At 45.3% G+C, this 1,106,615-nt stretch overlaps 2 protein-coding genes and 1 long non-coding RNA gene across 5 annotated transcripts; 2 read left to right on the top strand and 1 right to left on the bottom strand.

The window, feature by feature from the left end:
- Positions 1-196,121: 196,121 nt before the first annotated feature.
- On the bottom strand, positions 196,122-281,661 carry LOC138246042 (uncharacterized). Its single transcript, XR_011194212.1, has 2 exons — positions 281,235-281,661; positions 196,122-200,073 (listed from the first exon to the last, which is right to left on the bottom strand). It is a non-coding gene; the product is annotated as an uncharacterized lncRNA (long non-coding RNA).
- A 143,315-nt stretch (positions 281,662-424,976) lies between these two features.
- RNF157 (ring finger protein 157) lies at positions 424,977-919,882 on the top strand. Of its 3 annotated transcripts, XM_069200215.1 has the most exons (20): positions 424,977-425,391; positions 501,283-501,401; positions 516,326-516,414; positions 528,541-528,687; positions 551,193-551,310; positions 559,948-560,014; positions 571,482-571,525; positions 584,996-585,043; positions 585,787-585,858; positions 618,259-618,418; positions 623,778-623,890; positions 648,903-649,126; positions 656,979-657,084; positions 662,680-662,791; positions 719,144-719,334; positions 730,199-730,258; positions 789,633-789,681; positions 835,205-835,315; positions 846,604-846,644; positions 913,959-919,882. In XM_069200215.1, exons 1-19 carry the CDS (start codon positions 425,304-425,306, stop codon positions 846,642-846,644), a joined length of 1,959 nt encoding a protein of 652 aa, XP_069056316.1. In that variant the 5' UTR covers positions 424,977-425,303; the 3' UTR covers positions 913,959-919,882. The 3 variants fall into 3 exon arrangements, with proteins under 3 accessions (XP_069056316.1, XP_069056315.1, XP_069056317.1); XM_069200214.1 differs by lacking the exon at positions 846,604-846,644; XM_069200216.1 differs by lacking the exons at positions 835,205-835,315; positions 846,604-846,644 and having other exon boundaries at positions 913,959-914,221.
- Positions 919,883-1,088,857: 168,975 nt separating this feature from the next.
- Positions 1,088,858-1,104,637, top strand: FOXJ1 (forkhead box J1). Its single transcript, XM_069200213.1, has 3 exons — positions 1,088,858-1,089,332; positions 1,096,290-1,096,884; positions 1,101,817-1,104,637. The coding sequence occupies exons 2-3, from the start codon at positions 1,096,345-1,096,347 to the stop codon at positions 1,102,633-1,102,635; spliced, it is 1,359 nt and encodes a 452-aa protein (XP_069056314.1). The 5' UTR covers positions 1,088,858-1,089,332; positions 1,096,290-1,096,344; the 3' UTR covers positions 1,102,636-1,104,637.
- Positions 1,104,638-1,106,615: the final 1,978 nt, after the last annotated feature.

Raw genomic sequence — 1,106,615 nt, 5'->3', positions numbered from 1 at the left:
AACAAGTGTCTCATACACTTTTCAATATACTCCGGAGTCTTAGATCTCGCATGGCCCGTATACCAACAACCAAGTGGACAATTGTTGAGCACAAAGTGCCACACACATGTGAAGTTCGACGACTTCCCTACTCTCACACTTCGAAGTACGCAAACTCCCTAACCCCTCACAAACATCACAATTCAGCTGCAATTTGCATAAGCTGTGCAAGCACAAAACCTTTTCCGTTCACACTGTCACTAGAACACAGAGAACATCCTCAAACAATCATTGGCAGGCTCCAAGCTTCTGGGAAAGTCATTCTAAGTATTTAGGGATACATATTCTGTCCACTTTGTATCATCAAATCTGAAAATCCAAACTTTCTGCAAATTATTTTTTCTTTACAGGGCTAACCATGTACTGGGTCTTATGATGGGCTCTTAAGGAGACTAACCATCATACTGTACTACCATCACTGTTCGTCGTCAGAACTTATTTGGCTATTTATCATTAGTTATAAGGGGACGCGTTAGAGGTTTGATGGACCTTTTGACTGCGCTTAGAGTAGTTCCCACCATAAGACTCAGTATCAACAACAATCAATAACAATACCAATCAATAACATCAATAATCTTGGGAGTTAATAATTTCCACACACCATGACCCACTTGGTCATGAATAACCAGACCTTTATGTAAAAGTTAGAATATTTATTTCCCTATATTAACAATGCTAATATCATGTAACTTAGGGCCTCATTCTGACTTTGGCGGGCGGCGGAGGCCGCCTGCCAAAGTACCGCCGTCAGAATACCGCTGCGCGGTCAAAAGACCGCCGCGGTAATTCTGAGTTTCCCGCTGGGCTGGCGGGCGACCGCCAGAAGGACGCCCGCCAGCCCAGCGGGAAACCCCCTTCCACGAGGATGCCGGCTCCGAATGGAGCCGGCGGAGTGGAAAGGGTGCGACGGGTGCAGTTGCACCCGTCACGATTTTCAGTGTCTGCTATGCAGACACTGAAAATCTTGGTGGGGCCCTGTTAGGGGGCCCCACGACACCCGTTACCGCCAACCAGGTTCTGGCGGTCAAAACCGCCAGAACCAGGCTGGCGGTAAGGGGGTCGGAATCCCCATGGCGGCGCTGCCTGCAGCGCCGCCATGGAGGATTCCTCAGGCCAGGGGAAAACTGACGGGAAACCGCCGGTTTCCCTTTTCTGACCGCGGCTTTACCGCCGCGGTCAGAATAGGCCTGGATGCACCGCCAGCCTGTTGGCGGTGCATCCGCGGTCCCCGGCCCTGGCGGTCCATGACCGCCAGGGTCGTAATGACCCACTTAGTCTCAAAATGAAATGGTAAGCATACAGAAACAACACTGGTTGACCGAATCTTCTAAAGAATCTCAATTTAATCAAAGCTTGGATCACTACAGATTCTAAAGTTACAGTACAAATCAATAGCAAGAATAACTGTGCAATAGAAATGGCATACATTTAGAATTCAGCAAAGAAAAGACTACAACTGCTGTTAATATTTAGCAGGCATCAATCAGTGAGTATTCTAACTAACCTTCTGATTAGAATGGCATGTTTGGGCTTCTTGCAAAACAATTTAGTCAACACAAATTTGGAAAACATCTGACTATGGTTGTATCAAAATTAGTGGTTGGTACCTAAGGACAAAAGCAAATAGACATGGCACTCAATAACATCGTCTTATACTTTGCCTCAGTATCGTTCAGCAAGCTGCGACTGTCTTCGTCAACTGGACATCTGTTCGGTCTGCAAAGCATCGGAATTCAGCATTAAAGTTCAAGGTACGAAATGTTTCTTCTTGCAGTTCGGAAAGAATAATGACTATGGGCCAGATGTAGGAAAGTCCCAAATTGCGACTTGCAATTTGCGAGTCCCTGCGACTCGCAAATTGCAAGTCGCAATTTGGGATGCAGAAAGGTGTCTCAGACACCTTCTGCAAGTCGCTATGGGGTCGCAAAGACCCACCTCATTAATATTAATGAGGTGGGTCGCAATTTGCGACCCCATAGCGACTCAGGGCACTCACGGGGATGGAGGCCTGCTGGGAACAGCAGACCTCCATGTCCGTGACTGCTTTTAAATAAAGCATTTTTTTTTTTTCAAAGTGCAACCCGTTTTCCTTAAAGGAAAACGAGCTGCACTTTGAAAAATAAACCGAAACCTTTTGTTTCGGTATTTTTCAGGGCAGGTAGTGGTCCATTGGACCACTGCCTGCTCTGAAAAATTATTTTTAGGTCCAGTCACAAAGGGGAAGGGGTCCCATGGGGACCCCTTCCCGTTTGCGACTGGGTTACCATCCACTTCAAGTGGATGGTAACTGCGAGTCCATTTGCGACCGCTTTCGCGGTCGCAAATGGAATTGCATACCATTGCGACTCGCAAATGGGAAGGGAACACCCCTTCCTATTTGCGACTCGGAAATGCATTTTGCGAGTCGGTGCCGACTCGCAAAATGCATTTCTACATAGCAAAGACGCATTTGCGACTCGCAAACGGCGATTTTCGCCGTTTGCGAGCCGCAAAGTCTTTGCTACATCTGGCCCTATATCCTCTCAGGATGGTTAGGAAAGAATGGGGCGAATGGCCTCTCTCCTGTGCAGACTGGCTAAGTTAGATTCCCTAAAACTACTTCCACCATTGCTATTGGTCAATAAAATCGTACGTTTATGTTTAGTCCAATGAAAGTAGAACCCCAAATCTAAGAATTTACTAAACAGTTATTCACATGTCGATGATTGGCTCCTCTTCTGTTCTCGTCATTGGGCTCGTCAGGTAACAAATTTGTATCAGCCTATATTCCAGTCAGTGCATTCATTGTTAGCTCCTGGCAACATTGCCTTTACACACACTAGGTTATACAAAGTATCCTTAGCAAGTACAACATATTCTAGTAAGCAGTTCTCATGGGAAAGAATTTTAGCTACTAATATTCGGTCAATGCAATGGAAAATTCCAATTTGATTCTCTAAGCAGCCATTTTATGATTCATCTAAGCAATGCAACTTGGCATGAGACATGGCAACTAGGCTCAAGACCTCACTAAATTATTATTTTCTAAAAACTACGATTGGCACATTATGTAATATACCTTTGGACTCCGTTACTTTGAGCAGTCCTCTAAATAGAAAATCTTCTACTATGACGCACAATTAGAATTGAGCCTACTGGGTTTTGGTTTGCTTTAGTAATTTTATAAGCATCGAAGTTGCGTGTCATGTGTCCTTGGGCATATACCTCTTCTCCTTTTTGCAGAATCATGGCAAGTTGCCTTTGTGATCTCAATTAGGAGATACCATGACTCCAGACTAGGTGGTATGCCTTTCTTTTTTCGATTTTAATATTTTTTGGAACTTCCCTTCTTTTACCATAGAAGTGCAGTTCAGATCTCGGTCTTATTATATATATGTGTTGAATTTTTCTCTTTGTCACAATTATACATATTCTAAGATAATTATGGCCCTCATTCTAACTCTGGCGGGCGGCGGTTGCCGCCCGCCAGGCGGGAAGCGCCATTAGGCCGCCACGCGGCCAAAATACCACTTCCCGCATTCTAACATTCCCGCTGGGCCGTCGGGCGCTAAGCAAGTTAGCGCCCGCCGGCCCAGCAGGAATGAGGGCCGCAACACAGGAGCCGGCTCCGAATGGAGCCGGCGGTGTTGCGGCGGTGCGACGGGTGCAGTTGCACCCGTCACGCTTTTCACTGTCTGCTAAGCAGACAGTGAAAAGCCGCCCTGGGCCCTGTTAGGGGATCCCTGCACTGCCCATGCCAGTGGCATGGGCATGGGCATGGGCAGTGCAGGGGCCCCCAGGGGCCCCAGGACACCTGTTCCCGCCAGCCTCTTCCTGGCGGTGAAAACCGCCAGAAACAGGCTGGCGGGAAGGGGGTCAGAATCCCCAAGGCAACGCTGCTTGCAGCGCTGCCCTGGCGGATTCGCCCAGTGTAGGAGGCTGGACTGGCTTGTAGTGAGTACCAAGGGGTACTTACACCTTGCACCAGACACAGTTATCCCTTATTAGTGTATAGGGTGTCTAGCAGCTTAGGCTGATAAATAATGGTAGCTTAGCAGAGCAGCTTAGGCTGAACTAGGAGACGAGTGAAGCTCCTACAGTACCACTAGTGTCATATGCACAATATCATAAGAAAACACAATACACAGATATACTAAAAATAAAGGTACTTTATTTTTATGACAATATGCCAAAAGTATCTCAGTGAGTACCCTCAGTATGAGGATAGCAAATATACACAAGATATATGTACACAATACCAAAATATGCAGTAATAGTCTTAGAAAACAATGCAAACAATGTACAGTTACAATAGGATGCAATGGGGACACATAGGGATAGGGGCAACACAAACCATATACTCCAAAAGTGGAATGCGAACCACGAATGGACCCCAAACCTATGTGACCTTGTAGAGGGTCGCTGGGACTGTAAGAAAACAGTTAGGGTTAGAAAAATAGCCCACCACAAGACCCTGAAAAGTGAGTGCAAAGTGCACTAAAGTTCCCCAAAGGACATAGAAGTCGTGATAGGGGAATTCTGCAGGAAAGACACAAATCAGCAATGCAACAACGATGGATTTCCAAATGAGGTTACCTGTGGAACAAGGGGACCAAGTCCAAAAGTCACAAGCAAGTCGGAGATGGGCAGATGCCCAGGAAATGCCAGCTGTGGGTGCAAAGAAGCTGCTACTGGACAGTAGAAGCTGAAGATTCTGCAGGAACGACAAGGGCTAGGAACTTCCCCTTTGGAAGACGGATCCCTCACGCCGTGGAGAGTCGTGCAGAAGTGTTTTCCTGAAGAAAGACCGCCAACAAGCCGTGCTAGCTGCAAATCGTGCGGTTAGGGTTTTTGGATGCTGCTGTGGCCCAGGAAGGACCAGGATGTCGCCAATTGCGTCTGGGGACAGAGGGGGTGTCAAGCAAGACAAGGAGCCCTCTCAGAAGCAGGCAGCACCCGCAGAAGTGCCAGAACAGGCACTACGAATTGGAGTGAAACGGTGCTCACTCGAAGTCGCACAAAGGAGTCCCACGTCGCCGGAGGACAACTTAGGAGGTCGTGCAATGCAGGTTAGAGTGCCGTGGACCCAGGCTGGACTGTGCACAAAGGATTTCCGCCGGAAGTGCACGGAGGCCGGAGTAGCTGCAAAAGTCGCGGTTCCCAGCAATGCAAGGACTTACCTCCACCAAACTTGGACTGAAGAGTCACTGGACTGTGGGAGTCACTTGAACAGAGTTGCTGGATTCAAGGGACCTCGCTCGTCGTGCTGAGAGGAGACCCAGGGTACCGGTGATGCAGTTCTTTGGTGTCTGCGGTTGCAGGGGGACGATTCCGTCGACCCACGGGAGATTTCTTCGGAGCTTCTAGTGCAGAGAGGAGGCAGACTACCCCCACAGCATGCACCACCAGGAAAGCAGTCGAGAAGGCGGCTGGATCAGCGTTACAGAGTTGCAGTAGTCGTCTTTGCTACTTTGTTGCAGTTTTGCAGGCTTACAGCGTGGTCAGCAGTCGATTCCTTGGCAGAAGGTGAAGAGAGAGATGCAGAGGAACTCGGATGAGCTCTTGCATTCGTTATCTCAGGAAATCCCCAAAGCAGAGACCCTAAATAGCCAGAAAAGAGGGTTTGGCTACTTAGGAGAGAAGATAGGCTAGCAACACCTGAAGGAGCCTATCAGAAGGAGTCTCTGACGTCACCTGCTGGCCCTGGCCACTCAGAGCAGTCCAGTGTGCCAGCAGCACCTCTGTTTCCAAGATGGCAGAGGTCTGGAGCACACTGGAGGAGCTCTGGGCACCTCCCAGGGGAGGTGCAGGTCAGGGGAGTGGTCACTCCCCTTTCCTTTGTCCAGTTTCGTGCCAGAGCAGGGCTGAGGGGTCCCTGAACCGGTGTAGACTGGCTTATGCAGAAATGGGCACCATGTGTGCCCATGAAAGCATTTCCAGAGGCTGGGGGAGGCTACTCCTCCCCTTCCTTCACACCATTTTCCAAAGGGAGAGGGTGTAACACCCTCTCTCATAGGAAGTCCTTTGTTCTGCCATCCTGGGCCAAGCCTGGCTTGACCCCAGGAGGGCAGAAACCTGTCTGAGGGGTTGGCAGCAGCAGCAGCTGCAGTGAAACCCCGGGAAAGGCAGTTTGGCAGTACCAGGGTCTGTGCTACAGACCACTGGGATCATGGGATTGTGCCAACTATGCCAGGATGGCATAGAGGGGGCAATTCCATGATCATAGACATGTTACATGGCCATATTCGGAGTTACCATTGTGAAGCTACATATAGGTAGTGACCTATATGTAGTGCACGCGTGTAATGGTGTCCCCGCACTCACAAAGCCCTGGTAATTGGCCCTGAACAATGTGGGGGCACCTTGGCTAGTGCCAGGGTGCCCTCACACTAAGTAACTTTGCACCTAACCTTTACCAGGTAAAGGTTAGACATATAGGTGACTTATAAGTTACTTAAGTGCAGTGTAAAATGGCTGTGAAATAACGTGGACGTTATTTCACTCAGGCTGCAGTGGCAGGCCTGTGTAAGAATTGTCAGAGCTCCCTATGGGTGGCAAAATAAATGCTGCAGCCCATAGGGATCTCCTGGAACCCCAATACCCTGGGTACCTCAGTACCATATACTAGGGAATTATAAGGGTGTTCCAGTAAGCCAATATAAATTGGTAAAATTGGTCACTAGCCTGTTAGTGACAATTTGAAAGAAATGAGAGAGCATAACCACTGAGGTTCTGATTAGCAGAGCCTCAGTGAGACAGTTAGTCATAACACAGGTAACACATTCAGGCACACTTATGAGCACTGGGGCCCTGGCTGGCAGGGTCCCAGTGACACATACAACTAAAACAACATATATACAATGAAAAATGGGGGTAACATGCCAGGCAAGATGGTACTTTCCTACACAACCCCCCCCCAAACGAAGGACAATAAGACTAGCCATGACCTGATGAGTCTTCATTGTCTAAGTGGAAATATCTGGAGAGTCCATCTGCATTGGAGTGGCTACTCCCAGGTCTATGTTCCACTGTATAGTCCATTCCCTGTAGGGATATGGACCACCTCAACAATTTAGGATTTTCACCTTTCATTTGTTTTAGCCAAAGTAGAGGTTTGTGGTCTGTCTGAACAATGAAGTGAGTGCCAAACAGGTATGGCCTCAACTTCTTCAGTGCCCAGACCACAGCAAAGGCCTCCCTCTCTATGGCAGACCAACGCTTTTCTCTAGGGGTCAACCTCCTACTAATAAAAGCAACAGGTTGATCCTGGCCCTCAGAATTAAGTTGTGATAGGACTGCCCCTAATCCTAATTCAGATGCATCAGTTTGGACATATAGGGGGTCATTCTGACCCTGGCGGCCGGTGGCCGCCAGGGCCACCGACCACGGGAGCACCGCCAACAGGCTGGCGGTGCTCCCACGAGCATTCTGACCGCGGCGGTTCAGCCGCGGTCAGAAGCGGCAAGTCGGCGGGCTCCCGCCGACTTACCGCTGCTCGGGGGAATCCTTCATGGCGGCGGAGCGCGCTCCGCCGCCATGAGGATTCTGACAGCCCCTACCGCCATCCTGTTCATGGCGGGAAACCCACCATGAACAGGATGGCGGTAGGGGGTGCCGCGGGGCCCCTGGGGGCCCCTGCCGTGCCCATGCCAATGGCATGGGCACGGCAGGGGCCCCCGTAAGAGGGCCCCGCAAAGTATTTCAGTGTCTGCCTTGCAGACACTGAAATACGCGACGGGTGCAACTGCACCCGTCGCACCCCTGCAACTACGCCGGCTCAATTCTGAGCCGGCGTCCTCGTTGCAGGGGCATTTCCTCTGGGCCGGCGGGCGCTCTTTCGGAGAGCGCCCGCCGGCCCAGAGGAAATGTTTAAATGGCCGCCGCGGTCTTTTGACCGCGGTGCGGTCATTTCACGGCGGTACCTTGGCGGACGGCCTCCGCCGTCCGCCAAGGTTAAAATCACCCCCATAATTTTTTAGAGTAACAAGGGCTTTTCAGGACAGGTGCAGAGCACATGGCCTGCTTCAGCTCCTCAAAAGCTTTCTGACAGTTTGCTGTCCATAATACCTTTTTAGGCATTTTCTTGGATGTGAGGTCATTAAGAGGGGCTGCAATGGAGCCATAGTTCTTAATGAACCTCCTGTAATACCCAGTGAGGCCTAGGAAGGCTCTCACCTGAGTCTGAGTAGTAGGGGGAACCCAATCTATAATAGTTTGGATTTTCCCCTGAAGTGGTGCAATCTGTTCCCCACCAACAAGGTGTCCCAGATAAACCACCTTCCCCTGCCCTATCTGGCACTTTGAAGCCTTGATAGTGAGGCCTGCCTTTTGCAGGGCCTCCAAAACTTTCCATAGGTGGACCAGGTGATCATCCCAACTGGAGCTAAAGACAGCTATATCGTCCAGATATGCTGCACTAAAAGCTTCCAGCCCTTGCAGGACTGTATTCACCAACCTCTGAAAACTGGCAGGTGCATTTTTCAATCCAAAAGGCATTACTGTGAATTGGTAATGGCCTCCAATGGTTGAAAATGCAGTTTTTGCTTTTGCATCTTCTGATAATTTGATCTGCCAATACCCTGCAGTCAAGTCAAAAGTGCTTAGATACTTGGCAGATGCCAGTGTATCTATGAGCTCATCTGCCCTGGGTATAGGGTGAGCATCAGTTTTGGTTACCTGGTTGAGACCTCTGTAGTCTACACAAAACCGCATTTCCTTCTTTCCATCCTTGGAATGAGGTTTTGGGTCAAGTACCACAGGAGAAGCCCATGGACTTTCAGAGTGCTCAACCACTCCCAGTTCTAACATTTTCTGCACCTCTTGCTTTATGCAGTCTCTGACATGGTCAGGCTGCCTATAGATTTTACTTTTGACAGGCAAGCTGTCTCCAGTATCTATAGTGTGCTCACACCAAGAAGTGGTACCTGGCACAGTAGAGAAGAGTTCAGAAAACTGACCCAGGAGATTTATGCAATGGTCTTTCTGCTCAGCAGTAAGACAATCAGCCAAAACTACACCTTCCACTAGAGCATCTTGTTCTGTGGAAGATAAAAGATCAGGGAGAGGGTCACTCTCTTCTTCCTGTCCCTCATCAGTTGCCATGAGCAGGGTGAGATCAGCCCTGTCATAGTAGGGTTTCAGGCGATTGACATGGAGCACCCTAAGGGGACTCCTGGCAGTGCCTACGTCAACTAAGTAGGTGACTTCACCCTTTTTCTCAACAATTGTGTGGGGTCCACTCCATTTATCTTGGAGTGCTCTTGGGGCCACAGGCTCCAAGACCCACACTTTCTGCCCTGGTTGGTACTGAACCAAAACAGCCTTCTGGTCATGCCATTGCTTCTGGAGCTCTTGGCTGGCCTGAAGGTTTTTACTGGCCTTTTTCATGTACTCAGCCATCCTTGATCTGAGGCCAAGTACATAATCCACAATATCTTGCTTTGGAGCTTTTAAAGGTTGTTCCCAACCCTCCTTGACAAGTGTTAGTGGACCCCTAACAGGGTGTCCAAAGAGGAGTTCAAAGGGGCTGAAGCCCACTCCTTTCTGGGGTACCTCCCTGTAGGCAAAAAGGAGGCATGGTAAAAGGATATCCCATCTCCTGCGGAGTTTTTCAGGGAGTCCCATAATCATGCCTTTGAGAGTTTTGTTAAATCTCTCCACCAGTCCATTTGTTTGTGGATGATAGGGTGTAGTGAACTTGTAAGTCACACCACACTCCTTCCACATGGCCTTTAAGTAAGCAGACATGAAATTACTTCCCCTGTCTGATACCACCTCTTTTGGGAAGCCCACCCTGGAAAATATTCCGAGGAGGGCCTTTGCCACTGCAGGTGCTGTAGAGGTCCTTAGAGAAATAGCTTCAGGATATCTTGTGGCATGGTCCACTACCACCAAGATAAACCTATTGCCTGAAGCAGTAGGAGGGTCAAGAGGGCCAACTATGTCAACCCCTACCCTTTCAAAGGGAACCCCAACCACAGGCAGTGGAATAAGGGGTGCCTTTGGAGTGCCACCTGTCTTGCCACTGGCTTGACAGGTTTCACAGGACTTACAAAATTATTTTGTGTCCTCTGACATTCTAGGCCAATGAAACAAGGGAACAAGTCTGTCCCAAGTTTTCATTTGTCCTAAATGTCCAGTTAGGGGAATGTCGTGGGCTAGAGTTAGGAGGAACTTTCTGTACTCCTGAGGAATCACTAACCTCCTGGCAGTTCCAGGTTTAGGATCCCTTGCTTCAGTGTACAAGAGGTTGTCCTCCCAGTAAACTCTGTGAGAGTCACTGACATCCCCATTAGCTTGTTTGACAGCTTGCTGTCTTAGACCCTCTAGTGTGGGACAGGTTTGCTGTGCCACACTCAGCTCCTCCCTGACAGGCCCCCCTTCACCCAAAAGCTCAGCAGTGTCTGCTTCCAGCTCCTCTGGTGTAGGTTCTGCACAGGGTGGAAATTCTTCTTCCTCAGAAGTAGAATCCACTGTAGAGGGAGGGATAGTAGGTAGTGCTTTACTTCTACTAGCCCTAGCTTTAGGGAGCACTTGGTCCATTGTTATAGGATCCAAGTCACCCTGTCCTTTTTGCTTTTTGGCCTGAGCCCTGGTTAAAGCAAAAATATGCCCTGGGATGCCCAGCATTGCTGCATGGGCCTCCAACTCCACATCTGACCAAGCTGATGTCTCCAAATCATTTCCTAGTAGACAGTCTACAGGTAAATCTGAGGCTACCACAACTTTCTTTGGACCAGTAACCCCCCCCATTTGAGATTTACAACAGCCATGGGGTGGCTAAGTGTGTTGTTGTGAGCATCGGTTACTTGGTACTGGTGACCAAGTAGGTGTTGTTCAGGGTGGACCAGTTTCTCTATTACCATTGTAACACTGGCACCAGTGTCCCTGTAGGCCTGAACCTCAACACCATTTATTAGGGGTAGCTGCTTGTACTTATCCATGTTAAGGGGACAAGCAACTAAGGTGGCTAAATCAATAGCCCCCTCAGAGACTAACACAGCCTCTGTGGTCTCCCTAACAAGACCAACCCCAACTAAGTTACCAAAAGTGAGCCCAGCTACTCCCTTGGATTGGCTATTAGTAGGTTTGCTCCCACCACCACTGCTATTAGTAGGGACACTAGGTGTAGCAGTAGGGGTTGTAGTGGTAGGAGGCTTGGTGCTTTTCTTTGGACAACTGGGATCTGTTGTCCAATGGCCTTTTATTTTACATAAATAGCACCATGGTTTCTTTTCTTTGTTTTGATTAGAAGAGGATTTGGGCCCACCACCCCCACCAGAGTGTTTTTGTGGGCCTGATGAAGACTCATTTTTAGATTTGTCCCCACCCTTGTCAGAAGACTTACCATCATTCTTCTTGTTGCCATCTTTGTCACCCCCTGTATGAACTTTTCTGTTCACCCTTGTTCTGACCCATTTGTCTGCCTTCTTTCCCAATTCTTGGGGAGAGGTCAGATCAGAGTCCACCAAGTACTGGTGCAACAAATCAGACACACAATTATTAAGAATATGCTCTCTCAGGATCAAGTTATACAGGCTGTCATAATCAGTAACTTTACTGCCATGTAACCACCCCTCCAAGGCCTTCACTGAATGGTCAATGAAATCAACCCAGTCTTGTGAAGACTCATTTTTGGTCTCTCTGAACTTTATCCCGTATTGTTCAGTGGTTAAGCCATAACCATCCAGGAGTGCATTCTTAAGAACTGTAAAATTATTGGCATCACTTTCTTTCACAGTAAGGAGCCTATCCCTACCCTTTCCACTAAATGATAGCCATAGGATAGCAGCCCACTGCCTTTGAGGGACATCCTGTACAACACAGGCCCTCTCAAGTGCAGCAAACCACTTGTTAATGTCATCCCCCTCCTTATAAGGGGGAACTATCTTGTGCAGATTCCTAGAATCATGCTCTTTTGCAGGATGACTATTGGGAATACTGCTGCTGCCACCATGGGTTTCTAAACCCAACTTCTGTCTTTCCTTCTCTAGTTCTAAGGACTGTCTATCCAAATCCAGCTGTTGCTTCTTAAGCTTCAGTCTGGTTTGTTCCACTCTCAATTTATTGAGCTCCCTTTCTAACAATCTGTGGTGGGTGGGAGGGACATGTCTAGAAACAGAAGTATGATGAGAATTGACAGAAGGAGACCTATCCCTTACAGAAGGCACCCTAACAGCTTGGTTAACAGAAACATCACTTCTACTGTGGTGAGAAGGAATACTCTTGCTAGGATGTGAGACAACACTATCTGTATGGTGTGACTTTACATCAGTACCAACTATGCTAGGCTGTCTAGTAATGGGCAGGCTAGGAAGTTTCTTTCCTGAATCTTTTCCTAGGGGAGTCCCTGGATCAGATTGGGAACCATTAGCTACTTTTTCAACAGATGGGGCCCTTCTGGCCTTATCTTGTTCTTTAAGCATGTTAAGCAATAATTCCAAAGAAGGATTCTTCCCTACACTCAAACCTCTCTCTATGCAGAGACTCCTTGCTCCTTTCCAGCTAAGGTGATCATATGCAAGTTTGGACAGATCAACGGTTTGGCCTGTGCCAGACATTTTAGAAAGAGTTTAAGTGACAGAAAAAGAGAAAAACAACAAAAAAAAGTTTTTCAGAACTTTTAGAAAGACAGAAAAAAACTTTTAAAACTTTTTAAGAACTTTTAGAAAGTTTAGAGGTACTTTTCAGCACTTTAGAAAAGAGGTGAGAAAAGAAATGCAAAACATTTTGGTTAGGTGTACATACACTGAACTTGTTTTGTATATTTTTCTCTTATGAAAAGTACAATGACAAAAGTGGTAAGTAGTCTCAAAGCACTTATCCCACCGCTGCACAACCAATGTAGGAGGCTGGACTGGCTTGTAGTGAGTACCAAGGGGTACTTACACCTTGCACCAGACCCAGTTATCCCTTATTAGTGTATAGGGTGTCTAGCAGCTTAGGCTGATAGATAATGGTAGCTTAGCAGAGCAGCTTAGGCTGAACTAGGAGACGAGTGAAGCTCCTACAGTACCACTAGTGTCATATGCACAATATCATAAGAAAACACAATACACAGATATACTAAAAATAAAGGTACTTTATTTTTATGACAATATGCCAAAAGTATCTCAGTGAGTACCCTCAGTATGAGGATAGCAAATATACACAAGATATATGTACACAATACCAAAATATGCAGTAATAGTCTTAGAAAACAGCGCAAACAATGTACAGTTACAATAGGATGCAATGGGGACACATAGGCATAGGGGCAACACAAACCATATACTCCAAAAGTGGAATGCGAACCACGAATGGACCCCAAACCTATGTGACCTTGTAGAGGGTCGCTGGGACTGTAAGAAAACAGTTAGGGTTAGAAAAATAGCCCACCCCAAGACCCTGAAAAGTGAGTGCAAAGTGCACTAAAGTTCCCCAAAGGACATAGAAGTCGTGATAGGGGAATTCTGCAGGAAAGACACAAATCAGCAATGCAACAACGATGGATTTCCAAACGAGGGTACCTGTGGAACAAGGGGACCAAGTCCAAAAGTCACAAGCAAGTCGGAGATGGGCAGATGCCCAGGAAATGCCAGCTGTGGGTGCAAAGAAGCTGCTACTGGACAGTAGAGGCTGAAGATTCTGCAGGAACGAAAAGGGCTAGGAATTTCCCCTTTGAAGGATGGATCCCTCACGCCGTGGAGAGTTTGCAGAAGTGTTTTCCTGAAGAAAGACCGCCAACAAGCCTTGCTAGCTGCAAATCGTGCGGTTAGGGTTTTTGGATGCTGCTGTGGCCCAGGAGGGACCAGGATGTCGCCAATTGCGTCTGGGGACAGAGGGGGCGTCGAGCAAGATGAAGAGCCCTCTCAGAAGCAGGCAGCACCTGCAGAAGTGCCGGAACAGGCACTACGAAGTGGAGTGAAACGGTGCTCACCCGAAGTCGCACAAAGGAGTCCCACGTCGCCGGAGGACAACTTAGGAGGTCGTGCAATGCAGGTTAGAGTGCCGTGGACCCAGGCTGGACTGTGCACAAAGGATTTCCGCCGGAAGTGCACGGAGGCCGGAGTAGCTGCAAAAGTCGCGGTTCCCAGCAATGCAGTCTGGCGTGGGGAGGCAAGGACTTACCTCCACCAAACTTGGACTGAAGAGTCACTGGACTGTGGGAGTCACTTGGACAGAGTTGCTGGATTCAAGGGACCTCGCTCGTCGTGCTGAGAGGAGACCCAGGGTACCGGTGATGCAGTTCTTTGGTGCCTGCGGTTGCAGGGGGACGATTCCGTCGACCCACGGGAGATTTCTTCGGAGCTTCTAGTGCAGAGAGGAGGCAGACTACCCCCACAGCATGCACCACCAGGAAAGCAGTCGAGAAGGCGGCTGGATCAGCGTTACAGAGTTGCAGTAGTCGTCTTTGCTACTTTGTTGCAGTTTTGCAGGCTTCAGCGCGGTCAGCAGTCGATTCCTTGGCAGAAGGTGAAGAGAGAGATGAAGAGGAACTCGGATGAGCTCTTGCATTCGTTATCTCAGGAAATCCCCAAAGCAGAGACCCTAAATAGCCAGAAAAGAGGGTTTGGCTACTTAGGAGAGAAGATAGGCTAGCAACACCTGAAGGAGCCTATCAGAAGGAGTCTCTGACGTCACCTGCTGGCCCTGGCCACTCAGAGCAGTCCAGTGTGCCAGCAGCACCTCTGTTTCCAAGATGGCAGAGGTCTGGAGCACACTGGAGGAGCTCTGGGCACCTCCCAGGGGAGGTGCAGGTCAGGGGAGTGGTCACTCCCTTTTCCTTTGTCCAGTTTCGTGCCAGAGCAGGGCTGAGGGGTCCCTGAACCAGTGTAGACTTGCTTATGCAGAAATGGGCACCATGTGTGCCCATGAAAGCATTTCCAGAGGCTGGGGGAGGCTACTCCTCCCCTGCCTTCACACCATTTTCCAAAGGGAGAGGGTGTAACACCCTCTCTCAGAGGAAGTCCTTTGTTCTGCCATCCTGGGCCAAGCCTGGCTGGACCCCAGGAGGGCAGAAACCTGTCTGAGGGGTTGGCAGCAGCAGCAGCTGCAGTGAAACCCCGGGAAAGGCAGTTTGGCAGTACCAGGGTCTGTGCTACAGACCACTGGGATCATGGGTCAGGGCCAGGATGGCATAGAGGGGGCAATTCCATGATCATAGACATGTTACATGGCCATATTCGGAGTTACCATTGTGAAGCTACATATAGGTAGTGACCTATATGTAGTGCACGCGTGTAATGGTGTCCCCGCACTCACAAAGTCCGGGGAATTGGCCCTGAACAATGTGGGGGCACCTTGGCTAGTGCCAGGGTGCCCTCACACTAAGTAACTTTGCACCTAACCTTTACCAGGTAAAGGTTAGACATATAGGTGACTTATAAGTTACTTAAGTGCAGTGTAAAATGGCTGTGAAATAATGTGGACATTATTTCACTCAGGCTGCAGTGGCAGGCCCGTGTAAGAATTGTCAGAGCTCCCTATGGGTGGCAAAAGAAATGCTGCAGCCCATAGGGATCTCCTGGAACCCCAGTACCCTGGGTACCTCAGTACCATATACTAGGGAATTATAAGGGTGTTCCAGTAAGCCAATATAAATTGGTAAAATTGGTCACTAGCCTGTTAGTGACAATTTGAAAGAAATGAGAGAGCATAACCACTGAGGTTCTGATTAGCAGAGCCTCAGTGAGACAGTTAGTCATAACACAGGTAACACATTCAGGCACACTTATGAGCACTGGGGCCCTGGCTGGCAGGGTCCCAGTGACACATACAACTAAAACAACATATATACAGTGAAAAATGGGGGTAACATGCCAGGCAAGATGGTACTTTCCTACACCCAGCCGGGGGTAAACCGGCGGGAAACCGCCGGCCCCGGTTTTCTGACCGCAGCTTTACCGCCGCGGTCAGAATGGGCTAGGAAGCACCGCCAGCCTGTTGGCGGTGCTTCCGTCATCCGTGGCCTTTGACCGCCAGGGTGGGAATGACCCCCTATGTGTACTATTAACAGACTGTCACAGTGTTGTTTTGATTCCAGGTCTGGGAGATATACAGGAGTTCAGTGTATTATTGAGTGAGTAGATCCTCACTATTTTGATTCCTGTGCAATAACATTATTTGGTTTGTTGTTTGATGGAGAAGATTGTCTACAGTCCTGAAGAAGTGGCAAGAGATCTCTTTAGACAAATGTAGGCACGAAACATGTTGACTTATTGAGTGGTGTCAGAGACAATATTCTTAACCACATTTTTGTAAGAGTTAAGGGCCATTATTTCCCTTGAACTCTCTTGATGTTTTTAATCTTGACCAACATCCTCTGCCACTAATTAAAAGAAGTTCTTGAGGAGGGTTGAGTCAATTTTAGTTTGCTATTTTGTTTTCTCTCCATTGCTTTGTTTGTTTTACACAGATGTTTGGCCCAGTGACCCCATTGAGGGTCCCTTCAGACATTTCAGTGCCAGTCTGCCATGGAGCAAGCCTGATGATGATACCTGAGGGCCTTTGCTTCTGATGTTATTCTCTTTCAGACTGTTTTAGAGTTTTTTGGAACAGTGTACCTTTTTGAGTAACACTCACTAAATTAAGGCCTATTATTAATAAAGCAAATACATAATACATAACCATTAATATGACATTGTCACGATTCACCCTGGGCTTACCGTCGAGGTTGGAGAGAGGTGGTGAGCGGCCCCGGTTCCTGCAAGTCCTGCTCTGGCCGAGGTAGGGGCGACCCCTTCCGGTAGCCACGGTGCTGTTTGACAATAGTAAGCCACTACAGTCCGTGCCCTCCAGAAGGACTCCCAGAGGAAAAACCCCAAAAGGGTAAAAAACCTCCAACAGGAACTCCCTGAAACAGAAGGAGGACACAAGGACGTTTGGACTTAAGATTCTGGAATTCAGGAATTCTGGAGACGGAAGACAGATCAATAACAACTGGCGCCACAAGAGGAAACCAGCCGGAGTGTGACTACCACCGCAGGAGTGTTGCAACGCAATGAGAAGAAAGATAGATTCCCCTTAAATACCCCTACACAGGAAGTGGAAAACAGGAAGTAGTAAAACCACCATCTTGGTTTGGGGAAAAGGTCATAACTAGAATAGAAAACATGCTCCTAGGAAAAGAGAAACAATGCATGCAGGGAAGAGAGGAAGTGAACAGCATGCTGGGAAGGGAAAAGCATGCATAAAAATTAGTCATGTGCAGGCATACAGCTTTTGGCTGTGTGAAAAGGTAAGTGGCGGCAAGGAGGGGGTCCTGGGAATCCCAGGTGTGTTTATCTATTCGTACGCGCTGAGCGTGGCAAGGCTCGAGACCCGATTCGGGGTCTCCTATCCTGACGCGCCTGCCCTGGAACTTGCGGCCGGAGAAACGGGCTGCGGCGTGTGCCGCGACCCTGAAACCGAGCCGCGGCTTCCCCCGCTGCCTGCCCGCGGGCTGCCACGTTCCCAGTAAATTGCGCCACAGCGGCCTGTGCACGCGGCCGCGGCGCAACAGTAGGTCCACCCCGAGGCCCCAGGCTTGTGAGGAAAAAGCCGGAAAAAACGACGGACCAAAAGAGGGTCATGAACCGAAAGGGCATCTTCCCAGGAACAGTCACTCATAGGGTAGCATTTCCAACGAATATGATATTGGATGCGCCCATGGAAAAACCGAGAGTCACAGATTTCCTGGACCTCGTATTCGGGCACATTATCAATCAACAGAGGGGGAGGACAGGAGAATTGTCTGTGAAAAGGATCAGGAAGGTAAGGTTTGAGTTGTGAGACATGGAACACAGGATGTATTTTCCAAGTCTGGGGCAGACGAAGACGCACAGACACAGGATTGATTTTCTGGAGAATCAGGAATGGACCATAATAACGAGGTTTAAATTTGTTCTGGGTAAGTCGGAGAGGCAAAAATCTAGAGGAAAGCCAGACCTTATCGTGGACCTGATACTGTGGGGCCTCACAACGCTTTTTATCAGCCATCCTTTTCATGCATGTCTTAGTGGCTACAAGATTAGAATGGATCACAGGTTGGACACCCCATAGTTGCCGAACATATGAGGAAATGGCAGGAAGATTGGAAGTATCTTTCAGAGGAGTAGGAAAAGCCTCAGGGTTGAAACCATAAGAACCATAGAAAGGGGAGACTTTCAAGGCACTGTGTACTGAGTTGTTGTAGGAGAATTCTGCAAGTGGTAAATTGGTAGACCAATTACTCTGCGTAGAATTGCAGAAGCTGCGTAAATATTGCTCGAGGCCTTGATTTAGTCGTTCCGTCTGTCCATTAGTTTGAGAATGGAACCCTGATGATAAGGCCACCCCAATTCCTAAGGTTTTACAGAATTGTTTCCAGAACCGGGAGATAGATTGCGGACCCCGATCTGAGATAATGACCTGAGGTAGTCCATGAAGCCGTAAGATCTCCTGAGTAAAGATTTGGCTTAGTTCCTTAGCCGTTGGTAGTTTTCTTAACGCCGTAAAATGTGCCATCTTAGTGAAGGAATCAACGGTCAGCATTATCACTCGATTTCCAACTGAAGAGGGTAAAGAGCACATAAAATCAGTGGAGATAGTGTGCCATGGACCTGGGGGAACTGATAATGGACGAAGTAATCCTACTGGTTTAGTATGGGGTGTTTTGGCTTGTGCACATATGGGACAGGACGACATATAGTCCTCAGTATCAGCCTTGAGAGTGGGCCACCAGAAGGAGCGAAGCAGAAGCTCTTCGGTAGCTTTCATTCCGCGATGACCTGCAATGGGGGAATCGTGGCACATACTTAGGGATTCTGTCTGAACTAACTTAGTGGGTAAGAACAGGGCTATGTTATAGTAATAGTATCCCTGATCTATATGAAGTTGCGGGCGCAACTTGTTCATCTCTGTTGTTTCCAGATGGGAATATTAGGACTTGACCTGGTCTAGGAATGTCTGTACTAAACCAATGATCTTGTTACTTTCAAATAGGTTCTGTACAAGAGAATCGCTACACTCAGGGTAACGCCGAGACAAAGCATCGGCCAAGATATTCTGAGAACCAGGGATGTATGTAATGTAAAAATCATATTGACTAAAAAAGAAAGCCCATCGAGCCTGCCGGCTATTCTGACACTGAAAGTTTATCAAGCATTGTAAGTTTCTGTGATCTGTCCGGGCTTCAAAGGGTTCTTTCGAGCCCATCAGGAAGTGTCTCCATTCCGTGCATGCTGTCTTCAAGGCGAGTAACTCTCGTTCTAACACAGAATAATTCTGCTCTGAATCGGATAATATGTGTGAAAGGTAGAATACAGGATGCTCTAACTCATCATCATCTTGTTTCTGTAGTAAGGCAGCCCCTATGGCTCTTTCTGAGGCGTCTGCGACAACGATGATCTGTTTGTTGGTGTCTGGGTGCCGTAAAATGGGAGCTTGAATGAAGGCTTTCTTAAATTCTTGAAAAGCCAACTCTGCGTCTTGTGTCCAACAAAAACGCTTCCTTAGATTGTCTTTCTTAAGGGTTTGAGTAATATAACTGGTTCTCTGGGCAAAGTCCGCTATAAATTGTCGATAGAAATTGGCCAATCCCAAAAAACACTGAGTTTCTTTGATGGAAGAGGGGGACGGCCAATCCAGTATAGCTTGAACCTTATCTGAATCCATGGCAACACCTGTTTGGTTAATGCAATATCCCAGGTATTTTACCTCTGTTCGATCAAAGTCGCATTTTTCTGGTTTGCAGAATAAATGATGTTGTCTGAGTCTATCTAGGACTTGGAGGACATGTTTAGTGTGTTGTTCTGGGTGGACAGAAAATATTAAAATGTCGTCTAGATAAACAACCACTGTTTGATGTAGAAGATCGGAAAAAATAGAGTCCATGAATCTTTGAAAAATGGAGGGGGCATTGGTGAGTCCAAACGGCATTACTCGGTATTCATAGTGACCGAAAGGTGTTCGGAAGGCGGTCTTCCACTCATCATCTTCGTTTATCCTTAAAAGATGGTATGCTCCTCTAAGATCCAACTTGGTGAATCTCTTTGCCCCTCTGACAGCTTCTAAGATGTCCTTAATAAGAGGTAGCGGGTATCGATCCTTCGTAGTGATCTTGTTTAATCCTCTAAAATCAATACAGGGATGCAAATCTTTCGTCTTCTTTGGTGCAAAGAAGAGAGGAGCCCCTGCAGGTGAAGAGGAGGGAGCAATCAATCCACTCTGTATGTTCTCCTCTAGGTATTCCTTGAGGATCTGCTTCTCAGGTTCTGTTAGAGAGTACATTCGCCCAAAAGGAACCACGGCATCTGGTTCCAAAGGAATGGTGCAATCGTATTCTAAATGGGGTGGCAGTTCAGGTCTTTCTGGTTTCTGGAATACATCGGCATATTCTTGATAATGTCTGGGTACTCCCTGTAGGACGTTAATAGAACATCCCACCTGAGGGGGTTCCATTAAGAGACTCTTTGGGGACCAATAGTCTCCTGCTAAGTAGCAGTGGTGTTGGCAGAAGTGAGAGGATAAAGAAATGGTTCTTGTTTCCCAGTTAATGTAAGGGTTATGTCGAGTTAGCCATGGAATTCCCAGGATCATAACGTGATGTGGTGAAGAAATCAAATCAAAAGAAAGGTTTTCTTGATGTTTCCCGAATTTGAGACATAGGGTAGGGGTGGTATACTGTACTGGTCCTGAGGCCAAGAGTGATCCATCCACCGTGTGGACTTGTTCTGGTACTTCCTTAGGTATTTGCAAAATCTGTCTTTCCCTGGCCCAGGCTTTGTCTAGGTAGATACCACTGGCTCCACAGTCCAGCAAGGCGGTGCCCTTTCTTCCCGGCCATCTGTTAAGTGGAGGATAACGGGTAAAAGGAAAAGAGCAGTTCCTTCCTCCCTTGAGGAACAAATGGAAGGTATTTCGTAATATCCCGTCCTCACCCTTCTCACTGAGAACGGGAATTGGCGTTTCCCAAAGGCTTGGCTGGACGGACGGGACATGTGCGAATTAGATGACCAGTAGCACCACAATACAGACAAAGTCCTTTCCTTCGTCTGTTTTCCCGCTCACTAGATGATAACGGCCCTCGAGCCATATCGATTTGCATAGGCTCTTCATCGGTAGCACCCTTAGTTTCAGAACGAACCTCCTCAGAACGATGAGGAAGGGTGCGGGACGTCACTGAGTGTGATGGTAAGCGACTCTTCTTTCTCTCCATCCTTCGCTCATTTAACCGATATTCTATCGTCAGGGTCTGATCCATTAACCCCTTAAGATTCTCTACTCTGGCAGAGTGCACCAGTTCGTCCTTAATGTCCTCTCTGAGACCCCTGCATAACAGGGTCACCAAAGTACGCTCCACCCAGGAAGTCTCTGCTGCCAATTGTCTGAAATGAGTGATGTATTGTAATACGTCTTGTTTCCTTGTTGAATATCGCAGAGAGCTTCTTCTGCTGAAGACTCAAGTCCAGGGCGCTCAAACATCTGCTTAAAGGCAGTGACAAAGCTGGAATAATTAGACAAGCTAGGGTCGTTGCTTGTCACTAAAGGAGTTGCCCATGCTAAAGCTGGCCCAAATAGGGCACTAATCAAATACCCCACCTTGGTCTTGTCTTGCATAAACTGTGAGGGGCGGAATGCGAAATAGACCGTCAAGGCATCCAGGAACTCTCTTAATTTGTCAGGATCCCCGGAGAAGCGAGGCGTAGTGGCTGAGACCGTAGGAACATCGGTGGTTCTAGAGGCGAAGGCTTGTCGGTAGACAGTGTTTTCGGTACGTAGCTGTTGGAGTTCTTGGGCCTGTTGTTGTATAGTCAAAAGCAGGGTTTGGCTTGTTGGTTCGGTACTCATCACAGGACTCTCCATGGTTCCGGACAGCAACTGGAGTTTTGGGCATTGTAATCTGTCACGATTCACCCTGGGCTTACCGTTGAGGTTGGAGGGAGGTGGTGAGCGGTCCCGGTTCCTGCAAGTCCTGCTCTGGCCGAGGTAGGGGCGACACCTTCCGGTAGCCACGGTGATGTTTGACAATAGTAAGCCACTACAGTCCGTGCCCTCCAGAAGGAGTCCCAGAGGAAAAACCTCAAAAGGGTAAAAAATCTCCAACAGGAACTCCCTGAAACAGAAGGAGGACACAAGGACGCTAGGACTTAAGATTCTGGAATTCAGGAATTCTGGAGACGGAAGACAGATCAAGAACAACTGGCGCCACAAGAGGAAACCAGCCGGAGCGTGACTACCACCGCAGGAGTGTTGCAACGCAATGAGAAGAAAGATAGATTCCCCTTATATACCCCTAGACAGGAAGTGGAAAAAAGGAAGTAGTAAAGCCACCATCTTGGTTTGGGGAAAAGGTCATAACTAGAATAGAAAACATGCTCCTAAGAAAAGAGAAACAATGCATGCAGGGAAGAGAGGAAGTGAACAGCATGCTGGGTAGGGAAAAGCATGCATAAAAATGAGTCATGTGCAGGCATACGGCTTTTGGCCATGTGAAAAGGTAAGTGGTGGCAAGGAGGGGGTCCCGGGAATCCCAGGTGTGTTTATCTATTCGTACGCGCTGAGCGTGGCAAGGATCGAGACCCGATTCGGGGTCTCCTATCCTGCCGCGCCTGCCCTGGAACTTGCGGCCGGAGAAACGGGCCGCAGCGTGTGCTGCGACCCTGAAACCGAGCCTCGGCTTCCTCCGCTGCCTGCCCGTGGGCTGCCACGTTCCCAGTAAATTGCGCTGCAGCGGCCCGTGCACGCGGCGCAACATACATACTACTACATTAATCCAAACATGATCTCAACATTTTACGTTAATGAGCTGTTAGTAAGTACACTTCGTGATTATTGGTGGTCACTCAAGTAGGCACATTTTCAAACTTGTGTATTATTTTCTATATTAACTCATTTTCTATGCAGATTTACCATTCAGTATATATGAATATTCATTAGTAAAATTTCAGCATTAACAGCACCACTGCCCTGGGGATTACGACTCCCTTCTCCACCAGTGGTTTCATGGCAGTAGTAAAGCCATGAAACAGCTGGCAGAGATGGGGTGGAGGGGGCCCGGGCAGGGGGGTGGGGGGGGGAGGCTGCACTGCCAATGCACTTGGCAGGGGCAGTGCAGGGGTCCCCTTGGCCAGCCACATCGCAAAGCTCACTGTCTGCTTTGCAGACAGTGAGCTTTGCAACGGGCGCTGATGCACCCTACGCACTACAGCATTGCCACTGGCTCTATTATGAGCCAGTGACAATGCTGTAGGCCGTTTCCCGCTGGGCCAGCGGGCAGAAACTGAGTTTCCGCCGGCTGACCCAGAAGGAAACTCGTAATTGTCCCAGCAGGGAGGCAGCCGCATTGGCTTTATGCCAATAAGGTTAAAATGTTTCCCTTTTAGATAAAACATTTCCAGAACAATTTGAATTCTCAAAGTCATGTTCATCTATTTCCATATTTGGGATGAAAGAATCATTTACTTTTGTCAGATTAGACATGCTCCAAACTTCTGAATCTAAGACTGCCACATTTCTTTTTATGGAGACTATCACAAAAGGTCATCTAAATTTTGAACATCCTTTCTTCACTATGAAAAATATTTTGATAGTGCTCCACTAATTTAGACATGTCATAAAAGTCCTGACATCATATAACGTCACTTTTGTTCTCTTTGTTGTCTTCTTTTTATTCAACTTTTCTTTGAAACAAATTCATAAAAACATCAGCCAACGTGTTTCGTCCTCAACATAGGACTTCTTCAGGGCTGCAATGCAATAAGAATAATATCCTCAATACAATACCGTGTATATTAAATAGTGAAACAAGAGCTCTTTTTCTAAAAATGCAAACATTTTAAAAGAAAAACATCCTTAACTGTGCAGAAAAAATTGAATATAATCTCTAATAACAGTACAAGGCAAGAGAACAAGAAGGCAAGGGGCATTTACATTCAATGTTAAACACCAAAATAAACATATACACAGAATAAATTATGGCAAGGGAAACAGTAATTATAACTTCCCCTCACATCTAATTATAAATATATACATAAATATATATAAGGACAACAAAAGTATAAAAAACAGACAAAAATTATATATACACTAACCATAACAAAAACATACAATATATATACATACATATAACATCAAGCATATACAATACATTAAAAACGGATTCCATGCCAACCAATTAAAAAGTTAGTTAACAAATTATCAATAATTAAGTATAGCATAGACGCCAATATTTATTCCCATAAAAGTTTTTACCCTACATGATGATACTAATTTTATAATATTAGGTAACCCAAACATAATGTTACCCTAACCAAAAATATGAAAACGTCCTACCTTGAATATGTATAGTTTTCATGCTTGTCATAAAAAATGAATGTCAGGGTGAATATAGATGGTACGGTATGAACTAAGTATGGGCCAACCTGCCAAAAGGGTAATTGAAAAGAAAACAAAAACTAGTAACAAGACCGAGTGCTCCAAACTTATATAAAAGTAACTGAAGCAACACATAATAATCAAGCATACAATAATCACCTCATCAAACAATTAGGAGTAACAAATCACTTTGCCCATATTCATTAATGATAGTAATCCCACTGTAAGTACTGTGTTCTACCTGCTTACCTCTGCAGGTTATATTGTATCCATTAAGAAACACAACCGTAGCGTTCCACATCGGCAAGATAAAAACAAGATGCCAATCAGACCTATCAACATTTCGAAAAAACAAAAAACCACATAGTAACACAACTAACCACTCAAAAACTAATATTGAATGGTATATCGCAAAAAATTCTTAATGATGTAAACACCATCACCGCACACCACTAGTGTATGTGGTTTATATATTGTAAGCGCTAAGGGCAATAAGAGGACAATTACTGGTCCTTTCTCCCATGTACATCGCTAGTGTATGCGGTTTTTATATTGTAAGCGCTAAGGGCAATAAAAGGACAATCACCGGTCCTTTCTCCCATGTATCTATATCTAAGTCGCACCCCCAAAATTTGTGTAGTAACCACTTACCTCCGCACCTCTACGTCTGCAGGGATGCACGACCGAGTGTGACATGCTGTTACGGCAAATGAAACCGAGCCAACCTCAATAGCCCGGTTATAAACAGATCCTGGCTCACCGATAGGCCCAACGTGTAAGCATGTTACTATAGTAACCAGAATGCTTACGAACACGCAAGCAACAGCACAGCAAATGTGGCGCCCATTTTGTAATGTCAAAAAACAAACGCCCGGCTGATGTAAATTGAATACAGGGGTAGCGCTTGCCATTACAACATGAAGAAAATGTGACACTGACTATTATTATGTATCAATCAACCCGTCAATGTAAGGGCTAAAAACGAGTAAAAACCACAAACATTATAATCAAAAAAGAAGAAATTAAAAAAAACAGGACTAATAAACCTATGCTCAAAATCATAAACGAATATGACATAGGATATTTTATTTAGGAAAGAATATATCTACTGTACCCAAAAAAATATATATACATTTAGTACACAAAAAAATGAAGTATTCCAACAACCGAATATATGTTTTGAAACCTCAAATACCTTTAAAGACTAAAAATACAAAAACAATCTTATACAAACAGAGGAAACAGTGTATGCAAATATCCGCCATATCAAAATGGAATCACCAGAGGCCAGATCACCATAGTTCCAAACGCCGGCCAATTATTTCACCATCGGCTACAGAAAGTAGTGAAATTCATCATCAGTATTGTGACCCATATCCACAGCCCCAAGGTGGCAAATCCATGCCGCCTCTTTGCGCCGTAGGGACAATTCTCTATCGCCACCTCTCAAGTTGGATGGTACCAAGTCCACCTCATGAAACCAGACCTTACAATCATCAGAGTGTAATTCCATCATATGGAGTGCCAATAGATATCTAATACCCTTGTTTTTTATAGCCCGGATATGCTCCTGTATCTGAAGTTTCAGGGGACCTGATTGTGCTGCCCACATAGATTTTGCCACAACTGCAACCAATAATATAGACAGAATACTTTGTTTTGCAATTAATAAAATATCTAATATCATATCTCTTACCAGTATTATAACAAAAGATTTTTAACTTGTCAACACCAAAACTGCAGACATTACATTTATGACATACAAAAAATCCCTTTGGACCTGTTGTTAGCCAAGTCGTCATTTTACTCGTGGTGATATAACTAGGACACAGATGATCTCTAAGCATACATCCTCTCCGGTAAGTAATCCTAGGCTTCCTGGTCAAAACCTTGCCCATACTAGAGACTTCCATCAACAGGTGCTAGTGCCTATGAAGAATCTTATAAATCTCATTATTCGATGTAGAGTATTGGGTGATGAATGACAAATGCCTACGTTTGTGATTCCTTTTATTCTTATTCATTTCAAGTGTAGTACTTCGCTTTACTGTGCTAATGCGTTTTTCTGCCTTCCTCAGTATGTTGTCATTGTACCCCCGAACTCTAAACCTCTGTTTAGCTTGAGTAACCTGAGCAGAAAAAGTGTCATCAGTGCTGCAACTGCATCTTATGCGAACCATTTTGCCAAACAGAATATTGTTAATAACTGATTTGGGATGAGCACTACTAGAATGGAGAACACTGTTACATGCTGTGGGCTTTCTAAACAAAGTGCAATGTATCTTGACATTTTCAATATAAAATTGAATATCAAGAAAGTCTATTCGTTCCTTACTTTATTGTAGGTTCAACTGCACATTATATGGATTGTCATTAAGAAAACAGTGATACACCAATAGTTGTTCCTCAGTTCCCTTCCACAAGATAATAATATTATCACTATATCTTCCCCAAAACACCACTGAATCAGTCCATTGCGATGCATGTCTGCCCCATGCATGCTCTCTCTCGTATCAGCCCATGAAAAGGTAGGCATGGGAAGGAGCAAACCTGGAACCCATCGCGGTCCCCTGTATCTGATGGTACCATAGACCATTGTGAAGGAAGACATTTTTAGACAAGATAATATCAGTCATATCAACTAGCATGTTGTTATGTTGCCAGTGATCAGCCGTTCTAGTATGTAGGAAAGATTAAATCACTCTAATCCCAAATTCTTTACGTATACATGTATACAGGCTTGTAACATACATGGTAACAAACATCAAATCCTCCAACCAGTATAGATCATCAAATTTGTTAAGTATATCTTTACTATCCTGTATGAAAGCAGGCAGGTTGCGTACAAAGGGTTGTAGAAAAACATCCACATATTCTGACATCCTCTCAGTGGGTGAAGCATTCCAAGATATAATTGGCCTCCCAGGTGGAAATTTGCCCCCTTTATGTATCTTAGGCAAAATATATATACAGGGAAAGCGTGGGTTAGAAATCTTCAGATAATTATATTCACCCACAGTAATCAAACCACTTTCACGCCACTCAACTAGACGCATATTGATATACTGCCCAGGTGATTTCTTAGGGTTCTCAACAACATGTTCATAACAAACCAGATAAGACAGTTGACAACTAATTTCCTGCATGTAATTCTGTTTATCAGTTACAACCACATTTCCACCCTTGTCGGCTTCCTTGATCACTATGGTGTGATCAGATTTCAAAGGTTGTAAAGCAGCTCTCTTTGTTCTCGTTAAGTTATCGTTTCTAAATTTCAAGAAAGTCAATCTTTCCATATTCTTATATAGGTCACTTGAAACCCTTGTCCGAAACAAATCAATATTGTGGTGTGTACCATGCAGTACAAATTTAGAAGCAGATCTTAGCCCACTATTCACATCAATATTCTCCTCAAAGCACAAATCTTGTCTTAAAACATTAATATCGGCATAGCACTCATCAGATAATGACATAATCAATTGTAAATCATAAAGATCAGAAACCAAATGCAAAAAATCAGGAGTCAGATCTATTGGTGGCCACCAAGGGGTGCATGTAGTGTCAAAATAATACTTTAATTTGAGTTGCCGTGTACATTTGAACAAATCAACAAATACATTAATAGGGTCATTCATTTGTGTAGGGCAAAAGCCCAAACCTTTACTTAGAACTGCACATTTATCTTCATTGAGTATATGACTATACAGATTGACAATAACCAGTTTCTCATCTTGCGTTACGTGATCAACAACTGCCGATATCCTAGACATCGTAGGGTTACCTAGTTCATATGCTATTGGTTCTTCTTGGAACGTGTTTGGATCCCCTGAGGGTCTGGATCTTTGCTTTTGCCTCCATCTTTTGCACCCCCTTCCAGTCTTCCTTTTCGTTCCAATTTGTTCCCCAACCTCAATATTTCCATTTCCACTAAAAAAAGAGGAAGGATTCTGAACAGGCGTAATCGATATAGGACCTTAATTTGATGCTATACTTGCCAGTGAGGCTATGGAGCTCGAACTGGCTGACTCCATATCCATGTTTTCAATACTAGTTATTTTATTCATACATGGGGTGAGCAAGCTGTCATATTTACGTGCAAATGTATAAATCCTTCCTTCTCTATAATCCATATCGTCTCATTTGATTTTACGTAATTTCTTATAAAAATACATCTTCAAAGATTGTTGCTTCACCTTCATGGTAATAGGTGATAGGGGTAGGTGCATTGCTCACTGAGACCCGGTGCCAAACATTACATCAGTTTTGTCCTTTCTTCACTATACCTGGTCTTCTTACCATCACTTTGTCACCGATTTTAAATTTAACATCATGTATACAATTTTTTACATCAAACCTTGTTTTGTATTTGTTGTGGTGAATCATTCTACATGTATTCATTCTTTCTTCAGAAATATTGTTGTCTACTTTCGTACTCCTATTTAATCAAACTGGATTAAGTTTGAAGTGGTTTCTTCCCTGCATGTTACATTATTTGGAGTTATCCCATGTGCCCATCAAGTCTCTTTAAAATACTTCTTACTCAAGAGTACACATTGTGCACAACTCTTCACTATTTTATTCATACTTTCATCCAAACCATTAGCTTGTGGTGAATAAAGAGCTGGTTTCAAATGTGTTATGGAGAAACTCTCCCATTTCTGAAAACACAAATTGTATCCCATCATCAGTGACTATACTGTTAAGTACTTCTTACCTGGAAAATTCCTCTTTCAGAAATACAGTCACTCTCCTGGTATTTATGGAAGCCAAACATTTTGTGACTACCCATTTTGAAGCAAAGTCTACTAGTAATGAAACAAACCGTTCAACATGAGTCGTAAGATCAAAAGGGCCAGCAATGTCCAAACCTAATTTAGCCCATGGCTCCTTTGGGACTTCAATGAGGGACAATAGTACCTCATCAATTTACTTAGTCTTGTCATTATTTGCACGGTGCCAATGATCTTTTACTACCTCTTCCACTTCATGATCTATTGCCCTTGGTGAGCCTAATCGATCAGTTTACTTCTCAAAGATATCGGGGTACTATCCTTTTTCCTCTCAAAATCCTTCCTTCAATAATGCTAAGTTCATGCTTGATACTGAAAAATCTGTCTAATGTTAATGATGCCTCTTTTTTGCCTGGCCATTCTTTCGCAATTATTTCTTTTAGAACTAGAACTCCAATTCGTTATTATCCAATGCTGTTTCACACACCAAACTTACTGTTTTCTCTGCACAATTGTCAGTATTTTCTCTTCACAAGTAATTGGTAATCTTGATAGGCAATCTGTCATGCAATGTTTTGATCCTGGTATATAATCAACAGTGAAATTGTAGTTAGACAAATCTTCAGTCCAGCATTTAATCCTAGGAGACAAATTCTCCATAGTCCTAAATAAAAAGATGCAAGTAAGTGGCCTGATCTGATCGAACTGAGAAAGGTAGTCCCCACAAAAAAAACCTTAAAGTGGTGTACTGCCCAATGCACCGCCACCACCTCTTGCTCAATAGCTGAATAACTTTCTTCAACTATTTACAAAGAGTGGCAGGCAAAAGCCACTACGTTTAGGTCGCCATTACCCACTTGAGCTAAAACAGCACCTAACCCTTTGAGGCTGGCATTGTTGAAAGAATTGTTTTTCGTTAACATCAAAGTTCCCTAATGTTGGTAACTTTCCAATGCTGTATATGATGTTCTTGAAAGTGTGGGCACACTCTTCTGACCAGTTAAACCCTAAAGTGTGTTCCCTTATTTAGTAACATCCTTAATGGTTGGGAAATACTGGCAAAATTGTGAATGAGTTTTGAACAGTTTTGAACAGAATTCTGCTAACCCTAGAAATGAGCTCACTTAGGGGGTCATTATGACCCCGGCGGTCCCGGACTGTCCTGCCAGCGGTGGCGGTATTACCGCCAGCAAGCTGGTGGTGTCCATCAGGCATAATATGACCATGGTGCATTCGCCACGGTCATACCGCCAGTACCGCCAGCCTACTGTCAGGAGGCCGCCAGGCGGTTGTAATCCACCAAGGCAGCCCCTGGGGATTATGAGTCCCCATCCGCCAGCCTGTCCATGACAGTAAACACCGCCATGGAAAGGCTGGCGGTAAGGGGGACTCGGGTGCCCCTGGGGGCCCCTGCATTGCCCATGCATCTGGCATGGGCTGTGCAGGGGCCCCCAGGCACAGCCCCATCACGCATTTCACTGCCCGAATTACAATCAGTGAAATGCGCAACAGGTGCTGCTGCACCCGCTGCACATCAACATTGCCGCTGGCTCTATGACGAGCCGGCTTCAATGTTGATGTGACTTTTCCGCTGGGCCAGTGGGCGGAAACGCTGTTTCCGTCCGCTGGCCTAGCAGAAAAGTCATAATAGGGCGCCACGCATACCTCCAGCACTGGCGGTATCGTGGCACCCGTGGCTTCGGCGGTCTTTAAAAAAGACCGCCGAAGTCGAAATGACCTTCTTGGTCTTTATTCTCAGATTCAGGGGCCTCTACAATGCTATTTGCTAAATCAATCTTTAGACTTATCCCTTTACCTGAGATGGTGTGTCCCAAATAAGTAACTGATGTCACCCTAAATTTACATTTCTTTTTCTTTATGACCAAATCAGACTTCTGTAACTTTTCTAAAACCTTCCATAAAATGTCATCATATTCCTGTTCTTTCCCATTCACTTAAATGTCATCCTGAAAGAATAATACTTTGTCCAGTCCATTTAACACTTTCTTCATAACCCTTTGAAAACATGCAGCAGCTGAAGCTAGTCCAAAAGGCATTCAAAAGTATCTGAATGCTCTTAAGGGGATCACAAACAATGTCAAAGATCTAAAGTTAGGATGGAGCATAACTTGGTGGTAAGCAGAGGACAGGTCCATCACACTAAATATTTTTGCATCCTTTTTTAATGCTACTGTTTCAGAAATATTCGGCAATGGCTGTCTGTCCACCCATATGTGTTTATTTAACTCTCTCAAATCAAAACACATTTGAATCTCTTTGCAACCATCCTTGGGCACCAATACTATAGGGAACAACCATCCTGAACTTTCAATCTTCTCAAAAAGACCTCTATCTTTAAGTTTTTTAATTTCTAACTCCAACTGAGCAATCATCATGTGAGGAACTTTCCTTAGTTTGGAAACACAAGGTACTGCCCCATTATTCACAACAATCCTATGTAAAAAAAAATGTAATAATCCTAATTTATCTCCAAATGCTTTAGGAAACGCAGAACCTTTGTCTTCTGGCTGTTCATCATTAATCATTAATAACACTTTTTGTTTGGAATTGAGATTTAATGTTATACCCATGTCTCTTTGATGCCTCCACCCTAAAAGGTTATCACCTCTTTTTGCAACATAAACGTTCCCCACAGTCTCACGAACAGCAAATTGATTCCTCATTACAGAATACCCCAAAACATCTATCTTCACACCTCCATACCCCACTGGTTGTATGCCTGGAGCTAATAAAGTGATCTCACTCTCTGCAAATATAGATTGCCAGTTCTTATCACCAATCATGGTATAAGGTAAACCAGAATCAGCAAGTACAGGTAAACCTTTTCCACCAACCATGATCTCACCTTCTGGCATTTCTGTAGGTTCACTATCAACTAATCCATTGTTACTCTCACTCAATACAAACTTCTCTTCATCTTCCACTTGATTAGCATTCAACATAAACTTCTTGTCTTCTTCTACTTTATGTACACCTTGTTACCTGGCATCTCTACAAACACAAGCACAATGCCCCTTTTTACCACATTGTTTGCAAAACGCAAATCTCGCAAAACATCCAGGGCTATTAGAAAGATGCCCTTCACTTCCACACCTGAAACACTTCATACTTCCAGCCTTTCCATACACAGAATTCTTGTTTTGCAAGGATGATTTTTTTTCTTAATTCCTAGTTCCATCCTTACTCTTGGTTCCCAAATTCCTATTACCATCTTTATCTGCATTCCTATTCAAACTTTTAATATCATTCACCGTTCCATCCAGACTTGAACTGTCTTTACCTTTATCATCACCTATTTCACGTACCCACCTCTTTGTGTTTTCCATCCCTTCAACTATTGCCACAGCATCTCTTAAATTGGGATTTTTCACAAGTAATTTTTCTTGCACTTTGACGTTATTTGTGCAACTCATAATTTAATCCCTAACTAAGGAATCAGTGAGATGTTCAAATTCACATGTGCGAGCCAAACCTTTTAGCACTGCTACATATAACTAATTTTCTCTTGTTTTCCTTGCATTCTTGTAAAGAATTTGGCCCTCATTATGACATTGGCGGTAAGTCCCGCTTACCATCATGCTGACTGCTGCCAACATACCGCCGGCGCAGTGGATTATCTCTACCCATATTATGACACACACATACCAATTAGTCACTATACAGCCACACACACAAGTCAGCCAGCCCAAAGGTCACTGATAAACTGGCGGTACCAAAACTGACACCGTTATGCCAACAGAACTACGCCCACAGCATTATGACCCACGAATCACTGTGGCGGACATTCAACCACGGTGAACCATTGGCGGTACATACCACGGCGCTCAAAATACACATACTCAAACAAAACAACCCTACATTGGAGAATTCAAACTATACACACCTGACACACAAACACACACCACACCAATACACCCACACCACTATAAAATACACACACACTACCCACAACGCTTTACGACTAAAGCAATTGCCAACTGAGAAAGAGAGACAACAAGAGCACCCACAGAACCAGAGCCACATAACACCATCACCCATACACCATCCACGCACCTTACAGCACACACCCCAACACATCACCCCACACACCCTCACACACACCACTCACACTACACCCATGGCACCACAAAGAAACCCCAAGTTCTCAGAGGAGGAGCTAAGGGTCATGGTGGAGGAAATCATCTGGGTAGAGCCACAGCTATTTGGATCACAGGTGCAGCAGACATCCATTGCTAGGAAGATGGAGCTATCGCGGAGAACTGTGGACAGGGTCAACGGCGTGGGACAGCACCCAAGAACAAGGGATGACATCAGGAAGAGGTGGAACGACCTACAGGGGAAGGTGCGTTCCCTGGTAGCAAGACACCAGATAGCAGTACATATAGCCAGTACATAGGACTGGCGGTGGACCCCACCTCCTCCTCCACAACTAACAGGGAGGAGCAAGTCTTGGCAATTATGTATCCGGAGGGCCTGGCAGAAGTAGCAGGAGGACTGGACTCTGGTAAGTGAACCCTTTTTTACTTTCAACCCCCCTACCTGCATGCCATCACATACCCCCACACCTACCCTCACCCCATCACTCCACCACCTCACATACACCCCACCATCACAACCCACCCATCCCAATACCAAGCCCAGGACGTAACACCAATGCACGGACTCCCATCACAGACCTGCATGGACACACATCACTAAAGCATGCACACTAGAGACAATCACTTAGCCCACAAAATGACTACTCACACAAGTCAAAGCTGACAGGGCAATCACAACCATAGAGGGCAACACGCCCATGCACAAGATGTCACAGGCAGAAACAATTACACTGCATTTACATCCCCACTGGTCCCCCACCCAACGTCACTGGAGAGGAGGTGCCAGCAACATCCAGTCCTCTCACAGAAGAGGCCCACAGTGATGACAGCAGCTCTGGACGCCTAGATCTGGATGACCAATCTGACCCATCAGAGATCTCCAGACAGTTGGTTACCCAGGCACAGTCCCATACCACCACAGAGCCTCCCCCTCAAGAAACACCACCACAGCACCCACCCAGCAGGCCCATACCTCTGTCCCCAGGACATGTTAATCAGCAGTGCGTCCACCACTACAGGGACCCTGGGACACCCCACAAACACAGGACAATCAGGGACCTGGGATCAGTTGCAGCGGGCACACGGTTCAGGGGACAGAGGCACAGGACAACAGGGAAGCTGGGAGGACTACTGTGTGACAGGGGGAGGACAGGCCCAGGGAACGGACTCTCCAAGAGGCACTCACCAACATCCTGGGAGCATACAACCATTCCCAGGAGACGATGAACCAGATACTGGACAAGGTGCAGGAGACCCAACGGCTGCAGGAGGGACAGTACCTGGGGATCAGGGAGGACCTGAAGGACATTAACACCACCTTGGTCGCGATTGCAGGGGTGTTGGCAGACATGGCCAACACCATGAGAGAGGCAGTGGCACACCACTGGGCCCCTGACACTAGCCACACCAATGTCGCTAGTGGACAGGAGGCCCCGCCACAGGAACAACAGGCCACCAGCATCCCTCCCCCTGCAGAAAGAGAACCACCCCACAAACGGTCCCTGCTATCTAGGCAGAAGCCAGAGAACATTGCCAAGACCCCTGCCAGGAAATAGGACTCCCCTGATTGTCACCCTTGTGTCGCACTCTGTCACCCTGTCCACCTTGAACTGCCATTGCTCCACTTCCTATGCCCCCTTGGGCAATGCACCTGTGATTCAAATAGACTGGACTCTATCCTGGACTTTCCTCCACCATCACCCCAGCCCATTTCACATACCCCTCTACTTATTGGCACTTAAATAAACACCATTTCAAAAAAGTATGGAGTCTGTCAAATGATTGAACTATGTATTAGTTTAACAAGCTTTAAACACCGCAAAACAACTGTGAGGAATGTATACATAGGAATGACCTGTAGTAGGCTGCAGTCAACACACCAGGTGCCAGAGTGGGGCACAGATATCTGAAAATAGAGATGCCAAAGGGTACAGTAAGTGCCCATAGAATTGGGAGATTCTGCCTGCCATGTACAATGTCCAACACAAAACTGTCAATGTAAAGTGTAATTACAGTGTCTTACATGTGTGTCACTGGAAGTACTGTTGTATTATGCTGTTCTGTTGTCCTCATCCTCATCCTCTGCCTCCTCATCTTCACTGTCCACAGGGTCCACTTCTGCCACACGCCCATCTCCAGCCTCATCCTCCTGCAGAAAAGGCACCTGGCGTCTCAAGGCAAGGTTCTGCAACATGCGGGATGCCACGATGATCTGGCAGACCTTCTTGGGTGAGTAGTACAGGGATCCACCGGTTAGATGGAGGCAACAAAACCTGGCCTTCAGGAGGCCAAAGGTCCTCTCGATAATCCTTTTTTGTCCGCTCATGTGCCTAATTGTAACATTCCTCTGCCCTTGTCCTGGCATTCCTCACTGGGGTCAGTAGCCATGAGAGGTTGGGGTAACCAGAGTCACCTGCAAATATCGAGGGACACCTGTTAGACACACACTAACCCTTATGGCCAACACCATACCATACACCAACATCCACTGGGTGGGAACCAGGGCTCACCTATTAGCCACACCCGGTGCCTCTGGAGTTGAGCCATCACATTTGGGATGCTGCTATTCCGCAGGATAAAGGCATCATGCACAGATCCAGGATACTTTGCAACGACATGGAAGATGTACTGGTCCGCAAGACTCACTATCTGCACATTCTTGGAGTGAAAGCTCTTTCGATTTCTAAACACCTGTTCATTTCTCCGTGGGGGGGGGACAAATGCAATATGTGTACCATCAATAGCCCCAATAATGTTGGGGATATGTCCCATTGTATAGAAGTCACCTTTCACTGTTGCCAAATCCTCCACCTGGGGGAAAACAATGTAGCTGTGCATGTGTTTAATCAGGGCAGACAACACTCTGGTCAGCAATATTGAGAACATTGGCTGTGATATTCCTGCTGCCAAGCCCACTATCACTTGGAAGGAGCCAGTTGGCAAGAAATGGAGCACAGATAGGACTTGCACAAGAGGGGGGATCCCAGCGGGGTGACGGATAGCAGATATCAGGTCAGGCTCTAGTTGGGCACACAGCTCTGTGATTGTGGCCGTGCCCAGTCTATAGGTGAGGATAATGTGCCTGTCCTCCATTGTTGCCAAGTACACCAGGGTACGGAACACGGGGGATGTCTCCATCTCCTATTCATCCGCAGCGGTTGTAATCCAGGGAACAAAACGGTGTGCAGCTGGTCAGTATTCCACATTTCCAAACACTACACTGCATTGCATGTTGTGACTAACACAATATTGTTGGATAGGCCCAAATGGTGCATATGTGTACTGTGACGGAGTTAGGTGCCATGGCCTGCCCCCCCCCTGAAATGGAGTCCACCTGTCCTGTGTGGATGGACATGTGGAAATGAGGTAATTCCGCTGTCATTGTGCGCCGTCACGGGAGGTGGTCGTGTACCGCCGTGCAACTCCTCATTGGTTGTCATTGGGCCCTATGGGTTTGAATGGCCAATGGTGATGTACGCCGGCAGTGACGGTACGCACCGCTGCAGACGTGACTGCCATTTTCTATCTGTTCACTCACTTGCTACCTGACCTTCAACAGGAGAGGACCTACACTGCAAGTGCTGCTGTGACCTGTGCCTGGAACCGACCATGGCTCGTGTCACTGGGGAAAGGGCCCCTGCCTTCACTGCTGCAGAGTTGGAGAGACTGGTGGATGGGGTCCTACCCCAGTACCAAATGCTATATTGGCCTCCAGACAAACAGGTGAGTACACTGTGAGCATAATGCATGGGGCATGAAAGCATGGAGTGCTGTGTGTGAGGGCCTCGTGTGGGGGGGGTTAGTGGAAGGGTCCTGGGCAGCGTGCTGCATGTATGGTGGGCAATGTCTGTGCGTAAGGGGATGTGAGGGCTATAGTGGGCCATGAGTGTAACAGGCCGGACGGTGTGACTGATACCTTTTTCTATGTGTATTTTTCTGCAGGTCAGCACCCATCAGAAAAAGGGTATATAGGGTGCCATCACCAAGGACATGCGGACCCTGGGGGTCGATGGCAGGCGGAGCACCCACTGTCGCAAACAGTGGGAGGACCTGAGACCTGAGGAAGATGGCGGAGGCCCAGCTGGGGATGGCCTCCCAACGAGGAAGGGGTGCCCATTGAACACTGACCCCCCCGATGGCCCGCATACTGGCGGTGGCCTATCAGGAGCTGGATGGGTGCTTGAGGGCATCACAGCAGCCACAAGGGGGTGAGTACAGTTTCCCAATATACTACTTGCGCGTGGTGGGGTGGTCTCCGTGTGGGGGATGTGGGCCTGTGGGTGCCCCTAGGCCAGGCCGGACATTGCAGGGTATGTCCAGTGTTGGGCAGGGTCTGATGTATACCACCTCATACCAAGCTAGTAGGCATCCACTACTGGGCAGGGGTCTGTAGGTCTCAGGTATTCTGCTATTAGTGTTAGGTACTCCTGTCCATGGCCTGGTGACTAGTATTGTGACTGGTAGTGCATTGCCTAGTGCTTAGGGCTGTTCTCTGTGTGTGTGTTGTGTTTGCCAACGGTGGTGTTGGAGCAGCCATTGACCAAGTGTATCCTTTGTCTCTTCCCCCCTTTCGTTTTGTCAATCTGTTCTTATGTGCATTAGCATCATCTGGCGGAGGAGCAGAGGCACCGGTGACGGAGGGAGCTGCATCCCACAGGCCCCATGAGGCCGAATCCACTGACGGTGAGGGCACCAGTGGGACGGAGGGCAAGAGGAGCACCACGGCGGAGACAGGAGGGGACAGTTCGGACAGTGATATCTCCTCCAATGGAAGCTCCCTGGTGGTGGCAGATACCTCTGTGGACAACCGTAACTACAGGTACAGCCGCCACCCCGTACCAGCACTGCCCTCCTAGCAGCCCCTCAGCGTGTTTCCCGTGCCCGCTCACCCAGGAGGGTGGGCATCTCCTTTGCCCCAGGTACCTCAGGCCCTGCCCCAGTTAGCACTGCTGCTCTGAGTGAGGAGGCTATTGACCTCTTGCGATCCATCTCTGTTGGGCAGTCAACCATAGTGAATGCCATCTAGGGACTTGCAGCCCTTTCGCAGCAAACAAATGCATTCCTGGAGGGCATTCACTCTGGAATGGCGGCCCAACAGAGATCAATCCAGGCTCTGGCCTCTCTGATGGCAGCCATTGTCCCTGTTTCCACCCTCCGCCCTCCAACTTTTTCTGCCCAGTCCCATTCCCCTCAACCCCAACCTATCCCAAGCACACAGGCAGACCAGCATGCACACAAGACAACACACAGGAGTGGCTCAGGCAAACACAAGCACCACACATCATCCCACAGGCACTCACACAAACACCATCCAGATGCAGACATACCAACATCCACTGCCTCCACTGTGTCCCCCTCCTCCTCGTCCTCCACCTACCCCCAGTAGTGTATCCACTCACACCTGCATGCACTACATACTCATCCACTACCTCCATCACGCCTATCAGTACACGCCCCTTACTGGCAGTCACCATCCCCACATCCATGCACACGTCCCCTGTGTCCTCTCCCACTGTGTCTGTGCCCCCTCCTCCCAAAGTACACAAACGCAAGCGTTCAGACACCCAACAGCAATCTACCTCACAACAGCATCCAGTCCATGCACCTGCACCCAAACACAGCAGACAGACACCTCCTACAACCACTTCCTATTCCTCTACTCCCAAACCATCACCCTCTTCCCACCCCAATGTCCCTAAGAAGCTTTTCCTCTCCACGGTTGACCTCTTCCCTATATCTCCACCCCCCCGTCCTTCACATCGGGCCAGAGTGGTCAGAACCCAGACTAGCACCTCAGCCACCCAGTCCACGGCCACAGTAGTGTCGACGTCTACTGCAGGTGGGAGAGGCTCCAGGGAATCAGGCAGCAGCACTGAAAGTGTGCCTGCACCAGGTTCGTCAAGGAAGGGCAAGGAGGCACCCCCAGCTGCGAAAGGGAAGGGCAAGGAGGCACCACCAGTTGACAAAGGAAAGAGCAAGGAGGCACCACCAGCTGCCCAAGGGAGTGGCAAGGAGGCACTACCAGCTGCGAAAGGGAAGGGCAAGGAGGCACCACCAGCTGCGAAAGGGAAGGGCAAGGGGCTTGCGCCAGCAGGCAGGAAGGACAGGAGACCTGGTGCTGGGACTCCTTCGGAGCCCCCCTCACCAACCATGGCGGTTCAGCCATCCGAGGCTGCAGGGGAAGGGCTGGAGCCTCCCCTCACCACTGCCAGCACCGCCACCACTGCCAGCAGCAGCGGCCCCTGTGGGGAGCCATCCGAGGCTGCAGGGGATGGTCTGGAGCCTCCCCCCACCACTGCCAGCACCGCCACCAGCACCACTGCTAGCAGCCCCAGTGGGCAGCCGTCCGAGGCTGCAGGGGATGGGCTGGAGCCTCCCCCACCACTGCCAGCCCCATACCAGCCCTGCCACTGCCACCACTGAGCAGCCGTCACCACCGGCGGGCAGTGTGTGCCTCCATGGGCTGTAGTGCGTTCCGGACCCTGCAAATCCTGTAGGTGTGACACCCAGGCGAGAGACTGTGACCTTGCACTCCCCAAGATCTGCATCACAGGGCACAAGGCCTCCCTCCAGAACCAGTGAAAGAAGCCATCCACTCACGCCATCCTTGCCAGGATGAAGCACACTGGCACAAATACCCCTCCAGAACCAGTGGAAGAAGCCATCCACTCACCCCATCCTCCACAGGATGACACACACTGGGCACAATGCCCCCTCCAGAACCAGTGGAAGAAGCCATCCACTCACCCCATCCTTGCCACGGTGAAGCACACTGGGCACAAGGCCCCCTCCAGAACCAGTGGAAGAAGCCATCCACTCAACCCATCCTCCACAGGATGAAGCACACTGGGCACAATGCCCCCTCCAGAACCAGTGGAAGAAGTCATCCACTCACCCCATCCTTGCCAGGATGAAGCACATTGGACACAAGGCCCCCTCCAGAACCAGTGGAAGAAGCCTTCCACTCACCCCATCCTCCACAGGATGAAGCACACTGGGCACTATGCCCCCTCCAGAACCAGTGGAAGAAGCCATCCACTCACACCATCCTTCCCAGGATGAAACACACTGGGCACAAGGCCCCCTCCAGAACCAGTGGAGAAGCCACCCACTAGAGAGACTGTGGCCTTGCACTCCCCAGGACCAAGCAGTGGAAACCACCCACTAGAGAGACTGTTGCCTTGCACTCCCCAGGACCAAGCAGTGGGCAAACCACTCACTAGAAAGACTGTGGCTTTGCACTCCCCCAGACATTGCACAGGGCATGTAGCCCCCTCCAGGACCAGTGGCGTTGTACCATCTTCCAGCTGAGGTGCCCCCCATTCCCCATCCCCCTGAGGTGCCTATGTATTTTCGACCTGATGCCCCTGCAGTGTTCTCTCCGTGTTGTTGCAGGAGTGAGGTGGGGCCTTGGCCTATGTGTTGTGGCCCTGCGGCCCACAGACATTGAGGACTGGGCAATGTCCCTCCATTTGTAAATATGTATATACTTTTTGATTTTGAAGAACGTATTTATACTATTTTATCTTATTACACTCACTGTCTCCAAATAATTTTGTCCTTGCATTATTCCTGAGGGTACGGGGTAAATTTGTTATGTTGCTGCATCTGGTTGTGTGTGTGTATGGTGGTGGGGGTGTTGCATGTTGCGTGTGTGTGTGTCACTCTCTTTTTCCTCCCCCTCCCATATGTGCTAGGCGGCAGTACTCACCGTGGTCGTCTTCGCCGCGTTGATGTTCGTAATGCAGGAAAAGGTAGACAAGCATGGGAAAGATGTGCAACTCGGGCTCCATGGTGTCGTGGTTGTTCCCTGAGTCTCCAGAGGTGAGTCCTTTGACTTCTGTGTTCTGTTTCCACCGTGCTTTCGATGTCATTGGTACCGCCCTGGAAAAGGTGGTGGATAGGACTGTCTTAATACAGTGGGTGGTATATTGTCTTCCGCTTGGCTGTTGGCAGTTACCGCCATGGTGCTTGTTGCTACTGCCCTGGCGGTTGGTGTGTTAAAGTGACTGTCTATCTCAGCAGTTTCCTCCGTGGTCATAATTCCATTTTTGTTACCGCCGGCCTGTTGGTGGTATTACTGCTGCTTTATCACTGACTGCCAGGCTTGTAATGAAGGCCTTTGTGTCTGTCCAACACCTCATTAACTCTTGACCCAAAATGTTTTTTTAGTTTCATTACCGACATATCATACATATTGCTAGGTTCACCTTCACCATTCCTGATCTCAAACTCATCAAGACTTTCATATACATTCTTGCCTTCAATCCCCAAATTATGTAATAAAATGGCTTATTTGCAAATAGCTGATAACTTTTTGCCCCCAATAGCAAGTAAATATGAATCAAATATCCGTTTCCATCTCTTCCATTGCAATACAGGATCACCCTTATCAGAAAGGAATTGAGGCAGGTCTGACCTTTTGGCCCTTGACATAGTATGAGCTTTGTATGTCACTACCAATTACTGTAGTTATAGTACTAAATATCAAATGTATAGTACTTTAACAGGTTAAATACTAAGGTTTATTAATTATGATTAGGGCTCCCTGTTTTCCATTTTTACTGATTTTTACAGATAAATACAGTCAGAAAACATTGTGTTTCCTGACTGTATTTATTTTTAGAAGCAGAAAATTACAGAATATTTGGCTTCTTTCGAGTGATTCTCCGAGCTGCGATTAATGACTTTTAGACCACTAGCTGTACATAGTGGCAGTATAGGGAGTTAAACGGGAATGAGATTTGCTTAAATTACTGCATATCTCAACATGCATTTCTGCTATTATGCTATTGGTTTCATGCGGTTTTATTATTTTATTTTTTTGGCAGTGCACGTTTGTTGCTGGGACACTGCTGGAGGGCAGGTGCCCTTTAAATCTTACTCGCGCTCCCGCCGTCGCGGGAAGCACGTTTGTTGCCGGGACACTGCTGGAGGGCAGGAGCCCTTTAAATCTTACTCGCGCTCCTGCCGTCGCGGGAAGCACGTTTGTTGCCGGGACACTGCTGGAGGGCAGGAGCCCTTTAAATCTTACTCACGCTCCCGCCGTCGCGGGAAGCACGTTTGTTGCCGGGACGAAGCCCGGGCCAAGGGCGGGCCCGTCCTTGCCCGTCATTGCCGGGAAGAGGCTGGGCAGGGCCACCCCCCTGAAATTTTTCCAAAAAACCTTCTGGACATCGGGACTAGGCACCTTACAAATGTTTGGTTGCCTGAAGGTACTGTGTTGGTGCTTTGCCTGTTCCCCCTTGTTTTAAATATTTTAGTATTGAAGTAATCGTTTTTATATACTTAAATATAGCCCCTTGAGTAATCCGGCCATTAAATTAATTAAATAAATTACATTACATTTTACAAGCATGGGTAAAAGGAAACACTCAAAACTAAACAACCCAATTTTAAAAGACAGTTCATCTATATTAAAATATATCTCTGGGGCGATGGGAATGATAGATAAGCAAATCGCTACTGTTGAAGGGAAAATGTCATCATCTAAAGAGTGCTCCCATGGATCACTAGGGACCGCATCATCGCAACACAATTCCCCATCTAGTGAACAGGGGGATGGACTTTCAACAGTAAGGCTTACAAATGGTTGTGTCAAAGACTCTTCGAATCTAATTTACTCCATGGATGAAATATCCCCTGTCGCCAAGCGACCAAGAAAACCAAAGGTAACTCCGGTGGACAAGACCGCAAAAACAATGCCAGTGATAGACCTAAGAACTACCCCAACTAAAAAATATTCAAGAAAATCAACGCGGAAGAAACCCCTAACCTCAGCTGGAAACACTGTTCGGTCTCTCCTTATAAATCTTCACGAGACAGTGAACCAGTTGAAATCCTCTGTCGGAGCCACCTTGGACTCTATGTCGGAGTGCCTAAAGGGGGTGGAGTCTAGGCTTGAGGCAGGTTTTGTAATAATAAAATCCTTACAACAGGAACGCATGCATACTCAAAGCAAGGACCCCAGAAGTATATTGCGCTCCCCAGAACGCGAGAACACCAGACACCCTATTCCACACAATAGGCCAAACAGTTCACACCAAATTATTAATCCTCAGACCGAACTTCATACTCAATCAATACCTCCCTCGCTATATCACTCTATCCAACCCTCCTTTCTATCTACTACGCCACATAATCCTTCTCCAGATAACAAAATTCTAAACCCCACACTTCGCAAGACAGCAAGTAGTGCTACGCATAGGGCAGCAACTACCTATCACCACTCAAATCCAGGGAGAAACACAACTAGTAGGAACAAACCCCCGAAACATATCTTCCTCCCTAGCGACTTCCTACATCTCCCCCCGGAGGTCACACCATATGTTGTGGTCTTGGCAAATGTCCCACCGATAGACGATCAACAACATGAAACATGGTCGGCCTTGAGAAACAAGGCCCTCAATTGGATTGGGACCCGAATGGGCCCTGGCTCAGTGAGGACCCTTTTTGACGACATAAAAATGGTCAGAAGAATTAAATGGATAGGGAACAGCATGAAAGTACTAACTGGAGATTGTGTGGTCCTTTCTTTTGGTTCACCAAACCTAGTGAATAGAATTATTCATGACTTAGGAGCCAGACAAGTTACCCTACAAGGAATCTCGCTACTACCCCTGGGTTATTTCTATCAAAGACCTATGGGGAATATCTCCATCCACCCACAGCGAGCTGTAGCATCCTCACTCAGCCCAGACTTATCTATAACATGCAATAGATTTTACCCCCTTTCAACGTTGGAAAATATAGATTGACTGGATATGAAACAGTTAGCTATCCCTGAAAGAGTAGCCAAAACAACTTATATACCAGGGACGGAGCCACATAAGGAAGCCATATCACACACTATGGTTCCTGTAAGAAATGAGAGTTTACCTTATCTAAGCCAGGACGATGATCCCAAACGTATACTAAACTCAACCAACAGCATTACCCCCCTTTCCCCCCCAAAGGACCAGCACTGTAACCCTAAGCAGTACCCTAATCAGAAACCGGAACTAGCTTTACTATTCTGGAATATTGCAGGCTTAGCCAATAAGCTAGACAATGAGATTTGGGCCAATTTTTTAGTAGATTACTCATGTGTTTGTCTACAAGAGACATGGCTCCTAACACCCGCCCATATAAATGGCTATAAAACATTTCATACTCCTGCCGAGCAGTCAAGGCATGGTAGACCCAAAGGGGGACTGTGCACATATATTTTTAACAAAGTACCCCTACAGAATTTAGAGATGCAATTTACGAGTCCATATTATCAATTGATTGAGAGTAACCTGGACCACAAGACCCACTTAGTCATTATCAATTTTTATAATAATGCTGTTCCAGGAGAATTCTCCAATATCTTAGTGGGATTGGAAAATGACTTAAAAAAAATATTTGGAAAAAACAATCGAGAGATCCTATTGATATGGGGGGGTGACTTTAACGTCCATCCGTGTGAAGAAATTTCAGATAAGATATGTGGTTGGGACTCGGAAGGCATAGGTACAAGCCTCCACTTCTCTCATAACGCTCAAGGAGAGGAAATGAACTTACTGGCTCAAACGTATAACCTCTCCTTTATAAATGAATTAGTTTTGACCGATCCACAGTTTAAACCAACATATAATGGAAGGGGCGCAAATACTGTGATCGATTATGTCCTAATGTCTACTCACTTCGCTCACTATCTTACAAACTACTCATTGCATGACATCGCAATTAGTGATCACTATCCTCAGAGTATGAATCTCTTATTATCTCCCCACTTAGTAGCTAGGGAAGATAGTATTATACTGGCAGATGATATTGAATTGGCACCGCGCAATGGATATACTATGAAGTGGGCCCAGACAGACCCCAAGTCTTTATTGAAACAGGTAATACGCCAATGTAAACATGCTTTCGCAGACTGTCTAAGAGAGAACCCACATCCAGGGCAATGTCTAAGTGCGTTTACGATTACACAAACCATAAAAGAAGCCCTCACTATTAAAAGCAGTAAGGTAGAGAAAAAAAGGATGTGCAGATGGTTTGACCATAACTGCACCCAAGCACATAAGAGACTGAAAAAGGCCCTAAACGCCCCAAAAATGTGCCGGAGTGATATATGCAAACGCAGACAGGAATATAAGACAGCAATAAAGAAAAGGAAATTGACTATAAAAACAAACTTGTGGGAAACCCTCCATATAGCAAGTCGTAAGAAAGATAACATACTCTTCTGGCAGACAATAAATTCCCCCATGCTAGGGGACAGAGACATTCCTAGGATGGAAACTGCTATCTCCGAAGAAGACTGGGTAGCACATTTCTCCAATATATATTCCCTGACGAGTGACACACTAGACCATACCCACGACCACGATGCACAGGAAAGTCCGCGCCTAATCATAACCCCCCAATTTAGTCTTCAGGAGGTAGAGGAAGCTATAATAGAAAGCAAATCAGGGAAAGCGCCAGGCCCTGATGGCGTTCCGATTGATTTATTCAAGGCCAATATGGAGCTGTGGGGGCCTGTACTGACGCAGACATTGAGGGCTATCTGTACATGCGGACCCCTACCCTCTTGGAGAGACTCTAACATAATCCCAATATATAAAAAGGGTGACCGCCTCAATCCAGCCTGTTACAGGCCAATCTCCCTGCTGGACACAACAGCTAAAATAGCAGGGAGAATAATTCTGAACAGGCTACAAACATGGGCAGAGGAAAATAATGTTCTAACCCCGGTCCAGTATGGATTCTGAAAAGGAATCGGAACAGTGGAACAAAGTCTAAATCTAAGTTTTATTATTGCAAAGTATACTAAGATCAGAGCAGGCAACCTGTACCTGGCCTTTATTGACTTATCATCAGCCTTCGACTGTGTAATCCATGATAAATGATGGGATATTTTGAACAGCATGGGGGTGGAACCGGCCATAACTCAATTTATTCGCGAAATGTACACAGGGAGCAGAGCAAGAGTGAGGTACGGCCTAAAAGGGGAATGCACTCGCCCCTTTGGTCTATACAGAGGAGTGCGCCAAGGCTGCGTTCTTGCTCCGTTCCTGTTCTCAATGTACATAAACAACCTAGACAAAGAACTGGCCACTAAATGTAAGGATCTAACCCAAAGAGATAATCGACCTGTCCCGTCATTACTTTATGCAGACGACGCAGTACTAATGGCCAGGACCCCAATAGCTCTCCAGAAACTCTTAACAACCTGCATTACATACATGACACAGCTGGGTCTTACTGTCAACCGCTCCAAAACTTTTATCATGAACTGCGGTGGGAAGCGCAGCAAGTCTTATAACATCACTATTGCAGATAGCAAGGTCGAAACCGCGCAATTTTTTTCATACCTGGGCATAACACTTGATAAGCTGGGTTCCTGGGCCAACTGCAGGAAGATGAAGAGACTGCACTTGATCAAAACAACAATGGCACTACGACTCTTCTCCAAAAGGCTTGGGGGGATTACACCACCTAACATGGTTAAGATCTACAAAGCCAAGTGTATTCCAGCTGTTACGTACGGGGCAGGAATTTGGGGTCATACAAACTGTGATCTAGTTCAGACTCTTGAGAATGATTTCCTACGACATCTGTTGAGGGTACCAAAAGGCACTTCATCGTACGTCACGCACTCAGAACTTGGGGTTCCTTTTATTGCAGACCTGATAAAGATACAGCCATTGCTATTATGGCATAAAGTCTGGACCTCGGAGTACACCAGTTTTAATAAGGCCATTCTTACCGACTGTACGAAGTCACTATACACATCAAGAGTACCATGGTTAAAATACATCATGACCTTTTTTGAAAAATTGGGCAACAAAGACTACTACTCAAATCCAGCCTCGTTGCAGAAGATATCTAGGAAGGACCTGAGTAAACTGGCATTAAAACACCTAGAAGACATACGCTGGGGTGTGGAATAAAAAAAAATGCAGTCATTCATAACCAAATAATTTTGACGGCGGAGGGCATGCAGCCTTACTTGGCAAATATGGTACTCCCTCGCCACCGTTATGTCCTTACTAGACTTAGGCTAGATACGTTTCATCGCCTAGTTTCATTTCCAACTATGAATGATTGGTCCATCTTGTTAAAACCATGCCCCTGTGATGCAAAAACACCGCAATCCACAATTCACGTGGTTTTATTTTGTAATTTTTACTCCTACCAGAGGAAACGCCTAGTTATTCCACTTTTAAGGAAAATTATTCTCCCCCAATGTCGCACAGCCTACGCTTGTCTCCAGTCATATCTTCCTTAGAGACGTGTGGAATTTTAGCAAATTTTTTATGTTCAGTATTAAAGATAAGAAAATCCATGGGGGAGGTGTTCAAAATATAATCTACTGTGCTAGGTTTCTTTTATTGTTGAGTTTTTTTTACTAAATTTTTATCGTTTTATCTATTTGACTTTTATTCCTTATTGAAACACATGTATCATAACCAGAGATCTTTTTTATGACTGTTATGTCTTTTATGACTTGGTGAAAGTCGAATAAAGATTTTGTACTACTACTACTACTACTATTTTATTTTTTTGGCAGTGTAATGTGCTAAAACATGACTGGTATCAAATTATGTGTGCACGTTTATCTGTTAAAGAAATGCGGATATATACAAGTTATAACCTCATCTGGTCACAAAACACAAAATAAATATTGATAAATACCAATAGGATGGCCAAAAAATAAATATGGATGTCTTATCCAGGTGACTGGTTGACACCTGTTCGGTATAAGTCAATAAGGACGCTCAATGAAGGACCACACGCCAATTATGAATACAATTTAGCTTTACTAGAGTTTCAGGTGAATATATGTATTTAGCACATCAACAATAGTAGAATAAGAATAGCAGTGAAAAGCATCTATTTATATATGAGTACACTACAAAGAGCATCTATGCATATATATAAGCAAACAGTTCATTGACAGATATAAGCTTTGATTAACTGTATACCAAAATGCATCACACTACGATGTTCAGGAAGCAAAATATAAACGAGCTGAATACTTCAGATAAGCTTTGATTTACTACACAACAAAATGCATGTTTCAATTACTGCAGCAGGCTCACACTACGATGTTCATGAAGCAAAATATAAACAAGCTGAATACTTCAGATTAGCTTTGATTAACTGCATACCAAAATGCATGTTTCAATTACTGCAGCAAGCTCACACTACGATGTTCAGAAAGCAAAATATAAAAGAGCTGAATACTTCAGTTTATAAACACAGTGCAAACATAATAATCAATCATAATAATAGAGCAGAGAAACAAAGGCCTTTCATCCCTGTGTGGAACTTAACGTAGTCCATGAAATGCTGGGAAGCCCTCTACCGCCTGCTTGGACTTCTCTCCCCCTCAAGCGTCACGGTCTCTGAACAGCAAAACAGGGAGGCAGCGCTGGGCCATGGCAGCTTTCACAACCCCATCTGCGAGCTTCAAATCCCTCACCCGCACTTCAGTGCTTAAATAACTTGAAGCTTGGATTCTATCTCTTTCTGGCATTTTCTAGCTATGTTATCAGCACTTGGCTGCTCTGCCCTTCCCCAGCCTTTGTTTTCATTCCATCTTCTCCCTGTACTCTCGTTCTCAAAGTTGAGACGGAGTCTTCTACACAAACAAGCTTGAAAATAATATCATGAACTTTTCCACGTTGTTCGGGGGTTTCAGCAGGCATCACGCTCATCTACACTGCTCAAGCTAATTAACCCTTCGCGTCACAATGTCTTCCGCACCTTTCCCTATACTGATCACTCCACCCCTTAGCTGAGTGCGATGCATGCAAAACAGATATTATTTACTTTGACATTCCGCTAGCTAGGTTGCTACTAATACTGGTCAGCGTTATTCTAAGCGCCTGCATCTTAGTGTAAAGCTGTTTTGTGCATACATATAGTCTACATAGTATAGTCATTAGCATAACACAAACAATCAATAACCAAATTAGTTGTTGTAACACTATATTAAGGGGGTCATTCTGACTTTGGCGGGCGGCGGAGGCTGCCCGCCAAAGTCCCGCCGGCAGAATACCGCTGCGCGGTCAAAAGACCGCCGCGGTTATTCTGAGTTTCCCGCTGGGCTGGCGGGCGACCACCAGAAGGCCGCCCGCCAGCCCAGCGGGAAACCCCCTTCCATGAGGATGCCGGCTCCGAATGGAGCCGGCGGAGTGGAAGGGGTGCGACGGGTGCAGTTGCACCCGTCGCGATTTTCAGTGTCTGCATGGCAGACACTGAAAATCTTTGTGGGGCCCTGTTACGGGGGCCCCTGCAGTGCCCATGCCATTGGCATGGGCACTGCAGGGGCCCCCAGGGGCCCCACAACACCCCATACCGCCATTCTCTTCCTGGCGGCCAAAACCGCCAGGAACAGGATAGCGGTATGGGGCTCGGAATCCCCATGGCGGCGCAGCAAGCTGCGCCGCCATGGAGGATTCCCCAGGGCAGCGGGAAACCGGCGGTACACCGCCGGTTTTCCGTTTCTGACCGCGGCTGTACCGCCGCGGTCAGAATGCCCATGGGAGCACCGCCAGCCTGTTGGCGGTGCTCCCGCGGTCGTTACCGCCAGGGTCAGAATGACCCCCTTAGTGTCTTCATAGCTCCTAGTGCCCAGCCTAAGAAGATGTCATACCAGTGATGCTCAGTTATTTGCTGGATGCATGAAGCAATGTGCATAAGCTGTTTAGCGTTTATGGTCATCAGTATGGCCGTATCCTTGGTGTATTTAGCTGCCATATCAAATTTAGCAAAGGTACCTTGTGCGTAGTGCCTGATTGCCTCTAATCTGGGTAGCTTAACAACAAGCGAGATGTTCCACTCTAACTGCGCACGCATTTGCATCTGTAATGTGGTTATGGTGAACTTGGTCGGTACAAGATGTGAGTGCTTATGTCAATAATGCTCGTAATATTGCACATACACATTACTTGCTCTCCGGTGGTTTGTATAAATCCGTTAATAAGTAAGAGTAAGGGATGATTAGTGACATAACATATGCTCTCTGTCCCTATCTGATATAAGTCTGTGCCATTTAATAGGATAAGGCAACCATTCACAGTCTCCCGTTATTGTGTGAAGACATGGATCTAGCACCTGTCCAGTGTGGGTACATACCCCCCCTTAGACCAATCTGCACATCTAGTGGAATCTACAGTGTGATTTGTTTAATCAATCCATTTTTTGTCAGTGTGAGATATCCACCATTCTTTTACTTATCACTACGGGAAGCAATATAAAGGGGCACCATATGTCAGGAGGAAGATCACTTCTTGCTATATCAAAAAGAGCATAACACATTTCTTCCTCACAGTGAAACTGTATGGGCTTTACCCATATTTCTTCAGGCAAATGCAATTGTTGTCTCCAATATTCACCCTGAAGCTGTCCCCATTCTGCTTTAAAGTCTGCATACTGTTTATTAACAATGCTTTGCCACAGTATGCACTGGATGCCCTTAGTCACTGTTTGTGTGTTTTAAAAGCTTTTTTCCGAATTGTTCATAAGTGAAATTATGCCATTGCCAATCGCGATACAACCCACGCAGGACTTACCATACTTCTTGTGAGTGTGTGGGCCCCCATTGAGAAATTACTTTTATGGCCTCTCCTGTACTATATCTTGTAGAAGATAGCTGTTAGAAAAGGGGTTTCTGGTTGGCTAGGGTATGCACCTCAGCCAGGCAGAACTTACCCACTCTAGTCAGGGCAAGGGAGTTACATGTCCAAGATAACCCCTGCTCACCCCCTTGGTAGCTTGGCACGAGCAGTCAGGCTTAACCCGGAGGCAATGTGTAAAGCGTTTGCACAACACACACACACATGTGACGCAATATCCCCACCACAAAGGAAACACAACACCAGATTATATGAAAATATACTGTATTGTACACAACGCAATTGTCAGACCAAACATCACATATCAGTACTATCCTGCTACCTTAGCAGTTGTTCGAACGTTACACATTAGTTACTCTGCAAATTTGCAGTAGTCACACATAACACACAGGTTACTCAGTATTCTGCAACATAAGCAGTAGTCAGGAAACACGTTATCACATTAGAACACTTCTCATAAGAATATCATAAAACGCCCATAGTAGGAACATTAGAAAAAATATGGCAAGTTAGGGAAACATATTAGCAAGTCATGCCCATAAAAGTAACATGTGCATATGCCTATGAAACACCATCAAAAACAGGTAGGCAACATATAAATCAGACGAAGTCTCTAGTAAGAACTTATGTTCTATATATTGTTCCTTTAACAGTACCTGGCTTGATGAAGGCACCTCCAGTGCCTAGAAGATGACCAATGGGGCCCCGGGCGCTCCTATGCGCAAAATGGGGGCCTCTGACATCCTTTTGAGGAGAAGAGGGCGGCATGCACCTCCTCTAGACCATTGACGGGCCCCTCCGGGGACCGTGATTACTGGGGGCCATCCAGGAAGCGCTTTTCAAAGCGCTAAGGCCTTACTTATAGCCCGGGTTGCTGCGGTGATTCCAGCATGAAACAGGTGGCTCAAAGTGCCTGAGGGCACAGAAGAGCGCTCTCTCAGCGCACACTCCTTGTGCAGGGAAAAGTTACAGGGGTCAGGGGCCACGGCACACTGCCCCTGGGAACAATGAAGCAGGAAGGAGCACAAGGCTGGTGGGTCCAGCTACAGGCCAGCACAAGGGGTGCAGATGATGGCAGTTCCTCCTAGTGACCAGGCAGGTCACAGGGTAGCACAGCAGCAGCAGTCCAAGGCGGTTTCCTGGTGAGTCCATTCAGCAGCGTGTTGTGTCCAGGTTCAATTTCCAAGAGTGTTCAAATTGTGGGGAAAATTCCCCTGTACTTATAGTCAGTTCTTACAGTGTTTTACAATGGTAGGGAGAGGAGGTTCCAGCCAGTTACAACTGGTTCTGGGAGTGCCCCCTCTCTCCTTTCAGCACAGGCTCCAAACATCAGTGGGGGGTTAACAACCCTATTGTGTGAGGCCAGGGCACAGTCTTTACAAATGCAGGTGTGCCACGCCTCTCCCTTCTCTCAGCCCAGGAAGACTATTCAGTATGCAGATGCACCTCTGTGACACCTCCACCCTCCCTGTGTACAGGCTGTCTGAAAAGTATGCACAAAGCCCCAACTGTCACTCTGCCCAGACGTGGATTGGAGTCAAGCTGCAAAACACCAGAGTCATAAGCACAGATAAATGCGCACTTTCTAGAAGTGGCATTTCTGTGATAGTAATAAAAAATACACCCAAACCAGTAAGCAGCATTTATTATCACCATCACAACCATACCAAACACGCCTACGCTACCCCTCATAAATCAGACAATACCCCTTACACATAAGGCAGGGCATTTCTAATGCAATCCTATGAGAAGGCAGCACTCACAGCAGTGAGACACCAAGTTAGGCTGTTTGTCACTACCAGGACAGGCCATTCAATATGGCACATGTCCTGCCTTTCTACATACATGGCACCCTGCCCATAAGGCTAGCTAGGGCATACCTTAGGGGTGACTTACATGTAGTAAAAGGGGAGTCCTGGGCCTGGCAAGTAAGTTTAGATGCCAGGTCCCTGTGGCAGAAACTGCGCACACAGGCCCTGCGCTAGCAGGCCTGAGACAGGTTTGAAAGTCTACTTCAGTGGGTGGCGCAAGCAGCGCTGCAGGCCCACTAGTAGTATTTAATTTACAGGCCCTGGGTATAGAGATACCACTGTATAAGGGACTTATAGGTAAATTAAATATGCCAATTAGGTATAAGCCAATCATACCAACTTTAGATGGGAGAGCACCTGCACTTTAGCACTGGTCAGCAGTGATAAAGTGCTCAGAGTCCTAGAGCCAACAGCGAGAGGTCAGAAAAACCAGGAGGAAGGAGGCAAAAAGACTGGGGATGACCCTACATAAGGCAAAAAGTCCAACAATAGCTTATTCCTAATGGCTTCAACATCAAAAAAATTCAGGGCCCTTACCCCGATTCCGGTGGCCCCAGCTATCAAGGACCCTAGATCTCTTCTAATGTGTAATTTTGGCAATGGCCATAACTGTGGTGTCCATGGTGCACATAATGGATCATACTTTGAGACATTCCCCTTGGCAATATTTATCTGTAATACAATACAGTTAATTATGCTTGCGTGCAGAGCTTGCTTACATCCTGGTAAAGTATTCTGTTTGTCAGAGCAATCATAAGGTTTACACAGGTATGCCTGTGCTGCTGTAAAAGGTACAATGGTATCACAATAGTCACATATTATGTTTAGCGTATAATTTAAAGCCTGTACTGTTGCTGGCGTCCCCTGCAACTCGTTCAGTCCGTTGGCATGTCGGATTTGCTGTCCAGTTGCCTCCAGGTACCTTCACGTTGCAAAGTGAAACATTTCTCTGATCATCAGTTACGTTAGCGGCTTGAGATGCACAAGTGACATGAAGGTCCGTAACGACATTCTCTGCTACATTTGGTCTGACCGCAAACAGGAACCACGTCATCGATGCAGATGTCATTGTTTATGACCGTGGGGTAAGTCTCACTGCAGGCACAAATACAGGTACATTAAAGTTCTTTAAAAGTACAATATACGTACTCCCCACCCCTTGACTCAATATCTCTCCTGCCTCTGGCTTTTTCCCTGGATAGTTTACCCATACTTTTCTTCCTGTGCTTCCAAATCCTCCCTCACCTCTCTGGGTATTATCGGGGGCAGATCTTTCTTCAATGTGTGGGGTGTACGCTTGTTCACAAATCAATTGTGCAAGTCTTTCATGTGCTGATAACTTTTTTAACTGTTCTTTCACCAATCCGTTATATCTCTTAATCATGCCTGCAGCTTGTGGATAATAACTAAGGTGCAAAATCCACCAAATACCCTGTTCCTGCGCCCAGCCCTGCACTGTTTTCCCTGAAAAGTGTGTGCCCCTATCTGTTTGAATCTCATCAGGTGTCCCATAATGTTTTATCAGGTAGTTTAGCCCTCGCAAAGTGGACTTTTGATCTGCAGACTTACAGGGCATGCCCAACATAAGGCCAGAGTAGGTGTCCACCATGGTCAATACGTAGCTTTTTCCTCCTTCTTTTGGTAGCGGCCCGATATAGTCCAATTGCCACACCGTAGCAGCTGCAGTTCCTCTCCTGATATGGCCGCTAGGCTTCTTTTGCAGCGGCATTTGTCTAATCTGGTTGCATGTGGGGTACTCCTTTACTGCTTGTTGCACTTGTTCTTTAGTAACTGGAATTTGTCGTTGCTGTGCCCATGCATTAGTGCTATTCTCTCCTAGATGTCCGGATGTTGCATGGGCCCTGTTTGCTAAAGCAGCTTCAGCTTCCTCCTTGATGACCACCGTTCGTGTTTTGGCCATTTGATCTGCGGTGTTGTTGAATAGAGATGCAAGTGAGGTATCCGATGGGCAATGGGCATCCACATGTCCCGCATAGATTTGACATTTTTGCCCTTTCTCCCACATCTCTTCCCATAGCTGCTCGCCTCCCGAAATGGGGGTGCCTTTAATTTTCCATCCATCCTTGCGCCAAGTCGGGGCCCAGCTTACTAGTCCTTGGTAAGTGGCCCAAATGTCAGTGTACACAAATGTTTTCTCTCCGATGGGGGCTTGTTCGATCACTGCTGCTACCCCCTGCAGTTCTGCAAGCTGGCTTGATCCATTATCCCCTCTTCGAAGCAACATCATTTCTGTGGCAAGCTGGAATGCGACTGTTTGCCATTGTCTTTTTCCTTGATAGTACCAGGCGGTACCATCTGTGAACCATGCATTTTGCTGTTCTTCTTCAGTGAGTCGTTCAAAAGGCGGGACTGTCTTAAATGGTGAGGAGTCCATTTCAGAGGGCTCTGGCGCAGGGGCCATTGCCTGCAAGTCCACTGCCCCTAGCGTATCTTCTTGTAACTTCGACACTACTGCTGGTCCCGGTTTTGCTCTCTGCTGCAGATACCATTTCCACTTCACGATGGTAAACTCCTGCACTCTGCCTATTTTAGTGCCAACCCCTCCTTCTCTTGTCCAGCCTAGTAAGGGGACCCTCTTTTTTCCCTGCCTCTGCCATAGGCTCCACATCACTACATCATCTACATCATCCTGTACTATCATTTCCACCTCAAACGGGTCTCCTTCTGTGATGGGACCTAGCGTAAAAGGATTCTGTAATGCATCTTTTGCTCCAGTGTCCCAGAATCTCACCAACCATTTAAACAAAGGCTCTTTAGGCATCTGCCTAAACATACAGGTTATCTCCAACAACTCACTCTGCGTATAATCTCTACCCAAACGAGAATTCTGTATTTGCCCACCATTCACTCCCTTTGATTTGTTTTGCACGAGTGGGCGAACCTCCATTACACTTCTTCTTCCACCTTCAACTTTACCTACACTTCCTTCTCCATTTTCAACTCCACCTAGTTCTGTTACACATACTTCCACCTCATCCTCCCAATTCCAGTCATCATTATCTGAGACTGTTTCATCCCAAATATATGGATCCCAATTTTCTTTGGGTACCAATGCCCTCACTTGCACAGTTGAGGGTATTTTAGGCTTCTGCCTACTCTTCTGTTTGCGTACCAGTGCCCTCACTTGCACAGCTGAGGGCATTTTAGGCTCCAGCCTACTCTTCTGTTTGCGTACCAGTGCCCTCACTTGCACAGTTGAGGGCATTTTAGGCTTCTGCCTACTCTGTTTTGCTACTCGTACTGCTAATGCGGTGCACCTTGCCTCCATTTGATCACCCCGAGTCAATGCACTTTTTATGGTCTCTTTCATAAGTAACTGCCTTTCCTGCAAGGCTGCAACCTCATCCCGCAGTTTTGTCTTCCTGTATACCATACGGAGCGCAGACAGGAAAAGCCATCCCACTTGCCCTGCCGCTTTCAGCTCCAGCTTTGCCCCTCTTAGTTTCACACTCTCGACCGCATCTTCCACTAAGAGAGGAGTCACTTTCTCATCTAGTGCTTCCCATAAAACCGGCGCTGCCCACCGGTTCAGGAGTCCTGCCACCCCAAGGAACGGGTCAGTTGCTAACCACCCGGGAATGGATCTGGCTTCTGCCCCATGCTGCATTCCGCTCTCTGCCCCATTTTCTTACGTCCCCAAAGAGGCATTATTGACTTATACCCCACTTCTGGTACCAAAATGTCTTATCCAGGTGACTGGTTGACACCTGTTCGGTATAAGTCAATAAGGACGCTCAATGAAGGACCACACGCCAATTATGAATACAATTTAGCTTTACTAGAATTTCAGGTGAATATATGTATTTAGCACATTAACAATAGTAGAATAATAATAGTAATGAAAAGCATCTATTTATATATGAGTACACTACAAAGAGCATCTATGCATGTATATATGCAAAGAGTTCATTGACAGATATAAGCTTTGATTAACTGTATAACAAAATGCATCACACTACGATGTTCAGGAAGCAAAATATAAACAAGTTGAATACTTCAGATAAGCTTTGATTTACTACACACCAAAATGCATGTTTCAATTACTGCAGCAGGCTCACACTACGCTGTTCAGAAAGCAAAATATAAATGAGCTGAATACTTCAGATTAGCTTTGATTAACTGCATACCAAAATGCATGTTTCAATTACTGCAGCAAGCTCACACTACGATGTTCAGAAAGCAAAATATAAACGAGCTGAATACTTCAGTTTATAAACACATTGCAAGCATAATAATCAATCATAATAATAGAGCAGAGAACCAAAGGCCTTTCATCCCTGTGTGGAACTTAACTTAGTCCATGAAATGCTGGGAAGCCCTCTACCGCCTGCTTGGACCTCTCTCCCCCTCAAGCGTCACGGTCTCTGAACAGCAAAACAGGGAGGCAGCGCTGGGCCATGGCAGCTTTCACAACCCCATCTGCGAGCTTCAAATCCCTCACCCGCACTTCAGTGCTTAAATAACTCGAAGCTTGGATTCTATCTCTTTCTGGCATTTTCTAGCTATGTTATCAGCACTTGGCTGCTCTGCCCTTCCCCAGCCTTTGTTTTCATTCCATCTTCTCCCTGTACTCTCGTTCTCAAGGTTGAGACGGAGTCTTCTACACAAACAAGCTTGAAAATAATATCATGAACTTTTCCATGTTGTTCGGGGGTTTCAGCAGGCATCATGCTCATCTACACTGCTCAAGCTAATTAACCCTTCGCGTCACAATGTCTTCTGCACCTTTCGCTATACTGATCAATGGATAAATACAGACGAAAATGTAACAAAAAAAAATACCATAAAACTGTGAGCCCTAATTATGATGCGGCATGTACATCACCAATTTTAGCATATAGTAGAGTATAGAAGACAGTAACATGTAACTCTAATATAAATAAAGATGTGTCACATCTACTCACAACTTCCCAAGATGTGTTCGTCACCGAACACTAGACATTTAGGTGGTCATTATGACATTGGCGGTGACTGTTAAAGTGCTGGTAATACAGCCAACAGGCTGGTGGTAATTACCGCCAAATTATGACCATGGCGGTGATAACTCCCATAGACAGCCAATGTACCACACCAACCGCCAGGGTGTTAACACCACTGACCACAGCAGTAGCTATCAACAGCCAGGCGGAAGACAAAGTTCTGCCCACCATATTAAGACGTTACATACCACCACGATTAACGGGGTGGTACCAGTGCCATCAAAAGCCTGGTGGAAACAGAACACAGAAGACGAAAGGCTCACCATCAGATACACAGAGAAGATCAACGCCGCCATGGAACCGGAACTTCAAGTCTTCCCATTGCTCTTCTACGCTTTGCTCCACCTGGAACACCAACGCCGACGAAGACGATGACGGTGAATATAGCCGCCTAGCACACAAGGGAGGGAGGGAGAAAAATGAGAGTGACACACACACCCCATTCACACACACACCATACACACAACCAGCTGCAGAGGAAAAACTGTGTCACAGGACACATGTCATAATAATGCAAGGAAAACAGTTAGGCAGTACTGATAATGTAATTGTATGCCAAAAGCCACCATATTGTCCATATGACAAAAAATACTTGATTCACTGTTCCAAAAGGGCCAATGGCTAGTCCAAAGTACAAAAGGCTTACATGGCCACAGGGCACAGTCCAAGGCAAACTCGTTCCCTGATGTATTCTGCACTACACTGTGCAGGGGCATCATGTTGTGAATGGCCAGGCACCTCGGGGAAAGGGGTTGGGGGGCACCTGAGCTGAAGTGGGGGACTTGCCTACTAGTTCTGGAGGGGGCTCCATGCCCATTACAATTAGCTGGGCAGTGCAAGGTCACAGTCTCTGAGTTGGGGGACTTGCCGACTGGTTCTGGAGGGGGCTCCATGCCCATTACAGTTAGCTGGGGAGTGCAAGATCACAGTCTCTGAGTTGGGGGACTTGCTCACTGGTTCTGGAGGAGGCTCCATGCCCATTACAATTAGCTGGGGAGTGCAAGGTCACAGTCTCTGAGATGGGGGACTTGCCCACTGGTTCTGGAGGAGGCTCCATGCCTATTACAATTAGCTGGGGAGTGCAAGGTCACAGTCTCTGAGTTGGGGGACTTGCCCTCTGATTCTGGAGGGGGCTTAGTGGAGGGTGGCCTACATGCCCTCTGCTAGTGGTGAGGGCTGCTGTGTCCCAGCTGGAGGTGAGGACTGCTGTGTCCCAGCTGGAGGTGAGGGCTGCTTTGTCCCAACTGGAGGTGAGGGCTACTGTTTTCCACCTGGAGGTGAGGGCTGCTGTGTCCCAGCTGGAGGTGAGGGCTGCTGTTTGCTGTTTTCCAGCTGGAGGTGAGGGCTGCTGTGTCCCAGCTGGAGGTGAGGGCTGCTGTGTCCCAGATGGAGGTGAGGGCTGCTGTTTTCCAGCTGGAGGTGAGCGCTGCTGTGTCCCAGCTGGAGGTGAGGGCTACTGTGTCCCAGCTGGAGGTGAGGGCTGCTGTGTCCTGTAGTGAAAATAAGTATGTTTGACCACTGACTTTGTGTTTCATATTAGTTGTTCAATGTTCACCAGTTTCAGATGACATTTTGTATTCAGTTTAGCTGCCTATTGGCTTTATCGTGGTGTTAGACATTGCAGTTGAGTCATTGCAGATGAACTCTGTTTTTCCACATGGTAAACTAAGCTTGTGTTTTTCGTATTTTCTCTTACCGAACGCAATAGCATGATAAGGAAGCGCATATTTTGTGTTTTTCTTTAGTGCAGGGAAGAACTTGGCCTTGAGAGAAAGAGCCTTGAAATCTTGGCCAACTTCAACGTTGTTTCTTCCAACTCTGATCTACAGTAGCCAGCATTTTTTAAATAATTCACATCTAAGAGGGAAGGGCCTTTCAGAAGGCTTTTTCCCATGAATATTTAATCTATAAAAGGTGTCCCTGGGCAGCAACGAGGGGAATTTTCTGAGACTTCAGTCAAGATTGGACGTCAAAAGCCTGACATCTCGTGAGGGTGGAAAACTCTTTCTTGCAGTTAAACAGGGGTCATCAACTTGCTGGCATGAGAAAGATGAAGAGTAGTGACAGGCCCTACGGTGATGAATTTTGACTTTATTCTTTGCTTTGCAGTTATGATATAATATAATCAAATATATTTGCTGTGTACATTGCAGTTGAGGATCACTTTGATATATTTTCCTTTCATTGCTGTGACTGTTTTTAAACGTGTACCTCCAACCTGCTAATCTCCTCTCTCAGGAACCTCGTGGTGAAGTAATAATAAATGTCTTCTTCAAACTAAGGAGTGCATTTCAGAGATTGTTGTCAGCTCGGTCATGAGTGAAAGCAAAACATTTTGGCGTAGTCGGCAGGATGAGAGGGAATTGGAGATTGGAAGTGCACAATTTAAAAGTGTAATTTTTTTTTTTTGTTTAGAGAATTAAAGGAAGCACCGCAAACGATGTTTGAAAATGCATGTGAAGTTAAACTGCCTTATGGTGCTGTGACAAACATGTTTTCTTGTTTATCAGGACTTTCTAAGTTTTGGGATGAGTGCTTGGATCAAACTAAAGTGTTTTCATATTTAGAAACGCTACTTTTTGAAAGGATTGATGTCCCTTTTGTTCTTGACAGGAGGGTTTGGATACTTTTGTCTGCTTACAGAAAAATACATGAGAGATGTAAACAGTTAGAACATGAAAATAAGAATTTACATGAGCAAGTTAGCCAGAACAAATTATTGCAAGATAAAACTGAAATCTACCAAGCTGTTACAGAAGAATCTGGCTTTTCACATTCCAGTAATGAGGAGGTTAAAAAAGGTGGGGGCCAGTGTGAGCCTCATGAGCAGAGCAAAGTTCTCTGTGCACAGAGCAGCCCACAGTTTTTTGCAGGAGTTGAAGTGCAGTCTTTCAAGATTGCACTGAGAAAGAAGTTGAGGATGTTACCGGTATATTCAGACCACTTTTGCAGAGTACGATGTGTATAATTAATTCAGACAAGACAGAGGTACTGTTGCAAAATGTGCAGTTTTTGGAATTCAGTGGAAACCAGAACATAGAGAGATGTTGTTACAGGTAAAACAAAAGATTTTGGAGTTTACTACTATTTGCACTAAGCAAGAGACACCGAGTTTCATAAGATTGTTTGATGATTAGAAACAGTATAGCTCTCATCTGAGTAAAATCTTAACGCTTTGGTACAAAGTAACTAGGAAAAAACATGAGTTTGAATGGAGTGAGGGGCAGCTGTGTGCTTTTGATTTGGCAAATGAGATAATTCAACAGACTTCAGATTTGTGCGCAGTGCAAGAGGGAAACATTGAGTTACATGTAAATGTACAGGGACAATATGCAAACTTGAGTATGTGGCAGAAACAGGGGAGGACAAGGGCACACCTGGGGCTTTCGACTAGAAAACTATCTGACTTTGTGGAGCGCTATACTACTTTTGAAAAACAGCTTTTGACTTGTTATTGGGCTCTAGTGAATACTGAGCAAATCACATTAAGTTATAATGTAATGCTGAAACCTGAACTATCAATCATGCAGTGGGTGAAAAGTTCACCTAAATCTTACTGTATAGGACATGCACACAAAACTAGTATCATACACTGGATCTGGTACATCCAAACAGGGCTTGAGTAGGCCGACGGGCACTACAGCCCTACATGAACAGGTGTCACAAGCCCCTGTACAGGATGAGGAGAGGATGTAGGGGGTACCACAGGTAAAAGAGTCACCAGTGAAATTGAGTGCACCATTTGAATTCTTGTCCCCTGAGGATAGGAAGCGTGTTTGTTTGACTAATGATTCATTGAAATACGTAGGTACTAAAAGACATTGGAAAGTAGTGTTATACAATCCTGTTACTGAAAAGTCTTTGTCTATCACAGGAGAAGGAAAAAAGTAGCCAATATGCAGAATTGTACACTGTGTGTCAGACTCTAAAGCAAAAGCTGCCTGAGACGGGTCACTTTTAAACTGATTCTTGGTTCACTGCCAATGGATTAGCCGTTTGACTTTCCACATGGCTTGCACATAACTGGTTCATTCATTCAAAGGAGGTGAGAAGCAAAGAGTTGTGGCAGGAAATTTGGGAAATGTTAAAATAGAGTAAAGTCATAGATGCTCATTGCCCCATTGACTCATTAGAACGCTGGTTCAATTCCCTTGCAGATGTTAAAGACAAAAGTGTAGAGGCAGAAGTGTCAACCCAGAATTCTGACTTGGTGGGGATGACTAAGTGGCCACACCAGAAATGTGGACACCTGGGAGAGAAAGCCACTTATAGGTGGGCAGAGATTAGAGGGATGCACATTCCCCTAGATTTGATAAAAACTGTGATTTTGCAATGTCCTATTTGTCAGCACATACAACAGAGATCTGTCCCACAAACAGTCAAAGATCAATTGGGGAGAGGAAAGTTACCAGGACAGATATGGCAAATTGATTACATTGGACCACTACCGATTAGTAGCGGGTGTCAATACGCCTGCACCGTAGTGGACACTTATTCTAAATACTTGATTGCTGTCCCTTGCAAACGTGCTACTCAGCACAATACTATCAGAACTCTAGACAGACTGAAACCCCTAGACATAGCGTTGTGTGAAACAAGTGTTGGAGTACAGATTCCCCCAGAGCATTTAGGATTGATTACTTCCAGATCTGTGTTGGCCCTTAAAGGTATTCAGGTTTTAGGGGAAGTGATTGCTGCAGATTACCAAGGAGAAATCAAATTTATTCTGATAACTACTAGAGAATCTGATTCATTCATACAGATTGGAGACAGAATTGTCCAACTTGTCATAAGTGCAGTGAATGGAGGTTCAGTAAGGAAGGAGTCTGCCCCAGCACTTCTGACAGTGCTACGAAAGGGAAGCTGTGGTGCAGCAGATAAAAACCTCAGTGCTAAAGTGTGGGTTTTAATCCCCAAATGGCCCTCCAGAACCTGTAGAAATTATAGCAAAGTACCCCAATAATGCCCTGCTGATTGTAAAACAAGGAAAGGAAAAAGGGGAGTACATTTCAGATGACAAATGTTATTTGCAAGAATAGTCATACTTGTTTATTTTGCAGATCCTACTACGACTCACCACTGACCATGAGTGTGCTGTGTGGCCTCCCTTCGGGGGCGTTTGCGTGTGGGGTTGGGGGAGGGACCGCACCCCCAACCTGAACCTGATTAATAACCTTTGTGCAACCCTCCTGCTGCTTTTAAAGTACAAAACCCATTGATCCATTTTGCGCAACTTGCTTCTCCGGTTCAAGTTTTGCATGGGATCAAAACAGAGTACCATGGATGTTCTGTCAACTTGTTTGATTACAGTCTTCTACTGGAACTAACTCATGGCTTATTATCTGATGACTGCTGCCAGTCTCATTAAGCAAAATTGCCAGTTAGCTGGCTGTTTTTAGTGTGAAAACCTGACTTTCACTTACATTCCAGCAAACCTTTCAGGTGGACCGGCTATCTTTTCATGATTAGAACTCATGATGTTTCCATCTAATTCTACATCAACTTTCTATATTAGAGACACTATTCAATCAGTTATTATCCCAATTAGAGTATATATATAAGCTTCAGTCTTTTCAATGTAGGTGTGTCTGATTTGAAAGTTTATACGATACATTAATCCACTTCCATTGCTTTACAGTGATTGCTTTTATCATTACATTATGTTGCTGTTTACAATGCAAACCTGATTTTCTTATAATGTTTTTGTTTTTTCTTTGAAATAAGAGAAAAGTAAACAAAAGGCATTGGTCAGAGTGTGGAGATGTAGTGAAAATAAGTATGTTTGACCATTGACTTTGTGTTTCATATTAGTTGTTCAATGTTCACCAGTTGCAGATTACATTTTGTATTCAGTTTAGCTGCCTATTGGCTTTATCGTGGCGTTTGACACTGCAGTTGAGACATTGCAGATGAACTGTGTTTTTCCACATGGTAAACTAAGCTTGTGTTTTTCGTATTTTCTCTTACCACACACAATAGCATGATAAGGAAGTGCATATTTTGTGTTTTTCTTTAGTGCAGGGAAGAACTTGGCCTTGGGAGAGAGCCTTGAAATCTTGGCCTACTTTCAACATTCTTTCTTCCAACTCTGACCTACAGTAGCCAGCATTTTTTGAATAATTCACATCTGAGAGGGAAGGGACTTTCAGAAGGCTTTTTCCCATGATTATTTAATCTATAAAAGGTGTCCCTGGGCAGCAGCGAGGGGAATTTTCAGAGACTTCAGTCAGGATTGGACTTCAAATGCCTGACATCCCGTGAGGGTGGAAAACTCTTTCTTGCAGTTGAACAGGGGTCTTCAAATTGCTGGCATGAGGAAGATGAAGAGCAGTGACAGGCCTTACGGTGATGAAGTTTGACTTTATTCTTTGCTTTGCAGTTATGATATAATATAATCAAATATATTTGCTGTGTACATTGCAGTTGAGGATCACTTTGATATATTTTCCTTTCATTGCTGTGACTATTTTTAAACGTGTACCTCCAACCTGCCAATCTCCTCTCTCAGGAACCTTGTGGTGAAGTAATAATAAATGTCTTCTTTAAACTAAGAAGTGCATTCCAGAGATTTTTGTCAGCTCGGTCATGTGTGAAAGCAAAACATGTCCCAGCTGGAGGTGAGGGCTCCTTGGCCACTGCTGTTGGAGGAGGCCTCTTGCCTCTCTTAGGTGGTGGAGTGGGAACCTTCCCTTTCCTGGGAGGTGTAGTGGGATCCTTCCCTCTCTTGGGTGGTGGAGTGGGATCCTTCTCCCTCTTGGGTGGTGGAGTGGGATCCTTCCCTCTCTTAGGTGGTGGAGTGGGATCCTTCCCTCTCTTGGGTGGTGGAGTGGGATCCTTCCACCTCTTGGGTAGTGGCGTGGGATCCTTTCCTTTCCTGCCTCCACGAATAGGAGGTGCCTCCGCTGTCCCTGTGGGCTGTTTGGCTGAGGTGCTGGGCTGGGTCATTGGGACCCTGCTCTTACAGGCAGGACAGGGGGAGGGGGAGGAAGAGGTCAAGTTGGGCAAGGAAAAGCTTCGTAGGGACAGTGAGCAGGAGGAGGGAGGAGGGATGGGAGTGGAGGTTGAAGGAGTGGTTGTTGGAGGTGTATGACTGCTGACTTTAGGTGCAGGTGCATGGGCAGTGTGTTAATGTGAGGTGGATGGCTGTTGGGGTCTGAGTGCGTGCCTTTTTTGCCTCTTAGGGGGGGCAGACAGGGTGGGAGAGGACACAGGGGACGCGTGGATGGATGTTGTGGAGGTGTCTGCACGTGAGGTGTGTGTGCTGCTTGATGTGGTGATGGTGGTAGTGGCTGTTGATGCAGTGCATGCAGATGTTAGTACGGATGTGACAGTGTGGGAGAAGGAGGAGGAGGGGGAGTCAGAGGATGTTGTTGTGTGAGTACTTGTGGCCTGGAGTGTGCTACCTGTGTTTGTCTGTGCCACTCTTGTGTGATGTTTTGTGTGCATGCTTGTCTGTATGTGTGCATGGGATAGGTTGGGGTTGAGGAGATTGGGACTGGGAAGTGGTAGCTGGAGAGGAGACGGTAGGAACAGGGACAGTGGCTGCCATCAGAGAAGGCCAGAGCCTGTAACAATCTCTGTTGGGCTGCCAATACACCGTGAATGCCCTCCAGGAATGCATTGCATTGCTGCATCTGGGATGCCAGCCCCTGGATGGCATTCACAATGGTTGACTACCCTAAAGAGATGGACCTCGGGAGGCCAATAGCCTCCTCACTCAGGGCAGCAGGGCTGACTGGGGCAGGGTCTGAGGTACCTGGGGTGAAGGAGATGCCCACCCTCCTGGTTGAGCGGCCATGGTCAACTCTATGATGGGCTCCTGGAAGGGCGTTGCTGGTACGGTGGTGGTGGCTGTACCTGTAGCTGGGGTGGTTCCAGAGGTGTCCGCCACCACCAGGAAGCTTCCATCGGAGGAAGTATCTGAGTCAGTGTTGTCACCTCCTGTCTCTGCCGTGGTGCTCCCCTCGCCCTCCGTCCCACTGGTCCCCTCGGCGTCGGTGGACTCTGCCTCCTGGGTCCTGTGGCATGCAGCTCCCTCTGTCGCTGGTGCCCCTGCTCCTCTGCCAGATGCTAATGCACACATGGACAGGATGACAGAAGAAAATAGGGGGTGGGGAAGAGAGAAAGGGAGCTCTAGGTCAATTACAGCACCAACACCACAGATGGCATACACATTACCGTCACACACAGGGATCAGGATTGAGCACCATGCATCACACTGGCACTACATTTGCTAGGTACCACACCAACATGAGAGCAAAACACCGCCAACTGCACCCCTCCTGGTAGTCACTAAGTCCTGTCTGACGTAGAATGCAACCTAGCTAGGTTACCAGATTAACAATACAACCATTACCCATGAGCTGGATCATGCTGCGTTCTCTGAGCTGGCATTAAGGGGCATCCACTAACTGACACCCACCACCAGGTTCCCATGCCACCTACCAATCATAGTTGTAACGCACACTGTACTCACCCCCTTGCGGCTGCTGTGATGCCCTCAAGCGCCCATCCAGCTCTGGGTAGGCTACTGCCAGCATGCTGGCCATCAGGGGGGTCAGGTTCCGATGGGCACCCCACCCTCGTTGGGAGGCCATCCCCAGCTGGGCCTCCGAGGTCTTACGGTCCCAGCATCCCAGGTCCTCCCACCTCTTCCTACAGTAGGTGCTCTGCCTGCTGCAGACCTCCAGGGTCTGCACATCCTTGGTGATGGCATGCCACAATCTCTTCTTCTGATGGGCGCTGACCTGCAGAGGAAACACAGACAGGAGGACACCATTAACCAGACAATCTAGTCTGTTACACATATGACCCACAAATCTCCTTACATTCCCATTGGCATACATATCACCCAGCGCCCACCATGTACACCACCACCAGACATACAACCCCCCCAAATGACACGATGCTTGCACACACATCTCCATGCAACCTTGTCAGATGCCTCGTGCCCAAGGTGTACTCACCTGTTGGTCTGGAGGCCCATACAGCAGCCCATACTGGGGTAGGACCCCATCCACCAAGTGCTCCAACTCCTCCGAAGTGAAGGCAGGGGCCCTTTCCCCGGTCACATGGGCCATGGCAAGATCCAGACACAGGTAACAGCAGCACAGGCAGTGTGGGTGTTGTCCTGTGGAAAGTCAAGAAACAAGTGAGATTCTAGGCAGGAAATGGCGGTCACGTATGCAGGGGTGTACACCGTTACTGCCGCCAGTGATCCCCATTGGCCACTGTACTCCATAGAGCCCGATGTTATCGAGTGAGGAATAGCATGGCGGTGCAAGTCCACCTTCCTCTATGACGTGCAACGCCGGCGGAGTTAGCTCACTTCCACTTGTCTCTACATATAGGACAGGGGGTCGCCATTTTTATGGTGGACAGTATTCAGATAATCGAGAACTGTGTCATATCTATAATTTGCACATACATTGCCATTACCAATGTCCCATCATGTTACTGCTCTATGTACACTGAGATGGTGGTTCCATTGTTCAAATTGTGACAGCCTACTCACTCTTGGGTCCCTAACATACCTACCACTGCGAAGAAATTGGAGGAGGAGGCAAGACCCCATGTACAGACCCTTTGTGGACTTGGCTGCACTGGAAGACAGGCACATAGGGGGTCATTCCGCCAAAAGGCCGCCCGCCGGCCCAGCGGGAAAGACCCAGCAACGATGAAGCCGGCTCCGAATGGAGCCGGCGGAGTTGCTGGTGTGCGGCGGGTGCAGTGGCACCCGTCGCGATTTTCAGTGTCTGCAAAGCAGACACTGAAAATCATTATGGGGCCCTGTTATGGGGCCCCATGACACCCGTTCCCGCCATCCTGTTCCTGGCGGTAGAAACCACCAGGAACGGGATGGCGGGAAGGGGGTCGGAATCCCCATGGTGGCGCTGCGGATTCCCTGGGCCAGGGGAAAAACCGGCGGGAAACCGCTGGTTCCCCTTTTCTGACCGTGGCTTTACCGCCGCGGTCAGAATGGCCCAGGAAGCACCGCCAGCCTGTTGGCGGTGCTTCCGCGGTCGTTGGCCGTGGCGGTCGGTGACCCCCAGGGTCAGAATGACCCCCATAATACTGACCTATAGACTGGACAGTGCCACAATCACAGAGCTGTGTGCTCAATTGGAGCCTGATCTGATATCAGCAATCCGTCATCCCATTGGGATCCCCCCTCTTGTGCAGGTTCTATCAGTGCTCCATTTTCTGGCAACTGGCTCTTTCCAAGTGACAGTGGGCTTGGTAGCAGGAATGCCACAGCCAGTTTTCTCAGTCGTGTTGGCAAGAGTTTTGTTTGCCCTGGTGAAACACATGTGCAGCTATATTGCTTTCCCCCAGGTGGAAGATTTGGCCACAGTGAAGGCTGGATTATATGCAATGGGACATATACCCAAATATTATTGGTGCGATTGACTGTACACATGATGCGTTTGTTCCCCCCCCACGCCAGAATGAACAAGGGTTAAGGAATCGGAAGAGTTTCCATTCACTCAGCGTGCAAATAGTGTGCCTGGCTGACCAGTACATATCCCACGTCACTGCCAAGTATCCTGGGTCGGTGCATGACACCGTCGTCCTGAGGAATAGCAGCATCCCAAATGTGATGGCACAACTACAGAGGCACAGGTGTGACTAATTGGTGAGCCTGACTCCCCACCCAATGTATGTCAGTGTATGCCTTCTGGTGTTGACCCTATACAATTGTGTAGGGCTAATGTTTGTCCCTCAATACTTGCAGGTGACTCTGGCTACCCAAACCTATTGTGGCTCCTGACCCCTGTGAGGAATGCCAGGACAGGGGCTGAGAATTGTCATAATGATGCACATGGGTGAACCAGGAGAATTATTGAAAGAGCCTTCGGCCTCCTGAAGACCAGGTTCAGATGCCTCCATCTGACAGGTGGATCCCTGTGCTACTCACCAGAGAAGGTCTGCCAGATAGTATTGGCATGCTGCATGTTGCACGACCTGGCCCTCAGACGACATGTGCCTTATCTGCAGGAGAAGGAGACTGGAATTGCCCATGTGGCAGCAATGGACCGTGAGGACAGTGAGGATGAGATGGCAGAGGATGAAGATGTGGACAACAGAATATCAGTTATAAGGTAGTACGTCCAATGACACATAGGTGAGACAGTGGAATGGACCAGTCCTCTGATTAATTATGTTTTCTGTGTGGCTGTAGCAGGATGGCATTCACTTCCTTTGCACATCTACTTACTGTCCCCTATGGCTTCTCATTTTGCAGGTGTTGGTGGTATGACTCCAGTGTACTGATGTGATGACTACAGACAGATGCAGGTTATAAAATGTATGCTCTCACAGTGTTCAGATCATTTGCACATGATGTGACTGTTTCCATATATGCACATTTTCATAACATTAAACACTTTTACTTAAGTTGTGTTCAAGGGTGTTTATTGTAGTGCAAATTATTGACAGAAAAGTGCAATGGAATGGGGTGATGGTTGAGGAAAGTCCAAGGTATTGTTCCAGTCTGTTTGTAGCACAGGTCCAGTGTCCAAGGGGCCATTGGAAGGGAAGCAAAGGCAGTTCAAAGTGGACAAGTTGACAAGGTGGGACACAAGGGGGTGCATTCAGGAGGGTCTCATTTCCTAGCGGTGGTTTTGGTCTTGGCAGGTGTCGCTGGCTTCTTTCTGGGTCGCAGGGAACTTGTGCGGGGTGGTTCACCTTCTGCAGGAAGAGGGGTGCTGGTGGGCTGTGGGTCCTGTGGCAGGGCCTCCTGCCGACTAGCTGCAGCGGAAGTGGTGGGCTGGGCAGTGGACTGGCTAGTGTAAGGGGCCCGCTGGTGTGCTGTCCATTCCCTCATGATGTTAGCCATATCTGCCAGCACCCCTGCTATGGAGACCATGGTGGTGTTGAAGGCCTGCAAATCCTCCCTGATCTCCTAATGGTGTACCTCCTGCAGCCACTTGTTCTCCTGTGTGTTGGGAAGGATCTGGCTCATCTTGTCCTGGGATTGATGGTAAGCCCCCAGTATATTAGTGAGTGCCTCCTGGAGAGTCGGTTCCCTCGGCCTGTCTTTCCCCTCACGCACAGCGGTCCTCCCAGTGTCCCTGTTCCCCTGTGCCTCTGTCCCCTGAACGGTGTGCCCACTGTCTCTGATTGTCTTGAGTGTGAGGTGTGGACTGGGGTGCCTGTACAGGTGGGCACACTGGTGATTGATGTGTCTTGGGGACAGAGATATGGGAACGTTGGGTGGGTGCTGTGGTGTTGGATACTGATTGGGGAGGGTCTGTGGTGAACTGTGAGTGGGCTGGGGTCCCTGATGGGCCAGGTAGTTCATCCAGATCCTGAGTCCAGAGTTACTGTCATCACTGGGGACATCTTCTGTTGGGGGACTGGTTAGTCGTGGGACCTCCACACTGCTGAGATTGGCTGGGGCACCTGTGGTGATGTAAGTGATAGATTATACTTCATGCCTGTGACATATTGTACATCCCTCGCTTCCCCTCTATTGTTGCTGTTGCCCTGTCACCTTGTGGGATTGTTAGTTCTCCGTGCTGTGTATGCTTTGGTGATGGGTGTCCATGCAGGGCTGGGAGGGCTGTCCATGTATTGGTATAGCATGCAGGGCTTGGCATTGGGGTTAGTCAGATGTTTAGGTGCAATGTGTGGGATGGAGTGCAGTGATGGGCATGAGGGTGAGGGGGTGAGGGGGTGTGATGGCATGCAGGTATGGGGATGATAAGTAGTAAATGTTGACTCACTAGTGTCCAGTCCTCCGGCAACTCCAGTAAGTCCTTCTGGATGCAGTGTTGCCAAGACTTGCTCCTCCCATGATGTGAGCTGTGAGGGAGGAGGTGGGGGTCCACTGCCAGTCCTCTGGATGGCGAGCTGGTGCCTTGCTGCCACGGAACGTACCTTCTCCCGTAGGTTGTTCCATCTCTTCCTCATGTCATCCCTTGTTCGTGGATGCTGTCCCATGGCGTTCACCCTGTCCACGATTCTCTGCCTTAGCTCCATCTTCCTGGCAATGGATATTTGCTGTACCTGTGCTCCAAACAGCTGTTTCTCTATCCTGACTATTTCCTCGACCATGAGCCGCAACTCCTCATCTGTGAAACGGGGGTGCCTTAGTGAGGACTTGGATGTTGTGTGGTGTGTGTTGTGCAGAGGGTGTTAAGTGGTGTGGTGGGGTGTGGGATGTGGGATGCGTGACTGATGGATGGGTGTTTGTGGTGTGTGTGTGTGTAGTTGTCTCAGTGGTCTTCGTGTTAGTCTTGTGGCGCTTTTTGGTATTCGTAAAGGGTGGGGTGTAATGTGGGTGGGCGTTTTATATTGCTGTATGTGTGTGGGTGTGGTGTGTGTATGAGTGTCAGGTGTGTGTTTCTGGTGTTGGCCAGTGTTGTGTTGTTTTGTATTTGGGTGGCCATTGTGAGCGTGCCGGTGTGTACCGCCAATGGTTACCAACACTGAATGTCCACCGTAATGATGTGTGGGTCATAATGTGGTGGGCGTTGTTTTGTTGGTGTAACGGTATGGGTGTTTGTACCACCACTTTAGCACTGACCTTTGGGCTGGCTGATTTGTGTATGTGGCAGTATTCTGTCCGTTTGGTGTGTGTGTCATAATATGACGAATGGATATTCGCCACCGTGGCGGTATGTTGGCGGCTGTCACCACGACGGTATGCAGCATTTACCGCCAATGTCATAATGAGGGCCTTAGGTACAATAGTATCAGGAGCAAGGTGTGTGCATCACTGAAATCACGTGACATAGCACACTACAAGTGTTGGAATGCTCGTGTACCATAACAATTATTGGTGTGCACATCACTGTTGTACCATGAGTGCTTCACTGTACTAGTTTGCTCTATACTCACAATGTCATACACGTGTGTCTACATGTATCGCAGTGTCAATCTATTTCCACCTCCCCTCCCCTGTGTGATAGCTGCAGTACTCACCACAGCCGTCGTCGCCGCCGCCTCCTGTGATATTCATCGTGTATGAGGAGGTAGACCAGCTTAGGGAGGACCTGCAGCTCGGGCTTCATGGCATCCTGGTTCTTCGTTGATTGTCGGAAGGTGAGTGGTTTCCCTTCCAAGTCCTGTTTCTGCCGTGCTTTTGATGGCGTTGGTACTGCCCCGGAAAAGCTGGTGGATTGGCGGGTTGTGATGTGGTGGGCGGTACATTGTCTTCTGCATGTCTGTAGGTGGTGACCGCCGCAGTGTTTGTTGCTACCGCCATGGCGGTCGGTGTGTTAAAGTGGCTGTCTGTGTTGGCGGTTTCCTCCGTGGTCGGGATCCCATTTTTGTTACCGCTGGCCTGTTGGCGGTATTACCGCCGCTTTAACACCCACCTCCAGGGTTGTAATGAGGGCCTAAGTTTTCTTCTCTTCCTTCATGACTGTGATAATTTATATGCCCTGCCTCCCAACCCCATCAAGAAGGATGCAAAGAGAGCCACCATCTGTTCAGTAATATGAAAGAAATCAGTTCAAGTGGTGCCACTGTTACCGCAGAGGAGACACATTTATTCAATAATTTCTTGGCTCCGAAGATAACAGGAGACTACAAACTAGTGATAGCATTACAGAATTTCAACAGCTGAATACAGAAAATTCCAAACAAGACAGAGATTCTTCAGAGGATTGATAACTTCATTCCAGAACGACTGGTAACATTAGGTCTTAATAATGCATAGCTTCACACTCCTATAGCCTTGTGCTATTGGAAATTCCTGAGGTGCTGCATTTTCGGGAAATGCTTTCAGTTCCAGGTTCTGCTCGTTGGCACCAGTATTTACATAGAAGCTGCTTTCCCTTCTACATCTTCAGCGGTTAACAGACTGAACCAGTAGGAGCGAAGACAGAGCTGCGGAAGGCTTAGGGCTCAATTTTCTGTTTGTTGGACAGGGTACACGATCACAAATGTGACAGAGAAACCTCTCCGCCAAACCCTCTGTCCTGCCCGCCTCATTTGGAGATAGGCGGAAAGTTAAGTTTACTGTTGCTGGATCCTCTGTTGACACTGCTGTCTATTGGCCCTCTGTACTCCACACCTGTTTAAGGTGAACAGTGTAATTTGTTTTCTTTCCTATCCATCACCTGCCAGAACAAAACTGTCCGTGAAGGAGAAAAAACTTCTAAGGTGTGGGGTCCTTAGTTTTTGTTTTTTTTCTCGAAAAAAAGCCCCTTTGGGAGTTTGTTTGTGAAAAACAAAAAAATGGAACAAGAGTGATGATTAGCCATCTAAACCGATTAGATGGTTTACTCCATCACAACAGCGGCAGTATATCCCATTCGCCGAAATCTAAATCCCTTAGGACATAAAGGGATTTAGATTTCATCAGACGGGATATCCATCACTGTTGTGACAGAGTAACTTCTCCGCCAAATTCTAAATCAATGTTTCTCTCTCCTAATGTAATGTAGTATATTTGCATTTTAAAATACATTGGGCCAGTGGACCTGGCAGGATGTGGAATGTCTGTTTCTAGTGTTTAGCATTATATGTGAAAATTGGTGTATTCTAAGACACACTAGGCTAGTTGCATTGGCCATAGCCTATTAGGACTTTAAAAATGGTTACAAAATTTCTGATTGTCATTTCCCCAAAGAAGTTTTTGAAAAGTGGTGGCAAATGGTACAGTTTAGGCAAACATTGGTTAGCAGGTGTTACGTTCGTATTGTATTTACCAGCGTATAACACCTTTACAGCATTTGAAGGATGGGATGTTAGTAAAGCAGAAAACTCTTTGTCAGTGGGTACATATGCCCTAAGTGCATGGACTACAACAAACAGAACGTGGAATATGTGCTCCATAGTACAACATGGTAATTTTGAGTTCCAGCTTCCATCAAATAGTCCAGTTTCCAGTTTGAAATGTTACCCATATTTAAAAGACTTTGGTTGTAGAAAAAAGCCTAAACCAGAGAAAACAAGCACAAAGCGCCAACATGCATGTTGCTTCTCCAGCACAGAACCTAGGCCCAAATTTACAACAGGCCCATTAACACTCGTAAAATCAGAATATTTAACAGTGATATGCTTTATGAAAATAAATTGCAGCAGTGCATGAAGAATAATTTGGTTCCCTGTTGAAACTCTAGTGAAATGTTTACCTATATTTTCACACATGGCATTGTGAGACTTTTTCTATAGAATTATCTTGAGGGATCGTATATCCTTACTTTGTGGGTAAATGCTCAGAAGTAGCCTAAAAAGGCATTGCAGATGTAGAGATAGGACAAATCAGAAACAGCCATTTTTTTTTTATAAACTAGAAAAATGAATCTGAGGACTAGAGTGAGTTGTAGTGATACCAGGGTCTACTGTGTTGCAACAGGAGAGACATGACATGCAATCCTAATACCAAAATCATGTGATTACCAGCAATAGAGTTCTGAGCAGAAATCATGTACGCCATAACAGTAAATACATGCATCTGGTATTATGCATTTCAAACACTTACCTCCTGCTAATCTCACCCTTTCCCTGCAACCACTGTAAACCCTAGTTAAAGATTTGACTTCCCTAACCCTCATAGTAGCCTACATTCCGGAAACTAGGTTACAACCCCTCCCGACCCAGCTGAGTGTGCGTATTAGAGAAGAGACACACCATGTGCAGATGGGAACAGTCTTCTGCCTCTGAGTGGCTCGCTCTAGTCTACCTTAGTATATCTTGAACAGCTCATCAAGTTGTCTAACTCTCTGCCGGGCCCTGATTCCTGACACTGCCACAAAGCCAATCTAGCACTTTCATTTTCTCGTGTTTGTTAGACCTGACAGCCTTAGGGTGGTCTTCCCCTCATGTTTTGCCTATCTCCCCCACTTTTCTGAGCTTGTTTTTGCTGGCTTTAAGACTTTGTGCACCTTACCACTACTAACCAGTGCTAAAGTGCTTGCACTCTCTCCCCTGCACATGGTAATATTGATTCTTCCCTGATTGGCGTATTTAATTTACTTGAAGCCCCTAGTAAAGTGGTACTATATGTGCCCTAGGCCTGTAAATTAAATACTACTTGTGGGTCTGCAGCACGGACTTTCCACCCACTTAGGTTCCCTTTAACTCTGTGTTTCAGGCCTGCAATTGCAGAGTCTGTAAGTTAAGTTTACCCTGCCATGTCGATCTGGCCATTTAACCCTTTTGGCAGGCCCAAACCTTCTCTTTTTATACATATAGACATAGTCAAGTTTATTTGTATAGTTAATAAAAATCATTGCAAAAAGTTTCCGGTACTCATCAATCATGTAAAACAAAAAAACGTAGAAACATTTTCATAGGCAATAAAATAGATAGATTAAAAGTTCCCACAATTAAGCATATTATGAGTGGAAATAAAAATGCCCTCTAGCCCTGACAGCTCCTTTGGTGCTTTCCCCTGGGTTTTGCGAGGCCCTGTCGCGTGGGCTCTCATTATCCTAAATGAGACTACTGGATTTCTAGGCAGCAGGATCGTTAACGGTGTGGGGGACTGAGTCTGACCCACGTGTAAGGAACTCTGTCACCCTAAATCCGGTTGTTGCTCCGGCTAACTAGCAGTGCCTCATTTCTCCCACGGGGAAGAAATGATTGGGCAGCCGAGCGCATGACATCTTTGGAACTTCTCAGGGAAGTCGTGGTCACTCAGATCCAAACCAACTCTCTCATTCACAATATGGTCTCATATACAAATGACAAAGACAGTATAAGTTATATAGAATGTTTTAATAAAACGACTGTATTTTAGATATTAAGGCGTGAGCCGCAATAACCAGAACAATACAACATAGTAGGATTGATATAGTAACCAGGAGAGTAAAACATAAGAATAACGCTATCATAATTCCTAACCGTTTCTACTCTCCCTCTGCTTGTTCTATTTAGAGCACAGCATGTTAAGCTTCTAGCTTGCCTTTCTGTATCACTAGGGAGACGGACACACTCATACCTGAGCAAAGGCCTGTGATCTGGTTCAGCATTTGCAACGAGGCAGTCAGCGTCTAGTAGTGGTTCCCTGGTCGGAATCTCCCTCTCTCTTGTATTGTGACAAGGAAGTGATTTTATAACTAACATGTCATCGTGATCACAAAATGTTCCTACGCAGGAATGGCAAGTCTAGACTCCTACCACGTCTATCGGCAATGTACCAGACTGTATCCTTGACTAAAGCACAGAGTGAATATGTTATGAAGAACTCCAGTGCTGAAGTAGGCAAAACAGTGTGATATGAATAAAAAACAACACCGTAGAACTGGCTAGTCTGTAAAATAACAGTACGAAGCCTAATAGAAAGCATTTAGAGTAAAGTGCACAGAGGCTCTAAGCTGTTAGCAGATGAATAAAATATATTTAGGGCAAAGTGCACAGAGGCCTAAAGCCTGAAGCTAATGCGCAAAATATACGTAAAACTGACCACACTACACCCTCCCCTTGTCGGTAGCAAGTGGTTCTAATAACATAAAAAGCATAGGGGGTTATTCTAACTTTGGAGGAGGTGTTAATCCGTCCCAAAAGTGACGGAAAAGTGACGGATTTACCACCAGCCGTATTACGAGTCCATTATATCCTATGGAACTCGTAATACGGCTGGTGGTATATCCGTCACTTTACCGTCACTTTTGGGACGGATTAACACTCCTCCAAAGTTAGAATAACCCCCATAATCTAAATGTAAACACAAAATTTCGACAAGATGAGAAGACAATAAAGTCATAAATTTAGGAAACATGTGACGATAGAGCGAATTGCAAAATAGTGTCAATTTAGTCGGGAAAGAGAGAAAAAAAAAATAATCCAATTGTCAGACAGAAGCAATAGAACGTAGAAGCTCCTCCACTTCGAGATATGTCAATATCGGAAGATCCACGCCACAAAGTACCATGGAGCAGGTGTGTTCCAAAGCCCCAAAACCATTTAGGGCGGCACCCCGTGTAGTGCCAAGAAAAGAGACAAAACCATCTTCCTCCAGGAAGGGAATCTCATAATCCGCTTCACGAAGCAAACGCAACCGTAGTGCACAAGTCTGGGAATGAGCCCTAATCGGGAACATCAACAGATCAAGATCAACCACTGGAGAGCATTGCAGTGAGAGACAGAAAGCCAGTGCATGTTCAAACAAGCACCAAAGACATCGAAACACGGGTTGCACACAATCCAAAACCGGCCTGAATGACAAAGACCAGTCACACTCCAAATGAGCCAGGAGTGTAGCTCCAAAACGCTGCATCATGCGGTCACGACACAGCTGCGCTGACGGGAGCAGCAGTATAGGATCTCGTCGCAGCGGGACAGCCATTGCGAAAAAATAGTAACAACAGCAAAACTCCAGCCAATAAAGCCAAAGTAATTGGGAAACCCCCAAAAATGCTTCCGAAAATAGAGTGTATAGCCGAGGGTATCAAACCGAATATGGAAGAGAAGGTGTGAACGAAACCAACACCAACGGCTTTGAAAAAATGAGCAACACCAGCAGTGCTGGATGCATTAAATATACGTCCCACAAGTTCACCGAAGTGACTCGGAAAGTTAGTATTCAAAAGGGACTGTATCTCCGCCGCCGACCTTGCCACTTGAAGTGCGTAGGTCTCGCTAGCAGATGTAAGGGCCACATGCTTTTGAAACAATAAAGCTTTCAGCCGACTCAACTTGTCGAAATCAACCTTGGAAGTTGCAATATGAGGCCAGATGTCCGCTACCTCCCTAAATTCAGTAGGGGGAAACAACACATTCCCGCAGCACGTAACGGCCTTGTTGACGACAACGACGTAAACTATTCCGGCACGCCTGCCACAGCAGCGTTCGCTGTTAAGAACAATGTAACTGCCGTTAGAAAGCACCTGGAAAGTGTTTTTAATTACTGGGACTGGAACTCCCTTCAGATAACAAGCTAAGTTAGCAATCGAAGCGTTACACGCTCCGTGCAAGGACAGCTGTTTACAAACCATGGAATGGCTAACAGAAGCTTCGCATTCGCTACCGCTAAGAAAAACCTCCCGTAAACCATTAACACATCTGTACTGAAAAGGAAGCTCCCACACTTCGTGTATGTAACTGTCACCCAATAGTTCATATCTACCCACCGGAATGTGCATCAAACAAGAAGTAAATTGCAGAGTGGAGATAGGCAAATTAATAACCCCATGAATCAACCACTCAGCTGACGGAATCTCAGCCATCGTAAAAGGCAGTTTCTCCAATTTTTCAATATTTAACATAACATACGTCGCTTCCTTCTTAGCCATCAATTGTTGTTGACGAGTTAAATTAAAGGAGATAAAGATCTCTCTGGCACGAATGTGCTGCCATGGAACGCGACCCGCCTTCAAGGTCTGAAGAGTCCAACCCAGCTGCATGATAGATCGTGTCTGACTCTGCCCATGATATAAAGAAGACATGTCTGATTTTATAATGTCAATAGCAGAAGAGACAATGCTGTCAATCGTGTAAACACGGTCAGAAAGGGTATGCATGCCATTATCAACAACAGACAAAGTCTGCAGCAGATTTTCTTGATCAATCTGTCTTAACCGGGCTGCAGCCTCCTGCTGGGAAAGTTTCCAAAACTCATTATACACTTCGTATAAGAACCTTTTTCTCCGGGGCACCTTGGGACCTGATAAGAAATCTTGTAAATCAGTACCATTAGACAGTAACTGGAGGTGTGACTTAACTGCACCCAGCGTGGAGTACTTCAACCATTGTTGACAAAGTTTCCCCACACTGTATGTAGTTATTATATCAGCATGTTCTGGTGAAATATAACGAGGGTCTGCCCTACCAGTCCTGAACCCCCCAGAAGAGGTAACAAAACGTTGATGACACTGATTAGTGTCTACAGGCCACAATAACCACCCGCCCGGATATAACGATGAAGCGTTAAGCGTACCATTCTGGACCCAATGCGTAAATTCACTAAAAGTAGCATTCACATAGTGCTGCCAGTTATTTAATTTAGAAGGGACAGGTATACTAGGCAAAGTCAAGTCTCTAATCGACGCCAAGCCCAAACAACTAGTCTGTTGTACTGTGTCATTGAGGAAAATCATTTGCACAGGGATAATGCATGCTCAAAATAATGTATCTCTGCCCTGCATCTGCCAATTTTTCGTACCCCAAACACTTTTCAAGTCAACAGTCTTCAACCAGTATTCATATCCTTCGACCAAAAGTTTAGATACAAACGAATTAGAATATAGTAATTTAGTATCGGTCAACAAAATTTGCTTATTAGAATACGGTGTCACTTTAAAATAGTAAGACTTAGAATTTCGCTGATCATGCCCAGAAAAATATGCAAATTTATCATTATACGTTTTCGAACTCCCTTGTGGAGGAGTCGAGCAATGTTCCCATTGTACATAATTAAAGATGGACTTAGGGCTACTCGCTTTGTGAATAAAGTGGTGTCCATAATGGGTGTAGCAAAACATATCACCATGATTATCTCTAAATTGGTAAGCATCTTCATCGTCATAGACAGTATAATATTGCAAATCTTTTAGCATAGAATCTACTGTCTTCACATCCCAATCATCAGAAACAATGCCTGGAATAACAATATCATTCATTGATAACTTAAGGACATATGGTATTTGAATCAATTCAGTGGGACCATATATATCAAACATTACTTTATCCCACACAATCCCATCCGGAATTGGTATTGCAGAAATGTTCACATTGGATAAGTCTCTTCGAACCATATGAGACGAAAAATGTGGTCTCAACTCAGTCTCCACGTGCTCAATGTCTGATCGATCAGGAAGAAAATGACCATGTATTACTAGAAAAAAAGTAACCACAAATCCCAACCATAAAAAAAGAGTCATTACAGCCATAAAAAGCCACAAATAGTTCTAAGGAACAACAAAATATGTACGTTTAAGCCAACTGAGCAGCTTACGTGGACCTCGGATTGAAGACAGTGAAGACGAAGAGCTGGATACAGCCGCATCCGCGTCGTTGAAGCAGCCAGAGGCAGTTCTAGCAAAAGGTGCAACAGTGAACAAGGAAGCTGATGGAGGTTCTCTCCTAGGTACACTATAAATCACATGTTCAGAAACATCAGTAGAACGTACAGCAACTTGAGCAAAAGAATCGATATCAATCGTTGACTGTAGAACAATCGCAAGATCATCTTCCACCCTCCCCAAGCTCGGAGAGGAAACAGGGTCGGTGCAAATCACCTGCAGCGGGACTTCTTCCCCAGTAGTGAGAGGGATGCCGGAACTACTGGGTGTCCCTCTTGGTCTGCTGTGCAGAATCGGCCACATGTTGTAACTTGACATTATCAATGGAAACAAAACGATTTCCTTTGGCCCCTTGCAGCGGCGGCAAAATCACAGTTCTCGAGCCGCTCACCCCCAACACCGGGACAGGTGCTCGATAAGAAGGACCAAATTCTTTCTTTACTGTGACCTTTTCACGCACTAGATCCCCAATCCTGGGTATCTAACCAGCAGGTGTTACTGGCTCATCCTTAATTCCAGAGGAGGCAGCACTCGCAAAAGAGTTATCTTCACGAAATTGTTGTAAATCCTGCAAAACAGCGACACGATCATTTATGTCAAAGGGCGTATCTGCCGCCTCCACACCAGGACCATCTAGATCAGGAACATACATTCGTGTTCCGAACAGGTACTCATATGAAGTACGACCCCCCAGTGACCTTCTAGGCAAGTTATTAAGTGCTCTCTGTACTCCATACAGGTGGGCTAGCCAACTACGACCCGTACCTATAACCCTGGCTGTTAAGGATTGCTTTAAATCACGATTTAAACGCTCCACGACAGAATTTCCCTCGGGATGAAATGGAGACGAGAATTGGAGTTGGACCCCCAACGAAGCCATGGTGTCCCTGAATGCCTTAGAGGCAAAAGCAGGGCCCTGGTCCGAATGAAAAGCCGCAACTGCAAATGTATCGACAAAGATACGCAAATCTTTAATAACAGTCCGAGCGTCAGCCGAGCGCTGTGGCCAGACCCACACAAATCTGGAGCACAAATCTACAGCAACCAATATGTATTTGTATGCACTATCCGGTGTCAGCGGACCACAATGGTCCAAGTACACACACTGTAATGGTCTGTTTGAAATCAGAAGAGGCGTCTGCTGCGGGCGTCTAGCCGACGATGCTTTAATTTGCTGACAGACGTCACAACAAAGGACATACTGCTTTGTCTCCTTATAGAGACCAGGCCACCAATAACGGGCCTGTAAAAGTGAAATCGTGGCAGCCACACCAGCATGCGCAGATGCCACCCCTTCATGTGCTGCAGAAATTAATCGAGGTCTCTCAATCTTATTCGGTAACTCACGTACACCAATGCCTGGAATATTAACAACAGCATTTAGTGCATCACTCAAGCAGTAACTATATTTAGAAGGGAATCCTTTAGGAAATGGCGTGCCATCAGCCGTAGCTTTTATGGCAGCCGAAATCTCTATGTCTGGTTTTGAACTCGAACGAGTCACTGCGGCTACAGTGGCGATAGCCACTGCCGACCTTGCAGCCTCATCAGCCAAAGTATTCCCAGCAACGTGTATTCCAACGCGCTGGTGTCCAAGTGTATGTACAACATGGACTTTAGGAAGCGTTTCTTTCAGACCCGCAACCTTACCCCACAACAATTTATGTTTAATGGTGTTGCCTTTAGAATCTCTGAACCCATTCATTGTCCAATAGATATTCATTGAAGGATTGCACACAGTAGTAGGAGTCACAGACCAGCAAGGTCAATATCGCCGGCTCCGCATGCTCCAACGCTAACAAAAGAGCTTTGAGCTCAGCCAGCTGCGCCGTGCAATCTCCCAAGGTTTTAGTATAAGTATGTCGGGGGCAGAAGACTTCCCCCTCCATAGTCCCGCTCACCACCGCACATGCAGCAGAATACTGCTGTTTAGTCCCAACCGCCGGTTGCGCAGAGCCATCGGTATACATGACCACTTCATATTGGTCAATAGGCAATGTGCCAGCAGGAACTGGGTACTCTATTTCATATTGAAGAAATTCTTGAGTCTGCAGCTTAGGGTCAAATATGTAATCCACATCAGTGGCCGTCAAAGACGTAGCCCATTGTATCCACCCCGGGTGTAAAGCTTTCGAATTAGGAACACTCGCTTTTGTAACAGCCTCTAAGGCCAGAATTGGGGAAACGACAATAATGCGTTGGCCCTGGGCTAGCGGTCTTTCTTTGATCACAGCCATCTGTACTGCAGTGAGAATTTTCTCAGTCTGTGCAAAACGTTGTTCTGCAGCAGAATACAAGTGGGACTTGTATGCTATCGGGACTGTCTCCCCTTCATTAAAGGTGACATACGTAAATCCAACAGCCCCAGGAATCACCCTGATGACCAAATGAGTTTTATTGTCCCGTGTGTGTAAATGTTTAACCGCTAAGAGATCATTCTGCAACTCTTGCAGTATGTGTGTATGTTCAATCGTCCAAAATCTACTTGAAAAATTCGGGCGAATCAGTTCATATAAAGGTTTTATACATGTAGCATAATCAGGAATGTAAGTTCCGCCAAAATTCAGAAACCCCAATAATGACTGGAGCTTCCGAACCGTATTAGGAGGCTGCAATAAAGCACATTTCTCCAAAAAATGTGGCGCCAAGCTCTTGCCCTCACTCGATAACTCATATCCCAGGAAAATAACACTGAGGAAGGCAATCTTGGATTTCTTAAAATTAAACTTATAGCCAATATCAGCAAAACCCACAACAATGCGCGATACGCGTCTGAGATGTTGGAGAATCTCATCGTCCGTCAAATAAATGTCATCAACATATGATAACGCCTCAGGGTCCAACTCGTGTAGAAGTTCAGTCACACGAGCCGAAAACACTCCTGGGCTATTCTTAGACCCCTGAGGTAAACGACAAAACTTTTTCTGAGAGCCAAATGCACTGAAACTGGTATAGTCCTGACTTTCGGATGCTATATTCTGGCAGAAAAATCCATTCGAGATATCCAAGGTTGTTTTGTATTTTTTACGCACTATATTATTCATAAGCGCAGCGCTATGTGAATTCTGTATGGCATATGTGCGTGTATGACTATTCAAATGTCTATAATCCACCACTATCCTATAGGAATGGTCCGGTTTAGCAACCGGAAATAAGGGATTATTCATCGGCGAGACACAAGGCTCAATCACACCTTGGTACTCCAATTGTGTAAGAATTTTCCTAACCGATGCCCTTGCTTCAAATTTAATAGGATATTGCGGCTGTGGCTGAGGTTCGCTTTTAATTGGAATGACATGATAAGGTGATTGTTTATCCCACCCCACATTATTCCTATATAGGGCGGGGGCTTGTGCTAGAGCCCATGATTTACAATAGGACTCCGCTAGTTCTCTCGGAACAAGCGGTGAAAAGGAAGACATAATAACCTCCTCCCCAACCGGACAGTCGCGAACAAAGTCAGGTGGCCAATCTTGTTCAGCCAACAGGACATCATATGATTTCACCACATGGTCCCAAAAGATGGCGTGTACAATGCGGTCAATGTCCCCTTCTAACCGTAGAGTCACAAGATATACTTGATCAGGATCAGAGACTCGCATATCCGCCGTCTCGACTTGTATGAAGTCATCAGTTGCTTTCGCCTCCAGATGCTCTAGAAGACTCCGGCGAACTATTGTGACCTCTGCCGCGCTGTCTAACAGTGCTAACGCCCATGTCTTGTTCGTCAAGAGAACTCTCTTCTTGAGCGGCATGTCTAACTGAGACTGCTGCCACTTTCTTCTTTTTAAATTGCTGTTTTTGTTGCGGCGGTTTCTCTTCTTGTTTAATAGAAACCTCCGCTGAGCGTTTCGAATCCTGTCTCGGTTTCACGTACTCCGTCCTCCGCTCTGACCGCCCACCTCTCTCACTTCTTTTCTCCGAGGAGTCCTGAAAGGAACGAGATTGGCGCGTATCAGTATATTGATATCTATCAGGCGTCTTCAAAGTATCCCTATTCCTGAGATTATACTTATTTTGTGGGTTGCGGAGACTGCCCACCATCTTTCTTAGGTGTTTGCTGTTTCTTGTCCCAGCGCTTTTTCCCACCCTCAGGTTGCTGTTGCTTAGAATTATCCTTATTATTTTTACCCTGCAATTGTGGTTTCTGCTGTCGAGCCCCTAGGCTATCACGACCAATACTAGAATATGTTTCAGCTATTATTCTCGGAAGTTCCCGCTCCTGATTAATCTGCGGAACGTCCCGAAGACGCATTCGCACTGCTAGTGCGACAGCCTCCCCCTTGAGATTACTCAAAATAATAGAAGAAACCGCATCAAAATTACCCATCAATTGCATGCCCAAATCTAAGGCAGGGGCAGCCCCATATTCATCCTGAATTTGTTTAAGCACCTCCGGCAAATTAGCCAAAGTCTGTGTACCGTGTGCTGTAGTATAGAGTGCGCCAAACACCGTGCCCCAAGTATTACAAAGATCCACCGTAGGAACCATCCCATATGGCAAACACATCGTCAAAATTCTATGCTTATCCTGAGGTCCCGTATGGGGAAATACTGCTTCCAGCGTATTAATTTTTTGCGCCAGCCAAAACGGAGTCTCCTCACGTTTAGCCGGTACTTTGCCCATCACTGAGTCTACAGTGGCCGGATTGATCCCCGGTACCACCGCATGCGGGTGTGCTGGAGCAGCACGCGCTGCATTCGTATTTAATGTCTGCATCACAAACTGAACTAATCATCTGTATGTTGTAGTTAATTCCATATATAATCGACGTACCTCAGCCACTGCCACATTTGCCACTCCAGGATATGGTGTATATGTAGCCAATAAAGGCCAGGTCGGACCATCATTACTTAACGGACCTAACCTTACTGGTGTTACTGAGTGTGGGAGGGCGCCATCAAGCCAATTATGGTGTTCTTGATAAGATAAAGGTATTTCTAAGTATGCATAAGCCCTGTATTGTCCAGGGACATTTGCAACAGTATATTCGTGAAAAGTATTTGTACCCCCATCAGCTGCTGGAAATACGACCCAAGAATAAAAAAGTTCAGTTCTGTAGGCTGCATGGGCGTCCACCACAAAAGTGACCGGACCCCCCTGGACCGTCAGTCCATGTGCTATCAGATGACCCATGAGCGGAAATCGCATATTAAGCGGTATATTTACTGCAACTGGATTCGCCATTAGTATAACAAAAATAGCTCTAGGACAGAGAAGGCACACCAATATCGGGGTTTTTCCTTTCAAAGTTCAAGCTTGAACAACCAACCACTAAGTAATAGGATGTACCCAACCTGTGGTGGCGGAAACCCTCAGCCCCACGGACGTCTCCGCATACGGAACCGAGGAGTCAAAATATATACGAGACCGAGAGAGTCAGTCGGACCCAAACATTAGAGCCAGACCAAACGTTGGCGGCGCCATGTCACGTGGGCTCTCATTATCCTAAATGAGACTACTGGATTTCTAGGCAGCAGGATCGTTAACGGTGTGGGGGACTGAGTCTGACCCACGTGTAAGGAACTCTGTCACCCTAAATCCGGTTGTTGCTCCGGCTAACTAGCAGTGCCTCATTTCTCCCACGGGGAAGAAATGATTGGGCAGCCGAGCGCATGACATCTTTGGAACTTCTCAGGGAAGTCGTGGTCACTCAGATCCAAACCAACTCTCTCATTCACAATATGGTCTCATATACAAATGACAAAGACAGTATAAGTTTTATAGAATGTTTTAATAAAACAACTGTATTTTAGATATTAAGGCGTGAGCCGCAATAACCAGAACAATACAACATAGTAGGATTGATATAGTAACCAGGAGAGTAAAACATAAGAATAACGCTATCATAATTCCTAACCGTTTCTACTCTCCCTCTGCTTGTTCTATTTAGAGCACAGCATGTTAAGCTTCTAGCTTGCCTTTCTGTATCACTAGGGAGACGGACACACTCATACCTGAGCAAAGGCCTGTGATCTGGTTCAGCATCTGCAACAAGGCAGTCAGCGTCTAGTAGTGGTTCCCTGGTCGGAATCTCCCTCTCTCTTGTATTGTGACAAGGAAGAGATTTTATAACTAACATGTCATCGTGATCACAAAATGTTCCTACGCAGGAATGGCAAGTCTAGACTCCTACCACGTCTATCGGCAATGTACCAGACTGTATCCTTGACTAAAGCACAGAGTGAATATGTTATGAAGAACTCCAGTGCTGAAGTAGGCAAAACAGTGTGATATGAATAAAAAACAACACCGTAGAACTGGCTATTCTGTAAAATAACAGTACGAAGCCTAATAGAAAGCATTTAGAGTAAAGTGCACAGAGGCTCTAAGCTGTTAGCAAATGAATAAAATATATTTAGGGCAAAGTGCACAGAGGCCTAAAGCCTGAAGCTAATGCGCAAAATATATGTAAAACTGACCACACTACAGCCCCTTTTACCCCTATAGATAGTTTAAAAGTTCCCACAATTCAGATTCAGTATAGTGGAAATAAAAATGCCCTCTAACTATTACTGTTCCTTTGGCGCATTCCCTATGGTTTTGTGGAGCTCCTTTTACCGTTAAAAAACCCTTGTTTTGTAATGTTAAGTGCAAAAGTTAGTAAAATGGGAATCCCTTGAAATGGGTAGAAATGTGCCCTTGACTATTGCAAAGGAGTGTTATTAAAGATAGCCTGTCCGAGCTCCTTCAGTGACCTCAGTTTTTTTCATTAAAAGCCGAATTGCACATTAAAAGTTTCCAGCCTCCTGACTCAAGTATATTTGTGCGAAAGGAGTGATGTTAAGGATTTTTAGCCTTCATCCTTCAATGGTCCAGTTTTTTCAAAGTCAGTTTTAGAAATGTTACCCCCTTACAAGAAGCGGAATTGAGCTGCCCCTTAACAATTTGATTACTGCTTGCCTGCAGGAGTGGATTTGCAGATTTAAAAAAGTTGATTTCAGCAGCTTTTTCCCTTTCTACCAGGCATAGACAGAAGATGTGAACTAATGACTTTTGTTGATAACCGCATGAGCAGCAACTTTGATTTTGCAGCTTTTTTCCCAAGCTGGAATGAGAGGTTTAGTGCCTATGAACCTGAATCAATGTAACATGAACTGCAGCTTCAATATCTAGAAAAAGTGCGTTAAAAGATACTCCTGAGGTCTTGAATTTTTGTATGACTTGATCACTACAATGGCATGATTTCTTCTAGTGAAGACATTGTTGTCTATTGCGAGAGACAGTAATCGAGTTGAGGAGTTAGTTACTTGATTGAAGGCAGATTTTCTCAAACTAGTGGCCCAGAGATCTTGAATACCTAATTCCACGAGGGCTTGGCTTAAGTAATCACCCCATGAGCCTTTTTGGTTACTGCGCTGTTGTTCCTGCAGCATAAATTGTTGATGGAAGCATAAATTGTTGATGGAAGCACTCCAAACCACGTGCACACCAGCACAGTTTAACAAAAGCGCTCTTACTTTGAAGTGATTGATTTTTTTAAGATGAACTTTAATCATACCTGGGTGGGTGATGCCCTTTTTTTAAATGGTAAACACAGTTTTGTACACTTTCATTTGGATCTTAAGACTAGCTGCTTCCCGACCGAGCATGATTTCAGTGCAATAGGCCACCATTGGAATTAGCTGTGCTCAAATTATGGGAAGAAAATGGCTAAATGATGGGCAGCTCAATTTCTTTTTCAATATTTTGTACCCCCTGGTTAGCGATTGTGCCTGTGCCTGCATAGCATCTAAATTAAGGTAATTTGCTGCTCAAGGTTGATGCCTAAATATTTATAAGTGGTAGCAACTGCAACCTTCTTGCCTTCTAAAAATCAGGTGAATGCTTTAAGTTTGGTATCAACAAGTCGGACCACTTTAGTTTTCTTTAAGTTTAACTCTTACCCTTGAGCGTCTATGTAGTTTTTTAAGGGCACTCATGCAATGTTGCAGTCCTTTTGGTGTTTGCCTCAAGAGTGCAATGCCATCTGCATACTGCAGGTAACCTAACTTCTCTGATGCTGAAACTGAAGGGTGTCTAGTCTCTTGAGGGAGGGCTCCTACAAGACCTGCTAGGTGTATGTTAAATAGGCTTAGGGTGAGTACGCATACCTGTTTACCTTTCCAGGTGTCTGGAGTGACATTGGAGCAGTAAAACGGTTGAACAGAGAAGCTAGGTAATGGGCCCAATAAGTCATGTCACATTTGAAGGGGACATTAGGCAGTTGGTTTGGGCCCGCAGCCCCTTTGGCGTTTAGTTTTTTCAGTATTTTGTACCAGTTGTTCACTGTCCACAGTTGAGACTGCGTTGTTCTGGAAGTCTTTAGTAGAAATTCTGAGTTATTCTAGCTTCACCAGGGCGCCAAGAGATGCAGAGACTAGAAAGGTATTTTAGAACTCTCAGATTTCAACTTTGAGTTGTTGACCTTCCCTTTCTCCATCAATGACTGGCTTTACGTACATTGCACAAAAGTAAGCTTCCCAGGAGACTGCCTTTATTCCAGCATTACGGTGTATGGTCTTCCCAGAAGGCAACCCGTTTACCACTTGTCAGATTTTTTTACTGTTTGACTGCTTACTGAACCATAAAAGCTTGTTACACTTTCCTCATGGTAACTTCATTTTGCTTTCCAGCATTCTTTATGACAATGCAGTCTCAAAATTCTTAGTTTCGCTTTGCAAAGCCTGATGTTGTACCAGTTTTGCTGTCCTGAGCTCCCTTTCTTAGTTGTTCCGTCTAATCTCTTCAATGGTTGGATTCTGAATGGAAAATGTTTGAGAAGAGTCAGGATTGGGGTCGCCCATGTTTTTTTGTTTTCTCCTGCAGGTGTTTTAGATTAGTCCTGGTTTTCAGATGCTCTTTTTAACTCCTCTAAAGTTCCTGCACAACAATAGATCTCTTCCATCAGCTTCTCTATCCCGGGGGTGCTCTAATTCAATCTTTTTAGATTATGTGTACCTGTGGCGGAGATTACACCATTTGCTGCACACAGGGGTGTAAATGTGTAAGCTGTTTGCATGGTTTGAGGGAAGTGGTAACTTTCCAAGAGGGGTGACATTTGAATTTGGGGCACCAAGGGCAAGGCTGCTTGCTACACATACCGTTGTGTGGTCTATTGTTGAACTTCTTTTACCACACAGTTAGGTGATGGATGCTGGAGTGTTCTCAACTGTGTTGCCATTCAAGAGCCTTAAGCCTAGTTTTAAACAGCTGCTTTTGTAGCCTGATGCCACTAAGGTGGTTTCCCCTTTTATTGCTGCAGTAACTAGGATCTAAATCGAAGCCCCTACAGATAATAAAGATCGCTTCCTTGTGTAATTTCTGTAATGTTTTTGTTAGTTTAAGCAGAATTGTGATGTGTTCCCCTTTCTTCGCTTTGCTAGAATGAATGTATACATTTAAAACCAGCAGGGGCATTTGAACGGGGCAATCCTTTTTGAGTGCTAGTTTGATGACCTAAATCCAGTTCATCCCTGTATCTGTTGAATATATGGCCCAATTAAATTTGGTAAAACAAAACGTTGATAGGCCTCCCCTGGGATGCCCAAAGTTTGTAGACTTTTCAGCGGGTACATGATGCTCTACATACTCTACTATTGGCGTATATTCTTGGCTGTAAGTTTCCTGTGTTAAAATAATGTTGAATTTCTGAAGAAATGGCATAGCGTCCCCATCTTGTAACGTGTTCTCAAGGCCATGTGTATTCCACAAGCATATTTTAAGGTAATCCGTGTCCACCACCATGCTAATGCTGTTACTGTCAGGACCGGATCATTTCCTGGCCCTTCGGGGAACATGGCCAGTCCTAGTATGTGAGTCCCATAATGTCAGGATATACCTGTCATGATATGCCTGGAGAACCTTGTTTCGATTTAGAACTATGCTGAGATTTTCAAAGTGTGTCGAATCCACACCTGCCCCCATCGCGCCCCTTAAGACCGAGCTCCCTCCAGTAGATCGTGATGGATTGCAAGTTCTGTCTGGGAAGTAGCCGTCCTGGGTAACAGGGGGGGGTTTGATTGTTTGTAGTTTAATCCCATGAATAGAACATTTCCTGAGTGCTAGTAATTGCTGCCTATATCAGGAGAGATCCAAGATGTTGTAATTGCCTCTCTGTCACTTCTGTATAGGTGCAGTTTAAATTCTATTGGCAGGAGGTTGGGGAAGGTAATATTTGCTAGCTCCCTTATTTTCTTTAACAACTTTAAGATACCGCCCCTGCTTAAAGTATAAAACGCCCCTAAAGATGTATAATTAGGCCTCAGCAGAAGCTTAGCCACTTTCTGCGACTTGGTGGTTTTTGTTCGGGCATGCACCCATACTTGCTGGCTCACATCCTGGCCTTTGTGTAGCCCATGATCTCAGGCCAGCGGTGACGTCACATCTTGTTGTAAGTGGATGCTTCTCCTCCCCTTCCCTCTGGAGATTTCATTTCCCTCGTGCCAAGTTAGCTGCTCCTTACTATAAAAAATTCTGAGAAATAAGGGCTCCACTGTGTTATCCGTGGGTTTGAATGTTAGCCTGATTTCTTTTTCATCCTGGTAAGTTATTGATTTGATCAGACTGCCTGTCGGCCTTTGTGTTGTGACTTGCCCATTTGTGGGCGTGCCTCTATTTTTTACTGCCCTGTGCTATAGGCTTCTGGGGCTTGGAGCTATTGCTGGCACAGGTATGTTGGCTCCCAGAAGTTCAGTTGCTTTTATCTTTTTCATTTTTTGCTTCCACAGCATCGGGGTCAACTGAGATCCTCTGTTGAGCAAATAACGTCAAAATACTGTTTTGAATAGTCGCTTTGCTGTTCTTGCAGGCTTTTCTCCTCTGCCTTTTCTTTTCACTTTTCTTTTCCCTTTTTGATAGGGCTGATGAATTTCTTCCCTTTACCCGTTGTAATTTCTACGGCTGCTGATTCCCGGAACCTCATGTACCAGAGACTTCCTACCTAAAAGGGCATTGGTAGATTGCTCGCCCAGGGACTAATGGGGCGGTTGACACTGAAAAGATCCCTGTTACTTGCGGGTGTTAGTGTGTACTGTGGCTTTTGCGTGATCTTCTAGAACCTGCATCCTTTCAAGTGGTCTTACAGATTAGGACCTTACTTCCAACAGAATTTCATTGATGATAGATGGGAGGACCTGCAGTTTGTCCTCTGAATTTTCACACTGACATGAGACTTGCTGAATATAGTTGTAATTTTGAGCTCTCTGTATCAGCTCATTAAGAGCTTGCAGTTTCTTGTCGATGCCCACTATATGTACAGCCAGAATGTTAAGGAGGTTTACCTGAAGTTCCTGCTTGTCTGCTTGAAGTCGAATTGCTTAAAACATTGCATCCATTGTAGACAGGAGAGCCTCCCATGTGCCAGCTGAGTTTTTGGTATTGACTGTTTCAGGTACCACTTTGACTGATGTTTTTTGAGTTTGTAACAGAACTCACCCTTCCAGATGACATCAGGCCTGAGGCAAAGTCCACCATTTGCCAAGGTCTCTTGATTGGACTTAAGGGAGGCTTGGCTTCAAAGAGGAAGTTATCCTTTGCCGGTGAGCTACTACTACACACTGCAAACAGGCTCAAATTAAAGATTGTTATATCCAGTTGTTGTCCTGTCCCATGTGAAGGAGCTAGAAGAGGAACAGGAGGATTTGTAATTTGCATTACAATAGCTCCACACATGATCAGTGCAGTTTTTGTAAGTTTGACCAAAGGTTGGTCCTTTATTTCTGGATCATTGGGACGGCCCGTTGAGATGTCTGCGGCGGACCTAGAACTGAAACTAGGCATCTCCCAGTTGCTAATGGCAGGGAGGTTCTGGGATGAAAATTACACAGTTGAGCTGATTTTGTGGACTTCCACCTGTGTTGTATGAAGCTTTGCCATTGCTTGGCTTAGTGGATTTATGCCTGCGTCAAGCACCTCTTGTGTGGCTTCTATCTCTGTAGGGGTGTTATCTCCCTCTACTGCTGTTGCTGGATTGACTGGCACTAGATGTGGGCTAGATGTTGCGATATTCACCGTCCCTGGATTCCATGGATTTTTTTGAGTAAGAAGATCTGTTATTCTGTACCCCTCTTTTCTTGAAGCAGTTGTGATTTTGCCCTTTTTTGGAACCTGTTACTACCTGTAACCTATAACTTCTGGGTACATATTACTGAGGCCGGATCGGGCACTCTTGTCCTTGTTATCTTTGTTGACTGTTTCTTCCCCAAGCTCGGGTACCCCCTTGTTCTTCCTGACCACATTGATATTATCCTGCTGATCGCTCGCCCTTCCTGGCAAAATACCAGGCTTGAGGTCCTTTCTTTGCAGCTGGTGGGGTCACTGCACCACAGAGGGAGTTTGTTTGTCCTGGACCCCCCTTCTTCCTAAGAGCCTCCAATAGGCCCTTTAACAGCCTTGTACTGAGCTGCCAACTCCCGGAGGCGCGAGCATCCCAGTGACTCCCACCCTGCCTTCCTTTGCGCCAAGATGTCCTTCTCTTGCAGTATAAGGGTGATGTTATGTTCCTATTTGATGTACTGCTGTGCAGTTCTGCTGCTGTGTAGATAGGCATCTAGCAATTCTTCACTTGCTGCGGAAGAGCAGCAACAGTACCTTGTTTACGATTATACCAGTTCTTATTCAGGGAGAGACAAGGTAGCCTGCCTTTGAAGTGGTGGAGATTACTAAAGGTTGTTTGTGCAAGGCGACTCGGGGAGAGTATGTGACTGCCGGGCCTGCAGAACTTTGCACGGGCACCAGCTGCACCAACCTAACACTGGCCACTTCTGTGCAACGCAGAAAGTCTGCAACCTATTAATCACGCCCACCGTGCGACTCACTGTGACTCAAAGCCTGCGATTTCCAGCAGTCTCCCGGTGGCTTCCCTTTCTCCCCTTTTCCTCAACCACTGCAGCTTTGTGAAGGTCCTAGCAATTTCCCTTTTCCCTTCTTCTAAACCACTGCAGCCTCATGATGCTGTGAGGGAACGCTGGGCTTGGCGGGATTCCAGCGGACTCGGTGTTGAGCATGGCTGGCATGGCGGTGAGACAGTACCTGGGCGTTGCTCCATGTCACTCCAGTACCCATAGCACTCTCCAGCATCCCCAACGGGTGCCTCAAAGCGCACCAACGACCACTTGTTTGCTTACTTCTCTCGCTCTTCTCCTCTCCCGGTGGCATGTCTTCGCCACATAGCCTTCTTGTGTCCCCAGGAACTCTCTTCTGCTGAAGAGTTGTGATCTATAAGTCACCCTTAAGGTAGGCGCTAGACAACCCAGAGGGCAGGGTGCAATGTATTTCAATGGCAGGGCTTGTACTTTTACGTTTTACTTGTCCTGGTAGTGAAAAACTCCCAAAGTAATTTTTCACTATAGCTAGGCCAATCCCTCCGATAGGATAACCTTGTGATTACCTTATTACATCATATGAGTGTAATTCACAATCTGGCAGAAATACGTTTTTCTAGTTTGGTGTCTCTGGAATCACAATTTAAAATCCCAAGTGGGATTAAATTGTAATTCTGAAAATGCCCCTTTTAGAAAGTTGGCATTTTCTTAATTGAGCCATTTAGTGCCTACTGCCTTTCTCTGATCACTTGTCTGGGATGGGTGACAGCTGGGCTTCGCATATTTCCCCTAGACAACCACACACAATGGGAGCTTAGGTGTGACTTAATGGTCCACCCTGAGAGGATGGGAGGGAGGAGCTGGCCACAGCCTCACACTTACAACTGAAAAGGCTGTGTCCTGTCCACGCACAAAGAGCTGTATGACCCCCTGTAGTGAGTCTGCAGCCAGGGCAGGACCTCTGTTCACTTCAAAGGCCTGCATTTGAAGTCTCCTCCACTTCAAAGGTAAAACTGGGTATAATTACTGGACCTCTGGCACCACCAACTAAGTACACTTCTGGACCTGTGATTACTCTGCCAAGTAGAAAGACTGCTGTGCTGCTGAAAGACTGCCACTCTCCCGGACTGCTGCTTTGCTGGACTCTGGACTTGCTGTGCTGTCTCTTGCCTGCTGTTGCCCTGTCTGGGTGAGATGGACTGGACCTAGATCAGTTGAACCCAGAGTGACTCCAGGGACCAGCTGACTGGTCTCCTGATCTGTAGTCTCATTGACATAAAAGACTTCCAACCAATCTGCGTCTACATCTGGACTCTGCCATCTGTGATTCTGCCCTGCCAAGTGGTATCACCCCAGTTCTGGACCCTTGGAAGTGGGCCTAAAGTGCTTTGCTCCAACAGAAACAATGTATCCTCTGTTGTATTAGAAAAATCTACGCATTGTAGTTGTTGTGTGGACAGAACCAGGCATTGCCTTTGGAACCAGCATTGCATTGTTTTCTTTGGTGCAAGATCTCAGCCGCCGACGGCGACAATCTTGATGACAATGACAAACTCCTCATTGCCTCTCAGAACAGACGCATCACCACCCCTTTGCGGGGAACTTCAACCCATCACCTTGACAGCTTGAGGAAAATCGATGCAACTCTTCAACAGTGTGGTTCCAAACCAATGCAGCACTCAAGCACCAAGATTCTTAGTTATTTGGTTCATCAGGCCCAACGGGATCCCTGTAGCCAGCCCGTGCTCCATCATGGTCAGCCTGGACCTTTTACTTTGTTCAGGTCCAGTGCGGCCAGATAACCCTGGTTGGTGCTTCTTGCTTCTAAGCGCTATTTTACAGTTTTGTTCTATATAAATCCATATCTTCATTTCTACGTATTGGTTTTTTGTCATTATGGTCTTGTTTTATATATTAGAGATTTTACTTTATTTTTCTAACCTGGTGTGGATTTTTTTTGTGTAGTGTTTTCACTCTTTTACTGTTTGAAGTGTTGCAAAAATACTTTACACAGTGCCTCTAGGTTAAGCCTGACTGCTCTGTGCCAAGCTACCAGAGGGTGAGAAAAGTTAATTAGGGGTTGCCTGACACTTTCCCTGACTAGGATCGTGGCTACTGCTTGACTAAGGTTAACACCACAGTCAACCAACAACCCTGTTTCTAACAGGGTTGTACTGTCCTCTCCTGCTCTCTGCAATCTCCTTTTATTCTTCTCTTCCCTTTTGGTCAGGCACTTAAATGTGGTATTCATAAAACATCTTTGCTCTCTCTTGCGTAAAAACGAATGTATTGGGAATGACCACTCCAACCACACCTTTTCTTCCTGATTACCTCTATGTAGTTTTCTCGTTCCAAGTGTATCTCCGTATTTCTCATTTTATACTCCCATTTTCCCAGCCCTCAAGCTTTCTCTCTCTCTGACTTTCTCTGGGGCTCACTAGGTTTCTTTCTGGAAGTGGTGAGGGGACAATGATGGTTAGGGGAAGAGATGAGGAGAGATGGCTTAAAGGAAATTAAGGTCTGAGGGGAGAACAAGAGGAAGTGCTATTGGGTGGAGGATATGGGGAAAGGCCTGACAAAGTTGGATTGGGGGAAGGGCTGGATGGAGACTGATGCGAGAGAGGTTTTGCTGAGGGAATATGTAGGATTATGTGCTTGTAGGATGGGCAGAGGTTTCTTCCCTCCACATCATACACCTACATAGCTCTTCCTCGCCCCTTAAACATCTTCCTTTAGTCTGATTTCTATGGGTATAGATGCAGATATGAAAGAAGCCTGTTATTTGTTACCTTCTGCAGAGGTACATAGTTATCCATTGGTAAACTTGGAGAGATAACTGGAAAATAATTCTAATATGAATGATGATGAGAGAAAATGATGTGGAGGTGTTACCTCTTACTGTATACTTTTGTGCCTTGTGTGAGTGATGGCCTCGGAGTGTGTCTACTGTGTCAGTTTATTTGGGGCAAGGTATATGTTGTGTGAGTGACTGTATGTGCTTTGAAAAAGTGTGGAAGACATTAGAATTTACAAATTTGAGTTAAGGTTTACTGTCTAAGAAAATTACTCATAAGGTAACAATATTGTGCCTTTAAAACAAATTAGGCTAGTGTCACTGATCTAATAATCATAACATTGGATCTTAAAGAACACAAAGAAGGAATTAGAGAATCTTGTTCAAGCAAACTGATGTCTCATACAATGTGCTTAATTTTACATTGCACTGGTCCTACATCACTGGTAAAGGCATGATAGGCATGCAATATAGACATTGTAGATCCAGATATAAGTATAATTTGAAACTCCTCCGGGCAAAGAGTGAGTCTCTTTCTCTTCAGATGGACAGACTATGGACCTCATTATGAACTCGGCGGGAAAACCCACTGAGTTTGGCACTGGCGGTCAACAAAAAATCACCAGCGCGCAGACCCCCCCACTGGGCACATAAAGAACATTCAGCCAGCCCAGCTAAATGCAGGGCCTGAACATTGACGCTGGCTCCAAATGGGTGGCAGGTGCAGCAGCACCTGTCGTGCATTTCACTGATTGTAAATCGGGCAGTGAAATGCGCACCGGGGCTGTGCATGACGGCCCCTACACTGCCCTGCCATGCCAAGTGCATGGGCAGTGCAGGGGCCCCTAGGAGGGCCCTGAGACACCTATTCCGCCAGCCTTTCCCTGGCAGGGTGAACCGCCAGGGAAAGGCTGGTGGAACCTGACATATTATCCTGTGGGCAGTGCTGCTTTCAGCGCTGCCCTGTCCTTTATGTAACTCTGCCACCTCCAGGCTGCCTGGTGGCGGAAGCCTGGCAGTGGCGGAGTTACAAAAGTGGCGGTTCTGTCACGTTTATTATATTGCGGTCTGGACCGTCATGTTCATAATGACGGCCTATATGCCTGATATAGAGTTTGTTGACTATGAAACTCCATCACATAGATAACAGATATCCCTTATGGTGCATTAGATTTTTTTTCTGCATGCCTTCTATTATTTCTTTTTTCACTCTCCGCCTTTCTTCATATCCCATCATTCCCTCATTATGTTTTCGCCTTTCCCTGCCTCATTCTGTCTCCTTTCTATGTATTGTTAATTCTTTCCTCACCCTCTTCCGTTTATGCCATCCTCTTTTTTCTTTCTCCTTCATTCCCTGTCTCCCAACCTCTTTTCTGTCAATGTCCTCACTTGACCAATATAGTGTTTTGTTGTGTCCTAAAATCCATTTAGTTATAGATTTGACACATTTGCCATATAATCCATCATCTGCTACATAATCTGCAGATTTTCCCCGAAAAATAGTTCTAGCTCAAATGGTTTAAAAGTTTTTAAAAACCCAGTGACACATGCTGTTGCGCAGTAGACGGCACTTTGCAAAGGTTGACTGATCACTTTTCTGTTGCCTTTTGCAAAATGTTGGTGTTAAACAGGTGCTAATGAGGTTCAAACAGTGCACAGGCAGTGTTTACAAGTGTACAAATTACAAAATAATGAAGTAATACTGTCTCAGAATGTGCTGCATTAAGCTGCATAATTTGCCTTCCTTTTCTGTATAATTCACTCTACCCTTCCACATAATTTGGCCGTCTCTTGCTGCTTAATTCCAGTGACCCTGGATACAATATAAAAGGCCCAACACTTGATCACTTGTCAGCAGAGGTCCTTCATCCCGGATTATTGCGCAAGATACTGCCAGTGATGATCTTAACCGCCAGAGATGGTGCTGTATCGCACTTTCTAATGAAAACTAATATCCAGCTCAAATCTGGGATAAGAGGAGCTGATGCAACGTGTGTTTACCTTTCACAGGAACACAACCTCACCAACTTTGGACAACTTCATCACTTAGCTGTAAACCGGTATGCAGTGCGCTGATTCTCCCTTGAGAAAATATAGATGCAAGTTATACTACTCCATGTTCTCTTAGTTTAGTGCATAAAAGTAGGTTTCAGAGTGTTAGGTTTTTAAACATTTTAACTATGGTAGAGATGTTCATTTTATTCTCATTGTTTACATCACTTACATGTGCTGTTATTATATTTTGTTTGGTTATTTTAAATGTGCTAAACAACAGGTTGAGATTGTTGAAATAAAGCTGTTTTTAGTAAAGTTTCTTTTTCTTACTTCAGTTTGTGTGTGTGATATTTATGACAATAAAATAAGTTTGTTTCCAGTCACTACGGCGTCACTACGGCGTCCCCTGATCCCTGTCAGTTACCCAAAAGCCTTGATGCCACTTTATTTATGTATTGGGTGGGGGTTCTGCGGGGCTACAAAAACCTGTCTTTCACATTCAAGCATTGGTGCATTGAACTAAGTTCACTCATGTTATTTATAGAGCTGAGCCAACAACTCAGTTTATGCAACACTGGCGACCAACACTAGGCCTGAATGTTTTGGAAACCATTGAGTAGTTGCTTTTTGATATACACAAACACATGAACCATTATTACGCCATTTGAGACATCCGTAGTAATCATGGTTTACTTCCTACACAGAATAAGGGAGCACCTATTGCCATAGGTTTCTCAAGCCTGACCCATTCTCTGGGTTTTTTAATTCTTTGAATCCACCCAAATTGAATCCGTTCATTTACATGGCACCCTCTATTGTGATAGAAATCAATTACTGGGGAGCAGTTACTCAGCATCTCAAGCATCAAGGTGTCCCCGATATTGGTCCGCAGTTAGTTTTGTAATACCATTCACGCGGCATATGCGTATGCCTTTGAGACATTTTACCCATGGGTGCATTTTGAGGCTGTTGATGCTGCCTCTAGGAAGTTTCTGGTTTGTTAGGTACTACCACTGCCTGCACGCTATAGGGCATACCAAGATCTGGAAATCCCCTCAATGTACCATGCACACCAAAACTAGGTTGCTGGTCAGTTACCATACAAGCACAGGAATGTCCGTATGGGATCCCAGAGCTATGAAGGAGCTATGTGCCCAGTGCTTGGTGGTTACACACTCATTCCACATCGTGACACATTAGTATTCATTGATGTTGTAGGAATCTTAAATTATACAGTCACCTTATACAGGAGATTTGTACAGTTTGTACTACATATCAAAAACTGTAGTCCTGCTCTTGGTTAATGGGGAACTTTCCTACAATTCTTCGATCATCCGAAGTACCAGTAAGGGAGAAGCTTCAGTTCTGGCCATATGCCAGAGACTGGAAGCAGTTCTAGTTTCAGATTGTGAACAGGAATTATCCAAACTATTTGGGGAAGTTTACACATCTGTGGTTTGTGACACTTTAGGTGCGCGAGCTGTTTACGACATTTAAAATATAAAAGTGACATTGAGGGTTCTGTTGAAGAGAAATCTGCAATGGAAGGTAGGAAGAAACACAAGGAGAAAGAACAAAGACAAAGATAAACTGGATTTCCTGCATCTCAGGAATCCGAAAGGGGTGGTTATAATTTGCGGGACTGCAATAAAAAACGGAATGGTATCCATGTTCTGATATCTGCTCTGCATGGTCTTTTCTGGACATTGATGGTAAACAAGTAGATCGAGGGAGTAGATCCAAGTACGGAAGAAAAGCATAGCAGAAAAGGTGAAACAAGATGGTAGGGTGAAGTCAGCCTGAAGAGGAGGAGAAAGTATTGGACTCCAGCTAAAAACAAGAACATAGCAGGTCTTTGTAAGAACCATGCTAATACATTTACTGATTCTTCTGCAGAACAAGACTTGGGCAAGAGCTCTTCAGGACAGCACAGCAGAAGTCACAATAGGTTTCTGGTGGCAAGTCCACCTGATGGAGGTTTATGCAGGTTGCGACTTCAGATTAGCATTTAAATCCTCTTGATAGAGGATACCATGCATTATTAAAGCAGTCTTCTGGCTGCATATATCAGAGATTATCACATCATACTAGCTGAAGATGACAGACCTCCAGTTTTTATTAGGAAACTGCTCCAGGGAGAGGAAGTAATAAGAGTAGCTTTTTCTTCCATAGTACCTGAATTCATCAGGGAAGTTTACACCAGTGAATAGGCTATAAGACAAGCTCCGGCTTTATACAGAAACCAAATCCAAATGGTGTGGGATAAACACTCATTTCTACAAGTTATTCCCTTAGAGAGTGAACCTCCAGCAAAGCTCAGTACCCTTGAATGTCAGAAGCAAAGCGTGGCTTAAAAGCAGTATAAGATTAATTGCAATATCAGGGCATAAAAGCACCAAGACCTACACAAACGAACACGCTATTTTTTGCATCTAAAAACCTGAGGGATCCTGTAGGATAGTTTTAGACTATAGGAATTTAAGATTAAATACACAAACATGCACAGTGAAAAAATGTGATTAACACAGGTTTAATGATGAACCTGGTGCAGAAAAATACAAAAAAACTCCAGACATGTTCAGTGTTTTTTTCAGTCAGAACATTGTTCCTGAAAGTGATTATCTAACTGCTTTTAGTTTCGACAGGGTGCAGTTCTCATTCCAGTGCTTATCTGTGGGCTCTTTCCTCAGCAAGCATCATGGAGATCTTACAACCAGACTCTGAGGTATTGTCATACATTGATGATGGCTATCTTACTGATGACAACTTGGAGGTACACCTGACTAGGGTGGACATAGTTGTAACACTATTATCATCACATGATTACACGAGGGAAAACCTACTAAAAATGAACAGCTATGGGGAAAGATAGCCGTCTTACAAGATTAGCTTCTATTAGTCCAATAGAAGCCCACTTTGGGCCATCAGTGCGATGGATTTCACGCCAGATGGAACTGTGTGGGTGACTTAGCTGCCAAAGCTGAAATTCAGACTGTCAGAGTAGCAGCCCTATCCAGATGCCAGATGAAGATCAACACACATATTTTAACATCCATCCATACAACCAAACAAGGTATTATTATAATTAATTTAATTTGATAATGTGCACAAATCACCCCAACTGTGGTATCTTTGCGTGCAGTCAACCAGAAGAAGGTGAACACAGGAACTAAAACAGTGCAGTTTTTAATAATTACCCAAATTCACTGTAGTCAGGGCAGGTTCGAACCGAAAAAGGCAAATTATTCCAAATGGTGGGAGCAAAATAGGAGAAGGCTCTACCACCACATCTAGGTTGACGAATGCGTGGGACCGACAGTAACTCTTTATCACTAGAACGCAGACTCCTAATGGGCTGGTAGTTCTTGATCTTCTGACAAAGGTACTTCGGGCCTTTCTCCTGCAGCACTTTATAGATTAGACAGCAGATTTTAAATACTATTCTTTTCTTTACCACTAGCCAGTGTAGAGATCTTAAAAGAGGAATGGAGGCTGTTCTAGGGGGGCCAATTATAAATTAGCCAAGCAGCTGTATTTTGCACCACCTGTAATTTAGACAGTAGTGACTCATTGGTGAATGCCAATAATGTATTCCCATGATCGAGCCGGATCACCACAAGAGCCTGTACCAAGGTCTTTCTGGCTGTCAAAGAGAGAAACGGCTGAGCTTTCTTCAGTAAACGCAACATGTGAAAGCAAGTGCCTGTTGTGGATAGAACTTGTTCTTTCATAGTGAGGTCCTGATCTATCCTAACTTCAAGGTTTTTTTACAACCTTGCTTGGAGTGGTGGCCATGCCTAAAACCGACGGCCACTAATCTGACACCCACAGCACAATCTCTGTTTTCCCTGGTTCATTTGAAGGAAGTTATCCGACATCCAGCCTGCAATGGCTTTCATTCCTGCCAAAAATTGGTCCTTCGGGTAGAAAACCTGCTACAGGCATTCATCCTAAAGATTCCTAAACCTTTAATTCAGACAACACTCCTGTAGTTACTCTATCAGGAGTGGGAGACAGAGTAATTCCTAATAAACTGTTCTGATTAGACTTAATCAGGGAAGCACATGAGGGATTGGCCTCTGCTCATGCTAGGGTCAGTGCAACAGTGGCATTACTATGGCAACACTACTGGTGGCCTTGTTTATATAACCAGAACAGGGTCTATGTTAGAAAATTTGACATTTGTCAACATATCAAGTCTTCTACTGTTGGGGGACTCTTACCAACTCCTCTCACAGTCTCCAACATTCTATTGAGGGTGATTTATTTGGACCATATCAGCCCAATAATCTTGTTAATTCTTATACATATATATTGGTAGCCTTTGATTTATATTCTCAATTCTATGGGAATGGTCACAGAGAAATGGATGCTATGTCTGGGAGCTTGTCTGCAATTCAGCAACCCCTAAAGAGCTGAGTGCATCCAGTTAATTGAACGTGTTAACAGCATGATTACACAAGCCTTGACTGCTAGAGTACTGTGTTTAGGTCTTAGTTGGTACCATAATCTCTGTGGCATCCATAGACTATTTAATACCATACCTAGATGACTGTTTGGTGGGGTGCACTCCATATGAGGTTTTCTTCAGTTTCTCTATATGTGCCCGGACTAGATAATCTTGGAAAGGTGGCAGATGAAGAAATGTCTGACCTATAAACATGTTCAAATGTCTTACAGCGCATCCAAAAGATCAGAGACAATTTTTCTAATGTGAACCATTCTGAAGCTGCCACCAGCAAAGAGAATGTTGTAACCATTGCTGACAGGTGGATGCCGAAAGTAAAGGGTCTAGTTTGTGAAAAGATCCATGACAAGCAAGCTTTTGAACCATCCTATAGACCATCAATTACGGTCCTTGGGGTAAAAGGTAAACAAACTGTCATACTGCCTCCTTTGGTTCAAGGAGAGTTGGAGAGGTTCCCATCAACCACATGAAAAACCATCAAGTGGCCGATTCTGTCCACCAGATGATTGCAGATACCAAGTAGGATTCAGAGTGGAATGTCCCAGCCTTTCTCAACTCTGAATGAAGTACCCCTTAATGAGAGCAGTAACATCACAGTTGTTGACATCAGTGGCTTTAGTTCCCAGCCGGGGATATTTGAGGACACTGTTTCTCCAATGTTACACAAAGCAATAAACTTCAAAGACAAATCTGATGCTGCCATCACTATAGTTGCAAATGTTTTATGCAACTTCGTGATTTAATATGAAGTGCCAACTGAGTCCACATCAGTTGAAACAATGCATTTTTAAGGAATAACTATTTGTGAGAATAAACTTTGCACAGTGGAATACGTTCCAAAGTCACTCAGTATCATAGACTTCTTCTTGGTTATCATTAATTTTGTGACAGATACTTGATTCCACCCTGGTCCTATGTTTAGACAACTCAGACTGTTTCTTTCCATCATATGGCTGTCAATGATAATTACAGTTCTACTACTACTAGCTAGACATTATTACCCTCATTATGACATCGGCGGTCTTTTCCCAAGACCGCCAATGCCATGGGCGCCAGAAGGCCACTAGTGCTGGCGGTCTTCCGCCCGCCATAATATGGACACTGCTGGATTTCCACCACAATTAGGGTGGAAATCTGGCAGTAGCCATGCTGGCGGGTGAGGCGCCTGAGCGGGGCTACCACCTGCACCGCCCCGCCAGAAGGACACTGCCAGCGGTATTATGGACATTCCTATGGCCTGGCGGTGTCCTGCTGGCAGGGCGCTGCTGGCGGTAGCACTGCCCCTTCCCGTTCCCTGCAGGACCACCTCCTCGCCGGGCAAGGTAAGTCAGGTGTCCATCAGGGGAGAGGAGTGGAGGCTGGGGGGTGTTGTTTCTGAGTGTGTGGTGTCTACGTGTGTGTATGAATGTGTGTGTGCGTCTGTGAGTGTTGGGGTGTATGTGTGGTTGTATGAGTGCATGTCTGCATGTCAGTGTGTATGCGTGTGAGCATGTGTGAGTGAATGTGTGTATGTATGAGTGTGAGTGAATGCGTATATGGAAGATGTGGTGCATGGGTGCATGCGTTGTGCGTGTGGGTGTGTGTGTGCATGATTGCAGGGAGGGGGCAGACGGTGGGGGCGCTGTGATTCTAGGGCGGTTGGATGGTTGGGGTAGTGCTCTCATTCTACGGGGTTGGGGGTTGGAGGAGCGCTGTGATTCTAGGGGGGTGGGAGGGGTTAGGTGATTGCTCCGGGTGGTGGGGGAGCCTTGGCAGTAGGCCGGCTCATTATACCGCTGGCGGCCAGGTCGGAGATGCACATCTCTGGCCCGGCGAGTCATACAGCCATGGCAGTATGAGTGGTGATGTGGCAGGTTGGCTGCAGCCGCACTCATAGTGTGGCAGTATACACCACCAGCTTGTTGGCGATAATACCATCACATTAACTCTGGCGGTCAAAAGACCGCCAGGGTTAAAATGAGGTCCTATGTCCCTGAAAGAACAACTGCACAACCTGTGCTTGGTGAACTCGAGCTGCTTCTTTCATCCAACAGAGCTTGAAGAGATCTCTATGCTGCACACATTACAACTTATCCTGTGCTTGAGGGTGAAGCTTAGGAAAAGGTTCCTTATCAAATTATGGGAGCTACTGAGACAGTGCACTTTCTTACGTTTTGAAAGTTTCAATGGACATTGTGATCATTTCTGGTACTATTTCAGATGACTGGGATAAGGAGACTGTAAAACAAATGATGTCTGATTTACAGGCATGTGCCACTTTAAACAATGAAGGTCCTTATTTGAATTTCACCAATTACAAAGAAATGTATTATAATCATTTTGCACACTATTACATACATAAAACTAACTATCCTTTCCTATTGTGAAACTCCACCTCCTAATAGTCACCTACATTTCTTGAACAATGTTTCGTACTCCCAGAGTGATAGCAGGTCACATCTCAGCTTTCTATTTTTCACAAAGTTCACAAAAACTTCAGAAAATCTAATTACAACTAACACGCTGATTTATTCAAATGAATTCAGTCAGAATTTGGCTATTGAAGGATATTAGTAAATGTTGATGAGAAAAGCATTTGGGGAACAAAGGTTTGGCAAATTCAAAGCAAGGAGCCCTTGTTTCCAGCACGCATTATACCAAATGAAATATTTTTTCTGATCAAAACCATCCAGCAGACCACTTGGCTGGAATTTAGTACTATGAAAATCTTAAACAACCTTCTATACCAAAAGTTAATTTGACTCTGTTTGATAATTGGCAATAACAAATAAACATTTATCATTCTTATGTAAATGAAATGATCCAAAATGTAACCTATAATTCCACTCAGTTCCCAGTTTAAGATTTAGCCTTATGGCCCTATAATGTGTCATTTTATTTCCAACACACCTGGTTCTAAAGTTAATTTCCCTGATCCACAATACAGCACACATACACCTGTAATAGTCACTACATACAGTGTGGGCAAACGGTGCCAACAATGGTTAGCACATTCCTGTCATCTGGTTGTTAAAGAGCATTTATCTTCAACCAAAGAAAACATGAATTTTTCTGTCTTCCTTCTGGGAACACCCCTCCATTCAAAATAAATAATTCCTAGTAATTTATGACACTTGTAATGAATGGAATAAATACTCAGATACAAAACTGCAGAAAGAATTGGGCAGATAGATCAAGAAAACCTGCAAGGAATTGTTAAAGTTCAACAGTAGCGTGCATACTTTGTCTAAGAAAGCGTACTCATTAAAAACTATTCTGTCTTCTGCCTTGGATCTCCTCAAAAGAGCTATTATACCTTGGTAACTTCTCAATGAAACAGCCATTTTTGAGCTTTATTATATGACCTTAACTCAGAAAACAATGGCTAAAAAAGAATCCACATATACTTTGCTGAATATCGAGCAAATAGAAGAACTACCATTTTCGGTTAGTGACCATCCACCAATTATGTGGCTAATACACTACATTATTTCTTTACCAATCACAGCTTTTCATTTTCATGACTGCCCAAAATATAAATCTTTAGGCTGGAAAGAAACAATGTACAATTCACATCTGTTCCATTTGTGGAAGTTTCCTTTTTCTTACATGTGCTTGAATGAAGATGACCCTGTATTTATTAGCACTTCCAGCTACAGACATCCCATAGGTCCCTCCCTTCTGTGTGACACCATTTCCTTGCATGGAATGTGTAGTGCTTTGATGCCAAGATTAGGTTGTGATTTATTAATTACTCCTGCTAAATTAATCCCCACGAACCATGAACTACTGTACAATGGTTGCTATTTGATGCTAACCAATATTACTTGTTGCAGTTTGAAACCAGGCGAATTATACTTGATTGTGGTTTCTATAATAATACATTGTTAGGAAAGAACATTGTACCCACCGCCTCAACATGTAATCAAAAATGTCCCCTGGCCTATTATTGATAGGAAAGGCATGTGTTTTGATCAAAATAGCAAATTGGTCCCTGGGCTATTACAAAAGAAGTCCCTTTGGGTTCTGCGGCATAAACGTACAACTTGCAGACAGCTGCTTCAGAGAGTCACAGGCTACAGACATCACACCCTATTCACTTTTGCTGGTATCATGCATATACTGTTTAGTTTGTCAACAATAACCGGTATTGTGCATCTGTTTAAAAACACTGGATCTGATCCAGTGACTCGATTTAAAGAAGTGTTGGGACTGATACAGTAATTTTTTCATTTTTTATTCTACAGTCTTTACGGAGGATTTCCGACCATTCTTCTGCTAATCGACTGTGGTATTGTTATCTTCCTCCTTATCCGATGACAAAATCAATAACATGGAGCACATGAATCTAGCTGAACAAAGATGCAGAGAAACCCCAGCACACTGTTTGAGACATGGTTGGCTTTCAGAGTTTAGTGAGAATTGTCAGCTATCTCTCCACAAAACAGACACTAAGCAAGTGAAACGTGTATTCTACTGCAAAATCTGTCCAGCTTAACTCATCTTGGATCTATAACTAGAGCAACCCCCATTGGCCATTCTAGCTGTAGAAATGTTTCTGCAGCCATTGCAATCACACCAGAGACAATGTTGAGCGATGCATCTGTCCCTACTGCAACATTCCAACTATGATGGGTCAAATACACCAACATCACTCTTCAGTGAGTTGCCCAATGACTGGCATGACTCACTGTTATCGTTCACGCCTACAACTTAAGTACTCTCACCATCACAGAGCACTTTGGATTTGCAACTGCTTGCTGGTCCATCTAATATGCACGCTAACGTCAACAAGCCCACATTAACTGGTTTTCTCAGCGACCACACGTATGCTTGATATAAACCTGATACTATTGATATGTCCTCAGGCAAGGACTGAAAAGCAACTTGTGATTCAATCAGGAATATATACAGGTTTCTAACCTACCGCAGAGACTGTGTCATGAAGCTGATTTTTTTTTTTTAATAGACTATTTTTATTTTGGCTTTTTTTCCTTTTTAGAACCACATAATTTTTAATTGGCATATTCAGTATCATGTATGATCTGTTTAATTGCCAACACTCATCCTTCTTAACCAACATAATGATTTTTGATAAGGCCTTATATTGTGTCTTTCGTATATTTTAATGTTTAATGTTTTATTGCTTGAAACATGCAAGACTTAAGAAACAATTCTGTGCACAGCTTATTGCATTTCTTCTTCCTAGCTTATTCATTCATGCTTTTATGGAGTTACACTTGTTTATACTCATTTTATGCTTTTTATGTATCTCACAGATATTATAAGATTAGTTTAAATATAGAATTTTATATCTCAGTGTTCTGAGAGCACGAATTTCCCTATCAATCAGATAAATCCCTATATATCTCTCCACCTATATGATATCACAACTCAGACTACAAGCCGGGGATGACATAAAGACTAAAGGGTCAGACTCCATTTTGAGTAGTCTGAGAGTCAATTTTTCTCTGATTTTTGTGGACTCATCAACATGTCTGCTTTGACACAGGTGTTGTCTGTCTTTATGTTTCTGAGAACCTGTGAGAGTGTCAAGTCACTCAGACAATATTATTGATAAGACACCTGACCCGACATCAGTCCAGAACAAGTACATTGTTATCTCTATTTCAAGGTCAGATAAGAGCAATAGCCAAAACAGTGTAGTCTGAATTGTATATGTATTTTATTTGTTTATAGGAATGTGTCTTAGTCTAGCATCTTGATGCAAATTGGCTGTGCCAGACATTCCTCAGAGATGTTGGGAAATTCCATTGTAGACAAGATGCAGCATAAAAGGCCCAACGCTTGACTACTTGTCAGAAGAGGTCCATTGCCCCAGGTTATCACAAACGATACTGCCAGAGATAATCCTGACTTCCAGATATGCTGCTGTGTGGCACTTTCTACTGAAAGCTAATATTGGCTTTGCCAGTGCTTGTTATGTTTTTTACTCTGTTCCTGTTGTAACTTTGGAATCCACTGAAAGCTTTTTTATTGGTTGCACAAATATATTGTGAATCTTGCTTTATGGAACACTTCCTAAAGGAGATTTCCACAGTCAGCTCATTGACACACAAAGGGGCTGACTATGAGTTCAACAAATGGTTTGCACTGTCCAACGAACTTCCGACATGGATGTTGCTGCCACAGTGGCCACTTTCCCTGCCGGCCCCATTAAGAGCTTCCCACTAGGTAAGCGGGCGGAAACCTGGGTTTCCTCCCACTGGCCTAGCGGGAAACAGCCTACAGCATTGTCTCCGGCTTGTAATCGAGCCGGCGGCAGTGCTGTGAGTGCAGGGCACACCAGTACCCTCACAATGTTCACTGTCTGCATAGCAGATAGTGAAAATTGCGATGGTGCTAGCCAGGAGGGCCCCTGCACTGCCCATGCCAAGTGCCCCTGGGGCACTCTGCACCAGTTGCCAGCATTTTTATGGCGGTGCTACCGCCATGAAACCTCTGGTGGAGAAGGGTGTCATAATCCCCAGGGAAGTGCTGCCCTGGCAGATTAGGACCACAGCAACCACATGACCCCTGGGATCTCCGATCTTGGCAGAACTGGCAGTTCCCTGGTGGCCCAACCGCCAGGGTTGTAATTTGGCAGTCGGACTGCCGCATTGGCGGTGGTCCAACTGCCATCCTCGAGTCTGGGGGTCAAGTGACCACCAGACTCATAATGAGGGCCTAAATCCAAGAAGGATGAAAGGCTGTGATTCCCCACTGGAATTCATACTTGTACCCTGTAGAGCAAACACAGATTGTAGCAAAAGCCACAATAGTGGAACATATACCCACTTTAGGGCATGGCAACATTTTCATGACACAGACAAAGGTCCTCATTCTGACCTCGGCAGTCTTTTCGAAAGACCGCCGAGGTCCCACCGGACTGAAGACTGCCAGTGTTGGCGGTCTTCCGGCAACCATATTATGACTGGTGGTGACCCTCTGCCATTATCTGGTCGGAGAGCCGCCAGCCGCCATACTCGCGGTCGGCGGTGCAGTTGAGGTTGCTCCGCCGTCACCACCACATCATCAGAACACCGCCCACCGAATTACGTGGCAGTATTCGGCGAGGCAGTGTTCTAGTGACAGCGTGCTGGCGGCGGAGCCGCCCCCATGGAACCCGTTCCCTCCTGGAGGACCACCGAATCGGGTAAGGTGATCGTCTGACAGGGGACGGGGCTGGGGGGGTGTTGTGTGGTGTGTGCATGGTTGGTGGTGTGAGTGTTTATAGGGGGTGTGTGGGTGCATGTATGTTTGTGGGGGGTGATGTGTGTAGTGGGGATGTAACGTGTATTTATGTGTACATGTGTGCTTGTAAGTGCGCGTGTATGTGTGTGAGAGGTGTGTGCGCGCGTGAGTGGGGTATGTTTGGGGGGCTATGGGGGTCAGGGCGGGGGTGGGGAGGGGATCCTACTACCTTTGGAGGTGGTAGGGGGGTTGTGGGTGTTGGGGGTGGACTCCTGGGAGGGGGGCAGTGGGAGACCCCTTTCAGTGCCAGGGAACGAATTCCCTGGCACTGATAGTGCCTACCACCATGGATTTCGTGGCGGTTCAAAATCCACGAAATCCATGGCGGTATGCGGAGTCATGTTCCCGCAGGCGGACTAGTGACGGCCGCCGGGCTGGAGACCATTGTCCCCAGCCTGGCGGTCGTTACCGCCGTGGCGGATGGTTGGTACATTGGCGGTTTGGCATGTGCCAAACCGCCAATGTCATAATGGGGCAGTAATTACCGCTAGCCTGTTTGCGGTCCTACCGCCAACATTACACCGTCTGCCAGGGTTGTAATGAGAGCCAAAATCTTCTGAAATTCACACATTGTGTTAAGAAAAGTTTGCAAAATGTCTTGCCATTTAATAAGTACAAAAGACTTCTTTTGGTATCACTTGTTTCTTGTGTATGAGGCATGCCCTCACATCTAATTACCATGTAAGATACCAAACTAGTGTATACCATCATTATGCGTATGTGGAAAAGAAATTGCCGTTTTGGCCACCACAACCCACATGTACCATGCATATTATCTGTAGCAAATAAAACCGTATGCCCAACAGTAACATTTCTTTTGTATAGTTCAAGTGGTGACACATGTTATAAATGCTCTCACACCATTCCAGAAAAAAACATACAGACTTCTACCAACATTTATTTTCTAATTTCACATGCAATTGCCTTTTTCTTCGGAATGCATACCCCTTCTCATACTACATACTTGATATCACCATTGCTTGCTTTACCATAATTTCATATTATTTATTGCCTGTTCTGCTTTTTGAGATTATTAGGAATCTGTGATATTTGTGTAATTTAGATTTGCATAATTATGTAAATTTCTGTGAAAGTTACACTAACAGGAAGATTACAAACACTGAATTTATTGCTGCATTTTAGCAGGAGTTGTGACTTCATTTCCAGTTTGGATATAACAATGCATTTTGTGCCAAACATTTTGTACAAAAACCACAAGCACCTCTTGCATAATTACACAACATGGTGTAATAGTGGCATTATTGGAATTATGCATTTCAAGCATAACTTTAAATTAAGTGAGATTACCTCTGTGTAAAAGAAATTTTACCCAAGCCTAGTTGCATGATACATCTACTGTTTAGTCAGCAATTGGGATTCCTGCTGCCTTAAATCTACCCCCAGGGCACCATATGTAGCCCAGGTGAGTGTTTATTAATGTGTAAGTGAAACTATGAGAAGCAATGAACAAAAAAATAAAAAGAGGCCAGTAATGCTATCAATGACTCTCTGGCAGGATGAGACTGACCAGAGATCCGTTTTCCCTAACCCAGCTAGCCCCTCTTAGAGGTCCTTCCAGCCCAATGGGTGTTGCGTACCTGCAGCCCTTCGGTCTCAGTGGACAGCAAAAGGAGCTTTTTGTGAGCTGTGTGGCAGTTTGGGACAGTTAGAGATTTTGGCTTTCAGAATCATATACGTTCTGTTTCTGGGATTTTACTTTGGTTTCCTTTTCAACTTCTCAATACTGTTGATATAAACTCTTTGACTTTGAAAGTTGTATTTTTGGATGTGATCACTTTGGCTAGATGGATTGTTGCACTATCGGTCTATTTTGTAAACTTCCCTATTTAAGAATTTTTGATGATGGTATTATTTTGAAGCCGGATCTTGATTTTATTCCCACTGTGCTCGGCACTGTGCTCGTTAAGATTAATGTTGATTTTAGTGACTTAACAGAAATATTCTATTACAAATTGAACCCAGACTGCACACCAATTATATTGATTGAATCTCTGGAACTGGAACTGTAAGTTATCTTTCTGTTTCCAACTAGCCTTCCCTAATTCATCAAAAAATGTTGCCACCATTGAAACTATTTTTATATTTTTATATTTTTAGAGGTATCCATTGTCCTGTCCTAATGATGCCACTGGAAATAAGCTATAAGGAATGTAAAGAGATGTAGTCAACACCTAGTAGAGAGACGAAGTTTAATCTTTTTAAGAGTGAGACTACGTAGTGTGATTACAGTTGCATACCCTGTCTTGTTACGCTAATCCACGTCAATCGATTTGTATATACTCAAGCCCACATACCTTTTTACTGTTTCTCATCATGTGATCACTGGGGGCGCTGGGTATTTGATTCACCATGCCTCTCTGTGTTTTTTCCTAGGTGTTAATAAAGTATTTTGCATTCGTGATAGTTGCTACACTGCTGCACTGATTTCTTAAAATAATTACATTACTTACATATATATTGCTATATTTGAAAAATGTGTGCATAGCGAATCATTGTTTTTCTTATTTGAAGACAACTAGGTTCTTATATGGTGTATTGGATAGCCCGTGTTTTGATTACTATTTATTCCCAAAGTAACATCTGTGGCTTGCAGGGATCAGAATGTTTTGCTACTGGTCTATGTTCCCTTCTACTTCAAGAACATGTTGCATTTATTTTATGTGAAAAGTCCGTTTTGACATTTCTTGAACGTTCTAGGCCCTTTAGGAACTCTGACTATCTTATGTGTAACCTTTGGTGGTTAAGAACAAGGTTGGGAGGCTTCTAACATTTCTATCCCCAGATGGATTCGATTCACAATTATTGTAGCCTTTTCTTTATCTGACAGAACCATGCATTAAGTAGTCCATGGAAGATGTATCAGAAGGGCTAGCTGCATCTTGAGCTGTAGTTCAAGGCATTTTATCAGGGACTTGTAGAGTAACCACAGTGGCTTCCCACAAACGTTTTTTGAACCGTTATAGAATTAAGGATTTAGAACTGGAACGTTGTTCTTTTGGACAGAATATCTCAACTTCTATTTTGTCCTGCATTGTTATACAGCTCCTACTAGTTTAGTAGGACTGTGTATTAGGTCAACAAAACAGTGACTGAGGGCCTAATTGAGATTTCTGTGGAAGGGTTACTCCATCGCAACAGTGACGGATATCCAGTCCCACGAAATCGAAATACCATAGCAAACCATGGTATTTAGATTTTGGTAGAGGGGATATGCGTTACCATTGCGACAGAGTAACCCCTCTGCCAAGATCTAAATGATGCCTTAGTTTTCCTATATTGTCAGTAAATGTGTGTCCGGCTAGCTCATAGTACCACTTCTAAACTCCTGAACTTCTAGAGTTGTAGATGCTGTTGGTATCCTCGAAAATGACCACTCTGATGGCCAAGGAATTAGTGGAAACAGATCTAACCCTTTTGTTTGTCACTTTAGCATGCCTAAGGTTTTTCCAAGAGAAGACAAAATAGTACATTTTCAAATGTTTATTGAAAAGGTCTCTTCTTGTAAATAAAGCAAATAAAACATGAACTGTGATTATTAGAAAGACGAGACACATCATTGTTATAAGCATTATTAGAATGGTGTAAACACAAATAATTCAACCATATTGTGTTGTACCTAAAGTTGCCCCTCCTAGCACTAAGAGTCCTATACTAGTGAAAGCATTCTGCCATACCTTAGTTGGAATGATCTAAAACCATACCTTGGTGAAGTGTCTCAGGAAGTCGGCCTCAGTGCATCACAAATGCACCTCGTCTATGTGCAAGTCTGTACACGTCTACCTGCGCATTCATCTTCCTTCTTAGGCTGGATGTTGCAGCCTGTGGGACTGCATTTCATTCACAGCTCTCTGAAGCATGTATGATAACTCCAGCGTGCAGAGCCTCTCGTCGAGTTCAGCACGGGTACGGTTTACATAATAAAACCGGCCTTATCTAAGTCTGCTTGAGATTCGAAATAACAACTCTGGAGGGAAAGAGTTGTCTCCTGCGAACACATTATAAAGCAAAGACATTGTGTTATGACATTTGCCCCTGAAACTTATTGTGTAGAGTACAGAACAACAGCGTCTGAAATAAATGCGTGTATGGCATTCTCTCATTTTATTAATACCGTGTTCAAACCATCTGAAAAAGATGTCAAGTGAGAAAACTAAATTGGAGAATAAATGCAATCCACATATAGAATGTTTGAATTGTTTACATATTGTTTTGTTTGTTCACTAATAAATTTGGCTTGGCATTATTTGTGAGTCTCTGTATTATGTTGTAGTCTTTCAGAATAGAAAACCAGCATAGTTTTGGGAGTTCTCAAAAGTAATGCCTCTGATGAGGATGAAAGACAAAGGGGGTCATTCCAACCCTGGCGGTCGGTGTTAAAGCGGCGGCTAACCTGCCAACAGGCTGGCGGTTTAAAAAATGGAATTCTGACCCTGGCGGAAACCGCCAACAGAGACCGCCACATTAACACTCCGACCGCCACGGCGGGACAAACAAACAGCGCGGCGGTCACCGCCAACAGACAGGAGGGAGTCAATGTACCGCCCACCCTATCACAACCCACCAATCCGCCACCTTTTCCGGGGCGGTAGCCCCGCCGATAAAAACACGGCGGAAACAGACATTTCAAACAGAAAACGCTCACCTCCATACACCCCACGAGGAATCTGGACAGCATGGAACCTGAACTACACATCCTACCAGCTATTGTATTCCTGCTCCTCTACCAGGAGCACGAACGCCGGTGCAGAAGACTACGGTGAGTACTGCACCTAGGACACAGGGGAGGGGGGAGGAGAAAATATTACGGGCACACATACGCTACACACCCACCACCACCCTCACCCACTACAACACACACATCAATGCATAGCAATACATCACTGTTACAACCCCCAAACCCCCCGGAAGAATGCAAAGACAAAATGAAATGATCATAAACAGTCGAATATATTGTATTATTGGCATATAAAAATATCACACATTTAAAACTAATATATACATAAATATTAAAAGTCCGATACTCTTAGCAGTCATTGTCCGTGGACCACTGGGCCCAAATCACATGGGCAAGGCCCACACAGGATACCTGACACCAAAGGAGAGAACACTGCAGGGGCATCAGATAGAAAAACTACAGGCACCTCAGAGGGAAGGGAAGGGGGGGCACCTCAGCCACATGAGTACACGATCCCAGATCCACGAGGGGCCTCCATGGCCACTGTCCCATCCTGGGGAGTGCAAAGCCACAGTCTCTCAAGTCCATACAGTGGGTGGTTTGCCCACTGTACCATCCTGGGGAGTGCAAACCACAGTCTCTCAAGTCCATACAGTGGGTGGTTTGCACACTGTACCATCCTGGGGAGTGCAAAGCCACAGTCTCTCAAGTCCATACAGTGGGTGGTTTGCCCACTGTACCATCCTGGGGAGTGCAAAGCCACAGTCTCTCAAGTCCATACAGTGGGTGGCTTGCCCACTGTACCATCCTGGGGAGTGCAAAGCCACAGTCTCTCAAGTCTCTACAGTGGGTGGTTTGCCCACTGTTACATCCTTGTGAGTGCAAAGCCACAGTCTCTCAAGTGGATGACAGTGTCCACTGGTTCTGGAGGGGGACTGGTGCCCAGAGTGCTTCGTGCAGCCCTGCCCGACACAGATGCGGCACTGCCCCTTCCGCCAATGGGCCAGCAGTGCTTGAGATGAAGGGCCCAGTTCATCGGTGCTTGAGATGGCGGTGCCCAGCGGAGCGGTGCTTGAGATGAAGGGCCCAGTTCAGCGGTGCTTGAGACGGCGGTGCCCTGTTCAGCGGTGCTTGAGATGAAGGGCCCTGTTCAGCGGTGCTTGAGATGAAGGGCCCAGTTCAGCGGTGCTTGAGACGGCGGTGCCCAGCGGAGCGGTGCTTGAGATGAAGGGCCCAGCGCAGCGGTGCTTGAGATGAAGGCCCAGTTCAGCGGTGCTTGAGACGGCGGTGCCCAGCGGAGCGGTGCTTGAGATGAAGGGCCCAGTGCAGCGGTGCTTGAGATGAAGGGCCCAGTTCAGCGGTGCTTGAGACGGCGTTGCCCAGCGGAGCGGTGCTTGAGATGAAGGGCCCAGTGCAGCGGTGCTTGAGATGAAGGGCCCAGTTCAGCGGTGCTTGAGACGGATGTGCCCAGCGGAGCGGTGCTTGAGATGAAGGGCCCAGTGCAGCGGTGCTTGAGATGAAGGGCCCTGTTCAGCGGTGCATGAGATGGCGGTGCCCAGCGGAGCGGTGCTTGAGATGAAGGGCCCAGTGCAGCGGTGCTTGAGATGAAGGGCCCAGTTCAGCAGTGCTTGAGACGGCGGTGCCCAGCGGAGCGATGCTTGAGATGAAGGGCCCTGTTCAGCGGTGCTTGAGACGGCGGGGCCCAGTTCAGCGGTGCTTGAGATGAAGGGCCCAGTGCAGCGGTGCTTGAGATGAAGGGCCCTGTTCAGCGGTGCATGAGACGGCGGTGCCCAGCGGAGCGGTGCTTGAGATGAAGGGCCCAGTTCAGCGGTGCTTGAGACGGCGGTGCCCTGTTCAGCGGTGCTTGAGATGAAGGGCCCAGTTCAGCGGTGCTTGAGACGGCGGTGCCCAGCGGAGCGGTGCTTGAGATGAAGGGCCCAGTGCAGCAGTGCTTGAGATGAAGGGCCCAGTTCAGCGGTGCTTGAGACGGCGGTGCCCAGCGGAGCGGTGCTTGAGATGAAGGGCCGTGTTCAGCGGTGCTTGAGACGGCGGGCCCAGTTCAGCGGTGCTTGAGATGAAGGGCCCAGTGCAGCGGTGCTTGAGATGAAGGGCCCTGTTCAGCGGTGCATGAGACGGCGGTGCATGAGACGGCGGTGCCCAGCGGAGCGGTGCTTGAGATGAAGGGCCCAGTTCAGCGGTGCTTTAGACGGCGGTGCCCTGTTCAGCGGTGCATGAGACGGCGGTGCCCAGCGGAGCGGTGCTTGAGATGAAGGGCCCAGTTCAGCGGTGCTTGAGACGGCAGTGCCCTGTTTAGCGGTGCTTGAGATGAAGGGCCCAGTTCAGCGGTGCTTGAGACGGCGGTGCCCAGCGGAACGGTGCTTGAGATGAAGGGCCCAGTGCAGCGGTGCTTGAGATGAAGGGCCCAGTTCAGCGGTGCTTGAGACGGCGGTGCCCAGCGGAGCGGTGCTTGAGATGAAGGGCCCTGTTCAGCGGTGCTTGAGACGGCGGGGCCCAGTTCAGCGGTGCTTGAGATGAAGGGCCCAGTGCAGCGGTGCTTGAGATGAAGGGCCCTGTTCAGCGGTGCATGAGACGGCGGTGCCCATCGGAGCGGTGCTTGAGATGAAGGGCCCAGTTCAGCGGTGCTTGAGACAGCGGTGCCCTGTTCAGCGGTGCATGAGACGGCGGTGCCCAGCGGAGCGGTGCTTGAGATGAAGGGCCCAGTTCAGCGGTGCTTGAGACGGCGGTGCCCAGCGGAGCGGTGCTTGAGATGAAGGGCCCTGTTCAGCGGTGCTTGAGATGAAGGGCCCAGTTCAGCGGTGCTTGAGACGGCGGTGCCCAGCGGAGCGGTGCTTGAGATGAAGGGCCCAGTGCAGCGGTGCTTGAGATGAAGGCCCAGTTCAGCGGTGCTTGAGACGGCGGTGCCCAGCGGAGCGGTGCTTGAGATGAAGTGCCCAGTGCAGCGGTGCTTGAGATGAAGGGCCCAGTTCAGCGGTGCTTGAGACGGCGGTGCCCAGTGGAGCGGTGCTTGAGATGAAGGGCCCAGTGCAGCGGTGCTTGAGATGAAGGGCCCAGTGCAGCGGTGCTTGAGATGAAGGGCCCTGTTCAGCGGTGCATGAGATGGCGGTGCCCGGCGGTGCCCAGCGGAGCGGTGCTTGAGATGAAGGGCCCAGTTCAGCGGTGCTTAAGACGGCGGTGCCCAGCGGAGCGGTGCTTGAGATGAAGGGCCCAGTGCAGCGGTGCTTGAGATGAAGGGCCCAGTTCAGCGGTGCTTGAGATGAAGGGCCCAGTGGAGCGGTGCTTGAGATGAAGGGCCCAGTTCAGCGGTGCTTGAGACGGCGGTGCCCTGTTCAGCGGTGCATGAGACGGCGGTGCCCAGCGGAGCGGTGCTTGAGATGAAGGGCCCAGTTCAGCGGTGCTTGAGACGGCGGTGCCCAGCGAAGCGGTGCTTGAGATGAAGGGCCCTGTTCAGCGGTGCTTGAGATGAAGGGCCCAGTTCAGCGGTGCTTGAGACGGCAGTGCCCAGCGGAGCGGTGCTTGAGATGAAGGGCCCTGTTCAGCGGTGCTTGCCTTGGCGGTCCTTGCCCTGTTCAGCGGTGCTTGCCTTGGCAGTCCTTGCCATGTTCAGCGGTGCTTGCCCTGTTCAGCGGTGCTTGCCCTGTTCAGCGGTGCTTGCCTTGGCGGTGCTTGCCCTGTTCAGCGGTGCTTGCCCTGTTCAACGGTGCTTGCCTTGGCGGTCCTTGCCATGTTCAGCGGTGCTTGCCTTGGTGGTCCTTGCCCTGTTCAGCGGTGCTTGCCTTGGCGGTCCTTGCCCTGTTCAGCGGTGCTTGAGACGGTGGTGCCCTGTTCAGCGGTGCTTGAGATGAAGGGTCCTGTTCAGCGGTGCTTGCCCTGTTCAGCGGTGCTTGCCTTGGCGGTCCTTGCCCTGTTCAGCGGTCCTTGCCCTGTTCAGCGGTGCTTGCCCTTTTCAGTGGTGCTTGCCTTGGCGGTCCTTGCCATGTTCAGCGGTGCTTGAGTTGGCGCTCCTTCATTGCCCAGCTGGGCTGTGGCTGGCGCTCCTTCATTGCCCAGCTGGGCTGTGGCAGGCGGGGCCCTCCTGGGCAGCTGGGCTGAGGCTGGCGGGGCCCTCCTGGGCTGCCGTACCGGGCCTCTGGGTGTCCTCCTGCACACCTGGGATGGGGCTGGTGGAGCCCTCCTGGGCAGCTGGCCTGCTGCCGGACTTGTCGGGCGTGCTGCCCTTCCCACCCTTCCCTGGTCGTCTGTGGCCCTTTCCCACCTTTGGCGGTGTGCCAGGTGGCACCCCACTTCCAGCCGGAGCCAGGGTAGGGATTTTGGTCCCTGGTGTCCTTGGCCTCTCGCGCTGGGCACTCGTAATCTTTGGGTGTTTTTCCGGGGGTGGGCTGGCCGTGCCTTGGCTCCTAGCAGAACTAGTTGCCCTTGAGGGTGGGGGACTCCACAGTCCTTGGACAACAGTCTTGATAGGTCCTGGTTTGGTGGTGGCTGAGGTGCTGATTGCAGTCTTATTCGATGGACAGAGTTGTTGGAAAGAGGTCAAGTTTGGAAAGGAAAATTAATTTGGAAAGAGAGGGACGGCTAGGTGTAGTGGGTATGGGAGTGGAGGAAGAGGATGTGGTTGTAGGAGTGTGAAGTCTGGTGTCTTTGGGTGCAGGTGCTTGGGATGGAGGCTGTCGTGAGGTGGATGGCTGTTGGGTGGGTGGCTGCCTGCGTTTGTGTGGTTTGGAAGAGGGGGTGACAGACACACTGGGAGAGGACACAGGGGACGTGTAAAAGGTAGTGGGGGTGGTGACTGCACGTGTGCGGAGTGTTCTGGTGGGTGTGCTGGTGATGGACGTAGTGGCTGAAGATGTTGTGCATGCAAGTGTGAGTGGAGACGTCACAGGGAGGGAGGAGGGAGACGAGGAGGAGGGGGACACAGTGGAGGCAGTGGGTGTTGGTGTGTCTGCATGTGGATGTTGCTTGTGTGAATGCTTGTGTGATGTGTGGTGCTTATGTCTGGATGAGCTTCCCTTGGGTGTTGAGGTGTGTGCAGGCTGGTCTGTAGGTGTGTCTGGGATAGGCAGAGGTACAGGGGATTGGGTCTGGGTGGAGGAAGTTGGAGGGGGGAGGCTAGAGACAGGGACAATTGCTGCCGTCAGTGCTGAGGCCAGAGAGTTGAACGATCGCTGATGGGCAGCCTGACCCGAATGAATGCCCTCCAGGTATGCATTACTCCGGTGCACCTCCCTTTCTACACCCTGGATGGCATTCAAAAGGCTAGACTGCCCAACAATGATGGTCCTCAGGAGGTCAATGTCCTCCTCCCTGAGGGCAGCAGGGGTGACAGGGGCAGGGCCTGAGATGCCTGGGGCGAAGGAGATGCCCCCCTTCCTGGGTGAGCGGGCACCGGGCAAACGCTGAGGGGCTGCTGGGAGGGCGGTGCTGGTGCGCTGGGTGGCGGCTGTACCTGTTGTTGCGGGGGGCACGGATGTTGCCGCCACCACAAGGGAGCTCCCTTCAGAGGACGAGTCGCTGCCACTGACATCAGCACGAGTCCCCGCTGTGGAGCTCCCCTCGCCCTCTGTCCCACTGGTGTACTCAGAGTCCGTTGCATGACCCTCCAGGGCCATGTGGGATGCAGCTCCCTCGTGCTCCGATGCCACTTCTCCTCCGCCTGATGATGCTAATGCACACATGAACAGGAAGACCACAAAAAAGGGGGGGGAGAAAGAAAGACATGTTGAGTGCATGGATTACCGCTACCGTTGGTGGAGAGGACAGACACAGAAGCCCCCTGCACTACGCTGCGCACTTGGGGCCCACTACTCAATCAGTGGGACATGGCATACAAGCCTATGGACGACAACTGCACACATAGATGACACAGGGCCATGAATAGCTGTACTTGGCACCCTACAGAGGTGGGGGGCGGGGGCACAGGGCCATGCCTTACGGAGGGGCCTAGCCTACAGAAATCACCCTGGCCTAGAGATACCCACAGCCCACCTCCCCCACCCAGACACCTCCACTGCGCGCAAAGTCACCAGAATGAGAGTGTACTCACCCCCTTGTGTCTGCTGTGATGTCCTCACGCGCCCATCCAAATCGGGGTAGGCCACCGCCAGGATCCGGGACATCAGGGGGGTCAATTGACGACTGGCACCCCTCCTACGTTGGGAGGCCATCCCCAGCAGAGCCTCCGCCGTCTTCCTGCTCCCGCGTCGGATGTCCTCCCACCTCTTCCGGCAGTGGGTGCCCCGTCTGTTGTGGACCCCCAGGGTCCGGACGTCCTTGGCGATGGCACGCCAAATAGCGATTTTCTGGTGGGCGCTGACCTATGTGACATGTACAGGGGGAGAAAAAAAAATCATCACCTTCCGCATGCTTGATGTGAGTGGCCCCCCATCCCCACCCTTGCCATGTGGCCAATGCTCTCATCTGTCGTCTGATGCATGCCTCAATCGCTCCCCTCCCCACCATCTTTCATCCACCCGACTCAACCCAGGCATTGCCCACAAAGCATGGTCCCAGTGTACTTACCTGTTGGTCTGGAGGACCGTAGAGTAGCGCATACTGGGGGAGGACACCATCCACGAGTTTCTCCTATTCTTCAGAAGTGAAGGCAGGGGCCCTTTCCCCAGTCGCAGCAGCCATTGTCTCTTCCAGACCGAGGTCACAGCAGCACTTGCAGTGTAGGTCCTCTCCTGTGGAAGATCAGGTATCGAGTGATTAAGTAGATAGAAAATGGCGGTCACGCCCGCGGCAGTGCGTACCGCGGCGGTGCGTACCGCGACCGCCGGCGCACATCGTCATTGGCTCGTGAAACCCATAGGGTTCTATGTTAACCAATGCGGCTTTGCGCCGCGGTCTTCGACCGCCTACCGCCACGGTGTGCCACGCCAGCGCATTGACCACACATCCCATTGTCACACTTCACAGGTCAGGCAGCCGCCATTTCAAGGGCCCACATGGCTTAATTTCTACTGCGTCACACATACCTAGGCCTTTCCTCAACACTCATACAAACCATTCAATGCATAGTGAATCGTGTTGTGTGCAAGCTGTGGGAACGTACCTGTGGGTTGATTGACTCTGTGCTCGCTGTTGTCCTTCCTAGGCCCCGTCCGCTGGGCAATGCGAGGAGATGGAGGAATCTTCCCGTGTACAGACCGCTGGTGGACCTGTCGACAATGGAGGAAAGACATGTCATACTGACATACAGGCTTGACCGAGCCACTATTCATGAACTGTGTGCCCAGCTGGAGGCAGACCTGATGTCACCCATCCGCCAACCCACAGGGATCCCCCCTCTAGTGCAGGTGCTGTCAGTACTCCATTTCTTAGCAAGTTGGTCATTTCAAACAACAGTGGCCATATCATCAGGGATGTCTCAACCTATGTTTTCCAAGGTGTTGTCCAGAGTGTTGTCTGCCCTGCTGAAACACATGAGGAGCTACATCATTTTCCCTGAAGTGGGGGATTTGCCTACAGTGAAGGGTGATTTCTATGCCCTTGGACATATCCCCAACATCATAGGTGCCATTGATGGGACACATGTGGCTTTGGTACCCCCCAGCAGGAGTGAACAGGTGTACAGGAACAGGAAAAGTTATCATTCGATGAATGTACAGATGGTCTGTTTGGCAGACCAGTACATCTCCCATGTTAATGCCAAGTTCCCTGGCTCAGTGCATGACGCCTACATCCTGCGGAATAGCAGAATCCCGTATGTGATGGGTCAACTCCAGAGGCACCGGGTGTGGCTATTAGGGGACTCTGGTTACCCCAACCTGTCCTGGCTACTGACCCCAGTGAGGAATCCCAGGACCAGTGCAGAGGAACGCTACAATGAGGCCCATGGGCGGACTAGGAGGGTGATCGAGCGAACCTTTGGCCTCCTGAAGGCCAGGTTCAGGTGCCTCCATATGACAGGTGGATCCCTAATGTACTCACCAAAGAAGGTGTGCCAGATCATCGTGGCCTGCTGTATGCTTCACAACCTGGCTTTGCGCCGCCAGGTGCCTTTTCTGCAGGAGGATGGTCCAGATGGTGGTGTTGTAGCAGCTGTGGAGCCTGTGGAGAGTGAAGAAGAGGAAGCCGGAGAGGACGACATAGACAACAGGAACACAGTAATAGAGCAATATTTTCAGTGACACACAGGTAAGAGTACACACCGGCATATTACATTTACTTAAAGACTCCTACCTCTCTACTGTCTGACTTTTTCCCCCAGTGTATGGTAACTGTGTTGTGACTTTCCCTTCCGTTTTCAGAGCTGTGGGCCCCACTGCGTGACATCTGCTTTGTTTCCCCATGGACTACAGCTGTGTGACAGCGGTTTGTTGGCATCACAATGTAAATAACAATTTTGGCACTGTCATGTCTAATACATTTGTTAAAATCACAGACAGACTCCAGATTGTTTATGTGCAATAAGTGTGTTTATTCAAGTGCTCTAATTTGGATGGGTGGTTGCAAATCGGTGAGGGGTGATGGTGGAGGATTGTCCATGGCAGAGTCCAGACTATCAGGTTCACAGGTGCATTGTCCAAATGCCTGTGGGAAGTGGAGCAGGGGCAGTTTAAGGTTGGACAGGGTGACAATGTGGGACAGTGGGATGACAATCAGGGGGGTATCCTTTGCTGGCGGGGGTATTGACATGTTACTCTGTCTTCTTCCTGGATCTCAGGGCCCGCTTGCGGGGTGGTTCTCCTTCTGCAGGGGGTGGGGTTCTGGTGGCCTGTTGGTCTTCTGTCGGGGCCTCCTGTCCACTAGCGCCGATGGAGGTGGTAGCCAGTTCTTGGTCCATGCTAGTGTCAGGGGCCCTTTGAGGTGCCACAGTGGTCCGCAATGTGGTGATTAACTCATTCAGGGCCACTACGATGGTACCCAGGGCGGAACTGATGTTTCTTAGTTCCTCCCTGAACCCCATATACTGTTGCTCCTGCTGGATTTCCTGAAACCTGGCCAGGACCATCGCCATCGTCTCCTGGGAGCGGTGGTATTCTCCCATGATGGAGGAGAGGGCCTCGTGGAGAGTGGGTTCCCTTGGCCTGTCCCCCCCCTGTCGCACAGCAGCCCTCCTAGTTCCCCTGTTTCCTTGGGCCTCCGTCCCCTGAACCGTGTGCCCACTACCACTGCCCCCAGGTCCCTGTTGTTGTTGGGGTGGTGGGTTAACCTGGGTTCCCTGTAGTGGTGGACACACCGCTGATTGACGTGTCCTGGGGACAGAGGTATGGGCCCGCTGGGTGGGTGCTGTGCTGGTGTTCCCAGAGGGGGGAAGGTCTGCTGTGGCCTGTGCCTGTCTGAGGGGAACCGACTGTCCCGAGGTCCCTGATGGACCGGGCTGGTCATCTAGATCCAGGGAGACAGAGCTGCTGTCATCACTGTGGGCCTCTTCTGGGGGTGGAGGGGACATTTGTGGACCCTCCTGCGCGGTGACCTGGCGTTCGGGTCCTGCAGGGGTATAAAAGTATGGTTATTGCTTCTGTGTGTGCCAATGGCTTGCAATGGGTGGGTGCCCGTGTACCCCAGTACTGGCATTCCTTTGTGGGGGCTGTTGTGACGGTGTTTTGGGAGGGGGGTGATGGGTATGTGCATTGGGCATGCTTTGGTGATGGGTGTCCATGCTTTGGGGCCGCATGCAGGGCTAAGTTTTGGGATGGGTGGGTTGTGATGGTGAGACATTTGCAAGGGGTAGTTGTGATGGGGGTGAGGGTGGGGGTATGAGTTGGCATGCAGGTGGGGTGGGGGGGATGAAGTAGTGAAGATGAGACTTACCAGAGTCCATTCCTCCACCGACTCCTGCGAGGCCCTCAGGATGCAGGATGTTCAAGACTTGCTCCTCCCATGTTGTAAATTCTGGGGGAGGAGGTGGGGGTCCGCCGCCAGTCCGCTGTACCGCGATGTTGTGCCTTGATACCATGGAACGCACCTTCCCCCGTAGGTCGTTCCACCGCTTCCTGATGTCGTCCCGATTTCTTGGGTGCTGTCCCACAGCGTTGACCCTGTCGACTATTCTGCTCCATCTTCCTGGCAATGGTGGTGTGCTGCACCTGTGTCCCGAACAGCTGGGGCTCTACTCGTACGATTTCCTCCACCATGACCCTGAGTTCAGCATCTGAGAACCTGGGGTGTCTTTGAGGTGCCATGGGGTGGTGTGGATGATGTGTGGGGTGGAGTGTGTAGTGATAGGTGGGGTGCTATTTAGTGGTGTGTTGTGTGAGGTGCGTGGAAGTTCTGTGGGTATTGGTATTGTGTGCCTGTGGATGCTTGGTAGTTGACTGTGGTGTCTCTCTCTCGCCTTCTCTCTGAATTTCTGGTCGTAGGGGTTTGTGGGTGATGTGGGTGTGTGTTTTATATTGTATTGGGTGTGTGGGAGTGGTGTGTGTATGTGTATCAGGTGTGTGTATTTCGAATTGTCCAATGGGGTAGTGTTTTGTACGAGTATGTGTATTTCGACCGCGGCGGTGTGTACCGCCAATAGAATACCGCGGTTGAAAGACCGCCGCGTGGATTCGTGGGTCGTAATGGCATGGGCGTATTTTTGTTAGCGTGACGGTGGAGGTTTGGTCATCGCCAGTTTATCGCTGACCTTTGGTGTGGCGGACTTTTGTGGATGTCGGTATTTTGGCGGTTTGCCTGTTGTGGGTCAGAATGACCGTGGCGGTTTACCGCAACCGCGGCGGTGTTATGGCGGTCTTCTGTCTGGCGGTAAGCGCCTTTTACCGCCGAGGTTGGAATGACCGCCATAGTGTCAATGGCCTGGTTACTTATTGCAAATCTTCATTGCCCTTAGTTACTTCTATAGCAGTCAGTCTTCCTGTTTTTTTTAAAGAGATGAGTCCACACAAAAGTAATGACTTTGACGATGAAGAGTAAGACTAAGGATAATGAAAATTATCAGTAAATTGCAGGACCATTATCCCTCCTGTGGCATGGCATCTGTAGTCAATGACTCTTAGGCGCAAGCATGCGTAAGTCTTCATTTCATTAGATCTTCCAACATTTTGCAGTGCTCGCGATGCACGTTTCCATCATGGTTCCCTACCCATGCACTGCACTGTGCATTAAGGGGATTGTGGTTCCTCATGCTCTGGATGTGGAACATGATTGCTATCGCTAGTTGCTACTTCTCTTTATGGAGTGATGGCCAGTATGTAAGTAGTGTGCTATGGCAGACTCCTGGATCGTCTGAATGAATTTGCAGCTGCCACACTTCAGCAGTATACTGCAGCAGGTGATTTAATGGTTTGAGGTGGATGATTTTTCTGGCTTATTGAGCAGCTTTTATTTTCTTTAAGTTTCCCCATTGTTTGACTAGCAGTGGTTTTCTTACTCTGCGAGCCAGAAATGTTACAGGTTTTGAGAGGTACAGTTTGCCATGTGCTAGCCCCTAAGATTACCTCACCTACTGAGCGTAATTTGTCCAGTATTGTTGGTGTCAGATGCCAGCCTAATTCTGGTTCATCATAATGCGAGGATTGAACTGATCTATGCGGCTTCTGTTGATGATGTAGAAGGTCTCATGGAATTGGAAAGTTTCATTCTAAGTCTCATGGTTGATGCAGACCTCATGAAAGCAGGAACCATGTCTAAATTGTGCTATTTAGGACATGTGTTCCGTCATACACTATGCCTTCTGTTTGGAATTTCCGGATGCTGAGCCTTTTTGGATTCCAGTTTCCTGGTTCTTTCAATAAGTTTTTCAAATGAATGGAAAACTGTTTTCAGAAAAAGTTTGTGGTTTGGTGGATTATTGCATTCAACTCTTTTTTATGATAACTTCCCATGTAACTTTAATTAGTACAGATGTTTCTGGAATAAGATATTGATTGACAAATTACCTTGTTGCCTGAGTCTCCTTAAATTTAAACCTGAATACAAAAAGTGAGCCTTTGCTTGATTTGTGGTACTTTTTATCCTATGTTAGAAGTTTTCCATGTTTAGGTTCCTAAACCATCTTTTAAAAAAGAAATTCAGACTGATTTAAGCATTGTGTGTTGCACTTTACTTGTGTGTTACACTTTACTAACTTGTGTTTTCTGCAAGTCCTATCACTTTCTGTGGTTGTCCTTTGACTGTGCCCATACTGTTCTACATCATACAGTAGGGGTATTTTGTGCTCTGATTATGAAATCTCGGGTGATATTTGTGAAGTTTTTTGTTTAACATTGATACAGGCTTATCTTTTTCTTTCTTTGTTTTTCTTTGAGGTGAGCTATCTTTACCTATCTAAGAGAGAGGATTTTCAAACAATATCCCTAATAAGATGTTCTTCATTTGAAGATGGGAAGTTAATGTAAAACAGTAGTGAAGACCAGTGCATAATATTTTCTATTATCATCCAAAAATATCATATAACTGAATCATTATTTTTACAGCACAAATAAACAGCAACACATAGGAGGTTTTCGGGTCAAGATCCATCTTGCTGGTAAATCTAGAGTGTTTACATACTTGTTGATCAACAGCCTGAGACGTTCTTGCATCCTCTGCAATTCCACATGTTTTTCCTTCACAGCGGTTGCAGTCAATGCTTTTTTAAAGTTTGATGCACAGCTCCGTCAACACGACGGAGCTGTCCCTCAAACTTATGTTTTTTTAATAAAAAAAAAAAAATCCCAATGCGCCAATTTCTTTTTGAAAATAAAACGAAATGCCCCCTCGCCACGGGAGTAATGTCCCATGGCAAGGTGCATTTTTAGGTTTTTACTCCCACTTATTGACAGGGTTGACAGGGTTTGCCTGGTGTTACAGATAGTAAAAATGGCTACATATCCACCCATCTAAATTAGTTGGGTGGACATGTAGCCAATTCTCAACGCCCCTTATTCCGTCGGGACATCAGAGATGTTTGGCCACAGCAGAGACAGAGTAGCTTCCACCGTGACCAAACTATGGTCCACCCCTATTTAAATTGAGCGAGCAGGCCATCATCTTAGCAGTAAGGATACTCTGCTGCTGTTGCAATATATAATATATAATATATAATGTATACGTACCACCAAGATATAAATCAGGCTTTACACTTGGTCTATTTGAATATTTCGTAATGCCTTTTGGACTCTGTAATTCTCCTGCAGCTTTTTAGTTTTTTTTGATCAGCTAAATTTTGGATGTATGCGTTGTTGTATATATTGATGACATCTTGATAGGCTCTAATTCCGTTGAAGGACACATTAACCAAGTTAGAGTTATTTTCCATGTACTAATCATTTATATACACAAACCAGAGAAATGTGTATTCCAGGAAAAAGTTGTAGAGTTCTTAAGGTTTATCATTTCCCCTGATGGAGTAACTATGACCCCTACAAGGGTATCACCGTTCATGAGTGGAAAACTCAAACATCTGATCTGTAAAGGAAATACAAAGTGCTTTAGCTTTTATGAATTCCTATAGACATTTTGTTGACTAATTGTCAACTGTAGTCTCTCCAATCCCAGCATTGTTACCTAAGAGTGTCCGTTTTGAATGGTCAAAAGAGACTGAAACTGCTTTTATATTATCAAAGCAACGTTTTACTGCAGTTTTCAATCACTCAGACACTAGTAATCTTTTTATTGTGCAAATAGATGATCATAGGTGGCAATTGGAGGAGTGTTGTCTCAGCATGACCCAGAAACCAGGCACTTAGACAAAGTGGCCTTTTGTCTTATAAATGTCTACCTCCTGAGAGTAAATACTGCGTTGCTAATAAAGAATTACCTGTCATAAAAGTTGCCATTGAAGATTGGAGACATTGACCCTCATTACAACCCTGGTGGTCGGTGTTAAAGCGGCGGTAATACCGCCAACAGGCCGGCGTTAAAAAAAATGGGATCACGACCACGGTGGAAACTGCCATCATAGACAGGCACTTTAACACTCTGACCGCCACGGCGGTAGCAACCAGCACCGCGGCCGTCACCGCCAACAGACTGGCGGAAGACAATGTACCGCCCACCCCATTACAATCCGCAAATCCGCCAGCTTTTCCGGGGCGGTACCAACGCCATCAAAAGCACGGCGGAAACAGTGTTTGGAAGGGAAACCACTCACCTCTCGACACTCAACGAAGAACCAGGACGCCATGGAGCCCGAGCTACAGGTCCTCCCCATGATGGTGTACCTCCTCATACACCAGGAATATCAAATGCGGCAACGACCACGGTGAGTACTGCACCTAGCACACAGGGGAGGGGGGAGGAAAAAGAGAGTGACACCAACACACAACACCCTCACCCTCACCCACAACACCATACACACAAACACATGCAGCAACATTACATATACACCCCGTAGCCCTCTGGAAGAACGCAAGTACAAAAGGAATTGAGTTATACAGTGATATTTTAGAAATAGGCAGATGTACTTAACAATTCAAAAAACAGTATTTACAAAAATATACAATATGTGCATAAGGTCGTACATTGTCCTTTGCAAATGGCCGTGGGCCACTGGGCCAAAAATCATGGGCCAAGCCCACACTTGACTCCTGCCTCAATCCCCGAGAGAACACTGCAGGGGCATCAGGTCGAAAACACACAGGCACCTCAGGGGACGGGGAGTGGGGGGGACCTCAGCCGGAAGATGGAATAACGCCACTGCTCCTCGACGGGGCGCCATGCCCACTGCGTGGTCCTGGGGAGTGCAAAGCCACAGTCTCTCAAGTGGGTGGTTTGCCCACTGCTTGGTCCTGGGGAGTGTAAAGCCACAGTCTCTCAAGTGGGTGGTTTGCCCACTGCTTAGTCCTGGGGAGTGTAAAGCCACAGTCTCTCAAGTGGGTGGTTTGCCCACTGCTTGGTCCTGGGAAGTGCAAGGCCACAGTCTCTCAAGTGGATGCCTTTCTCCACAGGTTCTGGAGGGGGCTTGGTGCCCAGTGTGCTTCATCCTGCCAAGGATTGGGTGAGTGGATGCCTTTCTCCACAGGTTCTGGAGGGGGCTTGGTGCCCAGTGTGCTTCATCCTGCCAAGGATTGGGTGAGTGGATGCCTTTCTCCATTGGTTCTGGAGGGGGCATTGTGCCCAGTGTGCTTCATCCTGCCAAGGATTGGGTGAGTGGATGCCTTTCTCCACTGGTTCTGGAGGGGGCTTGGTGCCCAGTCTGCTTCATCCTGCCAAGGGTTGGGTGAGTGGATGCCTTTCTCCACTCGTTCTGGAGGGGGCATTGTTCCCAGTCTGCTTCATCCTGCCAAGGATTGGGTGAGTGGATGCCTTTCTCCACTGGTTCTGGAGGGGGCATTGGTGCCCAGTGTGCTTCATCCTGCCAAGGATTGGGTGAGTGGATGCCTTTCTCCACTGGTCCTGGAGGGGGCTTGGTGCGCAGTGATGCAGCACATGGGGTGGGGCAGTTCACATTCCCTCACCTGGGTGTCTGAGGCATGAGATCTGCAGGGGACAGGTAGCAGGAACGTCCATGGAAGCAGGGCCAGACTCCATCCTGCGGCGACCAAGACTGCAAACTGGTGGTTGTTGCTGTGCTTGTGGGGGTGCTGCCAGTGGTGGTGGGAGGCCCCATCCCGTCTCCTGCAGCCCCGGACGGACGCACACTAGGGCTGCTGCTGCTGTTAGTGATCCTATTGTCAGCAGTGCAGGTGGCGGTACTTGCGGAGGTGCTTGCGGCAGGGATGCTGGCGGTGCTTGCCGTAGTGCAGGTGCCGGTGCTGCCACTGGTGGAGGGAGGCACCAGCCCTTTTCCTGCAGCCTCGGACGGCTGGCCACTGGGGATGCTGCTGCTGACAGTAGTGATGGCAGCGGTGGTGCAGGTGGCGGTGCTTGCGGCGGGGATGCTGGCTGTGCTGCCCGTAGTGCAGGTGGCGGGGCTGTCGGTTCTAATGGTGGCCACCAGGACCCCACCTGCAGGCTCTGACACCTGAGGTGCCTTGCCTTGGCTTTTCTGCCCCTTCTTCACCTTGGTAGCTGCTGTTGGGACCTTGGCACGGGCAGCTGCAGTTTTGGAGGAGGCCTTGCTGGGTGGGTCGTGCTCCATGTCCTTGGTGCATGCTGTCCCTTTCTTCACCTTGGCAGGTGGCGGAATGGTTTGGTCATTTGCAGGGGTCGGTGGCACACTGGCTGGCCTGACGGGTGCCCCCTTGAAGCCCCTGGGAGTTGCAGGTACCACAGCGGACGCCGACTTGGTCGCTGAGGTGCTGGCCTATGTTCTGGACTCCCTTGCCCGAGGGGAAGGACGGGGGAGAGGTAGGGAACAGGTCAATGTTTGCCAGGAAAAGCTTTTTAGACACACTGGGGCGGGGAGATGGAGAGGGTTTGGGAGTGGAGGAAGAGGGAATGGTTGAAGGAGATGTCTTTCTGCTGAGTTTGGGTGATGGTGCATGGGCTGGATGCTGTTGTGAGGTGGATGGCTGTTGGGTGAGTGGGTGCTTGTGTTTGTGTACTTTAGGAGGAGGGAGTTACAGACACACTGGGAGAGGACACAGGGGACGTGTGCATGGTTGTGAGGGGTGTGTTGTGATGGGCGTGCTGGTGATGGAGGTAGTGGATGAGGATGTAGTACATGCATGTGTGAGTGGAGAAGATACTGGGAGGGAGATGGAAGAAGAGGAGGAGGGGGACACAGTGGAGGCAGTGGATGTTGGTGTGTCTGCATGGGTATGGTGCTTGTGTGAGTGACTGTGAGATGAAGTGTGGTGCTTGTGTTTGCCTGAACCACCTTTGTGTGCTGATTTGGGTGAATGCTGGTCTGAAGGTGTGCCTGGGATAGGCTGGGGTTGAGGTGATTGGGTCTGGGTAGAGGATGTTGGAGGGGGTGGCTAGACACAGGGACAAGGGCTGCCATCAGTGCTGAGGCCAGAGCCTGAAATGCTCTCTGTTGGGCCGCCACACCAGAGTGAATGCCTTCCAGGTATGCAATTGTTTGTTGCAAATGAACTGCTACACCCTGGATGGCATTCAGTATGGTTGACTGCCCAATAGAGAGGGATCTCAGGAGGTCAATAGCCTCCTCACTGAGGGCAGCAGGGCTGACTGGGACAGGGCCTGAGGCGCCTGGGTCGAAGGAGATGCCCACCCTCCTGGGTGAGCAGGCACAGGAAACCCGCTGAGGAGCTGCTGGGAGGGCTGTGCTGGTATGGGGGATGGGGGCTGTACCTGTTGTTGGGGTGGGCACAGAGGTGTCCGCCACCGCCAAGGAGCTTCCATCGGAGGAGGAGTTGCTGTCTGTGGTCTCCCCTCCTGTCCCTGTCGTGGTGCTCCCCTCGCCCTCTGTCCCACTGGTGCCCTCACCCTCGGTGGATTTGGCCTCATGGGCCATGTGGGATGCAGCTTCCTCCGTCGCCGGTGCCTCTGCTCCTCCGCCAGATGATGCTAATGCACACAAGGACAGGGTGACAAAACAAAAAGGGGGGGAGACAGAGGATACACTTGTTCAATGTCATCAATAACACTACCGTTGGCGTACACAACACACAGGGAGCAGCCCTATGCACTAGGCCATGCCCAGCCATTTACTAAGACAGTCACCAGCCCCTGGGGTTCAATGCCTAACGCCATTAGCTGCACACCTGAACCCACAGGACCCTGCCCAGGAGTAGATGGCTGCCAACACTACTGGGGTAGGAGTGATACTGAGCCTGCCCAACAAGGGACCTACCCTGTCATGTTCGCCCTGGCCTAGGGGCACCCACAGCCCACATCTCCCACCCAGGTACCTTCTAACGCACGCAAAGCCAGGTTTCAGATTCTGTACTCACCCCCTTGTGGCTGCTGTCATGCCTTCAAGTGCCCATCCAACTCTGGATAGGCCACCGCCAGGATGTGGAATATCAGGGGAGGTCATGATGCGACGGGCACCCCTTCCTCGTTGGGAGGCCAGTCCCAGCTGGGCCCCCGCCGTCTTCTTTGCCCAGCGGCGCAGGTCCTCCCACCTCTTGCAGCAGTGGGTGCTCCGCCTGTCAAAGACCCCCAGGGTCCGCACCTCCTTGGCAATGGCATGCCAAATACCCTTTTTCTGGTGGGCACTGACCTGCAGGGAAAAGACAGCAGAAAAGGGAATTATTCACCCATCTGGACCATCATACTAATTTCCCAAAAGATCCCACACATCCCCTGACGCACATACATTGACCACCTTACATGCTGCACTGTGGCCAGGACCCCACTGCCCCCCCTACATGTGGCTTACACACACAGCAGCCCATACATTCATGGCCCACGCATCATGCTCACAGTGTACTCACCTGTTTGTCTGGAGGACCGTAGAGTAACGTGTACTGGGGTAGGACCCCATCCACAAGTTTCTCCAACTCCTCTGCAGTGAAGGCAGGGTCCCTTTCCCCAGACACATGAGCCATTGTCGCTTCCAGACACAGGTCAAAGCAGCACTTGCAGGGTAGGTCCTCTCCTGTTGAAGGTCAGGTAGCAAGTGAGTGATTAGATAGAGAATGGTGGTGACGTACGTGGCGGTGCGTACCGTCACCACCGGCGTACATCGCCATTGCCTCCTGGAACCCATAGGGCCCAATGATAACCAATGCGAATTTGCACGGCAGCCATCGACCGCCTACCGCGACAGCACACAACGCCAGCGCAATTACCTCATTTCCACTTGTCCCTCCTCACAGGTCATGCAGCTGCCATTTCTGGGGGGCACAGGGCATGGCACCTAACTGCGTCATAGCAGACATTGGCACATCAACGGACTCTCAAGTTCACATACTGTTTCTGTAAAGTCAACAATTCATTATTAGTGCAATATAAGTGTGAATATGACCCTCTGCTCACCGTTCTCTTCCATAGGCTTCAACTGCTGAGGCAGATTATGAGATGGCGGCATCTTCCGGTGTACAGACCCCTGGTGGACCTAGCGACAATGGAGGACAGACACATTATCATTGCCTACAGACTTGATTGTGCCACAATCCAAGAACTGTGTGCCCAATTGGAGCCAGACCTGATGTCTGCAATCCGCCAACCTACAGGTATTCCCCCTCTAGTGCAGGTCCTGTCAGTGCTCCATTTCCTGGCAAGTGGTTCCTTCCAAACAACAGTGGCCATGGCATCAAGGATGTCTCAGCCAATGTTCTCTAACGTGTTGACCAGAGTGTTGTCTGACCTGCTGAAACACATGCACAGCTACAGCGTGTTCCCCCAGGTGGAGGATTTGGCCACAGTGAAAGCTGACTTTTATGCCCTGGGACATATCCCCAACATCATTGGTGCAATTGATGGTACACATGTGGCATTGAGCCCCCCACCGGAGAAATGAACAAGTTTACAGAAATAGAAAAAGCTATCACTCAATGAATGTGCAGATGGTGTGTTTGGCGGACCAGTACATCTCCCATGTGAATGCCAAATTTCTTGGCTAAGTGCATGACACCTATATCTTGAGGAATAGCAGCATCCCATATGTGATGGGCCAACTCCAGAGGCACCGGGTGTGGCTAATAGGTGAGCCAAAGGTCCCCACACAGTATGAGTAGGCGTCTGGGTATGGGGTTGTCCCTGAGGGTTAGTGTGTGTCTAACAGTTGTCCATCGATATTTGCAGGGGACTCTGGTTACCCTAACCTCTCGTGGCTACTGACCCCAGTGAGGAATGCCAGGACAAGGGCAGAGGAACATTACAATGAGGCACATGGGCGTACAAGGAGGATTATAGATTGAACCTTCGGCCTCCTGAAGGCCAGGTTCCGGTGTCTCCATCTGACAGGTGGATCCCTGTACTACTCACCCAAGAAGGTGTGCCAGATCATCGTTGCATGTTGCACAACCTGGCCTTGAGATGCAGGAGGATGAGCCTGGAGATGGTCTTGTGGCAGCAGTGGAGCCTGTGGACAGTGAGGAAGAGGAGGCAGAGGAAGACGATGTTGACAACAGAACCACTATTATTCAACAGTACTTCCAGTGATACACAGGTAAGACACTGTAACTTCACTTAACATTTCAGTTATCTGTTGGACATAGTACAAGGCAGCCTGATTCCCTATGTCTATGGCCACTGACTGTACCCTTTGGCATCTCCATTTTCAGATCTCTGTGCCCCACTCTGGCTCCTGTTATGCGTACTGCTGCCCACCTGAGGTCATCCTAAAGTATATTTCACTGTACTTTTGATTTGTAATGCTTTGATAATGTTGTTCTAATACATATTTGAATCATTTGACAGACTCCAGATTGGTATTTGTTCCAAGGGTGTTTATTTATGTGCTCATAAGTAGAGGGGGTTGTGCAAGGAACTGGGCTGGTGGTGGAAGGAACTTCAGGGTAGAGTCCAGTCTCTTGGTATCACAGGTTCATTGTCCAATGGGGCATAGGAAGGGGAGCAATGGCAGTTCAAGGTGGACAGGGTGACAGTGTGGGACACAAGGGTGACAATCAGGAGAGTCTTATTTCCTGGTGAGGGTCTTGGCAATGTTCTCTGTCTTCTGCCTGGATCACAGGGAATGTTTGCGGAGTGGTTCTCCTTCTGCATGGGGTGGGGTGCTGGTGGACCGTTGTTCCTGTGGTGGGGCCTCCTGTCCACTTGCGCCGGCAGAGGTGGAAGGCTGTTCCTCAGTTTGGCTAGTTTCAGGCTCCCGTTGTTGTACCACTGCCTCCCTTATGGTCTTGCCCATGTCTGCCATCACCCCTGTATATTTTTGTTAGGTCCTCCCTGATCCCCAAGTACTGTCCCTCCTGCAGCCGCTGGGTCTCCTGCAGCTTGGCCAGTATCTGGCCCATCGTCTCCTGGGAATGGTGGTATGCTCCCAGGATGTTGAAGAGTGCCTTGTGGAGAGTGGGTTCCTGGGCCTGTCCTCCCCCTTTCGCACAGCAGTCCTCCCAGCTTCCCTGTTGTCCTGTGCCTCTGTCACCTGAACCGTGTGCCCACTGCCACTGCCCCCAGGTCCCTGGTCGTCCTGGGTTTGTGGGGTTGCCTGGGATCCCTGTAGTGGTGGACACACTGCTGATTGACGTGTCCTGGGGACAGTGGCATGGGCCCTCTGGGTGGGTGCTGTGGTGGTGTTTCCTGAGGGGGGAGGCTCTGTGGTGGGTTGGGACTGTGCCTGGGTACCCAACTGTCCAGAGGTCCCTGATGGGCCAGGTTGGTCATCCAGATCCAGGCGTGCAGAGCTGCTGTCATCACTGTGGGCCTTTTCTGTGGGGGGACTGGATATAGCTGGCATCTCCTCCCCGGTGACGTTGACTATGGGTCCTGTGGGGATGCAAATGCAGTGTTATTGTATCTGTCTGGGCCATATTGTGCATGGGTGTGTTTCCCTCTATGATTGTGATTTCCCTGTCAGCTTGGCCTTGTGTGAGTGGTGATTTACTGGGCATGCTGTGGTGATGGGTGTCCATGCAGGTCTGTGATGGGGGTCCATGCATTGGTGTTGCATGCAGTGCTTGGTATTTGGATGGGTGGGTTGTGATGGTGGGGTATATGTGAGGTGATGGAGTGATGGGAGTGAGGGTAAGGGTGGGGGTATGTGATGGCATGCAGGCAGGGTGGGGGATATAATACTAAAGATATGACTTACCAGAGTCCAGTCCTCCTGCTACTCCTGCGAGGCCCTCAGGATGCATTATCGGCAAGACTTGCTCCTCCCATGTTGTTAGTTGTGGGGGAGGAGGTGAGGGTCCACCGCCAGTCCTCTGAACGGCGTCCTGGTGTCTTGCAACCACGGAACGCACCTTCACCTCCCCGTAGGTCGTTCCACCTCTTCCTGACGGCATCCCTTGTTCTGGGGTGCTGTCCCACGGCATTGACCCTGCCCATTATTCTCCACCATAGATCCATCTTCCTAGCTATGGATGTCTGCTGCACCTGTGATCCGAAAAGCTGTGGCTCTACCCGGATGATTTCCTCCACCATGACCCTTAGCTCCTCCTCTGAGAACCTGGGGTGTCTTTGGGGTGCCATGGATGTGGTGTGCGTGAAATGTGTGAGGATGTGTGGGGTGATGTGTTGTGGTGTATTCTGTGATGTGCGTGGATGGTGTATGGGTGATGGTGTTCTGTGCCTCTGATTGAGTGGGTGCTCCTGCCTTGTCTCTCTCTGTGGGGTATTGTTTTGTTCGCTGTAAGGGGTTTTGGGTAATGTGGGTATATGTTTTATAGTGGTGTGAGTGTGTGGGTGTGGTGTGTGTATATGTGTCAGGTGTGTGTAGTTTGAATTGTCCAATATGGTGGTGTTTTGTAAATGTGTGTGTATTTTAAGCACAGTGATTTGTGGGTCGTGATACTGTGGGCGTATTCCTGTTGGTGTAACGGTGTGGGTTTTGCTATCGCCAGTTTATCACTGACTTTTGGTGTGGCGGACTTGCGTGGGTGTCTGAATTGTGGAGGATTTCTCAGTGTTGGTAATATTACCCATAGCGGAATACTCCCACGGTCACGGTGTGTTGGCAGCCGTCAGCCGAAAGCAATAACTGCCAGGGTTGTAATGAGGGCCATTATCTTCTAGGAGCCCATTACACTTAAACAGTCCTCACTGATCATAATCTTCAATTTCTGATAAGCACTAGTTTTTTTTAGCATGACAATTACTTTGGACGCAATGTTTTAGTTAGTATGATGATGGCAATACACACGAGAGAGACGAGAGAGACGAGAGACGAGAGGAGCTCAGGCGTACGGCGCTGGTGCCGGGTGGCTCGCGCCGCGGTTGGCTCACCACGAGTGCAAGTGTGAGCGCGAGGTGCGCGGCGTCCGGCGTCCAGCGCACACGGTCTGGGGGCACTCCCCGTGTTAACAGGAGAAAACAGCCGCGGGAAGCCGGGAAGCTGAGAAGCCGAGTGAGCACGGTCCGGGGTGCAGAAGCTGCTGGCAGGGGGAGCAGCTTCCGTGAGCAGGCGAGTGTGACCAGGGCTGCTGCCTGTTTTTCACCAGCGCCGTCACGGTGCGGACTACGGCGTGGTCACTAAGTAAGCCAGTAAGCGAGTAAGCCAGAAGGCAGAAGCCAGAAGGCAGTAAGCCAGAAGGAGCACCAGAGGAGTACCGGAGTCCCAGAGCACGAGAGGAGCACTAGAGGGGTACCAGAGGAGCTTGGAGCTTGGAGTTGCTCCCCTGCCCTGCCCTGCCCTGCCCTGCCATCACATGGACTAGGTGAAGCCAAGGAGATTATTAAACTAGTCAGAGGGAGCCAGAAGGAAGGCCGTCCCCCTGTGGACCTCCTGTGACCTCCAACAGCCCCCTCCTGGAAAAAGACGCTGAGTAGGAGAGCAGTCCGGGTGAGACCAGGACTGACCAGGAGAGACCGGGTAAGCAGACTTCGTGGGAAGGGGGGGGGTCCCAGTCCACCATCCCGGCCATTGAACCCCTCTCCCTCTCCCTCTCCTGCTCCTGCCCTCGGCTCCGGCATCGGTACTCAACCGCGCCACGTCGTCTCACCCAGCCTTACCCAGCCACGGCCACGGCCACAGCCACAGCAACAGCTCTAGCCATAGCCCTAGTTGGCCTTGGGCCTTGGATTGGGATTTGGACTGGGACTTGCCGTTGTTGATTGGTGGTCTCTTCTAAAGACCAAGCAAGGAAGGAAGGAACCCAGTAAGGAACCAAGGAGCCAAGGGGAGGGGTGCGGTGAGTGGTGGGTGGTGAACGGTGAGTAGTGAGCAGTGAACGGTAACCGGAGGATGGTTGGGACAAGAGGAAAAACAAAGAAGGCTAGGGAGGCCAATAAGGCGTTCACTCACCTAGCGGATTCCCAAAGACCAGAGCAGGAGCAGGAGCTCAAAAGTCTACAAAGTCTAGGGTTAGACCAGAACCAGGATCAGGATCAGGACCAGGACCAGGACCTGGACCAGGACCCCAGAACCATCCAGCAATCCCAGGGGGGATTCGCAAACCTAGGTGAGGACACAGCAGACACAGCAGAGGGTGTCCAATTCGGGTCTCCCGCCAACAAAAGCGATTCCGAGCCAGGAGAAGAGTCAGGCGGGACATTAGAAGTGGTGACACTGCCTTGCTTGCCAGCCCATACTGACTCTGACGATACAGGGGGTGCCCTACCGAATGCAGGAGAAACTGTAGGCGGAACTGTGGGGGGCCTTCTACGTCCTCTGTGCAGGGGACATAAGTATACACCGACACACCCGGGCCCGGGTGGATCTACGAGAGTAAGGAAAACTAGACCAAAAACAAACACTATCACTAACTATTACAACCAAGTGAACTCGAACTCAGAACAGCCGCAAACGCAAAGTCCCAGAGCCAGTGGCCTCCGATCACAGCCACCGGGGGAAGTGGGTGGCTACAACATGGGGGGGGGGTGAACTGGAGCTACCAGCGACCAGGCTCCAGGATACTCGCCCACTTCAGCAGCAACAGCAACCGGCTGGTTTATCGCAATTATTCTGCCCAATGAGTAATCCTCTTGGGGATGGTGAAGTGGAGTTAAATAACCCCCCAAAGTGGAGCAACTTTTCGGGAGAGCAAAGAAAAAGCAACGATTCACCTTATCCTGACCCCCAAACGGGACTATTGAACTCCGGGAATTTTTCACTAACATCCTCTCCACAATGTGCCCAAGCAGAATTCACAGCACTCCAAAATGTAATGGGTCCAGAAACAGACTGCTCACCATCTAAACAGACCCATAAAACCCCAGCGCCACAGCTTCACTGCGGAAGACAAATTGTTAAAACTAATTCAATGCTGGGCAGACTCAACAGTAGTTCTTTCAGTCTGGAGCTGTCCTCACTCGACAACTCCGTTATTGGCAACACAGACCCTCAACTAAACAGCATAACATCAGAAGATCTAAACTTCCTGGAAGGTAGTATAATCATAGGCCACAGAGGAAAGGAAGGTAAAAATCCAGAAGGTCAGATAACCAACGAACAAAGTGGCATTGGAGACGACCTCTCACTAGACCAACCAATTCTTAGTATCATGAAAGTTATATGTGCAACACTGGGCTCAATCGCAACAACGATCATGGCCCAGTCTCAAAAATTTGATGATCAACTTGAACTGACCAAACAACTTACATCCTCAATACAGTCTATAGATTACAGGATGGCCCTAGTAGAGGGCGTAATTAGGGAAAACCTGTTGCACCAAGCAGTGGCCGATAAAATGGACAAGTTGGATGGACAAGTTTGTGGACCACTGCTGGAAAAACTATTGGAAGTCCCAAAAGTAATCAAGGACATAATCGAAGACTGCAAACATAACCTTAAAAGCACACAGGGGTGCATTCACGAGTTAGGAAAAACAGAATCTAGTTTAATTGAAGGGCCAGCAGACAAAGAAAATATAGAAAGTCACTTCGGCCCAGGACGAGAGAACTACCCAGATGTAAAAAATCAGACACCTAAGAGGGAGAGAACAAATGGAAGTCCTGAATTTGGAAGCAAAGTCCCAAATACAGTAGAAAAAAGGCCACCGGGTAAAAGGCCTCAACTAACAGGCAGATGGAAAAACACATGGAAGAAAGCTAGAGGAAAAAAAAAAGCACCAGCAGGAAAAGCCTTAAATATGTTACAACAGATAGGCCTAATAGGAGAAATCAGGAACACAGGTGACGAGAGCGCCCAACATCAGTATAAAGATAAAAGCATTAAGTCGGAGATCTTTGAGAAACCTACTGATAAAGTGTTTAACTTTATAAATAAAAATCCCGGATTATTGTGCGACAAAAGTTGCACTCACCATTCCCATATAAACCGCATACCCACTGGCCCCAGGGGACACCAAGCATCTGGGCATGACTTAGACAAAGAAAGGTGGTCCGGAAAAGACCCTGGAACAAATCATGGGATAAACGAGGTAAATGATCCTCCAGCCAACGAACAACCCAAATGGAGCCCAGGAACATCCAAACCCAGCATTTGTATCGATAAGCACCTCCCAGCTACAAAAACTGAACATTTAGTTCAGGTACACTACTCAAACATAGTAGAAGACCACTACGGAAAATACCAGCAGCCTCCGAACCCCATTAGTGAGGGGGCAGAACAAGATAATAGCAAAGGCGAAAATAGAAGGGCAGAGACCCCAGAGTATATACGAAACGGACAAAGTATAAGAACAACCATGCGCGTGGACAACACAACAGCCCCAGTTCCCGCACCCCGGACAAAGGCAAAATATTGTTCTCAGGGCAGCCCTGGAAATTATAATCTCAGCAACCAGCCTGGGTGGACCACTGATTCGCCTGCACCATCGCGCCCAGCACTGGACCTGGAAACCAATGAAATCAAAGGAAAAAGGGACAATTGGCCTCCAAAAAGGCAACCCTACGAAGAACAAAGGAACAAAGAAGTGCAACAGGGGAGGGAAAAAGGCCAGGTAAATCGAATATCTACTAGTCGGGCAGTTACCACCCTAGACAGACAAAATGAGAACACCCAACTCCAAGGTAGACTGTCGCAGGAAGGTGGCGGGCACACTGTGATCCGGTCTGAAACAACTAAAAACCCCGAAGCCACGATCTTGTTTATGCCTGAGTACTCCTCAAGAGGAAGTCACGACATCCTGAATAGGTCTAACATCTTATGTCTTGTTAACTCCCTGCCAGCCTTACAGAATGTAACAACTAAAGATCTCCTTTCAGTAAGATTCATACCAAAAAAAGAATTGGAGAACGGGGAATTAACAGAAACAGTCTGGGCCTCACCTTGGATAGCAGAACAGATCTTAAAATGTTCAAACACGATGAAGACCTGGGGAATATCCATTGCTACTCCGCAAAAAGAACTATATCCAACAATACTTCTTGAAAAAGCTACAGACCGAAACATGATGCGTAGGCAAGAGGCAAAAGGCAATTTCGGCTCGATACTTCAGGGAGCAATCAGCTCCAAACAACAACTCCCTGAACGAATAAACTTGAGTAACATGAGGTTCTGCCTGGTAGCTAATTCCCCTAGAAATAGTAGGGGTAATTCCCCACAGTTACAGAATTGCAAAGAGCAATCATTTAAAAGCTCGTAGCAAAAAATGGATAACTCGAACATAAAAAATAAAACCAGTCCCATATTAAAAATTCTAAGCTGGAACATAGCAGGTTTAAAAAACAAAACGGAAGATAAAGACTGGGTTGAATTCATTAAAAAACAAGACATCAGCTGCTTCCAAGAAACTTGGTCTACACATGCTATTGACCTAGATGGGTTCGCCACCTTCCACTCACCTTCCACTCACCTGCAATTAAGCAAAAAAAAGGAAGACCCTCGGGAGGTCTGAGTATTTGGATTAGAACTTCATTACTGAGGAACTCCGTAGTAACTCACACCGTACAAAGCAAGGGAATCCAGACGCTCGCAGTCAAATACGAGGAATGGTCACTTGAAATAGTAAATGTGTACTTCCCACCTATCAGCCGGGCTCAAGTTACGCCAGGGGTGCGGCTCCTTAAAGAACATATCCTAAACAAAAGAACTATGGATCGGAGGAACCCAGTACCAGGTCACATGAACAATCGCTCTCTCCAACCTTGTAAAACCTTTTTATTGATATGTGGTGACTTCAACACTAAACCTCATTCTATCCTCTGGGACGAACAAGTAGCAGAGGAAGATTATGCTTTGAATATCCCAACGCCTCTTATCCAACGTTGTAATGACTCCAAGAAAGGAGAATTAATCTTTGAAGCATTAATAGAAGGAGGACTTCGCACATTAAATGGGAGAACAAAGTCAGATAAAACCTTTAAATCTACCTTTCGAACTGGAAAAAGGCAAAGCATAATTGACTATATGGCAATAAACATCGAAGCCTGGCATTACGTCATCGATATGGAAATAAGGGACAGAATCGAGAGTGATCACGACCCACTGCTAATGGAGATAGTCCATCCGGACACGAGCCCAGGGAAGGCGGAGTCTCCATTCAACGGAAATAGCCTAACAATAACTATGAGACCAAACAGGAAAAACATATTAAGGTCAAATGAGGATGAACCTTATATGAGTGTTCCCAGCCAAACCTGGTTGTCATCACTTAGCACGTTCTTAAACCCATCAGATAATGACGCTATACCCCTCCTGCATAACTTTAATAATTTGCTACTGCAAACAAAAAAGGAAAAGATCAAGCATCCTCAAATCAATCCTAAAATGATGGAGGGCTGGTTCGATGAAGAGTGTTTAAAGCTAAAAAAGACCTTATCACAAGCACTGAAGAACCGGCACTTGAATGATTCCAACGAGCAACATTTTCATGGATGTAGGCAACAGTACAAAAAATTATTAAGATACAAAAGGAAGATATTTCCACATAAACTTTGGAAAACTTTACTGCACGCAATAACGGCAGGGAACTCCAAAAAGTTTTGGGAGATAGTCAGGTGGGGATGCGAAGGCCCCCCGAAAAACCTAGAACTGAATATTAACCCTCAACTTTGGGTAAAGCACTTTACTGCCTTGTATCAGGAAGTGGCCAAGACAGAACCAGGGATGACCATTAACTCAAACATCCTCACTCAAGGGCTGGGAGGCAGAAATCAAAGATCAAGCAAAGTATTTCCTCTTCAAAAGACCTACGCAGCATCTTCAAATTGTCTTTTTAGATTGGTAAACGGAACCCAGAATGTACTAGTCTCTAACGAATTTTCCAGCACAAATTCCACGCAAGTAGCCCACGTCATTCCACGTGCAATGAAGTTAATACCGGAATTTAGTGAAAAAGAGATTAAACAAGTTATCCTCCTTCAAAAGCCGCATAAGGCTGCAGGCCCAGATGGCATCCCTTCAGATGCTTACCGTAACCAGCTAACGTTATGGTTACCTGCTCTAGCCCGTCTATTCAACAGTGTTTGGCATTACGAGGTAATCCCTCCTTCTTGGAAGGAATCAATAATCGTTCCAATTCACAAAAAAGGGCCTCGGGACATGGTGAGCAATTATAGACCTATCTCACTGCTTGATAGTGTTGGAAAGATTTTTGCCAAATTGATTCAGTCGCGTCTAGACCAATGGCTAGAGGACGGAGATTTAATATCAACACACCAAGCTGGTTTTAGGAGAGGCCAAAGTACAACAGACCAACTTTTTAAGCTAAACATGATCTGTGCTAAATACGCCACCCTTAAAAACAGTCCATTATACCTGGTCTTTGTGGATCTCCAAACAGCCTTCGACAGCGTAAATCGCCAAACATTATGGCAGCTATTGTCGGACATGGGCATACAGGGAAAAATCTTAAGGCTGCTAATTCTATTGCATACAGGAAACACTGCCAGGGTCAGATATCCTACGAGAAATGATTATACGGCCAAAATTCCAATTGAGCGAGGTGTAAAACAAGGCTGCGTTTTGGCCCCAACCTTATTCAATTGTTATATAAATAAAGTAAGTCAAGTTTTGAAGGAATTAAATCTGGACGTGCCAAAACTAGCCAATGAAAGTATACCTATCTTGCTCTTTGCTGATGATGCCGTATTACTGGCAAGAACAGAGATAGCAATGCATGGTCTACTTAGGGGCTTCGAATCTTTCTGTACCTCAAGGAGCATGGTAATCAATGAGGGGAAAACAAAGTTTATGATTCTCAACCAAAAACAGACGTTGCAATCGACTTTTAGGGTAAATAATAAGCCTTTGGCCCGAGTGGCCTCCTATGATTACCTGGGCTGCAGATTAGATGAAAAACAGACATGGAAACCACAAATCTACAAAAGCAGAATTTCCTTGGCCCAACAAGCCGGAGCAGTACTCAGATTTGCAAAGGCTACAGGCAATCACTCCGTGAGCTCCGCGCTGCTTGCATACAAAACAAAAGCAAGAGCCGCAGCACTTTACAGCGCAGAGATCTGGGGATTCAGAAAGATTCCATCAATACAAGTAACCGAGAACAAATTCTTACGCCAATTACTTTGTCTAGGTAATGCTACACCAATGAACGCAATAAGAATTGATCTACAGATGAGAAAGGTTGAGGACTACATCGCTCTGGCTCCAGTAAGATACTGGATCCGTATTTGGACAAAAGAGGCTCTCAAACCATTCAGAGACGTACTTAAGGATATCATGAAGCTGCAAAACCATCGGAAACTGCCCTGGTTCAAACATATTTCAACTATCCTGGCTGCTATTGGCCAGGATGGCTTTTGGCTCCATCCTGAAAAAATCGGAAGGCCTAGTCTTGCTGTCATAAAAAAGGCATATTGGGAGCGAAAGACAGATTATGTGCGAGTCATTTAGCCCTTTATTCAAGCGGTATATTTTGTTTAACCAAGAGCTTAAACCAGCAATATTCATAGACAGTATTTATCCGGAGGAAAAAAGGGCTCTCTACTTTAAATTCCGTATGGGCACACTACCAGTGACAGCGGTGGTCAACAGATGGCAATCCGCTCCTCCGGGTAGTTTAGAATGTTGTCCATGTCTTCATGGTGGTCCGGAAACACTTTCCCATTTCCTTTTACTATGTCTCTTTACGCTCAGACTCCGTAAATTGTACCTTCGTCCACTTTTCAGAACTTTCGGAGTTAGGAAGTGCAAGGAGGCGGAAGCGCTATGTATGCGTTCAGATGAGAAATACATTGTGACAAAGGTCTCAACTTATATCTTGGAAGCATGGAAATTACGTCTATCAATGCACCTACAGTTGGCACAGGCACAATAGCCTATGTTATCCCGTACCTATTTAGCTTGGGAAATCGGTGCAGGGCAATGTAAACTGGGTTAGGCCTCGGTCTTTTATTAAATGGCTGGAAGGCAATGCAAGGCGCCAAATGACTCGTCCCATAATAAGACATTCTAAATATTAGATTCATAATGTTTTTCTAGAATAAGTTAAGTTTTTATGTAAATTATGGTCAAATCAGGTTTTACGATAATGCATGGTAAATTGGATACATTTTGGCACATGTTAAATCAAAAATTCAAGCATAGTTCCTTTTATTGAGATGTTTTTATCTTAATGTGATTTTTATTGAGTTCGAGGGATTGATATCTATTGTGTGATTATTGTTAAGGCCGGATAGGCTAATAACAATTAAATAAATAAAAAAAAATGGTTAGTATGATATTGTGATTCAGTGTAAACCAGTCCGTAGAAACAACAAAACTGCTGCTCTCTCCAGTTATGGGATACACAGCTGTTCATGTCACACCAAGTCCTGCTTATATCAAATGGTGGCAACTAATAAATATGTGGTAGGTACAAGGGAATTTGCATGCCCCTTCTAAAGTGCTTCTCACATTGGCTGTCTAGTGGTCTCATTTATCAAGTTTGCTTGGACAGCCAGGTTAAAACCAAACACTTCAATTATTGAAACTGTATTTTTGCTTGACTTCAATGTCCAAGGTGTCAACAAAAATGTATCTAATTGTTCTAGAAATCAAGATTCTCCTCAGTGTTGGCATCCTTTTTATGCAGATTGGTAACTCTCCTGTCCAGCGCTTTGAGGCTCTACCTTCACTCTCTGGCCAAGGCAGCAAGTATCTTTATTGCTTCTAATCCTTTTCTCCTCACACTAAATCCTGCCTTTGCTCAAGAAACGACCGACCACCCACTAAAACGCTTCATCTTAGCAAGAAAAATCACTTACTGCTACAAAATACCCACGACCCACCAAAACTTTCTCCCAGATTCAGGAAAGATATTCACCGATACAAGACAGGTTTCCACAGACATAAAAGAAGGGCTACCTCATTGCAATTCCCGGAAGCCTCATCCCATTACACTTGAGATCGATCTAAAAAAATTAACATTTTTAGCTGACACAGAAGAAGGGTTACCTCACTACAATAGATAACTCATTGTCCTTCATGGCTGAACAATACGAGAAAGAAAGGGACATCCCAAGCTTCTAGAACTGAAAGGGGCCTACTGCCCACCTCTGTATCTATGGCCCTCTGAACCCCATAGATTGTCCCCTCTGGGACAACATCATGTAAAATCTTGGTCATCTACTTCCCAACTCATCAAAGACCCTCGCTCCCATCGTAGTTTCCCCAAACGAGCTGAGACTGCCCCTAACACACTCCCCACTCTTATGTCTTGCCAAACACACATCAGGACAGCCACATGTATGCTTTCCAGTGCCCAATCAAAGATGCATTTTCCAAGTACAAACCTCGTACAAAGTCATGTGACAAAATGTAGCTGTAGCACATACAAAATTTCCTACCCATACAGCCTTTCAAAGCATGCTGCTAAGAACCTCAAGCATAGGATTATGAAAGAATTACTCAAAACACTCTTTGCTGACCAATACTTTAACAGTCAAAGTGGAAGACTCAAAAGAGTCCTTCTTTGTAATACAAGTCACACTGACACCTGACTTTTCACCTTCCACAAAATACTGAGAGAATCAAAATCCAAGTGCCTCCCATATGGGAAAAGGCTAACTAATAATTCACATCATAACCTCCAAGACAATGTTAGCGTTTAAATATATTTAATTGGAAATATGCTCCAACCCTCAGTCCTTACTCTTACTCAGTTTAACAGGCGCTTCAGCACTCTCCACCAAGCTCCAATTATGTCTCTTTCTACATCTCTCCACCTCAGCTCCATTCCATCTGCATCACTCCCTACAAAATACTTCAAACATCTTGTCTTCCCTCACTGTCCCATTTAAACAGACACTCCCCTGCACATCTCATCTCTTCTCCTCCACAATGAATCTCATCTAAATTCCAATATTCACAACAATCATCATCCGCTCTCACCTTTCATGGTAACATTCAACCTTCCAATGAAATACACAACATGACCCCAACAATACCCCCTCCACCTCTGCCTCCATACCAATTCAGTAACCAAACAAACTTGTATTCTCGTGGATCCCTGCACAACCACCATCTCCTGCGTATATCTTGCTCTTTTACTCTCCCACATGTTTCGGCTTCAACTACCCAAGCTCACCCATCCTGCTTACGCCACCCTTCTTCCACTAACCTTGCCCTCCCAACTTATCAGTGTTCATAAGGAAGCAATTCCCATTCCCTGAAGCCCCTGATAATCATCCTACCTGGATTGCACTTCCTCCAATACACACGCTCACTCCATGATCTCAAACACGCATTCTCCCCTCACCCTCCATCAAAGGAACTCACTCTGTATTGAGAAAAAGCCCACTTCTCTCCATACTGAACTCAAACCCCTTTCTAATCGCTCTCTCTCAAGCGCAGTATCTCCTCCTTTGAGCACAAAGCACTAATTCTCCCTCAACCATAAAACACACTATCAAATGGTGCTATCTTGTCACCCTTACAACCCTCACACTCGCTATATTCCTCGCAACAACAAATATCATTGTCCCAAAATATCCACTTGTACGCTTTCAGACAAAGCTAGTGAAAATCTACTCATCTCCTACAACACAGACCTCTAGCCCTCTTAAACACACATCAAATCTAAGCCTTTGCAATGAACAGGCCCTATTTCAACCAGTCATGCAGTAAATGTGAACCTTAAAAACCTCAACTCAATTACGATCCAAACATCTGTGACCTCCAAAATGGAATATTACCACCTTAAGTATCTACTCCACAACTGCAAATCTGCATCCAAACATAGGACATGGTTTAGAACTTGGCGGATGGGATACTCCATCACAAACGCGCCAGATATCCTGTCTGCCATATTATGATCCCCATAGGATATAATCGGATTGTAATACGGCGGATGGGATATTCGTCACATTTGAGATGGAGTATTCCACTCCGCCAAATTCTAACTCAGGTCCACAATCTAAAAGTAATTAGTTCAGAAAATCTAGACCTCCTCTTCCTCATGTAAACCTGGCTCTCAGACTTCTCAAACACCGACCTGGACCTCATCATTCCTACCAGATGTCCAATGACATTTGCAGACCAAAAAGGAAGACCGGGAAGGAATGACAGTCATCCATAATTCAATCTAAGACCCTAATTACAACACTACCTTCAACCTTCGAATGCCTTTCTGTTGAAATCAGGATAAGTGAATGTAATTTAATGACAAAACACACCATCTACCATCCACCTGGAGAAAAGTAATCATTTGCAGAAGAAATAATCAAGTTCTTTCCAATAAACCCCTCTACCTCTTCATCCCACATTTCTCTAGGAGATGTCAACCTCCATTGGGAAGATTCCCTTGATCAAATGGGTGTGCAACGGACACCTTCATCACCAATAACAACCTGGAACATATTTGACTTGATTAATACAAAAAACTGATTTGTCTAAACAAACTCCACCATCCTCATTGATTGGTCAGACCATCACCTGGTTCTCTCTAAACTCATTTGCACCAATATGATGATAAGGTATCAGTCAAAGTACACAAAAGGATGGATCAGATACTAAACTGACGTGGACCCAAACACCTTATCAAACACCTTAGCAAAATATACTTGAAACTCAGGATGATCCAGCTCAATCAATCCTGATACTTTGCTATCCAACCTGAACTCGATCCTACTTGAACCAGCTGACGAGATGGCACCCCTGAAACATAAAATAATAAGGGCAAAAAAGCCACAAGGCAAGCTAGTTTCCAAGGGGTCACTTCAAAGAAAGGAAAGCCTTCAGGCTGCTCGATTGTGCATGGTGCAAAAATGCATGGAGAATGTGAAAGCACCATGCAATAAACCCAAATAATATAAAAATCGCATTGTGAAATCAAAAGCCAATTTTATCACCTCTGAAAATTGAACCCTCCAAAAATCGTCCAAAAAAACTTTGACCTTGTCAAAAACCTTACTCCCACAGACAGTCTTGAAAGTCCCTAACTTCAAATATTCATGTGAAAAGTTATCAAAGTTGTACAATTCGAAAATTAAATAAATCAAGCTCTCACTAGATGCTCCTGCTTCCCAATTATGGTAACACAATTGACTAGGGTATCCCTAGTGAAATCAAATCAAATCAAATCATTAACATTTATAAAGCGCGCTACTCACCCGTGCGGGTCTCAAGGCGCTAGGGGAAAAAGGGGGGGTTATCGCTGTTCGAACAGCCAGGTCTTTAGGAGTCTCCGGAAAGCGGAGTGATCCTGGGTGGTCCTGAGGCTGGTGGGGAGGGAGTTCCAGGTCTTGGCCGCCAGGAAGGAGAAAGATCTCCCACCCGCCGTGGAGCGGCGGATGCGAGGGACAGCAGCGACTGCGAGGCCAGAGGAGCGGAGGAGGCGGGTGGGGACGTAGAAGCTGAGGCGTCTGTTGAGGTATTCCGGTCCCTTGTCGTAGAGGGCTTTGTGTGCGTGGGTGAGAAGTCGGAAGGTGATCCTTTTGCTGACAGGGAGCCAATGCAGGTGTCTCAGGTGTGCGGAGATTTGGCTGCTGCGGGGTATGTCGAGGATGAGGCGGGCGGAGGCGTTTTGAATGCGTTGCAGGTGATTTTGGAGTTTGGCTGTGGTCCCGGCGTAGAGGGTGTTGCCGTAGTCCAGGCGGCTCGTGACGAGGGCGTGGGTCACGGTTTTTCTGGTGTCGGCGGGGATCCAGCGGAAGATCTTGCGGAGCATGCGGAGGGTGAGGAAGCAGGCGGAGGACACGGCGTTGACTTGCTTGGTCATGGTGAGAAGAGGGTCCAAGATGAAGCCGAGGTTGCGGGCGTGGTCTGTGGGGGTCGGTGCGGTGCCGAGGGCCGTGGGCCACCAGGAGTCGTCCCAGGCGGACGGGGTGTTGCCGAGGATGAGGACTTCCGTTTTTTCAGAGTTCAGCTTTAGGCGGCTGAGCCTCATCCAATCTGCGACGTCCTTCATACCCTCTTGTAGGTTGGTCTTGGCGCTGGCGGGGTCCTTGGTGAGGGAGAGTATAAGTTGGGTGTCGTCGGCGTAGGAGGTGATGATGATGTCGTGCTTGCGTACGATGTTGGCGAGGGGGCTCATGTAGACATTGAAGAGTGTCGGGCTGAGTGATGAGCCTTGGGGTACACCGCAGATGATCTCGGTGGGTTCTGAGCGAAACGGAGGGAGGTAAACTCTTTGGGAACGGTTTGAGAGGAAGGAGGCGATCCAGTCCAGGGCCTGGCCTTGGATCCCGGTGGAGCGGAGGCGGGTGATTAGGGTGCGGTGACAGACGGTGTCAAAGGCAGCCGAGAGGTCGAGCAGAATGAGGGCGACTGTTTCACCGTTGTCCATCAGGGTTCTGATGTCGTCAGTGACTGAGATGAGGGCGGTTTCAGTGCTGTGGTTGGTTCGGAATCCGGTTTGTGAGGGGTCGAGCAGGTTGTTGTCTTCCAGGAAGGTGGTCAGCTGTTTGTTGACGGTCTTCTCTATTACTTTGGCTGGGAAAGGCAGAAGAGAGATGGGGCGGAAGTTTTTTAGGTCGCTCGGGTCAGCCGTAGGTTTCTTTAGTAGGGCGTTGACTTCGGCGTGTTTCCAGCATTCGGGGAAGGTAGCAGAAGAAAAAGAAGAGTTGATGACGGTCTGGAGGTGCGGGGCGATGATGTTGTCGGCTTTGTTAAAGATGAAGTGCGGGCAGGGGTCCGAAGGGGCGCCGGAGTGGATAGAGTTCATGATGGATTTGGTTTCTTCCGTGTTGATGTGGGACCAGTTGTTGAGGGTGATGGCCGTGGATGCCGGTTCGGTGGTGTATGGTTGGGTCTGGTGTCCGAAGCTGTCGTGGAGGTCGCTAATCTTGCGATGGAAGAAAGTGGCGAGGGATTCACACAGATCCTGTGAGGGCGTGACGGCGTTGGCGTTGGCGCTGGGGTTGGAGAACTCCTTGACGATGCTGAAGAGTTCTCTGCTGTTGTGTCTGTTTTTGTCCAGTCTGTCGGTGAAAAAGTTCCTTTTGGCAGCGCGGATCAGGTGGTGGTGTTCGCGGGCAGCGTTCTTGAGGGCGGTCATGTTGTCAGCGGTGCGGTCCTTGCGCCAGGCTTTCTCAAGGGCGCGACAAGTTTTCTTTGATTCTTTGAGGGTGTCAGAGAACCAGAGAGGTTTTTTGGTGTTGGTCTGTCGATGCGTGCGTTTGAGGGGAGCAAGGATGTCTGCGCAGTTGGAGATCCAGTTTGTGAGGTTGAGGGCTGCGTCGTTTGGGTCGGTGGTGAGGGTGGGTTGGTTGGCAGCGAGTGCGGAGAAGAGTTGCTCTTCGGGGATCTTGTTCCACTGTCGACGAGGGATGGGTTGGGTGCGGAGGTGGCGGGTCTCGCGTCGGAATGTGAAGTGGACGCAGCTGTGGTCGGTCCAGTGTAGGGCGGAGGCGTGGCTGAAGAAGACGTATTTGCTGGCGGAGAAGATGGGCTGATATTCAGGCAAGTAACCCACTTTGATATTCTATCAGCAATTTCCAATCTCACCTCTCCAATCATTTTTTCAGACCCTGCCTCAGTCTAACAAAATCTTCACTAAGTACACTCCCCTTCTCACAAGAATGATGAACTACTCTCTCTTACAAGAAGCCATTCCTGCCACATAGTGGGTCAAATTACCCATTAATAAAAATACAAAACACAAAATAGCACTGACAAAGAAGGCTGGAGCAATTTATGGACAATCTACAGTCTTGAAAAGCTGTGTCGATAATCAGTTGAAAGCATTCATCACTGAAAACAGTCTGCTCAACACCAATGTGAATTCAGATCTGGCTGTAGCAGAAAAGTAGCTACAACTAATATGCAATGCTCCAGCCATCTTAGACAAGCAAATCCTGCGTACTGGTTGTCAGCAGCATTTGATACCATCAACCACATCTCTCTGCTGATGATCCCCAATAAACAAATTTATCTTGACTGCCCACTTCTTTCATGGTTTGAATCTTACTCCTCAAACCAATCCCAAATGGTACAGCCTTAAAAATCTCAGCCCACCACCCACTGGAACAATGAGTCCCCTACGGTTCCATCCTCTCAACCAACCTTTTCAATTTATACATGGAATCCCTGACCACTCTCCTGAGTAACTCAGATGATTCATTCCACATCTCCCTGACAACATCCAACTTCACATGAAAGTCTCCTCAGCAGACAACATAACTACATTGGGAAGGGTGATGAAGGAGTTACATTCTTGGATAATTCACCATTAACTCAGATTTAACCCTTAGAAGAGGAAACTCCTTCTGATCTCACCACAGAAATACTTCCATTCAATCCCAGTTAAAGACATCAAACATCAAACTGCAAACCTATCACAGTGAACACAGCTAATTTCCTTTGCTTCACCATGGACAAGAATCTAAATCTTCACACCCACATCAATGCCACAGCAAAGAGAGCATTCCTCCAATTCTGACTCTTTCAGAAAATCAAACCTTCATTCCACCCATTGATATCAAAACTGTAGCACATTGCCTCGTACTCACAAAACTTGATTACAGAAATGCACTACAGACCAATATTCATAAAACCAACCCAGGCTCTCTGAGAGCAACCCATCTGATCTCAGATACTAAGAAACATAATCACAGTTCTCCTGTACTGTTCTCCTTCAAATGGATACCAATCGAAGCTACACATCAATTCAAACTATCCTGCACCACCCACAAGGTGTACACAATGGAATTCAAAACAACCTTACCACAAGCTAATCATCTCTGGAGGGGCAGAAATCTCAGAAGAAAAATCTCTCTTCATCTTAAAACTCATCTCTTTAAAAGTACCTGCATTCTGAACCAATTATTAATGAGGAGTGTACCACGATCTGGAACTCCATCTCTCCTTCCATAAGAACCATTCCATCACATGTTGACTTAAAAAAAGAACGTAAGCACTTTCTATTTGTTCAGTACTCCCATTCTTTATGCGCCTGGACCCAGCTGCACTATATTGTCCACTCCTACAGACAATGAAACAGAAACCTTGGTGGACTCATGAAACCCTACTGGAGAAATGATTCTGGTAGACTTTTACCTTGCTCTTACTCTAACCTCACCCTTTCTCCCCGCTTTATCTCATCACTTCTCTTTGATTGAATGTACACTCACCTACATCTTTCGCCTATGTTTACGTTGTCTGTGTGTAACACCCTACCCTTCTTCTATTTACATATTGGCATCCCTCCCCTTTCTATTCCCCCTCATTTGATCACTTGTTATTATATACTAGTACTATGTAACTTTTACTCTTTTTCAATGCTTTCTGTGATATTTGCGTGGGTCTGGTTCACACTACACAGAACTTCAAATAAATAAACAAATATGTGTTCTGCTGGTCTATTGCAGTGGTGCCTCCAAGTCAATGGCATACTCAATCTTTAAAATGTATTTTAAAATTACCAATAGCCAAAGAAAGTCATGATACCATATCTGTGGTTGTAGATCATTTGCTAAAATGGGGCAATTTTACCAAATTCAGGACTCACCATCTGCAGCATTTCATTGCTTGCAATCTCTGGTTTGCCTTCATGGTATATCCTTAGTTATTACCTTGTATCAGGGTTCTCAATTCATATCGCATATTAGGTGGACTCTTTTCAGTCCTTTGGGCATTGATGTCTACCTACCTGTGACCTATCTTCTAGTCATCCTCTGAAAGAGAGTCTAGCCGACAAGATTGCGTCTAACATAAGAATGACTAGCACCTTTTAACATTGTTTAGGTTTACTGACTGTTTTCAATACTCTTTTTAACAATATCATCAATATTAGAATAAGTATGTCTATTTGTTTTATCTTACCAGCTTACCATTTTTATTCCATATTTGCCTAGGTCTTTTCCCCACTGTTTTATGATGACAGTTGCCACTGCTTGTGTGATGTGAGTTATTTCACAGAGGCTTAACTAAGGTCTGATTCAATGGGTAGTCTTGAATACTTTCTGCATGAGTTATCTCTTTCTGTTATTATATAATTTGAAAGAGCTCAACTAATTAACAGTTTCTGGAGGTTCAGACTCTAATCCATCTCAGCTACCCTTGAGCTGGAGCTACAACCTACTCCTGTGACCTGTGCATGCTGTCTGAACCCTAAAGTACCCAATGGAAGTAGAAACTCTTTGATTAAAGCACAATTCTCATCAATCATAGTGTTAAAATTGTCAGGTATTGTAATGTTCCTATCTGACTGACATTCAATTAAAATAGGTTTAGGAAGATGGTAAACTAGACTAGCGTACTCAAACAAGAATAGTGTACTCAGACCTATAAGAGCATTGTACAGCAATGTGCTACTCCTAGTGAAAGGGGTAAGGTTATTTCACTGCAATTAGAACTATTCTAGAACATAATAGCTACCACCTTTCTTACCCAGAACAATTACAACGTCATGCCTTCTGTGTAAGGGCAGAATGGAGGTAAGGGCTGTAGGGTACTTCTCAGAGCAAAATACATCTCAGTATGTAATAGTATATAGAGTGCCTTGCAAAATTACAGACAGATCACAAATAGCTGGTGCGCAAATTACAATCATTATTTGCTAACTGTTTGTTACTACATCTGGCCCTTAGACATTTGGTTAAGCAGTTGTATATGAGGTGGTGCACATGAAGTATGTGTAGAAGAAGATACTAACTTTATTGCAGAAATAGGTTACATGTTATCAAGTAGAATACCCAACCTAGAGCAACATTCTCCAGCTGGCAACATAGTCATACAGTGACAGGCAGTGGATACATAAGAATTGTCTTAGCATCCCGTTTCCTTCCTTTCAAGTACGCCCCAAGTGTGATGTATGGACCCAGTAGACCCGTCAAGCAGGATTTGACACTACAGTGTGAAAATGGATTCTCCTAGCCCCCACACATCTGCTGAGCTCAAATCAGGTCAATCACAGCAACCTTTTGTGTAGCCCTGTAGCATTTCACACCTACTCTAAAGCTAATCACTGGTAGGAGAAGCTGATGGGAAAATACAAATTACCCTCCAGAAACCTCAAATAGGGGAAAGGTAAAGTTCTAAAAATTACAGTTTTCTTAGTATTTATTAAAAATCTGACTTCACTTGTCAGAACTCCTCCATCTTGCCACTAGATTGCATTCACAAGGGTCTTTTATGAACCTGCCTTTATATCAGTATAGGCCAATAAAAACATCAAGACTCACCAGTTATTCTCACTTCACATTTTAGTCTAGATTTCTGTTCCACTTCCCTGATGCGTTATGCTACTTGGAGTTCCCTCTTTCTTCAGACCCTTCCTAGACCACGTCCTAGTGGTGGTTTTCTGTTCACTTGATTTGTTCCTCCATTATACATTTTTTCTGACTGTTTTATATTTGCTTTTTGGACCCTTCTCTATATGTGTTCCAATCCATACTCTGTTCAAGGTTTTCCTATCCCCTGTCTTGTGTCTCCTCGTTCCTCTGGTCTTTCCTTCTCCAGGCCCCACTTCAGCCTCCCCTTCATTGGTGTCTCCCCCTGGGCCTGGTTCAGTCCTTGCACCTGGCTTTCTCCCTGCACCTGTGCTCCTCCTCTGAGCATCCAGCTATTTCAGCCCTTTGAGCACAGAGTGCAGGGGCTTGCAACTGACTACTGTTGTTTAAGTCTGTTTCACTTATTCCCTGTCCCCATTTTCCTGGTTTGGCTATTTTGTGTTACTTGTTTATGTCCCTAGTTCTCCTTCATCTCTGTTCCTGTATTAGCCATTGATCATAGTCTCCTGTCTTCATGCTTCTTGATCTGCCCTGTTACAAGGAAATTGCTTGCATTGTGTTCTGTGCTCCTGATTGTCTGCATACTTCTGTTAATGTAGCAGAGATTTTAGTACTGTCACTCATGCCACAGTGACCTTCTATACGTGACAGTTTATGCATTATGTTTAGCAAAGTACTAATAGTTTGAATGTAAAGTGGTGCACTGAAAGCCATATTAACATGCATTCACTGTAGGTTAGTAGAAAAAAGGCATGTGCTATAGCATATAAAGTTCATGTATAATAAATAAATTCATCATTATGTTATAATTCATGGTGTTAATTTTTAGTGTGCACCAAAATGATAATTGTTTTTAGAAGAGAAATGTTTTAAATATTATGCGTAAAAGTAAAAGTTTATAGTATTGCACCATATTCATAGAAATGTATTAATAAAGTTATGTCATTTCATTTTAAATCTACTGTAACATGAACACTGAAAAAGTGTATTAATGTTGAATTCAGAATTTGAATGTTAAATGTGTATTAATTGCATAAATTAATATGTTGTTCTAATTCACTTGCTTAGCTTAAGTGAGGCCTGCAAGGCCCTGTTTCCTGACTGTGCAGAAAATGTTTGGTAATTCTTGCTAACATGAACCTGTGAACTTTTCTTTCAAATTTAGGGCCATTTAGAGTTTGGCGGATGTGGTTACTCCATCACAAATGTGACTGATATCCAGTCCGCCGTATTACAATGCAATTATATCCTATAAACAGGAGTGTTTTTGGGGTGGTAAAACCCCTAATAAATGCATTTGCTAATAAATAGTTGGGTAAAGGTGCATTCAGTAGGGTATTGTGAGCTGTCTGTCGGATTTCACCAGAAATGTTTATGTACACAAAGATTTAAAAAAAACACACTCCTCATCTCTCTGCTTTGAAAGTCCTAAAACATGTTGGCTATTTTACAAAATATTGGGGGTCATTCCGACCCTGGCGGTCAAAGACCGCCAGGGCCGCGGATGACGGAAGCACCGCCAACAGGCTGGCGGTGCTTCCTTGCCCATTCTGACCGCGGCGGTAAAGCCGTGGTCAGAAAACCGGGGCCGGCGGTTTCCCGCCGGTTTACCCCCGGCTGGGCTAATCCTCCATGGAAGCGCTGCAAGCAGCGCCGCCATGGGGATTCTGACCCCCTTCCCGCCAGCCTGTTTCTGGCGGTTTTCACCGCCAGGAAGAGGCTGGCGGGAACGGGTGTCCTGGGGCCCCTGGGGGCCCATGCACTGCCCATGCCACTGGCATGGGCAGTGCAGGGGCCCCCTAACAGGGCTCCAGCATGCTTTTCACTGTCTGCCTAGCAGACAGTGAAAAGCGCGACTGGTGCAACTGCACCCGTCGCACGCCTGCAACACCGCCGGCTCCATTCGGAGCCGGCTTCAGTGTTGCAGGCCTCTTTCCCGCTGGGCCGGCAGGCGCTACCTTGGCTAGCGCCCGCCGGCCCAGCGGGAAAGTTGTAATTGCACCAGCGGTCTTTTGACCGCAGTGCGGCCAAATGGCGGTTCCCGCAACCGCCGCCCGCCGGGGTCAGAATGACCCCCATTGTGTTTTCTCTCACCTAGGACACTTACCAATCCGCATTCCTCTCCTTTTCCACTGACACATGCATACTTACACATACACACAAATTCACACTTACATACACTCTCACATAACCACACTCGCACCCGCAAGCATGCACAGAACATACATTTAAAAACATTTTTACTAACTTTAGCTGCCATGGAAGGGCATGTTAAAGCTAATTATACTCCATTTTTACTACACTAATAGTGAGTAATAACTTATTATTTATTATTAGTGTAATGAAAATTGACAGAAAACAAACAGAGTGGAGCTCCAACTGATGTCCATAAGGTCAAGCTGTCACTGTGTTCCTGACGCTGAATTTGCCACCTGTGAGGTCAAGGGTTGCAAAGGCAGTGCCAGGGGTAGCAAAGGGTAAGCCAGGTGTTGTAGTTGCAACTCCTAAATGACGTGCATGCTCTTGGGCACCCTGCTTGTCATCAAATATGTTGTAACATTATAAGCGAAAGTGATTGCTGGAAAATCTGAAGCTCACCCCCCCAAACCAATCTTACTTATCAAGCTATGCCTCGGGTAACAGATGCTCTATTGGTTTACGCATAGAGTTTGGGAACCCAACCATGAGCACAGTACATTCAGGAACTGTGGAGCTGACAAAGTATACATTTGTTTCAGCTTGCATTGATGAGTTAAGCTGGAAGCCGTTTCACATGGAGAACATGGGAACTTTCACTGATGTTGCAGTCTGTGTTGTATGACTGCATGCTGTTAGACAATTTTCATCTTCTGCATTATGTGGAGTGATGGATGGACTATCAACTATCAACTTTGGTATACTGATCCCCAATTGGACTTTGGTTAGAGTTTCCCCCACTCTTCTCTGCTTGCTGAACCCCTTAGAGACTGAGAGGTAAAGTCCTCTCTACCCTTGCCTCTTTGAAATACCTTTCTGAGACTTAGAGATTTTTCCCTGACCCATAGAAGAAGACTCTTGACCGAGCTTCTGAAATGCTGACGCCTTCCCTTTTTACTTACTTTTTAACCACTTTAGTTAGTAACCTGTTCCCCCAGATATCTAATTTCCAAATTATTTTTGACCTTTTGTGTTTCGTGCCCGCATGTGTTTAGCCCAGGACGTAACTTGGATTTGCTAATTTGTAGGGTTATCCCTTGCCCTGGGTTCTACATCATAAGATTTAACAGCTAAATGGTTAACAGAATCAGGCAACATTTGTTTCCGCCTTTTCAAATAGTCTTATTGCTCCTGTGTGTAACACTTACAGAGTGTTTAGTTTTCTTGATGTTCATTTGTTTGACCTTCTTTAGGAGGTTTGGACAACCTACAGTGATTCTGTACCTTTACAGTCTTGTCTTGAGAATCATTTATGTCATTCTAAGTCTAAATATGTAACAAATACCCTTGGACTTTTTCAGACCCGAGTTTTCTTTGTGTGGTCACATTGGTCATACTGTTATATTTGAACTGATTTGTTGCGTAGTTTGCTGACTTTTTCTCCAACATCCTTATGCTGGGCCAAAAGATTCAATGACTCCGTTTAAGGCACAGTCCTGCAAAGGAATATGCTACAGCACTGTCTTGCCATGTTTGAGTGCAGTAGTTTCCCAGCTTTGTTTTCAGTATTTCCAGTCCTGTTCCTGACCCTGATTCAAGTCCTGCTTTTCCTTGTATCTGTTCTTGTGTTTCTTTTTCTGTTCCGTGTTGTTCTGTCCAGTGGTTATATTGTCATTCTGATAGTCTTAGCTTCCAAGGGTGCCAGTTAGATTCCAAGGCTTATGCCTTTGGCACAAAGGACCACCCTGCACTCATTCTCCACAGGAGCTGTTTGGTGTCTCCCAGAACTCTGTGAGATTAACCTCCTCCTTGCTTTTTTATTAAATCTTTTCACCTCATAGGGAGATCATTTCTGAGGTGTAGACACAGTATCATTTATGATACATTGTCCATTTCTTCCCTGCTTTACCTTCCTGTTGTTAGTACTTGTGTTTTCCCTGCAGGCTTCTAGTTCCTTAATCACTGCCTGTTCCAACATGCTTCAGTCCTCAGCTTCTGTCCTACTTCCCTTCCAGCCTTCAGGGACTCTCTTGTTTATATTACACTTCAGTTATCCAGACTTGTTCCAGCCTCACCAAGCTAGTGCCCTGATGGATGACCCTGTTAGTCCCCTGACATCACTATTGAATTGGATTTTTAATTACCATTAAAAACATGTGTTTAATTATTTTTCTAATTAGTCCTATTCCTGAGATACACTATTAGGATTTAATCTGTTTTCTACATAGGAAAACTAGGCCTGCCACACTGAAAAATAGCTTTAGAGTGCTAGTCACTGTAAGGACATCTTAACATTACATTTCTACATGTCCTACTTTTCAATACCATGCACCCTGCCTTGTGGACTGCAAGGCCTAAATAGGAGTGACATATTCATATTTAAAAAAAAAGGTTTAATCTGTCAAAAGGGGAATAACTTTGAGTTAATACACTGATGCAGTCAGGCTACACTGAAGCCATGTTTTCACTACCAATATGGTGGATGGCACAATAGGTGCTGCAGTCCACTAGTGGCATTTACCTTCCAGGCCCTGGGTACACCTTATACCATTTACTAGGGACTTGTAGGTAAGGTAAGTATATCAATTAGGAGTTTGCCAATTGGACCATGTTTAAAGGAAGAGCACAGGTATTTTACTACTAGGTAGCAGTTCAAAAGCGAGCAAATATATGTCGAGCAAAAGACTAAGACAACAAAAAATCTATGGAGACCACGCAGAAAGGGCAGATTTCCTACAGCTGTCTTATAGAAAGAGGTTGAAAACCCTTGAAAAACCCTTCATTTCTTTTCTTATTTTCACTCTGGTGTTCTCAGATTTTTGCTATTTCTGTCTCTTCTAGATGGACCTTCTGGTCCATCAGCTGTACAGGCTTGCATTCATAAAACTGCTGATAGAATAATAAAACAACTCCAACGTAACTGTGTACTCCGTCACTAAAGCACCCATTAGGGTACAATTTAGGTTGCTTGGCTCACATTTTGGTCATTGATAGGCATCCTTTTCTTGTCCCTCTTGCAATATTTCAGTTCAATCTTACCAAACAGTATTTCACCTTTTCCAGTAACTATGTTTTTAACTTATCTCTTGCCATACGAACCCTTAAATCTGAGATTATGTCTGCTAGTTAGTTTGAGTTTTAAAAGTCCTGCTGATAGTCTTTCTGACATTGCCTCCAATATTTTCCACAGATAAGTTGCAGCTGCTATGCGGTGGACCCTCATGAGTGTGTAGCATGCATCCAACACTGTTTCGTTCTCACTGTCCCCTGACTTTTTTATGAACAGATGTTGTGTGATGTGACTCAAGAGATTCTTATGGATTATCTTAAGGTGACGGGGTAATGTACTTTGTCACCCTGACTTTACCTCTACCCATCAAATCATTTAATGACTACCAAGCGGGCAGTCACCTAACGGCGGTTCCTGTCAATGCTTTTTGCAGTTTTGTGCAGAGCTCTGTTAACATGATGGAGCCTTGCACCAAACTGTTTTCTTTTTTCTTTTCAAAACGAAAATCCTCAAAGTTTCTGTAGATGTCTGAGATTTTGTGGTGAAAGTAGTCTGATAGCTTGTTGCATAGGGCTTAAGAGGGGTGGACCGCGTTCACTGTGGCTGAGGGGCAGGAGAATCCTCTGACGATGTTTAAAGAGTTCTCTGGAATGGTTGGAGCTGGCTTCGATATGGGTGGAGAGTACTTCTTTCTTGGTTTCCCTGAGCCGCTGGTGATATATCTTTACAGCGGACTTGAAGGAGTCAAGTTTGGTGGGGGTCTTGTGAGTGCACCAGTGTCTCTCTAGTCTCCTGCAGTGTTGTTTGAGGGTCGGGAGTTCCAGGGTGAACCATGTGGCTTGCTTTGTGGTTTTGTTTGTGGTGGTGCTTTTTAGAGGGACAATGGTGTCGGATGTTAGCTAATTGGAGAGATTCTGCATGCTGATTTCGAGAGTGTCTGCGGAGCTGTGTCTGGTGTTCCTGAGGGCTGTGATCCATGGTGTTTCTGTGACTTTTCCCAAGTTACGGCGGGGGAGAATGGGAGGCCCCATTGAGACGTTGTGTGGTAGGTCAGTGGTGAAGTGTACGATGTTGTGGTCGGTCCATGTTACTTCAGGGGTGGATGGGAGAATTAGGCTCTGTCACTGGTGGAGAAGATAGGGTCCAGAGTGTGTCCTGGGCTTTGTGTGGGGGTGGTGACACACTGAGTGAGGCCGATGAGAGCAGTGAAATTGGTGTCGTTCGGGTCCTCTAGGTGGAAGTTCAGGTCCCCTAGGAAGATGTAGTGGTTGAAGTTGATTGCCAAGGGGGCAATGAAGTCCGGTATGGTGTTGCAGAAATGGGGACAGGGGCCAGGAGGTCTGTAGGCAAGGGTTTATTTTATTTGGAAGAAGTCCAGCTGCGGAGTCCAGGGGGATGCAGGAGAACCTTGGAGTCACCCACGAGCTGTCTCATGTCTGGTCGACAGATTGCAGGAGGGTCAGTGGCCCTCAGAACCACCAACAAGTCTTGGCAAATGCAAATAGTTATTGCAAGGAAGATTGTGGATTTTTGAGAACCAGCAAGGTCCTAGTGACTCAACCATTGAAACAGAGTCAGGGCAGGCCTTCAGCAGGAAGGGAAAACAGCCAGAGTCAGATTAGCCCCCATGAGTGACCCACTGGCAGCAGGCACAGGAAGATAAAAAGAGGCCTCAGCAGCACCAGAAAACAAAAGTCCCACGTCGCAAGAGCTGCAGAGTGGAAGCTGATCTTGGAGTTGCAGAGTGCTGAAGGCTGGGGCTTCTTGGAGCTCGAAGATCTGTTGGAGGAAGAGCTAACAAGCCTTGGCAAGAGCAACAGTCAGGGGCACAACGGTTCTGTTCCAGTGGCTCCAGCATCTCCCACGTTGGTCAGAAGACAAGTTGGACCTGGAGAGGACCACAGAACCACCACCTGTGAGCAGAGCCTTTTTATTGTCCATGGGACAGCAGGATCCACCAGCCAGTCTCTGTCATCTTGAGGTGCCTGCAGATGCAGGGGAGTGACTCCTTCACTCCAAGGGAGATTCCTTCTTGCTTCTTGGATGCAGGCATAGTCCTTGTGACCCTGGAGGATGCACAGACACAGATGTTGCAGAACTCTTGCAGTAGCTGGAAAAACCAATGTTGCAGTGGGAGCCCTCCCAACTGGATACAGTTTTGTTTTGGTTCCAAAGCAGACCAGCAGTGGTTCCAGAGACCAAGAGCAGAAGATGTCTTGCAGAGAGTTACTTGAAGAGTCTTGCTCAACAAATGTGAGGACCCACCCTCGGGATAGCCCTTAAGTAACCCCAAAGGTGGGTTGATCACTCTCTTTACGGATGTCATCTATCTGACCTAACCAGTCAGATGCTCCCAGAGGCCTCTGCCTACCTTGTTTCCTAGATGGCAGAATCACCTGGCCACCTGGCAGAGCTCAGTGCACCCCCCTAGGGGAGGAGCTGGACAGGGGGGTGGTCACTCCCCTGTCTGTTGTGTAGTTTTACACCAGAGCGGGAAATGGGGGTTCCTGAACTGGTGAAAACCAGATTATGCAAAGAGGGCACCAAATGTGCCAATCAAAGCAGTCTGGTGGCGCTCTCCACCCCAGCCCAGAGACACCTAATTCAATGTGACCACCTCTCCCTTGCAGGAAATCCTTTGTTCTGCCTTCCCCTGCACAGGCAGATCTGGGGATCCTCTTAGGAACCCCCAGAGTGTATGGGATAATGCAGCCAGCACCAGAAGCAATATAGTTGCATGATTCCAACATGTTTGATACCAAACATGCCTAGGTTTGGAGAAGCCATTATGTAGTTGGACCACTCGTGATAGCCAGTGTCCACTACATACCTTAAGGGTGCCTCCCACACTTACAAAGCCCAGGGAATGGAGTCTGGGGTTTGTAGGGGTACCCTCACACTTAGGGGGCTGCACCCTGCCCTTGGGCTGAAGGGCCTAGCAGAGGGGTGACTTACAGGGTTCAAGTTCAGTGACCGCGATATAAGGCCAGCCTTATATCTGAAGTGAAAGATGCATGCACAATTTCACGCAAGCATGCAGACACAGTTTGCATGGGCTTCCATGGGTGGCATAGTAAATGTACCAATGCCCTGGGTACTTAAGTACCATATACTAGAGACTTACATGGGTGCACAAGTATGCCAATTGTGGGTGGAAACGTTTACCAGCAACAAAATTTAGAGAAGAGACCACAGCCACTGGGGTCCAGATTAGCAGGATCACAGTATTTTACAGTTTAAACACACTGACACCAGGCAAAAATTGGGGGTAACTATGTTAGAAAGATGTTACTTTCCTACAGAGTGTCTGCAGTTTCTGGTGCAGACTGTACTTACTGCCTGTCCATGCCATATCTCACGATAGCTAATCATGCCCTGTTGCCTACATTTTTAAGTAAAGTCTCCAGTAGCTGTTCTGTTACTAAAAATAGATAACAGCGACTGAATTTTAGTTTCTTGTTCTTCAGTACTATGATTACTTTGTAAATTTGGCAGTGAAATACGACTCATTTTTATTCACATTTATTTGAAATAGTTTGCAGCATTTAGGTTGGGTGTCAAAAGCATTATCTTTTACATTTATATTTTTGTTTACATTTCTCATTCATTACCTTATTTCACTACTACTTGCCTTTTCCCCATTACCACATGTAGTATCAGCTGCTTAGTATATGTTGGGTTGCTCCCCATTGTGTTCTCTTCTGTCAAAACATGTGCTGTTGTTGACTGAATGGGTTCAATTTGTTAGCATGTGGTGTGACGTTATTGAGTTCTCTGCTCTAGTTCATTGTGCCACATTTGTTGTTTTTCTTTGTGGGAGTTCAATTCTTGTTTGTTGTGCTGCATCTTGCTGTTGTCTGTAAGGATTTGATTCTCTAGCATGTACAGTGGGGCTACTGTGTTCCTTGCTCTAGTTCGTTCTGAGACATCTTGCTATTGTTGTCTATTTGGGCTCAGTTCTCTTTCTATGTGGAACTGGGTACTTGTGATCTCGTCTCAAATTAAGAGTGCCACATCTTGCTGTTGTGCTTTTCAGTGGTTAAATTTTTTGTAATTTTTTTTCTCTTCTCTTGTTCCCTGTGCTGGAGCATTTTAACCTTTGCAGGAATCAATGCTCATTAAGGTCAGATCTTTGGACCCTGCGTAGGATGTGGTAGAACCATACAGCAAAATTTCAATACAAACCAATCAATTACACCTCCCAATTGCTGGAAAACCACTACCTATTTCTTTCCATAAAGCTACTGCTGTTAACTCTTTAAGGTCCTGTTTCAAGTCAGACATGTTTCCAATGTATCCTTTTATCTCCTTACTATTGTCAGGTATGTAAGTGCAACACTGTTAAGCATGCAGCATCCTGAAAACTTTGCCTCTTTTGCAAGAAGAATGTCTAACGCAAGGCAATTTTGTAAAACCATTGATCTTATGGCAGTCATTTCTGTGCCCATTAATAATATATCCATAGAGAACTTATCTACTAATGTAGCCAACTTCATAAACTTGAAATGAATGAATTCTTTCAGTACTGGGGCAAGAATGCAGGTCATCAAATGCAGGCATAAACTGTGTCAAATGTCAATCTAGGCTCAAAAAACCTCCCACTGTGACATTGTTTCTCAACTTTTTGCTTATTGCTCAAATATTTAATGATTGAGACAACTGAAAACACTATGGGGGTCATTACAACATTGGCGGTAAAAGGCGCTTACCGCCGTGCAGAAGACCGCCAATACACCGCCGCGGCCGCGGAATTCCGCTACAGCTATTATGACCCACATCTCGGAATCCGCCAAAATTCAGACACCCACACAACACCGCCCCACCAAAGGTCAGTGATAAACTGGCGATAACAAAACCTCCACCTCCACGCCAACAGAAACACGCCCATGCTATTACGACCCACGAATCCACGCAGCGGTCTTTCAACCGCGGTATTCCATTGGCGGTACACACCGCCGCTCTCAAAATACACACACATCTCCAAAACACCGCCACATTGGACAATTCCAAATACACACACCTGACACACATACAAACACCACTCCCACACACCCAACACAATATAAAACACACACCCACATCACCCACAAACCCCTACGACCACAATTTCGAGACGAAGGCCAGAGAGACTGCACAGCCAAGACAACACCACCATACAGAGGCACACAACACCATCACCCAACCCACATCCACGCACAAAACACCACACACCACTGCACATCACCACACACATCAACACTCACACCGGCCCATACATCACACACACAACCCCATGTCACGCCAAAGACACCCCCGCTTCTCCGAGGAGGAGCTCCGGGTCATGGTGGAGGAAATCATCCGGGTAGAGCCACAGCTATTTGGCTCACAGGTACAGCACACATCAATAGCCAGGAAGATGGAGCTATGGCGCAGAATCGTGGACAGGGTCAACGCAGTGGGACAGCACCCAAGAAATAGGGAGGACATCAGGAAGAGGTGGAACGACCTACGGGGGAAGGTGCGTTCAACGGTCTCCATGCACAACATTGCGGTTCAGCGGACTGGCGGCGGACCCCCACCTCCTCCCCCACAACTAACAACATCGGAGGAGCAAGTCTTGACCATCATGCATCCTGAGGGCCTCAGAGGAGTCGGTGGAGGATGGGACACTGGTAAGTCAAATCTTAACTATCATATCCCCCACCCTACCTGCATGCTATCACACACCCCCACCCTCACACCCTCCCCTATCACCCCTAATTCTCACTAATGTACTCAAAACACAAACCACACATCCCAACACCAAGCCCTGCATGACACAACTAAGCATGGTCACCCCTCAGCAAAGCATGCTCACTGCACACACCCATACAACCCCCTAAACCACCATCACACAAGCTCCCACACAGGAATGCTTGCAATGGGGTACACGCTCACCCACCCATTGCACACCATTAAACACACACAAGCAATAATCATGCTCTTATGCCCCTGCAGGAACCCGAAGGACCGTCACCACACCAGAGGGTCCAGACAACACCACTCCACCCCCAGAAGAGGCCCACAGTGACGATAGCAGCTCTGCCCGACTGGATCCTGATGACCAGCCCGGACCATTGTGGGCCTCGGGACAGTCGGTTCCCCTTGCACAGGCACAGCCCAACACCGAACTTCCACCTTCTGGTAACACCAACACAGCACCCACCCAGCGGGCCCAAACCTCCCTACCCAGGACAGGTCAATCAGCGGTGTGTCCACCACTACAGGGCACCCAGGGTAACCCACCACCCCAACACCAACAGGGACCTGGGGGCAGTGGTAGTGGGCACACGGTCCAGGGGACGGAGGCACAGGAACACAGGGGAACTGGGAGGGCTTCTGTGCAACAGGGGGCGGACAGGCCAAGGGAACCCACTCTCCACGAGGCCCTATCCTCCATCATGGGAGCATACCACCACTCCCAGGAGACGATGGCGACGGTCCTGGACAAGTTGCAGGAGACCCTGCGCCTGCAGGAGGAACAGTATTTGGGGTTCAGGGAGGAGCTCAGGACCATCAGCTCCGCCCTGGGCACCATCGTAGGGGTGCTGAAGGACATACAGCAGACCTTGAGGGACACCGTGGCACTCCAAGGGGTCCCTGACACTAGCCAGGACGATGAACTGCCCACCACCTCCGCCGGCGCTAGTGGACAGGATGCCCCGCCACAGGACCACCACACCAGCACCCCACCCCCTGCCGACAGTCAACCACCACGCAAGCGGTCCCTGAGATCCAGGAACAGGACAGAGCAAGATGGCAAGACCCCCGCCAGGAAATGAGACCACCCTGTTTGTCCTCCCACTGTCCCACCTTGTTACCCTGTCCATACTTAAACTGCCCCAGCTCCACTTCCTATGCCCAGATGGGCAGTGCACCTGTGAGACTAATAGACTGGACTCTGCCATGGACATTCCTCCACCATCACCCCTCACCATTTTACCACCCCCTCCAATATTGAGCACTTCAATAAACACCCTTGAAACACAAAACAATCTGGAGTCAGTCTGTGATTTAGTAAATATGTATTATCAATGACAATGTGATAATGCGTTTCCTATTGTACAGCTAACATACCTTTGTCACACATCACAAGTCCTTGAAGGATGCAAGCAGATGACACGTTGGTAACCACACCTGTGAAACAGTAATCGAAAGGTACAACTCAGTTACCAAATAGTGGTTGAAACCGACAGACAGGATAGAGGTAGACCTGTGAAAGTTAATGTAATGTTAAATATGAAAATGTTCTCACCTGTGTGTCACTGGAAATATTGCTGTATGACTGACTCCCTGTTGTTGTTGTCTTCTTCCTCAGCTTCCTCCTCATCACTGTCCACAGGCTCCACAGCTGCTACAACACCGTTATCTGGATCATCCTCCTGCAGAAAAGGCACCTGGTGTTGCAAAGCCAAATTATGAAGCATGGAGCAGGCGATGATGATCTCGCACACCTTCTTCGGTGAGTAGAATAGGGATCCACCTGTCATATGGAGGCACCTGAACCTGGCCTTCAGGAGGCCGAAGGTGCGTTCGATCACCCTCCTAGTCCGCCCATGGGCCTCATTGTACCGTTCCTCTGCCCTGGTCCTGGGATTCCTCACTGGGGTCAATAGCCAGGAAAGGTTGGGTAACCAGAGTCCCCCAATAGCCATACACGGTGCCTCTGGAGTTGACCCATCATATCAGGGATGCTGCTATTCCGCAGGATGTAGGCGCCATGCACAGAGCCAGGGAACATAGCATTTACCTGCGAAATGTACTGGTCTGCCAAACAGACCATATGAACATTCATCGAATGATAACTCTTCCTGTTCCTGTACACCTGTTCACTCCTGTGGGGGAGGGACCAGAGCTACATGGGTCCCATCAATGGCACCTATGACGTTGGGGATATTTCCAAGGGCATAGAAGTCACCTTTAACTGTAGGCAAATCTGCCACCTCAGGGAAAATGATGTATCTCCTTACGTGTTTCAGCAGGGCAGACAACACTCTGGACAGCACATTGGAAAACATAGGCTGGGACATCCCTGATGCCATGGCCACTGTTGTCTGAAAAGACCCACTTGCAAGGAAATGGAGCACTGACAGCACCTGCACGTCAGGGGGGATTCCAGTCGGATGGCGGATTGGTGACATCAGGTCTGGCTCCAACTGGGTACATAGTTCCTGGATTGTGGCACGGTCAAACCGGTAGGTGACAATGACATGTCGCTCTTCCATTGTCAACAGGTCCACCAGCGGTCGGTACACCGGAGGATTCTGCCATCTTCTCAAATGTCTCAGCTGACGGTGCCTACGAAGGACAACAGCGACGAATCAGTCATTATTCCTCCAGGTATGTACCCACAGTTACACACAAGACTACACCACTCACAAATCCCTTCATGTATGTGTGTTGAGTGTAGGCCTAGCTATATGTGACGCAGAGGTAAATCAAGCCATGTGGGCCCCTGAAATGGCGGCTGCCTGACCTCTAAACTGGGACAATGGGATTGTGGGGTAACTGCGCTGGCGTTGCACACCGTTGCGGTAGGCAGTCGTAGACTGCGGCGCAATGCTGCATTGGTTAACATTGGACCCTATGGGTCCCAGGAGCCAATGAACAGGTGCGCCGGCGGTGATGATGCGCACCACCGCGGACGTCACCGCCGCGGACGTCACCGCCATTTTCTATCTGTTCAATCACTAGATACCTGACCTTCGACAGGAGAGGACCTACACTGCAAGTGCTGCTGTGACCTCGGTCTGGAAGCGACGATGGCTGCTGCGTCTGGTGAAAGGGCACCTGCCTTCACTGCACAGGAGTTGGAGAAACTGGTAGACGGGGTCCTCCCCAGTACACGCTACTCTACGGTCCTCCAGACCAACAGGTTAGTACACAGGGAGCACGTTGTATGGGCTAGGCCTGGGTGAAGAGGGCTGGGTGGATGAGGGAAGGGGGCAGAGTTCATAGAACATTTATGCATGGGAATGAATGGGCCACATGGCCAGAGTAGGGAGGGGGCCACTCACATCGACGGTGCAGTTGGTAATGACTGTTCCTCTTTCCTTGTGCATGTCATGTAGGTCAGCGCCAATCAGAAGAGGGACATTTGGCGTGCCATCGCCAAGGAGGTCCGGACCCTGGGGGCCCACCAGAGACGGGGCACCCATTGCCGGAAAAGATGGGAGGACATTCGCCGCTGCAGCAAGAAGACGGCGGAGGCTCAGCTGGGGATGGCCTCCCAACGTGGGAGGGGTGCCCGTCGCACCATGACCCCCCTGATGTTCCGGATCCTGGCGGTGGCCTACCCGGAGTTGGATGGGCACTTGAGGGCATCACAGCAGACACAAGGGGGTGAGTACAACCTCATTCTGCGGACTTTGCGCGCAGTGGAGGGGTCTGGGTGGGGGAGGAGGCCTGTGGGTGTACCTAGGCTAGGGCGATTTCCTTGGTTAGGCCCCTCCGTAATGCAGGCCATGTGGCACTCTACCCCACCTCAGCAGAGTGCCAAGTACAGGTATAGTTGCCCCTGTGGCATCCATGTGTGCAGATGTCCACCATAGCCAGGTAGGCCATATCCCAGAGATTGCATGTGCAGAGGGCAGGAGCATGGCGTAATGCAGGGGGCTGCTGTGTCTGTCTTGTCCGCCAACGGTAGCGGTATGCCATGCACTTAAACTCTCTTTCTTCTGTCTCCCCCCCTTTTTCTGCTCTCCCTGTCCTTTTATACATCAGCATCATCAGGCGGAGGTACAGTGGCACCGGTGCACGAGGGAGCTGCATCCCACATGGCCATGGAGGGACACACCACAGACTCAGAATGCACCAGTGGGACGGAGGGCGAGGGGAGCTTCACGTCGGCTACCGGATCACCAAGCAGCGACACGGACTCGTTCGCTGATGAGGGCTCCCTTGTGGTGGCGGCACCATCTGTGCGCCCCACTTCTACAGGTACAGCCGCCACCTCCCCTGGCCTCAGCACTGATGGCAGCCATTGTCCCTGTGTCCAGCCTCCCCCCTCCAACCTCCTCCACCCAGACCCAATCTCCTGTACCCCAGCCCATCCCAAGCACACCTACAGACCAGCATGCACACAAGTCAACACACACAAGTAGCTCAAGCAAACATAAGCACCCCACAACCCACAGGCACTCACGCAAGCCTCACCCACGTACAGACACAGCAACATCCACTGCCTCCACTGTGTCCCCCTCCTCCTCTTCTCCCTCCTCCCTCCCAGTCTCGTCTACACACACACCTGCATGCACCACATCTACAGGCACCATGAATCGCACAAGGAGACCCAGCACCACGAGCCGCTCACCTGCACTCACCACCTCCACTCCCATTTACACGTCCCCTGTGTCCTCTCCCAGTGTGTCTGTGACGCCCCCTCCCAAAGTACACAAACGCGGGCACCCACACACCCAACATCCATCCACCTCACGACAGCCTCCAGTACCTGCACCCAAAACACCTAAAGTGACACCTCCTACAACCACCTCCTCTTCCTCCACTCCCAGACCCCCTCCAACTACCCATCCCAGTGTACGTCAGAAACTGTCCCTCTGTAAAGTTGACCTTTTTGCTCCCACCCCCCCCCTCCAATTCATCACTCCCGTCGTAGCGCCTCAGCCAAAAAGCCTCCAATACCAGTGGTGCCTGTTCAAGGTTTGTGGAGTGCACCGGCCACCAGGGCAGGCAGTGTGACCCGGAGGCAAAGCACTGGCAGCCCACCCCCTGTAAAGGCTCTAAAATTAGAGATTGAACGACGGGACCGTGTGAAGACTCCTGGTGGGAAAACAACTCACATGGGTTCCAAGGGGATTGGAGAGTCAGCTGTGATTCCACCAAAGGTGGGGAAGGGCCAGAGGAAGTCTGCCCAGCCTGTTGTGAGTGTCACGGCGGAGAAGGCCGACATCATTCCCGGCGGTCGAGACACAACCGCCAGCACCGTCGTCACTGGTCAGGAGGCCACCACCGGAGTCACAGCCCAGGAGGGCCCAAGTATCGTCACTGGTCAGGAGACCACCGCCGGAGTCACAGCCCAGGAGGGCCCAAGTATCGTCACTGGTCAGGAGACCACCGCCGGAGTCACAGCCCAGGAGGGCCCAAGTATTGTCACTGGTCAGGAGACCACCGCCGGAGTCACAGCCCAGGAGGGCCCAAGTATCGTAGAGCCCAAGTATCGTCACTGGTCAGGAGACCACCGCCGGAGTCAGTGCCCAGGAGGGCCCCGGCTGCCACAGCCCAGGTGGGCTATGATGGAACGTCATGCCACACACCAATGCCCAGTGTAGGGAACGTCATGCCACACACCAATGCCCAGTGTAGGGAACGTCATGCCACACACCAATGTCCGTACCAGAACCGCCATGGCAAAGCACCGCTGAACAGGGTAAAGACCGCCATGGTGAAGACCGCTGAACAGGGCAAAGACCGCCATGGTGAAGACCGCTGAACAGGGCAAACACCGCAATGGTGTAGACCGCTGAACAGGGCAAAGACCGCCATGGCAAAGCACCGCTGAACAGGGCAAAGACCGTCATGGCAAAGCACCGCGGAACAGGGCAAAGACCGCCATGGTGAAGACCGCTGAATAGGGCAAACACCGCCATGGTGAAGACCGCTGAACAGGGCAAACACCGCAATGGTGTAGACCGCTGAACAGGGCAAAGACCGCCATGGCAAAGCACTGCTGAACAGGGCAAAGACCACCATGGCAAAGCACCGCTGAACAGGGCAAAGACCGCCATGGTGAAGACCGCTGAACAGGGCAAAGACCGCAATGGTGTAGACCGCTGAACAGGCCAAAGACCGCCATGGCAAAGCACCGCTGAACAGGGCAAAGACCGCCATGGTGAAGACCGCTGAACAAGGCAAACACCGCCATGGCAAAGCACCGCTGAACAGGCAAAAGACCGCCATGGTGAAGACCGCTGAACAGGGCAAAGACCGCCATGGCAAAGCACCGCTGAACAGGCCAAAGACCGCCATGGTGAAGACCGCTGAACAGGGCAAAGACCGCCATGGTGAAGACCGCTGAACAGGGCAAACACCGCCATGGCAAAGCACCGCTGAACAGGCCAAAGACCGCCATGGTGAAGACCGCTGAACAGAGCAAAGACCGCCATGGCAAAGCACCGCTGAACAGGCCAAAGACCGCCATGGTGAAGACCGCTGAACAGAGCAAAGACCGCCATGGCAAAGCACCGCTGAACAGGCCAAAGACCGCCATGGTGAAGACCGCTGAACAGGGCAAAGACCGCCATGGTGAAGACCGCTGAACAGGGCAAAGACCGCCATGGCAAAGCACCGCTGAACAGGGCAAAGACCGCCATGGCAAAGCACCGCTGAACAGGCCAAAGACCGCAATGGTGAAGACCGCTGAACAGGGCAAAGACCGCCATGGTGAAGACCGCTGAACAGGGCAAACACCGCCATGGCAAAGCACCGCTGAACAGGCCAAAGACCGCCATGGTGAAGACCGCTGAACAGGGCAAAGACCGCCATGGCAAAGCACCGCTGAACAGGCCAAAGACCGCCATGGTGAAGACCGCTGAACAGGGCAAAGACCGCCATGGTGAAGACCGCTGAACAGGGCAAAGACCGCCATGGCAAAGCACCGCTGAACAGGACAAAGACTGCCATGGCAAAGCACCGCTGAACAGGCCAAAGACCGCCATGGTGAAGACCGCTGAACAGGGCAAAGACCGCCATGGCAAAGCACCGCTGAACAGGCCAAAGACCGCCATGGTGAAGACCGCTGAACAGGCCAAAGACCGCCATGGCAAAGCACCGCTGAACAGGCCAAAGACCGCCATGGTGAAGACCGCTGAACAGGGCAAAGACCGCAATGGTGTAGACCGCTGAACAGGGCATGCACCGGGTAGGAATGAATAGACCGCCACATCAGGCATCCTTATCCCATGTGCAGCTGGGACAGTGACAGGACAGGAACTTTCACGGGGAGACTCATCCAGTCTAGGCACCAGTCCCCCCCAGAACCAGTGCAGAATGTTATCGACTTATGAGACTGTGGCTTTGCACTCCCCAGGATGGCACAGTGGGCAACCCACCCACTGTAGAGACTTGTGAGACTGTGGCTTTGCACTCCCCAGGATGGCACAGTGGGCAACCCACCCACTGTAGAGACTTGTGAGACTGTGGCTTTGCACTCCCCAGGATACATCAATGGGCATGGAGCCCCGTCGTGGGTCTGGCTTTGCAGTAATCTGGCTGAGGTGCCCCCCCTTCCCTTCCCCCTGAGGTGCCTGTAGTATTTCTATCTGATGCCCCGGCAGTGTTCTCTCCGATTGCGGTCAGGTATTTTTTGTGGGCCTCGCCCATGCATTTCTGGACTGTTGGTGCACGGACATTGTTATGTACATATCTGCACTACTTCTCGTAATGTATATATTTCTGACTGAATTTCGTATATATCTGTATATTTTTGTAAGACATGTATATTGCTACATTACAATGTTTGAACGGATTTCGCTTTGTCTTTTCATTCTTCCGGGGGGATTGTGGGTTGTTACTGTGATTTTTATGGATGCATTGGTGTGTATGTTGTATTATGCGAGGTTGGGGGTGGGGCTGTTTGGTGGGTGTCCCCCTAACTTTTGCCTCCCCATGTCATAGGTGCAGTACTCACTGTTGTCTTCGGCGCCTACGTAGATGATGGTCGTAGAGGAGCAGAAAGACAAGGGCAGGGAGTATTTGGAGTTCCGGGTCCATGGAATCCTCGTTCCTCGTGGGATGTGTTCAGGTGAGCGTTTTCCCATTGCAGCAACTGTTTCCGCCGTGTTTTTATCCATGGTGAATCCGCCCCGGAAAAGGTGGCGGATTGGCGGGTTGTGATATTATGGGCGGAACATTGTCTTCCGCCTGTCTGTTGGCGGTGACCGCCGCGCTGCTTGTCTGTACCGCCGTGGCGGGCGGTGTGTTAAAGTGGCTGTCTTTGTTGGCGGTTTCCGCCAGGGTCATAATTCCATTTCTTTTTCCGCCGCACTGTTTGCGGTATTACCGCAGCTTTAACACCGTCCGCCAGGGTTGTAATGACCCCCTATGTCATAATTAGAGTCAAAGTATTGATAATACTCCTGCTTATATAAAAGTGTTAGTATCAGGCTACAGGAAATTCTATAGGTTAGGGGAAACTATGCTATGTGATTCCCTCACTTACTGATGAATGCAACTGCTTGCATATCTAGCAGTCTCTAGCTTCTGTGGTATCTACATAATCATATAACAACTTATAATACACATTTGTGGATAAATCCCCTCTAGAACCATTAGTGTGTATATAGTTCTCTTCGTTGTAAAATGGATTTTGATCTGCAATGGGATTTGCTAAATTGAGGGAACTTGTGGATGTAACTTTCTCTGAATCATTTGCTATTGGCAGACTCAAACCAACCAATAAGCAATAATAATATCATCATAACTGTTACTACCACTAAATCTATACATGTGTATTTGAATTTGCTACTTCTTTTTGAGTCCACGAGTTCTCTAATTTCAGACCAAAGTTTGAATTTAAAAATCAAAAATGCAAAGTGGCTGCAATGAGTCACTGTTTCTTTCAATCCTATTTTTGTGAGCAAAACAAAAAAACAAAAATAGTCTCTTTAAAAGTGCAAGTTATTCACAAAAATGTTCCTCAATCTTATAGAAAATTCATCAAGAGTTTTTTATCTACTTGCAAATGTTAAAAAAGCTTCTACTAAAAGTTGAAATGTTTCTAATAAAGGCACAGCTCGTAATCACTAATAATCACTAATAATCACTTCCAAATCGTAATATCTTTGTTCATCAAGCAGCAGTGAGATTTCAAAGTTCTGCTCCATCTCAATTTCAAACTCAAGAATATCGAACTGGATTCAAATTGTTAAAGCAAAAGGTTGCAAACTCATTCTCACAGTCTTTTGCAGCAAAATATGTACGTTCAGGTGCTGAGTATTTTTGGCTTGGTACTGTCTTCCTCTTTGATCTTCTGTTTACTCGACCATCAGCATCACTGTCACTTTGGCTTGACTCTTCAGTCTCTTCAGCAATAGTCTGAGGCACTTGTGCAGCTGGCACTGAGTGCTCTTTAGGCCAATTATCCAATGGTACAGCTCTTTTACCTACAGCAACTGGTCCTTCATCAGCATCCAAACTCACAAGTCAACTGATTCTGCCTCTACTCTTCTGTAACATCCACTGTTGTTGACTCGCTCAGAACCCCCTCAGACTGTACTTGTGCTGTAGCAGCCACTTGTCCACCAACAGCTTGACTAACCTGATCCCCCTCACTCACTGTAAGCCCCACCCTTCAGGAACAGGTGTTGTACCCTCTAGGGGACCTTGAACTTTGGAAGTGTGGTTCCCATGTACCCAGTTGGGGAGACCAGCACACTTCACAGCTGTAGTGGTTACCAAAACCACTTCTTGAGCACCTCTCCAATGTGATTCAAAGCATGTTCTCCTTATGTGCTTTTTCACCATGACCCAGTCGCCTAGACATAGGTCATGGCAAAACTCCTGCTGAGAGTGTGCTGTAGCTTCTCCACCCTGATGAGACAAAGAACAAACCATGTCAGCCAGTCCTTTGCAATCATCCAGCAACAAGTCATCTGTAATGATCACAAACGCATTTGCAGGCACTGCAGGCAATCTCATGGCTCTCCCAATGATAATCTCATGAAGGGATAGCCCAGTTTTTCTGTTGGGTGTACTGCACATGCTCATTAAGACAAGATGCAATGCGTCTGGCCATTTCAAAGTGGTGGATGCACATACTTTCACCATTCTAGACTTCAGGATCCCATTAATCTGCTTGACAAGTTCAGAAACCTCAGGTCTGTAGCTGCAATGTAATCTGTGCTCACTTGTAATGCTGCACACAATAATTTCAGAACCTCATTGTTGAAAAGAGTTCCCAGGTCTGACTCTAGAGATGTCAGGAATCCAAACCATGGAATCAATTCCCTAAGTAACAGCTTAGCTACCATGAGACAATCATTTCTCCTGGTCGGGTAGGCTTCAACCCAAGTGTGAGAATATGCATACTATGACTAAGACATAGCTCAATCCGTTACACATAGGACGCTTTATGAAATCCAGCTGCATCCTGTTGAATTGTCCTCTTGATTTACCTATGTGACTTAGTGGGACAATGTGGGACATTCATCTCATAGCATGTAACACACCTGTGGCAAACGGCTTCTGCAATCACTATGAATCTGGGATAAATCATTTATGACTAAAAGTTCTGATTATTGCAGCCCTACCTATATGTGCCTGTCCATGGTAGTATCTAGCCATGGGTGACAACAAGCTATTTGGCAACACTGCCATTTTATCACCCAAATCTCATCCTCATTTCTCTTGGCACATCTTGTTCTGACCCAACTGTGCTGCTCTTCTTCTGTCACATCTTCCTGCAATCTCTTAACTTCCTCCCACGTATCAACAGCAGTTAACAGGAAATTACATATTGACTTGTCTCATTAATTGTCTCATTATTCCATTCTCAATTAAAGGAGGTACAACTGAGGGCACATTATCTTGCCACTTCTTCAGCATTGGTATTTCCTAAGGTCATATAGTCAGTAAATTTCTTGTGTGCTGCATACTTGATGACAGCAATTTTTGCAGGCAGTTATAATTAATTAAACAGATTGTAAAAGGTATCACGTTGCGGATAGGGGATCCAGAGGAGGTCATTAACCCTCTCTAGGGCCACAACTGTCCAAAATCGTGAACAACACCAAAGCCATACTGACTCTCAGTGAAAATTGTCACTTTGAGCTTTTCAGAAACACAGCATGCTCTGGTAAGAGCATCCAATTCGGCTTCGTAGGCAAAAAAAACTCCTCGAGCCCAGGAGACTTCAATAATTCCTGAGAATGTGCAAACTGCGTAACAAGTTCTTAGGGTACCATGACTTAGGCCATCATTATGACATTGGCAGTAAGTGCTGCTTACCGCCATGCTGACTGCCGCTAACATACCGCGGCGATATACCGCTACGCGTATTATGACTGTAGAGGACGTGGGATATCTGACTGGATTGGAGACGTTAATAACTTTATCGGAGTCACTGTATAGTTCTGAATTGGCCTTTTTTTATTGGTAATTTTTAAAGATATTTCAGTATTGATTATTCACAGAAGTTACTCTCTTCTTCTAATGGAGTTTTTCCGCTCCTGCTTCTCTAAGTGTCTCTATATTTCTCTTTCTTCTCTTCTCTTCTCTTCCCTTTCGTTTCTCCTCCTCTTGTCTTTTCTCTTATTCTTTCTTCTCTCGTCTAACATATTTCTTTTCTTCTTTTCTCTCTTAGGGTTCGCTCTCCAAGTATAGGTCCCCGTTGTGGAATCAGGACGGAAGAGTAGGACCAGTCAACCAAAGGAAAATAAAGAAAATAAAGAAACCAAAGAAAACGGTAAGTATTTGTGTTCTTCTTTTGTTTTATAAGAGGGTTAGAGAGGACAGGTGCGGGCGTGGTGGGAAACAACAAAAAAACAAAACTCGGCGAGTGCTCCCAGTCTTTAACCTCTAAGGCGTCGTGCTCATTTCATATACAACAGAAAGTATTGGCTTTCTATAGTTTTATGGTCCCATTGTCTTCACAGGACCCAACGAAAACAGTGAAAAACGAAGTGCACGTTAGTAAAAAAAAAAAAGAAAAAAAAGAAAACGTCAATAAAGGAGACATAAATGTGGACCGTCTACTCGTCCCGTCTCCCGCTGTTTCTCCCGCAGCACCCGCCTTCCCTCCTCTTTACCAGTAATACCCCGCAGGGTTTGTTAGGCAGGCACGTACCTGCGAAAGCCACGTCCCTCCGGGGACGTGGCAGGAGTTGTAGCCCGTAGTCCTCGTCGTCGGTGGAGCGTCCTCCCGTTGAGATATCTCCGGTCCCTCGTCTTCTCCGCTGCTTTCCCCTGTCGTCGTGGTCTGCTGTCTGTCCTGGGGTTCTTCTCCCGGGTCTCCATATGTGGTCTGCTCCTCTTCCTCTAGTTGTCTGCCCTCATCTTCGATCTGCGGTTCTCTGCTCTGTCCATTTTTCCTTTCTGATTTATCCCGGATGTCCGGGTTAGAAGTGAGCGTTTCTGACCCCCAGGTGTCGGCGGTGCCCCCGGACTATCGGACTGAAGGTCTTGGGGCACTGTCATGGAACAGGGTTCCCGCGACCCTGTTACAATGGCCCACACAGAGAAATCCGCCACTATACAGACACAGGCACAAGTCCGCCAGCCCAAAGGTCAGTGATAAACTGGCGGTACCAACAGAAATATGGCCACAGCATTATGACCCACAAATCACCGTGGCGGACGTTCAACAATTGTTGGTACATACCGCTGCGCTTAAAATACACACACACTAACAAAACCACACCACATTGGACAATATAAATAACACACACCTGACACACGTACACACACCACATCCACACACCCACACCACTATAAAAAAAACACACACACATTACCCACAACCCCTTACAACTCAAGAAAATTGACAACTGAGGGAGAGACACGCCAGGAGCACCCACAGAATCAGAGCCACAGAAAACCATCACCCATACACCATACATGCACCTCACAGCACACACCCCAACACACCACCCCACACATCTCACACACATCACTCATACTGCACCCATGGCACCACAAGACACCCCAGGTTCTCAGAGGAGGAGCTAGGGGTCATGGTAGGGGAAATCATCCGGGTAGAGCCACAGCTATTCGGATAACAGGTGCAGCAGACATCCATTGCTAGGAAGATGGAGCTATGGCAGAGAGTCGCGGACAGGGTCAACGCCGTGGGACAGCACCCCAGAACAAGGGAAGACATCAGGAAGAGGTGGAACGACCTACGGGGGAAGGTGCGTTCTGTAGCTGCAAGACACCAGATAGCTGTACAGAGGACTGGCGGTGGACCCCCACCTCCTCCCCCACAACTAACAACAAGGGAGGAGCAAGTCTTGGCAATACTGCATCCTGAGGGCCTGGCAGGAGTAGCAGGAGGACTGAACTCTGGTAAGTCAATTCTTTACTACTTTCACCCCCCTACCTGCATGCCATCACAAGCTCCCACCCCTACCCTTACCCCCATCGCTCCACCACCTCACATATACGCCACCATCACAACCCACCCATCCCAATACCAAGCCCTGCATGTAACACCAATGCATGGACCCCCATCACAGACTTGCATGCACCCCCATCACCACAGCATGCACACTAGTGACAATCACTTAGCAAAGCAAATCACAACTCACACAAGCCAAAGCTGCCTTGGTAATAACAACCATAGAGGGGAGCATACCCATGCACAAGATGTCACACGCAGAAGCAATAACACTGCATTTACATCCCCACAGGACCCCCACACAACCTCACCGGAGAGGAGGTGCCAGCAACATCCAGTCTCCCCCCAGAAGAGGCCCACAGTGATGACAGCAGCTCTGCACACCTGGCTCAGGATGACCAACCTGGCCCATCAGGGACCTCTGGACAGTCGGTGACCCAGCCACAGTCCCAAACCATCACAGAACCTTCCCCTTCAGGAAACACCACCACAGCACCCACCCAGCGGGCCCATACCTCTGTCCCCAGGACACATCAGTCAGCAGTGTGTCCACCACTACAGGGACCCCAGGCAACCCCACAAACAACGGACGATCAGGGAACAGAGGCACAGGACAACAGGGAAGCTGGGAGGACTGCTGTGTGACAGGGGGAGGACAGACCAAGGGAACCAACTCTCCACAAGGCACTCACCAACATCCTGGGAGCATACCACCATTCACAGGAGACCATGGGCCAGATACTCGCCAAGTTGCAGGAGACCCTGCGGCTGCAGAAGGGACAGTACCTGGGGATCAGGGAGGACCTGAGGGACAGTCACACCACCCTGGTCACCATTGCAGGGGTGCTGGCAGACATGGCCAACACCATGAGGGAGGCAGTGGCACACCAACGGGCCTCTGACACTAGCCACACCGATGAACAGCACTCCACCTCTGCTGACGCTAGTGGGAAGAAGGCCCCGTCACAGGAAAAACAGGCCACCAGCACCCCTCCCACTGCAGAAGGAGAACCACCATGCAAAAGGTCTCTGCGATCCAGGCAGAAGCCAGAGAACATTGCCAAGACTCCTGCCAGGAAATAAGACTCCCCTGAATGTCACCTTTGTCTCCCACTATGTCACCCTGTCCAACTTGAACTGCCATTGCCCCACTCCCTATGCCCCCTTGGACAATGCATCTGTGATACCAATAGACTGGACTCTATGATGGACATTCCTCCATCATCAACCCAGCCCCTTGCAATACCCCCTACCATTATTATCACAGAAATAAACACCCTTGGAACTAATACAAGTATGGAGTCTATAAAATTGATTGAAAAATGTATTTGTTTAACAAGCTGTAAACATTGCAATTCAAATGTACAGTTATATATAGATAGGTATGACCTGTAGAGGGCAGCAGTAAACACAACAGGAGTCAGAGTGGGGCACAGATATCTGAAAATAGAGATGCCAAAAGGTACAGTAAGTGGCCATAGATTTTGGAAAATCAGGCTGCCATGTACAATGTCCAACACAAAACTGCAATGGAAGGTGAAGTTAGTGTCTTACCTGTGTGTCACTGGAAGTACTGTTCAATTATAGTAGTTCTGTTGTCCACATTCTCTTCCTCTGCCTCCTCTTCGTCACTGTCCACAGGCTGCACCGCTGCCACACCACCATCTCCAGCCTCATCCTCCTGCAGAAAAGGCACCTGGCGTCTCATGGTCAGGTTGTGCAACATGCAACATGCAACGATAATCTGGCAGACCTTCTTGGGTGAGTAGCACAGGGATCCACCTGTTAGATGGAGGCAACAAAACCTGGCCTTCAGGAGGCCAAAGGTCCTCTCTATAATTCTTCTTGTTCGCCCATGTGCCTCATTGTAACGTTCCTCTGCCCTTGTCCTGGGATTCCTCACAGGGGTCAGGAGACATGAGAGGTTGGGGTAACCAGAGTCACCTGCAAATATCGAGGTACAACTGTTAACCACACACTAACCCTTATGGCCCACACTATACCCATATACCAACATATACTTGGTGGGAACCAGGGCTCAGCTATTAGCCACAACCTGTGCCTCTGGAGTTGAGCCATCACATTTGGGATGCTGCTATTTCTCAGGATAAAGGCATTGTGCACAGACCCATGATATTTAGCATTGACGTGGGAGCAGTATTGGTCTGCCAGGCACACCATCTGCACATTCATGGAGTGAAAGCTCTTTCGATTTCTGAACACCTGTTCATTTTGCCAGGGGGGGAACAAATGCAATATGTGTTACATCAATTGCCCCAATAATGTTGGGGGTATGTCCCAGTGCAAAGAAATCAGCTTTCACTGTGGGCAAATCCTCCACCTGGGGGAAAACAATGTAGCTGCACATTTGTTTAATCAGGGCAGACAACACTCTGGTCAGTACGTTTGAGAACACTGGCTGAGACATTCCTGCTGCCAAGCCCACTGTCACTTGGAAGGAGCCAGTTGCCAGGAAATGGAGCACTGATAGCACTTGTACAAGAGGGGGATCCCAGTGGGGTAATGGACAGCAAAGATCAGATCAGGCTCCAATTGGGCACACAGCTCTGTGATTGAGGCCCTGCCCAGTCTGTAGGTGAGGAGAATGTGCCTGTCCTCCATTGTTGCCAAGTCTACCAGGGGTCTGTACACAGGGGATGTCTCCATCTCCTATTCATCCATAGCCTTTGCAATCTAGGGGACAAAATGTTGAGCAACTGGTCATTATCTCCTAATTCCAACCACTACAGTTCAATGCATGTTGATATTGTAACGTTATTTTGTTGGAGATGTCCAAATGGTGCATTTGTGTACTGTGACGCGGTCAGGATCCATGGTCTGCCCCCCCTGAAATGGCATCCGCCTGTCCTGTATGGAGGGACAGGTGGATATGAGGTAATTCAGCTGACGTTGTGCGCCATTGCGGGGGTGGTTGAAAACCGCTGTGCAACTCCTCATTGGTTAACATTGGGCCCTATGGGGTACAGTGGCCAATGGTGATGTACGCCGGCGGTGATGGAATGCACCACCGCAAACATCACCGCCATTTTCTATCTGTTCACTCACTTGCTACCTGACCTTCAACAGGAGAGGACCTACACTGCATGTGCTGATGTGACCTGTGTCTGGAACTGACCATGGCTCGTGTGACTGGGGAAAGGGCCCCTGTCTTCACCTCAGCAGAGTTGGAGAGACAGGTGGATAGGTTCCTACCCCAGTATTGAATGCTGTATGGGCCTCCAGACCAACAGGTGAGTACACCGTGAGTACAATGCATGGTGCGTGAATTCATAGAGTGCTGTGTGTGAAGGCCTCATGTAGGGGGTGGGTGGTGGATGGGCCCTGGGCAGCGTGCAGCATGTATGGTGGGCCATGTCTGTGCTATTGGGATGGGAAGGGGCATGGGGGCCATGAGTGTAACAGGCAGGACAGTCAGACTAATACCTTTCCCTGTATCCATTTCCCTGCAGATCAGCGCCCACCAAAAGAAGGGTATATGGTGTGCCTTCGCCAAGGACGAGCGGACCCTGGGGGTCTACGGCAGACGGAGCACCAACTGTCAGAAACAGTGGGAGGACCTGAGATGCTGGACACAGAAGACCGCGGAGGTCCAGCTGGGGATGGCCTCCCAATGAGAAAGGGGTGCCCATCGAACCCTGATCCCCCTGATGGCCCGCATACTGGCGGTGGCCTATCCGGAGCTGGATGGGCACTTGGGGGCATCACAGCAGCCACAAGGGAGTGAGTACAATGCCCCAATATACAACTTTCGCACGGTGGGGTGGGATCCGGGTGGGGGGTGTGGGCCCTGTGGGTGTCCCTAGGCCAGGCCTAGTATAGCAGGGTTGGTCCCATGTTCTGGTGTGAAAGTACTCCAACCAGGCTAGTAGGCATCCACTACTAGGCAGGGGTCTGTAGGTCTCAGGTATGCTCCAATTGGCGTTAGGTGTCCCTGTCCATGGCCTGGTGACTAGCATTGTGACTGGTAGTGCCTTTCCTAGTGCGTAGGGCTGTTCCCTGTGTGTGAGTGTGTCGTGTAAACCAACAGCGGTGTTGTAAGCGCCATTGACCAAGTGTATCCTTTGTGTCTCCCCCCCTTTTTGTTTTGTCATCCTGTCCTTATGTGCATTAGCATCATCTGGCGGAGGAGCAGAGGTACCAGCGATGGAGGGAGCTGCATCCCACAGGACCCAGGATGCCGAATCCACCGATGGTGAGGGCACCAGTGGGATGGAGGGCGAGGCGAGCACCACGGTGGAGAAAGGAGGGGACAGTTTGGACACGGATTCCTCCTCCGATGAAGCTCCCTGGTGGTGGCAGACACCTCTGTGCCCACCCCATCTACAGGTCCAGCCGCCACCCCGTACCAGCACCGCCCTCCCAGCAGCCCCTCCGCAAGTTTCCCATGCCCGCTCACTAAGGAGGGTGGGCATCTCCTTCACCCCTGGCACCTCAGGCCCTGCCCCAGTTAGCCCTGCTGCCCTGAGTGAGGAGGCTATTGACCTCCTGCGATCCATCTCTTTTGGGCAGTCAACCATTGTGAATGCCATCCAGGGGCTGGCAGCCCAAATGCAACAGACAAATGCATTCCTGGAGGGCATTCACACTGGCATGGCAGCCCAACATTGATCAATCCAAGCTCTGGCCTCCTCTCTGATGACAGCCACTGTCCCTGTTTCTAGCATCCCCCCTCTAACTTCCTCTACCCAATCCCATTTCCCTCAACACCAACCTATACCAAGCACACAGGCAGATGAGCATGCACCCAGGACAACACACAAGAGTGGATATGGCAAAGACAAGCATCACACTTGATCCCACAGGCACTCACCCAAACACCATCCAGAATCAGACATACCAACATCCACTGCCCCAACTGTGGTGCCCTCCTCCTCCTCGTCCACCTCCCTCCCAGTTGTGTCTCCACTCACACCTGCATGCACTACCCTCATCACCAGCACACCTAACAGCACACGCCCCTCACTGGCAGTCACCCCCCCCCCACTTCAATGAACATGTCCACTGTGTCTGTGCCCCCTCCTCCCAAAGTACACAAAAGCAAGCACTCAGACACCCAACAGCCATCCACCTCACAACAGCATCCAGCCCACGCACCTGCACCCAAACACCGAAGACAGACACCCTCTACCACCACTCCATCTTCCTCCACTCCCAAACCATCTCCCTCTACCCACCCCAATGTCCCTAAGAAGCTTTTCTTCTCCACCATTGACCTCTTCCCTACCCCTCCCCCACCCCATCCCTCATGTCAGACCGGGGCAGTCAAAACCCAGGCAAGCACCTCAGCCATCCACTCCAGGTGGGAGAGGATCCCAGGGACCAGGCAGCCACACTGAAAGGGTGCCTACACCAAGTGTTGTAAGGAAGGGCAAGGAGGCACCCCCAGCTGCTAAAAGGAAGGTCAAGGAGGCACCCCCAGCTTCTAAACGGAAGGGCAAGGAGGCACCCCCCATCTGCTAAACGGAAGGGCAAGGAGAAATCCCCGGCTGCTGAAAGGAAGGGCAAGGGGCCTGCACCAGCAGGCAGAAAGAACAAGAGGCCTGGTACTGGGACTCAGTCGGAGCCCCCACCACCAACCATGGTGGTTCAGCTGTCTGAGGCTGCAGGGGAAGGGCTGGAGCCTCCCCCCACCACTGCCAGCACCACCACCAGCACTGCCACCAGCAGCAGCAGCCCCAGTGGGCAGCTGTCCGAGGCTGCAGGGGAAGGGCTGGAGCCTCCCCCCACCACTGCCAGCACCTCCACCAGCACCACCACCTGCACCGCCACCAGCACCACTGCCAGCAGCAGCAGCCTCAGTGGGCAGTCGCCCGAAGCTGCTGTGGAAGGGCTGGAGCCTCCCCCTGCCACTGCCAGCTCCACCAGCAGCACCACCACTACCACCACTGAGCAGCCGTCACCGCCAGCAGACAGTGTGTAGTCCTGCCTCCATGGGCTGTTGTGCGGCCTGGCCCCAGCAAATCCTGTGGGTCTGACACCCAGGTGTGAGACTGCGACCTTGCACAATATCTGCATCACAGGGCACAATGCCTCCTCCAGAACCAGTGGAGAAGCCATCCACTCACTCCATCCTCCACAGGAAGAAGCTCACTGGGAACCATGCCCCCTCCAGAGCCATTGGAAGAAGCCATCCACTCACCCCATCCTCCACAGGAAGTAGCTCACTGGGAACAATGCCCACACCAGAACCAGTGGAAGAATCCATCCACTCACCCCATCCTCCACAGGATGAAACTCACTGGGCACAATGCACCCTCCAGAGCCAATGGAAGAAGTCACCTACTTGAGAGACTGTGGCCTTGTACTCCCCAGGACCAAGCAGTGGGCAAATCACCCACTTGAGAGACTGTGGCCTTGCACTCCCCAGGGCCAGGCAGTGGGCAAATCACCCACTTGAGAAACTGTGGCCTTGCACTCCCCAGGACCAAGCACAGGGCATGTTGGCCCCTCCAGGACCAGTGGAGTTGTACCATCTTCCTGCTGAGGTGCCCCCCCATTCCCTGTCCCGCTGAGGTGCCTGTCTATTTTCGACCTGATGCCCCTGCAGTGTTCTCTCCGTGTTGTTGCAGGATTAAGGTGGGGCCTTGGACTATGTGATGTAGCCCTGTGGCCCACGGACATTGAGGACGGGGCAGTGTCCCTACATTTGTAAATATGTATATACTTGTTGATTTGGATGCACATATTTATAGTATTTTATCTTATTGCACTCACTTTAATCAATTCCTTTTGTCCTTGCATTATTCCTGAGGGGTATGGGGTGTATATGTAATGTTACTGCATCTGGTTATGTGTATTGTGTTGGGGATGTTGCGTGAGTGTGTCACTCTCTTTTTCCTCCCCCCATCCCGTGCGTGCTAGGTGGCAGTACTCACCATAGTCATCTTCGCCGGCGTTGGTGTTCGTAATGGAGCAGAAGGTAGAAGAACATGGGGAACACATGCAACTCGGGCTCCATGGCGGCGTGGTTCTTCCCTGAGTCTCCACAGGTGAGTCCTTTGACTTCTCAAATCTGTTTCCGCCAGGCTTTTGATGTTGTTGCTACCGCCCCAGAAAAGGTGGCGGATTGGTGTCTCATAATTCAGTGGGCAGAACATTGTATTCCACCCGGCTGTAGGCGGTTACCACCGTGGTGCCTGTTGATTTCGCCCTGGCGGTCGGTGTGTTAAAGTGTCTGTCTGAGCGGTTTCCGCCGTAGTCATAATTTATTATTTATTGCCGCAAGCCTGTTGGCGGTATTACTGCCGCTTTATCACCAACCACCGGTGTCTTAATGAGGGCCTAAATGTTCCATCAAGGTCTGAAAAATACAATTTATGGAGGAGTGAACCCACACAGTTCTAAACATTTTAATTGTTAAAAGAAAATGATACTGTATATAAATGCCAAATTGATAGGTGCATCTGCAATCTTCTCTGAATGTCCATCTTCGGTGCCTCGCTCAACTGGCCTGGTAACGTAAGCAGGCGTGTTATGGAGCTTTCGCCTTTGGTGCAGGGGAAGAGAAGGCCTGTGGATTGTAAAACAGTAACAAAAATGTAGAGTCAAGGAGAAGAACATATGGTAAGCATCATGAGGAGTGAACCAAGAAGCAGAGCATAGGCTGCTGCAAACATTTATGATGACTCATGTGTGATTAACTGAGAAGTGAGAGCAATTTTACAATCAATCCCAAATAACTAGCTGCATGTATCTGGATGATCAATCTCCCAACTGTCATAACATTTAGACAAGTGCGTCCATCATGTGATGGTGTGACATCATATGTCTGAATCCAGTTACAGCCCGACCACAACCCCCAACCACATAACAGTGGAGTCTGACATTTGAGCAGCACACTACTCAGAATTCCAGAAATCAACGCACATCTATGCAGTTCACAGGGCTGAGTAGGCCTCTCAAAGTCATCATCATGCAGGTTTCCCTTTGAAGCAGAAAACTTCCTTCTCCTGGCTGTTGAGGTGAGTGAGTCCTGACTTCAAGTAACAAATCAGTCCGATTCCCTACCCACATGAGATTGAAAGAGAGAGAGACCTGTAGTGCACTGCTATTAATGAACAAGAAGAGTAAAAGAATGTGAGCATTTTGTATAGATTTGTATTTGTTAACTAAACTACCTGGTCTGGTTTCTGGAGAGCCAGAAAGAAAGTACAGCAAGCAGTGGGCCATGCAAGTAAATCCAGCTAAGTGTCAAATGGCTAATCACCTTCTGGCAAAATCATCCATCAGCCCCCAAACGTTGCAAATTATCAAAATCAAGTTTGCAAATGAGTTGAACAAGTTTATTGTCTGCCATCACATGAATCATCATCACTCGCTCTCACTCAATAATATATCACTCTTTGGTGCAATAGTCAGTTATCTGTTCCAATCCAAGCACAGTGGTACACAATTGTATTGTATCGCCTCTTTTTCCATGGAAGCACAACATTGGCAGTCTTGCAAATTAATGATCTTTACTGGGGCAGCCTTGCTCTGGAATAAAAAAAAGAAGGATAGGTGTGGGACAGAGACAGGCATTGCCTCCAATGTCCTAGAAGGGAATGGGGATATTTCTTCACTGTACACTGGTCCACCTCCAATTCGGCCATACATGTGAATAAATGGTGGGGCTGCATAATTCAGATACAAAATATATAGGCCCTCATTATGACTTTGGCGGTCTCTGAGTGAGACTGCCAAAGCCACATGCGCTAGAAGACTGCCAGTGCTGGCGGTCTTCCGCCCGCCATATAATGGGTACTGCCAGATTTCCGCCACAGTGTAGGCAGATATCAGGCAGTAGCCATGCTGGCTGGTGGTGGCGCTCTGTTGTTGCTACCTCCTGCACCGCCCGCCAATAGGATGCCGCCAGCCATATTAAGACCATTAATACGGCCTGGCGGTGTCCTGCTGGTGGGGCGCTGCTGGCGGTGGCAGCTCCCCTTCCCGTTCCCTTCCTGACGACCTCTTCGCCGGACAAGGTAAGTCAGGCGTCCGACAAGGGAGGTGGGTGGGGGGTATTGTGTGTGAGTGTGTGGTGTCTGCGTGTGTGTATGAATGTGTGTGTGTGTGTGAATGCGACTGTTAGTGTTGTGGTGTATGTATGGTTGTATGCGTGTGAGTGAATGTGTGTGTGAATGTTGAAGTGAGTGCGTGTCTGCATGTCAGTGTGTATGTGTGTGAGTATGCATGTTTGGATGTTTGTGTGTATGCGTGCCTGAATGCATGTGAGTATGTGTGAGTGAATGCGTGTATGGAGGAGTATGAGTGGATGTGTGTCTGGAAGTGTAGGTGAATGGGTTTTATGCGCGGTGCGTGGGGGTGGCTGTGTGCATGTATGCGGGGAGGGGCGTCATGTAAGTGGGGGGTGCTATGTGAGTAGGGGGTGGGGCGTGTTATGTGAGTAGAGGGGGTGGGGGTGCTGTGATTGTAGGGTGGGGTCAGGTGCTTGCTGTGGGGAGCCGCCTACCGTGACAGTGTAGGAATTCCCTGTCACCTGTAGCCCTACTGCCATGATTTTCGTGGCAGTGCTACTGGTGCAGAAACCATGGAGGTAGGCCGGCTCTTAATATCGCCGGTGGTCCTCTGTGGACCGCCGGGTCGGAGATCAACATCTCCAGCCCGGGGGTTCATAACGCCATGGCTGTATGGGTGGAGATGTGGCAGGTTGGCAGCGGCCAACCTGCTACACTCATAATGTGGCAGTCTTCACCGCCAGCCTGTTTGCAGTGATATTGCCACATTAACCCTGGCGATCAGAAGATCGCCTAGGTCATAATGACCACCATAATGTTCCCCTAGCTACATCCATTTTTTATGTTTTTAGCTAAGCAGTTCAACGCGATAATCTGAAAGTTCCATGGTGCCCTACTCAATCAGGGAAGTAGTTTGTCCTCAAACTCAAGGGGTTAACCCAGAAGTTGCTCAGCTAATGCACTTGAGTCTGACCAAGCACCCTCCTCCTCCTGTGGTGTTTCAGTGACATTGTAAAACTGTTAGGAAGCACTCATCGTGTGTTGTCTTTGTCCCTTTGTACAAAGCGCTCCATCAAAAAGTGTAGGAAAATATAGGATATTGTACTGTTCTTATAGTTAGGACTTGTCCCTTCTAGTACACCACCTGGAGTATAGAGAATACTTCTTTGTTATTGTTTTGGTGTGAGTGTTTGTGATGCTGATTATACAAAAAACATGCTGGTTCTTTCTCAGTGCACAAACCATGCTAAAATTCTTCCCCACAAACAAAGTCTTCAAACGTGATACTGGTGACTCATCATCCTTGGCACATGTGTTTCCACCTTCTTGGCTCCCGTGTCTAACAACGTAGTGCAACGTGAGTAAAAAGCTATTTAAGCCAAATCAATCATCATTTCCTTGCTTGGCATCGAGAGTTCTGGCTCTTGTGTCAGAGTGTTCCTGTGACGATCCTTGAAGTCTTCTTGTGAGTAAGCAGATTTCCTGGAAGAAAGGATTTTGGTTCATATCGTCTTTCAATCCGAAAAGGCAAAGTCCAGCATCTTTACTAGTAAGATTCTTATCTTGCCCCCTGTGCCCTGGGTGCTTCAAGGTCAGTGCTATCAGGTTTCTTTTACACACAAAAAGAGAGAAATGAATGCGACTTTCTCAAAGAAAGACTGTTTATAAAGGTGAAGATTTATTTCAAAGAAACTGCTGTCTTTTATTTTTTGAACTTTGGAACATTATGGTAAAAGTTAATCAGGACACGTTTTTGGATTGACTATGCAATGAATGCGACTTTCTCAGAGATAGACTGTTTATAAAGGTGAACATTTGTTTCAAAGAAACTGCTGTCTTTTATTTTTTGAACTTTGAAAAAAATCAGTTTGTTGGTAACTTATAAAGGATCCTGGACTTCTGTTGAAAGAATGGAGAGAAATGGAAAGACAATATTGCTTACGTCAATGAAAAGAAGTGAACATTAATGCAACTTTAATGTTACCTGTCAGCACTTATTGCCAGCATTGACTACAGCATTGACTATGGTGTGTGAATGTGTGTTGATTTATGTTACATTGTTTTCCACACACTAAAGGGCTATACTTATTTTTGTTCATTGTCTCTCACATAGGCATTGTGATATACTATAAAAGAGGCGCGTTCTTTTGGATTGGATGTCATAGGCGCTTCTGATACCAGTTTATCTCTTCCCTCTCCCATCTTCCCTATCCCTTCCCCCCCCCCGGGAGTTATTCCCTCAGTAGCTGTTATTCTTGGCTTTGAGAGAATAATTCATAGGGGTGTGGTTTACCTCTTCGCTCCCGCAGATACCTGGATTTCAGGTGAGTGGTCCTGGAATGGTCATTATGAAGTGATGGTTCATTTTAATCATGGTCAATTTCTCCACTTGAGGACAGAGAATGGTCCTACTAACTGTGACAACTGTGTCAGCTGCACTGGACACACATTCAGCAGGCACACTTGCTACTGGACAAACCAGATACCTTAAGGCCGGCCTGCTGAGCTCCGGCCATTGGTGCATCTTCCCATACCAATGGACCAGTGGGTTTTGGGGCATGTAGACATCTTGTGGGTCATTCAGATAGTCTGAAACCATCCCCTGAATGGTAATTGGTGCTGCCACTTGGTCGACCTCTTTTGCCTTCACCTCTGCACTTGACTTAAGCTCTGCCACTTGAAACCAAGCCATTGCAGAGGTTTGGTCTGATTCTTAGTTGCTTATGTTGTTGCTGGTTCTGTTGCTGGTGTTTGCTGCTGTGAGACAACAGCACTGCCCTCCCTGGAGGTTGAAGGCTGCACACCAGATATTCTGCCTGAGACTCTAACTTCCAGCCATTCCTGTTCCAGGTCTCCAGCTTGCCCAACAATCAACACCTTGTATAGTGAAACATCCCCTTCTGAAAAAGGAATTAAAGTGGCCATGATTTTTTGTACCGTGAATCAAGTATTGTGGTACAGATGTATTTTTTGGCTGACATGATCTTTCTTTGCAGCCTTGGATTAACAGCCAAGCATAGGAATAGGCTCTCAACCAACTGATGCACTTCTCCGTTGCCATCCACACTGGCAAACCTATGCAAAACCTTTCGTAACTGGTCCTGTAGCAGATGCAACAACAGGATACATTGGCTCATTGTGTTGTCCTCTCTTGACTTCCTTTGTGAAAACCTCAAAAGAAAGTAGCATTTGTGTCAGGCATTTGACTATGGTCTATTTGTTCATCTCCATGGTCATACTTTTCCCAGTTGCAACCCCTCCTCTTTGAAGGACATAGTCAGTGATTGGTCTATATTGCTCAAACAGATGTCGCAACATGTAATAGGTAGAGTTCCAACGTGTTGACACCTCCTCTATGAGGACTTTAACTGATGCTGTATTAGCATGCTAAATGATCCTCAGCTGCTTCTGGGTTTTAAAAGAATGACTGAAATGAGGACAGATTATTTTGCAAGTGGCCAGTATGTCTTCTTCTTCAATGAGAAAGTCCTGCACAATCAGGTTGATGCAATGCACTAAACACAGGACCCTGAAATATCCACCATCTACCATGGCCTTGACTATGGCCCTCATTACGATCATGGCGGTTTGGCCCGCCATATTACGGACAAGGTGAGGGCAGCCAGCGGCAGCCGTCACCCACCGCCAGGCTCCCGTCATCAGGCAGCCTGGCTGCGAGTTGAAACACCATCCGCCAGGGTAGCCACGCTACCCTGTGGATAATGTTTCATTTCCTGCCAGCCTTTTCCTGGTGGGATATCCCGACAGGGAAAGGCTGGCGGAGGGGGTGCCCTGGTGCACCCCTGGGGGCCCCTGCACTGCCCATGCACTTTGCATGGGCAGTGCAGGGGCCCCGGTGCAGAGCCCCATCGCGCAGGTCACTGCCCGATCTGTGCGATGGGTGCAACTGCACCTGCCGCACAGAGGCATTGACAGGGGCTCCATGTGGAGCCGCCGTCAATATCCCGACCGAGCCTTTCTGTGAGCCGGTGGGCGGAAACAATGTTTCCGCCTGCCGGCCCACAGAAAAGTTCATTATCTGGCCGGCGGGGTTCCGGGGTCGCTGGCGGTCAGTGTTTTGACCGCCAGCATGAACACTGCGGTTGTTTCCGCCGTGTTCATAATGACCACCTATATCACTGCCACTGTCAGTGGCAACAAATCCAATTTGTAGACCTCTGGGTCACATCTATTCGAACACCTTGCTGTTAAAGGCTTCCAAGACCTGCAGATAGCTGTTACCTAACTCCCACAAAAGAAATCCATTATGCAGTGATACACATGTAATCAGTTGCTTGACAACTGGGCCACATGTCTGTCGTCAGGTGAATGATGTGAACAGCACTCTGCTGCAAAGCTTGTCCAACCAAATATGGCACATTGTAGAGTTCGGAACGGACTGGTCACACGTGGTGCGGTCTGGCAAAATATAGACACAGAGACCCAATGCTGTTTAGTGGTAGTGCGTTACTGCCTGTACGGAGCACGCCCACGTTATTTATTACTGGTGCGGAAAACTGTGCAGGGCTGAACCAAAACCCCGCAACCAGGTGAGGGAAACCATGAGACCACCTCTGCCCTGATGCTTGAGGTGGTACACTACATCCCTCCCCAAAATGAAATGAATAACAAAACAAATAAAATATTATCGTTAGAAACATGCACTGACAACCTATACACTGCAGTTGAAAACTTGAGAATGACTTGCCATAGACTTTGACTGAGGTGCAGGACTGCCCTCACACGAGGAAGTTCTTTAAGCACATGGAAGGCTTGGGATTGTCTTGTAGGTAGTACCTTGTGTGCTCTTGAGCCCCAGGGTGGCGAAGACAGTTGCAGAGTCATCACTGCTTTGGCTGTCTGAGCCGGATATAGATGGTACATCCTGGTCAGGGCTCTCAGGGCCTTCCATTTGGGTGGGCCTTGGTGTAGAGTGAGGTGTGTCATCATCAAGTAAGGTTAGGCCACTGGGCCCAAGAAATCCTTGGATGTCTTCTCGAGCTAAGCCACGTGCTCTTCTGAAATATTAAATGTTTCTCATGAACTCTTTACCTCTTCGTTGGGCTGTAGTCCTCATGCCCATTCACCTGGTGACGGCCCACTGCTGACTCTCGAAGGGCAGCCAGAACTTGCTATAGGAGTACTGGTCCTTTATGGATACCAGGTCACTGGGATGGATAGATGATGACTGGGCGTTCCGGCTGACGCTGGCACTATTGTTTGTCCTTTCCCTTCGCTGTTTCACTTGTTCTTCAATCAACAAGAAAGGCGCCCACCTTGGATGATGAGGGATAGTGCCAGCCACTGCCCACCCCAAGCTGGCAAGTCCTGCAGCTAGCCAAGTGGTGGAGTTGGGGGTCTGCCGGTATTCTCAAAGGAACCCATATATAGCTCTTTCCATAGGTTTGCATGAGCAATGCAGATGTCTTTGTTGAGTGTTCGCATAAAATGTTCAATCTCTCTGTTAGCCTGGGGCCATATTGGTGTTATTTTCCAGTGATGCATGCCCCAGGACTGGAGGTATTCAACAAACTCTTGGCCTTTGGAAGGGTGGGCCATTGTCGGTTCTCAATTCCTTTATCGCTCCATGTGTTGCAATCATCTCCTCCAGCTTGGCAAGGACATCAGTGGCAGCTTGAGACCCCACTAGCAAGACCTCTGGGTATTTAGTGTAGTCATCTATTAGGACAAGGGTATACGGTCCATCTGGTAGGTGGCCAAAATCAAAACTGGCGCACTCCCAGGGTTGCTGGGGTCCTGGTTCAGTGAGCACTGGAGCTGGTGCTTCAGGTACTTGACACTTGCAACCACTGGCACACCTTCACTGCGGATTCTACCATGGCATCCATTTGCAGGAACTGAACCTTTTTTCTGAGTCTATTCTTGGTCTTCACAATGCCCTTGTGGCCATGATGGACTAATTTCACTGCTTGGTCTGTCAAACTTCAGGGAATCACCAATCGTGGTCCTTTCAGCAGGCAGCCTGGGGAGTCCATCAATAGTTCATGTCAGACATTTCATAGGGCTTCCACAGTCTTTTGGGCTTTGGGAGTCCTCTGCAACCAATGTTTTTTTAGGGTATGCCAGCGGCCTGACTGAACTGCAGCAATAGCCAATTGTAAGCATTCATCCTTCTGTGTGGCTGAGACAGTGACATCGAGTGACAGCGGGAGTTGCCTGGAGCGCTCCGCCACATAAAAAACATATTCCCCTGTTTCCTCAGCTTTGTCTGCCTCCTTCTGAGTTGCGGTCCTGGGGTGAAGGGAGAGACAGTCGGCTGGACTTGTTGCACCCGGCCTGTATTCTACTTTGCAGTCATATTCTTGTAACTGAAGCATCCACTTTTTGATCCATGGTGGCAATTTATGCTGATCCTTGGAACAGGGGCACTAGGGGTTTGTTGTCAGCAATGACCACAAACGGGTGTCCATAGACATATAGGTGGAAGTGTCTACAGGTCCTGTGTATAGCGATGGCTTATTTTTCTATCTGAGAGTATCTCTGCTCTGTTGCTGTGAGGGATCGGCTGGCATAAGCCACTGGGGTTCATTCACCATAATGTTGCTGTTGGGTTAGGACAGCACCAAGCCCTGTCGGGCTGGGCTCAACCACAATGGTGCTTGGCTTTAGAGGGTCGAGTTGGACAGGGTTGCATTCGTGGACAGTGCTTGTTTTGTTCTTTTGGAATGCCTCATCTTGAACTGTTCTCCATATCCATGGAGTGGTAGCTTTGGTAAGTTGGCGGAGCAGCTGGGTAAGGTTGGAGAGGTCAAGTATGAACTACACACAAATGTTTACCATTCTAAGGAAGATTTACACTTCAGAGATGTTGGTGAGCAGGGAGGCTTCCTGTGCGTCATGCACATTCCTGGGGTCTGCTGCTACTCCTTAAGTGGAAAACGTGTAGCTGATAGACTGCTTCATGAACTCACACTTTTCTCTGTGGAGGGTCAACCCAGAATCTTGGATAATTTCAAGGACTCTTCTTAGGTTCTCATGGTGTACTCTCACTGTTTTGGCAAAGATCAGAATGTCGTTGCTGATGTTGATGACACCCTGTAGGCCAAAGAACATTTCTCAAATTATATTTTGGAACACCATGCCGCATTGGATATTCTGAAGTTGAGGTGGCGATACCTTCTTAGGCCTACATGGGTGGAGAATGTTGTGATATATCTTGAGCCAGGGTGGGGAGGCAGCTGGTGAGAGCCTGAGGGGAGGTCAACTTTAGAGAACCATTTGGCACTTTTAAGTTCTCCTAGGATGTCATAAATCATGGGGGTTAGATGGCGTTCTCTCTTGATTGCTGCATTTGGGAGTCTGGTGTCCACACAAATACGCACTTTGTCTAGCTGTCTCTGTTTCTTTGCCACCACGATCAGAGATACTCATGGTGTGGTGCAGACTACCTTTTCGAAGTTGCGAGCTTTCTCTAATTCTGCTAGATCTTCCTCTACCTTAGGCCTAAGGTGGAATGCAATCTGTCTGTGTTGCAATGCTACTGGCTGGATCATTCGATCGATGTGCACCTCTTTGCTTTCAGACACCTGATGCCTTGGAAGATTCCTTCAAAGTCTGCTAGAATGTTTGCTAGCTCTTTCATTTGCACTCCAAATGCAAAGGATATGAGATTCAGGGACTTGGCTGTGTGAACACTGACTTGCATGCCAAGGTTGGCGCCTGCTACGTATATGGTAGTGTTCATGCTTGTCCCTTCGTGGGACACCGGATACTTAAAGCACTCCAGTATGGGTAGTGGCTGCGACTGACTGTAGGCAAACACTTTTACTCTGGCTTTTTCCAGGCGCGGCAGTTGGGCCAATGCATGGTAGGTTTCTATTCCCCCCAACAGACAGTAACAAATCTGCACCTGTGATACAAGTGGTGTCCTTATATTAAGGTCTTAAAAAAGAATAACGCACAGTTGTTGCCCACCCTGGGCTCTTGTGCACTTTTGGTATATAAATGAGCATATGTATCGGAATAATAGCTGCTTATTTGCAAAGCATATGTATCTGAATAATAGTGGTTTATTTGTATATCAGGGATGTGGTTTATTTGTACATCAGAGTTATGTCTGCACTGATTTCTAATATCATCAAACTCTGTTTCTCGGGGTTTAGGTATGTTAATTACTACTCTGTCCGGAAACCTACTGATGTCTTGTCAAATATGAGAAATTAGACTCATGACTCAGCCATGTGTTCTTCTCACATGGCTTTCTGACAGCTCTCGCTGTTAAGCTAAACAGATGATCGAGCTGCGTGCTGAACATACGTGGAGCTCTCCAGCTGAGAGCCGCATGTTTTTGGAATGAGACGGCATTGGATGTACTCAAACCGTGCCCCAGCAAAATCTCAGTGCTTTGCCTCAAGACTTCTGGCGATGCGTTCCCTAATAACGACTCAAGCGATTTCCTGTCTACATTTCAAGAGGGCTCGGGGACCCATTTACAATTAAGAAAAAGAAACAAAGAAGCAAAAAAAAACACCTACTAAGCGACAATCTGTTTCCCGGCTCGCATTCCAAATAAAGCACCTGTACCTGCAACAAAAGAAAGACGGAAAATCAAGACAAAAGGTACAAATTTATGTTTATTCTGAAAAAACAAACGACTAACAAAAATACTGTTAAAGACTTTGCTAGAAATAACCTCTAAGAGACTTAGCTAAACTGCAGAACTATTTTGTTTTCCTTTTGGCTGCGGGAGTTATTTAAAAGGCTATTGTTGACAAGAACCTATATTTGCCTGAAATAATTTTCTCCTAATAATTTAGTTCAAAGGTGATGTGAAGCAAAATCACAGTATTCAGGTACTCAAGAAATGATCCTACTTGGCAGGTACATAACTCTTTAAACAATGCTCTATGTATTAGAGTATCTATGTTTTTGGTGATACGTGTATTCTGTTTCCATTAGATCATTGGGCTGATCAATATAAAACCATCCTCCACTCATCTACCAGATAACAACAGTCGCCAAACCCAGCATGGGCCTCATGGCATCTCTTTACAGTACATGATCCTCAAGTTGCCTTGCACATATTTAAAGCACCAGGGCTGAAGGCTGGGTTTGGGAGACTTTTTTTAATCAAAGAGAAATAAGAGGTAAATGAAGGGACTTAAGGCACTTATAGTCTCACTATTGGTCAACAACTTCAAGTAGACTATGACAAGCTAAGGGTCCTCCTCTCTCCTCTTGATTGAAGTACTAAGGTGTGCACTTATGTAAACAAAGCTATAGGTGAGGTCAGAAGGTGAAAGTTGGTTTCACATCGTCTCTGTCAGGCCTTCGCACCTCTTTTAAGGTAAGAGTTGCAATCAAGTAACTTGTCAGATAGATGCACATGTATCAGTGGTTGCAAGAACTGGATGTGGTCCCTTGTGGATTTGACACCGGAGGAACGGGCGACGTGTGGCTTAGGGAGGCCTGACAGTGAAGACGGTGTGTATGAAAATTCTGCGATGTCATCATCCATGTCTCTAGGTTCGTCTACTTCCACAGTCAGCACATGGACAATCACTTTTGACGGCTTTCTTTTAGATGATCTGCAGACCTTGGTGAAATGATTATACTTGTTGCACACAGTGCACTTCTTGCCTCTAGTGGGCATTCATTGGATCTGTGGGGTAGCTCTTCGCAATATCAACTGTATCTGCAGGACCGTCTGGACTCTGCGGGCCGTCTTGTTTCAGCTTAGGAGTGTTGGTGGTTTTGCGTGGTTGTATGCTATTGATGGGTTCTGACTTAATCAGCTCATGGAGGGCAGCTTCCATGTGAGATGCCCTCACTCTAGACAGTTCCTTGGACGTCCCCAGGGTGAGGATGGTTGTAGCGATTTCCCTGATTCTTGTAGTACTGTCTACCAAACTTTAGTTGATGAGCACCCCTGAATGATTTGTTCTCTGATCTCCTCCTGTTCATTACTGAAACCACATGTGCTTGTGAGTTCCTTAAGGCGGTTGTAAAATACGTCTAATGACTCTTCTGATTCCTGCTGAGCTTGTCTTAACACAAACTGTTGACAGTCCTTGTTCACCATGGGTTCAAAATGTGCATTCAGGGTGGTGTATGTTTTTGGGGTTGCTTCTACTAGAGTCTTGTAGATTTTGTGTATGTCCTTGCCACCCAGATGGAGCAGGAGTGCTTACCGCCTCTCTGCTGCAATATCAGCACTTTCAAAATAGAATTGGAGGCATTCTACCCAGTCCTTTCACATTGGAGCTTGTGAGGAGGGGACCCTTTCAACTATGAATGTTTGAATGACTGGGGCTGTGGCCATAATGTCCCTTTATGCGCAGCAGCTGATGATAGGCTTTCACCCTTTACTTGTGTAGGTGAGGTATTTCCGTTATCTTATAGCATGAGCACTGTCACGTGCAGTCGCCTGACCAAGGGGTGCTGGGCACTATGCGTGATAGGGTTGTTATGTGATGTTCAGGCATCTTGAAGGGGATTTTGTGGTCTCTACTGAGTGTCAATGTTTTGGTGGTCCTGCCTATCCCTTTTAATACTTGTCTCATTGACAGGCCTTGTGAAGTGCTGGGCTGTTTAGGCTGCTGGCTGCATAAGTTATGCCCCTTTTTTCGGGCAAGAGCCAGTTGCATGTGTGTGCTGGCCTGCAGGATGTCTGGGAGCCTATGTCCAGGGCCAAAGTTCCGTGGTGCTCTGGTCTGTGGCCAGCTATTCTGCAATGTGGCACTAGAGCCTGGTAAGCAAGGGCCCCTCATGTACTGCCAGGAGGGGGAGGGAAATGTACCCACATCCCTTGTGCTATCCCTCTGGTATGCACAGGTTCAGTGATTCTTCTGACCTCCTCTGCCCCTGTCCTGGATGCAAAAATGGCCATGCTGCGCACCGCCAGGTGGGTATGGGTAGGTGGGGCCGGCAGTACGCTGTCCGGGTCACTGACTGTCAGATCGTAGACTTAGGGATGCCAATAGAGGAGGCTGTGCACCAGCATTCTGCTAATGGGGTTTGTACAGAGTGGGAACAACAATCAGCCTTGTGGCCAGTGTAGAGTTATGAGCGTACCGGTCAGACATGTTGCGGGCCGGTAAAAAGAAGACACAGAGACCCAGTGAGTTTTGGTGATAGCGTGTAACTATTTGTACGCTGCACACCCATGTTATTTATTCCTGACCCAGGAGGCGGTACACTACACACATCGTGATGGAGTGCTGGAGTAGCAACTCTGACAAAATAGGTCTGGCTGGGAAGCGTCCATTTCAGACGATGACTGCCACATATTCTAAAAATCCCACTACTTCCACAAAAGAGAAAGGGAGAAAGTCCACTGCTAACACTTTAGCCAGATTCCAGTTGATGCTTTCTGTAAAGCTCTCACCCTCTTCTTCCACATCATCCCCCACATGATCAGAGCTAATTCCCCTCTCTCATCAAAACCACCACCTGCAGTAATTTTTTTAAGGTGCTCCTCCCACCAGATTGTGTGTTGTTTGGCCTCCAGTATCAGTGTGAACCAAGCTTACCTCAATGAACATGTGCGTGGCAAATGAAGCATATTGCAATGTTGTCCTCCTGCTTGCTCTTAGTAAAGAAGTCCCAAACTGGGGAGGAGAACTTTTTTGTGTGACCCTGGTACCATTGCCAATACCAAAAGAACTGAAGGTAGGTGGGTGTGTTGACAATTGGACCTCTGCAGTGCGTTCTTCAACTGAGGTAGTGGTAGAGAAGGTCTCAGCGGGGGTCTTCCAAATAGGGAAGCTGGCGGTGTGGAGGTGCTGGAACTAGTGCCACATCCCTCTGAGAAGATTGAATAGAAGGGGGAAAAGTTGATATTCTCTGAGCCAGCTTCTATGACAATGAGTGGCTTGTCCTCCTCCTCCCCTTCCGTAATTCTAAGGCTTTTCAGAACCTTCCTTTTTCCTTGTCTCTCCTAGTGGGTCTGGGACTCAGCCAGCATCCAATTCATGTCCAGATCATCAGACAAGATGTTGGAATACCCTTTTTTTCTTGCTGGAGATCAGGAAGCTAATGGTTCAAGAAGAGGTACATCTTACTCAGCAGGAAGCTCAACCACCTGTTCTACTCCTACTTTAGAAAGAACTATTGCTGGCTCCAGCTGGTATTGTAGTCCACATTGCTCAGTTTCCCTGTGATGATTGGGTAGTAGTTTGTAGCTGAGACAGCTTCAATTCAGACTTACTGCTTCTCACCATGATTGCAGTGATTGCTTCACTGAGAGACATGGCCTTGGGCTTAGGCTGGGTTGGTGCCATCATTGCAGGAGTGTTGCTCCCAGTTTGCTGCCCGGAAGATGGTGCGGCAGGCCCACCACGTTTCCTGAAAAAAGTGGATGGTGGCATGCAAGTGGTGGAAATCTGCTTCTTCTTCTTCTCCTCCTCATTGGCCACTTTCTTTGCAGGAGCACCTTTCTTTGGGGTCATCTTCAAGCTCTGTCAGTTGGCACTTAGCTGCACAAGCAGAAGCAGAGGTGTCACGTGCTCTGGACATGTCACTTTGTGCCGGTCTTCTGTCTGTCAGTAGTGTGGATGATATCTCTTGTGCACCTAAAAACACACAGACAAGAAACACATGGGATTTTTGCAGTTTGAATTATTTATAATACAGACACTATCATTTTGTGAGGTTATCCCAAATAATTAACAAAAATAGTGTATCGACTATCGATTCCAATTCACACTATAACATATTTCAATCAGGAAAACAACATACAGATGTAACTGTTTACTTTATGTGTATCTAGAGGGGGGTGCAGGGAAAATTTAATAATCCTTAAAAAATAAATGCTGTTGTGTGTCTATGGCAGGCAGGGGTGAGGGGAAAATGGAATAATCCTTAAAAAATTAATGCTGGCGTGCACCTATTGCGGTCAGGGGGTGCAAGAGAAAATTGAATATTCCTTAAAAATTAATGTTGGTGTGTGCTTTTGGCAGGCAGAGGTGACAAGAAAATTGAATAATACTTAAAAAATGAATTCTGGTAAGTGCCTATGGCAGGCAGAGGGTGCAGGGGAAAATGGAATAATCCTTAAAAAATTAATGTTGGTGTGCGCCAATGGCAAGCAGGGGTGCAGAGGAAAATGACATAATTCTTAAAAAATGAATGCTACTTTGTGCCTATGGCAGGTGAAGGGTGCAGGGGAATATGACATAATTCTTAAAAAATGAATGCTGGTGTGTATCCATGCCAGGTGGGGGGCAGGGGAAAATGACATAATCCTCGCAAAATGAATGCTGATTTGTATTTGTGGCCTAAGTGAGGACCTATGGCAGGCGGGGTGGAGGGAAAATGAAAAAAAAAGTGTCTGTTGATGTATCACTAGGGACTATGAGAAATCCATTGGGATTCAAGGAGGTACAGGGAAAAATGGAAAAATGCTTATAAACAGTGTTCATATACTGCAATGCCCCTCAAGCACATTCACCTGATATCAGGGAAAAAATACAAATATGAAAAAAAAATGGCTTAACCCTCTTCTATCAATATCCCTAGAAAATGGCTTTGAAAACTGGAAAAAAGGATTACTATAAACTAGATAGCTGGCTGAAAATGACTGCCGCCCACAAGGTCAAACAACAACAAGCAAGGAGGTGTGGACAACAAAGAACACATGAAGGCTATGGCAAAAGCACACTGACTGGCTACACCAAATGGTCGCCCACCACGTGGTCATACAAACAACAAGAGCAAGCAAGGAGGCATGCAGAACAAAGAACACATGCAGGCTTATGGCAAAAGCACACTGACTGGATACACAAAATGCCTGCCGGCCACATCGTCAAACAACAAGAGGAGCAAGCAACAGACCTGCCAAACTTGGAAACTTTCCACAGTGGGATCCTTTAGCTGATTCACAGGAGTGGTCGTTGCGCACAGGAATGCGTCATGAGAGTTAAAAGACGAAACATGACATGTTTATTTTGAGAATTACCAGTTAGTTTATTAATTGCTGCATGAGCATTAACTGTGCTTTAAATCATAACATTATTGTAAACATTTAAGTACTTTATAAACATTAACTGCTCTGCTGGATATTTGTTACAGACAGGGATTAGAAACACTTAAAAACAAGCCAGTTTTTTAAAGGAAAGATGCAGTAGCTTGGAACTTGTAGGAACATGCCTAAAGACTCTAGCTTTTAACTAAGGAGTCCAAAAAATAAACAGAATATCTCTGCTTGTCTTTATAAACAAATACAGCAGAAGAAAGAGAAGCAAACACTGTAATCTCCTGCTCTGGAAGGACTTCCCGCAGCTAAGCAACAACAAGTTCCTGTCACACCTTCATCTCCTTCATCTTGCCAGAGAGAGGTGTGAAGAGGTATGATTGGGACACATATCTGAGAGTATGCCAGGAAAATAGACTTTCTCAGCTTTAGTTCTCTCATTGTTTATACCAATGAATAACAAGCATTTGTTATGCAGTGGGTCTCGCATTTGCTCGAGTTAGAGCTATTAGCGTTGTAAACTCCTAACCGGGCTTTTCTTGCCACATAAACTGATAATGAAAAGTAAAACAGTTTCACATATGCAAGCCACCGATCGCCATGAGGGGGAAGGAGACACAGAAAAGGAAACAGAAGTTCACTCGCAGTGAAACGTAACGACAAAAGTGCAATTGTCCATGTAGCCAGCAAAAGTAGAATTATCCATGTAACTTGTAAAAGTAGCGTTATCCATGTAACAGTGTCGATGTCATGCAAAGCACTCGACTACTGCCCAGCGAGGTCACGCTGCGTAGAAAATAAAAAGAAATATTGCAGAAGTCATTCAGAAAACACAGAGCCTCGTATGATTTCAGTAGTTTACCGGTGCTGTAGAGGAGGGCTAAGCACTGGAAAAGGTATGACGTATGCATGCCTTTCGCTAATGAAATTGAGCAAATTTTAAAAGGCAAGCCCACAAACCAACCAAACTGATGAGCGTGGTTAAAATGCCACACAGAGATTGCAACAGGGGCCGGAGCGCTTGCGCGTGCGCTCAACCCTAAAATTGAAAGTCAATAAAAGAAGCACCATCCTAGGAACATAAAAATTGGTTAAGCAGGGAAGCAATGATTGATCCCAGGTTTTCGATTTTCATTACAATTCAGCCACCAACTGGGCATGTTTTTCTAACCTGGAAGACGAGATTATAGCGCAGGTGACAGGCAGAATTCATCTTCTTTTTGACGGTCTTACGAGCGCTTTCTAAAAGAGAGAGGCTGGTCTGTGTTGTCATCTTACAGCATTACTTAGGTCACAGTATGCTATAAAATGACTTACTGTGTTTTAGTTAACCTGAGGCCTGCACGACAACCATACATCAGTGCTTGGTGTCACTGAGGGATGCTGGGTAGAAGCACTGGAGCTGCTTGCTTCTGGTCTCTCAACAGACTGACTAGCGTTGTGCAGTATGATGAGGCGGGTGTAAAGTGGCGACAGTGATATGAGCACTTTATTAAAGAGAGAGACTGAACATTCCATTGCCATCTCGCAGCATAACACTGCACCCGTGAAGACAACTTTGCGCATGCTCTTCATGGTTGGCCTGACTAAAATTAAAATTAGCAGAGGCGCTTCTTAATCAAGTGTCAGTCTGAACTCTCGACCTGCACATTATAAAACATGTTCAGGTCAGTGGCTCATCGGCCATCCTGCTAGCTTTTACAGGAGTGCCACAACCAGGGTACGAATACATTCCTCATTTTACTGTGATCCGCTGTCTCCTCACTTTTAAGGTGATGAAATGGTGAACTATAAAGGAGCTCAGCTCACACGCATTCCCGGCATATTCCACGCTCCACAATACCTCAAGGAAAAACAGCATTATCTGCTCTTGTACCTTCCTTTTGACACACTAAGAAGCATTATTAGTGCTACTAAGGAGCTTGTTGGTAAGCAAACGATGGGTGGGGATTGTGAGACATGTCAAGATAATATGAGGGTATCTCAAAGAAAATATATGTGGCAATCTAGAGTTCATTTGACGTTCCATTAATTCACACACTAGTATGCTACGAAACCACGACTTACTGTCTTTTAATTAATATGAGGCCTGGTGCTGCCCGACACGCATAAATTAACGGTGTCATTGGCTTCCACTAGGCAGAAGCACTGGAGCTGCTTGCTTTTGTCAACTTGCTGACTAGTGCTGCACAGTGAGTATTTTGGGGCAGGCGAAAAGTGGGGACACTGATCTACCTTGGTCCGACTTGGGACACATGACAATTCAACAGCAAGGAGGGATGGGCTAATAATCAATTTGAGAAGCAATCATTGGTAGCGCTATTCATGATTGATTAGATCTGTTTACGCTAATTCAGGGGCACAGGCAGTTTCAGGTACGTGCCTCATGATAAGGCAGGTGGCACTGAATTTTAAAAAGTTTATGCACACAGCCACAACCAAATCCAGCCCAATCCATCACCCGCCAGTGGTGCTTTTCCCCGCACAAATACGAAAACCTTTGCCCCTTTAACACGGGAAATCATCCAATCTGGCAACACTAAACCCAGGCATGGATTTATTGTGCGATACTGGCTGTTCACGGGGAGAACGTGTGAAGTGAGCAATATTGTGGAAGACACAGTACCACTGTGCGAGTTGGCAGGTATGAAGCAAAGACTCCTGGACTACAAAGAATACATGAAGGCCTATGGCAGAACTAAGCATACTGACTGGCTGCACAAAATGATCACAGGTCACATGCTCAAACAACAACAAGTAAGGAGGTATGGACAACAAAGAACAATGCAGGCCTTTTGACAAAAGCCCACTGACTGGCTGCAAAACATGGCTAAAGGCCACACGATAAAACAATAACAAGCAAGGGGGCATGAGCAACAAAGAACACATGCAGGCCTATGGACACTGACTACACAAAATGGCCACCAACAACATGGCATGGAGAACAAAGACAAAATGTTGACCTATGGCAAAAACACAAACACACACACACAGATGAATGGTGAATAATTAAGAAAACACTACCATTAGTTCAGCATTGCTAAAAAAGAAAATTAAGTCAGGTATGACCATTTTTACAACACAAACATCCCCCCAAAATAATATTTTTGCAGCCAAAACGTGAAATTCCAAAAAAACATATTTTTCACATAATCCAATGCCATCCCTGGCCTCAATCAGAGATGTTTTAATACAACATATACCACAGAAACAGTTGTTTCATATACCCAGTGACTAGTACTGGCTGAATGGCCCATGGACCACCTAGGCCACATGGTAGAATAAGTGAATAGTGCAAATTTCACAAACATGGATAAAATGTACTTAACTTTGCAACTTTTTTCCCATATAAAGGATAAAAAATTGAATGCAAAAAAATACTGGGCCCCTAATGCAAACCCAGGCCACCCACCACAACCACAATCAAATTAAAATTGAATAAAAGTACAAATAAAAACACTGGTGCATGCCTTCTATCAAACAACACTCTTATTCAAACTTTTCTTTATTTACTTGTTGTGATGTCCCAAAAACAAAGTCCTTAAAATTCAATAGTAGATATGCAGCAGGAATTGCAGACAAACAGAATGATCCTTTCACCTTGAAATCAAAATAAAAAGTGAATAGGAGATGGGCAAAGCACTGGGAGGAGCCTGCTGGGCAGGAAGAGGGAGTTAGGGTCTCTGGAACACTTCCTTCCTGTTGAAAAAAAACAAAACAAAAACATGATTTTTGCATTAAAAAAACAACCTGAACTGTCTGTTCGAGTAGAATATCAACTCAAGAAAGTATTTATGAGTTGGTTTCTCTGCTTCTCGATTAGAAAATCTACCCGAGAAGCAGCTGCTCGACTGCTCGTGATCACAAGCATCACAAAATGGCAGTGGAAGACTCTGTGGCAGCCGGAAATCAGGTTAGCAGGTGGCAAATCTCATTGGTATTCATGAGTGAAATTTTACCAAGCCTCGCATGTGTGAAAGGGAATATAATTCCACCACGCACCTTATGGCATAATTTGGCAGGAACTCTTCATTATACACATAATGCAGATTTACTGAAATTCCACCAACTCCGAGAATGGCATTATATCTCCGCCCAGGCCTACAAAAAATTCTTATACTGTGAGATACTAAAAAGAACCTACAGTACCCATCAAGCGCAGATGCAGGCAGGAGCGGCCCCTTACATTATAAAACTGTGGGGCCAAATTTGTGACCTATTTACAAGCACTGTGAGAAGAGGCATAGCTCTCAATTGTGGTCCATAATCAATAGCATTTATAATGGGCCACAATTGAGAGCTCTGGCATGAGTTTATCACACTGCCTGCAACTGCAAGTGGGTATGTAAGCAATTTAATGAAAAAAACTAAAAAGCCAACTTACCCACTCCCTCGTCCTCATGATTGGTCCTGCTGCAGTTGGAGGCAGCAAGAACTCTTGGAGCCACGCCTCTAACTAATCCTGATGCTGCTCTCATGCTGCTGGTAAATGTTAGGCAGCATGAGAGAAGCACCAGGATTGGCTAGAGAAGGCTGCCTCGATGTTCCATCAGGCACTGGGGGCCTGTGCCTGATCTCCACCCAGCTGTCTAAGACAGCTGGGTAGAGAGGTTTAGAATGTACATGTCAGGCTGCCCGTCGTAAGACAGCCTTCCAAAGTGACATGTGCATTTTAAAATGGAGCAGCTACTACCACTGCTCCCTGCTGCCAGTCAGAACCTATGACCCTGCACAGTGCTGCCATTAGGCTGAGCTGAAAAATGAAATGGTAATGACATCTCTTTGTTCCTGTTTTTTCATACTTGCTGCGCTGTCAGCAGGTGGGTGATGCTCCTCTGCCCTAAGGGAGGAACCGCCTCTGGGTGCACTACTACTAATGTTAGTTACACAGGTCTGCTATTAGTTCTGTACAGAACCCCAGCAATCTTGTCTTTCCTCTTTCTTAATGCATCAAAATAGTTCATCAATGTAGAAATGGTAAAAGCTATTTATTATTTATTACAATTTTATATTATTGAGAAACCCGGGATTATGTATAATGTTATTTTTAAATTTGTACATCAGTTTTACTTTGGGTGTAGTGTTGTATGAAACAAATGCAGGAAAATACCAAGAGAAAAACCACAATCCATACCAGATCCATGAACTTTCAAGATGACTGCGGAACAGTTGATTGATTGAGAAACTGTAAGGTAAAGCAAGCAAGTGGTATATTTCAAAAGGGATTATGCACATCTAATATAGCACCCATCATATACAGAGGCAGATAATACACTTTCTTTAATAAAATGAAGATTTCCCTGCATAATATTTGGAAAGTCTGCTTTTTCCACATGGAAAAATAGGATCCTAAGATGGAAACATCGATCATCGTCTGGGACATTACCTACTGTCTTTATTTCACAAATTTTGCCTAAAATACAGGAGAATGAGGTACGAAAAACACATTTGATAAAAAGATAAAAAGGGAGGCACCAACTTTTACTGAATGTGTTTGTATTTTGTGAACCAACCTATGTACTAATAAGTCAGTGTACAAAATACAGAGTAGCAGTGGTTAACAATTTGACCAAACTCATTATTATGCATTAGGTAGGTTGCAAATCGCAACCCACTAAAGTTGTCCACAATCACAATGATGGTGGCCTGCTGGGATCAGCAAACAACCATGTCTGTGTTTGCTTTTAAGTAAAGCAACCTTTACTATTGAAACCAGTTTTTCCAAAAGGAAAATGGTATATGTTTGAAAAAATGAAAAGTTAAACAAACCTTTTTTAGGACTAGTACTCCTAAAATACGTTTTAGTCAACATTCACAAAGGGAAAAGGTTCAATGGGGACCCCTTCCTGTTTGGAAATGGCTTACCACTACCTTTAAGTTGGTGGTAAAATAACAATGTGTTGTGACCATATTTTGGTTGCAAAACATTAAAACATACCATAAGGAATAAGTATTTGGAATGGATGCTCTAATTCCTTATTGTTAGCGATTTGTAAAGTCTTTTCGCATTGTTAATTGGGTTTAGTACATTTCGAAAAGTGTTCTAGCAATCATAAACCCTTACTGAATCTGAGGGTTTGCAACCATTGAAAGACTTTATACATGAGGCCCAAGGAGTTGACCATGAGATGTTCTGAAAATTGTTCTACATTCATATTCTTTTAAACATCATGCCACCCAAAGCTTTGGGTGATCTGGAAAAGCAGGATATTCCACTGCCAATATAACATCTTTAGTTATTCTCAAAATTGAGAAGAAAACACCTAAATAAGTAAACCACCTGGCTGAAAGATCCAACATTTTAATGTCAGAAACTCTTTTGAATGAAATCAAACTAAATAACATACTTAACATAATATATTTAACTTTGCTGACAAAGCTTTTAACATTTGAGAAATATTGTCTGACAAAAAAACCTGTTCAAAACAGTATTCACATCCCATAATGAAGTATATTTAGAAGCAGGAGGAATTCTCATCCTTATTCCATGAATTAATTTGCAAATCAGAGGATGTTTCTCCACAGGTTTCCCTGAAATGTTCTGTGATGTATCCAAATTGCTGATCTATTTATGTTTACAGTTCTGTAAGACCTCCCTGAAGCTGCTAGATGCTCTAACTAATTTGCTATTGACGCAATATTTGCCAAAATAAGATCTGAACTTGAGTCCATGCACCGGCGTACCCAGGAGGCCAATGCTGAATTGTTGACACTGGAAGTGCCTTGCGCCAGTGTTGGTTGATGAAAGCAAGCATGTCTGTTGAAAATCCTGGGCCAGACCACACTGACCAGACATCTTCCAAGCAATGTATTGGAGCTTGCCTGAGATTACTGACCCTGAGGGTTCTGGAGAAGTCGTGGCAAGGTAGAAATAACTGGAACATCAATTGACACTTGAAGGAGATCCAGAAACCACATAGGGGGTAGCCAATAAGGAGATATTATGTCCAGAGAAGTTAGTTCCCTCCTGACCTTGGCAAGACAGCGCAAAGTCATTAGAAGAGGAGGGAAAGCATAAAGTAGACCCAGTGTCCACGGATGAAGGAAGGCATCTGATGACAGAGCCATTGACTGTGACCTACAACTGTAAAATTGGGGCAGTTGTGCATTCAGTCTGGCTGCGAGAAGATCTGTGGCGAAGGATCCTCAAAGATTCTGAAGATACAGGAAAACTGCAACATGTAATTTCAAATCACTGAAGTTTCTTAGATGATGAGAACACCAGTCTGCTTCTGAGTTTAGAGAGCTGGGAGGGTATTCTGCTTTTACTAATATGTGATGCTGAAGATATTATCCCCATAATTGTTTTGCAAGATTCACTAGAGTCTTTGATCAAGTACACCTTAAGTAGTTGATTTACCTTTCCACTGTGAAGATGTCCATTCTGAGTGGAACAGAACAACAAGCATGATTTCTCGTGTAACATTGGATCGCAAAGGGACCTGCAAGAAGCTCTTAGTAATTTATGTGCATGGACGACATTCTTTGACCATGTTCTGCCAGTCAAGAACAGGTCGTATTGAGCATCCCATCCAGACATATTTGTATTGGTTTCTAATAGTAGAAAGGTGCTAGTGCTGAATAATGACCTGCTGTTCCAAGCCAGGTTTTACACCCATGATATTGCTTCCTTCTTGGTTTCCTGATCCAGTGGTCCAGAGTAGCCCAGCCCTTTTTCTAAGTGTCAAGTTTTTACTCTCTGAAGGGTTCGATAATGAAGTGGACCTATAAACACAGCTTGTGTTGATGATACCAGCAGTAGTGGCTGGTAATCCCTAAATGTGGTAGGGCGTAATACTTGCCATGGTTTCACCTCATTGTTTTCAAAATTTGTCTTGGGTGCCCTCACACACAAATGTACCCATACACTCACACCCACTGTTTCTCGCTCATAAACGCACTTGCATACACTTACACTTTCACAATCACTGACCCCAGCTCACAACTACATGTGCTTAGGGGCTCCAATATGAACTCCTGAAGTACAAGTGTTCTTTGACCAGGCCTTTGACCCTGATGCAACTGCAGCTGCTCCACTATTTATAAAAGAAGCTTTAACACTGAAGTGAAAGCTGTTGAAATGAAGTAGTACTAAACTTTAACTATGCAACTTGCAATACCCATGTTTTTCACTAGGTTGCACTGATGGATTAAATGCAGATTCTCACCTCATAGTGAAACACACTTTATACCTTTCAGCTGCAGAGTGATTTAACAAATTTGTGCTGTGTATGTAAAATTCTTTTCATTTTTTTACATTTCAAATAATCTTTATTGATTTTTAGATGTATATGTATAATACAAACGTAGGGACAGTTCGTGAACACAAATAAATAAGAGACAGAGTGTGCTTGGCATTAATAATGGCATAACATTGGTATAGTTGATCTTAATAAGCACAGTAGTGGGTACAGAAGATACAATGGGAGGGGTTCAGCTTGTCTTTAACATTCGCATTAGTATTAACACATATTCCAAGCGGCAAACAAACTGAATAATTGGTACCCTAAGACAGTTCTGTAAGCTAGTGGTTAAATTAACATTAAAAAAAACATTTGCAGGTTGTTTTATATGCAGAGTGGAACAAACATTCTACACTCGAAGTAGCCAGCAAAATCATTACAGTACGCAGGTGGATCTAACATCAAACAATGAATTCAACTGAGTTTGGATATTGGAGGTTGTAAATGTGGGGAAATCAAGGTTGCACTCATTTTGGGACATATAAGTCAGGCGTCGGTGAGAGGTAAATGGGTCTATGGTGGTTCAAAGAGGAGTTTCGTAGCATCAAGTGAGTCCCACATGGGCCTAAGACATGGGCGACAGGGAGAGCATTGTAAGGAGATTTTTCCACCCCTTTCAGAAATGTGAGCCATTCGTGCCACGTGTGGAATTAAACTGTGCTGAAGTTCTTCCAGTTAGTGAGACTCAGTCTACAGGCCAGGGGCAGAATTAGAGCTATATCTGCCTCGATCTTTATTTGAGAGTCTAGCTGTCCAAGAAGTATATTTGAGAATTTGTGAATGAGAGTAATACCTAATATGTTTTTGATAAATATAAAGATGTTATCCAGTAATTCTGGAAGATAGGGCAGTAAAAGGGCATGTGTGCTAAGACACTTATATGATCACCACAGTTCCAGCAATTGGGATCAGGGTAAGTTTGTGGAGTATTTCTGGCTTCCTGTAGCTTCTATGTATGATCATGTATTTGGTTTGAAACAGTATCAGTGATATCTTATTTGAAAAAGTGGATCTATAGATATGTTTCCAGTCATATATTATATTATATTGCTTTTAGAAGATTCTGCCTCCAATCTCCGCTCGTTATGAATTTGAGCTGTGTGTGATTTAGGCAGGAGTAAATTATATACTGTGGATCCTACATGTCCCACTTTGTATAGGCTTTTAATAAAAGCCAGGAGTGAGGGGTTATTCTTTAGTGTTGGGTGTTTTGATATCTAGACACTTAACCTTAAACATTTATAAAACCTGAAACCAGATTGTAAAGTAGGGAAAGGCAGTGGAAGATTACCATCAAAAATATATTTGATCAAATGTATTTCTTTTTTTGACCATTCAGGGCACAGTACAGGCTGACAATCAATTTAATTTTGGGATTGAGCCATAGAATGACAAATTAGGATTACGAATCTTTATTTTTGAGAGGTAGTCCACTCTAAGAATAGCTTTCTTGGTGTTATCCCTATTATATTTGGAGTGTAGGATATGGAGATTATGCATTTTTAGGTATGCACTAATAGGTTTGTTGTTTAGAATCGATTTTTCTATTTTTACCCAGACCGGCATATAGTCTGCCTCTTCAAGAAACCAGTTAGTACCTTGTTTAAATAAATATGCTGTTTGGTAGTTCCTAAAGTTAGGGAGACCTATACCACTATTTTCCTTACAGAGTCTATGTTTTTTTAGTGAAAATCTAAGTTTCTAGCCTTGCCATCAGAATTTATTAAAGATATTATTGATTTTTGAAAGGAAGTCCTGTGAAAGAGACAGAGGGAGCATACTAATTAGGTAGCTGACTAGGGGAGTAATTATCATTTTTAGTGACGCTGCCCTCCCCACATGACAGAAACTTTGGTGACTACCCATCTAAGAAGTTATTAATCTTTTTAAGTGACAAGTCTTCATTATACTTTAAAGTAGTAATGAGGTCACTGAAAAATTCTACCACTAAGTATTTAATCCAACCTGGTTGCCAAGCAAGGCCTGAGTCACCAGGGATATCCTTATTTCCTATATTACTGAAAGGTCTAACCTCAGATTTGTCCCTATTAAGTGTATAGCCTGAGACTTCAGCAAATTCTTGACTCAATGTTATCAACGTGGAAATAGAGTAGGGGGCATCTTTGGTAGTAATTAAGATATCATCTGGATATGCAGCTATTATTATGGTATGGTCACTGAACGATACCCTTGATATTTCCTTTTTCTCCCCTAAGTAGTGTAAGAAGGGCTCGAAAGCTAAGAGAAAGAAAGAGGAATAGAGGGGCAGCCTGGTCTCTGTCCTTGTTTCAAGAAGAATGTTTTAGATATGAAGCCCACCGCTCTAACCCTAGTGGTCGGATTGTGCTCGAGTGACATAATCATTCAAATGAGGCACTCACTCAGATTAAATATCTCCTGGACCAAATTTAAACAGTGCCAATCAACTTTGTTGAACGCTTTTCTTCATCGAGTTTGATTGAAACCGTTGGGGACATTTAGGGCCTCATTACGACCCTGGCGGTCATAGACCGCCAGGGTGGAGGCCGGATGTAGCACCGCCAACAGGCTGGCGGTGCTACATCAGGTATTCACAGCCGCGGTCGCCCAGCCGGGTCCGGCGGTTTCCCGCCGGATTTCCCCCGGCTGGGGGAATCCTCCATGGCGGCGCTGCATGCAGGGCCGCCATGGGGATTCCGACCCCCTTCCCGCCAGCCTGTCTGGCGGGAACGGGTGTTGTGGGGCCCCTGGGGGCCCCTGCACTGCCCATGCCACTGGCATGGGCAGTGCAGGGGCCCCCTAACAGGGCCCCATAATGATTTTCAGTGTCTGCTTTCGGAGCCGGCTTCCTCTTTGCAGGGGCTTTCCCGCCGGCCCAGCGGGAAAGTTGTAATGGTCCCCGCGGTCATTTGACCGCGGGGCAGTGTTTGGGCGGTTTCCGCCCGGTGGGCGGCGCCCGCCGCCCGCCGGGGTCGGAATGACCCCCTTAAAGTTTTTTTTTTTTTAGTACGTGACAGAGTATATGTGTGTTATCACTAGATAGCATATTCTTCAGAACTCCAACCTGTGAGGGGTGAATGAGTTTAGAAATGTATTTTGGAGTGTAGCTAAAAATATCATGACATACATTTTGTAATCCTGACTAATTAACAAGATTGGTCTGTCATTTTTTGGAAGCAGGGTGTCTTTCCCCTCCTTGGGGATCCCAGTAATGATAGCCTCCGCAAGAGTGCCTGTGACTTGCCCTGAGTTGGCAAAGTGGGTAAAGAGGGTTACCAAAGGCGGGATAGTTCTTGATGAGAAAGATTTTTAAAATTGTACAGTATACCTGCTCTTGTGCTTATGATTTTATTGTACACGTATTTTTTCTTGACAATCTCATTTAGTATGAGATTATCTTTAGTGGAAATGTCTCATTTTCTAAGTCAATGATTTTTTTCTCTAATTCTAAGAGCTTACTATTTGCATCTTTGTTCCTACTAGATTTAATTTTGATAATCACCCCCTTACTGTGGCTTTCAAGGCTTCTCTTCTAGTGGGATCAGAGGATTGGCTTTCTTTGTTATCTTTAAGGAAGGTCTGAATTGCGTCTTCAATGATTTGTACATTATTTTGGTGTTTAAGTAATTCATCTTGGATCACCATTGTGTTTGCTTTGAGTCTGGAGAGGGGTCAGTGATTGACATAGTTATGCAGGAATGGTCTCATATCAATCTTGGCTCAATTGTTGTTTGGTCAACCTTTCTAATGGAGTAGCCCGAGATTAACAAATAGTTATATGATTTGTGTGGAAATGAATAAGAAGTATTATCCCTTTCATCTGGATTTTGTGTTCTCTAAGCATCAATAAAATTTAATCTAGAGCATAGGTTCTTAAGAGCTTTATGGCTTTTGGTAGGGCGGAATGCGACTTGTGAGTTTCTGTCTAGTGTAGGGTCCAATTGCAAGTCTCCTGTGAAGGTAATTGGAGAGGAGTCTGGGATTATTTTGAGCTGGGCAGACAACTTATTCAAGAAGGATAGGTCATCCGCTGTCGGTGCTTAGAGATTGACCACACAGAACTCACTATTGCTTTTAGAGAGTTTTGATATGATCCATCTCCCTTGCTTGTTAGAAAGATTAGACACCATATTTATATTTGATTTCCTAGTGATCAAGGTCAGGACACTCATTTTTCCTAACTGCGGCAGAACATGCTACATCAGAGAATTGGTTATTTCTGAAGAAGTGATGTGCATGGAGTCGATTTTGGTTTCCTGAAGGAGGATGATATCCCCACAAAGTTTATATAAGTAGTCAATGATTTTCCTTTTTTTAACTGGGTGTTTAATCCCTTTTGCATTAAAAGATATTGGCCCTCATTCTGACCCTGGCGGTCCTAAACCGGCAGGGCCACGGGCAATGGAAGCACCGCCAACAGGCTGGCGGTGCTTCAGTGCCCATTCTGACCGCGGCGGTAAAGCCACGGTCAGAAAAGGGGATCCAGCGGTTTCCCGCCGGATTTCCCCTGGGCCAGAGAATGGGGATTCCGACCCCCTTCCCGCCATCCTGTTCCTGGCGGTAAAACCCGCCAGGAACAGGATGGCGGGAATGGGTGTCGTGGGGCCCCTGGGGGCCCCTGCACTGCCCATGCCACTGGCGGGGCCCCCTAACAGGGCCCCACAAAGATTTTCACTGTCTGCTATGCAGACAGTGAAAATCGCGACGGGTGCTACTGCACCCGTCGCACCCCTGCAACTCCGCCGGCTCCATTCAGAGCCGGCTTCCTCGTTGCAGGGGCTTTCCCGCTGGGCCGGCGGGCGATCTTCTGGCGATCGCCCGCCGGCCCAGCGGGAAAGTCAAAATGACCCCCGCGGTCTATTGACCGCGGTGCGGTCTTTCGGTGGTTTCCGCCCGCTGGGCGGCGCCCGCCGCCCGCCGGGCTCAGAATGAGCCCCATTATCTCAATATTCTGTATAGGGTTCATCATGGGAAGGTATTTTAGGATAGTGTGGTTCCTTTACAGGAACTAATGGTTTTGCTCAAAATGTTGAGAATGAATATCTGAAAACCATTTAACATTAAAGACCTTGTGTGTCATGTATAGTATGATAACACAATTTAGAATGGAAGCAGAACAGTAATAGATGACAGTCCAGAATTTTGCCTATGGTTTGAGATTGCGCTCTGATCAGAGTGTATCTAGCCAGTGATGAAATGAATGACTCGCATAAGTCCGTACCATTTGTTGCTAGTGTTGACAAAAAATGAACATAAACAAAAAAGTAATAGGCAGTAAAACATTACCCAAAAAAGTAGCATTGTCAAACAATCCCTCCCTGTTGAGACAACCTCTCCATATCCCCCACCTTCCCTAAATTATACAACAGGAATAGTGAGAGGAGAAAACGCTCCTACATGAAAACAGTAAGTCAGTAACAAAACAGTAACTAATACCTACAATTCTTTAGAACGATCAATGATTACCTGCTTTATGCAAAGGGGAAATTTATGGTGTTTGGCATTGTAATTTTCACAAAACCGTCCTGACCCAAATATCCGCTTACAACCATGTTAGTTTTATGCCCTGCTTTCCCCTACAAAACACATTTTCAAGGGGGCCCACAGTTTCTCATCCTTTTTTGTATAGGTTCGATTTAGATCCATCTTACAAACATAAATTACTGCATTCAACCATTCAGTCTTTGATGGGACCTCCTGAGATACCCATTGTTTACAAATTTCCCTTCTACCCAGTAACACCAGGTAGAACAACAGGTATATATACTATAGCCATGGGTGATACCCACATTAGATGACCACCCAAAAAAGATCAATTCCGGGCTTGCATCGACCTGCGAGTAGAAGACCTCATTTATCACCTTACTGACCTCTTCCCAAAATTCCTGAATGTTGGGACAAAGCACGAACATATGGAGATCATCCACCTTCAATAAACCACATTTTCTGAAACACATGTTCTCTGCTTCCCTTAGTTTTGCCAATTTCTTTGGAGACCAGTAAATCCTGTGAAGGGAGAAAAGGTAATTTCTTCTTAGGTGCGCAGGTTTTACCACACGATACAAAAGGCGCCAGGATACTTGCCATAAATGGTTAACATCTGCATCTGGCATATCCTCCCACAGGTTAGCAGGGAGGTCAAGATCTTGATCCGAGGTATCCAAGAGTAGTTCATACCAGACCACCACTTCCTTCTTTTGATAAGGCCCTTTAACCAGCATCTCCAACTTATTTATGTCAGTATCTTCCTCTCCCCAGGACTGGGCCCAACTTTGCAATTGATAGTATTTAAATTTAGATAACTTCCCCAGTGTTTTTACCAGGAATTCATCCCATGAATAACATTTCCCATTCGGAATATCTGACCCCATTCTGTAATACCTGCTTCTCGCAGGGCTACTGCTAAACCATCTTTAAGGCACTCCGGAGTGCCAGGAGAATCGCACACAGGGGCATGGTTGCTATAATATGCCAAATTTGTTTCCTTCTTTATCTGGGCCCACCATTGGGCAGCCACCTGTAAAACTTTCAGTCTCACCCTTTTAAAAAACTTCGGGTCACCAAATGTATACATGAATTTTGATCCTCCCCCTTCCATCTCTTTCAGCATAGTTTCCCTTAACTGATCTCTCCCCGACCCATTCATATCAGATCGTAAAGCTCTCATGTTTTTTAGTTGAATGGCCCAAACGTATAGCTGGAAATCCAGAAACGCTATACCCCCTTTGTCATATTTCCTTCTCAACTGCCTTCTTGCAATTCTTGCTCCTTTAGTTGCCTAGATAAATGAGTCTACTTTCCCTTCTAATTTTTGTAGCCAGGACTTCTTAAAATGCAAAGGCAGAAAATTACATAAAAAAGTTAATTCTGGAAAAAAAACATTTTATCAGGTTGGCTCTTCCATACAGTGATAGTGATAGGTGGGTCCAGCTTAATAGCAATCTATTTGTCTCTTTCATGACACTGCCAAAATGTATTTCATCAGTTTCTTCCAAAGTGCTACAGATCATAATGCACAAATACTTTAATTCATTTTTAATCAAACTATGCCCTTCCTCTATATTCCACACCATGATCTTTGTTTTGAACATATTTACCTCATACTCCAACACATGCCCACAGGCTGTTATCATGAAATCTAAGCTTTTTAGAGTGGAGGATAAATCACTTGTTTAAACCATGAAGTCGTCCACGGACAATGATATATTCTTTTCCCAGCCATCATAGAAAATGGGTTTGATTGTCTGTCCTTTTCTAATCTTTTTCACCAAGGGCTCAATGTATAGATTAAACAGTGCAGGGGAGAGTGGACAGCCCTGTCTGGTCCTTCTAGTGAGCTTGAGTTCTGCTGTTAGGTTCCCATTTAACAATATTGTGGCCAAAGGTGTCTTATAAATCTCCTTGAGAACACTGCAGAAGTTCTCACCCAAATTGTAGTGTTCCACAAGGGTATTTAAATACTCCCAGTTCACCATATCAGAGGCCTTAGTGGCATCTAATGTACTTATAGCAAGAGGGACCTTATTTGCTACCGCCAAGACTACAGACCCAATTAACTCATGAGATAAATCATAATTTTATCTCCCCTTTAAGAACCCCTTCTGATCTTGCGCTATCAGTTTCCAAGCAACATTACCCAGCCTTTTTGCCAAAATATTTGAAAAAAGCTTATAATCATTATTTAGCAGTGAAATTGGCCTGTATGACCATAGGATCTTTTCCCAGTTTTAAAATCAGTGTAATCACCGCCTCTTTCCAGGATTTCGGAAGAGGGGAACCTTCTCTAAGAATTCCATCAAAGAGCAGGGTCAATACCGGATATATTACTTCTTTCAGGCTCTGATAAAGTTCATTTGACAGCCTGTCGGGGCCTGCCGCCTTCTCCTTCTTACCCTTACTAATCACCTGCTGTACCTCCTCAGATGTTATTACCTCATCTAACTCCTCTGTCTTAACCTCTGTGAGTTTTGGTATCTGCAACTCATCTAGCCACTCGATCACTTGTGCCTTTGTTGTTGTCGAGTCTTCTGAATATAGTGTCATATAAAAATCTACAAAGGCCTGTTGTAACTCCCTTGTTTCCTCCAATCTTCTACCAGTAGTATTACATTTTATCTCTCTCACCTCATTTCTTGTTAGGTCTGCCTTAATCTTCCAAGCCAAAAGCTTTCCTGCAGTCTCACTATATTCAAAATGCACTATTTTTTACTTGCCTCCCATCTGGCTTTAACCCTCGCCTCTATGACGGCAGCTAGACTAGCCTTTCGTTCCAAAATCTCCCTTAACAGAGTCTCCTTCCCTCCTTCCTGGCCCTGCTCTTCTAAAAGCCTTTTTTCTAAAAAAGTAATCACCTGCTCCAACTCCACAACTATCTTCCTACGTTCCCTACTTTTCTGGGCGGAAAGCCTGATCAATATACCCCTTATAAAGGCCTTAAAAGAGTCCCAGACAATGTGTAACGCTGTGGAATTAATGTTAGTCTCAAACAACTCAGTGTACCTTGCTCTAAGAAATTCTGTCACTTCCTGGTCTTTCAAAAGTGAGTGATCCAAAGTCCACCTCCTCGCCCTGTTGGCTGAGTTACACTTCATCTTCAAAATCACTGCGGCATGATCAGACAAATGGTTCCCCACATGTCGAACATTTTGTATATCTACCTTGAGGGACCTATCTATCAGGAAGTAATCTATTCTTGATTGATATTTGTATTTTTTGTTGTGAAATGTATATCCCTGCTCCACACTACTCTTCTCTCACCAAATGTTGGGCAAAGATAGTTGTTTCATTAGGGATCTGCTAAAAGCCTGCAATTTAGGGCAACCTTGTGATCTATTTTTACTTGATTTATCCAAGAGATTATCCAATACCACATTAAAATCCCCAGACATTATTATTGGATAAGGAGTATCTAACAAGTCACAACACAAATTTTGTAGGGGCTCAATACCGTCTGTATTTAGAACATAGTATCCCACCATTGTATATGTCATATCAAAAACCTAGACCTTTGCTATGATCCATTTTCCCTTTCTGTCAGCCTTGCAATCCACTATAGAGGCATCTGACTGATTCTTGATGAGGGTAAGCACCCCTTTTGAATGACCATTATGATCAGTGCATACCATCTGCATGACCCATCTCTGAAATCTAAAAATATCGACACATTCCTTTCTTGTGAGGTGTGATTCTTGTAAAACAACTATCTGGGCAGGGACATCCCTTAAGTATTAAAAAATGTTTTCCCTCCTAGACCTTGCTCAAAGTCCATTTTCATTCCAAGAAAAAATTTGGACTTATTTCCTATGGTCCATCATTCTCTTTTTTAACATCAGATCAGAGTTTGGCCATTGCATCTTCCTGGAGATCCCAATATATTATAGGACACATTGTTTTCCATTTTTCCACTAATGCTCCCCACCCTGCGCTCCCCACACCACCCGTGCCTTCCCTCCTCCCTGGAGAACCCTTCCCAATTCTTGTTTGTCTATCATAGCCGTTTGGGGAGCTATCTGGAATGTCTGGGTGCTATATTGAGAAAAAAAGACAGAAAAGTAGAGGGCTGAGACAGTGCTAACAAAACAAGAGTGACTGCCAATAAGTCAACAGAAAGTTGCGGGAAAAAAGCACTCTAACGTAGTGTCACACATGAATTGATCTGAAGATCTCAAGTAGCTTATCCGCCTCTTCACAGTCCTTCAGATTGTACATTTTATTGTTCATCATAACCTTTAAAGTTGCCGGGAATTTCAGCTGGGTTTAGCCCCCCCAACTTCTTGAATTCATCCAGCCGATTTCCTAATTCCCACTGCCTGTTTGAGGTGGCGAGCAAAATATCTGACTTTATTTCAAAAGAGCAGTCCTTCCCATTCAAGGAACCCAGCTTCAGAGCTTTGTTCAGGATTTTCTCTTTATTAGAGTATGTAAGAAAATTCACTAAGATCCTACAGGGATTACTCTCATTAGCCACCCTCCAAAACAGATCCTGATGTACTCTTTGAATATCTTTAACCAGTGTCTCCTCTTGGCCTTCCCAGGCACCACTGTATACAAGTAGCTCCACTACTAGTGCCTTTATATACTCCCCCTCCTTTCCTTCCAGAACATTCATCAACCTTAAATTGTTTCTCCTTGCATTATTTTCCAAGAAATTGAGCTTGTCCAGGCTCTCTTTGCATTTTGCCTTTAATCTATCTACCTCTTGCTTGTCCCTGTATGTGGCTTCCTTTAATTCCTCTACTGAAACCTCCAGGGCTCGGGTTCTTTGAGACAGCACACACAACTTTTCTGCTAGCCCTTTGCACACTTCCTGTATGTCTTTTTGATTTGCCTGGGAGGTGGCGAAACCATTTTTAACTTCATTTGCTACGGACTTCAATAGCTGCTCCAACGAGCTAGCCTGCGGATCTTGCAGACTACTGCTTTCCTTATTAAAAGTATCCTGTGGAGGTTCCTGGTCTAGTTTTCTGCTTTTATCTTCACCTAGATTCTACTGGGTACTACCAGCCTTGCAAGCTGGCTGCGCCTGGAACTCCGCCCTACCTACCATTATCAGATTTTCACCAGTTCGATGGGTTCCTGGCCCCCCCCACCTCTGCAAGACACTGAAATCGGTTTGGGTCCAGCGTTATTTCAGCCTTCTCTGTTTCGAGCTTGCTGCCTGTGTCTCTTTTTATTCCATTCATATTCTTCCATACGGGCACAGACCTGGTCAAGTCCCTTCTCAGATAAGGATGAGGGTATTATAATGTTCTCTGATAGTTTCCTCTGAACTTTAAAAAAGGACCTAAGGGAGGTGGTAACCCTCAATTGTTTCCTATTGGGTATCGGGGCTGCCTTTTTGTTCTCCGCACTGATGGCTGATCATATGATCCTTCATAATTTGGGGAGACCTTCACCTTCCTGGTACTAGATCTTTTTCCTCGTAGTTCTCCCTGGTCGCTATTATCACCACTCAGAAGGGATTGCTTCCAACACTTAACAAGGGGCCCCCCAGTTGAGGATTCAGTCTTGTGTATTGATCTATCTGTCAATCAAGAATTTCACGAGGGTGAGGTGGTCATTGAAGATGGGCATGGTGTCTTGGATTGTCACACAGTATTTGGCAGGGCCTGCAATAGAGAATTGACAGTTCATTGCTTTCAACCTGGGTCGCATGGCCAGGAAGACCTTCGTAGTTTCAACTGTGGACTTACAGTAATCGTGTGACATAAAAAATTGCCGCCTTTCCATTGTATGTGTTTATGTTTATTCATAATTAAATTATTTTTTCCACAAGTTGATAACGAAGTGGTTTGCATACAATTGGGCGTGGATGAGTTTGGTTAGGAGGGATTCCGTATAGGCACTGTGTGCGCTCTCTGAAATTCAAGTTCTTTTTCAAATATTATGTCTGTGTTTTGTGAGAGTCACTTCTCCAGGGATAGAATACAAGATCCAGTTGGGTCTTCCTCTCCTTCTTGTATACCAAACATATGGAGGTTTCCCCTTCTGTTTCTGTCTTCTAGAGCTGCTAGCTCTCTAGATAGAGGTTGAGAGCTGAAATAGCTTTGCATGATTTAGATTCAGAGTCTTCCAGGTTACTGATTCAACTTTCAGTTTCCGCAGTTATTAAGTTGATTTGTTTGATATCTGAGCAGATAGCACAAATCTCATTCTGCAATGCATCAGTGTTGTCTTTTGTAGATTTCGCCAGATCATAGATGTCTGCCAATTTTTAAAGAATCAACTCCATTGTGGAGTTAATGTCATTTTTATTTTTGACTGGTGAGTGAGGGTTTGGTGGGTCCGCTTTGACTTTTTACACACTAGTTTTAGACTCCTTTTTCTGCCATATTGCTTGAGGGCAGTATATAGCTGGGTCAGAGTGGTGTTAGAACTTGATGTTTGGTTCAGAAGTGATGTAGTATTGTTTTTCCTTACAGTTAGTTATTGTGTCTCAGAATTTGCCTCTGTATCTCAGAGTTAATTAGTGGTAAGATTATAGATGAGGCTTACTTGAGAGTAAACAGTGAAGTGGGGTGGACCTCCCTAAAGTATTGTATCATACTATGCTTGCAGCTTAAGTGTTCTTTGAGTACTTATTGGTATTGGGGTCTTAATCACTCTCTTTAGAAGTCTAAACCAGGGTGGTAGGGCTTTAGGCTGACATCAGGTAAGAACTAGTTAGGTCTGATAAAAAGTGTAATTTGCAGAGGAGTTTCCAGAGACATGGATTTGAGGCTGGTAGGTATTCGTGATGGTCAAACGGCTTCAATCATTACATTTTTGGAGATGCTATATCTGAGATAGGTTCTGGTTTCTGTGGTATGGCCATTTTACTGCCTGTAGGGGGATGTAAAATTCTGATGCCTGCTCAGACAAACTTTTGGACATCTTTAGTACTGTTGCAATGATCCGTGTTATCAACAATGTATTGTATAGGTTCCCACTATAACAGTAATACATGTATGGCTCAGAGTTGGCAAGCACTCATTGTGGGGAAAGTATTGTCGTGAAGGTGTCACAAATCAAGCCTTGTCTTGTGATGGCATAGCCTTTCTGCTTTTATAGGATCTCCCTTTGCATGATCTTTATTGTCAATCTGATGTTAGGCATAGGCAGTCTGCAGCGCTGGACTGAGAAAGCAAAGATTAGATGTGGCAAGAGCCCAAATTACTATTGTAGGGATTAAGGTCACTGTCTACCGCCACAGAAACCGAGCTCCTTCATGAATGAGCCAAGTCCGGTGAAGCGCTCATGCATAAAGATTCCGGCTGTGAGTCCTTAGCAATAAAGGGACCGTAGCATAGAGTACGTGAATTGCGCTCATGTTTAGAGATTTGTAGTGCAGTTTGGAAATGCTGTTGAGTGCTATTAATAGAGAGTTTTAGGCTACTGATTTGCAAGAAACCTTATTGTGCTTGCATATTTTCACGACTTGGGGTGTGCAGTGAGAGATGGGTGTGGCCGCCATTTTAGTTGCAATTCTGTGGGCCCTTAGCTTGTTTGGAAGCCAGCTGCCAAACATTTATTATAGTTTACCACACTGGTGAAAATCATTTGAGCACATTGCATGAATATGTTGTAACCAAATATTGAGTGGAGGGGCCACGGATGTGAGCTTGTTCCTCCAGCTCGAGTGGTGTCTATGGAGCTGCCATTTTGATGGCCGTACGCAGCCCTTAACCTTCTGTTGCAAAGTTCTGATATGTATGTTTATAACAAACAGCTGTAGTGCTATGTGGATGAGAACTTGTTACTTAGATTTGTAGTCTAGTGTCTCCGACAGCAGTTTAACAAGTGCTCATACTGATGGACTTTTGCTAACTGCTGATATCTGTGTGGTTTCATTGTGGCTTGTATCCGAGGCCAGCATCGGGACCTTGAATGGGGATTAATGCAAAAAATGGAAACACTTCAGAATGCACTGCCTCAATACATCCCCATTTCGGCCTCTTCCGATCCCAAATTTAAGCACGTAGGCCAAGATTTACACTTCAATTTGTTTCTGTGGAGCGGAGCTGAGGGCTTTGGGACACATTCAGTGACACAGTCTGTTTAGTGTAAAAGGCCATTAATTTAAGATAGGATTGGAGCTTGTACATAACTTTGAACTTTTCTAACAAAATCCAACTTTAGGAACCCTACCCCTTTTAACTTCTCCTTGATCCTTTTCACTCATTCCTTCACTTTTCACTTCCATTCACCCACACATCCCCCTTTTCCTTTTATGCCCTACATGCTTTGGGAATCCCCCACAATCTAATCCTTCACCTGCTTCTTTTTCCCCCTGGAAGGGTGGCCAGGCCCGCATCTGACTCTCCACCCTCCCCCATCTACTGCCTCACAAATTTGGTCACAACCTGCCCTAATTGGCATTCAATGCCCACACACACACACTCTCCTCCAATAACCTAAATCCCACATCACACCCTTACCAATCCTTCTTCCTTCTGCAGGGTGGGTGGGTGGCCAACTTCTGCACCGCACGATGAGCTAGTGTGGAAGAGGCTGGTCCCTCCCCCTCAGCCCTATAAACCCCCTCCTTTTGTCCCACTCCCACTTACCTATGTCCAATCCTGTCCGCCTCCCGTCACTTCCTCTCCCGAATGGTCCCGCGGAGAGACTAGACCGTGTCTGCTCTCCGCAGGACCCTCCATACGTCGCCATCTTTCTCTTAGTGCAAGCTAAGCCCCCTTTTGCCTTCATTTTACTACAAAGCGGAGGCACTGGTTGTGGTCGGTCTCTTTGTTATGGGAAATCTGGAGGCCAGACATGGACCCAGAAATCGCAGAATAAAGTGAAAACATTCCATCAGGCCATTTCACTCTCAAGACCGCACCTAGGGCCTAATTGTATTTTCTGCTATTCCCAATGGGGAGGTAAAACCCACAGAGTGCGGGTCAGGACGGTCTAACCTGGAACATGGGGAATATAAGCATGGCTATTTGGTGCAGTATTTGGGATTTACCTGGTAATTCACCATTTCTCAGAGGATTCTCGGGGATCATTTTATGATCCGGAGGGATTTGGCCTAGTCTCTGGACTTACCGATGCCATGGTATCAGTAACTCCAAGAAGGGAGAAATACCATGCATAATTTCAGCCCACTCATAAGAGGATGCTATGTCCTCAGGTACATTAGGCTAGTTAGAAATGATCCGCTCTGATGTTATCTGTGTTGGTTCCAATGAGACGAAGGGAGCCTCTTCTATGCACTCTAGTTAGGCGTCCTACTTAAGAGTAATAATAAATAGCTTCAAATAAGAAGTATTATACCACTTCCAGGAGCCACTGTGTCTTATTTTGAATTTCTTTCTAATTTTCAGAGTCAGCTGTTCAGTACGATGCTAAAAAGTGTACAGAGTTTCTCTGAGTACACTGATTGTCTTAATGCTTTTGGAAACAAACCTTCATGTTTAGGTCAGTAGAATATGCAATCCACTGTAGAACTGTGTTCAAAGAATTCTTCATGCAATACCCATGAGTCACATAGGTAGGTGCTTCATAACTATATGTACTGAGCATTTGTATTCTGCAGAGTCTGCCACTAGCACGGTCTTTTTAGCACTGTCATATTTCCGGTTAAGCATCTACACCATTCCAAAGTTTACATCGCAAAATGGAGTCTGAAACTTCTGTGATGACATGTTTAGGGCATTCTGGTGCATGAATAGGTCTGTGTGTTGTGAGCACATAATCTATGGTCTTATAAAGAAGTGTGACATCACTGAGTTGAGGGTGCAGTATAATGTTGAAGAAGATGTGGCCTGAGGGCTTTGCCTATTTCTTACACAACTCTTAGGTCAGTAATATGCCCTATGCTCAGTGGTTGGAGCCTGGTATTGCAAATTGCAGCACCGAACTGTTTAAGCTGAGCTTTCACTTTACTGTTTTGCTAAGTATTGGGGGATCCCCTCTATAGCCAACTACATTGTGCAGCCGAGATGTGCTCGACGTAGAAGTGTCTATAGGTTCTGCTGCATGTGCATGTGAGGCATGTCACCTTGGCAGATACTATGGGGAGTGATGGGACTACTGGCTACAAGATATATTTGTGCTGCATTTGCTATATGCGGAGTGCTCTGGCTTACATTTTCTGTAGGGTGCTGGTCTTTCATGTGGAACAACGCAAACAATGTTAACCTTTGTCAAGCCGATGCTTCAAGTGACACATCTCATTAGTGCTGCAAAAGACGATGATCATTGAAAGAAAACCTGTTAATACACTACCAGCATACATGCCCATGTGATATATTGTCCGTGGGAACAGAGTACACATTACATTATTTGGATGGGGTCCTTCCATTTATATGAATACAAACAGTTAATAGGTTACCAGTCGTTTCACAGGATGAAAGAACAGAGGCACGCGGACTGTTTTTGGGACTAAGACGTCTAACATTTGTACAGCTCATGTCTTAGGGTGGTCTGGAAGCCGTGGCATTCTGAGTCATAAGTGTATTTACGCTTTACAGTGAAGCAGGTGTGCAAACCTAGTACCTCTCGGGAAAGTCGCGCAGGTTGGTGGAGTCGAAGGGGCTATAGCTGAGATACAACAGGGCACGGGCCCAAAAATGTGGCAGAGAAGACTTACTCCTTGTATAGCATAGTACATGTGATCTTCGTAGATGGAGTTCTGGTCTAGTGCCCCTATGCCATTGATGGAGGAGCTCTCCACTGCCAGCTTGCAATGGGATTTCTAAATGTGTAGGTATGGCCTAGAGTAGACACCAATTAAACTGTCTCGCCACCCTCGTGTAATAAACAAATTCATAAAGAAAAACAATATATGTATAGGTGCTTTCGGTCAGCCCTCTTTATCCATTAGTCTGTTTAGCTGCCATTCACAATTTGCTTCCGCCTTCCTCAGGATACAGAATGGGGCAATGGGCCAGCGCACTACAGCCATTGGATCTCTTGTACTGAGAGTGGTGGTATTTTACCTGATACAGATCCGCCTAAAATGATGTGCACCTTAGTGCTGGGCCAATATCCTACTTTAGAAATGATTTTCCAATCAATTCTTTCATTTTTAAACTTTTTTAGAAATATTTGTGTAGTTCATTTATGTTTCAGATGACAGTAATTCAGAACCAATAGTACCTTTTCATTGCACCTAAAAGAATCATATTTTCCTGTGATGTGTATTATAAGTAAAAAGTATTTGTAGGCATGTGCACCTGCCTCCTTAGAGTCACCCACACTATTCTACTAGAATTAGAAATATAGCTGATGCTTAACTTTGTTAAACTAATTTTTTTGCTGCAAGCGTATGGCCACCGTGTTAGGTTGAAGCATGTTCCTTTTTCTCTTTTTCTTTTTAGGGCATATGCTTGGAGTAAAAAATAAACAGTACAAAAACTATGGCACCAGTTTGCCAAGGCAGACTTACTGGCTTTGCAAGCACTTGGTTCTGCAAGTGATTTAAAGCCCCTTACGACGTATCCACAAAAACCCTACATTTGGCATAAGCACTTGCCAGAAAAATGTATGTTTGGAAATCACATCACATAAATACCTGCTTGGAAAACCTTACTGTAGTTCGATAGGTGTGAATGAGGTGTAAATAAGTACTGCTAATCGATGAACTATGATTGAGAGTAGGGGACAGTATCATATTGCATTTAGAACATTCAAATTATATTTTCAGCAAAGCTGGAAAGGATTCCTACATAATACAAACAGGCATGCACACACACATGCACACATCTAGCACAGTGGTCAGCGCGACCGCCTCAGGAGTTGGAGGTCTGGGTCCGAGCCTCGGTTTGGTGCAATGTCCTGTGATGCTGGGCAAATCACTTAATCTCATTTTCATCTATCTATCTAGTGTATGTTTGTGTGTATTCATCACCAGTGTATGTGTATATATAAACACACATATATATATATGTATTCACTTAAAATAACAAAGGTTACAGGGACGTTATAGTTAGGTTCTGAATTTACTTGCACAAAACCAGAGAAATTCAGCAGTTAGAGTTATTTCAAGCACTTATAACTTGCGGCCTAAGGTAACTATAACTCGCTCCCTGGCCATGCACTGCTAATGACCCCAGATAATACAGCACTCATGACAACTTGCATAACGTCAATAAAAATATCAATGAAACATTAGCAGAAGAATTATTGAAGAAAACAATGTGCATGGCGGGGGAGTGATTCATAGTTAACTTAGGCTGCGTGGTGGCTGGCCGCAGGGCCTGTCCACAGGCCAAGTCAAGCAGCCAACCCCCTATGACCACCCAACCTTGTGCCGCGCATAGCCGGTGATCATGCGCAATGGGGATGACCACAGGGCCTGGCCTGGGGCCAGGCCCTGCGGCCAACCCCTCCTAACCACGCAACTGTGAGAGAGAAAGTATGAGAGAGAGAGCGATTTAGGCTTTGATGAATGATATAAGTAGAATGAGATATTTTAGGGGAAATTAAAAAGAAAAATGTATTTGTCATTTAAAATGAGAGAGATCACCCTTTAGCATGAACCTTTAACTTTTGAAGTTTAAAATAAATGAAAGAATGGAAAAGACCACAGACACACCTGGAGTAAAACCCTCAACTTTCAGTGTAAGAGTCTGTGACCTTAACCATTACACCACAGGTGACTCCTAACACTGGTGTTTCCAGACATACCTATGACATTCAACCCACGCCTGTGATCGGAAAGAAATGTGAATCTTCCAACACTAGGAAGGTTTAACAGTCAAATCACTAGTGAATAAACAGACACACTCTCAAGCATTACTAGGATTTGAACCTTCAGCCTACTGAGTGACAGCATAAAACCTTGACCATTAGGCCAGAAGTGACTCTGTTCCGCTCTGCATACAAATGTAACTATAACATTTGTCCCAAACATCTTGGTAGTCTGACTTTGTGAAGTCACTGAATGGAGAGACCATTGCAATGATAATCTCTCTTTCTCTCTTCCATCCTGTTATGAGATGGAAGAGAGAGAGAAAGTGACAGGACTGCAGGGGAGCCTGAAAGCCCCTGCAGTCCTAGCTGGCACCCCACGTCCTGCGGGAGCTGGCATTGCTCCCACAAGCATAGCAGCTCCCTGCTTGTGGGAGCAATGTTTTCATCTGCTTCCCTGTACGCATATTTACAGAAAGTGCAGTTTTCATCTGTTTCCCTACATGCAAACTCAGGTTCTAAGGTAACAATAACTCGCGCCCTCGACATGCACTGCTAATTACCCCAGATATTACAGCGCTCATGACAACTTCTTTAACATTGTCAAAAATATAAATGAAGCATTAGCAGTCAAATTAATAAAGAAAAAGCTGTGCATGGGGGGGCGCAAGTTACAGTTACCTTGGGGCACGAGTTATAGTTACTTGAAATAACTCTAACTATAACTGCTGAATTTCTAAGGTGTTATACGAGCAAATTCAGAACCTAACTATATCGTCCCTCTTACTTTTGTTTTTTCCTGTAAATAAATATATATATATATATATACACACACACATACACAAGCTCTGTCAAGTCACCAGAGAGACTTGTGCTCCAGAGTATGCTATACACAATGTGGATCTCCATTACTTAGTGGCAAGACACTTCAGGGACACCCACAAACGTAATTGCAATCTGTAAAGAATGTTTTAGATTTACCAGGTTTGAAAACTGGAAAGAGGTGGCAATCCGTGAACTGAGCCTTAGGGAGCTGGAAAGCTCCTATATGATATTATTATTTAGTGGAGGACTGATGTACCAGATATGCATAACATCTCTTTGCTTGTCTCTTAGCACATTTGATGTATGTTGTTTCTAACAAATTCTTTTTTCACACAGGTCATGACAGCAAGCACACAAGTCCACCAGTACAGCTTTGAATGATTAATTAGTTATTTTTTGTGGTGTTCAGATTGTATTACTTAAAAATATTTTTTGACTAAATGTGTACAGTGTAGATCAAGTGACATTGTTGAGGCCCACAGATGACGTGCTGTTAAATTGCTTGTAGTCAGTCATTTAAAGTTTTCACATACCTCACAAGTAGACCTGTTTTGCTCGCAAGGGGCATCCTGCACTAAGAAATTTGCCCACTTAGTTCTTCTTCATGGAGTTTTGATGCAACACACATGGAGAAACTCCACCGGTAACATCAAGTGTTGAACACTAATAATGGGCATTCGACCTGTAATGATTTCTCTCAGCAACAGAGAACATCACGCTGTTTATATCACATGGTGGTTTCATGAGGCTGATGGCGGCAGTGCCTTGTGGTGTTATATGTGTACAAGCACACACATTTAAAATTGACTCACACACATTAAGCCTAGGGTTAATGCTTGCTCGGTTAGTGTGATCATTTCCATATATATTGTTTTATCATTAATCAGTATGTTCTAACATTGCATTTTAATTATTAACATGCTTATAACTATGCATGTTTTTACAGTGTTACAATAAAACAACTATTTAGGATTGCAGAACTGATTTTGCTAAATTTAATGCAACCGGCAAGATAATAATATAACAATTATAGTCAAGCATATCAATGTTGCAGTGATAAAGTTGATGCTTGATATATTCCAGTATGGCGTCCAGGAAACAAGAGAGAGCCTCTGTCAGGCTGGCTGTCATTTATGTTTATCACTACTTGCCTTTAACCCCTTCGCTGCCAGGCCTTTTTTTGGCTATTTGGGGCAGTTCGCGCTTAGGCCCTCCTAACTGTTTGTCCGCATAAGCTACCCACGCTAAATTTGCATCTTTTTTTTCCAACATCCTAGGGATTCTAGAGGTACCCAGCGTTTGTGTGTTCCCCTGGAGGAGACCAAGAAATTAGCCAAAATACAGCCAAAATGTCATTCTTTTTTAAAAAATGGGAAAAAAGGGCTGCAGAAGAAGGCTTGTGATTTTTTCCCCTGAAATGGCGGTTCTAAAATGAACATCTTCCCAGCTTTCAGGAACAGGCAGACTTGAATCAGCAAACCGCATTTTTCAACACAATTTTGGCATTTTACTGGGAACTACCCCATTTTAAATATTTTTTGTACTTTTACCCTCCTTCCAGTTAGTGACAGAAATCGGTGTGAAACCAATGATGTGTCCCGGAAAGCTAAACATTTCTGAAAAGTAGATAAAATTCAGATTTCACCAAGGGGTCATTTGTGTAGATCCTACAAGGTTTTCCTACAGAAAATAACAGCTGAAATAAAAATATATTGAAATTGAGGTGATAAAAAGCCATTTTTCTCCACGTTTTACTCTGTAACTTTTCCTTGCCATGTCAGATTTTCAAAAGTAATATACTGTTACGTCTACTGGACTCTTCTGGTTACAGGGATATATTGGGCTTGTATGTTCATCAAGAACCCTAGGTACTCAGAGCCAATAAAGAGCTGCACCTTGCAATGGGTTTTCATTGTATACCTGGTATACAGCAAATGATTTGATGAAATATAAAGAGTGAAAAATAGGTATCAATGAAACCTTTGTATTTCCAAAATGGGCACAAGATAAGGTGCTGAGAAGCAGTGGTTATTTGCACATCTCTGAATTCCGGGGTGCCCATACTAGCATGTGAATTACAGGGCATTTCTCAAATAGATGTCTTTTTTACCCACTGTCTCACATTTGGAAGGAAAAAATGTAGAGAAACACAAGGGGCAATAACACTTGTTCTGCTACTCTGTATTCCCCCAAGTCTCACGATAAAAATAGTACCTCACTTGCGTGGGTAGGCCTAATTCCCACGACAGGAAACGCAACATGGACACATCACATTTTTACATTGAATACTGACGTGTTTTTGGAAAGTGCCTACCTGTGGATTTTGATCTCTAGCTCAGCCGGCACCTAGGGAAATCTACCAAACTTGTGCATTTTTGAAAACTAGACACCTAGGGGAATCCAAGATGTGGTGACTTGTGGGGCTCTCACCAGGTTCTGTTACCCAGAATTCTTTGCAAACCTCACAATTTGGCAACAAATACACTTCTTCCTCACATTTCGTTAATGGAAAGTTCTGGAATCTAAGAGGAGCCACAAATTTACTTCCACCCAGTATTCCCCCACATCTCCTGATAAAAATAGTACCTCACTTTTGTGGGTAGGCCCAGTGCCCGCAACAGGAACTGCCCGAAAACAACGTGGACACATCACATTTTCCTAAAGAAAACGGACCTGTTTTTTGCAAAGTGCCAAGATGTGGATTTTGGCCTCTAGCTCAGCCGGCACCTAGGAAAACCTACCAAACCTGTGCATTTTTTAAAACTACACACCTAGGGGAATCCAAGATGGGGTGACATGTGGTGCTCTCACCAGATTCTGTTACCCAGAATCTTTTGCAAACCTCAACATTTGGCAAAAAAACACTTTTTCCACACATTTCGGTGACATTAAGTTCTGGAATCTGAGAGGAGCCACAAATGTCCTTCCACCCAGCGTTCTCCCAAGTCTCCTGATAAAAATGGTACCTCACTTGTGTGGGTAGGCCTAGTGCCCGCAAAATGAAATGCCCCAAAGCACTACGTGGACCCATCAAAATTATCAAAATCAAAACTACCTGTTTTTTTGGGGAGGGGCTGTGTTTTTGGTCTTGGGCTCAGCAGCCATATAGGGAAACCTGCCAAACCTAAACCTTTCTAAAAACTAGAAACCTGAGGGAGTCCAGGGAGGTGTGACTTTCGTGGATCCCCCAGTGCTTTCTTACCCAGCATCCTCAGCAAACCTCAAATTTAGCTAAAAAATAACAAATTTCTCACATTTCTGAGTGGGATCACCGCACTGGCGCAAATTTCCTACCACCCAACGTTCCCCTCAGTCTCCCGGTAAAATTTATACCTCACTTTTGTAGGCGGGCCAAGTGCCTGTGACAGGGAAGAGCCAAAAACATGTCGAAAATGAGGGGGAACCAAAGCGCGTCCAAAAGGGCAGTTTGAAAAAAAAGGTTTTTAGGCTGACAAGTGGGCAGAATTTTTATCGGTATAGATGCGACAATGCTGGGTGGTAGGGATTTTGTGGATTCCTGCAGATTCCGTATGGTTCCATCATAAAAATGTGGGGGAAATGTGTGACTTCCGGCAAAGTTGGAGGTCTGTAGGGCATTGTGGGGAAGAAAATGGTGAGAGGTGCATGTGAAGCACATCACCCTGGACTCACCCAGATGTTTAGTTTTCAGATGTATCTAGGTCTCGTAGATTTTTCTACATGGCAGCGTCCCAAAGTCCAAAAAGTGCAGCCCTCACCATTAAATTTGGGGCGATTTTGAGAGTTAGACAAGCTCTCATGGCCCAAATGTAAAACCAAAACCCAAAATAATCAAATGTCCTCTTGCTTGCTGTGGGGTAAGATGCTTTAGTGTGCCGGGGAGAGCTGAAAGACTCTTACCCCTTCAGTTGGGGTGGGAGCATAACCATGCTAGTTGGTAGCCACCACCCCACTATTTTTTTCTTTTAATTCCCTGGCATCTAGTAGGTTTTCTGCTCCCCCATCCCCTCGGGGAGTGAATCGGGGGTAAGTGCCCCATCTGCCCACAGGTGGGCAGAACAACTTTGCCCCCATTTATTTGGGGTGGGGGTATGACCATAACCCCACCCTCTTTTTTAAAACAATTCTTCCCTGGTCTTTGCTGGGCTTTCTGCCCCCCATGGGGGAAGATCGGCCATCCACAAATAGGCCGATCTGGCTCCAAGGGGGGCAGAAAAGGCCAACAGTAATGTGCCCCCATGGGGAGTTACCCTTGCCGAAGGGGCTGCCCCCCAAACAACACACACCAATTCCTGGTGCCTGAGTGGTTTCTGCCCCGCCTGGGGGCAGATCGGTCTAATAGAAATAGGCTGATCTGCCCTACGGGGGGCAGAAATGACCTACAATAACCCTTGCCTAAGGGGGTTGCTACCCATCTGTAAAAAAAATATAAAAAAAATAATGTGCCTAGTGCCTAAAATAAATTTGCCCCAAGGAGAGAGCAACCCTTGTTTAAGGGTTCGCTCCCCTTGCGTGAAATTGGCACAAAATCCCAGGTGCCTAGTGGTTTCTGCTCCCCGTTGGGGCTGATTGGCCTAAGAAAAATAGGCGTTTTGCCCCCAAGGGGGGCAGAAATGGCCTAAATACAATTTGCCCCCAGGGGAGCGACCCTTCCCTAAGGTGTCGCTCCCCATGTCTAAAAAAATTGAAAAAAAAACATTATCCCTCGTGTCTAGTGGCTTCTGTCCCCACTGGGGGCAGATCGGCCTAATAATTAAATGCCCCCCAGGGGAGCGACCCTTGACCAAGGGGTCGCTCCCTTTCATTATAAACATTAAAAAAAATCCCTGGTGTCTAGTGGGCATCAGAAATGCTGAGAGCGATATCAAAGTAAAGGAAAGTCCTTTCCTTTGATTCCTCTCCCGCCCCCACCTCCCGGTCAGAAGAGAAATGCTCAGCATTTCTCTTCCGGATCACGCTGGGTGGGAGGTGACCTCTGATGAGGTCAGCATGCGATTTGCACGCTGACGTCATCAGACGTCACTGGGGGTGTGGGGGGGTGGGTCGGGGTGAAAGGGGTAGCGATTCCCCTTCCATCCCTGCCCTGGGGAGGTGGGTGGGAGGCTCATGGGGGGGAGCGCTAGCACTCCCCCCTTGAGCTGGGTGCAGGACAAGCTGGTCTCATCCTCGGCACACGGTGACCATGGCCGAGGACGAGGCCAGCTCGTACAGGGCACCCAGGGGGTTAAATGTTAAGTTGTTGCTGAACCACTACCCATGTGCAAGGACGTATGGCCAAAATGTGCATATATATATACAGGGAGTGCAGAATTATTAGGCAAGTTGTATTTTTGAGGATTAATTTTATTATTGAACAACAACCATGTTCTCAATGAACCCAAAAAACTCATTAATATCAAAGCTGAATATTTTTGGAAGTAGTTTTTAGTTTGTTTTTAGTTTTAGCTATGTTAGGGGGATATCTGTGTGTGCAGGTGACTATTACTGTGCATAATTATTAGGCAACTTAACAAAAAAATATATATACCCATTTCAATTATTTATTATTACCAGTGAAACCAATATAACATCTCAACATTCACAAATATACATTTCTGACATTCAAAAACAAAACAAAAACAAATCAGTGACCAATATAGCCACCTTTCTTTGCAAGGACACTCAAAAGCCTGCCATCCATGGATTCTGTCAGTGTTTTGATCTGTTCACCATCAACATTGCGTGCAGCAGCAACCACAGCCTCCCAGACACTGTTCAGAGAGGTGTACTGTTTTCCCTCCTTGCAAATCTCACATTTGATGATGGACCACAGGTTCTCAATGGGGTTCAGATCAGGTGAACAAGGAGGCCATGTCATTAGATTTCCTTCTTTTATACCCTTTCTTGCCAGCCACGCTGTGGAGTACTTGGACGCGTGTGATGGAGCATTGTCCTGCATGAGAATCATGTTTTTCTTGAAGGATGCAGACTTCTTCCTGTACCACTGCTTGAAGAAGGTGTCTTCCAGGAACTGGCAGTAGGACTGGGAGTTGAGCTTGACTCCATCCTCAACCCGAAAAGGCCCCACAAGCTCATCTTTGATGATACCAGCCCAAACCAGTACTCCACCTCCACCTTGCTGGCGTCTGAGTCGGACTGGAGCTCTCTGCCCTTTACCAATCCAGCCACGGGCCCATCCATCTGGCCCATCAAGACTCACTCTCATTTCATCAGTCCATAAAACCTTAGAAAAATCAGTCTTGAGATATTTCTTGGCCCAGTCTTGACGTTTCAGCTTGTGTGTCTTGTTCAGTGGTGGTCGTCTTTCAGCCTTTCTTACCTTGGCCATGTCTCTGAGTATTGCACACCTTGTGCTTTTGGGCACTCCAGTGATGTTGCAGCTCTGAAATATGGCCAAACTGGTGGCAAGTGGCATCGTGGCAGCTGCACGCTTGACTTTTCTCAGTTCATGGGCAGTTATTTTGCGCCTTGGTTTTTCCACACGCTTCTTGCGACCCTGTTGACTATTTTGAATGAAACGCTTGATTGTTCGATGATCACGCTTCAGAAGCTTTGCAATTTTAAGAGTGCTGCATCCCTCTGCAAGATATCTCACTATTTTTGACTTTTCTGAGCCTGTCAAGTCCTTCTTTTGACCCATTTTGCCAAAGGAAAGGAAGTTGCCTAATAATTATGCACACCTGATATAGGGTGTTGATGTCATTAGACCACACCCCTTCTCATTACAGAGATGCACATCACCTAATATGCTTAATTGGTAGTAGGCTTTCGAGCCTATACAGCTTGGAGTAAGACAACATGCATAAAGAGGATGATGTGGTCAAAATACTCATTTGCCTAATAATTCTGCACTCCCTATATATATATATATATATATATATATATAACTTTATGGTAAAAAGCATATAAATTCACAGAAAAAAAACAAAAGTTATAGGGACTTTATAGCTAGGTTAACATTTTTCCCACACAAAACTATATAACTTCAGCGGTCATATTTATAGGTATAGTTATGCTAAGAAACTATAACTCATGGTCTAAAGTTACTTAACGGCACAAGTAATAGTTTCTTCACATCAGTAATACCAATAGTCAAAATCATGGCAATACTCCATTTTGCGGACACAGGATCCTTCCAATACATTGTGGCAGAATCTGGTGCCATGTCACAACCAACTTTCAGTGCTGTGCTACAAGACGTTCTTTCTTCAATGATGAGACACATCAACAGTTTTATCCAGTTTCCACATAATTAGGATCTTGCCAATGTGAAGGGAAATTTTTATGCTTTGTGTTGCATACCACACGTGGTTGAAGCAATTGATGGCACACATATTGCCTTAAGGCCAACACATGACAGAGAACAGATCTACGGCATTCAGAAGAACTTCCATTCAATCAATGTGCAAGTTGTCTGTCTACCTGATTTGTATATCTCAAGCATGTGTGCCCATTTCCCAGGATCAACACATGATTCCTTTGTACTACGGCACAGCAGCATACCCCTGCAAATGTCACAACTTAGACCTGAGAGGGCTTATCTTGTAGGTGAGTACAATCTGTCTTTATAATTATCTCCTTAATTTCTAGTTTAAGAATCTACAATGGAATTATATATTTTTGCTCAATATATTTTTTACTTCATATAGGAGTCTCAGCTTATCCTAACCACCCATGGTTTTAGCACTGCTGAGGAATCTAACAACACCAGGGACAATTCACTTCAGTGAGACCCATGGAAGAACACAGAGGCCAGTGGAGTGGGCTTTTGGGCTCCGAAAGGCCAGATTTCACTTTCTGGATAAGACTGGTGGAACCCTCCTCTACTCACCCGATAAGGTGTGTAAAATAACCATGGCATGCTGCATGTTGCACAACAAAGCCCTTAGATGGAACATTCTGTACATTGCAGAGAATGGAGACCATGATGAACCACCGGGTGAGGATGTTGAAATGCCAAATGAAGATGATAGTGGTGAAGAGGAAGAAACCGATGTACGTCAAGATGTTATTGACAACTTCATCACATGAGTGTAAGTATATCTTTTCATAATGTTACACTCAATGTCAAAACAACTTGTAATATTATGAGCATATCAGTCTGTGCTGGACATTTTTTAGGAATGGGTAGTTAAGGAAATTGCATGGCAAAGATGTTTCTTGATCAACGTTTTCACACATTGACTACTTTGTTAATTCACATTATCTTTGATTGTTCAAAGTAAATGTGTCCTCATACTTTATCATTTGTAATGTGTCTATTTTGTCCTGTAAAATCATTATTTCTTTCTTGTTATTCTATTTTAGGGTCCTTCACTATGTCATCTTCATTTGGACATTTTGAGGTTGTGACATTTGCAGTTTTATGCTGCTGTTGCAAAGTACAAAGGGAACATGGGTTGATCCTGTGAAAAACACACACACTTAACATTAACATATTTTGTACAAAGACAACTTGCGCAGTGATTTAATAGATGTTTTTGAGGGTGCATTAGACTTGTTTTCTGTTTATGTTGCCACCAAGGCAATGTGTGCTGCTTAACATGCTCTAACCACATGCATACTCATCTCCCTTCACATTTACAAAATCCTCATTTTGTGTTGTATATGAAGCTGTTGATGTGTCTCATCATTGTAGAAATAACTTTTTGTAGCACACCACTTAAAGTTGGTTATGACATTCCAACAGATACTGCCACAGTGTATTAGAATTATTCTGTGACCAAAAAATGTAGCACTGCCATAGTTTGGCAATTGGTATTATTGATGTGGGATTCCTAATGTGAGGCAGGATGTCTGGCTGCAGCTGATGACATGAATCAATCAGTTTGCCTCTCGAATCAGATCTTTATAATTATTTCCCGTTCTTCACTGGCACCAAAGTCTGCAACTGTAAAAATAAAAATGGCACAGACTTTTTGGGTTATGCATAGGTTGCAATTTTTTTAAACAATTTGACAAACAATTGTTTCTTACAAATGTATGAAATTAATACATTAAGATTTGTGGTGTTTGTTATATATTTTACTTTTTTGGAAATGGGAGAAACATTACCTAAATGTAACATTTATTGGCAATAAATCTTTATGATTGTTTGCAATTCTAAAATAATGATAAAAGGAAGAAATAAAAAAGTGAATACTCCAAGAAATATAAAACCTGTTTTTGTCTTTGTGGTTTTATAATTTATTTTACAAACGCAAATAAACTAAAACAGGATGAAAAACAATGAAAACAAAAACAAAAAAAAAGTCAAACATGGTGAATTAAACTATTATTGTAGAGGCAACGTTTTTTTAAATCCAATGTACAAAATACAACCGGCATCAAAGTGAATGGTAGTCATACACTGGAGGAAACTAGGTTCTGAGGCTCTTAGTGGTGGTGGAGTTCTTGCCCTCCTCTCCTGATGGTTTGGATGAAAGCCCCCTCCTGGATGGGGGGAGGGAGGAGGAATCCACAGTTGCAGGGACTGAGGTAGTTGCAGGTGTTTCTGCTTGTGGCAGGGCCTCCCATTCTGTGGCTGAGGCAGGTGTAGTGGGGCCAGATGTTGTATGGCCACATAAAGGGCTAGATGTTGCTGGGGAAGCCCTGCACATATGTTGGTAAATGTCAAACAGCACCCCAGTCAGGAAGCTCAAATTAGAGTTGATTCTGCATTTCTGCATTGTGCTCCCTCTGCAAAAGCTCCATGTTGCTGAGCTCTATAAGTACCTGGCCCATCATAACTTGATGTAGGGATCCAAAGACTTGGTCAATGGTGGCAGGGGTGACAGTGAACCCAATGGCCTCACTTTCCTGGACCACAGCTTCCATCCCATGAACCCTAAAACCACTACCCTGTGCCCTTGAGCCAGTGTACCCCATCCCACTAGGTCATGGCTGAACTGGAGGTGGTGGTGGGGTGGTGGCTCAAAAGTAGCCAGGACTGGAGGGGCACAAGATTGGTGTGATGTTCCTTTGGGCACAGGAAGTGGAGGTATCCATTGGCGGAGGTGTTGTAACAGCTGGGGTGGGAGGTGTAGGTGTGGGCCGAGTGAGACTCACTGGAACTGTCTTCCCAGAAAGACCAAATGAACCAGCCAGCTCATCATCATCCGGACTTGCAGGAGTGGAGTCCTTACTGAAAGCTTGATCCTGGTCAGGAAAGGAGGTAGCCTCGGTGGCAGATGGTTGGCCACGTACTCTGAGTGTAAGACCTAATATGATTTACAAGAAAACAAATCGTAAAAGTCTGGATGATGTATCAAATGTGTTTTGAGCTACAAATGAAGCAACCCACAATAAAAAAAGAATTAATAGAATGATTAGATCTTTCAGTGCTTTTTGGTAATTAACCAAACATTATAAATTATACAATTTCTTAAAAGAAAATGATACTTAGGAAGTCTACTGTGGTTGGCCGGGTTAAAGGACGATGCGAAGCTCTGGATTGGATTACGAATGTGCTTTATTGAAGAATATAGTGGAGTGATGAATAGGTTTTTCTCTGTGTTTCTTGTATTGTTTCCTGGATAGCTTCTGTTGTGTTTCCCTGGTTCTTCACCTCTTCTATGTTCTTTTCTTCTCTTTCAGGGCTCCCAGGAAGCGCATGCGTGGAAAAGAACAAGAGAAGAACCGGTAAGTGGTTTTTTCCTTGTCTGTCTCTTTTCTTCTCTACCTCTTCTTTTCCTTTCTTCCTCTGTCTTTCGTATGACTTTCTCTCTTTCTCTCTTCCTGTTCGCTGTTCCGTTTGTTACTGTGTGCTCTGTTTCTCTCTCTCTCTCTCTCTCTCTTTCTTTACTAGAATTCTGTGTCTCTTTTCTTCCGCTACTATCTTCTGCTATACTGGCTTTCCCTTCAGTCGCGTAACCTTTACTGTCCTCTTACTGCCCTCTCTATCTTTCAGGTATTCATTCCTCGTATGGCTCCTTCTCTTTCCTCTGCTGCTCTTTTGGTAGTTTGTTGCTGAGGCCCTTCCTCTCGGTGCTGTACTTCTATAGGACCTTGTAATGTAGCGGCTTTATACTTTGTTGCCTTCTTTTATTGGGGTTATGCCCTTAAAGTGCCCGTATTGATTCTCTTTTATGTTATACCTGCTACCCACTCCCCCTTGCTTATTAGTCCTTCCACTCCCGTCCTCCCTCCACCCTGGTTCCCCTCATTTGGGTATGGACACGCACCTGACCATGCCACGCTTCTCCAGAAGCGTGGCGGGGTTTCTTGCTCCGCGTCCTGGGGCCACCGCGGACTTCGTTCCTCCGTCGGCCTCCTCCTCGTCTTCTCTACGGAAAAATGTCTGCACTCCAACGACGCCTCTCTCCTCTTCCTCCTCGTCGCGTGCCTCCCGTCTGTGGGACGCCGGCTTTTCTTCTGCTCAAGGATCTGTGTTACCGCTTCCTGGATGCAGGGTCACGGCCAGCCGGGGCTTCCGATTGGTTCCTGCCCCAGGATGTTCCCGAGCACCTGGGGCAGTGTCAGCACAAGTTGGTTTTGTGTGCGGGCTGTCTCCGATCGGCCCGTCACATGTACATAAAATATACCCCACATTCAACCCAACTCAGTAAAGAGGAGGAATGAGAAATAAACCAGTCCAAGGACTAGCAGCCTAAAATTCAGACTAATATACAAATTAGTAGTATTAGTGCCATTGAAATAAATTCTTTAAGTCAACATACTTTGATTTGTGAAACCAATTACAACGCTTCAATGAAATAACAAGAAAGAGACAACATACACAATTAAATAAAATTATCCCATTTTATTATGTGCATAAAAGGGGGTTCAAGAAATGGCACTTGTGAAATATCTTCAAAGAAAAAAAAGGAATTACAAGCACCATACATTCATGATATAACAGATGGGGGTTTAAACCTGTTATCTTAACTACAACAAAATACATTCAAACAAACAAACAAGCAAATACAAGAAATTATCAATAAGGAACAGCACACATATTGACCACACATATTGCCCAGTAGTAAAAGGAGAAAGGTTTATATGTTTTACAATGATCAAAACACATTATCAACAGTTAACTTCAGAGCAAAAACTACATTTATGTTTAGGGAGCAATTCATAAGTCTAACTTACTGGTCTCCACTCCTGTCAAGCCTTCAGAATGTAGGATCTGCAAGACCTTCTTTTCCCAAGGAAATAGTTGTAATGTGGGGCTGGGAGGACCACCATCAGTCCTCTGGGCCTCCAGGTGATGATTGAAGGGGAGGGAACACACTCTTCCCTGCAGGTCATTCCACCTCTTCCTAATTTCCTCCTGTGTGTGCAGGTTGTTGGCTACAGCATTCACTCTGTCAACTATTCTGGACCACATTTACCTTTTCTGAGATATGGTGGTATTTTGTACTTCTGCTCCAAAAAATTGTGGCTCTACTCTAGTCATTTCAACCACCAGTGTGAACAATTCTCCCTCTGCAAAATGGGGATTTCTCCTCCCTGCTATTAAGAGTAAATACATTTAAATGTAATAGAGGACCCACAAGTTAAGAAAAAAATTTAAACACCTGAAAAATTAACAGAGGGAGAAAAAAGAAAATGGCCTGACTTCTGTGTAGCAAATTCAGCAGCAAAATGGTGTTGTGCAGTGGAATGGCAAAGGAACATGGTCTAAAATGGAGTGTTATATAGTGTGGTATGCAGGTGTAATCAGTTAGCCAAAAGACATCAGGCGTGTGCTGCTAGCATCCATCCAATAGCCACACACGTGGTATAGTGTTGAGCAGGTTCTGCGACAGACTCCCACCATCGGAATCTACCACTAGAACAACGCCAGCACAACTGTGAAATCTAAATCTGCTCAGTTTAATCCCACTATCTTGATGGTGACGGGGTAATGTTAGCCAGTATAGAAGTCTGCCGCATTGGCAGCGGGAAACCAATTACACAACAGACTACGCAGACGTAGGTTCAGCCACCAGACATCTAGGTACGGCAGTCCAAACTCCGTCAGCCTGACGGAGTACTTAAAACCCCCGCCATGGAGGGATGATTGAACTACTGTCATGTTCGAAATCAGGCCTTAAATCAGAAGGTAAAATCTCTGACCGAGCCGGATTGGTATATCTGGACCATGCTCCATCGCAATCAGCCTCAAATTGCACCAATGTCTTGGTTGACCATGACTCCTAAAATAGCTTACACCTTGCCCTAAGTTATGTCTGTCTGGTCTGAGCCATAGCTATCAGGGGGTTGACCCAGGTTAATTTAGTAATTTTAAGGAGTTACCCTGGCAAGGATTGTGATTATTCATTGGGATGTGTAGTCACCCCACCAATTAATAATCCAGTTACTTAAAGTGGCATAAAATAATATTCTCCCCTAGTAGTCCAAGACCCTGTAATCCTAGCGGGCAAGAGTCTGCACCCTGCACCACTGTGCCCTGGACTCACTCTCTCATCCAATGTAACTATAACATTACATAATATCATCTTCCCTGACATCCCTAAGCCCTATAATCTTTATCACAAATGAGCAGGGGCCCAAGCCCTGCATCCATTTTCCCCATAAACACACTACAATGCACTACTCTGCCTCACACTCATTGTCTCTTACAACATAATATCCTTCTCTCCTAGCAGCCCCAGATCCTGAACGTTTAGTGACAATCATACAAGGCGCTGCATCCTTCCTCCCCAAAGACATGCTAAAATGCACTGCACCACCCTGCCTTGAACTCACACTCTCCTCAAACCCAATATCATTTTCCCCTAGCAGTCCATGACCCTGAAATCCTAGCACCAAACAGGCAGGAACTGGGGCCCAGCATATCTCCATTTACCTCTAATGAATCAAGTGCAAGCCTCAGGTCTGGCTGGGCCCAGGGCCACCCTAAGCTTGAAGAATGCCAAGGTGGGGTTTTCAGCATACTAATGAACAGTCCTCCTTGAACTGTTGTGAGGTCTCTTTTAGTATCTGAGTTGGGGACCCTTGTTTTAGCGTCTTAGTCACATTTTATACACATTTTTATTCATGATTAGCGTGACTGCTTTTAGCGATGGCTTTTAACCATTTTATCAGCTGCTTCATTCTAGGATGGCAAGGACCACGCTGTTCATTTAATCAGCCTTTGCACTACATATAATCTGTAGTCTTTGTCCAAGGCTGTTACTTGCAGATGTGATATGCTAACTTGTGTTGCCAGTCCAAGAGCCAGCTTCTATCTCTGAGACACAGTATTACATCAGAAAGGTGGTCCCAATGTGTCATGGGTTATTATATAAACTACACATTGACCCAAGAGGGTAGAGGGCATTTCCGTCATGACCATCCTGGGACGTGTACTGAATGACAGGCAGTTCTGCTGGTGCTGAACTTCCAGCTTAACAAGAAGATTGCCATCTACACTACAGGTAGATTCCTAATATTCTATCCAGGTATGGGGTGGGGTCTGATCCCTTAAATCAGGCCATGAAGAGAGTAACAACCACTATGCTCTCAAACATAGACATAGGGTTAGATAAGAATTTCTAGAACATCTACAACCAGACACAACATGGTGGGGTTGTCCATCTTCTTAACCCTGATCATATTATGTGTTACTTTGCTTTGTTTCATCTGCCTAATTATCACAGCACATACTTTTTCTACCAGATTGTGATTGTTTCAATAAATGTATTGAAAACCTATTTCACATCTTGTGTCTCGCATTGGCATGCATGAGTAAGTGAGCAAAAGGAATACGATCTGTTTCCACAGCTTCCCTGGGGAGTTAGAGTGCTATGTTCAGGTTGCCCTAATCACCTTTTACCCTGACAGGTTTGGAACTTCGGGTGAGGCACTGTGAGCTAGCCAGGTGTTAGGCCGACAGCTACTAATGATGTGGGGTGCACTCAGTCTCCCACACTCAGCAGTGCTGCAGTCCTAAAGACGCAGTCTATATTAATGTATCAAGGTCAGGTCCTTATTTAACAGATCTCCTGAGTAGTTCTCTCTTTTATGACTAAGGTGTCCTATTCACCTTTTATACAGAGGCGCCTGTGGAGTTAGGGAAAATCCTCCTCAGCTGTATAGGTAGCACCTGTATTTCTCTGCAGGATGTTCAAGCTTGAACTCTTAAAAGGATACCCCACTTGGTGTTTCTATTTTTGAATTCTAATCTTTTAATGGTAAAGCCAGTAGTTATTCCAGTAAATTGTAGATAACATTTACTCGCAAATGGGATTCCTAATAGGGGTGGTGATGTTTTGTTTGTGATTGAGGCACACAAAGCATACAGAACAGAAACATGTTAACTATGGGTCAGTTTTCCTGCAGTTGATGCTAATACAAATACATTTTATACATACACAGTAGTGTATGTTCCACAACAATACAGAGCATATAATTACTTAGAAATGGCATTAACATATCAGGAACATCAAGATTGGTTCCAAGGCACCCTCCCACACGATGCTGAAAACGGTCAACTGGGTGATTTCAGTAATGGCTGGGCCTCATGGCCAGTCCTAGCTGCCTACACCCTATATCCTAATGTACACAATTTATAGGCAGTGGATTTGCACCCATTATACAATAATTTAGTAAGATTATATAGACACTTAATACAGTTCGTTATGCAAACATTGAATACTGCTTTAGCAAGGGCTGTACCTGCTGTCCAACAACAATTGGCTACACCGGGGATAAACCTAGTGACTATTAATGCAATTATGGGTAAAGTTCCCACCAAACTTGAAGAAATTCCATTTTAGATTGCTCAAAAAAGTAATCTGCTGGAAGCAGTAACCCCAGGTTAAACATATAATTCTCAAGTATGCTTACCGTTTGGGATGGTACCCTCAATAGACAATTGTGGAACTTGAGGCACAGTTTTTGCTGCAATCTATACAATAACACATGGTAAACCATCTCTTTCGGTTCTCCCAGAGGTGTTCAAAAAATTCAAAATGAACATGGAGCTGCCCTTGCCCTGGACTTGGGGATGCAATTAATGGGCAACTTTGCCCTAGTATCTTCAATTATTTTAGGAAATATTAAAGGATTAATCAGTACTGTTGGCGGCCAGTGGCTCGTACAAGTTCCGCCAATAGATTAGGAACTCAAGCTACCAAAAATGTATACTAATATAGGTCGGGATAATTTGGGGGCCAGACCAAATAAGCCACAGTTTAAAAGTAGTTCCAAAAAGGATAACACCAAGAAAGTGCAAGACTCTTCTAAAAAACGCTGGGATAAACAAATATTAAATAACGATAAACTTAAGTCACATGGAGAATCTCCGCATTCGGAGACCTCTGAGAACCAGTATAATTTATGTTACTGTGATAATTTGAAACAACCTGACAGATATCAGTATACTAATACATGCCCTTGTTGTTCCTTTCAGGACTCATCCAACAAATGGACCGAGAGAGTTAGGCGGTCAGAGCGCAGAGAAGAAGAGTATGTAAAACCATACAAGGACTCACAACACTCGTCTGACTTAATAATTAAAAAGAAAGAGAAACTTCCACACCAAAAACTCCAATTCAAAAAGAAGGTGGTTGCGGGAATTTCAGAGAAATATGCCTCACATATTGAGAACATTACTGAAGATCAGGACTTGGACAGTGACTCTGCTAGAGAGCATGGCAGAGGTCAAGATAGTTCTCCAGAATCTTCATGAGTTTCTGGATGTGAGAGCAACTAACAACTACATAGAAGTTGAAACCCCAGACAGGCGAGTCCCCCCTCCAGACCACATCTATAAATTAAACATTCAAATTGAGGGGGACATTATGCGGACAATTAGTTATTTTCTGGGAAAGATTAATGCTCAGCTACGACATTCTCTTGGCTTAAAGAGACTGGCCACCAGAGTTTGTTAGAACACTGCCACAAGAAGAAGATGTAATTATGCCATCTTTTTGGTCCTAGCTTCAGAGCAAGTAAAACAAGTCTATTCTGCAGATTGGGCACTTGCGCAACCATATGGGCTGGGATAGGAATTCTCCTTATCTCCTATATGGTCCAGTTTATGAGTACAACCACAGTACCCTATAAAACATGAAGCAAAAGCCCCTGTGAGAGTCCTTTCAACTTGAGTACCAGAGAACAATTAAACCCTGTGTATCTCCAGTGAACATTCCCTTATTTCCCTTGCTAAAATGGATTATTCCTATAGAATAGTCTTAAATTACAGACATGCAAACAGTCACACACACACATTTCTGATTTAAAATTCATACAGTACAGCACTAATAAACAACATTGCCTGTAAAAAATACAGAACCACCTTGGACATTTCCAAGGTTTTTTTCTGCCAAAACATAGCACCTAAAAGCAGGGATCTAACCACTTTTCAATGCTATGCTTGCTATGCATGTTATGCTTTGAACACCAATTTTGTCAACTCTTCCAAGGGTATAAGGACAGTCCGGGACATCAATATTGCATGATATTGATCCTGAGGCATTTTCCTATGTAGATGACATTTATCTGACGGACAATGTCTTAAATACACATCTGGCCAGATTGCATTGCTTTGGGATTTGCCGAACATGGCTACAAATTTAACCTTAAGAAAACAAAATTGCATTCCTCAGTCTCCTGTTTTTGGGATATAAGCTTTCAAATGAGGGGACGGGTCTGACACTACACTTCCTTGAGAAGTGTGCACAACTACAACCACAAAATACCATAAAAAACAGCAATCTTTGTTAGGATTCTTTATCATAGTTACCAGATTATGCACAACACATAAAACCACTTCATGATATAATATGTCTAGATTTCTCAACTAAACTTTGGGCACTATAATATACACAAATACTGAGATCATGAAAACAGACATGCTGGAAGCAAAACACCTATATACACGTGAAAATATAACAAATTTGGTCATCAAGATTATTCTGGGTGTTATTGGCTTTAACTGTGTCACATTCAACGAAAGTGACGCAATCCTGAATGCATATAAATCACACCTATATTCCAATGCAGAAATGCGTTTTGCATCCACTGAAAAAATACTGACTACAGTTCAGATGGCTGCTATTAAGGAGAGACCATTGGCCCAGGGAAAACACATTACTGTTGTTAACCCAGTCCCAGCCCTAGAAGTGGTCACAAAAGCTAGCGTTCTGAATACAAAAGCACTTCATCCAAGATGGATATAATGAGCCACCTCCTTAACTGCCACTGATGTTGATTATGTCAAAATTACAAACTCAAGAATGTCTCTCATACCAACTTGAGTACCCCATGCCCACTAAAGCCATGCCTCTAGATCAGTACAAATACATCATTTGCACTGATGGTTCACTTCAACCTGCTGAAGGGACCAAACATAAATACTCCCTGGCGTTTGCAGCTGTTTGTGGAGTAATGAGGGATGGAGAATTCTGAATTCCCCACACTGATTGTGGTTGATTAGTATTATTGTGCCCAGTCTTGCAATGAAAACGTATACTACTGATGCCTTATCAGATTCAGAGATGCCAAAAGAAACACCATCAAGCATAAAATGCATTGGAGAAGGCAACAGAGTTCAATGACAGACTGCCACGGGCTCATGTAATACATACATTAGGCCATCAATGTATTGAGATACACGTTGTAGGGAATTCATTTGGGTGATGGAGCGGCAAAATCTGCAGCTGTTATGGCAACTGTGGCTGCGATCACTCGTTTTTACATAAGGGTGGATGATGAAATCCTGGCTGCCCTGAATGATTCAGCTGACAGCATGCCTTTACCAAAAGCATACCCAACAAAATATTTCTACCACTTGAGTGCCCAAAACATCAAAGAATTCCACAGAGGAGTGATCCCGAACCAATATCGTAGGCTGGAATTAATCAGAGCGGCTCATGAGGATGTTGTTTCTGCCCAGGCTGATGTGGCAGCTACCATTTCACTATTACAAAAACTCTACCGGTGGCACCTTCTATACAAACAGACCAAACAGTTTCTCCTTAGTTGTGACATCTGCCAACAGATCAAAGGTTTCACCATCAAACTCGCACCACAGACTCCCCTTTTAGTGCCCAACAAGCCTATGTAATGTGTGTACCTGGAAAGTGTGGTCCTTTACATTCTGACGGTCCATACAAATACATTCTACTAGCAGTAGGCTCTTGCTCCAGATTCCTTTGGGTGTTGCTGATGCTACACTGTTATTAAAGATTTGCAAGCCTTTATTGGGACATATGCAGTTGCTGCATTCCATTTGGGCCAGGGCCCTGCTTTTGGCTCTAAGGCTTGCAGGGACACCATGGGAACATTGGGTGTAGCAGTGCATTATTCTTCCCTCTATTATCCTGAGGGAAATTCAATAGTGGAAAGGAGAAACGGGGACTTAAAGCAATTCTTAACAGCTAGGGTATTAGGTTCAGGTCGTAGTTGGAGCCATCAACTATATGGGGTTCAGAGAGCATTAAATAATCTGCCTAGAAGATCTTTGGGAGGCCGTACCCCAAATGAAGTTGTGTATGGCATTCCAATGTTCGTACCAGATCTTGATGTTCCTGGCGCAGTGGTGGCAAAAATCTCTTTTAACATAAATGAATGTGTCACTGATTTACAGAAATTACAGCATTTCCAAGATGAATGTTCTACTACACACGCCGCCACTTTGGGAATGAGGGATTCACCAACATCTACAGGCCAGGTTCCCAAAGTTGGGGATCTGGCTCGTGAAAGGATTGTTGTGAAAAAGGAGTTTGGCCCATCATACGGAGTTCTTTGAATACAAGGTACCAGGACTGTGATTCTACGGTTGCTTGCTGGTTGGAAAGACAAATGTTCTGTCTCCATTGATCAAGTGAAGTTGCATCATGTGGCCGATCCTACACAGTAGACCTCGATGATTCCTGGGTAGTTCCCTTTCCCTTCTCACTACCATGCAGGATATACCTCTTCAAGCATTAAACAACTCTGAAACTGTTTTCCCTATATTGGGAGGGTGGATAATGAACTCTTGTTGATTCCAGTTACTGCCACATGCACAAGATATGTCTCAGACATAAATTTGCAATTCTCTAGACCATCACAAACAAACGGAGCTGTTACGATGAACCACAATTAGCGGTGTCCACCAGTGATACCTCTTCCCTCGCAGAAGTCAGAACACATAGGGAAATGAAGGAGAGTATGACATTAACTCCAGTTCTAACTCTGAACTTCTCCATATGCAACTTGTAGACCTTCTGATAAATGAATGAAGGTAGGGCACCCAGCTGGGCTTGACTGTAGACATTGTGAAGGAATACAAACAGTGATGGATAGAATGTTTAAATTAATCTCAGCCACTGGTAATTACTCTGGGTCACATTCCAGACAGTCATTCTTTTGTCCACTATGCCACCTCAGATTAGACCCAGTGGTATACAATCAGTTTTGGCCCCGCTCCTGCAGGAACAGTCCAGCCTGGACTGCAAAGCCAAGTGTTCTCCAAATTGGAACACATGTAACCCCAAGATAGGCTTCTGCCCAATTGGGCCTCTTCGGTTCGGTGCAGCTTGGTTCCAGTGGCAGGTAAGTATGGGGCCCGCATCTGGACACATCTCTCATACATAGGACATTGCACTGAGGAATACAAAAAAAGATGGTGTTGTGGGTTCATTTTACATTCTGCTTGGGCACGTGTTTTTTTGGTTAGCTCAGGCCTGCGGCCTGTGCCCTTTTACCTACATATATGCTCTGACTTCATTTATTCAGTTTAATTCATTTTTAGTTAGCCTGCTTTCAGCAGGATGTTTTTATTTTCTAATCAGCTGCAATTCTGTGATTCTCCAAAATCATTGTTATTAATATTCTATGCACAACATTTCACCATGTACCCCTCTCCAAGGTTGGCAAAAACAGTACATGATAACCCAGCTAACAGTTGTTGCCACAAGACTATGTAAACAGTCCGACACCTAGGCACATGCCCACATCACGAAAAATATGTTTCTTATAAAAACACTGTATAGGCCAAGGGACAACAGCGAGGTAATTCTAGCCAGGATTCTGTCCAGGCTGCATGCAATTTCATTGCTGACCTAGGCCCTGTCTCTACACACGACCCCAGAGATGGCAGGCTGTATCTTTCGGGTAGTAGGGGTGAGTGCTCCTCTTGTGGACTAAGTACGGACAGATTGGGCTATCACCATGATGCTCTCACGTAGGAGTTAGGGGTTAGGTAGAATTCCTCTGTGTATGTTATTCCAATATGTTGGGATGGCAAATGATAACTCTCAGTTCTTCTGAGAGCTCTACGGATTGCAGGCTCCACGTACCAGTTCCCGGGGATACGCCTCCCAGACAGGAAGTGCCGAGCCGCTGCCCGGAGCGCGCCGCGCACACACCCCCTCCCAGCCAGCAGCAGGGGAGAACGCTAGCACCCAGCCGGCCGACGAGCAGTACGAGCAGTACACGCCGCCGCCGCAGAGAGCCACAGCTTGTGCCCTTACTGCCAGACCCCCCAGGCTCCGGCTCCGACCCGAGGGCACAAGCGGCTCCTGAGACCCCGGGGGGAAGGACGGAAGCGGACACGAGGTGCGGACTCGAGGTGAGCCCACGGGAAGAGGCGAGGCCGGAGCTGCAGACTGTGGACTCGAGCCCCGCGCAGTGTCAGAACCCTGTGATCCTGGGCACACCAATGACCCTTCCTCCTGTGACTCTGGGCACACCGCTGATCCCCCCCCCCTCCTCCTGTGACCCTGGGCGCACCACTGAAGGGTGAGGAGGCAGTGCGCTGACACAGTGGCAGAGATCGGGCAAAGTAAGTGGTGGGCCGCGCTACGGAGTGTGTTGTCCGACGACTCCATGAGGGATTCTGGTAGTGCGACGCCGGGACTCTGAATACCTTCAAAGGCGGTTATAGCGGTTATAGCGGCTTTACTTCTGTATGGTGACTTTCCATGACTTAAGGCCTGTGGAGCCTTTCAGGCCTTCCTAAGTGCAGGCTTCACCACTGATGTTTCCTCTGTGGTGACTGTTGTTGAGAGGAGGCACAGGAGGAGCGATTACCACGTCTGCCAAAGGCGCAATCTGGTTGAAACTTCAGCCTATCAGCTTGTCGTTCTTACTCATTTGGAACTGTCTCCATCCTCACTTTTGGTTATCTAAAACCCCAAGTCTCCTTTTACATCTCTCCTTTCTGTGAGCAACGGAACTGGAAACGTCTTGGTTGGTCACTTACGTCACGGGGCCAAAGTCAGAGACTACAGTGAATTTACCTACGCCTGCATCTTGCTGCATATCTGTGTGCCCCTGTGGTCCTCGGGGCTGCTGTCCCTTCCTTCTGCTGGCCTCCACGCCTCCCCCCCGCCGTCGCCTGACATCGCGACCGCTGTGTGGGGGGAGCGTCTGATGGGACAGGACGGGGCTACATTACCCAGGTCCCCTTGCACCCCTTGCACCCCTTGCATCCCGGAAGCGGAACCAACGCATTTTGTGCGCCCGAAGGCGCTATTAAACTGATCCTGCCCCTGGCTAAGCCCGGGCAAAGGGCCGTTGTGTGGCCGTTAGGGGGCCGGAAGGGGTCGGGTTGGGCCAATTCGCTAAGCTGTTAATTGCTTCTATTTTAATCTGATAACGCTTTTATCACAGAAATGTTAGTACATACCCAGACGCGGGAACAAAAACAGAGTATAGAACATTTAGAACCGAAACTTATAGTACCTTCGAGCCCCAGAAATTCATGGACAGTTAAATTGGTAAACAGCGTTAAATTCCCTTATTCTACTTTGAATGAGGTAATCAGTTTGGGCGTACCTGATAAGTGCCTCACAGTGACTATGGAGGTTAATGACGTTAGTAAAGACTATAATCAAGACAAAGAGCTAAATCCTTTAGTTGAACTAGAGGATGTTACAGAAAAAGACAACTTACCTATAGTATTAGATTCACCCTGTGTAATAGGGAAAACAAATATTAGACTGATATCTTGGAATATAGCTGGCTTAGCCAGGAACCTTGAGGATGTGGTATGGTGTTCCTATATTGAGAATTACGATATCATATTCCTACAGGAAACTTGGATGGTAGAAACCCCTCATAGGTTGGGGTATAAAACATACTGTTCGTATGCTATTCCATCAACTAGAGGTAGAGCCTCATGGGGGCTGGTTATCTGGGTTAAAGTGACTCTAGAAATAGATGTCACCCAGTTATCCATCCCCTCTCCGGACCTACTAGGCCTTAAAATTGATACAAGAGGGAAAGACACCATACATTTAATAAATATATATAATAGACCGTCCCCATCTAACAAGGAATCAGAGGTGGTAGAACTCTTGGATTCCTTTCTAGATTCATTAGGAGACAATGTAAAGGTGTTAGTTGGTGGGGATTTTAACTGCAAATATGAGCCTGTCTTGGGGTTGGAAAAATTACTTGATGAACAAGATGCTGCTAATGATATCTTGCCCTTAGAATCTACAAGTTCAGTTAAAAGCACAAAAGCCGCTTTACAGATTTTACAATTGAATGTGGTACATGATCTAAGGGCTTGTAATGGTCGATTTCGATCAGACAGACCAGCAGCTCCAACCTATTTTAAGGGAAATTCCAGGTCTCATATAGATTTTGTAATGGCTACCCGGAATATATGGGACCAAATAACCGATTTCAAGATAGATCACAGGACGGAGAGTGATCATTTCCCCCTCCAACTATGGCTAGACTCTCAATCATTTATTATTAGATCCGAAGAAGAGACCCTATTAAATACCACGGTCGCGGAGTTAGAGGTAACCAATAACAGGCGTGCTCTAAGATGGCCATATATCTTGGGAACAGAAAAGACGCTGATAAATATTTACAATGTATTTACTGAAACGGTAGGAGACTTACAGTCAGCATTAGTGGGAACACAAGGTGTTCTTGATTTACATCTTAAACTGGTAGATGCACTAACTCCACTATTGAGTATAATTTATAAAAAAGATGGTAAAAGGATAAGGAACCATCTTGAGACAGCGAACCCATGGTATAATAAAGATTGCCGAATAGCAAAATCAAGACTGATCAAGGCAGTAAAATCCGGGAACTGTTTGGATATAAAAAGCGGTAGACTAGCCTACAAAAACACTATGGCCCAAGCTAAAAAAGCATGGGATGAACGTTTTTGGGAGGATCTCTTGAATGCAGCTAAGTTACGGGATCAGAGCATGTTCTGGAATTTAATCGCTAAGGGAAATAAGCAGGGTAGATCATCAAAGGATATTTTCCTAGATGAAAAAACTTGGTGTGATCACTTCACTAAGCTCTATGCTAACAAAAAGGAGAGTTTGCCCTTCGGGGACTACGAGACAAACTTAGAAATGAGTATTGCTCCATTAACTTTTAGTTTAGAAGAAACTAATAAGGCTTTATTAGCTGTGAAAATGGGCAAAGCCCCAGGCCCTGATAAAATTCCCGGCGATCTACTAAAATATGATGTGGATGTGTGGGGGCCTTATATAAATTACCTGAGTAATTCCATTGTGGCAGGCACACCGATCCCCGATTCATGGAAAGGGGCAGAAATCATAACAATTTTTAAAAAAGGTGATCGCTATGATCCAAGTAATTACCGCCCAATAAGTTTAATAGACATTTTTCAAAAGATATATGCCAGACACATTTTAAATAGGCTTTTAGATTGGATTGAAGAGACTAAAATATTAACCAAATATCAGGCTGGTTTTAGAATAAAAATCAGTACGGTTGACCAGGTGTTTAGGTTTATGTGCATCTGTTGGAAGTATATAAACATAAGGAAGGGTAGTCTCTATGTGGCATTTGTGGATCTAAGGGCCGCCTTTGATCTTGTTCCGCGCAATTTGTTGTGGATTACATTAAGGAACATGGCGGTCCCTGGGGAACTACTTAAAGAACTTATCAAGCTTCACACAGGGAACCATGCAAAAATTAGGCGGGGAAAAGAAGGTGAAACCTCAAGGGCCATACCTGTAGACCGTGGTGTGCGCCAAGGTTGCGTGTTAGCACCTACACTCTTCTCATTATATGTTAATGATATTCCAAGCTATTTAAGGAATTGTGTACATGACTCCCCGAAGCTAGGTGGTGAGCCGGTTACGGCATTATTATTTGCCGATGATACCATCCTTATTTCCCAAACTCCGAGAGGTTTGCAAAATTTGGTGGATTCTTTCCAGAAGTATTGTGTGGGGAAGGGGCTAGAAATAAATCCTTCCAAAACTAAGTATATGTTCATAAACCCCAAGAAATCCCTCAGGATTAATCTGTCCCTGGAAAATCAAAAACTGGAACAGGTAGGGAGTTTTAATTATTTGGGGTTAATGCTGGATAGTAACCTGTCCTGGAAAGGACAGATGGATAAAAGCATCTTATCCCTTAAACAAAACTCAATGCCTATCTTAAAAGTACACGGAGCTAGTTATTCTAAAGCAATCTCACCGGCACTTGAAGTATATAAAGCGAAGGCCCAATCGGCCGCCCTTTATGGTGCTGAACTCTGGGGCTACTATTGTAACAATAAATTTGGAAAAACGGAAAACCACTTTGTACGAAGGCTACTTAAAATACCGACAAGAACTCCTCTAGTCCCTGTTTTCCTTGATATTAACCTTAAAAGAGCAGACTATCAAGCATTATTAAGAACACTGCTGTATTGGGTCAGGTTATGGGTAACCCCGGAGTTGAGTGATTACAAGAGTGGATTGACTGAATTAACTCAGATAGATGGTCATATGAATACCCCGTGGTTAAAATATGTATCTAAGTGGTATGAGAGATTAGGTTTATCACACCTATGGGAAGCTCCTCAGAACATGACAACATGTACCAGGAAATATGTAAAGGACACCTTTTGGTCTTATGTCAACGGAGAGCTATTGCATAGTTCATCGATTTGTATTCTGACTCTGAATTTTTTGAACATGAAAGATACACCTAAATTCGAACAATTTTTGGATGAGATCGGTCCCCCACTGGCAAAAACACTATATCTACAGTTTAGGTATGGGGTCTTACAGATTAATGCTTACACATGCAATTGGGGAGGGTAAAGGGTTGTGAATTGTGCACTCTCTGTACTTTAGGGGCTAAAGAAGATGTTGTTCATCTACTCTTCTTTTGCCCAGTATACAAGAAATCAAGGGATCGTTGGATCAAACCCGTTTGTAAATATGTGGGGGTTAGATCCTACAAAGAAGCAGAGCGCATATTTCAGTCTAATACTTCACAATTAGTGGTGTTTGGCACGAGTAGATTTTTATTTAATGTGTACCTTATCAGAAAACGACTCGGTCACAAGCTGTAATATTTTGTTAGGTGGCCCGCTCTTTCCCTTCCTTGTAAAGGTATATGATGCACTGTTTCTTCGATCCAAGTTAATTAATTTTTCAGTTCTGGCTTTTAATTAATTTATAAACTGTTATTTATATTTTTATATGCGGTACTGCTTAATCATGGAGACACCCATATATCTCTTGCCAATTGTATGTATTGTATCTTATACTTAATTGTGAAATGTATATATGTATGTGGTATTTATCTCTTGTCTTGACTTTTATGTCAATATTTGCCGAAATAAAGTTTAACGAACGAACGAATATGTTGGGACTGCTTATTTTTTTCTAGCTGGTCACCACAGTTCTAATTCTGTTCTGTCTCATTGCCCTAATAATTGCAGCCCATATATTTTATTGTAGATGGCAATCTTTTAAACAAATGTATTAAAAACCATCCTGCAGCTCTTTCTTTGGCCTATCTGTGTGTATGAGACCTTTTGCTAATGAGAGAAAGGAGTTAGACTTGTCAACCACGACTTCCCTTGAGAAGCCACAGAGTGCCACAAATCACCTTTTCTTTCAGGTTTGGGTTAGGTGCTGCTAGCTAGCTGAAAGGGTTGAGCCGACCACTGCCAAGATGGTGTGGAATTGGCTCAGTCACCCAAAAACTGTAGTGCTGCCGCCCCTAATCCAGCAGTCTCGTTATGATAACATGAGTCATACAACAATGGATAGAATGCTTGAATTACTCTCGGTCATTGGTAATTACTCAGGCAGCATCCCAGGCCATTGTTCTTTTGCCCACCATGCCACTTCAACTCAATTCAGTTCAGTTCAAGCCACTTATAGAGTGCACATCTGCCTGTAAAAGAGTCCCATTTAGAAAAGTGTCAAATAGTAAGGTTTTGAGGCTGTGTCTGAAGACTGATTCACAGGGACTGTTACACGGGCCGAATGGCAAAGCATTCCACAGTTTGAGGTCTGGTAAGTAAAGCATCTCCTGCCTCTTCTAGCTTTCTGGATGCAAGAAACTTAGAGCAGTTTGAGGTTGTTAGAGATCAGAGACCTGGACTGGAAATAAGGCTTGAATCTTCTCTGCAAGTAAAGAGGACCTTTATGAGTAAAGGCCCTGAGGGCAAAGGTGAGTGCCTTGAATTGGATCCTATTGATGACAAGGAGCCAGTGAAGCTGTCGAAGGTGATGAGACACTGGCGAACCTGAGGGGATCTTCAAAACAAAGCATGCAGCAGAGTCCTGGATAATTTGGAGCCAATGAGTTAGAAATACCAGCAAACCCAAATATAAGCTGTTGGCCTAATCAAGGCATGGACAATCGTTTTTCGAGAGTCCTCGGGTATAAGGTAGAGCATTCTTCTGAGAGACCCGAGGGTAGTAAAACAATTTGCAGATAAGGACTTGATTTGGGGCTCAAAAGAAAGGTTTGAATCAAATATTACTGCTAGGTTTTTAGCCAACAATGTGGGGGGCGGGAGGGTGTACCCAGTTCACGTGGCCACTATAAACTGGCCTTCATTGGGGACTTGGTGCCAAAGAAGAGGATCTCAGTTTTTTCTGAGTTCAATTTGAGACAGCTTCCCTCCATCACTTGCACCACTGCCTTCAAGCAAAGTTGAAGGAACTCAAAGTTACAGGCACATTTTCATAGAAGGCCAGGAGAAGCTCAGTGTTATCTGCATAGGAGACCACTCTCACCCCCCCCAGGCCTCAACAAGTTTTGCCAATGGGTCAAGATAGATATTAAAAAGGGTGGGGCTAAGCACCAGACCCTGAGGCATTCCACAATCGGATAGCTTGGATGAAGAGGTAAAAGGTGGAAGGAAGACAGCTTGAGAATGATCACTCAGAAAAGACTTGATTTAGAGCAAAGCCTGGCCTCTGATTCCAATCTTCTTGAGTTGATCTAGTAGGATGGCATGGAGAACCATATCGAAAGCCGAGGACAAGTCCAGGAGGATGACTCTTACAGGAGAGCTTTGGTAGAGATTTTCCTTAATGAATTCCAATACCTCGAGAAGGGAGATTCCGTGCTATAACCCACACGAAATCCAGATTGGGAATCATGCAGGAGGAGGTTGAACTCTAGGTAATGTGACAGCTGCTTGTTGCCCCTTTTTTCCAGACATTTAGCAACTGTGGAAAGAAGAGAAATAGGTCTAAAGTTGCTAAGGACCTTTGGATCAGCCAAGGGATTTTTTTAGTAGAGGAGAAATAACACTTGTTCCAACTTTCAGGAACCAAACCCAATTCAAGACAATTATTATCAGCTTGTTAAGGACAGGGTTAACCACTGCAGCCGCCAGATTTAGAATAGCAGGTGGGCACGGATCCAGAGGGGAGCCAGGTTCACACTTTGCTAGTTCTGACACTGAGGCTTCTTGGAAAATAGGGTCAAACCTAATAAGAAGAGGGCCTGACTGAGAAAGGACTGAGACTCCTAAACTAATTCAGACCTGCAGAGTAAATTGCTCATAGAGGTTTTGAATTTTCTTATAAAAAGAAATCGGAAAGGTCTTGACATAATTCTAACGAGGGGGAGAGGACATTTTCTTTAGCAGCGGGGGAGAGAAAACCATTAACAATTGTAAAATGTTTGCGAGGTTTGTTTGGCTGCCTTGGAAATGGATGAAACAATAAAAGATTTCTGAGCTTTCCAGATGGTGGTAAGATAGCATTTCAGTGTGACTAAGTAATTACTTTCACCTCTTTATCATAAGCCGACCTCCATCTCCACTCAATCTTTTACAGCAATAGTTTTCCATGATAAGGGCATCTGAAAGCCATGGTGCAGACGGTTTGGATCTGTTAGAAGTATGGGTTTTTATAGAAGCAATATTGTCCAAGGCAGAGACTATCCTATTATTGAAGCTGGCCACATCAAGATCTAATGCTCCACTGCAATTATAGGGAGAGGACTGAAGTGACTTCACAAGTAATGACACAGAAATTGTGTGAAAGGGACTAGATGGTTTCCTGACCGACACTAGCACCCAACATGGGGAAGGGTAAACAACTCAGAACGAAACCAAAAGAAGATTGGACCAGGAGAACTTCAATGCAGGCTTCACCAAGTCTGTAGTAGGGTTTGAAAAAATGAGATCAAGAGTGTGGCCTGCTTTGGGAGTGGGATCCTTAACAAGGTGTTCTAAATGAAAACCTTCAAGAAAGGGCAGGAATTGCTGCGCTAATCTGTTATTTTGATCATCAACTTGCAGATTAAAATCGCCAAGTATCACAAAGTTTGCATGCAAACAGGGCAATTGGTCAAGTACATCCAAGAATAGTTGTAGGAGTTGGCTTGGGCACCAGGGGGGCGATAAATGAGTGCTCCAGATAGCGCAAAGGAAGGGGCTAAAATCACAGTGAAGGATAAACTTTCAATGCTATTAATATCCACCAGTTTTTAAATGGAGCGGGAGTAAGAGGAGTGGTGAATGATTTCAATCCCTCCACTGTTTTTCAGAAACCAATCAATGTGTTCAATTGAGAAGCCCGGAGGGATCGCCTGGGCTATGTCAGCCAGGGACCAGTCCTTCAGCTAGGTTTCTGGTAGAAAAATCAGGTCTTAACAGTTCTCAGTGAGAAGGTTAAAAATATGCAAGGTATGTCTGGGAAGAGAACAGCAAGTAATGAAACAAGCAGAAAAAGAACTGTAAAATGGTATCAACTGAATCATTGCAAGGGATTAAGTTGACATCATTACCAATGGACAGACTGGATGTGCAATAATCATCTGGGGAAAAGCCACAAGCCGGGCATAGATTCCACCCTCCACCATCCACCAATGCAGGCTCAATGACATGGTTACAGGAAACGCTATTAAAATTCAGCAGCTCAGGCCTAGTATAAGATTTAAAACTGGCATTATGGCAAGGCACACCAGGCTGGCGCTGGCTGTGGTCTGAACAATGGATGGGTACAGACAGGCTTGCCTTACCCACATCTGGCGTATTGAGGTGTTTTTATGCCATCTCAGAGCGAAGTCAAAACACTGAAGCATGACTCAACCAAAATGGCGACTCACAGTGGGCTTGCAGGAGAAAAAACAGAAGTGGGAGCAGCACTTAAAAACATTTAAAAATAGGTGAAAACCAGTCCACACCCAATTACTGAAAGCAGCAATTTCCTACAGTACCCTCTGGTAAAGCAAGTACAATTTCTGCTCCACATGGTAAAGTGCAAGCACAGAATTCAAGTTAAATAAACAATCCTAAAAACAATCTTAAAAATGATCCTTAAAACAAGCAGAATTTCAGATCTGACCGCTCACTTCAGATTAGCTTGGCAGTTTGGGTTGGACTGTTCCTGCAGGACCATTGCTGATTTGTATATGGCTGGGTCTAATCTGAGGTGGCATAGTGGGACAAAAAATAATGGACTGGGATGCGGCCTGAACAATTCCCAGTGCCTGAAATTACTTATTTTCTGATGATAATGTGTTTTTGCTCAATCAGACACTCTATCTTTGGCATACGTTATTCTTTTTCCAGGATAGCATCCCAGTTTGCGCTCTGTTGTGGCTTTGCTTATGGAGTGTTACCTCAAAGGTCTAAAAGAGGACATTGTGGGGGTCATTCTGACCCTGGCGGCCGGTGACCGCCAGGGTCACCGACCACGGGAGCACCGCCAACAGGCTGGCGGTGCTCCCGAGGGCATTCTGACCGCGGCGGTTCAGCCGCGGCCAGAAAGGGTAAACCGGCGGTCTCCTGCCGGTTTACCACTGCCCTTGTGAATCCTCCATGGCTGCGGAGCGCGCTCCGCAGCCATGGGGATTCTGACACCCCCTACCGCCATCCTGTTCCTGGCGGGTCTCCCGCCAGGAACAGGATGGCGGTAGGGGGTGCCGCGGGGCCCCCGTAAGAGGGCCCCGCAAAGTATTTCAGTGTCTGCTAAGCAGACACTGAAATACGCGACGGGTGCAACTGCACCCGTCGCACCCCTGCAACTACGCCGGCTCAATTCTGAGCCGGCGTCCTCGTTGCAGGGGCATTTCCTCTGGGCCGGCGGGCGCTCTTTTGGAGAGCGCCCGCCGGCCCAGAGGAAATGTCTGAATGGCCGCTGCGGTCTTTTGACCGCGGTGCGGTCATTCAGCGGCGGTACCAGTCAAAATGACCCCCTGTGTCTAGATCCTGGATGCACTAATCGATAAGGCCTCTTGCCTTTGTGTTATTTTTTGCACTTATTTGCCTCTAGTCTAAGGATGTCCTTGCTGTGGGTTTACTGAGAGCTACCACAAATGGTGATCTTGTCTACTACATTTATTTGGTAGTGGACATGATGTCTTTGCCATCAAGACCAGCACCCCGCAGCTGTCTTTGGAGATAGTGTAAGCCAGCAAAGAGATCCAATGGACTTCCACCAGGGGAACATCCTTTTTTACGACTTTTTTTTTCCGAAAGTCGTGGTTAACGAAAGCGCAACAACGCTTTTTTTAACCACGACTCCGGTTTTTTGTGCCTTAACTACGTATGTTCTGAACAACGAACATGCATGGTTAAGGTACAAAGAAGTGAGTTGGCGAAGGTAAGTGGTGGGTTTAGGTTTTGGGGAGGGGTTGGGGGGTCAGGGGGTTTTAGGTTTTGGGGTGGGGTTGGGGGGGTGGGGCGTTTTTGGTTTTGGGGAGTGGGTGGGGGGTCAGGGGGTTTTAGGTTTTAGGGTGGGGTTGGGGGGGTGGGGCGTTTTTGGTTTTGGGGAGTGGGTGGGGGGTCAGGGGGTTTTAGGGTGGGGTTGGGGGGTGGGGCGTTTTTGGTTTTGGGGAGTGGGTGGGGGGTCAGGGGGTTTTAGGTTTTGGGGTGGGGTTGGGGGGGTGGGGTGTTTTTGGTTTTGGGGAGTGGGTGGGGGTCAGGGGGTTTTAGGTTTTGGGGTGGGACGTTTTTGGTTTTGGGGAGTGGGTGGGGGGTCAGAGGGTTTTAGGTTTTGGGGTGGGGTTGGGGGGGTTGGGTGAGGGATGTAGGGTGAATGGTGCCTATTGCTAATGATTTTATCAGGAATGCCTTTACAACGAAATATCGTTGTTAAGGCATTCGTGGTAAAATCATTAGTAGTAGCAACGAGGTGAGTGTTCCGACCTCATTGTTAAGGCAGTAGTTGTTTTTGAAGTCGTTGTTTCGTCGTACAGTCCTTCCACCAGTATGTGGGTGATGTGCTCATATTTCTTCAGGACCTGGATGACTTGTGCTGCAGTTTGTAGGATGCCCAGTGTAGAGGTCATGAAGTTGGGTGTTACAACTATCCAGATGCAAGAGTATGAGGGCTGAAACAGAAGTTCTGAAGATGCGTACTGGAAGGAATAGTTTCATATTCTTTAGTAGAGAGAGCTGGCATCAGGCAGTCTTTATTTTCTTGGCAATGTGTTTCTTGATGGGGGTGAGGTTTCTACCAAGCATGAATTCATTTGAATTAGCATTGAGTGGAAGCTAGGGTTGAATTGTTCAGATTCATGTAATTCACCAAGGATTGGACTCTATTTGTAACTTGTAGTTCTTTTTAAATAACAGATACTCAGGCCCTGATTCTAAGCTTGGCGGGCGGCGGGAGCCGCCCGCCAAGCGGGAACCGCCAGAAGACCGTACCGCGGTCAAAAGACAGCGGCGGTCATTCTGGGTTTCCCACTGGGCTGGCGGGCGACCGCCAAAAGGCCGCCCGCCAGCCCAGCGGGAAACACCCTTCCCACGAGGAAGCCGGCTCAGAATGGAGCCGGCGGAGTGGGAAGGTGCGACGGGTGCAGTTGCACCCGTCGCGAATTTCAGTGTCTGCAAAGCAGACACTGAAATTCTTTGTGGGGCCCTCTTACAGGGGCCCCTGCAGTGCCAATGCCATTGGCATGGGCACTGCAGGGGCCCCCAGGGGCCCCATGACACCCCATACCGCCATTCTGTTCCTGGCGGGTGAACCGCCAGGAACTGGATGGCGGTATGGGGTGCCAGAATCCCCATGGCGGCGCAGCAAGCTGCGCCGCCATGGAGGATTCCCATGGGCAGCGGAAAGTCGGCGGTACACCGCCGGCTTTCCGCTTCTGGCCGCGGCTGTACCGCCGCGGTCAGAATGCCCGGCGGAGCACCGCCAGCCTGTTGGCGGTGCTACCGCCGACCCCGGCCCTGGCGGTATTTACCGCCAGGGTCAGAATGACCCCCTCAGTCTTGAATGGGTTGAGCTTCACAAAGGTGCTGCACATCGAGGTCTGGGTGGTCATGTTAATATGTGGTTAGGAGGCCTCCTTGCTGCAGCATGATCTGTAGGCAGAGCAGTAGTTATTCAGGAGATGGTTGATGGTGATTTGACCACAGAGTTGAGAATATACTTTTTTGATGATCTTGCTTATGAAGGGTAGGTATCTTGAGAGCTTCTGGGATGCTGTTTTTTGTGTGGAGGATACCTTGTCAATGTTTAGTATCGGTGAGAGATCTTCTCCAGAGTCTGTTTTGATGAAGGACAAAGGTAAGACATCATTTTCAGATTAGATGAATTTGAGGGAGTTGAATATGTGGGCATGATTTGTGAGAGGGCTTCGAGGCATGACCATTAGAGAATGCTATGAGAAGGATGAGTCTAGAGTGACAACAAGGCTTAGTGTTATTGATGCCTTCTCAGATACTCTTTATTTGTTTCACTGAAAAAAAGGTTGATGATAATTACAGTTGTCTGTGGGTTAGGTAGAGGGTTGAGACAGTGCTTGATTGTCTTCAAGTGTCTGCTTATATTGGGTGCTTCATTCATGTTCCATTATGATTAGCAGGATGACTATGGAATCCAGAAGGAAGAAGCTGAAATGCAGAAGGTTGGTTCCCTTAGGTTCTGATGGTTGTGGTTACTATCTGACAAAGAATAACAGGTGTTGGGACCTTTGCTCCCATACACTTCCACTAAATACCTTTCTTGCCTTAGTAGTTATCTGTGTATGTTTTTAAGTTTGGGGTAACACTATATATAAGGGTGAAGCCCCCTTCCTGTTTCTAGGCACAGAAGCTTTTAGTATATGATTAGAATGGATACCTGAAAATAATTTTCAAACATCAGTGTAGGGAAGTGGGGTAATATGCAGTGAGGCTGGTTAGGCTTCACTGTGTAATACCTTCATGTTACCCACAATAGGTCTTTTGGATTTACACTAATAAATCCCTAGCTCAGTCCTGGTAGTTTGGCACAGAGCAGTCAGGCTTTACTAGAGGAACATGAGTTACGCCTTTCAGAGTACTAACATGGATAATAAGTAATTGACATGACTCAAAAGAAATCTGTTACAAATGTATAAAAATAATGTAGATTTCTATATAACTTTAACACCAAAAAAAGACAATTGAATGAGTATAACCAGAGTTTGTAGCACATCAATACATAATTCTTAGGATTCTGTAGATGATTTTCATTTTTCAACACATTTCACCCCGGAGTGGCCCATTTGCCTGGGGCTTTCCCAAGGCTTAAGTATGGCTAGTAAGTATAGTCATAATTTGATCTTGTGCTCTATTAGAAAGGTAGTTAGTCTGACTCGGCATTGTGAAACGTAGAATGGTGTACAGGGTTTGTTGTCTTTGCTAGCAGTCTGTCTGCTTGAAATATTCATGTTCTGCCTGATTTTAAGAACATTGTAATCTGGCTGTAAGAAAGGGCCCTTTTTGTATGGTCACCCTCACACTTTCTTCTCTCAGGCTGATGGTATGATTCTGAAAGTGTACTGGAGCCTGCTAACCAGGCCCCAGTGCCAGTGCTCTTTCCCCAAAATATGGAACATGTAAACTGGTAACCCCAAGTGGCAAGGACTTTAACCCCTTATAAATCCCTGGTAAATGGTACCAGTAGTACCCACGGCATTGGACTTAAAGGGATCACCAGGGTCTCAAGCACTGATTGTACCATCCTGAGCAACCCAAGTAAACAGATAGCAGCAGTCCTGCCATTGCAGGCTGCAGGAGTAGGGCAAACTGCCCAAACCTGACTTTGCCCTCACTAAGAGTGGTAGGGTCACAGCAGTATTATTAAAATATTTCATTCAACCCTAAGGAAGGCCTTCTGTGCCCAGGAACCAGAGTACATTATATTAAATGTACGGACATATAAGTGCAAGCTTATATGTATGTATAGTAGCCTCTTTCGACTAAGGTCTACTATAAGTGTTCAGAGAGCCATGGGATAACATGGGCTGGCACCATGCCATTCCAAGTTTGCCAGCTCCATTATGGTCTTACTGAAAGGTGTTATGTCTGGTACCAAACAACTTGTCTCATCAAACCCGACTTGTTCCCCAAGTTAGATTTAATGTGGCATGCACCCAGGTGGGCCCAGGTGTGTAACTCTACTCTGTCTCCTGGGTAGGCGATTCCCCAAAATTGCAGACCAAATTTGCTCCGAGAAGTGCCTACATAGTGACTCGTGATCTAGGGTACTACCTGAACCATGTTGAGACTACAGCATGGTAACTGCTTAACATTAGTGCTGCACAGACATGACGGGCAGAATGCCACGCTCCAAGTCAACCAAAGATGTTCGGTAACGTTCCTTTTGAACAAGTCCCCTCCTACAGAATCGAAGGAGGTGTTGACCCCCTTTTTGCCTGGGACTTCTTCCACTGCACTTGCCACCCCTAACTCACAGGAATACATAGAACATTTCCTACAGGTGATTCGCTCTGCATTTTGTGTGCTCAAAGCAGACTTCAAATCCTGCCTTAAAGATGTTTGACGTGAGGTGACAGATACAGGGGAATGGGTGGACGATTTGGAATGAACAGTGGATGCCCAGGACCAGGAGATGTGGTGGGGTAGTGTTCAGGTGCTAGAAAAGCAACAGATAGAATTGCAAAGCAAACAAAAGGACACGGAAAATAGAAGTTGCCGGAATTATATTTGCATTTGTGGCATTCCTAAAGATGCAGAGGGGGGTGGCATCATGGCTTTTACCCCCTATCTCCTGCACACAATTCGAGGAGACCAGGAAGTGGCCCTTTCAGTCCTTGACAGGGCCCATCGTGTGGCTTTGGCCCCTGGATGTTCCAGCTCCATTCCAGACATTTTAACACGTGTCCACTTTTTCACTGAGAAGGAAGCTATCTTACGCACCTCACGTACCAAGGCCACCCTTGTGTTCCACAGCCAAACTATCCCAAGACCTCTCCCCATCATGCTTTGTTGTTACTGCAACTTTAAGCTGATCACTGACAAGCTGAGGGAGATGAACATTTGAAATCACCCCTTTGCCCTGCTCCTTATTTGGCAAGGCAAGTGGAAAACCCTGCGCTCCCTAGCTGAGGCAAAACAGCTGCTGGGGCTCGCTGCTGATGTTCAAGACAGAGAGGCATCTCCAACCTGTGAAACCTATAGAAAAGGCCTGCATCCTGTGTAGACCATGGTGCACCCTCAATACCCTGACAAGCAATAGGACACACAGTCCCAAGAAGCAAAACGTGATATCATCCAACATCTCCAGAATATGAAGAAGGACCTCTCACCGGCTTCGCGAAGGGCCAGCTCCCCTTAAGGCAGATGCTTCCGGACACTAACTGCTAGCCTGCATATTGAACTAGGGGCGCATTGGTGGTTTGCTGCCTCACCTGCTGATGGTGGGGGTTGGCGGGGGTCTTGAGGTGGTCCCCATTGCCTCTCGCTTGCTGACTGTGAAATCCCCCTGATGATCAGAACCCACCCCCCCGGTTCACATTCCAAGACGATGACTCCTCAAGCAGGTTATGGACATGTTTCTGCCCTCTCCCACGTGAAGTGAACACCTCCGTTGGGCCCAAATGGCCCACTGTTTTAGGCTTGTATGGTTCATTTTTTACTCGTGTGTTGGCTTCTTTTAAGACCTGCGAATCACACCTGTTGCATCTTGAACAGTGCTTGTTGTTGCTTTACATACAGGGGGCTCTCACCCCACCCACCTCCTACACTGCCTTGTGGGGCCAAGCACACTGTCCCGTGGCCCAGGAAGTGTTGGTGGGCACATCATCGTGTCCTTTGTGGTCCCTCTGCTCTATGCCCACACGTGTCACTTCTCTCCTCTAAGGCTACTTATCATCACATTTACAGAGGGCTCTGACGAAAGGTACTATCCTGCTGTCCCTTAATGTTCATGACCTTAACTCCCCCAATTAGCGTAAACAACTGTGGAATTACATAATGTGACATGGCCCAACTATGTTTTTTCTACAGGAGACACATCTTCTAGGAGCTGACACACACCAAATTACACACCTGAAACAGCCTGTATGGTGCTGGACATAAACATCCACTAAAACTTCAGGGGTGGGCATTTTCCCCAGTAGTCTTTACAGCAGGACACTGGAATGCAAGTGATGGCATCCCGTTAGTTCCTCGGGTGGTTGCAAGTCTGGGCAACAAGTGGCTTTCCTTGATGACAGTCTTTAAGAAAGAAAAGCTTGCCATCAAAAAATTGTAGCACCAAATGGGTTGGCCCATGGTGCTGTTTTTGGCTCATCAGGCGGGTGGGCAGCTTAAGTTAATCATCCTTGCCTGCCCTTGGATTGCCCGTAAGTTAACCCACCACGCTGACATATTTCATTTCCGAAATGAACCTGCAGAAATCTGTTTTCCACCAAACCTTGCGTTGTCTAAATTATTTAATTCCTTGTGGACTAAGCAGTCATTTCACAATTTTTGCTGGGGGGGAGGGAGCCAATATCGACACTATGTGGCTGCCCACGGCACATGAAGTGTGCGCTCCTGAGAGGGCGGCCCTCTTAGTGCCGCTTTTGGTACACTCACCTTCTTTCCACTCATTGTGTCCCTCTGGGGAGCCCCCACGTCTGGCGCTCTCTTCCCACACTATTTCTGGGCTCTAGTTGGGGAGGAGGCCAGGTACTTATACATGCCCCTTCCAGGTGCTGCCCTCTCTGTCACCTCCCATCCCGTACCGAGTGTGTCAACAGTTGGGCTTTTGTTTCAGTTGTTGAGCATTTTAATTGTTTATTTGTGTTGCAGGCAGAGTTACAGGGTGATCCTGAGGCAGTTTGTTAAATAAGAGTACCAGCTCAGGGAGCACAGTAGGGATGCTCTATGCCAAACCCCGGAATTCTTTATGGCAGGACACTGAGATGCAAACGATGGCGTCCTGTTAGTCTCTCGGGTGGTTGCAAGCCTGCGCAACCGGGGGCTTGCCTTGTTGACACCATGCCCTCCAAATGCATGAGTTCTACTCCTGGACTGGTGGTACATGGTATTTAAGGGAGAAAAACTCGTCATCAAAAAAATGTAGCACCAAATGGGTTGGCCCATGGTGCTGTTTTGGTTCATCAGGCAGGTGGATAGCTTAGGTTATTCATCGCTGCCTGCCCATGGATCCCCTGTAAATTAACCCAACACGTTGGCATATTTCAGTTCTGAAATAAACCTGCAGCAGTCTGTTTTCCACCAAACCTTGCATTGTCTGAATTATTTCATTCCTGGTGGGCTATCCTGACATTTCACAATGTTTGCTGGGAGGAGGGTTGCCAATATCGGCACTAAGGTGGGCATTGAGAAGAGGAAGAGGTTTGCAGAGTTATCAGATCGTGGAGGTGCTGGTGAAATGGAGGTGCTGGTGAGAGATCATGGGGAGGTAGAGCTTAACATCCCATGGCATGGGATAGAGCAGTACCATTCCAAGGTGTATGAGCGAGCAGATGAAGCCATGCTAGAGCCCTGCTAGAGGGCATCTAAAGAGGTAAAGTGTCATCACGGAAGTCCTCGATAAGCTCATCAAAGCTAAGCAAAAGAGAATATTTCCTTAGGCCATGGGCCTCCTCATGGTGAAGGAGAGTGCCTTTGGCCTCTGCCCAAGAAAGAATGCATTGGCACCACACAACCACTGACATCACACAAAAGTGCCTGTAAGTTAGGGTGCCCAGGTGTCCTAGATTTGCCGAGACAGTCCTGGATTTTCACCAGCTGTCCCAGACGATTTCAGTAAATTTGGCTCATGTCCTGGATTTTAGAGAGGGTCGACTGGAAACAGTGAAAGGCACGTTATTTAGATGTTCTAAAGCTGTGCTAGTTAGCAGCTGTTATAAATAATATAATTTAATAAACAGGTATGATGCTGGTTTTAATAATTACATTTTAATTATTTTCTTAGCGCCTCCTCTGTCTTCCTATGTTGATGAGAGCTGTCATTCCGCGCAGTTCAATTGATGTAAAATTGTAGTCCTTTTTGTGCAAAATGTCCCGGTTTTTTGTTCTCATACAGAAAGGTCCACCTTGTGACGCAGAAAGTTCTTCAATAACACGTGTACACAATCAAAATAACCCAATTATGTGGGTGCAAGGTGTGGCCCACTGGGCAGAAGTATAGAAGCAGTGCAGTCAGTGTGTGCAATGTCTGTGCAGTAGGAATATTGTCTAAGGTAATGCCCATGAACCACTGGCATAGCCGTTGGAGCTGTGAGGCAAGATAATAGTACTCGAAGTTGGGATCCACAGGCTGCCATCGTCAAGCGGGTGTCGGAGCTTTACCAGTGCTAACTTGTGCCTGCCCCTGCTCCATATCAGTTCACCAAGTAATGTGTCCAAGAAGTGTAAGAATGTAGCTGGTAAGTTAGCAAAGTAGTAAAGCAGGTGGGTATTGGTATTATGAGAGGAGGGGTATTGGTGCACATCCCTCTGAAGGATGGCACGGAACCCTCTGGGCTCCCTCTGTGGAAAAGAAGGAGGTGAGCACTGCCGGTGTTATGAAGGATCTGATCTGTGTTTTGAGGTGTGTTACTGCATCGGCACCCTCTAATCCCTCAGCCAGTCCCACTATCTTATGGTTACTCCCGATGGCTTGGCCCTCGGCGTCCTCAGGCTTGCCTTCAGGATTTGTACGTAATCTGGGAGTACTAGCTGGTGTTTCTGAGAGTCCTCTGCTTTAGGGAGAATTTCATGTAGGGAGTGTTCTGTCTGCGACATCTGGCAGATAGTTTCCTCTGATCTTTGCCAAAGAGATCCACTTCAATCGAGATCGCATCTATATTAGATTCCAGGCGTGTCCACAATTTCTCAGTTGCGTTATGTATAGAGTCTAGTTTGTCCGGTGTCCTTGGAGGAGGAGGGGAAACAAAGGCATTTATGGAAGAGGAATGAAACCCTGGAGGTTACAGACCTTGTAATGATTGAGCGAGGGTGATCACACACACCTTGCCCATGTTGAATCAGATGTGGAAGACAGGTGGTTCTCAGGTTGTAGAGGAAAGGAGACTTTCCGGTATAGGCGCAATTGTGTTTTCCAGCCACCAAGGCTGAGGGCAACCTGTGGAGTCGACACCACAGCACGAGCAGTCCAGTCATGTCCGGCTGGGTGAGATTTCTAGTAAGGTGAGGAGAGGAGGGAGTAGGGCCACTCACGGTGCTACGGGGTGGGACCATGAATCGGGCAAGCAAGGCAGGCGGGGTGCACCCACGCTAGCCAAGTGCCCAATCAAAGCTGGCAATGTGGTACAGGCCTTGAGTCCCTGGAATCCACAGTGGTCTGCTGTCTTCAACGATGAGTGGGCCCATGCACCCCCCTTCCTGTGGGCGATCAGTGGTATGACATATCCTTGCCTCTCGTTACCATTGTCTGCTGATGGAGAAAGTGTAAAAAGCGCTATCCGCAAGGCACACCAATAAGGGAGCACGCTGTGTCAGCACCAGACTCCTAGCCCACAACTGTCACCAGGGGAGGAAAGACCAAAGCAATCTCTGAAACAGGACCTCCACCCCTCTCCCACTCCTCCCCCCCACGCCCACTGGGCATCCAGCTGACTAAGGGCCAACCATAGATACCGTAGGCAAGGTAGTTTGGAGGGCAGTACTTACTGGGAAGGTGAATCCTGCTCATGTGCTCCAATCAGGTTTGTAGCAGGCAAAGAAGGTCTCACTCCCAGACAGGTGCAAGGCCGACAGGCAGGAGCAGTGGGGAGTCTGATTTAGTACCCAATAAGGTCACAAGTCCAGGAGTCGCAGCGTATTCTCTATGCCTCATTGGTCCTTCAGGTTGCAGGCTGGCATGTCCCTGGTCCCGGAAAGGAGGTCTGTCAAAGGGGTGGCGTGGTAGAGCATCTTAATGACATAGATGCCACTATTGTCTTAGTGAACACAAGTTCCAGACATAGTTGCTGGAAATTTTGTTTTTGAAAGCTTGCAGTGACTATGCTCCTTATTGTTAGCCTTGGTCCACCACCTTGCTTCACTGACTACTAGAAAATTGTAGTTCCTTTTTAGCAGCATGAGCAAGGTGATGCAAGTGGAATGGAGTTATAGAGGCCAGTATGGAAACTTCATGCCTGTATTTATCATTGTAAGAGCCAATTATTCAGTCATAAGAGCAGTCGGCAATACGACTTTGTCATAATATGTTAGAGTGTAAGTAAAGGTTTTGAGACCTTTCTCCTGGTCAGCAGCCAGTGGTTACAGAGCGGTACCTTTTGGTGGTTATTATAATTTTCCCCTGCGGTCTCCTGTTTTAGATACTATTCCACTCCAATTAAATAACCACATAAATCCCTTTATACATTTGACTCTTCTAATGTGGCACGATAAAGCAGTCACGGCTTGCTCCAGGAGGTGGTACTACATTTGGAACTCAGATACAGAAATCACATTCAATAAACCCAATGTCCAGTTAGAGCTATATTTTTCGAAACGAGTATTCTTTTTTCTCCTATAAGAAACTGAGAGCAATTAAAATGACGACTAACGAAACAATTTCTAGAAAGTTCTGGTGCCAAGCTATAACCCCAAACAGTGTTAGATACTTTCACAGTACGTCACAATGATAGAAATAAAAGGGACTCTGTGGACAATGTTATTTTATGGTTTGGAGGTTGTATGCTCTCTTCAGTCTGTGGAGTTCTTTAGATCAGAGTTATTTTAAACATACATGGGCATTCATGTCCCGCATTCATGGAAAGAAGAAACCAGCTATTGGGAGCCAGCAGGCAAAAAAAAAAAAAAAAAAAAAACAGAACTAAAAGGTAACACACCACGTGCAGTCAAGAGGTAAAAATACCTGTCCTGCAGGCATGATCTGGCACTCCCAGTACTATCTGTCCTCTACATTGATGATAACCATAATCAGTAAAAGATGTGTGCGCATGTGTACTCCAGAACAGAAAGCTTCATTCTTGATATCAATTCCCATTGCAGACCCCCTGTGCACATGTATGATTGTTGTGTGCACTGAGGCTAAAAATCAAAAATATCAGGTGTGTCACTACCTATGGAACTCAGGTCAGAGGTGCAAGCACTTTAGAGCCAGACAGTTTTAATTTCCTCCCCAACAATACTTACAGTACTGCCAGAAGGGGCAGGCCAACCAAAATGGCCGACTAGACACTCCTTTCAGCACTATCGCTGGCGTCTTTATCATCCTACCGCATCCTGAATATCTATGTCGAATTCAGCCTGGGGGACACTTGCACTACCGCATTAAGGGCCATATGTACGAACACATTTTCCCATAGACACAGAATCGGTAAAAACCTTTGATATATCTGGCCCTAAGCACCTGAAGTAATTCTGCGAGGACATCGGGCGATCCTGGGATATGCTCGGTATCCACTGCTATGGGGCAGCCTTCCTGTTCTAACCTGCTGCCCTCTTGTGCCTCGGGGACCAAGCTGTCAAGTGATCAGGTGTGGAATCCTCCTGGGGACCCTGTGCCACTGCATTTGGCACCTGTGGCGGATCTGCGGGGCCCCCGGGTAGCCCCAGGTGCATGATGGGGGAGGCCACTCTGCAGTTGTCTGCTGCCATATTGTGTACCGGGCTCCGGTGGACATGGTGAGGTGCTGGAACCCGCGGATGGCAGGAGACATTTTCTGACCTAGGGGTGGATGACTGGGGGTTGTCGCCTGACCTGCCTGAGAGGCACCTGTAGGTGGGGGGAGGGCATCTACGGTGTGCCCCTCTGGTGCTGAGGACTCTGCCTTGACTCAGCCAGGGACCTGGGGTGCCTGAAAGGAGGAGTGCAGGGACCATCTGGGACCCACCGGGGCCTGCAGTGGACGGAGGTGGATATCTCTAGGGGCTCTGATTGCTGGTGTTGTCCCCCCTGGGGGGAGATTGCGGCCCGCTCGTAATGCTGCCTGTTTATGTGGCCGTGATGGGGCCTGGGGGGGCTGCATACCTGTGAGGAGTAGCGGGGCTGGGAGAGCGGTGCTACCCCCTTGCCAGTGGCCGCCTCTGCAAAAAATGCCCCAGAACTCTGGATAGTCTGATGGTGGAACCTGCTCTGGGGGTCCCGGCATAAACACGTTTGACTGTCCACCCTGCGGAGACCATGGAAGCAAGAAGGGCTATAGGCTCCCCACCTGGAACTTTATTGGATGGAGGCCTGGCTTCAGCACACGGTTCACTGCTTTGATCCAGAGGATAACTAGGAGAAAAGGTTACTGTAGGGCACATACAAGGGACACTCACTGCCAGTGCCCCTGATGATGGGACGGTGGGTTCCCCCTGCATCCCCCACACCTTGTGCGTTTGGTGGTGGGGATCTGGGAAGACGTGGTCAGACAAGCCATCCTGCATGCTCTGTGTGCCCCAGAAATGGTTCTCCGGCTAACTCAACCCTTCTTGAAAATTGCAGACTCCATGCCGATACAACCAACAGTGGATAGGCGAAGGATGAGAAACCATGAGGGACCTTTACACAGAGCAACACTTCATTACCAGGGAAGAGACAATTACACTGTTTTCATTGGGGAGTGAGCAGTACCTCCAGTAAATTAAGATCTCAAGCACAGCGCACAAAATATGACCTTCCTTCCTTGACCAACCAAATAGATCACACACTTTAACAGACATGTTGACAATGGCAGGAGGATGTAGGCTGGTCTCCCATTTGTATCATGCACTACGTGCTGATGTCCCATATGCAGGGTTAGCAGTGGAGGCTAGGTGGTAGGCATCTGTGGGGAACCGCTCCAGGCCGGGGACTGGGCAAAAATCGATGAGGAGGTACAGAAAGTGAGTCCAAATGCTAGTTTCAAGCTCCTACAATATAATTTTATACACCAAACATATCTTTTCCCACAAATACTGGATACAATCTATCCCCACCAGTCGGCTGCCTGTCCCTGATGTGAAGCACAAGCAGTAGATTTCCTCCATATGGTGTGGGCCTGCCCCTTGTTATCCTCCTACTGGACAGTAGTGCTCCAGGGTATTATTAGGGCCTTATTATGAAGAGTGAAACTGGAAATTCGACCGATCTTACTGGGTTTGCTACCATCGGCTGCTAGGAAACATCTGAGTTGGAATGGGCAGGTGCAGAGGAGATATGAATGTGCCATGTTTGCAGCAATAAGTGACTGGAGGGTGATCTGCGTGCCTGGTCGGCCATTATCTCGGGCCTACAGGACACACAAGATCTTCCTACTCTGGGACAGGAGGATGAATGAATAAATGAACACATGAGGGGGATGTCTGAAACAAAAATACTGAATTGTGGGACACGTGGGCTGGTTGAGTTTCAGTTGTATGTGGTGACCATTGAATCCCTAAGACAGATTCCGTAACTACGACCAACACACCAACAAACCAGGGGTAGGGAAGTGGGGGAGAGAAGTTCTTTGTCGATATGTTATATGATGGTCCGGTTAATAGTATCAAGATAGCCATAGTTGGTACCTCCTGACATCGGAGTGAATGTACACTGACATGAGCTGCTGTATCTTTGTAGTGCACCATCTGAAAGGTGTTTCGACGTAACCCTAGATTACCTCTGGTTGCGTAGTTCTTTTGATTATTGTGAAGTCTGGTCATACTTCTAGTATTGGTACATGTATGCAACATTGTCATTCTCCCGTCATTGTAAAGTTATGGCTATATGATGATAGAAACTTAATAATAATAATAATAATAATAAAGGTACTGCCTGAAAAATAGGCAGAATCCTCATTGAATCCAACCATTTTTTTAATCAAAAGATGGAATCAAAGCAACTGGTAGGTCCAGAATTACTCCACCTGTACACAGTTAGGCTCTGAAAACCTCTGAGTGACAGGAGTCAATACACATTGACCCTCTGACAGGAAGATGCAAACATTTTTAGACACCTTGCTTGGCAGATTTAAAACTTCAAGTATTTGAGAATCAGGTAAAATCTGAGAACGAGTAAAGGTTGACCTTGCACATCCTTTTGCCACGAATTTCAAGTTACAACCTTTTCTAATAGAATGTCCGATTTTAAGAAAGATTGAGTGACCTTATTTTCTGCCACTGTCTGGAAGGCAATATTAACAAAAACCCAGTGCTAGAGAAGCTCTGGTTACAACAGATGCTCCACTGTTTTTGGGAGATCCCTGTGCAGTATCAACAAATCTATGTCAGGGATTTGGTAAGAGTGCGGTTTACTATATTTTGGTGTAATTTCCTCCACCAGATAAACATTATGTAACACAAAGGCTGCATTGCCTACCTGGGCCCTGAAGCACCTCTTCCTTACTGTAACCATCAGACCGAGGTTGCACCAGATCTGTGTACAGTGAGGCCTCACTTGAGCCTGCAAAAAAGGTGCATGGGTGGCCGCTCAACCTGAAAACGTTTCATATAGACTGATAAAGTCAGGGCAATCTTAATGGCATTCATTGAGGCACTGATATCTACAACATTGTTGTTAAATAATTGTACTCCCTAACAATGTCAAGTGGATCATATTTGGGTTTGAAGCCAGTGGTACACCTGAAAGTGCTACTACCACCATCAGCTTCATAGGGTTGGCTTTGGCTCTAAACTGATGGAAAACTAGTGCTTCTAAAAATAGAGGGTGGCCAGAAGTTCAGACCCCCTCCATGCCATGCGGTGTTCTGTTGCTATACCCTTGGTCAGATGTCCTAGCAGTCTGTGGCTGATTCTTTGTAGACCTCACACTAGATGGTAATACTGTGCTCAGATGCTGAGTTGGGTTGTCGAGGACAGGCCACACCCATTTGCTCACTATATCCTCCATTACGTTAGGGTGATGTATCCATGAAGTGGAGGTCTGTATTCATTCGTGAGCGACCTTTTTGGTGCCCTGCTTCAGGGTATTGCACGGCGAGCCCATCATTGGTCTTGCTCTATTTCTTGAAGGCTCATGGTGAATCTGTCCAGAGCTCTGTGGAATTTTCTAACCCACTTCACATGCACACATTGCCATTTTTTATGTATTGTAATGAATCAGATTAAATGACAGATGTCTCTACCATGCAACAGATTAGCAACCCCCTTCACACCATAAGTTCTTCGTTTTTTTTATTTTCCCTACATATGTTTTTGTATGTTCCAAATGACCCCTTCTCGTCTCCCCATCAGACAGAATATCAAACTGATGGTAGCACTTTCAACTGGACCAGGCGATAATATAATTAGGTCCAGGATTAATAAATGCTCTGAAGACTAGTAGTAGGATGTTAAAGAAGATCCTTTTGCAGATGGGTAACCAATGCAGTTTCTTCTCTGCCTCAGCAGCCCTGAGAAACTGCAAATCCTCTTTAAGATCCGACTACTAGCTAATAAATCTGGACCCAAATATATTACCTTCCGTTCCTTCTACTACAAGACACAAAGAAAGTTAAAATCCTCTGACACCAACCTTCCAAGTCCCCTTACAGACTCAAATCCCAGGGCGGGGGGGAATCCTTCATGGTGCTAGGGTCGAAATCCTGGAACCTGCTCTCTATTTCTCTCAGGTTCATTGACACAGAAGTAAAATCCAAGAAGTGGCTAAAAACCTGTCTCTCTCTTGTCCTGATGCACTATGTCTCTGTTGGACTTTTTTCCTTTGCAGGGTCATCTCCAGTCTTTTTGCCTCCTGCCTCCTATTTTATTCTGACCTGTTGTTGTTGGCTTTAGGACTCTTGGCACTTTACCACTGCTAACCAGTGCTAAAGCGCATATGCTCTCTGTGTAATTTGTATTGTTGATTGGTTTATCCATGATTGGCATATTTGATTTACTAATAAGTCCTTAGTAAAGTGCACCAGAGGTGCCTAGGGCCTGTAAAACAAATGCTACTAGTGGGCCTGCAGCACTGGTTGTGCCATCCACATAAGTAGCCCTGTAAACATGGCTCAGACCTGCCACTGCAGTGTCTGTTTGTGCAGGTTTAAACTGCCAATTCGAACTAGAAAGTGTACCCACTTGCCAGGCCTAAACCTGCCCTTTTCTTACACGTAAGACACCCCTAAGGTAGGCCCTGGGTAGCCCCATTGACAGGGTGCAGTGTATGTTTAAGGTAGGACATACACTAATGTGTTTTATATGTCATGACAGTGAAACACTGCCAAATTTGTTTTTCACTGTTGCAAGGGCTACCTTTAAATATGATTAAAGTGTGGATTCCCTTTGGGAGAAGATAAACATGTGGAGTTTGGGGTCTCTGAACTCACAATTTAAAAATACATCTTTTAGTAAAGTTGGATTTGAGATTGTGTGTTTGAAAATGCCACTTTTAGAAAGTAGGCATTTTCTTGCTTAAACCATTTTGTGACTCTGCCTGTTTGTGGATTCCCTGTCTGGGTTAGTTTGACAGTTGGGCTGTTTGCATCTCTCTCTAGACAGTGAGACAAAGGGAGCTGGGGTGTAGCCTGCGTATCCTGATGAGCCATCTGTGCAAGGAGGGAGGGAACGAGTGGTTACTTACATCTGAAAGAGTTGTGCCTGCCCTCACACAATGCAGTCTCCAACCCCATGGTGTGTGTCTGGGGCCTGGCCTGGGCAAGGCAGGATCTTACAAACAAAAACAAGAGAAACTTTCCTTTGAAGTAGGCCTACTTCAAAGGCCAAAATGGGTATAAGAAGAGCACCCAAACCTCTGAAAATTAGATGACTTCTGGAAATCAAGAGGAACCTCTGCCAAGGAGAAGAGCTGAAGACCTGAGGAGAATTGCTGCCCTGCCTGTGACTGTGCTTTGTGGAGCTATCCTGCAGTTGCTGCTTCTGCATGTGAAAGGGGACAAAGACTGGGCTTTGTTGTGCATTCTTGCTTGTGGAGAAATCTCCAAGGGTTTGACCTGAGCTTGCCTCCTGTTGTTGTAGTCTCAGGGCCATCAAAGACTTCCCCTGCCAGCACCTGGACTCTCTGCCGAGACTCCTGCCCTGCCAAGTGGTGCCCTATCCAGTTCCTGGACCCTTGAAAGGTGAAGCTGGCAGACAAAGACTGAAAATCCACGCACAGACCGCTGTGCTGGGAAATTTTCGACCACCTTCCAAGACGTGGCTGAGAAACGACACGCCACCAGTTCCGCGGCTGAAATCTACACTCCACCTGCATCACGGCTGGAAGATCGACGCAACGCAGCTGGAGAAACGACGCGCAACACCCGCTGACAGAGGCTGTTAACGTCGCAACCCCACATAGCGCGGTTTTCTGATACCATGCGACCGGATTTTTTATGCAAACGTCGCTGGGCGCGGAAAACCAACACAAAGCCTGCCCGGACCCGAGGTGCCTGTGCAGATTAACGCATCTCTATCTTGTGGAGATGAAAAATGGCGCACGCGAACTGACCGGAGGAGGAACGATGCACGGTCTCGCTTGTGCGTGAGAAATCGACACATCACTGGCCTTTTCAGATGCACACTCGCCCATGCGGTGTTATTTTGACGCTACCCAGGTACTTTTGCATGCTTACAGTGTTAGCACTGTTTTCTAAAGGATTTAAGACTCTTTTTGCTTTTTAATTCAGAACTTGACTTGTGTATGGTGGATTTTTGTTGTTTTGGTCTTGTTTAGTTTAGATAAATATTACCTATTTTTCTAAACATGTGTTGTCATTTTGTAGTGTTTTCACTGAGTTACTGTATGTGTTGGTACAAATACTTTACACCTAGACTCTGAAGTTAAGCCTGCTCGTGCCAAGCTACCAAGGGGGCTAGCGGGTGTTTGCTAAGGGTGATTCTCCTTTCCCCTTACTAGAGTGAGGTTCCTTGCTTGGACAGGGGGTAACCTGACTGCCAACGAAAGACCCCATTTCTAACAGTCTCTCTCTCTCTCGTCTAACTCATTTATCATCTTCTAGCCAATACTCATACATTCTCACACAGGGAACCATGTTACTGCCCAGCACAGCACCAGGATGCTCTATTGCAAGTGACAGTGCACTATCCACCCTCAATATTCATTCATTCATACAACTGCTGACCCTTCCTTATAGGGGTGGTCTCCAAGCTTATTTAAAAAATCAGCAGAACTGTCTGGTCCTGGAGCTGATCTTTTTCTGGAGTGTCACAATGTTCATGACCCCTTCAATCAGACTGTGGTTAAACAAAGTAACTAGGGCCGTCCCTGTCTCTTTAGGTTGGTATCTTTGGATCTGTGATAATATTCTGAAAACTCATTTAAGAGTCGTTTTTGGTACTTCTCTCGAATCAATATAATTGGTCAGGAGTCCTCAGTGACTGTCTTTAAAGGTACCATCCAGTAGAAAGAAAAGAACAGTTTTCCTTACCCAATCTTGCATCACTAACAATGATCGACAGTAAACATTCATTTTCTGATGCTTGATGATGATGGCTTGAGTTGAGACATATTATGACATCATTCATTGAATAGCCCCTTTAAATTCCTATATGCAGCGCCTGATGGGTTTCCAAATATTTTGATGTTTGCTGTCCAAGGAGCCTTCTAGAGATACCCTACTTTGGTTTTTAACAGACCTAGTGGTCAAACCTGGGTGCCCTGGTCCTTCTCTGTAGCGGCGTCTGACAAACCAGGCATGCTCCCATCTTAGAGGGATGGGTGCAGCCATGTAGTGCTCGGCCCAATTGCTCTAAAATTCTTCAGATCAAGGCTGCTTCTTCTGATGAGAACCCACAGGTACCATGCAGAGCCCACAATAACGTAGTCACAATGGTGCCTGCTCCCCCCACATATTAGCTACATTTAGAACAGAAGGGACTTCAGTGAGGATCTATTACATCAGTGAGGGAATCTGCATGGCTAAGTTGAGAGATTGTTTGTTTTTTGTTTTTTTGGCTCCTGAAGTTTTATTTATGTTCTAACTCCTTCTAATTCTGTTTTAATCCATGAATGGTTTATTTTTCTTGAGGTACTATATTAGTCTTTCTTCAGAGGTTTTTTTCCTCTTTTTCTTCTCTCCAGGTCCTTTTTTATTTATTTTAATTTTTTATTTGTATTTATTTATTCATACAAATTTGCATAAACTAACAACAACAGCCCCAAGAGCTCCAGATATATCACAAGGAGTCCATAAGTGTGTACACCAAAAAAGCCGGGATAACAAAGGCAAAGTCCAAGGAAACAAGGTACCCAGCAGGGTTGAAGTCCTAAATTCAAATACCATCCCATAAGCACCCCCCCAGGGGAAATCTAAATACAGAAGTACTTGGGGTATAATCCAATAACAATCACAACATCAGAAGGATGGAGGCGGCCGAACAGACCCACACAGCAGGAATGTCCAACAAACATCATTCCCCACATGTGCGGGAGCAATACCCAATCCAAACAGTCATACACGTGACCTCGCACCCACCGCAAAGACTCTCTCAGTTTAACCAGTGGATTCCAAAAAGGAGCGGAAAGGCGCCCAGATGTCTCTAGGGCGAGAACGCACCGGGGCCATCTCCCAAAAGATGGACAGCTGCTCCTGACAGAACACGGCATCCCGCAGCCAATCATCCTTCTGCGGAGCCCTGCCCCGCCCCAGCAGACCGCCACTCTTCTCTTCGCCAACAAGAGCAACATACCCACGAGACATCTCCACTCCAACGGCGCCCCGTCCAGCAGGCCCAGCAACGCCACCACAGGAGAGAAAGGCAGATCCAAGCCAGTCATGCCGGTTATCGCATGCATCACTTCACCCCAACATACGCGCACCTAACCACAAGTCTACGCCAAATGCAGAAAAACAGCGTCCGGGGCAAGGCAGAGTTCGCAGCGCGCATCATCGCGCAACCCCATAGCCCGTAGACTGAGGGGGGTATATTACAAGCGATGTAAAAATTTTAAGTGTATGAGCTGCAGTCTATAGTTGGGCGACAGCGCTCTCATGTGTGCGCAGTAGCTTCTCCACATAGCATCAGTAATCTCCTCCCCAGCATCCCTCTCCCATTTGACCCTCGCAGCCTCCACCACCGCCTGCCGCTGCTCCTGCATGCATCTATACAATTTGGTAATAAGCTGACGCGGGGACTGCGCGTGCCAAAGCAGCTCAAGCGCCTGACAAGTTTGAGGCATAGTCGGAAGACCAGCAAATCGCGCCCGAAGCATCGCGTATAGCCGCAGCAAATACAACCTATGCAAAACATTATCAACCCCATCACTTAGCGCCTCCTCTGGCGACCGCAGATGCTCATTCACAAACCAGTCCCCCAGCAAAGACAGCACGGAAGCAGAAAGAAAGTCCCGCAATCGCACATCACTGGACATTCTTTCATCTGCAACATCCAACACGCTAAGTTGAGAGATTGTTCCACAACCTAACAACCAGTGGAAGAAATCAGAGTACGCCGATGGAGGTGAGTGCAATAATGTTGGTGTAGTGCGAGGCTCAGCTTGATCTATGTTTAAAGGTTAGACGGACATTTACATTTTCGTCCTGCTACCACCAGAAGTCAGTACTGTTCTCATCGGGCGCCATACACGTGCTGCCTTAGACACAGACCTGCTGCAAGATGGACACCCACATTCTTAGCCTGCTGAAGGACTGGCCAGCGCTTCCTCACTACGCCCAGCTGCAGAATTTCTCTGTAGCCATTAGAGAGGAAATCACAATAGAAACTACGGCAGTAGGTCACACGGAAGCACTTGCTCAATCACTTGCTTCTTTGAGACAGATTGAAGGCAATATTAGGGGCGATCATTATGCATTTTGACTCTCAAACGATGCTAAAATGCCATGTGGTGTAGCTCAAAGTGCTGAGCGCTTGGATTAGGGATTTGAGGTGTTGGAATCAAGACTCCTGTGTTAAGTGATGAAGCCAAGGTTGTGAGTGGGCTGCCCAGCCCCACCCCAAGGCGTTTAACAACTGATTAACTCGAATTGGGCCTTCTGCTCCTGGCCCTCGGTGAGCCTCGCACTCCACTCCTTGGACCTTGGCAGGAGCGGCGATAATGCCATGTTGCAACATCCTCGTATCGCGAATAGTAACAGATCCCCATTGTTGGAGTCAAGTTCCCTTATCGTATGATTCACGAGCGTTGATATTCCATCTAATGCACCCCCTCCTGGCACTGAGACAACACACCATACACTAATAAAATATTGACAATGTCTGTAACACACAACCAAAAGCTGAATCATCTTTCGCCACGTGAACAGGAAACTTTTATTATTTCCCAAGTTACGGGTAATCGTGTTTGACACTGGGGCTTGCTTGGACCGTTAGAAATCATGCTGTTCTGTTCAGCACATACATTAACCCCCCAAGCTATCTTGTCAGATGTGTTATGTGGGATCTGCAGGCCACGGGACGCACTTCGCTTGACAGGACTTTCCTCACATACAAAGTTGTCCATATTTTGTGCTGGTTAAGAAAACTCACCTTGTTGTGCCTTTGAATAAATACATAGATCAGATACGATGTAGCTACTGGAGCCATTTCCACACAGTTCAGGTTCTAACGTGTCAAGGGTACGAGTCAGCGTCAGCCACGGGTGCACAGTCGGGCAGTGGCCCGAGGAGTGGTTTCCTCTGCTCCATCCCAGCAGCCATTCATTATGCTCCACCCTGCATCCGGCATCGGACCGGCCCTGCGCCAGCCCTTGACACAAGCTTGACGTTAACTGTCTCGAGCCGGCAGCGCTGTCGGATGTACCAGCCTGTGCCTGGCATGTGACGGAGTCTGCTCGGGAAGTCTCTCCACACACTTGGCTTGTCACATGCCCAACTCAGCACCAGCATTGTGGCCTTTCAACACCACGTGCCTATCAGCGGCACTTGCCCTGCCTGTGGGGTATTCAGGCTTGACAGTTGACTGGTTCCTCCTTTGACTAGCCACGCTTCCTGCAGGCACTTAAGTTTTGGGCCCTCCCCATTTCCGTTAAGAATGTCAGCCCACTTGTGCCTAGGCAAAGCATCCAGCAGTTTCAGTTCAGGCAATAACTTTGCACATACTTTCCCCATGTCTAATATAGGGTGGATGGGTGGTCAACGATTGTAAACGCCCCCTCCCCCCCCCCCCCCCCCCCCCCTAAGTTCTCTCGTCTCTGAACTATATAAACATCTGATTAACCCCGCCCCGCCCACCAAAACAATCTATCTGTTCAGTTTTCGTGAAGAATCCCAGGGGAAGACTCGGCTGCGTCCTTCACTTTCCCTGGGACCCTTCATTGTGAAACAATCATACACCAATCCAGAAAATAAGTGTAAAAGGCCATTTATTAGGACAGGATTCCCACAACTTAAAATCTAATAAACATTATCGTTTATATCATCAAAACTGCATTTTAATGCAACTTTCCTTTTTTAACCCCCACATTCTCCTTTTACCCTGAAGTTCCACTCCTGCACACCCTCTCACTCTCTCACTTAACACTATCCACTCGATAACCACTTACCATTCTCAATTTCGTTCTCATTTCCTGTACCTAAGCATACTCCAGTGAAGCCTCCTTCATCTGTTCCAACCATCCCACACACGTTCATCGTTCACCTGTGCTCCCGTCCACCTTCCCTGAGGGTTGGATACGCCTGCATGTGACTCTTCACCCCCAAACTACAGCCATCCAGTAAAACCTCAGAGGGCTTTTTACTTCCCCACCCTCTTATACTGCAACACTGCAACATCCCCATTACCTGACACTGCACCAAACCCTCTCATGCCAAAATTCATCCAGCTAATCCTCTAACTCCAAAATGTAATAAGAATTTCCCAAATTTGTAAGATGAAAACCATTTGAACAACCTCATTTCTTCTTCTTTAATGCCTGCATGTGCCAACACCTTAATACCTGTTGCCATGCAAAAAACCTTCATTGCCCTGTTGAGCTTCCGCCTGGCCTTGTCTATGGCCGTGTGTTTCGTTGCCCCTCACCACCTCTGAGGAGGCACAAACTCTGTCCACACTAAGCAAATAACCGGCAAGTCTTATTTCAGCAGCAGCAGCAAATACCATTGCGTTTGTAGCGGTAATGTCAGACCAGACAAGCGAACCAGATAATTTACCCCCAAGTGTATCCACATCAGATCCGGGCATCCCCACTTTGGAAACAGTGTGGCCAAAAAAGGGAACAAGTTGCCTCATCTCATTCCACAGTACCTCCCATCCCTCCCTCGCCCTCCTTTCAAGCAATGAGGCTCCCTGCCTCCCCCTAGACCCCTCGTTTCCCCTTAAACCCCACCCCACCCCCACCACCTCTTGTTCTTTTTTGTCTAGCCCCGCTAGACTTACCTTTCTCCTTCCTCCACGGCAGGGCCTGGGGGGCATTGGCTTAACTCTCGACGAGCGCGGAGCTCCTCGTGGAGAGTTCCCGGCGGTCGCGTCTTCTGGGGGCAGGCGGTGCTGCCTTGGAGACGCATCCTTGGAGTCGGCTGACGGAGTCAGTCGGCTCTATAGTGGCTGGGGCTTTGCGTCCGGTTCTTCGGCCCGCGTTGATGGGCTGATGTGCCGGTTGTGTTTTTTGGAGCAATTTTGACGGTAGGACGGGCGTTCTGCCCGCGTTTTTAGTAGTTTGGTGCTAATTGTTGCCGCATTTTCATTTGCTGATATTTTTATAGAGGGGGGGCTTTCTCCATTATTTAATGGGTGCTGGGACCTCTGGCCTGCACTTCTGGTTGAGTGATGTTGAAGGTTCCTTCAAAGCGACGCAGGATTGTTTCCTCTTCCTCTTCTTCAGGGGAGGATGTTGAGGTTCCCCTCTCCACTCCTGGGGGTCACCAGGGGTCGGTGGGGGCTCCTGCACCTCTCATGTCCAGGGAAGAGGTTCAGGACATGATTGAGGCGGTTGTGTCTCGTGCTCTGCAGGCTGGAGCATCCAGGCCTGGATGTTCTTCGGCTGCCCGGCCTTCTGGGGCTGCGGAGGGGTCCTCTTCGTCAGATGATGACGCTCCTTCTACTTCTTCTGGTGGGAAATATGTCTCCAGAGAAGAGATGTGGGATGTTCTGACGCATGTTCGGGACAATTTAGGTTTTCCTGTTTTTCAACCTTCGGGGGCTGATTCGCACTTGTTCCCTCAATATCAAACGCCTTCGAGGTTTGCCATGCCTTTTCAGGGCCCTGTTAAGGATATGGTGCTCCGGTAGTGCAAGGATGTGGACAAGTCTCAGGTTCCGCGGTTCCTTCAGAAACTGTACTTGCTGGAAGGGTAAGATGTGTTGCCTCCCTCGGTTAAACTGGACTCCATTTTGGCGACTCTGATTGGCAAAACGGCGGTCAATCCAGAGGATTGTGTTCCTGCTGATGCCACTGACCGTAAGGTGGATTCTGGCCTTAAAAGGGCATTTGCGGCGGAGAATTTGGCCATCAGAGCGGGTATTTTTTCTGCTTATTCTGCACAATCTTTGGTGCAGGATTTTGACAAGCTGGCAGTGGCGGTTCAGGAGGGTTCGGAGTGTTTGGAACTGGTGCTGTTATGGAACAACAGGCCAGGTTGCTGGCGGACATGTCTTCTGATGTTGTCCGTACTTCGGCTATGGCATCGGGAGCATTGATTGGGGCTCGTAGGTCCCTCTGGTTAAGGATGTGGAAGGCGGATCCTGGGGAGAAATCTGCTCTCCTGAGACTGCCTTTTGAGGGGCGCAATTTATTTGGAGATCAGTTGCCGTCCATGCTTTCGAAGGCTTTTAAGGAGAGGAAACACGCCTTGCCTTACAAAGGTGGTTCTTCTTCTGGCAGGGGTTGGCGGAAGCATTCAAGGTCTTCTCCCAAACTTGATTCAAAATCTTTTTCTTTCAGGAAACGTCGCTTTCAGCCCCGTTTTTCTCCTAAGAAGTCTGCTCCTTCGGGCGGGGTGGATTCAAGAAGGGGTCCTGACAATCATTGTGGGCCTGGCAAAGGGTCGGTTGGGGGACGGCTGAGGCACTTTCTTTCCGTTGGGCAGGAGAGTGTCAGCGATCACTGGGTGCTGGACATTGTGAACATTGGCTACGCCATAGATTTCGAAGTGGTACCTCCGGATACCGGGGTGCGTCCTACTCCCCTGCCTGCGGACGGGGCCCAGAGGCAGGCGTTGTTGGAAGGGGTCCGGGACTTACTTCTCAAAGGGGCCATCTCCCATGTTCCTGTGGGGGAGAGAGGTCTGGGCACTTATTCCATCTTGTTCCTGGTTCCAAAGGTGTCAGGAGGCTTTCGTCCTGTCCTCAATCTAAAGGGGGTGAATTCCTGGATCAAGACTGTACATTTCCGTATGCTTTCCATTCAGGTGATTTTTCCTCTGGTCAGTCCAGGGGATTTCCTGGGGTCTCTGGATCTGCAGGATGCTTACCTGCATGTTCCAGTGGCTCTGTCTTCTCGGAGGTTCCTACGCTTTGCGGTGGGACAGGACCATTTTCAGTTTTGTGTTCTGCCATTTGGCCTCAAGTCCTCTCCACAAATTTTCACCAAGGTGCTGGCCCCTCTGGTGGCTCTTCTACATTCTGAAGGGGTGTTTGTACATCCTTATTTGGATGATATTCTAATCCAAGCGCCCTCTCAGGTGATGTTACAGAGGCATGTGGCCCGGGTTCTGTTGGTCCTGCAAAACCACGTTTTTTTGGTCAACTGGGGGAAGTCAGATTTGGTTCCTTCCCAGGTTCTGGTTTTTCTCGGGCCCGATTTCTGACTCTTCAAGGCTTGGTGACTGTGTCAGAGAAGCGGTTAGTGGGCCTCCAGTCACAGGTGTGGTCGATCTTGTCGCAGCCAGCTCCCAGAGCCCTTCAGTGGTTGCGTCTGCAGGGTCATTTGGCGTCAGTGATTTTTCTAGTACCATGGGCACGGTTCCATCTTCTTTGCTTGGTGAACTGGTTTCTAGTTCATTGGTCTATGGGGTCGAGTTCTCTTCGGGCACGGATTCCTGTGACGGGGTTTGTATGCAGGGAGTTGGGTTGGTGGCTGGTGCTGGCTCATCTTCGTGTAGGGGTGTCTTTATCTCCTCCTCTCCCGGTGGTATTGACGACTGATGCCAGCCTCTCCGGTTGGGGGGCTTGGATGGGGTCGGTTCAGGTCCAGGGGTTTTGGTCGCCTCTGGAAGCCAGACGTTCCTCGAATTGGCGGGAGTTGAAGGCGGTGCTTCTAGCTCTGATTCATTTTCAGGACTCCCTGAAAGGTTTAGCTGTTCTTATTCGAACAGACAACTTGGTGACCAAAGGTTACGTGAACCGGCAAGGGGGGGGCAGGTCGCGGGCACTGTTCCGCATTGCAAGGCAAATATTTGTTTGGGCACAAACGTTTGTTATTGCCCTGCAAGCCACCTAAATTCAGGGGGTGGTCAATGTTCGGGCGGATCTTCTGAGCTGGGTCATTCCTTCGTCTCAGTTTTTCTCCCTCCGGTTGTCTCTGTTTCGTCACCTGGTTCACCTGTGGGGTCTTCCGGTGGTGGATGTGTTCGCCTCTCCAGAGAATGCGAAAGTCAGTCGCTTTTGCTCCCGGTTTCGTTGTCCTCAGACTTGGGCGGTGGACGGGATGTTGTGTCCTTGGCCTCAGGATCTTTTGTACGCATTCCCGCCCTTCCAGTTGCTCCGTGCGTTTCTGGTGAGGGTATGTCTTCTGAAGGCCAGGGTTCTCTTGATCGCGCCCCATTGGCCGAGGTCAAATTGGTTTCTGTTGCTTCGGTTGATGGCTTCGGATCACGTGTGGACTCTTCCTCTCTGTCCCTCGCCTCTGGAGTTTCCTTGCCTCCCGATGGGGTCGTTGAGGCGGTTGCACTTGACAGCCTGGAAGTTGAATGAAGGGGTTTGACAGGTTAAGGGGTTCCGGTAGCTTTGAGTTCTACTTTACTGGCTTTGCTGCAGCATTCCACTTTGATGTCTTATGGTCGGCAGTGGAAGGTTTTTTCTTCTTGGTGTTTCCGGCATAGGTTAGATCCTACGTCTGCTTCTCTATTTGAGGTGATGCAGTTTTTACAGGATGGAGCCCGGTTGGGTTTGTCTGTGGCTTCCCTGAGGGTGCAGTGGGCGGCGATTCAGGCTTTTAGGGGTCCATGGCATAATCTGTCTGATGAGTGTCATTTGATGCCTCGGTTTTTTCAGGGTCTTCTTAACTTGTTTCTTCGTCCGGGCGGTCCTTTCCTTCCTGGGATCTTTCTTTGCTGTTGGATGCTTTGACTGTTTCTCCCTTTGAACCTCTAGGTTCCTGTGACTTGCGTCATCTTTCTTTGAAAACTTTTTTTCTGGTGGCCATTACTTCGGCCCGCCATTTGAGGGAGTTGGGGGCCTTGGCCTGCTCTTTCCCTTTTTGTAAGGTTTTCCCGGATCGGGTGGTGCTTATACCGGTACCTTCATTTGTTCCCAAAGTGAATTCGTCTTTCCATGCTCACCAGGAGGTTATCCTTCCTTCTTTTTGTCCCGAACCTTCCTTGGATGAGGAGGTTCGGTTGCATTCGTTAGATGTGCGGCAGGCTTTGTTGGAGTATCTACGGGTGGTTGCTTCTTTCCGGAAAGGTGATTCTCTGTTTGTGAATTTCGGTCCGGCTCGAAAAGGGGAGAAGCCGTCCACTGCTTCCTTGAGTCGGTGGGTTTGCTCTCTGATTTTGATGGCTTATTCTTTGAAAGGGGTGGTTCCGCCCCAAGGGATTCAGGGCCGTTCTACCAGAGGTATGGCTGCTACGCTAGCGGAGCTTCAGGGTGCTTCTGTGGTGGAAATTTGCAGGGCCGCTGCTTGGGCCTCACCTTCGACCTTTGTTCGTCATTACAGACTGGCGGACTTGGGCAGTTTGGAGTCGGTATTGGGTCACCGTGTCTTGTCCTCTATGATGTAATAGGAGGGTGGTTATTCGGTGTCCTTTGTTGGTTGTGATTAAACTTGTTGCAACTCAGTGTCCGTCTCCTGTTTTCTCTTGCTATGTCTTATTGGTTGAAAGGAAGGCGAGGGAGGGACGGGAGGTAATGCGTCCATTACTTACGTTAATGGCATTACTCCTAGTCCTACTCCCTCGCCTTCCTTTCCGTTCCCTCCCGCCCTCCCGGTACGGACCGCCTGAGTTGCTGCTTGGGCTTGTTTTTGTACAGGAGGTGGTGAGGGTGGGGGGGTTTAAGGGGAAGGGAGGGGTCTAGGGGGAGGCAGGGAGCCTCATTGGTTGAAAGGAAGGCGAGGGGAGTAATGCCATTAACGTAAGTAATGGACGCATTTTCCCCACCAGAGCATTTCATGCCTGCTGCTTGTCAATCCGAGATTCTGTCTGCACAACTGCCCTTCTGCATATTTGGCAAGCCATTGAACGCACGTATGACCCTCCATCCAGGTCACTGCCTCCTGACTACCAGGACCGGCCACACACCCTAGGAAGAACGGAAAAAATGTGCATTCTCAGTAAAAATTTGCATTACCCACCAGTCCTCAGTGACCCAGCCCCATTCATTTTCTCACATACCTTTAGCAACACCTGGACCTCCACCTGCCAATCCTGCAAATTTGCCCCCAATCCCGACCCAGTTGCTGAGCCACAGTTGCTGCCCAGATCCTGAAAGAACGAGTCCCAAAAACACTGGGATCCTGCCCCAAATTCTTGACCGTCATGCACAACACTGCCAACAACTGTACCGCTGTAACCCTTCTCCCTTCCTCATAACAAAAAAATTCAGTTTGCCTGTGCATTGGTCATTCTAAAAACTTGCACCATTCATTCACTGGACAAGCCTCCTCACGCCATCCTTCATGCAACCATATCCATTTGCCTTTGCCAGTTTGATCCATCTTGGATTTCCTCAACAAAATCCCCACTTGCCTCTTTGCCACCATTATGTCCTCATGAATCATCCCTGCTTCGCGCTTTGACCCCAACATCTTCGACACTCAAAAGGCCCCAGAAAACATCCAAATCATGCACAAACTGAACAAAGAAACCTGGAAACTATCTGAATAGCATTTGGACAGTTGGGATAAAACTTCCAAAAGCAAATCAAACATGATGGCATTCCACAATACAGACTTCTGTGCACCTTTCACCCGACCCCAACCCTTCAAAACCCTCCCCAAAATGTCATCCCTCGCTGGATCAAACCCCCAGTATAACCTGCCATAAAAAGACAAACCTGCCAGCTTGCCTGTACTAGTTGCAGCTGACAAACCTTTATCAATTAGAACCATAACGAAAGGTAAAACCCTACCCTCCCTGTCACATTGTTCCTTACTCAATGGCCTGACCATACTCCCTTCAAATGCTTCAAATTCACTCCAGGCCAGGTGATAAATTCTCCTGGTAGACTCAGCTAAAGCTAGCTCCACCAGTTTAATGGTTCTGAAGCCCCACACTCCCAGATCTTTGCTCGAAAGGACGTCTTGACATTCTCTGCTCCTGTTGCCAGTCTGTGAAAATGATGCCACTGCGAACAAGACAATGTGTCGGCTATAGAGTTGTTCGTTGCTGGGACGTGCTTAGCCTTAAACACAATGTTAATCTGCAAACATAAGAGCATAAAGCGTTGTAGCAAACGTAGGACCCTCAGGTCTCTGGCTTTTTGCCTGTTCACCAGCTCAACAACAGTCATGTTGTCCACATGAAACAGTACTGTTCTGTTAGCCATCTTCTCCCCCCAAACCACCAGTGCCACCAACGGGGTACAAATTCTAAAAAGGCAATGCTCTTCCCTTGTTGCACCCACTGTTCTAGCCAGCTTTCTGCACACCACCTCCCATCCCAGAAATGTCCAAAAGCCTGGGCCCCAGACGTGTCAGAAAAGATCTGCACCTGCCATACTGTGTCTTCCTCCTGAAACTGCATTGACACTCCATTGAATTCATCCAAGAAAGACTTCCACACAACCAGATCTGCCTTCACTGATATTGAGATTTTTACCTGATGATGTGGCCGCACCGCATCGGACATAGCAATGCCTAGCCTCCTGCAAAAAGCCCTACCACCCCTCACCACTCTTCATGCAAAATTCAAGAAGTCCAATAGTTGTTGCACTCTCCTCAATTCCAGCCGTCTTTCCCCAATCACCTCCTCCAGAAAACTCTGCATCTCACTCACTTTGCTGCTGGGCAATCTTGCCATAATGCTGACTGTGTCAAGCTCAATCCCCAGATAAGTCAAAACCGTGCTGGGGCCCTTAGTTTTTTTCTGGTGCCAGAGGGACAACCCAATATGGCTGCCATCTGTTCAAAATGCTGAAGCGCCCTGTAACAAGCCGCCATACCCTGCTTTGGAATAAACAAGAAATTGTCTAGGTGGTGTGACACCAGTCAGTGCCCATTCCAGCAGGTGTCCCAAAATAATTGCATCCCCAGCAAAGAAAATCTTTTGGATGAGCAAACGAAAGACTGATTTAATGTCATACTTTGCCAATTCAACCCCAACTCCTCCTCTCCTGACCAATCTGATCACACCATCCACAGAAGCATACACTACCCTTGTGTCTTCAGCTGCAATAAAGTCATTCACAGAAGTCCCCTCCGGTCATGACAAATGGTGAATTAAACGAAAGACCCCTTACACTTTCCTGGGGACCACACCAAGTGGGGAAATCATCAGGTCTGCCAGAGGCCAATCAAAGAAGTGGCCCGCAATCCTGACTTCCAGAATTTCTTAATCAGTCTTGGCTGCCACTACCTCCGGAGCAGCTTTGGCTGACCGCAAATTGTCAGCCCATCTCCTACACCTGATACCTTGATAGCCCACCTGAAAATCTTCTTGAAAATCCCATTCCAATTTCAAAGCCTTCTCCCTGTCCATAGCCCAGGAGCCCCTTTATGTCCCCTCCCCTTGAATGTCTTCCATTACTCTGAGGGGCTGGCCAGTGTTGAAACACTGTGCGACTGGATGTTTGTTGCCACATTTGGAATAATCATGTTTTAACTTACATGGACATCTGCAGCAGAAACCCTTGTTGAAGTTCCAGCAAGCCCAAGTTGTTACCAGATGCTTTGGTTCCATTACCCGCCCCTCGATGAGTGAGATGAGGGAGAAAAGGCTGATAAGTGAACTGGAAGCCGCTCACTGTATGAGTTGAGGCCGATGAATGAATGGACGATATCCACTGCATCCACACCTCTGAGTCTACGTCCCCCATGCTCCGTCTGGATTCAGACTCACCCTGACCCTGAACTCCTAATCATAACTGAGCCAGGCAAACCCCCCAAAATGCATTTGGGCTTTTTTAATAATGTCCATGTATTTAAACAGAGCAATGGCTCTGATGAGTATATTTTTCGCAATATATACTTGCATAGATCAAAAACGCTGCACTCCAGGTCTCCATTGGGTAATAGGAACCCTAGGACGCCTCACTATCTCCCATTCCTTTGGCTTGAATGTTCCTATTTAGCAGTTTGAACACATCTACATACTCATGTTTCCATATCTGAGACTTTGTCTTATCCATGACATGTGAACCCAGAGGCATTGCTAAGCCCATTTAAGGTAGCTGTTTCCTGTGTCCCCCACTGTCTTAGCTGCCCTCGGTCTTGTCTTCCTTACTTGTACCTGTGTCCTCAGTCTTTGCTGCCCTCAGTCTCATCTTCCTTACCTGTACTTCTGTCCGTCTGGACCCCCGACTTTCCCGTACATTTTCCCACCTGGTGACTCTTTCTGAAGTTTACCTTCTTCCACCAAGACCTTATCTGGTCCCACCTCTTCAATCACCTCATCTCTCACTTCCACAGACTTGCACCCTTTAACTCATCCTCTTTGGCCTGTGCTTCCCACACCGACAACCATTTCTTCTTACATGATAAAACTCAACCCTCCTCTTGTTTGTCCTTTTTAATCCTCGATCGCGACTCCCTCTTTCGCCCTGTGTGTTTCCATCACTCACTCTTGGCTTTTGCAAAACACCAACTGAGAACTTGGTTGCTTCACTTCTCCTGGCTGCCACCAAAGGCACTCCCACCTCACATTCTTCATGTTATTCACCCTGCTATTCATCACTGGCCTCGTCATAGTCCAACTCCAATCCTTCAACACCTGCATGCATCTCATGCCTGACCTGATCAGACTTCACACCCACCAGCCCAGCCTTCCCCTTCTCACAACCAACTGACCGCTCCGCACCATAAAACACTTTGGCTGTTCTATCCCCACAAAGGGGCAATTCATGTCTGGTATGTACAGGACATTCCTACAATGTAGGGAGAGCTACCGGGGACCCCCCTATTGCTGCAACGTGTAGGGGCCGTTATACACCCCGTTGGCTTATCCACTGTGTGCCAGCTGCAGCAGCTAGGTGACTTGGAACGAAGTCTGTCTAGTCGTCGTTCCAACCAGGCGTGTCCGCAGCACTACCAGACCCATGAGCCACACCAGCTCCCATCTTCTCTGAGGCCCGGGACCCATTTCTGGCACCCACATCCTCCGGATCCTTTTAGGGGGGGCAACTCCGCCTCTCTCCTTTTTGCACCTATGCTACCCCTGTCTCTTGCTGGCTGCTGGGGGTGCCCTCCCCCCAATGCCCTGTCCTCATAATAGGGATGCAATTGCTGTTCTGCTTCTGCAGTGGCTCTTCTCTGTTCTCATATTCTCTCCTCAATATCTATGTGCTGCCATTTATTGAATGGCACCCCGTCCGGGCCTTCAGGACTAACCAAGAAATCCTGCATTATGGTTTGCTCGCCCCCTCTGCCAGCTTGTCTTCGTCCAACTGCACCCTCACCCTCTGCTCCTCTGGCCTCCTCACATGATGAACTTCAAACCCCTTGGCCCTATCCCACCTCCTTGCCCTCCCTTCTGCTTATATTTCCCCTTTTTGGCAACATGCATCCGCCTACCAGGTATCCCTTTGCTCATTTGGCCCCTGGAGCCCCTTTGACAGTTAAATCGAGGGACCTTTCCATTCAAAAGGGCCCCCCTTGCATGCCTCAGTAGACTGGCTTCTGTGCACTGCAGCGTGCGACTCTAAGGGCCCCACCCCTTGCCCAAGCCAGAAAAGGACCGGCCTAACACGGCCTTTGAACCCGTAGAAGGGAGGCTCTACTGCCTCCTGGATACTGGTAATAATTTGGCCACCCCAGGCGACATGCCTCTGCCCCCCCTTCTTACTGGTGACTCTCAGCAGTGACGGTGAGCAGGCCGCAATTGCCTCTGCGACTCCCCAAGACGTTGCGCAGGTTGGGTGACACATGCCCACCCACGCCTTCTCTAGTACGCCGGGCCAAAGGAGGTCCGTCCGACTTGTTGCACCAAAGGTGTGCAACATGTTACTCACAGCCTTTGCCTGCACCTCCTTCGTCATTCCTGCCACGGGAATTTACTGGTGACCCAAGTTGCTGTCGGGCCACAACACTGGTGATGAGGACTTCTGCCCATGTGCCCGGTCTTAACTGTGGCCCTGTGTGATGACCTCACCAGCCAGAGCGACAGGTTTGCGCGCAAGCAGCGACGCCTGCTGCCGCACGGTGTGCCATGTCCTTTCAGGATCCCCCTAGGTACGCCCAGGGCTTACCTCCCCTCCAGCTTGCCTTCCACCAGTGCCAATGGTTGACGCAGCCGGTATGCTGCTCGCTGCTGAGAAATGCCTGCCTGCCTCCCCAGTGGCCCATGGTCAAAGGTGAAGCCCCACCCTCCACAACCATTCGGAGGGGCACACATGAGAACGATGCACGCAGGCTGGGCCCAGTGCCCTCAAGGACTCTTCAGTCCTTTTGCATTGAATAATTGTCAGCCATATCACAGCGGAGTCTGGTGCAACTGTTAGGAGACTTTTACAACCAGGTACTTCTAACTGTACGTGAGTGTCCAGGCAGTGCCTCAAATGCATAGGACCATTATTTCTGCCGTGCCCAGTGCCTATCCCAATCAGTACACCTACCTGCTGAGCACCATTACGCAGTACATTTTTGGGAGCTCGCCATGGCAAAGGTCGCCTGAGCAACATTTTGGCACAGTTTTACTTGCGGCCACACACATACCTGCTACAGAAAAAGGTGGGTGAAGGATGACCCTGGTGACTTGGTGCTAATGGCCTCCATAAGAGTTAAGGAGAGGGGGAGGTGCATGTAAAAGTGCCCTCAGAACACTGCGGCAGCAGTGGCAACATCCCCAGTTTTGACGATTCATTGTGCCAGTTTGTCAAGTACACCTCTCATGCCCCACTCAACATGGTGCACGACGAAGCAGAGGCGGTACCTCCTATATATTTTCCACAGCAGTATGCGATAGTAAGCATTACCACCGTTCAGCGAAGTAGTGGACCCCGCAATGCCCCCTCCCCGCTAAAAGATATGGATACGAAGGCTGGAAAATTACTTCATTGCCAATCGTGAACAGGACGGAGCCGTGAAGATGATGAAATGTAGAAGCTTTTCAGGGACCTTCCTAAAATGAATGCAGCGGAAGACTATGACGCAGCCATGAGAGCACTAAACGCTTACTTTGACCCACAATTGTACCCGGACTTTACGCGGTTCAAACTCTGCCAAGGACGCCAATGAGAAGGAGAATCACTAGGCCAATTCTATCCATGGCTCAGAGAACTAGCCAGTACGTGCACAGAGGATGACCAAACCAGGGAAATAAGAACACAGATTATTCAGGGGTGTCGCAACAAAATGCTCTGAGGCTTCATTTTGAGGCAGCCGAACATTAGCCCGGATGACATCCTTGTAATGGCAAGGTCGCATGACCTCTTGGCAGCCAGAGCTACGAAATGGATGTCGCCATAACACAAGCCCCGGAGAAAGGCCCTACCTTAAAGATGGAACGCTTCAACGCAGTTCAAATACAGATTGCAAAAGGAAGACCCAAGACACATGCACCATTGAGACAAGGGCCACTGCAAGTATTGTGGGTGAGAGGAACGCACCCCAAAGGACTGCCCCACACAACATCAAGTGTGCTGTAACTGTGGGAAGATGAACCACTTTGCGACAGTATGCTGAGGAGGCACTGGAGTAAGAGCGGTGAGAGGAAGACGTACACCCACAAGAGCAGTCAAACTACTGTCATTAGAAGACACAGAGTCACCAGAGGTAAACCTGCATATGCTAAGGTGGAAGCATACCCCCCAAGGACTCATCACCTGATGAGGAAGAGGTCTTCCTCATCTCCTTTACAGATGACCTGATGCGACACAGAAGACCATACCAACCTGTGTAATTGAGATTGCGGGGTCCCAGGTGAAAGCACTCATAGACACCAGTGCTTCAGTCAACATGATGGGCATACAACAGTACCAGCGCCTCCAACCATGCCCTACTCTAGCGCCATCCAGCACGAAAATCTTTACATATGGGAGCCACATGCCTCTGCCACTGAAAAGATGCATTACTATGAACGTCAAGTCGGATGACATGGAAATCCAAACCACATTTCAAATTGTGGATAAGGAAGCAGTTACACTTTATTGGCAGCCATTCAGCTGAGGACTTGGGGCTAGTGTTGTTCGCCAAAAGTGTGAGGGCATTTCAGATAGATAAACTGCTAAGCCAATTCCCTGAGCTGTTCACTGGCTAAGAATGCCTGAAGTCCCCACCCACGAAGCTGCACATCAGTCAGTCAGTAAAACCCACTGCCCTCCTAGACCTGTGCATCCCTTTTCACCTCTGATTACTAGTGGAACAGGAACTGGACAAGCTGGAGAGCCAAGGAGTGATAGAAAAAGAGTCTGGGCCAACACTTTGGGTGTCCCACCTTGGTGATTGCAAAGAAGCCAAAACAGCCGGGAAAGATACGGCTGTGCATTGACATACATCTTCCCAACCAGGCAATAAAGCAAGAATGATGCAATAATGCCCACCATAGACGACATATTTGCCGCTCTCAACGGTTCCAGATGGTTCTATATGCTGGACCTGAACACTGAATACCATAAGCTTTGCCTGTTGAGAGTAGATATATAACTACATTCTCAACACACCTAGGACTGCGACGATACAGGTGACTGAGTTTCGGCATCTCCTCTGCAGCGGAGGTGTTCTAGGATGACATTCGGGAAACTCTCTCAGGGCTCCAAGGTGTTATGAATGTGAGGGAAGACAATCTCATTCATTCAACTACGGCCGAGGAAACATCACCGGCATCTGTGAGCCACACTCAAATGCCTGTTTGAGCATGGCCTCACTCTTCACAAAGAGAAATGTTCTTTTTTCCAGACGCCCATTGAGTTTTTCTGCTATGTCTTCAGCCAGGAGGGTGTGCAGGTTGACCCACAAAAATACCAGTCGATCAAGCAAGCTCCAGCACTGAGGACTGTGACTGAGGTGCACAGTTTCCTGGGAATGGAAACCTATTGTGGTCAATTCATACCAAATCTAGCCACAATTGCAGAGCACCTCAGGTCCCTTACCAAGGCAGACCCCCCACTGGTTGTGGGGTCAAAGGGAAGAGGAGGCATTCCAAGCCCTCAAAGGAGCACTACTAAGCAAACAACAATGGCATATTTTGATCCTAAGAAGAAGACAGAACTCATAGTAGACGCCATCCCGGTAGGCCTTGAAACCATCCTTACCCAGGAAGTCAAACCCGGCAGATGGGCACCGCTGGCATTCGCAAGCAATGCCCTCAATATGACTGAGAAGCGTTATGCGCAAATTGAGAGAGAAGCCCTCACAATCAAGAGGGCATTCGGACATTTCCACCTCTGCTGAAGGTCATTTAGGGTGGTCACCGACCACCAATTGCTTGTCTCCCTGTTCAAGGGCACTAAATCACACCCACCACCACAAATAGAACGATGGGACACTCAACTGCGACATTACCGCATGGAGGTAACATACCGCCCTTGTGCCAAGAACCCAGCGGATTTCTTGTCCCGTCACCCACCACAACCAGTGGAGAATGGCACGACCATTGATGAAACAGTGGAAGCATATGTGCTAGTCCACAGCCCCTGCCCAAGGACACTTGACCTGAAAGAAATTTCAGATGCCATTGCGGACGATGTAGTGCTAACCAAGGTGAAAAATGTCCTTGCTGGAGAGTCCTGGCAAGACTTCCTCAAGGATGCCAATGACTGGCAGGCACAGAAAAGCTAGTTAAGCTCTGGAGAGTCCGAAATGAGCTCAGTGAAACCCAAGATGGTCTCATTCTAAGAGGGCACCGATTAGTATTCGCAGCGAGCCTCCAACAACGGGTGACCACGCTAGCCCAGAGGCCACCAGGGTACAGCAAAGATGAAGGTGTGCATGCATGACAAAGTGTGGTTTCCCTACCTAGAAACCATTGTTGACTAATTCATGAACCAAAGCCCTGCATGCTAACTGACAAGTGCACCAGAAGCTCCAGGACCCATAGGGACCTTGCACAACACCCTGGTCTAAAGTCAGCCTGGATTTTGAGAGTTTTTTCAGACGGGAGGACCACAATGGTTTTGGTGGATTTCCGATTGTCAAAGTAATTGACTCCACTACTTTTGCCTAAGTGAATCCTCTCTTGGAAAAGGTATTTGCGAGGTTCAGACTCCCCGAGGAAATTAAGACTGACAATGGGCCACCATTTCAATTAATGGTGTTTAAAGAACTGCTAGTATGGCTAAGTGTACTGCACTGACGCATCACTCCTCAGTGTCCGCAGCCCAATGGTGAAGTCTAGCGCTTCATGTGCACATAGAACAAGGCCCTCTGAATTGCTACACTTGAGGTGGCTGACCTCAAACTCAGCCTCCAATGGTGTGGTCGCTCATGGTTAATCAAGAGACATGTGACACCATACCAACTTACCCATGGTGGTTGCGGCCACCCTACAACCCTGAAGAGACTCAAATGAAAAGATTGGAAAACAAAGCACAAGCGAGTGAGTGGTGGCATGGGGCAACGCAGCACCTAAACCCCAGAGATCGTGTAATCATCAGAGACAGGAGGCCTGGATGGAAATTCAGGACACCTTTTGAAACTGGAGTATGGATGGTCCTCACTGTGGCTGACACCATGGTCACCACAAAAAAAGGGGTTGAGCGAGTAACCTGGAACATCTCATGGTTCCTAAAGGTAATGTTCCCTGAGTCCCCAGAAGACACCACATAACTTGAGGACACAACCTGGGACCCACCATGTCATGAGCCAGGATTGAACAAACCAACATCTCATGATCCAACAACTGAGCGGGACATCCCAGTACTGAGACAGAAAACTCTCAGGAAGCCCAGGAAGACACCCACTGATCTTGCCACCAGTGGTATGGTCTGGCCAAACCCGCAGCTAAGCCAGAGGTTCGAGATTTTGTGTGTAACACTACTGGATGAACATTTAACACAAAGTTGGGGAGGGATGTAATGAGCCACCCGGCTCTTTCCGATGTGACCCTTTGTCGTTCCTTTACCCCCAGCTGCACACTTAGTAGATCCTCTGGCCATGCGTGGCCAGAGGATATAAATAAATGGCTGAAGACTGCATGTGGTATTCCACCCAAGCTAAAAAAACGTGTGTGTGTCTCTTTATGGCTGTGGGTGCAAGCAGCCTAGAGGTGGGGAAATTTACCAGTGGCCCAAGTTGCTGTTGGGCCACGACAGTATCAGGGATAACTTTTCGATTTTGTCCAGGGTTGCCTGTGTTCTGGTTCAGGGAGGACTTGGATTGGCAGTTCGGGCTGGACTGTTCCAATTGGAGCATAGGCAGGACTGCTTTTCGTATTGCTGGCTACAAACTGAGATGACATGGTTTGCAAAATAGTGATGAACGGGGATGCGGCTTGATATAATTACCAGTGGATGAGATTAGTTCAAGCATTCCCTCCATCACTTTTTGTATACTTTTTTATACTTTAGTTTGCCCCATCTTCCGAAGCTAAGGGTCCTAAACTGACAGGGTTTCAGCTATCCCCAGTGGTCTTCCTGGGCCTTGACTCTTCTAAAGATCAGCAGGCTGGCTATCACTGGAGTCTATGCTGGAATTTGAAACAATTTACTCTGGGAACCCATAAATTGAGGAGGTCAAAGTGTGATAGAGGATTGGGGGTTGAGTCAGGACGGGCAGAGCTTGAAAAACGTATGCATATATTTAAAAATCTGCTCAAAGAAATTCGCAACAAGGACATATGTGACAGTAAATCTGGTCTAGCTTATTTAACTGGTCACAAAGAGGCTGCATTGTAATATCGTAGAGGATTAAAACACCTGCTACCGAGATCTTTGTGTGTCCAGCAATTTTGAAGGGATTATAAAGTCTACAAGTATGGATGATATGTGATTCCTACACTTGATAACCCTAATTTCTTATGTAGCATTTTCTCTACACTTATTTTCACACTTGTATGATTTATTCTGCCTCTACGTGTGATGTAAAGCACTCTGACACCCTACGCTGGGATGAGTAGTTCTATAAAATATTTAAATAAAAGTAAATGAGTAGGTGCCTTTTCAATCGCTATTTATGTAATTACTCATAAAATCAGATAAATGGTTAGTGATACCAGCAACAGAATGATTATATATTTTGTACTGAATTAATGTTGTGTTACATATTATTACAGCCCTGATGAAGTCTGAGGGGAGATATCCCTGATGAAACACATGTTGGCTGGATTGAGGAATATCTTAATGTTATTTGGTGGAGATTTATTGTGGAATCAATATGACTTGGATTGGATGAGCAACTAATGAATATTCACTGGATTCTATATGAACTCACAGGATTAGAGTGGATGCCAATTGGGCATATATATGGACTTATAAACAAGGAGAATAAATATGAAATCAAGTGATGTAATATTGATTTGTGTTGTGCAATTTTACTAAGTGTTAGTGACTGGTTGGATGTGTGCCTGGTAAACATTAGGCCCAGAAATAGCTGCCGCAACAAGGACCCCCCCATATTTTTCAGCACTGACTGGGGTACAGGCAGGGCCCTGTTAAAATATGAATTTATCTGAGAGTTGGTGTCCATCTTTCTTTCAAAGCCACCCGCTATAAATATGCCTGGACTCTGGATCAGAGAAAAGGCCTCCTTCCTAAGTCTTCCTGAACCTTCTGTAGTGTTCCCTGAACTGTGTGCCTTACCTGCCAACCCACGAGTGGGCAATAAATGCACATGCGCAATATTGTACTTCGGGACTCCACGGCATATCACAACCACGTGTTGGGTGAACTACACCCACTTCTCTTCCTCCAGCAGCTTGCTATTGCGAAAGCCTCGATTTCCTTTTGTTGGTGTTGCTTAAGCTAAACGGGCACCGGAAGCACTGTGCGAGGGAGGGGTGGTAACACCCACCGACCTCCTACTTTCAAGGGTGAATAGAACAAGAGATGTGTATGATGGGACCGGCAAGCTAGACCAACCGGTCCCTCAACTGCCTCGCCTTGTATATTCCAACAGTGCTTAATTCGAGCCAGTGGTTGTAGGTGGGACGGAACAGCACTCATTTTGGAGACCTGCACTTATTCTGCATACTTTGATGCAGAGCAAAGCGAGAGAAAACACAAAAATGGTAAAGAAGGAGAAAAAGACGAAAAACATTGATTAAATAGAAAACAGGGGGGAAAAAGAACGTGCAAGCGTGAGATAAAGAGGCAGAGAGTGTCTTTTGGTGGATTGAAAAGACGTGAGGTGAATTCAAGACTACGCAGCCTTGTTTTTCTGTACCCCAAAGTGGGCTTCTAAGCAAAACTTTGGGCCCCAGCAATTATTCTTTTGCAAATTAATGTCTAAAGTATTGTATTGAAACTGTATTTATATAGCACTTGGGGTCACATGTGCAAAGTTCTTTTCTTGTCGCAAACGGCCCGATTCTGCAAATCGGCCCATTAGTGATAAGAAATTTTGCAATGCACAAATCCAATTTTGTGATTCGGTAATCTCTTTACGGAATAGCAAAAACGGTTTGTGATTCCCAATTAGGAAGAGGCATTCATTCCCTTCCTAATTGTGAGTCGCAGTGCGATGTATGATTGTTTTGTGACCGTGAATGTGGTCACAAAACAATCAAAGTTAGCACCAATTTCAAATTGGTGCTAGACCATTTGCAAACATGAAGGGGTCCCTAATGTGAATGCATGTGAAAATATTTTTTCAGAGTAGGCAGTGGTCCCACGGACCACTCCCCGCTCTGAAGAAAACTTTTAATTTTTGTTATTGAAATGCATTTAGTTTTTCTTTAAGGAAAACGGGTTGCATTACAAAAAAAAGGAAATACTGCTTTACTTAAAAGCAGCCACAGACATGGTGGTCTGCTGTGCCCAGCAGGCCTCCATCCCTGTGAGTGTGGCCATTCCCAATGTGGTCGCAAATTGCGACCTACCTCATCAATATTAATGAGGTGGTTCATTTGCGAACCCAATGAGAATCACAAACAGTGTGAGTTACACTGTTGTGCATTTGGTATTGCGACTCATAATTTGCAAATTGCAAAGATTCGCAAATTGCGAGTCACAATACCAAAGGGTCGTTCATCTGGCCTTTGCTTCCCCTGACATATAGCCTGAAACACAATGCATTCAACACAATGCAAGACAATATATTCACAATTAAGAATCAATACATCTGCATTTAATATCTATTAGATCCTTAATATTCTAAATATTGTGACACCAAAATAGATCTTAAATTATTAATTACAATTTATTAACCCTTTCGCGTGCTAAGGGGGTCATTCTGACCGTGGCGGTCGGCGGTGAAGCGGCGGTAAGACCGCCAACAGGCTGGCGGTCTTTTTTCATGTATTCTGACCATGGCGGTTACCGCCATGGCCAGCCGCCACTTCACCGTTCCGACTGCCACGGCGGTAACGACCGCCGGGCTGGAGACCTGGGTCTCCAGCCCGGCGGTCGTCACATACCGCCGGCGGTATTCCAACCCGCCTGACCCCGGCTTACCGCCATTGATTTCATGCGGTTTGGGACCGCCATGAAATCCATGGCGGTAAGCACTATCAATGCCAGGGAATTCCTTCCCTGGCACTGATAGGGGTCTCCCCCACCCCCAATCCCCATCCCGACTCCCTCCCCTACCCCCCCACCACCCCTGCCACCCCCAAAAGGTTGCAGGACCCCCGTCCCCCACCCCGATCCCCAACATATACACACACATACACACATACACGCACGCATTCATGCACATACACACACCCCCCCGCATTCATGCACGCATTCATGCACATACACACACCCCCGCATTCATGCACGCATTCATGCACATACACACACCCCCCTGCATTCATGCACACATTCATGCACATACACCCCCCCCGCATTCATGCACGCATTCACACGCCCCCTCAACATACACACACGCACACCCTCATGCATGCACACAACTCACAACACCCCCCCACCCCCCTTCCCTAGCGGACGATCACCTTACCTGTTCCTGGTGATCCTCCGGGAGGGAACGGGCAGCTCCGCCGACACCGCCACGCCAACAGAACACCGCCACAGCGAATCACAGGTCGTGATTCGCTGGGCGGTGTTCTGTTGGCGTGGTGGTGGAGGTGGAGCTACCTCCACTTCCCCGCCTGCCGCCAGTATGGCTGTTGGCGGCTCTTCGTCCGGAAACGGGCGGAGCGCTGCCAACAGTCAGAATGGCCCGTGCGGAAGACCGCCAGCACTGGCGGTCTTCCGTACGGCGGTCCCTCTGCGGTCTATTGAAAAGACCGCCGATGTCGGAATGACCCCCTAAGTCTGTTTTGTGGCTATTTGGGGTAGTTCGCACTGAGGGCCACATAACTTTTTGTCCACATAAACTATCAATACCAAATGTGCACCCTTTTTTCCAACATCCTGGGGATTGTAAAGGTACCCAGGGGATTTGTGGATTTCCCTTGAGGGGACTGAGAAATTAGCCAAAATACAGCTTAAAATGTGTGGTTTTTGGGATTAATGGGAAAAAGTGCTGCAGAAGAAAGCATCAGATTTTTACCCTGCAAATGGCACCAATGAAGGGTTTGTGGTGCTGAAACCACTATCTTCCCAGCTTTCTGAAAACCAAATTTTTCAACACAGTATTGGCATTTTACTGGGACATTCCCATCTTTCCTATTTTTTGTGCTTTCAACCTCCTTCCAGCTAGTGACAGAGATGGGAGTGAGACCAATGGTAAATCCTGGAAAGCTATATACTTCTGAGAAGTAGACAAAATACTGAATATAGAAAGAGGTTATTTGTGTAGACTATTCAAGGATTTCCTAAAGAAGGTGACAGTTGAAATGAAAACATATTGAAATTGAGTTGAAACAAATAGCCATTTCGGTTTACGTTTCCATCTGTAACTTCTTCAAACTATGGCACATTTTCAAAAGCAATATACCAGTACATCCAGTGGACCCTTCTGGTTGCAGGTTTGTAGGTTCTCTAAGAACCCAAGCTACCCAGAGCCAATAACTGAGCTGCACTTTGCAATGGGTTTTCATTGTGTACCCAGTATACAGAAATTCATTTGGTAAAATATAAAAAGCGAAAAATAAGTATAAAAAAAACCTATGTATTTTCAAAATGGGCACAAGACAAGATATGGAGTTTAGAAGTAATAGTTATTTGCACATCTCTGAATTTGTGGGTAGTGATACTAGCATGCGAATTAGAGTGCATTTCCCAAAATGACTTCTTTCTTACACAATGTCTTACATTTGAAAGGTGCAAATTCAGAGAAAGATAATTGGTAATAACACTTGATCTGTTATTCTGTGTTCTCCAGTCTCCTGACACAAATGGTAACTCACTTGTGTGAGTAGGCCTAGTGCACGTGACAGGAAACGCCCCAAAATGCAACATGGACACCACATTTTCCCACTGAAAACTGACTCATTTTTTGCAAAGTGCCCAGCTGTGAATTTTAGGCTCTAGCTCAACCAGCACCTAGGGAATCCTAGCAAAGCTGTATATTTTTGAAAACTAAACACCTAGGGAAATCCAGGATGGGATGACATGTGGGGCTCTCACCAGGCTCGCCCACCCAGAATCCGTTGCAAACCTCAATATATGTCTAAAACAACACATTTTCCTCACATTTCGGTGATGCAAAGTTCTGGAATCTGAGGGGAACCACAAACCTCCTTCCGCCTAGCATTCCCCCCAAGTCTCCAGGTAAAAATGGTACTTCACTTGTGTGGGTAGGCCTAGTGGCCATGACAGGAAATGCCCCAAAACACAAAGAGGAAACATTTTTCCACTGAAAACAAACTCGTTTTTGTAAAGTGACTAACTGTGGATTTTGGGGTCTAGCTCAGCTGGCACCTAGATAAACCTTACAAACCTGTAAATTGTTTACAACTAGACACCTAGGGGAATCCAGGAGTGACTTGTGGGGCTCTCACAAGAAGAGGTTCTGTTACCCATAATCCTTTCGAAACCTCAAACTTTGTCTAAAAAAACACATTTTCCTCAAATTTTGGTGATGCAAAGCTCTGGAATCTGAGTAAAGCCACAAACTTCCTTCCACCCAGCATTTCTCCAAGCCTCCCAACAAAATTGGTACATCACTTGTGTGGGTAGGCGTAGTGCCCGCAACAAGAAATGCCCCAAAATGCAACATGTGTGCAGCACATTTTTCCACTGAAAACTGACCCTCTTTTTGTGATGTGGGTAGCTCTAGATTTTTGACCCTAGCTCAGCCAGCACCTAAGGAAACCTAGCCAACCTGTACCTTTTTTTAAACTAGACACTTGGGGGAAATACAGGATGGTGTGACTTGCATGGATCCCACTAGGTTTTTTTACCCACAATGCCCTTCAAACCTCAAATTTCCTGAAATCACACACTTTCCTTATATTTCTGTGATGGAAACTTCAGGAATCTGCAGGAATCTATGAAATTCCTACCACCCACCATTGCCCCAACTGTGCCAATAAAAATGCTGCCCCACTTGTGTGGCTGGGCCTAGTACTGTGACAGGAACTGCAGTTTTTATGGGCAGAGGTGGGGCAGTGCTGGTTGGTAGGAATTTTGTGGATTCCTGCAGATTCCAAAGGTTTCCATCACAGAAATGTAGGGAAAATGTGTGACTTCAGGCAAAGTTGGAGGTTTGCAGGGCATTGTGGGTAAGAAAATAGTGTGTGGTGCTTGTGAAGCACACTACCCTGCACTCCCCAGATGTCTAGTTTTCAGAAGTGTCTGGGACTGGTAGGTTTTTCCATGTGGCAGCCTTCCCAAGCCCAAAAAGTGCGGCCATTGCCCATTGCAAGTGGGACGGTATATGGAGTTAGCCAACCTCTCCTGGCCCATATATGAAACCAACACCCAAACAAGTCAAATGTCCTTTTGCTTGGCATTGGGATGAGATGCTTTAGTACGCAGGGGGAGCAGAAAGACTGCTGCCCCCTTCAGTTGGGGCAGGGGCATAATCATCCCTATGGTGGTGGGCAGCCCCCACCTCTCTTTTATTTATTTTTTCTAAAAATTATTCCCTGGTGTCTAGTGGGCTTTCTGTCCTCCAGGGGGCAGCTTGGGGATAATTGTCCCATCTGCCCCCAGGGGTGTGAGGGGGTAACAGAAAGACTGTGCCTATTTTTGGGGGGTGGGGACATTACCAGGCTAAATCTGGGCAGCCCCCACCCCTAGACCTTTCTTTAAGAAAATCCCTGGTGCCTAGTAGGCTTTCTGCTCCTGAGGGGGGCAGAAAGACTGTGCCCATTTGTGGGGGGTGGGAGCACTACCAGGCCCAATCAGGGCGCCCCACCCCAAGACAAAAAAAATTCCTGGTGCCTAGAAGTCTTTCTGCCCCCAGAAGGGCAGAAAGACTTAGCACCCATTTATTTTCGGTAGGGGCATTGCAGCCCCACCCCTCTTTCATATATAAAAAAACCCTGGTGTCTAGTGGGCTTTCTGGCCTCCCTTGGGGGAGCAGATCGGGGCTAATTAAGCCCATCTGCTACCCATGGGGGACAAAAAGAGTGTGCCCAATTATATTGGGGTGGGCGCGTAGGCATGCCCATTTTGGGCAGCCCTCACCCCATACATTATGAATAAAGTTTGTCCCTGCACCTAGTGCGCTTTGTGCTCCACCCCCCCACCCCCGGGGGCCAGATGAGGGGCTTAGGCCCCTTTCTGCCCTCCGGGGGGAAAGAAAGACTGAATTGTGCCAAACAATTAATGGGGGAGCAAATGCCCACTTTCCTGGAGTCTAGTGGGTGGATCCCTGCTTGGGAATCGCCCTCCTGCAGCGATGCCAATGCAGGGATCTACTGGGGGTACTATTAGAAAGGGGAGATTCTCCCCTTTCAATGATACCTCTCCCACCTGCCTCAGTGCTCGGGGGGCTGAGATAGCCCCCTGAGCATTGAGGCAGGGAAAGTGAAACGAGAGCGCCACACGTGCTGATCGCCATTTCACTGAAAACAAACAAACAGCATCGGGAGATGGGGAAGCTCTTCTTAACTCCTGAGGCTGTTTCTTTGCAAAAGAAATTCCTCTGGTGCGGGCACCAGATGGTATTTCAAGTGCCATGTGTGCGGACGGCTGGGAGCCGGCCAATGCACATGAGCATTGTGGCATCGAACGGATCCTGGCCGTCCGGCGCACAGAACAGGTTAATATGAGGAGTGGAACCTATAGCCTCGTATTACTTTGAAGAGACGGAGCAATCGAGTGACTCACACAGGGATGAGGGGATTGTTTGTCTCTATGCTATGAAATACTCATCCCTGTAAAGGAATTCGACTATCTAATTTTTCCTGACATGTATCACTCTTGGCTCTAAACCTGAGCCTCAGCCTAGGATGAACTAGATATTTGCTGTCCTCTAGATGCCTGTTGGTGTCACAGGTAACAGCTAGTACTACCACAGTTGACCAACAAACTCTTGTGGTGCCACTGGTTGGCCCCCACCACCACCACTAGCTTGGCACTGTACACCTGTGACGACCCAACCTTAACTGCGAAGTTCACCAAAGACCCCCCATAGCCCAACCCTCTTAAAGGCACACATAATTCCTCTAGCCAGCATCCTCCATTGTCACAACATCAACCTCCTGTACTACACCAATGACACGCAACTCATTCTCTCCCTCACAGACAACATACCCGTTACCCGGATCAAATTCAATGTCTGCATAACTGAAACCGCCCACTGGATGAAGACCAGCAGTCTCAAGTTGAACACTGACAAGACCAAAATTGTTATCTTTGGGAAGAGTACATCACGATGGGACTCCACGTGGTGGCCAACAAAGCTAGGACCAACACCCACCTTTACCACCCACGCAAAGAACTTCGGATTCATCATTGATAGCAAACTCAACATGATCGCCTAAGTCAACACCGTCATCACCTCAATCTGCACACTCTGAAGATGCTGAAGATTTTCAAATGGCTCTCTATCAGCACCCAGAAAACAGTCATTGGCACCCAGGTCACAATCAAGCTGGATTACGGGAACACTCCCTATGCCAGGGTCAACAAAAACTCACAAAAAGGCTGCAGACTTTTTAGAACTCGGCCGCCATAATCACTGTCAGTCTCCCACACCGAACTCACATTACATTGCATTTGAAGGAGCTCCACTGGCTCATACACAAATGAGCACAATTCAAACACCTCACCCACACTTTCAAGGCTCTACATAACACTGGCACAGCAGACCTCAACAATTGCATCTGCTTACACAAACCTTCCAGACACCTCTGCTCATCCTGACTCCTTATTGCATACATCCCACGCATAAGGAAAACCATATTCAACGGTAGACCCTTCTCCTACATCGGGCGCAAAGTGTGTAAGAACCTGCAACTACACATACGAACCTCCTCCTCAATTCTTGAATATCGTAAGAAGCTGAAGACTTGCCTTTTCGAGTAGTCCCACTAGGCCCTAGATTTGGCTAGGCTCATACCTGCTCAGCACCTGGATGTGCTCCCAGGTGGCAGTATGCTTCACAAATCCACATAACATAATATACCATAACATAACAAATGTTAGAACTACCGCCACCTCCTAAGGCCATTTTCCAGTTTAACAGAGTTGGAACCTTTCGCAGTTTGCGGGTAGTACAAAATATATACCCTAGCCAGCATGATCAATGCCCCCAACAGACAAGTGCAGTGCTTTGGAGGGAATATGTGACAGAACAACTAGGTCCTAAACAACTATAAAGAATTAGAACAAAAACACATAGGAAGAAAATCATAGGATTTGGGCGCTCACAGTGAGTCCATGTAATAATATTAGTATTCCAAAATGTGGTACGGTGCTCCTGGCAAGAGGATCTTCCTTAATCCTCCAATGTTTCAAGGGAAACTAACAATGAAAAGGCCAGCTGTCAGGGCACTCGTGATCAGAAGATTGAAAGTTAATACGGTTTAGAAACTTCAGTATGGACATGGTAATAACAACATAGAAAGTTCATAAATCATTTATTTCTTAGAACACAAGGTTTGCCATAAATAGAACAATCCTCATTGAATTAGATATTCATGTAGCATCCATAGTCTTAATGTTCATGTAGCAACCATAGCCAACACGTGTTTCGTCCTATGAGAGAATCATCTCACAGACTTCGTCAGGGCTGCAAAACATATATATGAGAACAATGACTATAACAATAGTATATATTCAAAAATTGTTCAGAGCAGAACACTAGATCAACATCCCGTGATAATTGTGAGAGCCAAAGCCATGCCAAAAGTGAATTAAAAAGTGCCAAACAATCCAATGACAATTGATCTGTTTAAAATAAATTATGTTACACAGAGAGGGTTGTCACACTTAAGAGATGACCATAATATTTGACCAGTACGACATAAAGCTATAAACTAATGTGATAATTCCATGTGTAAGGGATAGTATGAAATGAATATGAACGCCTCCATATTCGAGCCAAAGATCACCGAAAAACCCAAATAGAAAAAGAGTGTCCGAAAACCAGCTAGTAAGGTGTAAACAGAAGAGAGAAAGTGCAATAGAATAAGAATAAAAATTAACATCACACCCAAATGTTCATGAGAGACCTGCACCTAATACTAAATCACATAATGATTAAAAAGCCTACCTTGATTCAAATTAAATCTTATGTAGGAAATCAGTCCTATGAAAACTATGTAAAGTCTGTGGAAAAAGTCAAAACCATTACATTAAGTAATCCAAGTCTATTTAAAAAGTCCAAAATACGCATCTGTATCCAAATACCAGCAAAAAATATAGTCATCGGGTCTGGACTGACCTTTAATCAGTACATAGTATCCCATAGTATGTCATCTAATGAAGAAATCCTAATGCGTTCCCAAACCACGAGGTACGGGGAAAAGAATAATCGGCGACTGAGTATATGGCTTGTAAAAACCTAAAGCGAAGATTATATGAACCAATAAGAACCTAATATTAGCCTAGAGTACACCCAAGATGCACATAGTAACAGATAAGCCCTTACCTATCTTCAAATAACTATCAATATCTAGAAGAGACACTCCGTGGTGCGGTACTCCCACGTCGCGCTTAGTAACTGGGAGACAAAATCGTAGGCGGTTCGTATGGGGCGGATGCGTAATGAAGTATCCTCCCGTCAAAGGTGAGGAAATAGAAAACGGACCAACATCAATTAACGAGCGCCATCTTGGTATTCTACGAGTAATTGTTAGCGACGAGAAAAACTGCAAAACGGTACGTCCAAGTAACATCAAGGCTCCTTCAAAATACACATATCCAATGCTATGATAGTATAATAACAAATCAGGGAAGCCAGTATAACTAGAGAGACCCCAATGTGTACTAGAGGAAAAAAGTATCAAGAACTAAGTCTAAAATAGAAAGGTTATGTAGCTCAATGATGGAATAAAGAGAGAAAGAAAGTATAGTGCACCAATACGGCGTTCCATATTCACATCATGTGTAAAACCTCACAAATGGCAGGAATACAGTATATGGCATACAAGAGGGTAGATAAATGGTATATAGATTAATGATAATTCCTATATTACAATGCGGCGTTCCACATTCACATCATGTGTAATCCTCACAAATGGTAGGAAAACAATATATGGCATACAAGAGGGTAGATATATGGTATATAGATTAATGATAATTCCTTATTACAATTGTTACTAATGGTCTAGTACAGTGCATATGAATAATACATGAGGAGAAGAATAAGCATTGGTGTAGTCTGTCACAAAGTAGATCAGTAAAGTTATGCATCCTTCAAGAGAACAACTCCAATCCCATGTTCTCAAACAATCTGCTGTATATAAGTCCCAATATAGCATACAATTCAATTAGCCTAAGGCTAAAGAACAATTCATTATTACCCAGCTTAATACATTCATAACAAAAGTAAGAAAACCCTGTGACATAGCTAGTTGTCAATTACCATGTTAGGTAAGCATAAGTTGCATTAATCACCCAAATAGTATTCCATTTCGAAATTGCTGTTAAGACCATCTTCTACCGCTCTAAGTTTCAGGATCCAGTAGCATTCTCTTTTTCGGAGGGCCAACTCTCTCTCTCTCTCTTGTAATAAGGAATTATCATTAATCTATATACCATATATCTACCCTCTTGTATGCCATATATTGTTTTCCTACCATTTGTGAGGTTTACACATGATGTGAATGTGGAACGCCGCATTGTAATATAGGAATTATCATTAATCTATATACCATTTATCTACCCTCTTGTATGCCATATACTGTATTCCTGCCATTTGTGAGGTTTTACACATGATGTGAATATGGAACGCCGTATTGGTGCACTATACTTTCTTTCTCTCTTTATTCCATCATTGAGCTACATAACCTTTCTATTTTAGACTTAGTTCTTGATACTTTTTTCCTCTAGTACACATTGGGGTCTCTCTAGTTATACTGGCTTCCCTGATTTGTTATTATACTATCATAGCATTGGATATGTGTATTTTGAAGGAGCCTTGATGTTACTTGGACGTACCGTTTTGCAGTTTTTCTCGTCCCTAACAATTACTCGTAGAATACCAAGATGGCGCTCGTTAATTGATGTTGGTCCGTTTTCTATTTCCTCACCTTTGACGGGAGGATACTTCATTACGCATCCGCCCCATACGAACCACCTACGATTTTGTCTCCCAGTTACTAAGCGCGACGTGGGAGTACCGCACCACGGAGTGTCTCTTCTAGATATTGATAGTTATTTGAAGATAGGTAAGGGCTTATCTGTTACTATGTGCATCTTGGGTGTACTCTAGGCTAATATTAGGTTCTTATTGGTTCATATCTTCTTCGCTTTAGGTTTTTACAAGCCATATACTCAGTCGCCGATTATTCTTTTCCCCGTACCTCGTGGTTTGGGAACGCATTAGGATTTCTTCATTAGATGACATACTATGGGATACTATGTACTGATTAAAGGTCAGTCCAGACCCGATGACTATATTTTTTGCTGGTATTTGGATACAGATGCGTATTTTGGACTTTTTAAATAGACTTGGATTACTTAATGTAATGGTTTTGACTTTTTCCACAGACTTTACATAGTTTTCATAGGACTGATTTCCTACATAAGATTTAATTTGAATCAAGGTAGGCTTTTTAATCATTATGTGATTTAGTATTAGGTGCAGGTCTCTCAAGAACATTTGGGTGTGATGTTAATTTTTATTCTTATTCTATTGCACTTTCTCTCTTCTGTTTACACCTTACTAGCTGGTTTTCGGACACTCTTTTTCTATTTGGGTTTTTCGGTGATCTTTGGCTCGAATATGGAGGCGTTCATATTCATTTCATACTATCCCTTACACATGGAATTATCACATTAGTTTATAGCTTTATGTCGTACTGGTCAAATATTATGGTCATCTCTTAAGTGTGACAACCCTCTCTGTGTAACATAATTTATTTTAAACAGATCAATTGTCATTGGATTGTTTGGCACTTTTTAATTCACTTTTGGCATGGCTTTGGCTCTCACAATTATCACGGGATGTTGATCTAGTGTTCTGCTCTGAACAATTTTTGAATATATACTATTGTTATAGTCATTGTTCTCATATATATGTTTTGCAGCCCTGACGAAGTCTGTGAGATGATTCTCTCATAGGACGAAACACGTGTTGGCTATGGTTGCTACATGAACATTAAGACTATGGATGCTACATGAATATCTAATTCAAGGAGGATTGTTCTATTTATGGCAAACCTTGTGTTCTAAGAAATAAATGATTTATGAACTTTCTATGTTGTTATTACCATGTCCATACTGAAGTTTCTAAACCGTATTAACTTTCAATCTTCTGATCACGAGTGCCCTGACAGCTGGCCTAAACAACTATAGCCTAAACCACTACTGCTAAACAACTAAAAAGTCTCTACAACTAAGTACTGAACAACTACTGTCTAAATAACAATTGTGCCTGAATAACAATTGCCTGAACAACTAATATATATATATATTCTAAACAACTAATAAACCATAAAAACCAAAAAGAAAACCTTACCTTAAAATTAGTGGTTCAGGCAATTGTTATTCAGGCACAATTGTTGTTTAGACAGTAGTTGTTCAGTACTTAGTTGTAGAGACTTTTTAGTTGTTTAGCAGTAGTGGTTCAGGCAAGTAGTGGTTTAGACCTAGTTGATCAGGATGTTTCCCCTTTGGAGGTCATGAGTTAGAATGATGGCAAGGCAGACTGAGGCTTCCGTCCTCCTGAGAACAGTAAATTAAATATTGTAAATTAACTATTGATAACATGTTACCTACATTGCTTAGAAATTGCAAAACAATTCAGGCAGTAATTATTATGCTATTAGCCACCCTTTCTTAGAAATGGCAAAAAGAATTAAGGTAGTAGTTGTTACGCTATTAGTCACCCTTTCTGGGGTACCTAGATACAACTTTAGACAAAATACCTGTGTGTTTGGCCGCTTATCATTTATGTGTTTTTGCAGCTCATGAAAACTGAGAGGTTATCAATGCCCCTGTGCCATGACTGCATAGTATGAGCTGCTATTGCTCCTGATCCTGCTAGCTCATCAAAAGTAAAAGCGCCACATATACATAAGGCAGGGGGTAATTCTCTTAAGGCTAAAGCCCTGAAGTAGTTTATTACTAGGCCCTAACGGTACACAAGCTGCTTTGCTTGAGACCAGTGCCCAGCTTCATGATTAAACAGTGGCTTCAAGCCTCATAACTGATGCAAGCAGCATTCTGGTCTTGGAAACCTTACCCAGGGTCACCAGACATGAAAACCTAAATACAAGCACATCAATTATCCAAAATGCCACAAGTAACTAGACTGGCATCACGTGCCTTTCAATGCCCATGACATCAGAATTTTGACCTCTTGTTCCACCCTTGGCCTGCAATAGTTCCCTACGTGGAGCTGAGAGGCTAGGATAATTATGTAAAGACCACACTTAGCACTTCAGAAGTGTGATGTTGATGTCACTACTTTGATGTCCCTGAGACCACTCGTAGCAAGGGCAGTGCTGCAGATTCCGAAAGTCAAATCAGTGATAGCGACTTTTACCATTAGATACCCATTGTTGATTTGCATGCACAAGGGTGCCAGAATGTGCTCCTGCTCAAGGGGCAACGTCTCAGCAGCCCCATTTCAGTTACCAGATGAGTTCTTGTAGAGTATAAAGTATCTCTTCTTACAGTGGAATCTCCATGTCAATCTTTCTTCAACCATAGCTGAAAGTACTGGCTCTGCCCTGACTCTGAAAGAATGCTCTACAGCATATGTGCTAAACCCACCCACTACCAGGACCTTCAGTTGCTCACAGTATTTTAGTAAATGGTGAGTAAATGGTAACAGGAGTACTGCCCTTCAGAGCTTCCTTTAGAGAAGACTAAGAAACCTCTTGTGCTACCCAACAGGCATCATGCGCTGCAAATGATAGCCCTAGCAGCACCCATCCTTCCTGGCTGCACAGATCCATTTCTGACCTAGTGATCTTAATACCCATTCTCTTTTAATTTGTCAACCACCTCTTGGGCTGGATGACCCAACTGGCAACCACATTGTTTCTGGCCACAACCATCTCAGTGAGCCTCAGGACTCATATAAAAAGCCAGGACGCATGCAAATGAACATTACTTTTGCTCCCAGAAGGATATGCACACATTTGCTAGAACACTGACCATACTGGTCTATGTTTCTTTCCCTCTTCCCAGGTGCTACCCTATTTTGTCATCTCCAGCTAATCATACTCACCCTAGAAAGAAGCTCTGCTGGGACTTCACATTTTTTCTTTCCTTTGGCAATGTCCATCATATCATTGCACATTATTTCCCTTTCCCCTCATTAGAAGCGCAGTTTCCTCAGACACCCAATCATGTTAAAAGTGTGGTATTTTGCACAAGCAGGAAAATGGCATGTTGTCTTCTGTGTCTGTAAGTGGAGCCAACCTCCTGACAATGGCCATCTTCAAATAAGAGCTCCAACATCTTTATTCTTGTACCCTTAGCGACCTTTAAGATTAACTTGGGAAGCCTCAGTATGTGCTGATGGTTGGCCTGATGCTCGGTCAGCAGTGCCACTATAGACCAGCAGCCTTCCTGTCCAGTTCATGGTTCCACACTCTTACCGCTATCACAATGGGGAAGAGCTGTAGGGTGTTACTGATGATGATTAATGTGCTGTCTTTACGCCAGTCACATTGCACATAATGTGTTTCATAGTACCAGCACAAAACTAAAGCTGCCTACTGTGTGTGTATATCATTCAAGGTCGCAGCTGCTCTTTGCCTCCCATTTCGGCATACATATCTCTTTGAAATTGCTCAGAAATTTGGCCCCATACATGTAGGTCCTGTTTGGTACCTTTGCCAGCCTTGTGAAATGACAAGCTTGCTTTAAACCAGCTGTGGCTTGTGCCAGGTGCTCAATGAACGGAGTGCCCAGTAGAAGTACATTATTGGCTAAAATTAAGTTGAACCATGAGTAAGTATGTTTCAAGTTGATATTTTTAGCTGGTGTGCCATAGTTCATTAGATCTTTGAAAGTCCAAACCTTCAGACGGGGTTCAGTCAGTATCCTAAAATGCAAATTATCTTCCCCCTTAAAGGACTGCTATGCTCCTGTCCACGTAATAGCACAACATCTTGCGGACGTTGAAGCAGCATCTGGCCTCCAAGTCAAGTGGTTAGTCTTCAGTTTTCTCACTGTCCACTAATGTCCTGAATACGCACTTTGGCCTGGGAGGAGGCCCCTTACATTCGGAGGGTAAGACTTATTGCTACTTGGGTATAAGGGGCTATCACTCTGATATGAACCCACTGGATGGCAACCTGTCTTAGGCAGTGATGTCTCTTCCCTCCCAGATAGTGTTTTAAAAGTCCATCCCTCACATAGGTCACATTGCTTTATCAAAGATGGTGGTACTCCCCCACCGATATTATTATTTCTCAAATCAACCACTCACCCTGCCTTCCTCTTTCTTTTGTAATTGAACAGGCTCCTAGGTGAGCTTTTTTGGTGAGTGGGGAGGAGGGTTGTGTTGGTAAAATTATGCCTCCCCACCCAAGAGGGAGGCCCAAATGCCCCCCACTTAGAAATATATTACCTCGCTTCCCAGCTCCAATGGCTCAGCAGATGGCTGTCAGGACTCTCTTTGGAGGAGATAGCCACCCTGTTTTAGCCATTGCATGTTGAAAAATTTGAACACTATACTACTGTCGTGCTCCAGATGCTCCCACTCTCACCCCATCTATTTAAAGTGGCATTGCAATGTTACACATGAGCCCTGTACCTCACCAAGAGACACCCCTCCTATGCTTCAGTGCTTCCCTTGTTAGCCCTGACAACCCCCTCTGCTCCCATTAGCTCTTCATCACTCATGCACTAGCACAAATCTAATATACTGACAGTGGGCAGTCTCTTCAAAGAGGACTGCCTGCTCCCTTTTGCAGAAATAATTGATAAATACAATCTTCTTTGGGATCAGTACCTCCTATATAGTACTCTCCAGCACACTATGGGGGTTATTACAACTTTGGAGGAGGTGTTAATCAGTCCCAAAAGTGACGGTAAAGTGACGGATATACCACCAGCCGTATTACGAGTCCATTATATCCTATGGAACTCGTAATACGGCTGGTGGTATTTCCGTCACATTTGGGACGGATTAACACCTCCTCCAAAGTTGTAATAACCCCCTATGTGCCAAAACCTGTCCATCACACACTCCCACTAGAGCTCCATCCTTTCATCCAACTCCTGTATTCAATGGGCCTTGGTCGCAGGCACATCTCATGGTTTTATAGGTCTCTATTCCTGCTGACGTCTCCTACGTTGTCTCAAATGAGGGACACTTGGGAAGGTAGAGTCTTCCATGATAATGAATGGTCCTTAGTGCTTGAGATTTTTCATTTGATATCCTGAAATGCTAAATTTAAGTTAAAACAATACTTCGTTCTACACAGGGCCTACCCTTCCCCTGCTGACCTTCACAAATGTTTCCCACAAGCAGCATCCTCCTGTCTTCGACATTCAGCCCCAGTAGCCTATATCATGCACATGCTTTGGGGTTGCCCCCTCATTTGGCCCTTCGAGACATACATTGCAAACTTACTCTCACCCATCAAAAGCAAACCTTTCTTCTTAAACTGGTCCTCAATTGTATTGGGAATGCACAAAAGGTCCAAGAGGAACCACGCAGCATCCAGGCTGAATAACCTAGCACTCCTCACGTGATTTCACCGCACTGGAAATCAAAACTTTCCCCCTCTACACCATCCTGGTTCCAGACCCTTATTAAATGGGCCAATGCTGGGAGCTCTGCATTACGGAGAGAGGCAACTAAAGATCTTCGCAACCACTCACAGTGACCTCAGACACTGACCACCCTAAAGCAAAGATAGTTGTTCTGCCACGAAACAACATAATTCTCCCTTCTTATAGGTTGTCCTCATTTCTCAGACCAGAGGTTCGCACTCTTTCTCTGGGAAACCCTCTTACAAGGATATGTAGAGCATGGATATTTCCCATTCTCTCCACTTACCTATTTCTACGGCCCTGCCTCCCTCCGCCTTCAATAGTTTTGTATTCCTCCTTGAGCTCTGGCAGTCCTTCTCCCCTCCCACTACCCTCCTACTTCCATTCCTCAATTCCATCACTTCCCTTCCGCCCCAGTTCCTGTTTTTTGAAGCACACAGTTAGTTAATTAACCAATTAAAAAGTTAAAGCGAATTCATCCACTCCAACATAAACTGAACAATCGAGTTCACCTTGTATGTAGCGGTTCTCTCTGAGCAGACCTATAGATCATCATTGGTCTCTCTTTCAACTCAATTCTGCTCATAAATGTTGTTGTTCGTAAGCACCGTATTCTCAGCTTTAGAGTTCCAAAACTAATAAAAACCAATATTAATATTGATAAAATGCAAAAACAATAAAGTTAGATTTTTAAATTTTATTTTTCCATAGCTCCTCTAGGTGAAGCACGTGGTGGTTCAGTCCATGGCTACAGCAGTCACCCTATGTCTCCACGAGTGTATGCGTTCCACTGGCTTCTCAGGAGATGCCCATATGATCCTTATGAACATGAGTTATTAATTAAACAACCACAAACTCCATGGTGAGGCATGGTCGAAGAGTGAATCTTGTACTCTTTTGTTTCAATAATGGGCAGCAAAATATTTTAGTCTGTAACTGATTCCATTGTAAGGGACAACACAGAGAGACACAATTCACTTCTGGGGAGTGGTAGGGTACTCAAACCCTCTCTGTTAAAAAGGGGCATAAGCCCTCTAGGCAGAACTCAGCATAAATAAACCTACCTAATAAGGCTAAAAGAAAAAAAACACCACACTCCACATCCCTCTCTCAAGGGTTGCCCTGAGCAAAATTATTGATTACGTTTAAGGGTGTCTGGTGTCTTCCTTCACCTTCAATGTGATCATCATGGCATCCCACACTGTTACTCCTCTTCCCTTTCCACCCACTCATTGTATGCTGTGTAAGGTATCACCCTAATCCTCTGCCCATTTTAGCAGCTCATAGGACCATATTCAGTTGAGGGCCTTGGAAGGTCAGCAAATCTATCTTCTAGGTTTGCATTCTTTGCTCTCCTTTGTGTCCCCAGATGGTTGCCTCTAGTGAGTAGGGTTAAACCCTGCCATTCACTTCCCTCACCAGGTCATTTACCGTGCCCCAGAAGCCGTTAATCACTGGAAAGTGCCAATGAAGGGACCCGGGGGAACAAGGTTTTAGCCGTTTTCCCCCTGGTTGGCTTCACACATTGGAACAGGCCATGAACGAGAGAGCAGGTTAGCGGTTGAAGGGGGCGAGGCTTAGGGCAAGGTTCTATAGTTAGGTGATTAGAGCGGGACGACGCTCTCAGGGCCGGTGCCAGGAAGGGGTCATATTGTCGTGTGAAGTTTTTAGTTCAGTCAGGGAGGCAGGCATTTTTTGTAAGTTATTAGTCACTGTTTTTTTCTGAATAGTTCTGGATATCAATGGTAATCTACGGGAAGCAATAAAAATGGTATGTGAGGCAGCCAGGGAAGATTTATTGAAACCGGGTGTACCAGGTGAGGCGTGGGTGGGTTTGGAAAGGCCCAAGAGGAAGGCGGCAGGTGGCGTAACAGCAGCAGTAGTTGCCTGTTTACCAGAGGGGAATAAATTTAAAGCAAAATTGTCAAGTAAAATAAAATGCAAAAGTTAACTGTAAAAGAGCGAGGGCTCGGGAGACTTCATGTTCAACATGTGAAGGTGGCAGGCTGTTCTCCTGAGGAGAATTTAGCTTGCGAGGGAGAGCGGGCGAAACAGCAACTGCGAAGCGTCTCCCTCACAATAAAGAGGCAGGCCCTAGGGGGAGTGGCTTGGCGTAAGGGAAGATCTCACAAGACGGAGCCGGGTTTGTCAGCAGGTAGATTTTCTGTCATGGAGGAGGGTGTGTCCCAAAGCAATTTTGAGGTATTTTCATCAAGGAAGTCGGTGGCTTCTCCAGACAATCACGTCGAATCAACTGACTCTGTTGTTGTTAGTGGAGCCTGCGTGAAGCGTCATCTTACTCACTGTGTAGTGATATGGAGACCTATGTGAAAAGAGGTTGTTTTGGGGCACAAGAGCATTATAATTTGTCTAACGAATTTGAGATAGCTTCTCAGGAGCAACATAAAGCATTGGTAATTCCTAATAACTCAGCAAACAATTTTATTAATGAGGAGCAGTTTTCTCAAAATGCCATGGAAAATATAAACCCCGGCGCAGTTCTTTACAGAAAGCAGCATTTTCTACAGTGCAGAATTATTTGAATAAAATTGATGACAATTTAAGTATTGAAATCAATCAAACAAAAAATACAGACTGTAAGGGGCATCACATAAAATATTCAGAATGCACTTTTTCTCCTAGGCCTCAGGTGGGGGTCTATTAAGCTTAACAAAAATGGGCATTGCTTAGCGAGGGAATGTGGCACTTTCTCAGTTGAGCAAACAGAGAATTTAGATAAGCAGTTGTTCTCACAAAAAGGTCAGGTCGAAAATACGAATAAAACAGGCCATTGCGTGTGGGTGGATGACATAAACGTAGAGGTAGAGAAGTTTAAGGATTATAGGGTAGACAGTGGTTTTCAGGTCAAAGCGGCCTGATTAAGAAGAACACATCAAGGAAACAGACCTCATCAGGGCAGATACAAACAGAGCAGGAAGCGGCTCGTACACATTGGTCCGAAGAAAAAGGAAGATCACTGGTGGGTTTTCCTTCACCAAGGGAGCAAGAAAAGTGGTTGTCAGCTGCGCAATGGAGATTGTATGATGGTGGTGTTGGGGATTCTGAAAGGCCGGGTAAGAGTGTTTGTGGGAATCAGATCGCAGAGGATGAAGAGTTAGATTATGATCCTGATAGTGAAGAATTGGGAGAAGGAGAGTTGAGAGAATGGGAACGTATGGATCGTGTGAAAGAGGAGGTTGCTCAAGGGGGGTTGGTGTGGGAAGTCAAGAGACAACAAAGTGTTTTTAGTGTATTGCAGAAGCCTGGTGCGGACCAAGCAATTATACGGAACGATGGGAAACTAAATTTAAAGGCATGCGAAGAAGAAGCAGTGATAAGAAGGTCAGCACATCTGCCTAAAGGTAGGGAAGCTTGGTGATCTGTGTGGGGTAGTTCAGATAAAAGAACAAAACGTGCTAAAAGATCAATTGGTGTTGGAGACGTGTGTTGTTTAAAGAGTCAGTTACAGGTACACATTTCATAGGGAACTCTGTTACTAAGAAACAAGGTAACGTGAAGGAGATAGAAGCAAAAAACTCGACCTGTGACAAGCAAATACAAAGTGATAAAAGTGAAAATAATGAGGTACAGGTTGAAAAGCTAGAGGAAGACGATGGTGATAAGACTATAAATAAGGGGCTGCCATATATGGGAATTGCCATGCCTTTGGGCTCTCATATATCAGAAAAAACAAGAACAGTATATGGAAGCATGAGTTTGTAGATGTCTTTAAATTATTACATAGGGATATACAAGTAAAGGAAGGCTCTAAGAAGAGGAGTGGGAACTAGCTAGAAGGCCAAGGGTCCCTAAAACAATTGAAAACTGGACAGCTGCATTTCTGATATATGCAAGCATATACTGTGAACGGCATCAGGACAGATCAGTGGCTATTTTTAAATATATTGATATCATAAGAAAAGCACAAATGCATTCTGGTGGGTATGCTTGGTTGAGGTACGATGAAGAGTTCAGGGCCAGGGTTAGTTTAAATAATGATAAGCCCTGGGGACAAGTAGCCTCCAAATTGTGGCTACAATGGATGTCATCAACACAGCCCCCAGCCACGGTCCATACAGCTAGTGGTTTACCAATAACTTACCGGTCTTTCAAACATTGTCCCACCCAAGCTGGGACGGGGTGGTATGGAAAAGGGCAAATATCCTATGTATCATCCTGTTGGAATTTTAATAGGGGATTTTGCAGCAAACAATGTTGCCGTTATAAACATGAGTGTTCACCCTGCGAGGGCAAACATACACTCACTCAAAGTTTTGCAGCCTCAATGTAGAATGCAAAAGGGCAGAAGTCAACACTTTCAATTTATGCAGAAAGGCTCATACCCGAATTAGGTTTGAGGTATTAGATCAGTGGTTGGGCCGTTACCCAGATAAAGAGGCAGCATCCAAACTATTCTGGGGTTTCAAATGCGGTTTTAAGATCGGTTATCAAGGGCAAAGGTTAAGAAGATAGGCAGATAATCTTAAATCAGCAAAAGAATGACCAGATATTGTACAGCGTAAATTCGATTCAGAGCTAAAAGCAGGCATGATTGCCGGCCCATTTTCACAATGGCCTCTACATAATCTTATTGTTTCCCCATTGGGCGTTTTGCCTAAGAAAACGCCAGGTGAGTATAGACTTATACATCATTTTCTTGCCCAGAGGGTCAATCAGTAAATGATTTTATTACACATTTAGATTGTAGCGTATCCTATGCTTCAGTCGACGATGCTCTTAAATTGGTAAGAACAGCAAGAAGAGCACCGGTCATGGCAAGGAGTGATATTCAATCTGCATTTAGATTATTACCTATACACCCTGATGACTTTGAATTACTTGGTATGCAATTTAGAGGCGCTTTCTACGTAGATAAAGTCCTTCCAATGGGGTGTGCAATATCATGTGCCTTGTTTGAAACATTTTGGGGGTCATTCCGACCCCGGCGGGCGGCGGGCACCGCCCGCCGGGTGGAAACCGCCCAAAGACCGCACCGCGGTCAAATGACCGCGGGGGTCATTTCAACTTTCCCGCTGGGCCGGCGGGCGATCTCCAAAAGATCAGCGGGAAAGCCCCTGCAAAGAGAAAGCCGGCTCCGAATGGAGCCGGCGGATTTGCAGGGGTGCGACGGGTGCAGTGGCACCCGTCGTGATTTTCACTGTCTGCTAAGCAGACAGTGAAAATCTTTGTGGGGCCCTGTTAGGGGGCCCCTGCACTGCCCATGCCAGTGGCATGGGCAGTGCAGGGGCCCCCAGGGGCCCCACGACACCCGTTCCCGCCAGCCTCTTCCTGGCGGTGTGAACCGCCAGGAACAGGCTGGCGGGAAGGGGGTCGGAATCCCCATGGCGGCGCTTCAAGCAGCGCCGCCATGGAGGATTCCCTGGGCCAGGGGAAAACCGTCAGGAAACCGCCGGTTCCCCTTTTCTGACCGCGGCTTTACCGCCGCGGTCAGAATGGCCCGGGAAGCACCGCCAGCCTGTTTGCGGTGCTTCCTCTGCCCTCCACCCTGGCGGTTTGAAACCGCCAGGGTCGGAATGAGGGCCTTTGTACTTTTCTACAATGGCATTTTACAAAAGTGAGTGGTCACAAACGTGTATGCCATTATCTAGATGATTTCTTTTTTGTTGGGGAAAGTAACACTAACAATTGTTTCAAAGCGTTACAGAATTTTCAGGACATGACACAACAGCTTAGTGTCCCATTGGCCCCAGAAAAAAACAGAGTTGGCCAGATCATTGGTTGGCACAAGGGCACAGTATTGCATTTTTAGAACTATTCCCCTTGATTGTGGCTCTGTATGTATGGGGTGAAGAATCTCAAAACCGAACAGTAATGTTTAACGTTGATAATAAAGCAGTTGTTGATTTAATAAGCATGCAGAAAGCGAGAGATTTAAAAGTGTTGCGTATATTAGGAGCTTTTATGTTAAAGTGTGTGCAGCTGAATTTTGTATTTAAGGCTAGACACGTTCCTGGAGAAATAAATAATATTGCAGATGCTCTGTCTCGTTTTAATTGGCAGAAGTTTTGAAACCTCGCACCGGGTGCAGACCACAGCAAGACTCAGATCCTACAGAGCGTTTGGGCATGGGGGGATTGAGAATAGTGGAGTTGGTAAAGAATTCATTAGCTGCATCCACCAGAAAAAGTTATCAGCAAGCTTGGAATGAATTTGTAAAGTTTGGCAACAATAAACAATGTACTGGAGCTATGATTTCTAAAGAAGAGGTAATCTTAGATTTTGGGCCTCATTCTGACCCTGGCGGTCCAAGACCGCCAGGGCCACAGACGACTGAAGCACCGCCAACAGGCTGGCGGTGCTTCATTGCCCATTCCGACCGTGGCTGTAAAGCCGCGGTCGGAAAACCGGGTCTGGCGGTTTCCCGCCGGATTTCCCCCGGCTGGGCGAATCCTCCATGGCGGCGCTGCCTTCCCGCCAGCCTGTTTCTGGCGGTTTTTACCGCCAGGAACAGGCTGGCTGGAACGGGTGTCCTGGGGCCCCTGGGGGCCCCTGTGCTGCCCATGCCACTGGCTTGGGCAGTGCAGGGGCCCCCTAACAGGGCCTCAGTATGCTTTTCACTGTCTGCGTAGCAGACAGTGAAAAGCGGGACGGGAGCAACTGCACCCGTCGCACACCTGCAACACCGCTGGCTCCATTCGGAGCCGGCTTCAGTGTTGCAGGCCTCTTTCCCGCTGGGCCAGCAGGCGCTATTTTGGCTAGCGCCCGCCGTCCCAGCGGGAAAGTCAGAATGGCCCCAGCGGTCTTTAGACCGCGGAGCGGCCATATGGCGGTTCCACCCAGGCGGGCGGCGCCCGCCGCCCGCCACAGTTGGAATGAGGGGCTTTGTGTTACATTTGATAGACAAAGGCTTGTTGCACACAACAATTTCAGGTAAATTAGCAGGCATTTCCTTTTATCATCAGGTATGGTTGGGTCATGATCCTTTTGAGAGCTTTTTAGTTAGAAAAGTTTTAAAGGATTGGAGTAAGGAACGTAAGAGCACGAAATGGTTAAGAGAACCAATAACTTTTCAACTTTTGCAGAAACTGTTACTTCAGTTATCATTTTGTTGCTATGATGAGTCTGAGACTTCTTAGTTTAGGCTATGTATGTTATGGTTATTTTTTGGAGCATTTAGAGCTTTGGAATTATTAGGTCTGAGAGGGCAGGGAGGACTTCGGAGTGATGACGTTGTCACTGAATATACACAGATAAGAATTTGGTTAAAAACATCCAAATTATAAGTACATCATCTTGAAAGAATTTCACACCTGATAAGTTCTCAAGTATTTCGTTCATCAATCTCTGGAAAACAGAAGCAGCCGAATACAACCCAAAGGGCATTCTGTTGAACTTGAACACACCACATGGTGTGATAAAAGATGTAAAAACTTTGGACTCTTCGCACAACTGAACCTGATGATAGGCAGAACTGAGGTCCGAGGTAGTAAAAAACTTAGCATCTCCCAGAGCGCTCATCATCTCAGTAATACTAGGTAGCGGAAACTTGTCTTCAATTACCTCTTTGTTCAAATTACGCAAATCCACACATAACCTTATGTCCCCATTAACTTTGGTTGCAACGACAATCGGGGCAACCCATTCCGCAGCCTCAACCTTTTCAATTATGCCTTCTGACACAAACCTCTGAAGTTCGTCTTTCACTCGGTCTTTCATACTGAAAGGTATATTCCTAACTTTGCACGTAACTGATATTGCATTCTTCTTCAAAACAATGCAGTGCTTATAACCTTTGACACAACCAATTTTATCCGAAAAAACTTCAGGGTAATCACAAACGAGATTTTCACCCCAATCACATATCTTCTGAACCTGTACTTGGGGAACCGCATTGGGGTTTAACACAATATTCAATCATTTCTGACGAGGCCATCCAAGGATAGTACCACCCACCACTGGGATATAGACCTTCCCCTCAATGAAATTTCCTTTAAACCCTATTTTAGCATCAAAATATCCTTTCAACTCAATTGGTTTCCCACCATAACTAAAAGGAGTAACATCTGGAGGATGAAGAGACACTTTGTCTTTGAAGAATTTGCAAAAATCGGATTCCGAGACAAGAGACAACTTAGCACCGGAATCCATCATCATGGGAACTTCAACCCCATTCACCTCTACCATATCAATGGGGTACTCACAACGAATTTCTGTTATGCAATTTACATCATTCACAATTTGTAGAATAAAAGGTTTACCATCATCATCCGTTCCATCACATTCAATTTCATTCACCCTCACCATTTTTTTTCCCACCGACTTGCAACACCTTGCAAAGTGACCTTTCTTGCCACACCTCTTACACACCTTATTAACTGCAGGACAGTCTCTGCTGTTTGCTAAATGCGAAGAAGAATTACATCTAAAACAATTTAGGTTTTGATCCTGAAGATTCATGTTTCGTTGAAGTTTTAGTCTCCACAGATTGAATCAATTTTGAAGTGTCTTTGGATTTTCTGAGATCTTCAATGCCGATTCCCGAGTGTTCAATCTGTTTCGCCACACATAAAACTTCTTCTAACGTAGGATCTCCTTTGGGCCATAAAGCTTCTCTTATTTTGTCACTTTTGCATTCCAACTTAAATTGATCTCTGATACGTTCTTCTAAAGCGTCACCTAACTTGCATTGAGAAGCCAATTTACGCAAATTTGTTACAAAATCTTCAACTGTCTCTGTTTCGCTCTGCTTGCATTTTCCAAAGGAGTATCATTGAAGAATGATTGACACTTTCGGGAGATAATGTCTGTCTAACCTAAGAAGAGTCAATTCAAACTCATTCAAATTGGTATCTCCCTCAACACAATCTTGAGAATTAATAACAGGTACATTTTCTAACATTTCTTGTCCTTCTGCACCCAGACAGTGTTGAAGTATGGAGTTCTTCCTTTCTGCAGATAAATTGCTGCCACAAACGCGAATATACGTAAGAAAAACTTTCTTCCATTTACTCCATCGAATGGGAGGTTCCCCAGGCAAAGATTAAAAAAATGGAGGTGGAGAAATGTTTTGCATGTTTGTACTGGAGAATGCCTTCCAAAATTCTGAGTGTAATAAAATCCACTGTGTGATAAACAAGTCTACGGAATATTATTTGACAGATAACTCACTAGATGTCCATAATTCAGATCATTGTCTCGAAAATGTAACATGTAACTGATCCCAGACAGTACTTAACTCAATGTTACATGTCAAATATGTTAATAAAAAGAAACAATTTCTTTGATGAAAGCGGCGCTTCAATGGTGGCGCTTAGAGATCGCTGAGATAATAGTGAGAAACACGATCAACTAAAGTTGCTCAGCAACACTTTCAATAATGTTTACAGTTGCGTGAAAGAGCAGCGCTTAAAAGAAACAGTTTCCTAGCAACTCTCTATGCGAGAGTGCGCGACACGTAAGCAAGACGGCGTTGACCTGGAAACCAAAACAACACGTTCACGCGCCAATGCCAGTGACTCATCGGGCTCCGAAAATAGAAAATAACCCGTAAATAAAAGTTCGGAAATAGGCAATAGCGCTGTAAGAATACTTGCGTAGGAACATATAGACTTTCACGGGGTTCCGAGGAAGTTCAGAATGATTCAATGGAGTTGGAGTTGTACCACATACAAAATCTTCATACAAAATCTTCTTTTTGTCAGACTCCAGTAAGGCTTGTGGGATGCTCGTCGCCAATGTGAAGAATTCACAAGAACATGGAAGTTCGGAAACACAGGATTTCCTTTATTTCTTGAAGTAAGACATAATCCACAAAAACTCCAGCCTCCTCATTCACCGGCTTCCTGCAACTGCCTAGAATGTTTCCACGCATTCCAGCTAGACACAATGGCTGGAGCTGGGGGGAATGGAAAAGACCAACACACAGAGAAAGGGAGGGAGGAGAGGAAAATAACCAGGAAAACAAGGGAAAATATATATACAAACAATAAACAAAGAAGTTTTACAATATACAAAACAATATTACAATTAAACAATACCACAGTATGGTTTAAAAAAGCGGTTTAGATGGTTGTGGTCCAGTTGAGGAATGGAATTATTTTCATAGCAGAAGAGGTAACAAATCGAGTGAAATCTTTTGCCATGCAAACGGTAAACGAATTTCTAATTGCTAATTTGTTAGCAGTATTGAGATTAGCATTAAATAAAATAGGTGGGGATCCCAGACTGCATGGGACACATTCTTTTCGAATTGGAGCGTCCACTGAGACAGCAAGATTGGGTCTGTCATGGTCAGAGATAAAAAGAATTGGAAGATGGAAATCAAATTGTTGCGAGAAGTATGTCAGAAAATGAACATGTTTTCAAATAATAATTTTTTGTTAATACACTTCCCCCCCTTTTTTTCAATATTAGGTTCTGTACATGGTCCTTTGTCAATAAAAATGATTATGTGGATAGTTGGACATTCCTTCATAAAATGGGGAGCATGGTATGCAGAACAAATTTATGGCCGTTTACTCGGACTTCCAGAAATTAGGTTTTATGGAAAGGAAAGAGTGGGATGTGTTGGGGGAGTCTGCTGCCTACTTTAGCCGACCTCTGTTCGATCAGAGGATTTCCGGATATGTTAGTCATACATCTAGGTGAAAATGATCTAGTAAAATTATCTGGTCTAACTCTGACACAACAAATGAAAGTGGATTTATCTGTGATAAAAAAATAATTGGGGGTTCGTGTTCAATGTGGACAGAATTTTTACCCCAGAAACTGTGGAAAGGTGCAAATAATCATCTGGCAATTGATAAGGCAAGAAGACAATTAAATAGGGCAATGAGGGTTTTTTGTTCCAATCTAGGTATTACAGTACTAGACCACAAACATATTGTTGAAAGAGATGCAAGTCTGTTTCGTTCTGATGGTGTTCATCTATCAAGATTGGGCAAGCTTATTATTTATTGGAATTGAGGGATTGTTTGAAAAATTATGGAATGAAAAATTATTGTGTTCCATTTGAGTGCTTAAAATCAGTCATACACTTACATTTTGGTGGGGCAGGAAAACTCTTAGGTTTTCCTGGGTGGCAGTTTTTTGAGTGGAGGTGGACAGTCTGGAGTGGGCTTATTCATCCCTCGGCAGGGGGGAGGACAGGACACAGGGGAGGGGAAGACTAAATGATGTGCCTTTGAACAACACTATAGCAGATCATTTGGGGATGCATGATGGGGGGAGACCGTGAGATTGGGGAATGCAACTAAAAGGCAGTAAATGAAGGAAGAATAGGAAAAGGTGGAAGAGAATGGAGGTTCTTACTTGAAGCAATGTTTGAGCAAATTGGGGACTTTAAGGGTGAGCGGAATGGTTAGACATTTGATGTATTAGCGAGGTTGAATTAATTACAATGCTTGTATTGATGAATTTGATGCTACATTACCTGTCTTAATGAAGTGGCCTTTTTTGCTACATTAAATAAAGGAGTGGAATGTGATTTATTGTGCGAAACACATGAGTCATTTCTGCCTCAGATCGTCAACAACGAGGGCAATCAGACATAAGGCTAGGGTACATTTTATGTGGTCTGTGTGGTGTGAGGTATGCCATACGCAGTATCTTAAACTGAATAAGTTTATATAGGGCATTTCGTGACACCTTGGAAGGCTACTCCAACACCACTGCTTTCTCTCTCAGTGTCAGCTGCCTATTCAAGTCCCACTTCTGTAAATCTGCCATAGAATTAATGTTTGCTTCTGATTATTGCACTAAATACTGGTAAATATTTGTAATGGCCTTTTTTGCTCTGCCATGGGTAAGCAGACAGTGGAGGGAGTCATGCGTGGGCAGTTCCACAGCACCCAGTTTCCAAATGAGCTTCAACTGTCTTACCAGTGGCCCATATATGAGGAACTGCCCTCTCAGTATATGCAACACCTAGCATAATGCATCAAATAATATCAGCACATGATCCTTACAGACATGCTCTTTAGCAGTGAGTGGCTATTCGAAGAGAAGACCAACTCCTCCATCAAGCGCTTCAAGGAGAACCAAGCCACTGCATGCATGCTGGGCCTGATCTGCCTGGTGAAGCAGTTGCTACAACAGTACAGGAAGTTTTAGAGCTTCTCCAGAGCACAACAGTCCCATCAATCACAACCATAGCACCTTATTCTGATACTCCACCAAATGTACTGCTCTTTTCGGGGCAGGAGTGTTTCCAAGGGACGGCATCACCAACAGCAGCAGGTGCTCCAGTCCCTGCCATCATCCAGTGACTGTGTTGCCCCACTACCTCTCGGACTACTCCCCTGTACATCATCAAGTTCTAGTCGGGGTTAAGGAGTCGTGGAGAGCCTCACATTTATCCAGCTTTTGGGAGTTATGCAATCACAATGGATTGCTGAGTGATCAACCTCATCTGCAAAGGCTATGCCCTCCCCTTTCTGTCCTCCTCTCTGGACCACCCTTCCCCTGCTAGTACATACTCTCTGGCTCATTACTCAGTCTTGGAGGTGGAGGTTCTTGCACTGGGCTACAAACAGGTCATAGAAAGAGCACGTTTCTACTCCCTTCACATTTTGCGTACCAAGAAAAATGTAGGTCTGAAACCAATCCTGGACATTCACTTCTTGAATGTGTTTATTCAGCACATTCCAAATTCTGTCACTGAGCAAGGTTTTGTAGATCATCAATGCACTGGGTTGACTTGTGTCTGTGTATTTCCAGGAGGCAATCTTTCCTGCTCATAGGTGTTACCTTAGGTTCACTGTGGGGTCTCAGCATTGTTAGTTTGCAGTCCTGCCATTAGGGCGGATGATTGCACCACAGGTTTTTACTAAGAGGCTGGCCATGGTTATGGCTTCACTGCAGAGGTCAGGAGACCAATTGTTTCCATACTTGGATGGCTGGCTGGTTAAGTCAGGCTCCCATATGTTGGTCATTGAACAGCTTCAGCCAACCATGATACTCCTTCGTGACTTGGGTTTCATGATCAACACTCAGAGGTCCCATCTCCTTCCCATACAAAGGTTGACCTTCGTACCAGAGACCTGTGCCCTGCTGAACATGACTCATATGAAGGCCTCCTACTCAGAGGATTGTATATATTTGGGATACAATTCCATGGTTTCCATATCAGACACAGTTAGGCCAGATGTTTTCTAGCATCCTGATGGCAAATGTGGGCCCTATAGTGGTGCCTGAAAAGCTGTGGCTCCAGCATCATTGGAGTTTCTCACTTCTTGTGCAGATCTACGATTTAGTCATCCCAGATCTGCACTGGAAGATGTGCCTCCCCAACCTCTAGTTACCCCTTCATCTCTCCTCAGTTGCAGTTTCTTTAGGTTATAAACGTCACCTTCTTGGGCTAGAGCATCCTTCAAGGTTAAATTATGGCATGTGGCCTGTCAGTGTGCAGATCTGTGTCTCATTAACTTGCCTACTGAACACCACCGGCTTGGATTGGGAGTGGTGTAGCCCCTGCTGGACTTTGGATTTCCCCTTTGGACCCATGTCTACTCATTCAAGGCCACACATTAGGATAACGTTGTAAGCATTCTCAATAAGAATGACAGACAAGGACTAAAGTTTAAAAGTTTATTCAAAGAATATAAGTACAGAAATGCATAAGATGGACCATCAATCTAATAGAATATAAATCATAAAATTCAGAGAGAACTCAGTAACATTCTACTGAAAATCCAGCATAGGTTCCCCTTTTAGGAAAGGGGAAAGGTGAGCTCCTAACAGAGGGAGATTGCATCATTTTATAGGACTTCAGACAAAGACGTTCATACATTTACTACACGAATACATGGTTCCCAGGTCATGCACCAATGGGGAACAAGCAAGAAGAAACATTTTATTACACAGAACATTAGAGGATTCTCTCACCATTCTACAACATTAGACTTGGACTTTCCCCAGAGTCTGTTCAGGTGACATAACTTGTTGTATAGTATGTTATTTGGTCTGAAACAGTTAGGTTGTCCTTGAATAGGTAAGTTTCGTGCAGGGTGACAGGGAAAATCTCAATCTTTTCATTGCAAAACATGCAATTCCTTATTACATTGGAAATAATAACAACACAATGATAATGTGGTAGAATATAGCATCACATCCAAGATGGAAGAAAACACAAAGTTGTTCTAAGTTAGTGTAAGCTTGGTTTCTCACACATGCTAAACACTACAGTTAGGACAACCAAATCCCACAGGCCTATAGGCCACATTGGAGCAGAACCTTTCCATAAATGTGTTAAAGCTGTCTGTAGCTGGTCTGTTTTGCCATGAAGGCTTTCCTCTCTTCTGTCTCAGGAAGTACGATTCATGTCATGGCAGACCACACAATCGCTGACCATTATATCAAAGAACTGGTCAATGTAAGATCTTTGGTCATGTTAGTATGCAATACAGTTGTGGAGATGGGCCTTGCAAAGGGCATCTTTCCAGTAGCAGCCTATCTCTCAGGCACCTATAACATGAGAACAAATTCTCTGAGCCATCTCTTTCTAGAGGACCAAGATTGATAAATGCATCCCGAGGTGATGAAAAAGATCTTCAGATTCAGGTGGCCATGTATGTATTTCTTTTCACGGCCCAGAACAGGAAGCACCCTTGGTAAAGGTTTTTAATAACAACCCCTTTCATGTTGATGCAAACAAACTCAGGACAACTTTTAAAACTGGAAACAACAATCCTTGTGCTATAACTATGACAAATACTGTCGGTGAAATTCAGAAACTCTTGGTTTGTCCATCATTCACTGTACTCCACCCACACAAACTGATTTTTCATATCTGCCATTCAGCCCTTCTTAAAATGGTGTCTGCTTTTCACATGGGCCAGCTCATCACTCTTCTATCCTTCTTCCCTCGTCTGTATTCCACCAAGGAGGAGGACAGGCCAAATAGAATGGATACCAGGTGTGCAGATGCTTATGTGATTGACTTGACATGGCAGGACAGAATGGATGATTAGCTCTTTGTGGGCTTTGCTGGAGCAAAGAAGGGCAAGGCATTAACCGTACGATTTCACATTTGATTACACTATGCATAAAGATATGTTACCCAGGTCAAGAAAGACCCTTCAGCTGTCTTTGTACCTAGTCCTTACAGGCTATATGTTTGTTCTATTACTTGCTTGCTGTTCTCGGCAAATAACAGGAATTCTTTCTTGGTGGTGTTACACTTCAGCAGGCGGCAGACATTGAGGTCTGGATGAGGTGTAGACAGTGCTTGAGGCATTTGATGTCTGGCGCAGCATAGATTTTCAAGTAGAGTTGTGTATTATCAGCATATTGGTAAAATTTAATTTAATTTGTTTCTGTTATCTGTGAGTAGTGAGTAGTGATTAGATTAGTAATTAAAGGGGACTCTTCAGGTGGTAAGGATCTAGAGGTTCACATGTGATGTCAGTTGGAACACGAAGCAAACTGTCACCTGCCAGCTTGCATACAGGTTTTTGCTCAGTTACAGTTAGGTTCCTGATTTTACACATAGTTTTCTCATCAATAATTTTATTGCAAATAGTGCAGTGATATTACCAATGATGCCATAGAAGATATCAAGACTGATGTAATATGGTAATTAGTAGTGCATGGCGACGACGCGAGTTATGGTTACCATAGGGCACGAGTTATAGTTTCTTGAGATAATTAAAACTATAACTGCTGAATTTTTATGGTTTTGTGTGAGTAAAATGTGAACCTAACTATGATGTCCTTGTACCCTTTGTTTTTTTTGTGAATTTCTAAGGTTTGTTTAATTCTGTTTCCTAACTATAACATCCCTGTAACCTTTGCTTTTTTCTGTGAATTTCTAGGGTTAATTTAACGTAAAGTAATACTTAATTACCATACGTTAATCCAACCGCGGCCAAGTACAGCCTTCAGAAACTAGGTCCACTTTCAAGGATCAATTGAGGTACTGTTTCACTGTCCATCAGACGACAGTGCAGGTACCAAGAGTTGATCTTTATGTATCATATTAAGGGCAATTATTACTGCATATTACCTCTCTAGATACAAAATGAGCTGATATTTGTCACTTTATTTATAGGCATTTTTATGTATTTTGGAATAGGTATATAGTATGATGACTTGGTAGCCTCGGTCTCTCTAAAAATGAACCAGACATTATGATTAGACTTTATTTTACTGTTATACGAAACAGTTTATTTTATTGTTTTAAACACCATTGCTTTAATTAACTGAAATAAGTATTATTGATTGATATGAGGCCAAACTCATGACCCTTGGACAACATTCCAGTCCGTAGGTGCCTGCACGAGTCAGAACTCTTGTAGTCCTTAAGTCAGTCCTCTTCTACCAGAGGAGCCAGTATTCTTCTTCCAAGAGAGCCTTCTTCTTCAGGTGGAGCCAGCCCAGGTCCAGGACTGTTCTGAGTAGATGGTGGTAGAGGTGCCAGATTTTTCCTGTGCACTAGCCAGTGACTTGAATTTTTTTTCCATCCAACCCTAACTATATTATCCTAACTATTTTCTCACAGTCCACCCACCTCGTCTTGCAGCACTTTCTCTTTGCCAGTAAAATTACCCAGAATCTCCTCTTTCAAAATAGCAGAACCCAGCTACCACCAGTCAGGCATGTCTTCATCTCCTTAACCACTCTGCTTTTAAGAGGAGCTCTCCTCTCACTTGACACGGTCAAAACTGGTTCTCTCCAGCCAGGCTGTCTGGGAGGAGAGACCTGGGAATGAATAGAAGAAGCCCTTCCTGGCATTTTCCCATCAAGAGGTATTGCTAAAGTGGCCCTTTATTTTGCATTTGTTCATATCCACTCCAAGATAGCTAATATTTGGACTCAGAAGCAGGAATTTGTCTTCTTAACCAAGATCATTATCTTTCCCAGAAAAGGGGCACATTCCAGCTCTGACTTAGGCCATTTTAAAAAATTTACTTTTCCACTTTTTCCTAGCATTTCCCCAGCTGAGATAGGAAATAAATATTTTAATCCCACCTAGGCTTGTTCAGGGACAGTCTAGCAATGCCTATGCTGTGAAATATCGTTTGGATTTTATTTCACTGTGAGAGCACACTATCCTTAATGGGTAGTGATGCCCTAATGTTAGCTATTGGCATCTTGCTCCATGAGCTTACTGATCACTTTAGTGGTGTCTTTTGAATATATAAAATGTACTTTTCCTCCATGGCAAAGGCACATTTCTCTGTCATGTGTCACTGTAATGCATTTAAACTGCATCTCAGCCAGAGACAGTGGTTCTCCTGACAGACATATGTTTTGTCATAAAATGTGGGTGGTGTATATGCACGCTGCAGCCCACATATGTAATATAACTTTCACTCCATAGATGCTTTTTCTATGTCACCTACAATGGTCACACTAATTGTTAAGTAGACCAAATCAGTTACCACTCCCATTTTAGGGACAGAATACACAAACCAGCAATGATAAGCAGTATCACAGGGCACAGAGCCATAATACCAGCAACAGTAGCATTTAGGAAAAGGTGACAAATATAGGGTGAACATGCAGAAAAGGTGAATTTGCTACGTAGTTCAGAATGGTTGTAGCCCAGGGCGTTATCAACTGAAACTCTGTCATTTGTATATCACAGAGCACTGCACCGTCGGCTATATTTTGGTAATTGCTTATTCATATAATGTAATTTATGTAAATACAATCACTTTCGTTTTTACACTCAAAATTCGGTTACCAATGCGAAGCCGTTCATAGCCAAATGACAGCTCCCCATATAGGACACCTCCTGAAATGTATAGTGTGCTGCAAAATGAATATGATATACACCAGAATGAATGTGTTATGTGCCAAAATAAATATACCTGGCAGAGTAATTCTGAATGGAACCTAAACAAAAATGAAACCTGGCAGAGTGAGTATGCTACTTAGTGATTAATATGAATAAAACACACTCCGAATTAATTATGAAATATATTGAAATATATATAAATCATACTGAAATTAGTATGGCCCCCACTGTAAACAACAAAGCAATCACTGAAGCAAATATAATATTCATTAAAAACGGGACATTTCTTGAAATGACTGACAAATGCCAAGAGGAATATGACATACATTGAAATAAATATGACAGATTGACATGAATATAAGGTACTGATATGAATATGTTATATTCTGAAAAGAAAATAATGTACATTGAAAATAATATAACATAAACTGAAATGAACATTAAACATGTTGCAATGAATTTGAATTGCATTGCAATTAATAGTAGCCTGATGGAAATGAATATGAGGCATACAGCAATGAACAGGAGATGATTTAAAATGAATATGGCTTGTGTTGAAATTAATGCAAGCCCGATTGAATTGAATTTGACATGCCTTCAAATGAGTATGACTAAAGCTGAAATCCTCATGATATTTATCAAAATGAATATGACACGCATTGAAATTAATAAGACACATATTCAAATTAATATATGTTAAAATGGATAAGTTGCATCTTAAAATTAGTATGACATGTTAAGATGAATATGACATCCACTGAAACAAATATAACATTGATTGAAAGGAATATAACATGTTAAAATGAATATGACATGAGTTGAAATGACTTTGACATGTTTTAAAATGAGTACGAATAATGTTAAAATGAACATGGTATTTATCAAAATGAATACAGCTTGCATTGAAAGTAATATGATACACAATTACATGTTTATGATATGTGTTGCAATAGATATGATTCATGTTAAAATTAATATGATGTGTTAATATGAATGAGACGGCCATTGAAAGGAATATGACACATGCTAAGATGAATATGACATGCATTGAAATAAATATGAGCCCCACTGAAATTAATTCAACATGTCTTAAACTGAATATGACCAATGCTGTAATTAAAATTAAACTTGTCAAAAATAATTTGTTATGCTTTGAAATTAATATGATACACAGCAAAATAAATATTCCATATATAGAAATGAATATGACCTAAGTTGAAATGGATATGACCCATGTTAAAATTATAACAGATTTTAAGGTGAATATGACATCCTTTGAAATTAATATTACATTCTTTGACAGGAATCTGACTTCTGTTAAAATGAAAAGGAGCCACTTTGAAATTAATATGATACCTGGTGAAATTAATATGGATCACATCAAAACTAATATGACATTCTGTAATGTGAATATGACACTTTTCCAAATGAATATGAAACTATGTGCGATAAATGTAGCATGCTTTAAAATGAATAAAGCACATATCGAAATTAACACAAGCCATGTTTGAATGAATATGACCCCTTTTTAAATGAATATGGCTTGCATTGAACTTATGTTGATTTGCTTCAAGATTAATATTACATATTCTGAAAGGATAGGATATGAACTAAAAATGAATTAACTAAAATGAATATACCACACATTTAACAGAATATATAACCAGCCTTTATCACCCATCCATTACATGCATCCATTTACAACGCAGGTAAGTATTTCTACATTTGTCACATAGTACATTATCACGCAAGTAATTTTGTAAATAACATAATTTTTTAAGTGTGCATAGAGGTAAAGGTAGGTAAGGGTGATTGTAGGGTTTAAAGGTGAGTATAAAGGGAGGTAAGGATAATTTTGAGTTTAGGATTGGGTAGAGGTAAAGGGAAGTAAGGGTGACTTTAGGGTTTAGGAAGTGGGTAGAGATAAAGGGAGGTAAGGAATAAAAAAAGAGGAGTCCCCTTAAAAATAAAAAGACACTCACACACACACATATGTGTGTGAATATATATATTATACACAGTTATAAATATGCATACATATATCTATTCATATATGTGTGCACACACACATATATGTATGTATCGTTATCATTTCAAAATTAGAGTGTCGCATAAATTATGCAAAAAAGGAAGCAGGGAACTCTGGGTAGTTCTCATGTTTAGGTCAAGAGCAGCTTCTTTCTATGGAGCACCCTAAAAGTGTCAATTTTTTTAGCAAAGTTTATAAGCATAGGATTCGTACAGTTCCATCCACGCCAAGCTACAAAGTGGCAAAGTCTTTTGCCATTTTTACAGCAAAAGTCTTTAAGCATAGAATTAGCTAGTGCCATCCATGCAGAGCTAAAAAAATAACAAAAGTATTTTACCACTCCAGACACTGTATCACAGCTTTGAATTGAACAAATATTATCCAAGCCAACCTGGAAAGAGTAAAATCAACCCCTAACACACATATATATATATATATACAGTCATACACACACACATATACATGCCACAAAAATATGTGGTTGAGGTACATTATGTAATGCCACACTACGTTATAAAGGCCAGCTCATTGTATTATATGTGTGATAAAGGCATGTATTGTATTTGCATGCATTTTAATGTCTAACAACAATAAAAGAAATTAAAGGAATACAACACTCATTTATTAATCACAGGTAATTTATGCACAGTGTGGGGATGAAATGTTAGGGAAATGTAGTGAGAGATGAGTCAGGGATGATAGACAGAGATCACAAATTAAGGAGTGATGGTTGGGGATAAGGACTGAGAGTAATATATGAATACTAAGTAGTGATAGATGATGAATGCTGCATGAGGTATGAGGAGCAAGAGAGGAATAGTGAAAGATGGGAAATGAAGGATGAGTGATTAGGAGTGAAGGTTCAGAAATGAAGACTGAAAAGTAAAAACACAAAACCAAATTGAACGTTGATGGAAGAGGAGTGAGGAATGAGGAGTAAGGGATGAGAGTTAAAGAGTGAGAAATGGTGAGTTAGAGATTAAGACAGAGTTGTGAAAGATGATTGAGAGACAAGGGGTAATGAGTGAGGAGAAGGATGAAAAGTAAGAGAGGAGAAGTGTAGGACAAGCAGCAAGTGAAGAGAGGTATAGAATGAGGGTTGAGGCTTGAGAGCTGAGGGATGATGACCGTGGGTTGAGAACTGAGTAGTGAAAATGTGAAGAGCGAGGAAGAAGGAATATGGCATGAGAAGTAAGGAGTGAGACATGAGAAATGATGTATGAGGATGGAAAGATGAGAAGTGAAGGATGCAGGATAAAGAATGAGAACTGAAAAATGAGGGTTGAGGGACAGGAAGCAAGGAATGTAGAACAATGAGGAAAGTATGAGAATTGAGAATTGAGAATTGAGAATTGAGAATTGAGGAATGGGAGATGAAGATTAAGGATGAGAAATCTAAAGTAAGGGATAAACAATAAAGTGGTGAAAATTAAAGGAATGAGAGATGGATGATCTATGAGGTGTGAGAGTAAGAGTGTGGGATAAATGATTAGGGGTGAGGAATTAGGATTGAAAAATAAGAATTGATGGGTGATAAGTGGAGCATGAGGGTTAAGGAGGGAGTTTTGATGAATGAGGGGTGATTAGTGAGTCACATGGACAAAGGGAAATAGGGATGAGTGATAAGAAGTAAGGAATAAGAACAGAGGCATTATGGATTAGATTATTCTAAAATAAACAGGGCGATGAACATTTTAGGGCATCACTGTTGGTCAATTCACTCATCACACAAAGTGAGAGAAAAGGGTGAGCCATAAGAGAGATAGAATGAGCGATTGGGGGCAATAGTTGAGCCATAATGATGGCAGAGTGAGGGAAGAAGAATAAGTGCTGAGGTGGAAGGGATAAGGACTGACTACTGGCGGATGAAATATTGGAGGTGGAAAATAAAAGATGGGTTATGAGGAATGAGGGTGACAGATGAAGCCTGAGGAGCGAAGAATGACAGATAATGCTTAAGGGATGAGGGATGAAGAATGAGAGGTGAGGACTGAGGGACGATGAGTGACCAATGAGGATGTCTTAAAAGGAATTAGATACTGCACGTTTGAATGATGAAGAAATGGGAATAATGGAGGAGGAGTGACAGATGAGAAATAAGGAATGAAAGTTGAAGTGTGAGGGCTGGGGACTAAAGCTTGATTGGCAAGGTTATAGTGAGGGATGAAGAATGAGGGAACAGTGAGGGTTGAAGAGCGAGAAATATAAGGTGAAGATTGAGATCTGTATCATGAAGAGGGAGGGATGAGGATAGTCAAATATGGTCAGGGAGTAGACATTTTAGGAACATCATTAATCAGTTTCCCTTGTCAGGGAGGGGAATTGAGCAGTGATAGATGAGGGAAGTTGAATAAGAAATCAGGGGTGAAGAATGTATGGAATGAGGGAAGAAGAGTGAGGAAAATGGGTGAGTAAGTGAGGGATTAGGCAAGAGGAATAAGGGATGAGATTTGAGTGGTGAGGATGAGAAGTGAGGAAGGAGGAGAAGGCAAGTGTGGGATGTGGGAAAGGATGAGAAGTGAGGATTGAGGAGTGAGACAGGAGGAAGGAGCAATTAAAAGTGAGGGAGAACAGGTGACAAATGTGAAATAAAGGATGAGAAGTGAGGGATTATATAATGAGGAATGATGGTTGATTAAAAAGAATGAGAAGACAAGAAAGACAAATGAGTCAAAAAGGTACGAGTGAGGAATGAAAACTGAGGCATGAGATGTATGGGGCCACATGTCCTAAAATAGACAGTGCGGTACACACATTAAAGCTATTATCATTGTCCATTTCACTTATTTCCCACAGGGGGCGGTAGGAGCAGTGAAAGATGAGGAAAGAAGAATAGGGAGAGCTGAGGAATGAAGAATGGCAAATAAGTGATGTAGAGTGAGTAGAAAAAAAGTGGGAGATAAAGGGATGGGACAAGGGATGAGGGATGTGGAGGGACAACTGAGGGTTGAGGGATGAAACACGAAAAGTAGATTGAGTGATGCAGAGTGAGGGATGTGAAGTGATTATTAGAAATCAGAAGTGAGAGATGACATGCATGGGGTATAGAAGATGGCTTGTGGATGGTGAGGGATGAGGAGTGAGGGTGGAGGAGCAAGAAGGGCATGTAGGGCCTCCTTTATATGTTGTTGGTTGGCGTGTCCTCCACCAGGGTGACCCAGCAAATTAGCACATTGCCCTGATGGAGGTTCCGACCTCCAAACTTTGAAATGTCCCTTGGCCCGCCGGACATTTTTAAGCATTGACAGATACCACTGTTCCCTCTCCACCAACAAGGTAAACCAGGCCATTAGTGTGATAGAAGAGAAGTTAAGAATGAGGAGTGAAAAAGGGAATGGCTGAGGGATGAAAAGAAAGCTAGGAGTGAGGAAGGATGAGTAATGGATAAGGACTGATGAGTGAGGCTTGAGGAGGGAGAGGGTATTCATGAGGAGTAGAGGATTGGGAGTGTAGTGTGTGCAGTGGGGATCACATACCCACAGTGAAGACCTGGTTGATACACTGCAACGACCAACTAGAATTCTACTATTCCACAATTCCCCATTCTCTGTGGCACAAGAACATCAGGGGCACATTGCAAGAAGATCTGTTAACTGATTATATCAGCAGCTTAAAAACTGGTTAAACCTTGGCCAAACATGTGGACTGGGGAGGGATGGGCAAATGATGATGATGGGAATGTGTCTACAGGCTAGTTCCTGGACAAGATCTCCAAAAGTATTGGTACCTGAAGCACCCTTGTGGCTGCATTTCAGCTGTGATTAATGCCACTGTACTTTGGAGGTGCTATCCTGATATGCAGAAAGGATTTCTTCGGACAATGGGGGACACTGTTGGATTATTGATGTATTATACACAGGGTAACTGGAATTATGTGGCTGAGGAGGGACAAATTATGTGGCATAACGCAGCACATTTTGTTACAGTATTACTGCAATATTTTTTCATTTATACCCATGTTACCCCCCTCCAGGACCACGTCCAGCATTCTGCAACTTAATTGCCAATTTAATTGCCCCCCTCTCCATAGATTACAACAACTACACTTTCCTCTGAGACCTCAACTTCCATCTGGAAGGCCACAACAACACTACCAACCTCCTCGACAGCATGAACAACATCGGACTAACCCATGACCCCATGCACACTGCAGACCACAACCTAGACCCCATCTTCACTTCCAGCAACAGCATCAGATACAGCCACACCACACAACTCACCTTGACTGACCACTCCATCGTTCACTTCAACATCACCAGCTCATGATCCTACAAGACAGCCCTCAACCTCTACTACAGGCAGATGAGAGAATCGCAGAAAAAGGCCTGAGCCTCTTGCATTTAATCAAGCCCCAATAACAGCAAACAACTCTTATCCCAATCCAGATTCCACAGCATCGAGGCAACCCTAATCACACTTATCAACAACATACGAGCCTGACTTAACCAAGGAGGAACTGCGGCTCTGATCCTCCTAGACCTCTCAGCAGCATTTGATATGATCTCCCACCACACATTCATCACAAGGCTGCACAACATAGGCATCTGCTCTCAGATTGCTCGCCTCTTTACTCACCGGAAGAACGCAAAAAATCTGCCTTCCCCTCTTCACCGCAAAACCTAAGGAAATCATCTGTGGAGTACCCAAAGTATCATCGCTCATGTCTCACCCTCTTCAACACTTATATGATGCCTCTGGCCAGCATCTCCAAAACCCATGGACTCAACATCATTCCCCATGCCGACGACACACAATTCATCCTCTTCCACCCGAAGAAACTACCAACAACAAACCCAACTTCCACAACTGCATGACAGATGGCCCAAACTGGGTGAAGGACAACTGCCTGAAGCTCAAAACGGACAAGACAGAGGTACTGATTTTGTGAAATAAAAGCTCCCCTTGGGGTGCATCCGGGTGGCCCTCAGAACTCAGACCTACTACTTCCCCCACTGACTATGCTAGGAATCCAGGCGTCATTCTGTACAAGAAGTTAACCATGACGATTCAGGTTAACTCTGTCTCCTTCTGCTTCTTTATCCTTTGCATCCTTTGCTATGTAAAAATGGTCAAGTTGCTACCCCAAAGCTCAAGACGAATCATCACCCAGGCCCTCATCTCCAGCCAACTGGACTATGACAGTGCTCTCTACCCACTAATTGCAGATCATCGATGACTACAGAATGCCACGGCGAGACTCGTCCTGGATCTCCCCAGACAAACAAACATCACCCCCTTCCTCAGGGAACTCCACTGCCTCCCTGTACAGAAAAGATGCCAGTTCAAACTCCTGACCCATGCCTTCAAGGCCCAACACATCTGCAAACCAGCCTACTTGAACCACCTTTCTCTAACCCTCACCCCACCATCTGACATAGCAGATGTAGAGGTCGCTCCTTCTATTAGCTAGCAGTGAAGTCATGCAACAATCTAATCTTTCATCTACAGACTTCTCTATCCCTTCCATAGTTGTGAAAGTTCCTGATAACTTGGCTATTCAGCTAATCAACTGGACCCTGCCAGTGCCTGGACACCCTCACGGGTGACAAGTAGCTCTCTACATATCTATTGGTTGATTGATTGCGAAAAGTTTTCATCTTATTAGTACCAACTGAATGCCAAATGCAGCAACAAGCAAATGAAAGATGACCACACAATGTTTTTGAAAGGCCTTCCAGTGCGGAGGACCACGTGTTACCATGTTTTTCATGAGTTCTGATCCGTTTGAGCTAGAAACAACATTTATTTTGTTAAAATCCGCAGATTGTGTAACATATAGTGTATTGTGTGGCAAATGTGCCACATCCATAATTATGTGAAAAATGCTAAATTATACGATATGTTGTTCCATGTGTGTACTGTACTGTGATTTAGTGCTGGAAAGTGTATAGCTTTGTAATGAAGCTAATACAACACAAATGGTAATTTTACAAAAATTATCATTAGAAGATCATTTAAATATAACAAATCTTGAGATGGATAGAAATAACAGTAACATCACTGAAATTGGATATGAATGACATTGACTTACACAAAATATTGACTGAACTGGATAAGGATATGAATGAAACAGTGATGGTGAATTGTGTATTTAACACACACTGAAAAGCACTGATACTGACAGCCAATCACAGTGAAGTTCAATGCAAGTTGCAGAGCCCACTTTGGAAAGTGAATAGGGGGGCCTCTGATGCCCAGCATGCAGAAGTGTTGTGGGAAGGAGCACATTGACAACACGTGCAGGAGCTAGCCGCAGATGGTCCAGTAATACACCCTTTGCTGGTGTGAGGGTTGGGTCACAGGGCCTCTCCAGTAACCACACAGGAAGACATCCCAGACTCCCGCTCCCAGCAGCTCTGAGGCTCCCTCTGTACCGACTTTTGAGGCTTGTATATGTGAGCCCATGGAGAGGCACTCTCATTTGTTTATAATGCACTCATTAGTACATACAAGAGTTGCCTTTGAACACTTGAGCTCAGAATGTGTGCCTTACAAAAATATATTTTTAAAGTAGAGCATACATTATTCAGAGCTCAGCCAGAACTCTATCACCAGGTATCCCCTTTCTTTATGAATTGGTGCACGTATGGAGAGAATGCTCACCAGACCTAACACAACACATTCTACACTGGGGCAGGTACATAGACGATGTACTTCTTTTTTGGTCTGGTGATTTGGTTCTACTAGGTCACTTCCTGCAGCATCTCAACAACAATACCTTTAACATTACTCTGTCAGGTGAATACAGCACTACACAAGTGAATTTTCTGGATCTCACCCTGTACATTGAGGGCAATAAAATTTGCACCAAACTCTATAGGAAACCAACAGCTTGCAGCGTTGTCCTTCATGCCAGTAGCTCCCACCCCGCTTCACAAGTCAATGCAATACACTTCGGGAATGCCACATGCATTAGAAGAAACTACAGTGAGGACTAGTTTTCCTACAGGAACTTGAACTAATGAACACCCGGTTTCTATCCAGGGGATACTCACATAGGATTTTGACTAAAGCCAACAATAAGATCAGTAATACTAAAAGATTGAATCTACTGACCAACTCCAAAAAGAAAAAGACACACAGACCACTTTCCATGATTACCCCGTATAGTGCACTTAGTCCCCAGATTTACAAGATCATGGATAAACACTGGCAATTTCTACTTGCTGATGGTTGCTTGAACAAGAACCTATCGGCCAGACATAGCATTACCTACAGCAGAGGTTTTACCCTACGTCAACACCTCTGCCACAGTTTTCTACCTCCTGACCCTGCAGAGACATGGTTACCAACACCCCCACAGGGTTCATTTAAATGTGGCCATTGTAATATATGTTGCTTTATCAGGGATAAATTAGTGAACTTCAGTTATAACACCACGACAACCCACAGAATCAATAAATTCATTAATCGCAACACCAAATTTGTGGCTTATTGTTTGAGATGTATTTGTAACCAAATCTACATTGGAAGTACCATTCGTTCACTGAAAGAAAGGCTGCAAGAACATATCAGGGCAATACGCAATAACAATACTAATTACCCTTTTGCAGTACACTTTAATACGCATCACGGACAACGTGAGATTTTCAACATCACTGCACATGGGGTAGATGTAGCCAACGTACCTCCCAGGGGTGGTAATAGGACCCTGATTCTAAGACGTTTGGAAAGCAGCTGGATTGTCAAACTTAGAGCGGTGGAGGAGGGGATCATTGTGGAAAAGGACCTACACGTCTTCTTGTAGACACCCTTCTCCATTTTTAAACTTTATTCTCTCTGTATGCCACACTGTTTTTGTTGGGCTTTTACTGATATCCTGTGTGGATTTTGGGACGTCTTACACAATGCTCCATCTCGATTGTTATGGATCCCTTTGTTTGCTTTCTACAAGTCACCAATATGCTGTTGCTGAAACCTGTGTTGTAATGTTACCCATGTACCACTTTTGTCCAATTTTACATCAACCCCATTTGGCCGAGATATGTTGTTTGAATGCTTAATTATACACATTGCTATGTACTATGCTCTATTGCTGGGCAATGTCATTGTGTACAAGTCAATCTCGAATCTGTTTAATATACATATCTACACTTGGACATCATTGCTCAATATCCATTACAACATGGCGCTCTTCTTGCTACTCTTTTCTATGCTTACATGCTTCCTCTATTTTTGTCCAGTCCTCTTTTCATGTCTACTATCTCACGGGTATAAAAAAGACCCTTAACTCAGTGTCACTACATTTGACATTACCGACGGCGCGGTTTGACGCGGTAGGAAGGTAAGGGAACTCCGTTTTACATTTCTTCGATGCACACCTCGCTCTATTATTAATCGAATTAATACTCTGGTATTCTGCTCCTTGCGCACTGTGCCCTTCGCGCACCATTTGTTTCCTGTTACATGAGTTTTACTTAACGTTATCATATAACTTGATTTTTTACACATGTATCTGTGATACATACTCTGGCGCTTTTAACTTTAACTATGGTCGTTACTACTGACTCATAATCACCTACCGCACTCCATTAGTTCTGCGGTTCCCGTTGTGCTAACAGTCAGGCCGTTTTCCGCCCACGGACACCCGCCTGGCATTTTTTCACTGGCGCGCCTAGCCCCCGCATCCTGCTTTTATTTTCTGTTTTTCGTGCTGCACCGCACCTACATGGACGCGTCATGTCACCCACGCACTGCGGGTTCATTCACTCTATACCCTTTCAGTGTTGCCCATCTCACAATGTTCCATTTTTATTCCGTTTTCTGCACCCCCCACTCCTTTGCCATGTTTAGTTTCGTTCAATAGGAATGATTCTACGGACTTTGTCCAAGTTTAATACGCCCTCTGCTCGTTATCTCCCTGTCAGTTTTCTAATTGTCCTGACCCACCTTACAGTCTCTAGACGCGGCATTCCTTAGTGCGAAATGATGCATCATTGTTTTTCTCTGTACTTTCGGACCCGTATCATTGTTCTGCAACCTCTGTGATATTTTCGTACCCTTAGGCTTATCAGGGCCATTCACGCTGACCTCTACTCTGTTTTCCTTGGCCCAACGAAGCAGGAGTCCTTTACTAGCCCTTGATGGCAGACTCTTCTACATGCTACAACATCACAACCTGTCCAATAATATCAGGTATTTGTTCTGATCTCACTTCTAGTTTATCATTCTACACCAGTCATCTTGACGACCTCACTGTCATATGATTATGGATCACCAATAATGTTACACGTACTATACTTTTATATCAGCACTTTTCACTTTATCACTTTCCTCGGTTTGCTAGTGCCTCACGTATGGTTTTTACATGGTATCTGGTAGCATCCTCTTCTGTAAAATCTTTTCTCTCTGGCTCATCCTTGAGTACGCACACTTGGTTACTGCACTTGATCAACACACATGGAAATTGGTATGCCTTATGCTTACCTAGTTACCAATGTATAAATTTTTTCCATCTATACCCACAGCCTTGATAAAGTCTAGGAGACGAAACACGTGTTGGCTGTTTTGCTCTATATAGGACGATTTGGATTATGGCTGTACTCATGATGTTTATATAGGACGATTTGGACTATTGCTGTACTAATGATGACTCGTAAATTGGATTGCTACTTGGAGATTGACATCACTCTCGCATAAATCAATAAACTCCATTGTACCCACGCAGTTGTTACAGACTTTTGATGACTTTGACCACTTGGATCTCTGACACAGGACTTCCTGCGGTGTGCCCTGGTATTCTATCTTTATTCGTCATTACCTGACTGCCCTCGCAGTAGGTCAGTTGTGGTGGACAAGTGTTCCTACCGGGTTGGCACCCACCCCATACTGGACACACAGCTGTCACAAAAGACTTTTCGCTAGAAGATTGCTTTATATTTTCATATACTGTTGGATGTGCGGGCAATCAGGGCATTATCCACCTTTGTTGCTTTTTTGTGTAAAAGGTGGCTTGATGCAGTCTTACCAGCTGCAACAGGACACTCCATGGGCTCACTTCCAAATATGGCAGGTGTGGTCCTGACCAGACACAGCCAACACTCACACCATACCCCTAGACCCTAACCCCACCCACACAGACACATCCACCACTCCCACCTTACCCATCACATCCATGTCACAGCCCACCAAGAGACACAAATGCCCACACTCACATCTGCAACAGACACCAACAAAACATAAACATACTTCAGACACACACACATCAGCACCAACAGCACCAACACCCACACCTGATACATGCACTTCCTCAACCTCACAACCCCTAATCCCTCCTAAATACCCTACCCATTTCCCCCAAGAAAGATTTATGTTTGCCCTTTCCCTTATCCCTGTGAAACCCCCCAAAGCAAAAAGGACCCTGCCAACACCCCAACCCATCCCTTCCACGTCCAAGTCCTCCCGTGTGACCCCTGTCCCATCCCCGAAACCAGCCATACCCCTACCAAACCCAAAAAGAAGCCTACCCCTCCCAAAGTGAAGCCCATCCCGCCCTAGACAAACCCACCCATCCGAAATTCGACCCCACCGAAGGGTGATCATTGAGGTGCCTGGAATACCCACTAGATGTCCCTTCCTGTGGAGGTGCCTGGCAGTTACGTGTGGCAAGTTGTGGGGCACAGCAGAGTGCTCAGCACATTTGGCACAAGGACTGACCATTGGCCTTTTCTCCATTTTTGGAGTGCTGAAAATAACCATGAGTTGGTTGTTTTGCTATGCACTTGTCCTGCCATTACTTTTCTACCTTTATGATGTTCATGAATGATTTGCGATGTATGACTACGGTTACGTTTATTTCACCCTGATTGATGGTCTGTTTGATGTGGTTGGTAAGATCTGACTTTGTAACGAGTGCTGGAGTCACCCAGAATAATGAGAAATGTTCAATGGATGGATGAGTGGGATGTAATCCAATTGATGTGGCATTGCATTGCGTGGTGTTTCATATGGTAAGTATTTCATCTTGGCTTGGCCAATGTCAACATCTATTGGCTAACATTTCTCCCCCGATGTAGATTGAACATTTGTATCATGTGTGCAAGCTTAAGGTTTGTTTGTCCACACACGGAGGGTGTTCAATTGTGCTACCTTTCTATATATTTCAATGGACATGTGTCCATTTCAATTTGTGTACCTTACACCTACTTTACCTAAATGTGTGACCCATGCTATTATTGTTGTATTTGCTTCCTAGACTTGCACTTACACATTTGCCATATCAGCATGAAACTTGGTTATTCTATTGGTTGTCCCTGTTTTTCATCAAGCCACAGTTCCTGTACAAATAGTGGTTTTGAGGCATGTGCAAAGTGAAATGTGTCCCAGGGCAGCAGCATTCCTGGGGTCCTCCTGATACCTCCATACCTATTCTGCAAGGATTGTTTAAATTGTGAGCTTTGAATGTTTATCACACAAATTGTTCTGCATCCCATTTACCTTACATTATCTTGCAATGTTGGTGATATGTTTGACTCTATGACAAGGATTCTGCAGGGAAGGTGTGTTTGGGTTCAATGACACATCCATACAGACTTATATATTATGTCATGACAGGCCATGGCATGTGAACAATGTGAGAGTGTCACTTCAATTTTAAGGTGCTATATTGATTAGGATTTGCTGTTGTATGACACAATGTTATAAACACATCACTATCCCTGAAACTGGGATGGGCACACATCACGTTTTGTAGAGTGTGGTGGTGCAGTGTCAGGGACCTGGCCAAAGGGGGCATCATGGGTCTGTGATTGGGTCATACATTGTGTACAACTTCAAACTGGGACACACAAAATATATTTGGGCCATGGAGCACAGCCCACATACCAGGTTAATGGTGGCCTATTGATTTGCTGTGGAGTTGGAGGAAATGGGTAAGTGTTTGGCCTACCGTCGGTTGCATCCACGACGGCACCAATTGTGTGCACCATCAAGCAGCACGGACGGTGGCAGGACGTGAAGGATCAGCTCCATGGTAGCTTAGGAATATGTGGTGCTGCCTACAGGCAAGTTTCTGCCTTATATCCCTCTGTTTCCTCCAGCTCAAATGTGGTGGTTGGACCGCCACAGTCACGTCAGCAGAAAACAACATCATAATTGAGCCGGCGGGAACACTGGTGGTCTTCCCTCCGACAGGCACACTGGCCTATTTTGCCACAGTCTAGTGTTGCTGGTGGTGTTGGTGGAACCGCAGTGGTGTTTCGTCTATGCAACCACATGTATCGTAATATGGCAGTTAGACCGCACGATCAGGTCCGCAGTTCAGGCTATTGACTGAAAGAACAGCAACGCTCTGGAAGGCCACTGAAACTGGAAAAATCAATCGCATTGCCACAATAATACTTCTCATGTGAGTGCTGTACCAACTCCCCACCCCTCATTGCCCTTCCCCAGGCTTATTTCATAAATCGGGGTGAGGGAGGTGGACTAGGGGTGCTGCAGAAGGATGGGAGTTGCTTTCTCTTGCATCATCACAAGCCAGTCTCTAAGATCACTGGGATTTTCATTTGCCAATGACTGAATACAAAACATCCTGAAATCATGACACTTTCCAACTGAATAAAGCAAAAAGAACCACAGACATCGATCATAAATTCAACAAAGTGTCACATATCTTTCGTTTATGACCCCACACTGGGATTGTCAGAAATAAAGTTCTTGTGAAAAGAATCTAAACATTGAGTCATCCATTTAATTAAAAAATGCTTTTAATGCCATTACATTACAGCTGTGGCACTGGAAATATGCGATTCTGCGGCCACTGTGTTTTTCGCTTAATTGTGGATTTTCCGCATTTGCACATAATTCATCACATGTACTGCACGACCTGAAGATATTACCCAAAAAAATGTTTCTAGCTTAAACGGATAAAAATATAGGAAATAACGCAGCAACATGTGCTGCTGCACAGTAGAAGTCCCTTCGCCAAGGCATGGCTTTAAGTGGGCCAGGTCTTTCCAAGTCTCAGACCTGGTAGTAAATTAAAATGGACATTGAAACATGTTCCTTTCAGGCCCTGTATTCATGTCCTTAACTTTTCATGCATAAACATTTATTGATTTCTGAACAGAGAGTGTAAAAAACGTTAAGAGAATCAATGCCCTTCCTGCCTATATTTCACATGCTTTCATCTTGCATTCCCTGTGAGTGTTTGCTTTGTCCTTGATGCTAGTTACCTTTTTTCAGGGAGCATTTTACTCTTATGTAACGCATAATTTGAATTGATCTGCATCCTCATTGTTATTATGGGGCGCAATTGAATTGTGGCTGAAGGCAGTGCGCGTGTCTCTGATTGCCTGACAGTGGGGCAAAAAAGTGTTCAGAATTCTAGTCGTTATTTTTAAGCCACGCCCCTACTTATATAGGCTCCACCCATTTCAGGGACTTCAACACTTTTTTTTATCCCACTTACATCCCTGTTGACTGGTCATCTTTCTGTTGCTTATTGCTGCATATGCATGTAAGACTAGTTCTAATGGGGTGAACCCTTTGCCCAGACAGTGTTAACATGTAAACATGACAAAATAATAAGGTAATACTATCCCAACATGTGCTTCATTATGCCATGTTGTTTGCTTTTTCTTGCCCCATAATTTAGTAAACCCTGCCGCATAATTTGGTCTTTCCTTGCTGCATAATTCCAGTGGCCCTCCCTAAAAGCAGTTATTACAGTAATGATGTCTTATTGCAGGTAAGTAGTGATGATACAACCGGAACTAAATGTCATCAAGCAAATCCAGGCAACTGTTGTATACGGTACTGCAGGCCTCCCCCAAAGCATTGTGCATGCAACAAAGCATGTGCTGTAGATTCGTTTAAGAGGCACAGTTTCTATATTTAGCCACTAGATGACAGTATGGTAGTAGGAGTGATATACCCTTTAGTTGGTGATGATACAGCCACTTTACTAATCTGACTTGGGACAAGATCAGGAACTGTCTGACAAACAGGGAGGTGAGGGGAATGGAAGAGATAACAGCAGCCGCTGCCGCTGTATTAAGTGTAGAAGTGGAAGAGGCAACAAATTACCAAGGCGAGTCTAGGTAGAGCTAAGCCAAGAGTCTGGCTTGGCTGTACAGGCCCAACCATGAATATATTTGGTATTTAACAGCGGCAGCTCCTCCGCTATGGCGGATGAGCTTCGCCCCCTTCCAGCAGCAGCAGCTGCAAATTGAAAAATAAAAACAATAATAAAGTGTTTATTATCGTTTTTATTTTTCAGGGGGTGGAGCCATGTCTGATGACAGGGACAGATGGGAAGTGCACAGCACTCCCCTTAGTGTGCATGTGTGTTTGCCCGGCCGTCTCGTGCCGGCCAAACATACAAGTGCACTGGGCTCTCTCCAACCCGGCACTGTGTTGCTGTGTTGGAGAGAGCAGGCGGAGGGTCCCAGTCTGACTCAGAGCGCCCAGCCAGGGCGCTCCAGTAATCAAAACGCTGCTCTCAAACTGCCTGCAGCATGAGAGCAGCATTCAGATTGGCCGCAGGGCAGGCTGGGAGCCTGTGCCTGCAGTGGATGCACAAGAGTGGCACGGCAGTGGCATGGAGTCAGGTAAGATATTTTTTTATGTTTCTGTTTCTCGTTGCCACCTGATCCCCCCGCCACGCACCGCCCCTTTTCTGCACCTCAAGCCGCACCTGGTATTTAAATAATGCAACAAACATCATGTAAACATGATAAAGGTTTTTCAAACTGTAGTTAGTATGTCGAAGCTTTTCACCTTAGTTCATCAGGTTATATCACTGCATTGACAGGCATTTATTAAAAGGGATAGTTTTTAAACATGAACGTAGAAACAACATTCATGCCCCACTTCCCTGGTGGCAAGGCATGTCATTAGTAAACTAAGAGACAAGTCAGCATTATAGTCTTCTAAATCAAACACAAGCGGTTTTTGTACAGCATACTTAGAGGTGCTCTCAAATGCATTAACGAAGAAAAAGGAGGCTCTGCGATATAAAACATTAATCTAGGATCACACAAAGTGGTTCAGATGGGGAGCCTGATTTTCCAGCTTTCCTTGTTTCACAGGATGCAATTCAGCCACTAGATAGGTGTCTCTTTCTCTCTCCTTTTTCGTTTCAAAGGTTAATATTGTATCCTGGCGCGTGAGGTTAGAGCATGGGTTGCAGGCAGAAAGACATGGAGGCTCAGCTCCTTTTGGGCTCTGGGGTCGAGGTTTTGGCTCGAGCCTGGCTCGAGTTTATAATGGCTCGCTCGCCTCTAATTAAAAGGACGCCTGTTAAAGGTGGGGAATAAATGGGCCGAACTTTCTGCATTTAAACATTTCAATAAAATTACCAGGCGTCATGAATGTATTACCGCCACATCTCTTGGTAATTACTGACACTGGCCATCATTTAGAATATTCTAGTAAATATGGCAGAAACGGCTCCAGGGGTGTTAACATAGCCATTTGGCTACATCTTGAGCATGTTAGGATAGAATAGAGAATAGCCAGTGGAACCATTGCTAGACTATGACTGAGCAACAGAGACTTAAGGGATCATATCACATATTGCAAGCCCTCGGTTCCTGAAGTTAAGACGCAGTCTCTGCCGCAGTTGTGGGCTGACGTGTTTTAAGTACTTGAAGAGCTGCAGCATCGCTATTTTTCCACCTTAAATAGTGGTAAATAGTTGTTTGTCTCAGTAACTTTCAAAGAATGTGCTGTTTTTACCTGGAAATATAGTAGCATTATGTAGCAGTTGCCGACATTTCTACATTAAGCAACAGTACACACTACAATAAAATACATATAGAAGCATAACACGATTAAAATATAACATGGTTTAGTACAGCAAAATCATTAAAAGGCAACATAACAACCCCAGTACAACACAACAAAATCAGATTCCAAAACAGCAGCACAAAAACAACAGAAATATCACCAACCATAACAAAATTCCACGCACGTGCACAAACATTCTTGTTACATATTACCACTTCCTGAATCTTGTTTTCATATTACGGTCGTAAAAGGTCTTTGCAGCAAGCACTGCCTTAATTTACCACCAAGAACAGGAAATAGCGAAAGTCAAAAACGTGTTCTGATCTGCTCTTTGAGCCCAGTGATGAGACTGACTCTGCCCATCGGCACAGGCCTTTGAAAGGCACACGCCTAAGAACGCGTGAAGTTAGGGTCCAACTAGGAGTGAAAAACACCTCCAGAAAACGTTTTAATTCCAATCCCAAACTAGGGTACTGAACCCATCCAATGCTTCCCAGAAACACTTTGGGGAGAGGGGTGAGGGAGGGGGCTAGTGCCCGTGAGAATTTGTTTAAATAACTGGGGCAAGTGTTTCCTTTTACAGTACAATGTTTAAAACATATTGGCGAAAAGGCCTTGGTTTTACAGATGTTCTCCGAACCCTCCAATATCCTAATACTTTATTTTCTGGAACCATTTTATAACTGCATCATAATTAATGTGTCACATGTTATGCAATTTTATGCCACTGGGGTATTGCCTTATCTCAGGCTGCCTCCAAAATCATCATATTCTGGTACATTCTGGGCATTTTCCCCAATAAATATCGGCAAGTTCCAAAACACTCATATGATAGGTGCAGTAACAGCAGTTACAACACATATATCTCAGTTAACCAGGCTGCTTGTAATGAGGGCCTTAGTGATTAGTGGCAGTGAAGGAGAGGGGGGATTGGGTCGAGTGCTCCCTTTCCATACAGGGCAGGTCTACCACAGCCAAGGAACAGCTAGGGTGCTCAGACTTCCTGATACTGTCAAACCAAGACGCAAAAACTGCTCCTACAGCGCAGCTGCAGATACGCACTGTAGGATAAGCAGCACAGAACAATGAGAATCTTTGAGGAGATGGAGGAGGAGAGGATGGGGAAAGAGGCGAGAAGTTAAATGTCCGTGGATGGTGAAGAGGGTGAGGCGAATAAAACAACAGAGGAGGAATGGGGATGGTGATTGCAATTGTTAGGTTCTCCCAACATCGTCAAGGATGAAAAACACTACAGAGGGGCGATCATGTCTGGCTGGGGATCGGTGCCGTGAGCCGCAGTACTTGTACGTACGCCGGACAGGTCAATTGTCGGAAGCTCTGCATCAAGAATCGAAGGCAGGGACCCCATGTTTTCCCAAATAGGGAGAGCTTATATTCAACCGAGGCAGCCAATGATATCCTTTTTATTCAGAGTACCCAGTCCATTGGTCAGTTCTGGGCTGAGGCAGGGGAGCTCCCAATTGAGGGGTTTCCAAAATAGGTATGGGGGGCTGGATTCCTCACAGATTTTCATGATGTGCAGTTAAAATAATTTTCTAAATGGAACTCATTTAGGTAGGCATTGCTGACCATCAAAATCTATCAAAACTGACTGGAGACGAGAGAACACGCTGTGGCTGGCTGATCGTGAATAGGGATCTGACTGGAATTTATACGAACCCTCTGGTGATGAAAATTAACAGCAGATGGCATTGCAATGCTAAGTGGTTTCTCCTTTGCTCTAATATATGACTGCCCCATCAATTCCTGAGGATGGTCTCCATGAACTGCTAATAACAGAATCGAAACATCAACACAATATGAGCTCTTGAGGGCGATACTGAATCTGGATAAAGGAGGATATTCAGGCTCTGTTCTGTAAAATCATCAAGGCTGGGCTTCCAGGATATTCTATCCTGTAGCACTTGGGCTTGCTTCCTTTAATTTTATATGTATATTTTTTTAACTTTGTCCATATGTGTTGTATCTTTGTATTTCTTTTTTTTTTTAGAAGGAAGTGGTGATGGGGTTCAACTGTCCCACACTAAAGGAGACATGAACAGTGTAATTGTATATCAAAACTTTGCTCTGCATTAAAGTATTGAATAATACAAATATTTTTCCCCTCTGTTTGTGAATTGTATAACATGAAATATGAAATTATTTAATATATTAATTTGATGTACATGGGGCACATTTGTTGGTTTTGATAGTGTGCTGGTTATCCCAGACCCTTGTGAGGATATTGTTCAGGGTACACCCCATTGGTGATGCAACCTTCAAAATCTGGCATGGAAACAGTCTTCGCCCTACAATGAACACTCATATCTTTTAAAATGTGTCCTAAGCTTATTACCGCACAAATGTGTTTGAAGTAACAAATGTAGCCATCCTCCAGGTTTCTCTTACAGGTAGATTCCTGAAAAATACAATTCAAGCTACCTTGGCTCAGGAAGATTCCGCATGGTTAATCATTGGAGGAGACAATCCAAGCAGTATCTAACGCTCATGGATACAGATGCTTTTCAACCTGCAGAAGCAGCTTCAGAAGATGGCTTTCCCACATCCGTGCCAATATGGCTGAGAAAATAAGAACAGATTTTGTTGTTCCTATCTAGGCAGACCCAAATAGTCAATTCCTACAAAGATATTAAGCAATACGTCTTCAGACAAAGAGACATAATGGTTTGAAAAAAGTTAAAAAATGATTTTATTTTCTTTCTCTTCTTAATTTGTACCACGAATGCACATTATTGTTGGTCTATCATCGTACAGTAGGTCACATTTGAAACAACCAAATGTTGGTGTTTGTAGGAACTGGTTTGGATCATTGTTGAGCAATCAGGAGTTACTAGGCTCTATTTGTGACAATTGGAGTATTTTACTTAGGGTGTCCAATGCCAATTTACTATCAGATCCAAACTGAGCAGCAAGAGGTATGTGGCCCTGAGGATAGCAAGACATAGCAGTTTAATGGTTACCCAAAGAGGTGGTGTCAAACAGAAGCTCACAAATCAGTAAAACTCACAGTATCACATAATAACCCAATGTCCTTCCAATGCTCTTACTTTGAAAATAAAATGTTAAATGGTTAAAGACTAAACTTAAAATAAATAAAAAGAAGGTAATGTAAAGGACACACACCCCTGATCCAGCTAGCCCCTGGCTTGACTAGAAATCTGCTCAATAATGTTTTAAAGCTTCAGAACTAAAACTGACTTTCTATTATGTTTGTGCATTGTTAAACAGGAAGCCTAATGCAAGCTTATGGTGCTCATGAGTACCAATAAGTGTGTGGTTCTCAATCTCATTCCCTGGACCTCAGCAGTAATTTGTGCATCTCTGCACAGTTTTAATTAAAACACGGTTTGGCAGTCAAGGGGAGGAGTCATGGTCAGGGCACAGAGGCTAGCTACACGTGCTGCTCCTTGCCTAGGGGTGTAAGGGGGGGGGTCATACATCACAACTCCATCTTAGAATAATTCTGCAGCTCCTGCATGACTTCACATGAGTTGCATAGTCCCACACAAGATCCACTATCCAAACAGACCAGAAAAAAGCCCACCCTGTGTAGGATCGATGATCCTTGTGTGCCAATGTGAGGAAGTCACAGAGTCATACCGCATAATGCTGAAGTCTATTAGAGAGGCTATTCTTTTATTTGCTGTTTTATATATTGTGTACTAGATCCAGGGGTGTTAGAGCACTTTACAATATTACTAGGAATGTTACAACGATAAGTGTTTTCCAGAAATTGTTTGCAGCTGGAATACCACAAACCTGCATCTAGAGGGTAGCAAACCAGATCCAATTTACAGAGCAACAAGAGAAGTTAATTTAGTGTTTCTGGACCAGTAAGAGTTTAACATTTTTCCTTGAAAGTATCAAACAAGGTGTTTATGCAAATCTCTGGAAGAATTGAGTTTTGTATTCTGTGTGCACTTTCGGAGAAGGATCGGGAGACGGTCATTTGTTTCTTGAACCTCAGTGGCTCCAGAATTAAGGATTCAGCACCACAAAGTGAACGATGCCCCTCAAATAGAGTGTAGGAAAGTGTCATCTTTCTAACATGGTTACCCCAACTTTTTGCCTGATGTCAGTGTGTTTAGACTGTAGTTCACTGGGATGCTGCTAGTCAGGATCCCAGTGTCTGTGCTCTCTCCTCTAAATCTGGATGCAGGTAAACTTTTTACACCATCAATTGGCATACTGGTGCACCTATGTAAGTCCCCAGTATATGATACTTAGGTACCCAGGGCATTGGTACACCAGCGGTCCCCCATGGGCTGCAGCATGTATTGTGCCACCCATGGGGGGGCATACAAACTGTGTCTGCAGGTCTGCCATTGTAACCTGTGTGAAATGGTGGATGCACCCTTTCACCACAGATATAGGGCTTGCCTTATATCCTGGCTACTGCGCTTAGATACTGTAAGTCACCCTTCTGGTAAGCCCTTCAGCCCAAGGACAGGGGGCATGTGCCTAGGTGTGAGGGTACCCCTGCAGGACTCTGTAAGTGCGGGAAGCCATCTTAAGGTATGTAGTGGACACTCCACTGGTCAACACAAATGATCCACCTATACAATGGCTTAATCGAACCAAGGCATGTTTGGTATCAAACATGTTGGAGTCATGCAAAAAACACTGATTCCAGTGTTAGTTGCCTCATACCATGTACTCTGGGGCTCCTTAGAGAATCCCCCATTTCTGCCTGAGCAGCCTTATAAGGTCTAGTTGCCAGCCCACGCTGCTGCAGACCCCAGACACTGTTCTGCCCTCGTGCTGGTAGCCTGGCTCAGGCCGGAGAGGCAGAACAAAGGATTTCCTGCAAGGGAGAGGTGTAACCACCTCCCCCTGTGTATTAGGCATCTAAGGGCTGGGGTGGAGTGGCCTCTGAGTGCCACCAGACCCCTTTGAAGGGCACATTTGGTGCCCTTCTTGCCTAATCCGGTTTGCACCAGTTCAAGAACTCCCGGTTCCTACTCTGCCACAAAACTGCACAAAGGACAAGGGAGTAACCACCCCCCTGTCCAGTTCCTCCCCTAGGGAGATGCACAGAGCTCTGCCAGGTGGTCACTTGATTCTGCCATCTTGAAAATAAGATGTGTAGAGGCCCCTGGGAGCATCTGACTGGTTAGGCTAGGTAGTGATGTCCCTTACCTACTCTGAAAGGTGGGCTCCTCAGAGAGTCACCAACCACTTTTTAGGGATACTTAAGGGCTCCCCAGAGGGAGGGTTCTCAGATTCGTTGACCATGGCTCTAAAAGGAAATCTCTGCAAGACATCTTCTGCTCCTGGCCTCTGGAACCGCTGCTGGTCTGCTTTGGAAATGAAACACATCTGCTTCTGGTGCAAATGCTCCCATTGCAACATTGTTTTTCCGTATCCTGCAAGAATTCTGCAACATCCAAGCCTGTTATCCTCCAGGGTCACATGGACTCTGTTTGCACCTGGAAGCATGAAATAATCTCCCTGGGAGTGAAGGAGTCATTCCCCTGCATCCACAGGCCCCTCAAGACAACGTCGACCAGCTGATGGGGTCTGATGTTCCATGGACATTGAAAGGCTCTGATTTACCGGTGGTGGGTTTGTGGCTTTGTATGGGTCCTGCTTGTGTTCTGACCAACTTGGGAGACTGTAGGCCCCTGCTCCTGCCACTGGACTGGAACTCCTGTGCAACATGACTGTTGCGCTTGCCAAGGCTTGTTGACTCTTCCTTCAGGAGATCTTCAGGCACCAAGAAGCCCCTGCCTCCAGCACTCTGAAACTTGAAGATCAGCACCTTTCCTGCAACTTCTAGGACGTGGGACTTCTGTTTTGTTGTGCTGCAGAGGCCTCCGTGTGACTCTCTGTGTCCATCGCCTCTGGGTCACTTATGGGGGCTCCAACAACTTCCAATGTGCTGAGGGCCAGCCCTGACTCCCCCTCAAGGGTAGAGTCTCTTGGACATTGCTTGTCCCCAAAACTCTGCAAATAACCTTTCATGTCCTGCTTGCATTTGTCAGTGCTTGGTGGTCACCTGGCTAGTCACTGACCCTCCTGCAATCCAGAGACCTTCGAGAAACAGCTCGTAGGAGACTCCTGGAATCTTCTTCAGCTCCTGGACACCGCAGCTGGACTTCTTGCTCCACCAATTTGCAGGAACTTCACCTCTAGGAGGGTGGGCATTGCCACCTGCACCACCTGGGCACCTCCAAGGGTGCTGGGCTCTGTCCCCTTCCTTTTCAGGTCCTCCATGTCCGGAATCCATCCCTGGGTTCCACCTGCCTGGTCCACAGGCTGTGACATCAGCTGGACAACCCGAGGCTTCCACTGACTTCTGAGAGAGTCTCTTCTCCCCTCTGCATCTGGGTTCCTTGGTGTAGGTAGCCCTGTCTTCTGGGTATCCTCGGGTGGGGGCACCCTCCAACCTTCCTCTTGTCTGTTGGTTACCTCAGGGTCCACTGGGAAGGGTTCTGAATCACACAAACTCCAACCACTACTCCCTGTGTTAGTCTATGGGATGGCTGGGTAGGTAACTACCTTGCATCTGGTCTCTGGGGACGCTTAGCGTACTTACCTCCGGTGTTTTCATCTACCCCTAGCTAACTACCACACTTAGCTTGGTTGGGTTCACTATTTTGCAATCCACTTACTTAGTACATGGTTTGCCCCACCCCCATTGGGCCCTGTATATTTTATGCTATTTCTATTAGTTATCTTGTGTAGATATCTCCAAAGGGAAATATACCAATGCTAGTCTAGTAGTAGTGCTGTAATAAAGAATCTTTTATTTTTGCAACACTTGTGTGGTTGTTTCTTGTGAGTGGGTTGCTGTCTGACTACTGTGGTACTGCAAGTGCTTTACATTCCTCTGGACAAGCTTCAGCTGCTCACCTCAGCTACCCCTAGAGAGCTTTTGATATCGGGACACCTATTCACTATCATTAAGGGTTGCCTTGGCTCAGTATAGGGTGCCACACCATAAGTGTACACCATAAACTGAACCAGCCTCCTACATTAAGGATTCAGAACTACAAAGTGAATGACTCCTCTCAAATAGAGTATGTTTTTGAGCCAGGTATTGTGGGGTGCCACAGTACAAGGCTTTGTGTGTAATGCTGGCTACTTTGACCATGCTTGCAGTTTCAATCAAGAGCCATTTGAGAGTGATGAGCAAAGGAGCAATGTGATTGAACATCTCACTCCTGCGGTCTGTCTTGCGGAACCATTTAGGGTTGTCTTCATTATAGCTAGATGTGTTTTGGACATCCCCATGAGTAGTGCATTGCCATGATCGAGTCTTGAGATAACAATAGATTGTACCATTTTTTAAAATCTGATTCTAAAATAAAATGCTGATACTTCTGAGAAGTCTTTGTTGGTGTTGTGGCATTTTTCTATGCTTGAAGGTTCAGACTCTTGTCTAGGATGATCCCAAGAGATTTTGTGCATTCAGTTATTTTTGAATTGCAGTTTAGAACATTTAGAGTGTCCAGCCAGTCTTGGAGTGGGGTCGAACTATAATGGAAGGGATTAAGGACGGGGATTACAAGAGGAAGATAAAGAGGAATTCTGTCTTCATTGGGTCCAGCTTCAGGTGGCTTCAATACCTTTTAAGATTTGATCTAGATACTTTATTGTGCCAGTGACAGCAAGCTGACGTCAGAAATTGGTTTGGGCGTGAACCCAGGGGGTACTGGGAATACACTGGCTGGCGCACTATTGTTCTCTGCTGATGCCAATGCATGATGCACCAATTACTTTATAAGCCCGCCAATGGAGGATGGAGGCGTGCATGCTGAGAACAGAGGGGAGAGATGACCAGACGGAGAGAACAGTGCTTAAAGGAGAGAAGAAAAGGAGACGCCAGTAGTAATCGCCCCAGAACATTGGGAAGCTGACGACCCTTCAAGAGCAGGAGAAGAGAAGGCCAAAACACCACCGTGAGGCAAAGAGAAGAAAGACCAAGAGGAGGAGCGACCACGCGAAGAAGGAAGAAATGACCCCCTGGACATGACATCAGGAAAACAGAGCAACCCGGGGAGAGGCGACAAAGGCGAAGCCGCCGCGGCTGTAGCACAGAGTTCCTGCATCAGACAAGTCATTGCTTGTTGGTGGGATGGGGCATAACACTAGAGTATTAACTTGGATTTTGAGAGAATGATAAAAGACCACGCTCGGTCAAGTGATTATACTGTGGGAAGCACAGGGGTGAGGTTTTGAGCTTGGAGCACTATACCAAAAGTTATCCCATTTTTAGAAGTGCACATGGTATATTCCATACGGATCCTCAGAGGCAAATATTCACCAAGTAGTGGTGCTTTCTTAACCCATTGCCAAGATACCAAAGCTTGTCCCTTATATGTTTCCCCAAGGTTAGCCATCCTGGAACCTTCCCGGGAGTTCTGCAGACAGGAACCACCATCAGAAGCACTAGGAACTTAGCTCAGCTACCTTATTCTACACCTTATCTTCTTAATAAACTCCTGTAATTTTAAAGTCTTCGCTTCCCGTTTTAGTGGTGTCAGAAGTGGGATTTCAGTCCCTAATGGGTGGTGGAGATGAGTCAGTCAATAACAACGGAGAAAATGATCAAGCAGCTGACTGAGGGGCAGCACCACCTACAGTTGGTCGTGGAAGAGCAGGCAAAGGATGCCCAACAAAATAGAGAGAACTTACAAGCAGCTATTAAATCCCAGGCCTCAGTGGTTGTCGATAATCAGAGGACACAGCATTCCAGAGTTTGATACATACAATAGCTAGTACCAAGGTACACCCCAATGTACCCAGCTCTGTCCTACAGAAATATCAAATGGGGGAAAACTCTGTTTTTTTTTACCAACTTTGAGAGAGTTACCACTTCTGCAGCCTGGCCTCCAGAATGATGGGGCAATACATAGCTCCTCTTTTGTTGGGGGAGTTACAGACCATCTACCAGGCTGTGAATCCTGCAGGCACCACTCCCTATTCAGACATCAAAATCCTTGAGAGGTTGGGCTTTGATAGTGAGTACTATTGTTTGAAGTTTCACAAAGAGAACTTGAATCCTCAGGATAATCTCAGAGCCTTGTTCTACTGACTCCAGGATTTAGGAAACAGTTGGTTGCAACCCAATGCCTCCATAATGGTTGAAGTTCTTGATAAAATATTCCTAGAACAGTTTTTAGAGGCCCTTCCCTCTATCACTCGGGCTGGATCAAGCAACATAAAACTTTAACAATTGCAGGAGCCTTAGACCTCGCTTGTGCCTTTGGTTTCCAGACTTTAGAAACCCTCAAACCCGCCTATAGCATTTAGGAACACCCACCTGGTGTAAAACTTCCAGTCCAAAGCCCCCTGTTAAAATAGTGACAGAGACCCAATATACTCCAAGAACACCAACAAAAGAGATAGGGCAAGACCCTCAATGTTTCCAGTGCGGGGAGTGGGGACATATAACCCACAACTGTCCCCAGAAGAGCTCACCCTTAGAGCCAGTGAAGATTGGGTACGATCAGGGTATGGTCTTATGGGTTGGGTGAAGTATAAAAAGACAGTTATAGCCAATAATAAGAAATGGTAGTCTTGCTGGATTCAGGTTGTTGTCAATCAATAGTGACCTCAGAGATGGTTTAACCACAGCAGTAGCAGAAAGGCCAGACGGTTATGATCACCTGTGTACATGGGTACAGAGAGGCATATCTGGTAGCCAAGATAACTTTTCAATCAATCAATCAATCAATCAATGCATTTATAGAGCGTGCTACTCACCCGAGAGGGTCTCAAGGCGCTGGGGAGGGAGGGGGGTGGGTTACTGCTGCTCGAAAAGCCATGTCTTGAGGCGCTTCCTGAAGGCGAGATGGTCCTGGGTAGTTCTTAGGTGTGCAGGGAGGGAGTTCCATGCTTTGGCTGCCAGGTAGGTGAAGGATTTTCCTCCTGCGGTGGTTCTGCGGATACGTGGGACGGTGGCGAGGGCGAGGCTGGCTGAGCGAAGCTGACGGGTGGGGGGCTGTTGAGGTATTCGGGGCCCATGTTGTGGAGAGCTTTGTGTGCGTGGGTGAGGAGCCTGAAGGTGATCCTCTTGTTGACGGGGAGCCAGTGTAGGTGTTTCAGGTGGGCGGATATGTGGCTGTGGCAAGGGATGTCGAGGATGAGGCGTGCGGAGGCGTTCTGTATGCGTTGGAGACGTTTCTGTAGCTTTGCGGCGGTCCCTGCGTATAGGGTGTTTCCATAGTCCAGACGGCTTGTGACGAGGGCATGGGTAACTGTCTTTCTGGTTTCGGCGGGGATCCATCGGAAGATTTTTCGAAGCATGCATAGGGTGTTGAAGCATGATGACGAGACAGCGCTGACTTGCTTGGTCATAGTGAGGAGGGGGTCTAGGATGAATCCGAAGTTGCGTGCGTGGTCTGAGGGGGTTGATGCGGTGCCCAGAGCCGTGGGCCACCAGGAGTCGTCCCAGGCGGAAGGGGATTGTCAGAGGATGAGGACCTCCATCTTGTCTGAGTTCAGCTTTAGGCGGCTGAGCTTCATCCATTCCGCGACGTCTTTCATTCCTTCCTGTAGGTTGATTTTGGTCGTGGTTGGGTCTTTGGTGAGGGAGAGTATCAGCTGGGTGTCGTCGGCATAGGAGATGATGTTGATGTTGTGTTTGCGTGCGATGTTGGCGAGGGGGCTCATGTAGATATTGAAGAGGGTTGGGCTGAGCGAGGAACCTTGGGGTACGCCGCAGATGATCTCGGTGGGTTCTGAGCGGAAGGGCGGGAGGTAGACTCTTTGGGTTCTGTCGGAGAGGAACAAGATGATCCAGTCAAGGGCCTGTCCTAGGATTCCAGTGGAGCGGAGGCGGGTTATTAGGGTGCGATGGCACACGGTGTCGAAGGCAGCCGAGAGGTCCAGGAGGATGAGGGTGGTTGTTTCTCTGTTGTCCATCAGAGTTCTGATGTCATCGGTGACTGCGATTAGGACGGTTTCTGTGCTGTGGTTGGCCCGAAATCCTGATTGGGAAGGGTCGAGCGAGTTGTTAGCTTCAAGAAAATTGGTCAGCTGCTTGTTGACGGTCTTCTCGATGACCTTGGCCTTTTAACTGGCAAGTACATGAGGAGACACAGAGGAGACATAGAGGGTAGGCGCTATCCCCCATCTCGTAGAGGACATGATTGTGGGTATAGACTATGAATATTTTCCCCTCCTACTTGCCTCCATCGGGGACCAGGCACAACACCTAAAATGGCTGACAGAAGCCCCTTTTCAGGATGAGCCCAATACTGGGGGGAAGAGTAAGGAGAAATTGAGTTGCAGGGAGAAAAGGAGATTAAAGAAATTGCATGCCTTATCCAGTTATTCCATTCCCCCTTCTCTGTCTCCTCCCACAGCTGCCACTACAGGAGAATAGCGTAGCTTCAGAGTGGCCCAGAGGGAGGATCCCAACCTAAAAACAGCATGGGCTGCAGCAGTTGAGAACCAGGGGTAGGTAGGACCATATTTTTATGTGAATAAAGGCCTGTTATATAGGAGGGTAAAGAAACAAAATGATACTATCTCCCACTTGGCTGTCCCTTTTCCATTTAGACAGGGGAGGTCCTTCATCTGGCCCACAGTCACGCTGGGAGTGGTCACTATGGTAGGGACCAAATGGAGGAATACATTTTGAGGAAATTCTATTGTCTGGGTGTTTTTTTTTTATATACGTCGCTTCTGTGCAGCTTGTACTAGATGCCAACAGTTCAACACCCGACTATCAGCAAAAGCTCCCTTACGTCCTTCCTCTATCATAGATATTCCCTCCTCAAGGTTTGGCACAGATTTAGGTGGTCCTGAAGTTTCCTCAGTGAGAGGCTATCTGTTATACTAGTATTAGTTGATTACGCCTCCAGGTATCCCGAGGCAATTCCCCTATCCAGTGTGACCACTACTGAAGCTCAAGCAATGTTTGAGTTCTTTTCACAGGTAGGCTTCACAAAGGAGCTTCTTACTGATCAGGGGACTCCTTTTATGTCCAAACTCATGGTACGGGTCTGTCAAATCTTAGGGGTCACGCAAATACAGACCTCTGTCTATCACCTCCAAACAGACGGACTGGTTGAGCGATATAATCACACTAGAAAGACCATCTTGTAGAAGTTAGTTTCAGAGACCAGAAGATATTTGTCAACACCAGGACAGTGCGCGCTCTAAGGGCATCTAGAATGCAAAAAAACAACACTCGCAAGATAATGTAATTTATGCATTGTGATGATATGTTATTGTTTAACATTTTGCATTGCAGAATTCCATCCAAAAGATTCATTTTTAAGGTGCTTATAAATACTGTACATTTGTAATGTATTGCTGCAGACATTCAGAGTTTGTTAGGGTGTGGTCCCTTTCCAGGGCCTTCTAGATACTTTCCCTGCAACATGCCTGGGCGTGGTTCTAGGCTGGGCCAAGACTCTATAAAAGAGAGTCAGCCCAACTTCCAGTGCTCACTATTCAGAGGTCCCGGTGCAGAGCAGCAGCTTCTTCCTGAGCTCCTGTCCCGGCGGCCTATTTGGATTTTCCAGTCTTCTGCACTCATCTCTCATTGGTGATCACTGTTTCCAGGCGGTAAGACGGTGTTTGGACATTTTCCCAACACCGTAATTGAGAATTTTCATATTCTTGATTTTAATTCTTAAATGAATAACAGATTACTTGTGCGCTGCCATTTTTTGACATTTGTATGGTGGTTTGCAAATAGTGAGGACGCGCAATTTATTCCATAAAGATTTGACTTCGTTATTACATTGTTGTTCATTGCGCGCTGATATTTCTTGACATTTATATGATGTTTTACGAGTTGGCAAGACGTGCAACTCGTTTCATGAGCATTTAATTTTGTTGTTCATTGCGCTCTACCACTTTCTGGCATTTACATGGTGGCATTCGAATCGGCAACACGCGCAATTCTTTCCTTGAGTGTTTTTTCATGTTATTCATTGTGCACTACCATTTCTTGGCATTTGCATGGTGGCATTTGAATCGACAAGACACGCAATTTTTTCCCTGAGTGCTTTTCATGTTGTTCATTGTGCGCTACCATTTCTTGGCATTTGTATGGTGGCATTTGAATCGGCAAGACGCGCAATTCTTTCCTCGTGTATAAATAATGTAAATTACTGTGCGCTACCATTCTAAGACATTTTCTTGGTAGCATTTCAAGTTGACACGTCGCGTGATTTATTCCTTGAATCTACGTTGTGTGATTTCATGGTGCACAATCCTTTATGGTGTTTAACACTCATTTAAAAATCTGCAATGTGCGCAATTCACTTTCCAATGTTTTTTCTGAGATGAACACAACAATACCAGAGTTCTAGATGTAATGCTGTGTGTTCCTGATACGTATTCTTAAAAGGAGATTCATATGGTTGTTTAGAAATTGCTCAGAGTGTTTCCTGATTCTCATGCTAAAGAAAGTACTTGAATCTGAAAGTCCTATTTAACTCTTCCTGTTTCCTCCTCAGGTATTCGGTCATCTAAAGCCTAGTCAGTTTTAGGACTATTCTAGGGTTGTTCATGTTTTGTTTTCGGAAAAGACGAAGCTTAGAGTTGTAGCATGGTACTGATTTCATGAGATGTAATTTTGATGTTGTGTTTTAACCTTTGCTTCCTACAGGTCTCCTTCCCAGCTGTTCCCGTCCTAATCCCCTTTTCCCCACTTGGACTCTCTTAGACTCTGTGATAAATCTAATCAGAGTATTGGAGCTGTCTTGTGGTGGAAGTGTTGGAAACGTGCACAGACCCCGAGGATCTGGTGACTCTGACAATATTGGGGTCGCAAATTGGCCCTTGTGCTGTCTGCTATACGTACACGCGTGCAGTCTTCTACTGGATACAGTCCCTTTCAGTTAGTGTTTGTCCGACATCCTGGAACTCTATTAGATATGGATGCAGAGAGATGGGAGGAAGAAGAGGATGATGGTTTGGGATTACAAGAATATGCAGCAAAACTAAAGGAAAAAGTGCTCACTCTATGGGAAGATGTTTGTCAGAATATGGAAAAAGCCATGGCCATAATAGCAAACCAAGGGAATTGAAAGTAGGAGAGAAAGCCCTAGTACTCCTGCTTTCATCCGATAATAAATTGTTGGCAAGATCCATCTGTAGTTGTGGCTCTAGTTACTCCTGTGACCTATAAATTGTCTGTTCCTCACCCCCAGAAAATGGTAAATCTATCACAACAATGTCCTAAAAAAGTGGGAGGATGAAAACACCCGGGGGGTAGCCCACTCAGATCTATTAGTGACTGTATCAGTGATGAATTAGACCTTTGACCTACTTAACTAAGTTCAATTGAGTGCATGGCTGGAATGGGTGATCATCCCAATTTTCACAGTAAGTGTTCTGGACAGGGAGAGGACCATTGACTGACATTGGCATAGATATGACTAGGAACAAATCAACAGCAGAGAGTTGTGTGTTAGGGAGGATGATATTCTTCTGTATATTAGGGGGAGATGTTAAGACCCTGGAGGAAGTATTTGTTAGGGAGACAGTTAGAATCGCGCTCATCATCCTATATGAAAGAATAGGTAGGGTGTGTGAAGAAAGATGGTGGGTCAGAGAAAGATTCTAACATGGAGGCTATTGGGCTGTGGAGAAAGGCACTAGATGGGATATTCATGGGTGGAGTTAATGTAGTAGAGAAATAATCTTTTAAAAGGGATCAGGTCAAATAACGAGTATCAGAACTGGGACATTAGACTTGTTTGTAATTCTTGAAGTTCATTAGAGTAGAAAATTGGGGGTTGAACATTCTCAGTTTGGCATCTGAGGCATGGATCACATGGATCACACTGTTACCTTTACTTTAAACACTTCTGCTTTAAGGTTGGTAATCATGATGGCGCATGTCACACGAAGATGGTTGGCGAAGATGTCTTTCCAGCAAGAGATATTATGGGAGAAGACAATCAAATCAGCCTTCAATCACCATTTCCTTGTACAAAATAATTGGTTAATGATGTCTTTCAGGAAATTCTTTGAGTGGTCTGTGTTTGTGGTACTTGTCTGCATTCTTAAGTGATTTGGGGATAGATTATTTTGAAGGAATTTTAGTCAGCTTTTAAAAGACTTTAGGTTAGTATGTGAACTTCCTTAAATTAGCCATCTTCTTTGTGGAGAGAGTGTAAATTGAGAGTTGGGTAGATGGGAAGAGCCCAGGAGGACTACAGGTGTCATCCTTGTCTGGGTCCTCCTGTCAGACAGTGGATAATGTTGCAGACCTCCTAGAGCAATATAGTCGCTAGCAGGTAGTGTCCTTCCACCTGCCGCACGCTTCTCAGGGTACTTTTCTAAAATTACATTCTAGCACTCCATAAAAGTGCACGTTTACGGATGGTCTCCCATCCTTCCTCACATTCCTTCCACATAATTACTTATTTTATTTAAGTTCTAGCTCTTAACCCACCACCTCCTCATCCCGCTGTCCATGGCATCACCCACCCCAGTTTCAGCCACCTCCCCTGCCATCGCTTGCTTCATCTCTCAATCTCTAAAACTTTTTTTATTCTTTCACTCCAGAGTGCCTAGAAGCACTATTTGTGTTCATGTATCTATTGACAGGAATTCACAAGTCAGCCATTGTTTGTGGCTGCTAAGGAGCAACTTCTTGGTTGCCTCTACTTTCCTGTACCACCACCATTTAAAGTAAGCAAGCAGGATGTCCTCATCTTGTGAAAGCAGAGCGAGGGGCTGTGGGAATCAGTTGAACTAGGCAAAGATGATCCCACATCGCACAGCAACATGCCTACCTTTTGTTTAATCAGGCACAAGCCTTTCTTGCTTGGAAAATAAAAAAAACAAGTTGGGCCGTCCTAATGTGAAAGGTGTAAAAGTAGGAACCTTCAAAAGAGACGCCATTTCTCAGTTATTATACTTCATGTGAAGATCTGTGCTGCAGATGTACTGGCCCGCAAGCACACACTACTGACCCATTTTCTGGCCTTGTTAACTAAAGGTGAATGTGTTTTGCCTGCCTGTGAGACTGGTGAGCCACCCCCCATGCTGAACTTTGTCATCAGCCTACATAACTTCCTTCCTGGGCTCCAAAATGATATTTTGTGAGAGACGAACACACCCAGCGTTTCCGCCTCTTTCGACAGTTCACAGTCACGCCTTGTTTTCTATCTTCCAAGCCAGGGAGCTGTCAGATAACTTGAAAATGACTATCAGAAAAGCGTCAATACACTTGAGAAATACAAAATTCCAACGCAATACTATACAAAGTATGACTCGTTCCCAGAGCTGCGAGTCGCGGCTCGAGTTTACGTGACCATTGTGAGGATGATGGCCAGCATGGAGCCTGAAAAGGGGTCATTGGCCAGCTGAAGGAAAGGGATGGTAGTACACCGGACGTAGCCGCAGCTCGCATGGGCTGCTCCTGATGTCAGTTCTGGGCTGAGCCTGGTCAAAGTACACTGGTTGCCAGTGGCTCCTATGTTATTTATACAGTGCGTATTTTTATTGTTAGAGGCCATCAACTCACTTGTGCTATTTTACCAAAATTTGAACCTGGCTTTGAGTGACCACTTGTGATAGGGGTTCTGTGACTGCCAAGGTTTCATCTGCACAGCGCTTGCACTGTGCCTGCGAAATCTCTTGTAATTAAAGAAAACATGTTAAAAAGGGCTTTTACAGTCCACCATTACTTACCATTCATAGGCTTTGTGGTCACTCTCATTTTATTGCTTCTCACTGGTCAGCAGCTTCACAGTCACGTCATCAGGTTTCACTTTTTCTGGACCAAGTACAGTTTCCAGGTGGCGGCCAGTGGCTGGCGGCCAGTGTCTTTTCACTGGCTGCATGCTTCTCAAGGTACTTTTTCACAATTACTTTCTATCACTCCATAAGTGTGCACATGTTTTCAAATGGTCTCCCCTCCACCACTGCATTCCTTCCACACAATTACTTATTTTATTGCTATTCTACCTTTTAACCACCACCACCACCTCATGCTTTCTGTTGCTTCACCCACCCATTTCAGTCACCTTCCATGCCATCCCTTGTTTTCCTCGCTGTACAGTAATCCAGTATTGATATTTCTGTCACAGCACCTGCGTATCCTTAAACAATATTTTTTTAAATGTAAAATCCGGGTTACTTCAATAATAAGAATGGCCACACCACCTCAGCTGTTTCCCCTCCTAGACACTTCAGCTTGGAAGAACATGCTAGACTCTTTCTCTTCTCTGATGCAGGGTACTTGTGGTGTCTAGCTCCCAAACTTTTAAAGGCTCAACATTTTCAGCCAAAAACTACCCCTATTGCCAAGGAATATTTTTCTGCCCCTTTAAAGAGGCACGTAACACCTTTCATGTGTATGGTAAGTGCAGGGTGGCACTGTGGCTACTGATAGAGTTTCACCTTTTCTTTGGGCAGTAACATAAGAATCAAGAGAAAGCTTTTCTGAGTCCACTTCTTGATAACACCAGGACCTTCAGGCCATAGTTGGTGATACTTTAAAAAACAATATCTGAAAGCAGATAACGTTTTTTGCAGCAGGTTGACAATAGGGCCAATATCTAAACTGCTGCTCGTGGTTAACCTGTTCACAAGCCGGAAGGTGCCCACAGCTTATAGGGACATGGCGGAGGATATCACATCCTCACATGAGCAGAAACTTCAACACCTGTTGTCTCTGCAAAGACTGCACAGATTTGGGTGTGAATTGTGCGTCCATCTCAGCTCACCTCGTCAACATACGATGTTGATAATCATTCAGCAGTTGTTGAGGGTGGATTTGGTGCTAGAGGGGAAAGAACAATGCTCAGGGAGCCACCAGCCCAGGCCATTTGCTGAGTCTGAAAAATTATGCATATAGAAAAAAACTATAGATACATAGGATCCAAGTCCCAGAGCAAAGTACAACGATGTGTATTTCAGGCAGGATCTGAAAACTGAACTTTAAATTTCCCTTTCGACTGAACTTCTTATTATCGTGAATTGTTATGAAGAATATCAGATTTGCCCTCACCAATGAACGGACTCTTAAGTCATCCCCACTGCTGTATGTTTCGGCTCTGCTACACCTGGTAGAGCAACCAAAAGTGTGACATGCAAGGGTCTACACAACCTACTCTGGTCTATTTCTCTGGATCTATTGCCCTCACTTCACTGTCTCCCTCTAATGCGGCTTTGTGTCAGGCCCTCCACTGTATCAAGATAACAAAATGCATGTCCAGTTCCTGCCTTCATTGAATACAGGTGAGAGATATAGCCGATGGCACTTACCTTCTAACCCTTATATTTAGTAAAATGAGTGTGAGTCTACCAATCTAGGTAGAAATGCAGCGACATCGTTTTAGGATTTCCAGGAACCGACGCATTGACCCCTATGCCATAACATGCAACACAATGGTTGCCCATAAAACCTGGTTATGAAAGGCAGCCATTTTACTGCAGTGTCATGTGTTTTGCTTTCATTGTTAAGCAAATAGCACACACTGCCTCTATTGCATTATTGCCTGCTACCTACAACAAGTCGTATATGAAGCCACCGGTTGCAAAGCTTGAGTTTACAGGCTGAAAAGAAAACAGTTTACAAATTACACAAATAATGAATTGACTTTGACACCTGATATGGAAGGTTTGTATGTCAGAATATTGTATACAGACATGTGGTCAGACACAAACATGGTGCCCTAAATGTTGTTTACAAAACCAACATCCCATTAGTGCAGATTTTCTATTATTAACTCTAATAGGTGATACTGTTGTCATCAATATCGAGAACACAATATTTAATTTATGTAAAACAATATTCTGTCCATGAAATTCTAGTACCACACCTATGTAGGAGCAGGCAGAAATCAATCAGTTTGTGGTGTCTACTACATAAATGGCAAAGATTATAATTCTGACATTTGTTTGTACAACATCATGTACTTTTCATAAATATCATTTATGTAACAATCTGCAGTCGTGCCAAAGATAGGGAAATATTACATTTTTTGGATGAACTTCGAAGATGTCACTAGAAGCCCTTGCTGGCTTATGATGTCATTGCTATTTTTAAATTGCAGCCTGTTATTAGTATGCCAACGTAGCGATTTAGGGCAGTCTAGGGTATGTGTTTTCAAATGTTTTGGTGGGTGAAAGCATAAGACTCCAGCAAACTATTTACAAAGTTCCTTGGTTGACATTGGTGCTCGTTGTCTGGTAAATGTATATGTGTGGCAAACAGCTTATGGGAGCAAGTGCTGCTGAAGGCCTTGTAAGGCTGTTATTTTATATTAATGCAGTTATTCAGCATGGGGCATGTGGCACGTAGGCATCCACTCTAAATAAAGTAGATCCACTGCATCCACCAAAGTCTAAATAATCCTCCCTGCCTGTACCGTGGTTTTGTACCGTGGTTTTGTTTAGAGTTCTGTCTTCATTTTTCTGTTTTAAGGTGGTGTGTGGTATGTCTTGAGGGGCAGTGTTATTGAGAGCATGTCCGATCTCAACTCCATATCTTAGTCTTGTGGCTCAGTGGACTAATGCATCCACTGCAGGGGTCTGTGTTTGACTCCATGGCCACAGACTTGATTTCACGTGGGTCAATTTGCCCTTTCCTTCTCTTTAGGTTGAACTAATAGCTGTCATTAAGGTGGGTAACAATCTGTTACCCATGCCAAGACACCCTTCAGGCGCTCAAGCATTTTACAGATATGTAAATTATGTTGGATATTGGTGAAGAGTTGGAATGCATGATAATCTACTTTCTAATGGGTACTGCTGAGATTATGCCAGCATTGTGTAATTCAGAATGCGTACTTTTGTGAACCTGCTGATACCCAACCAGATGGCACATCTGAGCTGTTTTGAAAGGGTGTGCAGAATATTGTCTAAAGTTTTGTGATGAAAACGTGTATTGTTGCTAGGAAGACAGCGCTTCTTTGGTTTATCTGCACTGTGTTGGTTGAGGCTAAGTGGATCTTGAATGGATGAAAGGCTACTGGCACCTTTCTAGGTTACTAACCTGTGCTCTGTAATACCTTTGTAATGGGCACAGACAGAAAGTATTTTTTGCAGGCAATACTGGTACCTGAGTTACTTGACAGGGTAGTGAGTGGGAAAGACAAAGGTACCAAGAGTACCAAACGACTGTTATACTGCACACACCTCCACCCACCAGGGGTTTCCAGTTTTTATTTGGTGCAACACTGGCACCTGAAAGCTGTTGGGTTTCTGGTGGGTGGAGCTTGTGTCTGTTTGACTTATTTTGGATGCAGGTGAGTGGTGAGGTTTTATGATGGGGAGAGAAGAATGTGGATTTTATTTAAGGAAGTACAGAAATAATTGACTGTTTATAGTGAATTCCTCCATGTGATGTTCTTTATAAAGGAACTGGGGTATTTCCCTTTTGGATTATACTCTGGCAATAATGGGAGGTTGTGGTTAGATAAGACGTACTCCTATTGGAGGTTTTTAGATTCATGGGAATGTATGGAACTTGGGAATTTATGCATTTTTGTTTGTTTGTTTTGAATTTTTTGTATACACATGAAAATTATATGTTGGGAGGATATTCAATTGTCCTGAAGAAGGTGGTGAAAGGACTTTGGAAGACCACCGAAATGCGTCGACGCAACTTGGATTGCTGAACCCATTGGAATGGGCTTAAAATAGAACAGAGATTGACTGCACAAATCAATTAGCCTGTTTACACCAAAATTGGGACAGCTTAATATAATAGACTAGGATGGAGGTCTTGTGTTTTGTCTCCCACATGTTGTGTTTTGTTTCCTAGATGTATTGTTTTTATTAATCTTTTTGCAGTAGTTTTCTGCCTTTTTTTAATACTGTTTTTTATATTTTTTTGAATTTATATGGGATTATTAATTAAGGGCCAGATGTATCAAGCGTTTTTGCATTTGCAAACGGTGCGAATGGCCGTTTGCGAATGCAAAAATGCCTTTCAGTATGTATGAAAGGCATTCGCTATGCAATTTTAAGGAATCGCTAAAATAGCACTTCCTTAAAATTGTGAGCCCATTTAGAGAATCGCAAATTGCGATTCTCTAAATAAGAAATCGCAAATAAGGAATCCTTATTTGCGATTTCTTATCAAGCTTTTCCTTAATGTGAATTGGGCATTAAGGAATCACAATTACCGTCAAGTAAAACTTGTTGGTAACCATGTGCAAATTTTAAAAATGCATTAAAAATGCATTTTTTAAATTGACATGTAATGCACACATGCCCCTCCAGCATGTGTGCACCTCACATGTCCCAAAATATTTTTTGGGGTGCAGCAGAGGGGGCCTTAGGCTCCCAGCACCCTGGGGTTTTGCATTTCCTAAATTGCGAATTCCAGTTAGGAATTCGCAATTTGGGAAATGCAAAAAAAACGCAAATATGGGCCTTCAGGCCCGTAGGTGCGAATGGGCTCAGAATCGCTATTTGTGATTCGGTAATAGCATTTACGATTTTTAAGGAGTCGCTATTACCGAATCGCAAATATGATACAAACCATTTTGCGAATCAGAAAGAGCGATTTCTTTAAAATCGCTATTAGAGAATCGCAAAGTGGTTTCTTCATACATCTGTCCCCAAATAATTTTTCAGTAGATTCCTTTATTGAGACTGATCATTGGAGTGAATGAATGTTTGAAGTAGTGTATTGAGCAGTGGAACATTTTCTGTTCCCCCTGGGGATTTTTTCTTATCACAGTCCATTGTGCTAGGGCAGCCAATTGGCATTTGTAATGTAAGTGTCAGGCCCTCCACCCTTCCGGCCCAGAAAGGACCATTCTGTATGCAGATGAGTGCAGGTGTGACTGAGTGTCCTGTGTTTGGGGTTGTCTGGGTGAAATGCACACCGGAGCTGTCAACCAGCCCAGCCCAGATGTTGATTAGAGACAGGTTGTAAGGCACAGATGTTTTTTAAGTGCACATAAATGCTCCCCTTTCTAAAAGTAGCATTTCTAAAATAGTGATAAAAAATCCAACCTCACCAATAAGCAGGATTTTCTATTATCATTCTACCATACTATATATGACCTGGTTACACCTTTCAAATTGGAATCTATCACTCAAAAAGTAGATGAGGGCAGTCCTAATGCTACTCTACAAAAGGAGCAGGCCTCACAGTAGTGGAAAACGAATTAAGGGTTTTTTCACTGCCAGGACATATAAAACACCTACGTACATGTCCTGCCTTTTACCTACTTTGCACCCTGCTCTATGGAATACCTAGAGCCCACCTTAGGGGTGAGTTATATGTACTTTTTAATGCCAAGTCGAAGTGGCAGTGAAACTGCACACACGGGGCTTGCAATGGCAGGCCTGAGACATGGTTAAGGGGCTACTTAGGTGGGTGGCACAATCAGTGCTGCAGGTCCATTAGTAGCATTTAATTTACAGGCCCTGGGCACATGTAGTGCACTTTACTATGGACTTCTAAGTAAATCAGATATGCCAATTGGGGATGAACCAATGTTACCATGTTTAAGGGAGAGAGCATATAGCACTGATTAGCAGTGGTAAAGTGTCTAGAGCAGTGGTCTTCAAACTTTTTAATGCAGCGCACCGAGTTGAAAAGTAAAAATCATTGGGCCCCCCTTAGAATTTTTCACAATTATTTTATAATGATGCCAATGTTTAAATATTTCTAGACTTATTTAGACATTGCAGTTAAGTACTGTTACCTTTTTAAAAATGTGATAACATCTTAATGTTTAAAACACAGAACTGTTATCTGTACAATGCCTGTTTTGGCCAGAGCCTTGTGCCCCCGTGGAATCTCTTGAGGCCCCTTTTGGGGGGCCCGGCCCCTAGTTTGAAGACCCCTGGTCTAGAGTGTCCTAAAGCCAGCAAACATTAGGTCAGAAAAAGAAGAGGAGGAAGGCAAAATGTTTTTGGGTGACCCTTCAGAGAGGCCATTTACAACATATCCCCCTTCCAGCCTAAAGCCAGGGTAGACTAATCAATACTTTGATGGACTTCGCTGCTTAGGACAATAGAACATGGACAATGGCCCACTACTGCAGGGGCACTTGACAGTTCTATGCATTTCTGAACTCAGTTGGGCTCCTCTGTCTATACTCTCTGGGGGCACTGAACTGACCCATGGGAAACCCTTCTCCTCATCTGTGGACCCCATGTGTGAAGCTCCTAACCTTAATTTGCTCACAGGTACATCCCATTAGGTAGACAGTACCACCATGGCCAACAAAGTGATGTGGCCCTTCCACTCCTTGGGTCTGACTTCTGTCCCCAACCCAGGGAAGCTTTTGTCCATAAGGACAGTAAACAACAGAGACCACTGACAGCTGTCAATGTCAAGAGCCAGTCCTTAGGCCAATCACTGGTAAGTGGAGGCCCTGAGGGGGGTCATTGGATATGCTTCTCTTCCAGTCTTGAGGCTGGCAGGGAATTCTCTATGGGCACCTTGAAGTTTCCCTGACCTCTGAGGCGTCTCACAGAGTGGGGGGCAGTAGCCCTAGGGGTTTTGCACCCAACTTCCACTCTACCTCCCTCCAGTTCAGGGGTGATATCCTGACACTGGTCCATCAACTGAGGGTCTGTACCCTGAGGCTGAACAGGGGGCAGGGGTAAGTCCTCCCTCACCTTGTCCCTACATCTGGGCTCCCGTACCCTCCCCTGGGGAGTGGTACTGCCAGACAACTGAACTGTCAAGGTGCCCTTAGGGGTCAACCCACTCATTTCTCCTGCCACCAGGGGTAAATCATTCCTCAGAATGCAGTCAATGGGCATCTGGGGACTAACTATGACCATTCTCTGAGTCACCTCCTCACCCCACTCCAGGGATACCAGGGCCCTAGGGCAGAAAAAATCCTCCCCATGTGCTGGCGTCATCCTACACACCTAGCCAGTGTACTGCTCTGGAGAAACTAGTCCCTCCACCATCATGGTATGACTAGCCCTGGTGTCCCTCAAAGTAGTGACTGGGACCCCATTCACTCTCACCTGGTTGAAGTGAGTACTCCCACTCTCAGGGATCACCAGCTCACCCTCTGAGTCTATCTCCCAACTGAGGGAGATTATGGCATAGTCTATGACCTGCCCCTGGGGTCTACTTTCCCCTAAGGCCACATTGGCCACCCCTGTAGAAGTCCCACCAGTGGGAGGTTTCTTTGGACAGACAAAGTCCCCATGCTTGTGCCCTAGTTGAGAAGACTCAAAGGGGCAGGGTTGTAAATGGGGTGCCCTGGGCCACTGCCCACCAGGACCACCACTCTGTTTCTCAGATGGGGTATGGGAACCTTTCCCTCCCCACTTACCGTGGGACTTGTCTGGGTCATCTTTAACCTCCCCCTCGCTCTGCTAGGGGGAAACCTGAACCACCCTTCTTGGGGTCATTCCCAGGTACTTCATTGGACACTCTGGTGCTAGCCCATAGATCAGCCTCCTCAGCAGGCTTCCTGGGATCAATCAGCTTACTGTCAACTAGGTGCTAGTGCAACTCTGTAAAGCAAGTACAGAGCATATGCTTTCTCAGGATCAAGTTGTACAAACCCATGTAATCATTTACTTTACTGCGGCACACCCAACGTTTCAGTGCCTTACTAGAAAAGACAAAAATGTCTGCCCAGGTTTGGTTGGGGAGCTTGGTACTGTCCCTGAATCTTTGGCGATACTATTCAGGGGTCAGTCCAAATTTGGCAGTCAAAATGGCTTTCATAGGGACATACTTGTTCAGATCCCCAGCCTCTAGTGTAAGAAGTGTGTTCCTCTCAAGTATTGGCACATATTTCCACAAGCCTACCACCCCATTGCTCTTCAGGAACCCCATGAGCACCTGTGCAACTTTACATGCAGTAAACCACTTATCAATGTCATCTCCCACCACAACACTTGGCACCACATCCTTGGGTACACAAACCTTTTTGTCTCCAGCAGGTCCTGTATGTATGCTGCCACCACCACCGCTGGACTCAGACTGCCTAGACTTGAGGTCCAGCTCTTTTAGACTCAGTTCATGAGCCACAAGTAGTTACTTTTCTACCAAGGCTCTCTCAGCTTCTCTCTCAGTCTTTCTCTCCTCTGCCTCCATTTTTTATCTTGCCATCTGCAGCCTGAATTATCTCACCTCTCTCTTTTCCCCTGCAGTGAGGCTGTGACTTGAGACATTGCTCCCTGGTTTAGCAGGGAGCACAAATTCAGGGGTTTCACCCCCCACTACTATTGGCAAATCCTCGGGTGAGCCATCCCCTTGCTCACCCAACTCAACATGCTCTTGCGAACGGGCTTCTGCCCAGGCCCTCAGCGCCTTTTGGTACTCCTCCTTCTTGGTGGCTCCCCGGGTTGGTACTCCCATCCCCTTACAGAACCCTTTCAACTGGCTGGCAGTGTATGTCCCCAGCTTAGCTAGGTCAAACTCTTCAACTCCTCCTTGAGACCCCGCCAGAGACATGCTGTATAGGATACTAATTAAAGAATGTCAAGCAGAGAAATTTGCAGCAAAAAGAGAACAGATCAAATTGACCTTTAACCGTGGGTAGGTAGTGCACACGTAGCTATTGTATGTCACTGCACAAACAAAAGGCCTATCCCACCGCTGCCACCAATGTTAGAAATGGGGTCTCTAGTTGGCAGAGGTATACACCTTTGTCCAAGTAGGGACCACAGTACTAGTCAGGGTAAATCACACACAATCCAAATTACCCTCTGCCCACCCTCTGGCAGCTTGTCACTGAGCAGCCAGGCTTAACTTAGAAGGCAATGTTTAAAGTGTTTGTGCAATAAATCATACCGTAACACAGTGAAAATACCACAAAAATATACTACACAAGTTAAGAAAAATAGATAATATTTATCTGAATAAAATAGGGTCAAAACAACAAAGATCCAATAATCAAAAGTTGAAATATCATTTAAAAGGTTTAGTCTTAATCCTTAGAAATTAACAGTTGTTTCTTTGCTACACACAGTACATGGTATGCGTAAAAAATATCATGCACAGAGGCCACAGAGGAGCTGCGTGGAAAACTAGGGGGTTGCGTTGGATTTTCCGACACGCACAGACAATGCACCATTTCTTTCCACACTGCAATGGGGTTTCCGTAATTTTTTGGATAGCAGTCTTCACTGCGATGCGGGGATCTTTTGATGCCCAGGAAAGATGCAGAGAAAATCCTTGACGCACTGGAAGCAGACATGGGTGTTGTGTCGATCAGGTAGGCAATGTATCAAATTTTCCGTCACAAGGAAGGTGCTGCGTCGAATTACCATTCAGGAAGTTGGGGCTGCGTTGACCCTGAGACTTCAAAAAAGAGGAGGCAAGCTCAATCCAGGCTCTTGGAGAGCACTTTTGGGGAAGGCAGAGTCCTTCTCAGCACAGTCAGAGGCCAGCAGGGCAGCAGGGCAACAGCAGGGCAGCAGTCTTCCTCATCAAAGCACTCCACATGAGTCCTTTGGGCAGCCAGGCAGTTCCTCTTGACAGTGTGCAGGAATAGGCCCAGAAGTGTCTGAGTTGGTGGAGTCAGAGACCCAGTTTATATACCCAAAATGCCTTTGAAGTGGGGGAGACTTCAAAGAGTTGTTTTGAAATGCACAAATTCCCCTTTCAGTACAGTTCTGTCTGCCATGGTCCCAGTAGGGGGTTCAGCAGTCCACTGTGTGAGGGCAGGCCACTGGCCTTTGTAATGTAAGTGACAGGCCCTCAACCCTCCCAGCCCAGGAAGACCAATTCAATACACAGATGAGTGCAGGTGGGACAGAGTTTCATGTGTCTGTGGATGTCTGGGTGAAATATAAAAGGGAGCTGTCAACCAGCCCAGCCCAGACGTTGATTGGAGACAGGCTGTAAGGCACAGGTGGTTTTTAAGTGCAGAGAAATGCTCACTTTTTAAAAGTGGCATTTCTAAAATAGTAATAAAAAATCCAAATAAGCAGGATTTTCTATTACCATTCTGGCCATGCTAAATAGGACATGGTTACCCCTTTCAGATCAGAATCTACCACTCAAAACGTAGATGAAGGCAGTCCTAATGCTAGTCTATGAAAGGAGCAGGACTTACAGTAGTGGAAACAAATTTAGGGGGTTTTCACTACCAGGACATATAAAACACCTAGGTACATCTCCTGCCTTTTACCTACATTGCACCTTGCCCTATGGGTTACCTAGGGCCCACCTTAGGGGTGACATATGTAGAAAAAATGGAGTGTAAGGCTTGGCAAGTACTTTTAAATGCCAAGTCGAAGTGGCAGTGAAACTGCACACAATGGCACGTCTGAGACATTGTTACTTGGGTGGGTGGCACAACTAGTGCTGCAGGCCCAGTAGTAGCATTTAATTTACAGGCCCTGGGAACATGTAGTGCACTTTACTGGGGACTTATAAGTTAATCAAATATGCCATTTGGGGATGAACCAATGTTACCATGTTTAAGGGATAGAGCGTATGCACTTTAGCATTGGTTAGCAGTGGTAAAAGTGCCCAGAGTCCTAAAGCCAGCAAAAATTAGGTTAGAAAAAGAAGAGAAGGAAGGCAAAAAGTTTTAGGGTGACCCTTCAGAGAAACCATTTCCAACAGAATTGTTTTTAGCCATAGCTGTAATGGAGCTAACTCTCAGGGATTTGCAATGTCTCATTTCACCTCCTAAAATGCCTGCTATTGATTCTTCCTCCACTCAAACCTTGTGGGCAAAATTCGACACAAACTTGAAATAATATTTCTCATGCTCCATAAAAAAGACCTCGCTCAGTTTATCCCTATCATCTGGCACTGCAGCATTGATTATTACATGAACTAAATCAGATTTAGGTCTCTCACCATCACCAGACCTAAATATTCTTCTTCCTGGACCAAAAACTTGCACTTCTTCTTATGAAAAGTGGGATCAGAATAAGACATTTTACTTAACACTTGCTGCAGTGCTTCATAATAAGCGGCCAAATACTCTCCAAAGACCAAGATATCCTCTTGAAAGAAGACAATATTTTTCACACCAACCAAGATGTTTGAAATTAGTCTTTGGAAGAGATTGGCTGCCCAAGATAGAATAAAGGGCAGCCTAGTGAATTGGTATACCACTTCAGTGGTAATAAATGCTATAATGCTTTGGAATTTGAATTACGTCTCACCTGGTGGTTACCACGATACAACATCAAAACCTTCCTGTTGATGTTTGGGAGTGGAAAGCAATCAGATATTGTGTTTTTATTGAGGCTAAAAAATTCCATACAATATGTCAAACAGCCATCCATTTTTGGGGGATGACTACAGGAGAAAGCCATTCAGCAGCTTTCAAAGTCTGTATAACACCTTCTGCAACCATTTGGTTCACAGTTTCCTTCAGAACACCTCTGATAGCGACTAGAATTCTCCTAGCCACATTTCTGAGAGGTACGGCTCCTTTCTTCTGAAGGAGTTTGTGGGTATATCCTTTAGCTTCACCAAACCAATCTTCAAATATCATTGCATATTTGTGTGGGGTATTGTTTATACCCAGGTCTTCCACAACAATCACCTGATTTTTAGCCCTTGGATTAACAATCATAGGCAGATCATATTGATGGGCAGACCTGACTCTGCAACATATACCCCAGATATTTCATGCGCTTTGAATTTTATCTTTGCCGACATAAATCCTATGCCATCAAAACCTTTCAGGTTTATGCCCTTGGGGTCTAGCTCCGCCTTGGGCCAGGTGATGAGAAGTCTGATCACGATCTGGTGATTTAATACTCCATCACAAACATGATGGATATTCTGTCCACCGTATTACAATCTCCATAGGATATAATGGGATCGTAATATGGTGGGCGGAATATCTGTCATGTTCGTGACAGAGTGACCCCATCCTCCAAGATCGTAATCAGGCCCTATGTCTTTTAGTACTACACTGTACAAAGAGCCGGAAACCACCAGCAGTGTCACATTTGTGTCTTTTATTTTAAAAACGGCTTTTGGGTGACTCTCTCTGCCCTGAATGATCCCCTTCCCTTTCTTCTTGTCATCATTATTTTCGCCACCACTAACCATACTGAGTACTTTTAGATCTTTTTCCTCAGTGCTCTTGTCAACTAAAGCAGCTACATGCCATCCAAATCACCCACGTAAAATGTCCTCTTTTTCTGCGAACTGAGCAGTTCTTGCGAAAAGCATAACAATTTTTAAAGCCACAGGGGTTTTGTTTCTATTTCGAACTGGCACCACCTGCTCCCATCAACTTATTAACATAGTTTTTGCTGAAGTTGTTGTCTTCCAGGTGGCAATGACATTGTCTAGTTTTGCACTTGTTTCCTCCACATCCATAGATTTCTTTATTTCCAACCTCTACATTTCATTCATGCGCCCTCCAATTCCTCAGTCATAGTGCCAAAATGTCATTTTGCTGCCAACTATCATAACCATGTCAAGTCACACATTTATATACGGATTCTGTTGTCTTTTAAAGTGTGTACAGCGTAAGGTGCCACATGGCTACGTTGGCCGACTTGGCGACTCTTCCAAGTCAGAGTTGTGCCTCCTTCTATACATCCAAGATTTCATTTTCTATTTGTTTGTTTTTCATAAATCTTTTTATTTGGTTTTCAACAGGTGCATCGCCTTTTTCGTCAAAGCACCAGAAATAGAAAGAGATAATGAACAATCCATTCCCTCCCCCCAACAATCCCTCAGATTTCATTTTCTTGATCATCATGTGCTTGTATTAATAATTTGAAAATATGCTGTCCATCCTTTCTCAAAGCACTATGCAATAAAACCCTTTTTCTGACTGCTGGGAAGTTTGTCTTCCATGGCCCGCAAATCATTTTTAAATGTTTCAATCCATTCTTCTGTAGGAGGATTTCCTGATTCCTTAATAAAAGTTGGTGCAATGATTGTTTGTGATACATTCATTCTTGGGATGGCTGTGTATTTATGTGAAATACATTTAAATATATAATAAGGGTTGAAGATGTTGAGTCACGTTTTGTATTACCAAAAGAGTTTAACTATTAACTTGTTTTAATATGTATTTTTGTTATGTATTTTCAAAAATACCCGGTAGGCGACGCTGTGGTGCAATTAATAAAACCAGCACTGTTTAGTGAAACAAGTACTTGTTGCACGTAGGCAAATGGTATTCAAGCGTCAGAGCCTGATTTTTTAGAAAACGTTCCGGCCTTGAGAAGCAGGCGGGGACAATGAATGTTTGTAATAAAATGGCGAAAGGAGCATGGCTGCCAAGTTTTGAGGCAATTTATGAGTGGCATTTCCATGGTTTCATTGGTGACACTTGGAGTGACACACTGACGTGAAGAAAACCAAGCAAAGAAGTTAGTAGAAGGAGTCAAAAAAAGAAGAAATTGGCCCCCTTTTGCGCCTTGAGAAGCTCTAGAAAAGGCACTGAAAAAGGCAAAAGCCCGGAAACGGAAGGTGACCAACCATACTGGCACAACTGACACCCACCTGATCCTTGCGGCCATCATTCCGAGGGTTGTGACCGGTAAACTCCTGCACCTTCCATCACTGTACTTTTGAATTAATAAAATGCTTCTTCTTGGTGTGCTTTCCTGATAACTCTTATTACTGGCCACGACCGGGAGAAGGGGCGGGTGGGATGGTCCAGAAAACTGACAGGCAGCTGCGGTAAGGTCAGTAAATATGCTGCATAATGTACAGTGCCTGATGCTCACTGTAACACAAAACACGTACTTATTTGTACATCCATGGGGCGCTGTGTCTGTGGTTGCCAGGCCACTTATGTGGCTCTCTCCTGATGGCTGCCACTGTTCCTTTCATGCTTTAAATCATGGGCGATTAGCACTAGAGCTCAGATTTAACCACCCGCTCGGATACCACCTCTACTGCCTGCAGCAGGGTAAGCTTGAGCTGGCTATCCCACTGCCACTTGCATAGCGCCTCGAATACCCCGGGCACCCCGAGATGGAAACACTGTGTGCCCCTTTCGCATCACTCTAGTACCAACTGTGAACTGTGTAAGACGCCACCCTATGTATGTGTGTGTGTGGGGGGGGGGGGGGGGCGCAGGGCGCAGTGTAATTAAAATACAGCTAATTGGAACTGCTTCGGGGAATGAAATAGTGAAGAAGGCGGATGGCCGAATGGTGGGCTGAGCCCCGAAAAAAAGATTTTTGTGTTGTGTGTTTCACAAGTCACGGCTGAGGTGGCTTAAATAAAAGGTTTAGGGTTAAGTAAACAACTTGCTGGGCTCGAGCCGTCAATCGCTCTGGCAACCAAACCAGCTCTTTGAGACCTGGACCCCGATCTGCAACAGTTTTGTGCTTCTGAAATATAAATGAAAGAAAAACGTGCTTTGGGGATTCAGTATAACTAACTGGAAGGACGGCCTAGTGAGGTTAATGCACACGCTGCAAAGAACACACAAGTGAACTTGAGTGCAGAGAGAACGAGAGTGACTCGCCTTACTAAACTGCTAGGCCAGAAGTGCCTGGAGAGTCTTCCAAGTTCTCTGGCAGTTCTGGTGAGGTGGGGCCATCAGGCTTCTGCAGCCATGCATTATCGAGTCCTCTCCTCAGCTGTCCGTGACAGTGACTTGTTTGGTCAATGCTAGTGGCACTTTTACATAGCCCTGTTTGCTATAGACTCCCCCAGGAATGTGAAACACCTCTACCCCTACCCACACTGGGACACGTGTGTTGAATGTTGTTTACACTAGTATCAAAAAAGAGTCTGGCTGGCGAAATCTTGGGGGCTAGGGCTTGGGCCGAGAGGGTGGGGAGAGCCATGTGATTGCAGATGCAAACATGCGCCTCCTAGAGTGAGAGGCCACCAAAGCACAGACTTCTGTTTCCCGCGTGGAAACAATGTAGCAACATGCAAGAGTCACAAAGAGTTCTCCATCACCAAAGCAGCAGATGAATCCCGGCCGCTGCGGTGAGAGTGGCGGAGCTTGGTGCCGCAGAAGATGGCAGCTCTTTGTTAAAGCTCCGGAGGCGATGGTGAGATAGTGGAGGATTTGTGTCTTTCCTGTTTGCATACATTTCAGTTAACGACGGATTCCGTGATCAGAATAGATGGATCTTTTTTTAAAGAGCATCATTTTCACGTGCGATCCACCACATCAAGATTATTCCCGGCCGCAGCAGTGAACTGTTGAATGATATTAAAGAAGTCGGTGTGATCGGAGCAATTGAGGGTGAAAGCATGGATCATTTGGTTTCATTTCACTATGCCCCCTTTTAACAGCTACAGATTTGGGCTGAAACTATAAAAGAGGGCATCTGTAATAATTTTATACTTGCCCTTAATGGTGTATACATTTGTGATTTTGGGCCGCTTTGATAGTTATTGGTCCAAGAAGTCTGGAACATGGCAACCATTTTGTTCCTGTGTAGGCAAAAGGAAACACATGTGGATCCCTACACCTGTTATTAATGGACTCTTCTCCTAACTATAGTGGCATATTTATAAACATGTGAAGTTGCCTGTGATCACTTCCACCCTTACAAGCTTTCACTGAATTGAAACCAAGCAAATCAGGAGATATTAAAATATGGTGATTTTCTAATTGTAGGAATGAGAACATGAACACAAATCCCCTTTGCTGTTATAAAGAGTATGTCCATCTTTGACGTTAATAATTTGTGTTCTCAACTACATTAATCACACTGTGGTGAATTGCTTGAAACATCAATATAGCTTTTCTATTTACTTGATACCTATATATTGAATTAATGAATATGCAGCCTAACTATAAAGGAAGATACAAAATGGAAACATAAGACAAGCAAATAAAAAAAAGGCTATCTATCTCCCTGTGTCAAACTCTGGTTACTTGTTTCACTTTGGGCATTTTATATGGGACAACTTACAACTCCTTCCCTGTGTTGTTTTATTACTGACTCTATGGAAACACACTGCTTGTTCATTTGAGAATTATAATGTGGTGAAAACATTTTCTTTATCATCAATATTGGAATAGGGTTTGGTGTTAATAGTTATAGGTCTAAACTGGACATTTGTTCAAGGGTTTATCTATTTCCTTAGTAGGCTGTTATTTTCATGTTAAAATTTAGACATATCAGACAACTTTCATACAGTTAGGCTTTAATGTCAAATCCTACTAATAATGACCCTTCAGGTACGATATCCCTACATCAGCAATGGATACATTACTGAAAGAATTATTAGAAATTAAAAATTCAATTGCATCTGTAAATACAGCAGTTTATGCAAACACTCTGGAAGTACATGGATTATGAGGGGAAGTAAACAAATTTTGTGATCATATGCAAATATTCGATAACCACCTCACTGATGTTGAATCTCGTCTTGATAAGATACTTGACAATGGTCAAGATATGTGATTTTAACAGCAAAAAACAATTGATCTTGAGGATCGTAGCAGAAGGGATAATATTAGAGTTATTGGTCTCCCTGAACATACAGAGAAAGACAATATTAAACAATTCTTAATTAGTTAGATTCCCATTCTAATGAACATCACCTTCAGACCTCCACTTTCATTTCAGAGTGCTCATCATGTGCGTTCAAAAACTTTAAATAGTACTACACAACCCATTATATCTTGGCTTGTTGTCTACGATATCAACACACTCATCAAATCATCATTGAAATCAGGAAACATGGTTGTTAGGTATATGACAAATCGCAAATTATAAGTATGGCAGACTTCTTAGCACCCACTGATCTAAAATGGAAGCAACTTTTGGCACTCTGTCCAAGGATGAAAAAGAGAGACATTAAATATGGACTTCTTGAGCCGCAAATCATGACTGTGAATTTTCAAGGGCAGACTAAAGAGTATTCTGACCCTCATGACTTAGAATCATTTTTAAATGACTTGGATGAAAATGAGTCAAAAATTAAATATGACTTCAGATCCAGAGGAGAGGAGAGTGGGATGAGAAACAGTTTCACATAATTGGTCACATGATGGTAAACCTAAAGCCTGGAAAAATTCACAACCTAGAGATAAATGTAGATCACCTTTGAAAACATGATTTTAACAGTTGTCTCCTTTTTCCTCCCTCCTCTTTTACTTTCCTATTATTCTTTTTCTTTTCTGGAAATGAATGACATTGGCTTGTTTGAATGTGTTATTTGGATTTCATTATTTTTATCCTGCTCATAAAATGCTTATCCCTGTCTTTATTATATTAGTATTGGTAGGCGTAACAGGTTTTTCTTTAATCATTGTTGGTCTGATGATACCGTTGACCTCACTCCATGACGTTCGTTGCTCAGTACCCAAGTTTAAAGCGTTTTTTCCAAGTGTAAATTGTTGTCTTACCACTTTGTCTTAGACAAACTGATATTTGTTGTTAGTATTTAAACATATTCCTTTTTTAAATTCTTGTTAATCATATATTCGTTTAGATATCTCTGCTCCAAAATCAGTTTCTTCATTTCTCCACTGTATTTTACTTTATTATCATAGTTTGTCTTCTACGTATATTTTCTTTCTTTTTCTCTTGACACCTTTATACAACCTTAAATCTCAATCTTAAATGTACTATGGGCCTGATTACGACCTTGGCGGATGGGATACTCCGTCTCAAATGTGACAGATATTCCTCCGCCGTTTCACAAGTTCCATAGGCTATAATGGAACTGTTAATACAGCGGGTGGGATATCTGTCACATTTGTGACGGAGTATCCCATCCGCCAAGGTCGTAGTCAGAGCCTAAATCTCCAGGTTCTCATATTCTTCTTTCTCCTTTTAATTTTTCATCACTTATTTCTTCTCCTTTAAATTAATTCTGTTACTTTTTTCTTCTTTCTTTCTTCATTATACTTTACATAGCTGATGCAATCTACTCAGATAAAACCACTAAAGGTTGTTTCTTTAAATGTTCATGTGATTGATTACTCATTTTTCAAGAGGAAAAAGATACTTAGGGAGTCATTTCAACCTTGGCGGTCTTTTCACAAGACCGGTGAGGGACCGCCGTGCTGAAGACCGCCAGTGGTGGCGGTTTTCTGCTCGGCGAATTATGACTGCTGGCAGCCCTCCGTCCTTTTCCGTACTGAGAGCCGCCAGCAGCCATACTGGCGGTCGGCGGGGAAGTGGAGGTTGCTCCACCTCCACGGCCACGTCAACAGAACACCGCCCACCGAATCACGTTACGTGATTCGGCGTGGCGGTGTTCTGTTGACGGGGTGCTGGCATCGGAGCAGACCCCATGGATCCCGTCCCCTCCCGGAGGATCAACGGACCAGGTAAGTTGATCGTCCGTTAGGGGAGGGGGTGGGGGGTGTTGTGTGTTGTGTGCATGCATGGGGGTGTGAGTATGAAGAGGGGGTGTGTGAGTGCGTGTATGCATGCGGGGTTTGCATGTCTGCCTGTATGTATGTCTGTATGGATGTGTGCGTGTATGTCTGAATGTGGGTGTGTGTGTCCGTTGGCATGTTTGTTTGTGTGTGTGCGGGTATGTGTGTTGGTGGTGTCTGCATGCATGTCGGGTGTGTGTCTGTGAAGTGATGTCAGGGGTAGGGGTGGGGAGGGGGGTCCTGCCACCTTTGGGGTGTAGCAGGGGGGTGGGGGGTGTCACGGAAGACTCGGGTGGGGGAGACCCCTATCAGTGCCAGGGAAGAAATTCCCTTGCACTGATAGTGCTTACTGCCATGGATTTCATGGCGGTGCCCAACCCCATGGAATCCATGGCGGTCAGCCGGGTCATGATACCGCCGGCGGTCTTGTGACGGCCGCCGGGCTGGAGACCCAAGTCTCCAGCCCAGCGGTCGTCTCTGCCCTGGCAGTCGGTTCGGAGAAGTGGCGGATGACCATGGCGGTAACCGCCATGGTCATGATTCCAATTTTTTTACCGCCAGCCTGTTGGTGGTAAGACCGCCACTTCTCTGCCAACCGCCAGGGTCGTAATAAGGGCCTTAGTTTTTTAGGCCAAAACAAACCTGATATAGCACTATTATAAGAAAGTCATATTACTGTATCAGAAACTGGTAAATTGTAATGTGATTTGGCTGGTCATGTTAAAATGCAAGTGTCACTTCTAATAAGTTATCTAAAAATTTCACACCTTCTAGAACATGCAGTGTTTATATTTTTTTTTAACAAACATTTACCCTATAAGATTTTACAAACCTGGGAAGATTCAAATGGAGATATGTATTTGCTAAAATACGTGCATGTAATACTTTTCTGATTGTCGGTTCGATTTATGCTCGTACTAAGTAGATTATTATCACCTTTTGAATATACCCGAACACTCATAGGTGGTGAGTGGGAATTTACTATTGAACCATTTATTGACAGATCATCACACTAGTGATCATGCACTACAAGAACCGTGGAGTCTACTACATTCATGTGAAAGGGATTACACTTTCACATCTTGTCCAGAATCACTTCAAACAAGAATTGACTATTTCTTAACTTCCTCTTCTCTACTACAAATAGCAATGAATGCAAACATTATCCCTTGTAGTTTATCAGATCATAATCCCATTGATATTCAAATAGCTCTAGATTTGTCTCAATCTCCAAAACCCATATGGAGATTTAATACTTCTTCCTATAAACTACCCAAAGAAAAAGCTAATCTATGTCTTCATGTTGAACAATTTTTAAGGGAGAATGAGAATTCTGTTTCTAGTCCATGTACATTATGGGGCGCAGGGAAAGATGCCATAAGAGGTCTAATAACTAAAGATTCTGCACTTCTTACACAGAAATTACATTAGGACAGATTAAACATTGAGGGCAAATTTTCAACTCTCACAGCTGCTTATTCTTAAATGGAATCTCTAGACATATTGCAAAAATTACTCTCTGCAAAATTCAATCTTAATAACCGCTACACATCCTATGCAGAGAAATGTTTATTCTGAATTCACCAGCATTATTATGAAAGGAGGAGAAAGCTGGAAGATTCTTAGCTTATTGACTACGCCAACAAGAATCTTCCAGAGTAACACCCGCTATTAAAAATTCTAGAGGAGATCTACTTACTTTCCACTCCAAACTCTTGTCACTATTTCAAAATACTATGAAATATTATACACATCTTTGAACAGTGTAGATCATACAGAGGAAGATGCCTTCTTTGCAAAACTCAATCTTCCTAAATTATCACAAGAACAAAGAGAAAGTCTGGAAAGGGAAATTACAGAAAATGAAATAATTAAAGCGATTGATAGTTCAGCTAATAGTAAAGCACCTGGGAATGCTGGTTTTTCTATTAAACTTTATTAAATCACTTAGGAATATACAGTCCCAGTTTTGAGATCAGTTTTTAATGCAGCTCTTCAAGTGGGACATCTATCATCTGATTTTTTACATGCCCGTATTAAAGTACGTCCTAAACCTGGTAAAGATCCTTTAGAATGTTTTAGTTATAGAGCAATTTCATTAATATATTCAGATGTTAGAACACTAGCAAGAATTTTAGCTACCCGTTTTAACTCAGTTATTACAACACTCATTCACCCCTCCCAGGTTGACTTTGGCAAAGGTCATTGATCTTCTGATCACCTTAGTATTATTTCACATTTATTAAAGCAATTACTTAATGATACAGAGGAGAAGATCCTTCTTTCCTTAGACACGGAGAAGGCATTTGATAAGGTGGAATGGAGTTATTTGTTTTGTACCATGGAAAGGATAGGATTTGGAAAATATTTTATTACTCTAGCTAAGGGTATGTATTATTAACTGAGATCAGCTATTACATGCAATGGTTTGATGTCTCCATACTTTAATATTTACCGTGCTACAAGATAAGGATGCCAATTATCCCCATTGCTGTTTCTGTTAGCTCTTGTACCATTAGCTTTTGCTATGTGACAAAATACAGATAGAAAGGGTATCAGAACTTCTGCTGGTGAAATAAAATCCTTTTACTATGCAGATGATATTCTTTTGACCCTTTCGCATCCATAGGTTTCAGCCACTTCCTTAATTTCTCTCCTAACCTCTTTTTCATCCTTCTCAGGTTACACAAGTAAATGGTCTAAGTGCAAAGCTTTACCTCTTACTACAGTCATTACTATTGATTCCATCAGTAATTTCCCTTTTAAATGGTTACAATCGAAGCTGAAATATTTAGGGATATTTCTTAATCCTGGTTTAAAAAATATGATGCTGGATAATTTAAATCCTATTATGGATGAGGTTAAAAGGGATTGTAATGTTGGTTTCTTTTAAACTTATCACTTTGGGGTAGAATTCAAATCAATAAAATGAATACAATTCCCGAATGTAATTATGCGCTTGATTACAATGTTGGAAGGATGGCTCCCGGCATCACTTTTTCGGCCGTCCTCACAACCACTTCCTTGGTGGTCCGACTGCCCAATTTTGAACTGAGCGAGAACGTGGCTACAAAACCCCTGCAGCCTTCGCCCATACTCTTGCTCCCTTGGTGGTTGGAAGAGCCAGAGGCGGCTTATGGAGGGAGTCCCGCCAAGCTTCCCACTGTGCATATTATGATCTGCCTTTCTGCCAAGTTTTTACTGGTGGGCACACCGCCATGGACAAGTCAGCAGAAAGGCCTAGCCCTGAGTGTAACTTACTGAGACACAATCACAGTGCATGCGGTGTCCATTCTATGTGACAGGGCGTGCAATGTCTCGTTTTCCATGGGGCCACACTGTCAGTGCATGCAGTGTCCATAACTGAGATATGAAGTTCCAGCTGCCTAACGTTACTCTGACATGACTGCCGTAAAGAGACCGCCAGCCCATTGGAAAACTCATAATACGGCAGGTGGGAAGGTCTGCATCTTGGCGGAGTACTCGTTCCCGCCGCTGCAGCGGTATGGCAGTAAAACTGCCAACATCGTAATCAGGTCTTATGTTTGTGGAATGATCTCATTACCTGTATCTTAATCATTTTTTAAATCTATGTACTCTATTATTTCTCTGTTTGTTTGGGGTGGTAATAGACCCCAACTGAGTGGTTCAAAGCTACATTGTTCATCACTATCCTCCTCCCGCAGTGCATAGGAGCTCTTTAAATGTGTGACTAAAGCATTTTAGTGCAGTGATCCAGACACAAGCACTAAAATGCGTTTGTCCAACCCCTGATGCGTGGCACTTGGTGGGGCTGAAGGAAATCTTTGGACCTCTGGATGAGAAGGCGGAAGAGCATACGGTGAAGAGAGCTGCAGGGGAGTAGCCAGGGCTGACTGATTTGTGGCAGAGAGATGGTAAGTGCGAGAAGTTGCACCAGTTAGCTGTCGAGCTGTAATTAATGAATTGAGTTGACTGTTTAAATTGCGCATAGTGGTAGATGTAAATTTAGCTGTGCTTTTCATGTTTTGAATAGCACAGTATTTTATTATAGAGCAGTTAACTTGCTTAAACTTTGACCGTATCTTGTTCCTGTAGGAATAGAGAGTTTCATCATCACGGTTGTTACACTCGTGGTGTCCTAGGCCAGCTTGCCGTCAAAACTGTGATAATCACCCTATGTATTTCTTTAAGTAACAGGAAGTTAATTGGTCAACAACCCTGTGACACCTTTAGGGACAGGCACAAAAGCTAAGTTCTTTAGTTCCAACATAAACAAAAGCGGATCCTCAGTGACATCATTGGAACATCAATTACAGAGTAAACATTCACCTGTATTAAAGTCACAACAAAGTGCTGCCCAGTTCTGCACTCTCATCTTTTTAGAGAAGATACTGAAGACCAGTGAGGTGCTCTGAAAGTGCTTGTTATGCTAATGATGTTTTTCAGTTTATTGTGAAATCAGACAATTGTCTCCTTGAGCACTTTCACAGCACTATAGAGAGTGTTGCTGATTTGATAGGGGCTGTCCCCAACCTAGTAGATAATAAGAAATTAGCAAAGCCTACACCTTATGAGCGTTGCATAAGTATGTCAGCAGTTCAGTTCTGCACTTGATTTGCATTGATGATAAGGCATCTAACTATTTAGCATTGCCCAGACCATTTGTTTTGCTAATAGATGTACTTCCCTTCATTGAGGTGTGAAGCCTTTATTGAAATTGGTCTCTTTCTTAAGTTAAGGGCAGGTAGTGGTATCAACATTAAAATAGCATGCATGTGTGTGGCTTAACTGCCAGACATGGCAGCCGCACATTAGGGATGCTTCCAGCAGCCACAAATCACCCTACTACATCCTCCTATACTGAGCCCCCCACTGATCCGAAGAAACATCATGGGACGCCCCTGGACACAGAGGTAACCAATGGGCCCCTATACGCGCAGCTGATTACCAGAAACCAAGGGGAGACAAGGCCTTGATTGGCCCTGCCGACATCAGCACTGAAGTAGTGAAGCGGCCCGAGACCAGAGACGATGCCGACTGGTTGGGACCGCAGTTGTGGAACTATCCTCCTGGTGAGACTCATTTAGGAGGAGACGGGTGCCCTGCCCCAGCCACCTCGTTGGCCAACCCTGCTGTGATGTCGAGCACTTGGGTAATGGGCAGGGCCTAGTGAGTCAGCGAGGCCCCTGCACGGGCCTGGGTGTGGGCCTGCACTTGTTGTTGGACCTCGGAAGGCTAGGCCCTATTTGTTCTGACATCCTGTGTGGCGCATGGGCTGGGAAGCGACCGGACTACGGTTTTGGCAGGTGGGGCCATTTGAGTTCCTGTGACAGTAAGTGTGCACTGGCCCGCATGGCAATGGTGGAGTACAGGGGGCTTCCAAAGGGGGGGTCTCCCGGTATGCTGACCCCCCTAGTCCTGTGCTCCCTTTGGTATGCTGGCCAAATATTTGCTGGCCCCCTCCTGCTTAACTATGATGGAGATGGTGGCGGCTGAATATAAATGGGGTGACACATACAGCAACAGGTGTTGGCGGAGCAGGCCACCGCTTGACTTTTTTCACAGACAATCTGTTCACCTGGTGGCCTCCATTACAACACGATTTGCCACCATAACCATCAATACCTCTGGTGGGACGGGATCTGTCAATGCCTGAGGGAAACCTCTACTTGTCGGCTGTCGGTTGGGGATCCTCCTTCCCTGTTTGTGGGGTCAAGGCCTTTTGGCTACAACCGGCGGACTGCTCGTGCTGTCCAAGGGTCATGTTGGGGGCCTGGCGTGTCTTGCCTGGATGAGGCAGAGCACATTGTGGACTGAGGTATTGCCCATTGACCTGGTGCTTGAGTGGGACGGGGCCCTCTGAGCTTAGTAGACACTGGTGACCTGATGTGTGTGCTGCCTCCCACCGGCCCCTCCAGAGTATCTGCTGTACCAGGTGGGCCACCCCCACATAACACAGGCTGAGGATCCTATTGCCTGGCAGACACAACTATGGCCGGGGTGGCTGACAAGTGTGCCGGTTGTGATATAGGTTGCCAGCTGTGGAGGTACCTTTGGTCAAATCAAACAAATCAGGGTTTATAAAGTGCAACTACTCACCTGTAAGGGTCTCAAGGCACTAAGGGGGTTTGTCCTCTGAGCTTGAGTTGAAGAGCCAGGTTTTAAGTTCTTGCTGAATTGGGATAGCGATGGTTACAGCCTGAGGTGCAAGGACAGGGTGTTCCAGCTCCTTGCCACAAGGAGGAGAAGGATCTCCCACCAGCCAAGGTCTTCAAAAATAGAAACTGACTTAAAAAAACAAAGGTTACAGGGATGTTGTAGTTAGGCTCACATTTTAAATGTACAAAGCCATAGAAATCCACCAGCTATAGTTAGAGTTACTGCAAGTAACTATAACTCGTGCCCTAAGGTAACTATAACTCGCACCCCAGCCATGCACAGTTTTTGTGTCAAATATTTTACTGCAAATATTACATTGATATTATCAATGATGTTATCAAATATGTCATGAGTGCCGTAATTTGTGGAGTAATTAGAAGTGCATGGCAATTTATGGTTACCTTACGGCACAAGTTATAGTTACTTGAGGTAATTCTAACTATAACTGGTGAATTTCTATGGTTTTGTACATTTAAAAAGTGAGCCTAACTACAACTTCCCTGTAACCTTTGTTTTTTTAAGTCAGTTTCTATTTTTGTTATTTCTATTTCCTAACTATAACATCCCTGTAACCTTTGTTTTTTTCAGTGAAATTCTATTGTTTTTTTTTAACATATAGTAATGTTCATTACTACATGTTAATCCAACCACTGCTGTGCAAGGCTTTGTCCCTGTGTGGCGGTGGTTGGCCACAGGACCAGGCCTGTGGCCAGACTCTGAGGCCAACCCCCTAGAAACACCTAACCTTGCACCGTGCATGGCCTTCGCCCATGTGCAGTAGAGCTTGTGTGCAAGGGCTGGCTTGCAGCTATTCCCAGCAGCCAACCCCCCCTAACTACCCAACCTCATGTTGTGCATGGCCCTTTAGCCGTGCACAGCGGAAGTTGGCTGTGGCCTTTCTGTGAGTCAGGATAGGTGTAGGAGCGTGTGTCTGGGGTTGAGAGTGGCTGTGAGAGTGTCTGAGTGTGAGAGTGCGGACATCAGTGTTTTAGTGGGTGCGTCAGTGTGTGCGGGGTCTGTGAGAGAGATTGGGCGGGTCTGTGAGTGGGTGCATGAGTAGGTTTGTGAGTGGGTGCATTAGTGTCTGAGTGGGTGTGTGAGTGGGAGAAAGAGATTGAACGAGAGAGAGAGAGAGAGAGAAAGAGAGTGAGGGGGAAAGAGATAGAGATTTTTAGACTCTGATGTATGAGATACTTAGAATGAGATATTTCTGTACAATTGAAAAAAAAAATGTATTTGTTATTTAAAAAAAGTAAAATCACCTTTTATTTGACCTTTAAACATTTGTACTTAAAAAAAAAAGAGGGAAACAAGTCCAACTGGACTCTAACCCTCAATGCTGAGTGTGAAGGTCCAGGACCTTCACACTGAGCTAGTCTTTTTTTTACTCCTTGGTTTTTTAAAGTTCTTTTTAGGCCATCTGGGACCGTGGGGGAGCCTTCCTACATGTTGTTTTTAAAACAACAATGTTAAATTATTTTACACCTTGCCCTTTACAGGCCTCTAGGCCTCTCTGTGATCCCATTGAATCAGCAACCAAGAAGCTGCTTTTAACAGCAGCTCCACGGTTGCTAAAGCAAGCCTTTCATCTTTGCTTCCTGCATTCATACCTGCGTACAGGGAACAGAGATGAAAGCTCCACTTTCTGACAGTAGGACCTGCTTGACAGGTTCCGCTGTTAGAAACTGGAGTGTTTCCTGTGACTTGGCTGCAGCTTCAAAGCTGTAGCTAGGCCACAGCAAACAGCTATTTCCTGGGGGTGGGCACCCTGGGACATAGCAGGAGCCGGCCGTAGAGGGTGGTGGTCCCCAGGGCAATCAGTGGCTCCTCGAAGGGGGGCCACGCGCCCCCCTCCAGCATGTATAGCACTGTGGAGGTAGTGGTCCCTGGATCAATTATGGGTCCAAAATGGACCCTCCTCACTTTCTTTACTATTTGCCCTTGATAGGTGGTGGTCCCCGGGGCAGTGGGGGGGGGGCACACGCCTCCCCTGCACAGAATATAATATATGCCCCAAGGAGGTGGTGGTCCTTGTGGCAGCAGGAGGCCGCATGTCCCCTTCACAGAATATAAATATATGCCCCGGGAGGTGGTGGACCCCGAGGTTGCGGGGGAGGCCAACAGGCCTCCCCCACCAAATTATGCCTTTTGCCCCAGGAAGGTGGTGGTACCTGGGGTGTGGGGGGCCGCGGGTCTCCCGCATAAGTCTAAATAATGGCCCAGGGGAGGTGGTGGTCCCCGGTGCTGTGAGGGGGCCATGACGCTCCCCCACATAGACATTTAAAAATGCCCAAGGACCTGGCCCAATGGGAGTGCATTAGGTGGATTTTAAAGCATCACTGTTGTGTCAGTTCCGTTTCAGCAAGTACTGAGAAACACCATTGCCGAAATCCATTTACTTGCATTAAAATCTATGAAATCTTAATCCGCAAGTGATCCTTGGGGATAGTGTTGTTCATATATATATATATATATATATATGTATATATATATATATATATATATATATATATATACATATATATATATATATATATATATATGTACGTATATATATATATATATATATATGTATATATATATATATATATATATATATATGTGTGTGTGTACAAGCATAATCACTCCTACAGTGATGGCCAATGAGGGTGGGGCAGGCAGTGGTCGCCATTGGGTAGTTATAGTTAGGATCCTATCTTTTTTTTTGTTGCTAATAACTTTGGTGCCGATTGACAAATCTCCACAAAACATTCCAAACAAGTGCTACTTTTGGACTAGTTTGCACATGGAAAGGGTTGGGGTAATCTCTGAAACGGGGCCGAGAAAAAACAGGAGTCCCAAAATACATTTTCCCTATTCATTTTTCAAAGGAACTTTGCTGCAGCCCTAACAGCTGAAAGGATTTACTACAAATTGGGCAGAAAGCTATTTCTTGGTCCAGAGTGAGTTGTGTTCTGGTGTAAATTTGTTCAGTAGTGTTGGAAAAATTAAGCTTTAATTTTTTTTACATATTATACTGCAAAGGATCCGCTGAACTGACAGATCTTATCCTGAGATCTGATTGGCTGTTACCACATCAACCAGGAAGTGGTGGCATTATATTACATTGGAGATGCTGATTTATCATTTCAGTAGCTGCCTTCAAAAGCATTCAAAAATAGGTGGTGTTGCTACAGGGGTATATTGTTACACCCCAGACCATGCCCAACATTTGTAGATGCAGACTTGGATCACAGAAGGACGTTGGAATAGAACTGTGTGGCCTTCCCGTATCCGCTACTTATTTTGCAAATTGTATGTTTTGTTTCCTTGCAAAAACCAGCAAAATGTCTTAGTGAAAAAAATATTTATAACAAGTATACAGGAGTGGATAAGGAGTAGAATGACAGTGGAACCCACTGATATATATAGCTTGTGAGGGTCTGAGTGTTTACAAACTATTTTGCAGGTGGAGCCACTTTGGAACCTTTACACACGCATGTGCTCAGATTTGCACACACAGATGTTCCACCATACTGTTAGAATTTGCTACGTGCATGTTATTTATGATGGCAAAACTCCAGTACATTTCACTTAGATATGCAAACAACTTTGTAAATCATGCCCTCTCTCACTATGCAGGTGGGATTGCTCCTTTGCATCCAGGTGCCATGCTGAATGCAGTCTGAACGTTGGTTCAAGAGAGATTTGCTACTGCAGACCAGTGGCTTAGCACTGAGTGACTGGTTACTGGAAAAACTAAACTAGAGGAGTCTTTTGCGAACGGCATAGGGCCTGATTTAGGATTTGACATACGGAGCAGTGTCTGACAGGAAGATAGAGGACATTACCTCCTCCATCCCAACAGTCCTACATCTGCCAAATTTAGAGATGTTTGCGGATGGCCACTGGATGGCTACTGTTGGTTTTGACTGCCATCTACAAGAACATTTTAACATTTTTTTGTATTTCAGAAACAATCTCCCAAAGCCTGAGTTTGTTTCTGAAAAAGAAAATGTATTGACCCCCACAGTCTGGGTGCTTTCTCCCAGGGTGTAAGTGTCATTGTGTTTTTTTTCCGGTCCCTCACCGCCAGGTTTTATTTGGCAGTGACGGACAAGAAAAAAAAGACATTACTCAACCCACCCTAAATTTGGATGGGTTGTGTAATATCTTTCCTCCAATGACCAAACTCTATTGTGTCTCCGGAGGAAGTTTCCCTTCGACAGAGCCAGTAGGTGCTCTGTCGACGGAGTACTCATTTTCTGCCCATCTCTTAGTGAGACAGACAAACTGGAGGTGTGGCCAGAAGGGTACTTTGTTCTCCAAACTCTAAATTGGGTCCTCAGTACTTTTGTGCAGCGAAGATTGACATAAGTGTACAAAAGTCAGTAACTCCTTCTCTTATGATATCCCTTTCCACTTTGTCATAATACCAACCGTGTTCTAGAGGCTTTCTTTGTCTTTGTGTTCCTCCACTCGGAAGTAGCAACTTGCTACACTTGAATGCACCAATGAAGCGGAAAATGATTGAGGCCCCTTGCAAAACATCTTGAGGGGCCACGCAGGCTCTCACCGCCCATGCTATATCACTCACAAAACCCTCAGCTTTAGTTTCTGACCTGCTGGCAGTGTCTGAGCTTTAAAAAAACATGTTCCTTTGTAGAGTAGGACACCATTAAGGGAAGTTCGAGGGGCATCGCCTAAAGAGAACCTGGCTGGTGGGTTGAAGTAGCTCCTCCAATGAAGTGTTTGGGTGTTAGATTGTTTCCCATAGTCTATATTCTCTGCATTACTAATGAAAGTTAATATGCTCTTTCACAGTTGATTCTGCATGACTCCAGTTAAAACAATTTCATATGAGATGTCGAAGTGTGTTTATTAATATGCTTTAGCTATGCCACATTTTACTGTTACACGCCATCTTAGATAAGATGGATGCCATCTTTATCACTTATTCCTGCTCCTCCACTGTATACCTCTTCTTCCCACAGGCTCCTCAAAGCACGGTCAAGCTGATGTGTAGTGGTTTATTTTCACTGTTATGATTACAATGCTTTCGATGAACTTTTCCACGTTCTCTATGATTTGAAATATTATCAAGGTCCCTTTCTCTGCCTTCCGTAGTGAATCTTAGTCTATTCATTTGTTGAATATTTAATTGTCTAAATGTTTCATATTACTTAAAACATCTCCAAAGGGTATGAAAATAGAGGTTGCTGAATATATCTTTTAGAAATGGGATAGTGCTTATTTGTTAAGGTAATGATGTGTATTTTTTCTTGCGTCATGATTTGAAATTATACTTTCGCTCACACTGTGATGATTTTGCAGTTTGTCTAATTTCGTATGCAAAAATTGTATATATAAGAAACCCTTGATTCTAGGGGTCAACTAAAAGACTTTCTTATTTTACTAGGGATGATGTCCAACTTATTTTTCATTTTACTACCCATTTAAAAGTTAGAATAATTTCTGATTTTGCATACTCTGTATAACTGTGCACCTGAGAGCCTATATGGCATTAACTATGCTCTGCTAATTTTGAGTTTTGTAATAAAACCCTTTAACTTTTTATTGATCGAAAACTCAATTTTTGAGTGGGCTCCATTACTTATTTTAACTGTTTTTCTATGTAAATTGAGGTTTGAGGGGTGCCTTAATGCACAATTTAATTTGTGGGAGAATGAGATAAGGTAACATTTCAGGATGTCTAAATTATGGGGTACAGTTTTGCTCCCACAGGAACGTGCTATACGCCATGGACCATTCTATGAGCAGGGCCAGTGGTTTCTATCTGCGTTCACTTGTGGCTGAAGGTGGGTCGAGTTGTGTGCCATCTACACACTACTCATGTTCCTAATCACCAAGACTAGTGTAGCAATTTGCTAGGAAAGAGAGAGCAAGAGGTCCAGGGAGCAAAGAAATATGATGGGAAAATAGCATACAAGCTATAAAACTGACCCAATAAGCATATAAGTATGGCTAATATGAATAATCCATGAAATTGACTCCTGGAGACAAGAAATGGAAACTAGTGTCCACAATATTTCGCAGAATCATGAAATTGTGCAGACAATCCATGAAATTGTCTCCATCAGCCATAAAATACATCCAGTACATTGCACTTCAAGAAGCATAAACCACCACAAGAACATGAATGATACTCTCAAATCATCTGATTAAGCTGCTGACACAGGAACTATGAAACTATCCAATAAACAGGTACTTCTTTTCAGCAATGTTATTTTTAATCTACTATCAAGGGCTTTGTCTAATTTAAGATTCAAAAATCCTTGAACATACTATGATAGGAAGGGTAGGCCTGAATTTTGCTCAGCAGAGGTTTGAATTGACTTACACATGGACATGTTATGGAACGTGTGCTATGCAACATAATGCATAGAACAAGATACAGTCTCATAGTGTTTTAAGGAATAATGACAACAAGAAGTCAAAAAGAATGCAAGTCTGTAGGCCACCTACATGGAAAGAAAGTTCAAGATCCTTTTAAGTCGAGAAAGTATGCACAAAACTCTCATCTACACAATCAGTGGTCACAACAGTTTGCAACAATACGGACATCACAACAAATGTTATCAAGTGCTGAGCACTCCAGAGGGCTACAAGAGGAATCTTTAGAGTTTTCCTGACATGTGGTTGGCCTCTGAAAGGCCAGTATGCGTCATGGCAGAGTCAGTAACATGTGTGACTTTTCATGTCACTGACTTTGCCTTAGTTCTGTAGGCCATTCAGAGGTCACAGCATGTTGGGAAATCTTGAATTTACTGTTCCGTGGCTGCAACTAGCTGTTGTCCCTCCTCAAGCTGAACTTTAATGTTTGTAGACAAAGAATCACACAAGATATTTGTAGTCAGTATGCCCCATTTAATGACAATCAAGCAGCTTAGCACAACACAGTGGTCTTGCTGGGGCAGGACAGGGAAAAGCATTGGTAGGGAACCACTGGTGATTAGACAGGCACATTTTACATGGGTTTGCATATCTTGTCACAGGTCTCAAGCACCTCACCGTTGCTATAGGCATTTTGTGACTCAGAGAACTGGGAAGAACATCTCTGGCAACTGGCCTCTAGTTCAGGCTGTCCAATGATGCACAGGAGGTCCTTCATTTTTCTTGTGTAACCCCGGTGCTGTTTGAGGGACTCATCCCTTTTGCAATCAGCGATGTTCAACTTCTCCCGGAGCTGCTCCAACTCTGCCTTACGCTCTTCAATTAGGCGCCGTGCTCCTTCCATCTGGCGAGACAGGCGACGCCTCTGCTCTTCACTGTCACTGTCGCTATCTTTGGAGATCCTAATGGCTTCCATAGCCATCATATAGGCATCTGCCAATATGTTGTCCATAACCAATGAGACTTGCTCTGCAGCAGCAAGATGCTGTAGCACCTCTTCATGGGCACGCCATCCCTCCTGCATGTTACAGGCCATCGCCTGTAGCAAAGGATCCACTGGGAGCTTCAGGCAGGCACTGTCCTCCATGATTTTTAGGGTCTTGCTAACAAGAGTGCTACTCCCTGTTCTGCTTTGCCTCACACCTGTAAACGTGTCATGCCCCAACGCTGCCTATCTAGTTCGCTACAACAGTTATCAGCAATGGCCACCGCTCTTCTTAAACTAAACCAACTGATCTGAGGGCTTGCTGAGGTCACAAAGAACCAGCAGCTCACATCCCTCTGATGTGACAAAAGGTCCCTTTAGCTCAGCACGCATTGAGATCACAAAGACTCCTCAGATCAGTGTCCCCTGATGTCATAAAGGCCTCTGGGGTTTAGTTCTTGCAGACACTGCATCCTTTACTGCTGTATTATCTCACAAATGTCCATCAGGTTAGCACCGCATGATATCAAGTATCGTGAGGCCCCACCAATTTAGCAAAGTCTCCCTCCCATACAGCTCAGAACACTCAGCATTCTCCTGGTTCTTTTTAAGTTAGCATGCTCAAAAATTCTAAAATCAGAACTGTGAGAGCTGTTCTTTGTTGAAAAGTTCAAGAGAAACCATCAGATGTTGAGAAAGGGTTTAAAATGGTGAGTTTGATATGTCTGGCCAAATGTCTAGAGGCGCTAGGATTCAGTGACATCCTCACCATGTTTTCTAATTATCAGTTCCCAGCTGCAGAAGTTTGACTTGATGAATAAAGAACAAAGATGGCCATTTTGCATGAAGATGTGTTGTCCTCCATCATCTGTGCTCTTTCAACTAAGCATGGAACTGCCTAGAAAATTGGGCAATACCAGAAATATCATTTGTATTAACCTTCAAAAAGAAGTAGCAGATATTTACCAGGTTTGTAGACAACACCATGGTGACAGTTGGTTAATCTGCCTGAATCAGGCCTGGACTATATCTTGTTTTTAAAATAACATACCTCATATATTTAACTCTGGTAGCTGGGTGCACATCTCTCATGGAATGTTTTACATGTGATTCAGAATGTAGTGATGTAATATGGAATGGTGAAGAGAGAAGCTGAGATGTGATGCCAAGAGGTGGGTGCATGGGATCTTTCTCTACTAATAACCTGCTTTTCTACATCTACTCTGGTGTTCATCCTTGATCATTAATGCTACACTAACCTTGGTGAGGAAGGGGACTGAAAATCTCAAGGCACTATCACCATTTACTTGGACAAGGCAGAGTATCAAATATGTTAAATATCTTGATAGTAAATCGTCTAACTCTTAATATCTACATAGTTACTACTCTAACTCTGTGACTGCCTAATATAAGCCAATTGCAGACAAATGATTGGAGATAAAATCTGACTTCTACAAAATTAAAATTTGTTTCGGTAACTTCAGATGTAGCTATGTATGTATTCTAGTGTTACAAAAGTAAGTGTTTTTTTAGCCGTTGAAAAAGAAAGATATTGCTGATCTTTTTGGCACTTGTTTTAGAACAGAAGGTTCTGAACTGAATTCTGGTGAGGGTAGACAGGGGATTAATAAATAATACATGGTCTATGGTGTGTAGTGCCACTGAGAGGTCTGTGAGCATTAGCATATAAGAGTGGAATTGATCCATGATTACCAGGACTTCCTTTCTGATGTTAATAAGGGTAAATTATTTCCATTGCACTTGGTGGACACCAGACTCAGAATCTCTAAGGAGTCCTTGCGGCTAAAGGAATTGTACGTTGCTTGGTAGCAGCCCTGTCCAGGGCCTTGGCCAAGCAATGGATACGTTAGCAAGGGCAGTTATGTCTAGTCATAGAGCTGTGGTTCCCACTAATTATGACTTGTGGTCTGTGATCCCTTCAGCCTGGTAGGGTAGTATGAAATTATTCTTTGCTAATGAATTCATATGTTTTTTCTTTTTCTTTTCCATTCAATTGCACATAAAATATATGAATCCAAGTTAACCTTATTAGTGTTTTACTGTTGCTCACATTCAGCAATACAATGTAGAATCCTCCCATTGTTTCTATTTATGTTCACAGTTTGTTTGTTTTTCATGATTCTCCTTACCTCTGGCAAGAATAGCTTTCCACGCTTGGCATGATGTTATGTGAGGCAGCTAGCAAAGACAGCTCTAAAATAAGGCTCATGTTAGCTTTTCATAAAATGTTAGGTATTTTCTATATATGTACTTTTTTAATCTGTTTTATTAATTTCAAAACATATTGTTTGCAGCAGTTACAGAAACGTGTTACTATGCATTGCATTAAGATATCATTGTCCATTGATCTTGATACATGACGTAGAATAGTATTATCATATATTACTATATGTTACAATACCCTGGATACATCCAATGTATTATAAACCACGTTCACCACTCTCAATTTCTGGACAGCACCTCTGTTAATAATTTTTTTATATACATTAACATTCATCATTACAAACCTATACGGCACGCGAATAGACAAATTAAGTATTTTGCCTTCAGTGTTCCCTCTTGACCCACTTTTGGGTAACTAGGCCTCTCATTTCTGTGGTGCAATTCAAATCTGTAAGGAACGGTCTTCTAGATACATGACACTATGAGATTTTACCTTATGCTAATACAGACTTGTACATAGACTGATTATAACAGACCATCTTAAATAAGTGGGAGATGCTTATGTAAAGTGCAGTGATCCTGCGTCCATTGGTTTTATCACGGTGGACGATTGTCATTTTTGGCCTCTAACTTTGTCACTAGTGTTTCCCATGTGTCATAGCCCATGCGCAGCTGGCCCTTATCACGTAGGGATCGTAGTGTGTATACTTCTGTACGTGCCCATTTTAATGTCAGATAACGCCAACTGGAGACCTCTGGAGGCCGAGGTGCCTTTCATCTCATAGCAATTAATTGTTTGTACATGATGAACGCCAAATTGGCAAACTTATGAATATGTATGTGCTTTTTGGATCCAAAAGGCAGGACTCTGGGTTGGGGGTGAATATGTGATTCCTAATATCTGAGACATCTGCTACTATTACCTGCCATTCCTTTTGTAACTGGATACATTTCCATACCATATGATAGAATCGAGCCGCAGGTAGCCCATAGCGAGGACATCCAGGGCCTGAGGCAGGGTACATGCCAGGAATAGGATATGGGGATAAATAAGTCTGGTGGACAAAGTTAAACTGTGTGTATCGAAGTCTAGGGTTGCGGGATACCCTCTTTACCTGTTGGAGAGCTTCCATCCACAGTTTGGGTGTCAGAGGCTGTGGGAGATTTGAGTTCCATCTGTGAAGTGCCGCCTCTGGTTGCATGACTTCACTGCTCCATAATGCCCTATACAGGGTGGTTATTACTTTTTTTGAGCCGTTATCTGTCAACAATGTGTAAAGAGCGGGGGAACTCAGAGGCTCCCTCTCTTCTTGTCCCCAGGCTGTTCTAATTAAATTACATATACCGTGATAAGTGATAAAGTGTCCCGGGCCCAACAAGGTAAGTTCCATAATAGCTTTGAATTACATTAAGGCGCCATCTTTGAAGTGCTCCCCTACTGTCTCCATCCCTGCCTCTACCCAGGGAACAATGGAATGAGATTTGAGTAAGTGTGTGCCACCTGGTATTTGTCCAGTCGGGATTAAAGGTGAATAGGGGGCGGGGGTAGATATTCCACCCTGCATGTATCGACGCCAGCTGGTATGTGCTGCTTTCAGTAAAATGTGGTCCCCTGTTCGTTTTTGTGTGCATTCAGATAGCCATGTGCCATGTGTATAAGGGGGTATCTTCCAAATGTGTCTGTACCCATGATGCCTCCGGGTTCTCGGGAGCTCCCAACCAACGTACCAGCCATTGCAATTGAGCTGCAGCATAGTAAAGTTAAATATTTGGTGCACCCAAACCCTCATCTTGTAGTGGACGCTGCAGGGTTGTAAGTGCTACTCGATGTCTATCTTGTCCCCATATGAGCCCAAGCAGCAAGCTATTTAGTTCACAAAAGAAACTCTTGGGAACGATTATGGGCAGCGCTGCAAAGTAATATAATAGCCATGGTAGTATCAGCTTATTGGCTAGTGCCATCTGCCCAAGGGAGAGAGGGGCAATGAACTCCAGAATTGGAGCAAGCCTTTCATTGATCAAAGCGTACGACCCAAGCTGCCGTCCCTCAAGACATCTGTCTTATGATTCACTTGAATGCCCAGGTATTTAAAGGTGTCTAAGCACCACTCCAATTGGTAAGTGGGAAGTGCCTCCCTGACAGTGGCTGGCAGTTTGACTAGGGGAAATAAGCAAGATTTGGATCAGTTTACCCGAAGGCCTAAAACTGCTCCAAAAGTGTCCAATAATGACATCACGTCAGGTAGCGTATCCCTTCCATTTTCCAGGTAGATCAATGCATCATCCGCATAATGCAATATGATATGATACGTTCCCATCCTGTGGACACCCCACTGCATGGCTCATACGCGTAATTGAGCAGCAAGGGGTTCCATTGCGAGAGCGAACAACAGGGGTGACAGTGGGCAACCCTGTCTGGTCCCCATGCCAATTGTAAAGCTCTCATATACCTGTCCTCTTGTCTTTACCCTAGCAGATGGATTGGCTTATAAGGTCTGCACCCATCTCACAAATCCCTGTCCAAACCCCATATGCCTTAATGTGGCAAATAAAAAATCCCAACTTAGAGTGTCAAATGCTTTCTCTAAACAGCTGCACTATTGTATGCCTTAGATGGGGTATCACAGAGAATGCTTAATAATCTACCTATGTTAAGTAACGTACTGCGACCTGGTATAAAACCATTTTGGTCTTCATGAACCAAGGTGTGAATGACAGGGGCAAGTCTATTTGCAAGCACCCTACCTAATATCTTGCAATCAACGTTAAGGAGAGATAATGGTCTGTTCGATCTTTTATCTGTGGGTTCACGGCCAGGTTTGGGGAGTACTACTATCAGCGCCTTTCGCTGGGAGGCCGGGTGCATCCCTTGGGTCCACGCCTCCTCGATCACAGATAGTAAAGGGTTGAGAGAGGTGTGCTGAATTTGTGGCATAATATTCTATAAGTAAACCATCTGTGACAGGTGTCTTATTGTAAGCTATTTGAGATATGGCCAATTTAATTTCCTCCAACTGCAGCAGTTCCTCAAGTGCCTCCTTGTTAGGCAGGGAGAGCTTTGCGAGTGGTGTCTCATCTAGGAACAGCTCCGACTGCTGAGTATCGTGTGTCAGTTGTGCTTGGTATAACACTGTGTAGTATTCTCTGAATGCGTCGTTGATGGCAGCCTGGGAGAAAACCATTGTCCCAGCCGCCAACTTTATCGACCCTATTGGGGTATGCTGCCGTTCTTCGTGGACTAACCATGCCAGAAGTCTACCAGAACGGTCGCCCTCCCCATGTAATTGTGTTAGAAAATATTGGTAATCAAGTCGACGTAGGCGCTGGTCCGCCTCATCATATAGTTTGCGTTTATCACGAAGGTGCTCATATGGCACTCTGGTGTGCGATTTCCATTTCCAGGGCCCGCATATCCCTTTCCAGTGTGATAGCTTCCCTGCACAGTGAACGGTGCACACCCCACGTAGCCGATAGACAGTGACCCCTCATCACTATCTTATGAGCATCCAATTCCATGGCCCTCAGTGCGGTGGAGCCAGTATTTAGTCTCAGATAGTGTGTAATGCAACTTGCTAATTACTCTCTAAATGGAACATCTAATAATGCCTCACTTTATAGTCGCCAGGTGGGTATGGTGGAGCGCAGTTTACCCCATTGTATAGTGAGCAGTAGCGGGGAGTGGTCGGAGATCGTTTTAGCAAGATAATTTGAATGTATTGTTGAAGGGCACATTGAGGAGGTTCCCCAGATCAAGTCTATTTTGGTATGGAGATCATGTATCGGGGAGTAAAAGGAGTACTCCCTGTGTGTCAGATGGCTAATACGCCACATATCATGCAATCCATTCTCCTTAGCCCAGGATGTCAAAGAACTAGAGGTTCTCCTGCTTATTGCTCCACCTAGAGGAGGGGAATGAACAGTCTAGTTCCACAACAGGTACACAGTACACAGTTGAAGTCGCCTCCCTAAATCTCAGGGGCCAACTGGTCGTCTAGGATGGCAGGAGTGAGTGTCTTTAGGAATTCACCGTGTGCATAATTGGGGGCATAGACCCCCACGATCAATAACAATCCAACTGCCCCTCCAGTACAACACAACATCCCCCTGTATCTACCTTCTGGGCATGTTGTGCGTAGGGTACCCTTGGCGCAATCCATATCATGACCCCCCTCGCAAATGCAGAGGAAGAGGTACTGTATATCTGACCTCGCCAGCGCTTCCTCAATTTCTACAATTCATTGTCCAGCAGATGTGTTTCTTGTAAGATAGCGAAGTGGACATTATGGCCCTCATTACAACTTTGGCGGGCGGCGGAGGCCGCCCGCCAAAGTTGCGCGTCGTGAATACTGCACCGCGGTCGGAAGACCGCAGCGGGTATTCAGAGTTTTCCCCTGGGCTGGCGGGCGGCCGCCGAAAGGCCGCCCGCCAGCCCAGGGGAAAACGACCTTCCCACCATGAAGCCGGCTCGTAATCGAGCCGGCGGAGTGGGAAGGTGCGACGGGTGCTACTGCACCCGTCGCGTATTTCACTGTCTGCTATGCAGACAGTGAAATACATTTTGGGGCCCTCTTACGGGGGCCCCTGCAGTGCCCATGCCGTTGGCATGGGCACTGCAGGGGCCCCGCGACTCCCCCTCCCGCCATCCGGTTCCCGGCGGGAGAACCGCCAGGAACTGGATGGCGGGAGGGGGAGTCGGAATCCCCAAGCCGGCGCAGCAAGCTGCGCCGGCTTGGAGGATTCCTTGGGGGCAGCGGGAAACCGGCGGGAGACCGCCGGTTTCCCTTCTCTGACCGCGGCTAAGCCGCCGCGGTCAGAATGCCCCGCGGGGCACCGCCGGCCTGTCGGCGGTGCTCCCGCGTGCCGCGGCCCTGGCGGTTCTATACCGCCAGGGTCGTAATGAGGGCCTATGACTCTTGAGGAATGATTGAATTCGGTGTCTCTTGGCTGGTGGGGCCATCCCGCGCACATTCCATGATAAAATATTATAGCTCTGCATAGTGTTTATATTGTGGGTACCCATGATTTATGAGAGTTCTTGGCAGCATGTAATTTGCTATGTTCCCGTCGTTGAGGGTATGTATCTGTATTGTTTTATGACGTGCATGTATGATCATTACATTTGACTGTAGTGCAACCCATTAAGATATACTTTGTACAGCCCCGGAGATAACATTAAACCCCAGAACTGGTGACACACGGAGACACTTCTAATTACCCCTAATACTAACAAAAGAGAGAACATACAACAATTACAAATGAGGGCTGTCCATGTGGAAACCATCCGGGGAGATGTGGCAGCTTCCATTAGGGGTCTGTGCCTTGGCCCTATAAAAAGGATAGATGGTAGCCAAGACAAAGCCATCCACAGCTCCTTCCATGTTACAGAGCATACGCCAAATCTGTATGGGTAAATCTCCATTACCAGCCTGTGTACTTCGTGCCTCCTTCAGTTCAGAATAGAAGACTTTACGGTCCCTTGGAGACCCGTATTCTCCTTCATCCAATTAAGCAAAGGCCCACATCTCATGCCTTTGTGGGTGACAAATTCGTTTTCCTAGGTGGGTGTCAGGTTGAGAGATTTATGCACCATGCTTAGAGGTCGTCCACCATTTAGGGAGTGACATCCGGGCCCTCAGTCACACCAAGGAACGTCGATCCAGAACTTCCCGTATCTGAGTGGATCTGTAAGCTGTCTTGTAGTGGCGTAAAAGAGTTTTCAGTGTGGACTGCTGTGTCCTGCAGTGCCCTCACACGTTCTGCAGCTGCTTGCATTTTCACGGGTTTTGCCTGAGATCTCTTCCGGGGCCGCCAACGGGCAACTCGTGTTAGCCATTCCTCTCGGTCCTCACCCTCCGTCGAGTGTTGGGCGATGGATGCCTTTAGCATGCATCCATGTCCAGGCATCCGCTGGTGTGGGGAAGATAGGATTGCGATCATCCATAGTTACTAAAAGTTTGTCAGGAAACATCAGAGCATATTTGATGTTGTGTTCCCTGAGCCATTGTTTGTTTTTTTTGGATAGGAATAACGTTGGCGTTGCATTTCCGCCGTAAAGGCCGTGTAAGCCGTAATGGAAGCTTCTTCGCAGTGCTCAGGACCACTGTTCCGAAAATGTTGCAGTATCATGTCCCTATCTCTGTAGTAAAGAAAGCGTGCTATAAGTGGACGGGGAGGTAGTCCTGGGGTCGGTGGCCTTTCTGGGATCCTATGAGCCCATTCTATGGAGAAACATTTTGGTATTATCCCTTTCAGTACCGTATTCGTGATGTACTGTTCTAGAAATAATTCTGCATTCTGACCTTCCACTTTTTCTGGAAATCCCATGAATCTTACATTATTACGGCGTGATCTCCCTTCAGCATCTTCTGCTCGTCGGTGTAAAGTTTTCACTTCCAAGTCTAGCCGCTTCACGTGACTCACGAAGTTCCAAGACAGTGGGATCTATGGATTGTATGGTTGACTCCGCCGCTGCTACCCTGTCCGTCAAGGTACGGTGGTCAGCTCTGAGCAAGTTAACATCCTGGGAAACAGCGTCTATTCTGTTCTCCAGGGACAGTTTAGTGTCCATGATAGTTTGCAGTATTTTCTCAAATTGTTCTGAGTGGGTTTGTAGGATGGCCTCCAAGTGCTGCAGAGTCAGTGGGGGCAATGTCCTCAGCGACAGCTCTTGATCACACCGCGATGAAGTTCTGGTGGCTTTGGTTTTCCCCATCATGTCTTGCGCTCAGTTCCCACTCCCAGTATTTGTACAGCCAGTCTTCGCCCAGGGATCTGAAACTCTAGACTCCACAGCAGCAGTGCTCTGAAAATGGTGCCTGTGGCCACTCAATTTTCCATAGCCAATTTTACGTTTTCCTTGATCGCCCTGTGCCATTTACTTCTCGTCTGTCAGCCTCACCTGCGGGTGTGGTCAGCTGCTTGGATGACTGCGCTTGTGGTAAATGTGTCTCCTGCTTTCCCCTCTTGGTAGTGTGTCTCATGCTGTCCCAAGGCAACGTGGTCAGGGAAAAAGGCGCCGGAATCAAGTTGCACCCTTCTGTCTGATTCGTATTTTCTCCCAGGCGTGAGCGGAAGGCTATTATTATACACATGTCTTCCCAAGCTCACCGCACAGCTCCGGTATTCCAGAACCAGCCTTTGGAATGTGGTCCAATCCACTAGCATGGCATGTGACAGCCGATAGGGCTCTTTGACAAAGAACCCCAAGGGGAAGCAGTAAGTAGCGCCTTTCACAACACAGGTGTCTCCATCCGACTATATGTTCACTCTGTTCCCCCTGTGCAGTTCCACCCCTCATCTGTCAGCCGCGCCTTCGGGCGTTGCGACCTGCGTGGGTTACTGCGCTTGTGGTGAATGTGTTTCCTGAGCTCCCCTCTTGGTAGGGTGTCCCATGCTGTCCCAAGGCAACGCAGTGTGGAGGGCTATAACGCAGCCAGGTAAAACGGCTCCAGGATCAAATTGCACCCTTTTGTCTAGTCCGAGTTACCTCCTGGGCATGAAGGCTAATATTATGCATGCGTCTCCCAAACTCACTGTGCAGCTTCGGTGTGCCAGCGCAAGTCTGTAGAGCGGGTTCTCACTCGCTAGCATGGTGCATGATGGCCAACGGGGCTCCTCGAAATGGATCCCACAGGGCACTACGGGAGAGCAGTGAGGGCATAGCTGATGCCGCCAATCTGGGTCTCGACCTCGTCCTGCCGTGGACGGAAGCCCATTTCGAGTGAGAGTCGGGCCAGAGCCACTCTGGCCCGACTCAGTGCTCGCCATCAGCCCAGACCCAGAGCTCGTTCCTCTCACCCCCGCACAGGCCGCACTCGCCATCAATTCAATTCAGCTCCCCCGGTGTCTAAAACCGGCCCCCGGGTGATCCGGACCACCTCTGCTCTGTTCCCTCTGTTGTAGTTTAGCAGCGATTAGATTAGGCATTAGCAGAAGACATCTTGTATTTGTAACTATTGTGAACATTTCGCGGAATCCATTTTGTATTCATGGCAGCCATTTTCTCTGCCATGTGCTCACCTTGTGCTCTGTCCTACCTTTCTGTTAACTACTTTTGAAATCTGCCTAGTGACAAGTTATATTTAGCATCTCCCACTTTCGCACATGCTCAGTAAGGTCTGCAGCTGTTAGTCCTTGAAAACTGTTAGCTCCTCCTACCTGTCGACTGTGCATTTTCCATATGACCTTACATGTATACAAGTCTTGCTTCTATAATTGTACCACCTCCTTTTAGCCCCTGCGTGGGTATAAAAGGACCATGCTCTCTCAGTTCAGTGTGCTACTTCAGACATTACCTAAGGGTGCTGTTTGAACTGTAGTACCACCTCATGAGGTTAATAAACTTTGTCTTTTATTTCAGTTCCTGTGCCAACTTCTTCCTACATGGTCTGAGGACTTTGTGCAGAGAAAGGTGAACCCCTTGCACTAGTAGGCCCTGCTGAGGCTTACTTCAACACCACCGCTATGTGACTGTTCATGGCTGGTGGATTGGCGACACCTGGCAGGATTTTTCACAGGCCTGAGGTGGAGCTGTTTTCTAAGCGTCCGTCTCGTGTGCCATCTTGGCCATGCCCCTTCTATATATGCACTTACTATCAGCTGTGCATTACATCTAGGATAATCAAGGTTAGCGTTAAATAAAGAATTTCAAAATATAATGATAATAGTGAGTGTGGTTGACTGCTTCTGGCATGATGAGGATCCCACTGATCTAAATATACCCTGTTGAGTGTCTAGCAGATCTGTGGTCTCCACAAAGGTCCTTCTTGTGAACTATGCCACAGAAGCACTGGTGATATTGTTATCAACTTTCCCAGTTCTGAGTATGCACAGGCTAGAAAGGAGCTCTGAGGGATTAGGGAAATCAAACCAGGAGTAGGGAAATGGTGGTAAAGGAAACATTTATATTTGCTCATGTCTCTAGCTTCTGAGCAGTAGAGTGGTAATGCAACACCCGAGCTTCTGAGGTATGGCGTGGCTGGTTAGGGTTGAATTAATGAAAATAATGCTAACTATTCAGAGCTCAAGGTCGACTACCATGGCACTGCAAATATCTGTATGTAGCAACCTCTCAGTGTGATGGAAGACAATAGTTTGGTTTCCCCTGATTCTTGGTTGTGGTAAAAAAATGAAAAAGGGTAGAACTGATGCAGCTGTCAGATCTTCAGTATGTAGTTGATTGAAGTTAGGATTGTTGGAGGGACTGGCTTCTATTTTGTTGAAGGACAGGATTGTTCCACAGGCTTTGCAAGCAGGTGTCAAACTTCAGCTGGATGTAACAGCATATCCAGCTCATCAGTGGTCCTATACATTTTCAAATGTTATCAGTTTCTGACACTCTTTTTTAAATAGTGTTTTTTGTGAGAAGCAATGTACATTTATAACTTTTGTGTTGGATGTAGCACGCAACCCGATTGGGACTTAGGCCATCATTGTTCGAGTTTCCTCCGCTTCAGTTTCATTTGTTGAAAGCCATAAGAGAACCAAGCATTTCCTGAAGATTTGGCTGCCTTACATTTGCAGAGTTATATGTCTGATAATCATATTAAGCATTACAATAATGAAAACAAGTGGATTAAGAAAGGAGATCACATCACCCTTATTGGCAGTCCTTTTCAGGAGCCAAGAAGTGGCAGTGTAAAACACCGGAATAAATCCATTCATCATTACAATATTGTTGAGTACAATTAGAGAATGGGGTAACAGCAGTACACAGTTGACAGTGCATGCATACATCAGCAATCAACCCAGACTACAGACAGAAGCAGCTGAAGCCAGAAAAACAATGAGCCAATATATGATAACGAGGGCTCACATTTTCAAAGACTATTGCTACATCCAGGCTCTTCTCCCTGATCCATTACCTTGTTAGCTAAATATGCTCTTGAAGTGCCCCAGGTATCTCTGACACTAGATTTAGCAGGCTGACACATAGAATATGTCTCAGTTAATTCATCACAAATTGGCATATCCGTGACCCAGCCTGTCACTCTGTGTGGTGGCCCGCATAACTAAGGGACAGTCCCACACCATTTGGCCAGAAGAAGGGAAAGGACATCCATCCTTCTAAGTTATTTTGAGATATTTTGAAGAAAGCCAAGTACAGCTGTTTTGTGGACATGCTGAGTTGGAAGCCCAGAATCTGATTTAGGGTATTGTAGGAAGTTGGCTCTGTATATACTATTTCAAAGTAAGAAATAGTGTGCACAGAGTCTAAGGGTTCCCCTTAGAGGTAAGATAGTGTCAAAAGTAGATCATTCTAATGCTCTATTTTGTGGTAGTGTGGTCGAGCAGTAGGCTTATCAGAGGGTAGTGTTAAGCATTTGTTGTACACACACAGGTAATAAATGAGGAACACACACTCAAAGACTTACTCCAGGCCAATAGGTTTTTATATTGAAAAATATATTTTCTTAGTTCATTTTAAGAACCACAGGTTCAAAATTTCCAGTAAACACTTTAAATGTAAGGTACTTCACATAGATACTTTAGGAAATTTGAATAAAAGCAATATCATATACAGTCTTTGTAAAAATGGCAATAAGCTATTTTCAAAGTGGACACAGAGCAAAAATCAACAGTTCCTGGGGAGGTAAGTAAAGGTTAGATTTGGAGGTAAGTAAAACACTTACAAGTTTTAGTTCTGTGGCATAGGCAGCCCACCGTTGAGGGTTCAAGGCAACCCCAAAGTTACAACACCAGCAGCTCAGGGCCAGTCAGGCGCAGAGGTCAAAGAGGTGCCCAAAACACATAGGCGCCTTAGGAGAACAGGGGTGCTTCGGTTCCTGTCTGCCACCAGGAAAGTACCTGCGTCCTCGGGGGGCAGACCAGGGGGGGTTTGTGGAGCACTGGAGGGGACACAAGTAGGCACACAAAACACCCTCAGCGGCACAGGGGCAGGCAGGTGCAGTGTGCAAACCAGGCGTCGGGTTTCAGGTAGGAAACAATGGAGGGGGGTCACTCTAGCGGTGCAGGCGGGCACAGGGGGGGGGGCTTCTCGTGACAGCCACCACCTGGGCAAGGCAGAGGGTCGCCTGGGGGACACTCCTGCGTTGAAGTTCGGTTCCTTTAGGTCCTGGGGGCTGTGGGTGCAGTGTTGGTTCCAGGCGTCGGGTCCCTTGTTATAGGCAGTCGCGGTCAGGGGGAGCCTCTGGATTCTCTCTGCAGGCGTCGCTGTGGGGGCTCAGGTGGGTTGTCTCTGGTTACTCACGGGCTCGCAGTCGCCGGGGAGTCCTCCTTGTGGTGTTTGTTCTCTGGATCTCGGGGGCGTTGGGTGCAGAGTATGAAGTCTCACGCTTCCGGCGGGAAACGTGCAGTCTTTGAAAGTTGCTTACTTGTTGCAAAGAAGTAGCTGGTTTTGAACAGGGCTGCTGTTCACAGGAGTTTCTTGGTCCTTTAGTCCAGGGCAGTCCTCTGAGGTTTCAGAGGTCGCTGGTCACTGTCAGATGCGTTGCTGGTTGCAGGTTTTCGAGTCAGGAGACAGGCCGGTAGGGCTGGGGCCAAAGCAGTTGTCATCTTCCTCCTTCTCTGCAGGCTTGTAGGTCAGCAGTCCTTCTTGCTTCTTCAGGTTACAGGAATCTGATTTCCTGGGATCTGGGGAGCCCCTAAATACTGAATTTAGGGGTGTGTTTAGGTCTGGGAGGGCAGTAGCCAATGGCTACTGTCCTTGAGAGTGGCTACACCCTCTTTGTGCCTCCTCCCTGTGGGGAGGGGGGCACATCCCTAATCCTATTGGGGGAATCCTCCAAACTCAAGATGGAGGATTTCTCAAGGCACGGGTCACCTCAGCTCAGCACACCTTAGGGGCTGTCCTGACTGGTGGGTGACTCCTCCTTGTTTTTCTCATTATCTCCTCCAGCCTTGCCGCCAAAAGTGGGGGCAGTGGCCAGAGGGGTGGGCATCTCCATTAGCTGGGATGCCCTGGGGCGTTGTAACAAAAGGGGTGAGCCTTTGAGGCTCACCGCCAGGTGTTACAGTTCCTGCAGGGGGAGGTGAGAAGCACCTCCACCGAGTACTGGCTTTGTTCCTGGCCACAGAGTGACAAAGACACTCTCCCCATGTGGCCAGCAACATGTCTGGGGTGTGGCAGGCTGGCAGAAACTGGTCAGCCTACACTAGAAGTCGAGTAGGTATTCTGGGGGCATCTCTAAGATGCCCTCTGGGTGTATGTTAAAATAAATTGCACACTGGCATCCGTGTGCATTTAGTGTGCTGAGAAGTTTGATACCAAACTTCCCAGTTTTCAGTGTAGCCATTATGGAACTGTGGAGTTCGTGTTTGACAAACTCCCAGACGATATACTCTTATGGCTATCCCTTACTTACAATGTCTAAGGTTTTGCTTAGACACTGTAGGGGCATAGTGCTCATGCACAACTGCCCTCACCTGTGGTATAGTGCACCCTGCATTAGGGCTGTAAGGCCTGCTAGAGGGGTGACTTACTGTGTTGCTTTACTCTTCAGAATATCAGAACTATGCACTTCAGGATATTTCAAGGCACAATGTAAAGCAATCACTCTCAGACACCTTCGTAAGTAGAATAATCAAGTTTATTTAAGCGGCAAGTTCTCAGTTAGCAAAACTAAACCACACTAATATATATATATATACACCAGGAGAATAACATGAGAATAATGATGAAGATATAAGCACTCTGCGAATAACTGCAAGAGTAAGTGCATATAATACAACCACACACGATATACTTCAATGCTCAATAGCATGAAAATGACTGCAAGAATAAGTGCATATTACGCACGCACACACAATATACTTAATAAATTGAAAAGCTTCACCGAAAAGAGCGTCTGCATCCCTCCGCCGTACACAAAGCCGGGGAACCCAAATCAGCTGGCACAGGGAGTCTCTTTTCGGGACAATCAGTCCTCCTGGCGTTGCGTCCAACCCAGAAGAGAGTTCCTAAACCAGTCCATTCAGGCCCCCAACCTTTATAGTATTTACTAACGCCCAGGAGTCTTTTCTAGAAAAAGACCCCCTCCTTTACAAATTGTGCAATCGGCGGTACCTTGTTCACCCTTCGAGACGTCTCCTCAGAACGGGCCAAGTTCCCAGGAGAGGGCTCCAAGGTGAAGCTTGCATTCCTCCTTGTGTACAGGCAGCTTGCATTCCTCCTTGTGTACAGGCGCATCCCCCTGTTGTTCTAACTGATAGCTCGTGGAATGTAAATAGCGCCCTTCGTATCAGGCAGATGGAGCGAAGTTGAGCAGAAAAACACCCCACCCTTCAGCTTGCCGAAGCTTGTGGAAAAACACAGAACAGTGCCTTACGCACTGAACCAGACTCGACAAAATGGAGTCGTGAACCAAAATGGAAGCGAAGGCCAATGGAAGCAGAGGCCAATGGTCCACACCCTGCACTACTGTTTACCTTGCACGTAGTGCTGCTACATGCACGTAGTGCATGTAGCAATACACTTACCTATGCAACAGGCAGTGTGAGTTTGGCATGGCACTCTGAGGGGAGTGCCATGTCGACTTAGTCATTTTCTCCCCACCAACACACACAAGCTGAGAGGCAGTGTGCATGTGCTGAGTGAGAGGTCCCCAGGGTGGCATAAGACATGCTGCAGCCCTTAGAGACCTTCCCTGGCATCAGGGCCCTCGGTACCAGGGGTACCAGTTACAAGGGACTTGCCTGAATGCCAGGGTTGTGCCAATTGTGGAGACAAAGGTACAGTTTAGGGAAAGAACACTGGTACTGGGGCCTGGTTAGCATGGTCCCAGCGCACTTTCAAATCATAACTTAGCATCAGCAAAGGCGAAAAGTTAGGGGGTAACCATGCCAAGGAGGCATTTCCTTACAGGTATACATGACCCCCAATATGCCTATACATTGGGGTTTTATAGCTTTTTCTAATTGTGCAATTTTGGGTGTCAAATGCTTTATGAATACTATAATTTTTATGATGAATATAGTCATACCCAATAAATAATTAATTTTGCACTTGAAACGATTTAATTTGGGGGTTCAGAAGTGTATCAATTAATGTAGTTTAGTTATTACACATTTATGCAGTGACACCATTTTTTAGGGTCGAGCCTGCGTCGCATGCGCTTGCGCATGCGTTTCGCTTGCAAAACTCTTTAGTAGTTAGAAAAAGGCTCGGAGGCCCGTCCATGTTACGTCCTTGTCTTTCATTGGTTTGTGAGCTTGCCTGTTAAAATCTGCTTGCTTTCAATAGTGGAAGGCATGCATACGTCATGCCTTTTCTAGTGGTTAGCCCTCCTAGAGCGCAGCGACCAAGTGCTGAAAATATGCGGGGCTCGCTGTTTTCCGTCCGGTTTGTGGACTACTTTTTTTTTTCACAGCGCGATCTCCCTTGGCAGAAGTCAAGCGCTTTCCATGACATCGACCCTGTTACATAGCTAATTGCACTTTTGCTGGTTACATAGATAATTGCACTTTTGCCGATAGGTTTCACTATGAGTGAACTGTAGCAGGCAATTGCGCTCTTTTTTTCCATTTAATGTGGCAAGAAAAGTCCGGTGGGGAGTTTACAACTGCAAATAGCTCTAACTCAGAGAAATGGAAGGACCTTACATTGTAAATGCTTGTTTAAATAGATGCTGTTTTTGGTGTTCTGTTCACCTTGCTCCTGCTCATTACCTCTCCAGGTAATTGTGAAGAAGAAGAAGTGTGGCACAATGGTTAGAGTGGCAGACCCTGATGCAGAGATCTGGCCCAGGACCAGGGTTCAATTCCCACCTCAGCAGGTCTTGGGCTCAATTCCCTTGGACCAGATAATTCTCACCTCGTGTCTAATCTAATTAATGGGCCCCACTCTGGGCAATAGCTTGCTTAATCTCCACAACGGCCCTCACAGTGTTTGGATGCCTGGCTTCACCCTGGGGTTGTCCAGGAGTGGGTGCCTCACAGGGAAAAGCTAGGAGGGGTTGCACAGTGGTATGTGTACAGCACCTTGAGACCCTAATGGGTGAGTAGTGCGCTATACAAGTGTGAAGTTTACCTCTCCCAATCAGTGTCCCCCTGCGTGTATTCTCTGCCCATAGTCATCACAGGACAGTATGACATGATTGGTCATTTTCCTTAGAGAGCATAGATGGTGATTTAAACTTTCTTTGTGTACCTAATGTAACAATCTGAAGGACACTTCCATTGGAAGCTCTGATGTAGGCTTGCTAGAACCCTGGTGAATGGACCTTCATTTGAAAATGTTTCATATTGTGTTGTACATCTCAGGACTGCACTGTTGTTGCAATAGGTAATGGAAGATTTTCTCTGCTTTAAAAATGGGTTAGTGCTATGATTAATATTATGACTATCACCATTCTGATTTGCCCTATATCCTAGTCAAGCCATACTGAATTTAAAAGGTTTTACTATTACCTTTTTATAAAATGTGTATGAAAACGCTTGGCTTTTAGGGTGAACCATAGATTTTCCCTTTTCTACTAAAAGTTCTGTTGGTTTCCTTCGTGATTCTAAGAGTTAAATTGAGATTAGCTTCCTTTTCCTCTATGTGTGCTGTCTGTTACACTGATGATTTTTGTTGTTCTTTTGGCACTTGTAGTTTTGATTTCTGACTGCGTACTCTATTTCTGAGCCTTCATGGCATTCTCATTTTTCAGTATCGCCTACTCTAAGATTTTGTAATAAAACGCCTTAACTTATCACTGATCTAGAACTCAGTTATTGAGTGGTCTCAGCCATCATGTTATTACTCTTCTATTTTGTTGGGACTGATGTCAAGGAGGGTGGTAGCTCGTATCCCTTGATCAAGGGACCCAGACTTGAGCCATTGGAGATAAATTCTGCGGTAATCAAAATATATGGGTGCAGCAGAATATTGGGGTTGGGCTCCCACATGGGCATGCCCAAACTAGGTGCATAACAGCTGAGTGACTACATCTAAGGCATCTGGTATGACTGGCGAAATCCAATTTAAATAACAGTACTAGAGTGTAACATATTTGATACAGGAATTTAAAATGCTGAAGTTTGTGTCTACTTTATATGGATATTAGACTAATTTGCCTTCAACTATGCTTTCAGTAGGTATCTGTAATGGGCATACCTAACTCCCTTCCCCAGAGTTATCAAGCTGGTAGGCTACTAACTTCTCTGAGAGCCGTATTTTAAGCATACATATGGGATTCTTAGCGTCTTGCACCCTTTAACTAGACAACCTTTGTTAGTATAGTAAACCTATTTTGCTCATTTGGAAGTTTGTGGAGTTTGAGTGGTGCACAGGGTTCCAGTGCAGTGGTTATTCCATTTTCAATGACATGCATGATTCAAGAGGTTAAGCTGTTTGGATATGCCAAAGTATGTATACATGTAGGCATGTATGTTAAGCTTCTAAAGTGGACTGTCACGTAAGGATGTCCGGGCTTCGAAAACTCAAAGTGCCAGACAGAGGAGGAATTACAATGAGAAAAAGTAGGTTTGGGGTTTATTACGGAACATGGAAAGGTCCTGGGTAGTACGTAAGGAACTAGGGAGAGAGTTCCATAAAACCACATCTTTATAAGAAAAAAAGGACCATTAGTGCAAGTATGCTTGTAGAGTGGAACCTTAAGGGTGGCTTTCTAAGCAGATACATAATGAATTTGTCACAGAGATACTTGGGACCCGTGTTATAAAAGAATCAATAAACAATGGATAACGCATTTGAAAGAGAATTTGTGGCTGCTGACAATCAGTGTAATTTGCCCACAGTAAAGAGAAAAATGCTGCAGATTTTTGTATCATCTGATGCATGTCGATAAGTTAGGTGCAAAAGCCCTCATAATGAGCGCTTTCATAGTTTAGTCGTGATGAAATAGCATCTTGTATATTCAGTATGCTACTTTCAAGGTGGAGGTAGGGCATTATTTTCCAGAGTGTTCTTAAGATCTAGAAGCAAGAAAATGCCACTTTGCTGAGTGAGGAAAGAAGACAAGGCTGAGTCAAAGGAAATTCGCAGGTTACATGCATTGTGTACCGGGGTAGGCATCTGACATTTGGTGAAAGTTTTACCAATGATCAACCAAAATTGATTAAAAGGTAATTTGTTGCTGCTATTAAAAATTAAAAAGCTCCCAACAGCTTTAGATACAAACTGTGCACTTAGCAACTTTAAAAAAAGGTTCAGGTGTACATTTAAACAAACATTATTCTTAAAAACAGGTATTAAAAATTGTCTGCTGAAGTATTTATAAAATGTGTAAAAAAAATACAAAGTGCAAAGTGTTTGTAAGGAGGATTAGGCAGCTGAGTCCAATTGTCCTAGAGGAAAGCAAAGAAGGCTACTGATATAAGCTAAATTGACTATTGTGAACAGAGAACTCTTACAAGGGTAAATAACAAAATTAATGTATGGTTCCCAGCCCATTGTGGTTTGGTCAGTAAGGTATTCCCAAATTGAAGGTTTCTTCATCTCCAACACCTCCCTGGACAGCATAGAGTGGGAATTGCATCTTTCCCTGGCACATGTCTTTCCTCCCCCCCCCCCCCCCCCCCCCCCCACCACCACCAGACCCCGATATCTGGTGTGGGCTAGCAAATAAATCCGACCTACCTGGCATACCGGATGCCAATTTATTATACTGTAACCACGGTATTAAAAGGCCTTGGTCACAGGCTAGGCAATCTTCAATGATAAGACATTTTAAGGAAGTTTGAATATTAGACCACATGGACAACCATAATAGCATATGTGTTATTTTCACACTGTCCTCCACAAAGCCCATTCCTAATTCTTCGTGCACGAAGACGTGTGGGCTATTGGGTGGTAACCCCAAAAGCCATCTACAGAAACGATTTTCTTCTACCTGCACATTTTGTGTGTCTCCATAGCCCCATGTAGCTGGGCCGCATGTGAAATCGGGAAACATTTACAGTTAAAAACTTCTATAAGTGTCAGGATGGATTTGTTCTCAATCTTTTATGCAAAACTATAAAGAACACCTACGGCTTGATTACATTTCATACACCTGAACAATAGACAATGAGTCCATGAGCTGAAAGAGTCAAAAGTAATACCTAAGTAGGGGAAACGAGCCACCTTGCCGACGTTCTTACCCTTTATAGAGATAGGACCGATCTTACTGTCGGTGCTGCCACACACCATGCAATATGTTTTCCTAAAATTAGGTTCCATATCAAAATTGCCCAAAAAAGTAAACAACCAATCAATGCTTTAAAACCACTTGCCTTCTAAACATTAAAACCGCATTGTCTGCAGAGATCAAAACAGGGTCATATTTTGACCACACCGTTGGCATGTCTTTGCAGTGTGAATTAAAAAGAGAATTAAGATAATTTATGTACAATAAAAACAGTATAAGTGCAAGTCCCCTTTTAATGCCAATGAATCTTAACGTTCCCACCCTGAGACACATCTTACTGATGCCGAAACCCCTTTATGCAAAAGGTGTTAAAAGTCGATTAAAAATTCATCCAAACCCATACACTATTAAATGGCTCAGAACTTTGACCCGTTAAAGCAGTCAAAGGCACTGCTGAGATCCTTAAGTGATAAAAACAACTGACCCCGTTTGGATACCATGTTCTTGCACTGTTCTATTGTGCCCTGGGCAGCTCCAAATCAACATTGTACATCCGATAACACATCATGTCTGCCACTCACTTCTGGATTTAGTGCAGAACGACCTGCGACCACCTTAACCACAGAATCCAACAAAGAAATTGTTCTGTAAAAGCACGAGTCTTGCTTGGTCTGTTTTTGAAAGATTGTCACAATACCAACAGTGTGTCAAGAGGAAGGTAGTTTTGAAGTACAGGCTGAATTGACAGCATTGGTAATAGCAGAGGCCTAGAATTCTAGGGTGCCTTTATAAAGGTCAACGTGAGCCCCCTCAGTTCCCGGGGCCACTGCTGACATCCAGATTTTGAATAGTTTTCTTATTATTGTTATTTTTTCATTCCATACAGATCTGACATAGAATCACACCACTCCTCCTCTGCAAATGGTGGTACTTTTATGTTCTGCCGCCCTCTCAATCTTTTACTCATATCTCAAAAGTGCTTAGTTTTCCATTGTCGAAGAGACAAGGTAGCACCATTCATCCAAGTCATTTCTTTCTCTATCCAAGCAATCTTTCTAAGCTTTTTTTGGGCAGTCCTGTCTGAGTTGTTTTATTAAATATGCTCTATTAGCAGGTTCACAATTACAGGCCTTAAAGGCTCTTGCCATTTCTTTTTGTGACAGCGATTTCCCCTTTGATCTATTTCCTTTAGTAACCATTGCAGAAGCAATATGTTGAATAGGGTTTATCAATTTCCCACATTCATCCAGTATAGGTTTTGGGTTCACCTCTGTGTAGGAGCTCAGGGGGTTGTCTATTGTTTGAAATATTGCACTTTTCAAATATGAAATCCATATGATCCTTCGTTTATTCTTTCAGCATATCTGATGACTATTTTGCCATGTGCCCCTCACTTTTACTGCATTGAATAGGGATAGATGTCAGTACTTATGGTCGCTCCCGATGTAAGTCCCCGGTTGATAGATCACCCACCGGGTAGAAGTCTGCGGAGGAGATTTCTGCATAGTCTAAGAAAGAAGACGAACTTCCATTATCATAGCTATGTCCGCAGAGTTTGATAGGCCGATAGGGCTGGGATGGAATTAGACTCCGTCTTTCTGAGTCCCCAGATGTCTCCATTAGTTAGTGTGGATATGTTCATTCCAACCACTTAGAGAAACCCACTTCAAACAAACGTTAAGCAGAAAATGATTTGATGAAATTGTTTATCATTTACTTTGAGTTCAAAAGATCTTAAACAATAATAGCAGCGAGTTACCATACATTGCAGACCAGGTTAAATGAATATAAAATACTAATGACCAGTGTATGTAATAATGATACAGGTTAGGATTATATATTTTCTATCAAATACCATTTCTAGATATTTGCTTTCTAGCTGACGAGGCACTCAGCAACTACCAAGTTGATTTGTTTCTGGTTCACAACTGTGTTTGTTTGACCATTATGTACTGACTGACCTTGCTGCACTATTGTTCCCGCACTCAGAGAGTGGCTTCGTTTCTGCCTCTTCCTCTGTGCATGGTTTCTTGAGAAAAACAGGAAACTTGGGGTAAACAGAATTTAATCATGCAGAAAAGTGTACATTAGGGTCTGGACTTTATTGGGACCTTTTTGTCCCTTCAGCACGGACCAGCGTCCTACTCCACTCCTGAAAAGTATACCAGGTCAACTCTTAAATTGAGTCTAATGCCAGTTGTTGGTGCCATTTTACCTAAACTGATAGCCTGAAATGCGGTGCATCGCTGCAGCACCATTTTCTACCCCCTTCGTAACGCAGCATCTTGTGCAAACACATATACAGTCCAATTTAATAAAGTTGAGTGGCCATGATTTTAAATCACTCTTTTAGTAGCTGTCCTCGAGATTAGCTGTGACTCTTTCTGTACTATCTCAGTGGCTCCACTCTAGGCTCAGCTGTGCTTCCAGGGCCTCTCTTTCTGCACTGCCTGTAAATCTTGTTCTTCTCTCATCACATTTGCTGAGCATTTAAGCCCAAGATCAAATGGCAGACGCTGCTTTCAGGGGGCGGCTGTTCCGTGCAATGAGGGAGAGGGTGTCTCTCCCTCATTGCTGTTTGTCTAGTTTTAACATTTTATTCATGCTCGGGAATGTGGCGGTTGCTAGCTATCTTCTATCTTTTATCTAGCTCTCTATCTTTTATCAATCTGTGTACCTTTATCTATTATTAGTCTATATTTTACCTATCTTTTATCTATTTATATACCTATATTTTATATATGTAAATATCCCTTTTTTATCTATATATCTATATTTATCTCTTTTATATATCTATCGTTTATCTAACAATCTTTCATTTATCTTTAGCTACCTTTTATCTATCTACCTATTTTTTATCTATACACCTCATTTATATATATTTTATCTATATACATTTTATCTATCTTTTTTTCTACCTTTTATCTATCCATCTTCTATCTATCTTTTATCTATCTCTTTTTAAGCTAAAAATCAATGCCCAGCATAGAGTGCCTCCCGAATGGTATTTCGCTGCTTCTTTCGGTCGCTGCATCCAGATATATAATTCAACGAATAACATTACACCTACAACATGCCAGGACTATTGCCTTGTCAATGGTTATATTAAATGCAACAACGACTTCTTTATATAAAATATTTTTAAAAACTGCAGTAGTTCTGAAATGAGACTGTGAAAGAACAATAACGATTATCTTTGCAGTTACATCAAAGGCAGCGCAGGGTGGTACTGCTGCCAAGTTAAGATTGTTTTTCAATCTGAGGGTGAGGGCAAAAATTGATAGTCCGTTAGGGACCCGTTTCAGCACCTGCTTTTTAGAACTTCCGGAGCTGAGCCCTGACATGACGCTCAGCACTTAAAGCCCTGACAACACCAATGTCAATACCTCTGAAAGAGCCCAGACCAGTTGGCTTTTCCAATGCTTGTTTAGGTATGGGAAGGAAGGATTAAGTGATTTGCCCAGAATCACTGGATGCGGAGCCAATGTCGAGACTCCAACCTGGTAGCCCAGGTCCAAAGACGGCAGCATTGAACTTGACACTACACCCTCTTCACTAAACGCTCCGTCTAGTACAGGACATCTGCCTGTCCGACAAGTCCTCACTTACTCTGGATTTATCCCTCCCTCCACCCCTCTTCACTAAAGATAGAGCTTCTTGTCCAGAGCCCAGAACCTAGGCCTGTCAAACTGAAAATCTAATGCACCCTATTGAAAGAAAAAACAACGCTGTCACCGATGTCCTGGGGTGTTTATTACACAGCCAAATGGACATCAGCTGTTTACAGCCTCCAAAGGCCATCAGAAAATTCGCTCCACCTGTGGTTTCCAGCTCGTCTTCAATGCCACCGTGTGACATTGGCCCCAGAGTGACACACGGTGCCACACGGTGAGTTGGCAGGTCTGCCAGAACCCTGCGGGGATAGGCAACCTATTTTATCGTGCCTAGTTCAATGCAAAAGGCAGCCTAAACATAGGATGACCAAGCGTACAGGATTTGCCAGGACAGTCCCGGGTTTTTACCAGATGTCCCGGTAGATTTCGGGAAATTTAGATCATATCCCAGTTTTTAAAGGGTCGCCGGAAAACGATGGGGGGTGATTTATTTAGTTTTCCAAAGCAGATTTAGTAAGCAGGTATTGACAGGGAGCAGTGTAATTAAAATGCATAATACTGGCCTTAAAACTTGCATTTCATTTATCTTCCTGGGGTCTCTTCTGTAATTCTAACCTGATGTAAGCTGTCATTCTGTGCGCTGGTTTGAAGTAAAATAGTACTCCTTCATTTTTGTGAAATGTCCCGGTTTTTTGCTTTAAAATTCTAGTCACTCAAACAGCGACATACGCTTTCCACGCTTCAACTAAGCTAATACCGATACCCAGACTGCTGGGCAACTATTTCCGGGTTGGCGAGGGCGGTCACTTCCGGAATGGGTAGCTCTTACTCCAGCCATCCAGCAACTCCTCCTACACCCCAGCCTGTCAATCATTATAACCTAGCAGACCTGATTGCTCCACTTATTGAAGTCGGATAAAGCCGAAAGAAAAAGCAATCGGATTTTTTCAGAAGAGGTCGGCGGTAAAGTCTCCTGCTTGTGAGCTTCTCGCCGTATTGGGCGAGCTGGCATATTAATGAAAGGACTGCCACCGCGGTAAACGGGCACAGCCCAGGTGACCGAGAGCATCCTCTATGGAATAGAAGGCGCTTACACCCACCGCCCAGGTACAAGAAGCTGCAACGCGGAGCATCGGGCTCGGCGGAGGTTGAGGGGACCGGTCGTCTCTGCGGACGTCGGCAATGGGGGCCCTGACCAGCCGGCAGCATGCCGGGGTGGAAGAGGTGGACATCACATCCAACTCTGTCTACAGGTATCCCCCTAAATCTGGTGAGTCCTGGCAAACGAATTCTTCTAACGGAGCGGTTTATTATAAAGTGCCCCCATGCATCTTTTTGGACTGTAATTGAGGCAAAATCCCACAGCTCTGATTTCATTCAACCCTTTCTCCGGAAGTTTTACTATGGAATGACCTTTTTCCAGCAAGCAACTGCAGCTTCTGCCTAAAGGGATAGCCTTTTTTTATATTATGAGTTTAGGCACTGATAGCTAAGATTAACAGGGGACTTAATTGTAATGTCAGTTATACAATTGTTAAGTCCCGTGTGCTTCAATAACCCAGTGTATCCCGGGAGTTGTAGTCTTAGTTCATTTCAACTGCCCCAGTTCGACCAGTAGACCTTGAAACAGTTATTTGTGAATGGAAACGCAAGGTCAAAAATCTGGTGCCTGTTCACCTTGGTTCATATGCTCATCTTATTTATACCATATACGTGTTGTGAATTTGGCATATTGGATGCACATAGACGACGCTAGATAGAGGACATCATGGGCTAGCACATCAATTAGACTAGTCGATCAGAGAGTACCTGATTTTGTTTCAATTTCTACTGGCGCGTTGGAGGCGATTTTGGGTTGGAGTGCACTGCAGTAAATGGGGAATGGTGGCCTAATGAAAATAAAGGGTGGAATAGTAGGCATATGACCAATGTCATTTACTGCTGGAACGATAAATAAGGAATTTCTGTGTTTTTTTAAGATGGTTGGTGGTAATACTGAACTGTAAGCAGGAAATAATGTTCAATGGTGAGGATGAAATTTCCAAAGGTACGGAGAATAGGGAGGATTGAAATAATGGTCAAAGTGCAAACTGTAAATTTCTCCCATTTTGGGTTATTGTTTAAGAGAATGGTGATACCGAGGCATAACTATCTGCTGTTGTTGGCCTTCGTGTTAGTGTAAGCCAGTGAGTATGTTGACTAGCTCTGTCTCTTAAACGTTTTCTGAAAATATAATTGCATGCAAACCCAAAGAGGGAACTTGAAAAAAATCTTTAAATATCTTGACTCCTACTGAAAAATAGAAGCTGTTACATATTTTATCTTCTTCCACTCTGAACGAAATTGCTGCAAAATTCATCCAGCTAGACTTTAGAACTATGAAATTAATTTTTTTCCCAATCCCAAATTGCACCTGAAATGTGGGCATGAGACTCTCACTAGTTGTGGTAGTTTCTAAACCTCTCCATATCATGCTTATAATAGAACTAATACTGTATTCCTTTTAGCAACAGTGTTGCTGATACCTTACTTACTTTTCTGAACCAGTGACGTATCAGTATTTTATGAGCTCCGTTCATACATGAAAGGTTTCCATATTACCACAGACTGTATGCTGCGTGGACATATACTTCTTTAGAGGGTACTAATCTAAAATAATTTAATTAATAATTTCTTGAGTTAATATGAATACATGTTGTTGGAGTGCTAAAGCAGTATTCATTTTATTCTTGCCTCATGTATTTTCTACAGTTGTGTGTAGGTAACTCCAATGAAGTAGACGTGTCTTTGGTATGTTCAGAGTCCCGAAGTTTTTATGCCTTGTTTCCCATGATGTAGGAATTGTCCCTATTTGTTATAAATTGATTGGGCGCCCTGGGGAATAAACTCCATCTAGTTTTCTGCCGCCAAAACACTTCTTGTACATATTTGTCACAGCCTACAAATCAATAAATAATGTCTTTGCCACTTTTCTTTTGTGTCTTGACAAAACATTCATATGTTTTATTTAATTGAAGATAATCTTTTGCAGTGTCCTCTCTTTTCCAACATTCGCACACACATAACGAAGGTCATCTTAAAGTGGGTATGATCGTCCTACAAAACGTTAGTGTTTTCTGCTTGTAGTAAGTAATAATTTTGCATATAACCTGGGATCGATTGCACTAGATTTAACCATGTGATGGTATTCATAGGACCAGAGACTTTTTACAACTTTAAATACCCCTAAAAACATACTGAAAATTGAAAATATATAGCCCACAATATGATAATTGTTCTTATGTTGGCTGTGTCCTCCGTTCTGTAAAATAGATGGCCAATTCTCAAAAGAAGATCAAAACTCTCATGCAAAACATGTGCCAAATGCAACATACAAGGATATATAATTGAATTTAGGGAAAGCAACTAAGTGGGACTTATTGCAACATACCAAGCTATGTAATTAGAATTTACTGAAACTAAACTAAGTGGAATAAATCACTAACTGGGGAACGTAAAACAACTGTCTTTAATGTAATGATAAATGATTGACTTTTCCTAAGCCAAAAAAATGAGTATGGTCACTGCCTCTGAGGAAAGGAAACTGGTAAAAAAAACGGATGCAAAGATTTGAAATCACTGAAACCAAGTTGAATGATGTTGAAACCGAAGAGGAAACGTAAGGAAGTGATTTCAGTTGTACTAAATAGCTGACCCTGCAAAGCAGGTTGATAGTATTGCACTCTACCATTTTTATAGTGTATCCTACCACTGGTGTCTACCAAAGCACTGTCTTGGGTAGTAGAGTAAGAGGCTATCAAGCTAACTACATATGGATGATGAGTGTTTCTTTATAGTGCAAACTACTGGTTTTGTGCCTAAACACCAAAACCACAAAGTTTAGTCTGGGAGGCGGAGAGAGAGAAACAACTTCTTTTAAAGGTGCATAAAATGCATTCTCCCAACTTGTACACCTACATACAGAGGTATCCTATAGTCAAAAACTCTTCAAGAGAGTATGAGTGGAGGACAGTCCCAAATCAGTAATCCAAGTTCGGTTTTTCCAGACCCTCACCCACCCACTCTTTAATAGCATGCTTTATCATCAGTTCCCATCCTTGTCCCTATTACCCAAGATGTTCTCAGTTGTATCCCATTGAGCACTTTTGAAATTACCTTACTGGGTCAATAATATACAAATACCGTAGAAACGTTTCCTTTTGGATGTCTTAGGTATGGTTAAAAAATACATACTTGTAGGGGTGGCTATGGGTATTTATTGTCCCTACAGCTTCACATAATGTGTTAACATGTTTCAGCCCTAAATTTTAGGCCACTCAGAGTCCAAGGATTTTGTTAGGACTGGTTCTTGCCAGGTCTAGAAGAATATCGGTTCTAGTGTTTGTCCTCTCTCAGTCAGATGCAAAGTATATAGACCATACAACATTTATAAATACCGGCCTACTTGCCGCATTACAGGGTAAACAAATTGTCACAGATTCCAATCATGCTCATTTTTTCAACCCTCAAGACAATTACATCGGAGTATGATAAAAACTCCACTACATACAAGTATGCAAGAAAATGCAGTGCAATGTAAGTTGGAAAATAGAGGCAAAAGCACTTTAGTGATGTCAAGGTGGTGCTTAGGAAAACATTTCTTATTAAGTCCTCCTCTGTAGAGCGTATTTTGACAGTCTGAACTGTTTGTGAAGTGTTAAAAAGGAAGTCTATGCCATAGTTGTCAGTACAAGTGTTCCATACGTTTATACACAAGTATCTTCTAAACTGCAGGGGAATGGTCCTAAGTTTGTGTTTTATGAGTGCATGTGAAAAAATAGGTTATGTAGAGTTTATCTGGTTCTGTCGGATGTCATAATTCAGTCTTGTTGCATATGTATTTAATCTGTATATCCAGCGTTGTACTCACTGTGATTATTTTGGATATATTGAACATGTTCTGGACCTAATTAATGATTGTCCAATATAGTTTTTCTGAGTGCCCTTTGGCCATTAGGTGGGTGGTCATCTTGCTGATATTATGGAGATACCTAATGTTACTTTGGCGCTCGCCTATTCTGACTTTGCTCTTTCTGAAATTCATCCCCATATTAGGTCACACAGACCTTGGGTCAGGTCGACCACATTTGTTGAATTACACTTTGTTTGATTTAGTTAATCCCATGGTCAATCCAGCCTTATGTCAATATATTTCGTAAGTGTCATGAAGGGACACACAACATTGTCTGCCTGGGAAGTAGCCCATGACTGGAGGCATGTTCCATAAAGTGTTTTGATCAGGAACTCTGCAGTCTTTTGGTTTAATGTGTGTCCAGAGCGTGATTGTTCAAATTCATAATGCACAAGTGTTTATTAATTATGCCTTTCACTTTGTTAGAAATTATACTGTAAGCACTGACACACATTAGCTGCTTAGTATCCCCCCCCCCCCCGTTTTCTCTTCTATGAGGTTCTCTGTGCGATTGTGTTTTGCACGTTTGTTAGCTTTCTCTACAAATTTCTTGGGATAATCTCTGTTATCGAGTCGATTTGCAAGATTGTTGGCCTCAACAATATAATTGCTCCAGACAGAACAATTCAGCCTAATTCTCAGAAATTGTCCTACGGGTACGTTTTTCTTCAGGGCACACGGATGGGCACTTTCAAAGGGTAAGAGATTGCTCTTGTGTCTGGGTTTGTTGTACATCTTTGTGCACAGCTTTTCTCCCTCTGTCGTTATTGAAAGGATCATGAAAGCTACTATGTGGTTGCTCATAGAGTTAGTGAAGTTTAGAGAACAGTTCAATGTGTTCAGCTATTCCACACATTTGTTTGCTCCATCTTTAGAATCTTTCCAAAGCATGAATACATTGTCAATGTAGCGCTGCCGTAGGGAGACCTGTTCTGTGCGCCACATGATGGGAGTACATTACATTTAATATGTTGTATATCTTCTGAATGCATGTGATTTTCCCTTAACTTGAGAAACCATCCTTGCATTTTATTGCATGCCTGTGTGCAATGGAGTGTTTATAACATTCCTGATGTAATTGTCTTGTGGGTTGAAGAAATGCTCCTGATTGAAATCTGTGATGACATGCGTGTTCTTTGTTTTCCAGGTACTAATGTGTATCCTTTAATGCAGCAAGTAGGCCTGCATTTTTATATGCTTTATTATCTCATAGTGCATCTCAATTACAGATGACAAATACTAGAGCTGATATTAAACACTGGCCAGGTACCTGTCCTGGTGAAATTCTTGAACCCTTAGTGATCTGTCATTTAGGGCTGAAACATGTCAACACAGTATATGAGGGTATAGAGATAATAAGCACCCCTACTGGCATTTTTTGTTTTTTTGTTACCCTTACTTACTTTTTTACCTAACTTTGTTAGGTAATATCCAAAGTGGTCCCTGGGGGTATGGTTGAGCCCATCCTGGTTTATAGGGAGTAGGATGAGAGAGAACCAATGATAAAGCATGCCACTAATGAAGTGTGTGAAGGTCTGAAAAAACGGAAATTAGATTCCGGATTTGTCTGTCCTCCACTCATGCTCTCTTGGAGATTTTTGAACTGTAGGATACCTGTGTATATAGATGTACGAGTAGGGAGACTGCATCCTATATTCCCATATCAAAAGTAATTTCTCTCTCCTCCTCCCAGACTAAACTTTATCTTCTGAAAAGGTAATTCCATATAGTCATAGTCCATTGTGTTGTATTACTATGGGCATCTCTTTTTAAGACATCTAGGGAAAACACAAACAATTACTGAACAACTACGATGTACTTCCCCCAACAGAAAGCCAGATATATTGGCTTTGCTAATATTTATTTTGCTATATTTGTCACCATGACTCCTCTTTCACACCTTATGCTTCATATCTGCGAAGGTCACAGCTAAATATTCTAGTTTTCTTAACTAGGAGATTTATATTTTGGTCTAATGCTGGAAATAATACCACATGTTTAAAATAACTACAGCACATAGAAATTACATTTTCTCGATACAATATAATTAGAAATGTAGTAGGTCTGACGTTTTCAGTCTCAAATAATCTCTGAATGTATGAAATAAAATGTTATTATTAGCGCAGACTTGTGTTGTGCTTCTTTGTCCTCTACTTCCATCAACGCTTACTACACAGATCTGCATAGAAATTCCAACAATTAGAACATAAACCTCTCATTAATCACCTATGAGTGTTTTTACATTAGCGCAATGTAAATTGTAATTTAACTTACCACAGCTGATTCCTGTTGGGCCAATTTATGTTTGTTATTCAGTGATTGTATCTTATCTTTTTTAATTCCATGTTTTGTTCTTCACACCAGAGGTATATAGAGTATCGTTTTCATAGAGGAGAATGACACATGGAAAAGGCGCGTGATTTCTCTTTTTCTAAAAAGTCAAAAGTGCACAGTGACCACCCACGGGTTGTTGCCCAATAATGTAATGACTGTCCAAAGTAATATTTGAATAAGGAGAAAGGAACGCGATTTCTCTTTTTCTAAAGAGTCGAAAGCGCACAGTGATCACCCACGTGTTGTTGCCCAATAATGTAATGGCTATCCGAAGTAATATTTAATTAAGGAGAAAGGCAATCTTAGAAATTCCGAATGATATTCACCACTACACTAGAAACAGTGAACAGCCCCAGTCGAATTCATAATAGACTACAAGTAAGACTTTTTTTGTAGTTTGTTGGTTTAAAATGGTTAAATGGAAGGGGCATAAAGTGGAGGGCCTTGCAGTTGGTTTAAGATTACTAGAATGGATGGGGCAACTTTAAGATGACTTTGATCCTTCTTGGACCACAGAGACCAAGCTGTGTGGATGAAGCCTTTTTATTCGAGGTTAAGACATTAGAATACAGCATACCACAAAATTCAGCACTGAGCCTCAAGCTCTTTAACATTTATATGTATGTCCCTGCTCGCTTTCTGATTGAATCATTTGACATCAAAGTTGATTAATATGCAGATGACACCCAGTTATTGCTGACCTATGATTATGATTTTGCCTCCGATAAGGAAAATGCCTCAGCTTGCATTGCGGTGGCTTAGAGTCAACTGCCTTCAATGTAATCCGGACAAACTGGAGATCTTGCCTTTTGGTCCTAATCCACTTTCTTGTTGGACAGGTGCCTGGCTGAGCAGTTTGGCCATTGTTCCCCTCTCTTCCCCACCCCAAGGCGGTGGCGAGAAACCTGGGGGGGCTTTTTGATGTTCACCCCTCTTTCAAACCCCAGATTTCGTCGGTTGTGAAAGCTTGCTTCTGGATACTCAGAATGTTAAAAAAAAAAAAGTTCTGGATCTTATCTATAGGGAAGCTAGGAAATCAGTGGTCCGAGTGCTGATTCTGTCCAGGTTGAACTATTTTAATATTATTTATTTAGTTAATCCACGACACCTAATTCACTGTTAGCAAATAGTGCAGAACACGGCAATCTGCCTTCTGTTTAAGCTGCCCAAATGTGCTTCAGTGTCACACTACCGCAATCACTTGTATTATCTGCCTTCGAGGAAGAGAATTACTTTTAAATCTTTAACCATTGCTCACTGAGCCTTTTATAAGGTGGGATTTGCGTATCTGACCAATAGGATGCAAGAATACTTCCCCTCAGGGCCTTGCGCTCACATGATGTCTGCCTGTTAGTCATTCCACTCATAAAGAGACTGGGTGGCTCTACCTTTTTCTGTTTTGGCCTCTACGCGGTGTAATAAACTCCCCCTCCAACGCGGATGCATCCTAAATTAAACTTTCTTCCAAAAACAACTAAAAACCTCCTCGGTTGAATGTATAATTTGGGGTTTCCCCCTTTCCTGTTTTCCACAGTGCTGGAGTAGCTGTGTGCGTTAGATGTGCTTTCATTCATTAATCCACATGGTTTAGACAATTAGATTAGACAATAAAATATAAAGTCACAGTAGGATTTGTCTGCCATATTCATCATTAGTTAGTATGTGCTTCCGCCTAGGCTCTTTTTTTATTTTTGTTTTTTACCGTAAACAAATAATTCTGCGGTACCTGGTTTCATATGCTTGCTTGGTAGTCATGGTTAAAAGCAGGTAGTGAAGTGCATACTTAGTGTGCCTCTTGCCCTTCCAAGTACATGCTGTTATCTTCTTCTCACTTATAGGCGATATGTAAGAATGACTTGAAATAATTGCCCCTTATTACTAGCCCCATGCTTCTTTTGTTTCTTGGTGGTTCTTGCTGAAGAATAACACGCAGGACGGTTGAATATCCCAGCAGCGCCGCTCCTCTGTCTGTGTTGTGTAGTGTGGGCCCCAGATGACTGATCCATGTAGAGATGATGTAGTATTGGGGTTTAGTATCTGTAATTTTGATAGAGCTGTACCTGAGTCTTTTGGAAGGAGGGGGAGACCACTGCATACAACAGTCTTGACGTTACTTGTAGCAGCTAAAAGGTTAATGCTAGTTAGTTTACCTCTAGGCACCCCAAAAAACGGAATAGTCTTTCTGTGTGCACTATGTCAACTGACAGCTCTTTCCTAAGTATGTTACGGAGCAAGGATATGCTGATGTCCGCTGAAGTAAATGTATTAGCAATAACACTGGACGCTACAACGTTTTTCAAAGCACAGGTTTATGCACCTTCTTTTTATACATTGAAGGCGGGCTTGAGAAAGTTAAAGAAATGTTGACAAGAATTGCTATCATTGGTTGTTACGTTGTTCCTCTGAAAATGTAGACTGTATTTGGCTTTGACGTGATTAGCAGCTCCGATATGTACAAACGTCACAGACCACATCCCATGAAGCCCGTTTTGTAAAGATTGCGCTAGCCGCCTGTAAATCAAGTGTCACTTTTAATTGCTGACTATTGTCCGTACTGCTTTTCACAGAAAATGCCTCTTAATTCCTGAAACACCACCTGCCCTTTCCCTAACCACTCAAGCGACAATGGGCAGTGTAAAAACCTAACTACCAGTGCCCATACAGATGCAAAATTAAAAATGTAAAAAACCCGCATAATAAGCCCCATTGCCTTCAGTATAGTGGGACGAACCAGCATGTACAGTAAGGTACAAGAAGCAAAGAACATGACCAATGCAAATTGTGCAAAAGTTGGGTCTTAGCACCCAAGCCCGTTTACTATGTGTGAACTCTCGGTGCATGTTCTTGGAATAATTTTTTCCACGCTCCCATGCTGTGGTTGATTTGTATGATGATGAAAGCACACTTACAATAAGCTTGTATGTAGTCATGGGGCCTGATTAAGGTAACCGTGTTGGATGAGTAATAAGAATAGAGTCCTGCAAGACTTTTTTATGATGTCATCTCGAGAAAGCAAGAAAAAATAGAACAGAAATACTAAAAGGAGAACCTGATAGTATGTAGCAAAACACAAGAAACGATTAATAAGACCCTGTGTTGAGCAAGAAAGGACTAAACGTTTAGATCTCCAAAGGCACCTGCATGCTGTGGATGAGACACCAATAATGGCTACTCAGCACAGCAGCTTCCACACACAATAGTTGCAGTATAAAGTTCATCTTAATTCATGGTGTACTACTGAAGCAGGACATTTGCAGTTTCCCCCACCTGTAAATATATTTAAATGAAGTGTATAGTATTGGAAGGATGCTGGCTCTGTGTAGTTTGTCTAGCTTAGGGGCTTTAATGCCCAGATCCTCCAAGGGGTGTCTGGTGTTCAAATGAGGCAATGAATTTCCATTAAGTAATTTACCTTCTTTGTTTCGTTGGGTAGACCTATGGACATGGAGTAATTTGTCTTAAATACCGACACCACTGAACTTTTCGAGCTCAAGAATCCGTGCAGCCAACCGTGTTTAAGTACTGATGATAAACCACAAAATATCGCCCTCAAATAGAGAGAACTTTATAAGGTGTGAAATGGACCCGTCCTCCGGTAACTGAGAGACTGGTGTTTTTGTTTTGTGGACTAAAGGGTCTATTACCACTGTGAATTTGGCAGGAGATGGGGACAGTCTTGTCTTGCTACCTCTAGTTAAATTTTTCATTGGGACATATTTTAAAAGATCTTTTTATTGGAGTTTCCTAAAAAGGAAAACATTACACAGGAGTGAAGTAATAGTCCACAAATATACAGTAGAGCACGATGTACCAAACACAAGTCAATCAATACAATACAATACAATGCAATTCTTCAAAATTACTGTCGACAACAAAGAAAATGTTAGTGAGTCATTTGCAAACCATTTGCTTGTGAGTAATCCCACCATATACCCCATATTTTAATATGCTTTTTTGGGGCGTCCTTGAGTCCTTTAGACCAGTTTCTCCATTAAGGCACAGTACTCCATCCCTTTCGGGCATTCCTCAACTGGGGCTGTGGCCAGGTTTACAATTTCATGACCATATTTTCTCAAGGCATTGTAGGAAAAAAAACATTTGTAAAGATTTCTATGTTTATATTCATTAAGGTTATAGGTCTGTGTGGGCAACATGTCTCTTGAGGTTTCTTTTTAGGTTTCAGAATCAAAATAGTGTCACTCTGTCATAGCTTTATTTCTCATCTTGAAGAGAGATTAATACATCTATCAGGACTCTGTTTGTTGCTCGACAATTTCTTAAAAACTTCTAATAATAATATTTCGTGGAATGTGGCTTCCTCCAGTTGTTAAACTTGGTCGGAAAGGATTTTATATCACTGAGGTAATTATCAAAAGCTGTTTCCTGTGGGCTCTCTTCTGTGTAGAGGGCCAGGTAAAATTCAAAGAACTGCTACACTTGCTTATAGTTTGCTTATTAGTTTGCTTAATCTTGTCTTTAGCTGAATTCAGTGAAGCCAGTAGGTGATCCCTGACAGCAGGACCTACTACTTGCCTGCTCAGAGGGTCTACTGCAACGTATGGATGACAATTGATAATAATGTGGAATGGAAATACCTAAAGACTACACTGTCTGCTTTGCTGGACAGAATTGCGTTATTTTGTCTGCTATCTACCTCATTTAGTAAAATTCAGTGCTGCAACCAAATGACGGCATGGTAAGAAAAGGTATCTTCTGGATGTGGGAGAAGAATCAAGTGAGGCAAAGAAATTGACTAATTATTTTGGACGTTGTTAATGAGTAGCTGCAGTCCTAAAAAAAAAAAAAAAAACAAGGCCTGCTCAGATCTCAATTGAACTTTTGCACAAGCTGATTTTATCATAGTCTCAAGCCATTTTACAGATTTACATACGATAAGACCTCACATAACTGAGCTACTTGGGCAGATTATCTTGGGGTCTTAATTGATCTAGAAAATGTGTTCCCATTCTGAGGCTCGATTAACAATATTTCCTTTAGTTTAGCAAATGGAAAAACACAATTCATTAGCATAAAAAAAGATTTTAAGTATTCTCCTTCAGCTTTGATACAAGGGTCTTCCACCTCACCAAAATGTTGGAAGGGATGCCTAGCGTGTGGCACTATTGCACATATACTCTGCCCATGATCCAACATATCGCTATCCAGAGGGAGCTACGGACAATGTAATGCAGTCGTTAGTACCTAGTCAGATTTAACCAACAACTAATGCTCTTTGGGGAGGACACATTGTTGATTTAATATTAGACAAGTACAAAACCGACTGATTTTATAGAGGCCTATTCTCTAGTTTTGTCTTCACAGGCATCTACAGTATAGCAGCCATTGGGACTATGTGGAGATACCCCATTACAAGGTTTTAACCCTGTTTTAAAACATTTGGAGAATTCTTTGACTTTTTTCAAAAATATTCCACGACTGAAGTAACAATACTAAATAATCCTTTTTAGGGTCGAGCCTGCGTTGCTTGCGCATGCGTATCGCAGCGAGACTCTTTTGTATTTAGAAAAGGGCTCGGAGCCCTGTCAACTTCACGTCAGTGTTTTTTATTGGTTTGTGGGCTTCCCTAATAAAATCTGCTTGCTTTCATTAGTCGAAGACAAGCATATGTCATGCCTTTTCCGGTGGCTAGCCCTCCTCGAGCGCAGCGACCAAGTACAGAAAACATGCGAGGCTCGCTGTTTTCCATCGGGCTCGTGGACTTTTTTTTTTCTCTAATTTACGAGCCCGATCTCGCTTGGCAGAAGTCGAGCGCTTTACATACTTGATTTCACTTTTTCGGGTTATGTACATAAATGCACTTTTGCCCGATAGGTGAAAAGTCGGGTTAGGAGTTTACAACGCTATCAGCTCTAACATGAGCAAATGTGAGACCCGTTGCATTGTAAATGCTTGTTAACGGTTGCAGACCCTCTGCTGCCCTTTTGTCTGCTGCTGTAAGAAAAAGAAAGAACCTAAAAGCAGTGGACATGAGAATGTTGTTCATTTGTGATTTTTCTTTTTTTTTTTTTTTTACTGTGTACATAATCTTTAATTGGTTAATAATGGGTTACAATAAATTACCAAGACTTTCTAACATCTAGCTCAGGACCTTGTCCAATTCTATGTTCAAAGTTGGAAACAAGGGAACGACTCTCAATTCTGCCCTCTGATTCAATCCACAAGTAAATCATATCATCAAAATAGCTACAACCTGTTAGACACCGGCACCCTTCTTTTTTCATGAAGATTAAACATACCGAATCTTTCTGCTTCTACAATACTATGACCTAAGTTACAGAAATGGCTCACCTGCTGCAGTGTCTGCATAATCAAGTAACTGGACAAGTATAAGATCGGTTTCATTCTAAAATGTTTGGCACCCCAGTGCTTATAATGGAAGGCATATATTGCCCTGGAACAACGTGCTTTGGCGGCCTTTTGCACGTTCACCAGGTTACAAATATCTCAAAGTCCACCTCTTCAGACTTCTGTAACCTATATTTCTTTAAGCACTTGTTTTTTATATTGTGGTTCATAATACCATTCTCCCTTTGTGAAGCCCTGTGGCAATAAGTGTTAGCATTACCCAGGTTTAACGGTACTAACCTCGCAAGGAAGACTCGGTCATCTTTGCCACGATTCCAACTTGTCACCTGTGGCAGATCACCTCATGTTCATGTTCAAAGACAGGGGGGGGGGGCGAGAGATACATATTTGTAATAAAGATAAATATCATCCATTCAAGGGAAGTAAAGAATTGGTACCTATGCGAACAGTCATTTATTTGTATGTTTTCATGAAAGGATTGTTTTACTTAAGATTTCCCAAATGTTCTATCCCCTGCTATAAAATAACGTAAAGAATGGGCAGCCTGCCAGTCTTGATTTAATGTTAGACTGTATTTGAAGGCTTTCTGTCCCAGTTTTTACAACGGAGTGAATAGAAAGGAACCAACTCGTCAAGAAAATGCGATTCAGAAGGAAGCCGAACAGACTCCCTGGGTGGGTTGCTTGCATTGCAAGACTGTTCTTAGCAGAGAACAAAGAGAGGAGGCTACAGAAATAGCACATGGATTGGACCTCACACAAACCAGACATCTCAAATAGCAGCTTATTTTAGGCACAGCTGCCTAGCATCAAATTTGGTTTTGGTTAGTTTTCGGTGTTCAGTTATAATGCTACACAGATTGTATATTGGAGCCAGAAACCAGAGTGGTGAAACTGCTCTGAGATGTCTGAGAACATTCCCAGGACTTGCAAGAAGAGCAGGGAAGATGGCATAGCCTTACCTTATGAAGGAGTACCACCTTTTCGCCTGGAAACACTATGATCTCACAAAGGACACTGCTCATGTTTCTTTAAGGAAGGGTTTCACCTTTTTCAGGAGGCACAGCTAGTAACATACTGTCTTGGTTTTCTTTGTAATGTGAACTTTGAAGCCGGATGTGCCTGGGGTGAATCAAAATTATTTCACATTTGTTTTCTGTTTAGGTAAATTATTGCTTAATATGTTGTAGTGTAATTATCTTTTGTTCAAAATAAAATTCGGATATGCATTATAGCAGTGTACATCATTTAATTACATGTTTCTCCACCTACAGCTGTAAGTCACTCACATGATCTGTCTTTTTTTATTAGGTTAATATGCGGACAGCTATGGTGTCAGATGATGGAGGCACACGTTTGTGTTCTTTGATCATAGTGTTGGGGCCCATATCCTATAGCGTTCTAGTGCAGGGTTTTGTCTTAATTTTACCTAAATCTACGTCCAGCCATCTTTTGTACTATACCTCCCTAAAGTTTCAATGAATTTGGCACCCAACAAAATCTTTCAATGGCAATTAGGGTCCACACACCAACGGGTCAGCACAGAAGACAACAGTAATAACTACAATAAATCTAATAGCATTCGTAGTTTATCCATACACTACAAACTTGTGGCGGTTCCTTAGGGATAGTGTTTATTGATATTTGTAATTAATCGGTCTACAGCTGCTTAGTAAATTAGTGTATTAACTACGTAGTGACTTAAATGCCTTTATGATTACCGGTGTAGTCATACATTCTCTTACTATTTGATAAGACAAATAACAAGTAAAAATAAGTTGGAAAAGGCCATAATGAGCTTCCTTTGGCACCACGGGTCAGGTGCAATCTTACAGGAAGCCATGTTACTGCAGAAGAATTAGCAGTTTTTAGGTCTGGCCTGATGAGACCAGGGGTAGGGGGAGAATAGGAGGCATGTTGTCTTTTTTACCCTTCACATTGACTGTTCAACGGTCCAAAGCCTGTACACGTTTTTCATATCCACCTAAAATAGTTACTCTCACTTCAATGATAAACTTGGTTTCAAGTGTGCTTTTTATTTTAGTTACTTTTTAGTATTAACTTTAAGTAGCGCCTATTTATTTTGCCTGCACTTTGGAAGCCCAGTTAGATGATGATTTGTTTTTGGTCCCCTTTTTAAAGCTATAAAATGTTTACTTGCTATTGTAACATGTGGTTTGAGTGATTAAGTAGTGATATATTATTATTGCCTCCTTCACAAATAATAATAATAGTAAAGTTTATGGCACAGCTGAAAGGGATTTTAATTTTTAAAAACCTCACTGGTATAACGACCACGTCAGTGAATGTTTTTTAAGTTAATTTTTTAATGCAAGCATATTGCGACCACATTTAGGTAGTCACATTTTTTTTTTTTCTTTTCATATCGCATTCTTCTAAGAACAAAAAGAATTCACCATTACACCAGCTTACAAAAGGCAGATCTTTTGGCTTTGCCAATGCTTGTTTATTTTGGCTATGTTACCTTGGTTGGTGTGGCAGCTTCAAAAATGTGCTTCCCATTAACTGCGACTGACTGCAACTACAGAATTTGAGATAAAGTAGCTTTTATAGTTGTTCAGGTTTGCATTTCTTCTCAGCAAAGCAAGAGGTGGAGCCAGCATAATACCTAGTTACTTAGTGTTAATGTTCATTATATTTAGTCCCATGAGTCCTCATCACAGTCATTTTTTTTCGGTCATCCCACCTCACACAAGAGAAGGGAACTGAAAGTGCTTAAAAATTCCACCGACCTGCTGAGTGTTATAAGATCTAGATTCCCCTTTACGACATCCTTCTAATTCCAAGCCAACCAAGCCGGGTGAAGACTAGCATCACAGAGAGGGTAGGTGGGTTGTAATGACTGTGACATAGATTCCTCAAACTAAAGATAATGAAAATTACCAGTAAGTCCCTTCATCCTTGTCCTGGCTACTATTTTTGAGAATACCAAAGCCAGACCGGCCTTCAATTAACATATTTATGATACTTGTCACACTAACTATGCAACACCCTTTAATTAGTATACTGTGTTAAGTGTTCAGGAAGAAACTGCTGCATTCAGACCCCCTTCACCAAAAGAATGTTCTCCATTCTTGAATTTTGAATACCGTAATGTTTAACAAAAGTGTCTAAAGAATTCCAAGTTGCGGCCTGGCATGTTCATTTAAAAGTACCTCCTAGAGCTCGCCAGGAAGTAATGTTTCTTCTGAAAGAATTTAAGCTATAATAATAGAAGAATGAATCAATTTACTTAAGGTCATGTTAGATGTTTTATGATCTTAATTTGGACATCTACGGGTTAGAAATAAATTCTCATATTACCACTTATTAAGAAAAGGAGAGGATTGCATAAGAGCGTGCCAAGTTCTCCAGTCCTTGCTGATGTAATAGCCATCAAAAAAGAAACCTTCATAGTTAGATACTTCAGATGTACTAAAGTTAAGGGTTCAAAAGCAACATCTGTCAATACTTTCAAGATTAAGGGAAGATTCCAGAGGGGATTAGAGGGTCTACTAGGTCTAAAGACGGAAATATTCTTCTGTAATCTCATCACTAGAGTCCTCCTTTCCAAACCTTCTTCACTGTTCTCTCAATGCTTTAATGGCAGACCATTTAGCTCTTAACTTGCTAAATCTTTCTGGAACCCACCAACAAAATTGTAGAACTGAAGATATATCACAGGAAAGATGGAATAGGGAAAGAGAATGACACCAACATTAAAAATACTCCAATTTTTGGAGTTTGATTTAAAAGTGTTTGGAATCTTGATTCCTGAAAATTCTAAGCTAGGTATTCAGGGACCTCTTTACTTTAAAGCCCAACCCTCTCTACATTCAAACAGACAGAGAAAGATTTGACAGCGGAAGACACCTCAGTCCTCGAAGAGGATAAAGTGAGAACCAGGATTTTCCAATGAGGTGCTATTGACATTGGCCTCTGAAGAGGAATCCAAGAGCATTGATACCAGAAAGGAAGAACTGTTATCACCTCCGCAGACTCCTACTGAATTTATAGAACAACCCGAGGGTTAAGAGGAATAGGTGGGAATGCATAAAAAAGATGAGGAGTCCAAGGTAAAGATTGAGCATCCACTCCCCAGGTTCCTGGTACGTGAAAGCGTGAGAAACTTCTGAAGCAGAGTGTCTTCTTGGGAGGCAAACCAGTCTATAAACTGTTCCCAAACCTCTGACATAGTAGAACGCTTGTGTTGTAAGAGGTAGGTGTTAAGATGAAGAAAGCACCTGTCTCTGAAGATCTGCTGTAACATTCTGTCCTCTTGATCTGTATTATTTTCAAGGATAGCAGATGTCTCTCCGCCCAGGTTGATATCTGCTGAGCCACTGGATTTGGGGAACTTCATTTTGTTCCCCTCTATCTGTTTCTATATGACATAGTAATGGCATTGTCTTGTCCTGATCAGCACATGTTGATTTGTGATAGTTCCTTGAAAGTGCCTTAATGCTCTGTGGATGGCAGTAATCTTGCTCTGGTTTGAAGATTTCGGACTCTCGGAGAGACCATCTTCCTTGGGTTGTTGCAGAAGTGCAGTTTGCTCCCCATCCCTCCTTGTCGGCATCCGTTGTTACCACAGGAGAGGAAGGAGAAAGGGGAAAATTCTTCTTGAGATGTTGTGAATTTAACCACCATGGTCGATTCAATCACCATTATAGTTGTCATTTTATCTGAGATGTAAGGAATCTTCTGCTCCCAGGACATTGATGAAGCTTTCCAGTATTTCAGTGAATGAAAGATGAGTGGTCCTGTGTGTAATCTCTCCCATGGTACCAAAAATGCATACAATGACATGTGTCCCAGGACTTTTCACCGTAGGCATGCAGAAGCTTTCAAAGATATTGCAGACTATCCTTGAACGAAGTGCTCCTTTGTCAGGCAGAACACTATTCTTACTTCTGTAATGAACAGCGCCCAATAAAGATCTTGGTCTGTAACAGCACTAAATTGATTTTGTTCATCAGTCCACGATGTTCCAGGCATGATCTTGTAAACTTCTGGGTCTTTTTCCTTGGAGCGAACTTGAAGTAGCCAGTCTTCCAGAATAAGGAAGATGTTCCATCCCTGAAGATGAAATTTTGCCTCAAAGGAGCCATCATTTTGGTGAGAAGCCTCGTAGCAAATCTTATTTTAAGGGTAATGATCTGAGACTGGTTCTATTGGACACCTCTGAGATGGTCAGGAGCATTGGGCTGTAGACAGAGAGGAACCTGTTTCCTCTATTAGCCTTGATTTTTGTATCCTTTTTCCTTTTTATTTTTTTTTAAAGGATTGTTGCTGCTGACCGGTCTACTTTTAAGGCAGCTGAAAAGGGGAATAAAAATACCAAAGGAACAGGCGATTCAAAAGTTCTCCGGGCCACAGAATGGACTTTTCTAAGCGGGTCTGTGATGATAGTTAATGGCCGCAAAGTAATCAATTGGATTGGCTGACGAGATCCCAACTTTCCACTCTCTGTAAAGCTAGTATTTGCTACACTTTTGACTCTGAGTGGCTTCAGTGCAGGTGCAGAGCCCACAACTTAATAGACATGAGAAGTGCTGCATCAGATTTAGTTGCTCAGCTTCAACGACACCCACCAAATCACTTTTTTTTTTTTTTTTTTTTTTTAAATAATGCCCCACCCTGAAATAGCGTCTCAGGTCTAGTCGCCTATGCTGCTACAGAGGGCATGGCTGGGTCTTCAGCTCGTCCTTTACCAGTTACCTAGCTTTGGCGACCTTGTAATTCAAGGCTGCCCCCTTTCGCTACGCCTCTTGGTTTGTTTTCTAGCACTTCTGGGTAACCTAGGGGTTAGTGCATCATATAAACTCTACGACTTTGTTCACTTGAATATTCTGATATATTCGCTTGCACTGAGGAGTATATGTGTAACTCTCCTCCACTTTCGGTTTACAAACTGAGACATTTTTCCCCAAAGCGTCCTTTTTTGAGATGTCCGATTTCATTTATACATGAAGGTTCACTCTTTTGCATCGGAATTCGAAATACCGGTCTTTTTAAGTTGTTACATACGGAACAGCAATAATGTGTTTAGATTGAGTTTAATACATTTACAAACGTTAACATCTGTACACCTGTTTTATGACCACTGTCACTTTAATCAGTCAGTAGATTTTATAGGGCTTCTTGTCACCCGTGAGGTTATCCAGGCGCTGGGTCATTTCACATTCCGGCCATTTGCAGATGTACAAGTCAACTCAAAAATTAAGCGTTGCATTTTCCCTAGCATTTGGTAAGTGCCCTGGAACTCATGCTGACATGGGAAATTGAGATTGTGTCATTCGCAGTGCTAGTTGAGTAAAACAATTAATTAATCCTGCACTGAATTTTTGCATTTCAGAGATGCAGATTAGTTGCAGCTACATTCTTTATAAACATCTTCGATGACTTTGAAAAAATGGCAGTGCTCGAGTTAAAAAGCAGGCATTCCAGTCGGGCAGTCTTTCATCCTTCAACGTTTGATGAAACGAATACAGTCCATTGACAGTAACGCGCATATTTCAAAGCTTCGTCAGGAGTAGTGGGAGCTATAAATACAATTACAATAGACTATGATATAAACCCTCAAGAATATGGCAACCTGCAAAACAAAAAACTGTTAATAGTCAACATTTAGTAATCGCTGTAAATCATTTAGCCTTATACAACACTGTAGGTCATTTACTGATGGGTTGTGATTTGTGTGCTTTGTGGCGTGTGGGACTGCGTCTTTCTGCGTCCGCCGATGCTTTTAGCAATGGAAGAAGGAACCGGAGGCTCTCGCGCTCATCCAGGCCCTCACGCGCGTTGACCCCTGGTAGGCTCTGCAGTGACTGACGCTCGTAGCGACCGCCTCGTGCAGGGTGTTCGTTGAACGCCTCCGTGCTCTGTAGACCGCTCTCCAACGGACTCGCTGCATCAAAAGGACGGCGGGCTGCCTGCAGAAAGGCAGAGGTCGAGAGGGCTGCCAAGCATTCTCAAAAGGTTCTGGAGGCGAGAGAGAGATGAAATAAAAATTGAAATCGCGAGACCAATTAAAATCCAGTGCGTGGGTGTTGGGAGCTGTTTTAAAAATGTGGTGTGCAGCTGTATTTGCGACATTTTGTGAACGTAGAATTAACTGCCTGCCTGAAGAAGGGAGTTGTGCATGTTTAATTCTAGGCCTTGCTGCCATCTTTAATGCGATGACGCTCATCTGTGTTACACCGGACTTCACTCGAACAATCGAATTTCGTGTTCTACTTTGCTTACCAAAACGATTATGGAGATTATTCGAGAGTGGGTATGTGTAGTGGCTTCTAGGATTTAGCGGTCACCCTGACTTCATTGAGCCTTCATCCCACGTTATGCTGTGCCCTCGCCTCAAACCCCCGCTTTACCACCGGTGTTGGCCTCTGGAGGTGGATCGGGTGATTGGAAAATAGCTGACCTGTCACTGTCTGCCAAGCCCTACACATCTCTGTGCTTTGGGGCGAAGAGTGGCACGTGGGGTGAATTGAGGGAGCATCTGAAAACCATAGGGTATCATGTGAGGTGGGTCACAACCTTAGGTATGAAACGCGAGTGCACGTTTCTTGCGCCACTTTAATTAAAATCATGAAAGAGCTAGGGCCTGATTATGGTTTTGGCGGATGGAATACCCCGTCCGCACACGTGACGGATATCCCGTCTGTCATTTTACAAGTGCCATAGGATATAACGGAAGTTGTAATATGGCGGACCGGATATCCGCCACGTTTGTAAAGAGTATCCCATCCGCCAAGATTAATCAGGCTCTTAGGTTGGGTCAGACTTCAGTAAAGGACCCCTGCTCAGTGAACGCGCTGTACTGCTGAGATCGTCGCTCTTGCATACCCGTATCCTGGGGGGCGCACCTAAACCGCCCACCCCCACAACGTTTCATAACACGCTCAGGTGGTGATGCGGAAAACGCACGTGCTTGTCGACCTTCCCCGCGACGCGTCCCCACCTTGGGCACGGACTGCATTTTCGATGCGCTTCAGCCAAAGTCACCGCAGTGCTGAATCAGGCGCTTTTGTTGACGCCGCTCTTTGTCTCTCGCTGAGCACCAGCACTTTAATAAATTGTCTTTCCTACGCGCTCTTGCTGCAGACAGTGGGGCAGTGTAAAAAGGCTGTGAACTATTCCTCTTTGCCCATTATATAACGTAGCTAGGATGCAGATCGCGCGGACACTTATTTGCAATCGAAATGTAAATCACCTTTTATGTTTGATTCCTCAAGCTGAAATTTGTTTGGTGTCTTGCCTACTTTATGAAATATTTTTCTGTTTCTATAGTCTGATTTGCCTAAGGAAAAAATGTTCATTTGAATTCCTAGTTCTTTCTCCTTTGAATCATTTTTTTGATGGGATAGTCCAAGGGGCTTAATTTAACTACAGCAAGACCAAAAGTCCCAGAATGTACTGTTGTGTTAAAGGTAGTCTTAGGGCAGGAAAGGCGGTGTCTTCGACGCAAGAGGTTATACGTAAAACCTGTTCAAATGTTGGAAAATACTCTCATTTAAAATTTCTGCAGGAAAACAGTTCCAAGTTTGCAGAGGAAACCTAGCGAAGCTGTAAAAGCAGGGTGCTTAGTTCATGTTAAAATAATCACGCCACATTAAACTGCCATTACTGTACCTTGCTGTATTCCTGTGTGTTTTAGAGGCACACTACTTAAAGTATACAGGATCTTGGCCCAAGTTGCCCATATTTCGCCATCGCCTTTCAGTGTACACCTTCATATCAAGAGCTGTCCTCTACCTATTTTTGTCCTAAGTCAGATTCAAGCATAGTGGATAGCAGAGAGCCTCTAGAGGTTGCCTACAGAGACTTGCTTGCAGGCCCGGTTCCAGGTTTTAAGATCTGGGAGGACTGTGAAGACAGTGTAGGCCATGCAAATGAGTGGAATTGTCCAGAGATTCCCAGGTGTCTGAGATCTGATTCTGACTATGCTGGATGGTTTTGGTAGGGATGTGAGCTGCCTACCATATGTACTGCCGGGTTCTGTGCACTACAATGCTTCCTAAACCTTTTAGAACTATGACCCACTTTTTAGAACAACACACTTTTCCAATCCACCTAGTTTTAATGGACATGAGATGGGCATTTTGTTTTCCCAATGTAACTAAAGGATCATGTGGTAGCACACTGTCATTTTCAGACGGCACATTTTCCATTGATATGACCACTATATCGGCACAGGCGTACAGTTTTATTAATAAATTATATTGCACACAAATAATTGTTTGGAAATCAGGTTTCACTGAATAGTTATACAACCCAAATAGAAGTGCACCACACACAATTAAAAAAAAAAAAAAAAAAAAAGAGAAACCTTTTTCAATCCGATTCACATGATTAGTTTCAGTCCCATCAATTTATTGCCTTGTGAAAGACTTGATACATTAACCACAAATATTTATAATTTGTGCATCACCAGGTCACATATCTTGATTTGTTTTGATCCTATTAAAATCCTTGTTTCCATCAGACTTCAAAATTGCAAAAAAGTGTGTGTGTGTGTGTGTGTATGTATATATGTATATGTGTGTGTATGTATATGTATATATATATATATATATATATATATATATATATATATATATATATAAAAAATTTTGCGTCCCGACTGCAAAATGTGTACAGTTAATTTACGGGTATTGAACTTTTAGTTGTGATATTACCAAAAAAAAAATGACATCCCACAGTCTTTAATTTCACATTCACAGTACCCAGCAAAATTGTCATGTAATTCCCTTTACTTGTCTTTCTATGACTGCAAAGTGAGGGGAGTTTGTAATCGTCACTCTTAATATATATATTTTTTTTAAAGAACAATTTGTCAGAAGACATAGCCTGAAATTTGACCTCTGTCTTTGAAGCCCAGCCAATGTGACAAGATAAATACTGAATTTAAAGACATCTTCCTGTACTGCTCGGACTTTAACTGCACAATTGCGACCCACCAGTGGGATGTGACCCACAGTTTGAAAAACACTGGTCTACTAGTTTTAACTCCGTATTTATAGAAGCTTAAACCTATGGGCTCGATCTTTTCTACTCTACCCTTACATCTCACCCTCCTTTCTCTATGTGTTGCCTTCCTTTCTCGTGACTTCACTCTCCTTTGTCTCCACTTGACCTTGCTTTCTAGCTCACCCTGCCCTTCTCTGCCATATCCACCTGTTTCATTGCTGTTAATTGCTCTTTCTCCATTTCATCAGTCTTTGACCCTCCTCTCTTTCTGCCTTATCCTAATTTCTCGCTCTCCTGACCTTGCTATCCTCTCACTGTTCGTCACCTTCCTCCCACTTTATTTTATCCTTCTCACTCCACCTCACTCTTTTCGTCCCCTTGCACTCTCTTCCTTGCCCTTTCCTCTGTTTCTCACCATCCTCTCACTCTTGCTCAATGCCCTCAGTCTTTCCAATTTGCCAACTTTATCTTCCCTCTCCATCCTCCATTGTTTCCCCTCACTATTCTTCCTCCTGCCTCAACCTCTTCCCTATTGCTCCCCTGTCTCTCTGCTACAACTTCCTCTGTCTCCACCTCACCCTTCTCTCTCACCACGTCAACCTGGAGTCTCTACCTCACCTTCTTCACTTAGTCTCACCTTCACTGCTGCTACCTTTGGGGAAATGAGTTGTATATGTAATGGAATGTGGGGTATGCCTGTGCTTGTGTGGGGGGCGTGTCTGTGCATAATTGGGCCTGACATTTCTGCATCCCTGTATGTATTCTTCACTGGTAGCTCTCCACATTCTAAACAGTGACATTACTAAGGCCTGGATAATATAGGTCCTACTCACGAGTACACATGGATTGTACAGAGATATGGGGCTATGCATATCTTAACAAAATAAGCGGGATAACAATTGGAGGAACAATCAAAGACTGCATATTGAGCAACAAAACCGAACCAGATTTCTATTGTGAGCCTGTTTCTACCCCCTTATCTGCCCACTGTGCTAAGAATACATCTTCTGAGGTTGACAACTGCACTTGTGGTTTCGTGGCTAGTTTCTCATCTTTTTTTTTTCTTGTTAGTCTTTTGAGCAGAATGTATTGTAAGGGGAACAGAGTGCAAATGTACAGCCCGTGGGAGAGCCTCAAAATTGTCTGTCTCTCCTAAATTATGACTGGCATGCTTCCTCTTCTTTTCTATTCTCCTGTCTCCCACTACACTCTCCCATTCCCACCATTCACTCTTTATTTGGCACCAGACCTGTCCTTCAGTCTCCCTTCCTTCTTGTCCTACCACTACCTTCCAGTCACTCCACACTCCTTCTCTGGCCCCTCTCCTACCACTTAGCATTTGCCCAGGACCTTCTTCCCTATATGACCACTCTTCTTTCTGATCAGCCCCTATAGTAGTCAGTGGTGACAGTAGGCTGGGACTTAGGCATGTTTTGCGGCGAACCACAATGGAGCTATGGTGTGTACTGCAAGTGGATTGGTTGAGGTGAAAGCCTGAAAGTTGAAAAGCTCAAAATAGTTTCTAAGCCCTACTTCAGAAAGTTACTTTGTCACTTTTTTGAAAAAAAATCCTCTAAACGCTGGTGTTGCTGAAACTATAGCTGCTTCCATGGAACCAAATACTGGATACCTGAAGCAGGTTGGCCCCACTAACGCTCTGATATTTGTGAACTTTCTTACTGAAAATGTTCTAAGTCCCAACTCAGAATGAGTGTTTGTTGTTTTTTTCAGAGATGCTGATATCTCTATGGGGATAAAGCTTTAAATTCAATCCAGTGCTGTGAAAGTGCCAGTCAGATACTTGCCTCAGCGGGTCCCACTGAAGCTCATGAGGAAAAGTTTTCTAAAGTTGATAAACTCTTCTGGTGCCCAGGCGACCACAGAAGTATACTTTCTAAGGCTTCTTGGACATCCGGCAGCAAGTGCCTTAACCTAGTATATTATCTTATTAGTTCAGGGTAGGGGAGAAGCAGCAGCAGTGTAATTTGGGCCACAGCAAATATGTAACAGGGAAGGACCAAATTATGCAGCATGGTTGACTAAATTAGGCAGCATAACGTAGGGTAGTACTAGTTTATTATTTTGGCCTTTTTAAAGAAATGTTTTACACGTTGGCACTGTCAGGAAAAAAGTTTCATCTCATAGTAACAGTGTAAAATGGAACTACACTGATAAGCAGCTGAAAAGGGACAAGTAAACCTTTGTGAAGGGCCTTCCACTGTGCAGCTATATGTCGCTGCGTTTTTTAGTAACATATAATTAGTTCAAGATGGCTTTTTGTTACACCCTACAAATTATGCAGAAGATGATGCATTAAGTGGCAAATGTGTTAAATCCATAATTACAGGTAGAATGCTGCAGAATCACATAATTCTAGTGGCCATGACTATAATCCATTTCTGTCGATTTATTTGACAAAATGCATGAATTTGTTGGGAGAAAATAAATGCAGTCACCAGTGCTCCAAAGTGAAGTATCTGATCTTCAAGTTTCTTCTGATTATATTAGCGAGCTTCGCCTTCTGCAACAACCTTAGGAGAATGAGAGTAGCCAGTACAGCTATAGCACATGTTGCCATGGAATTGTTTTCAGTGTTTTTCTTTGTATAATAGGCACTTGCATTGCTCCTTCCCTTGGTGAAGCTTGACAAGTGTTTTCCACTTAAGAAGAGTCAAAAGCTTTTCCTTTGTTTTTTTGCTTAATATAGTGCCAACAGCAGGGCCACTTAAATTATGCGATTCTGCGTCTGCATAGTATTCCACACAATTATGGATTTGCAACATTCCTCACACAATCTAGCTTCTGATGTATAATTTGCAGTTTGTAGAAACACTGCAACAGCTGTTCCTGCACAGTGGAAGGCCATTCACAAAGGTTGACTTGTCACCTTTCAGTTGCCTATTGCTGTCCTGTGGTTCAACTGGTTCAAACAAGGTGTAACCTTTCCAAGACCGTTTTAATGTGTAAAAATAATGAAGTAATACTACCATAAAATGTGTCTTGTTACACCATATCATTTTCCTTTACTTGCCAATAATTTATTCAACCCTGGTGCGTTGTTTAGTTTTCCTCAGCCACATCATTCCAGTGGCCCTGGCCTTAAGTTAGGAATAGCGTCACAGCAGAAAGAACCACTACTGAGTTTCATATCCTGAACATATTCACATTTGAATTTACATTTCTTGCAATTGCAATATCCTTCACACTGTTACTACCATAAAATTGTTTTAATCTCCTAATTACTGTATGGTGGGAGCTTGTGCTCGATATAGTGGGTGGTATCTCGGGTACCCCTTCTGTTTGCACTGTACAGTGATAGCAACCAAACCTCTCACAGCTGTCTCCAGGCACTTCAAGTATCCCAAGGCTTTGGCTTTCTACATGAACGTTATTCAATGAGGTTACAGGTCTGTGTTTTTTTCATTAAGAAAAAGAAGAAAATGTAGTTTTCTGCTTCTGAATGGACCTTGAGTGGCCTATGGAGCTATCTTGATAGGGCCTGGCACACTCTCTATAACTGGCCCTGTTGCTAAGTAGGTGTCCACTGCCCAGCTCAGCCTGTAACCCAGCCAGGCTGTACTAACGATGTACTACTTTGGGGAGAGCCAGTAGTGACGCTCGCTTATGTTGAAAGCTGCTGCCTTTGACCAACCGCCCTTATCATTGCCATTTTTTATGGTCTGGCTTGACAGCACTGCAGTCGCCAGACAATTATGTGAGTACCACCAGAAGAGGGGCTTTGGCTCTACTCATTTGTTGGGACCCAGGAGTACATGTTCTGACTGGGCAGCAGTTGTGTGCTTCCACAAAAAAGTGCTTGCCCTCCGTACAGCTCTTGATTATTTTGTTTACTTATCCAGCTGCTTAAGCATTACTTCTTAGGGGCACACGCAGATAACTAGATCATTTATGGCATTTATCTGTGACAGCAGCACAGATGGGAGGAGGGAAGTCATTACCGTACATGGATTTTTGGGACTAGCTGGGCCTGTTGGCATTGCCAGTGCTTGGTTTTCTTCCCCTCAATGGAAGAATGACAATTTTACGAGCACTGTAAATTCAGTCCGCGATGGAACATGTTCGGGAAATTAAAATGTTGTTTGCCTAAACCTGTGGGAACGGTCAGAATTGGCAAAACACTTGGCAATTGAAAAGTCTGGGTGGGGTGAATTGGAATGGATTGGAGTGGGGTGGGGTGGGATGGAATGGAGTGGGGTTTGGTGGATTGGATTAGGGTGAGGTGGATTGGATTCGGGTGGATTGAATTGGAGTGAGCTGGATGGATTGGAGTGGGGTGGGCTGGATGGATTGGATTGGAGTGGGGTGGACCTGGGATGGGGTGGATTGGAGTAGAGTGTGGTGGATTGGAGGGGATTAAAATGTGATGAGGTGGATTGTATTATGGGTGGGATGGGCTGCAGTGGGATGAATTGGATTGGGCTGGATTGATTTGGAATGGGGTGGATTGGATTGGTGTGGGGTGGATTGATTGAAGGGAAATTATTGCATTGAACTGGGGTAAATTAAGGTGGTGTGGAGTGGATTGTACTGGAGTAGGGTGGATTAATGTGGACTGGATTGTACTGGAGTAAGGTGGATTGGTGTGGATTGGAGTGGGGTGGGTTCGATTGGAGTGAAGCAAGTTTTGGATCAAAGTGGGGCATATTGGAGTGAGGTGGACTAGAATGAGGCATGTTTTGGATTGGAGTGGGGCAGATTGCAGTGGGGCAGATTTGTTTGCATTCAGGCAGATTGGAATGGGGCAGTCGTGCTTCAGGTCACTGTACTCCAATTTATAATCTTACTGCAGGTCTAAGTGCACCACTGTCAGATCTTACTGCTGGTCTCTGCACTCCAGCGTCTAGTCGTACTCCAGGTCTAAGGGCACCACTTTCAGGCTTTAGTGCATATTGCAGTGCTCCAGTGCCATGGCTTATTTCAAGCCTTGACAATCTAATGGGATCTCTTTCTGCAGGTCTTTGCACTTAGGTATCAAGCCTTACTACAGATTTTAGCACATCAGTGTCAGCTCTTATTGTGTGACTCTGTGTTCATGTCTATCCGTACCATGGGGTTTTGCAATCCAGTGTTCTATTTTGCTGAATGTCTCTGCGCTGCAGTGCCCACTCTTACTGCTGTTCTCTGCTCCAGTGTCGGAGATGACTGTGGGTCTAACTGCTCCTGTGGCAGATCTTATTGCAGGTCTCTGCACTCCATATTAATTTTAGGTAAGGTTTAAGCTCCCTTGTGTAAGACCTTACTACCACTGTCCCTGCTCCAGTGCCAAGTCCTATTTTAGGTGTCTGAGCCCCAGTATCTGTTCTCACTGCAGCTCTGCAGATCTAACTGCTTCAGAATCAGATATTTTTGCAAGTCTAGGACTCAATTGTCAGATGTTACTGTGTGTCTCTGCGCTCCAATGTCCACACTTTCTGCAAGTCTACATGCTCTGTGTTCAGGTTTTCTACAGTTTCACACGTTACTACAGTGACACGTCCCAGGTGTCAAATGTTATAGCAGGTATCTGAACACCAGAGACCACTCTTACTGCTGTCTAAATTCTCCAGTGTCATACCCTAATGCAATTTTAAGTGCTCCAGTGGTCAGCTTTACTGTAGGTCTTGATGATCCAGTGTGATAACATACTACAGATCTTTGCACTTGAGTGTCTACTCTTTCTGCAGGTGTCTGCCCCTTAGGGTTAGATCTGATTGCATGTCCAATTGGTAAAACGTCACCTTTTACTGCAGGGGTTTGCACTCTGGTGTCCGCTAAAGGCCTCTGCAGCCCGTTTCCATTCTTACAACAGGCCTCTGTACAGCTGGTCTCTGCTTGGGTTCCAATCTTACTACAGTTTTAAGTGTTCCTTTGTTTGATCTTTCTGCAGGCCTTTGTGCTTTTTAGTCCATGCTTACTGCAATCCTAAGTGGTCCAGTGCCCAATCTTCCAGTCTAAGTGGCCCAGGGTCCTTGTTTCTTGAGTCTCTGTGCTCCAGTGTCCACGCTTCCTAAAGATCTCTCAGATCAAGTGTTCGATCTTACTACAGATTTCTACTCCTGTGTCCATTATACTAAAGGTCTCTATTTTGCAACGTCCATTGTTACTCCAGGTCTCTATGCTGCAATGCCCGGTCGTAGAGCACTCCTAAAGTTTCCAAAGTCAGATGACATTACTGGTCTCTGTGCTTGTGTACCCACTCTTAAAAAAGTGCTCCATTGTCTGGTCTTACTGCAGGTCCCTGTGCTCCAGTGTCTGTTTACAGCAGGTATGAATGTCCAGTGCCTGATCTTACTTCATTTCCAAGCAATCCAGTACCCATTCTTACTGCAGGTCTCCGTGCTCTGGTGTCTAGTGTTTTTGCACGTGTCTAAGGCCCAGTGTCAGATCTTATTGCAGCTTTCTGTGCACCAGTGCCCATACGTTCTACAAGTCTCTATTGTCTTATAATACTGCAGGTTTCTGCTCTCTATTATCTACTAACCTTCCTACAGGTCTAGGTGATCCTTTTCTCATCCTTACTACATATTCCTCTCTACGTATTTGAGTGTTCTTACTTTTGGCTCTGTACTCAGGTGACCAGTCTTGCTGCAGATCTCCAAGGTTCAGTGTCGGATCTTACTGCAGGTCTCTTCACTCAAATCTCAGAACTCACTTCAGATTTCTGTGCTCCAGTGTCCATTCTCACTACAAGTATCAATGTTATAATGCCCGTTCTTTCGGCAGATCTGTGTACTCCAGTTTCCAAATTTACTGCATGTCTAACTGCTCTAGTGTCTGATCTTCCTTTATTTCTAAGTGATCCAGTGTCCATTCTTACTGTAGGTCTCAGCTCTCCTGTATCCTCTCTTACTACATGTCTCTATACTGCTAGTTTCTCTGCTTGGGTGTTAAATTTTACTGTAGGTCTAAGTGCATCACTGTTAGATCTTACTGCAGGTCTCTCTGCTTCCTTATGCAGGCTTACTGCAGGTCTAAGTGCTCCACTGTCTGAACTTCCTTCTTTTCTAAGGGACCGTGTCTCTTCTTACTTAAGTCTCTAAGCTCCAGAGCCTGGACTTAATGCAGGTTTACTCACTCTGGTGTCAGATCTTATTGCAGGTTTCTCTGCTCCAGTGCTCATACTCTCTTCAAGTCTCTAGTGTCTTGCACTGCGGCAAGTTTCTTCTCTCTAATATCTAGCTACGAGTCTCAGCGATCCAGTACTCATTCTTACTACAGGCTTAGGGTCGCCAGTATTAGAGTTACTATGGATCTCTTGTAAGAAATTGAATTATTAATTGAGGTGGAAGGTAGTCTACCACAACATCTGTTGGATGCAGACAAAGGTTTTATTAATTTAAACTTGAGCTCAACCCCTAATAGCTATGGCACAAAGCTGCCAGGCTTAACTTGGAGAAAATAAGTAAACCATTTAGAAGTACCAAAATAGTTGAATTAAAAATGCAGCAGAATACAAAACTCAATCCAATTTATAAAAATAGAGGCAAATTAATAAAATGATATAAAAGCAACAATAACCCAACAAAAGGAACCATAGATGTGAATCTTTAAAGATTTAAGACAAACAGCACTATGGAAAAAGTAAGTGGCTATAGAAAATACTTTTCCCATGTGATAAGGACCTTAGCACAAATTCAGGCCGACCGTGATGGAGCGCAGGTTTGGGTACGCCACATAGGCTCATCCTGGTCAAAATTGTACCTTCTGATTTAGTCTCTGTAATGGAAGTTGAACTCTTCTAGTGGGGGAAGGCAGCAGATTATATCAAGCCAAATCTCTTCAATGTTGAGCAAGGTCTCATTGAAGCAATTAGTTTTAGCGGGAAAACTCAAAATTTCGCACCAGGGCAGTCCTCATCAGCCAGATACTTTTCTTTCCATCTCTGTCAAGTTTGCTACCTTTTGGACTTTTTTTTTTTTTTAATGCTGATTTCCTCTAGTGAGGCAATGCTGCAAGCTGTATCCAAGAAGGTTGCACTGATGTCAGATAGACTTTCCACAAGGGTCCACTGAATGGGATTTTCAGGCAGCAAAAAGCTCCAAGCAGGACTAACCTGATTTTTTTGCCAGCGAGGTTGTGCCTTGGGCAGATTGACTTGGGTGGTTAGTCCTGTTCCTCCTGAGGTTTGGAAGTCAAAAATATTTGTAAGTGCACAGTTCACAAAGATTTCAAATAAAGGCCCTTGTTGACAAAACCAAGAGTCTCCGGACTTGGAGTGTCAGGGCTCACTCCAGTAGAGGCAGGATAAAGTCTTCTTACAGTTGCAACTGGTCAGTGGTCACTCCAGGGAAAAGGCCTCTTGCTGCTTTTGAGGTCCCTGTAGCTGCAGATTAGAACTGCTAAGTGACTTGGAGTACACTTCTTTGTCCTGGGTACAAGTGGGAGCTGGTCCAGCCCTTCAGGCCACCTCACAGGTTTAAAATAGCAGGTTCAGCCCTTTTCTCTTGTTTCACAGGTTCAGAAAATGATCTGCCAGGTTGGTGGTGAGGTCCATTTTTGTACAGTTCATTAGCCAGTGCATGGGGTGACTTCTGGGCAGTCCTACCCATGTGCGTAGCACATCCTGTTTGCTTTAGTGCAAACTAGCCCAGAATGCCCTATTCTAGTGGAGAATTCAAGATGGTTTAGGCCTTTTGCACTTGAGGGGAGACTTTGGTATATCTGAAGAGGTGTGGACTGTTCATTTCTCTACACACACCTCTGGATGACCCAAACTGCTTCTAGAGCCATTTCCTCCCCACCTTCTCCCCCCCCCCCCATGCTGGTGCCCAACTGGCTACACGGGGTCTAAAGAGCAATGAGCTTTCCTTCCTCAAGTCTCCTTCTACCCTTAACTGTGAATGAACAGGCCTTACCCTTGCCCCTTTGGAAGTTAATTAAGTTCTTGGGGGCTTCCCCAGTCACACTTCCTAAGCTTAAAGGCATCATGTGCTCCACAGCCAACCCAATCTTTCACCAGACCTTAGCCTATATCCCTGCTTTGGGAGCAGTTTCCACTCCTCATTGAGGTACAATATTGGTAGAGTAGATGCTGGCAGACTATTGCAAATTAGCCTCCAGGAGCTTCAAGCAGAAAAAATATAACTTTCTAAAATTACACTCCCTGTATATTGTTTTGAAAAGGTAACTTCACAGTTAAATTGGGCTTTCAGTAAATAATAAAAATGGTGATTGAACCGTTTCTCTAGCTTGACCCAAATCCACCATTGCAATATTAATATTTTAAACTGCACTCTAGTTTCCCCACATAGGACAGTCAGAGGCTTCCACAATGGAAATAGCTTTTGGGGGCTTGCTACTTTAGTGACATGGCAACATTCAATTTCTACATGCCCCAGCTTTGAATATCATGCACCCTACCTCGTGGACTAAAATCCCTACATAGGAGTGACATATTAATAATTAAAAGCTACGGCTTTCACCTATCAAAAGGGTTATTTTGACAAGTTGAATTACATAGTTATACTGCAGCAGTCAGGCAACAATGAGAGCCTGAAAGCCATGTTTTTCCTGTTACACTAATGGGTGGCATTATAAGTGCTTCAGTCCATGGGCTACATTTAACTTTTCATGGCATAGGAATATTTCTGCACCATATACTTGAGACTTAAAGGGAAGTTAAATATGATCATCAATAGTTAACAAATTTTACCATATTTTAGAGGTCCACGCCCATGCGCTGGTTCCTGATTAGCAGTGTTCCAGACCAGAGAATAAAAAAACAGCAGTATCAGTGCAAACAAAATTGTCATTTTTCACACTGGGTTCTAGATGGCAATGCTCCAGGGTGCAGAGTAAGGCTAGGAATAAAATTCAGCAGAAAATGGAGGTGACCACTCAAAAAGAGCATTTTCTCGCGTCTTCTTTCTAATGTCTAGCCTTACTAGCTAACTAACTAGCCTTACAGTGCCTCGCGACCCTCGGAAGTGATTTGTCACTCTCTGTAAATGTTTGATTAATTGACTAAAGGTGTGAGTGATCTAATACTCATTCTTATTACAAGTTTAAGCACTTCATCAGATTTTACTGCTGGTCTGTCCTTTCCCGTGCCCAGCCTTAATTCAGGCTTTTGAAATCCAGTGTCCGATTGCAGGGTTGTGTGCTGTACGGTCTCGTCCTACAGTAGGCATCAATGCGCGGGGTCCTGACCAGTGTTTACTGTTGGTTTCTGCACCAGTATGCTAATGCCTGATTGCTTTGGTATCTATGCTAAAAAGCAGGCATGAATTGATGATCGTGTGTCTCCTTTTAATTTAGGTCAAGACTTCTTGCAATGGGGTTGATTTCGTACTATTATTACTATGCAGTCTACCTGGAGACTATGGAAAGAGGTCAACACAAACGTAGTGTCAGAAGAGATATGTTGGAGAACATTCCTCTTCCTAGTGGAGCACCCTGAGCAGTCAATTTCACCTCTTGGGCAAAACCTACAGGGTGCTGCACAGATCATAGACTAGGAAGAAAAACTGTAAAATAAAAGTAATTACGTTCTAATGTATTTTGCTGTGTCACCTAGTTGCCGCAGGCCTCGTGTAAACAATGCATTTAAGAGGTGATGGGGTTGTTCAAAACATCTGGTGCCATCTCTCTATGGCACATTAGTAACCTCCAGGAGACAGTACAGCAGTGCTTTGGAGCCCAGCCCACTGTTCTTCAGGTCATTAGTGGATTTTTATTAGCCTTTCTGAGTGTACATGTGCAGCCTGGCTAATGCTTGATCGTTTTAGCTCATGGCATGAGGCAGTGATGGCCAGTCCACACCGTAGGAGGAGCGATCAATTATGTATGTGGTATGCGGGCCCAGAAAGCGGCAGGCATGAATAATGCATTGCAGAGTTTTCCATAATAACAAGGTGTCACAGGTCCGAGTAAGCATTGAGCACAGAGTTCTGGTACAATCAGGCTGTGACACGATCCTGTATTTTGTAGGTCTTTGATGTTCCCGTAAATCTCCAAATAAACTCTTGATCTCCAGTCAACCACTTGGTAATGGACTCTCTAATTACGTGCTTGAGGTCTAGAGTTTCTGTTCTGATGCTTTACCCTGGACATCCTTAACAAAAATCGGATCTTTTTTTGGTATTGTTCCAGTGGAGGACGCATCAAATTTACTGTCCTGATGAACCCCACTCCCCTCTCTAGTTAATCATCAAGCAGTTGAATGTCGACAAATTCAAACTTTTGGGCTGCTTTTATACTGATTTTGCACACAAATCGATTAATTATGAACCATACAATCATCCATTAATGAATATTAGGCATTTGGCAGTAATTTGCTGTTACTATCTGAGCTGTTTTGTTCACTTTTCTTAGTTTGTTTACAACTCACGTGCACTGCGTCCTTACGCTTCACTTTGAATCAGTAAGAGCACCTTGTCCAATGCTATATGTATTTGCAAACAAATGTAATTTTATGGATGAGTGATAAATGTCAATATCGCATTATACCTTGGACAATGTTCTTATCTTTCCATATTAATTAATTGTGGGAGATGGTGTATTTGACAGACCCAGCTTCTGAGGATACAGGATTGCCAAAAGCAGCATAGATGCTGATGGGGGTTATTTGTGCACTGTGGAGTGAAGCTGAGTGCAGTTGCTTGGTGGGTTGGTGGAAGTTGAGGCAGTGGTTGAGGTAGGCAGGTCTGATGTGGAGGGCTTTGTAAGCTTGTGTGAGCAATTTAATTTGGCATCGCTTCTTGATAAGTAGCCAGTGTCTCTCTCTTGGGTGGGGTGTGAAGTGTGTGTTGCAGGAGATGTGATGAGTTTGGCCATGGCATTCTGGGTGGTCTGGACTCCTTGTAAGAGTTGTGAAGCCGGTGTAGAGTATGTTGCCATAGTCTAGTCTTCTGGTGATGAGGGCCTGGGTGACCATGAGTCTTGTGTTGATGGGGAGCCAATAGAATGTTTTGTGGAGCATGCATAGGATGAAGAAGCAGGAGGAGATGACGGCGTTCACTTGTTTGTCCATTGTGAGTCTGTTGTCCATGATGAGGGAGTTGGCCTGAAATAGCAAGGATTTGGTATAGTCCGCGTTGGGGTGGCCCCTGAGTCTTTAATACAGCTTGGCTCACGGACCATTTACCCTGTCAAGTTAGTGGTCCGGCAGTCTCTGCTTTCGGGCATTTAATGTGTTATAAAAAAACAACAACAACAAAAACACACACACATATATATATATATCCTATATATATCCTAGCCCCAGCTTCCAAGAAGTTGAATGTCATTGAAGATCCAGGTCCTTGGGGCTTTAGAAATCGCCCAGATATCAGTCCCATGTACTCTTGTAGGCCATGCAGCTGCCAGGATTGACAGATTATACAATTCAGGTTTAATTCATACATAACTATTGTAGGTGTTAGGTTCTTAAGGTAGGGGATTCAAAGAATTGCTTTATTTTCTAACCTGTTGTAATGGCTGGCCCTCTACCCGTTGTTCCATTGTAATTATGGGAAGTTTGGTTCTTTTGCATTTTAAGTTGTGAGTTCTGTGTGTTTTTCTCCGTTCTTTGAGATGGGTTCAGCCTTGCTTCTCCTCTTCTCTGCAGCCGCATGAGCATGTTCACTGCTCTTCTGGTCGGGGAGATGTGGGTGTGATAAGAAGCAAGGCACGGATGTTCTCTGATTCAACTTTTTTGTACTTTTGGCTGAGGGCAGCTGTATAGGCTGGCTGCGTTAGGAATTCGTGTCCGCATACTTCTGACTTTTCAGTTTCGCCAAAGTTTGTTTTGGTTGGGAATGTTTTTTTGTTCATTAAGTCCTGCATTGTATGAAACAAACATTGCATAAACCTGAATCTATATATATTATTTACGTAAAAGCACACATTGCACCAGTCGACCATGGAACTGAAGAGGACTACATATTGTGTGGATGTGCACGTTGTGCAGGAGCAGAATGCCATCACTCCCAGTCCAGTAAGTCATTGGCTGAAGTGGGCGTATCCTGTGTCTTCTGTGGTGGGTGGAAACAAAATGTGAATTACACTAGAGTGGCCAATGGATTAAGAGAGGTGACTGAAAGCCCCTTAAGGTAATTATGTATACTGTACATGTATATTTTTTTATTAAACACAGTAGATTTTGCTAACACCAGATCTAAAGAAGCATTGGCAAAGCCACGTGGTCTGGCATTTGTTAATGCTAGTTTTATTTTGCAATGGCTTTTGTAAAACTTTTTTGTTAGAGAGTTGTCAGCCGTTGCCAATATTAAAAACAAATCATTGGCCAAAGGGAATTTTTTTTCATTTAAAAAAGTACACCTTGTCATGGTAACCCCTGGCACTGAGGGGGAACTACTGTGTGCGGATGTGCTCCTTGTGCAAGACAAAAATCTGTCACTCAGGGTCCAGTAAGCCAGTGGCTGAAGCGGGCTGTCCCACTGTCCTATGCTGTATGCTTTAGTGAGGGGCAAAAATATAAATGACACGACAGACCAATGGGTGAAGAGGACTATCTGAAAGCCTATATAAGTAAACATATTCTATATGTAGCTTAGTAAAAGTACAAGGGTAATTCCAGACGTAGAGACCTACAGCTGTATATAGGGGTAAGTGCATGGTATATGGCAATTCGGGTAAGTTGCTAAAAAGAAGGTTATGAAAAAAATAGAAAATGGAGTGGGACGTTGTTGCTGTCATGCTGCACTGAAAGATGTAAGCACACATCTGTGAATGCCGAAACCCACCTGCCCCAGGGACTTCCTCATTTTGCAGTCTCCTAGCTAATGCTTGCCCATTTTGCTTCCTCTAACAACGTTAGCACAGGATTAGACACAGTGTAAGTTTGTATATAATCGAGAATTGACACAGGGCATAAGTGCTTCTTTAATGTCACCTGCATAGCCAGGCTTGGTCCTGGTGCGATCTAATGAGGATTTTCCTCTCCTTTTCTCGGTTTTGGAAGCACTCCACTGGGAAACTGGTGCCCTACATGGCAGAAGAGCCGGATCCTCTTGGTTGGTCACTTACAAATAATTTCTTGGGCTTTTTCACACATTTTTGGCACCCACACTAGCTGCTGGGTGTTTCATAAAATGTGATTGTACTTTGATGTTGGGATCTTCTGTATTTCCTGTGTTCTCTGCTTTCCAGCCTTCCATCAAGAGTAACACGGTGCACAGTTTTTTTTGTTGTTGTTTTTTTGTGTGTGTTTTTTAGGTCGAATGCGCAAGCGCTTTGACCTGCTGTAAGTGTTGTGGGCTTTTAACCACACCCACCTCACGCCCATCATGTTCACTCGTTCGTGGGCTTGCCTTTCAAAAATCACTTGATGTCATTGGTAAATGCTTTAGGTTTGTCCCGTCTTGGAGCGGTTTTGCTACCGCCTTGCAGACTGCCTCTATTACATGGATTATTGCATGATTCTTCTGCGTGGTCAAACTACTTTCGCTTTTGTCTCTCCTTTTCCTGCTGCATGGCGGCCATGCCACTCACAGCGTGAACTCGATCGGCAGTATTGAAGCACTGATCACATTGTTCAGTTACCTCATCAGACTCATTTCTTGTGGCTCTCCCATTTTAAAACACTTGAAATTAGTAAATGCTTTACATAATACAGATATCCTGAAAGCAAAAGCGACTCTCCCGGCATAGCGAGAGATCCGATACTACAATATTCACTGCACTCAGGGAAAGGCGACCCATAATGCTTTGCATGGCATTATTTTATAAAACATTTTTGCCCATAACTCAGATTGTGGTGGTCCTAGGACAATGGGACCACCGCTAAAACTCTCAACCCTATGTGCTTTTTCTGTCTACATTATCTCTGGGTCCCCACACATTGTGTTACTGGGGACACTGGAATAATAGCCCCTCCCACCATTCAGTGTCTTTAAGTGCTCTCAAGGCTGAAACTTTAGTTTTTCCGCTGAGAGTAGTTTGTTTCAAAGGCCTTGTTTGTAATATCATTGCTACAGGCCTAATAGTAATAATATAAAAACAATAGTTTTCTCAGAGAGAGATGACACCTTCTTCCCTGGAGATATTTTCAAGGAAACAAAAAACAGATTCTCACGGGGATGGTTCCGGCTGCTGCAGGTTGTGGCTCAGAGCACACTAGGAGAAGCCGTGATAGTGTTCTTCTTAGCGATTGATGTACAGACAAAATTGACTGAGTGAAAGTAAAGTTTGTAAATGTTGATTTTATTTCTGTAGTTTGTAATTTGTAACTTCAATGTGACTTCGAGCATAACAATTATACAATCTACTAATTACCATTATCATTATGATTATTAGTAGTAGTACCGTTATTATAACTGATGTTATTATCAATGATACTATAATAGACTACTTCTTTTACTACAAAAACATTAGCACTATAGCTGGGTCTTCCTGGGGCAAATGTACCCTCATTTCGAGAGTTTAAATTAGCGACTTTTATTGCCAGGATTTTTGTGTTTTAGTTTGATCACCCTGTTTGTCCGCATGGGGTGATCCTGGTAAAATTGCTTTCTTTCCCTGTGCCTCAGTTACAAAATTTGCTATAACAGGAAGCGCTGGGAAAGGGACAGGAGGCGCGTTTCGTCCGTGACACCAGCTTCTCTCTACACTGTTAATAACGACATGGACTCGGAGTTGTGGCCTGGCTGCAGGGATTGACAGCAACACAGGACAAGAGGCTCAGGGCTTACGGGGCGCTCTTTTTTGAGTACTGTGCCTTCCTTACCTTTTCATTATTAAACTATTTTTGTCGGATCAACAGGGACACGGGAACAGGGGAATTAGGTGAAAGCAAAACAGTGAGAGCGAGTTAAAGCTGATTAAAAGAAAACAACCTGCAACATTTAGGGAAACAGACGGGAGGTGAGGTTGGTGGAAGAAATTGGGGTGTTCGAATCTGAACTAAGAAGCCTTGGGATTCGTCTTCCCTGCAATCAGGACTTCAGTCGACGGCCCCTGCACTTTAGTGTTTTACAAACGAAGGACTGACTCCCCCTTACCCACAACCCGCGCGGCAACATTCACATCTCTTACAGGTGTAACATTTGATTTTTCCTAAATACATTAACTTTTCGCGCCCTTTAAGAGCTGTCGCAAGCAAGGATGACTGTTAATTAGTTTACCATTTAATGAACCAATCAATAGTTCCTGATTCATAAATCTTTGTAAAGGACACACGCGAGCTGGTTTCGGTTTGGAAGGCCGGTTCACAGTAAATCCTTTCTTCTCACAAGGGGCAAGTTTTTCAAGAGCAGCAGGAGTTCGTAGAGATCCCGACCGTCCATATGTCGCTAACATAATTGTGCTGCATTAAGCCTTATTACAAGCCTCTTGCGGATCATACACTGGTGAGTGTTTACATGACCAATCCGATCTTTTATAGGAAAGTTGTTCTGCAGCATGTACAACTTTCTATTGCGAGTACAGTTCTTATACGGTGAATGCAGTTCTTGCACGGCAGGGACAGATTTTATGCGGCATGAGCAATTCTTTTAGGGCATGGGGACTTATTATTTAAACGGTACACATTTTCTTTGCCATGACACAGTCCTCTATAGTGAGGTAGTTCTTAGAAGAGGAGCGGGTGGTACAGGGCAGGGGAGTTTGTGTTTAGAACAGTGCTTACTTTGTGATCAGATTTTAAATGTTTGGAGTAGTCCTTGTACGCGGGTAGCTCACATTATGCGGAGCCTATCCATGAAAGGAAGATATCCTTGATATATGCTAGACATAACTCTGTATTTTTACCATATATATGTATACAACATTGACAGGCTATACGGACAGTTCGTTCATTGTGGTTACAGTTCTTAGATTGCTGCTATAATATTTATATGGCTGAAACAATTGTTAGGCAGTCCGACATGTCTTAAGGCATTGCCAGCTCATATATGGAGGGAAGATTTTATATAAGGCAGAACATTCCTTAAATACCATGGACGATTTATACCTGACATGAGAGTCCTTATATGACATACAGATTGTGTGTATGTATAGACCGCATGTGTATGGTATGGAGGATGCTTGTAAGTCGAGGAAGTTCTAACTGTAGAGAATAACTGTGTATAGGGAGGGATTATGTAACATGGGAAATGATTGTATGCAAAGGTAGTTCCTATATGGCAAGGACAACGCTTGAATGTATAGGAAGTTCTTATAGGGCAAGAAGAATGCTTATATGTATTGGGAGTTCTCACATGGCATGGAGAATGTTTCATCTCTGGAGAAATGTTATATGACATGGAGAATCCTTGTATGTATAGGGATGTCTTAGTCTATACACTGAGCACCTGATGGTATGGAGAAATCTTCTATGAGAGCACTCTTGTGCAGCACCGGCTCTTCTAATGTGGGGAGACGGTGTTTACATGGCATTAATACTACTTATGCGGTTAAAAAAAAAGTTTTTATATGGTGTAGACAGAGTTGGGGAGGTATTGCTATATGGCGGGGACAGCACTTATACATCGTGGGCAGTTCTTATAAGAGGCAAGCTCTGACATAGCCGGGACTGTTTGTATATTGCATGGCCCCTTCGTTAAATTTCAAGGACTTTTTGTTTTTGGCAACGCCGGTTCTTAAATTATACAGACAGTTCTTGTGGGACATAATGAGTTCTTGTATTTGGTATCAACAGTTTTTGTATGGTATGAAGTGAACAGGTCACATGTGGCATGGTCAGGGTTTTTTATAATGTGAGGAATTCCAATTGCTGGGGCATATTGTTTGGGGTCAAGGGCAACAAGTTTTCATGTTTATTTTTTCCTTGGGACAAGTGGGCCCAACCCCCTGCAGCACAAACCCTTTGGCTGCCAGTTTGCAGAGAAGGGAACTGTTTGCAGTTATGATAAAATGTGTGTCCATATGTTAATGCTGTTGGAACTTGTATTTATGGTTCATTAATTAAAAGCCTTCATTATTTGAGTGAGCGCTGTAAATAAACGTGTTAAGGTCACAATGCACTACTGACAGTGGTTCCAGTAAAAAAATAAAGTGTACACACATGTTTGAAAAGTTTAACAATATGAGGATAAGCGTAATGCTCTCAGAATACTCTCTGTTTAGATGCAAATGTTTGCAGAAGCCTGTAAGCAAGAGTGATGATTCTTTGCTTTCAAATGAAGATGTTCAGAAAAAAATGCAAGTAGGGGAAAAAAACGTCTCAGTACTATGAAATTTTAGTTGCTATTTCTTTGAAACGTCATTTAGTAAACTGTGTTTGTGCATGCTAGTATTTCCCAAAAATATTCCTAATGGAAATTCAGTGTAACCATTTTCAACAAGATTATGGGAAGCATGAAAATAAACCAGCACTGGCAAAGCCAACCGATCCGACATTTTTTGTGAGTCTTTTGGCTTCGTCAGTGCATGTCTTTTTTTTGACATGACTTTTGTTATTGTTGTGGGAGCTGCAAGGCCCTCACCATTGTAACAAACACTGGCAAAAAGAAAAAACTTTTTTGGTCTCAAAAAGCACACATTGCCACTAGTGGCTTAACAAAGGCCCTGCAGCCCCTCTCCAGGGGGGCTGCCTCAGCACAGTTCCTGCCATGAGTGAGTTGGGTGGGGGGGGTAAGAGGGGAGAGAGTATGGGCTCCATGTCCTTTGCGAGGGGGGACTCCAGTTTTGCTTCGCCACTGATTACCACAATAATAAAACTACTTTGTGTGCCAATATACCCCTTGTGAAACAGCAGAATGCGATCACACACAGTAAAGCCAGGCAACAGAGCGAGAAATAGAAGTTTAATAAAAACAAAATGTCTTTGTTATCGCCAGACCTAATTAGGTAACCAATTCTTAAAGAAAAATCACAAAAGTGCACAGATGGTATATGTCTTTAAATTAGTGGCTTTCTTGAATTCACAAGAACTTACAGAAGTAGACCAGGAAATCGTACTACTAGAAAATATTTGTGAACTGTATGTTAGCACAAGCAAGTAGGCATGTGTAGATTTGCTCATGTGAAAATCTGTTGAGCGTTTACAAGTTCACTTTCCCTCCAACCACTTTTTTCCCAACCCTGGAAGAACTTCTACTTCTGCCCTTGTCAGGAGTATATTTCCAACCTTTCTCATTCTGGGAAAAGATTAGAGAATAGCTGGTGAAAATCCTTAAAACATGCAAGTTAGTAAGTTTGCAGACTCAAAGGCATTCCAGCCCTGGAACTATTGCTTACTGCTTCCTCCAGCCCCAGTATGTAGATTGTGCGGAAAGGTAGCAAAATAAGGAAATTGCTATAGTAGGGATTGAAATTGTATTAGTATTCAGGCCCTAGTATGGTAGAAGACCTGGTATAATCAGAGAGGCTATTATCAGAGCTCTTATATAATGAGATTGCTGCCATAATGTGTCGCTGCACTGCATGGCACCAAAGGGACATGTAGAATTATTATTTTTTATTTTTTTTAACAGGGGAAGTAGATTTAAGAAGCAACCTGTCCTGTGGAGAAGTGTGGCTCAATGGTTAGAGCGGCAGACCCTGAAGCAGAGATCTGGCTCAAGACCAGGGTTCAAGTCCCGCTTCGGCAGGTCTTGGGCTCAATTCCCCTTGACCAGATAATTCTCGCCTCGGTGCCTAATCTAATTCATGGGTCCCACTCTGCAACTCTGGGCAATAGCTTGCTTAATCTCCACAACGGCCCCAACAGCGCTTGGATGCCTGGCTTCACCCTGGGGGTGCTCAGGAGTGGGCGCCTCACAGGGAAAAGCCAGGAGGGGTTCCATAGCGGTATGAGTACAGCGCCTTGAGACCCTAACGGGTGAGTAGTGCGCTATACAAGTGCTAATTTACATTTTTACATTTACATGGACAAGTAGATATTTTATTCAATTCCACACCCCTGAGGATGGCTTTGAAAGTTGAACCCTAGGCCCTCAAGTTTACCAGTTAGAACACCAACACAGTAGACTCAGCTGCCCATCCTTCTAGGGTCAGTAGTGCCACTTCATTGGGAAATAGCGACATCTTTTATTTACAGCGTTACTATTTACGTGGTATGGACTTTCACTTATGGCATGATCGTTTCTTATATGGCATGACCAGCTCTTACATGGACAGCTCTTGCATGGCATAGCATGCTTTTTTAGGCTCTAGATGCTTGGCAGATGGCATGGGCAGTTCTTGCACGAGGAACAGTCCCTATAAGTGCCAGCATTTGTGCTTGGGGCGAGGGTTGGGCTGGTAGTGCATACATGCTTGGGAGGCATCTCTGAGGTACCGGACCGTATTTCGTGTACCTGAGGCATCTTGTATGTTCCGATCCTTTGACAACAGTTCTGGTGTTACCTTCTCTCACACCCATTGTCAGCACCAAGGTCTTCCTTCCACTTCTGTGCCTCGGGTTCAGGTCCTCATCCTGCTGGACGTCTGCCCAAAGTGACCCTGTCCGGACCTCGGGCTGTTCTGGACTGCCCCCTGTGCCAGTGTGTCCACAGCCTGCTCCTACAATTTCCAGTCCATGTGTACATGGTACATCTATTCCCTTTTTAGCCCACCTCACACCCATCAAGTTCACTCTTTGGTGGGCTTGCCTTTAAAAAATCCCTTGATGTCCTTGGTAAATGCTTTACATTTGTCCCGCCTTGGTAGCGGTTTTGTTACTGCCTTGCAGCCTACCCCGTAACATTGATTATTGCACAATCACCCATATACTTCAGCATGGGCAAACTTTTTCTTTTGTTTCTTCCCTTCCTGCTGCATGGTGGCCATGGCGCTCACAGAGCAAACAGGCACAACAGCGTGAACTTGATCAGCTGTATTGAAGCGCTGGTCACATTGTTCACAGTTACCTAATCAGAGCATTTCTTGTGGCTCTCCCTTTAAAACACTTGAAATTGGTAAATGCCTTACATAAAACAGAAATCCTCAAAGCGAAAGCAGCTTTTCCAGCACAGCGGGAGAGCAGATATTACAATATTCACTGCACTTGGAGAAACTCGACCCATAATGCTTTGCAGGGCATTATTTGACAAAACATTTTTGTCCATAACTCAGCCTTTGGTGGTTCTAGGACAATGGGATCACCACCAAAACGTTCAGTTCGATGTGCTCTTTCGGTCTACGTCATGTCTGGGTGATCACACTAGGTTAGTTGGGACCACAAAATAACCCCTCCCACCATTCACTGTCTTATAAGTGCTCTCATGGCTGAAACTTCTGTTTTACAGCTGAGGGTAGTTTGTTTTAAATGCTGTATTTGTAATATCATTGCTACAGGCCTGTTACCCCTGAAAATGTGCAATGCACTACACTCTCTAGGGTCTAAGTGTATGGTTATGCTACATTATTTAATGTCATTTTCTTTTTGTGTGGTTATGTCCTGTAGGGGCTATTTATATAGTTACATTACTATGTTTCTTACACATGCTCTTTTCATTGTGGTATCTAAGGAATGTTCTAAGCATTACAGTCAGATCAAAATACTAAAATATTTGTGGTACATGGAAACTTGCCCCATAATGCTTTGCAGGGCATTAGTTTTACAACACATTTTTGCTCATAACTCAGCCTGTGGTGGTCCTAGCACAATGGGACTACCACCAAAATGTTCAGCATGACATGCTCTTTCTGTCTACCCTTCTCTGGCCCCCCACACTAGGTTAGTGGGAACTCTACCTCCATTCATTATCTTTTTAGGTTATCTCATGGGTGGAACTTTTGTTTTACAGCTAGGAGAGGTGATGTTTTAGGGGCCTTGTTTGTAATATCATTGCAGTACAGTTGCTAGCCTTGAAAATGTGTAATGTATTACGTCATCTAGAGGCTAAATATATGGTTATTCTGTATTACTTCCACCTGTTTTTTAAAAAAAAATTTTTATGGGGTTATGCCCTTTTGAGGCTAACAATATGGTTGCATTACCGTGTTTCTTCCAAATGATATTATTGTTATGGTGTTTTGAGCACTACAGTCTAATGCCAAAAGATTATTTCTGATAAAGGTTCATATTATAATTGTATATGTTTTAATAATTTCTCCTTATTACAATTATGACCATGATTCAGGCCAACTTAACATCCTTATTACACTATGACTGTTTGAACACTCTTGATATGTTTGGGTGACCCTTCTGGATTATTTCCTCTCTGTGGCTGTCTTGTGTTTTTTTTGGGGGAATTCTGTTAGCCAGCCAGCAACTCTGATGGTGGGGTGGTGAAAGTAGTATTCTATTGGAATTAGCATTGCAAATTTAAATTAGGATGCTAAATAGCAACATTTTCCTTTTTTGCTGCAGACAGAAGAAGAAGGTAAATGTAAGTTCTTTAGTTAAATGCAGGCCCACTGGAATTATATGGCATGAAAGACGTAATTAATTATGAGGTAGGGTTGACCTATTTTTGTGGCAAGAAAAATCCTGTTATGAATTTACAATGCTAACAGCTTTAACGCATGAAAATGCGAGACCTATTGCATTGCAAATGCTTGTTCTTTTTTTGAGAATTGCAAAGCCCATCATGGTGGTGTCTTAGTGTACCTCCTACGTAAAGACCAGGATGAGAACAAGCATTGGCAAAGACAGTAACTCTTACTGTTGGGACCTATTGGATTTCCCAATATGTTTCAGTGATGCTCTACAACGCCAAACTTTCTCCCAATGCTGTGCACCACTATCAAAAACATTAATTAAAAAAAGGTGTGATGATGCAACTGCTGCTGTTGGTCGGGCACCATTTGCTTCAATTTTTTTATTTACAGTTCCACGTTGGATTGGTAAATTAAAAAAAAGTTTATGGTGATCAGAAGTAACAAAGGAGCGGATTTTGAAGCTTGTGGGGTGAGAGGAGGAGAAAAGAACTGCACAATTTAATTTACCCCCATTTCATATATGGTCGTTTCATCCAACATCCACCAACTTATGTTTTTGCTCCAATCTTCAGTATTTGGTAATACGCCCGTCCCCCATTTACGAGTAATGTTCTGTTTTGCTGCAATTAAACCCACTGCAATCCTAATTCTTTAATATTTCAGGACTTTCTTCATCCCCTATATTAAGTAGGTTTCTTTCGTGTGAGTCCATAAGTTGCACCCTGATACGTGAGTCATGCACCCCAAGTCTCTGTATACCTGGACGCTCCCATATAATATGGAAGAGAGACCCCACCTACTCGCATCCCTTCAGACATCTGTCAGAGTGACCTCTTCCCATTTTTACCAAGGTTGTTCTGGAGGGGTAGCACCTATGCAGTCTTGTACTAGTCTAGGGTTCTGCAAAGTCGGTCCTGGAGAGCCATGTCCATGCCAAATTTTTAGCATATCTATATTTTGAAAAAAGATGTTTCAGAAATCTACATTTTTCTAAATGTGGGTATGCTAACAATCTAGCATGGACCCGGCTCTCCAGGACCGACTTTGCAGAACCCTGTACTAGTGTAAACCATGAGCTATTGCTATAGTCCGTTGGCCCTTTAGTGTTTACTCCCACTCCCCTTCCTCAAAAGTCCTAGAGTTGCACTCTCATGCCCCTTGCCCCCCTAAGGGCCTCCAGATGTTCTGGATAATTACTCATAATCTTTTTATGAAGAAATTAGATGACAGAGCTCTGGTGGTGATTTTAGAAAGATATTAGAACGGATGGTTGAGAGTTAGATTGCAATGTTATTGGAAGCTGCGCTAACTTGCCGCCATCTTCGTCTGAGGTTGGTCGCCCCTGTAAGTTCTTGGTGGTCCTACAATAGGTCTACAAGCAGATAGCAGAAGTGATCTACCTTAGCATGCACTACATTTCTACAGCACAGAGTGCAGAAAACACACAAAATAAACATATAGATAAATAGTTTAAAACCATTGTTTTTTTTGTTGTTGTTTTTTTTTTAGACATGTAGAGACTGATTTTTATGAGTAAGAACAGGCAATGGGAGGCATGCCTGGTAGAAACATGCCCATAGGCAATGGTAAAAAGAACAGATGACGGACGTGGGGGGTCAAGACTGATTTGCACATGGCTGGATCCAAACTGGAATGGTATGATGAGCAAAAAAAAAAACAGTGGATTTAACCTGAATCTGTGACTAGGGGTGAATGTTTAATTTGTTCAGCATTCTGTCATCATCTGTTCTTTTTGCATTTGTCATCCTAAGTGAGGAAGGTATGCCCAGACATAGGTCCCTTACTCGCTATGCCACTGGATTCAAGCTAGCCTGGCTGAGGAGGGGTGATACCTCAAAACCAGTCCCAGGATGCTTGTTTCCGGTCTAGGGAGGACTTGGCCTGGTAGTTCGGGCTGGACTGTTCCCATGGGGAGTAGGAACAGGGCTGATTTTGTATATGGCTGGATCCAAAGTGGAATGGCATGGCGAGCAAAAAAAGACGCATCTGTGACTGGGGGTGAATGTTTGATTTGTTCAGCATTCCATCCATCATATGTCCTTTTTGCATAGACAATGGTAGACATAGCTTGTCAACAACAATCAGCGCATCAGTAAAAGAGAACTTTCAAAAGTCATGATTTAGTTGCGATATCAACATGATGTAAAACAAATTCATGGGCATGACCTTTTTTTTTTATTTTATTTTTTATTTTTATTTTTTTATTTTTTTTTTATTTTTTTTTTACTGGTAGTAGCAACAGCACATCCAAGTTTCCAAGCATAGCATGGGGGCCAGGTGTTGTATCTGGAAACACAAATGTGTAAAAATAGTCCCTTTGCCTTCTACCCTTTTGTAGCCACTCCTGCAGCATAAGAAACCCAAAGCAGAAGCTCTAAAAATATCAACAAAGCGGATATGAAATGTTAACAGCTTTTGTCCTTTCGTCCGATAAACAGAGAATTTAATTCCGGAGACATCAGGAGCATATTTTTATCTGGAGCAAAGCACCCATCACAATTCATGGGAGGTTTTGTGATGAATATGTAAGAAACCTTTCAGCTGGGTATACAGTCAACAAAACACTGAGTTTAATAGGTACCCTTGTGTCTAAAGGTGCAGAAGAATGCACTGAAAAGAACATTCACTTAACCCCTCAGGTGCCCTGAGCGCCCCCACCCCCAAACCCTGTGGCATCTGATGGCGTCAGTGCTCGATTGCGTGCTGATCTCATCAGAGGCTGCCCCCTCTGCGTGAGCTTCCAACGCGGATCAGAGGAGAAATGCAAAACCATTTCTCCTCTGATCACGTGGAGGAAGCGAGAGAGGCATGAAAGGAGAGTAAAAGACAATGAATTTAACCCGAATCTGTGACTAGGGGTGAATGTTTAATTTGTTCAGCATTCCGTCATCATCTGTTCTTTTTGCATTTGTCATCCTAAGTGAGGAAGGATCGGGCAGCAGAACAGCCCATTAGACACCAAGGATTTTTTTTTTCTGTTTATGTATAAGGGGAGCGGCCCCTTGGGCAAGGGCCGCTCCCCAGGAGGGGTGGGGGAATTATTTTTAGGCCTTTTTTGCCCGCCTTTGGGGGCAGATCAGCCTATAATAATTAGGCCGATCTGTCCCCAGGGGAGCAGAAACCCCTAGACACCAGGGATTTTATTTATTTGTTTTGTTTTATTTTATGTTTTACACATGGGGGGCGACCCCTTAGGCAAGGGTCGCTCCCCTGAGGGTGGGGGGTCAGATTGTTTTTAGGCCATTTCTCCCCTCCTTGGGGGCAGATCGGCCTATTTTTATTAGGCCAATCTGCCCCCACGGGGGGCAGAAACCACTAGACGCCAAGGATAATTTTTAATGGCAGTTTCACACAAGGGGAGCGACCCCTTATGTAAGGGTCGTTCCCCTAGGGGGCAAATTTATTTTAGGCCATTTCTTTCCCCCATGGTGGCATATCAGCCTATTTTTATTAGGCTGATCTGCCCCCCAAGGAGGGCAGAAACCACTTGGCCCTTTTTTTTTTTTTTTGCAACAATTTCACGCAAGGGGAGCGACCCTTTAAGCAAGGGTTACTCCCCGAGGGAGGCAAATTTATTTTAGGCCATTTCTGCTCCCCTTCAGGGCAGATCGGCCTATTACTATTAGGCCAATCTGCCCCTGTGGGGCAGAAAGCACTTGGGCACCAAGGATTGGGGTGTGTGTATGTGTGCGTTTTGGGGGGGGGCAGCCCCTTGGACAAGGGTCGCTCCCCATGGGCACAATCCTGTTGGCCATATCTGCCCCTATTTTTGGAAGGCCCATCTGCCCCCAAGAGACCAGGGAAGATTTTTTTTTTTTTTTCAAAATAGGATGGTGGGGTATGGCCATACACCTACCCCCACCCCAAATAAAAGGGGCCAAAGTTGTTCTGCCCACTGGTGGGTAGATGGGGCAATTACCTCCGATCCACACCCTGGGGGTGGGTAGGTGGGGGGGGAGAGGGGTGGTGCAGAAAGCCTACTAGATGCCAGGGAATAAATAAAAAAAATAGTTGGGTGGTGGCTACAAACCAGTATGGGCAGGGTTATACCCCAACTGAAGGGGGTAACAGTCTTTCACCTCTCTCCCCGACCACTAAAACATCTTATCCTACAGCAAGCAAGAGGACATTTGATTATTTTGGGTATTGATTTTACATTTGGGCCATGAGAGTTTGGCTAACTCTCAAAATCGTCCCACTTAGAATGGTGAGAGCTGCACTTCTGGGATGCTGTCATGTAGAAAAATCCACAAGACCTAGACACATCTGAAAACTAAGCATCTGGGTTAGTCCAGGGTGGTGTGCTTCACATGCACCCGCACCATTTTTTTTTATCCACAATGCCCTGCAAACTTCCAGCTTTGCTGGAAATCCCACATTTTTGTGATGGAATTTTCCAGAATCTGCAGGAATCCACAAAATTCCTATCACCCAGCATTGTCTCATCTATACCGATAAAAATTCTGCCCCACTTGTCATCCCAATTTTTTTTTTTTTTCTTCAAACTGCCCTTTTGGACCTGCTCTGGTTCCCCTCAATTTCGACATGTTTTTGGCTCTTCCCTGTCACAGGCAGTTGGCCCACCTACACAAGTGAGGTATCATTTTACTGGGAGACTGCGGGGAATGTTGGGTGGTAGGAAATTTGTCCAGGTGTGGTGATCCTACACAGAAATGGCCTACCCACACTAATGAGGTACCATTGTTATCGGGAGACTGGGGGAACGCTGCGTGGAAGGAAATTTTGGGATCCTCTCAGATTCTAGAACTTTCTGTCACTGAAATGTGAGAAAAAGTGTGTGTTTTTTTTTTTTTTATGCCAAATGTTGAGGTTTGCATAGGATTCTGGGTAACAGAACCTGGTGAGAGCCCCACAAGTCACCCCATCCTGGATTCCCCTAGGTGTCTAGTTTTCAAAAAGGCACAGGTTTGGTAGGTTTTCCTAAGGGCCGGCTGAGCTAGAGATTAAAATCCACAGCTAAGACTTTCCATACAAACTTCAGTTTTCAATGTAAAAATGTGATGTCTATGTTGCGTTTCCTGTCACGAGCATTAGGCCTACCCACGCAATTGAGGTACCATTTTTATCAGGAGACCTGGGGAACACAGAATAGCAAAACAAGTGTTATTGCCCTGGACTTTCTCTACATTTTTTCCTTCCAAATGTAAGACAGTGTGTAAAAATGACGTCTATTTGAGAAATGCCCTGCAAATTCACATGCTAGTATGGGGACCCCAGAATTCAGAGATGTGCAAATAACCACTGCTTCTCAACACCTTATCTGGTGCCCATTTTAGAACTACAAAGGTTTTCTTGATACATATTTTTCACTCTTTATATTTCACCAAATGAATTGCTATATACCTGGTATAGAATGAAAACCCATTGCAAGGTGCAGCTCATTTATTGGCTCTGGGTACCTAGGGTTCTTGGTGAACCCACAACCCCTATATATCCCCACAACCAGAAGAGCCCAGCAGACGTAATAGATTTTTGAAAGCAATATTCCGACATTGCAGGAAAAAGTTAGAGTAAAATGTGGAGAGAAATGGTGTTTTTTTTTTTTTTACTTCAATTTCAATCTTTTTTTTATTTCAGATGTTATTTTCTGTAGGAAAACATTGTAGGATATACACAAATGACCCTTTGCTGAATTCAGAATTTCGTCTACATTTCAGAAATGTATAGCTTTCCGGGATCCAGCATTGGTTTCACACCAATTTCTGTCACTAACTCGAAGGAGGCTAAAAGCACAAAAAATTGTAAAAAAAAAAAGAAATAGGTATTTCCCAGTAAAATGCCAAAATTGGTGTTGAAAAATGTGGTTTTCGGATTCAATTCTGCCTGTTCCTGAAAGCTGGGAAGGTGGTGATTTTAGCACTGCAAACCCTTGGTTGATGCCATTTTCAGGGAAAAAACCACAAGCCTTCTGCAGCCCTTTTAACCATTTTGTTGAAAAAAACGAATTTTCTTTGCTGTATTTTGGCTAATTTCTTTGTCTCCTCCAGAGGAACCCACAAACTCTGGGTATCTCTAGAATCCATAAGATGTGGGAAAAAAGGGATGCAAATTTGGCGTGGGTGTAGTTTATGTGGCCAAAAAGTTATGAGGGCCTAATTGCGAACTGCTCCAAATAGCCCAAAAAAAGGCCTAGCACATGAGGGGGAAAAGGCCTGGGAGCGAACGGTAAAAAAAATAGGAAAACGAAGGATAGCTAAATTACCTTGCAACGGAGTCACTCACCTCATGTGGTAATACGGCACTGACGAGTGTTGCTGAAATACAATTACCTCGTTACCTTCAGCTGATAATTTACAAATACCAAACATGCAGTATAAAGATGCTATTGAGGGTTATTTGTTATTATTCCAAGGGAAAACCAAACTAACACCTCGTAGAATGAAAGCTCTTCGAAAGCGTAATACTTCTGTCAAGTCTAAAAGGGCATCTAAATTTCCCAGGCAGCAAGTTGAGTAAGGCTTTTACTATGGTCACCAATAACAGCCACAGCAGTCTATGACGACTCCGCACAGGATTTCAATGTAGACAAAACTAAGATGACCTCAGCTGCATGATGTCTCACGTGGTGAAGCTGATGTCTCTCATGAGAAAATTATGCAAGTTGAAATAGAACACTGAAATTACCGCGTTAGTGCTCAACCACGAAAATCTAGGTTTGTATTTTCTTCTTTATAAAACTGAAACCAATTTCTTACCCCTTTCCTGTGTGCGGGGTTACATCTACCTCCTCGATCAAAAACCGGTGCTATGGTGCAGACGGCTTTTACAAACAAACAGCTGTTTCATGTAAATTACAGTAAAACAATCAGATCCTTTTTATTAGTGTTTAGCCTGCAAATGCATGTGCTAGCAAGACTCTGTTGTGTGCAGTAAAGGGCTTGGAGCCTGCCTATTGCTTACCATTTGTCGGTTTGCGTGGCACTCTTCATTACAGCCTTGTAGTAACTGCAGGCCAACATCATTTCATTCCTCTGTGTGGAACAGGGACCAAGCACTGACTGATTCAACCTAATCAGTACCTGTTTGCTGCTCCTCATGTGATTGAGGTACTATTTTGTTCTTTTTAATTTATAGTGCCCTGCAAACAGAAGACTTGTCAAAAACGTGTCCAGCAGGACAAACAAAATTACAAAGTTGTATTTTCTACAGTTAAAGTTCTGTTTTATTTTGTCAAGTCATCTTTTCTCACATTTCACTCATGGTTTCTTTTGTTTTTGCTCGTGGGCGTTGTCCTCAAAAGATGAGGATTATCTTGCTCTAAATATTGCAAAGCAACATTGTTTATTACGTGAAATTTCTGAAATGATGCTTTAACACATAATCGTGCACCACACCCCCATAAACCTTACTTCAATCTGCCCCATTACAATCCACCCCACCTCACCCCACACTCCAATCCAAACCACTCACCCCAATCCAATCCACTCCAACCCACCCCAGTCTAATCTGCCTCACTCCAATTCGGCCCACTCTAATCCAGAACAGCCTGCACCACTCCAATACAATCTACCCAACTCCAATCCAAAACAGTCTGCCGCACTCCACTCCGCCTCACTCCAGTCTGCTGCACTCTAATCCAAAACAATCTGCCACACTCTCGTCTGCCCATTCCATTCTGCCCCACTCCAATTCAGGTCAACACGCCCCACTCCAGTCCACTCCACTCCAATCCACCCCACTCCATCCCAGTTCCCTCTGCTACAATCCACCCCACCCCACTCCAATCCAATCGACTCCAATCTAACCTAATACAATCTGCCCACTCCAGTCCAGAATGATCTGCCTCACTCCAATCCAAAACAATCTACCCTACTTTAATCCAAAACAACCTGCCTCTCTCCAATCTGCCTAAATATAATTTAAAACAATCTGCCCCACTTCAGTCCCAAACAACTGACTCCAATTCAAACAATCTGCCCATCTAGTTTGCCCCACTCGTATCCAGTCCACCTCACTACAATCCACCCCACTCCACCACAATCCTCCTCTCTGCATTCCAGTCCACCCCAATTCAGACCAGTCCAATCTGCTCCACTCCAGTCCAATACACCTCACCCAACTCACGTCACCACAATTCACTCCAGTCTAATACTCCCCACTATGGTCAAATCCACCCCACTCCAACCAAGTCCACTACTATCCAATCCACCCACACTATACCAATCCATCTCTCTGCACTGGGCTGGGGTGCGCCCCACCCCAGCCCAGTGCAGTCCACATTAATATGTCCTACTCCAGTCCAGTCCACACAACTCCAACCCACCTTAATCTACTCCACTCTAATCCAGTCCACCCCTCTCCAATCAATCCACCTCATTCCAATCCACCCCACCCCACTCCAGTCCGCCCCAACCCACTCCACCACAGTCAGTCCACTGTTGAAGTCCACCACAATCTAATCCACACCACCCTGATCCAACCCACCCTAATTCACCCTACTCAATCCAGTTCACCCCACTTAATCTAACCCACCCCATTTCAGTCCACCCCAATTTGATCCACCCTAATCTGATCCACTCCACTTTACCCCAATCCATAACAATACCTCACCTCAATACAAACCACTGCACTCCAATCCACCCCTCCACTCACCAGTCCACCACACCCACTACAATCCAATCCACTCCCTCCAGCCCCCACCCTACCCCAATCTACCCCACCTCATCCTAGTTTAGTTCGCCACACTCCAGTCCAATCCATTCCATCCAGCCTACCTCACTCCAATCCACCCCACTCTAATTCAGTCCATTCCACTGTAGCCCACCACACCCCAATCCAATCCACCTCACTCACTCCAATCCAGTCCATCCCACTCTCTCCAATCTACCCCACACTCGCTCCAATTCACCCCACTTGCTCCAATCCACCACACTGTATTCCAATCCATTCACCCCACTCCAGTCCACCCTACCCCATACGAATTAGGTCCAACCCACTCACTCCAGTCCAGTCTAATCTAATCCACCCACTCCACCCTACCCAAGCCCTATCACTCCAATCCAAACAACCCACCCCAATCCAATCTAATCCACCACAATTAAATCTACCCATTCCAATCCACCTCACCCCATTTCAATCCATCCCACCACACTCCAGTCCACCCCACACCAATCCACCCCACTCATTCCACACCACACCACTCTACTCCAGTCCAATCCACCTCACTTTACTCCTGCCCACCCCACTACCTCAGTCCACTCAAACCCACTCAACCCTATTCCACCCCACCTCAGTCCACCCTACGACACTCTCTGCCACTGAACTCCATTCCCCCTCAACTCAACGGCACTCTACTCCTCTTCTGCACTTTAGGACTTCCCCACTCCACACTGACACTCCACTCCACTAACCTTCAGCTATGCTGAACAGCAGTCACACTGGTGTACAACATGACAAAACACCTTTGCCTTAGCTAGCAGCTCTTGTATAGGCGGGACCTATTGGATGTGCCAATACTTGTTATTATATTTTACACCTCACCTCGTTAGTTTTTTTTCCTCAATGTTTCCTTTGCAGCTTAGTCAAGACTATTTTCCTCACATGAATAGGGCCCAGGAAGGAGTGCAAATTACAAAAAGTGCATTCGTTTTTGTTGTCTGTTTGCAAAATATCCTTCACTCAGCCGACTGAGAAGAGCAGTTGGCAAACAAGAGCATATGGGATACTGAGGAAAGGGGAAGGCAGTGTGGGAGAAGAGCACACGACTGAGACAATGGCTGGAAAACACGTGCACTCTCATAGATGGCTTACACAACAAATGTCTTTTTTTTAAAAGCAGATATTGGTGAAAACATAGAAGCAGCCAATCGGAGGGGTGGTAAATGCTATGCTCTGCCAGAGGGACAAGCAGAAGACAGAGGCTAAGACAAAAGCATCAAGTAGAAAACAAGAAAATAAAGGTGACCAAACAGAAAACCAGTGGAAAGCAGCAAGCGAAGTTGCTTTTTCAGGTCTGCTAGCAACATGCCCCCAATAAGTTTTCTGCAAATCACCTGCGTTGTCTGACAGGCTTCGACCTAAAAGGAGGTGTGTTATGAATGCCATGTTTCTTTGTAGTGTTCTTTTCTCCTAAAACTACTATTCTTTACAATCCTTGTGATGCTATGCACCCACAATTTTCGGTTCGACCTTTGGAGGCGACTGTGGTAATTTACAAGAATACGGCCTCCCTTGAGACGTTCACCTATTAGTGGTGCAGCCGGTGCATTGCACTAGGGTCCAGCGGTTGTGGGGAGGGGGCCAGTCTGTTCTGCACAGGCTGCAATCATTTATAGAAGCTACCCGAGGCCTGGCGCTGAGGTGACGTTCTGGAAGGGCGGGGATACAGTGTTCTAAACACAGCCCCTGGCAGGCTACGGAGCCGACCTGCAGCTGTCCTTTCAATAAGATATAGACTGTATTCGTTAATTCTGTCCTTGGCCATACTTCTGTTCCTACGAACCAAGACTGCAGTGGCATCATCCAGTTACAGAGCACCATAGATCAACCAAGACAGCAGTAGGAACTGAATAGAAACTGCGGCAAAGAACCTCACTTAAGAACAAAGTAGTCGAAGGGCCCCTCACTTAAGTAAACAAGCATTTTCAATGCAACGGGTCTCGCATTTGTTCGAGTTAGAGCTATTAGCGTTGTAAAGCGAAAAAAAAAAAAAAACGCTTCGTAAAATGCAGCGCGATAGCGCTGCGTGGAAAATAAACCGATAAAGTTGTCCAGACTCCAGGCTGAAAACATCGAGCCTCGTATGTTTTTGGTACTTTACTGGTGCTGTGTAGGTGGGCTAAACACCAGAAAAGGCATGACGTATGCATGCCTTTCACAAATGAAAGCAAGCAGATATTAAAAGGCAAGCCCACGAACCAATATTAGTGGTGACTGACGTGGCATGGGCGTGGTTTCAAGCCCAAAGAGAGATTACAGAATGGACAGAGCACTTTGTGCTCGCCCATAAAAAATGTTTGAAGGGCTCAGAAGTAACGCAATTGAGCCCAGATTTACAAACATTTGTGCTGGGTTTGCATCCCAAAAACAAAAACCAGCGCAAAATGTTTATTTTGGACTTACTTTCCAGCCCAAAACTTGTTTCGCACTAGAAAGGTGCCTGAAAGTAAAACAAAGCTGCACTTTACAATACTTTGCATCTAGGTGTGTTCCATTGGTGGGAGATGTGCGTTGCCATGCAGCCACCAATTGTTTTTGAAGCAAAACCCTGTCTACTAACAATAGTTGATCATTTTTCACAAAAAATAACACCTCTTGGATGTTTTGAAATGAGCATTGCAAAGGAGAAATGATTTTATTTCTCCTAACTTTTCCTACTTTGCATATATGCTGCACTTTACAGCACTCATCTGAAGTGGGAACATTTTAAATATCATCTTGGCATACTATTGTGTACTAGAAGTGTATCGTTCTAGTACAAAACGTATGCTAAGCTCACCCAGACACTATTCCACTGTGGTACAAAGGTGAGTGCGTGCTCAGCAGCCTGATTGTACATCTGCGCTAGGTAGCACGCAGGATAGTACCATATCTTAGTAAATATTGTGCGTTTGTGCTCTCATGCAATGCAGCCCAACAACTTTGAGTGCTGCGCTGTGTGACAATTTTGTAAATCTGGGCTTCATGGAAACTTTCTTGCTGCTGCCTTCATTGTGGAACGGCTGAACTATGACTCATGCCAAAATCTGCATTTCCAAAGGAAGAAATGCAAAGAGCTCTCACAGTAGCGTTAGATGTTGGAGGATTATTTTTATTTCAATACAAAATACAGTTTGACTCAATCTCCCAACAAAAGTGATGGGTATAACAGCGGTGAATTAACTAGCAAGAGCTACATCGGCAGTATCAGTCAAGCCAGGGTGAATCTATGGGTGCAGCAACAGATGTATATGGTTCTGAATGGAGCCAGTTTGTTTGAAGTTGGCAACCCGAGGAAACAAATTCATAAACCCCCATCTTCTAAGGGGTCTGGGGTCCGAAGCTGTTGTGTAGGTCTGCGATCTTTCGGTGAAAGAACGTAGCGAGGGAGTTGCAGAGTTCTTGTGAGGGCGTGATGACGTTGGAGCTGGCGCTGGGGTTGGAGAGCTCTTTGACGATGTTGAAGAGTTCTTTGCTGTTGTGGGTGTTGTTGTCTAGTCGCTCTTTGAATGATGTCCTTTTGGTGGAGCGGATCAGCTGGTGGTGTTCACGGGTGGCGATCTTGAGGGCTGACATGTTTTCTGTGGTGCGTTCTCTGCGCCAGGTTTTTTCGAGGGTACGGCAGCATTTCTTGGATTCTTTGAGGGCGTCCGTAAACCACGGGGGTTTCTGATGCTGGTCAAGAGATCGAGCAGTGATGTTATGCTGGGTTGTGTAGAAATGTGACAGGAAAGAGATGCACATGATGTGGGAAGATGAGTCCAAGAAGAGATTTTAAGGCTGCGGAGAGATGTGATTGTTATCAGATGCAGACACTGCTATCTAAAAATTGGACAGTGAAAAGGATGGAGGAGAGACGTGCAAGTAAAGAGGTGGAGGGATTATGAAGAGATGGGGTGATTAGGAGAACAAGGAGATATGCCAAGATGGTCTTATGGTGGGATATGTCTATGCAATTAGTGGATTTCACATCCCTGGTAAACAAATGGTTTAAATTAAATAAATTAAACATTGGATCCTCACTTAAAATGAGGAGGCGCAAAAAGGGTTTTGTTAAAACAAACCATAAACATGTTGCATAGTACAGTGATGATACTGCAGCCCTCCTCTTGCTCAATCAAGCTGTTTATAACCTGCCCCTACACCCTGTCAGTGAAGCCATCTTTCAAGTTCAGTGCTTAGTAGGGAGGGTGACGCCCAGAGATCAGGTCATAAGAGCGGTCTGTGCCCAGGGGGTTGGATCGCCTGCAAAGCCCACCAGGTTCAGAGGCTGGCACAGGTTTACTCCCCATCTTGTCCACAGAACGTGTTCTTTTTAATGTGCCTTTATACCAGTCCTGCCCCAGGCCGACTGATTGGACAAGGGAGTGGCCATATGTGGTCTGTCAGCCACCGGACCTGGAGAAGAGGGCGCCAGTCCTAGCAGAAATAACAACTATAATCCTAACACTGCATCCTCAGAAGAGTTCATGTTGACGTCACTTATAAGGGGCCACAGCCCAATGTGTTGCCCATTTAAAAGGTGATGTGAAAAGCTGGAAAGAGGGTATATTAAAGTGAGTGCAGCAGATCTCTTCCTTTATGGAAGACCTAGCTTCTCATACCCTAACATATTTGGAAGACTTGCATGCCAGGGATTACAGCGGAGGAGCTAGAATGGGAACGCAACAAAAAAGAGATCATTTATCTAGATTAAGATTTGTGTTCTCTTGAAAGTTGCTCCTCCTGCATTTAATAGGGAACTGTCTTGGCAGTGTCAAGAGATTAAACAAGATTTTTCCCTGAGAACTGAAAAGATGTGTCATTGTTTAGTAACAGGTGCTTTGCACATTACAACAAGGTACTATTCCGTTAAATCGGTAATACTCAAAGAAAGGCCTAGGGGCCACATGCAGCCCTACTGATCTTCACATGCGGCCCCCAGCTGAATGACTGTAATGGGCAGCTGTTTACTTGAGCGAGCAGTACTACATTCAGAAAAATGTTAAATAAACAGCAAGCTTTTATTTACACTATCTGAAGTAAAAGAGAAGCAGCAAATAAGGTGTCCTGCACCACTCAACTTTAGATACAGGATATTTTTTAACACATTTTGCAACAGACGTAAAAATATGATTAGGGCCCCCTTACAACGATGGCGGTCGGTGATAAAGTGGTGATAAAACCGCCAACAGGCTGGCGGTAACTACTGCCAAATTATGTCCATGGCGGAAAGATCTCCGAAAGACAGCCAATGTACCACGCTGACCGCCAGGACGGAAACAACAGGCACCACAGCTCTAGCTGCCTACAGCCAGGCGGAAGTCAATGTTCCGCCCACCATATTAAAACCCTGCAAACCGCCACCTTTTCCAGGGCGGTACCAACGACATCAAAAGCCTGGCGAAAACAGATCTCAGAAGTGAAAGGACTCACCATTGGGGAGACAGGGAAAAACCACACCACCATGGAACCAGAACTACATGTTTTTCCGATGATATTCTACGTTCTGCTCCATCACGAACACCAACGCCGGCGAAGACTGCGACGGTGAGTACAGCCGCCTAGCACACAAGGGAAGGGTGGAGGAAAAAGTGAGTGACAAATACACACACACACGCACAACACCAAACACACACACACACACACACACACACACACCATGCGCACACACACACACACACACACCATGCGCACACACACACACACACCATGCGCGCACACACACACACACACACACACACACACACACACACACACCATGCACACACACCATGCACACACACCATGCACACACACCATGCACACAACCAGATGCACTGCAAAAACAATTTGACCCCGCAACTCGGCTGAATAATGCAAGGACAAAATGATTTTGCCAAAGTGTTTGTAATAAGATAAACACAGTAGAAATAATAAGTCAGGCAAGATAATAGATATATACATATTTACAGAAAAAGGGACACAGCCCAGTCCTCAATTTGTGTGGGCCACATGGCCACAGGGCAAAGTCCAATGCCACACTTCTCACCTGCTTCAACACAGAGAGAACACTGCAGGGGCATCAGTTGGTAAATAGGCAGGCACCTCAGGGGGACGGGGGCAGGGGGTGCACCTCAGCCGTGAGATTAAACAAGACCACTGGTTCTAGAGGGGGCAACATGCCCTGTGCTTGATCCTGGGGAGTGACGGGCCACAGTCTCTCATGTGGGTGTCTTGCCCACTGGTTCTGGAGAGGGCAGGCCGCACAGCAGCCCATGGAGACAGGATTACATAGTGTCCGCTGGCGGTGTCGGCTGCACAGTGTTGGTGCTGCTGGTGGGGGGAGGCTCCTGCATATCCCCTGCACCCTTGGACGGATGCACAGTGGTGGTGGTGGTGCTGCTGCTGCTAGTGGGGGGGTGCTCCTGCACCCTCAGACGGATGCACAGTGGTGGTGGTGCTGCTGCTGCTGGAGGGAGGCTCCTGCACATCCCCTGCACCCTTGGACAGATGCACAACCATGGTTGGTGGTGGGGGCTCTGTCACAGTTCCTGGTGCAGGCTCCTTGCCCTTCCTGGCTGCTGGTGCAGGCTCCTTGCCCTTCCTGGCTGCTGGTGCAGGCTCCTTGCCCTTCCTGGCTGCTGGTGCAGGCTCCTTGCCCTTCCTGGCTGCTGGTGCAGGCTCCTTGCCCTTCCTGGCTGCTGGTGCAGGCTCCTTGCCCTTCCTGGCTGCTGGTGCAGGCTCCTTGGCCTTCCTGGCTGCTGGTGCAGGCTCCTTGGCCTTCCTGGCTGCTGGTGCAGGCTCCTTGGCCTTCCTGGCTGCTGGTGCAGGCTCCTTGGCCTTCCTGGCTGCTGGTGCAGGCTCCTTGGCCTTCCTGGCTGCTGGTGCAGGCTCCTTGGCCTTCCTGGTGGCAGGTGCAGGCTCCTTGGCCTTTCGGGTGGCAGGTGCAGGCTCCTTGGCCTTTCGGGTGGCCTTTCGGGTGGCCTTTCGGGTGGCCTTTCGGGTGGCCTTTCGGGTGGCAGGTGCAGGCTCCTTGGCCTTTCGGGTGGCAGGTGCAGGCTCCTTGGCCTTTCGGGTGGCAGGTGCAGGCTCCTTGGCCTTTCGGGTGGCAGGTGCAGGCTCCTTGTCCCTTCTTGGCCTGCTGTGGCTAGGCTTCTTGCCCTTCTTGGCCTGCTGTGGCTAGGCTTCTTGCCCTTCTTGGCCTGCTGTGGCTAGGCTTCTTGCCCTTCAGTACATGTGGCCTGGATCCCTTTCCACCACGAGTGGGTGCGGTTAGGACTGGGCCCGTGGATTGTGTGGCTGAGGTGCTTGGCTGGGTTCGTGATACCCTGGCCATACATGCAGGACTGGAGGGAGGGGTAGGGAAGTAGTCAATGGTGAATAGGAACAGTTTTTAGGGAAATTGGGTCGGGAGGGGGAGAAGGAATGGGAGTGGAGGATGAGGGAGTGGTTGTTGGAGGTGTCTGTCTGCTGCTTTTGGGTGCAGATGCATGGGCTGTATGCTGTTGTGAGGTGGATGGCTGTTGGGTGTCTCAGTGCTTGCGTTTGTGTACTTTAGGAGGTGGGGGACCAGACAGTGGGAGAGGACACAGGGGACGTGTGCATGGCTGTTGTGGAGGTGTCTGCCAGTGAGGTGTGTGTTCTGCTTGGTGTGGTGATGATGCTGGTAGTGGATGATGTACTGCATGCAGGTGTGAGTGTAGAGGTGGCTGGGAGGGAGGTGGAGGAGAGGGAGGAGGAGGAGGAGAGAGAGGAGGGAGAAACAGTGGAAATAGTGGATGTTGTTGTGTCTGCAACTGAATGGTGTTTGGGTGAGTGCCTGTGGGATGAAATGTGGTGCTTGTGTTTGCCTGTGACACTCTTGGGTGTTGTCGTGTGTGCATGCTCGTCTGTATGTGTGCCTGGGATAGGTTGGGGTTGAGGGGAATGGGACTGGGCAGTGGAAGTTGGAGGGGGGGACTGTAGAAACCGGGACAATGGCTGCCATCAGAGAGGAGGCCAGAGCTTGAATCGATCTCTGAGTCGTCAATCCAGTGTGAATGCCCTCCAGGAATGCATTAGGTTGTTGCGTCTGGGCTGCCAGCCCCTGGATGGCATTCACCATGGTTGACTGCCCAACAGACATGGATCTCAGGAGGTCACTAGCCTCCTCATTCAGGGCAGCAGGGCTAACTGGGGCAGGGCCTGAGGTGCGTGGGGCAAAGGAGATGCCCACCCTCCTGGGTGAGCGGGCACGGGCAACTCAATGAGGGGCTGTTGGGAGGGCGGTGCTGGTGTGGGGGGTGGCGGCTGTAGCTGAGGTGGTCACAGAAGTGTCCGCCACCACCAGGGAGCTTCCACCGGAGGAGGTGTCTGTGTCTGAACTGTCCCCCCCCCCCCCCCCCAGTCTCCGCCGTGGTACTCCCCTCACCCTCCATCCCACTGGTGCCCTCAGCGTCGATGGACTCTGCCTTCTGGGTCCTGTGGGATGCGTCTCCCTCCATTGCCGGTGCCTCTGCTCCTCTGCCAGATGATCCCAATGCACATAAGGACAGGATGACAAAACAAAAAAAAGGATACACTGGGTCAGTGGCTGCACCAACACCACCGTTGGTGTACACAGCACCCTCACACACATGGAACAGGCTTACGCAATATGCATTGCACTACCAGAGAAATAGCCTGCCACCAAGGCATGGGGAGGGGCACACACTGCCAAATGCAGCACACCTGGGACCCGCAAAGCCCTCACCAGTAGTGGATGCCTACAAGCTAGGTAGCAAGATTATCCCTTTAGAACCCTAGCCACCAGGGGACCTATGCTGCAGTGTCAGGCCTGGCCTAGGGGCACCCACTGGCGCACATCCCCCACCCGGATACCACTCTACCATGCTTAAGTTGTAATGATGGGCACTGTACTCACCCCCTTGTGGCTGCTATGATGCCCTCAAGCGCCCATCCAGCTCCGGATAGGCCACTGCCAGTATGCGGGCCATCAGGGGGGTCAGGGTTCGACGGGCACCCCTTCCTCATTGGGAGGTCATCCCCAGCTGGGCCTCCGCCGTATTCCGTGCCCAGCGTCTTCGGTCCTCCCACCATTTGAGACCGTGGGTGCTCCGCCTGCCATAGACCCCCAGGGTCCGCACCTCCTTGGCGAAGGCACGCCATATACCCTTCTTTTGATGGGCGCTGACATGCAGAGGAAATACACACAGGAAAGTAGATTTAGACAAACAGTCCTGCCTGTTACACATATGGCCCAACATACCACATGGCCCAGCACACAACATGTACGCCGCCAAGAGGACATCCACCCACCCCCCTTACATGAGGCCTTCACACACACAACTCCTTCCATTCATGCTACATGCATCGTACTCACCTGTTGGCCTGGAGGCCCATACTGCAGTCCGTACTGGGTTAGGACCCCATCCACCAGTCTCTCCAACTCCTCCGAAGTGAAGGCTGGGGCCCTTTCCCCGGTCACACGGGCCATGGTAGGTTCTAGACACAGGTCACAGCAGCACATGCAGTGTAGGTCATCTCCTATGGATGATCAGATAGCAAGGGAGGAATATGATAGAAAATGGCGGTCACGTCCGCGGCGGTGCATACCGTCACCGCCGGCGTAGATCACCATTGGCCACTGTACCCCATAGGGCCCAATGTTAGCCAATGAGGAGTTGTACGGCGGTTCCTGACGGCCTACCGCAACGGCGCACACACAACGTCAGCGGAATTACCTTACTTCCACCTGTCCCTCCACACAGGACAGGCAGATGTCATTTCAGGTTGGGGGGGACAGGCCCTGGAATAATACTGCATCACAGGAGATATTAGCACATACTGGACAAATCAGAAAAACCCATTACATGTTTCCAGGATGCAAAGTTTTGTTGTAGCTCCATTGTTCAGTTTGTGACCGGCTCCTCACTCTTTTGTCCCTTAGATTCCTATCGCTGCAGATGAATAGAGATGGGGACATACCCCCGTGTACAGACCCATGGTGGACTTGGCAACACTGGAGGACCAGCACATTATCCTCACCTATAGACTTGACGGGGCCACAATCACAGAGCTGTGTGCCCAGTTGGAGCCTGACCTGATATCTGTTAATCGTCACCCCTCTGGGACCCCCCCCCTCTTGTGCAAGTGCTATCTGTACTCCATTTCCTGGCAACTGGCTATTTCCAAGTGACAGTGGGCTTGGCAGCAGGAATGTCACAGCCAATGTTCTCAAACGTGCTGACAAGAGTGTTGTCTGCCCTGATAAAACACATGTGTTGCTACATTGTTTTCCCCCAGCTTAAAGATTTGGCCACAGTGAAGGCCGAGTTCTATGCAATGGGACATATCCCCAACATAATTGTGGCGATTGATGGAACACATAATGCATTTGTTCTACCCCCCTTGCCCCCCCCCACCAGAATAAACAGGTGTTCAGGAATCGTAAGAGTTTTCACTCCATGAATGTTCAGTTGGTATGCTTGGCTGACCAGTACATCTCCCATGTCAATGCTAAGTCTCCAGGGTCGGTGCATGATGCCTTTGTCCTAAGGAATAGCAGCATCCCAAATGTGATGTCCCAACTACAGAGGCACAGGGTGTGGATAATAGGTGAGCCCTGGTTCCCACCCAGTATATGTTGGTGTATGGGCATGGTGTGGGCCTTGTAGGATAGTGTGTGGCTAAATGTTGTCCCTCAATATTTGCAGGTAACTCTGGTTACCCAAACCTATCATGGCTGCTGACCCCTGTGAGGAAATTTGGTCAAGGGCAGAAGAACGTTATAATGGGGCACATGGGCGAACCAGAAAGATCATTGAAAGGACCTTTGGCCTCCTGAAGGCCAGGTTCCGGTGCCTCCATCTAACAGGTGGATCCTTGTGCTACTCACCCACGAAGGTCTGCCAGATAGTGGTGGCATGCTGCATGTTGCATAACCTGGCCATCAGACGCCATGTCCCATTCCTGCAGGAGGAGGAGGCTGGAGATGCCCGTGTGGCAGCAGTAGACCCTGTGGACAGTGAGGATAAGGAGGCAGAGGATGAGAACAACAGAACATATGTGATTGACAATACTTCCAATGACACACAGGTAGGACCGTGTTACTTCACATTTCAATGACTTGTTTTAATTTGTGTGGCAGTGGCATGCTGATATTTTCCACTTCTATGCCCACTTAATATTCCCTCTTGCAGTTCATTTTGCAGATGTTGGTGACCAGACATATACTCCTGGTGTGATCACTACAGCCAGCTACAGGTCATTAATCTATGCTCCTTCTCTGTACAGTTGATTTGCAATGTTTGTACCTATTACAATAAATACATATTTTGATGTACATGACATACTCCAAAATGTTTTTTTTTCTCAAAGGGTGTTTATTGAAGTGCTAATATATAGAGGGGCAAGTGCAATGGGATGGGGTGATGATGGAGGAAAGTCCATCGTATTGTTCCAGTCTATTTGTAGCACAGATGCATTGTCCAAGGGGACATAGGAAGGGGAGCAATGGCAGTTCAAGGTGGACAGGGTGACTGAGTAGGACACAAGGGTGACAATCAGGAGAGTATAATTTCCTGGCGGGGGTCTTGGCAGGTGTCTCTGGCTTCTATCTAGATTGCAGGGAACATTTGTGGGGTGGTTCACCTTCTGCAGGGGGAGGGGTGCTGGTGGACTGTGGGTCCTGTGGCGGGGCCTCCTGGCCACTAGCGGCAGCAGAGGTGGAAGGCTGTTCTGATGTCTGGCTAGTGGCAGGGGCCCGCTGGTGTGACACTGCCTCCCTCATAATGTTGGCCATGTCTGCCAGCACCCCTGCTATGGAGATCAGGGTGTTAATGGCCTGCAAATCCTCCCTGATCCCCTGGCACTGTCCCTCCTGCAGCCACCTGTTCTCCTGCACATTGTCCAGGATCTGGCCCATTGTGTCCTGGGAATGTTGATAGGCTTCCAGGATCTTGGCGAGTGCCTCCTGGAGAGTCGGTTCCCTGGGCCTGTCCTCCCCCTTGCACACAGCAGTCCTCCCAGTTGGCCTGTGCCTCTGTCCCCTGAATTGTGTGCTCACTGCAACTGACCCCAGTTCCCTGATTGTCTTCGAGGCGAGGTGTGCCCTGGGGTCCCTGTACACACTGCTGATTGACATGTCCTGGGGACAGAGGTATTGGGTACGCTGGGTGGGTGCTGTGGTGATGTTTCCCGATGGGGGAGGCTCTGTGGTGGTGTGTGACTGGGCCTGGGTAACCGGCTGTCCAATGGTCTCTGATGGGCCAGGTAGGTCATCCAGATCCTGAACATGCAGGGCTTGGCATTGGGATGAGTGAGATGTGATGGTGGGGTGTGTGGGAAGTAGTTGAGTGATGGAGGTGAGGGTTTGTGATGGTGTGCAGGTAGGGGGATGATAATAGTAGAGAGTTGACTTACCAGAGTCCAGTCTGCCTCAGACTCCGGCCAGGCCCTCTGTCGCAGTATTGCCAAGACTTGCTCCTCCCATGCTGTGAGTTGTGGGGGAGGAGGTGGGGGCCCTCTGTATAGCGAGCTGGTGTCTTGCTGCTATGGAACGTACCTTCCCCTGTAGGTCGTTCCACCTCTTCTGATGGCATCCCTAGTTCTGGGGTGCTGTCCCACGGCATTGTCCCTGTCCAAGTTTCTCTGCCATAGCTCCATCTTCCTAGCTATAGATATCTGCTGCACCTGTGCTCCAAATAGCAGTGACTGTACCCTGACAATTTCCTCCACCATGACCCTTAGCTCCTCCTCTGTGAAACGGGGGTGTCTTTGTGGTGCCATGGGTGTTGAGTGATGTGTGTTGGTGAGTGTGTGTTAGGTAATGTGTTTGGGTGTGTGATGTGGAGTGCGTGAGTGGTGTATAGGTGTGAGTAGTGTGTGGCTCTAATTGTCAGTGGTCTTGGTGTCTCTGCTGGCAATGGTTTGTATTCATAAAGGGTTGTGGGTACTGTGGGTGTGTGCTTTATAGTGGTGTGGTGTGTGCATGGATTTCAGGTGTGTGTTGTTTGAACTGTCCAGTGTGGTGGTGTTTTGTATGTGGGTGTACATTGTGAGCGCGATTGTATGTACCGCCAATGGTTTACCGCCGTTGAATGTCTGCCGTGGGGATTCGTGGGTCATAATGTGATGGGTGTAGTTCTGTTGCTGTAACGGTGTGGGTTTTTGGACCACCAGTTTATCACTGACCTTTGGTGTGGCGGATTTGTGTATGTGGCTGAATACTGATGGATTGGTATGTGTGTGTCATAATATGGTGAATGGATACCTGCTACAGAGGTGGTAAGTTGGCTGCCGTCAGCGTGGCGGTAAGTGAGATTTACCGCCAATGTCGTAATGAGGGCCTATGTCTCTTCAAAATTAAAGTGTATTTCATTAACATGCAGAAGTGTTCAACTTTACTACTTCATAATATACCAGAAGTATTTTTTAAAACTCATAGTTTTAAAAAATGAACGTAGAAACATTCATGCTTCCTCACCCTGACAACAATGCCAATAGTAGACTAAGAGGCAAGTCACTGGTCACATAGAACCTTCTAGGTATTCTGGGCTGTTATTATATATGGACAACATTAAAAAGTATAAATCAAACACAAGAGAATGTTTTGTATAACATATATCTTCAACTCATGTATTTCAAGGTGCTCTTCTATGCCATAAAGAAAAAAAGCTTGCAAAGTGAAATTAGACAATTGTCTAGGATCACACGGTTTGGCCAAGTGGAGAAGCCAGGATTGAACCCAGGTTTTCTGGCTTCATAGTGCATTTTTATTTCATTCCATAGCATGCTTACCCCCAAAGTGCTGTAGGGTGATAGTGATTAAGATACTGCATAACATAGTACTGTCTAATCTACGACTTTTCTATTGGCTTAATTTAGAGGGCTATATGGAATGAAACCCTCAAAACATCTCCGTAATTCACTGGCCGCAGCACGTATATGATTTGTTTCCCTTAGGCCTTCATTAAACCCTCCCCCCATAAACTCCCACTCATACCGTACTGGCATCAATGTGGCCCTCTCCACAGAATAAATTTTGTGCCCCCTGGCAAAATGTTTGCGAGTACCCATGAGATCAGTCCCTTTTTCTGTGCTTAAGTGGGATTGTCTTAGAGGTCGCATATACATAATGAAAGATGTATAAAATCCAAGTGTGCAGACATACAAAACGAACATCTGTTATTGTGCTACAGGCTACTGCTGTGGGAAAATGCCATCTTGTATGCCCCAGCATAAGCACAGGGACGTAAATAACTAATGCAGTAGGACGGTAGCATCATGTCTCGGTGCGAGGGGCCCACTGCGAGGCAGTTACGTCACCCAGCCCGTTTAAGGGGCCCTTTTTCCTTGCTTGCTCTGGGGTCTTTAGCACCTTGGATACGCCATTGCCGCGCTTTAAGACTTCCATACTGGACGGGGTGGGCTCGATTCTCTGAATTTAAAACTGGATTTTCTTTTCCCTGAGAGGTGGAATCCGCCTTTCAACTAGGGCACTGCGACAATGAACAGTAAGACTCAGTGGCGTAACGAAACTTGAGGGGGGCACGATGCACAGTATATGGAGGGGCCCCCTCTCCAGACTCAGGAGGTCATCAGGCCAAGGTACAACAACCCGCCCACCACCCCCTATAGGACTGAAAGTAGTGAAGATGACTGGTGAGTAACCGCGGCCTTTTCAAAGGCTTTATCCAGTTTTACTGTATGTTGCGGTGCCATGTGAGGTGACCTGCTTTATTTGTTATGCGCTAACAGTATCGTCTTCTGAACGGTAATTAATGTGACACGCCGCCTCGTTGTGTGGGTTCCCCTCATTTAGCCTGTTATCAAATGTGACGTGTGCCCAGCTTTTGAAACCTTTTGGGCAGCGCTCCAGACGTTCCTGGCAAAGTCCTCTTGTGACGCAGGGTACGTGAATGTTTTCACTGCAGGTGCCGCAACGCCATTGTCTGTGTTCTTTGCTTTGGCTGTCCGTGTGTGGTTGTTGTCTCTGCAGTGGACAGGTGTGGCCTACTAACACCGCGGCCTCGGACATTTGTATCTTGGACTAACTGAGTGAGGCCTGGTTGTACAATCACGAAGAGGCCGCGGCTGCCTTTCCTTCTCAGCTGTGAATATAAATGCACTTCCTGCTGGAACACGCCTTACACCTGCACTGAAGGCCAAACGTTTTCTACATTTTGAAGCAAACTGAATTGTACTTTTCAGTATTTTAGTAAAATATAATTCTGGAGAAGGATAGTGGCTTGCAGACTGACTAGAAATGTTTGCCATAGGCCTGCTTAGTGCGTCATAATGTATTTCTGTCACGTGCAGTCGCACTAATCCTGAAGGAGCTAATCCTTTAATAAGAGTTTACTTCGGGATCGATAGCTCAAATTCTTACCCGTCTGTCAGCCTTCAAGTCCGAACAGTCGATACCTGAAATCATCAATTCATTGTATTACCTTTTGTGGAATAATACATTGCATCATGTAAATGAGATATTTAGGAGGCCTATTCGTACATCCATTGGTAAATTGACAGTGGGCAACAATGACGTTTTTTGTGATGCTGCTCATTTGCACACCACTATAAATTGTGGATCAAAGAAGTCCTGAGAGCAATCATGTTAGCGCAATTTGACGAGTCAACCTGTCTTCAGTTTGGAAAAGTAACGAGTGTGATGTGGTGTTTGCATGGCTTGCAAAAACTGTACTACCCAAGCTGATCTGTTTTTTTAAAATCCCATCTCAGGCAGACGTGATTCTCCTATGTAAAGTTCTGCCCAGTCCTCCATGACATGGTCCTTGCGTGTCTTCGTGTGTGATACGTGCGCATCGCGTGATCATGAAGGCTCGAGACGATGGATTTCTGTTAATGGTGTACATCACATCCCTCGTTCTCTTTCCCGACCCTCTTCCCATAGCACGGGATTCCTGGCGACCAGAGGGAATCTCCATCCCGTCCATTGTCCGTGTAAGGAAGAAAGGGGTCTGCTTATTGAACACAGGCTCTATTGAGCTCAATCAATCTCGCCCCACTTTCTCCTTCTGCTTTGTTGGTGGCTGTTACATACCAGTGGGAAAAGAAGGGCTCCATCAGTTTGAATCTGACACATATCGTAACCCTGACTGTTTCTAGCTCTTTGACCTGTGCCTGCTGCTACTGCGAGCTTGCAAAAACAGGATGAATAAAACCATGCATTTCATTACTTTTTCATGACGTTTTGAACTTTTGTTAAATTTTGATTAGTTCAAGCTCCCCATCAATGCCTCAAATACTGACGCTCCTGTAGCAAACAACTTGTACTTTATTGTGCATTCACGGAGACCCTTCAAACAAGTGTTAGGAGAGCTTGACTGACTTTTGCTTGAAGCTAGGATAAGTCTTTGATAATAGAGATTCCTTGCTTCTGTGACCTCCCAGAAGAAGAAATGAACTGTTTAATATGAAGAGGAACTACCCCCTGACTTCAAGTAAGTACTGCACAAGGCCAAACTGATTCGAAAATTACGTAGATGTTGCCTTACTGGTCTGACCTGCCCAGGCTTCATTATATTCTCCTCACGTGTGTATGTGTTTGAGGGGGGAGGGGTAGTTAATTTTTTTGGGGGTGTAGAGCTTTTTGTGTTACCTGATTTGTGGTAATTTTACAGCCATCAAGGTCCACCTCTGTCCCACTGAATGATCTTTGCTGATGAAGTTGTACCACACCCACCCCAAATGATAACATTCTCCACCATATGGGCGATCTTATTTAAACATCTGTGCTCTGTTGTGTAAATGCTATAAAAAAATATATGCTGGCTCCTTATGGCCTTCTAAGGAAAGCATAATTTTACATACTATTTTCCATGCACGTTAACAAAAGTAGTAGTCTTCTTTGAATTCAGCATTGATTGGACAATGAATAGGCGTCTGGCCTAGTGTGACATGCTGTACCTCACCACATCGTAGAGTGAATCGTATCCGCTTGAATTTTCTTCACCTGGAGAGGCCCTTACTCAGAGGCAGAAACATGGTTTTGAAACTGAATCGAAAGGAAAAGCCTCTCGATATGTAAAAATGAGACATTAATGTTCTGTGATGAATTAAGACTGGTTATTGGGGTCTTAGTAATGCTGAAGGTTTGATTTCGTAGATAGTTGAGTAATTAAACTCCAGTATCCCAATCCTGGAGCATAATCTCAATTCTCCCAATCTCTTAGTGCCGTTTTCCACGCTCTCTCAGTGCGTTTTTTGTGGCTCTTTTTCTCTCTTTCCTCTGTATTTCAGTTCCCCTTGTTGGTGCAGCACTTGCCTGCCAAAGGTAATGGTGTGGAGTTTAAGTGCATGGCTTGGGGTGTCAATTGGCAGAAGCACACTGGCGGAAAATAGCAACAAAAGACTCACCACCTTCTATTCCAATATCTGATTGAAGGAGTGTAGAGGAGTTAACCGTTAACATATGTCAGAACAGAAGCTCTGGCTAGTGATTGTATGCCCCCACAACATTATTGACTCGCCTCTCCACTCAACAATTGGTTGGTTACTAGCACCCATTTTCCGTGGATGAACCTTGATTACCTCATATTTCCAAGGCGAACCCCTCCCTTTTACCTTGATACACCAAACTAATTCTGCCTACACTTTGAACACTTTCTTCATGTCCCTCTGGCTTGACTACATACCGTTTCACCCTCACTATCTTCTTTGACTTTTTGCTGTCACTGACCCGCAACGGTAAGCCTGGGTCACCTCCCACCCTCTTGAAATTCCTAGGTGTGAATTTGTTTCTGTAAGTGGAGGAAGGAAGGCACACAAGTTCTGGTATACCTTACACCTATTTAGTTATGGCAAAGTCTTCAAGTAGGAGGACCTCCTAAATTATTCTAGCCCCATGTTCTGCATCTCCTCACATGCCCTCTTCCGCCTCGTGTGCCTGACCTTCTCTAGCCCCACCCCTGCAGGCCTCTCAACCAGGATCTACTTGATGTCTGCACCCCTTCACACCTAGACTGTGCCCGACTCAGCAGACTTTGGTCCGACTGAATGCTGCCACTACAAAGCCTCCACACTGGATGCTGCTACACTAGCGGCTTTAGAGCTTTGCCTCGTTCTACTGTAGGACCTTTTTCATGTACTCACTGCCATTTCACCAGCACGCACTCTCCATACACCACACACGTCTCACCCTGTCTGGTGTGCATGCTCCTTAACACCAGATCCCTCAGAAAACATGCCACTGAGGTATGGGACACCATCAAGAACCACTACTTGGACATCTTCCTGACCGAGACCTGGCTAAATTCCACATCCGCTCCCACCATCGCCAGCCAAGATAGACCGAACAAACCAAACGGAGGACACACGATCATACACAAGGACTCCTTCACCTCCACTGATGAGAACACAGCCTTCATGGAACACATGCACTTCTGTCTTCCGACCTCCATCAAAGGCGCACCCTACCTTACTGTCCACCCGGACCATGCATCACCTTCAGCAACCTCCTCACAAACTTCATTGCCCTCGTTGCCATTTGCTTGAATGAATTCATCTTACCCTGTGAACTCAACTTCTATCTCAAAGACTGAAACTATCCCAGCTCCACGACCCTACTCAAGAGCCTTAAGATCATAGGACTTACCCAGATCATCCAGGGCCTCACCCACAACGCAGGTCACACCCTTGATCCCATCTTGACAGCCAGCAACCAGGTCAAGTTCAGCCACCTCACTCCGCTCTCCTGGATAGACCACGCCATCATCCAGTTCCTCAGCTCGCGCCAACCACTCTCTCCCAAGTCTACTTACAACCTCAAACATAGCTGGAACAAGATAAAGGACACAAACTGGACCAACACCTTCATTGCCCACCAACCAAACCTCATTGGCGACCTGCTTGCTGACATTAAACCCTTCAACAACTGGATAACTACCAGCGCAGAGACCCTACCCCCCCCTGAAGAATTTGAGACACTCTAGAACCAAAACCACGCCATCTGGTACACCGAAGACCTCCAACTCCAAACTACTCTGCAAACAGCTGGAGAGAAAATGGAGAACCAGTTGGGACACCACTGCAACAAACACTTCTAAATCCATGTTTAGGAAATACCACACCCAACTCAACAAAGCAAGAAAAATAGCCCTTGCTCTCAGACTGGAAATCTGCTCCAACAACTGAAAAGAGCTCTTCAGCATTGTTAAAGAATGCTCCAACCCCACAGCCATCACCATCTCCTTCTCCATCACTGCTTCCCAAGACCTCTGTGACAGCAAAATCCTCAACATATACTGCAACTTCGATCCCCAACAAAACACAAGAATGCAAAAAACAGCTGCCACTGCCACCAGATCAGACCACAAGATCACAATCTGGAAACCCCTCACCCCAGAAGATACAGCAGAAATCATGAGAACAATCCATTCCGGGGACCCTACCTACCCCTACCCTCACCATATCTACAACCTAGGAGAAACTCTGATTAGCTCCCACCTCACCACCACCATCTACAACACCTCCTTCCTAGACAACTGGAAACACACAGAAATTACTGCTCACCCACAGCAGACCCAAAAGAGCTTGCTCAGCACCTACAGCCCTATATCACTTCTGCCCTTCCCATCCAAAGTCATGGAGAAAGCAATCAACAAACAACTCTCCAACCGTCTGAAACAACACCACCTACTAGACATCTCGCAGTCTGGATTCCACAGCAATCACAGCACTGAAACCGCTCTCATCGCATCAACTGACAACATCTGGACCATCATTGTCAAAGGGGAAACCACAGCACTCATACTACTTGACCTCCCCGCAGCCTTCAATATCATCTCCCACAGCACCCTCTTCAAAAGGCTCCACAACTTCGGAATACATGGCTCTGCCCTGAGTTAGCTGACCTCCTCACTGTCCAACAAGAACCAGCGAATAAGACTCCCACTTTACACCTCCGAACCCAAGAACCTCATCTTTGGGGTCCCTCAAGGATCATTGCTGAACCCTACCCTCTTCTACATCTACATGGTACCTTTCACCCACGTCATAAGATCCCACAGAATCAACAACCTATCCTGTGCAGAAGACACCCATCTTGTCCTCTCCCTTACAAACAACCACACCACCATGACCTACCTCAACACTTACATGTCTAACGTAGTAAACTGGATAAAACTGAACTGCTGAAAGCGCAACACAGATAAAAGTGAAGCCCTTATTTTTCGGAACAAGAGCTGTCCATGGGACTCCTCCAGGTGGTCAACAGAGTTGCCACCCACCCCTACTGATCATGCCAAAAACCTCAGTATCATTGTGTACGAGAGACTCACAGTGGCCAAGCAAGTGAATGCCCTCATCTCTTCCTGCTTCTTCATCCTGCATATGTTCCCCAAGATTTTCCATTGACTTCACACCAACACCAGACTTGCGATCACACAAGCCCTCATAACTAGCAGACTAGACTAAGGTAACACACTGTATGCCAGCATCATGAATCCACTAATAAAAGGTCTCCAGACCACCCAGAATGCTGCCACCAAACTCATCCCCAACATTCCCCACTGCATACATATCACACCCACCTCCATGAGCTACACTGACTACCAAACAAGAACTGAGGCCAATTCAAACTGTTCACCCACACATACAAAGCCCTTCACAGCGCTGTACCTGCCTACCTCAACTATCACCAGCCAACTGCACTCAGTGTCTTGCACTCGCTGAAATAACCACATCAGTTAGAGCAAGCCAGGAGGATGCTCCTTTTTCTATATTGCCGCCAAATTGTGGAATAACCTTCCACTCCACATAAGGACCATTTCATCCCCTCTTGAATTCCATAAGAAACGGAAGACCTAGCTATTCAGCATATCAGCCTACCCACCTACCCAGTGCCTCAATACCCCTTGGGTGATAAGCTCACTGTACAGATTCACATAAGATAACACAGTCAAGAAGGTGAAATGTAAGTACTTGGATTTAATCCACCAGGATTCAATGCACAAGCCTTCAATAGGTTTGATAGGTATTTTTATCCACAGCTGAGCCAATGTATGTGGTCTCAGTGTTCAGCTGTGCTGTTGTACAGATGGAGATTTTGGAAAGATGGGTTGTCTTTACATCTGTGTTTTTGCTCTCTTTATGTTTCCTCCCATGATTGTCACTCAACCAGAAAAAGAGTAGAGCTTGAATTATGAGTAAATGGAGGCATAGGGCTGGTGGTGCTTGAAGAGTACTGATGAGAATTCGTTTAGGGCGTTATTTGTCTTGTGTTTTTTTTTTTTTTTTGCTTCTGCGTCTACCTTGACTCCCGTGACCTGTTATAGACCTGTTTAAGAACATGTTGCTCAATACACTGAGTCTCTCCTGAATGTGTTGGAACAGACAATGCAATTCAAGGATATTTGCTTGCCAGGGGAACTGAGATTCTAAATATGATGGTTAGGACCCAGTAATAAGCACATTCCTAATAGGCTGTGGCAAGGCACGGGACCTGCCTGGTGGCCATATCCATAGTGTTGCATTCAGCAGGAGGCCCAAAAGACTCAACACTTTAGTGTTCTCCATCGCAACAAGCATAGCTACCGAGCAAGGGTGATGAAGAACTGGAGAGATGAGGTAGTGCTTCAGAGACCATCTCCTGGTATATCCTTTGAGGCATGATGGTCTGCATATACTGTGACTGAATTGTGCTTTTATTTTGCTATTTCTTGATGCTTACCATGTCTTTGAAGTGAGACAATGGTGAGAAAACATGTTAGTACATTCAACAGTTAATAAAACAAATGTGTTGAGTACTGCCCACAAATGTTCATTTCGCTTGTGATGGTCAGATTGGAGTATTACTATCCCTCTGTTCTACAGTGTGTAGAATTTCTTTGAAGACCTCTGCCATAAAACAGCCAGCTGAACAGTATACACCCGAATCCCATACACACTGTGGTATTTTAAAAAATGTTTTTCGACCATTATCAGAACTATTGTATTCCACCTTCTTTTTGGGATAATATTTAGGCTTGGTGTTTGACAAAACTTTTTGATTTTAACAAAATTATATGATTATATGTAAAATCTAATCATGGGTGCTTTCAGCCACTCTGCCTCACCCATTGGTCCGTTAGTGTGTCATCCGCATTCTCATTTTGCTTGCTTAAGCATATGTAATGCTGAAATGTGTCAGCCCACTTCCGCCATTGACTACCTTCACCAAGAATGACCGTATTCTGCCCTTTCACAAGGAGCACAAAGAACTAAATTTAGATCTGTTGCTTATGGAATTCTTGTGTTTACGTGATGTTCTACACCTTTACCATAAATTGTCACTATTTCAGGGCACAAAGTGATTGACCCTTTGCTGTAGCATACAAAATCGAGTTCACTTTGTGCAGATTTGGTTATTTGGGCACATTTCTTTGTCACTGTGAAGGTTTCGCCTGCCTAATCCCAATAGTCTTCCTTTCAGGTCTCTATTTTTAACTTTCTGTTCCTTCCTTCACTGTTCGGAGACTCCCTATGTGCTTTATCTCCAAATATATAACCTCCATCCTATTTCCGCCACTCTCGCTTTCCTATCTTCCATTTTCTGATGCCTGTGTCTACCATTTTATTGTAATGCCTCATCGTCTCCTTTTTTCACACTTTTCACCTTATCTTCCTCTCACTTTTTTGTAAAGTGAATTTTGTGCTTAATATGGGAAGTTAACATCATTCAAACCTTGCTTTTCTGTTTCTCTTGTAGGCAGTTACTTTGCCAGCCATTTTATCATGGGAGGAGAGAAGTTTGACTCTACACATCCTGAGGGCTATCTGTTTGGAGAGAACAGTGATCTCAACTTCCTTGGAAACCGACCTGTAGTGGTACAGTGCATCCGTTCACCTGTGTCATGGACATAATGAATGAACGAATTTATTTATTGTTTATTTCATTAAAATCATAGCAATTTCACATTAAAACAAATTATAAAAGAAAACAAAGCGGCCTAACTGGTCCGCTCCGGCTCTAGGTAAAACAATTAGAATACAAAGAACAGTTGTTAATACCTCCAAGAGGAGTTAGCAGGTTGGTAGCTTGGCATTTGCTGGGCGTATGTTGGAAATAGGAATCACGAGTGGGGGGGGGGGCACGACTGCCTCCTCTGTTGGTATATCATGCTTAGCCTGGGGAGGGAGGAAGGGAGGGTGCTTATCTCATCTTCTAATTATGGGATTCCCTGAAATAGTCCGTGATCAGTTTTCATGAGAAGGTGGGGGGGGGGAGAATCTAATGTGTGGGTTCGAAGCCGGTCTTCAAGCACTGTGACAAGTTTCCTACACCTTGATAAGAACCTTATTTCAATGTGGCCTCCAGGCAAGAACGAATTCCCCTTCTCTAAATAAATTGGTTTCAGGAGAGATCTCCTAGGAGCATAAAGCTCGGGGCACCAGCACAGGAGGTGTAACCATAATTTGTTCTTAAAATTACATCGTGTATAGCCTATCTCCTTGTCCAGTTGGGCCCTTGGGTTAAAACCCACCACTGGTAGGCCTAGCAGACACATCAATAAGATGTTTCTTTGGGCCCATCTCTTTATGCCTTCCCCTTAAGATAGGAATTGTTCAGGGGAGAAGAGATGTTTGAAAACTTTAAAGAGCGGGTATCTAGCAAATATGAGGTTAACTTCAGCGGCCTGTTGATAACCCTTTTCCAAGCTGTGTAAGAAATAGTGTCAGAGTTTAATGCAGGGCCTTCTGTTTGTAGAGAGGTGATATCCTTTTGAACTTTTCGATACCTAGGGTTCCCAACGCTCTCAACTGTCTCTTTTACAGATGCTTTAAGCATATTTGGAGGAGCCCTTATGTAAAATGTCAGAGTATCAGCCTCACATGTGAGCGATTGTCTTCAGAGGGCAAATTCCAGGCGTAGTCTGGTCCTCCGCATATATCTGGGCAGTTGGAATACCCTCTTGTAGGCTGTGCATTGAATATTTTTTAGGATGTGGGCACATGCCTCAGAAGGACATTTGCCCGTAGTGTACTTCCGGCAGAAGAGAGACCTTTGTGACCTTCAGTATAGGTGTGGCCGAAGCACTGTGTAAGGTTTTATTGAGACAGGTCAGGCTGTATTTGTTGGCTCCAGATTTATGTTTCAGGGTGGCTAGATGGTCAGTTGGGCTGGAGGACTTGTGGAGCTGTACCCCTGGATAATTGTATTTCATGGTTATTTTGATGGTTCCAGCCGCCATACGTCATGTTTGAAGTTTTTTTCTTCTTTCTTATAGCAACCAAAAATAAGAACTTTGGTCTTGTGCTTATTGATAGTAAGGAGGTTTGCTTTGTTGTGTTCCTGGAGATTGCTCAGGGCTCTCTGAAGACCGGCGTTTGTATGGTCCATAATGACAATGTCATCAGCATATTGTAAGATGTGACATTTTGAGTAGCCAAGTTGTGGGGGTATCAAGCAACTGCTTTCCAGAAATTTGCCCAGGTCAGAGGTGTATAGTTTGAAAAGAAGAGGGGCCAAGGCACTGCCCCTGCTTTAGGCTGTTCTCAATTATGATTTTAGAGGTTACTGTATTGAGACCTGTTCTCACGCGAATCCAGGGTCACCTGTGATTCTTGTGTAATCGCTTTAAAGTGCGACAGCGCTCATCCCCTTGCAAATGTGTATTCTTCCACAGGGGCTAAGAAATTGATGCCGTAATCTGCACGGCACCAACTTGCAGTGGTTGGCTAATTCTCCTTACCTGTGGTTTCTGATCAGTCATTTGTGCTGCTATTTTGAAAAATGTATGATGTACAAATAAGTGTTGGGTTTAGAGTAGCTTGGGGGGTTAGTGTTGGGTTTAAGATGAGGGTTGACACTGATGGAAAGTACAATAATAGAGCACCTTTGAATGAATGTGGGTAGACATTTTTGTTGTTAAGGAATTTGGTGGAACAGTTTTTGCACAAAGTAATAATAATTGTAATTGTGGGTATGTGTCTGCACTGGGTTTTCTTTATAGAGGTATTGTGATTCATCTTTACCCCTCCCTGGAGAGTTCCAATTGCCCCAGGATCTTGGTTGGGGTAGCGTTTTCTCACTACTGGGGGTGGGTAATACTTGTTAAAGGATGGGGGGGAAATGGAACCGTCATGAAAGAAGTCTGGTTCCTATAGGAGGCACTGACCTCATATCTGACCTTTGAAGAATACCTTTGAGTAAGAGGGTTCTGAAAAGCTGTGTTATATCAAAAATTGGGTTCTGTTTGGCAAGGTTAGCCGCAGTAGCAAGCAGGGAACAACCTCCAATCAAGCTGTTCCTACAGCCCTTCATTGCTTGAAAGTAGTCCTTTCACTGGTGATCTTGCAATGTTGAGTGCCAGACAACTTATTTATTCAGATCTTGATTTGATGTTGCTAAGAAGGACTGGCACATACATGGTAGCAAAGACTTTTAAGGTTAGACATGCACTTTTTATCATTCTCTCCCTAAACTTGAAGCGACTCTGAGCAAATCTTGTTTCCTGATTTCTGTGAATCTGCATTGGGCCCAATATAAGCTCCCTAGTTGTATGTCCTCCTGCCCTTGCCCTTTCCCCTCTTCCCTCCACGTGTAAAAATGTGTTTCTGACTGGGAAGAATATGTTCACAACACACATCCTATGAAGACGCATCATTCTGTGGTAGCCAAAGTGGCTGACGGCTCTCCACAGCCTCAACCTCACGAGTATACATTTTTCCCAGACAAGAGATGTCTATTAATGCTCATTTCAGGAGCAGAACTCCTGATAATGGAACTTGCTAAGGGCAACATCTCGTTGTGCACTAGCAGTGATTTAGGATATGTATGTTTAAGAATCCCCGAGAATACCAGTACCTGCATTAGTGTGTATCAATAATAATTATCGTAGACGCTCGGGAGGAGGATGAGGTTACTGGGATGACGTGTTGAGCCCCGAGAATAGATGTCCTTGTCATTGTGTCCTTGTATCTTTTCATGGCAGTTTTAAATGCTTGTATCAGCATTCTATCTGTGCTTTCCGTATAGCGCTTTGTGCCACAGTTTCCAATTTGTTACACTGTAGATAAGAGGTGGTTTAATTTTAGCAATCTAAGAACGATAGGGTACATCTAGCCTGAAAGAAAGATTCTCCAAGCTGACTTGCTCTATGCTGATTTTTTTTTTTTTTGCAGATGCATTGATTAATTGAAATTTCATATAGGCTGATTCGGTCGGATTAGAAGGGCAGGTTTACAGTTGTCAGCCCTGTTATACATGCACTGCATTTGCTCTCCAGTGGCTGGGAGAGTAGATGAGACGGGTAACCTTTGCAAACCTGTGTCAATCTAGTGCTGCTGTGGTCTGATTGGAACATTGCTTTAATCTCAGTGTGAAGAAGTTCCTGGAAGGCAAGAGGTGGAATCAACAGTACCAACATAACTAAATAAAAAGATAGAGGATTTACGGTCAAGATAAAGTTAGACATAAAAATAGTAATGCATCTAGAAAGTACAGAAAGATCATCAGTGCATCTGAATAAAAGATAACTTGGTATTTGTGTAAAAACGGTTACATGTGGAAAACAAGAAATAGTCAAATTAAGATAAAAGGCTTTCATCGTTTTACTCAACAGTCAGTATATCCAAAGAGGAAGTGCTAAAAATGATTACCTTTAAAATGGCAGTGTCATACAGAGATCTTAGTAAATCTAGCTTTCCAGACAAGCAGGTGCTGGACCCAGGTCAGCTAGCAGCAAAGGAATGAACAGCTGAGGCAGTGGCTTTAGTTAACACCTGGGTCCTGTGTGACGACGCTGCAGCTGGTGCTGTGTTAAAGCCACTGTATGCAGCTGGCTTACGGCACTGGCCTAAAAATATCCTGTTACCATAGGAAAAGAAATAGCCCTATTCTTAAGTTGGTGGTTCTGAAAACAGGTTTTCTGGCAGCAGAAAAATAAGTATGTTTACCCATCAAACCTTTGCCCAAAGAATCAGTGGCTTGAAAAATCTTTAATTCTGTGATCCTTGCACGTTTTGTCACTGGAACAAGCTTTTTTTCTAGACTGCCCAGTCATTTTTTGCCTGTGTTACCCCTGTTCCTTTTAGCCAATACCTTTTTTGTTATATACTTACTCATCCATTGATCTGTAATTATCATTCACCCTTTTCTTCCGCCCTCTAACGCCTACAGCATGGGTCAGTAATTCATCCCACTTCAACCACTGGCTAACTCTTCCGGGAGTGATGGCATTCTGCTCTTTAACTAGGAGCACATCCATATGGAAAGTAGATTCTTTAATTGCCAGGCACTGTTATGGCAATGTGTGCTTCATGAGACCAAGAAATATTTTTGTTTGTAGCCATTGTTTTTGTATTGTTTGTTTGTTTGTTTAGATTGATGAGGGCCAGCAGCTTCCCCAACAAAGGTTTCCCGAGAACAATGCCCAGGGAGGTTCCCATAATCGATATGTGTACTTTTTTATTTTTTTTCTTCTCCATTTTTTTTACAAGAAACCCCCAAGCAACTGTCCACCCCTCAGCCCCCCGGTTCCTATCATGGCAGGATCCAAGAAATGCTCCCAAACACACATGGATGACGGTCAGTCATCTCAAGAATCACCAAATAGGGGAGTCCATTCCCTTGGCCCATCTTCACCCAGCAAGGGACAGTGGTCACTACCTGACTCCATGTAACATTCTTGACCACATATAACACTAATGTCCAGCAGGTTAAAAAAGTAGGGTGTATTGTTACCTTGCATTCTCACCCTCACATTTTGTAAAGTCAGGCGTGTTTCCCCCCCTCCCCCCCCTCCCATTCTTCTAGTGAACCCTGAATTTCATACCTGGACTCAGCAAGGGTTTGGATCTTTCATTCTGGACCAGTCAGGTTATTTGATACCCACGCTTCACCCTAGAAAGTTTCTCCTACCCATTCCTGCGCAATGCATGCTACTTGGTTGATACAAACTTGTGGACAGAGATGGACTCATGTGGCATTCATTCTGGATCCACGCAGAGTATATGGTACCAATCCTTTTCCACAACAGCACTTCCGCTCCCCATTACTCCATACCATATGGCTGAAATCCTTGGCTGAGCTGGACTTCAGCTGCCCATTTTCGAATCATGCAGGGTGTTTGTACCTATGAGATCAGGGCTTCCTCTTCTTAACTCTTGGACTGTTCATATTGTATGGTACCCACTCTTTGACAGAGCAGGATTTCCATCCCCCTTTATTCTTCTGTATATTGTATATCACCAGCACCCACTGGATGAGCTGGACATCTGCTTTTCATTAGTGGGCCACATAGTGTAACTGGTGCCAACTGCAGGGTTGAGCGTGGCTTATATTTTACGTTTTTGGGCCATGCACCTTTTGGCAGAGTATGGTGTAATTCCCCAGTCCCCGCTGTGAGCAATATATGGTCCCTATCCCCGGCTTGGCTGAGCTGGGCTACTTCTTGCCATTCAGGTTATTTGATACCAACCTTGCGTTGAGCAGGATGTAGGCTTATGCATTCCATTCCTATATTTTCATTAAGCCTGTGTGCTGGTCATCAGTCCCAGGCTGCATTCCTGGAGATGTCTGGGCTGTGACCAAGGTGACAGCACACACTGGCAACTCCCTCATGGGACCTAGTTGTTTGGAACATCAAGATGTGCCATGATTAAATCCAGGATTTGTAAAGTGTGGCAAATCATCCATGAAGGTTTCAAGGCAGTGAATTTTAGGCACAGGGAGATTAAGTGATTTGCCCAGAATCACAGGAAGTTGAGTTGACTCAGAGACTCAAACCTGGTTCCTCCAACTCCAAAGTGGGCAGCTTAGGTCTAACCCTCTTCCATGATTGGTAGTAGCCTGCTAATTCCAGTTAGCTGTTCTTTCTGTGTAGACTTCATAGCCCTCTCTTCTTTAAATGTGTCAAAGTGCCTGCTTCCTCTTGCCATTTTATGTCTGGTTGGGTGAGGGGAGCAGTCCAGCACCCCCTTTCCATAGGCTGTGAGCCCCACTTTTCTGTGCTCGGTCTGCACATCCATATTCTAGCAAAGCCCAGTTGGGTGAGGAAAAGCCCCTAATGCCAGCTAGAAGTATTGTTCTTCGGTATCCGCAGTCTAGCAATATCTGACAGTAGGCATAAGAATGGAGACATTAGAACAGACTGTGCGGAGGAGAACCGGTAGGGTGTCAAAATGTCCAAGCAATCAAGCAGCCTTGACCTCCCTTGTCCAGGCCACAGTGGAAGAAGAGGTTCCCACTACCTTCAAGGCATTCATATGGTCTCTTGGTTTTGGGCTCTGACCTTCGGGCTCTCACCCTCTAACGTGCATATGTCAAAGGCGCATTCAGTTCTGTAAAGTGGGTTGCTCCAGGTCTCTTTGCTGTACCTACAGTACAGACCATGTGCCATATGGGTTTGACTTTAATTTCCTTATACTCTTTCCTGATCTCGTAGATCTGCAACTGCTAAATTCTTAGGTAAAACATTTAGGAATTTGTTTTTTAGTTTCTCATTGATCCTTCTTGGAATTCTCATCCTGCATTGCTTCACTATATACCACAGCTTCCAGGCTTTCGCAAATCCTTAAAGGTTTGGCTTTTTTTTTTCCAGCATTTTAGGTGTCTTCTGACCTAGCTCCCTTCCTCCAAGAAACATTTGCACATGAAAGAGCACTCCACAAGAGCCCTATAACATACCTCCTACTTCTGAATTGGAATGGTTGTCTCATTGTCCCCCTGTTGTACCAAAATATTTTGTTGTTAATATCGACCTGCACTTCTATGTCCTCCACAATTTCAACAACTAACATACCTGTGAGGCAGATTCAGCTCTGTATATCGAGGGATGGTGCATGCTTCCTCTGGATCAGTAACCACAGTTTTGGAATGCATCTCCAGGATCAGTAACCACAGTTTTGGAATCTCTTTTAATGATGTCTGCCTTTTTTTATATGTATGTGTAAGGGAAAAAAGTATTTAACCAAAACCAGGACTATTAGGTGCGTTGTTTTACTATGCATAGACATTGTGGCATGTAACTTTGAAAATAGTGTTTTTCTCATGAGAGAGAGAGAGAGAGAGAGAGAGATGGCATAGTTTCCATAGGAAAAGCATTTTTTGTTTTGCCAGTAACTTTGACGCCGCTTGACGAATCTTCATGAAATTTTCAAAACTCATACGACCGTCTGTTCAGTTGCTGCCTTGAAAATTTCGGGGTGATCAATCGAGAAGGGGTATGAGAAAAAGAGGAAGGGGGTCTCAAAACGTGTTTTCCCCATTAATTTTTCCATAGGGTCTTTAGACACGCATACAGCCTGATCACTGACTGAATTACACCAAATTTGGCAGGAAGCTAGATCATGGTGCACAGATTGTGCTTTTTGTAATTTGGTTCAGTAGTTTCTGAGATATTAAAGGTTAAAAAATATAGATGTCTAGAGACGCAGAGGATCCATGGGTCCAACTGTCCCCCGGCTAAATGATTGGCTGCCAACACTTCAACAAGTAATTATTAGCAACCTTTTTGGGGCTTGGCTGAAAAACATCAAAAAAAGAAAAGAAAGGGGTCAGGGAAGGGATACCCTGAGCCCCTAGCCTTGGTCTAGGGGTGCTCCAGAGAACCCACCAGGGATAAAAAGCATTTTATAAAAAAAAAAAAAAAAAGAGAAAATCTGTGGATGGATCAGCAAATTTTCCCAAAATATATTAAAAAAAAGAAAAATTGCGCAGTTCTCTGCGCTCTTCTTTTATTTTGCCCCTGTACGTGCCAGGTCTAGAGCATTGGGGGGGGGCTGATAAATGGAGAGGGGCGCACAGACGCCCACCCTCTTCTAGGGCTTACTAAAGGTCAGAGGACCGCCACCTCCGTGTGGCACTGCTTTTTATGTATGTGGAGGGTGCCTGTGCGGCACCCCCACATCCCAGGGACCACCACCTGCCTGGGGCAAAAGTGTATAAATTAATGTGGAAGGGGGGGAGACGCGCAGCCCCGGAGACTGTCACCTCCCTGGGGTGCTGAAAAATATGTTTGCGGACTGGCCCACGTCTTGGGGACTGCCACCTCCCCGGGGAAAAGTTCTTAAATTTAATATAGGGGTGCTGCAGCCTTGGGGACCACCACCTCCCCTGGACTGAAATAAATTAAGATAGGGGGTCCATCGCAGACCCTGACCCTTTGAGACCCCCACTTCCCACGAGGCCAAGTTAAACGATGGAGGGGGGTGTGGGACTGACAGCTCCCACCAAGCAAAAGCAAACATAACTCCACTTTCTGCGAGCAGGAGCTGTTTGACAGCTCCCGCTCGCAGAAAACTGAGTTTTCATCTGTGTACATGGAGGGAAACAGATGAAAACATTGCTTCCCCAAGGAGAGAACTGCTATTTAAAGCTGCTCCCTGCTTGTGGGAGCAATGCCAGCTCCAGCTGGAGTTTGGAGCCAGCTGGTACCGCGGGGGTCTAGAGGCGGTCCCTCAAAAAAAAAAAATCTAAAAATACATTTCAAGGTGGAACTGACTATTTGCAGTTCCACCTTGAAAATTATACGATGAGGACGATTGAGGAACATTCTTTTTGGCAAAGTTACAGAGACACAGGGTCACTGGAGACATTTCCTTAATGCCCTTTAAGCAGCTGTAGTTAGGAGATGCACTGTACATTTACCCAGCTAGGTAGAACTTACCAGTTACTAGAAAGTACTCCAGTTGAGTAGACATTTTGCACAAAATGGTGGCCTCCTCTTTGTGGCAGGATTCATTCTGGCACGATGCTCAAGAAATTAAACATCAGTGGCAGGTACTTGCAGATGCAAACAAAGAAGGTGCACACGTTGAAGCTCCACTTCTGTCAAGTACTAATTATCCTAACTTATCGTGCTTGGGCAAGGCAAAACAAGTGTGTTTTTGTTGCATTTCCACCTTAAAAAGTGATCTGTTCCTTGATGGAGCTGTTTGCATCGTTGCCTTTTTTTGAGCACAATATCTCATGCAGTGATGTGACGAGTGAGTTCTTTCTTGTCAACTGCTGCTGAGACCCAACCCTGTGGCCATGCGCAATGCAAGGTTGAGTAGTGATACAAAACCATAGAAATTCACCTGTTATAGTTAGTTATCTCAAGTAACTATAACTCGTGCCCTACGTTAACTATAACTCGCACCCTCGCCATGCACTGCTAATTACTCCACAAATTACAGCACTCGTGACATCTTTGAATATTTGCAGTAACATTTTTCATGAAAAAAACTGTGCATGGTGGGTGCACCCCACCCCATTATAATTCTTGGGGGCTGCAGGGGAAATGGGAGTGTGCTAATTAATGCTCTGAGATTAGCACTGTTGTTTTTAACTACCAATGAAATAAAGACAAAATGCTGTGTTACACATCCATTTAACTTTATTCGTTTGGGAAAGCTAAATGAGTTCAACACTTAATTATTGAAATAATTCACAATTAGACTTTTTTTTTTGAGGGTGCACCCATGTAATATAGATTTATTTATTTATATATATATATATACACACACACACACACACACACACACACACACACACACACACAGAGAAACTTTAGGACATTATAGATAGTTTAAAATGTTACGTTTTAACTGATAGTTTGACCTAACACAACTACTGAAATTCACCATTTACAGTTGGCTCAAGGAAATATACCTTGTGCCCTGAAGTAGCTATAGCTCGTTTCCTGCCATACACCGTGTTGTCATCAATTATGTCATTTAAAATGCTTCAGTGATGTCATAGAACATCATGAGTGATGTAATGGGTGACGTAATTAGCAGTGCGTGACAAGGGAACAAATTAACGTTACTTGAGATAACTACATTCTTAGGAAAGGCTAACCAGTCTCTTTGGAGACTAGATCTGGAAAACAGCGCAAACAATTTCCTTCTATTTGTGGAACTTGGAGTTCACCTTGTGTACATCCACCAGCCAGCAATGCTAAAGGATACTTCTGTATGGAGAGAGTTTTAAATAAGAGCTGTCAACAAGCTCATTCCCACCAATCACCGTATAAAGTAATGGCAATGAAAGCCTTGTATGATGGATATTTGAAGGAATATGTTCAAGAACTTAAAGTTTGGGTACAAAGTAGGATATATACAACTTGTGACATGTCCCAGGAATGAACTATGGCCTTGACCTTTGGTTTAGCTAAAGAGAAAAGTTTACATTAATGGCCTACAAAATGATTGACTTGCTTGCTTTCACCCAAGATTCTCTTAAACCTTTGGTCTTCAGTTCCAATTAGAAATCTTCCTCATGCAATTAGATTGAAGCCTTCCTAAAGAAGCAGGGTTCCTGTGTTATGTCACAATCCCACTGAAGGAAACCTCTAGCTTCACACCCTAAACTGAATGAGGACCAGGTATCTTGTCGAGACATAGACTGGCAATGCTAAATTTCTTCAAAAACCCTGGCCTTCCAGAACCAATCTTTAATTTTTCAGGCCAACAGTTGAAGTTGAGAGCATCTTATATCCAGACAGGTACAATAAAGAGACCATAAACAAATCAAAGCATAAAATGAGTTCATCTACTATAGCCTCTACTTGGAAAGGTCAGTACGAGAGGAACAAAAGCAATAAAAAAATAAATAAAAAAAAGTTCATATTTTCCATAAAAAAGTAAACCCAAGTTTTACGTAAATGCACAGATAATAAACATCAAGCTTAAGTGAAAATTACAAAAGTTATGCATGTTTTAGTATTACATCATGACACAAAACTAAGGGCCTGATTACGATCTTGGCAGATTGAATACTCTGTCACAAATGTGGCAGATATTCTGTCTACCCTATTACGATTTCCATCGGATATAATGGAAGCGTAATACGGGGACAGGATATCCGTCATGTTTGTGACAGAGTAACCCTGTGCACCAAGATCATAATCAGGCACTAATCTATATACCAGTGATGAGGAAATCTACAGCATAATCTATTCTATACATGTTCTTGTTAGAAATGGGGTCTCTTATTGGCAGTGGTTTGCACCCTGTCCCAGTAGGGACCCTCCCTCTAGTCAGGGTAAGGGAGTCAGACACACACCTAAGATAACTTCTGCTCACCCCCTTGGTAGCTTGGCATGAGCAGTCAGGCTCATCTCCATGGCAATGTGTTAAGAAGACAGACAGACAGACAGAGAGACAGAGACACACACGCACACGCACACCCCACACACATGCACACACACTTTAGAATAATAGCCTATATTTACCTAAGTACAACAAGATCAGAACAACAAAAATCCATCATACCCAACTGTTCGGCGCCACTTGTGTGGGAGTGCCGCACCGGTCACTAAGTCACACGGACCTTAGGTACTGTACCTTCAGAAACGAGGAAAACAAAGATGTTGCACTGAGTTGGGGAGGTGAGGCGTCGCTGGAGCCTGGGCGACGTTGGTTCATTACTGCTACTTTGAGGTGAGACAAGGGAGTTGAGGTGTCTGTTCCTTATGGTTGCAGGGGAGGTGTTGCAGCGTCGGTGGCATGGCGTTGGTTCCTTATGATCCAGTGGAATCGATGAACCCGACGGGTCAAGACACGATGGGGTGACCTCTTGGGTCACAGTCACACAACGGGTCCACAGGCGCTGTGGCGATCTCAGGTGTCACTGACATCAGTGGCACGGCACTCGGAATGCATGGTGTTGCGGGACTTCAGAGGTGCTGAGGCGGCTTTGGGTTTACGCATCATTCCGTCTTTGCACTTCAGCAGGGACCACTGCTTCAGATGCAGGTAGTGGCGCGGAGTCAAGCAGTGGTGCTGGTTTTGGAGTCGATGTGCATAGTTCTTCTTGTTTTCACCAGAACTCACTTCCAAGGGTCCAGGAACTGGATTTGGCACCACGTTACAAGTCGGGACTCTCTGCAAGAATGCCCAGGTGCTGGCAGATTAAGTCTTTGATGTTCCTGAGACTTCTAACAAGAGGCAAGTTCAGTTCTAGGCCGTAAAGAAACTTGGAAAGCAGGATGTAGAAAGCAAATTCCTGTCCTTTTACTCCCAAGGCAGAGGTAGCAGCAGCAGGCCCGCACAGCGAAGCAACAGGCAGAGTGGCAGGTCCTCCTCCAGCATCCACCTCTTCTTGGCAGAAAATCCTCAGTCGAGAAGTGTTCTGAAGTTGTGGGGTCAGCAGTCCAATACGTATACTCATTCCTGCTTTTGAAGTAGGTAAACGTCAAAGGAAGGTCTTTGTAAAGACCCTGCCTCTCTCTGTACTGGCCGAAGACACACTCTAGGGGGTTGGAGACTGCTTTCCTATTCAGGTGCAAGTGTCGGCTCCTCCCTCCACTCTAGCTCAGGAAGACCCATCAGGATGTGCAGGACACACCTCAGCTCCCTTTGTGTGACTGTCCAGAGTGAATTCGCAAACAGCCCAACTTTCCGTCTGACCCAGACATGTATTCAGCAGCCAGGCAAAGGCACAGAATGGTTAAGTAAGAAAATGCCCACTTTCTAAAAGTGGCATTTTCAAACTTAAAAAACAACTTCACCAAAAGATGTATTTTTAAATTGTGAGTTCAGAGACCGCAAACTCCATATCCCTATCTGTTCCCAATGGGAAATTACACATAAAGGATATTTTAAGACATTTCCAATGTTATCCTATGGGGGAGAGAGGCCTTGCAATAGTGAACAATGAATTTAGCAGTACTTCACCATCAGGACATGAAAAACGCACTAGTAAATGTCCTTCCTTTTAAATACACTGTACCCTGCCCATGGGGCTGCCTTGGGCCTAGCTTAGGGGTGACCTACCTGTAGTAAAAGGGAAGGTTCGGGCATGGAAAGTGGGTACACTTGCCAGGCTGAACTGGCAGTTCCAAACTGCACACACAGACACTGCAGTGGCAGGTCTGAGATATGTTTACTGGGCTACTGATGTGCGTGACACAATCAGTGCTACAGGCCCACTAGTAGCATTTGATTTACACGCCCTGGGCACCTCTGGTGCACTTTACTAGGAACTTACTGGTAAATCAAATATTCCAATCATGGATAAACTAATTACCAATAAAATTGAGACAGAGCATATGCACTTTAGCACTGGTTAGCAATGGTAATGTGCCCAGAGTCTTAAAGCCAACAAAAACAGGTCAGAGAAGATAGGAGGAAGGAGGCAAAAAGTTTGGGGATGGCCCTGCTAAAAGGGCAGGGTCCAACAGATCTCATATGTAGGAGTAATCTCAACTATTATCAAGTGATACTTGAAAAGGGTGTAGAAGAGGAATCAGAGTTATTTTAGATATGTTTGTAGCAGGATTTCAATACTGTATTCATTTACAGGACAAGAGACATCTTGGGACTTACGAGAGAACACAAGCTGTGCACTATTGATTCTTAGAAAATCCATTTCCTCACTGGCTTTAATGAGGTGATGATTGTTTGGAGAAAGCAGTAAAAAAAGATGAGAAATATCTCAGTTTTACCTTGGTGAAGCTACAAAAATATGGTTCCCTAACCATCTTTTGATGGATTAAGCAAGGTTCTAGAATCTAATACTTATGAGATTGGCAGTATGGCAAAAAATAGAGTGCATTTAGTTAACACGCAGAACCTTTTTACCTTAGTACACTTGATAATATCAGTGCATTGATAAGTATTAATTTAAAAGTGGTAGTTTTCAAACATGAACTTAGAAATTTTAATTCTTCCACCCTACCCTGACAACAATGCCAGTAGTGAGCTAAAGAGGCAGGTCAGTTGTTTTGTGTACTTTTTGGGTGGCCTGGGTTCCTATTACACATGAACAACATTATAGTTCACATCAAACACAACAGCAGGTTTTGTACAGCGCTCACCCTGATATCATGTATTTCGAGGCCCTGTTATATGTGATAATGAAGAAACAGGAGAGAAAATGAAAATAAACAATTACCTAGGATCACACAATTGGGAAAAGTGGGGAAGCCGGGATTAATCCTAGGTTATCTGATTTCACATTGTTCAATTCAGCCACTAGAGGTATGTCTTTTGCTTTGCCTACACCTACCTTACTGCCAGTCCCTCCAGCCCACCTCTCCCAACCACCAGCCTGCTGGTATCAATGTGGCCATCACAGACCAAACATTGTAGTCCTGGGAAAATGTTTGTGAGTATCCATGTTGTAAATGATTACTTCTGCAATGCAAAAATAGTTTTATGATGAACCTGTTTGAATACTGCAAAAAGGGCAAGTATTTTTTGGGTCTTTTTTTAATAACCCAATTAACTACTTAATAGCATTTGAGTTGGTGCCAAATTGGCACAGTTGTGTGTGTTACTTGCAGAGATTGCAGACACAAAAAGGCTGCTAGGAATTTCGAATGATTAGACATGCAGTGGTTTGACGAAACAGTAGAAGGTAAGCAGCTGACCAAAGACTGAGGAAAAATTTGTAAATATCTTTGTTCGAAGGTGCTTATTAAAGAGATGGTAATTTTGCGTGAGACTTGAAGAAACAGTCGGTTCCGAAGCATGTGAGGCCATGTGAAGGAGTGAGAACCCCGTCCCCTCCCCCCCTACTCCTCTTAAGTGCCTTCTGAAATTGTTATAGTCAAGTGGACTTTGTATTGTACTGCAGCGCACAGTGTGGTAAATAAACCGATCATGCGAGGACTTCTTCAACCATTCCTCGGCGTACCATGCCGGGGCTTTTAACTAGGCCCTGGCGGCCACTGTAAGCAAGTCCAAGGAAATCAAGAAGGTGAGGGGAGGACACAGTCATAAAACCAGACCACAAAAAGATGCTTGGATGCAGTTTTGTGTTTGGGCACGCTTGCTGAGTCCTGTTTGATTAACTCTATCTTGTCTTAACATTTCTGCAGTTTCCATATGCAGCTCCCCCACCACAGGAGCCAGTGAAAACCCTGAGAAGCCTTGTCAACATACGCAAGGACACGCTTCGTCTGGTGAAGTAAGTTGCTCCCCCTAGCCTGCCTTTACTGTCCTGTACCATCCCTTGTATAGTGTCTGTTTTTGTCTACAACTCTCTTCTTTCAGACCGCGTTGCTGGCCATTTCTGGTAAGTATGCAAAACGTAGGCTGTGTCAGCAGTCAATACCTCTAAAGAGATATGTCCTACTAGCTGAATGACAAGATACCGCATGAGTGCGATAGCTCAGCAGAGCAGTCAAGGGCCCAGTTCTTTAATTGTTCTGTTACTGGATGATTGAGGGTCATTGGCATACGTTTTGTAGGGATATTTGTAGTGCCAATAAAGCTTGTCTTAGTAATGAGATATGTTTTTTCCAGTAAGTGGCACACATACAGAAGTGCATTTGCAGAGATATGGCTTATCTTGCTGTTGAAAAAGGAGAAGTAGTGCTTGTGATACTGGAGGTATCTGTCAGAACTGTTTTCAAGTTCTGGAAGAAGACATTTAGGTTGTGCTAGGCAGGTCAAGCTGAAAGGGCACAGCATAGCTGAATGTGAATTCCAGAATGGCATAGAAGTGGTTCCTCTGAGTTGGAGGAGCATTAGCACAACAATGTACATCTATGCGATGCTGTGGGTTGGCATTGAGCTGCGATTGAAGAGTTGTGTGTGGGTTTTGTAACTGGAATGGAGAGTGGTACTGCGGTTAAAATGTGGTAATAATATACATGACTTTAACCCAAATCATTGTGATCATGTTAACATAGTTTGTTGGGTACCAATGCAGGTCACCGGTGAGGTGTACTGACAGAGCTGTGAATGTATGACCAATAGCATTAAGGTATAGTGTTTTTATTAATCTTAAAATCTCTGCCAGTAGGGTTCTCACCACTGGAGCAGAAACAATTAGACTTGTTCTGGATTTTTAAGTGCATTAGCAGAATTGTTGCACATTGGGCTATCTGTCTTGATAGAGCTACCCCAAATTCATGGTTTGGCTATGAAAGTAGAGCCTGGTTTTGAAGTAATTACTGACTCCGCTCTTTAGCTTGCTGCATTGTTCTTTCAAGAGATCATAATCATTTTCATAACCTTGGATTATGCTGCATATGTCTGGAGGATTCCAGAAACCTTTTATTAATTAAAGAAATGAATACAACTTAAAAAAAATAATAATATTCAGACTATCTTTAAAGAAAATTAAAACCGAGCTTTGACTTCTGAAGCTCAAAAAAACTCCAAAAGGCCCGGTGCATCATTAGTCTTCTAGTTTTGAATTGTCTGCTTATGGCAGGGGGTAGTTGAACACGGCCTTCTAAATACCCACGGGTGTTAGAGCACCGCACTGTAGAAGAAAACTAAATAAACAAATACAAATCGTGCCAACTGGCCATCTTATGGATACTTTTATTTGTAAATTCTTCAGGTTATGAATATCCTCTAGGTGCCAGGCTAGATGTGGAAACTTTTTACAGCAATGACCTCCCCATTGCTGCTATGTGGCATCATGCAGCGCCAGCCACATTGCTTGCCGAGGGTGTGACATCGGACATATAGGGCACCAACTGGAAAAAGATCCTGTTATTTCGCACCTCATTGATGCAAATATTCCACTTATAACAGTTGCTAGGTCAGATATCTCCTTATGTTTTGGGTTTGAACCCTATTGCATATGCTGTTAAAAGGTTTGTTTGTCAGATCTGCATGACCTCTACATGTGATGTTTTGTCTTCGACCACAATCAAAGGACCTGTGACTTCTATTCCTTGAAGTATCCAAAGCCAGTCAGAGAATGGGAGGCCAGTTTATTTTTGGCCAAAGCTCCTAGAAATACCTCCAAATCGCTTCTTGACATGGAATAATCACTCAGAAAAGCACCACAGGAAAGAGATGTCTTCTTCCTCAAGGAAGTGATCCTGTTCCGGGACTATTTAGAGGTTTTACAGTGTTCACTGGTATTGGTTTCTTCTTGGTCTTTGGAGCTGGTTGTGATTTGGGACTTCTCCAAGGCACAACAGGCCTGTCAGCAAAGGCTGTTGCAACCAATCCAGTCACCCCCAGCAGATGTATTACTCCATTTGTGGCAGGGGTGGATCCAGATATACTATCATTAAAAACTGCAGCTTTATTCCCCGCCATATTCTGCTGGCTCTGCTACCTCAAAACATCTTTTATCCCCCCCCACCCCCTTATGCCACTAGCTTCCTGTGAGTGAAGGGTATCCAGCAGTTGAGAGATGGTAACAATTGCTGGGCTATTCAACTTATTCGTAAGAGCAGTGCCTTTACCCTTACTGTCTTCCTCTCCAGGCTACCATCCTTCCACCTGGATGTGCTTCATGGCACGCTTTGATCGTGAACACTGAATTTCTTGCCCTGCTGCACAAAGGGGCCATAGAGGTAGTGCCTTTGGCAGAAAGAAGCAGCATAGGAATTTACTCCATTTGCTTCTCTGTTCCCAAACAGACATATTCTTGAGCCCACCCAGGACCTCTGCCTCTTGAATACGTTCATTTGGCAGGACAAGTTCAAAATGCTATCCTTGATCTAGGTGCTGTTGCCTTCATTGCAGGGCATTGGCAGATGTACCTGAAACGCCAGAACACATAGTTGCATCTTCAAAATCTACATGCTGTGATGTGCTGCCTGAGGTTTAATGTAGGATAGCAGCATTTGTTATCCACACTGCAGGTGATTACCAACGTTTTGGTGGATGAGGAGGTATCACTTAGGAGGTCAGGAATCTATGTATTTCCATACTTGGACAACTGGCTAGTAAAGGCAGGACCCTGTGGGCTAGTTATGGAACACCTTCTGTGCACCATGACTAAGTGGGCTTGATTATCAGATACCTAGAAGTCTCACCTCATCCCCATGCAGAAGTTGACCTTTATGTGTGCAGTGCTAGATAGTGTTTAAATCCTTGTCCTCCTTACAAGATTGGAGAAATGTCAGACGTCCACTTGGCTGCCTGGAAACTTACCAAAAAATCCATTTATGTGGGCTGCTGGAATAAGTTTGTTGAGTAGTGTGAGTTATAAAGTTTGAGTCCCCTCTGGTCCTGTCGCTCAGATGTTCTATGCTACTCAGTATTTCTTGGCAGGTGCTATTTAATTGCCCTTTCTGCTTTCGTATGCCTCCCAGACCAACCATCTTCATTTAAGTTGCCCTTCTGTCAGGTTAGGTTTACTTTTTTCCTTCCACTCCATTTATTGTTCTCAGTGGGATTTGAATTCACTCCCACGTTCCTCACTGCATGTCTGTACAAACCAATGCACCGTTGCCCAATTAATCTACTAGTGATAAACTGCTTTCGTGCCTTGCCTTGCAAAAAGTTGCTTGCCTTTTACATGGATCAATCCATCAGTCTTTAATCCTTCCTCTCCCCTACCTCCCTTTACTATAAGGTAGAATCAGCTATGTAGACTGGACTATAGACTCCACCCCGGTAAGCAATATTCTATTGACCACTCATGAGGGGACAGAATAAATGAGGAGCTCCTGCTGAGCTTCGCTGGTGCCAAAGTGAATGTTCTAATATTGGGTTAGCCTTCACATTAATATCCACTTTGTGTCATGCTGTTATTCTTCCATTTTTGCTAAGCATTAATTTCTCACAGCTTATGTACACAGTGATGGATACTTGGCCAAGGCTGTTTTTCCTGACTTATTTGGTTAATAATCGTTTCTCAATCCCACCTACCAGAGGGTACTGCTTTGGGACCCGTTCTTAAAATGAGGAATATACAGGAAGAATAAACATCACTAGTATAAATAACTTACCTTCTGAAATTATATATCTGGTTGATCTTAAATCTTCCTGCAGATTCCTCACTGCTTTCCCTCTGCCTCTGAGTGGCGTTTTTAATAAGATCCCAGTGTGTTGTCTAGTTATTGTTGTTGCCGTTTATTTGGTCTTGCTTCCTCTCTACACACCTTGATGTGGCACAGGAAAAGTACTTCAGCTGATGCAAGCGTGCTAGCTGATGCATTATATGACCAAATGTAGTTACATCCTGGGCAGGCCTTGTGCCACTGGAACGCTATTTTTGGAGAAAGTTTCCAGATCCAGTGTGGCTCATGGCAGATACTCGTAAGGTGAGGAATCTACAAAAAGATCAGTATCCACTAGATACATTATTCCTGAATGTAAGTAACTTTTTCTACTTGTCCATATGAATCTGCTGCTGAAGGAGTGCACCAAAATCGGAGATCATGTTTGTGACAATTTTTAGAAGAAAAAAAAAAAACTATTGCATTTACAGCCATAGTGTGATGTTATAGAAAAGACTGAAGTCAAGGCAGGATGGAAGGCTTTGGGATCGCCATTGTCTCTAGGCAAATTGAGATTTTGAGGCAGTAGGGGTCCTACGGGCCTCTCAGATGACTCTGTGGTAGTAAGGGTGGAGGAAAGAGGCAGTCCGCAGCAAGCCAAACACCACCTCAGGAAGAAATGTCTGTATCTTTGGCTGCTTCATTACCTAAAAACAGAGAAGTCTGCTTTGGCAATAACTCCTACCAGGATCTTATCTTCATCTTGCTAGTGTTGTTGATATTGTTCACTTTGGCATGGCTCCTAGAGAGATTATCACCTTCCGTTTGGATGGGGAAAAAGAAGTCTCAGCAAAGGTATCGAATTGAAGGACCTAGTCCCACAGCTGCACACCTAATTGACACGCTCCTACCTGCATACTCGAATTTAACACTGCACTTGTGTTTTCCTTTTGGGTACTGGTAACTGTTCTTGTGAGAAGTAGTGACTTCAGTCCCAGAAATATCACCTTCAGCTTCACTTTATTTATGTGGAGTGTCCTCCCTTGGGTTGACAGCAGGCTGTGAGTATTCACACTTTGACAGTGGGCTCTCCAGCAGTACAGAGAGGACATGGTTAACAGTGTAATGTAAACAAGAAGTCACAGAAAGGATTTAACTTTGGAGTGGTTGAGTACCTCAAGGTATCCGAGAGTCTAGATTATTTTATGAGTTGAGGCTTTCCTGTGAAAGCCTCACTCTTGTAGTTTGTTTTGCAAGTCTCATTTTGCTAGATCAGCCAGTGGAATTGAATGGTTACCAGAAGCATTAAGACTATGGAGCATCTAAAACCGCTATACAGAGGGGGGGTGCGGTATTGATCTGAAATGGGTAACTGTTTGCTTCAGTGTCTGTTCTCTTTCTGGTGGGATTTAGCACCCAAACTCAGAGACGTTTGCAGCACCCCTGCTGTGAACTGAAGTATGTGGCAGGGCACTAGCCTGGACTTGCTGATGTTTATAGAAAAACCCAAGTTGTGAACAGTGTTGCACGCTAACTATAGGTCTGTGGCTGTGTTCTGTGGGATCTGTGCAGTTTTAGCAGTTGTTGAGGTAATGGCACAGGCGTGCACACACTGCATACAGAAAAGGGATAGCATTACTGAGACCCTTTTTGTGAACACCTTGGGAGCTGCGCTGAGTTTGGGTTGAATTAAAGGCAGCTATACTTTTAGTTCCGACTCTATGGTGTAAATTATCCTGATGTTTCCGGTTGTGGGCATCCAGTTTCTGGTCAGAGCATGAGTGGGTCTATGTAATCAGGGCTCCAGTAGGACACAGTGACAGCCTTACCATACCCAAGTGTCTATGTTGGGGTGACCAGGGTCATACATGGGGCAGCCTCCCTGCAGCACTGGTACAGTCCCACTTTAGTTTTTATGGTCCGTCTGCTTCTCTGTGCAGCTTCTTTATCAGGTGGCTTACAGCTGGGCTTCACTTCTGTGTAAACTCCTTCTACCGGGTTACCTTCAACACCCCTTTCTTAACAGGCATGGCAGATCCCCTTTCAAAGCAGACCAGTAGTATTTCCAGGAGATTGTTGCTGAATTCTTCAGGTGATGTACCAGTGGGTGGGTTTGACAGGCAGCTACCAGGCATGACTGGTAGGCTGCCTGTCAAAACCACCAGCCTTGGAGCTCAGACAATTCTCCAATACTATGCAGAATGTTACATACATAGGGCAGTGAGAAGTCCTGAAACCTGATCTGGCGTTTAGTCTTAAAGACGGGGAGTACGTGTGTTATCTGGGTGTACCCATGATGCTAGATTTAGGCTTTTCTGCCACTTTGTGTATCTATTATCAGAACAATCTGCCACACTTTAGCTTCAGGTGATGGTGGTCAGGATGTGATAAGGCTGGGAATCTCCACAGGCAAAACCCAAATGAAAGGCACAAAGAGGAAAGAAGCTGTAACACCGCACATCTATCAGAGGCAGCAACTCCAGGGTTGCGAAAGGGCAGACCTAATCAGAATGCTAAACCTGAACTTCTAAGGAGGAGGCTGCCTCCAGACTCAACACTCCCTACACCATTCAAATTGTGGTAACACTGTAAAGGACAAAAGGGCAGGATATAGAAAAAGGCTGCCTCTGCACATCTAAAGCGGACGCTGTCTTAATCCCTTCCACACCTTGGCATCTGACTATTTATAAAGGTTTCAGGCCTGCTGTCAATACAACCTTCTTTTTGTGCAGCATGTTTTCAGTGAGAATTGATGATTGATTCCACTAATCTCATGGTTCTAGACCACACACTCTTTGCTGTCAATACAACCTCCATACTGTGCAGCATGTTTTCAGTGAGCATGGAATATGGATTCCACTAAGCTCATGGTTATAAAACGCACACTCCTTGAACTCTTACTGTGCAGACCAGTTTTATATTCTTACGCCCCATCCATGTACATGGAATGTAGAGAAGGAACTGGTTACATAAGATTGGGCACAACATGTGTACTGGAAAGGCCAGTAGACCGCTCACCCCCTTCATAAAGCAACAAGTAAAAAAACAAAAAACACTCTGCCCTGTCATTATCGATTAACCGGCTGTTACAGCTGCCAGTATTGTATAATGTGGCAAGCTGACTATAGTACGGAGGACATGGATGTTTCGCCTTAGGAACACAGAGCTCTTTTTTGGGTCTCAAAATCATAGCTAAATCTGTCCTCTGTGTACATGCATGATAACTTTGTGTATTGAGGCCACACTTGTCAAAAAACACTTCAGAAACACACTCTTGGATAAATTAGCTTTGGGGTGCTTGTTGGTAACATCATACAGGAGACCGCCCCCTCCCAAATAGTCTATTATCTCTTTTGGCATGTTATAGATTCCATTCTAGAGTTCAGTGGGTCAGGGATTGTCTTCTACTAAACTAACATGGTTGATTTTTATTTTTTGTAGCCCTTTGCAGTGACAATACTTATTCAATATTCTTCTATAGCCAGTTGCACCCTTAAGCATTGAGGTGATATACAGAAAACACAGATGCGATCCATTGAACAAGTTAGCAACAGCCCATAACTTGTGGTTCCAGAGAAGGATCTGTTCCGGGAGAATGGGGTCTTTAATCTAAAAACATAGATTCTGAGGTGATTATTTTTTCAAAGTTTTCTTTGACATTCTGAGATGGTTAACAGTGCAAAGAGATATGGTGGGTTGCTGGAATGCAATTGTATGTGTGAGGCAGCACAGTTTGAAGTATATCCTGGCTTTAAATAATAGCCATTGGAGTTCATGTAGGATGGATGAAATATAGCTACATTTTATTGAAGAATTCACTAGTCCCGTGGAAGAATGGAGTGTCTTTCAGTGGGGAGCCCCTACTGGAATAGATTTGTCTAAGTCAATACGAGAGAATACTAGGACGTAGACTGCTGTTTTGAGTTGGTCATTGGGGATAATTTCTCTTAATTGTTTGAGAGTGTGGAGTAAGACGTTGGCATGCTATTGATGTGAGGTACAAAGTAGAAACGGATGGCTCTACAGTGCAATCAAGATATTTATCAGTTGACTTGAGGATAGGAGTGAATCCTTCAAATTTTACCTTTCCAGAGGATGGAAGTTCATTGTGCCTTTCAATAAGTGTCATATAAAAAAGGACCAGTGGTCAAAGATTTGTGCTCACCTGTAATTTGGTAGACACACTGGAACAAAGTCTGAAGTTTTCCCTGGCAAGTTTAAAATGAAACTGAAAAGTATTCAAAAGGCTGAAACTCTCTATTGGATGAAGGATTTAATACCTGGTCTCCTCAATCAACAATAAATGCTGTTGTCCACCCCTGGTGCCTCTTGAGGGGATGGCACCAATATTAATGCAGTGGTGTGCTTTCCTTTTCCTTCTGTTCCTTTCCTTTGGCCTCAAAATACTATGTTTGATATGAATAGAGGTAGCATTCAAAAAATGCCGTCCATCTTTCAATAAATGGCATGATTCTGGTACAACGATCTGAGATTTTGATTTTTTTCATGTTACACAGTGCACTAGTCTCAGGAGACTGGTGCTTTTATTTTTATTTTTTTATAAAAAGTACTGTTACTGATGTTAGGAGTGGAGAAGTTATTGTGTAATTCCTTTTCTTTGTGACTAGGGCACCATGGTTTCTACTTCCAAAGGAACTTGAGGACCTGGTTGTTGTGTGGCATCTTTCACTGCCTGTAGTCTATACTGGCTGACGGACTGTTGCAGAAGTGTTGAGGTGCTTTGTTTCGGAGCCACGAACCCTTTATGTACACAAGATATTTATACAAGTAAATGAACAAAAATAACTACTTCTCCATTTAAGCCACCATTTAAAACCTCTGCTGAGGACAAATTGACCACATCCTGTGGTCCTACATCGAGGTGCTATGAAATTAGGCATCCGGTTTTATGGTGCACATGGCTGGCCTGTCATGAAATTGAAACTTTACACCACTGTTGTTTTTTTTCCAAAGCCACAGATTATATTGGTATCTGTTTGATTCAGTAATGAAAAGTTTGTTTGAGCCTGGCCCAACAAATTCAGTTAATCTTCACATAGGCAAACAATGTAGGCCTCCTTCATAAGGTCAAGCGCTGCTTGACCAAAATCCACCCCATCCCTATTGGTAGGTTCTGAATGAGGGCATCCTTCTATCTAGCTTAGATGGTCACTGGCTAAGGGATCTGTGTACAGTTAATTTTGTGAAATATCCATGCTTAGATCTTCCTAACATAGGCTAGCCGGTCTGAAACTTAACACACAACATAAAATTATGAATTCCCCTTATTTTTTAGAGACTACTATTTGGGTTACCTGATGAAAATGAAACCCGGGGTTTTTATCTTGAAAGGAGGAGCCCTGTGAGGAAGGCATTTCTCAGCTTCAGACACTAGCACCACCAGCATTTTGATCGCCTCCCCGGTCAGTCATTACAGCACCACCTGCTCACAAAGCCTAAATTGAATGAAAAGATACAGTTAAAGGGAGTCGAGGCCAGCAATTATTGTTCAAGTCAAGAAAGTAAGCTGCATCTGCTAAATATAGATTTCCTTCTACACCATCACTGTCACCCACAACAATTAGGGGAAAGCTTTGCCACTTACCAGGAAGAGTGGCAAAACATAGCAAATCTGAGTGTGCACTGCATGGTAAAGGGACATGTACCTCTGCCTCGAGTTCCTGACTGCAGGTGAAACTCGTATCCTGACTTTTATTTTGGCCCTGGTATCACACTAACCTAAAATGAGCACAGAAGTCCAGCCTTTCCCCTGGCTATGTGAGGTCTAGGATCCGTCCTGCGATCTGGAGGGATACAAAGAGCACTGCTAATAGGCAGTGGACTTCTGCCCTTGCCTTCGGTACATTACGTAATGCAGTGGTGGCAGCATATCATGTTTTGTGAATCTGTAGTGCGATCAGACTTTTTTTCTCTGTGTCAGTGAGAACTGTCTACTAACCCTTCTTTGTAAAACGCTGCTGTTATGTGAAACCCAGAGTTGGGTCTGACTACTTTGGTCTATGGGATCCATTTTGGATGCACCTGGTTTAGCATGACACAAGATGAAGGGGGAGGATACTTCAGACAGTGAAAGTGTATTGCCTGCATTACTGTAGCTAGGGAATAGAGACATTGAAGTGAGGAGGACTGGAGAGAGGGCTCCCAATAGAAATTGTATGATAGCCTTGTTAGCAGAAGGCTGCTGATTAGTTTTTCCTGAGCACTGCCATTTGGTAGATATTAGGGGTGAACGGTGGAACTGCAACTTCTTTTATTCATGGTGAGGATGCTTTTAGGCTCTTTTCACTGTCTCTCATTACTGCTTCAAGAAGGTCATGGGCACCCAGGTGCAGATAAATCACACCTCATTATGCCCATAGTTTGGATACAACTGCATGGAGCCAGCCCCATTACTACCTGCTTGAGTACTATCACTTTGCGTGAAGGCTGCATCTAGAGAGCAGCCTGGAAATGACATTAAAAGGGAGACAACTGAAACCAGTTCTGAAGCCTGAGACTGTCATTCCACATCAGGCTCAATAAAATGCTCTTCACCTCTAGTCATTTTTAACAGCACTTTTTTCATACCAATCCTACATTAGCTCACACATTGACTGGCTACTATCTGTCTTCAAAAAAGATATCCAGCAAAGAGCCCCCTTGTGTGGCCCGTCAGGCATTGCAGTGCCTGGCTGACGAGGAGCATAGCCCAATGATGAAGCAACTGGTGAGTGAGGGCTCTTGCTCAAAGAATGTTTGATCCTCAGGGACTCTAGAACTATAGGAGCATGTTCTTTCTAGTGGAACTGTGTATACTTTTTATTGATATATTTCAAAATACACCTTTGCCATGGTGGAGGATTCTGAACTCCAAAAATGAGACTAAGTCCGAACAAATAAATCTTAACTGGTAGAATGCACAAAAAGTATCTGGCTGACGAGTGGACCTCTCTGGATGTGAAATTAGAACTTTTCCTGCTCTGAGCTATTCCTGCCAAAAGCTTACGACTTCAGCTGGTCCTCGTTCAATGGCTATCTAGCTTCAAGAGGACTTCCTCTGATGCAGTCTGTATCCTTGCCCTGCTGAAGCATTTTGATCTCCATTTTAGAGACTGCTCGCTTTCAACTTTGACTTGAATGAACCTGTTTGGCATATCTGACCCACACTCCAGCAGTTGGCTTGAAATAGAGCATACGTTCCGGTCACCTGTGATTAAGGATTGGCGCTCTACTTTTTTCTTGCTGTTTTTCTCTGAAATATTTAAAAAATCATTTCTAGTTGCTCTTACTGGAGTTTTGTTGTTTTGGTTTCATTTTATTAATTAAATTTTACTCTATTGTTTAAAATTGGAATGGGATATTTATTGTGGTATGTGATTGAATTTTCGACTGTTTTGGTACTTCTAAATGCTTTAAACGTTTTCATTAGGATAAGACTGTCTGCTCTGTGCAATAGCTACCACGGGTTGACCTCAACTTTAAATTATTGAAACCATTGTCTGGACCTAACAGGTTAGTGATGTTGTTACTGGTTGTGGACTACAATCCATCCAGCTCAATTACTAATTCACTTTCTTGCAGAAGCATAATAGTAGAACGATATTCTTTATCCTAGTTCAAAGCAGCAAATTCTTCAAGGTCTGCTTGGGCTGTGGGTTAAGCATCAGATCACCCTTTATCAATAAGCCCAGTTTTTTTTATGATTCCAGTTGCAGATATGTTATTGATGGTGCTTTATGGTTCACAACCTAAAAACCATTCATCAGTCAGGTATGGATAGAGGTAGCAGTAGAATGTAATGCCAGATTAACAATGATGTGACTAAAGGGAACATATGTGTGTTATTGAGCACTCCTGAGCCTTGAAGACCCCGTATATTATGTTTTGGGTGGCTGATTTGACATTCAGACTTTAGGGCTGCTTTCAAATGGGCTTTAGTTTCAAGCTTTTGAGTGGATATTTTTGATCATGACGCGTTTACCTTATGTTTGCATATAAAAGTAAGTGATTTCTCAACCCACAATTAAGAAGGATGCTATACTTGTCACTTATTTAATATGATTCATGGAAATCTCCTCATTCTTTAGAAATGTGGACTTTAACCAATAGAAATCTAAGACAAATTAAAATATTTTTTTTACTTGTCACCTAAGACATGTGTAACGTGTAATATTTATTAAAGTACCATAGTGCCATCTCTTGAGTTTTGGTGACATTTACAAACAACTAGGACTTCCCCTTTTGTCATCTATAACGGGACTATAGCATCCAGTTGTCTATAATCTAGAACATTTGGAAGGTGATCCAGGGCCTTACTTTCAGTCTGAAAAAGATTTCCATGGAGGAGAATTTTGATTGTAGAAAATACCGGTTTCTGTTCTTCTGTTTTGTAGGTGCAGTGAGGAAGTGAAGTCACCTGGTGAAGACCTGAGCAAGGCAAAGGTTTCGTACAATGTGGAGTTCACCTTTGACACAGATGCTCGTGTGGCTATCACCATTTATTACCAGGCTACAGAGGACTTCCAGAACGGAGTAGCAAGGTATGTGTACATCAGGAGATGAGAGGAGTGATTATTAGAGTGATTGACTTTGCTTCATGCATACCTTTACAGTACACAGTTGGACATACTTATGATTTGAGGCAAAGGCAGGCAAAGTGGTTCTCCACAGGATAACTTTGGTTGTGTCCTGCTCCTTCTTGTCTCTTCCTTCTCCTCCCTTAATTGCTTATCACTCTTCTTCTATCCTTCCAGTTCCTCCTCCCCTCTTTCATCCCTCATCCTCCTTTCATCCTACTCCTCCTTTGTTCCTCCACTTCTTCCTTCTTTTCTCCACCTGTCGCCCTCCCTCTTCTTGTTCCCTTTCTTTTCCCTTCTCCTCCCTTTCTCCTTCTTTTTCCTCCCTTTTCCTCTTCTTTCTCCTTCCCCCAGAAGCACCATCCTCAATTCTCTTCTCTTCTAACTCCCCATCTTCCTCTCCTCCATGCTCAACAGCAGTAGCAAAAAAATCTTTAGAGTGCAACAAACTCCTAAAAGTGACTTAGCACTGAAGCTAGGCATAGAAAACAGGATTACTCCGACAGATGGTTCTTTAGAGCTTTGGGAATGGTAGAAGCTGTTGTGAAAGTGTCAGATCTTCTGGTAGAGTATTCCACAATGTGCTGGTAGTAGCTGAGAAGGATTTATCTCTAGCCTTTTTAATTCATTCTTAAGGGTCACCATCAAATATTTGTGTGCTGATTTCAAAGCTGTCTTCAGAAAATTCCTTTCTTTGGACATTCAGGGACGTTATTGTAAAATGCGTTATGTGTAAGATTAAGTACCATAATTGTGATTAGAGAGGCAACTGGACTCAGTGCAATTGTTGACTGGCTTCAATTACATGAGCCATACGTAATTCAGAACTTCCTTGACTGCTCTCGCTGCAGCATTCTGAAGGACGTGCAACTTGTTGACATTGGCTTTAGATGTCTCAGCTAATAAACATTGCATAATCAATGTTTGTGCCAGTTATAGTTCTTGCAGTCATTAACCCGTCTTCCAAAGATACAAGATGATGTGTCCTTCAGAGCATTTTAAGGAGACAGATGACTGAATAATAGTTATCCAGACTAACCCTTGAAAGGCACAAATTGAACAGGGACCACAAAGCTTCCCCGTTTTCTTAAGCTCTGTGTCAGCCTCATCCACCCTAAGGAAAACTTAGTTATGATTTTTTGTAAACTGCTTTTATTGTTTTTTTCCTTGTACAGTTCCAGCAAGTATCTTGCCACTGAGTACAATTTGCATGCGTTTCACAAAGGTACAAAGGTCTTTCGTAATGAGGTATTGCATAACTCCAGCTGAGAATGTTGGTGGGAAGGAACCTGACCTCCGTCGCAGCCCTCGGCTCTCCCCATCTCCTCCACAGTCAGGCTAGGATCCTGGTGAGATGTGGGGGTCCTTTGTCTCTTGGTTATTCCCTCCTCTTGTTGAAGTATTCAAATGGATTCCCATTTCAGACCATTAGTAGTTGCGCCAGGACCCCACAGTTTGTGGAATTTGTTTTGGCAGCCCCTTGAAATGTATACCGCACTCTCCGCCTCCATGCAGTGTGTTGTGCTAGTGTCCTATTGACTCAGTGTGGTAGAAGTGGGGGTGCCCCAGTCTTTTGCACTGTCTTGTTTCACAAGAATCCCAGCGAGCAGAAAATAAGCTGTTTCCTAGAAAGTAGGCGGTGAAAGGCACCTGCGCTCCCAGTATGGATGCTAATCTGGAGGTTACTGCACGCCAGCATAGTACTATAAGGGGGCAGTCCTAAATCGTGTGAAAGAAGGAAGCCACCCACCCTCCACATCGCAGACAGTTTGGTGATTATGCCCTGCCCATTTTAAATAGCTGTTTTCAGTGATAATAAACCCTATGTGTGACTTTAGCTGTATATTTTGAAGCTTGTTTTTATTGCCACTTCCCTTGGGTGCATTGGGCTGCCACCCAGTCCCCACCCTCCAAGGGGTCCACATCTGCTTCCCATTTGATTCTAAGGGGGCGCAGATCCGTTGTTTATGAGCATGCGGTAAGTGTATGATATAGCTTAAGAGGGAATTCCCTCCAGGAGTATCATATGCTCTGGTCTAAGGGACTGCAGCACGGGACACACTCCATACTCGTGGTGTGTTGGATCTGTATATATCTAAACCACTGAGGGGGTCATTACAACCCTGGCGGTAAAAACCGCCAGGGCCGGGGACCGCGGATGCACCGCCAACAGGCTGGCGGTGCATCCTTGGGCATTCTGACTGCGGCGGTACAGCCGCGGTCAGAAACGGGAAACCGGCGGTGTCCCGCCGGTTTCCCGCCGCCCTAGGGAATCCTGCAGCGCCGCCATGGGGATTCCGACCCCCTTACCGCCAGCCTGGCTCTGGCGGTTTTGACCGCCAGAACCTGGCTGGCGGTAACGGGTGTCGTGGGGCCCCTGGGGGCCCTGCAGTGCCCATGCCAATGGCATGGGCACTGCAGGGGCACCCCAACAGGGTCCCACCAAGATTTTCAGTGTCTGCCAAGCAGACACTGAAAATCGCGACGGGTGCAACTGCACCCGTCGCACCCCTTCCACTCCGCCGGCTCCATTCGGAGCCGGCATCCTCATGGAAGGGGGTTTCCCGCTGGGCTGGCGGGCGGCCTTCTGGCGGTCGCCCGCCAGCCCAGCGGGAAACTCAGAATTACAGCGGCGGTCTTTTGACCGCGCAGCGGTATTCTGACGGCGGGACTTTGGCGGGCGGCCTCCGCCGCCCGCCAAAGTCAGAATGACCCCCTGAGTCTTTTAGTCTGTATTCCTAGTTTAGTTATTGGAAGGATTTCATGCTCTCTCTTCCAGCTAGATTTCCAAAGGTTGAGATCCTTATATTACATTATGTTATGTGGATTTGTATAGCGTACTAATCACCAGAGAGGGTATGCAGGCTCTTGGGCAAGTGTAGATACATGTTCCCCAAGGTGCTAAACGAAGAGCCAGGTCTTTAGCTGCTTGTGGATCTCAAAGGACTGAGGAGGAGTCTGTGATGTGTTGAGGGTGGTCGTTCCATGTCCTGGGTGCGATGTAGCGAATGAGTGACCTCCAGTTTTGCTTTTGCAGATGCAGTTAGTGTGTGCAAGTGAGAGTGAGGCAGAGCATAGGTGTCTGGTGGGCTGTTGAAAGTGTATGTGGCTGTTAAAGTATTTTGGTCCTATGTTGTGTTGGGCTTTGTATGTGTGCATGAGAAGTTTGAATGGGCTGCACTTGTGAATGGGGAGCCAGTGAAGCTTCCTGAGGTGCGGTGTGATGTGGGTGCATCTTAGGAGGTCAAGTATGAATCCTGGTGACAGTGCTCTGGATGGTCATGAGTCTTGTGTATGTGTTGTTTGAAGATTCCAGCGTAGAGAGTGTTTCTGTGGTCCAGCTTGCTGGTGATGAGTGTTTGTATGACGATCCATATGGTGTTCTGAAGCAACCATTTGAAGATCTTTTACAGCTTGCATAGGATGTGGAAGCAGGCGATACACACTGCGTTGACTTGAGCTGTTATATTGAGACTTGTCGTCTAAGATGATCCCTAGATTTCTTGTGAGGTCTTTGGGTGTGGATGTTGGTCTTAGCTACAGTGGCTACCAGGTGGAGTCCCATGGGGAGGTCTAGGTGCCGAAGACCAGTACTTCTGTCTTGTCAGAGTTGAGTTTTAGGCACTTGGACAACCACCACCAGAACCAACTACATGACCATGGTAGCAAACTGGATGTGAACCAAGTTTGGTGATCCTAGGCACTCATCCCTTTCAGCTTCCTGAGTTCTTGTAGCTGATTCTCCCCCCATGGGGGTATGGTGTCTGTCTAAATAATTTGCCCCACCAGCTCAGATATGCAATGGCTTTTTTTCCAGGCCACAAGAGAGGACTTTGTTGGTTTCAGCAAGGGAAATCAGAAGGTTCTGCTGTAAATATAGTGTGTGTGGGATTTCCCCTTCATTAAATATCTCTCTACCCTAGTACACGGATCATCCCTAGATATGTGACTCCATATGTTCTCTCCTTGCAGCTGGGCAGCCCAGTAATGCGCTCTGAGATCTGCTGTTGTGTTACTGCCATTGTATATTGATCTCTGTAGGATATGGAGCGCAATTCGTGGAGCACCGCCATACCAGAGAAGGGTGCGCAAAGTTCCCTTCACCTTATCAAAAAAGGTCTCTGGCACTGGTCAGGTAGCGTTTTGGAGCACATATAGAAACGTAGGCACCGTAATCATTTTGAAGAGGGCTCTTGTTCACATTATTGACAGGGGCATGGACCGCCAAGAGATTACATCACCGGGGACCTTTGATAAGGCACTTCCAGGTTCAGGTCTGGAAACCGGGCTAGGCATTGTGTGTTCTTGATTCCCAAGTAACAGAAGCCCTGTTGAGACCGTTACTTCCAGCTGAATCACAGCTTTGTGGGGGGGGGGGGGGGGGGGGGGGGGGGCTAGCTACCCAACTTGTATAGGATAGATTTTCTCCAGTTGGTCTTGTATCCTGCATATCTTTTGAAGGTACACAGGACCGCCGGCAAGGAGGTTACCTGCTTTGTGAGATACAGTAATATATAGTCTGCATAGAGTGACACTTTCTCCAGCTCACCTGTTAAGTCTTGGAACCTATCATGTCTGCACGGAATCTCAACCAACTTGCCAGTGGCTCCAGTAATAGGGCAAAGAGCCGTGGTGACAGGTAACAATCCTGTTGTGTCCTTCGCTTGAATTTTGAAAATACTTCATTAACCTTACTCTCGCCATTGGACGGCTATAGAGCAGTCACACCTAACTATAGTATTTCAGGCCAAATTCAAGTCTCCCCGGTACCTGAAAAAGGTATGGCCAACTGATGGAATCGAAGGCCTTCTCTGCATCCACTGCCAACAGGGCTGTAGGCTCCTTTGTGTCCTGGAGGAAGTCTAGCCAGTTGTGGAAATGCCGCACGTTCTGTCGGTCTGTCCTGCCTGGTATTAAATTGGTCTGATCTCCATGCACCAGGGTCCTAACGACCATCCCCAGGTGGTGTGCCAGTATTTTTGCAAGGATATTAACTTCCTTGTTGAGGAGGGGAATCTGTATGAGGCACATTGGTTGGACGGCTTCCCCTGCTTGGGTATGATGGCTTCCCTACATAAATCAGCTGGGAGCTCTCCTTCTTATCCAGTATGGCCAATGTATGGAGTCGCACCACCGATAGTTTGTCTATAGAACTCCACTGGTATTCCTTTTTGGCCAGGGGTTTTACCCGACTACATGAGGGGTACCACCTCTTAAAGTTCAGATCTGGTCCATTTGCCTGTAGGCACGGAAGGGAAAGCTCCACTAGGAAAACCCTGATATCCTTTCCTGATGCTGAGGTCCTCTCGCTGTACAGGTCTAAATAATACAGACCAAAGCTTTTCACAATTTCACCATCAGTGGTGAGGAGGGTCCCATCCGGCTCCTCCAACTCATCTACCCATCTAATCGCTGCCACTGTTTTGTTGAGCCACGCTTGAAGGTTACTTGCCTTGTCCCCCATTCCATTCAGTTTTCATTATGTCACTAGGAAGTGTTTTCTTATCTAAGTATAAGGCGGAAGCTCTTTAAGGTTCCGACACCACTTCAGTGTCATGAGATCACAACTGTTTAACCTCCACTTGCATCCCTTTCCCTGGGGATGGGTGTGGGGGGCTGCACCTAAGTGGTGCATCTTTGGAGATGCCTCTTGGTAAATATTCAGCCTTGATAGTGACTGGGCATTCTGTAGACAGAACTAGAACATAGATAATTTGAGAAAATGACTTGTGGGCCTTAGAGAAAAAGAAGCAGTTCCTAGCCAGTTGGGTGTCTGGCTCTCCACACATCTACAAGGCCCAGGACTGTTGTGAATAGCAACGGAGGGGACTGGGTGCTCATCAGCTGCAATCGCGAGGCACTGTGTCCATGACCCTGTTGAATTCACCCTCCTCTATATGTATATTGGCTGCTGTTTCTAATAGGATGTGACAATGTGTAGAGTATGTGTTGGTGGAGATTTAGGAGGGGGCAGGGAGAAGGGGGTAAACACAGAGTATAAGCAATGTTTTCTCCCTCTGGAGCCCAGCATACCAATCAAGCCTACCCCCGGTCCTTCCAGGTCTTTAGCTATTAGAGAGGGGGGGTTCCTTTTTGCCAACATTCCGACACCCTGTGATCCTCTGATATATCCTGCGTGTGTGAGCACAGTATATTGGCCTCTATTTGTAGATGGACAGTGGTGTACTATGTCCGGTGTCTACCTCCTGATGTACTGTGAATGAAACCTCTTTTCACCTTGTTTAACAGACCATTAACATTTTAGGTTAGCAGTGTCAGTCGATCAATGTCATCCAGTGCAGATCATATCATTAGGTATCATGGGTTTTGGGGTTCTCAGCAGAGCTAGAAGACCTCCCGTCCCCAAATCAACCAGGCCCCCCTCTCACCCACTTTTCGTTTTTATATCCTGCACTTCACCTCTAGGATGTGGCCTCATGCCCTGGTGCTGCACTGACTGAAATTGTTCCAACCTTCCAGGCACCAAAAGTAGTGTGTTTACAGTGGTGTCAACAACAAAAAACAATGAACTTCCCCAACTGCAGAGCAGTACGCATTGCCCTCTATAGAACTCCTGCCCCCCCCCCTTCTCACACTTCTAGAATGGAAGCATCTGTCACCCTTTAGCACAACCTCCCTCCCCCTCACATCATCAATAAAAACTTAAGGGTAGGCCTGTTTACTCTTTGACCCCCACCTCCGCATCACAGTAATTGTCTGCACAGTACGGCTTCCAGCTTCACCTTATGATTCCTCCTCCGCAGTTTGCGCATTCAATCCAGTGTTCCAGTCACCATCACTGTCGCCCCTCAAGTCTGATGAGGGGGAGATGCATCCCAAGGTGTTTCAGTCCCTCAGTCTCTCTGGTGTTCCTAACTTAGGACCCCCTCCCCCAGACGCATGTCAGGTCTGTGGCCTTTGGGTGGTTCTCCTCCAGTAGGGAAGAATCTCCAGTCCTTTCCTTTCTGGTGGACATCAAGCATGCTTGCCTACATTTCCTTTTTCCCTTTCTTTGTGGTCCATTGTAATAGTGCCACCCTCTAGGAGTGTGCGTCCTTGTCTCTTCCACCCATTGTCATGCTGCCTCCGGATTGTCAAAAACACAGGGTTTTTCCCCTGGAAGATGGCCTACAGGTTTGAAGGGTACATAGATGTATATTTAATCTGTATCTCTCTAACCTTGACCTTCACTGCTGTGAATGTGCACCTGTATTGCTTCATTCGAAGCATATAATCTGGGAATATCATCACCTTGTTGGAATCCAACAGTACTGTTTGTATGCTTCGATCCACTGCCAGGATGACATTCCTGTCAGCATAATTAAAGAGTATGAGAATCACCGGTCACAGGGCGCACTGAGTGTGGGCACAGGGTAATTGATCTATGAGCACTTTCGACAGTAAAGCAGGGGGATAGCTGGTCTTCCAGAACCCAGTGCGGAACCATCTAGCGAAGAATTGTTCTAGGTTAGTGTCCTCCAAGCCTTTGGGAACACCCACCAGGCATATATTATTCCACAGAGATCTCCTCTCCACATCTTTTGCTTGTTTTTCCAGCTGGAAAGCTGTGTCATGGAGTTTTGTGAAATAAGCCTTCAGAGCTCTAAGCTTGCCGTCAGCAGAGGAGACCCAGATCTCAGCCACAGTCATGCACTCTGTAACTTTCCTAGATCATGGCGGACAAGGGATACCTCTTCTCCCACCTCGTCTATTCGTTCCACCAGGGCTCTGCAGGATCCTTTTATGTCCTGGAGTTTGGATGGCATGCCACTTTGCAGGAGTGTCTCTCCAGAGGAGGGTTCCCAACAGCCGGGACCAGTCTGGTGTATTTTTCGATGATGCTCTGCTGAGTCTCTGTGTCACTTCCTTTTACCATGGGTTTATGGGTGGGGGTGTCATGGGAAACCTGGTGTGCCACGGACAAGCCTGCCTCTACTGCTCTGGCGGGGTGGATCAAACTCCTGTGCTCACCAGGTTCTAAGGCACATAGCCTCCTCGGTTCCCATCCAATTGTAGTTGGCCTCCCCTTACCTCCCACTTGTAGGAGGGGCGGGAACGGCTGCTGGGCTCACTCCCCCTCCAAACCACCTCTGTCAGCCCGTGGTTCCACTACCTTCGATGTCACTTCTTCACCTCCCCTGCCAGGGTACTCGCAGAGGTTGTGAGGAGGGACACCCCCCCCGTGCTAGCCCCGTGTCCACAGGGCCCCTCCAGTTTTGCTGCACTTACTGTGTCCCAGATCCTTCCGGCTCTCCCTGCTGGTCATGCTGCCACTGGAGGTAGGCATGCCTGGAGCCACCGCTTTCCGGCCTCCATGAATCTTTGCTTGCCGTGATCCGGCCTGCCCGCCTCACCCTCTCCCCTGTGGGGAAGGGTCAAGTGCAGCCAAAGCCTTCCATTGGGACATCACTGCAGCAGTGCTTCATAGTTGGTTCTCGCTTCGCTACTCTGCCCCCGCCCAGAGGCCATCTACCATCTTCCTGCCTTGGTCTCCTGGCTCGAGCTAGATGGCTGCTGACAGTCCGGTTCATAGCAACACAAGATAATGGACGGAAAGCTGAAACTTTTCAGACACTTACCCACAGTCACAGATATCGGTTAAATCCATTGTTCCTTTGCTCACCATGCAACCCCAGTTTGGACCCAGCCATATGCAAATCAGTCTTGACCCTGTTCTCCATGGAAACAGTCCAGCCCAAATGTCCAGGTTAGGTCCTCCCTGGACCAGAAACAAGCATCCTGTGACTGGTTTTGGGGTATCACCCCTGATCAAGCAGGCTAGCTTGAATCCAGTGGCACAGTGAACAAGGGACCCACGTCGGGGCACACCTTTGACATTTAGGGCAAATATAGCAACACAAGATGATGCCACTGGATTCAAGCTAGCCTGGCTGATGAGGGGTGATACCCTGAAACCAGTCCCAGGATGCTTGTTTCCAGTCCGGGGAGGACCTAGCCTGACCGTTCGGGCCCTCGGTTGTTGCTGGCCTCACCCGTATAACGCCCAGCAGGACAGCCATTACAACTGTGCTGCCAGGTAGTATGTCTCTAACAACGGGGCATCTAGCCCTCCGCTACCCACTGGAATCTGCAACATTTTGAGGGCATTGTGGTGGCATTTACCGCCCCAAATAAGAGTGCCTAAAAGGGAGTCCAGCTTGTTAAAGAATAACTTTGGTGGGATGACGGAAAGGTTAGCAAATTAATATAAAAGGCTAGATAACACAACCACTTTTGAAAGTTCGATTTTGCCAATTGGAGTCAGTGGCAGGAACTTCCAGAAGTGCACTTGCATTTTAATGCCAGCCATGGCCTTCCGGAGGTTTCTTTCGTAGAGATCAAGTGGGGTATGATAGAAATGGACCCTGAGATACCAGATTGCTTCCCTCCTACCATTGACGTCATGTTTCTCTAAGATGTATTATTCCTGGCAGCTGGTCGGGGCATAGAGGATAGATCACCGACATCTTCCAATCAACCTGAAGTTCTGTGACTTTAGCAAAGGCCATAAGGAATCGGGGAGCAGGGAGAAATAGTGTCCCATCTCGCAAGTACAAGTGTAGATCATTTGCGTAGAGAGAGATCGCATGGGTCCTGTCCTCGAAGGGCACAAGGGTCCTACACCCATCCCTCCTTGCCCAACCGAACGGTTAGGGGCTCCATTGCCATCACAAAGAGCAGGGGCTGGAGCGGGCGTACCTGCCTGGTACCATAGCCCACTGGGAAAGGAGCATAGGTAAGTTGACCCAGGCGAACCAGTGAGGGTGGCTTACGGTAGAGCAGTCGAGTGTAAGCAAGCAACCATTTCCCTACACCTATGCAGGTGAGCATCCAGAAGAGAGAGTCCCATGTCAGAGTATCAGGCACCTTTTTCAGGTCCAGTACGAGGCATGCTGCATGTGGGAATCGACCCTGGATTTGATCTTGTACATGGAAGAGGCATTGGATTTTCTGGGAGGTACTGCAGCTCACGACAAACCTGTAATGATCCAAGTGTACAAGTTCTGGGAGGATTTGGGTATATCTGCTGCAAGAATCTTCTTTGAGATTTTATTATCTGCACCAAGGATGGGGATGGGACTTTAAGACCCCAGATGTGCAGCTCTCTGCTAGGCTTGCAAATGGAAACTAGGAGGGACTCCAAGAGGGACTGCAGGAGTTTGCCAGTATGGAGGGCTGCGTCATACATCTCCACAAGTCGGGGTGCCAAAAGCGAGGAGAAAATGGCTTAGTACTCCAGCTGTAACCCATCTAGGCCCGGACAGGGAGATTATAGTGGTCCAGTGTACGGCCTCCTTACTTGTAATGTAAATCAAAAAGGTTCCACAGGAAAAATCACAGATCCACGAGGCACTTCTAAAAATAGAAGCAAGAGCCCTCACACATCCATTGGATGTCATGCATCATGACCTCCCTGCATCTGAGAGGAAGCAGTGGTATGCCTAGCTCTGAAGGCGGTCAGCCTGTGCATAATGGGAAGAGTGCGCTAATAGAGGGTGTGATCTTTCTAAGTGCAGATCCATCACACGGTTGTAGTCATCTCCCAGCACCCAGGGCACCAGAGGTTTGTGTGCTAGTGTGATAGAGAGGGTGTCCTAGAAGAGTCCCTGATCCATGTTGGGAGCATAAATGCCCCCTATGAGGACGGGCTGACCACCTTGGTGGCCCTCGACGAGTATATACCTGCAATTCCGGTCTACGATTGTGTCGACTTCTTGAGAGAGAACACCGGAAGGTATCCAGATTTGGGCACCTTCTGCATATGCAGAGTCTGTGATGGTGCATATGATGCCCCTTCAACGTTTTCATAGACCCTCTGTTTCCTCCTTCGTTGTATGCGTTTCCTGCAAGAGGACAATGGGTGCCTGTTAGTGCTTGGCGTGGGAATAGACCTCGTAACTTTTTTGCGGTCTGCCTCCCTTGTACATTTAAAGTTAGGGGGCAGATATCCGATGTAGGAGCCATTGCTTGTGGAGGAAGTTGTGTGCAGTGCACATGTTGGGTAACCCTTGCCTCGAAGGACCCCTCCAGAGTTGTGTGAGAAATGTAAATCCTGTCTGGGATAGCTATTCAGTCACATAACCAGGAAGGATCAGGAGGAACTTGGCAAAGGGGGGGGGGGGGCGGTACAACTTGTAGATCCTACAACAACCAATAGGCCATCAAAACTGAGTGTAACCGAACAAAGAGAAACTCTAGTATATCGTGGGGGTGTGACCTATGTGAAGAGTGTAGCGTGGTGTCCAGTATTCCCATATAGCTAAGGCAGAGTTGTGTCGGACCTAGTGGGGACCGCTGAGGGTTTCAGAGCCCACTATATTGTTAACATGTAACAGTAAGTAGGGAAAAAAGCAGTTGGTGAGAACGAGTGTGGCGCGTCTTACTAGAGCAGATAGTATAGGGGAAGCAGAGAGACAGACCGGGGCGCGGCTGGAGCCAAGGGGGTGCTTTCTAATAGTGTTCAGGTGTATGATAATGTGTACTCAGTACAAATTGGGACATAAGATCAAAGTGAGGAGAACACTATGGCAAAGCAAGAATGAGCATCATTAGGCAAGTGCAGGGAGCATCTGAGAAAAGCCGGCAGGTGGGAGAAACTCAGATGAGAGTGTCAGCCGTCTGAGGTGTCACCAGCAGAGGGGGGTTGGGAATCTCTGTGGGAGTCGTTCAGAGGGGAAAGTGTCGTCCTCAGATGTAAAAACATGTGGGCCTTTCTCATGGTTTGTTACAGCAGTGTACACCCCAAATTATCTGCAGCTTGCAGGGACCTCCTGCTATCCTCAATCTGTTCAAGACCAGGGTGTTTTGATGGGGAGGAGTTGGGGGAGTGGCCGCTTCCCGTCATCGTCTGCTTCGCTGGTGGCATTTTTTGGGCTGAGCGGGTTTTACCACACGGGTACAATCTGGGAACAACATAATGACGTTGTCCTCCACGCGTAGTGGACCGGACTGTCTGGATACATGCAGGATAGTGGCATGGTCCCTAATGTGTAGAAGCTTAGCTAGTATGAGGTGTGGAGGTACCCCCAGGTAGGAGGGTGGGCAGAAACATTGTGGGCTCTTTCCAAGGAAAAGAAGGGGATGAGAGCCGTGTGTATGGTAAATGACGTGAACCAACTTTCCAGATATAAAAGGGTATCCTGGTCTTTAACTCCCTCCGGCAGGCCTAGGATTCGTACATTACTCCTCTACACTTGGTCGTCCGTATCCTCCGCTCTATCTTCAAGATGGCCAATTCCTTATCTGCGCACGTCCAGTGGTCGTCGAGTAGGAAGCTCAATTTAGTGCCTAGGGATCCAAGCCTGGTCTCCATGGAGACTTAAGAGTATTCAATGTCAGTCCATACCTTGTCCAGCTTGATCGACGTTGAGAGTTAGGGGTTAGCGCCTGCTAGTGGGGTGTCTGGAAGGATGGAGAGTGGAACTGTAGTGGCAGAGGGCATCACCACGTGGTGGAGCTCAGTCTACCCATGTTCAGTATGGAAGTGGATGCAAGGGATTGACACAGTTGAATGCCCTGGAGAGCAATCAGTCTGGGCCAGGACGGTCAATAAGGTCTGAGGGCGAAGGAGGAAGAGTCAAATCCTCCTTGAAAGGCTTCCTTCAGAGCAGGGAAGCATAGTGCTGTGGAAAGAAATTTCTGTGTAGCAGCAGGGTGGGGGACACACACAGGAATTCAGCCGCCCATGAGTCCCCGAGTTCCCAGTGCCTCGGCTGAGCACCCAGGATGCACACAGCCAAGGGTTGTACTCCCCACTCGCTTCAATATAACTGCCGGCTTGGGGGTAGGGGACCATGTCTGTGACTTGCTTAACAGTGTTAGATGAAGGTTGTTGCTCTGTGGGGCTGGTCCCTCGGAATAACAGGAAGAAAAAGGAGAGGAAAAAATCCCACCCCCACTGTTAGAGGTGGCCCAGGAAAAGGAAGGATTGGAGAGGGGGGGCTCCCAGTCCAGAGGTTTGCCTAGTATGCCACTGTTGGTGGATTCCAGGCGACAAGGGTGTCTCTAGCTCGTGCAGTGTGGCAGTCACCCCACTTGTGCCTCTGGGCAGCTTCTGAGGTAGGAGGGGGTTGGAGGTAGGATTGTCAGGGCACTGCCAGGGTTTGAAGCTGGTGCTTGTGCAGACCTCACAGAGCTGGCATCAACAAGAGCAGGTGGGCAAGTAGGTGCAGGCTCCCCTATGTCACCACAAGAGCTCCTGCTTGTAGGTGCCTGGCAGGGCTGCCTGATGTCCACCCCAGCAAGGGTGAGCTGGAGTCAGGCACATAGTAGAGGGTGCAGGGCTCGGCGGGTAAGTTGCAAAGAGTACAGTGTTAGACAGTAATATCAGTCACTGGCAAGAAGGAACTTCAAACTTGTACCCCAAACACTTTGTATGGCTTGAGCCCCGCATGCACTCAGACCAGGGTGCCGAAGGGTGGGGACGGGTAGGTCCAGCTCCCAGAAGCGAGCAGAGAGCGGAGGCCTTCAGGCGCTCAATTGATCCGAACGATACGTCCATCGGGCGAGCATCCTTGGTGCTGTAGGGTGGTCAATTGTAGGCTCCCATGGGACCCACAGGTGGCCCTCCCTTCTCAAGAAAGTGTTGAACTGAGTCACTCGCCTCCGGTCCCAATGGGGGTGAACAATGTTGTTTCGCGAGCGCGAGGATTCTGATATGCCGCCAGGGTAGCAGGGCTTCCAGCTACAAGTCAGTCAACTCAGTTCTCCGGTGAGGCGAATACTAGGTATCCAGGGACGTTGTCTTTCCGCGTAGTGCACAACATCGTCTTTGCAGCTCCCAAAGTGGATGCCGATGCAATGGCGAAGGCTGGGGGTGAGGGCGGGGGGGAATTTCAGCAGCAACTAGTACCCAGCCTAGTCCTGCAAGGTGCTCCCCAGGGTTGGTTACCAAAGCAGCAGTGCAGCGTTGTGGTGTGGGCTTCCTCTGCTGTCTCTCCGAGAACAAAGTGCCAGGCGGGGATGACTTGCCGCAAGTCCCGACACAATCAGGTACTCCACAAGCATCGATGGGGAGCCAGGTGTCAGGAGCTGTCTATGCGCTGAGGGGCAGCCAGAGGATTGTAACTGGCATCGCCAGTAGCTCTGGGCCAAGAGGCTGGCAGCGCAGTGTGGCCCTGGGCCGAGATCTGTGTCAGAGGGTCAAGGTTGCTGCAGGCAATGATGTGGGGGAAGTTCAGGCACCACAGGCAATCACTTTGCTGGGCATCTGACCAGGATGGAGACCAATGTGCGAGCTGGAGGAGGGAGCTTTAGTGGACTGTGTCCACCATGTTGGCTGGCCTGGCCGCGCCTGCTGCAGCTAATAACTTCCTGGATGCGAAGGTTGCTTATTTTCACATTCGCATTAGTCCAGCTAACAAGTGATCCCTTCGATTTGTGGTAAGTGGACAACACTACCATTTCAAGGTACTCTCCTTTGGGGTTACCACAGCCGAAGGGTGTTCACATAATGCCTACCAGTTATAACCGCCCACTTCAGAAAGGCTGGCATACATGTCTTTCCTTACCTAGACAGTTAACTGATCAAGAAAGTAGCCAACAGCATTGCCTATCACACACTCAGGTGACATCTCTTTGCTTCACAGTTTGAAGTTTACTATAAATTCCACCAATTTGCATCTTCAGCCCCTACAAATTCAAACTTTTCTAGGATCAGTTTTCAGTGCCATCATAAGTAAGGCATAGCCAAACCAACAAAGAGTACTAGCTTTCCAAATGCTGCAACCTCTTTTTCAGCCAAATTGTTGTCTTCCAATCTGAAGAGTGATGCTCCTCTTTGGAATGATGACCATAGTACCTAATGCCAGACTCCCCATGGCCGCACACAGGTTACAATTGGAGGAGCATCTACAGGATCTAGTGTTGTATTGAAAAGTACTCATCGCTTTCTAAAGTGGTGGAACAGCAACAATCTTTCGCAGAGCAGGCCCTCTACGGACCCTATTCCACAGGTGACCATCATCATGAATGCACCCCTTTTCTGCTATGAGGTACATGTCATTACAGTTCAGCCCTCAAAGACTTCTTTCAGAATGTTCAGGGCAGGGTAGTGCTGATAAAGACATACAACATGACAGCAATGTATTGTCTGCAGAAACGGGGCACATCTTAGTGGAGTACCTCACAGGAGTAGATAACGTCTGCACTGACCTACTCAACACGACACGTCAACAAGTCCACAAGTGGGAGCTCCACTCACAAGCCTTGATTCCCTACTTCCAATGTTGGGGGTTCCTGAAAATAGGCTAATTTGCCACTCACAAAAAAGCAGAATACCAAAACTTAGACTCCTGGTTTCCACACCCACAATCACTGGGCAATGCTTTTTGGGTAAACGGGCCAGGTATATTTGCCTATGAGTTTCCTCCTCTCCATTCGCATGTGGTAAGGAAGCTATGCAAACTTCCCTCACTCTCATCCTGATGGCTTCCAAGTGAGCATGAGAACCATGGTTCTCTATCCACCTCAACATGTCTATTACTCCTTACAAGAGACTCCCCAACAGGTCAGGCCTTCTGACGCAGGAACAGGGAAGGATCTGACACCCAAACCCCGGGCAACACAATCTATCAATTTGGCCCCTGAGGTCTTAGAGTTTGGATGTCTAAATCGGAGTGTATGGACATTCTACAAGAAGACCGAAATTTACTTCTAGAGCTTGCTGTGCAGCAAAGTGGAAAAAGTTTATTTGCTCCTAAAATTCTAAGGATTTGGACCCTCTTAAGCTAGCCGTTCAAGACATCGTCTCTTACATGCTTCACCTCCAGAAGTCAAGGTTAGCATATGCCCCCGTACACTTACACCTTGCATCTGTTGTTGCTACATACAAAATAGAGAACATTCTTCCCTGTTCAGAATTAGTCATTAAAGTCTTCATGGAAGGCCTTAAGGGGGTTATCCCAACCAGAGCCCCACCTGGCCATCTCTGGAACATTAATACAATACTCATGGGTCGCACTTTCAAGCCACTACATTCCTGTCGTTTTTAATTCTTCTCATGGAAAGTAGCCTGATGGAAGAATTTTATAAAATGGTGGCGTCTTCAATCCACCGTTGTTTGATGTCTAGATACAGCATGAGTACCCTATCCAAAATGTACCCTTTCTTGTGCGTAAGGGAGCACAATTATGCTGGAAATTCAACTCTCCAAACCCTGACACAAGATTTATAGCTGTCTTATCCAGGGGATCCCAAACCATCAAATAAAATTGTCTATTTAGCAGTTCCACATTAAGCAGGTTTAGGGGTAGGCAAAGATCTAGTAAGTCATTTTCGAACTCTATTGAAGCCTTTGCTGCGTGATAAATGAGAAGGCTGCAAATTGACTCCCTATTCAACAAGTTGAAACATAACCATTTGTTAAAGAAAAAGAAAATCTCAAGGAAGTCACCAAACAAAAATATGGGTTCAAAAAGTTAATAGTGATATCAGATTTACAGCTAGTCTTTTGGAAGGCCCTACGTTTAGAAATAAGTGGACCAGCTTAAATGGTGGCACGCCATTAGATATTTAGATGCAAATTGACCATCACTGTACACTTTTGAATTCTTATTGGTGTCTGGTGCCTTCCATAAGGCTTTATTTTTCTTCTAGGCACCGAGGCTACTGACCTTCCACAGAAGGGAAGCCCCCTCCAAATACAAATCATCTCAAAATCCCTTTTTCTATCTGGCGAATACAGAGTAGAACACGATCCCAGAAGAATGATTGGTGCTTCATGTTGCACAGGAGGGCTGTGCCTTGAAGATCAAGACACTGTTCACTGCTCTTCCACCTAAGAAGTTGTCTCAATGCCACAAGACTCGTCTAAAAGACAAAGCCAAACTAATGTTGTAGAAGCAGGCAGTGGTACCTGCTGTTCGTCCCAGGAAGACAAGGAGGTTTATTCCTGCTAATTCTTGGTATGAGGGGAAGGTATGAGTTAAGTATGGGCCTGTTTCATTGCCTTTGAAGACTGCGCAAATCGTTGAAAATGGAACTTTTCAGAATGCTAACTTGCCAGAAACATCTCCCAACTCCATTAAGTGGCACTAAATGCTCACAATTTAGCTCTACGCAGCCTATCTTCGGGTTCGAATTGCACAGAAACAATCTGACTTTTTTCACCTTCGTGGTGTGCAAAAATAACTACCGGTAGGGAGTCCAGCCATTTGGCCCAAATTCAGTCCCATACGCCTTGCAGCGGTGACAACACTTCTTATGAAGCAGCATTACTATTTGCATGAAGAACCCTGCCTGGTGCAGGCAGTTTCAGCCTACTCTGCATATTTATCGGAGTACGTTCCAAATATGTAGGCGCATTGCAGGTCTTCGTGACTCCTTGAACATAAATCTATGGGACACCTGTTTTTTCAGACTCGTTTTTAATTAATGCAGCAGGATCTCTCGCAAAACAGATCTTCTTATATTCAGCTCCACATACAGCCATTAACAAGTTCTCGTTTGCTTTTGAGTCTCCCACCCCCAGTCACTATTGGGGTACCTGCGTCTTTGGAGGTGAGAGGCGGGCCCGTGCATATAGCTCCGTTTGTCTTGGCCTCCTCAACCACACCTGTTGAATGTGCTAGGGTGATACATAGAGAAAAAAACTGCACCATGTCAGGCACTTCAATTTGCCCAACTACTTTTCACTGACTTCGTGTCTGTATATTCTCTCTCTCTCACACACACGCTATTTTTTTACCTTGACCTTTCTAGGTGGCCCCATCGTGTTTTATAGGTGGCCCAGTGTGTAGCCCTCTCCAAAAAACACTTCTAGAGATGCCTGTGTTTTAGGGTGCAAATAATACAACCGTTAGCCAAAAAGCAGCACAGCTTTTCTGTTTCTTTGCTTGAAGATGTGTCAATGAAAGTTCGCGTGCATTGCTTTAAAATGGCGGAGACTTGTCTACATTTGCAGACTTGTCTGCCATTACTGCCAAAAGCCCAGAGGGCACGACTCTGGGGGATTTCTTCTCCTGTCTTTTGAGACTCTCGGTGTTGATATCCTACTCCGCTTCATTGCATGCCATTTCCCCTCTGCTCCGGTGCTCTTACATTTTGATATACCCCCTAATACTAATTTAAACACGTTTTACATGTATTTATGAATGTCTCTGTGTGAGTCATATAGTGAGATTAATAATTGCACTGTACACAAGACATAGTTCACCTTCAAATCGAGTACCTGCACTTATTTATTTTGAAAGCGATAGTACAAGCACTGCTTCAGTACATTAACGGGAGAGTACCAGCACTTCTCAGGAGCACACAGGTACTCTGGATAGTGTGCACCTTCCGTTTCAAGCAGTCGAAGCGTCTTAACTTGATCTATGGACATATATTTATTCTTCCTTAAAACGAGTGTTTGTGCTTTATTTTACACATCTTTCAGTTTGTTGAGCTTTTTATTTTGGTGCATGTTATATCCCCTGGCCCTCTGGAGTGCCCTTGTTTTCTCACTGAAGCCACTGAAGATTTTGCACTCTCTGGACTGACAATCGGAAAGGAAAACGTGATCGTTTGTAGGACAGATTTTCTTCTGGATTAACTGATTTGCCATTTTTTTCTACTTATGTAACAAGCAATAAAACGACATGAAATTGTCACAAAGATAGTCCTCTCTTTCGAATTCGAAAAGTGGAGAAACTTTAGACACAATAACAATAATGTCCATTAGGTTTGAATCGTGATTGTCCTAATTCAGGTACCTTTGTCTCCTTTCCACCTTACATTAGCAGCAAAATCGAGTCAAATGTATTAGCACCAATGTAACGTTTCTTTATTATTGGGTGCTGTTAACAAATTAGCCCCATCACAAATGTTTGTGGTACCTTCGCTACATACCGCTCCCACATGATTAGAGAATGTAGTTCAGATTGAGAAATGCTCCTTGCTAGCAAGATCTCCTAGTAGTTTGAAAACCTCTGCGTGCCCGCCAGCTGCACAGATTCCGCGCGGTCAGGCCCCTTAATGTCCTACCTGCTGGGCTCGGCGCAGGCCCTCCCTCCTCACAGCCAGGCTGGCTTCCAGAGCCCACGTCTCCCAGCATAACATTCAGCAAAAGGAGATCTGCCCCTTTTATACCTGCCTGCCTTCACATCCCATGTAAATACCTATACTATGTAATGTACTTTTCCTGACAGAACCTCTCTCATTCCTACGTCCTGCCTTGTGACTTTGGTCACTACTTTACTTTTCTGCGATCTGCAATGGATGTTTAAAAAAGCCGAACTTGTTACGTTAACAGAAAGCTCTCCCTAAATGCCATTGTTTACTTAAGTTTGTTTGACCTATTAAAGAAAGATGTCTTAACTGTTGTTCTTTGTCAAGCGCACTGACACCTGTTTTAAGGTATATTTTGAACTATTTATTTAGGTCCTAGTCCAAGTGCTGTATAACACTGTTGTTTTGACTGTTTTCATATAAAATCTTTTTTATATATATATATATATATATATATATATATATATATATATATATATATATATATATATATATATATATATATATATATATATATATTAATAAAAGGTATATATGCAGTGTGTAAAATGCAATTATGTAGCATTTTTCCATAGCGCGGACTTAGCCAAAAGAGTGGAACGCTTTATAGGGTCATAGACCAGCATAAAGACCTCGAGTGTTAGGAGAGATGGAAATTGTGAACTGATAATGCATTGTTGAACAGAGGGGTAGTAAGGGTGAAAATGGCCGCACTCCTAGGAAGGTAAGCACAAATGGTGAAATGTATAATACAATAAGAAGTGGTGCAGGTGAACTGAATGCCCTACCACCCATAGGCAAAGTCAAGTGTAATAAAAAAAGGGGGAAGACTTCTTTTTAAAACACAAGCAAAGATAAGCAAAGTTAGAACACATTTTTCGGCATGACCGTAGTGCTTTGGAGCCTCAGATACCTTGCTGCTACGGATGTGTTCTTGGACTTATCATGGTCCAACATATTGACTAACCTTGGACATTTTTGCATTCTAGAACTTCCGATTTTGGATTAGCCCAATCTCAGACGCAAAGACTTACAGTATCTTTATGATTGACTCATTGATTGACCCATTTGACTTTGTCGTGCCAGCAACACGCCCAAATAGCCTTGAAAAAGTCACCAGCGTGACGAAACGTGTTGGCTGTGTCTGCAGTGAAGTACTTTATTTACTGTAATACAACGCTCTCGACAATAAAGACATCATCTGTCAAGAATACTGATTTGAACTTTCGACGTACATCTTTGTTGTAGCTATTCAATGAAAACCAGACATTACATATTGTAACAGACCTGTGGTATACTAGAATTAATTGTGTGCGGTGTTCTAACTTTGATAATGCATTGTAATATAGTGTTCTTTGAAGAGGTGCATCTTCACCTCTTTCCTAACTTGGAGTAGCATTGGTACAGTCCGGATGGATACGGTGCTGTTGCTCAAGATCCTGGATGCATAAATGGGAAAAGTTTGTGCCTTGCTTTTTCTTTTCCACTTTTTTTTTTTTTTACAGTCTGCACTCCGCCTGAGATGGCGAGCTTATCTGTAGGATAAGCAGAGGTGCTGGTCGTGATTGCTTTATTACTGATGACACTGGTTTTGAAGATTGTGCTGGAAGACAAGGGGAGCCAATGGTGTTCCTTTAAGATGGGGGTGATGTGATCACATTCCTTCACTCCCTGGATGAGATATGCTGCCACGTGTAGGACACTCTTTGCAGTCTAGTAGGCCATGGAGCAAAGTGTTACCATCATCCAGGTGCTAAAATATGAGATGTTGCCCAACAGTTCTGAAATCGTTTTCTGGAAGAAATTGATTTTCTTTCTTTAGAAGAGAGAGCTTGTACTAGGGCATCTTTATTGTTTTTGGTAGTGTGTTCCTTGAGGGTGAGGTTGGTGTCCAGGGTGAATCTGATTGACCTGGCATTCACAAAAAGTTGGAGTTCAAAGCCATCAAGGTTCATGCCATTATGGTTCTTGGAAAATAACAGAAATTCAGTTTGGTTGGCTTGAGCTTCAGGTAGGCGCTGGGCATACAAGTCTGGATGATGTGGAGACCAGTGTTTGAGGTGTTTAATGTCTGATGCAGAAAATCTTTCAAGCAGTGTTTTGTACCTTCGGCCTGTTGGTGAATCTTGATGCTCTTCTAGGTGAGCAGCGCACCAAGCGGCTGAGGCTGAAGGTGACAGGGGACTTTATGGAAGCCTGGGAGTTCCTGCAGGTGATAGTGATGTTTTGGAACCCTGAGATGCCATTGTAAACAAACCGGTGTCAGTTGGAAAGGTAGGAGGAGAACCGGTGAATTTCATTACCAGTGAATCCCATTTGAGACTCAAGCATGCATCTGATGGGTGACTGTGTTGAAGATAGCTGAGCGGTCCACCAGTATCGGGAGCAGTAGTCATATTGACTTGTCAACATGAGGGCATCGTCCATAATCTGTAAGTTAGCAATCTCCCTGCTTCAGTATGATCTGAATGCATACCAGTAGGCATTACAGAATAGTTCGCAATAATGTGGTTTTGGAATTGAACATAGACTGCTTTTTACTGATGAATAGTAGTTAAATGACAGGCCGGAAATTGGCGAGGGCATTTAGATCTAGTGTTTGCTTCTATGGGAATGGGAGGACCTGGCATGTCTTGAGAGGTTCTGGCAAAAGTGGATGAGGAAGTCATTGATAATGGTGAGTGTGTGTCCCCAAAGACTTTTGATGAAGGGTGAGCGTCAGACCTCCTCTTCATAAGAAGTAGCTTTGAGGGAGTTGAGGATGTCAGCGAAAACTACAGGGATAGGATTTTGAAGGCTGACCATTGCTGGTTTCAATGGGAAGGAGCGGCCAGAAGAGATTCACTCAGTCCTTTTCTCTCAATATTTTCACCCTCAACGGTTCTGAGTCCTTTGCTTTGCCGCTTGGTTTCTCTAAACATTATTTCTGTGAAATGCTCCTGCTCCTCAATAACTGGAAATGCAGATAAACACAAGACAGAGAAAAGTATGACACATTAACAGTCCACGTTTGCAAACAGAACTCATCTACTTATCCAAAATCTTGTTAACTGTATTTTTGTCTTTGACCATGTACAAGACCTCTGCTTTCTTTAGTCTGGGTTCATGCTAAACAAATGAAACGCCAATGCCCATGTACATACAATATCAAGCTTCTCTTGCTTGGGTCTTGCGCTTTTTATTCTTTCTAGCAATCAGATGGGTTAACCATCTAGGCACAGCTGTTGGAAGGATGCTTGCAACCACAGGTAAAATGATAATTGATTTTCCTTATCCCTTGCATTGGATGTCACGTTTGTTGCTTGTAGGAATAATTTAGGTTATCCATACTAGTGGCATCCACCTAATTCTGCCTTGCTCCAAACATGACTCTTGCACAAGTACTGTTGCTGTAGGATGAAAGTCATACTGGCAATGAGAACCTTATGGGAGGGCTCACTTTGCAGTGCAGGCCATGACACAGACCTCTTTGTTTTTGGCAGTTACGTCCCAAGGGATCGGAGTTTGCAGTCCGAAACAGTCCACTACAAGCGAGGAGTGTGTCAACAATTCTGCCTTCCCTCCCACACTGTGGACCCGTCGGAGTGGCTGGAAGAAGAGGTAACTCAAATCAAACTACACATGGAAACTCCTAGTTTAACCCTCCTAGGTTGGGAATGGCCCTTCACTAGAAGTCAAGGTGTGCTATGTAGGATCAGTGAATGAGACAGAAAGATCTATAAATCAGGTAGATCTGAAAGGCATCCTTTTCCGCTCACCTGTGTAGTATTTTGTCACTCTTGGAACCTAGCAGGTATTCATATATGGAAATGCTTACAGACTGACTCACTAACTGTGCAGAAGGGCTGGCCTTCAAAAGGTCTCTCTAGCTTTGTTTGGAACAGGTTCCAAGCCCAGCAGGTGATTTTTCTGTGCTTGCATTGATACTGGGTTTATGCAGAGTCAGCCTTTTCTTTCTTGCTGTATACCATGTTCACAGGCTAGCAAGGGGATCATTTTTCAGTGTTTGTGCACTATTTTAAACACATGTTTCGATGGCCAATACCAGCTTTATCATTCTATGGGCCTTAAGTGCATTGCTTGCTAATGGCACTATCACTTTGCAATGACCATTGGCACGTCATAGTTTGAAATGAGATTCTACCCAGGCCTGAGAATTGCTTTGAATTGCACTAGTCGGTTGTGAAGCTGATGTGGAAGGGGTGGGGAGTGATGCTATTTTCTGCTTCTGATGTCCTGTACAGGTGGGCTGCTGGTTCACATCTTGCATTATTTGGCCCAACTGGTTGTATACAGTGATGCAGAGGGTAGCAGATCTTGAAGGACTTGCTTCTCACCTTATGGAACGCTATTTATCACCACTGGGAAATGCCATATTTGATGCTGCTGAATACTGGTTTTGTACAAATCCATGATGCTGTAAATCGATTCTACAATAATAAAGTATAAAGTAAATAGGCAGTGTCCGTACAATGACCCAGCTCTGGCACCCTTAAGTCGTTTATATACAAATCTGCATGGTTACACAAGAGGCTCGAGCTAACTTGTGACCTCTGCTCCTCTGACCATTTAGGTGCCATGTTGTTTAACATGTAAAACAGACAACACAAGGTATTTTGTATTTTAACTTTATTTCTTCAATATTCTGTTCAAAACATAAGCAACAAAACACGTTGGTGGTGCCCTTGCTGATAAAATTTCAAAGATGGAAGACAGAAACACGCCTTCCTCTGTGAAGTGAAAAGATCATAAAAATTCCGGTATCAGCTCTCAAAAATAGCTCTGCAGAATCCCGGGAAGCACCAATGACTTTCCTGTTTTAAAAAGTCACTTCTCAAATTTGAAAGCGCCAAGTGAACCCACAAGTACTGCTTCTACTAGCACACGACTTCATAGCACAACGGTTCACACTATAAAAAGAACCTTTGTTATTACTCTCCGTAGACCTCTAGTTAGTTGGAGTGGTGATCCAGGTGTGTTTGTGACAGGATAAGCTCCCTGCCGACTCATTAAGTGACATATTATATTCTTGTACATGGCAGCCGTGTCTCTGCTATTCCAAGAACCACTACTGTGACTTGTTGTGGTTTCTTTTCGTAACTCAGGACTTCATCCCTCTCTTTCATTTTACATCTTGTTTTGTATCTTTTCCATTTTCGTGAGGTCAGATCAGGCCATGACTTTTCCGAATTTCACCTGTTCCTTTTTTTTTTTTTTTTTTTTTTTTTTTTTTGTTGTTCTAAACAATTTTGATTTATTTCCAGAAACAGTTTAGAAACGTTCAGTGTTTTCATGGATTATAAAACATCATTAATTTCAAAATTGCTTACAAAGAACTCCTTACATTACTTGATGCCCCATCCACTGTCTCTTTCATCCTCTTCCTTCAGGGCAGAGCCTGAAGTGATGCTAAACCCGCATAAAGGAGACTGCCTGTATTTGTTTGATATTAGGCGCTTACTTCATATATTGATGCACAAAATAATTGACCATTTGTAAAGATTTTTGTCTAACACTAGCATTTGAATTGCATGGTCTAGTGATTTGATTTCAGTCAGCCTGCGGGTTTTAACAAAATAGCAGGCTGCAGTGGCGGTCTATCTAGCTAGAAAAAAGATGCATTGATATGAATATCTGGATATGAATATGTTTACTGACAATGAGAGGGAGATTCTACATATCCGAAAAATATCCGCATGAGATATAACCTCAAAACGTGCAGGATGGTAGTGTGGCATGATAGTGGAAGTGTTTTAATATGGAACCATGGCTTGCTCAGCTGACTCATTCTGAGCATCCCAGAGTTCCTTTCTTGCCATCCATTAGTGTTTTTGTGCTCTTATGTTATATTCATTCTCTGCAGTATTGTGGCATGCATGTATGTTTTTTCCAGGTGCTTGTACACATAAACCTCAACTATCACTAGTCAGCTACTTTTAGTCAGGTGTACTTCATCCGTTACATCAAACAGGAATCGGAAATCAAAGTGACCTTTTATGTGTGACTATTTCATATGTCTTCACAAAGTCTGTGTTCCTATAATTAACCATATTGCCAGCTTTCACGTTTTTATTTTCTGTCTGTTAGTTTGACAAGGTCCTTTATGTCTACTCCATATTTTTACCCCCCTCCTCTTAGCTTGTGCATGAACTCTACAACGTAAGCATTTTCTACATACGTTTGTGTTTCTGTACAGTGGAGAAGTTTTAAACTTTAGGGATGTATAAATTGTGTGTGATTTGCTTTTGCATGAATAAGTGAAATTTTGAATCAATAAAGTCCGGAAATTACGCAAAATGTGAAACCTGCATTTTTGCTTTATTTTAGTGTAAAATGCAATGTAGGGTCCATTTTGGATGAAAGGGCACTTTTTACGCTAAGAAAGCACTTACAACACAAGTGAGACAAACAGCAGCTGCTTGTGTTATGGCCATTCGATTAGTTTCTATGTGGTCAACCAAAATTTTGAAGCAAACATGCATAATATTGCTATGTGAGGTAATAGCACCATTTCAGGAATTACTTTTGAAAAGCATAATGCAAAACTACTGAAATTACATTAGATTATGCCAAGCGTAACTAACATTTCACCTGGCCTTAATCTTGTTGTATGTACCAGGGTGTCAAGTAGCCATGAAACCAAGTAATGAGGCCATTAATGATTTATCTTTGTAACCCTGATTGTCAACTAAGGAGTTCCAAGGGATGAACAGGTCATAGTGAAGACGCCATTGCATGTGTTGAGGATGCTTCCTTTTAGTCAGTGGAAGAGGAGGGCAAGAAATAGTGTGTGGCCCTTATATGCCTTGAGCCAACCATTTTATCGGTACCACTTGGGGGAATGGGTTCTAATAGGATTTAATGGCAAGGTATGGACGCCTCTGGATGTAAAATATGTGATAGCAAGTCATAAATCTGCCTTTTGTGAGTTACAACTTTACTCCCAAGACGCCTTGATGTAAATGGAAATTTTTTCATAAACTTTATTATTGTAAATATTAAAAATGACAGTAAATGTGATTATATGAATTGATAATTATGATTATATTAAGTACACCAAGTAAAATTTATAATTTTTAAAACGAATTTCTTTTTCCAGAGCTGGTGGTGAGTACCAGTGCAGCATCATGAAGAAGACTGAAACAAACATCCTGTCCCTCTGATCCCCAGTGTATAATTCATTTATGATCAAATGTCTAACACAGGGTTTTGCTGACAAGCCCGCAGGACTACCCATCATGGAAAACTTTGTTAGAGGCAGCTCAAGTAAGAAATCACATTCCACTGTTAAACATTGCGAGAAATGTGGATAGCAACACGGTTCCCCAGGAAGTGTAGAGCCTGTTTACTATGAAGAGAGATTTACATACTATTGAGCGAAAAGCTGAAGCAAGTGTCGATGATGCTGGAACGAGTGAGTACACAAGTAAATGCTTAAACAGAAGAACATCATTAAAGTCAAACGTGTATGCTGAAGAGATAAAATGCTACAAGGAAACATCAACGTGTGAGAAATTAATCAAGACCACAAAACTTAGAGTTGATAAAAGGCTTCAATAGTGTGCAACCATTAATTGTGATCATAGCAGTTTGTAGTAGGGAAATAATGGCTGCAGAAGTCCATTATCATGCATCTTGTTATAGGAACTATATAAGGGTTAAAGCAAAGGAGGAAGATCATGCATTTAGCATTCAGACCGATGATCACTACAAAAATAAGAGAGATGAAGCATATGATGAACTATTACAATACAGTAGAACTGTGATTATTCCTAACAAAGAGCTAATAAGTGACAACTTTCACTGAAAAGCTTGAAACCCCCATGACACGCAGAGAAATACAGGGAATAGACAAATCATCCAAGAAGCATATTAGAAGAAAATTGGACTCCCGAGTTCGGTGACAGCCTCCTCATATTGTCAGACAACCAAAGAAAAGTATTGGCCCAACCTTATAGTGTCATGCTACAGGACGTTGTAAGAGAAAACCAGAGTTTGAAGAGAAAATTATCAGTTTTAAGGGTTAAAGCAACAGACATGAACAAGATCTTTGATCAAACATCATCACACCTAAGAACAATGATTAGAACAAACTTGACATCAACACCATGGCCATATCATCCATCAGTAGTTGATAAAGATTCATTTACAGTGCCTGATTACCTTAAACGGTTCCTATTAGGACTTCTGACTGGAGATCCAGAAAACACAAACCTGTCCAAAAGGGTTGCCCCACTTATGTAATCATTCATTCAGGACATTTTATATATAGGACATTGTATATGCAGTCACAAATGGCCAGCAGAAACCCCCCAAGCAATGGTTAATCCCATATGCCTTAAAAACGCTGACAGGTAATGTTGAAATCATTCACTCTAAACAAACTTGGTCATGGGATTTCATACTCACAACTGGAAGAAAATGATACCGCCTTGTGTCTTAAGAAACTTGCTGATACCTTAAATGAGCAAGTCTTACTGGTAGTGGACAAATTATTGAGTCAATGGTATAGCTGTGCAGACCAAGTTGTTTGGATCACAACCTTTTAAAGCTCCTCTCCCAAGCATTGAGAATCAAAAGCCAAAAACACTGACCACCAAAAATACAGAAAAATTGTTCATGTATGTTTCTGGTGAACAAATTGGGCCTCAGCCATAGATGAAAAGTACCAAAGTCATGCTGGAATGTGTTGCCCAATTGAAGCTTGCACAAAATAAGAACATAATCTGGGTTTTTGCAAGACAAGAAGATAATAACAAGTTGGACAGGATTTAACATCCATACTAGAGACCTAGTTAGTGTATCACAGGATTCCATTGGCTACTTGCCCACCATTAATACCCCTGCAACTGAGTTGACAACTGTTTCTGAACTTTTGAAACAGTCAGAGCTGATAAGGGAATCACTGCATTTGGTGAAAGTTGTAGTGGTTATGGATGGAGCTCTCTACGCAAAAGCAACTGAGATCGTGTGGAAGCATAAAGCAACGTACAATAGAGTCGTTCTTTGAAAGGGCACCTTTCACAACAGTTGCAATGTAATGTCCATTTTTGGAAAACGCTTTCAAGATGCTGGGCCTTCAGGACTGTTGCACTGAAACAGACATGATAGCAGAAGGATCAATATCATCAGTACTAAAAGGTTATATGTACAGTTGTGCAATTCGAGTACACAACTGCATGTCTGAAGCTATGTTGAGACTGGCTTTGTTGGAATTTATCACCTGGTGGAGAATAATTATGAAAAGAGCATTTAGAGAGTCTGCTCCTTCATTTTGGATGTTAATGACTTTGCAAAAGACCTACGCCAACAGAGATTAGATGACCTCTGGCAGAATGCTACCTTTACCAAAGTAAAACATTCCTGGAACATCTTCGTCATGACAATGGAGATCTCTCTGCATTTTGATTGTTGTATGTGGATATTGTTGAAAATGTCTTGTTGGCTCTGCTGCATGCTACTCGAGAAGGAAATTGGCATCCACTGCTCAGTTGTACTCTCATCGTTCTCATGGTGTTTTGCATATGATGGGATGAACTTCGCTAGATATCTTCCTGTATACTATGCCGAAATTACATTACTCGCAGTGAAACATCACACCACAACCTCTTCAACGGATGCTCTTCAGTTCAACTGTAAGATGTTAATCCGTATGAACAAATTCCGGTCGATCAAGCATTAGAGGTAACAGTCAACAATGAGACACTGACTCTGGGTGGTACGACAAGGTTCAACCTCAAGGTGGTTACTGTGAAAATATATTATATGACGGCTGAACACAGAAGTGCCTTTTTGGGTCCGATAAGGGAAATGGTTTGTAACATCAGATCTTACTCACACAGACCTACATAAGTCACGAATAGAGAAAGACGAAGATACTGTTACAAGAGCTGTTAGTCTGGTTCTAAGCTGGATAAATTCATTTGTTGGGCCATGTGATCACATCAGCTTCTCCTTGACAAAAAAAAGGCATCTCAAGACCTAGTATTCGAAATAACGAAGGCGAATGAAATGGATGAACAGTGCTTTACAGACTTCAAACTTGAGCGACTTGAGAATAATCTACCTTTTTTAGAAGTTTCCTGACCCAGTGAAAATGAACAAACTAAAAACCTTCACTAACATGGCCAAGAAGAAGGGAGTGAACAGCAGTGGCAAGACAGTCATCATGAGAGTAGACAAAGCACTATTTGGTCGAATCATTGTGACAGCACAGAATAGGAACCTTTAAATGGCAGAGGTACTATCTCATCCCTTAGGACCTTTACCATGGGCTTTAGCAACTCCAGAAGGTTTGTTGCGTAAGACAAACAAAGCTGTGTTAGCAGCATACTTGCAGAAAAATGTTACCCCTGCTGAGGAAATACATGGAAATTCAGCCTCACTGATTGATGATATGATTCTTGCTCGGAGAGTAAAAAGGGAGGAATCAAACTTTGGTGAGGTGGCCATGTCTGTCTTGTCCATGGCTTTGCGGGAAGGAAGTAGGAGTCAAAGACTCGATGTTGTGTTTGATATGTACAATGAGCTGTCTATTAAGAACAATGAAAGGACAATCAGAGGGGAAGAACTCGGGCACCAGTGACAGAGCATCTCACCTTCCCAGATTGTCAGACAGTGAAGGAAATACCTAAGCCACATAAGGAATAAAATTACTCTCATCGCATTTTTTGTTAACAAATTGAGGAAACCAGGGTATTTTGTAAAACTTGAGAATAAAGCACTGTTAACGAACTGTGAAGATAAATGCTACAAATTCACATCTGAAGGGAACCACGAAGTGCCTGATCTTAACAGTACATACAAAGAAGCAGATGGTCATTTGTTGCTGCATGCTGCCCACACTGCTAATGAGGGTTATGAGGCAGTAATGGTAATCTCGGATGACACCAATGTTTTTAATATGTGTTTGGGATTCTATGACAGAATCATGGCTAAGTTGTTTCTGAAATGTGGTACTAAAATATGGATGCAAGTCCTTGATATTGGGAAAATAGGTAAAACTTTTGGTGAAAAGGTTTTTCGAACTATGATAAGTTTACTGAATGTGACACAGTAAGCACATTTGCAAGATGAGGAAAAGTAAGTGCATTCAAAATCCTGTCTGCCAATAGACATACACAAGAAACAATCTTGCTGCTCAGAGTCTAATGGGATCTCTCTTAAGAAATAATAGACACATTGGAAAAATTCTCGTGCTTGCTGTATGCACTAAAATCTCCAGTTCATCACGTGAATGATTGGAGATTTCACCTATAAGGGTAAGATAGACAGTCCTCAACTTCCACCTTGCAGGGACGGGCTGAAGAAACATGCAGAACGTATGAATTATCAAGCCTATATAAGCAAGAGCTGTCATCTCAATGATCCACAGACACCTAATCCAATTGGGAGAGGTTGGGAGTTGGAAAAACACAAGGGAACAGAGCAAGTGTCAGTGGACTGGATGGAGGGGCAGCCAGCACCTCAGGCTGTGTTAGATACACTAGCTTTCAACTGCATTAGGAACTGCAGACTGCCAACATGTGTCTGCTGTCTAAATGACCTCAAGTGCACTGACATATGCAGACTTCCCGCCTGTGAAAAACAAACAGACGCAGAGAATGATGACACCTATTCAGAAGAAGATGAATTTGAATGATACAATTGTGTTTATGTTCACGCATGACATACATTGCCTATGTAAGATGTGATTATTATTATTTGAAATTGTAAGTGAAAAGTAAACATATAGTCTATATCAATATATGAGGAATACAATGAAGTTTTATTGTTTACTATTTTAAGGATATTGTTATTACAATTAATCATAATTATTGTTAAATTATATTGAATTTAACCAATCTGGTAGAATAAGATTTATTTTTGCAATTATTATGATGAATTTGTATGCTATTTATCAAAAATATGAAAACCATTTTTTTTTTCCGGCTATGGTTGCTTATCCAATAATGTCAGACAAAAGGCAAAGAGTGATGACTTGCTGTCACATATTTTCCATCTCTAGACATCTATACCTTGCAAAAACATTGTATTACAACCCATCCCCTGACTGGTACCAATGGCCTAAATTTGGGGTCCTGTCTCATGGCCTATTACAGGTGCAGGCGAATAATTTGAGGATGTTGTTTTCTCATAGACCTTTTCCAAGTCAGCATGATATAGCTCCGGCGAAAGTGAATGCTTTACCATACCTTGATGTTCATGATACCTTTCTGCTTTTTTTGCTCTCTGCAGCTAGGCTTTGATCTTGACAAAGAGGTGTACCCCATGGTGGTGCATGCAGTGGTCGATGAAGGAGATGGTATGAAAATTTGCTCTTCTATTTGCGTTTAAAAATGATTTCTGTTATTCTCTACTTCTCTCCTATCACACGTAATATTTTCCCTCTTCTTGACATATGACTGCTTTATATTCTGACACTTTTTTGAAAACCATCATAGTACTTTCTTATACTGCTTAGTGTAGTGCTGTGCCTTTCTCCTTAAATATTTGCTGTTAGTAACATTGTCCAGTGATGGCATCAGTTGTGAACTCAAGTCTTAATTAGCTACAGTCCCAGGGTGTATGCTGTCCTTGCTCATGCTATAGTTTAAGTAGTATTGGTGTGGGATGTCATCTGCATGGGAAAATACCCAACTACATGTGAAAATAGTAACCTGACTTTTATTTTGGCCCTGACATCACACTAATCTAGACCTGTCCTTGTTAATGCGAAGGACAGAATCTGTTCTGTGACCTGGAGCGGTGCACCAAGTGTGCTGTCCTAATGGGTAGCGGACCCTGTCCATGATCGGAGTACATCACATAAAACAGTGGCAACAGCATACCATGTTTTTGACTCTATAGAGTGATAAGACCCCTCTGTAGTAAGGCGTGGCGACTCTACTGGCTTCACTCGTGTAATATTGTGATATGTTCCTCTACTATGTGAAGTGACATCCTCTATTAAGGAGTGGTGAGCCTGCCGGCTCCCCTTGTGTAATGTTCTGCTATTATGTGAACTGACATCCTGTGTGTATGCCAAGTGCTTGTATATGCAGTGAGAATGACGCATGTGTTTGATAGTAGGACTCTGTGTGTGGCATGAGTCTGGAGTATTAAAGACAGTGGGATCCATTTTGGATGCCATTGAATTAGCATGGCACGAGATGGAGGATGACAGCAGCTTACTCTAGTCAGTGAACGTTTATTATCCTCATTCATAAGGCTGGAGAATGGAAACCCAGATGCTGAAGTGAAAGAGGATGAAGATAGGGCTACCTTTATAAATTCAGTTGTCAGCAAAGGGCTGGTGATTAGTTCTTCCAGGGCACTGTCTTTTTGATATATTTTAGGGGTGATAGGTGGAGCGGAAGTTTATGTTGTTCAAAGTGAGGACGTTTCTAGGTAGGGCATGCCCTTTTGTCTCGGTGCTTACTACTTTAGGAAGGCTGATGATAGTCAGGTGAAGAAATATTGTACTTTATTGTGTCCCTGTATGGATACTCATGCTTGGAGCCATCCCCATTGTTGCCTGATGTGAGAGCCATCGCTGCACAAAGACTGTATCTGAGAAGCCTGAAATGTTCGAAAGAGAACCATCCAAAACGGTTCTAAAACCAGACAGTTGTTCCCTTACCCATGTCTAGAAAATGTATAGGAAAGTGGGATCTATACCATCCCACTTTGTTTCAGTCTGAAGTTCTACTTGACTAAGGAAGGGAGAGCTATGCAGAGTGCTCGAAGAGTTGCTGTGCAGTCAGGGCTGGTTCCTTCCTGTCAGTCTCCCAGAGGTGAAGGGACATAACGTAAAGGCTATACGTTCTGCTGGAGGAGCGGACGATCTCCCTAAAGAACCAAGAAGGCTGTCTGCCTGCTGAGAGAGGACAGGAGTGTACCTGACCCTGTAAGGGAAGACACTACCCAGAGCATGTCTGGCATGAGAAGCATCCAAGGAGGAAGCCATGAGTTACCAGTGTGGTCAAAGGGTGCTCCCGATCTCTGCGCAGTTCTTGTGTGAGTTGCGATAATACAGAACCAGATCAAGTATTCCTGTATCACCCAGCAGTCTGCTGCAGGTTCGAGAGGCAGGTGCTGATACTACCAATGAGAGGAGTGAAAACCGTATCGCAGCTGAAGTGGGAAGCCCTGATCATTTTGAAAAACCTAGCTGCCACATCTGTAACCAGCCAGAAGGCTGCTGCTGCCAAAGACTAGTGTTGCCATGCAGATCTGCCTTAATAAGCCCACCCTCGTGAAGTGTCATAGTGAGGCTGCTGCTGCTGTCATACCCTGAATGGCGTAGCCATCGCATTACATACTATTTAGTTTTGCTGTGAAATTAAACTACTGTCTTTTTACATAAAGAAACTAAGCACTGTGCTGGATCTTACTATATTCTTTCATGTTGATAGACTGTTGATTTCTACACTTCCCTGAGAACGAAAGGTGACTAACGCTGAACTTTGCCCAGTTTGTGGAACTATACAATGGACGCCAGGACATGAGCAGCGAACAACCTCAGCAACCACTGTTTGGGTCCAGTAGCCCTGCTCTGTGCTGATCTGACATGTAGTGGGCTATGAAGCACTAGCTGCATTCGCTTCTGGAGCTCAATTAAAAATGTTCTCATTGTACAGGCTGGCTCTGTACCATGTATTCCATACCAAGTATTCTTTAAAAATATGGCTATGTACCGACTACAGATTGTTATGCATATGAGTCAGTAGTTTACAAACTAGTGCAATAAACTGAAACCAAAAAACATAACACATATCTTGTTTTTTGTAAACCGTATCTGGGCCAGCTATTTGTTATAATCTACCATTTGTTATAAACTCTTGCTGACAAAGGGTTCCAGCACTAAGGTCCAAAATCTGAGCTGTGGCCTAAGGTATACATTCTGTGATACTTGGTTTTCCTCTGCACTTATGTTGACTGTTATTGTGCATATGTGTTCACTTCTGGCTTTTTAGATTGCAATGTGTAACCCAGTATGTCCTCTCACTCTTGATATAATTTTTTTGATTTTCTAAGTAATATACTATTTGCGGTATCTAATGGATACTCTCTAGTTTATTTAGGACTGATCTATCCTGAAGTACTTATTTTGCTACCAGACTTTTTTCCATGCCTATGGGATGGCTATTTGCACTGTAGCTTCTCTTTGCCTTCTTGTAGATTAAGATGCGCCTTGAGATGATTAGATTTCCTCGGCTGATTCACAAACTGTAACATAAAAACAGTACTATGGTAGTACTGTGCAAATAATAGTAAATGCTATTTATAGACCTATGGGTGACTACCCCTGCTTCCCCATCGCCTGGCTTTTCTGCACGGAGATCCCTGTACACATAGTCATAAGTTCCAGTAGTAAATTTGGGAGAGACAAGTGGGAGGTAACTGGAAAATGGGGAATATGTAGCACTAAATGGGAGTGGTTTAGGGAGGAACATGCTAATGCAAATACACATGCATCAAGGATTATGAACAATGCTGTTCACAAACTGCACTTCTAAAATTACTACAGCCCCAAAGGCATCTAAACAGGTGTAAGTGTCCTCTAACTAAGCCTTGCAGTAATTCAAGCATCACGCAAAACAGGTATTGCCACAAAGACCCATAGAAAACAATGGATGCAGTAAAATAAAAATAAAAAAACACCCCTTAGCAAGTGACTTATAAATTATTTCAACATTTAAATATTACACCTCCTTCTCATACACTCACTTGTGCTCTTTTTTTTTCTCCCTATTTCTATAGTTATATATATATATCTATATCTATATATTATCTAGTGGCAGTCGCCACTAGGAAGTTAAAGTTAGGTCCTAGTTTGTTTATCAAAAGCCTTTTTTGTTTTGCTGATAACTTTGGTGCCATTTGATGAATCTTCACAAAAATTTGCCAAAAAATACGACGCTGACTTCAGCTGCTGTCTGGAAAGTTTCAGGGTGATCGGTCAAGCAGGGGCAGACAAAAAGGGAGGGCCCCAAAACGCTTTCTCCCCACTCATTTTTCAAGAAGTATTTTAAACAGGAACAGCGTCTGAACCACTTGGCAGATTTACACCAAATATGGCAGAAAGGTAGCTCTTGGTCCAGAGGTACTATCTGTTTGTTTGTTATCTGGTGTAAATCCATTCAGTAGCTTTTAAGAAATTAAAGAAAAAACAAATCTGTATGCATATGGACGTGAAGGTTCAGTGAACCCTCTGGATCGCATGCTGAGATCTGATTAGCTGCCAACACTTCATCGAAAAAGTGTTGGCAGCCATCTTGTGACTCCGCTTCAGCTGAGTCCCAGGAAAAAAGGTAAAAAATAAGAAAAGGGGAACAGGGGTGTGGAATTTATTAAAATATCTACTTGTCCAGGGGACAGGTTGCTTCTCAAATCTACTTGTCCTGTAAAAAGATCTACTTGTCCCTTTGGTGCCATGTAGTGTGGCGACAAATTATGGCAGCAATCTCATTATGTAAGAGCTCTGATAATAGCCTCTCTGATTATGCCAGGGCTACTACCATAGTAGGGCTTGAATACTTGCAATTTCAATCCCTACTGTAGCAATTTCCTTATTTTGCCACCTTTCTGCAGATCTGCATACTGGGGCTGGAGGAAGCAGTAAGCAATAGTTCCAGGGCTGGAATGCCTTTGAGTCTGCAAACCTACTAATCTGCATGTTTTAAAGATTTTCACCAGTTTCTCTCTAATATTTTCCCATAATAAGAAAGGTTGGACATTTACTCCTGACAATGGCAGAATTAGAACTTCTTCCAGGGTTGGGAAGAAAGTGGCTGGAGGGAAAATGAACTTGCAAATGCTCAATAGATTTTCACATGAGTAAATCTACACATGCGGATTTACCCATGCTAAAATACAGTTCACAAATATTTTATAGGGGTACGACATATACCATGGGCGCACTTTTGTGACTTTCTTTAAGAATTTGGGGCCACATGTAGGTAGGTTCAGAATTACGACTCGCAAATTGCGAGTCGCAAATCCGAATGTAGGATGGTGTCCCTGACACCATCTGTAATTCGCAAGGGCTTTGCAAATGCCCACCTAATGAATAATCATGAGGTGGGTCGCAATTTGCAACCCCCTTGCGAATAGCGGCCCTCACAGGGATGGTGGCATGCTGGAGACAGCAGACCACCATGTCTGTGACTGCTTTTCAATAAAGCAGTTTTTTTTTTTTTTTTTTTTTGTAATGCAGCCCGTTTTCCTTAAAGGAAAACAAGATGCATTACAAAAACGAAAAATGAAACGTTTTCGTTTCTTTTTTTCAGAGCAGGCAGTGGTCCGCAGGACCACTGCCTGCTCTGAAAAAATGTTTACAGTGACATTCACAATGGGGAAGGGGTCCCATGGAGACCCCTTCCCTTTTGCAAAAGTGTTAGCACCCATTTGAAATGGGTGCAAACTGCAAATGGTTTGCGCCCGCAGTCACAAAACAATCCTACATTGCACTGCGAGTCGTAGTTAGGAAGGGAACACCCCTTCCTAATTGTGACAACCCGTTTTGCGATTCGGTAACCAGGTTACCGAATCGCAAAAACTGGGTTTGTGCATCGCAATGGGCTTTTTGCACGTCGCAAACAGCGAAAGTCGCTGTTTGCGACATGCAAAAAGCTACCTACATGTGGGTCTTGGTCCCTAATTATTTTGTTTTTATTAAACTTCTATTTCTCTCTCTTTTGGCTGGCTTTACTGTTAATGATCGCATTCTGCTCTTCCACAAGGAGCATATTGGCACACAAAGTAGTTTTGTTCAGTGTCAGGAAATACAGTGGCAATCAGTGACGTAACGAAACTGGAGGGTGCCCCTTTGCAAAGAACATAGAGGAGCCCCCTCTCCAGACTCACTCAGGGCAGGTGCTGTGCTGAAGGGGCCCCCTGGAGGGCGGCTGCGGGGCCTTTGTTATGCCACTGGTGGCAACGTGTGCTTTTTTTTGCCAGTGTTTGTTACAATGTTGAGGGCCTGGTAGCTCCCACAACAATAAAGTGTTACAAAAGCCATGTCAAAACAAGACCGGCATTGATGAAACTAAAAGACTTATAAAAATATGTCAGATCAGTTGGCTTTGTCAGTGTTTGTTTATTTTCATGCTTCCCATACAGGGAGTGCAGAATTATTAGGCAAATGAGTATTTTGACCACATCATCCTCTTTATGCATGTTGTCTTACTCCAAGCTGTATAGGCTCGAAAGCCTACTACCAATTAAGCATATTAGGTGATGTGCATCTCTGTAATGAGAAGGGGTGTGGTCTAATGACATCAACACCCTATATCAGGTGTGCATAATTATTAGGCAACTTCCTTTCCTTTGGCAAAATGGGTCAAAAGAAGGACTTGACAGGCTCAGAAAAGTCAAAAATAGTGAGATATCTTGCAGAGGGATGCAGCACTCTTAAAATTGCAAAGCTTCTGAAGCGTGATCATCGAACAATCAAGCGTTTCATTCAAAACAGTCAACAGGGTCGCAAGAAGCGTGTGGAAAAACCAAGGCGCAAAATAACTGCCCATGAACTGAGAAAAGTCAAGCGTGCAGCTGCCACGATGCCACTTGCCACCAGTTTGGCCATATTTCAGAGCTGCAACATCACTAGAGTGCCCAAAAGCACAAGGTGTGCAATACTCAGAGACATGGCCAAGGTAAGAAAGGCTGAAAGACGACCACCACTGAACAAGACACACAAGCTGAAACGTCAAGACTGGGCCAAGAAATATCTCAAGACTGATTTTCTAAGGTTTTATGGACTGATGAAATGAGAGTGAGTCTTGATGGGCCAGATGGATGGGCCCGTGGCTAGATTGGTAAAGGGCAGAGAGCTCCAGTCCGACTCAGACGCCAGCAAGGTGGAGGTGGAGTACTGGTTTGGGCTGGTATCATCAAAGATGAGCTTGTGGGGCCTTTTCGGGTTGAGGATGGAGTCAAGCTCAACTCCCAGTCCTACTGCCAGTTCCTGGTAGACACCTTCTTCAAGCAGTGGTACAGGAAGAAGTCTGCATCCTTCAAGAAAAACATGATTTTCATGCAGGACAATGCTCCATCATACGCGTCCAAGTACTCCACAGCGTGGCTGGCAAGAAAGGGTATAAAAGAAGGAAATCTAATGACATGGCCTCCTTGTTCACCTGATCTGAACCCCATTGAGAACCTGTGGTCCATCATCAAATGTGAGATTTACAAGGAGGGAAAACAGTACACCTCTCTGAACAGTGTCTGGGAGGCTGTGGTTGCTGCTGCACGCAATGTTGATGGTGAACAGATCAAAATACTGACAGAATCCATGGATGGCAGGCTTTTAAGTGTCCTTGCAAAGAAAGGTGGCTATATTGGTCACTGATTTGTTTTTGTTTTGTTTTTGAATGTCAGACATGTATATTTGTGAATGTTGAGATGTTATATTGGTTTCACTGGTAATAATAAATAATTGAAATGGGTATATATTTGTTTTTTGTTAAGTTGCCTAATAATTATGCACAGTAATAGTCACCTGCACACACAGATATCCCCCTAACATAGCTAAAACTAAAAACAAACTAAAAACTACTTCCAAAAATATTCAGCTTTGATATTAATGAGTTTCTTGGGTTCATTGAGAACATGGTTGTTGTTCAATAATAAAATTAATCCTCAAAAATACAACTTGCCTAATAATTCTGCACTCCCTGTATTCGTTTTGAAAATGGTTACACTGATTTTCCATTAGAAATATTTTTGGGAAATACTAGCATGCATCAACACATTTTACTAAATGACACTTCATTTGCATCTAATCAGAGAGCATTATGGGAGCATTATATTTAGCCTCATAGCCTAAACTTTTCAAACATGTGTATACACATTTTTTTTTTTTTGTACTGGAAATAACGTCAGTAGTGAAGTGTGACCTTAAAACATTTATTTACAGCACTCACCCTAATAATGAAGGCTTTCAATTAATGAACCATAAATACAAGTTCGAACAGCATTATCTTTTGGAAACACATTACCTCAACTGCAGAGAGTTCCACTCTCTGTAAACAAGCAGCCAAAGGGTTTGTGCTGCAGAGGGTTGGGCCTACTTATCCCAAGGACAAAGTAAACATAAAAACTTCTTGCCCTTGACCCCAAACAAGATGTCCCGGGCGTCGGGCGATAGGAATTCCACATCCCTGGGGGAAGAGTAGGGACACACTGACCCCTTAGCTCTGGTAGACCCCCCCCCAGAGAAAAGCACTTACAAAAAAATCGCCATCAGGCGTGGCGGATCTGGTGAAAATTCAGAAAAAAAAGCACGGGCCTCCACGCTTGTTTTAATGATGTCCCCAACGGCACTGAAGGAGGGAAGTGCACGGGGCCCACCTCTTAAGGCTTCTATTAGCCCCAGGGACCACTACCTCCCCGGAGCGATCAGAAAAATAATGTGCAGGCCCACGCCTGCAGCCCTGGGGACCTCCACCTCCCCGGGGCAAAGATAGAATTATAGGCAGGGGGCCTTGCTGAAATCTCTCACAACCAAAAGCAAACCTAACTCTGCTTTCTGCAAGTGAGGGCTGGCAAACACCTCCTGCTTGCAGAAAGCAGAGGTTTTATCGGTTTCCCTGCACACAAATATGTATGCAGGGAAACAGATGAAAACATTGCTCCTGCAAGCAGGGAGCTGCTATTTCAAGCAGCTCCCTGTTTGCGGGTGCAATGACGGCTCCCGCAGGATGCCCCACGGTCCTGTCACTCGCTCTCCTCCATCTCATAAAGGGATGGAAGAGAGAGATTGTTATTGCAAAGGTCTCTCCATCCAATAACTTCAAAGTGTCACACTGGTAATATGTTTGATTCAAATCGTCTAGTTACTTTTTGATGAACAACAAACCAGGGAAACCCCTTGCATCATAGTAAAGCTCTTGGACTGTCACTCAGTAGGTTGAAAGTTTAAATGCTAGAGTGTCTGTTTATCTTAGAGTGATTTGACTGTTAAACATTTCTAGTAATGGAACAATTAAGTATTTTCCCATCAAAATCTGTGGGTTGAATATCATAGGTAAATCTGGACAAAGCACAGTAAACAGTCACTTCTAGCCTCGTGGTTAAGGTCTCAGACCCTCACACTGAAGGTTGAAGGTTCCAGTCTAGGTGTGTCTGTAGTTATTTCCCTGCCCTAGTTTCTCTTCAACTTGAAGTATTTAAGGTACTTACTGAAAGGTTATCTCACTCTTTTTAATTAACAAACAAACTTTCTTTTGAATTTGTCTGGGAATATTTCATTCTAAGTATGTCATTCTTCAAACTAAAAAAAAAAACTATCTTTCTCCCTCTCCCTCTCTCCAAAAGCTGTGTGTGGCACAGTATTGAGTGTTTATTGGGGTTTGGATGCGGAGCCTTGCCAGAGGCCAAGCTCTGCAGTCAACATCCACTGCACACAGCCAAAGGCAGTGCATGGCCGTGGTTGGATTAATGTATAGTAATTAAAATTACTTTACGTTAAAAAAAAAACTAGAAATTAACAGGTTACAGGGATGTTATAGTTAGGTTCTGTATTTACTCTTCAAAACCAGAGAAAGTCAACAGTTCTAGTTAGTTATTTCAAGTAAGTATAACTCGCTCCCTAAGATAACTATAACTTGCGCCCTCGCCATGTACTGCTGAACCAAATACATTAATTTGGTAGTAAAAATTACTGTTATTATGGTGCACTTGGCTCCTCACGCCCCTGTAGTTTGCTGCAGCTGATTGAACCTCCTAAGATTATAAGACTGACCGAGCATGAATGTGTTGCTTTGTATGCCAAGCAGCAATTTTTTAATTTGATTCTGGCTTTGATCAGGTGGCAGTGAAACTGTGTTACAATCTGCTGAGAAATAGTCAAAATACTTTTGGTAGGAAATGCGTCTTGTGCTAAGTGTAAAAACAGCCTATGGGAGCAGCGTAGATTAAGGGATATGCACCTGGCAGTTTTGGAAAATAACAAGTGCCTGAGTCTTGGTACAAGTAGGTTCTTCTACTTTTTGAAGCAGAGGAGATAGAAATGTGCGCCAATGGCTGTGAGATTTTGAGAATGAGAGGTGTTGAATCAGTGGTAACACGAATGGGCACCACATGGTGTGAAAGAAAGGGTGATAACCTATCCGCTTTTTTTACCCTCATTAATCATCGAAGGGTCATATGCCTTCCTGAAATTAGTGGTTACAAGAAGGACCTTGGTCTTATTCAAGCTAAGTGTACATTGTAGAATGTTGTAATAGAAGGTTGACATTGAAGGCTGGAGGATTCTAGTTATATTATGTGTTGTAAAATGTTGGGGAGACAGTAGGAAAACTGGAGGAAGACAGTGAAGGTGTGGGGATCTGCTTCACTGTAGAAGTTGTAGGAAACATCATCTTACCTGTGTAAGACTTACTACACAAAGCATCCCTAATTAATAGACATTGAAGATGGCAGTGTGCAGAGACTGTTGTAGAGAATGAGGATGTCGTGGAGAGCGGATGTTTTATTGCATTGAGTGTAATACACATATTTTTTGGATGATGATGGAAATTACTGTTCCTTCATCCATGAACCTGTATATGAATTTAAAGATGGTGGAACGGAGTTGCGGAGTGTAAAAAGTGGCCTGCAATTAGGTCCATGAGTTGTTGCTTACTTGCTTATGGTGTAGGACCAAGTGGAGGGATGGAAAATGGAGCGACATCCTCTATTATTATGTAAGCAGTCCGTGCTCTGGATGCTGTGGCATGAGGAAACAATGACATCTATGATCTATAAGGATGTCGGAATAAGCCATGTTTCTGTTATGAACAGTAGGTCAAGTTTGTGGTAGATGATGATGTCTACACTGTCTGGAGCGTTGAGTACTGCAGAGCATGTGTTAATGAGCATGAGGTGCAGTGTGTGTTTGGTAGTTTGAGGGTAAGAAGTGGTTAGTGGGATATTTATGAGGTTGGAGTCTGTTTTATGATCATGCAATGTGAGTGTTTTTGTGGTTAGGTCTGGATGTGATTGTGGGAATGGGTAGTACGGGGGTGCTGGGCACAGCACATGATGAGGTTGCCATGTTTGTTTTTCCTTTGGTTGCAGTGGTTCTAGCCGGAGGCCCTTTCTGGAAAATAGTAGGCCTAAACATGTGACACCATTATCTATGTCTGCCCTTAGCAGGAAAGCCTGGCAGTAGGATGCTGTGGGGAGTTTACTGAAGGGAGTATGCAACAAATTCCAGGTGGGAAACCTGTGATGTCACTACCTAAAGAGAAGAGTGTTGGGAAATGAGGACTATGTATCTAGCTACTTTTTTAGGTTCCTGAAAAATGCAATAATGTCACTGCCTGAAGGAGGCGGATGCTGGGTTTAAATTAACTTCCTGTGAGATGAATGGTGGGGAATGAGTTTTACATACAGTTTTGTGCTCTGCATAGGTATTCTTGTTGTGTTTTTTTTTTTTTTTTTTTCAAAAGAACTAATTGTTCAAACACTAACTACAAGATTTTGTGTTTTTGTACTTTTGTTTTAGCCCTCAATTTCTTAGTATGATTTTCATTCATGTACCTCCTTGAGCACTCGGACGCATGCATGAGTGTGAGAGCTGATTCATGATATTCTGCATTGCTGTGGCCCCTCTCAAAATCAAACCGTACAACATTTAGGATGTGCATGTACAAAGTGACCTAGTTTGGAAAGGATATCTTTAGGAAGGTGCATATCTGGGGCCAGATTCTCATGTCAAGTGGTGACCGTCTGTTTCCTCTGTATGTTACACCTTATTTAGCAAACATCTTTCTAAACCCAAGCATTTCTGTCTGTTGTAGGGCACACCGGTCAGTCACATGTTCTTCTGGCTACCTTTGAAAAGGTAAGATAGTGGCCACTCTCCTTTTCCTCTTCTATCAACTGTGTTGTTTCTATTTTTGAGGGCAAGAAAAGTGGTACATAGATGTTATGTTGGGTGTTTGTAAAATGCTTAATGCAGCCATTAAATCTGTGGGAGTGGGTGAAAAAAAGGATGGAGAACAAATGAGGAAAGAGCATTATCAACAGAAAGACCTTCTCCAAATTTCTAACATAGCAGATTGTTGTAATAGTTCATAATGGATAGTAAGCCTAAGGCATATAGTGGTCAGGAAAGGAATCTGGGAACAGAAGGTGTGAGACAGAGTTATTGAGGTTGCCGGTTAGCTTCGAAGAAGGGAGTGGGAGAATGGTAATCCTCTACGAATAGGCTGTCAGGGTAGCCTAACTGGGAAGCAGAGAAAGAAAGTTTCTATGAGTAAGTCTACGTCTGTTAGCTTGTCACTTTCTGTGTGGGTTTGATAAATCTGAGTCTTTCAGTGGTGATTAACAATCAAAATATCCTGTTGTAGGGAAACTAAGTCAAGAAGAATCCTATGATACTGGGATATTGGCATCCCACCATCAGACATAGCTTGTCTGCCCTCAGGCCTCTATGATGCAAGTATCCATAATTGATGAATTTACTTGCAGGGGCTGTCAGCTAAAGAGAAACTCTACAAGAGGTAAAGCTGTAGGTAATGGTACACTCCTCTTCATTTTCCTTAAGTACTCTGTTCCTGGGAGATCGGGGTTAGGAGGGTTGCGAAGAGAGCCATGCCTTACAACACAACTAGCATATTGAGGCCTGGACGCAGCTGGCAGAGTGTTGGGCCTTTTTCTAGGTAGTCTAGCTTACCTGTTACAGTGGTATTTCTATGCTCTTGGCCATCATGTTGTATGATAGACTAGGGGTGGTTGCTCACCTTAATTCTAAAAACACAGAGCTAGCATCAACATCAATATTGGACTTCTTCATGAAAAATTCGGCTCCCCCTTTAAATTTGGCATTGCAGACACAATCTGCTTGCCCTCCAGCTATCCTAAGTAACTCAAAGGTAACCAAGTTTACACCGAGGTTCCTGGACCAAATAAACAACGGCGCTATACAGCCAGAGGGCAACACAATAATAGAGCTATCATTTACAACCAGAGCAGAGAGTGTGGTAGCCGATCCCTGATTTGAATCTGCATCTAATTCTGAGGAACGGCTGTTTTACATCTGGGACAATAATAGTAGATCCGATACTCCCGGTCTCCTCTTATGTTGATCCACATCCCGCGGGGAAATGGACATGCCTTTCAGTCACAGGTGATTTACTCGATCCAAGGACCCCGCGCTTTAAAATCGGGGAACAAGGGGGCTGCCCCCAGCGAGAGGGTGCTACCACTGGTTGGCCAGCATTGGCGGAACAAGTGGACCCAACTGGCCTCGTTAGGGGTGCATCAGGGTCGAATCCCCCTACACAGGACACAACTACCGCCATCAACTGCGGAAGGATAGGTGCAAAACAGCATATCCCAGGAATATGCCCACTCATATCCCGCTCAAGATCTCAGTTATATGGCCTCTTTAACTTGTCAATCGAGGACAGAGTCACCAACCCTCCCAACCCACTTGCAGCAAGAGTAATGTACTTGCATTGATTAATGCGACATTGGTTGCCACAACTGCTCTTACCTGACAATCAGATAAGTTAGATGAACAGCTATACTGATACAAGCTCTAGCTAGCTCCATTACCCAAATAGAGGCTAAACCTATTGCTGTGGAACACAGAGGCCTTAGCACCTGCACCAATACAGCTAGACCTGGCAAATTGACATGCGCCTGCTTTCTGATAGGGGATAAACTTTCAACTTTGCCTGAAGTACTGATCTCCATGATATCAGATTTGAAGCTAGTGGTCCCCGCAGCAACTATTTCCAAGCAGCATCTGTCCAAACCTCCATCAGCAGCCCCACCAAACGTGCATTCCGAGTCTGCTACCAATGCTTCTTTGGAGAGCCGGGATCCAGTAATGTCAACTCTGCCCTTGCGACCTGTACCTTTGCAGGTTGCAACAGTTGACCACTCTTACTCTCCTGGTGCTAAACCCCCATTGAGACCTTAGTTATGGTTCAGCATGCTCCTATTGAGCCTTACCAGACCATGGACACATAACTTAACACCATCTCGAAATCCCAAAGGTGGCAAGTACTTTCAAGGAGACCAAAAATAAATTAAAAAGGGCCAGAAATAAAGCTACAAAAGAACAACTGCAAGCACAGAACCCAAAGAGATAAAACATGGCAGTCCGTAATGCAGTTAATGCTTATCCTATTTTTAAGGATAGGAAGAGTGGTAAGAAGGCCCGGGCCATCAGAATACACCTGTCTTACTTGATACCCAGTTAACATCAAGTGCAAGTAGCTCGGAGTCAGCTCGTGTTAGGGAACACAATATGGATATTACCCCTTTAGAACCCAGTATTGCCCAGGCCCATAAGTAATCAAGCCACGACAACTTAAAAACGCACTCGCTGCTGGAGAACAACCCGATATCCTCCAGCTTTCACCGTCTAAGTCTGCCTGTCCTGGAGTAAATTTCTAAGAGCCGGAGTCCTTAACTTGTTGGATCCATCATTCATGGGCACCAGCAACAATAGTGCAGTGCGGCCCAATACTTAGTATTAGGATATGCCTCCTTGGCATGGTTACACCGTGACTTTTTGCCTTTTGTTGTTGCCAGTTATGATTGAAAGTGTGCTGGGACCCTGCTAACCAGGCCCCAGCACCAGTGTTCTTTCCCTAAACTGTACCTTTGTTCCCACAATTGACACAGCTCTGGCACCCAGATAAGTCCCTTGTAAATGGTACCCCTGGTACCAAGGGCCCTAATGCCAGGGAAGGTCTCTAAGGGCTGCAGCATGTCTTATGCCACCCTGGGGACCCCTTACCCAGCGCATGCACACTGCCTCACAGCTAGTGTGTGCTGGTGGGGAGAAAATGACTAAGTCGACATGACACTCCCCTCAGAGTGCCATGCCCACCTCACACTGCCTGTGGCATATGTAAGTTAACCCTCTAGCATGCCTTATAGCCCTAAGACGAGGTGCACCATACCACAGGTGAGGGCATATGTGCATGAGCACTATGCTCCTACAGTGTCTAAGCAAAACCTTAGACATTGTAAGTGCATGGTAGCCATAAAGAGTATATGGTCTGGGAGTTTGTCAAACACGAACTCCACAGTTCCATAATGGCTACACTGAATTCTGGAAAGTTTGGTATCAAACTTCTCAGCATAATAAATGCACACTGATGCCAGTGTGGAATTTATTGTAAAATGCACCCAGAGGGCATCTTAGAGATGCCCCCTGAATACCAGTCCGACTCCTAGTGCTAGGCTGACCAGTCTCTGCCAACCTGCCACAACCAGACGAGTTTCTGGCCACTTGGGGAGAGTGCCTTTGTCACTCTGTGGCCAGGAACAAAGCCTGTACTGGGTGGAGGTGCTTTTCACCTCCCCCTGCAGGCGGAGAGCCTCAAAGACCCATGCCCTTTGTTAGAGCACCCGAGGGCGTCCCAGCTAGTGGAGATGTCCGCCACTCCGGCCACAGCCCCTACATTTGGCGGCAGGGCAGGAGAGGATAATGAGAAAAACAAGGAGGAGTCACCCACCAGTCAGGACAGCCCCTAAGGTGTCCTGTGCTGAGGTGACCCCCACCTTTAGAAATCCTCCATCATGAGTTTGGAGGATTCCCCCAATAGGATTATGGATGTGCATCCCTCCCCTCAGGGAGGAGGCACAAAGAGGGTGTAGCCACCCTCCAGGACAGTAGCCATTGGCTACTGCCCTCCTGACCTAAATACACCCCTAAATTCAGTATTTAGGGGTGACCCAGAACCCAGGAAGTCAGATTCCTGCAACTTACACAAAGGACTGCTGACCTGAAAGCCCTGCAGAGACAACGGCGACGACGACTGACTTGGCCCCAGCCCTACTGGCCTGTCTCCAGACTCAAAGAACCTGCACAGTGACGCATCCGACAGGGACCAGCGACCTCTGAGGACTCAGAGGACTGCCCTGAAACCGAAGGACCAAGAAACTCCAGAGAACAGCGGCACTGTTCACCAACAGCAACATCTTAGCAACAAAGAAACAACTTTTTAAAGAACTCACTCTTCCCGCTGGAAGAGTGAGACTTCACACTCTGCACCCGATGCCCCCGGCTCGAGCTCCAGAGAACCAACACTGCAGAGAGGACTCCAGGCGACTGCGACCTTGTGAGTAACCTGAGACTACCCCCCTGCACCCCCACAGAGACGTCTGCAGAGAGGATCCAGAGGCTCTCCCTGACCGCGACTGCCTGGTAACAAGGAACCCGACGCCTGGACCCAGCATTGCACCCGCAGCCCCCAGGCCCGAGAGGAACCAAACTCCAGTGTAGGAGTGACCATCAGGCGGCCCTCTGCCTAGCCCAGTCGGTGGTTGGCCTGATGAAGTGTCCCCCCCCCCCCCCCCCCCCCATGCCCTGCCTGCATCGCCTAAGTAACCCATAGGTCCCTCCATTGCTTTCTATAGCAAACCCGACGCCAACTTTGCACACTGCACCCAGACGCCCCTGTGCCGCTGAGGGTGTGTTTTGTGTGCCTGTTTGTGTCTCCCCTTCCTCCACTCCCCCCTCCAGTGCTCTACAAAACCCCCCTGGTCTGCTCCCCGAGGACGCGGGTACTTACCTGCCAGAAGACCGGAATCGGAGCACCCCTGTTCTCCATAGGCGCCTATGTGTTTTGGGCCCTCCTTTGACCTCTGCACCTGACCGGCCCTGTGTTGCTGGTGCAGTGACTTTGGGGTTGCCTTGAACCCCCAATGGTGGGCTGCCTATGCCCAGGAGACTGAACTTGTAAGTGCTTTATTTACCTCAGAAACGTAGCCTTACTTACCTCCCCCAGGAACTGTTGATTTTTGCGCTGTGTCCACTTTTAAAATAGCTTATTGCCATTTTAACCTATTCTGTGTATATTACTGCTTTAATTCAAAGTTCTTTACTTACCTATGTGGAGTACCTTGCATTTTATGTATTTACTTCAAACCTTGAATCTTGTGGTTCTAAAATAAATTAAGAACATTTATTTTCCTATTTAAAAACTATTGGCCAGGAGTTAAGTCTGAGTGTGTGTTCCTCATTTATTGCTTGTGTGTGTACAACAAATGCTTAACACTACCCTCTGATAAGCCTATTGCTCAACCACACTACCACAAACAATAGAGCATTAGAATTATATAATTTTGCCTCTATCAACCTCTAAGGGGAACCCCTGGACTCTGTGCACACTATCTCTCACTTTGAGATAGTATATACAGAGCCAACTTCCTACACTTAGCAACTTAAAGACATTCATATAAACTACCTCAAGCTGTCCAGCAAACAGGCTGCCCAGTCAGCTTCCATCAAGCTGGTACTTACTCTGCAATATCAAATAGAAGCCGCTCTAATTTCCTGAGACTCTTTACGGCACTCCCAAAGCCAGTTCACATAAATTCAGAAGATATTCTGAGCATTGCATTTAGATTTCTGCCAGAGCTTAGTAATGACAGGGTCAATAATAATGTCCCTTCGAACGGCTCAGTAGGCTGAACAAATTTTGAGCAACAAACCGACTCTGGAGGAATAGGGCACAGTGATTTCTAAAATAAGGGCCTTCAAATACCCCCTCCTACACAGAAGAAACCTCATGTCTGACCAGATCCACAAGTTCAAATTTACAGCGTTTTAAAAGGAGTGAGGTCATTTAAACCTACTCTGCCTAGTAACAACATGCGCATATCACTATCTTATTTGATGTCGTCAGATGTAACCAGGCGAGTCTCCCCAGAACTTTACGACAAATGTAGTCGGTCAGGTTGGGCATGGCTACCATCTGCCTTATTCTTTAGTTCCCATCACTGCTCCTAGCGTCGGGTACTGAGCACCAGAAAGGAATCGTTGCTTACAAATCATCTCTTGGAATGTCGCTGGGCTGTTCACATTTAAGGTCGACTCTGCCAGTCGGCTTCTTTGAATGCTGACATACTTTCTGTTCTAGAAACGTGGCTCATGAACCCTTTGGTAATCCCTGGATTCTATGAAGTGCATAAATCGGCAACAACAAAAAACCATCTTTGGAAGGCCATCTGGCGGACTTTTAATATATATTTTAATATTGGCCTGGATATAAAAGTAGAATTTGTAGGGGCGTCTGCTTGTTAGCCAAAATAGTGGGTGCAAACTAACGAAGCTCCGGGATGACACCCTGGTAATCAGTCTTTAATACGATGCCAGGCAGCTGATGGGCTCCTACACGCTGATGTGTGGATGAGTGGAGTCTGCTGGGAACCGGCCGTACCATTCATGAAGATGGGGGAAGCGGCAAGGACGCCGCCATTCTGTGAGGTGCTGTGAGGAGTGCGGCCTGACCCGAGGGACCTTCACACGTGAGGCGTGACCAGACTGGCGCCTTGCAGAAGCGCATATGGGGACGAGAGGAGGAGCGGCTGACTGTGGTGAGCTGAGCGGTGCAGGGGTGGAGAGCGGTTGGGGCGGGACGGGGGCCTTGTGGCGGCGGCCTGTCTGGTCCTGGCAACCATTAAAGCTACTCCCACCCCGGCGGCCCAAGTGAGAACATGGCGGGCTGAGTCCTAAGGATACGCAGTCCACTCCACTTTGCTAATTCCCCTTGCGACTAACCCAGCTCTATGGGAGCCACGGATTGCAGCTAAATCCACGCACTGGGGTAATTACACAACAAGACCCCTGTGATTCCGGCTGTGGCAGGGGGGTGCTGCTCGTGCTGCTGCGCCTTTCTCCCCCCACACTGCGCATGCAAGCAGACCCCCCTTTTGCCCCGATCGAGCTGTGCCTTGCCGACAACTGTGACTGTGGCACCTACATCAATGCACGCTGCCCTCTTGGACCCTGCGACGGCAGAGATGGGCTGCCTTTGCTCTGTGACAAGAGCTAAGCTACAGGCACCGAGGACTGAGGCCCTGCATGATGACAGTCACAAATTGGACAAAGTGCTGGAGGCTGTGGAGCGGATAGGCACTTCCCTGGACCAGACTCGGACCTCGCTGGAGGGTAAGATCGATAGGATGGCAATTGATCTCACCCTACTTCATGGGTACCATCGCAAACTAGCAGATAAAACTTGCTCGTTAGAGGGCCATTTGCATGAACTGGCGCCTAAGACTGATCAACTGGAGACCTCACTACAGATGGCACTGGACCCGGATAGAGATGTTGGAGCGTCATGCAGAAGGGCGCACCAGGAGGAATAACATCCGTTTTATAGGCCTCCCGGAGGGCGTGGAGGACCCAGATGCGGTCGCCTATACCAAGAGTTGGCTTTGTGGGCTGGTCCCAGAGGGTTCGCTAACACCTTTCTTCTCTGTTAAGCGTGCCCACAGGATCCCTACGAGGGCCCGACTGCCGGACTCATGCCTGTGCCCCTTCTTGCTCCACCTGTTGCACTACGCTGAAAGAGATATACTGCGTGTAGTGAGATCACTCCAGACAATCCAGGTGGATAACGCCCAAGTTATGGTGTTCCCTGACTATACCATCGCCCTACAAAAACAACGTACCTCCTTTTTGTCTGTGAAGTGCAAGCTCTGTGCCCTTAATTTGACATACTCTCTCCTCTTTCCCACCAGGCTGCGAGTGGTAACCGGCAGTAAAACACACTTTTTTGACACTCTGGAATGGCTGGAATCAACAGCCTTGATCAGTCAGCGGGATGCTGAATCGGAAAGACCGGCAAACGGAGAAGTCTGAAATGGCGTGTGATTCCCCTAAAAGAAGTAAGCCACACTCCTGATCTAGAACCGATTATACAGGAGCATCGCTGTGCACTACAAACTGCAACAGCTATCAGTGTGCTATCAGCCACCTCGGAGGTAGATGCAGAGCTAACAGACTCTGATGGTGAGAATGGATCCTTTCCTAAAATGCCTTCTGAGATGGGGTCCTCGCCTTCCCTGTAGTGACACCACAGACAGCGGATGACCTAATCTGACCTTACTAGGTTGCCACACACAAGACACTTAACCTGGCACTCCTTTGAGGCGCTGCTGTGTGTGGTGACTGGAGGAGTGAACCTTGCTGCCGACGATGGAAAGGACCACGAAGTGCTTGTGCACTTGGAGCAACCGCAGACGTCCACGGGGAATGCACGTCGCACAGCTCGTCACCTCCACACAGAATTCGCATAGGGGAGAATGGTGCTATGTATTTCACTCAATCGACCTCTTCGGAGAGAATTGGCTGGTCTCTGGAATGGGTATTCCCGGGAGGGGTCGTCTCACATGGTCAATGCCCGATTCAGAGGCTGTCCCTGACATGGTCCCTGCTTGAGTGGAGATTCCAGGACGGAATAGCCTTCCACTACTTTAAACTCTAAGGCACCACCTGCATAGGAGTGTACTGTTGACCGACACATTGAGTCTATGAATGACCTTCCCTAATCATTAGGAGATCTACGGAATCATAATGCAGTCCTGACTTGCAAATAACATGCGAATCCTACCATTTTTCAACGACTCCCCAGCCCCCCCCCCCTCCCAAAATCCCCCTCTTGGGTGGTCGGCTATAAGAGTGCGCAAGAGGGTAACAGATGTTGTATTGGGGGAGTAGCAAATGTGAGGTAAAGGGTCCCAGTTGGACCAGTAAGGGGAGTGTTTACATCCCAACAGGAAGTTGGGTGGGTTACGATAGACTAATGTTAACCCTGCGGTTGTCGTCTGGAAGGGAGGAGGGAACTGGGATTGTTGGTGGTTAGGTTTACTTTGTTTATAAAAACTGTTTAGTTATGCACAGTATGGCCATGTCACATCAGAAAGGTCCCTCCAGTGGGTAAGCTTAGATTATACAACACCATGGTAGACCATAACACCTTTAAACTACTCACTTGGAATGTGAGAGGTCTCGGTACCTCTATGAAAAGATATATAGTGATGTCACTGCTTAGGTGCAGGAGGGTCAGTATAGCTTGTCTTCAAGAGACCCATTTCATGGACGCAAAGGTGCAGAAACTGGCAAAAAAATTGAGAGGGCAGAATTACTATGCTACATTCTCCTCCTTCGCCGGGGGGGGGGGCTCATCTGGATAGCTCCGGGAGTGCCCTTTGCCCTGCACTCTATGGAGGCACACATTGAGGGCAGATACACCCTGCTTAGGGGACCTCTAGATGGTCAGGAATTGGAGATACAGAATTCATACGCCTCAAATATAGATGACACGTTTTATCCCACCTTGGCCAGTGAGCTGTCTGCGCACATGGGGACTGATACCTTCTGGGTGGGGGACTTCAATTACATTATGGACGGGGCCCTGGATAGACACCCTCCTAGACAGGGCACCAAACCACGAATGACTAGGAGTTTGAAAACCGCAATGTCACAACTGGGCTTTAGAGATATTTAGAGAGAGACACACCCGGGCCTTAGGGAGTACACCTGTTTATTCGAATACACTTGGTACTTTCAGCAGATTGGATCGGATATCGCCCACACAACACACAATCCCCAGGATACAGGAGGTATCCCATCTGACACAATACTTATCAGATCATGCCCCGTTGACGTGTGTGTTCCAATTGGGGGGTAGCTCCCGAACCCTACATAGTTGGAGATTCCCCTCAGAGATTCTTCAAGACCCGGTTGGCAGAAACACGGTTGCACAATCAGTAACAGATTATATGACACATAACTGGACGGCTACACAAAGGTGGGCGACGGAGTGGGAGGCATGAAGGACAGTGTTTCGGGGAAGCTGTGTGGGGCTTACTTATGGAGTGCGGAAAGCACTACAGGCAGAACTTGCTCAGAGGGAGGACGCTTTGACGTAGTGTCAACAACGCCAAATGCGAGAGAGACGCAATAAGGGGGAGGAAACTCTGCTCACCAGACAACTGACAGAAACAAGAGATAGACTGGAAAGGTGCACTTTGAAATCAACAGCTTGTATACCAAGAGGGGCGACCGAGTGGGGAGACTCCTGGCATGGATCCTCCGACGAGAGCAGACGCGCTTCTTAGTGCTTCACCTCACAAATCTCTGGGGGGAGAGGCGAGTACGCAGAGATATAGTCATGGTCTTTCGGGACCACCTTGAGGGGGTTTATGCCAATCTGGGGGACCCAGATCGGGACAACCTACTGGAATACTTGGAGGGAGCGGCCCTCCCCCGCCTGGGTGAGGCGGGGAGGCACGAGCTGGACTCTGATCTTATGCTCGAGGAGGGTAAAGCGGCTATTAAATCTCTCCCAGTGGGTAAAAGTACCAGTAGCGACGACTTTACAGCTGAGCTTTATCAAGTGTTTTATACTGACCTTGCGCCTCGGCTTTTGGAGGTGTACAGCGAGGCATTTACTGATAATATATTACCAGAATCAATGCAGGAGAGGCTTATTGCTATAATTTCTAAACAGGGAGCGACCTCCTCTGATCGGCAGCCTACTGGCCTATCACTATGATCAACCTAGATGTAAAGATACTAAGTAAGATCCATGCAACACAACTTGCCCCAGAGATTGCCCGTCTGGTCCATCCTGTCCAAAGTGGGTTCATACCTGGGCGAAACACGACTATGAACCCATAGATTAATGCATGTGCTCCACGAGGTGGAGGATAGGGAGGACGAATTGGCACTGGTCTCAGTAGATATTGTAAAGGCATTTGGCACTGTCAAGTGGGAGTACCTCTTGGCGGTCCTCGCAACTGTGAGGTTTGGGCCAAAATTCCTGAAATGGGTCAAAATTCTCTACACAGCACCTTCAGCTAGTGTCTGCATGGGGGGAACAATGCTCCGACAGACTGCAAATAGAGAGGGGCACAGGACAGGGGTGACCCTTATCGCCCCTGCTTTTTGCGATGGCGCTGGAGCCACTGGCACGGATTCTTCGACAGGACATGGAGAGATGGGGCGTCAAGGTGGGCGAGACGTGCCACCTACTGTCGCTTTACGCAGACCATACTCTTTTCTACTTAACAGAGCTGCAGTCCTCTATTCCTATTTTGCTCAGATAGCTGGAATCCTTTGGGCGATTATCGGGCCTACGTATTAATGTAAAAAAATCATTAATATTCCCACTGGGGAGCCTGGCGAGACTCCCACAGGAGACTTTATCGCATATGCCCCTGAGATGGGAAAATCACCACTTGCAAAATCTCGGAATTATGGTGGCTCACACAGTCACACTGCGAAATCAGCTTAACATTGAGAGAGTACTGTCAGGGTTGAAGGGATCGGTGCAGTTTTGGAACACCTTTCCCTTGTCGGTTATGTGGCGTGCAGCAGTGGCAAAAATTGTGTTTCTGCCTCGAAGCCTATATACTTTACAGAATTCTCTGGACACACTTCCTCGCTATTTAGGTGCCTGCATTCCTGCTTACTTTCTCTGATGTGGTCGGGAGGCCGCAATAAGGTGAAATGTGAGACCCTTCACTTCCCATTAGAGGAGGGAGGATTGGCGTTGCCCAACTTAGAGTACTGTCCCAGTTACAGCATGCAGCGTGGTGGCTAACAAAAGGGGACAACTGGGAGAAATCCCTTCTCAGGGATGACTGGAGAACCGAAACACTAGCACAACTACTCCACACTGCTTTGGATGCGTGCGGTGAAGGTGGTCTTACAGCGGGCACCATTTGCCCGCAAATTAGATTTTTGGGATCTTCAGTCGTTTTGACATCTGACCACTACGGTAGATGTTCGACCTTGGCGAGAGGGTGGGTCACAGATCATTACCCCAGCGATACATTTGTAACCTTTGAGGCGGCTCAGGGCGCTTTCGGGGTGAATCAGGGACAGTTTTTGATGTATGCAAGAATACTCAATATTGTGAGAGAGATATGGCCCACATACCCTGAGGCCCCTCCCTCATCAGCAATGCTTAGGGTACTCCTGGAGAGGGGGTGGGAGGGGGCAAGCATATTATTTCTCATATCTACAGGGCCATGATGGCAGACACACCCAGGTATATTGTACCGGCCAGGGAGGCATGGGAAGTGGAGTTGAGCGCTCCACTGGGGGAGGCACATTAGAAGGCAGCATATATGTTACCTCAATTTTCCTATATAGAGTCGACCCTAGTAAAGATGGTGGCTGTCAAAGGTGTCACACCCGACCAGCAACCTTCCTACATTTAGTTTGGAATTGTCCTACAGTGCAAAACCTCTGGGGCTTTGTGGTCCAAACTTTGAGAAGTGTAGGGGGAGTGGAACTCTGACTCCTGTAAAGTGCTTACTGGGGGCTATTAAACAAAAAAAAAAAAAAGAAGGGTAAAATAAAATCGAATGGAAATTTATGCAGCTAGATGTATTATTAGCCAATTGCCGATTAGCGATCGCTTGCATGAATACTCAGAGGCCTAGTGCAAAGGGATGGCTTAAGCATACCTAGGAATGGGCAGTGGCGGAGGAAACACGGCTAAGGCAGGTCAGACGAGACAATCATATAGAGGAAGATATACAAACATGGCTGGGGATACTTGAACAGATAGAGGAAGTGGAAGAACCTGGCCAGGATGCGTCTATGGGGGGCTCAGAATGAATCGTAGTACACATCATGTTATAGGGAATAACAGTCCTAGTACTAAGGGAGATAAGTGTCTTGGCATCTGATCCAAATATTCTGTAACCTGGAGATTTCCGTTTGGACCAGCTCTGGGATGCTTGTCTGGGAAAGGGGGAGGGATGGGAATGGCATATATGTGCAAGGTTGTCTATGGTACAATGTCTTCGGTGTACTGCGACGTTAACTCGAATAAAATAAAAAAGTAAAATCTTTAAAATAAATTTATAATGTAAAGGCAGATAGTTGGATTTTCAAAGATATACACCAAACTAGGATTCACATTGGGCAGGAGCTCTATCTGTAGGGGGTAAATAGTCTTTACACAGATTGGCAATTTTGCAGTTGACCTCAGAGCTATACCTCAGGTCTCTTATAAGCCCAGACCCTCAAGATATATTCTGGAAAATAGCTTGGGGATCAAAGCTTTTAGTCCAAAGATAGGTAATCTATACCTCTTGTTGCACAGATCTCACAGAATATAACTTTAAGACACCAGAACTATCTCACTACTGCACACACTTTACTGATGATGCATAATTGGGAGGTTCTTTCATTCTGTTCTCTTCTTTCCTAAGATTACAGAACTATATTTCAGCTGCAGCAGAGCACTCTGCTGGGTTGTCTGTTGAAGTTGCTCCTTACAGTCCAATGTAACCTTTTTGTCATTGGCGTGTGAAGTACACCTAGGTTTGGTGCAGAATAGTAACTGCTCTAGGAGGCTTTACCTTTACCTCCGATGTTTTCAATAGGCAAGCCAGCACCACCTAGGATACTCCTTTGTAATTCCATTGCGGTCTGCCATGATCCTGTAACTGACTAATTACCTTGTAGCTGCTCCTATTTCATGCCAAGGGGCACACATTTATGATTGGACTCTCTCTCTCTCTTTCACCTTTTCAGCACATGGATGCGAGTATCTGCGTGAAGCCCTTAAAGCAGAAGCAAGTGGTGAGTATCTCTGGCACATACTTCACCTGTGGTTTTGTCAGAATCCTGGTGGGACATAAATGGGGGATGCTTTGACTTGAAGTAATGCTCTGGCAGTAGGGAAAGACTTGTGAGGTATATCCAGAATGAGGGGAAGTGTTGGGGCTGGAGAAGAGCTTTGGCCCCTACTTCTTGTCAGTACAATTGCAGCACTTTTGTGCAAGACGGAGACCTTTTTTCCTCTTGAAGAAAGTACATAATTAGTAATTATAGTGAAAAAAATAAATACAAAATGTAACCAATTTTGAAACTGCTGTAGAGTGAGATAGGTAGAGATATTCCTCTTCAGGGTTAAACAGAGGGAACTCTGGCTGTGTAAGGCTCCTCCACAGTATTGGATCAATAAGCTCCGATGTGAACAGGAAATAGTCCCCTTCATTTTCATATAAAGGGAGCTTTAGTTGCCAGGAATATTGTTTTGCGTCTCTTCCATTTTTGATGCTAACAGGGGTGAATACAGGCCATTACAATGTGGGCCATCAAGATGAAGACCACCCCTTTCATTATGGAATGGACTGATCTAAATATCCAGCTTTGGTATAGGAGAGTAAGGCCTGGAATGAAGACAGATCCCTGTTGTGTGGGACAGAGTACTGTTTGAAGATCACAAGAGACATGTATAACTCTCTCCTTGGATTTTCTTGTATTGTGAGAAGTTGAAACATAACCTTTTCATTAGTTACCTGATTCTCTATGTCCTTCAGGTGGATGGTGTGAGCTACCTCCTTCAAGAGATCTATGGAATAGAAAACAAGTACAATACAAAGGATTCTAAGGTAAGCACAATATTTAAAGCTCTATGAATGAGTGTTTGATCCATATTTCAACCAGAGGTTATAGATTGCATGCTGTCCATTGTACTAAAAGTCAGACCCGGGGGGCTGCAGGTTTTGGATTCAGCACCACTATGAGCCCAGAGTAACAGATTTGTTTGGTAAAGATAAGTATATTTGAGAAGAGTACATTCTGTGAAGACATTATTTATGTTCGAGAATTTCAAAAGATTGTAACACAATCAATGTCACTGATTCTAGCACCCTACAAAGCTTAGGATATGAGAATCACTATAACCAACTATACTTAAATTACAAGGACAACTCAAAATTGACATTCAGAATATATTATTTTGGAACAGAAGTGTGCGCCACCAACATGTATTAAGGAATTTGTGGCCCCAATTTCCAGCTTCACTGGCATATGTGTTAAGAAGAAAAACATGTAGAGGGGTGTGGCCAGCTAAGATGGCCGCCAGGATGTGGCCCTAGGGAGCTTTGTCTCCCTGTTTCATTATCTTGTTTTATCCTGTGCATCACGCCCAATCTGTGCCCATGGAGGTGAGCCTCTGCAGCCACCTGTTCGGTGACGGAGGCTGCCTGATGCCTGGCTTCCCTTTCAGGCAGGATTCTTACCAGCGTGAGGAGCACAGAGAACTGCCTTGATCGGGGCCTCCTCGTAGCCTGAAGCCTTTGTGCCATGACCCTCTGCAGGAAGAGCCACATGGAGGGTTGTGAAGCAGCTAACCCCCCCCCCCCACTCTCCCTGAAGACTATACCGGTGGCTGCCCGACCTCTCAGCCCAATCCGGGTTGGGTGGCCCCTTACAACGGCCTACAGCAGCACGCACGCTGGGAACTGTGCTACCTGGGGACTACAGCAGCCTGGAGTCCGGCTTGTTGGACAGGGCTTCGGAGCCCGGGCATTCATACTGCACTGAGGGCCAAGGGAACCCATGTCGGGGTCGGCGCCCACTCCCACCCCTCCTTGAATAGTGCTATGGGTGATTGGGCGGTTAACACTGGTCCTTGGCGGCCAGAGAGCCATCGACGTTCGGTGTGGGCTGGTGGGGTGATGTGAGGTAGGAGATTGCTGCCTTCCTTGAGGAACTGCTTTGAGTTACAGGAGCACTGGGTGATTCTGGACACTGCGGCAGCCTGGAGCCCAGCTTGCTGGGCAGCAGTTCAGTGCCCAGGTGCGAACACTGCAACAGGAGTGAGGGAAGGCTCATGTTGGGAGTCAGCGCCCTACCCCACCTCTCCTTGAGTAATGCTGCTGGTGATTGGCCTTCCTGCACTGGTTCTTGGGAGCCCTCGGGCCATTGACTTTCGGCACGGCCTGGGGGTGGGGGGCGTGATTTCTACCTTCCTTGCGGCCTGCTGTGATTTTCGGGAGCATTGTGAAGTCCTGGCCCTCTGGCGGCTATTGTACTGGGAAACACGTGGCCCCTGGTCCCCGATGGCCGGTTAAGCCATGTGCTACAAGAGAGGTGCCTCTGCCCAGGAAGGGAGGTCAGCAGTGTGATTCACTCACCTCGTCCTGGTCAGGGGTTGCAGATCCACTGCTGCCGGGAGAGTCTGGCTGATGATGGCTGGGATTGCTACAGAGATAGGTCCTCTAGCATGAAGAGATCATAGTGCTGGACATCGAAGCAGACGAGTTATGCATATAGCCTGGTAGATCCTCCCCGGGGTGACAGGCTACGGGGAAGGGAGCTCTGGACTGGTTGGGCTTAGTGAGCAGAGAGTGAAGTCTCTTCACCACCCAATTGCAGAGGTCTTTGATACAGGGGCCCTGAACTGCCTCTGACCTTGGTCTCAATACATGAAATGCTTTGCCCAGCGGTTTACTCCTAGCATGCTGGTGGCCTGGTGCTTTCTTACACCCTAGCTGGAGGGCTGCTGTTGGGCTGCTGGGGTGAGGCTGGTTTCTGGCAGATATTAGCAATATAAAACTCCTGACCTGAGATGTTTTCAACTACACAAGAACCTTGGTACAAGTGGGCAGTCCAGAGTGACACCTGACCTGGGTTGGGGTGTTTGGGGGGGGGGGGGGGGGGGGGGGCGACGGGGGGCTTTCTCTTATTGGCAGCCTTGGGAGTGGCGTGCCTCCTGTACTCCTCTCTTTCCCTTTACACTATGGGGAAAGGAGGGGTTCCAAAGATGGCAACAAGGGAATACCATCACACAGTACACCACGTCCCACCAGTCCATGAATACACTCAATCATCAGGATCATCCATCCGCCCAGAACCCCTCCCCTTAGTGTCACAGGGAGCCTTTGTGTGCCGCTCTTCTGGAGGTGATGCAAGACTCAAGGGCGGCACTTGAGGGTCAAATCGCAGGGGTTTCTAATGAAGGTTGCGGATAAGGTTACGAGTGCGGAAACCAACATCAATATCCTACAGAGCGAGGTTCGGCAACTTAAACGACAGGTGTCTCAGTTCCGGGTTGCCTCCAACACCTTGTAGCATCGAGTTAAGGATGCAGAAGGATGCTCACGAAGGAACAACATGCTCCTGCTGGGCTTCCCCAAGAGGGTGGAGGGTCAGTTTGCTGAGCGATTCCTATGACCCTGGGTGAGGAACACACTTTGCCCCAAAGACCTGTCTGAACTCTTTGTCATCAAAAGGGCGCACTGGGTTCTGGTGCCTGTGCCTCCACCGTACGTTTCCCCAAGGGCGTTAATCACTAGAATATTGAACTGTGAGGACAAGGACGCAATCCTAAGAGCTGCTATAGACGCTCACAATTTGCAGTATGAAAACTGCAGTATAGCAATTTACCCTGATTATACTCAGAAGGTGCAGGGGATTGTTAAGTCCTTCCTGGAGGTGAAAAGGAAGTTACGCATAGAATGCTCTCCTTCTCTAAATAAAATAAAGTGGATATTGCCTATTACATGAGACCCGCCTTCCAGAGGGGGAGACTAATAAACTGGCTAAAAAATGGAGGAGCCAGACAAGTTGTGCCAATTACTCAACTATCTTCCGCAGGGCGCTTATTTGGATGGTACCGGGAGTCCCCTTTGCTCTTTCCTATATAAAGGCAGAAGTGGAGGGACGTTTTATGGTGATACAGGACAGACTCTATGGGAAGAGGTTGTCTTGGTCAATACATATGGCCCAAATATAGATGATGATGCCTTCTATCTGAAGATGAGATGTTATAACACCAGCCATAGAGTCACAGGTTCTGTGGGCAGGAGACTTCAACTGTTTGCCGGGTGAGACCCTGTATGGGCAACCTCTCGGACTGCACACTAAACCTACAATGACCACTGCGCTCCTGGAGGCCACTGAGCTCTTGGGGCTTTGCAATATCTGCAGAGCTCTCTACCCCTCGTCCACAGATCATACCTGCTATTCACTGATGCACAATACCCACACAGCAAGCTTGACATTTTTCTGTTAACTGCCTCACCTGTCCCTGGCGTTCTTACAGAATCAAAAATTCCCACTGTTTGTCTGACCATGCTCTGATTTATTGCGAACTTGAGTGGGGTCTGGAAGTTGGCTTCGGGGGTCTTGCAGGATCCAGAGGGCAGACAGGTTCTGGCTTAGGCATTTACTGATTTCTTTGAGCTAAATTGGGCTGCAACGCAGTCAAGATCGACCGAGTGGGAAGCTATGAAAGCGGTAATCCGGGGATGGTATGTAGGCCTCTCCTGTGGGGTCTGCCAATCCCTGCAGTTTGAGCTTCTACAGAAGGAAGATGAGTTGTCTTGCACTCAGCACCTGGGTCTGGCCGGTATAGGTGGGCAGCGCGAAGAACTGTGAGTTTGTTGATCAGTCATAGAGGTGCGGGATAGACTTGAGTAGTATACGCTTAAATCCTGTCAACTTCACTACAGGGAAGGAGATAGCTCCAGGTGCCTTCTTGCGTGGCTCCTCTGTTGGGAGCTTCCCTGCCCCACCATTCTCCACCTTCGTTCCTCTCAAGGCTGTGAGGTTATACCCAGGGGGGATAGTGGTCACCTTTAAATCCCATTTAAAGCAGGTGTGCCGATACACAACTCCATGTGCTCGGGTGAGCATTGGAGCCTCTCTGGCCTCCTTGCCACTCCCAGGGCTTTGTGAATTTGCTGCACATGATATAGATGCTGACCTCTCGCTAGAGGAGGGTCGGACAGCCCTGGGACAGTTGTGCTTGAGGGAAGTTGATGGGTGGAGATGATCCTAATACATAAGAGTACACCATTCCACAAAAGATAATGGAATCCCCTAGGCACTTCTACAGGGAGTGCAGAATTATTAGGCAAGTTGTATTTTTGAGGATTAATTTTATTATTGAACAACAACCATGTTCTCAATGAACCCAAAAAACTCATTAATATCAAAGCTGAATATTTTTGGAAGTAGTTTTTAGTTTGTTTTTAGTTTTAGCTATGTTAGGGGGATATCTGTGTGTGCAGGTGACTATTACTGTGCATAATTATTAGGCAACTCAACAAAAAAATATATATACCCATTTCAATTATTTATTATTACCAGTGAAACCAATATAACATCTCAACATTCACAAATATACATTTCTGACATTCAAAAACAAAACAAAAAAAAATCAGTGACCAATATAGCCACCTTTCTTTGCAAAGACACTCAAAAGCCTGCCATCCATGGATTCTGTCAGTGTTTTGATCTGTTCACCATCAACATTGCGTGCAGCAGCAACCACAGCCTCCCAGACACTGTTCAGAGAGGTGTACTGTTTTCCCTCCTTGTAAATCTCACATTTGATGATGGACCACAGGTTCTCAATGGGGTTCAGATCAGGTGAACAAGGAGTCCATGTCATTAGATTTCCTTCTTTTATACCCTTTCTTGCCAGCCACGCTGTGGAGTACTTGGACGCGTGTGATGGAGCATTGTCCTGCATGAAAATCATGTTTTTCTTGAAGGATGCAGACTTCTTCCTGTACCACTGCTTGAAGAAGGTGTCTTCCAGGAACTGGCAGTAGGACTGGGAGTTGAGCTTGACTCCATCCTCAACCCGAAAAGGCCCCACAAGCTCATCTTTGATGATACCAGCCCAAACCAGTACTCCACCTCCACCTTGCTGGCGTCTGAGTCGGACTGGAGCTCTCTGCCCTTTACCAATCCAGCCACGGGCCCATCCACCTGGCCCATCAAGACTCACTCTCATTTCATCAGTCCATAAAACCTTAGAAAAATCAGTCTTGAGATATTTCTTGGCCCAGTCTTGACGTTTCAGCTTGTGTGTCTTGTTCAGTGGTGGTCGTCTTTCAGCCTTTCTTACCTTGGCCATGTCTCTGAGTATTGCACACCTTGTGCTTTTGGGCACTCCAGTGATGTTGCAGCTCTGAAATATGGCCAAACTGGTGGCAAGTGGCATCGTGGCAGCTGCACTCTTGACTTTTCTCAGTTCATGGGCAGTTTTTTTGCGCCTTGGTTTTTCCACACGCTTCTTGCGACCCTGTTGACTATTTTGAATGAAACGCTTGATTGTTCGATGATCACGCTTCAGAAGCTTTGCAATTTTAAGAGTGCTGCATCCCTCTGCAAGATATCTCACTATTTTTGACTTTTCTGAGCCTGTCAAGTCCTTCTTTTGACCCATTTTGCCAAAGGAAAGGAAGTTGCCTAATAATTATGCACACCTGATATAGGGTGTTGATGTCATTAGACCACACCCCTTCTCATTACAGAGATGCACATCACCTAATATGCTTAATTGGTAGTAGGCTTTCGAGCCTATACAGCTTGGAGTAAGACAACATGCATAAAGAGGATGATGTGGTCAAAATACTCATTTGCCTAATAATTCTGCACTCCCTGTATATCTAGAAGCAAATACCCTCACACATCCAGTGGATGTCATGCTTCATCATAGGGCTTGCTCCTAGTCAGACTGGCGCTGCAATGTATGACGGGCCCTCTGCAAAGGGGTGCTTTGCAGGGGATCTTTACTGATAATCCGTGCCATGGTTTAAAGAATGTAGTGATGAGTTTAAACCTACACGCAAGAAGAGAGCAGGAGAGAGAAAAAGATTAAATTGGCTCAAGAACCCTCAAAAACCTACAATTTATTGATCAAAGAAGGGTCTTGATAAAGGTTAAAAGAGTCCTAGGGAGTGAAAAAGAGATAATGCTCAACCACTCTACCGACATGACACATGGATGGGTGAAGAAATTATCTTAATCCTTCACAACGGGTCAACATGTTTTGCTCCTGAAGAGTCCGTATGGATCAAGTGGCGCTTCATCAGGACCAAATAACAAAAAAATAAAAAAAACTTCTAAACAACACTAAAAAAAGACCTCGTGTATCTAAGAATGTGTGTGCAGAAAAGCGAGCCACTTACACGCAACAAAATTACAATTGAAATGTATGATGTAGAAGGAAACCTGTGGAAAAAAAGGACACAATAAAAAGATCAACCTAAATTCGGGATCCAAGCACGTATAACAAAACTTAATCTTTAAGGTGATGTGGCACTCAGTGATTGAAGTGTTGCCATGCTCAGTGTAAGTAAAAACAAAACAACCAGAGCAACACTGCTTACCATCATCAGGTAAGGACAAGGCTTCATGGGAACAAGCATGCCATGGGACTGGTGTGAAATCTATTTAGGTACAGGAAAGAAATAATCAGCCAAAATGGTTACACAAAGGATACACCCTGAGTTAAAATGAAGAGTCAAAATGGTGATGTGTGATAATGCCAATATAGTAATAATGTAAATGCTGAGATATACTCTGTAGTGATGAGACATCGTGCACTAAGATACATTCCCCTCCACTTGCCTATTCAACCATGAAATGTCTGTTGAGAGTCTTAAAAGTGGTTGAGAGGGAGAAGTACAAGTGAACCGTTGGCCGGGCCCATTGATTAACAAACAGTCCGTGTCCTGCCAACGGACTTAGACTCAGGCCAGAGCACGATGTGCCATATACAACAAACGTTAAGTTGGATCGTACCAAACAATAAGTAAATAGAAAATGCTTAGAACGAGCAATCGTACTTACATTATATCCCGCCAGGCCCTGCTTAGTGACCTACCCTGAGGATGTGTTCCCGGATAATAAAAAGGGAACACGTCCCTCGGGTCAAATAGAGTAGACACGAGCCGTTGCACCAATCAGCATCACTGTTTGCTGATTGGGGGGCCAGGGAAGGGCATGTCATCCATCACTGGAAATAGAGAAAGGACAAGTCCGGGAACAAGAAAAGCACACCCATCAAACTAGAAATGAAAACATGACTGTCACGGGATCCAGGGGAATCCACAAGAAGTAGAAGCCAATGACAAGTTAAACGTAAAATTAGGTAGACAATTCCAGAATTTCCAAAAACAACAGAGGCACTTCCCCCTCAAAATAGAGGAAGGGAACAAAAAACCCCCACAAAAAGTGTGATGCGAGTATTGGAAAGATACTGCTGGAAATGTGATTGAGCTACAAACCCAAAAGGTCCCACATTCTAAAACTCATTGAGAGGGGGATCATATTGTTAAATTTAAGGAGTGTTATACTGGGATAAGGTGGCAACTAGCAATAAGTCTAAACAGTGATAGATACTGCTGGTGTATGTAGTGTTCATGAATACGATCTGATTGGTACCAAGGATACCTGTGATGTCAGAACCCTCAAGTGTGAAAATGAAAGCTCATCCATGGAATGTCATCATTTAGTCCACAGATGTGAGTACCCAATTTAAACACCCAGTGTTGTTCTCTTTCCAAAAGGAACTTAGATCCATTTGGAAGGTGCTTGGGGGAGTCAAAGACTACCCCTCACATATCCTCTGTAGTGTGTTTAACATCAAGATAGTGGACGCTCAGTTTGGTAATAGAGCGACCGCATCTGATGTTGCTCCGGTGCTTGTTGATCCTAACCTTGACTGGTCTTGTAGTAATTCCTATATATCTTAGGTCACACATGCAAGTGATTATATAAATACAATTACGGGTGTTACAATTAGTGTGTTTCAAAAGGCGACATGTACCAATAGGCTCTAGATCCAAAACGTCCACTCGTTTAGTAAGTGAACACACGTTACAATTTACGCATGGAAAATGCCCTGATATGGAAGGGAAATTCCAAAGTGTGGTCTGTCTAGGTGCTGTGTAGATTGTAGTGGGACGAGTGTGAGCAACCAAATCCTTTATATTGGTTGTTCTCCTAAAGGCAAACAAAGGTTTTGGGATGGATACCCCACCACTTCTAAGAATCGACCATCTGTTTTTTCAGAGTATTAGCCAGTGGAGTGTACGTGGTGACACACGTGAGACGGGTGTCAGTCGCCTTAGGTTTAGTTGTCAGCAATGCCTCTCTATGGTTGTTCCGAGCTCGCTTCCATGCTGTATTAATTATATGACACGCATAATGTCTTTCGTGCAGTTTAGCCTAGAGATAATTGGCTTGTGCATCAAACGCTGAAAGATTACTGCAATTGCGACAAAGACGCAAAAACTGCCCATATGGTAAATTGTCACGTAGTGCCTTTGGGTGGTGACTCTCATACAGCAGTAAACTGTTGCGATCTGTGGTCTTTCGATAAGTGCTGGTCTCCAGCTTATCCTGATTGATAGTGATCATTAAGTCCAAAAAGGGAATTTTATTTAAGGAGGCAGTAGAAGTAAATTTCAAAAAAGGTTCAAGTTCGTTGATCCAGTAGTGAAAGAATCAACATTTTGTGCCAAACAATCAAAATGTTGTCGCTATATCAGCGCCTTAATCTGATATTGCTAGAGAAAGGACTGGTACTCTGAAGTATGAAGCGTTGTTCAAAATCATACATATACAAACAGGCCAAACTGCGAGCAAATGTACTACCCATAGATGTAGCGCATTTCTGATGATACAGCTGGTCCTCCAATAGAAAGAAATTCTCAGTCAGAGTTCTAGTAGCACATTGCATAACAAAATGAACTGGAGTGGATGAAGTCAGTGTCCTGTTCATGAGGGCATATTCCACCACCTGTAGTGTGGCCTCCTGGGGTATGCTGGTATACAGTGCTTCCACATCAAGGCTTATAAGTGCATGAACCTCCTCAGTGGCATTGATAGATTCAATCAAATTGATGACATCCTTAGTGTCTTTCAAGTATGTGGAAGACTCTCTCACAATAGGTTGCAGAAAGTGATCACAGAAGGTAGAAAGGGGTTCTAAAACTGATCCTATACCCAAGACTATTGGGTGTCCCGGAGGTGGTAGTCTTCCCTTATAAATCTTGGGGAGGCAGTAGAAGTAATGGGTACGGGGTTGGGAAGTTTCCAAGAACTCAGCCTCACTATGGGATATCAATGTATTGGTTTGTGCTTCATGGATCATGGTCCGTATCTGAGTTTGTAATCTCTCTGTAGGATCTCTCGAAATAGGGGAGTATATAAGGAATCACTCAAGAGATGTATGCATTCCTGTGAATCCATAACAATGGCCCCGCCTTTGTCTGCTGCTTTTATTACAACAGTTTCGTCTGGTACCAGTGTTTTGAGTGCATCCCTCTCTTTGGTGGGAATGTTTACAAAGGTATGGTTAGGACGTAATTTGCTAACATCAGTCATGACTGCCTTTTTAAATTAAAGTAGCTCACATGGCATGACTGATGGGGGTACGAAGGAGGATGGTTTTTAAGTCCAGAATCCTCCTTCAGTGACTCACCAGGTTTGTCCTTGAAAAAGACATGTAACCGAATTTTGGGAAAGTTTGCAGTTTAGTCGAAAAAATCCTCTTGAAAAGGTGGTACAAAACCCAGACCTTTGTTCAAGACATTCATTTTATCTATAGAAGGGGGCTCTGGGGGACAGGTTAACCACTACGTTTTCATTGGCTGGTTTTTGCCCTGGCTCCTGGTCACCATCTGTGGTTCTTCCCTTGCCCAGTGAACATGTCTGCCTCTTCCTCTGCGCCTGCCTCTTCCTCTGCCCTGGCCTCGGCCTAAAAAAGGCACGTAGGGCAACATAGGGCGTGGTTGATAGAAAGGGTATGGGAGTTGCCATGGTAGAGGGTGGAGTTCCGGAAATTGGGGTGAATTATAATAGTGCTGTGATATACCTTCATCAGTGCTCCAACCATCTGAGGAGAAACTGCCGCTGTAAGGGCGTGGTTTCTTTAAAGAAGAAACCAACTCTTCAGAAGAGTGTGATTAAGTATCGGCCTCATAATCATCTTTAATGTAGGGGTTCACCTTCTCTTTGATGAATTTGTTTATATCCTTTCGAAGTTTCATAAGCTTTTGTTGAGTTAAATATTCCTTCGTTTCATTCAACTCAGTAGTAATTTCACCTAGTCTGCTCTTGGTTGACAATGATACCATAGTTTTAAGTGTGCTTTATGTCAAATTGATCTGGATTGTAATCGCGTCAGCTATTCTTTTAGAAGTATTAATATTATGGACTAGCCAGTCCCTAGTACACGTCCAAGCAATCTGGGCCCAATCCTTTATAAACAACAAATCTTATAAGAAGGTTCTTGGTATGTTAGGCACAATCAGACCATTTGGGGCAATGTTAGCCCAAAGGTATAGTCATGATGGTTCCATGCAGTATTGTCTTAATAAGGTCCCGTTTAAGTGAGGGCAGCTTGTCCCAGTCTTCCTTAAGGCTTCCTAAGGGGCCAGACTCATCACTGCCAAGAATGGAGGGGGGTTTGGATTATGGCAGAAACCACGTTGTCATCAGAAAATAAGCCCTGGAAGTCATCCATCACAGAGCCACGCTGTTGTAAAGAGTAGAACAAATAAAGTCCCACAGCTGAGCCGCTATGCTAACCAATACAATCATAAAGAGGGACAGGGAGATTAATGGTCCAGTGTACGGCCTCCCTAATAATGATCCTAATTCATAAGAGTACACTGTTACACAAAAGATAATGGAATCCACTAGGCACTTCTATATCTAGAAGCAAATACCCTCACACATCCAAAGGATGTCATGCTTCATCATAGGGCTTTCTTCTCGTCAGACTAGTGCTGCAATGTCCGATGGACTCACCGCAAGGGGGCGCTTTGCTGGAGATCTTTACTGATAATCCGTGCGATGGTTTAAAGAATGTAGGGAGAGAGCAGGAGAGAGAAAAAAGGATAAAATTGGCTGAAGAACTCTCCAAAAAACCTACAATCTATTGATCAAAGAAGGGTCTTGGTCAAGGTTAAAAGAATGCTAGCGTGTGAAAAAGAGATAATGCTCAACCACTCTATGGGTGGAGATGGCCGTCCTGCTAAGTTTTAGCAGGACTTCGTTCCGGTTCTCACCCCATACTTATTTGGAGGTCCTGTATGAAGGGTGGGGAGCATCCAGAGAGCTGCTGCTTTTTATGAGGGAGGGATGCATCACAATGCTGCTAAAAACCCAGATTGAATCCATCTGCCTAAAGTCTGCTTACAATGATTAACACGGAGACTAAAATACTGTGCAAAGCCCTTCCCCTTTGCTAGAGACCAGTCATTACTAGATTAATTCATGATGACCGATGCAGTTTCATACCTGGATGTAGTACTTACATGAATCTACGTCACCTTATGCACGTCTTACATGAGGTGGAAGGTGGGGAGGAGGAACTGGCAGTAGTCTCCATCAAAATAGCCAAGGCCTTTAATATAGTAAAATGGGACTACCTTATGCAGATGCTGACGGCAATGGGGTTCAGGGAACACTTATGCTCTTCGGTGTGCCTCCTGTACACAAAACGCACAGCCAGAGTGCAAGTTGGTAGGCTGAGCTCTGACGCGTAGGAGGTGGGCAGGGATACGCGCCAGGGCTGCCCACTATTGCCCTTCTTTGTGATCGCATTAGAGCCTCTTTCCATTTAGATTCACCAGAACATGGCAGAATGGGGGATTAGGGTAGGAGACGTCACCCACTTGGTGTCTTTATATGCTGATAATACTCTCTTCTATATCTCAGCCCCTCTGCAATCCCTCCCCATCCTATTGTCATATTTGGTCTCATTCGGTTGAACTATAGGGTCTTGAACTCAGTCCCAGGAAATTGTTGGTGTTTACATTGGGAACCCTTGCTGCACTTGTTTTAGGCAACTTGCTGCCTGTGCCCCTTTGTTGGGAGACAGATACATTACAGGCCCTGGGAATGATGATCAGCCATGTGCCACAGAAGCGTATGCAGCATAATAAAGGAAGACTTCAGTTTTGGAACTCTCTTCTGCTCTCTCTCTCTGTGTTGCAAAGACTGTGTTCCTACCCCAGTGCCTCTGTTATCCAGCACTCATTCAACATTTTACCACAAGCAGTGTTTCCTCCTGACTTTTCTGGTTTGGGCCAGGGGTCAGAGCAGGGTAGCCAGGACCCAACATAGAGCAATACGCCCAAATCCAACATGCAGGGTACTGACTAGTAGAGGAGGGCACATGGGAGAAATCGCACTTAGGAGACATGGAAGGGCGCTCCGCCCTGCCTCAACTCCTGATGTCGGGGGACAGTAAAGGTGGTCCTGGGTAGGGTTCCATTCACTAGGGTATTTATCTTTTGGGTCCTTCTGGCTTTTAGAGTGCTGAGGGACTTTGTGGTCCTGTCGGCATGGAGGTTTGGTGGGTGTGAGATGTTGGGGACTTGTTCTCAAATGGAGAATTTATTGCTTTTGAGGCAGCTCAGGTAAGCTTCTTTATAGAATTTTTGCTGCATGACCGTGTCACAGCCATAGTGGGAACTATTTGTCTCACTTTTCCAGTGGCCTGGCTACTTCACTTACCTTTAGAGAGCTCTTGGAATTGAGGGGGGCTGGCACCTGATCTCCCTTCTGTGCAAGGCCATTACAGTGGATCGCGTCCAGGCTCTGTTCCCTTCCTGGGAGGCTTGGGAAGCTGTACTGTCTCAGACACCTGTGACCTCTTTTTTACATCTGTCCTGGGTTTGTCCTAAGGTGAATGGATCCTGAACGAGTGTGTCTGACCGAGTGAGGACTGTGGTGCAGACTCCTGTGGACAGGGACCCCTCTTTTTGTATGCTTGGTGATGTTTGCAGGCAGAAAGATCAGAAAATGCCCTTTAAATTTGTGCACCACCTTTTACTGCAGGTCAAACAGCGGGAAGTGATTACATGGAGGGGTCAATGTAGACTGAGGTGCTCATTATGCCTTTGGCATTCTTTTTGAAAGACCGCTGAAGCCGCGGGCATCTTGCCGATTTTCACCCGATTTTGGGCAGAAATCCGACACAGTCGGCCTGGCCGACATCATAATAGAGGCACGTAACACTTGAAGAGGTCAGTGTTGAAACACAGGTCTGTCTCCTGCTCCTAATCATGAGGACACCCAGGGTCTAGTTCAGGAAGCTGGTACTATGCAAAGCCTTTTCCTGCTTGAAATCTACCAGTAAGTTGAAAACACGCCAAAAGTACAAAAAAGCTAAGCATGGCTCAACCCCCTCTTGCCACTGAAAGTCATGCTAGATTGCATAAGGGCATCAATCGAAAGATCGAACTTACAAGCTTCTTCTGACTTTAATTTGGTTCTGCAGCTTGTCCTGACACCCACTGAATTCCTTGGGCAGTCTTGACCCCGCAGCCAATGGCAGCTGTCCAGGAGGCCATGCTGCAGTTCTTTCAGATGTGTCAGTCTTCCTCTGGTGCGCATTCAGACCCTAGAGACTTATGAAGTGTTCCATTTGGACTTCCACCAGCAGGCCCTCCTACTCCAACTGTCTCCTTGGGGCTTGTTCCAAGCCTAAACTAATGCCTGTGTAGACTTCTACCCCGACTCCTGTATCCACTTCTGTCCTTTCTGTACCAATGCCAATCACAGACATGACTCCAGATGTGATGCTCATATACCTGTCCTGGATTGTTGTAGGCATTATCAGTGGTTTGCGGATGTGTCGGTGCTCTTCCAGTTTCCTTTGCTCCACTTAGGCCTTATCTTGACCCCCTTGGATGTTCATGAAAGTAATGGAGATGGTAGCTGGTCATGTTCTGAGATTGGACATACATGTATTCCCATACTTCAGTGACTGACTGCTCAAGCTGGGTGTGCCACAGTCTTGTTGCTGTCCACTTCCAAACAACAGATGAAGATCTAACGTCTTGGGTTTTCCATCAACAGGATGAAGTCTGATCTGAGTCCTATGCAGAAGATTTCCTTCATTGGGGATTTTCAAGGTCTTTCTACTGCTGCAGGGAATCTGTGATGTTTAGAGTACTTACGCTACTTGAACTCCTAGCCTCTTGCATCCTCATCATACCTAGCACGAAATGGCATATGCAGGCCCAGCATGTAGGCCGCCTCTGAGATTCCATCCATATCTAGCAGGAGACTACTCAAGATCTTCTGTGGTGGTGTACAAGCACGAATCTGCCCTGCAGCCTGCCACTCTCCCTTCCCCACACAGACTTCACAGCTGTGACAGATGCATCTCTATGGGTTGGGGAGGAGTTTGCATTTGAGAGGTTGAGATCAACATATACCTCCATGCATGGAGACTGAGCTGCAGCAGTTGAATGCGTTTCACCTGCTGACCGTAGAAGTAGATGTTATCCTTGCAATCTTACGCTCTTTGATTAAGTCTATCTATGCTAGGTGCTGGGTGAAATTCTTTGCCTAGTGTGGTGATCTTCATACCCTCTACAGGTGAACTTTTCCGATATGTTATTGTTTGTTCTATCAATGGACTAGCAAGGCATTGCAGTGGGTGCAGTTAAGAGTTATCTGTCAGCCCTTTTGGCCTTAATTATATACCTGATCAACCATCTCTATTTAAATCACCTGTTATGTTTATCAAAGGTCTGACTCACATTTTAACCTAAAGTGATTCTTCATGCCGCAATTGGACTTGGACTCAGTGTTGATATTTCTTATATGCTCACATTTTGAGCCAATGCGTAGGTGCTCACAGTGACTATTGACGCTGAAAATCCTGCATTGATTGCCTTGCATCTGTTCATAGTGAGTGAAATGCAGGTGCTCTCTGCGCAACCACACTACACTAACTTCTTTCCAAACAAATTAGTGCTGAGAATTCCGACAGCCTTTTTACCCAGTGATGTGGCATTTTTCCACATTGGCCAATTGATCACTCTCAAATGTTTTTGTCTCACCTCATCTCTATTGACTCAGCCTTGTAAGTGCTTTGAGTTTCTATATTGACTGCACAAAAGAACATTTTGTGAATGAGCAGCACTTTTTTCAGATTTTCTGTAGCAATGAAAACGAAGGTGGTACAGGAAAGCACCCTGTCAAGTTGGATAGTCCTCTGCATCACAAGCCTTTTCCCTTGGGAGATTACAGCTGCCTAGCAGAATGAGACTTGTTTAAATGACTTCTAGTGAAGATTAACCACTGTGGACCCTTTCATCCACAGCATGTTCCCTCAATTCCCTGGCTGGTAATCTCTAATTTGTGTTCTCAGACAGTTGTTTTCGATTAGCTCATTTTCCATCTGGTTTGGATTTCCCCTAAGCAAGCCTCATTGTGGGTTTGGAGCTTGCAAGGTTAGTTTTACTCATTTTGCTACTTACTTGATCAGCTGGTATATTACTTACTTTTTTACTATCTCAACACCTTACCAGCTGCAGACTCGGGCCTAGTTCCCTGTTGAGGCAGCCTCAAGGATATTGGGCTTACGTCTTCCTCTTCGGTCTTTACCCCAATGTGGGTCCATATGGAGGGAGGGGAGCCTGCGACATGGCATCTAGTGCACCTCAAGGTAGCCAAATACTTAAAAGGAAGCCACATTTCTCTTACCCTTCCCCCCGCCCCACACCATCAGTCTACCTGTGGGCACTGAAGCCCCTGAATCATTGTCTAAACTGCCCAGCTCCTTAGTTTCCATTGGGTTACACCCAAGGAGAGAGATGCGCTTTATTCTGGTAGTGACTTCTAAGTGCAGATTCCCTATAATTTAAATATTCCTCAGGTATCGGACCAGATCCGGAAACCTTTGAGCAGTATCTCCACATGCTGGTATGTGGCGCTTTGCGGCTCTGTGATGTCTTTCCCCTCTGGAAATGACATGCGTGGCCCGTATAGGTGCCACTGCCAATCACTGATGTCGGTTCCTTCCTTTCTGTGCCACCAGACACAAATCCAGAGTTACCTCTCATCACTCGGAGACAGTTTTGTGATGAAAATCTTTCAGCATGCAAGGTAAATGTCACCTTTCAAGATCAAAGGCTTCAAGGCCTGCAAGTACGGTTGCAAGCAAATGTCTGACAGATGCTCACCAGTTTTGCCTGTGGTGCCTAGGGTCAAGCCACAACTCGAAAGTCTGAATTGACTGCACATTGGTGAACCCAAATGCCATACAGGACTGCATGATGAAGCTCTGTGTTGTCAAGCATCTGAAGACCCCACTGTGTGACCGGTCCAAGTATCGGTCTCAGGACAGTTCCTGGTCTAGAAAACGTTGACGTAGATGCAGGGGTTGCTCGTCTTTGCACTCCAAATCTTAGGGTACGTCAAAGAAGAAGCACAAAAAATCCAAATGGGACCTGGCGGACTTGTGTGAGGGCACGCAGACGTTCCCATGCCTCTCAGTCTCACTCCCAAAGTCAATCCACGTCTGAACCCATCCCTCAATTTGTCCCGGTACAACCTGAGTTTCTTGGTCTGTCTGTGACACTGAGGCTGATCAAAGAGTTCTGAGAGGCCATGTTTCTTCATACCAACTCCACAACCTACACCAGTTTCCGGAACTTCTACGCTGAAGCAGACTCCATTGACCCTGGAGAAGGAGGTGCCCATTGTACTCTCAGACTTCAGTTTGGCACTGCTATGACTGAGACTGCACTTGGCTGACATTGAATCTCAACCTGCACTACTTGACATTCTGCTTTCACAAGGATGATCCCACACATTACATACGTTGTTTGTCAGAGAATCAGACAATGATCATGACACAGGTGATGGGATTGCTGAACCCTACCATGAACATAACTGTATGATGACCTACAAGATGTTAGGTGCCTCAACACCCCTCATAATTCCTGCTTGGGTCTCGCCACTGAAGAGAGTGCTTCTTTTGTAATGGTAATGCAGAGGGCAGACTAAATTCTTGACCTCCAGCTCTCCACCTTAAGAGTCAAAATCAGTGTCTTCACCGAAGTTCCCAAGCCTGGGTAAACAACTACTGGGCTCCTATTGTCTTTTAACAAAGCATTTACTGGTACTCTGTTAGGAGGCTGGGCCAAACCTTGCTCTAGCTCCCTCTTAACAACTGCCAAATTGTATGATGCCACCACCTGCCTTGGGCGACCAGGCATTTTTGTCGCAGCACCCCTTTCCAGAGATTAGTGATGTAGACATGGACTAGCTGGACTAATCTGAGCACTTTCTCAAATACTCCTCCCAGTATGGAGTCCAAAAAGAGTAGAAACATCTAGAAGGAGGGTATTTTCTTCCACCAGTTTGCCCCAAATATCCATCAATATTAGGGCCACTATTACAATGCTCTTTGGGATTTTGTGGCTCAAATCCTCCCAGGTTCCCCAGAAGACCTACAACATGTCCTAACCTAAGGTATATACAGCTGTTGTGATGTGGCCAAAGCCAGTCCGGAATGGATACCTGATGCCATTCATTGCCACTCCACCACACATTCCACCATCCCTGGAATGACCAAGGAAGTGCAAGCACTTTTGGCCATAGGGGCTATTGAGAGGGTGACTGCGTCAGAAGTAGGTTGTGGTTGTTATCCCTGCTACTTTCTGGTGCCAAAGAAGGATGGAGGCCTTCATCTTATTTGTGTTTTATATTGGATTGTGTGTGTGGGTGTGGTGTGTGTATGTGTGTTAGGTGTGTAGTTTGAATTATCCAATGTGGTGTAGTTTTGTAAGTGTGTGTGTATTTTGAGCGCAGCTGTGTGTACTGCCAATGGTTTACCGCGGTTGAAAGACCCCTGCGTTGATTCGTGGGTCGTGATACTGTGGGCGTATTCCTGTTGGCGTAACGGTTTGGGTTTTGCTATCGCCAGTTTATCACCGACCTTTGGTCTAGCGGACTTGTGTGGGTGTCTGTATAGTGGCGGATTTCTATGTGTGGGTCATAATACCCGTGGTGAATTACCGGTGCGGTATGTTGGCGGCCGTCAGCACCGCGGTAAGCGACTTTTACCGCGAGGGTTGTAATGAGGGCATTGGTCTCTCGAGGTCTTTGTCATATTAAATAACAAGTGAAAACGAGTTCACGCGCTGAACGTCATGGCAGCCACGGAGTGCAGACAAAAGAAACAAGCAAGTTACACAGATAAGCAGCAGGGTTATTAACCCACCAATCTATCTTAGCAGCTATCTGGAATATCACTACTGATGCCCAACTGTGTTTCACTGGGTCTAGTTACACAAGCTAAAGAGGAAAAAAGACACAGGGCTCAAACAGCGGTAATGTGTGCTCAGACAGCAGAAGTACAAAAAAATCAGCACCTGAATCTTGTTTAGCATGGAGACCGAGGGAGAGGTGCTTTGCTTCAGTGATGCAGAACAGCCAGGTGAAAACAGTAAGGGAGAGGGGGAGGTAGGTTTTGGCCCTTCCATAACAGCAACACCAGATGGGTGCAGAAGAGGGGGAGTGGTGAGCAACTGCACAGGCCTTTGTTGTTAACTGCTGACATGCAGTTGTCCTGACAAATGCGTGTAGCATGCTGGCAACAGATCTATAGTTCACACTGCCAAATCTACCTTACTTGTGCAGCGATGAGTGGGAAGAAGAAATGACCAGGATGGGCGGAAACCTTAAAACAGTGGGGGAAGGAGAATTTGGGTTAGTGGGTTAGAAAACATATTAAAACCCTGTCCTCTGTTTTTTCTTTCTTGGAGCCTCGCAGTATATAAAAATATAATTCTGCAAACGAGGCAAGCTCAATAGTTTACTAGCCGTGGGCAAAATGTGTGTTTCTGGTGCCCTAGAGCAATGATTTGGGCATTAAATGTTCTTTTTATTGCGTCTGTAAGCTTTGTTGTTTTAATGTAACATAGTCAAATATGAAGGAGCCATTTTGACTATAACTTGGTGAAAACATAATATTTAACCCTGAATTAATGTAACACTATCTCCGCGTTACAAGAATATATTTTATTACCAAACTGCAGTCATTTTATTGACTGCGCAGTTGTTTAAGGCTGAATCAGGATTCAAACTAGTAAGGGACATGTGGGTTGAATATGCAGGAAAATAAATCTGAATACATTTTAGACATGTACCAGAGTTGTAAAAATAATCCGGTGTACAGCAGCGTGGCATTTACCAAACCATCTCTTCCCGGGCAAGGCAAGTGGCCTCAATGTATTCATCTCTGCTGAACAGAGCCGAGTCACTGAAGGGAGCTGCAGAGAGAAGGCAGAGTGTAGATAACAAGCCCTTTGAAAATGAAGGTGAGGTTGTTTTCCAAAGAGCATTGCATGGAAATAAAGAGAAAATTGCAAATGCTGCTTCCCCACACCTCCGCGCAAAAACCATCATAAACAACAACATAAAAACCAGTCACAAGCCTTCTGTTTGTGGGCACTAGAAGTGAAAAAGAAAGAACAGTTTCTCTTGTAGGGGAAATTCCATGTTAAGTCATAAGCACTGGATAGTCCCACTCTCCTGAGGGGACCCCGAAGCACTTCTTCAGAATATCTTCTGTGGATTTTTCGCCTATCTTCAGGAAGGCCTGCAAAGTCATTTAAGAAGTCGACAGATCATGCAGCCTATTTACATAGGCTGCGCTGGCTGAACTCGCCATCTCAAATCAAAGAAAAAGCCAGTACAATATAATTTGATAGTAATTTGCCAACAGAATGAATCTCCCTCAAACCTCTTTTGCATAATTGAGATGAGAGGAGGACAGAGTAGCCCCATTATGTGGGTGAGAAAGGAGACTATGCCTTTAAGAACCCAGAGGCCTCCATTATCCCATCATGCACAGCTGGTGGCAATTGCTTCAGTTCTTTTGAAGGTCGACGTTAGACTTGTACAGTGTGACTCTGCCTTTTCTCCCGGTAGGAGGGAGGGTTGCTTATGACTTATCATGGAAATTCTTCTACGAGAGAACTGGAGTTACAGGTAAGAAACCGTTCCTTCTCTTGTAAGGGATTTCCATGTTTAGTCATAAGCACTGAATAGAATAGCAAGCCCTTCCCTATGGAGACCGGGAGAAGAGACCGAGTGAAATGGAAACATGTCAAGCGAATACATTTATGAGGGAAGCCTGCCCTACTTGAGTGTCTGCTCAAGCATCGGAATCTAGGCAGTAGTGTTTAGTGAAAGTGTGAATTGACTTCCAGGTTGCAGTTTTGCAAATCTCTGGTATGGGATATTGCGTAGCATAGCAGCAATAGCGGCTTCCCCTCTAGTAGAGTGTACTTTTGGTCCAGTAGGTAGTGTTTTGATAGCATAATAAAATACATGACACTATCCATTGTGAAATGCACTGCTTAAAGGTGGCTAAGCCTATGCGAAGAGGACTGTAGTTGATAAACAATTGTTCTGATTCGCAAATGCTTTATGTTTTGTCTGGGTAGAATTTGAGAACTCGTTTTACATCCAGGGAATGGAGAAATCTTTCCACTGGAGTGGAAGGATTCTGGAAAAGGGAAGGCAACGAAATAGTTTGGTTGACGTGGAAATCCAAAATTACCTTTGGGAGGAATTTTGGATGAGTTCTCATGATTACTTTGTTAGAATGAAAAACGGTGTAAGGTTCATGTGAACAGAGTGCCTAGATTTCACTCTATGGGCAGATGTAATGGGTACTAGGAAAGTGTTTTTCCAAGATAAGTGTTGGAGAAAGGCCTTATGTATGGGTTTGAAGTGATCTTGCATAAGTCGTGAGAGGACTATATTTAACTCCCCTGGAGGAGAAGGACTCCCAATGGGAGGATAGACCTTTTTCAAACCCTCTAAGAAATCCTTGATGACCAGGATTTTGAAAAAAGAGGTTTGTGAAGGACATTTTCTGTATGCAGTTAGAGCTGCTAGGTAGACTTTTATAGAAGTGAACTGCAAGCCAGATTGTGCCAAATGGAGTAGATATGGAAGAATGACCTCTTCTTGGCAGGTGGTAGGGTCCTTGTTCTTTAGATGAACACCATATACAGAATATTTTCCATATGAAAGGATAGGCAGTGGAAGGTCGCTTTGCTTCCTTAAGAATGTGCATGCAGTCTTGTGGAAGAATTAGTTGTCCATACTGCAGTAGCTCAGGAGTCATGCTGTCAAACTCAGAGGAGAGATTGGGATGCACCCTCTGGCCTCCAAATTTTGTCAGTAGTTCTGGTCTGCATAGCAGCTTGAGGTGTGGATGGATGAACCACCATTGACTTGGCCACACCGGAGCTATGAGTATCATCTTGGCTCTCGACTGGGATAGTTTGATGAAGACTGCCAGAATAAGGGGAATTGGTGGAAAAACGTAGAGGAAATTTGTCGGACCAGTTAATCCATAGGGCATTTTCCATTGATCCTGGTTGGAAGTACCTCGATGAAAGCTTTGGCATTTGGTGTTTTCTGCAGTGGCAAACAAATCGATGGATGGAGTTCCCCCCGCTGAAAGATGTCTTGCACGACCTCATCGTTTAAGACCCACTCGTGGTTTTCGTGGATGAGTCTGCTGAGAGAATCGGCTTGGGTATTTTGCTCTCCTGGAAGGTGAGTCTCAGTTATCAACAAACCACTGGCCAGAAGCCATTTCCAGATCATCTGGGCTTTGTGAGATAAGGGCCTGGACCTCGTCCCTCCCTGTTTGTTGAGGTAGTACATGGTTGTAGTAATGTCCGCCTGAACAAGCAGGGAGTTGGAGGTGACCGATGCAAGAAACACTTTCAGCGATAGATGAACTGCGTGCAGCTGTAAGAGATTGATGTGATATGTCAACTCTCTTTGTGACCACTTCCCCAGAATTTGAGGTGGCCCATGTGGGCTCCCCATCCCAGGAGCGAGGCATCCATAACTATAGTTTGAAGAGGAATGTCCTGATGGAATGATGTGCTTTTAGGATATTGGCTGGGGAGTGCCACCATTCAGTTTAGCGTGATTGGAAAGCTGAATCCTGTCGTCCCATTTTGCTGTCCGGTGGCCCCCCTGGTCCTCGAAGCATTTGTGTAATGGTCTCATGTGAAGATGGGCATTCGTGTGAGGAATATGCAGGATGCCTTCGAGCTGAGGAGAGAGAGGATACTTCTCTCACGGTTGGGTGAGAGGTTTTCTTGAGAGCTTGAGATGTCCAAAGGATTGATAAGTGTTTATCCTCCGAAGGACGCATTCTTGCTGTGAGAGTATTGATGGAAGCCCCCAAGTAGTGTATCATGTGCGCTGGGAAAAAGGTTGACTTCTCATGGTTGATCCGAAGGCCCAGTTGTCGAAGGAGATCAGAGGGACGACAAATGCAAAAAGAACAAGTGATGGACGGAATGCTGAACAATGTCAAACATTCACCCCCAGTACAGAGATCTGGGCCTAAATCCATTGTTTTTTTGCTGCCCATGCCATTCCAGTTTGGACCGCGCCATATGCAAATCAGTCTTGACCCTGTTCCCCATGGGAACAGTCCAGCCCGAACTGCCAGGCCAGGTCTTCCCTGGACTAGACAAATGCAAAAACAACAGTTGATGGACGGAATGTAGACCAAATCAAACATTCACCCCTAGTCACAGATCTGGGTTTAATCCATCAGTTTTTTTGCTCACCATGCCATTCCAGTTTGGACCCAACCATATGCAAATCAGTCTTGACCCTGTTCCCCATGGAAACAGTCCAGCCCGAACTGCCAGGCCAGGTCCTCCCTGGACCAGAAACAAGCATCCTGGGACCGGTTTCGGGGTATCACCCCTCTTCAGCCAGGCTAGCTTGAATCTGGTGGCATAGTGAGCACGGGACCCACGTCTGGGCATACCCTTCCCGCTTGGGGTGACAAATGCAAAAACAACAAGTGATGGATGGAATGCTGAACAATGTCAAACATTCACCCCCAGTACAGAGATCTGGGCCTAAATCCATTGTTTTTTTGCTGCCCATGCCATTCCAGTTTGGACCGAACCATATGCAAATCAGTCTTGACCCTGTTCCCCATGGGAACAGTCCAGCCCGAACTGCCAGGCCAGGTCTTCCCTGGACTAGACAAATGCAAAAACAACAGTTGATGGACGGAATGTAGACCAAATCAAACATTCACCCCCAGTCACAGATCTGGGTTTAATCCATCAGTTTTTTTGCTCACCATGCCATTCCAGTTTGGACCCAGCCATATGCAAATCAGTCTTGACCCTGTTCCCCATGGGAACAGTCCAGCCCGAACTGCCAGGCCAGGTCTTCCCTGGACTAGAAACAAGCATCCTGGGACCGGTTTCGGGGTTGCCAGGCTAGCTTGAATCTAGTGGCATGGGAAGCACCGGACCCACATCTGGGCATACCCTTCCCACTTAGGGCGACAAATGCAAAAAGAACAAGTGATGGACGGAATGCTGAACAAGGAGGAGATCAGAGGTCCAATTGAAGTGCAGTTGAGTCTCCTGAAATGTGGACGCCTTTATTAGCCAATCGTCTTGATATGTGTAGATGAATACTTTGTGTTTTTCGAGATGGGCAGCAACTACTGCCATACATTTGGAGAAGGTTCGGGTGCTGGCCTTAGGCCAAGTGGAAGTACTTGATACTGATAATGGTTGTGTCCCACTATGAACCTCAAGAATTTCCAATGCTTCCTGGCTATTGGTATGTGGAAGTATGTGTCTTGAAGGTCGATGGAGCAGAGCCAAACCCTCTTGATGTAACTGGAGAAAAATTTGGTGTAATGATAGCATCCAGACTTTTTCTCGCCAAATCCATCAGTTGGCCATTTTAACGTCGAGAATGGGTCTGAATTAGTTCCCTTATTTTTTCCTGATGAGAAAGTAACTGGAATATATCCCAGTTCCTCGTTGATGAGGAGGAGCATGCTCCACCACCTGTTATTGTAAAATAATGTTTACCTCCGCTTGCAAATGTGGAATGTTGAATCTTGACGCCTTTGAAGGAATTGAAGATGGAGGACTGGTGAAGCTTAGACAATATCCATTGCGAACAATATTCAGAACCCAGGCATCTTGCGTGATGTTTTGCCATTTTTCCAAGTAATGTTGGATGCTTCCCCCTACCGGAGTCGGTAAAGGAAGAGGGTGAAGTGATTATTATGTAGGTTGTTTGCTTCCCTGAGAAGGACGTTGGTTTGCCCTTTCTCTAGGTTGTCTCCTGTCGTAGGGTTGGTAGGATCGTTGGTACTGCTGGGATTGTGTACCCAACTGTTGGCGACCCTAATACCAGGATAATAGATAGCTCTGGAAGAACGTCAGCTGGAGCCTCCCTTGATGGAGAATAGGTGCGCGAGTAATCCGAGTCTGGTGGACTATAGATTATCCTATGCTTTCTGTGCCATTCCTTCAAGCCTGAAGAGTTGAAAATTGTGATAGACATCGACCTTCTTCTTTCCCTTGATGGTGATCTACTTGCTGAGGATGATCTGACATCTCGATGGTGAAGTCTGTCTAGATCGGGTATTTCTGATGGATACAACTACCTGTGGATTCCTCACCTAATGAATACTCCCATGGCGCCAGCATTCGACGGAAATCTTCTTACTAGTCTCTGCACGTCGACGAGGACGTCACTCTAGCCCACGCGACGCCGTCTGACGTCATACAGGCAATAAGAGGTCCTCGACGACGTGCCGACGTCAGTTCCTTTTTTTCCGTGCATTCGAAACGGTTATCTTCGAGGGAGCAACTGTTACTTTTGTGGTTACAGTGTATTTTTGCTGCGTAGTCTTTCGCTGTGGTAATAATGTCGCAGAGAAAGTCTGGATTCAAGCCTTGTCGTGAGTGTGGAGGCAAGATGTCAGTGACGGATCCTCATTCCGACTGCCTTTGGTGTTTGAGCTCCGACCACGACGTCTCGACTTGTGATTCATGCCAGCACATGAATCCAAAGGCCCTCAAGGAACGTGAGGCAAAGCTGTTTATGGCGAAATCGAAGGAGAAGCATCACAAGAAGTCTTCTTCACCAAGACATCGGCGTCATCGAGACTCCCGGCGCCGTAGAGAATCTCAGCGTCATTCAAAGGAGACTCGTTCCAGGTCTTCGGATCGGCGCCGAAGGACATGGGAGATCAGTCCCACGGTTACGCCGCATCCTTCAACGCCGTTGCCCTCTCCGGCGTCTCCGACTTCACCTGGACAGGCGTCGGTGATTGAGGTATTGGAGCCTCAGGTGTTTTCTCCGGCGTTGCAGACGTCGAGGTCGGGGTCGCCTCCGAGACAGGCACCCCAGTATCCGGCTTTTCCCACCCCTGGAGCCGATAGTTCCGCATTCTTGAATGCGATGTATGCCATCTTCCAACAGATGGCTCCAGGGGGTGCTCCTGCTGGGCCTTTGGCCTTTTCATTGGGTGATCCTGCGCCTCTTCGGCCGGCACCCTTTATGCCCTTTCTCCCTTTTGGGAACGTGGGCTCGGCGCCGGTGTCGGCGCCGGTGGCCGCTCCGGTGGCTTCAGAGGGATTGGCCCCGGGGATTTCCATCCCGTCGATGTCGACGTCGGGATTTCGGCCTGTGACTCCGGTGGGTCCATCTGCTTCGACTGCTCTTTCGTCGGCGCCGAAGTTACCTGTGGCGCCGGACGCGGCGTCGGTGGCTTCTGAAGATCGGCGCCGATCTTCGACTTCGGCGGAGGCATTGTCGACTCCGCGTATTGAACAACGGCTTCATTCGAGGAGACGTGCTCTCCGTGTATTAGAGGAGCAGGAGTACCAACGAGCCCTGGAGGAAGGAAAGCTAGAGGATTCGGGTGATGGGCTGCGTGGTCTGGAGTCGGCCAGTGGGCTGGACACTTCCCCTGAGTGGGATCTTTCGTCCCCGGGAGAATATACTGAGGAGGCTGCTTCCTTTCACGCAGTGGTACGGAAGGCAGCTAGTTTTTTGGACCTGCCTTTGCCGGTGGTGGAGGCTAAACAAAACCTTCTAACAGAGGTGCTACATCCGGCCTCAGCTGCGGCGGAGCCTCTTTTGCCATTTAATGACGCTCTGCTGGATCCGGTGTTAGAGGTGTGGAAGAGGCCGGCATCTTCCCCAGCAGTTCACAGAGCCGTGGCCAGGAGGTATCGGGCGGCTCCGACTGACCCTGGTTTTCTGTCTAGGCACCCTACGCCGGAGAGCTTGGTGGTGCAGGCCTCCTGTTCATCCAAGTCAGCGCCTGGTTCTTTCCCGACGGTGCCTGGGGACAGAGATTCAAAGAAACTAGAGGCGCAGTCCAAGAAGATTTTTTCGTCCTGCAGTCTGGCGTTGAAGGCCACCAACGCAACCTGTATCCTGGGGAGGTATATTCATGCTCTGATGGATGACATTTCCTCATCATTTACAGAGCTTCCCCAGGGTCTTTTGGATGTTGTTTCAAATGCCCAGGCTGCTGCGACCCAGATTATCCAGACTGGACTGGATACGACCGACTCGGTAGCCAGAGCAATGGGCACAACTGTGGTGGCAAGGAGGCAGGCCTGGCTCCGTAACTCTGGCTTTTCTGCGGATGTACAGTCCACATTGTTGGATCTCCCGTTTGATGGGGACAAACTGTTTGGAGCCAAGGCTGATTCGGCCTTGGAACGTTTTAAGGAGAGCAGGGCCACGGCTAAGTCGTTAGGGCTCCAAGCTCCTTCTTCCACGGCCTCTTCCAGATTTTTCAGGAGGTTTCGTGGATTTGGGCGTGGCTCTTCCTCCTCTTCCTTTCGGGGAAGATATCAGCAACCTGCCTCTTCCCATCCCTATAGATCTTTTAGAGGGAGAGGTAGGGTCCGCACCAGAGGAGCCTCTCAGCAGCACTCTGCCTCTTTCTCATCCTCTGGCGGGGTGCAGCAGGGGAAGCAGCCTTAGGCTTCCACCATTTCCCACTCACTCCTCTCCTGTAGGGGGAAGATTACAGCATTTTCTCACCAAATGGAAGACTGTTACAACGGACACTTGGGTTCTCAGTATTGTGGGAAAAGGCTACACCCTTCCCTTTCGGGAGTTCCCGCCCCTCATCCCGCCCGCCCTTCTTATTGTTCAGAAGAACACCTCCTGTTGCTAGAACAGGAGGTGCAAGCCCTCCTTTCAAAGGGCGCGGTGGAGTTGGTCCCAGAGCAGGAAAGGGGTCGAGGATGTTACTCAAGGTATTTCCTGATTCCCAAGAAGGATGGTCGTTTGAGACCAATCCTGGACCTGAGGATCTTGAATTGGTTCCTCAAGCAGGAAAAGTTCAAGATGCTGACCCTAGCACAGGTGCTTTTGGCGTTGAACAAGGAAGCCTGGATGGTGTCTGTCGACTTGCAGGATGCTTACTTTCATATCCCGATACTCAAGTCACACAGGAAGTATCTCCGGTTTGTGGTGGGATCGCAGCACTATCAGTTTGCGGTCCTTCCGTTTGGTCTTACTTCAGCACCTCGAGTCTTCACGAAGGTGATGTCGGTGGTTGCGGCAGAACTCAGAAGGAAGGGGATAGCAGTATTCCCTTACTTGGACGACTGGTTGATCAAAGCCAAGTCCCCGGAGCTTGTGTCGCATCATCTGCAGTCAACAACCCAGTTGTTGTTCGACCTGGGTTTTTCGGTGAACGAGCCCAAATCTCACCTAGAGCCCTCTCAGCGCCTCCTGTTCATAGGGGCAGTACTGGATACAACATTGAACCGAGCCTTTCCTCCGCCTCAGCGGATTCAAGATATTCAGGATCTGGTTCCAATGTTTCGAAATGGAGTGGTAGTTCCAGTCCTCAAGGTCCTTCGTCTGCTCGGTCTGTTTGCCTCCTGCATTCTGTTGGTCACGCATGCTCGCTGGCACATGAGGGCTCTTCAGTGGTGCCTCCGAAGGCAGTGGTCTCAACACAAAGGGGATCTAGAGAGTACTGTCAAGATCTCCAGAGATGCTGCTGTGGATTTGAAGTGGTGGATTGCAAGCAACAATCTTTCACAAGGCAAGCCGTTCCAGCAGTCGCCACCAGTGGCCACAGTCATAACGGATGCTTCCACTCTAGGGTGGGGAGCTCATCTGGGGGATCTGGAGATCAAAGGCCTTTGGTCTCCAGAGGAACAGATGTTTCACATCAATCTGTTAGAGTTACGGGCTGTACGTCTGGCTCTCAAGGCCTTCCTCCCTTCCCTTCGTGGTCAGTCGGTACAGGTCCTGACGGACAATACTACCACGATGTGGTACATAAACAAGCATGGAGGAGTGGGGTCGTACCTTCTCTGCAGAGAAGCTCTTCGACTATGGTCCTGGGCAAAGGACCATCAGATTTGCTTGATAGCAAACCATCTGGCCGGAGTCTTGAACGTGCGTGCGGACAGTCTGTCGCCAATTCTCGGCAGACCACGAGTGGCGTCTCCATCCAGATCAAGTCCGTTTAATCTTCCAGAGGTGGGGGTTTCCTCGGGTAGATCTGTTTGCCACTCGAGAGAACGCGCATTGTCCGTTATTCTGCAGCCTCCAGTATCCGATGCTGGGAGCGTTGGGGGACGCGTTTCAAATAACCTGGTGCGGCCAGTGGCTTTACGCGTTTCCTCCCATACCCTTGATTCCTCGAGTATTGAGGAAGATTCGCCAGGACCGGGCTCTAGTCATCCTAATAGCTCCGGATTGGCCAAGGAGGGTATGGTACTCCGACCTTCTCCAACTCTCAATGTGCCCTCCGCTCCGTCTCCCTTTCAGGGCAGACCTCCTCTCGCAGTCGCAGGGGCAGGTTTTACACCCCAACCTCCAGAGTCTGCACCTACATGCCTGGAGATTGAACGGGGCAACCTGAGTTCCTTCTCTCTCCCGCCTGAGGTAGTGGATGTTATATTAGCGGCCAGGCGACACTCCACTAAATCTATCTACGCTAATAGATGGTCTAAATTTGTTGCGTGGTGTGGAGAGAGGCAGATTGATCCTTTGCATGCTCATCTAACGGACGTTTTGTCTTTTGCTCTGTCTCTAGCGCAGAAAGGTTGTGCAGTGGCTACCATTAAGGGTTATTTATCGGCCTTGTCAGCCTTCATATGTCTTCCAGACCAACCATCTTTATTTTAATCCCCTATTGTTATCAGATTCTTGAAAGGTCTTCTAAATAAATATCCTCCAAAGCCATTCGTTATGCCGCAATGGGATTTGTCCTTGGTCCTGACTTTCCTTATGGGGTCCCCTTTTGAACCTATGCATTCTTGCCCCTTAAGGTATTTGGTTTTAAAAACAGTCTTCCTGATAGCTATAACATCAGCAAGGAGAGTGAGTGAGTTGCAGGCCTTATCAGTAAAGCCCCCTTATACAACTTTTTATGGGGATAAGGTGGTGTTGAGGACCAAGGCTGCTTTCCTCCCGAAGGTTGTTTCACCTTTCCATTTGGCTCAGGCAATTACTTTGTCCACGTTCTATCCTCCGCCTCATCCTTCCAAAGAGGAAGAAAGACTGCACCGTCTGGACCTAAAGAGGGCATTGAGCTTCTTTATTGATAGAACAAAGGATTTCAGGCTGGAGGATCAGCTGTTTATTGGATACGTGGGCAAGAGGAGAGGAAAGGCAGTCCACAAGAGAACACTATCCAGGTGGGTTGTTCTTTGCATTAAAATCTGTTACTCTTTGGCAAAGAAGGATCCTCCTGAGGGCATTAGAGCTCATTCCACCAGAGCTAGGTCGGCCACTTCGGCCTTGGCCAGAGGTGTTCCTGTGGTCGACATCTGCAAGGCCGCAACTTGGTCGTCCCTTCACACTTTTGCAAAACATTACTGTTTGGATTCTGAGGTTAGAAGGGACGGCCATTTTGCACGGTCAGTGCTGCAGGATTTCTTGGTTTGACCATTTAGGCACCCACCGCCGGGCGTGGTACTGCTTTGGGACTCTATTCATTAGGTGAGGAATCCACAGGTAGTTGTATCCATCAGAAGAACGAGTTACTTACCTTCGGTAACGACTTTTCTGGTGGATACATTAGCTACCTGTGGATTCCTCACGGTCCCACCCGCCTCCCCGTTGCCTTTCTGGTCTTACCAAGTAATCCTTGAGTACGCTCCTCTTGGTCTTTGAGGTGCAATAGATGTTGTATATATTATATTTATATATATGTATATATGTATATATCTTTGTGTATATACTTGATGTGTATATATATTTTAAAAAGAGAGAGTTATATATATATATATAAAAGATTTACAGTTATTCATGCAATGTTGTGTATTTTTACAATGTAATGGGATGTTGCCTTGCTCTTTCATTGCATTGCCTGGTTGTTCTCATGCACGTAAAAAATGATTGGTACTGACGTCAGCACGTCGTCGAGGACCTCTTATTGCCTGTATGACGTCAGACGGCGTCGCGTGGGCTAGAGTGACGTCCTCGTCGACGTGCAGAGACTAGTAAGAAGATTTCCGTTGAATGCTGGCGCCATGGGAGTATTCATTAGGTGAGGAATCCACAGGTAGCTAATGTATCCACCAGAAAAGTCGTTATCGAAGGTAAGTAACTCGTTCGTCTCGACGTTGATCTGGATATATGGACATGATGTGTCAATGTCGACCAGGATCTCGATGGTGAGCGGTGAGGGAGCGTGGCCGTAAGTAAACTCCTCGACGTTGAGGCTCTTTGCTGTGACAGTGGTTTTACTGTCGATCTCACCTTCGCCAACGTCGATATGCGTCGCCTCTTCGATGTTGATCCTTGAAGGGATGGTGAACAGGTTGACGCTGCCCCTGTTCTTGACATCGACACCTTTGACGTCAAACGGGACCGACAACGTTTTTCAGGCCTTTTAGCCTGAAGAGCCATCCAGAGGCCGATGACAGAACCCTGATAGATCACTATGCCTCTCCTCTCCCAGAGGTCCCACTTGAAGACTTGGACTTACTCTTCCGCCGCTCTTCCATACCTTGCAGGCACATTTTCTCCCATCACGTAGGGTGCTCCTGGAAAAAATCTTACAGATCTTGCAGGGATCAGGTTTGTGGGTATCTGTAAGAAAGAGAACACATACTCTGTGAGGATCAGTCTTTGCCTTTTTTCTCCCACAGTATGGGCATTTATCAAAAAGAGATGGCATTTTTTGATAGGGAAAAAACACAGTTTTCAGTCAGAAAGTAGCAGAAATGGTTGGAGAAAGACCAAAGACATAAAGTGAAAGGGTTGTCACTCAAAATCGGAAGTGAATTTTTCTGAAAAAAACAACAAAAAATTGGTCGAGCTCAATACTCCAGAGTCCTGTCAGCAGGATCCGGAAAAAAAAAAACCAAAGCAACTGCCGCCAGCTGTGCATGGTAGGATACAGGAGGTCACTGGGTTCTTAAAGGCAGGGTCTCCTTTTTCAGCCATAAAATGGCAGCCTATGGGGCTCCTCTCCTCATCTCGATGATGCCAAAGGGGGTTGTGAAGGAGATTAATTCTGTTGATAAATTGCTATCAGATTATAATGTAATGTCTTTTTCTTTGATTTGAGATGGAGAGTTCAGCCTATTTCTAAATAGGCTGCATTATCTGTCTACTTCTTAAGTGAATTTGCAGGCCTTCCTGAAGATAGGCGAAAAATCCACTTAAGAAGATATTTTGAAGAAGTGCTCCGGGGTCCCCGCAGGTGAGCGGGACTATTCCGTGCTTATGATTATACATGGAAATCCCCTGTGAAAGAACAAATAGTACCTCAATCATGTCTGGAGCAGCAGATGGGCACTAATTAAGTTAAATCAATTAGTGCTTGATTCCTGCTCCACACAGAAGAACAGAAATGATGCCAGGCATCCCGTGACGAATTACGAGGCTGCAAAGAAGAGTGCCACGGAAACCGAGAAATGGTGAGCGACAGGTGGGCTCTGGGCCCTTTACTAAACACAATAGAGTCTTGCAAGCGAGGCCCATTCACTAGTGCATGCACTTGCACGCTGAACCCTAAAAACTCCTCTGCCAGCACCGGGGAGGGGGTACACATGGTGGTCCGCATATTGCACATAGAAAGGTTTACTATAAAATGTTTGGTTTATTAATAATTTTTCTTCTGGTTGACAGTTTCTATTTTTTAGCACAGAAGTCTTACAGTTTACAAACTATTTCACAGATTTTTCTTCTACCAACTTTTTGGTAGTCACCATGAGAACCTGAATTTAAATCCTGGGTTTACATACGGGCTTAGGATCTATTTGCCTTGTCAAAGAAACCAACAAAACTCTTCCTTTCCTGACAGTCTGCTTATCCACGTTTGTTTTCTACCTTGTGTTTGTTTTAACTGGGTCAATTCATTACAAATATTGTCTTCCTCTTTTCTAATCCTTTTTATCTTTGTTATACCACAGAGAATTGCAGCCTATACATACTTGCACCAAGTGATTATTGAGCAGAAATGTTGCTTTATTTGCTTTCACCCTACTTGGAACTCTCCTCTATTAACCTTTCCTTTTATGCACAGAACCTCCTAATATATGCTCTGAAAATAGGAGATTCTGGATGATGAATCTAAGTGCAGTATTGTCTGATCTTTTTTTTTTTTTTGTGTCATCCACAATCAGGTTGCGGAAGATGAGGTCAGTGACAACAGCGCTGAGTGTGTAGTCTGCCTTTCCGATGTCCGTGACACCTTAATCCTACCATGCCGCCACCTGTGCCTCTGCAACACCTGTGCAGACACACTAAGATATCAAGCCAACAACTGCCCCATATGCAGGCTGCGTGAGTACCTGTCACTGATCTACCCTGCATTACCCTCACACAGCGTGTCCCAGTCACTTCAGAGTCAGCGCCCACTTCAATAGCACTGGCTTCCAGTGGCCAGTAAGTGTGCAGTTGTTGATGGAGGCTTGTGGAGCCAGTTTAAGTCCTTCTGTCCGGACAAGATGGAGTTGTACAGTTTCTTACATGTAATTATAATTGTCTAGTATGGATTCCTTCATCATTTAAGACTTATGATATTACAGCAGTGTTTGAAAACACTTATAAAATTACTATATTAAATAAAAAAATTAAAAAACTTTAAAAATCTTTTTAAGTAAACCCCTCTGTTTTGAGGAAAAACATAAATGTAGACGGAAACGCTCATGCAATGGTGCGCAACCCCTCCGAGTCCACCACCCCTTTAGCAACCAATGTGCTCCTTAAAGATTCATAAAAGGCAACATCGATAGTTCCATTATAGGTGAAGGTAGGTGGGTTGGTCATGAATGATGAAGTTATCTGTGCTGGAGAACTACAGTGCCAAAAAGAAAAAGTACCTCTCCATCATTGGATGTTCGTCATTCTCAAGACTACAGAGGCGTAGAATAACAAACGATACCCATCCAATGGAGAAAAAAATGTCTCTGACCTAATAAAACTAATTCTTGTGTACAAGCCTACATTACACCTGACAACCTGTACTGGCATCAGAAACTAGTGTTTGGAGAAAGTACACCGTTATCTCAGTTTAGTATTACAGTATTAGGATGTTGGCTGATACAAACTGTTAAAGTTTTTTGCTTAGTGGCATGAGTTCTATTTCTTCCGGAAGTGGATAGCTAGCATTTTGACAACGTATGCCAACGTAGGAAACAGTCCTCTTGAACTATGTGCTGAAGTAAATTACTTTTATATCTTTATCGCTATGCATTTATCTTGCAGTCCAAGATCTCATCCAGCCAAACACTCGTCCCCTATTTGAAGACAGAGTTAATTTTGTGTTTTAACTCCAGTCCCAACATATGTTGCAGTAATTGCTTAATAGTGGAATTAGGTGTAGACTCTGATCAAGTCCTCTACCAAAGACACGCATCCTATTCATGATTTGAAAAACAGGGCAAACACCAAGTCATGAAGCAGATAGACACATTCACTGGGTGCCTGAAATGAAGGAACAGTATCAATATGGTCTTGCAGATGTCTGGGATGATTATAGAATAGAATTACCCTGCACCTGGATGATCAGTTATCCTACAATTAATTGTTTGCATAGCATCTCGAATTCTGCATTGGAATGCCTTAGATATGTTTTTATTCAAACTCTAAAAGCTTCACTGTTGCTCTGTACTTACTTGACAATCCATGTACACAGTAAGTCGACTATATTGATGTTTTTCAGAAATGTGCTACAATATGGACAGTCCTTAAAACAGCTGGAAAAAAATATGAGCCAGCACCACAAAAGCAAATTTATGAGCTAAGTTGACCAAATGCCATATATGTATTCGTTACATTAGCAAGAAAGAGATGGGTAGTTCTTGCCATACAGGGGGAATACCTTGAGATTAGGAAAGAAAGACTTGAGGCTATTAGATGACTTTGCAGCACCATCTTTGCTTGCAGTTTTTGACATGCCAAGTTACAACACATGTAGCTCAATATATTGTGTATCTGTGGGATGAGCCCACAGCCATCTTTGCTTCATGAATTCTGGAAGAGGGCAGTGATGATTGTCCAGGATGCCAGAACCTTGCTGATGTCACCATGTAGAAATAAGTTGATGAGTCCCATACATCCCAAAGACAGATTAGCTCTGAGTGAGTTAAAAATTTATCGAGGCCTTGCATTTTTGGCTTTTGGGCATCAGGGTCACGGGTGTTGACTCTTATTGGCCTTCCCCGGTTTCATAATCAAGTGGATGTTACCTTAGATAATATGAAGAAAAAAACTTCTACAACCAAATCTATGTGTATGTCATCTTTGGAAATAAAGCAATGGTGCGGTCATACACAGACTTGGCATTAGACTTGCTAGACAAAGACAGTTCTTTGAGGCCCTGGATTACCACGTCCATTTGAGCCACACCATACAATGGCAATGGATGCAGTCCTTCAACTGAGGATGTTGAACAGAGGTGGTACATACTCAAAAGGGAGCAGTATTGATAGTGCTGAAAAAGGTACCACCCCAAACCAGAAGTGATTCGCATATGTGCCCCACCCTAATCCGTATCCTCTGCCTCTCCGATTAAAGCAGATCAAAGCGAGGCTAAGATCATTCAACTATTTATATCATACAGATTGCTGGATGAAGTGATTTAGGATTGATACATCCAATTCTCGCAGTTTGTCATTAAAAAAACTAAAAGACCAGACAGGAGCTTGTACTGTTGCTACTGAAGAGGTACAAGCGATCACACAAAAGAGTTATACAAAAGGCACAATAGACAGTGAGGCCCAAGAATATATTCCTCAAGGATTGAACACAGATCTTTTCTCATCCTAAGGCCTGCCATGTGACAAGTCAAAATGTACTTCTTCAGAGTGACCATTCTGCTTAAGCAAGAATTTATTTTTGTGGCCAAAATAGATTGAAAGGATTCACACTTTCACATCCCAGAGTAAGTCTGTATGTATTTCAGATTTGTCAAAGGTTGACATCTAACTATTTCATTTGTTTGCTCTTATTCATGGGTATTTGGTAAAACGCTTGCCAGTGGATGCTGCCAGTCTCGGGAGGGAAGACATAAATGTTTATGCTACTCTAGTTAAAAGGCTGATGGAGGAGTATTCTTTGACTAAATGCCACATAGAAACCGCCAAGACAACAGAGCAAACCACGTATTGCTTTACTTGCTTTTCATGGGGAATGTGAAGAAGCCCCATCTAACCCTTAAGCTGAGGAAAGTCTTTGTTCTGGACATCAGTCAGTAATTATCAGTCAGTTGCCTGCCCCACTAAGGACAGGATCTGTCCTTTCAAAGAAAATGTATTAATCACCAGAGATGAAATACTCAAAGTGAAGGAAATGATGGCATTTTGGAAATTGTGACATGCTTTGTCACGTATGAGTCAAAACAGTAGTGGTTCCAAGCGCAATAGTCACAATCTTTGGGTTATTTGGATAACCTAATAGCTGTACCAGCAATGGTAGTAAAGTCCATAGTTCTAACATAAATGCATACTTTTTCAGTTAACTATCAATTAATAGCACTGTTTGATGAGGATGCAAAGGCTTATGCCAAGGTCTTGTGAGGAGAATCTGAAGAGTAATAAAAGGGAATTAATTTGTTCTCCTTGGCCCAAACAGGGTTCAGGCAAAACTCTTCTACTGTCTTAAATGAATATACTGTACTTTATGTGGCATATCTTTTGGGAGTTAGGATAAATTACAATATTGGAATGGGAGTGAGAAAAAGTCATATGTTGGTCCTAAGGGCGGAGATATAACCAGAATTAAAACTGTGTGATTGTATTATATATTTTACATTCTGTATTTTAAACTACTTTCCGAGTGTGTTCTTTCGGGTCCAAAGATGTTCAAATCCATAGTCACGTGTGGTTTTGTTAAAACAAAGCAAGTTTTTCAAACGTTTTGTAAAGATCTCTTCACACATTGAATAACGTATCCACATCACCCCCTTTATCTCAAACTTGTGTAAATCATGATCATTTAGTACATTTTGTAAAACTGTTAATATTCAAATACAGGAGAGCGATCAGTGTTTCGGACTCATATTTTTGTTATCGAGTTTGCCCGGATCGTAAATTTGGAAGATATTTGCCACCACCATCTATAGTGAAATAATTTGTGATTGGATGATAAGAGTTGAAAAGTTCACCCGACAAGGTGTCAAGCCTGATTCAAATTGTTTATAAAAATCCATTGCTCAGGCCATCAGAACTTGGTTATTTATTGGGATTGGGTTCACGTCTAGCCCTTGTATCCTCTTCTGCTGAAATGAGAAGTTCTAAACCCTGTCTGTTAACCTTATTCAGTGTAGGTAAATTTGCAGCAGTTATAAGAGCCTCAACCTCTTTCAAGTCTAGTCAACCGGCTTAAGACAAAGAAATGTTATTTTGGATTTCTCTGTGGCCAATAGTCTAGTTTGTCCTCTATGGGCTATAACCTATTGTGGGGCCTTTAAGGATTCCTAGACTCTAAATTCTTTTTCTAGGATTTTTAATTCTGTTTCTAGAGAGTCTCTATAGAATTTGCATTTGCCATTCCAGTGTTGGGCTGGCGTTTCTACTATGCAGGTTCCCTGAAATACTGCCTTAAAGAGGACCCAGACTGTATTCTAGGATGCCTGGCCTGTATCATTGTTCTAGAAATATTGGGAGATGGTGTCTTTCATTTGTTTTCAAAACCTTCACCACAGAAGCAGCGCTCCAGTAGTAGCTGGTTGAAATGCGCTCCACAAGGAACTCCATGTGAGTGCTCTCACCTTCATCGGGTGCCATGACTAATCGGGGCCGGCCTCTTTTTCACTCTCCCAGAGGATATGGGCCCCAAGATGACTGATGCTAGTTTGCACCATGCTTCCACTCTAGAATACCTGTCAGCAGCTCTCCCTGTCCTGACAAGAGTGGCTGTGACTTTCAGAGCGTGCTCCTGCTGTTCCAGAGTGGAATTTTCATGTAAGGAGGCACAGCTGAAAGATCCTGATTTTGGCAAGACTGGGAAGTTAATGAGATGAGGTTGTATGGTAGAGATACCATGCTCATCTAGCCGTAGACCATATCGCTCACTACCTCCCTGCTCCCCGTTCTCTTGTAGGAGACTTTTAAGGGTAACTTATCAAAAATCAAAATTGTGTGTTTTGTTAAATTCATTTTTAATTTCTTTAACTGGAAGAAAGACCCAAAATGCCTCTGTCCTTTGCTGGGTAATTAAAAAACCAGTTGATACTTTAGATCCAACATGCCTCCATCCTTTGTTGGGTAATCAGGAAAATTGTTGATATTGTAGAAAGAGTAGCTGAGCCGGGAGTAAGTATAGATCTGTGCAAACATTTTAAACCCCCATAAAATTTAAACTAAATAATTTTACAAATATGTTAATACAGGAGATGATTATGTATGTAAAAATCACTGTTACTTTATTGCATTTCTCACAGCCCCCGTAGTGCATTTGAAAATCCTTGAGGCAACACCATGTTCTGTCTTTTTCCCTTTTGCATTTTCTCTTTTTTCAACTCCTTTCACCTACTCATTATGTCTCCTTCTCTCTAGAGTTCTTAATTCCTGATATTTTTCCATATAAAACTATCTCCTATCATCCTTCTTTTCATCCTCCTCTCCTTTCTCTCTCATAGTATTTTTCATGCCCCAGAGTGATCTATTTTCTTTCTCTTTCTCCGTGTCTCTCTCTACAGCATTCAGAGCCTTGCTCCAGATTCGGGCAATGAGGAAGAAAACTGATCCACTCTCTCCAACAAGTTTTAATCCACTAATTACATCTCAGACATCTGATTCTGAGGAACACTCAGTGAGTATGGTTTGTTGGTGTAGAGGGGCCACATTGCAACCATGTGTGTCACTGGGAACAGCTTGTGCAATATCATGTCAGCGATGTATTGACCAGGTTTAGGGACAAAAAAAATCTCTTTTTATACGTCATGTATGGAAAGGGAATCCTTATACTATCATAATATGATTATGCATTTGGGGAAATTAAGCATCTCTATTTGATATATAGGGGGAGCCAGTTGCTAATTGTTTCTTCATAATGGATACTACTTTCCACAGATTCTTCAACTAGCAGCACTGCCAAGGTGTCGAACAAAATATTGTTTGTAGCATGTGTGGCTGTCGATACACATGCTCTGCATACTTCTGCCATTTAGTTTTGGGCTCAGATGTTTTCAAGTTCCTTTTCATCAAATATGTTTTTCAAGTGCCAAGGTCTCAGGGACTCCTCCCCTGGTTTTGGATGCTTATGGGCAGTAACTCCATTGTTATATTGTTTTTCACTGCCATTTGGTTCAGACGTCAAACAGCGTTGCACCTGGTCTCAATGAGTGCGTCAGTTCCCATTGTGGCCTCTCAGTTCACTCCCTTTCATCCAGTTTTGAAAAGACTCCTCAATGCACTTATTCCTTCTTATGCGTCCATTCCACTCCTTGAGCCCATTGTCATTGAGTGACCAAGCCAGCGCGTGTTCCAGTCTATTTTCGGACAATGGCAATACCATCTAGGGTTTGGAATGGACACCCCGTAAAAGATGCCCACACTGCCATTCTAATTAACGTTGGGCCAATCTCTACACCGTTTGCAATCTTTGTCTCTCACCGGAGCATCACAAGAGCCAGCATGACTCCTGTTCGGCATTCCACAACAAGAAAATTCTGCATCAGTAACAAGACAGATGGTGGGCCCACAGCAGAATGTTAAAATCCTCCTTGGAAATGCCAGACATCTTCGGTGAGGCTCACCCTCTCAGCGCTGAAGAAGAGTAATCGGGTGCATCACCTGATCATAGACTCTGATGTCTTGGAGCCAGAGGAGGAGAAACTTCTGGAAGAAGGGGCACCCGAGTACTCTCCATCCACCTTGGTCAGCTCTGGTCCTCTTCTAAAGACTACGCCTCACGGGAGTACAGTTGATTCTCAAGTCCTTCTCAAAGTACAGATACGGCCGTATGTCAGAGCTGAGCACTGCCCCTCCAGGGGAAGGGCATCAACCTACTGCCGAAGCCACCGCCACCTTTTGGTGCATTACTACCTCCGATCGCTGGTCGACACCAAAGCAAGGCATCCGAGCCAGAAAACTACCCTTGTCTGTCCTCGAGTCAGAGGTCTCTCATTGGTGCTGGACCCTCGAAGCCAGCTCCACCCTTGAGGTTAAAAATGCCATCTGCGCTGAAGCGGCCATTGTCAATACTGAAACCATTGTTGGCTCTGAACCCCACCCTCCTCCCTTGCTTACGACATTGAGGATAGCCCAGTCCCTAAGAGACTGCAGCAGAAGCTGGATCATCATCGACCAGTACACAGGCAAAGTCTCTGCCTCAGAGAAGACCCTACCAAAGAAGCGCAGGCTTGTTTTTGAGGAAGTCTCACCACTGGACACTCCAGTGCCTCTCTTGCCCTGACCCCTCCCCCTCCCACCCCCCCAGAAGCTTATAGACAAAGCGTCTCCTTTTCTGCCTCCTCCTCCTACATCCCCTCCACCTTCACCTCCTCCACCACCCCCATCCTCACCTCTTATGACTTCTCGGGGTCACCATAGTCCTACTGTGACACAGGTAGTCCTTGCCCCTTATTCCCTGGTTGAGGACTTTACTGCAGTCTACCTTAGCCCCTCAGATTGCCCTCAGGAGGATTATGATGTGGGCCCTCTGACAGAACCAGATCTAGAACATGTCCCAGTCACGGCCTCCCAGCCGCATGACACCGCAGTGTTATTTAACCTGTGGCTGCCTACCATAAGGTGTACCTCTAAGACACCCATGAGGATGACGATTTTTGGTGACAAGGGTCACAAAGACGGACTGTTCTGTTCAGTACCTTCCCATGCTCAAGAGCATAAGGTCTGCCTCCGAGATTTTCAAGGACCCTGTTAAATCCCAAGAAGACACACTTCGTATAAAAAAAGAAGTACAAGCCTGTCCTTTCCGACCCGCTCTACATCAGGGTGTCATTTCCACTAGTTGTCACCACAGCTAGGAAAAAGGCCACAGCCCAAGCCATGGGTGATGCTCTGCCTCCTGATAAGCAAAGCAAGTGGATTGATACTGCAGAGAAGAGAGTAGTGGTGGGTGTGTCTACGCATTGGCGTATTGCCAATTCCATAGATCTCCTCTCCTGTTATGATAGGGCGCAGTGGGAGGAGGCAAATGAGCTCCTACTGCACCTCTCTGAACAGTATCATAAAAGGGGTGCGGAACTCGAAGACGGAGAAGCCATCTCCAACGCTGCTATTAGGTGTGCCCTATAATCATCTCATACAGCAGCCAGTAGTCAACACCTCCTTTATCCTCTGGTGCCACTCCTGGCTCTGCATGTCCTGGTTCTAGCCAGAGGTGCCAATTTGTCAACTTGCTGTTCGACTAGGAGCACCTGTGCAGACCTCAGGTGAACACCATGCTTGAGAACATAAAGATAGGAGACCGCTAAAGTGATGGGTCTCTTCTAGCAGGGGCTCCTTTCTGAAGCAACAAACTAGAGATGGACCCAAGGTCAAGTACCCAGAAAGATTCCAATCCTACTAGCGTTCATGATCGCACCAACTGGGTGGCAAAGACTTCTCACAGGACTCCTTTGGGTAGTGCCAACTGATTAACTTTGTAAATGGTGGGAGTTGCGTGCATTAGTGGCAAATATTCAGTGGGACTTTACCCTTACTTGTCTCACACACAGAAACAGAGTGCAGCAGCACAAGTGTAAGCTTTAGTTGCTGAGAACATTGCCCCCTTCAAGCATACATTGAACATATTTGGTGTGTGCAATATCATACGCTATTTACAAGCAGAAATAGAGCAAGCTTCCCTGGCACATGAAGACCAGGTTTTGCATCGTCAGTAGCTTTGCAAATCCAATCTGTATTGCTAATAAACTGTTGTTGGGTGAGATTGTTTTTTCTCTTCTACAAAATACATGAAATGAAGGACTTTGAAGCACACAGTAGACTCCGCTTTCATGCATGGTATAAGGGCTGCTGCGTATAAGAGTCGTGGTATGTGCTTTCTGCTAGCAAAATCTTGCTTAGTAAACAAAATGTACTCCCAAGAATAAACAGCACTGCATATGCATGTCACAGGTCACTGCATGCCACCATAATTCAATACAATTCCAATGATTAAAACAGAAAAGCATATTTCCGACAGTTTCAGATAATTAATTCTACCTGCTATATGACTGAACACTGAAACTCTGTTGAAGATCCCAATGTCAAAATTAGTTCTGTCTGCACAAAGTCCATTCACGTTGCAGTCAGTTAACTCTTCCCGCACTGCAGTACTAACCAGTATGTTACAAGAACCTAAAAGCAAGAGTTGAAATCTATGTACAAAGGAAGAGTGCCTGGCCCTATATCTACGTGAGAGTTGCAGCTCTCACAAATTCTACATTAATAGACTGGTGCAATGTAAATAGGTCTACATTAACTCCTCTCCTAATCACGTCCACTTCCCCATCTTGTCACTGGATGAGAGGGGTTCCTCTATTTTGCTAATCATACCCAATCATGTGACGCGATCTAAAAGGTTGTATTGGAGGAGTAATGGAAACATGCTATGGCCTCTTATTCTCCCAGGCTTCTGAATCTTACGCCTGAAGAATGATTAAAATCAGCAGCAGTGGATGACTGTAAGGGGTGCCCCTTCTCTGTGCCATAAACAATGGGTGGTTGACCGTGATGGTAAGAAACACTCAAACAGACAGTCACTTTCAGGAACGCACATGGAGTAAGGTCATTTTCATGAATGAGAGGCTTGTTATCTCCTCACCAGTGTCAACCACAAGTGGGAGGGTGAAGCCCCAAAGCCCTTAAGAAGCAGCTGTCGCTGCTTTTATGGGGAATATTCCAGAGGCTGAGGTAGAGACACTCAATAAAGGAGCCTCCACCACTTTGAACTGATGTGACACACACACCCCTCTCACCCCCTACGATCACACAACACCTGTTTGCGGGGGGGAGGTCTTCAGGGATTTCTTCCCCATTGGGGGGAGATTACCACAAACCAACAGGTTTTATCCATCATCAAGCATGGCTCCTGCCTAGTGTTCAACTCAACCCTATCAAACATCCCACCTCGCACCCACACCCTCAGCACAGAGCATCTCATATTGCTGCAAGAGGAGGTTCAGGCGCTCTTACTCAAAGGAGCCATAGAGCTAGTGCCCCATCAGCACCAGGGCAAAGCGATCTACTGTTTAACCTACCTCATTCTCAAGAAAAATGGATTTCTCAGGCCAGTCCTCTACCTCTGCCCCTTCTCAACAGATACATTGTATCAGACATTTTCACATGGTCAGTCTACAGTATGTTACCCCCCTCCTCCCCCTCCCACTGCAGCAAAGCATCTTTATTGCCCCTGTGGACCTGAAGGATGCCTACTTTCACATCCCAATTCATCTAGCTCATCGGTGCTACCTCTGCTTTGATAGTAAGTGGTCAGCACTACAAGTTCAGGGTGCTGCCATTTGGCATCATCACGGCTCCAAGGATCTTCAACAAGTGTTTAGAGGTGGTAGCCGCTTATCTCTGGGTGGAAGGAACTCGCATCTTCCCCTACCTACATGACTGGCTGATCAAAAGTGAAAGCCGGCAGGAATGTCTAGTTCACACCTAGACTGCAATCTCCCTCTTACACAGCCTAGGGTTCTTAGTATAGAGTTCCCAGTAAACGCCACAAAGTATTACTTAGAACCACTCCCAAATCCAACCCTTCTTAGGGTCCGTCCTTGACTCAATCATGGGCAAAGATTTCCCCAGCCCACAGAGGTTGCCAGCATTGCATTGCAACAGCTTCTACCTCTTTTTCAGCCACTCTGTCCACATCCAGTCCTCACAGTTATGCGCTTGCTAGAAATTATGGCTTCATGCATTGCCATAGTGCCCCATGCCAGACTTCATACGCGTCCACTTCATGTGTGCCTCTTAAGCCAGTGGTCACAAGTGGAGGCTCAGTTGGAGGATCTAGTTTTGGTAAAAGTAAATATCAATCACTCTCTGTGGTGGACCTATTGCAGGTCCTTTGCAGACTCAGTTTTACAGATGACCATCACCACGGATGCATGGTGCATCTCTAATTGGCTGGGGAGGACACCTCAACAACATGACAGTCCAAGGAATGTGGCCAACTCATCAAAGGGGTCTTCACTTCACCACTTAGAGCCATTTGTCTAGCTCTCAAAGAGTTTCTTAACAGATTCAAGGCAATTTAGTCCTTGTGCGGACAGACAACATGACCACCTTCAAAAAAAGAGAAAATGCTCATTCCCCCTCAGCTCTCTTCCTTAGCTTAGTAAACGTGGTACTGGGGCATCCATCACCAAGTTCATATCCTAGCATAGTATCTTCCTGGAGTGGACAGCGACTTTGCAGGATACAGCAACAAGTCCACAAATTGAAGCTCTGTCCACAGGCCCTACTCCCTTACTTCCAGAGATGGGACACCCCATACCTTTTTGCCATGTATGAAAACACAAAATGTCCAAACATTGCTGCCAGATTTTCACCCCCCCTGTCCATTGGCAAATTGTGAATTAACTGGTTAGGGATATTTGCCTACGTTTTTCCTCCTCTCCCAGTGATATCGTACGTAGTCAAGAAGCTGAGGCAAACATCCCTCACCTGTATCCTGGTGGCTCCAATATGGGCCAGACAACCATGGCTCTCAACCCTTCTCGAAATGTTCATTGCTCCTCAAGAGAAGCTGTCCAACAAGCTGGACCTTCCCAGACAAAACAGCAACAAAGTCAGACACCCAGGCCCCAACAGCTCAACCATTTGACTTGAATTCTGGGGTCCTAGAGTTTGGTTACCTGGGTTTACCTTAGAAGTGCATGGATATGCTCAGAGAGCCTGTAGGAACACTACACGCATCTGCTGTGATGCTAAGTGAAAGCGTTTTGTCCACAGTTGTACTCCCAACTGCATAAACCCTCTTGCCCTTACGGTACAAGACATTATTTGTCACCTTCTACACTTACAAGTCAGGGAGAGCCTGCACATCAATTAGACAACACCTAACTGCTATTGCTGCATATATGTAGAACGGGGAACACTTTTTCATCTTCAAAATCTTGGTAGGTGAAGCTTTTATTGAGGGCCCTGAACATGTTATTCTACCAATGTTGCTTCCAGCCCCAGTCTGCAACCTCAATATTGTCCTTACCAGACTTTTGGAGTCCCCCTTCAAGCCACTGCATTCATATCCTTTGCAATGTTGCCTTCCTTGTGGCCATCACATCTCTTAGGCGTATCGGCGAACTGCAAGCCGTCATAGTACTGGAACCCTTTTCTGAGATCTACAATGACAAGAGAGGTTCTTACAACCAATCCAAAGTTCATACCTAAGATGCCCCCCCCCATTCCACCTTAATCAGACAATCAAGCTCCCAATCTTCTTTCCACGACCCGACTCAGTAGTCGAAAGAGCACTTGACACACTGACGATAAATGTGCTCCTAAATGCTATACAGAGAGGACCAAATCCTTCCATAAAATGCAAGAACTATTTGTAGCCTTTTCACAGCCTCATAAGCTAGAGATCACCAGGTGGATTGTCAAATGCATCTAAACCAGTTAAGCTAAAGCTAAAAGGACCCTATCTTTTCACCCCAGGCCACAATCCGCACCCAAACAAGGCACTACAATGGCTTTTTTGGAGAACATACCCATAGCAGATATTTTCAAATCTGCCACATAATCCATTCCACGCACATTTACAAAAAACATTACTGTGCAGACGTCCTTGCAAGCCAGAATTGAGACCTCAACACCCACCCACCCACAGCACCATAAGACGCACACCCACAATAACCACAACCCTTTACAAACAACAATTACTGCTAGGAGATTGACACGAACAGCACAGAGACAACTTTCCTCAGGACCCTGTTCCAGACCTCAGCACTATACACTCAATCAATCAGTAATTTATTAAGCACGCTACTCACCTGGAAGGGTCTCAAGGCGCTGGGCCCTGGGGGTTGGGGAGGTGCTATTGCTCGAAGAGCCAGGTCTTGAGGCGCCTCCTGAAGGTCATGGGTCAGACGTAGGTTGACGGGGAGGGAGTTCCAGGTTATGGCGGCAAGGTGGGAGAAGGATCTGCCGCCAGTTCTGGTCCGGATGATGTGAGGGACGGTGGTGAGGTTGGCGGAGCGGAGCTGGCGTGTAGGGATGTGGAAGTTGAGCCGCTCGTTGAGGTAGGCAGGTCCGGCGTCATGGAGAGCTTTGTGAGCGTGGATCAGTAGTTTGAAGACGATCCTTTTGTTGACAGGGAGCCAGTAGAGGTTTCCGAGGTGGGCTGAGATGTGTTTGTGGCGAGGGAGGTTGAGGATGAGAATTGCTGAGGCGTTCTGGATGCTCTGGAGTTTCTTCTGGAGCTTGGCTGTTGTTCGCGTGTAGAAGGTGTTGCCGTAGTCCAGTCTGCTGCTGACGAGGGTGTGGGTGACCGTTCTTCTGGTTTCCACGGGGATCCATCTGAAGGTCTTGCAGAGCGTGCGAAGGGTGTTAAAGCATGAGGATGAGATGGCGTTGACTTTCTGGGTCATAGATAGTGAGGAGTCAAGTATGAAGCCGAGGTTGCGTGCATGGGTGGTGGGCGTTGGGGCAGACCCCAGGGTGGCAGGCCACCAGGAGTTGTCCCATGCTGCTCTGTTAGAGCCTAAGATGATGATCTCGGTCTTCAGAGTTCAGCGTGTGGCGGCTTGCCTCCATCCAGTTGGCGATGGCGTGAAGTCCGGTGTGGAGGTTGGTTTTAGCGGTTGCGGGGTCCTTTTTGAGAGAGAGGATGAGCTGAGTGTCGTCTGCATAGGAGACGATGTTGAGGCCGTGGGATCGGATGGTGTTGGCGAGCAGTGCCATGTTGACATTGAAGAGTTTGGGGCTCAGTGAGGATCCCTGGGGGACTCCGCAGATGGTCTTGGTGGCTTTAAACAGGATTGGGGGGATTTGGGTTCTTCCAGAGAGGAAGGATGTGAGCCAATCCAGGGCTCTGTGGCAGATTCCAGTGTCGTAGAGGCGTGTGCGAAGAGTGTGGTGACAGTGTTGAAGGCTGCGGAAAGGTCAAGGAGGATGAGGGCAATGGTTTCACCATTGTCGAGCCTGCTCCTGATGTCGTCGGTGCAAGCGATGAGTGCGGTCTCGGTGCTGTGGTTCTTGCGGAAGCCAGACTGGAAGATGTCGAGTAGGCTGTTGTCCTCCAAGAATCGGGATAGTTGGTTGTTGACTATCTTCTCGATGACCTTCGCCGGGAAATGGAGTAGGAAGATGGGACGGTAGTTTTTTAGGTCTTTGGGGGTCAGCTTTGGGCTTTTTGAGCAGGGTGTTGACTTCGGTGTGTTTCCAGCTCTCTGGGAAGATGGTAGTTTCGAAGGAGCTGTTGATGATGGTCCGGAGCTGGGAGCGATGATTTGGCTGGCTTTATTGAAGACGTGGTGAGGACAGGGGTCGGCGGGCGAGCCGGAGTGGATGGTGCACATGGTCTTGGTGGTTTCCTCATTGTTGGTGGGTCCAGACACTCAGGATGTTGGTGTGGTTGGGTGCGTTGGGGTCGACCTTGGTGGTGGTGGGGGATGTCGGCGCGAAACTGCCATGGATGTCTGTGATCTTGCCGTGAAAGAAAGTGCCGAGGGAGTCGCACACTGGCTAGCAAACACTTAGCCTTTCCTTCACAGTTGATGCAGAGCAACCACACATGCTAAAAAGATATTATGTTACCCTGTAAACATCCGTTTGTTACATGTAGATGCATGTGTCCACCATGTTCCTCAAAAGCCAGGGTTTGTTATAGATACATATTATTCTCTTTTAACATGTATGGACGCTATCCTTTTCCTACTCATTACTCCATTCCTACTCTCACCCACTGGGCGAAAAACAATCTAACAATGGGGTCAGTGCCCATGCGCATCTATCACCAGAGGAGGAGTCACTGTGACGTAATGACTTGAAAGATTTCTTCGAAGAAAAACAACTTGCAAACGTCCAAGCCCAAAACTAAATGCCAGGAATATGCAGAGCATGTGAGCCTACAGCACTGCATGCAACAAAGGAACCTTGCAGGGTAAGTAACATAATTCTTTCAGTTCACCTCTTTGAGTGCAAGTGTCCTTCAGAGCAGTGTTGCCACGGAAGTAAGGTGTCAATTTCATAGAGATGTCACCCATGCCAGTGACATCAGTTCCTTAAATCCAAGCACTACAGATGCTAGGAATTTGAAGCTTCCCTAAATATTTTTATTCTTTGCCACCCATTGGTTACAATGCTTTAATGATGCAGTATGAAGGATCGTACACAGTGCTGCTGTATGTATGTAAGGGCCAGATCATGATAGTGGGGCCTAAAATATGTGCACCAAGATACACTAGAAAGTTTCCGGTGACAAGCCAAAGTTGTACTGGCTATTTACATGAATACGAAAGAGTTGAATTATGTTCTCCTGTTAGAAGCAGCACGTTGTCCTTGAGGAAATGTTCATTGCACAGACAGGAAGGCATCTTGCGCCACTTATAGAAGAGGAAAAAGCAAGAAGGATTCAGGTCTTCTTCCTCCTCAAAGCACAGGTCTGGATCTAATCTAGGTATTTTTCCCCTGCTACTGAAACTCTCCACTTTTTCCTCCATAGGACCCAGGCCTGTGCTTCAGGAATTTGAGTGTTGATTTAGATTTACCCTTTTCAGATTCCAGCCAGATTAAGGCTTTGTGTAGCAAGTTGCAAGTTTTATTCTTATTGTTTGTATTTTCAGTGACATACAATGCAGCAAGCAGTGGGGGTGTTATTTCCGAACGCAGTCCTACAAAACTAATTGGGGGCATACTGTTCAGAAACGGCGTTCCGGTTTCGAGAGACTGCATTGTTCCGGTTTCAACCCCGCTGTGAGCTGCGTGCGCACGGCCGCTGTAGGGTTCTGCCGAGTTCTGCTGCTGCCGGGTGCTCGACGATGTCTTTCAAGAGCTCCCCCGACCTCCCCCTCGTCCTTGGGCCTGAGCACAGAGCCCTGAACCGGGATAGGCGGCAGGCTTCGACGTTAGTGTGCGTGGTGTGCATTGGTGTGCCGGCCGGTGGCCGAGGTCGGAGACTGGAACCGAGCCGAGCAGTTAGTCGGGCTGAGTCAGGGCCGTGAAACCACGCACATAGGCACACATAGGAGACGCCGGCGAGCAGCAGTGGAGAGGGAGAGCAGCGCTGGAGAAGAGGGCTGAAGGAGCAGGAGAAGGAAGGAGGAGGAGTCCACTGGAAGCCACTGGACTCAAGTGAACGAGCATGTGAGCCGGCCTGGACCATTGTGACTGAGGTAAAGGGAGAGGGGGAGAGGAGAGAGGGGGCCGCCTCTCTCTCACCCCCGGTCACTTGCCTGTCTGACCGCCTCCTAGTGCCCTAATTACTAGCACTTCTATCGACTCCTATTGACTTACAGGAGTCATAAAAGGTGCTTTTCCCCCTTCACCGGCCTCCAGTGCCTCCCATTGACTTAATTGGTCTCCTATTGGTTCACAAAGGCACCATAGTTACCATAGTTATGTTGACTATTGTTGGGCCGGATTAGACTTGGCGGCGGAAGCTGGAGCTGTATTGAAAGCCCTGAACTGAAGCCCGCAGCAGGGGGGAGGATCAAGAGCGAGTGCTGGGAGTGCTAGGAGGGCTGGGAGTCTGGTTGGCCTTTCCGCTTCTGCCCACCTGGTTCCTGTCTCCCCATTTCATTCCTGCTGCAACTGCAACTGGGATCTGGTGGTACTCTGGTGGTATTTTGGTGGTACTACCCTACTATACTTGACGTCGCCTATATTTGAGATTGCGGTGTATCTGAGACATTTCGTAGCAAGAGGGTGATCAAGAACAGCATCAACAGAATGGCATCTAAACACACAAGATGGAGTAGTTCCTGCCTTAATCGGGCATGTAAAAAACTAAATCAAACCCCCTGAGAAACAAAGGGGTAAAGTAAATGTAAAAAGTCTGAATTCTATCCTACCATTCCTGTTGAAGGATCCTTGTGAGAAAATAGTGGTTAGGGCAGAAAACACACCTGGTGTCACTAATAAATCTCCTTTAGGCCCTACTCGGAACAATGATCCGAATGCTTTGGTAGATGAGGGCACTACTGCTAAGGAGGGGTCTGCGGGGGCTATTGTGGGGGGGATAAGTCAGGTCAAAGTCACTTTTCCTGATATAGACCTGGATGAGGTGCTTAGCTGTAGATTAGCACCCTCAACTATACCAATGACACCCGCAGAAGCACACTCTAATATCGTCTCCCCCATGTTAAATCTATTCAGTAGTACCCCCTCTGATCATTTTCTTTCTGATTTAACTCCATCTGCTACCACAGATCTAGGGTGTCCACCTTCACAAAACGCAGTTTTCTCCGACTCTCGTGTCTTGAAAGAATTTTATTATCCATCCTGGAACCTTTGGAGAAAACTGTAAAAAAAATTCAGACCATACTCCAGATACACTGGTCTCTATTTTAAAAGTTTTACTAGTAAATCAAAACATGAGCCATTCCCCGACAGAGTGGTTTATGTAATCTAAAAAAAGAAGCATTTAAAAGCTTGGGCCTGAATGCAAATTATATTAGCCTGCAGTATACAACTAATGAGGATTTGAAGACTGAAGGTGATAAACCCTCTCTCCTTGAGAAAACCACAGGTGGACAAAGGAGACACTAAGATAGTAATTCATGCCTCGGAAGAGAACGAGTTATACTCTTTGGACAATTTGTTTACTAATTCACTCTCAATCCTTAATACTACTCCACTGGACCGTATCACCCAGTTCAAGGAAACGGTCCCTACCCCCAGTGCAGCACCATTTCCAATCTTTCTTCCCAAAGATCACCCACTTATAAAGCAGGCGGAGCCAGTAGAGCAAAGTGAACAAATTGAAATCGATGTGGGGCAGGCCAGTAGAATATCCAAAATAAGAGGGAAAAAGTTGGGAAAGAAAAGAAATCGGAGAATCATTAAAAAAAAAAAAAAAGAACGGAAGGTTAAGTTCGAAGAGAGAGAACAGGTGGAATATACGGACAGTGTGAAACTGGGGCCCTCTTTTGAAGAATCCTCAGAACAAGACTGAGGGTGTGTTTGTAGTTGGACAAGCACAAGTCCTGGTTCAGACGGATGACCCAGTGACTCCAGTGATCCCATGTGCAAGACCTGACTCTACCATCATGTTTCCGACTGATTTGGCCTACACCGTGGCTAAGGGGCCTCATCCGGGAGCCAGTTTTCAGAGTATGGGAGGAAAACTCAGAGGGGATAAAGCCCCTGATGGGCAGACCGACTTACCTGACCATTTAGAATTCTTGGCTATATTTGACCCAAACGTATGCCTAAATTGATCATTCATATTATCATGTTTCTTGGAAATAGATGAGCTCAATTTAATTGAAAGTTCTGATATTGTGAGGGTCTTTCCTGACCACAGTAAATGTAGGAGTCAGGCAAAGGTTTGATTCTATTCCAAAACTACTGTGAGATTAATATTGGCTAATAGTACCCAGCTACAACGCAGGGGAATAGATGTGATCCCAGTCCGGGAGAAGCCATTGTTTTTGGGTGGGCTGTCCAAAACTCGCGGATCAGATCCTATGAATTCAGTCATGAATGGGGGTGGGAGGACCTTCTTTCACCTTAGGAGAAAGTGTCCAAGTTTCTTTACACCAAGGTATAAGGGTAGTGAACGTGGTGGAAGGGCCAAAATCCCAGGGCTACGGTGCCATTCAAGAAAACTGGAATTGGCTAGCGGGGGCACTGAATAGACCTAAGCCGAGGGAGAAGCTGAATCAGCCTTGTTACTAGCTCTGGTCCGACCCTGGAATATTGCAGGTCTAGGGAAGGATCAGTGTAAAGTAAAAGTTTTGTGTTCCATTATGTTTTATTTGCTATGTATTCAAGAAACTTGGTGTCTAAACAATTTCATCTGTCCGGGTTACAGGGTTTTAAGCAAAAAAGCACTCCCTTAAAAAAAAAAAAGGGCATGCTAAGGGGGGGTATAGCCGTGCTTTTAAGTAACAGATATAATTGGGAATACGTCAGCCTCCCGTTTCTACAAATTTGTGCCAAATAGTACAAGTACAACTTAGAGGGGAGAAGGGTGAGAAAATACCCCTAACTATTACAAATGTGTATATCCCTCCTGAAAAAGAATGGGATGCTTTACTCCAACAACTCTTTGTACAAATTTGTGCTATAAGAAACCCCGTCAATTTAATTGTAATGGGGGACTTAAATTGCAAAGTTTCTAACACTACGCTTTATTCCTTCAGTAACCTAGACAGAGAAAAATCGCTTAATATCCCAGCTATCAAGTTCCCTTCTAGAATTAGGACAGATAAAAGAGGAATATCCTTGTTGAAAGGCCAAAGGGCTTGCAGCTGTATCATTCTTAATGGGCGCTCCAGTATGGATTCACCCGCAGCCCCCACCCATAAGTCATTTAAGAATAACTCCATAATAGACTACATCTGTGCTTCGTATTACCTGGCTCAAAAAGTTGGGGACATGGAAGTATTTGACACTCCATAAATTGACCATAAAATCTTAAGGCTCTCCTTATGCATGAAGTTAGGGGCAACAGATTTGTGGTCTTTAAAAGGTGTAAACATAAGTAGTAAGGGAAAAAAATAGGAGAATGTCTTGGTCGACAGTTAAAAATGCTATCGATTAAGCCATTGCTTGAGAACATCACGGAAAATCTGGAGGTGTGGGGGAAAGATGCTCTAATACAATTTCCCAATTTAATAAGGCATATTACTGCGTATAAGCAGCCCGAGCGTAAGTTAACAAGAGTGGATAATGACCAGCTCCCTATTTTGAACTTGAATAGAGTAATAAATAAGTTAATACATCGACATCTGGAGTACAAGTCTAAGGAGATGAACAAGGAAATAACAAAACTAAAGAGAAGAAGAGCGAGGCTGAAACTGACAATTAGAAGAAAAAAAAGAGGACAGGAATTGGGTGGCACTGAGGGAAGCAGCCGTAAAGAGAAACCCCAGATTATTCTGGACTAATATTTCGAAGGGGTGCGGAAATCGTAATACTTGGTCCCTATGTCCTTCAATTCCCTATGTATCATTAAAAAGAATTCTGAAGGAAGCATCATGGTCCAAAGGCTTTTCAATGACATGAAGGTGTGTTGCAAAAGAAGAGGTCTAGAGAAGTTGACTACCTTGGTAACTATGAAAATGATGCAACCCTACTTGACCTGGAATTTAAACCATGGGGTGAGGCGATTGTGTATTCTTCTTAGACTAAATAGATTGCCATTGAAAGATCTCACCTCACGGTGGTATGGCTCTACTAGTGTTTGTGATCTGTGTCAAGGAGGGGTACAATCTCTGATACATGTCCTATTTGTCTGCCCGGCTCTCGCCGTTCCAAGGAAATTTTGGTTGAAACCCCTTTTTTTGCAGCTCAATATTAGATCTCACAGAGAAGAGTTGGATTTATGTTACACCCCCCACAATGAAAGATTTTGTTAGAAGATTTTTAAGTTCTTTCAATCATTCTTGCAGATATTCTGAATTTTGTGTTTTAAATAATGAACTATTGTTTTATGTATTTATATATTTTTTGCTCTTTTAAGAAATATGTATTATATTATGTGGAACTTTTATGATTTTGTACCTGTATTCATGTGGATCTCTCAGGAGTTCCATAACATGCTAAAAAAAAAATTACATTGGCATACTGTTCAGAAACATTATTAATTTCTAATAAAGGAATTTATTTTCACTTATTTTAAGCATTTTCTTAAAAATCCATGTTATTACTTTTAATTCTTGTATGTGATGAACATGAACAGGTTGATTGAGGGTGTTTGCTGATGACTTCTGTTGAAGAGATCTGCAAGGTAGTTATACACCCCTTAGGGATGTTCCGTCAGTCTTGTTTATTGCCCAATGCCAAAACTGGTGTGCAAATTGTGAAAGGTGCAGTGAGTGCTTTCCTAGTTTTTATATGTAACATATTGTAAGTATATCATATTGCCTGTGTGAATTAGCTCTGATTGGTTACAAAAGTTACAGCAATAAAGCCTTCGAGCTTAACTGTATTGCTACAAGTTCCAGGTTATCAATGTGGAGGAGATCTGGCTGCATGGAAAAGGGGGATCACATTCTACAGTGTTAATTTGGTGCCAAAGCAGGTAACAACTATGTTCAGCAATCAGCGAGAATCTTGTTCGACCAGCAAGAGTTTCCTTCAGCAATTTCTTGTACATACATAGATTTCGATCCCTTTTAATGATGGCCCAGTTGTCTTGCATTAACAATTTTGTGATTTGTGTGCATCAGGACATGTTTGGACCAGATGTTAGAAAAAATATATTTGATGTAGAGTTTGTGTCCTGGTGCAATATGGATTTCTGGTAGTTATCACAAGTCACTTCAGAATCACTTATTTGAAGAAAAACAAGTTGTAATGTTCGCACCCAGCACTGGACGGCAGGAGCATGCAAAGTGTGTCACCTATTGCTACACATGCAGCAAGCTCAATATTTCTTCTCAAATAACCAAAAGATACTGAAGCTTACCTAGCCACGCCTCCCACTAACACCATTCCAACCCACTTGTTGAAGACTGTATCAGATAGAGACATCTAGCCTCAGATTACCTACCTTAGAATTCTTCCCCAGGTGTCAGACTGGATCCAGAAATGTTTTCCAGCAGTACCTCTGCGCATCACTAGAAGGTGTCATGCAATTCCGTAGCAACTTCGTCCACTGCATGCGACGTCAACAGAGTCCAAAAATCCTCTCTCTGACGTGCTGACATCAGTTCCTTCTTTTCCGCGCTATAACGCAGATCCAGAGTTCCTCAGGCGTGGTTGGCCTGTCTTGACAAAATATGTTCTTTTGTCGAGGGAACAGTGTGCCCCCCTCAACATGTCCTCAGGGTTTAAACATTGTGGGCCCTGTGGCAGGCAGATGTCGGCCACAGACTCTCGTACTGTTTGTATGTGGTGTCTCGTGGAACACCACAACTCAGAGGATTGAGGCTCCTGTTGTCCCCTTTGTCCAAAGGCATTATGGGAACAACATATGAAGATCTTAGCAACACGTCTGGTGGAGGCCTGCGCCATCACTAGTCTCGCTCCATGTCCAGGGAGCAGCCCCAAGTTCGTTCCAGGAGCCGCTCCTGCAAATCTACATCACCCTCAATCTCAAAGGAGCAGACTGCAAAATGCAAGAGGTCTAAGTTGAGGCATGCGCCTTCATCTGGTAAGTCTGGCATTTCCAATGGCCTTTCTCAATCCCCGGTTGAGGAGTCGGCGCATGGTTCCATCCCATGCCTTCCTGCTTTCTCTGGAGCTGGGCGACTCTGGCCGGAATGTCACATTATTATTATTCTCTTCATGCCATATACTGGCCCCAACTTTCCTCTGGTGCGCTTCCTAGCCCCAAAGAGGTGCGATGTATCCTACATGACTCCACCCTAGCGGGTTCATCCTTGGTGTCAGATAGGCCCTCTTGATCCATACTCTGATCCATACCAGTTCCAGTGCACAGCCTTTCGAGGTGCCCACCTGCGATGCTGGAGTTCGATCAGTTGACGTCGAACCGATTACCCTATCAGATGCTGAGATGGCGCCACTCTGATGCCAGATGGCACTGGATGCCTTCCCTACTCATTCTCATCAATCCCTTGCTGTTTTTCCTTCGGTGGAACAGGCTTTATGAGGTGAAGGAGAGGAGCTGGGCTTTAGTAACTGTGGATGAGACTGTCTGGCCTCCTTTGGAGGTTAGTTGGCTGACAGAATTGGGTGAGGCTAGTGGCCTTGCGACCTCCCCGGCTTCAGACCTCCTTTCCCCCCCGAGCCTTGCAACAAAGGTGAGCTCTTCTTTTGTCGAGAGGTTGAAGAGGGCAGCTGCAGTCCTAGATTTGCAGCTCCCTGCTGTAGAGTTGACCACTGAACCTTGGTAACAGTGCTTCACCAGGGCCAAACAGGAATAGAGTCTGTTCTTCCATATAGTGATCTTTTAATAGGGCCCGGGCTAAGCCCGCTACTGATGCCCCTGTGGACCAATCCATTGTCCATTGACACCAGCCCGCCCCGGGGACCTAACTTGTTTTCCGGCACCGGACTCAGATGTTTTGTAGCACAGGCTGCTACAGCCTCTTCTGACCTCCGCATCCTCCTAAACGTTACTCCAGACAGGAAGACCAGACGGTTGGAATCTTGTGGATGAAATATTTTCTCCTCAACCAGCTCGGCCCTGCAGTTGATAAACACCGCTTGTATTCTGGGCCATCTTTCCCATGCATTGTGGGATTAAATAGCGTGCCTGCTATCGCCACTTCCGGAGAAGTCCCCGAGCAAACTCGCCCACACAATTCAGGATGGGCGAAAGGCAGCTAGGTTTGTCATAGGGTGTGATATGGATACCACAGACTCAGTTGACCATGCCATGGCTCACTCTGTAGCGCTGCGCCATCATGTCTGGCTACGTCACTCTGGCTTTTGGAGGCTGTCCCATCCACCTCGGAAGACATGCCCTTCGATGGCACCCTCCTGTTTGGCACTCATGTAGAATCTGCCTTACAACACTTTAGGGACAGCCAGGGTGGAAAAGATTTGTAAATATGTATATTCTTATGACTTGCAGATGGTTGTATTCCAGTGTGGACTCCTATACTTCCTGTTGAGCCAAGATTCAGCTTCTTTTTCACTAATTCTGAGCCATTCCACCTTCTGGTGGTACAGTGTTTCTGCCTGTGCAAGTATTACTATTTTTTCTTATTGTTGTTAATGACAGTTTTTTGTTGCATACTGTCTGAGAGATGTTTATTTTTTGTGACCCTAAGTGGGTTTAGCACCTGTTGACCCAGGCTTTATCTTTTTTTCTGAAGACGGGCCTCATGCTGAAGAAATATTACTGGTATTGTATGTACCCTGCTCTTTGTAGAGCATTTTCTGTATATCTTATAGGCATTACTATTTATCTCGTAGTACTCTTCGTATCCCTTATGGGAAACTTGTCTTTTGTCTCCCTGGGAACTTTTGTGCATGGCCTTTTGTTTGCACAATTGTCTTTTTATAGTGTTGGTAAGGTATTGTGCCCTCTGGTGGGGCAAGCTCTCCAGGACAAGAGTTTGAATCTTGCCTAGGCTGATAAATTCACTTATGGTGGCACAATAGCTAACATTTTGATTGTATTGTTTCTCTTTGCTATTAATATAGGAGCATTATTTATGCTTCTCTTTCTAGTGTTGTTCTTCTCATGGGAGACTCTTACTCTCCTATGTGAAACAGTAGGGCAAGTGGTACCATCAGTCCACATCCATGCATCCTTGCATTTCTTTAGCAAGCAATCTCTTGCTATGCCTCAGCAGCATGGGTCACTGCATTTTTCTTTTGTGCTGCTTGTCGTGCTGACCTTACACCTCTTGTTATTCACAAGGAGATTTGTAATACTTTCTTATCACTTAGAGATAAGGTCCTGTACTTTGGCTGCTACTGGCTCGTCTTAGGCAAGAGGCCACAGTAATCCAGGGCTTCCAGATTTCTACCTACTTATTCTTAAGATGCGCCCATGTGGTCATCTTCTGTGTTGATGACTATCTTCCATCTGTGGTGGATACTTGGTTCTTTCCTCATGTTCTTTGAACATTATGGTTCCGTCTTGTGCTGGGATTTGTTCCTAAGGGGATTGGTTTCTCCCTTCGGGCACAGTCTCCCTGGTCAGTTCCTTTCACTCTATTCTTTGTGTGTCATAATATTTATGCCCCTCTTCGGGTAGTTTTAAATCTTCTATGTTATTATTGAGGTTCCTTAATTCATGAGGGTGTATTCCCTTTTGCTCTGTTCCTCACGCCCTTCAGAAGATGCCTATACCCTTTGGTATACTGAAGGCGGTAGACATGCTTTGTCTTTTACTTCTGGTGGTTTATTGTCTCCTATTTCTTGTAGGCACATTATTTACTATAGTGAGCAATTGTTGCTCTTTTATAGGTTGCAACTCCTTTCATTGATTCGGCTTTGTTCTTCATTGTTTTCAGTTTACGGATGCCCACTAGTAGGGTTTCGTCCCTGGAGAACGTGCGTTTTACCTTTTGTTCAGTACTTCAGCCAGGCTTCTCATCTACTGTCTTCTTTTAAGCTTTTGTTATTAGCAACCTGATGAGGACCACTCAGTCAGTTGGCATTGGTTTACATGCTTCGATAGTCTTCATTACTGTGGTGTTTGTGATGCTCTCCACACTTTCCTTTCTCTTACATTAGTTCTGTCTTGGTGATTGCTTGGCTCGGTCCTCATGCATTTTTATGACATCATTGTTGTGTCAGCTTCTTTCTTGGCCGATATCCAATTATGTCAATTTTCCTTTGTCATTACATTGACAATTAGTTTTTCTTTCCTCCTATGTGCATTCTACTTTCTAGATATCCCAGGGGCGATAACATATCTCTGGCAGTTTTTTTTTGGGACAATTGTTTATGCCAATAGTTGCTTATGTGTTCTTCGCCATATTCTATTACAGCACTGTTCAATGCTTCTTCATAGATGGGTTCTTGGTTTTCCCTTTTATCTATGTTTTTATGGAGCATATTTGGCTAAAATAATTTTTTTATGGTAAAGAGCTATAGCTCAGTGGCATTACCTGTTGACTCTGGGCCCAGATGTTCTGGCTGTTCAATCCCACCTTTGGGGCAGGTGGTTTTTGTGTTTATATTGTCTTTTGGCTTATGACACATTTTGACCCGCTGCCATGGCAATGCTGTTCCTATGCTTTTCAGTGCCTTTATGGCTTTAACTACCTGAGGTCCCTTCCACAGTTCTTAAGTGGAGTATGTTCCTACTCACTTCAACTTCTAAGGGTATCCCTCTCTTTATAGATTGGCTTGTTCTTGTCAGTGACTTTCAGCAGGATTAGTCGCTTGCATTAAAAGATGCTGCACACTGTCCAAGAAGCAACTCTGAGGGCTTGCGTGCTCATTCTACCAGAGTTAGATCAGCAACAACTGCATTCAAATGCGGTGTTCCGGTCCTGGATATATACCTGGCAGCAACGTGGGTTTCCCTGCACATGTTTACCTACATTACTGTGAACAGTAGGGTCTATTGTGACGGGGATTTGTCCTTTTGGACCTACAGGACTTCTTTGCCGGAAATTGGTCCACAAACCCTCCTCCAGGGATGGAATTGCTTTGGTATTTAACTCTAACGTAAGGAATCTGCAGCTTGATGTCTCTATCAGATGAACATGTTACTTACCTTCGGTAAAGCCTTATCTGGTAGAGCCAGGATCTAGCCACAGATTTCTTACCGACCTACCCATCCTCCCCGCTCTGCAAACTGATTTCTGCGAACATGGACTCCCCTTTCAGGGGAAGCTCTACGAACTGATTTCTCATTTTATCTCAAATAGCCCTTCTAGGCATTAGGATGCCTTCATTGGGAGTGCATAACTGATTAATGCAGAGGTATCTCTATTTTGGCACACTGTTTCCATAGGCAGTTTCTAGAAGTGCTCCACGTTTTGCCATGGAAAGCAGTCATGGAAGAAACTGACGTCAGCATGTCCGGGAGGGGATTACATGGACTCCTTTGACATCACATCCGGTGGATTACATAGCTACAGTCACACGACGCACTCTACCGACAGGCAGAGGTACTGCTGGAAAACCTTTCTGGATCCAGTTTGGTGCCTGTATAAGAATCTTAAGGAAAGGAATCTGGATTTGAATGTTTTTTAAATTGTATTAGCCTGGTAAAAGGGAGATTGGACTTAATATTAAGCACAGTTATTTGTATAATTTTTCCTCTGCTGTCCTTCCAGCCCTCTTTTCATCTGAGACGTACATACCAACAGGCAAGGACATTGGTCATTTTTGCATAGAATAAAATAGGTTCAGAAATATCTGAGCTTCATGGCATGCACGGACTTCCTCCCATGTACACTTGCTGGCTAACTGATCACCTATCCTTATCTCTGTGGTTGCATGCAGTGGTATTTTGTACAGCTCTTAAATTTTATGGTGCTAGAGACAGCTCCTCAGCTCATTGAGCCGTCAATATTTTACTCCAACATGCCCTCACCCCCAAAAGCAACTCCTCGACCTCTATACCCAGCAGCAGGATTTTCTTTGGTTCTGGTGTCTCGTAATCTAATCTAATGCTCTCCGTTGTTTTCCTCTGATGATTGAGGTTTACATCTTTTGATTCAGTAGGTGAGTTTTATGTGATGCACTCTGAATTAATACATTTTGCTGGATCTTACCCAAGAACCTTGTTTGAAAGTTACTGTGCTTGAAGTGCCCTCCAGGGGTTTACACAGGATGCATTCCCTTAGATAACATTTGGGACTCTCAGCTACTGAACAAAGAATGCCACACTTGCATTTGGGCTACAAAATGAGCCATTTGTACTTTATGCAGAAATGTGTACTGGTCCAATGACGTGCAGCTGTCATTCATCCCCTTTTGTGTGAAAGAAAGGGGACCACCAAATGAAAGACCACTACAATGAGTAGCTTTTATAAATTTCTCCCTCCACATCCACCTCTTTAATGAGGACTCATCTTGTCTACGGTGAATGACAAAATGGTGGTGGAGGTGGCCAATTTTTGTGTAGTTGAAGCGAGTTTGTGGCTTTAGTTTCTTATGCAAAGAGCATACCAATACAGCAACCAGAAAAATGACAATATGATCGGCATTAAATGTTGCTTGCGTAACCTTAGTTCTGACCACCAAAAGCTTCTGAATAGATAAAACTGTTGGCATTTATGTGATAGATTCTAACTTTGGACGATCATGGTGGCTACAGGGAGCACTTCCTACTTTTGACATAAAAATTGTGCTGAGTTGGGACGTATTGAGAATTGTGAAATTGGTTTACTTGCTTTAGAATCGTTTGTTATTGTGAATTTAAACACTTGTCAGCAAGAAGCAACACAACATGAGCACATTACGAATGTTGTTAGGTGTGTTCTGTTTCACAGCATTTCCTGCTGCACTTTTTTGAGTTGAGTGCATTGGAACATCTAAACAATTCAGAACGAGTCCAATTTATTGTGTCAATCCTTTAAATTTTGTTCAAAGCAGATAGTGGCCAAAGAATTACTTGAGTGCCATATCGGAGGTAACGTTTGATCTTTCCGGACTACATCCATCCCATAAACAACACCATATGTGAATGGTTTTACATGTGACACTTCATTAAACTATGGCTCGGGATCCGGAGATGTAGTAGCACACAATTAGTATCATAAATAGGCACTAATGTCATACATGTATGGTGGCAGTATAGCATAAGGAAACATTTGGTATTTTATACGAGAATTGCAGCATTGATCTTCGTACATAAAGAAGAAAGGGTGGCAAAAATCCAATACTTATTCTGCATTCTTTACATGAGGCTACACCAGCCAACATGTGTTTCGTCCTGTGGCTATGCATGATACAAATTGTGTGCCACTACATCCCCAAATTCTGAATAAGTTGCTGAATTGTATGGTGAGAGGCAGGGGTCCTGCCCAGTTATGTTACATTGATTTGTATAGCGCACTAATTACCCAAGAGGGTATCCAGCTTCTTTGACAGGTGTGTAGGTTTGTGGTGACCAAGGTGCTTATATGAAGCACCAGGTCTTCAGGTTTTGGCGGAACTCAAAAAGTGAGGAGGGGGCTCTGTCTTGAGGAAAGTCATTCTGTATCTTGCCATTGTAGGAAAATGAGCAACCTCCAGTTTTGCTTTTGCAGATACGTTGAATGTGTGTGTGTGAAAATGAGGCAGAGAGCAGGTTTCTGGTAGGTTGGTGAACGTGTATGCGGCTGTTCAGGTGTTCTGATCGTATGTGGTGTAGAGCATTGTGTGTTTATGTGAAAAGTTTGAATTGGTTGCATTGGTGAATGGGGAGCAAGTGAAGCTTCCTGAAATGCGGCGGTATGTGGGTGCAGCATGGGAGGTAGAATGAGTCTTGCAGCAGTGTTCAGGATAGTCTGGAGTCTGTGTAGGAGTTGTTTGGAGATTCCAGTGAGAGAGTGTTGACGTAGTCCAGCTTGTTGGTGATGAGTGCTTGCTTGACAGTCCATCTTGTGCCCTTAGGCAACCATTTAAAGATTTTTTTGTAGCATGTGTAGGATGTGGAAGGAGGGGATGTACACTACATTGATTTGAGCTGTCATGTTGAACTCATTGTCAAGAATGATCCCTAGATTTCTTGCATGGTCAGTGGTTGTGGGTGTTGATCCTAGCTCTGACGGCCACCAGGTGGGGTCCCTTGCAGAGGGCTTGTTGTGGAAGACCAGTACTTTCGTCTTGTCGAAGTTGAGCTGCAGGCAGTTGGTTTGTATCCAGTCTGCTACCATAGTCATGCAGTTGGTGAAGTTGGTTCTGACGGTGGTTGTTTTGTCTATTAGGGAGTAGTTTAGTTGAGTGTCATCAGCGTAAGTGATGACAGTGATGTCTTGTGATTGGATGATGTTGATAAGTGATGTCATGTATATGTTTAAAAGGGTGGGGGCTGAGGGACGATCCCTGTGGGACTCTGCATATTAATTTTGTGGTCTCTGATGTGATGGGTGGCAGCCTGACCCTTTGGGTTCTTCCTGTGAGGAAGTAGCAGATCCTGCACTTACCTCGATGAAAGTTATCATAACATGGCATTACTTGAGTATTAGGCTCCGCAGACCCCTTGTTATAATTTTTTTGTGGCTATTGATGAATGCATTTTAAGTGTATTCACAGTTCACAGCCCTCAGAATATTCAACCCCTTGTATTCCAATTCCTGCCCGAAAGTTTCACAAGTGACCTGGTCATCTTATTCCAGTGTGTGTATATATAATGTATTGACTGAGGTCATTACCAGTCTTAGCAGAATAATAGAGGAGGACTTGTATCCCTTCCGCTAATTATCTGTTGAGTTTTCTGTCTAATGACCAAAGAACCAGGAGATGTTTTCTGCAATGTGAAATGTTTCTTGTCTGTAGTACATTTTGTTATACTGGATGGCAATGAAAATTAATCACATACTTTGTACTAAGCAATTTTATTTAATTTTCAGACATTGAAAACACATATTTTGAGTTACGTGTTTGAACATATATCACTTCATTTTTAGCCAGACTTGGAGGGTTCTGTTATGTCCTTAACTGTTTTATATATTCATTCATCACCATTTTCATGAATGATGCACTGTATCTTCACTCAGATTGACACACGTAGTCTTGGGTGTGTTTCTTTTTGCTGTGTAGTTGTCTGCCTATGGTTAGAATTTCATTTGAAATACACGAAAACCCAGCTATTGAGTGGCCTGATGCACTAATTAAATGTAACACTTTAGAAATCAGTACATGCCTCGTCCCTCCAATCTTAACAAAAGTATTGCCTCTAGGCTTTGCCTAGGATGTAACCACAATTCTGCTAATGGATTTTAGTAATATGGTGCTCATCACTTGACTGCTCAGAGATGTACAGTTCTCTTTTTACTTTCTGCCAGTCATTGGTTTTGAGACTAACCAGGCTCCTCTGCTTAATGGGAACACTACAGATGTACACCACAACTGTCTCACCTTCAAACCATGTTTGAGCTCTTTACTAAAGGGGTCCAGTCTCTCAAGTGTTTTCACTGATCTGTGAAGTTTGAACATATCATGAGCCCTTTAGAGGTTTAAGAGGTTTGGACTTGTGAATCTTGTGACTCTACCTTTAGGAATCTCATCTTCATTATCAGCACGAGGAAACCCTAATGCTACCAGTGTTAAACTGATTTAGCAGCAGGTAGATGAGAGGGTTGATGTTCTGAATCAGCGCTTTGAGGGTGGTGCCTCCAATCAGATAATGTCCCCAACCCACTTAACTATCCCTAAACTCTGTTTTACAGGCCTCTGATCACGTTCCAGCAGGATATGAGGTTGTTTCACTGCTGGAGGCTCTGAATGGACCGCTCACACCCTCCCCTTCATCTGCTCCTCCACTGCGTGTACCAGGGATGCTGCCCTCCTACGGGAGTGATGGTGACCTCCCTCCAATCAGGACACACTCTGCCATGGACCGCCTTTCTGACTGCAGTAGCCAAGGCTTTAAACTTAAGAAGAGCCTGTCCAAGTAAGTGCTGATCTAATCACTTAAACCACACAAATAGTTCTAAGCACAGGAAAACTTGACGTAAAACGAATTATACATTAAGAGGGGGGTAAAAGATAAGCCCCGTCCTTCTGAGGCGGTCAAAGCGTAAGTCATACAGTCTTAGGTGCAGAGTAGGAGGAGGAGAGATGTCTGTATTAAAGATCATAGCAGGTCATACAGACCAAGGGTGTGGGTGAGGGGCTCTACTTGTCTTACAAGGCTTACTTTAGCACATTTTTACAGTGGCAGGGGGTTGAATGGGAACTGGACCTCATACATGTCCACAGTAAAATAAAACATACCATGTGAAGTTGAAATGTAGTAAGTATTACAGCTCTCATGTGCCCTTCTTGCTATACAGATGGTGCAGTCAAAACATTCAACAAGGACAGCACAAAATCTGCTACTTATTGGAAAAGATGTAGAGAAAAACGGTTGCTTAGCTGTGATCCTAGTTCCCATTCAGGGGAATCTCAATTGAAATGAAAGGAATTGAATTGTCCCAGAGCACTGCTTCAAAAATATTATAATCAATTTTCATTTTTCGTTAGAAAACCCATTTCTAATTTAATGTAATATAATTTAGCACCCTACTATAAAGATTGTAGTCACTAATTCCATGCATTGTTTTCAATTCAGAAAGTTCGCAATAAACTAGGTCACATGGGGAACTAAGCTACAAGAAAACATCTTTCGCAGACCTTTTTTATAGGTAAGTAAGGGAAAAACAAGGGCACTAAAGCCATATAGGCTACAGCCATGTTAGTCTCGAAAACTGACACTGCAGGGTGAGTAACTCCCAGTCATCCAGTACCTCGTCGTGCTCTCTCTGTGGCAATTGCTCTATTTCTTTTATTACAGCAAAGACAAATGATATTAATACAACAGCCATCATCTTCCTTTATTCCGGTCACTGGGGAGAAGTGTAGGTTTGGTTTCAAAGCAGATTTCCAGGAAGGAGAACTAGGAATAGAGGTAAGCAACCATCCCATCAAGGGATCTCCATTGAATAGACTAGCAAAACCCATGCTTAATAATTAATGTAGAATGGATGAAAGGAAAATGGACTACCCAAAGAGGTTTCCTCAGGATGCCTGCTGCTGTATTTGGGTATCTGCTCTAGATTCTGAATCAAGACAACACTGTCCCCATAAATGTATGCACATACTTCTAGGTAGCTTCTTTACAAATCTCCACAATGGGACTATTCTTCATTAAAGCAGCGGTAGCAGCTTTACCCCTAGTAAAGCGAGCTTTGTCTACCACCCAAAGTCTTATTGGCTTTTTCATAGCACAATATAATGAAAGGGGCTATCCAGTTGGAGAGATACTTCATTGAGGTAGCCAATACTGTACTTAAGGTCCCTCGGTTGACAATCAACCTGTTTATTTTTTCCTTTGTCCAAATAAAATGTACATACTTACATTTCATCTAATGTATAGAGTTATCTTTCAACCAGGGAGAGCAGGCCTCTGAAAGAAAGCAGAGCAATAGATTGGTTCATATAGAAATTCAAGATCACCATAGGAAGGAACTTCAGATGCATCCATGTGATCCCTTATTTCTAATTGAACACTGCATAAGATCCATGGGAATACAAAGCTTGAATCTCACTAACCTTGTGCACAAATGTGATCACTACAGGGAAAGCTGCTTTCCATGACCAATGTTGTATGCAAGCTTTGTGAATTGGTTCAGATGGACCTCCCAAGAGCTTTGAGAGGACATTATTCAACCCCACCAGGAAGGGGCAGTCTCCTCTATGGGGAAAATAATATTCCTTCCTTCTAGGAAGTCTTTAATAACCAGTACTTTGGTAATGGCCAAATTAACCTTAAATGAAGAGAATTCAAATCCTGAGCTGGCCTGATAAGGAGGATATGGTAATATTGCTTCTGCCTGGCAGGTAGTGAAATTGATGTTTTTCTGAGAAAACCAGATGCGAAATCTTTCACATTTGAAGGCATATGAAGCAATTGTGGATGGGAGTTTATCTTCTTTTACTATATCCACACACTCCAGAGGAAGGGTCAGCTGCCCATTTTGAATGAGTTCAGAAACCAAACTGCCAAATTCAAAGTTGGTAGTTAGGAATATATGATCCAGCCCCTGAACATGGTAGATCCATTGTGCACAGCAGACTCTTGTGTGGATGCTCTGACAGGTGAAGAAGGTTAGTGACCCATCCATTTTGGAGCCATTCGGTTGCTGTTAAGGACCATCCTGGACCTTGAGTATGTCAACTTGATAATGACAGCTGGTCTTAGAAGAGAAAAAGTGTAGAGAAATTTCCCTGACCAGTTCAGAGTTGGTAGAACGGGGTGGCGAAGTCTGAACATTTTTTATTGTCTATGCTTGTAAAGAGGTCCAGTTGAGAAAATCCTCATTTGCAGATGATGTGTAGGATGCCATTGTTTAGGACCAATTTGTGGTTTTCTTACAGGATCCTGCTGAGCAAATCTGTTTGTGCATTTGGATGCCAGTAATCTCCAATTTCCAGGCTATGCGCCACTTCCAGATAAACTGCAATTATGGTGACAGATCACATTCCCTATTGCTTGTTCAACTAAGGCATGTTGTACGTTTGAATAAGAAGGGAGTGTGGCTTGAGGGCACGATGAAATGCTGAAGGGCTCAGTATAAAGCTCTTAGTTCCAGGAGTATTATGTGATAAGACATTTCCTTGGATAGCCATGTCCCTCTAATCTGAAGATAGAGCCAGTTACAGAGGCATTGGTCACAGTTGTTCAAATTGGAACATATTAATGGAAGTCCGGACCTCAAAGGAGATGTAGAGGTATCCACCACCATTAGACTGGGCTGATTGAGAAGACAATGTGAGTTTGTCCTCCCATCTGTCTGAGTATTGGTACCACAGGTCTTCTAGGGACTGCTGCAGCTGTCTCATGTAGATGGGCATTTGGAGTTGGGGAAAATGCAGGATACCATTGAACCCAGAAGAGATTAAATCTGTCTAGCTGTCAGGCGGACTGTTTTTAGAACACATTTACATTTCAGACAGATAGATAATTGTTTGTCTCTACTCTAAAGAATACACTTTTACATTCCAGGTGTACAGCACGCTTCCAGGTATTTAATGGACTGTACAATATTGGTGTTGATTTTCCTTTATTGACATGTAACCCTAGCCAATTCAGTAGATGTTCTCAACTTGATATGCTGAATAGCTTGTTGTGAAGTTGAGACCTTGATCAACCAATAGTCTAAATCTGGATAGACAAAAATATTCTGCGTTCTAAGATTGCTAAAACTACCACCTTTCACTACAAAAAAGGTATTGTTGCAAACTTGTATGGGTAATGCCCATGCCTTACAATCAATCTCCAGAATGTCTGATGTGTGTTTGCCCTAGGAATATGAATAGAGCATTGATACTCTCCTCAGTGGAGCTAACAATAGATTTTATGGAGTGCTAGCATCCTCGACTTACCTTCCTTTATGAATTTGTTGCAGTTTTTAGATCTTGTATTGGTTTAACCTCATTTCTGGGTCTTTTTTTTATCAGAAAGTAATGGTAATAAATTGTCTAATCCTTTCTTGTTTCTGTTTCTGAAGGAGGGTGTTGGCTTGTTGCTGCAATTTATCCAGATGATGTTGATGTGACTGTTGGAGGTATTGCAGATGGTGGTGTTCTGAACTAGAGACAATAGCCATTTTAGACAAGAGTCACAACCTACTTTTCTTTCATGATTTTCTTCCACTTACCCAAGTACTGTGAAATGCTTCCCCTACACCAGAGTGGGTAACAGAGGACAAAAAAGTGAGGAGCCACGGCTGTTGATAGTTGTCTGCCTTTTCCTCTGCATCAGCACCTTTTCTGGTGTTTTTGCCCCCTGAGGCTTCATTTTTCGCCACTGATGGCCTTAAACACTGGATGGAAATAGCAGTCATGACAGGGCTTGTATGAATGTTTCATCTTTTATTTTCTTTACTCTAGGCTTACTGGCTTTAATGTCGCTATCTTCATCTTCATGTGGGCTATTTCCCCATCACATGCAAGCCAAACAAAGTGCTACCTGAAAAGGGGAGATTACTATCCTTGTTGACTCTCTGGTGTAAAATCTGTGAAACTGAGCCACTATCAACGTTTTAGTGCTTGGCAATACAGCCATACATGACTAGATATGAAATATCCGCAGCAGCACTAATGATTTGGTTGAGCTGATTATGCCTTCATTTAGGATATCTGTGAAATCTGCTAGTCTTTATTAATGCAAGTCATCAGTGAACTGTTACAACGAATCCCATAGTGACCCGTCACATCTGGCCAAGAGGGTAGTATCACTGGCAGATTTTATTGCCATCGCTGATGTGCCATAGACTTCTTCCCCAGAGAGTCCAAGCATTTACTCTCCCCTACAGTAGAAGGAGTGAATGAAGGAGCAGTCTCGTTCTTCTTGATGCTGAGGCAGTAACTGAGTCAGGTGGAGGAACCTACCTCGGTACCCTCAGATTCTGCTCTAGTGGTTTGTATTTTTCTGTAGCCTACATTTGCGACCTTTGCAGAAGCAGTTCCAGTGCAGGTCTGAGGAAACCTGTAACCAGAGGATGTTGTGAGCTTGAAAAAATATGCTGTTGTAGAATTTGTAATATTACCAAAGAAGAAATAGAAGTGAATGGTAATGGGTTATTATGTTTATGACAAGCCCATATCCACTCACCTCAATTCCAGGTTCCGCGGGAACGAAGAGAATAAAACTCTCAGCCCTAAACACTATTCTCTTGTATCTGGAATGAACAAGGAACGAGCGAATAGCCTCTGGGGGAAAGGGATAGGGAACAGGGATTTGGGAAGGGAAGAGAAACAAAACACTGGTTCACGAAGGAGCATCACTGTTGTTCTAAGAAAGTTGCCTCAGGGCTTAGTGCAGAAATTCTAAGACCTAAAACAAATCAAAAACAAAAGAACTACCAATATCACAGAGTCTTTCAGCAAAATAACAATAATTATTGTTCGATTGGGCAATCACAGAGCCTATTAAGCAAGCTTTTGTAACTCACAACAAAATCGTTATAAAATCAGACTTATGAATTTGTCTTTTGTTATTCGTTTTCACACAATAGACTTGCTCCAAAACAATCTGAATAAACGTTTAAGTGTGCATGGATATTGAGTGATGCTTTCAAGAGTTCACAACACTTAGCTTCAATGCTGCTTTTAAAAATACTTCTTGAGCTGTCTTTGGAAAATAGTCTTGTATCACGGGTTTATCAGCATCGAAGAATGTCTTTCATAATACACCAAAAGGTCACTAACCTCAAGAAAACTGAAAACAGGGAGACGAGAGGGGATTTACTCACAAACTGACTTATCTTGGAATGTTTCGATTATTTGAGGATGATGGAATACTGCTGGTAAATTCTCCAGCCTCTGCGAAAGTAATCCGCTCCAGAGAGGGATGCTCCAATGAAGTCTTGCAATGAAAAGACGACTTCTAAAATAATCACGGAACTCCAGCTGAACCGGGAACACCTGCAGGGAAGGAAGACTCAAAGTACAGGGAAGACCTTGGCAGTTCTATTTATAGACTGGTGTGCTGGTGATGAGTCATCAGACACATGATGGTGATGAGCCATCAAACACTTCGGATGATTCATATAAAGGAATTCGATGTCTCCATAAACAACTTGACACACAGCTCACAAATGTGACAACACTTGCTTTTATCAATATAAACAAACATGCAATGTAATATTCGGTCTTCAGACAGAAGATCATTTTCCTCAGAAGTTACAGGGAAGTGCTTTGCTGTAAACACATTCATGACATTTTTCATCTTTTTTCATATATGCTGATTTATTTTGTGAGGGAGTAGCAAGAAGTGTGCATGTGTGAGTGCGAATCCTAACCGTTTATTAGCAACTCATCAGCCCTTCCTCAAAAGTATTGGTCTTCTTAGTGGGAAAAACTTGTCTGGTGGTGAATCTGTCAAGGTTGGACAATATTTAATGGTTCTTGATCTTGAAAAAGAACATTAAGACAAAGAATATGTACTTGAAGAATGTCTAGAAGAGGAACACCTTGTGGGACACTTGAAAGAGCAAGATCTTCTAGAGTGTCTAGAATTGTAAGAGTTATATATTTTATGCCGTCTAGAATGTGATTTGAAAGGAAAACATTATCTCGGAGTCAGTCTCCATGATGGTGGTGTTCCAAGCGTAAGGCACTATCTTGAGTATGGGCCATTAGTTGTGTCCCAGCAGCTGGTATGAGTGGTGGGATTACCTGTTAAGTAGGTCTTGTGGAGATGTCCAGAGGGCTGAGGAGATGAATGAGCTCTTGGAGGTAGAGTTTCCGGTACTTCAATCACTGGACTAGCTGGTCTGGTAGTGTAGACCAGTGAATACTCTCATAGATTCCAGTTTGCAAAACCCATTCCACAGACCAGTGAAGAGAGGCTAAGGTACCAGTATGTTTCAATGTTGAGTGATGCTTCGACACTGTAGACTCCCTCGACATTAAGTGTATGCCTCTTCCATGGTGAACCAGCTCACAACAGATAACATGTAGCCTCAATACCTTGCTTCAACGTCATGAAACTTGAACTGGTTCAGCAGTTTTTCACGTAGATGTCTCCTATTGGATCTCACTCTGGAGGAGCACTCTGAGATGGAAATTAAAGCACCAGTAGAAGGTCTCCTTCTTCCCATTCCACATTCTTCTAAACTTCCAGTTCATCCTGAGTTGTCTGTGTTGGCCTCCTGAAGTCCATGGACGTGTTTTTTCTATCTCTTCTAAAGCGTATTCCGGGGAACCATCCTGCAGGGGTGTCATTTGTCAGGAATATCGGTTTCTGGAAGTAAAAAAATACAGAGATCATGGGGATCTGATTGCTTTTTTAATTGCCACATGAAGAGCACTGCGCACAAAGAGTGAAAGTATTTTTTGTGATAAAAGAGAAATATGCCATCATGAACTGGCAGAAAAGTATTTTAAAGTCCTTAGGGACGTTAAGGAAAGAGGTTTCATAGGGGGTTTGGAAAGATTTCTAGTGGAAAAATGAAAGGCTGAAATCAGTGCTCCGGGATCCTAGTGCCAGACGCTGGTAAAAAGAACTGAAAGAGCTGTGACTACGAGAGCATGATGGGATAATGGAACTCTGGTAGTCCTTAAAGCTGCAGTGTCATTTTCCTCGCTGTACGTGGCTGCAGCCGAATTGTCTTCACTGTCCTTTTCTCCTTCATTTTCTTTTAAAAAGGTTTATGAAAGAGTTTTTTTTTCTCGTTGGCTAGTTCTCCTGGTGACTTTTATATATTTTAATAGGATATTTTTTAATGTTCACAAACTAAGTGGAATCTGTCAATATAACCTTTTTAATAGGCTAATTAATTTTAAATTAAATAAGCTATGACTTTTCTAATGAAAACGGAAAATTAATTATATTTTATTTGAAAAAGTGCTGGTATCTCATTCCCTGGTGAGAAAATACAATGCTTATGATTATCAATAGAGAGCCCCTAGAGGAGAACCATGAACATTGCCAGTTTCACATTAATAAGTCAAATCATGTGCCTGGCGAATCATACGCAATCGTGTCATCAAGCATCAACTTCACTTGTTTTTTGTGTTTAGAACCCTCAGTGACCCATCACTGCACTACTCTTCCACTCCCTGTTTAACTTGCTTGTTTAATCACTTGTGTGCCTTTTCTTGTTTCTACATTCTTTCGCTTCATCCTCCCTCGCGTTTTCCGCTTGTTTCATCTTTCATGTTTCGATGTACCTTTGTTCATGTTTCTCTGCTTCCCTTTTCACTTTATCCTCACATTATTTTGATTGTCTTCTTGCATTTCTCGTGCTTTTGTTCAGGTCTATTTCCCAGAATTCTTCTGTGCTACACGAGGAAGAGGATGAAAAGACCTGCAGTGAGCTGGATATGCGGATTTCGAGGAGAAAGTCACCCCGGCCTGGAGAGGTAGGTGCTGTGCTTTGCAGTTGAGGCTTGTTGCTTGGCTCAGGTTTTGCGCTAATCTGTAAAACAGTTGTGGACTCGGGTGGGGAGGAATCCATCAGTTATGCCCAGCAGGCGCAGGGCCCGTCCTTTATCTGTGCCCTGTGCCGAGGGCCATTGCTATTGGAAATACCCTGTGACTATTATCTAACCACAGTACCAAGCAAGCACAGCCTTTGGCCATGCCCTTTAGGCACAATCCTTGAAAACCTTGTATTTATTTTTTCTTTTGGGTTTACGTGCCTGTGCTAAGATTTGCATACCTTTGGAATAATTTATGGTTTGTAAAATGTGCATATCTTCTGTAGGTGTGGCACCTTGTATCAAACACTACCACTCTTGTTCCCATTGAAAACTATTTTCACAGCAGTGTCCAGAATCATTATTCATGGCCTACACAAATGGGCAGGCAGAATAATCTACTTCTTACAGTTTTAGAGTCTGGATTGCAGTTGTGATGGTTATTGAGCATCCACAACTTCCATGTGTGATAACATTTTAACCCCATATTTCGGGATTTTGTAAAAATAAATGATGAACAGATTTAAATTGAGTAAAAAAAGACATTCAGCAGACGGATTTCCTGTCAACTTTGCTGTCGCTATGACTTGCTTTTTATTCAATATGCTAGGATAAAATTTCACCTTGAGAATTAAAACGAGAAACGTACATTTTGGCATCCACTTCTCCTAGAACTACAGTCTTTGCCTTGTCCAGTCTACTTGAAGCTTCTCAAGATTTTTTTGGAAGGTGGGTGGATGGCCAGAGAAATGAACAGAATAACTGTTTTTAAAGACTTACCAGCTCATACATGCTTACATATAACGTACTTATACTCTAAAAAAATGTAATGATTTTAATGAAGGTTGTTGTGATGAATCAGTCGCATGACGAGTAAGCCAAGGTTCATTTGGGCTGTGCAGTCGAAAATTGATCTTTGTCCACCAACCACTTTAGCACGCTTCTTCCACCTGTTCAATACAATAAATGTCTGCTTTACAGCACAAAAGTATTGTTCCAATTTCAACATGCAATCACCCCACAAGGAAACCTTAGCAATCGGTTCCAAACACATGCCCTTCTCATTGGCCTCCCCCCATTACCACCTTGGTATTCATAGCACCTCAAGTACCAAACCTATCCCACCTGAACATGACTCCATAAAAGCAGTAATACTGGATGGTATCCTCGTCAGATGCCTCTTCTTTTCTAACCATGCTAAACAGTCCCTTCCATCTATAATTATATGTACTTGAAGATGGTGCCTAAATTCAAGATAATTAAATCTACTTTGCCATCCAGAGGCCTGTTTACATACCTGGTGTGCTTTCCTGGCCCTCTTCTTTTATAACCATCTAAGACAGTCCTGTCCATATATACTTGAATATAGTGCCTAAATTCAAGTTAATTAAAACTTCTTTGCTACCAGAGGCCTGGTTACATACTTGGTTTCTTTCTCTCAGGGCCCTTTATTGGTTGTGCTCGCCACAGACTGGGACAGTGCACCATTTTATGAAAAAGGATTGCTGTTCGCAGCACAGACACAGGCTTGCCTGTACTGGAGAGAGTGATGGAGTGGCAGTCAGTAAGTTTTAAACAAGTGGTATAGCTGTCACTTCAGGCAGTGGTTGATTGCACCTGCATGCAGGAAAGGAGGGTGTCTGGGGATCCCTAGGACCCCCATATCTCCTTAAGACAACAGTATCGGGTGGAGAGGTGCAGTATATGTGCAAATAGTTAGTGTATCTACAACAGCCTGTTTACCCCTGCACCTGAATATTCAATACAGCCAAAGGCTTTCCTCATTTGCTTGAGGCTACACTTCCTGTGTAACAGAAAGACGCTCACCTTGAGCTCATTCAGGCACAACCATTGTACCAACATGATATGTAATACTGAAGAACCACAGAAACGCCTACAGCCCCTTACATCGGAAGTACCCCTTGATGTGCAAAATGCAAGTGCAACCTCCCATTGCCCCGCAGTGCACTTCTTTAATATGAGACGGCAAAGTAAAAAATTTAGAGTTCTGAGATACTCAACAAACTGCTTAAACAACAAGTCTATCTACATGCATGAGACACAAATTACTAGGTTTCTAAAAAGATAAACTTAGGGAGAACAGTTATTTGTTTGGTATTAACTTTTACACGCAAAGCCATTTTTAATGCACTCTTTCTAGTTTCCTTTAAGTATTTGCTGCCAAAATATCAAGGTTAAGGGCTGCCATCAATTAATTTGTCGATACCATCTCCAAGGCCTTCTCTGGTTACCCATGAGAAAAGGAGTACAGTCTAAGGCTGTCTGCGTTGTTTACCATGCCACTGGTCCAAAATTCATCCTCCAGTGGTTCATCAACTATGAACCAAGGATATTCTTCCTTGATTGACTGCTATGCATCTTGCTGTGTCTAATTTTAAGCTAAGGAAATGCGGTAGCAAAGCATTCAACATTTTTGCAGCTCAACTCTGAAACAATATCCCACTGGAGATCAGGGCAGAATCCTCCTTATTAATTTTTAGTACGAAATTAAAGACTTTACAATTCAATTCATAATTGCCATGTTAGTGTCATCATTGTCTGGCACTTACTTAACTAGGCCAGAATAGATAGTTGCACAGTGTCTAGAGACCTGTACAAGAATGAGTATTGTGCTTATCAGATGTCCTGAAATAAATAAATAAATATTCCTTGAAATGACTTACTTGACAAACCTCCACAAGGCATGGAGCCATCTATTAGTGAGCAATCTCTTCTTGCAACATGTTGCATTCACAGTATTCAGAATTGAAACCGATGGTTGGCAAATAAAAACATCAAAAGATGAACCCTGTCTGGGTATACTTTATGTGCTCAGACCACTTTAATTATAGAGACTTCTTCAGGAAGGGGAAGTAAGTGATGGAATCTTGCTGTGCAGCGCTCCACTGTTGTCAACCGAATCAAAGGCTTGGGAATCACATGTCCAAATGGTGTTCCAGAAGGCAACATAGTTTGTTTCTAAGACAAGTTAATGCTGCTTTGGCTACAGAGTATTATAACCTGTAATTCGGGGCTGATTTAGACAAACTGACAGATTTGTTTTTATTCCATAAGTTGCTGCATGTGTAGCGTTCTAATAGCAAATATGCAGCAGTGTTAACAAAATCCTTTATAGCGTCACTGTATGTATTCAATACCCGGTTTACATGTCTTGTTTTGAAGGCAAGGCATTCCTTTTGATGGCAAGCCATTTTTCATCATAAACAGATGAAGTGGTAAAGCAGCACAAACCTCAGGTGATTACTGAGAAATCCTAAAGTGCCATCTATTGCTCTCCGGTTATATCATTGTCATAGGTTCTCAAGCATATAAATCTAGATAGTGTTCCACATTTTAAACAGTTAAATATAAAACCGAGATTTAATGCAGAACCAAAGTGGTTGTCATTCTCTCTTAAAAAAATGTCTGAGATTGCAAATGTGGCATTGTGCGCATCCACTTCGTAGAGGAACATCTCCCAGGGATGGGCAGTCATTTTTCGCACCTACCCAGCAGACCCAATCAAAGCACTCACAACTGGGCAGTCAGTCCTAAAATTCTCAAGTCATACTTTCAACAGTAGAGCATTTTGGTTAAAAAAAGATCTGTTTCCATAGCACAAAATCAAAAATGCCAGTCCATTACATCGACGTTTCCACACCACCAGCCACTAGGTTATGCAGTGTAGAAAATCTCGGTCTGAGACATTTGCGTACACTTTTCCATCAGTGCCACTTATTCAGAAGGTGATCAGGAAAATGAGACCAAAATCTTAGTTGCAACAGCGTGTAACAGACATATGGTATTCCCAACCGTTGAAGATGCCCTGGTTGCCACATTGCAAACTCGGGGTTTGTCCAAATCTGTTAACAATGCAACAAGGCCAATTTTATTGTCCAGATCCACAATGGCTTAATTTAACAGTTTGCTTCCTGAAATCTTAGAGTTGAGTTACCTTCATTTACTGTCCGTGTGAAAGAGTATTTTTAAAGGAGCATGCTATCCTGCAACTCGTGTATGCTATGCAGAAAAATTAGAAGAATTTATACAATTCTGTGACTGAAATTTATACAGCGCTAACCCATGAGACATCATCCACTATCTCTTTCCATTAAAGATGCAGGCCTAGCATACACCTATTCATGTTCATTTGTTGGCTGTAACTGCCTGTTCACAAACAGTCCTTCTCCAGACAGTTCCTGTAATCAATGTTTTCATGGAAAGATACCACTTGGAATCTCAATATTGGTTCAGCCGAGCTTACAGTCTACCATTTGAGGATTGCACTCATATTCTCTACAAGTTCTAACATGGAAGAATTTTTGGTGGTATCACATCTGGAGCAGAGTAAGTGAAACTGATAATAGAAGAGCCTTTCACTTGAGTCGACAAAAACAAAATAGCCTTTCATACATATCCACGCTTGCTTCTAACGTTTGTATTAACTTTCCATCGAAATCAAATCACTACAATCCCAATGTTCTTTCCAAATCCAATATGCATGACAGAAAGAAAACTGCATTCACTGGATGTCAAATGAGCAATTGTTTATTACGTTGACAGATCTAAGCCTCTACGTAAAATAAATCTATTTGTTTCCTTTACTCCTGCGCACCTTAGACAACCCATTTCCATGTATGGCATAGCTAGATGGATAGCCAAATGTATTAAAACCTGCTGTGCATGTGCTCATATGCACCCTGCAGGCATTGTGCAAGTTCATTCTTTTCCCAAAATGGGACTACCATAGCCTTCCATGCCAGTACTACACTCCAGATATTTGCAGAGCTGCTCCAATCCACATACATACACATTTACACAACATTACTGTGTCGATATTCAAGCAAAAAAAGAAAGCCTAAGTGGGCTAAACAGTGTACTACACGAAAATTCCTACAACTATTTCTGCTTTTAGCACACGTCATTCTCAAAGTAAGTGGATATGGCTTTTAAGTCTGTGCATAGCATATGATGTACAACAGCACATGCTACAAATGGCAAAAATATTACTTACCAGTAACCAGCTGTTTTCCCTTGTCAAGTTGTAGATTCACATACACCACCCACCTCTTCTATAAATTGAAAGCAGTCGCATTTGTAGTTCCTTACGCTTCGGTAAGTATAACATACTTCACATAGATAAGCAGCTGCATGTATGCAGATGGGGAAAATATTGTAAGTTTAGTCTGCATGCTGGTGCATTTCAAGTGTCGGCTACATGATCACAAATCATTCTGTGAACTGACACTTAAACCTTGAAGTAAGCAACTTCTGATATTCTGAGCCCAGCATTAGATGGTAGGCATACACAATGCTTGTGATCTACAACATGACAAATTGAAAACACTGGGCTACAGATGAGTAACGTGTTCCATATAAGGTACAGCTGTTGAGTATGTAAAATAAGAAAGCTAGTCTCTGTATAAGCCTAGAGAGACATTTTGCATCTTTTACCTGTACTTCTATATTGTGCCTTCACTTTTTAACAGGGTCTGTGATTCCCTGCCTTTATCTCTGTCTCATTGTGTGTTCCTACAGGAGTGTGGCATTACACCAGAGAGTGAGAACCTAACTCTGTCCTCATCAGGAGCTATTGGTCACTCATCGTGTACTGGTACACCTCTATCCTCCACCATCACTTCTCCAGAAGGTAAAGGAAGCTTTTGTTACAGTTGTTTCATGCGTCTAATGATGGGGGGGGGAGGGGTCGGGAGGCTTGACAAGTTTACCCATTAGTACAGTAGTTTCTTATGTATATGTGGGAACCAAAGATTAACAATAAAATAGACTTTCCACCTTTTAGTTTCAGTTGGCAGCACTTTTTTCAGTCAGCCTTTGGTGGCTCCATTGCTCCAGGGAGAGCTTGATAAGCTTTCTTGAATGAGCTTCAATAACCCTCAGTATAGCCCCAAATTACGAGTCTGTCAAATCCTCAGCAGGTCTCTAGTTTTATTTATCTTTTATCCAAAATGACAGCTATAGATTTTATCTTACTAGGCTGTGCTTTAATATAATCCACTTTTAGTGACTTTTCCGGTGCAGGGCACCTGGTTCATTAATCTCCCCATCTGTCCCTGTGATCATGTTTCCAAGCAAAGCACTTTAAGTTGTTCTGCACTTTGTACTCTTCGTATAGGAAACTTTTTTTGTTGTTCCCACTATAACGTGCTGCTAATGGTAGACATTATAAGGCAGCTCTTGTTTTCCTGCAAACATTGAAGGTCCACACACTTGTTATGGAGTGATCAATTTTATCAGAAGCTTCTTAGCCACTAGAACTAGGTATGGCTCGGTAACTTGTCTTTAAAAGATCAGTGAATATGTGAGGGAGCCCTGTACATGTATGAGGTCATCAGTTTTATTCTCTAGCGTATTTTGTACCCCCTCTTCAAATATTTGGATTTGTATTCTTTTTTTATATTTTCTTATCTAAGAAGTTGTCTTTTATATGAATTGTGCTTTTATGACTGACCTGTCAGCCAAATAAAGTTGATTGATGATGAAAACGATGATGATGATATTGAAGTTATTAATTTATTTGTGGTCATGAATATCATTGACCATCCATGGTGGAGAAGTCAACACTGCTTAATGATTTCTTCTCCATCACATGAAATCTAATTTATTCAGGAACTGTCAGCGTTTCTTCTCAGTAATCTTGGAGACTTGATCTTCTTGACCTGTCATATTGCCTTTTTGAGATTCAGAATGTATTGCTAGTCCAGAGTGGGCCTGGGAAGAAGTCAGCTGTTGAATTCAAAATCATAGTACAGCTTTGTTTTCTCCTTGTAAAGTTGTGCTGCCTTTACTCTTTCTTTTTTTAAATTGTCATGAAAACAACATTGGCTTGTTCAGGGGCTGAAGTCTCCTTATTGTCTTCTTCATGGCTTAATTTGCTACTTGTGTTGAACAAAAGAAAACTGGCTGTGCATAGGTGGACAGATCTGCAAATAAGTGTTTCTGTTATTGAACATGCAAATGCACTATTTTTTTATAATGTATAATTACGCTTGTTACGTCCATGGCAGCAATCCAGTGTCATGCCAAACAGCATGCAAAATCATTTGACTAACCACTATAAATGAATGAACATTATCTTTTTCAGATTGTAATTATTTTGGATACTTACCATCCTTGATATATTTCCGTAGAGATCCTTAAATACATTTTAGCTGTAAAGTGATTTGAATCCCATCATAGATTTTTATGTCCCCTATTGACACATGAGTCATGATTCATGTCTCTGGTAAGTTTATTTATTGAGCTTAAACCGAATTATTTTTCTAGTGCTTTGAGAAGTACCTTAACTTTTATCAGTACTGTACCTACCCAAAGTTTATGAGCACACTGTGCTTATCATAATTACACACTGATAGTTGCATCATTATTTGGCATGACGCTGCATTGCTGCCTAGCACACACAATTATAAAATTAGTGCATTTTCACGTTCTATATCAATTCTTCACGATTACATGTGTCTGTATGACCTTTTCAGCAAGTACTTTTAATAGATCCACTTCATGTTTAGTCTGCACAGTCCGAGTGCCACACTAATATGGGCATCATATTCTTGTGCATATGATTCTGCATATTGAATAAGGTTTTTTTTCTGTTCTCCATAGGGTCCTTTTATATAAACATTGTCCTGAAGATGGTTTCATCGATGTTTACCTTTTATATACATTGCAATAAGTAATGGCACACATGTAAATAGAATAAATCAGTACATGAAATGTCACAAATACAATAGAAAAACAATAATATGTTCAAAAATGCAGTCCTTTTCAGAGTTCAATAAATGTTTAATTCACAAAATAAATTGAAATTCTGCAGTCCGATCAACATGTCCCATCCATAACTTTTCACTTGAAATATAATGTTCGATGGCATATGTTGCTGCAGATACACATGTTTCGCACAGTCCGCTGCCTGGTGTTGGGCTCGGAGTATTACAAGTTGTTTTTCTTCGAAGAAGTCTTTTTTGGTCACAGGACCGAAGGACTCCTCCCTCTTCGGCTCCATTGCGCATGGGCGTCGACTCCATCTTAGATTGTTTTTTTCCGCTGTCGGGTTCGGACGTATTCCTTTTCGCTCCGTGTTTCGGTTCGGAAAGTTAGTCAGAATCTCGGAAGAAAGCGTCGGTATTGTTCCGTTCGGTATCGGGATAGTTAGGTACATCGACACTGATCATCGGAAGACTTTGGGGTAGCTTCGATTCCCCCATCGGGGCCTGGTCGGCCCGACCGCGTGCGACATCGAAGCCGATGGAATGGACCCCGTTTCGTTTCTGCCCAAAATGTCACAGTAAGTATCCTTATACAGATCAGCACTTGGTCTGTAACTTGTGCTTGTCCCCCGAGCACAAGGAGGATACCTGTGAGGCCTGTCGAGCCTTCCGGTCCAGAAAAACACTCCGGGACCGAAGAGCCAGGCGTCTACAAATGGCGTCCACGCCAACAAAACAACGTTTCGACGACGAAGAGGAAACATTCTCGGTTCCGGAATCAGAATCCGGAGACTCCGACGTCGAACAACAGCAACAAACAGTGAGTAAGACGTCGAAAATTAAAAGCATCGAGAAGACAAAAGCCCAGGGGACGCCACTGCCAACAGGCCATGGCTCCACCCATAAAACCGGCGACCCGTCGAAGGCGCCGAAAAAGGGCACGCCCATAGCGAAGACACCCGACTCCGGTCGAGGGACGGCCATGGAGCAACCTCGGAGCCGAGATAGCGGCTCCGAGAGGCAAAAACAAGATGCCGGCACCGAAAAACATCGGCACCGAGACACACTGCCGAAAGCCACAAAAATTCTGTCTGTGCCGAAGCCGAAAAAAGATTCTCTCTCGGCGCCAAAAAGTTCCACACCTTCATCCTACACAGAGGAACAAGGAATAAGTGGCCAGATGCACAGATTTGGACAAGAGCTCCAAAGTGTAGAATCAGACTACACACAAAAGAGACTGTACATCCAGCAAGACACAGGGAAGATATCAACCCTTCCCCCAATAATGAGGAAAAGAAGGATCGGACTTCTCAAGGATGACGCACAACCACAAGCCAAAGTGGTTAAAAAAGTCACGCCTCCACCCTCTCCACCACAACAGGCATCGCCGGCACAAACACCGCCACAAATGCACTCACCAGCGCAAACTACCATAAGTCAAGATAATCAGGATCAAGACGCTTGGGACCAATATGACACCCCAGTGCCGGACAATGATCCCGATTCATACCCCACAAAGCCGTCACCGCCAGAGGACAGTACCTCATACTCGCAACTGGTGGCTAGGGCTGCAGAATTCCACAATGTCCAACTGCATTCCGATCCTATAGAGGATGATTTTTTATTTAACACCCTCTCGGCTACACATAGCCAATATCAATGTCTCCCAATGCTACCAGGGATGTTACGGCACGCAAAACAAATTTTTGAAGAGCCCGTAAAATCAAGAGCCATCACCCCAAGGGTGGATAAGAAATACAAACCACCACCCACAGACCCAGTGTTTATTACTTCGCAGTTACCACCTGACTCCGTAGTAGTAGGGGCAGCTCGCAAGAGAGCAAATTCCCATACATCTGGCGACGCCCCACCTCCGGACAAAGAAAGCAGAAAATTTGATGCGGCAGGAAAAAGAGTAGCATCACAGGCAGCCAACCAGTGGCGCATCGCAAATTCTCAAGCGCTGCTGGCCAGATATGACCGCGCACACTGGGATGAGATGCAACTTCTCGTAGACCATCTTCCCCAGGAATACCAAAAAAGGGCGCAGCAAATAGTTGAAGAGGGACAAACGATCTCAAACAATCAAATCCGCTCTTCACTGGACGCAGCCGATACTGCAGCGAGAACAGTCAACACTGCTGTCACCATAAGGAGACACGCTTGGCTCCGCACTTCAGGCTTCAAACCTGAAATCCAGCAGGCTGTCCTTAATATGCCCTTCAACGAGAAACCACTTTTTGGCCCTGAAGTGGACACAGCCATTGAAAAACTTAAAAAGGACACAGACACGGCCAAAGCCATGGGCGCACTCTACTCCCCGCAGAGCAGAGGCTCTTTTAGAAAAACTCCATTTAGAGGGGGGTTTCGTGGCCAACCCACAGACACCACCAGCCAACAAACAAGAACCACACCATATCAGGGTTCATTCCAAAGGGGAGGTTTCAGGGGATATAGAGGGGGTCAATTCCCAAGGAGTAGGGGAAGATTCCAGACTCCAAAAACACCTCCACCTAAACAGTGACTTTCAAGTCACACAACCCCTTCACTCAACACCAGTGGGGGGAAGACTAAGCCAATTCTACCAATCTTGGCAGCAGATTACAACAGACAATTGGGTATTAGCAATAATCCAACATGGCTATTGCATAGAATTCCACAAATTCCCACCAAACATCCCTCCAAAAACACGCAAAATGTCACCACAACATTTAGAACTTTTAGGACTAGAAGTTCAAGCACTACTGCAAAAGGATGCAATAGAGTTAGTACCAGTACAACAAAAAAACACAGGAGTTTACTCCCTGTACTTTCTAATTCCAAAAAAAGACAAAACATTAAGACCAATATTAGATCTCAGGACACTAAATACCTACATCATATCGGACCACTTTCACATGGTCACACTACAAGACATCATTCCACTGCTCAAACAGCAAGATTACATGACCACATTAGACCTAAAAGATGCGTACTTTCATATACCGATACACCCTTCTCACAGAAAGTACCTAAGGTTCGTATTCAAAGGAATACATTACCAATTCAAAGTGTTGCCATTCGGAATAACAACTGCACCAAGAGTGTTCACAAAATGTCTAGCAGTAGTAGCAGCACATATCAGGAGACAACAGATACATGTGTTTCCTTACCTGGACGATTGGCTAATCAAGACCAACACAGTAAAAAAGTGCACAAACGACACCACATATGTCATACAAACCCTTCACAAACTGGGTTTCTCCATCAACTATACAAAATCACACCTCGAACCGTGTCAGACACAACAATATCTAGGAGCAACCATCAACACATCAAAGGGAATTGCCACTCCAAGTCCACAAAGAGTGCAAGCATTCCACAAGGTAATAAGTGCTATGTTTCCAAACCAAAAGATACAAGCAAAATTTGTGCTAAAACTTCTAGGCATGATGTCATCATGCATAGCCATTGTCCCAAACGCAAGACTACACATGCGACCCTTACAACAGTGCCTAGCATCACAATGGTCACAGGCACAGGGTCAACTTCAAGATCTGGTGTTGGTAGACCGCCAAACATACCTCTCGCTTCTATGGTGGAACAGCAACAATTTAAACAAAGGGCGGACATTTCAGGACCCAGTGCCTCAATACGTTATAACAACAGATGCTTCCATGACAGGGTGGGGAGCACACCTCAATCACCACAGCATTCAAGGACAATGGGATGTACACCAAACAAAATTTCATATCAATTACCTAGAACTGTTAGCAGTATTTCTAGCGTTAAAAGCCTTTCAACCCATAATAACACACAAATACATTCTTGTCAAAACAGACAACATGACAACAATGTATTATTTAAACAAACAAGGAGGAACACACTCAACACAATTGTGCCTCCTAACACAAAAAATATGGCAGTGGGCGATTCACAACAACATTCGCCTAATAGCACAATTTATTCCAGGGATCCAAAACCAACTTGCAGACAACCTTTCGCGAGACCACCAACAAGTCCACGAATGGGAAATTCACCCCCAAGTTCTGAACAAGTACTTTCAAATTTGGGGAACACCCCAGATAGATTTGTTCGCAACAAAAGAAAACGCAAAATGCCAAAACTTCGCATCCAGGTACCCACACCGCGAATCACAAGGCAATGCTCTATGGATGAGTTGGTCAGGGATATTTGCATACGCTTTTCCCCCTCTCCCTCTCCTTCCATATCTAGTAAACAAGTTGAGTCAAAACCAACTCAAACTCATACTGATAGCACCCACATGGGCAAGACAACCTTGGTATACAACTCTACTAGACCTTTCACTAGTACCGCATGTCAAACTACCCAACAGACCAGATCTGTTAACACAACACAAACAACAGATCAGGCATCCAAACCCAGCATCATTGAATCTGGCAATTTGGCTCCTGAAATCCTAGAATTCGGACACTTAGACCTCACACAAGAATGCATGGAGGTCATAAAACAAGCTAGAAAAGCTTCCACTAGACACTGCTATGCATCTAAGTGGAAAAGATTTGTTTGCTACTGCCATACCAATCAAATCCAACCATTGCATGCCTCTACAAAGGACATAGTGGGATACTTACTACATTTGCAAAAAGCGAATCTCGCTTTTTCATCTATAAAAATACACCTCGCAGCAATATCTGCTTACCTACAAACTACTCATTCATCGTCTCTATTTAGAATACCAGTTATTAAAGCATTCATGGAAGGGCTAAAAAGAATTATACCACCAAGAACACCACCAGTTCCTTCATGGAACCTTAACATCGTCTTAACAAGACTCATGGGTCCACCTTTCGAACCCATGCATTCCTGTGAAATGCAATATCTAACCTGGAAAGTCGCATTTCTCATTGCAATCACATCCCTCAGAAGAGTAAGTGAAATACAGGCATTTACCATACAAGAACCATTTATTCAAATACACAAAAATAAAATAGTTCTAAGAACAAATCCAAAATTTCTACCAAAAGTAATCTCACCATTCCATTTAAATCAAACAGTAGAATTGCCAGTGTTCTTCCCACAACCAGATTCCGTGGCTGAAAGGGCACTACATACATTAGACATCAAAAGAGCACTAATGTACTACATTGACAGAACAAAGCTAATCAGGAAAACAAAACAACTGTTCATAGCTTTTCAAAAACCACACATAGGAAATCCAATCTCTAAACAAGGCATTGCTAGATGGATAGTCAGATGTATTCAAACATGCTATCTTAAAGCCAAAAGAGAATTGCCTATTACACCAAAGGCACACTCAACCAGAAAGAAAGGTGCTACAATGGCCTTTCTAGGAAACATTCCTATGAGCGAAATATGTAAGGCTGCCACCTGGTCTACCCCTCATACATTTACTAAAAACTACTGTGTAGACGTACTAAATGCACAACAAGCTACAGTGGGCCAAGCTGTACTAAGAACATTATTCCAAACTACTTCAACTCCTACAGGCTAAACCACCGCTTTTAGGGGAGGTAACTGCTTTATAGTCTATGCGAAACATGTGTATCTGCAGCAACATATGCCATCGAACTGAAAATGTCACTTACCCAGTGTACATCTGTTCGTGGCATTAGTCGCTGCAGATTCACATGTGCCCTCCCGCCTCCCCGGGAAGCCTGTAGCCGTTTAGAAGTAGATCTTAAATCTTAAACATTTGTACATTTGTAAATAATTATTATAAACTTTTTATGTACATACGTATTCACTCCATTGCATGGGCACTATTTATAGCAAACAACTCCATCCTCACCCTCTGCGGGGAAAACAATCTAAGATGGAGTCGACGCCCATGCGCAATGGAGCCGAAGAGGGAGGAGTCCTTCGGTCCCGTGACCAAAAAAGACTTCTTCGAAGAAAAACAACTTGTAATACTCCGAGCCCAACACCAGGCAGCGGACTGTGCGAAACATGTGAATCTGCAGCGACTAATGCCACGAACAGATGTACACTGGGTAAGTGACATTTTCAATACTCCTTTATCCAATAGCAATATCTAATCCAAAAAGAGCATCCAAAAAGGTCTATATCCAATAGCAATCTCTAATCCAAAAAAGATCATCCAAAAAGGTCAACACGTGTTTCATCCGGGGAGTGCCCCTGAATTTCTTCAGGACCTCCTTTAAATCAGATAATGTTGTCTTGTTCAGTACCTTGTTCAATTATCCGTATGAACTGTGTATTATATTAGCCCAAACACATATCCGAGTTCGTCTCCCGTATTCCCGTAACCGGTTTTGAATACAGTGCGTTGGCGTACTCGCGGCGTGAGGAGTTAAATTCCAAAATTTAAACTAAATTGGAAATTAGATACGGGAGACTAAGCCGGATATGTGTTTGGGCTAATATAATACACAGTTCATACGGATAATTTTGGAAGAGTGTTCATATTTAAATACTTTGATACTCTTAAGAAACCACGGGTTTCCAAGGTACTGAACAAGACAACATTATCTATTTATATACATATATATATATATATATATATATATATATATATATATGTTCGATGGCATGTGTAGCTGCAGATACACATGCTGTACAAGGTTCCTGCCATCTAGTGTTGGGCTCGGAGTGTTACAAGTTGTTTTTCTTCGAAGAAGTCTTTTCGAGTCACGAGACGGAGGGACTCCTCCCTTTCGGCTCCATTGCGCATGGGCGTCGACTCCATCTTAGATTGTTTTCTTTCCGCCATCGGGTTCGGACGTGTTCCTCTTTGCTCCGTATTTTGAATCGGGAAAGTTAGCTAGTTATCGGAAAATTTGACGGTATTGTTCGCGCTCGGTACCGGTTTAGTGTTAGCACATCGACACCGAAAAAAAGAAGCGCTCCGGCGGCCCTTCGGGGCTTCCACTCTTCAGCGGGGCCTGGTCGGCCCGACCGCGTCATCTCCAAACCTCATGGACCGGACCTCCTTCCGTTTCTGCCCGAATTCCCACGCAAAGTATCCTTCTATAGACCAACACTTGGTCTGTAATCTGTGTCTATCACTGGAACACAGGGAGGATACTTGCGAGGCCTGTCGGGCATTTCGATCGAAGAAGACCCTATGTGATCGAAGAGCTAGAAGACTACAGATGGCGTTGACACCGGCCAAACAGGTCGAGGAAGAGGAGAGATTCTCCATTCAAGATTCGGACTCGGACGACTCCGAAAGTGAGCAGCCGACGGCGCAGCAACAAACTGTGAGTAAATCAGCCCCGGCAAAGACTCACTCAAGTTATAAAGGCCAAGGGGATGCCACCGCCAACAGGCCATGGCTTAACCCGAAAACACGGTGACCAAACATTGGCACCGAAAAAGGCCTCCCAGCATCCGAAGACATCCGACTCCGGTCGAGATACCGGCTCCGAACCATCTCTGCACCGAGAGTTCGACACCCCCAAAGTCAAAAAGGTTTCCTCGGAGCCGAAAAAGAGCGTACCAAAACCTTCGGTGTCGAAACATGCAGCATCGGAGCCGAAAACAGGCTCCCATACAAAAGAGCACGGCCTTTCCAGCCAAATGCAAGGGCACAGATTTGAGCAGGAACTAGGCATGGGAGAGCCAGACCATACTCAAAGGAGGCTGCACATACAGAAAGAGACGGGGAAAATTCAAACTCTTCCTCCAATAAAAATGAAGTGAAAGCTAGCATTCCAGGAGTCGGAAATGCAGCCAAGAGCAAAGGTGGCAAGAGACAAGACACCACCAAGGGTTTCGCCACAGCCTTCACCATTGCATTCACCACACCTGTCCCCGGTAGCAACACCCCCAATGCAGTCGCCAACACACACGGGGATGACACAAGATGACATGCATGGAATTTATATGATGCACCGGTCTCAGACAATAGTCCCGATTGCTACCCGGCAAGGCCGTCCCCACCAGAGGACAGCACTGCATATATGCAGGTGGTATCAAGGGCAGCTACTTTCCATAATGTAGCAATCCATGCAGAGCCCATAGAAGACGACTTCTTATTTAACACCTTGGCATCCACTCACAGCTCTTACCAAAGTTTGCCAGTGCTCCCAGGCATGTTAAAACACGCCAAACAGGTGTTCCAGGACCCAGTAAAAGGCAGAGCCATCGCACCTAGGGTGGAGAAGAAATATAAACCTCCCCCAACGGACCCTGTGTTTATAACACAGCAACTAACACCAGATTCAGTGGTAGTGGGAGCAGCCAGAAAGAGGACAAACTCCCAATCCTCAGGAGACGCACCACCGCCCGACAAGGAAATTGGATGCAGCAGGCAAACGGGTGGCAGCACAGGCAGTCAATCAGTGGCGGATTGCCAATTCTCAGGCTCTACTGGCTCGCTACGACAGGGCACACTGGGACGAGATGCAACGTATAATTCAGCACTTGCCCAAGGAATACCAAAAACGTGCCCAACAGGTTGTTGAGGAAGGACAAACGATTTCAAACAACCAAATAAGGTCTGCGATGGACTCGGCAGACACAGCAGCAAGGACAGTGAACACTGCTGTAACCATTCGTAGGCACGCATGGTTACGGAGCTCGGATTTTAAACCAGAAATCCAGCAAGCTGTGCTAAATATGCCGTTCAACCAAGAACAATTGTTTGGGCCGGAGGTGGATATGGCAATCGAAAAGCTCAAAAAGGACATAGACACGGCCAAAGCCATGGGCGCGCTCTACTCCCCACAGAACAGAGGCACTTTTAGAAAGCCGCAATTTAGAGGGGGGTTTCGTTCCCAAACCACAGAACCTTCCACCTCACAAGTCAGACCCACATATCAGGGCCAGTACCAAAGAGGAGGTTTTTGAGGAACATACAGGGATGGACAATTCCCAAAGGCAAGAGGGAAATTCCAGAGCCCAAAAAACCCTCAAACCAAACAGTGACTTCAATGTCACAAACCCTCACCACTCAACAGCATTGGGGGGGAGACTTACTGCATACTACGACAACTGGGAAAACATAACTACGGACGCATGGCTCCTAGCCATTATCCAACATGGTTATTGCATAGAATTCCTACAATTGCCACCAGATGTGCCCCCAAGAGCACACAATATGTCCAAACAACACTTAGACCTGTTACAACTAGAAGTCCAAGCATTGTTACAAAAACAAGCAATAGAACTAGTTCCCAACCATCAAAAAGGAACAGGTGTCTACTCCCTGTATTTCCTAATTCCAAAGAAGGACAAAACGCTGAGACCCATATTAGACCTCAGAACACTGAATCTTTACATCAAATCAGATCACTTTCACATGGTAACACTTCAAGACGTGATTCCCTTGCTCAAAAAACAGGACTACATGTCAACATTAGATCTCAAGGATGCATATTTCCACATACCCATACATCCTTCCCACAGGAAATACTTAAGGTTTGTAATCCAAGGCGTGCTTTACCAATTCAAGGTGTTACAATTCGGGATAACAACAGCCCCAAGGGTATTCACAAAATGCCTTGCAGTAGTAGCCGCTCACATCAGGAGACAGCACATGCATGTATTCCCTTACTTGGACGATTGGTTAATAAAAACCAGCACTCAGCAACAGTGTCTTCAACACGCACAATACGTGATAGAAACTCTACACAAACTAGGGTTCTCTATAAATTACCAAAAATCAAATCTACAAACATCCCAAATACAACAATACTTGGGAGCAACACTCAATACACAAACGGCGATTGCCACTCCAAGTCCACAAAGGGTACAGGTGTTCCGCAATACAATATTAAACATATAGCCAAACCAACACTACCAAGTGAGGTTTGTAATGAAACTTCTAGGCATGATGTCTTCATGCATAGCCATCGTCCCAAACGCAAGACTACAAATGCGGCCCTTACAACAGTGTCTAGCAACACAATGGACACAGGCACAGGGTCAACTCCAAGATCGAGTGTTGATAGACCGCCAAACACACCTCTCGCTTCAATGGTGGAACCCTATAAATTTAAACCAAGGGCGGCCATTCCAAGACCCAGTGCCTCAATACGTGATCACAACAGATGCTTCCATGATGGGGTGGGGAGCACACCTCAACCAGCACATTATACAGGGACAATGGAACATTCAACAAAAACAACTGCACATAAATCACTTAGAACTGTTGGCAGTGTTTCTAGCATTGAAAGCATTTCAACCCCTGGTAGCCCACAAACACATTCTTGTCAAAACAGACAACATGACGACAATGTATTACCTCAACAAACAGGGAGGGACACACTCCTCACAACTGTGTCTCTTAGCACAAAAAAATTGGCATTGGGCAATTCACAATCACATTTGCCTAATAGCACAATACATCCCAGGTATTCAAAACCAGTTGGCCGACAATCTCAGTCGAGCTCACCAACAAACACACGAATGGGAAATTCCTCCCCAGGTCCTACAAACTTACTTTCTACGATGGGGAACACCACAAATAGACCTATTCGCAACAAAAGAAAACGCAAAATGACAAGACTTTGCGTCCAGGTATCCACACCCTCTGTCCAAGGGCAATGTGTTATGGATGAGTTGGTCAGGGATATTTGCTTACGCTTTCCCCCCTCTCCCACTCCTTCCTTATCTGGTAAACAAATTGAGTCAAAACAGACTCAAACTAATACTCATAGCACCAACCTGGGCTCGCCAACCGTGGTACACAACACTTCTGGACCTGTCAGTAGTACCTCGTATCAAACTACTAAACAGACCAGATCTGTTAACTCAACACAAACAACAGATCAGACACCCGAATCCAGCATCACTCAATCTAGCAATCTGGCTCCTGAAGTCTTAGAATTTGGACATGTAGACCTTACACAAGAATGTATGGAGGTCATTAAACAAGCTAGGAAACCTACTACAAGACATTGTTATGCAAACAAATGGAAAAGATTTGTTTATTACTGCCATAATAATCAAATTCAACCACTACATGCTTCCGCAAAGAACATTGTAAGCTACTTGTTACACTTACAAAAATCTAAACTAGCATTCTCTTCTATTAAAATACATCTCACAGCAATATCTGCCTATCTGCAGATTACACATCATCAAAGCATTTATAGAGGGTTTAAAAAGAATCATACCCCCGAGAACACCACCAGTCCCCTCATGGAATCTCAATATTGTGTTAACACGGCTCATGGGACCACCATTTGAACCCATGCACTCTTGTGAGATGCAATACTTAACTTGGAAAGTAGCCTTCCTGATAGCTATCACATCTCTTAGAAGTGTAAGTGAAATACAAGCATTTACTATACAAGAACCCTTTATACAAATACATAAACATAAAGTAGTTCTCCGTACAAATCCCAAATTCTTACCAAAAGTTATATCACCATTCCACCTAAACCAAACAGTGGAACTCCCAGTCTTTTTGCCACAGCCAGACTCAGTAGCCGAAAGAGCCTTACATATGTTAGACATTAAAAGAGCACTAATGTATTACATTGATAGAACAAAACAGTTTCACAAAACAAAACAATTGTTTGTAGCCTTCCAAAAACCTCATGCAGGAAATCCGATATCCAAACAAGGCATTGTGTAGGCGGGTGTCGTCCACCTCGCCTACCGACGTGCAGTCCTGGCGCCGGCAGAGTACGTCCTCCATCTCCATTACGCGTTGTCAAGGAGACACGTGGGGGATGTACACCCGATCGGCACCGGACTTCCGGGTTGCCGCATCGGAAAAGGGAAAGGACGCCATAAAAAGAAGAGACGCCGAACCAGAGAAGAGCGAGACGAGCGAAGACGGCAGGACGGAGGAACCAACGGGAGCAGAACCAAGTGCGGCCGAAACGAGGACGGAGAAGCAGAAGCCCGGTGCACGCGCTGGAGCTGAAGAGAGCTCACGGAAGGAAGAGGAATCCTGCCACGACCCAGGAGGGTCGTGGCTATACAAGGTACGGGGCATATTCAGGGGCGCCCACATTAAAGGGGTAAGGGGGAGGTGGAAGGAGGAAAAGGAGACTGGGGAGGGCGGAAAGGAAACAGGCCAGATTGGTTTGGGTGCTGGGAACTCGGGAGCCACAGACCACCTTGCCAACCCCTCACTACCCTGACGGCCACAGTAACCGCCCGTTTTTTCTTGCGCTCTCCCTCCTAATCCATCCTCAGTCAAAACACCACCTCCTGTAGTTCCTTCCCTCACGCACCCCCCCACCCCCTTGTACTAACAAGAGAATAAAGATAGTAAACTACTGTTCTACTTACCAAGACATATCCTCTTGTTCTGCCGAGGGTCCACGGGAACCCAGAAGAAGCTGTCGGAAGATCGCCACCTAAAAGGGAAAAGAAAGAAGATTAAGGACTCTCACAAACCACCCAGCACCTAAATTAGAGAATCACTGGAGAGAGACTAAGGAGAAGACCAGTTACTATTCCAATATCTTTACTATAATTAATAAACCATGGCTACGGCCTTATAAAAACCATACAATTTGAGTCCGAGCCCTCTGTACTACTGAGCCCAGCAACCCCACCCTACCACACATTGCCAGATGGATAGTGAAATGTATTCAGACCTGCTTTATCAAAGCAAAAAGAGATCTACCTATTACACCAAAGGCGCACTCCACTAGGAAAAAAGGTGCCACAATGGCTTTTCTAGGGAATATACCTATGACCGAAATCTGTAAGGCAGCCACATGGTCTATGCCTCATACATTCACAAAACATTACTGTGTAGATATGTTAACAACACAACAAGCCACAGTAGGACAGGCTGTATTACGAACATTATTTCAGACAACTTCAACTCCTACAGACTAAGCCACCGCTTTTTGGGGAGATTACTGCTTACTAGTCTATGCACAGCATGTGTATCTGCAGCTACACATGCCATCGAACGGAAAATGTCACTTACCCAGTGTACATATCTTCGTGGCATGAGACGCTGCAGATTCACATGCGCCCTCCCACCTCCCCGGGAGCCGTAAGCCGTTATAAGTTGGATGAAAACTGTAAAACTTGTAAATAAATACTTTTTTAAGACACATTATGTACATACATACTTACTCCATTGCATGGGCACAATTAATATATTCAATACTCCTACCTCACCCTCTGCGGGGAAAACAATCTAAGATGGAGTCGACGCCCATGCGCAATGGAGCCCGAAAGGGAGGAGTCCCTCGGTCTTGTGACTCGAAAAGACTTCTTCGAAGAAAAACAACTTGTAACACTCCGAGCCCAACACTAGAGGGCAGGATAATGCACAGCATGTGAATCTGCAGCGTCTCATGCCACGAACAGATGTACACTGGGTAAGTGACATTTTCCATATATATATATATGTTCGATGGCAGGTGTAGCTGCAAATACACATGCTATGCATATCCTTTCCGACATCTAGTGTTGGGCTCGGAGTGTTACAAGTTGTTTTTCTTCGAAGAAGTCTTTTCGGAGTCACGGGATCGAGTGACTCCTCCTCTCGGTTCCATTGCACATGGGCCTCGACTCCATTGTTAGATTGTGTTCTTTCCGCCATCGGGTTCGGACGTGTTTCCTCTTGCTCCGAGATTTCGATTCGGAAACCTTGGAAAACCTTCTTATTCGATTTTGATCGCGTTTTCCATCTAGCATCGAGCCTGTAGTACCGTCGGAACCGTATTTTTTGCCCTTTGGGGCACGTGCGCCCAACTCGGGCCTGTTCGGGCCTACGGCATGGAAAGCCTGATGGATCGGACTCCATTCCAATTCTGCCCTCGGTGCCACGGGAAGTACCCCTATAGAGACCAGCACTTAGTTCGTAATTTGTGCCTTTCTCCAGACCATCGAGAAGAAAATTGTGAGGCCTGTCGATCATTTTGTTCAAAGAAGACTCTCAGAGATTGCACAGCTAGAAGACTCGAAATGGCGTCAACGCAGTGAGCATCTCGACATCGCGGAAGAAGAGCAGGCACAGACAGCAGTCTCCATCCGAGACGCAGACTCCGAATCTGAGGACGACAGACCCATCCCAGCTGGGACAGTATGTGAGTACGTCTGCCCCTACACCCCTGCACAAAAGACCTTTAAAGGCCTTGGGTACACCACTGCCGGAAGGCCATGGTTCGGCCCAAAAAAAGACTATCGGCGACCGTCCTTTGAGGTCGGCGCAAAGAAGGCCACTCCTCCGTCTACTTCAGAGTCGAGTAAATCTGGCAAAGGCTCCATTTCCGACTCCAGAAAAAAAAAATATATTCTTCGGGGTCAAAAATTTGGCAGTCTGTTTCAGAGCCGAGACCTTCCACAACCTTTTTGGGACCGAAAAACACAACAAGCTTCGAAGCCGAAAAAATCCTCATATACAGAGGAACAAGGACTTTCAAAAAAAATTGAGAGAAATCCATAAAGCTCTCTGAGGAAATTTTACAAATTATAGATGAGAGACAATCCAGAATACACATCCATAAAGAGACAGGAAGAATTGTCACTGCACCTCCTTTAAAAACAAAAAGAAAGCTAGCTTTCCAAGAGGAACTGGACTCTGCACAGCCACTAGGAAAGGTGCAAAAACAAAAGGCGAAGCCAATACCTCTTCATACTTCTCCTCATTCTCCACAATTATCTGTCTCACCTCACACCAGCCCACCACCAATCCCTTCTCCAACACATTCATTATGTTCACAGGGAGATACGGCAGACCCATGGGATCTTTATGACCCGTATCCCATCCCAGATAATGACCCAGATACTTACCCATCAAAACCATCTCCACCAGAAGATACCACTGCATACAACCAGATCATATCCAGGGCAGCAGCTTATCATGGGGTAACCATGCATTCAGAGTCATTGGAAGAAGATTTCTTATTTAATACACTATTTTCTACACATTCCAAGTACCAGTGACTTCCAATGTTACCAGGCATAGTAAAACACGCAGACCAAATTTTTAGCGAGCTTGTAAAAGCTAGGATTATCACACCTAGAATCAATAAAAAGTATAAGCCTGCACCCTCTGACCCAGATTACATTACTCACCAGGTCCCTCCAGATTCAGTAGTGGTCAGTGCAGCAAGAAAGAGGACAAATAGCCAGTCTTCAGGAGATGTACCTTCTCCTGATAAGGAGAGCAGAAAATTTGACGCAGCAGGAAAAAGAGTTGCTACACAGGCAGCAAATCAGTGGATAATTGCAAATTCTCAGGCACTTCTAGCCCACTATGATAGGGCCCATTGGGATGAAATGCAGGATATTATACAGCATCTCCCAAAAGAGCACCAGAAGAGGGCACAGCAAGTAGTAGAAGAGGGGCAACCGATTAGTAATAATCAAATAAGATCTGCCCTTGATGCTGCTGATACAGCTGCAAGGAGCATAAAGACTGCCATCACAATCAGAAGACATGCATGGCTGCGCTCCTCTGGTTTTAAACCAGAAATTCAACAGGCTGTACTTAACATGCCTTTTGATAAAAAGAGCCACTTTGGCCCTGAAGTGGACACCACTATTGAAAAACTGAGAAAGGACTCAGATACTGCGAAAGCAATGGGCGCTTTATACACCACCCCATATAGAGGCTCATTTCGCAGGCCACATGTTCGAGGAGGTTTTAAACCACAGTCCTCATAGGCTTCCACCTCCCAAACAAAGCAACCACAACAAACCCAGTATCAACGAGGTGGGTTTAGAGGATCATATAGAGGTCAATACTCCCAAACAAAGCAACCACAACAAACCCAGTATTAACGAGGTGGGTTTAGAGGATCATATAGAGGTCAATACTTTAGAAATAGAGGTAAATTCCAAATCTCTAAACAAACAACAACACAAACTAAACAGTGACTTCCTTCCCTCCCTTCCACTCCACACATCTCCTGTGGGGGGGAAGACTACAGCAGTTCCACTCTCATTGGCAAAAAATCCCAACAGACAACTGGGTATTATCAATTATCCGCAATCGCTATTGCCTAGAATTGACAACCACCTCTCCAAACATTCCGCCAAGATATCACAAGTTGTCCCCCGAACATACAGTTCTGTTACAACAAGAGGTACAATCTCTACTGTTCAAACAAGCAATAGAATTTGTTCCACAGTCCCAACAAGGATCAGGAGTATACTCACTGTACTTCCTAATTCCCCAAAAAGATGGCACCCTCAGGCCCATATTAGACCTCAGGCCCCTCAATCTATACATCTTGTCAGAGCATTTTCACATGGTAACTCTGCAAGATGTTATTCCACTACTGCAAAAACAAGATTTTATGACTGCTCTAGACCTCAAGGATGGGTATTTCCATATACCCATCCACCCAGCTCACAGAAAATACCTCAGGTTTGTCATAGCAGGAAAACACTAGCAGTTTAAAGTGTTGCCATTTGGCATAACAACAGCTCCAAGGGTGTTCACAAAGTGTCTAGCAGTAGTAGCGCCATACTTAAGAAGACAACACATCCATGTCTTTCCATATTTAGACGATTGGCTAATAAAATCAAGCAATCTTTCACAATGCCAAAAACATACTCGTTATGTGATAGAAACTCTGCACACACTAGGTTTTTCTATAAACTACCAAAAGTCACACCTTCAACCAGCACAAGTATAACCGTATCTAGCTGCTATCCTAAATACGCAACTAGCTCTAGCGTATCCAAATATACAAAGGATACAAGCTTTCCAAAATGTAATACCACTCATACGGCCAAATCAACAGTACACTGTAAGACTTATCATGAGGGTTCTAGGAATGATGGCATCTTGCGTAGCAATAGTCCCACATGCAAGATTAAACATGCGGCCCTTACAACAGTGCCTTGCACAAAAATGGTCACAAGCACACTGTCAACTTCAAGATCTAGTGCTGATAGATCGCCAAACACATATGTCCCTTCAATGGTGGATTCGCAGCAATTAGATGAAAGGGCGGTCGTTTCAAGACCCTGTGCCTCAGACCATAATTACAACAGATGCATCAATGATCAGTTGGGGAGCTCACATAAACAATCAAACCATTCAATGTCAATGGGATGTCAAACAGAAACAGCTACACGTAAACCACTTAGAATTATTAGCTGTGGTCCTTGCTTTAAGAGCATTTCAACCTCTTCTCAAACAGAAGAATGTTCTCATAAAAACAGACTACGTGACAACCATGTATTATCTCAACAAACAGGGAGGAACACATTCATCTCAGCTGTCCCTTCTATCCCAAACAATTTGGAAACGGGCAGTTCACAATCAAATTCACCTACTAGCACAATACATTCCAGGAATAGACAATCAGTTGGGAGATCTCCTCAGCAGAAATCACAAACACATGAATGGGAGATTCATTCCCAAGTACTTCAAAAGTACTTTCAAAGGTGGGGAACGCCAGACATAGATCTATTCGCAACAAGCGAAAACGCAAAATGCCAAAACTTCGCATCCGGACACCCACATCCCCTATCCAAGGGCAATGCTCTATGGATCAATTGGTCAGGGATATTTGCTTATGCTTTCCCCCTCTCCCACTCCTTCCATTACTAGTCAATAAATTACGTCAAACGTCACTCAACATGATACTCATAGCACCAACATGGGCACGCCAGCCTTGGTACACAACACTATTCGATCTATCTGTAGTACCTCATTCCAAACTCCCAAACAGACCAGATTTGTTAACACAAAACAAAGGTCAAATCAGACATCCAAACCCCAATACTCTCAATCTAGCGATTTGGCTCCTGAAGTCATAGAATTTGGTTATTTAAATCTTCCATCAGCATGTATGGAAGTAATTAAACAAGCACAAAAACCTACTACTAGACAGTGCTACGCGAACAAGTGGAAAATATTTGTTTACTATAGTCAATCTAAAACCATAGATCCACTTACAGCATCTATACAAGATATTGTATGCTATTTGCTTCATTTACAGAAATCAAATTTGGCTTTTTCATCCATTAAAATACACCTTACGGCAATATCTGCATACTTACAAACTATTCAACATACTTCTCTATTCAGAGTTCCTGTTATCAAAGCCTTCATGGAAGGATTAAGAAGCATCATTCCACCCAGAACACTACCTGTTCCATCTTGCAATTTAAATATTGTACTTACCAGACTCACGGGACCACCTTTTGAACCCATGCACTCTTGCCAAATTCAATTTTTAACATGGAAGGTTGCCTTCCTTGTGGCTATTACTTCTTTAAGAAGAGTTAGTGAAATACAAACATTCACTCTTGAAGAACCTTTTTTTCCAAGTGCACAAACATAAAGTTGTACTAAGAACAAATCCAAAATTTCTACCAAAAGTAGTATCTCCTTTTCACATCAATCAAACAGTGGAATTGCCAGTCTTCTTTACACAGCCAAATTCTATGGCAGAAAGAGCTCTTCATACATTAGATCTCAAAAGAGCTCTTATATACTACAGAGACAGAACTAAAGATTTTAGGAAAACAACACAACTTTTTGTTGCTTTCCAACAACCACATACAGGCAATCCTATATCAAAACAAGGTTTAGCAAGATGGATTGTTAGATGTATACAAACATGTTATATCAAAGCAAAGAGACAACTTTTGATCACTCCTAAAGCACATTCTACAAGAAAGAAAGGCGCATCAATTGATTTTTTAGGAAACATACCAATGGTTGATATATGCAAAGCAGCTACATGATCAACCCCTCATACATTTACAAAACACTACTTTGTTGATGTGTTCTCACAGCAACAAGCCACTGTAGGCCAAGCTGTCTTAAGGACTTTATTCCAAACAACTTCAACTCCTACAGGCTAGCCACCTCTTTTTTTGGGAGGACTAACTGCTTTGTAGTGTATGCATAGCATGTGTATCTGCAGCTACACATGCCATCGAACGGAAAATGTCCCTTACCCAGTGCACATCTGTTCGTGGCATGTAGTGCTGCAGATTTACATGCACCCTCCCTCTTCCCTGGAAGCCTGTAGTTGTTTAAGTTTCTAAGATTTGTACATATGTATATACATTTGTATGGGCGTCTCTTTATATTTCTATACTCTCACTCCTTTCTTCACCCTCTGCGGGAAAACAATTTAACAATGGAGTCAATGCCCATGCACAATGGAACCAAGAGAAGGAGTCACTCGATCCCGTGACTCTGAAAAGACTTCTTTGAAGAAAAACAACTTGTGACACTCCGAGCCCGACACTAGATGTCAGAAGGGAGATGCATAGCATGTGAATCTGCAGCACTATATGCCACAAACAGATGTACACTGGGTAAGTGACATTTTATGTGTGTGTATATATATATATATATATAAATATATATATGTATATATATATATCCTTTTTTTTCCTTTAAAAAAATGAAAGGTTACAAGGGCATTCTAGTTAGGCTCACATTTTCAACGTACAGAACCATAGGAATTCACCTGTTATAGTTGGAGCTATCTTAAGTAACTATAACTCTTGCCCTAAGGTAACTATAACTTATAGCTTGTATGATAAAAATGTGTGCCTAACTATAACGTTGCAGTAACCTTTGTTTTTTTTCAGTGAATTTCTATGCTTTTTTTAACGTAAAGTAATTTTCATTATTGTACGTTAATTTAACCACCGCCGTGCACGGCCTTCGGCCATGCGCGGGGCGGTTGGCTGCAGGGCCTGGGGTCAACCCCTATCACTACCCAAACCTATGCCCTTGGCCTGGCACAGCTGGCGTTGGCCACAGGGCCTGATCTGCTGCCAGATGCTGCAGCCAACAGCCCTAACCACCCAACCCCACTTTGCGTGGGCCTTTGTCCGTGCGCAGCAGGATTTGGCAGCTGCCTGTCTCTCTGGGTGTATGTGGCTGTGAGAGTGTCTGGGTGTGAGCGTGAGTGTGTCAGTGTCTTATTGGGTCTCTTAGTGGTTGTGTCAGTGTCTGTGCGGGTTTGTGAGTAAGTGTGCAAGGGTTTCAGTGGGTCTATGAGTGGGTGTGTGTAAGTGAGTGGGTCTGTCATTGTCTGTGGGTCTGTGAGTGGGTGCATGACGGTTTCAGTGGGTCTGTGAGTGGGAAAAGATAGTAACGTTTAGAATAGCTAATAGAAGAGAAAGTGATCATTCCCGCTATATTTAGAGCTGAAGGGGTACCTCCGAGAATCAAGCAGCTCCAGGATGGGTACGGCAGGGCTTCAGCCTACTGTTAGTAATCATCATAGGACAGTAAAATGGCCTTATTTACTGGAAATTTGGGGGTCATGGCAAACATACAACGTGTTTGCAGACCTATTGAATTCATATGTCAATAAAAGACCTACTGACATACCAATTCTAGATATCCATCAATCTCTAATTCAAGCTTTAAGACCTCATTTAACTAAACCAGCACATCAAAGGCAAAGTCAGGGACTTAATAGTCCTAGGTGGCCTAATCCCTGGTATACGAGAGAATACAAAGAGGGTAAAAAACATTACTTGAAGTTTTAAAGTCCAAAAATCCAGTATCCGTACGGGAGGCAATGGCTAGTTATAAAATAAATCCTGGTTCATGCAGAGAAAAATTAGGAGAAGCAGAATTGGGCTGATCTGCTCCATGTGGTTAAACATAAAGATACAGTAACATTTTGGTGGATAGTTGCACACCTAAGTAAAGAGGGAGTATCTAGCACTGCACATCATTTAGATCCCAGTGAATGGATTCGTCATTTCACCGATCTCTATTCCGAACTTCCTGGCACTTTCAACACCACACTGCCCCAGGCGTCAGTTAACCAAGGCCATAGCAACTGAAACCTGCTTTAGCCTGAAAGAGACAATGGCGGCAATTGGGGCTATAAAACCGGGTTAATCCCCAGGCCTGGACAACATTTCAGGGGACCTATTCAAACACAGCACTGATGTATGGGCCCCAAATATAAATCTAATTAGCAACGCAGTAGCACTAAGGGCCCCTGTACTGCTCTTGCTTAAACTAAGAGGCAACTATCCCAAAGAATGCAGCACTCTTTGTCTGAGTAATGATTTTTTAAGGCACTTCCTAGACATAAAAAAGCACACAAATATATGAAAATAAGCATTTAACTCAAATTAAGTAAAATGTGTATTTTTCAAGAATAATCACAACCGTTAAGCAATCAAAGACATAAATGTGCAATGCATCAACAGGGAATGTGTGTGTATGTATATATAAATCTATAAGCTAAATAATCAAAAGTTAAAATGCATCACCATGGGGGTTAAATCCATCATCCTCACCAGCTCCACTGACTGGTAAACTCTTAAACGGCCAAGGCAGGAGACCCTTCCCCACGTGGGATCAAAATACCCCAGGCAGCACGTTCACTCCAGAGGTGAGTTCCTGTCTTAGCTCAAAGTCTCCCTGTCTTTTATACCTTAAACAAGCTGGGGAGCATTCTAGATCACCCTCCCCTCTGTTATGAAATCAAACACTGGACGTACTTGGTCTGTCTCGAGAACACGTAAAAACCGGGCAGGCCCCCATGTGCATTCCCGAGACAGAGCTGTACCATTCTCAGCCTTGACCACTCATATCTTGTCCGCATCCCCCATAATATGTTCTATGACACGGTATGACCCTGTTCTGATGAGAAAAGCAAAAACGTTCTGTGTGGGGAAAACCCTGCACTGCTGAGACCGCAACTGAAGCAGGGCACAAAATGGAGTCAATGGTCAAGATGGAGTTGGTTAAATACACATAGCATTACATTCCTCCCTTGGACCATTGCCTCTCATAGCATACAGGTCAGAAAGTAACCCTTTGTGGTCTAAACATAGTCGTTCGATTAGGTATGCATTATACACAGCAACATAGCATTATTATAATACAAAGTACTATAAGTATTCCACCTAAAATGGAACAAAGCTGACCAAAGTCTGACAGCCACCCAAAGAGCCAGTCCGGCCACCCTTTGTCTCCATTTTGTTTCATCCCTTTTACCAATTCATGCACGGCTTTAATGTGAGATGGATTTAGAGTGGTCAGACAAATTAACACAGCACATTCCTTCACATTCTGAGCATCTGTGGTCATGTTTCAGAAGCAAATATTCTATAGCGGCGCAATTCTGAAGGACAGTCTTTCTAGTACCTTGCATATCTAGTAATAGTCCGGCTGAGGCAATAAAGGTATTTTTTATATTTTTGACCATTAAACATGCCAGTTTGTTAATAAACATCTAATCCTGGAACTCCTACTATAGAAAGACATAAGCTTACATATTCTGCTTTAGATAATAGAACTATTTCAGAGTCACAATCTTCACCAAGTTGAACTAGTTCTTGTGTTTCGAGTATGTAGCATTGTGTGCCATGGAAACATAAGTCCTAATCGTGTGAAAACACACGGTCCTCCAATTATATTTGCAGGGATGTAAGTATATGTGATATTTCCACAAGAAAATAACCATCCAGCAGGTAACTTGGCATGCTTAATGTGACTAGCAGCAGAAACGATATTCTTGCAAGACATTCTATTATTTACATTTTTACACATTTTATTGCTTCTTCGTTGACATAGTATTTGCTTTTTCCATGAAATCTCTTAAGGAGAACCTGTTGTTGCTTCAAAGCCCAATTGAGCTCACTTCCCAATCTTTATGGGGTCACATGTTCGATTATAGCCAACGTCACCTGTGGTGACATTGTAAGCAATAATATGTGTTCAGTTGTTCCATTTCTCATCCGTAGATTCTTGGCAAAACCAATAGTACTCGTAAAGAGATAGATGTTAGCACATCACTTTCTTCCACTGCTCCATCAGCATTGTCATTAAATATTTGCAGCAGAACGCTGACAGGAGTTGGGATGGCAACTAAGCAGGTGGAAATAACATCAGTGGTGCTTTTCAGATCAGTCATGCAGAAATCCAACTTGTTATGCACAGTTTGCGCTAGGTAGATCCAGATGTTGTCCGTCTGGTGCAGCAAAGGTGTCAATCGGCCTATCGGCCTATCACTTCGGAGCTGGGGGCTTCCAGTCCCTCCCGACCTCATTTGGACATGCCCAAATACAGACCACTGGCCGTAAGCAGAACAAAGATACCTCGTAGTATGATCTGTAAAAGCGACAAGTATGATTATTCTCGCAGATAACATTTATCAGCCGGTACATGTTCTCATTTTTCTTGGCCTTGTTTCATAACTAACAGAATGTTGTCATGTCCCTTCACTATGGTTTCTGATGGTTCAGGGGGACGATTTGGGGATTCTACACACACCTTAGCACTGGGATTTTTGTCAGTGGAGCCAAAGCCTCCCTCCCCATGCACTGTAAGAAGGGCTGGGGCAGTCCCCTTTTTGACTGTTCCTCCATACACTGGAATAATCACAATCTGAGCAATCCTGTCCTGAGTTTGTATTATCAAATCAGTGTCCCCACTGTTCAATAGAAACACCTTGGTTTCACCGTGGTAGTCTCCATCAATTTACTTTCCCCAAAACCTGAATACCCTTGCCAGCTATTCCAGATTGAGGATCAATCAATCCAAGATGCTCTGGGGGAATTTGTATTCCAACTCCTGGCTCAATAAGCAACGTATCTCATGGTTTCAATCTGTACATATTCAAAGCATGCAAATCAAGACCTGAAGATTCTGGTGTTGCTCGGCTGATTTTGTCTCCCAGTACGTAATAGTAATAGTCACCACATGAGGTTGTATCTGTAATGCTAGGGTCAAAATTCGCATAGGAGGCGTCTCTGCATTTGCTAAACGTCTATTATTAATTATTTGTAGTGCGTCATTCAAATGATCTCTCCAATTTCTCAGCGTACCATCCGCTAGCTTGCATAACTGGGATTTCAACAAAGTCATTCATTCTCTCAATCAATCCTGCAGCTTGCGGATAATATGGAATATGATAAATCCACTCTATATTGTGCTGTGAGCAGTAGTCTTGTACCAACGTACCTTTGAAATGTGACCCTCTGTCACTCTGATTCTTAAGTGGAACTCCATAGTGCAATATCAACAAATCTAGTGTCTTCATTGTATTGAACTGAGTAGCACGTTTACATGGAAAGGCTATCAAATAGCCAGAATAAGTATCCACTACCTACCGTGCAGGCGGATTGACACCGCGACTGTTCGGTAGCGGCCCAATCTAATCGATCTGCCATATCTGCCCTGGCAACTTTCCGCTCTCCAACTGACCTCTGACATTCTGAGGAACAGATCTCTGTTTTGTTTGTTGACCAATAGGACATTGCATGATAAGTTTTGATCACATCTTCGGAAATGTGCCTCCCTCTAATCTCAAGTCCGAATCCTGTGTCCCCACTTCTGCCGCTGAGATTTTGCCTTTTTTATCTGCAAGTAACCATCATTCTAGTGAGTCGGTGGGACTGTGGGCATCTACACGATATACAGTGACTGTACTCTGCTCTAGTATTTCCCAAATTTTTGGCCATAACTCTTTGCCCCACACCTCCTTAGAATGTATTTGCCAGTTATATGCATGCCACGTACATAGGAAACTAGGTGGCTAGTCCATTGCCAGTAGACCAAGAATCAGTGTAAATGACATTTCCCAGGTAATTCTTGTTTCAAAGCTTGATATATACAGTATACAATTCTGCATAGTGACTACTCTTCCCTACTCCTATAGTGGAAAGCATTTTCTTGGTTACAGGATTATATGTCAGGGATTTGTGTCACCTTTTCATGCAAGTCCGCGGTTCCCGCTGGTCCCACTCGGGGCCTTGTCCGGTATGTACCATTTCCACTTAATGATACTTGCTTCTTGTGAATGTCGTCTTCGGTGGGTTTTGGGTGAACTCATCACACACCGCATTATTGGGATCTCGGGCCTCAGAATCACACTATGCCCTATTGTCATTTGCTCGGTATCAACCAGAGCCCAGTAACACACAGTAACTGCCTTGCAAATGGAGTGTATCGCTCGCCAGCATCCGCAACTTCTTAGTCCAAAATCCTTGGGGCGCCCTCTGTCTCCCCAGTTTTTGCCACTTACTCCAATTTGCATTTTGCCCCCGGACTGTTACATGCAACTCAAAAGCTTCCTCCTGTACTGGCCACAAATACAGAGTATGCTGAATCACCTCCTTTGCTAATTCAAACGCCCACTGTTGCTGCTCTCCTGACTCAAATGCATGCCTGACCGGAGGATGTATTGGTAGGATGTGCACCACCCTCATTTATGGCTGGCAGAAAGGCAGTTGCCACTCTGGGTTATCCCCAAGAATTATATGGGAGAGACCGCTCCCACCATTGCCTGCTCCTCTAGCTTCTGTCATAAAAATATAGAAACAAGCCACCCAGGGAATGAGTTGTCGTGGTTGACTTACAATGGAGATAACCCTGTGGGATTTCGAAATGCTCAATGACCCGAAGTTCCTGGGAGGATTTCATAAATGTGATCATCTGAGTATATCCAAACTGGGGAAAGGTTGCAGAGCACACCACATTCTCTGGTTGAAGACCTTTCATCGCAATTTGAGGTGGCAGATTTCCAGAGATTCAAATATATGCTGAATAGACACACACTGATGAAATATTTCTTGTTGGGAGGCGAGTAACTTTTGGAGTATAGGGTTCTATCTACACCACTACTAAAACGCTCAACCTCATTAATATATAAAACTAAACTAAATAATTGCCACTGATCTCTGACTAACCTCAAAGAAAGATGTGAACAAGATTTTGGTATCCTGGAGGATGCAGAGTGGAAGGAGGCATGCTGGTACCCTGAGAAGTTGTAAGCAGCATGGGCTTTAGGTATATACAACTCACTATTCTGCATCAATCATGATATACCCTAACTAGGGTCCTAATGATGGGTCGGGTGGAGGCTGTCAACAGCAAGATACACCTATACTTATAATGTGGGGCTGTTCGAGGATCCAAGGGTTCTGGTCTAGGTTGGAGCAGATCCTCAGAAGGGTAATTGAGTTAGAAATAGATCTAAATGCATGAGTGGTCTGCCTGGGCATTTTAGGAGAACAGTCACTGTTCAAATGTATGCTGCTGCTCTATAATGGTAGGCTTATAATTGCTAGAACAGTTGTTGTGCAATGTTGGGGGGAAATCTGGCCCCATAGGTTGCTAGATGGGCCCACAACATGGACAGGTGCGTGCTAGCGGAAGAAGCTGTACATGAAGTGAGGGGCTGGCCTGTGAAATTTGCTCATATTTGGGGCCTGGACGTGAGGCCCAAGACTCTGAAGTATGATATAATCTAGCTGGAGATGGACATAGATAGGGAATATTTTCAAATGGTACACTACGCTGGATGTTTCCACTGTCAAGAATAGCTGATGAGGCATAATGCCCCTGCTAATGGCCATATAGTGGGGAAACACCACACCAAAACTACACCCAATGCCAATATAAAACGCCTGTCAAAATGTAATGTGGCTAATAGCACCAGGAAATGACAACACATTGAGGAGTTATGTTTTAATGATTTTCTTTGTATGCATAACCAAAAAGAAAATAAAAGGTGTGAAAGCTTTGAATTGCCATCTGTGGGTGGAGGCAAAGTTGAACATTGCATCCTTCCTCCCCAGTGCTGAAACTATTGCTTCCATTCACTGTGGCCCTACAATTCTGGTCATGACAGCCTTGGAGAACACTTTGTGTGCCAATGCACAACTGTCACACTGCATCAGCACACTTAAAATCATTCCACTGGCTTCTTCAGCGATGCCCAAGCCATACTATAGGCATACCATTTGAGGGTGAGCAGCCATTCATAGAGAAAACCAATCCCTCGCTGAAGCACTTCAGAAATGGTAGAACTACAGCTTGAGCATTGGGCCTGGCCTCTTTAGTGCAATCCTTCCAACAATAATATACAGACTCTTGTGTCTGAGACCACCTTCTCAGCATTTCAGATGCTCCTGTTGCTATACTGTTCCTTTCAGGGTAGGAATTTATCTAGGATACTAATTCAATAGCAGCAGCTACAGTCCCTGTCATCCCCTGCTCATTCTGTGCCTCAAAACCTCTGACTTTCCCCAAACATCATCACCTACTGGTGGAAGGGGATGGTCCCATTTTTCCACCAACTGGGAAGTGATCACAAAAAGACTGCTGGGTCATATGCAAGGGCTACGACCTACTTTCCTGTTCCTCCCTCTGGACCATCCTAATCCCACCAGGATGTGCTCTTCAGTATGGATGGGCTCGGCCTGCTGAACAAAGGGACCAAAGAAGTGGCACACATATCACACACATATCTCACACACACATATCACACACACAACACACACACACAACACACACACACAACACACACACACAACACACACACACCACACCACACCACACACACCCCCACCACACACACACACCCTGTGCCCCCTCCGCCGAACTGTTCTATTTTTGGACTAACGTCCTCACCACATATCTTTACAAAAGTACGGGAAGTTGTATTGGCTTCACTGGAATGGTCAATAGTTCATGTACTTCCATACTGGGAGAACTGGCTAGTGAAAACGAGTTCCAGGCGCAGGTCAGGGAACACATTTGGTTCATTCAGATTTTTACTCGTAGATGGATCCCTCCAACCTTTTGGTGAGTTGACATTTTAGCCTCCTGCTACCGTGGTCAAGCCCCCTCAGTAGGCATAGGTGGTCATATGGGCAACATGGCAATGTAGAACGAACCCTGCACATAAAGCTTCTCAAGCAGCAGTCAGATCATTTTGCAATGAAGATGGCTCTCTCTTCCACCTTGGGGAGCAACATTCAGATTTTTTTGTGTCAATATCGCTATTTTCCATTATCTCAGCAAACAGGAATTTGTTGGGTTGTGGACCCTATATTGAGAGGGGCACCTGTGGAAGTGCATGCAGCGATGGGAAATCTTCCCAGTAGCCGCTCACCTAGCAGGCTGCTTCTGTGTGAAGGTTGATGCTCTCAGTACCCTTTCACTTGAGAACCATGAGTGGCAACTGCACCCCAGAATGACAGGTGTAAACTTTCCCAGATTGGGTTTTCCATAGCCAGTGACAAAAAGTGTCCTCAATTTTGTCCTATGCACTTACTTCTCAATAGATATTTAGGGGATGCTTGTATCCAGTTGGTGTCGGTGCCTGCTGTGTGGTTTTTCCAGTGATCCCGCTTCTGTTGAAGGTGCTGCGGAAGGTGTGGGAGGATCAAGCACAGCAGATTCTGATCGCCCCAGACTTGGGTGTGGATGATCTAGTACAATATGTTATTGCTCAGCACTCTGGTGCCCCTTCCTCTCCTATGCAGGGTAACCCGTCTCTCACAGCAGGATGGTATACTCCTCCACACATTGCATGCTCAAGTTGGGATTGAGCAGTACCATATAGAGTCCCTCTCCTTCCTGATGAGGTAGCTGGAATCAGTCGTAAGACATCAACCCCTTCAATTCTTACCCTTTTGATGGATACTTCTAACTGCAGATTCCTCACTCTAAGAATAATCCAGACACTAGACTGTAGCCAGCATTTTTTTCTCAGCAGTGCTCCCATCTGCCAGTAGGTGCACTGTATTGCCCTCCCCTTTAAATATCACCTTTTTGATGGATATTTCTAACTGCAGATTCACCTTTAGTATAATCCCAGACTAGAGAGCGATTTTTTTATTTTTTATTTTTTCATAAATGCTCCCATCTGCCAGTAGGTGCACTGTATGGCTTAACTGTGACTTTATGCTGATGGAGCAGAGCCACATATAGTATCTGATTTCAGTCCCTTTCTATCTGTGCCCTTTTGATGCGATTTTGGAACTCCAGTCCCAACTTTGTCAGTTTTGCACCAACTCAAAAATTATCCAGACAGTGCCAGGAAACGACAGGATTCAAGTTACCGCTTGCCTACAGGAACCAGATGTCAGTCACAGTCAGTACAAGGTGTACCTGTGGTAATTTGGCTCTGGTCATCACTCAGTTGTGCAGTAAGTGCACCCAAGGGCGATCAGGAAAGGGTAGGTGAAACTGTTGCGAGCAAGAGACGAGGTTGGATTAAAAACAGAGGTCCCTGTCCAAGTCAAAGGCCGTTCTTGATCAGTGTCACGAGGGTAGTCTCATTCAAAGTTGCATTTCTGCTTGAAGGCATCCGATGAGCCAAAGTCGAAAACAAATGATATGTGCAAGACAGCCACACAGGACCGACCCCATCCCAACACTCAGTCTAGAGAGAACTTGCAACGCCGTCACTTGAAAAGGTCAGCATATTCTGACTCTGGGCCAATTGTGTATTTGTTCTCAGCATGTCCAAAATTTCCCCGCTACAAAGGGAACCGCAGAGCCCTCTATTCAGACTTCCTCTGGTGGGCCCTCCACAGATTGATCCCTGTGATTCTATTCCTGGGTCTGTTCTGAAGATGGTCCAGACTTCCACTCCACAACATACTTTCTTCAGTGCGAGCAAGTACCAAGTCAGCCGGTATCAGATCTTTTTTTTAAAACATATTTTCATTGGAAGAATAGCAGAACAGGTACAGTGCATTAAGGAAAGTTCAGGGTGCATCACATTGAAATAGTACATATTATCATAGCATAAAGACATTGTGACAGTTTAAAGCATACAAATAAGTGAATAAGCTCTGTATCCTGGCTTCAGTATGGCCAACCTCGCTGCCTCACGAACACCAATAATTCCACCCCAGGCCTGCTCAATCATCCAGGCAGGAGTATCAGCGGCCCTATATTCTCCCATTTCCTGGGGCAGCCTCTTCCCAGGTGTACCATTTTTTCATCCTGTTTGCACCATTTCTTATCCTTGTCCCATTTTGAAATCCTGGACGCCGCTGATAAGTTCCAAGCTTTCACCACAGCTGTCTTAATGCGCCAAGGGTGGCTTAAGGCCACAAACTTTCGACCAGATGTCCAAACCAAAATTCTTGACCTCCCTTATGATGGACAAGACCTTTTTGGCAAACCTGTGGATGACGCTCTTCAAGCAATCAAAGCAGACACTGATACTGCCAGGTCTTTAGGATCACTACAGTATAAGCGCACACCCTTTTGAGAAGCCGGGGTAGAGGGCACTCTTCCTTTCGAGGTGGTTACCAATCATTCAGGTACCCAGCTTATTCCTCTCAATTCCAATCTTCCAGACCCCAATACCATCAGAGGCAACCTCCAGAGGCGGCATACAGCAGACCTCCTCCCAGAGGAAAGTCGGGGAGACAATGTAAGGTCACATCCCGCAGGCAATGACAGCCTCCAAGGGCCGGCTCCCTCTCTTTCTTTAAGACATCACCTGCAATGTTGGCGTCAGATCACTAAAGACAAGTGGGTTCTGGACATCTGTTGAGCAGCGACGTGGAGAACGACACACGCCTTCACGAAGCATTACTGTCTGGATGCTGAGGCGCTCAGAGATGCAGCGGTGGGTCAAGCAGTTCTTAGGCATTTGTTCCGATAAGGTGAGCTGTTTGCTTTCCCACCATCCGCTTCTGCTATCATATCACATTTTCTGTTCAATATTAAGGTACCACTTATGCATATAGATTTATGTTTGAGTGGGTGAGCTCTTATTGCTTTGCATTTACCTGTTCTAATGCAGATGATATCTTATTATGAGATTAACAGTGTGTTATGAATACAGAAAATGTGCTGGTTACTGCTTGCTAGTCTTATTCATGCATGTGAGTCTGTGAAAGTTCCAAAACTGGAGTAAGAAATAAGTTACTTTACCTGTAACTGTAGTTTTCCAGTATTGGAAGCTTTCATAGAATCACATGCGACCCACTCGCCTCCCCGGAGGAGCTCACCTTCTCTCTTTTCTCAGTACATCATTACAGCACTTATGCTCGGAAAATCTGAAGGAAGGCAGCTCCTCACAGGAGGTTCTAGGGGGTGAGGCAATCTGATTGGTTCAAATTTGAGTTTGGGTCTATTTGACAAACTGACTGTGATAGGTTATTCTGTTGAGGCCTAGGCCATGTATTGTATATGTACATTTTCAGGCCTAGGTTGTATATTCCACCGGGGGCTCCCATCTCAACAACTGGGAAGTATTCAAGCATGTGAATCTATGAAAGCTTCTAATACTGGCGAACTACAGTTACAGGTAAGTAACTTATTTCTTCTGTAGGACATACAAAAATCGAGGCATAGACATAATTTTATACAATGCTGTCCTGCCCATCAGAGAAAGGGGCAGTGTCTGCCAGTGGCTATCATCTTGATGGAACCTGTCAAGGATTTCATATACATTATGTCTGAGGAACTGCATAGCATCCCTCGAGACATATATGCCCAAATAGTTAAAGCCCTGAAGCTCCACTAGTACCTCATTTCCCCATGGCAACACTGGTGCCTCACCCACCAAAGGATACAGGCATGATTTGGCCCATTTAATTTGGTAGCCTGAATGATCGCCAAAGATGCGAAACACCAGTGTCACACTATTACTCTACATTATTGGATCAGTGAAGTATAACAGTACATCATCAGCGTACAGGGAAATGCGCTGTTCCCAAGTCAGCACGGACCCCGGCAGCCAGTGACTCCAGTGCGAGCGCGAAAATCAGTGGGAATAGTGGACAACCCTGCCAGGTACCATTACCCAGGATAAAAACCTTCAACAGCGTCCCATTGACCCTAGCTACCGGCTCCTTATAAAGAAGCTTCACCCTGGCACAGTACTTGGAACCAAAGCGCAGGCGACACAGGACAGCAAAAAGGTAATTCCGCTCAATAGTATCAAATGCCATTCTAGCGTTGAGGAAGAGTACCACCGCAGAGACCACATAGGGTTCCCGTGTCATGTGCAACATGCCATACAGGTGTCTCCGAATGAGCCGCGTTCCTCTACATGGCGTAAAGCTGGACTGGTCCGGCTGAATTACCATGGTTTTTACTCTGTGAAGCCAGATTGCCAGGACCTTGACGAGTAGCTTGGCCTCGACATTTAATAAAGATATGGTCTGGTATGACTAGCCCAACAGCGGCCCATCAGCCTGTTCAATGAAGGGGGGGATAGAAATCGAGGGAAATAGCATTCAGTCTGGGCCTGTGTTTCTTGGGAGGCTCCACAATAGTTGTTGTGCACTAGTCGAAGGTCAATTCCCCCTCATGCAGTGCAGCTTGGAACATTGCCAACATATGCTTTGATATTTTGGTGGACATCCATTTGTATATTTTGACAAGGAAGGCCGTTTGGCCCACAACCCTCCCGGACTGTAGGGCCCTTAGGGCAGTCAGGAGCACGCCCACCGTATGGTCGAGTCTAGGGCCTCTCTATCTTCATCTGAAAAAGCTTGGACTTTGATGTCTTTGAGGAGCACAACACGGTCTTCCGCTGTGACCTCAGAGGTGGATGTATAATAAGATGCAAAGGTATCTGCAGTCTTGGACGCGGACTCCCTGAGCACACCTGCATCATCTCGTAGTTCCAGCACCTGCCCGATCCCGCCTCTTCAGCCATACCAGCAACCTACCAACCTTGTTTCCCCACTTCATATAACCTGCGCTGGATAGCCAAGGTGTGTGCCAAGGCTGTTCCTTCTGAAATCCCACGGAACTCACTTTGCTTCAGAAGGAGATTATGCCCAACATCCCCATCTGCCTGCGTGAGGGTGCTGTGCCCTAGCGCTTGAATCTCCCTTTCCAATGTGTCCAGGTCAGCTCGCTGTTCTTTTTTTAATCACCGCAATCATGGAGAGGGCCTGCCCCCGTATCACAGTCTTAAATGCCTCCCACAAGATACTGTTGAAATTCACTGTACCCTTGTTGTCTTGGAAGTCTTGCTCCGCCAGTCCTTTGAGCTGTACTATCTTAGACCTATCTTTGAAATACCGGGGTCTATTGGGGGTACAGCCACTATCCTGTGTGTCTGACCAAAGAACGTAGCTTCCACTGAGGAATGGTCTGAGATGCCCCTCACCTTGTTTGGGGCCTAGCAAAATCTATGTGCATGTAGATGTTGTGTGAAGATTTAGTCTAATTGTGAGGTGCTGGAGTGTGCTGATGAATAGTAAGTATATTGCCACACAAGAGGATTGTGTACTTGCCACAAATTGATCAACCCCAAAGTATCTATGAACGCTGGTAGAGGAGAGACCCTCCTAACCCCTTTCACTAGTCATGCTCTGTCAATTGTAGGGTACATTACAGCATTCATGCCACCCCTCCCCCTAACCCCCCTTTAGAAATTGTAGGACAATAGTCCTCCCCAGTCAATTCGCATTCCAGGTTAACACCTTTAAAGTGTTGCAGTGTCATGTACTCCTACTAGAGGGGTGTTAGATGGACTGTCCCTCTCTGCCATACCTATGTGGCAAATGTGGCAAATGTTAACACCCATTGACTGCACCCCATTGCTTGGTCTCACATTGAACATCCATTCATGTTTGTACTGCCCCCACTGACACAAAACAGTGTTAAACTTAACTCTATCTGAAACATACAGTACCCTAACGTTTCCCACCAAGTGCCCCTGCAAAGAAGGCTTCGGACTGCTTACCACCACTGTAGGAAGTTGGCTCTGTGCACACTATCTCTCACTTTGAGTTAGTATATACAGAGTCCAAAGGTTCCCCTTAGAGGTTGATAGTGGCAAATTTAGATAATTCCAATGCTCTATTTTGTGGTATTGTGGTCGAGCAGTAGGCTTATCAGGGGGTAGTGTTAAGCATTTGTTGTACACACAGGTAATAAATGAGGAACACACACTCAAAGACTTAACTCCAGGCCAATAGTTTTTATATCGAAAAATATATTTTCTTAATTTATTTTAGAACCACAAGATTCAAGATTTGAAGTAAATACATAAATTGCAAGGTAGTGGATACTTACTGCAAAAGTCAACAGTTCCTGGGGAGGTAAGTAAGGTTAAGCTTCTGAGGTAAGTAAAGCACTTTCAAGTTCAGTTTCTTGGGCATAGGCAGCCCACCGTTGGGGGTTCAAGGCAACCCCAAAGTCACTGCACCAGCAACACAGGGCCGGTCAGGTGCAGAGGTCAATGGAGGGCCCAAAACACATAGGCCCCTATGGAGAACAGGGGTGCTCCGGTTCTAGTCTGCTAACAGGTAAGTACCTGTGTCTTCGGAGAGCAGACTGGGTGCTTTCTCCAGCCTCCCCACCACTCCGATATAATTGCATCTAGCCCTTCCTTCTTGGGCCTCCAGTTTGACCGCCATAATTCCTTGCTCCTTCACTAGGCCCTGGACCCACTCCTAGAGGGACTTTGTGGCTGCTTGTAGGGTGACAATATTAGTCTCAGCTATAGTAGCTTTCTCTGACATTTTGTGACAATCTCCCCAGAGAAGGGCGACATCTATTGTGACAGCGTCCAGTTTCAGTTCCATCATGCCTTTCAGGTCCTTTATTGCCACCATTATTTTTTCGCATTGAGGGCTCTCAGCCAGATGCATCCCCTCTTTCATGGCCCCACCATCGTACAGCCACAGCCCTCCCCTCCTACTCCCCCAACTTCCTGTACCCACTCCAGATGCTGGGGCAGGGATTGGCACAGCACATTTGTCCATCTTGTTGAGTTGCGTAGGGTGTGCAGCGTAGCCCCTTACCATGACGGGGGATCTGCCCCAAGGTGGCCTCCTCGATGGCCCTCGGCACAATGGTTTACCAGTCTCCTGCGCTGGGGCACCACAAATCGCCAGTCAGTGTTGCATGCAGGGCAGCCGGGCATATGTAAGTCCCATGGAAAATATGTGCTACTAGGCCCCAACCCCCTCAGCAGCCTCCATAAATTACGGTATAATTCCCCTCCAGTGGGGCAGTCTCACAGTGGCCAGAAGTCCAAGGGTGCAGCTGCACCTTCCATTGGACCAGGCCTTGCCACAGTCATAAATATGGTGAGGCCCAGAACTGAGTTGTTTAACCTCCAACTCCTTCTCACCTTAGAGCCTCCCCCAGAGTCCTCACCACAAAGATTCTCCAGCGCTGCCTGCAGGAGTCATGGGTCACTCCACCACTCAGGAGATTTCTGGAAACATAGCCATTGGCCGAGCGTCTTCTCTCTGCTCTTAGTGTTCCCTGCCCTCTGGGACTGCTCAGCTGAAATTGAACTGGCCCGGCTCTTCACTGCATCTGAAGCCGGGCCCGAAGGAAATCACCTGATCCCCGGCCTGCCGCCGTCGCTCCAGGTAATAATGAATGCTGAAGGGGGATGGGGTGAAGAAGAGGCCTCAGGAAGGCAGGAGCACTGGGCCATGAGGATCACCAGCCCCCACCTTGCCATGCAGCAACGGAGAGGAATACGAGTCCTGAGGGCTTCACCACTACCCTGACACGTGGTTCCAAAGCCCTTCCCCGTCATGTGGCCGATGCTGCTTTGCAGCACGCTTTTCGAGGCCAATTAAGCCACTCCTGTTGTGGCTGTATGTTGGAAGGTCGGTTATTAGGTGTGTGGCCTGCACAAGTAATGAGTCCGCACACGAACGCCATTGGGAACCAAACACCCAATTGTAGCGATTGACTCTCATAGGGTAGCGTTGCAGAGCAGTCCAAGGCTTACTCAAGGGAGGTGGTGTGGGCTAGTAATCCCCATTCACGAGCACACAGGCATGACTCTCAATAAATTATTGTCCAGTATGTGCTTTTTCTTTTGATAAAGTAAAAGTACATTTATTACACACACACACACACTACTCAATACTATGCAACAATCTACAGATATACACAAAGTGATGGAATCACTCTGGGAAAACATTGTGTAATCTTTCATGTCTCCTCAAGGGAGAATATAATCCAACAACCCACATGGCAAAACAATCCTGCGACATGTGAACATTTGACAGTAAGGTGAAATGAGCACACCTACATTTGCATTTAAATACCTCTATCTTGCCAAAAGGTGGCTGTCAGTGTCATTATTCAAATTAGCGTCATCAGAGAACATATAGAACCATATTCAAGCAATGTAATCATTCAGATTACTTTTAGATTACTTTTGGATGACTCCTAATTGACCATTGAATAACAGTTCAATACATTGGATAATACTAGCCAAACCTCTAGTGGGCACAGTCCCACAAGCTGTAACAAAAGTTCTCATAAGCTTGGGCTCTTACAACATGTAGAGCCCTTGGGGGTTATCATTCATTTGTCCTACCCTACCTAGGGTGGGGGCACCAACTGCGTTGGGGGGAGGCTGTGCTGCTCCTGCAGCTCCCCATGTCTATTTGCATGTATTTGGTGGTGGCCCCATCTCCCTGGGACCACCACATGCTGGTTTAGGGGACCAAATCGCGGCTCCTGCCCCGCAAAGCATGCTGGGGCAGCCGCATACGAGATGAGCGGCTCTCCCGCTGCGCTGGGGAGAGCCGCCGTGCAGGCAAAATGGAGGCTTTTTCCAGGGGGGTGCCCAGTCCCACCTGGACACACCCACACAAGGTAAGTGCTCCCTCGTTGGAGGGCGGCCCAGGGAGCCCACCCCTGGCCGCCCCCGCCAGCTCCCCGCACGGCCAGCACCTCCCTGTGCTGTTGCAGGAGCCGGCCTTCTCTGTGGTGTCTGCCCGCTCCAGCGGGGAGATGCGTGCAGGCTGGCGGCCGGACGGACCATTTGGGGGAGTGCAACAACACTCCCCCCTTCCTCCTGACAGCTTCGGGCCCCCGGGATGGGGTCCGGGGCCCCTCCTCGTCTCTATGCTCCCCGATGTCAGCATCTTCTTGGGGCCCCGGGATGGGGTCCGGGGCCTCTCCTGGGAATCGCGCCCCCGACTTGACTTCTGTTGGGGGCCCCAGGATGGTGTCTGGGCCCCCAGGGCCCACCTTCAAGGGGAGCGCGACGGCGTCCCCTGGCTTCTTCTTTGCCGCCGGCTCCTCCACAGCTGGTGGCCCTCGGGTGGGGGTGCGCGACGGCACCCCCCCCCCCCCCCCCCCCACACTTCTCCGTCTTCGCAGGTCCCTGGGATGGGGTCTGGGGCCCCAACCTCACACCGCTCCCTGGCTTTGCTTCCGCCGCAGGGGGCCCCGGGATTGGGTCCGGGGACACCCACATCCTCCTCTCGCTCCTCTTCCTCAAGGGCAGCCCCCGGGCCCTGGCCCACCCCGGGGGCACAGTCTCAAGCAGCTGCGGAGCCCCACGCACTTCGTAGCTGCTTCTCCAAAGGTCGCCATCCTTTTTCCTGGGATATCTCGGGCCCCCAAGGGCTGATTTTCATCATTCTTGTGTCGTTTCGCTCCTGGTGACAAGCCCTTGCCACCAGGAGCACTCTCCTCAGGCCTCCTGGCCTCGAAGGGTCCCAGATCATAGGGAGCCAGTCTCACTGACTCCCTGCACCAACCTTTCCTCTGGGTTCCCTCTTTTCCTTCTGGGCAGTGTACTCTCCTTGCGCTAGCCCAGTCCTTCCCCCAACTAGTCCTCTGGAGGGGGTAAGGGGGCCAGCTTGCCTGGCCCTAGCATTCGCCTCGCTGGCCTGGAAATCCTTCAGGGGCAGAGTCCCTGCCCCAAGGGTAGTCAGGAGGTTCTTCCTTCCAGTTGTCCATGACACCCGTCTGCAGTCCCAGTGTCCAGCAGTGAAGCATAGCCAAGAGAGAGAGCTCTCCCCTGTGCAGGACCTTTTAAGTGGGGGTGGAAGTGTCCAGCAGGTCTGCACCTCTGGCCTATCCAGATGTGCCACATCACTTCCTTGCCCCCGTCCCCTCCTTCTTGCACAGTCTTCGGGGATAGCTCAAAATGGCATCATCCAGGAGTTAGTTGCCACATGTGCTCTGAAAGTCTCAGCCCCTCCTCACTGACACTCCTCGCAGGGCCTCTCCAGCCTGCTCCTGGCACGGAATGAGAGCTGGCTGATTGAGGCAAGGCCCTGCTCAAGCAACTGGACAGAGCGGTAATTGGCCCTAATCCTGAGCTGAGTCAGAGAAAGATGACATCCATGGATGACCCATAACTTGTACAACTATGCTCTTGTAACCTACTGCATCATTCTATTCTTACAGGTTACAGTGTACTTTGTTGTGACTCTGGTCTTGGTGGACCCCAGAGAACTGGAGTTGCACCCTAGGCCCTCCTTTCCCATTGACATTTAATGGAGTATCCCCACAATGCAAATACCTTAAGCACACTGACATTGGCATTGAACTGAGTGTCCCTACAGTGAAAAGACAGTAAGCACACTGACTCTCCCTCACATGTGTACACCCCTCTCATGAGACCTACTCCAGGTCACCACCCACTCTGCATAGTTCCTCCTGCACCAGGATTACCTAAGCGCAGTTCTTGGTTTGCGCACACCAGGAATCTTCCTCCCACAGCCCTCACATGGGTGCACATCCAGGCGCACCCATGATCACATGTAACCTGCCCGGGGCCTCCTGCCCTTGCTGCGCCACAGCAGCCTTTCCTTAGCATGGCGGCACCGGCGGTAAACACGCGCAGTCCATTTTACCATGTGTTTACTGTGCGTGAGTCACCTCATAGGAGGCTTCCGCACAGTAAAAAGTCAAAAACCAGGTGGTCAAAAAGCGAAAAATCAGGGCAGACCTGATGGTCAGAACCGTCCTCTAACACTGTATGTTGCATATTTGTGGGGCCCGAGCATTCATTGCTGCACCCCCACCCTAAGGGGTGCCCTGCCAGGGCTGCAGACTCAGATATTTAGGCGGATGGGGGATGATATTTTTCACTAGGTCAGAGCTGACGTAATGTGAGCACATCTTTGTCGTCTCCAAGCCCGGTACCAAATCTAATCACAACACTGGTCTCTGAACCCGATTTGACACTGATCTGCACCAGGCCTGTGTCACCCTATGAAATAACTAAACAATTAAATTCTGATGCACTCCGGTAGGTCTCTAATGTCCCTCAAGACACTTATGATGACAAAGAGGTGGACAATCTGCTCTCCCCTCATGACACCGATGAAAGGCTGTGCTTAGACTTGCAAATACCAGTGGACTAGATACCACGCTAGCAACAGATGCTACATTTGTATTTGCATCTTCTAGGAACACAACACAATCTACTCAACAAAAATTCTTCAACTAGGCCTAACTTAGTCTGAGCCACTATTGCCATTTAACAATGCCCTTACAGACACTTTCATAGCTGCTGATTCTAAGCCATGTTCAGCCCCTCAGCCAGCTGGTGGACAGATGGGACTGATTAACACCTGGTGACCCTGACTTTTTGAAATGCACCCTACACTTGAAAGCCTTGTGGTGCAGGCATCCACAAATAAAGTAAATCCAAATGTTCTTCCTTTCATAGGCACCCTAGGCCCCCTCCACATAGGTAGTCAAAGCTTGTTGATTTCTTTGGCAAGAAAATGTTTTACTTAGTAAACCTAGCTTTGCAGTCTTGTGGGTGTATACGGGTAGGTACACCTATGCCTTATGGAACGTGGCCAGCAAGATCTTGTGGCTCAGTGGCTTAAATGATCAAAGATGAACAGAACGCAGCAAACTGTGTTGCATGATGACCTAGGGACCGTCAACTGCATAAGTCATCCAGTGTAGTGCATGGAAGGCATGCCTGCATTGTCATCCATGTTTTAATTAGACATCTAAGTGTCCCTCATGAAAATGCCTTTCAGTGGATCTAGACTATCTGGAGAAGAGGCTGGATTTGTGCTCAAATGATTCAAAGATATTCACACCAGAGCTCGATCTTTGGAGTCAATGTCCCCAGCAACACCTTTCCACAAGCAATATAGAAAGTTAAGGGGCTAATCCAGAGGCATAACATACTTACTGGAAGTGTCACCTTCCCAGATGAACAGCAGATAACTCAGCACTTTTGGGACAGAGGATGTGGTGGTGGCTGAAGTTGTTTGCACTGGAGGAGACAGCAATCTTCCAGTCCTTTGTCCCCTGTTGCAGTGGTTCCCAGGCCCGTAACCAACTGGTAGGGGTCAGGATAGGATATCTCCATCTGATTAGAAATCCATCACGTCAGATCAATGGGATTTACAAATTGTTCAAAGGGCATTACATTTCGTCTTTGACTCATCCCCCTCCACCCACACCACAGCGATTTCCAATGGGCCATGCCTCTCTCTTGGTGCAATAAAGCCATCTCCTGCTGGCTAAAGGTGCTATTAAACCGGTGCCAAACTCAGAGAAGGGTGAGGGATCCTATCATGCTACTTCCTCGTACCGAAGGAGGACAGAGGTCTCAGGCCTATATTGGACTTTTGGTAATTGATTGCTTTGCTAAAGGAGGATAGATCCAAAATGCTCACTCTGACTCAGATCCTCCCTGCTTTGGAACCAAGGAACACCCAGATTTTTGCCCTGGACTTGCATGTAGTATATTTTCATATACCCGTTGTGCAGTCCTATAAACACTACCTGCAGTTCACAAAAGGGTTGGAACACTTCCAATTTGCAATTCTGCGCTTTCACTTTACCTTGATTCCTCGGGTGTCAATGGAAGTGAGAGCGGTGGTCGCAGCTCATCTTCAGAGATCAGGGAACACGTATTACCATAACATGATAACTAGCTGCTTAAGGTTGGCTTTGCCAAAGTCTGTGACATACCACTTCTGGACAACAAACGGGCTCTTGATCTCTCTGGGGGTTTTCTATCAACTAGCCAAAGTCCCACCTGAGCCCTACACAGAGGATACCTTCATAAGAACTGTTGTGGACATTGTAGTAGTATATAAGGTCTTTCCACTGCCGCAACAGATCCGGGCCATTCAGGATATGATCAAAGTGCTTAGGTCTCTGTGAGGATGGTCGGAAGGCTTCCTGGGCTCCTGGCCTCATGAAGCCTCCTCATCCCTTACATCTGAAGCCAAATGTGGACCTTTCAAAGGAACCTATGGTTTCAGTAGGTTGAGCTCTGTCCAGATCTTGTGAAAGACAACTCAGGAAATCAAACGGCAAACTGATAATTGGTAGGGCACACTACTTTCCCCACCTAGATGTCATAGTTGTAACTTATGTATCATTACTTGGTCTAGGAAAGGTGGAGATGAGAGGCCTCTGGTCGGCATCAGAGAGTGACCTCCAAATCAACATTTTGGTGCTGCGGCCAATCTGCCCTGCAAGTCTTCCTACCAACCATCAAAGGAAAGGGGGTACAGCTCCAAACAGACAGCATGACCACCATATAATACTGCAACAAGCTGGGTGGAATGGGGTCCCGGATCCTGTGCCAAGAGTTTGTATGTCTTTGGAGGTGAGTAGATCATCAGTTTGTCTTTTTGAGTAGCCAGCCCCCTTAGTGGTGTCCCCGACTGCCAGAGTAGACAAGCTGAGCAAACGTTGGCAGGTAGATCATGTGTGGCACCTCTGTCTTGATGTGACACAGGGCATCTTTGAACAGTGGAGTGCACCCTGGCTACAGCTGTTCATCACTGTTGAATCTAGTGTCAACATTTCTGCACCCTACAGTTTTTCTCCAAAAAAGTTATCAGGAAACACATTCAGTCTGTGCTGAGCCACAGTCTCCTGTGTGCATTCCTGCCACTACCTCCCCTGCATTGAGTTCCGAGGAAAGTAAGGACATATGGGTCCTAGGTCATCCTAATAGCCCAGAATGGGCCAGCAGAGTATGGTACCTAGAGATCCTGACTATCCTCTGTATCATGATCAGCCACGCCTTTGCCTACAAAGATCCTTCAGAGGGCATTTGTGACCATTCCACGCGACCCATGGCTGCTTCCACTTCTTATTCTAGATCAGTGGTTCCCAACCTGTGGTCCAGGGAATCCGCAAAGCCTTCTCCGGGGTCCGCGACTGCTTAGAAAATTAAATAATATTAATAGATTAGGTCCCCTGCTTTCAGTACTGACTCAGTGGGGGGGTCCCCAGATTCCAATAATGATTCAGTGGTGGTCCTTGGGATCTAGTAATGATAAAGTAGGGGTTCACAGAAGTCAAACGGTTGGGAAACACTGTTCTAGATGCATTCAGGTTACTGACATCTTCTGGGCAGTTATATTATCATATTTGAATATTTTGCCAAGCACTTCTAACTCATGTCTGAGATGTGCAGAGACAGGTACTTGCCCGATCTGTCTTGCAGGACCTCCTTGGTTAACCAACATTATCCCAGCTCAACTCCTAAGGAGGTAAGGCTTAAGGAATCATTTATAAGGTGAGGGATTAGGAAGAAGATATTGCCATAAGAAGGAAAATTACTTATCTCTGTTAACAATAATCCCAGTGGGTAAATAATTTTCTTGCAGATTGCTCTTCTCCCTCTTTCCTTCCCTGAGGATTCAGGGCCTCATTACGAGTCGGGCAGTCACTAGACCGCCAGACTCGCAGATGGCGGTCAAACCGCCGCCAATGCAGTGGTCTGAGCGCCACATTACAACCCACCAGCTCCACCAGGATCAGAGATCCCGGCGGTCTGGAGGTAGGTGGCGGTCCTAATCTGTCAGAGCAGCACTGCAAGCAGCGCTGCCCTGGAGATTACAACCCCTTTCTCTGCCAGCGTTTTTTTGGCGTTACCACCGCCATGAAAATGCTGGCAGAGAACGGGTGCAGGGCGCCCCAGGCGAGGCCCTGCACTGCCCATGCAATTAGCATGGGCAGTGCAGGCCACCCCCAGCCAGCACCTCGCAGTGTTCACTGTCTGCTTTTTAGACCGTGAACATTGCGAAGGTGCTGGTGCACCCTGCGGGCTACAGCGTTGCCCTTGGCTTGATTACGAGCTGGTGACAATGCTGTAGCCTGTTTCCCACTAGGCTGGCGCCACCAACCTAATGGGAAACTCTTAATGGGGCCGGTAGGGAGGTAGCCTGTTTATCAGAAGTTCAGTGGACTGTAAAAACTGTCCGCTGAACTCGTAATGACCCCCTTAGAGTTGTAACTAAAATACCATAGTATGCAGAAATTATAAGCTGTATTTGGCGATCTGGACGCCGCATCAGGGAATTCTTTACGACCTGGTTCAGATGTCGATGGAGACTGCAAACGATCTGCAGTGGTGGATGACAAACCATGATTGAGTCATTGGCAGATCCCTATTGCTTCCCCACCTGGACCTGACAATGGTGACGGATGCACCACTTCTGGGCTTGAGGCACCTATCTGGGAGAGAGGAAGATCAAAGGGCTTTGGTGTCCAGCGGAGTCTCAGCTCCACATCAGTCTCCTGAAGTTAAGCACTATCCACTTGGCATTGAAAGCATTCCTTCTATCCATCATGGAATGGCTTTTTCAGGTGTTCATGGACAGTACCACTACCATGTGGTATTTTCAACTAACTGGGTGTGGTTGGCTCATGGACCTTGCACCTCTGGACTTGACTGGAGTGGAAAGATATTTTCCTGGTCATGCAGCACCTTGCTGGATGTTGGAACAGAAGGGCATTCAAACTCTGTATGCATGGCAATTGCACCCAGTGGTGGCATAAGGTGTTTCCTGAGAATGGGGAGAACCTTGGCTTGACTTCTGCGCAATGGAGTTTCCAAAGCAGCTCTCGTTCTGAGATGCTTTCTGCTTAGACTGGAACTCATGACTCCTGTATGCCTTTCCAACTATACTGCTGTATCCCCAAGTTCTCAAAAAGATCAGGATAGACTGAACTCCAGTCAGTCTAGTGGCCCCGGATTGGGCACAGAGAGTGTGGTATCCTAAAAACCTGAGCATGAGCATCTGTCCTCTGATCAGGCTGCCCCTTCGGGAGGATATTCTGTTGCAGCAGCAGCACAAGGTACTGCACGAGAACCTGCGCTCACTCCACCTTCATTTGTAGAGATTGAGCGCCCACAGTTGAGAGTTTTTGATCTCCCTCCTGAAGCCTGTCATGTCATCTTGGCAGCCAGATGTCACTCAACAAAAACTGTATGACCCGGCTTTTGGGTCAAATTTGTGGCCTAGTGCTTCTCATGACAAGTGGAGCCCCTTTCTGCATTTCTGTCTCAGGTGCTGTTGCTGTGTTGTTGTTAGCCCCACAAGGCCTTGGCACGGACACTTTTAAGGGCTACCTTTGGGCTATTGTGGCTTTTCTGTGTTTGCTAGATCAGCCCTCCCTGTTCAAGTCACTGATTGTGACACGTTTTCACAAATGCCTGCAATATTTTGTTTCCTCCTATCCCTTTTGTTATGCCCCAGTGTGATCTCAATTTAATTTTGATATGCTTTTTGTGGTCTCTTTGAGTCCTTGCACAGTTTTCCTCAGAGAATGCTGACAATCAAGACGGTTTTCCTAGTGGCCATTACATCGGGCAGGAAGATCTGGGAGCTTTAAGTTCTGTTGGTTCACCCTCTGTACCCCAGATTTTACCCAGACAGACTGGTTCTTCTGACATGTGCCCTCTTTCTGCTGAAGGTGGTCACTTCCTTTCACATTGGTCAGAACATAACACTGCCAACATTTTTTGCTCTACCTCGTCCTAAGAAGGAGGGGAGACTTCACTGACTTGACCTAAAGAGAGCTTTCTCCTTCAATATTGATTGCACCAAAGACTAGCATAATGAGAACCTACGCGACAATGAGGCTACTGGATCATATGGATGGTGGGTATAAGTATAATTCCACACTACATGACTCCTGTCGGCCTAATCCGGGTTCTCCGGCTAACTTGCAGCACCTCATTTCTGACCGAGATGATTGTGGCAACCGGGCTCATGCCAAGAAAGACTCCTCCAGGGAATTGTAGTCGATTAATCCGCCCTTCGGGTTTCCCCCCCTTGGGTGCATCATACCTGGAGGAAGAAGCCTTTAGTCTAGAGAGACACCGTCACCATGTGGATATGGGGTCCAGGCGTCTGAGCAAGTAGCTGCAGCGAAACAGTCCGCATACAGTTGTGGTCATCTGGCTGGAATCTCCCTCTAACGTGTCTAGGATAAAGGGGTGTTTTTAGAATAAAACAACTGACATTCTAAGAAATGGTCCCCACATAAGAGTGTCTGTTTTTCTGAGAATGTTGAAGACATAGCGTACCATGCTTGTCCTACTAAGAACGTGATGCTTTCCTAGGCGAAAGTGCAATAAGATAAAATAAAACAGCTCCGCAAATGTGGCTATTGCTAGGAAAATAAAGCAATACTGAATACAATATAACTGGATAAAAGTGCACAGCAGCAGGCCTAGTTAGTTAAAACAATGTTTCTAAAACATGGCTAAAATAGCTATACAAGAAGACAATAGGGTGCGCGATCAGCTCTTCATTTGGGTTAATTGGAGTGAAAAAGGGCAAGATGGTGCAGCAACGGACCATCTCTTGAAGGATTGTACTCTGTATCAAGATCTGCTATGCATTGATAAAAAAGCTGCCTCCTGGGGGATTGTGGGACCATTCCACCAGGGCCAAGGCCAATACTACTGTGTTAGCGCATGGGGTACCTAGCCCGGACATCTGCTAAACTGCCACATGGGTTTAACTCCACACATTCACAAGCACTATTGCTTAGACATTCAGGTTTCTCCGACAGGCATTTCGCCCTGATCAGTCTTCTTGACCTTTTTGGTTGGAGCTAGTTTGCAGACCCACCTCCAGGGAGGTACTTTGGTATTTATTGTAAGGTTCGGAATCTACAGTTGGAAGTCTCTATATGTATAAAAAGTCATTTACCTTCAGTAAGGCTTTTTATGGTAGAGACTCTATCCGACGGTGGAGAGAAAACCATCTAACAAAGGACTCTATGGTCATGCTTAGTATCACCGAGAGGATGAGTCACTGAGTCTTGTGACTCGAAAAGATTCTTCTAATAAAAACAACTTGCAACATTCTGAACCCAACACTAGGTGGCGGACTTATGCAATGCATGTGAGGATACAGCACTACAAGCCACAAACAGATGTCTACTAGGTAAGTAACATTTTCCTTTCCTGTTCACCCCATGTCTTGTGATAGAGTTCTGTTGGCTTATTTCACTGGCCCCGATTCTAGAACCATTTTAACTGCCTTCCTACACATAACCATTCCTGGTGTATTGACTTTTAAGGTTAGTCATGGTTGGCAACTGACCATAAATCCCATCTCTGACACAGAGGGCCATGAAGTTTATTGCTCATTGGAGTACTTAGCTCTGGGTGCCATTTATTATTGTCATCAAGCACCACCTTCCACAAATGTACAAATATAATTCTATCCTTAGTTGATGCCCCTACATTGATTGTGCCCAGGGCAGCTGGAACAACTTGATCGCCGGTGGCCTTGTGTTTTTCCGAGGGGGGAGGGGCAGGGGGGGGTGGTGTATCCTGGTATCAAGTTTGTAGACATTAGGGTGTTTTTGGAATGTTAGGTTTGTTTTCCCTTTCCAGGAGTAAGTCAATCATTTTATGAGAGTCTTGGATTACATCATGCAAATTTTCATACATATGCACCATCTTCATGTGGATTTCTTCTCATAAGGACCATTCCAATACATCTGTGTACCACATTTGATGGGGGGCCTATGGGAGTGTATCAATATTCTACTCTTGGACAGTACTAATAACAGGGATGCTAACTTGAAACAGAGTTTACCCTTTTAACATCTGGGGTTCAACCCCAGTATGCAATATGCCAAGGAACAGTGAACCTGCACCCTCTGAACCCATGACAAAGCCTCCACAACCTTTTCACAGTATTATCTGATCACTGGGCACACCCCAATCATTTGAAGGGAATCTGCCCCGTCCCAGTGACAGACGGCACACTCATCTGATCTCTTCAGATATATTTTGCTGAGAGTTTGAGTAGTAAGGTAGGCCAGATGTAACATCTTATACTGAGTCTAACGAACATATGCTTTATTAGAGACAGTCTTATGATATTGATTCACTTTAGCCCATTTAAATTCTGTAAATAGGGCACCTCTGCCCTGATCCCACTGCCAAAGGCATTGTTGCTTGACCCAGCTGTATTGCTCTACATAATGGGGAGACCCCCCAGCCCCCTTCTTTGAGTGTTGTAATTGCCTGCATCCTTACCGGTTCCAGGGGACGACCGGAAACCTGTACCAGAAGCATTGGACCTGTCATTCTGGCAGCCATCAAAAGTTGAACCAGGCCCACCAACAACTTCCGCCTTGCCACCTCAAATGTAATAAAGTTCTCTCCCCTCCTCATAAAGGTCTCCAAGTTCCCTGTACCCTCATTCCATCCACCCACTGTCTTCACTTTCCATTTTTGACAGAAAAAGTGTCTTCCCTCGCCACATATTTACAATATTGGTGCCAAATATGTGACATCCACACTACTAAATAAGGGGCTCCCTGGTCTGATCATTTCAGCACCAGGTGCCCCGTCCCAAGAATATCCAAAGGGTAGCAACCCAGTGGAAGGCTGCCCTCCCTGTTCACCCGTTCATGTTTTTGTCCCTCCACAAAAGTAGATCCTGCATCTGTGCTGCCAAATAGAAGTATTCAAAGTCCAGTAAGCAATGTCACCATCATAAGTGACCTCTAGCACACTTCATTAAATCCATGTTTGTCATATGCCTCACAGAGTGTGGTCAGGATCTTGTCCTGAGTAACAACACACCCAGCTTTGTGATTTGCACAGCAAGGCCATTTATAAACCTGTCATTAGCAGCCTGAGCTAGTTTGAGAAAGTTGGTAGTAACATTCTTATTTATGGTGGGTTTTTGGTTTTACAAAGTTTGACTGTTTCTGTGGGAAATTCAGCCACACAGGCTCAAACCGATTTTAAATGCCCCTCCTCCTGCTACACAGATACTAGCTCATAGAGCAGAAATATCACATACACCTAGATACCATGCTTCTTTATATCTGGCACCTCTGGACTATTGACTAACTGGAAACATACACACTGTAGTAATCAGAACACTCTGGAAGGCTACTTAGAATGCACGAAGTTCCCCCTTGGGATGACATTTGGCCCCCTCTTATGAAATTGTCTTTAGAGCTAAGCACAGTAAGGCTATAAATTGTTTGGAGTGTGTCACTGACCCAGAGTTGTTGGTAGCTCTTTTCCTGGGCACTTCTTAAAGTTATGTGCCTGTAAATAAAGACCTGTTATTCATACAAAGAGAAGCAGCAATTGGGCAGAGTTTGTGTTATTTACTATTACAATAGTGTACCGGAGCTTCTTCCCACTGTTGTGTAGCCATTTTAGTTATAGCTCCATACATGTTATTTTAGCACACTAGGCCTGCCGCTGTGCACTTTAACCTAGATATATTTTATTCAGCTTCGTTTATTATTTTAACAATAGGAACATTTGCGGTCTTCTTTTATTTCTCTATATCTAGCTGTTCTTTGCCTAGGCCAGCACTGTGTTCTTAAACAAAACATTTCTTTCACTCTGTGCTTCTCTCAAGGCTACAGTAAGATAGGTTGCTGGTAAACATGGTAAACGTTTTGTCTCTGGTATTCATAGAATCATACACATCCTTACGTAGGGACATTTTCTCAGAACAAAACACTTCCCTGTCCCATACACGTCAGATGGAGATTCCAGCCAGATGACCACGACCGTATGCTGATTGTTGAACGCTTTGCTACAACTGCTTATGCAGACTTCAGGCCTTTGCTCAGGTATGGGGGATGCTGTCTTCCCAGGGGAACCTGAACTGCAGAACTAGAGCTTAACATGCTGTGCTTCAATATAACCTAGGTAGGAATTAGTCTATTGACCATAGTGACAATATGGTGGCGTTATTTCTATGCATTACTCTCCTTGTCACAATTTTAATCTTGTCAAGCTTTATCGTCCTGGTTACTGCCCCTCAAATCCAGTAGTCTCATTAAAATATTACTATCTCAAAGGGGCTCCAAAACTATGATTGCTACATGAATAATCTCATATACTCAACATTATTATATAGATCATAGTCTATAACTGTAGGAAGTTGGCTCTGTATATACTATCTCAAAGTAAGAGATAGTGTGCACAGAGTCCAAGGGTTCCCCTTAAAGGTAAGATAATGGCAAAATTAGATGTTTCTAATGCTCTATTTTGTGGTAGTGTGGTCGAGCAGTAGGCTTATCAGAGGGTAGTGTTAAGTATTTGTTGTACACACACAGGCAATAAATGAGGAACACAGTCTTAACTCCAGGCCAATAGTTTTTATATAGAAAAATATATTTTCTTAATTTATTTTAGAACCACAAGATTCAAGATTAGAAGTAAATACATAAAATGCAAGGTACTCCACATAGGTAAGTTAGGAACTTTGAATTAGAGCAGTAACATACACAGTTTTAGTTAAAATTGCAATAAGCTATTTTAAAAGTAGACACAGAGCAAAAATCAACATTTCCTGGGGGAGTTAACTAATGGTTAGTTTTTCAGGTAAGTAAGGCACTTCAAGTTCCTGGGCATAGGCAGACCAACTTGGGGGTTCAAGGCAACCCAAAAGTTACCGCACCAGCAACACAGGGCCGGTCAGGTGCAGAGGTCAAAGGAAGGCCCAAAACACATAGACTCCTATGAAGAACAGGGGTGCTCCGGTCCCAGTCTGTCGACAGGTGCGTACCTGCGTCTTCGGAGGACAGACCAGGGGAGTTTTGTAGAGCACAGGGCGGCCTGGTGCAGTGTGCAAAGCAGGCGTCGGGTTTTGTATAGGAATCATTTGAGGGACCCGGGGGTCATTCTAGCGGTGCAGGCAGGGCACAGGGGGGCTTCTCGGGCCAGCCACCAACTGGGCTAGGCAGAGGGTTGTCTGGTGGTCACTCCTGCACTGAAGTTCGGTTTCTTCTGGTCCTGGTGGCTGCAGGTGCAGTGCTTGGTCCAGGCGTCAGGTTATTTGTTACAGGCAGTTGCGGTCAGGGGGAGCCTCTGGATTCTCTCTGCATGCGTCGCTGCGGGATTCCAGGGGGGTCATCTTGGGTTACTCACGAGGTCGCAGTCGCCTGGGAGTCCTCCCTGTAGTGTTGGTTCTCTGGAGCTCGAGCCGGGGGCGTCTGGTGCAGAGGTTGAAGTCTCACGCTTCCGGCGGGAAGAATGAGTTCTTTAAAAGTTGCTTCTTTGTTGCAAATATTTTGCTGTGGGTGAACAGTGCCGCTGTTCTCGGGGGTTTCTTGGTCCTTCGGGTTTCAGGGCAGTCTTCGGAGTCTTCAGATGTCGCTGGTCCCTGTCAGATGTGTCGATGTGCATTTTTCTTTGAGTCAGGAGAGCGGCCGCTAGGGCAGGGGCCAAAGCAGTTGTTGTCTCCTTAGTCTCCTCAGGGCTTTCAGGTCAGCAGTCCTTCTTGTTTCAGGTTGCAGGAATCACATTCCCTGGGTTCTGGGGTGCCCCTAAATACTAGATTTAGAGGTGTGTTTAGGTCAGGAGGGTAGTAGCCAATTGCTACTGTCCTGGGGGGTGGCTACACCCTCTTTGTGCCTCCTCACTGAGGGGAGGGGGGCACATCCCTAATCCTCCAATCTCAAGATGGAGGGGATTTCTAAAGGCAGGGGTCACCTCAGCCCAGGGCACCTTAGGGGCTGTCCTGACTGATGGGTGACTCCTCCTTGTTTTTCTCATTATCTCCTCCAGCCTTGCCGCCAAAGGTGGGGGCAGTGGCCGGAGGGGGTGGGCATCTCGACTTGCTGGGATGCCCCGGGGTGCTGTAACAAAAGGCATGAGCCTTTGAGGCTCACTGCTAGGTATTACAGTTCCTGCAGGGGGAGGTGAGAAGCACCTCCACCCAGTACAGGCTTTGTTACTGGCCACAGAGTGACAAAGGCACTCTCCCCATGTGGCCAGCAACTCATCTGGTTGTGGCAGGCTGGCAGAAACTGGTCAGCCTAGCTCTAGGAGTCAGACTGGTATTCAGGGGGCATCTTTAAGATGCCCTCTGGGTGTATTTTACAATAAATTCCAGACTGGCATCAGTGTGCATTTATTGTGCTGAGAAGTTTGATACCAAACTTCCCAGATTTCAGTTTAGCCATTATGGAACTGTGAAGTTCGTGTTTGACAAACTCCCAGACCATATACTCTTATGGCTACCCTGCACTTACAATGTCTAAGGTTTTGCTTAGACACAGTAGGAGCATAGTGCTCATGCACATATGCCCTCACCTGTGGTATAGAGCACCCTGCCTTAGGGCTATAAGGCATGGTAGAGGGGTGACTTACCTATGCCACAGGCAGTGTGAGGTTGGCGTGGCACTCGGAGGGGAGTGCCATGTCGACTTAGTAATTTTCTCCCCACCAGCACACACAAGCTGTGAGGCAGTGTGCATGTGCTGAGTGACGGGTCCCCTGGGTGGCATAAGACATGCTGCAGCCCTTAGAGACCTTCCCTGACATCACAGCCCTTGGTACCAGGGGTACCATTTACAATGGACTTATCTGAGTGCCAGGGCTGCACCAATTGTGGAAACAAAGGCACAGTTTAGAGAGAGAACACTGGTGCTGGGGCCTGGTTAGCAGGGTCCCAGCACACATTCAATCATAACTGGCATCAACAAAAGGGAAAAAGTCAGGGGGTAACCATGCCAAGGAGGCATTTCCTTACAATAACTATGCTCAAACTTGCAGAGTCAAGGTGGCATCATTTGTATTTTCCAGTATGTACCCAACTGAGATATGGCCACATCAGCTACCCTACATGCATTCTGCTAGCATTGCACTCTTGTTGTTTACTCCTGTAGAGATCTTTCCTTGGCTTGAAAAATGAATGCTCCTAGATATTGGTTGCCTCATGCTGCCTTTTTTTTTTCCACCTCTCTTTTACTGTTGTTCCTCTTCCTGGGATATCTACCCATTGGTTAAGGATTAAGGCTGGAAGAGCGCCAAAGTGTAGGAAGGTGGTAAAGTTACCTTCCTATTGGTTGTGCTTCAACTAGTCTAACACTCTTTTATTCTCTGCATCATCCAATGACCTCCTTTCCATTGATCAGAAAGTTGCTTCAGTTCTTTCCATGGGAATGAGGAAATTGAAGATAGGTTGCACTTATGTTGATAAGAGGACATAGCTAAATACCAAATACATAGTCATGGCTGATACTGGCTGTTTACTGCTTTGAGAAGCAATTGTGAGTATCAGTTTCTAGTCCTGCCTGTACATGTCAAGTCCTTTGTGGTGAAAAGCACCCTCCAGGGTATGTAAGATATTTCCTGAAGCACAGCCTTACAGCTTTTAGATGAGTTGTTCCTTGAGCCTCTAAGCCCTATGGAACAGAGTAAACTTTGTAAACCACCCTTTGTGAAGTAACTGGTACGTTTCAGATTTTTTTTTTTGAAAAGACAACAAGATTACTGTTTGTTAGAGGGCTGCACCCCTCTGCCCCCCTCCCCCCTTAACCACCCCAGCGCTGGCCTCTTTTAATCAGTGAAATGCTTTGAGAGGGCACCTCTGTGACTGCGGTTTGTGCCAAAGCATTTATAAATGACCACCTTCTTGGCAGTCATTTATAAATCTGGTGCGTGGAGTATTCACAGCCTAGCTGACAAAGTCCTCTGCCAGGCCAATGGTGAATACCCTGTCCGCCAGAATATAAATCTGGCCATAATCTTTAGCCAAAACACCTTCAGTCACATAGCTTACCTCTGTGGTTATAATTCATTTTCAAACTTGTATTTCGTGTCACACAAGTACATAACACCTTCCGAGGAACAGGTGGACCCTTCATAAGGCTGTTACTAAATGATTTTACCTCCTAACAAAATGTTGATTTTAAGTAGTCTGTTTTCTCCCTTTTCTGCCTTTCCCATTTTCCTGGAATTGTATCTGGACGACCTACCACACAAAGTCTTCTATAGCTTTTCACATAGGCATATTATTTTTGATGCAGAAACTCATCTTCAGAATTTTTGTAGAAATTATGTGCTGAAGATAATGTCAATAACTCTGAGTTTTTGGTACAAGGAGTTTTATAAGCATAATACACAAGCCATTAAAGATATTTGTGCCAAATAGGTATTCTTGTAGACAGCAGCTATTGTCAGATGTATTTTTGTCTCGGATATTCCCTTTTAAAAGGCTTGAATTTATACAGAATGTGTTTTTTAATAATAGCTTGAAGCTTTATTATGCATTACATGTATTATGGGCTTGTTAAGTAGTGTCAACATTTTGGGAAGCCATCTTTTGAGACCATTACAGCAAGAGCAGTGAAAATGATTAAACCTTTATCTTATACTGTTTTCTAGGCCTTATAACGACATTCCTTTTTACAGAAAGACGTTGCACAGTTTGTTTTTAAATCTATGGTGATATCCCGATGTATTATAACTAAACATTGAAAATCTCCAATCAGCCCTACTATTGCAGACTGGTTTAGTTAGGTGAAAAAAGTAAGCAATAGGGAATTTTGATATCATGCTTGCTTAAATAAGAAATCAACCTGTAGGAAGATATGAGGCAATTCTGCCTTTTGAAGAAAGCCCACAAGAAGACAAAACAACACAAGTTGTACTGTAACTTTAAAAAGACTTTCTTGAACCTATTTTGTGGAATCTTGGGCCAGATGTACTAACCTTAGGAATTGTGATTTTAAAATTGAAATTCTTACTGAATCGCAGTTTGGATATCACAGTTCCTATTGTACTAATCAATTATTTTTAAAATAGTGATTGGTAGTGGAGTTGCAAATCTACCTACCTCATGAATATTAATGAGATAGGTCACAATTTGTGACAGCATTGGGGGCCTGCTGAGGTCAGCAGACCACCATGCCTGTGATTGTTTTAATTTAAATGTCGGCCATTTTCCTTGAAGAAAAAAAGGATGCACTAAAAAAAAAAAGAAGAAATTAAACTTTGGCGTTACGTTTTTAAAGAGTAGTCAGTGGTCCATGGGACCACAGCTTCCTCTTAAAAAATATAAAAAAAATTATATTCTCAAAGGGTAAGAGGTCTTTTGGGGACCCCTTTGCAAATGGGTCACCACCTCCTTTCAGGTGTCAGTAAAATATGTATGTTTTTGCGACCGTATTTCAGTTGCAAAACATTAATGCATAACAATTAATCAATCTGTTTAAATCGCAAATCCAAAGTGCAATTCAGTAACAAAGTACTGAATTGCTGTTTGGCTTTTGTACATCAAAAAAAGCATTTTTGGGTTTGCTGGTGAACCGATTCTCCAAACCGGGTCATTTATGACCTAAAAAAGCTTTGTACATATGGCCCCTGGTTGTTTAAACTAGGCGCCTTGGTAAACAGTTGCACTTTAGAAAGAATTTTTTATTTTTTTATTTTTTTAAGCCAAGGAATGGGAGCGGAAGGTTCAGTGGGGAACATTTTTTAATATGGTATTTCGCATTTGACACTTTAGTATGTACTTTAGAAGAGTCTTCAACGGTTCACATATGAATTTCTGTGTTTTCTTTTTTTTTTTTTTAAATGTACCCCAATGTATTTTATACCTTCATAGTAAGATATGTATTTTCACTTTAGAAGGGTTTGGGGCTGGTAATGTTAGACCCATTTGTAGAATGATTTGATAGAATTGAACACTGCATAGTTATGATGATATTTTTGAATTTGTAAAGGGTGTATCTTAAGCTATAAAAAGAAAAATGCCATGTCCCTCTTGCTTTTGCTTTCTTACTTCTTCATTTACTGTTTTAATATATTTATATCAAACACCCGTTCTTCTGACCTCCTGTTCCTTGGCTTCACTTCTCTCTTTTCCACTGCTTTCTCACCTTTGTTTTTCTTTCTCATTCCCTCTACTCCGTTTCTCTTCACCTCCACCTCTAGATCCGGTGAGCAGTAGCCTGGCACAGTCTGTCATGTCGATGGCCTCCTCTCAAAGTCAGCACTCCCAACTCAGCACTGACACCATGTCCTCTATGTCAGGATCCTATATCGCAGTGGGTACCGAAGAAGATGGAGACATCTTACCATCCCCCTCTGCTGCAGCTAGCAGCCCCCCATCTGAAGAAGCGGAGGTAGGATGGTGAGCTTTTGCATCCAGTCACTTGGTGGGGTGTTTGCAATCTTTTCAGGGACATTAGTCACCTAGCTTTATTTTTCTTTTTCATCCTTGGTCCCATTTGTGTGACTTCTGATGGTGTGTAATATTCACAAATGTCAAATCTAATTTTATTTGAAATCTGATTTTATTTACTTTATTTTCTTGATGTTTTTGCACTGCACCAACTAGCCCTACAGCAAACGTGAGGGAGGGCTTGGTAAGAAGTTAGTGCATTAGGATGCACTTTTAATAAGGCAGGCTGGGATATCTGTTATGTTTGTGACCATGGTCAAAACTCTAAATCAAGCCATATTTTTAATACACCCCTTTTGACATTTCTCTTTTAACCACTACCTTCTTTTATCCGCATGTACTTGTGATAAGGTGGGTGGGATATTTGTCATGTTTTGGAAGGAGTATCTGTTTGGCAAACTCTAAATTAGGCCTATAGTCTATTGTAATAAAGGTTGTTTTACAACAGAGGTTCCGTTAAAAATTTAGTTTATCAGTCTGACAAAGATACACATTGATGCATTTCATGGCAGGGTGATAGGAAAGCGTTCAGGTTTGTAACTCCAGCAAGAGGTGTTGCAGTGTTTCCTGTGTCCACCTGAATCTGTATAATTAGCTAACTGAAAATAATGATTTTGGGCAATTGTATATGCTCATCATTTAGTAAACGTTTAACCATGAGCTGTTGCAATCCACATGCGATTGATAGGTTTCTGCGCTGGTTAAGCGTAACATTCAATGGAAAAGTGTCATTGTAGCCAACTAGAGCCTCTTGTTTGACCAGAGCAGAAGGTATAGTTTCTTACCTGTAACTCCAGTTCTCTCGTAGGGGTGTTTCCATGATAGTCATAAGCGTTAAATATTCCCCGCCCGCCTGCGGGGACCCCGGAGTACTTTATCCAATATAACTTCTTCTTAAGTGTCCATGTTCGCCTTACTTCAGAAAGGACTGCCAAGTCACTTAAGAATGTTCCCATGCAGCCTATAGGAAGGGCTACAGTGTTCAAACTTCTTCATTCAGATTGGCATTGAAGCAAATGCATTAAATTGCTTTACAAATGAATATCATTTTTCAGAAAGATTCCTTCCCAAACCTCTTTATATCAGAAAAACCCCTATGAAGGAGTGCAGAGCAGTGTAGCCCATAGGCTGCCGTTAGTAATGAAGAAAAAAGGATACTGTGCCTTTAAGAACAACTAGTCCTCCAGTATCCCATCATGCTTAGAGAGAGGCAGTTACCTCAGTTCTTTTTGCAGGTAGTTATTAGCTGACAGTAAACATTAATCCAATACAGCCATCTATCTGCTCCTCCGGGGAGGTGGGAGGGTTGCTTATGACTATCATGGAAATACCCCTACGAGAGAACTGGAGTTACAGGTAGAAACTATACCTTCTCTCGTAGGGGATTTCCATGTATAGTCATAAGACTGGACTAGAATAGCAAGCCCATCCCATATACCGCGGTGGAGCAGATATAGCAATCAGGGAGTATTCTCTGAAGCAAAGAGGTTCCTAAGAGAAGCCTGTCCTACTTGAGCATCTGCCCTAGTGTCCGAGTCGAGGCAATAGTGTTTAGTAAAGGTGTGAAACGATCTCCGAGTTGCAGCTTTACAAATTTCTGCTAATGGAACATTCCACAATAGAGCAGTCGTTGCCGACTTGCCTCTGGTGGAATGTGCTTTTGGTTTACCCTGTAGGGTTTTCTTAGCTAGTTGATAGCAAAATAAAATACAGGAGACTATCCATCTCGAAATCGATTGCTTGGAGGTAGCTAAACCGGTACGGACCGTACCATAATTAAACAGTTGTGAAGTTCTCAGTGGGGGGATTGGTCTTATCTAGATAGAATTTCAACATCCCTTTTAACATCTAGAGAATGGAGAGCCTTCTCAGCTGGAGTGGAAGGGTTTGGAAAGAAAGTAGGTAGGGAAATTGCTTGGTTAACATGGAAGTCGGATATAACCTTGGGTAGAAATTTAGGATGTGTCCATAGGACTACTTTAGAGGAATGAAACACTGTGTAGGGTTATTGGGTACAGAGGGCCTGGATTTCGCTAACCCTTTGTGTTGAAGTGATTGCCACTAGAAAGGCCGTCTTCCAAGTGAGGTGTTGGAGTGATGCCTTGTGTATTGGTTCGAATGGATGTTGCATTAGACGTGAAAGGACCACATTAAGTTCCCATGGTGGAGACTGGCGCCTAACTGGAGGAAAGACCTTCTTTAACCCAGAATTCTAAAGAAAGAGGTTTGCGAAAGAGTTTTCCTATAAGCAGTTAAAGCTGCCAAATGAACTTTTATTGAAGAAAGTTGGAGGCCAGATCGTGCCAATTGTAACAAGTAAGGGAGAATTACATCTTCCTTGCAAGATGTAGGGTCTATCCCCTTAGAGGAACACCAGATGCAGAATCTTTTCCAATTGAAGGAGTATGCTGAACGAGTGGATGGCCGCTTCCCCTCTTTAAAGATGTCCATACAGTCCTGTGGAAGATTTAGATGATCATACTGGACTAACTGGAGCCATGCTGCCAAATTCAATGAGGAAAGATTGGGATGTCTCATTTGTCCTCCGAATTTCATCAGAAGGTCTGGTCTGCAAGGTAGCCTGAGATGTGGCTGGAGTGATCGGTGAAGGAGATCCGGGAACCACCACTGTCTCGGCCACTCTGGTGCAATGAGGATCATCGTGGCTGATGTCATCGAGAGCTTGAGGAGGACTGCTGGAATCAGTGGAATTGGTGGAAAGGCGTGCAGAAATTTGTTGGACCAGTCTATCCACAGAGCATTCCCCAGGTCGTAATGGTCCTGGCAGCTGTATGCTGTTGTAGAGTTTCAAAGATGACCGACGTAGATCGTGTAGGGGCGACCATCGGAATATTTAGTTTTGACGCACCTTGGACCAGCACTTCATGGAAGGTGTTAAATTCATCCACCGGCGAGGACCGAGGTGAAGGAGAGTCCGATAAGGTAGGGGAGTAGTCTCTGGTGGAAGACCAAGACTCTCTCTCATGCCCCCTTGAACTTGATCTATGCCTAGATCTGCAGTGCAACCTTGAGCAGGATGAGTCATGGCCCTGACGTGAATGGTGGCGCGATGTAGAGCGCGGTCTAGTTGGGACATTAATCGGTACTTGAGGCACTGGAACCGGTGCCGGTTGTGGTAACTCCTGACCCGTTGGCTGAGGTGACGTTGGCGGTAGATCTGGAGGAGGAGAGGCATGCGGAGAAGCACGAGAAGAAGGCGACGAGGGAAGCAGCACTACCGAAGTAGGTCGCTCTGAGGACGAATAAATTCTCTGTCTCTTGTGTCTCCTCGACGTCGATGGTCTCCTCGACGTCGACCTCTCTCACCGTCTTGACGTCAACGCTGTGTGGGATGTCGACCCGTGACGTCTACGTTTACCTCTCGACGTCGACGCCGATCTGCTTCTCGACGTCGTGTGTCTTGGGGTCTTCGACGTCGTGCGGTGCCTTGATGTGGACCGGCGACTCCTATACAACGTCTAGCCGGACTTCGGCGAGCATGTCGGCGCCGTACCTCCTCTCGACGCTGATCTTCTCGACGTCGACTGGGACCGATGGCGTTTTCACCCTAAAGAATGCCTCTCAGACCTTCCACAACCACTGGAAGCCGAGGTATGAGCCCTGGTGGAAGACTGACCTTCCCCTCGCTCAGAAGTCCCACTGGTTCCTTGGCGTCTTCTCTCTGCTCTCCCTTGAAGGCGAATCTTCTCTCTGTCACACAATGTACGCCTGGAGAATGTCTTGCAGATGTTACAGGAGGCAGGAATATGTGAGGAAGGCAGACAAATGATACAGACCTCATTTAAAAATGCATTTAAAATGCATTTTTAAATTGTACATGTAAAGCACACATGCCCTTTTGGCATGTGTGCACCTTACATGTCCCCCCCCCCCAAAAAAAATTGGGGTGCAGCAGAGGGGGCCGTAGGCCCCCAGCACCCTGGGGTTTTGCATTTCCAAAATTGTGATTTCTGGTTAAGAAATCGCAATTTTGGAAATGCAAAAAATTTGCAGATATGAGCCAACAGGCCCATAGGTGCGAATGGGGACAGATTCTCTATTTGTGATTCAGTAATACCATTTGCGATTTTTAAGAAATTGCTATTACCGAATCGCAAAAATCATACATACCTTTTTGCATTTCTGAAATAGCGATTTCTTAAAAATCGCTATTTGAGAATCTCAAATCGGTTGTATGATACATCTGGCCCCAAATTTTTGTCAGAAAACTTCAAAATCCAGTAGAGAAAGACAAGACATCGAATTAAGCCTTTTTTCTCAAAGTTTCTCTATTTTTGAAGAAAAAAACTAAAAAGGTTGAGCTCAATGGTCCAGGGTCCTGTCAGCAGGTGCCGGAAAAAAGAACTGAGGTAACTGCCTCTCTCTAAGCATGATGGGATACTGGAGGACTAGCTGTTCTTAAAGGCACAGTATCCTTTTTTCTTCATTACTAATGGCAGCCTATGGGCTACACTGCTCTGCACTCCTTCATAGGGGTTTTTCTGATATAAAGAGGTTTGGGAAGGAATTTTTCTGGAAAATAATATTCATTTGTACACCAATTTAATGCATTTGCTTCAAGGTCAATATGAATTAAGAAATTTGAACACTGTAGCCCTTCCTATAGGCTGCATGGGAACATTCTTAAGTGACTTGGCAGGCCTTTCTGAAGTAAGGAGAACATGGACACTTAAGAAGAAGTTATATTGGATAAAGTGCTCCGCGGTCCCCGCAGGTGGGCGGGGAATATTCAACGCTTATGACTATACATGGAAATCCCCTACGAGAGAACAACGGGTGCCAGGGGCCTCCAGAAGTACAAAGAAGTCTTTACAGCTTTCCTAAAAGAAAGGTACCTTTCAATGGGGTAGAGATGAAGTAAAGCAGGAAAGTTAACTACACAACTGTATAATGTTCTCGCCTATGGTAAGGGAGTTGAAAAAGTTGAACATTTTGATTGAAGAGCTTTCAAACGCCTGTGAAATGAGACCCTCAAAGCAGGTAATCCTCCCCATGGAAAGATTTGTTTACCAAGCATCAGCACTTAAACTAAACTGTTGGGCTGATGTACGTATATTAAGTTGCAAACCAGGATTTGCAATCAGCATACCAAAGAGTTTGTGAGCAGATGTACAAATTGCGATTCAACCTATGTGCTGAAGGCGTAAAAGGGATAGCAGACCTCAATCCCTGCGTTTGCATACTCGAACAGGAAACACTTTTTTAAACATCCCCTTTCCTTTTGTATTTACACAACAATTGACTTTACACAGAATTTCCCCAAAAGTGTTTCATGGTGGTAGACAAGCAGATACTCGTCACTTGCATTACCGTCAATGATTTACTTTGGCAGAGGAAATTTGGAAATTCTAGGGGTTATTTGTAAGTACAATTGGATGTGAACAGGCATATTTACCCACTAACCTGCCTGAGTAAAAACTACTCCATTCCATAGAATTCATTACAGCAGTTTTAGCTGCTGACTTCAACCAGTTCACCCTGAGGTATACAGAGACACTTGTTGCCACAAATTTGTGCTTCTTATTTAATTCACCAATCACAAAGTCTTAAAGGAAAGGTTTATTTTTCAAAATAATGTAATCTAGTTTATGCTTTTCTATATTTTATCAGTTGCCTTCAATTTTCTGAAACCAGAAACAAACTCACAATAGGATAGTACATGCTCTGTAAGTACAGAAGTAAGTGCAGAAGCAAAGTAACAGCTTGCCTAATAATGTACATTTTCTTTTTACCTTGCACTTTACTTGTATAATAGATGTACAGAACATTTCATGTTCTACTCTAACATCACTTCTGTTTCTGGGATTGAAAGCAGTTGTCCAAATCTAGACTATCTTAAAATAAAATAGATGATTGAGTTTGTGTATTTGAGTTTGTACAAAGTGTATACTCCCTTTAATGCTATACTTTGCAGAGCGTTTGGCCTATTTAACTCTGCATGTCTAAATGCCTGATTATTAACTGTTTTCTGTGGTGCTTTAAATACGCTTCAGAATTTAGGGGGCTCTGTTGATTGAGGCAGTCAGTGTGAAGCAGACCGATATTCTCAATTGCAGGGACTAGTTCTCGAACTCTGTTCATGGATTGCAGGATTGTATTGATTTTCCCTTTGATCAATGTTTCTGGCATGGCTCTGATCTCCTTTGTGAGTTTCTAATATATCTGGTAGGTTTCCATGCTTAGACTGATTTTTCTTTTTTCCAAAGGCATTTTCCAATCACTTTAAAGGGATAGTGACAATGGTGCCTTTCAGGATATGCATTCTTGCTGTTGAAAACTGCTGGGGATGTTTATCAGATTTGCAGTACTTTATTTTAAAACTGTAGTAAGATATCCCCAGGTGTTGGGCCTCGAGCTGTTTTATGTAAAGTTATTAAATCCACATGCCTCTTCTAATCTCTGATATTGCTGGTTACATGTGCACTAAATTAGGCTTCTTGTTGGGGAACGCAGTATGTGAATGTTGTAATGCAAATCTGAGAGCGACTTCTAGCTGCAGATTCCTTACCTTTGGATTCTCCCAAGGAGTCCGACTGGATCCGGAAGATTTTTGTGAGAAGTACCCCTGTGCACCCTTAGGTGGAGTCGATCAGCTCTGTGGTCCACACCAGATATGACGTCATGGGTCCTATGGAGGCACCACTCAGGCGAGGTGATGTCTGATCTTTTCTTTCTGTGCGAACTAAGCACTGATCTGAAGAGAGTTACCCCTCAGTCAGTCTTTGATTTGATTTTTTTGACTTTTTGTTGAGTATTTTAGTTTTACTCCTGGCGCATTGAGGGATGTCTTCTGGGAAGACAGGATTCAAACCCTGCGGGCCCTGTCATCCGGCGATGTCCGTGATGGATCCGCACCTCATGGTCTTTGGTGTGTGCAGCGCACCCACGACCTGAAGTCGTGCTCAGAGTGCAAGGTCATGCATCCAAAGGCTTGGAGGGAGCGGTCCCTGAAGCTGGAGCTCAACTCCGTACAAGTTGAGAGGAAGGTCCCAGGATCAGTTGCAGAGCCACACACCAAGTCCTTGGGACTATCCGGTAAGTCCAGACACAAGAAAAAAATCCAAGAAGTCAAAGGGCTCTTTGACTTCACTTTGTCTGTCGGCTGACAAGGGAGCGTTGACGCTCTAGGCATCATTCTGCAGAACCTGCACCTGGGCCGACTCTGCGCCTCCTTGAGTTTCCAGAAGCCAGAGCACCCTCTGCCCAACTCTGAGAGTTCTGTGAGGTCATGTGTCTCATTTTGGGGCAGCCCGACCCTGCTGGAGCTCGTGCCCTGCAAAGTTGGAGAGGACCGATTCAATTTCTGTGCCTGCAGCTTTGGCCTCCGTGCCAAGCAGCTCCCAGGGATCCAGTCCTGGAACCGGACTGGCCCTGGTCGTGCTACCTTGATTTTTTCCGACGTTTGTCCCAAACTACAGCAGACCTCCTGCATTCGCTGGGGTTCACTATAAAGGTGCTGAAGTCGCATCTGACTCCCTCCTAGACGCTCCTTCTCATTGTAGCTGTTCAGGACACACTGCAGTTTTGGGGACTAGCCTCCTCAGTGGCGAGTCCAAGATGTTCAGGCTATGATACTGATGTTTCAGCCTCTGTCCTGGATTTTGGTAAGAATGACTCAGAGGCTGCTGGGTCTCATAGCCTCCTGCATCCTGCTAGTGAAAAATGCCAGATGGCATATGCCGACTCTGCAGTGGGATCTGAAGTGCCAGTTGGCACAGCATCAGGTGAATCTCTCTGAGAAGGTCTAGATCTCAATGTTAACTATACAAGATTTACAGTGGTGGTTAACAAGATGTGATTGGGTCAGAGGCAGATCCCTTTCCCTTCCCCAACCAGATCTGACAGTGGTGACAAATGCATCACTTCTAGGATGGGCTGTCATCTGGGAAAGGTGGAGATCAGAGGAATCTGTTTTCCAGTGGAAACTGGCCTCCACATCAACCTGTTGGAGATCTGTGCAATCCGGCTGACATTGAAAGCATTTCTTCTTTCTATCAAGGAAAATATGGGTGTAGGTGTTCACAGACAACATCACTGCCATGTGGCACTGCAACAAGTAGGGCGGGGTGGGGTTGTGGACCCTTTGTTAAGAAGCTATTGCGTCTCTGGACGTGGATGGAACAGTAGGGCATGTCCCTGGTGGTTCAACATATGACGGGCTCTCTGAACGCCAGAGCGGACAAACTCAGTTGAACGTGCCTTACAGATCACAAATGTCTCCATCTGGAGGTGGCACAAGGTCTATTTCAGCAGTGGGGAGACCATTGGTTAGATCTGTTTGCCTCCGCAGAGAACATACAATGTAAGCAGTTTTGTGCATTGGAGCTTCCAAGGCGGCAATTTTTCTGAGACGCTCATTGTCTCGGGTAGAGTTCAGGCCACTGTACGCATTTCTGCCCATACCACTCCTTCCCATAGTTCTCAAGAAGATTAGGAACAACCGTGCCCAAGTAATCATTGCGGCTCTGGGCCTGGCACAGAGGGTCTGGTCTCATGAGCTGCTGAGCATGTCCATTGATTCTCCGATCAAATTGCCCCTTCGGGAGGATCTTTTGTTGCAGCAGCAGGGGCGAGTTCTGCACTTGAACCGGTCTACTTGCCGCCTTCTTTTGTGGAGATTGTGTGATAGTTGACAGCTTTTGACCTTCTTCCCAAAGGCTGCAACGTAATCTTGGCAGCCAGATGTTCCCCCACCGAAACTGTATACACCTGTCGATTGGAAGGGATTTGTGTGCATGGTGCACATTCAAATCTGTTGATCCCCTTTCTGCCCCTCTCTCTGAGGTCCTGTTGTTCATCCTTTCCCTTGCCCAGCAGGGCTCTGCTCTGGGCACTCTTCAGGGAATGTGTCTGCTATATCTGCTTTTTTTCAGTTGTCTGATCAACTTTCCTTGTTCAAGGCTCCTATTGTATATAGATTACTTATAGGTCTTAAACATTTTTTTCCTCCATCCCCATTGATTATGCCCCAGTGGAATCTGAATTTAGTTCTAACCTTTCTGATGTGCAGTCCTTTTGAGCCTCTCTACAATTGTCCTTTTAGGCTTCTCACCTTGAAAACAGCCTTACTTGTGGCAATGACATCTTCCTCGCAGAATGAGTGAGCTGCAGGCCTTATCATCTAAGCCACCCTACCTTTCCATCCATCCTAACAAAGAGGCGTTTCTTACCAGGGCCTCTATTCTGCCAAACGTGCTCAAGCGCTTTCATGTAGACCAATCCATTACCCTGCCTACTTTTTATGCCTCACATCCTTCTAAGGAAGTGGAAGGACTTCACCGCCTGGACCCAAAAAGAGTGTTGGCGTTCTACCTTGATCGAACAAAAGAGTTCCGGGTAGAGTATGTGTGTGCTAAGAAAGGTTGGGCAGTGCAGAAGCGGACCATCTCCAGATGGGTCACTACTCTTCATTAAGATCTGCTACGCACTGGCCAAAAAGTAGCCCCCTCAGGGTTTGCACGCTCATTCTACCCGAACTACAGCTGTAACCACTGTGTTAGCACGAGGAGTTCCAGTCCTTGACATCTGCCAGGTAGCAAATTGAGCATCTCTGCACTTGTTTACCAAACACTACTGGGTGGACAGTCCGGTCCATAGGGACGGGCACTTTGCCCGTTCGGTCCTGCAGGACTTTCTAGTCTGAACATGTTTTTGCAGACCCACTTATGGGGATGGTATTGCTTGGGTATCTATTCAAAGGCAAGGAATCTTCAGCTAAAAGTCTCTATCTGATGGATGTTACTTACCTTTGGTAATGCCTTATCTGGTGGAGACTATATCTAGATTTAGATTTCTTACCGACCCACCCGTCCTCCCCGCTCTGCAAACTGATTTCTAGGGGCGGGGACTCGTCTTTCAGGGACTTCGTTTTGACGCACCAGTAGTCACTGTTCTTTATGGCTCTGTGCTTCTGGCGTGGAAAGTTGTGAAAAGAAACTGCCAGCATGCCTGGATGGTGCCTATATAGGACCTGCAAAGTCATATCCAGTGCAGACGATGCCGACGACAAACACGGAGCTGAGCGACGACACCTAAAGGCTTACAGGAGTACTGCACACAAAAATCTTCCAGATCCAGTTGCTGGACATCTGGGGAGAATTCAAAAGTAAGAAACCTGCAGCTAGATATAGGACCTCATAATGAACGTGGTGGTCTGGACCGCCATGGTGGTGGTAATTGCCGCCAACGGCAGCCTGGCGGTGGCAGCGTTTCAGATCCAAGCAGCGCTGCCCCCGGATAATGAGTCCAATTCCGCCAGCCTTTCCCTGGTGGTTTACATCGCCAGGGAAAGGCTGGGGGAATGAGTGACCCGGGGCGCCCCTGCACTGCCCATGCATTTGGCATGGGCAGTGCAGGGGCCCCCATGCACTGCCCCGTTGCGCATTTCCTTGCGCAACGGGTGCTGCTGCATCTGTCGCACTGCCACTTTGCCGCGAGCTCCATTTGGAGCCGGTGTCAATGTTCAGGCTCTGTTTCCAGCTGGGCAGGTGGGCAGAAACACTGTTTCTGCCCACCGGCCCAGCTGAATGTTCATTATCTGGCTGGCGGGGGTTCTTCGCGCTGGCGGTCTTCTGTCGACCGTCAGCGCCGCCGAGATCATAATGACCACCATAGTCTCTACCAGATAAGGCATTACCGAGGGTAAGTAACTTGTCCTTTAACTCACAACGGTGTCAGCACTTCTCAGTTTCTTTTTAGAGGTTTTTGAACAGTTGAGCATGCATGTATCTAGGGATGGGAAATGGCCCTGAATTATTTGATGTGTTGTCTTTCTTTATTTACAGTTGACGCCAGTGGAACTCCCCGATAGAAATTTTGTCCCAGCAGAAGAACTGGACGCAGAGGTATGTTCTGCACTCACAGTGGAGTACATAATAAATGTGTGACCAATACGGATCCCAGAGCACTTTTGCCAGCACAATATAGATTTTTAGCAAAAGTCAGCAGTTGTTTGGTGCATCCTGCAACAAAGCATTGCCTTGAGATTCCTCAAAACCTTACATCCTCCACCAGCACCTGCCCACTTAGCCTGACCCAGGGCAAGTCCCTTACATGTTTATGTACATTGCATCAATTTACCAGTGGTCCATCAGCAGATGATACCTGTGCCAATCTCAGTTCTGCATGTAACGTGGATCCCTGTTCCAACCATATTTCACACAAGTGCTTGCAGTTTCAAAAAGCGCTACACACAAAGGTAAAATAAATCTTTTACGGAGGGTGAGGTTCTAAATTTTTTCTCGTGGGGAAGTTTTCTCAGGGTCCATGGGTTAAGCACTCCAGCACCAAGCCAGGTGACTGTGTAAAATGGGTTTCAGCCTCCCAATCTTTCTGCCTCATCGTCCTCATATCAAAAGTTCTGTTCCAAGAAGAACATGACTCACCTCTGTTTCCTGCAGATAAGTGTACAGTCATTTTATCAACCATCTCCACATGACTCACTCCTCGTGGAACCGAAATATCTCCAAAGTTTTAGCATGTGCCACTTTGACTTCAGTATTTGGAAGGTAGACGTCTGTAAATGAAGTGATACCTAAAAACGTTCCTGCCTAGGCACTGTTGGGTTTCTCTGGATCATTGACTGACACTCAACCAACACACTTTGATGCCCTTGCCTCCATCTTTACGTCTTTGTTTACCATTCAGTTCTGTTTGTATTGTATGAGCAGGAGACTCTGGTAGATGTTTAGGGTGTGTGTTTTTTTAATACCTCATATGCTGGCAGGGTGTCTAACGTAGACTCCTCCACCCTTACTCTTCTGGTCCACTGCTTGGTCTGCCTTTAGCTTTACACTGGCCTCAAAAGTTCAGTTATTATATCCTGTTTTGATTTTGGAATATGTTATTAATGCTTCCATTGTATCAGTGTCTTTCAGTAGAGGGACTCCTGGAGATCTTTAACTATCCCCATCATGAGGCTAGTGATCCGCGCTATATTATTAGGAAAGAAATACTACAAAAGATTATTTTTTGTTACTTGTATAACACCAAAATATTATTGGTTTGCCAGTAAGGCACTGTTATGCATTGTGCTCTGCTCTAGTTTTCCTGGCGGCTTAAGCGTAGTGTGTGTTTTGAGTAGAGATTAGTCATGGGTGTTCTGTGAAGTATAAGAAAGGGTGGTTTATTGATTTTAGTGGTTGTTAGGAACTGCTTTGGTATGCTAGTAGTTTGCTGGCCGGGTGTCATTCTTACCTGCATGGGTTGTCTTGTGCCTTAGCCTTCGTGACCATTTGCCTCCATGTTTTTGGTGGGTGTGTGTTTGCTCGTTGCTTGGTATCTCATTAGATGAGCCTGCCTTCCAACACAGTAGCGTTGTATTATATAGGTTATGTAGTATTTTATGCACAATCGTATGTGTAGGAAATCAATCTTTTTTTAATGTTCCCCTGGGAATTTGCATGGATTTGGAATTAGATAGCTATTATTTTTAACTTCTGCGTGGTTTGGGTCTTCAAACAGGCAATAACTGTCTGTGCTTTTCTCTTAAACATCAAAACTGTTTTGGATATTTAATTGGCATACTGGATATTTTATGTCAGTTGTATTTGAATGTCCGTTTTCAAAATGTGAGAATGTGACAAAAGCTTTTAAACTTGGCATGTGGCAAACCCTTTGGCTGCACTTAAAACCAGTCACATCACACTGCATGCTAGGCATGGATGTCAAAAGTCCAAATTAAGTTGTTTTAAACTTTGGGTACATTTGTAAGTCATTAAAGGTTATGCACTGCCGTCTAGTGGTAAACTCTGTAAAGTAAAATGCAACCAGAAGAGCTAACGAGTGTGAAGTTTTATTTGTACATGAACATGTCGTCAAGATGGGAGTCCCCCGGTACCTTAGAAAAGACAATGTCTCCATAGACATAATAATAATGGCTTACAGCCCTACTTTTAAGTAATCTAGCCAAGTCCTTATGTAAAAAAGGACCAAACTCCAGAATCAACCAATCCGATAATCCTACCCTCTAGAACCCTTCAGTGAGAAGCTCCAGTACCTCAGATTTTCTACCAAACGTCGTGCTATGGAGTCTCCACTGAGCTGAAATCATTTTTTCCTGTTGGAATAGATTTTACCACTACATCTAGAAGTATTCTCTATTCTAGAGTGTTTTTGTTAACACTTTGAATACCTGGGGCCTGACATTATCCTCATAATGTCTGACAGAGAGAGGAAAAGTATTTTCAGAGCCTGCAGTACATGTGGAAAGAAAAGACTCCACTCTGAGGATCCACATAGAGACTTTATATATTGCCTCTATCCTGAACATTCTGCTGCTGAATGCAAGGTATGTCGTACCTTTTCTTCAAAAACTCTAACGGATAGAGAGGGAAGATTGCTGATATGACTCAAAAAGCTTAAAACAAGGAAAAACCCTGTCTGAGATTCTGACAGTGAAGAACCTTTGTGGTCTTCCAAAAAGTCCCAAAAGAGACAAAGATCACCTCACTTTGAAAAGGGTTCAGGGCAACTCTCTAAAGCTTTAAAAAAAGACCTCACAGGGGTCTGGTGAACACCGCAGTCTATCGACATCACTTCATGAAAGAAAATCTTTGTCATCAAAATCTAAACACCAGCCTTCAACTTCAAAGGAGGTTTCTAAACCTTCTTCAGAGCCATCCACACCTACATCGAAGATCATTACTACTTTTAGAAAGCCTTCCTCAGCCCCAGATGACAGACCGTCGACCCCACCATCGACAAAGTTGTTATTGTCAACACCATCGTATCATCCACTGTTACCGGCCTTTCTACTGTTACTTCCTGCTCGTCGACGATATCTAAGGCCAGACCATCGACGATGAAGATAAAGATGTCATCTATGATGGCGTCGACAACGCCATCGTCGACAGCCATTTCGTTGATGACATCAACGACGGCGACCAGAGACGAACCCTCGCAGATGGAGACGACTTTGTTGACTACCTCATTGACGGCACCGTCGACGAGGAGAAAAATCCAGGTCTCAACTAGAAAAGGGGACATAACACCACATGCCACGTCTCCAAGTAAGGTCACACCCTTACTTCCGGCCCATCTACTGGAGGAAGATTTGGATGATGATGGGCCATTTGGGGCGGCTCATAGTCCTTCTCAGCTCCAGGTCAAGTATCAAGATGATGAAGACGAATATGACCAGCAGTATTATTCTCCTCAGAAAGACCAACGAGGTGTGCCAGAGGATATGGCCTGTATTCCAAGTTCCCTTATCTCTGATCTCCAACTTATTTTGACAGACTACAAAAAGAGGTTTCCGTCGGCATCACAGTCAGAAAAAATCTCAGCAGAACCCCCACCGTCAGTGCCTTCCACCCCAGTACCAAAACCTATGTTGTTGCCCAGATCGGCGAGGAGTATCCGCAGAGAACCTTTCTACAAGTTAGACTCCTCAGACGAGGAGAGGGAGGAAGGTGAGCTCCAGGACAAGCAATCTCAATGGGACAAGTACATATTGCCAACCCCATCATCTCTATCGCCTGCTCCGGGGGATTCACCCCCAGGAGACATTGGGGGTTTCCATAATCTGCTTGAAAGAGCAGCGAAACAATTCACGCTGCCCATGCCCTCTAAACAAATAGACTGCTTCTTATACGATTTCAAGGAGCCCCTTCAAAAGAGTGTGCGCTCCATACCCATAGTGAGTTACATCTGGGTGGAAGGTCTGAAAGTAATGCCAAACCAGGCTACTATGACTGCAGTCTCACCAAGATTAGACAAAAAGTATAAGGCTCCAGAAGACCCTCGAACATGTCTCATTGGGCATCCGAAGCCAGACTCCGTAATAACCCAGGCAGCGCAGAGGCGTTCAAAGAATCCATCAGCGCCAATTTCAGCACCTTCAGACAAAGAAGGTAGAAGTTTAGACAACATTGGGAAGCGGTTTTCCTCTATGTCAGGGCTTATTGTGATAGCACCAAACTCTTTGGCTATTTGGGGCAGATAACAGGCAATTATGGGCGGTTATCGCACCGTATCTGGACCAGCTTCAGGAGGATTCAAAGGTGGAAGCAAAGAAGATCTTGTTGGAGGGGGAGTGCACCTCAGCTGAGGCTATTGATTGCGCAATGGATATTGCTACCACTGCTTTTAGACAACTAGTAGGTGGGGCGGTGCTCCGTAGACAAGGCTGGCTTAGGGCAACTATCTTTTGATCGGAAGTACAGAATAAGGTATTGTACCTTCCGTTTGATGGGGAGGCTCATTTTTTGGCAAGCACGTAGATGAAGCCTTACAACTGATTAAAACTGACACAGACACCGCCAGATCACTGGGTACCCTACAGTTCAAGAAGTTGCCTTTTCATGTCTCCAGAGAGCGAGGAATCCCATCATATAAAGGGAGTTTTTAAAACCTTTGTTATCCCTCCTATGCGACTCAGCAGTTTCGAACACAATATCCACAAATACAACCACCCCAGGCATCCTATTCTAGACCTCCTCCTAGGAGCAGAGCACATCAGGGCAAAGACACAGTTTGTCGCCAAAGACCGCTTTCAGGCTCCGGCTACCTCCCAACACCAATTCACAGAATAGGGGGAATAATATCCCACTTTTAAAAAAAAAAAATGGCAAGAATTAACGTCCGACCAGTGGGTCTTAAAATAGTTCAATTTGGCCTCACCTTGGAGTTCGTCCAAATCACACCCTCCACATACCTTCCTTCAACTTCGGTCAGAGGTCAAAACCATGCTAAAGAAAGGAGCAATAGGTAGAGTTCCTTCTTCGGTAAAGGGCAGAGATTTTTACTCCTGTTCCTTCCTAATACGCAAGAACTGGGAGGAATGGCATCACATTCTCGACCTCCGGGACTTAAATACCTCAAACGTCAAACCTTTTGCGTGATCACGTTGCAGGGCATTTTCTTCTGCATGAGTCACGGAGACTTTATGGCAAACCTGGATCTACAGGATGCATACTTTCATATCCCAATCTCGCCTGCCCACAGAAAATTCCTTTGTTTCACAGTAGCCGGCAGCCATTTCCAGTTTAGAGTTCTTACATTTGGCCCGAAATCTGCCCCCAGAATATTCACAAAATATCTGGCTCCGGAAGCAGCTTGGCAGAGAAGATAAAAACACCAGATTTTTCCATATTTAGAAGATTGGCTAATAAAATCGTGGTCGTATCGAGAGGCTTATGACTGAACAACGGCTTGCATGGAATTATTCGGCGACCTGGGTCTCACCCTGAATTGGAACAAATCAAAGATCTTGCCAGTGAGAGTAACGACTTTCTTACGGGCGACAATAGACAGGGTCAGAGACAAGGCCTTCCCTACATTGGAAAGACAAATAGAACTCATGTCCCTAGCAACCTGAGTTCAAAGAAGAAAGTCTCTTTCAGTACTCAGTTACAAATCTCTACTGGGGTTGATGTCATCTTGCATTCAGCTAATTCCATTTTGCCGCCTAGAAGAATGTGCCCCCTATAAGAAGAATTGGATCTTCAATGGGTTCAAAAGGAGGGCTTATTCAGTGACTTGGACACAGTGACTCCACGTATGATCGAAGCGCTCCACTGGTGGTCAGAACAATTAAACATCGCAATAGGTCTTTCATTTCTGTCCCACCGACAGGTAATTACCACGGATGCCTCTCTGGAGGGATGGGGGCTTACTTACAAGACCTACAGGTCAGCGGTAGGTGGAACAGCTCTTTTCAAAAATATCACATCAGTTTCCTAGAGCTAAAAGCAGTTTTTCTGGCTCTGCAGGCTTTCCTCCCCAGAATAAAACAATCTGCAGTTCTCATAAGGACAGACAGTACAACAATGATGCATTACCTGAACAAGTAGGGAGGAACGAAGTCTCTTCTCCTATCTCGAGAATCTCAAAGTATTTGGAATTGGGCTATTCGAAATGGGGTGAGTTTAAGAGCAGAGCACCTACCAGGAAAACAGAACGAGACAGCAGACACCCTCAGCAGACTAACATCCTCTTGTCACGAATGGTAGTTGAACCAAGAAGCACTCGACCAGGTCTTCAAGGAATGGGGAAAGCCCAACTTAGAACTCTTTGGGACTCTGCAGAACACCAAATGCTGCTTCTATGCAAACTGGGTTCACGATCCGGGCTCATGGGGGGGAATGCATTTTCGATGGCATGGTACGGAATATTTGCCTACGCTTTTCCACCCATTCCCCTGATTTCAAGAGTGCTCACAAAAATCAGGAGAGAACCTTGCAGACTAATCTTGAGAGCTCTGTATTGGCCTTGCCAACATAAGTTCTTGGAACTGCTCCTGTTCTCAGAGAAAGACCACATTCCACTGAAAGTCTCACCAGATCTCCTAACGAGGAACGAACGTCAAGTCTTGCACTCGGACCCCAAATCACTAAAGTTAACCGCTTGGCTCCTGAACACAATGAGTTTGCCTTTTTAAACATTCACCCAGAATGTACACAAACAAAACATACTCTCTGAAGTGGAAAAGGTTTTGTTTATGGTGTCACAAAGAATAGATGAATCCGCTATTATCACCGCCAGAGGAGATATTGCCCTGTCTCATCCATCTGGCATCTTCGGGATTAGCTCATGCATCCATTAGAGTACATATCTCTTTTCAGAAGTTCCCTGACATCTCCGTCTTTATGGTCCTCCAGGTTGATAAAACAGTTTCTAAAAGGACCATTTAGAGTTTTTCAATCAGTGAGACCTCCTCCACCCTCCTGGCAACTCAACACGGTTCTATCTCAGCCTATGAGACATCCATTTGAACCCATTCACAAAGCGGAATTAAAATACTTATCGTGGAAAGTTGCTCTTCTGGTTGCTCTTACTTCTACTAGACACATCAGTGAAATTCAGGCTCTAACCATTCAAGAGCCTTTCCTTCAATTTAAGCACAACAGAGTGATCCTTCGCACAAACCCAAAAAAAATTCCCAAAGTACCATCGGACTTCCACATTAACAAACCTTTGATCTTAAAGACTTTCTTTCCAAATCTGTCATTTCCAGCAGGAAGGGCACTTCACTCGCTAGACATCAAAAGATGTATTTGGTTTTCTCCAAATAAAACTTAACATTTTTGCAAGTCCAAACAGTTATTTTTCGCTTTTAGCACCCCAAGAAAGGGCCAATCCCTTTCGAAACAAGGAATAGCAAGATGGATAGTAGCTGTTATAACGTTCTGTCACCAGGCAGCCGGAAAGCCTTTACAATCCTCAGTATGTACACATTCCACCAGATGTATCTCAACATAAGTGGCACTGTTCGCAGGTGTACACCTACAAGACATTTGCGGAGCGGCCATCTGGAAAAGTACACATACGTTTACAAGACACTACTGTCTAGATGCCGTACCTCAAAGAGATGTGGCGGTAGTACAGGTGGTCGTGTGGTATCTGTTCCAGTAAAGGTGAGCTAACTCTACCTCCCTCCATCCATCCTTCTTTTCTCGTACTGCACATTGCATATTTTAATAGTTGTGCTTTATATGTATAATAATTGTTGACGGACATGAAAATTTGTGCTTATAAGTAACAGCATCTTTATATGTTGGAATACTTACATGCTTTATCAGATAAGATAGGTATCAGTAATTCTAAAGATTTATTGTCAGCTGTAGATACTGTTTTATAGTCTGATACAAGCATGTGAATCTATGAAAGTTCCAATATTGGAGTAAGAAAATAAGTTACTTACCTGTAACTATAGTTCTCCATTATTGGAATTTTTCATAGATTCACATGCGACCTACCCACCTCCCAGGGGAAGCTCACCTTTTTACTTCTCTCAGTCAACTTTTAGGATACGCACTAGTAGTTAGAAAATCTGAGGTATTTGAGCTTCTCTCTGGAGGGTTCCAGAGGGTGGGATTATCTGATTGGTTAATTCTGTAGTCTGGTCCTTTTTTACATAAGGACTTGGATAGATTACTTAAAAGTAGGGATGTAAGCCATTATTATTATTATGTCTATGGAGACATTATCTTTTCTAAGGTAGCGGGGACTCCCATCTCAATGGCAGATAATGATTCAAGCATGTGAATCTATGAAAGATTCCAATACTGGAGAGCTATAGTTACAGGTAAGTAACTTATTTTCTTCTCTGCCTGGCTATGTGGCCCATGAAACCTGACTTCTTTGCTGAAAGATAATCTCAAAGCTGAAATAGTGCTTCACCATAGAGACCAGATGCAGGTGTGCCGAAAAGAGATGGGATTTTGTCTTCGATCATCTGGGGCAGAAGTGAACTGAATGTGGAAAGGACTTCAACCAGAGAGGTAGAGAAATTTCAGTGATGCTCAGATATAGCATTTTGGATTTATGTAGCACACAGAGGAACACTGGGATACATTTAGCTGTGAAATGCTTAGCTGAAAAGGAAATGTGTCCATTGGATAAAAAAGAGCAGGACAATATGTGGAAAATCTAACTTGTTTCACTCTGAAAGCTTCACCGACCACAGTTATGCTCTCATAAAAATTCCTGCAACAACTCTTAAGACATAGAGCTTACTAGAACATGGCAAGAAAATTGAAGGCTAGCTGCTGTATGGTAGCATAATTCCAATATGCCTGTTGAAATTAATTTGCCTGGCTATCCTTAGAGGTAAACTCAAGGTGGGGGCTAGGTGTGAGCTCAGAGCATCTATGTGGAGGAATATGAAAAAAACTCTAGTGGCTAGAGGAAAAATAACTCTTGTGTCAGATTTGCAAAAGGAAGTGCGATTTTCTTTATATGTTAATGAGAGTCCAAGACGAATATAAGAGAATATTCAATAAGCATGGGGATGCAAAAGGGATGCCAAATATGGATAACCACATTTCCATGTAATTAGCTTAATTTTATTCTAGGTTCTGCATGGCAGTGAGAATGTAATTAGGGACACATGGTCCCCAATGTGGGCTTCTGCTACAAGTCCTATCAAAGTACATTTGAAGATGGTTGCACTCGTCCAGATCTAGAAATCGCCCCAACAAGGAAACAGCCTCTTTGACATAGACATTCTACTATTCCATCCATATTTTCAGAAGATCTATCCCACATAAACAGTGTAAGCTCTCAGAGCCTCGTGGATGGATTTTCATGGCCTTTTACACCATGATAGCATAAATGGCCATTTTACACACGAGGACCTTACAAACTCACCAACACCACCTCATACATCAAGTAGCATACTCCGATCTACACAATTGTGGTGCTGAACAGTGTGCAGAAGCCCTTTTGTGCTGTGGCCCTCAAGTCTGCATCAATGAAGGTGTCCCGTTCAAAAACTCTGACACTGAGGTATCTAGGACATAAGGTAATTCATACCAATATAACCACACCCCTAAATGCCCAAAGGATACTGTCCAATATACCAGTGACAGGAATTAAAGGGCCTGACTTAGAAGTTGGCAGAGGGAATACTCCGTCATAAATGTGGTGGATATCCTGTCCGCCGTATTACGATCTCCATATGATAGAATGGGATCATAATACGGCGGACGGGGTATCCCCTCCGCCGACTTCTAATTCAGGCCCAAAGGTTTGTTGCTTTTTTTTTTTTTAAACTCCTAAGATCTTTCTTCCTGAGGTGGAGAGGGAAGAGTGCTCTGATTTACATGTAAAACATTACTGGTGTCCTCTAGTCTATATCAAACAACGTGGCCACACTGAAAGGAACTGTGCTTTCTGACAAGGCAACTTTGTTTCTAGGTTAGGGATCTCTCAAGTAGTGACTCGCCTAGCAATCAACCTCATTTAAATGTAGATAGGCTGAGCAGGGTATGTTCAGCAGCTCAAGGGTGCTTTCTTCTCTGAGAGATAACTAAATCAGTCATCTGAAATAGAAGATTTCCCATTGAGCATTTTGTGTCAAATGCTTCATATGCCAGTGCTTTTCATCCTGGATTAAGAAGGGCGAGAGGCTTGATAAACCTAATCTCTGTTGTGACCAATTTAGATTTGGTTCGGTGGCACTCTTAACTCAGCAGTGAGGCCTCACTGTCCTCTGCTTCCCAGGAAAGAAAGGTTACAACTGCTCAGCTTCAGTGCACAAGAGTTTGTTAGATTCTTCACTGCAGCCTTAAGTTTTACGAGGATAACTTTAACATCATTCATCCCGGTCAGGAAACCTCACTTGGAGTGGGGTTTCATTGTTACTTTGAATGCCTGGGTTCATGATCCATCTGAATCCAGAGCCTATATTTAAAACTACTGACATCGAACCTGACACGGAAATACGGGTAAAAAAGCAGCATTTACCAATTAATGTTGTAACCAGTTATCCAAAATGTAAAACTAACAGTGCCTTTGGCTGGGAAGGGCGTGACTTTAAGCGCTTTGACTCGGCATAAAGTAGATGAAATGCTGCCTTGCAACCATACCATAGATACCCACAGTTCGTGCGAAGGATCTGCAGAATGCAGGCCTCATGGGCAGATCTCCTAAGCTGACAGTGAGCCCCGGCGATCGCGCTGGAAGTCACCTAAAGATGGCTGCCGCAATACTCTATAGAGGAAACTGCACCGAGGCTCACTGAAGCGGTGTTGCGGCAGAGGCGACTCGAGAAGCAGTGGTCGCTGTATGGATTGTGCGGCAATGTGGCGTGGCATAGGCAAGTAACAGGAGCATTCGGGCCAGGTTGAGAAGCGAGAGGCAGGGCCCAGTGCACAGATTAAGGGGCACTCTCACTTCGGTCCCTTAGATGATATTCGGCTAGGAAGCTGGACTCCAGACTTCATCAGGATAATGTTGAGCATGGAAGAGTATGACAGCTGCCGATGCATATTGAGAGATGCAGGAACAAAATTTGAACATCTGAAGGAGACATACATAATGGAAATTGACACAGAAATATGCCGGGGACATTAGACTGCTTAATGAAAGGTCAGCTGGTGGCTTATTAGTACTAAGTAAAACTACACACCCCAGTCCTGATGGACACAGGCAGACAATTACCGGGGCAATAGTAATACTACAAGAGGAAGTGGCAATACATCGGCAGTATTCAAATAAACACTTGAATATGTTATTGTCACAGTACCAGCAGTGCTGGGCAAAGCTCCGCTCAGAAACCAGTGGCCTTTTCTGTTAAACACTGGCACCCACCAGCAACCACTGGTTCATACTAAGCACTTGTTAGCAGTACATCAATCGCGTTATCTAGCAATGCCTTAGAGCACCATATTAGGCTCAATGGTGGTGCAACCCAAAGTGGGTAAATTCCAGATTGGGACAAACGAATTGATACAGAACATTATGCAGCTCCAGGCACTGAAAGCACCCTTAAAACTGTTCAAACTATGTTAGAAGGCTACAGAGACAAATTTGAAGAAATATTATAAGTGATCCTGGATACTAAAAACAACATTGTAAAATAAGATCTTCGCAGTAGCTATTGATGTCACGCTACTCAGAGCTGGTCGTAAGAAATTGGCAGAAGGTCACAGTGAGTGAGTTCACCTTGTCCTCATTGTGAACCAAGGTAAGCAAGCTCAAGTGAAGGACCTATTGGGGATAGTAGAGATACTGAATCACAGAGCAGAGGTGCGGAGGATATGCACCTGGTGGATGTCCCCACGAACAATGAAGGCAGAAACACCAAAGACTTTCTGAAACAATAGTACCAGCAGAATGTTTTCAACTGTATGCTGCCACTACACTTTGTGATAGAAAGGGAGGGAGACAACCAAAACTGGAGACGCCACCCAGACAGATAATTGTAAGGCTTATGAATTACCATGACTATTGAAAATTACCAGAGAACACATGTCCTGGGAACTTGAAAATGCTACAAATCATATTTTCCTCGACTGCAATTGGTACAGCCACAGCATCGTACTTTCCTAGAGATCAAGCCATGCCTGTGCAAGCATAATATCTAATTTGCTCTTGTAAGGAAATGCCTCCTTGGCATGGTTGCCCCCTGACTTTTTGCCTTTGCTGATGCTATGTTTACAATTGAAAGTGTGCTGAGGCCTGCTAACCAGGCCCCAGCACCAGTGTTCTTTCCCTAACCTGTACTTTTGTATCCACAATTGGTAGACCCTGGCATCCAGATAAGTCCCTTGTAACTGGTACTTCTAGTACCAAGGGCCCTGATGCCAAGGAAGGTCTCTAAGGGCTGCAGCATGTCTTATGCCACCCTGGAGACCTCTCACTCAGCACAGACACACTGCTTGCCAGCTTGTGTGTGCTAGTGAGGACAAAACGAGTAAGTCGACATGGCACTCCCCTCAGGGTGCCATGCCAGCCTCTCACTGCCTATGCAGTATAGGTAAGACACCCCTCTAGCAGGCCTTACAGCCCTAAGGCAGGGTGCGCTATACCATAGGTGAGGGTACCAGTGCATGAGCATGGTACCCCTACAGTGTCTAAACAAAACCTTAGACATTGTAAGTGCAGGGTAGCCATAAGAGTATATGGTCTGGGAGTTTGTCAAACACGAACTCCACAGCACCATAATGGCTACACTGAAAACTGGGAAGTTTGGTATCAAACTTCTCAGCACAATAAATGCACACTGATGCCAGTGTACATTTTATTGTAAAATACACCCCAGAGGGCACCTTAGAGGTGCCCCCTGAAACTTAACCGACTATCTGTGTAGGCTGACTAGTTTTAGCAGCCTGCCACAAACCGAGACATGTTGCTGGCCCCATGGGGAGAGTGCCTTTGTCACTCTGAGGCCAGTAACAAAGCCTGCACTGGGTGGAGATGCTAACACCTCCCCCAGGCAGGAATTGTCACACCTGGCGGTGAGCCTCAAAGGCTCACCTCCTTTGTGCCAACCCAGCAGGACACTCCAGCTAGTGGAGTTGCCCGCCCCCTCCGGCCAGGCCCCACTTTTGGCGGCAAGGCCGGAGAAAATAATGAGAAAAACAAGGAGGAGTCACTGGCCAGTCAGGACAGCCCCTAAGGTGTCCTGAGCTGAGGTGACTCTAACTTTTAGAAATCCTCCATCTTGCAGATGGAGGATTCCCCCAATAGGGTTAGGATTGTGACCCCCTCCCCTTGGGAGGAGGCACAAAGAGGGTGTACCCACCCTCAGGGCTAGTAGCCATTGGCTACTAACCCCCCAGACCTAAACACGCCCTTAAATTTAGTATTTAAGGGCTACCCTGAACCCTAGAAAATTAGATTCCTGAAACTACAAGAAGAAGGACTGCCTAGCTGAAAAACCCCTGCAGAGGAAGACCAGAAGACGACAACTGCCTTGGCTCCAGAAACTCACCGGCCTGTCTCCTGCCTTCCAAAGATCCTGCTCCAGCGACGCCTTCCAAAGGGACCAGCGACCTCGACATCCTCTGAGGACTGCCCCTGCTTCGAAAAGACAAGAAACTCCCGAGGACAGCGGACCTGCTCCAAGAAAAGCTGCAACTTTGTTTCCAGTAGCTTTAAAGAACCCTGCAAGCTCCCCGCAAGAAGCGTGAGACTTGCAACACTGCACCCGGCGACCCCGACTCGGCTGGTGGCGATCCAACACCTCAGGAGGGACCCCAGGACTACTCTGATACTGTGAGTACCAAAACCTGTCCCCCCTGAGCCCCCACAGCGCCGCCTGCAGAGGGAATCCCGAGGCTTCCCCTGACCGCGACTCTTTGAACCTAAAGTCCCGACGCCTGGGAGAGACCCTGCACCCGCAGCCCCCAGGACCTGAAGGACCGGACTTTCACTGGAGAAGTGGCCCCCAGGAGTCCCTCTCCCTTACCCAAGTGGAGGTTTCCCCGAGGAATCCCCCCCTTGCCTGCCTGCAGCGCTGAAGAGATCCCGAGATCTCTCATAGACTAACATTGCGAACCCGACGCCTGTTCCTACACTGCACCCGGCCGCCCCCGCGCTGCTGAGGGTGAAATTTCTGTGTGGACTTGTGTCCCCCCTGGTGCCCTACAAAACCCCCCTGGTCTGCCCTCCGAAGACGCGGGTACCTACCTGCAAGCAGACCGGAACCGGGGCACCCCCTTCTCTCCATTCTAGCCTATGTGTTTTGGGCACCACTTTGAACTCTGCACCTGACCGGCCCTGAGCTGCTGGTGTGGTGACTTTGGGGTTGCTCTGAACCCCCAACGGTGGGCTACCTTGGACCAAGAACTAAGCCCTGTAAGTGTCTTACTTACCTGGTTAACCTAACAAATACTTACCTCCCCTAGGAACTGTGAAAATTGCACTAAGTGTCCACTTTTAAAACAGCTATTTGTGAATAACTTGAAAAGTATACATGCAATTTTGATGATTTGAAGTTCCTAAAGTACTTACCTGCAATACCTTTCGAATGAGATATTACATGTAGAATTTGAACCTGTGGTTCTTAAAATAAACTAAGAAAAGATATTTTTCTATACAAAAACCTATTGGCTGGATTTGTCTCTGAGTGTGTGTACCTCATTTATTGTCTATGTGTATGTACAACAAATGCTTAACACTACTCCTTGGATAAGCCTACTGCTCGACCACACTACCACAAAATAGAGCATTAGTATTATCTCTTTTTACCACTATTTTACCTCTAAGGGGAACCCTTGGACTCTGTGCATGCTATTCCTTACTTTGAAATAGCACATACAGAGCCAACTTCCTACATTGGTGGATCAGCGGTGGGGTACAAGACTTTGCATTTGCTGGACTACTCAGCCAATACCTGATCACACGACAAATTCCAAAATTGTCATTAGAAATTGATTTTTGCAATTTGAAAAGTTTTCTAAATTCTTAAAAGACCTGCTAGTGCCTTGTTAGATCCTGTTTAGCATTTCTTTTAGAGTTTAAAAGTTTGTAAAAGTTTGAATTAGATTCTAGAACCAGTTGTAGATTCTTAAAAAGTATTCCAACTTTTAGAAGCAAAATGTCTAGCACAGATGTGACTGTGGTGGAACTCGACACCACACCTTACCTCCATCTTAAGATGAGGGAGCTAAGGTCACTCTGTAAAATAAAGAAAATAACAATGGGCCCCAAACCTACCAAAATACAGCTCCAGGAGCTTTTGGCAGAGTTTGAAAAGGCCAACCCCTCTGAGGGTGGCAACTCAGAGGAAGAGGATAGTGACTTGGAGGAAAATTCCCCCCTACCAGTCCTATCTAGGGAGAACAGGGTCCCTCAAACCCTGACTCCAAAAATAATAGTCAGAGATGCTGGTTCCCTCACAGGAGAGACCAACACCTCTGAAATCACTGAGGATAGCCCCAGTGAAGAGGACATCCAGTTAGCCAGGATGGCCAAAAGATTGGCTTTGGAAAGACAGATCCTAGCCATAGAGAGGGAAAGACAAGAGATGGGCCTAGGACCCATCAATGGTGGCAGCAACATAAATAGGGTCAGAGATTCTCCTGACATGTTGAAAATCCCTAAAGGGATTGTAACTAAATATGAAGATGGTGATGACATCACCAAATGGTTCACAGCTTTTGAGAGGGCTTGTGTAACCAGAAAAGTGAACAGATCTCACTGGGGTGCTCTCCTTTGGGAAATGTTCACAGGAAAGTGTAGGGATAGACTCCTCACACTCTCTGGACAAGATGCAGAATCTTATGACCTCATGAAGGGTACCCTGATTGAGGGCTTTGGATTCTCCACTGAGGAGTATAGGATTAGATTCAGGGGGGCTCAAAAATCCTCGAGCCAGACCTGGGTTGACTTTGTAGACTACTCAGTGAAAACACTAGATGGTTGGATTCAAGGCAGTGGTGTAAGTAATTATGATGGGCTGTACAATTTATTTGTGAAAGAACACCTGTTAAGTAATTGTTTCAATGATAAACTGCATCAGCATCTGGTAGACCTAGGACCAATTTCTCCCCAAGAATTGGGAAAGAAGGCGGACCATTGGGTCAAGACAAGGGTGTCCAAGACTTCAACAGGGGGTGACCAAAAGAAAGGGGTCACAAAGACTCCCCAGGGGAAGGGTGATGAGACAACCAAAACTAAAAATAGTAAAGAGTCTTCTACAGGCCCCCAAAAACCTGCACAGGAGGGTGGGCCCAGAGCCTCTTCACAAAACAATGGGTACAAGGGTAAAAACTTTGATCCCAAAAAGGCCTGGTGTCATAGCTGTAAACAGCATGGACACCAAACTGGAGACAAGGCCTGTCCCAAGAAAGGTTCCACTCCAAACTCCCATCCAGGTAACACTGGTATGGCTAGTCTCCAAGTGGGATCAACAGTGTGCCCAGAGCAAATCAGGGTCCACACTGAAGCTACTCTAGTTTCTGAGGGTGGGGTGGATTTAGCCACACTAGCTGTCTGGCCGCCTAACATGCAAAAATACAGACAGCAACTCTTAATTAATGGGACTAGAATAGAGGGCCTGAGGGATACAGGTGCCAGTGTCACCATGGTGACAGAGAAACTGGTTTCCCCTGGCCAATACCTGACTGGAAAAACTTACACAGTCACCAACGCTGACAATCAGAGAAAAGTACATCCCATGGCAATGGTTACTTTAGAATGGGGAGGGGTCAATGGCCTGAAACAGGTGGTGGTCTCCTCAAATATCCCAGTGGACTGTCTGCTTGGAAATGACCTGGAGTCCTCAGCATGGGCTGAGGTAGAACTAAAAACCCATGCAGCAATGCTGGGTATCCCTGAACTGGTGTGTGTGAAAACAAGAGCACAGTGCAAGGCACAGGGTGAACAAGTAGAGCTGGAGTCTGGAAGAATGGCCCAGCCTACCAAGAGAACAGGAAAGTCAGTTGGGAAACCAACTGCAACACAGCAAAAGAAAGGGAACCTCTCTTCTCAGGAAGAAGTTCTGCCCTCTGAGGGAACTGAGCCTTTGGAGCTTGAACCTTATCAGGTTGAGCTCTTAGGCCCAGGGGGACCCTCAAGGGAGGAGCTGTGTAAGGGACAAGAAACCTGTCCCTCTCTTGAAGGCCTTAGGCAGCAAGCTGCTGAAGAGTCCAAAGGCAAGAAAAATGGAACGCATAGGGTCTATTGGGAAGATGGACTCCTGTACACTGAGGCCAGAGACCCCAAACCTGGTGCCACTAGGAGAGTGGTAGTGCCTCAGCTGTTCAGAGAGTTCATCCTAACATTGGCCCATGACATTCCCCTTGCTGGACATTTGGGACAAACCAAGACGTGGGAGAGGTTAGTCAACCACTTCTACTGGCCCAATATGTCCAACATGGTTAAGGAGTTTTGCCTCTCCTGCCCCACCTGTCAAGCCAGTGGTAAGACAGGTGGGCATCCAAAGGCCCCCCTCATTCCACTTCCAGTGGTGGGGGTGCCCTTTGAAAGAGTGGGTGTGGACATAGTTGGTCCACTAGAACCTCCCACAGCCTCAGGAAATATGTATATCCTGGTAGTAGTGGATCATGCTACCAGGTATCCTGAAGCTATTCCCCTTAGGTCGACTACTGCCCCTGCAGTAGCCAAGGCCCTCATTGGTATCTTTACCAGAGTGGGTTTCCCTAAGGAGGTGGTGTCTGACAGAGGTACCAACTTCATGTCAGCATACCTAAAGCACATGTGGAATGAGTGTGGAGTGACTTATAAATTCACTACACCTTACCATCCACAAACTAATGGCTTAGTTGAGAGATTCAACAAGACATTAAAGGGCATGATCATGGGGCTCCCAGAAAAACTCAAAAGGAGATGGGATGTCCTCCTGCCATGTCTGCTTTTCGCTTACAGGGAGGTGCCACAGAAGGGAGTAGGATTCTCACCCTTTGAACTTCTGTTTGGTCATCCTGTAAGGGGACCACTTGCCCTTGTTAAAGAAGGCTGGGAGAGACCTCTCCATGAGCCTAAACAGGACATAGTGGACTATGTACTTGGCCTTCGCTCTAGAATGGCAGAGTACATGGAAAAGGCAACCAAAAACCTTGAGGCCAGCCAACAGCTCCAGAAGTTTTGGTATGACCAAAAGGCTGCACTGGTTGAGTTCCAACCAGGGCAGAAAGTCTGGGTTCTGGAGCCTGTGGCTCCCAGGGCACTCCAGGACAAATGGAGTGGCCCTTACCCAGTACTAGAAAGGAAGAGTCAGGTCACCTACCTGGTGGACCTGGGCACAAGCAGGAGCCCCAAGAGGGTGATCCATGTGAACCGCCTTAAGCTCTTCCATGACAGGGCTGATGTCAATCTGTTGATGGTAACAGATGAGGATCAGGAGGCAGAGAGTGAACCTCTCCCTGATCTTCTGTCATCAGACCCAAAAGATGGCACAGTAGATGGAGTGATCTACTCAGACACCCTCTCTGGCCAACAGCAAGCTGATTGTAGGAGAGTCCTACAACAGTTTCCTGAACTCTTCTCCTTAACCCCTGGTCAGACCCACCTGTGTACCCATGATGTGGACACAGGAGACAGCATGCCTGTCAAGAACAAAATCTTTAGGCAGTCTGACCATGTTAAGGAAAGCATCAAGGTGGAAGTCCACAAGATGCTGGAATTGGGAGTAATTGAGCGCTCTGACAGCCCCTGGGCTAGCCCAGTGGTCTTAGTCCCCAAACCTCACACCAAAGATGGAAAGAAAGAGATGAGGTTTTGTGTGGACTACAGAGGGCTCAATTCTGTCACCAAGACAGATGCTCATCCAATTCCAAGAGCTGATGAGCTCATAGACAAATTAGGTGCTGCCAAATTTCTAAGTACCTTTGACTTGACAGCAGGGTACTGGCAAATAAAAATGGCACCTGGAGCAAAAGAAAAGACAGCATTCTCCACACCTGATGGGCATTATCAGTTTACTGTGATGCCCTTTGGTTTAAAGAATGCCCCTGCCACCTTCCAAAGGTTGGTGAATCAAGTCCTTGCTGGCTTGGAGTCCTTTAGCACAGCTTATCTTGATGATATTGCTGTCTTCAGCTCCACCTGGCAGGATCACCTGGTCCACCTGAGGAAGGTTTTGAAGGCTCTGCAATCTGCAGGCCTCTCTATCAAGGCATCCAAATGCCAGATAGGGCAGGGAACTGTGGTTTACTTGGGACACCTTGTAGGTGGAGGCCAAGTTCAGCCACTCCACTCCAACCCAAGATCCAGACTATTCTGGACTGGGTAGCTCCAAAAACCCAGACTCAAGTCAGGGCATTCCTTGGCTTGACTGGGTATTACAGGAGGTTTGTGAAGGGATATGGATCCATTGTGACAGCTCTCACTGAACTCACCTCCAAGAAAATGCCCAAGAAAGTGAACTGGACTGTGGAATGCCAACAGGCCTTTGACACCCTGAAACAAGCAATGTGCTCAGCACCAGTTCTAAAAGCTCCAGATTATTCTAAGCAGTTCATTGTGCAGACTGATGCCTCTGAACATGGGATAGGGGCAGTTTTGTCCCAAACAAATGATGATGGCCTTGACCAGCCTGTTGCTTTCATTAGCAGGAGGTTACTCCCCAGGGAGCAGCGTTGGAGTGCCATTGAGAGGGAGGCCTTTGCTGTGGTTTGGTCCCTGAAGAAGCTGAGACCATACCTCTTTGGGACTCACTTCCTAGTTCAAACTGACCACAGACCTCTCAAATGGCTGATGCAAATGAAAGGTGAAAATCCTAAACTGTTGAGGTGGTCCATCTCCCTACAGGGAATGGACTTTATAGTGGAACACAGACCTGGGACTGCCCATGCCAATGCAGATGGCCTTTCCAGGTTCTTCCACTTAGAAAATGAAGACTCTCTTGGGAAAGGTTAGTCTCATCCTCTTTCGTTTGGGGGGGGGTTGTGTAAGGAAATGCCTCCTTGGCATGGTTGCCCCCTGACTTTTTGCCTTTGCTGATGCTATGTTTACAATTGAAAGTGTGCTGAGGCCTGCTAACCAGGCCCCAGCACCAGTGTTCTTTCCCTAACCTGTACTTTTGTATCCACAATTGGTAGACCCTGGCATCCAGATAAGTCCCTTGTAACTGGTACTTCTAGTACCAAGGGCCCTGATGCCAAGGAAGGTCTCTAAGGGCTGCAGCATGTCTTATGCCACCCTGGAGACCTCTCACTCAGCACAGACACACTGCTTGCCAGCTTGTGTGTGCTAGTGAGGACAAAACGAGTAAGTCGACATGGCACTCCCCTCAGGGTGCCATGCCAGCCTCTCACTGCCTATGCAGTATAGGTAAGACACCCCTCTAGCAGGCCTTACAGCCCTAAGGCAGGGTGCGCTATACCATAGGTGAGGGTACCAGTGCATGAGCATGGTACCCCTACAGTGTCTAAACAAAACCTTAGACATTGTAAGTGCAGGGTAGCCATAAGAGTATATGGTCTGGGAGTTTGTCAAACACGAACTCCACAGCACCATAATGGCTACACTGAAAACTGGGAAGTTTGGTATCAAACTTCTCAGCACAATAAATGCACACTGATGCCAGTGTACATTTTATTGTAAAATACACCCCAGAGGGCACCTTAGAGGTGCCCCCTGAAACTTAACCGACTATCTGTGTAGGCTGACTAGTTTTAGCAGCCTGCCACAAACCGAGACATGTTGCTGGCCCCATGGGGAGAGTGCCTTTGTCACTCTGAGGCCAGTAACAAAGCCTGCACTGGGTGGAGATGCTAACACCTCCCCCAGGCAGGAATTGTCACACCTGGCGGTGAGCCTCAAAGGCTCACCTCCTTTGTGCCAACCCAGCAGGACACTCCAGCTAGTGGAGTTGCCCGCCCCCTCCGGCCAGGCCCCACTTTTGGCGGCAAGGCCGGAGAAAATAATGAGAAAAACAAGGAGGAGTCACTGGCCAGTCAGGACAGCCCCTAAGGTGTCCTGAGCTGAGGTGACTCTAACTTTTAGAAATCCTCCATCTTGCAGATGGAGGATTCCCCCAATAGGGTTAGGATTGTGACCCCCTCCCCTTGGGAGGAGGCACAAAGAGGGTGTACCCACCCTCAGGGCTAGTAGCCATTGGCTACTAACCCCCCAGACCTAAACACGCCCTTAAATTTAGTATTTAAGGGCTACCCTGAACCCTAGAAAATTAGATTCCTGAAACTACAAGAAGAAGGACTGCCTAGCTGAAAAACCCCTGCAGAGGAAGACCAGAAGACGACAACTGCCTTGGCTCCAGAAACTCACCGGCCTGTCTCCTGCCTTCCAAAGATCCTGCTCCAGCGACGCCTTCCAAAGGGACCAGCGACCTCGACATCCTCTGAGGACTGCCCCTGCTTCGAAAAGACAAGAAACTCCCGAGGACAGCGGACCTGCTCCAAGAAAAGCTGCAACTTTGTTTCCAGTAGCTTTAAAGAACCCTGCAAGCTCCCCGCAAGAAGCGTGAGACTTGCAACACTGCACCCGGCGACCCCGACTCGGCTGGTGGCGATCCAACACCTCAGGAGGGACCCCAGGACTACTCTGATACTGTGAGTACCAAAACCTGTCCCCCCTGAGCCCCCACAGCGCCGCCTGCAGAGGGAATCCCGAGGCTTCCCCTGACCGCGACTCTTTGAACCTAAAGTCCCGACGCCTGGGAGAGACCCTGCACCCGCAGCCCCCAGGACCTGAAGGACCGGACTTTCACTGGAGAAGTGGCCCCCAGGAGTCCCTCTCCCTTACCCAAGTGGAGGTTTCCCCGAGGAATCCCCCCCTTGCCTGCCTGCAGCGCTGAAGAGATCCCGAGATCTCTCATAGACTAACATTGCGAACCCGACGCCTGTTCCTACACTGCACCCGGCCGCCCCCGCGCTGCTGAGGGTGAAATTTCTGTGTGGACTTGTGTCCCCCCTGGTGCCCTACAAAACCCCCCTGGTCTGCCCTCCGAAGACGCGGGTACCTACCTGCAAGCAGACCGGAACCGGGGCACCCCCTTCTCTCCATTCTAGCCTATGTGTTTTGGGCACCACTTTGAACTCTGCACCTGACCGGCCCTGAGCTGCTGGTGTGGTGACTTTGGGGTTGCTCTGAACCCCCAACGGTGGGCTACCTTGGACCAAGAACTAAGCCCTGTAAGTGTCTTACTTACCTGGTTAACCTAACAAATACTTACCTCCCCTAGGAACTGTGAAAATTGCACTAAGTGTCCACTTTTAAAACAGCTATTTGTGAATAACTTGAAAAGTATACATGCAATTTTGATGATTTGAAGTTCCTAAAGTACTTACCTGCAATACCTTTCGAATGAGATATTACATGTAGAATTTGAACCTGTGGTTCTTAAAATAAACTAAGAAAAGATATTTTTCTATACAAAAACCTATTGGCTGGATTTGTCTCTGAGTGTGTGTACCTCATTTATTGTCTATGTGTATGTACAACAAATGCTTAACACTACTCCTTGGATAAGCCTACTGCTCGACCACACTACCACAAAATAGAGCATTAGTATTATCTCTTTTTACCACTATTTTACCTCTAAGGGGAACCCTTGGACTCTGTGCATGCTATTCCTTACTTTGAAATAGCACATACAGAGCCAACTTCCTACAGCTCTCCTGTACCCGGGGAGACAGAGTAGTGGTGAAGGGGCAAAACCCAGATCTTTGAGACTTCCAAATAAGTTTGATCCTGGCTGGCAAATGCAGCAGTAGTGTGGATGGACACACAGTGGAGCACTTTGACAAAGGAGTTGCAAATGATAAGTTTTGAGACTCCGAAGAACATCAGGTGTGCACTCCAGACAGGAACAGTCTGCTCAGAAAAGGGCCCGACTTGTGGAAGATGCCCTGTCTGGCAGGACTCAACAGACGTCCATATCAGAATCAGAGCATAATGTCAGATGAGGATGTGGACACGGATAAAACTTTAACTCCCGACATCTTGACTCTATGCCTGAAGCAAGCTCTTGTGACTGCTGAATTTGTTGAAAACGATTGCTTAGAAGCTAGCAAAATTGGGAACCTCTTGCGGGAAGGAAGGCCACAATGGACCAGCTGAGACTGAGTGATGGAACTATTCTCAAAAATACAGTGGGTTGCATGGTTTCAATGATATTAGTGGTGAGCCAAGCTGGGGAGAACAGTTTGATGTTGTTTTTCCTGCAACATACCTACTGTTTACTTATCCAAGAGGCAGTTTAAAATTGATTGTTTGACATAGGAACTGGCGAGGTAGTTACACAACCTCAGCTGGAGGGAGAGTTGAAGTGTCAGCTAATCACAGAACTGGTAGATTATCCAAATCGGGTACCAAAACATGCTTGAACACATGGACAGAACCATGTAGATATGGAGCTGCATTATTCATAAGCTCCCACACATTCACAGCTAAGACCATGGTAGTTGCTCAAATACAGTAATATAGAGGAGGCATGTATTGAGACCATGTTCCTCAACATGTTATGAACTGACGTGAACAGGTTACTAAATTCTATTATATGGAATGCCGTGGCTGAGTACCCCTGCAAAGATGCATTGAGTTCCTTCATATTTGCAACACAGGAATTTCCATATTGCATGTCTGCAAGAGACCCACTTGACAACAGCAGGGCTAGAAAAATTAAGAAAGAAATGGTGCAGCTAGTTGATTGGTACCATTTATTCAGCTTTATCAAAACGGCCATTGATTTCGATAGCTCCAGACGTCCCATATGTAGTGGGCAGTACACATATTGATGACGAAGGCAGATATATTATATTGGACGGTGTTTTGGAGGGCAGACACTTGACACTGATGAGCCCGTATCCTCCAAATGTGATCCAAACCCAATGTGTGTACGATTTGAAACGCTTACGTTTCAGACGAGTGACACATTTTGTTTACTAGAAGGTGATTACAACATAGTAATGGATATAGCACGATTCCACCAGTGCTCGATTCTCCATGCAGAACGCACTCAAGGCATTTTGCTGAATGCTGGAAACATTGTCGACTGCTAGAAGCATGGCTGGAGACTCACCCTAAATCAACTGATTTTTTTTTTTTTTATTCACCAATGCATGGGATACATAACATGCTAGATATGTTTTTGTTTGGATTGAGAGGTCTATGGGAGAAAAGGCACGCTGAATATTTGAGTTGCACAATAAACAATCTCAGATCTGATGCTGATGCTCATTGGGCTGGGAAAGATTAAACCACAGACACCCACACTGCAATTTCAATGCGAGAAATTACTCGACTCTATTTTCCATCCCAAATTGGGAGTACAAATGGATAATTATTTTGAGGACAATTAGAGCTCAGTCAATGATGCAACCATTGAATGGGATGTATTCAAGATGGTAAATAGGAGGCTCTGCATAAAAACCTTGTAAAGAGTTAAACTGACTATAAATCATCACATCTCAGGAAAGGAAGCTGAAATTAGGGACCTTGAGAATAATTTGGTTTCAAAACTCAATACCTAGAAGCACAAATTGGAAGCAATGAAGGAGCCTGCTGGAAGACTACCAGGTTCAAATTTGCAAAGATAATTCTAGCCACGCTTTATTGGGCTTGCCAGTTGTGGTACCGGAGCATGCTTCAGATGTCCATTCTACTACATAAGATTCTGCTAATCATTTTGAGTTTGCTTTCCCAGATGCTGGGCAAAATCGTCCATCCCAGCCCTCCATTTTGGGACTTGACTGCCTGGCTGCTAGACACTTGAAGCTGCCTGATAACTACTTGGCCATCCTGATGGGGCAAAATGTTGTTCAACAAGGTCTCCTTATGGATTCGTATGGAAGAGGTTCTGCTTATAGTGTATTAACTATTAGGTGGCCCTGAAAACATGTCAGAATTTGACGGCACTACCTCATGTTCCTTATTCGATAAAGCTTATTTACCAATTTCTTCTATTTGAGAGCATTTGGGTGGCATTGTGGCTAATCCAAAGACCCTTCTCAGTCATCTTTCTTCACCAGTCCAATGAATTAGGATTTCCTGGAGTGTATTTGGAAAGTTTTTTTTCCCTCATTTAGAAGACCTTCTCCCTAGCAATTCAGTGTGGGTCTTTATTAATTGGTGGTCTTTCTTTTGAACCAATGCACAATGGTGATTCTTGGCAGCTTTGTGTGAGGTTGTCTGTTTAGAGGTATTTAAATCTTTCAAAATGGTGAGTGAAGTTTAGGTTACAGGTACCAATGAGCATACAAGATTAAGGTCCTGATTACGACCTTAGCGGAGTGGATTACTCTGTCCCAAATGTGGCGGATATCCCACCTGCCGTATTGCGAGTTCCATTATACCCTATGGAACTTGTAACATGGCGGATGGGATATCGGTCACATTTGGGACTAAGTAATCCTCTCCGCCAAGGTCGTAATCAGGCCCTAAGAGTTTGGTGGACAGGGTACTCTATCACAAACGTGAAGGTGTTGCCTGCCTCATTAAGAGATGAGTCAACCGTAAGTATTCCATCCATGAATCCCCATTGGCTCAGTCAATGGAATACTTCCTCCAGTGGAGTAAGGGCCATCAGATGAAAGGCATGACACCGTCCACCCTATTTAGGGTGGAATATGTAATGCTTTTTTCTCCTTGCTTTATAATGTCTCCTCTCCTCCCTCTGCTTTTGAAAAGGTGGATAAACCTGGTTCCTGGATCCAGATTAATTACATTTAATTATTGATGAATTGGCACAGGTCTGTGATGAGAAGAAGATGACGCCACCAAAGATCACCACAAACAATGGATTAAAATGAGTCTGTATCCGGGCACAATTGCTCTTTCTATTTACATACTTGATCTCTCCAAACTATTACAACAGGGCAATGAAGATGCCCCTAAACTAGCCAGTGTTCACATTCAATTTCTCACCAATGCAGATGACCTTATCATTCTCTCAACTCATACATGAGCTTACAACGTAAGCTGACATGACTTCATATGTGTAACATTGAAAATAATCTGCGGATAAATTAAAAAGGAGGAAGATAATGGTGTTTGTTTGGAAAAAGCCTAAATGCAAGTGAGTAGTTGACCCAGTGAAGACTGAGTACATACAGCAACACACTTATCTTGAAGTCGTTATTGACAAAAACTTAAACTGGATACTGCATTTGGGGCATATACACAGTAAAACTTATTTGGTAACTGGAGCTTTAAAAACCGCAAAGAAATACGGATGAAGGGCAATTAGTCTGACTAAAGGTAGCTAAAGCTAAATAAGTTCCTGTTCTTTCCAGTGGCTACCTAACTTAATACTATATGTAGGAAAGTGGAGTATTATGTGGTGTAGGGTTTAGTCCTCACCATGTAATACTCTCACAGTATCCCAGAGATAGTCTTTGGATTCACACAAGTAAATCCTTGGCTTAGTCCTGGTATAGTGGCAAAAAGCATTCAGGTTTTACTTAGAGGACCATGTTAAGCATTTCAGAGCACCGACATGGACAGTTATTGACACGACTCGAAAGAAATCCAACACCAATTTATACAAATATATCTTATTTTTATCTCACTTTAGACCCCAAAATGAACAGAACTGAATCAGTATAATAGGAGTTATAGATTTTAAAAGCAAATTTAAAACTCAGCAGAACTGACATTTACACATGAATTAAAATATATGGAGAAATATGACTAGTTGCCAAACAGTATTTAGAAAGTGTATTGCATGGAACCCCTTGGGGGAAAGATAGTTCAGTCCCTAGGACCAGATCACAACAGTCAGTGCAGTTTTACCTGGCCTGTGGCGTCTGGGTACAGATTTGTCCTGGCTGTCCGTAGTGCTGAACGGGTCTTGCCCTGGTACTGGTTTTACAGCTTACACACCAGTGCTGACAAAGGGATGCAAAATCGGAACTAGGGCTGGGTTGCAGATGTCTGGCGCAGGCTGCTCGCTGTGCCCTGCACTTGCAGCATTGCATGTGGGGGTTAGTTACTGACGCTGACCGGCAACCAACAAGCCTTGGCAGCTGTGACGGTGCAGAAATCCTTTGGGAACGTCATGCAGTCTGGGGGAGCGATGTCACAGCCTGAACCTTGAAGGCAGGCACGACTACAACTCCCAGAAGACACTGAACCGCCTGGCTTTCACCGATCCCACGGTGGCCCCGATGGCCGGTGAAACTTCGGATCCTGCAAGCGTTTTTAACTGCAGTTTGGAAGTGACTGGTACCACCAGTCTAGGGGAGTCTACGGGTGCTTCTGGCTTCCACAATGGTTCCCTGGTCATGAGTGTCAAGTCTCAGCCAAAGACAAGGGTTGTTCCCGCTGTTCCCAGTCTGTTGCATCAGGGACAGAGTATTCCTCTTTTGCTTTGGTGCAGTGAGCAAAGTCCGGTTGTCGGTGATGCAGAACTCCTCCTGCTCCTTTTTTGAAGTTGGTCAGTCGCCAACTAAAGTTCTGATGTCAGGAGTGTCCATTAAATCCTGGATTTAGGGGAGGTAGGGATGTGGAGACTAGTGGCCAATGGGCAACTAGCTCCTACAGCTAATTCGCCCCTGAGGTGACCACATCTGGCGGAGTAGATCACCTTAAGTTACCCAGAACCTTGTATTCTGCCACTCTTGAGATGCCAGAAATGAAATGGTTTCTTACCTGTAACTCCAGTTCTCTCGTAGGGGTATTTCCATGATAGTCAGAAGCACTGAATAGTTCCGCGCGCCTGCGGGGACCCCGGAGCACTGTTGTGTAGTATATTCTTAAGTGCAATCATCAGCTCCTTGACAAAAAGGTCTGTGAAAAACACTTAAGAATAACAATGTGCAGCCTATGTGAACAGCTACACAGGCCAAATTGTTAGAAGAAAAAAACAGTTGTAGTGTAAATTTCACGTTTAAACCTCTATTTATTCTATAAATACATAAATAAATACATTCTCATATTTTATTTACACCTCTCATGAGAATAAAACAATGTAGGGCAGTGTAGCCCATAGGCTGCCATTATACAGAATGAAAATAGAGCTGTGCCTTTAAGAAAGTAAAGTCTTCCTGTTTCCCATCATGCACAGCAAAAGGCAGTTGCCTCAGTTCTTTTTTGGAGGCTATTAACCTGACATGAAGAAAAAACAAAACATTTGTTGGAGTACCAACCTCCATAATATTCATGTTCTATGTCAACTCCACCGGGGAGGAGGGAGGGTTGCTTATGACTATCATGGAAATACCCCTACGAGAGAACTGGAGTTACAGGTAAGAAACCATTTCTTCTCTCGTAGGGGATTTCCATGTATAGTCATAAGCACTGAATAGAGTAGCAAGCCCATCCCCATAACCGCGGTGGAGTAGATATAAGAATACTGAAAAAAACATGAATCATGCAAACAAATTCTTGAGCAAAGCCTGCCCAACCTGAGCATCTGCCCTAGCGTCTGTATCAAGGCAGTAATGCTTAGTAAAGGTATGGACCGACCTCCAAGTGGCAGCCTTGCATATTTCTGCCAAAGGGACATTTCTCATCAAGGCTACAGTAGCTGCTTTCCCTCTGGTAGAGTGGGCTTTTGGCCTACCACCAAGGGATTTGTTTGCTAACTGATAACATAACATTATACATGAAACAATCCACCTGGATAAAGATTGTTTAGATGTACCCAAACCTGTTCTGATTGGGCCATAGTTAATAAAAAGCTGTTGTGATTTTCGTAAGCTTTTTGTCCTGTCCAAGTAAAATTTCAATACTCTCTTTACATCCAGAGAGTGCAGAGTTCTCTCAGCAGGAGTAGCTGGATTCTGAAAGAAAGTCGGTAATGAAATTGTTTGGTTCACATGGAAGTCGGAGACTACCTTAGGTAAAAATTTTGGATGAGTTCTCATTACCACTTTTGCAGAATGAAAAACCGTGTAGGGTTCCTGAGCGCAAAGGGCCTGGATTTCGCTGACCCTACGCGCTGAAGTGATTGCCACCAGAAAAGCAGCTTTCCATGTGAGATGTTGCAGCGATGCCTTATGTATTGGCTCGAATGGCGGCAGCATCAGACGTGATAAGACAACGTTCAGTTCCCATGGAGGAGAAGGCTTTCTAATGGGGGGAAAAACCTTCTTTAAACCTTCTAGGAAATCCTTAATAATCGGAATCCGAAAAAAGGAAGTTTGTGAAGGACTCTTTCTGTATGCTGTGACAGCCGCCAAGTGAACTTTTATTGACGACAGTTGTAAGCCCGATTTTGCCAAACTTAACAAGTATGGCAGGATAGATTGTTCTCCACAGGAAACCGGGTCAATGTTGTTGTGTAAACACCAAATGCAGAATCTCTTCCACTTGCTTGCATAGGCTGATCGTGTGGAAGGGCGCTTTGCTTCCTTCAGAATTTCCATACAATCCTGAGGTAGGTTCAAGTGTCCATATTGCACTAGCTCAGGAGCCATGCTGCCAAACTCAACGATGAGGGGTTGGGATGAGATATCTGCCCTCTGAACTTCGTGAGAAGGTCCGGACGATATGGTAGCCTGATGTGTGGTTTGAGTGACCGGTGAAGAAGGTCTGGGAACCACCACTGGCGTGGCCACTCCGGAGCAATTAGGATCATTTTGGTCTGAACATTGGACAGCTTCTGGAGGACCGCCGGAATCAGGGGAAGCGGTGGAAAGGCGTAAAGAAATGCTCCTGACCAGCTTATCCACAGGGCATTCCCCAGTGTCCCTGGATGGTAATATCTGGAGGCGAAGTTTTGGCATTTTTTGTTTTCTGGGGTTGCGAATAGGTCTGTAGAGGGGGTACCCCAGAGTGCGAAAATGGAATGAACGACGTCGTCGTGTAGTACCCATTCGTGGTTCTCGTCCATTACCCGACTGAGGGCATCCGCTTGAACATTCTGGATGCCGGGCAGGTGAGTTGCCACTAGTGACAGGTTCCTGGCTAGAAGCCAATGCCAGATTGTCTGAGCCTCTCTGGATAAAATTCTGGACCTGGTGCCTCCTTGTTTGTTCACGTAGTACATAGTGGCCACGTTGTCTGTCTGGAGAAGGAGAGTTTCCGTTCTCAGAGAGGGAAGGAAGGCTTTGAGCGCAAGGTGGACTGCGCGAAGTTCCAGCAGGTTGATGTGATAGAGACTCTCTCTCTGTGACCACTCGCCTTGGACTCGAAGATGTTCCATGTGCGCCCCCCATCCGATCAGTGACGCATCTGTTACGATGGTTTGAGATGGGGGCCGTTGTTGGAACGGAATCCCCACCAAGAGATTGCTGGGTAAACACCACCACTTGAGGGATTGTAGGGTGTGAGGAGAAAGAAGGACTTTGTTCTCCCAATCGTCCCTCAGTTGACACCACTGATCCTCCAGGTTTTCCTGCAATGGTCTCATATGGAGGCGAGCATTGGGAACCAGATGGATACAAGACGCCATCGAGCCCAGTAGAGAAGCTATTATTCTTGCAGTGGCTTGAGGTCTTTCCTGCAGTTGTTTGCACTTCTGGAGAATCGATAACCGTCGTTCCTCCGAAGGAAACACCTTTCCTAGCCTGGTATCTACAATGGCCCCTAAGTAATGCAACCTCTGAACAGGTGTTGCTGTAGATTTCAGGAGATTGACTTGAAGACCAAGTTTTTGCAGCAGTTGTAGAGTCCATTCGAAATGTTGCTGTGTCTCGAGACAACTGGAGGCCTTTATGAGCCAATCGTCTAGATAGGGGTAGACGAATATTCGCTGTTTCCTCAAGTGGGCGGCTACTACCGCCATGCATTTGGAAAAAGTTCTTGGCGCTGATTTTAGGCCGAAAGGTAGAACTGCAAATTGGTAATGGCGTTTTCCGACAGTGAACCTTAGGAATTTTCGATGTTTCTTGGTTACTGGGATGTGAAAGTAAGCGTCGCAAAGATCTATCGCACATAGCCAGTCGCCCTGACGTAGATGTGGATAAATTTGGTGTAAGGCTAACATCCTGAATTTCTCTTTGCGAATCCATTTGTTTGCTGTCCTCAGATCTAAGATGGGACGAAACTCTTGTTTGTCTTTTTTCGGTACAAGGAAATATCTCGAATAAATCCCCTTCCCTTGCTGGCTGATGGGAACGGGTTCTATGGCTCTTTTTTGCAATAGGATATTGACCTCTAACTGTAGAGCTTCGAGATGGCGGTTGGCTGTTTTGGGTGGAACAGATGGTGGAGGACTGGTGAATCTGAGAGCGTAACCATGTCTCACAATATTCAATACCCAGGCGTCTGTTGTGATGCGTAGCCACTCGTCCAGATGATTTGAGATACTTCCCCCTACCGGAGTGGATAACGGAGGAGGGGGAAGCAAAGATTCAGGGCTTAGACGTGGGAGCCTGTCGAGTTGCCTGAGTTTGAGGTGTTGAACGACCCCTTGTCGACCTTCGCTGAGTAGAGAAACCCCTTTGATACTGCTGTTGTTGCTGTTGCTGGGGGCGCGAAGACATCCAGTGTGGCGACTGATACCGGTGGGTGAAAAGTCGTCGTTGATATGGCCGGAAAACCTTTCTTTGTTCTTTCGGTCTTTCCATCCCTACCGCTTTCAAGGTATCTAGTTCAGCTTTCATTCTAGCCATCTCGTCATCGGCATGAGAACCGAACAAGGTGGAGCCCGAGAAAGGCAGGTTTTGTATTCTCTGCTGCGCTTCAGGTTTGAGTGATGTAAGTCTCAACCATGCATGCCTTCTGAGCGCTATCCCGTGTGCATAATTGTGTGCGGATAGCACCGAAGAGTCAGCTGCAGCACTTATAATTTGGTTAGACACCATGGATCCCTCACCCACGACCTCCAGGAAATCTTCCCTTTTATCCTTAGGAAGATGTTCCGCAAACTGTATTAAAGAGTCCCAGAGGGCACGATCGTACCGCCCTAATAACGCAGTAGCGCTGGCTGCCTTCATCGTGACGGCTGCAGTAGAGCATACTTTTCGTCCTGCAGCATCTATCTTTCTGCTCTCTTTATCTGGAGGTGAAGAAGAAGATGGTGAGGTTGAATGCAGTTTCTTTGCCGCTACTATGACCACCGAATCAGGAACTGGGTCCGACCTCAAGAATAGAGGATCTTGTTCTGGTGGACGATATTTTTTAATAAGTCTGGAAGGAGCAGACTTTGTTGCGGCCGGTGCAAGGAAAATATCCATTGCTGGTTCAAGGAGACCTGGAACCAGTGGAAGCAAAGGTCTGGAAGATGTCCTGTGATGCAAGGTCTCGAAGATCACTGACGTCGATGGGGCAGGTACCGCCAGCGGGATGTTCAGCTTGGTTGCCCCTCGTACTAAGACCTCCTGGAACGTATTCACATCATCTATGGGGGACACTCTCGGGGACGGTGAGTCCGATAGGGTTGGAGAGTAGTCCCGTGTAGACGAAGAAGAACGCCTGTGATGTGAATGCTGAGATCTCTGTGGGTCATGACGGTGTCGAGAGGAAGAAGAGCGTCTAGAGGAATGTCCCGAACGTCTTACAGACCGCGTTGGAGTCCTCAAAACAGACTCTACAGGCGGAGCCGGAAGAGGCGCCGTAGGTGTTACCGGCGTCTGTGGCAATGGTGATTGTCGAGGAGAGAGTTGTGGAGACGCTGGAAGGAGGATGATTGAAGCCGAGGATTCTGAGGTTGTATAAACCCTCCTAGGTCTTTTTGATTGTCTCGACGTCGACACACTCCTCGACGTCGAAGTACGGTGACGGCGAGTGTCCTTCGCCGTCGATTCTTCTCGCCGTTGAGAATCTCTCGACGACGACCCTCGACGTCGCCGTGATGACGGTGAACGTCTACGACGTCGAGCACCCCTCGACGTTGATCGATCTCGCCGTTTCGACGGCGAACCGGATTCAGATCTCCTCGACGTGGAACGTCCTCGCCGTGTCGACGGTGACCCAGATCTCGACGGCGAAAGTCCACGCCGTCTCGACGGCGAAATCGTCGTCGACGGCGAGCGATGTCTCTTTCTCGCCGGCGAACCACTCCTCGACGGCGAGCATGTTGGCGCCGTTCCTTGCCTCGACGTCGACGCCCTCGACGTCGTCGGAGACCTGTGCCGTTTTTGAGCCGGTCTGGTCGGAGTTATAGAGGAACCAGTGTGAGCCCTGGTAGAAGACTGACCTTCTCCTCGCTCTGTGGTAGAATGACCACTTTTCCTCCTGTCCTCTTTCGCCTGGAGTCGGATCTTCTCCCTGTCACGAAGGGTCCTTCTGGAGAAGGTTTTGCAGATGTCACACGACTCCGGTTTGTGGCTGGATGGAAGGCAAATTATGCAGACCCGATGTGGATCTGTTTTGGCCTTTTTTCTGCCACAAGAAGGACATTTGTCAAACAGTGAAGGCATTTCTGAAGTAGAAAAACCTCAAAATTCTGTCAGAATCTAACAGAAAAAAGCAGAAAATTATCACTCAATGTTAAAAACGTCGAGTGAAAATGAAATTCAAAAGATTTTAAATGAATTTCTGTCACAAAAGGATTTTGTGAGGTAGAGCTCAATGCTTCAGGGTCCTGTCAGAAAGGAGCCGGAAAAAAGAACTGAGGCAACTGCCTTTTGCTGTGCATGATGGGAAACAGGAAGACTTTACTTTCTTAAAGGCACAGCTCTATTTTCATTCTGTATAATGGCAGCCTATGGGCTACACTGCCCTACATTGTTTTATTCTCATGAGAGGTGTAAATAAAATATAAGAATGTATTTATTTATGTATTTATAGAATAAATAGAGGTTTAAACGTGAAATTTACACTACAACTGTTTTTTTCTTCTAACAATTTGGCCTGTGTAGCTGTTCACATAGGCTGCACATTGTTATTCTTAAGTGTTTTTCACAGACCTTTTTGTCAAGGAGCTGATGATTGCACTTAAGAATATACTACACAACAGTGCTCCGGGGTCCCCGCAGGCGCGCGGAACTATTCAGTGCTTATGACTATACATGGAAATCCCCTACGAGAGAACAATATTTAATGCACAGACTGGGCTGCTCCCTTTAGATGTGTTGTCAGTCTGCTGGGGGTGTGCACTGCCCGGCAGGCCATGAGCAAATGTGCCTGGGGCAGTGGGAGGGCGGTCTCCTCCACTGGGGTACAGCACAGATGGCTATCTGGGGCGTTGAAGCCTTTGAAGGTTCCGGCCTGATGGCTCTATTCACTAGCCCGGCTGGGTGTGGGGAGCTGTGTCCTCCTTCCGGCCTCAGCCTTTGTCTTTGAATCCTGGGAATGCCCACTCTGCCTGGCAGGTCAGAAAACTGTCTTGGCGGCAGCAAGCGCAGAAAAACATGTGGGCTGACTGGCCAGAGCACAAAGAATGGCGACAAAACAGGTGGGCTACTAGTGTGCCACCAGGGTACATGCCAGCCATCCATTAACACAAGATTTGTATTGGGGAGTGAAGGCAAGTTGTTTGACATAAAACTCGACATATGTAGGCGGTACCATAACAGAGATAGCAGCCCGGGTTTGCCTGGGCTTAAACCCCATGTTATCCTATGGACCTGCCTGCACTTATAGTGTACCTAAATAGAAAGGACACTATAGAGACATGGACGTTTGTGCTTTCAAGTTCTGTATCCAAAATATAATGCACCCTGTCTCCTGAGCTGCAGAGACCTTTCTTAGGAGTGTCTGATATATATATGTAAGGCAGTGCATGGGACTGTGCCACTCATGGTGAGGGCACAGTGTAACTCAAAATAGTTTGCACCGCTCTGGCAGTCTGAAATGGCAAGCCTGCCACCAGCAATTTGTGTGGGTCACTGAGGGTGGCACAAACTTGTGCTGCAGCTCTGGGGACCCCTTTACCACCTGTGCTCTAAGAACCCTGAGTGTCATTTACTAGGCACTTATAAGGGGTTAAAGTCAGTCCTTGTCAATCAGGGAATCACCAATTCGACACTCAATTTAAGGAGACAACACTGGCACTGGGACCTGGTTAGCAGGTTCCAGTGCACAGTCAGAGTCGAAAAACCAGCATCTAGTAGTCCAAATGGGGGTACACTATAGAAAAACTAAAAGATGTTTTCTTAAATTCTATAAGAAACTTAATCAGCTTTAGAAGTTCTACCCCTCAAACCCTTTAGACTTAACCTAGGGCTTACATCCCTGACAGCAACCTTGTGCACACTCAACTAAATCCCTGTTTGGATTATTGCTCTCCAGGGATTAATACTGTAAAAGCAGTGATCAAAGAAGAATTGGTCAGTGAAGACTGAAATTGTTCCATTTGAACACAACCCCAGCAACATTTTATCAAACGTTTTACTCTTCCATCATTAAAGGACCTAACAGGTTCTTAAACAGGAAATAAAATCAAAGTGATTTTGAATGTACATTGAGAAATCACCGACTTACAAAAAGATTAATTAAATCACAGGTACGTATACCCCACGGTGCCAACCTTATTGGGTTTTAATATTAATGCTAGGGTAAAGAAAGCTTTCCTGAGCTTTCGATTGCTATGTCTTCTGTATAAACAATTTAATGGTTCCTGGAAAGAAATGACTGTCAGTTCTGCAGTTCGGTCCCAGAATCAACTGAGCACATATTTTGTTTGTGCCCAGAGTTCCTGGACATACCCAGGAAATATCTTAAAACGATTTTTCACCTGGGTGCTTTAATAACAATGAGTCAGTTTTATTTTGTGTCAGGGGCACATACCCCAAAAATGTCGGGCACACTGTAAAATATATAGGTTTGGCTATTAAGATGTACAAGAGTAAAATCACTGAACAACAGGTATTTTAAGTTCTGATATATATTGCACAGTATCTATTTTGTTTATTTTAAAGTCTGGCGTTTTATAAATTGTATATATTTTTTCATAAACAAAGCTTTACTCACATTCACCTTTCTTTTACTATCTATCACTGCCAGGAAAAGCTTGGTACTGAGGGACAAAAAATAACCCACATTACTTCCACACCCTGGGATTAAGCTCTGAGAGTTTAGGGGCCATTAGTTTTTTATTTTAAAAAAAACTCCCACCTTCAGAGTTTGTTATTAAGAAATAAAAAACTTTTGAAAAGATTGATGAGTGGCCATCATGACTGATGATTCCGTCCATCAAACACTTCCTACATTGACAGGAACCTCCATGACGGCAGTTCCTACCAAGATAAAGCGATGTTTGTGTGGGTGGTGAGCATCTCAGAATTGGAAGGTGGAAAGTCCCCCTATATGGCGTAGTTAATGTCCTCCGCCATCCCAGCGAAGTAAAGTCGAAATCAGCCCGTAAACCTTCTTTCTTCCAAAAGTGGTAGCTGATGTTCCTTTAATCAAACTTTTCACGTGCTTATTTTTCGCAAATCCCTGATCCTCTCAATAGACCACAGCAAGTTGAATAGTTTCTTGCATTTTTGCCTGTTATGAAAAAGCTAACATACCCTTACCTGGTAAGTCCAAGGTATATACTATTTTTGAATGGCATTTGAGCCACATGAATTGTTAATTAAAAATGTTGACTAGTATGTTTGAAAAAACATTAAATGTTTGCTTTTAGGGCATGTTTCCTGTTTATTTCATTGGATTGGCAAACAAGAAACCTCTAAACAGAATTCTTGCCAATATGTAGAAATATTATACCTTTTATTACTTCACAAGGAACACCCATGGTGAAGAACCAGGATCACAAGTTATTAACATCTTCTTTTCCGTTGCGATTATATGAGCTCAGGATATTCACACTGCATACTCTCTTGGTTGGGGAGTTCCATTCTTATTTCAGAACTTGTTGTTCTTTTTGTTGAAAGTGGTTATGAACCTCAATCTAAATTACAAATGATCTCTCCTGACAGTCATTTCAAAGCCACCTTCAAAAGCTGATAAAATATGTTTAAATTAATGTAACTAGGGAGTTAAATATTTGAATTCTGGAAAAGACAGAATAGCCTTTCTTTGTAATTTTTTAACAACTTTATTTTTAATTTTATTTGGTATTTTATTTTCACATCAGTACAATGTCAACAGCAAATACTACAGAATGAAGTGATGTATAAAACATTTAATTGTTATCAATAGTAGTATACTCTTTCTTATAATATATGGGTATGCATGATCCGCGTTGAGGCTCTCTTTGAAAACTTCTGCATTTTTTTTAACCATATAGTACAGCTGTACTTTGAAATTTTGACTGTTTACTTTTAACATGTGTTTCACCTGTGTGCATTTATCTTTGACTTTTGTCACATTCTTGTCTGTCAGTTTTGCCTGCACCCTGACCTTTGTTTCACTGGGGTCTCTGCCATTCTCTTATTAATGTACCATTGATCTCACTAAACCATATACCTTTGCCATATCTGACTCCATCTTGGTATCTTTGAGGTCTGTCTTTCTGTTCCACCCAGTCTCCTGCTCACTCCCTCTCCTTCTCTGTCTCCACTCCCTATCTGTGCCTTTCCCCTCACCTCCTGTTTCAATGAGGATGATCTACTCTGGAGTGAAGGGAGCGTGTGCAGGAGGATCATGGCTTTGGAAGAAGTGATCAATCCACACTACTCCTCTCCTTAAAGCTGTGTTCTGTCACTACTACTCTTTTTTTTTCTGGGATATGAGAGCAGGATAGGCTGGCTACCGACTGCCTTCATTTTTTTCCCACCTTGTTAAAACAGCTGTGAATGATAAGTTAGTGCCGATAAGACTACTGCAGCACCTTCCAGTATCTGGTCCTAAATTTCAGCATTCAGTTTTCATTTTGTGGCTTGCTTCATACCATCTCTTCAGTTCCCCTTTTACTGCCTTCCCACTCCAATCTCATAGCTTTGGATTGGCAGGATGGCACATTAAGTGGAAGACTGAGGAGAACAGGAATGACTTCTCCCAGTCTCTTTCCAACATCACCAACATAACCATATATAAAATGCGTACTTTAGTAGCAAATCCACTAAATTGGGATACCCCAGAATAGCAACACACACTTTAAAACTGAATATACACTTACTGTATGATAAACCCTTTAAGACCACACTGGGGAGGTAATTAGTAACTATTTTAAAGAAAACACATACTCAGCATCCTTAGTCCTGACCAAGTTCAAGGCTTTTGAAACAGTGGTGAAGGGTCACTGCATAGCCAATAGAGATGGGGTGAGAAGACAACTGCATGCACATATCATTAAATAGGAACGGCTCCCAGCTAATCTTGAAAATGATTTTGTAAGGCATGTTGCCACTTGTGTGCATCTTTGTGAGGCAGAAGAATTATTGATGGTTTTACAGACGGAAAGCAGCGACAGAGATCAGAGCCACGTGACGGCCTAGCAAAATGCCAGTGCAGTTGCTGCTGGAATACTATCTTGCCGCTAAATACGTCCCATGGGGTAACCTGATGAAAACGTTGAGCGGAGCGGCTTGAAACTGACAGCGAAAGCAACAAAAGCAGCCCCTGCAGTGGAGCAAGAATGTTGAGTGGCGGGCAGGTAGGCAGGCCTGGACCGGAGAGAGTGGATGGATGCGCAGCCTGCTGTGAGCAGGAACAGAGACTGGTGAAAAGAAGGCAGCTGTCGCACATGCCTGCGAGACAGAGGTGAAGTTGGCCCAACACCGGGGACACAGCAAGGACATCTGTGGCTCCCCCACCTAGCACCCTGGCTATGAGGAGAGGGGCTTGGGCATTAAAGACTTTAGATACCTGCTGGATTTCCCTAGAATAGTGCTAAACCCTTGTTCAGGGGAGTGGTGTATGGCCTGGCGACCTAGAGATACCAGCCCGGAATGTTAGAGGCCCACCCTGGTGATGCCTTGCAGGGTCTAGAGGATCCTGAGAACCAGGGAGTGCCATATCGAGATATTTGACAACTACAGCGCAGAGAGGAGTGCACAGACCGCACAGTATTAACACTTGTCTCATTTGAAAGACATACAATGGCGTAACACAGAGGGCATTTTCCTTTGGCATATTTGAGATAACGAAGTCTCGTCACCAGGAAGTTCTAGGAAAGCACTAAGTAGAGCAGAAGAAAGTTACAGTACTGGGGGTGAAGGAGCAAGTGGTCTCAAGTGCTGAATATATTCCCCACTACACAGAGAAAGAAGGTGGGAACCCCCCACTGCCCAGGCCCCCCTGTTTGGATACCCCATAAGACTCTGTTTTCGCACATGTGGGCCCTACCTACCGGAGGAACAAACAGTGAACTGGAGTGTGGGGCAGGAAAAAGCATAAAACTGCAAACCTTCTAACATAAAATGCAACATTGAGAAGCGGGGTGTACCTGGCAAAGACTATCTGAAAGACACAACTGCATAACATGTTGGATCGTGGTTATGCAGTTTAGTACACCTAGGGGTCAGGAACTGCCCTGAAGCATAGTAACCGCACTTCCCATAGGAGATCCAGGGGACCTCTTACCGGGCTTGTATTCCCATTTTTATCTCTGACCCACGTGCCTAATTAAAAACATGTGTAAATATTCAAAAACAAGGGACATGGCCTCCTAAGAGATGACGACTGGCGCTTGATTGAGTGAGTTACGGCAACTGAGAGGTCCCTAGATGTGGTCGCTCCTGCGATGACGACTGTGATACCTGGCTATCCCAAGTAGAGATCAAGAATTAGAGACTAGGGCTGAAGGCTCTGAAAATAGGGCTAGAAGGAACAATATACGAATTGGAGGGTTACCTGTAAGAATTGTGACCTGCCTAGAGAGATGGCTGTGCAAAGTGGTAGCACCCAAGGGACTGTCCTCCTGTTATGGCCTCGAACGTGCCCACAGAGTACCGGCACGCCCACCATTGCCTGGAGCAGCTCAGTGACCGGTAGTAGCCAAATTATTGTACAGCCGGGACCGAGATCCTGTTCTGGCCCAAGCCCGGATCAAGGAAGACTTCATTGTAGAAAACCAAAGAGTTATGAGTTTTCCTGAAACAGAAACAGGCCTCTTTCTTGGCAGCCAAACAGCGCCTTCGCTGTCTGAACATACAATATGCAGTCTTGTTCTCTGCCAAACTGAAAGTGACTTATGAGAATGATGTGCAGCTCTTCTCCACCCCCATGGCATTTTGGGACTGGACTGACATCCTTCCCCAAACAAAGGAACCCCTAGGGGCATCTGGCTGCAACGCAAACAAGAGGTCCCCAGAAGAAAAGGCAACAAACCTGGTAGAAGGGGGCCCCTTCCAGATCGCAAGCCTTGAAGGAACAACAGAGTAGTGAGAGAAGTGGCAGCAATCAGTGCAGCTGGGTCTGGCCTCCCTCTTTGAGAGATGGTGACAATTCAGAAGATTCAGACTCTGAATTGGCGTCTGTTTCCTCACCGCCACTGATAACACAGGGCATCCCTGACCATAACATTTAATGGACTTATTAGAACTGTTGCTATGTTCTGATGCGTCAAGGTGCCTGGCTTGCTGTGGGAATTGCCTGCAAAGATGATTGTTAATGAGTGGGTCTGGAAGGGCTTCTGATATCCTGAGTTACAGCTGGGTGGCATGATGTGAGGGAACTGGTAAAGCCTCCCCCTAATACATTTGTGCAGATGCTGAATACACAAGATTTTAATATTGTTTGGATGGGGAGGCTGATTCCTCTTGTTCTGGTGTTGGAGTGTCCTTGGAAGTTAGAAGTTGCAGCCCTCCTCCTGACCCTGGGGTCCCAGGATCGACTCCACTACAAGCCCTTGCCCAGTATATGTGGCAGGACCCTTTGCCTGCCTACCTACCTTCCTACTAGGTGTTGGAAACATGGCACCCTACCTAGCTTATATCTTCTCAGCTGGAATGTGCTGGGCCTCAATAATATGAGCCCTGAAGAGGAGGGGTATTCTTTTCGACATAATACATGAGACGCATCTGAAAGGGGGGCCCTACGAAAAGGATGGTGAGGACAGCAGTACGCCACTGCCTACTCCGCCTTTGCCCGGTGGATACTGACGCGGATCAGATCCGGAGTTCGGTTTCAAGTAACAGCTGAAATCATAGACCCTGGAGGGATTTATGTGGTGGTGACTGGGCAGTTGGCTAGCCACGATTTGAAAGTGGTGGTTATGCTCCCAACATAGATTAGGGGAGTTTTTTTGATAAAATGCCTTGACTACGAGCACTGTACATGACACTCAATATTCTGATTAGAGGGGACTATGTGTGGGGCAGACCCAATACTAGATAGATCCCACCCCAGCTTCCTGACTCATTGGTCTATTGACTGGCACAGATGTTCACAAACTGGCAACAAAGATGTGGACTTAACAGAATCCTGGAGACACACCCACCTTGATGATAGGGAGTACTCATTCTACTCAGGGATGCATGACCTGCATGTAAGACTAGACACCTTTCTGTGCTCCCCAAATGTTCAGGGCACTGTCTGGAATACAGAATATTTATGTAGAACTGTGTTGGATTACAACCCGACATTATTGACCCTAGACTGGGTTTGAGAACGCCCCTCATCCCTGACTGGCGAAGACGAGTGGAGATGTTTAAAGACCAGGTGTTCCACCAAAATACAGGGGAAGCTAGACGGACCTACTTCATAGATCATGGGGGCCACGGTGTCTTCTTCACTGATTGAATGGGATGCCTTTAAGGCATTCATTAGGGGACGATGCATAGAAGTTTTAGGAGTGAGACGCACCCTGGTTAAAGACCTCGAATAGCACGAAAGGGCACTTAGAAAACTAGAGATTGCAAGACTGGGGAAGTCTGAAACAGCAATTGCTTGACACAAAAGAGGAAGTGGCGGTATGTAAGAAGAGACACTGATGCTTTGATCACTGAGAGTAGGTGAACAGAGCACATGCGGAACAGGATAAGGCTGGGTCCTGACTGGCCAACCCTTCCATTAAGGGCTCTGTTATCCCAGAGGTGGGTGATCGCCATTACGTGCAGGGGGCCATAAATGATTGGTTCGAGGAATACTACAAAATACTATAGACATCGCCATCTGAAATTGATCCCCAGCAAATAAGCGATTTTCTTGACCCTGTGGCCCTCCCCACTATCTCCTAAGATGACGTAGAAAGGCTGGGGGGGTATAGCACAGTCAGTGGTGAGGGTTGCATTCAAAACTATGGCCCATGGAAAGGTCCCTGGGGCAGATGGCCTTATAGTAGAGTTCTATGCAGCATACATAGATGACTTAGCCCCAAGACTAGTGGAACTCTGTGCGGAGGCCCGGGCGGTAGGGCTATCTACCCACAACAGCTAGGGAAGCATAGTAATCCCTTTATTGAAGCTGAGACGCTCACCACAGGACATCTGAGCATACCACCCTTTATACATAGATTATAAAATCTTGAGTAGGATACTCGTTACTCGCCTTCTCCCACGGATGATAGCCCTGATTCACAAGGACCAAACCAGCTGCATACCAGGTGTAACACAGCCTGGAATATTAGGCAGCTGCTTGAGGTCCTTGATGCTGACCCCACTGATAATTCAAAGTCAATGATTGCAGCAGTTGACACAGAGAAGGCCTTTATTAGCCTCAGATTGGGCTTCTTGTACTGGTGATGGCAAAGACGGGCCTGGGAGAAGGGTTTATTGAATGGGTCAAGCTCTTGTACTCGAATCCCACAGCCAGAGTCCGACTGGGGAGATAAATATCAGAACCATTTGAATGAGCCGAGGCTCCATACAAGGTTACCCACTGTCCCCATTACTGTTTGCCATTACGGTTGAACCACTGGCTAGTAGGGCACGAAGTGGCATAGCATATCAGGGAGTGACCAAACGGGGGTAACGAATACTTCTGCCCTGTATGCAGCTATGTTGCTATTTTGGAAGAATGCGGTGAAGAATTGCTCGGAGCAATAGCCCTTCTAGAGAGCTTTGGCGGCGCATCTGGCCTCCGCATCAACTGGCAAAATTCTAGCTTTTTCCCCCTGGGAAGGAACATACCAAAAATATCTTGGGGTCAGAATATACGATGATACAGTGGAACAACTGGAGGGCAATGTTGGGACCGCAGAGAGGACTCTGAGGACGAATGTAGATTTTTTGGGAGACTCTACCACTGTCAGTAGCAGGTAGAATTGCAATAGCTAAAATGATTGCTCTACCCTGATTGTTGTATTTCTTCTTCACTTTGCCCCTTATCATACCTCATAGGATTTTTAGGGAATTTGACACCCTGCTTACGGAACTCATTTGGAGCAAAGGTAGACGGAGAGTAGCCTTAGCCAAATTGCAACGATCAACAGCGAATGGGGAATTGGCGGCACCAGACATGGAGACGTACTACCTGACGGCTCAGCTCCAGTGGTTCGCTCAGTGGCTTTATTCCAAGGGACACCGCAGAGATAGCGAGATGATGACAAAAGTGTGCCTCAGGCCTCTTTATCAGGTCCTCTTGGAGCCCCGAGGCCCCCTGGAGGACAGCAGCACTAAGCTGGGAGTTGTTCATCACTGCTGGAGATGCACCCTCCAACGCACCCAGACAGTGGTACCATACTCTCCTGATCTCCCACTACGGAGCGTAGAACAAATAGCACAGAGACGCGTCCTGCAGAACATAGCAGAGTGGTCCACTTACAGGGAGAACCGCGTTGGTGACCTATATAAAGACGGAGAGTTGTTATCATTTGAAGACTTTGCTGCCACCTTTGAAATACAGGGGAACCAATTCCTACAGCATCGAGCAGTAAAGGCGACACTAATGCGCCACTGGGCATAAGGGCTGATGGAACCTCTGTTTCATAGGGGATGCCAAATGCTATGCACTGTATCCGGCCACTTTAAAGCAGTACCTTGCCTCTACCAAGATATATGACATGTCCTCACCAAGCCACTAAGAACACTACAGAAACTATGGGAAAGGGATAATTCACACCCGATCACTGACTGGGACAAAAGCCTTGTGAACACATACTGTGACCTGTAATGCAAGATTCAAATTGATGAGTTCTTGCTAACATACACAGGGCGTACTTTACCTCAGGGCGCATTATGAGACACTTTGGGGCTCAAGAAGCAGCCTGCACACAGTGCCGCCAAATAAGGCAAGAGATGTTCCACATTGTATGGGCCTGCCCAATCCTAGAGGAGTACTGGAGGGAAGTTGTAGACTGCATCAATGACGTGACAATGCGGGTGATTCCACTCTCCTCAGTAGTATGTTTGTTGGGGAAAAAAGGGATTACAACAGAGAAAAGAGAAATTACAACAAATTGGAGATCTGCCAGAGGACCTAGACTGACTAAATGGGTAGAGGAACTCACTAAGTGGCCAGGATATGAGAGTGCAGTCCTACTCAAAGAAGAAAGATGAGGGAGAGGATCGGTGGATGGGGCCCGAGCCTGGGAGCACCGGGTAGATTGTCTAGTTGAGCAGGATACTCATCCCAGTAAACCAGCAACCAAGGACATGTGAGGTTATAACACTTGCTGCTTTGGGAGCAAAAACAGGAGAGGGTTTTAAATAGACCTGAATAATTGAAAATAGAAGGGCTGGGCAGTACAGATGGATAAATGGACGTAAGGGCTCAGGAGAAAGGAGGAGGGATAGGGGATGGTAGGTTTCTGTTGTTTGAAGTCGGAGAGTTTAGGCCAAGCTTGAGTGTTATACTGTGTTATAGAATTACTGTACAAAAAGACCACACAATGTAACGTGGTGTTGTACACTGTATCCAGGTGATGGGTTTGTATTAACTGAAAATGTAAGAAAATATGCTTACAAAAAAATGGTTGGTGGATCAAGGCAAGAGAAGTGCTCCGATGCTCAGCCTTTGTACCAAAGAGGACCAGGTGGTCTTCACTCAGGCAGAGATGAATGCTACTTTTAAAATATACTATAATAGGCTATATGCAGCTAGAGAAACTGGGAATGAACAGGAGTGGTAGTACTATGTCCGGGCTTCCTCGCCCAAGCCTTCCACTGCTCCCAGAAATCTTCGTTCTGAGAGCAGCTATAATTATGCAGGAAGTGAGGGCAGCAGTGAAAGAGCTGGGGAGGGGGAGGTTGGCTAGCTCAGATGGGCTGCTGTGCAAATTTTAACTGTCATAAATATTAATTTGCTTGCCCCTTAGCTGACTAAGATTTAGAATCAGTCTAGGATGCAGGGATGTTTGCTGTCCACGCTATGTGAGGCGACTATAGTTTGTTTTCCTAAAAAAAGAAAACAAATGCAACACAGGTTACTTCTTACAGACCATTGTCAATGCTCAGTGTTGACTACAAAATACTGAGTAAGCGTTTGGCAAATAGACTTTTCCCCTAAGTGAATCAGCTTCTTCACTCAGATCAGTGTGGGTTTGTTTCCAAGCACAGCAGCATGCATAATATTAGGAGATGGATTCAAGGTCTGAGTGCCCTCTTGCAGGACCATTCTGAGGCACTGTTGTGCTGTCAGTTGACATTGAAAAGGCATTTCATTCCCTCCTGTGGGAATTCCTTCACATAACAATGCGTAATATGGGTCTGGTTTTGTTTCAAGATGCTATAACCCAGCCGGACAGCTTGGATTAAAACGAGTAACATGGTACTTATACTAGCAAGACTCCATAAAACCTCTGTGAGCCTGAAAAACGCACTGTGCCCGGACTTGTGAAAAATAAGTGCAGAACTTCAAAAATGGGTTAAAAAATGGGCTGAATGTCAAGGCATGGCGCTAAAGAAGGAGGAGAGAAGGACCTTGGCAGACATAGTACAGCACAAGACTGGGATGTGATTGTTTAAGCTGACCTTGCTTTCGATTGTTCTGGCCGGTTGGTACATACACAGGAAGACTCCGATTGCGTATGGTACCAACCATGTGCGTAATTTGTTTGCTAGAGCTAAGATGTATGTAAATGTCTTAACCTATCCAGGCATTAGACTTCAGCATCCCCAGTATAGAAGTTAGTCTTCAGCGTGAATATGTTGGTGGACCACGCTTACAACCCACTGGTACTTTGATCACTAAGACGTTCCCACAATAGGTATTTAATAAAATACTTCCACTCCAATATTTTCTGTTATGTTTATACTCACGGGATTGTATGTTAACACAGCTTTGTATGCATTTCCCTATATTTGTGGCAGTTTAATTATATTGTGGCTGAAAAGTGTCCTGTCCTAAAATAGTGTATTCAGTTTTATAAAACAATATAAACTGTTTCAACAAAAAAAGCTAGTAGCGAACATATATCTTTTGCCCTCCTTGAGATGGGTGCTATCACTGTGGCATCCACTGTATAGAAAACAGCTGTGGTACCACAGCACATTGCTCCAGTTACCCCTGAGTGGAAAGCATGCTTCCCCTCGGCAGTCTTAACACTTACTGCCCCTCCCTCGCATCCACCTTAATGAGGTGTGTGGCCCTGTTTGACGGAGAATGTAGAGAGTACACATCTTACTCCAGTATTGGAACTTTCATAGATTCACATGCTTGAATCATTCCCCGTTGTTGAGTTGGGAGCCCCCGGTATATTTAACCAAGTAGTATTAATATAGGTTTAAACCTAAAGGCCCTTAGGCCTCTCAGTTTGACACTTGATCAGAGTCATTTCAAGAAAAAGGACCAAACTTCAAGGTCCACCAATCAGGAGACACCTCCCTTTAGAACCTTCCTGAGAGAAGCTCCAGCATCTCAAATTTTCCACTGCACGTCGTGTTAGGGAGTCTCCTCAGAGCTCTGCTCTATTCTTCACATCTTTTGGAATAGCTTCGAGGTTATACTCTTCAAAACATGTTCTGACTGATTGTGGGTAAGGCCTACAACATGTCTGACAAGGAAAAGAAAGGTTGGTTCAGATCCTGCAAGACCTGTGGGAAAACATAGATTACACTCTGAAGACCTTAATCAGGACGGCATAAAGTGCCATTACCCAGACCATTCTGCCTAGGACTGCAAAGTATGTTGCACCTTCTCTTCTAAGAATCTGAACGATAGAGGGCAGATTATTAATATGGCTGCAGAAACTTAAATCTAGAGACAACCCAGTCTCTGATTCAGACAGCGACGATTCCTCTACATCTTCCAGAAAGTCATCTAAGAGACCTAGATCTCATTCAAGGTCTTCCTCAGAGCAGCCAAGAAAGGCCCACAAAAAGACCACCTCAGGGTCTTACAAAGGCCTCAGCCCTTCATCACCTCCCGAATTCTCCATAAGAGGGGAAAGAGGACATGTCCGCAGTTCTGAAAGGCCTAGAAAATTATCTTCTGTGCCTCCATTAAAGTCTGCTGAACCTTTTGAAAGGCCTTCTTCTGCTCATATGGTTGACAGACCATTGGCAAAAACTATACCGTGGACGACAGCCTCATCGTCGACGACATCGATAAGTGCCATTTCACCGCCGACTACGGTTCCTACATTAATACTGTTGACGGCCGCACTGACGATGACTACATCTTCGACGACAATTCTTACACTGTCGACGAGGACAAAGTTGACGGCATCATCGCTGACGAAGGCCTACACATCGTCGATGACAGTGACCACGGTCTCCTCATTGCCGTCTTCATCGTCCATCAACGGTAGCTCCCACCTTGAAGCTGTTGACGTTTCAAATTTCCATGCGGACAACTTCGATGACTACACCTTCGGCGAGCTTGTGTACGACTCCGTCAACGAGCTCGTCAGCAACACTGTTGACGAAGTAAAAAAATCCACAGAAGTCAGGAAACAGCAAGAAATACTACAGAGTATACTTCTCCTAGTAAGATAACACGTCTAATTCCAGTACATCTTTTGGAGGGTGATGACGACTCGGATGATGAGGGACCATTTGGGACAGCACACAGACCCTCACAGTTGAATGTAAAGTATCAGGATGACTATGAGGAGTATGGTGAAACTTATGATCCACAATACTACGCAGGTGATCAGCCATATCAGGAGGATGGGTATATGCCAACCTCATTACTATCTGACCTCAGAGCGATGCTAGCCAACTACAGTAGGCACTTTCCTCCTACAGAACAGGTACAACCTCCTTCATCGCCTGGTTCATGGGTAACCACCCCACGTCAGAGGCCAACCACTCTACCACTAGCGAATGTGGCCACAGCAAATATGACCATACCACATGCCATTGACATTTCGAAGGGAAAACAAGAGGAAGGTGAGCTCCTCAACAACCATTCTGAGTGGGATGAATATATTATTCCAACTCATCCTTCTCATCCAAAAGTAGATTCACCTCCAGATGACATCGGAGGATTCCATAATCTTTTAGAAAGAGCAAGCTAAGCGTTTTGCACTTCCAATGTCATCCAAGCAAACTGATTGCTTTCTATATGATTTTAAATAACCATTCCAGAAGTCAGTACGCTCCATACCACTGGTCAGTTACATGTGGGAGGGAGGTTTTGAAGGCTATTCAAACCCCTGCTACAGTCATAGCAGTACTTCCTCGCTTGGATAAGAAGTACAAAGCACCGAAAGATGCCCCAGCATGCTAGACTGGTCACCCCCATCCAGATTCGGTGGTAAAAAAAGCAGCACAGAGAAAATCCAAAAATCCCTCTACTCCAATCTCCGCACCTCTTGACAAAGAGGGCAAACAATTAGACAACATGGGTAAGAGGTTTTCATCAATGTCTAGTCTCACTGTAAGAGCAGCTAACTCCCTGGCAGTGTTAGCCAGATATGATAGACAATTATGAGCAGACATCGCCCCATATCTTGATCAGTTGCCGGAGGACATTAAATCGGAAGCTAAAAAGACATTGCATGAGGGAGAACGCACATCAGCAGAGATAATAGATTGTTCAATGGACATAGCCAATACTGCGTTTCGTCAACTTGCAGGTTCAGCTGTCCTACGATGGCAAGGTTGGTTAAAAGCCACATCAAGTGCAGATTAAGATTGTAGATATTGCTACTGATGGTCAAGCACTGTTTGGCAAGCATATTGACAAGGCATTGCAGTCAATTAAATCCGACACAGCAGGATCTGTGGGGACACTCCAGTTTCAGAGGCCTTCCTTTCGAGCCACAAGAGGGCGTGGAATGCCTTCATATAGGGGAGGCTACCAGCAATTCACATATCCAGCGTTTCCTTCCTCCTCTCAGCAATGTCATCAACATTACACCCAAAGACAGCCGCCACAAGCGGCATATAGCAGGTCTGCCTCCAGGGGACGGTCAGCTCGTCCAACTAAAGACTCTGCTCGCAGAGCATGATGTCTCCAAGGCTCAGGCTTCCCCCAACTATTCCACCGCCAATTCTAGGCAGAAAGATATCTTCGATTTTTCCAGCAATGGCAAACCTCAACATCGGACAAGTGGGTTTTACAGCTGATAAAGTTTGGACACACACTTGAGTTTGTCCAAATGCCTCCACCCAGTCCTCCTCGCAGAACTTCCATGAAGTATCCAGAACAACTCAAGAGAGAGATCAACATAATGCTCCTCAACGGCGCAATAGAAAGGGTGCCTCCATCACAGCGAGGAAAAGCTTTTTACTCCTCATTTGCAGAAAATGGAAGGACTGGAGACCGATCCTCGATCTCAGAGAATTAAACACCTACTTGAGAAAACAGTCTTTCCCCATGATCATCCTGCAGGACGTCCTTCTGTGGTTGACTTCCTCTACCCTAGACCTTCTTCCACATCCCCATTCACCCAGCCCACAGACTGTACCTGAGATATATAGTAGCCGGAAGCCATTTTCAATTTTGAGTTCTTCCATTTGGCCTAAAGTCAGGTCCCAGAATATTCACAAACTGCCTAGCTCCTATTGCAGCCTTTCTCAGGAGGCGAAAACATCAAGTATTCCCATACTTAGACGACTGGCTGAGAGAAGCAGACACCTATTCTGCAGCACGCAGGTCAACAAGAAAGTGCGTTGCCTTGCTCAGCAGCTTAGGCCTGACTATCAACTGGGAGAAATCCAAAACTCCACTATCACGCACGATCAGTTTTCTAGGGGCAAAACTGGACACTCAATCCACCATGGCCTGCCCCACTGTGGAAAGACAACAGAAACTGCGATCTCTAGCAAAATCTATACAAAGAAAAGAATACATTTCAGTACGCCTGTACAAGTCCATATTGGGGATGATATCCTCATGCATACCTCTAGTTCCTCTCTACAGACTCGAAATGTGCCCCCTGCAGGAGCAGATTCATCTGCAATGTCTCCAGATTTCAGTAAGCTTTGAAGATCAGATAAAAATTACTCCAGCAATCACCAAGGCTCTGATGTGGTGGTCTCAGGAACATCATCTTTCTATCTGTCTATCTTTTCTTCATCGCCCAGCACCGTGGACAATCACCACAGATGCCTCTCAAGGGTAGGGGAGAGGTTTTACAAGACCTAGAGTTAAGTTGCAAGTGCCCACTGGAATTGCAAACAATGCACATCAATCTGCTAGAGCTCAGAGCGGTCTGTCTAGCTTTACAGGCTTTTCTCCCAAAAATTGCCGGGTCAGAAGTGGTAATAAGAACAGACAGCACCACTACAATGCATTTCCTCAACAAACAGGGAGGCACAAGATCTCTTTCTCTCTCCAGGAAAGCTAAGGAGATTTGGAACTGAGCTTTACAGCATGGCATCCTCCTCACAGCACTTCACCTTCCAGGCATCCAGAACAGGATAGCAGACACGCTCAGCAGGCAAATATCAATATGTCACGAATGGGAACTGGACCAGTCCACGGTCAACCACATTTTTTCTCAGTGGGGAACACCCAACCTCTTCGCCAGCCGGTCGAATGCCATATGCCAATACTTCGCAAGCTGGCATCACCAGAAGGGATCATGGGGGGAATATGTTTTCCATAGCACGGTCAGGAATCTTTCCATATGTTTTTCCGCCAATTTCCTTGGTCCCAAGAGTCCTAACAAAGATGGAGAGAACCATGCACGCTAATATTAGTAGCCCCGTACTGGTGTTGTCAACATTGGTTCACGGAGCTTCTTCTCCTGTCAGTAAAGCCTCACATCCCACTAAGAATATCTCTGCATCTGCTAACAATGAAAAATAAAAAAATCTTACATCCGAATCCTCAATCAATGCGGTTATCGGCGTGGCTCCTAAGCACCGTGAGTTTGCACATCTAAACATTCTGCAGGAGTGCAGAGATATTCCGTCCAAAGTCAGAGCAAATAGCAACAACAAGACTTACTCATGTAAGTGGAAAAGCTTTTGTTTTGTGGTGTCATCAGCAGCAAATTCATCCTCTTCCTTCATCACCGGAACAGATATTACCTTATTTGCTACATTTAGCGCACTCTGGGCTTGCGCATTCCTCCTTAAAGGTTCACCTGGCTGCGATTGCGTCTTATAGACGCTTGGACTCTTCACCTTCGTTATGTCCTCTACGTTGATTAAACAATTTCTGAAATGGCTTTTCAGAGTGTTTTCACCATTCAGACCTGCTCCTCCCTCCTGGAATTTAAATATTGTTCTCGCGTAACTTATGAAGCAGCCATTTGAGCCAATCCATAGAGCTTCTACGAAATTCCTTTCCTGGAAAGTCGCCCTCCTTATTGCCCAGACATCAACCAGGCGAGTCAGTGAGAAACAAGCACTTTCCATACAGGATCCGTTTTTACAGATTAGAAAGGATAGAATAATCTTGCACACTAATCTGCGTTACATTCCAAAGGTCCTTTCGGATTTTCATTTGAATGAGCCCTTCGTTTTCAGGACATTCTTTCCAAATCCTACAACTCCAGCGGAGAAAGCATTACACACTTTAGACATTAAAAGATGTATTAAATTCTATTTAGACAGGACTAGACCATTTCGCAAAACCAACCAACTGTTTTTGGCTTTCAGCGCACCCAGACTGGGTGAACCGGTCTCTAAATAGAGCATTGCTAGATGGATTGCTTCAGCAATTCAATTTTGCCATCAGGCGGCGGGCAAGCCACTGCAAACATCTGTCCATGCACACTCAACAAGGGCAGTTTCCTCTTCAGCAGCGCTGTTTGCAAGTGTACTGCTTCAAGACATTTGTAGAGCAGCAACTTGGAAGAGCTGCCATGGGTTTACTAGACATTATTGCTTGGAAGCATTATCTCAAGGAGAGGTAGCAGGTGGGAAAAGCAGTCCTCAGGAATCTTTTCTAGCGAAGGTGAGCTACATCTTTCATCCTATCCTGATTTCAGGTATGCACATTGCCTATAACAAAGACGTTTAAAAAGGAATGCTAAATTCTCATTACAGTGTTGCCTATAAGGTTTTGATTTTTTTTTCTATTTATAGGTGTATTTTGACATGCTATTAATGTATGTATCGAACAAGATAGATGTGTAATGCAATGTGCATCAATACTGCTTGCTACTCTGATTCAAGCATGTGAACCTATGAAAGTTCCAATGTGGAAGAAAGAAAATTAGTTACTTACCTATAACTTTAGTTCTCCAGTACTGGAATCTGTCATAGATTCGCATGCGACCCGCCCACCTCCCCGGAGAAGCTCACCTTCCTCTATCTTTTCTCTTTTATATCTCATACGTACTGTGCTTAGAAAATCTGAGGTGCTGGATCTTCTCTCAGGAAGGTTCTAAAGAGTGGTGTCGCCTGATTGGTGGACTCTGAAGTTTGGTCCTTTTTCTTAAAATGACTCTGATAGAGTGTTAAACTGAGAGGCCTAAGGGCCTTTAAGCTTAACCTATGTTAACACTACTTGGTTAAATATACCGGGGGCCCCCATCTCGACGACGGGGAATGATTCAAGCGTGTGAATCCATGAAAGATTCCAATACCGGAAAACTAAAGTTACGGGTAAGTAACTCATTTTCTTCCATAAATACTCTAGTTTCTTCCATGTTGATGCTTACTTTTGGTAGTCAACCTTTAAAAAGTTCAGATATTGATATTTCCTATTTGTTCACTACGGCATGTATTCCATGCCAGTAAATCCAAGGTTCCACGGTGACAATTAGTGATTTTAACCATGCTTGTCCAGGATAGATGTCGTATATAGATGGAACATATCCCCCACCACACCCTGCATTCAGAATGATGCCTTACTCCAGTATTAGAAGTTTCATAGATTCACATCCTTGAATACTTCCCCCGTCATCGAGATGGGAGTCCCCAGTGGAATATAAAACCAAGTCTGAAGATGTATACACACAATACATGAAGTAGGCCTCAATACAATAACCGATCCTAGTCATTTTGTAAAATAGACCCAAACTCAAACTTAAACAAATCCGATTGTCTCACCCCTCTAGAAGCTCCTGTGAGGAGCTACCTTCCCTCAGATTTTCCACCGCAAGTTGTGCTGAGGAGTCTCCTTTGATCTCTGCTCAAAACTTTCTGTCAGAAGACCTGTTTCTACAGCTTTTGGATATTTCTATCTACTCTAGTGATTCAAACTGGCTGCCATGTCAAAGACGCCAAAGGAAGGCCTTTTCAGATCCTGTGCCTCATGCTTAAAAAGGGAGATTGTGTGTGGAGGATCCACATGAGGAGTGTATTTACTGCCTGTACCCCAGCCACAAGACTAAGGACTGCAAAATCTGCAGGAAGTTTTCTACCAAGACCCTGAAGGACAGGGAGGGTCACTTTCTTTTGTGGCTGCAAAGAGGTAAGACTGGACACTCTGCCTCTGATGAGGACAGTACCTCTTCTTCTATTTTTGCCCCTAAAACACCTCTTAAAAGAAAACAAGAAAGTTCTGAGGGGCAAGAGCCACCTAGGAAAAATACATCAAAGCATGGCTGTCCACAGAAGAAAAGACTGGGTACATAATCCCTCAAAAAAGCAAAGAAAACTGCTTCAGAGCCGGCCACTCCTCCTCCTAAAGTGCTTCACAGGTTTAAGAAGCCTAGCTCTGCACCGTCGACGATGCCATCTTCGACGATACCCTCGTCGATGACCTTTTCATCAGTTACACCGGTGGTGGTAACCATCTCTATGGCAGCTGCTACAGGATTTTCGTCGACGACACCTCCGTTGACAATGATTCCGACGACACCTCAGTCGACGGTCCAACCGTCGTAGGTGACAATGTTTCCAGCAAAGACGGTATCATCGAAGCCCCCGTTGACGACAAGTGGTTTCTTGTCTTCAACACCAGGATTGCTTCCAATGAAAAGACAAAGACCATCTATGTTACTTTTGTGTCAACCTGCGCAACATACTCTGCTTAAAAAGCTCTCTAAAGCTCGCTTAACACCTTCTGTTACATCTCCGAGCAAAGTTTCAAGACTCTTGCCATCCAGGTTTTTAGATGACGACGACGATGATGATGATGATGAGGGCTCAGGTCAAGATACAATGTTTGGAGTAGCTAGAAGTCCTTCGCAGCTACACGTGAAATGCCAGGATTACTCTGACGACGATTCGTATTATGGCCAACAGTACTATGACACAGTACCACAACAGCAGGGAACAGTATCTCTGCCCTCCGGTCTGGTGTCCGAACTCCAGGCTATGCTGGCGGACTACAGAGAACACTTCTACCCTCAACCGAGGAAAGATCCCACGCCAGCAGTTTCTGCTCCAGCTACTCCAGCACCTCTGCCAGCTTTTTCTACGACACCACAAGTTCCTCTTCAGGCTCCGCAGAGTCCTCAGGTCCAGTCCTTTTCTGATGAAGCAGCAGAGGTAGGAGATGTTCTCTCTGACCAGGATGAATGGGATGAGTATGTGCTCCCGGCACCCCCTTCTCCAGAGCCATTAGCAGTCGAATCTCCTCCTGAGGATATTGCCTCTTTCCATAACCTCTTAGAGAAAGCTGCAATGAGGCTTGAGCTGCAGTTGCCATCTACGCAGCAGGACTTTTTTTGTGTGATTTTAAAGAGCCGCACAGAAAATCCGTTAGGGCTATCCCAATCATTGACCATGTCTGGAGTCAGGGGCTAAATATTATGAAAAATCTGGTGACAGTACCAGGGGTGTTACCAAAGCTGGGCAAAAAGTATATGGCAACAGAAGACGCTCCTGCGTGCCTAGTGGGTCACCCTAAACCGGACTCTGTGGTTTTCCAGGCTGCCCAGAGACGCTCCAAGAACCCTTCAGCGCCTTTATCAGCCCCTCCTGATAAGGATGGAAGGCGCCTGGACAATATCGGGAAGAGGTTCTCTTCTATGTCAGCAATTGTGGTCCATGCAGCAAATTTATAGGCACTACTGGGCAAATATGACAGGCAGCTGTGGTCTGACATCTCCCACTCTGTAGAGGACCTTTCAGATACCAACAAGTCAGATGCAAAAAAGATCATTATGTAGGGTCAGCGAACATCTGCAGAAGTAATTGACTGCGGGATTTAGGCTTCTTGGCGGTTCAGCCGTCTTAAGGCGCCAGGGATGGCTCAAAGCCACTATTTTCAGGCCGGATGTCCAAACAAAGATCTTGGATCTCATGTCCGATGGCCAAGACCTGTTCGGCAAGCACATCGACGATGCCCTTCAGGCGATCAAAGCTGATACTGCCAGGTCGTTGGGATCCCTACAGTACAAGTGTACTCCCTTTCGGGGAGCCAGGGGTAGATGCCACTCCTCTTTTCGAGGTGGCTACCTGTCCTTTCGCTATCTAGCGTACTACTCCCAATATCAGTCATCCAGACCCCAGTACCATCAAAGGCATCCTCCGGCGGCAGCATACAGCAGACCAACTCCTAGAGGAAGATAAGAACGACAGTCTTACGGATGCCTCGCGCAGGCAATGACAGCCTCCAGGGGCCGGCTACCACTCCCTCCTTGTCTCGTCACCTACGTCGTTGGAGTCAGATCACAACCGACAAGTGGGTTCTGAACATCATAACTCATGACCATCTACTAGAATTCACTCCCAGGCCTCCCGAAACTCCACCTTCCCGGGAGTGCCAACAACATCTGCATTTTCTCCTCCTAGAGATAGCGAGCATGTTGTCCAAGGGTGCCCTATTTGCAGTGAGGAAGAGGTTTTTACTCTCGATTCTTCCTCATCAGAAAGAAGTCCCATCCGTGGAGACCCATCCTGGATCTGAGGCAGCTAACAAATATCTCAAAAAAGAATCCTTTCGAATGGTAACTTTGAAGGACATACTACACCTTCTCAACAGAGTCGGCTTCATGGCTTCCCTAGATCTTCAGGATGCGTATTTCCACGTTCCCATTCACCCCAAGTACAGGAAATTTCTGAGATTCACAGTAGCCGGCCAGCACTTTCAGTTCAGAGTGCTACCCTTCAGACTCAAATCCGTCCCCTGGATTTTCACAAAGTGCTTAGCCCCAGTGGCTGCATATCTGAGATGTCTCAAGCACCAGGTATTCCCATATCTGGACGATTGGTTACTAAAGGCTCAGAATATCCCTGCTCTACGCCACTCCCTCACGAACACCTTACGTCTTTTCCAGCAACTAGGTCTCACTCTCAACAGACACAAGTCACAGCTTCAATCTACCAGAAGGATAGTGTTTCTGGGTGCTATATTGGACACGACTCTTGTAAAAGCCTTTCCTGCAGAAGAACGCCAACTCAAGCTTTTGGCCTTGGCAAAATCAGTTCGCAGAAAAAAAGTCTTTCAGTTCGGAGGATCAAATCATTACTGGGGATGATGTCCTCCTGTATCAACCTAGTTCCACACTGTCTTTGGATGTGCCCTCTACAGGAAGAGCTCGACAAACAGTGGAAGCTGGCGCAAGGGTCCTTCGGGGGCATCATTCACGCAACGCCAAGGATGGTCCACTCCCTCCAGTGGTGGTCAACGCCTGCAAACATTTCAGCAGCTCTGGAGTTCCTGAATCAAATCCCTCTGTTCACCATGACGACGGATGCTTCAATGGAGGGGTGGGGAGCATGTCTCCAAGATCTGCAAGTCAGTGGCAGATGGCCCAATTCTCATGCAACGCTGCACATCAACCTCCTCGAACTCAGAGCTGTGTACCTTGCACTACAAGCTTTTCTACCAAGAATCCGAGGTTCATCGGTGCTGGTCCGGACGGACAATACGACCACCATGCACTACATAAAAAAGCTAGGCGGAACACGGTCTCGCTTACTTTCCACAGAAGGTCAGCTCATCTGGACCTGGTGCATTCAGAATTCAGTGCACATACGGGCGGAAACATCTCCCGGGAGTCAGCAACACCACAACAGACTCTCTGAGCAGGCTAAGCACATCTTCACAAGAGTGGGAACTGAACCAAACAACGCTGGATGCAGTCTTCCACAGGTGGGGGACACCGAACTTGGACCTCTTTGCGATGCCTCAGAACGCAAAATGCTGGTTTTATGCAAGTTGGCATCCCCAGCCAGGGTTGTGTGGAAATGCCCTTTCGATAGCATGGTCAGGGATTTATGCTTACGCCTTTCCTCCGATACCCCTTCTTCCTCGGGTCATCAGCAAGATCAAATCAGAGCCCTGCCAGATAATTCTAATTGCTCCAGCTTGGCCACGTCAACCGCGGTACACAGAGCTTCTGTTGCTATCCTCGTGTCCTCCCATCAAGTTAGCACCCATTCTGGACCTCTGCTCACCATCAGCCAGGACCAAGTGAGGCATCTGTATCCCAAGCATCTTGGGTTATGTGCATGGCTCCTGAGTTCAATGAATTTGACCATCTAAACATTCCCATGGACTGTCAACTGTTTTAGCTAAAGCTTGTGCAGATAGCACCAATAAGACATATACATTAAAATGAAAGCGGTTTTGTTTATGGTGTTCTGCAAATGGTGTTCATCCGCTTACATCTGCTCCAGAACAGGTTTTACTGTACCTTCTCCAACTGGTGATGTCTGGTCTCGCCCATGCTTACATTAAGGTCCACTTAGCTGCTATCTCCAGATATAGACGACTATCCAAAGGACCATCTCTCTGGTCTCATCGGCTGATAAAGCAGTTTATGAAGGGCTTATTCTGATCCTTTCCTTCAGCCAAACGACCTCCTCCATCTTGGCAACTGAATACAGTCCTAACTCAGTTGATGAAGGAGCCATTCAAACCTATTCATAAATCAGACATTTAGTATCATACCTGGAAGGTAGCGCTCCTATTAGCGTTGACATCTGCTCGCAGAGTAGGCAAGATTCAAGCCTTTACCATCCAAAAGCCTTTCATGAGGTTTACAGACGACAGTCATCCTACGGACAAACCCGAAATTCATCCCAAAGGTGCCAACTGATTTCCACATGAATGAGCCAGTGGTCCTAAGGATTTTCTTTCCACGGCTCCAGACTGGGGCAGAAAGATCGCTGCTTTCTTTGGACGTCAAGCAATGCCTTAAATTTTATTTGCAGCCGACATCCTCAATCAGAAGATCCAGTCAGCTGTTCGTGGCATTTAGTGAGCCCAGGAGAGGGCTTCCTGTTTCTAAACAAACCAACTCCAGATGGATTTCTAGTGCCATAGCCTTTTGCCACCAAAAAGCTGGTCGACCGCTGGACAGTAAAGTTTGTGCACATTCTACATGAGCAGTGTCCACTTCTTGTGCAGTCTTCTCTGGAGTGTCCCTTCCAGACATCTGTCATGCAGCCACGTGGAGGACAGCGCATGCCTTCACAAAGCACTACTGCCTGGATGCTGAATCGCTCCATGATGCCGCAGTGGGTCAAGCAGTTCTTAGACATTTGTTCAGATAAGGTGAGCTGTTTGTTTCCCTCCATCCGCTTCTGATTTAATCACATTTTCTGGTTGTTATTTACGTACCTTTCTTGCATATTCATATATTTGTGTTTGCAGCGTTATTTTATTGCTCTGCATGTAACTGTCTAATGACACTCTTTATAATGATTGACATAGACAGTATTTCTTGGTACAGAAAATGTGTTACTTACTGCTTGCTACTCTATTCAAGCATGTGAATCTATGAAAGTTCCAATATTGGAGTAAGAAATAAGTTACTTACCTGTAACTGTAGTTTTCCAGTATTGGACATTTTCATAGATTCACATGCAGCCCGTCCGCCTCCCCGGAGGAGCTCCTCTTCTCTCTTTTCAGTGTGCTGGGTTATTTCAGCACTTGTGCTCGGAAAATCTGAGGGAAGGCAGCTCCTCACAGGAGGTTCTAGAGGGGTGAGGCAATCTGATTGGTTTGAGTTTGGGTCGATTTTACAAATCGACTAGGATGGGTTATTGTATTGAGGCCTACTTCATCTATTGTGTGTATACATCTTCAGGCCTTGTTTTATATTCCACTGGGTACTCCCATCTAAACGACGAGGAAGTATTCAAGCATGTGAATCTATGAAAGTGTCCAATACTGGAGACCTACAGTTACAGGTAAGTAACTTATTTCTTATAGTAATGAGTCTTGTCCAAAATAAAAGTCAACTAAAATGGTGCTTGGTTGGAATCCTTGGGTTGACGTTTTTATATTGAAGGTCTCCATTGACGATTTTTATGTCCAAGGTTTCTGCCTAATTAAGGAATTGCGGAGGTTGAAGAGGTTGAAGAGGTAGAGAGTATAGGAATTTTAAGGATTTGAGTCTGTGAGTAATACCCACCATGGAAAGCTATTGTTATACAGTTAAGTACATTTTCTCAAATGACAGACTTCTCAAGGGCTCTCGGATAAGAAGCATGCCTGAAAAGGCAGGCATTGCCTGGAACAGAAAAACGTGGATCAAGTGAAGGGTGCAGAATTGTCGAACAGGAGAGGTCAGGAGGGAAGTAGCAGGAGAGGCGGGATTAATATGCTAGAGGTAGGCCTAATTGATGCATTGGAAGGCAAGTTAAGAAGGAGGCTTTGGGGTAAGACAGTATAGGAGCACAGAAACTGAAGCAGAAGAGTGGTGGATCGGAAGTGGGTACACGATGTGGAAAAAGGGGATGACAGTTGAATAAGAATGACATTCTGTTAATGAGAGTGCTAAAGACAAACTACAACTTTTAACTTCTGGAATGTCTCTCCACTTTGTTCCAGGGAAATGATGTCTTGGATGATGAAAACAGACTGCCAATCCAGGAAGATGGTAACACTCGGGCCTATTTATTTTACACTTTCCTCTTGTCCAGTTTCACCGAAGCACTGTCCTGAATATTTTTTTATATTTTTAAAGAGAAAACATGCACGTGTCAGGTTATCAGAACATTAGCAGTGAAATGTTCCAGTGGCAAGTCACTGGTCTCTTGCACATGATAGGATGGAGTGTTTGTCACCAGTAACGTAAAGTTGGCATTTTGGTGCAACACGGAGGGGCTATGTGCACAATGGGGTCAGGTCTAGGGCCTGAAAAAACTGCTTCATTAGCATCACTTTATCCCAAGAAGGGAAGTGGTAGTGGCCCACCTCCTAATCGTTGACTAATTGTATAGGAACCAACTTTCCAGTTACGCCTTAAAGTGCTCAGCAAGCTCCTATCTCACTTAGACATTTTGATTCCATGTTTGCTTTGCCTGAAAATTCTGTTTTGGTGTCATAACAGTTAAGACGGTTGCTTCTCTTGCTTTTGCACACTAGGGCTAGTAGAGTAATCGTTCCACTTGTTTCTTTTCTTTAATTGTTGGGATGAGTACTTGAAGGGGTGACTTATGGAAAGAACAACAGAATAAAATACAGTGCAGGTGATTCGCTATAGTGTTTTTCATGTACTTGGAGTTCTTAATCGTTGGTAAATAGCAATCAAGCAGAGGGAATTTGGATTAGGATTATCTTCTTTTTTTTGGTGTGTGGCTTTGTGTCAGGGGTTATGTTTCTATGTGTGTTGGGATTTCCATTAACTCCAACCTGACGAAGGGTGTTGCTGTTTGTGACTGTGTATGGGAGTGGAATGTTGTTTGAGACAGACTTCATTATCATGTCCGCTTATCTCCCAGTTCACGCCCACACACACAGCGTGAATGTTCAGCCTGGTTGGGAATCTGAATGCAATGGCGCATGTGTGTATACTTTCAATAGACATGTTTTGAATTTGGCAGACGTACATATCACTCAAACACACATCAGTGTACATATGTTTGCACTAGGGTTGATTTGTGTAGGCATGCAGGTACATCTTTTGCTGCGGGCAGTTTTCAGTTTACGTTTGTGTGCGCATGTGCCTGCTCTCTACTCTGTTTCCAATCAGTCTTTCCCCATGCTGTATCGCGTAGCTCTGTCTTTTCTTCAACTTTGATCTCAGTCTGCCACCTTTCTTCCTTAAAAGTGTCTCCTTGTCTCAGTCTAATCTATGTGCTTCTGAGGTCCCTAGCCCTACCTCCTGCTAGTCCTTTGAAGTCTCTACTTCATTAACTTTGTTCCTTAGGGATGTATTTCAAACATACAGGGCTCAATGATTGTGAGGTCCCTTTTCCCCTCTCTGTCATGTTTGTTCCGCCAATGTCTATTTCTCCCACTTTCATCTATTTGTCTCCTATTTCCAGTGCTTTTGACCTCAAACTCTTTTAACTCTCACCTCATTGTTCTGTGAACATCTCTGTCTCTCATATGTTTTAGGCCTCTATCTTTCTCATTTACTTGCCCTGGATGTACATCTCTCTTACACACAGTGTTACCAGTGTTAAGGCCAGCACTTAAAATGTCCTACAAACACTTAGACCTTCTGTTCTTTTTAAAGCCTCAAGTGACTATAGATTTTCCACATTAGAAAAATTCAGTGAAGTGGTTAGAATACAACTAGGTGGTCATGAATAACTAAAGCTGTAGGGAAAACATGTTGCCACCATTGTCATGGGATATTTTTCATCATTTATAACTCTGTGACTTGAGGAGCGAGCAGTAAGTACCCCATGAAGAGAATGGAAAAGTTAAAATAGCATGGATTAAGAGAATATACTCTAGAGGACCATCGTTTCTGCCTCACAATCTGCCATGGCATCTGTGTCTTTCTAATTAGAATTGATTTGTCAAAGTGTGCACCAACCTCCAAGAGACAGCAAAAGAGGTTACTACTGCTGCCTAAAAAGCTACAATAGATGCTTTTACCTCTCCCAGAGAAACTGATGATTAAGTTAGACTTGTGCAAGAAAGTATCCATAAAACTATTGCGTTTTGGACAGATTAGTTGTATATGACAATTCTTTTAATTTTCTCAAATTTTAGTGTTTTCTGCAGCATACCTGAGAGTTTGCTTATCAAGTGAATGCAAATATTGCTTGGCTGGTTATCATATGCGGTGGCAAAGGCTGAGTACTGAGGACAACCCTATGGATAACATGCAGGACTCGTCAATGAGAAAAGCCTTAACTTAATTAACCATTGTATCTGAACTTGAAGCTACTGCATAGACCAACTTTAATGGTATATACTTGAAGGAAGCCACGTAAGTTGTGCTCCCATGCAGGGTATGGTCTTCCAGTTGAAGCAGCATTCCCCCGCCTAACTCCAATAGCATTCTGGTTGACACTGCTAGGGTTCACTCTAGCTTTGGAACAGCTTTTTCATGAACTTTTGCTTTCAGACAAAAAATTAACTCGCCTTTGGCAGCATGTGATTGACTACATGACCCGGATGGAATACCGCTGGTTCCTCCCACCCAGACTTTGCACCCTCCAGTTATTTGACTGAACACTTTATACAGTATTCCAGCACCGCTCAGGCCACTTGCACACTGCCCATTGGGGGTGGCCCTGGACATCTCTGGCACATTTCTCCTTGTCTACCCCTTTCCCACCATTCATCCCCTTTTCCCTTTCCCTTGTTCTTAGTTTGACTGTGTTGTTTCTTTATCTCCACAGCTAGAGAGTTGTTTACTAGGTTTAATATTCTTGATTTTTCCCTTCTACACAATTGGCCTCTTTGCTCCCACTTCCGAGTGCTATTGGATAAAGCTCCACTACCACCCCACCTCCATAGGGCTCCTGCGGTGGCTGCCGCAAATGTCAAGGGGGGAGTGGATCAATGAAAACACCTTTCCCGCCGCCGCCTATTCCTGCCACCTCACTTGTTGCTCCTCTTCTTTTGATGTCCCTGCATTCACTGGGACACCAGCATAGGCTCCCCAGCAATCCTGGTTCTACTTTCATGCTAAACCTAGCATTAAAGAATGGTCTGAGCGGCTTCGACTGCCATTCAGGTACAGCCCAGTGATCTGTGCAGTTTCTCCAGCCCGACTGTTCAAAACAGGTGGGTTGGAGAAACCTAAGTGCGCATGTGTGTATGGCTGGCCTGAGATAGCCGACCAAACACACATGCGTACTTAGGATTCACTCTCTCCACTCCCCGTTGCCCCCATCTCCCAAGACCCAGCCTCGCCACCCACTTTCACTGCTGGTTGAGCCAGCAGATCAAAATAAAACGATAGTAAGCTATTGTTTTATTTTTCATCTCCTGGCTTTTGGGGGGGGGGGGGGGGGGGGGGGAGGGGAGGGCGACGCTCTTCCGCCATTGCGGAAGAGCCACCCCTGCATGGCTTTCTCTATGGAGGACTGGGCAGGTGACTTACGGCGAGCTCTGCTCTCCTAAATATGAGACAGATGACGCAGAGTCTGGGATCCCTTTGACTTTCACTGCCCATACACACCTTGGTGGCCTTATACACTTCTTCTAGACGCTTCTCTCTATGGTTGCTTTGTTCCTTCTCAATTTTATTAGCTTGTTGATCTTTATGCACACGTCATGTCTACAGCATATTGTAAGTGTGACATGTACAAATACTTTACTGTCGAGTGCAGCTTGTTTCTTGTAATTTTACTGCCAGTATTTGTATTGCTTGTTGATAACTCAAACAGATTCTGAGTAAAAACAAAAAGTCTTTAATGATGAGCATGGTGCGAAAAAAAAAATGAATGTGAGAAGGATTATTTTCTGTAAGGATCCAGAGCAGACCAACGGCCACTTCAAGAATACTTTTTGAGGGCTGATGTTGATAGGGTAAAATGTGTTCATCTCGACACTGCAGCTGGCCATTTCCTTTCTGTATAAACCAGACTGAAATGTCTGTGCCGAAAGATTTGGGTGGCACATTTCCAATCTGTCAGGTTGTGGTGGACTGTTTTTCTGTGCATGGGCGATCCTGTCATCTTGCCAAACTGCATTTTGGCCTGTCTGGTAACTGTAGGTGTGGGACCATCACTGGTGCGGCAGTGTGGCAGAATCATGTAGGTTGTTTTCACTGGAATTTCTCTAATAATCTTAGACCAGAGCAGTGAGAGGAAGGCATAATGAAATTGCCATGACAAAGTAATCAGTGTGAAATTCCACAGAGATCTTTGTTCGAAAAACCTAGATGCAAAGTCTAGGTACATTGCATTGTCTGGTGTGGCAAATATATTAAGGTCTGGAAAATCACCATTCCTTGAGGCTGGTGTGCTCACCACTATTGAGTTTGAACCTGCTCATGTATTAGGACACCTGATCATTCTTCGAGAGGGTAAATGAGCTCTCCCCAGCTATCAAGTGTAGTACATGGTTGATGTTGTTTAGTACAGATTTATTTCGATTTATGGAAGGAATTCCTTTGGAGCAAAGTGTATAGCTCAAGTTTCAGCATGCTTATGTGTTGTCTTTTCTGCTGGTGACTAAGAGCCTTTGATTGTAGTTTAACAATAGGGCCTACCCAACTGTTGTTGGATACATCAAAGGTGATGGGTTGGTTGTAGAAGAGCTCCCTCTTTCATGATGTTCACTTAAGAGTATTGAGCTTTCTTTTGATCACAAACTTGTCTTCCCAGCTCTGCCACAGATCATAAAGATAAACCTGCATGGGCCTGCATGAAGATGCATTAAGATGATTAAAGAGACTGTAGTGTCCAGCATCCAAATGTATTCCTTTGTCAGTACATGATCCAGGAGGAAAATAAGTCCATTTTGAAGCTGGCTAAAACTGTTTTCATGCTTCTGCCTCCTGAAGGGCGTCTAGAAAATGCCTTTCAGGAGGACATAGCTCAGGTTTTTTAATCCACAAAAGTGATGTCGGACCTAAGATGTGCTCTGGACAGAGGTTTGTGCATTCTCATACATGCTTCATTATATAAGCATATTGTCTAAATATGCAGAGACAAATATACCTTCTTTGCAATGGCTGATTTGGAATGTGTGATGATCAAATTGTACTAAGGAAATAGGTATCTTGTATATCAATCGTAAACAGCTAATCACCTTTATCAGTTAGTGCAAGGCAAGCATTCAGAAGTTGATGAGGAGGATATTGGATTGTTAGTCATCTTTGCTGCCTTTGTTGTGGTGTCAACAAAAGATACAGTATGACTTGGAGGTGAAGGTTCCATAGGTTGGTATAAATTGCTATCTGAATGAGACTATTTAATACCAATGAGAGGAACAGGCTGAATTAAGACTTTCAGATGTAGAATAGCCAGTGCATAGATACTGGGGAAAAATGTAAGTTGGCTTGCAAATGATAGCCAGGTCTATGCAGTAAACCCTAAAAATACACTAAAAGTTGTGTTCTTATGCCCCGGTTCAGTAAAGAAATAGAGTATAAGAACATTGCAAAAAAATTGAAATATTGGCATGAACCTTCGAAATCCTTATTCATGTCAGTGCTACGGTATACAGATCTTACAAAGCCTAGACATGTTTTAGAAAGTAAACTTAGACAAAAAGTTAAATGAGATTTAAATGTAATAAGACTTGACAACCCATCTCCTTTCTAATCTGTACTGCTGACTCTGCTTCAGCTATCCACTCAAGGCGCTCTTCCAGGTGTACCATTATTACTTTAGGGGACGGTGAAGCTCCTGTTGATGCATCCTTAAGTATGCCTGTGTAGAGGAAGGCCCCACTAGAGTATCCAGACACAAAGGCTAGTACTAAAAACAAAGGGGCTGCACATGACCACACAGTACAGCTGAGTTCTCCCTAAGGCCTTTCAGGAACTTTACCTTGAGACCCTGACGTGCCACAAAAGATTTAGGGCATCGTTGCTTTGATGGCATCCTCACCTCCCCCTCTAAAGCCCGGCTTGGTCATCGAAGCAGAGGTTTATGGGCGTTAAATATAGGGCTCTCAAAGATGGTAGAGTCTTGGTCTTTGAACACTGTACTCAGTCTGTCATTGTGACTGCCTCTTCCATGAATTGTGCAGCTTTGTCCTACCAAATGGAAAATAATACAGAATATCTGGAGTCCTGTTACAAGATGATGTGCCCTGCCTTATGGTCTTTCTGACAAAAAAGGCTAACGCTATGCTAAATGCTATTAGGTCAAGCTTCAAGATATACCCTTACCATTAGCTTGCTCCGCTACATCTCCTTGCTCCAGAGTATGCATTGGAAGTGTATAAGTTTGCAATTCATATTGGCAAACAATCAGCTGAGCAAAAAATTTTGTTGCCCTTACCGGAGGAGGCACTGAATAACTTGAATGTCAGCCACACCTTGTGCTTTATTTCAGCAAAACCAGGACTCTGTGTTCTATGTCTTCTAACGTTTGCAGACGATCCTGCCTGCTGAGCTGCGGCTAAAGCCACCAGTGCCAGATGGATCATTGCCTACCAAATACTAGATACTTCAGGTTTACTCCTGTAACTTACCATAATGTACACTGTGTTACTTCTAGCCTGTAGACTTCCCCCCTCTGTGGCAGGCTCATTAACCATCATTCAAAGGCTACACTGGCTAATATTATGAAGAAGAGAACTAGCGAGGGTGTGCATATGCCTAGAGAGAGGAAGCATAACTACAGCTAAATCACAAGTGTTATGCTGAGCATGCAAAGATCCATTGTATTAGTTTCTGGTCCTCCCACCATGTGGCTGGTACAAACCAGTTGTAAATGGGTAGGAACCTAAACATTGTCATTATTAATGTCACTTTATACTTTATAAATTTGGTCCATGTTGTCAGAATACACACCTTTGGAATGAATATGAAAGAACTGGGATTGATTTTGTTGGAAACATCAGATTGTTATGAAAGACTGTAGATAATTTTAATGCAGTACATGGTAAGAGGCATTTCCTTTTAAAGATGTGTAAATAAATTTTGAGCATTTTCTTAATAGTTATATAAGAGACATTAATGGTGGCTTCCTTTGTAAAACCACAATTTGTTTATCTTATCATTCTTTCTCATTTGTGCAAGCTGATTAAGATTGGAAATTATTCATCAGGTGGTTAGTGGTGCACATATGGTTCAGTGGTGACCTCATACTATCCCAGAACTGATGGTATTAATGCACACCTAAGCGCCAACCCAGCCTACTGATGATTGTTCCTTTCTTTCTGCTGCCTTTGATGCAGAGGCACAAGAATAAAAATGCCAAGCTAGACTTGACCCCATATCACCACTCAAAGTCTAGCAACAAGGCTCAAGGACATCATGCTAACGCTAGCACACCCATAATGTCTCCTGGTTTAAACTGATCCTGCAAATGATCCCAACATGTTGTCTCTCCCCAGCAAATAGTGGCCTTCAAATAGACCATGCTGAAGATTTTTTCGTCTGAATCTGGCTTCCTCCAGCGCACCACTGGCTCCACGTAACCACAGGGGTTTCCAGTTGGACTTTGCTAGTGGGTCTGCTCTGATGGCAAAGGGCTCCTAAGATCAGCTACTGGGCCCGTACTGACCTCCAATTCAGAACCAATTCCATGCCGGTATCTTCTGTGCTGACACCGACTCTGCTAGCTGTGACAGATGGTCCAATCCCAATGCTAATCCGATCCCAAAAATGACGTTAGCTCGCTCCAGACCTGTATTATGCAATAAAATCATGAAAGAATGGCAGGTGATTATGCAGCCGGATTTCAAACCCAGACCTCTGCCTTTCACATGCTGATATGAAAGGCAGAGGTCTGGGTTTAAAATCTGGTTGCAGAAGTCATGCTGTTTTTGCCTTTTCTGTGGACACAATGCAAGACACTAGTGTCCCTTAGGACACTAAAGATTAGAAAGTGAACAGATTGCTGCCTCCTGATTAAACTGATAATTCATCATATCTTGACTCTTAAAATGCCAGTGGACTAGGACATATTTTGTGCAGAACCTTGACAGCTTCATTTGAGGCTTTACCGACATTTAATGAAGCCCTGAATGATGTCTTTCTAGTTACATAGTCCAAACAATGCTCTTGCCCACCAGTCATTTGGCTGGGTGACACAGACCAACTCATGGTGACCTGCACTTACAACAGAGAGCCTGATTGTCCAAGCTTCAGCAAGTAAGGTCACTCCAAATTCCTTCCTGACCAGTTCTTAAGGTGTGGAAACAAATATGTTTGATATATTTTGGAAAGCAGGTAGTGTAGTGGACCCTCACGTTACAGTGGGCCTAAGATCTGGATTGCCTCTCCAACTCCATTCAGATCTCAAAGGATATGCTGCAGAATGTGAGTTGGTAGATACCAACCAGACCAGTGGCAGGCCACACTACACCACCCAGAGTTTACAGAGGAGATAGACTCATCACAGCTGGGCAGGGGTGAGGGGCATCTTGAAAAGGTGAAATAAGATATCTTTAGTCTCTGGAGGGCCAGATCCATAACAGTCGTCTTTGGTTTTGGGCAACCGGTATGGCTCAAAAAGCCTTCCTATTGTCCATCTCATGGACAACACGACCGCCATGTAGAAACAGCAGACAGGCCTAGTGGGTTATTGAATCCTGTGACAGAAGGCACTATGCCTCTTACGGTGGCTGGAACAGCAGAATATCTCCCTGGTCACCAACCACTTGGCAGAACCCCTGAATGTCAGAGCAGACGAATTGAGCAAGCATTGTCTAGCAGAGTGGCCTATTCTTTCAAAGGTGGCACAAGGCATCTTCAATCAAAGAGGTGTGCCTAGATTTATTCACCACTGTTGATCGCACAGTGTCAACAATTCTGTTTGCTATTTTCTTCTAGAGTGCTCATTAAGTGAAGCATTTTGGCTGGAATGGGAGGAGACACTCCACACTGGTGCACCTTTCATTGCTACCACTTCTGCCTCACGTGCTGAGGAAGATCAAGAGAGGCTGGCCAAGGTCATTCTCAACATCGCGGACTGTGCCAGGAGAGCCCTGAGGTTCGTGACCAGCCACATTAGACAAATCTTGCCAGTCCTAGCGACCACAAATTGCTCTTAGGGATGCCAAATGTCAGTGTGTACAGTGACTTACCGTTCAGGAGACTCGCACAAGAAAAAATCTGCTACATGACAATTGGAGGAATTTGGCCGGAACTCTGCATTACAAAACCAATGAGAAGTTGCCAAATTCCACGAACTCTGCAGGCAGAACAGAATATTCCATCCACTCCTACTGTATACCAGTAGGTGCTAGACTGGATCTGGAGAGTTTTCTCAGCAATTTCCTTGCACTCCGGTATGTGGTGTAGTGCGGCTCCGCATCAGTGCTGTTCTGCCCTGGAAGTGATGTCATATAACTGCCACGTCTGCATGTCGACATGAGTTCCTTTCTTTCAGTGCCTTCCGGCTTGGAACCGGAGCCCGCTACCTTGATTTCTGTCACTTGACAGAAAACACTGTACAAAAATTTCACCAGTGTGCAAAGGATATGTCTCCCTCTAAAATGACAGGGTTCAAACCTTGTAAGAATTGCCAAAAATAGATGTCAGTTGCAGAACTACATGAGGCTGTCTCTGGTATTTCTTCTCCTTGCACTTCTTGACTCAAAGCTGTGCAACAGATATGATCGGATGAATATGAAAGCTCGCCGAGACGCAAGGCCAATCTCTGTGTCGAGCACTAGAGTACAGCTTGGAAGGCCGAGTCCTGATAGGAGTCAAGTTCCCAAGAAAGACCTTCATCGCACTCCAAGCCTTAAGGTAAGTCAAAAAAGAAGAAATAGAAGAAGTGGAAACACAGCTCCCCGTCATCTCTCCACTTACGTCATATGTCTCATGGACATCAGGGTACTTCAAAATCTCAGCCAACCATAGCAGAACCAACTCCAAAATTAGTTCAGATCCACCCAAATTCTTGAGTACACCTATGATGCCACAGCAAATGGAGGCTTTCGAAGAGGCAATACTACAAATTTGTGGCACACATTTGCATCCCACTGGCACATCTTCAGGCCCCATGGATCCAAGGAGGCCTCCAGTCAGGTTACACCAGGCGGATCCTTCCCCAACTGTGCCTCTTGACTGCACTCCGGGGTCCTTCCTAATTTCAGAACATATGCCGACTCCATACCCCAGTACTGATTACCATGCCGCTTCCCCAGGTATCAGTGCCTGCTGCTAATGTTGAAGGTCTAACCAGTAATCCTTTCAGATTCAGAAGCGAGTCTTCCACTATTCCAACTGAAGTTGCTCCCACCCTGACTTATCCCACAGCATTCTGAATCAGACATGCTTCCTTTGCTGCACAGATTTTCAGACGCAGAGCCACAGGACACCGACAATGCTGGTGACGAATCACCCCTGTATACTGATAAGGAGAATCGATTTCTGGACCTCCATGAGGCCATTCTTCTTGACGCCTCTCCACGCAATGGACTCAATTCTCCACCTAGTTTCCCTACCGACAAATCTACTTCTTTTGCTATGGGGATTAAAAGAGTAGCAAAAGTCCTTGATCTCCAGCTTCCCTCTGTGAACTTTAAAGCAGATATGCTTACTGAGGTACTACAGCCAGGGCAGACCATTTTAGAGCAACTACTCCCATCCATTATGTACTCACAGATATCCTTGTAGGCACCTAGGCACAGTCAGGATCTTGCTCCTGTCAACAGACCAATAGCCCGGCAGCACAGACTAGCTCCCCTAGCCCCTAACAGAGCTCTGAGTCTCTACATTGATCACGCTAATGATCACCAGGTGGATTATCAGCTCATTGTGAGAGTCTCTGAGGTGTAGAAAAGAAGAATGGTGCAGAAATGGATTATCTTTAGGTGGATCTTTCTTTGTGGTCTGACCAAGAAACAGTTTCTGAAAGGCCTGCAGACTCATTCTACCAGAGTCAAAGCTGCTACCAATATGCTGGCGCATGACGCGTCTGTTTTGGACATCTGCCAGGCTGTGATGTGGGTATCAGTCCACAAAAAGTACTGCTGCCTTGATAGCCCGGTCAGTGGGAGGGGCGTTTTCCCGATTCGGTCCTACAGGATTTTTGGGTCCAAGATTTTCCACAGACCCACTTCACGGGGAGGAACTGCTTAGGTACCTATTTACAAGGTGAGGAATCTGTGGTTACAAGTATTCATCAGAAGGACTTGCCTTCAGTAATGCTCATTCCTCACCCACCCTCTTCTCCATTCTGTTGAATGGACTCCCCTGGTCCATGCTAAAAAGATTCCAACTTAGTAATCCGTACATTGGCACAATCTGATTCCTAAGTCTCAGTGTCTGACAGGACAGATGTTATCAAAAAGAACATGCGCAGGTGGTCGTTATATATAGCAACCCTGGCATCATTTCCATGGTGCGACAGAGCCAAAGTGGAGCTGAAGGGGGCCACCTACTAACGCTTGAGGGAATTGCTGAGGAAAATCTTTGGAGCCAGTCTGATGCTCATTGGTACTCAGAAGTGAGGATCAGACAGAGTACCCACCAGAAAGAGCAATACCAAAAGTAAGAAATCTTTTTCTCCTCAGACAAACTGATCTGTAACAAGTTTCCTGAATAAGGCAGATCTTTTGCCTGTTGAGAATCCAAATTCTTGAATTCTCTTGCTTATGAACTTGAGGCCTGTCCGTTGGAGTATGCTTTCAGGTCTCAATTTAAAACCTGGGTGTTTCAGCCATAGGCCGTCTTGCTGTCTTCTCTAGGATATCATGTCTGACGCTCGGCAACAAGATGATTTATGTAAGGTGAATAGGGTACTTTAGAAAGTTTAAAAATAAAATACAAATAAAAGTTATTTTATTTCTTGTGTCCATCAAGCCCATCAACTACTTTCCCCAGGCATGGTAAAAGGTTGTTTTTAATCTCTTTTGCCATTTCTGTGTCTGCCTGGCCTCTCCTTAAGTCATCAGTGTTTTGTTTCATAAATGTTTTGACTCACATGGTCCCCACCCCCCAAACTATCTGTTATGCCTCAATGGGATCTAAACTTGGTCTCGACATTTCTCACATCATCCTTCAAGCCTCTGCACAACACATCTTTAAGACTCTTAAGACCAACAAGCGTCCTTTCATTGGCATTACATCAAAACGTTGCCAGAGTCGGCCCAGTCGCCCTATACCAAACTGTACTGAGGACCACAGTGGGTTTCTTACCTAAGGTATTGACTCCCCTCCACATTGGCTGATCAGTCACTGTGCAAGTGTGATTTTCTGTGTCTCTCCCCCTCGAAGGAGGAGAAGGCTCCATCATCTTAACTATAAAAGAGCCCTGAACTTTAACAAAGAGTGCACAAAAGAGCATTGCATGAATGATTATCTGTGGGGAAAAGCTATGCAAAAGAGAACCTTATCTAGGTGGCTAATCCTCAGTTTTAAAATCTGCTACACACTGTTCAAAAAGCAGCCCCTTGAAGACCTGTGCTCTCATTCCAACGGTGGCAAAACTTCTACAATGCCTTTGGCGTGAAGATTGCCTGTTCTAGACATTTGCCAGGCAGCAGCATTAAGCATCAGTACATAGTACATACCTTCACAAAACAGTTCTCCCTTGAGAGCCAGGTCAGACGGGAGGGTTACTTTGGCTTCCTAGTTCTGCAGGGCTTTCAGGTGAATACTCTTTTAAAGTGCAGAGCAGATTCCTCTCTGCCGCCGAAGCCCCCACCTTATTGTTCTGTAGAGTAGCCTCTTTACCATATTAAAAAGGTCCCAAGTTAAGAATCTGAGGACAAACACATAAGACTGATGTCAGCGTGCAGAGGTGGTACTTATATGTAACGCCACTCCGTCACTTCCGGGCAGTATAGAGTAGCTGTGGAATCATGCAGCGCCTCCTACTGGCACATGGGAGCATTGCTAGAAGAATTTTTCAGATCCTGGCTGTCACTTTGAGATATTCTAAAAGAGAATAATCTGTGATTAGGTACAGTAAATTGTTCCTTTAGACTATAGTATGTGCTAGACCATAGGGTTAGGTAATTTTCTTTGTATATTTTACTGCTACGTCCTACCTGTGTTACACCAAAAATGAATCTGCTTCTTGTGAATCTAAAGGCTGATTCTAAACGGGCCTGTACAACAGTGCCTCATCTCTGCCCAAGAGCAGGCATGATTTGGCAGCTGAGCGCATGACACAGTTGACTACTCAGAGAAATCGTGGTCACTCAGATCGCATCCGTTTCTCTTAGTTACATTAGTCTCACATATGCAAGGACAGTCAGAGGCCGTATATGTTTCAATAAGGTATTAATGAAGCAACTGCATCTTAGATAATAAAGCATGTAGTGCAATAACAAGGACGATAAAGCATGACAGGATTAGAATTGTGACAAGGAGAGTGAAGCATAAAAATAACGCTATCATATTGTCACTGAAGTCACTAATATAATTCCTACACAAAGAAAAATACATTTCCTACACTATGCACTAGCATCAGGGGATACAACTTAAATCCAAGGCCTAGGAATGCAAAATATGCACTTCCTGATACTTCTAAGAGCATTTCCAATGAGTGCCCAAGCAATAATAATATAGGATTGTGATGAATCTTTATCCTCACTAGTAGTCGGTCTAAACACCTGATCCTAATACGTAATTATGTTAGGGCAGGTCACTAATATTTGCATTGTATCCTCTTTTAAACTGGTACGACAAAAACACTGAGGTGTTTCCCTAAGCCCCCAAGTGTACAGTCTTTTAGGATTTATTTTGTGTGTGTGTGTGTGTGTGTGTGTGTGTAATTGGGCAGCAAAAGCACCCGTAACATATTTTTTAATAGAAGTGCTTATCCCTCATTATCAAGACGTAGAGATATTGCAAAGCCCGCTATTTTCTTTATTGCCAAATAAATTGTTGCCATATTGTTTAGATCCTTTGAAAATATCCTCTGGAAAGAAAAAGGTGTATAATACAGGACAAGTGTAAAGTGAGATAAAGTAAAAATTGTTATAAGATTACAGTGATCAATCATTCCCAAAAGGAGTCTGTTCAACCTCTTAAGAGTATTGTGAGTTTCATTTATTAGAGTGTCATAATTATATGTAAAGATTTCCAAAGTAGGTGGTAGAGGTTACCATGTTTTAGTCCAGTTTCTCAGAGCTGATATTACTCCGATTTTTAGTTTAGGTCAGTGGATTTGATGCCATCAAAGGGATCCGGCATCAAAACTGTGATATCATCTGTGTATGTCATCAGCTTGATTTCTAATTTATAAATATTATGAAGAAGAATTAAGAACCTTTAAGTGCTAATAGAACCTTTAAGTGCTAATAACCATGTCATTTGCAGTGTGTTTGAAAGGTTCGCCATACAAGAGATCTGCACCTTCAGCTCTTGAAATATGGTTTGCATTGCACTCTATGAAAAAAGCAATTACTGAAATACATTTTATTCATGGTAGATTACAGGAATGAACAGGAGACCCTATCAAACACCTTTTCTGTGTCCAATAGGACCGTCCAGACTGGTCTCCCAAGCTCCCACATAAAATCAAATACTAACATTTTTAAATTGGTATTGGAGTTTGTATCCCTGGTAGGAACAAATCCATGTTGCATAGGAGCACCAAGACTGGTGATGAGTCATCAGGCTTGTAGTTAAAGTTTGTGTGTACCTCAGCATGGCGAATAATAAGCAAGATAGGTCTGTATCACCCACAGGTTCTAAAATCCATTACTGTCTTTAGTAAAACAGAGGTATAGGTTTCTCTCCAATAAAGGGTAGTAGATACTTCCTCATGAAGAAAATTATAAAGCTTTAAGAGGGGTAACACTTAGAGAAGATGTTTTTTTTTTCAGAAGGTAGCTAGTTAGACCCAGAAGGCTTGGCAGCTGTTAGTTGCTAAACCGCTTTCTCTACATTCACTTGTTCAATAGGAGAGTCTAACACCTCTCTTTGCACGTCTGTTAGCTTATTAAAACATGTCTGCTGCAAAAAAAAGATTAATCTGATCCTGTGTAGCACAACAGACGTCCAAGTATAAGGCAGCTCAGAAAGACTCTTATTTGCCCCTTTGCTGACTGTGTTATGCCTGGCAGGATCTGTAATAGGTAAATTACTGATACACTCTCTAATTTGCAAAGCAAACAATCGACCCATACTTTCTCTATTTTCAAAGCACCTACTTTACTTTTTTGGAAAGCAGTTTTAGTTGCCTCATCCCAAATTTGTTACCTCAAAATCAATTGTATAGAGGTATGTTTAACACATTTAATCTTCTTGATATCCTCAAGCCACTGTTGTTTTATACATTTAGCATAGCACAGCCCAAACTGGAGGAGTGGATAAATCTTCCTTTTTTTCTTTCTTCCTGTTTGCTGGCAGGGGAAACTAAGTGTGGCCCCGCAGATGACCGATTTTAAAGTGTTCCAAATTATGCTGGAAGGGCCTTCATTTTTTGGAATTAAATCCTTCAAAATGTTCATTAACTCGAAAATGTCATATCCAGTAAGTTTATGGTAGAACACCCTCACCTTGCACTGGTAACCAATTTAAGACACTGCTCAGTTATGTACAATGATATAGTTACGATAGTGGCTATGCTTGGATTTTATGTCACTAAGATAAATTGTGTCAAACTAGCCTTTATAAAAAAAAATATATCAATCCCTGAAAAGGTTATATAAGTTTTACGATAAGAGACCTCTGAAACCAATTAATACCTGGTTCACCCCAGAGCTGAATACTACTAGAACAGCTCCCCTCAATTTGGTGCCACTGGTGGCAAGACTATACCCCTTCATCTGTGCTTAACTGGCAAATATAAATAGATAACTATGCGTGCCATCAATCAATCAATTTGTTAAGCGCGCACCTCACCCGGTAGGGTCTCCAGGCGCTGTGGTTTGTGGGGGAGCTACTGCTCGAAGAGCCATGTTTTCAGGCGCTTTCTGAAGGCTAGTAGGCCTGGGTCTTGCATATGTTGGTGGGGAGGGAGTGGCAGGTTTTGGGGGCGAGGTGGGAGAAGGATCTGCCGCCGGAGGTGGTGCGTTGGGTGCGGGGGACTGTTGCAAGGGCGAGGACGGTGGAGCGGAGCTGGCGGGTCGGGATGTGGAAGTTAAGTCGTTCGTTGAGGTAGGCCGGTCCGGTGTCGTGGAGGGCTTTGTGGGTGTGGTTTAGGATTTTGAAGACGATGCTTTTGTTGATGGGCAACCAGTGTAGGGATCTAAGGTGGGCGGAGATGTGGTTGTGGCGAGGGAGGTTGAGGAGGAGATGTGCAGCGGCGTTCTGGATGCGCTGGAGTTCTATCTGAAGCTTGGCTGTGGTCCCTGTGTAGAGGGCGTTACCATAGTCTAGTCTGCTGCTGACGAGGGCGTGGGTGACCGTTCTTCTGGTTTCTATCGGAATTCACTTGAAGGTCTTGCGTAGCATACAGAGGGTGTTGAAGCAAGAGGATGATATGGCGTTAACTTGCTGAGTCATGGAAAGAGACGAGTCTAGTATGAAGCCGAGATTGCGTGCGTGGGTGGTGGGTGTCGGGGTGGTCCTAGGGTGGCAGGCCACCATGAGTCATTCCAAGCTGTCTTGTTGGGTCCGAAGATGATGATCTCGGTTTTTCCTGAGTTCAGTTTGAGGTGGCTTGCTGTCATCCAATTAGCAATGGCCAGGAGTCTGGCGTGGAGGTTGTTCTTGACGGTAGAGGGGTTCCTCGTGAGAGAGAGGATGAGCTGGGTGTTGTCGGCGTAGGAAATGATGTTGAGGCCAGGGGGGGCAGACGATGCTGGCGAGTCATGTAGATATTGAAGAGGGTGGGGCTGAGTGAGGATCCTTGGGGGACTCCACATATGGTCTTGGTGGCTTTAGACCGGAAAGGAGGGAAGCGAACTCTATGGGTTCTTTCGGAGAGGAAGGAGGCGAGCCAGTCCAGGGCTTTGTGGCGAATTCCGGCGTCGAAGAGGCGTGTGCGAAGGGTTTGGTGGCATACGGTGTCAAAGGCTGCGGAGAGGTCGAGAAGGATGAGGGCAACGGTTTCACCCTTGTCAAGTCTGGTCCTGATGTCGTCAGTGCAGGCGATGAGGGTGGTCTCGGTGCTGGGGTCTGTTGGATATCCTGAGTGGATGGAACTCATGGTTTTGCTGGTTTCTTTACCGTTGGCAGGGGCCAGGTGCTCAGTACGTTGGTGTGGCAGGGTCCTGTGGGGTTGGCTGCGTCGGTGGTGGTGATGATGGTGGGTGGCACTCCTAAAAATTTCTCTGACCCTAATATGTCTTCCAGTATTTTCTCCACCATTGAAGAACTTGGGGATCCTCATGCACAACCTAATCTTTAAAACCACATACTCCCTAAACTTCAGTCTTCCTGACTGACGTTCTGTGGTAGAAAACTGAATGCGCTGCAACCCATTATAGTTAAATAGGGATCAGACAGAAATAGTACAGTTTCCTTTTTGGACCAATAGTGGATAAACAGATGCCTGACTCCTGTGTAAAAACTCTGGGTATCAAATTCAGTTCTCAGCTTACTATTACCAACCAGATTAACACCTTTGTCAGTTGTGTACTTTGAAAAATAAATAATTTATGTTTTCTCATTCACACACAAAGTGCAAATTATAAACACATTTATCTGTGCTTGAATTTATTTCTGTAACACACTCTTTGGATTTGCCCAAACATGCACTGCAAATGATATAGCTAGTCCAAAAGTCAGCGGTTAGGCTTGTTTTGTGCCATGGAAAGTATGATGAATTTCTCCTGCCCCGTCTTCCCTACATTGGCTTCCTGTTTGAGAATGAGTTATGTTTGCTGTATTAAGTCTTGTACACAAAGCACTATATGAGCAGAGACAAACCCCAATATCTTGTCAGAGCTCCGGACAAATCTCCTCTAAACATTCTGAAGATCCAATGTACTGCAATCCGTGGAAGTGCATTTGCGGTGGGAACAACCCCAAATGTTCCTTGTTTTACTTCGAGATTCATTTAGAAACTAACCTGCTAAAATTGAGGAAAGCTTAAAAATTTGACTGTTTCCAATGAAAAATTCTAATGAAAAACTTTCTTGGGTGATCTGTAAGTATGGTAGCTGATTCCTGTTACCTTAGCAAGGCAGTACTACTTTCATTTTATAAACGGTTTTCTGAAACTGGCTTATGGTAAGGTTCTCACAGTGCCAAGATACCCCAAGAGCACATGTTGCACTTAACCAAACCAACATAACACCTGTGGCCACTCTGGTGGTGTCTGCTCTCACTCTGGAGGGTGTGCTGCACATATAAATAAGAGCTCAGCATGAGGGAAGATTGACCATTATGTGAAAAGTTGTGGGTCAAGAACCCAGGTGCCCACAAGACTGCCTTCTGACTCAGAAGATCAGGGTTGTTAAGTACACACCATCACTGTCAGTGGTGAAGGAAGGCATTGTTCACCTTAGTTCAGTGCTGCTGCATTGTTTTCAGAACTTTATCAAAGTGCCCTTTTCAAGACTGAATAAAAGGCTGAGTTGATCATGCACTTGTGAATCTGTCATAACATGCAGTTGTTGCCAGTGTGACCTCTTGTGACAAGAACTGTTACACAAATTAATCTATGGAGTAATCACTATTGAATTGCACTTGTGCCCAATTTATGCCAATGGCTGTACTTGTGTATAGTCTCAGTAGATCGGAGAGAGGGCACTGTAGTGGGTGTAACACATGATTGGGAATAGTAGATGAGATTTCTTTGATTAAAGTATTTTTTTCACTATGATACACATTGGACTGGACAGTAGGTTATTGTGTCTGTTTGGCTGTTGATTTCTGGGCACTTATACCCCTCCTCCCACGGAAGCCTGTGATTGCTCGCTCTCACTACCTGAGAATGAAGTGCAAAAAAGTTGTACTTAGCCCAGTTTGGAGAGCCTCACTAGGCAGGACACCAAGGTCAACCAACTTCCCCACCCCCTGCAGTTATGGCCCAGTATCCCCCTGTATGTCTTGTATGTCCTGTGCCTGACTCCTCCAAATGGGGTCTGACGTACCTCAATTGACCACTGGTTCCAGTTGGTAATTCAGGCAGTCAGCAAAGAGTCCTGACAGACTTTCATACTTGGTCAGCCGAGCCACATTTGGGATGCTTGCACCGTGTCCGAAATGAAGAAAATAAGTTACTTACCTGTAACTACAGTTCTCCAGTATTGTATCTTTCATAGATTCACATGCTTGAATCATTCCCCGTCATTGAAATGGGAGTCCCACGGTACCATAGTAAAGCATTATGGATACCATAGGCCATAATGGAAATGCAGAGTCAATTCAAAAGCCTATCAATGTCCTTTTAAAAAAAAAAAAAGAAAAAAAAAAAAAAAAGGACCACATTTGAAACTATAGCCAATCAGGTGACAGAAACCTCTAGAACACTCCCAACAGAAGCAGTTTCCCCTCAGATTTTCGGGCACAAGTGGGAAGTCAATATCCCAATATATGAGGGGAGCCTCTGAAGCGGAGGAGGGTGTGTTGCATGTGAATCTATGAACGATACCAACACTGGAGAACTGTAGTTACAGGTAAGTAACTAACTTATTTTCTTCCCCGGTATTGGATCTTTCATAGATTCACATGTTTAAATCAGAATAGCAGCAGTATGTAGACTTTTAAAAACTGCAGTCCTGTCACCCTTGCGGGTGGTGGGTTTTTAGATAATGAGCACAACAGTAATAATAACCAACATTATGGAGCTAATAATAATAAGAAGAATGGCAAGAATAACAATAAACAAACTTCTAAGTGCAGTAGGATATACTCAGTGTGCAGTCAGTGGTTTTAAATTAATTCCAAAAAGACAGAGGCCTACCTCATTAAAACAGATGTCGTAGAACTGCTTGTCCCACTCCCGCATCACTCTGGTGTGTTGAATCTAAGCAATAATGCCGCATGAAGGTGTGGACCCTCTTCCACGTTGCAGTGTGGCAGATGTTCTCCAAAGACACGCCTGCAAACAAGGTGGTTGATGTGAAGATTATTCTTGTAGAATGTGCCTTTGTCTTAAAAGATAGAGGTTTGCCTGCCTTGGAATGGCAACATTGAATGGTTGTTGCTGAGATCCATGGGGCAACACTTGCCTTAGTAACAACCATGGCCTGCTGAGCTTGTCCATATGCAAGGAAGTTGCTGTGATTTTCGTAACTGTTTGGTATGATGCAAGTAGAACTTGATACATCTTTTTACATCTAGTGTGTGCAGAGACTGTTCTGCTGGGGTCATATGATTTGGAACAAACGTTCATAAAACAACTGGTTCATTAAGGTGCAACTGAGGGGGCACTTTAGGAATACATTTTGGATTAGTTTGTAAAATAACAGGGTCCTCTGTGAACCGGAGAAAAGGGTCTCATGTTGTGAACACCTGAATTTCACTCACTGTTCAAGGAGATGTTAGTGCGAGTGGCTACTTTCCAGGTAAGGAATTTCAGAGTGGATTTATGAATCGGTTCAAACGGTTGTTTGATGAGCTGGGAGAGTCCAATATTAGGATGCCATTCCGGTGGAGGAGTATGTACCGGAGGGAAAACCTGGAGGATTCCTTTCATAAACTGTTTGATCATTCTTGTGGAGCAGAGGGTAGGAGCTTGAGAGGAATGTCTGTACCTGGAGATTGCAGCCAGATGTACTTTAACAGATGCATGTACTAGTCCTGAACGAGCTAGCAACAGTAGGTAAGGTAATATGTGTTCTGTTGTTGCTTCTAATGGGTGTAAATTGTTCTGCTAACACCATATGCAGAATCTTTTCCACTTTAATTTGTAGGATCTATTGGTTGTTTCTGCTCTTTTGTGCTTGCTAAAAGATCTCCATTCCTGGGGAATGTTTACATTCTGAAATTCATGGAATTCAGGAGCCATGCACATGATTGTAGAGTGTGTGGATCCGGGTGCAGAATCGGTTCCTCGTTAGTAGTGTCAGCATGTTGCGCAGACAAACTGGCTTGGTCTCTGAAAGCAGGAGAAGCTCAGCGAACCAGAACTGGGATCATGTGGGGAAAATCCTACAAAAATATCCAGGACCGGTTTTATCAAAAAGGCCTTCCCCCCACGGTTCCGAGAGTGGGTGCCGACTTGCGTAGAAGAGGCATTTGCTGTTGTCGCTTGTGGCAAAGAGGTCTAATTCTGGTGTACCCCAGAGGTGTAAAAATTCTGTTCAGTTTGTCTTCCAGGGCTCTGGCTGAATATGTCCACCAGAATATTGCTCGTCCCAGCAATATGCTGCACATTGAGGATGATGTGGTGCGGTGTCAGCCAGCTTCATAGGTCCTTTGCCTTCTGAGATAGAGCTAGAGATCTTAGAGATCTGGTTCAACCCTGCTTGTTCTCATAGCGCATGCTGGTGGGGTTGTCTGTTCGTACCAGCACCAAAGAACCTTGTATGCAAGGTAAGAAAGCCTGAAGAGTGAGGAAAATAGCTTTGAGCTCTAGGCAATTTATATGCATGGACGTCTGTGAGGCAGACCATTTGCTTTGAATTTGCAGATCCTGGATATGTCCGCCCCATCCTTCTAGATAAGTATCTGTTGTTATGATGAAATCTGGAATTAGGGTCAGAAAAGAGAGACCCTTGGAGACATGAGGTAGATGAGTCCACCAGTCCAGAGCTTGGACCATTCTTGATTGTAATCGAGTCATTGAAAGACCCCTCTGTCTGTATCCATTGGAGCTGTAACTCTTCCTGTAGAGGCCTCATGTTCAGGCGTGCTAGGGTAAGAAATCTATTGCAGACAACATCATTCCTAGCAATGATTTGTACAGACGCATTGAAGCTGACTTTTTTCTTTAAATTGTTTGGGTCAACTGTACCAGTTTTTGTCTTGCCTGGTATCGTGGACCTAGCCAAGAAATGCTATTCATTGACCTGGGATAGGGGATGATTTCTGAAGGTTCAGCTTTAGTCCCAACTTGTAGAATAATGTAATACAATCTTTAGTGGCTTTGGAAGCTTGCATATATGTTTGTGCTTTTAACAACCAGTCGTCCAGGTAGGGGAACACCTGGTGACCTTGTTGTCTGAGGACGGCTTTTATGGAAATGTGTATCCTGCAAATCGAGAGTGGTCATAAATTCCCATGGTCTAAGATATGTAGGATAACTGACAGAGTGACCGTACGGAACAATTGCTTACTTTGGAACTTGTTGATCTGTTTGAGATCCAAAATTGGTCTTCATTCTCCTGATTTCTTCTTGATGCGGAAAAAATGAGAAGAGAAACCTGTGTTCCTCTGGTTGAAGGGCACTCTCTCAATTTCTCTGTTGGTGAGCCTGATGAGGGTTTCTCTATGTAATAAGTGAAGACAGAGGTGCGAACACTTTGGAAGGTTGTTCGGAAGTCTTTGAACGAAATCGAAGGTATGACCATCGGTCACCAGGTCCAATACCCTCTTGTCTGATCTAATTTTCCTCCACTCATGAAGATGGTTTGAAATTTTCGCATCCTCAGGGTGAAGCAATGTGGTAGCTGGCACCTGGTTGAAATCATTGTTTGCAAATGCCCTCTCTGGACTGGGTGGGCTGCTTGCGCCTAGGTGTCTGACTTGTGTAGGTGGTCTGAGGTGGAGAGCAGTACTGCTGTTGCTGATGAGGAGGTCTAAACTGCGACAGGTAGGGTTGGTATTGATGATAACGCTGGTATTTTCCTCTATAGGAAGAGAAACCCCTTCCAAGAGTTCCTCGAAAGAGAATTTTCCTATACTGCAATGTGCCCAGCGACCTTGCCATATCCATTTCAGTTTTGATGGCGAGCAAGGCGTCATCATTGTTTTTACTGAACAGTGTTTCCCCATCATATGCCATGTCAAGAATTTTTTTTGAATTTCTGGTCTGAAAGATGTAGATTTCAGTCAGCCCTGTCTTTGCAAGACGACAGCTCCCGCTAATTGTTGGAAGCCATTAGAAGCAATATCCATTGCACATTATTTCTGAAGATGCGTGATCCCCCTCTTGCAATATTTTTCGAGTCTATGATTTTTGATCCTCAGGTACTAAGTCAATCAACGCTCCAGTCTCTGACCACATTTGTCTATCGTAGTGGCCTAAGATGGCTAAGAAATTGGCTGCACAAATAGAAATGGCAGACGTAGTGACAACCGTTTCCCAATGTTATCTAATTGACTGCCCTCCTTATCCAGTGGAGTAGAAATAGCAGTGGTAGGATTTTGGATTGACGTGTGCCACTTGTGATACAACAGAATCTGTTTTGGGGTGCTATGTGATACAGGCAGGAGAATTATCAGGGACCTTATATTTCATATAGTTATGTGGCACCACAGATGCCAGAGTTTTTATGAGGGTTTTTGCCCTCTTCCAGGTGTGGTCTATAATTGGGATAGCCCTTACAGATTTGCATACCTGCTCCTTGAAATCATACAAGAAGCAATCAGCTTGCTTCACAGAGCTAGGTAGATCAAAACGTGCTGCAGCCCTTTCCATTAAATTGTGGAAAACCCCTATATCTTCAGGATGGGAATTCGAGGGATGCAGTGCTGGTGGTGACGGAGTTGGGATTACATAATCATCCCACTCATCATGAGGTGGATGGGTGTCATTAATCTCAACCCTCTTCCCTGTCGTCATCAGATAATGGATCCTCCCTTAGCAGTGGAACAATAGAGGCTGATGTAATTCTTTGTGTCACAGGTGGTGGCATAGTTCTAGGAGTGGATAGAACAGGTAGTGATGTCGGAGGAAGTGTTTGTGGTTGCTGCGCAGTGTCTGTGAACCTTTTGCGGTAGTCCTGCACCATTGCCTGCAGATCTTGGACCAGTGAAATAGGTAGTTGCACTCTACTTGAGGAGGTGAAGTTTCTGAATGACCATGATAGTATGGATGTTGGTGTTTGCCATACGGATCATATTAATATCCATAATAAGATTCCTGTTCCTCCTCATCATCATCATGATATTTTACTTGTAACTCTGATCGACTATGTGCGTCTCCATATGGTCCTTCTTCTGAGTTATCTAACTCATCCAGCAAATGCTTTGGTGGATATGGGAACACCTTGCTAGGGGAAGTGTCATGAGGCTGTAGAAATTACTTAGAACTTTTTCTCGCCGTGGACAACATTGGCGATGAAGGAATCGTTGTTCCCATCAGCGGTGGTGGCGTCCATGAGTGCTTTGTCGATGGTGAGATAGAAGTGTGCAGTATGGGTGCATAAATGGATGAGATTGTCGTCATCGGTGTCGTCGATTGTGCTGACAATGAGACAGTGGTGACTGCCGCTGTAGTGGCCATCGTTGACAGGGAGAACGTAAATGGTACCTGGATGTTAGGTCTTATTGTCAGCAGTTCTGAAGACGTATGCAGTCGGCTAGAAGACTTGGTGGATGGAGTGGTAGGCACCAAGGTCGCACTTTTTGATGAGAATTGTTGTGTTTTCTCCTTTTTATGAGACTGAGGATGGGGAGTCGTTTGCGCCTTTCTTTTTTCCTCAGAAGTACCCTGATCCACGGATCTTTCTCTCTTCTGAAGCTTAACAGAAGTGTCACTCTCCTCACCTGAAGATGTACGTTTCACCTTCTAGGGCCATAGCAAAATCCTCGCCTCTCTGTCACACAATGTCTTGGATGAAAAAGAGTGACAAACCTTACAATCTTTCACAGTGTGCTTAGGATGAGGGCAGTAGAGATATTTTCTATGTGGGTCATCTGCATTTAATCTCTTCTCACAAGATCTGAAGGATCTCAAGAGGTCTTTCTTTGAAGTATCAGGCATCCTGATGGTTTTGAGCAGAATTAAAAACTGAGCAGAGCTCAGGGAGAATCCCTTCCACAATGTGCAGTAGAAAATCTTATGGAAACTTCCTCTTTTGGGAGTGTTATAGAGGGTGCTGTTGCCTGATTGGTAATAGTTTCAAATTTGATCCTTTTTTAATAAGGGCATAGGTAGGCTGTTGAATTGACTCTCCATTGCCATTGTAGCCTATGGTATTACTACATATTGCTTTACTATGGTACAGTGGGACTCCCACTTCGACAACAGGGAATGATTCAAGCATGTGAATCTATGAAAGATCCTGATGGACTACTCTTGAGAGGCAACCACCTTGTCTTCCAATCATCTTTGACAGATTGAAGCCTCGACTTGACCCATGCTGGTCAGCAAGGCATAGTAAAGACAAAAACTAGATTGTGGAGAAAATTTTGTTCTCCCATTTAGCCGAAATGGAAGAGACAGCAATAAAAGGCAATTGGACCACCAGTCCACTGAGGACAATCACCCGATCCCTAGCTCGAGCCAGATCTGATGTTTGTTGTTTTCCTAATAGGAGGCACCCCCTCTACTGGTCCTCTGCAGTAAAAGTTAACCCAAGGAAGTGAAAATCCCAGCCACTGACAGGCTAAGTATCTAAAACACTCCAAATCTGGCTCATCAGGGTCATTATCTGGTGGCAAAAGGCTTATGCATGCCTTGTAGTCCTTTGCATAGCTAATGCCACTGAGCACAACTTCTAATGGGCACTGTACTCATTCCTTAGGTACTATGGAAATGCACTGTACCTGACCCAGAGATGCCTCCCACCAACCGTTCATCTCTGCATTGTCAGGACAGTTACCTATACTATACTTCATCGCCCCTTCTGGGTTTTCACTCCACAGAGATACGGTAATGAGTGCAGCAGTGCTAATTGCGATATCAGTGCATCTCTTATCAATTTAAGAGATCATGTACTTGTGATGAACAGGCACAGCAAGAGCAAATTCAAACTACCGTTTGACCCCATGGACTTTGTCAGGTATAAAAGGAAATTGATAATCGCACAAAGAGATGAAGATGTCACCAGGAACATCTCGATTTTCAAAAGATTTAATGGACCCATGCTAACTCATCTGAGAGACTATTAAAATGACCGTATTAGCAAAGAATACACCTCCCTCAGTCTAGAGGTTCTAAGATTGTTGCCAAACTCTCCTTGTATGCCCTATGCCCTATGGCAAATGTACCAAAACCCACCTTCACATTTGCCATGATCCTGCTGAGAGGCCACACTTTCCTGTGCAGAGGGTTCACAGGAGGCCAGTGTAATCGCATACCTTTTATTTTCCACCCTCTTTATTGTTCAATCAAACTTGAAATAACCTAAGGTCCAAAAGTGTGCTTTGTATGTTGAGCGTTAAAGGCCCAGGTTTCTACTGATTATTGAAATACTGTTAAGGTTTTTCGTTGATGTTCATGTTAAGTCTCTCTCAAAATTCGGAAGATGTAGTATCGTGCATGCGACTCTGGGCAGATGAACATTCTGCAGTGTTCTACTGTTAGTTCATTCCGTGATGTAAGAGCGCTGTTCAAATAAAAGCCATTAAACCAAACTAATACTGCGTGCTCTCATTTATGCATTTAACTCCATCAGCGTCACCACCTCCACTGAAGACTCCCCTCTTGCCGCTGAACACCTGCATTTTCAGATTCGCACCGACCCGAGGACCACCCTCAGAGGATCCCTCGTCTACCGTCCTCCCGGACCTCGCGCCCCTTTCAGTGACACCATCGCCTACTTCATCTCCCCGCACGCCCTCGCCTCACCGGACTACATCCTCCTAGGCGACCTCAACTTCCATCTGGAACAAAACAACGACCCCAACACCACCACCCTGCTCGACAACCTCGCCAACCTCGGCCTCAAACAACTGGTGAACACTGCCACCCACATCGCCGGACACACACTCGACCCTATCTTCTCCGCCAGCAAACACGTCTTCTTCAGCCACGCCTCTGCCCTTCATTGGACCGACCACAGCTGCGTCCACTTCACATTCCGACGCAAGACCCGCCACCTCCGCACTCAACCCATCCCTCGCCGACAGTGGAACAAGATCCCTGAAGAGCAACTCTTCGCCGCACTCGCCGCCAACCAACCCACCCTCACCACCGACCCCAACGTCGCAGCCCTCAACCTCACAAACTGGATCTCCAACTGCGCAGACAACCTTGCTCCCCTCAAACGCTCGCAGCGACAGAACAACACCAAGAAACCCCTCTGGTTCTTTGACACCCTCAAAGAATCAAAGAAAACTTGTCGCGCACTTGAGAAAGCCTGGCGCAAGGACCGCACCACTGACAACATGACCGCCCTCAAGAACGCTACCCGCAAACACCACCACCTGATCCGCACTGCCAAAAGGAATTTTTTCACCGACAGACTGGACAAAAACAGCCACAACAGCAGAGAACTCTTCAGCATCGTCAAGGAGTTCTCCAACCCCAGTGCCAACGCCGTCACGCCCTCACAGGATCTATGCGAATCCCTCGCCACTTTCTTCCATCGCAAGATCAGCAACCTCCACGACAGCTTCGGACACCAGACCCAACCTAACACAACCGAACCCACATCCCCGACCATCACCCTCAACAACTGGACCCACATCAGCACGGAAGAAACCAAATCCATCATGAACTCTATCCACTCCGGCGCCCCTTCGGACCCCTGCCCGCACTTCATCTTTAACAAAGCCGACAACATCATCGCCCCGCACCTCCAGACCGTCATCAACTCTTCTTTTTCTTCTGCTACCTTCCCCGAATGCTGGAAACACGCCGAAGTCAACGCCCTACTAAAGAAACCTACGGCTGACCCGAGCGACCTGAAAAACTTCCGCCCCATCTCCCTTCTGCCTTTCCCAGCCAAAGTAATAGAGAAGACCGTCAACAAACAGCTGACCACCTTCCTGGAAGACAACAACCTGCTCGACCCCTCACAGACCGGATTCCGAACCAACCACAGCACTGAAACCGCCCTCATCTCAGTCACAGACGACATCAGAACCCTGATGGACAACGGTGAAACAGTCGCCCTCATTCTTCTCGACCTCTCGGCTGCCTTTGACACCGTCTGTCACCGCACCCTAATCACCCGCCTCCGCTCCACCGGGATCCAAGACCAGGCCCTGGACTGGATCGCCTCCTTCCTCGTAAACCGCTCCCAAAGAGTCTACCTCCCTCCGTTTCACTCAGAACCCACTGAGATCATCTGCGGCGTACCTCAAGGCTCATCACTCTTCAATGTCTACATGAGCCCCCTCGCTAACATCGTACGCAAGCACGACATCATCATCACCTCCTACGCCGACGACACCCAACTTATACTCTCCCTCACCAAGGACCCCGCCAGCGCCAAGACCAACCTACAAGAGGGTATGAAGGACGTCGCAGATTGGATGAGGCTCAGCCGCCTAAAGCTGAACTCTGAAAAAACTGAAGTCCTCATCCTCGGCAACACCCCGTCCGCCTGGGACGACTCTTGGTGGCCCACGGCCCTCGGCACCGCACCGACCCCCGCAGACCACGCCCGCAACCTCGGCTTCATCTTGGACCCCCTTCTCACCATGACCAAGCAAGTCAACGCCGTGTCCTCCGCCTGCTTCCTCACCCTCCGCATGCTCCGCAAGATCTTCCGCTGGATCCCCGCCGACACCAGAAAAACCGTGACCCACGCCCTCGTCACGAGCCGCCTGGACTACGGCAACACCCTCTACGCTGGGACCACCGCCAAACTCCAAAATCGCCTGCAACGCATTCAAAACGCCTCAGCCCGCCTCATCCTCGACGTACCCCGCAACAGCCACATCTCCGCACACCTGAGACACCTGCATTGGCTCCCAGTCAGCAAAAGGATCACCTTCCGACTTCTCACCCACGCACACAAAGCCCTCCACGACAAGGGACCGGAATACCTCAACAGACGCCTCAACTTCTACGTCCCCACCCGCCCCCTCTGCTCCTCTGGCCTCGCACTCGCCGCCGTCCCTCGCATCCGACGCTCCACGGCGGGTGGGAGATCTTTCTCCTTCCTGGCGGCCAAGACCTGGAACTCCCTCCCCACCAGCCTCAGGACCACCCAGGACCACTCCGGTTTCCGGAGACTCCTAAAGACCTGGCTGTTCGAGCAGCGATAACCACCCCCTTTGTCCCTAGCGCCTTGAGACCCGCACGGGTGAGTAGCGCGCTTTATAAATGCTAATGATTTGATTTGATTTGAACTCATGCCATTAGCCCAGAACACTAAACCCCCACACTGTTGAACGGATTTTCCTTCCAATCTTCTGTACCCCAGTGTTAAAAGCTGAAATGTACCTAGGCTGTCACCCATTTGTCTGTGCATCTTTACAGATAACTGGTGGAAGCCCTAAAGTTAGAGAATCCACCAGTAGAATTCCGTACACCATAGGGGTAGTATATAGCACTTATAGAAATTAGGATTGTCTCCATTACGACCAAACTCTAAATTGGGCCCTTGCATAAAGAAAACTTAGATGCATAAACGGTAACGTGAGTAAACGGGCATGTAGACTGTCAAATTTGGTTTTGTTCTGTCATGCAACATAGCATTTGCATTTTTTTCTTTTTTTTTTCTTTATCAATAGTAGGTGCTTCAATAAAAAAATTGCTATTTCACTACTACTTTCTCCACAACACTAGAGTTTTGGTGCCTCTTTATCTGAAGTCTGTGACCTTCTACATATGAAATAAACAGCGCTCCCCAAAACAGTGCTCAGTTTTACCTCAAATTGATGTCCCCACAATACCCTGTGATTGTGTTCACATTCACTGATGGAGGTAAATGATAACACCAAGAGTAATTAGTCGTGTTGTTCTGTTAATGGTTACTCAAAGTGGCTAAGTTAAAAAAAAAAAAAATTAAAAAAAAAACAAAAAAAAAATAGGTACCATGTTTCCATGTGCCTTTTGATTGCCGGTAGTTTTCTTTCATTTCATTATTACTGTCCCTAAAAATTATAAAGCATAACTGTAGATACATACAAAAATGTGCAAACGTTATTTTGTATGGAATAGTTTACTTATTAACGACAGAATTTGATGGTGTAGCAAAGTGTCTTATGTTAGAAAGATTGCATGATCAACCCAAGTGGTCTCCTGTCTCTGAGGACAAGCAGAATCCATGTAACATGCACTTGAATTCATTGTCTGGAAGATTTGTTCTTTTTTTTGTTTAAATCGAAAAAAGTTTCAATCTGCGTCAGGCGTTAGGGTGATCTCAATTCTGCAGGAAGGTGTTTCATTAAAGACCTAATTGATCAGAGAAGGATCCTCCACCCATGATATCAGCTTCCCTGGTAGGGAAGTCTCCAAACACGTAGTAGGAAAAGGTGCAAGAATTTGTACCAGTCCAATGATGTGTGCAGCAGAAGCGGGGTGTAGCTCATAGGTGTTACCTACTTTTACTAAGAGTTACTAGGTCCTACTGAACCATATTGTGTTTTAAAGTGAAGTCTCGTACATGTTTTACCACCCACTATCATACTGCAATCCTTGCGCTTAGTGCCCCAAAGGTCTGATTCATTAATACCTGCTTAACCCCAGACCCCTTGGCACTACACCAACAAGAAGCAAATACTTGAGCTGTCTTGCGGCTAACCCACCATTGTTCATGTGTGCTATTCAGTCACGTCTGGTTTTTTACGCTTTACATCTCCATAGGGTACATGTTCACCCACCCTAGAAGAAAGATATACTGTCTCTGGCAGAAGAGTAAAGTGGAAGAGCTCCTATAACCCTCACTACCATCACTCTGCGTGATTTATGACAAGCAAGCTTTAGCCATCCTCAACTCTGATGACTTGAATGCAAGGGCATCCTCCACCAGATTATGGTTCAGGAACAAGTGGCCAGTGTTTTCCAACATCATCAACGTACCCACTTGCTCAGGTCACGTTATGTCGTTTTCCAAACATTTTGCTGATCTGGGCTTCGAGGTGAATTACATGAGTATGTTGGTTCAGTCATAGTTCAGGCATAGATCATACATTTATGTAAGTTCTGTAAATCCAATGGTGCAAGTTTGTTTCTGATGTGTTTTTCCAAAAGCGGTCCACCTAACATGTATGCTGACTGACTTAATTATTTTTAAATTCCTGTGCATCCACATATATGAAAGGATATAACAATCTTACTTCTGTAAAGGTGTTGACCTGGGAGAATAATGTGCAAACCATCAGGGGACGTAAGCTCTTGTATATAACTGACACAGGATTGAATCTTACATTTCTCAAAGGTAATTAAGAAGATATTGTGTAAAGCAGAACAATTTTGGACATCAGCTAAAACAAAACAATTTTTCACTTGTCTTCTACTTAGTACACAAACTTCACTAATGTATGTATCGACACGCTGGGTGACCTAGCATTGCTAGTACTATATTATTACATTGACTTTCTTGATATATGGAAGATGTTTTACAGCATGTAGTGGTACAGTTCCTTACATATGTAGAAGCAACACAAGTTGGTCTTCAACGGACTGGTGTATGAAAGATTTCCTAGCAATTGTGTAGGAAAGTTTTAATTCTATTAAGGACACAGAGGCAAGGATTATTCTTATTTCCTTTTCTCCAATTTATTGCTCAGCAGCCAAATTATAACTATCGTCCACACAAAGGAGTACAAATCCCATGAGTTCTTGAAAGAAACTTCTATGGTCCCCACATGCTGTGGAGACATATCACAGTCTGTCAAGAAAGAAATACGAAAATCTTCCCTACCTAGTTGAGGGAAAGGACAATCCAGATGACCCTGATCACAGCAATGAGTCGGGTGACACAGTGGCTTCTAGCCAACTGTGTCGACCTGAGAGTGCCACCAAAAAAAAAAAAAACTGTGTGGAGTCTGAGCCCACTGAGGACAGGCAGGGGATTAGGGGACCCCAAAGTATGACCCCCCCACCTGACTGTCTCTTCCCTGAGTTTCCAGAAGCCAGAGCGACCCCGCCTAACTGAAAGAATTTTATGAGGTCATGCACCTCATCTTTGAGCAGCCTGACCCCTCTGGAGAGCTCTCAGGCCCCACCGGCCCAGGCTTCTACTGGCAGGTTCACCCGCCGCACCAATAGAACCCTAAGAATCTGGTGACTGGTCTGGAGAGACAAGCAACCTGAACCTTACTCAGCATCCAGACTCCCCAAATCAGAGCCAGTGCCTTATTAGTATGAAAGGCCTGTAGTGGGTGATAAGTGGGAGGGGGTCTGCGGACCATTATGGCTATCAGACATTAGATGATCCTCAGGACACCTGGTATGAGGGTCTGGCAGGTGCCAGTGGCCTGGACACCCCTCCCCCCCCCCCCCCCCAGACACTGGCCTCGTCTCTCCTCCTACCGTGGCTATGGAGGAGGGTGCCTTATTTGCTATGGTGGTGCAGAGGGCGGCTGGGATCCTGGAACTTTCGCTACCTTCTGTGGCAGTCAAGACAAAAGTTGATGGAGGTGTTTCAGCCTGGAGTTGCCCGGACAGAACCTTTACTCGCATTTAATGAAGCCCTTACAGACGTCCTTCTTGGGGCCTTGTCCAAGTCCTGCACAGGGGCTCCTGTGCATAGGATAATTATCCACCAACCTTGCCTCGCCCCAGGGGACCCCATTTTCTTTACACAGTACCCCACTCCAGAGCGCTTGGTAATCCTGGCTTCCACGTCTAAAATTATTAACCATGGTGCATTTCCTACCACTCCACCAGATAGGGAGTCCAAAAGGCTGGATACCTTCGGGAAGAGGATGTTCTCTTCTGCCAGTCTCACTGTGGTCAGTGAACACCACATGCCTCTTGAGCGATACTCCCATACGATCTGGGACTCTGTTGCGCAGATGCTGCTGCTGGTCTTGGAAGAGGCCTGAGCCTTATTCTCTCAAGCAATTGTTGATGTGAGAGATGCAGCAAAGTTCACCATAAGATGTGGGCTGGACACTACTGACTTGCTAGACGGAGCGATTTCCTCCTCAGTGGCCCTTAGGCACCAAACCTGGCTGAGAACAACTGGCTTTTCGGGGGACGTGCAAGCTTTGCTCATTGAAATGCCCCTTGATGGCTTCCCATCTGTTTGGTGAAAAGGCATACTCCGCACTGGAACGTTTCAAGGACAGTAGAGCTATAGCCAGGTTCTTGGGTCTTTCTAAGGCCCGTCACCAATCCCTGTCCGCCTTCTGCCATGGAAGAGGGTTCCAATCACATCTCTACACTCCCAGCCACCACGGCCTGCAAGTTCTGCAATCTTTTCATGGCAAGGACACAGTACCTACAGACTACATGGTACAGTCAGCCACTTGAGGTCAGTGATATACCACCATAGATTTTTTCAGTTTGCCCAAAGGGTCAAGTCCCTCATCTTTTGTGACCACTCCCTTCCCATGCCAACCTCTTAATGACAATCTGACGAGGACCACCTCTCCTTGCTCCACCAGAAAGAGTTAGCTGTCTTGGCCAAGGGAGCTATAGAGAGGGTGACAGCATCAGAAGTAGGTAGTGGTTGCTATTTCCATTATTTTTCTGGTGTCCAAGAAGGACAAAGGACTTTGTCATATCCTAGACCTGCCCCTCCTCAAGTGCTTCCTGAAAAAGGAGAAATTCAAGATGCTCATGCTCGCACAAGCTCCGTCTGTCCTAGATCTGGGAGACTGGATGCTAGCGTTGAACTTGCAGGGCACCTACTTCCACATTCCGGTCGTGCCTGCCTACAGATGTTACCTGTGGTTGTAGGTGGGCCAAAACCTCGTCCAGTGTGCTCTACTCTCTTTTGGCCTTACCAGCACCCCTTGGGTGTTCATGAAGTAATGGCAGTGGTTGCAGCTTATCTATGGAGGACAGGGATTCCAGTCTTTAAATCTCAGCAATTGGCTGTTGAAGGCAGGCTCATCCTAGGCAGTCATCTCCCACCTCCAGACTATGGATAACCCTCTGCACCTGCTGGGGTTCACTATCAATGTGTCAAAGTCACACCTGACTCCCTCAGACGCTCAGTTTTATCAGAGCTGTTCTGAACACAATGCAGTTACTGGCTTATCCTCCTGAGTGGAAAGTCCAGGATATTCAGGCTATGATATCAATGTTTCATCCTCTACCCTGGATTTTGGTGAGATGACCTTGAAGTTGTTGGACCTTATGGCCTCCTGCTTGGAACACATGCCCTCTGGCATATGCCGGACCTGAAGACCCAGTGGAATCAGCTGCAGGGAATCACTCTGAAATGGTCCCGATCTCAGTGGGAACTGCAAAATATCTGCAGTGGTGGCTAACACATAGCAATTAGGTCTGTGGAAGAACCCTCTCCTTTCCCCAAACAGAGCTGTCTGTAGTGACAGTTGCATCACTCCTGGGTTGGTACAGCCATACGGGAGAGGTGGAGATCAGAGTACTTTTGTCTCCTTTCGAATCCGGGCTCCACATCCATCTTTTGGAGTTTCGGATGATCCAATTGGCTTTGAAAGCTTTTCTTCCTTCAGTCATGAGAAGGCTAGTGCACGGACAACACCACTGCCATGTGTTACTGAACAAACAAGGTGGAGTGGGGTTATGGACCCTATGCCAACAGGCTATGTGCCTCTGAACATGAGTTCAGAAGATCATCAAGAATGACCGCGCTGAGGTCATTTTTGTGGCTCTGAATTGGACACAGGGAGCGGGTCTCCTGAGCTGTTGAGCATGAGCAAAGGTCCTCCGATCAGGCTGCCTCTTCAGAAGAACCTTCTGTCACAGCAACTGGGAAGAGTCAAGCACCCGAATCTGAAAACATTTTGCCCTCAGGCATGGAGATTGAGCAGCAACAGTTGCTGTCTTTCAGACTGCTCTGTTATACTGGCAGCCAAGCATCCCTTAACCAGTGGTATATGCCGTCCATTGGAGTAAGTTTGTGGCATGGTGTACAGAAAAGCATGTTAACCCTCTATCCACACCCTTTTCCCATGTTCTCTTATTTAGTATTTCTTTTTGCCCAGCAAGGTTGTGCTCTGGGCATTTTAAAAGGGTTACCTTTCTGTAATTTCTGTGGTTGCCAGATCAGCCATCCCTTTTCAGACCCCCTATTGTACATCGGTTCCTAAAAGGTCTCCAACACATTTTTCCACCAGTGCCTTTTATAGAGCCCCAGTGGGATCTAAGTCTGGTTCTCAATTTTCTGATATGCACTCCCTTTGGGAGGCTCCACAAATGTCCACTCAGACTTCTCTCCTTCAAAAAGGACTTACTAGTGGTAATAACTTCTGCTCAGAGGATCAGTTAGCTACAGGCGCTCGCTGCACATCTTCCATACCTCACTTTCTACCCTGACAAACTGGTTCTTCGAATTAGGGCATCTTTCTTGCCAAAATTGGTTATCACTGTCCATGTAGGCCAATACATCACTTTGCCTACCTTTTACACTCTGCCTCACCCCTCTAAAGAAGAGGAGAGACTTTACCGACTGGACCCAAAAAAACATTGTTGTTCTACTTTGATGCACTCATGAGTTCTGGTTGGATGATCAGTTCCTCCTAGGATATGTTGGAGCCACAAAAAAGTAAGACAGTGCAAAAGCAGGCCATCTGGCAATGGATAGTTCTCTACATTGAAATCTGCAACCCCTTGCAGGTTTGCGTGTTCATTCTATCAGAGCCGCAGGGCCAACTACTGTGTTAGCTCATGGAGTTCCTGTCTTGGGTATTTGTCAGGCAGCAACATGTGTTTTTTTTTATTTATTTTTTTAAACACACTTTTACAAAGCACTACTGCCTGGACAGTGAGGTCTGGTGAGGGGGTCATTTTGCCCGTTTGGCCCTACAATATTTCTTAGTATAATACATATTTGTTAGACCTGGCAGCTTTTTGGCGTGTCTCCCCTGTCTTTTTGCCTTCTGACCTGTTTTATGGTTTACTGGACTCTGTTTTTGCAGGTTTACTGTCTCTGCGCACTTTACCACTGCTGATCAGTGCTAAAGTGCAACTTCACCCTAGGTAAATTGTACTGTTGATTGGTTTACCCATGATTGGCATATTTGATTCCCTAGTAAAGTGCCCTAGAGGTGCCCAGGGCCTGTAAATCAAATGCTACTAGTGGGCCTGCAGCACTGATTGTGCCACCCACATGAGTAGCCCTGTCCACATGGGTCAGACCTGCCACTGGAGTGTCTGTGTGTGCAGTCTTAAACTGCCAATTCGACTTGGCAAGTGTACCCACTTGCCAGGCCCAACCCTTCCCCTTTTGTACATGTAAGGCACCCCTAAGGTTGGTCCTAGGTAGCCCCATGGGCAGGGTGCAATGTATTTGAAAGGTAGGACATGTACTGGTGGTGTTGTACATGTCCTAACAGTGAAATACTGCCAAATGTGTGTTTCACTTTTGCAAGGCCTATCTCCCTCATTGGTTAACAGGGGCCCAGAAAATAACTTTAAAGCGCATATTCCCTTTGAGGGCAGATAGAAATATGAAGTTTGGGTTGTCTAAACTCACAATTGAAAAATACATCTTATAGTGAAGTTGTTTTTTAGATTGTGAGTTTGAAAATGCCACTTTTAGAAAAGTAGGCACTTTCTTGCTTAAACCATTCTGTGACGGCCTGCTTGTGGATTCCCTGTCTGGGTTAGTTGGGCAGTTGTGAATTCCCTCTTGACAGTGACAGAAAGGTGTCTGGGGTGTAGCCTGCATATCCTGATGGGCTACCTGAGCTAACGTGGAGGGAGGAGTGGTCACTTACACCTGAAAGGACTATGCCTGCTCTCACACAATGCAGTCTGCAACCCCCTAGTGTGCGTCTGGGGCCTGGCCTGGACAATGAAGGATCTTGCAAACACTTGAGACTTTGCTTTGAAGTTTGCCAACTTTAAAGCAGAATGGGGTATAAGAAGACCCCAAACCACATACTTTTAGAATCTTTCTGGAATCAAGAGGAACCTCTACCCGGGAGAAGAGCTGGAGAAGGAGTACTGTCCCTTTGCTGTGTTGCTTTGCTGGACTGGACTGCAGTTGCTGCTGCTGCCTGAAACAGTGCAAAGGGTGAACTTTGCTGTGTGTCCTGGTTGAGAAAGTTCTCCAAGGGCTTGGAGTAGAGCTTGCCTCCTGTTGGAAGTCTCAGGGACACCAAAGACTTCAGTTTCCTCCACCTGCAGCACTGGGAGCTGTGTGTTTTGTGCTGTTCAAGAGGAGAAACCACTGTGCCGCCGTTAATGAGACCACTGGCCTGCACTTTGATCTGCCGATGCGGCACAGAGCTGCACTGCCCTGCTTCGCACCTCGACCCTGGTCTCACCGATGCCGTCATCAAAGAACTTCATTGAGCTGCTGCTCACACAGCAACCTGTGGGCCCGCTCTCCGGCATCGCCTTGCTCACACCGAAGCCGGGGCATCACTGACACCGCTGATCCTGTTGGCACTGGCGCTGCTGCCTGCACTGTGGCCTGTGGACACCGCTCGTGAGGAGCACGAAGCACCGTCCCGTCCCGCACCGCAGTCCCAGTATGCCAACACCATCGACTCCAGTGTCGTCACTAGACATCCCTGCCTGACCATGGCCTGTGGACACTGCTCATGAGGGTCATGAAGCACCGTCCCGTCCCGCACCGCTGGCTTGGGCATACCGGCTACTGCGCTTTAGCAACTGTGACGCCGCTGCCTGCACTGTGACCACCCCGTCACCCCTCTGGGCGGCATTACTGAGCTGCTGCCTGCAGCGTGACCTGTGGGCACCGCACGTTGCTTCGCACCACAGCCCCGACGCCATCCACACCAGCGCTCCTGACTTCATCAGCCCGGAGTTCGATCCGCATTACGTGTGACTTCAAGGGCCTGACGACTCCAGCACCGACTCCGGAAACCAACACAAGCGATGCCGCTCCCTGCGAGGATCACAACGCCCTGCAATTCCAAAGGTACTGTTTGCGGGTCTTCCAGACACCACAGCTGGCCCGCGACACTGTGGCTGGCCTGAACTGTTGGGTTTGTTGATCACAACGTCATGATAGCCCGAGGTGGAGCTATTGACTTCAAGGAACTGTATTTTTGAGTAAATCTTGCAGAATTCATATATTTATTACTGTGTGGTGGATTTTTATCGTATTTGGGCTTGTTTTATATAGCTAAATATTGGCTAGTTTTCTAAAATTTGTGTGGTGTCCTTTTGTAGTGTTTTCATTTATTACTGTGCGTTATGTGCAAATTCTTTACACATTGCTTTTCAGATAAGCCTGACTGCTCATGCCAATCTGCCAAGGGGGTGAGCAGGGGTTATCTGAGTGGGAATCTCCCTTATCCTGACTGGAGTGAAGGTTCCTACTTCGACAGAGTGCAAACCGACTTCCAACTAGAGACCCCATTTCTAACAATATTGCAGTCACACCTCCAGGGAGGTATTGCTTTGGTATCTATTCTAATGTAAGGAGCCTGCGGATAGAAGTCTGTTGGATGAACAAGTTTCTTCCCTTTGGTAACGCCTTATCTGGTAGAGACTCTATCTAGCAGCAGATTCCTTACCAACCACCCATCCTCCCTACTCTGCGGCCAGATAATAGAGATCAGGATTTATCCCTACAAGCGTAGAGATTTACTCACCAGTGGTCATTGTTCCTCATGGCTCCGCCCTTCTGGTGTGGAAGGTTGTAATAGAAACAGACATCTGAATGCTGGGGTGGCACCTACATAGGCACTGCGCAAGTCATAAACAACGCTACTTCCTGCACGCAGGGGTGCTGCTCAACAAAAGGTTCTTGATTCAGCCTGATTCCTGGGTAATATTCTCAGGTAAGGAATCTGGGGCTAGATAGAGGCTCTACCAGATAAGGCATTACCAAAGGTAAGTAACTTGTTCATCTTGGCATCAAAGAGTTGTCACAATACTAGTTTCCATCTTATCACACAGATTGCTGAATCTCAGCACATTGGTATCCCTTACTACACCTCTGCCAATGGGTGCCCCACAAGGCTCCGTGCTGGGGACCGATCCTCCTCCTCTTCTTCCTCCACACTAAATTTATTGGCCAACGATCACTTGACACTTGGTTTCTCAAATCACCTCTATCTGCATCTCTGCCCTCCATCACTGGATGACTATCAGATCTCTTAAGCTGCCCCCCCCTGGCTCCCCCACAAAAAACAGGAACTTTCCTGTCACTTCAGCACCTGTCTCTGTTCACCACTCTATCCACTTCTCCCATGACCTCACCCAGAAACCTTGCTAAATGGTTCTGTTTCCATGGGTTTGTTCTCCACCTACAAATGATTATGGAAACATGCATATCTAATACATTCACAGGAACAAGGTTTAAACTATTGAGGATTAGGGAAATATGTGCGTAGGTTCCTTTCTACACATCCATAATTGATTCTAGAACTATTGGTCTCCGTATCAAGATATAGAATATACAGCTTGTGTGTACTGTATACATAAACCATGGCTTTACACTACATTCCAAGGTGTCTTACCAGTCCAGATGATGCACCTTGACATTTGTATCCTTCTGGGTAAAAATGGGTAAAAAAAGGTAAGATGGAAGTATCCATTTCCGTATCTGAAGAGAGCATATTTGTTTGGTGGATTTGGAGAAGCGAGATGGAAGCAAACTTATTTGGCACAACTCCACTATACTCACATTCCTATGTGAAGTATAGCTGATAGTATAACTTAATTGGCACACTCATAAATTGCAACTGTTGAGGACACATTGAAAAGCACTGGACTTTCTGGGACTTAATGTGCTTTGATAGTTTAGAAACTATTTACGGCTACATATACGTTTTGACTTCCGTTCAATTTATGTAACTTTTCTGTTACAATTGAAGGTTCCTATAAAATAATCTGAATTGCAGTTGATTGGTGCAAAACATCAGGATGCCTTATACTTTGCATAAAATTGCAGTTTACTAGGGAGATATTACAGTTTAAAAGACAAAATAACTATTTTGGCATTAATTATTACCAGCGCCAAGTTTGGAACTATTTCAAAGGAAATAAAATGAGTGTTGTTTTATATTAGAAGGATTAGATTTGTTTCCTAGACTTTATTGAAGAAATCTGGAAAATGGATAATAATGTGTAAGCCTTTGCAGTTACTTTCATTTTGGTCAGTTGAGTTTGAGTATGCATGGTGGAATCTTCTAGATAATACAGATACAATAACTACCCTTTGTTCAGTGTGCAAACGGGTTAAATTCAATATTTAAGGTAAAAGTAAGCTGACCTTTACATATACTGTACTGTGTCAAGAAAAATGTGACTGAAGGGCTGTGGTTTTTGCAGAGCCATAGCCTGCACAAGCAAGCCATATTTAGGCATATTTTATTTTTTTTAAACAAAGCACATCTGGTCCATTTCCAACAGCTATCTGAATGTGTTTTCTGGAACAAATGGTTTCAATTTCTTTATACGTTCTGTAATCATTATTGCCTAGGCTTTAATCCAAGAGTCGATTCTCAGACCGACCATTCCTCTCGCTTTTCACTTGAAGGCCCTGTCCACTTTCACTCTGGTATTCTACTTAAGCAGGAATTTAAATCAATATTATTGCTACTGCTGGATAACAGAGATTTCTGACATGAATAATTCTTAAGCTTTGGCGCCTGTTAAGGTTAATTTTTATAGTTTCTGTGATTTCATAAGGGACAACTGGGAGCTAAGTTTCTGCTGTATCTTTGACATCTACAGAACATACTGCTTACAAAGAGTTCAGAACTCCAAATCACAAAAAGGGAATGATACAGCAAAGCATGTGAAATTGTGGAAGATGCCAACTCGGGAGACATTTTTATTATAGATTTTTAAATTCAATATGAATGGCTTTGTAACTCTCACTCCTCAGATTGATAGCTTTGTATCACAAAGTGCCTCCCTCAATTTGTACTTTCTGTAGACACATGATTTATGGAGACAAAGTCAAGGAAAATGTTACCATACAAATGATTTTCAACTGAACGCTGCGTTTATTTCTGGACTTCATTTAAAAAATAAAAAAAAAGCGGTGGCCCATCTCTAGCCATCTGGGATGCAGGATCCGCAATTCAGTCTTAAGTTGGTGGAAAGATTAAATTGATAACTAGTAGTAAGTTGATAGTGTAGGACGTCCAGAATCTCAATTAATGACTTGAATGGTTAAATTAATGAGAATAGTAGAGGTGCAGGTAGTATTATACATTTCTTAACAACAGTCTCTAGTGCTCCTGCTGCCTTTGCACATTTTGAATGTTACATTTCTATATTTTTTTACTTTTGTGTATGAATGGATGTGACCTGCATAAAATCATTTGGTGTCCTTGATTGTTGAGTAGCCGCTGTCACTGAGCTTCAACTTTTCACGTCCGAGTTGCAAAATCCTTTAAGTCTTTGAAATATTGCATCCGAGGAATATAGACACACGTCTCTGAATGTTGTAAAGAACATTGTGAGATGTTTGAGCTGGAGACTGATGAGATGTACCTGAAGGTTAGAATTTTCTGGGCTATGTATGTATTTGGCATTTGTATAGTGCAAATCTAACTGAAAAACAGCAGAGCTCTTACAGGCAAGCATACAGTCAACAAATGTTAGGAGAAGTATTTGAATAGTTAGCAGATTGTAGATAGCAGAAGTATACTGTTACTGCATTATGTGAAGTTTTTGTAAAAAAGATCTTCAGCTCTTTCCTAAATCAGAGCGACATTAGAGCAGCGCTGATGCATAAGGGTATTTTGTTCGGGTTCCTGGGTGCATAGATGGAAAAGGCCTGCTGCATTTTTTACACTTAGTCTCCAGTCTGATGGTGTCCTGGCTTGGGTGTGACAAAAGCCTCCAGAGATGGTGAGCTTTTCTGCAATATGAGTGGGGGTGATTGTTGGGACGGCTTTGTATATGATGCAGCTGGTTTTGAAGAAAATACAGATGGGCACGGAGAGCCTTTGGAGTACAGGATGGTGGTGATGTGATCATATTTTCTCAGGCGCTTAGTTAGATGTGCTGTGGTGTGTAGAAGTCCCCTAAAGTGAGCCATTGTGAAATTTGGGAGGCTATCGAATAGAGGGTTACCCCCCAAACTGATGCAAGAGTACGGGCACTTGAACAGCAGTTCTGAATGTGCTTTCTGGAACAAATGGTTTCAATTTCTTTAGTAGAAAGAGCTGAGACCAGGTAGTCTTTGTTTTGTTGGTAGTGTGCTCCTTGAGGGTGAAGTTGGTGTCCAGGTTCAATCCAAGTGAGTTTGCATTTGGTGAAAGCTGGGGTTTGAAGCCATCAATGTTCATTTCATTGAGCCAGGTTGTACTATTTCTTGCATGTTCTTGGCAAATCATGGACATTCTGTCTTAGAGGGGTTGAACCTCAGGTAGGTGCTAACATCCAAATCTGACTGAGGTGTAGGCAGTATTTGAGGCAGTGCGTGTCTGGAGCAGAGGGGACTTTCAAATTGAGATGTGTATCATGAGCATATTGGTGAATTTTGATGCTGGTAGTTGTGAGCAAAATCCCTAAGGGGATCAGTGTAGAGACTAAAGATGACAGAGGATACTATGGAACCTTCAGGAATCCTACGGATGATAAAGATCTTTTGGGATCTGAGGATGACCACATGAACAAACGAGTGTCATTGCCTGTGAATCACATTTGAGACTTCAGGGTGAATGAGGGTGGAATGATGTAGTGGTCAGCTTTATCGAAGGCAACTGAAAGATCCAGCAATATCAGGAGGCACGGGCCATCTTCATGTATGCTTAGGAGGGCCTTGTCTGTGATGTGTAAGATAACTGTGTCCATGCTGCACCGTAGTATGAACCCATTTGGTAGTTGTGAAGGAGATGGTTAGTACTAATGTGATTCTGGAGTTAACAGCAGAATGTTTTTTTGATTATCCTGCCAATTAAGGGTAGGTATGTGATGAGCCGATAGTTGGTGAGGTCATCCAGGGCTAGTATAGGTTACTTTAGCAGTGGGAGGATCAGGCCTGTCTTGGCACAATCTGCAAGAGATAGGTTTTTTGTTTTTTAAGGATGACCATTGTGGCATTCTACAAGAAGTGGGGGTGGGTGAAAGAAGAGTGGTAGGTTTGGTGTTGTCGATGGGCTGTCATATCTTCTGTGTTGAACTGAAGACAATATTATTGGCATTGCTCTTGCCTGTTGGGTATGGGATAGGAGGGTCAGGAAGGAGATTAGTGCAGTGGTTGATTTTCTTGAAAATCTTTCTGGTTCTGTTGATTCATTGATATTGCTGGGATAGTACTTTGCTTTGGCTGATGTGATGAGCTGTTCGTGTGTTGCACGGATGGACTTCAGGATCAATAGGTCATCCAGACTTTTGTTTTTCTTCCATTTTGTTTCCTGTCTTTGGATGGAGAGTTTATTGTAAGCAAGGTCGTTAGTCTTCAGTGTGCTGAAGTTTTTTGCTTGCATTTGCGAAGTTTACTTGGAACTCGTTTGTTCTCCTAGCTCTCCGAAAAAAGTTTTGAATTAGTTTTGAAGAGTGCTGGTGACAGGTGTGGATTTGGCAGGAAGAGAGAGATAAGTTCAAGCATTAGGTTGTAGATAGAGAAGCCTTTGAAAAATCTTAAGGTTTGGAATTCTCTCTTAAGTTGACCTCGGTTTGTTGGTAGAAAGCTGAGCAGGGTGATGAGGATGGCAAAATGTGTGGCGTTGTGTGTGAGTTGTTTGAATGTGATTGTTGGAGATGTTGAGAAGACGAGTCAAGGATGTGCCTTTAAGCATGTTGGTTAGGTGACAAGCTGAGTGTGTCTATAAGGTCGAGGAAGGCATCTCTGGTTTGTTTTTTTGCTTATATTTTTTAGCTTATGTTTTCTGGAAGGTTGAAGTCACTCAAGAGCGCATTGTGGATGTGTTAGATGGATGAGGTGGCAAGAAGAATTAATTAGTTAAAACCTTGTTCTGCCTTGACGACCTTTAGGTTTGAAAGGTGGGGGGGTTGAATTGCAGAGTGGGAAGTGGCTTGTCAGGAGCTCCATGGAGTTGAATATTACTTGCTTGCATATGGTGCGGGACTGGGACAATGTCCGGATAACAGAGAGACCCCCTTCCTCATTATGTGTGCAGACCACACAATGGATGTTGTAGCCTGCGGTAATAAAAATGTATAATATACACACGTTTGAACTGTGTTTTTGTGATGAACAGTGCACCAAGCTTGTGATGAGATCTGTGACGCCTTGTGCACGGAGTACCACAGAGTATGAGCATACATCTGAATGTGTATGTTTCGTAGTTTGATAGTGTGTGATACTTAGTGGAATGTGTATGAGGTTGGGTCTGTGTGTTGTGAGGATGCTTTCAGTGTTTGTCATCCAGGTCTTGGTGTGATCGAAAGGATTAGCAGTATGGGGTGCTGGGTGAGGCACATGCTTATAATTTACTTTGTAGGTTTCAGTAGAACTTGGATTCTAGCCCAAGGCCCTTCCTGGTCCTAGCAGGACTAAACAGGCAATACTATTCTCTGTGTCCATATTTTACTGGAAAAGCCCAGGTGGTGAGATTCTCTAAAGTGTTGATTGGAGTAGGAAGAAGGCAGGAAGGGTTGTCACTTCCTGTACAGGGGTACCTGGAAATGCAGTGATCTCACTTCCTGTGGCGATTATTAATGGGAAATAAAGTCTGCTTGCCTGGCGTCTTCTTTTAAGGTGTCTCTGGTTGAAAACCAGTGATGTCACTTTCTGTGGAAATGGATGATGGGGAATGAAGCCCTCTTGCCTATTTCTTGTTTTAATGATGGTTTTGGCAGGAAACCACTGTTAATACTTTCTGCACAGATGAATCCTAGGAACTTAAGTGGTGCCACTCCCTATGGAGATATATGATGGGGATTGTCTGTGTGATAAAGTTGTTGAACACTCACATGCCTGTATGTTTGCGATGTGAACCACTAACATCTGTGACTATTCTAGATGGTGACATATTTCATTGTTAAAACTGTAGATTGCTGTTTAGTGGCTGAATGTTAAGACAGAAGTGTCCTGTGTCATGTCCCTGAATGTTACAGCAGAAGAATACAGTGGCATGTCTCTCATTGTTGCTCCATGTCTTTGAATATTTGAGTTGAGCAAACATTGACGTGTCGGCAAATACTGAATCCAAAGACAGTTGATTTACTTTTGTGTTCTGGAGCTAAAGAGCGCTGAGCTAGTTCTCTTAGTGTTACAGCTGACAAAAGCTGCAGTATGTCTTTGGATGTTCGAGCTGAGAAGCATTATGATGAAGGATGCTTATGTGCCTTTCAGTGTTAAGGCTAAATAACCCTGTAAAGCATATTTGAATGTTTCAGATTAAGAATGCTTTAATATGTTTATGAATGTCAGAGCAGAACATTGAGATATGCTCAAAAGGCAAAGTTAAATATTGTAACCTGCCAATAAATCTTCAAGCAGCAAAAGTCTTATGTGGCTGTCCCATCTGTTCTTGCCCAAGGACACTGTGACATGTCTCCAAATGCTAGAGTCAAAGAAAGTTCTGAATTGTCTGAACAAGAGATCTGTATAATACGAATGTTATATAACTGAAGAATATTCGGGCATTAGTTTGAACCATTTAGAGCTAAAAAAAAAAAAAAAAAAAAAAAAACTATTTTAGCTCATTGGAAAGTCAATTAAAATGAACTGGGAGATTTATATAGATGCAGTGGGAGTATTTGAAGTACAAGCATGATATGCAAAAGTACATGCATCAGGGTTGTACACCTGAGGGCTTGGCTTCCTTGGTCCTCGCCACATTGTTTTCCTCTCTGGTGTGGAAGTGTGGTGGTGCTATTGAACTTTCATCTAGTCCATGCTTTCCAACTCATCCATATAGCATGTGTCTCTGTAATACTTTGGGGATTGTTTGGAAAATTGAATGTTTTTATTCATTTAAAAATAAGTAATCCCCCTTTTACCTCATATCTCCCCTCCTTGGCTATTATCTAACGTCATTGCCTCTGTTACAGGGCAGAGGACGGGTGATTTCCTGGGTACGGAGTGTGACAATAACAATGACACGGGCCTCGCTCCTGGGAACATGCTGGATAATTCGCTGTGCTATGAGGCCTGCTTAGCTGGTGAGTGGCAGTCTGATGAACATGAACTTACAACTGTCACTCACTCATGCCACAAACCCCACCACCCCCCAAAAAAAATTAAAGAAATGATTGATTCATCATGTAGGATGCATGCACAAATTGTTATGGGACATTGACGTTGGGCTGTGCAGTGGTCACTTGTTTAAAAGAACCAGTGAAGTTTATTGGAATGTCCTGGTTTCTTATACTAGTGAATTTAATACGTGTTTGCTTTTGCCTTCATCCATAGCTCCTTTACTAAACTATTTGTCCATTCCCCATCAAGAAGTGTGTTTGGCCCCTTATTGATTGTACAGAAGGGTAGTACCACCGGCTATCACGCCTATTGGAGTGTTACCTCTTGCTCATCCAGAGGGCCTCAGCATCCCCACCTATAGTGAGGCTCTGCTTTATTGGTAGACCCTTACATTTCTCCATCATTAGGTCACTGAAAGGACACAAGCCTGCTCTCCAAAACAGGGCCTTGCCAAACTGAGCCCAGTACTGCTAGCCTCAACTTGTATATGTGTTCCCTAGAAAGGCGAAGTTTACTACTCAAAAGCGGGTGTGTGGTCTTTCATAAGTGGTTCGAAGATTGTTGGTATAGGGCATGCATCGGTCTGATCTGTGCGTGTCTGTGTTTAGGATGATAATGAGAGAGATGAATCAGTGGATCCGTCTCATCCATAGCTTGCAGTAGCACACCTTTTTTCTCTGGTAGAAAGGCTCAGGTCTGCCATTAATCCCGGGACCTTTGGTCACAAAGGTTAGCCACTGCTGACTGGCCTCACAGAGCCAAACAAAGAGAGTAAATTGTCTTATTTTGGTAATACTTACTCAGTCACAAACGTTACAGCTTTAAACCCTCCCTCCCCAACCACCTCAAATCTCTGTGGGTTTAAATGGCTGCACAGCCAAGTAACACCCTGAAGTTCCTTGTTGGTACTGCTGTTCGTTGTGATTCTTGAGATTCTGAAAGTGCTCAACAGAACGGGGAGTCCAGGAATTGTTCTCAATAAATATCTCTGCTCTACACGGGCCTTGAAACAGAAGCAGTATTTAGAGCTTGTATTATTTTATTTCCCATGGCATAGGTGTTATGTATGTCCCTTTGTTCCACAACTCTACCTTCATCTTAGTATGGTGAAAAGAGGGTGGTGCCACAGTGAGATAATTCAAACCAAATTGCACCCGTATTTCCCTCTAGACAGCAGGCATAAAATCAGAACTCTCCTTAGTGCAGAGCAGTTTCCTTTATTACTTCTGAGTAACCCCTCTACCACTAGTCCCCCCCATATCTTTGCTTAACCTGTCAGGCTTTAGTACAACCATTGTGGCCCTGCACGTCTGTCTATCTTTCCTATTTTTGGATATTCTCTGCAGTTGATCTGAAAGTTCATGTTCACTGTGCCAACACTGTTTGTTCAGCCCATGCTTTGTTCCTAATGCCAGGGTTGCCAGACATACGCAAATATATTGACATGTACCCTGAAAATCTGATATGTCTTCTGATCAGTTGAACAAACAACAAGAATGATCATAGGACATTTTAGTTTAGGTGAAGTGCCATAGACGCCCATGCCATATGTGAAGCTCAGACTTAGTAAGTTTTCACTTTGCAAAAAGGCTGTAAAGGTAAACTCTCACCACTATTCAAATCTACTGTCCATGCGAATCTGCTGATCAAATCTCAGTCATTTAGCAAAATTGCCACCCTTTCATCTTCCTGTCCTGAAAGACTGACATTAGAGCTCACCGCCCTTGCAAAGGCTGTAACATCTCTTCTGGCTGGCCCTGTAAAAGCTCTGTTAAGCTTGCTTCTCTGGCAAAAGATCTGACATTCCCACATGGAATGGTTTTCTGCACTGAGAAGATTATTCACTGGGCAAATAGTTTAATCACTGGGTGTAGGGACTGTGGTAGGTGTTGGTAGTTTGAATCTTTATGTTCATGGCACTTGGTTTAATCCTCACTGGGAAAGGGTCCTTTTCAAATAGAATGATCCCAGACCATTTGAAAAGGCACTTACCAGAGGAAGCTTCCTTCTGCATGAGCTGAGTTCCTTATAGTGTCTATCTGTTTGCAGTCATTGTGCTGGCAACCCTGTCTCTTCCCTCCACTCTGCTCTGCCTGAGTTAAAGCCCTCACCTTTTCTTGTATTTGCATCTTTAGGGACACGATTCTCAACAAGACGAGATAGCCCCCATTGCTGGACCAGCAACTGCACTAAGTAGTATGTGGGGAAAAGGCAAGGAAATGCAGAATAATATAGTGACATGGTGCATAAAGTATACATTTAAAATGCAGTGTCTGCAGGAGAAAGCTCCACTGTAGGAAAACCATTAGATTTCACGTTCAGCTGATTCCTTTGAATTGGCGGGCAAGGTAGACACATAATCAGACCTTTCAAAGACTCTGCCCACTGGTAAATCACCTGATTTCTTTATAATCTACTCTGCCACTGGCCTTTTCCAAAAAACATTCCTTTCTATTTTTGACTTACAGAACCGTGGGAAACAATGGCTTGGAATGTAGAGCTGAGTCTCTCTCTTGCATTTGAACTGTGTATTCAATAGTATGTTGATAGCTGCCATTTCATCAGTTTCACACAGATCACACAGTACTTTCATTCAGGTGCATAACCTCCCTTGTATCACAGATGTCTGGCGGATTGGGCTAGTAGAAATCCTCCGGGAAGGTACTGCAGCTAATTTGCTTTGAAAGATGAGGTTATTTCTTTTTGGAGAAAAGCAGTTATTTATTTCCCACTTGTCAATATCAGGTATGTACATGCGAGTCCAGTCTTCTCAGATACATTTGTTATTGTGCTGAGTGCTTGGATGCTATTGGCTCCACTGCAGCAGTGCCTGGTTACCAGTAGGGCCAGTGGACGAGGACTTGAAGTGCAAACTGATCATAACTTCTGCAGCCTTGCAATCACTCCTAGGGTGGTGTTTAACCACTCTCATCACACACAGTAGTGATTACCGTTTCCATGATGGGATGGGGCAGCCCTGATGGGGCCACTTAGAATTCCCATCACCTTGTTCCCCAGTCAAACACTGAGTGAAGGGTGATGCCCTTTTTAATCAGCTGGTCACAGAACCTAATTTGCACTCTGCATCCTACTGCTGATTTCAACATTCATTAGGTTGAGCCATTCAAAAACCACAATGAATCTAATTGTGTCCGAGTGGTCTTAAAAACAGTAGTTTCCAGATCTCCTCCAGGTGTTGGTGTTGCCACACTGTAGGTTGCGGTAGAGGCTCAACCTCCTTTCCTGGCTTAAAAACAAGTTTCACCACCTCGTGCCACCACCCTTGGGTTGGCAGCCTGTGTCTCCAGTTCCTCTAGTGAAACCTCCTGAATCTTCCAAAAGAATATATTGACATCCTCCGAGACACAGAGTGACCATTCAGCAGGGTGCTACAAGAATTCACGTGAAAGATTCCAATTTGGTGTTTATTGGAAGCAATTGGTCATCTACATGTTGAGAAGTGGAAGTGTTGCTCCAACATTGAATTTGCACAATTCCAGCATACAGAAGAGGCCCTTCCCAAATTTACTTTTCATCAGTTGTGGATTTAAAGTTATTTTGGCAGGCCATAATAAAGTGTTTCCTCTTAGGAAGATTTCTTTCCCTCTATGCATCCCCTTTTCCACCTCACCACTAACACTCCTATCCACCGAGCCTCAGGCATAAGTCCTCTTCGTAGCATTCATAGGTGAATTTTCTATTGGATATTATTTTCTACCAGTACAGCGAGTGAAATCCACACTCAGTGTCTACAAACCTTATACAGCTTTCCACTTGAATTGAGCGAGTATGGCAACCCAACCAGCTTCCCTACCAGAAGAGACAGCAGACTTTGATAAGAATCATGCACGTTTTCTACAAACATTCTTTCAGAAACTGAAATCTCCCTCTAAGAGCTTTGTATATATTGAAAAGGGTTTTGTGCTTCTGCATTGAAAAAACAAGGGAACAACAGAAATGTTAAGCTACTTATATTTATAAAATGGTTTGGCTACCTTTAAACAGTCCAGTATAAGATTGATAAGTCTTGCTGCTATTAGACCGCTGACAGGCTACCTTGGTTGAATGAGAAGGGCTAATATCACCAGAGGAAAAACTGTCAGCTTTCATAGGAAATTACCTTTTCACTACTGAAATGTGCAAACTAGCCACCTGGAGATCCTCCATACATTCACTGGGCACTTCATTCTAGACTTGGGCTCCAGGACAAACTGCTTTTGGATCAAGCCACTTTAAATCAGGTTGGTTAAGAATAATCCAGTCCTCATCGAGTCACTATCTTATTGCTGGCTGCGCCCCTTTTTAAGGATTCATTTAGGTGTTTAGTACACTCACAGAATAGCGTTTGGATAAGGGACAGTAACTTGCTTGTAATCCCAAATCTCCATTATGAGGATCCTCATTGATAACAAACACTCTGCCTTCTTCCCTCATGGTAGCAATAGGATGGTACTTTCAAGAGTAGGATCCTGCATTCCTTCAAAAGAAATTGAAGCATCAGCTGCCACAGTGCTGCACATGTTTACCACTAAGATGCTGTGGTCCTTGTTTATCTTCATGAGGCTGTAACCTCTATAGCCCTATTACTCTTGCTTTCTTTCTTTTTTTTCCCCCCTTAAAGTGGATTGGGAAATGTTGAATCTATTAACTGACTCCACTTTAGTGGTTTCTCCAATAACATTCTGCGAATGAAGAAAATGCACATATTTATTTTTGTTTTTTTAAAGCTATATTATCTTATATGAAAGTGCTCTGAGGTTCTTTCTGTGAGTGACAGGACTGCTGAGTCGTTGTGACATCAGTGAAAATTCCCATGATAAAAACTAGGATTACATGTAAGTAACTTTTCCATCATTGATACCTGGGAACTTGAGCACAGAGGTACCTTAACTTTTGCTAGCCCCTGTACCCCTGAAAAGGGTAGATGTTTATAGGGCGCTTCCATAAAAAGCGGTGTGCAGGACCAGCATGCTTTGAATTCAGTGGCAATTCGGCAAAAGTGCAATCATCCATGTAACAGTGTCAATGGCCAAGGTGGTAACCAAATCACCCAACGGAGGGACAACCATAGAACATTTACCAATGTTGATAAAGGATTTTTGAAAGACAAGCCCATGAACGAGTGATCGTGATTGGCATGCGGTGGGCGTGGTTAAACGCCCACAGATAGATTACAACACATCAGGGCACCTGTGCTCTGAACCTAAAAAAGGCATCAAAGTACTGAGAAAGATAAACGGGAGATGTGACCCCAAGCCGCTGGGCAAGAATTACCCACCTACAGACAGAATGGCAACATTCTCGGACTTCCAGTTTGTTTTCTGTTGGGTTGTGAAATAGCTCTCAAAGGCTGAGAATGTGGCGTCACGGCCAGAGCTGTCGACTTTGTAACTGGGGAACCAGGTTTAAGTCCAGGAATCAGCTGAACATCCTGTGATTCTGGGCAAATCACTTTATCTCCTTGCGCCAAAATGAATCTCACCTTGTGTAATGTAACTCGTGCTCATGGAAAGCGCTCAACTGCCCTTGGGTTGAGTTTGAGCTGTACAGAACAGCAATAAAGTGGTTTGGGTTTGAAGTTATGGCACCCTAACTATTTTTCCCTTGAGGAGCCATATTTTGCCTAATTGGGTGTGAGTTTCAGAAAGTTACATTAAGAGAGCTGGTTGATTTGTTCCTGTTCCAGTCACTGTTATTTGCCGTCTCAGCTCCATGCTTTGTCGCTGATCACAATTTGTTAGTTTCCATGATAGAGTGCACTGTAAGATGCATGTGTATGTGTGATTTAACTAAGATTGGTGCTTCTCAGGATTGTGACACTTGGGTAGAAGAATCTGCTCCAGTGATTTTCTTAAATTTGCAAGAGCAAGTAATGGCAGTTTTTCTCAGGAGTATCGGAATGACAGAGAAGTTTTACTTTCATTAACAGAGCTGACCTCTAATCAGATGTTTAGAATGTGTGTCATGCTCGCCCTTGAAGTTTAATGTTGTCCCCTGATGTACTTTATAGTACCAAATTACACTGTCCTGCTTTGAAGGATTGTGGACTCTGCTTTAGAAGAGGTGGTCTGAAAGGGACACAGCTAAAGCAAAGACACAAGGTGCCAGTAGGACTGAGAAGCAAGGCCAGCTTTAGCGCTGATGGCGCCCACGCAACAGTCTTTTTTTGGCAACCCCCATGACCTCCTCCTCTCGGATTCACGCACTACCACCCGGCAAAAGTGCCCCTCATCTCTTCATAGCCCCTTTCTCACATACATTTTGTTTGATTTAAAGTGGTGGTAAACTCTGGCTTTACTAATCCACTCATATTTTCACATAAAATATAGATCTTTTATTTGCAGCAGGCTTATTAACTCTATGCGCTACTTTATGGCGAGTCAAAATTTCCACTAGACAAAACTCAGATTTCTCTCTAGCAGGAATATCAGTCACAACTGTTATCTTGACATTTTTATGTGAAAGCTGGAAGCACATGGAACTCTGCATCATGTGATTTTAAAACGTATGTTCTTGCTAAACAAAGCGCACACCCCCCCCCCCCTTCACCTCCGGAGGTCAGTGCCCTCCCATATGAGATCATTTGTGGTCTGTGGCATCGAACAGACAGAGCTTTAGGCGCTCTAGAATTCTGCATTCCAAAAAGTGTGAAATACAAGAGCCAGTCCTAACATGTTTTTTCAACAAATCCCATGTTGGAGATGTTGACTTGGTTTACAGAAACAATACACATGTCGAGAGGGAAAAGAGAGAGTGGCAGAAGAAATGCGGGCGTTGCTTAATTTTGCCTTCATGTTGAGTACTTTTCATGAATGAATGAATACTCGATTTACTTTGACTCACAAACACCACTGCTATAAAGCTGGCAAGGCTGGAAATTTATTTATTCCCCGAACCTTACGACTTCTAGGTTTAGACGGAGACCAAAAGAATATCTTTGATTGCATCTTATCTACCAGGCAGACACCCACAAACTAAAAATTGAGAATTACATTTGTTTATTTCAATATCATCTTAAAATGTAAGTATCTAGAGCTCTTGATTGAAAATCCATAGGAGTACTTGTTCAATTGTCAGATGGGATACACAAATTAAGAGTGCCATTTCAGTTCGGACCTTCATTACGCTTCTGATAAGTAATCCAGTTCAAAGGCTGTTTCCTCGTGTAATTATTTACTCCTGTTATACACACCAGTGCTACTAAACAGTTCTAAGCATTCACACTTGCTAATCACTGCTAGAGAAATAAGCATTAGCAAAGCCAGTAGGTCTGGAATAGCTACCGGAATGTTGGCTTAGTGCTTGCTTTGACATGGTTTTAGGAAAAACGTTGTTACGGAATTTGCCAGTCTATTTCCAGTATAAACAAGCATTTGCAAAGCAATGGGTCTCGCGTTTGTTCGAGTTAGAGCTGTTAGCGTTGTAAATTCCTAACCAGACTTTTCTTGCCACATAGATTGCAAATGAAAAGTAAAACAGTTTTCACATAAGCGAGGCGACGGCCGCTCTGAGCACGAAGCAGACACACAAAAGGAAACAAAAGTTCGCTCGCAGTGAAACGTATCGGCAAAAGTGCAATTATCCATGTTACCGGCAAAAGTGCAATTATCCATGAAACCGGGTCAGTGTCATGCAAAGCGCTCGACTACTGCCCACCAAGATCGCACTGCCTACGAAATAAAGAGAAAAAGTAGTCCAGAAACCTTACGGAAAACATGGAGCCTTGTATGTTTTTAGTAGTTTACTGGTGCTCTCAAGGAGGGCTAACCACCGGAAAAGGCATAATGTGTGCATGCCTTTCACAAATGAAATCAAGTGAATTTTAAAAGGCAAGCCCATGAACCAACCACACTGCTGGGCGTGGTTACAAGCCCATAGAGAGATTGCAAAAGGGACAGAGCACTTTGAGCGCTCGACCCTAAAAGTGGCTTAAAGCAACAATGTTTTTGCCTCAAAAAGCACACATTGCCATTGTAGCCCTTGGCACTAAAGGAAACTACTTTATATGTCTATATGTGTTCCTTGTGAAAGAGCAGAATGCAGCAACTCACACTGAAGCCCGCCAATGGCTAAACTGGGCTTCCCACGCTGTATGCGGTAGTGGACGAAATCAAAATGTGAGTGACACAACAACAAATGCAGAGATAATCTTTGCTAGACTAGCTAGTGTAGTACTCGCTTTGTCTGTTGAGCACAGGGTGGACGTACAAACATGCGAGTCTGTTTTAGAAAATATTTTGGCAAACGCTTAGTTCAGTACATTTTGCTGTGAGCATATGACGTCACAGAGCATCTTAGATTGGTAAAGAAAAGGTTACACGTGTGTGCGCTCCACGAGTGATTTGAAATGGTGGTCTGATAGCAGCAAGGATATTTCCTTAGACCATTTCTTGCTTGGTCCACCAGCTGGTCACTTTATATACTGTCAGAACCCCATTCAGCGGGGCCATGGGACACTTAAGAGCTACTGAGGTGGTTGAAGCTTTTCACTCCTTATGTCCCAAGGCTCACCCTACTATGGATCCTGGTCAGTTGGGTCACACACCCCTTTCAGCACTTGACTCTCAGGTAGAGTAGCTTGAAATTCAAAACTCCTTCAGGGGAAGCTCGGATACAGATCCCTGAACACGACTCATAACTCAACATGCAGGCGCACGACAATAAGTCAATGTCCAGTCAAATACTTGTTTTTGTATAAAAATGATTTTAACTCTAAATCTGTGCATGCAAAGATACACAACATTGAAAAAGCAATCACACTATCCCTTTGAGGTTGAGGCTCTAGTAGTTGTCAGGCAACTCTCTGTCCTCCAACCTATGGTGAAACTGGTTCGGTTGTTTTCAATTCACTGATGGCCGCATCCAGGGAGTGTAAACTAATAGGAAGTACTCAAGAGTTCTTATCTCAGACTCTGCTAGTATGTTCAGTCATTAGAATCTAGTGATTAGCAGCACCAGTGGTTGTATGGCCCCCGGGTCCGCAAAGGCCCAATGCTCTGCTTATCCGCAAGGTGCTCCAGTGGTCACACAGTAAGTCACTTCTCCCTCAGCAGAGATTGCGTGGGAGGGGGGATATCTTATTCCGACGGGGGGCTATTGGTGCAGTTCACCCTATGAGTTTGTGTCCCACCTTGGATACAGCGGTTTCTCTGTCCTGGGTGGCAACCCAAACTTCTCGGCTTCAGTGTTACTGGTGGTCTGTCCTGGCATATGGGGTCACCACTCCAGTCACTCTGGCCTGATGTGGTGTCCACGATAGCCCCATTTGGCTTGCAGGATTGCCTTGGCAGATCAGTCCTGTAAGCAGGTCAAATTCCCCCCACCCCCGCCCCTTAAGTTCAGTTCACAGCAGCCATTCCTGGGATAAAAATCAGCATTCGGGATCCACACAGTAATACAGTTGGGGACTCAGGGCAGGGGGTACACATCTCTCACTATGCAAAGGACTTTTTCGTCCCAACATATACCACAAGTCTTTTATCCAGCAATTGAAGTTGCGTGTGGCAAGTCAGGATTGTTGTGCATTGATGGTTGCATTCATACTACAGCTCTTTAGGATTGGCAGGCAAAAGCCAGCAGCACACCCTCTCTCTCAATTTCACCGTTATAGTTTGCTTGTCCTTCCTCTGTCTCGCTCTGCATGTTGTGCTAGAGGAGTCCTGCTTTGACCTAGTATGAGGGTGGATGGCGTACCCTTCCTACAATTGACAAAGAATTCATACTACTGTTGCATGTTGTTAAGATTCTGTTGTAATTTGCACAAGCACCGTACTAATGAACTGCTATTTTCCTCCGGTGTCAGTGTTATCACCTCCTCCTACTCTAAATCTGTAAGGCTGTTCACAGCAGGGAGATAAGAGTGGCTGAAAGTGAGTGGGGTAGTGGTCATGTCTGAGGCTCAATATCCTATTTTTGTTAAATCTATTCAGCAGGAGTCCTTTTTAATGAATGCATTTCGTGCTATGGTAACATGAATGTGTTAGATCATTAAAATCTGGGTGATAAAATTTGCCAGGCAAGAGAAAGTAAATTTAACACAACGTGTATGGCACTAGTTATAAGTCTACAAGTGAAATTTAATCCGAAAAGAAAATGCGCAGCTCTGAGAAAGACACACTTTAAACAAACAAATTAAATTGGTAAACTGGAGTTTAAGAGAGAACACCTTTCAAATTAATGAATGTTCCTTGGGGTAGATTTTAATGGAGGTCCTAACAAAGGTAAGAAGTAACAACATGTTTTTTTCTTTTCTTCATGATGTGCCCACCTTTGAAAATTGTAGAGGCTTACTAATGTGATAGAAAGGGCCACTCAGACACTGGGAGATCCATTCACTCACATTAGGAGTCGCAGTATGGCTGCGCAACCTTCCTTCAACTGCAGGCGGCTTTAGCACACAACGTATAATCCAGGAATGCTTCATATTGCCTTTAATTATTCACAAACTTCAGTTTGCAGTCTTGCTAATCCATGCATAATATTGATTTTCTTGTTTAAAAGTGCCCTTTTGTTTTGTTAGGTCAAGGAGCCTACCATGGATTACTTTAAGTGGTTCCAATCAAGCATCAACCAGTTTTCCCTATCCAAAGGGCAAACTACTGCATTGAGATTCAGTGCTCACACCCATCTTACAGGTTATTTATTTGGTTGATTGTTAGTTAGCTGTGTTGCTCAAATAGAAATTGCTAGAGTGATGTATCTGCAACACCCGTTTTAGCCTCTGGTTCACCCAGAGATATGGCTTCATGGTGAAGCAAACAGAACCTTTTAGAGAATTGTTTCCCCATAATTTATAAATTATCTGCTGGGTTGTACTTGGTTAAGTTAGGTAGCAGAGTGTGTGTGTTTTTAGTTGCAGATATATGAACCAAAAAACCCTGGACGCATTTAGAATATGGTTGGAAGTGCATTCAGTTCCCATTTAACCATGTGAACGCACACTTAACCCCCACTCTCGAGGTTTGTAGACTTAGTGCTAGTGTCACGGGTCATTGGGAGGGGTGTTGTACCGCTTATTGTAACAGGGAGAAGCATATCTCCATGTCTAGATTTCCTGTACTTGATCCTCAATTACTTCAGACAGCCAGTTCCCAGATGAACAGCCTTGCAGAATGAGGGTTGGCCCAGGGTCCCCTTTCTTTTTGTGTATCGTGACTGCTAAATGTCTCTCATTCCTTTTGACTGTTTTTCTATGTTTGTGTCTCCAGTACTTCTCTCTGATTTTGTTTTCTTGATGTTTCCTACCGAACAGCCGCAGTTCCGGATTGCTGTCCCATAGAAATTGAAGAATAGGTAGGAGAGGCCAAAGACTACGCATGATGCAGCTTTCAGACTTTAATCTCTCAGTTTCTTATATATTTAATTTCTTGTCCCTTACCAGGAAGCACCGTCCCAACAAATAGGTATCTCACGTTGTTGCAATACAGCAGCTTGTTCAATGACAGAGGATGGCCCGATGTACATTCATCCATATGCACACTGTATGAGCAACTAAAACCATAATTTAGAACAACCTTCAAACACTGATTCTTATAATAGGAATTTAGCGAAATGGGTGCCCATTCTGTACCTTACACATAGGAAGCACAGTCATGTTAGTCCCCCTTGGACTGCTTCCTCTTTTTAGGTTTTTAGCTAAAGCCCCTTCAGTTCTGCACATTGTAGAGCCAATACCATATGGCATATCTGAAGCACGAGAAATAACATTAACAAAAGGGAGAGGCAGATAGGCTGAGGTGGGCACTACCTGCTCTCGGGCCCTCCCCATCTAGCCACATGCACGCCATTTGTTTTTGTGTCGCTCACAGGAAATACGTTCTGGTGCTCTCGTGTAAATATTCTTTCAGGATGTTTTTCAAAATCTGTGTTCAGGATTCATTTGGCACTCATACCTTGCCCTTAACGCCATTGCTCTAGTTAAACTCTGCCATTTACATTTCTTTTTAGAATACAGATCCTGCAGTTCGTTCTCCACTTCTGAACCACTGAGCTACTGTCTTGCTCTTATCGGGGTATTGGATGCCTTTTGTGCATTTCTTTTCCAGAATATGGTCCTGCTTGCGTCACTTAAAATAGTTCTTTGTGGCAATGGTTCCCAAGGTGTTCACAAAGAAAGAGCAAAGTGAATGGCTGTAGAACCTCATCCTGTGTAACCTAATCTTCCCAGACGTGCTTGGGTGGTCCCAAGCTTTGGCTACCTCGATTAGGCTTCAGATATCACCTTGAAGTGCCCTCCAGAAATAATTCTGTTGTCTACCCTGTGGTGCCCGCTGGTCTCAAGCCTGCCCTACCTCATCCTCTGGGTCTACTTCCAGAGTTAGGCTTGAGGTGTTTTTGGAGCATAAAAAGAGGGCTGTCCACAGTGTTATGGATTAAATCCAGGTCTGTTGTCAAGGTGCTCCACGGGCCTAGCAAGCCAGTGGTTCAGTATTCTGTTTGGGCTTTGCTGTTGAGGAAAGCTATCAGAACCATACTATCTGCTGTTGTGATGGAGGCCATGGTTACTAATGGTACACCAGTCTCCTTGCTCCACCCGCGAAGTGCACAGACAATTCAGGTAAAATGGCTCACCAAAGTATGGGATGGAGTCTGATTCTGAAGGCCTATATTAATAAAATGGGCTTCTGAATTCCACTTGCAAGCATTGTTCTTTCTATCCAGCTTTAGGTTTCAAGCTGTATCCTTTTATAAGGTGCGAAAAAGACTCTTGTGGATCCCTGTTGAAACACAGATATTTTAGTGCCAATGATTGTATGTGTGATTTACATTTTGTTGTATGGAGCAACACTTGAAGGATTTAATTAGGATGATTGGTCAACTATGAAGGCTCCTAGTTCCCACCATGGGCCAGCTATTACCAAAGATCCAGCCACATGGCTTCTGTGGTCCAATAGAAGATGCAGCATCATATACTACTGAACGATGCTTAATTTCGTAACCTACATCAGCAGTTATGCACCAGCCCCTACACCTCAACAGGATATCAGAGATCTCCTATAGGTATCTTCAGGATAAAGAAACAGACACCAAGGAGACAGATGGGGATTTGCCTCCTACAAAGGTTTTCCAAAATCTGCTGGACAGGTGCTTTGAACATGGGGGTAGTTCCTCTTGTATTGCCTAATAATAGGCGGCAGAAAACCTCATCCCAATCTAGGGTATCATAGTTGCCACAGCAAACTCTGAAGCTGTTGGTATGTTTTTTACCTCTTCTCCAGCGCAGGCTTCTTTGGTCTCTGCAGTCTGCAGCAGGGAACCCAAAAAGTGTTCACAGATATTCAACTTGGGAGAAAGTGTAAGTTTAGGCAGCATTAGAAAGAAGTTATTTTTTTATTTATTCACAAGTAAATGTAGTCACTAAATTGCATTCCACCACCTTTAGCTAAATAGCTATAGAACTGATCACTTACTGTCTAGAGATTACCGTTTTGCCATCTGTGCAGGGTTGCCAAAACCCCTATAAGCTTTCAGAAAGTCCAGGCTACACATTTAGACTCACCCTTAGACTGAAATGCTATGAAGGATATCTCACCCAGCCTCAAAAGATTTCATTGGTTGCACATCCTGCGATTGTATTGGTTGCCCATCGCTTGAGACTCTATGGGTGAGTACTGTAGTTTAAAACATCAAAGAAGGTATCCAGTTTAGGATGTAGTGTAGTGTATCCAGTGTATGCCTGGACCATATGACACTGTGTGGCAATGTCCCAGGAAGTCGGTCTTGCAACACTTTTCAGCTAGGAATCTGAGGCCAGGCAGCTATAAGCTTCTTGTCATCAGACTTTACCGATAAAAATGACTAGGACAGGTAACTCCATATCTGAGGTCTAACCTTTGGGACAGACTATCTGTGTACTTAAAGTTTGAAAAGATCTTAAAGAATACCTGAAGAACTTTCTTTTCTACTCAGCCTCTTTACCATTCAGTGGACTGTTCCAGACCCTACCTCAGGCATTTAACCAGATTAAGGAGCACAACCCTGGATCTTCCTCTCTGGTGCTTGGACCCTCTGAATCCTAACAAAGGCTTTATCATCTTACACACATTGCAAATTACAATTTCTTGTAATGTAGATCTGGAGGACATTCATTCTTATTATCCTCCCTTACACCACTGTGACTGTTCACCTTTGTCCTAGCAAAGCAATGTGATGCCGTTTCCTGTTGTGTGATATACTTTTTAAAAACCCGCAAATAAATATTTCTAAATCAAGGTTTTCACTAACGTGAGAGGGGTGTTTTGTAAGAAATTGCGATGGAACATAAAGATTTAGCGTAGTGTTTTCACATAAGTCCCATAGATCTAAACTTGAAAGAGAAATTAGTATGACCAAAGCTAGGATTCAGAAAGCTATGCTTTGAGGCCCCTGCACGAGGTCAACAGGCAGAGGGCCAGGTTTATTTCTTTTAGGAGCTACTTCCAAGTTCTTAGAGTGAAGCAAGAGGAAGCCTTTCCTATAAACGTAGATCTCTGTCCCTACGAGTTCCGGAATGAGGTGAGGTTTGCTTCTGCTGTTACAAGAGCTTTGGAGAACATATTCATTATGTGGGATGACTCACCTTGTGTCAGCCTTTCCACCTAATGCAGCAAATCGTATATGATCCTGGAAGTCATGGTGTATCGTGTGAGGTTGAAAAGTAAGAGTGCCAAGATCTGATTTCTTTGCAGTCACAAGGCAGACAGCCTTATTTAGAATGAGTTTATTGTAAAAAGAGCTGTTTTCAGAATACCTAGCTGAGTGATATTTCCTCCTGCATGTTGCAATAGTACCATGGTCTGAAAACAGCTTTGAAGCTCCCATTAGAAAGGCAGGGTTTCAGTTCCTTTAGGAGTTGGAGTTCCCAGAAGCTTTATTTTGAGATTATGTCAATGTTAGATAAGCATCTAGTGTGAAACTGAGAGATTTCTACTGGGTGACCAGATGGTTGAGATTGCCAGAAGAGAGGTTTGGAGCCAAAAGAGGTTTTAAGACCCAAGTTTGGCTCAGGGCTTTCTTGAATATAAAAGAATCCCTATTAATAGTGGTGCTTTGCACAATGGTGCATAATGATATGGGGTATGTGATAGAGACTTCTAACCACAGATTACTTACTGAAGAATTATCCCCAGGCATTAGACTGGATCTAGAAAATTTTCGTGGGCAGTACCCCTGCACACTGGAAGTGACGAGCGTGCGTCTATAAAAGCACCACGCCAGTGCACTGTTGACAGTTCATCTCTTTCTGTGTCAGCACAGATCTGGGGAAGAGCTACCCGTAGTCACTTTTTGACTGACCTTTTCCAGACCTCTTATCAAAGATTTTTGAGATGTCTCCTGGTGCGGAAGGGATATCCACAAGGAAGGTTGGTTTCAAGTCCTGTAGCGTTTGTCACCAGCAAATGTCAGTGACTGATCCACACCTAGTCTGCCTTTGGTGCCTCATGCACGACCATGACACTAACACCTTTGTCGATTGGCCTGCCATGCACTTCAAGGCCTTGAAGGAGTGGTCCCTCAAGCTCCTTGCCACTCGACATGTGACCCTGCTACGGTCTCGATCCCTATCGAGAGGAAATCGCCAAGATCGGTCACAGAGCCACTCCAAGCGCTCATCATCAAAGTCGTCCGGGCGTTCAGGTAAGTCCGACAAGCGTAAGAACAACAAGAATTCAGAGATCGACTTCTCCCCATATGTAGGACAGTGCCCCTTTTTGGCATGGTAAACCCCCCACTGAAGTCACCACTCTAGCAGGCCTTACAGCCCTAAGGCAGGGTGCACTATACCACAGGGGAGGGCATAGCAGTAGTGCCGTTGTCCATTCTTAGATATTGTAAGTGCAGTGTGGCCATATTGAGTACATGGGTTGGGGAGTTTGTCGTTACAAACTCTACAGCTCCATGATGACTTCACCTCAGACTGGGAAGTTTGGTGTCAAACTTCTCAGCACAATAAACCCCCACTGATGCCAGTGTTTGATTTATTGTAAAATGCACACAGAGGGCATCTTAGAGATGCCCCCTGCATTTTACCCAACATTTTAGTGCAAGACTGACCAGTCTGAGCCAGCTTGCCACTAACAGACAAGTTTCTGACCCCATTGGGTGGGAGCCTTTGTGCTCTCTGGGATCAAAAACCAAGCCTGCTCAAGGTGTAGGTGCTTCACATTCCCCCTCACAGGAACTGTAACAGTTGGTGGTGAGCCTTAAAGGCTCAGGCCTCCTGTTACAGTGCCCCAAGGTACTCCAGCTGGTGGAGATGCCCGCCCCACTTTTGGTAGCAAGTCTGGCGGGAAACTTAGCTGGAAAAACGAGGAGTGTCCACTTTAGCTGGGACCACCCCTAAGGTGTCCAGAGCTGAAGTGACCCCTTCTTGCAAAATCCTCCATCTTGTTTTGGAAGACAGGGACCATTAGGGTTAATAATGTGCCTCCCTCCCCAAAGGGAGTGGGCACAGGAAGTATGTAGCCACCCTCAGGGACAGTAGCCATTGGCTACTGCCCTCTGACTCCCGTAATGCCCCTAAATCTAGTATTTAAGGGCACCCCTGAACTTAACTCACCAAATTCCTGGCAACCTCAAGAAGAAGAAGCAAGAAGAAAGAAGGACGACTGCTAAGCCGACCCTAGCAGAGAAGACTCCAGACAACAGCTGGCTTGGCCCAGCCCTGCTGACCTGTCTGCAGCTTCAAAGACCCCTGCTCCAAGAGGGTGACTCATCCTGCAGGACCAGCAACCTCTACAAACCCCCAGAGGACTGCCTGCCCCGCAGAGGACCAAGAACTTCCAAGGACAGTGGCCCTGTCCAGAAGAAATCACCAAAAGGACTCCAGAACCTACTAGGATCCGCGAGTCCTACCCACTCTGCACCAGACGCCCACTGCCCGTCTAGGTGGCCCACCGGACCAGAGAAGGTCTCCAGGCAATTCCAACCTCAAGTCCACCCTGGGTTGACCCCTCCTGGCCAACACAACGCCTGCAGCCTGATTCCGAGGACTCCCCCTGACCGTGACCGGATCCGACGAAGATACCCAACGCCCAAGGAGACCCCTGTTCCTGTAGCCCCCTGGCATTGGGGAATTTGACTGACAGCCCAGCAACGTCTAGCGGGTGTCTCTCCTGCCTGTACAGCCTTTGGTTTCCAGGAACTCACCCCCTGGAACCAGCCTGCAGCACCTTTTGTGACCCCCCCCCCCCCCCCCCCCCCCAGGGTTCCCTCCATTGAAAAGTTTTGGGCGCCCAGCTCTGTGTTTGCATCCGGCTGCCACTGTGCTGCTGAGGGGATGTGTGTGGTATGATCCCTTCCCCCCCCAACCCCGGTGCTGACTTAAACCCCTCAGGACTGTATCCTGGAACCGTGGGTACTTACATGCAATCTGCTTTCTGCTGAGCACCCCCAGTCTTCATAGGATTCCATTGTAAACCCGACACCAACTTTGACTTCTGCACCCATCCGGGGTCTGCGTTGCTGTTGGCACTTTTGGGATCAGCCTAAACTTTGACCTGTGGACATCTTAATCCCTGAAGACTGGAACCATAAGTCGTGTACTTACCTGTTTTCTGTACTAATACTCCCCTACTTCACCCCACAGAATCCCCCCTCCAGGACTCTAAGGACTCCTTTGGAAAATTACATTACGCGTCTACTTTTGAAATAGAAAATTGCTATTTTCTTGCAAACCGTTTTATCTGATTAAAACCAAACAACATACATTTGATACATATGCTTGATACCTACTTACAACTGTACTTACCTACAACAAAGTTCTTCTGGTTCTAGTAATTGAATAACAAAATATATTTTTGTTATATAAAAAGAAATTGGCCTGGAGTTAGTCTTTGAGTGTGTGCCTCATTTATTGACTGTGTGTGTAAAACAAATGCTTTGCACTACCCTCTGGTAAGCCTAACTACTTAACCTCACTACCGCAAAAGAGAGCATTAGTATTATCTACCTTCACCTCTGTTAAGCCTCAGGGGAACCCCTGGACTGTGTGCTCATTTTGGTATAGTATATACACAGCCAGCTTCCTACACCGTCCATCTGATGCGGGAGCGTCGGCATTCGCGGTCTGCTTTCGCAGTTGAGCCTGTGTCTTCTCTGCGCCTCCCCAATTTTCCAAGAGTGACCCCCGCCCAACTCAGTGAATTTTATGAGGTCATGCACCTCATATTTGGACAGCCCGTCTCTGCTGGTGCTCCCTCAGACCACACCGGCTCCCCTTTCAGGAGGGTATTTTCTTACAACCACAGAGGAGGGTTCTCAACCTGAACCTGTCAACATTCCACCTTCATGCGTGGAGATTGGATGGCGACAGTTGACAGCTTTCGACCTTCCACCCAAAGTCTGTAATGTTATTTTGACAGCTCATCATCCCGCCACCAAGACGGTATATGACTGCCGTTGAAGCAAGTTCTGTTGTTTATCTCTACCCTAGCCCAGCAGGGCTCTGCTTTGGCCACGTTGAAGGGTTATTTATCTGCTATCTCTGCCTTTCTGCAGATGTCAGATCAGCCCTTCCTCTTCAAGTCCCCTATTCTAAATAGGTTCCTTGAAGGTCTGCAGCATGTTTACTCCAGCTCCCTTTGTTATGCCTCAATGGGTAATTAACTTGATTCTTACCTTTCTAGTGTGCTCTTCCTTTGAGACACTTTACCTGCCCTCTTAGGCTCATCACCATCAAGAAAGCATTTCAAGTGGCGATTACATCTGCCAGGAGAGTCAGTGAAACGGCAGGCACGGTCATCTCAGCCTCTGTACATCCCTTTTTTCTCAAACTGGTCCTTCAGACTAGAGCATCCTTCTTGCCGAAGGTCAGCACCCCATTCCACATAGGCTAGTCCCATCAGTTTGCCTACTTTTTACGCTCTGCCTTATCCCTCAATGGAAGAGAAGATACTCCACCGGCAGAACCCAAGAAGAGCATTGTGGTTCTACCTTGACCGCACAGAACCGTTCTGGGTGGATGATCAACTCTTCATGAGGTACGTCTGAGCCAAGAGAGGGAAGGCTGTGCAGAAATGAACCATCTCCCAATGGATTGTACACTGCATTAAGATCTGATAAGGTCTAGAAGCAACCTTCAGAGGGTATGAGTGCAAAGGCTGCGACCACTGCGTTTGCACATAAAGTGCCAGGCCTCAATGTGGGCCTCACTGCACACGTTTACCAAGCACTACTGCCTGGACAGGCAGCCATGTCGGGAAGGCACTTTGCCCATTTGATCCTGAAGAACCTTCTGGTCTAAATCTGACTCACAGACTGCCCTCTGGGTAGATATTGCTTGGGTATCTCTTCTAAGGTAAGGGATCTGCGGCTTGAAGTCTGCCACATGAACAAGTTATTTATTTTCGGTAACACCTTAACTGGTAGAGACTATCTAGCCACCGATTTCTTACCAAACTACCCCTCCTTCCTGCTATGCAGATAGATTTTTAGGGGCGGGGCTGTTACCTTTTCAAGGCATAGTTCCACACACTGGTGAACAGTGTTCTTTGTGGCTTCGTGCTCCTGGTATGGAAAGTTGCAAAACGAAACTGATGTCAGCATGCTAGGGAGGCACCTATAGGCACTGTGCATGTCACTTCCAATGCAGATAATGCCATGCAGATCCGAACAGTGACCCCTACTGGCACACAGGGATACTTCTCACAAAAGAATTCTAGATCTAGTCTGACCACTGGGGATAATTCTAAGGTAAGGAATCTGCGGCTAGATAGTCACTACCAGATAAGGCGTTACCGAAGGTAAGTAACTTGTTCATTTAGAGGGCATGGTTGCACAAATGTTGGTGTCATTTGATTGTTTTCATCTTTGATCTTGAACAGATCAAATATTTTGTTGTGCCATGCACCAAAGGCAATAAACTTTGCCCATGTGCTTCATGCCTTAATTCTTTTTCAAATAGAAATGTTGCTTTTATAAAATCTTTTATCTTGTGTTTACCCTTGAGAGGATCTAATCTGAGGTTCTTTCTGGAAATTAATTAAAAGTCAGGATAAAGAATAATAAGTTTCTCTCTTTCTACAGAGATCATTTCAGTGCGCTTTAAAAAAACAAATGTGCACCTTCTATTGTAAAAATTGCAACTCGTAGCCACTGAGCTATCCAAATGGTCTAGTTGTGCAATTTCCATTCTTTGCCTAAACCTCCACGCTGGGGCGTTTTTTTAGGGGACAATCATTTCTCGGTTATTTAACCTTTACTTATGCCCATTAGCTCACCTACCGCAGACGTTTCCAGTCAAAATATATTTTTATGCAGATAGTAAATAGCAACTTTTTAATCCGCATCACTACATTAAAGACTGTGCATCTGATCTGACATTAGCCCTTTAAACAAATGTAGGTAGCCCTTAACAGTTTGAAGCTTAACCAATCAGCCACTCGCAACAGACATTTTATCCATTGCCAACAACATAACTGTGCACATAGAACAGTGCTTTATGGTCACCTTCATTTGGAAATTGCCCTAAACCAGTTCAATCAGTTTGTAACTTGGGCACAACCGAAGGCTGCTTGTGATCTCTGGAAGCCTATATTTCAACAGTAACTAAAATCATGTTTTTAACTTGACAGCTCTGTAGTCTCCACTTTATCCTTTTGTTGCAGAATTGTTGTTACCAATGGATGTGTAATATCAAGCTTGAATGATAACTTAAGTCTATCTAGGATTACCTAACAAAATCCCGGCTCAGCTTCAGAGAATACAGAATGCAATTGTCAGCATGCTGTACAGTCTACTGAAGTTTAATATCACATCAGAGTATCTCAAACAACTTCATGGCTACGATTAATAAAATAATCCGGTTTAAATGGGAATGTATGACCATAAGGTTTTGTATGGTAGAAGCCAAATAATCCTCTCTGAAATATGTTCTCAGTCATCATCTTAGATCATCAAACAAACTTGAATTCTCTTTAAATTTAAAAATACCTGTGCCTGTAGTGGGGTCGGAGAGCCTTTCAGATACAATGCCATCTTGTGTAACTCTTTACCCTTTTTGCAACCACAAACCTTAAGTTTAGATAATTCACCAAGACATGACTCTAATGCTTCTTCATACAATAAACTTTTTCTTGTTTCTGCTCACGGTTTAGAAAGCTAATCATAACTTCTCTTCCAGGGGATCCTCATCAATAGTCATAAACATTGAATATTCCCGCCCTTGTGCGGGGACCCCGGAGCATATATCAAATATACACATATTATACATGTGTAATAAATAATCATGCAGACTATCATGTTAAAAACAGGCTAAAAATGCTTTATTTCTATGAAGTTTTTTTATTTTTTATTTTTTTTATTTTTTTATATTAAATACTACAATAGAGCATAAATATGTGCCCAAGCTCCTAAAACTAGGATTAGTGAAGTGAGCAGTAGAAAACTCTAGAGAAGAAATAGAAAAAACTGCATTGAAAAACACTGAAGCATTCTTAGCCAATAGGCTGCATGCAGGTTAACACAGGAGAACCATAAAAACTTTGGCACCGTGCCTTTAAGACCCTGAGCACCTCCAGTATCCCACCATGCCTCAGGGGTGAAGGAAAGGTGACAGTTGGTTCACAGTTAGGTCAGTTCTTTTTTCCGGCTTCTTCTGAGAGGATCCTGGAGCATTGAGCTCTCAGTTTTTCTGAGTTTTTTCTCAGAAAAATTATTTAAAAAAGCGTTTTTCATTTTTCACTCGACAAATAACATCTTTGTCTGAGCTAGGAAGGTTTTTTCTGACAGAAAAATGCCTTCTCTTTTTGTCAAATGCCCTGCTTGTGGGAAGAAGAAGGCCCAGTCAGATCCCCACTCTCTGTGCATAGTGTGCCTGCCTCAGAGTCACTGCCCTGACACTTGTAAGTACTGCAAGAACATGTCTAGGAGGACTCTGAAAGACAGAGAGAAGATCCGGCTTCATGGGCTTCAGGAGAGGAAAAGTACATCGTCCTCCTCACTTCCCAGACATCCAGAAGGCCATTCTCAGGAGAGAATGGCCCGGTCGACGTCGACAGGTAGGAAAATACCTGTTTGTTCACCGTCGACGTCGTCGCTACCACCGTCTCACCGGCATAGATCGCCGTCGACGGCGACACACCCGACGTCGAAGGGAACGGCGTCGAGGGGACATCAGAGCAGGGGCAGGTCTCCGTCGACGGCAGCCCGCCGATCGACGTCGAGCCATCGCCGGCGTGCCCGGTCGCCGCCGAAGGCTGTGCGCCCCCTGACGTCAGGACACACGGCGTCGTCATCACCACGACGGCTCGAGAAACATCCGCCGTCAACCTCCCATCGCTCCACGTCGAGGCACACGACGGCGAGCAGGTCGAGGTCCAAGGAACGTCGTTCGACGTCAAGACATTCAACGTCGAAGCACTCAACGGCGAGACAGGAACAAACGGCTGGGCGCCCGTCGACGTTGAAACAACCATCGACGTCGATACAGGTTTTACCTGTCCCACAGGGAGCAGAACATCGCCTCACGCCAGACAAGGCACCATCTCCAGTGGTCTCCATACCGAGCGGCTCTTCTCGGTCTAGAGCGGCATCATCTGGGCATGTCTCGCCCATCAATCTATCTCCGAGATGGCTGGAGAGCCTCAACAGACCAGCGGCATCCCCAGATTCGCAGTATTCGCGAATGTATTCACCTACTGCCTCCCTGCCAAGAACGCCATCACCGACAGCCAGGGCAGAACGGGCTCGTTCAGCTCCTCGCCAACCGACTGCGAGGCCTAGACGCTCTGCTACAGCGTCTCGCAGCAGATCTCGCTCTCAACGGAGATCCAGGTCGAGGTCAAGAAGATCACCCTCTTGGTCTTCATCAGGTTCTTCTGTCGGGCGTTACTCACCCACCCTTACAGATTCACCACCTGCTAGAGTCTCACCGGTGGATGATATTACCACATTCAACGAGGTGTTGCTAAGAGGAGCGCAGAAACTCAACATTGAGGTTCCAGAACCATCTACCTCCTCATCGATCATCTTTGAGACTCTACAACAGAGATCAGCGTCGAAAAAGTTGCTGCCTCTGGTGCCTGGCTTGCTGCAGCCAACTATGGACACTTTTCTGGCCCCAGCCTCGCTTAAGTCCGCACCGGCTAGGATTCTCAAGAAATACAAGGCTCCAGAACAAGACCCTTTATTCCTTCGAAAAGATCCGCCACCGGACTCGGTGATCATAGCTGCCGCCCGAAAGACCCACTCGGTGGCTTCTTCATCCACGGTACCCCCGGATAAAGAGAGCAGGCCTTTAGACTCTCTAGGGAGAAAGATATGCGGGACGGCGGCTTCAGCAATGAAGGTCTCCAGTGCGTCTGCGCTCCTGGGCAGGTACGATCATTCTCTGTGGGATTCCCTCAGTAGATTTACAGAAAAATTGCCCAGAGAAGACAGGCAAGATTTCCAGGAGATACTACAAGAAGGATGCCTGGTATCCAACCAGGTTATCAGCCCGGCAGCGGATGGGGCGGATTTGGCTGCTCATGGGTACGCACATGGTATCTGTGCGAGGAGATCTTCCTGGCTGAGGCTCACAGGCTTGAAACAGGAAGCACAGCAATGCATCCTGAATCTCCCATTTGCCGGGAACTCTCTATTCGGTGCCCATGCAGACGAAGAGATGGCCCGCATGAAGACCGAGGTGGATACCTTGAAGGCGGTGGGCCTCGAAAGAAAGATTTCAGGCGGAGGTACAGGCCGTATGATAGGCGCCCTTTCCAGCAGAGGGTTCAAACCCCTCATTGGTCGCAAAGGTCACAACAGCGACAGGGACGCCCTCTCTTTCAACGAAGAAACACAAGGGAGCGAGGGTCAAGCAGACCTCAACAGTCCACTCCGAAAGCACCCACCAAGCAATGAAATCTCGCTTCCCTCGACACTGTACACCACTCCGGTGGGGGGAAGTATTACGGCTTATCTTCACGAGTGGCACTCTATCACAAGAGACAAATGGGTGCTCAATATTGTCGAACATGGCTATTCTCTTCTTTTCAAACAGCCTCCACCACGCTTGCCACCAACCAAAGACAATCCATCTCACCTCAGCCTGCTACGCAAGGAGGCTCTCGCCCTCCTGAGAAAGAACGCCATAGAAAAGGTTCCACCTGCACAAAGAGGACAGGGGGTCTACTCCCGTTACTTTCTAGTGGCAAAGAAGGGTCGAGAGGGCGTTTTCAGGCCAATTCTGGATCTACGGCTGCTGAACAAATACATAAGGAAGCAGAGGTTCAGAATGCTAGCGCTTCACCAGATTTTCCCTCAACTGCATCAGGGAGACTGGATGTGCTCCATCGACTTGCAGGATGCGTACTTTCACATCCCAATAGCTCCAAAGCATCGGAAATTCCTGCGCTTCCGAGTAGCGTTACAGCATTACCAGTTCAGAGTTCTACCCTTTGGCCTGAAATCTGCCCCAAGAGTTTTCTCGAAATGTATGGCAGTGGTGGCGGCGCATCTCCGAAGACAAAGGATATACATATATCCATACCTAGACGACTGGCTACTAAAGGCTTCTTCTACGGAGCAGGCGAGAAGCCATCGGGACATTGTACTAAGAGTTTGCGAAGCCCTAGGTCTTCAGGTCAATTACCAGAAGTCAACATTGACTCCAACGCAGAATCTTCACTACCTAGGAGCTATCATAAACACAGAAATACAAAAAGTGTATCCTTCGGAGGAACGACTATCCTCAATAAACAAGAAGTGCCAGGACTTGTTGAGAACCAGCGCACCTACGGCACGTCAGGTGACATCACTACTAGGCTCCATGGCATCGTGCATTTTTATTGTCCCAAATGCCAGACTCCACATGAGACCCCTCCAAGAGGCATTGGAGACCAACTGGAGCCAAAGAACAGGTCGCTGGGAGGACACGGTGCGGCTACCGGAGGTAGCACTTCAGTCATTGAGATGGTGGATGCACAGACCTCACCTGTCAGTGGGTGCTCCGTTTCACCAGGTGCTTCCATCCGACACCCTAGTAAAGGATGCATCTCTTCAGGGATGGGGGGCTCATCTGGGTCCTTTTCAAGCGCAGGGTCTGTGGTCAGACAAGGAAAAGCAGTACCACATCAATCTGCTAGAACTCAGAGCGGTCCATCTCGCTCTCAAGTCTTTCATACCGCTAATTCAGGGGAAAACTCTCTTGATACAGACGGACAATACAACCACGATGTATTACTTGAACAAACAGGGGGGAACGAGGTCCCTACCCCTATCGCGAGAGTCCCAAGCGATATGGCATTGGCTCCTGGCCAGAGGAATGTCAATTACAGCAGTTCACCTACCAGGTCAGCAGAACGTGGAAGCAGACTTTCTAAGCAGACACCTGGAGGACGTTCACGATTGGGTCCTGCACGGCGAAGTCGCAGAATACATCTTCGCGCAATGGGGTCGGCCCCAACTGGACCTCTTCCCAGACGAAGTAAACAAGAAATGCCCAGACTTCGCATCCAGGTTCTACCGTCCGGGATCTCGAGGGAATGCCCTGTTGATCAACTGGTCAGGGATATTTCTTTACGCCTTTCCGCCGATTCCCCTCATTCCGGCAGTGATCAGCAAACTTTACAGATCCAGGACCAGAATGATTCTTATAGCGCCGCAATGGCCCCGACAATTCTGGTACACGGATCTCCTCAACCTGTCGGAAGAACCTCACAGGAGGCTGCCGTGCAGACCGGATCTTCTGAGCAGAATGGAGGGCAGGATTCTACATCCCAACCTACCCTCTCTGAGCTTAACAGCATGGCTCCTGAATTCCTGCAGTATGGGCACCTAGGGCTCTCACAGGAGTGCATGAGCATCTTGAAAGAGTCCAAACGACCTTCCACGCGGCGTTCCTACGCTTTTAAGTGGAAGAGATTCTACATATGGTGCTGTCAGCAAGGTCATAATCCCATACAGGCGCAGGAGGATGTCATACTATCCTATTTGCTTCATCTAGCGAAGTCCGGTCTGCAGGTATCATCTATTAAGGTACATTTGTCTGCTATTACTGCCTATCGCAAATCGCCTTCTCAGGAATCCTTCTTTACAAAACCTGTAGTCAAGGATTTCTTAGAAGGTTTGAAGAAAGTTTTTCCGCCAATTCGGAGGCCTTCTCCTCCGTGGGAACTGAACATAGTCCTGGCAAAACTTATGGGCCCTCCTTTCGAGCCTATCCATAAGGCCTCTTTACAACACGTTACGTTGAAGGCTGCTTTTCTAGTGGCCATTAGTTCAGCGAGGAGGGTCAGTGAAATCCAGGCCTTGTCGGCAAAAGAACCGTACACGGTTTTTCATGACAATAGAGTGGTTCTACGAACTCACCCATCTTTCCTTCCGAAGGTGGTGTCAGAATTCCATATTAATCAGACCATTACTTTACCGACGTTCTTTCCCAATCCGGAGACTCCGGCAGAGAAAGCATTGCACTCATTAGACTTGAAAAGAGTGCTAAAATTTTATCTGGACAAGACAAAGTCGATTAGACACTCTAACCGTTTGTTTGTAAACTATGGTCATTTAAGGACAGGAGAGGCAGCATCTAAACGTACAATATCAAGATGGATAGTTTCTTGCATTTTTAATACTTATCAGCTAGCCAATAGACAATTGCTAGCGCGGCCTAAAGCGCATTCCACAAGGGGTAAAGCGGCTACTGCTGCTCTCCTTAACAATGTTCCAATATCTGAGATTTGTAAGGCTGCTACATGGAAGTCTGTCCATACGTTTACAAGACATTATTGTTTAGACTCCGATGCAAGAGCGGATGCCCAAGTGGGGCAGGCCTCTCTAAGAAATCTATTTGCGTAATACCTATCTATTCCTGCACTTCTATCGGACAGTCCGCTGGGTTTAGGGATGGGCTTGCTAATCTATTCAATGTTTATGACTTGATGAGGATCCCCTGGAAGAGAAGGATAAGTTACTTACCTGTAAATCCTAGTTCTCTTCCAGGGGTATCCTCATCAAAGTCATAAACAACCCACCCTCCTCCCCGGACGCACGTCTCCTAGAAGTGCAGGACAGACTGTGTTTTGAATCAGTTATGAAAATTGTCACCGTAAAAAGAACTGACCTAACTGTGAACCAACTGTCACCTTTCCTTCACCCCTGAGGCATGGTGGGATACTGGAGGTGCTCAGGGTCTTAAAGGCACGGTGCCAAAGTTTTTATGGTTCTCCTGTGTTAACCTGCATGCAGCCTATTGGCTAAGAATGCTTCAGTGTTTTTCAATGCAGTTTTTTCTATTTCTTCTCTAGAGTTTGCTACTGCTCACTTCACTAATCCTAGTTTTAGGAGCTTGGGCACATATTTATGCTCTATTGTAGTATTTAATATAAAAATTTTAAAAAAAACTTCATAGAAATAAAGCATTTTTAGCCTGTTTTTAACATGATAGTCTGCATGATTATTTATTACACATGTATAATATGTGTATATTTGATATATGCTCCGGGGTCCCCGCACAAGGGCGGGAATATTCAATGTTTATGACTTTGATGAGGATACCCCTGGAAGAGAACTAGGATTTACAGGTAAGTAACTTATCCTTCCTCTACAATGCCTGGAGTCGCTGTACTATGAGTGACAATATGTTAAAGAAAAATACTTAAATCTTCAAGTAGAGTAGCTTGTTCTCCAATGTGAAATGTTTTGCCTGCAGGTCACATACCACTTTTGCCTCCTTTACCAGATAGGTCATTAAAACTCTTCCTTCTGGCACGGGGATCTCAGCAAAAGGTAAGGAGCTGCCTTCACGAAGAATTACTTTGCCTGAACAAACCCAAACCAGATAAAGACAAACCCACTTACTCTTTGTGAAACACACACCTGCTTGTATCTGCTACAATCTCCCCACCCAGGATGACCCTTAAAGATTATGTAACGGTTTTCCACAAGGTATCAAGCGAAAGGTGCAATCAGGAAGAATAGACTATTCTCCACTCCGCAGGCAAGACCTTGTGTTGCATTTTGAGACCCTCCAAAACTGGCCTAATGGTAAGCTCTCATTTATTTGGTTCCTGGTTTTCCTGGATGTGGAGAGTGCAGAGACTACAACAGTGGTTTGTCAAAATGTAATGAAGTAATACAATGATTCAGACCAGAACCCTTTCTTGTGATCCAGTACTAAACCATACGAAATAAAGAGAGCAACTGAATTGATGCAGTGATTGGCACCAGAGAGGCCCTTGCTGTCAATCCTTGCTATCCATTACCTAGCACTGCAAGATCTACATTTTAAGTAGGGCAAGGTTGATTTAAAAAAAAAAAAAAAAAAGAGTTGTCACATGATTCCAAGGTAATTAGGTCTTACTCAAATGAACATGATCAATGTTATTTTATGGTGCAGACCTGGCATTGTCACTGTTACTACCCTAACTGATGACCCTGGACTCCACAATACATTGCGTGTCAAATTTTAACCATGACACCTGTTTCACAATATAGGGAGGTGACTTTAATTGCATGCCCCAAGAATATCTAGACAGATTGTAGAATGGGGCTGAAGCCATATCAGTTGCTGCTAGTAACCTGAAAAATATTATCTAGAACATAATTTATAAGTTCTATGGAAGCACAGGCCACCCCAGGCCAACAAGTGAACCGTCTACTCAGCCATACACCGCATGTAGTCAAGGCTGGATTTCAGGTTCATCATGCAAGATATTGGACCCTGTGTTAGAGAGGTAAAGCACCTGTAGTTCTCTGCCTTTGATCTCATGATGGGCTGCTCATGGACAATGATGGTGTCTGATCCTGAGTCACTTTTGGATAGGGGCTTTACAGACAAGCTGAGAACTGAGATACAGGAGTTTGTTTCAACATCCCTTGGCCTCTATGGTATGGAAGCCTTCAAGGTGACAATCTGAGGCAAATATGTATCCAAAGAAAATGTCACTTTGAAAACACTGTTGTCTCACCTGACTCAATGACAGCGCATCCTTTATAAACTGGAACTGACTTACTAGAGTTGGGAATAACTGAGTGTGTGAACAAATCAGGAATGGGCTCACAGAATACTTGGAGGTGGTGGAGAAGGAATGCAAATTCTGTGGTGAATATGCTTGGGCAAGAGCGTGTGAAGGGAAAGAGACCAGGTAGGTCTTTGGTTTTGCTGACCAAACACCTGTGGGCTACAAATGACATATTGGAAGTAGAATATGCAAGTGACATTCTTCAACTGGATATCCCTAGCATTCTCAACATATTATTATATTTTGAATATATGTACACATCCCCAGGAATGCATTCCTTCTCTTAGCAAGCAGTGCCTCTTCTTTGCTCAACCATTCAGCATTGAAGAGGTCAAGGTTGTCATATCAGAGCTACCTTCTAGAAAGACGCTAAACTCCGTTATGTAAACTGTATTCCAAAATCCTTGCCCCACATCTGCTGCAGTGTATGAGGAGGCCAAAGCGCAGCGTATGCTCCCTCTGTCATTACATGGAGCTGTACTGATGACCCTGCTCAAGCCGGAGAAGCCTACATGCACGAGTCATATTTTGCTAAACTGTAACACCAAGATCTTTGCCAAATTAATCGCTATTTATCTAACTCTTCTTATGCCTGATCTGGTTAGACCTGATCAATTGGGCTTTATTCCAGGCTGTTCGACATCCCATAATTGGTGCATCCTGTTTGCCTTGCTGGGGACCTGGATGCTGCAAGCAGTCTTTCCGGATGCCTTTAAGGTGTTAGACTCCTTGGAGTGGGTATATCTCTCTTCCCTGTCTTTCGGAGGATGGGCTTGCCTTAGCTCTTTGTGGACTGGATTGAACTACTCTTCTCCATTGACTTCTCAAATCCAAATTAATGGTGTCTTCATCACCCATAGTAATGCCCCTCGATACGAGACAAAAGTGTCATCTCTCACTGTTCCTTTTTTGCACTAGCATTGAAGCTCATCACAGCAGAGTTATGCCAGCGATATTCAGAAAATGCATTAAGATACAATAGTAGGCACATACTAATATTACTGTAAGCAGACAATGTGACCCTTTATCTTAGGACCCCAAGAGACTTCCGCAATCAAATCATAAGAGAGTACGTTCAATTTGGTTCCCTAATCGGGTGTCTTCATTAACTAAAATACATCTCAGACTTCCCATTAAAATGGTGCAACAATTCAATAAAGTATCTTATGGGTCAGCTGAGATATAGAGCTGGTTATACCGGGGAACTATTGTGTGGCCATTACCAAGATTACAGACCAAATTGTGTGTTGGATATCATTCCCATTATCACTAGCAGGCCGAATCAGGCATATGAAGATAGTAAGGGCAGTAATCCTTCTGAGACCAATATACTTATGTGAATATACGTATACCACTCATCAAGTCTCTTTTTCCACACACTGGGGACCAACTCATTAGACTTGCATCAGCAGGTAAACAACCCAGGATTAAGTGGGACATGCTCACACAGCCCTTTCATTATGGTAGCTTTGAGGCCCTGGGTCCAGAACTATATTATGTGTGTGCACAGGCACATTTTGCATATTACTGGCATCATATCTCCCACCCCTCCACCCCCATATGCCACATCCTCCCAATGTAAGTTTAACAGATACTACTACATGCACCATCAGAGCATGAAATGGGCTTTGGGAAAAATTGGCCAAGACATAATACACTTTCCCCTGCTGCCAATTAGGTATCGCTCTTGGTTGCCTGTTACTTTTGAGCCCAAGACAATTTTGCAGTGGACATCCTGTGGCCTTAAGCACTGGAGCAACCTATACAAAAATGACTCCTTTATCACACTAACAGACTTTAAGAAAAACCTTCCTTTCACCTCCCAGACATCTTTTTGTATTACTGACTGGGTGGCTCGTAGGGCTGCAATACCGGACTTTCCTGCGGAGCCCGTTACCTATGAATCTAGGAAAGCTTCTGTTGGCCACTAACTCTAGGCACTTGTTGCGTTATCTGTATCACAAAGTTTAGGATGAGGTCCCTCTGGTGGCCCAACCCAAGCTCCCTCACCAGCTTCACGAAGGAACTGAAGACATGGCTTTTTTAAACCATCTCACTGGTATGTGCTCCTCTCCTCCCGGCGCTTTGAGACCCTAATGGGTGAGTAGCTGGCCTTTACAAGCACTGATTGATTGATAGAGGGCCAGATGGGAGCAGGAGCTGGACATGCCATTGACTTAGGAGCTGTGGAGGTTCTGTTGCTCCCAGACTAGCCTGATCTCCCCAAGCTGCAGATTGCGAATCATCCACTATAAGTTCCTGCATCGTGCCTATTATACTCTTATTATGCTTTGGAGATTCAGCTTCAGGGAGGATGCAATTTGTGTTAAACGTGATGCCCGAGAGGCAGAGATTCTACATCTGGCTTGGTCTAACATACTGGCATAAGATGATGCCTACCCACTCCTCTAAGCTAGTTTGCAAGATGCCCTTGAACCGACAAATTGTTGTTCTAGGTTGGCTGAGTAAGGTTCTTACTGTGTTAGGGGAAGAGTTCCAAAGTTTAAAATGGGACTGGACTCTCTTGTCTATTGTGATTAACAGATAGAACAGTATGCTAAGTTAATGCCACCACCATCAAGGCCCAAGCACCTTTGCTTCCCACTGAAGGCCTACTTGATCATATCTGATAGACTTATAGTTGCAGATTCCTTACCATAGAATTTCCCCAGGCGTCAGACTGGACCCAGAGATTTTTCTTTGTGCAGTACCCTTATGTGCCGATAGGTGGCGTTGGTCAACTCTGCATCCGTTGGTGGCATCTTGGTTGCTGGATATGACGTTGCAGGTCGTATATGTATGCCACCCTGGTGTGCAGACATCAGTTCTTTTCTTTCCGCACCAGCCTACGTGTAGATCCAGAGAGAGCTACCCCTACAGTTGATTTTTGACTGGCCTTTCGACTTTTTGTTGACCTTTTTTGACTTTGGCTGCGTTTAGATGTCGTCACGGAAGACAGGCGTCAAACCCTGTGACCCTTATCACCGCATGATGTCTGTGATGGATCCACATCTGGTGTGTTTGTGGTACTTGGAACCTGACCACGGCCCGAAGTCCTGCTCAGACTGCCGGGCCATGAACCCGAAGGCTTTGAGGGAGAGATCCCTAAAGCTGCTTGCGGCCCGACTTCTGGCTCCTCATCGCTCTTGGTCGAGAGGAAGGTGCTAAGACTGCTCGTGGAGCCATCACCACTCCTCCTCATCCCACTCAAAATCATCAGGTCATTCAGGTAAGCACAAGAAGAAGTTGAAGAAGCACAAGTGTTCTTTGACTTCACCCCATCATTCGGATGATGTAGGAGAAGGTGTGTCCTTGCTGTAAGGCTTTGTCTTCGGAGCCTGTTCCTGGGTCGGTTCCGCACCTCCCCGAGTTTCCAGAAGCTGGAGCCACCCCTGTCCAGTTAAAATAATTTTAGGAGGCCATGGGCCTCATCTTTGGCAGTCCAGCCCCCGCAGGGTTGGAAGGGGCCTCTTTGGGTTCTGCGGCAGCAGCTCCGGCCTCGGCTCCGAGGAGCACCCAAGGATCTGCTTCCAGATCCGGACCGGCGTCAGTCATATCCTTACGACAGTTCCGGCATCAGCGCTCCCGGGCCTGTAGCTGGAGCAGTGTCACTCGACAATTCAAACTTCAGCGGGTACCTTAGTCCCTAGATTGTATCCTGACCCTTATTCTTATGAGTACGAATTCGGTGAGAGTATGGAGGGGTCAATGGACCCTTCAGAATTCCAGCTTGAAGACACTATGTACTGGGCTCAGGAACAGGGCCGAAGCCAGAGGTTTGGATACCTCCCCTGATGCTGGTATGATTTCTCCCCCCCTACCATGGCAACGGAGGAGCAGGCTTCCTACTCCATGGTGGTGCGGAGATCAGTTGAGGTCTTGGGCCTCGAGCTGCCTTTGGTGGCTGTCAGGACCAATCTCCTGACTGAGGTGCTTAAGTCTGAGACTTCAACATCAGAACCCCTTTTGCCCTTCAGTGAAGCCCTAATGGATGTCCTACTGGGGACTTGGTCCAAACCCAACACAGGGGGCTCCTGGTAATAAGGCAGTAGCCTGCCGCCATAGGCCTGCGCCTAATGACCAAACACCCCACCCCTGATAGCTTTGTCACCCAAGCCTCAACATCCCATGGCGCTTTCCCTTCCACTCCCACCTTCGGGAGAAAGTTTTCTTCCTCCAGCCTGGCATTGCGGTCCGTAAACACCGCATGCCTTTTGGGCCATTACACCCATACCTTATGGGACAAGGTCGCGCAAGTGCTGCCACAGGTCTCAGAGGAAGCCCGGGGTTTTCTCTTCCAGGCTGTTGCTGATGGGAGAGACGCAGCCAAGTTCACAAGCGAATGTGGGCTGAATACGACCAACTCTCTAGGCAGATCGGTTGCTTTGAATGTAGCCTTGTGGTGCTACACCTGGTTACGGACATCTGGCTTTTCAGGGTATGTTCAGTCTACTCTGATGGACATGCCCTTTGATGCACACATCTCTTCAGGGACAAAGCAGACTCGGTGCTCAAGCTATTTAAGGAGTCTCCTGCTACGGCCTGGTCCCTTGGCCTCACTGCTGCCACGTGCCCCCCTCAGTCTGCTTTTTGCCCCTTTTGTGGCTACGGAAGGGGCGCCCAACTACATCCATTTCCCTCCAGCCGCTCAGCACATGCTGCTCGGCTTCTGCGTGGCGGGGCGTGGATCCAGTGTCCGTCTGGATCAGAGATCGAGCGGTCTAGCCAGTCCCCCACCCCTCCCCTCCTGTGCAATCTCCAGACCTTCCTAGTCTGGCTCTTCCCCACCGGGGACCAGCTGGCAGCAGGATTTGCCATCATCTGCCCCGCTGGAACACCATCACATCAGACAAGTGGGTTTTGCAAATAGTCTGAAGGGGTTGCTCCCCTCCCCCTTCGAGACTACCCCTCCCGCCATGATACCATCCTACGATCAGATGAGGGAGGATCACCTGGCACTTCTCAGTGAGAAGATTATGGCTGTCTGGGCCAAGGGAGCCATATAGAGGGTCCATGTGCCAGAAGTAGGTCATGGTTGTTATTCCCACTACTTTCTGGTGCCCTAAAAAGACCAGGGCCTCCTCCCTATCCTCGACCTCTGGTTCCTCAATCTCTTCCTCCGGAAGGAGCAGTTCATAATGCTCACTCTGGCTCCGGTTCTATCTGCCCTGGATCCTGGAGACTAGATGGTAACGTCTTCAAAGCCACCGTTCATCTCTATCCATCCTGACAAGGTGGTGCTTCGTACTAGGACATCTTCTCTCCCTAAAGTGGTCACGCCATTTCATGTGAGCAAATCTATTACCTTGCCTACTTTTTACACGCCCCTACATCCTTCTAAGGAAGAGGAGAGACTCCACCATCTGGACCCAAAAGGAGCTTTGGCACTCTATCTTGGTCGTACAACAGAGTTCTGGGTTGGACGATCAACTCTTTGTGGGCTATGGTGGTGTGAAGAAAGGCCGGGCAGCGCAGACGAGAACCATCTCCAAATGGTCTGCATTAAAATGTGCTATATAGTGGCTGGAGGACTTGCATGCTCATTCTACCAGAGCAACAGTTGCAACTGCTGTATTAGCACGTGGAGTTCCAGTCCTGGACATCTGCCAGGTAGCTCTGAGGATGTCCTTACACACGTTTCCTAAACACTACTGCCTGGACAGTCCGGTCCAAAGGGATGGGTACTTTGCCTGTTCAGTCCTGCAGGACTTTCTAATATGATCTTGGTTCACAGACCCACCTCCGCGGATGTTATTCCTTGGATATCTATTCCAAGGTAAGGAATCTTCAACTAGAAGTTTCTATTAGATGAAGAAGTTACTTACATTCAGTAACAAATTATCTGGTAGAGACATATTCTAGTTGCAGATTCCTTACTGAACCACCCAACCTCCCTGCTCTGCAAACTGATTTCTAGGGACAGGGACTTCCCTTTCAGGGCTCTAGTTCTGGCGCACCAGAATCAGTGTTTTTCATGGCTCTGTGCTTCAGATGTGGAAAGTCGTAAAAAGAAACTGACGTCAGTGCGATGAGATGGTGCCTATATACAACATGCAAAGTCATATCGGGCAACCGTGATGCCAACGACAGACGCGGAGTCAAACAACATTAACAGCGCACAAGTGTACTGCTGGAAGAAAAATCTCTGGATCCAGACTGACGCCTGGGGGAGATCTAAGGAAAGGAATCGGCAACTAGAATATGTCTCCACCCGATAATTTGTTACCAAAAGTAAAGTAACTTGTTCATCTACTGCTTAATTAATTTTCGCTGATGAAGACTTCAAAATGTTAATTCCTCACCTTTTGACTGCTTGCCCAGGCTTCAGACTGTCTCTGGAAGATCTTTAGCAGTACCCCTCTGCGCCAGTTTGTGGTGCCAGAAGATCTCCATCAACGTCATTTCACGCCAGATACGATGTACACGGGTCTGCATAGGTGCACCTGTGAGTGCTCACAACAGTTTTTATTTCCACACCAACAGACATGCATCCGTATAACCCCTTGTCTCTTGGAGAACTAAAAAATCGTTCTAAAACAGTGTGCAAGGGAGTACGTCACTTCCAAAATCTACAGAGTTTAAAACCTGTGGGGAATGTCATGAACAAATATCTGTGACTGACTCGCATGTAGTTTGCCCTTGGTGCCTTGGGTCGGACCATGACTCCAAGACCTGTAGTGTTGTGCCTTGATGCACCCGAAAGCCATTCAAGACTGTGAATCAAAGCATTTCATGGCAAAGCATAGCAAGTCCCCTCGCTAGGATTGGTAGAGATCTAAAGTTAGGTCCCAGTCCAGCTCCCTGATCGCTCCTGTGACAAGTCGTTCTCACGATTTAAGACCTTGGGCAAACCCAAGAAGAAGCATAGGAAGTCCAAGCAATGCTCTGACCCGTTCCACCACTCTCGTTCTCCAGAGAAGGTGCAAAGGCGTCATTGTGCCTCCAGGTCGTTGCGAAGTCACTCTAATTTAGAGTGTATTTTGGTCCCTGTCCTATGGCAACTGTAACTTCAGGGGCTGTCTGTGATGCCACAGCAAATTGAAGAATTGTGCAGCTATACTGCTGTTTTACTGCACATTAATGGCGCTTTCCAACATTCCTGCAGGTCCCAAGGCGATGCCTTCCAACTGGGTTTTTGGTAGTCTGTCCTCAGATCCATTCAGGGTCTGGGCCAGCTACCGAACTGGGTCCCCCTCAGCGCCTCAACCTATGCCGAAACACCATCTGCCGACACTATTAACTCTGGAGGACGACATCCAACCTATAGTGCTGTCTGACGTTGAGACACCGCTACTATGACCTCAACAAGGCCATGTGCTTCCCTGTTGGAGCCACAACCTGTTTCCTGAGCAGATGTGCCCCTGTGATGCCTAGTTCCATTGCTAGACATTGCAAGTGTTCAGGAAGCCATTTTGAGGACATTTACTGGGCACTGGTCAGTACGAGTTACCCAGCTACATGGTTGCTTAACTGGAAATACTGGTGTTTGGAATCAAACACTTCCTATTAATAAATCCTTACTGATGGCAGTATCAGATTGATCATGACATGCACCCAGAGGGCACTTTAGAGGTACCACCTGCAAACCTACTAGTCCCTTTATGTGCTGGCTGACTGGTCTTGACCAGCCTGCCACCACAGACAAGTTGTCGACCCTCTGCAGGTGAGAGCCTGCGTTCAGAGGCCAAAAATAATGCCTGCTCCGAAGGAAGGTGATCAACCCTCCTCCAGCACGATGGCTAGTGAATTTAGCACATCAAGGCCGGAGGCTTCAAATCGTCTGCTGCCACAGATATGCGCCCCTTCTTCGTCCTCCTCCCCACCCCCAAGACCTGGGAAACGCCACCCCTGCCCTGAGTCACATTTACTACCAACGCAGGTGGGAAATTAGATATTCAGGAGGTGTGTTGCACGTCTAGGCTAGTCACACCCCTGAGGTGGGCTTCCTGAAGTGCTCAGCCTAAGGAAGGTTTCACCATCTTCTTTTTGGTTAAATTGGAGAACTTTGGGTCAGGATTATGCCCACTCCCCAGTGGAAGTAGTAATATAGGGTATGTAGTCACCCTAGGGGTAAGTAGTCCATTGGCCACTACCCTCCACCCCCCCTTAATGCCCATAAAGTGAGTATTTACGGGATCCCTCAACACAAGATCTTCAGACTTGTCTACTGTGAACCAAAGGAAAGACAAATAATAGTGGAAGCTGTGAGAACAGAGGTCCTGCACGGAGATTGGTGCCAAACCCTGCCTGGCTGCTTGAACTGTGACAGTCACAAAGACCGACTGTCCAGAAGCAGAGCAGTCTCCCCAAACCCTCAGACTGTTCTACCATTCAACAACTAAGCAGCATCTCCTTGGGGTGGAGCAGTCATCCCCCTGCATCTGCAGACACCATGAGCATCAACCAGGTACTTCATCTTTCTGGCTGTCAGGCCCCCAAGGGAGCAGCTCACCAGGAAGGGGTTGTTGTGAGTCCAGGAGGTCAGCCCTATTGTTTTCACCTAGTCTCGAGACGCTGACCCGTCCAGGAGCCTCTCAGCACCAATATCCTGAGTACCGGAGCCCTTGCATCTACCAAGGCTTGTTGTGTGACCATACCAGACTTCCCTGATCTTTTTGCTTGAGTGCACCATTTATTGAATCCTTGTTTGCAACTAAATGCTTAACACTCCCTTCTGATATGCCTAAGCTGCTCAACCACACTACCACTAATAGAGCACTTGAGATAATTAAATTAAGCCCTGTAAACAAAATAGGGATCGTCTGGACTTTTTGCATGATGTACTCCTGCATTGGTACCCCAATTAAAAAGCCAGCTCATACTCTGGTTACATGGTGTTGAGGAGCTGGTGTTTGGTGAAGTGGTTGGCGCAGTGTCTATGGCTTTGGCCGAGCCAGGAAGGAGGAAGTTCGGTTGGTAGTTCACAAGTTCGAATGGGGCTGCTGAGGGATTCTTGAGGAGGGCGTTAGCAGCAGCGTGCTTCCAGGCTTCCGGAAATTTGGCTGTGTCTGTGTAGATGTTGACAATAGGGGCGAGAGCTTTGCTGATGGGGTGGAACCTTTGTCTAAGACGGGGTGGGGGCAAGGGTCCAAAGAGGCCCTGAAGTGGATGGTCTTCATAAATGCTGTGGATTCCTCTGTAGTGATAAGTTACTTCTTGCCAGCATATTGCTGTTGTCTGATGCCAGAAAGAGTTTTGTCTGTGGTTGGTGGGGGTCCAGATGCAGATCGAAAATGGTATAGATGTCTGTAATTGTGTTGCAGAAGAAATCTGAGATGTTGTTTCACAGTTCTTGGGTTGGGGTGATGGTGGTGGTGGTCTCTGCTGGTGTGGCAAAGTCCTTGATGATAGCAAAGATATCTTTGCTCTTGTTGGAGCTGTTTTCAATACACTCAGCGAGGACTTTCCTTTCATATTCACAGATTGTGTGGTGATAGCATCTCTTGGCAGATTTGAAAATGTCCTTGTGGGATTCTTTTTGGCTTGCTCTTCATCTCTGTTCCTGATGTTTGCAATGCAGGTTGATCTGAGCACTTCCGGGGACCAGTTGGCCTGCATTCACGTTCTTGACGTTTGGCTTCTTTTCCGGGAGGCAGTGATTTAGTTATTGAAGTTCTTGATGTCATCTGATAGGTGGCTTGTGTGCTCTGTTTTTTTTTTTTTGTGAAGGGCAAGACCCAGTCTACCTCAGATAAGATTATTCAAATGTGAGCGGTAAGGGCCAGACCCGGTGGTTCTTTAGACCCTCCAATCCTCCCTGCTCTGTGAGACAGTCTCTTCACTTAAAAAGATCCCAAATTAGAGATCTGGACACTGATCACAATTAATCTGATTGGTTCTACAACTGTGGCAACAGAAGTATCAAGAAAGCAACTGATGTCAGCATGCATGGGTGGCGCCTATATTGGTAACAGCTAGTGTGGAATGTCGTTGACACCAAGCCGCCGGCACCCAGGTACTTCTGAAGATTTAGGGATTCACTCTGACATCTTAGGTGGGCATTCAAAAGGTGAGAAATCTGAGAAAATGTGTTACTGAATGTCAGTAATCTTGTTCAACATTCTCAATGAGAAATAACATATACTTGTCTTTTGTCTTGTGTTGCTAGTCACTTTATCTGATAGAGACTTCTAGCTGTAGTTTTCTTACCTTAGAATTTCCCGAGTTGTCAGACTGGATCCGGAGGATTATTTGTGAGCAGCACCCCAGTGCTCCAGTAGGCTCTGCATGCGTGGTTGGCGATGTCCGCGCCTGAAGTGACATCGAAGGTACCTATATACGTGCCATCTAGGTGGGCTAACATCACTTCTTTCCTTTCCACACAAGCCAGCACTAATCAGGAGAAGGGCAACCCTGTCAGTCCATTTTTTGCTGAAATATTTTCGAGGTTTTGTTGAGCCTATTTTCGAGTTTTCCTCCTGGTGTGACAGGGATGTCATCAAAGAAGGTTGACTAAGTGCCTGCAGCGCATGTCATCAATGAATGTCGGCGATGGGCCTTCACCTTGTATGCCTTTGGTTCCCCGTGCACAACCAAGACCCCAACTCGTGCTCAGACTGCCACTCCATGAACCCGAAGGTCTTGAGGGAGAGATCCCTCAAGCTCCTGGTGGCACGGGTTGTGACACTGAGACGTTCGAGGTCCTGATTGAGAGGAAGGTCTTGGGAGTGGTCACGGAGTCTGAGATCCTCATCTCACTCCAAGTTATCAGGCCACTTCGGAAAATCTCGTCACAAAAAGAAGAAGGACGAGGTAAAGCTGAATATCTTTTTGTCGACGTCAGTATACAAGGGAGCCTTGTGCATCAAGGCCTATACGGTAGACCTGGGCCGGCTCCGCACCTCCCTGACTTCCTGGAAACCGGAGTGACCCCTGCTCTACTGAACAAATTCTATCAGGCCATGCACCTAATTTTTGAGCAGGCCGACCCTTCTAGTGCTCCTTCCGGCCCGAGGTGTCAGCAGGGGCCCCTTCTAGTTCTGCATCGGCCACTTCGGCCCTGGCTCCATTTGGGCCCAGAGGCTCCTTTTCTGGATCTGGACTGATGCCAGTCATATCACCTCGATCTTTCCCAATGCCGGTCCCTACACTAGTGCTCTCGATGCCAGCTGCACCAATCACATTCTGATCCCCCATTCCGATACAGAGCCAGAGGGGTGTCGATCAACGCCATTTCTAGTGCTATCTGGAACCATATCTTTCAGGTCTGAGCCTAAGCCCTATTCTTACGGGCTAGGACCAGGGGAGGAATGGGTGGGGGTCACTGACCCCTGAAGAATACCAGCCCTATGAAGACCCCCTCATGGACTAGTGTGAGGAACTGGGTAAAGCCAGTGGACTGGATACTTCTCCAGATACTGGCCTGATTTTCCCCCCTACCATGGCTACGGAGGAGGGCGTGTCATTCACAATGGTAGTGCAGAGGCCGGCTGAGGTCCTTGACCTTCAGTTGCCCTCAGTGGCAGTCAAGATTGTCTAGACACAGGTGCTGCAACTGGGAGTCTCCCCCCCAGAACTGCTACTCATGTTCAACAAATCCCTCACTGACGTCCTTCTTGGGACATGTCCCAAACCCAACACAGGGGCGCCTGTGAATAGGGTGATTAGCCACTGCCACTGTCCCGCTCAAGGTGACCCAAACTTCCTCAACCAACATCCTACCCCGGAGAGCTCAGTGGACCTCTCACGTAAATCCTGGTGTATTCCCTACAGCACCCCTGGATGTGCAATCCAAGAGTTAGGACACTTTGTGTAAGATATTTTTTTCCACCAGCCTGACATTGCAGTCCATGAACACTGCATACCTTTTGGGCTGCTACTCCTATGCGCTGTGAGACACGGTTGCGTAGATGCTGCTAACGAGAGGCCCAGGCCATGCTCTCCCAGGCTGTTGCCCACGGGAGAGGTGCAGTGAAGTTCACCATATGTTGTGGACTCGACATGACTGACTCTCTGAGTAGAGCGGTTTAATGGACTGTGGCCTTGAAGCGCCATGCCTGGTTGAGGGCAGCTGGCTTTTTGGGTGATGTCCAATCATCTCTGATGGGCATGCACGTTGATGGCTACCGCATCTTTGGAGAACAGGCAGATTCAGCTCTGGAGCGCTTTACTTTAAGGACAGTAGGGCTACAGCCAGGTCCTTTCTGTGCCCCACATCACACACAATCTGCCTTTTGTGGCTATGGAAGGGGTTTCCAGCCACGCCAATCCCCTCCCAGCCTCTGCTTGCCAGGGGAGCGGTACCCAAAGACCTCGTGGGCAGGCAGGCAGCCAGCCGTCGAGTCAATCCACCCCCCCCCCCAACCACCCCTCCCCCAGCAGTTGCAGCCTCCAAACCCTCCTAATCTGCCCTCATATCAACATGGGGATCCAGTTGGCAGGATTCACCATCACCTGCCCAACTGGCAGTCAGTAACATTGGACAGGTGGATTCTGCAGATCGTCCAAAGGGGCTACTCCCTCCCCTGTGTGACCACCCATCCTCCTCACGCCGCCATCTTATAACAGGCTGACGGAGGATCATCTGTAACTTCTCTGCCAGGAAGCCATAGCTCTCTTGGCCAAGGGAGCCATAGAGAAAGTGCCGACACCAGAAGTGGCTGTGGTTGCCGTTCCCAATACTTTCTGTTGCCAAAACAAGGACAGAGATCTTCATCCTATTTTAGACCTACGGCCACTCAGCTACTTCTTCAAGAAGGAGAAGTTCAAAATGCTCATGTTAGATGAGGTCCCTTGTGCCCTTGATCCGGACGACTGAATGGTGGCATTGGACTTACAATGTGCAAATGTCTACATTCTCCTCCTACCTGTGGTTCACGGTAGGCCACAACCACTTTGTTTGCAGTGCTCCCCTTTGGTCTTAATAGCACACCTTGAATGTTCACCAAGGTGATGGCGTTTGTCACATTTCATCGGCAGAAATCAGGGGTGCCAGTCTTCTCCTATCTCGACCACTGACTGTTGAAGGTGGGCCCGCCCCAGTCTGTCATCTCTTACCTCCAGACTACTGCGAACCTCCTGCATTTGCTGGGGTTCTCTATCAACATGCTGAAGTCACACCTGACTCCTTGTCAGATGCTCCCTTTCATCAGAGCTGTTGTGGACACAGAGCCGTTTCAGGCATATCCTCCCGAATGGTGAGTCCAGGATATTCAGGCTGTGATGCAGATGTTTCAGCCTCTATCCTGGATTTCGTTTATTCAGCCCTGAGGAAGTTGGGACTCATGGCCTCCTGCATCCTGCAAGTGACACATGCCCGCTGCCATATGTGAGCTCCACAGTGGGATCTGACGTTCCAATGGGCACACAGTATCAATGGAAACTCCCCATCTTGGTTCAGATCTCTGAAGAATCTGCAAAAGATCTGTAGTAGTGGTTAACGAACTGCTAGAAGATCAGCGGCATATCCCTTTCCCTTCCTCAACCATATCTCACCGTAGTGACAGATTCGATACTTGTGGGATGGGGCTGCCATTTGGCAGAGGTAGAGATCAGAGGGTTTTGGTCTCCAGCAGAATCCAGACTCCACATCAGGCTGCTGGAGCTCTGAGTGATCTGACTCGCATTCAATGCCTTTCTATCCTCCATCAAGGGAAGACAAGTGCAGCTGTTCATGGACAACACCACTGCCACATGGTACTGCAACAAACAGGATAGGGTGGGGTTGTGGACCCTTTGTCAAGAGGACCTGCGTCTCTGGACATGGCTAGAGGTTCAGGGTATATCCCTGGTGGTTCAACTCTTGGTAGATTTCTAAAGGGCGGATGAACTCAGCTGAAGATGCCTAGCGGATCACGAATCGCGTCTCTATCAAGAGGTGGTGCCAAGGTGTCTTTTAGCAGTGGGGAGATCCTTGGTTAAATCAGTTCTCCTCTACTGATAGTTGGCAATGTCAGCAGGTTTGCGTGCTGGAGTTTCCAAGGTGGCTCTCGCGTGGAGAAACTTTTCAAGTGCAGGCCTACTGTACAGCTTTCCACCCATACCACTCCTGCCCAGTGTTCTCAAGGTCAAGGATGACCAGGCCCAAGTTATTCTTATGGATCTGGACTGGGCATAGAGAGTCTGGTATCCCGAGCTATTAAGCCTGGCCATCGATCCTCCGTTCAGGGAGCCCATTCGGAAGGATATTCAAATGTGCCGAAGCAACACCAGACTCCCTCTCATATGCTCGGTTTCATCCGAGCTGTTCTGGACACAGTGCAGTTTTGGGCTTATTCTCCCAAGCGGCGAGTCCAGGATATTCAGGCTATGGTACAAATGTTTCAGCCTCTGTCCAGGATTTCAGTGAGAATGACTCTGAGGCTGCCGGGCCTTATAGCCTTCTGGATCCTGCTGGTGACGCATGCTAGGTGGCATATGCAGGCTCTGCAGTGGGACCTGAAATTCCAGTCGCACAGCATCCGGGGAATCTCTCTGACATGGCCCAGATCTCGGCGGGAACTGTGCGAGATGGGCATTAATGGCTAACAAACTGCTTGGGCCAGAGGCAGGTCCCTCTTCCTACCCCAACCAGGGCTGACAGTATTGACAGATGTGTCACTCCTGGAAAGGGGCAGCCACCTGGGAGAGGTGGAGATCAGAGGCGCCTGGTCTGCGGTGGGACTCCACATCAACCTGTTGGAGCTCCAGGCGATCAGACTAGCATTAAAAGCATTTCTTTCCTCTTTCAAAGGGGAGGTAGTGCAAGTGTTCACAGGCAACACCACCGCCATGTGGTACTGCAACAAGCAGGGCAGAGTGGGGTCGTGGACCCTTTGTCGGGAGGCTCTGCGTCTCTGGACGTGGCTGGAACATCGGGGCATTTCCCTGATAGTTCAACATCTGGCGAGCTCTAAGAATGTAAGAGCAGACAGACTCGGCTGACAGTGCTTAGTCGATCACGAATGGTTCTCCATCTGGAGGTGGCACAAGGTCTCTCTCAGCAGTGGGGAGAACCTTGGTTAGGCCTGTTCGCCTCTGCACAGAATGTGCAATGTCAGCAGTATTGCGCTTTGGCGCTTCCAGGGCAGCAATCACTTGGCAACGCTTTTCATCTTGAGTGGAACACATGCCTCCTACACGCTTTTCTGTCTAAACCACTTCTGACCAGAATTCTCAAGAAGATGAAGAACAACTGAGCCCATGTCATCCTTGTGGCTCCGGCCTGGCACAGATGGTTTGGTATCACGAACTACTGAGCATGGCCATCGATCCTCCAATCAGACTGCCCCTTTGGGAGGATCTTCTGTCATAGCAGATGGGGAGGATTTACCACCCAAACGTGTTCAGTTTCTGCGTTCTTGCATGGAGATTGAGCGGTGGCAGTTTACAGCTTTTGACCTTCTGCCGGAAGTCTGCAGTGCTGTCTTGGCAGCCAGGCATCTCTCCACCAAAAAGGTATACACCTGTTATTAGAAGAAATTTGTGGCATGGTGCACAGACAAGTCTTTTGACCCATTTTCTGCCCCTCTTTCTGAAGTTCTCTTGCTTATACTTTCTTTGGGCCAGCAGGGCTCCGCTATAGGCACTCTCAAAGGTTACTTATCTGCTATCTCTTCCTTACCGAACCACCAACCCTCCCCACTCTGCAAACTGATTTCTAGGGACAGGGACACCCCCTTCAGGGACTTAGTTTTGACACACCAGTGGTCAGTATTTTCCATGGCTCTGCGCTACTGCCATAGAAAGTTGTGAAAAGAAACTGACATTGGCGTGCCGGGGTGGCACCTTCATAGCTCCCACGATGTCATATCTGGCTTGAATGACACTGAGGACGGACGCTGAGCTGATAGGCGCCTCCTAACGGCAAAGTGAATGCTGGTTCATTCCCCATAACTCCTCTGGATAGGGAATCCAAGATGTTTTCCTCTGCCAGTCAACTGTTTAGTTCAGGTATGCTGTTTGTTTAATAGGTTGATATACACATGTCCTGTGGGATATGGCCAGGAAGATCTTGCCAGCAGTCCCCGAAGACCTTAGGGCCTCTTTGGCTGAAATGATTCATGATGCATAACAAACAGCCAAATATTTTATTTTTTCTGGTCTAGATACCATTGATTGCCTAGGGAGGCAATTGGCTATAATATTATACTTCATAGACTCATCTGGATGCACCCACATGACTTTCTGATGCTATACAGGCCTTCCTCATGGATATGCCTTTTGATGGTTCATGCCTTTTCGGTGATGAGGCAAATACTGGAGTGCTTTAAAGAAAGTAGGGCAATGGCATGTTCCTTGGGTTTGTTGGTCCCTGCAAAGTCATTTCCATACCAACTCAAAGTTCTCAGGGCTGGCATTTAGGCAGAGAGAGACAGCTGAACTGGTACAGCAGTCCATCGGTCTTCTCGAGGTCATGGGTCTGGTAGGTAGCGTGCAGGCCAGCGGGGGGCGGAGGCATCAGTCCTTACCTTACATTTTTCTTTCCCTTCTGCAGCAGGCGCCAACCTTTTCCTCTTCCCCTTCTGCAGCAGCCACCAAATCACTTTAGTTTGCCCTTAGTAACATATGCCCATTCATAATTTCCTCCAAGAGTGGCAATGGATAAGTTACTTACCTGTAAATCCTAGTTCTCTTCCAGGGGTATCCTTATCAAAGTCATAAACATTGAATATTCCCGCCCTTGTGCGGGGACCCCGGAGCATATATAAAATACATACACATTATACATGTGTAACAAACAGTCATGCAGGCTATCATGTTAAAAACAGGCTAAAATGCTTTATTTCTATGAAGTTTTTTTTTTTTTTTTTTTTTTTTTTAAAATACTACAATAGAGCATAAATAAGTACCCAAGCTCCTAAAACTAGGCTTGGGGAAGTAAGCAGTAGCAAACTCTAGTGAAAAAATAGAGAAAACTGCATTGAAAAACAATGAAGCATTCTTAGCCAATAGGCTGCATGTAGGTTAACACAGGAGAACCATAAAAACTTTGGCACTGTGCCTTTAAGACCCTGAGCACCTCCAGTATCCCACCATGCCTCAGGGGTGAAGGAAAGGTGACAGTTGGTTCACAGTTAGGTCAGTTCTTTTTACGGTGACAATTTGTATAATTGAATTAAAATACTGTCTGTCCTGCACTTCCAGTAGACGTGTGTCCGGGGAGGAGGGTGGGTTGTTTATGACTTTGATGAGGATACCCCTGGAAGAGAACTAGGATTTACAGGTAAGTAACTTATCCTTCTCTTCCAGGGGATCCTCATCAATAGTCATAAACATTGAATAGATTAGCAAGCCCATCCCTAAACCCAGCGGACTGTCCGATAGAAGTGCAGGAATAGACATGTCTTACGCAAATAAATTCCTTAGAGAGGCCTGCCCCACTTGGGCATCCGCTCTTGCATCTGAGTCTAAACAATAATGTCTTGTAAAAGTATGGACAGACTTCCATGTAGCAGCCTTACAAATCTCAGATATAGGAACATTGTTAAGGAGAGCAGCAGTAGCCGCTTTTCCCCTTGTGGAATGCGCTCTAGGCCGCGCTAGCAATTGTCTATTAGCTAGCTGGTAAGTATTAACAATACAAGAGACTATCCATCTTGATATTGTTCGCTTAGATGCTGCTTCTCCTGTCCTTAAATGACCATAGTTCACAAACAAGCGGTTAGAGTGTCTAATCGATTTTGTCTTGTCCAGATAAAATTTCAGCACTCTTTTCAAGTCTAATGAGTGCAATGCTTTCTCAGCCGGAGTTTCCGGATTGGGAAAGAACGTCGGTAAAGTTATGGTCTGATTAATATGGAATTCTGACACTACCTTCGGAAGGAAAGATGGGTGAGTTCGTAGAACTACTCTATTGTCATGAAAAACCGTGTACGGTTCTTTTGCAGACAAGGCCTGGATCTCACTGACCCTTCTCGCTGAAGTAATGGCCACCAGAAAAGCCGTTTTCCACGTAAGGTGTTGTAAGGAGGCCTTATGGATAGGCTCGAAAGGAGGGCCCATAAGTTTTGCTAGGACTATGTTCAGTTCCCACGGAGGAGAAGGCCTCCGAATTGGCGGAAAAACTTTCTTCAAACCTTCTAAGAAATCCTTGACTACAGGTTTCGTAAAGAAGGATTCCTGAGAAGGTGACTTGCGATAGGCAGTAATAGCAGACAAATGTACCTTAATAGATGATACCTGCAGACCGGATTTCGCTAGGTGAAGCAAATAGGACAGTATGACGTCCTCCTGCGCCCGTATGGGATTATGGCCTTGCTGACAGCACCATATGTAGAATCTCTTCCACTTAAAAGCGTAGGAACGCCGCGTGGAAGGCCGTTTGGACTCTTTCAAGATGTTCATGCACTCCTGCGAGAGTCCTAGGTGCCCATACTGCAGGAATTCAGGAGCCATGCTGTTAAGCTCAGAGAGGGTAGGTTGGGATGCAGAATCCTGCCCTCCATTCTGCTCAGAAGATCCGGTCTGCACGGCAGCCTCCTGTGAGGTTTTTCCGACAGGTTGAGGAGATCCGTGTACCAGAATTGTCGAGGCCATTGTGGCGCTATAAGAATCATTCTGGTCCTGGATCCGTTAAGTTTGCTGATCACTGCCGGAATGAGGGGAATCGGCGGAAAAGCGTAAAGAAATGTCCCTGACCAGTCGATCAACAGGGCATTCCCTCGAGATCCTGGACGGTAGAACCTGGATGCGAAGTCTGGGCATTTCCTGTTTACATCGTCTGCGAAGAGGTCCAGTTGAGGCCGACCCCATTGCGCGAAGATGTATTCTGCGACTTCGTCGTGCAGGACCCAATCGTGAACGTCCTCCAGGTGTCTGCTTAGAAAGTCTGCTTCTACGTTCTGCTGACCTGGCAGGTGAACTGCTGTGATTGACATTCCTCTGGCCAGGAGCCAATGCCATATCGCTTGGGATTCTCGTGAAAGGGGTAGGGATCTCGTTCCCCCTTGTTTGTTCAAGTAATACATCGTGGTTGTATTGTCCGTCTGTATCAATAGAGTTTTCCCCTGAATTAGCGGTGTGAAAGACTTGAGAGCCAGATGGACCGCTCTGAGTTCTAGCAGATTGATGTGGTACTGCTTCTCCTTGTCTGACCACAGACCCTGCGCTTGAAAAGGACCCAGATGAGCCCCCCATCCCTGAAGAGACGCATCCGTTACCAGAGTATCGGATGGAAGTACCTGGTGAAACGGAGCGCCCACTGACAGGTGAGGTCTGTGCATCCACCATCTCAATGACTGCAGTGCTACCTCCGGTAGCCGCATTGTGTCTTCCCAGCGACCTGTTCTTTGGCTCCAATTGGCCTCCAATGCCTCTTGGAGGGGTCTCATGTGGAGTCTGGCATTTGGGACAATAAAGATGCACGATGCCATGGAGCCCAGTAGTGATGTCACCTGACGTGCCGTAGGTGCGCTGGCTCTCAACAGGTCCTGGCACTTCTTGTTTATTGAGGACAGTCGTTCCTCCGAAGGATACACTTTTTGTAGTTCTGTGTTTATGATAGCTCCTAGGTAGTGAAGACTCTGCGTTGGAGTCAAGGTTGACTTCTGGTAATTGACCTGAAGACCTAGAGCTTCGCAAACTCCTAGTACAATGTCCCGATGGCTTCTCGCCTGCTCCGGAGAAGAAGCCTTTAGTAGCCAGTCGTCTAGGTATGGATATATGTATATCCTTTGTCTTCGTAGATGCGCCGCCACCACTGCCATACATTTCGAGAAAACTCTTGGAGCAGATTTCAGGCCAAAGGGTAGAACCCTGAACTGGTAATGCTGTAACGCTACTCGAAAGCGCAGGAATTTTCGATGCTTTGGAGCTATTGGGATGTGGAAATACGCATCCTGCAGGTCGATGGAGCACATCCAGTCTCCCTGATGCAGTTGAGGGAAAATTTGGTGAAGCGCTAGCATTCTGAACTTCTGCTTTCTTATGTATTTGTTCAGCAGTCTTAGATCCAGGATTGGCCTGAAAACGCCCTCTTGACCCTTCTTTGCTACTAGAAAGTAACGGGAGTAGACCCCCTTTCCTCTGTGGGCAGGTGGAACCCTTTCTATGGCATTCTTTCTTAGGAGGGCGAGAGCCTCCTTGCGTAGCAAGGTGAGATGAGCCGGATTGTGTTTGGTTGGTGGCAAATGTGGTGGAGGCTGCTTGAAAAGGAGAGAATAGCCATGTTCGACAATATTGAGCACCCATTTGTCTCTTGTGATAGAGTGCCACTCGTGAAGATGAGCCACAATACTTCCCCCCACCGGAGTGGTGTACAGTGTCGAGGGAAGCGAGACTTCATTGCTTAGTGGGTGCTTTTGGAGTGGACTGTTGAGGTCTACTTGACCCTCGCTCCCTTGTGTTTCTTCGCTGAAACAGAGGGCGTCCCTGTCGTTGCTGAGACCTTTGCGACCAATGAGGGGTTTGAACCCTCTGTTGGAAAGGGCGTCTATCGTACGGTCTGTACCTCCGCCTGAAATCTTTCCTTCTTTCGAGGCCTACCGCCTTCATGGTATCCACCTCGGTCTTCATGCGGGCCATCTCTTCGTCTGCATGGGCACCGAATAAAGAATTCCCGGCAAATGGGAGATTCAGGATACGTTGTTGTGCCTCCTGTTTCAAGCCAGTGAGCCTCAGCCAGGAAGATCTCCTCGCACAGATACCATGTGCGTACCCATGAGCCGCCAAATCCGCCCCATCCGCTGCCGCGCTGATAACTTGGTTAGATACCAGGCATCCTTCCTGTAGAATCTCTTGGAAATCTTGCCTGTCTTCTCTGGGCAGTTTTTCTGTAAATCTACTGAGGGAATCCCACAGAGAACGATCGTACCTGCCCAGGAGCGCAGACGCACTAGAGACCTTCATTGCTGAAGCCGCTGTCCCGCACATCTTTCTTCCCAGAGAGTCTAAATGCCTGCTCTCTTTATCCGGGGGTACCGTGGATGAAGATGCCACCGAGTGGGTCTTTCGGGCGGCAGCTATGATCACTGAGTCTGGTGGCGGATCCTTCCTAAGGAATAAAGGGTCTTGCTCTGGAGCCTTGTACTTTTTAAGAATCCGAGCCGGGGCAGACTTAAGCGAGGCTGGGGCCAGAAAAGTGTCCATGGTTGGCTGCAACAAACCAGGCACTAGAGGCAGCAACTTTTTCGACGCTGATCTCTGTTGTAGCGTCTCAAAGATGATTGATGAGGAGGTAGACGGTTCTGGAACCTCTATATTGAGTTTCTGCGCTCCTCTTAGCAACACCTCGTTGAAAGTGGTTATGTCATCCACTGGTGAGACTCTAGCAGGTGGTGAATCTGTAAGAGTAGGTGAGTAACGCCCGACAGAAGAACCTGATGAAGACCAAGAGGGTGATCTTCTTGAGCGCGACCTGGATCTCCGTTGAGAGCGAGATCTGCTGCGGGACGCTGTAGCCGAGCGCCTAGGCCTCGCGGTCGGCTGTCGAGGAGCTGAACGAGCCCGTTCTGCCCCGGCTGTCGGCGATGGCGTTCTTGGCGGGGAGGCAGTGGGTGAATACATTCGCGAATATTGCGAATCTGGGGAGGCCGCTGGTCTGTTGAGGCTCTCCAGCCATCTCGGAGATAGGTTGATGGGCGAGACATGCCCAGGAGATGCTCTTGACCGAGAAGAGTCGCTCGGTATGGAGACCACTGGAGACTGAGCCTTGTCTGGCGAGGGGCGATGTTCTGCTCCCTGTTGGACAGGTAAAACCTGCGTCGACGTCGATGGCTGTTTCGACGTCGAAGGACGCCCAGTCGGTTGGTCCTGCCTCGACGTTGATTGCCTCGACGTTGAGTGCCTTGACGTCGAACGGCGTTCCTTGGACCTCGACCTGCTCGCCGTCGTGTGCCTCGACGTGGAGCGATGGGAGGTTGACGGCGGATGTTTCTCGTGCCGTCGTGGAGTTCTCGACGCCGTGTGTCCTGACGTCGGGGGGCGCATAGCCTTTGGCGGCGACCGGGCATGCCGGCGATGGCTCGACGTCGATCGGCGGGTTGCCGTCGACGGAGACCTGCCCCTGCTCTGATGTTCCCTCGACGGCGTTCCCTTCGACGTCGGGTGTGTCGCCGTCGACGGCGATCTATGCCGGTGGGACGGTGGTAGCGACGACGTCGACGGTGAACAAACAGGTATTTTCCTACCTGTCGACGTCGACCGGGCCATTCTCTCCTGAGAATGGCCTTCTGGATGCCTGGGGAGTGAGGAGGACGATGTTCTTTTCCTCTCCTGAAGCCCATGAAGTCGGATCTTCTCTCTGTCTTTCAGAGTCCTCCTAGACATGTTCTTACAGTACTTACAAGTGTCAGGGCAGTGACTCTGAGGCAGGCACACTATGCACAGAGAGTGGGGATCTGACTGGGCCTTCTTCTTCCCACAAGCAGGGCATTTGACAAAAAGAGAAGGCATTTTTCTGTCAGAAAAAACCTTCCTAGCTCAGACAAAGATGTTACTTGTCGAGTGAAAAGTGAAAAAACGCTTTTTTAAAGAATTTTTCTGAGGAAAACTCAGAAAAACTGAGAGCTCAATGCTCCAGGATCCTCTCAGAAGAAGCCGGAAAAAAGAACTGACCTAACTGTGAACCAACTGTCACCTTTCCTTCACCCCTGAGGCATGGTGGGATACTGGAGGTGCTCAGGGTCTTAAAGGCACAGTGCCAAAGTTTTTATGGTTCTCCTGTGTTAACCTACATGCAGCCTATTGGCTAAGAATGCTTCATTGTTTTTCAATGCAGTTTTCTCTATTTTTTCACTAGAGTTTGCTACTGCTTACTTCCCCAAGCCTAGTTTTAGGAGCTTGGGTACTTATTTATGCTCTATTGTAGTATTTAAAAAAAAAAAAAAAAAAAAAAAAAAAAACTTCATAGAAATAAAGCATTTTAGCCTGTTTTTAACATGATAGCCTGCATGACTGTTTGTTACACATGTATAATGTGTATGTATTTTATATATGCTCCGGGGTCCCCGCACAAGGGCGGGAATATTCAATGTTTATGACTATTGATGAGGATCCCCTGGAAGAGAACTAATACATCCTACAGATGGGCCTTACAAATCATTCAGCATGGCAGAGCCCTGCCCTTTCCATTTTGCCCTGTCAAATCCCCATATCAAAGCAAATTTCAAAAGAGCACCTGCTTACATGTGTTACTCAGAAAGAGTTCTATTGAGAGGGTACTAAACTTGGAAAGAGGAGAGGGTTTTATTCTTGCTATTTTCTTGTGACAAAGGATTGGGGTCTCGGGCCTGTTTTGAACCTTCCACTTCTAAATGCTTTCTTATTGAAAGAAGAATTCAAAATCCTTATACTGACCCAGATCTTGTCTGCTCTGGAATTGGGTGATTAGTGGGTGTCCTTGAACCTGCAGGACACATTTTTATATACCCGCCCTGAAGTCCCACAGATATTATCAATGGTTTTAGGTAGCCCAAGAGCATTTCCCCCTAGAGTGTTAATAAAAGTTATGGTTGGAGATACTGGTTTCCCCAGGCTTGATTACTGATTGTTGAAGGGGGACTTGCAAATCAATTGTAGAGCACCTCCAGACAGAGAATGTCCTGAGATTGTTGAGGGTTCACTGTCAGTGAGCTGAAGTCACATGTAACTCCTTTACAGAGGCTTCCCATTCATTGGAGCTATTGGTCTGCACCAAATGGCATATGATACAGCCCCGAAAGAGGTCAGCAAAGATTTGTAATGGAGAGCACACATCCCAGAATACTGCATACACCTCTTGAAAATTCCATCTGTCATTCCGAAGTTGAGAGTTGTCTTTCTACTTCTGCAGTCTTTTCTCACCCACTGTTTTACTATAGAAGACCAAAGAGGAAGTGCCAGGCTTTTAAGGGCATTTTGCATTTCTAAGAACATCTTATAGGTTTTCATGCATATCTTTACAACTCAGCACACCCCTTCCTCGAGAAACTGGACATACATACACATGGCATTGCAACCCTGGGCAAGTGTCCAAGAGGAGGTAACAAGACTCTCTTTCTAAGGCAACTAGAGAGCAGATGGATAGTCAAATTGCGTTCTGTGGAGGAGGGGCTTAATTCTGATAAAGATCTTCATGTCTTTTTGTAGACCACCTCCTGACATACTACTCTTATGGTTAAAATGTTCCTTTTGTGTCCATCGATCTATCTTCGTTTCCTGTGCATGGGATATTTTTCCCGATTAGGGGAGTCATATCACCCCACTTTTTGCTGCATAATATATGTTACAAACATGACTGTTTATTGTATTATCCAGGGTACTGTAACTGACTATTTGACGTATACTAATTGTTCATCGTATGCGATTTTTCTTATCTTTCCTGCACCGCCTTTGTCTTTTTTATCGGTAATGTGACATTGACTGTATTTTTACAATTGAGTGTATAGACTACAAGATGATGTGATGTAAATCCTGTGCCCTCTGTAGCAGTAATCATCTTTGCCATTCTGTACATAGCACTATTCCATATAGATACCGATAACCTCCTTGTTCTATTCTGAATCTCAACACTTTCCAATCATATAACCCTAATGTTTTGGATTTTGTCAAATATGTTGCTGTTTCCAGCAGCTCATTTATTATAGTGACAATGTTACATGAAACTGTCTATTTATATAAACTGCCCTTGGCACATACACAACATTTGGTGATGGGCATAATATATCCTATTTTACTATGTCACCCTTCCTCGTTGCTTTTTCCGTCCTATCTCCGCCTTATGCACCACTATTGGTCTACTTCTCACACCTCTGACTCCATTCCAATATGGCGGTCCCCTCCCCTTTTGCGGGCTCTTCTAGTCCGTTTTTTATTTTGAATATCCACTACAAATGGCCCTGCCCAAGATGGCGAACGTCTCACGACGACGCTAACTGCACTCGGTATTTGACCGCACATACGCTCTACAGGTAAGAGCACCTCCATACTCCGTCTCCGTAAAACTCCTGGACGGGGATGAGCCTCCCGCGACTCCCCCATTTTTGGTTTTCCTTCTATCATTTTCCTTCTCCCCAGCGCCCCCAGCTTGCGTTTATCTTGTGATCATTACTCATGCTTTAGAAACGGCCGAGCGCATGGAGTTTTTTACCGCTGGGTCAGACTCGGGTAATTGTTATGGTACCTTTTAGAGACGATTTCCCCGTATGTATTCACATCTCTTTGGGCTGGTTAACAGGGGGAGCGATCTCTGTAATTTAGAATTCCCAGCCTTTTACTTAGTCGCTGGTTCGGTTTGTAAATAAACATACCGACATAATCTATATATGCAGTAGGTGTCCACACGTCAAGTCCTCGGTTTGGTTTTTTCTTTTCCACATTTATTTTTTATGTATTTACAACCAAGGAGCTACACAGTAAGACATATGCTCTCTTTTTTTTCAACATTACTCGGGCTTTGGTTCCAGCTGTCCAATAATTAATCATATGTCTCTCCGGTCATGAATCATTGATTTTCTCCCTTACATCGTTATCCCTTTATGTTTCCCACAGACTTATCAGGGTCTTTTTCATGTGAACATTTCCATGGCACTATATGTACACCTTGCTGTACATTTCTTGAAATTTTGGAGTTCTTCAATTTCAACTTCTTAGTTCATAACTAGTAAGGTACGCCTTGATGGTATTTCCTTTCTTTTTGCACGTTCCATTCCCTGGGCGCACCCTTCTTTCTCCTCACTCTATTTTACATCCTTGGCTTGAGTATCATTTGTAGTACACTAGGAATAATATTTCTTCCTTTGCATGAGTCTCTTCAGGTTCTTAGATTTTGATGCCTTTTCTTTCATGCACTCTAGTGCTTGCATGTTTCGTTTCATCCGGTCACCCACTACTGCGTTCATTTTACATACTGGTAGATGATGGTACTTTTCTCTTTTTTATGTTATGACTTGTAACTATGGGCCTCTCATCACAGTTTACTCACCTCAACGATGTTTTTCACATCTAAACATTATATTCCAACATGATTGTAATTCATTGTCAAATCTTGTGATACGTCCTACTTGTATATGTTTACAGCCTTGAAAAAGTCAAGAATGACAAAACATGTGTCGGCTGTTGTTATACAAACTGTAGCACTGTGTGCCTACACTAATGGATCTAGTTTTTTTGATGACACTAGAAGATTCCAGCCCTGATTTGTCACTAAGGAATAAAGCATTCTCACCTTGATCCTGTTTGATGTGCCGTGGTTTTCTTCTTTTCCTGCATATCTTTAAAACACAGTCTGTGCTCAAGCTTTTGTATACGGCAGTGGTGAAACATGTTCCTTCTGTCCATTTTGTATACATGCATATAAATCATGAACCTACCTGGGGAGCAGAAATCTGGGCAGACAAGTATGTTGTAGAGCGTGTACAGGCAGAGAAAGAGGCTCATTGTCTGTCCCCAGGTGAGCTGGGGATTTCTATACCATGCTAGATGAGGTGGTGCTTTCTGAGGTTGTAAAGTCAAGGTGGATGCCTAATTAATGAAAGGATATTGTTTCATAACTTGGTGCATAATTGAGAAGCTTGTCATTCTTTGTTTCCTTTTTGTGCTTCTTTAATTACAGCGTTTTGATTCCTGGTTTTGAATTTTGCAATAGCCTTCCACGAAGGTCAGCGCTTTAGCCACCTAAGGTGAATTGTTGGTTGTTACAGGCTTGCTACAGCCAAGGGTGTCGCAAAGATGGCACATGCCTATAGCATGTTCTACCAGAAGTGCCATATTGCTCTAATGTACATAGTGTGAAGCCTGCCTTTGAACCTTGGCTAAACAGATTGCATCACCCCATTCTTACAAACTTCCGGCCATTCCCCATAAGCTTCTTTAAACAAGGCAGATGCCCCATCCTGGATTCTATACCAGAGTCTGTCCCGGCCCGCGTATGCAACAAGATTTATGTTCCACCAGCCCGGCTGCAAGAACTTCCCTACTTTTGTTCCGTGCTGCGGGAGGATCTGGGGATAGATTGAGCCCAGAGGTGCAGCGAGCAGATCACTGGGGTGCACCACAGGTGGGTCTGGCCTGAACATCTGTCTTTGGCCCACACGGGCAGCTCACTCTGAGCTCCAGCGGCCTTCGCTTTGTTTCCACACGGCTCTCTGGTTAGAGGAGCAGCATTGTTTAGGGCTGTGATGGGCTCCCTGCAGCTGGACGGCTGTTGTGACAGCAGTGGTCTGGGGCTGCGACCCACGAGCCTGCAGGGTCATCTTTGGGATCCTGGGCCCTCCTAGAGGGGCCCTCTTACATTTTGCCGCCACAGGGTGCGGCCCAGAGAGAGCCCCCCTCCCCCATGCCACTATGAGGTCTGGCTGGCACTCCTTTGACTTTTGTGACTGGTTGGAGATCCCCACTAGGGCCAGCTCATCACCAGTGGAGCGACATCAGACGGCAGGCTGCCCGGAGGAGACAGTGAAAGGTCATGCCTGGGGGAACAGTGCATGGGAGTGACGGAGGGGTCCATGCTGTTGTCATACTCACCCTTTTGGGTTCTCTCCCCACACCAGAGCCCTACCCCATGAGTAACGGGGTCATGTGTGTACTGCGTGTGTTTGGGGTTGCGGTAGGTTGAGCTGCATTTCAGGACTTCCTTGACATATTCTACAACAGACAAGGGGCATGCCTGTGGCTTTGATGGAATTGAGCTCCTCTCGTTTGCATGCACTGTGATAGTGGACTAGGGGTTGTAGGGTGGGTGCCTGTGCTGCCTGATGACCCTGTCGGTGCAAGTGGGCTAGCTTACTCCCATGGTGTGCTTGGATGGAGTGCCCTCCCTGTGGATGATGTGTGTTGAGTCGGAAGGGCTGAAAGAACGCCCCCTTGCTGACTTCATGTCCTGTAAGGGCTGGTTGTCATGGGTAGGGATAAGGCACCCCAGGTTCAAGCCAAGCTAGGCAAGCTCATGGCCCCCTGTGGGTGGATCAAGGAATACTTAAGAGGGCTCCCAGCTGCTAAATGACAATACCACAGTTATCCTGCAGGTGATTCAGGATTCCAAAGCTGCGCTGGAGGCTAGGATAGGAGTTTGGGGTGGATGTGGCCCTGCAGCGTTAGGATCTTTGTGTCACTGTAGATCAGGTGACAGAGGCTGAAGGGAGGATATCTGAGCTGGAAGACACGGTATGAATCCTTTCATCCGACGTCACCTGCTTATCTCAACATAGTAAAACGCTGACGGCCTGTGCAAAATAGGCAAAAACCAAGGCCCACCAGAATAACTTCAGTTTCATTGGATTTATGGAGGGGGACTGAGGGTTTGGCCTTAGCGGCCCGTCTTGAACAGTGGCTACGGTCCTGGATGGACCCCGAATGGTTATCATCCTGCTTCTAAACTTCAGAGACCATGATGCCGTCTTGCAGGGCGCTAGGGTGAAAGGACACCTGGCATTTCAATCAAGACGTATAATGATTTTCCCAGACTACACCAAGTTGGTTCAAACACAGTGCAAATCTTATGACCAGGTGAAACAGAAGCTCAATGCTGTGCAACTGCTGTACATGCTTCTCTATCCCGCCAAGCTTAGAGTTATTCATACATCTAAATCTGTGTTTTTTGAGTCATCGGAGGAGGCCTGGACCTGGCTCACCAAACAGATACTATTGTCGACTAGACAAGCAGTCAACCACTTTGTCTACAAAAAAGAGCAGTAATCCTGAGGAGGCAGAGGGGGAAAAGGCACCAGAAACAGTCCTGCTGGTGAAGGAGCAGAAAAATTGGAGGGGTTGGACGTGGAGGGGTCATCGGAGTCTGAGGAGGAAAAGGCTATCCAGCTGGAGGTTGGGCCCGCCCCCATCTTCACCTGATCTCTAGAAGGACAGGGACACCACATAAAGGGGACAATTGAATTCAGGTTTTTGCATGCCAGCATGTTTGTATCCTGTGATGATGTTAGCTGTTCTCTTTGATAATCTGCCATTCCTTCGTTCATCACTCTCTAGTTAGTTCTGTAGTTTGGTTGGAGATGACCGACAGATGCTTCCACTGGGTGGGAAGTATAGGGTGGGGAGAGTTGGGGGGTATGGGGTTTGCTTTTCAGTTGCGAATGTTTGTTTGTTTTGGTGTTCTTGTTTTGTTGCTCGCCAGTACTTAGTGCTACACACACCCATGCCTGGACATGCCGGGGATCCCTTGAGAGAGGGCTGTTTCCCCTTCCTATAGGAACCATGTCTGAATCTTCACTTACTCTGATGGGGACACACTCAGTCATGACCTGGCATGTCAATGCCTTTGCTGGACCGTGTTAAAAGAGGGGCCGTACTTCAATTTGTACATAGACATAACCCTGGTGTGGCAAAAATGGAGGAAATGGTGGACATAGCATGGCCTACAGAGCTAGATCTGGCCCTGACATTAGTTACTCTTTGGTACGCATTAAAGGGTAACAGGGGCAGCATGTGGGTATGGATTGATATTATGCATGCACTCTGTGTATGTGAACGAGCAACTCTATTTCTTAACAATGTGATCTCCAAAAAATAAAAAATAAATTTAATTTAAAAACTTCCTCTTTCCTACTCCTACTGACATAAAATGCATCAGGCAAACATGGTGTGAGGAAAGTGGTTTATTATATGGTGTGGATGTGCTGCCTCACTGTGTTATAAAGACAGAATTTTGTATCAGGTCCAGCCAGGTTCATTTGTAAAACCTTGGCTCAGTCCTGGGTAGCTGTGGCTCACAGGTTATCAAAGAAAGAAGTGTAAGGCATTAAGAAATACCAAAACAGTTGAACAAGAAAAAAGGCAACACAATAAAAATCCAACACCAATTTATAAAATAAGTCGTATTTTTATCTTTAAATAGACAGCTCAACAACACAAATCCACCCGAGGGTTCCCGAGATTTGAATTTTTAAAGAAACAATAAATCACAGCTTTCCACTCATTGCAATACATTTTTTAAATCTACTGGGACTGTTATAACGCCACTCTTGTGAAGACAAGCTGTGTCAGGGAGCCAGGCACAGGGCCCAGAAAGGTCCTGTTCAACAGTTACCCTTCATTAAAAGCAGTCTCCAGTCCAGTTCCAGGGTCTGTGGGCGAACCACCTTAGAAGTCAATGGAGTGATGCTGATGTAAGTGATGCAGTATGCTGAAGATGCTCAGGGATACGGAGCCAATGTCAAAGGTTTTCCTGTGGTCACCCTTTGGTCCATGAGCACAATGGGACGACTTTGGCATCAGGGGTGAATTTCTCACAAGGTCCTGGTGAAGTCCAGCACAAACAAGTTGCCTTAACTTGCAGTAACTTTTGTGCTGGGCAGCCAAATTTAACTCAAGGTTCAGGAGACTCAAGTGCAACTTTTGAGGGCCAGGGATCAGAGTCTCACGTTGCTCCTCAGTGTCCAGCAGCAACCAGGCTTCTTGGTGCAGGACTTTCAGAGAAGCAGGCTTCAAGCTTTCCATGACCCTGTGGCTGTAACAGCACTCTTGGAGTCACCTTCTCTATCTGGGGCTCGGGATGACATTCCCTCGAGTGCAACACCACAGGTACAGTCCTTTCTTTGCTAGCCAATTTGCAGCAGGTGCTGTCCTGCACTGGTGCAGCCTCTTTGTGCTGGGTCCAGGGAACAGTCCTTATTCATTCCGCTCTTTTGTTCAGATGTTATTTGACATCTGGGTGCCAGTGGTGCCACTTGTATGCCTATTACAGGGCTAGGTGGAGGTGGCAAATTCATAGCCAAATGGGCTACCATGTTCCCTCCTGCCTAATGACATCTGTCTATCCCAGAATGCACTGTTCGACCCACTCTCAATATGGCAGAACCCTCCTCTTGGTGTGTAGAGCTCCCCAGCCCATCCTAGAGGTGTGGCTACCTGGGGGCTAAACTCTCCTTGAAAAAGCAGTTTCATAGTGGATTTTCTCTCAGCCTGGGATCCCAGCCTATCTGCTAAAACAAAATAGCAGCCCCTCCTTAGTGTGACTACCACTTGTTCTTCAGAGACAGCTTCTGCCTTGTAGTTTTCCTTTTAGCCTCACACCCACACTGGCCATCCTGCCAGGAGGAAGTAAAACCTTTGTGTTTCTCCCTCAGAGTCATTCACACCTCTCTCAGAAGGCTGTGTTAAGGACAGCAACTTGTCTGCAACCTTAAATGTCTACTGGACAACTTTGGGCAAAATAGTGGTAACTTTCTAAAGCTGCACTTTGTAAGCTAGTGACATTAAATTTGACTTGAGTAACAAGTCAGGTTTAATGCACTGATTATTTTGGTACTTTGAAGTCAAATTTGGTAGTCTCATTTGGAAGTTAGCACTGCTGAGTTGTCAGCATGTAACTCCATACTTGGCAATGGGGCTACCATCCTTTCTACAATAAAAACGACAGTGCAGGGTTTTTATGGTCAGGACATATTTTTAAAAAACACGTCATTTTTAATACACAACACCCTGCCTTAGGTATTGTTATGCCTGCCTTCGAGGTGACCTATATACATTAAATAAGAAGGTTTGGGCTTTGCCATTGGTTTAAATGGCAATGTTGAGTTAGCAGTTTAAAAACCGCTCTCCCAGTCTGCAGAGGCAGACTGGGAAACATGATTTACTTTGCCACACTTGTGGTGCCACAATCAATGCAGCAGGCCACAAGGGACATCTAACTTCCAGGCCCTGGGTACCCGTGGGACCATATACTAGTGACTTATAAGTATGTTAACATATGGCAATTGGGAATAAGCCAACTGAACATATACTGTTAAGGGATAGAGCACATGCACTGAGGCATGGCCAGCAGGGCCCAGTGCATTACAGAGTCATTAGAACAGTACCTAATAGTAAAAAAAGGGGGGTGAACCTGAAAAAAAGCTATTTCCTCACACATTGATTGCAGAGTAGTTTATCATTTAACACACCTGCAAAGATGGGGGAGGAATAGCTTAGAATTAGATCATGAAACTATGATCCCCCAAAACGTCCATGTCACCACTTCACCACTCACTCATACAATATGCACAGAATAAAGAAAACTGGAGACTAGATGTACAAAGCATTTTTGCGGTCACAAACAACCCAATTCACAAAATTGGGCTGTTTGTGACCACAAAAATGCTTTTTAGGATGTACAAAGCTCAAACTGCATTCAGTAACTTGTTATGGAATCACAGGTCTGGATCTGGTATATGGAAAGGGCGTGCTTCTTTCTATTACTAAATTGAAATGGTATGTATGAATGTTTTGCAATCAAAATGCGGTTGCGAAACATTCACAATTTACCGCCATTTGAAAAATTGTGGTATTCCATTTGCAAATGAGAAGGCGTCCCTAAGGGACCTGTTCCCCTTTCAGAATGGTTTTAGGAGCAAGGCAGTGGTTATGCGGGCCACAGTCTACGCTTAAAAAATGAAACATCAAAATTTCATTTATTTCTTTTTAAACACATTTTATTTTTCCTTAAAAGCAATTACAAACTTGGTGATCTGCTGACTCCAGCAGGCCACCATCCCTGTAATGGCAAGAAAACGAAGTTGGTGGCAAAGTGCGACCTACCTCATTAATATGCATGAGGTAGGTCTATTTGCGACTCACTCTGAATTGCTGATAAAACACAACAGAGTTTCATATTTTAGGAACAGCGGTTTCTCAAGTGTGATTCGCAGCAAATCGCAATTAGGTAATTGGTATTCCTAATATTGATACATCTACCCCTGGACCCCAAGACTTAATGCAAGTACCAGCATTGGAAAGCATACACAAATGTATCAAGTATGCTATGCAACTCCTTGATGACTTAATGGGGCCTAAGCAAGAAAACAAGAATGATGTTGAACAGGAAATATTTTTTCCTATCTTGATTCTGCTAAGAATGGGATTGACACAAGAGACCAGAATAATAGGATTGGCACAAAAGACCTGAATGTCCACTGTATTGTGTATCTTGGTTATTAGTGTCACTTATATAAAAGAATATTCCTAGTTATAAGGATTACCAGATTACATTTGTATTGCATCATAGATGCTAAATATTCTACCATCCTAGGACATTTTGCTAACATTTACTTTGAAATTTCAAGTAGTGTACTTCCCAGTTTTGGCTAGCATACTGTTTAGGCCTTTTCTTAATCAGATGTTTAACTTTTGGATGATTTGCATTCAGATATGGTTTAAGTGACCAGTTTTGAAAACGAAATTATGGATATCTCTGTTCTTCAACAGGCCTTGGGATACTGGGTCCAATAATGTTTTATACAAAAAAGCTGATCAAGGGCATCTTTGACTTGCTCAAATCCTAATTAGAAAACACTCTGAAAGCCCTCCTTCACTATAGTCAAGGTCTTTATACATTTTCAAAAAGGCAGTGTGCCAATTGATGGAATGATTATCAAACCCCATTAAGCAAACACCTACCAGCCTATTGTGCATTGCACCTGCCAATTGCAGTTCCAGAATTGTCCGGTGCACCACTTCCTTTCAAGTTGCCGGCATTTGCGTTTAGTGGATCTCAGCTCCGAGGTGAACCAGCTGGCAGGTCCTTTGGATTTGACTGGCTTTGAGGGTGCAATTGTGTCCGTACATTGTGTGTTCTTCTGGGAGAACTTCTTCTTAGCCTGTTCTGGGTTGAATGTAGTCTGGGAGGTGGGAGTTGGAGCAGGGGGGCATGGTGACCGTGTTGGTAGGTCCTGAGGTGGAGTGGACACTATAGTGGTTGTTCCATGTGAGAAGTGATTATATTTGGCTCTGTCTTTGGACATGAAGATGAGGTCAATCGCGTGTCCCGCGATGTGGTCAGTGACAAGTTGCTTGAGGCCGATGTTGCTCATGCTTTCCTGGAGGTCTCTTGTTTTGGAGTTGCTGGGGGCATCAAGGTGAAAGTTGAGATTCCCTAGAAAGAGGTAGTGCTTGGAGTAAATTGCAATTTTGGCGATGAGGTTGCAGAAGCTTGGTCGTGGTCCTGGTGGTCTCTAGGCGAGGATGCCTCTAATGGTATTTTTACCAGTTGTGTGGAGTTGGATTGGAAGTCGAGATTCTCCATTATTGTGGTTGGGTCGTCTAAGGCTGTTGTGAAACAGATGGTGTAGTTGTAGATGTCAATTTCACCTCCATGTTTGTTCTGTCTCGGTGTGCTATCTTGAAGCCTTCGGGGCTAGTGATGGCGACGTTTGGTGCCAAAGAGGGGTTCAGCCTGGTCTCTGTGAGGAAGATGAGTCTGGGGTGAGGGAGAGATCGTGTCCCGAACTCCGTGGCGTGTTTGCAGAGCAATTTGAGTTGACTAGGATGAAGTGGTCTGTCGACATGGTAAATGCAGTTGTGTTTGCAATATCTCCAGCGTTGTTGGTTGCTTCGGTGTTGCAGGTGAAGTCGCTGTGCTGGCAGGAAAACTGTCCTCTGGTGGTGCATGGCATTGTGAGGCAGCAGTTGTTGATGGAAAAAAATGGTGGGAGAAGAGTCTGGAAGAGGTGGTAGAGAAGCTAGAAGAGGCAAAAGAATGAGAGGAAAAACTGAGGGGAAGGGCAAAAAAGGCAGACAAGGCTATGAGCTGTTCGGGAGCCAACAGCGCAACAAGGGGAGCTGGGCCTGATATTGTGAAAAAGGATCCCTTGCACACAGTTCAAGTACCTTCAGGATAGCTCCCCCTTTCCATGAGGACTACATCTGTTTGGAGCAAAATATAATCTGTTTCACCTGATTTACACCACTAGTGGCTCTTGGCCCTGATGGCAGTTTAACCCCTGATGTCCCTGCCATCACAAATTATTTCCTTTGAAATTATCCCCTTGCAGTTGATCGGAGTAATTATGTACAAACTTCAGAGTCACTCAAATCAGCCAACTAAAAAAGACAGTGTTAACTAAGAGACTTGGGGGGTCATTCTGACCCTGGCGGTCTTTGACCGCCAGGGTGGAGGACCGCGGGAGCACCGCCGACAGGCCGGCGGTGCTCCAATGGGGATTCCGACCGCGGCGGTAAAGCCGCGGTCGGACCGGCACCACTGGCGGGCTCCCGCCAGTGTACCGCGGCCCCATTGAATCCTCCACGGCGGCGCAGCTTGCTGCACCGCCGCGGGGATTCCGACCCCCCCTACCGCCATCCAGATCCCGGCGGTCCGACCGCCGGGATCCGGATGGCGGTAGGGGGGGTCGCGGGGCCCCTGGGGGCCCCTGCAGTGCCCATGCCACTGGCATGGGCATTGCAGGGGCCCCCGTAAGAGGGCCCCTACATGTATTTCACTGTCTGCTGTGCAGACAGTGAAATACGCGACGGGTGCAACTGCACCCGTCGCACAGCTTCCACTCCGCCGGCTCGATTCCGAGCCGGCTTCATCGTGGAAGCCTCTTTCCCGCTGGGCTGGCGGGCGGTCTGAAGGCGACCGCCCGCCAGCCCAGCGGGAAAGTCAGAATTACCGCGGCGGTCTTTCGACCGCGGAACGGTAATCTGACGGCGGGACTTTGGCGGGCGGCCTCCGCCGCCCGCCAAGGTCAGAATGAGGGCCTTGGTGAGTTTTTAGAGAGATCTTATTAGAAGGGATTCAGAGTTACAACTAGGGATGGGCAAAAAATTCTGCTTGGTCTGCAAAGTTTGTGGAGTTTTGGTCAATTACAGCCAACTTCTGCACTCCGCCGTGTGTCAGAGTTTTTTTTTCTCACATGTCCCTCGCCAACAGTTAATTGGTGAGTGAGAATTGCCATCCCCTGGTGTGATTTTTGGGCACTACGAGGGCACACAGAGATTTTCCCATCGCAGGCAGTAGCTACTGCTCATTTTGGAAAAGCTACCTTTCGTGTAGAATCTACGCGAGTGGCAGCAAAACCAAATCAAGCAGAAGCGCCCTCTGGCAGGCCTCATGGTGCAGTTTACGCTGATTTCTCACGGAACAAGCTCCCAGCGCTAAAAATCAGTGTGAGCAGCATGACTTACCGATTTCCACCTGCTCGCAAAACTCTGTAAAATTCCACAGAGTTATATAAAAACTCCCGAGAATATGCAGAGTGAAACTCTGCGTGTTCTGCCCACCCCTTGTTACAACTTGAAGCAGGGAAGCAATTACTTTCCAAACAGCAGAATAAGTCAATCCCCCACCTTCAAAAGCTAGTAGCAATTGTTATTTATTTATTAGCAAGTGTGAGGAATAAGAGTGGATTTAAGCAAGAGGTTAAAAGTAGAGCAGCTAGATCTGGTAATGGGAAACAGATCTTATCCTGTCTGGCTCAAAATCAGCTTTCACTTGCGAGATATGGCAGGGGTGACTATAGATATAAGGAGAACAGGAGGATGAACACCCCTATAAATGAACCAAATACTCGAATTTCAGTGGTTTGCATCAATCTACCAGTAGGCCTACTATGACTAAGCCTATGGAGCTGTTCAAGACTAAAGTCCCTAAACGCATACCTCATACCTGATAAGATACCGACTCCTTAAAAAAAATTGTCATTCATTGGATCAGAAATGTTCTTCACATTTATTCGGTGATCCATTTCTAATTTTCTCTATGTTCAATGGTATTCATCCCCTCCAAGGCAGTTTGATTTTTTTTGCATCACGGTTGGTTAAAGTAGAACAAATGGAGGGCCTAATGGGCCTTGATTTATGTACTACTCCAACAAATGGATATGGAATCCAGTTCAAACTTAGGGCCATGTGTACGAACACATTTTCCCATAGACACAGAATGGGAAAAACTGCTTGATACATCTGGCCCTTAATCCCCAGTATGCCCAGCATCCCAATCCAGGCATTATTCATTCTAGAATTGGCTGCCTCCCCAGGATTAGTGGGAGTGTTTATATTCCATTAAGGTTACCAAAAGTCCTCCATGACCTAAATTTGCATAGAGTGGGATCATTAACATTGTATGCCTGGACAGCACCTAGCAGCAATTGTGCATCGAATACTGTCTTATGTGATATTTTGGAATTGGGTGGAAGCTGGAGAGCTTCAGTCTCAATCCTAATGGCAGCTACTCAAGATGTAATTTCTGAGGGCTATGGTGGCATCAGTATGAATGACTGTAACAGACAAGACCTAAAGGACTCCACCAACATTCACCTATTGCCATGTTACTTAATGGGTCTAAAGGTTAAGCTTATTGACCCAATGTTGGGCAACTTCATTGACAAATATCACATAAGTGCCTTTTAGGAAACCTGGGCAACAACATGCCCATTTTCAGGTCTGGTTACCGAAAATAGAGCATTGTAGCTGCAGTTTTGAATACTAAGCATCCTTCCAGACCCCTGCTTGTTTGGGTAAAGAACTCCTTATGCTGTAAAAATCAAGCTTGTTGGTGTAAGATTGCATGATTTTTTAGCTATGCTTTTCAGCTCTAGCGGTGCCCTTAGTTTAAGTTTTAGTGTTTATAATCGCACCTTCCCTCAGAACAGGGCCTCACCTACTTTACACATTTTGGAGGAATAGATTGAACAGGGTGCTGGCAATTGTCCTCTCCTCCTTCCTTTCTGGTGATTTCAATGAAAACTTTGAACTTAAGTCGGTCATGAACTCACTTACAAAAAATGAAGGATGTAGGCAGGGGTATCCCTGAGCTTACGGTCCCTACTATTAAAGATTGGTCTCTTGCATTGCTTCATTTAGCATTGCTTGCGGTGTCTTATGGACTTCATGCCTTTAATAGCTGAACTCCTTCAGACAGTGCAGGTGCAACTCTTTTAAAAGAGCGACTTGCACCTGTAAGATATATATTACTGGACCTACGATTGTAGTCACAGATGGTGGATATGGAAGTTATCAATCAAAGAAACAGTGACCATAAGGCGCTGTCCTTTTTTTTAATGTGATACTTATCAGGCTGCACCAAATCATATTCCACGCAACCATCTTGTTTATAGTAACAACAGGAAGAAGAGATGGGGCCCAGCCACATGGTAGGACTTGCTTGATGCCACAAGGTGAAATTACAACAGTCTATTTTTACACATTTGTATGCATGACAGCAAGCAGGTAACCAGGGAATTATGAATTTTGTTTTCCATCCACAGCTGTGGGATGAACATTTTTTCGCAATGTACTCCGATCAAGAAATAAATTGCAAAGCGGCATCAGACTAAGGGAGCAGCTTTTCTCTTAGTAAATCCATTATTCCCACTGTATTCGTAGAAGAAATTTTAAAAGCAACTGATAACTTGAGAATGAGAAAGCCTCAGCTTTAAATTTTAGATTGATCCCAGAGGATTTGTCCAAAACAGAGCCTTTGTCAGCATGTTGTCTAAAGAAATTTCAGCTGGAGCCCCTATCCCCGAAACTTAGAATGGGTAAAAAGATTTATAAAAATAGTAATAGAGCTAATCCGGGAAACTAAAGACCAATCAGTTTGACTGACAATCCTCCAAAACAAATTTGTAGGTGAATTTTTGACAAATTACATGATTGGATTTTGCATGGCGAGGTCTTATCACATCTTCAGGCAGGATTCATATCAAAGTGTAGCACTATTAATTTGGTCTTTCATTTTGTTTTTCTAATCTGGAAAACCATGGTCCTGAACCACGATAATCCTTATGTCGGTTTTGTAGATTTAAGAGCACCATTTGATTGGTTTCCCCAAGAGAAAATCTGGGAGAGCAGAACTTCGGAATGCCAGTTAATCTTTTCCAGTTTATTTCGCACTTGTATAGCGATAACTACACCCAAGTTAGATGGCGAAGAAAGGAAGAATTGTCCAGCAGAATAAAGATTTGGAAGCAGGAAGCTTATATATGAAATTTACAATTGGTATTTTGTCAACTAACTTTTTGCAGTAAGTGGTTTTATCTATCTACTCCAAGATTTGATATTTGCTTAGCTTGCAAGGCCACCTCAGCAACTAAGGTGCATTTATATATTTTTTTGCATAGAATATCGTGACCTTCGGAGTAAATGGGTTATTCGTATACTTCAGAACTGAGCCATACGAAATTATTCGTATACTTCAGAACTGGGCCATAAGAAAATATACAATTTGAACTCCGTTTTTAAATCAGACACCAATTAAGTGATAGTCTTTGATCTGTCTAAATTTTTGTATTGTGTTTGGTGTTTAAGGCATAGTTTAAGTAGATAACCGATGTTTTTTAATATATTTTTTTAATTGAAATTAGGAATTGTTTTTTTTTTTATGCTCAGAATGTTTTATGATATTCTATTTAAGGTATTATTATATTTTATGGGGTCTTTCCATAGAATACAGATTAAATAATTTAAAACGACCCATCCAGATCGTCCCAAAGCACTTTTGATTTTGTTACAATTTTCTCTGCCTCAGCATATCAATTTTCTGGTTGTTCTTTAAGATTCGTAAAATACAAAGGGAACGCTTCCAACTGGCCCTTCACATTCCGAATCACTCACAACTCTTTTCAACTTACTCTTTTGTAGTTTTTCCGAAGTCTGAGCCCAATCATTTTTATAATTTTTCACATTCTCCCATTGTCTGATAAAGTAAACTAATTCTCTAAGATCTGTTCTCAATAACACATTCTGCCAATCTCAATCTGTGTGTTCCACAAATTAGTTTTTTCCTCAGAACTGTATCCTGCTCCTCAGCCAATCTTTCAGATGCACATGTAGTATGCTTCCCTGCTTTCAAATTTAAAAAAACACTAATTCCTTCTTGCTACATTTTGGAATTTTAGTCCTCTAAGTGACCAAATCCACCAATTTGGTCTAAATCCTCTTTAAGTTACTAAGTATTAATTTTCACAACTTTTGATTCGCATGACTATGCAACCTCTTGGGTTGGTTCTGAATGCTCTTTGTTCAACTCACTTGTTGTAGTCTCTTGCGTTTCTGCTTGAGCCTCATTAAAGGGGCCTGTTTCTTCATAATTATCAAATCATCTAAAAATTCATCTTCTTACATAAAATCACTCATATTCTCACTCTCTCTCATCCTTTCTTTCATTTTTCATTTCCTTTTTATGCTTTTGTTTTGTTTGTGTATGGGTCAGTAACAATCGCAGGAAACGCACCCACAATTTCTAATATGTTCTCACAACATGTCTTTATTCCATAAATGTGATTTCCCTTCCAGCCAAGTATTTATGGCCTTACTAACATTACCCCTCAACATTTTCCATTGTCTTTTCTCATAGGCTGTAGAATTCCATTTATTCAGTGCCTCAAACTGTGCAGACCTTGGTTGCAGTCTCACCTGAAATGTGATATGCCTCAACTACTCCTTCGCATTGAACTCATCATTCTCTGGAAATTGCAGTTTTTTTGTCACTAGCATTATTCAATTTTTTAAGCCACAAACATGTAGGTAAACCATGATTCAGCAGCATTTCATATGCAGCATTCCCACTAGATGCCGAAGTTCCTCATTATGGAACGGTTTCTTAGCTTTTGTCTTAAGCGCACCCATTGCTGTCAAATCAAACTGTCACAATACACATAACAAATCACAATACAATTTCAAAGCAAAACTTTTAACACAATGTCAACAAATCAAAACAAATAAACTTTTGCCTGCCGAAACACAGGAAGAGAATCACTTGCCACTAAAAAGGATATAGTATCTCACGATATTACCTACAAGCATAGTGACCTAGGTTTCTCGACTAACGATTCAGACCCAAACTGCAAGCCAAGTATTCTGTCCTTGCGTATAGAACAAAATGCCACAATTCCTAATTAGTATTCATTCACAGCGAGACTATTGAGGTTCTCATAACCTTCAGCTTATAATTAACCTGGCACCCCACTTTAGTCAGCTGCCAACCTTATGTTTAACTTGAGTTCTTCACAAATCTGATACCTTTACATAAATCATATAAAATCATTCATAAATAAGAATCCACAGTGCATTACAATGATGCACAGTACATTGCAATATGCCACAGTTTTTGCTTGTCATGCACAAACAAGACACAACACAACCTCATTGTAACATATCACATGCTACATGACATTTCACACCACACAAAACGCTATTAGAAATTGCCAAATACACTCATTAGACACACATGGGTACTCTGGCATTGATCAAAGAAATCTTGAAGATTCTCCAACTTTCTGCCAACCAAAGATTTTCAGTAATTGGTGGTAATTAGCTTAATTAATTGGCGTGTTGTCTGCATTCTCCGCCAAAACTCTGTGACTGTTGTAATTAAAAGGGTTAATGCACTAGATCTGGACTGTCTGAGTCTTTGTAAGACTTAGGGCCTGATTTCGAACCCAGCGGACGGGTTAATCTGTCTCAACGGTGACAGATATCCTGTCTGCTGAACTCTAAATCCCATAGAATTTAATGGGCTTTAGATTTTGGCGGGCAAGATATCCTTCACCGTTGTGACAGAGTAACCCATCTACTGAGTTCTAAATCAGGCCCTTAGTCCAAGGATAACCAACACAAACCTGTATGAGACAAGATTCCAGGTTTAACTTAATTGGTTTATTCAAAATTATGATCATTCCAAAAAGCAAACTATAATTAGTTAATCATGAATTAGCTCAAACAAAGTAGTCAAAAGAATATTCTGCAAGAGGGGCTAACATTAGGTCAGCCTCTGAAGAAAGCTAAAGCAGTGTCAATAGACATACTAGCTCAGAGTCTGCCTTTAAAGAAAATAGCCAGAAAATGTCTCATCTCTAGAATACAGCAGTTTTATTAGGTTTAAGGATACAGAAGCCAAATGTAATTCATTGTTTGTTATAGCATGACAGAGTTGAACTTGCATTAATGTGGCTCATGAACAAATCAATATTCTTGTAAACAAGATACCTCTAGATACACCTACTTCATACTGCATCTCATTGTTTAGGTTACAAATAACTAGGTAAGAAAATTCATTGTTCTTTTTATGTAACGCACATAGTCTGATCGGATTATGAATAGCATACACGAGCAGGAAACCTGGAACGTTACAGAATAAAGAAACATTCTGGACATGGTTTCCTCGACTGAGTATGAATATTGCAACTCTGATAGAGACTTCCAGCTGCAGATTCCTCACCTTAGAATATTCCCCAGGCCTGAGAAAGGAGCCAGAAAATCTTGAACAGTACCTCTGTGCACCAGTAGGCGGCCTCTGCATTGGAAATGTCATGCCTGGTGCCTATATGGCTCCATGCCAGCACGGTGGCTTCAGTTCGTCTCTTTCCGTGCCAACAGTGCGGATCTGGAGAGCCACCTCAGTCATTTTTTGTCATCTTTCTTCAACTTTCTGTGAACCTTTTTTTGAGCTTTTCTCTGAGTGTGCCAGGGGCATGTTTCCCAATAAACCCACGGGGTTTAAACTGTGTAAAGAATGCCACAGACAGATGTCTGTTTCTAAACCTCCCTTGGTTTGCCAGTGGTGCCTTAGGGCAGGCCACGACTCTAAAGCCTGTGCTGATTTCACATTCATGCATCTGAAGGCGATTCTTGAGCAGCAGCATGGCAGAAGAAGGCTACAAGCGGATCCTGGTGCCCAGGAAGATCTCAGGCTCGTTCTTGGAGCGGATCCCACAGACGATCGTTACCCTGCTTCAAGTCGTAATAAGCGAAGTCAGGTAAGTTCAAAAAGTACAAGACGAAGAAGTTGAAGCATTCTTCGACTCAGCAAAACCATGCTTAAAAGCCTTGCTCCTGCACTCTTCCCAACTCAGCGAGTTCTACAATGCCCTGCACTCCATCTTTAGGCCAAGAGCTCCCTCTGTCGCGCCTTCGGACCTCACAAATTCAAGCAGTGCCCCTGCTGGATTACCGTCACCAAGTTCGCCCAGTACAATTAATGAAGTAGTAAAACGCCAAAGTATGTTTAAAAAAAAAAAAAAAAAAAAAACTCAATATTCCAACTGCCTGCAATTCCAAATATATTCACTAATGGTCCAACAGTTCCAAATGAATTGTTTGACCAAACATTTCATTGAAGTCTTCTTATGGTGAATCAGATACATTTTACTTTTTGTTAAACCCAGTTGCGGTCAAAAAAGCCAAAGTGTACAGAGATGATGTCCTTGTATGTGTCTTTCACCTGATACCATTTAGAAGTGACACTCATAGAAAGACTAATATTCACATCAGAATAAATTCCAGCCATATCACGAAAAGGATATTTTGATCAATACTTTTTCAGCCAACATGTGTTTCAGCCTGTTATGGGACTTCCTGAAAGCTGGTAAAAAAGTCAGTGAAATACATGAAAAATAAGAAAACAGAGGTACAATTATATATTAATAATAACACATCAAAGAATAGTACAGACCACCCCAGGTGGAAAGTATCCACCTAGAGGTAAACAATAGAAAAACAAGAAAACTTATTGCTAAGAAAAACACACAGGTAATGTGCAATCAAAGTAGCTCTAATTGCAATGACCAGATGTTAAAGCTGCCACCGCCCCATACAGTAGGCTCAAGAATAGACCATAATGGTGACTACTAAACTTAAAAATTGATGAAGAAACGAAGAAATGACAATAAGCAATGTGCTTGCCAAGGAGGCATATTTCATGCAAGGTTAAAGACCAAAGATAAATCAGTAAACATGCTCGTCCGGGATATCAGAGTGTGTATAAAAGTTACCTAATTCTAACTGTGTACCTGATTAATTGTATTTGGAATACATAGACAAAACATGTTTGATGCTTTGCGGATCATGAATGGCATCTACATCGGGAGTTGGTGCAAGGTCCCTTCACGAATGAGAACCTTGGCTCGATCTATTTGCCACTGCTAAGAAAATGCAATGTCCACACTTTTGCGCATTGGAGTTTCCAAAGCTCAGCGATGCATTCTGATTAGTCTGGAACCCAGGGCTTCAATACACCTTTCTGCAGATACTACTCCTGCTCTGGATTCTCAAGAAGATCAGGAATGACCGGTCCCTGGTGGCTTTGGTATCTCAAACTCCCTAGCATCATCATCTGTTCTCCGTTCAGGCTGCCCTTTCGGGAGGATCTCCTGCCTTCTCAACGGGGCAGGGTTCTGCACCCTAACCTGCGCACGCTCCACCTTCATGCATGGAGATTGAGTGGCGACAGTTGAATGCTTTTGATCTTCCTCTCAAGATCTGTGATGTCATCCTGGCAGACAGGCATCCCTCAACAAAACTGTATATGCCTGCTGTTGGGGACAAATGTGTGTCTTTGTCTTTCTCTCATAACGTTGATCCTCTTCTACCTCCTTGTTGAGGTGGGTTGTTTGTGCTGTCATTAGCCCAGCAAGGCCTTGCCCTGAGCACCGTTAAAGGTTATGTTTCCACCATCTCCGCTTTTTTGTGGCTACCGAAATATCCCTCAATTTCCAAGTCACTTGCTGTGACATGTTTCCTTAAGGGCTTTCAATATTTGTTCCCTCTTATCCCTTTTCTCATGACCCAGTGGGATCTCAGTCTGGTTCTGACGTTCCTTATGTGTTCCCCATTTGAGAGAGCTGTCCTCAGTGGGATTTGACCTTTCATACCATATTCTTAATGACCATTACATGGGCGTGGAGGGGCAGTGAGCTTCAAGCTCTTTCAATTACACTCCCATATACCAGCTTCTATATAGACAAATTGGTTCTTTGTACTCATGGCTCCTACTGAAGTGTTAACTCTTTTCCGTGCCAGCCAAAGTATCACGCTAACAACATTTTTTGCCCTGCCTCAGCCTTCAAAGTAAGAGGAGAAACTCAATTGTTTGGACCCAAAAGAGGCCTCTCTTTAATTGATCGCACAAAAGAACACTGATTGGACGATCAGCTCTTCACTGAGTTTGCTGAAGCAAAAAAAGGCCAGGGAGTGCAGAAACAGAGTATCTCTCGATGGATTGCACTCCAGTCAAAATCTGCTACACACAAGCTAAGGAGCAGCCTCCTGAGGGGTTCCAGGTCTATTCCACCAGGGCCAAAACCTCCAGTTAAGTGTTACCACACGGAGTACCTGTCCTAGACATCTGGCAAGCTCCCACATAGGCGCCACTCCACACATTCACAAAACACTACTGCTTGGACAGTCAGGTCTGTCAAGATGGGCATTTTGCTTGTTCAGTTCTCTGGGACTTCCTGGTTTGAGCCTGTTCACATACCCACCTCCAGGGAGGTATTGCTTGGGTATTTATTCTAGTGTGAAGAATTTGCAATTAGAAGTCTCTATCAGGACAGCCAGTTACCTTAGCTATTGCTTTTTCTGGTAGAGGATATCTAAGTGCAGATTCCTCACTAACCCTCCCAACCTCCCCGCTCTGCAATATCGGCTCTTCACCCCTGAGCCTGTTAAATGCCTGCACAGGGGTCATATGTCATTCAGTCTTGGCTTCTCATTTTTGGTGTGGGAATGGAAACAAAATTAACTGATGCCAGAGCACTGGGGTAGCACCTATATTGACACCGCGCACATCGCTTCTGACGTGGACAATCTCAACATGGAGTCGACTGATACCACATACTGGCACACTGAGGTACTGCTCATGAATTTGTGGACCCAGACTGTTTGGAGAATATTCTAAGGTAAGGAAACTGCTGTCCGATGGAGTCTCTACCAGAGAAAGCATTACTGAAGGTATGTAACTTGTTCATTAGGCATTAGATCTTATTAGTAAAAAATTGCCTACACATTAAATATTTCATGTTTTCCTCATTCAGATATGTGTGATTTGCTATTCAGTGGAAAGAATTGACGCTAAACAATTTTCCCAGCAAAGGCAATTCTGTTTTGTGATAACAAGCACAAGAATCCATTGAAACAAAAGATTTTGAAAATGTCACTCTCTTGAGACTGTTCTTTTTTGTATGGAGTCGAGAATTCTTAAATGTAATGCGTTGCTGAGACTGTTAGTATGCTAGTCAAACAGATATCACATATGCTAACATATTAGGCACTATACGTATGCCATTTGAATAGCACAAGGTTTGCCATTAGTATGGCCCTGTAGTGCCATTGGCTGCATGGGTTGCCAAAGTACACAATTTTCGGGTTTCCATTGCAAACCGGAACCTGAGTTGTCATTTCTCATGTTATGACACTTAGGTGCTCATTGTGAGTCTGGCAGTCCTTGCACTGCCAGACTCGCAGTGGGGGTCTTACCGCTGGCGGTAAAGACTGCCATATTACGACTTCGGCGGTTTGGCTAAAGCCAAACCACCGAAACGCTGCCCGTACTGCCAGGGCGGTCGGACCGTCGGGCCAGAGGTGAGCACCTCTGGCCCAGTGGTAGCCAAAATATTGCCATCGGTATTACGACTTGGCAGACTGCCAGCATTTTTGTGGCGGTGAGCATTTTCGTGGCAGTCACACCGCCATGAAAATGCTGACGGTCATGCACTCAGCGACAGGAATCCCCATTCCTGTCTCTGGCAGACAATCACACACCTACATTCATGCACCCCCACTCACTTACACGTTCTCTTACATACACCCCACACACTCGCACAGAAACAAGCACTCAGATACACATATTCACTCACTAACACACGCACTCAGACACATACACTCGCACACATGCACTCAAATAGACATTCCCTCCCCCCTCTGCATTCACACAAACACGCACTCACACACACTCAAAGCACCCCCCTGGGCATACTCACACTCACAAACAGACAATGAGGGTCTCATTTTTCGTTTAAAGTTAAGGGAGGCTTTGTTTACTTTACATTACTATCATCAGGCTGCAAATAGGAGAGCCTAATAATGAGCAGTGCTCAGTCATATTTATGGGCCAGGCTGTGGGGCATAAAGGTAAAGAACTGGAGTATTTAACTCCTAAATAAAAGTCCTTGTTGACTCAGTATTGCAGTATGAGAATATGTCTCTAAATCCTTTTCAGTGGGAGAAAATTAAAATGAAAAGTGAACTTAATGATGAACTCATCACTTTATTTTTCTCACATTTCAAAGTATCACATTTTCAAGCAGCAGGCCTCTTGCTCCCAATGGACACTGTGCCATAGTTATAACTAAAAAATAGTTTTTTATTTGTATTTTTTTTTAAATGGGAGAAATTTAAAGTGAAGAAAACGTTTTCTATGAAATCAATCAATCAGGAATTTGTAAAGCGCACTACTCACCCGTGAGGGTCTCAAGGTGCTGAGGGGGAGAGGGGAAAGGTGCTGCTACTGCTCGAACAGCCAGGTCTTGAGAAGTTTCCTGAAGGTAAGGAGGTCTTTGGTCTGCCGCAGGTGGGTGGGAAGAGTGTTCCACATTTTTGGTGGCGAGGTGCAAGAATGATCTACCGCTGGTTGTAGTTCTGCAGACGTGTGGGATGGTTGCAAGGGCGAGGTCGACTGAGTGGAGATGCCGGGGCGGGGTGTAGGAGAGTCGTCTGTTGAGGTATTCTGGTCCAGTGCTGTGCAGTGCTTTGTGAGCGTGGGTGAGGAGTTTGAAGGTGATTCTCTTGTTGACTGGGAGCCAGTGCAGGTTTTTCAGGAGGTCTGTGATGTGGCAGTGGTGGGGGATGTCCAGGATGAGGTGTGCGAAGGCGTTCTGGATGCGTTGGAGCCTCTTCTAGAGTTTGCCTATGGTTCCTGTGTAGAGGGCATTGCCGTAGTACAGTTTCTGCTTAGGAGGGCTTGGGTGACTGTTCTTCAGGTTTCGGTGGGTATCCATTTATAGATCTTTCGGAGCATGCGAAGGGTGTTGAGGCAGCAGCAGGAGGAGGAGATGGCGTTGACTTGCTAGGTCATGAATAGTGAGGGGTCCAAGATGAATCCTAGGTTGCGTGCGTGGTCGGTGGGAGTTGGAGCGGTTCCGAGAGTGGCAAGCCCCCATGAATCATCCCATGCAGAGGGGGTGGAGCCGAAGATGAGGACTTCTGTCTTTTCGGAATTGAGTTTGAGGCAGCTGTTCTTCATCCATTCGGCGATGGCCTTCATTCCTTCGTGGAGGTTGGTCTTGATGGAGTCCTTGGTGAGGGGAGGATCAGCTGGGTGTCGTCGGCTTATGAGATGATGTTGAGGTTGTGGGATCGGGCGATGTTGGTGAGAGGGCCATGTAGATGTTGAAGACCGTCAGGCTGAGGAACGAACCCTGGGGTATGCCGCAGATGATTTCGGTGGCCTCCGAGCGTAATGGGGGGGATGCGGACTCTCTGGTCTGGCTCTGTCGCGGATTCCAGCATTCCTGAGGCGTGAGCGTAGGGTGTGGTGGCAGACTGTGTCGAAGGTAGCCGAGAGGTCCAAGAGGATGAGGGCTGCAGTTTCGCCGCTGTCCGGTATGGTTCTGATGTCAGTGGCAGCAATGAGGGCGGTTTTGGTGCTGTGGTTGCTGCAGAATCCGGATCGGGAAGGGTCTAGGGTGCAGTTCTCCCCGAGGAAGCGGGTTAGTTGTCTGTTGACAGCCTTCTCAATGACTTTTGCCAGGAAGGTGAGCAGGGAGATCGGCGGGACGTTCTTGAGGTCCTTGGGTCCGCCTTGGGTTTTTTGAGGAGGGCGTTGATCTTGCCGTGTTTCCAGCTCTCCAGGAAGGTGACGGACTCGAAGGAGCTGTTGATGATCTTCTGTAGTTGGGGTGCGATGGCGGAGCTTGCTTTGTTGAGGATGGGGTGAGGGCAGGGGTCAGATGGAGAGTCCATCATGAAACATTGTCTTAATGCCTTTCTCCACTTTTAATTAAGCCAATTATGTGTTTTATGAACCATGTTTCTTCACTTAAAATTCTTCCTAGTTAAACAAATGTATTTTTCTGTTATAAATGTGGCACCATGTCTGTGGTGCACTGGGAGCAAGATGCCTGGTGTTTGTAAATGTGATACCTGGAAATTAAAGAAAATTGAGATGAGTTTTATGGAATCCATATAAAAAATTTAACTCTTCAGTTTAATTTTCCCGACTCAGTGCCATATTTATAAGTAAAAAATACGGCCCTTATTTTAAGGGGGAGAAATTTAAAGTGCAGAAAAGTGTTCCATGTTCTGAACATTTTTGCAGAACATTTTTTTGCACTTTAAATTTCTCCCCCCACCCCCCCAAAAATAAATAAAATTGTTGTATATTTGTGTTATGCATGTAAAGGTGCAACATAGCGAAAGATATGTTCTGTGCTACAAGTACGTACAACACTCTGCACCTTTGCACATATATTCTATTCATAGGACACATGTTCATACATACCCAAAGACTATGCTGTCCCTGACACACATGGCAGTCCTGTCAAAGTATTTTGTTCAAACCATAGTATCTTGCTCTATGGACATTTGGCTTAAAGTAAATTAAGCTGGGTGTGGCGGTGTCTGTTAACACTTTGCAAATTGCCTAGCCTCCAGTTGCTCACACTAATTTACACTGATCGGAAGTAGTTCTAACTACAGAAAATGTTCGAGATCCGGATTTAGAAAAACGCTTAAAGTTACTGTCTGAGAAAAATTGTGTTTTGACAAAAGACAATTAATGCCTTAATGACTCTATTTCTCCAATTGTCCAAGTCCCCAAATATAGTTTCCTGTGGCTAGTCTGTCAGTATGATTTGTGGACTTAATGGATTGCAAAAATCCATTTCAGAGATTTGCTTTTGTCCGCCATAGTTTTTCTCCAAACGAGGGTCTCTCTAGCCTAGCTAGCATCGTGAGACTGTCAATCTCATATGGAAAACAATTCGACTGATATTGCTAATCTTCTCGATAGACAATGGCAACTAGTAAGAGAGACAGCGTTCATATAACCTGTGTCCGGCAACGTGTGTTAAAAGGTAATGGACAAAAATGCCTCAAGCTGTTGCGGTGCACTTGCTTTGTACAGCGTGTGGGCGGGCTGGGGGCGCTGCTCCGGACAGTGGGATGTTGTATTTCCAGTTGCGTCATCGTGTTTTCATTGTGTCGCCATGCCGGCGAGCGCAGCCTGGCACTTTGTGAACAGTATGTACGAGCGCAGCGGTGATGGGCCACAGGGGGGTACACCGGTGCAGAGGACCCGACGGTGTCAGTCTTGGGGAATGAGGTACGCGTTAACGAAAATCCTGTCGATTTCTTTTTTCCACAGTGGTCCAGCCGGGGGATTACAGTGTGTCCAGCTGCAGGACGAATACCCAGCGACGTTTTAGCCTGTCCATGACCTGCATTGCCCTGGAGGACGAGGACTGCATGCCTAAGCCCGTGGATGTCTGAAGACCCGACCCGTCGCCAGTCGTCACAGGGGCTTCCCGGCGCCATGCACCGTCTCTTCTGGTGGCCATTTTCATTTTGCACCGCTCCACTCCATGTCTCATCCAAGAAAGATGCAAAATTAGCCATATGGCAGCTAAGAGTATTTTAACCTTGCTCCCTTCAGGGGTCCAAGCCCCTTGCACATGCTGCTATCACTTTTTTCATTCCAGAAGACCGGCGCTGGGATTGTGGGTTAGCCACTGATGTGGCTTGGACGGAGATGGAGCACAGAGAAAAAGGACATTTTTACTTGCACTGACCGTGCTACTTGTGTCAGATTTAAGACCTTGTTGGCTTGAGCACAGTGATGAGTGACATTTGAGTATTATTGATGACGTGGTATGACCCCACAGCCCTTAAACCTTGCACAACTCTGATCAGTGCACTGTTACCTGTGTGGGGAACGCCCCTATTGCAATAATTGTAGCTGCAGTGTGAGGCGCTACATCCCAACCCCGCTGTATATGAAGATCATCTCTTTGCGCACCCTGCGCTCCTCGTTGGCACTGGCAGAAGGGGTTGCTAAGATTCCTCTAAAAATGTCTAGCTAAACAAAGAAATATGAGCTCGTGGTTTCAGATCTGGAGTTCCTGTATTAGCTGCTTTGTCTTTTACGTTATGTATAAGTCAAATAGAGCCATCTACTGGTGGCGTAGCACACTGAGCTGAAGGTGTCTTTGGTGGTGAACAGGAGGAATGGGACAGGTGGCTTCTTTAGTGTGGCACCAACAACAGCACCAGGACGTCACTTGTAAACTCAAAAGCGCCCAGTTCAACACAATGGAAAAGAAAGTAACGATTAAGTTTGAGTCGGTTGATAAACTAGCTGGGCCTGCCCTGATAGTTTGGTATCAAAGCCTTTTTTTATCAGCAACACAGTTATTCTAGACATCAACTATGCAAGCACTCTGACCTAAATACAGTTTCAACTATGGACATGCTTCTCTGCATGCCTTATCCCTCACTGTACGCTTACACGTACCACCGGCAAATTCTGTGATTTTAGGGCAAAGAGTATCCGCTATTCTCTAGGGGAGAAACGACTGGTTCAGGTAAAATTTGTTATCTTACACCAATTTATCTTACTTCAGGTAGGACAGACAAGCAATATTACAACTTAAGCAGAGCTGAAGAGACTAAGGAACTAAGGCTCCTCGGTTGAAAGTGTGTCATGGTGGATGCACATGATTGCATATTTATGTAACTCTCCTTGTGTTGTGCAAACTGAATAGGTAGTAAGTAAACGTCTAATTCGGGTGCATGGTACCAACTGCAGCAGTTGAGATGTTAGTTTTCTTCCCTGAACTATTAAGGCATGGGGCCCGATCAGCAGGGACTGTGATGGAGGGGCATAGTCTTCCATTGAAACACACTGTAAATTACAGCAAATCATTGTCGGCTGTATGTAGATGTTGTATAAAAGAGATTGCAATTTCTCACCCTTCTACCGAGTGGTGGGGATGTCTTCTACTCCATACCAAAGGTTTCTGTTTCCAAAGTTCATCTTGCAGCTGACATTTCAAAGCATTTGGGGAGGCAGAGCTCACGTTTTATCTGTACGTCTTCTCATTCCCATACCTGAAAAGCATCACTGTACTTTAGTACCTTCAACTTCCAGATATGGGAACCCTGTCATGGAGTTCACTTACAACGAGTAGAACAAGCCACTGCAATCATTCTGATATGATCATTTCTGCTTCTAGAGTGTAGTATCCCAGGGTGCATCTCACCCAGCAGTCACGAGAAGGCACATTCTTTTAAGTTCTCCCCCGCTTCTAGAGTGAGGGATCCCAGGGTGGATGTTAGCTGGCACCCTTTAGGAGGCACATCCCTCTGCTATTTCTCCCACTCCCAAAGCAGAGGTTCCCAAGGATGGTCACAACTGGTGTTTTTTAGTAGGAACATTCTCCTACGAACCTCTCTGCTCTTAAAGAAAGAGATCCCATGGTACAACTTAGCCTGCACCTTTTACAAGGCATATTGCACTCCAGTGCCGTTTGCTTCCAATGAGGGGCTGAATTTCAGCCAGTCAGCCCCTCTAAGCCCCAATGTTAGTTCAGTCCAGTTCTGAGGCCTGTGATCTGGTACTTCCAGGGTAGGCATCTACTAGTTATTCCAGTAACCCCTTTAATTTAGGGAATACAAATGCCTGTTATTCACGAAACGGTAACAATCTGTGATAGCAGACACTATAGTAAGAATAAGTAATTACTGTATGTAGCAGCACTCCTTCGTAAGCATGGCTTCTGAATGCCTTCCAACGAATATCTGGTGCATTTTGCCTTTTCTTTGAAGTGTTTATTCTTCGAGAATCAGAATCTTCAGGTAGTATACTGATGTTATAATATGCTAAACCTCTGCAGATGTATCCCTGAATTTGAACGCCCAGTAACAGGCCAACTCGATATTCAGGCAGAGAGAAATGTAGTCTTGAGGTGCCTGCAGTGCACCTGGCAGAACCTACGGAGTAGGTTTTCATCCTGAACAGCTGAGGAAGAGAGTACGTTTAACCAGCCAGGCAACGAGTGTCGTGCTGTGCCCTGGACGCTTCAAACCCTGCATCCCTCGGGGTGCCATGTTCTCATAAGACTTGCAAATATGTATACAGTTCTTTTTACATACCAGATACCCATTGACAGTATTGAGTAGCTAGACTAGTTTCTTTGCAATGTTTTTTTTTTTTAAATTTCAAACTAGACTTTCCTAACTGTGCCCTTAACATAAAGCAGATAACCACACAAGACACTGATCACACACCCCTGGTGTTCCTGAACATGTCTTCTCACTAAAAATTACCTAACTCCTAATGCAATCACTTAAATTATACACATGTTTATACTATGATTGCCTCATTCTCAGACTGTAGGTTCTGAAACGTAACTGGGTGTGTTACCATGAACTACTTTTGCAGCTGTTTAACAAGTTATACTCTCAGAACCACTCACATGAGTTTATGCCATAGGTGTGCAGTCCACCTTTCACCATTCAGTTGCACACCTTGCCAATTAATCTTTTTTCCACCCATCAGTGTGCATCGAAACCTGTTTTAATCACAACCAAACACCCCACTTGGGTCAAACCTCTTCTTTCTCATACTTGCTAGTTTTTCTTGCTTTACTTTCTTCTACCTTGAAGTGGGCTAACCATGTGCTGTGCTCCAGCTTCTATTCTATTTGTGTTGTGTTACTTTCTGTTTGCAGAATCAACACACAAACCTCTACGTACCCTGAGGATGCGAGCTTCAGTGATGAGATTGTGAAACCAAAAGCATCACATCGTTCATCTGTTGGAACTTTCATTCACACTCCTTGTAAAAATGTTTGGGGACCAGTTATCTGACAAAGGCCCAGAAGCACTTCCTTCTCAAGGAAAGCTGTGCATCACTGCTTGTTAAGGTTTTTCTGACCTGTCTTGTTAAGGTTTTTCTGACCTGTCTTGTTAAACACCTTGCCCACCAAAAACACAGTTTATGGGTTCACTCGAGGCACACTGTGTAACTTAAGTTCACCAGCAGAGTAAATACAATGGACTCACCCAAAGTATAATCCAATTCATAGTACTGGTGGCTACTGTCAATTCCTACCAGACTTTAAGAAGTCTGACGATTGGTGGCAGGTGTTATTAGTGCAGGGACATAGCCCTTTTCAGCAGCACATCTGAAGGGTAGGTGACCTAGGAGCCTCCCCCTGTCAAATACATCTAGTTTCCCAAAACGGATGTCTGCTTCCCTCCCTCTGTGTATGGTAAGCAATACCACATAGAAGACCTGCTTAGCGTACACAAAATTGTGCTTTTCCTTTTATCTTTGTCCGCCTCGTGGGTGTAACAACCAGCATGCTTTCATCCCTGGAGCTCCACCCGGAGATCCTGTAGATGTCTCACAGTTTCAGAAAATATACAGCCACATCCTGTCAGCCCACAATATGTACCCTGACGCACCACCCAAGTGTCCCTCCCCCACTGTGGTATGCTTACCATCACCCGTGAACAGGAGCTAAACCTCTTCAGTGGCTTATCCCCCTGCAATTTATCCTGTAGGGTTTTCCAGCTGGCCAAATAGGCCCTGGTGTGCCCACACTTGAGTAATTCTTTTTGTCGGAGCACTGGACCAGTTATCACTAGGTAGAGCTGAATCTCCTTACCCTAACGGAAATATGACGAAGTCGACTGCATAAAGTAGTATCCCTTCTGTACTGTGGACTCATGTGAATTCTGTTTCCCGAGGCTGGGCTGTCTATGGCCAGCCTTTTAATATCCTGTAAATCGCAATTTCTTTTGAAAACATCATTAGAGTATCATTAGTTGTTATTACCCATACACTCTCCTAAAAGTGAGAGCACCCTTTGGTGTGATTCTGTGTGCACTATACAAGGCTCTTCATTCTTCCACACGGCCTCTTGCTAATTTTACATACAAAATGTTAGATGAGTAACATACAACGAGAGGAAAGCTTGACTTATCTGTACTGTAACTCATAACCCCGAGGTGAAAAACATCCCCAGAGCTCACTTTTGACCCATCTATAATTTGATGTTGTGTATGTCCCCCTAAATCATCTGCTTCTGCTTTCAACTGCTATGCAGAGGAGTGAGGGGGATCTATAATAAAGTGCCCTGTTCACCCTGTCCTATTGAAAAAAATATATACATGGCCTCGTGCCACCCATCACTCTATGCCTTCACTTCTCTCTGCTTGAAGGCGTAATTCCTGCCTTTCAACACGGCTATGGCAGGCTTTCAGGGAACATAGCCTGAGCAGCCTGGAGTTTGCAACTCTGGTTAACAAGTTGTATTGCCTACTGCTACTACATCATCGCAGTGACTCGCTTGGTTAAGAATCCTGTTGTTCACGCTAATGGCTGTCTATGAGAGCTATGCATAACCAATTCTACATTTTATACCTGCAAGAGCTGAAGTTATGGAAGTGTGCATTTTCTTGAGGAACGTACTTAAGTCGTGCCAAGCAATAGCACTGAACACTAAAAAAAATCTAAAGGCTATACCATTTTGAAAGTAATTTTATCAGATATGCTACACTGCCCTCAGCACATGCAGCACTGCCTTCATTCTCGGCTTTTCCTTGGAACTGTTGATTCAGAAAATGTGCTTTCTCAGGGAGTATGTGCATTCTCACACTCACTGTTTGTCATAGTGCCTCGTAGTGAAATTCTTTTATGGAGGCCTGTAAGGAGCTGTGTGTTTACACACTAAAGACGGTGGTTGCATCCACTTTATATTTTAGTTGGAAGGTATTTGAAACAAAGCTGTTAAGAAAGGCGGCTCTCAAGTTGAACTGATGCCATTCATCTAACTTAACATTATCTTGGAATCTACCTTGTTTGATATTGTTAACTGGAGAAGTTTGGACGTTGTCACAGTCAGTGCTCGGCACAAAGCCCCTCGTCCTCCCCAACCAGTCACACAGTAAAAAGTATTTTTGAAGATGGCAGGTCTGCGTCTGTTCACATTCCCATCCGCTTCTCCTCCCCTCCACTCTTCTTCCTCCCCTCCCCTCTTCTTCCTCACCTAGCTGTAGGGCAGTGCAGCAGAGGGACTTCCAGTTTCCAAGGTTCGAGGTACTGTACAGGGCTGCGGTTAGCGGTATTTATATCCTATTTATAGACCTGTATTTATGTAGATATGAAGAACACCATTCCTTCCATCAGCCCTGGATGGCACTCCCTGGAATACACTATTTATTTTCAAACTGGTAAATTACTGCATGGGACTTATTGTGAATAAACCTATTAGAATGAATGGGTCTGCTGTCGTCCTCAATGTTCATTGTGGGTTATTTTCATGCTTTGGAGGTTGTATTGCAGCAGGCTCGTCCCAATATCTTTATAGGTATTGCAGGTAAGTCTGGTATATGTATTCACTACCGGAGAGAGAAGAGAAGGAACACCGAAACTTTAACCTTAAAGTGGTATCTACTAATTTCGAACCAGCACGCCATGGCCTCTAGTCCCACTACTACAATGTCTCTGGATCATTGATAGACCCTAGAACTGATGACACTGAGTCAGTTATAAACACATGCAGATAATTATGTGAAGCGCTTATTGATCGGTTTGTAGTTCCTGTGCTTGGATTAGCGAACCCTTCTAGGGTGTTTTTGAAGCTCAAATCACCTTGAATGGATTAAGATGAAGCAGTTTTTCACAATCTGTCCATACTTAAGAGTAACCTCTAGGATAGGTTCATAAAGGAATATCTTCAGAATGTTAAGGTCCCGTTCTTTTCTACAGTAACAGAAACTCTATGTGTATTCTTGCTACTTGTAGTCCTTAACCTCTAAATCTATCCATGAGTTTAAAGCCTGGATATGAAAATGCCCCTTTTTTCTCCTGGGTGATTTAGTACAGAATGCAATGTGCCAGTGATTAAGTGTCTTTGAGTGTAAGTTTCCAACAGATTACTCATCTGTGATTCTCTTCCAGGGGATCCCCATCAATAGTCATAAACATTGAATATTCCCGCCCTTGTGCGGGGACCCCGGAGCATATATAAAATATACACATATTATACATGTGTAACAAACAGTCATGCAGGCTATCATGTTAAAAACAGGCTAAAATGCTTTATTTCTATGAAGTTTTAAATTTTTTTTTTTTTTTTTTAATATTAAATACTACAATAGAGCATAAATATGTACCCAAGCTCCTAAAACTAGGCTTAGGGAAGTAAGCAGTAGCAAACTCTAGAGAAAAAATTGAAAAAACTGCATTGAAAAACAATGAAGCATTCTTAGCCAATAGGCTGCATGCAGGTTAACACAGGAGAACCATAAAAACTTTGGCACCATGCCTTTAAGACCCTGAGCACCTCCAGTATCCCACCATGCCTCAGGGGTGAAGGAAAGGTGACAGTTGGTTCACAGTTAGGTCAGTTCTTTTTTCCGGCTTCTTCTGAGAGGATCCTGGAGCATTGAGCTCTCAGTTTTTCTGAGTTTTTCTCAGAAAAATTCTTTAAAAAAGCGCTTTTTCACTTTTCAAAATAACACCTTTGTCTGAGCTAGGCAGGTTTTTTCTGACAGAAAAATGCCTTCACTTTTTGTCAAATGCCCTGCTTGTGGGAAGAAGAAGGCCCAGTCAGATCCCCACTCTCTGTGCATAGTGTGCCTGCCTCAGAGTCACTGCCCTGACACTTGTAAGTACTGCAAGAACATGTCTAGGAGGACTCTGAAAGACAAAGAGAAGATCCGGCTACATGGGCTTCAGGAGAGGAAAAGAACATCGTCCTCCTCACTTCCCAGACAGCCAGAAGGCCATTCTCAGGAGAGAATGGCCCGGTCGACGTCGACAGGTAGGAAAGTACCTGTCTGTTCACCGTCGACGTCGTCGCTACCACCGTCTCACTGGCATAGATCGGCGTCGACGGCGACACGCCCGACGTCGAAGGGAACGGCGTCGGAGGGACATCAGAGCAGGGGCAGGTCTCCGTCGACGGCAGCCCGCCGATCGATGTCGAGCCATCGCCGGCGTGCCCGGTCGCCGCCAAAGGCTGTGCGCCCCCCGACGTCAGGACACACGTCGTCGAAATCGCCACGACGGCACGAGAGACATCCGCCGTCGACCTCCCATCGCTCCACGTCGAGGCATACGACGGCGAGCAGGTCGAGGTCCAAGGATCGCCGTTCAACGTCAAGGCACTCAACGTCGAGGCATGAGCAACCGGCTGGGCGTCCTTCGACGTCGAAACAGCCATCAACGTCGACACAGGTTTTACCTGTCCCACAGGGAGCAGAACATCGCCCCACGCCAGACAAGTCGCCATCTCCAGTGGTCTCCATACCGAGCGACTCTCCTCGGTCAAGAGCGGCATCTTCTGGGCATGTCTCGCCCATCAACCTATCTCCGAGATGGCTGGAGAGCCTCAACAGACCAGCGGCCTCCCCAGATTCGCAATATTCGCGAATGTATTCACCTACTGCCTCCCTGCCAAAAACGCCATCACCGACAGCCAGGGCAGAACGGGCTCGTTCAGCTCCTCGCCAACCGACCGCGAGGCCTAGACGCTCGGCTACAGCGTCTCGCAGCAGGTCTCGCTCTCAACGAAGATCCAGGTCGCGGTCAAGAAGAAGATCACCCTCTTGGTCTTCATCAGGTTCATCTGTCGGGCGTTACTCACCCACCCTAACAGATTCACCACCTGCTAGAGTCTCACCGGTGGATGACATTACCACATTCAACGAGGTGTTGCTAAGAGGAGCGCAGAAACTCAACATAGAGGTTCCAGAACCATCTACCTCCTCATCGGTCATCTTTGAAACTCTACAACAGAGATCAGCGTCAAAAAAGTTGCTGCCTCTAGTGCCTGGCTTGTTGCAGCCAACCATGGACACTTTTCTGGCCCCAGCCTCGCTTAAGTCTGCCCCGGCTAGAATTCTCAAAAAATACAAGGCTCCAGAACAGGACCCTTTATTCCTTAGAAAGGATCCGCCACCGGACTCGGTTATCATAGCTGCCGCCCGAAAGACCCACTCGGTGGCATCTTCATCCACGGTACCCCCGGATAAAGAGAGCAGGCATCTAGACTCTCTGGGGAGAAAGATATGCGGGACAGCGGCTTCAGCAATGAAGGTCTCCAGTGCGTCTGCGCTCCTGGGCAGGTATGATCGTTCTCTGTGGGACTCCCTCAGTAGATTTACAGAAAAATTGCCCAGAGAAGACAGACAAGATTTCCAGGAGATACTACAAGAAGGATGCCTGGTATCCAACCAGGTTATCAGCGCGGCAGCAGATGGGGCGGATTTGGCTGCTCATGGATACGCACATGGTATCTGTGCGAGGAGATCTTCCTGGCTGAGGCTCACTGGCTTGAAACAGGAAGCACAACAATGCATCCTGAATCTCCCATTTGCCGGGAACTCTCTATTCGGTGCCCATGCAGACGAAGAGATGGCCCGCATGAAGACCGAGGTGGATACCATGAAGGCGGTGGGCCTCGAAAGAAAGAAAGATTTCAGGCGGAGGTACAGGCCGTATGACAGGCGCCCCTTCCAGCAGAGGGTTCAAACCCCTCATTGGTCGCAAAGGTCACAGCAACGACAGGGACGCCCTCTTTTTCAAAGGAGAAACACAAGGGAGCGAGGGTCAAGTAGACCTCAACAGTCCACTCCGAAAGCACCCACCAAGCAATGAAATCTCGCTTCCCTCGACACTGTACACCACTCCGGTGGGGGGAAGTATTACGGCTTATCTTCACGAGTGGCACTCTATCACAAGAGACAAATGGGTGCTCAATATTGTCGAACATGGCTATTCTCTTCTTTTCAAACAGCCTCCACCACGCTTGCCACCAACCAAAGACAATCCATCTCATCTCAGCTTGCTACGCAAGGAGGCTCTCGCCCTCCTAAAAAAGAATGCCATAGAAAAGGTTCCACCTGCACACAGAGGACATGGGGTCTACTCCCGTTACTTTCTAGTGGCAAAGAAGGGTCGAGAGGGCGTTTTCAGGCCAATTCTGGACCTACGGCTGCTGAACAAATACATAAGGAAGCAGAAGTTCAGAATGCTAGCGCTTCACCAGATTTTCCCTCAACTGCATCAGGGAGACTGGATGTGCTCCATCGACCTACAGGATGCGTACTTTCACATCCCGATAGCTCCCAAACATCGAAAATTCCTGCGCTTCCGAGTAGCGTTACAGCATTACCAGTTCAGAGTTCTAGCCTTTGGCCTGAAATCTGCCCCAAGAGTTTTCTCAAAATGTATGGCAGTGGTGGCGGCACATCTCCGAAGACAAAGGATATACATATATCCATACCTAGACGACTGGCTACCAAAGGCTTCTTCTCCGGAGCAGGCGAGAAGCCATCGGGACATTGTACTAGGAGTTTGCGAAGCTCTAGGTCTTCAGGTCAATTACCAGAAGTCAACCTTGATTCCAACGCAGAATCTTCACTACCTAGGAGCTATCATAAACACAGAACTCCAAAAAGTGTATCCTTCGGAGGAACGACTATCCTCAATAGACAGGAAGTGCCAGGACCTGTTGAGAGCCAGCGCACCTACGGCACGTCAGGTGACATCACTGCTGGGCTCCATGGCATCGTGCATTTTTATTGTCCCAAATACCAGACTCCACATGAGACCCCTCCAAGAGGCATTGGAGACCAACTGGAGCCAAAGAACAGGTCGCTGGGAGGACACGGTGCGGCTACCGGCGGTAGCACTTCAGTCATTGAGATGGTGGATGCACAGACCTCACCTGTCAGTGGGTGCTCCGTTTCACCAGGTGCTTCCATCCGACACCCTAGTAACGGATGCATCTCTTCAGGGATGGGGGGCTCATTTGGGTCCTTTTCAAGCGCAGGGTCTGTGGTCAGACAAGGAAAAGCAGTACCACATCAATCTGCTAGAACTCAGAGCGGTCCATCTGGCTCTCAAGTCTTTCATACCGCTAATTCAGGGGAAAACTCTCTTGATACAGACGGACAATACAACCACGATGTATTACTTGAACAAACAAGGGGGAACGAGGTCCCTACCCCTATCGCGAGAGTCCCAAGCGATATGGCATTGGCTCCTGGCCAGAGGAATGTCAATTACAGCAGTTCACCTGCCAGGTCAGCAGAACGTGGAAGCAGACTTTCTAAGCAGACACCTGGAGGACGTTCACGATTGGGTCCTACACGGCGAAGTCGCAGAATACATCTTCGCGCAATGGGGTCGGCCTCAACTGGATCTCTTCGCAGACGAAGTAAACAAGAAATGCCCAGACTTCGCATCCAGGTTCTACCGTCCGGGATCTCGAGGGAATGCCCTGTTGATCGACTGGTCAGGGATATTTCTTTATGCTTTTCCGCCGATTCCCCTCATTCCGGCAGTGATCAGCAAACTTTACAGATCCAGGACCAGAATGATTCTTATAGCGCCACAATGGCCCCGACAGTTCTGGTACACGGATCTCCTCAACCTGTCGGAAAAACCTCACAGGAGGCTGCAGTGCAGACCGGATCTTCTGAGCAGAATGGAGGGCAGGATTCTACATCCCAACCTACCCTCTCTGAGCTTAACAGCATGGCTCCTGAATTCCTGCAGTATGGGCACCTAGGGCTCTCGCAGGAGTGCATGAACATCTTGAAAGAGTCCAAACGGCCTTCCATGCGACGTTCTTACGCTTTTAAGTGGAAGAGATTCTACATATGGTGCTGTCAGAAAGGTCATAATCCCATACGGGCGCAGGAGGATGTCATACTGTCCTATTTGCTTCATCTAGCGAAGTCCGGTCTGCAGGTATCATCTATTAAGGTACATTTGTCTGCTATTACAGCCTATCGCAAGTCACCTTCTCAGGAATCCTTCTTTTCAAAACCTGTAGTCAAGGATTTCTTAGAGGGTTTGAAGAAAGTTTTTCCGCCAATTCGGAGGCCTTCTCCTCCATGGGAACTGAACATAGTCCTGGCAAAACTTATATTAAACACTCTAACCGCTTGTTTGTAAACTATGGTCATTTAAGGACAGGAGAGGCAGCATCTAAGCGAACAATATCAAGATGGATAGTTTCTTGTATTGTTAATACTTACCAGCTCGCTAATAAACAATTACTAGCGAGGCCTAGAGCGCATTCCACAAGGGGTAAAGCGGCTACTGCTGCTCTCCTTAACAATGTTCCGATATCTGAGATTTGTAAGGCTGCTACATGGAAGTCTGTCCATACGTTTACAAGACATTATTGTTTAGACTCAGATGCAAGAGTGGATGCCCAAGTGGGGCAGGCCTCTCTAAGAAATCTATTTGCGTAAGACAGATCTATTCCTGCACTTCTATCGGACAGTCCGCTGGGTTTAGGGATGGGCTTGCTAATCTATTCAATGTTTATGACTATTGATGAGGATCCCCTGGAAGAGAAGGATAAGTTACTTACCTGTAAATCCTAGTTCTCTTCCAGGGGTATCCTCATCAAAGTCATAAACAACCCACCCTCCTCCCCGGACGCACGTCTCCTAGAAGTGCAGGACAGACTGTGTCTGGAATCAGTTACACAAATTGTCACCGTAAAAAGACCTGACCTAACTGTGAACCAACTGTCACCTTTCCTTCACCCCTGAGGCATGGTGGGATACTGGAGGTGCTCAGGGTCTTAAAGGCACGGTGCCAAAGTTTTTATGGTTCTCCTGTGTTAACCTGCATGCAGCCTATTGGCTAATAATGCTTCATTGTTTTTCAATGCAGTTTTTTCAATTTTTTCTCTAGAGTTTGCTACTGCTTACTTCCCTAAGCCTAGTTTTAGGAGCTTGGGTACATATTTATGCTCTATTGTAGTATTTAATATAAAAAAAATAAAATTAAAAAAAACTTCATAGAAATAAAGCATTTTAGCCTGTTTTTAACATGATAGCCTGCATGACTGTTTGTTACACATGTATAATATGTGTATATTTTATATATGCTCCGGGGTCCCCGCACAAGGGCGGGAATATTCAATGTTTATGACTTTGATGAGGATACCCCTGGAAGAGAACTAGGATTTACAGGTAAGTAACTTATCCATCTTCCCCATGAAATCGCAAACCTAGCAAGAGACATGTTATTTTCTTCCACATGTCATAACACGTGGTTTGGAGCTCCATCCATTAACTGGTTTTCACCGGATTTTCCTGCTACCAAAATCACCCGGGTTCAAACAAAGTGTAAAAGTCAGCTCTTAGTGTCTGACCATTACTCCAGCGGCATGTGCTGTAGAAAGATGCAACAAGAGTCCACTTTATGTGATTAATGTATCTTAATGTACCTTGTGGCTCCATACTGAGGCTGTTGACATGTGGGGCCCACATGGGCGCCACTCCTGTGCGCTGAAATCAGTTGCTTTCTTTCACGCCACCAGACGAGGATTTGGAACTGCCACTTAACAGTTTTTTTTTGTTTTTTTTCTTAACCAAAATTCTTTGGATGTGCAAGGGAAATGTCACCACCCAAGAATACAGGTTTCAAACCCTGTAAGGAATGTGGCAAGCAAATGTCCGTGACAGATCCTTAAAAACTTTGTCTGTGGTGACAAGTCGACCCACTACTTTAGGGCGTGCAGTGACTGCATGTCGATGAAACCAAAGGCAATAGAGGACCGCGAGGCAAAGCTCTTCAAAGCTAAAGATTGGAAAAACCCACATCGTGACCAGTCTAGGAGCCCCAAGAGTCAAGCCTATGGTCGATCGTTTCCATGCTCCAAATCTTCGGGTAAGTCGCTGAAGAAGTACAAAAAATCCAAACAGGACTTCATCCTTTCCTGCTATTCTTGAATTCCTAAGAGGGCGCGCAGGGGGTCTCATGCCTCTTGATCTTGCTTCTGAAGTGTGATATCGGAGCACATCCCGCAAATTGAATTCCCAGCACAACCCAAGTTTTCAAGGCCAGTTGTGGCACCCAGGCAGATCCAAGACTTCACAGGGCCATGCACCAGCTCCTCCGATTCCTTGCGACTCCCACTGGTGCACGTTAGAACCTGTGGAGCCGCGAAACCCTCCATCGGGATTTCACTCAGCAGGTTTGTCCTCAGCTGCAGTTGGACCTTCCAAACCTGTAACCAGGCCACTTCTGGGGCCCATTCCATCTCCCCCTCTAGCTCCACAACACACGTCTGTCTCCAGAATGTCGATGCCGACTCCACTGACCCCGGAAGAGGAGGTGCCCATAGTGTTGTTCGACTCCGAGACTGTCACCCTGACCAAACTTAGCTCGGTTGTCTTTGAAACACAACCTGCACCACTTGACGGCCCACCTCCACAAGAAAGGTCCCTCGGATTGTATTCCTGGTTTGGCACTGATTCTGACAATGATTATGATGCAGGTAATGAAATTGGAAAACTCTACGATGAAGACAACTGATATGATGTCCTGCATGACACCAGTGACTTCTACACCTCTCCTGACTCTGGCCTCCTAACACCCTCCTGTCCCATCACTGAAGAGAATGTTTTTTTCACAATGTTCATGCGGTGAACACTCGAAGTTCTCAACTTCCAGCTCCCCACCGTTCGAGGTCAAAACCAATGCCTTGACTGAAGTTCTCCAGCCAGAGAAAACCACTAAGGTGCCCTATTACCTTTTACGGAGGCCCTCACTGATACCCTTTAAAGGGGCTGAGCCAAACCTTGCTCTGGCCCCCCAGTAAACCGCCATATTGCACAATGCCACTGACCTATTCTGGCAAACCCTGCATTTTTGTCTCAACACCCCTTTCCTAAGAGCTTGGTGGAGCAGGCAGCGACTAGCAGGAAAATCTTAACACTTTTTGTGACTACTCCCCTCCTATAGGGAGACCAAAAGGGTAGAAATGTTTAGGAAGAGGGTGTTTTCTTCAAGTCGTTTGGCCCGCAGGTCTGTCAATGCCAGTTGCCTCCTGGGCACTATTCCCACACTCTTTGGGATTCAGTGTCTCAAGTGTACCCAGGTCTTCCAGAAGACGTCGTTCCTCTGACCTGTCCTCAGCCAAGCTATACAGCAGGGTCACGATGCAGCCAAATTTGCAATTCGTTGTGGTCTAAACACCACCAGTTCCATTGAGCAAGCTATTGGTTGACAGGTTTTCCAGGCGATATCCTGTAGTCCCTTATGGCATTGCCTTATGATAGGACTCCCCGTTTTGGGGACAAGACATTGTGCTTTGGAGCAGTTAAAAATAAGCAGGACCACATAATTTTCCCCAGGGCTTATCTGTCCTGCCACGTCAGCAGCATCAACCCTATTGTTCCTTTTGTGGCTTCAGTAGATGCACCCCATAGCAGCATCCACTACAACATCAGCAAGGTGCCCGGCCACTTTGTGGCTGTGGCACCCACCAACCCCATGGTCAGGGTCAACCAGCCATTTTGACTACTTCCCCCACCCCTGAGGCCCCACGAGCCAAACCTTTTTAGCGTGCCTTTAGTGGAACACAACCACACGGTGGGAGGCAGGATCCAATGATTCTTGGCTGGCTGGCTGGTAGGCCATGATATTGGATAGGTGGGTCACACATCATCCAGAAGAGGTATACCCTACCGCACCTTCAGCAGCCCCAGAATGACTGATTGCGGTCCATCTGTCTGTTCTACGGCAGAAGTGCAAGCACTTATAGCCAAGGGGACTATTGAGAGGGTGCCTCCTTTGGGAAGTGGGTCATGTTTGCTGCTTCCACTATTCAAACCTGGTACTAAAGACTGACTCAGGCCTTCATCCTACTTTTGACTTGCACCCTCTCAACACCGTCCTTCCAAAGGACAAATTAGTGATGCTCACCCTGGCCCCTGGGTCTCTTTGTGCCCTCAACCCTGGAGACTGGGGGGTGGTGGTGGTGGACCTGCAGGATGCCTATTTCCATACACCCATCCTGCCAGCGCTACCTCCAGTTGGTGGTGGGACAGGAGCATTTTCAGTCTGCTGTGATCGCCTTTGGTCTCACTAGTGCCCCTCTGCTGCTCACAAAAGTGATGGCGGTGGTGTCAGCGGTCCCAGTCTTCCCCTACCTTGAGGACTGGCTGTTGAAGGCAGGCTCACTCCAGGCAGTCAACCACCTCCAGACCACGGCGAACCTCCTGTCATCTTTGGAGTTCACTATCAGTGTATGGGAGTCACACTTGACTCATCAGATGCTCACCATCATAGGAGCCATTGTGGACACGGTTTAGTTTAGTGCCTTTCGCCCAGAAAGGAGAGTCCAGGATATTCAGCCTATGACACTGATCTTTCAACCTCAGTCCTATATTTCAGTGAGGTCAAGTCATGCTGCTGAGACTGATGGTCTTCATCCTGCTAATTAAGCACACCAGGTGGCATATGCTATCTCTGCAGTGGGATCTGAGGTCTCAGTGGGCCCAACATCAAGGGCACCTTTCCTATCACATCCAGATTTCAGAGGAGACTGCAAAAGATCTGCAGTGGTGTGGTTATTGGACACATATTGGGTCAGCGTCAGAACCCGCTCCCTACCTTACCTAGAGCTGACAGTGGTGACAGATGCATTACTTCTGGATTGAGGCACCAACCCAGGCAAAGTGGAAATCGAAGGTCTCTAGACTCCAGCTGAGGCCCAGCAACATATCAACCTCCTGGTACAGCTTACCATCCGCCTTCCGTTGAAAGCATTCCTTCTGTCCAACAGGGAGAGGCTGGTAAAGGGGTTTACAGACAACACCATTTCCATGTGGTATTGTAACAAGCAGGGCGGAATGGGCTCCTGGGCTCTATGCCAGGAGGCACCCTGCCTCTGAAAATGGCTGGACTATCAAGGGATTTTCCTAGTGGTGAACTAACTGCAGAATCCGTGAACGCCAGGGAGGACAAGCTCAGCTAACGATGCCTAGCGGATCACAAGTGGTAGTTATATTCGGAGGTGGCACGAGGTTTCTTCCGCAAATGGGGACAAATGGAAATTATAATCAGTACTAGGCAAAACATTTTACAGAAGAACGTAAATTATATTGTTAATTTTAGAAAGAATAAAACTTCAACCAATCAGAGGACAGCTCTCGAATCATCTTTCCCCTCCAGTGCCACCACACCTTAGGTTTCAAAGCACACGCGTAAAGCATATGTGAATGTGGTATTCAATGTGGTGAGCCCATTACAAGGGAGGCGAGAGGGTTGCATGTGAAGCAATGGAATGATATCAGTACTGGAGAACCACAAGATACAGGTAAGTCACTTACTCAGTATAGATTCACATGCTTGAAAGCCAATAGTAAGCAATAACAAACTTGACAACATATGAAGAAAATGCAGTGTCAATTTTCCATTTATAGAAGAAAAAGCAATAAAGGCTGCTCACTTATTAGAAATAAGTACCAAAGGATTACTCTACCTACTGCAGCATCTTGCTTCATGGTGGCATCTAGACAGTAGTGTTTAGTGAATGTACCCCTACTTGCCCTGCTTATATCAAGCAATGAAACCCTGGCAAGTAAGGCAGTAGCGGTTGCCACACTTTTACAAAATTAGAGTGAACGTCAGCCCTCTTCCTACTTTCTTGTGACAAAAAGCCATAGCCCCTGATAGCTATCTAGCTATGCTCTTTCATGATCAGGCTTGTCCTTTTTGTGGAGGTGCAAAAACAACTAGAAGCTGGTCAGACTTCTGAAAACATTTAAGGCCAGATTCAGAGTTTGGCAGATGGGTTACTCCGTCACAAACGTGACAGATATCCCATCCGCCGTATTACAATTTCCATAGGATATAATGGAATTGTAATATGGCAGGCGGGAATATCTGTCACATTTGTGACAGAGTAACCCCATCCGCCAAACTCTAAATCAGGCTCTTAGTTAGTTATTTCAGTATAACATTTCAGACACCTGTTAACATCCAAAGTATGAAGTGCTCTCTCTGCCTCATTTAATGGATTCTGGAAGTAGGTCTTTAAGACAAAGGGGTTCATTAAGATGAGTCTGTTGGAACCTTAGGGATGAAATGAAGATTATTCCATAAAATAGCCTTACCTCGTTTAAAGTGCAGGTATGGCTGTATTTCCCTAATCCTTCTAGCCCAGAGTTCTTCAAACTGGGTCGCACCCTCATGTCGGGCTGTGGCCATGTTCCTGGGGGGCGGAAATGCCTATGAGTACTTGTAAATGAAGATGACTTGGAAAGCATATTTTGATTATCTGTTGCCTTTACAGGCTATCTACATTTACATCCAGTGTTTCAACTCCATAAAAAACATGGCAATTGGAATCCTGAACTCTGTGGTGACGGGTCAGAGAGGTGGCTAAAGTAAACAAAATATTCTAAAGTATTTTGTTTTTGGTCACCTTTATGCTATGGCATATAACATAATACACACATGTTCAAGTGAAAAATAAATGCAAAATAAAGTAATGGTGGGAGAGGCACTTTTTTATGTAATGAAATATCAGATCTATTTTCTGTCTGTGAGACCAAATGGTGACAGAATCGAATCCTAGTTGGTGCAGTTCAGAAGAGTGACTTGTTTATATATAGTGCTAAGAAGCCCCAGCCAGTGACAGCAAAGACAGTGAATATGTACCTCGTTATTTATTTGTATTTGTATTTTGTATTTATAAAGCGCATTTCGGCCAAGGCATCGAAGCGCTAAAAAAGGTAAGAGACGCGTCCACCGAGTGAGAGAGAAGTCAAAGGAAGGCATTAGCGCAGAAAGAGCCATGTTTTGACTAACTTCCTAAAGACTAAAAAATGTTGTTCCTTCCTGATAGTCAAATGTAGGGGATTCCAGCATTTTGATGCAGCTACCGTAAAGGCTTTATCTCCCCATTTTGCTTTGTAGGTACGGGAACCTGAATTCTGAAAGCTCCTGCTGAGCGAACAAAATGTTTGGGTCTATACCAAAATAGCTTAGAAACCAAATATTTGGAGCTGTTTCCATAAACTGCTTTGTGGGTCAAACATAAGGTTTTTAAAATAATGTGCTGGGCCACTGGAAGCCAGTGCAGTTGTTTTAAGCTGTCACTAGCCGAAGCTGAACGAGGAAGGTTCAGGATTGCCCTAGCAGCAGTATTTTGGATTAGCTGAAGTTTGTTTAGAGATGATTTGTCTAAATTAAGCAACAGGGCATTGCAGTAGTCCAATTTGGACATCACCAAAGCCAAGGTTACTGTAATTTTCCATTCCCTTTGAAGGAAGGGTAAGACTTTCTTTAGCATTTTTAGTGTCCAAAAACTAGTTTTCACCATATGATTAATGTGTAGTCTGAAAGAGAGATAGTTGTCAAAAATGACCCCTAAATTTCTTGTAGAGGGAGTAGGAACTGGGAGAGTGCCACAGTCGGTCGGCCTCCAACGAGAATTCCACAGTTCATTTCCTGATCCAAAGCAAAGTATTTCTGTTTTGTCACCGTTTAATTTAAGCCAATTAGACTTCATCCAACCATTGACTTCACCCATACATTTATTGAAACAATCAGCCACTTCCTCCCAATTTTTGTTAACTGGGATGATCAATTGGGTATTGTCTGCATAGGAAGTTGGTCTGAAACCAAACGAACGAATCAGTTTGGCCAAAGGAGCAGCATATAAATTAATCAAAGTGGGGCTAAGTGATTATCCCTGAGGGACATCACAAGGTAAAAGGTAAGCAGGGGATCTGGAGTCACCGCACCTTACCGTGGTCCATCTATTTGTCAGAAAAGATTCCAATAGCTTAAGAGCCTCATCTCTAACACCTGCTTGAGAAAGGCGGGCTATCATAATCTGATGAGAGATGGTGTCAAATGCCGCGGACAGGTCTAATAGGATCAGAATAGCCCCTTGCCCTTCATCCACCATTCTCCGGATTGAATCCGAAGAGGTAATGAGGGCTGATTCTGTGCTGTGTGCTTTCCTGAAGCCATCTTGGGAAGCATCTAGTCCTCCTGATTCTGTTAGGAAGTTAACTAATTCCCTGTTAATGTGTTTCTCCAAACTCTTGTCCAGAAAGGGAAGTAGAGCAATGGGACGCAAATTATTGAGGTCCTGGCTGATTCCCTCTTGTTTCTTTTTCAATGGGATTACTGTAGCCTCCTTCCAAGATGCCGGCTAGACTCCAGAAGTGAGGACCTCATGAAAAATTGGAGCTAAGGCTAAAGTAACAAGATCAGGGGCTAATTGAATAATAGAAGGGGGTAGGGGTCCAAGGGAGAACCTGATTTAATTTCAAACATCAACTTTTTTATTCTTTCCGGAGGTAGAGGTTGGAAATTAGATAGTGTAAAGTGGTTCATACTTTAATCAATATGAACTGTATCAGGATGGCCAGCGCTCTCCTCACAGGGATTAAAATTAGCATAAATTTGTAAAATTTTGTTTTCGAAGTGCAGTTACTTAATTGCAGAATTCCTGTGAATTCTCCAACTCTGACAATATTGGAGGGGAAGTCAAAGCATTTCAAATTGCATTAAACACAGTTCAAGCAGGGCCACGGAATTATGCGGCACAGAGGGACAAATTATGTGGCAGGGTTGACTGAATTAAACTATAAGAAAGGGCAAATTATGCTGCATAATGTGGCACATTTTGTGATCGTTTTATTTTATTTGTTTTTGTAATTTTTACACATTGTAGCACTGCCTGGGCAAATATTTTACCTGATTAGCACTACTTAAATACCCAAATGCAGGAATATGCAATTGAAAGATGACCAGTCAACCTTTGTGATGGGCTTTCCACTGCGCAGGGACATGTTGCCATGTTTTTAGTAACTTATGTTCCATTTGAGCTACAAACATTTTCTGTTAAAATTTGCATATTATGCATTAGATGATTGATTATATGGCATAAGCAGAAAAAGCTGCAGCAACAGAATCACATAATCATAAATTTAGTGGCCCTGAGTGTAAGATAGGATGCCACAAAATAATTTAGTTTAAGCTAAATCAAGTGCTTTTAAAGAATACATTTTAGTAATAGGTAACCAGACCGTGCCTTGTGCAAACATTTTTATAAATCCATTAAAAGGACAGTTTCTCATTAGTAAAGCAGGTGGAGTGGTACTTGAGCCCAGAAGTGTGGGGGACCCACTGCATCACAATTATGACTGTTTCACTTTACAAAAGAGGCATGGCAGCTCATTTTTATTTTAGGCTTGAGGGCACCTGTGATGCAAAGAGGCGAGCAACTTGTGTAAGGTCCTTTTTTCTGAAAGGTATATAGAGTTTGTTTCAAGATTGGAGTGATGGCCAGAAATGGTGGATAAGAGGTGAAAGTGGCTGAGGAGGCAGCCTCAGTGGTGTAACAAACGCTCCTGCAGTCGGGGGAGGAGGGGCTGAGCATCAAGGGGCCCCCTCAGCACAATTCCCTGGCCTGAGAGCACCTGAATGAGTTAGTAGGGGCCCCCCAAGTTGCCCTATGCCACTGGACAGCCTGAAACTCAAGGCCATAGCTATTATTAGTGAAGCAGTTGCACTGGGACCTAGAAGTGTGAGGGGCTGACAACACCCCAATTATGGGAAGTAGTTATGCTTTATTCAACTTCTGTTTGGTGCAATTGTTATTTTAGAAGTTTCACCTTTATTGTGGATTAGGAGCTAAAGAAAAAGTAACCCAGAATATGACCTCATAATACCCACCCCTCCGATCAGCCTTGTTCCACCCACACCCTCAAACCTTGTCTTAATTGTTTTGGAGGGGGCCCAACATCAAAACACTGATTGGGGAGGTCAGAGCAAAATCTTTTGAAGACCTCTGTTTTAGCCAGTGGCAAGACTAAGAGGAGAGCCATCATCTATGAAAGATACTGTTGTAAGACTCTTATCATGAGGGTAAAACTGCTGGTTTTGGGCTGCAGCACCACCATGTAGGGGACTGAGTTGATCCTACGCCATCTGGAGACTGTTGGCCAAATCCTCTCAGCTAGCTAGCAGCACCTCACCCAAACCTAGAAAGTAAAGGTGATTTGTGGCAGCCTGACGTATGATACTCAGACTCCTGAGGGAAGTCATAGTAGAATAAATATTACCCCTTTCATTTACAGAAGTCTCATACAGCCAAAGACAAACAGATGTAGGACATGGTTCAACATATTTAATTGAATGAACTGTATTCTATGTAAAAAGGCATGTGCTGCAATTATTAGGAAAATGAAACACAATACAATTATTGTTAAACAGATGAAAAGTCCCAGCATCCTGGCACACTAGTGAATCTAGAATCCCTACCGGCACTTCTAATATCTGCATGAGAACATAGCAGGGATAGCCCTTCTGTGCCCATACTACTCCCTGTAAGGAAGCCCTGGCCCCATTCCTGATTAATAAGCAGGAGTTTGCCTGTGATCTGCTGGCAGTCCTCCCAAGTGGCTGGAGCGACAAGGCCAAGTTCAGCAGATCTGCAACAACATGGTACAGCATAAGATGGATGGTTGGAATGTCCCCTCTAACCTTATTGTGCCAGTGTGGTGTTTTTATTATAAAACCTGTTGTTTTCTAAGAACTGATTCACATTCACAACAGTTAGAAGGCAAGGGACGAATTCAATCCTAATTTCTAATAACCAATATTAACTCTTGGTTACAGGGGGTAAATTATTTGCCCTTATTTATTTAATCAATTCACAGCAATGCAGCATCAGACTCATTGGAGAGAAATCTGTCTCTATCTCTATACACAAGTCTACATACAAATATTTACATCTGACATATAAAACATAAATACATGTTCATAAAGCATTCTCATATAACAAAAATCATGACAATGATACAAACAAATAATACAAAAAAATACAAAAAAAGGTGTGCCCGTCTTAAAAGCTTGAACAAATAGTCACTATAACACAATTCACAATGTGATCTAATATCAAATGGTAACCAAGGACCTTACACCTTAGACAGAGTGGGCTATAATAGAAACCCCAACATTTCCTTGGATATACCTAAAATCTAGTAGCACGACTAATTAGGAGTAGAACCAACAAAGGAAGAGGACATTAATTTGGAAGGTTGGATATTAATCATAGCGTTAAGAAAGTGTTGCCAGTGCCCCCTGACAGTCCTGAAGAGGCCTTGAGTGCTAGGCCGAAACGCGTCGACATCTCTTTAATGGAATCAAGGGCTTGGAATTATAATGTATTGAGACGCATAAATGGGTGAACACTACACAATACCTATCCAAAAAAACATCTAGGTATTGTTCAGCTGGGTGTAAGGTCCTTGGTTACCATTTGATATTTAACACAATTCACAATGTGATCTTAGTGACTATTTGTTCAAGCTTTTAAGACGGGCACACCTTTTTTGTATTTTTTTTATTATTTGTTTGTATCATTGTCATGATTTTTGTTATATGAGAATGCTTTATGAACATGTATTTATGTTTTATATGTCAGATGTAAATATTTGTATGTAGACTTGTGTATAGAGATAGAGACAGATTTCTCTCCAATGAGTCTGATGCCGCATTGCTGTGAATTGATTAAATAAATAAGGGCAAATAATGTACCCCCTGTAACCAAGAGTTAATATTGGTTATTAGAAATTAGGATTGAATTCGTCCCTTGCCTGCTAGCTGTTGTGAATGTGTTTTGGATAGTATCCTAAGCAGGCATGGGTTATAGGATACTCCCCTTTTAGGTTGTTTGTTTTCTAAGAACTGGCCTGACGTATTAATGTGTCTCTTTGTGTAAGACGGACTTCGTATTCCGGACAGGCAATACTTTGTAGATTATCATGTACAGCCTTGAGCAGAGGCACAAGATGAAATGTTGTGCAAAAGAACTAATAATTCCTGCTGAAGCTAAAATAAATGTGCCCAAGCTAAACGCTAAAGTGAACCTACGACAATACTTGATGTCTATCTTGTTATTGAAAAGATCCTCACATTAATCAGGCCAGAACTGTGTTTACCTGCCAAAATATATATATATATATATTTTTTTTTTTGTAGGGTAAGCTCAAAACGGCCCCCGCATGAGTTCTTTTATCAGCTCCTGGACATCTTTAGACTGGACAGACTATTTGAAAGGCCACAGTGAGCGAAGCGGAGTAGATCTGGCAATACTTGTGCAGAGGTTGAAAAAAAAAAAAGCATGGCAATTATTTAGAGAACAACATTTGCAGAATCTGTGCCATTTTGTCTTATATGATCTATTTGTAGAGTCAGTTATTGCTTTAGCTAGGATGTCTGCACTGTTGTGGGATATTCAGTCTGAACTCGTTGTGAGTTAAACTGATTTACTCTGGAGCTTGGTGAACCGCTTGGCAATTGTTTATCAAAACCATTCCTGGCACTGGTTTGAGTGGAATGTGTTTCTGTTCCGATATGAGAAGTTCTGTCTACCAAAACTTTCTTCACCATGCTAGAGCTATTAGAATGATTCCACGCTGCCCCCTTTTCATCTTGTTGAGGATCCAAGAAACCAGAGGCATGGGAGGAAAGGTGTAAGCAAATATTCTAGTCCATGCAGTCTGAAAGGCGGTCTCCCAAGAGACCTTGTGGGGAAATCTGCTTGCATAGAATTTGGCATTTTGGATTGAGGAGTCTTAACAGATTGGTCCAAGGATGGTTTTCCCTATTTGCCTAAAACCCCAGACAGGTGTATTTGTGACAGCTCCAACTTGTGGCGTTCCTTTGAGGATCTGTTCAGATCACCCACTGGTTGTCTGGGCCATGCATGTGTTCTACCTTTTAAGGAGATTTTGTTTTGGAAGATCCAATTCAAAATGTTTTGAGCTTCTTTGGACAGGAGGTGCCATTTTGTTCATTCCTACTTGCTTAAATAAAGCATCAGGGTTGTACTGTCTGTCCGACCCAGGACTGCAGATCCTTTTAATCTTGGAAGGAAAGAATGTAGCCCCAGAGCTACTGCCCTTAGCTCTAAGAAGTTTGTGACTCATCTTTTGTTTTCTTGCACAACCATTTGCCACTCATGTCATGGTCCTAGAGGTGAGATTCCAAACCTCCCATTGATTAATCCATTGTCATAATGTAATAGGATGGCTTGCTGAAGAATGTTAATCCCAGGGAAATGTTTTTTTTGTATCTACCCGTTCATGGCTGTTTTCATCTCCAGGGTTGCCTTGATCAAACATCAATTGGGAATTAGTGGAATACAAAAAGTCATCGTTCCTAGGAACGACTTGTACTGTCTAACTGAAATTGACTTTTTTCTTGAAAGTGTAGACACTAGTGTTACCATCTTGGTTTAATTTGAGGCCTAAACCCTTGAAGATCTAAATATAGGTTTTTGTTGAACGGGCTGTGCCTGAAACAAGGATGCCTTTGACATCCAGTCGTCTAAATACAGGAAGATATAGTGTACATTCTGGGTAATCGACTACCAGAACCACACATTCGGTAAATAATCTTTGTGCAGATTTTAAACCAAAAAGGGATGACTTTGAATTGATAATGACATCCAGTCACTTCAAATCTGAGATACCTCCTGTGTTTGACATGGATGGAAATATGGAAGTAAGTGTCCTGGAGATCTCATATAACCTCCTGGGTTTAGCAATGCAGTATATCCTGTATTGTGACCATCCAGAATAACTGTTTTTTGAGGTATTTCCTTAGCTGTCTCAGGTCCTATACCTGTTTCCACGTCCCAGATTTCTTCTTGAAGAGGAAAAAAGTTGGAGTAGAAATCTGTGTTTTGGTGTGCATAGGGAACCCCTTTGGTTGATCCCTTGAGTATGAGTGACCTGATTTCTTTTTTTAACAGATGAAGGTATTAATGTGACTTCCTGTGCATTGGATTTTGAGGAGGTTTATAGATAAATTCTAGTGTGTGACCATGTTGGATGTAGTCTACAAGCTTTACAAAAACTAGAGAGCCATCTCTTTGGATCTTTGAGTGTTAAAGAGTTTTGCTCACTCTCAAGGCCACTGCCATTAAAGAGGCCACTGGTGTTGCAAGGCTGTCACTGTCATCTCGAGGTCTCATGTCCTTATCCTGCTCCAGGTGGATTCCTTCTAAGAGCTTGTCTGGACTAAGCCCCAGCAAGCAAAGGTCTTTATTGCTTTGCTAGGTGCTGGTGATATCCTTCTTGAGAATGACCATTAGGACAAAATCTAGAGGACTGATAGCCCCCCTCTAAAAAAAAAAAAAAGTAACCTCTACTCCTTAGCATCACAAAGATGTAGGAAACTGGCACTGTTGAAGCACCCACAGGGACCTTGCTGTCTCTGTTACATCTTTGATCGCTTGGTTCACATGCTTTCCAAAAAGTCCTTCACCATTTTAATGTATGTCTAGAATTTTTAACTTAACGTCTGGTCTAAAATAGGTTGCCTTTAACCAGCCTTGGTATCTTAAAACTGCTGCTCCAACCATTTGCCTGAAACTGGTCAATGCAACATCCATCTCTGTGTCAGTGAGTATGTCTTTTCTCCCTCCTGAAGTATATACTTTGCTTCCTTCTTGTTTACTTCTGGCAGAGTTGATGAATGCTCCAAAGTCTGAACACATCTGGCAGTCCTATTTGCCCAGGATAGGTAGGGTACTGGAAGCTCTTATGACCAGACATGAAAAATACTTAGCAATGTTATCCAATCTCCTGCCATCCTTATTAGGTTGGTGTGGAACATGGCGTGGTAGGATTCTTTGATCGCCTCTGTGCCTCTTGCATTACTACTGATTCAGGCTTTGGGTGCCCAGTTAAACAAGTTGGAGAACTATCAGAGGCTTTGTATATTTTATCCAGTCGAGGTATTACTGCTGCCACTGTTGCAGGGTTTCTCATAACCTCAAGGCCCTTAAATACTCTAATATGGCTATTGATTTAACTGATTTATTGGTTGGTTCCTTGAAGTCATAGAGGAAGCTGTCAGTTTGTTGTACTGGCACTGGTAAGTCTAATCGTTTATTAGCTCTTCCTAAGAGAGCATGGAAAACCCCTTTAGTGTCCGGTGGTGAACTACCTTCAGGAGGCTAATAGTGGAGTAGCACAATCTTTGCATTCACTTCCAGTGGTGGTAGCCTGTTCACCTTGCTCATGTTCCTCCTTGTCATCTCCATCATCCATGTAATCATCATGAATGGTAATTGGATCTGTTGTCGCGGATGAGGTAAGATGCTGCTGCGTAACAGGGCTCCTCTCTTGGGTTAGCAATCGAGGAGAGTGCAGTGACAGAGGTGGATGGCACTGTTGATTGATGCAGTTGTTGAGGTGGATTTTCTCACTCCAGAAAGTAAGCATCTGGCCAAGCTCTGTCCGCAGAGCCACTGGAATCTGCATCAGGTTCTTGAAAGGACTGCTCTGCCAAGGTATCATCATATTAATACTCTTCTTGGAATGTTTCATAAGATCTAACTCTGTCTTGATATTTTTTATCTCTAAAGAAGAAATCCCCCTTCAAGTAAGTTGTTCCTTCTCGATCTTCCTCTTCATCGGTCTCTTGACATCTCACATGCAGCTGCAACTGGCTACTTGCAGGCCCAAATGGTCTGTCATCATCTTCATCTGTATCTCACAATTCAACAAGACAGGAGGGTGTACAGGTGATACCTTGCATAATGAAGTTTGATCTGGTCTCGGTAAAGTATCAGTAATTCTTTTTAGCATTGATCCTTGTCTTTCATCTTAAGAGAATAGAGTTTCAGCAGATTTCTTCTTTTGTAGCACACAAAAGAAGTCTTGTCTCCCAGTCCTTAGTGGTTTTGGAAGAAAAAGCTTCCAATATTTGCTTGGGCTTATGTCCAGGAAGTAGGCATTAGGCAATAGAGACACTCTTGTAATGGTTGATTACATGGTTAAAATAATCCTTTTTGGATCCTTCTGACAGGGTGAAACATTGAGGCAGGATGTTATTTTCTGTCTGGTGGTAGTTGAAGTTCAACCAAAGGTCAAATAATAGCAGAATAACTCCTTTTCAGCAGAACTGAGCAGAGTTCCCTTCACGCAACATGCGGTTAGACGTTTTGGTGGCCCTGGAATAGAAAGATGATTCAGGAGCTGTTCTCTGATTGGTGGAAGCTTGAGCCTTTTAAAACGATGAGAACCAATTAACAATGCCATTTGTTTAAAGTCTTCTGTACAGTGTCCTGTATTGTACTACTTATTATAATTACTGTGGGGCTCCCACCTCAACGACGAGAAAGATTCAAGCATGTGAATCTATGTAAGATTCAATACTGAAGAATAGTGACAGTGAAGCATATATGTGCTTAGCACCCAGGCTCATAATTAGCTAATTTAGCCAACCTCCAGTATGCCGGCGACCTGAAATTTAGCACATGGTTCCTGCGGGACTGACCTTTCAACATTAGGGTCTCACATCAGAGAACCTAGAGGTCTTGGTGACTGTCAGGAAATCATCCACCCCCCATCCGTGACAGAACAAACTGCTGAGGTTGTGTGACATAGGGCTTCAGCAATAAAAATCTACCTGCTTCCATACCAAGATATCTTTTGAATTACATGTCTTAAACAGTTACGGGTGGGCACTGGCGACGCCTAGCTCAGAGCCTTTGTTACTTACCATAACACGCCAGGAGAGGTTTTTTTTCTACTGGAAAGGTGCCTACAAGAGGCATCTGACGTGCCTACTTCACATGTTTCCTTGTGGTCCTGGTGACCTCAACAAGGTCTTAGTCATGCTGAAGCACAAGCCTCTGATCCAGTCCGCCAAGTACGTAAGGGAGCTGCAAGCATTTTACATCTCAGAACCTAGGAATGAAGCTACATAGGCAAACAGTGGCTCTGCAGCCTCGTCCCTCCTTCATACCAAAAGAATTAGTTCAATCTAAAAGAGATTTTCTTGGGATTTTTTTTTTCCCATGTCCCCATGCATGCCTTCCTTATCTAACTGGATCAATCTAAGGATCTGAATTTTTTAGACCAGCTTGAAGGCAGTGATGCCGGTTGCATAAGGTATCATTGCTAGGTCACTATCACCATGCATCACGTATTACTACTCTGTTCACGAAGATTAACCTCCATCCAGTGTCAGTAAATTTCACAAGGTATAAGGCACGTTGTTTGTATTTTCCAGGTGTTGCACCTGTTGGAGACAGATATCTGGCTGCTGTGGTGGCTACTCAATAAGCATTCTGCCATTAGTATGCACTTGAAGCTTTTTTTCTCGAGTGAAGCAATATTTTGCTTCTCCACTACCTATTATTCTACGCCCAAGCTGCCCAGTGCTGCCTTTTTATTTTTTCTTCTCCCTTTCTCATTCTCCCTTGTTGTCAAGTCTACCGACAGGTTAAGAATGGTAAAGAGTCAGAACATAAAGGATCAAGTTACTTCTATTGTAACTGTTATTATTAGTCCTTAGGCTCTTTCCCAGTATTATTGCCATCACCATGACCCCTCAACCATCAGTTGGAAAGTTTTAGAAACCGTTAACTGTGTTCCCACAGGTTCATACTTGGAAAGTGCCTACAGACTGAGCAATTAAGCTGTATAATTCATTGTTCTTGAGATATGGCTCCTAAAGTTAGTGCCTTTTTCTTCCATCCTAAAGAGTTCACACTTAGGTCTAGTGCTCTATGAAAAACACACAAAGGCCTGTGAAGATCTAACAAAGTAACCAACTCTAGGAGGTAATTTGTTTCTGAAAAATAGATGTCATAATTTGTGCCTTAAATCAAATTCAAGCCCTGGGTTTGTGCCAGGTTGACGATATGCTGATAAGTACACTGAACAACATGATAGTGACCATGTTTGCTATCTGTACTTTTCTTCCAGGGTTGTTTTTCATCCCCTCCTGTCCAATCCACCATCCCAGTTGAGCCTTCTGGGAATGAGCCAATGCAGTCGTGTTGATTCTCCGTAGCAAACCAGAGTTAGCTCCTATCCTGTTAGTCTTTACTCCCTTCCCTCTGAAGATGCCATGTTTGCTGCTTTGGAGAGACGGTTCCCAGAGCCAGCACCACTTATGAGACCTACCAAGAGCCCAGGAAGGCGTTCGATGATCTAACACAATAGCCACACTAAGGTGATTCTTTTTTACAGAGCCAACTCGCACATTGGAAAAGAGAGTTTTGCCTAAAATAAGGTTAAGGGTCTGGTTTTGTCCCAGCTTGCCAATGTGTTGATTGCCTATATTACGCATGTAATTGTGACCAGTTTCTGGCTGTTCGCTGTCTGTATGTTTCCTTCCATGTGTGCCTTTCATCATCTCTGCCCCAGTTTTGCCCTCTGGAATGGGCTAACTCCATGTGGCTCAAGTGTTTACAAAGTGGCGCAAAGCATGCATTGTGCCACTTTGTTAATATGGCGCACCAGAAAAGCCATTTAGTGCTGCCTTAGCATAAAAATAAATGACGGTATGGCAGATCTAAGGTAGAGTCAGGGGTTCTTATATATGCCCGAAGTGTATCACACTTAGAAAACCTAATGGACGGCCGAACATTCCAAAAGCAACGTTCTACGTGCGCCCACAAGGTCAAGTGGCAACATCAGCTGAGGCAAATAGACATCGTAATCTAAATCTTCGTCCAAGAGTTCTCCAGGTTCAGTGTCAAGTGACAGAAAGGAAGATGGCTATGTGATGTCGAAAAATAAGAATTTAAGAAAAGTTGATGAGAAAAGTCATGAAAAACATTCAAACATTGTCAGAAAATTACACTAAAGAGAAATAACTGCTCCATACCTTTTGTTATTGACAGCGTTGCGTTGATAAACTTTGTGTGAAGAGAAATGCAATCAGTATCTTCATTACACTAACTCACACCGTCAAAGAGAAAAGTGTATACATGGGCTGCATCAACACCATTAAAGAGTCAAGGTTCATTTGTGGCAACCATGAAACACAGAAGGGCCATGGTACAAGCACCCATTAACGTGCTTCAAGGTACTGCATCAAGTGCCTGTTAACTCAGTTTCAATACTGCTGGTGGAATGGGACTGATATCTGTGAACTATGACACGAATGCTCATCATGAAATAGTAAGTTCCCTTAGTTGTTTAATGGATTTGGAATGATTAAGACCATTAAAGTGAAACTACATGTCATTGAGGACATTTGTCATGTTGTTCAAAGACATAGACAAATTGCATTTCATTTACAAGAAGCTGTTGAAAAAGAGCTTGAGACATTACTAAAGCATGATATAATTGAAAGATCAAAATTTTTGACTCTATTGTGGTGCTTTGCTACACTAGCATAAAAAATGTTAACGCTAATGTAGCAAAGTGCAACAAAGCCTATAGGTTTCTATGGGTGTGTCATTTTAACCCCTGCTCTGAGAAGGTGTTAAAAATGAAGCTAAAAATGGCACTGTGAAATCTTATAAATGTCCCTGCACCATTTTTGCGGGCCTCCAAGCGCCGGAATGCCTCCCTTGCATACAATATGGCTGGTACAGGCATAATGTGGCACAAGGGTTAACAAAGTGGCGCAATGCATTGCGCCACTTTGTAAATATGGCGTGGCAGAAAAGCCACTTTAGCGCTGCCTTAGCCCAAACAAATTGCACTGTGGCGGCAGTAAGGTGGCACTAGGGGCTCTTAAATATACACCTAAGTGTAACGCTAAAAAAACAAAATGGACGACCAGACGTTCCAGAAGCAATGTTCTACGTGCACCCACAAGGTCAGGCAGCAACATTACTGACACATGATATCATTGAGTGATCTACTGGTCCAACTCCATGGGTTTTGCCCATAGTATTAGTATCCAAAAAGGACAGTGAAGGAGCTGTACGCATCTGTGGTGATATGCGTCAAGCTAACAAGGCAATTGAAAGAGAACATCATCCCGGTCCGCACATTGCTGACAGTTAAATGGTGCCAAAGTCTTCTCTCACTTTGATCTGAACAAAGGGTATCATCAATTGAAACTTGAAGAAAATTGCAGGTACGTTACTACCTTTTCTACTCACATTGGTTTATTCAGATATAAAAGACTATTGCCCTCATTATGACCCTGGCAGTCCGAAGGCCGCCAGGGCCACAGTGGCGATGAACACTGCCGCATTATGAGTGTGGAGGGTTGGCCTCTGCCAACCCGCCACATCCCCGCCTATACCACCAGAGCGTTTGGACAGCCGGGCCGGAGAGCAGCATCTCTGACCCGGCGGTCCACTGAAGACCACCAGCTGTATCACGAGTCAGCTTTCAAAACCCTTGCGAAAAGGCTATCGCAAATTTATTTCATGTCACTGGCAGATAACTTCCCCAACCCCCCTTACAATCCCAATACTCCCCACCCCCCCTTCCATACCAGAACTTCCCACACCCCCTTCCAGTACAGCATCCCACTCCCTTCCAGAACAGACACTCCCTCCACCACCCCGTCACCCCTTCCAGTACAGCACCCCCTCACAACATACACACACCCACCCGCCCACCCACCCACACCCCGCATACACTCACTCACCAACACTTACATACACGCATATACTCACAGGCATCAATACTTGCATTCACTCACTCACACATCCACAATCACATTCACAAAAACATTCCAACACGCATTCACTTCAACAATCATACACGCATTCAAACACCCATACACACACACATTCCAACACCCATACACGCGCATTCAAACAATCATATATACACTTACATTCACACATGCAGACAACACCCACACACACGCATACACAACATCTCCCATCCTCCCTCCCCCGGTGGACGATCGACTTATCGACTTACCTTGTCCGGTGAGGAGGTAGTCCATCAGGGTATGGGAACAGACGATTCCACTGCCGACAGCACCCTACCATTAGGACACTACCCGGCCGCATTACAGGTCGTAATATGGCTGGTGGAATCCTTTTGGCAGGGCTGGTGGTGGAGCTGCCCCTGTGCCTCCAAACACCAGCAAGACTAATGGAGGATTTACAGCCAAATTGTGGCGGATATTCTTCAGTACTCGTAATATGGTGGTCGGAAGACCGCCAGCACTGGCGGTCTTCTGGCACCTGTGGCTTCGGCGGTCTTCTGAAAAGACCACCAAAGTCATAATGAGGGCCTAAGTTGTGGTGTGTCATTAGCTGCAGGACTTTTACAAGCTGTCATTCGATGTATAATACAACCTGTCACAAATGCTTTCAATTACAGTGATGACATATTAGTCATGTTCTTTACACAAAAAGAACATGATAACAGCTCTTACACAAGTCTGTCGACTACTTGCTGATGCAGGTCTAACCTTGAATGCAGAGAAGTGTAAGTTTCGCAAAACAAAACTCAGACTCTTTCTCCATATCTTTTCTGATGGGGGTTTATGCCAGACCCAACCAAGGTACAAGCTTGGTCAGTCACCAATCTCCCACAAGATGTTACCAACCTTGGCATGGCCAGTAACTGTTCAAGCACAGGAAGTGCTTCCTTATAATTAACAAAAAGAGATGTTTTCTGTCTTATGGGTCACATGAATGTGAACAAGTTTTAAAGAAATCAAACATGCACTTGAGAACGCCACTCAAATGGTCTCATTTGATCTGAAGCTATATACAGAGGTTGTTACTGATGCAAACCCTTTCAGTTTGGGTGCAATCCTTGCCCAGCACAAAGGAACAACCAAATGCTTAAAGGCGTATGGTGGCATAAGCAAGCAGAAGCTTGTCACAAACTGAACGTGCCTATTCACAACCTGAAAAAGAAAGTTTAGCAGTAGTGTGGGCTTGTGAACATTTTCACGTATTTCTTATATGGAAAACCATTCACTCTTGATCATCAAGCAATGCTTACCATCTTTGGCAATCCAGATGCCTAGATGCCTCCCAGAATTGAACGTTGAGGTTTGCGACTACAGGAATATGACTACATTAGTGTACACCGACCAGGGAAAGATCAAAACCCTGCTGACTACTTTCCAGGAGTGCCAGTAGAGTGTTATGGTCATGGTAACCCTTCCAAAGTGGCTGAAGCCTACATTAACTTCATCGTACAGTCAAACACCCCTACCACTATTTCTCTGGAACAAATTATTACTGCAACAAGCAAAGACAGGGACATGTTGATACTGAAGGATATTATTGCACATCAGTCCTGGAAACAGCACACTCGACCTCTCATACATGATAGCGAATATCAGAAGTTCAAGAATGTAAAAAATGAACTGTCACTTACTCAAGAATGTATTATCTTACAAGGTTCAAGAAGAGTCACACCAGGGAGTCTGCAACAACAAGTAATTTAAGTAGCCTATGAAGGACATCGTGGAATTGTTGCCACTAAACAAGCTCTTCAAGACCGAGTTTGGTTTCCTCATCTTGATGTGAGAGTTGAAAAATAATTGAAGGCCTGTCATTTATGCAACTGGTTGTCCCCTCAAATCACTCAACATACCATGAACATGTCAGATTTACCAAAACATGTATGTGAAAGAATTGCTGTTGATTTCTTTGCTCCTCTTGACAATGGATATCACCTGATTATCGATGAATACTCCCGTTTTACACTATTAGAAGATCTCTCATCCATTTACTCAAGAAAAAGTAATTGAGAGATTAGATGGCTTTTTTGCAATATGGGTGTTCCTTCAAGCATAAAGTCTCACAATGGTCCCCCTTGCAACAGTTCAGAATTCTGAGACTTTCTTACTCATCTCAATGTGAAGCATCAGAAAATCATACCACTTGGGCCACAAACAAATAGCGTTGCCAGATGCTTAATGAGCACACTTAAAAAGACTGTCCAGCGTGCTAAATTGGAGAAGCTTAATCTGAAGTCAGCTCTACATGCTACTCTTCGAGCTTATCGGTTGGCTCCTCATTCAACAACAGGTAAAAGTCCTGTCGCACTGATGTTTGGGAGAGCTGTGACAACCAACATACCAAAATGGGCCAACAGAAGATCTACAACAGATGGTGAACTTTGTCAAAAAGACTTGTGTTGTAAACAAAAGATGAAAGGATATACCAACAAACGTTGATGTCCCAGGAACATGACTCTCAATGAAGGAGATTGAGTATTGGTGCGACAACAGAGAAAATGTAAATCTGATGCTCCCTTTGCTATTGAACCCTTCGAAGTTGTGACTAGCAAAGGACACATGATTACTTCAGACATCTGCCTCATCAATTGCCAGTTTGTGGAGGGCATGGCTTGATGTTGATGCAGTCAGGTGTCTCTTTGAGAACTCCACTGGCCTGGGCCCTATCTAGAGTCGTACTGAGCCCCCAGTGCAGCCTGAGGGGGTGGGGGTTTGGGGCATGCACTGTAGCTGGATGTGCCGCTGCAGAGTGGGAGCCCCCTGATTCTCTTGGGAGAACTGTATTTCTTGGGGTAGCTGCCATCCGAAGGACAGGCCTGCGTCCAGGCGAGAGCTCCAAGATGGAGGGGGGCCCTGGAGGAGTTGCGGGTGAGAGCCACGTGCCTGCAACAGCGGAGACCAGCAGCAGAATTGAGTGCTCGGCTCCATTGGCTCTCCCCAGGATTAGTGCAGTGGCCCCTGAGCTGGGAGAAGAGCTCAGGAGGCCTGTAGGGCCAAGAGACACTGAGGTACAGCTCACTCTCATGGAGCCTGAGGGCAACAGCCAGGGCTCCGGCCTTTGGGCGAACTTGGACTGGAGCGGAGGCCTGCTACTGACAGAGCTGGGCTGAGGACCCACAGAGGACCGTTAGGCGCACAGGGTGGGGAGTGCTGGAAAGTAAAGGAAGCCCAGCAGGAGACAATTCCTACATCATAGGAGGTGAGAGGAGGACTGGAGGCCGCAAATAATGGGAGCGCCTAATGAGGGCGCCTAATGAGGGCCTAGCCTCCTTCACTAATATTAGTCCCCCAGACCTGATAGTACTGTGAGAACTGCATCACAAGTGACTGGTAAGCGATCCCAAATGGGGCAGAATGGCGGTGCGTAAAGGTGGATCAATGGGTGCCCAAGAAAGCATGCAGGAAGCATTCAGGCCTACCTCTTCCCCCCCAAGTATATTTGACCACCCTGCACCTATAGGTGGAGGTACCAGGTATACGGAAACTCAAGAGAAACTACAGTCGGCCAATGAAGGGTGCATTCCCCCAACTGAACTATCCACCCAATTTTTATTGCTCCTACGACACGCCATCAGAGAGCACTGAGCCTGAAACATTTTGGGTGCAAAGAGGAGTGCATTATAAACTGCGCATAGAATACTGTTCCTGGCGGTGGACTGCTGGGGGCCCTTCGTTCTCACCATTCTAGTGCCCCTGGGAGGTATATCCCGATAGTCACAAAAACGCTAGGGGCAGGGCACACAAAGACAGATGGGACGAAGGAGTTAAAAACTCTAACGATACACAGACCTGCACCAGTACAAACTATCTATATCCAGGGCTGTCCTGGATTCTTGAGCATCTTGCACCATGCCGGCAACCCATTTGTTGCCCTCTGAGACACAGGGGGAGAACATGGGACAGGGGGAGAAGAACGGGGAGCAGGCTTGCCTCAACAATCCCTGTGGTCAAGAGGGCTGTCTAAAAGGCGAGAAACTGGTCCCCAGAGAACCTTATAATCCACTAATAGCAGTCAACATGGGGAAACCAGCAAAACAAAGAAACACCATACTTCTTAATGAAGAGGCTCTGAGTACCGAAATGGGACCCTCACAAGGCCCAACGCTCCATGATATCTTGCAAGCCATAAAAGCCTCTAGAGAAGCCCTTGAAACAAAAACAGATGCTCGGGGAACTGATTTGAGCTTACTCAGAGAGGACCAATTTTCACTATTGTTTTGTGTAACAAGTTAGTGCTGCAAAAGGGGAATTTGTTGGGATACCCCCTGCAGTCACGGAGATGACAAACCGCCTGACCACAGTGGAGACCAAAATACGGGTTCTGGAGCTTTGCACTGAAGATGCTGAAAACAGGTCACGCTGCAGCAACATTCGGACAGTAGGACTATCGGAACGAAAGGAAGGAGACAACATGATAACCTATTTGGAGACTCTTGTTTGATTGGAATTACCCCAGGAGGGGCTATCACCTTTTTTTGCTCTGGAAAGAGACCACTGAGTGCCGGGACGACTGCTGCCCCCTGGGGCACTGCTGCGGCCCGTTGTGGCAAAACCCCTGTTTTATAAAGCAGATATCCTGGCCCAGGCCCGCCCCAAGCGTGACCTAGTAGGCTACAGCAAAGTGAAAATCTTGCCAGACTTCTCTCGAGAAGTTCAGAAGCATTGTTCTACCTTTAATGAAGCCAAAAAATGTCTCCCTTAGAATGGGTTGCAGTACAGAGTTATATTTACAGCGTGGCTCAGAATCAGGACCCCTGAGGGAGCCCAATTCTTCCAATACCCCCAAGAGGTCTGGGACTGGATTGGTAATAACCCACAGCCAGGGTCCAGTGGCCCACCTAGAGAGCAGCATCCCCATAGGCCTTGAAAGGGGAGGAAAAGTAGCTCACACAGTTCGACAACTCCAACGGTAGAAGAGGTCTGACAGGAACAGAGGCGAGCAGCGGAGGCAGTGACCTCACTGGGAGGATCAGGCCCAGGATCACCGATGCATGCACCTGAGGAACCGGCAGAGACTCGGAGTCGGACCTAGCATCTCAAGTACCTCTAGCACCCTATTGCCACATGTCACACCCAGAATGACTGATGGCATTATTTGATAGTTTGATCTGTCATAGCAAACGTTGTGGATACTATCCTGCTTGCCTGACAATTCTGCTTACACCCTACAGGGGGCCATACTCTACCACACACAACTGCCTCTCTCCAGGGCTGCATGGTGTTAGAACAGGATACTGGATGGGGCTCGGGAGCCAGGGACCACTACTTTCTAATACATGTTTTGCAGAATGTCCCACATATTATGGTTGTTCATTTATTAGTTTAGATATGGAGCCCTGCCCAACTTGTCCAGGGGGAAGGGAAATGGTTGGGGTTTTTCAGTTTGTTAGGTTGGAGACATAGGAGTTGCATCAGTCTGTGTAACTATTGCATTATCTTTGGAACTTCTGGGGAATTGCTGGAGAGGGGAGGGCAGGGAACAACTACGCCCATAGCATATTTATGCCTCATGTCTGCTACAACGGTTTATAAGGTCCTCTGCTGGAATATTAGAGGAATGCACACAATGTCAAAGAGGTACAAAGTATTATCCTTTTTGCATAGACTAGGCGTACCTATAGCATTCCTTCAGGAGACTCACCTCACCGCTAGGAAAGGGTTGGCGCTCCAGCGCAGATGGTGGAGCCAGGCCTATTACACTAGCTATTCTGCCTTTTCAAAGGAGTGTACTAATATGGGTGCGAGCTGGAGTCCCATTTCAACATATATCTTGTAGACCCTGAAGAGAGATGGAATGGTTTCTTACCTGTAACTCCAGTTCTCTCGTAGGGGTATTTCCATGATAGTCATAAGCACTGAATAGTTTCACGCACCTGCGGGGACCCCGGAGCACTGTTTTGTAGTGTATTCTTAAGTGTAGATGTTAGCCTTTCTTGAGAAAAGGTCTGTTAAGCCACTTAAGAATATCAATGTGCAGCCTAGGTGAAAAGCTACACAGGCCAAATTGTTTATTCTTGAGGTTGGAAAGAAAGAAAGCTGTAGTACAGATACCCTTCAAGCACATATTTATTCTAGAAATGTAGTAAAAAACATATTCTCAAACTTTATTTACACCTCCAAATGAGAATGAAAACAATGCAGGGCAGTGTAGCCCATAGGCTGCCATTATACAGGATGTAAATAGAGCTGTGCCTTTAAGAAAGGAAAGTCTTCCTGTATCCCATCATGCACAGCAAAAGGCAGTTGCCTCAGTTCTTTTTTGTAGGCTTGTAACATGACATGAAAAAACATGAACATTCTTTGTATTAACAACATCGTTATCATCATTGCAGATATCCTTATGTCAACTCCACCGGGGAGGATGGAGGGTTGCTTATGACAATCATGGAAATACCCCTACGAGAGAACTGGAGTTACAGGTAAGAAACCATTCCTTCTCTCGTAGGGGATTTCCATGTATAGTCATAAGCACTGAATAGATTAGCAAGCCCATCCCCATAACCGCGGTGGAGTAGACAGAGCAATACCGAAACCATAAATTATGCAAATAAATTCTTGAGAGAGGCCTGTCCGACCTGCGCATCTGCCCTAGCATCTGAATCAAGGCAGTAATGCTTAGTAAAAGTATGGACAGATTTCCAGGTAGCCGCTTTGCATATTTCTGTCAAAGGAATATTTCTCATCAAAGCAGCAGTCGCTGCCTTCCCTCTAGTGGAATGGGCTTTTGGCCTGCCATCGAGAGATTTATTTGCTAACTGATAACATAATACGATACATGAGACAATCCACCTGGATAAGGATTGTTTGGAAGTGGCTAAACCTGTTCTAACTGGGCCATAGTTAATAAACAGCTGTTGTGATTTGTGCAAGCATTTTGTTCTATCCAAGTAAAATTTTACAACCCTCTTTACGTCGAGAGAATGTAGGGTTCTCTCAGCAGGGGTAGACGGATTTTGGAAGAAAGTTGGTAATGAAATGGTTTGGTTCACATGGAAGTCTGAAACGACTTTAGGTAAGAATTTTGGATGTGTCCTCATTACTACTTTTGAAGAATGAAAAAACGTATAAGGCTCTTGAGCGCAAAGGGCCTGGATCTCACTGACCCTACGAGCTGATGTGATTGCGACCAGAAAAGCAGTTTTCCACGTAAGATGTTGGAGTGATGCTTTATGTATTGGTTCAAAAGGATGTAGCATCAGACGCAAAAGGACAATATTCAGCTCCCATGGAGGAGATGGCCTTCTAATAGGAGGAAATACCTTTTTTAACCTTCCAGGAAGTCTTTTATGATTGGAATCCTAAAGAAAGAGGGTTGGGAAGGGCTCTTTCTATATGCCGTTAGAGCCGCCAGGTGTACTTTTATTGATGACAATTGCAATCCAGACTTTGCCAAACTTAACAAGTATGGGAGAATAGCCTCCTCTCCGCATGATATTGGGTCGACGTTATTGTCCAAGCACCACATGCAGAATCTTTTCCATTTGCAGGCATAAGCTGTTCTTGTGGAGGGGCGCTTTGCCTCCTTTAGAATCTCCATGCAGTCCTGCGGTAGGTTCAGGTGACCATATTGTACTAACTCAGGAGCCATGCTGCCAAATTCAACGATGATAGGTTGGGATGAGTTATTTGGCCTCGGAACTTCGTGAGAAGGTCTGGGCGACAAGGTAGCCTGATGTGTGGTTTGAGTGACTGGTGAAGGAGGTCTGGAAACCACCACTGGTGTGGCCATTCTGGGGCAATGAGAATCATCTTGCCGTGAGCATTGGACAGCTTCAGGAGGACTGCCGGTATCAGGGGAAGCGGTGGAAAGGCGTAAAGAAATGCTCCTGACCAGTTTATCCACAGGGCATTCCCCAACGTTCCTGGATGGTAGTGTCTGGAGGCGAAGTTTTGGCATTTTTTGTTTTCTGGGGTTGCGAATAGGTCTATAGAAGGGGTACCCCACATGGCAAAAATGGAACGGACGATGTCGTCGTGCAAAACCCATTTGTGGTTTTCGTCCATTGCTCGGCTGAGGGCATCCGCTTGAACATTCTGTATGCCCGGAAGGTGAGTTGCCACTAGCGAGAGGTTCCTGGCTAGAAGCCAGTGCCAGATTGTTTGAGCCTCTGTCGACAGAGTCTTGGATCTGGTGCCTCCTTGTTTGTTTAAATAATACATGGTGGCCATGTTGTCTGTGTGGAGAAGCAGAGTGCTCGCCTTGAGTGAGGGGAGGAAGGCCTTGAGCGCAAGATGGACTGCGCGAAGCTCTAAAAGGTTGATGTGATACAGACGCTCTCTCTGTGACCACGTGCCTTGTATTCGAACGTGATCCATATGCGCTCCCCATCCGAGCAGCGATGCGTCCGTGACAATGGTTTGGGTTGGCGGCTGTTGTTGGAATGGAATCCCCTCCAGAAGATTGTTCGGCGAACACCACCACCTGAGGGATTGTATAGCGTGGGGAGAAAGAAGGACGCTGTTCTCCCAATCGTCCACTAGTTGACACCATTGATCCTCCAGACATTCCTGTAAGGGTCTCATATGGAGGCGAGCATTGGGAATGAGGTAGATGCAAGACCCCATCGAGCCCAGGAGAGAGGATATCGCTCTTGCAGTGGTCTGAGGCATTTTCTCGAGCTGCTGGCACTTTTGGAGAATTGATAATCGTCGTTCCTCCGAAGGAAACACCTTTCCTTGCGTGGTATCTATGATGGCACCTAAGTAATGCAGCCTCTGAACAGGTGTTGCTGTGGATTTGGAGAGGTTGACCTGAAGGCCCAGTACCTCTCGGCGTTGCCTCCTCTCGTCGCTGAGAGCCCCTCGATGTTGATCTCCCACGACGTCGATGGGATGATGGCGATCGTCTCCGACGATGAGTACTGTCCCCCGACGTCGATCGTCCCCGTCGCGTCGACGGCGACCTGGACCAAGATTTTCTTGACGGCGAGTGTCTACGCCGTCTCAACGGCGATACGACTGTCGACGTCGAACGATGTCTCTTCCTCGACGGTGAGCCGGTCCTCGACGGCGAGCATGTTGGCGCCGTACCTGGTCTCGACGTCGATGCTCTCGACGTCGTCGGAGACCTATGACGTTTGTGAGCAGGTCTGGCAGCTGCTCCAGAGGACACAGTGAGAGCCCTGGTAGAAGACTGACCTTCTCCCCGCTCTGTGGCAGATTGCCCTCTTCTTCTGCTGTCCTCTCTTGCCTGAAGCCGAATTTTCTCCCTGTCGCGAAGAGTTCTTCTGGAGAAAGTTTTGCAAATGTCACAGGCATCAGGTTTGTGACTTGATGGTAGGCAAATAATACAGACTTGATGTGGGTCTGTTTTGGCCCTTTTCCTGCCACAGTTAGGGCACTTGTCAAAAAGAGAAGGCATTCTGAAGACAGAAAAATTTTACATTTCTGTCAGAATTTGACAGGAAAAGCTAGAAAATGTTCACTCTAGATGAAAAACGTCGAGTGAAATTGAAATCCACTTGAATTGAATTTTTGTCAAAAAAAGCTTTGTAAGGTAGAGCTCAATGCTTCAGGGTCCTGTCAGAAGGAGCCAGAAAAAAGAACTGAGGCAACTGCCTTTTGCTGTGCATGATGGGATACAGGAAGACTTTCCTTTCTTAAAGGCACAGCTCTATTTACATCCTGTATAATGGCAGCCTATGGGCTACACTGCCCTGCATTGTTTTCATTCTCATTTGGAGGTGTAAATAAAGTTTGAGAATATGTTTTTTACTACATTTCTAGAATAAATATGTGCTTGAAGGGTATCTGTACTACAGCTTTCTTTCTTTCCAACCTCAAGAATAAACAATTTGGCCTGTATAGCTTTTCACCTAGGCTGCACATTGATATTCTTAAGTGGCTTAACAGACCTTTTCTCAAGAAAGGCTAACATCTACACTTAAGAATACACTACAAAACAGTGCTCCGGGGTCCCCGCAGGCGCGTGGAACTATTCAGTGCTTATGACTATACATGGAAATCCCCTACGAGAGAAATGTAGTAGTGAGAGGGAGGCTCGAGGGCAAAGACCTGACATTGATTAATATATAAACGCACATAACACAGATCAAGGTCCTTTTCTGCCCTGCTTGTCGGGCTCCCTGGCACAATACTTAACACATTGCACCCTGGTGGGTGGCAATTTTAACTGTGTGGCCGACCCAGACAGGAATAAGTCACACCCCCACTGCAAGACTCTCCAATTAAAGTGGCGCGACCCTTCTCAGACTGGCAATGAGATTAGGGTTTGGGGACACACGGAGGCTCACACACTCTCATACTCAGGATTACTCCTACTTTTCCGGCCTCTATAATTTGCATGTAAGGCTCAACACCTTCTTATGCTCCCCTGATTTACACCATACGGTCTACAATACAGAATATTTGGCCCACACGATATTGGACCACAATCCGATCTTCCTCCATTTTGACTGGAACTACCTCAAGACCCTAATACCAACATGGTGCTTAAAACCGGAAGCGTTAGAATATCAGGTATGTAAAGAGGAAATAAGACTCAAAATAGAGCAGTACTTTGGATGAAGCGCCTTCCATCCAGTTGGAATGGGATACTTTTAAAGTAGTACAGAGAGGGCAATGCATGGCTACAGGAGTAGGCAAATGGGGAACCTTACTAATAGACAAGCTTTGCCAAATTGAGTTGAAAAGACCCCGGAACCTAGATTTACAGCAATCCCTCCTAGACAAGAGGGAAGAGGTAGTGGTCAAGGTCGAGAGACTCCGCTGTTTTGATTATAAGGGGTATTTGGCACGTACACATAGGGAGAAGGATCAGGCTAGTACCCTCCTAACTAGCTAGCCCCTCGAGGCTAGCTAACCTCCTTGAAGGGAGGATGTCCTGTACTGGAAAAAGAACTAGGGGGGTGTTAACAGAGAATACAGTTAGGAAAGGATTAACAACTGTTTTCTCCAATACTCCACGCACCTATATGAGAGCATGAGTAACCATAATGCAGAGACAGTGGGAGTTTACCTTGACCCCTTGAATCTCCCACATCTTACACTGGAGAAGGCAGAGGTTCTCGCTGGGGCTATTACCCAATAAGAGATAAAGATAGCTATTAAGGCCATGACCTGAGGTAAGACACCGGGAACTGACGGATTCCCAGTGGAATGGTATGCTACTTATTAGGACCAATTAGCCCCCAAACTAGAAACATTCTATACTGAAGCCAGGTATTCTGGCTATCTGTCGGCTTTTACCCAAGAAGCGCTGATTATCCCATTACTGAAGCCAGGGAAACCGCTGAGTGATTACAGGGCATATCGACTGCTCTTGATGCTCAAAGTCGACTATAAAATACTTAGCAAAATTTCCTCCCATACATGACTCGACTTATCCACCCTGACCAGGCGGCTTTATACCGGGGTGAAACACAGCCCTTAACATTAGGCGTCTCCATTCTATATTAGAACATAAGGATGTTGACCATGAGAGAGTGGTAATCATGGCATTTGATATAGAGAAGGCTTTTGATAGCCTAGAATAGGAGTACTTATAGGAAGTAATGACAAGTATGCACCTGGGGAGTTGTGGGGTTTCCTAGCCTGGGTTCGATTGCTCCAAAGAGATCCAACTTCTAGGGGCAAACAAATTGGGTCATTTCACACTGCTCCAGGGTGGGGGTTGAGGAACACGGCAGGGGTGCCCTTGGTTGCCATTGCTCTTCATCCTGGCTAATAGCGGCTCAGACATGATTGGGAGTCCGCTTCCATGGGTTGAATGTGGATGGGCACTGGCATAGGATAGCTCTGTATGCCAATGATCTTTTAATATTCCTGAGGGTCACACATGGTGAGCTAGAAGGGGCTGAGGCCATGCTAGAGGATTTCAGAATGTTGTCAGATCTTAAAGTGAACTGGGGGAAATCATGTGTGTTCCCAGCAGCCTGGATACAGATCCCCCTGGGGACTTGAGTCCCCCTGCAGTGGGCTCCTAGAAGTTTGCCTTAACTGGATGTTAATATTTACCACGACCAAACTGACCTTATTGACCGTAATGTGGGTGAAGCCCTGCGATCCCTCAAATCAAGTAAAGAACACTTCCCCTGTCATTGATAGGCTGAAATACATTACTGAAGATGATTGCCCTACACCACCTCCTATATTTTTTAGGACACTCCCAATGTGAATACCTCTGGCAGTATTTAGAGAACTAGACTCCTTCGTTGTAGCATTCATTGGGGTACCTGCCCCCAAAACAGATAGCCTTGGCACGCTTCAATGCCCTATGACAGAAGGACTGGCGGTGCCGGATTTTGAGACATATTACTTGGTGGCCCAGCTGCAGTGGCTTGTACAGTGGCTGGCAGGCCGTCAGAGACCTGACAGAGCTCTCAGCCCATTTGTCCCTACACTACAGGAACTAGTGAAGACCCTACTGAGGGTGAGACTTGTCTTTCACTGGACACAGAGGAATTCTGGGTGGTAATTAGATGCTGGGCCCAATGTTTATTAAAAACTCACCCCATGAGCCCTTACAACCCAGTTGTATGTTAGGAGAACTGCCACGTGGAGGGGAATGGAGAGGTCTGGGGGGGAGTGAATGGCTGTGGGGGCCACTACCCTGGGAAAACATTATAAAGCAGGGTAATTGCTTCCCTTTGAGGATTTCAAGGCAGAGTTTGATCCCCCCCAGGGGCATTTCATCCTGCACAACGGGGTCACTGCGGCTATCCGGAAACACTGGCAGATGGGGGCTTCTGAACCTCAGGCCCACAGAAGCTGTTGATACATAGCCCTTTCCTCTGGTATCATTAAAGTTGTCTCCTGTTTGTACCGAGCCACTGGGGAAGACTTGCGTCACCTGTGGAGAAATTGAAGACACAGCTGGGAGGGAGACCTGGGAACGCCAATATAGGAGGTGGCCTGGGTTTCCATTCTTGATAGGACCCCCGCATATCTAGAAACACTTGCTTCAAATTGATTATTTTTTATATTTTGCAGAGAGCACACCTAACCCTGGAATGCATCCAGCGTTACTTTCAAATCGAGGATGCGGCTTGCCCCAGGTGTGGTGAGATGGGGGCAGATACGCCACTACTGGGAGGAGATCACAGAGACATTGGAGGCTGCCTTGAGTAAGGAAGTCCCACGCATGCCGGGGCACTGCCTAGTTAGTTGGTTCCCACATACCTCTAAAGATAAAGCCACTAGTAAGTTCCAAGATTTAGCATTTCTGCTGGCAAAAAGAGACATTACGAGGAACTGGAAAGTAGCTTTCTAAAATGCAGTAGAGAACTAGAAAAATGGGTGGCAGTAGAAGGTGAGGTGCTGCTGCAGGACACTAAAAGGGGAATAGACACCTTGGAGATGGCAGACCTCCAAACTATTAGTTTAGATAAAGGAGACACGTAGGAAGCAAGTCTCAGTAACTGAGATAAGAGCCTTGGTCTGAATGAACTTAATTACCTAGGAGCATTGAAGGGGAATTTTACCGATGCAACTATGTAGGGGTGGGTAATGGGACTGCATTTATTAATGTTTGTGGTTGGTGGTTAATTGATGTTAGTGTAAGAGAATGACACCGCATACAACAAACTACTTTACATATATGACTCTGGTAAATACCTGCAGTTTAATTAATTGACATGTATGTTAAAGTAGCAGAGGCCCTCATTATGACTTTGGCGGTCTCTAACCGAGACCAAAGCCACGGACGCCAGAAGACCACCAGTGCTGGTGGTCTTCCGTCTGCCGTAATATGGTAACTGCCGGATTGCCTCCGCATTTAGGCCGGATATCCAGCAGTAGCCATGCTGGTGGGCGGTGGCGCCTTGTGGTGCTACCACCTGCACTGCCCCGCCATTAGGACGCCGCCAGCTGTATTAAGACCATTAATATGGCCTAGCGATGTCCTGCTGGCGGGGTGCTGCCGGCGGTAGCAGCGCCCTTTCCCGTTCCCTGCCGGACGACCTCTCCACCAGACAAGATAAGTTGGGCGTCTGACAAAGGGGGGGGGGGGAGGGGGTTGTATGTGTTGTCTGCATGTGTGTCTGAATGTGTGTGTGAATGTGACTGTGAGTGTTGTGGCCTATGTGTGGTTGTATGCGTGTGAGTGAGTGCGTGTCTGCATGTCAGTGTGTATGCGTCTGAGTATGTGTGATTGGATGTGTGTGTATGCATGCCTGAATGCGTGTATGTGTGAGTGAATGCATGTATGGATGAGTGCAAGTGAATGTGTATATGGATGAGTGTTAGTGAATGGGTGTATGGAAGTGTCAGTAAATGGGTGTATGTGTGTGGGTGTATGTGTGCATGTATGTGGGGCAGGGGGTGCTGTGACAGTAGGGGGGTGGAGGGCACTATATGTAGGGGGGCTGGGGGTGGTCAGGTGCTTGCGGGTGGAGCCATCTTCCTGTGACAGGGAAGGAATCGATAGCCCTATCGCCATGGTTTTCGTGGCAGTGCTACTTGCCGCAGAAACCATGGTGGTAGGCCGGCTCATAATGCCGCCGGCGGTCTGCTGTGGACTGCCAGGTCGGAGATGTACATCTCCGGCCCAGCTGTTCATACCGCCATGGCGGTATGAGGGGAAATGTGGCGGGTTGGCAGCGGCCAACCCACCACACTCATAATGTGGCGGTAAACACCGCCAGCCTGTTGGAGGTGATACCGCCACATTAACCACCTGGGTCACAATGAGGGCCAGAGTCTGCTAACCTTACTGTTCTAAGGGGTTATGTAATTGGGGATTGCCGTTGTAAAACTCAATAAAATGTGCTTTAAAAAATAATTTGCCAGTTCCTAATGTCAGAGATGAGACTGATTTGATTGAGACTGCAGAGCCCCCCCTGACTGCATTCGTAGGTGTTAGGGTGTGGTGAATAGAGTCCATGTTTAGAATTTTGTGTTCTCGCTTGCATGCAGAAGAATAAAGAGGTGCAAGACCATGCTCTGTGTGTGTGGTGTATTCATTTATGAGTACCCAGGCTGGGGAGGACACTACATCTTTCCCAATGTGTTTGCAGGTCTTCTAGGTGTCTGTGTGTTGTACATTATGGTTATATGTTTGTGCAGAGCATTGCCTTCTTTATCATTTGTGTATCCATGAGTCTGATTTTTAGTTGTGAGTCTATGATTGTGCTGTCTTTTGAGAGAGCACAGTGTGTGTTCAATGTGTAGGTAACTATCTGGGAAACTGCTCATCCTGTATTCTGTTAGTAGAGCTTTGTGTCATGTCTGACCATGTCCGTTAGTCTCCATATGTCGATGTAATTATGGTGTCTCTGCCTTAAGATCCCCTAAGGACACTCGATATGACACCCCAGGGTGACGTCCTTCTTGTCCATTTCTTTTCCCTTCCAATTTCCCTTATGCGTTTGCTCCATAGTTTCACCACCACCTGTGTGTCTGCATGCAGCTACTCACAGCTTGCCATCCAAACAGTACTGTGCATATCCTTTTTTCAATTCTCAGTGCTGGGTTGTTATGTGGAGCAATTCTCACATATCAGTTCTCAGTGCTGGTTTGTTATGTGAAGCAATGATGCATTCACTCATGGCTAGTAATTGGTCTGCTTAATTGTGTCGCTTCCCGATTGGCAGTGCTATCCTCCTCCAAAGGACCTTACTTGTAAAGTTGAGAATGATATTATAGGTGAGCCTGTCCTTCAACAAGATGGATCTTAATACTGTGTCCAGTTGTTTAAAAACGTATCTAGTATGTAAATGGACATAGTTTTAAGATGGCAAGAACCTTGGGAATGCTATCATCTTAAAAGCGCAGAGAGGCCTTACATGGATTGAGTAAGTCTTTTCCAGCATGCCACCACAGTCTTTAACCTGTTTACCCGGTGGGCCAGGTTATCTGTGTTGCATTTTTCAAAACCCGCAACTGCCACGTGCCACATGCAAGAAGTGCGATTTTTTTTTTACTCTAAATGACATGGGCCCAATGTTTTCACGTGGTCTAGAAAAGATGTCTCCCAGTTTGTAAGAAAGCCTAAGTAATTCCCATACATGTGGAATACTGATTTCAGTATAGTTAGATAGTGCAGGGTATCCACCACGTAGAGCAATGGGTCATCTACATATAACAAGATAAGCTCATCCTAGTCGCTGCACCACCACCATCCACCTTGACAAGAAATCTCTCCTGATCACCTCTGCCAAGGGCTCAATTACTGTTGTGTCCAAATATGTTCATAATGGAGGTTTGAGTATGGCGACCGACAAACCTGCACTATTTTTCCACCAGTAGAGGTTTGCAAGCTGAGCACAAAACAGGAAACTGAAGCAACTCAATCTTGTCAGAGAAAAATGGGGCATGGATAAGTAAGAGAAGAAACACTGGATATCTCGTCTCGTCTCCTGAGTATTCGGGATAATTCACACAAGTCAGATGGGAGGAGGCAGCAGAAGTGGTGAAGGTCACACAGTCATGGTAGCATACCGATTTAATGATATCAGCAGACACAAGGAAATAATAAATATCTGTGTGGTTTAGTCACTGTGAAAACTCAGTTAGGTTTCAGTAGATATGGACTCACCTGATCTCTCAATAGGAACACCAGTGACATACCCAGAAACCTTTCCAAAGCTCAGCAGCTCTAGATACGCTGTTGTCTGAAGTGCTGCTGTCATGCACTGAAGCTCAGGATAGACGACCATACACTGATATAGAAGCCATCATCTAACAGGTGGCAGGAAAATGCATAGAAAGAGGGAGAACAAAACAGAAGTGTGAGACTCGAAATAGTGCACAAACTAGTTCAACCACAAAACCATACAAGCATGCAACTGAACCAATTGAAAGGCAACTTGTTCCTGTTTCCATTGTTTCTTAAATTGTCACAGAAGTACATTTCCCATTCTTCTGACTGGTCCATACCTTGTGCCTAAGTGGGAAAGCCACTCTGCCTTTGTGGCCCAGCCACCACTGTCTACTTCTCTACAACCTCCAGGTACTATATCAGTGTTAACCTGCATATTCTTGTAACAACCTTATGATGCACAGGAAGCCCCTTCCTTCCTGTTGCTTGCTTTTGTTGAGTCATGACAGTACCTCTGCCAAACACACCCATGTCCCCAGCAACGTGCTCAATCTGCACAGGTTTCGACCCATTGGTAGAGGGGTGGAGCTCATTTCTTATCTTTTTTTATCCTCATAGATGACAACTACGTTAGCCCCCTCCCCCCACCAGTCCTGTCTCCTTTACTCTTTCCAAATCTGTCATCCAGTTTCACTAGTTGGATACTCAAGTCATCACAATAGTTAGAAGATTCATGCACCTGTACCAGAATGCCTTAAGTTGTTATGAAGGCCACAATAAAAGGGAGAACGTTTTTTAAAAAAAAGACAATTGATTTCTATAACTAGTCGACTGAATACAGTTAGAAAAGAAAGGTAATACTGATATACCTGCTTCAGATTTTGTAATTTATCCACCACCTCCCTATATGTATGTTTTGCCACCGACTTTCTCATAGAAAAGTTGTGTAGTAAAAGATCATCTTGCTCACATAGAGATATTGGCCAAGTAGCAGGTTGTCCACTAATTGTGATACTATAATGGCTACTTTCGATGAGTCTCTGGGGAATTCAGCTGGTCGACACAAGAATTGTGCCATTGGTTCATGAATCTGGCGAACTTCGCAGTATCGCACTGGAAGACCTTGGATGTGCCAAAGGGATGAGAGTTGGAGTGACCGCTGTCAGAGGCATAGGCTGGAATCCTGCAGGGATAAAAGTAGCAAGACTGAGCTGATGGCTGGGTGTCAGGAGGCGAGCCACTGCAAGAGGGGTCTGGGCAGAGGCAGAGGTGCAATTGGCCGTAGAAAAGACCAGGGTTCTCCCCTGGGGGAAGTAACTTTCCAGTTCTGCTTTAAAATAGTTCTCTTGACAGAGGTTTTGTAACACTGCCTGAATGCTATCAAGAGAGGCTAAGCCAGGAAAGTTCTGTCGATCTTTAAAGCAATGGCCATGTTGTGAAACGTCCAGAGTGTGGTCAGGAAGTCCTGGATCCATGCCAATTGTACTGCAAGGTTCTGTGGGCTTGGCTTACTGTCCGATTCAAGTTACCACTAACCTCAAGATGGGAATGGTGTTGCAAGAATGGTGTGAAACACACCAGTCTTCATCTCTCTTGACAGAGCCAAACAAATTCAAGAATATGCTCAATATTGACAACAAAGAGAGCGGTAGAGGGCTAGCATTATGAAATAAGGAACACAAGAGGCATTGCACGGATGCCACAAAGCTCGTTTTATCAAATGAGGCTCTTTTGGGTGTTCTTCAGTTTCTCGTGAGAACACAATACTTCTGTTAGACTCTGTTCTTACATCAGTTTTAATTGAATGCAGTTTTTCGTTTGCATGCATTTCACTTGAATGGCAACATTGTAGACTAATCTGAAAAAATATCCACAAATCCCTCTAGTAATAAGTGCATTATAATGAACACTCCACGTATCACTAGCATAGTACAGTTATCTTGCTAGAGCTAAATAATTCATTGTGAACTGCTCCTGTTCCTATGTTGTACATACAGTTGTTAAATCTTCACAACTTGAGGCACTGAAGTGAAGCAAAGGTTCGATAAGGCATTATAAATAACTTAGTCAAAGCCCAAAAGAGAATTGTTACAGCACAATTTAAGAAGGTGAGGCACAGTTCCGGTAGATAGGTGCAAGGGTCAAATCTAAGTCTCTCTGGCTTATCACTAACCTGAGGCCTTCAAAGACAGCGCCAAAAGCGTTCCCAGAATGAAAGGAAACTCCAATTTGAAGTGACGCTGCAGAAGAAGTTCCAAGATGCAGCACAAGCAGAAAACATTTGTGGCAATAGCAGCTATTTCGTACAAACATTTTTCATCATTTCAGGAACACTAGCAGGCTTGCCTTTGAAAAGCAAACCTAGGACAAGCCTTTCTTCTTCTACAGTGTTTGGTGTGCCATTTCCTCCTTTGACTGACTATTTTCACTCAGTTGAAACTCGGCTGAAGGTGGCTAATATGAAACAGGCTTCTGAAGAGATTCCACCAATCTACTCCCTTGAAGGGCAGGTCAGTGACCATCGATTAGAAAATAGCATTGCCAGGACCTACACAGGGGAGAAAAAGGATACGGGAGACGAGAGAGAGAGAACACACCACTGCTGCAGCCCATCCTCTACCGGCTTGCCACAGGCCGTTCTTGCCAGCGGACTGTGATGCAGTTCACAGTAGTAGGGTGGAATCTTCAGGACGCAGTATATGCTTCAATTTTTGATGCTATTCAGTCGTCACAAAACAATCTCATACAATAGCGGACTTATCAATTTTCCAGGGTGATGAGCGCCACATGAAACATAGGAAACACCAAGGACAAAACAAAGGTGCAGGAACGCTAATGGTAAACAAACGCAGCAGAGCAGGAACTTTACAGCATAGTAAGTAGCGAGAGACAGTTAACAATGCCAATTCTCTTGGAGCTGCTGTTGGAGCCGCTGGAAGCAGTGCAGAGATTGCCAGTGGTCGATGCATTGTGACCCTAAGCAGACATCCCTCCCACTTAGTGCCAAAGCTCTGGCATTGCCAAGTCAGCCCCGGTTTTTGTTAGGCCTGCGCCTCTGATCTCAACTGGTGGGAGAGGCAGAGGTGGAGGCGAGGTCCAGGGAGGTGACTCAAGGGGCTCATGCTCTGACTTGTTCTCCCTCGGGCTGCCTGAGCTTTGTGTCTGTCTCCCTATTTGCCCGTATCGCCCTTTTTTGCCGAGGTTCTCCCATCGGTTTGCAGTAAACCACTGGTACGTCCCTGGAGCCAAGGGAGAGGGCAGAGGTGCCCCTGTGGGGGTCCGCCTCTGCCCCGTCACTCCTACTGGACAATGCATTCCCAGTATGGGCCAAGCTGCGCTATTGCACGCAGACCAACTGGATGTCCGGATCTTCGTTGTGAAATCCTTAGCAAATGATATGATTGCTATTGACCTGAAACTGGAAAACCTCGATCTACTAATCATCCAAGTGCAAAAATGCTATAAATACTCAAGCTAGAATTGTCTCTGCCTCTCTTATGTAGAAACTATCATCTCTCCCAGAAATAATGATGTCGCTGATTCAAGATCAAAGGGGACTTCCAGGTAGTAAGGGCAATCAGATGCCCAGACGCTACTGAAAGGCCCCTCGTTATCCAAGAAAAAGAAGAAATTACTAAACAAATTACAAAAAAGGGGAATGTTGATCTACATCTATCAAACGGGGTACTCTTCCCTATCCTATAGACCTGTTCAAATCCTGTGGCACTTCAAGCAAGCATTGTTAGCTCAAGTGCAGGTAAGGTCAATACCGCTCCAGAGCCAACCTCATCCAGGTCAAGTATTTGCCCACCAGCAATACCAGTCAGTCATCTCATGCTCCTAGAGAAGATGAAGAACTGCAAATTTAAAGTACCACCTGGCACAAATCAGAAGTGAAAAAGAAGAACAGAAATGGCTTTGAAACGAGAGAGAAAGCCAAAAAACCCGAGCGCTCGATTCTGATAGCTCATTGAAAGTGTCCAAAGCAACACAATCTGAAGATATTCTGTATGAAAATAAGAGAACAGAACCATGTCTTTCAGGAGCCATAATTTTTCCATAATTTTCCCATTAGGTAGTTTTCAAAGATGCTAAGGAAACAGCCAAAAATGATATCAGCATAGTAGGACAGACTGGAATTAGGCTGGATGACCCACGCAGAAATTATCAGCAAACCTCTGCTACCCTCTGCACTGACCAGTATTTTTAAGTCAACCACTTACTTTGGCCATAACACGACAAGTTGTTTGGCTAAGGTCCAGGTATAATAACCCCCCGCAAAGCATATTACTTTAGCCATCTTAGTGGCAGCAAGAACCAGCAGCGCTGCCTGTGGCTTCTGAGTCACCAATACATGTGAGGAACTTGCAGGCGCAAAGGAGCTACTGGTTACTTTTGATCTTTGGACAGCCAGGTGTTGGCATTGCTCCAAGGCAATCGAAGTCTACTTGAGGAAAGATTCATGCCAACTGACAAAAAGATTTTAAAATTCTCGAACTGTGCCATAATTGCATTGAATAAAGTTAAGACTCTTTCAGCTCCAAAGGATGACACCTGGGACCTTCAGTCGAAACAGCGCAGAAAAGCGAGGCCCCAGTGAGAGCAAAAAGCCATTTTATTAGGACAGGTATGCAGTTCTGAAACGTACTTATATTTTTAACTAGTTCTAAAACCCCGCCTCGCTAATACAAAAAAAACATTTCCTAATCCCCCTACCCTTAAACTTCCCCTAGTAACCTTTTGCCTCGCTTTCTCTCCTGCCGTAAATGTAATTGCCCCACACCAAACCCTCCTAGGCATCAATGCTGTCCAGAAAACATGCATCCCAGACCACATCTTACTGAACAAGTCAAGGTCCTTCTTCATCTCTTACAATAAACCCAGACCTGACAAATGTACTAGATCATTCTCACCCAAAGTCAGCACCATAACATCTAGGTGAGCTCTCACCGACACCAAGTTAGATAAACAAGGCAATAATTGACCCCATTTCATTCCTCCCCTGCCCCACCACTCAATCCTGATTTCATCACTGCGAAATCCCAAGTTCTTTCCGAAAGGGTGATTCTCCTCTTGCTTTTCAGCTATTTTATGAATGAATGTCCTACAATCCAAATAGTAAATAATGCCAAAGATGTTCCTGCCACACAACCTAAAATGAAAAACAAGAGTTAACAATTTGCCCAAATAAGCGTTTTCCAACACTATTATGTAACCTAAACAGCAGTCAGATGACAATCTACCCAATTTTTTCACCTCCCGCAAAGAAAACCCCAATCTGGCTGCTTCAGACGCAGCACCAATTCTGAATTTGTGACTACCAAAATGGAAAAGGTCTTCTATGTGACACAAACCTTTTCTCCTGACCCCTAGTACTTGAGGCACTAGCATCCTGGAACCACCTTTATGCCTGAAGACTACATCTGACCCAGACCCCCCTCTCCCCCTCTACCCTGAAGTCCTGCCACGTGACCACTGGACATACCAACCCACTGATTCTGTTAAACAAGACGTTGGCTCCTTTAACTGTATGATCAGTTTGGAAGCATTCAAAAACATTTGCAATACATTGCCTGACATTTTGATATTCTCGACTTTCATACCCCCGATCAGCCTCTGCCCAGTAACTGTGATATTCTAAAGATATCAAAAAATAACCATGACGTGTATAACCTAAACAGTAACTAATTAAAAAAGGTGAAAAACATACAGCAGGAAGTGGTTTTGCCAGCAGACAGACATTTCTCCATGGTAATAGAGTTCCTGTTTAGGCGACCCTTTGATTCTTCTAGGCCCAACCTTGTAACATCCTGCTTCCCAGGGTTAATAGCCCCAGAAGAACTTGCCATAAAACATAAACCTGCTAACTTTCCAGCAATTGTTGTAGCCGAAATCTTCTTATTTATATTATTCACGATACAATGTAATAAATTGTCTCTACGTAGCATAAAACCTTGCTCATCCTGACTTCTATGTGTCGCCATCCCTATTCAAGAATTCTTCCCAGGCTCGTCTGTAAAACATCCTAGTGCTCACTGCAATAGATTTCTCTATTAGTTCCAGCATTCTCAATCTGATAGCTCCCCGACTTCTTGTGGTACGTGAGTTTTCTGCAAACCTGCTCTGGGCACCAAACCAAGGAATCTCTGCTACTATGAACTAGACAATGTGTCTGTGATGTTATTGTCCACACCTGGCACATGTTTTGCTTTAAATACAGTGTTATACATGAAATAGCCTAGCAAAACTCATTGCAGTAACTCTAAAAGACGTTTGTTGTTTGCTTTCTGTCTGTTAACCAAATCTACCACATTTCTGTTGTCCACATGGAAAGTGACTGTCTTATTTTGAAGCTTTTTTCCCACACAGCTAGGGCAGCCAAGAAGTGAAAAATTCAAAGAAAGCAATGCTTCTACCTTCTTCCATCCACTCATAGAGCCACCTCTCCGCACACCATCTACCCTCCCAGTACAAACCAAGATCTTTTGATCCTGCAGCATCTGAAAATCACCGAACCATCCAAAGGGAATCCAAATCCATAGACCACAGTGATACCATTGAAACCTTTCAAAAACATTAACCAAACTTCAAAGTCTGCTTGCATTGGTGCTGAAATCCGAATTCTGTGGGGTGGTAATTTAGCCCCTGCCATGGCAGAGCCAAGATGACAAAATGCCCTGCCTGCTTTACTACACAGCATGCAAAGTGAAAATGACCAGGCATTTGTTGAATCTGCTGTAGTTGGAGTTTATTTGTTACCACTGCTTCTTCCAACAAAGCAACAATTTCGCTGACCTTGTGTTCGGGTTGCCTTGCTTCCATGTTAATTAACTGTGTCCAATTAAATGCCCATATAGAACAAACATGTACTTGGACCGTCAGGTTTTTCTGGGGCCAGTGGCACCCACAGCTCTTCTGCCATGACCTCAAAGCTTTCTAGCTATTTTTGGCACTCATTCTTGCCTTCAGCACCCACAAACAAGAAATCATCTAAATAATGCAGGGTCAACTCTTGACAAGTCCTGAACGTAAAGCAGAAAATAACTTAAAGTTTCAAATCTACATCAAATGGCACAGCTCATCAGCAAAACTTTGTAAACATACAACTTGTTTTCAAACTGAATACCTAACAAAGAAAAGTCAACTGGATGAACTTGGAATAGTCTAAAGGCTGACTTGATGTCACATTTTGCTAATTCAACACCAGGGCCTACTGTTCATGCCAAAGCCATTGTTGTGTCAACTGAAGCAAAATGAACTGCAGTATCCTCTCTAGCAATGTAATTGTTCATTGACAGACCTTCAGGCCAGGAAAGGTGGTGAATCATGTGAAATTCACCTGCAGCTTTCTTAAGTACTACTTCCAAAGACAAAACCATCAATTCTGGCAAAGGCCAGACTGTGAATGGACCTACCAGCCTCCCTTCTGCTACTTCTTTTGCTAGCTTCTGCTTCACTATGTGATGATGTCCCTGTGCTGACTTCAAGTTGTCGGCAAACCTCCATTTTTCAGGGCCGTGATAACCTAGTCGAAAACTTTCTCTAAACCCCTATTCCAACCTAAGCGCCTCTTTCTGTTACGATAAAATTTTAGCCAATAACTCAATAAGTCAATTTTAACTGGTGTAGAAGCCCTTGTTTCCAGATTGAAAAGATCCCCCTGCCTCGTCCCCTGCCACTGAAATTTGTTTGTTCTCTAAAACACTGCAGGACTGCACGCTTACCTCCACATATTGCACAACCATGCTAATATTTGCACGGATTCCTTGGGCAATAACCCATGTTAAAACTCCAACATGCACCTGGATTTGTCCCCTGACCTTTTCCCCATGTTCACAACCCACCCCCCCTTGCTGTGGGTTTTCCAAGAAAGGGCTGATATTGGACCCCTGGAACACTTGCTGTATGCATTACAGTAGGAGGCCTGTTTGGATACATACACTGCAACCATAGCTTGTTGCCCACTTCCCTCCCTGGCTTATCTGGTTTCAATACTATCCTAGCCTTGAACCCTTCATCGTAGTATGACCAGGCAAACCTCCAAAATCCATATGCACCTTCCTAATGGTGTCCATATATTTAAGTACTGACACCAATCTCTCTGGAAAAGTTTCATAGTCAACGCTTGCATACAGTGCTTAATTTGTACATTAAAATGTAATGGTGCCCAAATCTCTCCCCTTACACACGCGGCTGCTGCACTTAAATGTGCGAACATGGAATACTGAGGCAGCGTAATCCTGAAGCCATATCGGCCATCTTTAATCCATGTACAGCCACTCCCTGTCCCTTCAGCTCATTCCTGAAGCTTTCTGCTTTCTCCCTCTGTGATGCTTTTTTGTTTTCTCTTCCTCCGTCTTTCCTATATGTCTTCTGCTCGCAGTAAATGCTTGAAGCAGAAAAATAAGTGCCAGCCCTCAAAAATAAGAGTTGGTGCTCCACACCGGAAACAACAAGCACAAATTAAGCACTGCTTGCATAAATTAAAAATGATGACATGCAATTGTAAATTGTTGTGGATACACTGGGTCTCTTAGCTAATTCCCGAGCTTCTTCTTTGGAGCCTTTAGATTGTATTTCCCTGTCTAAGAACTTCACATCTATGAATTCCTCTTTTCTTTTGTTGTATTATTCAAATGTGCCTCCAAAGGCATAGACACGCCCATGTATGGTAATCTCTTCAAACCCAGTGTTTTACTCTTTATTTGTTCTTCCCTTGACTTCTCCTCTTTATCCTTTCTCGTCTTTGATGTGTCGCTGGTTTTCTCACCTGTAACTGCGCCTCTCTTTTTCCACCTTTCTTACCTTTTTTTAAAATATATTTATTTTTATTTGCATTTTCAGTATATCAAACAAACAGTTAACATTGATAACATCCGGTCCCACCATGCACACCACTCAGGTCCCGCCCACCGAGTAGTTCAGTCCAGTTGCTTGTATGAACATGTTTCCTCCTTGGACTTGTCCTCTGCTCTTAATGCAATCCGGCTTGTTATTTTTAAGGCTTAGATCTTTCATAGATCTGCATCTGTACATATTTCCATAGCCCATCCTCCCCATATTTTTTCATATTTTTTACATACATCCTCTGCCTTTATATATTTCTTTTTCAATAGTCCTACAGTATTCCATTCCCATTTCCCAATTCTGGTGTGTAGGGGGTGAGCCCGATCCCCATCTCTGGGCTATGTCTCTTTTTGCCACCATGCATCCCAAGTTGATGAGTGTGTTTGTTGATAGCACGTATGATCAGAAGTCTCCCATATGCACAGTAGTGCTATCCTTGGTGTCAGCTATAAGGTTGTACCTGTTGCTCCTGCTAATGATTTCTCCACCCTTACCCAGAACCCTTGAATGCGGGGGCAGCTCCACAGTATATGTATAAAGGAACCTTCTAATCCACAGCCCCTTTTACAGCCCGCCTCGTTCATCCAGCCTACTTTGTATAGGAAGGTTCGTGTGTAGTTGACCCGGTGCAGTATTGTGAGCTGGATCAGCCGAAAGCTTGCTTTTATAGACACTTTTGTTGGGAATTCTAGTGCTTCTCTCCAATCGTCTTCCTCTATGTTCCCTATATCTAGCCTCCATCTATCTTGTAACCTTGTCAGTGGGCTTTGTATATTCCTCATCACCATTCCGTTATTTGGTATTCTTTCTGCAAATATGAACAGGAAACCAACCCATTAGCATCCCACACATCCACCAATGTGGACAGACCTATGGCATCCCAATCCTTGTATCCCTGCAATGGTGAGATCTCTTTTAATCTGGTACCCTCCCATGGGGGGGGAGGAGGGGCTTGGGAGTCAGTCTCTCATGCCAGCCCAGGACTCTTGTGAGTCTCCTCCAACTTTTCACTACCCTGTGTGTTGACGGGTACGTTTGAGGAGTAAAGTCTACCTCTGTATAGGGCATGGAGATAGCTATGTGTCCCCATCCCTGTTCTGTCTCTCCAGAACGCGGGATTATCAGACGCTGTGTATGCCCAGTCATTTACTACGCTCACTTGTGTTGCTTCATAGTATCTCCTCACATTAGATACTCCAATGCCGTCGAATTTGGACCTTGGTAGAGGCATCAAGGATATTCTGTCCTCCCCGCCCACAGCAGGGTTCGTATTAGGCTATCTACTTTAGTGAATAATCTTACTGGTATTTTATATGGTGTGTTCTGTAGAATGTATAGCAATCTGGGGAGGGCTACCATTTTAAACATATCTGCTTTTCCTAGCAAGGAGAGTGACAGTGTCTTCCAGTGGTCCACATCTTGTTCACGGTGATGCAGAAGAGGTGCCAGATTCACCTCATAATATTCATCTGAGGAGTGTGTTATCTATATCCCTAAGTATTTAAATTGAGTTTTTTCAATCCAGAGTGGCAGTGTGAATTGGGTACCTAACTGACCAGCTACCATTGGAAACACTATTTATTCCAGTTAATCGCAAATCCTCATTGTCCCCCAAATCTGTTGAATATCTGCTGGAACCTATCCAGTGTCCGCGTTGTGTTAGTTAAGTACAGCAGAATATTATCAGTAAATAGCGAGATACAGTCACCTTACCCCTTTCCGCCCGGCCGTTGCCACACTTGTGTATCCACTCTAATCCATGCTGCCAGTGCCTCAATAGCCAACATAAATAACATTGGTGATAGGGGGCAGCCTTGTCTGGTGCCTCTCTGGATATTAAACTGCCGTGAAGTATGGCCATTTACCCTCACCCTTGCTGTAGGGCAGTGATATAAGAGTCTGACCCATTGTATATATTTGAGGCTTAAATCCCATCCTCTCCAATATTCCAAAGAGGTAGACTCATTGTACTGAGTCAAATGTTTTGTTAGCAGTAAGTGAGACAATTACCTTCCCCGCTGGTGACTCCTGAGCCATAGCCAGATTGTTATGTAGGCGCCTAAGATTCAGCCTACTCGAGCAACTCGACATGAATCAGTTTTGGTCCTGATGCACTAAATCTGTTATAATTGTTTTAAGTCTATTTGCTAGTACCTTTGTGAGTATTTTTATATGTCCATTAATCAGTGATATGGGCCTATAAGAGTCGCATCTTTCCAGCGGTTTCCCTGCTTTTGGGATCAATATCACTGTTGCTGTGGGCATGTCCTCTGACAGTTGACTCATCCGCCATGCTTCCATTTGGGCAGCATGTAGTGGGGCAGTTGTATGTTTTTGCAATCTTTTGAATAATTTGATTGGGAATCCATTCAGTCCAGGGGCTTTCCCTATTTGCATCTGTCCCAAGGCCAGTGCAATCTCCTCTACAGTGACATCTGCGTCTACGCCATTCTTTGGTTTACGCTCAATCTCCTATTGGACAATCTTTAATAAAGGCCTCTACCTCTGGTTCGGAGGTTGTTATATGAGAGTCTTAAAAATTTTCCAAATATGCTGCGAATATCTCTGCTATATCGCTACTTGTCCAGGCCAAGCTCCCTGAAGGCTTCCTGACTTCCCTTATCATCATTTAGTCCCTTTCTCTGTTTCCCAACCATGCCAACAGTTTGCCCTTTTTTGTTCCCACCTTTGTATATTCTTTTCTGCTTCTCCAGATGTCTTTGCCTCATTTTTTGCTAGTGCTTGGTATTCAACTCTCTTCAATTCAACTGCTCTCTTACTAGTCATGTCCCTATTTTTAACATACGCCTCTTCTAAGTGTATTACTTCTCCCTCTAGTTTGGCTAAGGCTATCCGCCTTTCTTTTCTATCTTTTATCTTCCCTGAGATGATTGTGCCTCTTATCGTTGCTCAAATGCCTCCCATAGTGTCATTTCACACTGCACAGTGTTTTTATTCTCAATAAAATAATTTGATGAAGCCTCATTTAATTGTTTGGTCACTTGTTTGTTTGTGAGACACCATGTTTCCATACTCCACAATTTGTTGGACCTTTGAGTTTGGAGGCTGAGCGTTACCCGGAGTGGAGAGTGGTCACTCAGCCCTCTAGCTAGGTATGCAGCCTCATTAAACCGATTGAGAGATTCCCCTGTGGTGAAAAAATTATCTAATCGTGAAAGCATAGAGTGTGCCCCCGAGTAGAAAGAGTAACATATTTCTTCTGGGTGTAGGCTTCGGCATATATCACATAGCCCCAGTGCGTGTATAAAACCTTCCAGCTTTCCTCTAGTCCCTCCTCCTTCTGTATGGGAGCTGTCCCTGTCTCTGTTGGTATTTAGTACCAGTTTGAAATCTCCTCCCAGCACCACTAGAACCTGGGGGGACTCCACTAGTACTTCCTCTAATTTTCTAAGCAGTTCATTTTGCAGCCCTGGTGGAGCATACACATTCACCAGCAAAATATCCTCTCCTTCCAGTTCCCCCTGTATGGCCATGTATGTTCCCTGCTTGGATGTCCTGGTGTGTTTTTTGTGAAAGGGTGGTGATCTCTTGATCAGAATTGTGACTCCTCTTGAGCCTGGGGTGTATCATGCCCAACTTCTTAGTCTATATCTCCCCCGCCCATGCTATGCTGCTGCTGGTCTATCTGGTGAGTCTCTTGTAGGAAAACTATGTCTGGTTTTTGTCTATTAAGCGCTCTCTGAATTAGGCTCCGCTTTACCCTATTCCTAGGCCAGTGACATTCTAAGTTAATATTGATACTGTTTGCATACGTGTCATGGTGGATATATTCTGTGTGTAGTTTTTTGTAGGGAACCTCCTCTGTGGATTGGTCGTGACTCTTGTTTTGCGTTTCTGTAAGTCCTGGTGAACTGTAACCCCTTATAACTCACCGCCCTCCCTACCTTACCATTCGGTGGTACTTGAAACAACCATCCCCCAAACTTACGTTATGTGTTTACCCCGTGTTTAACCCATAACAAACTTTTTGTGCAGTTGTCGCCAGGGCGTGGGGGCCACCCTTTGGCGTCCTTCATTTGAGGAGTGTCCTTCAGTTTGTGCATTCCGCCATGATTGTCTGTGTATAGAGGTAGCTCCTTGGGTGAGAGACTGGACCCTGAGGCCGGTTCATTTCCTTCTCAGCCTAGTGCTCCCTCTTTTCACCTCACCCCAAGTGTTCTGAAGTCATAGGCGTCACTTATGGCAGTTGTTCATTGTCTGTTTCCTGCCCTATTGCCATGCAGTCTAAACTGCTTTCATTTCCCTCAACAGGTAATGCTCTCCATTTATTATCCGTTAGAGTGATCATGTGTTGTTTCAGTTCTTTAACTGTGTGTTCCTGTGTCTCCTTCATCTGCTCTTTCGTGGGTGTTGCAGCGCTTTTTCTCCCCTTGTTGTTCAGGCCTCTGGCTGATGCATGTATCCAATCTTCTTCTTGCGTTCTTTTTGATGGAGGACCCGACCACAGTCCTTGATCTTCCATCCATGTCCAGGTGTCTCAAGCATTTTGTAAAAATTATGTTTTCTCTTTCAGTTACACCTGTAATTTTGCTGGGTAGATAAGTGAGTATTTTAAACCTAGGTGCTGGTACTTTTTGTTTTGTACAAATGCTTCTCTTTGGCGTTGAACTAGGTTTGTGAAGTCTGGGTATATGTGGACTTCACTGGTCTCAACGTACCACAGGCCATGTTTCCTTGCCATCTGGAGAATCACATCCCTATCTCTGAAATTCATCAGCCTTGCCATTACCAGTCTAGGGGGTGCTCCTGGGTGCATTGCACGGGTTGGGATTCTATGTGCTCTTTCTACTGAGAAGGATTTGGACGGTTTGCCTTGCAGTATATTGTTCGTAAGCCAGTCTTCCACAAATTATTCGACATTATGTCCTTCCTCTTTTTCAGGTACCACTACTAGTCTCATTGTGGTGTCTTGATCGTCACTCCGCATCTTTCAGTCTGTCACTTGCTGCAGTCCATCCTTTCTCCAGGGCAGTACACTGCTTTGTGAGATCTGTGATTTGGGGCTTTGCTATCTTGATTTGTGCCTCCGCTTCTTTAACGCAATTTGTTAACTTTCAGTGGTTATCCCGCAATAGTCCTACTTCACTCACCATAGCAGCTATATGAGTCTCTAAGCACTGTTTTGTGTCCTTAATCACTTGAAGGATAGACACCGTATGTATTTCCAGTAAATCAGAGTCCTTTTCCTTGTCAGTCCCATATGCGCCTGGTGGGCCGCCTTTCCCTCCAATGCGAGGTCTTACCATTCCTTTGGTTGGTGTGTTAACTAGTCCATGAGGGGGTCTGTGGGAGGTTATCCCCGATCGCTGCCTTTGTGTAGACGTAAGGAGCCCTGATAGGCCCCCCATGAGGTCTCTGCACCGCTGTACTGCCCAGAAATCTGCCATTGCTGGGGTGTTGCGCTCCTATTCTTGCACCAAAGCCTTCGGTGTCCCTCCACTATGTTTCTTTGGGCAGTCTCAATCTCCCATGTGGCCACAACCCTGGCGGGTATCAAACTTTCTCAGCAGAGCCTCCGGCCCAGCCTGACCATCTGCCTCCCTCCTGGCTCTGGTTCCACCCCCTGTGGTTATTACTAAGGGTCTTTTTTCAGAGTGGTGTGATCCCTTTCTTGTCTATCTCTGTCCCCTTCCGCACTCTGCCCAGTACTGTTTTCACCCTCCAGTGGGCTGCCTCTGTATGCCCCTGTGGCAAGGCTCTTTGGGTTAGCTGATACTGCAGGGCTGGGGGGGGGTCATCTAAATTATGATGTTTGTCCAGATATCTCCCCAGAGCCCCGGAAATGTGCATCCTGAGACGTGGAGGGAATCATAGGTCAGGGTTTTGGGGCATGCGCACGTGGTGCGCCTGTCTTCACTGTCTGTTTGGGCAGTATATATGCCTGTCGTTTCGTGCATGCTCACTGCTCCCAGCGCTGCTCTCCACAGGTCAGTCCTGCAACTATCCCCGCTTCCTGCCCTCACCTCCATTGCCACTACCTTTAAGCTCCCACTGTTACTGCTGTACCTGTCCTCTCGGCTGCCCTGTTTCTTCTGTGCCTCCTCAATTCCTGTTGGCGGCTATCATGTTGTTGCCTTGCTGCAGGGCTCTTCGGAGTTTCCCCGTCCGGCGTCCGCACTTCCGTTTGCCATCTCTATGTTCAGTTTCATATGTGAGGGTCAGGGTCTCCGTCTCTGTGTTGAGTTTGTTTTGTGGCTTTCAAGCACAGTATGCGCGTCCTCACCATCTGTTCGGGGTTGCCTCTGGCAGTATCAATGCTCGCAGTCTTGTGCTTACTTGCTGCCCCTAAGCGCTGCTCCCCACCGGCCTGTACTATGGCTGCCCTCAATTACGACCCCCACCTACGATGCCAATGCCTGCCGGCATCCGCTGTTCCTGTTCCTGCTCGGCTACTCTATTTCTCCTGCACATCTTCAGTGCCTGATGGTGATCGCCATTTTGTTGCCTTGCAGCAGGGCTCTTCACAGTTTTTCCCATCCGGCGCCCGCCCCTCCATTTGCCATCGCTATGTTCATTTTTCAATTGCTTGCTGTTAGAAATGGGGTCTCTAGGTGGCAGAGGTATGCACCCTTGTCCAAGTAGGGACCACAATCCTAGTCAGGGTAAGTCACACACAATCCAAATTATCCTGTGCCCACCCTCTGGTAGCTGGGCACTGAGCAGTCAGGCTCAACTTAGAAGCCAATGTGTAAAGTATTTGTGCAATAAATCATGCAGTAACACAGTGAAAACACCACAAAAATACACCACATAGGTTTAGAAAAACATAAGATACTTATATGTGTAAATTAAGGTCAAAATGATCAAGATTTGAAAAGCACAATTTGAAATATCACTTTTGCAATAATAAAAAGAGTTTTAAGTCTTTAAGAATCAACAATTGTCCCTTGTGTACCTGGTTTGCATCAAAATTACACGCATGAAGACCACAGAGGAGATGCATGGAAAAAGGAAGGTGTGCGTCGGATTTCCAGACGCACACAGACGATGCGGGGAAATCCCGGATACGCAGGATCGATCCAGTGGACGATGTGTCAGAGTTTCTGTCGCACAGCAGGCGGTGCGTCAATTCCTCTTTCAGGAAATCGGGGTGCGTTGTTTCGGCTTGGCGATGTGTCGATCCGGTGGGCTGTGCGCCAAAGTTCTGGTCGCAACGCGGGCACTGCGTCGATCTCCACTCGGGGAGCCAGCCTGCGTTGTTTCGGATCGGTGATTCTTTCACCTCGAGGCAGGCTGTGCGTCGATTCCGGCAGGCTGTGCGTTGATTTTCATCGCACAAGGAGCTCCTTTGCGGAGATGAAGTCTTTTTGACCCTGAGACTTCAAGCCCTTGGAGAGCACTTCTCAGCAGAGCTAGAGGCCAGCAAGGCAGCAGGGCAACAGCAAGGCAGCAGTCCTTCACAGCAAAGCAGTCCATGTGAGTCCTTTGGCCAGCCAGGAACTCCGAGAGTTGCGTGCTACGCAATGCACTGTCAAGCCACACCTCTTTCTTACCTCTTTTGACTAATGTTCCTCTTCTGGCATTGGATCTGTTCCTACTCCCTTGTCTACGGAACTCAGCCCCACCCTCTTGCCTACTTTTATGCACACCCCTTTATTTTTGCTCCATTCCCAGGTACTCTGCCACTGTGCCTCATCTGCTTTTAGTCTGTTTGTCGTTTCTGGAGATGATTGCCTATGTTCACCCCTCTCTTGTGATCGTTTCCAACCACCTCTTTTCTCTCCTTTGTCTGGCTACGGCGCCGCCATCTGTAACACAGCATTCTCATAAGAAAAGTTAGATGCCCCCCTTTTCTTTTCCTCTTGAGTTTTCTTTGTCTCTCTGGACTCCTGCCATTTAGGTATTTCCACCTCTTCCAACTCCTCATCCTCATAGTCAAATTCACACTCCATGCCCCCTTCTGCACTCAAGTTACACATACCGGCCCACATCACCATAAAAAAATGTTTAATCAATTTTAGTGTGAGATTGAACGAGCGCTGATACTCTTCTCCCTCGTCGTTGGGATGGTAGCAACAAACCTCTTCCTCTCTTAGGACCGAACATCCCAGGCCGCTTCTAAGCTGGCCGGCTCATTTTATCTGCATCTGTTGACATCATGCAGTATTCTCCCTCTGGTGCCCTGCAGATCACCCCAACCTGTGAGGTCTGTCAATCTTTTCTGACCTTTGGCTGAATTCCCAGCTACCCACATCTATCTACCTACAGGCAACCCCTCTTGTTGCTGATAATGCTTCTTAACATCTATGCTTTCCTTCTCTTTACCAACAACCTGTGTGTTCATCCCTTCATCTCTGAACCATAGTAAATGTAAAGCTGGCATAACATTACCCCCCCCTTCTCCTCAGCTTTCTGTCTAGTCACTTGCACTGACTCACTTCTCATGTCAAAAACCTCTCCTTGTCATGGTAAAAAATATGTGGAAAGCACTGTCATGAGAAACGTTTTTTTTAGATGATTTTTCACTCTCAGCAACATTTTTAAATCGAGTGCTTGTGCTCAGCAGCGTGCCCAAGCACTCTGCTGCCCTCTGCTGGTATTTTTTTACTGACCGCATTACTTGCGGGCAGGGCCGACTGAGCAGCGCTCACCTAAACTAAAATCCCACAAGGCCCACCATTCGCTGGTGAGGCACTTTCCCTTAATTATGCGGGAGCGAGCACGGCCCAACATCTTCTCACTGCACCTCCAGCTGTCTCTTGCTCAGGTACGCCTCCCACTGCCTCAATTTTGCCGCACAAGCACTTTGGGCCTCAGCTGTTTCCCCTTGACACGACTCAGCTCAAATCCTCATTAGGGTCGAGCCTGCGTTGCATGCGCTCGCGCATGCGTATCTCAGCGAGACGCTTTAGTTATTAGAAAAGGGCTCGGAGCCCTGTCGACATCACGTCAGTGTTTTTTATTGGTTCGTGGGCTTGCCTATTAAAATCGACTGCTTTCATTAGTCGAAGGTATGCACACGTCATGCCTTTTCCGGTGGCTAGCCCTCCTCGAGCGCATCGACCAAGTACAGAAAACTCGCTGTTTTCTGTCCGGCTCGTGGACTACTTTTTCTCTATTTTACTAGCGCGATTTCGCTTGGCAGAAGTCGAGCGCTTTACACAGTTAATTGCACTTTTTCGGTTACGTACATAAATACACTTTTGCCGATAGGTGAAAAGTCGGGTTAGGAGTTTACAACGCTATCAGCTCTAACATGAGCAAACGAGAGACCCGCTGCATTGCAAATGCTTGTTTTTTGTTGCATTGGCTAACGCCCTCGGACCGCCGCAGCAACACTATTGCCCGCAGACATTTTGGGGCGAGACATGCCCACCCAAGCCTGTGCTAACACTCCAGGCTTTTTTAAGTATCCCCTGCCTGCCTCACATAACACCGTAAGCACCTCTCTCAACGTTACCACTTTCTCTGTTATTACTCAAAATTTATAGACAAGAAACAAATGCTACTGCCTATCAAGACCACAGCATCGGAATGACACTGGAAGGGAGAAGAACCTAACCACCACCTAAGCCCCTGTGAAAAACTGGTCTGGGTTGCCTATTCACCCGAAGCTATCCGAGGATGGACATCCTACAGGTACCACCCCCAGGAGGCCTCATTTGAACGGATTGATCACTGTTGCATCACAGACTTTTAAATTCTCTGTTTTGCTCGGTTGTTTAATCTGCTGTCTCACCTAGTGCTGGGATGCCCCAGGGTAGCCATGCGCTTTACAAATCCATAAACATAAGGGGAGCATTGACACCAAACGTTATTTACTATGTCACCATTTCAAACTTGTTAGTAAAGCTCACCCACACTTCCGCTTGTATAACTCTCCTACTGGACAAGATGTTGTTGGCTTGAGTTAATACATTTCTCAGCCTCTTAACCGGTTTTGGTGGAGATTAGCAGATCTGCATCTGGGTCCACACTAGAGACCTCCCTAATGGTCTCTGTGGGTCATGAAATCAGTTATAAAGCATCCTGATTATGGTCTGCAATCTTTGTCCACAATTAAAAGTGTGTTATCATGGAGAAAAAAAAATTGTGTCTGTGCCAAGGTCTGTGCTCATAGTGCGTTGTTGGGACACATCAAGAAGAGTCTACAACAAACCCCTTTCCTACACATGAGTATGGTTAGCAGACTTCTAGAGAACCAATACGGTGTAAACAAAAGAATGAGAAATTAGTGTTTGCTCCTGCAAGATTTCAAAATCGGTGGCATTCCATTTGCTGTTTTTGAGCAAGCCCACCATTTCCCCCATCCTGCTATAATGATTTGTCTGCGAGAAAGGATCTATGTCACCTGTAAGCACTGTCACAACAGTCTGGTGGTAATAGTCTTCTTCCAGTTTAGGCAGCAGGATCTTAGATTTAGGATAAAGCTACAGGAAAGAACAGATTAGAGGTGGAAATTAGCAAACATACCTTCCTATATAATGCACAAGCATAAAAACAGAAAACGTACCCTGCAACGTTGATGCAGACATGTAGCAGCGATTTTGGAACGTTGATACCTGCACAGAAAAAAGTGAAATTGTAAATTGCTGCCAGAATCTCTTTTAAATAGGATTTGTGAAAACTTACATTCAGAAAATACTCAAGACCTCAGCACATAGCTACTAAGGACTTTCATTATTCTAGTTAGTTGCAACTGTTGGGTGTATTGCCTAACAGTTTGTTTCCTTATAGTGATACTGAGAACTTTTTATTGGACAATGGTCAGGTACGAAACACCACACTGAGGTAAATCAATGCAAATCGAAACGCTAGTATGTCAATATGAAATGAGTTGTTGGAAAGTTGGTTATTAGAACAGTTGCTTACCTTGGTGTCTAATGTGTTTCTTGGCAAGAAAGTCTGAAATGTTATCAGTCATGGTCCAAAAAGATATCCTCCAACTTTCTGTAGGGAAGAGGAAATTCATAGGTGAAAAATGCACATGTAGAGAACAGAGGTTTTAGGGGAAACAAAAAGAGAAATATTATAACAGTTCTTTCACTGTTGTGTTTTTTGCTTTGTGGGCTGAAGACATTTGACACCAAGTGAAAAGAGACTGAGTAGCCAGTGACTTGAGAACCCTGACAGACAACCGACAAGGGTCAGCGTGTGTTTCCAAAGAGTTCCACAAGTAGGCACATTTCCTCCCTTCTCTGTCCCATTCCACTTTCCCTTGCTCAAATGTTTGAGACTGTAGCATTTATCAGTAGCATGCAATTTGGAAGGGGAGCTGGGAACCAATCTTTGTGAATCTGGATCACTTCCACAGGATAATGTAATTTACAGGTCAATGCTTGTTGCCTGGCAAAAGGCCTTGGGATCTCTTTCTTACTTAGCCGAGAAACTTTGTAACCTTTGTTCCTGACCCACTTTGTTGTGTTCTTGTACTTGTTTAAATATCATTGTCTCTGTTAGCTGTAGTGTTTTCTGTGTGGCTAGAACTGTAGAAGGTGATTCTTGCTAAAAATCTTTTTCCATTACCTGGAGAGACAAAGCATCTACTTTTCCGAATGAGAACCTGGTCTTATGTGATATTATTGGAGAATCATGGGAAAAACCCAAGCATGTCTTGTGTATGCGCATTTCATACTTTTCAGGAAACTCACATTCTTATGATCAGTTCATAGAGTGATTGTGTATTTAAAGCCTTTTACTTAATGTGTCCTGTGTGCAAATATTTTGATAGGTGACATTTCCCAAACATATATTTTGTAATTCCTTTTAGGAGCCAACAGTGATCATGAAAAATAGGCTACCAGATGAATATTTTCTCTTTCTGTAAGCCTTCGTGACAAGATGGTATTTCTGGCAAATGAAGAGGCATTGGTTTCCACAAAAAGAATTGGGTGCCTCAAAATGGGTGCTGTTGTAAAGGCTGTCTTTAGTATCTGGAAGGCCTTTTCTTGCTGTTCTCCCCACGTGAAAAGGACAGCTCTTCTTGGATAATTCAGTTATTGGTGTTATTAACTGACAAGCTTTCAATAAAGTGTCTAAAAAGTTAGCAACCCCTAGAAATTTCTATACCTGTTTAACAGTCTTCCACCAATCCACCAAAGCGTATGCTTTGCTTACATCCATATTAATTATTTTATTAGAAATGATAAAGCCTAGAACTAACAATTTGTTGCTGTCAACTATCCACTTTTCTGCTTTTAGCATAAGAGGAATTCTTGTGTTATCATAAAAAAATCTTCTCTCAGATGCCTTCTTTGTTCTTGCCAGTTTTCAAAAAGCGCCGATGGCAGTGGGGCACTTACAGAGACTAAAATACATCACTAGATATTCATAATGCCTATATTTGGTGTTTAAAGCCACTTCCATTCATTGTCCTCTTTTATATAGACCAAGTTGTAGGCTGCCCTGCAGTTTAATTTGGAAAACGCCTTGGCAGCCTTTACATGATCTAGAAGATGGGAGGACAATGTTGATTGCGGATGGTAATTGCATTTAACTCTCTGTAGTCTAGGCATCGCCTATAGTCATTAGTTGGTTTCGGAATGAAAAATATATTAGCCCATGCAGAAGGCACCAAATAGAGAATAATCCTATAGGCAGAGCTTAATTTAAGCCAGTGGTTGCCGGTGGGGCCATGGCCACTCATTTTTGGGGCCCGCAATTATTTTTCTGCATCAGACATTTACTGAGAGAAAGAGAGGGAAAAACAAACAAAGCAGAAAGATGGAAAAATCGCATTAAAGGGAGAAGCCAGGAATGAGCAAGAGTGAGATAAAGAGACGGGGAGTGTCAGATAGCAGATTAATAAGGCATGAGTTGGTTTGAAACTTATGCAGCTTTGGTTTTAGGCATGCCAGCATTTTATTTCACCAGCCACAGGCTTCTGAGCAGATCATTGGGCACCAGCACTCATTCTTTAACAATCTAAGCACTGCTTCAAGATATTCCTTTAGGACCATGTTTCATTGGTGGTGGTTGTCAAATTGTGCCTTGTGGAATCTGACTGCCTTGCTAAAGATCAATAGCACAATCATATATTAGATGGGGAGGTAAGTTATTTGCTCCCTTCTTGCTAAGTGCATATCCTAAGTCCCTATTAGCAGTGGAAATAACCAAACGTTGCTGTCTGAAATGTACTTGTGATCTTAACCATCATTTCTGTCTACAGTATTCAGATCCCACAGTCATATATTCCTCTTGCCAGTTGATTGCTGGATTGTAAATTTGCAGCTAAATGGCCCCAAGAACTAATGAAATGTGAAAGGAAGACATCAAATGTTAACAATTTAACATGTCCATTTTCAATGAATAGCAATTATCCTTAGATATCAGTGGCGCCTCATCATTACCGTGAATAGCTTTCACCAAGGTCCTCTTTATAAGCAGAAATTCTTGTTTTTTCACAAAAGTCTTTATCAATCAAAAACCAGATATTCCAAAGTCTATTGTTGATGTAGTCTTCAAAGAGCCCTGAGGCACAGTAATGGTAGGATGTATGTGAAAAAGAGTTCTCTTAACAGCAAACACTTTATGGTGTTGAACTTGACTTTGTCTGTGTCTCTTTATTTCAAGGAGCTTCGACATGCAGCAGGGCGGACTCCATGGCTGCTTTGAGTTTTTCCATCCCCAGAAGACCCCAAAGTTTGTCCGCATGGGTCAGTGCACTATCTGTGCCCCAGTTAGCCAGAATCGCCTGTTTTGCTGCACAGAGAGTGTGTTATAGCTTTCCTTTTTCGAGATTGCAGGTGATGGGTCTGAATATTGGGTAAGTCCAATAATGTGTTACTCAGGAAACGGGCATGCTCTGTACCATAGATGATGTTGCATAGGACATCTTCCCAGTATTGATGTACCTTGGGGCAAAGCCAGAGGAGGTGGGTGAGCGTGCAAGTCTCTCTGAAGGAGCGCCAACATTTGTCAGTTGCGTTCTGCCTCCACGCTGCCAATCTGGCTGGGGTGTAGTACCAGTAATGAGTTGTCATGAGCATGGGTTCCAGCCCAGTTGAGAAGCGGGTTCTGCAAAAGATGCCCTCCCATTCTTTAGCTGTGAACATGCGCTTGAGCTTGGCTTCCCATTTAGCTTGTGCTGGGGATTTAGACAGCTTGAGAGGTTACAGCAAACACTTTAGAAGGAGAGAGGCTTGTCCTGGTTTTGCTCTTCAGATACAGTCTTTTTTTAGTCTTCCTGCATTGAAGGGCAGTTTAGTAACAATTTGGTCCCCTTTGTCACAATATAAAAACAAACATTACATCCTCTGTTGTTTCCTTTCTTTTTTGTCAATGTTCTACGAACTGACCCAAAACTCATAGTACCTTCTCTAGCTTCCCCAGCTTTAGCTTGAGAGAAATACTTCCTTATGACACCTCTTGTTACCATGCTTACAAATCTCTGTTGTAGCTTTAATGTAAATTGTTAGGTCAATTAAGGTATCATAGTCCATAGGGGGGATTCACTACCAGTGCCAGGGTCTTTCACTTCCTCTCACAACACTGCTGGTTCATTTGAGTGCTTGCGCTCAGATCTGTTGGAAATGGTTTATATAATTAACTTTGTCTTTGTTTCCTTACCCTGTTGTCAATAGACCAAAATGAGCTGATTGAGTGGTCTGGCGCTCATCAAACACCTTGGTGAAATTATTAAAAAAGGTCTATAGGTTATACTATTTGTATGGGACCTTAAATGCTTGTAACTGTTCTGGGTCTCCAGCACACCTCTCAGCTGAAGCCATTCCTGTCAATATCACAAAGTAAGGGAGAGGCAACAGATTCATCAACATAAAATAAATCAGTTCATGAAGTCCAAGAAGTACTCCGCAGATTTTGAGCTTGTGATATAAAACATATCACTTTATTATTCTTCAATTGCTTGGTATAAAACACTTCAGAACAGGCAACGCATTTCGTTCACAGATAAAAAGAGCTTTGTCAGGGCTGTAATGAACAAAATTATATAAAACATTTAAAACAGTATCTTATTTAAAACATTAATGTCAAAATACATATAATACCTGATTCAATTATACATTAAAACAACTCAAAGCCCCTAACAGTGGAAGATGATTGACCAAACAAAACCAAATTGCAAGAGAATTTCCCTTTACGTCCTTTGCGAAGGACACCTCATTAAATCTATGACTGTAAATTTGTGGTGAAAAAGTGGTCACAACAGGATTATGTGCCGTATGCCCTGGAATTGTACAAGAATCCCCTAATCTCTTGGTTGAGATCCCTCCAGATATTGTGTGATTCTATTGATTTTGCAAACTCCACCCACCCAATTTCATTTGAGACATATGCTTGGATTGTTGGTGTTTTAATCTGTATGTATGACCATATGGAAATCCTCTCCCAATAATAATAGGACTTGTGCAAGATCCATTAAGAACTTCCATATTGTCTTGAGCATAATGGTCTACCACCCTAATGAGATAAATATATATCTACCATAAGCAATTTCTCACCTTCTGACATGCCCAGAGCTGCTGTGTATCTACCCACCTGTGCCACCCAGGTTTTCCCTACATGTAGTGTTGCGGACCTCCTCACAAATATAGCTGCTCCTCAGGAGCTGGTGGATTAAACGGAGTAGGGCACCAATCAAAATCTGCCCCAACCTACTAAATCAAATTATTTCCCAAGAAGTGTGTTTCCTGTAAAAAAAAAAAAGTATATCTCCTTTCAATTTTGATAGCATTGGTCGCACAACTCTCCTTTTTATCCTGTTACTCAGGCTTCTTACATTTCACTTAAGGTATGTCTAGGTTCGTGTTACATTGGTTTATAATCCGTGGCATCCACTTGTGTCCATTCTAGGGAGGTGCGTCACATCCCACCCTTCCGTGCATTTGTGCGTTTCTAAAATGTATTGCCATACAGCTCTGCTTTTAAAAGTTTGTAATCCAACTACCCTTCTCCCCACATTGTATGGTGAGACCCGCCTACTTCCTCAGCGCACACCTTGCCTTTCGCCCCAACTTAGTAACTGGTTTGAGTGAATGACCACTAGCGATCATGCAGTTCGCACCCTCTGGGACAAGGAAAAAATTCTGGATAGGTGGATAGCGTAGTCTCCTTCATTACTTGGTCCTATCATGTGTATAATTGCCCAAACCTTTAATAAAATTCTTAAACCCGATCATTTTTTGAGAGTGACATTTATTCAGCTGAATGGCACGGTAGCTCCTGCAGCTCCAGCAAGATGCCTGACAAAAATCTTTAAGTACAGGTAGTTATACCCTTGTCCAGCAATGGAAATTTATCCTATCACTTCAGTTCTCAGGCATAGCAAACATATGGGCATTCATTATCTGTGTACTATTTTCTTCTGGTACATTGATAACATTTTGTTAAACCGTGTAAATGCCAGATTCAGAACATCATATCTTAGTTCCTGTCTTCTGATGGCACCATGAGCTCTGCAAAATACCCTTGACAGTTAGTCAATGAAGCTGTGCATGTATTAGTGCAATAACTATACATTTGGGTGACTCGAGCAATATGGAGTCAGTTTAGCTTTTGCATTTGTGGCCCAAACGTCCATAAGTCTCTCCTTTTGGCACTGTGTGCCGACGTCCTTACCACTCAATATTCGTACTTTCGCACCATTTCTACCTCCTTATTGTCCAATCCCTGCTTGTAACTTTAGAATCTCTACAATTCCCTCCCACATGTAAGCACACTAAGCATAAGCTAAGCCCTCCGCATGTTAGTGGAAGCAAAAGTAGAAATATCATAAATCTCAGAAGGCCTAGAATTCACTTTCCCGAACTCTGCTGCAGATTTTTTAATTTTTTGCCATAATCCTGGTTGGCCAATCTGGTGCTCTATCCGTGAAACCTTTGTGATATGTGAATATAAGATCTTGTACATTCAATGTATTGCAGAGGTAAGAGTGCAGCATTGTCTGTGTTGATAATTTTGCAGACTTTGCCTTCCTTGCTAGAAACATTTCTGTACAGTATAGGTTCTCTGCTCCTAGGTCATATTTTCCCTTAAGATGACAAGCACTGAGAAAGGAGACTGTCACCGTGTGTGTACATATCTGCACTAGATCCCTATTTCACGAGACACAGAATTACAGGGTCCTGCTGACGACCCAAGCAAGATGCCGGGATTAGAGGAATTGACTAAGTACTGCATGAGCATGGACCTTAGATGTCTGTATTCAAGCAGGGTCTCCATGGTGAAGCATGCCACTAGAAATACTAGTGGGTGAGAGTCCTGGTAAAAACTAAAAGGGATGCCAGAGCCAGTTGAGCGATACTAAAAAAACATTTATTTTGAGTGTGTTCTTTCTCTTCTGATTAATTTCACTGAGACACAGAGCACACCACATCAGACAGTCTTATGCAGTAGTCCATGATTAAATCTTCAGTTATTGAGAGCACCACCGTTGTGGACATGCTGGGAATCCAGATTGGCTGCCCCATCAAGATCTCACAAGGGGATAAATCTGTTTTCTTATTCGATGTGCAATGAAGACTCATCAGCACTAGAGGTAGGGCATCAGAACACTTCAAATTAGTGGCTGCACACAACGTATTTTTTATTTTGCCATTTATGCGTTTCTGCATGCCCAAAGGTGGAGGGTGATAAACACGCTGCAGTCTCTGTGTAATGTCCACAGCCTCACATATTAGCTTCATGATTTCATTTTTGAAGTGTCCACTCTAATCATTTTCTATGTACATCTGTACCCCGTACTTCGGGTTCAATTCTTAAATCAACAGTTTTTGCCACAGTCATAGCTTTGCACCCGCTTGTTGGTTAGGTCTCCACCCCCCTGGAGAACATGCAGATCACTATCAGTACATAACTGTATCCTCCAGAGAGTGGCATGTCTATAATGTCAATCTGCAACCTTAAAATAGTACTTTAGCTAAAGGGAAATGACTAGTTTTAACCACTGATCCTTTCCTGACGTTTGACGTTCAACTGGCAAAACCAAACATTGGGAGCAATAGTCTTTGGCACATATTCAGAATGTTCGTTTCACCATATTCTCTGTAACTTGTTGTCATTGCATCTTTGCCTGAAAGAATAGGCCGTTAAACAAGTTAACCATTTCTGACAACAAAAAATTCGGCAGCACAAATCTTTTTTTTCTGCATTCGCCCACACACCCTCTTCATTTTCTTGCAACTTTTCCGTTTTTATTCCTGTTTTTCCTCCTTTCCTGCATCTTTCTGTCCTCTTCCTTTGTATGTGAACACACACTGAGAAGAGTTACTGCTGCAATTAAAGCAGAGTGTCCAGGAGAAGCACTGAGGGGCATATTTATACTTTTTGGTGCAAAACTGCACTAACGCAGTTTTGCACCAAAATGTTTTGCTCCGGCTTACACCATTCTTGAGCTCCAGCCGAGCACCATATTTTTGGAATGGTGCAAGCCGGCGCAAAGGGTAGGCTAGTGTAAAAAAAAAAAAAAAATGACGTTAGCCGGGTGGGGTGGCGGTATGGGAGAAGGGGGTTTTGCACCAAAAAATGCTGTTAGGCTGGTTAGAGTAAAAAGAATGACTCTACCAAGCCTAGAGTCATTTTCTGACGCAAAACTATCTATACGCCTTGACTCCTGTCTTAGAAAAAACAGGAGTCATGCCCACCACCCCAATTGCCAGCACAGGGAAACAGGGTCCCTTGGGCATGACCACTGCACCCAGTGCCATGTATGGGGACCCATTTGAGGGCCCCCAATGGCACTTTAAAAAAAATGTAGCTGTACTTACCTGGGATGGGGTTCCCCATCCTTCGTTGTCCCTATAGTGTGGGTGGAGAAGTCCCTGGGGAGGGCACCCATAGGCTTATTCCATGGTGTTCCATTATGGAAATAGGCCCACAGATCCCCTAACGCCTGCCCTCATCTAGGTGTTAAATAATGGTGCAAAGCATGCTTTGCACCATTATTTGACCTCTCCTACCCCTCCGTACATGATTTTAGCACGGGGATAAATATGGCGCTAAGGCCATATAGTCATTTTTTGCACGGGAACACCTACCTTGCATCTCATTGACGCAAGGTAGGTTTCCTTGTCCAAAAAATGACTTTAACTCCATAACTTTGGTGCTAGACTGGTCTAGCGCCAAAGTATAAATATGGAGTTAGTTTTGCACCAAATTTGCATTAAAAAAATGATGCAAATTTGGCGCAAAACAAGTATAACTATGCCCCTGAGTGTATCAAACCTGGCTACTGCAGCCGCAAAATTATTTCCAATTGACATGCCATCAGTCCTTCCCTGTTGTGCTGAACATTTCACAACAGCTGTCTTAGATGGCATTTGCAGAGCTGGCAACTGATGACAGTCAAGCTATGGCGTATTGGAGTATCATCATAAACCCACTCTGTGACCTAGGCTACCCATAATAATGCACCAAACCAAATCAGTTCTGCAAACTTTGCTGATCGCACATTTACTAAACAAGATGCTTCAATGACTTTTTCAGTGGTGCGCAAAGCATATTCAGCCCTTAAATTCTCTGCATTTTCTTTTAAGCATGATCCAACTACGAACAACACGTTAGCATAATGTTCTTGAGGTGCGTCTTTAATGTCTGGATGAAATGTTTCTGCACTATTCGTCGCCTGTTACTGCAAATGCAGCCCTTAAATGTTTTGCTTTGTATTTTAATCATGATCCAGGTACGAACAACATGTTAGCATAACGTTCTAGAGGTTCGTCTTTAATATCTGGATGAGGTTTTGTACACTATTCTGTCACATGTGCATAAGCATAATCTTCATCATCTTGCTGGGAAGGCAACGGTGGTAACATTCAAAACTCTGCCCCTTTTTAGAGATATAGCTGCATTAGCAAGCAAAGTTATTTGAAAATGTGTAAGTCAGACATCTGTCAAATGTTGTGTTTTACATTGTTTAAGAATTTCAACTGAGTGGGTTACATACAGTGTCACAGAATGTCCCAACAAAATGTTATCAGACTGCTCTACAGCCACTATGACAGTCTATCAATCATCCTGGGGGGGCAGCCACCCCAGGATCCAAATAAGGGGGAAAATATGCAACTAGGCGCTGTAGGTCACCATGGTGTTGGCTACACAGACAAAGAGCACCCTTTCCTCTTGGGTATTGAATAAAATCTTTATCATAACCTAGGATACACAGGGCTGGAACTGATCACAAAGCATGTTTTAGCTTTACAAATGACCTCTGATGCTCTTGTCCAGGGCACTGGATCATAGATGTCCTCCCATGTAAATCGCTGAAGGGGCTGGCCTATGGGGAAAAAGTTTGAAATCCACTATCCACAATACCCCACCATAACAAGGAATTCCTACACCTCTCTCTGTGTATGGGACAGGGCCATCTGTAAAACAGCTATCATCCTCTCCTGAGATACCTTGTTGGCAATTGCTTTGCCTCCTGCGAAAAAGTCAATCTGTCATCCCAGTGGTATGAGAACTGGTTCCACTGATCCTCTAGATTTTGTTTCACTGGTCTCATGTGCAGCCTGGCATGAGTGACAATTAAATGCATGAGGCCTTCGATCCCAGAATGGACGCCACATGTCTGGCTGATGGATTCGTGGGGTGAAGGAGATTGTGATACATCAGTTTTATTGAGGATAATCTCTCCTACGAAAGACACACTCTTATGGCCCTTTTGTCCAGAGTTGCACCAAGGTAGTGGAGCTTTTGTGTTGGCATTTGTAAGAATTAAAAAGAAAATCTGTCTGGAGACCCAATATTTGTAGAGTGTTGCTACATTTGAGGCTCTGAGGAGCTTTTTTATGACAGCACAGCAAGATGATGGACGAGGTGCTGAAACTTTTCAAACACTCACCCCCAGTCACAGTTGGGTTCAATCCATTGTTCTTTTGCTCACCATGCTACCCTAGTTTGGACCTAGCCATAAATAAATCAGTCTTGACCCTGCTCCCCATGGGAACAGTCCAGCCTGAACTGCTAAGCCAGGTCCTCCCTTACCAGAAACAAGCACCCTGGGACCGGTTTAGGGGGTATGAACCTTCATAAGCCAGGCTAGCTTGGATCCAGTGGCATAGTGAGAAAAGGACCCATGTCTGGGCATATCCTGGCCATTTAGGGTGAACATAGCAACACAACAAGATGATGGACGGAGTGCTGAAACTTTTCAAACACTCACCCCCAGTCACAGATCTGGTTTGAATCCATTGTTCTTTTGCTCACCATGTCACTCCAGTTTGGACTGGCCATATGCAAATCAGTCTTGACCCTGCTCCCCTTGGGAACAGTCCAGCCCGAACTGCCAAGCCAAGTCCTCCCTGGGTCAAGACTGATTTGCATATGGGGTGGCATGGTGAGATCTGGGACTGAGAGTGTTTGAGAAGTTTCAAGCACTCTGTCTATCATCCTGTTGTGGAGCTTTTTTATGAGCCAGTGAGCAGCAGGTTTAGAATGCGCTGTTGTGCCTCTGGTTTGAGGCCAGTAAGGTAAAGCCAGGAGGACTTTCTGGCACAGATTACATGGGAATACCCAGGAGCAGCCAGATCAGAGGCATCTGCCATTGCACTGATGATCTAGTTAGTACTAGTCCCCCTTCCTGTAGAATCTTCTGAAAGTCTTTCCTATCCTCTTTAGGCAATCTCTCTGTGAAGTGCGAAAGAGTCCCAGAGAGATCTGTTGAATCTTCCCAACAAGGCTGATGCGCTAGTCACCTTCATGACAGAAGCGGACGTAGCACACATCTTCTTTATCAAGGCATCCATCTGTTTGCTATCCTTGTCTGGGGGTACAGAAGCTGAGACAGCTACAGAATGTGGCTTTTTTGCTACGTTATAATAACTGAGTCTGCTGGTGGGTCCAACCTCAAGAATAACGAATCCTGGTCAGGTGCTTTGTACTTCTGGAGGATCCGCAATGGAGCCACTTACAGAGACGCCAGGGTGAAAAAAAAACCTTAGCCGGTTGGAGAAGGCCTGGGACCAGAGGGAACAGTGGTCCCACAGCTGATCGCTGGTGCAAGGTCTCAAAGGTGACCGATGATGACATAGGAGGTGCAGGAATGTCTATTTTTAACTAGGATGCACCTCAAACCAACAAATCATTGAACGATGTGAGGTCATCTATTGGAGCTACTCTTTCCGTTAGAGTGTCTGTCAGTGTGGCGAATAGTCTCTCACTGAAGACCTAGAGGATGTAGACCAGGTGGGGAACCTCTGTTGTCAATGTCACGATCTGGATCAGTGCGACTACCGGGATCGAGAAGTGGATCTCTGCCTTATAGGTGTCCTGGATCTCCTTGGTGATCTAGGTGCAGGGGCATTTCTCTTCTGAGGAGAAGTGGAAACCAGTGGAGACGCAGCTGGCGTTGTTGGCTTTGGCAATGGTGATTACCAAGTAGCTCTTGAAGGAAAGTATGTCCATGAATAGTCTGATCCCAGACTCTGTTGTTTCCGCTTTTTGCTGACGCTGTCCAACCATCTTGGAGAGATGTTCCTTGGGGTCTCAGGTGGTGCAGTGTGTGCATGAGCTGTGATGTTCAGTGGTTGCACTGTCAACATCTGAATGTCAGTTGACACAGAACGTTCTCCTGGAGTTGACGGTATTGTGTGAGCCAATGAATGCGACCTTGGGTTATGTAATGATGAATTACTTTCCTCTCTGAGTTCTCAACATTGATGGTTGTCCCTGCCTTGATGGCTGTCAACGTGAAAAATGAGGCTGTGTCGGATAGGCGGTGTGTGCCTCAACATCAAGAGGCCAGCCTGTTTCGCCGTCGACGGTAGCTGTGATGCTGATTGATGTTGAGCGGTGGTGTTTCTTGCTCAACGGGGACTTCGCCGGTGATGCATGCCTGAACGTCGACGAGTGATGCTTTGACGTTGATGTAGGCCTTGACGGTGATGTTAGCCTCGACGTCGGGTGACGTTGTTGCGAAGCTGACTGAGGCCACTTGAAGCTGTTTTTCCTCTCTCCTGCAGCCCAATCGGACTGATTTTTCCCCTATCTTTGAAAGTTCTCCTGGACAGCTTTTGGCAATTGTGGCATTTCTCTGATAGATGAGTTTCAGGGAGACAGACAATACAGACAGAATGAGGATCTGTCTGAGCCTTCTTTTTGCCACAACAGGACACTTCACAAAAAGTGAAGGCATGGTGTTACAGAAAAACATAAGATTTAATGTCAAAATAGTACTCTTCTGTACAGTATATACTGAAGGATGCCAACTGAAGTCAAAAACACAAAATGCCAAAAAATAGTGCTCAGTGCTCCAGGATCATAACACTAGCAGCTGGAAAAAAGAACTGACCTAACTGTTACCTGTGGGGCATGATGGGATACAGAGGGTCCTGTGAGGCCTTAAAGGCACAGTACCATTTTCCTCTGCTTTTAAATCGTCCTATTAGCTACCAATGCCCTTCACCTAATTGCAGTTTTCTTGTTAAATAAAGGCTATAATTGCACCTTTTTTCACTTGTTTGCTTTTTCTGCTTTACAAAAAATGTTAATGTAAAATAATATTTTAAAGGAAAATTCAATTTCATTTTAGGCCACATGGATTGCCAGCAAATTATATATAATATAAAATTTGTGCTCCGGGGGCGGGAATATTCAGTGCTTGAAACTATTGATGAGGATCCTTTGGAAGAGTACTCGGTATACTTGGTATGCCCACAAAACACCATATTTATTCATGTAAAAGTGAATAAATCTTGACTGTCTTCATACAATGGTATTGAGAAGAATGCAGAGGAGAGTTCTATGACTGTAAACCACTTTGTTGTGGCGGGGATCTGGGACTTAATTACAGCACAGTGTGGGATAATGGGGCCACTCGGGATCCCTATATATTTAATTGCTGGCAAATTGTAGACCATTCTCCAAGATAATCTGTCAGCTTTGGAGAAGGAAAATGTTATATGGGCTTGAATCTATTTGATTATATTCTGTCTCAAGAAGTCTTGTATTGCAGATTCAATTCCTGCCTCAGCTTCCTGTGACAATTTATACTGGGGAATTTGTTATAGTCCCTCACCCTCCCTCAATTTTACATTTACCAGCTGGACACTGTGGATGCACTCTGTTTCTCCACTCTTCACTATCCAGAGCCCAGTCGGAATTGTCTTGAATAAATCTTTGGGTGTTTCATTAATTTTGGCATTGGTCACATTTTGCATCATCAACTTTAAAATGTGAATCAGGATCTTTTGTTTGTATGACCACATCCCCAGGAGTACAATACACCTGTACAGGAAATCCCTTTCCAACAAAGTCGCTGGGCTGGTGTAACTGATCAAAAACTCATGTTGCTCTCTGATAGGACTTATAGTTACTGGGGTGGGGTTTGAAACTGGATGAGTGAGTGAGAGATAAAGAATTGAAAATGCAGACTGCTTGCACAAATTTTCCCAAGGTGTAAATGGGGTACCTCTCTGGGTCTTAGAATAGAATGTGCTGCTGCAGTATCAACCAAGAAGTCCATAAGATATGCATTCACTCTCCCTCTCAAATACAAATCTTCTTGGTCTCCTGATGGCACAAGGGCTTGCAAGCAGTAACACGACCCCACTCAGACTATGAGACCCCCAACACGTAGCAGCAAAATGGGGTAAAGCATAATTTACCACAGACACTGGTTGAATTGTGGGTACTATGACACATGGAGGAGTGTGAGGAGCCATTATACAAAATTGTGTTGGTGCAAAAGTCAAGGGATAGGGAGCAGCAGGCAAGGCCGCTGCAGTTGACATAGCTGGTGGGGCGAACTGGTTCTGAAGGGCTATCCCCGGGGCTTTGCCCTCTTCTCGTTCTGGACACTCATTGCTCCTGTGCCCTGACTTCCAACACATGAAACACAGATTATTTTCACACCCTCCCTATCCCCGCACCCTCTCCATCTTTTGCTTCCTCAGTCACCTCGGCCTCTTGATTCTTCCCCTCTGGACTGGTGCATTTGCAACTGCACTCCCATTGCCTGAATCGCAGGTGGTGTTTGCTAGAAAAACTCAGTCTGCACAAGTCTGTACAATGATCAATATATCCTTATCCTTTTTCTGTATCCAATCAAGATATTCACTACAATACCTTGCACATGCCAGCAATTTCTCTCTTGTTTTAGCCTATCAATACCTAACAGACTGTTGCACCTGAATGCTAATATTGGGTCATGGCTCCGTCACAAAAGCTGCCACCAAGGCCAGCATTAACCACAGAGCTGCAACTTCTATTTCACTGTGTTGGGTATATATTTTCGGAAGTCTTGCATAATAAGCATATACACTCTTATCTTTATGCAGAGATAGTTTGCATAATTATGACCAACATATATGTTGTGGTGATACCCTTTTTTCCCCATCCTGGTATTTTGCTTATTCATCAGTACCGATGAGGGTTCAAACTTTGGACCCAAACGCTGAGGTTCTGTATCTAGCCACTTCACAGACATCTTACAACAGTTCAAGTCTTTCGGCAAAGCAGTAGAAAACAATGCATCCATATCTGTCCACATTAATCTTGATAACTTTGTTATCCTTTATTTCTGTGTACCATTTTGGAGAGTTTCCCACAAACTTGAAAAGTCTTTAGTAAATCAAATCAAGTCCAAGGCACATCAATAAGTACCAGTTGTCCATCTGCCCCGGCACCATCCTCGATGGGTATTCCTCTGCCTATTCAAGTAAATGCATTTCTGGCTTGCCATCATCAGCCTCTGCTGCCTGTTTTCTTGGGAGCTCATTACTCCACTCTTTCTAAAAACATTCCACATCCTTTCACTTTCTTACTTTCTCCAACAAATCCTCAAACTAATGTCACAACATCACCAATTCTTTTTTCTTCATCTCAGTCTCATCTCACTCAAATTTAACACATAAGACAGATGTATTCTTCTTTTGTGCAAATCTACATCCCGCTGTCCAGTTATTGTAACAAGCTGATGATATGCCACTATTTCTCAATTACCTACTAGCCTTTACTACCAAATAACAAATCCTTCCCATGACGTCCCACTTTTTGAGAACTTGACATGGTGTTCCAATGGTTTCTTTTGCTCTTCCAGGAGTTTCTCTGGGACCTTTTTTGTGACAAACCTATTTTAGCGAATACACGTTCAACAAATCTTCAACAAGTGAATCCCATCTTCTTATGGTTGTTCAGGTACCAAAGGTATCTCCAAAGAGGGGTATAACCCAGTCTCCTCCACCACACCCTGACGCCGGTGATCTTTTCGCTTCTACAAAGCTTGTTTTTCATACCAGCTAATATTTTGCACAGCTGTCCTTTTACCTAGCTTTCATTGGCTTTATCAGTCTCTTGCTCTTCCCATTCATTCAGCGGCTCAGCCCCTGCTCAACGTGGTGGCTTCTTTCTTTCATTCATGGATCTTCACAAATACTGTAAATGTTTCATTTCAAACGAACCAACCTTAGGAAATTGCAATTCTGAGTCTTTCTTGGTGAGCTCTGATGGCAATCTTTCAACCACAAGCAAATACGCATATCAACCTTTATCAGCATTTTTCACACTGGTATTCCTTCTGGTTGGAAGAAGGTATGCTGTGCCTTGTCTAACTTGCTTTACAGTTACCAATGAGTTCGGGTGGGGAACCTATCACTCATTCATCTGGTGGGAACCGGCCCTTCTAAAACATTCCGCACGTGCAACTCTAAGGGAGAAATCTGGCACATTTTATCAACCTTCCTTACTTGTGAGATTACTTGGGTAAGGTTTGCAGTACCACGTGTCTATAGTCACTAATAAACTTTAAAACTCTGAATGGCTAACGGTTTGCAGACTCACTCATATACCTGGAGGGAAAACTGACACTCTTCTGAAGAAAAACACACACACATTTCCTTCACCAGTCTGTCCCTTTGCTTTCTCTCTATGGTGATGGGATACGAAGAAACACCTGGCAGACCTTTCACAGACGATCTAACTGCAGTCTATCTATTATACGTTGGTTAACACTTGATCTGTAACTACAATTCTGAAGCTTTGAGAGTGGAGCTTATTCAGCTGAATGACAGGGAAGCTCCTGGAGCTCCAGCAAGATGTCTAGCAAAACATCACTAAGCACAAGTAGATAACTAGATACCTTAGTCCAACAATAAAAATGTACTCAACAGTTCAGGTCTAGGGCATAGCAAGCATAGATGGGCATTCATTATTCATGTAACAACTTCTTCCTGGCACACTGATAACATTTTGTTAAACAGTGTGCTCTTCCCACTGCAGCTGCAACCTTGAGAGTTACTTCAAAATGCCTGAATGAGAGCAACATATCTTACTTCCTTGTCATCTCATGCTTTCCAGAGCTGAGCTCTGCAAAATGTCCTTAATTGTTAGGCACTGACGCTCATGCATGTATTAGTGCAATAGCAATGTGTTCACATGACTCAAACAAGATGGAGTCTGTTTTGGTTTTTGCGTTTATGGCTCATACATACCTGTGAATAACAATTGTATCATAGCTAGTTATCATCACCCCTTGAATCAACCTACCCATCATCATGCCTGAGTATCTCCAATGTTCTGCCCTCTTTTGTGAGCTAATTTGAGATTGGGTGTGTTGTGGATCTAGTTGGAGTTGTATTGTCATACAGTTCCCACTTCTCCATTCCTCAGTTGGTCACAGATGTACTGTTCATGCTTCTATGTATTTAATTCCTGTGCCACTTCCATTTTCTGCTGTATTCAATCACCCATGTCACTTCCAATCCCTGCTGTTGAGTCTAAGGTGCCTTGTTTGGGGACTTCAGAAGGACTGAGGTCTTGTATCCTCAGTGGTTCCTAACTGTGTAACCATGGCTTTCGTTCTTTATCTTCTTCTTGTCCCGTATGATGCAAGGGTATCTGTGGGGATGTAGTTCCCATTCTAGGATCTTTGTTGGTGACCCCATGCCTTCTAGGACAAACTAGCTGTTTTCTTGCTCTGAGGCCACCACTTTTGTTTCATCCACCACCTTACTAACCAGTTCCATACCTCTTGAGGGGTGGTGAACTGCCATGTTTTAGATCGGATATGATTCTTAGACAAGATGGGAACATAATTTGTTTTACTTATTGTTCTAAGCACCTGTTTGACTTCTTCAAACTTTTTTCTCAGTTTTTGTACTGCCAGAGGAAAGTGAGGGAATAGGTGGATGGATGAATTTTCATACTGAAATTCCTCCTGAAATCCTGCTGCTTGTAGTATTGCATCTCTATTAAGGAAGTTAAGCAATCTTGGCTCTGGGGGTTCATCCAGGCATTGGCGGTGCCCCCAATGCATGGTGGGCTCGCTGAATTTAGATAGGCCTTTTTGTTTCAGTGTGGGTGTTATCCACTTTTCTCTGAACCATTTTGTGTTGGGACCCTCTGACCATTCTGGCAGACCCATTAGTCAGACTGTGTTTCACCCAGATGTTCACTTGGGATCCTCTAGGCAGGTGTTTATGTGTTTGTTCTCTGTGGTTAGTCTTTAATAGTTGATTTGAGGGATTTTACCTCTGCTGTTGCGGACAAAATGACAAAATCAGATTTTTCGCCAGTGATGTTTCTGAAATTGGTTTATAGGAGGCTAAGTTCTTGGCTTACAGGTGTCAGGAATAAGGCCAGACGTGGTGCAGGTTTCCCCCGAAGCTCTGCTGCGCGACTCTGCGGCGCTTTATGCGCACCACTTGTCATCCCCTCTTGTTCCAAAGATGACCACCAGCATCGTCTGCCCTGTGGCAAAGCTCATGGAGCTGCAGGTTCAGGACATTGGTGGACAAGATGCACTTATCAGTGTTATTCTATGAAGGGACTACAATTCCCATGTTTTTAGAGGCAGCAGCCATCTTGGGGTGTGGCAGGCCTATAAAGCCCAGCCACACCCAAGCACGTTGCTCACTATTTTGAAGACTTTGATGCAGCCAGACCTCGGGGGGTTTCTCTGGAGAAGAGAGTTACTGATTGGCAAAGTGTCATCTAACCAAAGAATCCCTGTTTCCATGGTGCATTCAAAAACGAGTAGGTCGTACTCGTAGCGGTAAGGCCTTGCTGAATCCAAGTTTGGAGGAAGTCATTACTTCCAAAAGGTAAAGCGCCCCCTTAGCATAACGAGCAAAGCGTTTTCCAGTTTCTAGAGTACAGCGCTCTTTTGCCCAAGCAATTCAAAGCATTTCAGTTTGCAGACGTAAAGCGCTTTTGTGCCCAGCAATTCAAAGCGTTTCCGTTCACAGATGTAAAGCGCTCTTTTGCACAAGCAATTCAAAGCGTTTCAGTTCACAGATGTAAATCGCTTTTGCGCACAGCAATTCAAAGCGTTTCCGTTCCCAGATGTAAAGCGCTCTTTTGCACAAGCAATTCAAAGCATTTCCGTTCACAGATGTAAAGCGCTTTTGCGCACAGCAATTCAAAGTGTTTCCGTTCCCAGATGTAAAGCGCTCTTTTGCACAAGCATATTCAAAGCGTTTCAGTTCACAGATGTAAAGCGCTTTTGTACATAGCAATTCAAAGCGTTTCCTCTTTTGCACAAGCAACTCAAAGCGTTTCAGTTCACAGATGTAAAGCGCTTTTTTTACACAGCAATTCAAAGCGTTTCCGTTCACAGATGTAAAGCGCTCTTGGCATGACAATTCAGGCGCTTCAGTTCACAGATGTAAAGCGCTCTTGGCTGAACAATTCAAAGCGTTTCAGTTCACAGATGTAAAGCGCTCTTGGCATAGCAATTCAAGCGCTTCAGTCCTCCGGTTTAAAGCGCTCTTGGCACGACAATCAGAGCGCTTCAATTCACGGGGGTAAAAGGTTCTTGGCACAACAATCTAAGTGATTCAGGCTACTTGAGTAAAAGCACTTCCTGGTATTATTGAGTAACGCGCTTCAAGGTCAATGAGTAAAACTTTTTGGCATTTATTGTTGTGAATGTGAAAGTATTTCTCGAGATAAGCAAATCATAGTTTTCATTGTTCTTTGAAAAGCTTAAGATGTGAAAAGCATATTTAATTCTTTGAGATTTTCTATGTCATGATCAAAGGTTTATGTTGTGAATACATAGATGTTACAGGATTGATATTCTGTGTATAATCATAGTTCAAAGTTCTTGCCATAGTTTACTCTTGTTCCATGTATCAAAGAAGGGGCTTTGCCCTCATTTCAAAAGAGGTCTCCATCTGATATCTTGGAGATGCATTTAGTCAAGAGTCTATTGATGAGCTACGTTTCTATGAATGAGTAAATGCATATTTGTTCTAACCTTTACTTTTCAGATCTCTCTCCCTGCTGTTCCCTACCCTAATTCCCTTCCCCCCGACTGGCTTCATCCTAACTCTGTGCTATAATACCTTTCTGAGTGGGTGACGCCGGGAGGTGGGCCTTTTGTTCAGCGATGTGCAGATCCCGAGGAAAGGACACCGTGACAACAGGCAGTTAAGTTCAATGTTCATAGAGTTAACCTTGTTCTCAAGTGAGGTTGTTGTATATTTTACTGCTTATATCACCTCTTTTGGTTTGGGTTCTTGATCTAAGGTCTGTGATTTTGCTCAGGCAGGGTCTTGCTGCATGGCCCCTTCCTGTGGATTGTTGAAGAGGAAGAATATTTATGCAGTTGTTTATATATTGAAGGTCCTATGTCCCTGCTGTGTCCCATCTCTGTGCTGTTGTGAGGCAACTTAGTATACTAGTGATTGCCTATTCCTTTTATTCTTGTGTGCTGTGTCTAGTTGTGATTGTTACTGTGCTTGGAGTATACTCTCCTCTGCCTGCTTGTAGGTAGTGGACAGTGTTTACCAGATGTGCTTTCACAGGAGCACTCCAGCTTCCTCTGTACTGTTTCCCCACACAGCCCCACAGCAGCCTGCGGGTTTTCCTTGATGGGGCCACCAGACCCCTTCTGGACATGCAGATTACAATTTACAAAATGTGGAACAGGTGACCCCTTAATCTTGCTTTGCATTGTACTGTGGGTGGTATATTATCCTTCACAGTTTACAGCAGTGGCTCACTGTTACTTCTGGGAAAAATAGGATTGTTATTCCTCCTGTAGGAACCTTTTAGTAGGCCTTTGGCTTCTTTCTTCTTGTCTGAATCCCATTGTCCAAGGACAACGCTGTAAACTCATCCACTGTGATGGGAAGCTCTCCCCTCATTTGATCTCCACCTCAAGCATTCTGGAATGCAGGGCTGATGGTGATTCTTCTATGTCTGCCAAAGCTGCCGCAGCACCTCTTCCCAACTTGTGTCACACTCACTCCTACCACCAAATAGAATGGAGAGGGGTCCAAGGACTGAGTGCTCACTCTCACTCTTTCTCCCAATCACTGCCACTTCTCTTGCATTGAGGTCCTCATTCCCTTTTCAGAGCCTCTCTCTTGCTCCTTCAGTGGCTGTGCCTCATTGTGTCTCCTCACGGAGGAAAAGGTAAGCATTTGTTGCCACTGTTGTTTACCCTCGCCATGATTTAATTTTCATATTTGTTAAATTTATTGTTCATCTATTATTTAAAGATGAAGATAGTGTCGTGGTCAGCAGATTGAGAAACATTTTTCCATTTCAGCCGTCCGAATAAAAACATTTTCTCCATCCCCGCCATCACTTCTGCATACTTTATCAGGGTCTCAAGCATCCCTTTAAAAGAAGAACAATAGGTTGCCCATTCCTCAAGCATACTGGAGTTGGAGTCTACAAATGAAGGCATAGTAAAAACTGTAAGACCACAAGGCAACTTTCCTGTATCTACTTAACATTGTGGGAAGGTTGGTTCCCACATGTACTGAGGTCCTTTTTGCACAATCGTTCTAATTCATCCAAGTTTGCTTTTTAATCCACATTGGAATTAATGCTCTGCGATGTACTCGGTGTTACCGTCATATCATCAGTTTCACTGAAGAGGCCGGCAGAAGCTTTTTCACCTTTTTTTTTAAGCCACACACTCTATAGTGTAGCTCAGTTTACAGTCTTTACAAGTACTTCAAACCCAAGTTGACTTACCTACCCATGCTACTGCTGTTTATGAAATCCTCAAGAGTTACAGGCATCAAAGAAACTACATTTATTAAAGGTGGGAGTTATTCCAGGCATCCAGTCCTCTGATTCAGATGACCCAGTTACTCACTCAGCTGACTAAGGGCCAGATGTAGGAAGAAAACATTTTGCGAGGTGCAAATTGCGAGTACCAGCGACTCGCAATTTGCACCTCGCAAAATGTTATGCAGAAAGGTGTCTCAGACACCTTCTGCAACTCACTATGGGGTCGCAAAGACCCAGCTCATAAATATTTATGAGGTGGGTCACAGTTTGCGACCCCATAGCGAGTCTAGGCACTCACGGGGATGGTGGCCTGCTGGAGACAGCAGACCACCATGTCCGTGACTGCTTTTGAATAAAGCAGTTTTTTTTTTCTTTTTGCAACCCGTTTTCCTTAAAGGAAAACGAGCTGCAAATAGAAAAAATACCGAAACCTTTTTGTTTCGGTTTTTTTCAGAGTAGGCAGTGGTACATAGGACCACTGCCTGCTCTGAAAAAATATTTTTTTTTGCATTCACAAAGGGGAAGGGGTCCCATGGGGACCCCTTCTCATTTGCGAATGAGTTACCATCCACTTCAAGTGGATGGTAACTGCGAGTTGATTTGCGACCGCTTTCGCGGTCACAAATCAACTCTACATCGCGATGCGGTCGCAAATAGGAAGGGCACACCCCTTCCTATTTGCGAGTCGGAAACCCATTTTGCGAGTCGGTACGACTCGCAAAATGTGTTTCTGCATCGCGTGAGGCCTTTTGCGCCTCGCAAACGGCGTTTTTCGCCGTTTTCGAGGCGCAAAGGGCTACCTACATCTGGCCCTAAGTGTGGTTCGATATTTCCTCACAAGATCCAATTTTCAGGAATACAAGTTTTGTTCAAAACTATATAATTCAAAAAGATACTATATAATATGCTAGCTCCCAACAAGGTGGGCATTACACCCACATGTACAGGTTCCTGTGAAATATGGGTGCCACGTGAAAGGAGGCTTTAGTTCTCCAATGAACAAGCTATTCAAAATACATAAGAGAAAAACTCACAGAGGGCATGTGAAACATCGTGAAGGAACTCGCCAACCCCAGATCCTGCTCCAACGACACCCCACCTTTGCAAGACCTCACCGAATCCCTCTCCACCTTCTTTCACCGCAAGATCACAGACATCCATGATAGCTTCAATATCTCGACCCCCATGACGGCCGCTGTCACCACAAAACTCAGTCTCACCGGACCCCAGCCATACCAACCTCCTGCTCTCCTGCACCCGCGTCAACGACGAGGATACCATCAAAATCATGAACACCATTCACTCTGGCTCACCATCCAACCACCCCTGCCCTCATCACGTCTTCAACAAAGCAAGCTCCATCGTCGCCCCCCAACTCCGAATGATCGTCAACAGCTCCTTCGAGACCGCCACCTTCCCGGAAAGCTGGAAGCACCCTGAAATCAACGCCCTACTAAAGAAACCCAAGGCAGACCCAAGAGATCTCAAGAACTACCGGCCCATCTCCCTGCTCCCTTTCCCGGTGAAGGTAATCGAGAAGATCGTCAACAGTCAACTGACCCGCTCCCTTGAAGACAACAATACTCTGGACCCGTCACAATCCGCAACCACAGCACTGAGACCGCCCTCATCGCCGCCACCGATGACATCAGGACCATGCTAGACAGAGGCGAAACTGCAGCCCTCATCCTCCTAGACCTCGAGGCCACCTTTGACACCGTCTGCCACCAAACGCAACGCACACGCCTCCACGAAGCAGGGATCCACTACAAAGCCCTGTACTGGATTACATCCTTCCTCACCGGCAGAACCCAGAGAGTCCGCATCCCTCCCTTCCGATCTGAAGCCACCGAGACCATCTGCGGCGTTCCCCAAGGATCCTCCCTCAGCCCGACCCTTTTCAACGTCTGCATGGCACCGCTCGCCAACATCGTCCGATCACTCAACATCGTCTCATACGCCAATGACACCCAGCTGATCCTCTCACTCACCAAAGAACTCGCCATCGCCAAAACTAACCTCCACGACGGAATGAAGGCCATCGCCGACTGGATGGAGAGCAGTCGCCTAAAACTGAACTCGGACAAGACGAAGATCCTCATCCTCAGCTCTACCCCCTCCGCCTGGGACGACTCCTGGTAGCTGGCCACTCTAGGAACCGCACTGACGCCCACTAACCACGCTACGCAACCTGGGATTCATCCTGGACTCATCGCTCTCCATGACCCAGCAAGTCAACGCCGTCTCATCATCCTGCTTCAACACCCTCCGCATGCTCCGCAACATCTTCAGGTGGATCCCCACCAAAACCAGAAGGACGGTCACCCAGGCCTTTGTCAGCAGCAGACTGGACTACGCCAACCCTCTCTATGCAGGAACCACGGCCAAACTCCAGAAAAGACTGCAACATATACAGAACGCCTCCGCACGCCTCATCCTCGACATCCCACGCCGCAGCCACATCTCAGCCCACCTGAGAGAACTACACTGGCTCCCCGTCAACAAGAGGATCACCTTCAAGCTCCTCACCCACAAAGCACTCCACAACGCCGGACCAGCTTACCTCAACGAACGACTCACCTTCTACACCCCTAACTGACAGCTCCACTCCGACAACCTCGCCCTCAACACAGTTCCACGCATTCACAGGACTGCAGCCGGCGGAAGATCGTTCTCCCACCTCGCCGCCAAGACCTGGAACACCCTCCCCATCCACCTACGGCAGACCTGGGACCTACTGACCTTCAGGAGATGCCTCAAGACCTGGTTGTTTGAACAGTAGCATCTCCCCCTCACCCGCTCAGCACCTTGAGACCCTCGCGGGTGAGTAGCACGCTCTACAAATGATTGATTAATTGAAAGGAGCATCCAGCCCCAGCTCAATCAGCTATCTCGGGACATGGGGTTCTGGTCCACTCTCCCATTATTTATTATGGGTTGTTCCTCCATCTACAGAGTGCAGACTTACCACACCTACTGTATCAGTGTCTCTCTCTCTCTCTCTCTCTCTCTCTCTCTCTCTCTCTCTCTCTCTCTCTCTCTCTCTCTCTCTCTCTCTCTCTCTCTCTCTCTCTCTCTCTCTCTCTCTCTCTCTCTCTCTCTCTCTCTCTCTCTCTCTCTCTCTCTCTCTCTCTCTCTCTCTCTCTCTCTCTCTCTCTCTCTCTCTCTCTCTCTCTCTCTCTCTCTCTCTCTCTCTCTCTCTCTCTCTCTCTCTCTCTCTCTCCTCCCTTCTTCAGGAAATTGGATGCACTCCTGTAACACTTCTTGTGGAACCACCAGGTCTCCAAATGTTATAAACCACGATACCAAGGAGGTATCACTACCCCGGACGTGGCCTCCTACTACTGAGCATCCCACTGGATTGGCATTAACAAATGGTGATTTGGTGGTGCAGAAGGTACAGCCTTTACGCCTGAATGGTGAGAGATGGGGGATGTGACCCTCTCACGTCTGCTCTATTGCAATTCCACAATGGATCTTCTCCCAGTGGGAGCTAGAATGGTGGTCTAAGTCTGGCAGGACATGCGCAAGGAGTTGGGGTGTTTGGGATGCCTCATAAAGGAGACGCCCTTGTGGAGTGAGTCCTCACTGCGCCAGGTGAAGAGCTCTATAGGACTTCAAAACTTGGGATGTCATTGGCATTTCCAAATTGTGAGATGTCATGTTGGGTGTAATGCTAAAATCCTTTGCTGGCCTCCACGAAGAATATGACATGCACTAGAGACAATTCTTTAATTACCTACAACTTAAGACATACACTGATGCCATACATAGCGTCCCTGACCGAGCAACTCAATCATAACTGTATAGAGGCCAAAATCCTGTTGGAGGAACTGACCACCCACAAGATCTCCCAGGTCTACCACAGCCAGGTGATCAACTCCAAAAACACCTTCAGAACTCTAAGGGTGGACTGGGATGGAAAGCTGGGACCACTGACAGATAACGACTGGAGAAAGCTGCTCAACTCTCCCAGGGAATAAGTGATAGCCTCTCAATTTAGGCTGATCCAAATCAAATATTTGCATAAAGTCTGTCGTGGTAAAGGCATTGGAAGATGGGGATGATAGCATCACCAAAATGCCCGAGATGCGGCATGCACAATGGGGACTTCCTACATACAGTATGGGCCTGTGAGGGATTTTGCCCGTCTGGGAGGGAGTGCTTGCATGTCTAGGACAGCTAATGGGGTGGGCACTACTTAGAGACAATAAATGTGCTCTTCTACATGTCACCACAGATACAGATAAACAACTGGTACCAGGTGGCCCGATGTGGCTGGCGTAGGTGTAGCTAAGACGGACATAGTCAAGGCCTAGAAGAATGAAGCTCCCCTGGGTATAGAGGGATAGAAATCGGTCCTGGACAGATGCATGACACTAGAAATTCCTATATATGCATTCCGGGGGTGTCCACAGAAACATAAAATTTGGACGCACTGGGTCCGTTATAGGGGATTCCTCTGGAGAGACTGGATGCTTCTGTTCCTCCACTGGACGAGGAAATTTGGACCTCTGGGGAATTGCAAACAGCTTGAAGACAGTGGGGGAAGGGTGATGGAGGTAGGGAAAACTTCTTATGAACACTCAGATCCACTATTGGACTGTTACTGGTGACAGGGAAAGCTGTCGCCTACTGTTAAGGACATGCTTCTGCAACAGTGTGTACTATTGTCAATGTACATGTCTGTGTTGAATCTAATAAAATGTGATATAAAAAAATACAAAAGTAAAGAAGGAATACATATCTCATGGATCTACAGGGCTCTCACAATACTTGCAAATAGTGATGACCAACTTGAATACTTAAAGTATAAGCTCCTTATGGTCCATAGCGGCCTTGCTAGGTGCTTGTGATACATAGCTGCTGCAGCCAGGTCTTACGCATTGTATATTGCCTGGAAGTTAATGAAAAACTGAACTGAAATCAGAGAAGTATTCCAGCACACGATATAAGTTGAAAGATATTGGCTCTGCACATCCACACTATTTTTAGGAGTCACTTGTTAAGGGTTAGGACATTTAGAGGCAAATCTTGTAACTCTGCACTTGTTTTTTAATACAAAAGAAGCCAAATTAACCCTCATCTTCCACAGACTCATAACCTTTCTTAGAGATGTATGGTGTTAAGGTGTTGCTTTAGCAGGAAAAGTGACTGAGGGTTGTTAGGCAAGTATATGATATTAATGTATTGTTGTTTGGTTGTTGTCCTACAGTTTGCAAATTAATCATATAAAGTAATAATTAGAAACACAGAATGTTATTGCATAACTATGAAGATAGTTATCTTTAGTAAGCAAAGAATAATAGAAGTATCATTGGCATTAGTTACATAAAATCTAATTATGTTTCAGGAAGAGCTCCATTCAACCACAGAGAGCTGGAAATATGGTGACTGTCAAGTGGTATATCAGATACTATTTCAGAAGTTAGGTTTTGGAGTCAGTTTAATAGGAATAATAAAAGTCTCTTTTAGTTTTTAGATATCAATGCACAACAGCGCAGGCCATGCTCAGCTGTGCAACCTGGCAGTGTGACAATACCTATTGTCTCTATTTCTGATCTCAGTCTCTTTTCCATATATCTACTTCTTACCAACATATTGTTAGTATATTGTAGGTAGTGGGTTTGGAGAAGTGTGGAAGCACACATGCTTCCATTGGAGCTGGATTGCCAGGTTAGTGCATCTTGGCAAAACAATACAAAACAGGCAAAACAATCATTTTGCACTAAAACAAAGCAAGAGTATCAAAGTAGAGCTACAGCAGGAAGTATTATCAAATGACTTAATTCTATCTACTAACTGTCGTAGGACTCTTGTTATTGGAACAAGACTGCTGGATTTGAGGCAGCAGCACCCAGCTTGTGGGTAACTGAGTCAATCCCACACACTCTTGGCAGCTGTCAGCCCAACCCTTTCGGCTAGCTAGCAGCACCTCACCCAAACATAGAAAGCAAAGGTGATCCATGTGATTTGTGGCAGCCTGATGCATGACACTCAGTAACCTCTCAGGGAAATCATAGTCAACAAAGTTCACCCCTTAGAAAAAGGTCAAATACATACACGTAGGCCAAAGAAAAGATGCAGGATGGTTTTCAATACATTTGTTGAAAAGACTGAAATCTACGATAAAATATGAGCTGCAAAAATCAGGGCAATGAGACACAGCAAGATCACGATTGTTACAACCAGTCAGAAGAAATACACAACCCTAGCATATTGGAATAACATGTATGTAGGACTTCTACCTAACTCCTAACTTCTCAGCAAGAGCATAGCGGTGATAGCCCAATCTGTCCGTACTTAGTCCATGAGAGGAGCTCCACCCCCATTACCTGAAAGCAGGAGTCTGCCTGCCATCTCCTTGACTGGTTGTAGAGACGGGGCCGAGGTCAGCAGTGAAATGGCATACAGCGTGGATGGATAACCTAGCTGGAATGACCTCCCTCAATTCCCTTGGCCTGTACAATGTTTTTATAAGAAACATTTCTGTTCTGTGAAATAGGCCTGATCTGGGCATGTGCTTAACTGTAGGACTGTTTACGTACTCTTGTGGTGACAATTCTAACTGGATTATCATGTGCTGTTCTTGTCAGCCCTGGACAGAGGTACATGGTGAAATGTCACAGAATCACAGCTGATTAGGAAAAATAAAACATCCCTGCTGAAAAGGAGGCTAACTAAAATGAATAAAACAAAATTAGAGCACATATGTAGGTAAAAGGGCACGGGCCGCAGGCCTCGGCTAAGCTAAAATATGTGTCCAAACAAGGTGCAAAATGCACCCACGACAAAATGAACTGCCAGCTCCTCATCAATGTTTAAACCCCCGGGAGTTTTAGTTTGGATTTCTACAATGTACCTCAAATCCAGCCTTGACATTTGGGGATTATTTTGTGATGTTTCTCATGTTCACACACTTACAATATTCCTTAGCCAGCTCCCCGAGGATATTGCAACATTGAATTTTGCGGGACCGGAAGGGATATTTTGTAGCACACTTGCACTTATTGCTGCATAGAGACATTTAAATAAAAAAGGGAAACTGGAGAACACACTGTGTTGTATGTTCTTGTAATTATAACCGCACAGCACTCCTCCTCATGCCAAAGCCGTGTTGGAGTGCCAATATGTGTTACAACCCTGTTGGACAGGTGAGATTTAAAATGTTTAGAAGAGAATCTTTTATAAGGAGTGGTGTGGGTGTCTAAGTCTAACTGCATGAAATTGGGAGATGGAAAAAGGAATGGAGTAAAACTGCTAAAAACTATCTCCATGCGGGCCCCAAATTTTATTATTGCCCTAGTGGGTGTCATTGTAAGGAACTGCCCTGTGACAAAGCATGCAGCATTTGGGTGGGCGGGGCTTAAGATTAAGTCCATACATTTGAAACTAATGTTTTGGTTTTAGATAGATAACCTGGAACTTTCAGCATGTATCTGGTGTTCACATTTTATAGAAAAAAGGACAAAGGACTGGGGAGATATGCAGCTGGTGGTTATATTTTGAAAATGATGGTTCACTGACAGATGCTAGTGCTACAATTGTATCTCACCAACACTTCTTTCCAATTACAAGCTTTTTTAAACAATTAAAATATGTAGGCATAATGCCAAGAAATAACTGACCAAAGTGCCATGGATTATTTCATAATGTATCACACCACTTATTGACAATATTTAGGCCCAGATTTACTAAGAATTCATGCACCTCAGGGCAGTAAGCAAAGTTGCTTTGCTGTACTGAATGAACTGGAGAGAGAATAGGGCTGCCCCATTTCTACAAAGAAATAGCACAGTTCTGGCCTCTCCATGTGTTGGCACACTTTATGCACTTTATACACCCATACACCAATGCAGGTACCTTGTGCCTTATAATGTCAATGTCTGTGTTGTGGCCTGCATAGTTTTTGTGCAGGGAGAGGGGTTCCTTCCTACACAAAAAGTATACTTTAAAGCTATTTCCTCTAAGCATGTCTGCTGCAACTTCACCACACATGCAAAGAGGAAAAAATGAAGTGAAATAAAGATATTGCTCCTTGTTATACCAGCCTTGGGTAGATGCAGGCTTTTGGTGTAAATCCGTGTCTACAAGTCTTTTTAGATGTGGATATATGGCAGAGTCTCATGGTGGATGCATGGGAGCGCCTATGCACCACCCATGGACTGCCTCCCTGACACCAAGTAACATAAGTCAGCACACTGTTCTGTGTTACATTACTTTTTGTTAGAAACCAATGCAAATCACCATTTGCTTGGTTTGGAAAACCCAAATAAGAATTTTCACTGGGTCTGCATTAAAAATGGAATGAAAAACAGAAACAAAACCGTTGTAAATCAGTGCCTAAGGGGGTCATTCTGACTTTGGCAGGCGGCGGAGGCCGCCCGCCAAAGTCCCGCCGGCAGAATACCGCTGCGCGGTCAAAAGACCGCTGCGGTTATTCTGGGTTTCCCGCTGGGCTGGCGGGCGACCGCCAGAAGGCCGCCCGCCAGCCCAGCGGGAAACACCCTTCCATGAGGATGCCGGCTCCGAATGGAGCTGGCGGAGTGGAAGGGGTGCGACGGGTGCAGTAGCACCCGTCGCGATTTTCAGTGTCTGCATGGCAGACACTGAAAATCTTGGTGGGGCCCCCAGGGGCCCCACGACACCCCATACCGCCATCCTCTGCCTGGTGGCCAAAACCGCCAGGAACAGGATGGCGGTATGGGGGTCGGAATCCCCATGGCGGACCGCCGGTTTTCCGTTTCTGACCGCGGCTGTACCGCCGCGGTCAGAATGCCCAAGGGAGCACTGCCAGCCTGTTGGCGGTGCTCCCGCGGTCGTTGGTCCTGGCGGATTTTACCGCCAGGGTCAGAATGACCCCCTAAATGTTTATCTGCAGTCCGTAATAAGTAATTTATGTCTATATTCTATATATTTTTTATACAACAGAGGGGTGAGAGGCCATATACCTGGAACTTCTTCCTCCCAGTATTTCAGTAACCTAATTGTGTCAGATACCCCTTGATCCAGCCCTTTTTGGAAAACATTTAAAAAAAAATGCAAGATATTTTTTTATCACATTATTATGCTCTCGCGATCATTACTCCTGGAGATGTAGCGACATTGCTTAACACGGGGAACGCATGGGAGTGTCGCCCAATAATCGCACTGACTCCAGGGCATAAACAATAGACTTTGCTAGAAACGCCATGGTGTTCCCTCTGCCTTTGCAGCCCAGACAAGAGAGATGAAGAAATTGAGGGCCTATCACCTGTACAGGCCCCTCCACTGTGAGAGGATGATGATTTAGAGGAAAGCCCTACCCCACCACTTTGAGCATAAGTAGAATAGTTCAACTTCCAAAAGGCAGCGGATCATGACCTTATCCTCAGTAGTCAGGTTTTGGTCATCTGTCCTTTAAACTGGGTAGAAGGGCAAATCTTGGTACCTCATTAAACAGAGATTACAGCTTCAAAGCTAAAGGAAACATCAAACCATCTCCACATCCAAGGGACAGCAGGTACAATAACTGAAGATGAACCAATAGAATTTTTACAAAACTGGTGAAAACCGCCCTGCACTCATAGACGAGGATCAGATAAAGTGGATACATTTGTTTATAGGAAAAGAAAGCAGAAGTGTGTTCTTTACTTTCAAACTTTGTAGAGCATCATAGTCACTGTCTGCTCCACAGTCTAAACAGCTGACAGGAGACCTGACCAAAGGTGGGCGTCCCACTGAATGCTTGAGACGGATGCCTGGCTCTGGCTCAGCTCAAAGTCCTTTTGGAACCTCAAGCCCAAAACAAGCTGAGCTGTAACAGGAGGTAATGTGGCCTAGTGGTTACCTCTGCCGCCAAGGTTCGAATCCCGACCTCAGCTCACCATCTTGTGAATCCTATCAAATTTCCTTGTGCTGGAAAAAAGTGTAGGGTTGTTTCTGTCTGAAGTGAAATGCTCTGATGTCCTTGGGCAATGTTCGTAATAAGAAAACTGCCATAAAATAAAATGCGGATTCCGTCTCACCCATGCTCTAATATCATCCTCCAAGACTTTAAGACAAGGCATTAACCTTTGATGTCAAAAAGGGGTACCCATCTAGTGACTAATTTGCACAGTGTGAAACTAGAGGAGCAGGGTGAAGACTGATTTGAATATGATTGTGTCCAAACTGAAGTAGCATGGTGGGCAAAAAAACAATGGATTGGGATGCTGACGGAATGATTGCCAGTGGCAGAGATTAATTCACACATTCCATCTATAACCTTGGTTTTGCATTTACCTCCCTAAGTGCTCTGTGTATGCTCAGTCGTGGGTCCTGGTCTCTCTGTGCCACTGAAACGAAACTGTACCTGGATAAGAAGCCCTAATTAGGGCAAAACTGGTCCTAGGGTGCTTGTGTTCCGGTTCACGAAGGACTTGGCCTGGTAATTCGGGCTGGACTGCTCCCATGAGGGGCAGGGTCAAGACTGATTTGCATATGGCTAGGTCCAAACTGAGGTGATATGGTGGGGGAAAAAAACGTTGTCACCTCTACGTCTTTACCTTATCCTCTCCCTCACTAAATGCCTTTCTCTACATCTAAATTTTCTCTCTCTCTACACAGTGTCATTCAAAAGATTTTTTGGGCACCAGGTAAGGCATATTTCAGCTTCTTTGTGTGCCTCCAGTGCAATTCAATATTGTCTGGCATCACGTGAGCTTGAATTAGCAGACAATGTGGAATAAACTTCAATATTGTAGGAACAGGGGTAAAAATATGTCTTGTCCAGAGCCCCAAAGATTCTTACAATGACACTATGGCCCTCATTCCAACCCTCGACGGAAGCACCGCCAACAGGCTGGCGGTGCTTCATTTGGCATTCCGACCGTGGCGGTACAGCCGCAGTCGCCCAGCCGGGTCCGGCGGTTTCCCGCCGGATTTCCCCCGGCTGGGAGAATCCTCCATGGCGGCGCTGCAAGCAGCGCCGGCATGGGGATTCCGACCCCCTTCCCGCCAGCCTGTTTCTGGCTGTTTTTACCGCCAGGAACAGGATGGCGGGAACGGGTGTTGTGGGGCCCTTGGGAGCCCCTGCACTGCCCATGCCACTGGCATGGGCAGTGCAGGGGCCCCCTAACAGGGCCCCAGCATGATTTTCACTGTCTGCATAGCAGACAGTGAAAATCGCGACGGGTGCAACTGCACCCGTCGCACCCCTGCAACACCGCCGGCTCCATTCGGAGCCGGCTTCTGTGTTGCAGGGCCTTTCCCGCTGGGCCGGCGGGCGCTCCCTTGGCGGGTGCCCGCCGGCCCAGCGGGAAAGTCTGAATGGCCCCCCGCGGTCTTTTGACCGCAGAGCGGCCAAGTGGCGGCGTAAGTTTGGTGGGCGGCAACCGCCACCCGCCAAACTTGGAATGACCACCTATGTGTGACACGTTTCATTTCTGATAGTGCCCACATTGGGATGTCTGGTGCATAAGGATTTTGCTCCCTGGTTCTCTGCAAGTATCTGCGCCAACAGAATCTGGCTACAACAGCCAATAGAAGTGGCCCACACATGATCCACCCACTCACATCCCCAGTAGGTAGCTTGCTGCGGGAACCCTTTGCAATGTAGTTTTTATAATGAGAGGCTCCCGGGTACACTTTGTCAGCCACTCCACCACCTACTGAAGCTGGGCAGCTAAATAGTAAGTTAAAAAAATATACAGGACGACCCAGTATTCCCCCAGGGAAGTGGGTACATCAGTTGCAAGCAATAATGTTCCCAGAAGATTTATTTATATAATCCTTTCCTATTGATCAACAGATTCAATGATATTATTCAAAGTAAGGAAAAATTACATCCACACCAAGCGTATTGTCAAATACAAATTATATTTGAAACACATAAATCCATCTGTCGAATAAATCAGCAACAACAACACTAAAGCCCCTCATCAAAAAGATCATATGTACACAATGCTTGTCTGGTATTACTCTTAGGATGCATGAGAGGCATATACTCCTCTTAACATAATAAAAGGTTCACACGCTAAATTCAGAGTCCAAAAAATTACAATTTCATGGATTTAACGACAGTTGATTTCAATCATATTGTTACGGAGAAGAAAACTGTCAACATTTAGGGCCAGATGTACGAAGGAGTTTTCAAGTCGCAAACCGCGAATCAGCCCGTTTGCGACTTGAAAAATGCTATTTGGGATGTACAAAGCCCAAACTGCGATTCGGTAACTTGTTACCGAATCGCAGTTTGGGTTTTGCAATTCGGTATTAGGAAAGGGCGTGACAAGGGCGTCCCTTGCTAATACCGAATCCAGATGGTATGTCTGATTGTTTTGTGACCACAAATGCGGTCGCAAAACAATCACAGTTAGCACCAGTTTCAAACTGGCGCTAACCCATTCGAAAACGGCTTCCCCTTTATGAATGGTAGCGAAAATATTTTTTCAGAGCAGGCAGTGGTCCCACAGACCACTGCCTGCTCTGAAAAAATGCAAAGAAAACTTTTCAATTTTGATTTTGAAATGCATCTCGTTTTCCTTTAAGGAAAACGGGCTGCATTTTAAAAAAAAATGCTTTATTTAAAAGCAGTCACAGACATAGGCCCTCATTCTGACCCTGGCGGATACAATCCGCCAGGGCCAACGGGCGCGAGAGCACCGCCGACAGGCCGGCGGTGCCCCTAAGGGCATTCTGACCGCGGCGCTAACGCCGCGGTCAGACAGGGAAAACTGGCGGTCTCCCGCCAGTTTCCCGCTGCCCTGGGGAATCCTCCATGGCGGCGCAGCATGCTGCGCCGCCATGGGGATTCCGACCCCCTTCCCGCCGGCCTGGCTCTGGCGGTTCTTACCGCCAGAACCTGGCCGGCGGGAACGGGCGTCTTGGGGCCCCTGGGGGCCCCTGCAGTGCCCATGCCCATGGCATGGGCACTGCAGGGGCCCCCTAACAGGGCCCAACTAGGCTTTTCAGTGTCTGCGATGCAGACACTGAAAAGCGCGATGGGTGCTGCTGCACCCGTCGCACGCCTTCCACTCCGCCGGCTCGATTCCGAGCCGGCTTCCTTGTGGAAGGCGCTTTCCCGCTGGGCCGGCGGGAAAGTCAGAATACCCCTCGCGGTCTATTGACCGCGGGGCGGTATTCAGGCGGCTTCCGACGGGCGGGCGGCAACCGCCGCCCGCCTAGGTCGGAATGACCACCATAGTGGTCTGCTGTCTCCAGCAGGCCACCATCCCTGTGAGGGTGGCCATTCCCAATGGGGTTGTAAATTGCGACTTACCCCATGAATATTCATGAGGTAGGTCATTTGCAACACCATTGGGAATCGCAAAAAGTGTCATTGACACTGTTTTACATCAGGTTTTGCGACTTGCAAATTGCAAGTCGCTCTGACTCTCAATTTACGAGTCGCAAAACCAGATTTTTGTACATGTGGCCCTTAGGTCTTCAAATGCCATTCCCTCAACGAGACCATCATCAGGACTCAGTGTTGCATATACAGTAATCCAGATAGTAAAAACAACAATCCTAAATGAAGAGTTAGGGACTCTGCAAAAGTCAGCTCCAAACTGCAACAGCAACGTAATTACGACCGAAACATCGTCCACACAGATAATATGATGTTGCCCGTATATGTGTGCCCAACTCACGTATATAGCAAACTAAAGGTTCCATGGTGAGGGAAGAGAGTAATGGGTACAATAGGAATCCCTGCCTCACCCCTTTAAGTATAGGTAATTGGGAGCAGAGCACCATGCCAGTTTTAATTATTGAAAGTAGGCATGTATATAATATAGTATCTATACTATATCTGATGATATATATAATATACAAACTCATGTTATGAATTCCTGGCTGATCCCCATTTTAGTAAGTGCCCAAGGTGTCTTTGAACCCCTGTAGTTGCTTTTTCCATATTTATGGAGATTGCTGCTGCATAGGGTAAATCGTTGAGAAGGGCTTCCATCATGTCACATAGTCTACAGACACTGGCAGCATTACTAAGCCTGGGGAGAAAGCCACACTGATCTGGGTGCACCAGATTTGGAAGAAGAGGACTCAACCTATTCACTAATATCATAGCAAGAATCCTATCATCCAAGTTCAAGATCAGTAAAGTACGGTAGAAACTCGGGTCAAGAAAGTCTTGTCCTTTCTTTGAAGAATAGTTATCAACAATTCTCTAGTGATTGCGGGACGTACGATTTTGGCTTGTGCAGCTATGTACATATCCAGAACACGCCTGGCCAGCAGGTCCTTGAATGTTTCATAGAATTTAGGTGGTAGACAGTCACTACCAGGGCATTTTCATGTGGCAAGCTGGTTAATAGGTAGGATGACCCCTTCCAAAGAGGGCAGGGCCTCCCGGTTGACACTCTGTTTAGGCCTCAAGCGTGGCACATTCACTGACAGTAAATACTCACTGAGTGCATCTGAACCTTGTTGCGAATAGTACATGACAAAGACCTCACTGATATGCACCTGTAGATGTAGGGTATGACCCACTGAGTGTTGCATCACCATTATCAGTGTGCACGGCATTTCTGCCTTAATCTTTTTGGCCACAAGGCATCCTGATCTATCCCCTTCTATGTGTTTCATTGCTATATGTGTCTTTTAGTTATGTAAATTAAGTCTACCACAGAACTCATTGTGTCGTACTTGCAATAGAAGGCAGCCTCGAGCCTTTCCATGTCATTCATAAGGCTGGATAACTGGATCCTAGTAATGATTGTTTTTCTAGATTATTCTAGGACACATAGGCCCTCATTATGATCATGGCAGTTCGGCCCGCCATGCCGGCAGTGGTGGCTGAAGCCGCCAGCCGGCATGGCGGGCCGAACTGCCACATAAAGAACAGGGTGACGGCCGCCAGCAAGAGCCGTCACCCACCGCCATGCTCCCGCCGACAGGCAGCCTGGATGTGGGATGAAACACCATCCGCCAGCCCAAATGCCGCCAGCCTTTTCCTGGCGGGATATCCTGCCAGGAAAAGGCTGGCTGAGGGGGTGCCCCGGGGCACCCCTGGGGGCCCCTGCACTGCCCATGCACTTTGCATGGGCAGTGCAGGGGCCCCGTGCAGGCACCCATCGCGCTTGTCACTACAGGCACGACGGGTGCTGCTGCACCCGCCGCACACTTCAATGTTGCGGCCGTGTTTCCCGCCAGGCCAGCGGGCGCAGACACTGTCTCCGCCCGCCGGCCTGGCGGGGAAAACATTATACGGCCGGCGGGTTTTCCAGGAGGCTGGCGGTCAATGGAAAGACCGCCAGCCCGAACACAGCGGGAAATCCCGCCGTGTTCGAAATGACCACCATAGTTAAATTTTCTAGGACCTTTGGCACTAAGGACTCAGTTAATTTGTCAAACCAAGAAAGAAAAACAGCTAGTTTGCAACCACCTACAACCCACTGAGCAATATTTAAGTGAGATGTTTTGCACATAACGGTCAATCCCATGAGACTTTATAGGGATAGTTAGTGGAACCCCCAAACTCTCTTTCATTCATTAAGGAATACAACACTCAAGAGCACGAAGAAACGAAAGATACATTTTAAAGATTTATTTTTAAAATCAAAAACCTATCTTAGTGCATACAGTATGAACTAGCAGAAAAAACGAAAAAAATCCTACCCTCATTCTACTAATTCTAGCATGCCAGACAACAGAAAGCCTACTCTGAGCTTCCAAGATTGTTCACTCCTGCATACCTGTCTAAACAACAAGACGTGCGCTCAATATAATATCAAAGCCTGCTATTCGCGTTGTGCCAGGCTAGCTGTGCTGATAAGGTCAGCAGCCAAAGGCGGAATGCCTCCCTTCCCAGTAGCCTTCACTTAGCATGGGCGATATGATTCTGCACAGCCTGTCTCCTTGTCGCCTGGTGTGAAGGTGTCTAATCTAGCCCCTCACTTCTTGTGCTTAGCTGTTATAACCTATTTCATTGTTGTTGAAACTCTCAGAATAAACAATTAATAGAGAGCAGCCTTATGCAGTTTTACTTATTTTCATTCTGCATGACAGTGTTCTTTTGATTGATAATAATAATAGAGACAAGTAGTTATCAACCTTCTAGAAACTGTTCGGAAATCAATAACAATTGCTGTAGAACAGAACAGTCAACTTTTAGATAAGATACTGTGATTATATTAATTCAAACTTGATTAGCATGTTACATAGAGAAATAACATAAGCTAAATGTGCATTTTGCATTAATCACTCATATTCACGTTGGATTGATTAGCACATGTAACTCAAGAAGGGGAATACCTAGAAAGGAAATGCCATAATAATCCTAACAGTAGTATTTTCTAGGCAGACTCCACCAATGTAAACATTGAAGGGTTTTACATTTGATTAAAGCACCTCCTAGAGAACCCTAATTAGATGTAAAATATTGTATGATCCTATCTGTAATGCTGCACCTGTAAGCTACATTCCCCAATGTAGCCGGCTGTAGGTGCCAACTCAGTCCCCCATCAAATGCTTAACAAAAGGATTTTGCCTAGATACTCAGTGCAGTTGATGCTACACAAAGATGTGTAGTGGGGAAAATTAAGTCTATGCTCGTGTATAGTGAATGAGGTGTAAGAGTACTGGGAACAGTCCCAAGTTTCAGATGCAATGAACGCCAGGTGTTAGTCAATTTCCAATTTCTATCCCATTTCCAAAGTGCAGCCGCATTCTTCAGAGCAGCTGTGCAAAGCTTGGAAGGATGGAGCTGACTGCTCCCATATTTATCACACAGTTAAAGTCACCTGCGATCTACAGGGGTTCCAAGATCCTGGTCAATAACTGTGAGATGGTGTTGAGGAACTCCACCTGCCCAACATTTGTCAAATACACCCTCCCTAACAACAAATTTCATATTATGACATCAGTCGTCTGTGTAGTGATTGGAGGCATATCAATGGTGGCCGACAAGACTGCTGATCTGGTGGAGAGACCAGATCCAGGGGACACAGATCACACATAGTATTTCCAGATTTAGAGATATAGTCCAGAACATTACCTTTAGCCACCCTGGTCTGATGGAATGCAGGTATCCAAAAAAGTTTCAAATTGACAATGTTCTTAGGCTGCAGCTGTCTACTTGTTTTGCTGTTCTGCTTTTGTTGCTCCCAGCATCCAGGGATGACAGGGTGCTCAGTAGGATATTGTTGCTCTACCCAGTTCCATTCATCATCAGGTTCAGCAAAGAACAAGGATTTTGTCAGGAATCCCCAAGGTGCCTCCTGCGTTATCTGTCAGCATCTCCAGGGATTAGGGTTAAATCATATCTCTGTTCTTGGTTAAACCTTCATGTTTCTAAGTAAACATAATGTGCTGTGTTACACAATTGGTTTTTATCAATGCTTGTTTTACCAATGCTTGTTTGCTAATGTGAGCAGGTGTAGACATGTGCTTCTGATTCTGTGTGGTGTAAACGTGCTTCTAATTGGGTGTGGTGACTCATCCCCATGTGGAAACCCAACTGCTTTCCTGATTGGCTATAAATAGCAGAGTGACACATGCCTCCCTGCTTGGCTTTGTTTTGCTGCCTGATCTCAGCATCTGATTTGGCAGTCCAGCCCCTTCTGTCATCCTCGTATTCAGGACTTTTGAGGCAATTCTTTTCTTCATTCCTGTACCAGCTGACACCAGGCATTCCTCCAGCACTCCGGAAAAGACTGCAGCTAAGTAACTAGTATTCTCCAGGGAGTTTGTTCTTTGAGCGCCGCGCTTTCCTAGAACAGCTGGTGTATTTCAGACCTTGTGTTTTGGCAGAGTGCTTATCTTGAAGAGACAAATGCATTTCTGAAAATTCTACATTATTATTTTAGTTACTTGCCTAAATGTGCTTCAGGAAATCTGTTTGAGCTCAAATACTACAAAAAGTGACAGTGCACTTTTAAAAGAGCATTTACGTGACTTTTCTTTCTCTAATAGCATTACTCTTGGATTTAAATTGTGTCATTCTTGCCTGTGTTTCAGGTTTGAGGAATTTGCTTTTTGAAGGGTTTTTCACACACAGAGTGAAACCAAACCAAACTGTGCCACCCTAACTGTTTGAACCCAGAGTGGACATTTGTATTTCTTGGATTGTTTTTGTTCCTTTTAGTTTAACCCTATGCAAGCAGGAAAGTTATATGTGATATAATTAATGCCCTTCTTTGCCTTTCTTGTACATGATAAGTGCAACCACAGTTCTAACTGTAGTGTGCAACAGTGTATCTCTGTGAAGCCAGCCCTAGTGTTGCAGTACTTATTGTTATGGTACTCAGTTTGGGTTTTTGGTAATGCAGTGTTTAGTAATTGTGTCAACAGTTCTTATTATCCAAGAAATGTGCTGGAGCATCCCGGTGTTCTTCTACCGCTCCTGTGCCCATATCAGAAAGAGAGTTTCAGTTTCAAGGAAGTTGAGTGCACTAACTCTACTATCATTCTGTCAACAACGACCTGCCCCTCCGAAGATACAGGGTGCATGGCTGAACCGGCAAAACGTGGCAGTGTTTTGTCTCTTTCTCTTCCACTCCCCCTTTCCTTTTGGGACACCTGCCAGGGTTTCTGTGTCCACCAGGAAGTGCCGAGAGGAGTTCCAGGAGGTCGGGGGCATAACATCACCCCTGCAGACATCCTGCTTTTCAGGTGAGTGGCCCCGTCTCAACAGATTTTTGATTATGCACAATTTTCAGTTTCACAGGAAACAATAGTAAATATTGCAAGCATATTTCTCTCAGCTTCCACTTGACATAATTGAAAAGGTGCCTATAATGCTGAATAGCCAAAGTGTATTACTGAAAGATCAATTTTTTTTAACCTCCATGTCAAAGTGACCAGATTTTCGAGCGGCTTGCAAAATTGCATCATGTTCCTTATGAAGAATCAACTTTGCATATAAGAATCTAGGCTTGGCACCAGGAACTGAATGCCTCACTGGGACCAATGGGCTCTTTTAATGCAAAAAAAGCAGGCAAGTCTTGAAAAGAGACTGTTTGTGATCCAACGTTCAAGACAGGCCGACATGTCTGCTCCCTCTGCCCCATATGGCATGTGAATGGCACAGATATTGTTCCACCTTGATCTCTCCTTGAGGTCCTCTGCACAGCTCTCCAAAAACAAACTCTCTATAAGAGATCACAAATTTGTTGCTGCCTGTCCAGGGTCCATGGTTGAAGAACCTACAATGTATTTTCAGTTTGAGACCGTATCAGCGAGCTTGCACTGAGCATCACCCAGTAAGCTGACAACCACTGTTACCACATAGATTTTGACCTTGAAAAGATCTATAGTTCACATCATAGCACTGAGAAGGGCATCCAATTTGTCTAATGTGGCCTAGCTGTGTGAGGTCACAGAAATAGACACCTTCGGTGTGGACTATTTTATGTTGTAAGCATTAGCAGATGGTCAGTCTAGTTTCCTTGGTACACACCTTTTTGACCAGCTTAGATGGACATAGTTCACACATTGCCAACTAGTGAAGAAGAGGGGTTCAATCTCTTCTCTGGATTCACAGAGTTCAAGGACACTGGACCATACAGGAGTGCTGCACACAGCTAGAGAGCCATTGTATACAGTGCCCTGTGCATCCCTTCACCAGAGGGAGAAAGACGGTAATGATGGGTCCTATAACCAGCGAATACGTTCCCTTATGCAAGCCACCATGAACCATACCTGCGTGTGCCAGGCTCACAGAAATAAATAAATACATTATGCGTCATGCCTCCAAACACCAACAGTGGGGGTGGGCAGAGAGCACAAAGTTCAGTGCCACACCTGCAGCGCAAGTGTAGACCAGCCAATGCCCAGATGAAGAAACAAGTGTCCAGAAGCAGTACTCATGGTTGAGTTTGTTGGACCATATACCTGAAGTGCAGCAGGAGAGGCAAAAGGTCCAGTTGAAGAGAAGAGTGGGCTGGCTGTCTCACCACACTGATCCCAGTATTGAGGCGGGGGAGCGTTGAGGCAGATGCATGAAGGGGCCACATCTAGCGGTCAGATCCACATGTACATGCAGTTCTGACAGGCACTGGTCTGTCTCCCATACTATGGAAGAAAGGGGGAAAAGGGATAGCACATGAGTGGGGGGAGAACCAGCCTTGTCAACCGGGGTCACAAACCCTTCATGTGAAGGCACAGTGGCTACTGGAAGGAGTCGCCCATACTTCAGGCAAGCCAGAGATAAGCCCCTGAAGAGCCTTACACATCTATCCATGACAGGTTGTAATGACACGTATTTCTTTGAAATGCGACCACCATGGATTGAAACATGGATATAGCCGCTGCCTTTCAGCTGCAAGCTCAGTACTCCCAAGTTCTCTGGAGAGCTGAATAAACGTAAGGAAATTTTGGATGGGTTAATGGTTCACTTTGCCTTTCACCATGGTCAGTTTTCTAACTATTGAGGTAAAGAGGGATATTTAATTGATCTGGCTTGTGTGACTCCCCTAGTGACTGCTATGAATCCTAACTAAGGTAATTATGGAAACTGAAACATTTTGCCACTTTTTAAAAGGATGTTTGAGAGACCTGACTGAGAATACCCTACTGAAGAAGCTCTGTCTGACATTTCCAAAGCAAATTGGGATATCATCACCTGTATTACTAAATTTGTGAGTTGGCTGCAGAGATGACTTGGAAAGAAAGAACCAACATAGAAATGTTGACAGAAGAAAATAAGGATGAGCTTGCACAGTCCCTTAGACCAAATACCTTCAAACAACATATTGGCCCTCATTCTGACCTTGGCGGGCGGCGGAGGCCGCCCGCCAAAGTCCCGCCGTCAGGTTACCGTTCCGCGGTCGAAAGACCGCAGCGGTAATTCTGACTTTCCCGCTGGGCTGGCGGGCGGTCGCCTTCAGACCGCCCGCCAGCCCAGCGGGAAAGAGGCTTCCACGATGAAGCCGGCTCGGAATCGAGCCGGCGGAGTGGAAGCTGTGCGACGGGTGCAGTTGCACCCGTCGCGTATTTCACTGTCTGCACAGCAGACAGTGAAATACATGTAGGGGCCCTCTTACGGGGGCCCCTGCAATGCCCATGCCAGTGGCATGGGCACTGCAGGGGCCCCCAGGGGCCCCGCGACCCCCCCCTACCGCCATCCGGATCCCGGCGGTCGGACCGCCGGGATCTGGATGGCGGTAGGGGGGGTCGGAATCCCCGCGGCGGTGCAGCAAGCTGCGCCGCCGTGGAGGATTCAATGGGGCGGCGGTACACTGGCGGGAGCCCGCCAGTGGTGCCGGTCCGACCGCGGCTTTACCGCCGCGGTCGGAATCCCCATTGGAGCACCGCCGGCCTGTCGGCGGTGCTCCCGCGGTCCTCCGCCCTGGCGGTCTTTGACCGCCAGGGTCAGAATGACCGCCATTGTGTCTTCTCTCTAACATTGTTTATTAGAACGAAGGGCAGAAAGGTGAAAGGCAAGAACATCTAGTCATCTAAAGTCCATGACTGTCTAAACAATCTGCGGGGCTTTAGGAGTCTTAAACTTTTCCTCAGTAAGAGCCAATTCAGGTAGGTGTTAGCAGAGGGCTCTCATCTGAATTGAAAAAAGGTTGCCAAAGAAAACCATGCTTGTGCATGTACTGCAGAGCCTCTGGCCACTTAGTTTGAGACTGTCTTATTAGACCCTCAGACCTTCGGGGAAACATCTTCTCTGAGGGAGACTTTGCAGGTACCAGCAAGATCTCTCACGTTAAGCAGGTTCTGAGTTATCATTTTAAATAATCAATTGAATGAAGGATGCCTTGACATACATGTTCCAGCTCTTTTAGACTGTGGAGCCTCAGCTCTGTATATAGACCAAATTAGGCAAAGAAGTTGTCTATACCTGTGGTGGAGGAGGCTGTTCCTGACAAGCACACACCGTTAATGGCTCACCTTTAACAACAGGTTTGTTCGTCAACATGACATCTCTCTTGACTATGGCTATGGGTTTACATAAAGAAATGTTATCATTTCACATGATTTTATCTCCAAACTATGTCATTATACTGGGGTTACTTTGGTTGATAAGGTATAATACTTATAATAATTGATTTACTCATATAAGCCCTGTGTCCTTTTACGTTTTGCCAAGGGAACTGCTATTCCTCTGGAGTATACTGTATCTTGTTGATGTAGTCGAGTTTTTGTCAGAATTAAAGTGACACAATTCTAATAATAATTGAGTATATTTATAAGTAAATAAAATACGGCCGGGAGTACAGCACAGTTCTGTAACTGAAGCCACACTCAACTCAACTCTTACAAACAGCGTTTTTTATACACTTGGAGGGCACCCAAGTTCCACCTCCTTCATACCTTTAAAATTAACAAAAGACCATAATTATTTAAACAATATCAGACTGCCTGTTACAAAAATACAGTTATAACAGATATAATACATATATCTTTCTACATACACAGTAACTTTCGATCCTACCCTTTGAACTCTATCAATATGTCCTCCCTCCACGTCTACCACCCTTTGAGGTTTTACGGTCTGCCCCCCACTTACTGCTTACCTTGGAACACAAACATCTAGTGCTGTGTCTCCCTTTCAGCATGTCATGATTTACCACTTTTCCTAACCCTGGTATCAGAAAGTGGCTCAGACTTTCCTTTGTGTATGCGTCCTTCTAAATTATCTATGGCATGCGAAGTCGGACTGCGACTGCTTTTACCCTGCAACTGGCCTCTCTCCTCATTCTCCTTTCTGTCCCTGCATCCCTGTGTGACCGTTATATTCAAACTGAGGCCTGTACTTTTCATGTATCATGTACACTTCTGTACATTTGTTTTCTATGTTGTGTGTTGACTAGAGTAGGTCTTCTGTCGTTTTCTTGAGGCCTATTACATTGAGCAGCCTATGATTTCCAAAGGCTGCCCTTCCACAGTTGCATTTAGTTAATGTCTGAACATTACAATTTATTGATGTTTCTCTGAAACCAACGGCATTGAAACTTCCTCCTCACAGGATGTTTGACTGTTCTATCTCTACTATTCAAGATACTGTCATACCTTATGGCAGAGTGTACTCTATATCCAAAAATGAAAAGGTAGTAATAAAACACTATCTCAAAGAAACTTTGCAGATTGGCCTGATTGCCAAATCAATGTCCCCAGCTGGAGCTTCACTATTTTTTGCCAAAGAAATCAGGAGACTAAAGACCTTCTATTGATTACCAAGAACTAAATAAAGTCACTGTTAAAGATTCTTTCAAAAATTAAGCACTGCACCCTCCCCTGATTAAGGGATAGTCAGAGGGGAGTTCCTGCCGAGACATTGTGATGCTATTAATGGTGTTTGACCAATGACTTTGTGTTTCACCACTGCGCATATTAGTTGCTCAATGTTCACCAGTAGCACATTGTATGTTTTGTTCAGTTTAGCCGCCTATTGGCTTTGACATGGGATTAGCCATTACATTCTGTATTCTGTCTATTGGCTTTGACATGCTGTATTCAGTTTAGCTGCCTATTGGCTTTGACATGGCATTAGTCATTACATTCTGTATTCTGCCTATTGGCTTTGACCTGCTCTATTCAGTTTAGCTGCCTATTGGCTTTGACATGATATTAGACATTACATTTTGTATTCAGCTCAGCTGCCTATTGGCTTTGACATGATATTAGACATTACATTTTGTATTCAGCTCAGCTGCCTATTGGCTTTTACATGACATTAGACATTACATTTGATATTTAGGTTAGCTGCCTATTGGCTTTGACGTGGAGTTAGACATTGCAGTTGAAACATCACAGATGTCTGTATTCTTCCAAGCTGTGTTTTTCCACAAGATGAACCAAGCTGTTTTCTTCACACCAGACTAGACCTGATAAGAGAGAGTACATTTGGTGTTTTCCTTTCTGCTCAGCCTTGGGAATAGGAGAAGTCTAGGAGATCTGGCCAGTCTCCAAAGGCTTGCATAGTTTTCCCGAGTCTGAGAGGAGGGGGCACGCTTTTGTAAGGATGACTCTGGGCTACAGTGAGTTAGATTTGAATCTGCTTGACTTCAGGCTGGAGCTAGACGTCAGTTGCCAGTCTCCCGTGTGGGTGGATAATCTCTTTCTCGCAGTTGACCGGAGTCATCAACTTGCAGACCCCAAAAAGATGAAGCTGAAGATAGGTCCTACTTGCTCATACGGTGATGAATTTTGACTTTTATGCTTTGCTACTATAATCATATATATATATATATATATATTTGCTGTGTACATTGCAACTGAGAAGTACCGTGATATATTTTGTTTTCTTGCTGCGACTACTTTGTGCTTGAAATCTACTAATTCGTCTCTCAAGAACTTGTGGGTGGGGAGAATTAACAAAAATAAAGGTCTTCTTTGAACTCAGAAGTGCATTCCAGAGAGGTTCTGTAAGCTCTGATAAGAGATATGTAGGAAAGCAGAACAATATATCTATCCCTAATCTCTGAAAGACTTTGTTCATTTACATATATATTGGGTAGGTGCATTTATGTGTGGCCTAAGTGGTTTGTTTGCCTGACACAACAAGCAATAATGTTATTGTGATATATATACATGTTTATAAATTACTCATATTCTAAATTCCACACTGGGAGGTCCCTAATAAATGCATACAGTAGGAGGTCTAATACGAAATATGAGTCTGTTACTATTGCAGGGAATTCACATGACTGTTGCCCATGGTTCCACTGAAATATTGCAGCAACTTCAATATATTCACTTTCCGGCCACAAGGTGACACCAGTGTCACACATGAGAAAAACAAAATGTATTGGCCTTCAAAGGGATACTTTACTCTTGGAAAGACAACTGCAACAGGTTTTGTAGATTTCAAAATAAACTCTTTTATTCTAATTATGCGAAGATCCTGTTCACATCTATCTGAAAGGTAGTTAAATATATTTGTATGTAGAGTAGCTGATAATTCTCCTTCTATTTGTATACCTTCAATATATGTGTGTGTAAGTCCCAGTCTATACTATTTGATAATTCATCTAGCCTCCAATCTTGAGGCTCTATAGTTTCATAATGGGGATAATAGTTAGTAGTGTCAATATTTGTTTTGGGGTTCATGACGCTACTACACTACTTTTAACTTGGAGGATAATGTCCTTGCATTAGTTCTTTGAATAATTGTTTATAATTGTCTAACAGGCTTTTCTCTTATGTCAGTGTAGGTTGTTTTTAGGCCTAGGGGTGATATACTATAAATACCTAGGCATTCATAAACTTCTGACTTAAAAAATGATTCTATGGTATTGATATTGCTGATCTACTAAGGTCAGTTCTGTTGCAGAGGGCAACAGCCTGACCGTTATAAAAATGAATAATTATTCAGGAATGTGGAATTAATTATTTGAATTTTTTGGGACATTACTTCACTTTTGAGTATACTGTTATAACTTAACCTTCATAAGAATAGGAGGTCTGATACTTATTCCTAAATTATACACTAAATAACATAAACTTATATATTGACATTATTATGTGGCCACATTTCTATCTATACATGCATATACATACACAGTAATTCTCAATTTCATACTAGGGCAAACAAAATACTACTGGTCACTTCCCTCTGGATTCATAGAGGGGACAACTTTTCACTATTTGCAACTATAAATTGTGACTTCCAGACTTAAGGTCTGGGTTAGGTTGACATGAGTGTTCTTTGGAACATACTGTACACTAATTGCTCAGCCCCAAGTCCACCACTACTCCTGACCACTTTTGACTTACTTAGTCAAGCTCCCTGTATCTTCCGGACTTACCACCGGGATCCCTTAATATTATCTCAATTCATACACAAGGCGAGGCATAACTGTGAGTCCTCGACTGTACTGCCTTTTTACGCATTTGCCATTTCATTGTTGTTGTATTTTTAATGTATTTTTAGATCTGTTTTTAGCACTTTGCACGCGTCTAAATTGTTTTTTCCTTCGAGGTCGGGTTCGGGCCTGTTAGAGCCCGCCCGTCCTCCATTATCATGCCATTTTTGTGTATTAGGTAACAGGTTAGCAGTCTAGTGCTGCCTGTCACGTGGGGGGCGTATGTAGAGGGAAGGGGCCATAACTCGGGGGATGAAGCGGGCGCGCAGCGAGGCATAACTGTGAGTCCTCGACTGCACTGCCTTTTTACGTATTTGCCACTTCATTGTTATTGTATTTTAATGTATGTTTAGATCTGTTTTTAGCACTTTGCACTTTGCTCGCGTCTAATTTGTTTTTTCCTTCGAGGTCGGGTTCGGGCCTGTTAGAGCCCACCCGTCCTCCATTATCGTGCCATTTTTGTGTATTAGGTAACAGGTTAGCAGTCTAGTGCTGCCTGTCACGTGGGGGGCGTGTGTAGAGGGAAGGAGCCAAAACTCAGGCATGAAGCGGGCGCGCAGCGGACACGCGCAGCGTGCGCGCCGCTGGCGCGCCGATGGCGCACCAAAGGCACGCCTAAGGCAAGCCCGTCTGCGCCCGTCTGCGCATGGTCAAGGACGGGGGCCAGGGGGTCTGCTCGGGGCACGAGAATCCCTAGGCGGATTTGTTACTCAGGACCCGCGCTTCGGGCTCTGGCTCCAGCTAATCTGTGTAAATACGTGCTTCTGCCATATTCAGGGCAGATTTTTTAGAGGGCTTGTAGGGATTGTGGTTGGGCCCCGGCGATCCCCCAGTCAGTCTTGACACTAGAAGAATCTGTTTTGGTTCTCCCCAAGAGGCTGGAGGTAATCAAACCTGTTGTTTACACATTGAAAAATGCACGGTCACTGGTAAAACATAAGACCGAAATTGCGGAAATGATTATCTCAAATAAAGTGGACTGCCTTTTTATAACTGAATCATGGGCCAAGGCAGATTCTAATCCAGATTTTATCGAAGCCTCTCCTAGTGGTTATTCCTTCTTCAGACTGGATAGGCCAGCAGGCATGGGAGGAGGGCTGGCCATTATTTGCAGGTCTACTCTGTCCTGCCAGTGGGAACCAGCCAATTCTCCTCATAAGTCTTGTGAGGGTTTGTATTTTAAAATTCGCCAGAATAATTACACTCTGATTGAGGGTCCTTTGATATATAGACCTCCAGGCTCTGCTGCTTTGTTTTTGCTAGATTGGCCCTTTCTTATTGAACCAGTGATTGCAGCATCTAATTGTATTATTCTGAGGGATTTTAATCTACACTTTGATAATGTTCAGCTTCCCTATGTCAGAGAGCTGGTGAATCTTATGGCTTTGTTTGATTGGATTCTTTCAGTCACCTTGGCAACTCATCAGTCAGGGCATATCCTTGATGGGATTTTTGCTCACCCAGAGGATTTGGTGACTGTGTCCAATATTCCCTTGGCTTGGACTGATCACCACCTACTCTTGTTTAAAAGTACGAAGGGGTCCCCTAACCAACAGATAAAATCAGGTAATAAATCATTGAGATTATGGAATAAAATCACAGAGACTCAGCTGGGCCCGGCAGTAAAGGAAGGTTGGGAGGCTGTAGGGAATCCTCATTTGCCTGCTCTGGAAGTTTTTAATTCAGGTTTAGCCCTTGCCATGGATAAATTGGCCCCGGCGCTACTAAAGCCGGAGGGCAGATCTAAGAAAACTAGTTGGCCCTGGTTTAAAAGTTATTTAAAGGTGCTCCAGAGGAAGTACCGTCAACAAGAAAGACGATGGAAGCTTTACCCTAATGAAACAGAGAAGGAGAAATTAAGAATCGTTTTAAAACTATACAAGGCAGCCTGTTTTGAGGCTAAATCAGCTTTTTTTTCTACTAAGATAAAAAATGCACCTAATGCGCCTAAAGAGCTATTTAAGGTAGTTCGCTCGCTTATCACGCCTCCTGTTCCCCCGACCACCTCTCCGAACTCTCAGGCAACTTGCAATCAAATTGCAGAGTTTATTTAAACTAAAATTCGACAAATACATGTAGATTTCCCCTTGATGGATCCTTGGATAACCCCCCTGGATTCGCCAAATCAGGATACCCTGCTGCTTACATGCTTCCCCCTGTTGCTGCCGGACAGGATTAAAGAAATCCTTATGGGGATTAAATGGGTTCACCTATGGATCCCTGTCCACCCAGCATTTTTCAGATGATTCCTGATTTGGTGGCTCCGAAATTAGCCACCATTTTTAGGGATGTGCTATCCTCAGGGGTCCACCCTTCTTTATGGAAGCAGGCCACCGTTATTCCCCTCAAAGAGAAGGCCGATCAAACTGCCTTTGATTTAAGCAATCTGCGACCTATTTCCTTGCTACCGACATTGGCTAAGATATTTGAAAAACATATTAATTATGAACTGTCCATGTTTCTTAACCAGGCTGGAGGCTTTGATCAGTCTCAACATGGTCTCAGAAGGGCTCATAGCACGGAATCAGCGTTACTAACAACATCTGACTCCATCCGGAAACTTCTGGATGAGGGGCATGGTGCAGTTCTTGTGCTATTGGATCTTTCTGCGGCATTCGATACCATTTCGCCTGATATCTTGATCTCTCGCCTTTATAATGCTGGAATAAGACATGCAGCGCTTAAAATCCTGGAGTCCTTTTTAAGTGACAGATCTAACATTGTTAGCTGGGAGGGTTTTAAAGCACCGGCTTTCCATCTGCCATGTGGGGTACCCCAGGGCTCGGCGTTGAGTCCTATGCTTTTTAATGTCTATGTGGCCCCCCTGGCAAGACTTATTCGATCATATGGTTTACTCCATCCTCCTATGCGGATGACACTCAGCTTATCATTCCAGTGTCTAGGAGCAACTGGGAGGAAGTGGCAGAGCAGTTTAATAGCTGCATGCAGGATATTAATCAGTGGATGAGACAGAATTGGCTTAAGCTTAATACCAACAAGACGTAGATTGTCTTGTATGGCTGCAGTAAGGATCTGTGGAGTCTGCGATGGTGGCCGGATGAATGTGGGCAATTACCGGTCCCGTGCGGAGCTACTAGAAATCTTGGAGTGATCCTTGATGAATCATTAAGCTTTAAACCGCAGGTTAATGCCTTAGTTAAGTCTTGCTATTGGACCCTGAAAATCCTGAGGAAAATCTTACCGTTCTTGAAGCAGGAGGAAAGAGTCACGGTTATGTTAGAACTGATCATGTCCAGAGTGGTTTATTGCAACTCGCTGTTGTTGGATATTGATGAGTGCACTTTGAGGAAACTGCAACTAATTCAGAATAATGCAGCTCGTATGATTTTGGCACTTCCACGTTTAGCGTCGGCTTCCCTCAGCCTAAAGTGTCTTCACTGGCTTCCGGTGAGCAAGAGGATTATTTTTAAATCTCTCTGCCTTACCTTTAAAGCACTATATGCGGATGGTGCGGACCACCTGGTTGACAGACTCAGGTGGTATCGTCCAGGACGCGTCCTAAGATCGGAGAAGTCTTTCCTGATCCAGGTCTGTAGAACGCGTAGAGTTAGGTGGGGAGATAAAGCGTTCAAAGTGGCGGCTGCCAGATATTGGAATGGTTTACCGCTTGATATCAGGAAAGAACAGAATTTCTCGATTTTTAGGAAGAGGGTGAAAACCTGGCTGTTTCCACGGTAGGGCTATAGGCTTTCTGTCGTCCTCTTATCTTTTATGTCCTCAAGCACTTCGATGCTAAGGCCGGAACGCGCTATATAAATGCCCATATACAGGGAGTGCAGAATTATTAGGCAAATGAGTATTTTGACCACATCATCCTCTTTATGCATGTTGTCTTACTCCAAGCTGTATAGGCTCGAAAGCCTACTACCAATTAAGCATATTGGGTGATGTGCATCTCTGTAATGAGAAGGGGTGTGGTCTAATGACATCAACACCCTATATCAGGTGTGCATAATTATTAGGCAACTTCCTTTCCTTTGGCAAAATGGGTCAAAAGAAGGACTTGACAGGCTCAGAAAAGTCAAAAATAGTGAGATATCTTGCAGAGGGATGCAGCACTCTTAAAATTGCAAAGCTTCTGAAGCGTGATCATCGAACAATCAAGCGTTTCATTCAAAATAGTCAACAGGGTCGCAAGAAGCGTGTGGAAAAACCAAGGTGCAAAATTACTGCCCATGAACTGAGAAAAGTCAAGCGTGCAGCTGCCACGATGCCACTTGCCACCAGTTTGGCCATATTTCAGAGCTGCAACATCACTGGAGTGCCCAAAAGCACAAGGTGTGCAATACTCAGAGACATGGCCAAGGTAAGAAAGGCTGAAAGACGACCACCACTGAACAAGACACACAAGCTGAAACGTCAAGACTGGGCCAAGAAATATCTCAAGACTGATTTTTCTAAAGTTTTATGGACTGATGAAATGAGAGTGAGTCTTGATGGGCCAGATGGATGGGCCCGTGGCTGGATTGGTAAAGGGCAGAGAGCTCCAGTCCGACTCAGATGCCAGCAAGGTGGAGGTGGAGTACTGGTTTGGGCTGGTATCATCAAAGAAGAGCTTGTGGGGCCTTTTCGGGTTGAGGATGGAGTCAAGCTCAACTCCCAGTCCTACTGCCAGTTCCTGGAAGACACCTTCTTCAAGCAGTGGTACAGGAAGAAGTCTGCATCCTTCAAGAAAAACATGATTTTCATGCAGGACAATGCTCCATCACACGCGTCCAAGTACTCCACAGCGTGGCTGGCAAGAAAGGGTATAAAAGAAGGAAATCTAATGACATGGCCTCCTTGTTCACCTGATCTGAACCCCATTGAGAACCTGTGGTCCATCATCAAATGTGAGATTTACAAGGAGGGAAAACAGTACACCTCTCTGAACAGTGTCTGGGAGGCTGTGGTTGCTGCTGCACGCAATGTTGATGGTGAACAGATCAAAACACTGACAGAATCCATGGATGGCAGGCTTTTGAGTGTCCTTGCAAAGAAAGGTGGCTATATTGGTCACTGATTTGTTTTTGTTTTGTTTTTGAATGTCAGAAATGTATATTTGTGAATGTTGAGATGTTATATTGGTTTCACTGGTAATAATAAATAATTGAAATGGGTATATATTTTTTTTTGTTAAGTTGCCTAATAATTATGCACAGTGATAGTCACCTGCACACACAGATATCCCCCTAACATAGCTAAAACTAAAAACAAACTAAAAACTACTTCCAAAAATATTCAGCTTTGATATTAATGAGTTTTTTGGGTTCATTGAGAACATGGTTGTTGTTCAATAATAAAATTAATCCTCAAAAATACAACCTGCCTAATAATTCTGCACTCCCTGTACATACATACATACATACAATCTTGCATGCAAACACAAAAATTACATACATTACAGTGTCAAAATTGTAAATGTCTTTATAAAATAAAAGGAACAGACCTCGTACTTTGTCCACTTCACTACCTTCCACTGAGACCCATCTGTCCCCACGAAATCAGAGATTTTTACAAAAATGTTGGCATCTCCCTTACCTCTTTGAAAAGTGTGCAAATCACCTCGTGGAGACAGGCAGGGCCCCCAGCCCAGCAGTTGGTGAGATCAAAGTAGAGCTCCTGGCTTAGCTGGCCAATATGTTAGAGGGAAATCTGTTAATAAAATAAGACAGATCAATTTGACACAATAATATAGGTTTAATCGATTTTCAGCTGGGAACAACAGGCAGTCTCAACATAGAGGACATGACTGAAGTTCAAAGTTCTGGTTCAAACACCAGTAGCATTTATACTGTAAAAACCACAAAAAAAACTGTGGTCAAGAGTTCACCATTGACGTAAGCAACTACAAGCAGTACAGATAAGATAATGAGGTGCCTCTGGAAAAAAGCACTTGTACTTGTTGGCCTCATGGGTGGGTAAGTTACACTGACGTCATTCACCATATCTATCTTTCTGCACAACAAGAGATTATGGGGGTCATTACGACCTCGGCGGTCTTTTTGCAAGACCGCCGAGGGACCGCTGTGCGGAAGACCGCCTGTGCAGGCGTCGTTATTCCGACGGAGAGGCGCCAACAGCCATACTTGCGGGCGGCGGGGAAGTGGAGGTTGCTCCACCTCCACCGCCATGCCAACAGAACACCGCCCAGCGAATCACGTCCTGTGATTCGCCGTGGCGGTGTTCTGTTGGCGGTGTGGTGTCGGCGGAGCTGCCCCCATGGCTCCCGTCCCCTCCTGGAGGATCGACGGACCAGGTAAGTCGATCGTCCGTTAGGGGAGAGGGTGGGGGGGTTGTGTGTTGTGTGCGTGCATGGGGGTGTGCGTATGTGTATGTAGAGGGGGTGTGTGAGTGCGTGTATGCTTGCGGCGGTGTTGTGTGTATGGGAATGTGTGCGTGTATGGCTGTGGGTATGTCTGTATGGATGTGTGCGTGTATGTTTGAATGTGGGTGTGCGTGTCTGACTGTGTGTGTGGATGTTGGCATGTATGTCGGGTGTGTGCGTGTGTGTGTTGGTGGTGCCTGAATGCGTGTTGGGTGTGTGTGAGTAATGTTATATTGGGGGTCGGGGTGGGGAGGGGGGCCCTGCCACCTTTGGGGGGTGGCAAGGGTGGTGGGGGGTGTAGGGGAGGGAGTCGGGATGGGGGAGGGGGAGAGACCCCTATCAGTGCCAGGGAAGGAATTCCCTGGCACCGATAGTGCTTACCGTCCTGGATTTCATGGCGGTTCAAACCGCTGGAAATCCACGGCGGTAAGCCGGGTCCAAATACCGCCGGCGGTATACTGACGGCCGCCGGGCTGGAGACCCAGGTCTCTAGCCCGGCAGTCGTCTCTGCCCTGGCGTGCGGGACGGAGAACCGCCATGGTCATAATTCACCAAGGTAAGACCGCCAGCCTGTTGGCGGTCTTACCGCCGGTTCTCCGCCATCCGCCAGGGTTGTAATGACCCCCTATATGTTGCGTGCTGCTCATGGTAGCCCTGCCTTGCAAATACTTATCTGACCCTTACACAGTTCCCCTTACCACGATATGAATGACTTGCGGTTTTTAGGACCCCTGTGCTAAGGAAGGATACACCCTTTTGTTCCACCCTGTTCGTGCTAAGTGAACATTTTGAAAGCAACAGTTGGTGCAGCTTTAAAGAAAAACTCTCATTCTAATGTGGCTTGGGCCTCTTGTGTGTTTCAGCACAGCTAACTTAACAATGCAGCATGTGTATAAGTTTCCTAAGTAATAAGTGTTTGTTTGTCCTAATATGACCTGCCTTTTCTATTGAACCCACAGTCTGTCTATTTTTTAACATGTCATGTATTAAGCCTTTCACTACTTACATTGGTTTACAACTATCTCTAGCCTAAAATGTTTGTATTTGGATTTGGGAACTTCTGTTTGTTTGTATGTGATGTATTCCTATTATTTCTACATCACGAATGAGGAGATAACTAATGATAATGCAAGGGGAGGTGAATCAAGTGCAAGTGTGAGGAATGCAAAGATGGTGGAAGGAGTGAAAACAAGGAAACCTCCCAAGTGGCTTAAGGGCTATATGTGTGAGGAAATTGTGAACCTTGACAAAAAAAGATTATACAGCATTATTATTCATCATAGAGTTTTAAAGCATAGATAAGTATAGGAATGATCATTGTTGTAACGTAAGTTATAGTAATTATATTTATTGTAGTGTAAGTTTTAGTTTTATCTTGCATACAATGTTATTATTGCCTGATATTTGCTTTATATATTCAAAAGGAGGGGGGGGTGTTGAATAGAATAATACATATGTCATGAGATGTGTCATTAGGTTCTATAGGATGTCAGTGGCGGCTCGCGGCACGGTAAAGGGGCAGCATGTGGCATGGGGGCAGGAAGGATGACAAAACATAGCAAAACATTTTTTTTTAAACGTACCTGACTCCCGGCCGCCACACCGCTCTTCTGGCTTCACTTGCAGGCACCGGCTCCCAGCCTGTCCTGTGGCCAATCCTAACGCTGCTCTCATGCTGCTGTCAGCATGAAAGCAGTGTTAGGATTGGCCAGAGCACCCTGCCTTTGCGATCGCAGGTAGACTGAGAGCCTGGGCCTGCTGTCTCCAACCCGGCATGACATGGATGGAGGAGGAGTGCAGTGCGCAAGTGTGTTTGGTCAGCTGTCACAAATGCGCACAGGGTTCTCTCTGGCCCAGCAACACGGTTGCTGGGCTGGAGACTGCCTGCACAGTCTTCCAGTCTGCCTGGGAGCGCCCTGGCCGGGCACTCCCAGCCAATCCTGATGCTGCTTTGAGCAGAGTCAGGATTGGACACAGAGCAGGCTGGGAACCTGTGCCTGCCTGCAGCCTGAGACGGAGAAACAGAGCGGAGCGGCGTGGGATAAAAAGGTACATTTATTTTTTATTTATTTTTTATTTTTGTGCCCCACCCTTCCCGCCATGTGCCACCCTGCCCCTTTTCCCTCCTGCGAGCTGCGACTGGTTTCAGAACAGAAGCATTTTCAATATTTTATACAGCTAAGCCACTGTTGTTGCTTATTTATGTTATGCAACTAACAACCATAGACAAAGCCAACAGACCTGGCTTGTTGTACAGAAAGAAGCAGCAAAATACCAGTCGGGTGGCACTCTAGGCTAAGCACAGATTTTTAGCTCACGTGTTTTAAGCCACGCCCTTCATTACATCGGCCGCGCCCTTTCGAGAGCAACCCCCCCCACCCCGCCCCGTTTTTCCATCTCACTTAAAGCCCTTCACACATTGCTGCGTTGTTCGTTAACACAACATACATGAATTTACACTAAAATCCACTTCTTAAAACTAAACTTGAACATCTCCATAGGAGAAGGGTCACCTTCGCTCTGGATGAACACCAGATGGTCGCGCCCAAAGTACAGTCTTGCAACCGATGGTTCCACTGAAAAGGATGCAGAACAAGAGCGCAGGTCAGCTTCTGCCAGCTACTGTGGCATTTCAAGCATGTCTCAAACACAGAGCGTTATGGCATACGCTTGGGGTAACCAGAAGTCTTCTATTTGCCGCAGCAACCCCGCATTTCAGTGGTCTGTCCCGGCAAATGTTTGTAAAAATACCATGTTCCTACATTCAAAGAGGGCTAGCTTAGTACAGAGTTAAGACATTTCTTCACGCAAATGTACGCGTCCAAGGATTTAGCAGTAAGCATGAGAAGTAATTTAAGACGTTGAGGCGTAATTTCCGATTGTCCCTGTAGGTGGCAGTGTTTGCACAGGTTGGAAGTAAATAGAGCCGCAGCAACCAGGAGTGTGTAAATCAATAGTTCTCGATTCAGGGGCGATAAAGAGTAGACAAACTGCACATGGGCAGTGTGAGTGACGAAGCCTGTATCACAGTGTTTTTCAACCTTTTTTGGGCAAAGGCACACTTGTTTCATGAAAAAAATCACGAGGCACACCACCATTAGAAAATGTTAAAACATTTAACTCTGTGCCTATATTGACTATATATAAAGTAATTCTCTTGAATAGGAATCAAATAAACACAAAGAAAGTATTTTATAATTACTTTATTATGAAATAGTAAGTAAACAGAAATATGAAAAATTATAAAATACTTTATTCAGTGCGCAACCTGGGCCTGTTTGGCTGAACACAAAGCTGATATTCTGGCTGGAATCGAAGAAAGACACACACGTAGCTCTTCGTCAACAGCTCTCAGTCTCTCTCTGTATTTAGTTTTTATAGCAATCATGCTTGAAAAGCTCATCTCACACAGATATGTAGTGGAAAATGGGAGCAATGTCAAAATAGCTTTGTTTGCCAGAAGGGGGAACTCCTTGGCAGTATCCAACCAAAAACTGTCCAAAGGTAGATCAGCAAATCTTAGCATGAAACCACGATTTTGTCTCAGTTCAGTTAGTTCCTCCTGCTCCTGTAAAGTCATGTCCTTTCCACCAACTGATGCTGAGCTATAAGGGTCCCTAACCCAGTCAAGGCATTCAGTGGAGCCTGAAGAGAAATAAAATGACAACTTCTCCTCGAGAGTTTTTAAATGTTTAACTATTATCTCACACAGTGCAGCAGTGTGAACACCTTGCCATTGCTTGGTGAGTGTGAACATTTCAAGATTGCCACTTTCCACGTGTTGATGCCAGAGTTGCACCTTTGAACGGAATCCATTTATTTTATCTGTACTTGTAAGCAGGTTTTCATTTCGGCCTTGCATTCGTGTGTTCAGTTCATTCAGATGATGAAATATATCTGCCAGGTATGCCAGCCTTGCACACCACTCATCACTTGCAAGCAGCTTTGCGTAATCTGACCTCTCATTTGTCAGAAACACTTTAAGTTCCTCCTGCAGCTCATACACACGAACCAAGACCTTGCCACGCGACAACCACCGGACCTCCGTATGAAACAGCAAGGTTTTATGCTTCGCTCCCATCTCCTCACACAAAGCTGCAAATATGCGAGTTTTCACGGGTCGTGACTTTACAAAGTTTACCATGCGCACAACATCATCCAACACATGAACTAGGTCTGCTGGTAAAGTCTTGGCTTCGAGGGCCTCACGGTGTAAAAAACAATGCGTAACAATAACATCTGGATTTCTTTCCTTCACTCTGCTTACAAAGCCTTTGGTGCGCCCGACCATGGCTGCAGCTCCATCGGTGCAGACACTTGTGCAGTTTTCCCACTTAAGTCCTCCTTGTTCAAGGTATTCTGATGTGACCCGAAAAATTTCTTCTCCTGTTGTTTTTTCTGGCAATGCCTTGCAAAAAAAGAAGTTTTCTCTAATTGCATCACCATCAACAAAACGCACATTGGCCAAGAGTTGAGCATGTCCACTGATATCAGTAGACTCGTCAAGTTGCAATGCAAATTTCTCACTGATACGGATCTTTTCCAAATCCACACTTTCGATGTCTGCAGACATGTCATTAATACGTCTGGAAATTGTGTTGTCTGAGAGAGGGACTTTGGCTATTTCCTTAGCTGCTTCAGGTCCGAGCATCTCCTCTACAATAGCTTTGCAGGCGGGAAGTATTAATGTCTCTGCCACAGTGTGCGACTTTTTTGACTTGGCTATAAGTTCAGCAACTTGATAGCTAGCTTTAAGAGCTCTTTCATTTACCTTTGTGGTTTTTCTCATGAAAGTTGCCTCTTTCTCCGTGTTTTCACGCAGGCGAACAAAATAGTCTGCATTCTTGTTTTGAAGCGAAGGGTGTTTCGTTTGGAGATGGCGTTTAAGTTTGCTTGGGACCATAGCACTGTTAGCTAGCTTTTCACCATACACCACGCACAGTGGAGTTGGTTTGTTTGCATCTCCGGTGAAAGTAAATCCAAATGAAATATAGCTTTCGCTATATTGCCTTGTGCCAGAGAATTTGCTTGAGCTAACCATCTTTGCTTTCTTTTGATCCCCACTCATACTTGGGCTCTCATCTGGCTCCAAATTTTGTTCAGAGTCCAGTTCTTTCCTTTTCAAAAACTTGTCCATCACTGCAGTATCTCACTGTCACTCAGTACTTACTACGCTTGTCTCCTCCAGATAGCCGCTGTCCGTCACACTCAGCACTCTTCTGCGCATGTCTCCATCCAGATCCATCAGTCAGCGCTCTTCTGCTCTTCTGCTCATGTTTCCTCCAAATCCAGATCCATTGGCGCTCTTCTGCTCATCGGCGATCTATTGCGATGTCTCCTCCTGTCCTCCTCCTGTTAGTGTAACAGTGACACCGGAGCTATTTATAGTCCTTAACATCAGTGGTGGGATTCAAAAATTTTAGTAACCAGTTCCGACATTCAAGCATGGTTTAATATTTTTTTCTTTAATGGCAAACAAAAACGTTGCGGACCGTTCTCTGCTCAGCGGGGATCGATCCGCTGATCCCCGCTGAGCCGGCGGATGACAGCTCTGTCTCCGCAGCTGACATCCGCTGCTCCATAGCGCTGAATAGGGCATCCAATCAGATCTGACAGGCGGATCTGATCGGAACGCCCGTGTGCAAGAGGCGAGCCCTTACTTTCATTCGATCAATAATAAGTACTGAATAATAAACTTTCCAAACTACTGTATAATAAAAATCATAGTAATAGTCAGAAAAAATCACAATGGTTTGTAAAGTGTTATTGCTATTTTTTTTTTTTTTTTTTTTCATCTTAAATTGTCTCACAATATTATATGAATGAATGCGTGGTGGTGGGGACAAGGTGCCTTCCAAGGGGGAGGCTGCACAGAGAGCATGTGGTGGCAGCATACCCCCTCCTTCTGAATCATACCCAGGCCACATCCCTTTTAACACTGCGAGGGTACCTTTCAAAATGAAGCCCCCCCCCCCCCTCTTTGTAAGGCAACTTGTTCCCAGGTTGAGGAGACAAAGATTTAATTTCTACATCTTGCTCCCAGAACGGATCATGTGACTCACTGGCATGTGCCGGGGGCCTATTAGAGTGGAAGCCCCTTTATAGTAATAGGCATTGCACAGGTGATGGTACAGGCATGGCACAGGTGATGGTATAGGCATGGCACAGATGGTACAGGTATGGCACAGGTGATGGTATAGGCATGGCACAGATGGTATAGGCATGGCACAGGTGATGGAATAGGCATGGCACAGATGATGGTATAGGCATGGCACAAGTGATGGAACAGGCATGGCACAGGTGATGGTACAGGCATGGCACAAGTGATGGAATAGGCATGGCACAGGTGATGGTATAGGCATGGCACAGATGCTACAGGCATGACACAGGTGATGGTATAGGCATGGCACAGATGGTATAGGCATGGCACAGGTGATGGAATAGGCATGGCACAGATGATGGAGTAGTATGGTAAGTATGGATATTTATTTAAATCTGTGCGAATATAGAATATTATAAGGTTTGTCTTGCGGGCTGGGGTGGTTCGGTTCTTTTGTTAACTTCGTCTTCTCCTGATTATTCCTTAGGTTGGAGGCTCTGGTGGGCTCTGGTGGCTCCAGTATTACCGGCAAGAAAAACAGAAATAATACCAAGGTAAGTGACGGGGTATCTCTGGGGTTTCTATTACCGTAGAAGAGGGGAAGGGGTTGTGGGGTGACAGGTATATAGTGGAGTTACCCGGTCCAAGCAATAACGGGTAATGGTGAGGGGTCTCTAATAGCCGTCAAATGACTCTCAGGGAGGGAGATGTAAGGTAACTCACACACGTCATGAAAGGCCTGTCAGTCTCCAATAATGGTTCTCCACATCTAGGACATGAAGTGTGCTTTCTGTGGCTATCTAGATTGAAGTAGGGACCTGCTTTGATCAGAGCCGCTATTTAAACTGTGTGGACTCTATCATAGCAAAACTGTACTTATTATGTGTACCGAACCACAATATTTTGGTTCTCGATATTTAGGCCTCAAATGTTTTGCCCCACAATATTTCAACATACAGTCGTCTGGATGGAGCCCAGTCTCCATCTACTGTCAATGCACACGCCAGAAGGATTAAGATAGCATGGTGTTTTTAACACTAACGGCGCAGTTTCAAGGGTCAAGTATCAGGTTTTGGAGACTGAGTTCAATCTGAAACCTCAGAGACGCTGGTTTAGAAGCATCTGGTTACGTAGACATCAAATTGGTTCAGCACCTCTGCACCAAGTTTATGCAGCATCGGGGTCCCTGGAAGCCGCACACTGTGACTAGACACTAGACCACAGATATGTGTAACCTTCCATCACCTGTAATACCATTTCTTTCACAATGCACAATACAAAGGTGTGACAGGCTTGGGCACAGAGACACTAAAATGGTTGCTGAAAGGAGAACTTCCCCAGACAGGAGCATCCCGTAGAACACAGACCCAAGCAGAGCATCCCATACAGAAACAGACTAGTGGGAAAAGCCCCAAGGGTTCTTGCCTCAGACAAAACCAGCAAAATAATGGCCGCGACATACGACTTCGGCTGTTCCTCCTTGGTAAATGCTAGACAATGTCTGACTTCGGTTGGGTATACATATTTCCCTAAAACTTCACACATGCTTCGAAACCAGATTTACATGGGGGAAGTTATAGTAACATTCAGGGAGGTCAACAACTGGGCAGTGATTACATGGAACATTGAAGCTATTCTTCAACATAATGATTCCTTAATCATCTTTAAAACAATACTGCCTCAACCACAAGCAGGACCAGCTGTACCATTAGTTGCAGGGCTTATGAAGCATACAGTACACACATTCCTGTGTTCACAGTTGAGAAGAGGCAAGAGATTAAATACAATGGGCCCACTTTAAGGCCTTTTTTTTAGGGCCCTGGGACAGTCAGAGATTAATGGATATTACCCTGTGTGGCTCATGTCACTTACCACTGGTGTCACAGGATCACAGTACTGGTGCACTCCAAACTGGATAGCCAGAAAAATCAATCCCTTTAGTTCAGGCACTTGACTTTCAGAGTAGTGAGGGTGGACAGTCAGGCTTAATCCAGAAGGGTTGTGGGCTTAAAGACTCACATTCAGTGTGGCTCAAGAGATATCACTCAGTACCTCCACTGTTGAGCCAGTGCTTTGTTGTATCTAGGTTCCCGCGTCCCCAGGAGGGACCGTACCTTTGCAAGCCACGACCCTCCTGGGTCGTGGCTGGCTCCTCGGCTGTTCTGCTCCGGCTCTTCTCCATGGTAGACCTCCTTCTCCTTGTCTCTCGTTACCGCCGCTCTCTCGTCCCGCTCCTCGACTCCAGTTCTTCCTGACTTGACCTCCTTCACTCCTTCGTCTCGTCCTGACCTCGTCGCGCTCTCCCTCTCCGCGCCTTTCGGCTCCGGCCCCTTTTCACCTTCGCTGCCCCGGAAGTCCTCAAGCGTTTCCCTGGAAACAGGGAAACGCGTCATCGACGCCCGGAGCGTTCCCATGGAGACAGGGGAACGCGCAACTGACTCGTCGGGCTTTCCTGGCGAGAAGCTGGTTGGCGCTGGCGTGGACGTGGTCGTAACGACCCGTTCACAATGTCCTACAGTCCGGCGCCCGCCGCCCTAGTGGGCGAAAATTTGACATATTTTTTTTTTTTTTAAATCTTTTGAATTTTTCCCACGGCACACCAGGCAACATCTCGCGGCACACTAGTGTGCCGCGGAACAGTGGTTGAAAAACACTGCTGTATCAGACCACTGGAGAAGTGGGGCGTTCAATCTGAAGAGCACAATAATGCTAGGTAGTGCTTCCACCCAGAATGGCGTATAAAGGTTCCATCCAAAACTAGCAACACTAGTAACAACAGAGAAGTGTCTCGGCAGTTTAAGAGCAGATTAAGGCCCATGTTTATACTTTTTACCGCCGCTTTAAGTCGCAAAATGCGGCACAAACTTACAAAATACTATTGTATTTTGTAAGTTTGCGCCGCTTTTGCGTCAGAAAATGACGCAAATGCGGCGCTAAAAAAGTATAAATATGGGCCTAAGTTTGACTGTGTAGTCTGCAAAGGCTCCTGTGATCAGCTGGTTTGCCCTTACTTAATTACTGCTACCTATAACTTACCTGTCCTCCGTTCAGGCCACGGCAGAACAGTGCACTAAGCCTGAGATGGAGAAGAGACTTCCTAACAAAGTACTGGGTTGTACTTGTGACTGACTTTTAAAGACACCAGCTTCTCAGCATCTGGATTTGAGGTCACCCATTGAATAATACCCCAGTGGGTGTCAAATTAAAACAACGCATCGCCAGTAAGAAATCCTTCTTTGTGGTTGGGTAAAAGCAAATGCATTATTTTCCTTTAAGAAGGTGGTGGGCCATTAGTGACACCACAGGCTAAAGATCCTTGACGCACCCCAGTTCATCATTGTGACATAGTGTGAAACCAGCACTTAGTTCCACTGCAGTATTTAGCACGCATACCGACTGGGAATTGAATAGCTCGCCCTCACCAATCAAGTGAACTGTTATTAGTAGCAGCTATTAAATTAAAAGATCATCTCATAAACGGTAAGGCATGTCCCTTCTGTTACGAAGGTTTTTTCTTGGCTACTGCGAGGACCCCGCACAGATGAGGATCCTGAGGGCGAGATGGAGTGTGATGGATGGCTATAGGGGATCTTTGTAGTGCTCCAAAGGTGAGGGTGGCAGTGTGGGTGAGGACATGGAGAGGAGAGGTCAGTCCAAAGGCGCTAGAAAGCACTTCTGTTTTTCTTTCCCCAACTCTTCCAAATGCTGATAGGCCGAATAGTGGCAAAGCTGAGGGCCTGAGCAGCGGAGGGGGTGCTGGTACCTCCGGTATTTAAGTGATTGTATTGTGACAAGGTGTTGCCTAAACAGATCGGATTTTAGCTTCGTTGGAAGTGGGGAAAGGATGGGGCTTGATCAATCTATATTAGGGTACTGTAATACTTTTTGCCTTCCTTTTGTCTGCATTTTCTGATTTCCATCTTTGTGAAGCTGTTGCTACATGACTTGCATGTTCCCTCGAAGGTCTTAATTTTGGTCAACCGGTATGCTGGAGCCAGAATGGATTACCCTATAGACAAAGCAACTGGTCTTGAATGTGATGTGGGAGGGCAGATGGAGCAAGGTAAGTTTTTGGAAGATGGCGCTAATTTGTCATGCTTGTGAATACCTTTGATGAAGGTCTCACTGTATGGAGAGCAGCCTTTAAGGTGAGTTTTGTGTATCAGTAATAATGACCAACAGGACCCTGCTATCATAGAGCTGGACAATGACCAGATCCTGGTGGGCATTAGTTTTGAAATTTGCTAATGGTAGGCAGGACATCACTTTGCATCCGGGAGCCAGCTGGTGTTAAATCTGTTTGGTGTAGGTCTTGAAGCTAAAGTTGGTAGCAATGAACTAACCCAGAGATTTTTTCACTATCACTGAGTAAGTATGAAGATGTCAAAGGTCACCCTTTTGATGTTTATGGGAGCACTGGTGATGAGTACAAATTCTGTCTTAGTGGAGTTCAGTTTGAAATAGATATTGGACATCCTGGTTTGGATTGTAGCAAGGCAGTCCGCTAGGAGAGCAATGCTATACATAGATGAAACTTTGTGCTAGAGTTGTGTGTCATCTCTGTAATGGTGGACTGAGATGTCATTTTGGGCTACAGGTCTCCAAAGGGTTTCAAGTATAGACTGTAGGTGATTGGCAATAATACGCTGGCATGTTAGGGATACCACAAGAGACGGAGTAGACTCAGATCTGCAGGACCTCATCTTGTCCTGTTGTACACTATTCTCCAAGTACAACTTGAACCACTTTATGATTATGCCATCAAATATAATTCAGTTTGTGAGGGTCGCAAGTAGGGTGTCGCAATAAAAGAAGTTACTCCACACAGCCCCATTAATGAAACCAATGTTTTAAATAAGACCTGTCCCAACAGAGAAACAGGAGAAGCATGTGCATAATATCAAAGGGGGTTACCAACTATTCCAACATTCAAACATACACAAAACACATTCGGATACTGACCTTGCTCCCTGTTCATTCACTGATGTTAGCAAATGCCACATTCCACTCACACATTACTGAAAACCAACAGATTGCCACATATTTTGCCACTTTACATATTCACAAACATAACTCACACTCCAGCTCTAGAACAATGACAGAATTAAAAAAATGAATACTCTACAACAACGTCCTCATATCTAGAGAGAAACCATCTCCTCTTAAAACAGCTTCCAAGTTTTTAATGTCACTCCCATTTTTAATATTTAAAACACTCTCACAATTCCTTCTACACCACTCAGAACCAATATCACCCCTTTTCCCTCTTCTAGCAATATTACGCAGACCTGCTAACCTGAACCTGGACATCTTATTCACTCAAATCAATAAAACCATTGGTAACATAACTACTATTGTTCTGTTTTCGCTCTATTCTCTCGGCAACAGGAAAACCCATTCAAATTCCAAACTCTGCCACTACCACTTGCAATGCTGGTAAACTAATTCTCCATGTTCATGGGTTCAGACTATCTAGATGTAACTTTACATGTGTATTTTTTATGCAACCCACCCCTTACAGATTCAACTTCAACCTGTTTATACCTCTCATACTGTCTATATACCTTTTTTCTCTTGATATCGTTATTGCACTGCTTCTAAGTTCAACACAATTTGACCTGTGCAGCCGGCCCTGTCTCACAGATACCGAACATGGACATCCCCGAAAACCAAGCAAAAGTAAACAGCTTGTTGGGCAATAAGAAAATTTATTCTCTTCACTTTTAGACAATAAATCTTGCCTAGTCGAGTAAACTGTAGCTTCTAGAGCCCATTGATGAGTTCAGGAAGGATCTGATGTATTCACTATCTGGTGGAGACTGCAATGTTCCCTGAGGGGTGGTTCTGAAGCGCCCTGGAAGAAATAAGATCAGCAAGTCAATATTCCTTTCACCTGCTATCTCCCGCCTCACACCCTTAAAGGGTTGTAGCCTTCCCTCCTATCTCACCACTTGCCATCAAGAAATAAAGACCTGATCAGCAAGACATTCTCCCAATCTTCTGCCATCTGAGTGCTTTGAAATCCCTGCTCACATGGGATCTTCCCCAGAACGGCCCTGTCTCGTTGCCCACCTCTTTCCTGATCTCCTGATCGACCCAGATACTGAGGGGTCGTTCTGGGATACAGAAAGCAGAGCTGTAACTGGTGTAAGGACAATTAGGACCTGCCTCTACTCCTTACTTTGTAAACCAGACCCCGCCTCTCTCCAGCCTCGTATGTTGTGAGAAACATAGCGACTCAGGGCTCTACTTTGCATCTTCTTTGGCGGTATTTAGAGGGTAGAAAAATATCAGCGAGTAGCATGTTGGGAGAAAGATAGTGCCAGTATTAATACCACTAAAAATGTTTTTTGTTTCCATTGCACATCCCCAGGGGGGTACATATATTTTGCTAGCACTTTGTGAAATCTCTTGCTTCGTTATGGGGACATTTTAGAACTCCTGGTTTGGTGGACTGGATACACAGTATGTGGGATTTACTACGGATAGAAAAAACATGGGGTATTTGATAGGGAGGGATGACTCTTGCAGACAAGATTGAATGTCGTTTTTTAGCCATATGTTATCGCTCAAGGAGCACTCGTGTCCTAAGTAAAGGGTGCTGAGGCTTATGTCAACAGACATGACATATAACTCTTGCAATATAGCAGCACAAACATCATTGATAGTTATGGAAGCAACAAAGTGCACTCAGTTGCCGATGTTGATTGGCATATACCACATTGGTGAGGGAGGTGTGAGGGGGGATATAAGGTTTGTTCGAAGTCAATGCTGATCTGTTGTAAACAGTTATGATATTTGTAAGAAATCGGGTTATTGGTTGAGGGGGGTGGAAGCCACAGTCAGGCAACAACTACAGTCCTTGTCAAGGAGAACCGCAAACATTCACTAAATTAACCTGTGCTTAACTCTGTTTGCTTGGCACAAAAGCAGTCAGACTTAACTTCGAGGCACTGTGTAAAGTATGTATGGAGCACCCAAACAGTAATAAAGTGAAAACACTGCAAAAGCAGTCAGGCTTCACTTAGAGGCAATGTGTAAAGTACTTTTGCAGCACACAAACAGGAATAAAGCGAAAACACAACAAAGGAAAAATCCCAAAGAAATTCAGAAAATGGAGTGCATTTTAATACATAAAATGACACCAAAACAATCGAATCTTATCAGTAGATCTGGAGTTATGATTTTTTAAAGTATTAAAAAAACAGACTAAAAGATCAAAGCACCAACCTCGGTATCTGATCACACAAGACTGGGGCAAAGTCAAAAGTGATAATCGACCGTGATGCACAGCAGGTCAGATACAAGGAGTGGATTGGGCTTACCTTCAGACTTAAAATACATTTTGAAGAAAGGTTCCTGAGCAGGTAGAGTTTAGCAGGGCTAGGCAGCAGGAGGTGTCCGAGGGGGAGGTGTCGTCGTTGAAAAGCCACTGGACATAGCTGAGGTGAAGATTTTTACCTTCAGACTTTCGAAGTTGCAGGTTGTAACTGACGCTCTCCAACTAACGCCCCATCTCCCTCCTCCCTTTCCCCACCAAGGTTGCAGAGAAATTAGTCAACGCCAGCCTATCCCACTTCCTCGAAGCAAACAACACACTTGACCCCTCACAATCCGGGTTCCTCAAGAACCACAGCACGGAAACCACCCTCATCGCATGCACTGACGACATCAGGACCAAAGTCGACAAAGGCGAGACCGTCGCACTCATCCTCCTAGACCTCTCCGCAGCCTTTGACACCGTCTGCCACCACACACTCCGCACAAGCCTCCACAGCATAGGAATTCGCCACAAAGCCTTAGACTGGCTCACCTCCTTCCTCACCGACCGGACCCAGAGAGTCCACCTTCCACCCTTCCACTCCAACACTACCAAGATCACCTGCAGAGTCCCCCAAGGGTCCTCCCTCAGCCCCACACTCTTCAACATCTACCTGATCCCCCTAGCCAACATCCTCCGAGCACACGGAATCACCATCCTCTCCTATGCAGATGACACCCAACTCATGCTCTCCCTCACCCGCAACCCCACCACCGCCAAAACCAACCTACAAGCTGCTCTCCTCGACACCGCCAACTGGATGACCAATAACCACCTCAAGCTCAACTCAAACAAAACCGAGATCATCATCTTTGGCCCCAACAAAACCACATGGGACGACTCCTGGTGGCCCACCGCCCTAGGCCCCGCACCCACCCCCGCAAACCACGCCGCAACCTCAGCATCATCCTGGACCCCTCCCTCTCCATGACACAGCAAATCAATGCTCTAACCTCCTCCTGCTTCCACACACTCCGCACTCTAAAAAAATCCTTCAAATGGATTCCCCCAGAAACCAGGAAGACAGTCACCCACGCACTCATCAGCAGCAGACTGGACTTCGGTAACGCCCTCTACGCCGGCACCACACTCAAACTCAAACGCAAACTCCAGAGAATCCAGAACACAGCTGCACGCCTCGTCCTTGGCCTCCCCCGCCACGAACTAATCTCACCACACCTCAAATCCCTTCACTGGCCCCCCATAGACAAGAGAATCACATTCAAGATCCTCATCCATGCACACAAATCCCTTCACAACACCGGCCCAACCTACCTCAACGAAAGAGTGAACTTCCACACCCACACGCAACCTCCGATCAGCCGACCTCGCCCTAGTCACAGTCCCCCGCATCCAACGCACCACCACAGGAGGCAGGTCCTTCTCCTATCTCACCCCCAAAACCTGGAACTCCCTCCCCACCAACCTTCGCAAAACCAAAGACCTCCTGCTCTTCAGAAAGAACCTCAAGACATGGTTGTTCGATCAGTGACCCTCCATGCCCCCCCTAATTTACCCCCCCCCCCCCCCCCCCCCCCAGCGCCTTGAGACCCTCACGGGTGAGTAGCGCGCTCTACAAATTGTTTTGATTGATTGATTGATTGATTGACGAGGGCTCTACAAGGACGGTTATTTTCGCCAAGAGGTGCAGCTGAACAGGATTTGCTGCTACGGTGAAGAATGTACCAGGGCAACGACAAAGTTAGGCTGACTGGCGATGCACCTTTGATAGGTCGGCTTCCTGGTCTTCTGACGGTTCTCAGAGAACTTTTTGGTGACATTTTTTTTTTTACTTTATTCTTGTAAAAGTACTGACAACGCCATAACCAAGGGTTCAGGGCCTGGGGGGACACCACTTGGGGGGCTAGGACTTACTCCATCAGAGGCCAGGTGCAGGGTTCAAAGCCCCAGAAGCTTGTTATGTCCCTGTAGCTAATACAGAAGGCAAGCCAACTAGTCCTTGGAGTCACTTCTGGTGGTCCTGGGTTAAAGGAGCTGGCTCAGTTCTCCTTCTCACAGAGCAGGGTAGTCCTCCAGCAGCAGGGCAGCCCGCTGAGGATCAAGGCAGGCTTCAAGGAGCAGGGAAGTCCTCTGGTAGCAGTAAGACAGTCTTCTGGGGAACAAGGCAGGCCTCAAGCAGCAAGGCAGTCCTATGGGTGGGGTTGGGTTGGGGTGGTGTCAAGATAGTCCTTCTCCTGTTATGTCCACAAGCCTAGTAGTGTACTGAAGAGGTGTTCTGATGGTGCGCTTTTCATACCTGGTGCCAGCCTTTGAAGTGAGGGTACATTCTGTGATACCCCTACATCTGGAAGTTTTTTCCCTTCCCCTACTGAGGCTTCAAGACATCTGGGGTAACAAAAGGCTGGTGTCAGGTTCATTTGTGTATGCTGGAAAGCCCTATCCCCAGCCATCTTGCCTACACCCAGTCACAATTGTCTCAAAATCTGGCAGGAATACACAAATCTAAACAGCAGAGCCATTCACAGTTATGTGACCCAGGACACTGGCAGCAGACACCAAATGAATAGGGCAAGAAGGTGTGAGCTTTCTAAAAGCGGCATTTTCAGAATTTTGACTTAATATCCAACATTACCAGTAAAGAGGATTTACAATTACAACTAATTTGAGTCCAAACATGATATTTTTGCCTGCTCCCAATCAAATGTTAGCACTCATCAAATATAGTAAGGGAACTCAATATTATCCAATTAGAAAGATAGGCTTTACAGTGGTGAAAAACAAATTCAGGAGTTTTTCACTACCAAGACATGTAAAGCTTGAACCCACATGTCCTACTTTTCAAATGCAATGCACCTTGCCCTACGAACCTTTCAGGCCTACCTTAGGGAGTGGGTATATATATTAAAAAGAAAGGTTTAGGCCTGGCAAAAAAGTTTATTTTGGCAGGGCAAAATGGCAGTTTAAATCTGCATTATAGGTTACAGTGGCAAGCGTGAGATGAGTTTTAAGGTGCTACTTCAGTGGGTGGCATAAGGAGTGCTGTAGGCCCACTAGTAGCATTTAATTTACAGGCCCTGTGTACAATGTAATACCATATACTACGGACTTATAAGTAAATTAAAATGTGCCAGTCAGGTGTAGGCCAATTTTACCATGCTTTAGTGAGAGACCACAAGCACCTTAGCACTGATTAGCAGTGGTAAGGTGCACAGAATCCTAATGCCAACGGAAATGAATTAATAAAACAGGAGGGGCGAAGGCAAAACGTTTGGGGGTGACTCTGTAGAATAGGCCAGGTTCAACAGTATTACAGTAGGAATGTGAATATCCTAGAACCAACAAAAAATGTGTGATGTTTAGCTGAATAATGCTTTGGCTTGTGCTTCAATGATGAATAAAAACATCTGATCATAAAAAAGGTTCCTGTGTATGCTGGGTTACTAACAGTCCCATAAAGGGTTCAGAGACACAGTGGTAATTCAAACCCAATTTCGTTCTCAGAATAGCATACTCAAGCATAGCACTAAGAAAGACACTATGGCCCTCATTATGACATTGGCAGTAAATACCACTTACCGCCATGCTGACTGGCGGCGGATATCCGTTCACCAGATTAGGACACACACACACCAATCCGTCCCTATTACAGCCAGAGACACAAGTCCGCCACACCATAGGTCAGTGATAAACTGGCGGTATCAAAACCCACGCTGTTACGCCAACAGAACCACGCCCATCACATTATGACCCACGAATCACCACGGCGGACATTCAATGGTGGTAAACCATTGGCGGTACATACTGCCAAGCTCAAAATCCACACACACATACAAAACAACACCACATTGGACAATTCAAACTATGCACACCTGACACACATACACACACCACACCCAACCCACTCACACCACTATAAAACACACACCCACAGTATCCACAACCCCTTGACTACAAACAATTGGCACGAGACAGACACCACGACCACAGACAAAACCAGAGCCACGCACCCCACATCACACACCCCAACACATCACCCTACACCCCCACACAACTCGACAACACCCATGGCAACACAAAGACACCCCAGATTCTCAGAGGAGGAGCTAAGGGTCATGGTGAAGGAAATCATCAGAGTAGAGCCACAGCTATTTGGAGCACAAGTGCAGCAGATTGCTAGTCAGATGCCGCCCTGCATGCACACCTATCACCAAAGCATGCACACTAGAGAGAATCCGCTAGCCCACCACATACCAACTTACACAAGTTAAAGCTGCCAGGGTAAATACAACCAAATAGGGCAACCCACCAATGCACAATATGCCACACACAGAAACAATAACACAGCATTTACATCCCCACAGGTATCCCAGCCAATGTCAGCGGAGAAGAGGTGCCACGACTATCCAGTCCCCCAACTGAAGAGGCCCACGATGATGGCAGCAACTCTGGTCTCCTGGATCTGGACGACCAATCTGGCCCATTAGGGACCTCTGGACAGTCGGTTACCCAGGCCCAGTCACAGACAACCACAGAGCCTTCCCATCTGGAAACACCACCACAGCACCCACCCAGCGTACCCATGGCTCTGTCCCCAGGACACGTCAATCAGCAGTGTGTCCACCTCCACAGGGACCCTAGGGCACACCTCATACCCAAGACAATCAGTGACCTGGGGTCAGTGGCAGTGGGCACGCAGTTCAGGGGACAGAGGCACTCACGTGTTACCTGACCTTCAACAGGAGAGCACCTACACTGCATGTGCTGCTGTGACCTGTGTCTGGAACCTACCATGGCCCGTGTAACTGGGGAAAGGGCCCCTGCCTTCACCTCGGTGGAGTTGGAGCTACTGGTGGATGGGGTCCTACCCCAGTACGGACTGCTGTACGGGCATTCAGACCAACAGGTGAGTACACTGTGGGCACGATGCATGTGGCATGAATGCATGGAGTGGTGTGTGTGAAGGCCTCGTGTAGGGGTGGTGGGTGGATGTCCCCTGGGCGGCGTACTGTTTGTGTGCCATCCACGTGTGTGTAAATGGTGATGTGAAGGGGTATGCTGGACCAAAAGTGTAACAGGCAGGACTGTCTGACTGATGCTATTTTCCTGTGTGTATTTCCTTTGCAGGTCAGCGCCCATCAAAAGAAGGGTATATGGCGTGCCATCGCCAAGGACACAGGCAGAGCACCCACTGTCGGAAACGGTAGGAGGACCTGAGACGCTGGGCACGGAAGACGGCGGAGGCCCAGCTGGGGATGGCCTCCCAACGAGGAAGGGGTGCCCGTCGAACCCTATGGAACCATGACCCCCTGATGGCCCGCATACTGGCAGTGGCCTATCCTGAGCTGGATGGGCGCATGAGGGCATCACAGCAGCCACAAGGGGGTGGATACAGTTCCCATCATTACAACTTACACATGGTAGGGTGGTATCCGGGTGGGGGACGTGTGTCAGTGGGTGCCCCTAGTCAAGGCCTGTCATTGCAGAGTAGGTCCAATGGTGGCCAGGGTTCTGAAGTGATAATCCTGCTACTTAGCTCGTAGGCATCCACTACTGGTCAGGGATGCGTGGGTCCCAGGTGTGCTGCATTTGGCGGTGTGTGCCCCTTCCCATGCCTTGGTGGCTAGAAATATAACTGCTAGTGCAATGCATAGTGCGTAGGGCTGTTCCCTGTGTGTGAGTGGTGTGTACGCCACCGGTGGTGTTGGTGCAGCCATTGACCCAGTGTATTATTTGTCCCTCCCCCCCTTTTTGTTTTGTCACCCTGTCTTTATGTGCATTAGCATCATCTGGCGGGTGAGCAGAGGGACCGGCGACGAAGGCAGCTGCATCCCACAGGACCCAGGAGGCAGAGTCCACCGACGCTGAGGGCACCAGTTGGACGGAGGGCGAGGGTGGCACCACGGTGGAGACTGGAGGGGACAGTTCGGACACAGATACCTCCTCTGATGGAAGCTCCCTGGTGGTGGCGGACACCTCTGTGACCACCCCAGTTACAGGTACAGCTGCCACCCCGTACCAGCACCGCCCTCCCATCAGCCCCTCCGCGAGTTGCCCGTGCCCGCTCACCCAGGACGGTGGGCATCTCCTTCGCCCCAAGCACCTCAGGCCCTGCCCCAGTGAGCCCTGCTGCCCTGAGTGAGGAGGCTATTGACCTCCTGAGATCCATCTCTGTAGGGCAGTCAACCATTGTGAATGCCATCCAGGGGCTGGCAGCCCAGATGCAACAGACTAATGCATTCCTGGAGGGCATTCACACTGGCTTGGCAGCCCAAAAGAGATCGATCCAGGCTCTGGCCTCCCCTCTGATGGCAGCCATTGTCCCGGTTTCCCCCCACCCCCCTCCAACTTCTTCTACCCAATCCCATTCCCAACCTATCCCAAGCACACAGGCAGACGAGCATGCACACAAGACAACACACACGAGTGGCACAGGCAAACACCACACATCATCCCATAGGCACTCACACAAACACCATCCAGATGCAGACATACCAACATCTGCAGTTTCCACTGTGTCCCCCTCCTCCACCTCTCTCCCAGTTCCGGCTACACTCACACCTGCATGCACTACATCCTCATCCACTATCAGCATCACCACCACACCTAGCAGAACACACACCTCACTGACAGACACCTCCACAACAGCGATGCACACGTCCCGTGTCCTCTCCCACTGTGTCTGCCCCACCAAAGTACACAAGCGCAAGCACTCAGACACCCAGCAGCATCCACCTCACAACAGCATCCAGCCCATGCACCTGCACCCAAACTCAGCAGACACACACCTCCTACAACCACTCCTTCTTCCTCCACTCCCAAACCCCCTTCTTCTTCTTCCTGCCCCAATGTCCCTAAGAAGTTTTTTCTCTCTACCATTGACCTCTTCCCTACCCCTCCCCCCATCCTTCATGTCTGGCCAGGGTGGCAAAAACCCAGGGAAGCACCTCAGCCAACCAGTCCATGGGCCCAATAGTCTCCACACCCACTTGTGGTGGGAAAGGATGCAGGGCACATGTCCTGAGGGTGAAGGAGTCTGCACCAGGCAGCATCAAGGAAAGGGTGCCTGCCCCAGCTGTGGCTCAGAGGACCAAGGAGCCAGCCCCAGCTGCTGCCAGGAAGGGCAAGGGGCCAGCCCAGCTGCAGCCAGGAAGGGCAAGGGGCCAGCCCAGCTGCAGCCAGGAAGGGCAAGGAGCCAACCCCAGCTGCTGCCAGGAAGGGCAAGGAGCCAGCCCCAGCTGCTGCCAGGAAGGGTAAGAAGCCAGCACCAGCAGGCAGGAAAGACAAGGGGCCTGGTTGAGGAACTCAGACAGAGACCCCACCACCAACCATGGTTGTGCAGCCCTCCGAGGCTGCAGGGGATGGGCTGGAGCCTCACCCCACCAGCAGCAGCACCACCACTACCACCACGGAGCAGCCATCACCGCTGGCGGACTGCATGTAGTCCTATGTCCATGGGCTGCTGTATGACACCCACCTGAGAGACTGTGATCTTGCACTCACCAGGATCAAGAGCAGAGGGCACAATGCCCCCTCCAGAACCAGCGGATAAGACACCCACCAACCCCAGCCTCCCCAGGATCAAGAGCACAGGGCACAATGCCCCCTCCAGAACCAGCAGATAAGACAACCACCAACCCCAGTCTCCCCAGGATCAAGAGCACAGGGCACGATGCCCTCTCCAGAACCAGTGGGTAAGACACCCACCAACCCCAGCCTCCCCAGGATCAAGAGCACAGGGCACGATTCCCCCTCCCGAGCATATGGGCATGTCACCCACCTGAGAGACTGTGGCCTTTGCACTCCCCATCAGAGAGGAATGGGCATGTTGCCCCCTCCAGAACCAGTGGTCTTATTTCATCTCCCGGCTGAGGTGCCCCCCCGTTCCCCATCCCCCTGAGGTGCCTGCCTATTTTCCAACTGATGCCCCTGCAGTGTTCTCTCCGTGTTGATGCAGGTGACAAGTGAGGCCTTGGACTTTGGCCTGTGGCCCTGTGGCCCATGCACACTGAGGACTGGACAGTGTCCCTTGAACTGTACATATGTATATAACAGTTACATTGCATTTTCTTATTTCTACTCTGTTGATCTTATTACACTCACTTTAGTAAAAACCTGTTGTCCCTGCATTACTCATCCGAGGTACAGGGTAAATATGTTTTATTACTGCAGCTGATTGTGTGTATGGTGTTGGGGGTGGGGGTTTGTGTTGTGCGTGTGTGTCACTCTCTTTTTCCTCCCCCCCCTCATCTGTGTGCTAGGCGGCTGTACTCACTGTCGTCGTCTTCGCCATCGTTGGTGTTCGTGATGGAGCAGGACGTAGAAAATCATTGGGAAAACATGCAGCTCAGGCTCCATGGCGGCGTGGTTCTTCCCTGTGTCTCCAAAGGTCAGCCCTTTCCCTTCTGTGCTGTGTTTCCACCAGGCTTTTGATGTCGTTGGTACCAGCCCGGAAAAGGTGGCGGTTTCCTGTGTCTTAATACAGTGGGCAGAACATTGGCTTCCGCCTGGCTGTAGGCAGTAGGCAGCTACGGCCATGGTGCCTTTTGTTTCCGCCCTGGCGGTTGGTGTGATAAAGTGGCTTTCTATCTGAGTGCTCACCGCCATGGTCATAATTTGGCAGGACTTACCGCCACCCTGTTGGCTGTATTACTGCCAGCCTGTTGTCATTATTACCCCCACTTTATCACCAACAGCCAGGGTTATAATGAGGGCCTATACTTTTTTAAGTCTTTATTTCAACTGTTTCACTCTGTTGCATAGTACATTAATAATAACCATATAGTTACAACAGCACTTACACAGGTTGCAAGCAGCAATAATAAAACAAACAGTTCTAACATGTTTTAGAATGTTCCGAGCAATCTACCACCCTAACACTACTTCTGTGAGCTACACCATGAGAGCATTAAAAGCTAACTTTCCTCTACAGTTTCTTGGTGCCCAATGAGCTGCATACCTGTTCATAGCAGATCGGCTGTGTTTATCAGGCTTCAGATGGGAGAGAGTCTTTCTTCAGAAGTAAAACAGACGAACAGCGGTGCTCAGCTCCTCTCAACGCTGAATTGACTCTTAGCATAATAGTGGATGCTCCGCCAGCCTGGCAGGACCTCTCGTGATGTGAAGGCCTCTCCAACTCAGTGGTCATTTCTAGGGGTTTATATAGGAGATTGACCACTGACGTTTAACGTGCATTGCAAAATTAAGTGGGGATTTTGCAAAAATCCAGATGCAATCAGTCTAAACTAGCAAGATGAAAATATGACAACCTTGGACTACATGCTTATCTTTCACATCAACTCTTAAACCTTGAAATGCAGATATTGAGTAGTTTGTGGAAGACTTGTGCCGCATGATGTTAAAAAAAAACATTGTTTAGATCAAATGACACTTTCACAAGTTACTACGAAAGATAATGATATGCTGAATGTGGACCAAAGACAGACAAGCTAACTTAACATTCTTTTTAAATGGAGTCTGACTTGGAAGTTTACAACAACTCCATTTCACTGTGGTCAGATTCACGCTTTCTAAAAATTAAGTGTTAGACCATTCTTCTCCAAAACACACACTGCATACACTAGACTATATTCTGACCAAGCTGAGACTGATCTCATCTGAACACCAGAATGTCATCCTGGAATGTCATTACACCAGCCAATCCTTCTTACATGTTGTTTGTTTGCTGCTGAAACACTGATGCTGAACTCACTAATTCAGAAGATGCACTTTTATTGTTAGACACCCCTGAAATCATAAGTGCAGTACAGTGCTAAGATGGTTCATTCTGCCTAATTTAGTGAAAATCACCAGAAAGGTTCAAAGTGGAGAGGACAGTCGTTCACAATAGTGAAGAAAGCATTTCAAGCAGATTTGGAAAGGGGTGGCTTCTCTACCAAGATGGAATCATTAAGGCTGTGCAAATGGGCAACGTTACTTTGTAATGTTTTAGTTGCAACGTGTATTGTTGTAGAGTCACATATTTTGTTCATTCCGGCCATCTAGTGTTTTTCTTAGAAGCAAAGGTTTCAATTTCAAGTTGACTCAAGAAACCTCTCCTGGAACACACAGTGCACTCGGACATTGACTCCACCTTAGATTGTTATTTTTCCATATGGGTGAGAAGAAATACGTGCAGACATGTGAGGCATACCAGTTTATGTGCTGCTGTAATATCAATTTGTTTGTAAAACTTAAATACTGTTAGAAACATCACATTGTCTGTGATCTTACACCCGTGGAAGGTGCATGCTGATATATAGCACTACAAGCTACAAATCTACTGTAGGCAAGTAATATTTTCAATATGCAGCATGTGCTGCTGTAGATCACATGCTTTGCATAGACTGAAAATCAGTGACATTCTCCCTAAACTGGTGGCTTGCACGCTTGAGCAAGAGACTTTTGGAACAGTTTTAAAGACAGTTCCCCCAACGTGTGCATCTTGCAGGGAATGAATGTCCACACAATGTTGTTTGTTAAAAGTATGGATATTAGACCCCACTGCAGGTTTACATGGTTGCGAGTGACATATTGCCTAGTGTAGACCTTTTTAGGGGTGGAGAGGGGAACAGGACAGACAAGGATCATTGGGCCCCAACTGGGGGGCGAGGGCTGGGGTCGCCTGCCACTGTTGTCCCTAGTCTGGCTCTGTAAACCCAGCTAAGTACAAGCCTTTATGCACTTGACTCAGGATAGCAAGGGCAAGCACTCACAGGATTTTCAGAAACGTAGTGTGGGGCCAAGAACTCGGAATTCAACAGCCACATGCCATGTTTCCAACTTCAGAAATGTGCGACTTCCCATGTATGACTCTGCAGGTAATCAGATACTGTATAATTACTCTCCTTAGGAGTGCCTTAACAATTTTAGATCAGACATACAGACTATTTTAATTAACTCAAATCTCTTTGACATGCTCCATCGAAATCTCCATTGGAGTTCGCCCTTCGATGCCCACCACCATCAACCCCACCCCCTGGGTGCTCCCAAAGATAATATTGAAATACTAAGGTGAAAGGTCAGCTCATCAGTGTAGCAGAGTTCAGGTTGCAGGACTAAGTGAAACCCTTAACCTAGATATATGCTGCCTGGCCGAAACATAGCTTGATAATGCCTCTGGTTGTATTCAAGATGAACTGGTGCCCCTTACTTAGTTATTAGGAAAGATCACCATCTTAAATTGGGGGGTGGAGTTGGGATATTTTTTAGGAACACTAGCAGTTAAACAAGTCTCTTTCCACAGTGTGTAATTTGTAAAATAAAATTTTCTGGAACCCAGAATATTACTCAGATGCCCACAGCCAGCCCTATCGAATACAAAGACTGCCTTGTCTTGATTCCACATCACGCCTCTTTAATTCAGCACCAACATTACTTGCCTCTTTATCTCACTCGTTAAAGTTTTTTTTTATCCTTTGTTTCTTTATCACTGTTTTTCTATCTTTTATGTTACTCCTTCTTTCCCACTTTTAGATTTTTCTCTCACATGCTATGGGTCAAAATCTGATGAAGAAAAATAAGTGCCAGTCCTCGAATATGGGCCCCACCTGCAATGCCTGGCTCAAATTAAGCACTGCCTCCAAACATATGTTTTTAGGTGAATAGCTAAGCTGCACAATCAGATCTGAACCGTGTACCTTGGCAGTCTTTCTATCTAATCGCCCCCTAGCATGTTGACTTCAAATTCAGACGAATTAATGGTTTACATCTGTTTTATTAATATTATCAAAAGGTATCGCAAATACTCAGCCATAACCAATGGCCAGTGAGGCATAACTGGGGAGAACATGGGGAAAGGGAGGGAGGGGCTGGGAAGGGATGCGTGGTGAAGGAAGAGACTGGAACAGTGGTAACAGGAAGGGAATACCATAGTACCCCAGCAACAGTCAAGGTGGGCCGAGTTCAATGCCATAGGAAGGAATTGGTCGGTTGCTCCAGCAGTTCCATTGTCAGCATTGCTCACTTGGGTTCCTGAGGTAAGCAGAAGGATACAAATGTAGGTCAAGCAGGAGAGTTCACAAAACTCGTGGGCCAAAAAGTAGGAACACGACCCCCACATTTTAGAAAATTGAGGCAGCCAAGTTTCCAGAAAGGCAGTCAGTTTCTCCACTGCTGTGGTGTCCCACAATTTGTGCAGCCAGTCAGTATGAGCAGGGACACAGTAAGTGCCCCACTTGACTGTGGTGGCCTGTTCCGCTGCACAGAGAGCCATTGTGATTGCTTGGCCCTTATTAGAGCGGAGGGGAGCTAGTAGGTTTGGGAGTCCTAGTAGTATGTAGCTGGGGAAGGCCGGAATATCTGTGGTAAACATCTTGTTGCTGTCCCTGAGTACATCCTTTCAGTACTGTGTGACTTTGGGCCACAAGAGATGTGTCAGAGTGGAAACCTGATCACAGTTGTGCCAAGTTATCCGTGCTGTCAGCTTTCCATCTTACCATCCTGGCAGGAGTGTATGTATTACCAGTAGTGGGTGACCTTGAGTAATGCTTCCTGATTTTCAGCGCTGCAGGAGGAGAGTCGTGCTCTGTGGAGAATGTCAGACCATTCCCTAGTTGTGAAGGAGCACTCTAGTACATTTTCCCATCGTTTCTGAGCAGACTTTGATGGATTGGCCCTTTCTTTAGCATGGCGTTAATGTCTGAGAGGAGGCTCTTATTGTCATGTTTGTTAAGCAGCCACTTCTCAGAGGGTGTCAGGGGTCTGCCAGCATGGGGCCCGGTTACAGGTCGAGTGAACCAGTGCTGAACGGCACTGAACTGCCATATTTCTGTTGAGAGTAAGTCATAACCCTGTTGGAGTTAAAGAAGTCCACGGGGCTGGTATGAGCAAAGAGGTCACCCACTCTTTTGCAGTTCACATTCTGCCGGGCAGAGAAGGCCTGCCCAGTGGCAGCAGGTGGGAATTTGGGGTTCTCAATAATGGATGTGAGAGGAAATACAGGGGTACGATAGCCCTTTGGGGATAATAACCTGGTCCCCACTGTTGCTCATGTGACCATGAAGATATATACTCCTGGGGGATGGTGTTTTTTGGGGAGCCAGGGGACCTTCCAGAAGTGTATCCCAGCCACACTCTGGTCCATAAAGCACCACTGTTTCTCTGAAAGCTGTCTGTGCCATTCCACCATAGAGCACAGTTGCGCTGCATGGTAGTAGTACCACATAAATATAATCTCCACCATCTGCGCCCAATGGTATCTATTATAGCTTGATAGTAATCAAACCAAGTTGGCTATGGCCAGCAGCATCAATCCGCTTGCCTCTCTTTTTGCAAGAGTGGAGTCCCCTGTACACTATGGAAAAACCCTCCTTCGTGTGGTGTATACAAACTGCAAATTTGGTGGAATACAGCCTCTGGTATACACGGAGTCTTGTGACACCACTTTGCATTTTCTTCAACCGTTGGTGTGACACATCTGGCCTTCACTGGGACCGGAAGGCTCTTTAACATGGGTAGAAACTGTAAGTAACACTGTGTTTTCAAACGTTTTAGGAAGTCATCCTGTTCCTCTACCACATGTAGTTGGACCTAGCTGTCTGACTGCGTGGTATGAGGTGGTATTGTCAGGTGAAGGTGGCTTTAAAGGATATGGTTCCAAAGATATGCCGTCTAGGGAATCTGTATTATAATTATGCCAAGGGTGGTCTCCGCTGTTTCTTGGAATAGATTCTTGATTTTGGTGTCTTGGAGATCTGCCTTTGGATCATGAGTTGAGTCTGTATAAACAAGGTATGATGGGGACGGGACTGTGTATGTGACTGTGTTGATGTTTGGCTTGGTTCCCTAGGCCTGATTTTTTTTAAATATGATATGTCTGAGCTCTTCTGGGATTGTCTTTTTGAATGTGAAATGGCATTTCTTTATGTGGGGTTAGCCCATTGGAAGTGGTGCAGTTGAAGGTGGACATGGTAAAATGTAAACTTCGAGTGTTTCAATTTCCATTGTCCTCTGTCTCACATCAGACTGCATGCCTTTGTCTTCCTATGGGGTTGATCACTAGCACCAACACTGATGATAAATAGAAGTCAATTTTTAAGTCATTCCCTGCTCAAAGGGAAACAGTCCAGGCTCTGATGCTGAGATGGAGTATCACGGCGTTGACGTTCGAGTCCTGGGTCTCAAGGCTTTTTCCAAACCGGGACTTGCTTTCCAGCTCAGATAGGTCTGAAGTATTAGGTGATGCTGAATACTGAGGCCACTTTGAAGGGGACTGGGCTTTAATGCACTGCTGTGTAGTGGATGTTCCTTGCCCTTGAGCCAAGGTTCCGCTAACCCCAGAGGGAGAATCCTCACGAGGTGTTGAATGGGATACCTGAGATGTGGCCTTTGTCCTGGCTGTGCGTTTCACTGGGGGGCACTAAAAAGGATTTTCTCTGAAGTTGAAGTCATTAATCAAAGACATACTCTGTTTTCTGCTCCCACTGGGTCCCTAGACTACCCTAAGACTCCCCCCCCCCCCCCCCCTCCAATAGATCCCTTCAACATCTTCGATGTCATGAATGATTGAAGGCTTGGAAGACCCTTGACATTGCATCTTAAAATGTGCCTGCTCCTTTTTTTTCATTGTTACTAAATGTTCTTTTTCACATCCAAATGGCCGGACGTGCCAAATAGGTAGATTCCTGTTGGTCCCTTAGAGACAGAGGCTGCAGACTCTTTGATGACCGGACCACAGGAACATGTTGTTGGAATAGGAACTCTGTTTTCTCCATACCACCGCATACTCTACAAGTTATTTGCATCGACTTGACCGCAAACTTTTTAGACTGATTCAGTTCCGATGCAGTCATCGGTCGCATAACATCATAATGTGGTGAAGTCAGCAGTTCTGTTGACCTGATGTATAGGATGTCGATTCTGTGGCACAACAGTCACGGAAGTCCGAAAGATACTTCCAAACCCAGTTGCGAAAACAAAATCTAAGGTGGAGTCTGTCTTGCTGCATTGTGGGTTTCAAGGGAAGTATCACGAGTCATCTCAAAACTGAAACCTTTACTTCGAAGAAACACAACTTGTTATGTTGTCAACCAGCATTAGATGGCAGGTGTGTGCAAAGCTTGTACAGAATCACATGCTACAAATCTAAATATAATCTAAGGTCGCCCGGTCTGTTATGAAAAATTACCATATGCAATAGCCAGTCTGAAGATTCAATTGCTACTAATATTATTTTTTGGTATGTTTTAGGTATGTTCTTTATCTATCCTAAGGAACGTTTCTTATTCTTTGTCTTACTAGTATAGTGTCTTTCTTAAGAATACTATGACGTTTGAATCCTCCAAACTTCCCCAATTTTTCGCCGAAGACACATTTAAATCCTCTTTAAGTTCCTTTGCCATTTTCATGCTACTATTGTTAACAACTGTAACATGTAAATCACCTCCTTGGACTCATTCAGTGGGCTATAATGGAAGACCTACCCAGTGCCACTGTGAATAAGATTTGCACCAGTAGATATAGCGACAGAAACAGCATCCACATAATATCAAAGGTTGTCACTAGCTTCAAATATTAAAACACAAGCAAGATCCAGAGGTTCATTCTACCCATGCTCCATGTTAACATATTCCGCGTTACGCTCTGACATCATCCAATAACAACAGCATGCCACACAATAGATTGCAGAGAGCTTTGGGAGACTCTCTGATACAATTCCGGTGTGGGGAAAGCATGCAGCCTACTGTGTGGCTGGCATCAGTAAATAAAGTTTTTATGAAACTGCCTAAGGGTGCTGCATTTGCAATGTTGTCAACCGAGGCCATATTTACTAACATTTGACGCAGCACAACAAAGCAAGACTTGCTGTGCTGCGTCAAATGGAGAGGGCAGGAGTGCACCATATCTGTGAAGCTATGGTACATTCCTGCTCTCTAACTATGCTGGCACACTATGTGCTGCCTAGTGACAATGCAGGCAGCTTGCGCTAGGGTGCAAGGGTGCCTCTGTTGTAGGCAGTATTGTTTTTGTGCAGAAAGAAACCCTTCCTGTACCACAAAAAAAACAATTTTAAAGGCTTTTACCTCTTTCCAAGTGTGCTGAGAGGAAACAACTAGGCGAAATAAAGATATCTCTCCTTGTTGCCCTTTTATCTGGAGGTGTACAATGTTGACGCATTCCCAGGTTTACTATTCTTAGTGAATCTGGGAATGTTGCAAAAATTATAGGTGGATGTGTGGGAACACCCAATCTACACCAATGTAACGCCTTCCCGGAGCTGAGTAATGCAGGGCAGCGACTTACACTGCCTTCCATTACTCTGGATTTACCAAGCCATGCATGGCCACGCAAAGTGGCTCTGTCTGACTTGACAAACATGACTTAAGGATTGCATTGCCATTGCGTTACCTTGTGTGATGGCTTAGTAGGGAGGTGAGGTTTTAAGTTTGCGTAATAGGGCTAGTTTTTTAGGTTGAGATGGAAGGTTCAGGCAATATTTATCGGTGGCTAAAGTGGCCTCAAAAAAATCTACTCACCCATTTGCTAAGGCGAGTCTGATTTAATCAGAGCAAACTATATTTCGGGCCTACTGGCAGGTTCCGACAAGAGAGCTCAAGCTGGCAAAGAACAGGTGTTCCGATCATTCAGAGAGTGAATGAGCAATACAGATGCCTTTAAATCTTGTTTTTATCTTTTGACGATTGCTGTGCATTTAAAGATAAATGAAATGTCAGATTATGTTATCTTACAAATTGCTGCTTATTTTATCCTGGAGATTGGTGTTTACTTTTCTTTCTCTGACTACAAAGTTAGAGGATTTTGTAAAGTGAACTGTCTGGCAATTGTTGTGAAATGAAGGCTGTAGGATGTCAGATTTCTTTATTTAACACACAACATATTTAAATATCTTGAAAATGAACAGTATAAATATTTCAAAATATATCAGCAATAAGTAAAACCTATTTTTTGTAATTCTGAAATATGATAGCAACACAGATTTTAGTAGGATCAAAACAAATCAGAACTTTACTTGGTGATGTAAAAATATAAATATTTGCATAAACTCGATTTCCAAATATTATCGATTGTACGCTATATAATTTTATCACTAAAAGTGCAGTTCAGTGTTAAAATCTGGGTCCATTTCAATGGAAAATATGCTGACTGTAAATGCCAGTGGGCTACCACATTTTCTTTAGTAATATATATTTATAGCAAGTGTGAGTTTTCACACATGAACTGAGAAAAATTGAAGCCCACGCCCTGATGACCATGAACTAGAAAGCAAGTAAGGGGTCATGTGTACCATAAATGTGGCCTTGATTTGCATTAGACATGTAGAAAAAGATTAGTCTAGTAAAGCAAACAGAAGTATTTTGTACAGCAGACATGCTGAACTAACTCACATATTTGAAGGTGCTCTCATGTCCCATAATGAAGAAAAGGGCAGTTTGGTGAAATAAAATATTTGCTCAGGATCACACAATTTGAGACTAGTTTGTGGGTCAAGAGCATTACAGTTAGGTAAATTAGATTATTCAATTCAGTAGACCTGCAGGTGTGGTAACATTTTTATAATTTTTTGAGAATTGTTAAAGGAAGGTTCTCAATACTAACTGTACAAGCTAGCTTTTCAGTGTGTGTGAAAAGTTTCTAAATCTGGTAAACAGAGCTACTTTCCAAGAGTACTTATCCCCACAGGTTGGGTAGATTGCCTTTTTTTACAGCCAAAAGCATTGTCTGGATTTGCTTTTAATGGTCTGAATTCGACCTGATGGCTAACTTAGTATGCAATGTTGCACATTTTCTGTATTCATGGCACACTTCCAAATGATGTCTGGTAACTAAAATGTACTATGAAATAGACGAAGCATTTTACTTATAATTATTGATTCACTGTTTTGTTCAAATTTGAAAAAATACTGTTTTTTGGCGATTACCTTAGGAAGTGACCAGCTTTTACCAAAAAAAAAAAAATCCCCCTTGTTTTAGTACCCCGCCCGAACCCCCTTGAAGCTCCAAATGCACTCGTTAACTTTCTAAATAGGTATGAAACAACGTGAGTCGAATAAACTGTTTTTACCCTGCTGCGTCTGAAGAGGGACCACTGAGAGCTTTGTGCATTCCAATGGGTAAGTGAAAGGCCTGGCGACATTTCAATGCCAGGGCTGGACTTCCCTCATCCTGCAAAGGCGAGGGAAGAAGGAGGCAGATGAAGCGGGAAGATAGCGCAGCCTAGACCCCGGCCCTCGGGCAGGGGCGGCGGGATCCACTGCGGGGTGACCATGGTCTGTGGCGGGAGCTGTCGCGCGCCACATCCCTAGCACCCCACAGCTGAAGGAGCTGGCTGGGACTTGGGGGAGGGGGTATGGGGAACAGGAGCAATTCGGTGGCGGTTTTGGAAATTCCGAGCTAATAAATTCAGTCCGCCTTGAAAACTGGATGGCGGGGCTCTGGTGTGAAAGAGGGGCAGGCTGGGGGAGGGGTTGAGAGGCCTTGTCCGGCAACCAGCAGCTCAGTCCTCGGCCTCGCGTGCTAGATCTTCCCATGCTGCTCGTCACCCCACGGGGCACCAACACTCTGCTCTTGTGCCTGCTTCCTTTACACTGCTGTTGGCAACGAGCACACTGCGAAAAACAAATATGAGGCCTTCCGGAGAGCACAATAGCTCACCCTAAGTTTTGCAGTTCTTGTTTGGCCATCTGGCAACAGGTCAACATAGGGAGAATTGGAGCATTTTCGATCGTATGTGTTCCTCGGTGACTGTTAATGATATTTTAATTATAAGCAGCTCAATTTTTTGAAATTCAGACATTGAGTTATAAAAAGTGTGGGTATTTTGGCATTCGAAGTGCACCGTGCCATAAGGTACACGTTTCTCAACTTTGATGAAATATCGATTTTAGCAATGATTTCCTGTAGAACAGACACCTTTATTAACGTAAGTACGTTTGTATGAGTCTTGCAATTGCACTGCAAATATGTTTTTATTTCTTAAAACAATGTAAGTTCCGCTGTCTTGTGTCCCTACGTGCCTCCTGCTACATTGAGAAAGAACATCCCTTCTGCTTCCAAAAGACTCCTGAAACCTCATTCATCGGGGTGAATCTCGCACCTTTAGAAGAAAGTTTCACTCCTGACCAGCCTCAAATAATCCATACTTTAAAGCCAATCCCTATAATGTTAAAATACCTACGTTAAATCCCCTCAAAAATCTCTCCTATCGACCGTTTGACCTTAAGAACCTCTACGACAGTACACCTATTATTTGCATTAAACACTTTACTTGCTATTTCTCTTCAGTGGCGCTTTAATTGCTGGTTCGAATAAAGGTTCTGAAGTCCATCAAGTACTTAAAGTAGTCGTATTTCGCTTGCTTGGTGCGGGTTCATCTTGTGATCAATCCAAACATGACCACTCGCCATGCTTTTCCATGTGCACATGGCACCCCTGTTAGATATTTTGTGATAGCATCTGCAGTACTAGTCACAGATAATAAAAAATATAATAGCTCACCTACTGCGTACAGCAATTTGTCTGCTTCAGGACCTTCCAGGTAGGTGCAAGAAAGTTAGTTAAAACTGAAGTCATTCTATTCTGTTTGTCGCCAATATGAGGCCACAGAGAGAAGAGTTATGAGGTAGGTTTACATGTCTTCTGTAATCAAGTTATCTTCTCTGCACATAAAATTGAGAAACTCGACATGGTGTTGGATGAACAGCCCACTGGAGAACAAGTGAATGTGATTCTAACCACATTCATTTCCACATCCTAGGCTGGTAAAATAATTCACTTCATCCAGTACCAGCTAAGACATTTACTTATTTTTTTGTACAGCACTAGCTGTGCCTCGTTCCAAACTGCCGTTCAGCATCAGGGAGGACTAGTAGGGCACATATAGCACAGCAAGCCAAAGTATACAGGGTCCCCAAAAAGGAATAACCTGTATGCTTGGTGGAAGTGGTGGGTTTGCACTCCTTTTGGATACCTTCTAAAGACAGCTAATAAAAGGTTACAGGGAGGGAGTCTGAAAGGGATCAGCCCAGTGTGTGAAAGTATTTGTTGTTCAAACATTTGCATCACATCATGTACAGTGATAATCTGTTCTGGCCAGCTGACTTTGAGTATCTGGTTGGTACATGATTAAACGTTTCAAAAGAAATTCCTATGCATAGACATGTGGAGCCCTATTTACAAGCCAGCAGAGTGTTTTGCCCTGCAACATCCTCTTGGCTGGAAGCCAAGGGTGTGTAAGTAATGCCGATGTGATGTGGTCCACGCTTTTCAAGCTCAATGTGAGGTTGGTCCTACAGTTATCTACCCACTAGAGCATGGGTACTCGCAAACATTTTCCCAGGGGCCAAAAAGTTTGGTCTGTGACGTGCCTGGGGGCCGCATTAATGCCAGGGCTGTGGCGGTCAAGTGGGGTGGCTGGGGGAATGGGGGGCAAGGTAGGTGTAGGAGAAGCAAATGATATACATCTAGTGGCTGAAATAAACAATGGAAAACCAGAAAACCAGGAATTAATCCCGGCTTACCCACTTTTCCAAACTGTGTGATCCTAGGCAATTGTTTAGTCTCACTTCACTCCTTTTTCTGCATTATCACATTTAAGATGACCTCGAAATACATGATTCATGGTGTGGGCTGCACATAACCTGCTTCTATGTTTGATTTAATAAACTATAATGTTGTTAATGTATGATAGGAACACAGGCCACCCATAAAGTGCACATACCAAGTGACTGGCCTCTTCAATTTACTATTGGTTGTGTTCTCAGGATAAGGGAAATAATTAATGTTTAAAAATGTATGTTTCCAAATATATGTTTGAAAACTATTTAAAGGAATACATCTCAGTGCACTGATAAAATAAATTGTTCTAAGGCAAAAAGGTTCTGCATGTTAACTAAATACACTTTTTTTTAATTTTAAAGAGACTGTCTTAGTTTTCCACTTGTGATGCAAGATGTCTTTAAAAATTAAGACCTTTCTAAAGTTAAGTGCAGGAGTCCCTAGTTACTTCCTTTCTTTAACACCAACTAAGTTTGAAATAAATGATTGTGTGTGTATTTAATATTTTTGTTGTTAGTGCAGATCCGTGCAAACATCTGCCAGTGCTCATGTTGCCCAAGGGGCCACATGTAAAGGTCAGAGGGGCCGCATGAGGCACGCGGGCCGTACTTTGAGTATCCATGCACTAGAGCTTACCTGGAGCTTTGGAAATGAAGATCACAAAAGCACTGTTATGATAGTTCATGCATGGAAAAACTGCTACAATGCTCAGGTGTTTCATGTTTACTTTGTATTTTTTACCTTTGTGTTCTACTTTGCAAGGAATCCTTATACATGCTTGCCACATGAATGATTCTGCAAAGGCATTTGAACGCAGGGTTGCCTGTGTTAAAAATTTTTAGCATTAAATTAACGAAAATGCCATTCCTGTCACCCATAAAGTGAGACCAGTACAATTGAATGCCCCGGATGGTCTTAAGAATTTGCTTGATCACCTATGGAAAGAAGACATTTTTATTACCACAGATTAATTGTTATTGCCCAGAAAAACCTGGTGAGATCTGCAGCTTTAGACGATGCAAAACGTTTCCCAATCAGTGGCGTAAAATCTGCATACTACCAGGCTAGTTTATCTACCATATCACAAGGTCTTACCACTTTGGTCACTACATTTGGTACTTTCTAGTATATATGTTTAATATTTCGATCAGCCTCAGAGATGCACCCTTATTTCACAGGTTAATGGATGTTCTGTCTAAGTACGTAGTTGGAGTCAAGTGTTTCAGGATGACATACTAGTGTTTGTAAAAAAACATGAACAGCATAATAGCGGATTAGCTAAGGATTTCTCAACTGAGAGAAGTATGACTGTAAGAAAAAAAAACACATTCATTTCAGAGACAGTATTATTATGTCAGACAGTAACAGTTTGGGGCATTAAACCATAGTCAGACACGTCAAAATGTATTAAAACGTCCACAGTCAAAAAATACAGATGTGCTTAGGATTCAGTGAATACTCTGCCAAATGTGTTTGTTGGTATGCTTTAGTTACAGAACTAACGATGCCTTATTAAAAAAAAAAAAAAATATGTGTCAAGTAAGTAAGAGGAAGAATCATTTAAGCAAGTAAGATATATGTTTTTAATGCTCCCTCTTTGAAACCTTTTGATAGTTAGGCCACATGTACAATCATTGTATAAATTAGTTCATTTGGTTTAGGAGCTATTTAGAGCCGGTGGGTGAACAGAAAATAACAAATTGTTGCGTTTATCTGATGCCTATTAAAGAGGGTAAGTAACACACCAATAAGCGGAGACTTTGCCATCTGCATGAGTTATGGAACAACTGACGACCTATTTGAGGGGCTCGCAATTTTGTATATTGATCATGAACTGTTTATTTAAAAGATTAAGGGTAATGGTATGACTAGGGCTTCAGGGTGGTGTGGTTGATTTCACAATTGCAAGAATTTAACTCGTTAGTAATTATGTCAGGAGAATTTTTGTATGGCTTGTCTTTCAACTTTTCACAGTGGTCTGACAGAGCTGTATGGTGAGCCTGAAAGTTAAGCAGGAGTTTGTTGTTGCGGCATGGACGCAGTTCAAAAGAGTGTTAGTGTGGTGGCTAAAAATGCATGGATGCATACATAGAGGACAGTTATTTCTGAAGTCAAACGATGTGCTGAACATGAGTGCTCATGAGATAGGCACTGAAAAGGGGATTTATGTAGTTTTGCTGCTCAAGTTGCTTCCAAACTTTCTTTTGAAACTGAAATGGTTCAAAGACAAAGTTTGTTTACACCACCAGAGACAGTGAGAAATAAAATAATTCATATTGTGCACAGTGGGCAATCATGTTATTACTGCTACACAGAAATTACACGAAAGCTTTAATGGTGCCCACCCATGGATGGTCTGGTAGATGGTTTGTTACTGAACAAGCACTGGAAAGTCACAGACACATCTCTTCATTCTGAGTCCTTGCCAGAGGGCCCTTGAAAGAAGCTGGCCATAGATCTAGCTTCCCCTTAAAAATTACTTCCTTTTAACATGAAGTGCTTATTTGTGGTAGCTATTTGGTAGCTATTTTACCAAATTGATCTACTGCTCGTTTGTAAGCTCAGCAAACATAGATGGGTGTTTTATTTATGTAAGAAGGGGCACCTTTTATTATAAAATCGGACACGTTGTGTATCTAAGATGGTGGTCATATGTTCAGAGAACAATGGAAATAAGCGCCTAATAGTAGCATTGTACAGTAGGATGACCACCGCACTCCAGGCCATTTTGGTCACTGTTTCCAGTCCTGAAGCTTTGACTTTCAAATCACTGTTTTCAGGTACTTTAGTCTGATAGGTTCAGTGGAAGCGAAACAAAACAAACACACTATGAATGCTGTGAGATTTCCCACAAATGTCCAGCACTGGAAATGGTGTCCGTAAACTCCTCCAGGGAGGTGGCCTTCCAACTGCAGTCCTTCCGTAGTGGTCTGGTGGAAAAAATAGGTATTCAAACAGCCCTAGTTTTAAATTTGATTGCAGGATCCTACATGAAAGAGAGGGTGGAGTTATTTAAAACACACCCCACAACAAGTGTTGTTGCCTTCTTATTGCTGAGGGGTAGAGACGCCAGGACCGGATTATTTCCAGGATTCTTAAAGTCGGTTCTGACTTCCAAGGTAGGATTGCTGTCTGAACTCTTGAAGCAAGTGAAAAATTATTTGGCAGGGAAACGAATGCAAAACAAACAGTATCCTGATCCAGTTAGAAGAGTTAAAGAGTGGCTTTGGCTATTGGTGAATGGGTAATTACTGGGAAAGCGGGGAATATTGGTAAAGAGAACTGAGCTGCAAGCACATAAGGATGTAGGAGGATGTAGCAAGAAGTTTGAACGACACTGGAGTAGTTGCATGTGATTCAAGGGTCACTGAAGTGGTTGCATGTGATTGGAATGCCACTGAAGTGCTTGCTGATGCTTCAGATATCACAGTAGTACATATTTCACAGGCAGTGGATTATGGCAGTAGTCCCGATGAGATTAGAGGTATCCCAAAGGGAATTCCACTGGTGGTAAAAATAATTACAGGTAGGTTTTGTTATTATGTGTTGTACACATTTTCAAGGAAGATATGTTAAGTGCTTACTTATTCTGTATTTATGTTATAATTATATTCTGCTTTACATAGAATATGCTTGCTATTAGTTGTATGTCTGCATGTGGAATATACTTTTGAAACTTCAACTGATCTTTTGTCAGTAGGGTTCCTGATCCTGCAGCAGCGCTGTGCACCTTCGTGGGCTCTGTGTGTCCTAATAAACTTTTTTTCTCCTTATCTACACTCTGTATTTGGCCTTTATTTAACAAGAAGCCAACCCAGTGAGCCAGCAGCTACAGTGCAGTATCATGAGATCGTGCTAGTTAGCAATACTGCTTCTTTGCTCATGTTGTTTATAGGTGATAACAGTGACATATCCTTGTCAACACCAACTAAAAGGTTTTGTTTCGTGCATGAAGGAAAAGGATATGAACAGATGGTGTCTGGCCAGCCAAATTAAATATATTTGTTTATAAGCAAAGAACCTGGATGGTCTGTGGTAGGATGGTTAGTCCGTTTAAGACTGAATATTCCACATTTTTGTTTGTATTTTGGTGTTTGAGGGGACCATTGTAAAACAAATGATACACTCATTACTGTAGGAATTCTCGTTTTAAAATTTCTAAAATCGCGTTTTGTTTCCATTCCCAATGTGAGTAAAATTCCCGTGTTGGCTGTTGGTCCAATCTGTTTTGTCGTATTGTATTTAAAAATAAAGGGGCTTCTTCACAATGAAATAGCTCAGCGCAGTGCCGCAAGAAACTTTGCTGCACTGAACGGAGTCATTTCCAGAACACAGGGATGTGCTGTATTTACAAGAATACAGCGCACCCTGTGTTCTCCCCTGCTCCGGCAATAATTAAGCTGCCTAGCGCCAATGCAGGCACCCTAGCGCCATGGTGCAAGGGTGGCTGCATTGCGGGGGTGATTGTTTTTGTGCAGGAAAGGACACCTTCCTACACCAAAACAATCACTAATGACGATTTGCTTCTATGCGTGCTGCAGAATGCAGCACACTTGGAAAGGGCAAAAAACGAGGAGAAATAAAAGTATTTCTCCTTGTTGTGCCACTCTAACGCTACCCTGGTGATGGTGTTAGTTTTTGGCCCTGCCTCAGATTTATGTTTCCTTGCAAATCAGAGGCAATGTCAAAAAAGTAATGGGTTTTGCATCGGTACGCCAACAGCAACACCCACTGCACGCCCCTTTGCCACAGAAAAGTGTTGCGGTGGCCCATACTTACAAGGCCGCGTTGAGCCATGAAAAGTAGCTGAACGCTGCCTTCTAACTATGGTGCAAGGACAGGGCCACCAGAGCATCGCAAGAAGTGACGCTCCGGTGGCGCAAGGGGCCTGTAAATAAGCCCAAAGTTTGTCACTAAAATGAACAGCCGGGTAGTAACTGTATCACTGATCAATACATTGTTTTAAAAGAACTCAATAATTCATTAACTACATTCCCATGTCTTTCCGTATGTGAAAAATAAAAAACAAAAAAAAGACCTATCACTTGACCCAGATTTTGATGACATCGCCAACTTGTACATACAGAAGACAAGAAGACGATTAAAAGCTGTTAAGTTTTGTATTACATTTTGTTTGGAATTTGGGGCCCTGCAGGAGTCCCCACTTGGAAGAAGTAATACCTTTTCTGACAGAGCTGATGGAAATGTATTAGTGCGAAGCTGCCGTTTAATTAGTATGTTTCAGTTTTGTTCCCAACTTTGTCATCAGTGTGCCGATGTTTATAAGACATTTTTTTAGATTTAAATAATGATCTAAATTGATCTGGTCTTAGGTCCAGAATCCGCTCCCAGGTTTCCTGAATCTGTCCTTGGGGACACTGACAGAATGTCATTGATTCTCCTGCCTTGTACGCCCCGCACTTGATTACCAATTAACATGTATTTACATGCCAGCAGTGTGAGGTCATGTAAAACGTTACTGGACAGGAACCTGGGAGAAGAGAGATACCAGGCCCGTGCTGCATTTTAAACCATTGCACCCGGCAAATCTCATGGCCGAAAGTTAAAGCACTATAGAACTACAAAGGAAACGTTGGAAGGGAATGTGTCACAGGGGATTTGTTATGTTATTATGTGCAGCTTTTAGGGCACTGCGCCATATGTATTAACCCGTAGATTTCAAACGCTTTTAAAGTATTTAAATAATTGTAAAAATAAGGCCCGCGTTATTTTTCTCGTTCCCGTTGGATTATAGCTGCCTAAATAAAGGAGAAGGATGCAACGCAATTTTCAGTTCCCTCATTTCTCTTCTCATTTAGAAAGGACCTTTTCCCCTGGGTAAACCAAACAACCGTCCTTACGGCAAAGAGCAAACTACCGCCGTGGTAGGCTCGCACAGCTGTGCTACTCAAACCACCCTACTGCCCCGAACATATAGGGGCTATCCACCGAGGCAGAAATGAGTCCTTCAGAGAACACAGCGCTGGCCTTCTTGAAGGGAGAGAGGGATGCCTCCTTTCAATAAACAGGGTCACGCTGTCACGCTGCACTGATGCACAGCAGCGAGGAGCTCGTTTGAGACAGGACCAGAAGTGGCGAGGTAGCGAATGGTAGGGACATTCCTATGCACTCTTCTTGAAACATCACTGCAAAAGATGTGCATTCTTGTCACTGCACCACTAGATTTTCTGAATTTAAAATAAGAGGGCAGGGCCAGGCAGAGCTCGAGTTTGAATGTGAACTCAGCATAAAATATGTCCACAAGAGAACTATGGGACTCCAAGCCCTGTCCACACCATTCACCTCAAAATACATACGTCTTTTTGTCAAAGGCCGGATGCAGAGCATTTATAGTGTAAGAGTGCTGTTTACCATCTAGTCTCATCTATTATGGCAGTTATTTTTTTCTTAAGCACTGGTGGTCTGGTTCAGACCAGTGAGTTGATAACAGACAAATGACCAGCACTAGTGCCTGGAACTGGCTTCCAATACACTATGGAGATCACCAAAGTCCTGCTGAAATCAATGGCATATATATTCTTCTACCAAATTGCTCCTCCTACCCATTGTTTTGTCTGAAGTGAAGACTGGGTTGTCACAAAGCAAAGCCCTAACCAAACACTGAAAAATAACACGCTAGATGATGCCCAATTGGAATTCCAACCTAGGTGAAGTAAAGACTCGAATGCCATATGTTTAAAGTGAAGAATTAGTGTAAGCCAATAACCAAGGACACTTTGCCACATTATTCATGCTAGACCTGGCAACAGCATTTAACACAGTGCATCTTCCCATGCTTCTGAGTGGCCTGGCCACCCAAATAGAAATGCCAGGACTGGTCTGTCACTCATGAGGGTCAACGTACTGACAAACACAAAAACCACTATGTTACGTCCAATCCAACAATGGCCAAATATCTTTCCAACTACCCCAGGCTACCCCCAAACTTTAATCTTAGGTTGCTCCCTGACATAATCAGAGGATATTGCGCTCTTGGTGAAGCGTACACAAACAATGTGAGTGCAGGCAACGTCTGAGCAGGATTATGGGGAAAGCAGTTAAATTATGGAGCTGGGTGCAGAGGAGAAGGAGGCATCTGAGCAATATCATGTGGGAAGTCAGTTAATGGGGGGTGTGCATGCAGGGATTGAGGTCAACTATGCTGCAGAGTCCGACTGGAACATAGGGATTGTACGTAGCTAAAATGTGAGTTGGAGCATGGGGAAAAAAAGGAGTCAGAGCTTGACCATATGGGTAGGCAGGCAGAATATGAGCTGAACTTGGCCAGTGACACACAGAGAGAATGGCTGGCTCATCAGCCACGGTGGGTTGGGACAGGCAGAAGACAGCATTTGCTGTGGACCACAGGAGTTGGACAGTCAAAGATGGACCTAGACCGTGCTGGTCTCCCTACAGACCTTCCTACAGACCCCGTAGATTGCAATGCAATACAGTTTAGTGGGAGTGATGAGTATCCTCTACTGATTAGGGTAGTTGCGCTGCTCTGTATGTCAGGTTCTAGTTGTCAGTGTACCTATATGAAAGTATAATTGGGTCAGTAGACAAGGGAGAGTGTCTAAGCCTGTTAGAACCAGAACACTGAACAGGTATTTATTTAAGGTCTTCTTGTTTTGTGTTTACTAGGCCGCAGAAGACCTCAGTGCTCTGCACCATCATAAAACATGCTAAAAGCAAGCATATACAGTGGTCACCTAACAAACTCATAATTAAGAGCCAGAGAGGGGAAGTTATATTACAAGGATGAACAAGCATTGTCAAAGCCAATAGGTCTCGCCTATATGAACAAGTTACTTACCTTATCTGGTAGAGATATATTCTATTTGCAGATTCCTTACCTTAGAATTTCCCCCAGGCGTTAGTCTGGATCCAGAAATTTTTCTTTAGCAGTATCCCTGCGCGCCAAGTGACGTTGGTCGGCGTTTGTGTCCATCATCGGCGTTGTGCACGCTGGATATGTTGTTGTGGGACCTATATAGGCACCACCCTGGCGTGCTTATGTCAGTTTCTTTTCACAAAGCATGGAGCCATGAAGAACACTGACCACTGGTGTGTCAAAACTAGGGACTTGAAAGGGAACTCCCTGTCCTTAGAAATCAGTTTGCAGAGCAGGAAGGGTGGGTCAGTAAGGAATCGGCTACTAGAAAAAGTCTCTACCTCAAAAGGCGTTACAGAAGGTAAGTAACTTGTTCATCTGTTAGAGACTTCTAGTTGCAGATTCCTTACCTTAAAATAGATATGCAAGCAATACAATCCCCACAGGAGGATCTGCAAACCAAGATCATCCTGTGAAGTCCTGCAGGACCAAACAGGCAAAGTACCCATCCCTTCAGACCTGACATCCAGGCAGTGTTGGTTGGTGAACATGTGCAAGGATGCCCACATTGCTGCCTATCAGATGTCCAGGACTGGAACACCACATGCTAACGCAGTGGTTGCATCTCTCGTTCTGATACAGTGAGCGCGCAAGCCCTCCGGCGGATGCTTTTTAGCCAACGTGTAGCACATTTTAATGCAATGACCCATCTCCGCACCCACATACCCAACAAAAAGTTGATCATCCACCCGGAACTCTTTGGTACAATCAAGTGCCAATCAACACCAACGCTCTTTTTGGGTCCAGGCGGTGGAGTCTCTCATCTTCCTTAGAAGGATGTGGGGGGGTGTAAAAAGTGGGCAAGGTGATAGATTGGCCTACATGAAAGGGTGTGACAACTTTTGGCAAAATGGAAGATGTAAAGGTAGCGTGGATTAGATGACAAGGCCTGCAGCTCCCTCACCCTGCATGCAGATGTAATGGTCACAAGGAAGGATGTTTTTAATGTTAGAAGCCTGAGAGGACCATTGTGAAAAGGCTCAAAAGGAGCATAAATGAGAAATGTGAGAACCAAATTCAAATCCCATTGGGGTATGATGAATGGTGATGGAGGAAACATGTGGGTAAGACCTTTAAAGAACCTTCTAACAGTAGGAGACTTAAAGAGGGTTGGTCAGGTAATCCCAGAAATGCAGAGATAGCAGACAACTGTTGAGGGTGCCCAAAGCAGAGCTCTACTGGGCCAAAGAAAGTATACACAAGAGGACCTCGGAAAGAGGGGCAGAAAGGGGGCCAACAAACTGTCTGTGCACCATGCCAAAAATGTATGCCAACAACAGTTGTATACCATTTTGGTGGAGGGAAGCCTGATTGCCAAGATAACATTACATAGTTCAGGTGGAAGGTCAAAAGCTGTCAACTGCCGCAGTTCAATCTCCACACAAGAATACGGAGGCTGGACAGGTTCAGGTGGAGAACCCTCCCCTGCTGCTGCAACAGACAATCCTCCCAAAGGGGCAGTCTGATCGGAGGATCGATGGCCATGCTCAATAGCTTGGGATACCAGACTCTTCATGCCCAGTCCGGAGCCACAAGGATTACTTGGGCCCGGTCATTCTTGATCTTCTTGAGAACTCTGGGCAGAAGTGGTATGGGTGGAAAGGCATTCATGAGGCCTGAACTCTACTCGAGACAAAAAGCACCCCTGTGCAAGTGCTGCCTTGGAAACTCCAACACAGAAAATTGCTGACATTGCATATTTCCTGTAGAGGCAAACAGATCTAACCAAGGCTCTCCCCACTGCTGAAATAGACCTTGAGCCACCTCTGGATGGAGATGCCATTCATGATCGACCAGACATTTTCTGCTGAGTTTGTTTGCCCTAGCATTCTGAGAGGGCCCGCAAGGTGTTGAACCACCAGGGAAATGCCCTGATGTTCCAGCCATGTCCAGAGGCACAGAGCTTCCTGACAAAGTGTCCAGGACCCAACCCCACCCTGCATGTTGCAGTACCACATGTCGATGGTGTTGTCCTTGAACATCTGCACTGCTTTCCTTTTGAGAGAGGGAAGTAATGTTTTCAATGCCAGTCTGATCCCTCCAAAAGATTGATGTGGATCCCAGACACCTCTGATATCCACCTCTCCCATGTGCCCACCCCATTCCAAGAGTGACGTATCTGTCACTACTGTCAGATCTGGTTGGGGAAGGGAGAGGGCTCTTCCTCTGACCCAGTCGCGGTTCAGGAGCCACCACTACAAATCTTGCGCAGTTCCCTTAGAGATCTGGACCATGTTGGAGAGATTCTGTAGATGCTGTGTCCACTGGAACTTCAGGTCGCACTGTAGAGCCTGCATATGCCATCTGACATGTGTCTTACAGTCATTCTCCCTGAATTCCAGGATAGAGGCTGAAACATCTGTATCATAGCTTGAAAATCCTGGACTCGCTGCTCGGTAGGATAAGCCCGAAACTGCACTGTGTCCAGAGCAGCTCAGAATAAAGGAAGTGTATGAGAGGGAGTCAGGTGTGACTTCAGCACGTTTATAGTGAACCCCAGCGAATGCAGGAGGTCCACCGTTGTCTGGAGGTGGGAGACAATAGCTTGAGGCGAGTCTGCCTTCAACGGCCAGTCATCAAGGTATGGGAAGACTGAAACATTTGACCTGCAGTGATGAGCTCTGACCACCGCCATCACCTTGGTGAACACCGAAGGGCGCTGGTAAGGCCAAAGGGGAGCACGGCGAACTGGAAATGCTCTTGGCCTAACGTGAACTGCAAGTAACGTCTGTCAGCAGGTGGGACGGGAATATGGAAATAGGCGTCCTGCAAGTCCAAAGCTACAATCCAGTCTCCTGGATCCAGGGTAGACAGAACCTGAGCCAGAGTGAGCATTCTGAACTTCTCCTTCTTGACTTCCTGTGTTCTTTTTGGACACCAGAAAGTAGCCAGGAATCACAACCATGACCTACTTTTGGCACAGAGACCCTCACTTTGACTTCCCTGGCCAAGAGAGCTGTAACCTCCACACGGAGAAGAGCCATGTGATCCTCCGTCATTCGATCGTAGGAGGGTGGCTTGGATGGAGGGGTAGCCTCAAATTGGCTACCCCTGCGGACTATTTGCAAAACCTACCTGTCTCACATGTTGGACTGCCAGCGGGGCAGGAGATGGTGAATCCTGCCTCCAACTGCTCCCTGGTGGTAAGCGTCAGACTAGGAATGTTTGGAAGCTGCTGCAGAGGGGGGGGGGGGGTGGACTTGCCAGACTGCTGGCTCCCTGATCCACCAGGACATTGGATCCCATGTCCCCAACCACGCAGACGCTGAGCATATGGCGTGGCATGGTGGCTGGAGGACAACGGGTGTGGTTAGGTGCCCCTTCCATAGCTACAAAAGGGGCAAAAAGCAGACTTAGAGGTGCGAGGGGAAGCTGCGAGGCCAAGGACCTGGCCGTAGTCCGGGACTCTATAAAGCTCTCAAGCGCCAAGTCTGTTTTGTCTCCTAGGAGATGGATCATTCCCCAAAAAGCTAGACGTCCTCAACGAGATGTAGTGCCTCAAGGCCGCCGTCAGTGGAACTGATGTGCCTAGTTGGTCGGTTGTATCCAGCCCACTTGTATTGTGAAATTTACTGCATCTCTGCCATCATCAACAGACGGAAGAGAATGGCCCAGGACATGGGGCAGCACCTGCGCAACCATGTCTCATAAAGTATGGGTGTAACGACCCAAAAGGTATGCAGTGTTCATGGACTGCAATGCCAAGTTGGAGGAGGAAAACATCTTCTTCCCAAGATGGTCTAGCCTCTTGGATTCCCTATCCAGGGGTGCGGAAGGGAATGCACCCGGGGACGGGGAGGTTTGGATAACCAAGCACTCAGGGGTTGGGTGTTGCATCAGCAACACTGAGTCACTTGGAGCTGGTCTGTGGTGGCAGGCGAGTGTCCTGTTCACAGGAGCCCCTATGCTGGGTTTGGACCAGGTCCTCAGCAGGACATCAGTAAGGGCTTCATTAAAGAGCAAAAGGGGTTCAGAAGAGGGGAGCCCCAGGCTGAGGCACCTCTGTCAGGAGGTTAGGCCTGACTGCCACCAGAGGCACAGGACTTAGGTTGCTCTTCGCACTACCACTTAGTTGGATGCTCCCTCCTCCGTAGCCACAGTAAGGGGAGAAAGCATGCCAGAGTCAGTGGAATTGTCCAGACCCTGGCCTCACCCAGGTCTATCCGCCAGGCCATGGGATCTTCTAGCTGGTATTCTAAAGGGTCTAGCGACCCCTCCCAATCCTCACCATACCCCAACCAAAGAGAATACAGGTCAGGATCTGGTCTACGGAGCAAGTTCCCTGTTGAAGTCGGAACCAGCAGTGTGCAACGCCGGCCCGGATCCATGTCGGAGTCGGCAATGAAGATGGGGTTGACGCAACCCGGGGGCATGGGCGGTGTCAGGAGCATCGAAGTCAGAACCGGCATCGGAGAAGGTTGAGGTGGTATGACTGACGCGGGCCCAGATCCAGGAATGGATCCATGGGGGCCTCCCAGAGCTGAAGCCGCCAGTGTGGTACTCAAGGAGGCCCCTGCCAACCCCATGGGCCCTTGGGTGCTCCAGCAGAGTAGGACTGCCAAAGTATGAGGCGCATAGCCTCATGAAACTCTCAGATTTGGGCAGGGGTCGCTCCGGCTCTCAGAAACTCAGAGAGGCACAGAGCTGACCCGGCCGCAGGCTCAGAGAAAAGAGGCCTGGAACGAGGATGCTCCTTTTCCCTCGTCAGATCGCCTGATGGACAGGGTGAAGTGCAAAAAAATGTGTTCATCTTCAACTTCTTCTTGTGCCTTGACTTATCCCAACCATCGCGAAGCCCCCATTCATCATTATCTCACTCAAAGTCCTCGGGACCTTCCTGTTGACTTAGATCGGGAGCAACGCAGAGTTGAGTGCCGGACCACACTAAGCTTTAGGGACTTTGGGTTGTGGTCGGAGCTCCACACCAGGTGCAGATCTGTCACAGACATCGCCCGATGACAGGATCCGCAGGGCTTGAATCCGGTCTTATGTTATGACATCTCGATATTCCAGTTGTGTAGACATTCAAAAATCTTTGACAAAAAGTAAAAAAAAGACCAGTCAAAATGTGACTGAGGGGTGGCTCTTCTTCGGATCGGCACTGGCTGGCACAGAAAGAAAAGAACTGAAGTCAGTGCACCAGGGTGGAGCCCATCTAGGTCCTGCGACATATATCCGGCGTGCGTGCCTGCTACAGACGACAGATGCAGAGTCGACCGACGCCACCTGATGGCGTGCAGGGGTACTGCTTGGGAAAAATCTCCGGATTCAGACTGACGCCTGGAGAAAATTCCAAGGTAAGGAATCTGCAACTAGAAGTCTCTATCAGCTTAGAGCTATTGGCTTTGGCAATGTGTTTTGCCATGTTGTACACCAGTGTGGCTGCTGTTCAGCATAGCTAAATGTTAGTGGCGTGGAGAGTCAGAGTGGCGTGGGGGAGTAGAGTGTCATAGAGGGGGTTTGTTGAAATGTCGTAAAGTGGAGTAGGAGGAGTAGAGTGTTGTAGAGTTATGTAGAGGCAAGTAGAGTTCAGTGGTTCCGTCGTAGAGTGCAGTGGGGTGGGATAGGGTGAAGTGTGTTGGAGTAGATTGAGGTAGTGGGGTGGATTGGATTGGAATAGAGTGGGGTGGATTGGTTTGGGTAGAGTGGGGTCAATTGAGTGGGATGGATTTGTGTGGGGTAGATTGAAATGGGGTGAGGTGGATGGGACTGGGGTAGATTGAAGTGGGGTGGATTAGATTGGATTGGGGTGGTTGGTTTGCATTGCAGTGATAGGGGTGGGTGGATTAGATTGGAGAGGATTGAATTGCATTTGGGTAGAGTGGAGTCAATTGAGTGGGATGGATGTGTGTGGGTGGATTGAAATGGGGTGAGGTGGATGGGATTGGGGTAGACTGAAGTGGGGTGGATTAGATTGGATTGCGGGGTGGTTTGCATTGGAGTTATAGGGCTGGGGTGGGGTGGATTAGATTTAGGTGGGGTAGATTAGAATGGGGTGGGTTAGATTGGAGTAGGGTGGATTGGATTGGAATGGGTAGAGTTGATTGGATGGGCTGGGTGGATTGGAGTAGGGTGGGCTAGAAGGATTGGAGTGGGGTAGACTGAACTGGGATGGGATGGGGTGGATTTGATTAGGTTAGAGTGGGTGGAATTGAGTAGTGTGTGGTAGGTTGTAGTAGGTGGGCTACACTGTAGTGAGCTGGATTGAAATGCAGTGCAGTGAGTTGGATTGGAGTGTGGTTTGATGGACTGCAGTGAGATGGATTGAAGTGGAGTGGAGTGGGGTGGATTTCGGTGGGGTGTGTTGGATTGGATTGAAGTGGATTTTAATGGGGTGATCTTCACTGAGGTGGGATGGATTGGAGTGCTGTGGGGTGGATGCACTGGATTGGATAGGAGTGGGGTGGACTGAACTGGGATGGGTGAGATGGATTATATGGGGGGTGGGTTGCAGTGTAGTGGAGTGGACTGGAGTGAGGTAGGCTGGATGGATTGGAGTGCCGTAGACTGAACTAGTATGAGGTGGGGTGGACTGGGATAGAGTGGGGCGGATTGTAGAGTGAAGTGGATTGGAGTGGGTGGATTGAACTGGAGTAGATTGGGGTGGGGTGGATTGGACTGGAGTGGAGTGGACTGCACTGGGAAGTGGTGGATTGGATTGATGTGGGATGAATTGGACTGGAGTCGGTGGATATGGAGTGGGACAGATCAGATTGGGGTGGAGTGCAGTGGATTGGATTGAGCAATGTGGATTGGACTGAGTTGGGTGGATTAGGGTGGTGTGTGGTGGACTGGATTGAGTGTGGATTGTTGGGGTGGATTGGGTTGGGGTGAGGTGAATTGGATTTCGGTGGGGTGGATTGGGTTGAAGTGGACTGGAGTGGGTGGGGTGGCCTGGAGTGGAGTGGCTTGTGGTGAATGGGACTGGAGTGGGCTGAATTGGATTGGGTTGGAATTGATTGAATTGGAGTGGGATGGATTGGGCTGGAGCTAGGTGGATTGCATTGGTGTGGTGGATTGACTGGAGAAGAGTGTACTGGATTGAAGAGAGGTAGAAAAAGTGGTTTGGAGTTGAGTGGATTGAACTGGAGTATGGTGGATTAATGTGGACTGGATTGGAGTGGGGTGGATTAAAGTGGATTGCGTTGGAGTGGGGTGGATTGGATTAGATTGTAGTCAGGTGGATTGGGTAGCTGTGGACTTGATGGCAGTGGGGTGGATTGGACTGAATTTGGATGGGTTGGATTGGAGTAGGATGGGTTGGACTGAAGTGGGGTGGGATGGACTGGGTTGTGCTGGGCTGGAGTGGGTTGGATTAGAGTGGGGTAAATTGGACTGGAGTGGTGTGTACTGGACAAGAGTGGGGTGGATTGGGGTGGGGTGGATTGGGGTACATTGGACTGGGCTGTATTGGATTGTTGTGGGTGGGCTGGATTGTAGTGGGGTGGATTGTATTGGAGTGGGGTCAATTGGGGTGAGGTGAGGTGAGGTGGATTGGGGTGAGGTGAGGTGAGGTGGATTGGATTGCGGAAGATTGTTTTGGATTGGAGTGGGGCAGATTAGAATGAGGAGGATGGGAGTGAGGCATATTGTTTTGGATTGGAGTGGGGCATATTGTTTTGGATTGGAGAGGGGCAGACTTTTGGATTGGAGTTGGGCAAATTGTTTTGGAGTGGTGGAGATTGTTTTTCATTAGAGTGGGACGAATTGGAGTGGGGCCGATTAGATTGGGTTGGTTGGGAGGATTTGAGTGGGGTTGGTTGGAGTGGATTGGATTGGGGTGAGTGGTTTGGACTGGAGTGGGGTGGATTAGTGTGGGGTGAAGTGGGACAGATTGGAGTGGGTTGGATTGGGGTGTACTGCACGATTATGTGTTAAAGCATAATTTCAGAAATTACACATAGTAAAAAAAAGTCACCTTGCAATATTTCAAACAAGTTAATCGGCATCTTTTGAGAAGAGTGCCCACAAGCAAAAACAAAAGAAAATATATGAGTGGAATGTGAGAAAAGACGACTTGGCCAAATAAAAGAAAGTAAGCTTTAAAAAATAAAACTCTTCAATTTTGTTTGCCCTGCTGGGCACAAATTAATTTGCCAGTCACAAGCCTTCTGTTTGCAGGGCACTAGAAGTTAAAAAGAACAAAATAGTGCCTCAATCATGTTTGGAGCAGCAGACAAGCACTAATTAAGTTGAATCAATCAGTGCTTGGTCCTTACTTCACACAGAGGAACGGAAATAATGCCAGGCCTGCCTTGACGAATTATGAGGCTTTAAAGAAGAGTGCCATGCAAGCCAACAAATGTAGAGCGAGTGGCAGGCTCCAAGCCCTTTACTGTACACAACAGAGTCTTTCAAGCAAGACGCATGCGCTAGGGCATGCACTCGCATAGGGATATAGAAATTAGTGACAGGAAGTCTAGAGAGACCTCTTAAAGGATTAAGCTGATGCTCAGCACCCTGTGAGGTGCACTGCTATTGAAGGTCTAGGCCTGGGAAGGGACCCACAAGATGGGACAAGATCTTAAGAAAAGGGTAGGTGGACACTGTGTATTCTGACCTACTGACGCATGGTCATTTGCAATCGCCTGGTGCCTCAGAATCAGCCCTGAGCACAGGCTGGCACCCTCACTGGCAGGCAGCACAGAACACAGCGCTAAGGGATGAGAGGAGAGCTGAAAGGGGATCAGTCATGCAGGTAATCAATGTAACCTTTAACTGGACTTGTGTGAATGGAATTCAGAGAGAGTGTTGATATCCTCCCCTACCACCCATACCTTACATACATCGAAGCTACTGGGAAAGGTATGGGATGTTGGTTGGGACACCTCTCTCTTAGATTCACCCTTGACACTGATGTCTCGTTCAAAGAGCACTTCACTAGAAGAATACCTTACACCAGTGGTTCCCAACCTGTGGTCCGGGGACGCCTGGGGGTCCGCGAAGCCTCCTCAGGAGGTCCGCGACTGCTTAGAAAATTAAATAATATTAAAAGATTAAGTCCCAACAGTCAGTGGGGGGGGGGGTCCTCGGATTCTAGTAATTATTCATTGGGGGTCCCTGGGTTGCAGTAATGATAAAGTGGGAGTCCACAGAAGTCAAAAGGTTGGGAACCACTGCATTACACGGAAAATAGGGACTGTGTGGTACTAACTCTCTCTACTGATGAACGGGGAAATATTTTCTTCATGATACCAACTTAAAGCAATAATCTAAGTCCTGGGTCTCACACACCTGCATGCAGGAAATGTCCTGATCTGCTGTCTCCCCTAAATCCCCCTGGCCACCCTGAAAGGCACCCTATATGCTGTAGTCACCTAATGAAAGTTCTGAATATGTTTGACCATATCAACGAACTGTGAACAAACAACACTGGCACCACTACACATCTTCAGTCCAAGATGAACCATATAAATAGCCACCTGCAAAGGTATCCCTGCTTACCTGAGATAGACATTAACCGTACCAGAAGTCAGGTCATGACATGACTGGAGAATACAAATGTAAACCAGCACTGGCAAGGCCAATACATCTGTTGTTGACAACTATGCAATTTTTTTATTTGTCTGCAGACATGCAATTTGAAAAAATGTAATGGCGAGCATATAAAAATGAAGGGGTTTCACAGCAGGCCAAGGCACACCAACTCTGACACTGATGAGCACTCCATTTTAGGTGGCTGTATGCATGTGATCCGAAAAGATATTGTCACTCAAATTGTAAGACAGACAATGGATGAGGTAGGCTGACCCACTGTGCCATGCTCTAGAGCAGTGGTTTCCAAACTTTTTAATGCTGTGCCCCCCTAGTTGAAAAATAAAGATCATTGGGCCCCCCTTCAGAATTTTTCACAATTATTTTATAAAGATGGCAATGTTTAAATATGTCTAGACCTATTTAAACATGGTAGTTAAGTACTGTTACATTTTTTAAAATGCAATAACATGCTTCTGCTTAAAACAAAGGCCTGTTATCTGTATAATGCTGCTTTTAGCCAGAGTGTGGCGCCCCCCCCAGATCACTTGAGGCCCCCCTAGGGGGGCTCACCCCCCAGTTTGAAGACCTCTGCTCTAGAGTGTGGTGGGCAGAAGAAAATGTGAATGACACTTGAACAGACCAGTGGATGAAGGGGGGTGACGTGTAAGTATTTTTATTTTTATTGGTATTACTTTTCTTTTTGCAAAACATGAGGCTGGCAAGACCAATGGATGAAGAGGGTTGACACAAAGCCCCTCTAGGTGTCCTTTAATGTTTGTATTGTTGTTATTTTTCTTGATACATGAGGCTTTCTCGAGGCCAGACCTAAAGAGCAAAAAAGGAGAAGACAGGCCTTCTCCACATACCTGCCCAGGATCTGGGATTACATATCTGTCAAAATCAGAACTGCCCCAACCCTTGAGTAATTCACGAATGATGTAACAATGCATGTTTTCAAACCCCTGAAGATTCTACGTGATCACAAATTATATCTCGGGATTCGTGTCAATGTTCAGCTGTCTGTTGTTCTCCCATCTAGATTTGTGCTCCACAAATATCCATTTACACAAACAGAATTTTTGAGTTTCTTGTGTTTAGAAACGGGGGAAGGGGTGGTCAGTTCTGAGAGAGATATGCAAGTTGTGTTACGGATGGTTTTCTAACCTTGCTATATGGTTAGGGGATAGAGCATGAACAGGAATATGAAGGAGGCAAGAAACGTCCCCATCTAAGGTTTCAGAATAAGGGTTGGGTAAGATCCATGGCTGGAGCTCGCTACACCCAAGACGGCACTTTGAAGGCCTGCATCAGGCACAGCTAGATACCTTTCCCAGATTGCAGAGTTAAAGGCGTAGCCCCACTACCTCAGACCATGAGCCCCTTCTACTCCATACTGAAGTATAAGGGGCCAGATGTAGCAAAGGTTTTTACCTATTCTGTGTCTATGGGAAAAAGTGTTCGTACATATGGCTCAAGGCCACTTCTTGTTTCAGGAGCAGGGTAGAAGGGCGCCAGCCATAGCTATAGTCAGGTTACAGATTAAGAGGATCTGATGGCCATTTAGTAGTACCAGGGGCCAGCTCGATCAGTTACTGTTCTGAATGAAAGCTTCACTGGCTGCAGTTTGTGAACCCCTTGCCTGCTACTTACCACCCCCACTCCCTAAACCTGCAACCTGAGGATCACCATCCTTCCAGGCCGCAGTTTGAAATCTCCAGCCCCTGGCTGCAGTTTGAAGCGCACCACAACAGGCTAGAGTTGTTACTATAATATACAACTATCAAACTATAATCAAGTGCCCCAACTCTCCCCCTTACCACGCGCACACATTATCACTATGTGGACCACCTGCTCCAAACCCTGTTCGAAGAGCATTACAAGCTGGAGATTTAATAGAACTACTCTTAAACTATAAAACATGTAGCTCCCCCCACCTCCGGGGTGCACTCTGAGACCACCCTCCTACAGGCTGCAAAGTGAAGAATCCGTATCAAGTATATGAAGAATCCTTATCATATATTGCAGTGTGGGCAGATGTTCCCGGTTGTATGCTGAAGGCCCCTCCTCCACCGTCCTATAAAATCCTTCAATCCATTAGGTGGCCCGAAGTTGTGAGCACCAGAAGGTTCTGCCCCCGCAGCACCCCCACTTGATCTCCTACAGAAACGAGAGCCCTCGGCTGCCGCCGCTCTCCCCGGCAGCCCTGGCGCTGTAACTGCCCTGCAGTGATTGAGGCTCTCCATGGAGACGTCGGCCCAATGGCAGCACTGGAAGCTGTTTACAGGGGCGGGGCGTTACCTTGGCTGCCAGGGAAGCCTTCTCAGAATGTAATGTAGCAGCCTCTGGAATAAAAGCGGCTGCCAAATGGGACTGAGGCCATAACTCACCCAGAAAGGGGCAAAAGAAGGGGGCAGGACCCACCTTATCCAGAGACTTCCACACAAGCGGCCCTAAACTCTAGCAGGGGCAGCCCTGGCAGCACCCAGAAGAAGAAAGCAAGCTTATTCCGAACCAGAACGCTCGGTCGCATCACCCGGCAGGTGTACTCCGCTGCCAAGGCAGGGGCAGGATCTGCCCTTCAGCCTTCTTAAGTGGGGGTCATCCTCCAGCGGCACCCCAGGAACATAAGCAGCCTCCAAGAAAAGAGAGACCACAGGATAAGCATCTCCCGCCCCTGTCGTAGGAATACTGCACCCAGCAGCACCTAAGCCTACCAGAACCACCTCGGAAAAAGTATCAGCCTGGAAACACCTCTAGCACCAGCAGCTCGCCTGGGCGAGCAGGACTCCTCCAATTCTCCCCTGAACTCCTAGCCAGCAACCCCTCAAGAGAAACGCCCTATGAGAAGCACTCCCTTGGTAGCTGCAGCCCCTCTGCACCCAGCTGCGAAACAGGTGAGAAACTGCTCTGTCTTTTGTCGCAAAGACAGCTTACAATGAGCAATACTGATGCCCCGACCCCTGGACCAGGAATATGCGCCCAATCTTAAAAATTGAATCGTTATTAAAAAAAAAAAAACACAGTTCCATCCTTACCAAGCAATTTACAAACTAAGTTTGTTTCCTCTAAACAGTTGCTTATTTTTATTTAAATACCTAACGCTTTCGACAACGTGTTATTTCTATCTCAGAAAATGTTCTTTCGTTGTAAACCAACCAATCGTTCGATTGAAATAGTTCAGACTGGCTTTACAACGTGTGGATGTTGTTTCTATCTGAAATTTCGGTATTTAGAGGCATTGGTTCCTTTTATTTTCGACACTCTTGTTCCAAAAAGCAAATGACCTGCCTTTTAAGCTAATAAGCGTGCAATCAGTGTCCCAGTATACACGCGTTTTGCTATTTATTGATAGGTTTTCTCTGTTGTGTTCATATTAATTGGTCGATTTTACACGATTTTAAGATGTTAGTGAGCCTTTGGTGATGTCTGCTGTGATTGGCTTTGCATATAAATAGGCTGGTTATATTTTAGCTGCAATTTTTGAAAAAAAAGTGAAGGCTAGTTTTGGTCACAGTCTGGGCTTTATTTACAAGCCCCTTGCGCCGCCGATGCGTCACTTTTTTTCCCCATTAAAAAGTGACGCATCAGCAGCGCAAGGGGCTTGAAAATAAGGCCCACTGTTTGGTATCTGACCCAAATTCGAATCTGAGCTGACTGTAGCTTTTGTGTTTCAGTATTACTGTTTGAAAAAAAATATTTCGGTTGACACAGGGCAATGTTTCGCCATATTATGTCAGGCAGTGTTTTTTGCCATGCGTTTAATTAGCACAGACAGGGCTGGTGTGCGAAATATTTTTGTTTTCCGTTAGTACACATTTTAAAGTGACAGTCCCGTTTGCTCGAGATGAACAGGTGCATTACACAATCCTTTTTCAAGGGAGTGAATTTTTGTTCTACCACAGCCAGTGATACGAAATTGAATATATAAACATACGTATGCTCGATTGTGACCTCATGAAATATAAATGCATGTGTTTGTCTTAAATGTGAGGCACACAAATAGGGTTACCGAAATCTTATTATGATTTGAAGACGTTAACAATAAAAGTGTGTTTTTTGCATGTTCTGTTTTCTACAACGAGACCTCGAAGAAAGATTCGCGTTTTACGGGCATGTGTGTTTTTGGGTTTATGGGGTTTATCGCAGCCCTCACAGACCCCAGCGCCTCCTGTCTGGGGAGCAGTGCTGTGGGTGGAGCCTGCCCCCACAGAGGGCGATGACCGCCATGTCAGCAATGTGTCTGTTTTCAGAGCCTAGAGAAAGGCTGGCAGCAGGGAGCCGCGGTGATCTGCCAAAACATGAGTAAACAGAGGAGTGTGAACCCTAACTTAAATACGCCCTGCGGGGACTCTCTCCATGGGAGGTAGTGCCCGGGCAACAAGTGGGCTCAGCAGGCGCTGCCCCTCTCCAGGGGACGCGGTATAGGCGAGGCTATGGGCATTGAATAGGTATATCATGAAATGCCTGCCCCAAAAATGATGGCTTTGGAGGAAGTGCTGGGACAGAGTGGGTTCCACAGTCGAGCCCCCATAGCAGCGATGGGCGCTGCAGGCACTTGGAGGTCAGATTTACTAATCTAACTCCAGTCGTAGATTTGGGTAAAGTGCAACTTTTCATTAAAAAGTCTATCTCCCGCCTCAGAACATTCTGGGGAAAGTTAAGCATTAGCCAAGTATTTCAGGACAGGATTTTAAAACGCGGTAGTTTTGCATTTACGAAATGGGGCCTTGACAGCAGTGCTCAATATTACAAAATATAGAGACCGTTATTCTATAGGAGGCGCACAATGGGGCTCGTGGTGGGATATTGTACTGCGCAGAAGGAAGTATCTGCCCCTACATAGATGGGTTAGAGGAAATTGTGGAGCACCACGTGTGGTCTACTGACACCATCTTTCTGCAGGGGTAGAGTTGGGGTTGAAAACTATATTGAAGGGAGGCCCTGCCTCTGAAGTTATGGAGTTAGAGAGTGGGCTGTCTGGGGTATTAAGTAGGCTCTGCAGGTACTATCGGTCAGCAGGGACCGGTGTACAAGGCTAGTAGTGGGGTAACATCAATGTGCAAAGCAGAAATCCGAAGGGATGGAGTCAGAAGTGGGGTTAGGTGAATAAGTGCGCTTTGCAAGGGGGGGGGAGAGAGAGAGAGAGAACGAACACGAACACACGAACATATAGAGAGAGAGAGAGAGAGAGAGAGAAAGAACGAACACGAACACACGAACAGATACGTGTAAAGGGGGTGTTGAGCAATAATTGGGCTTTGCAGGGACCATTTTCTTTCCCGGGGCGGTGGATAGGGTGTCAGTTGGGCTATTAAACCTATATAGGAAGTCCTTCCTGGGTAAAGGTCAAGAGAAGTGGCTAGAGGGGTAGGCCTCCATCCATTAGGGCAAGGGAGATAGCGTGGTGGTGTATTACTGAAGAAGTACAGCAGGAATTCCTGTCCCCGACTTGATAGTTCTGAAGCCCCACTGCTCCAAGGGGCTGGTGGGTATTGAACCGTAAAGACTAGGGTTAATGAAACTGTCGGGAAGTAACGGGCACAGCAGGCAGTCATTGACATTCAAGGGTTTGTGTATGTAGGCAGGAGGCTGGAATACCTTTGGGTAAGATGCTGGAGTATTAAATGTGCTTTGAGGTGGGTCACTACTCCAAAGCCGTGTCTGCAGACAATCACTGCCAAGTAGGTCCTATGAGTCTATTGGGGAACTGGGGCCTTAGAGTCCCCCATAGGTCTTTGCAAAGCCAAACTGAAAAAGTGAGGATGTGGCTTAACAGTCAGAGAAACCGACCCGGGATTCAGGTTTGAAGCACCACCCTAGCTCAACATCCTGCGATTCTGGGAAAATCATTTTACATGATCTGGTTCTCAAACAACTCGCATAAAGCACCTGTATAACCAAGTCTGCACTATATAAAAACTGAAAAATATAAATGAGTCTGTACCATCTCTGAATCACGTGGGTCTCAGGGATGGTCTAAACATCTATTCTGTGTCGGTTTAAATGGGACAGGGCTATCTTTAGCAAACCAGGGAACTTTCCAGAAGCGTTCTATTTGCAGAGTCCGCAGAGAGAGCTGGGCTGTGTCTGTGGCCACTTGGTTGCGTAGATGTTGCCAACTAGCGGTGGATATATGTGGTGCACCACGAGAGGAGAGAAGGTTGCTCTAGGCACAAACTGGAGCAGGGTAAACATTCTAAAAGCCTTGAACCTTAACGTTCACATGCGTAGTAGCCTTGATTAGCTAGCGAATGTGGTTACGTTCGACCATCTCTAAAACAGCAGAGCTCACCTGACTGTAAGATCTGGCTGTGCACTATGTGACTCAGACCTGGTCAGGCACTTTTTGGAAACCAGATCCAATCAAACTCATATAGTGGTATGAAATGGTAAAACTAAAAAGGCACGTGTGTAAGCCACTGTCTCTTAATACCCTTCTCACGCCTGGTAGTAAAAAAGTAACTAATCTTTTACCTGAAAATTGGTGGAGCTCTGTCAAGAATGCCCCCCAGTCAGGGTCGGACTAGCCTATAGGGCAGTCAGGCAGTGCCTGATGGACTGGTCTAATAGATCAGGCGGTGGGCTGTTTTTTATAGCAGTTTGCGGGCCTATTTTATGGCCAGTTTATTTACTGTTGATTTCCCTTGCATTACCACAAATATTGCCTGCAGAAAGAAAAAATGCCTGCAGTCTCACGTACCTTGCAAAATACGCATACAGCATGCATTTACAAGTTCAAAACTGGCCTGATTTGTCAATGCAGGACACTTTCTTGGCTATCTGGTTCGCTAATGGGGGTAACTTTGTTTTTTTGTCCCAGTCCGACCCTGTCCTCAGTCGTCAAGAATCGTCTCGGAGATGGGAAACTTGGATGTGAAACCTTTTATTGTAGAGGCATCATGCTTTTACATGTACGTGCGGCCGAGCGTATGCCAGAGACCTTGGGGTTGGATTATTATTTTTTTTTATTGGCGTCCACGCTAAGGTCCCACTGCAACCGCATCTGTACTCGCCACCCTAAAACGCACCTATGCCTGCTCCCTGGCAGATAGCATCACTTGTGTCAACTGTGTTTGCGCAATCTCACCCTAAGCTGGGCATTCACGCGGCCATTTGTACATTAGTCAACTTTGTTTCCAGTCACGATGCCCCTCACATGTTCCTGCGTCCGCTACCGTGGGTGTTAGCAGTGACTACCCTCGACCTCCTCCATACCTGAAACCCGAACACTGGACCTCCCCCGGTAGGTGCCCTACCACCATTATCCATCCCAGGCGTCACATTGGGTCTCACGGGTGCCTGAGTCCTGCCCCCATTTGGCCTGTAGCCCCATGACTGCACTCTGCCACCATGAGCCCTACACCTTGGCTTCGTGGTTCTGATGTGTGCGTTTGTCCTACCACCTTGAGCCTCACATTCGGCGTTCCCGTCACCCTGGGCCTCTTTCCTTCATTCATTCATTCATTCATTGCTGCCCTGCGCAGTTTTCTCGACTCTCCTAAATGGACTCCACTGTCTCATCCATTGTTCGCCCTCTTTCCTCTATCTCACCCACCCTCGAGTAGGGGTTGGAGGAGCGGGGTTACCACTGACTGCATCTGTAACTCGAGGCCCAGCTTGTCCTTCGGTTGTGCCGGGGCTCCCTCACTCACATCTCGTGGAGGCTCAGGCATGGGCTTTCAAACAGTCAGCTGGGCTGCGGCTTACGCGGAGAAGATGACGCAAGGTGTTCCCAGAAGGGTCCCCAGACGCCTGTATCCTGGCGATGGCACCATCGCGCACCTTTGGGCATGCCACCGTCTCATCGCCGTGAGCAGGCACATTCCTGCTTAGAGCAGGGCATGGTCGTGTCAGGAGTGGCCCAAGTAGCAGGAAGCCCACACCTCACAGAAGGCACATGTAGGATTCTACCACTTCGGAGCGACACAAAACAGGAAGGAAAGTCCACCGCACAGTGACACAGCCAGCAGGGCATCACGGTTCTAAACCACCCTATAGTGGGAATCTCAGGAGGGAGCTTCCACTCAACGTGTGGCAAAAGCAGCGGGAATCTTCCACCCCCACAGACCGCACAAGCAGCATGAGCCTACCACCACAGAGTGAAATAAGCAGTAGACAGCTCCACCCAACGGTGACACATAGAGCTGTGAGCATGCACTTTCGGTAACACAGGTGGCAGACTGCTTCCACCCAAAAGTGACACATTCAGCACAGAGCTTCCACGCCAGACTGGCAGTGTACTACCAACCGAGTGGAACAAACATAAACCAGCTCCCAACCGCAGGGTGCTTCCATCACAGGGCGGCACGAGGAACTGGGTGCTTTAACCCCACAGGGTGGCACAGGCAGTAGAAGGCTTCCACCCCAGCTGCTGATAGCAATGATTACACAGAGAAGGTGTGTGGGTCCGACGTCCCAGACTCAGGGCCCGTTCTTAGATTTCGGCTGAAGATGTCAAACATTTAAACAAAGAAAAATAACTTATTTTATATCTAGTACTTAATAATACCGTGTTGTAAACAGCATATGCTACTTTTTTGTTTCTTGATTTATTAACTACCGAAGGATGAAAGTCTTGGGTCGCACTGCTTGAGCAACTTATGGCACGCAAATCACACCAAATACCAGCAACTTTAACTGGCTGATAAACCTTGCAGATTGAGGGTACAGGAAATGCAAGGGGCTATCTCTTAATTCACAGGAGGCTCCGTTTGCTTCCAAAGCGGTGCCACATGACACAGCCAGTCACTCCTTGCTGCTTACAAAAGGGTACACAAATATGCGGTCAATAAAAATACTTCTCTGCCAGCTCACTATAGGCACCCCTCGATCTCAGATGTCCACGTGAGCTCGTCATAAGGACCACTGGCTGGCAGAAGGGTCCCACCCGAGGTTACTAGTAGCCCCTGTCACATGGGTCGTAAAAGCGTTCTCGAGAGGTACCCCTAGCTCTCACCTGGATGGTACATGAAGCACGTGATGCGCGAGAAGCTACTGTCCCTCACAGACGGATGCCACATGTGGTCACAGGAAGCTGCTTGCTCTCTAAGAGACGCTACGCGAGATCACCAGAGGGCCATTTTGCTTACCACCAAATGGGCGCCACATTAGGTTATTCGAGGCGCCTCTAGCTCTCAGACGGGCGTCACATCGTTTCATGGGGAACACTTCTTTGAGGGGGTTCACATTAGGTTACTAGATGCACTTCTAACTCTCAGACAGATGTCGCATGGGGTCAGCAGAGACACTTCTCATTGTTAGAGCAGTGTCGCAAGAGAACTCAGAGATGTCACAGGGAGTAACTTCTTGTTCCCAGAGTGGGCTTTCACAGTGGCGGCACAGTCCACAGACTGTGAGCCGCTTTGTTTCTAAGTTTGTAGAGTAGTACACCTACTTCAATATTGAATTAATCATTATCACTTCTTAGACTGCCTCTGGACGGGCAGTAGGGCTAGAGTAGACTTAATCAAATACCAGGCTTGTCTGAAAGGGCATGATAATCAAGAGTTGTAATGCCATAGACAGTACACATGTGAAGCTTGTCTGGTAGAGCTTGACAGTCACGTCAGGGTTGCGTGGTAGACCTAGAGCACTTTAGTAATGTCCATGAGGACTGGGACAGAAGTTAAGGCCTGGGGAACAGCAGGCTGCATGACAGACTTGTAACAGTAGACATCACATCAGGCCTGGACTGAGACAGAGCCCGTCTTGTCACCCTCGGCCTCTGAAAGCTTCAATGTTGGTAACTATGGAGACAAATCAATTAGAATGTTGTAATTTATTTGTGAAGCAAATCTGCTAATACATCTTGCATTCTAGCTTATGCCTTCTTTTTCCTCCTATGCTTGCAGGTGCTGACTGCATCCTAAGAACCTGGGCGCTCCGGGCCCCAGTCCAAGGTCCTGGATGTTGGACTTGCCCATTCTGTCTGCCCCAGACATGGCTGAGAGCTGGATGAGCCTGCAGGTGGAGGGCGAAGACACACAGGACAGCAGCATGGGAGACACGGTCAACCTGGACGACAGTCTCACTAGCCTGCAGTGGCTACAGGAGTTTTCCATTATCAATGCCAATGTGGGCAAGACTGCAACAGGCTCAGGTAGCCCTTCTGACCCCCACGGCTACAACAACATGCCAGGCTCGGTGGCACCAAGCTCTCCGCTGGCAGGGGACTCAGCCTGCATGGGCATGCCACACACACCGGGCAAACCCATCTCATCCTCCACCACCAGAGTTGCCCTCCCATGCGGTCTTGGAGGCCCAACAACACCCCCAGAAGATGTGGATTACAAGACAAACCCCCATGTTAAGCCACCCTACTCGTATGCCACTCTCATCTGCATGGCCATGCAGGCCAGTAAGAAGGCCAAGATCACTCTTTCTGCCATCTACAAGTGGATAACCGACAACTTTTGCTATTTCAGACACGCTGACCCCACTTGGCAGGTAAGGTACCAGGGAAGGATATCTTGTGAGATCAACCTGTTGCACTTTATTTCAGAGATGTCAGGTTTACCAATATGAAGTTAGAGAGATCCTTCCACGCCCTTTTCTTTGAATTGTGGCTGGACTGGCCATTCTCTCGCTTTGGAATTTCCACCATTATCTGATGGTGTAGGGAGCTGCTTTCAGAGCTGGATGGGCCCTCAACGGCTCATGACCCAACCAAGCTACTACGGCCCCATTAATTATACAACCTGCTGCGGTGTGCTAATTTTTGCCTGGGCTGATTTTGGTTTCTGATATGGTCCTGGCTGTAGTACTCATATTTTAGTTCTTTCCATCCCAAAAATATGACCATATACATATAGTTCGATAAATAAGACACTGCCACCCAATGGATTCACGTGATCCATTTTCATATGAATGCAGTGCTTGCATGTCAGAATACTGATAGCAAAAATGTAATCTGCCATAACTATCATGGGCTAAATGTCATTCACAAAAATATCACTCCCAGTGGGTATAGTTTTTCTATTATTAACTCCAATGAGATGATCCTTTCATTAACAAAATTTAGCACATGATCTTTTGTCAAATAATATTTAGGCCACAACGTTCTTGTACCATACCAATTAAGAGCCAACAAATGCCTTGACAATTACATTTTACAGTCTCACAGATAGAACAGGACATAATACCATAAGCATAACATTATAGAATCAAGTCTGTAATGGAAACCTCTAAATTATGAGTAAAAACACTCCCACATAGCTGACAGCAACACTAGGCCATATCATCTGCATGATGTGCAGTATACAAATGCCAATAACATATCACTACTTTCAGAATTCCAGTGCCAAAATGCCAAGAAAACAAGATCTCAATGAAGTGTTTAATTTGACATAGGACAACTTAAGATCACTGCCTTTTTTACCTAAGGGTGCCTCCATATCCCAGGGACCCACTGGTATGCTGGAAGGTTTGAAAATCTGGTGCTGCATTCTAACTACCCCTCTCTAGGTTGTAGGTGGCTCCCTTTTTACTGAATTAATGTTTTTTTGTATTGACCATTGCAAACTGAATCACTTATAGGCACTGGGACGCCAAGGCCATACATTTTGTGTCTTTAGATGTAGATTGCCCCACTTGCATATCCATCTTCAAACGGGCCTTTCCTTCTGGTGAATCTAAGGGATTCTAGAGATGTTTTCTGTAAAGACCTACATGTCCCAGTTTTAGGTTGTACTTTATGGAATCAAATTAAGACAGCTCTGTAACTTCAGTTCAGTTTTGTCTCAGTAGTCTTAAATGGGTGGTTAAACGGGACAATGGAGCTACAGCAGCACAGCAAATACCGTAGGAAATGTGTTAATGTGATGTAAGGGACAGAGAATCAATCCGGAAGTTGGGTGCAGGGCAATGAATTAAGAACTAGGACTAAGAAGGGTATGAAATAGTCACAGGAGTTACTATAGTCAAAAAGATGAAATAGGACATGGCGTTTGAAACTAGTGATGGGATAACACATCAAAGAACACAAGCAGGCACAGTAGGTAATTAGGGATCACAAAAATGGAACAGGAAATTAGAGAATGCAAAATGGGGCCAAGTAAACCTTTCAATGCGTGGAAGCAGAAAAGAAAATCAGGGACTACAAAAGAGGAGTCATGAAGAAATATGGGGAGACAAATTTGGTGAAAACAAAGGAAAGGAGGTGGGAAACAGAAACCGATGACTGCTGGGAAGCTTCCATAAAAGGTGGGAGCTTTAGTAGGTGTATGCATGTCAAAATATCGGGGTCAATAATGTCAACGTGATTAGAGTTAATAATAGAAAATCTACACTTAGTGGAGTTAAATCTTTGTAAACAATATTTGGGCAATAACTTATGCAGCCAATATTTTTGTTATTGATATCGAGACATACCGTTCTCTAAATCTGCCTACTCCGTTGTTGCCTTCTGCCACAAATAAAACTTGGATTCACCTGTCTTCCTGGGAATTTTTGTCACAAAGTACTGGCAGGTGGCACCAGCAGTGCTGTACCCTTGGCCTGGATCCCGAGTCTGTGAAGGGCCAGTATTTCATACAGTGTGAGAGCCCCAAGAATCAAATGAGGCAGAGGATGTGGGGGCTGAGGCCAATCTGAAATACTTACGGTCGGATTACCTTGCAAATAGGGCAATGCCAGAATGGCTGGCCCAGAAGTACAGTATGGGGTTTTTTTGTGTGCCAAAAAAGTCTGTTTTTTGGCCAGGGCCTAACAGTTTCTAATATGTTAGTACCCATTGATGTGTTTACATATCCACCCTTTGCCACTAATTCACCCCAAATTTCCTTTAGTGGATAGACCGGATAGCCTCTGTAGAGATACCTTTAATCCTATCAATAATAACACAATATTACTGGTTTAATGTGCTTTAAAATACACCATAATGTGCTTTAAAATACATCACTGCATCTGATTTTTCAGGACTTGCTGTCATCCAGGAACTACTAAAACAGCGTGTCGAAGTCCTACATCACGATTTGTGAACGTGGCCTACTTTTTGGGTGCCTGGACCTTTTTTTTGTCCTAATACGACCCTGGTCAAGCCATCGCTGGCTGGTAGCAGGGAGTGGGTGGGTGAGTTAGGGCATGAATATGGGTTGGTGTTAATTGTGATATTATGATGAGTTCCATAGTAACAAGGGGGAAGATCGGCTTCCTAGTGGCAGGGGAGCGTGCATGGGCTAAGATGGTCTTTTCAGGTGTAAAAACACGATGGGTTACTGAGAACTGCCAAATACATTCTAGGGGCAGAACGATAGTGATGTGTAGAGAACTCTCTGAAAATAGAAGGACTTTTTGGAGGATTGGCCGTTCCAGTATAGGCCTCCTGATGTGATATATAAACACTGACTAAAAGTATCCTGTTCCGCAATGTATGGACCAGAAATCCAACTCTGGCAAAGAGACCCTTGGAGGGGCCTGTCGCGCATTGCAGCACCAGCCGGACGAGGAGCAGGCCGATGATAAAGCATGCCACTTTGGGTGGGCGAGGGCACTAGCGTCTACTAAGCAAATGCTTTAGGTGACTATTCTACATCCGGACTCCATGTTGGATTTCTGGACCTTATATTACAGAACAGTATACATTGAGTCAGTGTAGAGAGCTCTGCCACTGTTCAAAAGTGATTGAACCGCTGAAGAACGATGAAAGACCCCTAACGGGCTCACTAGCTACCGAGAACAGGGGTTTAATTAAATTTGTAAAAAAGAGTAAATAGTTTTTTGAGCTCCCACTGGCCCCCCACAGGAGCAGCTTGCATCAGGCAGGAATGATAAATATGTTAACTGGCCGGGTAATAATCAACCCGGCACTGCTGGCCGAATAGAAAGGAAGAAGGGGGTGGGGGCGGAAAGGAGCTGTGCTGTCCTCTGAACCTTGGTAAATTTCATTAACCAGAAAATCCCGAAATATACAGAATTCCTGGGGTTCTTGAGGCGGCAGGAGTGGGATGAACACTTTCTTTGTGTCTGGCCTCCATCCGCCTCCATCCAGCTCCTAGTGGTTCCCTTTTCCACTCTCTTCTCTTCCTTTTCTGGTTCCTGAGTCTTATTTTATTTTGCTTCTCCCTGTCATACTTTGCTGCACCTGTAACTTCTAATAGTTCTAATTCTTGAAGCGAGGGGACCAGTGCGGCAGCAGTCCACCGTCTCGAGTTTGTTCTGTGCCTTGGTTGCTGTGTACTCTGGAGTGCAGCCAAAGGACCGCCTCACTGGAGAGTGGGATTTTTTCATCTACTTATTCACGGTGCTACTGCCAGGGCTCACAGATACTGTTTGCAGGGGTCGGGCAGCCGGATCTCCGTGCACCCAGCAGTCGGTCCATGTAAAAATAGGATTTGAGGAAACCATGATCCATATCAAGAGATAGGTATGAGGTACATGTAGGGCGATGCATTCCCGAGAGCGTAGGGAGAACACAGGTTGCCGCTGTTTTAAAGGGACAGTAAAAGTGCAACGCTCTTTCTTAGATGTAAACCTAAGGGATGCCCCACTAGGGCCTCACCTGCACAGGACGCCATGCGCTGCAAGGGTAGGCTTTATGGCTGAGCTGTGCACCAAGACAAGAAGTGCCGGGGAAACTAGTGCTTCTCTCGTTCGAAGGCAAAGATGTTTTCTTCCCAGAAAAGAGTGAGATTGTATATCAGTAGTAGAAGGAAACAACACTATAAACGTCGATGCGTGCCGTTGCGGTCATTCAGCCAAAAATTATGGTTAGGTCGCACTAGTTGCAGAAAGAGTATTCATGACAAACCAGAATTCGAACCAACCTCAACTTCCTCAATAAAAAAAAACAACCCGATGTGTTAGAGAGGCAAGCACATTCGCCTGCAAATAGGGGAGCACAACTCCATTCATCCTGTTCTTTGTAAGCACCGGGCGCTGTAGTACACAGCCGAGCGCTTGGGTCTCTCCCAAATATTTTTGATAATATGCCCACAGGTAGTGTCAGAGGAGCCTTTGAGGGAAGGACTCCCAGAGGTAACATCAAACAACCCCCCACTCAAGAGAGGTTCAAGACGATAACCCTGTTCCAGGCTCTGTCAGCTACGCAGCATGTGGGGTCCCAGGCCTGTTCACATCCCTTTTCAGTATCTACCACAGAGGAACAGAGAGAGCCCCCCTTTAGCCTAAAGGTACTGTTAGCTCAAAAAGCATCCAGCTTTATTAGTGGCCTTTCTTTAGCATTCATGAACCTTGAAAGATCTGATATGAGATGGGTGGGATTGGGACATTTTCACAATATCTCCTTAATTTTACTCAGTAATAACAAAAATATCCAGGTATCTGTGATTTATACATTTCAAAATGTGATATGTATGTAATATGACACTTTCTGCATTTGCATGCGATCTGCTCATGGTTTCCATCTCTTTCATTCTGTAGAATTCTATAAGACACAACCTGTCCCTAAACAAGTGCTTCATCAAAGTGCCACGGGAGAAAGACGAGCCTGGAAAAGGGGGTTTCTGGAAGATCGACCCGCAGTACGCAGACAGGCTCATGAATGGGGCCATCAAGAAACGTCGACTACCCCCAGTGCAGATTCACCCTGCGTTCACTCAGGGCATAGTGTCCGCTGCTGGCCCAGTGGCTGACTTGTCCACCTCGCCCTGGTTAGACAATGGAGCCCTTAACATCAGCATGGAGTCCCAGAAGCTGCTTCTGGAGTTCGAGGATGCCACCAACGACCAGAACTGGAACCCAGCAGATGGCAGGGTGCCCCCCAACAAGCGCAAACAGCCACAACCTAAGCGGATGTGCAAGGCCCCACGCCTCACCAGTACACCACTTCTACCTAGCGATGAGCATGCTGAGCTGGGCCCACTAAAGGGTGACTTTGACTGGGAAGCCATTTTTGACACAAATCTGAATAGTGACTTTAGCACTTTTGATGAGCTGGAGGTGACTCCTCCTGGGAGTCCGGCAGCCCAGGCTGTGGACCTGACCGTGCAGGGGAAGCACATCAGCTGCCCCCAGGCTTGGAGTGCTGCGGGGCAGGATCAAGTACTGACCGAGTCCAACCAGAACCAGTTGGACTTAGACGAAACTTTCTTGGCCACCTCGTTCCTCCAGCATCCCTGGGAGGAACATGAGAAAAATGACTACCTCTCACACTCTGTCAACCTGGACCAGTTGTTTGAGCTCGACCTCCCTTACCCCCCAGACCTCACTGAGTGGGGCCCAATTGGCTCCTTTTTATGAGTGGGTGCCCTATAGACACAGGACCTGATTACATGGCCAAGAAGGGGCACCACAAAGCCAACCGAACTAGACTTTTATCCATGACTGGGATGGACAGTCACTGTGCTGCTGGAGTTTACAAGAGAAAATGAAAATGGGTTGGGAATATGAGCACGTAGGAAGGGAGATGCACTCAGTCTCTTTTCTGTGCACCTGGGGCATCCATGGTGGGTGGGAAAGGGCGAGGTGCTGGGGTACTTACAACCCCCCAGCTTCTCAAACATAAAAAAGTCAGTACTTATAGTTTTGTACTTGTATTTTTGTAGAGATTTAAACATTATAAATGTATTTTATGCAACTGTACGTTTGGGGTGAGAGGCCCTAATAATTTCTCACCACAGGAGCCGATGACGTACCTCGAGATTAAATAAGCACCATCCAGGGCTTTGGTCTCAGCGGTATATCTTCGTCCCTACCCAATCTCTCTCTTTCTCCAGGGTCGAACTGGCCTGCATGGACACAGTTAGACTTCAAGGAAAGCCAGGGTGTTTGGAAGCCTTTAGGGACGTCAGTCAGTCACATATCAGGCTACTCGGTTTAAGTTGAGAAGGAAGCAGTCCCCACATTCTGCATATTTTTAATAAAAGAGTATATAGATATATATATATAAATATATATCCTTACAAACCTATATTTTTAGCGCCATTGCACAATCATTTGTCGACTTTAACATAAATGCGGATTCTAGCTTATAAAGGAGAAAGGCCCTTTGCAGGTTAGTATCTTTAAGGGGTAGTACAGGGTGTGAAGAATCAGGATGTGAAGTGTTATCCATAACTCGAGGGAGAGAGAGAAGCTAACAGTAGACAATTAAGTATTTTAGGGACACGCTTTCTGTGCACGGACCAAGTTGGCCATGGCAGGACCAAGCTCTTTCAGGGGACTGTACCAGATCTGTTCTGATGGTCTCAAAGTATATAAAGTAGGCCAGTATGATGACTTACGAGGACCAGTGTTAACAAGGGACGGGATAGTCCCCTACGAAAACTGCAATAAGAATGAATACATGATTTTATTGGAAGTTAGATGAGTTCCAATCCTCCACGTTTACACCTCACTGTGATCCCACCTTACTTCTTTTCACTAGACTGTGATTTAATAACACTGTAGAGATGTCTGGAGAGTTTACAGTTATGTGCCTAATCCAAAAACTGTTTTTTTCTTAGCATGACATGACTGTAAACTTAATTTAAAATAGATTTTAATGCAGAAGGCCAAATAAATATAGCTGTGTTTTAGTATAATTTTTACACTAGGAAAATTAAACCTATTGTCAGATTTTTAAAAAGTTGTGCTAGAGATGCTTTCTGTTTGGGTTTGTCATAACCGTAGGTATGCTTACGACCATAGTTTGTGGCGATTGTTGCACTTTGACTAAGATCGATATGAAGTTGAGTTGTTAGGATTGTCTTTTGGCAGGAGTGTAGTTAGGCTACAGTTGACCTGTGCCCGTTCACTGTGACTACCCTTCAACTACAGTTGTCATTTGGGTTTGGTTATCGTTGAGCTGGGTTTACTCATGTCTTTAGCTATGGGTGCCTTTTGGTACTCAGAGGTGCCAGCAGAATGTTGTTAGATTACAATAATCAACTGAGGTCTTTGAGTGCATGTAGACAACAGCCCAAGTTGTTACCAGCTTTTATTAAGGGCTAAATTAAAAATCGTTTTCTGCAAAGGCAAGAAAAATCGTGGACAACAAACACCTAGCATCCAACACACCTATTTATAAAAACCCTGATGCTAGTGTCTCCACTGTTAAAACGCAAAAGCTCATAAGGAAGAAAAAAACGCGTCGTGCCTTTAAAGCTTGGTATAAGATGGACTGACCTAATTTTGAACCTATGATCCTTGGCACTTGACCTGGAAAGGAGTGAGACTGCGGGTATTCGGCCTCCAGCATTGTGGGCGTGGGTTATTATTTTTTTTGTTTTATGCTTCTGTTTGCTCTATTCTGAAATTGAAACACTGGAAACGGTGAAAATAAAGCGTGCAATTTATTTTTTTCACGGAAATTATTTACAATAAAAAGACTTAACTTTAAAAAAGACACTGAGTCCTAGTTCGTTAATTATTTCGCAGTATGTCATTGTTACCCGTAAGATACTTCAGGATATGTGGTCACTGTGCCAGGAACTCTTATATGCCACTAGACGTATCCATATTGCCTACGACTGTACATACTTCAAAAGCGTAGAGCCTGCATGGTCTCCAGCTTTTCCATCTCAAACTCCACAGTAACTTTACAACTGCTCTGGGCCAACTGAAATTCTGACTCCTTTGTCACCCACCACCTTTACATCTCCAGGAGAGACTTCTATGCACATACAGAAAGAAGGATACATAAAGACTAAGGGTTATCAGGTGAGGAGACCTACTGTACCAATATGATGCAAGACCTGCAGCATCCATCCTATTACAAGACATACAAGGACCTAAAGCTGCATAGTCTTGAAGGTGGAGGTATGTGATAGAGGCTAGCAGAGAAACCTCAGTACAGTAAAGGAGGCGAGCCAACCCCAACTGAACAGCTTCCTAAAAAGTCTGGAATGGGCATGTGAGAGGAATCCAGAGCATCACTGTCATGTTATATCAAGGATTTTATTTAGTAGAGTAGGCAGGCCTGGCGATCGGGCCATATCTATGTATTACTTTTTGGCTACAACAGAACGAGCCCCATACTGCCTTTGAATGCCGGTTTCTGGGGACCATACTCATCAAAATGCCTGACTTAGTAATCAGTTTGACTAAACTGGCAGATCAGTAATTCGTTCTAAGGCCCATATTTATACTTTTTTAGCGCCGCATTTGCGCCATTTTCTGATGCAAAAGCAGCGCAAACTTGAGAAAGATTATAAAAACGGAAGAGAGTTTACACATGCTCCGAAAATGTACAATATTAAAACTCGGTCCTAATCTGGTCCATCAAACCCAACTGAGGACAAACAGGGTACGTCAACTTCCAATAGCGAGTCTGCAGTCTGAGGCAGTAGTTTAGAGCCAAGCCTGTAATCTGTTGTTTGCTCTGCAGACAACAGCCTGACTGACAGTGTAGTCATCTTTTTTGTGGTGTAGGTAGTCAAAACACATGGGAAGGTATGAGTGCTATTGACTGTCTTCCATTTTTAAACTTTCTTATAATAAATATTACGACGGGGAGTTGGTTTGTGTGGCCTTTATCCAAACCTAAATTGATGTATATGACTCATGAATGTAAGTGGATAGACTTACCTCTAGTGTTAGAACCTTAGGACCATATTTATACTTTTTTAGCAACGCATTTGCGTCATTTTTTGACACAAAAGTGGCACAAACTTACAAAATACAATTAAGCCCATATTTATACTTTTTTAGCGCCGCATTTGCGCCACTTTTTAACGCAAAAACGGCGCAAATTTGCAAAATACAATTGTATTTTGCAAGTTTGCGCCGCTTTTGAGTAAAAAAATTACGCAAATGCGGAGCTAAAAAAGTATAAATATGGGCCTTATATTTTGTAAGTTTGCGCCTCAGACTGCAGAGAACATTTTCCTCCAGTGTTACACCAGCACTGAAGAAACAAGTGAGTAACGAAGATTGCACAATACAAATAATTGGTAACACAAGTACAGCAGCATCTTGGGGCATATTTATACTCGGTTTGCAGTGAATTAGCGTCATTTTTTTACGCTAATTCAGCGCAAACTTAACTATATATTTATACTTTGGCGATAGACACGTCTAGCGCCAAAGTTATGGAGTTTACATCATTTTCTGAATGCGAAAAACATACCTTGTGCCAATGAAATACAAGTTAGGCGTTCCCGTGCAAAAAGGACAATATGGCCTTAGCACCATATTTATCCTCCTGTCCTAAAATGTTGCTTAGTGCAAATATTTAATGCCTGGGTCAGGGCAGGCATTAGGGGACCTGTGGACCTTTTTCCATGGTCAGAGACCATGGA

The sequence above is a fragment of the Pleurodeles waltl genome, chromosome 7, assembly GCF_031143425.1.
Source record: "Pleurodeles waltl isolate 20211129_DDA chromosome 7, aPleWal1.hap1.20221129, whole genome shotgun sequence".
In the NCBI taxonomy this organism is placed as follows: Eukaryota; Metazoa; Chordata; class Amphibia; order Caudata; family Salamandridae; genus Pleurodeles; species Pleurodeles waltl.
Note: the sequence above shows the minus strand (reverse complement) of the source record. Positions and strands in the feature narration are given on the sequence as shown.

Coding starts and splice junctions, on each gene's coding strand:
- RNF157 (XM_069200214.1), top strand. CDS start 425,304: ATGGGGGCCCTGACCAGCCGGCAGCATGCCGGGGTGGAAGAGGTGGAC. Junction 649,127..656,978: donor CTTAAGAAGAGCCTGTCCAA/GTAAGTGCTGAT, acceptor GCTTTTGTTCAG/GTCTATTTCCCAGAATTCTT. Junction 662,792..719,143: donor CACCATCACTTCTCCAGAAG/GTAAAGGAAGCT, acceptor CTCCACCTCTAG/ATCCGGTGAGCAGTAGCCTG.
- FOXJ1 (XM_069200213.1), top strand. CDS start 1,096,345: ATGTTGGACTTGCCCATTCTGTCTGCCCCAGACATGGCTGAGAGCTGG. Junction 1,096,885..1,101,816: donor ACGCTGACCCCACTTGGCAG/GTAAGGTACCAG, acceptor TTCATTCTGTAG/AATTCTATAAGACACAACCT.